Raw genomic sequence first — 1,153,433 nt, 5'->3', positions numbered from 1 at the left:
AGACTAAGGCCAATTCTGAAGGATGATGAGAAGCTAGCTTACAAAACGGGGTGGGAGGGGAGTTGAGGAAGCAGGGTTTTAACCAGATTAGGCCCACATCTGGGTCTTCCTAACCCTAACCCCACCTGGGGGGGCGGGGGTTGGGGGAGACATCCCTGCCCCCACCTGAGTGTTCTGAAAGTAGTGCCTCCACAGAGGCCGAATCTTGTCCTGGCCTCCCACGTCCCAGACTGTGAAGCAGATGTTCTTGTATTCCACTGTTTCCACATTGAAGCCTGCAGATAATTGGGGGGGGAAACAAAACATGAGGAAAAGGTCCCAAAAAGAAGGAGCTCACTAAAACTAGGTGAATTCAGCAGGGACACAAAACCAGAGGGCAATGATCAAGGCCCCAGGGATCAGAAGCCCAGAGTCCAGCAGTCCACAAAGAGGGCGGGGTTAGGTCGCATCCAGCCCTCCTGGGCACCATCCAACGCGTACAGATACTGTGACCCACTTCTCAGGTAGCTGTATCTGGTGTCAGCTCCCAGGACTGGGGTGCAGAGCGGGGCGGTAGACCCTGCGGAGGCCAGCCGCGCTCCCGCTCCTCCAATCTTGCCTCCAGGACTCACCGATGGTGGGAATGGTGGTGACAATCTCCCCCAACTTCAGTTTGTACAGGATTGTGGTCTTGCCGGCTGCATCCAAGCCGACTGCAAAGGAGAGGGGCATGGCGATAGTTAGAGGAGCGAGGGAGCCCCCTAGAGACCAGGGAAGGGGAAAGGCCAGGACAGCTGATGATGGTGAAGGGGCGAGGGGCCGAGAGCGTTCAGGTGAGCGCTGTTGTCTACCTTCCGGGCCTTGAGCGCAGTCTGGGTTGGTGAGCGCCAACTCCTGAACCCAAAGCCGGAGGGGGAGGGACAGGGGAGGGCTAGGGGGTGTAAGGTCATAGGGGGAGAGTCCCGCTCCTTGTAAAAGTCGTCTCCAAGGGCGGAATCCTCCCTTCTCACCAGCCGGGCTGGGGCGGAGGGAGCTTCACCCCACCCAGGCCCGCAGCTCCCGGTCTCAGGGCCCAGGGTCGGCGCTGCAGACCGCGACCAGCCCGAGAGCAGCGGCCTGGGGGGCTAGGGAGTGGGTGACTCGGGGTCCGTGGTCGGGTGAGCCGGGCTGGGGGGACCGGGGGCGGAGGGAGGGCTGCGCCGGGGGCCAGCGCTCCCGTCCGGGCCGCGCGCTTGATCTGCCTCACCCATGAGGATCCGCATCTGCTTCTTCCCGAAGATCCGAGAAAAGAGCGCGGACACGGTGAGGCCCATGGCGGGGCCCGGGGGAGGGGGCACGGGCACGGACACGGGGGTGCAGGCTGGAACCGGCCGGTCGCGGGGGGATGGGGCTCGGCAGCAGCAGGAGGAGGAGGAGGTGCCGCCACCGCCTCCGCGCGTCCCGGCCCGCCCTACGTCACTGCGGCCCCGCCCCCGCCGGCCGGCCCCGCGCCCCGCCCACAGCCCCGCCCGCCCCGCCCATAGCCCCTCCCCCGACGACCGGCCCCGCCCATAGCCCCGCCCCGCGGCTCCGGCTCCAGGAGAAACTGAAGCTGACAGTGTCCGCTCCAGGCTGCGTCCCGCGCCAGCTTCAAGGAGGAAAGGGTCAGGTTTCCCCACCTGATTCCAGCGCGCCGGTCACATCTGCGGCTGCTGGACCGGTATCCGAACGGGGCCGAGGAAAGCCGTCACCTCTGCACGGTGGCCCCCTTCCCCGTCATCCCCGGCGGGCGGCCGCAGGGCTTTTGTTTGCAGCCTTCAGCTCACTCTGGGCTCCGGCTTAGCTCCTACGTAGTAACCAGCAGCATCGACTGTGTGTACCACCCTCTCAGGGATGCGGAAGCTCCGTGCTGAGACCTTAGTCCTCCCTTCTGCCCTCTCAGCTCCTGGAACGAGGGCGGGACTGACTTGCAATCCTAAGAAGGCTTTTACAAGGCCAAAGAATACATTTAAAAGAGTCCCAGCATGGTAACACACTCGTAGTGAACAATCAGATCAGTTCTACATCTTTAGCTCTGTCATTAACCTCTTTCTTCTCCCTGTTGTCACTGCCCTATTTCACTACTATCTCTTCTCATGATTGAATTAGCTTCTTCACAGGTCAACTGCCCCTTGATATTATTACCCAGCCATACAAGTCTTGATGATGCCACTCTTGCAATTAAAAATTAGTGTATTATCACCCAGGACAAAAATCTACATGCCTTAATTTGGGTCCATACGCCAGCCCCATCTTCTGCCACCTCCTTCACATACCCTAAACTACTGCCTTGAGAGGACTCTCAATGCTTTCCAGGTGAGCCAGGCTCCCTGAAGCCTTAGGAGTCCTTGCAATCTTTTTCCTCTGCCTGGAATACTTGTTTCCCTCATCTCTAGTTATATGGGCAATCACTACTCATCCTACAGATCCCAAAGTATTTTCCTTGACAGCCTTCTCTGCCTCCCCCAGAGAGCCCTCCCTCCTAATTTCCATGTCACGTTAAATATACTCGTACACACTGATATTATGGCTGGACTTATATTTGCAGGCCTGGTCCCTCACTAGATGCCAGCTCCTGGAAGGCAGGACCTTGTCTCTCCATGGTGATTACCTGGCATGGCATTTGATATGTTGAGAGTGGGACTGATCTGCATAGGATTCCTAAACTTACTGTGCGACCTTGGGCATGCTACTTACCCTCTCTGTGCTTCTTGTTCCCCCATCTGTAAAACAGTGCTAATGATACCCCCTTGAGCAGAATTATTTGTAAGACTACACAGCAAAACTCTAGTGAAGCTTCTGGAATAGAGTTGTTGGCACTTGGGAAAGACGTTTTGGCTATCGGGTGCCCTCTATAAACACTTATTTTTTAAAATATATATATTTTATTGATTTTTTACAGAGAGGAAGAGAGGAATAGAAAATCAGAAAGATCGATGAGAGAGTAACATCGATCAGCTGCCTCCTGCACACCCCCTATGGGGATGTGCCCGCAACCCAGGTACATGCCCTTGACCAGAATTGAACCGGGATCCTTCAGTCCGCAGGCAGATGCTCTATCCATTGAGCCAAACCAGTTTTGGCTACAAACACTTGTTGAATCAACTCAGCAGATTCAGAAGGGGTGCTCATAATTATTATGGTATATGCCTACTAGGTGCCAAAGGCTGGCCTAGGAAGGGTTGCTGTTTTCATGGTCTAAATGGGAGTCTTCATTGCTGCTCTTTAGGTGCAAAAGTACTGATCCCTGAAACAATGGGAGCTTCGCTCACCCCAATATTTGGTAAGGACAGTGCGACGTCGCCTTGTCCCCTGCTGATCGCAGCCTGAGGGCAAGCTCAGGCGAACGCCCTGAAACCAGCAGCACCGCGTGTCCTCCACTTGCGCGAGCTGAGCTCTCCGCGGCCGCGGTCCCCCTGCAGCCCCGCTAGGTTCTCAGCGGGCGGCCCGCCTCAGGGGCTGAAGTAGCCCCGCCCACTCCGTGCCCGCCGGGGGCGGAGTCTCTGGCGTCCTGCTGTCGTCACTTCCGGCGGACCCGGAAGCGCCCCTACGGGCCTCTGCGGTTAGGAAGTCGTGATGGGGCTGCTGTGCTCGGCTCAGACCCTCGCGGACCGTGGGCGCAGGCCCGTTCGGGGCTGCTGACGCCCCGGCGAGCGAGGAGCCGGAGCGGCTGCTGGGACAGTGGGGGGGGGGGGGGCCTGGAAGCGCGCTCCTCTGGTGCTGGCGCCGCCCCGCCTCTAGGATCCGCCCCGCCCCCGGCCTGGGCGTAGGGACCTGGGTGCGCTCTGCCAGGTTGCCCCGCCGCCCCGCCGCCCCGCTTCGGTGGTCTCGGAAACTGGGAGGAGCGGATATGCGGCCTCGGGGACCACAACATCTGCCAGCGTCATCGTGACTCTCTCTACCCAGGTTGTCCAAACGCTGACGTGGAACGACCAGTTCTGAATCCTCATGGAGAAGTTCGGGATGAATTTCGGGGCTGGCCCGAGCAAGAGGGACCTGCTGGAGACCATTGAGAGCCAGAAGAAGCAGCTCCTCCAGTACCAGGCACGGCTCAAGGATGTGGTCCGCGCCTATAAGAGCCTCCTGAAAGAGAAAGAGGCTCTGGAGGCCAGCATCAAGGTGCTATCCGTATCCCACGAGGCGGATGTGGGCCTCGCAGGTGCCCAGCCTCCAGGCCACACCTCTCCCGACTGCGTGGATGACCGGTGCTCCACTCACAGCGAGGACAGCACTGGGACCGCCACCAGCTTGGACACCACGGCCAGTCTCACTAGCACCAAGGGTGAGCTTGGGGCAGAAGATGACAGGCTGGCCCGTGGGCCACCACCTCTCAAGTCTGAAGAGGCTAGTGGGTCCGAGAGTGGTGTTAGCACTAGCAGCGGGGACGGACAGCCGGCGGGCGGGGAGGTGGACAAACGATTGCACCAGTTGAAGACTCAGTTGGCCACTCTGACGAGCTCTTTGGCCACAGTCACCCAGGAAAAGTCCCGCATGGAAGCTTCTTACCTGGCTGACAAGAAGAAGATGAAACAGGACTTGGAGGATGCCAGTAAAAAGGCAGAGGAGGAGCGGGAGCGCCTGGAGGGAGAATTGAAGGAGCTGCAGGAGCAGATAGCAGAAACCAAAGCCAGACTCATCACGCAGCAGCACGATCGGGCCCAGGAGCAGAGCGACCATGCCGTGATGCTGCGGGAGCTCCAGAAACTGCTGCAGGAAGAGAGGACCCAGCGCCAAGACTTGGAGCTCCGGTTGGAAGAGACCCGAGAAGCCCTGGCCGGGCGGGCACACGCCGCTGGTCAGATGGAAGGGTTTGAACTGCAGGCTAAGCAGCTGACCCGCGAGGTGGAGGACCTCAAAGCTGAGCTGCAGGCGCTTCGAGCTGAGAAGAGTCGGCCAGACCCCCGGCTGCAGAAGCTTCAGGAAGAGGCCGCCTGCCTCAAGAGCCATTTCCAGGCCCAATTGCAGCAGGAAATGAGGAAGGTAATTATCTTCATCTCCTTCAGTCATTTAGCCTGAAGTGGGAAATATTAAGGCCTTCTTCCTCCTTTGATAGTGGCTGTGCTGTCAGGATTTTTTTTTGTTTGTTTTTTTAAATGTATATATTATTGTTTTTTTATAGAGAGTTAGAAACATCCATGAGAGAGAATCATCGATCACCTGCCTCCTGCACATCCCCCTCTGGGGATGTGCCCGCAACCAAGGTACATGCCTTTGGAATCAAACCTGGGACCTTTCAGTCCGCAGGCTGACGCTCTATCCACTGAGCCAAACCGGTTTCGGCTGTACTGTCAGTTTTAGATGCTACTCAGAAAGTTTTATTTGGGAGTACTGGGAATTCCTGTTCTGTGTGGTGCTGACAGTATCCACAGAGTATGCTTCCAACAGGATGTGGAGCTTCTGAGTGTCAGCTGGGTTGGAGCCAGATAGCTCTGAGTTTCTGGGCATTGGCATCTTACCAGCTGTGCTCTGTGAAGCATATCGTAGCAGCTGAGCAGTGAAAGGCAGTATGTTTGCCTGTAGGTATATGCGTATTTGTAGGTAGCAGGATATGCCTACAGGGAGAATGGCCGAAGGGGGCAATGGGAATTTTCTTCGAAAAAAATAACCTCTTGTAATTGCTTTTAGTCAAGATTTGCCTCTAAAGGTATGCTCTTTTATAGTGCCTCTGTTCAGTGTGGAGAGAGATCCAACTCAGTTTTGAACCTCCCAAAAATATTGGAGAGGAAAAGAATGTCACCTGATTTCTTAATAGGATTTGGGAAAGTACATGATACACAAGGATAACATATTTAATATGAGTTGAAGGTGTAATGGGAGAAAGTGAAAGCACTAAGGATAAGAAAAAGGGCTGATATACAAAGGTTCTTAATATTGTTTGGTATAACTTGTGGCTGAGAGCAGAACCCTAGCAGGTTACAGGAACTTTTTTTTTTTTTTTAATATATATATATATATTTTTAAAAAATATATTTTATTGATTTTGTACAGAGAGGAAGGGAGAGAGACAGAGAGTTAGAGACATCGATGAGAGAGAGTCATCAATCAGCTGCCTCTTGCACACCCCCCACCGGGGATATGCCCGCAACCAAGGTACATGCCCTTGACCGGAATCGAATCCGGGACCCTTCAGTCCGCAAGCCGACGCTCTATCCATTGAGCCAAACCGGTCTCGGCTTAAATATATTTTTTATTGATTTTTTTACAGAGAGGAAGGGAGAGAGAGTTAGAAACATCCATGAGAGAGAAATATAGATCAGCTGCCTCTTGCACACCCCCTACTGGGAATGTGCCCGCAACCAAGGTACGTGCCCCTGACCGGAATCGAACCCGGGACCTTTCAGTCTGCAGGCTGACACTCTATCCACTGAGCCAAACTGGTTTTGGCAGGTTACAGGAACTTTTGTGAGCGCCTAAATCAACAGAAAAATCCCCAGTTCCCATTCCTGTCAGGTCAGTCCCCGGCCTTTTGCTCTCCTATCTTGCTTTCTCAAAGCTTGCCATAGAGCTTCGTGGCCATTCTGGATGGATTTCTAACTGTTCCCTTGTTTTACAGACAGCCCTTGCAGAGGATCAACTCCGCCAGCAATCTCAGCTGGAAGAGAAGAGGGTGGCAGCCCTGGAGAACCAAATATCCGAGGTGTCGGAGCTGCTGGGCACCTATGAGAAAGCCAAGCAGAAGGACCAGCTGGCCATCCAGAAGCTGAAGGAGCGCATTCTGCAGCTGGACCTGGAGAACAAGACGCTGGCTCTCGCAGTCTCTAGCCGGTCCCCTCTAGACAGCCATGCAGAAGAGTCCAGTCTGGATGTCAATGTCCTGAAGGACAAGATGGAGAAGCTGAAGAGGCTGCTGCAGGTGGCAGCCAGGAAAAGCCAGGTGACCTTGGATGTGGAGAAGCTCTGCCACCTGGAGATAATGCCCAGCTCCGAGGCTGCGGACGGGGAGAAGGCTACTGCGCTCTACTACCAGCAGGAGCTGAAACAGCTGAAGGAGGAGTTTGAGAGGTACAAGATGAGGGCCCAGGTCGTCCTCAAGAGCAAGAACACCAAAGACGGCAACCTGGCCAAGGAGCTGGAGGAATCCCAGGAGCAGCTCGCGGAGCTGAAGGAGAAGTACATCTCGCTGCGGCTGTCCTGCGAGGAGCTCGAGCGCCAGCACCAGCAGGAGGCCGAGGACTGGAAGCAGGAGCTGGCCCGGCTGCAGCATCAGCACCGGCAGGAGCTGGAGCGGAGCCAGCTGGACTTCAGGGACCGCACGCTGAAGCTGGAGGAGGAGCTGCACAAGCAGCGGGACCGGGCCCTGGCGGTGCTGGCCGAGAAGGACCTGGAGCTGGAGCAGCTGAGGTCGGTGGCGTTGTCTTCTGTGCTGCCGGGACGGAGAAGCCCTGTGGGTGGTGGGGATCCCGGGGACCCCGCTGATGTAGCTTCCCCTGATAACCTGACCCAAGCACTTCAGCTTGCTGCGGCCAACGAGCCCACGTTCTTCCTGTACGCCGAGCAGTTGGCCCGCAAGGAGGTGGAGATCACATTCCTGAGGAAGCAGAAACACAGGCTGGAGGCGGAGGTGCATCAGCTGCAGGAGCGGCTGCTGGAGGAGGGGGAGCGGCACCGAGAGGAGGTTGGGGTTCTCCAGAGCCACATTGAGAAGAACACCAGGGACCAGAGTCGGGAGGGAGCCAATCTGGAGTACCTCAAAAACATCATTTACCGCTTCCTGACCTTGCCGGACAGCCTGGGCCGCCAGCAGACGCTCACGGCCATCCTGACGATCTTGCATTTCAGTCCAGAGGAGAAACAAGTGATAATGCACCTCCCACCCAGTGGTAGCTGGTGGCCTTCTGGCAAGAGATGATGTCATGTCCACTAACTCCTGAAATTTCCGTGCCTCGTACGTGGGAAGAGACGGACTCCGGTTTCTACTGCCGCTTCTCTTACCTTATCGTTTTCTTCGGTGTTGAACTGGAAGGAGTCTTCAGAGTGGGGTGGGACATTCTGCCAAATGCCATTAATGCTGCTTTATCCACAGGCCCTAGAGATCCTGGAAGTGTTGGGACAACATTTGGTGGTGGTGGTGGATGGTGGTGTGTGTGAGGAGGAGAGGTTAATATTGAGGGGTGCAAAAGTTGGGGATGTGGTAGGAAAATATTTGAAAATAAGACTTTTTATTTTTTATTATTTTCAAATATTTTCAAATTATTTTTTGGCACAGAGCTAGGAGTAAATGTGTTTCCAAAGGGAGTTCAGGCAGTTTCTAAACACTCACAGGACCAGCTGTTTTCTCTAACATCACCTGAATCTGGCCCACCGCTGCCCCAATTATCTGGGGATATAAATCCAGGCTGGAGAGGGGCCGTGAAGTTTGAAATAGTGACAGGTTGTCCACTAGTCCAGAGGGCCACGGAATAGTGAGTTCATCCTGGAACTGGGAAGCTTGGTCTAGTTAGGACTGGGTACAACCTAATCAGTCTGCACAAAACACACTTTGACCACCCTAGAGAAAATCCTGAGCACCAGTTTGATCTTAGGGATTTCCTGAGTGACCTGCTTGTGGCCTGGATAGGATTATAATAGACCTTTCACACTTGTCCCTCCCTTAACCAGCCTGCCTATGGTTGACCTGCGATTTGTAAGTAAATGGCTGCTACCTTTTCTTCAATGTTGAACTTGCATTAAGAAAAAAATCTGCCCAGCCAGTCTGGCTCAGTGGTTGAGCTTGGAGCCAGGAGGTCTCAGTTCAATTCCTGGCGAGGGCACTTGATTGGATTTTGGGCTCAATCTCCAGTAGGGAGTATGTAGGAGGCAGCAGAACAATGATTCTTTCTTATCATTGATGTTCCTATCCCTCTTTCCCTCTCTTTTCTCTCAAATCAATTTAAAAAAAGAAAAAAAGAAAAATAATTATAGCTTCTTGCAGAGAGGGGTCCTATTGGGAAGCTCTGATCCTGCCTGGCTGTAAGAACTTAGCTCAGAGGTTTATAGGGAAGAGGAAGATTGCTGGGACCCTCACAGCAAAGTCGTGGAAGTTCAGCCAAGGCCAGACCAGGGTTCTTGCTGCTCTTTGGGTAGCATTCTGGGTAAGGTGTTCATGGTTACTGTCACCAGGGTATTTTGCCCACTCACTCAGGGAGGTAATAGAGTTTCAGTCCACAGTTCTCATCTTCCCACATGAGTTGCTATACCTTTCCTTTTCCTGTGTGGTTTCTTACATCTGGAGTTGCATAAGTAGATTCATTCTGCACTTAAGAAGAGATGGCTTATTTTTCAGGCAGTCTGGAAAGGAGGGACTCAGAAGAGTGGGGTTCAGTGTCAGTCCCTCTATTTGTTTTTTGCCCCCCAACTGCTTTTGCTGGTTATAGAGATCTTTGGACCCTAAAGACCAATGCTTTGCCACTCACTACTAATCTGTACCTTTGTTATTTCATCATAGAGCTGTTTTGCGAGGTTTTGATGTGTAGAATAATTTGATTAAAATGTTCTCACTGGGAGGCTGGGTGACCTAGACTATCTACAAACTACAAACAGTGCATGGACTTAATGGGACAGAAGTGATCTGTCCAAATGTTAATAAGAAACCAAGGAGTCATTAAACCTGAACAACTTGACTTATGTGCTTCCATGATGGTATGTATGTATCGGGACACAAATAGAGTGCGAATGAAAATGGTAAATGAAAAGGATGGAAATATTTAATTATATTGATCCATGAGCTTGAATCTAGGAATAGATACTTCTGCTTTAACTGCCTCCATCACAACGCTAATACTTTTTAACCTGGGATTATGTGTATGTGTTTGTATGTAGGCAGCTATTATTGGAAAAAGATGTTCTCATGGGTTTAGTGAGTAGGCTTGGAACTTTTCATAGTTACTGCTTTAAACTTTAGAAGTAACCTGTGAAAGCTTTATTATGCTTCAATCAGAGTTTATGGTTTCCTGGAAAAGTTTCTCAGAATATCAAGCTAAAGAAAATCATCATCATCTCAATTTTATTACCTAATCTCCTTGCATGTAGGATATAATGTATTATTATTGTTATTTCTAGGTAGTTTTCAACAGAATGGAAAGATCCATAATTGTTGTTTCTTTCCTGGGACTAAAAATCCCTGTGCTTTTGACTTTTGAGATGATACCAAACAGGCAAAGAAGCAAATCAATTTCTGATGAGTAATTTTAAGTATCCATATACATAAGGCTGTGAATGCTCCCAAATGAAATGAAAAGTCTCGGTCCCTTTCTGCCTTAAGGACACACACACACACACACACACACACACACACACACGTTCCTCCTCTCCCGACTCATCTCCCCCAAATGAGCTTTTCAGTTATTGGACTGGTCTGCCTGTGCTAGATACTCTTAGAAAAGAAAGGGTGAGGAAGAGAAAGAATTGAGATCAGACTCAGAGGAAAATAAACTGCCCTTCGGCTCTGGTCCTAGAATGTCAGTGCACGAATTGTGTCAATAAGGTAAGGAGGCTGACCCTTACTGTTTAACTATTACCACAGAAATCAGAAAAATCACGATGAAAAGAGATGGGGGAGAAAAAGGAAGGCAAATTGACAACTGTAAGGGGTTTCTGCTTTTTCCCTTTCCTCTCCCTTGTTGGGGACCCCTGATCTGGGGAATAAATGTTCATGTGTCATGCCCTTTATGAGGCAAGGTGATCTGAATTGCCCAAGGTGCAGAGTCAGGCCCATCTGTTACCCAGAATCCTAAGGCTCTTGATCTTGTCCTGAGAAGCTGCCACTACAGGGTTGTTTCACTAACACTTGTGGAATGTGACAGCACCATGTTAAGCTGTAATTTACACTCAAGTATCATTCACTCCTCACAGATGTCACTATCCCCCCGTTTTATAGATGAGGAAGCAGAGACTGATGTTAAATTTGCCCATGATCATGTGACTAATAATAGATATCCAAACCAAGCCTGATTAACCCGAAGCCTGTTTAATCTGGGTGCGCTCTTGTCTTCTTGCGGGTCAGGGCTGTCTCCATAGATGATTTGTAGGGACGGAGAGACTGATACTCAAGCTGAACTGGGCTCGTTCAAATGGAGAGTAAGTCTCCAGCTATAAATTGCAATCAAGCAAAGCTGCAACACTACAGAGTTGAACAGGCAACACTGATTCTTCATAAGAACCCTAGAGCCACTCTGTCCCCTAAGTTCCAGATGGCTGCTAATTTTATTGCTTTTTTTTTTTTTTTTTTTTTTTTTTTAAGAGGAGAGAGAGAGAAACATTGATTTGTGGCTCCTCCCTCCATGCATTCATTGGTTGATTCTTCTTTGTGCCCTGACCTGGGATTGAAACCACAACCTTGCTATATCGGGCTGATGCTCTAACCAACTGAGCTAACTGGCCAGAGCTACATGACTGCTAATTTTAAAACTTGTATCATTTTAACTAAAGGAGGGCTGGATAACAGCTATCGTTATCGTGTGTTTCAAGTATAACCTCTAATAAAGCTGGGGATACAATGAAGTTGGGAGCTGGAAATAGAACCCTAGTGAATGGGTCGCTTAACCCAATCTTCAATCACTTTTACCCTCTTCCCTGCTTCCCCCAAGCAGCCTGGTTATTGATGATTTTTGGAGCAAGAAAATGGATTCAGACTTTCTGGGTTGAAATCTTAGTCCAATCTCCTGCCAGCTGTATTGCCTTGATAAATTAATCTCTCTGAACTCCATTTTCTTATAATGAAAAATACTAATATCTATCATCTTCAGAATAAAGAAAAAACAGTATAAAGAACCAGCACAGCACCTGAAGTAAAGTAGGTGGTAAACCGTGTTTCTTTCCCCCCAAGAATGCTAAGTGGCAGAATTGGAAGTTAGGCTGAGCTCTTCTGGACTTAAGTCCTGTGTTCCTTAGCCACAAATGCTGCTGTAAACAAAAGGAAAAAGAACAAATGTCTTTATCAGGTGCCTACTATGCTTACCTTTCCTCACAAAATTTACTAATTCTCACAGCAGTGTTGTGAAGCACAGCTGTTTTGCAGGTGAGGAAACGGAGGCACGGAGAGATGAACTGCCCAAGGCCCGGAGCCAGTAATGGCAGGACCAGAATTCAAACACGTTTATCCCAACCACGGCCCATGCACTTTGCGCCGTCTGTGCTGTCTTCCAGCAGAGGGCAACGGAGAATACTGACATGTGGCTCAGAAGTGGAGGGGCTGTGCTCTGGCCTGGCTGGAGGAGAAAGGGTCCATGCCCAGGTAGTCCTATCTCCAGTGGCAGCCGACCGCCTTGTGATCTCCCAGGAGCCTCGTTCTTCCCTAGGAGCGGAGCTCTTTCACTCTGAAAGTTATGAAATGAACTCTGTTACAAGTCAGCTTTATGTGAGTGTGACTAGTGCCCGTTTTCTCTGGGACCCAGATCTCCTGGATAACCTAAAAACCAACGATTCTGACAAGCCTGCAATCCCGGGAGCACAGAAAAGCAAAGGCCACTTGGAGGCCAATGGCCCCTGTAAGGCCAATGACCCTGTGCCTTGACTTGAGCAAGGAGACGATCTCTGACTTAGTGTAAACTTGGCCATCCCTCTGGCTACCACTGAGGGACTAAATATTTTCTTCCATATCTGAAAGAATGAATTTGAAGACGGATACAATTTTATGTGAATATGAGTTATTTTTTAATCTATTGACTTTTTTTTTTTTTTTTTAAATATATAAAGAGAAACCTTGACTTGTTGTTCCACTTATTTATGCACTCATTGGTTGATTCTTCTATATGCCCTGACTGGGGATGGAACCTGAAACCTTGGTGTATTGGGACAATGCTTTAACCAACTGAGGTACCTGACCAGGGCCTGAATTTTTACATATATTGGGGTAGATTGCACATAAACTTTTTATAAGCTGAGGCTGTGCTGTCCACACAGTCAGAATATTTGGGGGTTAATACTTAGAGTGGGGTTCATTGCCTTTCTCTTCCTTCGACAGCTATCAGGCCTCCTGCTTGTGTCACAACTGAGGTATGTGCCCTTGACCTGTGACCCTCTTTGGTCTTTGGATTGACACTCTAACCATTGAGAAAAACCAGCTAGAGCTATTAATATTCTATTGCTGCCATAACATATTACTATTGATATAAGCATAGTGACTTTAAGACAACATAAATTTGCCTTACAGTTCTGGAGGTCAAAAGTCTGAATGGTATCTCACTGGGCTAAAGTCCAGGTGCCATGGATGGAATTGGAGAACATCATGCTGGGTGAAATAAGCCAGTCAATGAAAGAGAAACACCACATGACCTCACTCATTTATGGATAATAAAGAACATTATAAACTGATGAACCAAAAGATATAGAGACAGTAAAGCAACAAGCAGACTGTCAAATTACAGTGGGGAGGGTAGGGAGATCTGGGGGAGATAAGAGATCAACCGAAGGACTTGTATACATGCATATAAGTACAACCAATGGACATAAAACTCTGGGGAGGGAGGTATGTATGGGAGTGGGGGCAATGTTAAAATATGTACACAGATAATTTAATAAAACAAAATAACCACCATCATTTAATTAAAAAAATAATAATGTCCAGGTGCCAGCAGGGCTGTATTTCATTCTGGAGGCTCAAGGAGAAAATTTTGTTTTCTTGTCTTTACCAGCTTCTAGCAGCTGCTTGCTCCATGTCTCCTGGTCCCCTTCCTCCATCTTCAGAGCCATCAGTGTTTCATCTCTCTCATGGTCACACCTTTTCTAACTTTTCCTTCTTAAGAACCCTTGTGATTACATTAGACCCACCCAGATAATCCAAGATAATCTTTCTGTTTAATGCTAGCTGTTAACTCCCTTCTGCCATACAACATAACAAGTTCTTCTCTAGAACATGAGAATATGTACTGGGGTATTATACTGCCTACCACCTTTGTATTTTGAAAATATTCTATCTGGAAAGAACTTGGATAAATGTGAAAAATGGAAAATCAAAATTCTTCCTTACTCCTTGAAACAAAGGTTTATGGTAATATTGGATAATTCCTAGCAATATTTTTTCATGGGAAAGCAGCAACACCTAGTGTCTCTCCATATAAATTTCAACAGAAAACATAAAATGCCCTGTAATTAAAAAGGTAAACTAGAATATGTAGCTCAGTGACTGATGATGTAGAAATGACATTCTCACTACTCAGAGAGAGCAAAGGATGTTGATTCTCCGTATGTTCTTTAGACTTAGTATGAGCCCCCACATCCATGTATATATCCAGAAGTATTTTAAGTAATTCTGTTTGGGGCATGGCACCACACTTGGTTCTGTGATAGATGCAGAATGATAAGGACATCCTCAAATTGCTTCCAGTCTTATTGGGCAGACGAGAAACACCTGGCAATTAAAGCATATGTACCCAGCATGGCGAACATGTCTCAGTGGTTGAGCATCAACCTATGAACCCGGAGGTCATGGTTCAATTCCTGGACAAGGCACATGCCCAATTTGGGGCTTGATCCCCAGTGTGGGCATGCAGGAGGCAGCAAATCCATGATTTTCTCTCATCATCGATGTTTTTATCTCTCTATCCCTCTCTCTTCCTCTCTGAAATCAATAAAAACAATTTTTAAAAATCTTAAAGCATTTCCAAAATACTGAAGACTGATGACGCTTAGTTGTAGGTACATCAAAATTCAAAAGAACACTGGTTGAAACAGCAGGGAAGTTTATTTCTTGCTCATGTGAAAAAAAAAAAAAATTGGTGCAGCCACTCAAAGAGTTAAACGTAGAGTTACCATATGACCCAGCAATTCTCCTCCTATGAGAACTGAAACATAATTCCATACAGAACGTGTACACTAATGTTTATAATAGCATCTATGTAATAAAAGCCTAAGTGACCGTTGCCGTGCAATAGCCAGAACAACCGGTTGCTATGATGTGCACGTACCACCAGGCAGATGCTCAACGCGGGAGCTGCCTCATGGCGGTCAGTGCGCTCCCACAGAGTGAGTGCCACTCAGCCAGAAGCCAGGCTCAGGGCTAGGAAGCGCAACAGAGGTAGTGGGAGCCTCTCCTGCCTCTGTGACAGTGTTAAGGAGCAGCAAGCTGCGTGATAAGGAGCAGCGAGCAGGCAGATGGTAAGGAGTGAGGGCTCCCGGACTGCGAGAGGGAGTAGGCCTGGCTGAAGAACCCTTCCACCCTCAGTGTATGAATTTCGTGCGCCGGGCCTTTAATTTTTTATAATAGCCAAATTGTGGAAACAAGCCAAATGTCCACCAAACTGATAAATGGCTAAGCAAAATGTGGTATGTCTGTGCAGTGGAATATTATTGAACCCTAAAAGTACTGAGGCATTCTGCAACATGGAAATACCCAGAAAACACTGTGCTAAGTGAAAAACAACAAGCAGACACAAAAGGCAACATATTATATGATTCCATTTATGAAATATGAAATATTTAGAATAGGTTAATCCATACAGAAAGCAGATGAGTAGTTGCTAGGGGCTGGGGAGGTAAGAATGGGGTTGACTGCTAATGAGTATAGGGTTTATTTTTGGGGTGATGGTTGAAAAGCTTTGTGAATATACCCAAAACCTTAAAAAACATTGCAATTACACTTTAAATGAGCAAATAATTATGTATATGGATAATACCTCAATAATGTTACTGAAAAATACTAGGAGAACTAGAGGCAAAAATGGATGACGAATAATCAGAGGACATGAAGCAGAGATTGGAAAAGTGTCTTCTATTAGTGTTTGAACTCCCCATCCCCCACCAGTTCCATCTCCAGGCCTCAGGGCGATCACCCCTTTCTTTCTCACTTATTAGGTCTGCTTCCTCTCCCCTTTCCCTACTGCAGTAAGCAGATTGCTCACTATGGGAGGCTGTTCTGGCCCCAGACAAGGAGAGAGCTGGGGGTTATGATCCCTACGGAGATAAAATGGAGAATGTACTGATGGAAATAGAGAATGGAATAGAATTCACACCCCCTGACTCCTGAGGGTGTCCCCACTTGAGAGGAATCTATGGTTCTGGGAAACAAATGTCCTTGGGTGACCCTGGCACAGAGGCGTGAACCTGCTACACCCCCAAGGCCCATCATGCTGTTTACCCATTTGTTTGGAGGATGAAGAATCTTGGGGCAGAATGTCAAAGGTACCTGTGCCCCTCCTCTCCATGGGATGTGAGCTAGCAGTGTTTGTCCCTGCTCAGGTGGCGGGCCTTGCTCTGGGCCCTTGGGCTAGTCACCTTCCCTCCTGCTCCTCATTAACACACATTCTGATGTCTCCCTCACACCACGGGCTTTATTCTTTGCTGCTGTTGTTAATCCTCACCCAAGGATATTTTTCCATTGGTTTTTAGAGAGAAGAGAAGGGAGAGGAGAGATGGAGAGAAACATCGATGTAAGAGAAGCACATTGATTGGTTGCCTCCCTCAGGCTCCCCGACCAGGGCCAGAAATTGAGCCTGCAACCGAGGTACGTGCCCTCGACCAGAATCAAACCCAGGACTCTTCAATCCACAGGCCAGTGCTCTATCCATTGAGCCAAACTGGCTAGGGCAAGGGGCTTTATCCTTGATCTGTTTCCTGTTCTTCTGGTGCTGTATAGACCAAGGTACTTTTTTCCTTACAGACAAGACACTGCTCCTCACACCAGTGTAACAGTTATTTCACTTGTAATAGAACTTTATCAACCATGCAGATTGGATCAGGCGCCATGCCTTCCCCTCTGACTGTCCTTCCCACGCACATGGATTCCTAGGTGGGGCGGAGAAGCGTGGAGGCTGTCAGAGATGGCAGAGTCATTGTAGAAGATAGTGTCCCAACTGTCACAGCCAGAGGAAGTGGAAAGAGACGTGATAAGTAAATGTCATATGGCATCCTGGATGGGACCCTGGAGCTGAACAAGGACATTAGGTAAAACGAAGGAAACATGAATAAAATGCAGTTAATAATAATGTCTCAATACTGGTTTATTAATTGTGACAAATGTGCCATACTAATGTAAGATGCTCATCACAGGGAAAACTGGGATTGGAGTATAAGAGAACTCTATTGTTTCTGAAAATTTTCTATAATTGTAAAATTGTTCTAAAATTGAAGCCTTATTAATCTCCCCAGCCCCCAAATATAGTGTCCTCACCCCCATCAGAGCGGACCGTTTTATTTATTTATTTATTTTAAAATATATTTTATTGATTTTTACAGAGAGGAAGGGAGAGGGATAGAGATTTTAGAAACATCGATCAGCTGCCTCCTACACTCCCCCAACCCCCTTTACTGGGGATGTGCCCGCAACCAAGGTACATGCCCTTGACCAGAATCAAACCCAGGACCTTTTAGTTCGATACTCTATCCACTGAGCCAAACCGTTTTCGGCAGGATCAGAGTTTCGGGGAGTTGATAGGAAGACGAGGGCCCTGGAGCAGAAGCGCACATTCTGGTCCCAGGGTGAGTGAAGCCTCCGAGGACAGTGAGTGACAATGAGCGAGCCTGTGCCACCCTGGGCCATGTCCCAAAGGCCAACAGGGAAGGATCAACCCATGAAGGGAGCTGAGGTAATTTTGCTTCTGGGGCAGAGCCAGAGGACAGGAGCGGACAGCGTAGCCAGTCTTTGTGCCACACTTGAGATTTTGTCTGAGAACAAGCAGGGGCCGATGGCGCATACACCGTGCAACTGGTTGGATCAGGCCCTGGGGTCCCTGGCCTCTGACTGTGCACAACGGACCAGCACACTCCTACTGACAGACTGCTAAAGGCAGACAGACAGCCTGGCCAGACCAGCTGCCTCTGTAACTACTGCCTTCAAGCCAGGCTGCCCCCTTTGAAGTAGTCTTTTCCTGTCTCTACCTTCCACCCTGCAGCTGAGTTCTGCCCTCCCATTGGGTAATGACACCCTCCTGCTTCCTCGCCTACCTCTCGCTTTGCTCTGCAGGCTGATGAGCCCACAACCTCCCATCTGACCCACATCCGGAGTCCTGTGCCTTGAGGCCCTCAGGCTTCCACTCCTCCCACTGCTCCCTCCCTGCTCACATTAACCGCCTTGGGCCAGAGTCCAGGCCAGCAAACACCTTTATAAAATAAGATAGATCAAAGTCAACAGCGGTCCAGGGGCTTTTTTTTTTTTTTTAATTTAAAATGTTTATGGATTCAGAAGTGGGCTGGGGAGTTGAGAAGTAGGATGAGAAACCACACAATAATATTTATTTTCAAATGTGATATGAGGTTTTCTAATTTCAGCATCATGTGCTAATGATATTCAAGTCTTGACACTAGAGGCTCAGTAATGTCCCAGTGAGGATGCTTGGGTGGATAAAACTGGCTATTTCCCCTGGATAGTGATGCCCAGTTTGTTCTTGAGATGCCCAGGAATGATTAGACGTGTTCCCCTAAGCAGCTCTAGGCTCAGCTCTGGCACTCCTGTCTTAATTAGGTGGGTTTTTAGTTATCCATTTTTTTTTTTCTTAACAGAGTGTTTTGTTATTTTATGCAACTAGAAGGAGGTAGCTCACAACAGTCATCACATGGCAGAAGAGATAGGACAGAAAAGATCATTAACTCTGCTTTGCTGCACAGGTCCCAGCAGTAATTAAGAATGTACAGGAACAGCACAGCTTCAAGCATTTAGTTGACAGTCTCTAATAACACCAGCAGTGTGGTGCACCTCATAAGAATAAAAGTGATTAGGGACCGGTTTGGCTCAATGGATAGAGCGTCGGCTTGGGGACTGAAGGGTCCCGGGTTCGATTCCGGTCAAGGGCATGTACCTGGGTTGCGAGCATATCCCCAGTAGGGGGTGTGCAAGAGGCAGCTGATCGATGACTCTCTCTCATCGATGTTTCTGGCTCTCTATCTCTCTCCCTTCCTCTCTGTACAAAATCAATAAAAAAATATTAAAAAAAGAATAAAAGTGATTAGTTTGCTCTATAACATAATCATTATAAAAAGGTAATTCTCATAACAACATTTGCTATTACTGTCTTGTAAATTTTTTAAAATATCTTTTTATTGATCTCAGAGAAGAAGGGAGAGGGAGAGAGAGATAGAAACATCAATGATGGGAGAGAATCATTGATTGGCTGCCTCTTGCATGACCCCTATTAGGGGATAGAGCTCACAACCTGATCATGGGCCTTTGCGTAGAATTGAATCCGGGACCGTTCAGTCCGCAGACTGACGCTCTGTCCACTGAGCCAAACCGGCTGGGGCTGTCTTGTAAATTTTGATACATCAAATTGCAATGCAGCACAGAAGCCAAAATAAGTGTGTCCTCCACATAGTTCTTCCTCTGGTGTGGGTGGAGTGGGACAGAACCCAATTTTCAGTAAGTTCTTCTTTTTTCATTACCTGGATGCATTCTAGGAATAAATGCTGCAGAAGCAATTTTTTTTTTTTTTTTTTTTTTTTTTTTTTTTAGAAAAGGAGTAGTTCTAGAAAGATGATTAAGATTCCCATGAGGTATTAAGGGGGATTTAAACATTTCCATTTATCAAAAAATTCAACTTAAACATTTTTCGGTCTACTTGAATGTGAGGACAGATGCTACATACAAAGGTAGTGCAGGGGCGGGGGGAGGGAAAGAAATGGTAGTGCGACACTGCTTCTGCCTCAGAAGCTTCTTTCTTACCCTGGATCATTAGTCACTGATGTCCCTTCCCCCTGGGACACTTGGTGTGGTCATGTCCCTTATGTTGACCTACAGGAACTCTTGTGTGATTCCTTTGAAATATAGTGGCAACCATACTTTGGTAAAAACTGCTGTTTGAATTTTAAACCTGCTAAAGCAATTTTCCTGTGCCTGGGACCATAACCTTTGGAGATTAACCACTGAGTTCTGCTTCTGCAAGATAGGGCCACATTCCAATGTCCAGCAGGATGTGACTGGGAACGACCCTGCGGGCTGACCCCAGTTTTTAGAATATAGTCTTTAGGATTTAGAATTTAGAACAAAGGAAAATTCCTGTGGTTTGAACTGTTGCAGAGTTCCCCAGGTGCAGGGGGATGGTGCAGGGGGAGAGGTTGGAGAGACTTGCTTTGTTCATTGCGCGATGGGCTTAGGGAGGATGAATTCAAATTCTAAGCAAGTTACAGGCAGAACTTCCTTTTTAAATTTTTTTTATTAAAGAGCCAGCCCTAGGTGCACTTAGTGGTTATCTCGATGCTGGCCTTGAAAACAATACAGTTCTATCCAATTGAAAAAGTGCACCTGGCATGGCATTGAGATTGTGGGCATATCTGGTCTCTGGCCTACAAGGTCAGACAGCAAAATTTTGTCTAGGAAGAACAGCAGAAAATTCCAAACAGCAGTTTGTTGCAAAATAAGGATTTTCCTTTTCAGAACCTTTAAAAAGAACTACCTGCCCCTGAAGCAGTGCAGTTGTGTGGAGTCCGCCTGCATGTGGTGCTCTTGCGGCTGTCCTGGCCAGATATTTCAATAAATCTTTGCCTGCCTTTTTTTTTCTTTTTTTAAAATAAATCATTAGCCTCCAGTGGTCTTATTTTGAACCCAGGGTTTGACCCCACAACACCTTGACTTCCCCATCTTCCTCCCAACAAGTGACCAGTGAGTTTTCTTTTTTTGTTTTTTATAAACAAAGCCATTTTATAATTAAAAAAAATTATTTTTATTGATTTCAGAGAGGAAGGGAGAGGAAGAGAGAGAAACATCAATGATAAATAAAAGAGAGTATCATATACGTGTCAGCCTGCTTATATGTAATGTACTTGTAGATTTTAATTTAAATCCTACATAATAAAAGCCTGGCTCACGACCAGCAAGTGCAGTGGCATGGCGATGGCAGGAGCCTCTCTCCTCTCCTCAGCAGCCTAAGGATCCCTTGGGGGATGTTCACCTGCCGGCTTAGGCCCACTCCCCATATGGGGTTCCAGACTGTGACAGGGCACAGGCCAGGCTGAGGGAACCTCCCCCTACCAGTGTACAAATGTTGTACACTGGGCCTCTAGTGTTACATGAGGTTATGAAAAAGTAGTTGAAAAAGAGAATTTTACTCTGAAACTAAGCTGAGTGCTTTGGAACGACTTATTATAGGTACTCACTGAAATAATGCGATAAGTTAGGTTTGGTAGGGTAACTGTTAAAGCTCAGAAAAAAATCTATAAAAATGTAGAGGAATCATAAACTCTAGTTGCTTTAAAAGGGCTTTTTAATTATTGTTTTATTTCAAACAAATCAAGTCTATAAATTGTAAATGATGTAGGATGGCTGTGACTTAGTCAATAGAGAGAAAACAGAAATCCAATCAGGGCATTTAGGCTTTTAAAAAACAAACAAAAACTTTTATTTATTTATTTAATTAATAAATAAATAATGAATCCTAATGAAGCTGATCTTCCTCTTTTATTTTGCTTGTAAGATTCTTGACTCATCATCCATCAAATGTTTACCATCAAAGGGAAGTAACTGCATTTAAAAAAATATATTTTTATTTATTTCATTTTATTTATTTAATTTGTAAATTAAAATACAAGTGGAGCTATTTTGTTACGAAGAAAGCACATACATAAGACACTTAATTTGGAACGGCTATATTATTATTAGTATCTGTATTCTTTGGAAAAATGCTCTCATCACTCTTTGATGTAACTTCTGTGATGGCCCTTGGCAGTCATCTTGTTTAGCCTTCTTGTTTGATAGATGAAGAAAATAAGGTCTGGAGAAGGAAAGTGACTAGCCCAAGGTCATTCTGTTGGTTAGAGTCAGAGCCAGAACCAGACAAAGAATCTGGACTTTTACAATATACCATGTTGATTTTTCCCGCCCCCTCTAAAAAAAAAAAAAATAAGCAAACAAAACAAAACAAAACAAACAACAACAACAACAAAAAAACCTAACAAACAAAAAAACCTCAAAAGATTTGCCTTAAGCAATGTCCTCAGTGCCTGGTGATATCTTCAGGGGCCTTTGAATCCTAATGAAGCTGATCTTCCTCTTTTATTTTGCTTGTAAGATTCTTGACTCATCATCCATCAAATGTTTACCATCAAAGGGAAGTAACTGCATTTAAAAAATATATTTTTATTTATTTCAGAGAGGAAGGGAGAGGGAGAGATAAAAACATCAATGATGAGAGAGAATCACTGATTGGCTGCCTCCTGCATGCCCCACCCTGGGTACTGAGCCCGCAACCTGGGCATATAGCCTGATGCTCAACCACGGAGCCACGCCGGCCAGGCCATATTTGGGGCTCCAGTGGGACCTACATAATAAGTCACAGGAAACATTCCCAACTCCGCGAAGAGTCTATTGAAATTCTATTAGAAATCAATGACGGTGGGTGTGTTTTCGCACAGTGTCACAGTTTGTTCCATAATGAATCAATAGATGTAGCTGTCGTTCCCTTTTCCTCGACAGTTGTAGATTTGCACAATTACAGAAAGTTTGTACAGATATCAAAGCAAAAAGAAAAACAACACTTTAACTTGATTCTGTTAAAAGTTAGGACCATCAGGAAAAAAACTCCAAATAATTTGTTTAGAAGACCTGGGGGAAAATGGAGTTCTCCTTCTCTGAAAACAGTCCCATTTTAGGTTTCCTCTCCTGTATACCCACTTCTCTCCTTGCCTTTCTGACTTCAGCGGTGGCCGGTGGGGTAGCATTACCAATCTGCAGTGTCTTCCCCGAATTTGTTTTCTCTAGATGTCCAGGAGGGTTTGGCCGTTGCGGGTGGTGATCAACTCTGTGCACTGTGAATAACTGACTAGCCCTGTGCCTTTCTGGCTGAGCCTGTGACCAAAAAGTCCAGGACCAGTGTTTTACGGGAATGGTGCGCTTTCTAAACATCACCCGAGATGTGACCAGAGCGGCACGGTGTTCTTTTGTTTTCGCAGTGGGCTGAAGGAACAGCAGCCCAGGACTCGGAGTTCATCCCCTCCCAGAGGCAAAGATTGAAACAACTCCCTGAACCCGTCCTGGGTGCCTCCCTCCCACCGATGACTTGGACGTTTGTTGCAGCTGTCTGGGTTTCCAGCGCCCTCCTGGCCCTCTTGGTCCCTCAAGAGGCCATTGCACATCCTGCCGCACATGTCCAGCAGCCCTACCTTTGTGCAGCTGTTTGCTGAGGAGTAGCATATTTTCAGCGCACAAAAGCGGCCGCTGAAAGGAACAGCTCTGGGCAGAGGGAGGGAGCTGGCCGCCGCAGTTCCCGCTGCACCAGTTCCAGCGGACACAGAAGCTGCTAACCCTGCCTAGGAAACACATGGAGCGTCCCTAAGAAACCCCACCTCCAACCTGGCTCACCCCAGCTCTCCCCCCCACCTCCAGACCCCCAGGTGAGACTAAAACCAACCAACCAACCCCCCGAGGCAGCCCAGCCAACCTGCCTGGGCAGCCTGTGTATCATCCAGAATTTGACCTGAATCTTAGCATGTTTTATGTTGTGTCAAGAAATGCTGTCACTACTGTTTGCTTTTGTTTTCCAGCAATTTTGTGTGTGTGTGTGTGTGTGGTAACTTAAAACATTTCCTCTGGAAATGGGTGGTGAAAAAGGTCGGATAGAAATGTTTACAAGTGCAAACTCCGTGGGCTTAATTCCGTGTGTTGAGAGTTCAGAGATGACTACCGCTAACCAGGTTACCCTCCCCAGGCCTCCGACGGCCTCCTAAAATCGGGGGCCCAGGGCCGAGGCTACGAATGGGATGCTGCCATTTGTGGGTTCTGTTTCAGCATTTCTGTTTAAATATATTTCCCTCTAAGCATTTTTAATTGGGGATTTCGCCCGGAGGTGCTCACGCAAATCAGAGGAGGCGCCAAACCGAGTTATTTTGCTTCGCAAACCGAGCTTTCTGTCAGGGCTTTCTTCCCCCTGCGGTTCCTGCCCTGAAGCGATCTGTAAAGCGAACCCACTCTGATACAGTTTGAAAAGTGCATTTTGTACTTGGCTCTTTCTTTGATCGAATTAATCTGGGCCTTTTTGTAGTCCTAAATGAGGCCCAGGGGCTGACAATGTCGCTGTTTAAAGGGGATTTTAGGGGATAATAGCCAATGCAAATAGTGCCATGAGAATGGCAACTTGCTTTTGCACTTTCAATCACATAATAACGGCAAAGAAAGCTTTTAAAATGAATTGAAATTTTGTGCCTTGCCATCTGGGATTATTTGGGGGAAACAGTTCTGAAAACTGCAGTTGGGCAAAAGAATGGTAGTTGGGACTGCTGTTAAGCTGACATGTTTCAGATGGCAACCTTATGCTAACTGGTGCGGAGTTGGTTAGCACTTTTTAAAAACATTTTTTTACATTTTTTTATTTTTATTTTCCTCCTCTTGGATTTTCTGCAAAAATTCTCTTTGATTGCTGGTATTTGGGTCTGAAAAACTTTGCCATTGTTGAAGAATTCAATTCAACCGCTTGCAGCTGCTGATCCCCTCATTGTTCCACTCGCGATGTGTACGCGTCTCAGATGAATGTAGCCAAGCCTTTTAGTGCCTTAATAGGTGTCTACATAAAGGTCATTTATTCGGCGGCACTTGTTTTAACAAAAGTTTATACACAAACAACAACCACAGCTAAAACATTCCCGTTAATCAATTTCCTCCTGATGCAGAACTCGAAAACTGCCTCCAGACATGGCGCCAGGCACGGAAAAATGTTTTCTGTGGATGATGTTGTAAAGAAGCAAGTATAATAGATTATTAAGCTATTTCATCAAGGGCAAAACAGAATGGCTTCAACACCGTTTCTCCGGGAGATCTCCGGTTCTGCTGTTTCTGTGTCTGCGTAGCTATGTCCTGTTGAGGACAGAGAGATGCTTAGGATGGAGTGAGTTTTAGCTCTTCTCTTGATGCTCACCCTGGTTTGGGAGCTGTTCTCCAGGAAGTTCTGGTGGCTGCCAGCTACGGCCTCTGCAGGAAAGGGGATGCCAGAATCAGGAGACAATTGCATAAAGGGGTACAATCAGGCACCTAGAATGCATGAAAAATAAATCATTGCAGCTGTAAGCTTCCTTGCTATAAAAAAAGAAAAGGCACAGCCATCCCTTTCCACCTGAAAACCCCATTTTTAGGAGGAAGTAAATGATGAAAATCAACAATGCAAATGCTGATGACGATGCTGACATGCTAACTAAACTTCTGGGGGTTCTGAGTGGGGGTGGGGAGCAGTGAGGGGTTGGAGAGGGGCGGGAGAAGCAAACAAGGGTTTCTATGGGATCTTGGGGCTTCCTTTTGGTGCTGTGAGGGGATTGCCCAGCCCAGTGGACATCATGTGGGAATAACAAAATGCTGGCCACATGGGGGAGTGGGGATGCCCACCCACTGTCTCCCTGAGCAGACCCCAAAGAGCGTGCCTCAGCCACCTGGTGATTCAGAGACAGGGCCACATTCTTTGATCCATCTCAGCATGATGGTACCTGCTTATGGTTCTGTCTCCACCCAGATTACGGAGGGAGCAAAAGTAAGCTACTGAGTGGCGTCTCTAGGTCAGTGGTCGGCAAACTGCGGCTCTTTGGCCCCCTGAGTGTGGCTCTTCCACAAAATACCACGTGTGGGCATGCATGTACAGTGCAATTGAAACTTCATGGCCCATGCGCAGAAGTCGGATTTTGGCTCTCAAAAGAAATTTCGATCGTTGTCCTATTGATATTTGGCTCTGTTGACTAATGAGTTTGCCCACCACTGATCTAGGTTGTTCTCCTGGGCTGTGTTAATCTCCAGGCTTACCTTTGAGAAGTTAAGGATTCAAGTCCTTAGCCACTGTGGGGGTCTTGTAAAGGTCAGGAAGCTCTGTGATTTGTCCTCTGGGTGTGGTTCCGCCCCTTCCTCCAACCATATCTGAGGGTGTCTTCCCTAGCTGCACTCTCCCAGGCGGAGGCCCCTCCCAGGGGAGCCAGCTGATTCTGTCTGCAAATTAAAGTCACATAAGATATTACTACATATATATTAGGATGGCTACAATGAAACATAATGACAGCATCAAATGTGGGTGAGGATATGGGTAAAATGAACTATTCCTATTGATACATTGCTGGTAGGAATGTAAAATGGTATAGCTACCCTGGGAAATAGTTTGAAAGTCTTTTTTAAAATTATATATATATTTTATTGATTTTTTACAGAGAGGAAAAGAGAGGGACAGAGAGTTAGAAACATCGATCAGCTGCCTCCTGCACACCCCCTACGGGGATGTGCCTGCAACCAATGAACATGCCCTTGACCAGAATTGAACCGGGGACCCTTCAGTCCCCAGGCCGATGCTCTATCCACTGAGCCAAACTGGTTTCAGCTGAAAGTCTTTTTTAAAAATTTTTTGTTTTTATAAAACTAAACATGTAACTACCACATGCCCAAGCAATTGTACTGTTGGGCACTTATTCCAGAGAAATGAAAACTTATATTCACACAAAAACCTGTACACAAATGTTCATAACAGCATATTTGCAATAGCTAAACACTGGAGACAACCTAGGTAGCATTTAACAAGTAAATGAACAGCCAATAATTATATTTCAGTAGATAAAAAATTTCAAGACATGGTTGGAGGAGAAAGAAAACAAAAGAAGTTCTTAGAGATGAAAATGTTGGAAACTACCATTGCAGTGCTTACTAGGTCTGGATATTTGATTGTGGGGTGCTGCATCAGAGAGAATTGGCCTATGTGGAGTGATGGGAGATATACATTCTCAGAAAAAAAAGGACACAACAAAGTCCTCATTGCCCAGAATCCAAGCAACTAAGAAGTCAGATAAGTAGAAAGAGCCCTAGCCAGCCCGGCTCAGGGATAGAGCATTGGCCCATGCACCAAAAGGTCTTGGGTTCGATTCCTGGTCAAGGGCATGTACCTGGGTTGCAAATTCGATCACTGGTATGTGCGAGGCAGGCAACCAGGCAACCAATTGATGCATCTCTTTCAATTGATGTTTTTCTCTCTCTCTTCCCTCTATCCCTGTCCCCCTTCCTCCCTCCTTTCCACTATCTCTGAAAAGCAATGGGAAAAATATCCTCTGGTGAGGATTAACAGCAACATCAACAAAAAGTAGAAAGACACCAAGTAGTAAGCAAGAATATTTATATATTTTTTATTTTTTTATTTTTTTTTTGTTTCATTTAAGCATTTCATATTAAGGACATTTAGTAAAATAAAAAAATACTACTTCTAGGATATAGTTGATCTAAGTTCAACTCATTATTCTTCTCTGTCTGTACCTCTACAGTATAGTGATAATAAATGCTCATAAAAATTATTCTGAAATATTACTGGATCTTGAAGTATTTTCTGAATTATAAAATGTGATCTATAAATGCTATTATGGCAGACTCTACTGTATCACAGTTTTCTGCAATATGGTAATACATGAGTGGTCTCCTTATGGCATCTCTTAAGGTTTGCTGATCCAGAGCATGCTCTTCCCATCCTCTGGATGTTCAGAAGTTGAAGGTACCTGGACACAAGAGAACTCATGAGCTTCTCCTTACTTGTTCATAGAAGGGCTCATCTGTTGGTCCGGATCATTAGCCAGGTTGAATTTTTGAGTCCAAGCATCCAGAAGTGCCAAGCCAAGGATCTCCTTTTGTGTTGGTCATGCTAAAATGGCACCTACCGGGACCCCCACCTCTGGTACCATAGAAATAATGACAAGTGACTCCAATATAGTACTTCCCAAGCACCAGTTTCTGTTCTGTTTTATACACGTTAACTCAATTCTCCTTACAACCCATGAGACACACACTCCACCTACTTCCATTTTACTGATGAAAAAAGTGAGGCGCAGAGAAGGGAAGCTGCCTAAGGTCATCTAACTCAGCAGAACAGAAGATCAAACCCAGCTCATCTAACTCTACAATGTATTCCCTTTCAAAACAGTATGCAGATACACAGGCTTCACAATACATCATCGATCTGAATATTTTAATTGCAAAATGCCCCACATTTTCTAGAATTTCTTTTGGTTTCCTTTTCGAATCAATTTATCAACTAAGTGTCTATGTCTCAAAACCTGTGGACCCGCATGCAATATTCCAGTTTTACAAAATGGTAAATCATGGCAGAGTGCACTAATGGGGAGGGGAGGAGGGTGTCTCACAGATGGCGAAACAAGACCAGAGGAATGTCCTCCTCCATGTCATTGTGGGTGTCACCTGCTCTGATGATGCCTGTGTAATGTACCGGTTACTGGTGCTATAGGGTAATTTGTTGAATGGTAGTATTTTCATTTATTTAAGGCTATGATTCAACATAATGTGCCACTTGTTTGTCTTCATGGGCTGTTATTTCCCACGGGGGCCTTTGCAGATGAAGGACAAGCTTGCTGTCGAAGCACTAATAAGTTTCAAAGAAATTATTTCTGAAGTTTATCTCTGCTCTCCCACATTGACTGCAGATGGGTTAAGCTATGAACACCAGAATGTTTTTTATTTTATGGTATGCTCACAGGCTTGGCGGGATTTGAATGGCTCTAGATTTAATCACAGGCTGCTGTTTCTTAATGTAGCATGCATTCATGTAAAAATGAAATGAGACCACATTATCTTGCAACTAGGTCGAAGGGGTTTTTCTTGCAGGAATTCGTTATTATTATCATTATTGACATTTTCCTTTAGTATTATTTCTTTTTCTCCATTTTCTGAGAAAAATCAGTAGCTGCACTGGATGTGTTATTGTATGATTTTTCCCACTTTCTTCACTCTCAACTTGGACTGCTGGGCTAGCTCAGTGGGAAGAATGAGTGGTAGGTAATTAGCTTTTAGATAAATTATTGCTAGAATCAAAGGGAAGACACCTTGAGAGCCGAAGTCAGTCTATCAAAACAGTTGGTGGAGACGTCCCTGTAATTTTGTCATTTTGCAAACGATACTAGTAATGTTTGCTTTGCAATCTAAGAAACAGCATCTCAAGCACACAGGCATCAAAATTAGTAGGAAAAATCCCCTTGGGCCCCAAGCCATCACCAAAGCATCTTATCTCTGACTCAAAACATAAGGGGTTAGAAAGAATAGCATGTGTCTGTGGCTTACCATAGACTCATCCATCCATTATGTGACCTGCTAGAGCAGTGGTTCTGAACCTTTCTAATGCCCTAACCTTCACTTTGCTACTGTTAATGAATTGTAATGTAAATAATCTGTGTTTTCCGATGGTCTTAGGCCACCCTATAGAGCCTAAGACCATCGGAAAACACAGATAATTTACATTACCATTTATAACAGTAGCAAAATTACAGTTATGAAGTAGCAACGAAAATAATTTTATGGTTGGGGTCACTACAACTTGAGGAACTGTATTAAAAGGTAGAGGCATTAGAAAGGTTGAGAACCACTGTGCTAGAGCAATCTTAAGTACGATAAGGAAGTTGTGGCCCAGAATCCAGCTAGATTATGCAGAAAACGTTTGTGTATTCAGGAACAACTTTACCATATCAAACCTATTGGACACTATTTTATTTGACAAATCAGACAACTGGCAGAAGATGGGGACAAGCCTTTGAGTACACGCTGTTGTGATGGGAATTGCCTGAGTAGAATGATAAGAGGACTTCAACTTATCCTTATTTTAAACTCTATGTCAAGTCACCTTAAGCTATAATTTTGTGTTTATTACTATTTTTCTTTTAAAATATATGTTATTGATTTCTCACAGAGAGGAAGGGAAAGAGACAGAGAGTCAGAAACATCGATGAGAGAGAAACATGGATCAGCTGCCTCCTGCACACACCCTACTGGGGATGTGCCCGCAACCAAGGTACGTGCCCTTGATTGGAATCGAACCTGGGACCTTTCAGTCCATAGGCTGATGCTCTATCCACTGAGCTAAACCAGTTTCAGCTATTTTTCTTATATAAACTACTTAATTGCAATTCTAATAGATATCCCAGAGGATTTTAGAACTCGAACAGGCCTTTGAGCTAATAATAGCTGAAATTACCGTAACCCTGTCAAGAACCAGAATAAATGCTACACACATAGTTTCATTCTTTACAATCTGTGAATTGGGTATAATTATCCTCACTTTACTGTGAGGATAAGCAAAGGCTGGTAAGGTTAAGTGACATGACCAAAGTGTCCCATCTGGTAGAGCTGGGAGTAAAATAGTAACGGCATCAACTCCAACATGCACTCTTCCCTCTCTAGGTTCTAAGTCATTTAAAAAAGAAAACTGAGGTCAGGAGAAGGTAATTTTCCTACAGTAACACCAACATGTGGCTGACATGGCTAATTACATAAATAAGCAAGGGGAAGGCCAAGAGGAAGGATGTACAGTTCTGGAGTGGGAACGCTGTCTGCTCTGGGCCAAAGACACCCCCAGTCTGCATCTCTGAAAACTCTCTGATCAGAGCTCTTTAAATCAATGAACACTTATAAAAACAGCTTATTGAGATACAATTTACATATTATAATGTTTACCCCTTTAAAGTATACAATTCAGTGGTTTTTAGTATATTCACAAAGCGATACAACAATGACCACTGTTTAATTTCCGAATATTTGAATAATTCCAAACTGAACTCCCACACCCATTAGCAGTCACTCTCCATTCCCTAGAACCTGGCAACCACGAATCTACTTCCTGTCTCTATGGATTTGCCTATTCTGCACATTTCATATGAATGGAATCACACAATTTGTGGCCTTTTATGTGTGGCTTCTTTCACTTAGCATAATGTTTTCAAGGTTCATCCATGCTGTAGTATGAATCAGTTGCTTTTTAGGGCTGAATAATATTCTATTGCATGCATTATACCACCTTTTGTTTATTCATTCATCGATCAATGGACATGTGTGTGTTGTTTCTATGTTTTGGTTATCATAAATTATGCTGCTATGAACATTTATTTGCATATAAGTATTTGTGTGGATGTATGTTTTCAATTTTTTTGGTTAGGTACCCCCCATAAAAGGAGTGGAATTTCTAGGTCATACATTAACTCTATACTTAACTTTGAGAAACTGCCAACCTGTTTTCCAAAATGGCTCTTCCATTTTTTTTTCCCACCAGCAATGTTGAGGGTTCCAGTTTTGCCGTATTTTGCCAACATTTGTTATTGTCTATCATTTGATTGTATCAATCCTAGTGGGTGTAAAGTGGTATCTCAAAAATGGTTTTGATTTGTATTTCCTTAAGACTAATAATGTTGAGCATCTTTTCATGTGCTTACTGATCCTTTGTGTATCATCTTTGACAAATAGCTATTCAATTTCTTTGCCTTTTTTTTAAAACTGGGTTGTTATATGAGTTTATTATATATTCTGGATACTAACCCTTATCAGATATATAATTTGCAAATATTTTTCTCCCATTCTGTGGGTTTTTTCACTTTCTTATGGTGTCCTTTAAAGCATAATGTCTTTAACATTGATGATGTCCAATTTATTTATTTTTTCTTTTGTCACTTGTGTTTTTTATGTCACATTTTCTAAGAGTTTTGTACGTCTATAATCTTAGGTCTATATTCCATTTTGAGTTTTTGCATAAAGTATGAGGTAATAAGCATTTAGTTGTTTATTTTAATCTTCACCAGAGAATATATTTTTTATTGATTTTAGAGAGGAAGAGAGAGAGAAAGATTGATGTGAGAGAGAAACATCAATTAATTGTTTTCTGTACACCTAGGTATTTGCCAAGACTGGGGATTGAACTTGCAACTGAGTCGCCTGGCAGATATCAATATGATTACTAAACTGATATATATCAGGACAGCATAGTCAATTACCTGAAATTATGTTAATCTATTCATTTATTATGAAGAGTTATTAGAATTTTGGTTGCAAATTTATGATTGGTTCTGTATTTCCTAACTTTAATTTTGCTAATCATAATAAATATTATGATTCTTTAATTCACATATGTTAAGCTATTATACTGGGGAGAGGAAGTAATTTTCTATTAAGGAACTCTTGCTCACTTCTAGGGGGGGAAAAAAGCAATTCACAAGCCACAGCAGTAAAATGTAATTTTAATTATTATTTTAAAGAAAGTAATAAGATTTTTTAAAAAAAAAGAGTCCATGATATAGTTCTTGCATTAGGACAGGCAACTAAAAGTAATATTTAATCATGTAAGTATTGAGTATTTAAGAACACTGCAATTCTATACCTTGGACCACTGCAGAGGAAGAGAAAAAAGATAAGTGGGATTGGGAGGGAAGGATGAGGAAAAAGAAGAGAGAGGGCTAGTCAGGAAAGTCACACCAGAGGCTAGTATGGCCTGATAGATCCCATGGGGTGTGAGGAATATGGACTGGGGAAATGTGGCAAAGCAGAGACACACGTAGACAGTGGCACTCAGGTGTATACATATAAAGCTTCCTGTGTTGGTAAACATACAGGGAAACAGAATAAAAGAGGAAAGAAGAAAATCAAACACAGGAATTATTTACAGCAATGAAGAGAAAACCAGGTTTCACAAAGTAATAAGCATGTTGGGAGACTGAGATTAAGTCATTTTAAAGGAGACAGGGGCTCTTTATGCAATCAAAAGCTTACCAAAAAATATCCCATCTTGCTATAGTCACCCTGAGTAAAATGACATTAGTTAAGAGCCAGATTCGCTTCAAAGACACATCTTTTATTCTGGAAGTCCGTCTCCTGCATCGCAGCTAGACCACAGTGAAGAAGATAGAATTTCTTCTAGTGAGTTCATGGGCATCCTTGTTGTATATTATAATGCTTATTTAATATATTTCATGCAGCCTTACACATCAAGAAGTTGTCAAGATCAAATATAAATGACTCCCCCACCTTTTGTTTTGTTTTGTTTTTGTTTTCAAAGCAACTCACAGCCATAATGCAAGCCAGTAGGCAAAAGATTCTAGGTCTTCAACACAGCACCATTTATGTACTATTACTACAGCAAACTCCAATTCAGATTGTAAACTTACTGGAATTCAGTTGTACTGAACCATCATGAGCTATAGATTCTGAAACTTGATCAAGGGGTTTGGAATAATTAAAACAAAATGTTGATAAATAGCCAACAATGTTACTCGATCAGCGTGCAATTAGTTTTTAATTGAAGCATATTACATTCTTTTGTATCAAGTCCTTGAATAATATTAATTTTTGAGAACATTAAAGTCTGTCTAGTGTACTGAAGCTGGTAATTATAATGCATAAAAATAGCTGAATAACCAGGGTAGTGCCAATTACTCTGTCACTCATGAGTAATCAATTATTTTTGTGCAGCACAATGTATATGATGCCTGCACATAAAATGGTAATGTACAGCACATAAATGAAAGATAATTTTTCCAAAGCATGGTGAGGCATGCCTGAAACCTTTAACAAATTTACATGAAAGCTAGGTTATGTCTCTTTGAGGAGTGCCAAAGTGATTTGAAAAGATTTTAGTCCTGGGCTGACCTGTGTGCTAGCATCCGAGAAATACTGGACACATAGATTCCATGTGCTTATGATGACCGATGAGCCTGACCCATGTGGCTCAGTGTTTGAAAGTCGACCCATGAACCAGGAGATCACGGTTCAAATCTTGGTCAGGGCACATGCCCAGACTGTGGCCTCGATCCCCAATAGGACGTGTGCAGGAGGTAGCCAAATCAATGATTCTCTCTCATCATTGATGTGTCTGTCTCTCCCTCCCAATTTCTCTCTCTAAAATCAATTAAAAACCATATTAAAAAAAAAAAAAGAAAAGGTCACCAATGACAACTGGCAGACCAAATGTCAGACATCAGCGTGCAGGCTGTGTGACGGGTGAGTGTATTGAATGGGTGGACCACAGTGACAACCATAGTTTCTGTGTTAGGAATAGGCATTGCACTTCCAGGATTTTCTGTAACTTCCTAGCAGCCGCCCTGTGAAATCAGGAGAGTCTTCTCTGAGGCCCATCACCCCTGACGCTTCTTCCTCAGTTATGTTCTGACCCCCTCACCGAATGCCTTGTCTTTTGGAAGCTCTCAGCAGCGACCTTTCAGGTGTCTCAAGTAGAGCTCCCTTCCTCAGCTATGGACTCTTTCAAGAAAGGAAGCTGATAAAAAGCAGAAACAACAAGAAGATCACTTTACAGCATTGTTAGAATTAAATGAGATGTTTATAGAGCATTTACTATGTGCCAGGCACGGGTTTAATAGATACGAAATTATTGTTAGTACTCATTGTAAGTAGTAATAATTGTATGTTGAACCTAATTACTTATTTCTTTTTTAAAATATATTTTTATTGATTTCAGAGAGGAAGGGAGAGGGAGAGATAGAAAAATCAATGATGAGAAAGAATCATTGATCGGCTGCCTCTTGTATGCCCCACATTAGGGATCGAGGCTCCAACCTGGGACTGTGCCCTGACCAGGAATCGAACCGTGAACCCCTGATTCATATGTCCATGCTCAACCATCTGAGCCACACCAGCTGGGCCTAATTACTTATTTCATACTTTATCAATCTGTTTCTTCTTTCTGAGAAACTACGTAGTCCAAAAAGAGGTAATAGGGAGTTTTGTCTTTGTAAATGCTGTGTTTCACTTTAGAGTTATGTATAATTCCTATTAAAATCCTAAATTTGAAGTAGATGAGAAAAAAAAGATTGGACCCAGAGGCATATCTGAAGATCCTAGGTAGAGTATTGTACCAAGCAAGTTATATTGGATTCAGCAGGTGGCATTTATTGAGCATTCACTGAGAAGCTCTATGCAAGAGCAAACCTCATTCTTCCTCAGGGGGTGTAATACGGCAGGGAGATGAGAAAGAATACATGCCTGACAGGATTTATGGCAAATGCAAGCAGAAGTCCTGGACAAGGTGCATAACAGAGTGAGATAACTAAATATTAGAATGATTAGTCCTTGATGAAGTCAGAGAAAAATTCACAGAACCTGAGCTATAAAGCAACTTGAAAGAGTAGAAACCTTGGTAGGAAGGAATAGGAGGGGTGGACTGTGAAGGTATAGTCAGCATGAGAACTGGAAGAAGGGCTCAAGTCAGCTCTTGGGGAGTGTGTGTGTGTGTGTGTGTGTGTGTGTGTATGTGCATGCTTGCGTGCACACGCACATTGGGTTAAGAGGTACAGAGATGGGCATTAGTAATAAAAACCAAGAGAGGGGAGTATGAACTGGGGAGTAATTGGGCAGAAAGGAACCTAGTCATTTTCATTGTATTCTAGGCACTGGGTGTGCCATGGGATGGGGATACACTGTGAACAAGCAGAGCCGGCCTCTGCCTTCATGGAGCTTACAATGTAAAGGAGGATTTGGACAAGACTAAAGATACAGAGGTCAGGTGTGAGTCACCTGCTATCATCTGGAGGAGAGATGATGCTGGCCTGAATTAGGTAATGTTAGAGAGCGCTTCTTTAGTTATTGTAACGGATAAGCCAGAATTCTGAGTGACTGGACACAATAAAAGTTTGTTCATGCTGTGTCACAGCCCAGTATGAATATTCCTGGTGGACAGCCTTGTAGGTGCTCATTCAGAAACCTGGGTTCCTTCTATCTCCTGGCCTATCATCCTCTAAGATCTAAGGGCCCCACTCCCTGCATCTGGTGGATAAGGAAAGAGCCTTGGGAATGTCCATCTGCTTCATAAATACTAAGTTGCACAAGTAATATCAATTTATATCCTAAAGATCAGAGCGAATCATATGCCCTCTTTCCTACCCCAGATGCTAGGGGCTCAGAAAACATAGCTTCTTGAAAAAAAAGAAAAAGAAAAATAATAGCAGTTACTATTATGTTATGATTATATGGCTTCCCAGCTGGTGTGGCTCAGTGGTTGAGTGTCTGACCCATGAACCAGGAGGTCAGGGTTCAATTCTGGGTCACGGCACATGCCTGGTTGGAGGCTCAGTCTCCAGCAGGGGGTGTTCAGGAGGCAGCCGATCAATGGTTCTCTCACTTTGATGTTTCTATCCCCCTCTCCCTTTCCCTTCATCTCTGAAATCAATACAAATATATTTAAAAAGATCATATGGCTAGATGTTGTTGAGATTATTTTGAGGTATACAACATCTTATAGTTGAAACTCAATTTCATGACATCATATGAATTTCTTGTTTTGGCACTTGCTCAACTTGGAAGGTATAATGTCTTCAACAGGATAAAGTAATTGCTTGAGTTATTGGCAATTTTCTTGTTGGCAAGCTCCCCAAGATGATGGCTTATTTGCATAACTTTGATGTTAAATCTTTCTTTCATATGTCTGTTTTATTTGCTAAGCAATTAATAGACTAATTTGCTAGGGAAATTTTTAGAAATATTTTAAAAGTATGCTATTAAAAAAAAAAGAAAACATAGTTTCTATCTGGACAGCTAATTTTCTATGACAATCCCACACTATAGAAGAGGAGCACAGCTCCTGGGTGGTCAGGTAGTGGTTTCTGCTACAGTTGGATTAATGAGATATCCTATATAATAAAAGCATAATATGCTAAGTATCCGAACATCTGGTTGTCCGTTCAACCAATCAAAGCATAATATGCTAATTATATGATAAGGCTGCTCAACTGCTTGCTATGACATGCACTGACCACCAGGGGGCAGGCAGTTGACCTGTCAGCCAGTCTCTATGATGTTCACCGACCATCAGCGGGTAGACACTCCAACCAGCAGGTTAGCTTGCTGCTGGGGTCCAGCTGATCAGGACTGAGCCAGATGGGCCGGACATGCCCTGGAGCCCTCTCTCATCCCTCCCTGGGTGGCCAACCTCCTGCGTCCCTCCCCAGTCCCAATCATGCACTGGTAGGGTCCCTCAGCCTGGCTGTGCCCTCTCCCAATCTGGGCCTCTTGGGGGATGTCTGGGAGCCGGTTTCTGCTTGATCCTGCTCAACACAGGTGCCCCCTAGTGGTCAGTACACTTCCCCAGGGTTAATGCTGCTCATCCAGAAGCTGGTGAATGCAGCAGTGGTGGTGGGAGTCCCCCCTGCTTCTGTGGCAGTGCTAAGGATGTCTGACTGACTGCTTAGGCCCACTCACCACAGTCAGTCAGATATCTCCTGAGGGCTCCTGGACTGCAAGAGGGCACAGACTGGTCTGAGGAACCCCCCCTCCTGCTGAGTGCACGAATTTCATGCAGTGGGCCTCTAGTGAGTGATATAAACAGTAACCCAGGAACTGAAATGGACAGACACGTTAATTAAGCTTCTACAATTGATTGAGTATGATATCTGAAGGCCAGACAGGAGTTGTGGTTGACTCCCAGGTTTTTGGTTTGGACAATAAAGTCAATGGTCTGTTTAGAGATAAGGAACAGAGGAGGGGGAGAAGGCTTTAGAGGAGCAAAGAAAAAATATAAATTTGGTGTTGGATATGCAGAGTTCCAGGTAACTGGGGATATCCAAGTGAAGATGACCAATTATGGGTTATGTGGATTATGTGAGTTTGAAATTTAGGAGAGTAATTGGTGTCATGGAAAAGGATGAACCTTCTGTTGTCTTTGTCCAGGGGAGAGGCACTAGGATCAGAGATCAGGACTCCTGCTACAGGAGTAGATAGGGAATGTTGTAGCGGGGAGGGTTGTGGGAGAGGTGAAGGAAGAGAGCGGAGACAGCCATAGCACCACATCCAGTTGAAAGCAAGAGGCTGGAAGGACAGGGCTGCATTTGATGAAAATGGGGGAGTTGGAATTTGGTGATGATTCAGAAGGGATGACAATAGCTCAGTTTTTAATGTTAAAGCTATACTATGGATAGTATACAATTATAGTATTAAAAAAGAGATTTTGGAGGTAGTTCCTCTTATTCTAAGTTATTGAAATCTCAGGAGATACAGGTGAGGACAGGTCAGGGAGTTCTTGTTTTATGGCATGTACTTAGATACAATGCCCTGATACCAAGTGTTAGAAGAAGTACCTTTGAGAGACTGGGGAGATCCTTACAGAGCAGAGAAAAAGAAAGAGGAGTGTATGATCCCGGAGAAGAAAACTCCGTGGTCAAGAAAGGAGAGCTAAAAAGGACAGTCAAGGAAGAGAGACTAGTTAGCAGGGTGAATGGCAGGAAGCATTTACATGGGGAGCATGAGATGTGTCAATAAATGTTTGTATTCTTCCTCATAATTCTTAAAAATTGATTTCAGAGAGGAAGGGAGAGGGAGAGAGACAGAAACATCACTGATGAGAGAGAATCATTGACTGGCTGTCTCTTACATGCCCCCTTCTGGGAACAGAGGCCACAACCCAGGCTTGTGCCCTTGACTGGAATGGAACCAGAGACCCTTCAAGTCCACAGGCTGACGCTGTATCCACTGAGCCAAACTGGCTAGAGGCCTTTCTCATAATTAATATTTCAAAATTGTATCAGTAGAAAGACAGTTTTTATTCATGTAGCTTGTGCTTGGATTCATGGGCCTGTTGTATACACAGATGTCTGATTTTTGTTTTAGAAAAGAAATAAAATGGCATATAGTCTTGTTTCACAGGAGAGTTGAAGGCTAACACGAGGAACCACCATGAACTTGATTTTGCAATCTATTAGGACTGAAGAAGGTAGCATACCCCAATGGTTCTGGGCCAGTTAAGAGATTTGGTTTAGAAGGAGCAGCGCTGGGCTAAGGAGAAAGGAGGGACTAGACAAAGACTCCATGCATTTGCAGCCAACAGATGTCAGTGTTGTGATGCGAAACATGGCAGAGGTTTGGATTCTCCTCTCATGCCACACTTAAAGCTCTGATTTAATGCAAGAGTATTGTCAACTACCTCTCCCCCTTAAAAAAAAAAATGGTAGCAAATGTCAATGATCTGTGTATGAAAGCTTTTTTTTTTTTTTTTTTTTTTTTTTTTTTTTTTTTTTGCAAAGAACTGCTTCTCACACCTGGCAGTTTCATCTGATTGTGAGAAGGGATAAGACCTGATATCATTTCAACGCATCTCTGCAGCAAACTGCAAAATCATGGCCTTTGAATGAGGCTGTAGCTGATAGTGAATGTCTTGACATGGCAGGTGTACTCAGTGGTGAGGAATATATTGGCTAAGTGTTAATCCAGGTCTCTTTGGCCGCACAGTCACTGGCTCCGGAGAGTGTCATAGTTATTCTGTCACCAGGCTCCCTTGCATTGTTTGAGAAATTATACAGCAGCTCTATAGTGTGTTCAGTCCTTCTCACTTCATGCTTATGTGTTACAGGATCCAGTTTTTTGTGGGAGTCTGAGTGATCCTGAGAGAGTAAGAGTGGGGTATACAGTTGATTCCTTCTGGTTCTTTGGAGAGCCTGATACTGTGCCCAAAAGCACATGTTGTTAGAGGCTGCACAGAGAACAAATCTCACTGAGCAGCTGCTGTTTAAACCATAAAGTGGTAGTTTGGATATTTAACTTTTAATTGCATGGGGTAAGTTTGCAGAATGAGTTCTTTTTGACCTAATCTATTTTTTCCTCCCCTGTGGATGCCACAGAGGAAGCTGTTCCTGAGTTGTATTCTTTTATAATATAACTAGAGGCCCGGTGCACAAAATTCTTGCGCAGATACAGTCCCTAGGCCCGGTCATATTCCCCATCTGCTGGCAGCCAGCCCCGCCCCCCACCACCACCTACCCCAGTTTCCTGTTCACCATCGGGCAATAGGAGGAGCCTGATGGCTGGGGGAGGGACCCACAGGTGGTCAGTGTGCCACATACTGACTGGTCGAGCAGTTGTTCTGGTCATTACACCATTAGGGTCAATTTGCATATTACTCTTTTATTATATAAGATTGGTGATTTAGTGAGTACACTGGTTTCCTTAGTTCTCTTAGCCGCTCTAGCAAATTAGTTGAACCCAAGGAGGAGATCATGGGAACCTCTGATTTATAGCCAATTGATCAGAAGTACAGTGGCAACCTGGACTTTCAACTGGAGTCCATTTTAAAAAATATATATTTTATTGACTTTTTACAGAGAGGAAGGGAGAGGGATACAGAGCTAGAAACATTGATGAGAGAGAAACATAGATCAGTTGCCTCTTGCACACCTCCTACTGGGGATGTATCCACAACCAATGTACATGCCCTTGACCGGAATCGAACCTGGGACCTTTCAATCCGCAGACTGACCCTCTATCCACTTAGCCAAACTGGTTTTGGCTCAACTGAAGTTTAAAGCTCAAGGAGGATAGCTTGGGAACCTCCAATCTGTAGCCCATTGATCAGAAGCAAAGGTAACAATTTGAGCTTGCAACTGGTGTCTGAAATGGGGGGATAGGGAGAAGCATCTTGTGAAACTGAACCCTCAACCAGTGGAATCGGATGCTATCTCTGGGTAGATAGTGTTAGGATTGATTTGAATTATAGACATTCAGCTGGTAGCCTGAGAATTGTTTGTTGCTGTGGGGAACACTCCAACATCCCCAACTCACACGAGCGCGTGCGCGCGCACACACAGACACACACACATGCACGCACTACACTTGTGTCCAGGAACCTGAAGAGAAGGATTTGTACATGGTAGTGACTTAACTATGATGATTATAAAATTGCTTCACATAGTAGGTGGGTTCAACCGGAGAGTGTAAGGAAACGAATTCTACTAGCACACAAAGTGGATGCTAGTGACATCTTAGTGCATTCTGAGACATTTTACTGAATAGTGGCACTCTCCTGTTAATGGGTGAAGCTAAGACAGAAACCAGAAATCTGGCAGCTAGATGCTGAGGATAGACCTTAAGCTTATTGAACATATGTGACATCAAAACTTCTTCTGGGATAGTACTAGAAAGTGCAGTGACTCACCAGAGGGGTTCAGAAAGCCAAAACCAGGAGACACAAGGTAGAAGTGGCAAAGCTATCACTAATGCTTTGTTCCCCATGGAACAGTAGCCAGCAACTGGGATGGGGTTGTTCTGGGAAGCATATGTGGCATAATCAAGGTCTGATCTCATGAAGCTAAGAGGGAGATGTGGGGAAAAATGAACAACCTTTTGCTCTTGTGTTTTCGAGTGTCATGTCGAGGTTTGGGTCACAGTTAATGACTGTTATGTCTGCCCGAGCACCAAGGCCATTGAATTCAACCCACCAACTTCCTGTTGATTTAAACCAGGGGTCTTCAAACTATGGCCCGCGGGCCACATGCGGCCCGCAGAGGAGTCTGATCCGGCCCGCCAGGTTTTTTGGGCAGTGAGCACAGCTGAGGTGTTACAGTAGGAATTAGTAGTTCATATAGTCCGGCCCTCCAGCTCTCTGAGGGACCGTGATCTGGCCCCCACTTTAAAAAGTTTGAGGACGCCTGAAATGACCAGGGTCATTATTTGAGTAGAAAAAGTTGGGGGGCAATTCCATCCCAAGAGAACAGCTTGAGTCAAGGGGCCCTGGAAGCACATGACCTGTGTGGGACAAGGCAGGTTGTTCAGCCGGGCAAGGTGTATGAGAGGGCAAAGTAAAAGACAAGGCTCAAAGGGTACTTTGGGCTCAGATCTCAGAGAGCTTTGCTATTTATATGAAGAAATCTCGGCTTGGCCAGAGGCGGTGGGAAGTCAGGCGTCTTTCCAGCAGGGAGATGATGTGAACAGATCTGTTTTCCAGAAATCTGGGCAGCAGAGTCTGGTTATAAGGAGAAGCTTGATGCAGAGGCTCCAGTTTAAAAGGAGATCATTTAAGCAGTAATGGAGGGCCTGAACTTGGGCAGTGGAAGTTGGCTATAGAACAAACTTTAGGGTAAAATAAGGGTTGGATTAAGGATTTTAGAGACAACCCCCCTTAGCCCTCATAGGTTGTTTAAAATGAAAACGGCACTAGATTACAAAATAAATTTAAGAAAATCCAATAAACTTCTAAATTTCCTGTACTGATTGCTTTGATAATTTTATAGGAACATCAAGTATCTACTTTCAAATTTTGTTTTCATACTCTGGAGCCCTTGATTCATTGCTGTCCTAAGAAATTGTTTAATGTCGTATAGGGTTAGTGTGACCATGGGTGAAATGGCTAGCATTCAAACACTGGTTTGAAATAGGAAACAAGGGAGAGAGGGGATGTCTGGTGAGTAAGGAGGAAAGAGAAACCAGAAACAAAGAACACAGGGTGGTTCCCGGTGTAAGGCACGGATAAGGTGCTGTAGGATGCAACAAAGAGAATGAAGGCACGGCCCAACCCTTGGTGAACATAAGATATATTCAGGCTGCTGACCTAGCCTATTGGAATATTTATTGACTCATAATATCACAATAAAACCATCCCTCTTTATTTCTACCTTCAGAGTAGAACTGTTACAACGCAACAAAAAACAGATAAACCAATTAAAAATGGGCAAAGGACTTAGACATTTCTCCAAAGATGATATTCAAATGACTGACAAGCATATAAAAAGATGTCTATATCACTAAGCATAAGATACATACAAATCAAGACCACATTTTATAGTAGCCATCCTAACGAGTATGAGGTGATATCACCCGTTAGGATGGCTACTATAGGTGATATCACCTCATACCCGTTAGGATGGCTACTATAAAAACACAAACGCACAGAAGACAATGAGTGTTGGTGTCAGTGTGAGAAATGAGAACCTTGATGCACTGTTGGTGTGATAGTAACATGGTACAATCACGGTGGAAAACAGTATGGCATTTTCTCAAAAAATTAAAGATAGAACTACAATGTAATTTAGCAATCTCACTTTTGGGGATATGTTCAAAAGACTTCAAAGTAGGATCTCAAATAGCTAATTGCATGCCCATATTCATAGCAGTAATATTCACAATAGCCAACAGGTGGAAGCAATCCAAATGTCCATCAATGAATGGCTGGTTAAAGAAAATGTGTCACACACACACACACACACACACACACACACACACACACACACGATGAGGCAAAAGAAGGTTTAAGAGTATTCAAAACACAGTTTATTCTCATTATTTATTAATTATTATATTATTTTCCACACAAACAACTATAAGTCTACTTTTGTTCTTCTGTGCGCGCGCGTGTGTGTGTGTGTGTGTGTGTGTGTGTGTGTGTGTGTAGTGGAAAATGATTCAGCCTTAATAAGAAAGAGCCCTAGCCAGTTTGGCTCAGTGGATAGACTGTTGGCATGTGGACTCAAGGGTCCCAGGTTCAGTTTTGGTCAAAGGCACATACCTGAATTGTGGGCTTGATCCTCAGTAGGGGGCATGCAGGAGGCATCCAATCAATGATTTTCTCTCATCATTAATGTTTCTATCTCTCTCTCCCTCTCCCTTCCTCTCAGAAATCAATAAAAAATATATGAAATAAATAAATAAACACAGGGATGAACCTTGCAGACATTATGCTAAGTGAAATAAGCCAGTCACAAAAAGGGCAAATACTGTTATTCCATTTTATGAGGAATCAGTCATATTTAGAAACAGAAAGAAGAGTGGATGCCAGGAACTGGTGGGGTGGAGGAGGGGGGAAAGCAAATAGGTATAGAGTTTTAGTTTTTGCAAGATGGAAAATTCTGGATATCTGTTGCTCAGCAATGTGAATGAGTCATGGTTGACACTACTGAACTGGACACTTAAAATGATGAAAATGGTAAATTTTATGCTATTTGTTTTTTAACCACAATTTTAAAAAAGTTACAACCTTTTCTACTATAACATACCATCAAAAAACAAAATCCAAATGAGTAAATTTGTCAACATCCCATCTAGCAACTAGAAGGTTGCTTCACGAGGTTGGGCAAAATGGAAGGTTTTTATGAGGAAGGTGGGGCAAAGGGGCTGTCTGCAAAGAAAAGAAATAACTGTTTCAGGCCAGGGCCTCTTGTCTGGGTCAGGAAAGAACCTCTTCTTTTGGGCGATGGAGAGACCCCACCAGACAGATTGCCTTATGGGTGCTTGAGCAACGCTTTTCAGACTGGTTGATGGAGACGGCATTTCTGGTGAAGGTCTAAACCGCCTTTAAGTCAAGTATAAACTCTAGGTTAGGTATCATGGACTTTAGCCCAAAGGATGCCATTTTGGGTCTGCGGTTTTCTCTTTAATAAGATCTAAACCAAATTACTTCAAATGAAATATGGAACAAATTCTGCAAATACTTGGTGATGCCCTGAATTCAGTACGATGGGAGAGATTAGTTTGAACCATGTGAGTGTGGGAGCACTCGAATCAGGAGAGGAAGGGAGAGAGCAAAGCGGGTTTTTCACACAGAGCATAATGATGTCCAGGAGTCATTTGGCTTGCAGCAAAAGGTCTCATTTTGATCGATGCTTCCCCATCATGGAATGCTCTGCACTCGATGGTTTTCCCACATAGGTTGTGGGTCATGTCCATGTGCAATCACAGCATATACCCTGATGGTGGTAAAATGACACAAATAATGGCATGTAACAGGATGCTAAGTGAAACTTAGTGAGTGCTTACTCTGTGTAAGACTGTGTCATCTTTATATGCACACATTAACTCATTTAATTGTCACTGTTGTGGTAGGGAGTTAGACAGACATGAGAAGAGCATGGATGATAGGCCAGCAACAGAAAGACACCAGTGCAAAAGCCCCTGGTGCCTAGCAACGGGCAAAACTGGGAAAACAAGGACCTCACCCCCAGGGTAATTTCTTGTCAAGTGACACCACAGCTGACCTCAGGACCAGCTACATTGACTAATGACCCCCTGCCTGGCACTGACCAGCAATGGAGATCACAACCCTGAAAGGACACACCTGGAAATTGATGACTATTCTATGGAGATACTCCCCTGAGACTTCCCCTAAAATCTCCACGCTTAAAAGCCCTTAGGATGGAGGGCATCTGGGGCCTTTTCCCCTTCTCTCCCCTCCTCCCCCCCAAGTCCTGTTCCCTTTACCTTCCTCTCTCCTAAGCTCCAAGGGACTTTCTTTTGCCTCTGTAACTTGTTTCATGAGCCAATTTCGTCTGTGGCTTTCTGAATAAAATTTCTCTTATACTTTGTGTCTTGGCTCTGACTTCCTTCTTAGCCAGAACTCAAGTACTGAGGTTGCTGAATCAAGTTCCAGTCTGACTCCACAAGCATCAAACCTGCTGTTGTTTTCGCTGCTGCCAACGCTATGACCCTTTTAGGTATTATTAGTTATCAATCCATTTCTCAGAAGAGGAACATGAATCATAGAGAATTTAAGGAAACATAAACATAAATTGCGAATCTTGGATTTGACCCGGTTAATCTCATTTTAGACCCTGAGACTTAACTACCACTCTACTGGAGGTAGTAGATGTGAAGGGTTTAGCAGAGTAGGGCATTAATTTCTGAATGGCAGGAATAAAAGCAAATATTTTATACAAAATGCCTATTAAAGAGGAAGATATTATTTTAGTATGCTGATATTAAATAAGTGCATTTTAAAATTAAAATTTTATTGAGATAATTGTAGATTCACATGCAGTTGCAAGAAATAATACAGCCCTGACCGGTTTGGCTCAGTGGATGGACCGCCAGCCTGCCAACTCAAGGGTCCCGAGTTCCATTCTGGTTAGGGGCATGTACCTTAGTTGTGGGCACATTCCCTGTGGGGGGGGGGGTGTGCAGGAGGCAGCTGATTGATGTTTCTCTCTCATCAATGTTTCTGGCTCTCTCTCCCTCTCCCTTCTTTTCTATGGAAAAGCAATAAAATATATTAAAAAAATAATACAGAGAAACCCCATGCACCATTGCTCACTTTCCCCAGAAGTTCTCAATTTGATGAAGTCCAATTTTCTAAGTTTTCCTTTTATGCATTCTGTCAACTCTAAGGACTTTTATGCTCTCCCTAGACCCAAAGTGTCGGTCTTATTTTTTTTGTCTGTAAAAGATTTATAGTTTTATGTTTTATATTTAAGTTCATAATCCATTTTGAGTTAATTTGTGTAGAAGGAATAAATGCATTCAGTAGAAAAAGATTAGGAGCTATGAGCTAATTTCAGGGTCTTTTGGCTCCTGAAGTTTGTATTCAATAAGACTGTCAGTTGGTGCCAAAATAAACATCTCCTTTGCAGGTAAACTGTAATGTTTCTGATTCCTGAGGGCAGAGCCCTGGTGTGTGTGTGTGTGTGTGTGTGTGTGTGTGTGTGTGTAAAAAGAAATACCAGATTTTATACTTCTTTTCCAAATAAAAATAATGAAAAAATGACATCTTGTTCAATTTATTTTGCTATGGGCTTGAGTAATTTTAACTGATGCCTTATTCGAAAAGAGCTCTGTGAACGGGTTTAATTTTTTCAGAATTGGTTGTTTCATTACCTATTTTTCTAGTTTTGGAAGTGGGAAGTTCAATGTTATATTGTTAGACTATGACTAGAGGGTACAACTGAGACAAGTAGTGGAGTGAATGTTGGAGAAGGATTAGGAATACATTTATGAAAGCTTAAAACCAGAATCCTGAAGGATGAGACAAAGCCATAAGGGTTATTAGTATTATTGCTGAATGGTAGTAAGAAAATGGTAAAAGGTTTTCATTATACCCTTGGCTATATACTAAAGAAGGAAATATAAACTCGCACCACCTTCTGAAATATTGAGCGTTCACTGTTATCAGTTCAGATAAATCTTTGTTCTAGCAATTTTATATTACAAATTTCATGATGGATTTTATATTCTGCCTATGGGAGGAACAAATTCAATAGAGTATAATGGATGTACTCTGAGTTTCAAAAGTAGGTATGGAAAGTGAAGTGGATTTTGTAATAAATATAGCAACTGGATTGGTAAAGATAATTATGGAGAAATTCTATCCTTGTCCCTTGAAGATATATTCCACTGAAATCAATGAAATTTTATGCATGGATCAAAGACAGAATGTTGATTAATTTTCACATGTCAAATTAAATCAGTTCACAAACTAGTTGCTACATGCTCTAGAAGAGTTATTTTAAAATCAGATCTTTATACCATTGCAAAAATTATTAGTTTTAAAGAAAATATTTTATACATGCTATTTTGTTGTAAAAAATGCAATAAAATAATATGAATATTATTATGGCATGCATATCTTGAAAATGATGACTGTGTAACTCCAAGGACCTGGGTGATATATCTGATCTCTACAATTGTAGCTTGATTGTAGATCATCAAATGAAGGGAATAAGCCTTCCAAAATCAAGACAGCACTATTATAATTAGTTTTTTTTTCTTTCAAAAGCAAATAGGGAAGTGAAAATAGACAGAAACCCTTGGTCTTCTTGTGCTAACAGTATAGTCTCCTACTTGGACTCAACTCACATGCTTCAAATGATCATATTTTCTGACCTTGCTTCATTCCCTTCTACTTGTAGACAATTTAGTATTAGGCATACCCTTATTTTATTGTTGTATAGCTCATGAAAAGATTGGTGTGAATGAAATGGGACTGAGTTCCTGACCAATGACTGAATGTGACACATATTAACTTCAGTCTGAAAGGGTCGATCTTGAGACACTTCCATGGTTTTACTTGGCCTTATGGTTGAGGGTTGGGTTTGCCTTCTCTGGTTCCTCTATGCAGAAGCCATAACTCCCCTTTGTGAATTTCCTCAGCACTCTGTCTGAGTCTATATTAGATAATTCCTGAATTTATCTTGATATCGTAATTACCTGTGCACCAGTTATACCTCACAATAGACTGTCAGCCTTTGGAGGGCTCAGGTAGTGTCACAACTACCTTTGTGGTTTCCCATGGCATCTGTTGGAGCCTGGAACAGAATGGGCACAGGATGGCAGTGGACATGCTGTGTTCATGTTTCCCACATGCTCTGAAGGCTGCATGAGCCATATCATGATACTTAGCTGAGTCATGTATGCTGTAACATTTAATGACAAGCATTTTTGGTCTGGATCATAGATTTCAGATCAGTGGGTCTGCTGTTCTTATGACCAAATTTTCTGCATTTCTGTCTTTGCAAAGAGGAGTGGCTACCTCCTCTCTTTGCTCCTTGATTTTCTCTCCTAGGACATGAAACATGCTTTTACATGCACTTCTTGCTAATGCACTTTATGGCTAATCATCAGGGACCTTAAATTTGGAAGAAAATGTAAAATTCACGCCCTGAATTTGTTTTTTGAGGGAGCCACTAGGGCATTTTCCTAAAAAAAAAAAAAATCACAGCCTTAATCCTCTTATTATTAATATTAGATGATTCTTAGAATTAACACATTATATAGTGAGCATGAAGAAACAACATGATACTCTTAGAGAGGAATTATCTTACATAAAAGAATGACTTTGGTTTTCATACAGAAGTATTGTATACATACAAAATTCAATTATTATTATTTTGTGTTTTTAATTATTATTAAAAGTGGGTCTATAAAGCCAAAAAGACAAATGTTTTCCAAGAAAGCAGGAAACAAATTTGGTTTTACTAGTCATACTTAGTAGAAAGCTATTAATTTTCTTCCAAGAATAAAATAGGATTGCAAGTGGGCATTTAAAGAATGTATTAAAATAGCAATGTGCACACAATTTAAATGAGCTAAGAGCTGCTAATTATTCTGGCATTTGTTCAGTTACTTTTGTACTATTTCTCCTCTAATGTAAATAAGAGAAATCCTCTTAATTGTCACAAATAGCTTTTAGTAGGGGTTGCTTTTTTTCTATTTTTTTATTTGCTGTTATTTTTGTATAGTGTGCATATTTAAGAACTAAGTGTGATTATTTAGAATTTTTTTTAAATGAATCCCTATTACTTATATTTTTCAGCTCTTAAAATCAAATTAAAGAGCTAATTAAGCTCTTTTTTACTGGAGCGAAAAATAATTATACAATGTGTATTTGGAGGAATAAATGGCTTCATGTGCATCCAAATGAGGTAAAAGTGGGCTGAGACACACTCATGTAACAGGGTACATGGAGCACAATGCATAATGAAGAAGGCAGGTCCTTGATCATTATTCTCCAGAAATGACATTGATTTGTGGGTGGGACTACACTATTTTTCACGGCTGAGGGCCTTCAGTGTATGACTAAACACTGAAGCCTTATTCTGAAGACATTTTATCACACATTTACAAAATTGAAATGACTTAATTGATTTATTAGAATATGCTTCTGCTTCCTCCAGTATGGAAGACTAAGTACTCAAGCTAGTTCCTGGATGAAGCATACTTATTGATGAGTAACAAGATGTGGGATTGAAATCCATCCATGAGTTTTGGCTGAAACACTAATATAATAGATACCAAAGAGAGAGTGAAAATTCCAAGTCGAAACCAGTTTGGCTCAGTGGATAGAGCATTAGCCTATGGACTGAAAGGTTCCAGGTTCGATTCCGGTCAAGGGCATGTAGATATCTTGTTTGCAGGCACATAACTGGTAGTGGGTGTGCAGGAGGCAGCTGGTTGATGTTTCTCTCATTGATGTTTCTAGCTCTCTATCCCTCTCCCTTCCTCTCTGTAAAAATCAATAAAAAAAAAATTTTTTTTTAAAAGAAAGGAAATTCCAAGAACCATTCCATGAGTTTGTAGATCAAGTATATGATCTCCAAAGGGTTATACATATGAGAGAGGAATGGATCAGTTAGGGGATATTTTTGGAGAAAACTGTGATAAATCCACTGCTTCCCTTTTCTCTCCCCCTACCCCCCCCCCCCCCGCCTCCCTGCCCCCCAAGGGCAGATACTTCCTCAGGCCAGTGAGGAGACATCCATGGCACCACCTGGAAAAGCTTTAATGTGTGTAGACCGGATGGAGTCAGATTCTGATGTAGGAAATCTAGAGGGCAAGAGAAGAGCTGACTAACTACTCTTGTGGCAGACATTAGGGGCAAATGGCATTGAGCTTTTCTACCACCTCCTCCTCCTTCTGTTTGCAAATGCTGTCTCTTTGTTTCAAAGAGACTTGGGAGAAAGAGCCAATGTGATTTCTCTTAGAGCCTGCCCTCTGCAAGGGATGGGAAGAACTCAAGACAGAGGCTGGTTATGTACCAACTGGTGCACAGAGACAGGAACGATGAAAGCCACTCAGGGACACATCCATCTGGGGCTAGAAGAGCACTGACAGTAAGCTCATTAACTTTCAGATGGTGAGGCCAGCAATTCAGGTACGAACCTTTGTCCCACTCCTCTTCCTCATCCTCAGGGCATCAAAACCTTAATTCTGGAGAAGGAAGAGGAAGGAGGGGAAAAGAAGCAAGAGGCAGTGAACTAGGGAAGCAGCCAGTTGGTCCCTTTTTCTCATTGTTGCTTTTAGTCTGAAGCAGAAGAAGGTGGGAGAAGAGGTTTACAAAGTGAAGCCCAGAGTTGTAATTGTTACACAGAATTGGACATTCTAGTTTCTGAATCAAGACTGTTTTCCATCCAGGTGTGGGGAAACATTATCCCCCCTAAATAAGGCCTATTGGAATAGTGGGAGGCAAAAAGTTGTGTTTTGATTACATTATGATATCGTATATTGTTATATCGCAAATCAGCGAGCTGGACAAGATGCCTTAATGAGCCAATTAGTTAGGAGTCTTATATTTATTGCATGCAGATTCAGAGCAGATTACCTCTGTCAAATTCTGAACACCCAAAGGAGGAAGCATTCTCTTTTTATATCTTTTTTAGGTATTCGTGTAAGTTTTTTTTACAGACAATTTGTAACCTTGAGTACATATCATATCTACACCGACACCTGTAATCTTGAGTATCATATCTATACAGGCACCTGGGATCAATATCAGAGTATCAGTTAGATGGCTAGCTTGCAAGGCCAGATAATTAACTTTATCTTTTCTATTCAAGCAAAAATCAATAACAGCAACAAAAAACAAAAAAACAAAACAAAAACAAAGTTATTTTACAGTCTAAAAATAACAGAGTTGACCTACAGAATAAGAGACTGTCTAAGAATAACAGAGTAGTTCAAACAGCAGTTTCAAACAGTAGTTTTTCAAAGGAGGATTACTATGCTTCAATATGTGCTTGAGTAACATTACGAGTTAAAATGCAGTGCTAGGTTTGAAGGAAGCGAGGGAAATATCCAACGGTATAAAAAATCGTTTGTTGAAATTTGAGGAGCAAGCAAATCAGATCAGGAGACCAGCTTTGTGCTCAATGATTGGAACCTGAGAATACTGTTAGCTCAGACTCTGGAAGGGGAATAAGGCAGCTCTAGGTATCGCACTCCCTGGCCCACAGCAGAAGCAAAGGAAAACCTGCTCTGGAGGAAGGCAGACCTTATTCTATAGGAAGGTCACCAAAATAATGGAAGAAAAAGCCTGCTTCACCAGGCTTTTAGAGTCCTGATGAATTCAGATTTTGAAAGTATAGGTGTAGAGTATCAAATGATTATATATAAAATGTTTAAAGAAATAACAGTATTATATCTCACAGAAATGAGAAAACAATAGGAACTACCCAAAATAAGCAGGAAGATTTGAAAAGGAAACAAATGCGCTACTTAGATATCAAATTAAGTAATTGAAAAGGGAATTATTGCCGAAACCGGTTTGGCTCAGTGGTAGAGCATCAGGACTGAAAGGTCCCGGGTTTGATTCCGGTCAGGGGCATGTGCCTTGGTTGCGGGCACATCCCCGGTGGGAGTTGTGCAAGAGGCGGCTGGTTGATGTTTCTCTCTCATCAACGTTTCTAGCTCTCTATCCCTCTCCCTTCCTCTCTGTAAAAAAATCAATAAAATATTTTTTTTTTTAAAAGGGAGTTATTGCTAGATAGACTGAAAGAAATGACTCAGAATGCAGTACAGAAAGACAAGAAAATGAAAATATGAGAGTTTATCACTAATAGGTTCCTAATAAAGGAACTCTAAATGTTTTAGTATCAGAACTTCCTTACATTTTTGGAAATTATGTAAATGAGGATCCAAAAGAGATTTTGCATATGTGAGTTATATCTATTGATATATACCATATTATAGGTTAAAACACAAATTTAAAATTTTTTAAATTTAATAAAAAATAAAACCATTTGATGTTACTATAAATAACACATATTTAAAAAAAACTTGCTTTTTTTTTTTCAAAACAAAAACATTATTGAGACACTGTTTTCATTTTTGAAAATCTCTTTATTATTTGGGTAAATAGAAGACAGCTAGATTCTCACATCTGCTTCTGCATTCATTCTGTTCCTATATGCTGTTTTGGTTGAAACATATGAAGAAAATCTGGCCTCACACACATATGTAACTGGAAAAGGGGAAGTATTTTACTAGCCTTTTTCAGATAATAATGGATATTATTCCTTATATTACACCCCAACTCAACCACTGGTAGTTTCCTAATGGTTAGTTGCAATGTGGAATTTGAAAGCCATATCAATAAACTTTTTTTCATATTCTATTACCTTAAAATTCATTTGCCTATCTTAAACCTTAATGGATTTTTTACCTGTGTATGACATTGTAACAGCATGGACTGGTGGTTTGGAAAATGTTGGTTCATTGAGTAATGCAGATCTGCCAAACATTGTTGCAAAAATCAGTCTCATTGATATCAACACAAATCTCATTAGAAAAACCTATGTGCTGAGAAGCTGTCAAACCCATGGTGGAAAATACACATTTCCTAAAATTAAAAATTTTGCCTGAAACTTGAATTTTATTATTGACAAGGAATTCTTTCAGGTTGTTTCCCTTGAAGTAACAGGCTCACTTAGTTCCATTTTGAGAACATGTCTGCCATTTATCCAAGTCTGAATAGCCATAGTTCCTCTGTCAGTCATTCTTTTAAGTAAAGATAGTGTTCCATGAAACGCTGGTGACGTCAGCTTGAACCTCAATCACACAAGCGTTTTTCCTGGAGACAAACCTTTCTGCTTTGGTGTTTAGCAGAAGTGCTTGTTGTGCTTCCCATTTGGTCACCGAGTATATGAAAAAGACATTGCTTAGGGGTCAAGGTTTAATACAATTAATATATTTTTTTTCTGCTTCACCACGCAGAAAAAAATTGATTTTCTAAAATCATTTTAGAAAATTGCCCGTGAGTGGATGACAGAGAAGAACACAGTAATTTCTAGCATAGTTTGGTGCTGCTGCCTTGATCTGTGCTGAGGCACCAGCACCTTTAGCTACTGTTGCTTCTGCACCATTAATGTGTGTGACAACACTAAAAACCCCCCCACAATAACACCTTAGTATTATTGTAACAGTAGTTTTGACCTTGCGGACTCCTCACAGGGTTTCGGGGATCCTATAGATCCATAAATCACACGTTGAGACTGCTCTTCTAAGGGAATGGGAAAAAATGTCTCCAGAAATTAGTTCTAAAATAGAAGAAGGTCCGGTTAGCAAAGAAACTACAATAGTAATCTGGCCGAAGCCGGTTTGGCTCAGTGGTAGAGCGTCGGTCTGCGGACTGAAAGATCCCAAGTTTGATTCCGGTCAAGGGCATGTACCTTGGTTGCGGGCACATCCCCAGTAGGGGGTGTGCAAGAGGCAGCTGGTCGATGTTTCTCTCTCATCGACGTTTCTAGCTCTCTATTTCTCTCCCTTTCTCTCTGTTAAAAATCAATAAAATATATTAAAAAAAGAAACTAGTAATCTGTCAGATCTTACCATGTATAATAATAATAATGTTTTATTTGTGGGGATTAAAACGTTAGAGTTAACTGAATAGGCAACAGTAGCATGTAAATCGGAAAGAGTGAAAATAGCATGAAAATGGGGAAGGGTGATCAGAAAAGAAGTTTATGGTAGTGAATAACTTTAGAATTTAAGTTAAATCTGAAGGAGACATTTTAAGGCTGAAGACTTTCATAAGTGCAATCATTAGGGATTGCACGTATGCATTATTTTCACTCCCTTTCCCAACCACAAGCATGACAATAAATGGATGTTTTTTAAAAGCCGTAAACCTGTAGGAAGAAATGTGGAGACAACAGCAGCCAAGGTTAGGAAGGTGGAAAGCAGGTGGATGTGGGGTGTCAGTCTCAGACAACTGGGAAAGCCCAGTTCCAAGCTTCAGGAGTCAGCAGTAACAAGAGAAAATGATTTCATTCCTAAGGATTTCAGATTTTAGAGTCACCAGATGAAGACTATAAGCTAATTCCATATGAAACTGCTTAAAGAAACACATGTGTACTCACATAAAAAATAAAAGCAACAAAAAACGACCAGAGATGCAGTGGTACTTGGAAGACAGAGATGGCACCCTGGGTGTCCAGCTGGAGAAAGCCCAGGAGCCACTTAACCTCTGCTGAGAAGCCTCAGAGGCCCAGAGCTGTTATCTTAGTTCTTCCTGGAACTGGAGCTAAGGTGAGGCCACAAAGCAGGAGAGATTGAAAGGTCTCCTACAAAGTGACCAGCTTCCCAGCTTGTCTTCCCGCTCTGAAGATTTCCTATGGATAGGATAATTCATTCATGTGGCTTCCGGACTGGGGAGCGCAGGGCACAGTTGGGAGTGTAGTTAAATGGCTTACACTGAAGTGTAGGTACTGAATGTGTGCAAAATTCAAAGAACTACATTGTTGTGTACCGTAGTCCCCCCTTATCTTTTGAACATATACAAGGGTATATGTTCAAAACCCCCAACGAATGCCCAAAACCTCAGATGGTACTGAACCCTGCATAGAGTCGGCTGTCCATATCTGCGGTTTCTTGCTCATCTGTGCTTAGTCTTGGTTCTCCATGTTGTTGGGGGAGGAGATGGCAGATGTAGAGATATAGACATAGAGACAGAGAGAATTTTTCAAACATGTTTCAATCATCAGAATCAACCTTCATCCCTTACATGTCATCAAAGTTTTATAAAAGCTGTTCACAACACACGATGCCCAATTTAAACTCTTGCCTTTCTTTCCTCTTACCTGCTTTCTAAGTAATTAATAGCCAGATGACCACAAATGGAGCACTGATGTGGAGGAGGTGGAGAACCAGGACTCAGGGTAGTAGTCTGGCCTCAGGTTATGAAACCAAGGAGAATTCAGTGTTATGATATTGATGCACATTATGTAAATGTTTAGAAAGTGAAGGAATTTTGTGATTCTATGGTTCTACCTGGGATTTGGTGTGAAATTTCTTTCTTAAACTTTGAGGTCCCAGTAAATCTCAAGGCACAGTGGGCTGAAAATGCGTACACACTTTCTAAGCGACCTTTTGTGGGTTCTACTCCGGGTGATGCGGTTTTCTCATCTGACCACACATTGACAGAGAGAAACTCTGAGATGGAGCAAGAGCATTGCATGGATGACAAATAGCAATGGTATTAAAGGAGCCTTCTGACTAAAGTTAGAGCTCTAAGGTTTGAATAAATGTCATTTCTAGACGAGGCTGCTTTTGCATGTTCTATGGCACCGGAAGTCTAGAAATGGGCTCTGGGACGAGGACAAAGTGGGGGAAGGAGAGTCAATTCTTTCACAAAGGGGCTGAAGTCCAGGTGTAGGATTCTAAGTTCAAAATTAATTTCCCTTACTCATTTGGAGACCTTGTTTACACTGCTGGTGTCCCACGGAGATCCCTATCGTGGGCTAAGTCACCCATCCCTCAGCTGCCACGAACATCAGCTACTCACAGCTCACTCCTGCCTACTTGTCTGAAGACTGCCCTTTCCTTCAGGAGGACAACTCCTTTAGGCAATTACTCATCCCTCTGCTTTCCCTGGGGCAGCCTCCAGCCAATTGCTGCCTCATGGGGGTGATGGTGGTGGTGGGGGGAACAAAAGGCTTTTCTCACTGCCCCTAGGTGGGACCACTTCTGTGGGGAATGTTCCTGCTCCAGGGCTCACCAGGGGATCAAGGTGAAGCCAGATTTGTGCTGATAGCACCATATCTTTGCTTAGCTATTTCCCAGCCCCATTCTGTTTCTCTCATTCTCTCTACTCCCTTGTCAATCATGTGTGCTCAAATCCCAGTCTCAGGCTCGCTACTAGGGGACCTGATCCAAGGCATGTTGTTTCAGTATTCTCTATTATTCCATGCCCTCCTGGTTGGTCCAGGACCCAAAGCCAAGTAGACCTTCAGAAAACGGCCACCCAGTGAACAAGAGAAGGGATCTCCCTTGGGCTGCCTGCAGGTCACCTTGTACTTTCCTTCCAAACCTAACTTCTAATCATGAAAGTGACATTTCTGAATTTGGGTTTCAGGCTGTATTCACAGGAAGCCCATCTGCCTTTATTTGTTAGTCTACTTGGATTTTTCCCCCTTTTTTACTGCTTTTATGATCCCAAACATATTATTTTACACCTGAATAATATACAGCCTTACATGGCTCATGCATCGTGTCATGTATCTTATTTCCTCAGCTGGAGCACAATGTTATGGACTTTGCGTTTCTCTGTGTCACGCAGGGCCTAGTAGCTTGCTAGATACGTAGTGTCCCATTCATAATTGCATGATGTTTACAGGACAACTTAGTTCAAGGGATTATATTTGAATACAAATTTTATCTTAGAAAATAACCTTTTTTTTTTCTTTCTTTCTTTATTGCTCCTGGATCATTTAATCCCTTTTTGGAAACTCTATTTCCATAGAAACAGGTTATCATAAAAGAAAGAGGATAGAAGAGGATAGCATGACCTTTACTTTGAACAACCAGAAAGAGAAGGATTGTGAGAAGAAAACCTGTAACTGCAAAATTATAAATGAAATGAATGAATGAAGCAGAGGGAAGCAGATAGTACAAAGAAGGATGAATCATTTCTAACAGCATTCATAATAGTATTGTACTTCAAGATGATTATAACAGCCAGAAGAATCCAGGGGCTCAAACATTAGCAATGTGATACATTTCCGAAGCTGAAAGCAGAAAGCATTAGGTCAGTCCCGGGGATCCTTGCGGACTGTGGAAGCAACACTCTATTTGATCAGTGAGGGCAGAGGCACAGACCTAAGCTCTGTAATGATTTGCAGTATCATCAGGGATCCAATAAGCCCGCATTTGAGAGTTGGCTGAGGTGACTTTCTCTTTAATTTGCAGAAAGTGTTCAATAGCCAAGTAGTGACAAGTTGAATCTGGTCCGCAAAGAGGAGAGAAAAATGTTAGGACACAAAACAAGCTTCTCTTGAGAACCTAAAGGGAATTCAGAACAAACTCCAGTGACTGGAATTCAGTGGAGAATTCTTTGGCTTACATGGCAAGATATTTTATTTTATTTTATTTTATTTTATTTTATTTTATTTTTAATTTCTTTATTGATTAAGGTGTTACACATGTGTCCTTATTCCCCTATTACCCCCCATTTCCCCCACTCATGCCCTCACCCCCCTGTTGTCTGTATCCATTGGTTAAACTTATATGCATGCATACAAGTCCTTTGGTTGATCTCTCCCCCTTATGCCCACCGTCTCCTATCTTCCCTCTGAGGTTTGATGGTCTGATCGATGTTTCTCTGTCTGTGGATCTGGTTTTGTTCATCAGTTTATGTTGTTCATTATATTCCATAAATGAGTGAGATCATGTGATATTACCTTTCTCTGACTGGCTTATTTCACTTAGCATAATGCTCTCCAGCTCTATCCATGCTGTTGCAAATGGTAAGAACTCCTTTTTTACCACAGCATAGTATTTCACTGTGTAGATGTACCACAGTTTTTTAATCCACTCATTGGCTGATGGGAACTTAGGCTGTTTCCAAATCTTAGCTATTGTAAATTGTGCTGCTATGAACACAGGGGTGCATATATCCTTTCTGGTTGGTGTTTCTGGTTTCTTCATGGCAAGATATTTCAGAATATACTGAGGGGATGTTGCCATCAATCAGACTCTCGTTATTGAGCATGCTCACCTGCTCTTTTCTCTCTCTCTCTTTCTCTTTTATGAAATTTACATTCTTTATTGTTGAAGGTATTACATAGCTCACCTGTTCTTGAGGTAAAGAATCTTTAGTTGGAAAAAAGGAGAGATGAGGCCACACCTCAAGTTCAATACTCTGCCAATCTTGGTCCTCTTCTGAACCAACACAGAGATGCAGAAGAGGAAGCAATGTGGTGTAAGGCCCTGGACGTGCTGCACAGCCAGCCCCTGGCTCTCTGTGACTTCAAGCAGATGATGGTCTCCAAGAATCACTGAGGCAGCAGCTCCACAGTTCTAAATAAAAACAAAAGCTGTTCCCTATTGTGCTAGTGGGACTTTCTTTCCTAACCACTATGTGGGACCACTTCTGTGGGGTGAAGTGTGTCAACTAAAGTTTTTTATATATTCTGGTTACTAGTCCTTTGATGGTTAGATATAGTGCAAATATTTTCTCCTACATTGTGGCTTGTCCTTTCACTTTATTGTGAGGTCTTTCGATGAACACATGTTTTTATTTAAGGTAGTATAACTCATCAACCTTCACTGTTACTGTTTATTTTTTATGTCTTGTTTCAGAAATACTTCTCTACTCAGAGAAAACTAGAGGAAAGTTGGCTTATAGTGAAGAATTTTGGGGAAAAGTCCCACTCTCTTTAAGGTTAAGTTTGGGAATAGGTAATTTTGCTTTCAGTTTCTTGGGTGGCAGATTTTCTTTTTCTTCTTCTTCACACTGAAGGTCTTTGTTTTATGAAGGGGAATCTCCTATTAAACCTCCAACCTTGGGTGAATCCTAGGTTTTGAGTTCTCTTCTCTGTGGCTTCATAGATATCAGGGTAACAAAAAAGCAATTCATTCAGTTTGGCAAATTCATCCTCCAGGCAAAACATGGCTTCACTTCTCTGATTACTACTCTGGGCTCTTATGTTCACTGAGTTCCCCTACTCAATAGCCAGATAACTGACGTATTAAAAATATTTTTGTTGTATTTTATCCAATATTTTGTTTTGTTAAAAATATTTATTATAAGTTACAGTTGACATAAAATAATATATTAGCTTCAAGTGTACAACTATTCTGTTTCCTTTAGGAGGGCCAAGCAGATACTTTGTTAATAGATATCCATATAGCAATTTGAAGTTATGTTGGAAAAACAACTTTCCTAATACTGAACAAGTAGATAGCATTTGGCAATCAACAATGAAGTATCTGTGGCAGTTATAAATCATTAAAAATTGTTTGGATGAATGATAGAATGCTATGTGATTTGAGATATATACTTCAGAAGGAGTTTAAAGAAGTGCGTTGAGTTTCTAAGGCAAAATTAGTTTCTCTTGCATGTACATAGTTATGCAAATACATTTTTCAATACTTAAATTTCTAAAACCAAAAATAGGAATAGAAGTGATGCTAAACTCCATTACAGCCTATTAGTAACTAATAGACAAGTATAGATAGTAGAATTAACTGGGGGGAAAAATAGAGCCCAATCTGGCTTATTAAGAGTTGAATTTCCATTAAATGTATGTTTAGTAAATATAGAATTTATAATATATTTGTGTAATTCTTATCAATTGTGATTTAGTGATAATGATAACAGTAAATCAATCCAAAAGAAAAAAAAATGAATGTATGGAACCAATAATTCACATTTAAAAAAGATGAAATGTATGACAATAGGTTTTTTTTTTATAGAAAACTAATAAGTATAGCAAGTATTAATATTATGAATACATAAGTAAAATAATAAATCAGTATTTGATCAGGATTTTAGTGAAAATGTACATTAGATTTCATCACTTACTACATTATTTATGTTAATATTGTGCAATAAAAAGAGCTAGGTTTTTTGGGGTGGTGGAGGTGGTGAAAACAATGTATTCTCCTGCCTTTCACTCTCAAAGAGCTTCTAGTATCCTGAATCAGGCTCTTCCACATAAGAAGAGCTATTTTTGCTTTACCTTTTACCCCACCGCTTGTAGAGAAGGTACCCTGAACCCCACCCAGATTCCACACCCGTGGACTCCGGCCAGGGTCTGTGCTTTGCCACCTCCAAGTCTTTGCACTTGTCCTTTCTGCTTCTCCCACCCATGCCTTGGTTTTAGGCATATAATGCATCTTTTCGATTTCCAGTTCTACTCAGGCTTATTTAGAAAGCAACCTCAGTTTGACTAGACATTATCTCTTTACTAGCCAGAGACTTTTTAAACCTTTCTTAAAGCTCTTCTGTTCTGCCATGTGTTATCACATTGCTTTTTCTTACCTTCTTTGTTAGAATGCAGGCTTCTTGGATGCAGAGATTCTTATTCATAAACATGTTCCCCCAAATGCCAAAAGCAATGTCAAACACATGTGGTATAGCTACAAGAAAATCACCAGGTGTAATAAAATAAAAACATACCTATTTAATTGAATGAAATAGACTGGCATAAACACAGAGCACTCTTCTTCCAGTGTGAATTTATGCATGTGAAATCATGCATGGAAACAATAAAATGCTATGGAACAAACGTGTAGTTTGTAGGTAAATAGGATTTTTAACCCTTGTTCTACTAGGCAGTAGAAAGGCAATCGTAATTCAGAAAGTCAGTAAAAAAAAAAAAAAAGTTTTATTTATTATTATTAAACTTGTGCATAAATCTTTGTAAGTAGATTTAAGTTAATTTTACAAAATTACTGCCATGAATGATAATTAGAGAAAATTTTTGAGTGTATACTTAAACATGGTCTAAATGCAAATTGCATAGCTTGAAGTCACCCAAGGGTAGCTTAAATTCAACATGACAGTTTTTCAAAATATTAATTTCTTGTGTAAGGACCCCAAAATAGACACAATCTTTTTTTTTTTCCTTTTCCAAGCAGCATATCTTTATTTCTGCTCCCTGTTAGGTCTTTTGTGCTTTAAAATGTCTTTGCTCTCCTGTGAGAGAATCACCAGCACCCTCGTGGCTGGGAGATGGGATCGCTGCTGCCACGTCACAGGGATTCTGCCTGTTTATGCTCTTCAACAGAAACACGGCCCTTTTAACTTCTTCAAAGCATTCTACGTCTTCCACGCTTGCAACTCTGTGGAGCAGGAAGCACGCGTTTTTCTACTCACCGTTTGCAGGCGAGAACAGTGAGCCACAGAGAGAGTAGGTGATGGGCTGAGGCAGCAGCTCCTCCCTGCCAGCCCACGCTGTGTTCCCTTCCTGTGTGACATTCTGTGGGCACGGCAGTTCCCCTGCATAAACACAGCCAGGCTGCACCTGTGCGATCACTCACCCCATCCTGTGGACCGAGACCTGCGGGAAAAGGAATCTGTCCTGAGGAAGCTTGTTTATGAGTTCACATGTTTTATCTGCTCTGTTTTCACACCCTTTAGATGAGCCAGTTTTCCTAATGACCTCCTATCATCCCACTAAGAGTTATATTATTAATCAAATAAAATAACTAACAAAAGGCAAGTTAACCAAAACTCAGAAGACTGGTTAACTTGCCTTTTGTTAGTAGCAAAGGAAACACATCTCCAGTTGAGAAGCAGGGGCATATTTTGAATCGTTTGCTTCATCTGGAACTGAATCCGTGAATCAGTCCAATGGGCGTTAGGAAGCTCTTGGAGAATCTGGGGAAGAAATGAAGGACAAACCTGTTCACATCTTCTTACTCTTTCAGTAACTTGTTGTATAAACTTCTCAGATGGTGAGAATTTTTTCATAATACATTTTTTTTTCCAGAGCCTTATTTAATCCAAGATTTCCACTTCTAAAATTGTGGTCAGTTTTGTGACACACTTTCAATTTTGTCACTTAAATGCATTTCATTCTTTAGTTTTGCCTTAAAGAATGAATATAAACTATAATGCTCTGTACAAATAAGATCTTTAAAAAAATATTTTATTGATTTTTTTTACAGAGAGGAAGGGAGAGGGATAGAGAGTTAGAGGAATCGATGAGATGAGAGAGAAACCCGCCTGCACACCCCTCACTGGGGATGTGCCCGCAACCAAGGTACAAGCCCTTGACGGGAATCAAACATGGGACCTTTCAGTTCGCAGGCCGACGCTCTATGCATTGAGCCAAACCGGTTTCGGTTGTATGAATAAGATCTTTGATGCCAACATCTGTTTCTCACTAGTGGTTTTTTCAGTCCTTAGATAATTCTTTTTTTCCCCTCCAGACCAGGTAAATTTCCCCCCCCCCCTTTTCTCCATTATGATGACCTAACTCAGGACTGCAGACCAGAATCTTTGCTTTGCATGTGGAGTAGAGACCCCATCTTTTAATGCATCCACTAGCTATACTCTAGTAGTTCCTTGAAAATAATTCCCGTTTTGCAGGATGAAAGTTACAGGTGAGGTCACCAGCCTGCCAACAGGGAGCAGGGACAACTCTTATCCTCAATAAAGGGGACCTGGAAGTTGGTGATTGGGTCAGCAAATGAGATCTGGGGGTGACTAGGATTTTTTTAATTTTATTTTATTGCTTTTCACTTGTGGAATGGAGATTGTGTAGATGCAGCTTAGTGTGGTGCAAAGTGCTGAACACGGGGATGGACAGCCTGAAGTTCCAGGTCCTCTTCTGCTGCTCTCCAGCTCTAAGACCCCGAGGAAATTACCTAATCTCTCTGAACTTCACATTCATAACTCATGGCATGAGAACAATAATAGCTCCTAGGGTAATTCTGTGGATCAAGTATCTGTTGCTAAATAGCACACTATCTCAAACTGGGTGGCTTAAAACACCATGACTTATTTGCTTACAGTTTGAGCTGGGTTCAGCTGGCTAGTTATTCTGTTGGTCTTTCCTAAGGTCAGTGCTAGTCCCAATTTCCTTACATGGCAGTGACACTAATTCCAAGAAGGCAAGTCCCAAAATGCAAGTATTTACCAGGTTTCTGCTGTCACATTTGCTGAATGTGTTTTGTTGTTGTTTTTTCCCCCAAGCAAGTCACATGACCATGGCCAGGGTCGATGAGGGAGAGTACTATGCACAGTGTAGAGGCTTAAGGTGGGACTATTAGTGTAACAATCTACACATTCTGGCAGTCAAATTGACAGTGCATGGGAAATGGTTTTTTAAAAAGTGTTATTTCAGTCTAAGTTTTGTGTGGTGTACATGTATATATTATATGAGTGGTAGTGGTGAAGATGGGGAAAAGATATAAAAACCTCAATAAAAATTTATTCGTACCACTAGCCGGTTTGGCTCAGGGATAGAGTGTTGGTTTGTGTACTGAAGGGTCCTGGGTTCGATTCCAGTCAAGGCCATGTACCCTGGTTGCGGGCACATCCCCAGTAGGGAGTGTGCAGGAGGCAGCTGGTTGATGTTTCTCTCTCATAAATGTTTCTGGCTCTCTATCCTTTTCCCTTTCTCTGTGTAAAAATTCAATAAAATATATTAAAAAATTGATTCACAGATCTGAAAACAATTATTTAGAGTTATCCCTCATTTTCCATGATTAAATTAAAACTATTTCCTTTAGGTGGTCTCAGAGGTGTTAGCATGCTGGAATGTGGGTAATTTGATCAGCATGTGAAGCTTGGAGAAATGGAGTCAGCTACAGAGAATTGGCAATCCAAGGCTCAGTGTTTCAGGGTTATATCAAATGTATGAATAAATTAGTAATTAACCATAACCCGTAGGTGCATTCTAAGTGCGTTTAACTTGAAAGTCAGTAGGGTAGTGGCCAATGTCATGAGAGCTTGCCACACACCCTGACTGTGGATGGAGATTGTGAAGATGAGGATTCATCCGAGACAGACTGGTTGAAACTAGGAAGACATCATCCCTCCAGCCAGAGTGGATAAGGGGAAGGACAGGGACCCAAGAAGGCAGAAACCAAGGCAGATGGCTACTGCTCTGGACTAGACAAAAATACACAGGGAAAGAGGGCAAAAAGCATATAAAATTGGGATGCTGTGACTCAGGGCAGAGTCAGACAGGTGCAGAAAGTTTGCACATATGAGTAATTTTAAAACTGATCTGAAGGAAACTTGGGATGCAGAGAAAAGATGTGGAAGCCCAGCACATCTGTGTCCTGAGCTACTGGATCCCAGGTATAAAGACAGGCTGACCATGGGGCTGAAACTTTTAATTCCCTAAGTCAGGACCAGCTCAGGAATTGATGAGAAAGTGGCAGGCATCAGCGGGCCCAGAGGAAAAGCTGCAGAAGGCTGACACAAATACCCTATAGGCTGGTGGGTCTCACATGTCAGTGAACCCCAGAATTTTCTCGTTAAAAGTGCATATCCTGGACTCATCCCAGAGATTGTGACTCAGTACATCTGGCATGTGCCCAGGAATTGGCATTCAGGAAAGAGCTTTGTGCTGTCTAATATGGTAAATGTGTGGCTTTTAAAATTAAAGTTATTCAAAATAAAATAAAATTTTACTCATCTACTAACTACACTTCAAGTGCCGAATAGCCACATATAGCTAATGGCTACTGTGCTTAACAGTACAGAATTAGAACATTACCATCATTGCACAAAGTTCTACTGGACAGTGCTGGTTATGCCATCTACTCCATGCTCAATTTTCTTTGGACCACCTCTGGTTCTGCTAGGCCTTCCTCATTTTGTGCCCCATCTCGTGTTCCTAAGTACACTTCCTACTTCCCAGAAGAGCAATCCTGGCATGCTTGATGGTTCAGGACCATGGACAACAGCACATATGGTTATCCCTCTCCTCAACTAATTTTAGTCACTCTGTACTTAAGTCTAATCAAGGGAGAAGCCAAGAATGAGAGGCTAAAGTAAGGAATTCAAGCCATACTGAAAATTTCAGTCCTTAGACCCATCACTCAATGATAGTGACTGTGGCTTCTGATCAAATCGGCTCCTCTTCAGAAGTAAGGGGAAAGGAGTCATGAGCTGCTATTTAGACTGTACTACGAACAAGCACCATGCATATTGATGCAGTACAGTGAAATAGGAGACCAGCACAGGAAAAGTCAATCAGAATTACATTCTGAGCCCAAACCGGTTTGGTTCAGTGGACAGACCGTCGGCCTGCAGACTGAAAGGTCCCAGGTTCGATTCCTGTAAAGGGCGTGTACCTTGGTTGTGGGCACATTCCCAGTAGGGCGTGTGCAAGAGACAGCTAATTGATGTTTCTCTCTCATCGATGTTTCTAACACTTTATCCCTCTCTCTTCCTCTCTGTAAAAAATCAATAATATATATATATATTTAAAAAAGAATTACATTCTGAGCAGTTAATTACTTACGGTGAAATGATGGGAATGTAACTTAACCTTTCTGAATCTTAGTTTTCCAATCTGTAAAATGGCTATAATAATATTAATGTTATTAAGTGATAAAATATCTGTAATGTGCTTAGGCCTAGCACATAGGTATTCAATACATATTAGTTTTGTTTTCCCTCTTGGTAAGTTAAACTGTATACTTTCTAATGTGACAGGTTTCAACTTATGGTACAGAATCTCTGCATTCTGGGAGCAGTGTCTAAGTCTGGGATACAGATGAATTTCTGTTCAGATATTTTACTCATTAAATGAAAGTGGGTTGTCCATATTGTTATTGTTGACCTTTTCATTCTGGACACAAGTTTATTATCAGGTGCAGGTATTATGAATATTTTTTTCCAAGCCTGTGGCTTACTTTTTCACTTACCTAACAGTGATTTAAAAAAATATTTTCAAATTATTTTTATTGATTTCAGAGAGGAAAGGAGAGGGAGAGATAGAAACATCAATGATGACAGAGAATCATCGATTGCCTGCCTCCTGCACACCCCCCACTGGGGATTGAGTCTGCAACTCGGGCAAATGGCCTGACTAGAATCAAACCTGGGACTCTTCAGACTGCAGGCTGATGCTCTATCCACTGTCAAACCAGCCAGGAATACCTGACGGTAATTTTTGAAGAGCAAAAGTTTTTAATTTTGATAAAGTCCAATTTATCATTATTTTGTTTTAGAATTTGTGTTTTTATGCCTTATTAAAAATTATTTGCCTAACCCAGGCTCACTAAGATTTTCTCTTGTGTTTTCCTCTAGAAGTTTTATAGTTTTAGTGTTTACATTTAGATCTAGAATCCATTTGGAGCTATTACTTGTATATTATATGAAATAAGGGATCAGATTCATTTTATTTTAGCACTAGAGACCCAGTGCATGGATTCGTGCACCAGTGGGGTTCTTGGACCTGGCCTGTGGGGATCAAGCTGAAACAAGCTCTCTGACATCTCTGGGGGGGTCCTGGATTGTGAGAGGGTGGTTCTCAGGTGATGCACCCCAGAATCAGGCTTCCTCCCCTCTGGTTCTGGGTGCACCACTTGAGAACTGCAGGTGCCAAGTCACCACAGCTTGGCAGCTCCTGCATTGAGCACCTGCTCCCTGGTGGTCAGTGCACATCATAGCTACTGGCTGATCAGCCAGTTGTTTGGGCTTTTATATATATACTAAAGGCCCAGTGCATGAAATCATGCACAGGTAGGGTCCCTAGGCCTAGCCTGCGATCAGGGCCATTTTCTGCCTGCTTGCCAGTCCCCAATCCTGCCCCACCTTCACCCAGTTCTTTGTGGTTCCCCATTTGCCATTTGGTGATCAGAGCCTGTGGGCCAGGGGAAGGGACCAAGAGGTCAGCTGTTTTGCTTGCTCATTAGTCCCCAGTCCCACCCCATTGCCACCTACCCTGGTTTCCCATTTGCCATCCGGCAATAGGAGCATTCGGGCCAGGGTAGGGGGGAGGGACTGAGAGGTGGTCAATGCACCTCATAGTGTCTGGTCAAGCAGTCATTATGGTCATTACACTGTTATGGGCTTTTATTATATAAGATGGTGTGCAGTTTTTACAGCATCATTTTTTAAAAGACTATCATTTCCCTATTTGATTGTCTTGGCAACTTTGATTAAAATCAATTAGCCATGTATGTGTGAGTCTGCTTCTGAATTCTTCATTCTCTTTCATTGTCTGTCTTTATTGTCTACATTGTCATATCTGTCTTTAGTCAATACCACACTAGCTTTACAGTGAATTACATGAATATTCAGAAAAAATCTTGCCAGCATCTAGCATTTTTATTGAAATTGCATTAAATCTATAAATCAATTTGGGAGCAATGACAGTCATCTTAAAGACTGTCATCACCAACTTGCTGCTGTAATTCTACTATCTTGTTTTAAAATGGAAGAGAATGACTGGGGAGTCTGTCTAAATTTCATATCTGTACTTGGTATATCTTGACAAAGTGCTAATGAGCCTCTAGTTTTCCTTAATAAGACAGGTGGAGTGTCTTCAGAAGTTTATAAGGGCAGCTGCCAAAATTTGTATGTATGCAAATGTTATTCAATCATGAATTCTAAAATATTTATTAAGGGCATACTATGTGCCAGGTGCTGGGCTATAGTATTTAACAAAGCAGATAAACATCCCTGCTCTACTATAAAAGAGCCAAACTCCTAACTTAGTGGAGAATCACCAGTCTGTAGGATTGATGAGAAGCAGAACCTTAAAATTTATTCTACCTCTTTTTTTAAAAAATATATTTTATTGATATTTTACAGAGAGGAAGAAGGGAGAGAGATAGAGAGCTAGAAACGTCGATGAGAGAGAAACATCTACCAGCTGCCTCTTGCACACCCCCTACTGGGGATGTGCCCGCAACCAATGTACATGCCCTTGACCGGAATCAAACCTGGGAGCTTTCAGTCCGCAGTCTACCACTGAGCCAAACCGGTTTCGGCTTATTCTACCTCTTAATCTAGTATTATATTTTCTAAAAATTTATCTTTAAAAAAATCAGAGATGTTGTAAAAAAAATTATGCAAAAATGTTCATTGCAGCACTGATGATAGCAAATTCCAGAAAGAAAGAAAAAAACAACCCTACATATTTACTGACAGGGGAATGATACATACATTTATAATAATAAAAAATGGAAATTGTAGAGGACCACAGTATGATTTAAAGTGCCAAGTCATCCCTGCTGGTGTGGCTCAGTGGTTGAGCTTTGACTTATGAACCAGGAGGTCACTATTTAATTCTCTCTCATCATTGATGTTTCTATATTTCTCTCCTCCTTTTCCCTTCCACCCTAAAATTAAAAAAAAAGATTTTTTAAAAAGCCAAATCATTTTCTATTAGATTAAGCCAGGTTATGTCTACCAGCAGTATTTGATAGTATTCATCTATCTTCATCTTGCTGTAGTGAGTAATTTGAAAAACAAACAAAAGTCTTGCCTGGCTGCCATGGCTCAGTGGTTGAGCGTCTACCTGTGAATCAGGAGTTCATGGTTTGATTCCTGGTCGGGGCAAATGCCTGGGTCGTGGGCTCAGTCCCCAGTGTGGGGCATGTAGGAGGCCAGTGATCGGTGATTCTCTCATCATTGATGTTTCTGTCTCTCTGTTCCTCTCCCTTCCTCTCTGAAATCCATTTTAAAAAAGAAAAAAAAGAAAAAGAGTCTTAAATGTGTGTGTGTGGGCTATGTAATTATTCAAAACGGTCTCTATTGTTGGCAACAGTGGTACCTCATTTTCATTTATAATTTGTTGATTAGTAGTTACAGAATATTTGCTCATCTCTTTTTGTATTTTTTTTTTGTGAACTGTTTTTTGTTTTTTGTTTTAAATTGGATAAATTTTCTGAGTTTGATTTGTTGAGAAGGCACCTGGTTAGGGAATTTTAAATTATTTTATTGAGAAATCTATGTATTGTGCTACAATGTAGCTTATGGCAGCTATTTTAAAATTTAAACTATTCTTTAGGTTTATTGGGAAAGTCGGTAACTTAACAGTACTTAAAATTGGAAAAATCTTACACCCAACTAATTTGAGCAATTAAGTATTCATCATTCTTTTCCCATATTTCTTTGCTGTTTAAAAAGCTTATTTGGGCCCTACCTGGTTTGGTTCAGTGGGTAGAGCATTGGCCTGTGGACTGAAGGGTCCTGGGCTCAATTTCAGTTAAGGACACATACCCAGATCCCCAGTAGGGAGCATGCAGGAGGCAGCCAATCAGTGATTCTCTCTCATTATTGATGTCTCTATCTCTTTCTCTCTCTCCCTTCCTCTTTGAAATCAATTAAAAATATGTACATATATTTAAAATAAAAAGCTGATTAGGTAGTACATAACTTATTGTGCTGTTAATATTGCTTATTGTTTTAGATATTTAAAAATATGTATTTCTTGCATATTTGAGCACTATATATTTTACTGCTCCATTCTTCCTGTTTTTGGAAGCATCTGCTTCTATAACTTTTGACATTAAAATTTCCATTTCGCCAAAACCAGTTTGGCTCAGTGGATAGAGCATCAGCCTGCGGACTGAAAGGTCCCAGGGACTGAAAGGTCCCAGGTTTGATTCCCGTCAAGGGCATTACTTTGGTTTTGGGCACATCCCCAGTAGGGGGTGTGCAGGAGGCAGCTGATCAATGTTTTTCCCTAATCGATGTTTCTAACTCTCTATCCCTCTCTCTTTCTCTCTGTGAAAGATCAATAAAATATATTTAAAAAATACTTTAAAATTTTCGTTTGGGAAATAAAAAAATAAAACTAATGTTAGGGCCAAAACAAAAATGTACACTAAGAAATGGAAAGCATTCACCATCTGCCACTAAATTGCTTTCCTAAAATATAATAACAAGATGTAGAAACATGCTACATCACTGTGTTCAAGCACATGCAAAGCGCTGGGAGACAGCAGGACACGCATAGAAGACAGGAAAGATGGCTGGCAGGGAGGTGGGTGTTAGTGTTAAAGAAAGGAGAGGGAAAGCTGAGTAGACAAGGTGGGACCAGATCACAGGGACTGCAGGCACCGTGCTGAGGAGTTCGAAATTCTTTCTGAGGATAATTGGTGGTAAAGAAGGATACAGTATAGAAAAACGACATGGTGAGAATAATACAAAAACCTGTGTTGATAGTCTTGAGTCTATTCATAGCCAGGCTGTAAAGGAAGGCTCCTCATCTTCGTGTTTAAGGTACTCCTCTCCCTCCAGGCCACTTAGGTTTGCTCCAATGAGTTTGACCAAAGCAAACAAAATCATACCATCAACACGCAAGCAGAAGGAGACTTAACACTTTTAGCAAAAATATTAGAGGCCAGCAGAGATGGGTTAGAGTTTGTGGTGGCTTCAGTGAACTGTCCATATCTGGGCCTTCACCATTCCAGCTGTGTCACAGCTGCATGACCCTCAGTGGATTGGCACCCACTCTTAGTGTTTATCCAAGGAAGGACTCAGAAGAGCCCTCTGATGCAGTGATGACAGGTGTGATTGTGAGTTTCTTTGGATCAATAAAATTAGGATCTGTAGCGCTAGAGGACTGTCACTTAAAAGAACAAAAGACTTCATCCATGTGTAAAATTGCCCCTTGAAAAGCAAGCATGGAGGGACCACCAAAGTCCAGTGTAGTTCAGGCAGCAGGGAAAAGTCCAGGATGAGCTATTCCTTGCTGCACAATTAGCAGCTTCTCTGTGAACAGGAGGGAGAGAGTCAAGATGAAAGACTGGAGGGATATAGGTGATCTTGCTGTTTGTGCTTGGCTGAGGTATTTTTTAGTATTTCACTGGACTGAGAACCAGGGCCATTTCCCTGGTTTCAAAAGGACACACTTAAACAAGATGGAATATATGCTCGAAAGATAAGCATTTGAGTGTATGTGAATGCTATTCAATCATTCATTCGATGAATATTCATTATATACAGTATGTCCCAGGTACTGCTTTAGGATTGCAGTATTTAATAAAACAGATAAAAACCTCTGTTTTATTAAAAGCCTATATTTCAGGTCCTATGTGCATTAAAAGCTTTGTACAGGAGACACAATTACATAGGATTAGTTAAAAGAAGGAAGAGAGAGAGAGGGGAAAAAAAGAATCCAGTGGTACAATTTACCAGCTTCTATTCCTGATTGCCAACTCTCTTAGCTCTATACTTTCTGTCTGTATAGTGTCACAATTCTTGCATCTTCCTATGTAGAGGATACATGATTTGACTAAGCTGTGAACACTTGGGGGGTAGGTTTTGCTTAAAATATTTTAATCACGTGAATCCTGTGATCAGTACGGCTTCCAGCATGTCTTTGCACACCGTGCTAGCAGTTCCCGGATTTTGCTGCACATCAGTCGCTCCTGACTGATGCTTGGCTCCCACTTGCAGCCATGTGGCTCCATAGGAATGAGATGCAGTATGAATTCTGCAGACAATCTTCATGTGCAGCAAATTGGGCACCTCTGCACTATGTCAGTATCTCAGGACTCTGCTTCAGCCACTCCCCACCCATGCAAGTCACCTATACCAGGAGTAAGAGATATTCTAATGACATCATTTAAGCAATTTTTACTACAATTTTTACAAATTCTTAACTTTATCTAATGCTGTTATTCTTAGCTCCAGGCTAAGTGCTTTTTTAATTTTTTATTTATTATTTTTTTAAAGACCTTAACCAACTGGTGTGGCCCTGCCTCCTCCTCCTCCTCCTCCTCCTCCTCCTCCTTCTTCTTCTTCTTCTTCTTCTTCTTCTTCTTCTTCTTCTTCTTCTTCTTCTTTTTAAAAAATATATTTTATTGATTTTACACAGAGAGGAATTGAGAGGAACAGAGAGTTAGAAACATCGATGGGAGAGAAACATCGACCAGCTGCCTCCTGCACACCCCCTACTGGGGATGTGCCCGCAACCAAGGTACATGCCCTTGATCGGAATCGAACCCGGGACCCTTCAGTCCGCTCTACCCACTGGGCCAAACCGGTCTCAGCTAGTGCTTTCTTTTTCTTTTTGGCATTAATATCTTTTACATATTTTTGTAACTTTATCTCTACACTCTGTCATCTCTTGGCAGGTTCTGCATATTTAATTTTTTGCTCTTTTAAAAAAAAATTTTTTTTTATGAATGAATCCCCAAAGGCTCCTATTTACATGCTTTGCTAGACCTACTGTTCACAGGTTTCTTGTGTCCCAAGTTGGAATGTTACATGGGACTAGACAGTCTCGGCTGAGTAGGGAGGAAAGGCAATCTTGCTTGGATGCCTCACTCAAATCAACACTGACCGGTTTTCACTTACTTCATTGGAAATTGATCTCTAATTTGTTTCCCATTATTATTCCAAGATCTCTTCCCATTTCTCTGCTGCTGTTCCTCCTTGTCATTTGTTTCTTTCCAGGCTTCTCTATTATTAAATAGCTATGCAGAAAAGAATTTCCCCAGAGGTATTAGATTAAACATTTGCAAGATTTAAAAATGTCCTCGTTTATTAATGAAGTGTGTGGGCAGTGTGATGGAATTGGGTTGGCCTGTTTTTGTAACCCTCCCTATACTTTGCCAAGATACTATTTGAAATATGACTTAATATGCCTCGAATCCCTTTTGGAAACTGTTAATAAATGAAATAACATCAGAACCAAAACAACAATAGCCCACATCACAATGGCCTTAAATGAATAGGTTTACAACTTATTTTTTCCACACACAATTCGACATAATGCCTGCCTTTATTTTACTCACTTTTTTCCTGATTATAAGAATAAAATGTGATAATTAAGAGAAAATTTGAAATTACAGAATATTTTTTTAAATTGATAGGGAAATCACCTATAATTATTCTGACACAACCACTGCCATATTTTATTCTATTTCTTCTTAGTCCTTTTCCCTTTTTATTGAGTTTGGTCTTCAAGCTTTTATGAAACAGATTTTAAAACTATATATATATAAAAAAGAAAGGCTAGCACAAGGAATACCTATATACCTACTCATCATAGAAGAAATGCTTATTGATAATGGTGATTTCATGATATTCTGACTTTTTGTAGTAGCCTTAAAGTGATTAGGCTTATGTCTAACGGGAGGCTCACTTAGGTCTGTTCCTCCCATGAGAAGTTTCCATCATTTTGTGTTTGAAATATGAGATTGAGGAAGGTTGTGAATGAACCACGTTCCACATGGTTCAGTGTTCGGGCTCTGGAAGAGGGGCCACATGCAAATAAAAGTGATGAGACAAGAAATAATAATTTGGAAATATTAGGGGACCAGGCGAATGCCCGGCTCAAGAGGAGGGACTCTGCTTGGGCACTGGCTTTGCCATCCTTTTATTCAATTGGGGATACACCTATAGCCCTTAGGCAGGCAGCTTCCAGTAACAGGCAGACTATCTGATCAGTAAGGATTGACATGACTGTCTGGGAGGGAAGTTGCTTCAGCTACCCTTGTCTGGGCTAAACAATGGGTATACAGCCCTGACCTTTGCCAGAGCTCAAGAGTCACCAGCCTGCCGAAACCGGTTTGGTTCAGTGGATAGAGAGTCAGCCTGTGGACTGAAAGGTCCCAGGTTCGATTCCGGTCAAGGGCATGTACCTTGGTTGCGGGCATGTCCCCAGTAGGGGTGTGCAAGAGGCCGCTGATGGATGATTCTCTCTCATCAATGTTTCTAACTTTCTTTTTTTTAAAAAAAATATATATTTTATTGATTTTTTAACAGAGAGGAAGAGAGAGGAATAGAGAGCTAGAAACATCGATGAGAGAGAAACATCGACCAGCTGCCTCCTGCACAACCCCCACCGGGAACGTGCCCGCAACCAAAGTACATGCCCTTGACCGGAATCGAACCTGGGACCCTTCAGTCCGCAGACCGACGCTCTACCACTGAGCCAAACCGGTTTCGGCCGATGTTTCTAACTTTCTATCCTTCTTCCTTCTTCTCTGTAAAAAATCAATAAAATATATTAAAAAAAAAAAAAAAAAGAAAGAAAAAAAAGAGTCACCAGCCTTCTGGGCTCCTTGTCCACACCTCTCCGCTAGTGAAGAAATGGGCGGCTTCCCGCAGAGGGTGCTGGCAATGTGCTTCCTAAATTACCCCCAGGCCCTGGATTAGACACTGTAGCGTGGTGCTGTGATTGCTTCTTTTAGCACAAAATCCACCGTATGTTCTATCCTATGCTGCCGAGAGGTCTTAGGTATGGTCCAGTTGGTGAGTAATGTGGCTGGATGAGCCTCTCCAGAGTGTAGCAGTGTCTTCTCTTGCGAAGATTCCCTTGACACATGAGTCTGCACATGAGAAGTAAACATTTATCTTGGGACAGCCATGTGAGGGAACATAAAACCTTTATCACCTACAGTGATTATTATTTATTTGGTATTGCTAGGTGTCAATAATGCCTCCCAAACAGCTGCTTTATAATGGCTTATTTTCATAAATCGACAGCTTATCAATGACAAACTTGTTCTCTGAACATTCTCCGGTTTTATTTCATTTAAATTAAAGTTGATATTTAATTGATTAAATAGATATTTAATCTATTCTTTCTTATTGAATAGATTATAAGTATTAATGTTCACAGTGAAAAAAAATTTTTTTTTTTTTAGTTTGAAACACTTTATATTCAGAAATGTTTAGACCTGGAAGTATGATTTGTTTTTTATACAAACACTAGCAGATGTACAGAATTATTCTTCTCTATGAGCAAATCATATCTCTTGCTTAGACCACAGAAAAAATTGGGAATTGTATATTTTTCTTTTTTATTGTTTTAAAATGGGAGAAAATTTCCTTAATAGACTATCAACATAGAGGACAGGAATCATGTTTTATTAATAAAACTGAATCTCTAGAATCCATATAGTATATAATTGGTATTCAACAAATTTTTCTTGAGTCTAAGAATGAGTTTTTCTCTGTTGCTATTGGTAGGGACTAATCAAAGGACAAATAAAGTAGTTCTACTAGTCTGAATAACATAACGCCCTTTGTTCTAGTAATAACTCCTTTAACCAAAAATAAAGCACTACTTTCATCTCTATTTTTTGGGCCAACAAGGTGGATATTGTTGTTTTTCTGTTCAAGGTATTTTTCACAAAAATCATAAACACTAACCATGAAAAAACATATCAAAGTTAATGAATTAAAGTGCCTTTAGTCCTTTATAAATGTTAGTCCATTCACCATTATAATATCCTTATAAAATAAGTATTACTATCTTCTGCATAGAGGTGGGTAAATTGAGGAGCCATGTCTGTAGTGAATGTGTTGAGTCATTTAGTGCCATAAGAGTTTCCTCTTTTTAATTAATTAGTTAATTAATTAATTAAGTTAGTTAATCCTCACCTAAGGATATTTTTTCTATTGATTTTTAGAGACAGTGGAGAGGAGGGAGACACAGAAAGAAAAACATCATTGTGAGAAAGATACATTGATTGGTTGCCTTCCCACACACGCCCCCATCACTCCCACTGTCAGCTGGGATCTGGCCTGCAACTGAGGTGCCCTTGAAAAGAATCAAATCCATGGCCTTCCGCCTGTGGGCCAACACTCCATCCACTGAGCCAATGGGCAAGAGTTTTCTCATTTTTTAAAAAATATTTTAAAATTGATTTTTAGAAAGAGAGGAAGGGAGAGGGATAGTGAGACAGGAACACTGAAGAGAGGAACAGCATGTTCCCTGACTGGGAATTGAACTGGGTCGACACTCAACTGCTGAGCCACACTGGCTGGGCAGTTATTTATTTATTTATTTATTTATTTATTTATTTATTTATTTATTTATTTATATTTTTTAATTATTATGTTAGGTACACAGAATCCATCTGTCCTTTTGATGGAATACTATTTTCCATTATTATTAATTGTAGTTAGTACAACATAATTTCTTAATTCTTGAAAATATAATAAGACATTTAAAAAAGAGAATAAAGCATCCTCTATTGGACAAAGGTTTTTAATTAGCAGAGCAAAAAACAGTGAAATGAATTGCAATCCTTCCTGTATTTGTACTTAACTACTGTCCACTTCCCCCCCCCCCCCCCCCCCCCCCCCCCGTTACTTCAAATTCCCACCCTAGTGGCCTAGAACTATTACTTGTGTTCCCTTGTCTTGTTATCCTAGGATTGACCTCCCTACACATATGTTCCCGTTGACTTGTCTAACTCCTAGAAGTTGTTCTGGAATTGTCTTTCACCCGTTTCACAAACTCCATCTGTTCCTCATCCTTCCAATACTCCATTTACCCTGTGAACCTAAGTGTCTCTCCATAACTACGTGAACCCCTGTATAGCCACCCATCTATTTGATCCCTGTGGCAGAATCCCGCTCTGTCCCCACAATGGCTTGAGGGGAGCGTGTGCCAGTCATTTCTGGTGGGAAGCTGTACAGGCTGAACAGATGGTTGAAGTACTAGGGGAATGTTTAGCTTTTATGTCCTTCTAGGATTTTTATTTTTTACCACCAACCTCTAATCCCATCCTAGAAACTCCTTCAGTGGAGAAACTCCCCCCAGGCCTGGTTAAAAACCTCTCGAACCAAACGGCTGAAAAAGATGGTAAGCTGAAAAAAGGCATGCCGTATTTAAGTAAAGGTGTGTATGTAACAGAGACAATGTGACAAGGACAAGCCCTAGGCTCAGTTCTGAAGATAGATTTTAATTCATTTGAATTATACTCTTTCTGTGCCCTTCTTTAGTTATTTCATACTACCTGGGGCGGTTGAGTCAGGACAGAAAACAATAAAAGTAATTATTATAAAATTTCATGGTCTCACTATCACACTATTTTATAACCCTGTGATGTAGCTGATACTCCCATCTTATAGCTGATTAAAGTGGAGTTCAATGAAGTTAAGTGATTCATAGAAGCAGTAAGTGGCAGAAATTAAACTTAATCCAGGCATTTTGACTCTTAACTCTGTGCCTCCTTTACTAAACCATCATGCAAAGATAATATCACAGTATAAGGGAGATGACAGAAATGAACATAAGAAAAAAGACCTTATTTGAGATTTTAAAAAGTTAATCTAACGACATTACACACACTCATTATTTGGGCAGGAAATTGTAGAGAAATAGAATGCCAATCTTTCTTCTAGCTCAGTAGTTTGGTACAAGTCAATCCTCCAAAAGGCGATGCTTCATTGAATTCAGAAACGACAACTACAACAATAATAAGAATGGAGGCCCATAAAATTCACAGGAAGTACCTAAAGGATATCTAAACGAAAAACACTTAAAAATGAAAACAATAGATCTATCTTGAGGAAAACACATCTAAGGATGAAAGTGGGGAAAATAAAAAAAAATTCAATCTCAGTTGCTGCAATATAAACCGAGGAGCTAAAATATGAATCCCTTTTCATTACAACGTAACTGCCATTCAACCAAAGAGAGTAACAGCCCATGGAACCGAGGACCATTAAGTATGACAAGGGGTTTTATATAGTGACTCCATGTACTGTAAAAAGAATTTCTCTGTAGGTTCCAAAGCATGTTTTTTGTTTAGAATAGGAAACATTTGAACATTTAAAAAAAACTCTCTTACAATTAGACTAAAGCTATTTGCAAGTCTTTCCTAGAATAATTTCTGTCTAATTCTCATGAAATATAATCAATCCATCTATGACATGTAAGAAGAAAAGCAATGGGAAAAAAATGTCTCTGTTCAATCTTGTTTATTGAAAATGCATTCTATGACAAGTTATAAAAAAATATTTCTTTAGTTATCAGTAATGGATCATTCTGAATGATAGATTTCTCTTGAGTTTAATGGAACCTTATATGCTTATCTAACCTGACCTTACTATTTAAAAAATTAGTGCAGATAAGTAAAGAAAAGAATAAAAATTTGTCTATAATTCTTCTGCCCCAAGATAACCACTGTTAATGTTTTGGTATATTTCCTATTTGGAACTTAAAATGCTAAATAGACTATGTCATACATCAGAAGGATATTTTCATAGGAATGACATTTTAAAAAAGAGAATAGAAAATTAATACTTTCAAAAAAATTAAAGTGCTAATTATCTGTAATTATACTATTATTCAATCAGGAAATTGTTCTTTCTCTATGCTCACAGACTCTAAGTATTAATAGGTACCCAAGAGGCTAAATACAGGGATCACCCCAATAGATGGTGTTGAATCTTTCACAGAATATCTATACTAATAAAAGGGTATTATGCTAATTAGACGGGGTCGACTGGACATCTTCCTGTCATCCGGTCCTCCTTTCAGACAAAGCCATGGTGACAGGGGCCCAGGCAGAGGCAGTTAGGGGCAATTAAGCCAGCAGGGGAGCAGTTAGGGGTGATCAGGCCAGCAGGGAAGGGCGGTTAGGGGCAAGCAGGCTGGCAGGCAGAGGTGGGTTAGGGGTGGCCAGGCAGGCAGGCAGGCAGGCAGAGTGGTTAGGGTTGATCAGGCAGGCAGGCAGGTGAGCAGTTAGGAGCCAGTGGTTCTTAACTGCTCCCCTGCTGGCCTAATTGCCCCTAACCGCCTCTGCCTTGGCCCCTGCCACCATGCCTTTGTCCGAAAAGGAGGACCAGAGGACAGGAAGATGTCTGGTCAACTCCATCTAATTAGCATATTACCCTTTTATTAGTATAGATGTTCTGTGAAAGATGCAACACCACCTGTTGAGGTGATTGGGAGAGGGATGTCTGTCTGCTGGTTTAGATCTGATCCTTGGATTGGGCCTAAAACGATGGTTTGACATCCCTCGAGGGTTCCTGGATTGGAGAGGGTGCAGACTGGGCTGAGGTGAGGGACCTCCCCCAACCCTGTGCATGAATTTCGTATACCAGGCCTCTAGTGATTTAATAATTGGCTTGAATCATTCTTACTTCCCCTTTTAAGTACTTTACTTATTAAAGGTTTTGGAGTTCAATGTTTAAAGACTTTTTTTTTTAATTAAAAAATATTTGTTATAAAGCAGTGGTTCTAAAACATATGTATACATCAAAATCACCTGGAGGGCTTATTAAAACATACATTGCCAAGTTTCCTATTCAATATGATGCCTGGGGTAAGTCTTCAGATTTTGCATAGGTAACAAGACTTCACCCCAGATGACATTAGTGCTGTTGGCTTGGGTACTATCTCACTTTGAGAATCACTGATATAGGGTATACTTACATGAACACAGCTGAGAAGAGGCAATTCCCCCTAACATTACAAAAATAGTTTCATGCTTACAACTTACCATCTTCTATTTGAGATATTTCACACTATAGCGATGAGCTCTAGATTTTATTTGGGATTTTTTAAGAGCAATTTTGTAGTCTGATTTTAATGAGAAAGTCAGGAACAGGCTTGAGTATAAACCAGTGGTTGGCAAACTGCGGCTCGTGAGCCACATGTGGCTCTTTGGCCCCTTGAATGTGGCTCTTCCACAAAATACCATGGCCTGGGTGAGTCTATTTTGAAGAAGTAGCATTAGAAGAAGTTTAAGTTTTAAAAATTTGCTTCTTGCCAGTTTGGCTCAGTGAATAGAGCGTGGGCCTGCGGACTGAAGGGTCCCAGGTTGGATTCTGGTCAAGGGCATTTACCTTGGTTGCGAGCACATCCCCAGTAGGGGGTGTGCAGGAGGCAGCTGATCGATGATGACTCTCTCTCATCGATGTTTCTAACTCTATCTCTCTCCCTTCCTCTCTGTAAAAAAAAAAATAAATAAATAAATAAATAAATAAATAAAAATCAATAAAATATGAAAAAAATAAAAAAAATTGCCTCTCAAAAGAAATTTTAATCGTTGTACTATTGATATTTGGCTCTGTTGACTAATGAGTTTGGATCTTTATACCAGAGTTTGCCAGAGTTTGCCAACCACCGGTATAAACTATAGGACTTCAACCTAACAGCTAAGGGAAGGCCTAAGAGAAGAAAATTAATTCCCTCAAAAGAAAGCCTCCTAAACAGTAGAGTTTCCTATTTATGTGAAGACTAGAAGTCTGGTGCATGAAATTCATACATGGGGGTAGGAGTCTCCCCTCAGCCCAGCCTGTACTCTCTCCAATCTGTGACACCTTGGGGGACATCCCTCTCATAATCCTGGACCTCTGGCTCCTAATTGCTCACCTGCCTGCCTGCCTGGTTGCCCCTAATTTCCCCCCCTGCCGGCCAAGTCACTCCAATTGCCCCCTCCTTGCTGGCCTGGTTGCTCCTAACTGCCCCCCCTCCCTGCTGGCCTGGTCGCCCCCGAATGCCCCCCCTGCCAACCTGGTCAGACCTCATGGCCCTCCCTCTGGCCTGGTCACCCCACACAGCCTGCTGTTCAGTTATTTGGTTGTCTCTCTCTAACCACCTGCTGGCCTAGTCATAGGCTATTTTGAGAGGGTGTGATGGTCAATTTGCATATCTCCTCTTTATTATATAGGATGGTCTAGAAGAGCATTTAGAATGTGTGCCAGCTTATGAATTGGTATGTATGGTGAAAACTTCAGTTTCTCATGTTCCATACCCCTGGTATTTGAGTTTTCCTTTTCAAACCCTAAACCTTATCAACATAGCCTCTTCCCCTTCTCTACCCATGACCAATCTCCAGCTACTCTCACAGATATTCCTGGCCCAGAAGCCTTGCACATTGCCTAAAGTACTCAAATCCTCTGACATTTTATAAAGTATTTGCAGAGCATGAGACACAAATAAGAGTTCTAGTGGGTCTCAGAACTTTCCCAGCCAACCATGCACACAAACTCTGCATGGCTTTGTATTTAAAAATGTTTTTGTTATAATTGAGGCAGGATAGCGGTTTGGGAGTCAGGTGACCTCTATTTCATCTCTAGTTCTGCTGTGACTCAGTTATTAACTTTAGGCAAATGTCTTCCTGTGTAATGTTCAAGAGTTTAGGACCTTGAAATACATAAATTTATTAAAAATGATTTTTGTAAGAAAAAAAAGCATTCAGGACTTTGGTGTCAACAGATCTGGGTTTAAGTTCTATTTTATGGTAATTACTGGTTCTGGAGATCTATAAAACTGAGGATAATAACAAATACACAGAGCAGGGTTGATATAAATATCAGAATATACAGTATATGCCCCACACAGTAGGCATTCAATACTGCTAGTTATTATTACTATATGTAAAATGACAGGGTTGGACTGGATAGTTGGTGCTTGGGCACTTTCCAGCTCTACATTGTTTTGATTTTACGGTGTAGAATATGGTTAAAAATCATGATAGCTGCCGAAACCGGTTTGGCTCAGTGGTAGAGCGTCGGTCTGTGGACTGAAAGGTCCCAGGTTCGATTCCGGTCAAGGGCATGTACCTTGGTTGCGGGCACATCCCCAGTAGGGGGTGTGCAAGAGGCAGCTGGTTGATGTTTCTCTCTCATCGACGTTTCTAACTCTCTCTCCCTCTCCCTTCCTATCTGTAAAAAATCAATAAAATATATGTAAAAAAAATCATGATAGCTGTATTAGGCTGCTAGGGCTGTCATAACAAAGTATTGCATACTGGGTGACTTAACAGAAATTTATTTTCTCAGTTCCGGAGGCCACAAATCCAAGATCAAGGTGTTGGAAGGATGGGCTTTTCCTGAGGCCTCTTTCTTTGTCTTGTAGATGGCTGTCTTCTCCCTGTGTCTTCACTTGGTTCTTCTCTGTGTGTGTTTGTACTCAATTTTTTTCCCTTCATTTAAGAAAACCAGCCATATTAAATTAGTGTTCACCCTAATGACCTAATTTTAACTTAATTGCTTCTAGAAAGACACTATCTCCAAATACAGTCACATTCTCAGGTACTCGGGGGTGAGGACTTTAACACAGGAATTTTGAGGGGACATGATTCAGCCCATAACAATGGCTAAGCATGCTATTTGGGCCTTTTTACTTCTACTGGTCTGATAAAGAATTATGATAAATTTATTCTTAATTGTGGGTTTTCAGTTTCTGTTTCGGTGAGTCATTTTGTGGTGAACCTTTGGCTAGCCAGAAACAAAAATCAAAAGAAACCAAAAGCACCACCACCATCCCCACCATAAAACCCAGGAAAGAAGCAGTGGTATCAATAATGTAAAACAAAATAATCTTAGAGCACCATTTGACATTAGAATGTATGTTTTAAATGCTAACAGATTTCCCTAATCATGTCTTATTCTCTAAAAATTTCTGGTATCATTCCATAAGATCTGGCTTTTTCAAGAGTTAATATTAGTTGTGACTTTGTTTTTGGTATTGATGTATGTCTCAGAACCGATGTCCTCACTTTCTGCAAGTGAATATTGATCATCCACAAATTAAATACATGATGACAAGAAACAGTTTTCACATCCCATGTTTTCTGCTGTGTGGCCTTTCCTTAATCAACAAGGTGATGCCTTCATGGGCAGTTTCTTGGCACAGCTCTGAGGTCCACTGGGCCTCTTCTTTCTGCCTCATGCTCTTTATTCATAAAACACTAATGATTGCCTGGTCAGGAAGTGTACTTGCTAAGATGTATTTAAACATATTGAAAAACTGTATTTTTGCCATTGGAGTTGGAAAGAATACACCAGCTTGCTTTGGCTAGGGAATTGTTTCATCAAGGAAGTACTCCTAGGTGTGAAAGAGGTGACATTTAAATAAGGGCTAAACTTAGTGCTTGGGAAGTACTTGGTGCTCAATGAATGTCAATTATGGTTCATTCTACCAAAAAGTCTCAATTCATTATGGGTATAAATATAAAATGATTTTACCATCCTCAAGTTAAGCTCTGCTTCTGGGTAATGAGCTCCTTTGAGATACTTCAGTGCATTCCCATGACTTTAAAGACACGTAGTTATTAGAATAGTTTCTTGACCATGTTTTAAGACTCAGTACTATTCACTTCCAAATATTAAAGTCATACTTAGCCTAATTTGCTACTCACATCCCTAACCTTTGGTACAGGTAGTAATGGTGGTGGTGGTGGTAAGTTTGGAGGCAGGGTGATGATAGTGGTGATGGTGGCTAAGATGTTGGTTAGAGGAATGATGGTGGTGGTTGTTACTGGTGGTGATTATGGTAGTGGTGGTGGTTGGGAGCTGCTTAGTGGCTCTGATGGGAGCACTGTGTCCTGGCTGCCTGGAGTAGGGGGAGGCCACACAGTGTACACTATCTGAGGCAACTTCTCTCATACCTACCTTCTCACTGCTTCCGCCATGGTGCTGGGTGGGAACCAAGTAGGAAAGGCAGAGGCCACGGTCTCCTTATAGAGTGGCTCATAGAGATACAATTACTACTCTGTTGATTGGGATAGTGCTTACATTTGCATTTTGTAGCAGTAACAAATGCTGATTCTCTCTGAGTGTAATTGCTGATTCTTGGAAGGATGCTAATAGGGTCATCTCCTTTGCAGAGTCCCTAGCATGGGAGATCTGACTTGGATTTCACTGGTTCCATGTCCAAAGCCCCTGCCACAGGTAGTACACTTCACCTGGGGTCTCATCAGCTGCTGGGTGATTCTTCAGTGCAGTCAAAGCGAGATAGCTCAGCCTCAGGCTCCTTCAGCAGTGTCACCTTGACCCATAGACATTCAAGAATCTTTCTTTCTCCAAACAGTAGGAATGCAGGTTGCCTCTCCTAGACAAACCTTCCCTCAGATCTGCCATGATTCTCTGAAGCAGTATCAGGCATGTGGCTAACCTAGTCCTTGATCTACTCTTAGACAAGATCTAATCTCTATCCCCTTGGCGAGCTGAGGGAGAGAGTTTAGGAACCCTCTATCTTTCTGATTGCCCTCTTTCTGTTTTCAGGAGGTAAAGAAGGATAATCATCTCTTTTCAATAAACTTGTAGCCTCCCAAATTGTGACCTCTTCTTTTTCAGTTTTTCCCTACTTAGTTCTTCCATAATGGCAGCTCTCCACAAGCTCTGTAGTATGGTGGCTTGCTGTCAATACTAGTAGCTGTGGCTTTGGGTCAGAATGTGGGGATTTTCTGGTCATTTTCTTTCAGCTCTGGGAGTTAGCTGCCAATTCTGTCATGCAGAATCTGAAGACATACTATCGCTCTCCCTTTGTTCCTCTAAGCAGAAATAGAAAATAAACCGGTTAGATTAGATGGTCTTGAGCATCTCGTATATATGAGGTATGGAAAAGGGGACTACATCTCAAAAAATAGTTTTGCTAAGAAAAGTGAAATACTAAATTTTATTTACTGCAAATGCATTAGGTAATGTTCCAAACACAAACAGAGCAGGTGGCTACTTACAGAACAGTTCTTCATTTACTGTGTACTCTAGGCTAATGTTTAAAGAGTCTCCTATCTTCATAGCATATTATATGGAGAGTATTATCAATTCTATACATTCTGTGGATGAAGAGATGGAAGTTTAGAAAAGTTAAGTGGTTGTGCAAATTAGGAAACCTTACAAAGTAACTGTCGAAACTTGAACATGAATATTCTAATTTCAACATTTGAATTATGTTTCACAGTTAACAAAATCCTCTTACTAAATGTGTTAAAGTAGTTTTATCTATAGTAACAAATGAAACCAAGTCTGGACCCAACAAAACCAAAGTTTGTTTCTCTCTAAAATAACAGCCCTGGACAGTTCAGGCCAGTGGGCGACTCTTCATGTCTTCACGCAGGCCCCTTTCATTGGTGATTCTGTTATTCCCTTGTAGGGTTTTCTTTTAAAAGTCATGTTTATTTAGACATAGTGAAATGCTTCCTTTTTAGGTGAACAGCCCAATGAGTTTTGAAAATATATACAGTGAGTAACCACCATCATATTTGAGACATAGAACATTTCCTTTGGTCCAAAGAAGTACCCTTGTTTCCCTTAGTAGTCAGTCTCCTTCCCCCTGCCCCCCGCCCCAGGATTTCTGTCCTTATGATTTGTCTCTTCCAGAATGTCCTATTGATGGGGTCACATAGCAAATATCCTTAAAAAAAAAAAATGTAGCCGAAACCGGTTTGGCTCAGTGGTAGAGCGTCGGTCTGTGGACTGAAAGGTCCCAGGTTCTATTCCGGTCAAGGGCATGTACATTGGTTGCGGGTACATCCCCGGTAGGGGGTGTGCAAGAGGCAGCTGGTTGATGTTTCTCTTTCATCAATGTTTCTAGCTCTCTATCTCTCTCCCTTCCTCTCTGTAAGAAAAATCAATAAAATATGTTAAAAAAAAGAAAGAAATATTGATGAGAGAGAAACATCAATCAGCTGCCTCCTGCACATCCCCCACTGGGGATGTGCTGGCAACCAAGGTATATGCCCTTGACTGGAATCGAACCTGGGACCCTCGAGTCTGTAGAACGATGCTCTATCCACTGAGCCAAGCCAGCTAGGACTAATAGCCTTTTTTATCTATATTTTTTCCCCCTCCTTAACATAATCCTACCAGGGGCCCTAAACTTTTTGTGTCTGATTGAGCCTATAAACTTTTTTTTGAATAATGTTTACAAATACCTAAAATTGAAATATGTATATAAAAGATTTGAAAGATTTAATTTGTGATATAATAATATGTGTGCTTTTTATTAATACATTAAATAATAAGATCTAGCAGTGGTTATAATAACTACTATAATATCAAAGTAGTGATGAGCATACATTGCATTTTGAGATGTCTGTAATACTATAATAAAACATGACAATATTGGGATTTTTATTGATAAAAGAGTCAATTATTGCTCATAGTACTGTGCTTTGTTGTCTACATTAATAATGAATGGAAAAGCAATGTTTCACATAGAAGTTACTAGAAAGAAAAAGTTAAAGGTTTTCCTCATCTAATTCACAGACTCCCTAAATTATATCCACAGATCCTTGGGGCTTCATATACACCAGGCTAAGAATTCCCATTGCTAGGGCCGCATCATCGTTTACAACCAGCCTGCATAATGGGCAGGAAATAGAGAGGCAGCTTCGGGAGATTCTTCTGGGCCTGCCTGGGAGGGGCACATGTCCCTTCTGCTCACATTCTGCAGCAGAGGACTGAGTCATATGGCTCCACCTACCTGTAAGAAAGACAAAGAAACAGCTCGGCTCTGCACCCAAAGACCGAATGGGTGGATGTTAGCAGCCAGCTTGTAGTTTGTGCCACAACTGACCTTATTTAGTATAACCCCTGCAGAATACCACCTCACATGATGCCACCACAAATGATAGAGCATGGTTTCATCACTGTATAAAGTTTAATATCATCTAGCAAGTTAGAAACTCAGGACACAAATCTGGATCTTTTCCCAAATCCCTTCACTGCATGATATCTTGGTGTCCTTATGATGCCATGTGCTTGAAGGACCAATACAAAGATTCACTTGCGTGAGAATATTGCTGCCTTTTCTATGGCTCATCATTGCATTGGGGTTTGATGCTCTTGTGGCTACTGTCTTGAAGCAACCATTTTATCTTTGAAGTTGAAGTTGTGTTTTGTAACTAAAGTCTGGCGAGACATTGGAGCATGCGCTGAAGGTTTGTAGTCTTGGCTCACCTGCGGTGCTGTAAAACTCAATGTAAGGCGCTAATTTCGGGAAGGGAGTGTCTGGTAAAGTCAAAAGTTTGTTTTATAAAAAAAGCAGGTTTTCTGAATATGTATGTTAAAAAATTGGCAAGTTAGTTTACCTGCTCTTACTTATGTAGATACATTTGTGTAATTAAAATTAAGTGTGTATGAAAAGTTTAACTTCACAGGAAAGTTTCCTATATATATTATTGTAATCTTAAATTTATTCTAAATAGGTCTAATAAATGCGTGCATTCACCAGTCACCTCACATAAACAAATACACACAGCTGGGGCATGGCTTAGTAGACTTGGAAGCATCAGCCAGCAAGTGTTAAAACAGCTGCAGAACGCAGCTGGTGTGGCTCAGTGGTTGAGCATAGATCTATGAATCAGGAGGTCATGGTTCGATTCCCCGTCAAGACACAGGCCCAGGTTGCAGGCTGTTCCCCAATGTCCACAGGACCCCAGGGGATCCTGGCCAGGAAAGGCATTTGCACACAGTGAAGTGTCTGAGGAAAGCTGTGCAAAGGGAGGGAGCAGGGGAAGAAAGAGAAGAGCTGGAAAGCCAATTCTCCTTTGCTTACCATTTTGCTTGGGATGGGTTTGGCTTTGAAGATTCTCAAACTCGAGGAAAGTGGCAGCAAGAAGCTGAGGGGCAGTGCATGTCACCATGTTTTAGATGAACAAATCTAAAAGTAGCCATTTATGGGCATTTTGATGCTTTGCTGATAATTTTGCATGCTTTTCTATGATTGGTAGTTTTATCACTATTGGTATTGTCTCTCTTGAAAAACCCTCAGAGTGACTCAAGGATGCTTAGAATTGTCCAAGAGTTCTGATATTTTACTTCCTTAAAGTCAAGAAGAAATATACCAAGCAGGAGGGCTTAGAAATTGAAACTAGAAGTCATGGTTGCCACAGCACTATTCAAAACCACTCTTTTACTTCCTTTCCCACAGCTGTAATTTCATAGACAAAGCATATTGCTTTAAGCAAAAAAGGTAAATGTTATAGGTTGAATTGTGTTCCCCCCACAAATATATATGTTGAAATTCAAATCCCTAGTGCCTCAGGATGTGAACTTCCTTGGAAATAGGTTGCTGTGGAGTAGCTGGTTAAAATGAGGTCCTCCTGGAATAGGCAGGATTCCTAATTCAACACGCTCTATATAAAGAGGAAATTTGGACACAGAGACATGTACACAGGAAGGACACATAAGAGGATTGTTATGCTTCCATGAGCCAAAGAATTACCAGAAGCTAGGAAAGAGGCATGAAATAGATCCTTCCTTAGTGCCTTCAGAAGGTGCATGGGCCCGCTGACACCTTCATCTTGTATTTCTAGCTTCAAAAACTGAGACAATAAATTTCTGTTTTTTAAGCCACTCAGCTTGTGGTATTTGTGTGGTGAAAACGAATATCGTAAGCAACAGGGTTGCTGCATCTGTATGATAAGGTCACACTTCATGAAGTTTCTCTATTTTATTATAAATATATTTTTATTGATTTCAGAGAAGAAGAGAGAAGAAGAGAGATAGAAACATCAATGATGAGAGAGAATCATTGATTGGCTGCCTCTTGCACATCCCACACTCGGGATGGAGCCTGCAACCAGGGCATATGTCCTGACTGGGAATCAAACTGTGACCCGTGGTTCATAGGTCGATGCTCAGTCACTGAGTCACACTGGCTGGGCCTCTGTTTTATTAATAAGTGATTGGTCAGGCCCTGGCCAGGTAGCTCAGTTGTTTAGAGCGTCTTACTAATGAGCCAAGGGTGCAGATTTGATCTCCAGTTAGGGCACATACAATAATCAACCAGTGACTGCATAAGTAAGTGGAACAACAAATCTTTTTCTTTCTCTCTCCCTTCATCCTTTCCTCCCTTCTCTCTCACTCAAAAAAAATAAAAATAAAATTAAAAAAAGTTAAAAAAATAAATAAAAGTGACTAGTTAAAAAAGAGGAAAGATTCAGAAAGTTAGAAAGGTACACTGAATAAACTAGCAATTTGAATCAAAGAGTTGGCCAGCAAATGAGCCCCCTCCAAAACCTCATTTTATTGTAGTTATAATTCTTAATGAGTCACAGAACCTTCTGTTTGAAAAGAACAAAGAAATCCAGTTCATCCAGTCTTCTCTCTCTTATTCCCAGTAGATATTTTTCTTGATTAATATTTCCCATAAAAAGAGTCTATGATCCTTCTCAGAAATATCTTCTTGGCCATGTTGATGTAGGTATTCCAACCTGTACAATTTATGCCCACATCCTCCCCAAAATAATTCGAAGCTTTCCTTCCATCCAGTCTGAAATGTCATAGCCATATTGGTGGCTGGATCAATAATACAATATTCATTAAACAATTCATGTGGACTCTTGCTGCTACCCTGTTTCCCCAAAAATAAGACAGTGTCTTATATTAATTTTTGCTCCCAAAGATCCGCTAGGTCTTATTTTCAGGGGATGTCTTATTTTTCCATGAAGAAGAATACGGTACACATTTATTGTTAAATGAAAATAAAGGAAATTTATTACCTGCATACGGTACAGTAGTACAGTAGTTGTCAACACAAACCAGACAAACTGAGAATTCTACAGTATCAAGAATTTATTCATTTATTCAATGACAATCATGTCATCATCTTCTGGAACATCATCATAACAATCCAATTCCTGAATTTCCTGGTGAATTTCTTGTGACTCCATTTCTTTCAGAATCAGTGGACCAAATCTCTCATGTTTAGCTTAGGGGGGGCCTTATTTTCAGGAGGATGCCTTATATTTCACTCAGAAGGAAACCTGTAAGTAAGTCTTATTTTCGGGGAAACATGGTATAATATCATGTGTTAATTATGGGTGATGTCTTGATATTGGATTTAATTCAACTTCCTCAAATAATATGTTAAAATTAAAATAAAACAGGAGGATTCAGATTGAGAAAGCAATAATGCATATCACCTCCATATTTTCCTGTTCATGTATACTCACATTCCAACACCTTATTAGCTAGAAGCTGGAGAGATCCAGAACACAGCTGAGCAACAATATGGCTTAAAGAGAGTCAATACATAAAATTAAAAATAAAGGAATTAGATTATTAAGATCATTAAGACACTCCTCAATTATGTTTCATTTCTTTGTAAATCATACTATTATGCTCTTAATCTCTTAAGATCCCAAATGATTTTTAATGATAGATTAATTTAATGATACTCGGAACCATAAGGGTGCATGGGGAAATATTGACCACATTTGCACTAGATTTCAGAGAAAACCAGAAAGGCTGTCGTGTTCCTCTTGAGTCCATACATGAGCCTCTCACAGTCTGTATGGTTGTTGGAGTTTGTAGAACCCAAACACAATTAAGTGACCCTCCCTCACCCTTCTTAAAATATTTATAATTATCGCTGAAACCAGTTTGGCTCAGTGGTAGAGCGTCAGTCTGTGGACTGAAAGGTCCCGGGTTCGATTCCGGCCAGGGGCATGTACATTGGTTGCGGGCACATCCCCGGTAGGGGGTGTGCAAGAGGCAGCTGGTCGATGTTTCTCTCTCATTGACATTTCTAGTTCTCTGTCTCTCTCCCTTCCTCTCTGTAAAATATCAATAAAATATATTTTAAAATATTTATAATGATCAATAATTAAAATAACACGTTTTTATTTGTCCTTTAAATTATGAGTTTTATCATCTACATTTGAAGCTGAGCCTTGAGGTTTACTGCTCTGGGGTTGAGAAGGAAGTTACCTAACTTCTTTAATCTTGAAACCAGGCTTGGGTTAGAAATGATTGTCTAATTCCTTTGGTATATCAAGAACCAGCCCTACTCACTTAGATCATAGCACATGCCATAGTGTAGAAAAGATAGCCCTTCCTCCTATAATCACCAGGCCATGACTTGCTGTCCTGCAGGGAATAGGAAATGACATAGAGTCATGGTTCTCATTGGTCTCAGAGCCAATGTTCTATTTTCATAACTAATGTTTTGTAATGCTTCTTTTATTATCCTGAAATGAAAGTCATAGATAATATAATTTATCTTCACATAAAATTCCAGAAAATCAATATAATAGCCTAAGCCTAATATAAAGAAGAAATAATGGTAAAGTAATTTATTATAAAATAAGTTTTTCAATGTGTAAATGCTTTGACATGTCTAGACTAGAAGATATAATGAGGGGGTCGGGTGCTTGAGTCTGGTTATAAAGAAAAGGTTTGAATTTAAGAGAAATAAAAAAACTGAGCTGTACAAGAAATACAGGAAAACGAAAGAGAAGTACAAGGGGAAATGAAAATACACACTAGAATTAGGATATATAATATCAGATCAGACTTATTTGTATATGATAAGAGAAAAAGAAAAACAACCATAATTGAAATGTGGATAATAGCCAGGACAAATTACAGACCGTGTAATGAAGAAAATGAGGAAGTATGACATTTGTACAAATAAATTGGATCTTATTTGTTAATACAGTGTAGAATAATTCCCTTCATTATAACATCAGACAGGCAGTGATAAGGTATCTCTCTCTCTCTCTCTCTCTCTCTCTCTCTCTCTCTCTCTCTCTCTCTCACACACACACACACACACACACACACACACACACACACACCATATCTCCTGTCTTAAAATCCCTATGTATCCAATCTTTGGTGTTTAAAAACACCTTGAATATTGGTATCTTTAGATAGACAAAGAAGATGCAGGTAGATTGGAAAATAAAACTGTATCAGAAGAGGCTACCAAGAGGGTTGTTTCATAGGCTTCTGGGAACAGAATCAAAATAAGGTTGAACAACAACAGATCATTACAAATTATATAGTTTTAATATTATATTTTTTAAAAATTTTACCCTTATTGTTGAAAATATTACACATCCCTTCCCCCACTCCCCATCATTGACCCTTTTTCCCCATTCCAGGATTTTATCACACTGTTGTCAGTGTCCATGGGTTATGCATATACGTACTTTGATTAAACTCCCTAAGGATTGTCAGTCTATTGTAGGCTTCCATGTCTCTGGATTTACTTTGCTTATCAGTTTCTTTTGTTCATTAAATTCCACATATAAGTGAGATCATGTGACATTTGTCTTGCTCTGACTGGCTTACTTTCCTTAGCATAATAATCTTTTAAAACAATTCTTTATTGTTTAAAGTATTACATATGTCTCCTTCTCCCCCCCTCCCATATGTCCTCTAACCTGCCACTCCTACCCCCTAGCACATACCCTCACCCCCCCATTTGCATGCATACAAGTCCTTTGGTTGATTTCTTACCACTCTCCCTCCCCCTGTCCCCCCTCCACCCTTCTTCCCTCTGAGTTTTGACAATCTGTTCAATGTGTCTCTGTCTCTATTTTTGTCATCAGTATATGTTGTTTGTTATATTCCACAAATGAGTGAGATCACGTGATATTTATTTTTCTCCAACTGGCTTATTTTGCTAGCATAATGGTCTCTATGTCCATCCATTCTATTGTGAATGGTAAGAGTTCTTTTTTTTTTTTTTTTTTTTTTTTTTTTTTTACAGCAGCATAGTATTCCATTGTGTAAATGTACTACAGTTTTTAATCCACTCATCTGCTGGTGGGCATTTGCACTGTTTCTAGATCTTAGCCATTGTAAGTAATGCATCTATGAACATAGGGGTGCATATTTTCTTTCTGATTGGTGTTTTAGGCTGCTTAGGATATATTCCTAGAAGTGGGATGACTGGGACAAATGAAAGTTCCATTTTTCATTTTTTTGAGAAAACTCTACATTGTTTTCTATGGTGGTTGTACCAGTCTGCATTCCCACCAGCTTAGCCATATTAGAGGCTGTATCAATAATATAATGTTCATTGCATTATTGTTTAAAATATTTATAGTTATCAATAATTTAAAATAACACACAAATGTCCCAAAACTCCCTTACACTCTTCTCCTGCTTTTTAATTTTTTTTTCCCAATTGCTGTAAGGAATGAGTGTTTTTTTTTGTTTCTTGTTTTTCCCTACTTTGTCCTCTAATTTGCTGAGTTGGTCCTCTGTTTCTTCTAGTCAATTTATTCCTTCCAGGATAATGTTTATTTCACCTGTCATTCTTCATTTCCAATCAATTCTTATTCCTGGTTTCTACCTCTTTTTTTCATGTTGGTATAGTTTTCATTTAGTTGTTTGTAGTTCTCATAAGGTTGTTTGAGCATCGTTATAACCATTACTTTGAATTCTTTATCTGATAAATTGCTTGCCTCCGTTTCATTTAATTCCTTTTCTGGCAATTCCTCCTTTTAGTTCACTTGGGGGCTGTTTCTTTGTCTCCCCATTATGGCTGTCCCTTTGTATTTGTTCCTATGTATTAGATCAAACTGCTATGCATCCCAGTCTTTGTGGGGTGGCTTTATGTACTAAATGTTTTGTGAGACCCAGTGATGCAATCTCTTAGATCTCCTGAGCTGGGTGCTCTAGGAATGTCCCTTGTGTGAGTTATTTGTGCTCTCCTGTTGTAATTGGATCTTGAATGTTGTCCCATGCATGGGTGGAATCTTCTCAGGCTGGCTGACTATGAGGCTCACCTTTGACCACACCATGTGAGCTCCTGAGCAGGTGCTGACAGAACAAAACAAAACCCAACAAAACCAAAAACAACAACAACAACAGGAAAAGAAACAAATAAAAAACATAATAAGATCCCTACAACATCAACAAAGCAACCATAAAATAAGAGTTAGTAAAGAGAAAAGAGAACAAGAATGATAGAAGAAAAGAAAGAAAAATATAAGGAGAAAAAACAGGGGAAGAGAAAGGAATATGAAAAGGCAGAGATGAAATAAAGAAAATAAAAATATAGAAAAGGGGAAGGAAAACAGTATAAAAAAAAGAGTTAGAAAAAAAAATTTGAAAAGGAAAATAGAGGAGAAAGCAGATAAACCAAAACTAAGAAAAGAAAAAACATAAGAAAGCAGGCAAAAGGAGAAAAAGAAAGAAAAAAAATAGAGTAAGCAAAGGGGAGATAAAAAATAGAAATATAAAAGAAAAGTAGAGATTAAAATAATAACAAATCAATAAAGGAGATGACAAATATAAAGGGGGGGTAGGCGAAAGAAAAAGAGAGCCTGACTGGCATGGCTCAGTGGTTGAGCATTGACCTACAAAGCTTGAGGCCATTGTTTGATTCCCAGTTAGAGCATGTGCCCAGATTGCGGGCTTGATCCCCAGTGTGAGGCGTGCAGGAGGCAGCCGATCAAAGATTCTCTCTCATCATTGACGTTTCTATCTCTCCCTCTCCTTCCTCTCTGAAATCCATAAAAATATATTAAAAAGAAAAAGAGAAAAAATAGTGAAACGGCATTTGTCTCAGCAGTTTAGTGCCTTCTGGCAGCTCCCTTTGGGTCCTGCTCTTTGATGACTGGGACTGGCGGTTCTGTCTGCCAATTCTGAGCTTCCTGGGAGGTATTAGGTGCTAACCACTGTCACAAACTGCCCTCCTTTGGCTCTCAGCAACTTGTTTGAAGCTTCAAGTGATCCAGTTTGTGTCTGTCTCCACAGGACGTGTCTGCTCACGGGAGGGGCTGCAAAGTGCACTCGAAGGCTTGTTGACTAGGAGCCAGGGAGAGGTCAGCCACTTCTCCAGGCTCCCCAGCCTCCTCCCCCTCCTGAGCCTTACCTGTGCCTGCCAGCCAGCTGTCAATCTTAATCACTCAAAAGTCTGTTTCTGAAAGGGCTTTAAGCAGAATCAGGAGTATAGACCTCTGGGTCTCTCAGGAGGGAGAGGTGCTGCTCAGATTTCAGGGAAAGTGGTAGGTGTGTTTCCCTGTCCCAGAGCTACTTCTCTGAGAGTGTCTCAGAAGACTTTCCTGCCGTCAGCTGGATGGAGCTCCTATGGGCAGTTGAGTGGGATTAGTTGGATACCAGGAGTTTCTATCAGTTCTCCCATGAGGGAGAAGCACCAGTCAGGTTCCTGGTATAGTGGGAAGTACTTACTGCCCACCCCCAAGCCAGTCACTTATGCTCTACTTCCTGGGACTGTCCAAACCTGTAAACTTGGCCTCTGCGGTAGTCTCCTCTGCAGAGTTTGATAGGCAGGGTATGGCATGCAGGGCTCCTGAGGGCAGGCTAGGAGGGGGTTTCCTTTTCCTGAGCTGTGGCTTCTGAGAGGGGCCAGCACCTCTCAGGAAAAATGGCCGTTTTGATTTGGGGGATCTGACTGCATGCTGGTCTCCTGGATGCTTCTTTTCCATGTCCCCTCACCCCAATCTCTCCTTAGGCACCTCGAATCTGCACCACCATCCCTACCGCAAAGCTTGGGTTAAGTAGCTGCAAATGAAAACAAAACAAAAAACCTGAGGCTTTACCTTCAAAGGACCCAGCCTCCCTGGCGGCCAGAAGCCCTGCTGTTTTTTACAGCTGCCTGCTCCATGGGCTGCTGGACTTTGTTGCTCCAGGCTGTGCAGCCCAGCCTGGGTTCTGAGCCTGGATCTTGTCTGGGAAATAATCCTCCTGCAGCTAAGAGATCCCTGCTCACCTTCAGCCTGCTGGCCTTGGAAGCTGGGGTAGCCCCTCTCTCAACCTCATCCTTCACAGCAGTCTCTAGGTGTTTCTGTCCTTCCTTGGTATGTCTCCTCCTCAGCAGGACCTCAGCTGGTAACCCAGGTAAATGTTCTCCAGTTTAGTTTTATTTCCAGTCTGACCTTGGGAAGAGATGCACGGAAGATTTGCCTATTCAGCTGCCATGTTCACTCTCTCTCTCTCTCTCTCTCTCTCTCTCTCTCTCTCTCTCTCTCTCTCTTTAAAAATATATCTATTGATTTCAGAGAGGAAGGGAGACTTTAAGGGAGAGGTTGACAGCAATACAATCGTAGTAGGGGACTTTAAACACCCCTCTGACTTCACTGGATAGATCTTCTAGAGAATCTAGACAAACAATCATCAAGGAAATAGTGACTCTAAATGACACACCGGATCAGATGGATTTAATTGACATTTATAGAACATTTCACTCTAAAGTTGCAGAATGTACATTCTTCTCCAGTGCACATGGGTCATTCTCAAAGATAGACCACATGTTAGGACACAAAGCAAGTCTACAAGTTCAAGAAGATTGAAATCATATCTTCCCAGATAACAATGGAATGTAATTAGAAATCAATTACAGTAAAAACACTAAAAAACATTCAAACACATGGAGGCTAAATAGCCTGTTATTAAAATATGTTTATTACCAATGAGTTCAAGAAACAAATAAAAAACTTTCTGGAAACAAATGAAAATGAACACTCAAAACCCTCAACTCACTGGGACTCAGAGGACACAGTCCTAAGAGGGAAGTTCCTAGTGCTACAGGCCTACCTCAAAAAACAAAACAAAACAAAACACAAACATACACACACAAAACCCCACAAGCCCCCCCACAAAAAACCCTACAAACAATAAAAACAAATAATAAACTATTTAACTCTACAACTTAAAGAATTAGAAAGAGAACAAAAAAAGCGCATGGTAAGTATTATAGAAGGAAGAAAAGAATAAAGATTAGAGCAGAAATAAATGAAACAGAGGCTAAAACAACAAAACAAAACAAAAAAACAACAAGAAATCAATGAAGCCCAGCTGGCGTGGCTCAATGGTTGAGTGGCAACTTGTGAACCAGGAAGTCATGGTTCGATCCCTGATCAGGGCACAGGCCTGAACTGCAGTCTCAATTCCCAGTGGGGGACATGCAGGAGGCAACCAATCAATGATTTTTCTCTCATCATTGGTCTTTCTATCATTCTCCCTTTCCCTTCCTCTCTGAAATCAATAACATTACTAATATATATATATATATATATATATATATATATATATATATATATATATAAATAAATGAAGCCAAGAGCAGATTCTTTGAAGAGATAAATAAGATTGATGAACTATTAGAAACAAAGAGAGAGGACCTAAATAATAAAATCAGAAATGAAAGGGATGAAGTAACAACTGACATCACAGAAATCCAAAGGATTGTAAGAAAATAGTATGAACAGCTATATGCCAAAAAGCTGGACAATGAGGATGAAATGGACAGATTCCTAGAAAAATACAATCTACTGAAACTGAATAAAAAACCTGAATAGGCCAATAACAACTGATGAAATAGAAGGAGTAATAAAAAAAATTCTAAGCAAACAAAAGCCCTCTTTCAGATGGCTTCACAAGGAGGTTTTATCAAACATTCAAGGAAGCACTAACACCTATCCTCCTCAAACTATTCCAAAAAATACAAGAGGAAGAAACACTTCCAAACTCTTTTTATGAGGCCAACATTATCCTAATTTCAAAACCAGATAAAGACACTACAAATAAAGAAAATTACAGGCCAGTATCCCTGATGAACATAGGTGCTAAAATCCTCAACAAAGTGTTAGCAAATTGGATCCAGTAATATATTAAAAAGATCATACACCATGACCAAGTGGGATTTATTCCAGGGATGTAAGGTTGGTACAATATTTGCAAGTCAATAAACATAACATATCACATAAACAAATTGAAAGACAAAAATCACATGATTATATCAATCAACACAGAAAATGTTGACAAAAATCCAACCTTCATTTTTATAAATTTTTTATAAACTTTTAAAAATTGATTTCAGAGAAGAAGGGAGAGAGATAGAAAAATCAATGATGAGAGAGAATTATTGATTGGCTGCCTCCTGCATGCCCCCTATGGGGGATCAAGCAGCAACCCAGGCATGTGCCCTTGACTAGAATCAAACCTGGGACCCTTCAGTCCACAGACTGACACTTTATCCAATGAGCCAAACCAGCTAGGGCCCCACCCAATTTTTGATGAAAACTCTCAGCAAAGTGTGAATAGAGGGACCATACCTCAAGGTAATAAATGCCATATATGACAAACCTAAAACCAACATCATATTCAAGGGGAAAAACTGAAACCATTTCCCCTAAGAATAGGAACAAGACAGGGATGTCTGCTTTCTTTACTGTTATTCAACATAATACTGGAAATGCTAGCCACAGGGACCAGACAATAAGAACACATAAAAGAAATCCAAATTGAAAAGGAGGAAGTAAAACTGTCATTATTTGCAAATGATATAATATTGTACATAGAAAACACTAAAGAATCCACCAAAAAAAGACTAGATTTAATAAATTAATTTGGCAATATAGCAGGATACAAAATTAACATCCAGAAATTGATGGCATTTTTTTTTACGCCAATAATGATCTCTCAGAAAGAGAAATTAAAGAATCCCATTTACTATTGCAACAACAAATTTAAGGTGATTAGGAATAAATTTAATCCAGGAGGTGAAAGACTTGTACTCAGGAGAACTACAGGATATTGAAAAAAGAGATAGAGGGAGATATAAATAAATGGAAGAATACCAAGCCATCTTCATGAAGTAACATCATTAAAATGTCCATACTATCCAAGGCAGGGGTCTTCAAACTACGGCCTGCAGGCCACATGCGGCCCGCAGAGGAGTCTGATCCGGCCCGCCAGGTTTTTTGGGCAGTGAGCGCAGCCGAGGTGTTACAGTAGGAATTAGTAGTTCATATAGTCCGGCCCTCCAGCTCTCTGAGGGACCGTGATCTGGCCCTCACTTTAAAAAGTTTGAGCATGCCTGATCCAAGGCAATTTACAGAGTCAATACAATCCCTATTAAAATACCAACAGCATATTTTCACAGGTCTAGAACAGGTATTCCAAAAATTTTATTTGGAACCCAGAAAAACCCTGATTAGCCGCAGCAATCTTGAAAAAAGAGAACAAAGTTGGAGGGGTCACAATGCCTAATATCAAGTAATATTACTAAATCACCATAATTAAAATAGCCTGGTACTGGCACAAAAACAGGTATACAGATCAATGGAACAAAATAGAGACCCCAGAAATTGACCCAAGCCATTGCACTCAATTAATATTTGACAAAGGAGCTCTAACTGCCTTGGCTCAGGGGGAATGCTGACTGGAGCAGCCATTATGGAAAACAGTATGGAATTCCTCAAAAAATAAAAAAAAAATGGATCTGCCATTTGACCCAGTGATCCCACTTCCAGGAATATATCCTAAGAAACCTGAAATAGCAACCAGAAAAAATGTATGCCCCATTGTGTTTATAGCAGAACAATTTATAATCGATAAGATCTGAAAACAGCCCACGTGCCCATCAGTAGAGGAATGGATAAAAAAGCAGTGGTAGCCTTAGCTGGCTTGGCTCAGAGGGTGGAGCATTGGCCTTCAGACAAATGGGTCCTGGGTTTGAACCCTTGTACATGCCCAGGTTGGAAGCTCCGCCCCAGCCTGGGCCCTGGTGGGGAGAGGGCGTGCAAGCAGCAACCAATCGATGTGTTTCTCTTACATTCTTATTTCTCTCTGTCTTTCCCTCTCTCTTCCACTCTCTAAAAATCAATGGAAAATTATTATCAGGTGAGGATTAAAAAAACAACAACTATGTGATACATTTACACCATGGAATACTATGCAGCAATAAAAAAGAAGGATCTCTAATCCTTTGAGACAGCATGGAGAGACTTGGAAAGTATTATGCTAAGTGAAATAAGTCAGTCAGAGAAATACAAATATCACGTGATCACATTCATATGTGGAATCTAATGAACAAAATAGACCCAGAGACATAGAAGCATGGAACAGACTGATGAATTTCAGAGGGAAGGTGGGATGAGGGGGAAGAGTTCAACCAGAACTCTTCCCCCTCATCCCATATATGCATAACCCATGGGACAGACAAAGGGTGGTGGAGGCCTGCCGCAGGGATGGTGGCGGGCTAGAAGGGGTCAATGGGGTAACAAGGGGACATACATAATACTTTCAAAAATAAAGATTAAAAAACAGATGCCCACATGAAAACTTGTATATGAATGTTCTAGCAGCCCTATTATGGAAATAACCCAAATATCCATCAACTGGTGAATAGATAAATGAAATGTAGTATATCTGTGCAATAGAATATTATCTGGCCATGAAAAGAAATGAGGTACTGATGCATGGTACAGCATGGATGAACTTTGAAAATATTATGCTGAATGAAAGAAGTCAGACAAAGGACCACAGGTTGTACTCATTCAGTTATACAAAATGTTCAGAATAAGCAAATTCATAGAGACAGAAAGTAGTCTGTGGTTGCTTAGGGATAGGTAGCTGATGTAAAATGGGGAGTGATTGCTAATGGGTATAGGATTTCTTTATGGGGTGATGAAATTCATTCTAAGATTGATTGTGTGATGGTTGCACAACTCAGAATATACTAAAAACCAATGAATACTACTTTAAATATGTGAATTTTGTAGTATTTAAATTTTATCTCAATGAAGATGTTATTTAAAAACATCAGGCAGAGTGTTGCATAGGGTGAGACATCTGGTATCCTCAATCCAGCTCAACTAAATGCTAGTTTTACCTCCCAATCATTGTGAAAATCAGTAATTCCTCCTCAGAGTTTCAAAATATCTCCTAGGACAGTGGTCAGCAACTCATTAGTCAACAGAGCCAAATATCAACAGTACAACGATTGAAATTTCTTTTGAGAGCCAAATTTTTTAAACTTAAACTTCTTCTAAAGCTACTTCTTCAAAATAGACTCGCCCAGGGCGTGGTATTTTGTGGAAGAGCCACACTCAAGGGCCAAAGAGCCTCATGTGGCTCAGGAGCCGCAGTTTGCCGACCACGGCCCTAGGGAGAATCACTGAAGTATGTAAGAAATAAAATGAAGTCCACCCATTTTGGTGAACTAGAAGGGTGAAGACAGAATTGAGGGTGGGAAGATTTTTGGACAAATTCTCATCTCTTTATCCTGAGGTCCTGAAACAGGAGAGGAGATGAGATATGCTGGCCTTCTCCCTGCCTCAGCAATTGTATATTTGGTCAGTTGAGAAGAATACCAAGAGTAGATGAATTATTCCTCTACTCCCTGTTTTGGAACCTGGTAGTAAACTACTATTATGAAGGCAGTAGTCATTTCCCTACAAAAAATTCTTACTAGGCCTGCAAGAATATAGGAATTCATCTCCTCATAACATGGATGGGTAGAACACATCTACTTCATTTTTCTATCAACACCCCTTATGAATTTGAGGCCTTCGTTGGCTAGGTGTAATTTCCCGCTGTGTACAAACTCTCCAATTAGGATATGATTTCAGATCCCTTCCTTTTTCTGTCATTCTCCCAGTGCATGTGCCTCTGTGTATATCTCTTTTATGGTATAGTGTATTTCATGGTGTAGTGTAGTGTTCAGACAGAACCCAGTGTGTGAGCTGTGGTTTATGTGCAACCACTGTGTTCCTGCCTAACACTGGACTTGTGGATAGCCAGGAGTGTCAGCGGCAATTCCCATGACTCTGCAACCACCTCTCTGACTCTCATACAGAGGCGGAGCTTTTAGGTTGAAGAAAATGATTCTTTCCTAGGTCACAGAAAACAACAACAAAGAGAACATGTATTTCTTTCACATCCATGGTTAGGAAACATATGAAGGATAACAAAAAGCTATTTTAATAGTTTTGCTTTGCTACTAAGTTAGCTAATGAATGTAAAGTGTCTAGTCTGGTGTCTGGTTTAGAGTAGCAATTCAACAAATATTAGTTACTATTCCTTTCCTCTTGCCACCTTTTGAAATTGTTCTTGGAATTCTCCCTCTCTCCCCCTCTTTTAAACACAAGGATGATGATGTAGGGATGAACAAACAGACTATAAGATATTTCAATAGACTCTTTTTAATTCCAAGAAGATGTGAGTTTTGTTTTTCTTGAAGTAAAATCCTAAGGGACAGTTAGATGCAATACAAATATCTCAGGTATTTTCCAAATAAAATATAGCACCTGAGTTGAACAATCGTTTTATTAATCTAGATGATCTGTGCATTATTTTTGCATCTTCATTCATCTAGCTGGATTGTGTGTTTAAAACAATCTTCCAAATCTGTAAATACAAGAATTTAAAAGTGAGAAGTTTCAATGAGATCCTCTCTCACCTTATTGTACTATAGTTCTCAGTTTCACAAGAGATTAAGAAAAGAGAACTAACATAGATGGGGGAATTTTTGAATATCCTATAGCAACTGTTTCTTTTAAAAAGTTTTCTGAGAAATGTAAAGTAACCTTGTTCCCATAAACGAACCTGCTGTTCCTGAGAGTGTGGGCACACCATCTCTCCTATCAGTAAGAAACACACCGAACTTGGACTCGCTTTTTAAGGAAGCCATTTGTTAGAAAAAAAGAGTGACACAGAAGGAAGTGTCACACTATGGCATTGAAAGCAGGGCTCGCGTCAAGGTGTCACTTGACGATTTAGTACTGTCTAGCAGCCCAGGTCTTGCCAAGAATCTCCACGCCCTGGAACCCACGGGGCTTTCTCTTAACTGAAAACTACTGATGTGCTTTTCCAAAAAATTTTACCACATCTAACTCCTTCCTTACTAAATGACAATGACATCACTGAAATTGCTTTATAAACAGTTTGCTTAATATCTGATGAAGCACCCAGCAAGGTTCCTGACTTTATATAAAATACATCTTACTTTCATATGCTTAATTCCAGAAATTTCTCAGATTCAAGATATACTAGTACAATTTCTATTTGAAAAAAGTGGAACGTTTGAATGGAAAAAAATTGTACCTCTATATTCATTGCGGCATTATTTATATAAAATATCTGGTCTTAAGGAGTCAAATTCTTGCATTGGATAGGAACTTGGCAGGGGGAGGTGAGGTGGGAATAAAAGAAGATGGGGGTGGAAGGAGGCAAATGTAACCTAAGAAAGGAAGTTGATCCATCATGAAGGCAATAGAGATAAATAGAAATAAATGCCCCTGGCTCCTTGTAGAGTAGGACTGGTCCCACTAACAGGCTCGATATCACATAAGAAAAAGAGCAATCAGGATATGGATTTAAATAACTAACTTCCCACCCTCTACATTGCAGCATTATTTACAATAGCCAACACATGGAAGCAACGTAACTGTCCCTTAATGGATGATTGGATAATGTAATATATACTGTGTCCCCAAAAATGTATATACACACTTTGAATAATTATACAGGCAATGTTTATTAGAATACATTTCATTTTCAAAATTGAGCTGTCCGCTGGTAAAGCATATGTACATTTTTTTAGGGGGGGGGGACACCCTGTATATAAAATAAAATATTATTCATCCATAAAAGAAGGATATCTTGCCATATAAGACAACATGGATGAACCTGGAGGGTATTACACTAAGTGAAATAAGTCAGGCAAAGACAAATACCATAGAATATATTTGTGTCACTTACATGTGAAATCTAAAAAAACAAAACCCCCAAGTCAAAGAAAACAGAGCTCATAGACACAGCCAGCAGATTGGTGGTTGCCACAGGCAGGGGGTGAGATTGGGTGAAATGGGTAAATGAGGTAAAAATATACAAACTTCTGGCTATAAAATAAATCAATCCTGGGGTGTAATATGCAGCATGGTGACTATAGTTTTTAATACTCTATTGTATATTTGGAATTTGCTAAGTTTGTAATATATACAAATCTTGAAACATTGTGTTTTGCATCTGAGAGTAATATAATGTTACATGTCAATTATACCTCAATAAAAAAGTTAATAACAAATATTACGTGTCTCTTGCTGTCATATCCTAAGAAATACATCACATTACTTATGTTGCATTCCATTAAAAACATATAAACTCTAACCAGTTTGGTTCAGTGGATAGACCATCAGCCTGTGGACTGAAGGGTCCCAGGTTTGATTCCGGTCAAGGGCATGTACCTTGGTGGTGGGCATATCCCCAGTAGGGGGTGTGCAGGAGGCAGCCATCAATGTTTCTCTCTCATTGATGTTTCTAACTCTCTCTCTCCCTTCCTCTCTGAAAAAAAAAAAAAATCAATAAAATATATATTTTAAAAAAAACACCATGTAATCACGAAGAACATTAGGCAAATCCAAATGAACTCATTCTACAAAACAACTGGCTTGTATTAATCAAAATATTATTGTCATAAAAGACGACAGAAAGCTGAAGAATGGTTCCAGGTTAAACAAAAGTAAATAGACATGACAACTAAATGCAATATGTGGTACTGCATTGGGTCTTATATTGACTAAAAAAAAAAAAAAAAAAAAATCCATAACAGGCATTATCAGTATAACTGACAAAATTATAATATAGACTGAAATTTAAACAAAAATATCCTATCAATATTAAATTTCTTTTTTTGTTATTAATCTTCACCTGAGGATATTTTCCCACTGCTTTTAGAGAGATTGGAAAGGAGGGAGGGAGACAGAGAGAAATATCGGTGTGAGAAAAACACATCAATTGGTTGCTTCCTGCATGCACCCTGACCAGGGTCTGGGATAGAGCCTGCAACTGCAATACATGCTCTTAACCAGAATCAAAACCAGGATACTTAAGTCCATGGGTCAGTACTCTATCCACTGAGCAAAACCGGCTAGGGCAAATTTCTTGGATTTGATAACTGTACTGTTCTTATGTAAGAATAATGTCATTGCTTTCAGAAAATACACATTGAAGTAATTAGGGATAAAGGGGGATGATATATGCAACCCATCTTCAGATGGTTAAAAAAAATCAAATGTATTTGGACTTGGAGAGAGAAATATATGTGTGAGAGAAAGAGAAGGGAGAGAGAGGGAACATATATGCAAATCTGACAAAATGTAAAATTAAAAAAAAAATGGTGAATCTGGGTAGAGTATGGAAATTATTTGTATTCTTGCCATTTGTTATTAAATTTTAAATTATTTCAGAATTGTAAGTTAAAGAAAACCAAACAAATTAAAAAAAAACCAGCTTCATAAAAACAAAAACAAAATCATGATGAGTGGTTTTACATGATGGATGATTAGTAGTTTTAAATGTCCAGTTATAGTATATGTTATATAGCATTATTAATTCTATACAATAGTCATTCCTTTCATTGTCCTTGTATAGTTGTTCTCTACATAGAAAATGAATGTTTTATTAGGCCAAGGGCCCAACTAAACCAAACCACTAGAATTTATTTTTCCTACATGTTTTCTTATTATGTTCATTGAAAGAATGAATGTTGTCAGTATTTCTTCTAGCCCAATTAAAATGAAAATGTATTCATTTAATCCCATCCAGTAACTTTCAATGGTTGCCTATTATGTGCCCAGTTGTATGCTATATGATGATAAAACAAAGAGGAATGAATTATGGTCTGTTTCTTGATAAATTCAAACTAATGGGAGAGTCGGGCATTTAATCAGGATGAGGTACAACAGGAGCAGGGAGATGGAGCAATTATTTGTCTGTGGAAACTAGTTTCACAGAAGCGACAGCTGAAATGGGTCTTGAAGAATGAGTAAGAGTTTTCCAGGTGGAGGGGAAGGATATTTCCAGGCAGGAGGAGTGGCATGTGCAAAGCCTCGTACAGTTCAATAGTCATTTCTAATTTTATGCTAGATTTAGCTCAGAGGCATTAGAGCCTAAGTTAACTATTATATTTAAAAATATTTTTATTGTAAAGTATTACACAGATTTATAAAAGTGCACCACTATCAGCTTATTGAATTATTACCAAGCAAATGGATATGCAATGATAGTTGATGTCCAGATCTATAAAATGGCTAGTAACCCCAAAGTTGGCACTCCTCTCCAGTACACTTCCCAACCATCTCCTTCCTTCAAAGGTAACCACTATTCTATTATTTTAATAGTTGCTTCAACCAAGGGACACACCCACATAACTAACACCCTATCATCTCTAACTAAAGTTCCCTTGTAGGCCACACTCCCCACCCAATTTAACTGTTTGCTTTGAGGATTTCTGCAAAAGATGGGAAATCAGTGTGTTTGGTGCATCAAGTTGTGAAGGTGTGGGAGGGCCGGGTACCATAAGTGTTTATTATAATTATTCCCTGTACTGCGCTCTAGGTTATTTTGGGTGCTTTATTCATTAATTGATTTCTCCCAACACTGCAAGTAGCATGCAGCTGAAGCAACTGAGACCCAAGAGTTTCTCACTTGCTTAAAGACTCAGAACTCAGGAGTGATGAAGATAGGACTAACACCCAAGTTCTTTGGACTCCCAACAAAACACATACTCTTTTTTTACTAATGCTTCTTAAGATTTAACTTTCTTCATGTAGAAAATTGGTCAACAAGGATTTTAAATTGAAGAGTAGTAGTATTTGATTTGTTTTGATTATTATTCTGTTGGTAGTGTGGAATAATGGAGTGAAGGGGAGACTGGTCTTAGGGAGACGGTAGAAGTAGTGATTGCAAGGAGGTTTTGGAGTAGAAGATGGATGGTATATATGGAGAGAGGAAATTGTATTTCCTATACCTTTCTGAGGTCTAACCAAGTATTTATGGTGATAGGTTAGGCTGGGCTGAGAAGAGAAACCGTGTACATAAGTAACTGACATTACTTTGCATCTTTGCATACACTCCTCTCTGACCCCAAGGCTTCTCCCTTACTAGCCTGAATAGACAGCAACAGTGTTGGTTAGATTTTGGAAGAGGAAGAACAGGTTTGGTGAGAAGGTAAGTCCAGTTGGGTCCAGCTAATTATGAGATGCTGAGGAAATTCAGATGGTCTATCTCATGGGTAGTTAGAAATAGAGCTTAGAGACATCAGGGACAGGTCTGAGCTGGAGATAAAATTTTAGAAATAATCAGAATATATATATATAAATAAATAACTTGAGGCAAAAAGATCTGCAATCAGATAGACCTGCATTTAAATTTTATCCCAGACACTAATGATCTGTTTCCTCATTTGTAAAATGGGATATCTAATACAGAATCTTTGTAAAGATTCAGTGAAAAACTAGAAAGCACTTAGCCCATTGTCTGAGTTCAACAACAAAATTATAATACAGGTTTACTTACAATTCCACTATAATAAAAAGTATTTTTCATTTATTATTTTCCCATCACCATTTATTCAAATCTCCTCTTCTACTTCCTCCTCCCCAAAGTCATCACAAGTTTTTTTTGTTGTTGTTTGTTTGTTTTTTCTATTTTGCTCAATCCCTTCAAACCCTCTCCCCTCCCAAAGATGTTTACCTGAAAAGCATTTATTATGGAATTCACTTAAATGCTATCTGAATGGAAAATTTGTAAGGTTTACCCACATGTCAGCATGGTGCATGCACTGTCATCTGGCTAGCAAGACCTAAGTGTGTGTGCCTTTAGCACCAGGAATGGAAGACACAGTCCATGTCAGGGTTTACTAGTGGGCAGCTTATCTCCAGGTAGCAACCCAGGGGCAACTACTCCCTTCCCTCTTAAAAATAAACATTTTAGGGAAAAACATTGTCTTCTTTTTCTTATGTTATTTGCACACTATTGGGTGTTAAGCTTTAAATAGTTGATAATAGATCAACAGTTTAATATTTGTCCTAAATAAAAATTTCTATGGCCCCTTTTAAACTCTCTTGTGGTCCATAATTTTATTTGTACATAATTATGAATTTAATGATTTGTGTTGTAAAATGCCATGTTATAATAAAAAATAGCAAAATCTGGACCAACGTATATATGTTCTTTAGGAACAATAATCACTTCAACTTGATTTTTTTTGTTGTTGTTGTTGCTGTTTTAGTGGAATCTGTTTAGAACAAGTAGGAAAAAGCTTACAGAAAGCAAAAAAATGATAAAAAGAAATCTAGTGATCAAAGTTAAGGAATCACAAAAGGCTATCCACACAAGGCTACCAAATTGAGCTTAAAGTTTGACTAGCATTTCTTGTTTTGATGTTTTTAAAGGCATAAGCAAGCATTAAAAAAACCAGTAGCTTTAATTAACTACTATTGTTCTTGGAAGTAATTACATATTGTGACAAGTTGTATGCAACAAGTCTTCCCATTCATATATGTCCATATCCCTTTGAAATATGACTTTTGTTGTTCTTCCTATCAAGAAGGGGAATCTCCCTCCCCAATTCTTGAATCTGTGCTGGCCGTTTGGTTTACTTTGGCTAACAAAATGTGGTGGAAGTGATGCCACTCAAGTAACTGCCAATCCAGATCACTGATCTATAGAATTGAGAGCACATAAAATGGCTTTAAGGTGCTAATTCTAGGGTAACTTGTTATGCTGCAGTGGTGTGTTTGTTTTAGAATTCTCTTGTCTTGATGAGAGAATAATTTTAAACTGTAGAAGTCTTAGGTTAACCAATCATTGGGATGTACTTCTAAACTATTAAGGATCAAAAAAAGCTCCTCAAAGCTGCAATGTGTCACAATGGTTGCTGCAGTGCATCATGAAAAAAAGAGGACAGATGATTTTTCTGGGACGGTTTGTGCTCAGTGTTTTCAGAGGTAGGGCAATATTCTACATGATGGTCAAAGTCTCTTTAAACTCTAAAGCCCTGCGAAATTCCAATAGAATTGTGATTTGAGCAACTCCATTTTCACATCATGAACTTGTACATAGCATTTTTAATGGTTTTGTAAAAATTGATGGAACATCAATGTGAGAGAAACATTAGGTTGTGCCCTGATGAAAATTGCACCTTTTAGTGCACTGGACGATGCTCCAACCAATTGAGCCACCTGGTGAGGGCTGTACATAGCATTTTAGTATCTTCCAACCGGCAGGATCTACTGGCTCATCTTTCTACACAGTGTGATAAAAAACAGCTATGGCATAGGGTAGACAATGGAGTACACAAAATATAGCATAATGCCTAAGGTCATGAGTTCCAGAGCCATAATACTGGGGTTCAATGTGTGCTCAGCTGTATATCAGCTGTAACTTACCTTGATGAATTACTTTGTCTCAGTTTCCCCACTTATAGAATGAAGGGCAAAAATACCTTATTGAATTGTTGATAGCATCAATGGGTTAATATTTAAGCTTAAGCCATATTAACATATGTCAAATAGAAGTATTGCTATGTTAAAAGAATAATTTAGATTCTAGACATGGATCTGTTTCAGTGTGACCTTTGGCAAATCACTTAATCTCTCTGGATTTTGGTTTTCTCACCTATGAAGTAAGGTTTACTAGATAATTTCCATCGTTTCTTTTCCTCTTTAAAATTCTATGATTGAACATTTATGTACAATTATGTGCAGGACAATGTACAAATATTATCTTTGTTAATCCTAAATCATTCAAGTCCATGAACTAGAAACTAATACAGTATCCTCATTTTCCGGATGAGGAAGCCATAGTCTAGAAAGAATAAGATCCCATCACCAATGAGAGGAGTTTGTATTTAACCCTACATCTATTTGATTCTAGAACCTGAGCATCTAACTGCTATGCGAAACCGCCATGGAAGTAGGCTTTATCTTTGGTTGACTTAGTGCTATTTGTATCTGGCCAACAGTTCTAAATTTTTTTTCTCTAAATACTGTCCAAAATAAATAATTCCCTAAAAAATAAAATTCTATGACTTAGCATTTAACATCTGTTTTACCCACAAGCACATTCCCATCTTATCTAAATTTTCAAAAGTGGTTGAAAACTTATTTTATTAGCAAGCAATTTGGCGAACTCTCTCATCAGAACTACTTAGAAGGTAAAAATAACACTGCATTTACTCAGGAAACATTTTTATTTATATATAGAAAATATTAATAAGTCACATATCTGAAGCAATGCCTTTTCAGGTTTATAGAAAGTTAAAATGTACATTAAAACTTTAATTTGTGATAAAAATGCTTATTAAATAAAAGTAGGAAAAGTCCTCCAAAAATGAAGTAGTTCACTTCAAATTTTACCAAGATATACAATGTCAAATAGAAATCACTTATAATTCCAGTTATCACATGAAACTTTTTCATTATTATTTAAAAAAAATATATTTTATTGATTTTTTATAGAGAGGACGAGAGAGGGATAGAGTTAGAAAAATCGATGAGAAACATTGATCAGTTGACTCCTGCACACCCCCCCCGCTGGGGATGTGCCCGCAACCAAGGTACATGCCCTTGACTGGAATCGAATCTGGGACCTTTCAGTCCAGAGGCCGACACTCTATCCACTGAGCCAAACCGGTTTCGGCTTTCACTATTTTTTGCTTAAGCATATTGTATACAATTAAATATTGTATAAAATGTGATTTTTATTGGCTGTATAACAAACATCTCCATATGGACATTTCAAAATTTATTTTACATTAATTTACAAATTGACATTTCGTTACATTATAGTTTGATGCGTGATGTTTCTTAAAAATGGAACAGAAAAAAAAAAATCGCCTTGGCCAATGTGGCTGAGTTGGTTGAGTGCCAACCCATGCACTAAAAGGGTCACAGGCTGGGTAGTTCTATTCCTGGTCAGGGCATGCGCAGGCTCAATCCCCCAACAGGGGGCATGCATGAGGCAAGCAGTCAATGATTTCTCTCTCATGGATTGCTCTTTCTCTCAAATCAATAAAAACATTTAAAAAAAAACACGAAAAAAAGCAAACATATTATCTATGTCACTGGTTAGCGTGTTTAGAAGGTACAGTATATGGACTTCCTTTTAAAAAGTTAAATTTTCCTATCCTTTTCCTGTCACCCCACAAACTGCTACAATCCCCCCCAAGACGAATGCAAATGCTCCATTCCATATTTTCAAGACAAATGTGTCCACGGCTGGGCCTGCTACAAGCTCTCCTTTGGATTGTGACAGTGGGCTTCGGTCACTCGTGGACTCTTCCAGAATGCACGCCGGGCCTGTGGGCTCAACTTCGCCTTTTCAGGACCCCGAAAACGGCCAGCTCAGACGTCTACGTGTAAGGTTCGCAATGGACTTCGAGGGCGGGGCATACACCAAGTGAATAGACTTTTTCCGCCTTCAAGATTTCCTGACACGCGTTTCTTGAAGATTTCCAATCCGGGAGTTGGCAGAAGGCGGAGGAAGTGGCTCTCGGGTTCCCAGGCAGGTTTGCTCAATTTGACAGCTCGGGTCTTCCCCGGGATTTTCCAGGCGGGAGGCGGGATGCGGTCGCCGAAGAGGGAAGGGGTGCGCACCGCCCACGTGACCCAACCCCACTTTCGGGTTCCCCCGCGCGGCGCCGGCGTCCACTCCGACCGGCCTGCTCTCCTCCCGAGGGCCTGAGAGGAACCCCCACGTCGGGAGAGGCAGGCACACGACCAAAATGCCTGGCGGGAGGGCAGGTCTACGTTTTCCATTTTCCAAAGGTACCGACCGACCCCCTTTTCGGGGTCAGCACCTCGCACGCCCGGCGCACGCAGGTGCCAGCCCTTCCCGCCGTTTCGGTTCCACTCGAAGGAGGACGGCGACAGCAACAGTTTGGCGGCTGCGCGGGCGGCCCCGTCTCCCGGGCGCCCAGGCCTCTCCTCCTCTCCGCTCCGCGCGCAGCCCGGGCTCCGGCTCGGACGGCCCCGCGGGGAGGAAGCGCGAGGCGAATGGCCGGTCGCGAGGCCCCGGCGGCGACCCGGCCGCCCTCGTCCCCCGCGGGTCCCTCCCGGGCCCGGCCGCCTCGCCCCGCCGCCCGGCCGCCGGGGGGCCTCGGGCGGGCGCATGCGCGCGGCGCTCCCGGGCGGGCGTGCCGGCCACACTCCCCCCCACCCACTCGGCGAGCTTGTCACTTCCTGCCCTCGCCCCATCTCCGTCCGGGGTCAGTCCGCCGCTCCCCGCCGCCGCCGCCGCCGCCGCCGGAGACTCTCTGCTTCTCCTTCTGGTCCGCTCCGCGGCGGTAGCGCAGGGCTTTCCGGGGAGGGGAGGGGGTTGGCCGGAGAAAGAGCGAGACCGACTCCGTAAAGTTTCCAGAAACAACTGCTGCTCGGAAAGGCCCGCGGCCGCGGAGACGCGCCGTCCTCCCCGCCCCTCTCCAGAGCCTGCCGGACCGTTGCAGGTGGAGCGGCGTCGGGGAGCCGGCGTCGGCGGCAGCCGTTGCGCCGGGGAGGCGCTGCTCCGGTCTTGGCCGCTCCGGTTCCGGCTCCTCCGGCTCCTTCGGTGGCGGCGGCCGCGGCGGCTGCTGCTGCGGGCGGTTCCTCCTGTCAACTGTCTGCGCCCGCGCGCCGCCCGCCAGCCGCGCAGCGCGGAGGGACGCCGGGAGCCGCCGCCTCGGGCCGCGGGGGACGCGGTGAGCTGCGGCGCTTCCGCGTCGGCGCCCGCGGGGACTCTGTGGAAGCGCGTCGGGCCCCGGCCCGCGGGGTCCCCTCGCGTGGTCCGCGGAGGCCGCGCCAGGTGGGGCCGGAGCCGCCTCCCACGCCGGGCTGTCCCCGCCGCCGCCGCCGCCCGGCCTGGCTTCCTTCCGCCTGCCCGCCGGCCCGCCCGCCCTCGGAGTTGAGTGTAAGTTGGGCGCACCGGGTTCGTGGGGACGGGAGACCCCCGGAGGCACGTGCGAGGTGGGAGGCCGTGGCGCCGGCCGCGGCGGAGCAGCCTCTGGGCCGCCCCGGCCGCCGCGCCCCCCCCCCGGCCGCCCGCGGGCCCCGGCGCCGGCCGTGCCGCCGCGCCCTGCGCCTGGTCCCCGCGCGCGCGCCCGCCCGCCCTCCGGGGCCCGGAGGCCGCCGCTGCCGCCCGCGCAGCCGGCCGGGCCTGCGTCCTGCGCTGCGTCCTGCGCTGCGCGCCCCGGGCTGCGTTTCCGGGTAGGCAGGGCGCGGGACCCGGGGAGGACGGGGGACCCGGACCCGGGAAGCCTTGGTGCGTTTTGGCCCTTTCGGTTCCAGGAGAAGGGACCGGCCCGCGGAGGGACCGGCCGCTGAGGGCGGGCGAAGGGAACGCGGCTGGAAAGGGCCCCCCAGGAAGTTCAGGGTGAGTGACTGGTTCGTGCTTCTCTCCGCAGCCAAGCCGCAATGAAGAGCTGCTCACAGTGAAAGGAAAGTAGGTCGCGCCCACTGAAAATGCCTTTAAGGGACAAATACTGCCAGACTGACCACCATCACCACGGATGCTGTGAACCAGGTATACACCCCTTTCTTCTCCGGCTACTCTGTCCTCCGTCAGAGCCGCTCTACCTGCTGCTGCTGCCGCCTTCCAGCTCGCTTCTCCTCCGGCCCCTTCTCCTCCTAAGCGAGCAGGCTGTAATTTCCCCGAGCATAAAACTAAGTGGGAAGCTAAATGCTTGTACAAACAAGAGGTCTCCCTTTGCCTGGTCCCTTGAAAAAAGTTCTGCGAGTGTCACCTTAAATCTTTTCCACAAGATCAATCACCCTTTCTTTTTCTTCCAGTTAGTATACCCCATGGCAGCCTCCAGTTAGTGTACCCCCTGCTCTGCAGATGTTCAGAATGGAAGAGAAAGGGGGGAAAAAATTAGTAACAAACTAGTATTTGTCTTCATGGAAGTTGTTTTATTTAAACTTGAAAAAATTAAGTTTCGTAGGCATTTTGATCAGAGACTAGCGCTTTTTGAGTCTAAAAATGAGTTTAGTTAGAGCTAGAAAAAGTTTGTTGAACTTAACTTATTGGGAGAGTCAGGTTTTGCCAAATGCCACCTTTTAAACATTTTCTCGGACAGAGCATGCTGTATTGCAAAATAAAAAAAAAATCTGTTAATTTGCGTAGGATGCGTAAGTATTTCTAGGATATTTTATTCAGTGGAACTTTCACAAGTTGAATTTATGAAATGAACATTTTGGTTCTTGTAGTCTCGTGAAGGATACATAGAAAACCTTAATTTGGTAAATGTGAGGTTTGTGTAAATATGTTGGTGGTTTTTCAACTTAGAAATTGGATGTGCTTTGTCATAAACAGGTACAACTTAAAAGGAATCACTGAGTACATACTGCCTCCACACCAAATAAATGCTAATTTATTCTAGTTAAAGGCAGGTATTATTATTTTTTACCTAAAAGTTATTAGGACGCTATGCTTTGGCTTGCTTTTTGCTGGAGAATTTTAACTGCCCTAATGTACTCAGTTTTATCACAGTAGAATTCAGAGCACTCTTTTGCTGAATGGGAAAAATTGGCAATGGTAAAGGGGAAGAACTTACGCTCTTAGAAAACTTTGGTATACAGGAGAATAAACTTTGTACAATGACCCTATCCCCACTGATTTGCTGAAAATCAGTAATAACTCACCTCTGCTAATAAAACAGTGAATCCCATCCACGATGGGATCCAGTTTCCATTCGCCTGTCCCCTTACCCATGTTAACTTTCAGCACTCTTTCACTCTGCATATTTTGTGTATTATTTGAAGTGAAGATTGTTTTAGCAAGTGTTGAATGGAATTTACTGGTTTTGAAGTAGAAGGCTGTGATGCCTTGTATCCCACTGACCTTTTATTTATTTATTTTTGAGAGTACTTCAAGTCATTTAGGTTGAATTAATAAATGAAATAATCTTATTCAAGAAGAACTTAATTGATTCATTTTTTTGACAGGTTGTTATTGAGCACCAGCTAGGTGGCTAGACACTTTCCAGGCAATGGGAATAGACTAGTAAGTGGTGAACAAAACTGATAAGGTCATTCCCCTATAGGACTTTTGAGTGGGAAGAGGTAGACAAATTAAAGATGACCATATCTTATTTAGTGTATTCTGGTGATTAAAATTTTCTAGAGACTTTAATGTCATCTTAAAGATGCTTTCCAGAGTTGAATTTTTTTTTTTTGTTAACCCTCACCCAAAGATATTTTTTTCTATCTTTTTTAGAAGAGATGAAGGGAGAGGGGAGACACACACACTCACACACACACAAGAGAAAGAGAGAGAGAGAAACATCGATGTGAGAGAGACACACATTGATTAGCATGAGGCCTGACCTGGCCTGGGATCCAACCTGCAATTCAGGTATGCCCTTGGGTGGGCACACTAACCATTGTACCATGTCAGCCAGGGCTGTAGAGTTGAACTTTTAAATCTGTATTAGAACTTTTATGACTCTTTCCCCCCCCCCCCCCCCCCCCTTAACAAGAAATCAGACAAGTTGAGTTAATTAAAACATTTCAACTTTCTTTTACCCTAAGCTTTCCATGCAGTTTTTGTTTCAGACTCGCAGGTCAAAAGTAGTTGGTGTTTCTTTGATTTCTTAGTTATAGTAATTAAATACTTTTTGAGCATTTAGTTCAATGGAAAGCTAGAAGTTTGTTAATTTATAGGGTAGTTAATTGACATTATTTCAGAGGAAGGTAGGTGCTGAGTGGGAGGATGTTTCCAGCACTGAGAGGAATATATTATGATAAAAGTTGCATGATGTTTGAAACATTCTTTAATTGGCTCTCCTGAGAAGTCTGTCCTGGTTTGGATTATGAATAGTGGGTAAGTTCCTTGGATGAGAGCAGTGTGTTTCTGAGGAGGCTTGAATAGGATGGGTCAATTTGTAGTGAAAGGTGGCATTGTAAACCTGTCAGTATATGTATTTTCTTAGTTATTAAAAAAATACATATATATATTTATATTGATTTCAGAGAGGGAGGAAGGAGAGAGAGATGGGAATGTTTATGATGAGAGAGAATCGTTGATCAGCTACCTCCTGCTTGTCCCCCCAGTGGGGGTTGATCCTGCAATTTGGGCACTGACCGGGTGTTGAACTGTGACCTGGTTCATAGGTTGATGCTCAACCACTGAGTCACACCTTCTGGGCAGTTATTATTTTTTTATTAAAACTTTTTAAAAATCCTCACTCGAGGATATGTTTATTGATTTTAGAGTTGAAAAGAGAAGGATAAGGAAAGAAAGAGAAACATAGATTGGTTGTTTCCCGTATGCACAGGACCAGGGATGGAACCCACACCTGGTTATGTGCCCTGACTGGGAATCGAACTGCCACGTTTTGGTACAGGACTGTGCTCCAACCAACTGAGCCACACTGGCCAGTACCTTAGTTATATTTTAAGATTTTTTTTTTTTTTTTTGCTATAGAAATTTCTAAACATTCAAAAGTACGGAGATGGTATAAGGAACCTGATGTAACCATTGCACAACTCCCGTCAGTTAACAATATATGGACAATCTCTTTTCATGTCTATTCTCCCCTCCCCATGATTTCCTCCTACACCCTCCAACTGCTCCATCACCCTCTATTATTTGAAAGCAACTCCCAGACATGATTAGTAGAAGGATCTTTTAAGGGGCTTGTTTTAAGGTAAGAGACAATCAATACTCTACAAAAGTAGGTATCTTTATTCCGAAAGTGTGTTCTTGGAAGGATGTAAAGAAAGATGCTAACTTCTGAGGGTTTGTATTTTTGGTTGGAGGGAGATGTTGTTTGTTTTGTTTTTCCTAAATGGTTATAGAACCTGATTTTGGGAGGGGATAATAGGATATGTAAAAAATTTAATGAAAATATTAATAAGTTTTTTTGTATTAATGAAGAAAGACTAGTTTCTTAAATGGGAACTACACAGATGTGTATACAAGTGGATGTGTCCTTACATAACTAAGCTATTCCTGGGGTTATTTTGAATGGTATCTTAAGAGGTATATGAGTTCTAGTGATAGCAGTGTTTGAAAGTGATGGGTAACAAAATTTAGTTTAGCTTTGAAGTCAGATGTTGTCACATGGAAATGGAAGTTGATATATTATAGAAAGTTTTCTGGAGCATGTGCCTAGATGAGAGGGGGCTCTAAGGAGAAGTTTCCATTTTTTTCCCCTTCATCTTTCCCCTATTCATTGCTGTTTTTTCATTCTCCCTTTCTAGATTCTTGTCACAGAGCCAGACCTTGAAGCTTGGTTCTTTAAAATTATCCAAATTTTACCTTCTCTTTTGTAGTTACTACTATTTTTAAAAAGTTACCAAGTACAAATACTGGAAAGAGATCTATCTAATCCAAATAAATGTTATCACCAGTCTATTTACAAACTTCTGATATTGGTTCTCTAAGGGTTGAATTCTACGTCTCTTAGATTTTGGAAAATATTTCAGTTTTTGGTGTCAGGAAAGCAATCGATTTTGTACATGGTGATGGTGGTGGTTGGTGGTGGTGGTGATGGTGGTGGTGGTGGTGGTGGTGGTGGTGGTGATGATGATGGTGATGGGGATAGAAAATTTATTGAGCACTAAGTATATCCCAGGCTCTTTTTTAGTCAGTTTACCTCTCTTAGCTAATTTGATTCTCATACAGTCCTATTATTTAGGTACTTTGGCTATCCCCATTTTAGAGATGAGAAAAGAGTGGTCAGAGATTTTCATTTTCCCTGGTTGTATCTAGTAAATGGCAGAAAGAGAATTTCAACACAGTCCAGGTCTGGTGTCTCAATCAGCACAGTTAGTGCCAGTGTCAGATGTTCTCAAGAGTTGTATTTGTGGCCCTAGCCAGTTTGGCTCAGTTGGTAGAGTGGCAGCCTGTGGACTGAAGGATTCCAGGAAAGGGCACATGCCCAGGTTGCAGGCTCCATCCTCAGTGCGGGTATGTGTGTGTGTGCAGGAGGCAGCCAATCTGATTTCTCTCATCATTGTTTCTATCTCTCCCTCTCTGAAATTAATGAGAAAAAAAAAGTTGTATTTTTTTTTATGTTCTGAATTAATTTAAAATACCCCCATAATGTCTCTTAAAATTAGGAACATTTTGCTTAATGAAATGGCTTGGTTTTGAGACAGTTCCTGCCATTTGTGTACACTGAGCACAAGCCTAAAAGAATCTAAGGCTGCAGAGTCTATATACATAGGACTGCAGGCTTTAGCCCCTTATCAGAGAGCTAAATGCTGTCTAAACCCAGGCCTGAAGTAGTAGCAGCACACAGGACTGAAGTAACCATCCTTATCTCCCACACTGAGCAGATGATCCTGGGTGAACATGGTAATTAATAGTTGAATAAAACATTATAACATTAAAAAAAGAGGTAATTAAAGTGGCTGGTTTTCTCCAACATAACTATCTCTCTTTATTGGATATATGATAGAAAATTCAGTTTTCCTTTTCATTACCTTGTTTCATATTACCATTATCTAATTTATTGCATATTTATACAGCTAATCTGAGAGTTGTGGAAAGCAGGGATCATCTAAATCTCTGTATATGAAAAAAAAAATTTTTTTAAATGGGAATATTTTTATCTAATATAAAAAATGTATACTTTCTCAAATGCACACATATAAAAGTACTAGTGAAGTGTGAGGCAGAAAGTGAAAATTGCCACCTATGCCCTGGCTGGTTTGGCTCAGTGGATAGACTGTCGGCCTGTAGATTGAAGGGTCCCAGGTTCAATTCTGGTCACATGCTGGAGTTGCTGGCTTGACCAGTAATTCTCTGTCATTGATTTTTCTATCTTTCTCCCTCTCCCTCTCCCTTCCTCTCTGAAACTAATTAAAAAAACAATTGCCACCTTAACAGAACCTTTAAGTTTTGTTGGTAACTCATCAGATCTTTTGTGATTACATATACAAGTATATGTTAAATTTATTTCTTTGGGTATGTGTTGAAATGAATATTAAGCCGAAACCGGTTTGACTAAGTGGTAGAGCTTCGGTCTGCGGACTGAAAGGTCCCAGATTCGATTCTGGTCAAGGGCATGTACATTGGTTGCGGGCACATCCCTGGTAGGGGCTGTACAAGAGGCAGCTGGTCGATGTTTCTCTCTCATCGACGTTTCCCTTCCTCTCTGTAAAAAAATCAATAAAATATATTTTTAAAAAAATGAATATTAATATAAATGAGATATTCTATAACCCGTTTTTTATTGCTTAATAATCTATTGATATCCTTTGTTGTCAGTATATGTAGATCTAGCTCATGCTTTCTAACAGTAATCAGATTCTGATGTATGGGTGTATATTTACTTAGTCTGGTTCTTTTTGAGACTCTTAAGTTGTTGAAATTTTTCTCAATTATTTACAGTGCTACAGAGTGCTGCAATGAACAGCACTCTGTTCATTGCAATGAACATTCTTTTTTTAAATTTATTTTTAAAAATAATCGTTAAAAGTATTACATATACCCCATTTCCCCCCCAATGACTCCTCTGAACCCCCAACCCCCATGTCCATGAGTTATGCATATATGCGTACAAGGTTTTTGGTTGATTACCTTCTACTCACTCACTTCCCCCGCCTTTCCTCTGAGATTCTGCACTCTGTTCCATGCTTCGGGTCTTTGGATCCACTCCATCAGTTTATTTTATTACTTATATTCCACATATGAGTGTGATCATGTGATACTTATCTTTTTCTGACTTATTTCACTTAGCATGATACTCTCCAGGTCCCTCATACTATCTCAAAGGGTAAGAGATTCTTCTTTTTTACTGCTGCATAGTATTCCATGGTATAAATGTACCACAGTTGTTTTTTTTAATCACTCATCGTGCAGTGAACATTCTTATACATCTGTCATTGTGACCAGTTCTTTCGTTAGGCAGTGTTTATTGAATTTTGCTCTCACAGTTGCCCATAGAGCTGTGCTAGATTGTCCAGGGGGTTTTGGAATGGTTTATGAGGTGTGGTTAGGCCATCATTGCCCTAAAACTTTGGTTAAATATAGTGGTTCCTCTTAAGGACAATAAAAAGGCAAACATGCTAAATATGTATTAAATAATACCAAGATAGGACAATCTTTGCATTTAAGCTTATTATCTAGCTTTAGGTAATCTTATTTTAGCTTTAAATTAAGAATGGTTTTAGTTATTTTCCCCCATTTTCTCTTACAAAGATGATGATGAAATATATACAAGTGTGATTGTCTTTTACATGATTGTAGCAAACCATTGTTTTACTTCAATAGTAAATGATTTAAATAACCCTTTTTTGTGGGGATTGGGGTGGGTGTTTGTCTTTCATGTAGTTTATATCCTGGAACCTGGAGATGCTCCTTTGTTACAGCAACCACTACAGACATCCAAATCTGGTATTCAACAAATAATTGAGTGCTTTCGATCAGGTATGAATGATTTAGGATGTATTTTTTCAGTCTTCACACAGTAGTTAAAAACTACCTAGAAATCTTTAGAAATATTTTTTTAAGTTAAAATGTATACACTTTTATAATATATTTTAATGTATTTTTTAAGTGGATGAATTAATATGTGACCTAGAGATTCTTTTTCAGTACTATATATTACATATTTATTTAAAAAATAAACTTATGGTTTATTTAAAATAAAGTATGGTTTAAAGGAATATATTATGTTGTATAACTGCTGATAAAAGATTCATTGTTATTTTTTGACATGTTCCTTATAAACTCTCAAAGGGCAGTAGTAATTGGGTTTTTATAAATTTTAGAAGAGTGGGTTATTTACTTACAGTGTCTGAGATGTCACTTGTCCTAGATTAATTACTTTATCATCTCTGTGACTCACCTTCTGTGTAACCCTGGAGTGTATAGAGTTTGAATATCTGTAATAGAGCACAAAATGGCTAAATTAAGTCAGTTACATTTGTTTAGTTTTTTTTCCTCCCATTAGATTATAATTAGATACATAAGTGTATTGTGTAGTTGTAGTTCAGTGCTTTAAGGAGATGATGCTTACTACATATAAATGATTGAAATCTATTTATCAGTAAGATCTCAACTTGTTTTGATTCTTAATGATTCACTTGTTCACCTCAAGTGGATTTGGCTTTCTGACATTGTAGACTGTTGAGTCAAATATGAACAAGCAAACTGATGGAGACTTGAAGGATTATCTTTTGTTATTTATTTATCATAATGAAATTATTAAGGTAAATATTAACTTACATTATTATTTATCTTAATGAAAATATACTGAGATTCAAAAAGATAATTTTTGTGCAACCACATGTTTTGTATCGATGAGAAATTTTTTGATGTACTTGTTTTTAAAACATTGTTAGGAAAAATGCATATATTTAGTTTATTTTAGGATTCTAAGAAATAAATTGTTTCTTAATCTAAAAAGTTTTTTTTCTTTAATGGATATCTTTAAGATCCATTATACTTTTCATCTATAGTCCTCCTGGTATTGCTTTTATGTATATTTAATTCAGTAAATATTGTGTATATACCATATGTCTGTGCTCAGGTTGGTTGGTGGTATAACCTAGGGTGTTTTTTGTTGTTGTTTTTTACTTTTGATAATTACCCTTGGCTAATAATAATTGATAGGCTAAATTCTCCTATGGTAAATACAATTAAAATTGTATATAGTTATTGCCGAGACCGGTTTGGCTCAGTGGATAGAGTGTCAGCCTGCGGACTGAAAGGTCCTGGGTTCGATTCCGGTCAAGGGCATGTACCTCGGTTGCGGGCACATCTCGGTGAGGTTGGTGCAAGAGGCAGCTGATCGATGATTTTCTCTCATCAATGTTTCTAACTCTCTCTTCCTCTCTGTAAAAAATCAATAAAATATATTTTTATAAAAAAATTGTAGTTATTAGGGACTAGATTTAAATATATTTCTGGCATAACAGAATGGTTAGTTTCTGTTTATAGTAAGAGTTTCTGTTAGCTACTTTTAGTATAACGATAATTTTTTTTGTTCTTTTATCATGGAAATGAAGGTAGTAGCATTTCACACTATTTAAAAATTCATAATATGGAATTAATAAGGTTGTTTTCTACTACTTCAGTTTTATAGTGTTATTTGATTAAGAAGTTAGAATTGGTTCATTCATAAATGCTTTGTCCTGTAAAATATACCTTTTTAGCAAGATCCTGTACTCAAAAAGTATATATTTTTTAACTTTGAAAGATGAATATATAAAATGAAATTATTTGTTTTCTTGTTGAACTGTGGTCATATCTGTTTTCTGTATTTGCCATTTCTTTACTGTCTAAGTCAGTGGTTCCCAATGTGGGGCAGATGCCCCACTGGGGGCAATTTGATTTTTAAGGGGGGCAGTTTGAGAATGAGTTATTAACAGTGAATTTTTTGCATTTCTTATGGTTCTAGGGGCCTCATACACAGTATGTAAATATATATTGTGACATATTTATACATTTTAGTTCTCTATTATGTTTTGAAACTTTATTTGCTATTTTTTCATATCACTTCATGTTTTTACTTTTTTTTTTTTAATTAACAATTTCTTAGTGATTTCTTCCTCAGTACTTAAACTGTCCTTTCGTTTTATTTTTCTCTTTCATGGGTGCCGTGTTCCTTATTACTCAAAAAGGAGTTCACTTTTAATAAGAATTATATGTCATAGAGGGGGGACATCAGGATTTTAGAGAAGCTTAGGTGGGGCATGGCCAAGAAAAGGTTGGAAACCACTGGTTTAAGCTAAAGAAAAGTGACTGAAAGTTGTAGTATGTTCCTTTTAAATTGTCCCCAGCATCCCGGCTGGTGTGGCTCAGTGACTGAGCATTAATCAACCTATGAAACAGATCACAATTCGATTGCCAACAGGGCACATGCCCCTATTGGGGATTCAATCCCTAGAGTGGGCATGCAGGAGGCAGCCGATCAATGATTTTTCTCTCATCATTGATGTTCTATTTCTCTCTCTCCCTCTCTCTTCCTCTCTGAAATCAATAAAAATATATAAGAAAATAAAATATCCCCAACAGATTTGCCTTCTCAGTTATTTTTTTATTTAGGTAAATTGTGAAAATACTATAATTTTAGTTCTTTACCCAGTAATTTAATTTAGAGGTGATTTAGAAATATGCTGACTGGTATAAGGAAACTATGAATTTAAAAAGGAATTTCTCAGCCCTAACTGGTTTGGATCAGTGGATAGAGTGTCAGCCTGCAGACTGAAGGGTCCCATGTTTGATTCTAGTCAAGGACACATGCCTGGGTTGGGGGCTCGATAACCATTTGGGGATGTGCAGGAGGCAGCCAATCAATGGTTCTCTGTCATCATTGATCTTTCTCCCTTCCTCTCTGAAATAAATAAAAACATACCGTATTTTCCGGCGAATAAGACGACCCCCTAATTTTACAGTTAAACCATAGGTTTAGGCCTATATTCGCTGTATAAGACTACCCCCCACTTCCGAGGCAACACCAAGTCTTTTTTTAATAGACTGCCTCTCTGACTCTGGCCAATCTGAGCAGGCTTTTTACTAGAACACAGTGTAGCTTCTGGTACAGAACATGTATAATTTGCATGCATAAAAAGCCTGCTTGGATTGGCTGAGTTAGAGAGGCGGTCTATTAAAAAAAGAACTGGTATTGCCTCGGAAGTGGGGGGTAGTCTTATACAGTGACTATAGGCCTAAATCTATGTTTTAACTGTAAAATTAGGGGGTCGTCTTATATGCTGGAAAATATGGTATTAAAAACAAATAGAAGGAATTTTTTACTTTATTAATGTATCTTATAGCTAAGCAATTTTAATTTCTTCAAGATAATCTCTTACATATCTGGATAATTAAAGTTTATTGAGGTAGCTCTTCTTTAGCACTGACGTGTTCAAGCTACTGTCTGACTAAAACCTTGGGAGGTGAAATGGAAGTTTGAAGAGATTGAGATCCCTTCCTACCTGAGATTTCCAAGTTCTTCCCAGTTCCTCTACTTATAAGCCTACATTGAGTAACTCATCTCTTTCTAATAAGCTGGGTCACACACATTGCGTTTAAAGAACTATCATGGTGGTGGTATATATCTTGACAGATATTTGAAGATAAAACTGTGAAGTCCTTGCTTTTGTTCTTGTCAACCCTACAGAGGCTAAGTCAGGTTGGCAGTAGTCATATTAGGATATCTATTGTACCTTTATCTTCAAGCTCAGATAATTATTTCCAGCTATGGTATCATCTCTATTTAAGTGACTCACCTTCTCCTGCCTACACTGGGCTGTCCGTGACCTGGTATTTATTCCTACCCAAGCTGGAAGTTCATAAAAGGCTGAGGAAGGAGTTGACTCATTTTTTAGGTCCACCCAACCCCATGTGTGCTGTACTACTGACTGCTTGACCAATTGTGACCCATTCTTTTTGCCTCACATTTCAGCTTTTGCTTTGGTCTTTTTTCCCCCTGACTTTAAATTACAAATCCTTCTTTACCTCTGACAGCTCTTTATTTCAGTGTGCTTGACTTGTAAATTAATTTGAATAGATTTTTTTTTTTAAATTGTGCTTGTGGTTTAAAAAAAATAAAGAAGTACAAAATGATACATAAAAATAAGTTTCTCTTTTCTCAGGCAACCACTGCTACATGGTTTGTGTCTTCCAGAGACCTTCTATGCATATATCCCTCATTTTCTTCATGATACAAATGGTAGCCAAGTGTGCATATTATATATCTTTGCTTTATTAATAATACAATCCCACTGTTGTTTGACATCTGTCCATAGATATCTCCCTTTCTCTCTCCCCTCCCCCCCTTTTTTATTTTTAAGAAAACTCTCTGTTTTGCTTCTTCTGACAGATTTTCTACTCTGACATCCCTGATGGTTGGGTGATTGGAGACATGTCATTTTCTCTGAATCCCTGACTTGTGGTACCACCTTTACTGTGCCCTGTCCTTTGCTAGAGCCTTGCCTTGGCTTTTATCCTCTAAAATCACTTCTGTAACTGCTGTATTCAGATTTCCTTCTTTCTGTTCACATTTTTTTTTTAGCTACCTTCCTTCCTGAGCTTTCTCCTTAAACTGAAATAAGTATTTAAATAACAAAAATATTTATACTTTCATGAGACATTTATTAAAATGGACTTTCTTAGTCTTTTAGTCTTATGGTAGAGGCAAAGGAGCTATGGATTGTCCTGAGGTTAGAAATAGAAAAATAGGGAGAAAGATAAGGATAATAACTTTGTCCAGTATTTAAAATTGGTTTAATATGAAGTTGACATCTTTCTGAATTCTTGAAATGTGTAATATTGTAAAGAGAGATAATATGTATTATTGGAAAAAGAATCTGCCCTATAGAATACAATACTGCTATGTACAAGGAACAGCATCTTTTAAGGAGGAATAAATTGTAGCGAAAATGAGAATTAGCTTTGTATATTTGCTATTGTCATTTTCCTTCTTTGAAGGTCTTTTTTTTTTTTTTTTTGCTACTTAAAGTAACATTAATGTCAGTTTAGTATAAGCTGTGACTGGGTGATATGCCTCAGTTCTGTCTCTGTAAGCAAAGGACTTGTGATTTATCAGAGATTTATAAGGGAATGCCTTTTTTGTTTGTTGTTGTTTCATAGCAACTGTAAGAACTTTACAATCTAGATATTTTAAAGATCAAATAGTTTTTGAATGAATAAAAAATAGATTTATTTGTTTAATTTGTTGTTTTTTGAATTCATATTCAAAGTATGTTATTTGGGGCTACATTCCTAGGAGAGCAACCATTATAGTAGTCTGGAAGTTTCTCAAGGGCATAGATCATACACTTCACTTTCATGTCTCTAGTGAATAATAACATTGTACTTAGTATTTAATAGGTGTTCAATAAATACCTGTTAAATTAAAACAAGTAGGCACTAAAATAATTTTATTGTATTTATAAACCTATTGTAGTATGTGGCAGTGTTTCACAATTACCCTCGTGATTTTTAAAAATTTTATATGTATTGTTAAAATATATATTTTTTTATTTCAGAGAGGAAAGGAGGAGGAGAGATAGAAACATTAGTGATGAGAGAATCATTGATTGGCTGCTTCCTGCAGGCCCCCCAATTGGGGATTGAGCCCACAAGTTGGGCATGTATTCTGACCAGGAATCGAACTGTGACCTCCCGGTTCATAGGTCGACGCTCAACCACTGAGCCCTGCCAGTTGGGTACCTTTGTGATTTTTTTTTTAACCAACCCTTGTAAGTGGTGGTTTTAAGATAATTTCAATTTTCCTAAGTTTTTCTACTTTTTACCTTTAAGTACTTATGTTAACGCATGATTAGTTATAAATTTCTTTCATGCTTGTCTTAGAACTCAGGTTTGACAGGAGTTACAAATTTGCTGGCAATGCTGGGATGATATTCTGAAGACTGAGCTCATGTGTGAGTCAACAATAAAGCCAGCTGTATACCATTTTATTTTGCCAGTTTATACAATGTATTTGGTACTAAGGAATAGCACTAGATAAACCCTTGATGAGATTTAATTAATTTTTATTACACACCTATTATGTGAGAATCCGAAATATTCACTAATTGGTTAATTTCTAGGCATCAAAAACCATACCCTTTGGAGGGCTGGTGTTTGGAAAAATACTGATTGGTGATCTGTGTAAGTAGTATATAGTGAATTCTAAGATAATTAAGTTAAGAAAGAGGGAGGAAAAAGAATAATTAGGAGGAAGGCACCATGGCTTTTTTTCCCCAGGATCAAGAGCTGTTGGAAGAACTTTATGGTGCTGTCTAGGTTGACCGTGTCTGTTGTCTCAGGTTTTAGCTATTTATGAAGACATAGTGGTTGGATATGCCTGATTGTTAGCAGATAATTAGAAAATGGTAGCTGATTAGAATAAAGTTATTATACCCCCATTGGAAAAAACAACAACAACAACCTTAAATGGCTACTGAAACTAACTTTGAGAAAAAAGTGTGTTGTTTTTTTTTCGTGTGTCTGTATTTATGGAATAAAAAATTAAAAGTATTTTTCTCATTGGTAAATGTATAAGCAGAATTAGAAAATCTTTTAGGTCTCTTTTTAAAAAAATTGATTTTTTACAGAGAGGAAGAGAGAGGGATAGAGAGTTAGAAACATCGATGAGAGAGAATCATCGATCAGGTGCCTCTTGCACACCCCTTACTGGGGATGTGCCTGCAACCAAGGTACATACCCTTGACTGGAATCAAACCTAGGACCTTTCAGTCTGCAGGCTGATGCTCTATCCACTGAGCCAAACCAGTTTTAGCAGGTCCTTTTTTTGATTTCCCAGTCCACTCTATATAGACTAGAAAAATCTTATTTATAGAGAGGGTTTTCTTTCTTTTTTTTTTTTTTTAAACTATATTTTATTGATTTTTTACAGAGAGGAAGAGAGAGGGATAGAGAGGTAGAAACATCGATCAGCTGCCTCCTGCACACCCCCTACTGGGGATGTGCCAGCAACCAAGGTATATGCCCTTGATCGGAATTGAACCCGGGACCTTTCAGTCCGCAGGCCGATGCTCTATCCACTGAGCCAAACCGGCCTCGGCGAGAGGGTTTTCTTAAACGTATAAAGAAAGCTCTTCAATATGTCATTTAAAAAATGTTAATAAACCATGGTCCTGAGGACTGGGAATATAATGGTGAGCAATAAAGATCTCTTCTCTGTTCTTTTCAGAGCTTCCAGGTAAATGGGGATACAGATAAGTAATTAATTACATAGTAGTGGGCTAATAGTATAGATGTATAGGATACTATGAGGGTATAGATGAAAAACTCTTAACAAAAATAGTAAGAGGTTTCCTGGAGAATGTGACTTATAACATGAGATCTGAAGGATTACAAGTGAGCCAGACCAGGGAAATGGAAGAATTCATAAGAGGGGGAAAGAGATGAAGGCCTGAAAAGCAAGATAGATAGAATTTGGTATATCTGTGGACCTGAAAGACATTTAGTATGCCTGGATCAACACAACTGTTTTGTGTGTGTGTGTGCAGAGGTGGGATTGGTGGGGGAAGTGTAGCATTTGTGATCAATAATTAAGGTTGATTAATTAGATACTTTTCTGTTTTTGTATGCTTATTGGGCACTCTATACTTAATATCTCCACTAATAATAATTTTATTATTATCTAAATAAATGGTTAAATGATAAAATATCTCCACTAAATATCTCCACTAATAAAAGAGAAATATGCAAATTGATCATAACTTCATGATGCCCACCAGGCAATCAGGAGTTAGTATGCAAATTAACCTAACAAAGATGGAGCGTAATTTGCATACACAGGGGCCTAGTGGCCGGGGGTGGGGCAGAATGCTTGTGTCATCACCATGGTGATGATGAAGGGGTTCCCCATCACCCCAGCTGCACAGGGCCTCTGGGCAGCATGGGAAGGTGGGGCTGGAGTGGAAAGGCGGTGCTAGCAGTCAGGGAAAGGAAGGTCCATTCTTGCACAAATCTTTGTGCATCAGGCTTCTAGTTACTCTATAACTAGAAATATTGGAGAAGTTTTTTTTTTGTTTTTTTTGTTTTGTTTTATGGTCAGTTGAGAACCTGGTAGACAGTGATATGTCTGATTTAGGAATGCAGTCTTATATTTTTACAACTGTCTTTTTAAAAATGTATAACCTCATGCTGTACTTTTTATGAAACTCTTGAGTTGAATTCTTATGTTAACGTAGTTCAGGTTATTTCTGTGTCCCCCTTTAGTCCTTTTTGACTACCTTAAAAGGCAGAGTTGAATCTTTAGTGTAGGTCTTGAAGGTCTTTTAATTAGAATTAAACTGCAAAAAGTTTTTATGTTTTCTTCCTGAGAACTTTATGTAGATCAGTAGAGAAGTTTATATACAGTACTTCTTTTATTATAGTCTACCTCTTATAGTTTGTCAGTCACTTAGGAGTTTAACTGTGAGCTAGAAATAGAGTAGCAGTTTATTGCTAATATATTTTGTAATGTGAAATGGGCTAGGCAAATATATGTGTGTGTGTGTGTATGTTTATATTTGAATTTACTTTTTTATAAAGAAGAATACTGCTGAAACCGGTTTGGCTCAGTGGATAGAGTGTCGGCCTGCAGATTGAAAGGTCCCAGGTTCAATTCTGGTCAAGGGCATGTACCTTGATTTCGGGCACATCCCCAGTAGGGGTTTTGCAAGAGACAGCTGATCGATGATTCTCTCTCTTCGATGTTTCTAACTCTCTATCCCTCTCTCTTCCTCTCTGTAAAAAAATCAATAAAATATATTTTTAAAAAAAGAATAATACCCAAGTTGTCTTCTGAATCTTTTTAATTTTATGATTTCTGATTTTGTGGTAATATGAGCTAGTAAACATTGATTTGGATTTGGGAAGTGGCGGAAATTATTTCATCTATAATAATAAAAGAGTAATATGCTAATTAGACCAGATGTACTTCGGATGACCTTCTGGATGGAGCCAGGGCTGTGAGGGAAGCCTAAGTCCTGGGTGCCTGCTGGCGGCTGGAAGGAAGCCCATGTTCCGGGTGCCAGAGGAAAGCTGGTGCTGGCATTTGGGGGAAGGAAGGCCTACTCTTACACAGATTTCATGCATCAGGCCTCTAGTTTTATATACTGGCAGTCCTTGGGTTATGTCCATTCCTACGGCACAATTTTGCCGTAAGTTGGAAACCACCTACATAAGCACCTATATCACTCACATGGAGCACATACATAGCAGTAATGAAGTCAAACAGTAAAATAAATTGAAAAAGAAAGATAATTCCTGACTTGTGGTAAAAAAAAAAATAAAAAACATAAAGCACATGTGTACATACGTCGAAATGATGAAACTTTTTTAAAATAAATACTGTAAATGGGAGATGGTAACATAACCATGAAACGACCTAAGTTGAGTCCGATGTGACCTGAGAACTGCCTGTATATATTTTGCAATAGAAACCCAAATATATAGTTTGGGGAGCGGTTTAGGTTTATATCCACTTTAATAATTTCTCTAAGATAGGTTTTGCTTGTTCATTTTACAATATGGATAAGTCAAAGTGTAAAGATTATACAACTCTTCAAGATCACATGACTATCAAAATTAGAGCCTCTGGAGACTTAGTGAAGTCCTGGTGACCTGCCATCCGGTCCTTTTTCAGGAGAATTTTGAAGTTTGGTCTGTTTTCAAAATGATGATAAAATACGAAATGATGATGAATATGAAAATTAAATATAAACAAATTGCAAAGGTTGAATCAAATATTTTTATGGACCCACCAATATTAATTAGTAAGATTGTGATTATTCTTTAGTAGTTCCAGAGCTTAAACAGAGAGTCAAATAGTTGTTGAATAAAGATCATTTTACATATAAGTGGTCTTAAATGTGTTTCTTAGGACACTTTTGTTTTTAATTTAAATCAATATTATCACTTCCTTTTATTTGAGAAAACTAAAGGCTCATTAAATAGTAAAGCATTGCAGGTCAATTTTTTCAATTTACCTTTGGCAGTTACCTGTAGGAAGTAGTGATAGAGCACCTTCCATTTGTGTTTTATTTGTGGTGGATGTTTTTATTTTAAAGATTAGAAGCTTGTTGCCATTTATTTTTTCTCTGCCCTTTGATATTTTGTCACAATGCTTAGAATTCCTAGATCACTGCCTCTTCTTTAATGCATATTTATTGAGCACTATTAGAGCTGAATACTTTGTAGTTATAAGTAAGACATACTTGGTCTTGGCTGCTTTGGAGTTTATAATCTTAGTGGGGAAGGCAGGCTTTAAACTAGTATGTCAATATTGAATTAATTGCAATTGGGGTAACTTTTGGAGGGAAAGGGTTTTGAGTAAATTTATAGTGGTATCAAGAGGCTTAAGCAGAATTCAAGATTTTGATAGAAAAGATCTACTCTCACATTTAATGGCCATAATCCTTAGTTGGCCCAGAATTTGAACTGATTTAAAAAAGAAAAGTCACAGTGACACAGTTTTCAAAAAAATATTGATTTCAGAGTGTAAGGGAGAGGGAGCGAGAGATAGAAACAATGATGAGAGAGAATCATTGATAGATTGCCTCCCACAAGTCCCACATTGGGCATCGAGCCTGCAACCTGGGCATGTGCTCTGACCGGGAATCAAATCTGCGACCTTCTGGTTCATAGGTCGATGCTCAACCACTCTGCCATGCTGGCTGGACAGTTTTGACTTTCTTTAAGAATCGGGAAAATGTGTTACAAAGCTCCATGTTTACTTCCTAATGCAGAAGCAAGCTTGAAGAACCAGGCAAAAACTTTGGCAGGGAGTGGGAGGAGATGGGGACATTTAATTTTTCTGTCCCACTCTAGATCTATAGAATTTCTGGACGTGGGTCACATAGGTACTTCTTTATTCTCAGGTCATTTTGATGATCAAACAAATAGATCTTGGGACCAATGTTGGGATATCCCAAGAATTGACTGACTTCAGAATTAGAAAAATAGCATTAAATTTAGAAGTACTATATCCAAATGATAGAAGGATTTTTGCTTAAATTGTGAATAACACATTGTGGTAATAATTGGAAATGTCTATATAATGTTTTTAACAAGTAAAACTGCACTTTTGGATTCTCAACAATTGTTGTTCAGTTTAAAAGTACACATTGAAGTTACCTTTTGTGTAACGTTTTCTTTTTTCCTCCCCTTAGGAACTAAACAGCTGAAACACATTTTATTAAAAGATGTGGACACTATTTTTGAATGTAAATTATGCCGAAGTCTTTTCAGAGGATTACCAAATTTAATTACCCACAAAAAATTCTACTGCCCACCAAGTCTCCAGATGGATGATAGTAAGTTTCAGTCATTTATTCAGTTATGCATTTTACAATTAAGTATCCTTATATTTCAACAGTATGTTTGTGTTAAATTATGGATATCCATTTATGGAGAATTTAATGATAGAGAATAAAATTAAATACTTGGCTCAAAGTTATATTCAGCTTCTTTTATGGGCTTTTATACCTGCATTTTTCTTTTGGATTTTCCTATGGATATATGAGGTTAGATTTATGAGTATATTTATTTGTATTAAAATATTGAATATTGTTTTTTGAATGTCCATATGAATCATATAGTTTATAGTCAGGGTTTATGTAAGTTACAGTACTAATTCTTGAAGGGAATATTGGTATTTTTCATCTTTACCTCTTTAACATCATGTTACCAGATATGACTAATCATTTACTAAGATTTCTCTTAAGTGAATGAGAAGGTTGAATGAGTAAATGAGTTGATTTCATGGGAATGATAGAGAGTGTTAATCTTTCTACTGTTTTCTGGGTCTTGATTTGAAGATCAATTTTGTTATTGTTGAAATTTATTTAGATCAGTAATTTTATCAGAAATTGGATTGTATTATGGGCTAATCTGAGATTTGAAATAACTTAATGTGAAGAAGGCAGACAGTAGGCCACTAAAGTGTTTGTGGAACCACAATTGTTGCATCAATTTTTTTATCTTTTGCATACTATGTTGAGGTCTTAAAGGAAATTTTAGTTTAATACTAGTTTTTATCTTTATAAAATACTGAAAAGAGATAATGCTGTTATAAAAATGAACATGAACCAGAAATATAAATTTTAAGATAGCCATTTATAATACATTAAAAAGTATTAGAAGGCTATACAGCAGGTTAATTATTCCGGATTAAAATGCTGTTATTTTTTCTTAACAGACCTTCCTGATGTAAATGATAAACAAAACCAAGCCATAAATGATCTCCTAGAAGCCATATATCCAAGTGTGGACAAGCGAGAATATATTATTAAGCTAGAACCCATAGAAACTAATCAAAATGCCGTGTTTCAGTATATTTCAAGGACTGATAATCCAACTGAAGTCACAGAGTCAAGCAGTACTACTCCTGAACAAACTGAAGTTCAAATACCAGAAAGTGACACTGACCAGTCTAAAACAGTACCAGTTACAGTTACAGAGGAGGAAACTGTAGAGCTCCCTCCTGTTGAGATGGCTGCAGATGAAGTTGCACCCACATCTAATGAACAACCTCAGGAATCACAGGCTGACTTGGAAACTTCTGACAATTCTGATTTTGGTCACCAGTTGATATGTTGTCTTTGTAGAAAAGAATTTAATTCCAGGCGAGGTGTTCGTCGTCACATTCGAAAAGTACATAAGAAAAAGATGGAAGAATTAAAAAAGTACATTGAAACACGAAAGAATCCAAACCAAATCTTTAAAGGACGCAGTAAGAATCTTCTAGTTCCATTAAGTAGGAGTTGTCCAGTATGTTGTAAATCATTTGCTACAAAAGCGAATGTTAGGAGGCATTTTGATGAAGTTCATAGAGGACTAAGGAGGGATTCAATTACTCCCGATATAGCAACAAAGCCTGGGCAACCTTTGTTCCTGGATTCTGTTTCTCCTAAAAAATCTTTTAAGACTCGAAAACAAAAGTCGTCTTCAAAGGCTGAATACAATTTAACCGCATGCAAATGCCTCCTTTGCAAGAGGAAATATAGTTCACAAATAATGCTTAAAAGACATATGCAAATGGCCCACAAGATAACTCTTTCTGGGACAAACTCTAAAAGAGAGAAAGGCCCTAATAATACTGCCAACAGTTCAGAAATAAAAGTTAAAGTTGAACCAGCAGATTCTGTAGAATCTTCACCCCCTTCCATTACCCATTCTCCACAGAATGAATTAAAGGGAACAAATCATTCAAATGAAAAAAAGAACACACCGGCGGCACAGAAAAATACAGTTAAACAAGACTCTGAAAGCCCTAAATCAACCAGTCCTTCGGCTGCAGGTGGCCAGCAAAAAACCAGAAAACCAAAACTTTCAGCTGGCTTTGACTTTAAGCAACTTTACTGTAAACTTTGTAAACGTCAGTTTACTTCCAAACAGAACTTGACTAAACACATTGAGTTGCACACAGATGGGAATAACATTTATGTTAAATTCTACAAGTGCCCTCTTTGCACTTATGAAACTCGCCGGAAGCGTGATGTGATACGACATATAACTGTGGTTCATAAAAAGTCATCCCGCTATCTTGGGAAAATAACAGCCAGTTTGGAGATCAGAGCTATAAAAAAGCCCATTGATTTTGTCCTAAATAAAGTGGCAAAAAGAGGCCCTTCAAGGGATGAAGCAAAACTTAGCGATTCAAAACATGATGGCACTTCTAACTCTCCTAGTAAAAAGTATGAAGTAGCTGACGTTGGTATTGAAGTAAAAGTCACAAAAAACTTCTCTCTTCACAGATGCAATAAATGTGGAAAGGCATTTGCCAAAAAGACTTATCTTGAACATCATAAGAAAACTCATAAGGCAAATGCTTCCAATTCACCTGAAGGAAACAAAACCAAAGGCCGAAGTACAAGATCTAAGGCTCTTGTCTGGTGAGGAACAGTTAACAGAGTTTTGCTTTTTTCTCCCCATCGAACTAAAAAAATCATTTGACCATAATTTATAGCTGGTTCCATTTTAACACATTTGCTTCCATATATCTTATGGCAATGGGAACTGCAAGAGTAATGCACATATTGCATTTCCTCTTCAGTGACCTTTATTCCAGTGGCTTGGGAACAAAACCTAACTTCAGAACTTACCTTCCACAGGACAATGCAATATAGTTATAGGTAGATGGCACAGGGTCAGTGCTTTCCTCTCTATGCTGTAAAATATACATTTATATTGGCTTATGTTTACAGTAGAATTCTTCTGTTTAACTTTGCACAGGTTTAATTTGATTCAGTGACTTAGTCTACTAATAAATGCATTGTAGGAAAGTTAAATATATTAGAAGAATGAATTTGTGAAGGCGATAATTTTAGGGAAAAAGTCCTTTGAAGCACTGTAATTATTGTAAAAATTAATCTGTGACGGCTAAATAAAGTACTGCACTAAAAAAACAAATCCCAAAATTGAATTTAGAATGATTAGCATTATTATTTACATTTAACATAGTGCTTTTAGGCAAAGGGGGAAACTTGATAAAAGTTTGGAATTTCTTTTTCCTTCTCCTTAGGAGTATTTTTAAGTTTGATCTATGAGAAGAATGATTACTCCTCTTATTTTTTCCTTTTTTGTTTAAATAACCTTTTTGGTGATCATTTAAAAAATATAGTTAATATTATTAAGTAGGGATTAAAAATTTTTTTTGTGTGTGTGGTTGTGCATTGCAAGAAAAGTGAAATCCCTGTTGGGAAGAAAGAAAAAATAAGACTTTTTTTTTTTTTTTTAGGAGGTTTTGGAACAAATACAGATTTTTTTAAATGCAATATAAAATAAGGAGTAGATTCCCTATCCTTTTTTTTCAAGTCTCTATATATTTTTAATTTAAAGTTTACCTCCAGTACCTATGTCCCCTGAGTTAAGGCAAGTAATATATTTAATTAGTATTAAGTTAGTTTTGGATTCAGGTCCTCAAGAGTGCTGAGTAGGTTAAATGTTGTGGTTTGATTATAACATTTTTTATTTTTGTGGAAAACTTGTGATGAAACCATTCTTTAGAAGTTATTTACTATTGTATAATTTTAAAAACAAGCTTTGATTGGTGAACTCAAAAGTGTTCATTTATTCCATTTCTCCTCAGATAACTTCAAGTGATGTACGAAAAGGTTTGGAGTTCATATTTGTGGAAAGACTTTAAATTGGTGTTAGAACCACTAAACGTCTTCAAATGGTACTATGAGAAAAAAAAAAAAAAGAAAAACATTTTCATAAATATTTGACTGTAACTGCTGTTTTCTCACTAAAAGGATAATTATAACCACTTGTTTCAAAGGCTCTGCCTTTCCCAGCACTTTTAAGTAGCTGTGACATTTATATATTGTCATCGCAGTCCATCAGCTAACCAGTGTCTACAAAAATGTTACAAATTTTGTTTTTCAAACAATTTGCTGATTAAAGCAATCAACAACCTGAAGAAAATATCACCACTGGTGATTTTTAATTGACAAAGACTTGATACCTTAGTGATTTTAGTTTTGTTCCACTTCATTTGGCAAAATTTTCATCTGGATTGTACAGATACCTGGTTTCCTAGTGAGTGTATGTTATAACCGAAAGACAAATTAGTATCAACACATTATACATATTTAGCTTACTAATTATTGGTAATTACTTTTACATTCGTTTATTTCTAACTTGTTCTCCAGCACTTAAATGTTTGGAAGTTTCATTCTAAAATATATACTTACAGAAAAGTTCCAGTTCATTTTCACCCATGATCATTACATTTTTCATTTGTAAACATCTGAGGTTTTTATGAAAATTTAACATTCCCCTATTTTTCTTTAAATTTTATACAAAGCACTTTAATGATAGATGCAACTTAATTTTTCAGTTTCTATTTTTTTAAAAGACCACACATTTACTAATGTTAATATGAAGGTAGTAAATAGCTTACCGATATTTTATGGATGCTGACAATCCATGCACAACCACTTCTTACGATACTAGTTTATTTCTTTAAATATTGCTAAAAAAGGCAGTTGGGTGTAAACCCTGATTTTTTTCCTCCCAAGTAAAATCTGAAATGACCACTTTAGCTATTTGATTCCTACTGTAAAATTTGGAAAATAATGAATTCTTGTTCATTTTTATAATCAAGATTTTAGGAAAAATAGAAGTACACCTATCTTTATGAAATTTTGGACAGGTTTTATGTATCAATCTTTTGTACTTTTTAGGGAATATTTTATTTTTTAGTAATTTTTGTCAAATTATAATTTTAAAAGGTACAGCAGAGAATATACCATGTTTTTATATAGGTTCATACCTGTACTTAGGAGGGACCCTGCCCATCTATATACTTTTGTATAAAATTTTAAAATGTTGAAGATCCACAAGGTCATAATAAAATACTTCTATAGCTAGAGAAACATTTACCCTCCCTAGTGCTTTGCACTAAAATATACTGTGAAAGGAAACTAGAAAGACTGTAACTGTTGCTGGAAATGTTCTATATTGAATGTACATGCTCTTGTTGGAAAAATGTACTATATGTGATGGAAATAAACCAGACTTGGAGTTATTTCAGCTAAATGTGCTTCAACAAAGGTGCATTGGTTGAAACTTAAATGTTTTATTATCAAATTTAAATTTATTCAGTGACTATGAGCAGCTACACTTGAATTATATCTTGATAGTTTTATTTTTAAAAATTAGAGTTATAATTTCTCTTTAATTTAAAAACAGATTTACTTTTCCACATATGGAAAACTTGTACTTATAGGTCTAACTTTAATGATTAATAGTGTAATATATTTAGGGATCTAAATGTGTAGGTGGTATTTCATTTATAAACCATCTTCATTAGTTGCACATTATTAAACATGTATGTTTGACTTTTGCAAAGTGTTATCTTTTATGCATTCCTACACACAAGACATATTCCAAAGATACTTTCCAGACTTAAGTACCTAAAACCAGTGAAAAGATAAGAGAATTCTTAAAAAGCTTGGGTTAGCTATTTACCACAGCCTTTCTTCTGTTTGTTATCCTTTTCTTCTTGTTTTACTTCTTAAATACTATATGGAAGAAAGAGGGAAGCCCGATTGCTGGAATTTTCTTCACTCACCTGTTTCCACATGTTTTCTCTGTCATAACTCTAGGGCTACACAACAATTTAGAAGGAGAGACAGAGGGTTCAAGGACTGTCAAAAATATGTGAGTGACTGAGAAAAAAATGAAACTTTGTCAGGACTGGTTTACGTTAGAAGGGCCTAGATTAGGAATATTTATCACAATAACCAAACTAACATCACGGCAGACATAGAAGTTAGAGGCTAAACTGGGTCCAGCTTAGAAATGTAGAATAAACAAGTAAGAAGTGATTTGAAAGTCTTTGTTCTTCCTATTCCTTTCTGGTCTTCTTTCTTATTTTTTGATTTTATTTTGAATCTTGTTCTCTGTCAACTCAGAGGCTTAGGGTTGAGCCTCTTGAGAAGAAGCCTAGGAAATGGGTGCTGGAAGCCATTTTGCATGTAGGCTATATAAACAAATATAGCACATTTTCTTCTTGGTGTAGGGTGGTAAAAGAACCATCAGAAACTGCTTATAATATATTAAGACCTATCTCTGGCTATAGATAATAACCACCTTTGCTGCTATTGGCTCAATTAAGAGTTTTTCTTTAGAATATAACTCATCTTTCTTTCTGAAGATGCGGTCCTCTGCTAAGTGTGATGAAAAGTAGAAATAAAAGAGATGGCTTGCACTTCAATTTCCTAAGTTTGGGTAGTACAAGTGAGGGCTGGATGAGGTATGGCTGACACTGGGCAGATATTCATTAGCAGATGTACCTTGAATGCACAATGACTTGGTTCTTGTCCCTTATTTTTTCTTCTGTACTCCTTATTCCAAGAGAAAACCCTTGAAGAATATATACATATTCTTGAAAAAAATATGTAAATTACCCATATTTAATTTTTAGTTTTGTATATAGGAGTCAAGTTTTCTATTGACACATTGCTTGCATTGTTTAAAAGTACCTTAACAAATTTTAGGAATATGTTGTTTTATGGTCAATAGTCTATCCTGTTTGTTTTAAAGAGTCTGTGGATGCAGTAGCAGCGGGAGGGGAGTGGGGAGTGGGGGTGTTGTTCCTTTGCTGTGGCTTGAGGCTGCAAGTATAGAAAGAGGAATTTCCCAGTAGGTTTTATGACAACTAGTTATGGAGATAGAGAGGCATAAGTGGATTCATTTATTGTTGTGAAGTTGTAAAAGATTTCTTCAAATAACATGACCACTGAAGATGAGATAGAAATAATTCTAAAACTTTGGAAATGAGGTTTCCAGGTTTATTGCAGTGGCCTGTGGAAGTATTCCAGATCTTGAGGAGTTTTTAGAAGTCACTTATCTAACGGACTCCATAGATGACCAGAATTATGATTTAGCCATGGTTCTGTTAGTTGATCTGAAACCATGCTCTAGTCTAGGATATGTGTAGCATGCTGTTGGCAGTGCTGTTAGACAAGATCCTTCAGTACTCTGTTATTCTTTTCCTCTTCTCTGACTTGAAGAGCTAATCGAAACCTCAGGATTGAGGAGTAGGGATCAGCAATCTAAGAACTATTATTGGTTGTCTGGCTTGTAAGTCATCAGGCACATGATAGAATGCAGAATAAAACATGTTTCATTTAAAGTCACAATTATTATTCTTTTTTACTTCGCAAATTTATTTCTCCTCTCTTTAAATTTTTTTTTCTGTAGACTTTTCCTTTGACTCATGTTTTCAGCTTCCAACTCTTATCTTTCCTGTTTTCTCTTCTGGGTAACAAGAGATGTTAGAACCAAGATAGCTAATATATTTTTTAAGAAGGCAAGAGGGTGTGAAGTCAGCTCATTTCCTCCTGAATCTTAATATTCTATATTCTATTTGTCAGGTTTATTATTTAATTTTAGAGTTTTTCCTCTGCATGTATTCACTAGTGTACCACAAACAGAGGGGAACACAGGTGCATCTGGTTGGGAAAATGCCCAAGGTTGGAGGTTGTGCTGTGTGCCTGCTCAGCAGAATTAATTTGCTTGATGGTGTATTTTTGAAATCAGGGTCTATGTCTTGATAATTTTGTTTAGTGCCTAGCATATTTGATGTATACCAGGCTCTTTAAATAAATGTTTGATATTAAAGTAAGCAGTAGCCTTTTCCATCTCAAAACCATGTTGTCATATACTTTGACACTTTGGGTCTTAAGTTCATAAATTTTTACTATCTTAGATTTCACTTATTTTAGGAAATATCATCAGTACTAAAATGAGAGTTTATGATAATAAAGAGAATTCTTAGCTAATAATAATGAATGTTCATGGAGTGCTTATTGTATGCCAAGCACTCTCCTAATCCTTTACATGCATAGTGCCCCTAATTCACCAACAACTCTCTCAAGTAAGAACTGTTACTTCATTTTCCTCATTTTGTAGCACAGAAAATTGAAACTTAAAGAAGGTCAGTGATTTATTCAAGCTCACATCAGTAGTGTCACAGAATTGAGACTTGATCAGTATACCTAACATTTGGACATTTGCAAAGCACATTCACTACATTACCTTATTGGTAGTTTAGTGTAATGCTTTGGAGCCAGATTAGTTGGTGAAATTTCTGGATCCACAAATGTTTTACTGAATGACATTGTGCAAGTTACTTAACCATTTTGTGCTCTAATTATCTCACTTATAAAATAGGGATCCCAGTACTTCTTAACCTCATAAGTTGTGAGGATAAAATGAAAAAGACATTTAAAATACTTAGAACAATGCATGGCATGTTACAATAAGTGTTAGGATTACTGTAAGTGATCAAAATGTGGGAATTTTTTTATTACCTCTTAAGTTTAGAAAGTTTTAGAGAAAACTTTATTGCTACACATCACGTTTTAACTGCTGCTTTTATTTAATTGAGACAATGAAGGTAACGAATTTTCTATCAGTTCTTTTCTAATAAGATATTAGTAGTTTATTATTCTTACTCATAGGTGTTATCTTGCAAAAGGTGTTAGGTAATTGTAAGCACATTCATGTAAGTTACACTTTATTTTTATGGTTACTCCCCAGAGTAACCATCTTAAAATTCTCATTACGATATGTTTTGTCACACAAATATTTTATTCTTGGTCATGTGTAAAATATTGATATGGAATACATATTAACATAGCTGAAATAACTTCTGTAAAACAAAAGTAGATATGTGGTATTATTTGAGAGAAAGCATTCAATTATGGAAAGAGTGGATTCTTCAGAAGAGCATGATTTAGGCTAAGCCAGGAGTTTCTTTGGTGAGTGTGTTATAAAAAGATAAGAAATAGCACTTTTCAACAGTCTTGCCAATGGTAGTCATTAGTGGCAGTACTCCAAATTTCAACTGAGGCAGGCCCAAGTACTATTAAATTATCTGCTGAGAGAGTTCACCCACACACCTGACGGTTATTGATTCAGCTTTTTTTTTTTTTTTTTTTAATCCTCTCCTGAGGATACTTTTTTTAGGGAGAGGAATGGAGAGAGATCAGTTGGTTGCCTTCCATACAAACCCTCACTGGGGAGCGAACCCGTAATCTAGATATATGCCCTGACTAGGAATCGAAGCCACGACCCTTTGGTGCACAGAAAGACACTCCAACCAACTGAACCATGTGGCCAGGGCTGATCTTGCCTTTTTTTAAACAATAAGATGATGATTTTAGAAATTTCAATGTTTAGGGACTGGTATAATTTACAACACCAGAGAACCTTGTTTCTAGGTTTGGAACTTAAGATCAAGTGTGTGGCTTCTTAATAATTCTGATATTCAGCTACTTTTGTCAGGTGTCTGGAGCATATTTCTGGCACATGGAATATTGTAATGTTTAAACAACAGAATGGTGTGGTTGAAAAAATAGCCAGACCGAAATAAAAAAGCCCCCATTTGGAATACTTGGAGCAATAACAACTTGCAATGTATTTGTTCTACATAATCTGATAACACTTCCACTACAAAAGTATGTAGTGATGATATTCAGAGGAGAAATTAATAACATCGGAATGAACCAAAATGAACCTTAAGTACATATAACGCATTACAACTCAGGTTTTCAATCCATTTTATCTGTGGATTATCCTGAAAGTAAATTAGTGCTGAAAAGTAGAATGTGACTGTAGTCAAACTTCCTAAGCTGTACAAAGTGGTTTTTTTTTTAACCTGAGGCTATTGTGGGTGCTTTGGTAGATCTGAACCCCAAAGTACCTGCTAGTTGTGACTGGTAGCTTTTATTTTGGATGGGAACAGAAAACAAATACTTTTCTAAGAAAAAAAATAGGGAAGCACTAGGAATATTGTGTGCTCAAGTGACTGAATGATATGGGAAAAAATTAGCTTAGGGAAAGGATTTTTATATAGTTTCTTTGAATTTTTGAGAGAATTTAAGCTTCTGTAGGAGAGTGGTTATGTCATTTTCATGCCTTTTGGTCATTAGATGTTTATTGAGTTCCAACCAGTTAACTAGATCTAAGTAGCACAATATCTTTAAACCACAGATGCTACAAGATGGAAGTACTAGTAAAACTCACAGTGGCTTGGATCACCAGCCACCAAACAACTTGCCAAGTCTTCTAATTGCAGGTGTGTGACTGCATGTGCATACATGTATACAAATACTGGGCTATGTTGGTGGTGGTGGTGTGTGTGTGTGTGTGTGTGTGTGTGTGGTTTTTTTTGGTTGCAAACACAGAGTTACTTGGTCTGTAGCTTGTAAGGAGGGGTTTATTGGAAGGTTTTATGTTGGGAAATAAGGGAGATAGACGTGGCCAGGCCTTATAGGAGGAATCTAGGAGTGTTTGTTCAAACTGGCTTCACCATGTAGATTTCATAAGTGGGGTGTGTGTGGGGGGGGGAGATGCAGTTCTAGTGATTGGGTATCCCCCTTTTAGCAGCAGAAGTATTGCTTCTCTGCTGCTGTTAGCCCTTTTTAGACTCTGCTTTTACTTAAAAACAAAACAAAAAAAACAAACGAATTACCACATTCTATGCCTTCTCAATATGGTTATTACTGCCTCATTACTTCTGCTGCATATCTTCTCTGTGTCTTTCAGCTACTTTCCCTCTCCAGAGAGCTTGAGATCAGACTCCTGTAAGAGAAAGTGTGATTGGTTCAGTTAGGTTGGGCTCATCTCCTATGCTAGGCTTCTTTGTAGACTGCTAGCCGTAGGCTGTTCATTGATTGGCTGTTCTTGAGACAGGTGCTCTCTGTTGGTTTTATCATTGATGACCACGATGGTAGAGTCAGTGGAATAAAACATAGCCCTGGGCCCAATAAAAGGAGTCCTTTTAATATATAAGTATAATTGATTTCAGAGAGGAAGAGAGAGGGAGAGGTAGATAGAAACATCAGTGAAGAGAGAGAATTGTTGATTGGCTCCCTCCTGCATGTCCTCTACTGCGGACTGAACCCACAACCCTGGCATGTGCCTGACAGGGAATCTAACTATGTTTTCCTGGTTCATAGGTTGACGCTCAACCAGTAGCCACACTGGCCAGGCACAGGAATCTTTCAATGGGAAACTTTTACAGGACTCTGGATAGTCATGTAATAATTTTTCTAGTACATGTCTTTCTTCCATTTTAAAGGTGATAGAATTAAAGGTAATCTATGGGCTTGACTTTGATATCAATGCATCACCAACAATCCTTTCCATGCCCGGAAAAAGTGAGAAAAACTTTGCTGATCAGTACCTGCAGTTCCTTTCCTGAACTGCCTGATGCTGTTTCCATCTTTGGCTTTGCAGATTCGTGGACAGCCTGAAGTTTTCTCTGAGAAAAAGCCATTACATTTCCTGTAACAGCTTATTAGGCCATTCTGTCAGTTGCTGCTATTTTCCAGACACCCACAATTATGCTGCAGTTTGAGTTGGTCATTTAGTGAATCCTTAAAATATTGCTTCTGCTTTTCTACATGTACTTTCCACATTTAGCTACTTTATATCCTCTCATTGCTTCCTTCAACAACAGACACTATTGAGTGTCCTTCATGTACTCGGCTCTATTTCATTCTTTTGGGGATACAGAATCATACTGTGGTTAAAGCGTGGTGTTTTAAGATTCTGTAGACCCAAGTTCAAGTTCTGACTCCTTCACTTACTGTCTGTGTAGTTAAAGTATATATTGTATATAATATACTTAGCACAATGCCTGGCTTAAGTAAGAGCTCAATAAATATGTATTATGGCTGTAGTGATCACTAAAATTGTCAGTTTGCTGCTGAAATACTTTCTAGCACTTAGTTTCTGGTTATCTCGCTTTGCCATTTAATGTTTGTTGCTCTTTTGTTGGCATTAATCCAACTGTTTAATGAAGTCAGATGTAACATCTGTGATTAAGCCAAGATATACACAGTTATTAAGTTAAAACATTTTATGGGTCTTCAATATGTTGCCATTTTTTTTTTTTTTGCAGCACCTTTGACTAATTACTGAAGGATTTGTTGAACTTTTGATATGATTTTGCTTTTTTTTGATTAATGTCTTATAGAACAATATATAGTTTAGGTAGTGAAACTTGGCACCCTTTTTTTAAAAAAAATTTATAAACATTAGGCTATGGGTACATGAACATATTCTGAGTTTACAAGCAAGAATTATGTCTTCTCATTGTCTCATCAGTGCCTCGCAGTATACCTGGCATAAAACAGGTGCTAAGAGCATGTTGAAGGAAAGAAAGAAGACAGGAACATTAACATCAATTATCTCATTATTAAGGCTTATCATTAGTCTACAATATGCCTTTGCTTTTAAGCTTCTTTTCCCAGTACCTCATTATCAAATATAGAGGGTATCCCCCCAAAAAATATACATACTTTAACAGCTGATAGCTCAAAAAATTTTAATATCTTTTTATTGATTTCAGAGAGAGGAAGGGAAAAGTAGAGGGAGATAGAAACATTAATGATAAGAATCATTGTTAGGCTGCCTCCTGCACACCCCCTACTGGGGATCGAGCCCAAAACTCAGGCATGTGCCCTGACCAGAATCTAACTGTGATCTCACGCTTCATGGGTTGACAACCACGGAGCTATGCCTCCCGGACTGATACCTCAATTTTGAAAATAAAATGTATTTTAATAAACACTGCCTTTATAATTGTTCAAAGTGTGTGTACATTCTATATATCACTTCTCTACCTGCAAGCTCCTCTTTTTTTCTGTTACTGATGGCTTCTATTACCTGCCTTCATGGCTACTAAATATTGGTGACAGATTCAAACTCATGGGAGTGCCGTATTGACTGTATACCCTGATAACTAGTCCATAATCAATTATATGGGTATATACTTAGTGATTTTTAAATAATTATTTAAAAGATATTTTTAGGAGATCTGTGTCTTAATCATGTTGATTCCCCCGGGCCTAGGATAGTTCCCAGTTCATAGTAGGCACTCAGTAAATATTTGTTGAATGAATGAACAATGTAGGCCATGTTTATACCATCCACTTGTGAGCCATCTGCAATTATTTTCTATCTTTACATTTGTATTGAAAGTTCATGTGAAGGGCATTGCTGACCACATAAATGCTCAGTCTGATGGCTTACTTTTCATCATGTTGGACCTTTCTACGACCATTAATGTTTGCAAATTTACCTTTCCCAAGTTTTCATGCTCACTTATAACTAGGTCATCTTGGGCCAGACTCGGCATGGTATTACATCCAAAAAACACACACCAAACAAACAAAACAAAAAAACAGACAAGCTCAAAAATCTTTGGAAAAGAATGAACCTTTTTATTATTTACAGAAACCTTCTAAGGTGGTTGAAAGGTACAATTACATAAAACTTAAGCAAACTTCATATAAGTTCTCTTTATTCATCTCTCCTCCCAAATTCTTACATAGTTTGGCAGCTCCCTCCAATCTCTCTTCTGTAACTTTTTTCCCTCAACCTGTAAATTGTCTACAAAAAAAACCCTTGTTCACTTTTCTCATCTTCTGGTCTCTTATTTTCTTCAAAGAGTAACTCACTCCGCAGTTTAAATCACTTTAGTTTCTTGGTTTCTTCCAGGTTTGTTTTGTTTCTCCATCCCCCATTATCCTGTTCAGTATTCCATAAGTCTGAGAATATTCCCTTGATTCATTTGGTTTTCCCTTACCAACTTCCTTTGTTTGATTTTAATCAATCTTAAAGCCTTACATGAGACACTGTCGTCTTTTTCTTGACCTGGGTTCAGCTGGTTTCCTCCTGGTGTGTTTCTGGAGTGCCTCACCTATAGCAATATTGAAATGATCTATTTGTGTCCCTCCTCTAGGCTATAAGCATCTTAAGCTCCTGTCATTTACTTACATACCTAGTATCTAGCATCATATCTGGAATGTAGTGGATGTTGATAAATATTTATTGAACTCATGCTCCTGTGAACTCTGATTCTTCCTCTCTTGCCACTGGCTTTTATTTTGTTAATAAGTTTTTAAATATGGATCAAAATTTTCTTAGTCCCTTTCTTATTTTATACTCTCTCAGTGATTCATCCACTCCCAGAACATCACTTACCACTTCTGTGAAGACACCCCAGACTTATTCTTCTAACTCACCTATTCTTCTGATTCTAAGACCTTATTAAAAAAAAAAAAAAAGACCACTTGTTTTTAAAGTTGCATGTCAGACAACTCCACATGGATATTTCTCCAGTATCTTAAATGCAACAGAAACTCAATAGAACAACTTATCTTCCCTTTATGGTTGTTTCCTGTCTTACTTATTCACATTTCTACCCTCTTACTTATCTAGGCTAATTAGAATCCTAGGAAATACTTGGACTTTTTTCTCTCTTTCTCTCTCATACTCTTTTACCTGATCAGTGACCCATGCCTGTCCCTTTTACCTTTGAATGTTTTTTACATTTGGCTCCTCCCTTTTAGTAGTTTAGTTTGGACTCTTATCTCTTTCCTACACCATTGCAATAATCTCTTTACTGACCCTCTTTCTAATCTGTCTTCCAAGCTGCTGTCAGAACTATCTTCCTAAAACACAGATCTATTCGTTACTCTAATAGTCTTTTTTTTTTTTTTTTTTTTTTTTTTTTTTTTAACGTGCCTTTGACTGGAATTGAACCCAGGACCCTTCAATTCCCAGGCTGACACTCTATCCACTGAACCAAACCAGCCAGGGTATTTGCTACGCTATGTGCATCACTTTTGTTCATCACTTGACTAACTTACTCATTCTCAGGTCTCCTAAAGAAAGACAATTTAAACTATGTCTCCCTTGTAGTTCTGTTTTTATGTTCCTTTATTGTCATCCAACATAGTTTGTAATTATCCTTATATCTTAAGACATTGTTTTGTTCAATGCCTCTTCCCACTGGAGAGAGATATGTAAGAGACTGGGAGGAGTGAAAGGAAAAAAAAAGACTAGGGAGAGTTATGTAGACCCTGTGTGTACCACAAATGCTTGGGGCATAGTAATGTTTAAAAAAAAAAATGCTGAATGAATGGATAGCTTATCAGTATAGGCTAGCAGGAGATAACAAAGGCAGAGAAGTTGCAGGGTCCTGGAATCTTCTATATTCTCAGAGTCCTTGGTTTATGTTCCAGCTATTCTGAAATTAGTATTCTAATTTAGTATTAGTATTCTAATTTAATATTCTGAAATCAGCTTCTCCCTTCTGCGTTTTGCATTTATTTCCATGAGGATGGGTGTCAAAAACTATATTACCCCACACTATAATTATCCCACATGCTAATGTTGATGTCACCAGCTGATTTGGGAGCCTTGGTGGTGGCAGCTAGCTTTGTTTACCTGTTATATTGATGCATAGGTGGTGCCATAGACATGCTGCCAAACAGGTATTAGCTAGGCTGTGCTAACCCAGATTCCTTTTTAGTCTCTTGAGTGATGCAAGCCTTTGTACTACACAGTATGCTAATTGAAGTGTTTATTACTTGTAGGACAAGTTGTGTTTGAAATGAGGAATTTATTTGCCTTTTAAGGATTGAAGATTTCATTTTAACAAACTTTTATTGCTAGAAGATGAAATAAGTTGTTAAAAATATTATCTAGGGACAGATTTACAATAATAAGCAAATTAATCCCCCCTTCCCTCTGCCTTGAGCCTGCTCAAGTGTCAAAACTCTAAGAATCTCATGAGTATTTTTCAGATTTCACTGTTTTAGGCTGACTTGCTTCATCCATTCATTAGACATGTTGAGCTTCTAGTTTGTACAGGGCAGAATTAGGAGCTAGGGTTACAGAGGTAAGACATGCAGTTCCTCCTCTCAAGTTTGGTGGAAAAGATAACATTATAAGGATACACAGCAGTGGAATGTTAATTATGAAAAGCTTTCCCTGACACTGAGGGAAGACTTCTCAAGATTTCTAAATTTCTAGGGGGAAATATTGAATTAAAGGTTGGGTGTGTTGATGGTGAGGTGTTTGTGGGACATCTACTTGGAGATGCTTAGGAGGAGTAGGATATACAGACTAGAGGTCAGGAGAGAGATTTCACCGGGGCTGGAGATTTAGGAGTCATTATTGTACATGTGGTGGTGGCAGCTTATTATGTAATTTAGTTCAGTGTCTTCCTATTTTAGTTTTTTATTTGGAAAATGATGTTTGGCTAGCACTGGGTTTCTCTGTCTCTTTCCCCATCCTACCTCCCACCCTCTGCACCCACCACCATGTATAAAATCTATAATATAACATATATTTGATAATAGTCTAAGAAGTACTGGATAGTTAAGTTATAATAATGTGGGCCAATCTATGTGTTGTATTTAGAGGGCTTTTAAAAAGACTAAGACCTATTTTAAAATATTATTTAAAAAGGAAATACCTAATTTTCAAAGATAAAACAATCTATTAGTATTCTTGGGTTGACAAGATTTGTTGAATCCCGTAACTTTGATCTGTTCAGGAATTTTTTTGTTACTTAATTTCTATGACACTGACCAAGGCAGAAACTATTTCTGAAAAGTAGGAGAAAGCCATCTGGGTAAATTAATAGAATCTGACATACTATATATGATAAATTTAAGTAATTTAGTATCCATTGCCAGATTCTACAGGAAAAACAATATGCTATTGAATATTGAACACTTGACTTAAAATATATTAATTTTACTTTGTTAAGCTGCACTTTTTGGACCATTGCATATTTAAAACTAGGTTCTGCATTGTCATACATGTTACTGTGATCCTCCCAATTTCTTTTTTTTCCCTTCTTTTTATTGAATTTATGGGGTGACACTGGTTAACAAAATTATACAGTTGCAGATGCATAATTCTACAACACACCATCTGTACTGTATTGCGTGTTACCCACCTCAGGTCAAGTATCCTTCCATCACTGCTTATCCCCCTATAACCCCACTGACAGCTGCCAACCTGCTTTCTGTCTATTAATCTATCTCTGTTTTGCTTATTTGTTCATTAGATTCCACATACGAGTGAAATAATATGGTACTTGTCTTTCTCTGACCAGGTTATTTCACTTAGCATAATGCTCTCCAAGTTTATCTATGCTGTTGCAAAGGGTAAAATTTCCTTCTTGTTTTATGGCTATTATAAATAATGCTGCAGTGAAGATAGGGGTGCATATATATTTTTGAATTAGTGGTTCGTGTTTCTTTGGCTAAATTCTCAGAAATGAAATTGCTTTCTGTCACCTCCTTTTTGAAGGGAGAACCTAACAATAAAACTAGGTTTTGCCATCTAGATAACCACCAGAGTTCAATGGAGATTTTTGTCAGCTATGAAACTGAAATGAGCAGCCTATTTACCCTGCCCGGGGCCAGGGATACTTACGAGGGTATGCAAAATGACTTTTAAGAAGTCAGCCCTGTTCAGGATACACACCATTAATTTAATATTGAAAGCATAGGTCTGTATCCCATTTGAGCTATCCAACTTTAACTTAAAATAATGCCTTTAAAAGGAAGCTAATCCAAGGAGACTGTCAAATTTCTATAGAGTAAATTATATGGGTAAGTTATGACCCTTGAAAACTGAAGTCAATAATAGAAGTGCTCACAGCCCTGACTGGTTTGGCTCAGGGGATAGAGCATCAGCCTGCAGACTCAAAGGTCCCGGGTTCAATTTTGGTCAAAGGCATGTACCTTGGTTGAGGGCACATCCCCAGTAGAGAGTGTGCGAGGGGCAGCTGATCGATGTTTTTCTCTCATTGATGTTTCTAACTTTCTATTATTCTCTCTTCCTCTCTGTAAAACATTGATAAAATATATTTTTTTAAAAAGAAATGCTGACAGATTTGAACTACAAGAAGATAGCAATAATAAAACAACATTTTATTATAATCTTATAATCTATAGTAAAATAAGGAAAAACCTTTAAAGTTTTCTGTTTTGCTTTGAAAATGGTTTTCTTTTCTTGATTTTTTTTGAACTTTAGATTAATAGTAGGCATTAGCATAAACCTCATATCCATGTCAAAATAGCACAAGGGGCATTGCTATAGCACAGAGTCATTTTAAGTCATAAAACTTTTAACTGATACCTGTTTCAAATCTTTCTTTTAAAATAATTTGTTTTTAAACATTTATTTGATTTTTTTTTTTCTGGCAAGCCTCTTTGTACCCATTTTTACCTCAGTAAATCACTAAGGAATTATTGAATAAAGGTTATATGTATATTTAGGCTTTTCAAGGATTGTAACATAAACAGTGGACTACTTTTAGAATATATTCTTTTCACATTGAGGACTTCATTTGTTTAATAACTTCCTTTATGTTTGTTAATATTCTTTCTCATCCAATGTCAACATTTTACAGGTCAATTTTGTTTAGGAATTTTTTCCAAGATTTATCAGTGTTATAATTAAACACATACACAAACAATTTTTATAAGATAATGAATACCTTATATTACATACAAGATCGCTAGATCACTGAGAGAGAGAGGATAGTTTTCTTTGTTCTGATTTGACTTGTTTTTTTTTGTTCAATGCAATCCATAGGACTCTATTTCATTAACCAGACCCAATTCCCAGACTTAACCAATGGAAAAGTAAAACTGGCACCTCTTGAATTAAAAGTTACATCTAGATGCATATTGATCTTGTATTTTAGCCTGTTTAATCACTTTTGATATATTACTAGCACATCAGCACTCCTTTTTAGTAATATTCTATGAAGAACATTTGGCAACTCAGTATTTAAAAAATACTTCCAACATTTTTGCCAAGTTACTATTTAAAACCAAAGTATAGCTAAATTGATCATCCTGCTATCAGAATTGACTCCCTTGCTGACTTTGTCCATGCTATCATTATCATTTTGCTTATCACAGAGATTTTAAAGTTCTGGGTTTTTTTCTATGAATCTGTACTTGTTTGCTCCAAACCATGCTGACCTCTTCCTCTGATAAACTTATAACACCATTTATTTTCCACTTTCATTTTTTGTTATTGCATTATTGTGTAATCACAGTGTCTCCATTTTTATTTTAAAGAATATATTGATTTTTTTACAGAGAGGAAGGGAGAGGGACAGAGAGTTAGAAACATCGATCAGCTTCCTCCCGCACACCCCTCCACTGGGGATGTGCCCACAACCAAGGTACATGCCCTTGACCGGAATCGAACCCAAGACCTTTCAGTCCACAGGCCGACGCTCTATCCACTGAGCCGTTTTGTCAGTGTCTTCGTTTTTAGACTCAAAACCTTTTGAGACCCAAAACTGACAGTTTTACTCTAGCATAGAGTTACGAATGAGGGGTCCCAGGCCTGTCTGTCCCTATTCTCTGTTATTGAAGAGTCATTCTTTTTTCAGTGTCCTCTTCATGTCCTACTTTTATTGGTCTATCTTGCTCAACTTTTGATTACTGTGATTCTGTTAATATCTTGTGTTGATGAAGATTATGGATGATTTTTGGAGATTCTTGGGCTAATTTTATGGGAATACAGGGGAGACCTCTTTTTCTTTTTTTAGCTTTTTTTTCTACTCAGGATCCTTTTTTAAACTCTACCACAGAAATTCTTACCTCTTTATAATTGCTTTTAATAATATTTATTCATTTGTCAAACTATGTTTTGACAGTCTGTATATCTTAGAAGCAATAGTTTAGATATATAAAAAAGGAGGATTAACCAGACTTTTACTTTGGCACAGAAAAAAAACAGAAGAAGAAAAACTCAATTTCATAAACATGAATTCTCTTCCCATACTCTCTTGCTTACTATGTTGCTTTTATAGCCTGATGGGAACAGAGCAGACAGAAATGTAAATAATTATATCATATTATGTATGACACTGCAAAGTAAGGCTTATTTTATTTAGCCACCTGGCATTTTGAATATACCTTCTTCTGAGCCATAATTCTGTTGAATTGTAGATAGGCCTCTAGAGATTTAGTATAATCTCATTTTAAAACAGGAAATTGACGTAAGTGGTTGCACAAGGTCACACATAGTTAATGAAGAAGTCAGGAATAGAGGCCACCTATCTCTTAAAGATTATTTTAGTAGGTGATAACATGTACATGTAAAAAAAATAAACAGTACAAAAAGGTGTACTGTGAAAGGTAAGTCTTCATCCTACCCCATCTCTCTGTTCTCTCTTTCTCTTCCCCTGGGTGGAGAACTTACCAGTTTCTTGGGCTTTCAAGAGCTATTTTATGTATATGTACTCATATAAATGTCATTCCTTGTCATGCAAATACTGGCATATTGTACACACTTTTCTGTACCTCCTTTCCTATCTTGTTTTAACAATATGTCTGAAAATTGTAGAAATCAGGTATTTTTATTCCTTGGTCCATGAACTTTTTCCATTTTTTACTATATTGCCTATCATTCAGAAGTCCAGTTTTTGCCAGTGGAAATAAACAAAGTGTTAAATTGTTCTTTGTTTCCAGCATATCAAATTGAGTACCACATGTGCAATATAATGTTTTTCAGAAAGAGATCATGGTCACTGATTCTGTGATAAAGGTTGAAGTTAAAGAAATCATAAAATGAACTATCTATAATAATTACTGCTGGTTACCAAAAATAGCTGATTGGGATATTTTCTATTCCATTTGATAAAGAAATGGCAGGTGAAGTTTTTAGGGGAGTAATTTGCCTTTAGACTTGTGTAAGTACCTGAGTGGTATGTGCAAAACAGTTTAATATCCCAGTGCCAGTGAAAAGCAATGATTTTATAAATATCAAACCACAAATGTTTATTTTCTAAATTTTAAAATCTTCACCTTCATATAAAAAAGTCACAGAAATAAATTTTTATTTGTTAATTGAAACAGTTTTTAACTATCTTTTAAAGTTCTTGGTAAGATTAATAATCTGTATAAAATATATCCTTAATTTTGATCATTTTGGCCAACTTACCTATCAGTGCAGTTGCTTTATTTTTCAAAGTTATTGATACCTATTAGAACTCCTTGACTTTAGCACTCTTGCATCAAACTGTATAACAAATGACAAATTATTTTTTTAAGTGTCCCATGCCAAATGTCCATGAAAGGATTCATAGAGATTAAGAGTTTATATTTGGGCTAAATAATTTAATTATTCAGTAATCAGCATTCTCCCTAGAGATGGTAGTACTCAATATATGATTTACTGAGTATTTCTCTTTGAAAAATAGTACAATTTATAACTCCATTACTGATTGGAAAAAGGTAATCAGATTAAGTATTTATTAATAATATTGTCACAATAGCTAAAATTTAGTAGTAGAACAAGTAAGATTGTATCCTTGAGATTTGTAGCATTAGTGCAGCTTTTGTGTGTGTGATCCTCAGCTCTTGACATGAGGTCCTATTGGCTCTTACTGTATTCTGACTATAGAATTCTTGGTGTAAGATTGTGACTTAAAAATCTTGTCAAGAATTGTGTTAAGTCATGCTAGGACCTGGCTGTACTACAGGCCTCTCTCCTATGGAGATATTATCAGAAAACAAACAATGACAAGCAAAACACTCCAAACAGGATAAAACAAAACAAAGCACCCTAAGTAACTGCATATTGTGTATATTTGTGGACATGGGAAATGTCTTGATATTCATTCTTTAGTAATATGTCCAAATTTTTGAACTTTTTGTTTAGGTGACTAATCCTTTTGATAAGTGAAACAAATACTTATTTGTGCCATTAAAAAAGATATTCAACTTCTCTGAACACTATGTTTTGTTCCTCCCTTCCCCATCATTTCCATTTCTAATTAAATGGTTCTTTTGTGCCTGTGCGTATGTGCGTGTGAGTGGGTATGCGTATTTGAAATCACATAGCTATGTAGTTTGACGATGGTGAGCAGGAAGACAGAGGGCAGGCTAGCTTCCCTGCCAGGCTCACAGGTAGCTTTGGCATGGCCACTGCTTTCTAAGGCTGGCCCTGATTACTGGTTCCCCTGGCAAGGTGATTGACTCTTAACTAGCCTCAATAGACACTGGTATATAAAGACCACAATGCTAGTTTTTAAAATTTGCAATGAGAAGTATCAGGCACACCCACTTCTCATATTTATGGTTCAATGTATCTTCTTCGTGGGCAAAGCTACATGGAAAACTAAGCTACAATCATAAGGTTGCTTGATAAGCATTGAGTCAGCTCTCTGATCAATATCAACAAGCTCTGGTAGGGGGATACATTCATCTTTCCCATAGGAATATACAGGGTGGGGCAAAAGTAGGTTTACAGTTGTTAGTATAGAATATAATATAGTAAATAATATAAGGATAAGCTCAGTTTTGTGTACCCACAACTCTAAACCTACTTTTGTCCCATCTGTACTTGCCACTCAGAGCAGATATTTTTCAATTTTTAGAGCATCCTTTCTACTAGATCAGGGTGCAGACACATGGCCAGTTTTGACTTTTTTGGTTTCATTTCTTACAGAGTTACTATAGACTATCTCCTTTAGTACATTTTCCCATTAGAGTTTATTAAAGTTGTTCTAATGTAGTAAAACAGCCTAATGCCTGGCATGTTAGTAAATAAATGATAACTAATACTAATAAGTGTAACTGGTGTTGAATTCAAGTCATCTTGATACTTGTAATGTCAAAGACAATCTTTTATGCCATTTCTATAGATGATTGACCTATCTCATCTTTTACATTTTTATCCTTTAATACTTTTTAGCTCCTTAATGTCATTTATTCTTAATATTGAATCCATAAGCTAATTAGGGCCATCAGTTTTGACTCTTCATGATTTTGCTCCTGTTTTGTTTTTGACATTTTGATTTTTTTCAAAATACTCTATGCTCTATAGTCCTACCCTGTTATATGAATTTAGTGGAAGAGATGACCTTCAAGTTACTGCTCCGCCGTAGGGGGGAAAATATATCTTTATATCTTTTTTGAGTAAGTGGTGTCAGTTGTAAGCCTTTCCATCTAATCATGCTTACCTCCATGTCAGCCTCTGCTTGCATCCTTTCTTGTGGAGCATAAAGTTTAGAAAGTGTTAGCAGCATCTGAAGCCTCAGAACAGGGGACGGCCATGGAACTGGGAGGCAATGGTTGAAAAACAGGGGTGGACGTTTGGTGATGGCGAATGCAGCAGTCAACAATGGCATTACAGATCTGACAAGTACACATTGACAAATCAAACCTTTTTGTGTGAAACCGAGAACAGAAAGGAATCATTGAGATGAGCCAGTGGATCACTCCAGCAACAGTAAGCCTTGTTAGCCTTCCCCTCGCCATGCTGTGGGATTTACTTATTCTTCTAAGAGTGGCAAAGTAGATTTCTGACAACAGTGGGAAAATTGCCAGAGCTGCTTCTGGTCTTTGTAAAAATGCAGATTTTAGCCGAGACCGGTTTGGCTCAATGGATAGAGCGTCGGCGTGGGGACTGAAGGGTCCCGGGTTCGATTCCGGTCAAAGGCATGTACCTTGGTTGCGGGCATATCCCCATTAGGGGGTGTGCAAGAGGCAGCTGATCAATGACTCTCTTTCATCGTTGTTTCTAACTCTCTTCCTCTCTGTACAAAATCAATAAAATATATATTTTTTAAAAAATGTAGATTTTAGTGCAGTTTTGAAGCTGGTATTCTCGGAACCACACTCTGAGAACTGTCCTAGCAAACATTGTGGAAGTTCAGAAAATGGGTAAATCATTTCACACTGCAGTATTCAGGGAAAGCTGATCAGAATAGCTTTGGTCTGGGTCTGAGTGATGGCCATCATTTGATAGATGAGAGGAGGGAAAAGACATTTTTTCTTAGATGGGTGAAATGCCAAGAACAAAGGATCAGGTGGGAAATAATAGCGTATGTTGGGAGATTGGAGAGTCAAATAATTTGGTGCAAAGGTTCTTAAATACAGTCCTTGAAAGAGAATTGAAGCAGAGCATCTATCTATCAAGTCATTTCGCTTCAGACTTGGAAAAACATTTTTGTTCAGCACATGACTGGATGAAACTGGTATTTGATGCTTCTCAGTGCACCAAGCTTCATATTTTCATGTGCTCTCTGGTGTCATCAAAGAATTCCATTTTAGGAATTCCATATTTTTTTTGGAAATGGGAAAGAGTGTCAACATCTTTAAAATTCTCTTGTCTGTCTCTCTTAAATATTCAAATGGAAGAAAAAAAAATGCTGGCACTTTGGGGGCAGATGTACCCCTGGTGATAAGCACACATCATGGCATTCCTGCTTTGCTGAGGAAAGGACAGCCACTCGTCTTGGTGTCTTTATTTCCCATATCAGCAGCTGTCACCGCCTTTCCAGGAGAAATAGGAACAGAGTATGATGCTTTTCTCTCCCAGACAGAAAGCTGCTGCCTTTCCAGAAGTCTTAATTGAACTTGAAGGCAGAGGAAATAGTGTGACTTTAACTTGAGAGTCTCGGAGGGATGTAGTGTTTGGGTGTAGAGGCTACCGTAACCTGACAAAGCGTGCTAAGGAATTCTGCGTTCGTTCTACGTACCTTTGAGTCAAGGATTTCAACACTTGTTGCCACGGGAAAATGTTGCACTTTGTTATCAGAAATGATGTATGTGTTGCTGTCTTCAAAGACCACGTCACAATTACAACTCAGTGGGCCAAAATTCACTGGAATTTACTACTGAGTAGTTAGAATTATTTTTTAATTTTTTTTTCCAGGAAGTCACCTTTCTCTCCCCCCCCCCCCCCCCAATGAAAAATAATAATATGAGGTAGGCAGAATCCTTTGTAAATTATGTTTTTATTTATTTCTTACGTTCAGGAAGTCAGTTTCCAGTGCAGTAAAATAAAGTACATTGTGTGTGCATTTCTGTGCTCGGGATGAATTTGAGCAAAGGAATGACAGGAAATTAGCTCAGCTGAAGAATATGGTGGAAAGGAAAGCTTTGGCAGGCCTCGCGTGGGATGGTTTAGGGATTCAGGGATTCCTGTGTCTGAGTTATTCTGATAATCTGAAGGTAATTTTCTAGATTGAGCTCATGTTTGTGTGTGTTTAAATGCCTGAGACAATAGGCACTCAAAATATCAAAAACATCGCTCTATTGCCGAAACCGGATAGAGCGGCAGCCTGCGGACTGAAAGGTCCCAGGTTCGATTCTGGTCAAGGGCATGTACCTTGGTTATGGGCACATCCCCAGTAGGGGGTGTGCAAGAGGCAGCTGACTGATGATTCTCTCTCATCGATGTTTCTGGCTCTCTATCCCTCTCTTCCTCTCTGTAAAAAATCAATAGAGCATGCTCTATGGGTAGAAAGTTGGGCGATAGTCCTTCAAATAAATACTCTTCTGTTTCAAACCTGTTATCATTTGGTGATAAGGTTTGAGGGGAGAAAATGTTTAAAAAAAAACCAGGAATTCTTTTTGTTCAGGAGTAGTTGGCTTCTTAGGGTTTATCTTCATAAATTTTATAATTTCTCTCTCTCCTCTCTCCTCCCTCCCCCCCCCCCTCTCTCTCTTTCTCTACTAAAGGTATGCCTGTACACATGTTAATTTTTATCCAGTACCTTCAGAGGGAAGGAAACTTGCAGGATGGTGTGGTTTAAGTCATTCCAATCAACATCTGAGTTCAGATTTGTTCATTATTAAGTTAAATCATCCTGACAACTCTGAGGTCACTTTGGCGTGAAATATCACTGGAACTTATGATGGATCTTCTGTCAATTCAATAACATCCCTGGAACCCTGTCCCTGGGCCATATTAGTGTACTTTTATTTTCATCCTGTGTATTTTCCTGGAATAAGGGTTAAACAGATTCCCTGCCCCAAATTTTTAATCTGTTATGATTGGAAGACCAAGATGTTAAGTTCAGTCTCTAGTTCATTGTAATATTTTAGTTTCGCTCCTACAAGTTCAAATAAAAGAGAAAAAGTATTGAATACATTGGCAAAACATTGGTATTATCTAAAATATTTGTTCTAAAATATATATACTTTTTTTTCTGTTTTTGCAAACTTTGTGTTCCCAGGTCTGTGAAGATAACTATCAAATTAAGTGTGTTAGAAGCCCAGAAAGCATTCCCTCTCCTTTTCCCAAAGTACAAATGTTTAATAGAGTAAAATGGGGTAAAACTTCAAAAAAAGACAGTTTTGATAAACGTAATGGTTAAGGGATAAACTGCTCTGTAATATTGTGATTACTTAGAACCTTTGAGGAGATAAATTAGTTCAGTAGGCCATTCATTAATCCTTAAAATCTTTAGATATCCACCACTTTGCTACACAACATGAAATAATTATTTTAATAAACTTGAATTGGGAGAAAAAAATGAGTATATAAGAATAGAGTAAAAAACCTTTTATTGAATTATACTTTTAAAAATCTGTTATTTTCATCATATTTTTCATTTTGTAGTTAGAGTTGAGGTACAGTATAAGCCTGTAGTTTTATTACAAAAACAAAATATGCTTCTTGTTTACAATTTGGGAAATAAAGGTTACCTGCGGCCTCATCCCCAGAGATAAGCAGTTAACATCTTGGAATTTTTCCACTATTTTTTACAGGTGCCGTGTGTTGTGTATGTATACATGGACACACGAGCATAGATACACCACAAATGGGGATGGAGCTGATTTTTTATTCCTTGCAGTTCACTTTCCCATATGATTGGGTGTTATTTTTCATCAGTATAGACACTGCCCTGAATACCCTGTAGGAAAACTGTGAATGTATTCATCACTGTGATTTAAGGGGAAATTCTGAAATTAGGATTTCTGGGTCAAAGGGCACTAACAAGTTGAAGGGCGCTGGTGCCAGTTCCCAGAGGCTGCGCCGGGCTGTCCGCGGTCCCCCCGGTGGCACAGGTGCCCTGTGCCCACGCCGCCGCCAGGCACCTGCTGGGCGCACGCGGCGCGCGCGCGCGCGCGCGGAGCCGGGGCCGTGGCCCCGGGGGCGGGAGGCGCCGGCGATGCCCGTTTCTAACCGGCGTGTCTTTGTCTCTCTCCCTGGGGACCCTGCCGCCCGCCCGGCCGAAGCCTCGGGAAGCCGTCGCCCCGCAGCGCCGCCCCGCGCCCCGCCGCCCCGGGGAGCCGCTGCCCGCCGGCCGCCGTCACCACGCGCCAGGCCGCCGCCAGCTGCCGCGCCAAGCTCCGCGGGGGCGCCGCCCGGGAGCGCCAGCTCGCTGCCCGCGGCCGCCGCCAGCCCGCGCCGCCGTGAGCGCGCTCCGACCCCACACCTGCGGCGCCGCCTCCGGACCCTCCCCCTCCTCCTCCCCGGCGAGCCCGGGAGGCAGCCCCGAGGACCGGCTCACCCGGAGCGGGGCCGCGGCCCCCGGCTCCGTGCCTTAGGGCGGCTGGGGAGGACGGCCTCGCCGCCGGTGCTGCTCGCGGAGCATGACCTGCTCACCCTGCCTGCCCGCCCTGGCTTTGAGATCCCTGCCCCTGGACGATGCCAACCCCTCCCCTCCTCCACGTAATTTATCAGCCGCCCAGCTAGGCCTCTCATCGGTTCTGCAAAGACCAGGTGTCCGCCTCCAGCCTCCCTGGGCCAGAAGATGGGTTGCACACCGTGCACATCCCGATGCACCGTCTGCAGCTGTGGGATGCATTGCTGGGGTTGGCCTTGAATTCCCGCACCCAGCCCCTTCCTGGTAACTTCATCTCCAGTGGCTGCTTCCTTCTTCCAGTCAGCCCTGGTGCCTCCTGCACCCTCTACCGCCCTCCGGAATCCCCGCGCGTCTGGATGGCTGAGGTGCTGCCCAGCCGGTTCCCAGTCCTTCAGCAGGGCCCCTCAGTGAGAGGCCTGACTCCTCCAAAGCCCTCAGCAGCCCAGCCCGAACTCTTTAGAATTGCTGTGGGAGGCTCAGCTCTGCTACCCAACCCTGTCTCCTTTCCTAGGTGTCCGACTTGCATTGTGGTATGAAGGCCCCCACCCCCTGCTTCTGATTCCTGCCCTTCATCCTTCACTGATGTTACCTCAATAAAACTCCTGCAAGTGGAACCCTGCCTTGGTGTCTGTTTCTGGGAGGCCCTGAGCTGACACATTATCAGACATTCCACCCTGATCACCATTGTCCTACCCTTCCGGATCCTTTGTCCACAGCTAATTCATTGACTTCATTTTTCCCACTACTTAGAAGCCCCTTCTTGGCTTCCCTCCTTTCCTTTCTAGCCTAGATCCCACGGTCCATCACCATAATCCTCCTCCTTGAACTGCAATAGTCTCAGCAGTCTTGAACCTGAGTTTCTTCCAATGTCCCTTTCTGTAAAATCCCAACTCTGTGTGAACCATCCTATTTGCCTTCCACACACCTGACTGGGACAATCGAACATTTTCTTAAAAACAAACAAACAAACAAAAAAAACACACAGTGCCGCCAGCCAGTATTACTTTCCATTGATTATCTCAAACCTCAGATGGGTGCCAGTGTCAGTTTCCTCTAAAACTACTATTTACACCTCTTAATCTAAAAAATTTCTGACAACCTCTCTCCTCCCAGTTTACTCCAATTTCCCCTAGAAAACAGAAGATATTACACACTTCCGCATCTTTTCACCACAAGACCCCCGCCTCCAACCCACCTACCTCGGTAACCATCTTCTTCCTGTGACTAGGGAGAAGGCTTCAAAGGCCATCTCCTCCTCTTGAGCTCTGGATCCTATCCCCTCTTGTGTTTTTGAGAACTTATCCCATTTCTCTCTCTTCTGCACCATCAATCTCAGTCTAATGAATCCTTATCAGAGTGCAGAGATGCTCCAGTGACTTCCATCTTAACCAAACCTTCCCTTGTGCACATCTTTTCCATCATGAGCCATTTTCTCAGCTGTCCTTCAGAAACAAATTTCTTGATGGAATTATCCTTATGCTAGAGGCCTGGTGCATGAAATTCATGCACGGGGGTGGAGGGGGGGTTTCATGGGTGAGGGGGGTGGTCAGCCTAAGCCTGCAGTTGGACATCCTTAGCACTGCCATGGAGGTGGGAGAGGCTCCTGCCACTGCCACTGTGCTCACCAGCCTTGAGCACCGCTCCCCCTGTGGGAGTGCACTGACCACCAAGGGGCAGCTCCTGCGTTGAGAGTCTGTCCCCTGGTGAGGTTTCTGATGTCCATTTGGGCTCTTCTTTTCTTTCCATGTTCTTTTCCAGAGTGATCATATCAATTTCCAGGGATTTCAGTGCTGAGTTTTAAATGTATGTTTCCCACTTTGACCTTTTCCATAAGTTCTAGACTCAAATGTCTAATTGCTTGCTCAATATCTTCTTTGGATAATACAGATCTTTCAAACTTAACATGTCCAAAATCTAATTCCTCATTCTCACCCCAAACTTATTTTCCTCATTTCTCCCTATTATAATAAACTAGAGGCCCAGTGCACAAAATTTGTGCATGGGTAGGGTCCCTAAGCCTGGCCAGTGATTAGAGCCAATTGGGGCCTTCCGCCTGCTGGCTGGGGCCTTCCTTTATTCTGCGCCACCCCATGGTGGTCAGCACACGTCATAGCAAGTGATCAAACTCCCGGTCTCCTGGTCAAACTCCCGAGGGGTCACTTTGCATATTAGCCTTTTATATATATATCCAACCAATTGCTGAAGCTAGAAACCCAAGCATCATCTTTGATTCTTTTCATGACCTCTCTCACATCAACTAGACCAGCATAAGCTATCAATTTTATCCTCAAAATATATCTTTAATCTGTCTGCTTCTTTCTATTTTCAATACCACCACTTAATCCTGAAGAATATTCTTTTCTTACCTGGCAGTCAGTCCTTCCTGGGCTCTCTGCTCCCACTCTTGACCCAAGACACACTTCTCGGTAGAATGGAAACAATGACCTTACTCATAAATTGAATTGAGTAAAATGTCCTCATTAGATAAAATCTAAACTCCTTCAGTGATCATAGAACTTGCACAATCTGGACTTTACCTACATCTCAAACCCCATGTACGCTCCTCTGTTTGTTGCTCATGATGCAGCGACACTGGTTCCTTCAACATGTCGAGCCCTTTTCTGCAGGTCAGGGACTTAGTAAACGCTGTATCTCTGCTTAAGCTGCTCTCCTTGGCTATCCTCTTCCTCCATCACAACCTTGTCTTTTAGGTAGGTTAAGCACAACATCCTTGTTTTGTTTGTTTGTTAATCCTCACACAAGGATATTTTTCCATTGATTTTTAGCGAGAGTGAAAGGAAGAGAGAAAGAGACACATCAATTGGTTAGATACTTCCTGCAAGCACCCTGACTAGGGCTGAGGATTGAGTTTGAAACCGAGGTAGGCACCCTTGACCAGAACAGAACCCAGGACACTTCAATCCATGGGCTGACACTACTCATTGAGCCAAACTAGCTAGGGTTAAATATAACATCTTAAGAAAGGCCTGCTCTCTCCTACCCTTTCCTCAGTTCTTTACTCAAATTCCTTATCTCAATTTAGAACTTTATTTTATTTACTGTGTGTGTGTGTGTGTGTGTGTGTGTGGTTAACAGTTTGCCATGCTGGAATGAATGAGGAAAGAGACTGTGTCTGTTGTCTAGATCTTCAGCAATGTTTTCCCAGACCCTAAAACAAAACTGGGCAGATATTAGGTGCATAATAAGTAACCGATGAAGGAATGAATAAACACATTTGCTAATTTTTCTTTTGGGAGTTCCCTATTTATTGATTTGTAAGCGCTCTTTATATATTAAAACCATTAGCCATTTGTTCTATATGCTGCAGACATTTTGCCCCTATTATATATGTACCAATTTAATTCATATAGAAATATTACATTTTAAATTTATATAAATTTATCTTTTCTTTCATGATTTCTGCTTTTGGTAATATGTATTAAAAAAGTCTTCTCCATCTCAATGTTATATAAATATTTGTCTATTTTCTTAAAAAATTTTAAATTTAAATCTTAATGAAATTTATTTTTCATGTAGATGTGACTAAGGCTCTAAATATTTATTTAGTTGTTGCATCATCATTTATTGAAAACTCTCTCACCATTTTGAAAATCCCATGTTTATCAAATATTAAATTCTTGCATATGCTTGCAGTGTTTCTGGATTTTATTTGTTTGTTTTTTTTGATATTCTTCTCTAGTCCTGAACCATGCTGTCATTTTATGTTGTGATTTTTATAATTTGTTTTATTGTGTGATTACTTTTATAATGGGTAAATATTATTCTTCTTTTTCAAAATAATTTTAGCGATATATGTACATTTATATTTCAAGATTAATTAGTTATGTTTTCATCAAGTTTCAAAAGAAATTCTATTGGCATATTGTTTATATTTGCTTTAATGTTGTAGATTAATTGGGGTAGAATTGTAATCCTTGTAATATTAATTTTTCCACTCAGGTAATTGTCACATGTCAAGGCTGTTGAAGGCTTTTTATATATTTTCCAGTAATTTTGTAAATCCTGCATATTCCTTATTAATAATATTAATAGGTATTTCATATCTTTGTTGGGATTATTTTCCCATTATGTTTAATAACTGGTCACTCCTTACAGGGTCAACATATTGATTTTTGTATTTGGCAACTTTTGTGAACTCTTTCATTAATCTTGCTAGTTGATTCTCTTTTAGGTAGATAGTCGTTTGAAGTGTAATTACTGCTAATTTTCTCTCTTTCTTTACAATATTTATACCTCATATATTAAATAAATGATGGTATTAATTTTCCTCTTTTCCTGACTTTCAAGGAATGCCATTAATATTTCATCAGTTTCTAAAGTTAGCTGTTGGACTGAAATAGAGGTCTTTACCAGGTGAAGGGAGTGATTTCCTGGTTCAGGTATACTAAACATTTATTGAAAGTTGTTGTTGAATTATATTAAACATATTATTGGAAACTGGAAATTATCCCATGGTTTTACTCCCTGGACCTATTACTACAATAAATTATTTTAATAGATTTTTCAATATTGGATTATTTCTCCATGAGATGGATCCTGTTTCATCATGGTGAGTTATTTTTTCTCTCTTTCAGTATAATAATATTGAATTCATGTTTTTACATTTTATTTAGGGTAATTAGATTTACATTCATGAATAAGATTTGTCTATAGTTTACATTTTTATATTCTTTTATCAGATTACAAAAAAGAAATGTCCTATTCTCTAGATTAGTATAGAATATAGAAATTGCCTATTATTTGAAGGTTTGGAGGAACTCACACATAGTATTGTTTAGGGCCCAACCTATTTTTAAGGGCAGAAGATAAATTTCTGAAAACATTTCAATTTTCTTCTGTGATTTGGGCCTAGACAAATTGACACAAGCCACTATGCTCAATTAATATTTGAAAAAGGAGGCAAGAGCATACAACGAAGTAAAGATAATCTCTTCAATAAATGTTGTGGGGAAAATTGGACAGATACTTGCAAAAAAAAAAAAAAATGAAACTACAACACCAATTTAGACAATACACAAAAATAAACTCAAATGGGTAAAGAACTTAAACGTAAGATGGAAAACCATAAAAATCTTAGAAGAAGCCATAGGCACCAGAACAGCAGACATTTGTTGTAGCAATATCTTTACTGACACAACTCCAAGGGCAATAAACAAATGGGAGAAAATAAACAAATGGGACTACATCAAAATAAAAAGCTTCTGCACAACTAAAGAAACCATCAACAAAACAACAAGAAAGCCCACTGCATGAGAGAACATATTTGCCAATGTTATCTCTGACAATGGTTTAATCTCTAACACTTACAGGGAACTCATACAACTTAACAAAAGGAAGATAAACAGCTCAATTAAAAAAATGGGCAAATGACCTAAATAGACACTTTTCAAAAGAGGACATTCAGAAAGCCAAGAGACATATGAAAACATGCTCAAAGTCACTAATCATCCGAGAGATACAAATCAAAACAATGACGTACCATCTCATACCTGTCAGAATGGCTACTATCAACACATCAACAAAAAAAAACAGTGCTGGAGAGGTTGGGGAGAAAAAGGAACCCTCTTGCTAGGAATGCAGACTGGTGCAGCCACTGTTGAAAACAGTATAAAGTTTCCTCAAAAAATTAAAAATGGACCTGCCATTTGACCCAGTATTACCACTTCTAGGAATATATCTCAAGAAAACAGAAACACCAATCAGAAAGGATATAAGCACCCCTATGTTCATAGCAGCACAACTCACCATAGCTAAGATTTGGAAACAGCCTAAGTGCCCATCAGCAGATGAGTGGATTAAAAATTGTGGTACATCTACACAATGGAATATTATGCTGCTGTAAAAGACAAGGCATTCTTACCATTTGCAATAGCATGGATGAAACGGGAGAGCATTATGCTAAGTGAAATAAGCCAGTCAGTGAATGATAAATATCACATGATCTCCCTCATTTGTGGAATATAAAGAACATTATAAACTGATGAACAAAAATAGATACAGAGGTAAAGAAGCATCAAACAGACTGTCTAACTACAGCAGGAAGGCAGGGGAGGATTGGAGGAGCAAAAGATCAACCGAAGGACTTGTATGCATGCATATGAGCGTAACCAATGGATGCAAGATACTGGGGGTGGGGAGGGGAGGGCAAGTGCTGGTGAGTAGGGGGACAGAGGGAGGCCAATGGCGGGGGGAAAAGGAGACACATGTACTACTATTTGTAATACTCTAAACAATAAAATAAAATTTAAAAGAATAAAAAGTAATGTTAAAGAAAATTACACATTTTCACAGAATTTGAAAGTTTATTAGTAGATTCCTATATGTAATTAAAATATTTTGTCTATATTTGTAGTTATACATTTTTTTTCATTTCTAATCTTTTCAGGTGCATTTTAAAAAAATTAATCTTGTCAGTCTTTTAAAGGAACCAACACTTAGCTATTTTAGAAATTACATTTTTTTCTATTTTTAACATCATTAATGTAACTTTTACTCTTTATTAATTTCTTCTTTATTATTTTAAGTTTATTTTTGTTTTTTTCTGAATGTTTCTTTGTAATTAATGCCTTGGTTCATTTATTTTCATTTTTTATTTAGTAACAGGACACATAAGGCTATAAATTTACCTCTCAACACAACTTAGACTTCATGTCGAAAGTTTTGGTATGTAGTCTCTTTTTTTATGTTTTTTTAAAATATGTATTTTATTAATTTTTTTACAGAGAGGAAGGGAGAGGGATAGAGAGTTAGAAACATTGATTCAGCTGCCTCCTGCACACCCCCTACACTGGGGATGTGTTCGCAACCAAGGTACATGCCCTTGACCAGAATGGAACCTGGGAACCTTCAGTCCGCAGGCCAATGCTCTATCCACTGGGCCCAACTGGTTTCGGCTAAAAATTTAACATCCTACGGCTGTTTACAGTTAACATCAGAGGGAACAAACAGCCAGAGGAGCAGAGCCAGTCCTTACCCTGAAGAGCACTGATCTAGCTCACGGCTCCCTCATTCCCCGCCACTTGGCCGCCTCTGAGGCCTGTCCGCCCCTTGCACTGCCTGGGTCCCCCTTCTCTCTTACCCCTGTTGCCCACATCATGTGCTCCATGGAAAGCACCTTTGCTCTGACATGGATTGGAGCACTGATTGCCCAGTGGGGCTGTGTCTTCCGGCTCACCTCCCAGCTGCTAGCCAGCAGGTACCCCTCAGGTGTGTGTGTGGCAAAGTAATGAGCCTGATTCCTAGAACCTAGGTGACTTTACATGACTAAAAGGACAGTGACCTAAAAGGGATCTTAAAAGGGGGAGGTGACCTTGGGTTCTCCAGGCCCAATGTGGTCAGAGGTCCTTCTAAGTAGCAGAGGCCGGAGAGCCAGAGACGATGTGGTGATAGAAGCAGAGTTGGAGCGCTGCACGGAAGAACGTGGCAGCCCTAGACGCCGGGAAAGAAAAGGAAGCTGATTCTCCTCTAGCGCCTCCAGGAGGAGCACGGCCCTGCTGCGGCCTGGAATTAAGACGCTGGAGCCTCCTCACTTCCAGAACAGTAAGGTAATAGTTTGCGTTGTTTTAAGCCACTAAGTTTGTGTTTTTGTTGCAGCAGCAACGGAAAACTGAGGCACGTAAGAGTCAGGCCCCAGCTTCCTGTAGCCCCACATTTGTAGGTGGTCTTATAATAAATACGTGGGTGGTCTTTTTAAAGTCCCTCTCCTTGGACTTATCATAAATCAGATTTCACTTTTAGTTATTATTAATCCATCCTCACCCAAGGATACATTTTTATTGGTTTTAGAGAGAGAGGAGAGGGAGAAAGAGAGAGAAACGCCAAATGATTGTTTTCTGTACGCATCCCGACCAGGGATTCAACCCAAAACCTAGGAATGTGCCCTGACCAGGAATCGAACCCTCAACCTTTCAGTGTATGGGACGAAGCTCCAACCAACTGAGCCACCTGGCTAGGGCTTTGTTTTATGTTTAAACAACATGGTGCTTAGATGCTTGACATAACTCCCTTTGAAGCAGTTTCATTGCTAGTTTGGGGCCAGGGCAAGAAATTAAAGCCTTGATTTTAACTGGCAGAGCTTAATGACCAGTTTATCAATTTTGAGCTGAGTGAAAATTTCCCCCCAAATTACAAACCATAAATTTGCAATTTTACTTTTATGTCATTCTTTAACAGCATTCATTGTTTGTAAGTAAAAGGGATATGCAATCAGCAATTTATTTGATTGCTTTGATAATTTCCTCTGACACTTTCTCTCATCCAAATACTCTAAAGTGCTTTGTAGAAATTAGATTTCACGCAAAAATATAATTAATCCTCCTTTGTAGGTTTTTGTTTTAGCATTAGCAGAAATCTGAAAATGATATATGCAAACTCAAGTTTCCTAGGATAAAACAACACTTAAAAGCAGTTGGCTATTGCAGGGACTTGTTTGGCTCAGTGTATAGAGCGTCGGCCTGCGGACTGGGGTGTCCCGGGTTCGATTCGGTCGGGGGCATGTGCCTTGGTTGCGGGTGCATCCCCAGTGGGGGATGTGCAGGAGGCAGCTGATTGATGATTCTCTCATCGATGTTTCTATCTCTCTGTCCCTCTCTCTTCCTCTCTGTGAAAAATCAATAAAATAAAATTTTAAAAAAGCAGTTGGCTATTGTTTCACTTACCTGACTTTCACTCTTCTGTGATATATGATTATTTATCGTTGTGCACAATAAATCAAACACAATGGCCTAATGCTAATTTTCTGGAAACACTTCAGCTCTATTTAAGCCAATAGAAATTCTGTATTTAGTAAATGTGAGCTGAGGTTCAGAAAGAAAGAACAGTAAGGATAAGAGAAAGTTCACAGCCTTCAGAAATGTTTCTATTCATACTTCAGAATGTAGACATTTGCTGACTATTTAAGATGTAAGACAGCACATTAAGTTCAACAGAATGTCAGAAATTATTTCTCTTGATTAATTGCCCAGGAAATATCTCTAAGTAATTGGGTGATCATCCTCTGCAATATACTATTTCCAGTAGTTACCCGCATCAACACTGTATCATATACATAAAAATCAAAGGAATGGAATGAAGAACTAGAGATATGTAACTAGAGAAAATCCATCTTAAAAGGATTGATTTTCCTGCTGAAGCAGATGCTTTAAAAATAATTAAACTTCTAAAAATGTCATGCTCTCTTTAAATTTTTTTCTTTTTGTCTTCTGGGTTCTCATGTAAAATGAAAAGATGATGATAAAAGAACTAAGAGGAGAAATGGTTTGCTTTTGAGCAGTCACTATTTTGCCCCTGTCCCCCCATAAAAAAACACCTCAGTTTACTTTGTTTGAGTAAGTTAATAGAAATGAATTAAGAGAATTGAAGTATAGTTAAAAAGAAAGTATAGTTTAGTAGGATAAGCAAAAGATTGAGACATGAATCTTGACATCTTATAGTTTGGGCCACAAACACGAATTTTGGCTTTTGACGCAGACTTCTTGGTTATAAATAAAGTGGAATCTGTGGAACTCATTTAACTCTGCGTTCTTGGAAAACATGTTAATAAAAGTGAAACACTCTTACAACATAATGAGGCATAGAAACTTCAACTACATTACATATTATTTTTAAAGATGGAAAGAAGGCTCATGTTGACAATTGGGAAAAGCAAAATGAAACCTTGAATTAGGGTACTGTTCATACTTTTGGTTTCAAGACTGATCTTTTATTTGTTTTAGACAATATTTTTTCCTTTAATTACTTATAGTAATTGATAATAAATTTAAATATCTGTAGCAGATTCAAATTTCTCACCTTTGTATTGCAGAAATGCAAACCATCAGTAGTTTTCCAGGCTGCCACCAAAAATCACATTTCAAGGAGTCCCTTAAGTTAACAAATGCATTCGCAACAGAACAATGAAGTCTAATCAGGACTCACTATCATTTCAAGCAGTGTACATTGGTATTAGTCTTTTAGTGTCAATCTATAGCGTATCCCCCCCAAAATGTATACACACTTTTTTCTGATAGGTCAATTGATATTTCTTTCCTTTCAGATTTAACCTATGGGGATTAATAATTATTCAAAGTGTACATACCTTTTTGGGACACCCTGTATACTACATTTATTTCCATTTTAGCTGTATAATAGCAAAGAGGGAATTTTAAAGATGATTTTCACTTATGGATAAAAATTCCTGAAGTGATGGTTGACTGCACTCTTCTCAGAGATTGTGTAGACTTGGAGAAGATAAAGCCCCGCTCGCTACTTCCTCAAATTAGGGCTGTTCCTGACCAGGCCCATCCATTTCTAGGGGAGGCTTTTGTTTACAGCCTGACCTGGGTGGCCATGGTGCTGTAGTGTCACTGGTGTTGCAGCACAAACATGATCATTACTGTTCAAACCATCCTGTCATCAGTCAAGTGATGTACATTGTTGGCACTACATGTTGAGCTTAACCTCAAACAAAAGACATTGACCTTTGTGGCATTGTAAAGCCTGCATAATATCAAGCCATGGGAGTGGAAAGGTCTTTAAAGTTGTCAAGAGATACCAGTTGATGCCCTAGCTGGTTTGGCTCAATGAATAGAGCATTGGCCTGTTGACTGAAGGATTCTAGATTCGAGCCAGCCACGGGCACATGCCTGGGTTGCAGGCTCAATCCCCAGTAGGGGGTGTGCAGGAAGCAGCCAATCAATGATTCTCTCATCATTGATGTTTCTTTCTCTCTCTCTTTCTCCTTTCCTCTCTAAAATCAATAAAATATATTTAAAAAAATAAAAAAAAGAGATACCAGTTGAAGTTTAGAGGAAGGAGGAGAAGAAAGAATGGTCCCCATGCTTAGGGCACTTGTAATCCATGAAGGCGTACACGTCACCCAAATGCAGGATGACAGTTTGTGGTTCCAGTAGAGGCTGACTTTCCAGTTTGCTTCTGCTCACAGACCCGCAGGCACAGCGCTGGCTTCTGAGCCATGCTGCAGGAGGAGGCACAGAGGAGCGTGGCCTGTGAAGGCCAAGTGAAGTGCAGGTGGCTGGAGAGGAACGCAGTGTGGAAAGGCCGGGTCCTCAGCTGCCGCCTTCACGTGCTGCACAGATGTGGGTCTTGCCAGGCCACCGTTGAAAACAATATTTTTGAGATGGAGGCAGCTCAGGATGTGGGGTGCCCCATCCCTCACAGGTACCAAGTGATTATCTGGTTATGATTCAGAAAACAGCAAATTCCACACGTGGAAGTACTTGGTCAGCATATTATGGGCGATGCTTTTATTTTAGTACTTAAAGGAAATGTAACTGTGGGCCTGTTGGAAGAGGTGTATTAGAAAGTGTATTCTGCTACATAAGAGAACTATAATAAGAAATCTGGATTTTAAAAGAAAAGGTGGAAATGTCCTAAAATCTCTCTAAACTAACCAGCACAATCTCAGTTCTCCACAGTGATTGTTTTTTTTAAGCCAAGAAATTTACTGATTAAAAAATAGTCTTCAAAAACATTACTTCATGATTCAGCATTGAAAGTTACAATCTATAAAGAAAGGCACAGAAACAGAACAATAGAGCGAACGTTTGATAGTAGTGAAGCAGACAGTCACTGTTGGGGGAATAATTGTAATTCTATACTTTCTTGTACAGCAAAGCCAAGTGTGTTGTAAGGTGCCTAACACAGTAAGTCCCCTCATGCAAATGAAGCTATGGTATGTTTCTTCCTGAGCTATGAGCAAAAGCACTCCCCATCGCAGGCCAAGCCAAAATCCTAGCTCATCTCATCCCCCAGCAGAGGTGATAGAATTTTAAAGCGATCGGAGAAGCTGGTTTGGTCTGTCATGTGTGATGCAGGTATGGCATCAAATGAGCGTTTATAAGAAACTTCCTGCGCCTTTGAGTAGAAACTCCTTCACTTCCAGTAACATGATTTTGTTGAGGGAGAAAGTTAACTTACTAGTGGAGGCAAAGTGGCAATACTAATAAAACTCAGCCGTTCTTCGATGTGTCTTGAAATTATGCTGTCAATGCAATGGAAAGGTCAAGATCAGGTGAGCAAAGATTGTTGACACCTTTAAGAACAAAAATAATTCTTTTAATAAGTATAACATAAAAATTGCAAACGATAAGAAAGCAGTGCTTCTTATTTCTTAGTAGTACATGAAAGAGTGGCGCCTTAGAGTTTGTGAAATTGGTTCACTTTTCTGGAACTTTGAGGCCAGCACAGCATCAGGCCCCTTGGATGGAAGGGAGCTGCCCGCTAAATAGTAACTGGCTGATTGGACGAATGAATGGCACGGGGACTCCTGGAACCGGGCGCACTTCTCGTGGGCACCCGGGTGGGTTATCTGTGGCTCTGTGGGTTCCTGTGGGGCTTGGCGTTTGCTCTAGTTATTCCACATCCTATCCTATTTCAATGGATGTGTGTCAATGTGTGCTTGATGGTGTTACACACGGGAGCATCTGTTTTCTTACTGTAGGCATTAGATTATGTGATCTATTCCACAAGCACAGGGGCTGTTACGTTGGCTTTGCAGAGTGCAAAAGACACCAGTCTGAAAGGAAGGAGGCCTGATTTATCCTCCTGCTCTTTCTTCTGCTGACTCTGGCCGTCCAACCCTGGATGAATCAATTGCCTCTAGATCTCAGCCCCATAATCTCTAAAATGATTGGAGATCATGTAAGGACTGCTTCAATCCTAAAATTCTGATTCCAGTTGTTTAGGTCTGGGTTCAAACCCTACTTTACCCTGTATTCATCATGAGAACGTTGGCAAATTCTATTTTTTGAAGCCTTAGTTTTATTATCTGCAAAATGAGAATAATGATAATAATAGTACTTATTTACTTCTTAGAGATTTCCCTAAGGATTGAATCAATAGAGCAAGTAAAGCCGAAACCGCTTTGGCTCAGTGGATAGAGCATCGGGCTGCGGACTGAAAGGTCCCGGGTTCGATTCTGGTCAAGGACATGTGCCTTGGCTTGGTGGGAGGTGTGCAGGAGGCAGCTGATCAATGTTTCTCTCTCATCGATATTTCTAACTCTCTATCTCTCTCCCTTCCTCTCTGTAAAAAAATCAATAAATATGTTCAAAAAAATAAATAATTAGAACAAGTAAAGACTGCACAGCTCCCAGCACCTAGTAAGCACTCTCATGCTGGCTGCTACCACTGTCACTACTATTGTTGCTCTTGTACTCACCTCCTTCTCCCACTGGGAGAAACCAGAAAGCTACCATGAATACATTTAGCTGTAAAGCTCCTCCAAAGTCTTCCTGTTTCTTGTTCTCTTTTGTAGAGAATGTTATTATAAACCTAATTAGTTTCTCTCTGATTTAGATTTGCTAGCTGTATTTGCAGTAAATTTAGGGGGGAGCTGCTCTTTTATATTTTTCATCATACTAAATTTTCAGGAAAAATATCATATTAAAAATAAGGATTCATTTTAATTTCACATTCTCTTCATGAGCTTCTAAAGGCAAAGATCTTCATATTCTTCTGTGAATCATAAGGACTACACTGAAAAATCAATTCTTCCTAAGAAAGGAGAAAATGATCTATTATTAAGAAGTAACAAGGAGTCTGAGGATGGCATGAGTAGATCAATGGAACTATTGGAGATATTTTCTTACTTTAGTTTTTTACTAAAAACTGAACAATCACTTCAGGCTATTGATGATGAATGTTCATCTCCATCGAATCAATCTACAGAAATATAGGCTCTCAGCTCTCAGGATTTCTAACTTTTAGTTTTAACTCCTAAAAATACTTTTAGTTTTTACTCTTAAAAATCAATACATATTGATTTCAGAGAGGAAGGGAGACGGAGAGATCGAAATATCCATGATGAGAGAGAATAATTGATCAGCTGCTTTCTGCACGCCCTCTACTGGGAATTGAGCCTGCAACCCGGTCATGTGCCCTTGACTGGAATCAAACCCAGGATCCTTCAGTCCACAGGCCAATGCTCTATTCATGAGTCGTACCAGTTAAGGAAAGTTTTCACTCTTAAAAAACAACAACTACTACTGAGACTATTAATCTAGTTAGAGAAATGCAATTAAAAATAAATCAGAACCTGTCCAGAGATGTGTTAATATCAGCATTAGCTGCAACCCTTCTCTCTCAGTGGTACCTGAGATTGTTTCAGAATCTAGCAGCCTAACATGAACTGCTTTTCAGCTACCTGATAGTCCATACTTATTAGAAATATTTAACTAGGACTTTTAGAAGCCAGCGAGTATAATTTATCCCAAAAGATGAATTATATTTATAGCATAAATAATAACAAAATTTCCAGAATGCTAGGGACCTAGAATCATGAGTGGAAATAAGATACTAGTAGTATTTGATCAGATTATTATGATCTCTGAATAATAATAATGCATAATCAGTGTATATCCTATATAATAAAAGGCTAATATGAAAATTGTCCCCTCAACCAGGAGTTCAACCAGCAGGCAGGCCGGCCAACCACACATGTCCCCTCTCCCTGGCCAGGCTGGCTGGACCCACCCATGCACGAATTCATGCACTGGGCCTCAAATACTTACACACATACACAAACACACACACACACACACACACACACACACACACACACACTGAGTAGCCAGATTATTATGCGTTCAGAGATCATAATAAATAATCTGGCCACTCAGTGTATATAGACCTTGTCTTGAAGCAATTCAAGGGATTTGTGGGAAACATGGGCACAGGGGACAGAAGTCTGCCAATGGGCACTTGTTATGACTTTGGTGCCCGAACCTCCCAGTGGAGGATTCCACTAGTGCCAAAAGAGGCAGCTGTGCGTTTTGTATCGGGACAGGCAGAAAGTCAATTCTTTCTCTGAAGCTCATTTCCAAGTCTCAGGTCTCACAAGGCAAAGGAATGCCACTTTAGAACAAGCCAGCCACTGGGTCCTTAGCTAGGCCTTGTCAGGCTGGTGCAGAAGCTCCTTGGTTGGGAAGTAGGCTGTGTTTCAACTTGGGAGATATGGGACCTCCAAGTCCCCCCAGGACACTAGCTGTAGTTGGAAGAAAAGAAAGCGTGGGGGTTGGGGGGTGGAGAGAGAGGTGGTATGCAAGAGCCCCGCAGCTGCAGCGAGGCTGCTGGATTTTGAGTGAGACAATCTCATGCCCCAGTGAGAGAGAGGGGTTGCAGCCAAAGCTGATATGAACACAGCTCTGGACACTCTCTGAGTTTATAGCTGGAAGCTCTGGTGATGCAGCTGTGAGAACAGGCAGCAGAGAGCATGAGGCAGGGTGAATCTGTGCCAACCACCTCTTTGCTTTCTAAAAAGTTCTAATGCCTCGGCCAGGAATTTGAATATGACGATGGCTGCATTTTGAAAGGGGTCCCAACAAGAGCCTCATGGGAAACCCTGTAGAACTTCTCTGGTGCCAGTCGAGGAGGCATTCTTTTGTCCGCCAATGACCTCACTGACACTCTGCGGCTAAAACAAGGCCACTTTAGTTACGTAACTACTATTGCTAGGGCATCAGATTGGGGATATTAATTTGACACAGGTGTAATTTATGTAGTTTACAAAAGGAACAGATATGAGATTTTTTAATTTGTAAAAGATTCAGTATAGAGAATCTTTCAGAAACAAACTACCAAAGTGCAATTTAAAATTTGAGTCAGTTTACACTTAACTTTTTAGTAATAAATGTATATCACATACTTGCTTTGCAAGAAGGCTTTAGGCCTTGGTTATAACAACAACATCAAAAGCCCCCAAACTTACCAATAAATCAAAATGTGCCACCAGTTATAAAATGAGAGGGTTTGTATTCGCTCCACAAAGACCGGTGACAGCACAATTCCCCTATTATTCCTACAAGTCCAGTCAATCATTTTTTATTTGCTCCCTGCCCTCTGCCTCTTGTGCTAGGGAGTAAGGATAAAAGACAATTCCTATAACTTTATAGGGTATTAAAGCTTATTAAAGACCAGCTTGAATATGAGGCTAATGTGGTTTAGAGATGAGCTCTGAACTCATCAGCTGTCTGGCCTTCTTTAACCTGTCTATGCCTCTGTTGTCCTATCTACAAATTGGGATTAATAATGGCAGTTTTCTCATAGAGTTGCAAGAATTAAGTAATTTATATAGAGTCTACAGACTAGTTCCTGATATATGAAATGCTCAATAAGTGTTAGCAAATACTATTACTATTAAAACAACCCTACAGGGCATTGTGATGTCAGTGCCAGATTATGTGAAGGGAGAAAGGTAATACAAAAGGCTCTGAATAGACTCTGAATTTTGTTAAAGCCACAGCTGGGGTAGAGCAGGGAGTTAAACTACTCACTTGCAGGAAGAATCTACATTTTGAAGTTGTTAAGATTAAATATCTATACTATGTTTTGGTATAAAAGCCTAAGTGACTGAATAATCGGTCACTATGGCATGCACTGACCACCAGGGGGCAGACACTCAACACAGGAGCTTCTCTTTAGTGGTCAGTGTGCACCCATTGCTAGAGCACCATTCAGCTGACTGACAGGTGCCAGAGGCAGGGATCACGGCTGGCCACTGCAGCCCGGAGACCACAGCAGTGTGGCAGTGAGCCCACTGAGTAGTGGTGGCAGGCACAGTGGGGCTGGGATGAGCAGGAGTGGCAAGCAGGAGTGGCAGGTGGCATTGGACTGCCGGTTTTGGCCTGATTCCCAAAAGTTATGCCTAGGGACCCCATTGGTGCACAAATCCATGCACCAGGCCTCTAGTAAGCCCATAAAACGAAACATTTCACATTTTGTTCCTTAAAGAACACAAACTATTGACTCCATACTTTATCCAAATCACTCTCACCTTGGGAGAGGATATTCAGTGGAGAACTTGGTCCTTCCATTGTTAAGATCTCCAGAGTTAACCCACCAGGACTGTTGTGAGGAAGTAGTCTTCCCTCGAACACTGGCCACTCCCTCACCATCACTCTGGACATACATGGCTGGTAACTGGTTCTCTGTCACCTGCTGCAGATCAGGAACACAACTTGGTTACTAATTTTAAAAAATATATATATATATTTTATTGATTTTACACAGAGAGGAATTGAGAGGGACAGAGAGAGAAACATCAGCTGCCTATTGCACCTCTCCCCCCCCCCCCCGCCCCCCCGGGGATGTGCCCCTAACCAAGGTACATGCCCTTGACTGGAATCGAACCTGGGACCTTTTAGTCCGCAGGCCAACGCTTTATCCACTGAGCCAAATTGGTCCCGGCTTGGTTACTAATTTTATTTCCACTTTTATTTCCACTTCCTAAACAACCACGTGTGACTAGTTTTTTTTCTAAAAAATATACTACTCATTACTCTATGAAAACAGACCGAGTAAAAGAAATAGGAAAGTCCACAGTTAAAAAGCAAAAGTCTGAAGTTTTTCAAGGTTAAATGTCCGATTATGGAATTTGATCTCCAAGCCTGCAGCTGACAGAGAGGAGAGAAACAGGGAGGAGACACCGAGAAATACATAATGAGCATTTTGTTTGTGGTAAGCATGATATTCACATGCTTTACAGAATTCAAGTGTAAAAAGAAATGTAGTGGTTTTTAGAAAAAAATAAATAAACAAGGCAAAGGTAATCTTGCCAATTCATGGTAAGGCAATCAATGAATAGAGACCTCTTCCTCCTCTCCTCCCCTTCTCCCAGGCTGTGATCCCCGAGGGGCAGTGGTCCTGGCATCTAAGGGTGGCATCTGGGTTGTCTTGCTCCTATGTGGGCACACACATTTTCATTGTCTTTTGCACACAGTGTATGAGCTGCTGTGCAGGTGCCGCCCACATGAAGCGGACTTTGCCTCAGTCAGGATCTGGTGCCTGCTGAGGTCTCCCTATGGATATGCCAGTTCGAAGCTAATTGGATGCTGCTCTAATGTCTGAAGCTGGTGAGTGGTTTTGGATCTGACATCTATTCAGGGTCAAATAATTTGCTTTTATCAGGGATGAGAGTAGAGAACACAGTCTCATTTTTTTTTTAATGAAACTATGTAGTAAAGGCAGGGGTACGGCCTGGGTGGGGTTGAATTGGGGCTCTGCAATCAGACAGACCCAAGGTTAGTTCTAGCTTCACGTTCGTGAGCTGTGTGACCTGAGGAAAGTTCCCGAACTTTCACGCTGCTTCAGTAAAATGGCAATGTTTGTAGTACCAAATTGGATACTACTTTTTTTTTTAAAAATATATTTTATTAAATTTTTACAGAGAGGTAGAGAGAGAGAGAGAGAGAGCTAGAAACGTTGATGAGAGAGAAACATCGACCAGCTGCCTCTTGCACACCCCATACCGGGGATGTGCCCGCAACCAACGTACATGTCCTTGACCAGAATCGAACCTGGGACCTTTCAGTCCGCAGACCGCCGCTCTACCGCCGAGCCAAACCGGTTTCGGCAGGGATATACTCTTAAATAGAGTGGGCCATCATACTCCCCTCTCCCCACACACCCTGTACGCATGAGCTATTACCATTATCTGAGACCAAACAACAGGGCGGTCATTTAATTACACATTTAATATCAGTCCGAGGCTCCTACAATGGACGTGATGCCGATGAAAATGATCGATGGCTTTGTGGTTTCTCAGAAACACGGACCGGGCTCCATTCACATACATAAATGAATCTGAGATTTTAAAAGCCGCCTGCCTGGGGCCTTCTCGGTTCCTGCCTCTCGTGTATCAAAATTAATTCAGTTGTAACCACTGAGCTGAATCTGTGGGTTCATTAGTGTCTGAAAAGCTGACATTTAAAGCACAGGCATGGAGAGGATCAGAAGGTGGGAGGGCCGGATGGCGGTGGGGTTCAGCTGTTGGGGAAAAGGTGCCACCTTTTCTCACATCAAATTTGATCACTTGAAGTTCGGATGAATGCGGGCTGATTGAAAATGCCCGGCGGTGTCGTTTAGCCGTGGCTTAGAAAGGCTTGGAAGACTTGACTGGAAGCCGTGACGCCAGAGCCTGTGGAGCCAAACAGATGCTTTCGGGGACTCGGTGTGAGTACTATCTCCTGCCGCCGCCGGGGCCATAACTCATCCGATATTGCTCTGGTGGCTGGGAGAGGCCATCCATCTCTGAGTATGCACGGAGGATGTACTTAATGCCAGAGGATCTGGTTCAGTGACCAAAAACATATTTAGAGCTTAAGAGGAAAATCCCAGTGGGGAAGCTTTGATTTAAATACATTTCCAGAGGCTCCTCCTCGGATCGGCTAAGCACCAGCTCCTCAGGTGTGGATGCCATTCGTGCTCAGGACAAAGTTCTCGCGGGAACACACTGATGACTGATTTTAATTTTTTGGTAAGGCCATTAACATCATTGCTCTGGTAGCAGCAGTAGCAGCTGATTCCTGTTGGTATGAGTTGTTTTTGTGCAGGTGGTGATGGCACACTTGTTTTAGTGTATTTTTGCATTTTTCCATGAGTTGCCTCAACTAATTAGTTTAGCGGGATATTGCCTTGGCTAAAGCTTAACTGCTCCCATGATTACTGGGAATATTTAAAGCATGGGACAGCCTAGGCATCTTGCTGTTGTTCTCCCCACAAAACGCTCAGACTAGTAGTCAGTTGAGAGAGGAATGCTAACTTAAAACAATTTTTTTTCAATCCTCACCCAAGGATATGTTTGTTTTTCTTTACTGATTTTAAAATATATATAAATTTAATTGGTTTCAGAGAGGAAGGGAGAGAGAGATAGAAACATCAATGATAAAAGAGAACCATTGATTGGCTTCCTCCTGCATGCCCCCGCACTGGGCATTTGATTCCTGACTGGGAATCAAACCTGCAATCTTTTGGTGTATGAGATGCTCTAGCCCACTGAGCCACCCAGCTAACTTTTTAACTCACATTTCCCCTTACTATATATATATATATATATATATATATATATATATATATATATATACCTGATAACAGGGCTCAGGGTTACTACCTTAGAGGAAAGACAAGGGCAGAAGACTAATACTTGACTTTGAACTTCCAACACAGAAGATGTTTCATTGGAGCGCAGTGAAGCACACCAGCACAGGCCAGAGCAGAGCATATCAGACCAGCACAGGCCAGAGCAGACTGGCACAGAGCAGAGCAGACCAGAGCAGAGCAGGCCACTGAGAAGCAGAGCAGAGCTGTTTACTCAGAGAAGGGCCGGGCTTCAGGGCTGCTTCATAGCCATGAAGGATGACTCTCGAGCTGTTTTGCACTGAATAGTTTGCTTCTTCACCGCACCCCAAATTGGGGATTCATGCTGGTTTTGAATTGGCACCAATGGCCAGTGGTTGACAGTAGTATGGTTCTAGGACCAGGATATCCCATCCCAGCCCCCAAGAAGCACTAGCAACACTAACACTATCACACATCAAGGGCTTTCTACTGCCAAGCATCATTTTAAGCGCATTCCATATTTTAATTCACGTATCCTGTCAACAACCTTACGAGATCCCATTTTGCAGATGAGAAACCTGAAGCACGGAAGGGCAGGTGATGGGCCCAAAGTCACACAGATAGTAGGTAGCAGCACCAGTGTTTGAACACAGAGAGTTTGGCTCTAGAGTCCTCCTTGGTTGGCAGCGCCCAAACCCCAGATGAAGATGATAGACAACTCAGCTTGCTTTGGAGGGTTCCAAGAGCAGGGCCTTGCTTCCTGGGTGAAGCCCGAATGTGCAGCAAACCTCTTGGGCACATCGGAGCAACAAAGCAGGGATGGCAGCTGGCCAGTCAAAGCAAGAAGAGATCTGACCGTTTCAAATCTCCTGCAGCCCAGACAAGAGCCCATAAGATTTTTCATTGTCCCTGAGAGTGTTGTGGACATGACGAAGAGAGGCTGTGATGAGGATTCACAGTTAGCAGGAGCAGCATGGAGAAGCCAGAGGCCATGGAGGACCCATACACAAAAGCAGGTGAAGCACTGTGGACATAGAGACCAATGTCCAAGGACCAGCTGGTGGAGGCACCCTCGTCAGATGCCTCACTCCCTAATGCTATGACTCCCCCTGCCACCACAGCCCCCCTCCCTCCCCAGAACTTTACTGCCATCTCAAGGCAATACAAAGGGAAGACTGAGCCCTGAATGTATCTGATTTTATCCATGAAATGACTGAAGAATCACTAGTTTGAATTAAATTAGGAAGATTAACTTTTCTGCTACACAGAAGATTGAGAGCTTGAGATAGAAGTTAAGTTCTCTTACAGGACACGTAAAGGTTATACTTTTGTCCCCCTGACTATTGATTTGTCCCCCTGAATATTGGTTTGTAAAAACTGTATTTAGTATATAATTCTGTTGCAATTATATAAATTCAACACAAGGAGCTGTCTTATGAATGTTCTGTCATTATTTTCAAATAGCAAGTGCTCAGTCTTGGGCCTGGTTTGATGAGATGGGCTCTCAGTCCCTCACTTCACATTTCTAGTGTGGACACAACCCCTTGAAAAGCAATTTCCATTCAATTGCATTTACTTTTCCTTGGTTTGGAAGCAGTTAAGGGAAATGAAGGACATTTCAGTGCCAGTGTTGTGTCGGTTACTGATGCCAAGTTGTTTCTGGATTAGGAATGCTGTGTTTCATGATGTGGCAGTAACAATACTTTACACCCCGTCTATGGATGAGGCTAATGTGCCAGTTTATAGATTTCGTGTTCCCTAGGGAGCTTTGTAAGTCCGTGAGTTGTTCCCAAATGCTCTATTTTGCATGTGGATCCCTGAGAGAGCTGGAAAATCAAATGAATGAACACACACACATGCAAAGAGGTACCTGGTTAATTATGCGTCACAGAAACAGGACATGCTCCATTTCTTTTTTTGTTTCTTTCATAAGTGTGTGTGTTTTGGTTTTTCTTTTTTTTGTGTGTGTGTGTTTTTTTTTGGTTGAATTTTTGTCAGAGAAACAACAAGGGCTTCTATTTTCTGAATAGAGATGAACAAAATACTTCAATAGAAACTTATTGTCTTTGAACTTGGCTGGTGTAGCTCAGTGGTTGAGTGTTGTCCTATGAGCCAGGAGGTCATGGTTTAATTCCTGGTCAGGGCACATGCCTGGGTTATGGGCTCAGTTCCAAAGGGAGCATGTAGGAGGCAGCCAATCAATCGTTCTCTCTCATCATTGATGTTTCTCTCTCACTCTCTCCCTCTCCTTTGCTTTCGGAAATCAATCATATATATATATATATATATATATATATATATATATATATATATATATATGTATTGGCTTTGAAAAGAAGAGTAAATGGCCAAAGGGGTTTTGGGATGGGCTCCTAAGCACAGAGTAACCAGATTCTTATTGTTGCTGCAATAATTTAATAATTATTGAGAATCATCAATACAAACTATGTTATGTATTTAACACAATTAATGATGTCTTTGTTTTCTTGCTGGTAAGTAAGCATGTTTGAAGTCTTCTCTGTCCAAATGCTCTTCACTGAACTTATATGCACGGTCCTTTGCTAAACCCACTTGCTGCCTGGGAGCAAGGCTAGGCTCCGAGTTGCTCTGTGAGTCTATGCTTCCATTGCTTTCTTGTTGCTAAAATGGAGATATTTACAGCACACACATGATGCAGAGGTGTTAGGGCAATTTGTGAGTTATTACCTGAAAAGGATCTTGAAAGATAGTGGGAGAAAAAAGAATCATAAAATGTAGACCATCATTGGTTTCACACTGCCAAACTAGGAGAGCTTTCACCACCACACAGGAATAGCACTGAGGGTAGGAAGTAGAGAGTCACAGGCCTCTGATCATGCCTCAGCTTTCACTGAGTCTGCATCCTAAAGCATGGAGGTGCAGGGCCCAGGGGGTACAGGCCCTCAGCCTGTGACACAACCTCCATGATCTAGTTTTCTAGTCTGTCTGTGTAGAAAATGCAACTCACAGAATCGCCATATGGAGTGTGTAACCAGGACAATTGTGAAGCCCTCTGCAAATAAAAAGTATTACCTGTAAGTGAAGAATAGTGTTCAAGCACATGCATTCTGTGTGCAGAGATATGGGCATTTGTCTGTTCAGTCGTTTATTTGCAGGAAATGAGTATGTTGGCTGAACTGAAGCTGTCGGCAGCTTTTTGGAGGACAGCTGTGAGCTACTTGAAAGCATATGCTCCTCCACATTCTGTCTGCCTGACGCTGCTGCCAGACTGAAGATTTATACTGGGCTTCAAAGACTTTCCATGGTATCGCATGTGTGGAAGCCTTTTCATGAAGGACACAATTATTAACAGTTTACTTCACCAAGCCACCTCTATGATATGCCTGCCCTGGAAAATTCTACTAAAAGAACAGTGGAAAATTCTACTAAAAGAACAGTGAGTGACTAGAGGTTCCTTGGGCATGTCAGGACTCCTTTAGTCTACAACAGGGTCCTCTGTCATACCAGCTCAGCAACAGGCCCCAAACAGAAGCACAGATCTAAGCATTGTTAGTTTGGTAGACCATGGCTCCTTTTACCCTTTATTGTGTTATAGTCTTACTCTAGCCAGTTTGGCTCAGTGGATAGAGCATTGGCCTGCAGCCCAAAGGGTCCTGGGTTTGATTCCGGTCAAGGGCACATACTTTGGTTGTAGGGTCCTCCCTGACCCAGGTGGGGGCAACCAATCAATGTGTTTCTCTCACATCAATGTTTCTGTCTTTCCCTCTCTCTCCTTCTCTCCCTAAACAAAACAAACACCCCTCCCCTCCCGCCCAATAGTCTCTCCATTGTTTTTCTGAAGAACTGGGATCACACATTGATGGCATTCTGGTCAATGCTTAAATGTTTTGGTTGCCTAGTAAACCCGTAGGAGCACCCACCATTGATAAAGAGCGGGCACAAGCAGGCATTTCTTTCCTTTTGCACTTTCCAAATTCTCCTCAAGTAAAGCCTTCTGTCATTGATGAAGATATTCTTATTCCCTAACTGAATTAGGTGTTAACTCAGGGAATGAACTCATCAGCAGACTTCCAGAAGAGTTACTGTTGTTTTGGTCAGTGGTAGGTGGAGATTCCCTGGGGGCAGATTCTGCGGAGTCAAAGCACTTCCTGGAGGGCCCAGGCTGTTCCTGCCAGTGTTGTCCTTGTTGGAGAGCAACAGCCCTGAGAAAAGTTACCCATCGTCGTCATGGCAACATGAAGCCAGCAGGGAATAAAAGGAATGAAGTGGTGAATGAGGAAACAGAGGGGCAGGTGAATGTGGTGCCAAAATTGGCATCAAGGTTCCGTCAAATGAGAGGATGGGGAGAAGGCCCAGGGGGCTGGGGGCTGAGATTGGGAGGAGATATGGACACAGAGTGAAGCATCCATCTTATATAAAAACTGCTGTTTGAAATGTTAACCCTGCTATTCTGGCTTCTGTAAACGTTTGCTTAAAATAATTAGGAAAATAAGACAACTCCCATTCCAGAAAGGCCGTGGACTATGCCCCGGACAGAGCTGTCAGTGCTGACTGTTGTGCCCAAGTGTCATCAACCCCAAAGACTACCAGGGAGCTGAATCTACCAGGTATGCAATTGCAGAAAGCCTGTATTTATTTTGGACTAGTCCAAGCCCAGTCTCACCTACACCAGCGAGGGCATGGGCGAGAAAGAGGAAGAACTTAACATATCAATGGGTTTTATAGGGAGGGTGGTGCCACTACCTTGGCTGACCTGATTGGTTGGGTTAGGCCTAGGGTCCAGTTATCTGGAGCTGGACCAGCCCCACCCTGCCCTCTCACCCCACCTGTCCTCTCGCCCTGCCTGCCCTCTTACCCTGCCCTGCCCTCTCAACACCAGGCCAGGCCTTGAGATATGGTCTCATGGCCCCTTCCCAGCACGTAGGCCTTCTTTCCCAGAAGTCCCGGAGGTCTCATTCCAAATTTGGGAGACAAAAGAGCTAGAAAAGATAAAAATAGAAAAAGTTTCCTCTGTACTGAGGGGCCCAGAATTTGAAAGACACATTTTTTTTCCCCTCTGGGCCTGCGCATAATAAAATGTAACTCCCTCTCTCTAAGTGTGGCTTGGTTTTTCTCTGGTCTTCTGTAACAAGAGTAGGAGTGGTTCCATTAAGGAAATAGACACCAGATACGTTAGGAATATGGCCCGTGGTGGTACAGGGAGATGGAAACAGGGATAGGGATTAAAGTCAAAAGTAAAATAAAGGACAGACCTTTTCTGGAGTCAAGGAAAACAAGGTGCCATGAACTATGGAGTAGGATGAATGCAGTCTCTTGCTCTGAGGTTCAAAAAGAAGAGCAATAAAACAACCCTGAGAATGTGAGATCCTGGCCGCTGAGTCCTTTGTGTATGTAGCTATGAGTGTTCCCCACGAATGGGGATTTAGCACTCTAAATTCCCCCGATACACGCAAAGAGGAAGCAGGCTGTCTGGATGGGGTCTTATATGCCACTTCTAAGATAAGATGGCCTCAAAATAGTTATTTTCTTTTGTTCCATTAAATATTCTACACTTGATACCCAACAAAACAGCAAGACTTGTCCTACTAAATGCAACTCTGTAACTGAACCAAATGGGTAAGATTTAGACAAAAAAGTGTAAAATTTAAACTAAATGATTAATTAGAGTAATATCCCTATTACTTTTGAGCTTTGAAATGTTGTCCCCCACTTTTATATCTTCACCCAAGGATATGGTTTTCCAAAAATTGATTTTTAGAGAGAGAGGAAGAAAGAGAGAGAAACATTGATGTGAGAGAGATACATCAACCAGTTACTTCCTGTACTCGGCCCGATTGGGGATTGAACATGCAACGTAGGTATGTGGCTTGACGGGGAATTAAATCCACAACTTTTTGGTGTATGGGATGACACTTTGACCAACTGAGCCCACCTGGCCAGAGAGTACACAGTAACCATTTTGAAGCTGCCTCAGACATGGGAATGAAGGTGCAAACATTAATAAGTATATAAAACCAGAAAGTGCAGCTCTGTTAAGAGGGTTTCAAATGGCAGACAAAGGCCCATCAAATAACACATTAATAGGAGTGAGCACAGAGATAACGCTTGAATTGGAGCAGAAGCATGGGATTCCATCCTGTCATCTCATTGGATTGTCTGAATCCTTTTTCTTAATTCCAAGATTCTTGAAGGACAATTGTATCCATCCTTCCACGCCCCTCCTCTTTTTGTTCTTTCACCATTTTCTATTGCACTGAGAATAGTTTTCCTTAGAACAGTTTGGGTCACGGACAGAGGTGAATGGGAATCACCTAATTTGACTCCCCCCCCCCCCCCCATTTCTTTCTATTTAAAACAATTTTTGAGAAGAAAAAATGAAACAGTGAAAATCATCGAAGTGGCCCCTGTACAATTTTATTTTCTTTAACTTAAGTGTTGGCCTTTCCATGTTCAGTTTTTATTCCAGGAGCAATATATATTTTAATAAATCTTTATTGCTCATTGCTCAGATTATTACAATTGTTTCTCCAGAGCAATAGATATTTTAATACCAAGCGATATTTCCTCTCACTCTCTGTTTACAACCGTGAAAAAAGGCACCTTTTTGCAAGTACAATAGTTTGATATGCAAGATGTTTATGAAAGGATATTGTATCTAACACAGCCACAAATTTAGGATATATATTCATGTTAAACACAGCAATGTTTATGTTTTACTGTCATCAGAAATCAAACATTTAATTATAGAAACAGTGATTAATAATTTCAGTCCTGGGGAGATGGGATTAGATATTGCAAGCTTGAGAAGACCACCAGAGCAGCTAATGAAGCTCAGGGTGAGTCTGGACCTAATACTTGTCTTTCTAAAGGCAAGCTACCTGACAGGTTCAGATTGGCGGCCACAGAGCTCGCCTTGGGTGCCAGAGTGTGATGTGATAGGTTATTTGTGCCTAATTTCTATCATCTTTGTCTTATTAAACAGATAGAAACCTTAATAAACTTGTTCCCCTGTTCTGAATTTCTGATGAAGAGCCAAAGACATAGTTGAATTGGCATTTATTTATTTATTTATTTAATTTATTTATTTTAAGTCACACGTGAGAAGGGTTTGTGGAGCCATAGTGAGTCTCCAGTGGGAGCGGAAGGCTTCCTCCCTCCAGTTCCATGAGAGGAAGGGAGCTGTGACGTGGGTCAGGGCTGAGACACAGGTATTGATTAGTGAGAGGAGAATGCCCTCCATGTAACCAAGATGTCCCAGGCTCGTTTGTCATTAGAGTTCATCTATCTATGATAGCTGAAGCCTCTCCCCGCCTGGACAAGGGGCCTCTCAGTCAGTTGTGGTATTTCTGGGCGCTGCCCTTACCAGGGCTTTAGACATGCGTTCCGGCTAGCCTGGTAGTCACCCCGCCTTCCATTTGGATCGTCTCTATTCCTTCCCACGTTTCTACTGCTTCTGGGGCTCAGGTGTTCTGATTTCCTAAAGGGGCTGGGATGATGGTCCCCATTGCTTGCACACTTTGTGTCCTGGGCCATGGAAGTGGCTCTGGTCTGAGCTGCACCAAACCTCTGCTGAACTCTCCCACCAGTTTCTGGCTTTCTCCCCCTCTGAGCATGGAGGGGAGGAGTGAGAGGCAGAGACAGAATAAACACTTGACCCTTTGCTTCTCTCTCTCTCTCTCTCTCTCTCTCTCTCTCTCTCTCTCTCTCTCTCTCTCTCTCTCCATCCTTATTTTCATTATCAGTAGAAAATGGATGAGTCAATTGTGTTAGAATGGAATGCTACACAGCAGTTAAAAATGAATCAATGGAAGTTATGTACAATAATATAGATAAAACTTAGAAACATCATCTTGAGTGAAGAAAGCAATGTACAAAAGGATGTGTATAGTAGAATACCATTTTATATATATTTAAAGTTTTTAAGCCTGCAAAGCAATACTATATATTGTTAATGGGTACATTTGGATATAATAAGGAGGATATACTCATGCATTGGAAATGAGAAGCACAAATTCCAAAATAATGGTTCCTGAGGGGCAGAAAAGAAAGTAGAATTGGGAAAGGGGACACAGGCCTTTGACTTTATTTCTTAAGCCGTGGTGGTGGGTACTATTAAAATGGAAGTCTAGAAGGTAGGGGCTTAAAGAGGGAGATAAAGTCTGTGTTAGGAGTTCGAGGAAGTGGGGACTAGTTAATATATCCCACACCCACATCCATTAAAATGATTATGTAAAAATATGATGTATTGGCATGAAGAGAACATATCAAGTAAAAATTAAGAGTACAAAATAGCCCAGCATGGCTCAGTGGTTGAGTGTCGACCTATGAACCAGGAAGTCATGAACCCAGTGCCCGGGTTGTGGGTTCGATCCCCAGTATGGGGCAGCCAATTAATGATTCTCTCTCATCATTGATGTTTCTAGCTTTCTCTCCTCCCTTCCTCTCTGAAATCAATAAATTTTTTTTAAAAAGTGTACAAAACAGTATGTATTTCATTACCTCCTCTTTATAAGCTACTATTATATGTGTGTATGAAGGGAAATGACTGGAAGAATACAGCAAAATGGAAAAGGTCTACTTCTGAATAGGAGGATAATAGATGCCTTTTATTTACTTCTTTATAGTTACCTGTATCTTCTATTGTTTCTAAAACAAATATGAATTTTGTATATAGTAAAGCCTTAAGGATTTTTTAACGTAATCCTACAGAAAGCCCTCTGTTATCCATGCTATGATCTAATATCCCACTGTGGAGTTTCCTGAAGCGTGGAATGTTAGATGATTGTAAGTGGTTTAATGCAGATTAAGCATTTCTTATTTTCATATGTTTATTTTAACATATAGCACAAAAATAAATTATTTTCAACAATGGTGCTGAGACAAGTGGATATCCACATACAGACAAATTCTCTTCTTTTAAAAAAATATTGTTTTATTGATTTCCGAGAAGGGAAAGAGACAGAGAGAAAGAGAGAGAGAGAGAGAGATCAATGATGAGAGGGAATCATTGATCAGCTGCCTCCTGCATGGCCCCATGGGGACTGAGCTCAAGACCCGGACATGTGTCCTGACTGGGAATTGAGCTGTGACCTCCCAGCTCAACCATTGAGCCACACTGTCTGGACCTTTCTCTTCTCTTTTCAATTTTTCTTTCCTTTCATCACTCCCATTCCGTCTTCCCTGGATAGAAAACCTAAATGCTATGCATAATGCATGCAAATGGACAGAAATAAGTATTGGGCTGGGTGGACAGTTTAAGAGGAGAGTGGAGGTGTTGTCTGCACCCAGTATTGGAGGCTCCACTCGGCCAGGTGAGAGTATTGTAAAAATTAACTGGCATGTAGATGGAATATTGTTGGATTCTGTCATTCTTCTCTCTCTGCTTCTTCTGATTTTATCTCCTGTGCCCTCTGTGTTACCATGGGCTTGTGGGGGGCCACCAGGGAAAAGTCTCTGGCTGACAGATTGCTCTATCTCTCCTCTAGACCCGAGGAAAGAAGGTCCGTCTGTGTTCAATCCACCCTGGCCCAGGTGTTGAGTGAGGGGAGAATGTCTGAAGATCTCACCCAGTCCAGGGCAACCCAACAGGCAGATCCAGAAAGTAGGCTTTTGAGAAGAACAGACGTTTGTCTTTGGGTCTTTCCAGCACCTTCCCCAGAGGCTGGTGCCTGCCATCATGTCCAAAATACCTTAGGTACAAGTCATACTTCAGAGAGGCTGTTGTGACTCTTAAATAAACTTCTCTGGCATCCAAGAAATGCTCATTTGCAGAAAGTCAATAGGCTAATTCTTCTTAGCCATTTATAGAGAGACTCTCAAGGGCAGATAGCTACTTGCCATCATTTTGTTTGGTTATTGCATTTACTTAAATGGTAAGAAAACAAAATTTCTTTGAAAATACCTTAGAATTTTAATCGTCCTTCCCTCAGTGAGAGAAAAACTGTATAGCTGGAATGAACAGCTATATCACCACCTGCAGAGCTGTATCGTTGGCAAAGCACTTTCCAATTTACCATCTTATTTAACCTTTACAACAGCGCTGTTTGATGATGAAACACAGGGATGCTAGGGCTTTGCCCAGGGTCACACAGCCAGCAGGGAGCAGAACAGGATCACCAGTTTTTAATATTTCATGCTTCTTTGGTGCAACTTAAACCTGGAGTGAACTTGAACAAGGTGAATGCAAAGTCCCTTAGCTCTTCCCAGGGTCCTTAAGCCACCCTCCAATACAAGCTATGGCAGATTTAACCCCTTCATAGACCTTTTTCTTTTCTCCAGGAATCCCCCTACTTCCCAACATCTTTCCCACCCATTTTTTCTAATTTTTTTTTCTGTGAAAATTTTGAGAGATTTCTATAATTTTGTTCTTGAGTTAGTTGGCTATGAATCACTCATTTAATTTAAAAATTGGCAGTATGTCTTAGCAAACACAGTAACTATACACTCAGGTATTCTTATAAGTGAGAAAAAAATTTTCCTACAAGTTGTTTTCAGATAAAATAAAGATTTAAAACATTAGATTCAATAATTAATAGACCCTATGAAAGGCTGGGTATGGTAGATATCTTATTAAGGATTTGTTTTTATTTTGCAGTTTTCTGTTCATATCTTTGCAGAAATCACATATTTTTATAGGTCTTTATATGCACATTTTCAGTTTTCTCACCCATAAATTACATATATTACTATTACCTGTCTCATAGGGTTGTTATGTAGATTAAATCAATGCCAATTAATAAACTTAAAGCTCTCAGAACAGTACCTCGCACATGATACTCAATAATGATGAGCTATTATTATTCCTATTAGACAAAAGAGTTTTCATTATACTTTTCATAACAGAACAAATTTGTAATTTGACAATTTATGACCCATGACCACTAGTTTATGCTCAATACCCAAATGATTTTAGAATATAGCTCTTAAGAAATGACACAGTTTCAGAGAAGAGGCAGTGTAAGGTCATTACAGTAAAATACAGTGAGACAGATGTTGTGAGGAGAGGTGAACATCAGCTCTTTGCAGCAGAGTAGAACAGAGTAAGATGACCAAGAGCACGAATGTCCTTTGTAAAAGCCTGGCTTTGAATTTACTTTCTGTGTGATCTTGGGTAAGTTATTTGAGCCCTCGAAGCATCCATTCCTTCATTTTAAAAGCGGAGGTATTAATAGTGTGTACAACAAGGGTCAGGGGAGGGTTAGAGGAGATGGTACCAGAGTGCTTAGCCTAGAGCCTAGCACAGAGTGATGGTCACAATGTTGGCTCTTAGAGCTATGATTATTAGCTCAGGGCAGGAGCCCACACAGAGACTTACTTTGTTTGTTTGTGTATTGTAAATTCTCACCCGAAGATATTTTTTCCATGGATTTTTAGAAAGAGTGGAAGAGACAAGGAGAGACATACAAAGAGAAACATCATGTGAAAGAGATACATTGATTGGTTGCCTTCTGCACACGCCCTTACCAGGGCTGGGGATCCAGCCTGCAATTGAGGTACATGCCCTTGACTGGAATAGTAGGCCAATGCTATATCCTCTGAGCGAAACCAGCTAGGGAAGAGACTAGTCACTTCTTTAGCCCAAACAGCTCCAATATTCATTCACCCTCTTTGTATTTCCTCTATGCCTATATTGTACAATCCTTTAAAATTCTCCTTCACTACAGTTGATGATAAAACATTTGCATATTTCTCTCCCTTTTTTCTAAGATTCTGATACCCCTCCCATGAGTGAACCTCCATTTGGAAAATCAGTGTATTTTGCATATTTCTTCCACCTAAGAAAAAGTTGTTAGACATTGGTTTGCTTTCTATAGTTTCTATTTTGAAAAATATATGCACATATATTTATATATGAACTAGAGGCCTAGTGCAGGAGATTTGTGTACTGGCAGGGAAGAGGGGTCCCGTAGCCTGGCCTGTGCTCTCTCCCGGTCCAGGAGCCATCAGTTGGATATCCTTAGTGCTGCTGCTGAGATAGGAGAGGCTGCGGCCACTGCCGCAGCACTCCCCAGCTGTGAGTCTGGCTTCTGGCTGAGTGGTACTCCCCCTGTGAGAGCACACTGACCACCAGGGTGCAGTTTCTGCATTGAGCATCCGCCCCCTGGTGGTCAGTGCGTATTATAGCGACCATTTGTCCTGCCATTCGGTCAATTTGTATATTACCCTTTTATTATGTAGGATGATATATATGTAGTTTCTGTAATATAAAAATATAATATTAACTAGATTTTTAAAAACTCTACAGTTACATTTTCTGTTATCTCTACCTACCCTGTTTCCCCGAAAATAAGACAGTGTCTTATATTAATTTTTTCTCCCAAAGTTGCGCTAGGTCTTATTTTCAGGGGATGTCTTATCTTTCCATGCACTAGGTCTTATTTTCGGAGGATGTCTTATTTTCGAGGAAACACGGTAGTTTGTCTGAAAGAAGCCTACCTGTAGTCAGAGAAAAAAGGCGAAGGATACTCTTCATTTCAGTTGGTCATAGGTTGGGGAAAATACCCTAAGTTTTCCAAGGCAATTTACTAATTGTGTGTGCAAAAATGTTTCATATTTCAATGCATAGCTAATATTGTCATAAGTCACTTTTTAAAATACTTTTGTCAAAAGTAATCTATTTTCCTTTTAAGAAAAATGTACCTGCCCTTGATCATTAAACTTCTATTAAGTACTTTTTCTTTTCTCCTTGTGTAATAGTTTCTATTTCAACCCCAACTTCGTTTATTGAAATGTGAAATTTGTGAGTCAAATACAGCAAGCACTATAAAATACACAATTATCTCTAATCCATTACTCTACAGTTTTATTCATTTGCATAATAGGCTTCAAGGTGGGAAAGTATTGACTTTAAAAGTCAGTTAATTTAGAAATAATTCCTATTTCCAAGACAAAGCACTGGTCCTAACCTATTCTGTGGTTCATTACTTTTAAGCATGGCCGAGCCTGAAAGAAATTTTGTAAAAGTTGAAAATCTGAAAATAAAAAGAACAGGGAGAGCCCCGGCCGGGTGGCTCAGTCGTCCTGTACATCAAAATGTTTTGGGTTCAGTTCCTGGTTGGGGCACACATCTGCATTGCATGTTCAATCTCTGGTTGGGGCATATACGGGAGGCAACCAATCGATGTTTCTCTCTCACAGCAATGTTTCTCTTTCACTCTTTCTCTCTCCCCTCCTCTCTCTCTCTCTCTCTCTCTCTCTCTCTCTCTCTCTCTCAAATAAATAATAATAATAAAAATTCAATAAACATACCCTCGGGTGAGAATTGGGGGGAAAATAGGTAGAGATCTGTAGTGGGTAGAGATTGATATAGCACCCCCCAAAGGAGGATAAGGCAAGTAAAAGAAAGGGTTCTGGAAAGGAAGGAAGGGGCCAGTCATGGCCTCATGCAGTTGAGTGGGTAGCAAATAAAGGAATGTTGCCATCAGAGACCCAAACAGCTTAATTAGATCTGAATCACATAGGACAATGAGATTTTTTATCCATGTGAGTAGTTTCAGGAAATGATCAAAGGTTAAAAGTGGCTCATTGGTTCTAAGAAGTCTTCAAATTAAAATTTGAAAATTCATTTTCACACTGATATTAAATATAAAAATACCCACAGCTCAACACAGGTGTGTTTCTGAGATGCTCCCCAATATATCCTAAAAACTAGAAAGGTACGTGTCATGGGCTTAGCTACAGATTTTATATTTATTTGCTTTGCACAGCAAACAGTTTTCAGAAAAGTGAGTTGCAAAATAAATACTTATAAACAAAAAGATGATAAAGACTGTCATTTTAGCTTTATGCCTTTTTGGGTAGGCACTGTTTGGCTTTGTGAAGAGAAAGTTCACTCATTTATCTATGTTTAGTTGTCTATCTTGTGCCAGCCTCTGTCCTGGGCATTATGTTGACTATAGAAGACCTTTCTTTCTTTAAAAAATATACTGTGTTTCCCCGAAAATAAGACATCCTCCAAAAATAAGACCTACTTACAGGTTTCCTTCTGAGTGAAATATAAGGCATCCCCCTGAAAATAAGGCCCCCCCAGGCTAAACATGAGAGATTTGGTCCACTGATTCTGAAAGAAATGGAGTCACAAGAAATTCACCAGGAAATTCAGGAATTGGATTGTTATGATGATGTTCCAGAAGATGATGACATGATTGTCATTGAATAAATGAGTAAATTCTTGATACTGTAGAATTCACAGTTTGTCTGGTTTGTGTTGACAACTACCATACTACCATACCGTATACAGGTAATAAATTTCCTTTATTTTCATTTAACAATAAATGTGTACCATATTCTTCTTCATGGAAAAATAAGACATCCCCTGAAAATAAGACCTAGCGCATCTTTGGGAGCAAAAATTAATATAAGACACTGTCTTATTTTCGGGGAAACAGGGTATATGTTTTTATTGATTTTTAGAGAGAGAGAGAGAGGAAGGGAGAGGGATACAGCATGAAACACTGATGAAAAACATCATTAATCACGCCTCCACTGGGGATCATGCCCTGACCAGAAATTGAACTGGTGACCTCTTGGCTCCTGGGTTGATGCTCAACCACTGAGCCACGCCCCAGCCAGGCAGAAGATCCTTCTAGGCAGGCAAGGTGTGAGCTGGATTAGACGGTGCCAGAGAGAGGAAGGAGGTCCAGAAACCCCAGGAGGGAAAGGACAAACTATTTTTCAGTAAGTAGCAGTCATGTGTGTCTCTCGAGCACATCCTTCCGACTTTGGTCCATTTTAACACTGACCCACACCCTGGGGATGGCAGGACTGACACTCCACCAGGTGGCCAGAGAGCCATGGGCTTGTAACGCCATTTCTAGATTCTATTTCTTAGACCCCCACGGTCTGCCACTCTGCATAGCCTCCACAGATGCCACCTGGGAAGGGGCATATTAAGTTCCCTTTCACCCCAATAAATTTAATACATTTTTTAAAATATAAAAAGTGGTGTTTTTTTTCATTTCTTTATTTATTTTTTTATGTAGCGATCAGAAAATAACTCATGGAATGTAGCAATAAGACAATTTGTTAAAAGTTTTAAGAGGTTATGCTGTAGTAAAAGTTTGCGGTACCTGATAGATGGGTCAAACACCACAGGGTCTTCAAAGTAAATACATACCACTTCAGCTGAGAAGACAGTAACCTACATATAAATAATCAGGATAGAACTATTTCTATGCTGGAGAAATCTGTTGCCATTTGGCTAGTTAGTGACTTCAGCAATTAATACCAACCTAAATAAAATACCGTCTTGGTGTCAGCCTCTTTTCTCACTTTCATTGTGTGCTCACCAACAGCCTTCGCAGCAGCAGCCGCTGTAGCGTCCAAGAACATACTAGCCACCCAACGACCTAGACCAGGTGGTCCTTCCAATGCAATGAAGTAAACTGGGATTCCCTTCCCGTTCATTAATAAAGCATCCCATGCATTCAGCTTGATTTAGTCAACCCAAGGCACATTCCGCATCATGAAGTGACAAGTTTCATAAGTTTAAAGAAGCGAGGATGTCACCCTGGGATACACGGATATAATTCCAAACGTGCAGCCCACGAAGTTCTACTTACAGCAGCCAGCCGGCCACAGCCTTCCCTGCAGCGCGAGTGCAGGTGGGAGGGAGGCTTTCACCAAAACGCACCTGCAAACAGGAAAACACCGTGAACAGTCTCATTGTTGAGGCTTGCTTTAATGATGTATTTGTTGAGGCCCAGCTCCCAACTACATGGTGACAACAAAAATATTACAAGGAAAAAAAAAAAAAAGCCGAAGCCTGCAGACTGATGAGTCCCAGGTTCGATTCCAGTCAAGGGCATGTACCTTGGTTGCAGGCACATCCCCATTAAGGTGTGTCCAGGAAGCATCTGATAGATGATTCTCTCTCATTGATGTTTCCAACTCTCTATCCCTCTCTCTTCCTCTCTGTAAAAAAAAATCAGTGATATATATATATATATATATATATATATATATATATATATATATATATATATATATTTTTTTTTTTTTTTTCCCTCTCTACAGTGAAAAGTATTGATTCCATGCCTTTGCCCTCCTAGACCTCATAAGTTGCAGCACTTGGGAGAGCAGAGTAGGGATAGGGACGCTTCAGACATTAACATTTAAACTTAACGACAGTCGTGAGAATAACTGCTACATCTCATTTATAGAGAGCTCTTCAAGAGAGGCGGAAGAGCCCTTGCGTTTCGAGGTGTGAATATTTGTGGAAGGTGCGTTGCACCCAGAAGCTGCGCCTTTCAATCATCGTCTGTCAGGAGGTTCCAGTCACTAACCAGCCAAATGGCAAAGGCTCCTTGGAGAGCCGCTAAGCCAATTTTGAATGTCTTAATATGACAGAATCCTCCATTTTCTAGAGAAAGAGATTAAAACTGAAATATTGAATATTGTAGGGATTTGACAAGTGTCTAAAGTCATTTTTTCCCCCCCACTTATAAACCTTAGGGACAGATTTCTGGCTGTGCTCTCTGGATCACCTGCTTGGACACCACAGAGAGCTTGTTGAGAATGCAGATTTTTGGGTCAACAGATCTCCTAGGCCAGTGCTTCTGAAGCTGGGCTTGTGAATCTCAATTTTTAATATACTCAGGAAATTCCAAGTCTACTCAGGTTTGAGAAGCATTATCATCAGACACATTAGGTAAATAAGAACCTAAAAAATTAAAATATATATATATATTTTATTGATTTTTTACAGAGAAGAAGGGAGAGAGATAGAGAGCTAGAAACGTCAATGAGAGAGAAACATCGACCATCTGCCTCCTGCACACCCCCTACCGGGGATGTGCCCGTAACCAATGTACATGTCCTTGACCGGAATTGAACCCGGGACCTTTCAGTCCACAGACCGATGCTCTACCACTGAGCCAAACTGGTTTCGGCAGGAACCTAAAAATTAAAACCAAACTGAGCACCATATCATTCGCTATAGATCCTTTCGACCTACATCTACTGACTCTCCCTCCTTCTTCTCTAAGTTACATGGAAATTCAAGAATGCTGTAATTCAGCTTTTGGGGATCATAATTTACCTCTGATCCTCAAATTCACCCCTCAAGGCCTCATAACTGCATAGAAAATCATGTTCAAGCTTAGAATCACAAAAAACCATAAGCCTCTCTATTTGTACAGGGTTCCCTTCATCATATCATAATAAACCAGAACTGAGTCTGTTTTTATCAACTATAATCCCACGTCAGAGGATAGAATACTGGCACTGAAGAAAGTGCAGTGGCTTTGGTGACCGGCAGACCTGTCACTAATCCTGTCACTGGCTCTTTGGAACTTCTTCTATTTGAACAAGATACTAATCTCTCTGAGCTCCAGTTTCCTCATCTAGAAAATGTGAATCATGGTGCTTGGAATTGTTCAGAGGAATAAAGATCATTTCAGTGATGGATTTGTTCAATTGGCTCATTCATACGTTCAACAAATATTTCCTAAGCACCAACTGTGCACCTAGCACTCCTTCTAGGCCCTTGATGGGTCCTCAAGGAGCCTGTAATTCTAGAAAAAAGAGCTAAATAGTAAACAAATAAAATTAATAACTAAATTAGAGCATATGGTAGAAATGCTAAATATAATGTGCGGGGAGTAAAGTCAGGGTAAATAGGATCAGAATCACAGGAGTAGGGAAGCAGGTTAAGGGAGGCTTCTTTGAGAAAGTGTGGTCTGAGCTGACTTGATGGAGGGAAGGGGATGAGCCAGAGGAAGAATGTTCCAGAAGGAAATGGCTGGAGCAAAGGCTTTCAGATAGGGAAGAAGAGGAGGATGCCTTGAAAGCCACTGTGAAGACGTTGGGGTGAATGGCAGAGTAGCTGCAGGGTTTTGAACAAAGGAAGGACATCAGATCATATTCCTAACCCACTGGTCGGCAAACTAGTCAATAGAGCCAAATATCAAGTCTAAAGATTGAAATTTCTTTTGAGAGCCACATTTTTAAAACTTAAACTTCTTCTAACAAATTTTTAAAACTTGCCACTTCTTCAAAATAGACTCACCCAGGCCGTGGTATTTTGTGGAAGAGCCACACTCAAGGGGTCAAAGAGCTGCATGTGGCTCAAGAACCGCAGTTTGCCGACCATGGTCCTAACCGAACATTAGAGATGGTGCGGGTCAATTATACATCTAAGAGAATGTAATAGATGAGTCCTTTTCAATGGGAATAGATTCTGCTTAGGTTTATAGTGATTACTCTTTACAACAGAACTTTAAAACAGGATTAGATTTGCCAAAGGATTAGGTGCAAACCTATGTTCTTGGATGTAGAGTGGGGTCTGAAGAAAAAGCAGTGGTCATGAGCCATTATACTTGCACAAGACAAGAAAATTCACCTCTAGACACACAGCTCAGGCCACTTGACGTTCTAGTGAAAGATTTTATAAATTATGCACTTTCTCAATTCTGCATAGTTAAATGAGAGGAGATACGATGTTAGATCTGTATGTGAAGGAAACAGGCAGACCTGTAGGAGGAACCACACAATCTTCCATCCATTCGAAAGCAGCTAGCAAGGGCAAAAGGGTATCCTTTCACGATTTACTTTTCCATAAAAGCCCGTCATGGAGCATCACGTATTTCAAATAAATGTTACTACTAGGACTTTGTGGTGCATTTTAGGGATCCTAGCAACAAGAGTATTAACTTTCCATATTTTACCTCATTTCTGATCTCTTTATCCAGAGTTCCTTTTTCTTTACAGCCCATTGTACTTGCTAATATTGCACTAATAAAGTGTAATGGTGCAATAAAATAAAATTTGTCCCTTGGGAAAGATAAATGCCAGGCTATTGAATGGGGACCTTGAGTTAACCACCTTGGGTTTGCTGTTCCGTTGCAACTGCATGCTGATCTTTATAGGTGCTTTAACTCTTAAAACTTCCTATCCCACAATGGCAAAATTGCACGATTTTAACATGCTTATCTAATAAGAGATGAGTTCCGTATAATATTTCCCTGTGTTAATTTCCTTTTTTTTTATTTGTCTGGAAAATTGAATTGAGCCAGGCCAAATGTTCTAATTGACTCCCCTTTCTATGTTCCTTCTAATTGTAATGCAATCTTCATTGGCACTCACTATTATTAAATTATTTGTATCATATTCACATCAGATGGACATCTTTGAGATGACAGATGTGGAAGTTTAAATGTATTCCTTGCCGATAGAGTCAATAGGGCATGGACCCTGGGCCAATGTGCCTGCGCTTGAAACCCAGCCCTGTGCTCACTGGCTGTGCGCTCGGGGCAAGATATCTAACCTCTGTGTGACTCAGTTTCTCTGCTGGCGAGGGGTGACCAGCAATAAGGGTGCTAAGTGGATAGCCAGGAAAACGCTGTGCTCAACAGTAGGTAATGCTTAATGCCTGCTTTTGGGAAAAGTAAGTACACTGCAATATTCACTTTGTTTATCTTTTTCCTTTATTTCAATATGCTTGTGGTTAAGACTTTTGGCCAAGTGAATTTAAATGCCAGGTAAACATTAGAGCATGATTTAGTAGAAAACAATTTATTACCTTAAAATGAAAAATACATGGCATAGGATAATCTACAAACACAGGGAACAAAATCCATAATACTATAGACACATACACATATCTAATAATGTAAACCTAAGCACTCCTTATAAGAGTTCTGGAATGGTGTGCAAAGCATTGGGCTAGATCAGTAGGCCCATCTCCTACTTCCATCTCTTCCTCTCACCTACCAGGGGACTTTGGGCAAATCTCTGTTCTGCTCTGGGCAGCACTTTCCTCACCATGTTTGAAGGGTTTGGACAAGATCATCTCAACTAAATATCAGTCATTATTTTTCAGGGCCCAAAATTTGAGTTCTTTAGAAAAAAATGCTCCTGTGTTTCAGTTGACTTTCTATTCCTTTGTTCTGAAGCGGTCTTCTGGCTTTGCTTCCTACCTTATTGCCCTCTTTGGTTTCCTTTTCCCATTTTGTTTTCTTCCTCTGTTGTGTCCTCTCAAAGCCCAGGTGAGAGCGGTGGTCCGCAGTGAGACAGGAAAGAATCAAACTTTCTCTCCCAACACTTATAAACTTCAACAAGAGACAATCTTAGACCTTCCACACATCATCTGAGGTTCAGAAATGAATGTGTGAGTTGGCATTTGTCTGAAAACAATTTTTCAGAAGGAGCCATGCTGGCAAAATGGCTAGTCTTATCAGGTGGTTGGGCATAGTGCTCTCCTGAAGATGTGCTAGTGTTGTCTATTTCATAGGGAGCTTATAATGTCCCCGATTCACTCGGACTTGAGCACAGTGAACTATGTCATGTCTTTATGGTAGGTCACTGGGTGCGCCGGAAGCGTTTACTGACTTGAGGGGATGTTTTGGCTTTGCAGGGTGTGGAGAAGGGTGCGGCCCCCCCTCACCTGTGGCAGCTGGAGCCCAGCCAGTGACAGGGAGGTATCCTGGGTTGATTTCCTAGTCAAGGCACTACTGTGCCACATCTTCCTTCAATGGTGACAGTGGGTCATGCCTCGAATGTAGCATCCATGCAGTTAAAGTAGTGTCAGAATTGAGATGAAAGGTTTAACTTTAGGCTTTTGAGAACTAGGCTTTTAAAATTATTTTCAAAGCTTGAGATCAAATAGTTGTTTATTAACTTTATTTTTTCACTGCTGCCAATAAAATTCGTTACTGTCGTTCATCAGACTATCACAATACATGTGCAATACAGGTCACTGAACCAGTTTAAGGTAAGTTTCTCTGTCTACTGACTTTATATTCTAAGAAATCTTCAATCCACAGGTCACATGCAAAGATTTTAAATTTAGTTCAGATTTGACAAGTCATGATAATTTCTAATTGGAAACTTGGACTTTTAAAAAATGACCCTTTCATCAAGGAAGAATTTACTAACAAGAGCACTATTTTATAGCTAAGTACATTATAGAAACTCAACCCTATCATTATAGTGGGAATATAAATTTTTTTCTATCAAGGGTCAGAGAAGGGAAAAATATCTATTGAGGATCACATAAATTAGAAATTTTGAAGTTAAAACCTAGGGATTTGAAACAAATAACAATTATTCAGTTTTTTTTAAACTTTGAAAAGGATAAAGGAAATTCTATTCTAGAAGTATAACATATAACAAATATACTTCTATTTTGTAATAAGGTCAATTAGAGAATGAGGACTGAAAGAAAGGGAGAAAGACAGGAAGAAAGGAAAGTAAAGAAAGGATAGAATTAGGAGGTAAAACTAAGAGATAAAGGTACAGAAGAAAAGGAGAGGAAAAGGGCTGACCCAGGATATAGAGATGTGGACTTTCCATGGGCCAGTCTGAACACCCCTTCCAGTTCTGAGTAACCATTTTATTTCTTGGGGAAAGATTATTCCTTCTCCATCTCTTGTTTATGTTCTTATTTAAAATTTCTTCCTTTATTTTTATTGACAAAAGAGAGAGATCTGCTGTTCCACTTATTTATGCATTCATTGATTGATTCTTGTATGTGCCCTGATCAGGAATAAAACTTGCAACCTTGGCAAGTTGAGCTACCTGACCAGGGTCCACATGTTCTCACTTTTTATCTGGGCCTGTCCCTGCCCACCAGCTGCTGTTGGCATAGTTCCCTCTCCTGCCCTTCCTAGGCCCATTGTCATGGTCTCTCTGCTCCTATAGCTGCCAAGAAGCCCCCCAGTCTGCAGCCCCAAGCTTTCCAGTCAGGGCACACACCCACCTCTGCCACAATCTCCTTTCCTCCTCAAAAACTGCACCCATGCCGAAACCGATTTGGCTCAGTGGATAGAGCGTCGGCCTGTGGACTGAAAGGTCCCAGGTTCGATTCCGGTCAAGGGCATGTACCTTGGTTGCAGGGGTGTGTAGGAAGCAGCTGATCGATGATTCTCTCTCATCGATGTTTCTAACTCTATCCCTCTCTCTTCCTCTCTGTAAAAAAAAAAAAATCAATAATAACTTGCCCCTGGAAATCCTCCTAGATTCTTCTTCTCTATCTCAGAAAAGTAAGCTTGGGGGCTCATCTCTCATTTCTAATTTAAGGCAATAAAAACCCAGATGCCTACAGTTTTCTCCAGAACCTTCATTTCCCCACCTCTCTCTCCTTCCTTCCCTCTGTGCTTCCATTTCTGCTTCTCCCCACTCCTCTCAGCTGGAAATGGAGGGGAAAATTAAGAAGTGCAGTAACTCTTTCAAACTAAGATAATCTCTTACACTCTTCTCTCTGATGAAGTCACTATTAAGTATTTGAATGTGAAAGAAGTGACAAAGAAAGAGGAAAAATAAAAGTAAAGGCAAAACAAGACTGCTTGTTATTAGGGAAGGGCAGGAGAAATCCTGAGTGCTGTGTGACCATCCAGAAGTAAAAGGAGGAATTCAAAGCCTGTTGAAAAGCAGTGGAACCCGTGCCCATTGCTGTTTCTTTGTCTCAGAAAGAAAATGTATTACAAGTAGTAATATATTCACATTTGTCAGTTGAAGTTTGCTTTATAAGCGGTAGGTGCTGCTTCTTGCTTAACAACTGCTCCCAGTGCCTGATGGACCTATAGACATGCATGGAGAAAGCCCTGCAGGCCCCCATGTAATAGGATCTTCAGAGCAACAACTGCAGACCACCTGTGGGAGGCAGGCTTCTCAGATGGCCCCCAAGATCCCTGCTTCCTGGAATTCATGCTCTTGTGTAATTGCCTCCTTTCCCTGAGTGGAGACTGAACCTATGACTCATTTCTAATGCATACAATATGGCACATATGATGGATGCCACCTCCAAGATTTGCCTCCCCTCCACCCCCCAACCTCCTGCATCCTTTTCCCCTGGCCAGCTCTCCAGATGGAGGTGGGCTGACTGCACCCCATCCATGAATGAATTCGATCACTGGGCCTCTAGTAAGAATACAAATAACCAATAGCTCAGTTGTGTAGGTCATGTTAGGGTGCTTTAAAAGTTTGGGAAGGGTTTTGAGGAAAAGATCGAACTGAGCTGGTCTAGGAAGGATGGGTAGAGAAGAAATAATGAGTGTGTTGCAGTGATAGGAAGTATAATTTCTTCTTTCTGGGCAACTAGTTCAAAAGAATATATATATATTTTGAAACTTGAAAGAAGTCATATATAAGACAAAGTGAAAAGCAAGTATTCTCTCGTCAGTATAGTCTCCTGGGATGAAGATGTTCCTGGTCCCAGCAAGTGGCTATCGGGGGAGGCAAACCCCACAGGGAAGTGGAGAACTGCATTATCTCCTCCTCCTCTTGGGCCAGGCTATGCCGGATGTAGGGATGTTGGGCTTAGGGAGGCATGGACATGGCCCTATGCCTCTGGGTGCCTAAATGCTGCTAAGCATTGGTATGTGCATACGGGAGGCTGGAACTGCTGGGAAATTAGCGCCGGGAAGCAGTTCTTACCAACTGAAAGCAGTGGGTGTTTCGATATCTCAGCTCCCTCACCCCTAGGTTGGGGCAACTCTGCAGTGTGTGCTATACCCTGGCTTCCCGAGTGAGTTCTCCACTGGGTTAAGCTCCGGGTGCCCACAGTGGCAGCTGACTTGATAATACACTCTTTATTGGCTCACTTCCCCATCCGACTACTGGGGCTTTCTTCACCTTTTATTTTTTTTAATTTTTAAATTTAATTTTATTTAATTAATATATTTTATTGATTTTTCACAGACAGGAAGAGGGATAGAAAGTTAGAAACATGGATGAGAGAGAAACATCGACCAGCTGCCTCTTGCACATGCCCTACTGGGGAGTGCCCACAACCAAGGTACATGCCCTTGACCGGAATCAAACCTGGGACCTTTCAGTCCGCAGGCCTACGCTCTATCCACTGAGCCAAACCGGTTTCGGCTTTCTTCACCATTTATTTATTTATTTATTTATTTATTTATTTATTTATTTATTTATTTATTATTTTAAAATGTAATTCTCTTCTATTTTTAAAAAAATATATTTTATTGATTTTGTACAGAGAGGAAGGGAGAGAGTTAGAGAGTTAGAAACATCGATGAGAGAGAGTCATCGATCAGCTGACTCTTGCACATCTCCCACTGGGGATATGCCCGCAACCAAGGTACATGCCCTTCACCGGAATCAATCCCGGGACCCTTCAGTCCCCAAGCCGACGCTCTATCCACTGAGCCAAACCGGTTTCCGCTTTCTTCACCTTTTAGATAAATTACCTGCTCTTGAATTCTTGTCTCAGGCTCTACATCTGGGAGAACGCAAGCAAAACCAGTGGGAATACATGTACTCTGTGCCATGTGTTTCCTTTCAGGAAACCCTTCCCATGGCTCCTGCACATGGAAGTGTGAGCTGACTGGGGGTGAGTGGCACAGTGCTGTCATGAACCCATTGGTCCTGTCAGTCTCATATGCCCACTCTTGCGTTCAGTAGCAGCTAGTGCCTTAATACACTGAGCAAAACCCACATGGCACACTTACCACCACTTGCAGATGGCCTAGCAAGGAAAATATTGTCTTATTTTGCAAAAGAGACAAATCCCATTCCCACGTCCCCCTGTCAGCTTTGCTCCATGGGGGAGCGTCGTGCTGTCAGTATTCTTCCTGTGTGAGCAGCCTTCAAAAGTTCTGAGTCCTAATGATTATCCCAAAGCAGGAATTGTGGCATGAATTTCCATGTGTGAAATACATATAACAGCTTGAGTTAAATGGACCCTAAACATATGGCATTGTTTTCTGTGTTTTCTAACACATGGGCAGCTTCTCATTTCAAGTCAACGGAATATGAGAGGACTACAGGCAAGTCTCCTTGGAGGATTAACCACCAGGAACTATATTTGGTTTGTAGAAATATTTGGGGGTGGGATGGATGATGACGTTAGACGCCTTTCAAAGCCACATTGCATATTGCAGTGTGGCAGCCCAAGGAGAGACCTGGCGGAGGATTCTGGGTTCATCCGTGTCTGGACTGGCTTGGCTTCAGACCCTCGCCTCTGACACAGGCTGCAGCAGAGCCATAAGATTGGAGCTGGAGGAGTAGGTGATGGCCAGCCTACTGCCTTTTTCATGTATGACTGACAGGGACCAAGGAGACACAGAAACATCTCTCTTCCTATGCCCTGATGCTGCTGTCATTCTGGATGGTTTGTAACCTGTGTAGAAGCTTCTGTTCCTTGCTCAGGGATAAAGTCCTTGGAAATAGTCCAGAATATATCAAATGGATCCAGTCCCTAGTGACCAGAATATATCAAATGGATCCAGTCCCTAGTGACCAGATTCCATGTAGGAGTGGGGAGAGGTCTCATTCTGTGTTTCAAGAGTTAAAGAACCAATTGTCAGAATTATACTTTCCCTAGGGGAGATCAATTGCGTCTTGGGGCTGCACCGGAAGAGGCAGTGAAGCGCCTGCAGGACGCCAGTTCTCTGCAGGGAATGATCAATAGGAAAGGAAAACCCAGGCTTGAGAGGCATCACTCCCCTGAGCTGCTCACTTGGCTTTGTCAGGCCTCCCCAGCCACAACCGGCTCTGCTGTCCTCATTCCTGACATGGCCCACTAGAGTGCCAGAGTGCTCACCCTGGGCAAGAACACCTGGCGGGCCCATAGCTGGCCTGTAGGAGACCTGAAGACCGGGTGTGGTCAGCCGCTCTGTGGGCTCAGGACATTTTCAGGCTTGCACTGCCTGTCCTCTCCTTCATTCCCTCCAGTGTATTAATTCACACATAGTGAAGCCTTTAGAGGGACTTACTCATATTACCTTACTCATATTTCCGTGTTACCTAAATTTCCTCTGATAGGCGTCACCGATCTGCAGTTTGGGGTGGCATGGAGTGAGCTGTCTCCCATAGAAACCAGGCTGTTGAACTTGCCTTCACACTTCTGGGGGAACAGGGAGGGAGCTCTTTTAGTTGGTAAGAAAGTCCTCAAGCTTCATGTGCAGGTGTGGGACCACTAAGCCCTGTCTTTGTATCAGTGAGGGGTCCTTCTGCCTTTGCACCTTCTCTGCTCCAGGCAGCATGGCCGCTGGTCATCCCCATCAAGGCTGTGCTGTTCATTCACAGTGAATGGAGATTCCCTAAACAGGGACTTGAAGACGGGGGACCCAGCCCATTTTTATCTGTCCAAACCCTCCTTCCTACCTCTATGTGGTTGTGGCCATAAAACAAAGATTCTACAATCACAGAGCCCCTAATGTGGAAGAGAGGGAATGAAAAAGGAAGAGATTTCCCCGTGTCAAAGGGTGAGGGTGGCTTTATGAAACTAGGAAAGTGAGGGCTATCTCCTCAATGGAAACTTCACACATTAAGCTACAATCCCAGGGAGGAAGGGTATATGGGGTTGGGAAGTCAGACAGCTCTGATTTCTGGCTCTGATTTCTGACATATTCCAGCTGTGTCTCAAAGTCTCTTTCCTTCTTCATCTGTAGAGTGGATTCAATCATTTCGATCACCTCACAGAGTTGGTGTGAGAATCCAACCAAACTGTTGGTCATCAATGGATACTTTGGATTGGTTAGATACTTTTTTTTGGTGTGGACAAAAAAAAAAAAAAAAAAAAAGGCCACATACTAGTATTAACTTGACTAGCTCAGGGAAGGCCTGTATCACAGTTCTGCAAACTCAAAACATAAAGTAACCACAAAGGATGGTCTGAAATTAAAACTAACTAAAAGCAGTTCATAGTAGTAGTCATGTCCTAGACCAGTATCTTCCCTCATAAAGGTCAGTCTTTACCTTACCTGAGCCTATTGTCTTTTTGCATCTAATGTCAGGGCAACTTGTAACTTCCCCTTTTCCAGACCTCTCAGGGCATAACCAAATACATCTGGGCTCCAGGACAGACACCATAAATTCTTTTTCATTGTTATTGTCATCATGTTAATTGTTGGCTGTTAACTAACCTGCACCCACCTCAGTAAAAGAAGTATGTGTCTATCATTTTAATTTTTATCCAATCCCAGTGGTTTCCCCTCTTTGCTTTCTCCCGCCTCCCTAATCTATCACCAATGGATTTCCTGTAACCCACTTATGTCTCCTTCTTTGATTGTAATATATAAAACAGGGTGAAGAACTGCCATTCTCTGGAGCATTATCCCAATCCGTTGAGATTCTGCTTCCTGGCAACTGTTTGGCTCAAATAAACTCATAAAAATTCTCTTTTTAAAAAAAGCTCAAACAGGAGAAGCAATGTAGAGGATAGTGCAAGATACTGCTGTGACGCTTTACGAGAAGTTCACGATGCTCAGGCAGTTGAAGTTCGTTGCAGAGATGAGGAAAAGGGAAAGAGGACTTGCCTTGTGAGGGGTCTGGGGGTCTGTCCTCCCTCCTCCATCCTGTCTGTCCCTGTCTACCTGTGCGTTTCCACCCCATCAGGGAGGAGGGGAGAGGCATGGGGACTGCGGGGCTCTCCCCGCGCCGCTGCAGTAGCGCGCGGCCGCCGCTAGATGGAACTTTCTCACCAACACAAGGCCGGCCCGGCTGCCGGCGCTGGAGGCGGGGCGCTCCCAGGCTCTCGCCGGGGCAGGTGCAGGGTGCCCGGGCTGTAACTCGCGGGGAGGGCTGCGGAAGGATTCCACAGTCCAAAGCCCGGAGGGTTTCCATTAGCCGGAGGCGAAGGGAATCCCGAGGTTTCCCTCTGACTCGGGGCGGCGGCGCGGAGTCCGCAGGAGTTCCTGCGCGCGCCTGCGGCTCCTGGACCAGCTCGGTGCCAGCCGCTCACCGCGCCCCGCTGCGCCCCGCTGCGCCCCTGGCGTGCCCTCCGGAGCGAGGCCGCCTCGGGTCCACCCCGAGCACCGAGAGCTCTGCGAAAGGCCCCCCTACCCCCTAGTCACGAGGTCGAGGGTGGGGAGACCCGGACGAATGGCCGAGCCGTGGGCTCGAACGGGGGGCAAACTTTGCAGGGACCCGCGCGACCGGCGGCGGGGGCGGGGTCGACTTGGGACATCCCCGGAAAGAAAACGGGTGGCGGGACACTTGCTCCCCACTCCGTCTTCTTCTCGGGAACCCCTTCGGGGCTGTGATCGCGGCCTCAACAGCGGCCCCGGGAGGGTGGCCGGCCACGTGCGGGCCCGGGCTCGGCAGGCAGTCGGAGCGGCTCCGCTCCTTCCCAACCTAGTCCCTCCTCCCAGCCCCCTGCCCGCCGCCCCTTCCCCCTCCGCCGCCACTGGGTCCTCCCTTTTAAGGAGGCGGTGGGGTGATGATGTTCAAATCAGAACCGTTGACATTTCTGGTCCCCACGTCGCCAAAGGGCTGAGTGATGTAGCGCGGAGGGGACTCCGCCGGGCGAGCGTCCTCTTCCTCCTCCTCCTCCTCCTCCTCCTCCTCCTCCTCCTCCTCCTCCTCCTCCTCCTCCTCCTCCTCCTCCTCCTCCCTGCCGCGCCGGGGGCAGCGCGGTGACCCCGAAATCCGGGGCCTCCCGCCGCCCCTCGGGGTGCCTCCTCCTGCTCCTCCGGAGGGGACTGGTTGGCGCGAAGCGATTGGCGACTCGGGGGCGCGATCCTGGGTGACGGCCGCGGGCGCAGGACCGGAGCGCGGCGCGCAGCCCCATCGCGGCGGCGGGGGGCGGACCCGGGACGCACATGGACGCGGCGCGGCGCCGGGCGGCCCCGCTCAGCCCCGCACAGCCCGGCCGCCCCGGCCCCGCACCAGCCACAAGTGCGTCTCGGGCTCGCCTCGCGCGGCGGCAGCGGCGCGGACATGGACCTGGAGCTGCGGGCCCCGCCTGCTGCCTCGCCGCGCCCTCCGCGGGGAGCCGGGTAAGACTCGCCGGGCGAGGGAGAGAGAGGAAAGCAAGTGTCCAGCCACAGGGTTTGGAAACGCTCCCGCCCCAGCTGCCCCAGACGCTGTGCTGGAGGAAAAGGGAGCCTCCCCCGAATCCACACCCCTCTTTCCGTGCTCCCTCTCCAGCCGCCCGGTGGCCGTCCCCTCCCGGAGCTCTTTGGAGGGGAGCGGAGCCCGGGCACCGGAGTCCGGGCAGAGCTGGCGGGCAGAGGTGAAGGAAGGGGGGAGGGGGATGGCGGGGGAGGAGGCAGCAGGGGGCGCGGGTGGCCGGGCAGTGGCACTTGATTGGGTGTCTGTCGGTTTTACGTGGCAGAGAACGAGGCAGCAGCCACCCCTCTTGTGTTCTTCCCGCGATTACATTCCAGGGAAGAGCTTCCCCAAAGCGGGGAGGCTTAGCTGGGAACTCCCAAGGCTTGGCAATGGGATCCCCCCAAAAGTTTAGCCGGCGGATGGGAGGCTGACGGGGAGGGGAGGGGAGAGGAGGGGCGGGCGCCGGGCTGCGGGGCCGGAGCGCGGGGCGCGCGGCTCAGGCGCCTTCCCCGGCGGCGGGCGCGCCCCGCGACCTCCCGGACCGGCCCCGGCGGCGGAGTCGGACTTGCCCGCGGGGACGACGAGGTACCTCCGTTCTGCGGATCTAACGGGTGGCATTTCCAAAGTCAGAGGCTTCCGGGGGGCGTTGGGGAGAACCCCGGTCTTCCTGGAGTGCGGGGCTGGGCGATGGGTGTATCTCCAGGCTCCCGGGAAGGTGGGGGTCGCGGGAGGAGCCGGCGGCGGCTTGGGGAGGGGGTTGTGGGGACCCCGCATCCCCGCACGGCGTGTGCCCGCCGGGAGTTTGCGTTCTCCGGGGGAGCGCGGCGGGGCTGGGATTCCGCGCGCCCCCCTTTAGGGGCTTTGGGGAAGACACTGGAGTTCCCTGTCCTGTGGGGGAGGGGAGGGGAAGGGAGGGTGGTTTGGGGATCTGGAGTTTAAGAAACAAAGGCAGGTGCTCCGGATCTCTCCTCCGGAGCACCTGCGGCGGCAGGCTCGGGGCGTGGGCGCCGGGGCGGCAGGTGCGGGCGGGGGTGGTCCTGGCGCCGGGCGGGGGCGGCGCGGGGAAGACAGAGCCTCCGGGTGCTTCTCCCGAGAGAGACCCTGGGTCCGGCGGGAGCCGGGTTCAAAGGCCGAAGGGACCGAGAAGAAGGAGGAGCGGCGGGGAGGAGGGGAGTGGGGGCCGGAGAGGGGTTTCGGGCTGAGAGGGAGGGAGAGGTGGAGAGCCTCCGGAGCCTGCCCGGAGCCAGTCCGTCCCCCGAGGTTCGTACAATTGGCGAAAATGTGACACCAGGGGGCGAGGGCTGGTCCCCCCTCCCCCCCCTCTCTTCCCTCTGTCTTTCCTCTCTCTTCCCCTTCTCTCCCTATCTTCCTATCTCTCCCTCCCTCCCTCCCTCCCTCTTTCTCTCACATACCCCCCACCCCAAAACCCTTTATCTGACAGGTCCCTTTAACCCAAATGAAATACAGGGGGACCCGCGAGTCACCCAGCTGCGCCAGGCGGCGCCCCCACTCCTGATGGAATTGTTTTCCCAGGGGCCCCAACTGCAGAGCGGGGGTCAGAGGGTGTCTGCGCGCCCAGGAGGCGGGGTGAAGACAGACAGACAGACCCACCAGCCAACTGCAGAAACCCAACCCTCCTGGTCCTCCTAAGCCCGTCCCGCCAGGAGTGGCGGGTGGGAAAGGCCTGTTTGCTATTTGGGGGGTGATCCTTGCCCACCGACCTGGCGGCGGCTTGGGAGGCTCACCGTACCCAGGACTATGTTACCTTCTCCACCACTTACCCGGGGCGGATACAAATCCTGCCAGCGGACAGAGTTGGGAAACAGGGCTGGTTGGTGGTGGAAACACTGACAAGGAGAATCATAAACCGGAGCAATGCATTCCGAGGATAGTTTGTATTTCTGCTTGAAAGAAAAGAGGAAAAGAGCCACCAGCAGGTAGATCTTGGATAAACAGCTTATTGCACTTGACTGTGATTTCCATTTTCCGTTATGAAATTGTTTGTCAATAATTGCAAATGGCTACAGAAACCACTTTAGTTTTTCCCTCGGTCACTTGATTGTGAGTAATGTCTTGGAAGATCGCTGTGGGAGTCAGAGTCAGCTGTGTGACATGCATTGCCTGCTTTTTTTGAAAAGACGTAGTCTGATCATGTTGAAGAGAAAAGCCATACCCATCAGGGAAAACGAGTTAAGATTTTTTTTAAGTGTCATTTGCTCATTTCAGATTCAACTACCTGAGATTAAAAGCAGAGGATTCTTGCTTTTAAAATCGGGGATTCGTGGAGGAACAGCTGAGGCGAGGCTCTCTAGGAGAGGATTCGCCCAGAATAAAGAAAAAGATGCTGAGAACACAGTTCCATTGTTTTATGTGGGCTTGATTTGTTCTGTTTGTTAGCTAGTACAGCCCTCCCCTGCTTCCGTTGTAAATCATGGCTACTTGAATGATTCGAAAAACTTCTAAATTCAAAAGGAATAGATAAAAGCATCAGTGAGTGCAGGAGGAAGTGAGAGGTCTGGAGCTAGGTGCTCTTTTCAGACTTGGCTGTGCAGATTGGAGCTGTTACAGGGCTGGTGTAATTGGTATTTATGCAGCAAACAACCAGCTGACGTGCATGTTGGCAATATCACACGCAAATCTTTGTGGGAAAGTGCTCCATTGTCTTTAGGGCACGAGGCACAGAACACTGTACACACACACACTCCTGGTAGCAATGATGTTTTTCCTTCTGAGTTTCCTTCCCAACATCTTCCTCCTGTAGTTAGCATGCCGAACTCGAAGGGGAGCTTGCTTTAGTCTGAGTGGAGTTGCTCTGTCCCAGTATCTTAAGAAGAAGATGCTGCCTGGATTTGTCTCTTAACCGGCTAGTATGTCTCCAGACCTTTTGAACAGGCTGCTTCAGAAGGTTCAGGAAACTGTTGCTGTTTTTTTTTTTTAAAGAACCTGGAGAGTGGGGGTAGGGGGTGGAGTGTGTATCACCAGACACACACACACACACACACACACACACGTAGTTTGCTTAGAGGGACAGTCACTCCGTGTTGTTCCAGGAGAGGATGTGAACAGAGAGCCAGTTGAATCTTATTGTTTTTATTCCAAGAGGGGGTTTTCTATCTGCTAAGAATTTATTTATTTATTTATTTATTTATTTAATATATTTTTATTGTTTTTTTTTTACAGAGAGGAAAGGAGAGAGATAGAGAGCTAGAAACGTCGATGAGAGAGAAACATCGACCAGCTGCCTCTTGCACACCCCCTACCGGGGGATGTGCCTGCAATCAAGGTACATGCCCTTGACCGGAATCAAACCCTGGACCTTTCAGTCCGCAGGCTGTTGCTCTACCACTGAGCCAAACCGGTTTCGGCTCAAAAAAAATTTTTTTTTTTTTTGATTTCTTGGACACCTGACGTGTTAAGGTCTCATTAGCCCTGAGTACGATGGGAAAGTGACTGTTTTAGATATTCCAAGCACAAGGTACCAGCAAAATATGTGAATTCTAGGACTGATGGTTAAAAAAGTAGTATCCAAATTACATTATTAATGTATATACATACTTTTACATACGTTTTATCATTTTATTTTGCAACTCTGGGAGGTGGCCAGATACCATTCCTCAGTTCAGAGAAAAAGAAATTGGTCCCAGGCTAAGTCAGTGACTTGCCCAGTGCCGTGTAGTGAGTACTGGGGTGGGTGAGTTTGGAATCAGGGACTTCGAGGACCCCAAAATGCCACACTCACAGTCCACATTGTCCAATCAGGGTGGGCCCCATATCCATCAACGGTGTCTGCACCCAACGGGCAAGGAATAAAGACCCACTGGTTAAGGGAAATAATGGGGCAGCACTTCTGTGTTTGAATTTTGGCTCAGGGTTTTAGACACGTTTCATATAATATTTCTGTTTTTAGGTTCTTTGTATCCCCAAATGGAGGCCTGATGCCAACCTCATCTGTGTACTTTGTGAAGGAAATGAGATAACGTGTGTGAGGTGCTAGGCACACTGTGGGCATTCAGTAGATGTTGCTTTTACCCCCTTTCCCTTTTCTTATATGATACACACTAGAAAAGTGGCTTCTCATTACTTTAAATATGGTCTTTTTAGGCAATAGCTGTAATATTGGAAAAGAACACCCCTGTGAAAATTGAATTCTACTAAATCAGATTGTATTTTAAGTGCACAGGGGGTTTAGCTATTTATAGGGAATCTATGGTGGATTCCGTTGTAATGCACATAATCACTTTCTCCTTTATCTGTTTAGTAAGTTGAGCGTATCACGTATCAGATTTTCTTCATGTGATGCTTGCTTGTACAAAAGAGCCTTCCGAACCCTCTCTCACTGATGGAAAAGTCACTCAGGTTGCAAACAAAATCGTTTATTGTGTTCATTTGGCAAAGCCTTGCTCTGGTGTTTGAGCATAACGTCATATTATTTTATTATTAAATAATAGATTTTAGCATGGGAAGCTGGAAGACACCTTAGAGATCACATCACATGGTCCATCCCTCTCATTTCCCAATGAGGAACTAGGAGCACACAGAGGTAAAGTGTCATGGCCAGTGTCACCAGCGAGTGACTGTCAGACAAGGAGCCACTTGCAGACTCTGTTGCCAGAGGAGGGCTCTGCCTGGCTTGTCCTCACATTGCCCCCTTCAAGATCCTAGGGCCATGCACGCACATTTTCGTGTAGGACTGTGGTCGGCAAACTCATTGGTCAACAGGGCCAAATATCAATAGTACAACAATTGACATTTCTTTTGAGAGCCAAACTTTTTAAACTTCAACTTCTTCTAATGCCACTTCTTCAAAATAGACTCGCCCAGGCTGAGGTATTTTGTGGAAGAGCCACACTCAAGGGGCCAAAGAGCCACATGTGGCTCGAGAGCCACAGTTTGCTGACCACAGGTGTAGGAGATGATAGATGAATATGGTGCATTTTCTAAAACAACCGAAGGAGCTGCAGGTGTGGGCAGTGTCAAGGGCGACTGCTGGATTTGCAGTTTTGTGAGTTGATGGCAATACACAGCTTAACCTTTTTGTGAAAGAGCTGAGTGGAATCCAGGATCCTGAGGCTGCTTGGCCCCTATGAGAAAATAAAGCACCGTTCTTGGCTAATGGTATTCCTCAGTGAGGATTTTACCCTATCATATCTTAAAAGCCAAGTGCAACCACAGACCCTGATAGATCCTACATGGTTTGGTGGCTTTCTCCTCACTGGCATAAGGCTGGCCAGGAAACTTGATTTGAACCAAGTTTAGACAAGCTGTATTTGATATTCTCAACTTTTTGAGAGATCCATAAATCACCCTGCCCTCAGGAGAGGGTGGGTGGGTGGGAGGTAATCAACCAAGGACCTTGTATGCATCTATGCCTGGCCCATGGACACAGACAATAGGGTGCTGAAGGCCTGGGTGGGGAACAGGGGGAGGGGCGGGTTTGGGCAGGGGACAATGGGGAAAAAAGGGGACATATGTGATACTTTCAACAGTAAAGAATTATTAAAAAAAAATCACCCTGCCCTGGAAATGCCTTCTCCCTGCTCAGATTGTCTAGTATACTCTTAATTGGTACATTAATTTTCTTAAGGAGCTAACCATTGAATATAGACACATTTCTGGAAGATTTCGGTGGATGGGCAGGGCCTTTGTTCTCCATGTGAACTGTCACAACCAGCCTCTGCAGCCCTGGGACTTTCTCAGTCCTTGGGGCCCGGGGATTTGGACTGTGGTGCCACTTACCAGCTCAAGGCCTTGGGCTATATTCAACCTTCCTGAGTCGTCTTATTTATACAAAAGCTAATCTGTGAATGGGAATTCAATAAGGTACTCTGTTAGGCACTTGGTACCTTGGAACAGAGAAGGTATGTGGAAAATAAACAGCAGAATTCAGGGCCCTGGCCCTTGAGAAGTTGTTCTTACTACTGGCCTTTCAGGAAAGTTGTTAAGCAGCCACAGAATTGAGTTCCAGTTGTGTGTGTGTGTGTGTGTGTGTGTGTGTGTGTGTGTGTCTGGGGGGGGTGGTTTGAGGTGGGGGACAGTGGGGAGCTGCTCCCCAGCAGATCAGGCCTGTAAGGCTGATGCTGGAAGTGCTAATGCCATCTGATGCACCTGTACTTAGGCTGGGGTGGGAGGGAGTGACCAGGAAGGGCTCCAGGGCTGAGTTAAGCCTCCTCCAAGGTTGGGGAGCACCTCTTGTGGGCTCAGAAATAGTGCACGGCATCCAGTCTCCTCACGGGTCGGTTTCTGGAGTGTAGACTTCACACCTCCTTGAACAAGTCCATCAGCCAAGGTGAGGTTTGTAGCAAACCCTAGAGGAAGGTCAGTTTGAGAGAAAAAACTGGCTTATTTTAAGTCAAGCACAGAACAGGAAGCAGAGCTATTTGCCTCTGTAGCACGAAATGGCCATTATTTCTTTAAAACTCACCAACTCCAAGGAGTTCAGATCGAAGCTCATAAGAATCGCCTAAGGGCAAGGTTAGGCAGCATAAGATTATACAATGAAACCGAATTTATGTTTTGTCTTTTTTTTTTTACGAACTTTCAAATATATTTTTTTTCTTAGAATTTGAAAGGGAAACTAAACGTTCTAGCTGTCAAGAGTCTGTGATTTTTATAACAACGTATCAGGTTTTGAAATAAGCTCAATATTTCAATATTTTATACGTAGCTCTGATTTTAATTTTAAAGTGGCAGAGATCAAGGAACACCTCACCAACTGGGCAAACATGGGAAGAGTTGCTCTGCTTCAGTGGCAAAGGAGTTGGAGACCAGATTAGCACCAGTAGCTCCACTCGCCCTGTGCCAGGTCCTGTGCTTGCTGGCAGGTTCCCTCGACCCTTTACAGATAAGAAAGCCGAGCTTTATTTAGAGAGATTATGTGCCATTCGTTCCGAGCTGCAGAGGAGGGAGCTTAGGCAAAACTTCAAGTGAGCTGTCCAATAAATAATAAGCAAAGCGAACCTCTTGTTTTCCATGTAAGGGCATTCATCTAATATAACTAATTCCTCTCTCACTGCTATTTATCCTCCAACCTCTCCTTAACTTAGACCTCTACACAGACCTGGGAGATGTTAGAGAGACTGAAAATTATTGTAAACACGAATACTTTGAAAAGAAACTCAAATTTTTTTTCTTCCAGGACTGTATAGCAATGGCACTAGGTTAATGCCAGGTGAGTATGTAAGGTTAATTTGTGATTAACAGGTGGACTGTTTTTATGTTCGTCTGTAATTGGAAATTATTTATTCTCTGAAGTGGCTTAAGCACTTGGGAGGCAGCTCCATGAAATGAAGAAGGACTGGTCTTTGGAGGACAATGGGTCCACTTCCTCTTCCCCATAAAGATCCCTTGTTCATGCAGTCTTTTATCCTGTGCTCTGTCAGAAAGGATATGCAGAGGGTCAGCCCAGCCGTGCAGACTTGGTCTCAAGTTCTGAATTAGTGATCCAAGTTAATGAGGTTTTACTATCTCATAACGGATCTTCCTTGTGAAACTGTAAAACACAATTCTGCTTCCCTGTGGTCGGTGCAATTTACAGTCCACCACTCACTAGTACAGGATTTCAGCCAGAAAGTCAAGTTGACTTTCTAAGTGTTTCCTTTTGTGGAACGCCTGAGGTCAGGCTGCTGTTGAATCACAGATTTTCTGAAGGAGAAGCAGCTGCCAGGAGAATTGCATGTGAGAAAAATCGGAAAAGGACTAAGTAGATTGGGGTAGAACAGAGGAAATCTAGGGTTTAGCATATGCCAGTAGGCAGGGGATCCAGCTTGTCGGAAGCTGAATAGGACAATCTCGGCAGAGTGGGCCATTGGCTGCCTATCTGACTATCCTCCGGGTGTCCACTTGGAAATTCAGGGAAGGGATGGGCCCCCTGTTCCAATAGGAAAGTGGAGAAGGGGCAGATTTCTCTGAAGGCACTTGGACATATGTTCCATTGTTCTATAGGGAGGCACCATCCTTCCCTTTGGGACAGAGAGGATGGAATGAAAACTTTATGAACTGGAAATTGTACATCTGAATGGAAAACACAAGCAGATGTTGGTTGTCCAGGATAGAGGAAAACTGTCAGAATTTCAGGTTTCTAATCTCTCTATGTAAGTAGGTTAGAAATGAGTGGTAGCTTAACCATCCTGCCAAAATAAGTCAGTGCTGTTTATCCTCTCAACTGTGTGTGTTTCAAATATCTGATTCCTGCATGGTAGGTCAATTCTAGCTTTCAGTTAAACCTCCTCAAAACTCCTTTGAAAGAACCTCATAGAATTCTTAAGAGCCAGGGTCTTGGGATAAAGTTTTATTTTTAGTTGATTTGCTTGTAGACATTTTCATCCAGGCTTCTTTCTAGTCTTGATGAAATAACTGTTTTCCCCAGGGAGTCAGATGAAATTAAGAAGCTCTTCAATTGATCTCCGGCTCTGATTTGCTCCTAGTGATTCTAGGATCAAGGCATGTTTACTCTAGGACTGTAAACATGCCCACTGCTTCCACCCTGACACATTCTATAGGAAACTCTGACCATGGTAACCCTCACCCTTAACCTCCCTAGGTGCTTAATTTTTAAGTCTTTGTTTTTGTTACCACAGAACAATAAGATAATTTATGTGAAATAACTGACAATCTCTGTGAAATATTTTCACAAGCTATGAAACTTATACACTGTGGGCTCTTGGAGTGGATTTCTTCCTTTTGTGTGTGTGTGTGTGTGTGTGTGTGTGTGTGTGTGTGATTGAATAATCACTTTTTTTTTTCTACTGAGAAATCTCAGGCACCAAAAAAGGTCATTCACAGACAACTGGCTTGTTGAATACATCACAGAAAATAACCTTTCATGATGATTGTGTGGTCAAAATTTAAATGCTAAATCATCAAACAGATTTGAAAAGAAAGAATGCCATCAATCACAGCATTTTTACCTTCACGAAAATTAGATCTATTGAAATAAACTGGTAAATAAAAATACTTTCTGGCTTGGGAGAATCAACCTAGTTTCTGGTACTTTTCCCCCCCTGCTCCAAAAGTGTCATCAATCTCTCTGTGTAGATGCAGTGCAGCCAGGTGTTCAGAATCAGAGGGGGACAAAAAGAATTAGCTTCTTGCTGAAGAGGGGAAGTTAAGCCAAAAAAAAAAAAAAAAAAAAAAAAAAAAAAAAAGGTTGGTGTAACAGGGCTTAAAACCATGAAAAATGTAGACCAATTGAACTAAACCCCTCTTTTCCCTTCTGCCCCAGGAATAATTCGGCTGCAGGGCTGACTTCAAGGACATGGATTGTTGACCTCATCCCAATATCAGAACCTCAGCAGTTATTCTGATTTTTGCACCATTCCAGGCAAGTGGACTCTATATGGAAATAAAAACTGAACCTTAGAGGTTGGATGGAAATTCACTGTGACATTCCAATCAAGAGAACGTGCTGAAGCCCACAGAGCCTTTCTCAGGGGGCCTGATGGTAGCCTCCAGAAGGTGCGGCCTCAGGTGGTCCCCCTTCTTCTGTGGCAAGAATAAACTTTGGGCCTTGGATTGCAACACCACCTGCGGAGAAAATGGTATGCGAGGGAAAGCGATCGGCCTCTTGCCCTTGTTTCTTCCTCCTGACAGCCAAGTTCTACTGGATCCTCACCATGATGCAAAGAACTCACAGCCAGGAGTATGCCCATTCCATCCGCATGGATGGGGACATCATTCTGGGGGGTCTCTTCCCGGTACACGCAAAGGGAGAGAGAGGGGTGCCATGCGGGGAGCTGAAGAAGGAGAAGGGGATCCACAGACTGGAGGCCATGCTTTATGCAATCGACCAGATTAATAAGGACCCCGACCTCCTCACGAATATCACCCTGGGCGTCCGGATCCTTGACACGTGCTCCAGGGACACCTATGCTCTGGAGCAGTCGCTGACGTTCGTGCAGGCGCTGATAGAGAAAGATGCGTCGGACGTGAAGTGTGCTAACGGAGACCCACCCATTTTCACCAAGCCTGACAAGATCTCTGGAGTCATAGGTGCTGCAGCCAGCTCCGTGTCCATCATGGTTGCTAACATTTTAAGACTTTTCAAGGTAGGTAAAGGCATTGTCTTCCTGACCATTCTGAAAGAATAGTAAATTGTTCTGACACCAACTGCAGGTTTAAAGAAGAAAGTGAAGATGGTGAAGAGGCTCATTGACCCCCTTCAGGGTCACCAGGTTTCCCTAATAGAGGATTCTGGGTCTGGGTGTCTCCATGTGTTAATTTAGCCCCATTATTTAGAACGAACCACGGCTGCTCTTTTTCTGAACCAACAGAAAATGTTAATTTCTGTGACATGTTGAGTCCTCCACATCCTGGAATGTCTTCTTTACTGAGGCCCATTTTAATCAAAGCAAGTATTTCTAGAGAGCATAATGAACTCTTTGCACATTTATCATAGGAAACATTGCGATGGTATTTGAGACATTAGGTAATTTACTTGGTGAAAGTTCTTTAAAGTGGGATGCTCTGTTATGACAAAAGTTCCTGTGTGCAGAAACAGTATTTATTACTAATGGGTAGATGGGAGTGACACTCTGGGCTAAGATGGCCATAAAATTGTCAGGTTTATTATAGCTACAGAAGAGCAGAACCTCATTAATTCAGACTGCCCTGATGCAGCCCTGGAGTAATTATATATATTTCTTACTGAGTTGAAAGTTCAAATTTAGCAAGATCATTCAATACTTTTTGATTTAGATTTCTGTTCAGATGATCTATTACCTATAAATTACACTTACATATTGAATAAAATTGGCAAAATAAAGCGACGTATGTAACAACACCTTGAGAGTGTGAAGTGCCATGAAAAAAGTTATCATAACTCACCAGTCTTTCATTAACTTTCTCATTGTATTTGTTAATATCCATTATGTAGTCTTTTGTAATGACAATTTTTAAAATTGAAAATACTTTTCATTCTGATTTCCTAGTCTGGAATATGCCTTTTCCAACTTATTCTGAACTAATGAGGTTTTGCTTGGTATTGAGAAACCGTTCCTATGCACATTACATTTAAACTTTTTAAGAGAATATGGAAAATTAGGTGACAGATCTAGTGACAAAAGTGAGCCAAGTGATGGAAAACCTGCTTCACAGTAAAGATAAAAGGCTTTCTATTGTAGTTTGGAAGGTATCTTGGAGCACCTTCTAGTGTGGTGTAATCCTCTCTGTAACACCCTTCACCCCCAAAGTGGCTGTCCAGCTTCTGAGTGAATTCCCCTAGTTTGGAGAAGAGAATGCTAAGAGGCAACTTAATGACCGGATGGCATTTTCTCAAATGAGGAGGCTGCTGAGCAGAAGCAGCTCTCCATGTCTGAGGAGCACTGAGCAGCACAAACAGGCTGTAGGGAATTCCGGACGCGTTAGAGCAGGACATTAGGAGGAGCCCCACGCCGCGAGGAGGACACCGATTAAAACAGGCAGCCACGGGCGCCCTCATTCTTCATCTCTGGAAACTTTTGAGGCAAATGAGCAAGTTGTTAGTAATTTATCCTGGGCTTAGCTGACCCCTTGTCCAGAGGCAAGATGCAGAACCAGGATTCTGCAGGGTTTCCTCGCATCCTGGGATCTAGGTCTTTTCCCAGCAGTCCCCACTCCGAGCCACATGGCATTTTCTGCTCGGGGTGATGGCCTACTCCAGCCACCTTCCCACTTCTCTGACTTGATCTCATGCCCTGCTTTCTCCAAAGCATCTCTTTCTGTTCCTAACGCAGCCATGATGGCCCAATGACACTCACTTTCAGAGAAGAGGAGAACCTTCATGAAGATTGTCTCTCTTCCTCTGTTACCTTCCCCTAATGGGCTAATTCTGGTTCCCATCTATCCCACCAGAAAGACTTGGAATCCTTCTTCTTCCTATAGTCTGGTGCCCCATTAGGCAAGGATTTGAGCAGGGGGTGGAAGTGGTAAGTGCTTATTTGAGATTCTCAAAGCTTGTTTACATCAGTTGTGGCACAGAACCAGCTTCTCTGTAGAATGGGGCTATTAACATCGTGTTAGGTTGTTGGGTGGGTTTAATGAGAAAATGCAGGTGAAGGGTTCTACTAGGATCTGGCCAACTCCTTTGCCTCCTTGAACTGCCTGGAAGCCTCCTGGAAGCCTCCTCGGGCCCTCTGAAAGGCGGGTTTTGCTTTTATGCAGTCTGGACCTGGCTTCTTTCCATTCTCGTCTTCCCTCATGGACTGTCTTGTTCTCCCCTTACTCTTTCCGGTAACCCAGTAGGGGAATTACCATGGACTCTTTGGGCAGAGCCCAAAGCTCCAGCCAGTTTCTGAGACATGGTCAGTGCATAAAGGGGCAAGAGCACAAGGAGTGAAAGACGTTTCGTCTGGAGCGGACATTGGTCATGGTGAATGTCATGAAGAAGATCAGTACCCTGGCACTGAGTGACCATTTAGTTTATAGAAGTGAATGTATTTATTAAATTACTGGGCTTGAAAAAATTGTGTTTTTTAAAAGTAAGGGAGAGGATATAGGTGCTCAGCCCATCTTCCAGCTCAGCATGAAACCACATGAATGTGATAATTACAACTTGTTGTGCTACTTTGATTCACTTTGATGATTTCTATGAGACCTCCAGGCAGCACTTCAATAATATTAAGTATGAATTGATGATGGTCACTTTTAGAATTAGAAAATGTTCCCATTAATGTATAACTATATCCTGTTTAAACACACATATGCTGGTGCTGACATGAAATATTAGAATAGCTCTTCAAGTTATAATTATAAAATTAACATATTGAGATTGGCCTATAGTTCCACTTTAAAAATGAATAATTTTATTAAGTCAAGTGCCCTTAATACAATTATTAATTTTATTAATTAGGTCAACATTTAGGACAGTTTTATGGAGCTTGGGCTCCTCCAAGACAGCATAAGACCCACAGAATCTATAGTGATGCATGGATATTAGTATATTGCCACTTATACCTGGATTGATGAAGTTAAAGAGGGTGGAGCCTCTTGGTTTGAAAATATACAAATATTTAACTCTGACTATAAGGGATGTGAGCAAGGTCTTTTAATGCATTTATTCATTGTCCTGCTCAATAATAAATATTACTTGGAGGTTTTTAGAATGTAGCTTGGGTCTGTTTGAAACTGTATAGAAAACATTTGGGCTAACATTGTAAGTAATCTCCAGATTTCTCAGTTCCCTCTTTTCAGACAGCCCTGGTACAGGCATGGAGTAATTTAGCGTGGGCTCCCTTGTGAAGGAGCCAATCTGGGCTTCTCCATCTTCCTGTCCTTCAGCCTTGGCCCTCCTGTGGCAGCCTGTCCTTGTATCCCTCCATGTTCTCTTAATTGAAGTCTGGTTTCCGGGAAAGGTTATCAGTCATCTGCATAAAGTATGTCTGTGTGGAAGTCAGAGGAGGATTCTGTCTTCTGCAGGATCACTAAATATTGAATGAAATAATTTGTGTTGGGAAAGCGGATTCAGGCACCAGTGGGGGGAGGCTCATTTGGCTCCCAGAGACAGCCCCTGGAGGACAGTTGGGCAGGGGGACAGAGCCAGACACCCCTGGGTGCAGAAGCTGCCCTGTGGTCTGCGCCCACTGGACTCTCCTCATGCTCCAGGGGTAGTGTGTGCGGCTCGGCAAATGGCAGGACCCAGTGAGGGAGTGCATGCCTCCAGCCCCCTCCCGGGGAACCATTTTAATGACTGAAGCGTCTCACATTTCCCAGGTGAGTTGGGAGCGAAAACAAGTTTGGGAGTTACAGAACAAGACTTGAATGAACCGAACCTTTTAGAAATACGACTGTGTCTCAACACACACACACACACACACACACACACACACACACACACACCGCCTTTATATATAGGTTAGCATGGGGGCAGAGTGGTCACCTGGGCAATTGTTTAATCTCTATAGCAAGTTAATGGTTTTAGATAATAGTACTATCCATTATGATAATGTGACATGTAACTGCAGGACCGCAAAGCCAGTACTGCTCCATCCTGCACAGAGGGGAAAATGCCAGCATGGTGGCTCCTGGATTGCAGAGAGAGGAAGGAAAAAAGGAAGCAGCACTGAGAGCTGGTGCCTTTTGAAAAGAATTTAGAAAATAATGAGAATGCCTTTGGAAATGTTGACTGGGAAGCCCATAAGTTAAATTTGTTTCATTAAGTTGTTTGGAGGAATTTGCGTATGTTTTATAAGGAGCTCAGATTTCGTTTCCCCATTTTCTAGGACATTTCCACCTTTCCTTCAAATTAGAGCAAATCTGTTCCTTAAAACACCTATCTTACTGGAGCAAAGATCGAACAGTCCATGTTACAAACAGCACGTTGGTGCTTGGAAGTGAAGCATATTAATGTCCACATGGATGCATTGGGGTCCTAAAAGGACAGTGTTAGGTTTAATTTCTCTCACTCATGTTTTCCTCGTCAACTTCACCCAGAGAGTAAATTTCCTACTCTTGAAGGATAAGAGTTACATAGTCTGTAGTGTATACTTCCCAAAGCCATCTAGTGAGACTTTCCAATAGAAGTCCACCTGTGGGTGGGTTAGAACATTTCTTCCCACGTGGCAGTGTCCTGGTTATAAATGGCTAACACTGACCTTTGTGTAAGTAAATGGAGCCCTGAGGCACTCCCGTTACCCTGGTGGAAGCCTTTGCCTACCTGGCTATGCTTACAAAGATGTATTTTCTTCCCAGAGACTCTGCTAATTGTAGCAACCACTTCCACAAAGCCAAACGTGCTGCGAGTTATTTATTGCACACAATGGGCTTTGTTAACTGTAAACTCTGAAAAGGTAAACCTTCCATAGCCGAGCTCATCCAGTGAGATGGACAGATAAATGAGCCCAGTCAATAAACTCAGCAGGAGGTAGCATTGGATGTTAAATCTTACTTGATGGCAAATAGATAAATGGAAAAATTGAAAGATAGACTTCTTTAGTCAATTGTTTGCTGCGGCAGCAAGCTCTAAATTAACTTTGTAAAGCAGACTTGGTGAAGTCACTCCCCTCCTTAGAACTCTGATAATGGCTACCATTACCTCCAGAATGAAGGTCCGTCTGTACTGTGGGAAGTCTTTTTCCACCTGTCTGGACAGATGCACTCTCTTTGTTAAGTAACAAAACTCAACAAGGGCAGGCTGGTCTCCAGGATCTCCGTGAGGGCACGTATGTCTTGTTTGCTGTTTTATTTCCAGTACTTAGTGGACCTGTCTGGGAACCTTCCAAAATGTCTGTTAAGTGAATGAATGAATTTATGAACAAATGAACCATATTTCTCCTATCCCAAATATGGGAAATAATAGGCTTTAGGCAGTTAGGGAAGAATTTTGTGTATTTTTACTTTTATACTCTGAGAAAAAGGAATAGGAGGGAGAAGGGGGAAAAGAAGACATAATGTATTTTGGGAGTTCCCATTTTCATGGGAACTTTAAAAAAATTTCACATTTTCTATAAACAGATTTTTAACATTATAAATTAAATAAGTAAAAGACATAAGCACGTTTCCACTTTTAAAATGGTAAGCAATGAATAAGTAAATAGTATTCAATGGGAAGAAACCATATATCTACTAATAAAATAACACACACATACAAATAATTTTATTAATAGATATGTGTCTTCTGATTTTCTTTTTCATGTAACAATATGTCTGGGAGAGATTTCCATCTTGGTTAATATAGATCTACCTCGGCAATTCTCAACTCGAGGCACATTAGCCTCATGTGGATAGTTTTTTTTAAAAAAGTGCAAATGTCCAAACCCTATCTAAGACCAACAACATTGGGGTGGAGCCCTGGCATTGGTATATTTTAAATAATCACTATTATTTAAAATATACCAAATGTTATTCTGACATTTGCCCAGGATTGAGAAGTATAAAGCTTAATTTTTAACAGCTGCTTGGTTTTTAATTATAAACAAATCCCTTACTGATAGCTTACTTCCCTTTCATTTCTTAAGATCATTTATCACTTGGAAAAAAGTGGAAACAATGCGAGAGGCTCCTTCAAGCACTCTGAGCTCTGGAGTGAGTTTTGCTACGGTAAAGCCCTTCCTTGGACCAGCAAAGGGGCTGAATTAATGATTTACCAAAAACACCTTGCCGTCAGGATGACTCACGACACAGGCTCACATCACAGGCTGTGGCTCCTCATGGCAGGTAGTAACTCAGACCTAGGGTAGTGATCATATACAGAGACTGCTAAAGGAGCATCTCAACTCTCATTGGGTGGAGAAGGAACACATTTTTAACTTGGTGAATTGAAATGGAATCTTTCTCACTTTTCCCTTGAAAGGTCTGAAATCCTACAGTGAATACTGGAGACATCTCAAGAGCTTACTTAGTGATTAATGCCTATCTTGTGGGTGTTTTAAGTAACGAGGTTGTTTAAATAACCAGGGGTCTTTCCTAGAGAATGGCTTGTGACTGGATGCTATATATATTTTGTCTAAGGAGTTGTCTGAAAACCTTTCTAGAGGAAATCTGGGTGTAGGTAAATAAAGAAGGAAACAAATTTGCATAAGGAAAGTCATGTGCTCTTCTACTTATTCACCCTAAAGACTGCAGGGGTTTAAAAAAAAGATTTTATAGACTTAGTAATTTTTTTTTTTAGAGAAAGTTTTAAGTCTACAAAAAATTGAAGATTGCAATGGTTTGATTTGGTGTCAGACAGGCTTCCTCCCAGAGTCTTCTGAAGATAGTCTTTTGCAACCAAAGTTCGTACCTTCCTAGGAAGTCTTAGCTCCCTAGGAAGCTAAGACTTGAGAACTCTTAGCAGTTCTTAAACTTGAGCATGAATCAGAATCACCCCGAGGACTCGTGAAAACAGATTGCTGAGCCCATCTTCAGAGTTTGAGTCAGTAGGTCTGGTTGGGGTCTGAGACTGCATTTCCAACAGTTCCCAGGTGATGCTATTTTGCAGACCACACTTTGAGGACCACTGCTCCATACAAATCGCTTGCTGGCTGACTTTGCAAGTCAAGGGACACAAGGCAAAAAAAACGAGACTGAACAGTGTTCCGTCTGGCACAGTCTTTCTTCTTTTGACTCATGCCTGGTTGGATTTCTGTTTGTATTGGTCATAAAATCACAGCAGCTGCTGTATGGATCTATTTTTAATTGTGTGCCCTTTTGGAAGTTGTGTTTCTTACTAAATAATGCATGGCTCAGGGATAATGGTCAGTGTAATGGTTACTTGAACACAATTTCTAAGGCACAGTCGCTCAGATGACCATGTTTACTACCTGTGACAGTAGAGCTGACTGATTTAAGAAACCCTGACTGTAAGGTCCACATTAGCTGGGAAGTGAGAACAGACAGAGACAAAAGGGGCCATGATTTGTCTCAGCTACAGGCAATTTGTCTTCAGAAACCATGACAGCTACCTCCTGATTTCCATTATGCAACGAGATTGCAAATGGCATTCCACAGCAGTCTTAATCAATGGAGGGTCACAAGAGGCGCTTCTTTCCCCACAGTGGGGAAAGCGGCCTGTTTACCCACTTAATTGAAGACACACATTCTCTGGCAAAAGAGAGACATCTCTTTTAGCTGTAATTAGGGACTTTTCCTCTCTTTAAGTACTCTTAATAACATAAAAATAGACGTGTAATCTTCATGTATTTTAAATGCATAGTGAGCACAAGGTTGGTGGGGTGGGGTCCAGGGATTACATTGTTCAGAGCCACCTTTATCTGTTTCCAGAATGAGGCCAATCTCTGCTGCTTTCCTCCATTAGGCCCAGCAAGCTAATAGGCATGCGTTCTCAAGGTTGGCCATCAGTCTTCCAAACTCTCCTAGTCTCCCTCTGAGCTTGGGGAGGCTGAATTCCTTGGAATAATGTAGCCTCAGATCTTTGGAGAAGTCCTGGATCTGTCTCTGTGTCCCTCATAGTGACATACTGGGCTCCCTAGGGATGTGAAGATGGTGACATATTCTTGCTCCAGCATCTCACCTTGCTTCCTTTCAGGTGGATGGAGAGTGACCTCTAGTTTTGATTAGTGCCTGTACTATTTCTTACCACTTAAGTGTTCACATTGTAACAATTCTGTACATTAGGGTTCTCAAAATTATTTATCATCCCAGTTCTGAGAGTATTTGCATTTATATTGTTTATAGAACAAATGGCATGTCATCCTTATGCAGGTGTGTTGTATAGATATTTGTGGCCTATAGATATTTATCATCAGGTGCTATCTATCCAAATTATAGATTATTATAATATACTTATCTAGTGGTGCTGGTGCTCTTTTGAATAAAACAGTTGAACATGAATTATGTGAAGTAGGTCAGGCTCTGTAGTCAGACTGCCTTCAGATTCTGATGTAATGCTTATTAGCTCTATTACCTTAATCACACTAGTTTATCTGTCTATAACTTAGCTTGGGTATGTGTGGATGATAATAGCACCTCCTTCATAAAATTCTAAATAAAGATAAACAAGACAAATTGCATGAAGTCCTAAGCAAGGTCCCTGGCACACAGCACCGTGTTTGTAATTAAGATGAGAATGAGGAGGAGGAGCTTGATGGTTACCATCAGTAGGATATTCATCTGGAGTTACACCTCTCCAATTTCTCACCATTCATAGCAAATTGCTTTATTTTATGAACAATGGCAGATTACCATTAAAGGTGTAGTCATTGGCCAAAAAACAGCACAACTGATAGGCCCAAATAGGCTCTGGCATGAAGCAAGGGTATCTTGTGTGTCCAAAGGCCAGACATGAGACTGGGACCTCATAAACCCCAGGCTCCAGCCAACTGAGCTAAGAAAGTTCTTTTGAGATCCATGCTGTTCGGTGGTAAGAGTCTTCCAAAAGAACAGATGACCCAAAGGTAAGCTGTGCTAAATTTCAGTGCTATTCCAACACCCACACAAAAGTGCCACTAGAATTCCATTTTGAAACAACAAAACATTCTGGCTCCTGTGGATTCTTTCCCAGGACCCCGGTTTGATGGTAGAAGAGGTAGAGTTGTGGCTGAGGATAAGCAGCCTCCTCACCCCAAGTGGGGATGGCAGCCTTTGTGTTTGTCTTTTGGGTTGGAATTCCCTTTCCTCGCTGTGTTTGGTACAACGACCTAACACAGGCTCCCTCTGGACAAATACCTTTGTGTTGAGGGAATAATTTTCTTCTCTTCCATGGATGGGCTACATAACACTTACATCTGTCACCTTCTGGTATAGTTGTAAGAATGTAAGCTCTAAAAGAATTCAGAGGTATTTTCTTTTCTCCAGAAGTCACATTCATTTAAGGACAACTAGAAAAATATTAGAGCTAAATATAGGGTGTCTACCCAAAAAGCATACACACTTTGAATAATTACAAAGGCAGTGTTTATTAAAATACATTTCATTTTCAAAATTGAACAATTAGTTATTAAAATGTATATACAGTTTTGGGGGACACCAAAATATTCAATTTTGACTCACAGGGACCGATCTTGCTCTACCTGTTTGTAATTATGTCCTAGTGAATTTTCACTGTAATCAACTATGGATAATGTACTCAGTGTGAAAGGACTTCACAGGGAAAGAGAAATGATATTTTTACTACTTGAATTCTGTGTCTGGTTAGGAAGTACAGAACCCTATCAGAGTGTTGTGAGATAATGCTAAACAATTCCTGGTACAGTCTTAAACTCAGTGTTAAATCTCTTTCTCTCTCTCTGTTTTTCCCCCCCCACCAAGAGAAGCAGAATAAGATGAAAAAATGCCAGCATACTATCCACTTATTCCCCTATGTTACTTAAACAGGTAATAACCAATCCCCCAGTAGGTATTTATTCAACATCCATGAGCTTATGCATTGTGTTGACACTCTAGGGGGTAACTATGAAGGAAGTAGAAGATTCTAAGCCTTCACATCTAAGCTCAGAATCTGGCAGTTGGGGAGAAACCACAACACCTATAAAATAACAATGAACAACATAAAGCTATGTAAGCTATAGTGTGGTGCCAGCGTTTAGAAGAACAGCTTCACCTAAGGAAGCTGCAGTGATCAGTGAAGGCTTTGTGTGGTATTGTGGGATTGGGCTTGGCCTAGAGCGATGGGTAGCAAGATATGCCAGTAAACAGAGAGGCCAGGAGAGAAGGGCTCTTCGAGGCGGGGGAAATCCTGGACCTGAGGGATGTGAAAAAGGAAGTAAGTGGAAACCTCAGTTCTCCTTCATAGCATCTCTCCTAGGACAAAACTTGAAAGGATCACTTGAAGTGTCTCCTTGGAGTATTCAAAAGGAGGAAGATTGGAAGGCTATGTCCCCAGTTGTCAGTGAATACAAAACTTGAGGCCTCAGTTGAAACCTAAGCAAGTGGGTACAGAGCATCTGGAGGGAGAAAGCTACCCCCTCTCATTCAGGGGCAGGGAGAGATAAAGGAGGTGAGTTGCTGTGGGATTCAGGGAAGGAGCTAGAGGACCCAGGAGAAGACACCCAAGGCCCCCATTCTTTGCCCTTTGGAAATCCAAGTAGCTTAAGACAAAAAAGAAACATTTCTCACTTGCCACATGTATATCTTGCATATTTTGTTTATTTTATTCTCATTAAACATGGATACACAATTTAATTGCTGAGAGAGAAATTAAATGCATTATTGTGAATCGATTTTATTTGCTTTATTTCAATAAGAAAAGCCATGGTCCTTGAAGAAAGAAAAACTTTTTTCTTTCCATCTTCTTGACCTGGAGTAAAGTGGGAGCAATCACAAAGTGGTCAGAGATCTTGGAGGCTTTATAATTTTCTAAATATGAAGTATTTTTGAGTGATTTGGTTATAGGTTCTGTATTGTAAATAGTGTAAGTGATTATTTTTCTTCTTAATGCTTTGGCACTTGAACTTGGGATTTCTACTCTCATAACCCCCAATTTACATGGGAGTTTGTTGTGATGTATTTTCTGGTCTTTGAGACCATTGGGATGAAATTTTAAATCCTTGGAGTTTTTTTTCATGGTGCCTGAGGAAAGAAGATACTGGAAATTCCATTTTTTTTTAAAGTTTGGATTACTTTATTCTATTTGTTTTCATGCAGCTAACATACCTAGTTAAGTTTTGTGTATTTATAGGTGACACCTTGCTGAAAATAAAAGATTAAGTAGAGAATATTTCCCCATGACTTTCTTATTCAACAAAAATAAAATAACCCGGCATCTCCCCTTAACTGAATGTCCCACCTGTCCCTGCCATGCTGATTGTGCCAACACTGTCCGGGGGCCCAGGGGTAGCATGGGGGTCAAGGCTCTGCATGTGAAACAGGAAGAGTTTAAGCACATGCTGGGAGAATCAGGATTTCAAGCATCACACTTATATTTACCCTTAAGTATTTTTCTGAAATATGAAGAACTAAAATTAAAACCTGTATTTTGGACCATAATTACAGTTAAATTTTAGCCATAGCATCTGATAAAAGAATTAGATACTTAATTAAGTGATTTAAAATGTTGTAGTGGTCCAAGCTTGATGAATAAATATTTTTTTAACATCTTATTTTAAACATTTTATGATGTTTAAACTAATAGCATTAATATTTCATTCTAGTAAAGTGGTACACATTTAGGATTTGAAGTATAATAAATGTAAAACATATAAATATGCTGACCACATCTATATGATAAGAATTACCCTTAAATAATCTATCTCCAGTTAGAAAATGTTCTTTTTTTGTGAGAAAAAAAAAATGCTGTTTTCCATTGTACTTTGTTTTATATTAATTAAATTCAGTAGTAGAGTTGCATAGTTTTTACTATTTTTATTTATTTTTAAATTAAATTTTATTTTTTAATAGTTATTTATTGTTGAAAGTATTACACATATTCCTCTTTTTACCCCATTGACTCTCTCCAGATGGTCTTAACCCCTCCTCCTTCCCCCCACCTCACTGCCCCATTGCCTGTGGCTGGGGGCCTTGCACATATGCATCCAAGGTTCTTGGTTGATTACTTCCCTTCCACCTTCCCTATGAGATTCCATACTCTGTTTCATGCTCCCTTGTCTCTGGATCCACTTTGTATATGTGTGAGGTCATGTGATACTTGTCCACTGTTTTTACATATCATGCACACAAATGTCTTAGGAAGTTTGGCACAAAGTAGTTACTTTTTTGAAAAGTTGTTTTTTCACCGAGACTAGTTTGGCTCAGTGGATAGAGTGTTGGCCTGTAGACTGAAAGGTCCCAGGTTTGATTCTGGTCAAGGGAATGTACCTTGGTTGCGGGCACATCCGGTGTGCAAGAGGCAGCTGATCCATGATTCTCTCTCATCAATTTTCTAACTCTCTATCCCTCTCCTTTCCTCTCTGTAAAAAATCAATAAAATATTTTTAAAAAGTTGTTTTTTTTCTAATTCCCCCAATACTGGGCATTATGGAAACTCAGAGATGGAAAGAATTTTTGAGATCTTCTATTACAGCCTTTAATCTAAAGCAAAATCTATTAAAACCCTTGAGCAAAGTGATTCAGTGCTGCCTTTGTTTCTCTTAATTGTGTTAAATGTATGTCTTCACACAAACCCAGCCTAGAGAACAATGCTCTTGAAGGCAGGAAACATCTTACTCATCTCCATGTCCCTGAGAGTCCCATACTTAGTACCGAATGAATGCATCCAGGACAGATTCATTTAAACATTGTCAGAGATGGGGTGCCAGGAATCTCACAAAAGAGCCCTCTTCATTTCCTAATGGCATTCATTTTTTCTTCTTCATTCTGACCTGAAATATTCAACCCCCTTGAAGAGTTTTAGGAATGTCTTTAATTCCAGAAAGGGTGAGGAAGCTCCCTCAGCCAGTTGGACCAGAGGAAACAATGCTGGTACTCAAGAGGGAACCAGGTGCTATGGTCAGTCACTTTCATCCTTTGGTCCTGCTCTTGTCTTCTGATGCATCTCTCTTTCATGAGACTGTCCTTCACACGTTTGAAAGATCCCAGTTGTTCCTGAGTCTTGAGGTCTCCAGGATAAAAGTTTTATTGGATTACCTTCTCCTAATAGTAACAGCACAAGAGCTAACACTTAAGAGCTTCCTATAGGCCAGGAGTTGTGCTAAGCACTTAGCATGTCTGCTCTTATTTGACCCTCACAATTTCACCAGATGGCTTTCAGATGAGGACATGAGGCTTAACTAAAGTTTCTTAGGTAACTTAGTAAGTGGCCAAGCCATGTTCAGATCTTGGTCTGACAGATGCTAGAGCTTATGCTTACAGCGCCTGCTTCGTACAGCCTTTCATACAGTATGATTTCAAATCCTCTGTCTTATAGCTTCCTTCCCCTGAACGCACTCCTGCTGTTAACTCTGTTCTAAGTAAATCCATTTTCCCTTGCCATTCTAAAAGATTGCCTTTGAGCAGGCAAGTTAACACCGAGGACTTCAGCTCTGTAAGCTGCACACTCTCAGTATCGAAGTGGCTGTAATGGCAAATGCCTAGTCCATCTGCCATTTTAGCCTCAATACAAAGGTCAAGGTCTGTCTGCCCGTGACCCCATGTACCTTCCCTGCCTGTGGAGTGGCCACATGTCTCCCTGGGAAATGTTGGGAAAATGTATATCCCTTTAGAAGAGTTGATGGGAGTTTCCTATCATTCCAGATGCTTTTTTGAAGAGTATATTGGGTAGAAGGCTTTGTATTGTTACAGATGTCCCAAGCAGTTTTTGTATCAGGAAGTTTCCCATGGAAGGACTAATGTATCCAAAATTATTATCTGAAGTTAACGGCAGGAAGTGGTGGAATTACTTGGACTTTAGGAAAACACTGAGAACATCAAAAGAAAGATAAGTGGTTTGTACCTACTCCTTTCCCACACCAAAACATCTATTACAGCCTTTCCTCAACACATGGGATCAAGTGGCATTATAATAAAATAAACATATTTATATTAAGGTTTTTTCCTTCTTTTTCAAAGCTGAAGAATGGTTGATATACAATATTATATTAGTTTCAGGTGTATAACATAGTGATTCAACATTTACCTACCTTTTGGCATGATCACCATGATAAGACTAGTAACCAGCTGTTCCCATACAAAATTACGCTATTTTTAACTGTACTAGAGGCCCAATGCATGAAGATTTGTGCAAGAATAGGCCTGCCTTCCCCTGGCTGCTGGCACTGCCTTCACTCTGGCCACAGCTGCCTTCCGCCTCTTGCCTTGTTGTGTCAATTTGCATATTTCCTCCTATTGGCTGTGGACACCACCATCTTTGATGGTCAATTTGCATATTCTATCTCTTTTAGCTAGGATTCCCCATGCTGTACATTACATCCCGGAGACTATTTATCTTATAACTGGAAGTTTATACCTCTTAATCCTCTTCACCTATTTGCCTTCCCCACCCCCCACTCCCATCTTCCTTCCCTCTGGCAGCCGTCAGTTTGTTCTCTATGTCTATGAGTCTGATTCTGTGTGTTTTATTCCATTTTTTAAAATTTTAGATCCCACATATAAGTGAAATTATATTTGTCTTTCTCTGACTTACTTCAATAAGCATAAAACCTTCTACAGCTGTCCAAGTTGTCGCAAATGACCAGATTTCATTCTTTTTTTATGACTGAGTAGCATTCATTTTATATATATCACATCTTTTTTATCCATTCATCTATTCATAACACCTAGGTTGCTTCCATATTTTGGCTACTGTAAATCATGCTGCAATGAATATAGGGGTGAATATATATTTTCAAATTAGTGTTTTTTATTTCTTTATGGATACATAAGAAGTAGAATTGTTGGATTGTATGGTAGTCCTATTTTTAATTTTTTGAGGAATCTTTGTGGTCATGTGTTTTCCATAGTGGCCACACCAATTTGCAATCACACCAGCAGTGCATAAGGGTTCCCTTTTCTCCATGTTCTTGTCAATACTTGTTGTTTGTTGTCTTTTTGATAATGGGTAATCCAAGAGGTGTGAAGTAATACCTCATTGTGGTTTTGACTTGTATTTCCCTGATGACTAGTGATGTTGAGCATCTTTTCATGTGCCTATTGGCTATCTCTTTTTCTTCTTTGGAAAAAATGTTTATTCAGCTCCTCTGCTCATTTTTAAATTGGATTGTTCATTTTTTTTATGCTGAGTTGTCTGAGGTTTTTATGTATTTGGATATTAACCCGTATTAAATATATCATTTGCTAATATTTTCTTCCATTACCGGTAAGTAGGTTGCTTTTTCATTTTGTTGATGGTTCCCTTTACTGTGCAAAATCTTTTTAGTTTGATGTAGTTCCATTTATTTAGTTTTGCTTTTGTTGCCCAGGGAATTTCCCTGAGGAGACAGATTCCCTGCCTCCTACCCTGACCCCCACCCCACAATTATTGCTAAGACTGATGTCAAAGAGTTTACTGCCTATGTTTTCTTTTAGAAAGTTTATGGTTTTAGGTCTTACATTAAAGACTTTAATCCACTTTGAGTTTATTTTTGTGTATGGTGAAAAAAAAATGGCCCAGTTTCTTTTTTTGTGCATGTAGCTGTCGCAATGCCATTTATTGAAAACAGTGTCTTTTCTCTATTATATATTCTTGCCTCCTTTGCTGCAGATTGACCATATAAGTGTGGGTTTATTTCTGGGCTCTCTGTTCTGTTCCATTGATCTAGATGTCTGTTTCTGTACCAGTACTATGCTGTTCTGATTACTATAGCTTTGCAGTATTATTTGAAATCAGGAAGCATGATACATCCATCCTTGTTTTTCTTTCTCATTATTTCTTTGGCTATTTAGAGTCTTTTGTGGCTCTATACAAATTTTGGGATTATTTTTTTTCTAGTTGTGTGAAAAATGCCTTCATATTTTGATATGGATTTCATTGAATCTGCAGATTGCTTTGGGTAGTATGGACATTTTAACAATATTAATTTTTGCATCTATGAGTATGGAATATGTTTCCATTTATTTGTGTGACCTTTAATATCTTTAATCAGTGCTTTAGTTTTTGGAGTACAGGTCTTACGCTTCCTTGGTTAAATTTATACCTAGGTATTTTATTCTATTTTTGCCACAATTATAAATGGGGTTGTTTTCTTAATTTCTTTTTCTAATATTTTGTTATTAATGTATAGACATGCAACATACATTATTCTACAACTTTAATGAATTTGCGTCCTACAACTTTAATGAATTCATTTATTAGTTCTAATAGTTTTTTGGTATAGTCTTTAAAGTTTTCTCAATATATTATCTTCCATTCCAATTTGGATGACTTTTTTTTTCTTGCCTGATAGCTGATGGCTTTCATTAATACTATGTAAAATGAAAATCTTGTTCCTGATCATAGAGGAAAAACTCTTAGCTTTTTACCATTGAGTATTATGTTAGCTGTGGGTTTGTTATATATGGCCTTTATTATGTTGAGGTGTATGCCCTGTATACTCACTTTGTTGAGTATTTTCCTTTTATAATAAATGGCTATTGAATTTTGTCAAATGCTATTTCTACTTTTATTGAGATGATCATGTGATTTTTGTCTCTGTGTTTAATGTGGTGTATCATGTTGATGGATTTGCAGATTCTGAACATCCTTTCACTCCTGGAATAAATCCCACTGATTTAATGTATATTTTAACTCAATTTGCTAATACATTTAAAAAAATTTCTTTATTGATTAAAGTATTACATATGTGTCCTGATTCCCCCATTACCCTCTACCCCTCATTCATGCAAACCTTCCCCCCCTTCCCCCGCCCCCGTTGTCTGTGTCCATTGATTAGGCTTATATGTACAATATGTAAGTCCTTTGGTTGATCTCTCCCCCTTACCCGTACCGTTCCCTACCTTCCCTGAGGTTTGCTGGTCTGATTGATATTTCTGTCTCTGGATCTGTTTTTGTTCATCAGTTTATCTTGTTCGTTATATTCCACAAATGAATGAGATCATGTGATATTTATATTTATCTGCCTGGCTTATTTCACTTGGCATAATGCTCTCCAGCTCTATCCATGCTGTTGCAAATGGTAAGAATTCCTCCTTTTTTTACCACAGTATAGTATTTCATTGTGTAGATCAGGGGTGTCGAACTCAATCAGAGAAGGGGCCAAAATCTAAAATCCAGCCTAAATCGCGGGCCGAATGGTTTACTGAACAGTCATAAACTGACAATGTTAACCAGAAATGTGAATTTAAAATGAGTGGAACAATCTTTTCCTTAACAGTGCTGTTAACCAACTCACATGCTATCAAGCAAAACAGTAATATTGGTATCAAGCAAAACAGTAATATTGGAATGTACCTAAAATGCTCATTGTTTTGTTTTCTGGCTAGATGTCTGACACCGTTTTCCCCGGATCAATGAGTCAATGTTCGGTTTTATTTCTTGGGCTGTAGCAACCCGCAAAACAGCATGGAGGTTGTCATCGGTAATGCGTGATCTGTGCTTGTTTTTGTTCAGATTCATTATTGAAAACATCTGTTCACAAAGATAGGTGCTCCCGAACATGGTTAGAATACGGGCAGCATGAAGTCGGAGCTCTGGCATTGAGTCAGGGGGCAGTAGAGGGTAGAAGTCCTCAATTTCAACATCCTGAAACCTTGATTTCAGGCCACTGTCAGACTGAAGCTCGATTATCTCCATCTGAAGGTGATGGGGCACATTGTTGACATCAACTGTAAAAGGATTGGCAAAGATGTCAAAGCCTGAGTGCTGTGTTCTAAAGTCAGAGAAGCGCCGCTCAAATTCACTTAGTAAACGGCTAACTTTGGTAGCCAGCCGACTGCAAGGAAAAGTACCAGAAATAGTGGTTGAGATACTCAAACAAACGGGAAAGTGGGCAAGATTGTCCTGTTCCAGTTGGGACTTCCATAGTTGAAGTTTACACTGGAATGCTGTGATCATGTCAGACATCTTTGTGATGACTTGTTTGCGTCCCTGCAGCTTCAGATTCAGTTGGGCGAGATGCTCGCATATGTCACACATCATAGCAAAATCACATAGCCAGGCGGGATCCGACAGTTCAGGCAAGGGCTTTCCTTTACTTTCCATGAAAAGAGCAATTTGTTCTCTGAGCTCAAAAAATCTTTTGAGGACTGCGCTCTTGCTCAGCCATCTTACTTCTGTGTGGTATGGCACGTCTCCATGCTCTGCACCCACCTCCTATAAAAACTGCTGGAACTGGCGATGATTCAGGCCACGTGCCCGTATAAAGTTAATAGTTTTAATGACTGTGGTCATTATGTCATTCATGTCCAGAACTTTTCCACACATAGCCTCTTGGTGGATAATGCAATGATAAGTAATCAAGGGTGTGTGGCAGTGACTTTTTTGCATTCTTTCCTTCATTAGTCCAACCAAGCCTTTCTTTTCTCCGCACATTGAAGGTGCGCCATCGGTAGTTAGCCCCACCAACTTTTCCCAGGGTAATTTAAAATTATTTATAGATTTCTCCACAGCCTCAAATATATCTCTACCAGTCGTCGTCCCATGCATGGCAGCTACATCCAAAAGTTCCTCAGTGACAGAGAGGTCGGTCTTCATAGCACGTATAAAGATGGACAGCTGCGCTGTATCAGTGCTGTCTGTGCTTTCATTGATAGCAAGTGAAAAAGCGAGATAACTGCATGCCTGTTCGGCCAGCTGTGATGATAGATTTCCTGAGAGTTCTTGAACTCTATCTGTAATGGTGTTTCTTGACAAACTGACATTTTGAAAACTCTGTATCTGGTCTGGGCATACTTGCTCACACACTTTTAGCATGCATTGCTTCAAAAAGGCACCCTCTGAAAAACACCTTGAAGTACGGGCAATTTCTTCAGCCACTATAAAGCTTGCTTTCACTGCAGCATCATTTTTCGCTGTAGCCTTTGTAAACATCTGCTGCTGTGATTGTAGTTTGCCTTTTAGTTCTTTAACAATTTTATGCTTTTCTTCCAAATTATATTTGCCATACTTAACATTATGTTTGGTGTCAAAACGACGACGTATATTGTACTCTTTCATCACCGACACTGTCTCATAACACAATATACACACTGGTTTGCCCTCTCTAAGCACAAACATGTATTCATTTTCCCATTTGTCATTAAATTGTCTGCCTTCACCGTCAACTTTTCTTTTCCTGGACATTTTGGGATCAATATTGGCAGTAAAAGATGTAGTTTATTGGAAATCTGCGTTAGAAGGAAAAAGTTGAAAACTGCACAGGGATAGCTTGATTTGGCAGATGGAGTGGAGAAAAAAAAAGTCAGTCAATAAATGCCTGGCTGGGTACAGATAGCAGATTCTGTTGCGATTTTTATGCCTGCACTTTATGCCAGGAACTGGCAGCTTCTGCTGTGTATTTTTATGCCCGCACACTCACTCTCTCCTCTGCTCTGCCACCCGCACAACCACATCGGATGCCGGACTATAGGTCACGCTTCCTGAATCTCGCGTGACTTGTTATCTATGCGCATGCGTAATAGATAGCAAATACAGTGGCTGGGGAGGCGGCCGGCGAGATCACAAGCCTTCTATGTCACCGCGCGTCATTGTGATGGAACGCAGCGGAGTGCAGTGATGACAGCGTGGTGCGGGCCACATTGCAAGGCCTGTCGGGCCGGATTTGGCCCGCGGGCCTTGTGTTTGACATGTGTGGTGTAGATGTACCACAGTTTTTTAATCCACTCATCTGCTGATGGGCACTTAGGCTGTTTCCAAATCTTAGCTATGGTGAACTGTGCTGGTAGGAACATAGGGTGATTGGTGTTTCTAGTTTCTTGGGATATATTCCTAGAAGTGGGATCACTGGGTCAAATGGGAGTTCTGTTTTGAGGAAACTCCATACTGTTCTTCACAATGGCTGCACCAGTCTGCATTCCCAACAAAAGTGCAGGAGGGTTCCTTTTTTTCCACATCCTCACCAATTTTGCTAATATTTTTGGAGGATTTTTGCATCTTTGTTCATCAAGAGTATTTTCTTTTTTTTCTTTTTAGTGTTTTTGTCTGGTTTGATAGGTTAATACTAGCTTCATAAAATGAGCTTGCAAACTTTCCTTTCTCTTACCTTTTTTAGAAAAGTTTGAGGATAGGTATTAATTCTTGTTTTAATGTTTGGTGGAATTTACCCACGAATCAATTTTTTTTTTGTATTTTCAAAGAATCAGCTTATCTGAGGATTTGTTTATCAATTTTAGAGAGAGATGGAGTAAGGAAAAGAGAAAGAGAGACAGAGAGGGAGAGAGAGGGAAAGAAACATCAATATGAGAGAAAATCGATCTGCTGTCTCCCTCACATGTCCTGTCCTGGGATTGAACCTACAACCTAGGTAAGTACCCTGTCTTGGAATCAAATTAAACCCACAACTCTTTTTGGTGAACTGACAATGCATCAACCAATCAAGCTACCCAGACTGGGTTCAAAGAATCAACTCTTAATTTCACTGATTTTTTAAAAAAGTCTTTATTTTATTTATTTCACTCTGATCTTAATTATTTTCTTTTTTATACTGATTTTTAGCTTTGTTTGCTATTCTTTTTCTAATTCCTTTAAGTGTAAGGTTAGATTGTTTATTTGAAGTTTTTTGTTTGTTTGTTTTGTTTCTTGAGGTAGGCCTGTATTGCTTTAAAGGTCCTTATTATATTTGCTATAAATTTTGGAACATTGTGTTTTCATTTTCATTTGTGATGAGGTTTTTCCTTTTTTAGTTTTCTGATGATCCATTGATTGCTTAGTAGCATGTTGGTTAGCCTCCATGTATTGTGTTTTTTCTAGTTTTCTTCTGTAATTAATTTCTACTTTCATCCCATTGTGGTTAGAAAAGAAACTTGACATAATTCCAATCATTTTAAGTATATTGAAGCTTGTTTTGTGGACTAACAAATGATGTGTCCTGAAAATGTCCCATGTGCACTTGAAGAATGTGTATTCTGCTGTGTAGTATGTTCTGCATATAGTCATGGATAGTCATGTACCACATAATGATGTGTTGGTCCATGACATACCACATATGATGGTTGTCCCTTAATATTAAAGTGGAGCTGAAAAATTCCTATTGCCAGTGATGTGGTAGCTGTTGTAATGTGAAAGCACATTGCCCTACCCTTGTGTTTGTGATGATGCTGGTGTAAACAACTTGCTTTGCTGCCAGTCATATAAAAGTATAGCTAATACAATTATGTACAATACATAATACTTGATAATGATAATAAATAATGATGTTTCCAGTTTATGTATTTATTACATGCTATCTTTTTTTCTCATTATTTCTACACTTACAAAATAAGTTTGCTGTAAAACAGTATGCCGTATTATGCTGGCAGCAGCCTCATATATCTCGTGTTTACTGCACCTCTTGATGGTATCCTTTTCTCTGGTGCTTGATTTAATCTTGTTTTGGTCATCATGGCCACATAGCATAAAAAATCCAGAGCTAATGCTGCCAGTAAGAGGCCACATTGAGTGATTGACCTGGAAATGAAATTAAAATGATTAAGGACTACAAATGTGGAAAATTAGTGATGTTATTGCTTACCAGTTAGGCATTCCACCATCTTGAAGAACAAGAACCAAGAGATGGAAGCTGTTAAAGGACCTGCTTCATTGCAGGCAAAGAGACTAACCAAATCTGAGAAGGGCTATATCCGACTCGGGGAAACTTCTGGTGACCTGGATTGAAGGCCACACACAGAACTGTATCCCTCTCAGCACCATGACAATCATGGCCAAAACGAAGTTTGGTGTGTTTTATTTTGGCCTATTCTTCCTCTGTTAACCTTTCTTGTTATTTCAGTCAAAGGCTCCCTTAACTTAAGCTGGAATGTATTTTGTTATATCTTTACTTTACAAACACTTCTGATCTTTTTAGAGTCCCTCTAGGTTTTCCTATTAGATAAAAGCAGCTTTTATACCTTTGTTTCCATGGTAATGGATTCCAGGACTACTTTAGACAACCACTAGCTTTGTGTGCTAGTGAAAGTTGGAGTGTTAAGAACTAATAGAACAATAAACAACCTACCTGTACGGGGAGAGCAAGCCTGAGAGAAATACTTTAGGACCATGGCCACAAAGTGATGTGAACGTATATATAATTTATTGCAATCAGCAGAATTTAGAAAGTGAGTCCCGTAGGCAAATGGTTTGGGGACATGAGCATAAAATTTGGCGTTCACTAATCAGCTCAAGGCAGAGAGAATTCATTTGAAGCATTAATTTCAAAATTAGTAGTATAGAAGAAAGCCACGGATCCCTATTTCTGAATTTCCAGCAATCCTTCCTGAATTTTTTCAAATGCCAAGAAATAAAAGGTGGAGGAGAAAGTAGGTGGATGAGAGAGCCTTCCTTGGGCTATTTGCCTTTTTGATGAAAGGAAGGTTGTTTTGCAAAGCTCAAGAAAATCTACTTGGTATTGTCTACAAATACACCTTTTTGGAATCTGGGGTACAGAACAGAACTCAATAGAGAAACCTATTAGAATTGGCTAAAGACAGGGCAGACATAAAGAGCAGAGATTTTTCTGGGAGAAATAGAACTACTTTTATAAAAAGCCTTGGGTGTCTGAGTAAGTGGAAGGAGAGGGAGTAATCAGATTTTTGGAGTCAACCCTGACTCTGCCCGACAACCCTGTTCTTTGTTATCTAATAAGGGAGCAGAGAGGAGAGAAAAGGCAGAAGGAGGGGGATAGGACAGGACAGTGAGAGGAAGATTGCAGGTGTGTGCTTGGTAGATTTTGCTTATTTGGAAGCAGAAAATAAATCAAATTCTCTGTTTTCCAAATGTGGATGTTAATGTTTAAAATTACCATTGCTGTTATTGAGGATATTAAGATGCTTTTATGTTGAACTGATTAACATTGCATTTAGCATAATGAATGCCGTGTAGTGTATAAATACCCTACCTAGATAGTTTTTTGCTCTTTTTTAAGGCATAAAAATTATGAACAACAGTAGTGGAAAGTTTTTAGGAGCATTCTTCTAAGAGACAGGGTTGAGGGCCAGAAACACAGAGCCATGAGGTCCTATGAAATGGTTTAATGTGTGATTAGGGCTTCCCTGTATGCTTGCAAGTATTCAGGGCTCTTGTCTTCAATAAAATTAAAGGGAGGTGAAACTACTCTGGAAATCAGCATTTGTTTCCTTCTTAATCTTTCTGAGACTGAAGATTCCTGCCAAAATAGGTTTTTATATCTGCTAGGAAGATCTTACCAAGGCTGGCTGATTTTGAACTCAGCTCATTTCTTGAAGCATTTGGGATCATGCTTGCTCCTTCCCCTTGACTGAGCTGCATCAGACCTTCATCAAAGGCATCTGAGTTCTATTTTCCTGGAAGTAGAGAATGCATAGAAAAGGAGGCTTTGGGTTCCTGTAATTGGAATATAAATGTACCATTCCCCCACTCTGGAGGCAGTTTCCACTGTGCTGAAGGTTAGCTGGACTCCAAGCCTTGGCAAGGAGCAGGCAGGTCAGGCCAGTGCAAACATTCACCAACTCTGTAATTCCTGTGGCAAAGCTCTGTGGAACTGCCAAGAGGAATCCTCCGCTGCCACTCCATCCTCACCCTCTGACACCCCCCTTCAACACACACACACACACACACACACATACACACACACACACACACACAGCATATCTGAGCAACAGGTAGACTGTGGTCTCTATGAAAAGGGTCTAGTTAGCTCTAGAGTGACCCTGTCATAGAGGTGGAGCTGCCTCCACCCACCCCCATTCTCTTCCCTTCAGTCTTTCCTGTTTTCTGTGGGTTGCTCGAACATTTCATAGAATACCATTTTCACTTATCTATTGTGTTTTAGAGTGTATCTCTTTATACAACTTTTTTAGTGTTTCCTCTAGGCATTATATTTATATATATATACTAGAGGCTCAGTGCATGAAATTTGTGCACTGGGGCGGAGAGGTGCCTCAGCCTAAAAGTTTGTGCACTTGTGGGAGGGTGGGAGGGAAGGTGCCTTAGCCTGGCTTGTGCCCTCTCACAGTTTGGGACCGCTTGGGGGATGTCCAACTGCTGGCAGGTGGACATCCCCTGAGGTGGTCCTTAGCACTGCTGAGGAGGTGGGAGAGGCTCCCAACACCGCCACTGCACTTGCCAGCTGTGAGCGGCACTCCCCTGTAGAAGCACACTGACCACCAGAGAGCAGCACCTGCATTGAGCGTCTGCCCCCTAGTGGTCAGTGTGCATCATAGTGATTGGTCATTCTGCGGTTCAATCGATTTGCATATTAGCTTTTTATTATATAGAATGAGGTATCACAGTCTACTGGCATTAACATTTTTACCAGTTCCGTTGAAGTGTAGAAACTCCCTATTACCTTCTCCTTTTATGGTTGTTTTAAATATTTTCTCTACATACCTTGAGAACCAGAGTAGACAGTGTTATGGTTTTTGTTTTAATCACCAACCTTTTAGAAAACTAAAGAGAGGAAGTAAAGTCTGTTGTGTTTACTCATATTTTTGTTTTTTTTCTAATGGTCCAAGATTCAGTCTTTTACCTTTTCCTTTCTGTTAAAAAAAATTCCTTTAGCCATTCTTTTAGGGTAGGCCTGTTAGCAGCAATAGATTTTCTTAGTTTCTTTTCATCTGAGTATGTCATTTTTGAAGAATATTTTCTCTGGATATAGAATCCTGGGTTGACAGTTCTGTTCTTTCAGCACTTGAAAAATATTGTACCACTTCCTTCTGGCCTCCTTAATTTGTTATAAGAAATCTATCACTGAATTTGTCATTCTCTATAGTTAATGCATCATTTGTCTGGCTACTCTCAAAATTTTGTCTTCATATTTTGTTTTCACAAGTGTGGCTATGATGTTTCTTGATGCGGATTTATTGGGTTTATCCTGTTTGGCATTTGCTGAGATTCTTAAAACTGTCTTTTGCCAAGTTTGGGAAGTTTTCAGCCATTATTTCTTTAAATATATTTTTCAGCACCATCTTCTTTTTCCTTTTCTTCTGGGGATCAAATGATTTAAGCTTTTATAATTTTTTGTTTAATCCCACAATTCTCTGCTGTTAAACCCATCCATTGAGTTGTCATTGTTTTTTAAATTTCAGTAATTGTATACTTCCAAAACTTCCACCTTTTAAAAAACATCTCTTTCTTTGCTAAGAAGTCCTGCTTCTTTGCTAAATCTTTCTAGTTTTTCATTTGTTTTAAAAATGTTTGAAATTGCTCATTGAAGCTGGCACTACTCTGGCTATGAGAAGGAGTGCCTTGATGTCGCTACCCTGTGACCGCCACTGACTCTTGTGGATTGACATTGCTGAGTGTTGATGGTGAACTATGGACTCTCCACTAGGTTTGTCCAATACCAGACTCCCCATCCAGTCTTCTCAGAACCATCCTGGTAGGGGTGTTAGGAAACCTCATTACAGTCTAGGTCTCCCACCAGGCCTTTGCTGTTGAGATGAGGTTGGGACTGCAGTTTTTCCCCCTGCAGTATTTGACTGGAATAGAATGGTTATTACCTAAAATTTTTATATCTAAAAGGGACTAGGCTGTTTCTTTCTTGGTTCTTTGGATAGAGGGTGGAGTTGTTATTTTTTGCCTATGCCTATTGTCTATTTCTTAATATCTAGTCTGGAATACATGAGGAGAAAAGAAAATCTAGGAACTCACCTCCATGTTATTCTGAGGTCTTTAACCTTCCTCCTTCTCTCTACCCTTCAGAGTTTTCTTGTGTTTGTTTTATATGTGATGTCCATGGTGTTTTAGCTATCTTGTGGGGGGGAATTAGAGCCAATATATCTACTGCATTTTTCTGTGAAAGCCCCTTTGATCCTTATCATTATCTACACTAGATACTGTTTATGTTGCTTTACTCTCTAAAGGTCAGAGAACAGGATGTATCTTCAAGAACATCCAATGATTCTGAAGGAGGCTTAGCTTGGACCAGGAATCACTGCAGGGTAGAGCCAGCCTTAAGAACTGGAGCAATGGCAAGGAGAGTGTGAGGAAGTGGTCCAATCACATGTTTTGTAGTTTGATGGACTGGTTCAAATTCTGTTTCTACCATGAAATTGTTACAGAAGGTTGATGTTATCTAACTTCCCAGTGCTCGTCAGTCCCATCTGTTGTGAGGATTAGATGTGGTATATTTCTGGTAACTGGCACATAATCAAATTCTATAAAAGAATAGCTATCCTATCTAATAAAAGAGTAATATGCAAATGACTGTACCACTGCCACACTCACAAACCACGCCCACTAGCCGATCAGGAATGAATATGCAAATAAACCCAACCAAGATGGCTGCAGCCACAGAGAGATCAGGAGGGAGGGTTGGGTTTCCCTGGCAATGGAGGAAGCCAAGCTTTCCACCTGTCCTTTCCAGCCTAGGCCTCCACTCAAGGCTACAAAGTTTCAATGATAAAAGATAAATAAATCCAAACAGAAATGGCGGCAGCCACATTGCTGGAAATTTTAGGTAATAACCATTCTATTCCAGTCAACTGCTCTTTCCAGCAATGGCGGCAGCCACATTGCTGGAAAGAGGAAGTCAAGCTTCTGAAGCCCTGGCCTGCCGTGGCTTCTACTCCAGGCTACAAAGTTTCAATGGTAGAAGATAAATAAATCCCAGATACCAGGGCCTCCACTTGGGTGTCTGGAAGCATGGCTGGCCTATAAACCACCACAGGCCCCTCACCCAGGCTGCCTTACATTCCAAGGGAACCCCCACCCTGATCTGGGACATCCTTCAGGGTAAATCAGCTGGCTACCACCCATGCACCAGACCTCTATCCTATCTATTAAAAGAGTAATATGCAGATTGACCATCATTCCAACACACAAGATGGCTGCCCCCATGTGGTCAAAGATCCTGCCCCCATGTGGACACAAGAGGGCCACCACAAGATGGCTAGCAGGGGAGGGCAGATGGGAGGGACCAGGCCTGTAAGGGAGGGCAGTTGGGGGCAATCAAGGCTCTGCAGGGGAAGGCAGTTAGGGTGACCAGGCCTGCAGGGGATGGCAGGGGCAAATAGGCTGGCAGGGGGGCAGTTAGGTATCAATCAGGCTGGCATGGGAGTGGTTAGGGGGTGATCAGGCTGGCAGGCAGAAGCAGTTAGGAGCAATCAGGAAGGCAGGCAGGCGAGTAGTCCTGGATTATGAAAGGGATGTCTGGCTGCCCGTTTAGCCCCAAACCCAGTGGTGGGATTGGACATAAATGGGTAGTCGGACATCCCTTGAGGGCTGAGGGACCCCCCCCCCTCCCATGCACGAATTTTGTGCACCAGGCCTCTAGGTATTTTGATAAAGCAGATTACAAATTTTCTAGCTATGTTGTCAATAATATAACCTTTGCCAGGAAAGAAACAAAGTAAGGGGGTTGTTTTATATAAGAAAATTATAGTTAAATAATAAGCCCCAGAAATGATGTCTTTCGATCCCCAATACTACATCTAGATAAGAATATAATTTAGAACATGGAGCAAGCACAGAGATTCCTCTAAGGAAGTGAGGTCCAGTGAAGCAATGGGTAGCTTGTTGTTAATATCAATGCTGTGATGAGGCCCTATTCTTTGTTTAAAATATTTCACACTGCAAGAAGCAAATTAAGGGACCTGAGGGAGGATTCTCTGCTCCCTAAAGAGACCTGTGAGAGTGAGTCATTGACGGTATTTTAGGCAATGCTCTGCTGCTCATAACTCAGGTTGATTGCTCACTGACTTCAAAATATGTCTGTCAGCTCCTGACTACAAGTCAGGTGAAAGCTGCGAAGGAAGGAAGGAGGGACTCTGCTTTTCCCAGGAGGAAGGGTGGGCTTCTAAACTAGAAGGGACCAGGGGCTATTCCTGGTTGTCTGAGTCACTGGATCTGGATGGATCTGGATGAAGATAGTTCACAGAGGCCTTTGACCACTGTGGGGACTGAGCCAACATGACAGTTTGGAACAGTCATGGAGAAGCACAGCATTAGGTCTGCTTCCTTAGACAGGGGATTCCTGCATAAGCGATTTATTAAAAAGAGTCCTCAGGAGAGAAAGCATGTGGTTTCAGGTAAAGTCTATTGTCAACCTGATTCCTGTTCTGTCTTGAGGCAAAGAAGTGAAGGCTTTGTTTCCTTGCATCAATCAGTTCTTAGCTAGGGATCATCCAGCCCTAAATCAGGGATAATTCCCAGGCACATTTGGGCAATATGGCTCTGTCATCCAAGGGCAATTCTCCAGACAAGGTTAGAGGTGGGAGGTGAGCAGTGACACTGTCAGTAGCTGGAAGAAGGTTCCTGGGGAACATGGGCAGGGCTCCAGAGCCCCTATCGCTCCAGGCTTTATCATTAACGCCAAATGAAAACCGTTGGCTTGGCTTCTCTCTAGTTTGCTATGTGACCTTGAGCAAGTTATTCAACCTCTCTGCCTTCTCTGTAAAAAAAAAAAAAAAGAATTAGCACTCATGGACTCTTAAGGCCTGGTTGACTCAGGTGAGTTAATTGAGAATAGTGGATTTAGTAAGACCTGGCCTCCTGAAGACTATGAGACCTTCAAGAAGAGCAAAGGATGCAACTGCAAGGTTATTGCCCATGGCCTGAAGCCCAGGGAGGCATCCTTACTTTCGGAGCTGAGGACTAGAATTATAGCTGCAAACGACTAGGACCAGGGACAGAAGGGCTGTGTGGCTTGGTAACCAAGGGGACAGCAAGAAAGTCCTTATCAGAGACTTACTCTACAAAGCAGATTCTGGGAGGAAAAAGGTCCTTGTTCCTTGTCTGAGTGATTGCAATGGGATTCTGGTAAGTTTGGGTAAACATGTTCAGCATCTGGACTTCAGCTCATTGAATTCTACAAACTTTTTCTTGCTTTTAATTTCATCCACCTAATAAGAGCCCTTTTTGTAAATTGGTTGCATTACTAGTAATTTTTTTTGCAACATTCTTTGGCTCATAATTGTAGCTTGTACCCAGTCAGGAGAAAAGGCAGATGTCTCTGCATTTCATATGTGCTCAGGTGCAGGAACTGGACAGCTGTTGGCAGTGGTGGAGCAGGTGAGATTAGGAGAATGAAGTGAAGCAAACTGTGTCTTTCTGTAGAGTAGAAGTTTCTAATGAGAAGATTTCATTGTTGTATGACCGTGTCATACAAACTGTGTCTTTCTCTAGAGTAGAAGTTTCTAATGAGATTTCATTGTTGTATGACATAGTGGTTGATGTCTCACTTAGTCACTCTTGCTGAAATAGTGGCGTATTCCCTTGATCTCCGAAACTTGCTTGGATGTTGACTTGTTTGATTACAGGCCAATACCCATCAATATAAACTTCTGGGGAGGCTCCTTCTTTCATGCAGGCCTTTGATTACAACCTTTGACTCCTCAAACTTTAGCTCACGCCAGAACCCTCCTAGGCTGGACACAATGCCACAGTGGAGCTGAATCTGAAGCCAAATGGACTGGTTTGATAGTAGGTTATGGAAGGAACCCTGAGCAGGCCTTTTCTCTGGTCACTGTTACTCTATGTTGGCTTTTGGTGAAAGCCAAGCATCTACTTAGAGTTGGATGTTTTGAAGAAGTTTTCAATCTTGATTAATGTATGATTAAAATGACTGGATTCTTATGGGACCAGTATCTTTTTTATTTTTAAGGGTTCTTCAGTCCCTTTCAGAGGAGGAAGGTCTCTGCTTTTTTTTATCAAAAGGAAATCCCGCCAAGAAGTGTGTTTGCCTATTTGTGTGGGTCTTGCCACATTTGGGTGCTGCTTCGTGGACTGACTTTTTCAGAGGAGCTGTGAGTTTGCCGCATCGCTGGCAGATTGGTGCTGTGCTGGGACTTGGTGCGTTTCACATGCCCTGTTTCCCTGGGTGGAGCTTTTGGGATGGACGTGGAAGCTTGCAGGCACGTCACTGGACCTACATGAGGATAGAGTGGTGATGCTGCTTTTTTCTGCTGACTCTGGGTGCTTGAAATACCTCCAGTCATAAATAGGGGCTTATTTAAAATTCTATGCATGACTGTAAAATATTTTCATTAGAAGGGAAAATGAATAATTTAAAGTACCTTTGTGGGAGATTTAGTAAAAAACCATGACTGATGGGATAACTTTTCCCACCGAAGAAAAACGTCTTTGCTGTGTTCCGTGTTTCAGTCTTCCCGTGGCTGACATCCTAAGGATGGAGCTGCCTCTCCTGACTGAGATGTCACCCGGACAGATCTCGCCATTGGCTGCTAATGATGATTGATGGCAGTCAAAAAAGTTCTCCTGTGTCAGGAGGGCCCTTGGAAGGCAGGTGATAAAGAGCACTTCTCACCACCTGAAAGCATTTGCTATCACTCACGCTTTGATGCGGCAACACGTTGCAGCTCTTGGCATAATGAGAGCCAGGCTTCATGAGTTACGCCTGCAACCTACCCTTACTTGCCAAACTCGAAAGACAAACTGTTTTGAGGATTAAAGGGTGGAATCCCTTTGTGCTTTGGTGAAGCAGAACTGAAGGGTCCATAATGACAGACAGAACCATTAGGAGGCATGAAAGAGAAGCAAGCAGCAAGGCTGAAAGTGTTCTGCGCTAGCAAGGAATTGGCTCCCTTTGAACATGTAAGTTCAGATGAGGCGCGGCCCTTTATCTCCAAGATCACACTACTGACCCACTGCAGGTGGAGCGTGTGCTCCTAGGGGTTGTTTTCCAGCAGACAGGATAGATTTTTTTCAGATCTGTCTTCCCAGGCTTGCCAGCGATCTCCCCTGGGACAGTGACAGGCCCCGAGAAGCCTTCAGGCTGGAGAGCAGAGGCTGGGTTGCAATGGCTAATGCCTACTGAGGGCTTGTCATACGCCAGGCTCCCTTCTCAACAGTTTGCATCAATCACCTCCGTTAGTTTTCACAGCCAACCACTGGATGAGGTAGGAACGGGGACCGGTTCCACCTTATTATAGAAAGAACTTGCCCAAGGGTACACAGCTATTAAATGGTGCAGCTGGGATTTGAACTCATGGAGGGCGATGCCAGGGTGGCAGCTCTTAAGCATCTTATCCAGCCATGGTTTAGTGAGCAGTTGAGAACATGGACCCTGGAGTCAGAAAAGCAGGTCTCAGGTCCTGACCTCCCCACCAATGATGTGAAGTTGGTGAGTGATGTGTCACTGTTGGGGCAGGAAAGGAGGTGAGTCAGAGAAGCCTGCTGCAGATCCTGGCATAATATGCCCTCAATCAGTGCTAGTCACTGTTAGTGTTTTTGTCACAGAACGGAGTGAACCTAAGAGGGGTGGTGTTCTACCTGAGGGTGCATGAGAAGGAATTACCAGGGTGTTCTTTATTAACAGTGCCAAGTTCTGGGCCCTGCTCAGATGCTAATTCATTTGGGTCTGGTCTGGGGGCATGGAGGCTGGTTGAATTTTTAACAAGGACTTTAGGTGATAGGAAAGGGTAGTCTGCAGATCCCATGTTGAGAAGCTCTGTGATGTGGGAATCACGGGTCTGAGCCAGCCTCCTGGCCCTGTTCTCCTCCTGGCAAGGCTGGCCGGCCACAGGTGGTGTGCAAAAGACTAGAATTTACCAAATTCCAGAGCTGCAGATCATAATGTATTTATGCATTGAGCCATCATCAAGCAGTGGAGTGGAACCCATTCTGCAGACTCTCAATCATTAAACAACAACAACAACAAAACCCAGCAGAACAATTAACCAGCAAAAGGAATTTATGTTTTCCTTTTGTATGGGAAGTTTTAGGATGTGCTGGAGCAGACACAGGACTAACTGACTTTTAGGGTGGGAAGGGATCACAGGGATCCCTCAGTCACATGCTGGTTCTACAGATGCTGGAAGTGAGGCCTGGAGGGGTGACAGAACTGGCTTAAAAACCACGCAATTAATGGGCAGCGAAGTTCACAATAGGGCTTTGATGTTGGGTACCCTGGCCACCTCTGGACAAGGGGCCAAACCTGAACCCTCTGGGAAGCTGGACATTGTCTGGAGTTAGTGTGACAACATAAAGGAAGCAGGAGTCTCTCGTCACCTGCTCTGCACGCACTTTCTCTGTCCTGAGACTTTACTCCATCACATCTGGCCACTCACTGCCACACATTCTTTAGGGTCTTTTGGAAACTGCCTTTTCTGGGACAGTTTCTCTGCCTGTTTTCCATAATTGCTCCCATTATTTCCTCTTTAGCCACTACTGAGCCTGATGGCATTTATGGCATTTAATTAAAAATTTCCGCTACTTATTTCCTGGGATTCAATCAAGTGACGCAAGTTAACACCATTCTCATCTTTCACTCTTGTAGGGCATTATTGGCCATTCATTCATTTATTCTCGCATATGAATGAAGCACCCACTATATATGCCAGGTTCATTAAGAGGACACAGAGAAATGCAAAGTATGGCTTTTACTTTTTATTTTTAATATATATATATTTTGACTCCAGAGAGGAAGGAAGAGGGAGAGACAGAAACATCAATGATGAGAGAGAACCATTCACCGGCCACCCCTGCATGCGCTCCACTGGGGATTGAGCCCATAATCCGGGCATGTGCCCCTGACCAGAATCAAACCCAGGACTCCCCCAGTCCTCAGGCTGACTCTCAACCCACTGAGCCAAACCGGCCAGGGCCAAAGTATGGCTTTAATAAATGAGAAAATACACAAAAACTAGGTAATGTAAAATATTGATATGCACTATGAATAAATCTGAAAAAAAAGTTGATATGATAAATATGCTGGTGGGACTTCTTTTGATTGGTGGTCAGGGAAGGATCTTCTCAAAGGGTTTCTTGTTTGAGCTGAGACCCATATGATGAGACATTGGATCCATATAAAGATACTAGCGGCTCGGTGCATGAAATTTGTGCGTGGGGGGGCAGTTGCCCAGTCTGCACCCTCTCCAATCTGAGACCTCTTGGGTGATGTCCAACTGCCAGTTTAGGCCTGATCCCACAGGCAGTCAGACATTCCTCTTGCAATCTGGGACTGCTGGCTCCTAACCACTCACCTGCCTGCCTGTCTGATTACCCCTAACCACTCTGCCTGCTGGCCTGATCTCCCCCAACCACTCCCCTGCTGGCCTTCTCACCCCCAACTACCCTGCCCACTGGCCTGCTTGCCCCCACTGCTCCCCATGTGCCAGCCTAGTTGCCCCCAACTACCCTCCTTGCCAGTCTGCTCACACCCAACTGCCCTCCCCTCCCCTGCCAGCCTTCTTGTCTCCAACTGCCCCCCTGTAGGCCTGATCACCCCAAACTACCCCCCCCCCCAACTAGCCTGCTCACCCCAAACTGCACCCCCCTGCTGGCCTGATCACCCCAACTGTCCCCACTGCCAGCCTGCTTACCCCCAACTGTCCCTCCTTCCCCCCACTGGCCTGCTCTCTCCCAACTGGCACCCCACTGGCTTACTCACCCCCAACTGCCCTTCCTTCTGGCCTGATCGCCCCTAACCACCTCTGCCTTGGCCCTGCCACCCTAGCTTTGTCCGGAAGGTCTCTCAGAAGGTCTCCCAGTCTAATTAGCATATTACCCTTTTATTATATAGACAGAGGCCTGGTGCATGGGTGGGGGCCAGCTGGTCTGCCCTTAAAGGGGTACTGTAACAGGGTGGGGGGTCCCCTTGGGTGGCAGGGCTGGTCTGGTCTAGGGCCTGGGGTGGTTTGCAAGCTGGCCATGCCTGCATCGGAGTGGGTGTCTCCACTGGGGGTGGTGCCTGCCTGGATGAGGGACTGGGGCCATATGCAGGCTGCCACGCCTCCATCGGGGTGAGGGTCCCTGCTGACGGGCATGGTCTGCTGGGGTGAGGGACTACGGGTCGTTTGGGGGCGTGGTTTGCAGGCTGGCCAATACCCTGACTTTGTCTGGAAGGATGTCCAGAGGTCTCCCAGACTAATTAGCATATTACTCTTTTATTAGTATAAATGAGAGAAGAGCATTTTAGATGAAAGGAAGAGTGGGTGCAAGTGGGCTAAAATGAGCAGGTGAAGATTGGGAGACAGGCAGGATCATATCTGTGGGGCTTTGGAGGCCACCCAGACTTTGGCTTATGGTTTAGGGATGATGGGAGCTGTTAGAGGTACTGAAGCAGGAACGTAGCATGCCAAAACTCCCCTTTTTAATCACTTTTATCTACCGAACTTCTCCTTGTCCTCATATTTTTACCACAATACACCAGGCAATCTTCCTTATTGATCGGTTTGTACTTAGGAAAAGAAAATATTCTTTAGGCATTCTTTTTTTTTTCCACTTTAAAAAATATTTTATTCATTTTTTTTTACAGAGAGGAAGAGAGAGGGATAGAGAGTTAGAAACATCAATGAGAGAGAATCATCGATCAGCTGCCTCTTGCGCATCCCCTACTGGGGATGTGCTCGCAACTAAGGTACATGCCCTCGACCAGAATCGAAACTTGGGACCCTTCAGTCCACAGGCCGACGCTCTATCCATTGAGCCAAACTGGTTTCAGCTCTTTAGGCATTCTTGCTAAACTCTTTGAGGGACAAGTTTATGCTTTAATTACTCTTTTCTGCCTAGAACTTTGTACTGTGCCTGGTAAAGAGTAGTCTCTTGGTGAATACTTGTTTTATGAATAAATGGCTTCTAAATTATATTGTCCTTTGGATATATATGAATAAAGAAGTCACAAGGTTCTCTCTGTAAGGTGATCTTTTTAGCAAGTCCACTAAAATGGTAGGTGGGAATTAATTGGTCAGTATTCCAGCTTATCTCAGCTGACTTCAAATGTTTTTCAGTTCATGAATTTCAGGTAGAGCCACGCTGGGAGAGGGCAGAGTGGAGACTCTCCAGCCTCTGAAGTTAAGCTATGTTGTCTCACTAGCCTTGCAGCATCAGATAGGGAAGGCCTGGCGGACTTCTGTCTCTGCGACATGAAAGACTGAGTAATTTGAGAAACTCCTCTAATCACACACACACTGAGGAATGCTGGATATCATACAAAACTGTGTAGCGTAGCTCGTTAAAATGGAAGGTATATCTACAGGGCCGAAGAGCTGACATCAGGATGTGAGTGGGCACCTAAGCTATGGGCTTCCTTGGGAGGGTGTCTGAAGGTAACAACCCTGGAGCCTTGGTATTTACCTGCCACACAACTGGATTGCAGAGTGGGTTGTGAAATGGGAGAAAAGGTCTTAGGAACTACCAGGAGGGGAGTCAAGACTGATTAAGAGACCGCAAAAACCAGGAGTCTTGAAGCTCTATACCCTCAGTGAAAAAATGGACTAGAAAAATCTATCTGGCAAACAAAGTTGCTTTGAAAAGTTGTTATGGGGAAATAAAAAAAAATTATCTTGAGAATTCTGACCACATGAATATTTGGGGTTTAAACTTACATTACCTACCTATGCTGTCCAGGACACATCAAAGAATTATGTTAAGATGAGTCTAGAGTGAGAGAGACTCAGAATGCTGGGCAAAATCAATGAGAATCCTATTTGAAGGAATGTACCCACAGCTGAGGCTCTATAGGATTCCTACGGACTGAGGTCAGCCACATAAATTCACAATAAAACAATTACCAGTTATACCCAGCACATAGCCATAAATCAAAACAAAATCTAAAGTTAGACCTCCCTCAGACTTCAATATAAGAATTATCAGAGTATAATACAAATTATGTATCCTTAAAATGTTTACTGAAATAAAAGATAACATTTAAAACAAGAGCAAGGAATAAGATGCTATTAAAAATGACTAGGTAGAATTTGAAAAAGAACAAAATTGAATTTCTGGAAATAAAAAATATTATATTTGAAATTAGAAACTCAAAGAGAAAGAAATGTCTAGCCATCAAATATATATTTTTGAAAACCTGATAAAGGTTTTGAATTTAGGATATGTTAAAAAAGTCTTACATATAGAAAAGGGAAAAATCATTAATATATAACTCAATGAATTTTCACAAATTAAATGTGCTATGTATTCAGTTCAAAAAACAGAACATTATCTGATCTCAGAAACCCCCTTCGTGTGCTCTTTCAGGTAATCTCCGAACTCTCCTGAATTCTAATCCTATAGTTATCTTGCCTTTAAAAACAAAACAAAACAAAACACAAAAAACTTATATATTATATAAATTAGTTTATATAGTCTAACAAATTAGTTTATATAGTATATAAACTATATACTATTTTATACATGACCTTTATCTCAACATATGAAAATAATAAAGATGTAAAATTCATTCATATATTTCTATATAGTTGTAATCTGTTTTTTATTATTTAATATAGTTTGCTATTGTGTAAACACCCCACAGTTTATTTATTCATTCCACTGTTGCTGGGCATTTGGGTAGTTTTTGGCTGTTATCTGTTTGTTTATACATAGCAGGGGAATTACTAGGTCATAGAATATGCATGTGTCCAATATTAGTAGAAACGATAACATTTTCCAAACCTTTTCTAAACCAGGTGAAATCTTGAGTGGAAATTCAACAAATAAGACCATACTCAAAATGTCAGAATAAACACACAAAATCTAATGGAATGGGTGGGTTAACAACAGGTTAGACCCAACAAAGAAAAAAAAAAAAATCAGTGATTTGGAAGATAAAATGAGAAATTACCCAGAATGCAGCACAGAAAGGCAAAAGCGTTGAAAAAAGAGAGATTAAGAGGCAAAGGATAAAATTAGAAGACTCCACTAAGTAAAGGAGGCTCAGTGTAATTGAATGAGAGAAAGATAGCCTAAAAACATCTAACATTATTCAGTAGATAAATATAATGTAAGCCACACACATAGACATTTAAAATTTCCTGTCTATGTTTTGTTTAACCCTATATATACCCCCAAGCATTCTTATTTATACAGATGATCAATATAAAATTATTGAGATATTTTACATTACTTTTTCCTACCAAGTCTTCAAAATTTGGTGTGTATTTTTACCCTTAAGATCTCAATTTAGGCTAGCCACATCTCAAATGCTCACATATGGCTAGTGCCTCTCATACTAGACAGTGAGGGTTTAACTAAGGAGGGTGTATAGGGAAGAAAAATTGACTGAAGGTCACTAGACCTCTGGAGAAGTGAGCTAGTGGAAGCAGAGGGCGGTGTTGTGAGGGAGGAATGTGGGTTAGTGTAACACCAGTGGTGGCATCCGCTTTCAGTTTACACACATTCCTATTCCTCAGTATGCTTTATACCCTTCAACACCCACTGAATTGCAATAGTACAGCTGTTGAGTAGTTCGGAGCAATAGTAAACAATAGCTCTCAGTACAAGAAGAAAAATATATCATATCTGTTAAATTTAGAGAGGGGATTTGGAAACTCAGAATTTAATTACACTCATGCAAGTTTGACCAGAAGCTTAACGTGAGCATGTCTGACATTTACATCCAAGTTCACTGTGTGCATTAATAGAAGCAGGCAGGTTGGAAGTGGTTTTCATTTCTTTGGCTGTAATGATAGGAAAATTTGAAAAGTAGGTTGTTACCTTGGCTTTTATGTCTCAGTTAAAAGATAGCACCACATCCTCTTGTGCTCATACAACACCAACGCTATATTAGCAGGCTCTGAATAAAAAACCGCATGCACTTGACCCTAATAACCTCAGCTATCCTGGGAAAGTCTGTGTTTGGGTAAGATACATGACTGTAGTCAGTTGGGTCACTATTGCAACAGCTTCAAAAGCAGTGAAGCAAGGTGCTTGGAAACTCTGTCTAGCCTTTGCTATTTGAAGAGTAGTCATAAAATTGAAAAACATATTTTTGTCCTTTAAAACACCTCTGAAGTGATGTATTTGTTTGTGTAAGGATAACACCTTTTATGCTAGCTCTGCTGGTCTGAAAATAGGGGGTGACTCTTATGCAAGGAAGACTATTATGTAAGGTTGTGAACTTTATGATAAAAAAATTCTTGTTTTTCCCGTAGTCAAAGTATGAGACTATGGGAAAAGTAAGTGCCGTCATTATGTTTGATTATGAAGCTAGCAGTGGAATTATTAGTGTAATACAGTCATACCAATTATTAGAATATAGTGTTCTAGAATGTGTTAAATTTGAGATATTCTTTATATTGGCTTTCACAAGTTTATGAAACAGTCTCAGTCTAATGTAGAACCTACACTAAGCTGATCATCAGACACATGTGGAAACATATCCCATCGGACATTGCGCCTCTTATGTGCGGCCATTATCTTTCCATAGGGCAATGCCAGTTTCCTCCTGGAAAGCCATGAGGCGGAGGTGACTGGTGGTTATCTGGTAGAAAGTATGCTAGGAGTTGGAGTGTCTACTTGTGTGACGAGGGGAAAGTCACTAATCCCTTTATTTTTGGGTGCTTTTACAATGAAAAAGATTCCTCAGGTACTTTCGTTCAATTAGAATTGAACGAAATCTTAGGGGTCCTTTATTCCACTTCATACCCAAATAACTAGATCTCGCTAAAGCACCTGTGACATATGACCATCCAGCTTTTGCTTGTGTGCTCAGCCACAAGGTAGTACACAGTTTGCTCCATTGCTTGGTATTTCACAGGGGTAGAGCATTCTCTTTTGGACTGAGCCCAAAACTCCTGGGAAGTAAAATATCATAATATGAAAGTATTTTTTTTTAAGCAAAAGCAAAAGGATAGTATGTAAATCTGCATCACTGTTTTACTCATGAAACTATATGTGTGGATCTGGTCTAATTTGTAATGCCCAAATTCTTGTTTTTCCTTCCTCAAACTGAAAGAATCAACTTCTTTGTGGTTTGGCTTCATAATCCAGGCACTGAGCTACTGTGGGTTTGCCTTGAAAGTAGGGAAAAGAATTTTGCCTCTCTAGGTTAACCAGGAACCCTCACATTTCTATTAAAAGCTGGTTCCATTCTAATCCTCAGAGTCTAACATTCAAACTCTGAACAGGGTTAGGAATGATCCTACTTTTTTTATTTTTTAAAACATATTTTATTGATTTTTTACAGAGAGGAAGGTAGCGGGATAGAGAGTTAGAAACATCAGTGAGAGAGAAACGACGATGAGCTGCCTCCTGTACACCCCTTACTGGAGATGTGCCTGCAACCAAGGTACGTGCCCTTGGCCGGAATCAAACCCGGGACCTTTCAGTGTGCAGGCTGGTGCTCTATCGACTGAGCCAGACCTGTGGCTGATCCTACTTTTAATGGAGTGCTTGCTTGCCTGGACTTGAGAGCCTTGTAGCTTTCTATTGGGTGGAGATGGGTGAATTACATGTGTGGGAATGCCTCTGGACAATGGGATCCTACAACCATAGTGTGTCTCTGACTTGTTGCCCTGTTTATATAGAACAGTCACTCATTATTCAGCTCGTATTGGTTGAGAGTTCAGGGTTAGTGCTTTGAACTGTTTTGTTAAGGAAACTCTTAATTTCCTCTTCACTCTGATGTGTCATGGCAGAGGACCCTCAATGGAGATACAGCTAATTCAGGCTAATTGTAGAGGACCCGGACCTGGACTTCAATGGGATTTCCCCCTGGGTGGATTAGAACTCCTAGAGGACTGTGTTCACCATCTTCCCTAATGCTCCGCGCTGGTCACAGTCCCCGCAAGAGTCATTGTGCAGGATGCTGGAACCTCCTTGGTTCACCGTTACTGCTACCACCATTGAAGCTGAATCCAGCTCTCAAAGTTTGGAATTTAGACCTGGGCAGGGAGGAGTGTGGCAAATAGGGCAAAAGCGTCAGGCAGAGGCTGCAGAATTCTCAGGGTGTCTGGGGGTGGGTTCGCTTCTGTTATCTCAGCGTTTCTCACCGAACTCACCACAGCTGAGATCTTGGCTAGGTTTCGTCCTGGACAGTGTGTTGTTGACTTTGGCGGGGTTTTAATTAGCTTCCTTTCTGATTTAGCATTTGGCCCTGTTTCTAGGGTAATTTCGCCCCAACAGCTGCTATGTGTCCCTGCTCCTCTCTAGTGAAGTCTCCAGGTGGATTCACTCACTCCACATGCAGTACTGGAATGCAAACTGAAGGTGCAGTGCTTTGTTCTAGGTGCCAGATCTTGTGGGGGGAGAGCCAGGGGAGAAACCTGAGCTATATTTAAAAGAACACACGAAGTCCCTGAGCTCATGGTCGGCTGGCTCTTGGTTTCTCTCAGCAGCATAGCAGAACCTCTATTTTAAGTATTTGTATCCCTGATGTTGAAACAAACTCACGCTATTAGACACTCCAGGGTAAAACTTCTGCGGGAAATAGAATTGGGAACTAGGTATCCCCAAGGAAAAGTCAGGCGTTCAAGGCAAAAACTCAAGTAACAGAAAAAAGAAATGGAAATTCAGGCAAGCTGGAAAACTCAATGTCACTCTCCAATGAAATGACCGAGAATAAGTGATTGCTACAATCACAGGCAGAGAGGGGGGCGGGGAGGCCAGTAATAATAGGTCATGTCAGGTGCACAAATCAAGTGGCAGAGGCCTGGAGAATGGCAGGTCTGGGAGGTGTAAGGTCAACAAGCAAGGCGATCCTTCTAAAAACCTTATTATTATTTACTTACGCGTCTGCCTGCTGAAGGGAGTCTGAGTCCTGTGAGGGACATAGGCTCAGCAGAGACTGGCTCTGGAGCTCAGTATTGGGTACAAATCCTGGCTTCTGACTCATTATCCAAGTTATACACATGTTGCTACCTCACTTTCATCATCTAAATAACAGCTGTTGCAGTAGCGCCTGCCTCACAGGGTCATGGTAAGGATCACTAATGGCAGAACAAATGCTCAGCCCGGTGGCTGGTACTTCTTATCTGTTAGATGTTTTTATTATTATCTATGTTTCTATAGCATGGGGTAGTAGTTGGCTCTAGTTGACATTCAAGAAATGTTTGTTGAATAAATAAGTGAGCATTTATGATCAGTGCTTTAATAAAAGTTTCATTTTTATTTAATTCTTCCCTCCCTTACTGGTTAATGTAGTTGATGTCCTATTAAGACATATAAGACTTTGGAGTTATGAAAATAGTGATGAATCAAATGCATAGATAGTGAATACAAATATTTTCTCTTAACGAAGAATATAATAAACATTTTATAAAAACTATATTCCCACCTGACTGGTGTGGCTCCATGGTTGAGTGTGTACCTATGATCCAGGAGGTTTGACTCCTGGTCAGGGCACATGCTTGGGTTAGGGCTTGATCCACAGTGTAGGGTATGCAGAAGGCAGCCAATCAATGATTCTCTTTCATCATTGATGTTTCTATCTGCCCCTCTCCCTTCTTCTCTGAAATCAATAAATTATATATTAAAATTTGTATTCCCTTCCATATGCTTCATTTTGCAAATACAATAGAGTGGTGTGCAATTAGTCATATTTCTCTCCAGCTCTGCTCCTCTTCCTATGCATCACTCTCACCTCTAAGCCAGAAAGTGGGGAGTCATCATTGCCTCCTCTCTTTCCCTCCCTCTCCACACTCATTTATGCTCCTGGTCACACAAGTCATATCCAATTCACTTCCTGATTAGCTTCTGAATCTGCTCTTTGTGTCTATCTCTGCTGTTATTGCCTTAATCCAGCTACTGTCATTTCTTGTCTCAATTAACATCATGGTGCCCTGACTGAAATTCAGGCAAAGGCTTCACGGATGTCCAAGGCAACCAATGTTTGAACTTCCTGCTGGCAATCTCCCCAGTGTCATGCAATAGGAGTTCTGAAAGGTTTAAGCAGCTTGGGTTTCTATGGGTTTGCAGAATGTTAGAGTTACTTGCTTTCTATCCTATTGAATTACGTCTAAGAATACTGCTGCTGAAGCTAGTGGGACATGCATTTGAGGTGCACATGCCTTGAAATTTTTTTCTGAAGTTTGTTATTATGGAGACATATTCATTTCAAGTAAATAAAATTTATCAGGGTTACAGGAGACCTACCTGTGGAAAAATTCACAAAGATGGAATATCTTTTTTATGTCTATTAAAGAAACATAACTTATTTAATCCAAACTTATTACCATGCCCTCCCTTAGGCAGGAAAAGTCATATGGAACAATAGATCCAGTCTTTCAGAACTCAGAGGTTAAAAGTTTCTATATTGATTAGGAAAACCCATGTTAAGTGGATTCATAATGTCAAGTCAGCTGTTCTAAGAGATGATTTGAGCACATTTGGCATGATTATTGACAGACTTACTAGAATGGGAATCTAGCTTTGTAAGGAATCTTGAAGCACATTGGTGTAGCCAGGTGCCTGCACCTCACCCAGGAGATCCAATTATTCTAAGTTTGCAGGTGGAGGTGAAGGAAGACGCTAGCATCCAGTGCCTGGGTAGTGAAGTATATCTGTCAGGAAATTGAATTGAGTGGTTTAAAGACTGGTTCTGGTGCTGGTGCCTTTGATGCCATGGCTCTCAGTTTTCCTGTCCATCATATCTGGCAGGGATTCCTAACGGGATCCAATATGGATTGTGGCTTTCTGAACATCACAGCAGTCACTCTTGTGGGAATATAGTTGTGTGTGATGATTGTTGTAAATACTTCCGTCTGACAGAAAAGGAGGGACCTGTTTTGTGCATAGGTGCCTGGAGAGAGATAGGGATAGAGGTGTGAATTAAGGGGAATATATAGAGTCTAGCTAGAGAGAGAGAAAGCTCAGAAGAGAAATAAGTAGTGTTTGTGAAAGACCATATGAAAGTTGGGCAGGAAAGAGCTGTTGGTGACCAAATATAACATGAGCAAGAGGGTGAGCATCTGTCTTTCTCTCCTTACCTGCCATAGACCCCAGGGAAGATTGACACCCTGAATCCTTCTGGTGCCCCGAGCTGAGCACACTGGAGAGCTGGAGAGCAGCGGAGAGGGTGACTCCCGAGAGGCAGTGAGGTCATGGCGGCTCTGGAGACATGGCCACCAGTCAGGTCTCTCACCTGGCTCAGGAGGACAAGAGTAGATAAAGGCCAGAGTGGAGGAACATAAGTGCTTAGTTTGTGCTCATTGAATGTGAAGCCATATCTGATAGTACTCCCAAAATAATTGAGGGGACCTCAAAGAAAGCTCAAATCCTAGTAATTTGGGCATTAATGGAAGTGTGACTACATTTGTATTCATGGGCTGATGAAACTTGCAATATTTGGAATATAAACCTTGCCTTAATTGTAAAATGCCATGCTAATATTCTATGTAATAGTTTTTATATGTGAGACAAAAAATTACTTAGCACTTGTTTACGTACAAATGAATGACAGAATTGTTAGCCTAAGAAGGAACTTTAGGAATACTCTACGTCAACCCCCACACTTTACAAATTAGAGTCAGAGCAAAAGTCAGGAAGTGACTAGGCTCTGTGATGTTGGGCCTGTTAGTGGCAGACTTCAGACTGTGTTTGGAGCTCCTGAGTCATAGACTTAACCACTCCAGACAGAAAGAAAAATGAAGAGGTGAGATAGAAAAAAACCAATTTGAGACTTGGTTTTACAGCAAGTTAAAATTGCAAATAATTACATAATAACTATAGTTATGCACCAAATACATTAATAGTTCTAGATAGTTCTCTAAATAATCCTATATAATAAAAGCCTAATATGCTAAGTGTCTGACCATTTATTCAACCATTTGATCAGTTGCTATGATGCACAGTGCCCACCAGGGGGCAGACACTCCAATTGGTAGGTTAGCTTGCTGCTGGGGTCTGGCTGATTAGGACTGGGCGAGACTGGCTGGACATGCCCTGGAGCCCTCCTGCAGTCCGTCCCTGGCCCTGATGGAGCACAAGTGGGGTCCCTCAACCTGGCCTGGGCCCTCTTACAATCCGTGACCCCTTGGGGGATGTCCGAGAGCTGACTTTGGCCCAATCCCTGCAGGCCAGGCAAAGGGACCCCACCGGTGCACGGAAATTGTGTCTTTGATTACTCCATTTCAAAGTAATGGCATTTCCTCTGATAATGAGGAATTGAATGGTGGTTTTGTTGTGGGACTCAAACAGAGGCCTCAGAAGTGCCAGCTTACTTTCATCTCAGAGCACTACTCTGGCTGGTGCCTGTACTGTAAGCACTCTTCTTCCAAATCATCCTGAAACTGTCTTCTCATCTTTGATGTCTTAGTTCAAGTCACCTCTCCTGAAAGACTCTCACTCATCCCTCTCCCCTTCCCAGGCAGGTCTATCCCAGTGGCTCTTAACTGAGGGTGGCTTTTACCCCCAGGGAACGTTTACCAATGTCTGGAGACATTTTGGACTGTCATGACTGGGGTGCCAGGGTGCTAGTGGATAGAGGCCAGGGATGAGGCTAAATATCCTGTAATGCACAAAACAGCTCCCCGCAACAAAGAATTACCTGGTCAAGCCTTAGCTATGTTTTTGCCAAGGCTGTACCACATCTTATTTATTTGTCTACATATTTTTTGGTCTCCTGCCATCCCATCCCCTTGAATGAAAGCTCTACAACACATGTGTCAAACACAAGGCCCTCGGGCCAAATCCGTCCCGCCAGGCCTTGCAATGTGACCCGCACCGCGCTGTCATAACTGCACTCCTCTGCGTTTCCATCACAATGACAGTTTATGACTGTTCAGTAAACCATTTGGCCCGTGATTTAGGCTGGATTTTAGATTTTGGCCCCTTCTCTGATTGAGTTCGACACCCCTACTCTACAAGGCCAGGAACTGGGCTTTGTTTATTATTATATAAGTAACTGCCAGAAACCAATCATTGTCTCACTAATAAAAAGAGGCTGGTCAACCTTGAAGCTCTGAAAGGTCAGAGTCAACCACACCCTACCTAATTGAGACAATAGTAACTGAGGCAACTTCCCCATCTTGTAATCATGTAAATCCTTATTGGTATGATAATCCGCTTATTACCTGCCTAAGGGCTAGGGTGTTTCCCAAAGCTGCTTAAGGGTACTGGGTGTTTCCCAAAGCTGCTTAAGGGTAATGGGTGCATCCCATAGCAGCCTCAATAAAAGGGATAGCAAGGCCAGAGCCTAGAGAGTCTTCCCACTAGAGGTTGACTCCCGCCTGTCCCCCATTTGCCCCAAATTAACTCTTTTCTAGTCTCTCTCTTCATTTTAGTGTGTGGCCTCCAGAAACCAGATCATGAGTGGGCCCTAATCACGCGGTCTTGTTAAGGGTTCCCACAAGTAACTAGAAAATTATGCAGCACATAGTAGGTGCTCCATAAATATGAATGGTATTGACTCTATCTTCACTACTGAAAAAATAACTTACAGGCGAGCTATACTGTGGTGCAGCATTTTTCACTGATGAAATCCAATGTTTTTCTTTTGTTTGGTCTCATCCAGTGAGGATCAGCACAACTTTTGTCTTTCAAAAAACCAACAAGTGAAGAGAGGCGAAGGTTGTTGAGAGCGAGTGGGTACTGCCTGTGTGTCAGCTGTCAGTGTGATCCTGTAGCTCCTGTAACAGTGGCTGTCTAGCCACTGAGTGCAAAGAGGAATGGGAATGAGGCCATTTGCACGTAAGCTACATTTGGCAAAGAATAACAACTTATTGATTCAGGCTGTCCAGGAAGGCTATGTTTCTTCTTCATGTCTTTTCATTCCTAGTGTGGGCTGAATTGAGAACACAAATTCTACTCAAATGTATTAACAGCCTTCTAGTGCAAGCCATTGGTCATGAAGAAATAAAAATAATTATTTGAAGCACCCAAGAAGGCTTAGTTTACCCGATAACATTATTTTTAAAATGGAAGAGCAGCCTGCATTAATGCCAAGGCAGCGATGCATCAGTACAGTTTTCTCAATAGAATTGAAACATGTATTAGTGAGACATCTAACTGGTAAATGTGATCAGAAGCGTCAAGGAAATAAAGACTGAGAAGTGTCTTAGCAGCTTTAAACACCCACAGATGGCAAATCAAGTAAAAGATCTGTTTATCACCTTCCAGACACTCCAAAACGCACACTCGAGGGCGAGGAGGTTTCCAATGGCGGCGGCTGCACTTGGGGAACCTCAGGGGAGCCCCTGGCCCTTCTGTGCCAGGCCCTTGCTGCAGACCTGGGAGGCCGCTTTCCTGACCACACAGCTCTGCATGATAAACCAGCGAAGCTATTGCGCTTTGCTGGGAGTGTCTGAGGCAGAGACGGGAGTGAGATATGTGTAACAACGCATGGGAGACTGTTATGCCATGGACTGCGTTTCATAAAGTCTTGCATAAAGAGCTTGACAAAGAATATTACAAAATAGTAAAAGCTTCTTTCTAGTGTTTATGCTCTTTCTGTTTACAATTCAGCGGCTGTTATGTACATGAACTGCATGGCTTAGCTACCACATTCTCTTAGGCCAGGAAAATGTAAATGAATGAATGAAATCCACAATCAGTTAGAACTCTAATATGTTTTTGATCATGACACAGATTTAGCATACTATCTTTTAAAAACAATTCCATTAATCTCCCTCTGTTTGAATTACATACATTTAAATAATTTTAAAAAATATATATATTTTATTGATTTTTTTACAGAGAGGAAGAGAGAGGGACAGAGAGTTAAAAACATCAATGAGAAAGAATCATCGACCAGCTGCCTCTTGCACACCCACTACTGGGGATGTGCCTGCAGCCAAAGTACATGCCCTTGACCGGAATCAAACCTAGGACCTTTCAGTCCACAGACTGACGCTCAACCCACTGAGCCAAATCAGTTTTGGCTAAATAATTTTATAAAGCATTAAAAATTATACAATCGGGACATCCCTTTTCTAATTACGATTAGTTTCTTCCTTCGTCTTCTTTCTTGCCCTCTTCTGTCTGCCCTACTCTCCTTTCCTTCTTTCCTTAAACCAGCTCATGCACAATTTCAACCTTTAACATTCCAAGCTTAACCACCTGCTTTCTTAAATATTCATTATATAATGCAAAAATGTAGAACTATACTTGGTAACATTTACCTAGCGATAGAATAAATATAATTTCATTGGTAACATGAATATTAGATGTATAGTATGGATTTGAAACCATGTCTTCTGAAACATGATTTATGGTGAAAACTGATACACGTAGCATTTGGCTTCTAAGACAAGTCTTAGATCTGTCTTCTAACTGGATGTGAGCAAATCGTCAAAATAGTATAGGCTTGAAAGCTCTGGCTTTATTGAGCTAAAAAGAAAAATGCATTCTGAAGATGAGGATTCTTGACCCTATGTGTGTTAATCACAGCTAGGTCAGAGGGATCTCAAAAGCAGCGGATGGCCGATTAATTTTTAAGAAGGCAAGGATGAAACAGGGCATACTTGAAGAGGCTCAGAGATTACATCAATGAATGAGCGAACATCTTACTTGTGTGCAGGCTGGCTTTGGAGTAATGTGAATCTGAGTCCAAATGCTGGATCATCTGATTTACTAGGCCTTGAATGTCTAACTATTATACTTAAACTTCTCAGAGTCTATAGTGGTAAAATGGGGGGATTAGTAGCAAGTACCTTTTAAGATTATTGTAAGGAATAAGAATATATATGGTAAGTGCTTTCTTTTTCTGGTACCCAGGAGGCATTAAAAGATGGTTGCTATTAGCAACATTTATTTGTAAACAAGTAAACTGTGCATTAAGAACTTGGAGAGTTCTGTTTCTGTAGTCATGTTTATAATATTTATGAGATAGAAATGATGATTAAGTGTAATACACACACACACACACACACACACACACAAGCACATACAGACACACGTTTTCTCTGCCAGTTTGCTCCTGAAACATTAGATTCAGGATGTCATCTTTTGACAATGGATTTTGGATGTTGCTTTAGCTTGAAAAGAAAGACTTTTAAAATAAAATGAGATCTTAGACTTTACTGTAATCCCGGCTGCAAGTAGAAATTAAATCCGACATCTTCATGTAATAGCTTACAAAATATTATTTTTGGAAACCCACTAAATAAATTGGGATGAATTCTGAATTGGGGCAAAGCTTTGAGTTCCCAGTCAGCCAGCTCTACCCAAGTGCTAAACAGGTAAACTTACATAGATGAGAAAAGATGAGGGGTTGGGGAGAGGGAGTCTAATGAAACTTGATAGGGAGACTTTCATAATGAAATTATTCTTTAAAAAAAATTAAAATCACGTTGGGTGTTCTGACGACGGCCACCTAACTGATCTGAAGGTTCTATTTTACATCCCAAACAAGTTTGGGCTATGGGACAGGCTGCAGAAAGCAGGGAAATTAGGCAAGTTTAGCTTATGAGTGTGTTAGCATTTGTAGGGAGGGATTTTATTTTTTTCTTGGTGTACCTCACTAAATCAACCAAATGCAGGGCCTCCCTCAGGCCTCTGCGGAACATTTGTTGAGTCAATGTGTGGTGGAGATAGGGAATTGTGTTGATACCTTCTGTGACAATTAAACCAGAATATCTCAATTACTGCTCAGTTTTAATTCAACGTAGATGACCAAAGAAATGCACAGGCTTTGGTGAGGTTTAAATATGTGTGGTCTTCCCATGTTTCTCTGAGCTTAGGGTCACAGGCTTTGGTTAGTTGGTAGCAAAGCTGTTTCTTTTTCACTAAGAAAAATAGACACATGATAGATATCACTTCCATAAGTAACTTAAAGTACTCCTGGGTCATTGACTTACATCTACAAAAAAGCAAAGCTGACATTAAATATTCTTAAAATCTATAGTATAATAAACTGAATAGTATTACTAGGTGTACCGGTTAATGCGGATTTTGAATTTAAAAAGAAAACCCAATAATTTCAAGAGAAACATCAAAAATGCTTTATTCAAAATAATGTCCATTGCTAGCTACATATTGCCCCTATGTTTCAGGTAATTTGTGGATACTGTCCCAATACTTCCCAGGCAAGATCTTCTAACATGTCTTTATCTGGTTTTGAAATTTGTGATGGTGCGTCATCATGAAGCAAAATTACTTTGCTGTGTCTTCTGTAAGATTCTGGTCATTTCACCATCAAAGCGTGGTTCAAATTGATTGTTGTTAGTAGCATCAGTATTAATGGTTTCACCTGGCTTTAGAAGCTCATAATACACCACACCTCCCTGATCCCACCAAAGAAGAGAATTGTTTTCTTTCTAAAGTGATTTGGCCTTGCAATTGATGTTGATGGTTGACCTGGATCAACCCATGATTTTGTGCATTTGGGATTCTCAAAATAAATCCACTTTTCATCGCCAGTCACAATTCGATGCAAAAAAAGACTTTCTTTCGTGCTGTTGAAGCAACATTTTACTGATGATGTTTCGGTTTTCCATTTGTCTTTTGTCCAGTTGATATGGCACCCATTTTCCTTCCTTTAAAATGTTTCCCATTGCTTGTAAATGATAGGAAATGGTTTGCTGAGCAACATCTAATCTTTCTGCAAGTTGTTTTTGAGTTTGACATGCATCTTCATCCAATAATGCTTGTAATAGGCTTCAAACTTTTTTTGGGTGTTCTTTGTCTTTCACATAAAAATCATCACGTTTAAAGCATTTAAACCAGCGTGAGATGGAGTATGTTTACCATAACTTTCAGCATCACTTTTCTTCAAAATAATGAATTAAAACTTCCCACAAGTGCTCTTTTCTTAGCATGAAATTTGACATCTTTAAGTGTAAAAATATCTTTGATGTTAACACCTTCAGCAAATTTGACATATGAAGTTTTGAAGCTTGCTGTCAATAATACAACAACATAGCATTCATATCAAATCACATATACATCAACATAGGTGTAACTCCATCTATTGAAAAAAATCTGCTTTAGTAACTGGTACACCTAGTATGTCTGAAGCCTGACCACCTCCCTCCCTCTGCCATTTAGATCTTTCAGCTTGAAATAGGCACCCATCCCATCGTCATTGTGTTCCTCTGGCTAATTTAGATCTTGCACAATGCTTGGAGTTGGGAAAACAAGGAAAAATTTGTACTTTTCTAAATGGAGGCACAATTTGCATCGTTTTTCACAATAGGCAGTGTGGTTTCAGACAAGATTGCTGAAGGATGGAAGGACAGTGGGAAGCAATCCCGTTCCCATTCGCCTCTCTTCTCTCATAATGTGGCAAACTTTTAAAACCCAAGGCCTGGAACTGCTGTGGCTGCATCCTGAAGGGAAGATCACCATCCAAACCAGCAGAATCTGACTTTTATCACGTGACATGTGCTAGGAGAAAGAAGGCCTTGCTTCTCATGTTCCACAGAGCTTTACACCAGTAAAGGAAGGACTGACTATCAGCAGGGCTTTTACTGTTACTCTGTCATGTTTGTAAACTTGCAATAGGCCTGACATTCTTCATCTATGACATGTTTTCATTTTACTTGAAAGCAATTTTAATTTCTACTTCATTGAACATGTTATCCATTAACTATCTTTAATCAAGATTGAGTAGAAAATCCAGCAGAGAATATGAAGTGAAAAATAGCATACTTCTTTAGTACCAGACAATATAAACAAAAGGTCAATTCCTAGAATAGGATAGTGGGCCTTGAAAAATTCTATATAGTATTTTAATGAGAAAAAACAGTAATGATAGCTAGCATTTATTATAGGCTTACTCGGCACCATCTGCTTAACATGAATTAGATCATTTAACCTTCCCAGAATATATACAAAGATACATACCACAATTGCAACTTTCATTTTTTTTTTTTTTTAGGATATTGCTGTTCAAGTTGGCTCAGAGAAGATACAGGTTTCAAATTCAGCACTGATTGCACATACTTGTACTCACTGTGACATAAAGCCTATTGATTTTGTCCAGTTTGCATGCATCATGTTGTGATCTGTGCCTGAAATAGTATAAACATTACATAACCAAATGAACTATTTGTTAGTCAAGCATCAAGGAAAACCTCATAATGCCCAGATAAGCAAAAACATCTCTTCTGGCGATTCTACCTCTAGAAATAAAAACATATATAGTATGCATTGGATTTCAAATGTTTTCTGCTAAAATAATGATCCTGAGCCAACATGTATTATTGTCCAGAGGAAATAAATTCACTGGGTAAAAATGTTTAATTTTCCCACTTTCTGTGCCCCCAATCTTGACTGGAAATAAGGCCATATTGGTTAATGAGGGAGAGAGAGAAACATCAATTTGTTGTTACACTTATTTATGCATCCATTGGTTGATTCTTGTATGTTTCCCGACTGGGTATTGAACCCACAATTTGATGTATTGGGACAATAATCAACTGAGGTACCCTGCCAGGGGTGCATGTTTTTTTCCAATTCTCATCCCAAGGACATGCTTAGAGAGTGTAAGGAAGAGAGATAGAGTGAGAGAAACATGGATGTGAGAGAGAAACATCAACCATTAATTGGTTCACTGACTGGGTATTGAAGCGGCAGCCTTTTGGTGCATGGGACAAGTGATCAACCAACTGAGCCACTCTGTCCAGTCCCCCAAATCTTTTAATATTAGATGCATCTAAAATAAGACCAATGACAAATAATATTTTCCCCTTTAGTTATGCCAACTCTATCCCATTTTGCCTTTCCACAAATAAACAGGCAATATCAAGAAGTTCCTGGCATGTTTTCTTACTTTCCTTCTTGTTTGCTCCTTTCTCTGAACGAAGCTTTCCCTTTGCTACTCTTCCTCTTTTCTTTCTCTAACAAACATTTTTCCTTTCTCATTGAGGAAATAAAGGCAACTTTTTGTTTGGTGACAGCAAAAAACAACAACAAATACACCTAACAAAGCAGAACAAATACATACATAAATTAATGATTCAAGTTGTGAAGCATGTTAGGAAATAAATGCTATAAATAAGTACTATTGTTCCTTTGTCTCTTACAACTCCTTCTCTCTGGTTTCTCTGTCTCTCTTAGTCTCTCTCTGTCTCTGTCTCTCTTTCTCTTTCTGATGTCCATAGATATGGTTGATTAATGATTCCTTTGAGATAAAAACCAATGTTTTGGGCTCATCCAATTTCTATGACAATTTTCTATCTGCACAGGTTTTTGAGGTTTTGAGAGAATACCTTCTTAAAAAGTGATTTATAAGTAAGTATATAAAATTAAGTAATTTTGCATTTGATTATTTAAAATTGAATTAGAAGCCCTTTTAGAAATGGGCTAAATATTCTGGGAATTTGTTCTAAGGAGATAATCCTGTTGAAGCAAAACCAACCAATGAATCAGATAAATATCTTCAAATCCATATGCTTCAAAGTGCTACTGAGAAATAAGTAAACTATCTGGAAACAATCTAAATGACCAGTAATAGTCATGAATCATAATTACAATAATTATTATAAAGCAAATACTTAGAATGCTGACCATATAACAAACACTGTTCTAATCACTTTACATGATCTCATTTACTCTTCACCCAAACCTTATAAAGTGGGTGCTATTGTTACCATCCCTATGTTGCAGAGGAGGAATGTCAAACAGCTACAAAATGATAGAATTAAGAGTCAAAACCAGGCAGTCTTGCTTAAAGCTGTGCTCTTAAGCATTTACTTTATTGCCTTCAAATTATGATGAATCAGACCTGTTAGGCTACACTTAAAGATGACAATTATGAAGAAAGTGTGATAATGTGGACCATATACAACGTATGTACTATGTTAACCGCCAAACATATTTGGCTGTTAAATATATAAGGTGTTGATACACAAATATTGTATGTACAGGGATTGAAAAGTGTTGTGCAGTTATATAATAAAGTGGTAGTATCAGGAGGTGGGACTTTGCCCTTCTCCCACAAATTAAATGCCATATTATTCCTTCATCAATAAGTTAAAGCAGATTAAATTCTATTAAAGCACTCATTCTTTATATTTTTATTTATTTTGCTGCTGGTACTGTAGGTGATGTCACTGCATTTAAGAATTTATAATGTAAAGAGAGACTTAACAAATGAGGGTGTTTTTAAATTAAAAGGTATTTTTTGTTACTTATTTGCCATCCACTCATTTATTTATTCAACATTTATTGAATGTTGTTTTTTTTTGTACCAGGTCCTATTTAGGTGCAGGGGAAGACAGAGATGTATAAAAAAACCCCAAATAGCTTGTTTGCCAGTTATTTTGTTAATTAGATTCCACATATAAGTGAGATCCTATGGTATTTGTGTGTCTTTGACTAGCTTATTACCCTTAGCATAATAATCTCCAGATCCATCCATGTTGGCTTATCATTATGTAAGATTTGCCTGAGTCTGAGTAAAGGGTAAGAGATCCTGCTTTAACCCAAAGGTTTGGATACACAGAACAGACTGACAGATGTTAGAGGGGATTAGCCAAAGAACATATGTGCATAGCCTACGATCACAGAAGAACTGTGGTGAAGGCCAGGTGGGTGGTGGGGGCTGGGTGGAGGTGGGCAAGGTGTGTGTGTGGGGGTTTGCAGGACATCTATAATAGTGTGAACAATAAAATCTAGGAAAGTTTATACAATTAAAACACATCCAAATATCTGCCATCAAGTTAAAAAAAGTTATTTTTTTTGAGAAGTGTACAGGCAAGCACACATACACACACAAAACAAAAAACAAAACAACACACCACACACAACCCCCTCCCCACAAAAACAAACAAACAAACAAACAAAAAACCCTAAAAAAAGTAGCATGAACATTAAGGAAAGAGGTTCAGAGTTTGGCAGGAGCACGGGAACGTGACCTCACCTTTTCTGGTTGGGCTTACAGAAGAGTTAGTGTGGACAGAGGATCAGAAGTGGTCACAGGAAGCTGGAGGGGAGGGGTCTTTCCAGGAGGCAGGAGAGGGAGGAGAAAGGGCACATGTACATGGGAGAGAAAACTTGCTACCTTGGAGACTGAGGATTCAATTAAGTCCAAAATGAATAGTTAGGATTGCTGAATCCAAAATGTTTGTCTTCACTGGGCAGAATTCTATAACCTTACAGAATCATAAAGTTAACTAGTTATGTCCAAGCTGAGCATAGGAATGCTGACTAATAATTATGTAAGATTATTTGCCCTAGTCTGGGTAGTTACCTATAATCACACCTGCAATCTGGAATTTCTGAAGATGATACAAATTACTTGTTTGCATTACTGGTCCCATGCTCCACAAAGAAGACTACATATAAAGTAATATTTTACACACACGTAAACACACACACACACACACACACATTTGGATATTTTTTTCCTTTGTAAAGTTTATTTATTTAAAAAAAATATATATATTTTTTATTGGTTTCAGAGAAGAAGGAAGAGAGAGAGAGATAGAATCCTGGGCTGGGGAGCTCAGTGTAAGGCTGGGATTCCTTGCTCGTGAGAGGGGCGTTCCTCCTGATGTTTAAATGTCACATTGTGTGGGGTCAGCCTACCCACCCTACCAATTTTGAGGAAATGGCTTCTTCTTTATACCCTTATAGGACTTGCATTCAGCTAGGTAGCTCTCAGTGATGGTTGTTCCATGTCCATTCAAAAGTATTAAGTTAATTGGAGGAAGAAGAAGTGTGATAAGGAGTAATTTATGCTAATTTCCCTGGATGTCATGCCAAAGTCCATCTCATTATTTGGTGTTCACATTTTCTATATTCCATATAACCAATCTATTAGGAAAGCTAGTTAAGTGAGGAAGTTAGGATCACTAATGGATTAACTCCCAAGGACTTGGTTGAAATGGGACCATTTTTAAATCTTATTTATATTCTTAATTTTTATTTTATTTTTCCAGTCTTTTCTTGCTTTTTTTTATTGATTAAGGTATTACATATGTGTCCTTATCGCCCCATTGCCAATTCCCCCATCTCCCTGTTGTCTGTGTCCATTGGATAGGCTTATCTGCATGCATACAAGTCCTTTGGTTGATCTTTCCCTCTTATCCCTCCCCTCCCTTATCTTCTCTCTGAGGTTTGACAGTCTGATCGATGCTTCTCTATCTCTGGATCTATTTTTGCTCATCAGTTGATGTTCATTATATTCGATAAATAAGTGAGATCATGTGATATCTATCTTTCTCTGACTGGCTCCTTTCGCTTAGCATAGTGCTCTCCAGTTCTATTCATGCTGTATTTGATGCTTGAGTAGGGATACCCCAAAGTCAACAGAGGTGTCTTGCCTTTTTATTGTGGTGCAGAAGGAGCAAATTAATCGCTATGGCAATGAAAGTTAGATGTTATATGGAGGCATTCTTCAAAATCTGCTACTGTTTATTTCATAAACTCTTAGTAGTGAAATGAACATTGAGAAGATAAATTTATCTAACTCCCTTATAATAATACTGATAATGATGATGATGACAGTTAAAGTTCACTGCATCCATATTAGCTTACTTAATTTTCACCACAATCCTAGGAACATTACTCTCATTTTATAGATGAAAAAACCAACGCTTAAGAGAGATTGATTATCTTGACCAAGGTCATATGGCAAATCAATGTCAGTGATGATGTTTGAATGGAAGTTTATTTAACTTCCACTCTAAAGCCCACATTCTCTCTTAGTGTCATTATTGCCATATTACACACTGAGGAGACTGAGGCAGAGAAAAGCTGATTTGTTACTAAATGCAGGACTAGTTACTTACAGAGCTGGGGTTAAAAGCTACGATTTTGGACTGAGAGTCCTTGGAAGAACTGGAAGCTTGTGGGCCTGTTGGTGGTCAAAGCTGGTTTGCTCCTCCCTGGATGCCTTCACACCAGTGGGGGCTGCTCATCTTTGAGATGGGGGCTCACATGGCTTCCTCATGCTTGATGTTCTGACAGGGGTGGGATGTTAATATTAATGGGATTTTAACTAAGTTGCATTCTTTCTCTGTTTGCTTTCTGATAACTTGCATCAGTGATGGACAAGTTTCCTGAAAACAGATATTGCAGAGCAAACTTTTCAGATGGGTTAGGCTCTGGGTCTTAGCGCTTATAGAAGCAGGCCTCCCCCCCCCCCCCCCCCCCCCCCCGACTACGGTACCCCCAACCTTCTCTGCAGGGATATGATATTTGAGAAGGTGATTATGAGGGTAGGTTCTGTCACCACTGTTTTTTCACCCAGGGTCTGAAAAGCTACTCCCTTACGTTTGAAGTCTCAGGAAGACTTGGAGCCTCTTGAAATGCCCTGGGAGTGTGGCTTCAAATATGGGAACTTATTTAATCTCACATTCACTTTGAAGTTTTGTCCTGTGGAGTCAACCCACTCAGGGATCCACTCCTTTAAGGGAAAGTAGGTTTTGATTGAATTGGGTCTTTCAACAGATGAGATGAAAATTTCAAACCACTATAGCCTGGAACACCTGCCAACATCCACCGTATAAACTCTTCCTCTTCCACCAATTAACTAAGACTTTTGAATGGACAAGGATGCAAGTGATGGCTTTTACATTCACCTTTATAGTTGAAGGTTGTATGTCTGGATGACACTGTGTTATTTTTGTAAGAAGAAAAATATTAAAAACAAAACCTAAAAAGTATTAAAACCATAAAAAACAAATGTGTTATGCATTTACCTTGAAGAGGGCTCAGTGTGTAACTTATGAGGGAGACCGTAAATATTTACATAAGTCATGGGGTAGATATATGGACGGAAGAGAAAATTAAAAGCTGGCTTTTCTCTAAAGGGAGAGTACTGGCTTTGGATCAGAGTATGGAGGGAAGGTTAGAGGTGTGAGATGAATTGGACATTAAAATGTGGGTAAAGGACTTGATCACAGAAAGGCTTGAATGTGAGAGGCTTGAATCTAGGAAGCCCAAGATATATTCAAGGAATATGTGGGTCAATGCAGACAGAGGAGGTCAGAGTGGTGAGGGTTCCCAGGGGGTGGAGGAGTGAGGGCAGGAAGTAAGTACACGTCTGTGTCCCAACCTGATGCCTCTTCTCCACCACAGGCTTTGGGAAACTTCCCATATGATTAGACATTGTTTTAAGAACATGAAGAGTGTGAGGACGACAGCCCTGTCCCTGTGCTTATGCAGACCATGACCTCCATGTTCAACAGTTTCAGGGGTTCTTCTTATGGCACATAGACTGCAATTGCTCCCTGGCTTGGTATCAGCTGTTTTTTATGCCTCTCAGACTGCCTTTCCTCTGTAAGCCCTGCTGGGCTCTCTGAGACCAGTGATCACGTGCAGACCCAGGGGGTGAAGGCAGGGATGTCACATTGGCGTGTAGGATATGGAGCTTTGCTTGGAGCAGTCTGCAATCTGAGATCATGGTTTGCAGTGTCTCCCAGAAACAGATTTTCAAGTTCTGCTCCCTAAAGAGGCCATTCTCCTAAACCCGCACCTTGGGAATTTGAAAAAACAAACAAACAAACAAACAAACAAACAGAAAAAACAAACCTACAAATGGCCTAAAATTCAAATGAAGCTTTAGTACCTATAACACACTTTGGTTAGCTACTCACAATAATGATGCATAATTTGGTAACATAAAACATATGCTCCTTTTTTATGCTGTCCTATTTACTTCTTTCATGTTTTTATCTGAAAACGTACTTCACATATATTCCGTGCCCCAGGTAGCACTTCCCAATCAGAATCTTCTGCGGTGTGGTAATTCATTGATAGCAGCAGCTGTTAAACGCTATTTTACAGGAGAGGAGAAACGTGTCTCATCACTTTGTTACCACAAATGGAAACATACGTGCAAAACTGTGACTTTTAATAAATGTGACATAAGTTAACAGAGCATGGAAGAAAGAAGAATGGAAGATAGTGTCCCTAAATCAATGTAATATGGTAACAGTCCCAAACAAGCAACAACAGATTGAGCTTCTTCAGCAAAGCACATTAGAAAAGCAAAGGTTGTTGAGAATTGTTACCGTATATTCTTCATGAAATTGCAGAAGAGATAACCGACAGAATGAGGTCCAAAATCAGCTATGAGAAATTTGTCCTCTTGGTAGCTAATGCTGAGAATATTATTTATATTAATAGGCAAAATAGGCTGGCAATCCACAAGCAATTATCTAAATTTAATGAATGTGGTTCTACCCATGAATCTGGATAATGATGGCATATCTCTTATGGGACTACATTAATTTATGGCTTACCATAATTGTATTGAATTAAGGGAATGCCCACTTGAAGATGAAGGCATCAGAGTGCAAGCTACCAGCAGATAGATCGACAGGTGCAAAGGCCCTTGTCTTCCACAGCAAAAGAAACTTTCCAATTAACTGTAAACGAATGTGGTGTGAACGCTGACTCCTTTTATATTCATTATATTCTGTAGAACTGCTTCATTGCTAGAAGGTTAAGGGATGTGAGATTAAAGTAGTCTCTTTTTCAGATGATAAAAACAATGTAGGTAGTTAAACTGTCAAATGCAGTGAACCCAGAAATAGAGATTCTGATTTCTGCAGAGATGCAATTTCATTTTAACCTTCTTTAATCTGAAGCTTCTTCTGATATTGCAGAGTGACTTAGTCTTGGTCCTGATGTGAATGACTTGATATTTCTAAAATATAAATTTAACCTAGTTGAATCAGATGAGAAATACAAATCTAAGAATCAGATACCATTTTTTTGCATTTGTTTCATCTGTTAGATGAAAGTATTTATTAAATTTAAAATACTGAAATAAATGTCTCATTTATTCCTAATCTTTGTTATATCGGATGAGATATTTCATTTCCCCTCTCTAAAAATTAGAAAAATTTGACATTCTCATAGACTTACAAAAATGTTTAAAGCTTTTATCAGTTCATAAAAATGTTTGACCAGGCTACTGGAATAAATGCCCATAAGAGGGAAAAAAAAATCAATTAATTCTCAGAATAAATGTTATCTACCCCAAGCTAATATTTAACCAATTATAATTTAATAAGACTGGAGTTAAAAAAAAATAATGTCTAAACTCTATATTTATTAGAAAAATTAAGCACTGTCTTTTAGATTAGTTTCCTAGTTTAGTACTTGTAAATATGCCTGGGTTCCATTTTTGTAATTAAAAGTATCATAGTTTTTATTTTTAGGTGAATATACTTATGGTCGTCTGCATCATTGGCCAGAATTCTCCATCTCTCCCTATATCACTCTCTTTGCCATTTAACCTTACAGCCCATTTCCACTGAGGCAGGACATAATTCCCTGTTCTTGGTTTCAGCCACGAACTTGCTTTGTCCAATAGAATGAGGCAGAGTTGAGGCCTGAACTCTGAGCTTAGGTCTCAAGTTCTTGTTATTCTGATGGCAAGCTCCTCCCCCATTGCCATGAAGCCATGCCTGGCATAGCCTGCAGGAAGGTCAGAGACTAGGATCAGAGCTGAATAATCCCAGTTGTCCTGACCAAGGTCAGCTGGTTTCACCAACAGTCAGTGGCTACATACATGTGAGCTGCCTTGGCCAAGACCAGCAGAGCCATCTAGCCACCCCTGCTGACCCAGACAGAAGCAATAAAAGCTTATTGCTAAATGCTACTGAGGTTTTTGAAGCTGTTCGGTGTGTATTGCTATTATGTCAGTAGATAGTTGACATATTATGAATGCTGATCTACCTTCAGAGGTCAAAATACGTTGACTTGTATTTTTCCAGTGGAGACCCATTGTTCTAAGCTGGTTGCTGTCTTTCTAAAAGTTTTCCTAGTAGTAAAATTCAAGGGGTGGAAGCCACGTTTAGCACTTGAGGTGATAGAAAGGTGTCAAACCTGTAAAGTTCAGTGGCTCATGGACCAGACAGAGATGTAGCTTATGACTTTGATTGTTTTTCATTTGAAATTACCAACTTTGTTATTTTTAAAAGTTTAAATATATTTTTATTGATTTCAGAGAGGAAGGAAGAGGGAGAGAGAGACAGAAACATCGGTGATAAGAGAGAATCATTGATCGGCTGCCTCCTGCATGCACCCCACTGGCGATTGAACCTGCAACTTGGGCATGTGGTCTTGACCGGAATTGAATCTGGGATCTTTCAGTTTGCAGGCTGACAATCTATCCACTGAGCCAAACCAGCTAGGGCTTCAGTTACCAATTTTACCTCCCTTCCTTCTTGCTTCTGTTTTTCCCTTTGTCTTTGTTGCTCAGTAAATATTAATGAAACATTTATTTACTGTCTCCTGCATGTTACTTATTGTGGGAGTCACACAGACTAGACTGAAGGGGGGGGGGGTATTTATAAAATGTACTTTGTTGGAACCAATTAAGAAGAAATAGTTCAGGTAAAATCATCAATTTGGGGGCATTTGCTTAATATGTAGGCATGCAATTCTTATGGGGAAAAAATAAACTAGACCTACTACACAAGGCAAAGGAGAGAATTCTGCAGATCCTCTGTCAAATGGAATACAGGGATGCCCCTCCTCCTCTGGCCAGTTCTAAATAAAGCCACTTCTCTGCACTGGAGATGAATCACTGCGTTCATGATAAGGCACTTGAGAATTCCTGTTGTTTACAGAAAGCAGCACCAGCCGCAGGGCTTAAGAATCCTCCACAGTTAAAACCCAATGCATTTACAATGATGAGTGATGAACAGTAGTCTTCCTGACAAACCTAGGGCGCTAGCATTGGCTGGTAGGGGAGGAAATTCCACCACTGGAAAGAGAACGTTGAGGGGAGAAATTTGACCACAATCCAAATTCCCATGAAGGTGCTTTTGAGGCGTCTAACTTTTAGGACAGTTTTGGATTTACAATAGAATCTAAATGCCTGGGCAATGGGAAGCATGAGAAAACAAAAGTTACTTTCATGACTTTGGAGGCTCGGTGTTTATATTATCATTTAAGACAAGATAAAAGTCAAGCGAGGAGTGTGCATACTGATTGGAGAAATGTCACCTTAGTCCTTGTGGATTGATGGGGAGGCTCTGCCGGGTCAAGGTGAGCCAGCTTCCTCGGACTGGCCTGGATGGCTTCGATTTGACTCCCTGGATAGAATGAATTTTTTGATTTATTAACAAACTTTGCTTGCTATTTGATATGCACTATACCAGGCTTGGCTGGAGGTGCCCTTGACAGATTGGTTGGGGAGATTATACATGGCAATGAGAACAAGCTATAAAAAAATGATGTCAGATGTAGCATTTCTACAAACCAACAATCTCATTATGTACAAAATAATAAAGTACAGATAGGCGATAGTTCATTGAAGATGGCTCTTCAGAGGTGAGAGCTGGGCTTTTGCACAGTGCTTGAGGTAGAAATGACTTGACTAAAAGTATGTGATGTCAGTTCCAGATGGGCCAAGACAGTGACATGGGGTGGGGTGGGAAGCATCTTAGAACTCATATAGTCCCTCATCTGGGAAATCTTAACTGAGCTAAGATCTTTCTGTTTGGTGTTTTATTCATATCTTTTAATAAGAACTACTCACTGTTACTACGTAAGCCTAACTACCTAGGTTTGATTCTTGGTTCTGCCACTTACTACTTATATGACTTGGGCCATATTATTAACCTTTGTGTCTCAGTTTTTTCATCTACAAAATGCTGTCAATCAGTAGTGCCTCATCATAAGGTTGATATGAGGATACAGTGAGCACGGTTTAAAGATCCCAGGTATAAGTGCTCAGAAGTGCTAACTGCTATTGCATGTCAAGGGCCGGGATGCTTTATGTATTCCTAGCACCTGGCACTCTGCTCTTCTCATTACAGGCCCTCAGTCAATGTTGCTAGATGACTGTGTGAATAATGGCTCATACCAGGGAGGCAAACATGCAGAGTATTATTACATGAGATCAGAAGAGTGCAGTGGAGGAATAAATAAAATCAGAGCTAAAAGAGCCTATTGATTTTGCTTAATTTTATTTTATTACTAGAGGCCTAGTGCATGAAAATTTATGCACAGGGGGTGGGGGGTGATGTGTATGTGTTCCTCAGCCCAGCCTGCACCCTCTCTAATTTGGGACCTCTCGAGGGATGTCCCTCTCACAATCCAGGACTGCTGGTTCCCAATTGCTTGCCTGCCTGTTTGCCTGCCTGCCTGATTGCCCCTAACAGCTTCTTCCTGGTAGCCTGAACACCCCCTAATCACTCGTCTACCAGCCTGATCAATGCCTAACTGCCCCCCTGCCAGCTGATTGCCTCTAACTGCCCTCCCCTGCTAGCCTGGTCACCCCTAACTGCCCTCCCCTGCCAACTTGGTCACCCCTAACTGTCCTCTCCTGCAGGCCTGCTTGCCCCCAACTGCCCTCCCCTGCAGGTCTGGTCCCTCCCAACTGCCTTCCCCTGCTGGCCTGGTCACCCCTAACTGCCCTCCCCTGCCGGTCTGGTAACCCCTCACTGCTCTCCCCTATAGGCCTGGTTCCCCACAACTGCCCTCTCCTGCCAGCCATTTTGGGTCCACATGGGGGAAGCCATTTTTGACCACATGGGGGCAGCCATCTTGTGTGTTGGAATGACAGTCAATTTACATATTACTTTTTTATTAGATAGGATCATTTTGCAAAAGAGACAACAGGTTGGAGTACTCATGTTGATCTGAGCCACTTGAAATTGGCAGACAGGAGAATGAGATGAGCATGTTATGTCGGAGAAAAATTGGACTTGAGTGTGAACATGAAAGGAGCCAGGAAACTGAAGGCCTGTGTTAGGGAGACTGACTGAAAGGGGCTGTGAAGAATTAGTTAACATGCCCAGGAATCACAAAGAGGAAGGTCCCGAAGTTCAGGATTCAGTATAGAGCACTAAATGCAGATTTATGACAAGGGAGTTGGTGCCAGTTCCAGTCCATTAGCTCATGGCTTTGGAGGTCACCCGGATGCCCTCCTGTTTGCTATTTCTATAGAAAACCCTTAGTGTCATGTTCTGACTTCACAGGTTCGTGACTCACTTTGATTTTACAGATAGTCTTGCAGTTCTTCTTTGCTGAAAAAGAACCATTCCTGCTTGCTTTGAGATGAGCATCCCCTTAAAAAACAAAAGACCTTTCTCAAAATAGTTGGTCTTGGCAATAAAAAACAACAATAACACAAAAGTGTCTACATACCATTTCAAGGTACATTATGTTGGGGTTTTTGTAACCTAGATGTTTTGATATTAAATGGTATCCTTTTAAACAACTTGTACTTGTCTTTGTCAGGAAATACAGCTTGGCAGGTACTTCTGAGTTCATTAGTAAGTGCTGATGTCTATTCTCAATTAGGACACCAGCAAATGTTTATTGAGCAGTGTGCTAGACCTGGGATTAAAAAAGATGACGCAGACTCCCTTCTTGATCTCACCAGCTGACTGACAGTACAGATGTATTGAAAGAGGCCTCACTGAAGTGTGCAATACCTCTCGGTTGTGCAGAAATGTGGAAGCCAACTGTAGGGGCTTGAGTTGACATAATTTCAACTGTCGGACCTCAAGGGTTCCTGTAACTTTTCAGATCCCTCACTTCATAAAGGTCTCCTCAAATGTGGCCCACCACAATTCCACAATCATTAAACACTATGTATAAAGAGCAAGGAGGCCCTAGCCAGTTTGGCTCAGTGGATAGAGCATCAGTCCTAGGACTGAAGGGTTACAAGACTAAAGGGTCCCAGGTTTGATTGTGGTTGAGGGCATGTACTGTGGTTGCAGGCTTGATCCCTGGCCCTGGTTAGAGCACTTGCAAGAGTCAACCAATCGGTGTGTCTCTCTCACATAGATGTTTTTCTCTTTGTTTCTCCCCCTCCCTTCCACTCTAAAAATCAATGGCAAAATATCCTTCAGTGAGGATTAGCAAATAAAAAACAACAGCGACAAAAAAGCAAGGAGAGCATAGAGACTCATATCCAACTCTTAGGATTGAGAGCTCCACAGAGGAGGGAAATCCTAGTTATACTTTTCTTGTGTAAGTGATAGCTATTTCATCAAACTGAAAAGTCCACGCCAGCAAAATAATATATTTAGAGTACCGTTGTATGTACATATTTTATGCCTGTACCAATCAACCTAGGCAGGTAATACAATAGATAGGGAGAAATAAACAATGGGACTGAAGATGTGGACAGGGTAAGAGAAGCCAATAAGAAATGACTCAAAGCCATAGAATTGTACCAGCTTGGGGGAGAGGGCTGTTGGAGATGGTGGTCTGCCAGGGGTTATGGCCTTTGGTAGAGAAATGTAGCCATTTTCACCCAAGGCACAGCAGAGTGGGAGCTAAGGAAAGAATTAACTATTTTTGTCTCACCCTCCTCCTGCCTTCTGTGAAGCCATAGTGGAGGCACCTGTAGTGAACACCACAAAGGCCAGCCACCTGGGCGGGGTGGAGAAGATGGAGAGTGTATGAAAATATCTAGCATGACACCTGTTGCATTTTTTGGTTTGAACTTTCCTTTGTGGCCTTGTCTAATGAAAACATAGGGCCATTTCCCCCTCAGGATAATACTAATTCAACATATTTCTGACTTATAACTTATGTAATTAAATTTTCTTGCCCAGATATGTCTCCCACTTATCTCTTTAGCCATGGTTTGCATAATTTTGATGTCTCTGTCCCCCACATTATCCCCTTCACTTGTCTGGCCCAGAGCTCTTTTAGTTTTATGCTGTTACAGCATATCTATCATGATACTATATTCTCCCAATACAAATACATACACAAGGGACTTACTTTAGCTCTTTTCCCCTAAGGCTCCAATCAGTACATATTATTAATTAAACTTCAAAATACTCCAGTGAGGTAGATAGTAATGCATACATAATGAGAAAGACGATAAGAGACAAACATTTATTAAGATGATTAAATGGATAAAAAATTTTCATGTGTGCAGGAGTGAAAGATTAAAATACCCACAGTTACAATCTCTGTGAATCAATAAATGATACACCACATAATCAAAATAAAGGGTAAGAACACATGATCATGTCAACAGGGGCAGAAGAAGCTTTTGATAAAATCCAGCACTCATTTAGGATTAAAAACTCTCAGCAAATTGGAAATAGAGGGAACATACCTCAACGTACTTAAAGCCATAGATGGCAAACCCACAGCCAACATCATACTCAACAGGCAAAAACTCCAAGCGTTTTCCTTAAGATCAGGACAAGACAAGGGAATCTGTTTTCACCACTCCTATTCAACATAGAAGTGGAAGTCCTAGACACAGCAGTCAGACAAGAAGAAATAAAAGGCATTCAAATTGGGAAGGAAGAAATGGAGGTGGTTGGGTGGTCTGAAACGGGCCATTGGGTGTGCTGGTTTTGGGGCTTGAGGGGAGGGATTCTGGTGCAGGCCAAAGCCCGTGCCCTGGGGCTACCTGGCAGGAGCTACAAAGTGATCTGCAGATGGCGCTGCTTGTGCTGGGCTTGGATGGACCTGGTGGAGGCTAAGCTGTTATCCAAATTGGCCGCCACCAGTGCCTTACTTGGGCCACGTAGTGAGATGTTTGGGGCATGCCGAGGACGGAGTGCTTGTTTGGGGTTTCTGAACTTTTCATAGATTTTAGTAAAGTCCAAAGCAGGAGCCAGGACAGGCTGTTTGTATAGAAAAGCCACCGGAAGTGACTTCAGAGGGCCTGCATGTTGGAGGGGGTGGTTGGTTTCGGGAATCACCAGGGCAGGGGGACTGTGTTAGCCAGGTTGATGGAGACTCAGGCTTGGCTCCTGCCTGTGCCTGCAGGCTTGTTGTGGGCGGCCTCAACAAAGGACCCGTGGCCTCTGCCAGAACTTCTGTGTGGGAGCAAGCTGCCCCTCCAGCCCTTGCCCTGGAGCCAGACAATTCAGGTCCTGCTCCACATGTCCCTGGCACGTACCTTGCTTTTCCAGCTGCCTCCCCAGCACTGGAGTTCGCATGAGTCTGTCAGAGTGCTTGTTTTTTTATTTTTATTTTTTATTTTTTGTTTGTTTGTTTGTTTTTAAAGAGGAACACCAAGTCTCCAGTAGCCCTCAGCCACAATCCCCGCTGGTTTTCACAGCTAGATTTTATGGGGACTTCTTTTCCTGGCCCTGAAACCCTGGGCTGGGGGCCTGGCTTCCTCACTCCTTAGGGAGGACCTCTGCAGGGGACATTTCATATCTCTCCCCCTGTTTTGTTGTTGTTATTGTTAATCCTCACTTGAAGATATTTTTCAAGAGAGAAAGAAAGGGAGTGAGGGAGTGAGAGAAATGAGAGAGAAGAGAGAGAAGAGAGAAGAGAAGAGAAGAGAGGAGAGAGAGAGAGAGAGAGAGATTACTGTGAGAGAGACACATTGACTGGTTGCCTCCTGCATGCGCCCTGGCCTGGGGCAGGGAATGAAGTTGCAGCTCAGGTATGTGCCCTAGACCAGCAATTGAACCTGTGACCCTTTGGTGCGCAGGCTGACCCTCTAACCACTGAGCCACACCCACCAGGGCTCTCCAGATTTTTAATGGCCACATGTGGGTGTGGGGCCAGCCCTTTCCTTGTCTCTCTGTCTTCCTTCTACCTGTATCCAAGTAGCTTCTTTATATCTTTAGTTATAGGGGTTCTGGTTAGTTAGACTTCAAGTGGTTCTCTATGATAGCTGTTCTATAGTTTGGTTACAATTTTGTTCTATAGTTTGGTCATGGGAGGAGGTGAGCATTGGTGTGACCTACTTCGCCATCTTGACCAGATGTCGATAATCTCTCTTGTGTGTATTGATTTTACATTTTAATAGTCAACTCTTACTGTATAATCTTTGCTCCATGTTAATAATGTTAAGTCACTGGTGTCTGGGAGGGGAAACTGTGGATGCTGGAGTCAAGGCAATCTTTCTAGTGTCCTTAAATTATGTCAAGTAGACAGTTGCCATTTCCTTCTCATGAGACTCGCTATCAAGAGTGAAAAACAGGCTCAGACATTACACTCAGTACAAAGCTCTGGCGGTGTCCATAGCTCACTGTCCTAAGGGAAAGAAGGCATTTGTCCTACAACCACTCAAATCTGGGTTTCTGCCGTACACACCAGCTCAAAGCTGTCAGCACTGGCAACATACTTGGTGCTAGCAAACATCAGAGAAAACTTTTAAACAGCCTTTTCTACATTGTCAGGAAATAATATTTTTTTTATGTTGGTTCAATCTTGACCTCAAATTCAACTTTCAGTGGGAAGTGTGGGTAAAAATTGGTACCCATCTTGATTCTTTCCATTTTGCTTCTGACAGTGCTACTACTGGAGGATACTTAAAAGAAGAGTAGTTGAGAAGTTAAAAGCCTTGCAGTGAGACAAAGAAATATTAAGAAATTTTACTGAAAAAAGATCTAAGCAGAATAAATGTAACAATAGACTTTAAAAAAATCCTGTTCAGGAACCAGGAGGCTCAATTAGCGTACAAAGAGTCATCCTTTATTCGCTTCCCTGTGGGTGAGTGTCAGGGGCAAGGAGGGGCATACCTCCTTCTCACCTCCTTCAAGTCTTTGATCAAAAGGCATGTTACCAGTGGACCCCACCCCCATTTAAAACTACAACCTCCTGGCATTCCTGACCTCTGTAACATGCTGCCTTTATTATTTTCTCCATAGCGCTTCTCACCTTCTAACATACTAGTATATAATTTACTTGCTCATTATGTTCATTATTTGTCTGTGTTTTTTCATTCTGATGTAAGTTCTCAGGGGCATGTCTCATGCCAGCCCATAGCCCTAGTGCCAAAACCATTGTTGGCACAATGCTGGATGCTTACTAGCTCTTTACTGAATGCACAGAGGAGTAATACATGAATGCATGAATGCACATCATCATTTTCTCTCTTTTCTATCCCTCCCTAGGAGTTATTTTTTCCTAACTATCTTAGAATCCAACACCCTAGGCCAGTTCACAATTTTGATGCAAAGTTGTGTGAGAACTTAGACTCAGATGAAAATTAGAAAGTCATAAAGAATCGTAGAAAGCCCCAGAAAGCCAGAGCTGTGTACAGTATGTTTGCATTCAGAGCATACCATTTTTTTTTAACCCTTCTCTCCACTGTGTGACAAAATTATCTCCAAAATTACTTCATATGAAATTAAATGTGTGATAATCATTGCCATAAAAGAAATGCAGATGATAGAAATATTTTTATTGGACTTCATACATATAATTATGCCCATAAAAAGTGATCAATGAAATATAAGTGTTATTTACACAAAGGAGAAAATAATACAGTTACACCTTAAAATATTAATATAAATTTTTGGGAAAAAGCACAGACTTATTCATTGGTCTATGACAATAATGAATACTAATAGAGTTTAATATCAATCAAGTGACAAATAAGGATAATTAAAAATAATGTTTCAATTTTAAAGCTATTATCGCAATTCAGTAAAATAATTTGTCAGTAAATTAAAATTTGTACTTTCCAATTAAAAATACAACATCTCACATTAGTCCTCTTTCATGGTTTCATATTTTGACACAAATAAAAATTCAGTGATCACATGGGATGATGATTCAAATGAACACTTTTTAAAAATATAATTAATATCCTTTTACTGTTGATTTCAAGTCTGTTGTTTAAATGTAAGAGTAGAGGATCACCAGGCTTGGAGACAAACTATACCCAAAATGAGCTGGTATGATTTCTGAGTCTTCATGAACTTAGGATATGAACATGTGTATTGAGACTGCGTACATGTGGCATTAGCTCCATAACTGGGTTCTCTGAATTAACTTCCTTGTAGCCTATAATATATATTAAACAATTAGTAGTAAAATCTGCTTATTTAAAGTTTTATGTACATATATTCAAATCCAACTATAACCACTGCAATTGTTAGGACATATATAACTATATATATTACTAGAGGCCCGGTGCACAAAATTCGTGCAAGGGTCTCGGCCCTCGGAGCCCCAGCTGCCTCGTGGCCCCACGGCGCCTGCCCACTGGTTGTTCCAGAAGGTCATTCTGCTGTCAGGTCTAATTAGCATATTAGCTCTTTATTATATAGGATTTTATTATTATTATTTTTTCTACAGAGTAGTATTTTGTCACTTACATTATTTTGAATTGTTGGCTTGTGTGATGAGAAACTGGTATTTAGTCAATTTAATTATTGTTCTAAAATTTCCTACAGACACCACTGCCAAACTGGCCCCTTTGCCCCCCTTCAGGATGCTGCTGAAACACCAGAACTTTTTTTGAAAATTTCAGATTTTTAAAGGATGTTTCCGAGTAATGAGTTTCTTCTTTTAGTAAAGCGAACTGGCAGTGTTGCTCCACTCATGCCTGCAGATTATAGTTTTAATCCAAACACAAAAGGAGGAAAAAAATCCTTTCTTTTGTTCAGGGTCAAGCGTTATTGGAAAGATGAAAGTGGGACACACCAGAGGCCACTTCAAGGTGAAGCAACATACATTTTTAAGAAGAATTATAAAAATCTTTAACCATTACATTAGGACAGTACAGGATATTTCCATGAGGGAAATCTGCATCTAAGGATGTGAGAGAGCAAAAAACCGGGCCTCTCAGTATCTTCTTCTCTGTGATAGTTTCACTGGTGAGATCATGACACTGCATTTTGGTTATCACTGGAAAGCAAGCAGTGTTTCCTGCCATGATCAGTGTTTTCCATATGTAGAACCGTCAGTGTTGCCCGTGCTGGGGCGCTGCCCGCACAGAAGGCGTCTCCTGCCCCGGAACCGGGATATTGTGGGCATAGAGGACCCCATCCCATCCCCACACTCACCGGGCACACGCATCAGGATGGGAACCGGGCGGCTTTGTGTGGCTCATTTCTCACAACGCCAGAGAGCTCCAGTGGAGGGGAGGCTCTCCATGCATGTGGTCTCCGTGAATTCCTCAGAAGTTAATCTGGAGAGTTTAATTTTTTAGCTTCTTATGCCTTCTGTTCTGGAATGACTTGGGGCCCCATGTAGGAAGGAGGGGCAGAATCACAGCAAAGGAGCAGGAGGTAACGAAGAATTTTCAGACAGCCCTGTTATGTGCCTGCGATTATTGCTTCAGTGGGAAAAGCCTGGGGACCGAGGCTTCCACTGTCCACTGTTGCTTTGTGTAGCTAGAAATAGTTTAAAAAGTCACTCCATTAATCCACTTCCAAGGAACTCATCAGGGGACAATTTTCATTTCACTTTTTCCCCCTTGGTGGGCATCAGCATCATCTTTATCTGCCTGAATCTCCTGACACTTTCTAATACAAATCCTCATTTTATTAATTCTCAGATCCTGAAACTGTCAGGAAAAGGATGATGGATCTCTCCAATGATGCTACCTCATCCCACCCACATCTAATGTCTCTGAATCCTCTTCTTCCACCAGTGTAATCTTTCACCCCTCTCTCCCTCCCATATCCTCCCCATACCTCACTCTCCCTCCCCCCCACACTCCTCTCTCTCTTTCTAACACCCCCTACCCATGACTCTGCCTCCCTCCAACATCCCCATCCATTCTGCTCTCTCCTTCCAATACTCCCCACTCACACGCGGGGTTGGCAGCCTCTTTTGGAATCTCCTCTCCCTTTGGCTAAAGATAGGAGTGAAGAGAATAAAGAAGAGAGAGTAAAAAGTAGAAGAGGAACAAATTTGGTGACAGTGATTTTGATATAAAAGGAAAACAAGTGAATAATAGCATGAAAGCATTGGGAACCCCAGAATTTTTCTGTTTGTGTGTTTATGTCTCTGCTATAATTCAGATTAGAGCAATTTCTTAGGCATCAATTAAAGGTGAAGAAATGAAAAGGCCAAGTCTGTGAAATAGCAGTAAGAGAAGAATGTGCCAACAGGGTGAAAAAGTTGTGATGACAAAGCCCTGTGTTTGAAAAATTAGGTCAGTATAAAAAAGGCAACACAGAAAGTTTAACAGCAATGAAATATAGCTTGGAAAATGGATACTAGATCTATCCTGTGAATTTTTCCAGTGAAAAACCTACTAATCTAGGTTGGGATTCTGGATTACCATTACTACTTGGTTGGAAAGCATATAATTCTAAAATATTTGCAGTTTTTTTTTATATTTTCCTAAGAGTTTTTCTTAGGCAGTGATGCTGGTTTAATAACTAATTTCCTAATGTGCCTTTTCATCAAAATGTCACCTTCTTAGAGAGGCCATTTCAGATCACCTCATCTGTATATCTATATATATATATATATATATATATATATATATATATATATATATATAGAAAAGCCTAAGCGACTATTCTACTGGTCCACTGTTCCACTGGTAGCTTTGATGAGTACTGACCACCAGGGGGCATACCCTCAATGCACAGGCATAGAAACATGGAACAGGCTGATGAACCTCAGAGGGAAGTGGGGAGGGGGGAGGGCAGGAAGAGATTAACCAAAGATCTTATATGTATAATAGAGGCCCGGTGCATTGATGGGGTCCCTTAGGCCTAGCCTGTGGGGATCGGGCCAAAACTGGTAGTCTGACATCCCCTGAGAGGCCCCAGATTGCAGAAGGGCACAGGCCAGGCCGAGGGACCCCATCGGTGCACAAATCTGTGCACAGGGCCTCTAATAATAACATCTTCATCATTTTTACTGTGTTTTAGTGTCTTCATAGCACTTAGCATTAATGGCAACCCTAAAATTTACCTGTTTAGGTGTTTATTAAATCTGTCTTCGCTATATAAAGGAAGTTTCATGAGGGCAGGGGCTTAAGTTTGTTATTTGTATCCTCAGGACACACACACACAAAAAAAAAAAAACTCAGAAAAAAACATTAGGCAGATAGTGGAAGCTCAACAGACATTTATTTATTGAATGAATGATAATGATAGTAGCTAACATTAATTGAATGCTTAGCATCAGCCAATTCCAAAACGACTCCCTTAGTATTCATATAAATCCTAATATGTGTAAACTGTTAGAGCTCCATTTTTACAGATGACAAAACTGACGCACTGAGAGGTTATGTACTTGCCCAAAGTCACTCAGTGACTGATGAAGCAGAAGTAGTTATCCCTAAGAAGGAGAGTTCATTTTGGCCAATATAGTCAAGACAGTCTTTAAAAATGATAAAACAAGTTGAGTTTTGAGAAGAATGAGCTATAGAGTGAAAAGGAGAGGGTCAGGAACCCTATGTCAGGGTGAGGAAAGCATGTCTAGCATGGCTATAAAAAAAACTTTCCCATAAAGATTTGCAAAAAGGTGCATTGTGAGATAAGATTGGAGAGTGCACGGAGCCAGCCTGAGGTTGTAAGTAAATAAATTACTCAACTAGGAATTACATTTCTTAGTAGCTCTTTTCTGATTGAATAGTTCTCCTAATTAAGGTGAATTAGTGAGGCTTTACTGAGTATTCCCAGTTTAGAAAAGACTACACACACATTATTGGGAGCCTTTACTTTTGGGGGATAATTCCAGGCCAAATTGTATAAAAAGCCACGTTCGGCTTGCTAATGTTCTCTGCTCCTTCCTCCTCTATTCCTGTATCAGTCCAGGCCCCCATGGAAAACTGATACCACACCCATCAGGGGTGATTAAAAGGAGTTTATTTTCCATTAAAATCTTTTCAAATGGAAAAATTCAAATGTCTACAAAAATAGAAAACATTTAAATTAGTCCCACATATCCATCTGCCAGTCTCTTAGCTTCAAATAGTGATCAACTTGTGGCCAAAGATGCTTCATTGAAATATCTTAAGCTCTAATTTTTTTTTAGAATGAATCTCTCAAAGAGAAAAATACTTAAAAAATAGTCATAATATTATTACTACTTTCAAAGAAATGAATCATTCCGAAGAAAGTTGTGATGGAGGGTCTGTGTGCAAAAGGTTATGGGTTGAGGGACTTCAACAAGGGACGGCAAAGTATCCAAAGGTTAACTACAGCCAAAACCGGTTTGGCTCAGAGCATTGGCCTGCGGATTGAGAGGTCCCAGGTTCGATTCCTGTCAAGGGCATGTACCTTGGTTGTGGGCACATCCGCAGTAGGGGGTGTGCATGAGGCAGTTGATTGATGTTTCTAACTCTCTATCCCTCTCTTCCTCTCTGTAAAAAAGTCAATAAAATATTAAAAACAAACAACAACAAAAAAAGACAAACAAAGGTTAACTACAGTGGGAAACCACCACCACTGTTCCCTGGGCTTGAAGCGATTACTGAAACTCATGGAGCTGCAGGCGAGTTCTGTCTGGAGCTGTGGCTGTGGGCAGAGAAACAGCCACCGCCAACCCGACTTGACTCTGTGCCCATCTTTTCATCCCGGCAAGTCCTTGCCATCGACTAAACTCAATGGGAAGCCAGAGGGCAAGGGCAAGGCTGGGATGGTTCATAGGCTTCAGCCTTCCAGGCCCACAGCAGGAGGGAGGAGGTCAGAGAATGGACTCGGAGCTGCAGTTTACTCCCCCTTAGCATTGCCTGTCTCCCTCTGTGCCACACACCTTCTTCCAAAGATGCTTTGGAGGCTTGCTGGACCCAGACTCTGGGTCTATCACCTTGGACCCTACCCACTGCCCATATAACTAAGGAAAATAATCTTTGCTGTCACCATCTATACGCCCAGTGAGGTTTGATATTTTGGTAAAGAAAGTCCTTTCCCTTTCCCCTTCCAAAAGCATTCCTCTTTTCAGCCAATCTTCATGCTGTGAAGCAGGAACCATATTTCAACCCAGCAGCTCCAGACAGTGATAGATCAAGGCCCAAGGAAGCCACTCTAACTGCTTTTTGAACTTGCTTTGCTTTGCTGTATTCCAATTAGGTTTAAAATATTTAGATGAGAAAAATAGTTCTGGTCCATTTAAGACAAGCGTCCAATAAGAGACAGTTTGGAATTTGCTGTTGGAAACTGGCAGGGGCTATAAAACACTGAGTCTGGTTAAATAAATCCTTTTACTATTAACTCCCTAATAAGAAGGAGGGAGGAATCTGAAGAATGGTAAGAGAGAGAACAGGAATTACTTCCTGTTAATATTTGGTTACCACGGCAACCATTCCCTGACTGGAAGAAAGCCACCTGGGAGTCTGGATTAGATGCGAGAAAGGGACCTTGAGAGTCCTCTCTTTCTGCATCCCTCTCTTCTGGACTGGGAGACAAGGACCCAGGAGGGAGCTAACAGGCCAGAGCAGCTGGGGACCAGCCCTGAATGGAGGTGTGGATGAGGGAGGGGCGGCAGCTGAGGAAGGATGGCCCCCTTCTCCCTGCTGCCTGCCTCCCTGGAGGAGCTGACATGAGGCTGCCCAAAAGGCTGGGAGACACAAGAGGCTCTCCGCGCAGCAAAACCCACCCAGAGCTCCTGCTCCTCACAGCCTGACAGCCCTCAGGGACCCTGAGAATCTTAATTCGGAGAGAAACCCAGAGACCCGGAACCACAGAATTTTTACGATGCAAATGAATCTCACCAATGATACAAATGACAAAAGTCCAACAGTTGCTATAGCTAAAGCAGTAAACCAGGGAGGGCTAAGGGATCTGTCGAGAATCACGCAACTAATGCTGGTGTGTGAGGGTTGAGTGATACTGCTCTTCGTCTACTCTAAGACACGCCTCTGAGCATCCCTGTGCTCAGAACTGGCCCGCAGTGGCTATGATAAGAAGGTACTGAGCTATGGTTTATGGGAGAATTCCCCCCCCATCATGGCACATAAAATAATGGCACCTCATTTAATCAGCGATCCATTGAAAGATGATGTCCGGTGACCAACAGTGACAGAAAGAACATCATTCTGCTACACTCCCTTTAAATCTGCTCATCATCTGGTCCTTTTTCTTTTTCCATCACGGTTCTTGTTTGTTCACATTTCACAGAGATTAGTTTTTAAATTTGAATTATTAACATACTTTTTTTTATTGTTGAAAAAGTACACTCTAGTAAAGAACTGTATGTTTTCTTTCAGATAGTAGCTGTTCATGTTTGGAGCAAGTCTATCTGCTCTGCATAAGCAGCACACACACACACACACACACACACACACACACACACATACACGTTTCACAGAAATCTAATTATCACTCAGCCCCCTTGCATTGCTGCCCTGACTACAGGTGACTGAACCCGGATGTCAGGGCCTGGTGATGACTGGGATAATGGAAGAGTCACTTGGAGGAGTGTGGGCTGGGAGGGAAAAGCTAGGACCAGCTGGCAGACCTCATCACCCCCAACTGCTCTAGGATGTGTTGTGGAGCGAACGAGAGTGAACGACCACTGGAGTCCAGACCAAATTAAAATTTAGGGAGCCTTTATTAGTCAGCCAGTTGGCTGGTGACTATTCTGACTTTCTCCATGCAGGGAATCCAGAGAGCAGCAGTGACCCTCTGTGTAGGACCACTTTTAAGCACATTATCTACATCCTGTTTTTGCAGAACAAGTAACTGAAGACAGAACAGTTTTTCTTAAGCTATGTCAGGTTCATGCCATTGACGACCACATTATTTACAGGGTCATCCTGTTCTTCAGAAAGCTGACAGTGATCTATGAAAGGTCTACGTGCTGAGAAGGGGCCATGAGACCATATCTCAAGGCCTGGCTTGGTATCAGCACTGACAACTCTTATCTGGGGCATAGTCCACGGCCTCTCTGGAAGCATGCTCAAAAATTCCCACTCTCTAACAGGATGGGCCTTGCTCTCCATGCCTCACAGACAGGTTTCCTCTTTTGTTTTTCTTGTTTTTTTTTTTTTTTTTTTGTCTCCTTCTCCCCTCCCCTGCCTGAATCTTGATATTTCCCTCCTCTCAAAGATCAAAGTACCAAATGGGATGGGTTTATTTGATAAAGAAGGGAACATTACATGGTTTGTTATATTCCGACCTCAGGTTCTTGGTTCTTAAAAATCGGTGGTGAGCTAAATACCACAGTCACATTTCTTGCTTTCATTGTTATTTTTTTTAAAAAACCTGTTTCTGTTTTATACAAAAATCTCAAGTTCACTATAAAGACTAACAAATCAGAAAAGTATAGAGAAGAAAGTAAAAACAACTACCTCAATCCCACAATTCATGTAGGAGACCTGCTTATTTCTACTAAGAAAAGACAGCTCAGGCTTTTTTTTGTGTGTTGTTGTTGAATCTACTTTATTAATCCCTGAGGATGTGGCAGGGGCAGGCAGGCTCAGCTGAGCGGGCACAGTGGTTAGATTGTCCAGACTCCAGTCTTGCTTCTGAGCGAGGTGGTGCTACACGTTGGGAGGTGAGCTCCAGGACCAGAGGGGTGTCTCCAGGTGCTTCAGGCCCTTTCACGTGTCTCTGAGGTTCCAGAGGCTTCCTTTCCCCAGAGAACTAACTGCAGGTTCTCTCCCAGCAGCCCTTCTAGAGCTCCCAGGAGGGGAGGAAAGGGGCAGCCCACTAAGCTTGCCATTCTCCGGATTTGTTATTGATGTGAGGCCTCATGGTTTTGCAGCTCCCCAGTGTAACTTGTGGAAGTGTGTTTGTGGGGTGTGTGCGTGTATTTGTGAAACTCCTTGCACAGGGATACTTTTCTTTGTTTGCCATGTGCTGATCAATTTCTGTTTTACTTTTTTTTATTTATTTATTTATTTATTTTTTTTAATGAGTTTTTGTGTCATTAAGTTTGGGTAGAGAGAAAAGACAGGAGCCAGTTTATTCTGTCATTCAAACCTGGACATCCCATTGGCAGTCTTCCATGCCAGGTTAGTGGGAGTTGGGAAAACTCACTAACCAGCCTTTTCCTGCCAGAAGGAGCTGCAAGTACCGAGATGTACTATGTTGGTTGGGGAAGGGTATATATGCTAGCTCTTTGCTATAGTGTTAGATTAGTGTTTTCTTGAAAGAGATCTATGTTAGTAGGCTTTAAAATACCATTTCATAGTTTTCATATGCTTAGCCAATGCTTTCATAAAATCTCTCTTTTAAATATGCTGTTCTCATATTCCATTAGAGTATTTGTTCTTTAGTATAGCTTTGTTTTCCAACTGTGGAAGTAAAATCAATTTTTCATAATCATCCTTTATTTGCCAAAATAATAAAGCAGTGTGCTTTAGCCTTTCAAGAATGTTTTAATGCACTGATGTGCAATATCAGTCCTTCCGGGGAATCTAGCATTTGGGTTATGCTATCTGAGTTTTAGAATGCTCTACTTTAAGAAAAAGCAAGCCTTCTTTACCTTTGATTTATTTGCCATTTAATACCATTAACTCTCATTAAAAAAACAAAATGAAACAAAAAACAGTGGAAAGATCAATGGCTCCACACACAGGTACAGTGTGTCTGGGAGGGAGGGCGATGAGGGGACCCGTGGCAAAATGATTGTAATTTGATTTACTAAATGAGGACTAGGGTAGGAGATACATACAGATGAATAATTACCGAAAGAATTTTTTCACGGTCGCTTCTCAAGCCTATTCTCCTCCCATCTCAGTGACTTACATGGTCCTCTCTTCTCATGTATTCATCCTGACGTGTTTGACAACTGTGTTAAAATCATGCCATAAGCTTTTGTAGAATGGCTCCAGCAATGTCATACACTTGCCATTACTGGTGGGTTTGTCTTAAAGCTATGCCTGGGATTCTTTTCTCCCCATATTCTATGGAATAGCTAATTAGGTCATCTTTAAAAAATAGATTCTGGTGGCTCAACTCAGCATCCACTCAGATGGTGTTTCCTTTCCATTAATTTTCTGTGTTCACAAGTACTTTATTGTGCTTCTTATTATCAAACAGTGGCTCCAAGACTCAATGAAGATAAGTACTTTTAGACAAGGGAACCTGCATGTAGATCAGGTCTGTTATTATTAGTTCACAAAAAGTTGCCTTGAAGAATGCCCAGGAGAGCCGAAGCACAGACTCCCCCTCCCTTCTCCGTGGTCTGCTCCAGCTAAGCAGCTCTGTGCACTGGCCCACAGTCCAGTGTTTACTGCTGCCAAACCCGAGTGCAAGAAAGCATGTGTCAGCATGATTTCCATATGACCTTTCTGTTGTGAAGTATGCTTTATGGCATGTTTGGGGACCAGGAGGACTTGTTTGGAGAGTTCGGTATGCTGTCACTCTAGTTTGGTTAAGGCCCTCCAGGGAGGTTGCCTCATAGATACAGAAAGCAACCGCAGGGAGGATTACCAACCAGGTGTTTATTACCACTGCCTCCCGCTAGGGGGCAGTGAAAAGACTAGGAGAGGATACTCCGCCTACATTGGGTATGGATGCAATGTGCTGTCTGTACCCAAATGCCTGGACAACCTCTGGATTCCTGATTCTGCCCTGGGTTCCACGGGTAAGAAAATGAGCAGCCAGGGTGTTATATATCTGAGCTGGAAAAGACAATTGGTAACTAGCCTTTCAGTTCTGAGTACTGTCCCATGTCCTGTCCAGTCAATCAGACTATTTATTATCTCTGACCTGGTCTAAATGCTACACTCTGATTGAGATGGGGTAAGGACATCTCTGAAAACAGAAGTCTTAGGGCTATTCGACCTGACAAAGTCTGCATTTATCTGTACAAGCTCTTCAGTTCTTTCTTACCTTTTTTTCCTATTTATTTTAATAAATGCCAAATACATCTTACTTTCAGCCTCCATTCATCTGTAATGGTGGTGTTTGTTTTAATCAGATTTCAGGTAAAAAGAAATAAGGTAAATCCCCTCCCCCTCAGGCATGGTGAGAAGCATTTATTCAGGAAAAAAAATAAAGGAGCTGAATGAAACATTCTTGAACTAAAAATATTAGATCAGGTAAAATGTTGAAATATGCATCTGAATAATAAAATAGTTTGTATTTAAAGGGGTAATACCACCTAAGACTACTGAAGCTGGTACCTAACTGATAAAATCTCAGGCTGTGAAGCATGTTAGCAGAAAAGTTAAGTAGTATAGTATGCCACAAGGATCAGTCCTATAATCTCCTGCTCCAAAGATGTATTTTATTTATTTATCTTTAAAATTGTTATTTAATTTATTGGGGTGACTGACATTGGTTAAATATTTTTCAGGTGTACAATTCTATAATACCTCATGTATATTGTCTTGTGTGTTCACCATCCAAAGTCAGGTCTCCTTCCATCACCATTTATCCCTCCTTCACCCTCTTCTACCTTCCCCAACCCCCCTCCTCTAGTAAACACCATATTGTTGTCTGTGTCTAATAGTGTTTTATTTTTTTTATGTTTGCTTAATCCCTTCACCATTTTCTCCCAGGCCCCCCAAACCCCCTTCCCTCCAATAACTGTCAGCCTGTGCTCTGTATCTATGAGTCTGTTTCTTTTTGTTTGCTTATTTTATTCATTAGATTCCACGTATAGCTGACATCCTGTGGTTCTTGTCTTCCACTGATTGGCTTGTTTCACTTAGCATAATGCTCTCCAGGTCCATCCACGCTGTCCCAAAGGGTAAGATTTCCTTCTTTTCTATGCTTTAGTTCATAGTGCATCATCATTATTGATTAGTGCAAAGACCTCTTCTTGTTTTATTTTCCTTCTCTTTCATCTTCTCTGATCACTGCTCTGATCACTGCTCCAGTTTCTCCCTCTCTGTTAGCATTCACTCTGGTGTCTTTGATGTATGTCTTAAATGCATTGTGTCTTAAATATGTGTGCATCCCTGCAAAATCTGCAGTGTTGTTTTGCATGTGAATCTGTTTTTAATTTTTATCAATGACATTGTACTCTAACTCTTGCTCTATTTTCTACTTTCATTATTCAGCTCTATCCATGTACTTGTGTATATCATTAATGTTTGTTTAGGCTGCAGTTACAACCAATTCCTTAAGCTCCAGCATGAGCGATAGCACAGGTTTTCTTATTCATGCTACGTGCTTGTTATAGGTTGGCTGTGGCTCACAGCTGTCAATTTGTTAGAAAACTACCGTAGTTTTTAGACCTTCCACTAAATCCTATATAATAAAAGGGTAATATGCAAATTGATTGAATGGTGGAATGACTGTCACTGTGACGTGCACTGACCATCAGAGGGCAGACGCTCAATGCAGGAGTTTCCCCCTGGTGGTCAGTGCACTCCCACAGAGGGAGCACCGCTCAGCAGAAGCTGGGCTGATGGCTGGTGAGCGCAGCAGTGATGGCAGGAGCCTCTCCCACCTCTGCGACAATGCTAAGGATGTTTGACTGTGGGGAGTGGGACTAAGCCATCAGGTGGACATCCCCCAAGGGCTCCTGGACTGCATAAGGGCACAGGCCAGGCTGAGGGACCATCCCCATTCCCTGAGTGCACGCATGTCGAGCACTGGGTCTCTAGTCTTGTTATAATCATTAAAAAAGGAGAACATATTACTAACCCATGTTAGTTCCTAGTTTGTGTCATACTGGTGGGTTTAAGGAGGGAGGTCGATGGGGTACTTTAGAATAAGAGAGTTCATGGCAAAAGCTTGAACTTGTGCTTCCCATTTGCTCCACCTCACTAGGAAACTACCTGGGTGGACTTCTCTTTGCTTCTGCTCCGAGCCCTCTCTCTTCCTACATCTTTTCTACCTTGGCTGTTTACTCCTAGGCTGTACAGGGGCCAGGCTGTGGAGGGACCACTCAGGAGCAGGCTAACCAGCCTGCCTTTAGTTTTAGCTCCTTCCAACACCAGCCAGGCTGTAGCTCTGCCCTGAAGTTTCCCCAGGACTGAGGCAGGGTGGATTGGTGCAGCTAACGGGCAAGTAAAGCTTACAGTGTGACAAGAACCCAACTCGTAGGCACCCTCCCAGCCAATCTGTCCGCACACTGCCCTGCCCCCTCCATACTGGCAGCCATTTGCCTCCTCACGTGGTTACCACCCATCTTTTTCTCCCCAGAGGTTCTCCGTAGTTTTTATATTAGGCGTTTAGGTTCATACCCTTTACTTTTCCATTGTGGCTTCTCTAGGGCTGGGCTAGGGGAAGAATTCAGCAACTCTTGCATGCTGAAAGGACCAGTCATTCCACAAAATTCCCGAAATGTGCCACTACAAGATTTTGTCTGTGAAAGGTGGAAAATCTTAGTAAACGGTTGCCTTTTCTCAGAAGTTTCTCTTACAACAAAGCAACCCTGTAGACATTGGTCACCCTGCTAGAATGAGCACGTCCTGTGACAATGGGCATGGGTGGGCACTGACGTGTGTTATTCATCAAGAGTGCCTCAGTGCCAGGTCACCTCCAGCTCCTCTCCTGGGCTGAGCCACAAGCCCGCCTTCTGTTGCTACCCATGTTATCAAGCCAAGAGATCCCTCGGTTTCCTCGGATTGCACAGATCCTAATTAATTTAAAACATGCGTAAGACAGACAGGACTGATTTCATTGTCTTTCTTTTTTTGTTAATCCGAACTCCACTGATTTTCAGAGAGTGAAAGAGAGGAAATGAGAAGGAGTGAGGGCGAGAAAGAGCGAGGAGAAAATTAGTGTGAGAGAGACACATTGATTGGTTGCTTCCCACACTCACCCAAACCAGGATTGGGGATCTAACCTGCAACCCAGGTACATGCCCTTGTCAGGGAATGGAACCTGAGACCTGTTAACCACTGAGCAAACCGGCCAGAGTTTATTGCTTTTCTCTATTTCCTTAAATATTTCTGACATGTGATTTCAGCCATTTGTACGCAGTTTGATAAACATTACATTTATTAAGTTTTGAGGATAAAATTTGTGCATGAAACTTTTGTGAACCAAACTTGACATTTGCTTCTAGACAACATCTTCCTGTTTTTTCCCTTTACTTCCTACATGAGGCGATATGGCTGAGCAGACCAAATACCTGCTTCAGTGTGCTTGGTCACTCAGTGCTTCCCTCCCCAAGTTCAGATGGTTTAGAAAGACCAGCTCTCGGTTTGGGTACACTCTTTGTTGACCTGTTTCATGTACTTGTTCAATGAAGTAACTATATTGGAAGGCATTTATTTATTTTAATCCTCACCCAAGGATATGTTTTTATCAATTTTTTAGTGAAAGAAAAAAAATATATATATACATATATATATGAATTGTTGATTGGTTGCTTCTCATATACACACTGACGAGGATCAAACCTGAAACCTAGGTGTGTGCTCTGATGGGCAATTAAACCCACAATCTATTGCAGCATGGGATGATGCTTCAACTAAATGAACCATCCAGCCAGGGTGAAGGTATTTTTATTTTAAATAATTGATGGTCATTAAGATATATAGGATGAATCAAAGAAAGAAATGCATCTTGCTCTAAGAAAGTATATTTTCCCAAACAACAGAATCGTGATTTGAGAGTGGGAAAGCACCAGAATTGCAGGGCTGGGTTAGAACAGATCAAACTGGATGTATCCTGCTCAGCGGAACAGCTATGATAAGGATGCTCATGGCACTTGGTGGGTAAGCGAGGGGTGGGTGCATCCTGCTGACAAGGCAAAGAGCTCTCATTTCTACTCAGTGACATGTTGGAACCAACATCCTAAGTGACAGCTAAATCCTGCTTGGAACCTACTTATATTTTCAAGTCTGTACCAATTCTCACAATAAAGAGTTCCATGTTTGCCACATGCTGTGTAAAATAACACCTTTTATTTATTCTAAAGCTACCTTCTTCTGGCTTCCAGGGCTGCCTCTAATTCTTATATCCCCGAATTTGGAGAATGAGCAGATTCTTAATTCTGTGATCTATGTTATAGTAATATTTGAGGCATCTTTAAATCAATACCAAACTTCCTGCTCTAGATTGAGTTTAAAAAACAAAGCAAACACCCCCCCCCCCCAATAGAACAAAGTAAATAAAACAGTATTCATGTAAAATATTTTTCTCTTTCAGGAATTTATTCAAAACCCAATAGTATGAGGCTTTCAAATAAGTTTAAGAAGAAAAATGATTTAGTGCATGGGTTGGAAAAAGGAAATGTCAAAATGAATAGATACCTAAGAACTTGCCATTTGTCTGCAAGGTAGATGAATGGGAAAACTCAATTCAGCAAACACGCACTGAGTGTCTTACTATGTGCCAGTCACTTTTCAAGTCACTGGGAGGAAAGGTTAAATCCAACGTGGTTTCTTCCAGGCCTAAAGGTATGCTCAAGGAATGAGGTGGAAGAGGGGGTGAGGGTAGGGGAGGCCTCTTCTGCTATGGAAAAGGCAGCCTTTGTAGAGTCTGTAGTGAACCGGATGGGAAGAAAAAGACCCAGTGAGAGGGGACATCCTGTACAAAGCTTGGAACTTAACAAAGCATGAGGCATTTTAAACCAGGAAATACTTTGGTGTCGCTGGAATGTAATGTGCTTGGTGAGAACAAGAGCTAGATGCGCTCTATTATTTTTCTGAGTTCCAGGGACTATTGCTCTTTGTAATACTAGAAAGCTGGGCTGCTAGAAGGATGGCTTTCCTTCAAAGCTGTTCTCCAAATTTCAGCGTCAGTTTCCTAGAGAACCAGGCTCATGTGGAGCTGCTGCTGATTCCCTCGATCCTTTTTCTGGAACTCGGCCGCCCTCAAGGTGGTTCTCAGCAGAGGTGGCTGGGCAGCCACGTGCTGTTCACACTCCTGTTCCCCGGGCCCCTGGACTTGAACCTCTTCTCACCTGGCCTCCTCTGTGCCACCAACTGACCTCAAATGCAAAGTCCAGGACTTGGGCTTTTCTTCATGAGTATATTGGACTTCAATAACAAAGCAATTGTATTTTGTAAACTTAAAGAATTCTACTATTTAAAGTTTGCTTGTGCCCTAGCTGGTTTGGCTCAGTGGATGGAGCATCAGCCTGCGAGCTGAAGAGTCACTGGTTCAATTCCCATCCAGGGCACATGCCCAGGTGGCAGGCTCGATCCCCACTAGGGGGCGTGCAGGAGGCAGCCGATCAATGATTCTCTCTCATCATTGATGTTCCTATCTCTCTCTCCCTCTCTGAAGTCAATAAAAATGTATTTTTATTTTATTTATTTGCCTGTGCTCAGGCAATCAGTTATTTGTTATATCTAACTGAATTCACATAACATTTCTGAGTAACTGCTTTGTGCCAGGAGCTGTGCTATGTGCCTGTGACACTGCACCAGGGAAGGCGGTCAGGAGTCTGGTCTCGCAGGAGAAAGGGACAGAAGTGGGCTGAGCCATCTGAGGCTCCTCCTAGTTCAGACTCACCAACTTCAAACTGCCTGACAGGACTCTGCGTCCCAATTAACTTGCTTTATAACATCCACAGCGACTCTTTCCAATCACCACACACCTCACCCTCAACAACAGACTTTCTGCTGCTTCACAGAGAATACAGAAGATATCTGCCCAGAACCATTTCAAAGTCAACCAAAACCCAAACCAACCCACAGGCCAAATCCACCTTCATGCTTTCCCTCCTGTTGTAGTGGCCAAGGTGTTCCTACTCCGAAAGTTCCAGCTGTGACCTAGATTTGGCCTTCTCCCACATCTCATAGTCCCTCTGCTATCAACTTAAAAAAATGAATTTCTCTTTCTCTTACTGTGGGTTTCCAGACTGGACTCGCACCAGCTTTGCATGACACTTGGGTTAAGTGTGACTTCTTGCCTGAAGAAGTGCTTCTGATGGCCATGAAATATGCCTTTCCCATGGACTATAAATAAAATGAGCCTCATAGTTCATTAATAATTTTCCCTTCCAGTATCCCAAGAGATCCAAGTGCCGAAGATACAGTATTTCACAGCAGGTGGTGCAAACTTGTATGTGATATGCCCTCTAAGAAAGTGGGCTATGGTCTTGTGATTAATGTGACCTGATGTTCACATGGAGAAGATGGGAGGTGTTAAATGCCTTAAGAAACACAAGATCGTTAAGAAGATTTTTGTGACTCATGTTAATAAGATTGACTAATTTGTTATTCTACAAAGAGAATACCTACATTTTTTTTAAGTCTTCACCCAAGGACATGTTTATTGAGAGAGAGAGAGAGAGAGAGAGAGAGATGGAGAGATAGACTCACACACATACACGCACACACACACAGAAACATTGATTGGCTGCTTCCTGTTTGCACCCCTATTGGGATTGAACCTGCAACCTAGGTATGTGCCCTGACCAGGAATTGAACCTGCAACCTTTTGGTGTATGCGATGACCCTGCATCCAACTGAGTCACATGGCCAGGACTAGAATGTGTACAGTTTAATTTTTGACTGACAAATGGTTCCAAACTGTTAAGTATCACCCAGCATTTGAACTCTAGTTCCATAAAACATGTCTGAAAAAACAATTTAACTCACGGTTTACCTCTTTGGAAAATTTCTTCAGGGATCTTTTAATTGTTTTCTCCTAGTGTCATCAGCTGGGCTTCCAACTTAAAGAAATAATTTCTGCCTCATAATACCTATGTTCACTTATAAAAGAGCTCAACAACAAACCTGCAAAGAAAAAGCCACCGGAGGACCCGGTAGGGCCCGCCTTCCCCGGGATCAATGATTGATTACTGTGAGTTTGAATGTGCAGTTAAACTGCAGTCAGATTGGATCCCAATGGAATTTACAATTCAATTAGTCTGTCAAAGCAGAATCCAGTTGTTAATCAGATTGGTAGAATATTTCCCTTGTTATAGGTACTCACTCTTGATCATTTCTGTATTTTAGGATAAGCTATATCCAGTGTTGTTTTCTCTCTTTGCTACCTTTACCCTCTCTGCTTTGTCTAGTCACTTTTGCCTTTTGTGGTCACCACTACCACCACCACCATCTCCTTTGTAATAATTTGAATTTCTACACTGTGCCAAATGCTTTACCTCCATTGTCTCTTATTTATATTAGAACTTATTTAGGAAATGGAGAAATATACATAGAGAATTGCATGAGTTCATCAACCTTGCAATTGATGAACTCATGCAAATTTACTCAGTAAGTGGTAAAACTTGCAAGGCAACTTGGGTTTGAGTGACTTAAAATAACTACTTTGTTCTCTCCTATTTCCTCCATGGGTCACACCATTCTAACCTGTTCCTGTTGTTTCTATACTATATTTGTTCACTTTTCTCCTAAGGTGATGGGAAGTGGAGGAGACATAGCAGTTTCCCTATTTTCAAGATTAAAAATACACATGAAAATTCAACAATTAGCAAGTGAGAAATAGTGAGAGTAACTTAAAAGTGACTTAGGAATATCCAATATTAGAACTTTTTTTTCAAACTGTAGAATAAAAAGGCTTCAATGCAAATGAAGAACCGATTAACCTTCAGGATATAAGATACAGTCTACATTTAATTCTGCCAGGAGAAAGAAAACAGTGGCATCTAGCTCCCTCAAGACCTCTCCGGGTTTATCTGTAAACTAAATGGAAGCATTTTTCCTCCATGTGCTTCTAGGCTTCTCATCACACTGAAGAGTTAGTTCCCTGAGAGTCTTTATAAATACACAAACTTAACTTTTGCAATTCTCTATGCATATTTCTTAAAAGTCCATTAGAGAGCTATAAACTCAAGATCGAAGGAATATGGAAGGCAGCTATGCTAACCACTATATCACCAACGCCCCGAAGATCGAAGGAATATGGGATGACAATGATGATGAAGTACAGAAGTTGCAAGCTGATTGAACACCTTTCTGAAGATTACCTGATGTGTTTATTGTTGAAAATGTTGTTGATGGCCCCTTGGTTTCATGTGGATTTTCACAACCTCCTGTAATTGTGTTTTAGGTGATGTGTTTTTTTTCTTTTGTAACTCAATTAGATCTTGGGAGAATATGTTAGTTCTTACCAGGATGCTAATCATGGGGGATTTTCTGAAGGTGAGTGGTCTATATACACAAGAGTGGCCAGAACCCTTGGGTGTTTGAGTTCACTGTAGAAGTGTGGAAGACATAATTTTCTTTAGGCAATGAAAGAAGAGTCTAGGATAGCACATGCTCCAAGGACTTAAATAGACCCCCATCCATGCAGAGAGACCTTCAGAGTGTAATGTCTAGTGCTGCCATAATGACATATGACCTCCCACACAGGGACCAGGTGGCCACACACTTAGCCGTGTCAGCATTTGTTGTTCCCCAGGGAAGGACAATTGCTTTGTTTTTGCTAAAACCTGATGTTTATTGTAATATAGAACAAATGTCAGCTGGGAAAGAGAAGAACCCACTCTGGAAAGGAAGCATTTCATAATTTCCTTATGCTCACTGAGATGTTAGCCTTGTTTTTGAGGTAAGGTCTACCTATTTTAGACATGAGTGTGTAGTAATATCTGGAGGGCTTTATCTTCATTTCTGGACTCTATGAAGGCAACCAAAGGGTTAACTGGGACGGATTGAGTTCACACTATGTAATGAAAACCATAAGCACTTAACTCATCTGAACAGAAGGAGGCAGTAGAGCATGGAGGGTCAAGCAGGTCTGGGAGCCAGGCTGGTTTTAAGTTCTTTGTATGTTTTGGATTGCGTTTCACAACTTCTCTGGCTTTCGGATACCCTACCTGTGATATGGGATACTAATACTTGTTGTCTATTATAGTCATGTTCGAATGAGGTAACAAAGTATGGAGTGCTTAGTTTCTGGCACACCCGCGCTAGGTACAAAAGAGCCAGTGGGCTGAGATTTTAATTTGTAGTTCTTCCCCATCAAGACCTGGACAGTCCACACTTTTGTCTTCTTCTCTGGCCTTGTTCTGGTGACTCCCAGCCCCTCTGGGCACTCCTGTGTGTCTGTGTGCTCCCTGATTTCAGGGACCTGCCTACCCTGTGGTCCCTGCTATTGCAAAACCTCCAATGCTAAGAACCAATTTTTTTTTAAAATATATTTTATTGATTTTTTTACAGAGAGGAAGAGAGAGGGATAGAGAGTTAGAAACATCGATGAGAGAGAGTCATCGACCAGCTGCCTCCTGCACACCCCCTACTGGGGATATGCCCGCAACCAAGGTACATGCCCTTGACCAGAATCGAACCCGGGACCCTTCAGTCCCCAAGCCGACGCTCTATCCACTGAGCCAAACCGGTCTCGGCAAGAACCAATTTTTTATCAACTGTTTTTCAGGAGGTGAGTTGTCCTTTATCATATGAGCCCTCTGTTCTAGGTCTGTTTTCTTCCCTATTTTACAATAGGGAAGAGGCAATAAGAAGAGGATATTAAACATCTTCCAAATTGATCGGTCTGATTGGACAAAAATAGAGACATCTCTGTTGACTGCTCTATTGCAGTCATTTAAGAGATATTCTTGGTAGATTTTTTTTCATATCTGGTATGGCAAAGTCAGTACTTATTGTGCATACAGATCAAGGGAAGAATCCTGTTGAAATTCAGATTCCGATTCCGTGGGGCCCGAAAGTTGGCAGGGTGCTGGTTCACAGACCACAGTTTGAGTAGCAAGTGGTGGGCCACATTCATGTGTGAACAGTTGAGTTCCAAGATGAGCAAGAGTAGACACATTATGTTTCAGAGCTGTCTGTGCTTCTCTATATTAATTTTCATTTGCTTAGCCACCGTTTAAAGCACCAATAATATGCAAAGCTCTGACATTCTTTGCATAAATAACATAAAAATATATGCTGAAGTCTTGACATAAGTGAATAAGGGTTTAGGAATTACAGATAAAAGAAGAAAACAGCACAACTAGATTGTGTGAGTTAATGCAGAAGAGGTGTTTTGAGCCTAGCTTGAAAGATCAGGCAAATGTAGATGAGAGGATATTGCAGATATGCTAAGTCAGTGCACTTGTAAGAGACAGAGGGTGAACTTGACCCCTAGAGACAGCCAATAAATGGTGGTGGGAGGGACTTGTCTAGAGCTGAGACCAAGAGAGAACTGCTGCTGATTTGTAGTTAATAGAATTAGCCAGTCAAGCTTGCATACAGCATTACAAGACAGTGTGACAACGTGTTTTAGGAAAAAGATCTCTTTAAAGTATACCCTGTGGTGGAGGGCCTGAGGACCCTCATGCACAGCAGTAGGAAGGCAGCACCCTTACTTTCTGCACTTAAAAAAAAATCTTTGTTGATCTCAGGGAGAGAGAGATAGAAACATCAATGATGAGATCGAATTATTGATCAGCTGCCTCCTGCACTCCCTTCATTGGGTATCGAGCCCCCAACCAAAGCATGTGCCCTGACTGGGAAACAAACCATGACCTCTTGGTTCATAGGCCAATGCTCAACCACTGAGCCACACCAGCCAGGCTACTCTCTGCACATTTGCCATACACTTCAACTCCAGCTTTGCCTGGCAGGAGAGGGGAAGGCATTTAGACCTCTTGGGAAATGCTGATGAACTCAGAGTTTCTGTGCACTGCCTAACCTTGTCTCTGGTCCATTCATTCAGTTTTTAAAAAAATTTAAATTCTTTATTGTTTAAAGTATTACATAAGTCTTATTTTTCCCCCCATTGACCTCACCCCCCAGCACATGCCCTAACCACCCCCTTGCCATCTGTGTTCATTAGTTATGCTCATATGCATGCATACAAATCTTTTGGTTGATCTCTTATTCCCTCTCCCACACCTTTCCTCATAGGTTGGACAGTTTGATGCTCTGTGACTCTGGTTCTATTTTTGTTCATCAGTTTATGATGTTCATTATATTCCACAAATGATTCACTCATTCTTATAGTTAGTATTGTTGAGTGCATAGTATATTTGAACTTCATGTTAGACTCCTAACTGCATGTTCACAGTTAAATAACAATAACAATAGCATATGACAAAGGAGCATCTAACATAGAGGCACATACTTTCCCTACCTGCCAAAGACGTTCTTACATTGCAGATAAACAGTGGTGTTAGTTGGTTAGTTTGTGTTCTACTTTTATTTCTTCAAGCAACCCTCCCCACCCCCTTTTTAAACTGGAGACTCTTTTAGGCCATGGAAATTTCTCCCAAGGGATGTAGGGATTGCAGAGGTGAGTGAGTGGGATAGAGAGTTATGGTACAATAAGTGATTCCAAAATTATATATCAATAATTGGATGTTGAGTAACTGGAGAACAGAAGGATGTTTTTGAATGAGAGAGGATTACCAGCCCTCCTTATGTCCTATTGGAACTGATACTTCTCTCTGGTGAACTATCAGGATAACATAATTGGAATATTCAGTTCTAATCCTCTTGTTGAAAAGGCAGGGATTTCAGAAGATGATCTTCATGTCCCTTCAGAATTCTCAGCTGGGAAGAAGAAACACGTTCACTTCCAAAGCTGGACTTCATTCTCCTCCCTCTCCCCTCTCTTGTCTCGGACTGTGGGTGTCTCTGTCCCCTTGTTCTTCTGCCTCCTGCGCCTGGAGGCCCCACTCTTTTACCAGAGGTTCGCTTTGGCACTGCGGGACAGCTCTAAGTCTTGTCAAGCTGTTCCTCAGGGACCTGCGTCCACTTCCAAGGATTGCTTCACAAGAGGCCCTCAGTGACAGCACCCCCACACAGCTTGCTGTCCCTTAGACCCATCTATTACTCACAATGCAAAAGCAGTTAATGTAAGCAGATTAAAAGGCAGGACAGTAACTTCTTAACTGCAGGTATGACATTAAATAAAGTGTTTGGCTGAAACCGATTTGGCTCATGGAAAAGAGCATCAGCCTGAGGACTGAAAGGTCTCAGTTTCCATTCTGGTCAAGGGCATGTACCTTGGTTGTGGGCACATCCCCAGTAGGGGGTGTGCAAGAAGCATCTGATTGATGATTCTCTCTCATTGATGTTTGTAACTCTGTCCCTCTCTCTCTTCCTCTGTAAAAAATCAATAAAATATATTTAAAAACATAATAATCCCATTAAATAAAGTGTTTGTCTCCTAGACCCACTCTCTTGATGGGGCTTCATGGCCCATCCTGGGACCCTCCCAGGCCCAGAGCATCAGCTGCCACCAAAAGCCTCCTCTTTTTCAACAGCTCGCTATCAGAGGCCAAAAATATTTTTCAAGGTATATTTATCTTACAGACACTGCTCTTTTACACTAGGGTTGCCAGGTAAAATACTGAACACCAAATTAAATTTAAATTTCAGATAAATAATGAACAATCATTTAGTAGAAGTATGGCCCATGCAACCAATAGGGGACAAAAAACAAAAGAACTATCATCTATCTACCTATCATCTATCTATCTATCTATCTATCTATGTATTATCTACCTGTGCTAAATCTGGCAACCCTGAGAGCAAGGCTTTTTTTTTTTATTTTTATTATCTTGACAATTCAATATTTGCTAATGTCTTAGCTAGCTTTTTTTTTTTTTTTTTTTTTAATATTACTATATTCTGCTGCAAAGTGTTGAATGGCTCATATTTATTGTCAAAAATAAAATGAATTAAATCTACTTATTTTGCTTTGAGAAATTAATGCCACTTGGCCCAATTAGCTACAGAGAATAAGACTGATAACACTGAGAAACTTTACTGGGAAACTTATTTAGGGCTATGACATTATGATTCCCTAAGTGTCATAAAGGAGAGATGTTTCTGATCATGGGTAGTTTGAGGTCACTGGTTTTTCAAGGAGAACTATATAAATCAGATTTAACAATAATTTCCATTAGGTTATTTACAGTTGAGAAAATTAATTATAATGTCATCTGTTTAATTAATGTTTATTTTCCTTAATTAAAATGTTAATTGAGGACATTTATATGTGGAGCATATCTAATGTGTTGTTGAGTTTTTGGCAAAGGGAATGGCAGTGTTTTCTACTTTCTACATTCAGACGCTTAGTTGTTCATGTAAATATTTTGGAAAAGACTAATATATTTAAGCCATGTAGGAGCATAGCTTGACAGATCGGTTTTCTGCTAGGGCTGTAGATAGCAGCAGATCTTCAGGAAATCATCACTGTAATCAGCAGAAAGGCAATGTGCCAGAAGCATGCTTTTTGGTCTTGTATTTGAATGTGAGAAAAAGGGACAAAAGTTAATCAGTGGTAAATGTCCATTTAGGATGACATTTTTAAACAGAGAAATTGATTATGAGGAGATGTACTCGCCTCACTAACAGAACAGGCTAAAGGATGATGAAAACCTTTACATTTTTTATATCGATGTACACTTGCCCTTTTCATAAAAAACATAAAGGCCTATGCTGTAGAATTGGTTTGAATTTTCTTTCAATACTAATGCTTATGATTTCTCTTTTCCATGCAAATCTATAGTCCTGACCTCTGCTCAGAAAATAAATATACCAGTTGTATTTTGCAATGCAAAGATGTCATATTTAAAAGCAAGAAGGCATCAGAGCAAAATAGTTTCCTTTTCAAATAATTTATGAAGTGTAATGCTTTCCAACAACAGCATCATCTAGGCAATAGCATCCACTGTGCACCAATCAGCAACCCAAGAATTGGGGAATGAGGGAGAGTGATAGGATAGACACAATTCTCTGTCTTAACAGAGATTTGACTGTAAAGATGTTTTTATTCCCCCAGAATTTACTCTTTTGATAAACTCCAAGACTTTCTGTCTTGGTGGAGTGAGGTAAGCTGATACTTTTTAGGAAGTACCGTATTTTTTGGACCATAAGACGCACTTTTTTCCTCCAAGAAGTGGGGGGAAAAAGTCCCTGCGTCTTACGGTCCAAATATAGCCTACACATATACTTTAAAAAAAAAAGTTTTTTTACTTGCCCGGCTCTGTGTGGTCTCTGTGTGCTTGCCCGGCTCTAAAATGGTTCTAAATGCTGCTGTTTACTTTACAGGATTGATTACATGTGTTTATGACTGTGATGTTGGGTTTTAATGCACATAAAATATTTTAGGACACTATTTGTTTCAGAATCTTTTTTTCTTCATTTCCCTTCTCTAAAAACTGGTGTGTCTTATGGTCCGGTGCGTCTTATGGCCCGAAAAATACGGTAATAATCATAAGGATAACAAACCTTGTTTATTTAGTGACCACATTGTTCTAAGTGCATTACTTACAATATCTCATTTAATCCTCAAAACAGACCTCTAAGTGCTATCATTTTCATTTTACTGAGGCACTGCTTCCTCAAGGTCATACAGTTGATAAGCAGGGGGGATGGGAGTTGAAAGTAGACATTTTGGACCCAGAGTCTGTCCTCTTAGCCTCCTTACCAATATTAAAGGGCTTAGTGCAAGAAATCCTATAAAATAAGAGAGGAATATGCTAATTATTCTTTATGCCTGTGAGGCGTAAGGACCAACCATATAATGACTAGATCACTGATCTGCAGGAGGGTGGGCAGTGAACTACAAGCAGGCAGTGGAGAGCCACAGGAGGGGGCAGGGCAGCAAGCTATGAGAGGGGTGTGTGTGTGTGTGGGGGGGAGCTACAGGAGGGCAGTGCAGCAAGCAGAGAGCTACAGGAGGGTGGCAGTGACCTACTGGCATGCGGATTCATGCACAGGGTTACTAGTATAAAATATTTGGAGTGACCAGAAATTTAAACTTATTGCAGCAAAGATAGGAGAAAGTACTTGTGTTGGCACTTCAGTTCCAAACCTACTGGTTTATTTATAATCTTCCTGAATGACCATTAAAATATTAAATAGTGATTTAGAGCCAACTATGGGAAGCATAGGCTTGTAATGTAAGTTTTCTAAGAGTAAATCATTTTCATACATAATGAATATTCTGCCCTTAATGGGGATAGGACCAGTAACTTTGTGGAGCTACCTGGCATTTGCTAGAATTTCAGCTCTGCCACTTGAGAGTCAAATGATCATGGACAAATTATTTGATCTCTATAACAAAATGCAACTAATAATTCCTCCTTCACAGGGTCGCTGTGAAGTCAGAAGACAAAGGACATAGCATAGTGTTGGGCTCATACTAGACATCCAGTGAATGTGAGCTTCTGCTACAAATTAAATATGCAAATCATTACGTTAAGTATTGAATTGAACATATTAGGATATCTCTGAAACGATTTAGAAAGAATATATGTAGAATTGTTGTTTAACTGGCCTAAGAGAATAGGCTATTACAATTTCAATGATTTGCCTATTACTAAGCAGTGAATATTTATTAAAAATTAAAATGAAACTTCTCCATCTGTTATACTACTGGGGAATAACCACCAACAGCTTGTTTACTTTGCTGTTTTCCTTCCCTTTCAACAACTTTATCTATTAGAACTGTAGGAAAGAGATACAATTAAAGGGAAAGATGCAAAATAGAGCAATGAGAAGATGGTTTCAAGAAGCCATGCTTGACTTTGAAGGCAGGCTTGGAAGGGGAGAGGGGAATGACTTAGACTGATCTTTCCACTTCACCCCTGATCAGGGCTTCCCAGTATGGCAGGGCAATTATTGGCTGTGCCTGCCCTTGTTGGGGTCCTAGAGAGAATGCTTGGGCATCTCTGAACTATAAACGGTGGCTTTCAAACTTTTAAAAGTTATCGATGGCACACTGAAATACATCTTACATTTCTATTTAGTCTGCTAGCCTGTAAGCATCATGAGTGTAGGGTTTGTATGTGCTGTTGTCACTGATGTATCTTAAGTGTCTAGAAAAGTCCCTTGTCCGTGGAAGGTGTTGACTCTCTGTACCTCTAGCAATCACTAGATCTTCTATCTAGGAAAAAAGTTTTGTGGAATACTCTTACACTTACTATAATATTTGCTTGCAGTGCATTCTGAAACTTTCTATTCCATTCAATAAAAAGGAAGAAAAAATGTAGCCAAGACCGACTAAATTAATTTCAGAACATTCACTGGCAAGATAGCTTTAATAGATCATTATTTCTCATCTTTTGGATTATGATCTGCAACTTGAAAAGCACTGCTTATTATTGGGGAAAAGCTGAGTTTGTGTGTAAATTGTCTATGTCATTGAGAATTATCTTTCCTGCTGTCACAATGCCCCATTTTGAGTGTTATTTCCCCATTCTGTGGCTTGAGTACTCACCCTAACCATGCTGTGGACTGGTAGAATAGTCAGCTAGTATTGAGGGTTCTGGGAAGTTCTGAAAGTACTTGCCAGAGTCTACTGGGTCTTGGCTTTGATGAAGCTGTTAGGTCACCAAAGGAGGGATGCTCGAGGATAGAGTGATGAGGGCTTACGTATTTATTCCATCATCCAGGTGACTGAGTCTTGATGGCTCCAGCATCCAGTGAGGAGAGTCAGTGGCTTTTAAAGGACTTTTGGCAGGATTTTTTTCTGGGCGGAGACTTCTTTACGCATACCCAGGAGGGAGAGATTGGAATGAGGTCACCTCAATTGAAAAGTGCTCTTCAGCAAAGGGAAGGTCCATAGTGAAATGACCTGAAAAGCCGGGGGGAGAACTGCTCCATCAAACCTAACAGAAGCCCCATACAATTATTAATTGTTCGGTAGTGCTGTCGCCTAGAGAGGGTCTATATGCCTGTCTAGAACCATTTGGATGCAGCTCTCCACAATGATAGAGGATTGGAAAGAGTGACCTATAAAGGTTCCCTCTAAAATGAGCATCTGTAGAGTCCATGTGGCTGCTGAAGAGAAAATCGATTACTTGGTGGATTTTGATGCTTTTAAAATCTTTATTTTTGTTTCTGATTTCTTCCTGAGTTATCTGCACTTAAATTTTATATTCATTCACTGGAGTTATGAAGAAGGAAGGAGATGAGGTAGAGAGATTGATTTATTAACTGTTTTGATGGGAATGGGAAATGCAAAAGCCTTTCATTTCCTGAGAAAAATATGTGGGAGTAAAAAGGATAATGTATTCAAATATTACATTCAATGGGAAGGAGCACTGGGGAATCTGTTTCTGTTAGGTTTCTAATGTTCACCCCCTTTGGATAATGCAGCTAGGAAAACTATATTCCAGTTTAAAGTTTCAGTCATATTTAGGTAGGCTATCTTGAAGAGCTACTTGGATATTAATTTTAGAGGCCCCTCTAGGTCTGGGTGCCATGGACTACCTAGGATACCCAAATGTCATGAGCAAAAACCTGGATTTGGAAACCTCCAGTTGTGTGGGTGGAATGGACGCTGGGCAGGGGTCGGGGTTACAGAATGAGACTGACAGGCTGAGGATGGCATCCAGAGAGGTTGCTGAAATAGCAGGTGGTAGCAGCTAATGCAGTCTTTGGCATCTTGTAGGTATAATAATGTCTAATGAGCATGTGTTGGCTGGTCATTGAATTTCAGCCATGGCCCGACTCAGGAGGAGGTGACAGTTGGAATTGCATGCAAGAAGCAGACAAAATAATATGGGGCTATTCCATCAGCCCGCAGTCACAAATTCTGTTAGGACTGGTCAGAAAATTTCAGAATCCTGATCCTAGGGAATCATGGCTTCTGAAACTGGTTATTAAGTATAGCAACAAGATAGAACTTACCAAAAAAGAACTACAGAAGTGTAGAAAGTTGTCAGAGACATACAAAAAGAAAAAAAATAAAGATAGAACTTACGTTGTCAACAGCAAGTGGCGAATGCAGAATTTTATTTCCTGTTCCAGGCACAAGCCTGGGTCACAAGAATGTGGTTTAATGACAAACAGCAGGAGTAACTGAATACTGATAATGAGAACACTTGTGTTGTCAGATCAAGATTGTTCCTTGAGAGATGAGGTTGGAGGTGAGTCAAAAGTTGGGTAGAGTTCAAGGATTTCAGGTGTTTGGAAAAGGAAGATGGGAAGATGGGAACAAGGCAGGGCCTGGTATGTCACTCACGGGCGTTTAATACAGTAACAACATTAGTATCAGATGCCCAAATACTCGATGCCCAAGTAAGTCAGAATCACAGAGACTCACAGTATTGTGAAATATGAAATATCTTTTAAATAGCATTGTAGGGAAGATAATTACATTTGCCTTTTAAAGACCATTGATATGGGAAGAATTGAGCAAGAGAGCCTTGATTCTTAACTAGCAGTGCTCTGCTCTCCAGGGACACTGGCAGTGTTTGGAGACATTTTTTTGGTTTCTATAACCTAGGAGGGGGTTTTGCTATTGTTATCTAGTGATGCTACTGAACATCCTACTGCACACAGGATTGCCCTTCACAACAAAGAATTATCCAGTCTGAAATGTCAATAGTGCCGAGACTGAGAAAACCTGAAATAAAGTAAGATCACTACTACATAGACTTGATTGAATATTGAATTTTTATGAACAATACAGTATATTTTTGAGTGTTCCTAAATTAGTTTTAACTTTGTTTATGACTACCAGACAGTAAGTATGAGTAGAAGTACGTCACCCTCAAGGTGCAGAGCAGCCCACAGCTGGCAGGATGGGGCCAGGGAGGTAGCATTTGAACATTTATCTATGTGCCTATCAGGGAACCCATGTTTCCAGTATGAATGGCGAGCTGTCGCCGTTGTAGCATGGTGTCTATGGGATTTTGTGTACTGTTTATTTGTAACTGCTGATGATTAAGAGTCTAAAGTTAAAACTGCCCCCCCCCCCCCCCCCCCCATCTCCGTCCCACACACTTTTGCCCAGTGTCCCAACCTTGGTCTATTCTGACATGGATTTTCCACAAGCTACAGAGAGTTAGTGCTGACAAGGGGAAAAATAATAGTGATGAAGCACTTGCAATGGAGAGTGACAATGGGGTTGATAATTCTCTCCAGAGAGTCTGGTAACTTTAAAACAAGCAGCTGATTCTAAAGCGGAAACCTACATTTGTTGTTCCTGAGTTAGTGAATATTTTGAAGAACATACCCAGAATTTTTTCTCAATCAATGAGTCTATTTAGTCTTGATTATCAGGAGTTTGCTCACTACTGTTTCCTTTCTGATATTGTTGCTTTCATTACTGGCTCCATTATTCATGATGGTACCATATGGGAGTGAGTTACAGTCATCTGATGATCTCAGGTTACATTTTGCAATCCTTCTCCCGAAGAAGGAAGAAAATGAGCCCCTACATGAGCCAATAAACATGGCATCTCAGCTTCAGAGTCCTGGTTCATGGGAGTGGTTTCTGGATGACTCACAATTGAGAGACTGTGAGAACATTCCTCTCCCACCTCCACCAAATCTGGGTTGATGGGCTGGACACCAGCACAGAAACTTCATTAGCGTTTGTGGGCTCAGGCCAGGCATACCTAAGCTGGAGTCCTAGCCATTTCACTAAGATCTCTAAGACCTTGGCCATGTTGCTTTACATCACGGTGACTCAATTTCCCTATCTGTGAAATGGGGGAAATTGTTGTGAGGATTGAATAATATATGTGGTGACTCATTTGATAGAGTTCCTGTGTCAGAAAGGACAGAATAAACGTTGATAACTTGTGATCGCTGTTATTGTTAGTTGTGTTGGCCCATCCATACACTCGCTCTGACTTTTCTTATTGCTAAAAGTAGCGTGTGAGAGCTGAGGCTTGGCTTTTAGGATTGTGGGGCTGTTGGGCACTCTTTAGTGCCTTTTCCACTGAAGACAGATAGACTTGATTGACTATTGAATTTTTATTTTTCCCTTGGGATTTTCTTTAAATTGCCTTGGTGTGGGTGGATAAGTTACACATAAAAATTGTAAATTTATAGAAATATATTCCAAAATCCAAGAGACAAATGCTTTATTCAGTTATTATGAAATGGAAATGTGACTCCATTCGGAGCTGTGCTTAAACACCGAGTCATTCCAGTCTTGGCCCTGAGATCAGTGACTGGGAGGGAGTCTTTGGCATGTTTATAACAAGGCAGGGCCGCGGAGAAAAGTGCCTGGTGCGCTCACAGGAATAGCTGGAGCAGAGCCTCTCAGCCTTGAGTGCGCAGTGGAATCACCCGGAGGGCCTGTGAACTCAGGTTCCTGGGCTCCGGCGGGGGATATGGAGGATCTGCAGGTTGCTAACTGATTGGGCTCGAACAAATACAGGGCACAGGGAATATTCAAGTCTCTGGGTATATGGGACTAGTTAGATAAAATATTTGAAAAATATTTCAAAAGGAGAGTGGGTGTGGGTGGGGGTGGGGATTGGACTGCATGGTTTGTTTGTCTGGAAAAGGTGAATTGAGGAAGGGGCCTGGCAGCTCTGCACGGAAGGGATCGTAAAGGTTTAAGTTGGGCTGTGGAACTTCCGTGGCGCTACCTGTAACTGGCACGTGTTATGGAGAGGAGACTGTTGCTGCCTATATTTCTGATTGGGACTGGAGCACCAATGTGGAGGAGAAAAAGGGATGGTGGGGAGGGAGAGAGAGAAAGAAAGAAAGAGAGAAAGAGAAAGAGAGAGAGAGATAGAGAGAGAATAGACTGCTGTGATCTTGGTAAGTTGTTAAAAATTAGGATCTCATCTTTAGAAAGGAAATGATCTTGAGTGAATAATATAAATTTCAATCTGTAAATTTCCTCTGTGTTTTCAATCTGGCAAAAATTGTTATTATTATTGTTATTATTTTACTTTTTAACAAATAATTATGAACAGGAATATTGCCACTAGATAGGAATAACTTACTTAAAAATTTTACCCAGAAAATTTATTGCATTAAAAATATGTCTTTATGGATTTCAGAGAGGAAAGGAGAGGGAGAGAGAGAAATATCATTGATGAGAGAATCACTGCACACCCCGCACTGGGGATTGAGCCTGCAACTGAGCATGTGCTCTGACCGAGGATGTGGAGAAAAGGGAATGGACCACAGTGAACTGTTGGTGGGCATGTAGACTTGTACAGACACTATGGAAATAATATGGATGGAATTTCCTCAAAAAATTAAAAATAGAACTGCCCTTGTCCCTTGGTTGCGGGCACATCCCCAGTAGGGGGTGTGCAAGAGGCAGCTGATCGATGATTCTCTCTCATCGATGTTTCTAACTCTCTATCCCTCTCTCTTCCTCTCTGTAAAAAATCAATAAAATATATTAAAAAAAATAGAACTGCCTTTTGACCAGCAATCCTACTTCTGGGAATATATTCTAAGGATCCCGAAACATCAATCAGAAAGAATATATGTACCCCTATGTTCACAGCAGCATTATTTACAGTAGACAAAATCTGGAAACAGCCCAAATGCCCATCAATAGGTAAGTGGATAAAAAAGCTGTGATACATTTATACAATGGAATACTATGTGCCTGTAAAAAAAAAAAAAAAAAAAAAAAAAAAAAAGGAATCTTGTGACACCATGGATGGACCTGAAGAGTACCGTATTTTTCAGACCATAAGATGCACTTTTTTCCCCCCAGAAGTGGGGGGAAAAAGTCCCTGCATCTTATGGTCCAATTATAGCCTACACATATACTTTAAAAAAAAAAGTTTTTTTTACTTGCCCGGCTCTGTGTGGTCTCTGTGTGCTTGCCCGGCTCTAAAATGGTTCTAAATGCTGCTGTTTACTTTATAGGGTTGATTACATGTGTTTATGACTGTGATGTTGGGTTTTAATGCACATAAAATATTTTAGGACACTATTTGTTTCAGGATCTTTTTTTTTTTATTTCCCTTCTCTAAAAACTGGTGCGTCTTATGGTCCGGAGCATCTTATGGTCCGAAAAATACAGTATTATGCTAAGTGAAATAAGCCAGTCAGAGAAAGACAAATACGATATGTTCTCACTTATATGTGGAATGTAATGTACAGAATAAACTGATGAACAAAAGAGAAACAGAGGCATGGATACATGGAACAGACTAACAGCTGTCAGAGGGGAGAGGCAAAGGAAGGACTGATTGAAAACAGGTGAAGAGATTAAGCCAAAGAACATGTATGAATCACCCATATACACAGACATCAGTGTGGTAATGGCCAGAGGGAAGGGGATATGAGAGCTGAGTGGCAGCAGGTAGAGAAGGGGAAAATGGAGCATCTAAGACCCACAATTCTGTTATTATTCTTTTTAATAGATCTTTATTGATTTCATAGAGGGAGAAGGAGAGAGAGATAGAAACATAAGTGATGAGAGAGGAACCTTGATCGGCCGCCTCCTGCATACCTCACACTGGGGATCAAGCCTGCAACCTGGTCATGTGCCCTGACCAGAAATTGAACCATGACCTCCTGGTTTGTTGGTTGATGCTAAACCACTGAATCACATAGGCCAGACACTGTTAGTATTTTTTAATAGCAAAGCACATTTAATTGTTGTAAAGGTACCCAGATGAACCCAAAGATACTAAAGCAATGCAGAAATTAAAAATGTCAAACTTTAAGTAGAAAAACAACAGCTGATTGTTTTCACCTACCTAAGTTTAACAAAATCAGAGGGAGAAAATCAATATGTTAAGAATGAACACTCTTCATTTTCTGTTTGACTTACTTGATAAAATCTGTTAACATGTAGTAGAAGCAAAATATAAGTGGCAGTTGATTGGTTTTTGCTATATGCCAGGCGTGTGACACATCCTGAGGTTACAGAATTGAACATGACACAGCTCTTGCCTGTAATGGCTCCTAATGTAGGGAGGAGAGAACATGAGCCGTTAATGCTTATGTATTGTGGGAAATGGGGCTGTGGAGATGTCCACACATTATTATGCATGGATAACTACAATTAATGGAGTGCCCGATCTGTGGGATTATTCTGGGGAATGACCTATATGGTGTGTGTGCGTGCAAACTCCAACTTCCACAGTAGTCTGACTTTTACCCCATTTTCACAGGAAAGAATCACGGCTTAGGATGATTTAAGTTGTCTACAATCACGTAGTTTTCATCTGAACTGAGATTTGAATTTGGAGTTCTGAATGATTTAGAAACCTTTGCCTTATAATGCTACGATGAATTATGGTCTCACTTATATGTGGAATGTAATAAAATTCTTGTATACCTTCTGTCAAGTTAATATGAGATTATTATTTGTTCAGCTAGATCTGGAATCCTCTTTAGATGGCAAATACTTTAGAAATTGCTTACATATAATGGGAATTTTCCCAGGAGTGAAATATTAAAAAGGAGAGTTGGAATTCACAGCACTCTCAACTCAAGCTTTACTGCCTCGTACCCATTTCTCTGAAGGAGGAAATGTGACTGGCCATTACACTCTCAAATGCAGACGTATCCTCCGTGTTAAGTGAACAACAAATTTGTTCTCTGTAGAAATGTCCATTGTCTGTGCAGATATATGTTTAAACAGCGAGTCAAGCCTCAGAAGTATACTTCTGAGGTTGACACTTTTTCCCACAGTCCTGGGTAAGTTTTGTAGCTGATCTCAGTTACTAGGACTTGAAAGATGTGAATCAAAAATACATCCCTTTAGTGGGAAGAGGGAAGTCTCTGATCTCCCACAACCTACTAAATTTATGTTTTAAATATCTTCACACTTTACGTTATAAAGGTTTTGCTGGGCTGTGCTTTATAGCACACGGCTGAATGCTACTATTATGGATGTTAGCTTTCTTCCCGGAGGTAGAATGAGTACAACATAATCCATTCTGCCATAACAGGAGCTATTAGAAGTGATGCTTCTGGCTATTAGGGGTAAATCATATCTGTGGAATGAATTAAGAGCTGGGCTGTTTGCTGCATATTGAATTTGCCCATTTCACAACTGCATTCATTAAATCCAAATTTAATGAAAGCTGTTCATATTAAATTTGATAACCCTAATCCAGCAACATATACAACTTACAAAGCTCCTTGGGAAGTTCTATGACATTTGTGTTATTTTTGTCCTTTAATAATTAAGTCATTTTAAAATCAGTACCTGTACTTAACCCTATATTGGCGGAAGCATTTCATAACTTACGATTCTGATGGGATTCATTCAGAATTCAGTGCTCTGGTCTAATTTTATCTTTATGCTTTAGCATTGAAGAATCAACTAGTAAGACTAGTGAATATCTTACTTTCAGTGGAATTCACTGAACTTTTGAGGGGTTCCTGTGATGTGCAAAGCACTGTGCAAAATGTAGTTAGTTTGAGTAGGAAAAAGAATGAATACTCACTCTTTAGAAATGACTGCCTCCTGAGATAATAAGAGACAAGAGTGCTTACAGGGTTTCTCCTATTATTTGCTAGAGAGGAGCAATCTCCTTCGAGCTAGCCAGGTGAGGAAATTACGTATTTGATCATATTTAAATTCTCCTTGGGAATAAGCACAACAATTCTAGATGAATGTAAATGGACTCTCTTTATCCAACTACTTTAAAAGTATTATACCTGGTTCATTAAAAAGATTACCATTCATTATTTTCCAGTTCTGATGTTGGAAGTGAATTCTTCTCCTCTAGAATTCCCCTGGCTCAGTCTCTCCATGAACTTCAGAACAAAGTTGCTTCTGGAGAGAAGGGTGGGAAAGCTCAGTCGGAATTAGTAAAAAGCCTTTGCTACAAACATTTTAGAATTCAGTTTCATTATTTTCAAACATCCGTCATACTTCAAACAATGCCAAAAAAGTGCTTGGAATTTCAGTTAGATATTCCTGTGGATCTGCTTTAATGAATAGCTACACATTGATTTATAATTATTTTAAATAATATTCACATGCATTTATACAGAAATTGACAAGCTTAGATTCCTCAAAATAGTTTGATGAGTCAAATATAAAAATCCCTGCTCTGGCTAGGTGGCTCAGTTGGTTGGATAATCATACTGTACACCAAAAGGCTGTGGGTTTGATCTCTCGCTCTCTCTCTCTCTCTCTCTCTCTCTCTCTCTCTCTTTTTCTCCCCCCCTCTCTTTAAAAATCAATAAAATCATATTATCAGGTGAATATTAAAAAATAAAAATTCCCTGCCTATTAAATTTTTATCACATTAAATTTATCCATTAGTCATACATTTAATATTAAAAATTACTTCTGAAGTTTGCAGAAATGTTAGCCTATTATGAGGTCTTTGTGAATTAAATAGAATTAAAATTTTGAAATCTTGTGTTTAACAGACCAGAGGAAAGCTCACTAAAATTTGGATAGTCTCTTGACTTGGCTGAAATATTTTATTTGTATAAAGAGATACATATTTTATCTATAATACATTTTATAGCTAAGAGCATAACGGTGGTTTTTTCATATGGAAGAAAATGCTTATCAGTTAACAGACAAGGAAATGTCATGAACATTGCTGTGACAATTACAATGTTTCAAAATACAAGCTGAATAATATTGTGTTTTATTTAGTTTTTCTTCTTTAAAATTATTTTAACTTATAATTTTAAATTTTGGCTATCTTTACCTCTGGTAGCAAATGCTATACTTCCTTTTTGAAATAATACCCACCGATTCTCATACTTCTTCACTGAATTCATAGAAGGTTTTAAGGCTAAGTTGGGCCCACTGGAATTTATGTAATTAGTAGTTTATCAAGTGAGGTGGTATTTCATGGAGGTGACATCTGTAGTAAAATGTGACTATGTTTAAATTGATCTTTGAAGAATTGGACAACTTTATCTATTGTAACATTATCAATATTATCTCAGACATTTTGTTTCTTAGTAATTTCTGTCAGAAAAATTTTTTTTTTCCTCAAGGAAAGAAACTTTGTGAGTACAAATGCACTAAGGCTGGGGTCAGCAAACTGCGGCTCACGAGCCACATGCAGCTCTTTGGCCCCTTGAGTGTGGCTCTTCCACAAATTACCACGGCCTGAGCAAGTCTATTTTGAAGAAGTGGCATTAAAAGAAGTTTAAATTTAAAAAATTTGGCTCCAAAAAGAAATTTCATTCTACTGTTAATATTTGGCTCTGTTGACTAATGAGTTTGCCGACCATGGCACTGAGGGATGAGTTCTTGATTGCCTGCCAGTTAAATCATTAGTGGAGTATCTGTATGCTAATAAAGTGATATTTTAATAATAGCAGCTAATATCCAGTCAGTGCCTGACTCTGTATGAAATGTTTTACATATATTATTTAATTTGTTGTTTATAGTTAAACCTCTTTTGGATGGGGAAGCTAAGAAAGGGGTAACCCTGTGAAGACAGAGATAATATCCAAGCCATATAAATAACAGGAGGCCATAAACCCAGACTTCTTGATGCCCAAATCCATGTGCTTAATGGTCACATCTACTTCTTTCCTTCCTTAGCCAGCTAGAACTTTAGGATGTCCTATGTCCTAATAAGCAACCCAACATAAACTGAAAAATGGCTCCAGTCTTTGCAGCATTAGAAGGTAATGCATGCTTTTTGTCTGTGTGGTTATTTATTAGCACACACATCAAAAAGAAAACAGAAAAAAAGAAAGAGTAAAAACAAAATAAAGTTCATTTGATGATTTCCAAGTTGGCGGAGATTAATGGAATTAAGATTTTGAAATGTCTTGGCTACTTCTACTCCAAGGGTGTTCCTAGGGAACGTGTGTCTGGGCACAGACCACGCTGTGTGTTCTGACTTCTGCAGTGAACATCCAGGATCCAGCTGTCCCTCTACCCACTGCGGCCACAGAAGGACCTTATCCTTCTTCAGGGACTTGGCACCAGCTCTTCCCTTCACTCAGAACCCCTTCTTCTGGTACTTGCAAAGCCAGGCTCCTTCTTGTTCTTCACATTCCAGTTTAAGTGCCAACTCCTCAGAAATGCCCTTTCTAACACCTGCCCCAACTCAGGTGGGACTCTCCTCAATATGAATCTCCCTCCCCCCTCGCCCTGCACCCTCTTTATTTCCTGTGCCAGGCTTTCACCCGCTGTTCTTGGTTTGTTTTCTGTGTCTGCCACTGGGTGCCAAGCTTCTCGAACCAAGTCTGTCCTTATATCATTGTGTCTCTAGCACTGAGCAGAATGGCATGTAATAGGTGTTCACTGCATATTTTAGGACTGACTGAGTGAATAGGAAATATTTGAAGAAAAAAAAATAGTTGAAAGGAACAAAAATGCACTGAAAGTAAGTTTTTAATTTAGAGCCTGAACGAAGTGCATTGGGATGGGTGGCACCAGAGGGTGGTTGGGGTTAGGGAGATTTTTTCCTTAGTATTATTTCCTTAGTATTATATTTCCTTAGTATTCCTTAGTTAGGGAAATTTCCTTAGTATGTTCTCTGAATGCATAATAATCTGACCACTCAGTATATATCCTATATAATAAAAGGCTAATATGCAAATTGTCCCCTCGACCAGGAGTTCTACCAGCAGGCAGGCTGGCCAACTGCCCATGTCCCTTCCCCCTGACCAGGCTGGCTGGACCCCACCCATGCACGAATTCATGCACCTGATCGTCCAGATTATTATGCATTCAGAGATCATAATAATCTGGCCACTCAGTGTATAAAGTATACACTTGCCTTTTCCCCTTGAAACAAGGGAGTCACAACTTGTTCTCTGAGAAACAGCCGTGTCCCTGGTCAATTCTCTTATCAAGGCAAGACACGGCCTCAGATTTGCTGTATTCCAAGGCTATGTGTGTTCAGCACTAGATTATAGTTTGCTCCCATGTTGCTTTTCCAAGACTAAAGACTTCAAAGTAAATAACATGTTTTAAAATACCTCTCTTTATTTAAAAAATGTTAGTAGAATTGAAAATTAAGTTCACACTGTTGAGATCATTCTTTTGCATTTAAGAGTTCAGAGCTGCATAGGTTTAGGGATAAAACATAATTATACATAAATAACAGGAAACAAGGGACACAGGAGGAAATTTTAAATTATAACAGTAACATGAAAAGAAATAGTAGACATTTTACAAATCTCCATTCACCAAAAAAACACTGTGAATGTGACGAATCAATTCCATTTTTAATCCTGGATGAAAAGACACAAAAATGAGAATTATGATAAATTGATTGCCTAAAAATATGCAAATCATATAATTATTTTAATAATATGATATAAGAAGAAAATTAGGAATCTGGGTGGTGAGATGCCTTAAACTAGATTCCTTAAGCCAGGGTCCCCCTGGGCAGGCAGGTATTGAGGAAATGACATGAAGCCCTCATTCACTGAAGGGCCCTGGCCTGGAAAGTGGTCCTTCGATGTGGATCTACTTTACAATGGGAACCAACCTTTCAAGGTAAACAGTAAAACAGAGCAAAATAAAACACATGATTAGGGCCTTATTTTAGAAATCAAAACAGAAATTATGATGCGGCTTTCCTCTGAAACCTAGATGTTGTCTGCAATTGTTACTTGATCTAACTCTCCCAAAGGCCAAAGGCCAATGGATTAGTGAGTAGTTTCATGTTATGAAACTTGGCTTTATTACGCAATCCCTTTATTGCTCAGAAAATTAAGAATTCTTAACATTCAGCTCCCAGACCCAAACCTTCTATCCTGCTACCTAACCCTGTTGAAGTGATTGGGAGAGCCGGCATTGCCCTGGTTGGCTACCAGAGCATTTCAGATTTAGAGAACAGTTTGAGCCATGCATCAGTTTGCTAGGGCTGCCATACAAAGTACCTTAAACTGGGTGGTTTAAATAACAATAATTAATTGTCTCACAGTTCCGGAGGCCAGAAGCCCGAGATCAAAGTGTTGGCAGGGCTGGTTCCTTCTGAGGGAGAATCTGTCCCGTCCTCTCTTCTTGGCTTGTGGTCATCTGTCTCTATATGCACATCTCTTCATATCAGCTTCCTTCTATGCATGTCTGTCTCTTTGTCTAAATTTCTTCTTTTTATAAGGACACCTGTCATCTTGGATTAGGGTCCACCCTAAGGACCTCACTTTAATTTGATTATCTTAATAAAGACCCTGTCTCCAAATACAATCACATTCTGAGCTCCTGCGCGTTAGGCCCTGGGAGTCAGGACACCATTATATCTTCTTTGGGAGTACATATTTCAAGCTACCATAATATACTACTCATTTTTTTCCTTTATTATATAAAGGCTGTGTCTATAGAACTAAAAATCCACTTGAAAGGAGTTAAGTACTAAGGAACTGCTAATGTAATGATTCCTGAATAAAATTAATGTTATTGTTTTATACCACTTAGTTTTGGGGTGGTTTATTATGCAGCAGTAGATAACTGATACCATGATCATACTAAAGCTTGCTCCAGAGATTGCTCAGAGTTTAGAGGAAAGGGGTCCATGTTTCTGTGCTTATATATTATTAAGAAGGGGAATTTAAAAAGCAGCACTATTAAAGTATAATTGATAGACTAGGAACTGCACATATGTGTGATTTGATGAGTTTGGACACATATGAACATGCATAATACCATATTCATGATTAAGGTAATGGATATATCCATTACACTTTCACAGGCTGAGTGGTAGCTCAGATGTTAGTCCTATAGTCTTCCTCTCAAGTTCTACTCCTCTATTTGAATAAGCCTTGCTTTAAATATGGTAAAGGAGCTTTGGAGAAGGGAAGGCACTTAATAAAGGTGTAGCATGTTATCTTCTGTTTCTGGTCCCTTGCTTGGAATTAAGCTGACAGAATGCAAAGCTTTGTGTAATACTTTTTAAGACTCTGGGCCCCAGCTTATCTTCCTAGTACCCCAAACGACACAGTGGCATCCTGAGTTGGCGTGGAACCTTGGGGCAGTGGTTTGGCAATATTGGGAGAACTGAGACATGGGTTTTCTTGAGGTGGGTACCACTCCCAGGGGAAGGAGTGGCGGGCATTCTTTTAATGGTTTTGTGGGTGCTGATGAATGTTCACAAGTGGGAGCCAGTGCAGAAGGGAGGACAGGGCAGTTGCCTTGGACTTTATCCAAAGACCGAATGGATTGTGGGCACACCTAAGATATTCCTCTGGGGACATCTCAGAGGGTGGTCCAGAACCAGCATCAGCATCACCTGGGAACTTGTTGAAATATAAATTCTCAGGACTTTCTCTAAAGCCAGGAGTGCATGCTCTAGTATAGACAGATCTGGGAGTGTGGGGGAGTCAATGGTTTGGGGGTATTGACCTAACCAGTGGTTTGAGAAATGGCCAAATAATTGTCTCAGACTCTTATAATTTAGAAGGACAATTCCAAGGCACATTTTACATAGTTCCTGCAGAGTCCCAGATTCTCACAGTGATAATCAGGTAATACATCCTTTAGCTTCTCTGTCTCACCTTACCAAGTCCCGCATTCCTGGAATCATCTCTTGAAAAAACTATCTGCACCCAAATGCTTGTGTCCAGCATGTGGGATAATGATAATCCAATAATAAAAATAAAAATAAAAATAAAAATAAAAATAAAAATATACAATCACATGCATTAGTCTATGAGAATATTTTGCTAAGCATTCCAAAAAATACTTTAAGGTTCCATGCCATACTGAGGAACTCTATGGGAGGGATGTCAATTTTCTGTGACCTTGGTGGATGTCCAGAGTGTTGCTTACGAAGAGAAAAACTCTTTACCAAGATTCCAGAACAGGGATTCATAATATCACTCATGCCTGTCTAGGGTAGTCTTTCAGATCGATTCGTTGGTTTGGCTTCCTGTGGCCTGGGAATAAAATCCCTACTGTGTGCAATTTTCACTTATTGAAAAGGCTGGTCTCTGGGCAAGGTGTTCCTTGGTGTGCCTGGATAAAGATGGAAAATTAAATCTTTAGCACAAGTGTTCAGGAATTTAATTTTCGCTTATTTTGAATATTTAATTTACTTGGGCGTTGAGGATGCGATTGCTGGTTGATTGGCAAGCTGGGCCAAGGCAGGCAGAGGCTCCTCACCCTCTCCACTGTCCTTGAAGGGTACATTCTACCCACCATTCCCACAATAGGAGCTGCTTCAGGATGTAGTTTTGAGAGGGGAAGGTATTGTTGATGCCATCCGGGTGGTGGCCTGTATATAAACTTTTAAGATTCTGTTGTGGGTACAGGGATCTACTCGTCTTGCAGACACCCCAGTCAGACAAACCTCACAGATGAGTTCCTTTTCTTACGAACCCTCCATCTACCCACCTGGAGTGGGCTGCCTCTTCCTTCAGACTTCGCTCTCCATGTACTGGGACCAATTTCAGATTTCACCCAGGGAACTCCCAGGACTGTAAACCAACAATGAGCATATGTATTTTTTTTAGTGCTAAAATGTTCTAAAGAACAGGGAGTTTGGGTTTATGCCTAGCAATTTAGTTTCTTAAAAATATCGACGACTTCTGTCTTGATCTGGGGAAAAGCGCCTCAAAGGAAATGAGTATCTTTTTCATAAAGTAAGGCTATTAGCTAATTGCTGCAGCAGGGAATGGTCAATAAAAGTGCTGTCTTATTTATTATGCTTATTATTATCTTTATTATTATGCTTCAACTGAAAGCATAATAATTTTTTGTTTATGCCTATGAGTCTACAGATTTATTAAAGATGTCAGGACTTGAAAATGTTGCCTTTACATCTTCTAATTCAAGTTCCTGTTATGAAATACATTATGTATGAAATGCTGACATACTTCTGGACATTTACACATATCATTTATTTGTAGGAAGAAATAATTCCAATTAATTAGATGAGATATGGTGAACAAGGAGTCATTTTGAAGTCATATGATTGATGTTGATAATGCAGTGATGATAAGACCTTAATTCATGTGGTTTTTTTCTTTCTCTTAATTTTTCCTCCTTTCACTCAGACATGAGCTCTTGCTCTGTCCTTTCTGGGTCTTCTGCTGTGGCAGCTGCCATCCCCAAACTGATCGGGAAGAACAAATTTTGAGCGTAAATATAAAGGAAGCAGTGCATATGCAGGAAATCTATTTTCCTGCTTGTTCTAGAGAAGTTATGTGGTCTTTGGAATCCAACAGATTCTAGCTTCAAATGTTATCCCTTTATTATCAGCTGTACATAGTTAAAGGACAGTTATTTTAGTTTTCTATGTCTCAATTTTTTTATCTATAAAGTAGAGATAATACCTGCCTTACAACATTGTTTTAAAAATTAGAGATAGGCCCTAACAGGTTTGGCTAGGTGGGTCACAGGTTCAATTCCGGTCAAGGGCATGTACCTTGGTTGTGGGCACATCCCCGGTAGGAGGTGTGCAGGAGGCAGCTGACTGATGTTTCTAACTCTCTATCCCTCTTCCTTCCTCTCTGTATTGATTAAAAAAAAAAATCAATAATATATATATATTTTAAAAAAATTAGAGATAGTACATTGTACCCAGAAAACTTGGGACAAATGGTAAATACTATTCCTGTTAATTTAATACATTGAAGAAAACTTTCAGATAAAGACAGGTCTCTTTGGTAAGAGTGAATGAATAACCTTGTGCTTGGCAGGCAAGCATTGGGGCTGTACAGAAACAGCGGGATGAATAAAAAGGCTCAGCTTAAAGGGTTTGGCAATAGGACTTTTCTCCAAGGAGGCCTATTGTCTTTACAGTCTGACACCCAAAACTGGGTGACTTTTAGGATGGTGGGAGGATCTGCTTAGTGTCCTCACAGAACGGAGAGTGTGAATTGTGTAAAGTTGCCTGGGCGAGTCTAATAACCAGCAGTTTTAGGAACCACTTCTTAGAAGTCAGGTTCAACTCTGCCAGACCAACTTGGGGCATCACTGGGTGAGTAGTTACACATTATTCTTAAAACCTTTTATCTTTAAAATAAAAAAAAGCATCATGCCTTTCCGCTCTGAACAAAATTAACACAATTCTTTAACATCATCTAAAACCTATACATATACAAATTGCCCAAATTGTCTAAAAAATGTCTTTTACAGTTGGTTTATTTGAATCTGTATCCAAACAGGTCCACATATTGCTTTTGTTTGATATGCCCTATAATATATCTTCTTTTTCATATCACTGATTTGTCATTCACACTGTAAAGCATTTCACAATTTGGATTTGACCGAATACTTTCTCCTGTGTCATTTGTTGCTCTGTCTTTGCATTTAATATATACTGGAAATTTGATATAAAGGCTTGATTCAATTCAGATTAAACTTATTTTTTGGATTATTGTATTAGATGTGTTCTAATTCATTGTGGTTATTATTCTATGTGATGAAAATTGTCTGATTTCCGGTCAGTGGAAAACCTATTATATTGTCTCTTGTGTCCTTTGACACAAACCTATTAGTTATTGATAATGTCCTTGCTTTCTAGCACAAGATGTGCCAGGCTCATCTTGATGTGTATCTAGAATCAGTGATTCCTAGAAGGAGCCTTGCTTTATGTCATTGGGGAATGGTGTTTAAAGACCTCAATCTCAGTGTCAGGGGAGCTCATTGCTACTGTGTTGTTATTGTGTTTTGCCTTTTCAGGAGACAGAGTTAGGAAATACAGAGTTAAAAATCAATCATGACTGCAGACTAATGTTTCTAATTCAAATTTAAGGTTACAGAATTTTTACTGAATTTGCTTGATTTAATACTTTAAAGAGATTTTTATCTTTTTTGTCTTAGGCTGGACATTTGAAGGCTAGCACTGTAATGTGCATAGTTGTGCTGGCCCTTGGTCTATCTAGTCTTACATGCATTCTTCATGCAGCCTCTGGTTTGGCCTGTATTAGGGGAGATTGACCCCAGCAGTCTGCATTTTCCTGGCTCCTCTGTCAGTTAACTTCCAATTGATCTTTTTTTTTTTTTTTTGAGTGGGGTTGGGGTGGTGGAGAGGTAGGGGGGTGCGCAGGGAGGAAGGGTCCAGGAAAGAGACCGACATATAGGAAGAAGAGAGATTTCAAATGATCTCTCCCCTTGAGAAAACTCTGGCAGTAGCTGTCTTCTCTGAAGCCTCAGCTGCCATTGTAGGTCTTGCCATACTTTCAGATTGCATTGGGCGCCTCTGGCCCCTGGCTCTGTCTAGTGCCCATGTTCTCTCTGGCTTAGGCATGGTAGTAGCTTCCTCTTGGTGCTCATCTCTGGGTTGTCTCACTGTCCTCTGGGTTCTGATCTCTCCTATTACCTGTGTAACTCATTTCCTGTATTATAGTCTTTCTATTTTAAATGTCCAAGTAGTTTATATTACATGGTTAGACTCTGATAAAATAGCGTTGCTTAATATTTAAAATTTTATTTTATCAACAGAATGCTGTGAATTTTGACTGTGTGGAGCTTGCAAACTGAATCCTGACAGCTGTTATCATCATTATCACAAGTCATTTATTAATCCTTTCATACATTTATGCTTTTCCTTTTTAATCACACTTCCCCTTTATGCTTTTCCTTTTTAATCACAATTCCCACTCCAGGCCATCCTGACAGCTCTGTAGATTATGCAATAACTTCACAACTCTCTCACCACCTTTGGCCCCTCTGTTCTCCAGTCTGTTTTAATAAATGCTGTCAGATTTATTTTTATAAAACATAGCTCTGATAATGTCACACCATCACTGAGAAAGAAAATCTGTGGTTCCCATCACCTACTGAATTAAGCATAAATTCTTTGTGCTGCCCTTCAATATTCTACACAGAATATCCCCAACTTAACTCTGTCTTGAGTCTCTCATCATACAAACCACACTTCAGCCTATTGAGCCATTGGCATGGAAGATCCTTGGATGTAAGAGCTATTCCCGACTTTGGGATGGGCTATTTGAAATGTCTTTTGGTGAGAGCAAGTCAAATTAGGCTTAAAGCAGTAACTTAAGTTGGGGTCACCATCATGGAAATTATTTCTTCTGTACTTATTAGATGGAATTCTATAAAGACCTTTTCCTTATTCACTAGTTAATCACTCTGAAGTAATGGAAAGGCAAATTAAATATTACACTTTCTCCCCTGTTTATTGTCAGTTTTCAGGGCAATGATTTGGTGCCCAAGCCTCTTCTAATTGTGACCAATGAATGTTTGAATATTATTATAAATTCATGCACCATTGCATATTTTACATATTTACATTCATTTTAGTCATTGCTATTCTTGATGCACAATGTCCCTTTGCAGGTGATGAGTCCATTGTTTTAGATTTTACGACATGGAGGTTAAATGAGTAAACCCTTAAAGATAAAATGATATTCACCTTTTATAGGCTTGTTTATTCTGCTCTGAGTTCTGGGTTCCTCTGGACTCATTTTAATTAATTAATTAATTCATTATTGAATTTATTGGGGTGCCTTTGGTTAATAACATTATACAAGTTTTCTGGTTACCATTCTGTAATACATAATCTGTATATTGTATGGTGTGTTCACTACCCCACGTCAAATTTCCTTTAGTCACCATTTACTCCCCTTTACCCTTTTCTACCTCCCCCATCCTCCTTTCTCTCTGATAATCCCTAAGCTGTTGATTGTCTATGAGGATTTTGTTGTTTCTTTTTATGGTCAGTGATTAAAGAAGGTACTTATTCTCAGAAAATCATTGTTGCCACTTTATCATCACTGTGGACTCACTGGGTTATACTTTTTTCTGTTGTAGGCTATATTCATTCATTTATTCTTGTTGGTTGAACCTTTAAATACAAGGTCCTGGGGATATGGTGGTGAATAAGATGGATAGGGCTCCTGTTCTTGTGAAGCTTAAATTCTATGGGAGATATAAACATTAAATAATAAATTACACAAATAATGATATAATTCTAATAGAAGAAGTTACTGTGGAAGAGCAATTTGGCGTGCCATGAGCACCTATATCAGGGTTCTCTGACCTGCTGGGGAAGGGGATGGGAAGGCTTCCCTGAGGAAGTGATGTTGGAGCAGGAGTCTGAAGGATAAGTAAGGGTTTAGGTGAAGGGGGTATATGAGCGTACTTGAGTGAGAAGGCCTTAAAGCAAGAAGAGACATGGTGATTTTGAGGACTGAAAGAAAGGCCACTGTGGCTGGAGTGTGGTGACCTATAAGATCACTAAAACAGGAACTAGTCAATTTGGGCTGATATAACAAAAACTCTAAAAACAGGGTGGTTTGCCAACAGCAACCGTCTGTTTGGTATAGTGCTGGAGGCTGGGAATTCCAAGTTCATGGCACTGGCAGATTTAGTGTCTGTGAGGACCTGCTTTTTAGATGGCAACCTCATGTGGTGGAAGTGATAAAACACAAAACGTATGACTGAGCCATTGAACATAAATCACCATAATGGCTCTGTCTTTATGACCTAATTCCCTTCCAATGGCCCCAGCTCCTAATATCATCACCTTGGAGTTTGGGTTTGAACAAATGAAACCTGGGGAGACATGAACATTCAGACCACAGCTAAGTCCAACTTATCAATGTTTTTAATGGAGTGTGCCTTTTGTGTTTTATCTGAACATCTTTGCTTAAACAAATTTTGTGAAGATTTTCTCTTGTTTTCTTCTAGTAGTTTTATCGTTCATATTTAGGCCTATTATCCACTTTTTGTTAAGCTTTATGGACAATATGAAAGTCAAGATTTGTTTTTCCCCATATGGATATTAAGTTGTTCTACCACTATTTGTTGAGTAGATTGTTTTTTCTTTAGGGTCTTTGTACCTTTGTAGAAACAAAAACTATGATTTCTGGATTCTGTAATTAATCCCATTTATCTGTATGTTTATCTTTATGCCAAGACTTCACTTTATTGATTGCAGTTTTATAGTAAGTCTTGAAATCAGATAAGTTTTCCAAATATGTTCTTATTTTTAAAAATTATTTCAACTATTGTTGATTTTTTGCATTTTCATATAAATCTTAGAAGCATCTTGTCAACTTCCCCTAGGTTCTTTTTTTTTTTTAAAATATATTTTTATTGATTTTGTACAGAGAGGAAGGGAGAGAGATAGAGAGATAGAAACATCGATGAGAGAGAGTCATCAATCAGCTGCCTCTTGCACACCCCCTACCGGGGATATGCCCGCAACCAAGGTACATGCCCTTGACCAGAATCGAACCCGGGACCTCTCAGTCCCCAAGCCGACGCTCTATGCATTGAGCCAAACCGGTTTCGGCTCCCCTAGGTTCTTAATTGAGATTGCATTGAATCTTAAGATCAATTTGGGAATAATGGATATTGCAAAAATATTAATTTTACTGATAATGAACATGTGTTTCTTCTTTTACTTATATTTTCTCAGCAATATTTGTAGTTTTCAGTATATATGTTTTGTATGTATTTTGTTAATTTATTGCTAAGTAATGTTTTCAATGCTGTCAAATGATATTTAAACATTTATTTTTTAATGTTGATAAATTTACCCTTTTATTTTATTAGCTTTGTTCTAGATTCTTTAGGATTTCTTTGTGGCTGATTATGTTGTCTGAAAGTAAACATAGGTTTTACTTCTTCCCTTCTAACCTGTTCTCTTTCTCTTTCATTTTCTCTCTTTCATTTCTGTCTCTCCCTCCTTTGCTTTCCCCGTTGTACTGGCTACATTCTAATGTAATGTTGAATAGGAGTGGTGAAACAGACATCTTTGCCTTGTATATATACTTGTAGAGGAAAAGCACTGAGCCTCTCAGCACGAGGTATGATGTTAGATGTATATTTTCCAATAGACACCCTTTATTATTTGAGGAGCTTTCTATTTCACCATAATTTGCTGACAGTTTAATTATTTATTTAATAACTTTTTTTTATGTCATCAATAGGTGCTAATTTTAAGAATGCTTTTTCTACATGAATTAAGATGATCATATGGTTTTCTATTCACCTGTTAATATGGTGAATTGATTGTATTCCTAGGATAAACCTTGTTATTCATTCTTTGTTACTTTTTAAATATACTTTTGGACTTGATTTACTAATATTTTGGTAAGGAATTTCTTACTAATATTTATAAAGGCTATTAGCAGTTTTGGTTTTCTTGATGTCTTTGATTTGGTATCAAGATAATGTTGTCCTCATAAAATAAGTACCTTTTCCCTCCATTTTATTTGCAAGTGTTAGTGTAGAATTGTTTTCTTTCTTAAATGCTTAAAAGAACTTACCAATGAAGCATATAGATCTAAGTAGAAGTGAGATTGACATATTTGCCTGTACACACTCTTAGGGGGAAAGCTTTCTGTATGGCAAAGTTTTACATTATAATTTAAATTTCTTCAATATATGTTTTGCTATTCAAATTAAAAAAATAATTTGTCCCCTCAATATTTATTTATTATTCATTTATAACTGTGAGGTCTGTAATGATGTCCTTAATTCATTCCTGATATTGGGTAATTGATGTTTTATTTTTTTCTTCTTGATGAGTATTGCTAGAGTTTATAAACTTTATTGAGCTTTAAAAAAGAGTAGTTTTTTAAAATATATATATTTTATTGATTTTTTACAGAGGGGAAGGGAGAGAGACAGAGAGCTAGAAACATCGATGAGAGAGAGTCATCTATCAGCTGCCTCCTGTACACCCCCCACCAGGGATGTGCCCGCAACCAAGGTACATGCCCTTGAATGGAATCAAACCAGGACCCTTCAGTCCGCAGGCCGACATTTTACCACTGAGCCAAACCAGCCTCAGCAATAAGGAGTAATTTTTTATTTCATTGATTGTCTTTATTGTTTGATTTCTATGTTTCTACTCAAAGATTTGATTTCTGCTCATATCCTTGTTATTTCTTTTCTTCCTTTTATTTTTCTATAGCAATATAAGGCCAAAACTTAATTAATTTGAGGCAGTCGTTTTATTTTTTTCTAATGTAAGCATTTAAAGCTATGAATTCCTCTTTGCACTGCTGTATCTGCATCCCCAGGATTATTATCTGTGGTGTTATTAGTTTTATTTAATTCAATTTTCAAAGACTTAGTCTTTGACCCATTGATAATTTAAGGTGTGCATTTAAATATTGAATAATTTGAGGAATTAACCATATATCTGCCCATTATTAATCTCTAATTTAATATCATTGTGGTCAGACAATAGACTTGATATAGCATTAATTCTTAAAAAATTTTTAAAACGTATTTTATGATCCAACATGTAGTCTATCTTTATCAATACTTTATATTCACTTCAAAAGAATGTATTCTGCTGTTTTTGAGCAGAGCATTTTATAAATGTGATTTAAGTCAACTTGGTTGATAGTCTTGTTCAAAGCTTCTATGTTTGAACTGATTTTCTATGTCTGGTTCCATCAATTTCTGGAATAGGAGTGGTAAAATCTCCAATTATAAGTATAGATTTATATGCTTCTCCTTTGAGATTTGTCCGGTTTTGCCTCATTTATCTTTATATGCTATACTTGGTTTCCTACAAATGTAGAATTATGTTTTCTTACTATGTTTCTATCAGTATGAAATGTCTGTCTTTATTTCAGAAAATCTCCTTTGTTTAGCTATCACTATTTTAGCTTCCTTATGATTAGTGTTTCTATAGTACATATTTTTTTATCTTTTTACTTTTCAACTCTCTGTAGTTTTCTATTCAGGTGAATTTTTTTCTTCACTTTTACTGAGGTATAATGGACAAACAAAATTGTAATAAATTTAAAGCGTACAACGAACTGAGAACTTAGCAACAGAGTCCAGGGGCAGCCTCTGCGGGATCTGGGCCCTTTCTCTGCATGGCTTCCTCTTCTCTGCTCCTTCAACAAAGTCCTGTCACTTTAGCTTCTTTAAACTCTGTCTTCTCAATTCCATGGGCTCACCTTGTTCTGCTTGAAATGACCCTTCCTACTCCACAGTCCAGAAGGTTCTTTCATATAGAAAGCCAGGACAATCATAAGGCTCAGCTCAGCTATCACATTGTTTAAAAATAGTTATTCTATATATTTTGTTGAGGTTTCTAGTTGTTTATAGAGTGTTGGGGGAAGTACATCTAGCACCATCATGGCCAGAAGCATGAGTCTGTGTATTCAGATTTGATCATATTGAATTTAAGGTAAGTTTGAAAAGTCTAAATGGAGGTCCATTGTCCTATTGGTGTTAGATTTGTATTTTAAAGAAGAATTATAGGTTGATGAGATAAATTTGGGAATTTTAGTAATATGGATGGTAATCAAAGTTCTAGGCATGATTGGATGCTATCACCTTGTGAGAATGAAAGTACATGAAGAAATTTGGGCTTGAGGCTACACCTTTAAATTCCAGGCAGAGATCGATGAACCAGAAGAGATGACAAAGAAGGAACATCTAGAGACAGGAAAAACAAAACAAAACAAAACAAAACAAAACAAAACCCAGAGAGCCAGGGAAAGAATTGTCAAGATTTTAATGATGTTGTTTAAGTGAAATGAGGACTAACATTTGGCCTGTGGATTAATGATGTGAAAAGTCTTAGTGGCCTTGCCTGGAACAGTTTCAGAAGAGCGTTGGGACAAAAGCAATATTTAATGCTGAGGAGAAAGTGGGAGGTAAGACACTGGAGAGAGGGTAGGTTTATGATTTTTAAAAGTTTAGTTGTAAAGTGGAGGCTTGAGAGCAGAAGCTGGATGAGAGCTTTAGAAATGGTCTCCTTTTTTCTTTCTTTTAAAAGTGTTTTCTTTTTAAATAAGAGAGGCTGTATACATAGAAAAGTTGGCAGAAAGGACCCGTCTGAGAGTATGAACTTAATGATTTGAGAGAGAGGTGATAACCTTTAGGGTCAAGAGCAGATAGGGTGCTGTGTGTTATAAGTTGAGGCTTGATCTTAGAAAAAACGATATATTTTCTTGTAATGGGAGAGGAGAGAGAATGGGTGTCCAGGAAGTCCGGTTTGTCGGTTTGGTGGTGGGAAATTGAGAGCTCTCTTTAACGGATGGTGTCTATTTCTTTTTTTTAAAAAATATATATATTATTGATTTTTTTTACAGAGAGAAAGAGAGAGGGATAGAGAGTTAGAAACATCGATGAGAGAGAATCATCGACCAGCTGCCTCCTGCACACCCCCTACTGGGGATGTGACCGCAACCAAGGTACATGCCCTTGACCGGAATCAAACCTGGGACCCTTCAGTCCGCAGACCGACACTCTATCCACTGAGCCAAACCGGTTTTGGCGATGGTGTCTATTTCTTATGGCGAATAAAAAGATGCTTCTTATAAAATGTTTGAAAAATACTGCAGGAGGTAATTGAGAAGATGTGACAGTTAACCCCAGAACTGGACTGGGCGATGGCGGCTCCTCAGCCCCACCCCTGTGCTTGGAATGTGCCTTCTCCCCACGTTTCCACAGAGGGAGCCACTTTCAAGGACACAGCCTTGAGGAAGCAGTGTGTTGTTGAGACCATCTGGACAGTATATGTGACACTGTATAACTTTTAAGACTTGGTGGGTGTGTGTGGAAAATTACTGGTTTCATGACTGCTCAACACAAGCCTTGTTATAAGTTCTCTTGTGTATTAAAAACTGCCACCCTCCAATCTGGAGTGGTCCGCCTCTTTCTTTGGCCCCTTCATGCCCTTTGTGGATGGGGGACAGTTTCAGATTATACCCAGAAAACTCCTCAGGAGGTTGAATACTAACACTATGTTGACATAGATCTGAAGAATTTTTATTTTTATTTTTATTTTTTAAAATATATTTTATTGATTTTTCACAGAGAGGAAGGGAGAGAGATAGAGAGCTAGAAACATCGATGAGAGAGATACATGGACCAGCAGCCTCCTGCACCTCTCCCCCCCACCAGGGGATGTGCCCACAATCAATGTACATGCCCTTGACCGGAATTGAACCTGGGACCCTTGAGTCCACAGACCGATGCTCTATCCACTGAGCCAAACCGGTTTTGGCAGGTCTGAAGAATTTTTAAAGAAAATTTAGTAAAGTTTCATCAGAAACTATGGACAGAATAAAGCAGTTATGTTTCTGTAGATAATACAGAACTGATTGATTATAACACCTGGCTGATGTTTAGTCATGAAAGGACTGGGGGATCCAGGAGATTAGTATGGGTGGAATGAGACCACCATGAACAATGTCTACACCAGTTCAGAAAGATGGCTGGAGAGGATTAGCAAGAATGGAAAACTGAGAGAAATCAGTAGCGTCTTGCCTATTCTGTGCCTGCTATAAAGACTTCTACGTCCGCCCTCTTTCCTGGTTTCTTTTCCTGTTTCTGATGTTGAATCCTCGAGCTCCAATCCTATCTCCACTCATTGTCTTCTCAATCTTTAGCCTTACTTCTTTCCTTGGTTTCTCACCAAGTATTTCTTCTGAGAATAGTTGCCACCTTGAATCCCTCTGTTGTCCCATTCTCTACTTGTTTGTTAAAGAAAAAGGTCTACATTTTCAGTATTATTCATCCCAGTTTAAGGTAGATTATATATTATATTCTTTTTTTTTTAAATACATTTTATTGACTTTTTACAGAGAGAAAGGGAGAGGGATAGAGAGTTAAAAACACCAATGAGCTGCCTTCTGCACACCTCCTACTGGAGATGTGCCTGCATGCAAGGTACATGCCCTTGACTGGAACTGAACCTGGGACCTTTCAGTCCACACAGGCTGATGCTCTATCCACTGAGACAAACCGGTTAGGGCAGTAGGTTATATTCTTAAATGCTATCTTGAGCTGCTTTAAATGGTCTCAAATTTTATTTCTTAGAATTAAAAAAAGTAAAGGGCATCTAAAAGAGGGATTTCTCATCAAGTGAAAGTTTAAAATAGTATTTTTTTGTTAAAGACAGAAGTGTCTGGAAGGTTTTTTGCTTTGTTTTGTTTTCCGATGCTTCTTTGTTTTTAAAGAGGGCCCAATGATATTTGCATACAGTCTCTGGAAAACCATTATGCAAACATTTACATATTTAGACTATTTAGAAAATTAGAGAGGATTGGAAAGACAATAAATGTCTTCATATATCTAAGTTATGGTCTATGAAAGAGGAGTTAGCTCTTCATAAAAAAGTAAAGTGTATTTTCATTTAAGCACCAAAAAATGTGGGAAGCATTTGAGAAGCAGTGTTACCAGGTAGTCTGCAGATATTATAAGTCAGAAATTCTGAGTTGTTTTACTGTCACTAGGAGGCAGTTAATCAATAACACATGTGGTCATGTATTGTGTACAAAGTACTTTCTTGGCTTCTACTAAAAAAGAACAGTGTATCCCAGAGTCAGCTCTCAAGCCCACCCTCTGACAGGGAGTGGGTATAAGAGATGAATTTGATCTTCAAAATTCGAGTGCAAGAAACTTTTTTCTTCTGTATTAGATAACTCTGGCCTTGAGCCCCATTGACTAGAGTGTCAAGAAAGTCCATCCTTGTTTCCCATGCTGCAGAGATGTGCGCTGTAGAGATGCTCACCGCAGCCCCCAGGGGCTATTAAAGGAGCCAACTCCCTCCATTCCTTCCTTGGCAAGCATAGGAAGAGGCTTCCTTGATGAGGTTTCTAGATTCCGAGGCACTGGAAAGGAGCAAAATGAATATCTTCACTATTCCCAGTCCCTGATGGGGCACCATTTTCTCTCCATTTACAAATCCTCCTCCTCCAACCCTGTGTGATCTTCCTTCTGTAGATAATTCAGCTGTAGAGTGTCTATAGGCTTCGGCTTCGGAATATGAGGACTGTTCATTCTCTGGGGCACACAAGCTTGCTCTTGTGGAGGGTGCACACACACACACACACACACACACACACACACACAGGCACATGCACATGCACATACACACACAAGAGAAAGAAGAAAAATATTTTTCACGGGTTGCCTACAGCAACAAGAATCAGATAAAAATGAATATCTCACTAACTTATCTTGCATATGAATACTGTAGGGAATATATTAATGACATTGTATATTGCATCTTATCTTGATACTCAGTCATGCGGCCTTTGTCACATTTTTATTTTCCAGAGAGTCATATATTATCTCCAAATAAGTAAGAAACATATTAAAAAACCTCTTACTGACTCAACACAGTAGGTGAGAGATTCACTAGTCATTCGCCATGACACTAAAAATAAACTTCATGCCAGCATCGGATGCAAGAATTGAAACACAATACACTTAAAGTATGATTATAGTTTTTGACTCGGGGAATATTTTTGAAAAAAAAAACTTCCAGCTATCAGGAGATGTTGCTCCCCTCAGGGGAAGTGCACATCATGTTCAATGCACCAACTTCCTCAGAAAGTGAACTTGAAACTTTTACATTTCCTCATGAGGACATCTAGACCGACCAAAATAAGCCTTTGCATGTGATTTGGAAAATTTTCAAAAGAAAATACAGGGCTCCTGAGTATGCATTCAATGCTTTAAAGACAAGCGCAGTGCTCCTCCAACTTTATTGTGCCCATGAATCACCTGGAGAACTTGTTAAAATGCAGATTCTCTCATTCAGTGCGTCTGGGCTGAGGCCCCGCGTTCTAAGAGGCTCCCAGGTGGTGCTGATGCTGTGGGTTTGCTGGCAGCACTGAGCTGCAAGGCTGTAGAGAAAACTTTGTTACCACAGCAACTGTAGTCAATGCTGGTAAGTTGATCTTCTGCAAAATGAATTCTCCTGCATACCAAAACACACGGGCGATTTTTTTCCTCTCAAGGAAACCTGAACCCAAATTTAATTAAAAAAAATATCTTCATTCATTGTGGCTCACCTGGCCAAGGAAAGATCAAGAAAGATGAGGAGCAGACAAAGCAGGCCAAAGTCATACAGCAGTGTATCATGTGGGAGGAAAGCAAAGCACATTTTTTAATGTTTTAGTGCTGACTTGCTTGGGGGGAAAATTGAACCGCAGTTGTGATTGCACTGCACGGGAATCAGCAGAAGAGAAACATTAAATGCTAGGTGTTAGTTTGAAGTCAGCAGTGATGGGACTGAGTGGGCGGGAAAGTTAACATGTTAAGTGGCTTATTTAGCAAATGATGCTAAAGAATGTGCCCCAGCATCATTTTGTGTGTTTTTCCCCCCTAATATAACAAATGGTAACTGAGTATATTTTTGTACCCAAGTAAAAAAATCCCACTGAAACCTCTTTATAGAAAAAATTGACTGTTCTAAGCAAGTCATGGCAAACTTTTTCCTACCTTAAAAAATACTTAGAGATAGATTTTATTTTGAAATCCCAAGCTGCTTAGAACTTTCTTCAGAAGGCATCAAAGAAGTATCTTTATTCAGGATGCAGTAGAATCCTGGCAGTAGTAGTTAAAAATAATAAGACCAGCTAATGACATTCTCCTTGTCCCTCTGGGACGCTGGGTCAGCTGAGCAGGGTTTTTAGAGGTGGACAGATCCATTTATTTCTCTCTCCTCTTCCTGAGAGATGCCGAAAATGTATATTATCTCATAAAAAAGGGGCCACGTTATTCTTCTCCCGAGTTAATTCTAACCTGCTTCTCACGTCTTTTGAAACCGTATGCGAAGAAGCATTCACAGCCTGAGTAAAAATGGAAGTTTCCTTTTACTTTTCAATCACTTTTTACTTTCCCAAGGAAACAACTAGCTTATAAATAATATAAAGTACACATTTATTTTTTGCTGGGTTCTCGCCTTTTAAAGTTGTTTCTCTTCTATGGGCTTAGTGTCTGCTGGATTCATTCATTTTCTCACCCCCTCCTGCCCTTTCATTGGTTCATTTTTCCTGACCCTTACAAACCTCAGGACCCATGAGAACACAATGCATTTCCTGCTGATAGTTACACAGTTGTTTTTCTTAAATAGTTCTAATATGAGAACCCAAATTATGCATATTCTACTTCAAAATGCTTTGGGTAAGAAGCACAGGGAATGGTGGTCTTTACTTTAATATTATTCAGAGCTGCGGCAAGTTTTTAAGAGAAAGCACCTGTCCGTCAATCACCCCTCCTCCTCCCTTCTACACACTGGGCCATTGACACACCTGAAGGAAGACTGAAGTGAGAGGCAATGTGTGGCCGGTGTGGGGTGTTCATTCCCTTTCCTCTGTTTTTCATGTGTTAGCTTCATGTTACTTCCCCAGGGAAGCCTTCCCAGTCCCCCCAGATCAGATGAGTTACCGGCTTCTAGGAGCCCATATTTCTCTTTCCCAGCAGTCATTGCCACTGCTGTCACATGTTTATTTGGGTGATTGCTTACCGAATGCCTGTCCTTTCCATCTGACTATACGGATGGTGGGGGTGGGAGGACCATGTGTTGTTTGCTGCCCTATCCTCAGGGCCTGCCATGGTGTCTGGCACATAGTGGGAGCTAATGTGTTGAATGAATTCATCGAAAAGTAACCATTAAAAATACATTACATTTAATTTAACCTCTAATCAGAAAAAGTACGTGTATTGAATTAACCTTTTTAATTTGGCTGTAACATTGCATAGGTACTGGTTATCATTTTTTAGAAATCACAGAGTTCTGAAATGCAAGGAAAGTACCAAAATAGTGTCCCCCCCCCCTTTTTTTTTTTTTTTAAAAAAAAAGGAAAATTAAAGATCAGGAGAAACTAAGGAAACTATACAATTAGTTAAAATATTAAAGTCTCTTCCTTACAAAGTGAAGGTTTTAAACCCAACTTTCTATTAGAACTTTTGAATAAATATATGCAGGGTAGTTAGGCTTAAAAATTATCCCACTAGCCGAGACCGGTTTGGCTCAATGGACAGAGCGTTGGCTTGGGGACTGAAAGGTCCTGGGTTCGATTCCGGTCAAGGGCATGTACCTTGGTTGCGGGCATATCCCCAGTAGGGGGTGTGCAGGAGGCAGCTGATCAATGACTCTCTCTCATCGATGTTTCTAACTCTCTATCTCCCTCCCTTCCTCTCTGTACAAAATCAATAAAATATATTAAAAAAAAATTACCCCACTACTAGCAACCTGATCAATTAAAACAACTCTTTCCCTTAGGAGCTGCTGTGCTTTCTCATTGTAAAATGTCATTAGGAGATGTAAAAAAAAAAAAAAAAGTTTATTAATTTTATTGGGTGTAATTATGTTTGTTGACATGTAAATTCTTTCATGTTCACAGATTACTATTACTTGTCTTTCATTTTAAATAAACAGGTGAGAAGTCAAATATCATTACCAATTTGATTAAAATCATTACACTCTTTTTTTTTAAAAAAGGATATTATTTTATTTTCCATAGAAATTCTAATTAGTTGACCTAGTTTTAGGGTTGGAATGTCCCATAACCAAACCAAAATGTCCTAGTGTAGATATCCTGCCAAAAGTATTGAGATCAAGTTATAAAAACAGCAACATCACGCAGGAAACTGGAGATCTGTGCAGCCATTCATCGATGCATTTAAAGTGTCTAATGGTCAATCATAAATGGGATGCTGGACAGATGTCTGCCTGCCCCTCCATCTACCTTCTCTTGTTTGCCTTGTGTGTGGCCCTGGGGGACAGCTATCCAGACAACAGGTTCTAGTAGGATTCACAGTTTGTCTGGTTTGTGTTGACAACTACCGTACTACCGTACTGTATACAGGTAATAAATTTCCTTTATTTTCATTCAACAATAAACGTGTACCGTATTCTTCTTCATGGAAAAATAAGACATCCCCTGAAAATAAGACCTAGCGCATTTTTGGCAGCAAAAATTAATATAAGACACTGTCTTATTTTTGGGGAAACAGGGTAGTTTCAATACAAGAGAACAGTCAAGACTGCAAAGACAAAGTTAGTGGCTATAATCATCCTTCCCTCTGGAAATAGTTCTGTAGCAACAACAAATCCATCCCAGGACCAGGTGGCAGAAGCTATGGTAGTGATGGCTGCTGTTGCTAAGGCCAATAACACTGAAGGAGTGCTCAGGCAAGTGCTACCCCCTGGGGAAAGAGCACAGCTTCAAGCTTATCCGCTGGAGAGCACCAATGATGCTATTGAATAGCATGCCCATCCCACTCTGCCACCCTGCACCAGTAAGTTTTACAACCAGTGGACAGGGTTGTTTGCAAAGATAAATGAAGAACAAACACCTTTTTTTGGCAGGGATTGATGTGAGTCACTCATCTAAATTGTCTTCTGTCTGCAAACCTGTCTTCAGATGTGTGCAAGTTTCTTACAGGAAATCTTAAATTTACCCTGATTCTAAGAGGCTTCTTCTGAGATGTGCTTTAGGTGGCTCATTGCTCATGAGGGGTATCTTGACTTCCTAAAGATCTTTCGCAAACCATAAACTGTGGGAAATGGATGCAAGATTGGTGCCATTTAGAGCAAACACCAAAAGTTTCAAGTGTCCCACAGTGTTTTAATACAAAACAGCAGGAAGCCTTAAAAAAGGCAGTTGGATGAATGGGAGGGGTGGAGGATTGGAATTGGGGGTTGAGGACAAGTATGTGATACCTTAATCAATAAAGAAATAAAAAAGAAAAGAATGCAAATAAGCTCCTTTGATCCTAAGGAGGATCAAAGGATTTTTGGTGATACTTCCTGGTATTAGGGGTATCAAATAAGTGTGCTGTGTGGGCTGAGTTGCTTGTTGCCTCTCTATCAGAGAGAATGGTATCCCACCTGGCTCCCAGCTTTTAATTTTTTTTTTTTTAAAGGCAGTTGGAGTGGAACCAGAACCTTCTTGGACACTGATTGAGTAATTATGGTGTCTTAAGTCCTTCTGCCTCTTCACATCTCAATTACACTTCATCTCATCCTCCCGGTCAAGAACAGTCACACTCTGGCAGCAAAAGAGAAACACGGCCTGTGTGAGGGAGAGAGAAGAACTTGTGGCCCTGTCTAGAATGTCCATCGCACAGATAAAGATGAAAGAATCTGTAACTTTGGTCCTTATTTAGAAATGTAATTTTTATTCTTCTCTAGAGACAGATTGAAGGCCATGAGCTGTCAAAGTGTTTGGCAAGGTCGTTATGAAGTTTTCCTGGCCATGTTTAGCATTTCAAAGAGCTCCATGGCAGCTGTGTGCTTCAGTACGATGTGTCTGCATGGATGTGACTGAAATGGCCCTTACTTGATTTGGAGTGGAATTCTGTCACCTCAGCTAGGCAACAACATATCTCATGCTGATCAGAAGCTTTAGCAAATGAGTAGCTTTTTTTTTTTTTTAATGCAGAAATGAGAAATGAGTGACTTTTTGTTTAAATAGTTTTGTAGAAAAATCTTTCAAAATTGCAATGCATAGAGGAAAATAATAAAAGGTATCCTTGATTGATGGACCAATTTTTTTCAATGAATATTTATTGAATCCCTACTATGTGCTAGAAGCCCATGTTACATTTGTAAACAACACAAAGAAGATCCCTGTAGGATCTACATTTTAGTAGGGGAAACATAAGACACAAGTTAACATAGATTATCAATGTAATGAAGGAAATAAGTAGGGTAATGATTTACTATTGTGGGTAGGGAGACCATGTTAGGTGGGGTAATCAGGGAAGACCTGTTTGAAGAGTAGACATTTGAGGTGAGGATGAAGGATGAGAAGCTTGGAAGGATTTGGGAAAAACATGCAATAGGCATGAGGTGTGAGGAAGAAAGGGGGCGTGGCCAAATCAGGGAACTGGAAGGAAGCCTGGGGGCTGGAGCAGGTGAGAGGGGAAAGGTGGCCAGGTGCCAAATCAAAGGGTCCTGGGCAAGAAGTGGGCTTTATTTAAGAGCAAATTCCTCCACTTTAAGAGCAATGGAGAAATGAGTGAAGTGCTTTGAGCAAGATTTTGATATGAACTGATTTTTCTTTTTTAAGATCAGTTCAGTTACTGGTGTAGAAACGGATCTGAGAGGGGCAAGACTTAAAATAGGAAGACTGATTAGGTGGTTGTAGAAATTCAGAGATTACAATGCCTTTAACTGCAGGGTGGCGTTTTGCTCTGCCATCCGTAGGGCATGGCCTGAGGTGGCAAATGGAACTCTAGACATTATGTCCTAGTTCTTGCCAGTGGGTCTTGAAAAAGGCATGTCTTTTCCCTTTAAGGATACTTTTCAGAAATTACATTCACCACCATGTTAATGACCATAGCTGGAAGGAAGAGTTGGAAAATTTAGTCTTCTCCTGAGTGGCCAAGCCCTAAGCAAAAATCTAGGTTCTGTCTAGAAGTAGAGAGCTCTAGAGAACAACAACTTCTATTTAAAATATATTTTCTTAGAAAACATATACATTTATATTTGTAGAAACCTATATTTGTACACACACACATTTATAAAAATACTCAAGTGGCTATAAATGAGTTTCTTTGTTTGAAATAGAACTTCCGCTTTCTTGAGCTCCAAGAAATAGACTTTTGGACTTTCTCAGAGTTTATAAGTCCAAGATTTACAGAATAGCTAAATGTGGATCAAGGAATTTGTTTTACTAGCAGTTGAGCAAACATCAAATAACTCCCCAGACATGCGACTGTCCGTTCAAGACTGTATTGGAAAGGATTCAGTGTAGACTTGAGGTAAAAATTGTGCTTCCTGCTCCCATACCACGACTCAACCTAGGGGCCCACTCTGCCTGCATGGAAAACTTGGAGTCCACTCATTCAACCTGTGACCGGGGCTTCAGGCCTCTCACACACCTGGTTGTCAGTGGAATATGGAGAGGAGGGTGGGATACCTCCCTAACATGGAGGCCCTGTCTGGTCTTACCTTGTAGAGAAAAGAAGCCTGGGGTGGGTGGTCAGCACCCTTGCCCAAGAAATATACAGTTCTGACCTCCCCTAAGTAAAAGGTGGAGATCTAGGTAGAAAATATGCATTTTGGAACTCCCCAAGAAGGTTGAGGAATCCCCTCTTCTGTGGGGTGAAGTGAAAATGTAGTAAGAGAAGGAGAGGAGTTTTTCATAACTAAGGCAATCAGAAAAGTGGAAACTAAAGGAAAATTTTAAGGAGGGTATGGTGATGAGTATCTTGAGTTGGGCAATTAATTGCCTCAAAAATGCTTTATTTGGGTTATGGAAATATGCCTTTGTTTTAAGCACACATCATATTATGAAGCCTTAGCACAAGGAAGATAAGTAATGAAAAAAAAAAAAAAAAAGCAACCCTGGCCAGTGTGGCTCAGTTGGTTGGGTGTCACCTCGTGCACTCAAAGGTTGTCCAATTCTCAGACAGGGCACATGCCTGGGTTGTGGACTCCACCCCTGGATGGGAGTGTACAGGAGGCAGCCAATCAATATTTCTCTCTCACACTGATTTTTCTATCTCTTCCTTCCTCTCTCTCTAAAAAATCAATAAAAATAGAATTTAAAGAGAAAAAAAGAGTGAAATGACAGGTGTTTTCATATAATGCAAGTTGATGTTTTAATGCACTGAAAGAGAAAAGAAAGGAAAAAAAGTCATGCAAGGACATTGGCAGAGCAGGCTGGATGGTCAGTGGATAGAGGAGGGCTAAGGTTAGGGCAAGTTTGAGGGCAGGGGAGGATGACAACTGATGTCCCGTCTACAGAAACCTGTAGGAGTGGGTATATTATTAGGCCCCTGACACACTCAAGGGGTAATTTAAGGAAGACAACACAAGAACTATTTATAAGGTCTGGGCACAGCGAAGGAACCAACACAGGGTGAGGAAACTCTCAGGCACTAGCAGCAATGGCAGGACCTGAACAGACAGGGTAGAGAGTGGTCCCTGGAACCTGGCAAGTGCTTTAGCTGTGGATGAAGGATCAGGTAGTGGGGAAGGAGATGGGGAAATCAGTGCTCTGACTCCTGTCTCCTCCTCTCCTTTCTCTCATTTCCTCCCACTGGCTGGACTCACTGAAACCCAGAGGCCAGGGACCCAGGTGCAACAGCCATAGAGCACCTCCTAGGACAGTGGATGCAGCACGGCAAAGAAGGATCGAGAGGGACACAGAATACAGTATTTTGGTGGAATGCAGGGTAGGAAGTTGTGGGAAAGAGGCTGTACTAAACTTTTGGCCACACTTTAACTAATAAATTGCCTTCAAACAGTCATTGAGCTTTTCCTCTGCCAGGTGCTAGGGATACCAAGGAAACTGATAGAGAGTTTGTTCCTGAGCGGCTCATAAGTCATTGTGGTTCCCAATGTCAGATGATGGAGGCTATGGGAGCCAGGGTGCCTGAGAGAGTTGGTGAAAGCTCCCCAGGGAGGTAGACATTGCTTTGTGCAGAAGATCTCCAGGCAAGGGAGAAAAGGCAGTCAACAGAGGGGCTAGCAGGGGCAGGGCGCTGTCAGGGTCTGGCAGGGAAGACATGGGGTTGGAATGAGGATGGAACAGAGTCTGATATCCGGATTCCATGAGCCAGGCTGAAGTTTGGATATTATCCTTTGAGTGGGCAAGAGGGAGTTAACAGAGTTTGATGTAGGATGTTACTTCTTCCAAAGGATGGGAGCACTGACACAGAATGTTTCCCCTAACACCTCCTTTTCTTTTTCCTCTCATTTTCCTCTCTACTTCTATTCCCCACCCACCACCTTATTTAGAGTTATTGTTTCTGATAGAGGGAAGCTCCAGGGTGAAGGGATTAATTAGGATGGATTTAATATAGGGAAGAGAAAAAGAAATATTCTAGGTTTATAAAAGATGTCCACTTGGGTTGCCAGTAGAGCTTTAATTCGAGGGTTGGTGGGAATATTGGGGATGCTGGCACAGAGACTAAAGTGCATAAGGAGCCAATGCTCTGTGGTCAACCACAATAAAATAAGAATGAGGAATGATTTCATGACAACTTGAAAAGTTGTCTTTAAAAAAAATCTATATACCCTGATGTCTATTATTGTAGATGGCAACACAGCAAATGTTGAACAAGTGGAAACACAGACACATACTCTCACACCACTTTTCCACAAGATGATAGGCAAAGAGGAAACTCTTTAAGAGTTTGGGGAGAAAGTCCTTTATCCAGTTATTCAAACAACCATCTTCTGTCTGCACTTTTATTTTATACCCCCTTTACACCTGTTTAATTAATCCTAAACATGGTGCTGACTGCTAATTAAACAGCCCTTGAAAGTGACTGACTGAAGGTAGTAATTTGAGATAATTAGTTTTGGGTTCAAACACTCAATTTTCACACATTGTGCTCCTTTTTAGAAAGGGGTGGCTCATTATTATAGGCAGGGTGGGGGTTGTATAAGGCATTTTACTGATGGACTCTGAGTAGCTCCTCAGCTACTGGACTCTGAATAATCCTCTGTAAAAGGTAATTCAAGGAAGGTCAACAAAAGGATGATTCTTAAGGTGTGGACACAGGGAAAGAAATCAACACAGGATGAGGAAGCACTCAGGCACTAGCAGCAATGGCAGGAGATGAAGGGACAGAGTAGAGAGTGGTCCCTGGAGCCTGGCAAGAGCTTTAGCTGTGGATGAGGGTTCAGGTGGAGAAACACCAGGTTGGTGGGGAAGGAGATGGGGGAAATCAGTGCTCTGACTCCTGTGGGACTCACTGAAAGCCTGAGACCAGGGACCCAGGTGCTACAGTCCTAGAGCACCTCTTAGGACATGCAGCAAGCAGGACAGAGAAGGCATGGCAAGGGACACACACACCATTCATCTTCACAGAATTCCTCCCCAAGTGAAGGTCAAGCTGCTGGATACATTTCATTGGAACACAGAAATGCACATCTCTGGGAAAGTTTTACCTAGTGAGGGGTAGATCTCACTGAGTCATCTATTGTCTAGTTCCAAGGTCCTCTAGAAGCAAGCATAAAAAGGTGAAAAAGACCTAAGATTTGGTGTGTGGTTAGACATGTGGAGGTGTGTCCTTGCTGAGTAGTCATGTATTACAAAGACACAAAGACTAATCAAGGGAACAGCTTGTCGAGGGGTGGCCAGTCTAGTTTTTTGTAGACCCACAGTGTTAACAAGCAAGTTCACTTGGTCCCACTAGTATATTAGGACTGGGAAGAATTGGGGGTTAAATAGGCTAACTCATTGCTATAGTCAATGGAGAGAGATGCAGGTTGTACAGAAGCTGGATGGACTCTGCAGCACCATGGAGAGCTCCAAGCACATTCTTTTACTTCTTCCTTTGTAACTCAGGCCTTTTTTTTTTTTTTTTTTTTTTTTAAATCTTGAGAAGTTCAGTGTCACTTCCCAGCCACTATATGGAACAAGACTCTCTAGATCAGATGTTGAGAGCTTTACACAGATGTGAAGAGGAGAATCAAAACCTTATATGGATTGGGAATCATTGGCCAGGGGGTGGTAGGTGAGGGTTGGATCCCAGAGTGTGTAGGCCTGTATAGGACGATGGAACTGCAGGCTCTCTGACATCAAGGCACTGATATTGGCTGCAGGAGAGCAAATTGTTATTTTTTAAAAAATTAATTGTTTTTTGTATGAGCCCAATTTGCACCTTCAATTAAGCACCCTGAATTGTAGTCATTTTGGCCTCTGAACTTTCACACCTCAGCATGGTGGCAGAGGAGTGATGAGATACACAGTTGCACAGCTCACCCTCCCAAATTGCCCTAACTACCATCTCCACTGTGTTCCCACCTTTCTTCACCTTCAGTCTCAAAGACACTCTTAAAATCCAGGTCTCCCAATATTATTGCCCGCTATTTAGTTGCTTTCATTCATCTCACAAGAATCTCAAAAGAGCGCCAAAATTGGTTTGGCTCAGTGGTAGAGCGTCGGTCTGCGGACTGAAAGGTCCCAGGTTTGATTCCGGTCAAGGGAATGTACATTGGTTGCGGGCACATCCCCAGTAGGGGGTGTGCAAAAGGCAGCTGGTCGATGTTTCTCTCTCATTGACATTTCTAGCTCTCTATCTCTCTCCCTTCCTCTCTGTAAAAAAATCAATAAAATATATTTTTTAAAAAAAGGAAAATTATTAAAAAAAATCTCAAAAGAGACAAATCAAAAGTTAAAATTACTCTTTTTTGTCTGAAAAATCTTTTTTTTAAAAATCTATCTTGGTAAACAGAAAATATCAGGGATCTAGTTACCAAAGTCATACAACTGAGACTCCTCACCTGCATCTTCCCTTGTCTTTCAGATACGTATAGTTTCCATACTTTTCCTTTCCCCTCCATCACCCAGCTTCTCTCTAGCTTTGCACTTTTATTTCCTGACAACCCTCCCCTAGTGCTCTACATCCCTGTCACCTGAAAAGCTGCAGTCTCTGGGATCTGCCATGCCGTTGCCCACTCTGTGCATTTGGAATGCAGCCCCCATGGCTGTGATGCGCTGGCCTGCCCTGTTGAACAGATTCCCGGCATCTTCTGTATCCCATCTGGACTTCATGTGCTTCCTTGTACTTCTTTAGCAAAGTGTTTTCCTCTGTTAGATTGTAAGTCCTCACTTGGATATATGAATGAATGTTGCATTTTAAAGTTTTTTAGGGGGAGATTTGTGGCAAGTCTGTTTTCCCAAAGAAATTATTGTATGGGTTCTTATTTTGTAATGTTCTTTTGGGAAGTTGGAAAAATGTTTTTATTAAAAGATACATAGTTGGCTATTCCCAAAACATTTTAATATTAATAATCAATGAATAGACTTGCATAGCTACATATTTAAAATAATTTGCAAAAAATATAATCTTTAAGTTGAAATGACATCAAGTGTACAAACATATCTCACATTAAAGTCTCTGTTTGTCATTGTGTAGCCTTTCTGTTCTAAAGCTAAAAATTGTCAGAGGTTGACCTTTTCTGACACATGTATATACCTTCACTGCTGTCTCATTTCTGCACAGATCTTATCACATACAGAACAAAAAAGCACAACAAAAACAAGCATAAATATTTTGCCTTGCTTTCAGAAACAATGAAATCTGAAGCAAAACTACATTCTTTCTTGCTGCTTAGAAATCCTATATAATAAAGAGGTAATATGCAAATTGACCATCACTCTAACACACAAGATGGTCACCCCCATGTGGTCAAAGGTGGCTGCCACAAGATGGCCAGCAGGGGAGGGCAGTTGTGGGCGACAAGGCCAGCAGGGGAAGGCAGTTGAGAGTGACTAGACCGGCAGGGAGAACATTTATGGGTGATCAGGCTGGCAAGGGAGGTCAGTTAGGGGTGATCAGGCCTGCAAGGGAGAGAAGTTAGGGGTGACCGGGCCAGCAGGGGAGGGAAGTTGGGGTTGATGAGGCTGACAGGGGAGAACATTTATGAGTGGCCAGGCTGACAGGGGAGGGCAGTTAGCGGTGACTAGGCCTGCAAGGGAAAGAAGTTAGGGGTGACCGGGGCAATTGGGGGTGACCAGGTCAGCAGGGAAAGGCAATTGGAAGGGACAAGGCCTTCAGGGAAAGGCAATTGGGGGCGACCAGGCTGGAAGGGGAGGGAAGTTAGGGGCAATCAGGCCAGCAGGGGAGCAGTTAGGCATCGATCAAGCTGGCAGAGGAGTGGTTAGGGGGTGATCAGGCTGGCAGGCAGAAGTGGTTAGGTGCAATCAGGTAGGCAAGCAGGTGAGCTGTTGGGAGCCAGCAGTACTGGATTATGAGAGGGATGTCCTAGGTTGGAGAGGGTGCAGGCTGGGCTGAGGGACATACTTCCCTCCCCCATGCATGAATTTTGTGCACCGGGCCTCTAGTGTACTCTGAAAGAAAGTGAATCTACAGACCAATGTAAAAGACTTTCTAATCACATTGTTGCTCATAAAACCTTATTTCAGCTTCAGGATACTGTATCTAGGTTTCTGATATAGCTTTGTCTGTTCAGTCTCTCGTGACAATCCATCATTCCACATGATTCCTCATGGGCTGAAATGACCTGTCATTTGTTTTGCAGATACCTCAAATCAGCTATGCATCCACAGCCCCTGAGCTAAGTGACAACACCAGGTATGACTTCTTCTCTAGGGTGGTCCCGCCTGACTCCTACCAAGCACAAGCCATGGTGGACATTGTGACGGCCCTGGGGTGGAATTATGTGTCGACGCTGGCTTCTGAGGGCAACTATGGAGAGAGTGGTGTGGAGGCATTCACTCAGATTTCAAGGGAGATTGGTAAGCATTTATTTATCGGGTGATCATATTTGGAGGTGACAGGCTGTGGGAGTCCTATCACCTCCAAGCACTTTCTGATCTGTATAGAGTAATTACAGCTCCTCCAGATGCGTGACCTGGGCTGTCCAAATGAGGGGGAAGCTGGGTTTATTATAAATGTTTGTGTTGTTCATCGTCCATCAAGGTGACACTTTGGTGCTAATTCAGGAAATAGAGCTTCTGACTCAGGCAGACATTTTTAAAAGTTGTCTGTTTTGACAAGGGAGTTGGCTAGCGCATAAGAGCCACTGTAAATTTGAATAAATGACATACTTTTTGATTGTTCTAGATGGAAGTTTACATAAGCAAGTCATTAAATTAAAAAAAAAGCAGTGGAATTTACATCAAACTCCAGAGGGATTAAGACTGGTAATCATTTTAAAACAATACTGAAGGAGCCCCCAGGGCTATGCTTCAGTGATATTCTGATTGTCAGATTTGACTTCTTGCATTTTTCGTCTTACCTTAAACACTGAAGCTTACAGAGGCATAAAGGGCAAACTGTAAAAATGTGGGTTAGAATAAGGTGCTGATGGATTCCATGCTGGGCTTTTTCAAGGTGCTTATCCAAATCTCTACAGGCGTCTCACCAGGTGCATGTTCACTTATGAGGTTGTAAATCCATTCCCCTATGTAGAGAGAAGCAGAACAAAACAAAACACACTTAGAGGACAAACTTTATTGCTGATTGGTCAACAACACATCTTTGTCGATGAAAGGAGATTATATTATTGTTACTTAACAAATACTCTTAAGAACTACTGAATAAAATTTACATACCTTTTTCTGTAAGCATAATATTTTGTGGAAAAAGTAAAGTGCCTATTGGCTATTTTGAACTTGAAAGAAGAAGCTATGTTGATCATTTCTTGTCTTTCTTGGAGACTTCAACTCAGAAAAGATCATGAGAGTGATTTGGACTTATCCATAATTAGCAAGGACAAAGGGTTATTGGAATAAATTATTGGAATAAGGTCTTCTCTTGAAAGATTTGCAGATGCCTGGGATCTGTTTTGCATACAATAGGACATGAAAATTTATTTTACACATTATTTGGTATGTTTATAATTTGTTCCAGTGCGGTGTTGCTGCATAATAGCTAGAAAAGGTGAAAAAGCCTGGTGTTGATGGACAGATCGGATTCATTGTTTTAATCAACCAACTATTCACACCTATTGTTAAGTGTCCACGATGCCATAATATTTGCTGTTTGGAATTTAAAAATTATATCACTATTGCTATAAAAATGATTCAAAACACTTTAAATGCTGGCAAGTTATATTACCTTCTTGGATAAGAAGGCCAGGTTTGTCTTTAGAGGAAATCCTCACTAAAATGAAAATAATGGCTTCTGGAATTAGGATTAATGCATTATTTATGCAGTGGATATCAATTCTCATCAGAATGATAATTCAACACGAGAAAGGAAAATGAGAGAGTATGTACTGAAATTCCAAGTCTTCTGTGGCAATCCTATGTACTCTTCAACTACAGGACACATTTTGTGTGCATGAAACAGATGATTAAGAAAAATGAAATATGGGACCTAATCTCCCAATTGTTGGAAAATCTGATAGAATGCATTGTTCTAAAAGTTAAGTGAGATTGTAGTTTTTATTCTTTTGACTAAAAAAAAAAGCAGTACTAGTTTCAGTTTTTATGGAGCATTGCTAACTTTGGTTACACTGTCACATAAAAGGATTCAGATGATGCTACTCATTATTCCCATTTCTATCTTAGCCATTATTATAGGAGAAAACAATGTTAGTGCCTTGTGTACGCTCCTGATGAGTGCAATGTGTTTTTTTCTATGTTGATCCTTTCAGTATTCTGAGACTTGATTGGCTGTCCATTCTATTTCCGTTCTCACTTATCTAAGGATGGAGGAAGGCTGGATTGTCAATTAATATGCAGAATGCTGAAAAGGCCAAATTAGTATCACACTAGAGTATGCCATGGAATATATTAAATATAAAAATCATTCCTCATTTTAATGACAAAGATTTTATCTAGAACAGAAATAGCTGAAAATGAAACCTTTTACATGACAATGATATTAATGGGGATGGCAAATGATAGCAACTTAACCCATTCTGAAGTGAACTGATGGCTCTAATGAAAATTCATTAGTTCTGTAACATTTGCTTCTCTTACTATAATACCCATGACATCTTTGTCACCATGTTAATAGTGTGTTTTCAAAAATTTTAGCATCTTAACTTAGGAGTCAAGTAATAAATTTATTTTCTGGAGCGTCTGCCTATTAATAAAATTATGTATTTCCCAACTCTTATAAATGTTCCTATACTCTGTTCTGAATTTCTTCCTTCAGCAACATTCATTACTAAGAAATTTTGAGGTAAATTGAGGCTTCCTTTGTTTTAGCTCTGATTAATTTAGACAAAATCATGGAAATGAAAATCTGTTTAGTGATAAATTGCTTGTATGGTTTGATTAGAACATTTTTCATTTTGGCACAACCTGAGACTTGGGCACGTGTATTTCATGAATCTTGAATGAAGTTATGAGTAAGTGATGGTCATGAACAGAGACACCAGTGATGGTTCTTCTCAAGTCAAGATCCTTCTGAGGGAGACAGGGACAGGAGCTATTTGACCAAATAAAGACAAATAGCTTCTTGGTACCCTAGCTGTTATAATCTCCCCACAATGCATCCTTTACTGTAGGATTTTCACTGGAGAAGGCAACAAAATATGTTTGAGATCAGCAAATAGCACAATTTGACTGAAGCATAGTTTGTGTAGTGAGGTATGGTAGACAAAATAAGAAGGCTTAACATGGACACCAGTGGATAGTTCACCCCATAGGATGGTAATTTTATCTTTTATGTGCCAGACTATGGAGGAGAATGCTGAGGAGCAAGGGATCTATCAGAATGTGTATGATTTAAGATTGTGCAAATGAGAAGTGGAAGATAAGGGGACAGTTGAGAGACCACTGCAATATCAGTCTCAGTCTGATAAGTAGGAGAAATGGAGAGATGTTGGACAAAGCACACAAACTTTCAGTTATGTAGCAGATGTACAGAATTGTAACTATAATTAATTATTAAGAGAGTTGATTTAAGTGTTCTCAGCACACATACACAAAATAGTAATTATGTGAGGTAATGGTATGTTAACTATTTTGATTGTGGTAATCACTTCACAGTGTTTATGCATATCAAAATGTCATGTTGTACATCTTATATTTATGCAATATTTGGTTGTCAATTATACCTCCACAAAGCTGGAAAAAATAAAATTGATATACATGGGGAAAAAAGGCATGGGAATAATGGCAAGACCTAGCAATGGAAAGCTAAGATGGTGGCCAAGTGTTCTCTTCTTCTTTTAAAAAATCCTCATCTGAGGATATTTTTTCCTTTGATTTTTTTTTTTTGAGAAAGTGTAAGGGAGGGAGGGTGGAAGAAAGGGTGATAGAATGAGAAAATTATCAATGTAAGAGAGACATATGTATTGGTTGCCTTCCACATGAGCCCTGACAGAGGCTGGGGATCAAACCCTTGACTGAGGTACATGCCCTTGACCGAGAATTGAACCCTAGACCTTCTAACTACTGAATCACACCGGCTAATGCAAGTGTTCTTTTCTCTCTATGAGTTTATGGCCATGGGAGAGTCCTCAGTCCCCTTGAGAAATATTTTCATGATGGAAGATAGTAGAAGTTCTTGTAGAAAAATTCAAGGATATCAAGTATACTTTCATAAGAGGATAGGAACTTCTATGAGCGGAATAGCTGATTGTGTGTGTGGTACAGAGAATCAAGTAGTGTCCTTGAGAGGGGGTGTATTAGTTCCCTAGTGCTGCCATAACCCAACAAAAATGTATTGTCTCAGTGCTGGAGGCTGGAAATTTGAAATCACAGTGTCAGCAGGGCCATGCTGCTTCTGAAAATTGTAGGGGAGAATTCTTCCTTGACTCCTATAGCTTCTGGTGTTTGCTATTTATTGGCTTGTAGACACAACACTGAAACCTCTGCCTTTGTCATCACATTACTCTCTCCTTTCTTCTTATGTATTCTCTTCTTCTAAGGATGCCAGTCATGTTGGATTAATTAGTTAAGATGAGGTCATGCTAATTACATCTGTGGCAAACCTCTTTCCATATAAGGTTATATGCTGAGGTACTGGGGTTAAGATATCAGCATATCTTGTTGGGAAACACAAGTTAATACCCATTAACAGGGGGTAATAATGAAGAAGGGTGTACTTAGGGAGATAATTTCCAGTGACAGCGGTGGGAGTTAGACCAGAAGGACACCAGGTTAGCAATAAAGATGAGACCGAATTTTGTTAGTGGAGAAGCCTGTAATATAACCAGTTCTGAAGTTCCTTTGGAGTGTTATAGAATTCTACTCTCCCAATCCTGACTACTTGGGTAGATTGGGTTATCTAATAGATAATTCAGGGTTCCAGCCTGGGGAAAGAGATGGGATCCTAGTGTCTGACTTTCCCAGGATTCTAGGTAGTCAAGAGCTTCCCAGGAGGACTGCAAATGGGCACTTTCTGTAGAGAGGTGCACTGGCTTTTCCAACTCTCTGTCTTGTGTAATTCCAAGATGCTGTGCTTGTTGATGACATTTGGAAAATTATGGCCATCCAGAGTTCTTTCTGGCTTAATATATCTTTATGTGCCACTTTGGGTTTTTTTTTTTTTGGCTTGAGGGAAGGATATAGCTTAGTTGCCAAGGGTTGTTAAGACTTAGCTATCACCCATCTTACACACCCTCAGTTGATAGGACCATAGTCCAATATTTATGTCTTATTTTAATTATTTGGAGTGATGTTTTCATTAGTATTGCCATAAAGAGGTTGATAATGTAGGCTCATGTTTTTCCATCATAAGCTCTGGGGCTTGTGACTTGTGACTCAAACAATGACTTCCTTGAGTCTTTAGACAGGTTATTTCACTTCTTTATCTTCCCTTTATTGTATTAATATTATTTTTTAAAAGAAGACAGGATAATAAATGTTAATACTACCACTGTCATTATAAGGGGCAAGGAAGCTAAAGCTTGATCTTTGAAGATAAAAGGGAGTTGTGAAAGCAGTATATATATATATATATATATATATATATATATATATATATATATATAAATATATATATATATATTAACTTTAAAAAATATATTTTATTGATTTTTCACAGAGAGGAGGAGAGAGGGATAGAGAGCTAGAAACGTCGATGAGAGAGCAACATCGACCAGCTGCCTCTTGCACACCCTCCACCGGGGACGTGCCCGCAACCAAGGTACATGCCCTTGACCAGAATCGAACCCGGGACCTTTCAGTTCGCAGGCCAACGCTCTACAACTGAGCCAAACCGGTTTCGGCACATTATATATATATTTTTTCAGTGTAGATTTGCACAGTGTGGCAACACCTCCTTTAATCAGTCATCATATTTGTGAAAGATTTCTTGAAGATGACAGGCCTGTAAGTCCTCATCACACATTATGGGGGGAGGGGGGGTAGAGTAGACCTGATTCTGTCAAATCTTCAACAATATGTGACTCTTTCTCCCTAATTTGCAAAGGCTGGAAGCTTCTGACTATTTTCTGGCACGTGTTCAGAATCTAAAATCTCAGATTTGGAAGGGACCACAGAGGTCATGGAATTGGCATAGTCTGTTTGAAATGTTAATGCTATATACCAATTTACTTAATTCATTTTTTTGTATATAAAATTACACTTGCCAAAATGTTTAATAGTGAATTATTTTTGGTGAGGGTCAAACAATAACGCGGGGAAAATTCATTCCTGTTATGCCATTGGAAGTGCCCACTGATCCTATTTTTAAACTATCTCAGTACTGTATTAAAAGAAAACATTTTCCCCCCTCTTGGATTATAAACAAGAACTGAGTTCCTATGAACTGAAATGGATTCATTTCAGGATTAAAAATAAAGTATTTTTCAATGACACAGAGAAAGGAATACATAAAGAACAGCCCTTTCCTTCAGATGTGCGATGCTTTGGAAAAATGACTTCCAGCAGGCAAAAATCAATTTGACAGAAGTATTAATGTTGTAAAATATTATGAAAGGAAACATTTTAATTCGATTGAAAATTTTACTTTGTATTTCTACAGCTGAATTCCATTGATAACACCACATTTCAAGTTGCAAATTATATTTAATTAATATTAACACCAGGTAATTGGCAAGAAGAACTTCAAAGGAGGGCCAAGGAACTTGCAAATTGGAACTGCAGGTGCCACGGTCATGCAGAAGCTTCATAGGGACCCAAAGAAAGTGTATATGATTTTAACAATTGCCGCAGAACCTGATCAAACAGAGCGTCATTTCAAAGCTGTTCTTCACCCTCACCTTTCTTAATATTTAGGACGTCGGAACTCCTAAGTAGCAGCAGCTGCTGTTCATGTAAAACAGCAAACAGCATTCAAGAAATGCTTTCAAACCTATGATGCTAATGCTGTCATTAAGTGTTTAGTAAACAATGACAGTTTGATGTGGTGGAACCTCGCTTAGAGTTGAGAACTTCTTTAAATCCCTCTTCTTCAAGCAGGAGACCTTGAGGATTAATTTCCTTGTCTGTTAAATGGGAGGCCTCTGCTCAGTGATCACCAACTGATAGAAAACTTGTAAATGCTCTTCATAAACTGGAACGTGCTACGTGATATCAGGTATTGCTAGTGTGAATATGGATTTTTTTCCGCCCTCAGTGTGTGGCAAAGCTGTATGTTATTATGCGGGTCATAGAAGTACTGCCTGCTGCCTGGGATAAACAGCCAGAGGGCTCTGCTTGATTTGTTAACTACCTTCACTTTTAGTCAGAGAGGAGAATTGTGAGTGGCTCAACCACTTCTCTGTTCTCCTTACTAAGTTCTCCACAACCACCTAGTGGTAGGTCTCCGAGCCTGATTTATTCTTGTCATCCCTGGTCGCCAGAATTACTTATCGTGTCACCTGTCAGCTGTCCTTGCTTGGATCTGATCATCCAGTGCCACTTGAAAGGGTTGAGAGCAGGACAAGTGAGGGCTACCTTGCCTTGTCCTTAGCGATGTGCTCCTGTAAGTCCCCGGGCTGTGGCACCACTTGTCGCTGTGATTGTAATGCCAATTTCTCTGGAGATGTCTTCCCCCAGAATTGTTTTTCTCAGTGGAAGGACCCCCAGTATGCAGCAGAGTGCCCTCATGAACGTCTGTTGAATGACCATTGTCCCCAGACTCCTGGTTGTGCTGGTATCGTAAGCCTGGAGGTCAGGCTTGCTCTGGCTCTGGGAACTGAAGGTCAGAGAGGTTTTCAACAATGACTTGTGCATTTTCTTTGCTAATGTGTAACCTATATATCCATACTGTTAAAACACTTAGAATTCATTTAAAAAATTACTGGCAAATACATCCTATGCTATTTTTTTTCTTAGCATGACTAATATGCTACATGGGATAGTGTTGGCATCTAATTGAGTGCATGGATTAATTAAATACTAGTCAATGTTGGCTCACCAAATCTGCTTGCTCCTCTTCCTTTTTGAACCTTCTAAATATTAACCAATTCAGCCAGCATTTACTGTGCATGACCATGCCTCAGGTTGCACTGGGCTAGGTTTTCAGGATACTAGGCATGGGGTCCCTAGTGTGTGCTGGGGTCCAGCCCTGTCTTTCTTGTCTTTACATTTCTCATGTATTTTTAGTGTTTTATCCCTAGAATAAGGGAGTTCAGTCGCAGGTGATGGTTTGAGTTTATCTCTCAGGGACTCTCATGCAAATACTTAGTAAGGTTAAGTTCTGTCATATAAACAGTGTGGTCCCTGTTCTGAGCTATTTTCTTTCCTATTACCTAACTCTCATTGCTAAACATGTAAGTTTCTGAGGACTGCCATAACAAAGTACAACAAACTGGGTGCTTAACCAATATAAATCGGTTGCGTCATGATTCTGGAGCTAGAAGTCCAATTTTAAGATGTCAGCAGGATTGGTACCTTCTGAGGGCATGAAGGGGAATCTGGCGCACACCTTTGCCCTAGCTCCCAGTGGTTTGCTGACAGTCTTTGGTGTTCCCTGTCATGCAGATGCCCTGTCCTGATCTCCACCTTTATCCTCACATGGCATTGTTGCTGTGGTGTGTGTGTGTGTGTGTGTGTGTGTGTGTGTGTGTGTCTGTATCCAAATTTCTCCTTTTCATTAGGGCCCCTTCTAACCCGACATCTCATTTAAGATGAGTATGACCTCATCTTAATTAATCTCATCTGTAATAACCACTAATTGATTGCATCTACAATGAAGATAAGGTACCATTCTGCCCAGCCTGTGTGGCTAGTAGTTGAGTGTTGATCTATGAATGGTCATGATTTAATTCTCAATCAGGACACTGCCCAGTTGCAGGCTCGATCCCCAGTGTGGGGTGTGCAGGAGGCAAATGATCAATGATTCTCATCATTAATATTTCTATCTCTCCCTCTCTCTTCCTCTCTAAAATAAACAATAAAAATATATTTTAAAAAATAAAAGAAAATAAGGTACCATTCTGAATTACTGGAAGTTAGGACCTCAGCATATGAAATTTTGAGGACAGAATTCAGCCTATAACACCAACCATAATTGTTGATTGAGCCCGGATTTATGGAGTTCTATCTAAACAAAACCCACATTTGTCTTGGTCCTGAAGATAGATTTGAGGTCTTGATTGCCCAGTTTGTCTGTGGGACCAGTTTCTGTAACCAGGTTAGCCAGCCCTGTGCCCCTTTGCCCTCGCCAGCTGCTTCGTGCACACCTCACCACTGGACACCTGAGTCATGACAAGTGTGTGCTGCTCCTGCTGTGCCAGCCCCAAGAAAGTGCCCTCTTTTATTTCCCTTTCCAAAGTCATTTCCTCGTTAAGCCATTCTGTTTGGAAACTCCAGAACTAGATGCGAGCTTTTCGGTGCAATCTGTACTTTACTGTGTTGACAGAGAACATAATGTACAAACACCTTTTGCAGAAATGAAGCAACATCAGATTCCATTTATGTCATTTCTGTGGCTCCTCAAAGAGTCGGCCTGAGAATTCGTGTGTTTTCCCAGTTTCTTCATAACTTAATCAACTAAGATCATAATTACAGTTTTCTTGAAAATTTTAGGCTAAAAAAGAGTATAATCAAAAGGCTATCAGATACTCTAGCTAGTTTGGTTCAGTGGATATAGTGTAGGTCTGTGAACTGAAAGGTTCCAGGTTCGATTCTGGTCAAGGGTACATGCCCAGGTTGTGGGCTCGATCCCTAGTGGGGGACTTGCAGGAGGCAGCCGATCCATGTTTCTCTCTCATTGTGGATGTTTCTATCTCTCTCCCTCTTCCTTTCTCTCTGAAATCAATAAAAATATATTAAAACACACACACACGCACGCACGCACGCACGCACGCACGCACGCACGCACGCACCACAAATGTATTAAAAAAAAAAGAAGAAGAAGGCTCTCAGATGAATAGTTTATTGAATAGTTTATTGAAAGAGGTACAATTATTCCCAGGGTTATGTCCCGCAACAAAACTAGCTGCACAGTCTTTGTTCTCCAACATCTGCATGTTTGACAGATACTGGGCTTCTTTCGATGTTACCTGACTAGAGCCATTTTGTGATTCATTGGGGGCCCACAGGGAAGGCAGGGGAAAGGAGAGAAAGTGCAACTCAAGTCAGCACATTTTGTTTCTTGGTAACAGCTCTGGGAGGAGGTTTGCTCAGGAAAGAAATTTTAAGTAATGATTTAAACATATCTTCTGGCAGTTGTAGCAGTGAAAAAAAATAATGCCTCTTGCAGCAGCTCAGATACACTTCCCAGGCAGTGGTACTCAGGGCCATGGGACCCTGGGGCCACATTTGCATTTGTATCATGGCTGGCATGCACATAACGGGCTATTAAGGGAAAGAGGGATGTACTGAGGACATTGCTAGCCTTGTGTGTTTGATGTCATGGAGGGCAAGCACTGTGTTCACCTTCAGAAGGATGCTTGATGTTATTACTAGAAGGAATCCTATGTTAAATGGAACTATTTGTGGAAGTTGATGTGACATTTCTTTCAACAAAAATTTGAGCACCTACCATGTGTTGGGGCTCCATTCAAGGAGCTAAATGAGTTGGACCTGATTAGGATTTCCAGTTACTCTTCTTTCTTTATATTTCTTGTGTCTGTTTAGTCTGCTATCTCAAGGCTATGAGAATTCAACCTAAACCCACATTGTGAGATGCCTTGGACAGGAGTCCACAAATCTGGTAAGAGAGGGCCTAGATCTGTGCCATCCCAAGTTGACCCCAATGGTGATGTGAAGATGCCAGAGTTCTATGAGGTACCCATAGGATGCCAGAGAAGGGTCACATACTTGCAGGAAAAAGTACAGGGTGTCCCCCAAAATTTATAAACACTTTAATAGCTGAAAGCTCAATTTTGAAAATGAAGTGTATTTTAATAAATACTGTTTTATAATTACACGAAGTGTGCATATACATTTTTTGGGTCACCCTGGACTGAGGAAGCTCACCAGGTGCAGGTGTTTGGGAACACCCGTTACAGGTGAGGTGAGGAGCTCCATTTATCGATACAGAGCATGGATCCGAGATTATGGTAGTGGTGATAACCAGAATTTACTGCCATGTGGCAAGAGACTCACTCATCTTTCATCCTAGAATTCCTGTCCATCCCCCATGTTGCTCTGGTTAACATTTCCTTTTTTTCTGAGATTATTTCCAGGAAGCCTTCTCTCAACCCCACCCCCTTCTCCCAGAGAAACCTGTTAGTTTTCTCTTCTGTGTTCTTTCACATAAGAACAAACCCAGACTATTCAGAAGAAAGACTACTGCAAATAGAGGGAATACTGCCAACTTGGAAATCATAAGCATTGCACAACCAGAGAGAAAAATGCTTTTTTTTTATATGTTTGGGAGGAGTAAGCAAAGCTTAAAAGAAACTTTAAAAGGGAAGTTTGGGTAGCCAAAAGGGGAAAGGACCAGTGGGGTCTGACATAAAGGTGTCCTGCTGTGGTCAGCAGATTCCCAAAGGGACACAGTCCATTTTTCAATGTTTCTCAGATTTGGGGGCACACAGTGTTCAGAGACATCTGGGAAGGAGAGAAGCCTGGCTAAAGTTTTGTCAAGACAAAGTGGGAGGTGAGATGAGGACGACTCTGAATGCGTGATCAGTTTCTGAGGCACCATGCAGCTATTGCACTATGTTGTCTTTTAATTACTTCTCTCTCTTCCTGCAGAAGTGGGACACATGCTTTGCTTATCTTTGTGACATTTGTGATTTATAGGAAATAAACATCTGGGAATATATTTCTCATACGTCTTTGGTCTTGGTCCACAGCTCCTGGTTCACAGCTCTTAAAACCTTGGAATTTCCCAAGGAATGAACGCAATAACTATGCCTTTTGTTATGTTAGTAAGGTGACATTTGGAAAGCACCTAAGGATATGGGTTGGTTGACAGCCAACCATGATTAGAGGGTTCCAACTTTTAGCCCCATCCCCAACTTCCTGGGAGGGAAGAAGGGCTGGAAATCGAACCAATTGCTAATGGTCAATGACTTAATCAAGTCCATGTAATGAAGCCTCCATTAAAAAAAAAAAAAAGGCCTCAGGAAGCTTCTGGGTTGGTGAACACATGGAGGTTTGGGGAGAATGACATACGTGGAGAGGGTACATGTGGAAGTATTCTCTCTATTGTAAGGCACATACCTTTCCCTCTACATCGCTTCCATCTGGCTGTTCCTGAGTTATATCCTTGTATAATAAACCAGTTACCTAGTAAGCAAATTATTTTTCTGAGTTCTGCAAGCTGAACCCAAATTGATTGTGGGAACCTCTGATCTTATAGTTAGTTGGTCAGAAGTACAGATAGCAACCTGGCCTTGCTACTGGTATCTGCGTCCAAGGAGAGGACCATTGGAACCCTCAACCTATAACCAGCCAATCAGCAGCACAGGAGATAATTTGGGCTTGCGATTGGTATCAGAAGTGTTGGGTAGGCATGCAGAATTGTAGGACTGTGTCCTCACCCTGTGGAATCTGATGTTAGCTCTGGGTAGTTAGTGTCAGAATAAGTTGAAATTTAGGATACCGCTCATGCTCCAAGAATCACCTGTTGTGGAGACCACCCCCCACATACACACATTGGAAAGGTACCAGAACCAATTGAACCTTTGTATAGTATTATAGTTGTAAGGTCTAGAAAGTGCTCTAAAAATGCTTGTTGAATGAGTGAATATATAGCCATATGGCAGGTGAATATATCCTGGTGGTAGGACATCAGGTAGTTTGGAGGAGGAGGTAGGTAGATGGACAGGCTAGCAATTCACATGAAACTGTTATGTGGAAGGTGATGGACCCTGCCCAGGATAAAGATTCAGCATCACAGACTGCCCACTGGTGCTTGGGAGACATGAGGCCTGGGGGCAAGGCTGGGTCTGCAGCAGGAAGTTATATGGGAAAGAGGGGGAAGCAGGAAGTCAGAGTTCAGGGCCAGGTTTAAGTTGGAAACAGAAGCAGTAGTGTAAGTAGATGACACCAAGTTTGATGCCCTGATTGCTGAACTTGATTCTGAGAACCATAACCAGACAGTGGATCTGCATTTCTGGTGGGACAGAGGTGAGTTAAGGCCCAGAGCTCTGGTAGGTCTGACAAATAGGGTGGAAGCAAAATCAGAAAGTAGTGAATATACTGAATGTATTATTCCTCTTTCAGCTGGTTTTGAGTGTTTTTGCTGTACAAGTATGTGATGTCATTCATGACTGCAAGATGTCTTAAAGGTGTAGGACTTCTGATGTGTAGACTTATGACTTCAGGCTATGGGCAGCTTGTTTATCCATGACACATTTGACGAATGATTAGAGCCCATACAATGTTCCAAAAACTGTGTTAGATGCTGGGAACTCAAAGATCTGGTCTCTGGCTTCATGGGGCTTAGATTCTAGTGAGGAGATTGATTTGAAAAGAAAACAAACCAGCAAACAAATAATTATAAAGTTAAGTTAACAAATATGAGTTATTAGATATTAAGACAGAAACAAATACATGATTATGGTTTATGTGGGAGATAGCTGGGAAGCCAGTGTGGCTGGATGCCAGCCAGGGAGAGGGTGGCAGCATAAGAGATGAGAAGCAGGGATTGAGGAAAATGACTAGTTTCCTGGGCCATGGTAGGAAACATGGATTTTATTCTCAAGCAATGGAAAGCCATGAAGGGATTTGATTTGGAGAGTGACATAGTACGATTGAGACTTTAAGGAAATCATGTTCAGAAACTGGATTATACTGGAAAGAGAGTTTATAAACTTATTTCAGGGAAGGTGTGGGTGTAGTTTGGACCAAAGTGGTGTGTGATGTCAAGTTCACACAAGGCACAGAGGTGTATGATCTGGTGTAGGCACAAGCAAAATCAAAGTCCCAGGCCAGAGGGAATGAAGTGACTTTATGCTATGGAATCTAAGCCATTGAAACAAAACTCCTTTAAGATAGCAGGGTATGTCCCGGAACCCTGAGATTGGGATGGCTGTGTCCAAAATGACTATGTGACTCCCCTAAAAGGAGATTCAGAGATGGGAAATGAAATGACTTATTTCCTGGCAAAATTCACTCCATCTGGTGCTTCAGTGAAAAAGAGCTAAAAAGGTAAGTATCCCCCAGTTTGTTGTTACTTTTTAAAAAAACCAAAAAAACAAAAACCATTTAGATATCTTTACTGCTTGAGTTCTAGGAGTTCCTGAAATGTAGAGTGTTTGTTTATAGGTCTGAACATTTTCCTCTTAAGTCATATTTCTTGTTGCTTTTTCACTCTCCTGTCACTGATTCATTTCGAAGACTCAGTAATCATTATGCAGTTTTATGAACATTCGTGTGCTCTCACAGTACAATGGTACTTCCCAAACACTCTGGGTGCACATCCGAAATGGGTGCTTTGCCACTTTGGTCTCTAAAAATTAGGTTTAGTGCTTTTTTTCATTTAAAGCATGTAAAATTACAATATGGCCCGACTACTTTTGATTTATAAATCCCAATATGTACCCTATTTTGTTAATGTGAATGTTGGCTAACTTCAGTAAAGCTTCAATGGAAGATGGAGGCTGTCTTCTTTCTCTTTCATTCTCCTCAAGTCCAAGATTCTCCTCAGATCATTCATTGAAAGGAGAGGACCCTAATATTTATTAGTGCCCTTACTTTACAAGTACCTTCTGAGTTTTCACTATTCCATGAGACATATGCTATCCCTTTGTACAGATGGGAAAACCAAGACTCAAAGTATGTAACAGCCCCACATAACCTGATGAGTAAGTGACAGCATGGCATACAAACCCAGGGTTCTCTGATCAAAAGTTCATGTTTTTTACTACAACTTTCTATTTCTCTTTGCGGTTGCAGACTTTGGTTTCTGCTGTCATGATTCCCATTCTTGCCTTGCCAACCTGCAGGGAGGACCAAGAGACAACACTCTTTTAACAGCCTATTTTCTTAGCTTTCCATTCTTTCCCTCTCACTCATTGTGACTGGTGCCTCATATTATGACCTGAGCATTTTCTATTGTGCCTGTGTGGATCGTCCTCCGTCTCCTGAGAAGGCTGCATCCCTAGTGTCTGTATGAAGCTCTTTTCATTCTTTAATACCCAGAATTAAAGATACTTCCCTAGAGAAGCTGTTCCGGGTTCCCTTGAGTAGTGTTAGTTAAGCTCTTTCCTTGAATTGCAGCCCTTTGTACACATCTTTGGTTAAGAAAGCATTTGTTTCACTGGCTCAGCCCAGACTTGAATTTAAGCCAATGAGGGAATTGGGGGTTCAGAAACTTAAGAAGTGGAGCAGTGAGTCTCACTTCAGGTGGGTTTAATCCCACATTTTAGAATGAAGTCAACAGGATTACATTGTGTTGCAGCTGTAGGCTTGGCTTTCTTGTGTGTTGGCTTTATCCTCAGGTGTCTTCCACATGGTGGGAAGGTGGCCACCAGCAGCCGTGCGTTTGCTTACTGCCAGGTTAGCAACTGTAATAGTTTCCTGAGGCTGCTTTAGCAAATTACCATGCACTGCATGGCTTACAATTCTTCCACCATGGTGGAGTCAGAAGCCCAAAATCAATGTGTTGGGAGAGTTGGCTCCTTCTGGAGAAGGTAGGGATAATGCCTTCCATTCCCTCCTTGCTTTTGGTGTCTGCCAGCAGTTCTGGGCATTCCTTGGTTTGTGGCTGCATAACTCTAATCTCTGTCTCCGTTGTCACATCTTCTTTCTCTCTTGGTGTTTGTGTCTTCTCATTTTTTGTCTTTTATAAAGACACTAGTCGTTGGATTTAGGGCCATGCTAATCTAGAATGATCTTATCTTGAGATCCCCCTGCCCCTTTAATTATATCTGCAAATATCCTTATTCCAAATAAGGTGACATTCTGAGTTTTCAGATAGACATATCTCCTGGGGGATACCATCCAAACCTCTATAGCAATGTTAGTGGAAAGGGGGTGCTCTACTCCCTTAGTTCCAGGAGAGATTCAGGTGTGGCCCCACCATGTTGGATTAAAGTCCACCACTCAAGCAATCACTGTGGTCTAGGGAGGGCACTGTCCACTTTGACTGGGCCTGGGCCACACTGGAGCTGGGAGAGGAAGGTGGGATGAGCCCCACTTGAAACATATGGTCGAAGCCACAGAGAGGGGTCAATTCCTAAAGCTAAATTGGCATGCTCTTCCAGAACAAGAAGAAAAGGCTGCCAAGCAGGATGAAACACACAGATGTCCGCTGCACACAGTGTGGTATCAATCTGTTGAATCTCTGTTTCCCCTCTAGACTATATGACCTTGAGAGGAGTAGCAGCAACTTGTCCTTATTCATTATTAGCTGGGGCATGATAGAACTCTACCAACAAACATTAAATTAAGTTGCAGTACTTAAAATTTCCTCCCAAATAAGATTTAAATGTAACTATGAATTGTAATATTTGTCAAAAATATTTGGTTGAGTTTTTCCTCTTGATTTTGAAAATGATCTGCATATTTCCTGCCTCTGTTAGCCTTAGTGTATTGTAAATTAAAGCAATGAACCCAGGAGTTTCCTGCTTATTGATGGGAGCCATGTCTAGACTCCAGCAGTTGTCCTTGGCAAGATGTAGACTGCCCATCCCCAACACACAACAACCAAAGAGCTGCCTAAGAGGGCTTCTCAGCCATGGGACAGTTCTGACCTTGAGCTAATTGGATAGCAATCAAAGGAGCCCAGGATAGAAGGAAAGCATTAGAACATTTTGCTTGGCTGATATAAACATGGCTGAATCTTCTATTTTTAAAGAAGATATTTTAATTCTCTTTATGGATTTTAAACCAAGGACTTAAATTTCTTCATTAAAAAAAAAAAAAAAAGGGGAATTCTCCCTAGCTGATTTGGCTCAGTGGATTGAGCAATGGCCTGTAGACTGAAAGGTCCTGAGTTCAATTCTGGTCAAGGACACATGACTGGGTTGTAGGCTCGATCCCCAGTAGGTAGCATGCTGGAGGCAGCCGATCAATGATTCTCTTTCATCATTGATGTTTCTCTCTCTCTCCCTCTCCCTCTTTCTCTGAAATCAATAAAAATATATATACTATTAGAAAATGGAGAATTCTCTGGGACCATCAGAAATTGTGGAAGCTTTATGTGTTCTCTGAATACTAAAGAGTGAAAGGCATCCTGGGAAAGCCTAGTGATTGAGCTGATTTAAAACACATAAATATAACTGGCATGTTGAATGTACTCTATTGTATTACATTCTTATTTTAAAATTGCAAGTCCTTTATTTTAAGCAACTTCTTTATTTTTCTTCTTTCTGCTGATTCTTCAGTGTGATGATCCATTCCCCCCACTCCCGCTCTGAAGGATTCCTTGGCCTCATACTCGTAGTCCTCCAGTCATTTCTAATTATTTGGAAGTCTCATATCAGTTATTAACATGCCCGGTCCAATGGAATACATCTTTGAAATTCAGATAAACAAAGGTTCTTCCCTCCCACTGCTTGGGCAGCTTGAGGCTAGAGGCCTGCAGTGGAGAAAGTGCTGGGCTGTGGCTGGCTCTTCTCACTGGCCCTCTGGCCCTGCCCTACCTTCATGCTCTTGCTTTAGCACCCTGAGGCAGTTACTGAAGCACTGGCCGAGGTATTCCTGGGGTGGCATGGCTACAGTAATGTCCTTAATTGACGGTGTTTTCTCCTCTTTCCCTATTTATTTTTTCCTTGGAGAAACTTTGGTTTTTCTCCCTGCCTTTTGGCATTGGGCCCTCCATGTGGGCTGACATATGCTTCAGGTCTTGATCTCAACAGCACGAACTTGTGAGTTCAGCTTTTCTCTCCTTTGCTTGTAAACAAAAAGTTGGAGGTAGGACTTGATTAATGAAGGTGGAACAGGAGCAGATTTTAAAAAAATGTTGTATTTGTGCCACTACAGGAGATGTTCCTCGGTCAAACTGGATAAGATAGATTGCACACTGGCTGTAGGCACGGCACTGTGATAGGCACTGAGGAGGGACATAAAGATGGATGTGGAGCGGTTGTGAGACTCCAGGAGCTTGGAGCCAAGATGAGAGAAAATATGCCGGAGAAAGGAATAGGTCATGAGCGAGTGCAGAGGATGAGGTGACTGGTTCTAACCAGGGACTTGCAGGAGGTTTTTTTTTTTTAAAGATATTTTTTATTGATTTTTTAACAGAGAGGAAATGAGAGGGACAGAGAGTTAGAAACATCGATCAGCTGCCTCCTGCACCCCCATCCCCCCCACTGGGGATGTGCCTGCAACCAAGGTACATGCCCTTGACCGGAATCGAAGCTGGGACCCTTCAGTCCTCAGGCCAACACTCTATCCACTGAGCCAAACCGGTTACGGCTGCAGGAGGGTTTTCTGGAGGGGAAGCACTGGGTTAGGCACTGAAGGAAGAGGAGATGCACACAAGTGGAGATCAGAGAAACAGATATTAGCATTTCAAACAATGTGTGCTTTCTAGAGTCAAGGACTTCCATTGCTAAATGCACAAATTCTCTGGAACTTTCAATCAGAAAAATTAGTTTGCTTCTTCTGGCATACAGGTCTTTGTCTTTCTCCACCTCAACTTTATGGTCCAGAAGGACCAGCTCCATCCACAGGATTTATGTTTCTGAGTTTCTGACCTTCTTGGAATGCATTTTTATACCATGACTTTACCATGTTTATGGTGGTAAAGATTTACTACTCTCTTTTCATCCCAAAACTTTCAGTGGCTTGAATGCCACTGTCCTTGGAACTGTGCTGTTTCCTTCATTAGTCATCATAGCAGTGTTTCCTAAACAGGGATAAGAATGGGTGGATCCGTTAGCAAAAAGACAGATTCACTTCTTAATATCCTCAGGGTTGGCTTTAGTGTTGAGGGACCTGGAATCACTGTGTCCCTCAACAGTCACCTTCTGTAGACAGGGCACAATTATGTTAAGGCTTTATTTTAATAATTTATAGGATCTAAGGTTTATTACCACCTCATGTTCCCCAGATTATTGATGGTTTGTGTTCATCAAGAACTGTAAAGCCAATCTCTTTACATTAATTGGAGGTGACTATGGATGATTTTGGGGGATGTCAAGAGATGAAACTGGAAAATAAACGAGGACAGGATTGTAAAGGACCTTTCCATCTAACTAAGGAGATATGGCTGTTGAAGGATTTAAAACAGGGCAGCAGTATGACCAGATTTGTGTTTTAGTGAGGTCCCTCTGACAGTAGGTTGAAAGATGGACAGGGAGATTCAATCTATCTGTAGGCAGCAAGATGAGTTAGTAGGCTATTGCAATAGTCCAGGCAACAAGCGACAAGGCCTTAAATAAAGCTGTGGTAGTGAGGATGGAGAAGAGGTGACAAATGGGGACACTGTTAGGAAATGGAATCAATAGGTCTTTGCAAGCAATTGGCTGAAGAGAGGGAAAGCGATGAAAGAGTCAGGGGTAATTCTCAAACTTCTGGATTGGACACCAAAGTGGATAATTCTCTTATTACCCAAAATGAGAAAAATAAAAGGAAATGTTTTGGATTGAACTAATAACTTAAAAATTATTATTGAGAACTTCACTCTAAGTGTGCAGGTACATTAAGTCAATTTTGTGCGCTATCTTGGCTAGATCATGGTGCCTAGATATAGTCAAACATTATTCTGAATGCCTCTATGAGGGTTTGTGGAATGAAATTAACATTTAAATCAGTGAACTTGGAGTAAAGCAGGTTGCTCTCCCTCATCCAAACAGCTGAAGGCCTAAATTGAACAAAGGATTGGCTTCCTCCAAACAAGAGGGAATTCTGTAGCAGGAAGTCGGTAGACCTGAACTGCACCATTAGCTCTTCCACAGGTCTCCAGCCTACTGGTCCACAATGCAGATTTTGTTCTTGCCAACATGAGAGCTTGCATTCTTAAAGGTGGCAGAGTTGGCACCTAGCAGAGCTTTGGTCCTATCCTGATGTTATAATACCACAGACTTTGTGGCTTAACAACACAGATTTATCATCTTACAGTTATGGAGGTCAGAAGCTCAAAATGTGACTTGCTGGTCTATAGTGAAGGTGTTGGCAGGGCTGTGTTCCTGATGGAGGCTCCAGGGAGGAATGCATTTTCTTGCCTCTTCCCTTCTCTAGAGACTGCCTGTGGCTCATGGCCAAAGCCATCAACGCCAGTTGTTTTTCATTGTGCCTTCCCGCCCTTTCTGATCTTCTGCCTCCCCTTTTCCCATTTAAGGCCCTTTGTGATGATGTTGGATCACTAGGATAATCTTCTCACCTCAAATTCAGCAGAATAGTAGTCTTTTTTTTTTCTTTTAAATATTTTATTGATTATTTTACAGAGAGAAAGGGAGAGAGATAGTTAAAAACATCAATGAAAGTCATCGATCATATGCTTCTTGCACACCCGCAACCAAGGTACATGCCCTTGACCAGAATCAAATCCTGGACCCTTCAGTCCTCAGGCTGATGCTCTATCCACTGAGCCAAACCGGTTTCAGCAGAATAGTAGTCTTAATTCCATCTGCAACCTTGGTTCCCCTTTGCCACTTAACCTAACATGAGAAACCTGAAGTGTCGCTGATGTGACTCCTGTTCTTCACTTGAGTGGGACATTGGTTTATATTGCCTGAGCCGGACCAGCTCATTGAATGTCAGACCCAGGCTTGAGATGATGACTATGGACCCAAGCATGAAGCAAAGGGTCCCATTTCAGCCTGCGGTTTCCATTGGCCACCAGATCCCTGAAGACTCCTTAAAGGGCGTTCTAATCTTGGTGCAGTCACAGGAGGAAGCAGGAGCAACAGAAGAAAAGAATGTGACTCCTTCTGCAGCCACCTGCGCTGCTGCTGCCTGGTCTCAACATTGTGGCATCTCTCTGTGATTTCCACTTTCCTGGCCTTGAAGCTGCACCTCTTTTAGCATTTATTCATTGTTAATAATGATGACTCACAGCTGACCTTCTCCAGATTCCCTGTTTGCTGTGCTTTCAAGATGGGTCTGAACATGGAACTGAAGTAGAGGGTTTCCTTTCCTGCCGTGTATTATCTAAAACATTGAAAACCTATTTGTGCTCAGAGCACAGAGGATAGTTAGGACTGTAAAACTACTCTCTATGATATTTTAACGATGGATTCATGTCATTATCCATTTGTCTAGAACCATGGAATATACAACACTAAAAGTGAGCCCTAATTTAAAGTATGGGCTTTGGGTGATATGTTATTGTAGCTCATCAGTTGTAACAAATGAACATTACTAATGATCATTAATATCAAATTTCTGCTTTTAATGCAGCTGTCAGATGCTCAAACTGTCTGTTAGTCAATCTGGCTTTCTCCGAACCACCTTTTCCAAGCTTTTGTCTCTTAAATACAGTATTTTTAATTAGACTAAATGTATCAAACAGACTTTTAACACTTTAAAAGCTTGGTATTTGCCGCCCTACAATTCAGTTAAATAAATACTTTAGCACTTTCTCGGTGTAAGGTATGCCAGTTGCTGTTGGATTGTATAACAATCAATAAGTTCTCTGCTTTTCTTTTCAATTTGACCTCTGGTGAGAGTTTGGAAGGTAGGGGCCAGATTATTTTTCTCTCTGTTTTTCAGGATTATTTTAAAAAATTAAATTTATTGAGGTGACTTTGGTTAATAAGACCATATAGGCTTCAAGGGTACCCAGCTATGATTCATGATCTGTGTGTTGCATTGTATGCCCACCACTCAAAGTCAAATCATCTCCTACCACCATATGTTAGGCCTTCTTTACCTTTTACTACCCTTCAGCCCCCTTCCCTCTGATAACTGCTATTGCTGTTGTCTGTGGCTATGAGTTTCAGTTTTGTATTCCCCATATGAGTGAAATCATATGATTCTTCTGATTGACTTTCATTTAGCATACTATTCTTAAGGTCTATCCATGTTGCAAGTATTTTATCTTTTTTATGACTGAGTAGTATTCCATAATATAAATGTGTCACATCTTCTTTATGAGCAGTAACCCAACCAGTTAGTCAGTACTGGCCACTCACATGCCTTGCCTCCCTCCGCTAATAGTGGGAAGAATCCTTTGGGCAGCTGCCTTAGCAATAGGACAGGACTCTGTTCATAAACTAGAATCAACAATTCTTGGCAGGCTTCAAAGGTCACTGCTACTGTCCTTCACCTTACTGTATCCAAAAACGAAGAAGTTACATTTATCTCAGAGATAATGAGAAAAGTTACCCTATTCATTCCTGACTTCTCTGTTTTTATCATAACATCTTTCATATTGCTTTCCAACAAAAATGATATATGAATGCATTTATCAAGTGGATATATTATTGTATTTTACCAATTTTATTTTAGTAAATTAATTTTATTTTATTAAACTGCTAGTACAACCACATTTTCCCCAGTGTAGCTATGCTATTGTGGGGAATATCTAAATCTAATGGACTTAAGGATTTAACTCCAAGTAAGGCTCAGTCTTACTGTGGAAAACAGTGTTTATTGCCCAGGATTTACCATCTTAGGGATCCACACCCTACAGATTGAGTGTAAAGCCTCACTTGGTGAAAACGTCTGATGCTGGCTGCCACCCCTGTGCCCCCACCTCTACACTCAGGTCTTTACTAGGAACTTGACTGAGGGCAGCATTTCTTATCCCAGAAATCTTTGGGAAAATAAAATTAACTTTCATGCAGAATGGGTAGGGATCACTGCATTAGGTGTGGCTATCTGAGTGTAAGAAATATACCCATAATGCTGAGAGCGAAATGAATTTCAAAAATACGCAAGGTGAGACTAGTCTTCTGTTGGAACAACTCACCCTGGAAAGTATTTATAAATTGAACACCCAAAGAAGATCTAAAATTTCAGAATTTCCAGTCAAGAGATCAGGGTATAGTCCTAGACAGCTTGATTGTACGGTGACCTAGACTGCTGGGCATAGACAATGGATTCAAAACTGGCAGAGTTGAAGGTGCTAGCATTCAAGAGAATAAGGTGCCAACAGAAGATGGAGTTAATGTAATGTTTAAAATGAGAGAAGAGAGCATGTAGGAGGCAGTTAGTGTATATTCAATAATATTAGGATAGGGGGCCAGTAATCTGGATGAATCTCAGGATCCAATGGGCAAGGTGACTCGTATAATGGGAAAGGATGCTTTAATGTTATTTTAAGAAGCACAACTCAAAAACATCTTACTTCCAATGATAGTGAATTCTGTGAGCTTTGGTTAGTGTGAATGAGCTGGTAGGTGTTTAATTACAAAGTTGTTGGATGTACAAAGCTGAGGATCGTCACCCAGAAAGGGCAAACAGGGACTTCCCAGAAGTTCTGTCCCCAGAGGAGGAGCAATACTCTGCCTCGTTCCCTCCAGTGCACACATCCGTGACCCTCTGCTGTCCTTGTCCTTTGCCTGCATCACACAATTTCATGCTCAGAGGTGATGCGTGAATGAGAATTGGAAATGTAAAAAAGTGGGTTCTATGGAATTAAATTTTCATAAATGGCATAAAAATTGAGTTTTACACCGAAGTCTCAAAGCCTCTCCATCCCACCAATGCTGCCTGCATTCTGGATTATAATGAACCAGGACAGTATTTTATTGTTCCCTTCTATTATTTAAAAAATACAATATTGTTTGGAATATCAGATTATTCAGCGTACTATTGTATTGCCATCTGGGCTTATCAGGAGCAACTACTTCCATTTCCATGTCTTATTAAACCAGACACATTACAGCAATTTATATGTGAAACATTCTGGCATTGCTAAAACTGCTCTGATATTGAAAACACAAGTTGAATTAAAGCATACGCCTTGGGTTTGTTCAGGTTTTATGCATGTTCCAGTCCTACCTGCAGAGGAGTTTTCTTTTCAAGGACAAAAATGTGTAACAGAAACTTCACATTATTTAAGAGCTGGTGACTCATACTCAGGAGGGTTTTCTGCCTCGTTAGAGGAGTGCAGTCTTATCCTAGGCATAAAAATGTGTGCGGGAGACTTTGGCTCTGCTCACCAATCTAGGCTGGGTCTTGCCTTGGGTCCCTGGTGGGGCGGCTTGCCCCTTCCTTGTGACAGCTGAGAGGCTGGGTGGCTCATTAAAACTTGAACTCAAATGACTTCATGCTGTTTCCACAAAAACCAATTTTTGCTGGGTCAGCTTTAATTTCATAGACTTTGGGAAAACCAGGCTATTCAGCCCAGGCAATCTGACAAAATAAGGTTTCTTGGCCCATACTTCTGCCTCCCCTGAATGAGTCTGAAAACTTCCAAGCTAACAGCAGCCTTTGAACCCATTTGAAAGTGTTCATCTTCTCAAAACTCGTTGCCCATAAATGTCCTGAACAGATACGGATGGGATGTAGATGTCTCTCTCTCTATATCTATCTATCTATCTATCTATCTATCTATCTATCTATCTATCTATCTCTATCTTTCTCTCTCTCTCCACTTGCTCATCTGCCCCCTTTGGAGTCATGGTCCATTATTGCTTTCTTCTGGTTCATGTGGTCAAGCTGACCCAGAGGCATTCGGGATTTCACCATGAAGGCCTTCGTGTGGCTGACCCTCTTCAGCTGTTAAGTGATTCCTCCCCTAATAGGTCCCTCCAGTCCCTAGAAGTTTGAATCTTTGCAAAGGTCTGCTCAGTGGCCTGGAATGCAGTGATTTCTTTTCCTGCTTTCTGCGCAGAAAAAGCTGCCTTCCTCCAGCTGTGGCAGTGATGAATGACTGACTTCTCTTTCCTCTTCCCTCTTCACCTTCCCTCCTCTCCTCTAGGAGCTGGCTTTATAGAATACTACTTTTTGAAGCATGAAGAAAAAAGAATAAAAAGGGAGCCTGGCTTATTTGCCAGTTATTGGTGGGGTAGTTTCACCTTTCCTGGTCCCCTGCCAAAATAAAAGAAGGGAACTAGAACAGCATCTGACCTTATCTCACCCTTCCTCAAGATTGGCCTAAAAATACTGTTTAAGACTGATCACGTGAGATGGAAAAACACCGACAGCTTTCTGCTCTAAATTGTACTTTTTATCTCTTTATGAACATGCTTTGTGTTTCTTTATGTTTGGAGGTAGCACATCTTTCATTCACTCAGTCTTGATGAATTAATAATTACTTGTTGGGTGCCTATGATATGTGCTGAGCCAGATGCCACAAAAGAAATATAAGGTTTCAACATTTGGTTGCTGATAGTACAGGCAAGAAACAACACATATAAAATCCTTATGAGACAGTGCAAGGAGATAAATAATTCAACTCGAGAAGAAATAATACAGATATAAATGCTAAAAAGATTCGGAAAAAAAGGAGATCAATATTATCTCGAGAGAGTGGGGGGGAAATCCACACAGTGAGACTTTGGGAAGCCTCAAATGCCAAGCTCAGGGGATTGCACTTTACTCTACAGATAATGGGAGGCTGTTTGGAAATATGTGAGCACTCTCAAAGCATCTTGTTGGATGAAATGAGCACAAAGGAAATCTTCATGGCTGTGAAGAAAGTGGCTGAGCAGACTGTGAATTAAAATCCTGTCCAAACAGACAGAGCTTTTTGAGACTTTCCAGTGCAAGTGTGATGAAAATGAAGGAAGATAAATGTCTGCCTCACTAATACCAGAATTAGTTGGGTAGATATAGATTGTACAGGGTGATGTTTGACTGAATCAGGCATTGAGCAGGTGAGCATGTGCCAGGGGGCACAAATACTTTAGACAGAGGGGGAACAACTGGACAAAAGACTGGAAAAGAGCATAATCCTCACTATGTCTCAGTGGGTAGAGTGATCAAGTGGCATACGGAGAAGCCCTTAAGTCCAGGAAATATTCATCAGTAGCATCAGTGGCTTTCTACTCATTTTGGGACAGAAAGTGGGAATCCTGATACAGAAAGACAAGTATTTCTATTTTTATTACATTTATTTTCACCTGGGGGTCTGAAATTCTATTAGAGAGATCTTGAACAGAGAAGAGGCCAATGTGATTTATTTCTGTTAAAGGTAGAGAAGTCTAGAAAAAGTCAACCATGAATTTCAACTGTCACTATATTTTTTAATCTAGGAGTTTGATTTACATGCAGAGACAACATTTGCTTCTGAGTTACAATGTTCCCCATTATCTCGGAACTGACCTGTACAAATAAGAACAGGAGAGATGTCTGAGTGGCCAGTCAGGGTTATTTCCACCTTGCTTTTGATCTGTCCCAACTAATGAAGGCCCCATCAGGGGCTAATAATAGGTTTGTTGTGGGTGATGCAGGGAACACAGCTCTAAATGGTCTTAAATTAATATCTGTTCACCTTCATGCTTGATTTTGAGTGAGCCTAATGACATCAAGAGACAGAGAAGGCAGGATGAGATGGTCTTAAATTATTATTCTAAGTCTGTAAGAAACAAGTCCGGTTTTAATATCATTAAGGGATATTTAGAATGCTCTAGACAGGCGTCTTCAAACTACGGCCCGCGGGCCACATGCGGCCCATAGAGGAGTCTGATCCGGCCCGCCAGGTTTTTTGGGCAGTGAGCGCAGCCGAGGTGTTACAGTAGGAATTAGTAGTTCATATAGTCCGGCCCTCCAGCTCTCTGAGGGACCGTGATCTGGCCCCCACTTTAAAAAGTTTGAGGACCCCTGCCTAGGACATCAAATTAGCCATCACAAACCTTTGCAAGTTCAACTGAAAACAAGAACAGCCGAAACTGGTTTGGCTCAGTGGATAGAGCGTCAGCCTGAAGACTGAAGGGTCCTGGGTTTGATTCCGGTCAAGGGCACGTACCTTGGTTGAGGGTACATCCCCAGTAGTGGGTGTGTAAGAGGCAGCTGATCGATGTTTCTAACTCTCTATCCCTCTCTCTTCCTCTCTGTAAAAAATCAATAAAATATATTAAAAAAAGAAAAGAAAACAAGAACACTTTCTCAGGTCTTTGAGATTCCATTTTTAAAGTAAATAAAACCCAGAGTTTTTTAGTTTCTTTCCCCAGCCTTAAGGAAGAGAACATAAAAATCATTTGCTTAATTGGCTTACATCACATCCAAGAACTTATTTTGGAGAAGGAACTTCTTTGGCAGTGATGTTATTTTCTGTAGGACATAATCCAGATGCCTGAAACTCTTTAAAAAACTCAGTCTACATCTCCTGATATATGGACAATTTGGTGGTTAAAACCAAGGTACCTAATGTGGTACATCAATTAATGCTAATAAAACCTTAAAATGAAATTACCTGGTTCAATAACTTTCTATGTTAACTAAAAGGAGAAAATTTTCCTTTATTCTCATAGACAGTTTCATGGCTAATGGGTATAGACTTTGAAGTTTGATATAGGTTCAAGCCCCACCTCCGCTGTCACCAGCCTGAGACCTGGGACTATTTTCTTCATCTGTATCTTAGTCTCCACAGCATAGATTTATTGTGAGTGTTGAACCAGTAATGCATATTATAAGAATATAGATATATAATAAGCATATATGGTAAATATAAGAATATGATATTAATGTTTTTGGGGTAGTCCCTGGCATGTGATAATAACTCTTAATTCTTAGTAGTAGTAAACATCAAAGTTCAGGAATAATCCCTATGCTAGCGCCCTTCTTCTAGCAAGCTCCTGTGATGCATCCTGGTTTATAGTGACTTCGAAAGTCTTTGCATGGACAAGGTATAGGAAGAATAATTCACTGTACTGACTTTTATAGTTTATCACAGAAAGAACTCCTGAGTTTTATTATTGCTCAAAAACGATGGTGAATTCTGTCATCTTTGACTTGATCCGTATGTTGGTGATATGAGTAAACATCAACTTTAGAGGTTTTTAAGTGTATTATTTACCATTTTGCCTAAAAATCACAAGTTTACTTAAAGGACAATCAAATCCATTGAGGCGCTCAGAATGGAGCTTGTATATAAGAACACTTGTGTAGAAACAAGCTTACTTGTAGATATAACACACACATACATGAGTTGATGAATTGATTGTCCAAGTGCATTATAGATCTTTTCAAATGTAAATATTAGGTTGTCTCTAAAAGATATCCATTTGTGCTGATAAAGAGTATTGAAAGAAGACATTAAGATTTTGAAGTCTAAGATCAGTGTAAAAGACAAAGAAAATGAACTGAATTAGTGCCTATTATGCTTCAACTAAGATTGCTAATAAACAGCAATAATGAATATTTTTTGTTCCAAATTTGAGAATGAATGATTTGTTCACTTGCAGACAGGCAAGAGGAAAAGGAGGATAATGACATTTGCTGATATCTCCGAGTGTCACATGTAGCATTCTACATTTGTTATCTTGTTCTCACAAAAGCCCTGCAAATTGTGAGCTGTACTGCCCATATTTCAGACGAGGAGAGCTTGTGTAGGAAAGTTTAAAAACAAATCGAGAGCCTACATTTAACAATGGAATAAATTGCTCCTCGTCATGACACTATAATGCCACTCAATTGTGCAGGAGTGCTGTTATTTCCTTCCATGAACTAAATCAGTATATTGAGTATCACTGATATTTACTTCTGAGAGAGGAACATTCTAGGGGAAGAAGTGAATATTGACTGTTCTACTTTTCCCATTGAGTTTTCTCATCTACTTATTTGACTATACAACCACTGCCTGAGCAGTTAGTCATATTCTTAGGTTCCTGTCTTGACAACTTCCCACGCCCCTCTCCCCCCAAAAGAGCATTTCCTAAACACAGGGGAAGGTTGCTTAATGCCTGTGGAGAGAGTGGAAAAGAGCTTTGATTGCCTTCTAATGAAAAGTGCTTCAGTGTAACAGAAACTCTTAAGTTCTAAATTTGTGGTTTTTGTTTTTAAATATATTTTTATTGATTTTAGATAAGAAAGAGGGAGAGAGCAATAGAAACATAAACGATGAGAGAGAATCACTCATTGGCTGCCTCCTGCATGCCCCAAAATGGGGATCGAGCCTTCAATCCAGGCATGTGCCCTGACAGGGAACCGAACCCATGACCTCCTGATTCATAGGTCGATGCTCATCCACTGAGTCATACTGGCTGGGATAAGTTTGTGCTTTTAATAAAACACAAAAGCAGGCAAAGCCTATGACTGTGGTGCAGTTCTTACATTAGTGTTGCATGGGGAGCTCCAGTCTAGCCACATACGTATAAAATGGTGCATCCTGATTTAAATGAAAGCAAGAGAACAGCTGACCACCAGGCTAACAGAAGAGGCAAAGAATCTGAGCGTGGAGGTGGGGCTTCTGGAGAGCTTCTTCCCATGTTGCTCCAAGCTCCTTGTGTGGCCATCTGTGCCCAACTGCAGACCCAGCCTGCCTCCTGCTCTGGGGCTCATCTCGTGCTCAGTTGGGTGTCAGTAAAAAGCTTTCGCTTATTGCTCCCGTGACATTGCATCAAGGCTTCTAGTCTAGCTCTGACCTTGTGTTCTGGCTCCTGCGATGCAGCTTTTGCCCTGTCCCTAGCAGCAAGTCCTCCTCCATATGTGCCCCAGTTCCCATTGGAGGCTTTTCCTTCAACCTGAATCAAGGGAATAAAATCAGGTTTGTCTGGGACTGTCCTGGTTTTTGCACCAAAAGTCCCATGTTCTGGAAAATCTCATAACCCTTGGTTTCCCAGAATAATCCCTCAACCTACAAGCCCCATGTGGATGCTATCCCTGGAATCTCCTTGGCACTAGGTCTGGTGCTCTTATTGGCTTTTTCTAAGTTTGAGTCCTCAGACTAACTTGCTAAAATATTCTTTAGGTATTGATAAGTGTGTTAATAAATTGAATTTGGGATTTTGGCAGCAAGTTCCTCTAAAGAGTGTGATTTCGATTAGCAAACCACTCATATCTTGATGAAAAGTAAAGCAGAGTGAATATAGACAATGATATTGTAGTAAGTATATAGGGGGTCATATGGGTACTAGACTTATCAGGGTGACCATTTTGTAAGTTATATAAATGTTTAATTACTGTGTTGTACACCTGAAACTAATACAATATTGCATGTCAACTTTAATGGAAAAATTGGAAAAAAATCACCTATGTCTTTTGAGCGTAAATTGTTGGTGATTAAAATTTTAATTTAAACCCTGGCCTGATGGCTCAGTTGGAGTGTTGTCCCGGGCACCAAAAGGTTGTGGGTCAGGACACATAATCTAGGTTGTGGGTTCAATCGGGAGCAACCTATCAATATCCCCCCTTCCCTTCCTCTCTCTCTAAAAAAAAAATGAAAATATATTCTTGGGTAAGGGTAATTTTTATTTATTTATCAAAGAGCTTTGTTAATACAAGGTATTTTGAAAATTTGTCCTTGACTAATATGACAAGGTGAAAGAGTGGGAAAAACTCAAGGTTGACCATATTTAGAGTCAATGCTTTATTTAGTGGGGAAGCATTCAGCTCTGTTGTTTGCTTTCACTTGTCTAACAGGATCAGTCACATATAGTTACTAAATATGTGCAATTATAGTCATATGTCCTCTTATTGTTCCCCCTAAATTATAAACCACCTTTGCTAGAGATCTGACTAAAAGAATGTTTTATGTAGTCCTCAGAGTGTTATGCAAATAACACAAAAGTTAAAACCCCCCCAAAAAGGCCAAAAAATGATTGAGGTGAAAATATTCTTGTAACAAAATGATTTATGTTACTAGTAAAGGAAGGGCTTGACAGACTACTTTAAGTTAAATTGAGTTTATTTTTGCTATAAAAGAAATGCCAATTTACCTAATGACACTTTTAATTGCTTACGTCTATTGCAGAATAATATCCTGTTAAACAATGGGGAGACATGTAAGTATAATGAGCAACTCTCAAGAGAAGGTTGTAGAGCTAAAGCATGGCTTTTCATCATAGGGGAGAGAGAGAAAGAGAGAGAGAGAGAGAGAGAGAGAGAGAGAGAGAGAGAGAGAGAGAGAGGGAGGGAGGGAGGGAGGAATACTTAATGAATAATATCTCAGACAGTTTCTTACTTCAAGATAAATATTGAATAGGTTAGAAAAATTCCCACAAAATTAGCTCACAGAAAGACAACTCTCCTTTAAAAATTTTAAATAAAGAGTAATTATTCATCTGGAATACAAAAAACACCCCGAATAGTGGCAGCAATCTTGAGAAAGAACAAAGGTGAAGGGATCACAATACCAGTATCAATGTATACTACAAAGCCACTGTACTCAAAACTGCCTGTACTGGCACAAGAACAGACACACAGACCAGTGGAACAGAGCAGAGAACCCAGAAATTGACCCAAAACATTATGCTCAATTAACATTTGACAAAGGAGGCAAGAGCATAAAACGAAGTCAAGACAGTCTCTTCAATAAATGGTGTTGGTAAAATTGGACAGAAAAAAAAAAAAAAAAAAAAATGAAACTAGACCACCAACTTACACCATACACAAAAATAAACTCAAAATGGATAAAGGACTTAAACGTAAGATGGGAAACCATAAAAATCTTAGGAGAAGCCATAGTCAGCAAAATAGCAGACATTTGTTGTAGCAATATCTTTACAGACACAGTTCCTAGGGCAATTGTAACTAAGGGAAAAAAACAAACAAACAAATGGGACTACATAAAAATAAAAAGCTTTTGCACAACAAAATAAACCATCAACGAAACAACAAGAAAGCCCACTGCATGGGAGAACATATTTGCCATTGTCATTTCCAATAAGGGTTTACTATAATCTTCAAAATTTATAGGGAACTCATACAACTTAACAAAAGGAAGATAAACAATCCAATAAAAAAATGGGCAAAGGACCTAAATAGACATTTTTTGGAAGAGGACATACAAAAAAAACATGCTCAAAGTCACTAATCATCTGAGAGATGCAAATCAAAACAACAATGAGGTATCATCTCATATCTGTCAGAATGGCTATCATCAACAAAGCAACATATGACAAGTGCTGGAGAGGATGCAGAGGAAAAGGAACCCTTGTGTACTGCTGGTGGGAATGCAGACTGGTGCAGCCACAATGGAGAACAGTAGGACAATTCCTCAAAAAATTAAAAATGGAACTTCCATTTGACCCAGTAATCCCACTTCTAGAAATATATTCCAAGAAAACAGAAACACCAATCAGAAAGGATATAAGCACCTCTATGTTCATAGCAGCACAATTTACAATAGCTAAGAATTGGAAACAGCCTAAGTGCCCATCAGCAAATGAGTGCATTGGAAAATTGTGGTACATCTATACAATGGAATACTACACTGCTGTAAAAAGGAAGGAATTCTTACCACTTGTAACAGCATGGATGGAACTGGAGAGGATCATGTTAAATGAAATAAGCCAGTCAGAGAAAGATAAATATCACATGATCTCACTCATTTGTGTAATATAACGAACATCATAAACTGATGAACAAAAATAGATATAGAGACAAAGAAGCATGGAATAGATTGTCAAACTTCAGTGGGAAGGCAGGGAAAGGTTATGGGGGGCAGGTAAGAGATCAACCAAAGGACTTGTATGCATGAATATAAGCATAACCAATGGACACAGACACTGGGGGTTAGGGGGGGTGTGAGGGCATGTGCCAGGGGTGGGTGATGCCAATGGGGGGAGGTTAATGGGGTCAAAAAGGTGACATATGTATTCCTATTTATAATACTTTAAATAATTAAAAGTAATTCTTGATTGAATAGACTTCTGTTTTACTGTTTACATGTACTGTCACATGGCAGGAATAATTTTAAACAGAATAAATATAGCACCTGTTACTCTCAGATGTATGACTTCCTTGGCTATCGAGATAATGGGTATTTATTGCAGAAATGTTTGTGTGTGTGAGCTGGTTCATGAAGAAATAAGTATTTTTACCCTAGTAATAGTTGCTTATAATGCTTCCCCAGCAGGAGCTCACATGAGAGCCCTGATCACCAGTGGGAGGTGGCTAAGAAAGAGGGGAGCTCTGCCATAACATGGGTGCGAGCTGTGTGCAAGGGACAGAGCCTGCTTTACAAAGGCTGTTGGCATCAATACTTTCCCACCACAAGAGAATCGTGGGGCAGAAGGCAGAGCACAGGTCTTGGGGGGAGAATCTCAGCTCCACCCCTCAGTAGGTCGGCAGCAGTAGACAAATCACTAGCTTCTCCCTGTGCTTTGTCTTCCCCTCTAAGTAGGTCTGGCTAATCATATTCTCTCACAGGGTCGTTTTGAACATCAGATGAGATAATGTCTGAAAAAGTACTTTGTAAACTCTTAAATGCTACACAAAGGTTAACTATTTCCCCGTAATGTGGTTTATAATTGCATGTGTTTAGGTATTCCATGAGTCACAGTGTTACCTCTGAAAGCTAAGGCCCAATATAAGTAATTCTGTGACACAGATATTAGTCTTTTTCCTGGGTAGAAGCATTACAAAAGGTTAGCACCATATTAAGTATTAGGTCTATTGCTCTATTAAATTATTAATGGTTCTATGATCAGTAAATGATCAGTTTGATTGAAATCATTGTCAAATGTTCTCAGGGCCCTAGCGAGGAATCTGATGAATGACATAAGGTTTCTCCAATATGGTGACTTTTCAATTATTAAATGTTAAAAAAAAATCCAATTAATGGAATCTCTGTGAATAAAATATCATCAAGTTACAGACTTGGAGTATTAAAAGAATTGTCCCTCTTTTGAAGTAATTTTTCTTCAAACAAATCAGAGCGTTTCAGTAAAAGTTCCAGAGTGTGAATAATTTGAGCCATCTTCCAAGGAATAGTTTTGAATAAGAAAGAGAAAAACCCAATTTCTTTTTCACAAGGAAAGACTTAACTTTCTGTTGTTTTTAAACGAATGAATGAATGGGTTTGGTTTGTTTCAGCCAGAAATTTTAATTGTTGAAAAGGTTTGTTTGAACCTCTTCTTGGGAAATAGGTACCACCCACATCTCCTCCCCACCCCCTATGCCCATCCCTGATTTCTCCTGTGGGCTCTTGGAACCATGGAAATGACAATCAACCTAAGAATTCTACTTGGGTACTGTGTCATCTCAGATATTTATGAAACTAATTTCCTCCTCACTATTTCCACACCAGCCCCCGACATCCAGTTTCTGTTACTAGCCCCACAGCCGTCCTATTCTGCGTGCTGAAACTTCTTGAAGTTTTATCTGTCTTTCAGTATGTTCACACGTGCTGACTCTCGTCCTGCTGAAGGTGTCCCTGATTGACCCACACTCCTCCATGGCCCCTGCCACTGGCTAGCCCCAGTTTTCATGCTTATAGTATCAGGACAGCTCTGCTTCCAGTGGCTGCTTTTTCCACCTCCTTCTGGATCTTTCCATACATCACTGGAACTTTCGTTACACCTCAACTTCTTGTGTCAGTAGCAATGGCTCTGTGTTGGTGCTGCATCAAGCCACTCCCCCTCTTGGTGTAGTTTTTTTTTCTTTTTTTTTTTTTTGTCATGTGTGTTTCACCAGATTCACTGGGGTGGGGCTCCTGCATACCTGAGCTTAGCAAGTCAGCCACTGCTTGTTCCCCTGGCAGCTCTGACTAGCTAAGGCTATCTACTGGTAAGCTTCTTGGGTTTGGCCTTCCCCTGCAGAGACCTTGGGAAAGGCCAGGAGCATGGGGGCAAGTAGGTGTTTCACAACTGGAGGTTCACCAATCCCCAACTTCAATTTGTGCTTCTTCCATTTTTCATAGTCTGGGACCCTCCCTCCCTCTTGTGAAAAAGCAAGTATATCCTCTAGGAAAGTGCAGGATGTACTTCCATTCTGGTGGGGAAAGTGTTCTCTCCAGCACTGGCATCGGCGGCCCCCGATCTCAGGGAGTGAGCAGGTGGGAGCCAAGACAGCACTGATAAAGTCCATGTCATCTGCCAGGGCAGCAGAGAAATGGCAGCAGACATCCACATGGGGATGTCTGGGGACACTGCAGAACTTGGATGTCCACAGTTTTAGCAGGAGGAGGAAGGGTGTGGGAACAGGAAGAGGGCGTCGGGGCTGAGTAGTCCACAAGAGGGGCTCCAAAGCCAGAGATTATTAATCAAATTGATAATGTAATATGTGTGTACTCAGAAATTGCAGGAAAATGATAATAAGTTGGGTTAATTTTAAAGTGACAGTGGCCAGGTCATAGAGGCACTTAAAAATAATATTAATGAATCTATTGTTTAAATATGATGAGCTATCAGTTTAACTCAAACAGCCAAATTTTGTAGTTTGTATATAATAAGCATATTCCTCTTCAAGATCATTAAAGATGTGGCTGAATTAAGTAACATATGTAAAGCACCTAGCACAATTTCTAGTAGCCGGGAGGTCTTTAGTAAAAGGAGAACTTCTATCCTTCCCTTTCCCCTAATTCAACAATTTAAAGAAAATCATTCACATAGGTAAATAATATTTAAAATCTCCCTGTGAGCTGTTTTGATCTAGCTCATGGGAATCTGAAAAGTTTTTAAGAAGTGGAAGAAAAGGTCTGGGGATAGGAAGAAAGAGGATAGCTGCTTGTTAGATCTGTCTCAGATGTAGATAAAGAATATACATCTCTGCATAGGTGTGCACTGGAGGCAGACAAGTCCACATGAACCTCCCAACCCCCACTCCCAGGCCCAGCCCACCACTCCATGACCATGACGGATTTGCACAAATGAGTGCCGATTTGGGAAAGTTAGCATGTGGAACTCTAAACGTGTAAAACAGGCAAGTTAGAGGTGATATTCTACTACAAAATTCTTTGCTCTAAGATATAAATCAAGTAAGAAAATTTGCCACATGTCTCTGTTGCATGAAATTAATTTTATTTAGATGAACAGTATGTGAATAACCATTTGAATAAATCTGCAAACTCAGAAATTTTTGATGTTTCTATTTTTGTTTTTCTTCTGGATTTGGAATTTTTTTTTTTTTTTTTAAAGATGTACTTAACATTCATAAGGAACCAAGTCTTAAGAAGTTCACTAATGCTTATAGTTGTATGCCTTTAGGTTCCCATCTTCTTTGGATCTTTTCCCCTTATTCCCTATTAGCAGCCCTGCTCATGAATCCATGCACCAGTAGCTCTCTGCCGCCCTCCTGTAGCTCTCTGTCCACTACCCCAACCTCCTGTAGCTCCCCCTAGGGGCCCCCCCCCCCCCCCCCCATAGCTTGCTGCCCTGTTCCCTCCTGTAGCTTTTGCTGCCCCACCCTCCTGCAGTTCCCTGATCTGGTACTTTCATGGTTGGTTGTTACACTTCAAGGCTTAATGATAATTAGCAGATTCCTCTCTTATTATATTCTCTATATTTTGTTTTCTAAAATTAATCAGGTATTCAAGTGAATTTCTTATTATAGCTTGTTTCTTTTACTATCCAATTCATGATCACATTTTGTATGTTTTATTTGTAAGAGAGAATTGGTATTTGGAAATTTTCTTCTCACCAATTATTACTAAAAGCATATCTTTGGGAATCTAAATGCTAATTTCCTCCTTTTTACCATATTACAATGCACATAGTTGAATAATTGCTTATTTCCAAAAAGACATATGTCTGTCTAGCTAGGAAATGATATTTTAGAAACTTGTTTAAAAACTTGCCTTTCCATATCATGTACGTAATTCTCAGAAGATGGAGGCAAATCTTTTGGGGATGAAATCCCCTAGAGTTTTATTCTCTTGTCATGTCTAGTTTTTAAACATCTCTTGATGATTATGGCAACAGTAGAAAATGCTTGCCAGTGGCTTTGATGTGTGAACAAATAAATGACAGCATATCATCACTTGCCATTGACTGGACTGTGGTGTTTCTTCCACAGTATATAGAAAACAAACACCCTTCAATGCCCATTTTAAAAAGATGAATCATTAGCAGGGAGTGTTCTAATCCATCTTTATATACAGCCCAGAGAAGAAGTTACCAAGATTGTTGTGGCTAGTCAAGAAAACACAAATGACTTTGACTTCCAATTTTTATTTGGTTATGGAGAGAGCATAACATATTTAGCCTCATGGATAGAGAACTCTCCTGAAAGACAACTCGAGTGCATTGATGTGTTGTATTTAAGGGCCATCTAGAAGCTATCTGTAATTAAGACCAATGTCTATGGCAATATTAGTGTGTGAGTGAGTACCCTTCAAGGCAGCATTTACGTGAACAAATAATTTTGTGAAAACATCTACAAAAAGATGAATTAGTCTAATACTTTGGAGTCTCCCAGATGCCCAGTTTTAAAAATTAGGATCTGGGATGTTTTCCCCCTCTTCTGCCTATTCATTTTTCAAGATTCAGAACCTTGCAGGATCCTTGCGGCAATTCCAGATGCTCCTTTCCTTTCCCGAGTCCCCAGAATACTCTGTCTTAACATCAATAGAACCTTCCACAGATTGTCTTTAAGTATGTTGCCTACCTGTCTCCCTTCCTGCTCTCAGTGAGATCCTCAAAGTGACACCATATCTACTGCTGGACCTGAGCCCTTGAACTTAGAACAGTGCCTGGTAAATAGTGACTGACTTAATATAAGGAAAGCCATGTACTGACAGTAAGTACAAACAGTATGTATGTTTAGTTGTCTGGGACCGCCATTTTTTTTGAAGAATGTACAAATAAGTTCATATTACACCCAGATATCATTTGGATAATATCTTGGATGAGATTTGTCTCCTCGAAATGCCCATGTTTATAATGGCTGCTAAGAGGGAGCCTCTGCTTGACATCAAAGTGGTAATGGCAAAAGGTCTCTGTCATAGCTTTAATCTCTCCCTCTGACCCTGCATACATGTTTCTAGTCAAAACTATTGACTGCATCTGCCTCCTGCCCTCTCTTTGCTTGCTATGTCAGAGTTGGGGGACAAAGAAGGAGAATTGGAGGGAGGTAAATGGTGAGGGCAAGAAATGAGGAGCAAAAAAAATCAGGTTTCTTTTTTATGAGCCCAAACACTATCCTATAATATGACCTGAAAAATAAAAAGGAAACCAATGTGTGTGAATTTATCTCTAAAATGGGACTCAGGGATTATTAGTTGTAGGGAAAAGCAAATAAGAACCTATGAAAACCATCCCCATAAACTCTCCCTTGTACTTTTCAAACACCCCTAATTTGAGAATCAGGAAATGATTTATGAAGTCCTGGTCTATACCTACAGACCAGGAATGTTGACAAGAGCAAAGAAAACCTTTTAATCTCCCTCGCCCTGCTTGGGGCCAGGCTGAGGGAGAGCTGATGAGTTTAATTTGATGCTGTTATGCCATGATATTGTGTCAATATGCGATGATGTGTGTGATAGCACAGCGTCATCACATGGTGATGCAACATCATGACGTAAGATGTCACAACGCCAGTTAAGGATGGGACTTCAAGAGAGCTTTTAAATTGAACAAAAGATCGGCAATTATCTGATTAAAGGCTTCAAATGCAAGCTAGTGAAGTAACTGAACTGTGAATTATAGATTAAAAATGTTCCTTTGCACGAACTATGGCTCTTTTTAAATTTGTGTATGGGTCCTAATAAAAATTATAACCCCTGTCCTTGAAAGGCCCATTTAGAAACAAAGTATACTTTTATTTAATAGACTATTTCTATCACAGGTTGTCCATATATTAGTTTTCTTTTGTCGTGAAATATGAGTCTGTGGTAAATTTAAATATAATTTCAGAATGAGTTTAAGAAAATATAATCTTCTCTTAATTTACACATTTAAAAAAAATTATTTAGTATCTAATAATGCTGCAGATAAAATGATTTATAATTGAAATTACATTGTAACTAATATCTTTTGTAGGCAAACATTTCATAATAATAATCTCACCCTGTGATTCTAATAATACAAAAATATTAAAAAGTAGAAATAAATTGTGAAATATGGTTTACTCTTTCCTCTGTGGGTTGTGTGTGTGTGTGTGTGTGTGTGTGTGGTCTTAGGCAAGCTGTTATCATTTTGTGCCACAGTGATACCATTTAAAAAGGAGGATAATGCACTTTCCTGATTTTTATAGGGATAGTGTGTGCATAGATTATATGCTATTTGTGAATCTTCTTTGTGCTCTTTGGAATAAACATTGTCTTCTAACTCTAGGGGACTATTAACTAACTTCTTCAAAGCTACATAGACTCTATGAACTTAAAGTTAAATGGAGAATTTAAGTTAAAACTGAGATGGATTTCATGTTTGCTACTCCATCTTAACTTTATTTATTTTTCTTTTTTATGGTTTCATTTCTGGATTGATTTGTTCTGAAATGAACTAGATTCCGAAGTCAAGAAGATAGTGATATATGCAAGGTTTTGTTTGTGATACTTAACATTTCAGAAATTCTTCTGTTTTGCACATGTAAATTTAAAGGTGCATGTTTTCACTGGTGAAAGGAGCTTTACAACTCACCTCAAGAAGAATATAGTTTGAACAAAGGTTCAAGCTTCAAGCTTCCCTCATTCACATGTGGTTTTGGTAGTTCACAATCCAGAGAATACTGTGGAAGCCCAAAGTGCTACAAGGGTTTCTTGCTACTTATATTTTTCCTGAAAAGAAGAGATTGTTTGTTGTCTTAAAATTCATACGTGTGCCCTGGCCAGTGTGGCTCAGTTGGTTGGGCGCATCCTGTGCACCAAGAGGTCACCGGTTTGATTTCTGGTCAGGGCACATGCCCGGGTTGAGTTTCAGGTTGGATCCCCAGTAGGGAACATGCAGGAGGCAGTCAATTGATGTTTCACTCTTGCTCTCCCTCTTTAAAATCAATAAAAAAAAGTTTTAAAAAATTCACACTCCTTCTGTAACTCCAGTAAAAACATACCAAAATTTCATGCCTTCTGAAAGTGATACATGACTTTTTGATGGAGTTTGAAGTGGTGGCTGATTACTTTTGAATACTCAAGTCCCCCTGGTTGGCTGCTCACATCTGCAGCAGTGAAAGACAATTAGTAAATTTGTTAATTAGCTTTGGTTTACACATTAAACAAGCAACGTAATTCTATGTCTTGATTATAGGATATTGTTGCCCATTAATAAATGGAGATATTTTTAGATTTTGCCAGTGTGTATGCACTTCATTTATTTGCATTTCATACCTCAGTCTCCAGGACCACCTACATAACCTCTAGAGTTCAGTGTTCAAACATTAAGGCATTTGTGACATTGAATTATGAACATTATACCGAGTGTGCAACCATTGTAGTGCAGGGCCATTCCAAATGTAGGGCCTTGGGCAACTGCACAGGTGACATGTCCTCCTGCCCTTAACAGTTGTGCATTGACAGCATTGGGTCCTACTGTGCTGAATCAGACTTTTGGTAATTTACGGTCAATTTGTATGATCTCTAGCGTTGGTTGGTTCCTTTAAGACGTTTCTTTCGAACTACTTAAAATATTTTTTATTTCTCTGTGAATTATAGTTGCTTTGTTTTAGTTAATAATGATCTATCATTATTTCTTGCTTATCTGTAATCAAGAACGATGTAAAGCAATGTAGCATCCAAAAAGTCCCTCAAATAACTTAAATTAATGGGGTCTAATTTAAATTTGCAAAATGCTCAGTTCACATAAAAGCTGAATTCCTTAACAATAAAAATACTTTATTATTTCAAGTTTGTACAGTATTTGGAATAAGTGCTGCTAACAAGTACTTATAATTAAGTCCTGCTTGATGCAGGGTAAAGAATTGGAAAGATTTCTTTGCATAAAAACCATAAGCTAATTAAAAAAAACAACTTGATTGTTGACACTGTAGGAGATGTCCCCCACTTTTGCCTCCTGTGCCTTTTTCCACCCAGCCCCTGGCCCTCCTTCTTTGGCCCTCACTACACTGTTGTCTGTGTCCATGAGTTATGCATATATGTTCTTTACCTCATCCCTTCACTTTTCCTCCTGTCCCCCAACTCCCTCACCTTTGACATCTGTCATTATGTTCCACATATCCATGCCTTTGGTTCTATTTTGTCAGTTTATTTTGTTCATTAGATTCCACATATTAGTGAGATCTTACGGTATTTGTCTTTTTCTTACTGGCCTATTTTGCTTAGCATAATAATCTTTAGGACCATCCATGCTATCACAAAAGGGAAGAGTTCCTTCTTTTTACATCTTCCTAGAATTCCATTGTGTAAATCCTCCACAGTTTTTTTTTTTTTAATCCACTCATTTACTGATAGGCACTTGGACTATTTCCAGATCCTGGCTATTGTACCAGTAATTATTGCTGCTATGAACATGGTGGTGTACATATTCATTCTGATTGGTGTTTCTGGATTCTTAGGATGTATACCTAGAAGTGGAACTGCTGGATCAAAAGGCAGTTTAAAATTTTTTTTGGAGAAAATTCCATCCTGTTTGCACAGTGGCTATACCAGTCTACATTCCTATCAACAGTTCACTAGGGTTCCCTTTTCTCCACATCCCTGCCAGTACTTGTTTGCTTGTTTATTGATACTAGTAGCCATTCTGACATGTGTGAGGTGGTACTTCCTTGTCATTTTAATTTGCATCTTTCTGATGATTAGTAACTTTGAGCATCTTTTCATATGTCTGTTGGCCATCTGTATATCCTCTTTGGAGATGTGTCTACTTAGGTCCTCTGCCTACTTTTTAATTGAATTGTTTGTCTTCCTGGTATTGAGTTGTATAAGTTCTTTATGTACAATATTTTGGAGATTAGCACCTTGTCAGGTGAATCACTGATGAATATGTTCTCCCAGATAGTGGGTTCCCTTTTCATTTTGTTTATGGTTTCCTTTGCTGTACAGAAGCTTTTCAGTTTGATGAAGTCCCATTTGTTCATTTTTTTCCTGTGATTCCCTTGTCCTTGGAGTCATATCAGCAAAAATATTGCTCTAAGAAATGTCTGAGATTTTATTGCTTATGTTTTCTCCTAGGATTTTTATAGTTTTGCCACTTACATTTAAGTCTTTTATTCATTTTGTAGTTTATCCTTGTGTGTGGCATATGTTGGTGGTTTAGTTTCATTCTTTTGTATGTACCTGTCCAATTTTCCCAACACTGAAGAGACTTTTTATGCTCCATTGTATGCTCTTGTCTCTGTTGTCACATATTAATTGACCATAAAAGTGTGGTTCGATTTCTGGGATTTTTGTTCTGTTCCATTGATCTACTGTATGTACCTGTTCTTGTGCCAGTACCAGACTGTTTTATAGTAGCTTAGTGGTAATATAGTTTGATATCTGGTATTGTGATCTCTCCAACTTGGTTTTTCTTTTTCAAGATTACTGAGGCTATTTGGGGTCTTTATGGTTCCATCTAAATTTTTGGAATATTGTTCTAGATCTGTGAAATATGCCATTGATATTTTAATAAGGATTGCATTGAATCTATTGTGTTGAATAGTATGGACATTTTAATGATGTTAATTCTTCCAATCCATGAACATGGCATTTGCTTCTACCTGTTTGCACCATCCTGTATTTCTTTCCTCAGTGTCTCATAGTATTCTGAATATAGGTCTTTTACCTCCTTGGTTTATACCCAAGTACCTTATTTTGTTGTTATTGTTGCAATAGTAAACGGTATTGTTTTCTTAGTTTTTCTTTCTGAGACTTCATTATTGGTGTATAAAAATATCACCTATTTCAGACACTAATTTTATGTCTTGCTGCTTTGCCAAATCCATTTATTAAATCTAGTAGTTTTTAGGGGAGTCTTTTGAGTTTTCTATATACAATATCATGTTATCTGTGAATAATGACAGTTTGACATCTTCCTTTACAATTTGGATCCCTTTTATTTCTTCTTCTTTGATAACTGTGGCTGAGGCTTCCAGCTCTGGCTAGCCCCTCTTGTGACCCTGCCTTTCCTACCAGATTGGCAATGGCTTTTGCCATTACTGTTTAAAAGTCCCCTCTTAAGCTAGACTTCAGTTGGTAATTCAGGGTCACAATGTTCCCAATTTAGTTTTACTTTGTTTGGTTCAAGGAGGAGCTGCAAGAAAGATTCACCTACACTACCACTAGCTTGAAAACCTACAAGCTAATTACTTTTAATGGTGTGTTTTCTTGACTTTAGATATAAGGCCAAGCTTTCTGCCCAGAATATTGTTTATACTAACAATTTACTTCACAAACATTTTTGCCTTAGAGATGGCAAACTTTGGTTCTATTCCCCTTTGAATTATTAAAATTTCAATTAGTAGAATCTGAACTTATGAGGCTTTGCTGGTTATTTTATCTTGAAAAGAATCATATTATTATTTTAAATGTATGTGTATGTATATGCATATTTAAGGAGTGGGTGAGTAGCAGATTTAACTTTAAACTGTATTTTGCATGAATAAGTCTTTAATATTACATTTCTTTTAGGTATTTTGTAGGTTGTGAATTCATTTTTCTTCAGGTTTCAAGAGACCTCAAAGTTCATTGAGAAAAAACTTCCACAGATGTATTAAACCCCGGAAGAGTATCCCTTCAACAGATATATTCAGTCTGTTATCTCCCTTTCTAATTCAGGAACTCACAACTCATAATCTTATGTCATAAATTTCTTGTTATGCTATGTTGAAAACTATTTTCTTTGAACCTGTTTATTCTGATTTGATCTCTGTGGATCACTCACAGTAAGACTATTTTAACTCCATACAACCAATTTGAAAATATTTAAAGATAGTAATATTTTTCTTTAATTTTCTTTCCTTCATACTAAACATACATTTTTCTTAAAATTTTATTATTTTTTAATGTCTTTCCATATGACATGGGACCCTTCTGGTGTGAGAAATTGTCTACATCATTAAGTTTCAACACCACTTTGTGTTTGGCTTTAAGGTTCAACACTAAGAACAAAATGCAGTATGCAAGTAAATTACCAGTGCTATGTAAGGCCTATTGCCTTACTTCTATGAGATATCACTTTTCGTTTCTGGAAAAGTTTTTTTTAATTTTGTTATTGCTAAAGGTAGTACCCGCTTTCAGGTAATCATACTGTATTGTTGATCATATTAAATTTGATGCCAACCAAAGTTCTTATGTCTCTTTAAAAGTGGATGACAAATCATTTATTTTAAACACTTAATACTTAGGAAATTTGTTTTTGAATTGTAAACTTTGTTAAATTTCAATGTGTTTGACTTGACTTATCTCTTCACTCTGTTAAGTCTATTTTGGTTTCTATAGTTCATTATCCCATTCGATTTTATAAAAAATATGTTTTATTGATTTTTTTTGAGAGAGAGAGGGAAAGAGAGAACAATAGAAATATTGATGAGAGAGAATATCATTTGGCTGCTTTCTGCATACCCCTCACTGGGGATTAAGGCTCACATCGGGGCATGTGCCTGACTGGAAATTGAGTAGAGATCTCTTAATGCATATATTGACACTCAACCACTGAGCCATGCCAGCTGGGTCCACTCAATTTTTTTGTGTGTCGTATTCACAGTTTAGGACATTACCATTTGTTATCTAAGCCATTGATAATATTTGGATAAGAGAAGGTCAAGAACAGAACCCCATGGCACAATTCTTTATCCCTGTTGAGATTCTTTACTTAATCAGTAGTCTTCTGAGTACAGCTGTTCAAATAATTACTAGTTGTCCTAGTATCAGTTGACATTTCTCCATCTTTTCCATTTGGGTATGAAAGGCCCTGTTTTGTTGTAATCCATATTATTGACTGTACTTTCTGACTAGACTAATGGTCCCCTTAAAGGAAGTTATAAAGTTGATTTATATAACGTAATAGTTATGAAGTTTAGTGAAGATAAAATAAGTACCACAGATAATTAAAAATAAATCATCCACAAGGTTGTAAAAGTCAACTGTATTTATCCAAGGGAGAATAAAGTCTGGTTGGATCCTACTGACTAATTCTTTTTCTAAGTGACATAATTTTAACTTTGTTTTCTAGTCACCAGAGACACATATTATCATGGCAATGGATAATAGGAAATGTCACAGGAGTACTTAAGAAGAATAAGGTTGTAGGAAATGTTGAATGGAGGCTATATACTGCTGGAGTGATACACAAGGGTGAATCTCTTGTAAACTTCATGTGTCTATCTTTGGGGTATTAATGTTGTCCCTGAGATATGCCAAGACACTCTTAGAAACCTGACTGGTATTTAAGAATATTGTGACCGTACCAGGTAGGAAGTGTCTGCCTCTCAGAGCTGGTTGTAAAGATTAAATGAGAAGTTGTAATAAGTACCCAGCATAGTCCCTGACAAAATATGAATTTAATAATCCTATTAATTAATTCAGCAAGCATTAAATGTATGTTAATATATACCAAATACGGGCATTTATTTTGTATGATAACTGAGAAGCAATGCTTATTTTTCCTTCTGTTTTTATATGTGTGTACACAATATAACTTAAATAAGTAAATATTACTAGCTGGAGTCCACATGACTCATTAATGAATTTACTATTTTTTCAATAAAAATGTATAAAACTTAGACTGAGAGTACATATACAAGACCAGAACAATTTGTTTATTTGGCCATTCCATAGAACCAAAAGGATTTCTAAGATTGGATGGATCTTCTAAATAAAGTACAATTTCTATATATCATATGTTAGAAAACCGACACCAAGATAAGATTTTTTAGTATGTCTTAGAGCTAAAACCAGATTTTCTTGTTTTTGACTCATATTCCTAGCCAGTCAACATTATATTTTCTACCATAACCGAACAAATTCCCCCAAAGGGGCTGGCACCCTAAACTTGTGATCTGGTGTCACAAACCACAGGGTAGAAAATGCCATTCTAACTTGTCCTGTTGATCTGAATATGCAAATTAGCAAAACTTAAGAAGATGTGATAACTCTTGGTGGTGGGTATACTTTTTGTGTGCAGTTGAAATCTTTGGTATGAAATAATAAACTTGTCAAAACTGATCACCCTTTGTAGGCATAGTCCATAGATATGATGATGTTCATGTTCTTGAATGACTGATTACATTCAAAGGATCAACAAACAAATCTATTGGAAAGGAAATTGCCATACTGCTGTTTCATGGACCTCATAGATATGTTTTTCTTGACCACATGCTATATATTTCAGAGTTTTTGTAACCTTGTAATTTATTTCTGGTGTGTGTGTGTGTGTGTGTGTGTGTGTGTGTGTGTGTGCGCGCGCGCGCGCGCGCCTGTGTGTTCTCCTAACCACCAAGTGTTGGCATTTATGCTACTATTCATCTAATTTTATCGAATCCAAAATCAATAATGTTTAAAGCACTGGATGACTTGCTCACTGGATTTGGGATAAGACAGCTTAGTGATGTTTTCTAAATAAACACAGAAAATGCTAGGCATATTTACCCCACTCATTCTCTAAGAACAAGCTAGATGGATACCAATATTAAAGATTAGAATCATTAAAAGAGTAGAAATGTAAAATAGCACCCGCCCCTCCAAAAAAAAGTTCTTAGAAATAAAGTAGTGTGCTGGAAATCAGTAAATCACTACACATAACAATGCAGGCAGGCTACAACATAATTAATCAGCCAAAGAGCTGGAACACAGAGATTGATGAGCTGTTCTAAGTACTCTTTACACTGTCGAGCTTCTTTTTGCCAGCCTTTATCTAAGAGTTCCAAAGCTTCCAAATCAAAAGCATGACCCTGGAACTATAAAATCTATATTTCTATATTTCTATTATTGTCTATATTACGAAGCCTATCTCTCTTAAACATGGCTCTGAACTTTACTTTAGAATGATAGAAATTTCTATGGTGAAAATTAGAAACATCTAGTGTACTTTAAGAACTCTTGTTCACAGTAGCACCTGAAAGTAGATACTCTTAGTATAGAATCACAGTGGCATCATGCAAAAATTCAATGTTATAAAATTAGAAATAAAAAAGTGGTTATTGAATCTAACCAAATAGAGAATCTATAGTTTATTTCAGCAAGAGAGAGATTTAATTTTCCTACATTTACATGCTTCGATTTTCTCTCTATGCTTGTGCAGGATCAAACCTGTAAATTTTACATCAAGTGATTTATCAGTAGCAGTTGAAAATTTGAGATAAATAGAAGAACTATACTGTTTGATAGGGGAGCCATTGCAAATGGCTTTGAGCATTTGTAGAATTAGTATGATATTTCAGATGCCCTATAAGTATAAAACACACAGTGGATGTCATAACTTAATAAGAAAAGAAACTGAAAATGTCTCAATAATTATATATTGAACACTTGGCAAAAAAGTACAGTTTAACATGTTTAAATAAAATATATTTTTAAAGTTAATATTGCTTCATTTTTCCTGTTTCAATGTGTCCATTGGAAAATTTAACCTGTATATGTGGTGCACTTTTGTGTGTGACACTGCATTTCTGCGGGACAGGGCTGATCCACAGATCTGGGGAAGATGGTGATTTTAGGAGACTTTCTTCCAGGTTCACTGGTTTGCAGTGGCGCCCAGGATGCATGTCTTCTTTGTCATGAGTAGGCCAAACACAAAAGGAAGACACTTCCCGTATGAAGGAGATACAAATTACTTTAAGATCTTCATTTTAAATAAAATGTTCATTTATTATTTTCATCATCTTCCTCAGCTAATTCCTCAAGGTGTGATATCTCTATATCTCCATATCTCTATATCTCTATATCTATCTCTATCTCTATATCTATCTATCTCTATATCTATATATCTATATCTATTTATAGATATAGATATATAGATATATCTATATCTATCTATAGATATAGATATATATGTAGATACATATATAGATAGATATAGATATATAGATATAGAGATAGATAGATAGATATAGATATCTATCTATCTAGATCCATCTATCTATCTATCTATCTATACACTAGACTTGTTTGTACTAGTAAGTCAGTGGGAAATTCAAATCATGAAAAGTGTATTTTATCCATGAAAAACATTAACATTGTATTTCTCTTTCTTTGTAGTAATATTTCTAAATGCTTTGAAAACTACACAAGTCTTTTCTTTATCTTCAATTAAAAAATAAAATTTAAAGGAAAACAAAATTAATCTCTCTTTGGGCAGTCTTGCTGCTCTCACAGGCTATGTAATGGGAGTGGCTTAGAGAATGCTGCACACTCACAGCCACGAGTGTATCATATGCGGAGCATTTTCCAAAAAATTCAAAGGAGGCATATTTCTATCACTTCAGAATAAAATTGATTTTGTTTTTATTTAAAACTTTGTCTTTGAAATTTGGAGAAAGAATAGAATATCTCTAATTTTCTTTTTAAAGATGAGAAATATACTACTGTTACCTATACTGGCATCTTTAAGATTATGGCTAAACAAATGTGTTTACTTTGAAGGGGTCCTTAAAAGCATAATATTAAGATGGACACCCAATGGTGAAATCGGGGGAGTTGGGGGGAGAAGGTTGTAGCAGGTGCATGGATTTGAATAAAAGTCGATAAGGGAGGAGTCAGCTGTTGACCTCCTCAGCTAGGCTTTAGAAACGGAGCCACAGATGCTCTCCAAATGCTTTCTGTTTCCTTTGCTGAGGCATTAGTTGCAGAGCCTCTGTCTAGTTTGGAGGAGGGTGGGGTCACAATACATAACTAGTCAAGGGAGAAGTCAGGAAAGTGAGGGAAGGAGAGAGCTGCTAGAGGCCTGAGCAGCAAGGCGTGGAGGGGTTTTGGAGAAGAGACTCTCCGCGGGGGTCTTACTGGGTATGTTTGGGGTACAGGGGGCACTAAACTTGTTTGGGACTAGGAAAGAGCCCATCCTCAACTGCTGCTTCTCAGAATTTTTAATTTTCAAATAAATCACTTAAATGAAACATTAGCCAAAACAAATTAAAAGTAAAATCAAACTCAACCTGACACAATAAACCCAAAATTCCTTGGAGCTTTTGAAAACATCTGTCTCCTACTTTTTCCAGTTCAACTGTATTAATTGTATTCATATGATTTCACTTATATGTGGGATCTAATGAACAAAACAAACTAACAAAGTAGAAACAGACTAATAGAAACAGAGAACAGACTCACAACTGTTGGAGGGGAAGAAGAGGGTTGGAGGGGGCTGGATGAAAAAGATGAAGGGAGAAGAGATTAAGTAAAAACAACAACAACAACAACAACAACAACAACAAAAAACCAAAACAAAACAAAACAAAACTCATAGATACAGACAACAGTATGGTGATTACCAGTTGGTAAGGGGGTTGAGAGGTAGAAGAGGGTAAAGGAGTGTATAGATGGTGATTGATTGAAGGAGACTTGACTAGGATGGTGAACATACAATACAATATACTGTTATGTATTATAGAAATCTATGTAATTTTGTTTATCAACTAGAGTAGAGACCTGATGCACAAAATGTGTGCAAGGGGCTTGGCCCTAGAAGCCCTGGCCTTGTCCGGGAAGGAGTCCAGTCTACATACCATATCATGGTTTTATTATTATACAGTAGATGTCACTTTAATAAATTCAATAGTAATTAAAAAACAGAAAAAAACAAAAAACTCACACCAAACCAAAAATGCAATGGGTCTTTCCTAACCTGACAATTATCTACCGGTAACAATAAATTATGGAAACATAAAACTTGAAGGTGAATATATATTTTCAAGAGAGTAAGACAGGAATATTTCTTTTTCCTAATCCACTTATTGTGATATTCTGAATCTTAGAGACAATAATAAAACAAGAAAGAAAAATATTTGTAGGTAAAAGGAGGAAGAAGGAAAAAAATTAAAGTTAGTTTTTACTTACAAATTATGTCATTATTAAAAACAAAAATCTAAAATAATCTACAAACTATTTGAACTAACAAAAGAGGTTGCAAGGCTGCTAGGTAGAAAATTAATTTATGCAAATTAATAACCTTATAATGATAAAAGCTAACATTTGATTACTATGTACCAGGTACTTTGTGTATGTTAATTTATTCATGGCTCAGAGCTACCTTATGAGGTAGCACTGTAATTTTTCCTTTTGAAATGTGGGAAACCTGAGTCACAGCGATTAAAGAATTTGCTATGGTGACAGTAAGTGATGGAACTGAGGTCAATTGACCCCAGAACTGGTGATTTGTTTCTCTCCCTCTAATACACCAGAATAGCCAATTACAGTGTAATAGCAAAGATGCTTTTTATGATATCAATGAAAACTATATGGTCCTTAGGACTAATCTTTTTTAAAAAAATCAGTAAAACCATTGAGGAGAAAATGTAACATTATTGAGATACAGGGAAGAGGATCTGAATTATTAGTAAGATAACATCATTTTTCTTTAAATTTATATATTAAATATTTCAATACTGTAATCTTGTGTTCATATGCTAATACAACATTGTAAGAATAGCCAGATAGTTTTTTGTGTTTTTTTTTGTTAATCCTCAGCCAAGGCTATTTCCCCCATTGATTTTTTTTTTTTTTTTAAGAGTGAGTGGCAGGGATGGGGAGAGAAACATCGATTGGTTGTCTCCTGCACATGTCCTGACCAGAGCTGTGGAGACAGCTTGCATCTGAGGAATGTGCCCTGGACTATAATCGAACTCAGGACCCTAGGGTCCATGGGCTGTTGCTCTAGCAACTGAGCCAAACCAGCAAGGGTAACAGTTCTGAAATAAACAAGTAAAAAAAAAAAAGCAAAAAATGAAGATTTGCCCATATGTTTATTAATTTATAAAACAATTTTTAGTACATGGCACAGTTGGGAATTTGGAATTAGCACAGGGACAGACAAATATAATAAAGAGCACAGAATAAATGATTGACAAAGTGCTCACACAATATGAGACTTGTTGGTATCTGCCACCAATACAGAAGGAATGGACTCTCATTGGATTTTTATTGTTATTGAAAAATAAATTTAAGGTGGATTAGAGACCAAATGTGAAAAAAGTTTATAACTGTATGTAGGAAATGTAGTTACAAAATAGGTAGGTAGGTAGACAGATAAATGATAGAGATATAGGTTGATAGCTTCATGACATCAGGTAAGGAAAAACTAATGGATCAGACTACATGAAATTAGAAATCTTCTGAATGACTAAAGACCACAAAACAAAGCTAGGCCACATCCTGATAGAAGATATGTGACAAATGAAAGATTCCTATAAGTTATTTTTTAAAAAGGAAAATAATAGACACATAGACAAATGGGCAAAGAATATGAATAGATCCCACAGAGAAAGGAAAACTCAAGGGGCTAGGACAATGTCTGATAAACACAATTACAGAAGTGAGCAATCAGGAAAATGTCAATCACTAGAAAACTGACATGCCCTTTTATTTTTATTTGATTGGAAAAAAGAAAAGAGAGAGAGAGAGAGAGACAATGCCAGGTGTTAATGCCCCCGTAGAAAAGCAGTGAGAGTGAAAGGTGGTCAGCCTCTTTGGTGAGTAATTTGATGACCTTCAGTAAAGTTTAAGTTACACATATCCCATGACCTAGTTATTCTGCTGTAGTAAATGCCTCAGAGACTTTTGCATGGGTATTCCAGGATTTCGTGCAATATTGACTGCAATATCAAAATTAGAAATAATCCAAATAAGCCTTAGTACAGAAATGTATAAATAAATTCTGAAAGTTGCATAAAATAGAATGTTCTAGAAGCCAGATAATTAACTGAATTTATATTGTTCATTCAACAAATATTTGTTAAACATCTATGTGGTGGGCACTGTTTATGAGCTCAGAATGAATTATTGATTAAAGCAAAAAAAATTCCCTCTCTTATTTTTATAGTCTAATGATAAGAAGACAACATATTATAAACAAAAGAAATAATAAATTTAAGAGCATGGTCAAAGTTGATAAGTGCCATGAAATAGATTAATTAGGTCATACATTTGAGTTGGAAGAAGAAAATTTCAGGAAATAAAATAAAAATCTAAAATAATGCTCTATGATATATACAGACACATACAAATGTAGTAAAATATAAAAATATAATGGAATATGCACCAGATTTATAGCATAGTGGTTGACTGAGGAGAGAGAGAGGGAAATGGGATTTATATTTATATTTCCTTCTTTGTAAGATTTTTACAATAAAAAAGAAGCTAATATGACAAAATGTCATTTGTTAATTTTGGATGGTGGGTGCTTACATGTTGCTGTACAAATTTCTTTTGTAGTTTTTGTAAAGTTAAAATAAATGATTGAATAAGAAAATGCTCGACCGGCAGAAGCCATTGGTAAACATTGGTCATTGCTGCTATCATTGCAATATTGTTCCGGTTTCATTCTGGGCCCATAGCAGCCCTAAAGAGCCCTTGTCCTGCCTGACCTCAGTCCTGTTGGGTTGGCTCTGCTGCCTCCTGGACATGGAGTGATGTGGAGTTTTGAGCCAAACATTGTTACTTAAATTAAACTCCATGGTGATCGCTTGATTTGTAGCTAAACTCTAGTTCTAAAGAGTACCTACTGAGAGACACTGTGTGCATAATTTAGGTAATTTGCTGGTAAAGATTTATTTTAATTACTTTTAGTAGCTAAATTGTAGTAGGACTTTTAAGTGGTCCCCCATTTAAAGTCTCTTTCTGAGCTTGATTGCTCCAGGGCCAGGCGTGTTAGCCACCTAGATTGATCTTCCTTCCATTGGGCGGGCAGGTGGGGGACAGAGAGTGGGCTGCCCACTGGACACTGAGGGATGGGCAATCTCTAGCTTTTGAGCTTGCTTCTACTTCAGTGCTTGCTTGTGTGTGTGTGTGTGTGTGTGTGTGTGTGTGTGTGTGTGTATGAGAGGGAGAGAGAAGGGGAGGGGGAGGGAGAGAGAGGAAGACAGAGAGATTACGCTGGAGGGCATGGCACCTTAGAGGGTGATTTCAGAAGAGAGCTAATGATTCTGGGACAGGCATCTCCTGTGCAGCTGCTACTGGAAGTGTGTGTGGGGTCTGAGTTCTCCTCCCATAGGTACCATCACAGAGCCCTGCTGCCCCTCCAGCCTGAGCAAGGGTCAGGTCCTAAGAAGAGCTTAGAAATGTAAAATTTACATGATGCGTGGGTGTGAGGACAAAGAAAGAGAATCACGCTTGTTTTGGGTATTTTCCAACTCCCCTTTCAGGATCCTGTGTTCCTCATCTGTTGCAACATCATAACCACTGGTCTTCTAAAAATCAGGTGCTTCACCCTCCCACTGGCCACCCAGCATCTCTTCCAGGTGACTTGAGCCACCCTTGTAATGAGTTTCTTTTTTTTCTTTTTCTTTTTTATTATTGATTATGGTGTCACATAATTGTCCTCATCCCCATTCCCGTCCCAAACCCTTCCCTACATATGCTCCCACACCCCTGTTGTCCATGACCACTGGCTAGGCCCATATGCATGCACACACGACCTTTGGTAATGAATTTCATCTTTAACCTTGTTTTTTGTTTTCTGCCCACAGACTTACTGTCCCTTATCTCTCCCCACTTCATTTCATTCAAAACAACTGTTCCTCTGTGTCCTTGCACCTCTATCACTCTGCTCTTCTAGATAGAATCTGCCTCCTTGCTTTCATGTGTTCCACTAGGCCAAGCTCAGATGTCAGCCTGTTGTGATTCCATTACTTACCCTGCAGCCACTTCTTCCCTGTCTTTGCTCAGGAAGCTCTTTATACATCACCTCTATTACTGCATCTCACACATCGTGTTATCATTGCCTGTTGATACATCTAACTTCCTCTTCAATGGTAGAAAATACGTTTATTCATTTGTATTTTCCCAGTGCACAGGGTAGTTCCTGATCACTCGCACTAAATGAATGGACAAAGACTTGCATTTTATCAGTATCGGGAAGACACTGAAATGAGGCTGGTTTGCGGGAGCCTGCCTATCAGATATTTCAGCCTCCTCTCCCTAAATATTCCGCCACATTGGCATTAGGTGGGGAAGTAAAATGAAATGCCTCAGCCTCTTCCCCCCTACAAATGCAACCCTGCTGATCCCAGGCCACAGCCTCATTTAGTTTCCCCACTTTTGGGATTGATTCTGGATTCTGGGGACTTCCGGAGAGCCTCACTGTCATTTTCTGCTCTGGGTAATTTGCCCCCTACTTAACTCTCCACAGACCTCCTATTTACATTCATTTACAGGAATTACTTCCATTTATTATTAATGGCCATGAAACTATCATTCAATATGTGAGCCATGTATTCCTCTAACATGAATTGAACATCCGATCCAAGCCACCTTGCTAGGTCTTGGAGATGCAGCAATGAATCTGCATGTCCGATGAACTGCATTTCGGTTTTGATGCGCACCTGTCAAATTCTGTATTACTCCATGCCTATTTTCATCCTATTCCTCATATAGCATGTTAGACAGCTCAGAGCTTAAAAAACATACCAGATATTTTGATTCTCCTTGCAAAGGAAAGAAGGCGGGCTTAAAAGGTGTACGCTGAGTCTATGGGATCTTGGGGCCAAACTTCCCAAACTCCAGGGCCAGCCAAGCTTGGAGGGGGACATGGACCCACACACTCAGCCTCCCTGTCTCTGAATCTGGTTGCAATGCCCTGAGCTTGCTAAGCCCGGGGACACTGGAGCCAGTGGAGTGTGAGCTCCTTGCCCACTAGCTGTGCTGGTGAATTTCCAAACGCTTCGGCTCTAACTAACTTTCAAATATTTTACTTGCTTTTGTCACCTACAATATTATACGTTTTGCTATGGTTATCGGGACCATATGAGTTTACTAACAATTGTCACTAGCTTGTGTTGCTATCTGATCAAGTATAGTCATTATTTTAGTTGGTTCAAACCAAGAAGTTGAAGAAATACCTTTCCTCAACCTGCTACTCCATTTAAGGAAGGGTTATAAAGTTTGCTTTTGTTTTCCACTGTTGATTTTATTATTCCATTTTTTACAATAAATTATTTTTATTATTTAAGCTTTATAGGCAACTTTATGGCTTCTGGATTTTTCATTTGCTTTTCTTTTAAACTAACAGGCCATATATGAATATGTATTTCTGTAGGCAAATAAATAAAAAATAATGTTTTAAAGTTCTTACTTCAAAGAGGGCATTCAAAGCTTGCCTTATTTCATTATAATGTAATGGGTACATTAATATGAAATAAAGAGCTCTTTAAACTTTTGAATGTCTTTTATATCATAGAAAACAATTTTCTGTTTGGACTGCAATGCCCTTTGACTCAATTCTTATCGTAAATTTTCTTTAAAGCCACGTTCAAAACCCACTTTCTTCACCTAGCTTTCTGACTTTGACCCATTGGTGCGACCCCCCATTTTCTGTAAATCAAATGTTCTGTAGTCTTCTTACATATGATCTGGGGTTTTTCTCTAGTGGTTTCAGAAAGGTATGCAAAGTCTGGTCTCCATAACAAATGATCTGTGTCCAGGCATCATTTGCTGTGTTGCTTAGATAATAAGGGAAAAACAACAGGAGTATTCGGTATCGTCCCTGTTAATGTCTCCCTTAATGCGGAAAATGGCGAGCAGCAAATCTGGAGATCCAAGTGACAGGGAACGACTTTAGCCTGCAATGCAAATGCAATTTATAATAAAAACAATGATATGTAAATATACTACTACTGCTATGCTAGTTATTTTACGTTTGGCAATTAATCATAAACTATAAATATATTTTATGTAAAACTGTAACTGCCATTTTTTTTATACAGTCAAACCCTGTTTTCAGTTCTTCTCTTTTTAGATTCCTAGGTATATATTTAAACATTAGAGTTGACAGTTTTTTTTATGATAACTATATGTAGTGTAATATTAAACACACATGCACACACACACACACACACACACACACACACACACCACACACACACACCGAGCTGGGATTCAGCATCTATCTAGACATGGTTTCTTGGGAACTTTGTGCTCTACAGGGCTAGGAACCTTGTGCTTTGATCCTGCTTGTGCCAGCTCTTGTCCGCCTCTCTGCTTCTTTTTACTTCTGTCCACCTATGAAGTTGTGAGCCAGCAAAACCTTGGTGCCTGAGGCTAGGGCTTGTGGACTCTGCAGAAAGTCATAGTTTGAGAAAAAGTCAAATTGGATGGGTTGTTGGGGTGTCAGTAATGGCACAAAGTAGGCAAGGACAAAGCCAGAGGCCTGACAGGCTATCGTTTCAGTCTTTTGGCAGATAAAGAAGTGTGGGTGAGGGGTGGGGGGACTAAATTGGATGCTTCAGAGAAAATTCAGTGAGTCCCCATTCTCCTGGGCTTCAGCAAGTCCTGGGGGCGATTCCAAAGCCTTGTGCATTCACTGGAACAAAGGTTTATTTTTTGCCATCCATGGACCAGCGTTCAATTTCAGAGATTAAAGAGCTCCCGGTTTTTACTCCAAGATTTTGGGTTGGGGGGTGTATTTTTCTGGAGAGATCTATTCCTTTAGTAAAGGGGCATATGACTCAAAAATGGATAAAAACTATTATCAGTATCATGTAAATGACTTTCTGAAATCTATTTTGGAGTTGATGGTGTTGGGGGAGGACTGGGGGAGGATATGGATGCATTCGTATTTGGGTGGGGGAAGGTTGAGAAAAGCAGAGGGAAAGGCGGCAGTATTCCATCTTTTCTCTGACAGTTTATTTCTTTTGTTTATCTACTTTAAATTAAAAGCTGGGGCAAACTAAAAGGAAAAGTAAATGTGGGCCATTAAATAGAACCAGACACAAGATTAGGGTGACTATAAAACATGTTCACTTGCTTAGCGTGGGCCACAAATTCAGCTCTAACCTCAGAAGGAAACCTGGTTAGTTAGAAATGCCAGAGGGTCCATGAGAAAAGATAGAACAATTGATCTGGAAAAGTTTTCTCTGTGATACCAGGGCCAACAGGATGTTCTCCCCAGAATCTTAGTGAAAGGGACTTTGCTATGTAACAGGGTCCTCATAACTTCTTAACCGTGGGCCCATTGTTGAATCCTACACCGTGAGCTACCTGGAAAGTTGCCATTTGGTTCAGTTAGTAATAGAGACAACACTCCAGAAGGGATCAGTACTGTGGGGTCCCGCTGCCCTGTTCTCAAGTACAGTGAGCAGAAGATTGACCAGCAAATGGAGAGTATGTTTGCTTTGAGCAGTCCTGCCAGATAAAAGATTCTTCCCCCCTACTTCATGAGACATAGTTTGCATTAAGATGGTAAAATCTATGCCAAGATTCACATGCCTCAAAAAGAATGCTGAGAGAGGGTAACACCTTCTTAGGAACACTGAAGAGCTTTTGTTTTGACGATGTGCCTGAACAGAGAGCTTCCTCTCTGATCCAGGAGAGATTTGCTATTTGTGTCAATTTCCTTAACTTATCTAGACTTCCATGTTCCAACATGTTAGATGTAGGTATTAGAGCTTCCCTTTTAACAACGGAGTGAAAGTATAGAACTCTCAACAACTGTTTGTTATCATTTATTATTTCATTGATCACAAAAAAGCAGCTGGACAAATGTACTATTCCAAATCACAAACTGTAATAATCTTTATGGTAGGTGATACAAGAAAACACTGATGAGTACAGAGCAAGCCAGCAGTTTGTCATTAAATGTTCAGATATCTGGAGTAAACAGGAGAGGCAGCAGCAGGGGGAAATGTCTGTTAGCTTGTCAGGGAATGCTTTGTGGAAGGTGTGGCATGTGAAAATGTAAGAGGAAAGGTGAGGTGGAGAAGCCACTTGATAGATGGGCTGGCATGGCTGTGTACAGATGGGAAACGGTGACACCTTTGGGGAAACACTTAATTAACCTTTTTAAAAATCAGGCCCTTCTGACAGGACAAAACGAACACTTAGGGATTGAGAAATGTGACATTCCCATCACACCAAAAAGGCAGCTTGCTGATATCCATGCCGTTGACCAATTCTCCATACTCTATAGTCCCAACACGGAGTAGGTGGTGAAGGTCGAAGATGGACAGGAAGCTGCCTTGCCCTGGGAGGAGCTCACTGGTCAAGGAGGGAGGTGGACTTATAAATTGGTAGTCCCTTGCAGAGTGTTCATGTGGGAAAGGATTGCTGTGTGTAACGCTTCCACATGGCCAAAGGGCATATGGGAGAGCAGACAGGGTCCAGCACAGGGACCAATCAAGCAAGCCAGCCAATCACTTGGTTAATGTGGGCAAACAACATGGGGCTGAGTAAATGTTTCGCCAAGTTGACCACTTGATTGAATACATCAACCTAATCAAGTATTTGCCGGCATCATATAGACACAGCCTTAACAATACAAATATTACTATAATCTCTTGCCCTCGGAATGATTTGATGGGACATTTCTGGGAATTTGAGCTCTAGTATGTCTAGCCATTTTTTTTTTTTATACTGTCCCATGGTGAAAAGAGAATTTTTTTTTTAGTGAATATCATTCACTGTCTGAAATACAGCTCTTCAAATATTTCCAACATTAACATTACTTCTTTGATTTAAAAAGGTAAAATTGAGAACTCTATTTGTAGACTAAGGTTCTTTGGCAGGAACTGATTAAAATAAACCAAGTTGCTTGAGTTATGACTATAACCATTTTCCTAGGTTCTGCTTTTAAAGCCCGTGATGTTTTTCCATGCCTACCCGAACCAAACACCTTTTAAATGAGTTGAGTGAAAGTTCAGAGTTTTGTGGGCTTTCCTATAAAGAGTAGTGCCCTTTTTAAGATGGAAAGTAGGATCTTTAGTTCTTAAAAAATCACACAAAAAGACAATTTTATCTCCATGATCCACTCTTCAGCGGTGTTCAAGGTTATTGGAGGGATAGAGTGAAGATAGTTTGGATTTTATCCCCTGGAGCTAATACCCTGGATTTGTGGAAGGTCAGGGATGTTCCTCCATGATGGAGAGTGTGTAAACCATTTTGTAATTTGACTCTGCAGGGTCCTGGTCTGAACTTGAGTAACAACAAGCACAGCAGTGCTTGGTAGGGAGAGGGGAAGTGGGAGCCAGGAGGAAAGGGTTAGGATAGCAGAGCAGCTGCTGGTGATGGAACAGTGGGAGAATGACTTTATTCCATAAGATTATTTGGGAAGTGATGTGCCTATAGTGGGCTTGATTATAAGTGCTCTAATATGGGCTTCTTTGTCTCTCTGTCTTTGCAATCACATGATCTATTCAGGGGCCATAAACTCAAATGCTTCTAGAGATGGGGCTATAAAAATAAATCACAACAGGCCAGGTGTGATACAACAGGGACTACTATTGCCTGTGGCAAACGGGAGAAATGTACACTCATTTGCGTAGAACCGCCAAGGTTTTTCTGCAGGCTGATTTCGGCCACGGGATGTGACTAGTTTGCAACTCCTGAATTAAAGTACATAAGAAGAAATATATTTATATGTAACTGGTGATGAGATGTACAAATTAATTATGCAGTGGTGTGCCTGTGCAGTTTGTCTCTGGGCTCATCTTCAATTTGATTATCGAAATGAGCAAATAGGAGCAAGGGACGTTTAATCTTGGAGATTTAGAATTTTCATTCTCTGAAAGCTATTCCATTAGACCATGGAAATGAGTCTTCCAAGATATAAGTTTTGTGGTATGTCTTATGGACAGCATACTTGGTGATGCACAGTGAGTGCTTAGGGGGAAATAATTGAATAGATTAGATGCAATGTGTTTACACTTGATTTTTGCTTTCATTATTGATAAAGTCTATTCTTTTTCATGTGTGCATTCAGAATTTATATGTAGGATTGTTCTGTGGGTCATCAGTACTATGTCATACTGTGTGCGTGTGTATTTATGTACATATACTATACAGTATAATATTATATATCATATATATTTTTAAATATAGAAAATCTGGTTTAATTTTTAGGAAAGTTTCTTATAGTTAGATGATTGTTGGATAAATGTGCATAATTATTTTCACAGTCAATAAAATGCCATGATTATGGGTTTTGGAGACAGAAAGCCCAAGTTCTCAGGTTTAATTTCTGGTTCTAGCATTTATAATTTGTACAACCTTGAGCAAACTACTTAACCTCTTCCATCTTAAGTTCCCTCATCTATAAAGTGGAATTTTTATTAGACTGAAATGAAATGGTGCAAGTAAAATAAACAGCTAAGTCCATTGTTCATAGTAGGTGTTCAATAAATGTTTAGATATTGCTATTTTTATAATTCTAATTAATATGGTTAGAAATATGGATATACAATATGATATAATGGCCACAAAATATATTTAGTGTATGACTCAAGGATGATATAAGGCCTAAAATATAGAACTGGGGGGAGGGGGAAGGTCTAAGATTTTAGTTCAGAGAGGATGAGGATGAAGAAAGAGAATATTGCTTTTCAATCTGATAAAAGCATATCTCACTCATTTCTATAGGTTAAAGAAATTATAGTTGGCATAGAAGAATATTTTTACAATGTTGGGGTAGGAAAGACATAAAAAATAGCCCAAGCAAACAACAGACTAGGAGATGAAAATCATAACACATACATCAAACAGAGGCTTACCATATGTAAATAACCTCTACATTCAATTAAAAAACATTGGACATCTCTGGCTGGATGGCTTTGTTGGTTAGAGCATTGTCCTGACAGCCCAAGGTTGGGGGTTCAACCCGTGGGCAGGGCACATATAAGAATTAACCAATGAATCATAAATAAGTTTAACAGCAAGTTGATCTCTCTCTCTCTCTCTCTCTCTCTCTCTCTCTCTCTCTCTCTCTCTCTCTCTCTGTCTCTCTCTCTCTCTCTCTCTCATCAATAAATAAAACTTAAAAATAAAAACATCTGACAGATAAAAGCACAAGAACATGTAGATAATTCACATGTGAAAAAATGCTTAACCTCACTATGGTTAAGAAAATATAATTAAAGTAAGAACATATTGGCAAAAATTAAGAAAAGAATGCAATGTCTAGAGACTCACTGACTAAGATATTTATAATGGCCTTTGAGAAAAGTTTTAGGTACAAGTTCTCCAGGTTATACAGCAAAAGATCTTACCTGATTTAGCCTCCAGTGGGAATAAGAAAAACAACAACAACAACAACAAAAAAGCAAAATCAAAGTTTAAAAATAGAAAACTCTTAACCTTCTTGCCTTATAGAAAAAAGTAACAAGGACTTTCTCTCTCTCTCATCCCCAAATCTGGATACCCTCCAGACTGGGAAAAGTGGAGCTCTGAGAAGGGTAGGAATGGTTTGAAGGCTAAACAGTCTTTTTATTTTTTTCCTTAAATTTCCTATGTTCATGCATAGTTAAAGATTTGGGCTCTTTATCTCCAGAGAATTAAGATTGGTATTGATTTTTTTAAGTACCCCAAACAGAGGCAGTAAATGGGCCTTTAGGAAGCAGAGAGCTTTAATTTACTTTAAGGAGCATTGCTAGAAAGATAGTGCGGAACAGTCTTCCCTGGCGATAGACTGCAGAACCAAGGTGCCGCAGAGTGCATCCTGGGTGGGCATGGGCAGCGGTGGAGCACTGCCCTTTCTGAAATGCTACAGAGGCTGATCAACCACTGATTATGAGTTGAATGTGACAGGGCTGCTGGCACGATTAGGAGCAATGCCAAAGCCGAAAGCGTAGGATCTTTTGGAGTATGTCTGTGAGGATTTTGTTCCTGGGATGAGCACAGTGGTGTTGGGAGGGCTCACAAAGTGGATAAACTGTAGCTCTGAAAAATGCTAGTCCACATAATGTCTTTTTAAAGATTCAAATTTAGAATAAGTAGTAATGAAAGAATAACCTCACTGCTTGGAGATGATGGTATTATAGGGTAGATTATGGAAAAAAGGAAAGAAAATGTAAATAATAATTTTGGCCTATTTATGGTTTCCAGCAGAGCAAAAATCTTAAAGTTGGGAAAGGGCAGATAAACAATATAAATAATGTAAAAAGAAATAGTTAATTCCTGATATTGGCTGAATTGTATACCTCCAAGATCCAAAGGCTGAAGCCCTAAGCATGATGATATTTGGAAACGGGGCCTTTCAGAGATAATTAGGTTTAGATGAGGTCACGAGGTTGGGGCCCTTTGATGGGATTAGTGCCCTTCTAAGAAGAGATGGCAGAGCGGTTGCTTTGGCTCTTTCTCTCTGTGCCATGTGAGGACATGGCAAGAAGGTGGCAGTCTGCAAGCTAGGAAGAGAGCTCTCACCAAAATGTAATCATGCCAGCAACCTGATCTGGGACTTTATGAATGTCCACTATTTAAACTCCCCAATCGGATGTTTTCCTTGGCTTCTAGAGGTTACTAATGCAATTTCTAAGACAGTTGAGGAGCTAGAAGATCTAGCCACTGTCTGTGCTCTAGGCTCAGATATAAAACTTCCCAACTACTAAAGGGATGTGAAGATTTGGCCCTGGAAATGGTGGGGTTCTGTAGGTATTTATGGAGTTTAAGAGGAGCTTGAAGATGGACAGAAATCCAGATCTTCAAAAAAGTATAATAAAGGCTTTGGAGGAACAGCACAGTGTTGATGTTAATCTGGATAATTTGTGGCAGTTAGAAAATAAATTAATGTTTTTCTAATGAGAACAATAAGTTGCCTACATGTACCATTCTGACTTAAATATCTTTGAGGATGGGGTGATTTAATCAATAAATCATGGAAGTGTTGTAGATGTGTTTTTATTTCACCAGAGCATTTCTTAAAAGCTCCGGAGTTTGTAACACACACACACACACACACACACACACACACACACACACACACAATGTGGGATGCCTGAGGGCAACCTCAGGTAGATTAGGTGGATTTGCAGTTGGGTGAGCAGCCATATTAAAAAAGTGCCAGTCAAAACAGAGGCCTCTACAAGGCCCCAGGGCTCTAACTTGGCTCAATTTTCTATGGATCATTGAACAAAAATTGTGGCTTCCATAAAGACATGGAAAACACGCTTGTCAAATTTTCAGATAATGACACATTTAGTATATCACTATGATATCAAGATTTTAAAAACCTCTGGAGAGTGGAACAAAAAGATAAAAGCAAAGGGAAGATACCTAATGGGGCTAAATATAAAAATTCAACATTTATATTTGAAAAAGGCACTTAAGCCAGTGTGGGAAGTGAAGGTCTGACTTGGCAGTAGTCCACAGAAAGAAAACCTGAGGTTTGTTCACCACACATTTAATGTGAGGTAACGATGTGGTTCCCTGACTAAAAATTAACTCCACGCAGCCAATAACCAAAGCCTAATGCAAGGCCACACTGCATTAACAGAAAAGGAGTGCCCAGCTCAGGAAGTGATAGTCACGGCTCCTCACCAGTAGACCACATCTTCAACATAATATTTCTGCTTCAGAGAAGGCAGCCAGGATGGTCAGTGGGTCTGGAAACCATGTGACATAAGAAGAAAAGGAGTCAGGGTCATCATCTCTGTCTGAGAATCTTTAACAGGGATACCATGTAGGAAAAAAATATGTGATTTTATCGATGTATTGGACAGAAATACAATAAAATGGATGCACATTTTAGCTAATTAAAAATAAGATTCTTTTTATTTTGAATCACTAGTGCCATTCAGCGTGGTATGAGCTTCATTATGATGCAGTTAACCCCATGTTTTAGAAAAGTTCACAACAAGATTCATTTCAGAAGTCTGCTGTTAAACACTTTTCTAGGTTCCGAGGGTAGACTGAGATGGTGGAGAGTAAGAAGAGAATGAGCTGAGATTGATAGAGAATGAGTCAAAACATGGCAATGCTATTCCCCCCTCCCCCCTTAGTCCTGATATTGGGGCTTGGGCTAGAAGCTAAGGACCTGAAGAATGCTGTCCACTTCTAATTTCAAGGTGTTTATGGACACTGGAGCCACCCTCCTACAGTGCTTACTGAGAGGCCATGACACCCACTCTCACCCGTCAAAATAAGAAGAGTGAGGGGGGTGGGAGTCAGTCTTCAGGAAGTGTATATTCAGAGCCTGGCTATTCCTTTCCTTCCCCATGAGGAAGAGGAGGGAAGTCCTTTCTCCTTCTTGGAGCCAAGTAAGCAGGGCTCTGAGTGAACCAATATTGGGGTGTCGCCAGAATGGTGGACTAGCATTTCATTTCCTGATGGAATCTATAGGCCTTCGTTTTTAAAATATATTTTATTGATTTTTTACAGAGCAGAAGGGAGAGGGATAGAGAGTTAGAAACATTAATGAAAGAGAAACATTGACCAGCTGCCTCCTGCACATTTCCTATTGGGGATATGCCCGCAACCAAGGTACATGCCCTTCACTGGAATTGAACCTGGGACCTTTCAGTCCGCAGGCCATCACTCTATATACTGAGCCAAACCGGTTAGGGCATGTAGGCCTTCTTGATACTGCCATGGAGTAGAGTGGGAGAAGAGCTCATGGGAGTGTTATTGGAGCTTAGCAGTAAGGCTCCATCCCTGACTCCTCTCTAAGGAGTGGGTGCTTGGTGTACACCACTGAAGTTTAGGGGAAATGTGCCTCACTGTAGACCTGGAGGTCCACTGGCAGAACCTAGACAGGGGTGTGTCAGGGAGATAGGCTAATCCTTAAACCATCCTGGTTACTGACAGCCCTCAAAAGGAAGGGGTGTGAGAAGACTCCAATTGGTTATGTGGTTCTGCTTGCAGACATTTGGGCTTAGCCAAGTATAGGAGCTGGACCAGTTGGTATTCTTGATTTGGGGAAAGATAAAGGTATCATGGCTGCTCCCCTGCAAAGTTCGGGGAGAGGGTGCTTCCCTCTGGAAACCCCACTCCTCATCTCAGCAGATCCCTTAGTCAGAACCATATTGAATCAGAGTAAGACACAGAAAGCCTTTTACCACCAAATGGTGTCCAGGCACATCAGAAAGTTCTCTTTGATGATAGTGGGAAAGGCTGTAACTGTAGGGGTGGGCAAGGTGTGGATGGGAACTCTCTGTATTTTCTGCTCAATTATGCTATGAACCTAATACTGCTCTAAAGAAAAAAACAATGTCTATTAGAAATGATAGCTTATCTGACAAGGAGGCTCCCTGTCTCTCTGAGTCATCTAGAATTGATATGATTTTAATTGTTAAAATAAAGCAGCTGTAGCTATTTCTACCGAGAGCAAGGCTAGCTCCTTTACTTTTTAGAATTATAAAGATATAGCTAAATGAGATAATAGAGTCTGCTTCCAGCCATCTATCTTGTGGACAGCCTGTGGATAGGATATGGAATTCCAGTGAGTTGTATATGACTTGCAAAAGAAAAAAAGAAGTGAATGTAGAACATACAGAAAAGTCCAAGAAATGTTTACACATATGCCGACCAGAGCTCATATTAAACACCTAATACATGGCTCATATGAATGAATAAACAAACAAACGAGTGAAGTAAAAACGAGGTAGCTCTTGATTCCTAAACTAGTAGCACATAGTGGAACTAAAACATCACCCTTTGGTGGGGAGGAGAGTAGAGGGGAAAACACTAGTACTGTTGTACCCCAGAAGTCAAACAGTATGAGAGAGAGAGAGAGAGAGAGAGAGAGAGAGAGAGAGAGAGAGAGAGAGAGAGAGAGAGAGAGAGAGAGAGAGAGGGAGGGAGAAAAGGGGGGGGGAAGACCCGTCCTCTTCTTTATCTTCTTTTTTTTTTTAAATAAATATATTTTATTGATTTTTTTACAGAGAGGCAAGGGGGGGATAGAGAGTTAGAAACATCGATGAGAGAGAAACATGGACCAGCTGCCTCCTGCACACCCCCCACAGGGAAGTGCCTGCACCCAAGGTACATGCCCTTGACTGGAATCAAACCTGGGACCTCTCAGTCCACAGGCTGACACTCTTTCCATTGAGACAAAATGGTCAGGGCTTCTTTATCTTTTTTTTGTGCAGGTTTCTCCTGGGTGTGGTGGGTGAGGAGCTTCCTTGAGAGTCCAGCATCTGAGGGGAGAAGAGTAGGAAGTTCAAGAGTATAATTCACTTCATTCTCTACCATAAATCCCAATGTCTGGCCTGTGATTGGAAGAGGAAGATAATGTCTTTGTATTAACATTAGGATGGGTATATGAAAACTAAGAGGGTCAGGTTTTAAATATCAAAGTGAGACTGCTCTCAGCCACAGAGGCTGAAAAGCTCTAGGCAGTTTGGCAAAGATGCCAAAAGGAACTTCTTTCCTCTTGAGAAAGGAAGCTGGTGTGGGACTTTTAGGGGTGGTGTTCCCTATTTATGTTCGATTAGTGGAGATTTCTCTAAAATGGGTTCCATAAAAACAAATTCTATGCAGAAGGGAGTGCAATAGAACGGGTAATAGTGTGTGGATGAGGGCAGTGAGATTGTGGGAGGGAAAAGCTTTCTAGGTAAGGGAATGGGTGTGACCACACAAAGGAAGTCGTCTTTGAGCTAAAATCTTTGTGGAAGGAAGACCAGAGTGGTGAGCTCTGTAGGCAAAGACAATGGCAGGTGCTTGTCCCTAAGGAGGGAATAGAGTTGGCCAAGGCAAGGAACATAAAAAAAGGCTGGTGGTCTCATGCGCAGTGAAATAAGCCCGTCAGAGAAAGATCAATACCACATGGTTTCACTTACATGTGGGATCTAATAACAAAATTAATGAACCAATAACACTGAAACAGACTCAGAGATGCAGTGATTGGACTGGTGGTTGCCAGAAGCCAGAGGGTTGCGGGGCTGAGTAAAAGGTGAAGGGGTTCAGAAGTACAGATTGGTGTTTACAGAGCAGTCACAGGGATATGAAGCACAGCATAGGAATATAGTCAATACTATTGCAGTAACCATGAGTGGTGCCAGGTGGATACTGGAAATATCAGGGGATCACTGTGTGAAGTATATGATTCTAACCACTGTCCTGTACACCTGAAAACAATACAAAATGAAATTGAAAGTAAACTGTAATTGAAGAAAAAGAGGATTGATATCAGTGACTTTTCAAAATGCTGAACTCTTTTTTTTTTTTTTTAAATATATTTTATTGATTTTATACAGAGAGGAAGGGAGAGAGATAGAGAGTCAGAAACATCGATGAGAGAGAGTCATCGATCAGCTGCCTCTTGCACACCCCCCACTGGGGATATGCCCGCAACCAAGGTACATGCCCTTGACCGTAATCGAACCCGGGACCCTTCAGTCCCCAAGCCGATGCTCTATCCATTGAGCCAAACCGGTCCCGGCTCAAAATGCTGAACTCTTAGTAAAGTTTTAAATAAAACACAGTACGGTCTTTAAAATAAAAAACAAAAAAACAAAACAAAAAATAAGGCCAAAGTGTCTTATAGGAGGGAAGATATGGCAGATATGGCATGAAACCAGGTCTGGGATTGGTTCCTGGGAGGCCTCCTAGACCACGGAAGGAAGCTAAATTTTATTCTCGGTGTGAAAACAAGTCTTGGAGGGTTCAGTCAGGAGAGGGCCGGGGTCTGATGATGTATAATATATACTACCCGTGTTTCCCCGAAAATAAGACCTAGCGCATGGAAAGATAAGACATCCCCTGAAAATAAGACCTAGTGCAACTTTGGGAGAAAAAATTAATATAAGACACTGTCTTATTTTCGGGGAAACAGGTAGATGACTAAATGACGTGTGGGGAATGGAGAGAATGAGGGCAAGAGCGAAAACAGAAACCAATTCAATAGCCACTAGCTCTATTTGCTCAATTAAAGTAGAACAAAGAATTAAAATATCAATTATTGTTGTCATCATTAATGCTAAACAAAGAAACGCCCCAGGAAACACTATGCAGGTCATATTCTCTCTCCCTCAGTTTAATAGCAACAATAATTATTGTACAATAATTAAAATATCAACAGCTGCCTGGTGTTGTTTACAATGTCCAGGTCCCGTGCTCAGCATGCTAATGAACGTTACCTTGTTTAATCCTCACGAGAATATGCGCCAGAGAGGCTGGAGAAGAGGTGACAGCCATTAATAACTAAATTGACAAGCAATCAATTTAGTCAAGCAAATGATTAGCCATGCAGTGATTTAAAACCAAGTCCATATTTGACTGAGTTCCATCTTTTCTCAAAACAACTTTATTTTCAGGCTGAGCCTTGGAGACAAGACTTTCATATCAACAGGAACACTTGAGAAATGTTCTCTCCATGCAGAAGTATTTTGAAGTCACAGGCATTGTCAGGAACACAACTCTGAAAAATGACCAAATACTTTTCTAAAATGCCCATCAGATATCATGGTGTTTGATATTCTAAGAATTTATAATGTATAGAAAAATCACATTGGAATACGAGATTTAAAGAGGGTCTCATTTTAACGAGCAAAGCAGGTTCCATGAGGCTGTGCAAATATTAAACAAGGGATGACCATGGGTTTAACATTAGAAATGTTTGCTGGCCAAGGAAATTTTATTTGGCTTGTCTCCTTGAATTCAATTTTTACAGTTTTTATTTGATGAAATGATCAAAGCCTTTTTCTCCTGAGCTAACATCCCTTTGAAATGTAAAATTAATAGCTCAGCCAGCATGGCTCAGGGATTGAGTATCCATCTATGAACCAGGAGGTTAGGGTTCGATTCCTGGTCAGGGCACATGCCCATGTTGTTGGCTTGATCCCCAGTGTGGGGCATGCATAGGGCAGCCCATCAATGATTCTCATTCTCTTTTCTTCCTTCTCTTCTCTTCTCTTCTCTTCTCTTCTCTCTCTTCTCTTCTCTTCTCTTCTCTTCTCTTCTCTTCTCTTCTCTTCTCTTCTCTTCTCACTTCTCTTCTCTTCTCTCTTCTCTCCTCTCCTCTCCTCTCCTCTCCTCTCCTCTCCTCTCCTCTCCTCTCCTCTCCTCTCCTCTCCTCTCCTCTCCTCTCCTCTCCTCTCCTCTCCCCTCCCCTCCCCTCCTCCTCTCTTCTCCTCCCTCCCCTGCCCTCCCTCCCTCCCCTCCCCTCCCCTCCCCTCTTTCTTTCTGAAATCAATTAAAAAAATAAAGTAGTTTAAAAAGAAATGTACAATAGTTTAAACTTAAAGGAGAAATAATCATGGTTTAGGTTTCAGAATATCAGCAGTTGTGAATATTTGGAGAGAAATTCCTTTTTCCAGTTTTCAGGTTGGAAATTAATCTCCCTTTTCTGTGTCGGGGTGGACAGTATTCTCAGTGTTTGTCCATTAGCTCAGATATTGTGTGGTGCCACTGACAGCAGCATGAGGGTTGTTGGCACCCATTGAGAATGAAGATTTAAAAATGTTTTGCTATAACAAGAAGCTATAAACAATAAATAAAGCTCATAAACATTTTAATTTCATTCTAATTAAAAAAAATCCAAGATAAAAACAGAAAACCTGTTAGCAAGAAAAAGTGCTACTGAAAGGTAAAGTGCTACTGAAAACATAAAGGAGAAAGTATTCCTTCTGAGCATTAGAGAAAACATGTGCATGTAAGTGGAAGTGTGTTGTTGCTCACACATGTTAGCACATGCAGTAAAGGACATAGAGGGGTTTCTAGAAAGTCAGTTAATATTTTCATATTTAATGCATTATATTACTAACCATGAATTGAGGGCTTACCATATGGCAGGTTCTTCACAAGTCACTTAAAAATGTGTTATCATGATTAGATATTACCATTCTCATTTTATAGTCTGGAAATTGAGGTTTAGAGCAATTGAGTGAGAAAGTTAGGTTTTTGAACTGAGATCATTATACTATACTGCCTGTTTGGTGTTGTAAAAGCTGTAAAATTTAGGTGGCTGGTGAAATAAAATCTACAGAATGGTATAATATTCTTGCATTAAAATCAGTGGGATTTTATTGACTAGTAAAAGAAATTCTCAGTCACTGATGTCTTTCTTTTCTGGTTCACATGTTTCTTCCTAGAAGAAATGATCATAGAAATTGATCTATTCTTAGTTGCCTTTGCCAGGGCTAAATCCTTTGCTCCCTCTCTCCTCCATCTGCCAAATGCCCAAATGCCTCATTTCTCTTCCCCTGCTGACGGCGAGGGGAGAAACCTGCAATGCTTTGGTTTCGATAGTCATTGCAGTCATTTAAATTATTTTCATTTTTTGGTTTTATAGTAGACACTGACATTTATAGTAGAAACTTTATTATATATATTAACTACTTATTTTAACTTTTCAAATATCTTAAAAAATCTTATATTTACAGTGGAATTACACTTAAAGAACTACACTTTAAAATTCACATATGCACCTGCCACCACAATAAAATTTATGTAAAAAAAAAAAAAAAGCAGCAGCAGCAGCATCAATGCAGGAGAGGTAATAAGTGCTATGACTCCATCAGGATCCAAACACTATATAGCTTTAACCATAAATTACTAATATGTTTGGGCTCTAAGCCAGCTAATTCCTAGACAGGGAAGGTAGAACTGATAAGTGCAATTTAATGCTGTTGCCAATTATTAATTGCATAAAACATGGGACTTAAGTTTGGACAAGATAATGTTTTATCAGAATTCTACTGGAATTACACAGCCAAAATAGAAGGAAACACATTTCTAAAAAATCCTTCGAAAGCCAGAGAGATAAAAATTGCCCATAGCTTTTCATTGTGTTTTGTAGTATTCTTTCTAAATCTAAATCTAATCTTATAATCTGTTTGCCACCTTAAAATTAGTTTCATTTAGTTCAACAAGCTTAATAACTAGAAGTTATTAACTGTGTTGCTGAATTAATCTGTTGTATAAATAGACTAGAGGCCCAATGCACAATATTTCCCTCCAGCACCCGGGACCTGGTTTCCCTCCGCCAGCACCCAGGACCGGATGCTGGCCTGGGCCTCTCTCTGCAGGGTGATCATGAGGCGATGGCCCGGCCCCCGACCAATTACATCGCACCCACTTTGGCTGGCCTGGTGCCAGTGGGTGTCATAACATGGTCCTGGATGGTCCTCTGGATGGTTATTCCACTGTTTAGCCATTTGGTCGATTTGCATATTACCTTTTACTATATAAGATTAGACAGCTCTGGTGGTGTTTATTAAGGTGTTTATGTTGGGAAGGTGGGTTTATTAAGCAAAAAAGAAAAAAGGGAGAGAACTCACCATCATGGACAACAGTGAGGTGATAGTGAGGGGGTGGAGAGTCGTGGAGTGGAAGAGGGCATAGAGGGGATAAGTGGTGATAGAAAATAAAATAAAATAAAAAGTAATAAAAGAGCTCTAAATGAGTGGGAAAAGAATTGGGGCTGAAACTGGTTTAACTCAGTGGATAGAGCGTCGGTCTACATACTGAAAGGTCCCAGGTTTGATTCCGGTCAAGGGCATGTACATTGGTTGTGGGCACATCCCCAGTAGGGGATGTACAGGAGGCAGCTGGTCGATGATTCTCTCTCATCGACGTTTCTATTGTAGCTCTCTATCCCTCTTCCTTCCTCTCTGTGAAAAATCAATAATACACACACACACACACACACACACACACACACACACACACAGAATTGGGATTTTATTTTTTTTATTTTTGTTTGTTTTTGTGAATAGCCGAGGCCTCTGTGTTAACATATGACAGGCCGTAGATTTTCTGGTGACATTATAGATGGATGTGACCTTTGTCTAGATAAAATTTACTTAGAGATATTTACTTCAGGTATAATTTCACAGGGTTAGAAAACCAACCACTTTGCTTCATTGATGGAACTGTCCAAACAACCGGATTGATTCACTTTTTCCTTTGATACCACCCTCAGCTGCTTAGCTAGTGACTAAATTGATCAGTATTATGTAATTGACTTTTTGGAAGTTAGTATCACTTAGTTGCTACCTTTATTAGCAGAAAAGTAAGTTTACGAAGGAGAGAAAAGAATTGAACAGTTTAGGCTTACATTTCTTAGAAGTTTGTATCTGTTGACAAAATCTCTCTCTGCAGGAATTCTTTGGCTTGAGATCCTTAAAGAGAGCAGATGTGGGGTCCCCACGCCAAGACTTTAGCCTCTCTTGGTCTCTCTTCTTGGAATAATAACTGCTGGATTTGCAATACTTGTGAATGTAAGTGCGCGTAAGTGGCTTTCTCTTGTGGCAGCCTTTTGGAAAATGTGAAGATATTATTCCTTGTAAGCATTTTGGACTGAAGTTGAAAGACTAGAAAGTGTTGGCAATCGTACATCACACAATTGCTTATCTCTTTCTCAATAATGTGCTGTTCAGCACAATGCACATTCCCTCAGGAAGCTCTGTGGAACTGCCCTTTCTTCCACTTAGAAAGAGGGCTTTAAATCCTTCCTGTAGCTACCCTGAATGGTAATTGGTCTTGGAGATTCTTGCTTCCTGATTTATGATGATGACTAGGGCAACAGAGGAATAATACAAATTTGGCCACCACTCTAAAATAAAATAAAATGAAACACCCTGGATAATTACAAGGCAATTATGATGGTTCTCCTCTCCCTCCCCACTTCCCCACCCCCTTCCTGCCTAGGAGAGAACCCAGGAGGCAGCCCATTTGTATTAACAAACAAATGAATTGACATTTTTGAGCCTGGCCGGGGAAATGCTACCATTCATTGCTCCTGCAAGAAAAATATTAATTCTCCGTATCTACAGATACAACTGCTGCTTTATCACTAGGGTCCCACTTACAAGTGTTCAGCTGTCCCTGTCCCTTCATCGCCTCTAGAATACCCTAAACAGAGCGAAGTAGTCAGAGAGATGTCTGGTGGAGGTGATGCTTAGTGGTCCCCCTCCCCTCTCCCCGCTCCTAGATATTGGCTATATTTCTGTGCTGGTTCAAGGTGACAGAGACAGAAGCTATGAATGTAAGAGTCACAGGATCCTTAACCTCCTTTGCTGAGGGCTGTGGCAGGTTCACTCCCCACCACAAGTCTCCCGGACAAGGGCAATAACTCTTCAGCATTCTTTCCTGTGATCTGCGATTTGTATTTTGTGATTACAGAATCCTAACTTAGCCTTTTGAAAACAGAAGCAATCCTTATAACATTCCTTTTATGGTCTGCATGATGCTCCAATAATGGGCGCAATCGATTTTTACCAGCCTCCCTATGTTTTATAATCTTAGCTTCAGAGTTTAAGTCAAAACCCTTTCTCTGGGCAGCATTTAATTAGGCTGGGACCTGTTCTGTAGGAACAGGTTTTACTATTGTAGCTCTTGCTCTGGTTCCTTTAGTGGAAATTCCCCTAGTGCAGATCAGTGGAGGAATGGCCAACAGAGAAAGGAGATAGTAATGCTTGCAAAGCACTCAGAGTGCGTAGGTCTGTGTGTTCACTGTGCTGTTTAGAAGGATCTCCTTTCATCCTCACAAATGTAGGCGCTCAGAAAGCCCGAGCTCAGGCAGACAAGGCACCTTGCTGCTGGTGGCAGTGAGCATGTGACAGCCGCAGGAGTCAAGTCCTAAGCCTTTTGACCTTCAGAGCTACATCAGACTGGACACATTGGTGCCACAGTGAACAACGTAGGAGGGTATTCCAGGGTAATGGTTCTTGGTCAAGCCGCCCAGAGCTGACTTCACACACCCTTCAACATGGGAGTGTCGTGACGAATCGGTGTGCATAATTAGGAAAAGAAAAATGTTAGAAACTTATTTATGCTTTAATAACTACACAGGCCCTGGTCTCCTGCCAAACTGACATACCTTTTCGGAATCTGAGACTCGTCAGATGCTCTCTCATAGGCTGCTCAGGATAAATAGTGCCATTTAAATGTCCCCCACCTGCCACAGCTCAAGGTGGAGTTTTCCGGATACTTCCATCACTTCCTCCGAGGCTCTTGATTAATGTACAATGGCGGGAATGTTTTAGTATTTTAAAGAGAATGTTATGATGTGACAACTAGATGTCTTTAACTATACCTGTTCTCAGGGGTTTGAAGCTAAGCAGCTTCCAGGGTTAACTTCCCCAAGCATGATCCTAAATAAGGGAGCTCTTCTTTAAATGTCTAGCTTGAGTACCTTACGTATTTGTGGCAATAACAACGTCTGTGCTGTAAAAAGGGACTGTGGATGGCTTTCTGTTCCTGTTTATGCCAATGCTATCTTTACTTTGATCACCTTTAACAATGGCAGCTCCTCCTACTCCGCTACCACCCTGGATCCCTGAGGGATCATACTTGATGGAAAGTAACAAATGCTGGTCTAAGGTGGCTTCTCCAAGCAGGAGTTAGCTTTTGTCACATTACCAAAAAGTCGAGAGTCTGGAATCGGGGCTGTGGCTCCAGGATGTCGTCAGAACTCCAAGTGCCCTCTATTTTTCAGTCTGTCATCCTCACTGTGTGCCTTTTTTCTTATGGACGCCTCACATTCCTGGTGGTGCTTCGCACCCAGCCTCCAGCCTCCCTCAGAGGTGGGAAAACCCCAGTGTCACGCAGGAAGGGGCCATGTCTCTACCTGGAAAGCAAACTTTCCAGACATCCCGGCAGCATTCCGCTCAGGTCTTAGTGGTCGGTACTGTCATACAGTTAACCCTAACTGCCAGGCAGGCTGGCAAAATTATGTTTTATCAGAGATCATTGCTACCCTAAAAAAACACAAGTTTCTGTTTTCATAAGGCAGAATTGATGGGATAGATATTGCGGAAATAGTATCCAGTGTGCAGCACAACCCCAGCCCTGAACTGCTTACTTATACGTGGCTTTGAGATTAGAATGAAAAGTGCAAAAGAGAAGAAGAAAAGGGCCCCTCCTTATTGCTGTGCATTGCTTTATTTTTCTGTTCCGGAGTGCTGTGATATCTTTGCTCCCTCTGCCTGTGCTGATCACTTTCATCTCCTCTCAACTCCTCTCTCTCTCTCTCTCTCTCTCTCTCACCCCACCCCCACCCCCCCGTCTTCCTTCCTTCCTTTTTAATTACTCACTAGAGGCCCTATGCACAAAATTCGTGCAAGAGTAGGCCTTTGCAGTCCTGGCTGCCTGAGCCCTCACAGCCCCAGCTTTGTACAGAAGGTCGTCCAGAAGGATACCCGGATGGTCGTTCTGCTGTTTGGCCATTTGGTAGATTTGCATATTATGCTTTTATTATGATACATTTACCAGGTAATGTCACTTTCTCAGGGTAACCTTTTCTAACACTTCAGACAAAATTAGGCAGTTCCCTGTTGTATATATGCCCCCAGTACCTGAACCTTCCCCCCCCCCCCCTCTTTTTGGATTATTTATCACAGTTGTGGTTAATGAGCAGGGAGTGGAGTGGGAGTTGGGGGGGGGGCAGTTTTGCTATTTGTCTGCTGTCTGTTTTCTTCTCCACTAGACTTGTAATAGTTTACACACTTCGGGAGGATGGAGGCCATGCTTATGCACCCGGCTGTGCTCCTCCCTCCAGTGTCTAGCACAGGGCCTAGAACGGAGCAGATCCTCAACACATGGCTGTTGAATGAATTAGTAATGAATGAATATATTTTGAGGCTCTTCTCTCACCTACATTCTTTCTTTTATTTTTTTATGCATGCCTTTTCATCCTTAGCATTCTTTAAGCACTCACATTCACATCCATTCATTCATTTGTTCACATTTCCTTCTTTCTCTCTGTCTCTCTGTCTCTCTGTCTCTCTCTCTCTCTCTCTCTCTCTCTCTCTCTCTCTCTCTCTTTCTCTCTCTCTCTCTCTTTCTCTCGTTTTTCCTTTCCCTCAGATGGACACTGTCTTTACCCACAACTCTACATTTCCACCCCAGTTCTCTTACTCAGGGTTCAGTTCCTACAGCCAATTGCTCATTAGATTTTACCTGGAACGGCTTTCCATTACTCCACATTCAATGATTTTCAAGTGACACTCAGCAGCTCCCATCTTAATTTCTCAGTATTTGACAGGAATGACACCTTCTACTCATTACTTTAGCTTAAAATCTTAGCGTCATTTATGACATCATTTATGTATATCATGAAGTTGTTTTCTTTACCTTTGCAAATAGCTCTTCATTTTCTTTTTTTAATTTTTATATTTTATTGATTTTTCACAGAGAAGAAGAGAGAGGGATAGAGAGTTAGAAACATCGATGAGAGAGAATCATCGATCAGCTGCCTCTTGCACACCCCCTACTGAGGATGCGCCCGCAACCAAGGTACATGCCCCTGACCGGAATTGAACCCTGGACCTTTCAGTCCCCAGGCCGACGCTCTAGCCACTGAGCCAAACCGGTCCCAGCTCTTCATTTTCATCGCTGCCACACCAGTATACAATGTGTAGGTTTGTGAGTGTTGGCACATATGACATGGCAAGGTCAAAGGTGACAGCAGTAAGTTAGCCAAATGCTCCCCATCAAGCATGGGCAGGGCGGAGGATTTGCCAGTTCACATCGCAATGCACTCATTTACACACCATTCATCATGCTCACGACTTGTGGCACAATCAGTTTGATAATCTGGGATGCTACTGTGAGAGTATTAGCTACTTAAAACAGTATTGCCTTTTGGGAAAGTAGGTATGCTTCACTTTTGCAGTATTAATGAAAAGGTCACAAAATGATATTTAAAAAACTGCACCAGTATAGTTGTAGTAATAAAGGTTTTTTTTTGTAAAGACAGATTAAATGTTCCCACTCAATCAATTTCATACAGCAGAAATTAGTGGAAGCTTAGTGAAATTAATAAGTTCGAAATGTAAAAAGTTAGCACAATTGCTTCACAGACTATCTCATTAATCAAGATGTGCATTTTTACTTTAAAGAAAAATACTGAATCATATGGATAGATTGGGTGAATAAATGAATATGGCAGTGTCCCAGGATGCCACAGGATTAGGTGAAAAAGTAAAAATAAATTTTTAATCAACTTTCTACTTTTCATTTGTGGTCTAAAATGCATTATTTGTTGGGGGGAAAAAAACTTAGCATTTGAAAACACTATGAACAAACAAAACTACCTTTCAACATGAAACTTTTAGAATCATTTTGTGCCAGGATAATTTCTGTATGGTTTTAGATTGACTGCCCATAGAGTATTTCAGAAAGTCAGTATAAACCTTCCCCATTAACTAGTTATTTTCTATAGAGAATGTAAGTTTCTTTGGGATCTTTTTTTTCCTGCATGGATTGAGACAGAGCAATGGTTTATGATATAGTCATTTTTTAGCTCATTGAATTTGTCAAAATGAAATCTATCTCTGTCATCAAGTTGTTCTTTAAGATATTTATTTGATAGATGTTTAGATCTATAGGGCACAGAGGCAAAGTAGCACAGTTAGTATCAGTAACAGGCTTATATCATTCTCAGTTTCCCTCTCTTTATTCCTTCTCTCTTGCTTTGTCATTCAAAAACCCATTTGATTATGGGGATTACAGATGGAGAAATGTGTCACGCATGGCATGTGTTTGCTTTTCAATTTATTTCAGCTGGTTCTGGTTTGTGTTTAGGTTTCTGCCACGGTCTGGTCTCACTCCCATTGGAGGTATAGCACTCCAAAAGGAGATCGGGGACTGAGATTCTATTTCCCTTTATTGGAGGATGTATTTCATCTATTACTTTTAGAGATATTTCTCCTCTGGACATTTTCATGTTCTTTTTTTCCAGCAGACTAGAGTAAACAGTATTTGGGCTTTCATCCATCATAATAATAGAAAGCTACTGTCATAAGGAGATGCGTGAGATTTGAGAACTGGGACAGTGCTAAGTCAAAAATGGAAGTTTGTTTGTATGACAAAAACAGTGAGTAAAATGCTTAAAAGAGATACAAAAAAATGTGTCTTATCTTTTTGGGAGGGGGTTCATCTTCATGGACTTCTCAAAACAAATGGTTATAATTCAGGAAGTCAGTTTGACTAAAATCATTCAAGTTGGTTTGTCATAATTCAGCAGTAAAACTGTTTGAAAAAATTCTTCCTTTATAGCTTGGTTGGGTTGGTGTATTTTTATATATCTAACTAACTTTCTATACCCTGATATGTAACTACTAGTGGCTTGGTGCATGGATTTATGCACATTGAAAGGAAATTAATTATAAGAAATATTTTAATATTGCTATTTGCCCTTTCTCTATAATAAAAGTGTCAGAGATGAAAGAAAATTAGTAAAATGTATATAAAATCTATACTACTAAAAGGGTAATATGCTAATTAGACCAGACGTCCTTTGGACGTCCATCCAGACATACATCTGTACAAAGCCACAGCTTCTGCGAGGCCCAGGGCTCAGGCAGCAGTGGGCTCAAGCAGCAGTGAGCATAGTGGCTGTGGGGACCAGGGCTCAGGCAGCCATGACCCCTAGCAGCTGCGAGGACTGGGGCTCCTGTCTCACAGCTCCGGTGGCCGGCAGTGGCTGCAGCAGCGGGGTTATGGGGGTGGCGCCTTCCCCTGATCAGTCTGGTTGCTTCCTGCAGAGGAAGGCCAGAGGCAGCAGCAGGGACAGGGTGATGGGGCAGCCTCTTTCTCTGATCATCCTGGTTGGCTCCCACACATCCCCTGAGTGCTCCTGGACTATGAGAAGGGCAGACCAGACTAAGGGACTCCCCCACCTTACCCCCCAGTGCACAAATCTTCATGCACTGGGCCTCTAATAATATATAAATTAATTAATAAATAAATAATAACAATATGATATAACAACAAAGACATGATATAAAAACAGTGACTGATAAATTGATTAAACTTATTCTGATATCTCCCTGTATACCACATTAAGAGTAAAACCACTTTTGGAGTACTTGACTAATTTCCCTTGTGATAAAGTATTTACAACTTTAATATCACATGCTCTTTGAACTCGAGAGATAGCAATATAAGCAATATATAACTGACCATGGTTCAGATAGGACTATTCCTACTCGGTCTAGAGTTTGTCTTGTGATTTATTAATAGACAGCAACAATGCTAGCATCATGGGAAACTGTGTTGGAATTAATTTAAATGAGAAGCCATTCAGACATGTACAAATATCGTGCATGCATGAGTCAATGTTTATTTTTAAATTGCCAGTGTGCATCATATGTACTGGCTGGTTGGTCGATCAGTTGGACATACATATGGTTAGTCACTTAGCCTTTTATATACATAGATAGAGAAATAGGAAAATTGGCTCTATCAGAAATATATAAAAACTAATACTGAAGCTAGCAAGGTATTCTGTTTATAAAGAGTGAAAAATCCAAAAGAAAGAGTGGATAGCAGCCAGGATTGTGTTTTCAATCTAATATGGTTTTGACCAGAATTATAAGCATCAAAGTTCAAATCATGTCTGTTGTTGAATGACTTGTATCTTATGGTTTGAGGTCAACAGATGAGTAAAGGAAATGGTTTTGAAATTATAGGGGCCATTTTGGAGGTTGCCCACCTAGTACCACTTCTTTTTTTTCTTCTTGATACCTGGACCTCTAATTTCCCAAACATCTGGGCTTTAGCCAGTCAGTATATCCTAAGCCTCTGGCCACAGGAATTGGTCTCAGGATGATTATATAATCTAATAGAAGGAGACATGTGTTTGAGAGTCTTTTTTTTAAAAGTATATTTTTATTGATTTCAGAGAAGAAGGGAGAAGGGGATAGAAATGATGGGAGAGAATTATCGATCCACTGCCTCTGGCACTGCCAACACTGGGGATCAAGCCTGCAACCCGTGCATGTGCCCTGTAGGGGACTGAACCATGACCTGTGGTTCATGGGTTGATGTTCACCCACTGAGCAACACTGGCTAGGCTGGTCAGCTGACTTTTGATCACAAGAAGGCCAATTATAGGGTTAAATTGACACCTTAAATGGTAGGAGGTAAGCTCCTAACTGATTTAAAAGGTAGGTAGGGAAACTAATTGCCTATAATTTCTTTACTGTTTATTTAAGACATTTTTAATTCAAATTTTTAATGTGATGCCTTTACGATAAATAATGACAACATCTATCAGCTATATAAGTTTTACTTTTTGCTAGGTATTGTGCTAGATAGTTCATTTAATCTGCAAAACCACATTATGAGTTAAAAACTATTATCTTCATTTATAAACGGGGAAATCAAGGCACGAAAAGTTTAAGTTGCTCACACAAAGTACACAGCTAGTAAGTGGCAGGGTCAGAATTTAGTCCCAAAGGCAGTGTTTCTAATGTGCAAAGGCACCCATAGTCAGTTCTTGAATTTGGGGAAGTCTATTCTGAAGACCACTCAGGTCTTTATCCTGACCATTCTAAAAACAGCCCTTGAGGACAGTTTTGCAGATGCAGCTTTGAGACGGGAGAGGAGTTTAAGCCTTGGTCATGGTTGTATCACAAATGAACTGATAAAGCAGTGGTGGTGCGAAAGAAAATGATTGGGCTCTGTGATCACAATTCACTCCACTACCTTCGAGGTCAGTGGGCTCTTTCAGCTGCTCTGTCTTTCCAGCATCCCTAGGCATCCTGCCTTCCCATCTTTGACCTTGTCATTCTCAGTTACCATGTGCTGGGGACCCAGATGTTGCCTTGTTTGGTTAGCCTCACCCCATTCAGTGAGGAATGATCCTTTACATTTCCCTAGAGGCCTCTTATTCACCACGCGTCTTCTCATCTGTGATCTCATTTGGGCCCTCCAACCACTCTGAGATGGGCTGTTCTACTCATTTCCCTTCTGTCTTAGGTGCTTAGAAGTCACTTTGCTTTACATTAATTTCCACCTGCAAGTATGTTGCCTGAGAAGTGATTTTTGGTCCTATCTTATAAATGCTCCTGAACTTTGCAGCTAGACTATTAACTCCATAAACAGACAAATGAATTATGATTTTTATGTGCTTGATTTTTCCTTCCTCCTATTGGTACACAATGGTTTCTCAGAGAGAGGAAAAATAAGGTAACTCGTTAAATTAATATCGGACACTGACTTTCCAGACTTGATTGTTCAATATTCAGGACTTTTGTTAGCTGCTATTAAACTGTTGGTAGTTTGAAATCCATGCTGGGGTTATTTATTCTAGGAAGACTGGCAAAGGGGACACATCAAGGCTCCCCTCAATCCACTCCCACCCTCAGAGAGCCAGTTTTGCAGGCCACTCCTGTTTGCAGCCTCTCCTTTGGTCCACCAGCAAGTGCCCTGATTTCTGCTTTGTGGATTAGCTGATGGCCATGGCCCACGGGTCTACACCAGGGGAAAAGGTGCAAGTGAGGTCACTGTGTCAGTCTGCATGTCTTTGCTGTCCTGACATTCCGAGCAGAGGATGCCAGTTTATATTCACAGTAGAAAACCAAGCTAAAGGAAACTGTCAGGGAACACCTGGTTGGAAAGTCCAGAACAGATGTTCCAGAAGGCTGCCTCCTTCCTTGCTCCATCTTGTGACTCCCTCCCTCCATCCTTGATTGAACCAGCAAACTGACCAAGCCATGCTTATACAGATCTCTGAGACCTTCACAGGATGCTTAGGGTAGCAGAGAAGAGAGTTCCTGATTAAAAGTGGTGTAAGCCCTTAGGATTTTTATTGTTTATTTCATAAAAAGTAAGAGGCCCCAAGTTAGTTCACTGTCTTATCAACGGCCTCGATGATTCTCTTTCATCTTCCTGCTCTGCCAGCCTCAGTGTGTAAGTAGCATTCCTCTCTCTGGCAGCAAGAAGGCTGTGTTACATCTAATGGGACCCTGCTACAACCCCCAAACCTCCAAGAATATCCTAGATTGCTGAGAGCCCCTTTTTTCTCTTTCCTAAAGAAAAGACTATTTTTTTAAAAAAAATTTTAAGTACAGGATTAAGGAATAAGAGAGAAATTATGCATCTTGTGGAATATTAAACATAGCTTTATGGTAAAAATAATTTTGAGATATTTATTTCCAATTACCCGGTAACTCCAGCAATTCTGTATGATGGGAAGTTAATTAAGAGAGCCATCAACCCAAGACCCTCACAGAAGCTGCTGTAGTAAGAACGAAAGGCAAAACATTGCAGGAAGAAGAAGAAAAAGCTTTCATTATAACATCTGAGGCAGTAAAATGCTCTTTAAATGGAATTGAAGACCCAAATGACTGCAATTATGGAATATTGCAAGTTTTTTTTCACATTAAGAAAAAAAGCCAATATTTTTATTTTTATGGGAAGCAAAATTAGATGAAGCGTTCACAGGAGACAGGACATAGAAAATTATAGGAACTTAGGAGTTCTTTGCTCTGGGAACTTGTTCGTATTGGTTTCCCGTTGCCCACACAGTGCTTGGCACACCGTGTCTGTGTTGAATGGGAAGGAAAAGATGGGAAAGGATGCAGAGGTGGTGCTGGGTGGCCATGGCAGCAGGACCTCGGCATCAGTTACTGGAAGGGAGGTAGGTAGGCTTCCTAAGGGGCTGGGTTTGCTAGTAATAGGACCTGTAGTTCCCTCCTTTGCTGCAAGGGGAACCAATTTGACTCAGAATCTGGTGACATGACTGTGAAGGGGAGAAAAGGGCAGGACTGGATCCCTGCACCCACACTTCCTTTTCTAAGATTCTTCTTCTTCTTTTTTTAAAAAAATATATTTTATTGATTTTTTACAGAGAGGAAGGGAGAGGGATAGAAAGCTAGAAACATCAATGAGAGAGAAACATCAATCAGCTGCCTCCTGCACACCTCCTACTGGGGATGTGCCCACAACCAATGTACATGCCCTTGACCGGAATCGAACCTGGGACCTTTCAGTCCGCAGACCGATGTTCTATCCACTGATCCAAACATGTTTTGGCAATATTCCTCTTTAAAAAATAATATATTTTATTGATTTTTTTTACAGAGAGGAAGAGAGAGAGATAGACAGTTGGAAATATCAATCAGCTGCCTCCTGCACACTCCCTACTGGGTACGTGCCAACAACCAATATACACTGCAACCACACTTTCTTTTTTTAAAATATATTTTATTGATTGATTTTTTTTTATTTTATTTTTTACTGCGAGGAAGGGAGAGGGACAGAGAGCCAGAAACATCGATCAGCTGCCTCTTGTACACCCCCCACCCCCGCACTGGGGATGCACCCACAACCAAGGAACATGCCCCGGACCAGAATCGAACCTGGGACCCTCCAGTCTGCAGGCTGATGCTCTATCCACCGAGACAAACCAGCCAGGGCTGCACCACACTTTCATGGGGCCAGTGTTCTGGCTCAATCTCTTTGACACCACATATTACTTCTCCTTACAAATTAAGTTAAAAACAATGAAATTAGGTAACGAAACAATGAAAGTTGATTCACTGGTTTCTGACATTTGCATTTACCACCTGGATTAGCTATTTTATTTGCCTTTTGGAACAGGTATGTCATCAATATAAATGTAAAGCTGGGTTAGAGAGCAGCTGTACTATGTATTTAGGCCAATTGCATCATCAGCTTAAAAAGCACTGGGAAGGCATTCCATGGCAAGGTGATACAGAAACTATGGCCACACAGAATTTAGGGTATGAAGAAAGACTTGCAATATTTCTTTAAGGTTTTTTTTTTCTGATGTATGAATACATATGGCACAAAACTTTTTTTGGAAATCTGTCTTCAGTATATATCAGAAATGAAAATCTCCTTTAGGCATTGAACATCAAAATCCATTTTCATATTTAAAAACTACCACCCCTCTTTAGAACAAAATAGATTTTTGTCTTTTTCTGAAGGAGAAATGCTCATACGCTCCAGGCACAGAGTAGAGAGGAAGACAAGGAAATATAAATGCAAGTAGTTTAATAAATATGTTATTACACATCACAGCTCCATTCATCCTAAGTGAGACGTACATATTTGGTAAAAATTGGAAGCACCATAAAGGATAGCAGCTTTGTTCCAAAAATTTTTTATTTACATAATTAAATCTCGAGTCCTGCCTTGCATATGACTTTTCATCTTAAATGTTTATGTTCAAGTTAGTACTGTGACTTTTCTATTTTTTACTTTATGAATAATGTATTTACTGAGTCTTTCTTTTCTGGGGCAACATCACCGCTTTCACAAAGAATATGTGAGAGGCCAACTCTGCAGAATTTTATAAACCTTGTTGCAGGTTTGAGATTGTGCTGTTTTGTATTCCATGAATTTGTTATTGAGTTTCATAAAATCTGACATTCAAAGAAAATGTCTCTTAAATATTACCTCTGACTGAATAATATATTGACTTTTATTTTTTTTAAAAAAGGGCAATATATGAGAAAATGAAATAGTATCTAGGACAATAAGAAAAACTCAAGGACAGTAATAACTAATAATGAACCAGATGGTAATCTCTGAGCTCAGAATCCTTGCTAAATAATTATATTCCTCCCATTTTTTGTGTCCTCCCCTTGCTGCCTCCTTCTCTTACTCCTCCTCCTCTTTTCCCTCTTTTCTTCCTTTAATGAAACCCTATATAACAAGTGGCTTTAAATTTTATAACAACTAAAATAATAGCTTTTGAATAACGAGTGGAAAAATAAATCTTTTTGTCTCTCCCTCAGTCTGCCTCACCATGTCGGATGTATGAATGCTTGATAAGCATTTGTTGAATGAAGTTTTGAGTTAGACTTTTCTTCTATGGAGTTAAGTTTTATAGCTTTCAACCTTGTACTGTTCTGAACAAAAAGCTGTGAAAATATGCATAACCCATGTATACAAAAAATAGTATGGTGAAAACCTGGGGTGGGGAGGAGGTGCAGGCTAGAAGGGATCCTGAAATGACAGGGGAGAACATGATGCAGAACTTACAAGTTTCTCATCTCTGCACAGCCATGTTATATAATGCTTTCCAATTATGGGGGAGGAAAAGGGACATCTGTAATGCAGGGGTGGGCAGGTGGGGGTGACCAGGCTAGCAGAGAAGGGAAGTTGGGGGCAAACAGACTGGCAGGGGAACAGTTAGGGATCAATCAGGTTGGCAGGGGAGTGGTTAGGGGGTGATCAGGCTGGCAGGCAGAAGTGGTTAGGTGCAATCAGGAAGGCAGGCAGATGAGCAGTTGGGAGCCAGCAGTCCTGGATTGTGACAGGGATGTCCAACTGCCCATTTAGGGGAGTTCCAGATTGGAAAGGGTACAGGCTGGGCTGAGGGGAACCCTCCCCACCCTGCATCCCCCTCACCCACTGCACGAATTTCGTGCACCGGGCCTCTAGTACTTTCAATAATAAGAATTAAAAAAGTAAAATCATAAATGCATTTTTATTAAAAAAAAAAAAGCTATGAAAATGTTGTTGAATAAAAGTTTTGATGAACCCCACTTTGATAAATGAAGAGGAGTCATTTAGAATTAACACAATTGTATATAAGTAAATTCTGGGAAAGGGATTGGAATTAATTTGTTCACCCAAGTAGATGGTTTGCCTCTTATAGTTTTATACATATTTTTTTAATATATGGTTTTATATATATATTATTTACTTTCTTTTTTTTTTTTTTTAATATATTTTATTGATTTTGTACAGAGAGGAAGGGAGAGAGATAGAGAGTTAGAAACATCGATGAGAGAGAGTCATCGATCAGTTGCCTCTTGCACACCCCCTACTGGGGATATGCCCGCAACCAAGGTACATGCCCTTGACCGGAATCGAACCCGGGTCCCTTCAGTCCCCAAGCCGACGCTCTATCCATTGAGCTAAACCGGTCCCCGCTATATATTATTTACTTTCTAACATCTAGCTATTTTTACTACTTTCATGATTTTTAGACATACCTGCTTATCCCCTGTGTGGTTATTACTCAGTATTTTCTTTAAATTGATTCACTTTGCAATTTAAATTTATTTAAACAGAAAACTTTCTGTTAGTACTGTGAATAGAAAAACAAACAAACAGTATCCTCTGTTGAAAACAGAAGGCAACCATAAAAATAAATATAATGTAATGAAAATGATGTTACTAAATTTTGGCCAGTTTCTGTTGCCTCAAGAAAGACTGAGCTTGAGATAAATTTTCTTAAAAGGAGATTTCATCAAATGTTGAAAGTGTTAAACATACAGACACTGAACTAAGCTTTTATATCTGGCCATGATTTCAGATTGAAAAGGAATCTAAAAAAGAATAATTTCTCTCTACACTGAGTCAAATGTAAAATTCAACAAGGAAAACATTCTAGATTTCTCACAATTTCAAATTGGTGGAGTTTTAATTTTGATATTTTAGTGCTCTACAATTTTTGTGATAAAGTAAAAACATTCTTTTTATTTTTAATTTCATTAAAATCATTTGAGTAAACACACACAAAATTAAGAACATAATTAGAGTGAAGCTTTCATTTTTCTTTCATGAATAAATGAATTTTTATTCCCTGAATAAGTCATTGCTTATACTATGAACATAGGTTTTCTATGGAAGTATTGCATGTTAAGTCATGTTATGCTTTCAGTACCATTAATGATTCATAAAGGTTTTCTATGCAAGTATTGCATGTTAAGTCATGGTATGCTTTCAGTACCATTAATGATTCATAAAGGTTTTCTATGCAAGTATTGCATGTTAAGTCATGGTATGCTTTCAGTACCATTAATGATTCATAAAGAAGTCATGCCAAAACCAGTTTGGCTCAGTGGATAGAGCATTGGTCTGCAGACTGAAGGGTCCCAGGTTCGATTCTGGTCAAGGGCATGTACATTGGTTGTGGGCACATCCCAAGTGGGGGTGTGCAAGAGGCAGCTGATCGTTGTTTCTCTCTCATCGATGTTTCTGGCTATCTGTCCCTCTCCCTTCCTCTGTAAAAAAATCAATAAAATATATTAAATATAAAAATAAAGAATGTCATGCTAGGTATTGCCCAGGAAGTTATGACATGTGTGAGTAAAACTTTAGGAATGCTTTAGTGTTCTATGGAACTAAATCACAGAGATGAAGTATAAATGATTAAGCTTCCAAATTAATGTCATCATAGATCATGAGTTAGAGAAGTGTTAGTGTTAATTTCAAAATATTTTTAGTGATCACTTTGGACTGCTTACCTCAATGTTGTTATAGATCATTTAAAGTCATACCTGAAACACAATCCGATTTACCCTTTTGATTGAAAGGATTGATTTCTTAACAGGTAAAGTAATAGCCTGTCAATTCAGTCCAATCCCTGGTGGTCAGCCACTTTAATCAGTCAAATGACTGTGCAGAGATGGGAAACCTGTAAGTTCTGCATCATGTTCTCTCTTGTCACTTCAGGAAAAGCACTGCAACTCTCAAACTCAGCCTGACAAATTTCAATGAGAAAAAAGATGAAAGATACGATTTAGAAATTTCAGAGATAGTGGTGACATCTTATGTAATGCTTTCCAATTAGAGTTTCATATATGATTTATTCCAGTGATGCAGGTAGAAGTATATTTGAAAGACGGAAAAGTCAAAGCAGTGACTTTTTAGATATACTTCTTACTTATGCTACATACAAGGCAACCTGCAATGATCTGTACAATACTATCTTGACTGATGATTGATGCTTTGTAACAACTGGCCCTAGAATTTTTGAATATTGTTTTTATACTGCTAATTGATGCAAAAATAACAAATTCAAATTAAACAAAACAGAAATGGTATTATAAGACAAAATAAGGCTAAAGTAAAGATTTTACTTTTAATAGTTCATCTGAACAAACACCAAGGGATTAAATTTCAACATAAAATGCAAAGTGTTTTAAGTCATTTAGAAGACAGCACATACTTTTTACAAACACATTGCAGACAACTTAGAACTCAGGTCTTGAGGCATGAGGGAGAATTTTAACAGTACTGTCTTTAGAAGCAGAAATTTCTTTAAAATGTAGACATTTGGAATTTTGGCTTCTTTACCTTCTTCCTCATATCCTTATGGTAGGATGTTTTTAAGGTTTTTTTTAGAAGGAAACTTATTATTTGATTCAGTTAGATGCAAAGTGGACTAAAATGAGAGTTATAGTTACAATTCTTCCTACCTATCATATTAATATTAAAAAGTTATATTCAACCCTACATGTATATTTGAACCTACAAGAGGAATTCCAGAAAGAAGCAACTTACACTTTGTATTATATAATCAAATATATCTTTAAAACCTCTGCCTAAGATAAAATCAGAGAGGACTGGCAGAGACTGTACCTCTTAGTTTGACTTTCTTTGCTTCATTGTCTTTACTTTCAGATCAAATCCAATGAAACAATTAATCCTGACAAGCAGTGTGGGTGATCTTCAAACACTAGATGTCTATTCTAAATTTAAAAGAATTTGGTGAAGTGACTCCTTTAGGTATAAAAACATGTTTGATGGTGAAGTAGAATCCTGGCCGGGCTCTGAACTTCGTTAAATCTGCTGAAACTATTGGGAATTCGGGATTTTAACATTGCCTTGTTAGAGTGGATTTTATATTGGGGCATCTTTAACATGTAATCCTATAATCTTATTGGAGTTGCTTAAGTAATAGCTATGTGTAAGGATTTATTTTCAGAAGACAATTGATAACATAGTTTAACTCAGGGTCTCATTTGGAGTCGTTATAAAAGCCATGGAAAAAGTTTTTCTTTATGACGATCATGAGAAAATTATCTTGGCCTCAAACTTTCTAAGAATACCCAAAAGTTATTCTCCTTGATTAAGATGTTAATTCTTATCATATTACTCTAAGGTTGTCTGAAAGAATTCACAAATGATAAAACATTGCTGGAAGCCAAAAGATAATAGTAAAATTAATTTAAAAAGTTATTAATATAAAGTAAAGCAAAGTGATGGGGAGAACCAAGGATTCTTTCCTAAAGGATAAAATGTTTTCCCATGAGGGGATTAACATTTTTTAAGAAATAGAGCATAAATGGTACTAGAAACTCTTACATTTTTATTTTTTTTACCACCGTATTGAGGTATAGCCTCTCCTACAGTCATGAGGGGTCAAAGTATTCTCTATTTTTTTAAACGATGTGATTGGTAATGAAACAAAATGGCAACCCATTTTCATAAGTGAAAGCAACTGCTACACCCACCACACAAACCCACAATTTATATTAACTTCATGTACAAAAGTCTGAGGTCATTTTCTGCGAAATGATGATCCTGAAAAAGAAGGGATGAAGAGTTTGCAGCTCCCCATCTTTGCTAGAGAGAAGAGTTGGAATTGTTTATCTGTGAAATGAATGCTGTACAAGGGTGGGATCAACCTACACCAAGAATCCCAGTGTCCACTCTGGTTGATAGACAGGGCTGGCTGAATAAAATGAAGGTCTGGTTCTTAGGAAGAAGGAAAGAACTGACACTGATGAGGCATCCCCAAACTGGAGCTCTTTAAGAGGCAAAAAACAAGGACTATTATATTAGTTAGGATACCCAAGAAAAACAGAATAAGGTACCCATATCTGTCCTCTTCTATCACCTACCTACCTACTTATCTATTATCTCTCTCTCTCTCTCTTTCTCTCTCTCTCTCTTTCTCTCTCTCTCTCTCTCATCTATATCTATCTATCTATCTATCATCTATTATCTATCTATCATATATCTATATATAATCTATCATCTATATTATTTATCTAAAAGGTTTTATTATAGAGAATTGGTTCACACAATGTATTATAAAGAGTTGGCTCACACAATTATTACAGAAGCTGATTAATCCCAAGATTTATAGTCTGAAAGCCGGTGAAGCACGAGAGTTGATGGTATAAGTCAGTCTGGGTCTGAAGGCAAAAGACCAGTGTCCCAGTTCAAGATTAGCAGAGAGAGCTCAGTGTTTTGTTCTATTTAGGCCTTCAGTATGTTCCCAGCAAATCCACGATACCTCAGTTTTTGTCTTCTTGAAGGAAATATTTCTTTTTAAAGCAAGGAATAGAAAACCTGTGTGAAGAAATAATGACAGAAAAGTTGAAGAAAATATTTCAATCAAGAGACAAAGTACAGCATAGCAAGCAAGGATTTATTAACCATAGCAAAAACACACTCAGGACAGTGAAACAAAGAAGGGCTTAGCTTATAAAAAGCAATAGGAGAGAGCCTAGGCTGGCCTGGCTTGACTAAGTCAGAAAAAAGGGGGCCTTGGAAATGGGTTCAGATGGTTAGCCCAGAATGAGCTGCCACTGCCCATTGCTCCCCTGGTGGCAAGTCTTGTGGGGTCCATGAGAGGGAAGAAGGGGACAGGGAATGACTCTGTGGGAGAGTGCACATTGGGTCCTTTGCCTTGAGAATATTTCTTCTTGCAGATGGAAATCTTAGGGGAAGTCTCAGGGGAGAATCTCAGTAGCATATTCATCAGCTTTCCAGTTGAACTCTTTCAAGGTTGTTTCAGCTGATTGGTCAGCACTAGGGCAGAGGTCATTCATCAATACCTGGTCCTTAGGCAGCCATGGAATCACTTGTCTGGTTTTGCTGCTTTTCAGGCCCAGGAGCTGAAATACAACTGAGGCCTAGATGTTATCCTTGGGGAGGAAAATGTCAGGGGTGTCTAAGCCACATAACCAGCCAATGAAAAGTCAGAGGTCTAAACTGCGTGACCAAGGATATGCTAGGGGAGGAAAGGCTACCCTGGGGGTGAGATTCTTGTCTTCCCAGTATTGCCCCTTGTGTTCTACCCTAGTGCTTTCTGTACTGGTCCATTGTCATTGCTCTGCTCATGTCTGTCTAACTGCCTTTAACAAGGACATTGGATAAGGCCCACCCACATCAAGGAGGGCAATCTTCTATATTCAGTCTATCAATTCAAATGTTAATCTAATTCAGGAACACCTTCACAGTCATTCCCAGAATAATGTTTAACTAAGTATCTGGGCACCCTGTGACCTAGTCAAGTTGACACATAAAATTAACCACCACTGTTAAGCTTTAACATTTATTTAATACTGGCATAAAAATTGTTAGCGTCCATACCTTTTTGGAGCTCTCGGTCAAAGTAGGGAAAGGGGAAAGAGCTGGGCGGGGGGGGGGGGGGGGGGGAGGAGGGGTGTTGCTGAAATGATAGGACATAGAAGCAGATGCATTTTGGTCACTGTGGCATCTTCCATGATTACAATATGCTTGCTCTCCTGGAGGGGGTGCTCTCGAGGTAACAGAGGCCATGCTGCCAGGCAGCATGCCAATGCTGAATGATGGTGGGCTAGGGTGAAGGGACATTAGAAAAATAGGAAAGTGGTTCAAAAATTCCAGGGTGAGCATTGCAATTTCACCAAGTTTATGCTGTCCCCAACATAGAAGACAGGGCAATTGTCATTTAACACTGCCCAGGCCAACAGTGAGCTGAATCCGCCAGGTTTTCCATCAGGTGACAGACAGTCATTCATTTATTTAGGAAATAAATTATAAGCACTTTCTTTGGCGCTGGTATTAGTTTCAGAAGGAGGATGCAGCAGTAAATACAGAGAGTTACCACCTGAAGGGCTGCATTCTAATGGAGAGGACAGCCAATAAGCAGATAAAGAGGCAAATAAGTGCATGCGTTTCAGACATTGCCAAGTGTTGTGAAGAAAAGAAAGCAGAATAAAGAAACAGTGACAAAAGGATGGGCGAGGAATGTTTTACATAGACTGATCAGACAAAGCCTCTTTGTAGCGGTGATATTGAAGAAGATATTCAAATACTGTAAGAGGTCCATAGATGTGAAGATATTAGGCAGGAGGATTCCAGGAAAGTGCTTGTGTAAATGACCCACGAGAGATGGAATTCTGTGTGTTTTCGGAGGCAAAAAGGCAAAGGTGGTTGGAATGCAATCAGCAGGAGATGAAGTCCAAGTGGTAGATAAAGGCCAGAACATGTGGAACCCTGTGGACCATGTAAGCAGTTAAAGTACATCAATAATAAATGGATACATGTGATAGTTTTCATCAGGGAAATGATACAATTTAGTCCTCATTTTTTTCATCATCCTGTATGTAGTTATTGAACACCTTTTACACATATCGCAGTATGGAGCATGCAGATTTAGTGTAAGACATTGCCTCCATCTCAGTGAGCTTGTACTTTTAGCATTTTTTTTAATTCTTATTTTCTTAATGAATTTATTGGGGCAACATTGGTTAATACAATTATATAGGTTTCAGGTGTATAATTCTATGATGCATCATCTATATATTGTATGGTATGTTTACTACCCCCAGTCAAGTCTCCCATCACCATTTATCACCCTTTTACCCTATTCTTTCTCCCTTCACCCTACCTTACCTCTGGTAATTACCATACTGCTGTCTGTGGCACTATTTTGTTTTTCAGTTTATTTTGTTTATTAGATTCCACATACAAATGAGCCTCATACCTATCAGGATGGCTGTCACCAGTAAATCAACCAAGCATTGTTGGTAAGGTTGTGAAGAAAAGGGAACACTCAGACATTGTTGGTAGGAATAGAGATTGGTGCAGTCACTGTGGAAAACAGTATGGAGTTTTCTCAAAAACTTAAAAATGGAACTGCCTTTTGGCCCAGCAACCCCACTCCTGGAAATATATCCTAGGAATCCTGAAACACCAATCAGAACAAATATATGCACCCGATGTTCATTGCAGCAGTTTTAGCCGAGATTTGGAAGCAGCCCAAGGCCTAATGTAGATGAGTGGATAAAGAAGCTGTGGTACATTCCCACAATGAAATACTACTCTGCCACAGAAAAGAAGAAAATCTTACCTGTTGAGTCATCATGGATGGACCTAGAGAGTGTTATGCTAAGTGAAATAAGTCAGTCAGAGAAAGACCAATGCCATAATCCATGTTTTAAAAGTTCAATTTGAGCCCTGAACAGTTTGGCTCAGTGGACAGAGCGTCAGCCTGCGGACTGAAGGGTCCCAGGTTTGATTCTGGTCAAGGGCATGCACCCAGTAGGGGGTGTGCAGGAGGCAGCTGATCAATGTTTCTCTCTCATTGGTATTTCTGACTCTCTACCCCTCTCCCTTCCTCTCTGTAAAAAAATCAATAAAATATATATTTTTTAAAAGTTCAGTTTGAGGCCTGCCCAGTGTGGCTATGTTGGATGAAATTCCGTGCATGGAAAGGTTGCCAGTTTTATTCCTGGTCAGGGTACATGCCAGGGTTTCTGGCTTGATGCACAGTAGGGGACACAAAGAAGGCAACCGATTGATGTTCTGTTGTCACATAGATGTTTCTCTCTCTCTCTTCCAGCCCCTCCTCTCTCTCTAAAATTAAATTGCGAATTGTTTTAAAAAGTTCAGTTTGATCATTTAATGGAAAAGAGATTACAGGGAAGCCAGAATAGAAGCAGGGTCTACCTACTAGGCTGGTGCAGCAGTCTAGATGAGAGCTAACATATTTTGGACTAAAGTGATAGATAGCTTTGGAAATAATGATAAATGTTGGATTTGTGATATTATGAATTTTCTCAGATTTGAGGAAAAGGGATACTTAAATTATTTTATTGTTAAAATTATAAATAATCAAAAGTTGCACTTAGGTGAATGGTCTGGAAATGGGGTGACTGGGAAGGTTCAAGTTTGTTAAAGATTGAAATAAAGAAGTGTGTGTGTGTAAGAGGTCTATTCTGTTAGACATTCCAAGGGAAATTTTAAATAGACAGTAGTAAGATATCAAGAGTAGTAAGCTCAGGGCTCTGGAGGGAGCTTGGAAATAGAATACAAAGATTAGCACGTGCAATATAGAGACTATCTAATATGCATGCAGTTTGGGAATAATTAGTGTATCGGTAATTGTATAATACCATGGAACTAGATGAGATTATGTAGGAAGAAGTAAACATAAAGGAGATAAGACACCCAAGGAGAATGCTAACATTGAGAGGAAGAAGAGCCAGCAATGGAATCTGAGCAAACATACCAAAGAGTTAAGAGGAAACCAGTAAAGCGTTCTTCACTGGGAGTCAAGGGAAGTGAGAATTGACGAACAAAGCTGTTATCCATGAAGTGAACGTTTTTCAGAGGCTGAGTAATTTGGAGACAGCTGTGGCAAGTTGGAGGTTGTTAATGATCTTGAATTGAGTTGCTCCATGGGACTGACTAGTGGAGACAGAGCCTGATTGGAGTCGATTAAGGAGTGAATGTGAGCAAATGGAAACACTTTCCCAAAGGAGTAACAGAGAAATGGGCAGAAGCTGAATAGGAAATAGAATCAAGGAAGTTTGCTTTGCTTGTTTGCTTTTCAAGATGAGCCACTTTTTATAGCATGTCTACATGCTACTGGGAATGATCCAGTTGAGAGGGAAAAACTGAAGAGGGAACAGAAAAGGAGGGAAACATTCCAGTAGCAAAATTCTAAATAGTTGGGAAGAAACAGAGACCAGTGTACTGTGGTGGTTTGATTTACATGGGCAAGGAGAAGTCACCCATCTCATCAGAGGAACATAGTCAATAGGTCAGATGCAACTAGATTAGATTTGTTGCTTAGAAGATTTGTTGAGGACTTTTTTCCTAACGGCTTTTTGTTTTTCAATGACAAAAGAAGTCATCCCAGAGTGAGAGGTAGAGGGAAGAAAGAGTTCTGAGGGTTTGAGGTGAGAGGAAAATATGTATTTTTGGAAGAGTGAGAAAATGAATCTATTATGGGAACCTAGAAGGATACTGGACAATGGTGTCTTCTTGAGGTTGGTGGTCATTAATTTATATTAAGAAAATGAAAACTTTCCTAATTTCTTCCTTAAAATTTACACAGGATTAAATAACTCAAGTGAATGTTTTTCTCCAGCTACTTCAGCAGCTGCAAGTGGAGAGTAAATATAAAGTTGGATTTTAACAAAGTTTAGGGTTTGGAGGTGAGCACAGTGGGGAAAAAAGAGAACATGGAATATCTGAGTTATTAAAAATAATAATGCCTGGCATAGTGGTGGAGAGGTTTACAGTGAGCTGTTTGCTAAAAACCTAAAAGAAATGCAAGTGAGTGATTAGAAAGATAGCAGATAATTGTAAGATATTCATTGCAAATAGAATTGTGCTTGGCAAAGTCACTTAGAACTGCAATGTAGTGGATATTATGTCTGGTCAAGATAGTTCACAGGCAACCTTAGGGTATTTGAAACAGTAGCATCATCAGAATCATTAATTAACTTACAATTTTATTCTTTATTTGTAGTACTTCCACCATGTAAGGCCACACATTGTCTGGGACCGAGAAAGCACAGCCTAAGTCTTCAGGGAATTGACATTCTACTAGAGATCTGGTAGAAAAAGATAATTAGACGTAGAAAATGATCCAGCATTGTTTTGTTGAGTAGAGTCTGCTTAAGTGGCAAAGCAACAGGCATACTAAGTTGTTTCTTTGCTCTTACAGAGCAGAATGTAAATATTTATGGAATATACCTCTTTTCATCAGTAACACAGTTGGGTCTCTACAAACATGGAGCTCTCTTTTAAATACTCCAAGTTAGAGACAAATATCAGGCAAAATCACTGGCAGTAAAAATCTAATATATTATACATAAGCTAGATATTCCCAAGAATTCACATGTACAATTTGTGATAAACACAAAATGAATTATTTCTCTCTTTTTTCTCCTTCTTCTTCTCTTCCTCTTCATTTTCCTTCCTTCCTAAGTAACTAGGAAAATGGTAAATAGTATCTTAGCAAATAATTATTCCCCTTCCTTCCTTTTTCACCCCTCCTTTCCTTTTTTATATTAATAATACATATTCATGGTAAATATACAATATAAATATCAAATTCTATGTTCTAAAAATAATGATAACTTTACTAGAGGCTACCCAGGGACACAGCCTTGAGCTAATAATGTGATGAGACTATCTGGACTGGGTACACAATTAAACCAGTTAAGGACCCCTGTGTGTGTAACTAAACCCAGTTAAGTCCTCTATATAAACTTTTAAGATTCTGGTGAGCAGGTGCAGAAAACTACTCATCTTGCAGCTGCCTTAGACCTGAGTAAGTTTCTGTGCTTATTAAACCTGCCACCTACCCATTGGAGTGGTCTGCCATTTCTTCTACCACTCCCAGCCATCTGTCCATGGGGTATAGTTTCAGATAACACCTGGGAAGCTCCTGGGAGTTTTTCAACTGACAAAAGCTACATGTCCTGTGGTTAATGTTCAACTTCACTCATTAAATTGTTGGTGACGCCCTTAACAACAAGAGGCTAAGAAGGCATCTCACTGGCTGGTTTATGGTTGATCCTTTCTCTGTTATTAACCCAGTTTCCTTCCATTTATTCATCTTTGGCATCTTATGCTGGTTTTTGTTGAGCTAGTCATCTTTTAACACCAAAAAACCACAGATATACTTGTTTAGACTTTGACATATTCTCCATCAACTCAATTTCGGTAGTTTAGTAATTGATCTATTTGACACTGTACAGTTATACACAATGTGGATCACTCCCAAGGGTTGCAGTCCTCTTTTAATGCACAAGTTGCAAAATTTCTTGGCACAAATTGTTTTCCCTTTCTTCCACTGTTATGGAAGAGGTTTTATAGATTTTCTCATGTGGGTGGGAAGGGATTAATTTCCCATCTGGATGCCACCTGTAAGGAGCTCACACCTTTTCTCAGAAGAAATTTAATCTATGACAGCAAGCTATTTCACTTATTCCCTCTCTCCCTTTTATTAAAGCAATCTGTGCCACCATTCTCTAGGAGTTAAATGTAAAGATTTTTTTTTTTTATGGGTGGTTGTTTGAGGATGTTGCTGTTTATAAAATCAATGCCACTGGTATTTAAAATTTGTTTGACAGAAGCAAGGTCAACAACGAGTTATATATTGCCCCATGCAGAAATAATCGTGCTATATTTTCTTGAGGGACAGTTTGAGGAAAGAATATAGTGACAAAATTGACTTTGATTATGTATTTGATTTTTATCTAGCCTGTCTATCAACTCACTCCAACGTCATTGGAAGACTAAAAAGTATGTGCTACTTGGAAGTGTGTCTGTAAGTCTCTCTGACCATGCCATGAAACAGTGAACCCATCAGAACAGGATTTCCCATACTGTGTGTGAAGTTTCTATGCACAGGAATCACCAGGGAGCTACTAAAATGTAGGTTCTTGGACCCTAATTCCAGGCCCATTATGGACCTCTGAGGATTTGGATTAAGAATATGAAGTATTTGGGAACTATACTATTAGTATCAATATGAGTATTAGAAGTTGCCTGAATTTTGAGAAATTTAGAAAAGCTGCAGAATGAACTCTTATCTGCTCAAAGAAAAGTATGCAATTCACTACTTTAGCTATGCTTTCAGTGTTTTAGAATTATTTCTGGTGGAAAACTAGGGTTTTTGAAAACATTCTAAGAAGGGACTATCTTTAGAGATGGGAGATTGAGAATGATAGGGCTGTCCTGGTTAGAAAGGCAATGGAAATGAAAAAAAAATGCTCAAACAACTTATCACTCTGATGAAATAGTTGATTAAAATATATAACTTCTGGAGAGCTAGCCAGGGCAAAGGGTTCCTGAGTCCTGTCTCAAGTATCCATTGCCAAGGGCAGCTACCTTCCTCTCAGAAGTACCTACTCTTGGTCTTTCTTCTGGCTCTCGAGCTGTTTACCCTGGATATGTACCTTAATGGTTCAAAAGAATGTGGACACTACCCAGGAGGGCATGAGGGAGAGATGGCCCCTGGGTTGCCAGTGACTCTGAATTCTGTTTGTCCTCAAGCTATTTTCTTGGTTCTATGAGTAAGTCTACCATGGGTATTCTTGTAGGCATATGTTTTAATTACTCATGAGATTGTTGGGTTATGGCACTTATGTGTTTAACAATCTAAGAATCTTCCAAGCTGTTTTAAAAAATAGTGGCACCATTTTACTTTTGACCAGCATTATAGAAGATTTCTACTTCCTCTGTTTTATTTATTTTATTTTTAGCCATCCTAATGGATTTGTAATAGTATCTTAATGTGGTTTAAATTTGCATTTTCATGTTGACTAATGTAGTTAAGATTTTTTTGATGTACTTAGTGGCCATTTGTATATTTTCTTTTATAGAGCATCTGTTCAAATCATTTGACAAAATTTTAAATGGGATTTTGTTGTATTAAGTTGTAGGTTATTATGTTCTGGGTGCAAGTTCTTGACACATACCAATTCATATATATATATGAATTAATATATAAATACACACACATTTTCATATATAGACATATATATGCATTCATGTGTAAATATATACATGTATATGTAAAATATGCATATATATATAAACCTTTTTATTCCAGGTTCTCCAAGTTAGTGGCTAATCTTTTCATTTTCTTAATAGAAATTATGTAGATTACATTTTAACTTTGTTGAAGTTCAATTGATCAATTTTGGGCCTTTGCACGGTATTTTTTTAGGAGACTTATTGATATAGTTTTTACATTTAAGTCTATGTTTCATTTTGAGTTAATTTTATGTATGATGTGAAGAAAGGTCAAATTTTATTTATTCATGTACGTATGCAGATGTTCTACAGCATTCATTGAAAAGACTCCTCTCCCTGTAGAATGACCTTGGCACTTTGTCAAAAATTAATTGATCAAATATGAACCTGATTTGGCTATTATTCTTTCCCATTGATATATATATATATATATATATATATATATATATATATATATATATACATACACTTATGCCAATACTAAAATATCTTAATTATTGTAGCATTTTTGTGAATCTTCAGCTCAGGTATGTAAGTCTTCCAACTTAGTTCTTTTCAAAAATAATTTTGGCTTTTTTAGGTCCTTTATATTTTCATGTAATTTTACAATCAACATCTAGATTTTTATGAAAAATCTTTTTAGGATTATTTGTAAGTAAAATTTTTCATTGTGGTAAAATATATACACTATAAAGTTTGCCATTTTAATCATATGTAAGTATATAGCTCAGTGGCATTAATTACATTCACAGTATTGTACAACCATTACCACTATTTCCAAAATTTTCATCAATCTAACAGAAATTCTGTACCCATTAAGTAGTAATCTTCTATACTTCCTAGCCCCTGATAATCTAATTTTTCTGTCTCTATGAATTTCATATAAGTGAATAATATAATATTTATCCTTTCATGCCTGGATTATTTCACTTTGCATACTTTATTCAAGATTAATTTACCCTATTGCATTCATCAGAATTTCATTCTTTTTTATGACTCAATTAGAGGCCCAGTGCCCAACATATGTGCATTGTGGGGGTAGGAGGGTGTCCCTCAGCCCAGCCTGAACCCTCTCTCAATCCAGGACCCCTCGGGGGGAGGGGGTCTAAGTTGGGAGTCGGACATCCCCCAGAGGTGTCCTTAGCACTGCTGCAGAGGCAGGAGAGGCTCCTGCTATTGCCGCTTCACTTGCCAGCTATAAGCCTGGCTTCTGGCTGAGTGGTGCTTCCCCTTGTGGGAGCACACTGATCACTAGGGGGCAGCTCCTGCATCTGCTGCCTGGTAGTCAGTGCATATTATAGTGACTGGTTGTTCAGTCACTTGGTCAATTTGCATATTAAGATTTTATTATATAGGACAGTATTCCATGATATACATATACCACATTTTGTTTATCCATTCAATCTCTTGATGCACATTTGGGTGGTTTCTATCTTTTGGCAATTGTTAATAATGCTGCAGTAAATATTGGCATACAAATATCTGTTTGAGTTCCTGTTTTCAATTTTTTTGGTATGTGTCTAGGAGTGGAATTGCTGGGATATATGGGCCTGTTGGGATGTGTTTGTGATTGTGCAGACTTTACAGAACATTTGGAATGAATTGATATCTTAATATTGTGTTCTGATCCATGAACATGGTAAATCTTTATCTCAGCTTGGATTTCCATAACAAAATGCCACAGATTGGGTGACTTAAAATAATTTTCTCATAGTTCTAGATGCTGGGAAGTTCAAGATCAAGGTGCCAGCAAAGTAGATTTCATGTGAGGCTTCTTATCTCTTGATTCTATATTGGCTATTTTTGAATTAATCATTTTTATATTTCATATATACTAGAGGCCCGGTGCATGAAATTGGTGCACAGTGGTGTGTGTCTCTCAGCTCAGCCTGCACACGCTTCAATCTGGGACCCCTCAAGGGATGTCTGATTGCCCACTTAGGCCAAATCCTACTGGGCAGTAGGACATCCTTCTCACAATCCAGGACTGCTGGCTCCCAACTGCTCTCTTGCCTGCATTCCTGATTGCCCCTAACTACTTCTGCCTGCCAACCTGATCACCCCTTAACCACTTAGGGTCATCTAAGACCATTAGGAAACACAGGTATTTACATTATGATTCATAAGAGTAGCAAAATTACAGTTATGAAGTAGCAACAAAAATAATTTTATGGTTGGGGATCACCACACATGAGGAAGTGTATTAAAGGGTTACAGCATTATAAAGGTTGAGAACCACTATTCTAAATGTATTACCTGTGCACACATTTTGTTAAATTTATTTCTTAGTAGTTTGTTTTTTGGATGCTATTGTAAATGTATTTTTTATTTAATTTCCAATTGTAGATAAAAATACAATGGATTTCTGCCTATGGATCTTGTGTCTCTTAACCTTGCTTAATTAACTTATTAGTTCTAATGCCTTTTTAAAAATAAATTCTTAAGATTTTCTACATACTCATCAAGGTGTCAGTGAAGAAAGATGGTTTTGCTTCCTCCTTTTTCTATCTATTATATGTCCTCCATTTCCTTTCCCCTGTTATTTTATAGTACTAGCTGGGACTTCCTGTATGATGTTCAAAGGAAGTGATATGAGTAGACAAACTTGCCTTGTCTCAGTCTTATGGAGAGAACATGCAATCTTTCACTCTAATGTATGATATTAGCTATGGGACATCCTATTTATATTTTTATATCTGTAACTGATATCAGTTTATTGGCTACATAGGCCTTTTCCTTACCCAGACTTGGTAGTCAGTGATTATCACAGCTTCAGGCCCTTTCCATCTGTTTTTTTTTTTTTTTTTTTTTTTTAATTTATTTTTTATTTATTGTTTGAGGTTTTACATATGTCTCCTTTTTCCATGATTGACCCCCCCCTCTCCCTAGCCATTCCAACCCTGGGCAAGCTCCCACTGCCCCAGTGTCTGTGTCCATTGGTTATGCTAATATGCATGTGTACAAGTCCTTTGGTTGCTCTCAATCTGCCCCCCTTCCCCCCCACCTCCCCTGCCATTTGTCTCTGGATCTACACTGAGTGGCCAGATTATTAGTATCTCTGAACACATAATAATCTGGCCACTCAGTGTAGACTGACCACATAGTTGGGATTTTAAAATAAGATTTTTCCATGAATAATAACTGCATTGTGGAGCAGGGGACTTACTAACCAGAGGCTGAGGGCCACTATCTCCTGGTCCCTTGGCATATCAAGATTTGCAAGCTTTCCCTTTTTACATAAGTACACTGAGTGGCCAGATTATTATGTGTTCAGAGATTATAATAATCTGGCCACTGAGTATATTTTTGTTCATCAAATTATGCCGATCATTGTATCCCACATATGAGTGAGATTATGTGATACTTATCTTTCTCTGACGGGCTTATTTCGCTAAGCATAATGCTCTCTAGTTCTATCCATGCTGTTGCAAATGGTAAAAATTCCTTCTTTTTTTACAGCGGTGTAGTATTCCACTGTGTAAATGTACCACAGTTTTTTAATTCATGCATCTGCTGATGGGCACTTAGATTGTTTCCAAATCTTAGCTATTGTAAAGTATGTTGCTATGAACAAGGGGTGCATATATCCTTTCTGATAGGTGTTTCTGGTTTGTTGGTATATAGTCCTGGAAGTGGGATTACTGGGTCAAATGGGAGTTCCATGTTTAACTTTTTGAGGAAACTCCATACTGTCTTCCACAGTGGCTGCACCAGTCTGTATTCCCACTAGCAGTGCAAGAGAGTTCCTTTTTCTCCACATTCTTGCCAGTACTTGTCATTTGTTGATTTGTTGATGATAGCCATTCTGACAGGTGTGACATGGTATGTCATTGTTTTGATTGCATCTCTTGAATGATTAGTGACTTTGAACATGTTTTCTTTCATATATCTCACCCCCTTGTGTATTTCCTCTTTCAAAAAGTGTATATTTAAATCATCTGCCCATTTTCTCATTGGATTGTTTATCTTCCTTTTGTTGAGTTCTATAAGTTCTCTGTAAATTTTGAAGACTAACCTTTATCTGAAATAGCATTGGCAAATATGTTCTCCCATGTAGTGGCTTTTTTGTTGTTTTGTTGATAGTTTCTTAGGAGGCAAGAGCATACAATGGAGTCAAGACAGTCTCTTCAGTAAATGATGCTGGGAAATTTGACCAGATACATTAAAAAAAAAAAAAAAAAAAAGGAGAAGAAAAAAGAAACTAGATCACCAACTTACACCATACACAAAAATAAACTAAAAATGGCTAAAAAACTTAAATGTAAGATGAGAAACCATAAAAATCCTACAAGACTCCATAGGCAGAAAAATAGCAGACATATGTCCTAGCAATATCTTTACCGACACAGCTCCTAGAGCAATGGAGACTAAGGGGAAAATAAACAAATGGGACTTCATCAAAATAAAAAGCTTCTGCACAGCAAAAGAATCCATCTGTTTTCATTAGACAAACTCTGTCTTTAATTTATTATGTATATCAAGCTGTTGCATAATATTTTATTCTCCAGGTTCCATGGCTAAAAATAATTTAAAAATTACTGATATAACAATATGCTATTGACTTTTATTGGAGCTCAAAGTAGCCATTGAATCTCATTGATTAAAATGTTTTGTATTCAATTGTCCTTGATGAAAGGTTCATAAGATAAACTACAGGAGTTTAGTTCCAGGATCACATGTAGAATCCTATATAATAAAGAGGTAATATGCAAATTGACTGTCATGCCTCGCACAAAATGGCTGCCCCTATGTGGTCACAAGATGGCCAACACAAGATGACCGCCAGGGGAGGGCAGTTGTGGGTGATCAGTCAGGCAGGGGAAGGCAATTAGGGGTGACCAGGCCAGCAGGGGAGGGCAGTTGTGGGCAATAAGGCCAGGAGGGGAGGGCAATTAGGGGAAACCTGGCTGGCAGGGAGGGAGGGCAGTTGGGGAAGACCAGGCCTGCAGGGGAAGAAGGGCAGTTGGGGGGGTGTGGACCTGCAGGGGAGGGCAGTTGGGGGCAATTGGGGCAGTTGGGTGCAACTGGGCCTGCAGGAGAGGGAGGACAGTTGGGGGGAACCAGGCCTGCAGGGAAGGGCAGTTAGGGGCAACCAGGCCAGCAGGGGAGGTCAGTTGGGGGCAACCAGGCCAGCAGGTGAGGGCAGTTGGGGGCGACCAGGCTGGTAGTGTAGTGCAGTTGGGAGTGACCAGGCTGTTAGTGGAGGGCAGTTGGGGGTGACTGGGTTGGCAGGGGAGGGCAGTTGGGGGGCGATCAGGCCAGCAGGTAAGGGCAATTGGGGACAACCAGGCTGGCAGTGAAGGGCAGTTAGGAGTGACCAGGCTATTAGTGGAGGGCAGTAGGGGGTGATCATGCTGGTAAGGTGAAGGCAGTTGGGGGCAATCAGGCTGGCAGAAGAGCAGTTAAGGGGTAATCAGGCTGGAAGGCAGAAGTGGTTAGGGCCAGTCAGGCAGGCAGTCAGGCAGGCAGGCAGGAGAGGGATTGGGAGCCAGCAGTCCCAGATTGTGAGAGGGATGTTGGACATCCCTGAGGGGTCCTAGATTGAAGAACACTCCCCCCCCTGCCCCCCCCCCCCAATGCACGAATTTCATGTACCGGGCCTCTATTCTATATAATAAAAGGCTAATATGCAACTTGACCCTACGGCACATGTGTCAAACACAAGGCCCGCGGGCCAAATCCGTCCCGCCAGGCCTTGCAATGTGGCCCGCACCGCGCTGTCATCACTGCACTCCGCTGCGTTTCCATCACAATGACAGTTTATGACTGTTCAGTAAACCATTTGGCCCGCGATTTAGGCTGGATTTTAGATTTTGGCCCCTTCTCTGATTGAGTTCGACACCCCTACCCTACGGGGAGAATGACTGGTCGCTATGATACGCAGTGACCACCAGGGGGCAGACACTCAATGCAGGAGCTGCCCTCTGGTGGTCAGTGTGCTCTCACAGGGAGAGAGCTCCACTCAGCCACAATCTGGGCTGACAGCTTCACCTGCAACTGTCAGCTTCAAGTGCCTCTCCCACTTCCTCAGCAGCACTAAGGATGTCATACTAAGCCACAGAAGGACATCCCCTGAGGGATCCCTCGCTTCCAGGGGGATGTCTGACTGCTAGCTTAGGCCCAGTCCCTCAGGGAACTTGTAGGTGGACATTTCCCAAGGGCTCCCGGACTACGAGAGGGCGCAAGCTGGGCCTCTAGTTAGTTTATGAAAGTATTATAGATCTGCTCTGTAAAGTAATGAGAATTGCTTCATCAACTGTATTTCCATTTTTACCTTAGTTTCCTTAAAGCTCAAAGCTAAATGATCATTTTTATATTTGCAGCCTCTCTTTCCAGTGTTTTGATATGTTTTGATTTATTTTAACAATCTTAATCTATTTATGTCTTTTGTTGTAGGTCAACTCAAATCCTATTAGAAAGAATTTAGAAGTTTAAAAAATCACCTCTCTTTGAATTAATAAAAAGCCATTTCATAAAAGGACCTGCCTTTTAAATATTTAATAGGAATAAATACCTACCTTTAAGAGGCTTAATGGAAAGCTATAAATGGAAGAGAGTCTCTAGACTTGGGAACAGTCTTTATTGGCCTTGCAACATAAGCTTGTGATTATGATCTTGTTGAAGTGAAGCTGAAATGCTTAAGACCAAAATAAAACAAAACAGAACTCAGAGACCTGCAGCTTTCATCAATGATCCAAAAGAAATGGTTGAATGTCCTGAAAATAACCTAAGGAATGAAACAACTGCCTGAGGTGGTGAGAGGAAGTGTGGGTTACTGCACGCCATTTCTAGCCAGGGGAAATAGTATATTCTTCCATTTCAATAATGAGAACAATATAAAAATTAAATTATAGTAATTAGTTAATATTTGTATCACTTAATCTAATCACACATGAGTATATTGGTGAAATTTAATGCTAATTGTAGATGTCTTGATATGTTGAGTGAGAATTATCTTATAAAGAATTACATTATTTAACTTTTACCCTAAATATTTAACTTTTACCTTAAACATTTAACTTTTCATTTCTAATTTCTTTGGGGAAAAGAATCAGCATTCACATTAAAAACATATCCCTAAGTGTTTATATTTTAGTATTAGTGTGTACCTTTAACGTTTGACCATAATTCTGTGTGCCAAATTCAATATCAATTACTTTACATGCATTTTCTCATATTTTTCAAAATAATTCATAGCAATCCTGTGGTAGTAATTGCACTTATGCCCATTTTACAGATGAGAAAGTGAAGTTTAGAGATGCTTATGCAGTTACTGAAAGGCAGAATCAGGATGACTGTGTTCTCAACTGGTGTCTCCGTTAAAGTTATTTGTCTGTTACAGTAACTTCTACAAACAAAATTCTTTTTTTCTCACATCAAGCTATCTGAAGGCAAGGGAGTGCTTGCATTGGTTTAGCTGCTCAATACTATTTTATCTACGGTTTCACTGTGCCCAACAAGTTGGCTTTTTATTTTCATGTTTCTATTCTTCATGGTATTCTGAAGGTGCACAGTGCAGGTCCAGGCATTATATATTCAGGGCTGAAAGCAGTGGGGAGTGGCATTGCCAGCCAGACTATGTCACCTGGCACCCCTGGCTGCGAGTGAAGTAGGGACAAGAAGCATTAGTGTTCCCAACCACAGACAAAGCTGGCTGGGCCAGGGAATGGCTGTTTGGTTGGCCAAACAACAGTGTCTGACACAATAAATATTACATAATGCCACTGCTGTCAGCTGAGCACGAGTGGAATTTGATCACGTATAGATTTCAAAGGTGGTGATTGAGATATGAAGAATAAAGGAAGATATTTCATTTCTCTTAGAAGCTCCAATTCAGTTTCCAGCAGAGGGCTTTAGGATGCTTTTCCCTGCCTCTGCGTCCCTTTCTGCATATGCAATTATCTTTCCCACACATGCCGTTGGAATGGAGTCAGTAGTGGCCGGAATCCTGGCAGGTTGTGAGGATGGCAGGGAACCTGGAGCCTGCTCTAACTTGCCATGTAGTTGGAGATAAAGTAAACATGTATTTTCATTGAAAGGGGATAAGACAACATGATTGGCAGTGCCGATTTCATATTACAGTATCATCAAAATTATAAAAAGGGGATAAGTTTGAATAATCATGGATTATTAGAATTTGAGCTGGTAACCAGGAAGCAGAGTTATAGTTTATTATTTTGTTAACCACTAACTTAACAATCAGAATAGTCTAAAAGATGACAAAAACAGTAAAACACACACACACACACACACACACACACAAACACAAACAACAACAAAAAAACAAAACAAAAACCCAATTAGTGATGAAGAGTTAAGAAAATTAAGGAAGTCTCAACTGAAGTAAACAGTTGCTAGTAAAATTATAGCTTATCTTGGTTAAATGAGTTAGTTAGTTTCAAATTATTTGGCCTTAAGAACCTCAATATGATCTCTGAATTCAGGAAGGATTAATATAAGGGTAATGACCAGATCACCATCTTCATGCCTAGTACCTATGAAATCTTTTTAAAAATTGGATATATTTACATGTGTTTGAGAGAGGTTACCTGGTATTATTCCTTCATTCTAATAACCATATAGTTAAGCACATGCTGTGCAGGAAATACATCCGGTTTTGGACCTATGGAAGTCATAGTCCTCATCTTCAGGGGCCGGTGGCTAGGCGGGAGTTGGTCTTCCAATGTCCACTCAACTCTCTCATTTGTGGAGCTATGGCAGGCTCTGTCTAAAGGCCAAAGCCAATCCAACTATTTCAGTGAACTGACTGATCACCTCAGGCAAACATGCAAAATGAACAGTTCATCAGAACACTCACTCCACACATCTAAGCTGACACATACCTCTGTATAGTCCTGCCATCCAAGATAAAATTAGTTAGGTCAACTGAAATCTAGCCTTTCTTTGTTATATAGGCAAAGAAGTCACTACATAATGCTGTTTTTTAACAACAAAAAATCTCAGCATTACTAACTCAATTAGAAAACCTGGTTTTATTGACAGAAAAAATGATTTTATGTAAGTACACCCAATAAAGTACCTAGCACACAATAGGTACCTAATTGAAAATTTGACGAGTGAATATTGTTGAGTGAAAGCAAATTAATCACCATTTCTATGTGGAACTTTATTTTCCAAGAGGTGGTAGGTGTTTCCTAAAAGTTTTCCCTACTTACAAAGAAGTAGACATTTTAGAAAAGTTATAGTTTATGTTGGTTAATAAGTCTAGTTCATTTCAAATTATGGTGCCTTAAGAGATTCCAGAGCAGTTTTCCTGGAAATGCTTGAAGTGGTACACGGAAGAGTTCTCCTGGTGTATCAAAATCCTTTCTTAAACTGACACGTTTTGATGTCCTTTTCACAAGATGACATGATGTCATTTCTTGTGGAGAGCGATGCTAGTTGGCAACTGCTTGCTGCAAGGTTTTGGTGGAGGTGTGTTATAAAAGCTCGGTGTATATTCCTTGATTTTTAGCTTGAAATGCTCAGTGCAGCTGTGCTAACACTTCTTCAAGCAAAGAGGTTTGGACTCCCACCTTTTTGAAAGCCAAAATGGGAGTGGACCATCCATCACCCTGTTTTTCTGCAGTGCCCTGAGTCGGAGAAGATACTTATCATGGGAGTCATAACTTGATCAGAAATCAATTTAACTCTTTGGCTGCTGAATGATTTATAATGACACTTTGTTGGAGATGCAACCATGAAAAAATACATTTCCTGACCTTAAAGAACTTTGTATTTAATATGCAGGAATCATGGAAGATGCTGCCATAGGACAAGGTGCACAGCTGGATAGTGCACTGCAGGAGGACACCTGAGCTGGTGGGATTGGGGGAGGGGGGGCATTCAGGGAGATTTTGACTGTTTCTGTGGGAGGAGCTGCAAAATGATTTCAGATATCAAAGGAAAACTTTTGTTTGTGCGTTTATTCTTTCATTATAAGCTATACCATGCCTATATTAAAAGGAGATTGCAAATCCTATATAATAAAAGGCTAATATGCAAATTGACTAAACAGTGGAACTACCAGTCACTATTATGCGTACTGACCACTAGTGGGCAGATGCTTAATGCAGGAGCTGGCCCCTGGTGGTCAATGCGCTCCCACAAAGGAAGCGCTGTTCAGCTAGAAGTCCTGAGCTGGGCTCACAGCTGGCGAGCACAGTGGCATGGTGGGATGTCCAAATGCTGGCTTAGGCCTGCTCCTCCTGGGAAGCAGGCCTAAGCTATCAGTCATCCCCCAAGGGCTCCTGAGAGGGCGCAGGCTGGGCTGAGGACCCCCCAACCCCACCCCGAGTGCATGATTCTCACGCACTGGGCCTCTAGTGTAGAAATGATTTTACATTTGCCATTTACTAGTTCTAGGAACTTGGGCAAGACACAACCTCTCCTTTGCTGTAGTTTCCCCATTTGTAAAATGTGGATTATGATGCCATATCACTCACAAGGTTGTTATGATGATTAACTAGATTAACATTTATAAAAGGCTCAGAACAGTGCCTGGCAGGTACAGAAGCATTTCAGCACAATTAAGTATTTACCAGTGACTTGTGATATAATATGTGTCTTCTATATTTTCTAAGTCAATGAAGATAATTCTAATGAACTGAAGCTTCTGTAAAATGGTACTGAAATGGGTTAGGATCTAGTCGCGTGTAGGGAAATTGTTTATGTATATTAGGGCATATTATGTCTACATGTTTGTATGTTAATAATTTTGAACATATTTCAAAAGATCTGAGTAAAAGTCTACATAGCTTCTCAGAGTCTATTCTGTTTATGGTAATAGAAATAGTAATTATTATGAAAAAATACAAAAAATTGGGTTTTAATAACTAAGCCTCAGTTACCTTGTATAATTGTGTTTAGGACATATTAAAACTGCAAGAACTAATTGAACTGCAATAAGATATGACACAAAGGTAAGAAAGTCTTTTCATTTGATTGCTTGAACAGGTTATGATAATAAATGAGACTTGCATTTTCCTTAATCTATTTAGCCCTCATGAAAAAGGAAATAGGTATTTTTGAAAAGTTAACTAAAACATTCTAATAAAGAATCTTTCATTAGTTCTCCTTTAATTACTAAGATGCTTAAATTACAAATTTTCTCTTTGGACATTTAAAATACAAAGAAGTATTTAGTTTAAGATCACACATATGATACTCTCATTTTTTCTCATCCTAGTCAGTGGTGACATTACTAATCATTACTGGGTCTTCTGGTCAAGCACTGAGCTGAGTTTAGTTTGTGGATGTTGATCTAAAGTTGCTCATAGAAAGTCATTCCAACTCAAGCGGTTGAGCTTAGGCCTCTGTGGAAAAAGACACAGTGTAGGCTTCATGTGGGTGGCAAGAAAATTGGAAAGGTACATAAAATTGCCTCAAACATGCTGAAATCATTTTTTTTTTTTATTTCTTAAGACTCCAATTTGTGTCAGTGAACTTGGTAAATTATCTCTAAAAGCTCCACGCCCCCTCTCTCCCTCCTCCCCTCTTCTGTCTCTGTGTGTGTGTTGTGGAAGAAGAGTTTGGTGGAAACTGAGGGAGAGGAAGATAATTAGGAAAGTTTTAAATAGATAAAATGAGGGTTCATAATATGTCACTGGAGTCAAGAGGTACATCAGCCTGAAAAGTCTAAAATCATTTTCATAGACCAAATAGACTATGATTCTTACTTCTAAATGAAACAGTCACTTTAATAACAGCATTATTTAGCATTAGTCTTATCATTCTAAAGCAATAAGTTCATAAAAAAGAAACTTGGTTTTATAGCTAGTAGGGAGCTGTGGCGGATTCTTGGGTAAGGTAAAGACAGGCTACTTTCATTTTCTTTATTTGCTCTTCCTCTGTTGAACCCTGAGCCAATCACTTTTCCCTGGCCACCTGGGAAGGGAGAGTGAAAGGAATACTCAGGGCAGAGGAGACATGGAGGAAAGAACTGTGAGAGGAGAGATAGCTCATTCACATGACAAAGAGAAAGGCCACCATCAGGCAAAAGACCGTCCTGGTCTCCAGAGGGCAAAGCCTGGAATAGCACAGGAGAAGGGCCGTTCTTCGGGAAGAGTTCCTGGCATAACCAATGAGGAGGCTCCCAAACACATCGCAACCCCAGCCCCAGAGCCAGCCACTTGGACTATGGCAGTCCCAGTCCCAGTGAACTTGGCTGTTGTGTCAATGTCCCTTGAAATGATGCTGGTCTGAAAATTGCTGGTAGGGTAAGTGAGATCAAGGGTCATGGGGCTGCCAAGCTGGGAAGTGCTCATTGGTCAGTGTCTCTTGTCAGTCATCTCAGTCCCACTGAACCTCAAGGTTTCCTAAAGATTTGTTTTAACTCCCTGAGGTGAAACAGTTGTTTTAATTAAAATTTTTTTTTAAATTAAATTAAATGTTTTTGAATTAGTAATTTATTTATTATTGTTTAAAGCATTACAAATAGTGGTACATATGTCTCCTTTTTCTTCATTCTTTTTTTTTTTTTTATAAGAAAAAAAAAATCTTTGCAAACACCTAAATTGCATCACATAAAAATGTTCAATATTGGAGTCTTGAGGTTGGGAGGGACTTTTAAAGATTATCTTGTCCTACTACCTATCTAATACTTAAATTAGTTTTGCAAAAGCCTTGGCAAGAGCTCCAACATCTGAAGAGAGTGGTCAGTAGCTTCCAAGCTGAGCCCTTCCGTCCAGGGAGAACTGTGCACTGGGATACTCTTACAGAATCTGTTTCTGCTGGGTTGAGCCCTCTATTAATTTGTCTTTCTTGTAACTATTGGAGTCAAACAACATCTCCTATTAAAGCTCTTAGGATATTTGAATGATTATCAGTTTCCCTGATTCCTTCAAAAATGTCTTAGCTGTCAATGATTTGAGTGTTTGTACATCTCAGGTCACTCCTGACTGCACTCTGTCCTTCCTTATCCTGCAGTATGTCCTGTGGTTCGGGCTGCAGAGACAAGTGACACTTTTGTTTCTTTTCATATGGATTCTCTTCTCCCCCTCCCTTATCCCTTTCTTTCTTCTTTTCCCCCTCCCCCCTCTGATTCTACACTACCATCATTCATTCATTCATTCATTCATTCAATAACCATTCCCTTTTTTGTTGGTTTATATTAACATTTCTATAGACTAAAATCTCTAAGCTGTAGTTAAATGGATCACTACTAACCATTGCTACTATTCATTCTGTACAAAACAACTGTCCTCTTGGATGTAATTATCTCATTTTAAATTTATTTCTATTACCTTTCATCTTATTTGTTTTATCCCTTGTTTCTAATGAGTCAGCTTCTTTTTCAACCCTGATTTGGTCAACCAATATGGTCACTCTCCCTCCTACAAATTTTATAATGCTCTCCCTATATTTTCATTCAGGACATTGAATAAAATTATGAAGCAAATGAGACCCAGGAAAGAATCCATCTATGATACTCTAAACCTAGTATCAGGTTGATGTTACTCCATTAATTAATGCTGAAATTGGTTGTTACTATTTTCCTTACTATTCATGCTCTCAGCTCTGCTTACCTCATTTTCTTCCACAGAGATAGGTTGAAAGATATTCTAAAAGTCTGAAGGTGATGTGTGTTAGGCCTCTAGATTTTCTATAATCCTAGGAACTCTACCAAAGAAGGAGGTGCAATTAGACTGTTATTCTTTCCTCCTGAAATTGCTGTCATCCTCTCTTTAGTTTATTTCTTCTAAAGCAAGCACCACCCTTTGATTCCCTAACAGTCACATAAGACTGAATGAAGAATATTTGGGGAAAAGCTGAACACTCACTCAGATAATTATTGCTAATAATAATGGCATTTTATAGGAATATAAAACATAATATCAAAATGCTTTGACATATCAAGTGAACCCACTACTTTCTAGTCAGCAGAGGACTTGAAATAATTGGTGTTTTTGTTAAAACAAATCAGATTCATCAAAGTAGTGCTAATGATTATTTCTTAAGGTTTTTCTTTTGTCTTCTAAGGATTGAAAATATTTAAAGCCATCTGATATACCAATGTCATGAAACTGTAGGGAGTTTATACACATTTTGATCAAAATAGATACATATTATCTCTTCCCTAGCTCATGTGGCTAAGTTAGTTGGAGTGCACTGAAAGGTCGTGAGTTGAGTTTGATTCCTGGTCAGGGTACATACCCAGGTTTCAGGTTCTATTCCCTGAAGGGTGTGTATGGGAGCAACTGATTGATGTTTCCCTCTTACATTGATGTTTCTCTCTTCCTCCCTTTCCATCTCCTATCATCTCCCTGAAATATCATTAAAACATATCCTCAGGTAAAGATTTTAAGAAAAAAGAATCTCTCAATAAAGATAAACCCTTATGGAAAGTGTATGCAAATGAGTCAGTTGGACATTACTATGGTGGATGAAATTGAAGAATTACAAGATTAGTATTTGTTTTATGTGGAAAATAGGGATTGCAATCATGGTGCAACTAAATCTTTTAAGACAGGTTAGTTAAAAATACCATTCTCTTTAGTAAAATAAGAATCAGTTTTCTTGAAAGATATTGCTACTTCCTCATCACTTAAATTGACAAATATTCTCCATGATCAGTGTGGCTGTCTGAAATGTCCATATTCAACTGACTGAATTTTATATTAAATTATATTCTACTTGTGTATTTAAATTATGTAGATATTTTTGTGGAGTTTTATGATACCCTGTATTTCCTATTCTATAATTAGAAACATGAAAATTTAAGAACATCACAGTTTTTAAAAATTATTCTGGTAAATATTGAATATAAAACTATTGAAAGGAATTTAATATGAGCCAGGATCAAAAGAGATTTCCAAGGTACAAAAATATTTTTGGAAATACAGGTTTTATTGATTGATTGATTGATTGATTGATTGTGTGTGTGTGTGTGTGTGTGTGTGTGTGAGTTTCCAGTACAGTAAGAAAATGAGGGAATTATTCATGCTCATGTACTTTTCAATTTTAATTATGGTTACAATGGTTCATCACTATTTGGACCTTGTGGAATTACCTTATAATCACTGACTTATACATTTTATCTTTGCCATTTTGATTGAAACCTAATTAGAAAATCGATAGCTGATAGTGATCCTGCTCATTAAAAAAGGGACTTGGAAGTCTAAAGGTAGAAACAAATGAAAATGAAATTTTTGTAGTTGAAAATTTGCAAATACAGCTATGATTTTACTTCAACACCTCCTTAGATATTTACATTCTTTGAATTTTCAGGTGCTAAAGTGAATATTATTTTATTTTCTTGATAGAATCAATTCATGTGCATGATGACTACCAGAGGCCATTTATTGAAGTTATTGAAAATTCTGAATTTCCAAATAAAAATGCCCTAAAATATTGCCATGTTCTGTATTGCAGTAGAAAACATGCATTTGCTATGTGCAAAAGAATTAGTTGAGGGAGGTCCTATGCTACTCTTGCCTTCACACAATTCCCAGAGTGAAGGGAAATTATAATTGCTATACATTTATAAAATGATCAGATTATACAAAATCAGCTTATGTTTTGCCATACTTTACAAACTATAATTTAAATATCAAGATGGAAGATTAAAACCTACTACAGCCAAGGCCTGGTAAGGAGTGTGACTTCTACCATTCTCTCTTCTTCCTCAAAAGTAGATGTTTTGCTTCTCTTAAAGGTATCCCAGGTACTCCCCAGATCTTAGAATTATTAAATAGAAAAATTAATCAATGTTAAATAGAAAAAACTATCTTGGTCTGATACCTTCCTGCTGACTGGACTACACTCCCCTGTGATCTGATTGGCTTTAACCACTAACTGATTTGTTCTCATCATGTGGGTATCTGTATTCAGTAGGAAAGACCTTTTCCAAGGTTAGATGGTGAATGGGATCAAATAAAGTGGAAACACTTTTGTTTCATTAACAGCCTATGGAATTATATGATGATTATGATATTGAACTCTGTTAATAGTTCTTAGGATTGGGCTTCCAACCTGGGGTTCTCTCAGCCTCAATACATCCACATATGGAGTCCCCCTTGCAGCTAGTGTTTTTCAACCACAGTTGCACTTCACAATAATCTGAGAAGAAAGACCAAGTTTGCATCTGTACCTACTGTATTTTACCACTTCCAGGATGTAGATTTCTTTACATTTCCTCATTTCTGAAACCTGATTTTCTTTCCATTATTTTAAGCATGGTACAGTTGCATAATTTTCTTTCTTACTGGTACATAAAACAATGGTGCATCTTATAGTCAATGACATTTTAGAATCAATGAATTATGGATTGTATTGGAATCTCTGAGGGGGAGGGTGGCTCTTTGTATAAATTTTGCAAAAGCTCTCCAGGTGAGTCTGATGCACATTGCTGGTTACAGGTACTTTAAACTAGCTGTTGGCTTATATCTCTAATTAAGAACAGTGATAAACCGATCACTGCATGCATTGACTTTTCTCTTTTTAGGAGCTGGGCTAAGCAACTTTCCATATTTTTACCTCATTTAATACTTACAACAAAACTAATGGGTTAATTATTATTACATCCACTATGTGGTTTAATAAATTGAGGCTTAGAAAGATGAAGTAACTTGCACAAGGATGCATAGATTTTCAGACGGAGAGCCAGGATTTGAAGCCAGGTGGGTTTGACTCCAAAGCTCTAACCACTACATTATAAGGCAGTGGGTCTTCAAGTGTAATCCGCAGACCAGCAGCATCAACAACCCCTAGGGACATATTAGAAAAGCAAGTTTTAGGGCCCACCCCAGACCTAAGGAAGAACTGAGAGCAGGGCTCAGCAATGTGTTTTAACAAGCACTCTAGATTATTCTGATGCATCCTACCAGTTCCAAGATGCAGATTTCTGCAACTGTACCATGCTTTAAGTAATGGAAAGTAATTCAGGTTTCAGAAATGAGGAAATGTAAAGAAATCTGCATTCTGGAACGGGTAAGATTCTGATTATTTTGTTTTTTCCTTTACCACTAAAGTTTGACAGCTACTGTTATATAGCATAGAAATCTCCTCCACTAGGTATAGGAGGCATTACTATCAATATAATAATAAAGACAGGGCCTCATGAAGTTTATTGGGTAGCTGGATGCCTCATACTGTAATCCTAAAATAATGCCATATTTGCAAGGTTGACTGAGTTTTTAGTTGCTTAATGACAAATAAAATTGCATTTGCTCAAGTGTGCTTTAATTATAGTTCCCATTGGGCAGAACTATGGTAACAAAACACACCAGGCTCTAATGCTTTTTGCATAGTGAGCATAGCCAAAGCATTTAATACGAATGAATTACAATTCCCATGTAAAATGGTAAGGCTCTAGATGAAGCCTTTCTTTGGTCTGACATCCTCTTGTCCTCAACCTTAATCTAATCCTATTATTTCCTTTCTTCAAAAATACAGAATACAGTATCTTTATCCCTGGAGCAAAGGACGAACAGACACAATCCTGTCTTGTATTATTTTGGGTTGATAAATTGGTTAAATCTATCATTTGTAATGCAGCTAGAAATAAACAGTTTCTGAACAAAAGCTGATTAAAGAATTTAGCTGGGAAAAAAAAAAAAAAAACCCTACAAAGAACTTGCTTGCTCAGTGGAAAAAAAAAATTGATTGACATTAAGGAATTAAGCATCCCAAAAGGATAAATAAATTTGACTCTAAGAAGAAAAGGCAGTTTAAAAAGCAATCTACCAAAGCAACAAAGTACAGAGGTGCCTGGTGAATATGATTATGTCTACCCAACATCAGTACAACTACTTGCAAAGCATGATATTCAAATAGTAATTTTTTAGCTCTACATGATGCAAAATAAGCAATTTTGATTTTTCTTTTACCACTAAATTGACTGGTTCTTGAATGCATTATTTGATCCACACTACACTATTTTCCATCACATTTTCCAGATGACTGAACTAAGTAGATGTCTCATTGTTGTTGTTTTTGAATAGACATGTATGGGGGTGAAGATAGTGATAATTGGAAAACAGGAACACATACATAGCCTTTGGGACATGGGAATGGGGATTTTAGAAGCATGAGCAGTCCTCAGTCTAGAAGACCTGGTATTGGGCTGAGGTAATCTGCAGGCCCTGTCTTCACGTTTACAGGTTTGTACTACACACTTATCAGCATAGATTGGGCCAAGGGTGGTGTAGGGCCTAGTTTCAAATCCTGAGATGCTCTCTTTTTTATGTTTCTAACTTTTCTCTGATTTGTGACTTGAATCTCAAAATGGGCCCCAATGTATATCCAAGAGATGTCTTCTTTTGGGGGGCGTGCAGGAGGCAGCTGATTGATGTTTCTCTCTCATCGATGTTTCTAGCTCTCTATCTCTCTCCCTTCCTCTCTGTAAAAATCAATAAAAAATATATTTAAAAAGAGATGTCTTCTTTTAGAACATCTGTTCTATATGCCTTGATCCTGTGGCTTCCTGTGGCCCTGCCTAGCTTGGACTTCAACACTGGGAGCCCAGACCACTTGTTCCAGCCTTGAACCTTGCCTACAACATACTCTTTAGAATGAGCTTCTTTACAGATGTATGGGTCAGGGGGAGCTGGTTCAGTAGACTTGCCTGCATGTCATGTTGGGTATCTCTGTAGACATAATCGTTGGTTTTGGTTTCAAAGCGTGGCTTTTGCATAGCCTTGCAGTAGCAGTCAGCCTATCCAAACAATTTGTCATTCTTATAATGAGGATACAGCGTGGCAAATGGGTTTGGAAGTTATTGCAACTAAACTTGATAGAGTTGGAAGAATAGATTATGACTGACATTATGCTTCATTGACTATGATTTAATGGCTTCACTTCTTTTTTTTTTCAGTTCTAGAGTATTTGCATACTTCTGAGTTGTCTAATAGGTAAATCTTACACAATGAATATCATGAAGATAACGTCAAAAGACATCGTTTTTCCAAGACCCATATATAGTCTATAAGACATTTTTATAAATTAAAGCCATAAAACACATTTACATCTGCATATGTACCCCATGCATTTATAGGCACACTCTTAACTATGCATGAATATTTATATATTCACACGAATGAATTGAGATTTATTATGAGTGCTGAATATGGAATTGTAAAGTCATGGAAGCTAAAGGCAGTTTCCTGCAGACCTACATTTGCTTGATTATTATTTATTAGTTTAAACTTAACCAATTGTATGTTAATAGTACTGGTCTTTTTGAAGAGATGACTATTATTTCAAAGCTTATTAGGACTGTCTATAAATTTTGGACCTACTTAAGACTTGAAGATTAAATTAAAGCAATAATATATGAAATAGTATAAGTGTGTAAACATGAAGGCTGCTTTCTGTTTTAGTTGATTGAACATTCTAAAAAATGCTTTTAGACAGTTTTAGAGATGCACTTATTTTTGGGAGCAAAAGGAGGAGCGGCTTTTCTAGCAAGACAAAAGGGAAGTATCAAGGCCCATGTAATGCTCCTGATATTGATGTATTTTCTTCCAGGGAGGGTAGATTTAAGAAGTTGGCAGATAACATTAGTTTGTGGATTTCTTATTCTGGCACATGTTACTATTACCCATTGAATTTACATAATTACGTGGATTACTCTTTCCTATATACAAAACCTACCTCCCTCATCATCCAATGTAAAGTAAATTTATGGTCCAAGCATTCTGTGTCTCAGGATGAATGACTCCAACAGCACATAAAGTGTGAGGGAGTCTCATGAGCAGGGCTTTCCTATCTAAGTTCCTATGTTTTATGCCCTGGGGAGACCAGGATGGTACATTTGGGCACTAAGAATGACATTAAGACATTACAGTGCACCCCGGCTTGTGTGGCTCAGTTGGTTGAACATCACTGCATGAACTTAGGGGTTGCCTGTTCCATTCCAAATCAGGGTACATACCCAGGTGTGGGCTTTATCCCCAGTAGGTGGCATGCAAGAGGCAGCCAATTGATGTTTTGCTCTCTCCTCTTGCCCTCTCCCTAAAATCAATAAAAATATTTAAAGCAACAAAACAACACAAAACACCAATAAACATTACAATGCAAACCCAGCAGCTCTAGTCTGTGAACAATGGGTGCTTTTCCTCTCTCTCCCACCCTTCTCCCTGTCTTTTGTCTTTCAGAGCAAGTCAGAGCCACACTGGTTCCCCAAAGGCAATTCTATTTATCATTGACTTACTTATCCTGACTCTCTAGGGAGAGAGGCTTGGACAGCACATTATTTCTATTGGCTTCAATTATCTTTGTTTTACTTAGGAAGACACCTTTAGTAAATCACAAGTTTTCTGGCTGGGTCATCTGACCAGTACAACAGTATCTAAAATTATTTTACTTGTAGAACAAAACACATTTATCCCTTAAACCTTCAGTGTAGAAATCATGATATATATGTATATTTCTCTCTTTCAATGGGAGGCGATCATATTTTTTGGTTGGAAAATTGCTAGTGCACAAGCAGACAACTTTTCTTGTTTCCCTTTCCTTTTAAGGTGAACTAATCACAATTTTAAGAAATCTCTGTACACCCTTACTTAGTGCATAAATCTTTAATTTTATTCTTGTGGGAATGTATTTTGGCTCTTGCTTTGTTTCTGGGGAGTACCATTTTCTCCGTTTTATTCTAACTTAAGTAATTATTTTTGAGTACTTACTATGTGCCTCTTTTTGCCATGGAGACTTGAGATAGGAAGATGAAAAGACATGAAGCTCCCAATATTGCAAGAAAAAGTTCACTGTCTTGTGCTTATTTGTGCATAGGAATAAGTATAAGAAGCTTGTCAACAGTGTACCAGGCGACATAGGGGGAAGAGTCCTGGGGAATAGTCAGGGAGTGCTTCATGAAGGAGGAACATCCTGAGCTCATTTATTAGCAAATAAGAGACTTAAGGATATGTTAGTCAGAAGAAAAAAAAAGAAACTTTAGGGAGGGCTTAGGAGGCATGTTCTTATTTTATAACTAATAAGATATATGGCAGAAAACTTTCTCAATAATTTATCAAACTAAAAAGCGTATTTGACAGTGGGAGGACAGATTTAAGAGAATTTTTGCTCAGCTCACAAAAAGATATAAACTGGGAATACATCTGAATTACTATGCTTTTCTTTAAAAATATGATTGAATAACTCTGGTAATGTTTTAATAATACAGTGCAGTCAACTTACTGAGATAAAGAAAGCTTCACAAGAGGAAAGGGAAAATGGCAACTGAATAGGCAGACCTGTCGTGCACCTCCTCCCAGGGCCAGACTGGAAATAATACAACTAAATTGGAGAACATTCACCTGGGGTAGAATGATCACCTGGGGGCCAGCTGAGGAGGAGACATATATTAAGGGAGGACAGAAAACACCTGGAGACCAGTGGAAAGGGAGAGGACCTGAGAGGAACTGACTCAGCTCCCAGGGGCAGCAGGCAGGCAGACGAAGAGAGGAGCGAGCTCTGGGCTATAGAAGGGTCTGCTCCCTCAGAAGACAGAGGCCTGAAACCCAGGCTGGGCTCTACAGTCTTGAGCACCAGAGCCGAGACTGGCAGTTCATGGAGCATTCAGCTGTGAAAGGTGATAGGGTCCCTGGCTGCAGTGGAGCCTGGAGACCCATAGACAGGATCTGATTGTAGAGAAAGTTGCAGATGTGTGTGTGTGCACGCGCACGTTTTCCTCTAAATCAGAGCACAGGTTTAGTTTGGAGGTACTTACTGAGGCTTTGATGCAGAGAGGAAGGCATGTATAATACCTGAGGTGCCTAAAGAGAAGCTGGGGTTGGAAGCATTGCAGGGAGACATTATGCCCCCACACCTAAATAGCCATTTATCTGAACTCAAGACTACTTTCTCTAGTAAGGCTGTCATTCAAAATTGAAGGTGAAATAAAGAGCTTTGCAGACAAAAGAAAAAAAAAGAGCTAAAAGAATTTATTACCACCAAACCAGTACTGCAAGAAATGCTGAAGGGACTAGTATAAGAAGAAGAAATAGAGAGAAAGAGAACACAGGCATAAAGAGTAAGAATAGCAACAAATAAGTATCTGTCAATAATAACATCTATAATAATAAAAACATAATATGCTAATTAGATTGACAGCCAAACGACCTTCTGGACGTCATTTTGGATGTCTTTCTGGACAAAGCTGTGGCAGCGGGGGCCGAGGCAGAGTTGGTTAGGGATGATCAGGAAGGCAGGCAGAGTGGGTAGGAGCAATCAGGCAGGCAGGCAGGCAGAGTGGTTAAGGGCAATCAGTCAGGCAGGTGAGTGGTTAGGAGCCAGTAGTCCTGGATTGCGAGAGGGTACAGGCTGGGCTGAGGGACCCCTCCCCTGCATGAATTTCATGCAATGAGCCTTTAGTTAAATATAAATAGCTTAAATGCTCCAATCCAAAGACATAGAGGAGCTGAATGGATAAGAAAACATGATATATATATATATATATATATATATATATATATATATATATATATATATATACTGTTTATAAGAAACTCACTTCAGAACAAAAGACACAGAGAATGAAAGTAAAGGGAGGGAAAAGTTTTCCAGGCAAATGGAAATGGAAAAAAAAAAAAAAAGAGCTGGGTAGCAATACTCATATATGAAAAACTAGACTTCAATGTGTAGGCCATAATAAGAGACAATGAAGACCACTTCATAACACTAAAAGGAATAGATACAACAAGAGGACACAACTCTGGTAAATATATATGCACCCAATACAGGAAAATATAAATATATATTAAAAAAAAACTTCTTGAAGATTTTAAAGGAGCGATGGACAGTGATTAAATCATAGTAGGGGACTTTAACACCCCACTGTCATGGTGAGATAGATCTTCCAAACAAAAAACCCAACTAGGAAACTGATGCTAAATGACACACTAGATCAAATGGAATTAATTCACAGTTATAAAACATCTTACCTCAGAGCTACAGAATATACATTCTTCCCAAGTACACATGGGATATTTTCAAAGATATACCACTTGTTAGGACACAAATGAAATTTTCACAAATTCCAGAAGATTGAAATCATATCTTCTCAGATCACAATGGCCTGAAAACTAGAAATAAACTACAGTAAAAGCACTCAGAAACATTCAAATATATGGAGGCTAACTAGCATATTATTACACAATGAATGGGTAAGGAAGGAGGTCAAGAAAGAATTAAAAATTTCCTGGAAACAAATATAAATGATTACAAAACAACCCAAAATCTATGATACACAATGAAAGCAGGCCTGAGAAGGAAGTTCATAGCAGTATGAACCTACCTCAAAAAACAAGAAAAACTTCTAATAAACCATCTAATTCTACAACTTAAAAGAATTAGAGAACATCAATAATAGCCCAGAGTAACTAGACGGAAGGAATAATAAAAATCAGAGTGGGAATAAATGACATAGAGAAAAAAATAAAAATAAAAAGATCTATCAACAAGAGATTGTTCTTTGAAAAGACAAACAAGATTGATAAAACTCTAGCCAAACTCATCAAGATACAAAGAGAGAGGATCTAAATAAACAAAATCAGAAATGAAAGAGATGAAGTAACAACTGACCCCACAGAAATACAAAGGACAGTAAAAAAAATACTATGAACAACTATATCCCAAGAAGCTGGACAATCTGGATGAAATGAACATTTCCTAGAAAAAAAATGCAATCTTACAAAACTCACTCAGAAAGAATCAGAAAACCTGAATAGGCCAATAACAACTGATGAAACTGAAACATAACAACAACAACAACAATAACAAAACAAAACTCGCAACAAACAAAAGCCCTGGTCTGGATGGCTTCACAGGGAGCCTTACCAAACATTCAAAAATGAACTAACACTTATACTCCACAAACCATTCCAAAAAAACCCAAGAGGAAGGAACATTCTCAGCTCTTTCTATGAGGTCAGCATTAACCTATTTCCAAAACCAGATAAAGGCATCACAAAGAAAGATAATTACAGGACACTGATGAACATAGATGCTAAAGTACTCAACAAAATATTAGCAAATTGAATCCAGCAATACATTAAAAAGATCATACATCATGACCAAGTGGGATTTATTCCAGGGATACAAGGCTGGTACAATATTAAAAAAAATCAATAGATATACTACATCACATAAACAAATTGGAAGGCAACAATCACATGATCATATTAATTGGCACAGAAAAACCATTCAACAAAATCAACTTTTTTGATAAAAACTCTTAGTGAAGTGGGAATAGAGGGATCATACTTTAATATAATAAAGGCCATATATGATAAACCTATAGCCAACATCATATTCAATGGGCAAAAACTAAAACTGTTTCCCTTAAGAATAGGAATGAGTCAGAGATGTCACTTTAACCACTCTTATTCAACACAAGAGGCCTGGTGCATGAAAATTCATGCACTGGAGGGGTGTCCCTCAGCCTGGCCTGTCTCCTCTCAAAGATCAGGAGCCCTTAGTGGTGGGTGGTGACCCAGTGATCAGAGGAAGGTGAGGCCCCATCACACCTCAGCTGCTGCTACTGCTGGCAGCACAAGCCTCAGCTGGCCCTGGTTACCTGAGCCTCTGGTGGCTGGGAAGCCACCATTCAAGGCTTGCCTGCACCTCGGGCCCCGGCATGGTGGAGGAGACTGTGCGTCGCCATCTTGTGGCTGTGGGAGCCGCCATCTTTAGGGCATAACAGTCAATTAACATATTCCCTCTTTATTGGCTGTGGGTGCCACCATTTTTTAGGGTGGGGCAGTCCATTAGCATATTCCCTCTTTATTTTTTAAAATATATTTTATTGATTTTTTTTTACAGAGAGGAAGAGAGAGGGATAGAGAGTTAGAAATATCAATGAGAGAGAATAATCGATCAGCTGCCTCTTGCACACTCCCTACTAGGGATGTGCCCGCAACCAAGGTACATGCCCTTGACTGGAATCGAACCTAGGACCTTTCAGTCTGCAGGCCGATGCTCTATCCATTGAGCCAAACCTGTTTCGGCATCATATTCCCTCTTTATTAGAAAGAATAGTACTGGAAATCCTAGACATAACAATCAGACAACAAGAAGAAATAAAAGGCATCCAAATTGGAAAGGAGGAAGTAATTCTCATTATTCTCAGGTGACTTTTTATTGTACATAGAAATCCTTAAAGATTCCACCAATTCCCCTCCCCAACTATATTTAATAAATGAATTTGGTAATGTAGTAGGATACAAAATTAACTCCCAGAAATGATGGCATTTTTATATGCCAATAATGAACTCTCAGAAAGAGAAATGAAACAAAGAATCCCATTTATAATTGTAACAAAAAATTAAGATAATTAGAAATAAATTTAATGAAGGAGATAAGACATCTATACTAGGAAAACTACAGGATTTTGAAAAGAGTAATAGAAGAAGATATCGATAAGTAGAAGAATATATCGTGTTCATGAATTGCTAGAATCAACACCATTAAAATGTCCACACTACCCAAAGCAATCTATAGATTCAATGCAATCCCTTTTAAAATGGCATATTTCACAGATCTAGGACATAGGTTTATATGAAACCAAAAAAAGACCCCCAAATAGACACAAAAATCTTGAGAAAGAAGAACAAAGTTGGAAGAATCACAATACCAGATATCAAGTTATACTACAAAGCCACCATAATCAAAACATCCTGGCACTGACATAAGAACAGACATATAGATCAATGGACTATAACAGAGAATCCAGAAATTGACCCAAGCCATTATGCTCAATTAATATTTGACAAAAGAGATAAGAACATACAATGGAGTCAAGACAGTCTCTTCAATAAATAAATGATGTTGGAAAAACTGGACAGATACATGCAAAAAAAAAAAAAGAAAAAAAAAGAAAAAGTAACTAGAGCACTAACTTATCCCATACACAAGAATAAACTCAAAATGGATAAAAGACTTAAACGTAAGTTGCGAAACCATAAAAATCCTAGAAGAAACAATAGTCAACAATATCTCAGACATCTTTCATAGTAATATTTTTACATATACTTTTTCTAGGGCAAAGGAAACTAAGGAGAAAATAAACAAATTAAACCATATCAAAATAACAGGCTTCTGCCCAGCAAAGTAACCATCAACAAAGTGAAAATAGAGCCCACTGCATGGGAGGACATATTTGGCAATGATATATCCAATAAGGGGTTAATTTCCAAAATATATAATAAACTCATACAACTTAACTAAAGGAAGACAATCCAATTAAAAAATGGGCAAACGACTTAAATAAATACTTCCCCAAAGTTGACATACAGAAGGCCAAGAAACATATGAAAAAATGCTCAAAGTCACTAATCATTTGACAGATGCAAATCAAAATGCCAATGAGATATCACCTCATACCTATCAGAATGGCCATCATCAAGTCAACAAGATTCAAGTGTTGGCAAGAATGTAGAGGAAAAGGAGCCCTAGTACACTGCTGGTGGGAATGCAGACTGGTGCAGCTACTGTGGAAAAATTAAAAATGGAACTCCCAGTTGAACCAGTGATCTCACTTCTAGGAATATATCCTAAGAAACCAGAAACACTAATCAGAAAGAATACATGCACCCCTATGTTCATAGCAGTGCAATTTACAATGGCTAAGATTTGGAAAAAGCCCAAGTTCCCATCAATTATTGAATGAATAAAAAAACTGTAATACACTGACAGAATGGAATACAACGTGGCAATAAAAAAGAAGGGGCTCTTATCATTTGCAGTAGCATAGATGGACCTGGAGAGTATTATATGCTAAGTGAAATAAGCTAGTCAGAGAAAGACAAGTATCACATCATCTCACTCATGTGAAACATAATGAAGAAAATAAACTAATAAACAAAATACATCCAGAGACATAGACTGGCAAATTTCAGAGGGAAGGTGGGGGTGGGGGAGTAGAGAGAGATATTCACCAGGGAACTTGTATGCATATATGCATAGCCATGGACACAGACAATAGTGTGGTGAAGGCTTAGGAGGGGTGGATGCGGGGAGGAGGGGTTCAATGGAAATTAAAAACAACAACAACAACAACAAAACCAAAGAGGACATTTGTAATACTTTCAACAATAAAGATAAAGAAAAAAGAAAAGAGAAAAAAGAAAAAGGAAAAAACCTATGGGAAATGCCAAAGCAGAAAAAAAAAGGAAGCTTCAGTTGAGCCCTGGCCAGGCAGCTGGTTGGTTGAAGTGTAGTTTCGTGCACCCAAATGTTGCAGATTCAATCAGGGCAAGTGCAGGCGGCGAAGGATTGATGTTTCTCATATTGCTGTCTCCCTCCCCCCCCCCCCCCCCTCTCTCTCTCTCTCTCTCTCTCTCTATCTCTCTCTGTTTTTGATGAGTGATTGCTAACTTTGGGTGCTCATTGGGACCACCTTAGAGTTTTCAAAAATATTGATGGTGGGGTCTTACTCCTAGAGATTCTGAGTTAATTATTCTGGGGGTGGCATGAGCACAGGCTTTTTAAATGTCACCCCCCCATCACTCCATGTGCAGTGAGAGAACAGGTGCTCTCCACAGAGTAGCCACAAGGCACATGTGTCATTGAACTCTTAGAGTGTGGCTGGTCTGAACTGAGTGTAAGTGTAAATATATACACCAGGTTTGGAAGATTTAATACAAAAATCTAAAATATGTCCATCTTTATGTAATTATGCATTAAAATGATAATATTTCAAATGTTGGGTTAAATACAAATTGATTTGCATTAATACTTTAATGACTTATAAAAATAAAAGAAATTTAATTTCCCCCGCTTGTTTTTACCTTATTAATGGGGCTACTAGAGAATTTAAAATTACATTGTGACTTGCATCTCACTGTGTAGAATGAAAAGGACAGAATATTTAATTAACAAAATAAATTCTTGATAAATGCTTTCCAGCAAATTAAATGATAGTGTCCATGCTTTGTGTAGTACTGAGTACAAATGTTCCTCTTTGTAGCTACCTATGTTTATTTGAAATAATTTAGATTTAATTAATATTTATTGATTACATGAGTTGTGGAAATTACATGCTCAGGAAAGAAATAAATGGTGTAAACAAAAATAGAACAGGAACTCTTTGATATCAGATATGTAAATCTGAAATAGAACTATTGGACATAAAATAGTAATTTGAAACTGCCCAAAATAATGGGGAATTGAGAATATAGATATAGAGTGCTATTTTTGTCATTAAAATTTCATTATAAGGTAAGTAAAAATATTCTTCCTAAAATGGAGTCTGTATGGTCTTTAAAAAACCAACAAAAACCCATGTTATTTATTTTGTTTGTATACAGAAGAGATGAATAAATTATTTATATAAACATATATATGTTTACAAAGGTTGAAAAGTGATCTAAAAAGAGACATTGAGATTAAAGATGGCTAAGGTTTTCATGAATAGAGAGATGACAATAGAATTGAACATAGACATCTTGATTGAATACTGAGCACAAAACTCAGCTTTAGAGAAGAGAACACAGGAAAACTTTGACCTGCAGGGCAAGCTGCTGGGCAGAGCAAATATTAATAGGTGGGGGTAGGAGTAAAACATTTAATGTAGACATAGCTGATTGGGTTATCATGGTGAGCAAAATTTGCATAGGCATTCAAATAAAACTATATTAAGTTTTTGAGCAAGCTCTTGCTGAAGAAGATTGATTAAAATAGAAAATTGCTAACTGTGAGTTATTAGGAGACACAGTATTCATAAATTAATTAAAGCATATTCTATTCTATTGCTAGCTTTCATTTAAACATAAACAATTGTATGTTCTATGTACAGTAGAAATCAAAAGCTTAGACTATATTAACATATTCTATAGTGTTTGTCTTTTGTTGAAATAGAAATGCTTTTTTTTTTTTTTTTTTTTTTTTTTTTTAAAGTAACCTAAGCAAGCTTATCAGGTTTCTGATAAGCTTGAAGGAAAATAAATTTCTATTCAGCAAATTCCTGGTGCTATAATCTTGTTTTCGCTTTGCTTCTCAACATTTTGACCTCATGCAGTATGGGGGCATTTTGCAAAGCTGGGCTTTGGCACTCGAACAGATTTGCTTGACTTTGGCTGAGTCACTTAACTTACCCATGCCTTAACTTGCTAGTTCCTAATACCTACCTTGAAGGGATGTTTAGGGGAGAAATGTAAACTGGATTTCCTAGAACATGATACGTTTCTATATAATTACTAGTGGCCCCATGCATAAAATTTGTGCACATTAAAAGGGAATTAATTACAGGAAATATTTGATATTGATATTGCTATTTGCCCTTTTTCTATTATAATATAATTTCTCTCAGAGATGAAAGAACATTAATAAAGTGTAGATGGAAATCTCCTTTCTGTCAGAATCTGAGGTGCTCCACAGAATCCAGAGTCAAGTCCCTACCCATCCACCCACGTATCGAAATCATGTGAGATCTGATTGGTCCTGGTTGGTCCCACTCCCATCAAACCTCACAGGGTAGGGGAACAGCCTCATGTCCTCCAGCCTGGCTCCAGGTGGAGGGTGCAGCCTCAGGTCCCCTGTCAAGCCCCACTGGGGTGGGAGGCACAGCTTCAGGTCTCCTGGCCCTGGAACTGGGGTGGGAGGCACGGCCTCAGGTCTCCGACTCTAGTGTGATGGTATGATGATCATTTGCATATTAGCTCTTTATTATATAGGATTATTATTATCATAAGGGTTAAAAGCATTCTGAGCCAAAACAATTTTTGCATAATCAAAAATTATAACAAAATTAGTATTTTATATGTGAAGAACATTACTTCTACTAGCCCCAGAATTTAGAAGGAGGAAAGAAGGAGAATAGAGGAGAAAGGCTGGTGAAGGGAAAAGGGGGCATCAGCAAGAAAGCTTCCTCATTGATAGTTGGAGCCACTGGAGAGTTAAAACTCCTCTGTCTATAGTGGATTTAGAGATATTTAAGACCAGATCAGATGAGTGTGGAGGTGGCCAACCCGGATGAATCTCCTCTGATGGGGGAGCAGGGCTCAGCTGTGCTTGACAGCAGATGTCCAAGCAAGAAGGGCATGTCGACAGCAGCACTTCTCCTACCCTTCCTGCAAGCCCACGGCAAGTGCCTTCCTTCAGGGTCCTGGGACTCTGCTGTTGTGCTGCCTGATAGGTAGTTGATGAACAGACGTTACAAAGTGTCCCTCCCCGGGTTCTGCAGTTGAAGCCATGTCAGCAAACACCTGCTCTGTGGTGTTCAGAGCAGCGCCAGAGTCAGCACCAGCCTGCTTAACCAGGCGCATAGTAGGAATACCATAAGTATAATAGGACCCCAGTGATCACATGCTTTCTACAGTGGCAGCCCCCATAAGTATCTGGAGCATGAACAATTAAAGCTTATTCCAGATAAATGAGAATCTTGTTATATCCCCTTACACATGGTCATGGTATAAGAGAGGAAGGGAGAATGGAAATCAATGATAAATTAAGCAAAGGGTATTAACTTCCAAAAGACAAGCGCTTTAAATGCCTCTCAAAATTCTGCATTTGCTTGTTTTACAAAATGCTTTGATCAATGAAATGCAGTAGGTGAGGAGTCTCACGCTTAGCAATTCTTTCTCCAAAGCCTATTTAGAATGAACCAGAAAATCTTTTCACTTTTTTAAGCTTAACTTTTCTACATAGAGAAAGGATTTCTGTTATCTTTATTTAAAGTAAGACTTAGATAACTAAGATCAATTGAGTTTTGAGAGCTATATTCTTTGTCCTTTAGCTATGATAATATGGACAGAACACTCTTTATGAAAATGAGGAAAGAGAATTGTTTGATGTGTGAATATCTGCAAGAGAAGAACTGGCCCTGATTTTAGGCATCACATTTGTTGATGTGTCAGTCATCCATAATAATGAGAGAGAGGTATCTCCCTGAGGTGGGAAGGTTCTTTGCTGAATTTTAAGTATTGCTAAACCATTTATGATAGCAGGGGTATTTAGAATATCACTCAACTCATATAGGAAGCGTGAATAGCAGGAAAAGAGCAAAATTAAGTGACACTGTTTTCAAAATAGCAATAGTTTGGATTTTTGAAATTCATCTGCTTGAAGTGACCTAGTCCAATGCTATTCACATATTTTAATTTAATTCCTTTTTCATGTGTATCTGAGAAATATTGTGCACAAATAATTTTTCTGGGACTAGAACAAAGTCAAATCTAGGTCTCAGTCTAAGGGTCAAATATTTCTCTGTATTGCCTAAAAACATTAAAAAAATTGCCTCTGCTTCTCCGCTGATAACCTTCTGCTTTGAATATATAACTTCAAAAACTATAAAATATTTTGTTTTCAATTCTAAACCAACATTCTAAGAATAGTTTTGCATTTGGGCCACAGTAATGTTTTTTTCTTAATTAGTTTCTTAATTTTTTATTTTTGTTCTAATAAAACATTACCTACTTTTATAAATTAAAGGTATGTTTTCAATTCTCTGCATTTCTTCAAATATCAAGACATCTCAACTGTGTTCTAGGGGAGTATTTTTCATTTATGTATTTTTTGCTTGAGTTTTTGAATAAGTGGAATAACAGAGCATAGCACTAATGGATTTAGTCTTTAATTTTAAAGACTTCTGCTAATTCTGGCATCATCTGACTCTGTGATGATAACAAAGCTAGCAGTTTGTTTTCTTCACTTCAAGTTGCCAGGATCATTTCAGAGTAGAAAAATTAGAAGATTGATTGGTGTCCTCATTATTTATTGATTTCCTTGGGTTTCTGGCTGGGTGATGTATGTGTATCATAAGATACCATGGATTATGTGTGTGAGAAGAAAAAAATTAAAAGTTCAATAATATAATTAATAAAGATTGCCATTTTAAAAATGCTTAAAATTTGCCACATACTGTGGTAAGTACTTTATACACATTATCTCTTTTAATAATCAGATATTATAGTCAGATATTATAGATGATGAAGCTGAATTTAGAGAGAATAATTAATATATCCAATGTCATATAATTCATAAGTGATGAAGTTGATTTCTACCTAAGTTTGTCTGATTTCCGAACTCAGCCCAGATGGCTTCTGATCAAATTATGATTTATGATCATATTAAGCTCAAGATATTTGAGCCAGGCATTTTGTTAGGCATCATGGAAGATGTGGAGACCACAAGAAGTTTAGAGTTTCTTAGAACAGTGATTTTCAACTGGTGTTGCACAGCACATTGGTGTTTTGTAAGAAGTTTAAAACATGTAATACCTGGCTGTTTAGTCAGGGACACTGACCTCTTTTCCCTTACATTGTTAAAAATAAAAATGCCAACAGCTAACACAACAATAGCCATCGGGTGTGAATGCTCTGTCTCGAATCATAAATATATAGGTCATATAATAGAGTTGCATCCTATTGGTCATGTTGTATAATATGATTGGTTAATTCTTGGTACCAGAAATCCTTATACATTATTAGCATAGGCAGCTGGTTTTTGTAAAAAGTCACTTTGGAGCAAAAAAGGTAGATAATTATATTATTTTTTTTAAAAGTCGATAAAAATTATTCCTATTTTTGTTAGGTTGGCAAAAGATATATTTTTTTGGTGTGCCACAGAATTTTAGCAATTAGTTTATGTATCCCATGAGATGAAAGGGGCTGAAAATTGCTGCCTTGGAGGGAAAAGATATGTACACAAGTAAGTAATAATTTTAAGCAAATTTTACAGGTAAATGTTAGGTTTTTCCTTTCTGGGTCTTTCAACCTTAGAAAGTTTACCATTTCCCTTCAAAATGTGGGTCCCTTGCCCACTGGTTCAAAGCAGAATATAAAGAAGACATAACTTTCTAAAAATTTCCCCCCAGTCCAGGATACTGTTGTCATCTCTCAAAGGAGGAATCGAAAATAGCCTTTAACTAAATGACTTTCTTTTTCCCTCAAGTTCACTCTTGCCAAATTTTGCCCTCAGCACTTTCCCTGTCTTCTAGGCCTCTGACCTGGCTTTGGTTTGGGGACTTGCCATCTCTGATCTGGTCAGCTGTAGTTTTCTGTCTGGTAGCATCTGGCAGCACTCTCTGTAGTCCTTCCTGCTGCTTCTTATTGTGGTGTTTTAACCCTCAATTAAAGATCAGTCAAGCCAGTCCTTAAAGCTCTGTAGACAGAAAAGACGCTCGGAATGAGAGCTAACAGCCTCCTCTCTCCTTCAAAGTCTCTTTCCCAAGTTACTCTTACAAGTTCACTGGCTTCATCTCCTTCTGTCTTCCAATTTCTCCTTCCATCTGCCCCACATTAATTCTCACTGTGTTTCCAAACTTGTTAAGGAGTCAGTAAAGTAAATATCTAGTCTAAGTGTATTCTCCATGCTGGTCACTTCCTCACAGTTTTTTTATGGCATCAGACAGCTTCCCTGAATGTCCTTTTTCAAGAAGTAAACCGGGCTGTGTACTGCTTATTTGGTATTTCAGTATGTGGGGGATTGGGAGGGAAGATAGAAAAAACCCTCTTTTCCATATAGATTTTTTTTTAAAGAAAGAGATTCCATGATTATCTGATTCTTTCAGGGAAGTGGATTTATTACAGGTTTTCTACTTTTTTGTTCAGTTAATATGTCTTAGTGCTCACTACTTTAGTTCATCTTTCTGAGAGCCCCCTTACCTTCTAGGCTAGGGGTGTCGAACTCAATCAGAGAAGGGGCCAAAATCTAAAATCCAGCCTAAATCGCGGGCCGAATGGTTTACTGAACAGTCATAAACTGTCATTGTGATGGAAACGCAGCGGAGTGCAGTGATGACAGCGCGGTGCGGGCCACATTGCAAGGCCTGGCGGGATGGATTTAGCCCGCGGGCCTTGTGTTTGACACATGTGTTCTAGGCACAAGCTCCCTATCCATGCAGTGTCTTAGCCCTGTCAGGCACCAAAGTCATCCCTGGAACCTTTAAAAACTATTCCCATGATGGTCGCATTCCTGTGCCTCGGAGTCTGTGACTTGCTACCCAGGTGGAGAAAGATACATGTGCTCATTAACCGGGCTTGCATTGCCCAGCTGATATTTCTTCTCCAGATCCATCCTCATGACTCATTTGTACAGCAATAGTAGGCTCCACCTTGGGTGAAGCATTCCATTATGAGAGCGAAGAAAAGATAAACTTTGCAAGTTTAATTAGGCCCAAGAATAAACTTGGCTCCCAGTATTTTCCGTGGTGAATTCTGACAAGGCTCATCTCTCCTCATCACAAGTTATCGACCCCTTCCTATCATGCCCTTGTTCTTTTCCCCAGTTCTCGTCCCTGCCAGGTTAATAACAACGTGTGAGGAAGTAATAAAGAAATCAAGTGGTGGCCTCTGCAGTTATATTTTCATCTCCGGAGGGAATGCTGAAGAAGAGCATAATGGGAATTAGCAACTGTCAGATACTGTTCTTAGTGGTTTTATATACAGAATAGTTTTTAATCTAGCAACAGACTCTGGGGTAGGCATTATTATTTGTCTTTTATGTATGAAACCGAGGCTCAGAGAAATGAAGTAATAGAAGTAATAGAGTAAGGTCCATCTTACTTCATAATCCATTGTCTTTTCTCTCATGATATTTCCTGTTTGGGAACTTTCAAAGTACTAAAGGCGAGTATCTACGCATCTTTCTCCCCCTGGAGAAAACTAAACTAAAATAAAACACCCTAATTTTATAGTTAGAAACTTAGATTTTATGAAATATTTTAACCTGCACATTTTTGTTGACATGGCATTAAAATGTTATTTATTTTTAGGTAGTTGATCATATACCGAAATGAACTGAATTTGGTCCTCTCTTCTGAGCATGTCACACATACAAGTGCAAAGGCTGCCGTTTAATTTACTCAGCTCTCAGCTTGACCACCTCAAGTCCTGGAATGTGATGTGTATAAAAGAGTTCCTAAAATCATGAGGGAAATCTCCCACAGCAAATGTCAGTGAGTACTCATGAACTTGACCACCTTATCAGACTGATCTCTTAAGGATAGTAGGGGGAAATGAAACCTTATAGAGATTCATTTATTCTTTAGAGGCTATGCAATAATCAGCAATGTAATGCAGAAAAAATATTTTAAAATGTTGGAACTGGAATTTAACTGATTGAGGAGGAAAAGAGACTGACTAGGATTTGTTAACAGGGAGATAGACTTGAATTGCCACAAACAATTAACCTCTGGAGGCCAGGTAAAGAAAAATAACTCATTTGGGTCTGGGGCACCCCCTCAAATATCTATGAATATTAGTTACAAAGAAATGGAATCATTGTGTTGATCCTGGCTCTGAGAAAGAGGGACTAGTCTCTGGAAACTGTTGGTGAAACTGGAGACTTGGAACTTCTTTTATTTACTTACTGGAAACCTGGTGTACGAAATTTGTGCATGGAGGGGGCGTCCCTCAGTCTAGCCTGTGCCCTTTTACAATCTGGGACCCCTCAGGGGATGTCTGACTGCCAGTTTAGGCCCTATCCTGCAGTAGGACTGGCAGCTGGACATCCCTCTTGCAATCTGGGACCGCTGGCTCCTAACTGCTCACCTGCCTGTCTGATCAACCCTAACTGCTTGCCTGGTCACCCCTAACCACCTCTGCCTCAGCCCCTGCTGCTATAGCTTCATCTGAAAGGACGTCCAGAATGACAACAAGAAGGTCATTTGACTGTCCAGTCTAATTAGTATATTAAGCTTTTATTATTATAGATTTTTTTTACTCCTCCAGTCAGGAAAAGAATGAGCAAATAGTAGTTAAAACAATTTTCCTTGAGAACCTTTTTTTTTTTTTTTTGCATTCAGCCAAGAGGAAAATGTTATTTTACAGCTTTTGTACTGGTGTTGATGGGTTCCTAGGAGACTTCTTGAGGAAATGAAGGTGGAAGAGGAAGATAGGACACTTCTAAGAGAAGGGCTTAGTATTGGCTGTTATCCAGGCACAGGTAATCATGGAAAATGATTGTAAACCAGCCTCCAGACAGAAATATTTTACTGGAGGTCACTGTCAATTCTTGTATTTTAAAGAGCTAGTAATAAGTGTGTTTTTGATTTACATATATGCCTTTCCTTCATTTTTTTGTTTGGGTTTATCTCAGTTGTTTCACTTCAATTCTTTCCCCTTTTATTCTGAAGTAAAATGAAAAATAAAACATTGCAAGACAATTTTGCAAGCATCCCTCATTCTGAGGCCTGATGGTAATTATTATTAAGGGATTACAAGAAAATCTTAGAATGTAATTTGGGGATTCATAATTTATCCATAGACTCTTCTCTCTCTGTCTTGCCTAGCAAAGACATTTTCTATCTTCCCAGTAAAATCTAAACTTTGCTTATTGACTTGTTTGTTCTTCTAATACATGTTTTGCTCAATGTATACAGTAATAATAAAAGCAAGCATTTATTGAATACATTGTATATGTCAGATACTGTGCTATGTACTATATATTTGATTTACTCCTCACAAGCCTATAAGAAAGTTATTACTATTATTACTCCATTTTATAGATGAGTAAATAGAGACACATTAAAAAAACTATTTGAGCACCACAGTGGGAAAGTGGTGGACCTATAAAAAAAAATTCAGGCCTGGATGTTAAATTATGACTGATCCATTTCTCAGAAGGGGGAGGGAGGTTACCAGATAAAATACAGGACACCCAGTTAAATTTAAATTCCAGATAAATAATGAATAATTTTTAGAGGAAAAATGTCCCGAGTGTTGCACAGGGCATGGGTGTCCAGTATTTTATTTGCTAGATCTGGCAACACCAGGAACACCTGACCCTTTGCAGAATCATTTTGGAGCTGCAAAGTTCATTCGAGGTCATCTAGCTCGTGTTTTACTGTACAGAAGAGAAAAGGCTCAGGAGTGAACACTTTCCTGTTGTCTTGACTGGCAACAAAGTGGGGTTTAAGGCCTTTGCCGAGCTGCCTCTCTTAATTCCTCAGCAGGTTTTCATCTGACTACCAAGTGAGATTTCCCATTGGGTGTTTATCTCCTGTTTATTTTCTAAATCGTTGTTTGGAAAGCATATCTTTGCAAACACTCTTTCAATAACACGAGGAAAAGTGGAGGAGGAAAGGAGGAAGCAACAAGTAAAAGTTACTGGCTGGTCCTGTGTGCTGGCAATACCCAACATTCTTTGCAAATAGCATCTCCTTTGATGGGAGCGAGAGGCATGAACATAGTGACATATATTAAATATCTACTTGTCTTAGTCAAGTTTCTTTTAAGGCCTTGGCCAGGGGGTCCAATTTGAATGACGACTGGTGTTATCAGAGAATGAATAGATAGAAATGCATTTTATAAAGTAGTCATCCTTTTAGCCAATAGAAAATTAAAATGTTGGATAATCTACTGGAGTTCAATATTGGGCCATTTTCTTCAAAGAAGAGAGAGGTATTAATTAGTCTGTCGCTCGCAGGCTTCATTATGGATGCTCCATTCCCTTTGCTGTTGTAACAAAAGTCCCTGGGTACCAAGGCCCTGACTGATTCACTTGCAGGAGACAGACATTGTTACATATGGGAGGACAGGACCGAGGAGTAGAAAAATAAAAAACAAAACAAAACCAAAATGGGCTCTCTTCATGATATGATAAGGCAAATAAATGTGAGCCCTGAGCAGACAAAAGTAAAATTGACTGCCTGAGTTGTCCACCTTAGCTATAAGTTCCTTTAGGGTAAAGATTCAATGCTCCAGGGGCCTTTCCCAGCTGGCATTGCAAACAGCTAAGAGATGACGAAAAGCTTCTTGAGGACCCTATTTGTTTGTTTGTTTGTCTTGTTTTGTTTTTGGGAAAAGGAAAGATACAGTTCTCTGCTGAAACTGGAAAATTAAGATTGATTACAGCTGAGGAATAAGAGCTTGAAATGTGCTGAATACAAGGAACAGAATTATTGATACAGAGTCTTAAGACATAACTGTCGAAAAGTAAATAATTTTAACCAAATGAGTTTTATTCTAGTATTTTTTTTTTTACATTGGAGTGGTAAATGTTTTTAGTTTTTGCTAAATTTTGTCTTTTCTCTCAAAAGTATTTTGATTCTGTTGGAGTAAAGATATCTTCCTAAAGCATTTTGTAAGAGTAGTATTTGTTTTTATTAATGCGTTCCATGGCAAGATCTAACAGTGGGCCCACTAGTTCCCATATTGTTCTGAGGTGATAATCAGCCAATATTTTATCTGTAATGTTTTATGAAAATGGCTATGATTGCCCTAGATGGTTTGACTCAACGGATAGAGCATCAGCCTGTGAATTGAAGGGTCCCAGGTTCGATCCCAGCCAAGGGCACATGCCTGGGTTGCAGGCTCAATCCCCAGTATGGGGTGTACAGGAAGCAGCGAATCAATGATTCTCTCTCTTCACTGATGTTTCTATCTCTCCCTCTCTCTTTCTCTCTCAAATCAATTAAATACATTTAAAAAATGGCTATGCTTTTTGTTGGTGATACAAAGATACTACTAATAGGGTGCTGTATGACCTACCTTGTAATATGTGATGAGAATTTCGGTTAAAGGTTAGTGAAAAATATTGTTTTTTTCCACTTTCCGGGTTCATGGATGCCCTGGTTTGTAATAACCCCTGACAAAGTTGATGGTTTAAAATGAACATTGGTTTCCTTAGCGCTTGGAAGTGATAGCAGCGTGCCATGCAGTTTTATAGAGACAACAATCTGAAATGGAAATAACTACTTATTGCGTGCCCCATATGCCCCTGCATTGGGCATGGCCAGGAAAAGTGAAGAGCACTACAGACTTGATGTCCAGCCTCTGGAATGTGTTACCAAAGGGCAACATATACTAATAGTTGTCTGATTGCCTAGGGGATGAGTGTGCTGCCCTGATATGGTAGTGTATCCTGATAGGCCTTTACCTGCCTGACTTTGAACTGCTTTTAGACTTATAGAAAGATTGCAAAATTAGTATAGAGAGTTTTCATGTATTCTACAATATAACCTACTCTAGTTAAAATCTTACTTTACAATAGTGCAATGATCAGAACCAAAAAATTAACATTGGTATGATACCAATAGCTAAAGATCTTTTCCAGATTTTACCAGTTTTTTTATTTTTTAATTTTTTAATAATGTGTTATTGTTTTCCTGGAATTCTATTAGGATCCTATATTGCATTTTGTTGTTATATTTCCTTAGTCTCCTGAAATCTATAACAGTTCCTCACCTTCCTTCAACCTTTATGATTTGACAATTTTGAAGAGTATAGATCCATTATTTTGCCAAATGTGCCTCAATTTGGGCATGTCTGGTGTTTTCCCATGATTGGATTGAGGTTATGTATAATGTGTCCTTCTCAGTGCATCATATCATGGAGTTCATGATGCCAATATTTGATTACTGGTAGTGTTGGCCTTGATCACAAGGTTAAGATGTTTTCTCCTGGGTTTCTTCACTTGTCCGTTACTATATTTTCATTAACAGATATCTTGAGGAAAATGCTTTGAGACTATGCAAATCCTGATTCTCTTCAAACCTTCATCCACGGATCGAGCACACATCAGTGGATCTTGATTCAGTAGCAATTGTTACTATGGTGTTTGTTTAATGGTGATGTTCTATTTCCCTCTTTTCAACGGTTGTTAATTATAATTCTGTAGCAAGGAAGAGCCCCCCCCCCCTCTCTCTTTCTCATCTATCTATATATTCAATTACTTATATCAGTTACTTATATTCATTTGATTGTGTGAGTCATGATCCAATGTTGACATTAGGTAATTTCTTGCTCAATTGGTTCCGGGTTTGGTTACTAGGAACTTCTTCAGATTGGCGCTGTGTTCTCTTGATAAGCCCTCATCTGTTAATTATCACTTGCTTATTTTTCACTTCACATTATATTCCAGGAATATACTATATGTATTTTCTCTGTTTGATCACTGGAATCAACCCTTTCTCTGAGTTTTCTTTTATTGGAAAGTGGTGTTTAGAAATTGAGATGTTGGTGCTAAGTGTGCATATTTGTACAGAGGTGTCCTTGCACTAAGCCCTCTCAGAGCTAGGGAATTATATGCATGTTTGCCAACCTGCACATTCATGTATACCCACCTACACATTATGTACATCTGTGTTTCTATATTTATCATTGCGTATATTTAAAGCCACAAATTTATACTGTCACTTTGGGGTTATTTTCTTCCTCCTTCCTTTATCTGTAACTTCTTTCTCTAATTGTGAGAAAATTGGTTTTTGTTTTCTACAACATATTTACTTATTTGTTTAATTCCAGTTTATACATAGTATAGTCAAAATTGCATACCCATGTAGTTTCTGACTTCATTCAGAACCCATATTCCTTTAAGAAGCACATTTATTGACTAAATTATAGTATTTATATAGTTGCTTTTGTGTTTAGCTTTACAACCTCCAGTCAAGATATCATTTTCATAGTTATTTAGGTTAGTTTTATTATACCCCACCCCATCAGTGTGGCTTTGTGACTCATTTGTGATAGAATTACCCTGTTTCCCCAAAAATAAGACAGTGTCTTATATTAATTTTTCTCCCAAAGTTGTGCTAGGTCTTATTTTCAGGGGATGTCTTATCTTTTCATGCGCTAGGTCTTATTTTCGGAGGATGTCTTATTTTCGGGGAAACACGGTAGATTCATTGGTTAATTGGTATTGTATATTGTTATCCCTCCCTGTTCCTCATCCAAGTTAGTTTTAATTGTTTATTGCTTGGGAGTATATGAAAAATGTGAACCATAACTGTGGTTCTAAGAACCAGAACTTGAAGACACATACCTAGAGAAGTGTCACTTTTTCCTTTTTTCTAACCTTTTCACACCCACCCTCTATACATAGCCTGGTTAATACTATTAGTTACTGGTTAATACTTCTCATATTTCCTTTGCACAATTGGGCAGTTATTTTCTATAATCATTTCTTCTTCATGTAAAAAAAATGGAGCAAACTGAGCAAAATTGATAAATGTATATGCTGCATGTATATCAATCCAGATGGAACAAAGTAGAAGTAAATCATAATAATTTGCTAGCTTAACCCTGTTGGAGATTCTTGTCTGTGACTCTTCACACCTTAGCATGATGATTAAGAGCAGTCTCTGTCATTATTGGTTTGTACCATTAATGTTTTGGACTTTTGCGACTTATCAGTGGCAAGAATTTGGGCAAGTTGTTTAAAATCCTGAGGCTGCAATTTCTCTAATTTATTCTCTTCAGCAGAAATTTTTGATGGTTTGATTTATCTACACAAGTAAAAACACTTGTATTTTTTAGTAATTAATAGCTGCTTTTATATCAAAGGAACTCTGGGAGAGAGAGAGAGCATGAGAGAGAGAGCACAATGAGAGGGGAGTGGAGAAGAGGGAAAGAGGAGAAATACTTAAAAAATTGATATTATCACTAATTTTTCTAATTGGAGAAAATCACTCCTAATATCTTAGGAAAGGTCCTTCCAGGTAATTTCCTTGGTTATATACAAAGTGTAAATCTTTTGACAAGCTATAGAAATATTTTTAACAAAATGGCATTGTATTCCACATACCTGCATCATTCATTTAAATTTTTATTTTAGGTATTTTTCTAAAGTATTATTTTTCCTACCCAAAGAAATTAGATCATTTGGTCATTTATATAATTTGGTCTAAGGTCTGATCAATCAAATGAGAAACTAAAGTGATGAACAGATGGACAAACTAACCAAAATAAATAAACAAACAAATAAATAAACCCTCAGTAAATCTGGGTGTTTGAATGACCTGGGTTCTTAACTCAGCCAGCCATATATTTTTTGTTAATGTATAATTTGCCAATAACTTACATAGAGAAAATATCGTTAATGTCAAGAAATGAATTCCTTGCTTTTAAAATTTTTGCTTGTGATGTTCATTTTACACAGTGAGGATATTAATCTCAACTTCAGACCCACAATTTTTATCTAAACTGCTGGACAGAGCCTCAGGCTGCCTCTGGGGCTGCAGTTCTGAAGCAGGCACTTCCTCCACTATGATCTGTGAAAATCCCAAGTAAAGTTTCAGAGTTTTGAAGAAGAATTATTTAGATGTATCGTCTTTTAAGTGGCTCATTTCTCATCTTTCTGAACAAAAGTCAAAGCTTTTCCCCTTAGCATTATCTATTCTGGTCTATTTCTTCTTGCAGGTCTTCCGTCATTCTCAACCTGCATCCTTGGTTAAAGCTTATCCAGCTGTTTACAGTATCCCAAAGGTGTGTGTGTGTGTGTGTGTGTGTGTGTGTGTGTGTGTGTGTGTGTGTAATGCATTTGCACTGCTATATTCTCTGCTGTTTTCTCCCATGGATTAAATGCCCTAAAAACTCCTCATTTTTCAAAATTCAGCTCAATTATTCCCTCTTCCCCTGCCCCTCCCCCCACATACCACAACCCACAGATCCCACTCCATGAAGCTTTCAATGTCTCTTTAGGCAGAGTGATGTATTACTTCCTCTGGGTTCTCTAAGGACCCATAGATACCTCTGAGTTGGCATAGGTGTTAGGATTTGGCGATTGTTCCCTCCTTCACTTCCACTGGACAAAGGGCTCCTTAAGGGCAATGTGTTTCTCTTGGTGCTCTTCACACTCTTGCCAGCACAGTCTGTCTTGTAAGTGTTCCATAAATCTTGCTTGGATGGATTAATGGATGGGCCAGAAGTTATAAAACAAAATTTACAATTACAAAAATTACAATTTATCCTGCCCATCATGAGCTGTTGGCATTTGGTAAATTACAGGAACTTTCAGAGCCTTAGTTTAATCATCTGTGAGATGGAGATGTTGACCATTATTTCTAATGTGTCTTCCTTGGTGGACATTTATGTTTAGCCAGTTTAACATGAGGAATCGAGAAGCTTATGATGGCAACTACTTTTAGCTTGCTTTAGGCAGAAATCTCCATTTTAGTCCAAATCTGTCAAATGAGGGATTTGGACTGAGAAAAAGGGCACCAAAGTCTTTAGAGATTAAAGTAGAATGAAAAGGTTGCTTTCATTACAGGAAGGACTTGGGGCATGTTTCACTGTCATAGGATCAACATTTTTCAAATTGGAAGGAACCTAAGAGATAAGTCACTCAACCTCCTTATTTCATTAAAAAAATAAAATAAAAAAGACCTGGAGAATTTAAGTAAGTTGTTCAAAGTCACAGCACTAGTTTTCAGCAGAATGCACCCCTTTGGATTCTTAGACTTATACCTTTCTGCCACACCATGTACTTGATCGCTAACTAAATCAAGATGCAGAATAATATTGACTACTGGCATGTGCTTCTGTGTCACAGTTGATTTAGTTTGGAGTGACTTCATGAAATGTTAGACACTTGATTTTTTTTCCTATATTTATATTGGCTTGGGCTCTATTGCCAAACACAGCTCATTTTTATGAATAATTTGTTGTTTATTCTCTTTTTATTCTCATTGGTTAGAGAAGGATCATGAAGGTACATGGAAGCACAGGACACACCATGTAGAAGATATGCATCTTCTAAAGGAGAAACTAAACAGTGTATGAATAAAATAGAGCAAGTTCTGATGTCAGATCCTAATGATGACCTTAATAACAATGCATGTAGTACCTAGGTATGCAGGTCATCTTTTCTTAAATGCGTGGCATTTTTTCCATTCTTAAAAAAAATGCATGTTTGTTGAATGCATGCATTAGCTCTTAAGGCATAACAAAGCCACTCCAAAACTCAGCGGCTGAAAACAATGTATTTGTTGTTGTTCACTAGTTTGTGGGTCAGCTGGATATTTCTTCTGATCTCCATTAGGCTTCTGCAATTACTGTGGGGCAGGTAGTCAGATTGCTGATTTTCCTTGTGTGTTTGGCAGTTAACTCTGTAGGCAGGTGTAGAATCACTTTGGCTGGAATAACTAGACTCTTGTCCACCTGGTTTATCCTTCACCAGCAGACAAGTCAAGGCTTTTTCCAAGAATGTAAACCCAACTATGCAAGATTAAGAAGATGCCAGCTTCCTGTGACCTGAGCTTGTACTTGACTCATACTCATTTTCTTTGTACTCTATAGGCCAAAGCCAGTCACAAGGATGGCCAAATTTAGATGAAAGGGGACTGCAAAGTTACAGGGAAAAGGCTGTGGACAGAGAAAAGTCATTAATCGGGGTTCAATTTAATCAATACAATACACCATGTTCATAAAGCTATGAAAACACAGAATTTGGTAGTGTAATAGGGGGAAAAATTCCATCTCAACTCTATTCTCCCCTCAGGTTAACACTGTTAAAACTTCCCTGTATTCTTCCAAGGCCATATGTATATATTGGCAGGGCTGACCAGCAGACCCTGAGCAATGGATAAACACATTGCTGTGACATACATTTATGTGAAAGGGAAGGCTACAGCACTACTTGGCTATCGCCGCCACATAGCCCTGTTCACCTGCCTCCTTTGGCTTTTAATGCCATAACAGCTTGAACTAAAATTAACCTCTAGATACAATCAGCAGGAAACTATCCTTGAGAAAGCACATGCTTCTACAAGGTCAGATCTTTAAAGACTATACATAGAGATTCTAGCAAAACACCCCAGGGGGATTGGACTTGTTTGGAAAAGTCAAGGTAGGGGCTGCCACCTTCGGCAAGGTCCCCTCAGAGGCCCCGATCTTTCAGAGAATCCTCCTTACAGACATTCCAACCAAGTGCCATGCTTCCTCACAATATATAATGTATATATGTACATATTATATAAATACTAAATGTATACATTATACATGTACATATATTCTACCCCAAATAGTTCATAGCATAAACATTTTTTAAAATATATTTTTATTGATTTTACACAGAGAGGAATTGAGAGGGATAGAGAATTAGAAACATCTATGAGAGAGAAACATCGACCAGCTGCCTCCTGCACACCCCCCACTGGGGATGTGCCTGCAGCCAAGGTACATGCCCCTGACCAGAATCGAACCTGGACCCTCCAGTCTGCAGTCCAATGCTCTATCCATTGAACCAAACCGGATTCGGCATAGCATAAACATTTTTAAAGTAACTACCATCATTGTATGCATAACTATGTCTTAGGGATATATATCCTTCTTTGATAATACATTAGTTTTGGATAGACTTTATAATACACATTTATTTAAAAACTAATAATATACTCCAAAAATATAGAAAACACAGGAAAATCATAATCTACCCCTTTCCTGATTGAGTAATATACTATTTATAATGTAATTGCATCAATTTTTTTTTCCTGAGGGAAAATAAATAAAAAACTACCAATAGAAAATACCAACATTTATTTATTAATTACTAGTGGCCCGGTGCATGAAATCCCTGCACATTGGAAGGGGATTAATTAGAGGAAATATTTTAATATTGCTATTTGCCCTTTCTCTATTATAGAAGTGTTAGTTAGAGATGGAAGAAAATTAGTAAAATGTATATGAAAATCTTTCTCCTGTGCCTCAGGTCCCCCATCAAGTCTTGCAGGGTCCCCCAGCCCTGTGACAACCATTTGCATCTTAGCTCTTCATTATGTAGGATACTTTGTTTACCGACACTTAGGTTTTCTTTCTTTTTTACTGTTACAAACATTTCTACAGGGAACATCCTGCTTATGTCTCCCTGCACACGTGTTCCAGTTCCTCTAAGGTAAATACCTAAATGTGCAGTGGCTGGGACATGTGCATATTCCCTGAGACAGTGCCAATTTGCTATCCAAAAGTTTGGTACCAAGTTCCCCTTTCACCAGCAGTGTTTGAAAGTTTCCTCATCTCTTAACCCACTTTTTATTGCTTGCCAATCTGATAGATAAGAACTAACATCATGTCATGAGTCATTTTACCTTTTCCCAATTATTATTTAAATGTAGGAACTTCTCCTACACTTGTTGGAATTTGAGTTCTTATTTTTGATAGAATGTCGATAAGTATGTTTTGTTCATTTACCATGAGATTGTTTGGCTTTTGCTTATTGATTTTTATAAGTTCTATATGTATTGTTGATACTAATTCTATATTTTATGTGTATTCACTTATCCTCGTTCCATCTGTGGTTTGTCTGTTAACTTAGTTTATGTTATCCTTTGGGTATCAAGGGAATACAAACTTTGACTAATTTTTTCCCAGTTTCCTGGAACAATTTGAATTTAAGATGGTGATGGCAAGTATCACTTTTGAATTTTTCTCTTTTTCTTTTAAAGAATAGTTTCTTGAGTTTTAGAGAGAGAGGAGCAGAGAGGGAGAGAGAGAAATATTGATGTGAAAGCTCAGCATCCTTAGGCTGTCCTAGGCACGTCCCCCACTAGGGACCAAGCCCACCATCCGGGCATGAGTCATTGACTGGGAATCTAACCAGCAACCTCCTGGTACATGGGGCGTTCCTCAACCAACTTAGTCACACTGACCAGGGGCTGGTTTCCTTTTTACTACTTTTTAAAACATCTTTAATAATTTGTCTATTCAGGATAGAGACTAAGCTTTGTTTCAGCCTCCTCCCTGAATGAGGCGGAAATTTTCCTGTTCTCTTCCCAAAGCCAGCAGCCTTGTGGGCCAGATGCTGAGCTCTAGTTCCCTGCTGGTCCAAGGTCCAGGGCCAGGACTTGTGTCCACCCTATGAAGCGCATAGTCTCTTAGTACACAATTGATATGCACTTAAGTCACACCTCCTCCAGCTCACATCCCTGACTTTGGCTTCCCCGTTTGTTTATGACTCCTGAGAAATTGACACCTTTCCTTTAAGTTCAGATTACATTAGGATATTCAGTTTGGTCCAACTCTACGTGTGTCTATGGTCAGAAGAAGGTTCCTGTCAGCTTCGTGTGTCATATTGCTGGGTGTTCCCTGGAGAGGCTCCACAGCTGCAGTGATGACTCTGAGGGGACGACTGGGGTCTCTTGGATCTAATACTAACCTCAGAACTTCAGCTTTGTTTGCATGCTATTTGGACGTAGCCCAGAAAGAGCTCAGCTGAGTTATCTGGAAGGTAGAGGAAGTGTTCATGTATATTTTCAGCTTGGGCATTTTATATTTAAACTTCCATCAAACTGACTGATGAAACGAGCCCTTTAGAAAGAAACAAAATATTAGAACCAAACCTTCCACAGACAGACAAGGGAAACTCTTTTGGCAAATATTTGACAAATGTCTAAATCAATCCGTACATGAATGTAAGTTTCTCTATTTCCTCTCTATTGAGCTCACGGCTGACTCACCTCATTTGTAGCACATCTGTGAATGTGTCTCCCTGAGCCTAATTTCAGCTGCCTAGCCATCTTTTGCATAAGAGACCTCAACTAGAGAGGGAAAAATGGATAATATTTCACCTTGGATTCCCCCGAGCTGTTCCACCCTGCTAAAGTCAAAAGGAGTCTAGGACCATAATTTAATGTATTTGAGGTGGAGAAGACTGCCCATAAGGACCCAAATATTCACTAACTTTTGTGTAAAAGATTTGTAAACTGTGTGTCAATAAATGTGTAATTCTGACCTAGCCTTTTAGCAGGGATCTGAGATTTATATACCTATTACTTTCTTGCCTCCCATCACCTTCAGCCTTCTGTCAGAATCACTACACTTGTCTAACATTGTCAGCAGTGCCTTCTCTCTGCCAATGCCCACAAGGCCAGGTGCCTGCCCTGTGTCCCTCAGTCCCTGAGTGCCTGCTCTGGGGAATGGAGAGAGAGAGAGAGAGAGGAGCACCTGACTCAGAGCCCTTAGCACGTATTGAAATTTACTTCTGACAGCTCCTTCTGACTAATTGTGAGTGGGTGTGGCCTCTGGATTCCTGAAAATTATAAGATCTTGCTACTACTAGTATTTGTCAGGTTTTTTTTTTTTCCAAATCTTTCCTGACCATCTGGACTCCTGAGGTCCAGGGTTTCTACACAACTTGAGAAATGCTTGAATCTCAGTACTTAAGTCAGGTTCAAGGATCCATCAGCTTTGACATCTTGTGAGCTTATTGCAAAGGTAGAATCTGTGGACCCATACAGGATCCACTGAGTCAGAAACAAATTTAGTAAGATCCCGAAGTGATTCAGATGCTCTGCTATACATGACTGCATTTCGATTCAGTAGTGGGCTTCATGATCAAGGAGGGTCCTTTATGTACCAGTAATGACAGAGATAGCCCCCTTCACCTGCCCAGTGACAGTGTTTGGTGATCCATGCTTAGGAGTCTGTGTTCTTGGTGGAAGCGTGCCTCCTACTTGGGTGTGTTAGCAAAAGAAACAGGGGTGAGAACCAATGAATACTCTCCTCACTGTGCCTGCTTTGACCTTGACCACAACCTGGGTTGTGTTTTGAACCAGTGTTCATATACTCCTCATGGTCCACACCACCCCTCCACTCCCACAATCTGGGAGAACAACAGCACAGATATGGCTTAGTGTCATGGAGCAGAGCAAATGTCCACTCATGGTCTAAGGATCTTGGCCTTATCAGCACTGACCTACAAACTGAACTTTTTATTGCCATGCTCCTCATCAGGAAATGAATGTTTAAGCACCTACTGCTTCCAATCATAGCAGACTATTAACAATACAGTCTCAGCCCTCCAGCAATTGTTGTAATCTGAAATGGGGAAATGACGTAAGGAAGAAAGGACAAAATATGTAAAGCATGAAAAAAAAAATAGCATGTAGGTCTATAAGGTGCTTATCTGGACCACATGGTGACTATTTCATTATCAGGAAATTTTGGATTTTTAATAATAGACCTATTCTCATTAGAGAAATCATAAACCATCATATTATTATTGTTAGTTGAGAATGTGGGTGTTTGGAGATTTGTTGATTCATGTAATCAAGATATCTAGAAATAGCTTCCCAGCATAAATATGTTTTAAGGTTTAGAGAAATCACCTTCTCAATTTCACTGCCCAGAAAACAATTCACAAGTTTTATAGGCTTTACTAATTCTGTCAAATATTTACTTGAATCCAGACAAGGAAAGTATTGGAGAAAGATATGTCAAAGTATATCTGAATTATAAATCAAATTTCAATTTTTAAAGAAGATGGACATTTTCATTTATTCTGCATATTTAGGAAAATATATTTGTGCCCTATCTGATGTAACAGTGGAGGGACATGCCAACAGATGGTTGTTTTTTTTTTAAATAATGTGTCTAGGTAGATCAATTTTTGTTTTTAACATTGATTATTTATAAATCTAAGAAACTTTGGAGTTTATAGCTTCTGCTACCACTGTTGCATTGAAAAATTATCTTGTTTACTATTTTTCTGCACAAAAAAATTAACTTAAAAATGATATGAACTTGTCCTCTTCATAATTCAGATTCAAATAAATACAAATCAGGCCACTCCTAGAAGGGCTTTAATTTGTTTGCTTTGGCTGTAGCAAGATTCTGTTTCAGAATGTGAAGCATTAGACTCGCTCCCACTCGGGTTGAAGAGCTGCACCAGACATTGTGTATCCTTTAGCCCAGTGTCTCCTGAGCAGGTGGTGGAGGCAGGGTGGGCCCCTGGGAGGCACCAGGGGTTAAGAGGACATGGAAACCGTTCTCAAACAGCTCGTGTGCGGAGAGGCAACAAACACAATGTGAGCCATTTTCTCTAAGGTTGAAAATATCTATCATGGAGATGGAAGGAGAAGGCTGTGGCTGTTCAGAGAAGGAACAGGAGTGAGGGGGCAGAGGCTCTGTGGAGCAGGGGGACCAAGGAACTTGGTTTGGATGTGGGTAGAAGAATGTGAACATGGGTCATATACTCACATAAAAACCTGCTGTGGAGACCATGGGATGGACTCAAATGCATAAAGTCTATGCTTCATTATCATCGCCTCTGTTTCAAAGTAGGTGCAAACTGCCTGAAGACTGGCCAAGCCAGCAGATAATGATACAAAAAGCTCTCTTTCAATCACATAATCTGTAATGATTACACAGTGGGCATTGGCCCTAGCCCAGACTCTTAGCTGGGACAGACAGCCAAGCAACAAAGAATCCCACAGGTCAAAGTCAAAAACAGCCTAAAGAAAAAGAAAAACAAAAAACAGTGAATCCAAAGGACAATCACAGCCAAGACTTTACAGGGTGCTACATCATGGCCAGGAGTCCTCTATTGGATTGTGCATCATGGGGCTACCCAGTGGAACACTTCAGTTGAGATCTTTGGATAAGTTTCTTTTAAAAATTGATTGAATTTATTGGGATAACATTGATTAATTATATAGGTTTTAGGTGTTCAGTTCTATAACACAGCATCTCTCTATTGTATTGTGTGTTCACCATCCAAAGTCCAGTCTCTTTCTGTCACCATTTATTGATCCTTTACCCTCTTCTACCTTCCCCACCCCTTTTCCTCTGGTCATCACCATACTATTGTCTGTGTCTATGATATTTTTTGTATGTTATTTTTGCTTTATTCCTTTTCCCATTTCATTCAGCTCCAGCCTCCCTTCTCCTCAGACACCTGTCAGTCTGTTCTCTGTATCTTTGGATGTAAATTATTCTGGATTTACAGAGGCTCAAGGGATCTTGTCCGCATGGTGACAACACAGATGATGGTTTCTGGTCTTAGTTCTGCCACAACTAAGCAATGGGACCTGGCCCTGCACACATTCCCGGGGCCCAAGTGAAAAAGGGCAGCAGTACTGACCATTTCATAAAGTGCCCAGAAGTGTCCACTGGATGCAGCCAAGAAGGTTCTAGAAATTATGGGGTTAGGGAATGGAAGCAAACAAACGGTGGAGCCACTTAGCAAGAAGCTCCATCCACAGCTGAGAAAAATCAGCTTAGAAAACTGGGTCAGACTTGGGTGGTGACTTTAATTTGAAGAGGAAACACTATACACAAGAGGAAACACTATACACATGTTAGCCTGAGAAAAATTGATCTTTTTAAAAATAAAGATGAAACAATGGCTTAAAAGAAGGCATGCTAAACATCTTCTGTCCTGACAGAAACGGGATGAGGAAACTGGAATTGCAGGTGGGAAAGGGAAGGTTCTATTTTAATCCAGAAAAGAAAAGGCTCATTTTCCCTTCAGTTTCAAGCATGTGTTTTAGTTTCAAGTTCATCTCCACATTATGGGTGAAAGAGAAACTGTGTTGCTCCATCTCAGAAGTTGGGTTACCTAATGACACTAACTGTCCCAGTCAGCTCCCTGAAAGCTAAGAGGGCTTTTTTCTTTGCAAATTTATTTTTAGTTTTGGGAAATCATTAGGTCTTGGAGGATGCTATATTACTTAGCTAAGTCTGCAGTGGTCAGTTTAGTTGTATAGACTGTGATGCTAATAGGAAATAACATTGTAGCCATGGTTGGTTTGGCTCAGTGGATAGAGCTTCAGCCTGAGGACTGAAGGGTCCTGGATTCAATTCTAATCAAGAACACATGCTCTGGTTTCAGGCTTCTTCCCCAGTAGGGGATATGTGGGAGGCAGCTGAACAATGATTCTCTCTCATCATTGATGTTTCTCTCACTCTCTCTCTCTCCCTTCCTCTCTGAAATCAATAAAAATATATTTTTTAAAAATGACATTGTAGATACCATCTCACATGAGGCATTTAGCTTCACAGGGGAAAAACTGTGTTTCACAAAGCACCTCATCCTTGGAGAGTAGGCTTGCAAAAATAATGTGGCATCAATGAAGATTTTGAGAGAACTGCTTGAGTGGTCACTGTGACCCGTTAGTGTGATGAGGAAAATAGCATGAAGTATGTGCCCTGCAACTAGTGGGTCTCAAGCTCATGGGAGGGTGTCATTGTTTTATGATATGGACAATGTTTTGCCATTTTATCTAACAATAATTATACCAATAAGAACATGTCCCTTGCTCATTATCTGAATGCTTCCTGCATTTTAGGCATTGTGATAAGCATGTTGTATGTATTATCTCAATAAATGTTCACAACAGTCCATGAGGTGGATGTTATTGTCTTCATTTTACAAATGAGGAAACCGAGTCTCAAAGATGACTGGGAACTTATCTGACGTCACACCTTTAGGAAGACAGTTTCAAGACCCGCTGTTCCTTAGTTAAGTGGGCACTGCATGGGGAAATGGACCCAGTATGGGTCCACAGATTCCACCCTGCCTCCACCATCTGCTCCGGAGACACTGGGTTGGCTTTTCAAATCTAGATGTTTAAGAAAATCAGTGAATCTGACTTTTGATCGGTATACTTATTTTATTACCTGAATCAAGTACTTAATGGTAAGGTACAAGCATACTTGTTAATAAATAAATTCCTGATTGGACTGCTGCCTCTCCTTAAAACCCAAGGCATTAAACATGTTGTGGCTTGCCAACCTCAGAAAGTGGTTAATCTCCAAGAAGACTGAAGGTTAAGATGCCCGGCTTCTAAAAGTGACCTTTTCACAATAAGGTGGTGATGGTTTTAGACCGCACTCATTGACGTCTTACTATGAACTGGGTATTGCCTGCAATGTGTTGTGCTTTTTGTCTCATTAAATACACGGAAAGCTGGGCCTGGCAGTGGAGGCTTAGAGAGTCTAGGTAAGAGTTCAAGGTTAGACAGCTAGAAATTGGGGAGTTCGGCTGCATAATCAGTCCATGTCTGTCTTTAGGATCAAAGCTCTTAGCCCCCAAGGCTCCCTGCCTCTCAACTATGATTTTCTTTGCTGATATTCAGTACTAATTATGGAGTATGATGTTTAGTGATGAAACCATCACAGGTTTTGTCAGCTAGGCTTTTTTTTTTTTTTCCCCGGGCAATTTAATTTTCTCAAAATTTCCAGTCTATGTGCTTCCAGCTGTTGCATTTGAATAAACTTTGACTATTTCTCATTTTTACTTATTGCCTTAAATGTACAGCCACTCCTCACTCTCTCCTTCAGTTGAAGGGCTTCTGCCTTGAGGTCATCTGAAGCAATGGGTTTGGACGGGAAAGCTATCCTTATACCATCAGAGTCTTTGCAGCTGGGCTGGCTACAGGAGAAGCGGCTGGCTTTACTAACACAACAGGGGTCACTAGTTTTGCAACCAGCAGTCACTGTGTCCTCACCACCTGCCACCTGGTCGCTAAGCTACTGCTAGTTTGGGTATGGTAAGACCCCATCATAAAGGTAGCAACTGTTAATTTTTTTTAAAATTTAATATATTTCTATTGATTTCAGAGAAGAAGAAAGAGGGAAAGAGAGATAGAATGATGAGAGAAAAATCATTGGTTGGCTACCGGCTGCCTTCTGCCCTCTACTGGGGATCAAGTCCACAACCCTGACTGGGAATCAAACCATGACCTCCTGGTTCATAGGTTGAAGCTCAAGCAATAAGCCACACTGGCTGAGTGCAACTGTTTATTAAGATCCAGGCTAAGCTGCTATAATAAAGATACACAAATGACAGGGTTCATTTCTTTTTCATCTGATGGTCTTGAGGTAGGCAGGTGAACGAGGATGGGTCAACACTTCTCTGAAACATCAACTGGAGACCAGCTTTCTTCTTTTTGAAACTCTGCCTGATCTCGAGGTGCTGCCTCATCTATAGCAATGAGACCAGCACACACCATCATGTTCACAGTCCAGACTGCAGGAGCTGGGTGAGGGGGGCAAAGTGGGCAGTAAGCAATATCCTTATGAAAATTTGAGCTGGAAGTTGCAAGCTTCCTTTCCAGTTACAGCTCATTGGCTAAAATATTGCCTGGCTAGGGGGGCTCAGTAGTTGAGTATCGGACTATGAAGCAAAAAGTCATAATTTGATTCCTGGTCAGGGCATATGCCCAGGTTGCAGGCTCAGTCCCCAGTAGGAGGCATGTGGGAGGCAGCTGATCAATGATTCTCATCATTGATGTTTCTCTCTCTCTTTCTCTCTCTCTCTCTCTCTCTCTCTCTCTCTCTCTCTCTCTCTCTCCCTTTCTCTCTGAAATCAATAAATATATATTTAAAAATATATATTAGTCCTATAGCCACACCTACATGCACAGGAGCTGGGGTGGCAGGGAGGGGTGGGTAATAGTCTCTAATGGGACAGTCATTAACTAGCTTTGTTCTGGATTTAAAAAAAACAAAAACAAAAAAACATATGCAGGGTGGGGCAAAAGTAGGGTTACAGCTCTGAGTACATGAAGCCCAGAGTTAATAAAGCTGTTGTAATAATTAGAGCCTGTGTCTTTTTCCAGGCAAACAACTATAAACCAGACTGCTTTTCCCCATCCTATACAGACCATGTAGAAAGCCAAATATACTTTGAAACATTTTTAGTTTTAGTGTGGTATAATTGACATGTGTAATTGTAAGATGTTTAGAGTATACATCATGGCAATTTATTTGATGTAGTTAATAATTATAATAATGAACACCTTACATATTTTCTCTCTCTCTCTCTCTCTCTCTATTTATTTATTTATTTTAGTGAGAACATTTAATTACTCTCTTAGCAAATTTCAATTAGACAATACAGTGCTATTATCTATATACAATGAAATATACTTTGAGTCCCTATTTTGGTGCCACTGGGCTGAATTAAATCTCTCCTCCTTTATGTGAGGTGATTGAAATTTCTTTTTTTGTATTAAACAGCTGCCTCCAGGGTGTGTAAAAATGGGAGCAGAGTTGGAAACCTGGGGCTAAAGAGGATGGGAATGAGATCTCTTAAACAGAATCCAGGGGATTTTTGCAGCTAGAAGGATGAAGGAAGGGTGGATACCTCAGAGTCAGGGAGTCTCCACCAGAGCCCCGCTGATGGATTATAAAATTCGGCTGAAATGTGACTGATTTCTGAAACTTTCTCCTTCCCAAGGAGACTTATCCATCATGGAAAATGATAGGAAAGAATAATATCCCCCGGGATCTTGTTGTTCATTCTGCTCTCTCCCTGTGTTCTTACAAATACAATGTGAGTTGAATGTTAAGAAAAAATACCAGAGGACAAATGATCAGCTGTTTGAAGTTCAAATATCCATCATTTGTTGAATTCCTTTTAGCCAACCACAGTGTAAATTCCATCGTGGAAACAGATTACTGTGTCTGGAAAGATGTGGTCATAACTAACTCAAAGCAGCATGATTTTGGCAGTTTTTATCTTTTCTTCATGCTAGCATTATTGCCAGGCCAGGTGGAGAATTTTAGGCTTGGTAGTATTCATCCTATCTAATAAAAGGGTAATATGCAAATTAACCATCAGTTTGTCACAACAGTGGTAGAGCCCATAGCCTCAAGATGGCGGCGCCCAGTCCTCTCAGTCCTGCTGGAGTCTCCCAGTCCTAGGCAGAAGGTGGTCAGCCACTGAGAGTGAGCAGCATGAGCAATCTGGCAGAATGCTTGCTTTGTCACTGTGGCAACGAGGCAAGCATTCCACAACTGACTGAGGATGGACCTCTGGGCCACTGAGTGAATCTGGGTGGTGGATGCAGAATGGCCATGCCATGCAGAGAGATACTGGTGTATGGATTCATGCGCAGGGCTACTAGTGTGTGTATAAAAGCAAGTACGTTATATTCCCTTGCCTGAGTCGAAACCTCTGTTGCCTCAGAAAATATTGAACCAACCTGTAGATGCTTTCCAAGCTTATACAATGTGAGGAAAAGGATAACCTAGGCATAGTACCTAGAAAAGTTAGTGCATCTGGTCAGCTATAAGCAATTTCTTCTCTGTCCTGATTGAACTCTGCTTTCATCCCCAACTCACACAATTGTCAAAATTCATTTGAATCTGTGCATGTGTGCTTCCCTCTCCATTTGCTGAGTCAACAAGCAGTTGCAGTTCAGATGCTCTGGCCCTTGTCCACCCCAATTCTGACATTGTTCTCCTCTCCACTCCCAGAGGCCTCTCCTTGGTGCTGATGATACTAGTGCACTTTGCTAGTGTTTTGTTGAATTTAGTTGCTGATTTCCTGCTTGGATGTTGGAGATTCTTGGTTCTGCTATGTCTGGATTTCCCAGACTCTCTTGCTCCTGAGCAGGCTGGGGCTTAGCCAAATTGTGAACTTTGCCTCTATGATCTGTTCTCTTTTTTACTCCTGTTTCTGAATCTTTTCCAGTGAAGCCTCCATCTTCAGCACAAACTTCTGAGTAGCTTAAAATGATCAACCACAAGCATGATGCTTCTTCGTGGTTTCCTGTTTTGTTTCAAAAATGAATGCAAATCTCCCTGGATGGCTTTGCTCAGTGGTTGAAGCATTGGCCCATGGACCAAAGGGTCATAGGTTCAAGGGCATGTACCTCCTTTGTAGCTCCCCCAGCCCTAGTAGGGGTGCGTTTGGGAGGCAACCAGTCATTGTGTCTATCTCTTTCTCTCTCTCCCTCCTCCCTCCCTCCACTCTTTCTAGAAATCAATGGAAAAAATATCCTCAAGCAAGGATTAAAAAAAAAAGAATACAAATCTGCAGTATGATTTATCCATTTGTTTTAATAAAATTTTGATTTAAAGTATTGCCAGTTAAAACATTCATCTCTTCATTTCAAATCTTCAAGTAAAACTTAATTTGTAGAAAAATCAGCCATGTTTATCCTGTGGCTTTGCATGCTCTTTGGCACATGGCTCCACCTTCCTGGAATAAAAAGCATTGTAGTTTAAAAATTTTTTTTTTTTTCTTAGTCAAAGAAGTTGAGCTTTAATACTGCAATTTTAGTTAATGGAGTTTTTAATTCCTTATTTTATTTTTTTTCCCAGCTTTACTGAGGTATAATTGAGAAATAAAGATTAAGTATAAAATAAAAAATAAGAATTTTATATACTTAAAGTGTACAACTCAATGTTTTGATATACATATATACTGTGAAATAATTACCAAGATCAAGATAATTAACATATCCATCATCTTACTTAGTTACCATTTTCTGTTGTTGTTTTTTTGTGTATGTGTGTGAAGAGAAAACTCAAATTCTACCTTCAGCAAATGTCAAGCATCTGTATGAAATTATTAACCACTAGAGGCCTCGTGCACAAATTCATGCACAGGTGGAGTCTGGCCAGAATGCCTTGATGAGGCAATGGGGCCTGGCTGGCAGGGCAAAGGGGCCACAGGCAGTTAGAGGGCTGGCTCTACCCCTGATGCAGGGGGCAATCAGAGGCAGGGCCAGCTGGGAGGAGGGGCCATAGGCAGTTGGCTGACTGGCCCACCCCCAATCAAACTCCAGGTTGAACTCCTGGTCAAACTCTCAGTCTAGGGGACAATTTGCATATTATCCTTTTATTATATAGGATAGTCACATTGCTGTACATTAGATCTCCAGAAATTATTTCTATTAAATAAATGGAACTTTGTACCCTTTGAATAACACTTCCCTCTTTCACCTCACTTCCTGCCTCTAGCAACTACCATTCTACTCTCTGTTTCTATGAGTTTGACTATTTTAGATTCCACACATATAGTAAGTGAGGTCAGGTAGTATGGATTTACCAGTATCTTTCTGTGACTGGCTTATTTCACTTAGTGTGAAGACCTCCAGGTCCATCCATGTTGTTGCAAATGGCAGGATTTCCTTATATACATTGTGTGTATATGCATTTGTGTGTGTGTGTGTGTGTGTGTGTGTGTGTGTACCTTTATCCATTCATTCACTCACAAATATTTATGTGTTTGCATATTTTGGCTATTGGGAAGGGCAAGGCTCTCTCAAAAGCATACAAAGCATACCATGGAAATGTTGACTCATAGGTCCAGTCCAGTCAACTGTTCTAGTCTCTTCCCATGTCTTGTTTGACCCATGTGAGTATAGTTGCCCCCTCTTGACCCTAACTGTGGGAACAAAGGCCTGGAATTTCTACCTGACTGTCAAGAGTAACCTCATACTATTTAGTTCTCTGTTGACTTTAATATGTCCAGCCACCTGAGGATACATTTTATTTATTTACATTTCATTTTTTTTTTTTTTTTTTTTTTTTGCATTGCTACTTTCTGTGGCCTAGGATGACTGGTATGCTCACTTAAACTCTGTGGTTTAACCTCCGTGTACACCATTATTAAAATCAATTTTGAAAAATCACAAGCATGCTGTAGGGACTGATCACTAAGTATTTTTTATGAATGATTTAAACATGGCTAAATAATTGCATTTTATGGCTGTAAGTATCTTAGTTGATATGTTAGAGGCATTGAACCTCTCTTTGACTTTCCTAAATATATACAAGAATTATGGATTTTTATATGCATTTATAATGTTAAAAGAATTTTGATAGCATAACCTCTGGAAGATTTTGCCTCTACCTACATTTCTTTAAACTTGGCTGCTTGAATATTGGGAAGGTACCTGGTTAATTTTAAGTATGACTATTAGGAGCAGTTGTGCAGGGCATACAAAAGGAATAATGTCTTGCCTTTAGAAAGTTCAGAACAAGGGGTCAAATATATTATAGGGTTAATGAGTTACTGAGTATGGAGGGTTTATTCCTTTCTCCACAGAAAGTGGTCTCCAGGCTCCTCCTATGTCACAAGCACTGGTGTGTCCCAGAGAAATGATAGCGGGTGAATTAGACAAGGTCCCTGCTCTCATGGATTAGTGACTCCATGTTTATTGAAGAGTTATTACATGCCAGACACTGTTCTGCCATCTTTACATGTTCTAACTCTTAATCTTTGCAGTAACTCTTTTGGGGCCTGGAATAAATAGATTTATTTACTGCGAATAAGTGTTGGAACCAAGATGGGAACCCTAGCCACTGTTTCCATACTGCTGAGTCTTGGCTTCCCCATGTGTCCTCTTTCATTGTCATGTTAACATTAAAACATTCAAACCTGTGAAGAGTTTTTGTGAGTTTATTTGAGCTAAATTGTCGGCAAATGCCAGGAAGCAGAAACTCAACTAATTGATACAATGCTCTGGAGAATGGTGAGATACATTTATATTTATGCATTGCAATCAAAGGAAGGTGCTTAGGTGGGTTACATGAAATCCATTGGTGATAGACTAAAGAGGCAAGAGAAAGCAAAGCGGGGAAACTCCTGGAAAAAGTAAAATGATGGGTGCAGGAACAATTAACATGATAACAGTCAAGGAATTTGTGGTCTTTGTCCAGGCGCTCGCTCTGGCACATTAGGTTGTGCCCAAGGGGTCTAGAAAAAGGGAAGTTACAGGTTACTCAGACATTTCAAGGGTATGTTATCAGAGATGCAAAAAGACAGATAGGCTCAATTAAGGTAAAGGTTGATCTTGTCAGTGAGGATACCAGCCTAGGATGTAATTACCCAGCATAACTGCTTTTAGTTCAAGTTTAATTTCAGACCATCACTTTAGGTCAATGGTCAGCAAACTCATTAGTCAACAGAGCCAAACATCAACAGTATGATTGAAATTTCTTTTGAGAGCCAAATTTTTTAAACTTAAACTTCTTCTAACGCCCCTTCTTCAAAATAGACTCGCCCAGGCCATGGTATTTTTGTGGAAGAGCCACACTCAAGGGGCCAAAGAGCCTCATGTGGCTCCTGAGCCTCAGTTTGCCAACCATGGCCTTAGGTCTCTGAGTTTTCAAGACTGCCATGCAGGCCTCCCCTGAGCTTGTCAGGTTAGCATGTGGCCCCTTTCATCCACAGACAACCAATATGTACAGGTATTTCAACCTGTAAACTGTGACAAGTGCTAAGAAGAAAGAGTACAGGATGCTAATTGGGAGTAAGAGATGAGGGTTTAGAGAAGAACATATGAAAATGGTTAAACATCACCAGTTAAATGTGAACAGAAAGAGAGGTTGGGCCTCTTAAAAGAACTTGATGTGTTCAGCTAAGATTTTATCTGGCTAAAATAATTTTCCAGGTGACCTGTATCCAATCATTAATTTCTATGCTTTAACTTCTTTCAGGATGCATGATTTGCCTGCATTGTGAACAATTTAATTGCGCCCTCTACTTTTCTCATCTAAAAGCTTTTGAAGCTTGCCTCTTTTCCCGAGTTTTTTTGAGAAGAGGTAGGGAGGTATGTTCTCGTTAATTGCATCCTGCTGGGGGCTAACTTATATTGCAACTGAACTTGGTAAACAGGTGTGATTCTGAGGGCCTCATCCTTGCAAGCTTGAGAGGAAAATGGGCTTTTTTAAGAGATTGCAGGACATAGTTCCTTAGGGAAAGCATCTTGGGCTTTTCACAGTCAAATCATCTTCCTGGGTCTAGCCTTTTTATGGATAGGCAAAGGGGCTCCCAGAACCCTGAAAGACCTTTTAATTTCTTTTTGATATTGCACAACTCCAAAATTTAAACTCTTTCCATTCTTTATTTCGTAGCAAATCTAGTCATAGTCAAACATTTGAGAGATTCATCTTTACCTTTCCTGCTTATCTTCCCAATTTAATCACATAAATTCATTCCTTATAGTCCTTTTGCATTTTTTTTTCATTATGTGACCTGGTAATATTCACTTTCTCCTGGAGAAAATGCATTCTCTCTCTCTCTCTCTCTCTCTCTCTCTCTCTCTCTCTCTCTCTCTCTCTCCCTCCCTCCCTCCCTCCCTCCCTCTCTCTCTCTATATATAATTTGTCAGACCTATACCTCTTCAAGAAAGTACTTTTTATTCACTCAATTCATTAAATTTTATGCAACGTCTCTAGGCATCTCAGCATGTTTTTTTACATGATGTCCTTTGAATTTAATAATATACTTTTATACACATGCCTATTTATGCTCCCTAGTGAGATAATGTAAGGCTGAGAACTATGCCTTTCCTTTATAATTCTTCCAGTCTCCTGTGTTGACCAACTCTAAATTCAAAAAAGAGATTTCCTAAAGAACAAATGCTGTATTAATTCTTTATTAGTTGTTTGTGATTTGCTCTGTGTGTACCAGTTGAGGTACCAACCTCATCTTTAGTTTTGAAGTTAAAAATACCCCCTTTATTTGATATCAACTAAATGTTGACACTGAAGAGTGTTAGCCTTGACCGATTTTGAATTCCCATTGTCCTTAAAACAAAATCCAAATGCTGCAATAAGCATGACCTAGTCTTAAGCCCCACAACAAAGTAAAGCCAAACCAAACATAATGCCAACCTACCAATGGACAAACAAGACAGGAGAGCTTCCTAGGTGCTGAGAGGGAATAAAGTGCCCATTTGTCAGGGTTTCTAGAACAATTTCTACATTGAGAGTATTGATCCTAGATAACCACGACATTTGTTTCAAAGATGCTATTTTGAAACTTCGAGGAGAAATTAATGAAGAGGATTAAAAGGAATGTTAGCAAAGCGAGTATAAAAATGAGGCCTTTGTAATTTGTTGTGAGGTCAATAGTTACTTTCTGTTGAGTTAGATGCTAAGTGCTGTGCAGTGCGTTCAGAGAAACCATGATAAATTATTAAGTATTTGTGATTTATTACACACGTCAGGGAATAATATATTGCAATGTGAGCTGATGCCACTAAGCCGCACTGGCTGAAACATTTGTCTGGATATTGTACAGGAGTGTCTGAAAAGCAATGGGCTCATTAGTAACTCAGATTGTTGCAGGAGACTGTTTTCCTTCTGATGAGTTTTTCAATTTCAAACTAGAAAATGAAGAATTGCAGAGATGTAGTTACATTATTCAAGTGTCCTGGTGAGATTTCTGCCCTCTGAAATTATTGGGGTAATCACCAGTGTTTTCCAAGTGTAAAAAATGAAGGACAGAACTTGGTTCCTTTTCCTGCAAACAAATGCTTTATGAATTCCTGATAAATATATATTTGGGTTTTTGACTTTTCTGTTAGCTATGGCTGACACAAAATGCTATTAGTCTATTATTTGTTAACCCAGTTGGAAGTTACATTTTCTGTTCTGCTCAGTATATTTTTATAAAGAATAATTCATATTAAGGATTCAAATGCATGCCTCAGGTAAGGATTAATTCATAAAGCCCTCAAGTATGAGTGTTTTTTATAGCATCTTCGCAACCTGTGTGTTTTCTTCCACTGACTCAAAGCACATCATTGAATTTGCTATTTGGAGGAGGATAAAAAGCACTCTTGCATTTTTCTTCCTAGCAATTATAGGAATCCTTGTCATATGCTGTGGCTTGTTAGCTCTGTAACACCTGGAAAATATTTTATATCACTCCTGAAAATTATTTTTTCTCATTCTCTATATTAACTAATGTGTTTCTGATTAGGTGTTCTAGATTTCACCTCCATTCCAATGTGTTCAACGTCAGCTTTATTTACAGACAAGTTATTTCACTGCTCTCGAGAGCTTTCCCTAAAACTTTAACATCTTCTATGCACCTGCATTAATCAGCAAGCTGACTCCAGAGAGGAGGAGGGAAAGGTGAGGAGTGTCTGAGCGACAGATAGAAGGGGACAATGGAAGCTTGGAAAAGCAGAGAAAGTTCAGAAACAGGCCAGGGTACAACCAAGAGCAGAATACACCACAACTGCATGTCGAAAGGTAGGGGAACTCAAGAATTCTGACTGTATCTGGCTGCAGTGGCTCATTGGTTGTGTTGAGCCAGGAGGTCATGGTTCCAATTCCGGTCAAGGCACATGCCTGGGTTGTGGACTGGATCCCTAGTAGGGTTGTGCAGCAGGCAGCCAATCAATGACTCTTTCTCATCCTTGATGTTTCTATTTCTCACTTCCTCTCCCAAATCAGTTAAAATACTTGATTTTTATTTTTTAAAATATATCTTTATTGATTTCAGAGAGGAAGGGAGAGGGAACGTGAGATAGAAACATCAATGATGAAAGAGAATCATTGATCGGCTGCCTCCTGCACGTCCCCCACTGGGGATCAAGCCCACAACCCAGGTATGTGCCCTTGACTAGAATCGAACCTCGGACCTTTAGTCCGTAGGCTAATGCTCTACTCACTGAGCCAAACCAGCTAGGGCTCAGTTAAAATACTTAAAAAATAAATTTAGAAGAGAATTCTGACTATGAAGATCACCTATAATGCTATGCTCATATGAAAACATTTAAAATTAGTGTTCATCAGCTTATAATCTCAATATTGGCTGGTTAACTCTTGTAAGTTGAAAGGAAAATGATCACACAAAAATAACAGAATTATGAGGAGGCTGATAAGAGGAAGGAATTGGGTTATCAGGAGGAAGGGAAAACGTGGCTACAGAGCCTCTATTATCATCTGTTTAATACTGTCTAACCCTCGTCTGAGACCACGTCTGACATTGAAAAGCAAAGACATCCCACAGAAGAGAAACCAGTCAAGACCAGAGCAGTATGTCCTTCCAAAAGAGGTTTCTCTGTGCATTGGAGGGACTGCTGATCCTGGGGTTAATTGCTCACCTATACTGTGCAAACACCAGGCACTGCTCTCAGTGTTTTGCGTGTGTTAAACTATTATATATTAACCCTATGAGGTCAGTATTACTACTGTGCCCGCTAAAGTGAGGAAGACACTGAGGCACAAAAAGGTTAAGTGATTTGACTAAGGTCACACAGCTGGTAAATCAGAACTGGGTTTGGACACAGGCAGTCTGGCTCCAGTTGGTATTCCCAGTCACTACCGCCCCTGCCTACCAGCATGGCTCAGGAAAGTCTGCTCTCCACAGGAGCCCCATACTAACCAGGCGAGGACACAGGGCCCGGAGGTCTTTTTCTTATTGCCTCTGTGGATAGAGATTCTACATTCATCTTTAGCTTCTAGTCTTCTTAAGTAAGAAACATGGAAGTATGTTATAAATTGCAAAGACTGATAAAAAGTGTCATTTCATTACTTCCCAAACAGGCAAACTTGCCATTTTCCCCCGTAAATGTAAACATTTTCTTACTATTTAAAGCTTAGAGGGGTATAGAATTCTGCTCTGCCCAAGAGGGCTCTAGTACATATGGCTATTTAAATGTGTATAAAAATCAAATACAATGAAAAGTGCAGTTCTTCAGTCATACTAACCATATCTCCTGTGCTCAGTAGCCACATGTTGCTGGTGGATACTGGATATACAGTGCAGCAATAAAACAGGTCATGATTGCAGAAAATTCTATTGCGCAGCACTAGACAGAGTACAGAAGGTAGTATTTCCTGGCCAGTTTGGCTCAGGGTTTAGAGTAGGGGTGTCGAACTCAATCAGAGAAGGGACCAAAATCTAAAATCCAGCCTAAATCGCTGGCCGAATGGTTTACTTAACAGTCATAAACTGTCATTGTGATGGAAACGCAGCAGAGGGCAGTGATGACAGCACGGTGCGGGCCACATTGCAAGGCCTGGCGGGACGGATTTGGCCCGCGGGCCTTGTGTTTGACACATGTGGTTTAGAGCATTGACCCTTGAACTGAAGCATCCCAGGTTCAATTCCATTCAAGGACATGTACCTTGGTTGCAGGCTCATTCATGGGCCCTGGTCGGGGTTTATGCCAGAGGGAACCAATCAATGTGTCTCTCTCACATTGATATTTCTCTCTCTCTCTCTTTCTCTCTCTCTCTCTCTCTCTCTCTCTCTCTCTCTCTCTGTCTTTGTCTCTCCCCCTCCCTTCCACTCTCTCTAAAAAAAATCATTGGAAAAAATATTCTCAGGTGAGGATTAACAAAAATGAATGAATGAATAAAATAAAAACACACATGCCTTTAAAACAAAAAGTAGTGTTCCCTTTCAAATGAGGCATCATCCTAATTAAATCACTTTGGTGTTGGGCGATCTTATTTTGAAATCATCATCTTCATGCTCATAGAATAAGTAAGATATGTCTCTCCCTCACACCTCTCTTGTTTACTTTCTGTGTTTTAAACAAATACACTTGGTCATCTTTCTTTCCCTCCTGCCCCCCTCATATCTGGCTTCATTTCATTCTTCCAAAGCGGGTATGTGTGAAAGCAGCTACCAGAGCCCATTCAATGTGTCAGTCAACACTTTACCCATGCCACCTTTGCAGACTGCTTCCTTCAGGCAGCCTTTTCTGACTTACGGAAGGACCCTCTGAGACAGTCAGACTGGGCCTGAGCCTCTGCATCATCCTCAAATCCAATAATTCAATTGTCCTTAAAGGCTCTCACACTTTATTGTGTGTGTGTGTGTGTGTGTGTATGTGTGTGTGTGTGTATGTTTTCCCCCTGGTATGTATTTGTCTATTATTAGAGTCGACCTCACATTTAGTAAACATTTAATAAACATTTCAAAGATAGTATTTCGAATTCTACTCAATAAATCATTCCAGATGACCAATTCTGTGTATTTTTCAGGCCACCAAGTACTTTCACAGTGTCTTGCACATTTCAACAGAATATTTGCCCAGTCATATGTAACAGAAATGTGATAGTTGTTCTCTAGTTTTTAAAGGTCACAACAAGCAAGATGGACTATCACGGTTGGGTACTATCACTGAAAGTCAGTGAGCAGAAACTGGACCGTTCATTCATTTATTTATACTCCAACAGACGTTTATTCACCACCACTGAGAGCTCACACTTCGAAGGGCACTGAGGGTTGAGTTAAAGGCACATCTTTAAGAAGCCAATAAGCTAGTTATGAAGATGAACAGCTAAGTAGGCACTACAATGCTCCAATTAGAGGTTTTTAGTCTCTGTTGATGGAATTGTGAATGAGCAATAGACACTGGAGGATGTGGAGTTAGGAAAGTCTTCTGAAGGAGTGGACCCTCCCCTTGAGATGAGTCTTCAGGACAAGAGGTGTTTAGGTGAAGGCTTGTAAGAGCATGACCTCTGTGGGTGTTGAATGGGTGTTGTGTCAATGGTGAGGAATGAAACTGAAGACTAAGTTAGATTATGAAGAGCCTTGCATGCTATGCCGTGGAGTCCCAATTTTGTCCTGGAAACAAAAAAGGTACTTCTGAAATTTAAGCAGAGGAGTAGAAATCACCATCAAATTAATATTTTAGACCACACATGGTGACAGTCATTGAAAGGGAAGCAAAAATGCTACAGGAAAGGTTACTATAATCCAGGTAAAGGCTTAGGAGGGCTTGAAATGAGGCCATGCAGGGGAGACAGAAAAGAGTGGGCAGATTTAAGAGGGATTTTGGGTTTGAAACAATGGGACTTAGTAATACATTGAATAAGGGCAATCAAGCACAGTGAGAAGTCTAGGATAATTACCAAGTTTCCATCAAAGATATTGTGCAAAGATTTCTCCATGGGTGAAAGACCAGGTTAAATGATATCCATAGTCCTTTACAAAACTATGGGTTAGAATATAAAATTTTATTAACTGTCAGAATTCCTGACAGCTTCCTTTAATCATCATAATATATAATAAAGCTAACACCAAATATTGACAGAGTATGGTAGGATATCATTTTTTAGATATTAGCTTAGAAAAACATTAAACATCCTATCTAATAAAAGAGTAATATGCAAATTGACTGCGCCTACACTACATGCACAAGCCATGGCCACAAGCCAATCAGGAGTGAATATGAAATAAACCCAACCAAGATGGCTGCAGCCACAGAGTGCAGGAGGGAGGCAAAGGAGAAAGCCAAGCTTTCTGCAAACCCAGGCCTCCACTCAATGCTACAAAGTTTTAATTATAGAAGGTAAATAAATTCCAAGAGAAATGGCTGCTGCCACAGAGCAAGCAGGAGGCTTGGCTCCGCTCCAGGCTATAAAATTTCAATAAATCCCAGATACCAGGGCCTGCACTTAAGTCATCAAGGGGGAAGGGGGGGCGTGGCCAGCCTGCAAACCACCACACCCCCCTCTCCCAGGCTGCCCATGCCCCAAGGAAACCCCTACCCCAATTTGGGACACCCTTCAGGGCAAACCAGCTGGCCTCCACCCATGCACCAGGCCTCTATCCTATCTAATAAAAGAGTAATATGCAGATTGACCATCACTCCAACACACAAGATGGATGCCCCCATGTGGTCAAAGATCCTGACCCCATGTGGACACAAGCTTGCCACCACAAGATGGCTAGCAGGGAGAGCAGATGGGAGGGACCAGGTCTAGAAGGGAGGGCAGTTGGGCACGATTAAGTCTGCAGGGGAGGGCAGTTAGGAGTGGCCAGGCTGGCAGAGGAGGGAAGTTGGGGGTGACTGGGTTTGCAGGGAAGGGCAGCTGTGGAGATCCAGGACTATAGGGAGGACATTTAGGGGCGACCAGGCCTGCAGGGGACAGCATTTAGCGGCAAACAGTCTGGCAGAGAAGTGGTTAGGGGGTGATCAGGCTGGCAGGCAGGAGCAGCTAGGGGCAATCAGAAAGGCAGGCAGGCAGGTGAGCAGTTGGGAGCCAGCAGTCCTGGATTGTGAGAGAGATGTCCGACTGCCTGTTTAAGCCCGATCCTACCTAGATAGGGTCTAAATGAGCAGTCAGACATCCCTCAAGGGATCCCAGATTGGAGAGGGTGCAGACTGGGCTGAGGGACCCCACCTATGTGCGAGAATTTCACGCACCGGGCCTCTAGTACTGGTATAATATTCAATGCTGGCAAGGCTGCTATACAATCATATATTGCTCGTAATAGTATGAGTTGGTATAAATCTTTTAGCAAACAATTTTATGGTAGGTACCATAAGGAATGAAGCATATCTATATATATAGAACCAAGTGACCAGAGTGACCAGAACAATCTGTCTCTATGACATGCACTGTGGTGGCCAACCATCCTGATTGGGCCATGATCAGCCCCCACCCTCCCAACCCCCCACAGTCCCTCCTTCCAGCTAGCCTGGCCCCTAAATGCCCCCCCTCTTGCCCCTGATAAGCCCCCCCTCCCCGATTGGAGGTAGGGCTGGTTGGCCAAATGCACACGGCCCCTCCCCTCAGCTGGTCCAGCCTGATGGCTGCCATTCCGGTGGGCCTGCCGGACCCCATGATGCACCAATTCCTGCACTGTGTTTTTAGTATAAATATATTCACCTTGCCAAAAGGTTATACCAAGGATATTCTTTAAAAGAAGTAAAGAGCTTATATCAAGGAAGTTTGCATTATAGTGGATTTGAGACCTGTGAGGTATTAGACCTAAATGTTCAAGAACAAGGAGAAGAGTAAGTAGATCGGTTATATCAATTCTATGAAAGAAGTGTAGCTAAGAACATAATGACTAACAGGGCTGCATAGGGAACTAATTTGTGTTATGACTTAATCCACACCTTTTTGCTGAAAACCCAGTGCTCTTTCGGTTGCTTCTCTTGGAAATCACATGAAGAACATTAATGACAAAATGCTCAGTGCAAAACCAAAAACATATACAGAGTATATACACATGAGTAATAACTGGTAATTATTGGTTAATGTGGATAAAGAATGAAATAAATCATAAATTTTTAAATGCTAGGATGGCAAAACTATGGGCAATATTCTTTCCCATCTTTTTCTTTAAGCGTTCTCTTTATGTTTTGTGCTATGATGCCACAATGATATTTTATAAAAGTAAAAAATAACAAAACAGTGTTCTTTTGGTTTTAGAATTGTATTGTTCAGCTTTTGCACAAGACTGCTTGCTATTATCTTCCTAATTTAGGAGAGTTAGATATTTAATAATAGAACACACATGCAGCAGTGCTAGCACTGCATTCTGCTTTCTAAAAATCTACTCAGCACAGATTTCACAGAAGCCCACCCACACTTTTTCGGCTATTTGAACTATTTAATTTCTCACACTTTCATGCCCATGTGGTGCTCCAGCATCCCTTGCAAAAATAAACTGAATACTAACCATTCTACAGAAAAACAGAAGACATGTGAGCTATGAGTTCTAAATATGATGAGCCCCGTATTATTTTGGATGTTTTTCATGGTGAATAACCAATGGCAATCCAGAAGATGTTCCTGTATTTGAGACCTTGCAGCTGTCTGACAGCGATACCACTTGAAGTTACTAAGAAATGGCTCCTTTTCACCCAGATGCCATAGCCCTTTTCTTCTCTCTTCTTTGCTCACGTTTCTTTTTTTCTCACATAAATTGTGACCTTGCCTACTTAAGCCCCACAGACCTTTGCTGGAGACTTATTTTCCTGGAGTAACATGAAGTCCTATTTAAAATATATATATATTTTATTGATTTTTTACAGAGAAGAAGGAAGAGGGATAGAGAGTTAGAAACATGGATGAGAGAGAATCATCAATCAGCTGCCTCTTGCACACCCCCTACTGGGGATGTGTCTGCAACCAAGGTACATGCCCTTGACCGGAATCGAACCTAGGACCTTTCAGTATGCAGGCCGATGCTGTACCCACTGGGCCAAACTGGATTTAGCACATTTTTTTTTTTTTTTTTTTTACTATAGATTTGGTCCTTATAAAAGGCTTTGACTTTTTTCTCCCTCTTTTTCCTCATTCAGCTTCTCACATCAATTGGAAGTTCCGAGAGGCCCCCATGTCCATTAATTTCCTTTGTACAATGTCATGTCCAATTAGGGCTCAGTAAGAACCATGTTCTTGCTGACACCATCAAAGTCTGCAGAGATCAGTAACTACTTTTTTTTCTAAAAGAATTAAAAAATATGAATCACGCAGATGGCGTTTTATAGCTGTGGGGGGAGAAAAAGAGGCAGGAAAAAGGATATCACCCTTGTGAGTGCTGTAGATATGAGTTGGTGGAGGGTGAGAAACCTGTTACTAGAAACCTATGTAACAACCTTCTTTCAAATAAATCATTCTCTCTGGCACGCCCAGGAGAGGGATTGTACGGTGTCATCCCTGTTTCACAGTGACTTCCTGCCAGAAAAGGCTTTATCACTATTGGAGTTACACTTTTGCGTTCCATGATTGTTCCCAATTTTATGCCCACGTGGTGGTGTTTATAAAACTCATGAGATTTCAATGAATATTTATTATTTGGTATTAAAATGATGGAATGACTATGAATCTTCTACCTCTTATTTCTTTCACCACTGGAATGCCAGTTTCCCTGATAATCGGAGGTCCGGTCTCTCATCCCCCGTGCCTGGTGCTGTACTTGGTGTGAGGCTTTTCTCCCCAATACCGAAGCTCGATTCCCCTTTCTCCTGTGTCAGTGCTGAGTGCGAGGGGCCTCTGCACTCACCACCTGTTCTAGAGGTAGGCACCCATTTGGAGTTGGGAAAGAAATCACTGCAAATCTTTCCTGGAAAACCATGAGATACAAATTAATTTTCAGTGTTTCAGAGTACAACATATATTTTAGTATACCTGTAGATATATTAGAATCACAGATTATTGAAATCTGTGATTTATTTTCCAAACAGGACCCATCATTTACATTCTGGAAGAATTAGCTGAACTATTACCAATGAGCTCATTCATGAAACCTTCTTATATCTGCTGAAAGCATCTCAGATGGGGCTTCAGGGCCTATCTAGATGGGTTTGGTTGATATCACTTGTGTATTTCCCACTCTCACCCTCTTCTCATGTGAAATACTATAGCACACCTACCAAAGTTTCTTTAAATTCCTATACCTGACAGCTACAATAAGATACTAGAGTCACCTCCATCAATGCACACATCTCCAAATATCACTTTTGAGTCCTGGGCTGTCTTCTGTCCACAAAGCTTCATTCTTGTGTGGTCCTTGAAATGCTCAAATAAGATTATCTGGGTGATAATTATGTACTTATTCTCATAAGAACTCATTTTTAAAAATCTAACAATAAACATTGCATTAAATTGCAAATAGTATCCAGATAAAGTTATATAAGTTGTGATTTTGTTTAAATAATATATCTTTTAGAATATTAAAACAAAATGCTTATATATCCTAGGAGAATCTTTGCAGGTTGGGAAGAAACAAATTATGGACAGGTTAGCTTCGACTGAGATGAAAGCTGATGCTTTAAACCCCACAACATAGATTGTTATGTCATTCTTATTAATTATTATTTTTGTCAAAAGTACATTGTCTAGGTTTGACTCTAAAAGGACTAAACAGACACATGTAATGTCACTTAAAAAACAAATAAAGCAAACAAACAAAAACCTTAATTAGAGAAGATAATACAGGGCCTAAAGATGTAGAAATTTTTTAAAGAGAAACCCAGTTGCAGAGGTGCTTCTCTGAACAGACAGGATTAAAATCATCTTGTCTGACTGTGCCCTGGGATTGAACCTGCTACCCTTTGGTCCTTGGGTTGATGCTCTAACCTAGGGGTGTCGAACTCAATCAGAGAAGGGGCCAAAATCTAAAATCCAGCCTAAATCGCGGGCCAAATGGTTTACTGAACAGTCATAAACTGTCATTGTGATGGAAACGCAGCGGAGTGCAGTGATGACAGCGAGGTGCGGGCCACATTGCAAGGCCTGGCGGGACGGATTTGGCCCGAGGGCCTTGTGTTTGACACATGTGCTCTAACCACTGAGAAAACTGGCCAGGGCTCCTTCCACTTTTGAATCTTGATTCCCTAGAACTTTGTTTTCAACTCCTTTAGTTGGTTTTCTTGTTTTTTAGTTGTTTGTTGTTGTTGTTGTTATGTGTGTATTTTTACTTGTTTATGCTGCTCTCCTGAATTTATAGCTTTCCTCTTTATGATTTTCCTACAATGGAAAGTGATGACTTTTCTTTAGGATGAATTTTCTTTTTTCAGAGTTTAGTTTGACTGAAAAGAAAGAAATAGCAATTGAATTATCAGCTGTTAAAGTGCGTATCTGTATTTTTGTGATACCCTATATTTATTATTAATTCATCCTCAAACTCTGACAGAAAATACATATTCTTTCAGCACATTCAGACATGTCAAACTACCCATCAGTTCTCTTTTCCCCCCCTTGAAGATATTTCTGGAGTTTTCTATTCTGCTCTAATCTGGACTGGAGAGCTTATAGACCAGTTGCACAGCTATTAACTCTGACTTCCTTTCACCATCACTTTGAGAAGTCTCTTTAACTTTCCTATGTGGGGTTACCTGCTACCTGGGTTTTGAGCCTTCTTTCTTGTTTTCTTTTTTGTTTAAAATAATCAGGCATCTTCAAACTACGGTCCGCGGGCCACATGCGGCCCGCAGAGGAGTCTGATCCGGCCCGCCAGGTTTTTTGGGCAGTGAGCGCAGCCGAGGTGTTACAGTAGGAATTAGTAGTTCATATAGTCCGGCCCTCCAGCTGTCTGAGGGACCGTGATCTGGCCCCCACTTTAAAAAGTTTGAGGACCCCTGGTTTAGATGGTGTACATCCTGCGAAGCTTTCTAAAAAAGGATGCATGATTGCATGCCTCTGTTTCATTTAGTTTCATTTCTGGTGATTCTTCCAAATCAAAACAACAATGAGGCTGAAACCAGTTTGACTCAGTGGATAGAGCATCGGCCTGTGGACTGAAAGGTCCCAGGTCAAGGGCATGTACATTGGTTGTGGTCACATCCCCAGTTAAGGGTTGTGCAGGAGGCAGCTGATCGATGTCTCTCTCTCATCGATGCTTCTAACTCTCTATCCCTCTACCTTCCTCTCTGTGAAAAATTAATAAAAATATATTTAAAAAAAACACGCACAAAAAAACACCAGCAATGAGGTACCATGTCACATCTGTCAGAATGGCTATCATGAACAAATCAACAAATGATAAGTACTGGGAGGATGTGGAGAAAAAGGCACCCTTATGCACTGTTGGTTAGAATGCAGACTGGTATAGCCACTGTGGAACACAGTATGGAGTTTCCTCAAAAATTTAAAAGTGGTACTGCCATTTGATCCAGTAAGCCCCCTTCTAAGAATATATCCCAAGAAACCAGAAAAACCAATCAGAAAGGATATATGCACTCCTATGTTCATGGCAGCACAATTTACAATAGCTAAGATTTGGAAACAGCCTAAGTGCCCATGCCACTTTTTTAATGGATTAAAAAATTGTGACACATCTACACAATGGAATACTATGCTGCTGTAAAAAAGAAGGAAGTCTTACCATTTGCAACAGCATGGATGGACTTGGAGAGAATTATGCTAAGTGAAACAAGCCAATTGCAGAAAGATAAGTACCACATTATCTCACTCATTTGTAGAATATAGTGAACAATATAAATGGATGAACAAAACAGATCCAGAGATAGAGAAACATCAAACTGACTGTCAAACCTGAGGGAAGGCAGGGGTGGGGATTTAAGGGGGAGGGTAAAAGATCAACCAAAGAACTTGTATGCATTCATATAAGCATTGCCAATGGACATAGTCATTAGGGGGATGAGCATGTGCTGGGGGAGTAGGAGTGGCCAGAGAGAGGCCAATGGGGGAAAAGTAATATTGTTATAGCTATGTACCGGCCAGGGTTACTTGAAATATTAGGGGACCACTCCATAAAGTATACGATTGTCTAACTACTATGTTGTGCATCTGAAACTACTAGTAATACAAAATAATATTGAATATGAACTATAATGGGGGGAAAAAGATGGAAAATTGTATGTTATATGTTTTCATCACCATAATAATTTAAAAAATAGAGTTTGAAAAAATAAAATAAATGAAAAGGGTGCATGAATAACAAGTGTATGAGAGGTGGTGGAAAAAAGGGAACCCTCATTCACTGCTGGTGAGAATGTAGACTGGTATAACTACTCTGAAAAGCAGTCTGGAGATTCTTCAAAAAAAGTAAGACTAGAGATAGCATATAACTCAGCAATCCCTCTCCTGGGTATATACCTGAAAAACTTGAAATCATGTCTTTGCAAAGATATATGCTCCCCTACGTTCATTGCGGCATTATTCACAGTGGACAAGACATGGGAACAGGCAAAGTGCCCTGTGACAGAGGACTGCGTAAGGAAGATGTGGCTCATAAACACAATGGAACACTACTCAGCCACAGGGAAGGGTGAAATAGCGCCATTTGCAACAACATGGCTGGACCTTGAGAACATTATGCTAAGTGAAATAAGTCAGAAAAAACTAAGAACCATACAATTTCACTCATAGGTGGGATATAAAACTGAAACTCATGAACACAAATAGCAATGTGGTGGCTGCCAGGAGGAAGAGGGTGAGGGGCAGGATCCTAATATAAGGTGACTGGAGAAGATTTGACTTTGAGTGGTAATCACATGGTACAATATACAGATCTTATAGCATAGAGACCCACACTTGAAACTTACATGTTTTTGTTGGCCAATGTCACCCTCATCAATTTAATAAATAAAATTAAACAAATTAATAAGGTGCATGGGCTGTAAATATATTTTAGGTTTCTGCATATTCCAGATGTACTTTATTCTACTCACACACTGGTTTAAAATTTGGCTGGTTATTTGTTTGTCTCTAATAAAAGTCATTTTTCCCCTTATCATTTGGAAGGCATGCTGTATTTTCTTCTGAGTGGCAGTAGTATCCTTGAGAATCTTGAAGTCATTCTGAACTCTAATCTTTTTTTGTAATCTGCTTTCACTCTCAAGTGTTTTAAAATTTTGTGCTGATGTTTCTTCATGTGGTCTTTCCCCTCCTTCTTCCTCCTCTTTTCTTTTTGCTAGGCATTTGATAGGTATTTTTAATTTAAAAACTCATGCTCTTCAGTTCTCAGAAATGTTTTTATTTCTTTGGTAATGGCCTTGCTTGATTTTCTTTGAGGGACTTCAAAGTTTGAATGTTACACCTCCTGAGTGAGTCTCTAATTTCATGATGACTTTTCATTTGTTTACTTTCTGAAATATTTTCTCATATATCTTCTCTATGGAGATAATTTCTACTTTCTTATCCTTTTTTAAAATATATATATTTTTATTTATTTCCAATAGGAAGGGAGAGGGGGAGAGAAACATAGAAACATCAATGATGAGAGAGAATCATTGATTGGCTGCCTATTGCATGCCCCACAGTGGGGATCAAGCCTGCAACCCGGGTATATGCCCTGACCAGAAATCAAACTGTGACCTTCTGGTTCATAGGTTGAAGCTCAACCACTGAGCCATGCCAGTTGGGCTCTTCTTATCCTTTTTTAATGTCCGGGATCTCTTTCTTGCTCTCTGAAAATTTGTGCCTTTATAGCCTTCCGTTCTTGTTGCATGGCCACAGTGTCATCTTTCTGAAGATATGATAATTTTAAAGTCTCTCTCCTCTGAGTTTATTTCTTCTTCTAGGTGTGACATGAAGACTGTAGTACTGACATGTTCTTTGGAAGCTTGGGGACTGTGGCACTGTTCTGGTGGCTTTACTTGAAAGTGAGCAGATAGAGACGGTCATTTCGTTGAGAGACATCCATAGACGAGTGTCAGTAGGTTATTACCCTTTGGCCAATTTCTGCAAAAAGACTCTTCCAAATGCTTGCTTGGGAGATGCCAGTCATGCTGCTAGGTAATAAGCAGTGAAGTGGGGTTAGGGGCTCCTATTCAGCATGAAGGCTTTCACTTTATAGGAACTAACTAGTCCTCAGCTGTGTGTGTTGTTCTTAAATTCCTTCTCTACAGAACGTGACCTCTGACCTGTGCAGAGGGACCGCAGATAGAAGAAGGAAGAGACTTACAAAGATTTCCACCCACTTCTACTCTGAAGCCCACTTTCTGGAGTCTCTGGGGCCTCCATTCCCAGGTCCTTTGTGGCGGGGTAACTGCTTTGCTTCTGCAGCCTCAGCCCCATCCCCATGATCCGTGGGCTTTGGTTTCAGTTTTTTCTCCTCTGGTAAGTCAGCTACCACTAGGCCATCATCTGCTTTTCAGCTTTCAAAACGCTGATGACTTTTCTTTCTGTTTCCCCTGTTTTCTATTCAACAATGTAGTTGGGCGTTTGGGAGAAGCCGGAGGTACACGAATGTGTTTTATTCTCCATGCTTAACCAGACTCTAGTCCACGCAGCAGTTCTGCTTCTGCTTCTGCTGTTTTATTCATGAAACAGGACAGAAGTCATGGGAAGGATGCTGAGGTGGCTTGTCACCATTTCCTGGTTTTTGAAAAGGGTGGAGAAAAGGACAGAAGGAAAGGAAAGTGGAGTAGGGAAAGATATCTGAGAGGGGAATTTAACGATGAGAGAAGAGAGGCTATTATTGAATAGAGTAATGAAATGTATTAAAGGACAAAGCATCATGGAGATGTGTACATCTTCATGCCTATGCCTAACCCTTGCTCCCATTGTATTTTTATTGGGCTAACCAGGAACTACAGTGCTCCAAAGAACTGGTGTCCAGACCCCAAGCACCGGACTGAGGGTCTAATTCTCTTGTAAAAATTAGTTTTTAAGTTTCCCTTCAAGCTCTGTCTAATGAAGCCAGGTTTCATAATTTTGAATTGAACACATTTTCTTGTGTGTCTTCTAAGCTCTTAAAATGATTTATTGCATTTTACATGATGTTCTATTTCCATATTAGAACTTACATAACTCACGGTGCTCACGGGAGGTAGTGTCTGTGGTACATTCATAGCAACACAAAATGTTGAAATTCCAAGGAATCTTAAGATCCTCCTGTCTAGAACACTTCTTTTTACAAATGAGGAGACAGAGCCATGGAGGCCGTGTCCGCCCAAGGTCAGGCAGAGGAAATGTGGGTGTTGATCCAATGCGGGGATGAGAAATATGTCATACCACAAGCAAACTTGTTGAAAGGTTAGAACCAGTGATCTGGCATATTATTCCTATTTCAGGCTTTTTTTACACAAACTATACTGCTTTTCATGTTGTAGCTGTTCACATGTTGTGTATGTTAAGATCTAATGCACTTGTAGAGAGTTTGTGTTTTATTCAGAACTCACTTCATGAACAGAAATTATAGAAACCACATCACAGAAATTTCTGAGGTAACAAATTGTTATCCTTTTGTCATTTGTAGTTCTGATCTGTTTTCATTTCTTGTGTTTGGATGGTGTTGGGATTACTGAAAGCTTAATGTTCTTTCTAGAATGTCTTTCGATAAATGATATGATGTAACAAAGAACGTTATAACATACTGCCAAATTTCCTGTGTCACTGAAGATGCAGAAGTTTCTTGGTTTTAGCAAGAGTGTTCGATAGTGAATACCGAAATGATATGATTTTTGCCCTGGCTCAAACATTTTCACAGTTCTCAAGAATAGGAAGAAAAAATTCAAAAAAATGTTTTCACAAGTTCTGACATATTTTAGCATGAAATAAACAATGCCATTTGTACAGCTGTTTGATTAGCTATGATTAAAATTTATTGAACCCAACTGAAATCCTTTATTCTTAGAATTGATGCTTTGCTATTTCTCCTTCAATAGGCCATTTTAATGGTTACTTATATTTTTTTCTCTGTCTTCCCTCTACCCCAGGGTGAGTTGTTTGTTTCCTATTGTGGGAAAGTGAAATTAAATCCCCTTTGTCACATAAATTGCTGGGTGTTTACTACATAATATTTAAAGTATTATAGGCAATCACATTTTCATGGGAAATATCAAACATATCTGCTGACTTAGTGCCAATTAGAATAGATTTTGCTGGTTTCTGGTTTCTGGTTTCTGGCTAGCTAAAGCAATCCTAGCTCACTTCGGAAGTGTTTTCTGACTTGTTGGTCCTGGTGTACATCAATGTGGCATTCAGTTACTTTTCACACTTCTCTGGCCATTATTCCCACAGTGATGGGCAGGCGCCGGTGAGTCTAATTCACAGTTAGGCGACTCCATTCTCTTGCTCCCTTGTACCTAGGCTTTCCTGCATTACGGCATTTCTCACATCAAATTGTAATATTTGCTTATATATTGTGTGTTTTATTTTTGAGTGCCTCAAGAGCAGGGACCAGGTCTTCTTATTCATCTTGCAACTCCAGAATCCTGCAGAGCACTGTGCATGCAGTAAAAGCACAGTTAATGCTCCCTGAGTAATGGCAGGCATGCCTGGGCCCATGGGAAATAGAAGCCTGCAGGACGCTCTTTGAAGAGGATGTTAATAAAGAACATTTTGTCCAACCTCAAACAAAACAAAAAAAATTAATTGTTTAGTTTTGATAGTATAAAACATTTTGATTATACTAGTTTACCTGTTGATGCTGTGTTGAATTATGTATATTCAGGGGATTTCATTACCTTGGAGACAGTTACTGAGAGACAGTAAGAAAGTAAAAGGAATATACTTGGCTTATTAGGGTTAGACTCAGGAGGTCTGTACTTAATTTGCTCAGTATCACTAATCATCAGGGAAATGCAAATTAAAACTATAGTGAGCATCACTTCACACCTGAAAGGATGGCAATTATAAAAGGCAAACAAACAACCTTCCCCCCCCCCAAAAAAAAAAAAAATCCCAACTAAACAGCAAAATATAGTAAGTGTTGGTAAGGATGTGGAGAAATTGGAAATTTCAGACACTGTTAGTAGAAATGTAAAACTGTACAGCCTTTAGGGAAAACAGTATGTAGGTTCCTCCAAAAGTTAAAAACAGAACTAGCATATAATAATTCAGCAATCTCGCTTCTGGGTAGTTATCAAACAGAATTGAAATCAGGATCTTGAAGAGATGTCTATATTCCCATGTTTGTTGCAGCATTATTCACAAAAGGCAAGATACGAAGACAACTCAAATACTTGTTTTTAAATGTGTGGATTAAAATGTGGACTACATATCCAATGGAATGATAGTTAGCCTTAAAAAGAAGGAAATCCCACTGTTCATTTCAACACAGATTAACCTGGAGAACATCATGTTAAGCGAAATAAGCCAGTCTCACAAGGACAGTATTGTCTGATTCTACTTATAAGAAATCTCTAAAATAGTCAAACTCATAGAAACAAGATAGAATTGCGGTTGCCAGGGGCTTGGGGGAGGGGGTTGAAAGATGAAGAAGAGCTAGATATTTGCTGTACAACATATAGTTAACAGTGCCTATAGTTAATTGTACAGAATGATGCAATTAAACATTTGTTAAGAAGTTAGATCTTATTCATGTTAGGTGTTCACACACACACACACACACACACACACACACACTGATGGGACACACGGAAACTTGTTGAGATGATAGATATATTTATTATTTTGATTTTGGTGATAGGGTCATAGGTGTATGTGCAGACACATCATCAAATTATATATATTAAATATGTGCAGCTTTTATGTATCAATTTTACTTTAATAAAGGTGTTAAATTTTTAAAATAAAAGAGTCCTTTAACTAAAATTTAAGAAAGCTTGCTACAAAAAATTCTCTTCTCTTTTTAGTTCTATTTTGAATCCAAGAAGTTATATATGTAACTATATTTTTAACCTTTTTGTATCTCAAACACATATATCAAACCCTGCAGTGGAAAATGATGTTGTATTACCTAGAAAAACACCACAAGTACTTGCATTTGCTTAAAAATTGAGATTTTAAAAGCTTTTGGTGGTTATTTTTGTTCTCTAAAGTCTATTTCTTAGTTTAGTTACTACTGTACATTGGCTGTGGTGCAATTTTTGCTTGAAATAGTTATTTAGCTAAAGTAAGAGTAATCTTTTCAGCTATACTTTCTTCTCCCTTAAATTGAGAATGCTAGCCTATTTTGCGTATCTGTTGTATTGATATATGCTGCTTTGAGTAAAGATTACCGATTAAAAGCCAATATTTGGACCACTGATAAGTAGAATAAGATATTGCTCGCATGCTGGATAGAAGAATGTGCATGGTTTGCAAGCTCTGATAGCTGCTATTGATACGCTATTGAGTTTCTCATTTCCAGAAGGTATTGGAAATGGATTTGCTGTGTTCAGACATAGCATAGATGCTGAGATGCTCTGGCTTTTTCTGAATGATGGTATTTGTAATACATGGATATGTATATTACCTCTTTATTAGATTAATCCACTATATCATGAAACAGGAGGATCTTGCTCATTCACTTATCACACACCTAGTGAATGCTCACAGGTATCAGGCTTCACTAGACCCTTGAGATAGATATGAGCTCTACAAAGATAGAGGCCTTCTCTGTATGGCTCCCTGTTGTATGCTCTGCCTAAAAACTATCTGACATGTAGTAGGAGCTCAATAAATATTTGTTGAAGAATTGAGAAAGGAATAGATGCTGCCAATGCTCTTGCTCCCCATCACTAAATTACCGTATTTTTCGGACCATAAGACGCTCTGGACCATAAGACGCACCAGTTTTTAGAGAAGGGAAATGAAGAAAAAAAGATTCTGAAACAAATAGTGTCCTAAAATATTTTATGTGCATTAAAACCCAACATCACAGTCATAAACACATGTAATCAACCCTGTAAAGTAAACAGCAGCATTTAGAACCATTTTGGAGCCGGGCAAGCACACAGAGACCACACAGAGCCGGGCAAGTAAAAAAACTTTTTTTTTAAAGTATATGTGTAGGCTATATTTGGACCATAAGACGCAGGGACTTTCCCCCCCCACTTCTGGGGGGAAAAAGTGCGTCTTATGGTCCGAAAAATATGGTAATGGATGTGATTCTGTAATGAATTCCTAATCTGGAACTGAATTACTAATTTCTGAATTCATTATAGTAGGCATAGGCTTACTTTAAAGCCCAGTACTACCTTTTTTGTTTTTTTAGTTCACAGTGAGTAAGAAATTAAACAGTGCTCACTTTGATTTCAGTAGCCTTGGGCGTAATAGTTTTTCCAGGCAATGGGCTGGAAAATATGAAATTTCTCTTTTCTCAGAGTCATATTGGACATTGGAGCATGTATAGGGAATCAGTTTTAGTTTTTGAAATCTTCCTGTCATTTTGTTGGCCCCAGTGTCTGAAAACCTACTCTGAAATGGCAAAACAAACCAATGAACTGACAACACAAAATTAAAAAAATCCCCAACACTCCAAGAAGAGTTCTGTTATTGGTGGGGTGCCCTGTGAGTCCCCACCTGTTGCTGGTGGAAGTGCGATTCCAGGCGCAGGGCAGAAATGAGAATTTCCCGAGGTCCCCAGGGGAAGATGAGCGATCATGGAAAGCTTTGTTGTTGATGTAACATGAAGGGAGTTCTCCTCTCTGTTTCCGTCTCCCTCCCCTCACCATGTAGAAAGTTCCGTTTTGTCTTTGGCAGGGTTAAGATCAAAGCCACTGCCCAGAGTCTTTGCTTCATATTAAAATCCAATCTGGTCCAGTATCTGGCTAGCTTAGCTTGTGTTCCCAGCTGCAGTCCATTGTGTGTGAGGCCCCCATTGCCATGGGCCATGTGGCTTCTATGGCCACCTGGTTATGGAGGGAGGATGGACAAGTGCCCATTATGAAACAAGAACGTGTAAGGGCAAGCAAGAAAGCAAGAGAATTCCTTTGTCTCAGGGTCTGAACTAGGAACTTAAACAATTAAGCCTTTAGGATTTCGGGCACTTGCTTGCAGTAGCTCTGCCTTCTTGCCATGATCTTTGTTCTGTAGACTAGACAGACAGGCAAGTACCTTCCCTACTCAGCTGGACTTCACTGCACATGTGCCTGTCTTTCCCTTTGTTGGACCGTTTCCCCTAGTGATTTGCAGGGAACGGACCAGTGGTTTCCCGGGGAGTGTCAAGTTGTTGCTTCCTGTTGAAGCGGCCCAGATGACCGTGCTTATAATGTGTGGCCTCCCCTTTGCTCTCTTCCTATTTTAATATTAGTTAGCTAATTATGGCAATAAATAACTGTTCTAAGAAACTAATCCAAATAAATGCAAATACACACCACACATTAGTAAAACTTATTGAAAACTAGTCAAGTATTCCTTCTCCAACAGTTCCTAACTCCACGTTTACTGTTGGACCCTATAGAGAATTCATGTCTTGCCCAGCTCCAAAAATACATCTGGTTTGGATGGTCTGCTGTCTAGCCTCCCCTCTCTATTTTTCTCTTCTCTTTGTTTACTCATGCCCATGACTCCTCAGAGATTTCCCATTTTCAGGCTTGGGAAGAGGCAACACATTAGAAGTTTAGCTCTAGCTTCTAACTTTCAACAGTTAACATCCCCACTGGACTGGAATCTCTAGTAAGATTTATTATTCTATGAATTTGGGGAATGAAATTTGAGGTATCTACAAAAAGTGATACAGATGGCTATTGCTTGGTGAAATTGAATTACCATATGAGGTTTATAATTTTTTATTTTAGTAATTTACAACTAACGTGTTTTCTAGGGGGCAAAAGTGATCTGTTAAACACTTATTTAATTCTTATTAATCTATTTGGAAGATATCAGCATTTTTTTTCAATCTTCAGGTGAAGGATAGAAGCACAGAGAAGTCCCACAACTTACTCAGTCACATAGCCAATAAGTGAAGGGCCAGGATGTTGTGCCCCAGAGATGACATTTGTAACCATCATATCACTCTTCTTCTGAGCAGACACTTGGACCTGTGACAGCTATGGCTGAGTTAGAAAGCCTGGTATGCCTGGGCATGAGCCTTGGGAACCTATCCCAGCCCAGTCTGCCTCCTGACCATCATGATCTCTCTGAGCATCCCCATGGAGACGGGCAGGGGAGGGGTTCTCTGTGCCAGTCTTTTCATAGTGGATTGTCCATATTGCTCTTCATGGGACACAGAAGGAAGTAGTAGTATTTGGCTCATGCTTCTGTAGCAGGAGCTTCATTCCCTCATTTCATTGCTTTTAGGGTCCCTTTAAGAGTCCACATGGCTTTTGATAGGAGGAAAAAGACATGCAGTGTGTGTGTGGGGGGGGGGGGGAGAAAGAGAGAGAGAGAGAGAGAGAGAGAGAGAGAGAGAGAGAGAGAGAGAGAGAGAATGAGCACAGCTTTAAGTGTAATTGTCCATGTTAGAGATAACACTTTTTCTTTACTGTGATGTGTGAGAGAGACCTCTTTCACAAAGTGCACTTTAAACTGATAAGCACATACTTTCATCATGTTATGCACTTTTTCTGCTAAGTCCCAGTTGTATACCACATAAAAGTGAAAATACTGTTACAAGAGGCGTGATTACACTTATTTGAACCTTAAAACAAATTTCACTCAACTATCCGTAATAGGCCAATGACTTTAGGCCAAATTGTTATTTTACTTATGCTTCCAGAAAGATGGAAAGAAATTATGCCAAGGGTAATCAGGGTGGAGAATTGTGATTTGTAGTAAGAAATATATACTTGTTCTTTATCTCTGTGTCTGGCACAGAGCTCTTAAGACCTTTGGGATTTCTGAAGTGATGAGTGTGATTGAGCTGTATTTTGTTAAATTAATAAGGCGACTTGGGAAAAACCCTTAGCTAACCTAAGAATGGGGCTGATTGCCAGGAAAACCAGAGGTAACAAGCTGGGGAGGAGGGTAGTCTTTCAGAGCCAGACCCCTAAAATGTGTACTCCGATGCTATACCTTTATCGATAGCATCAGATTGAGGTGAATTGTAGGACAGTTGGTGTCCAGAGAATTACTTGGTGAGGAGAAAAGCTCCCTACCCTCAGATTGGAATTGGGATCTAGACACTAAGAGTTTATGTGTTAACATTGTCTTGAAGAAAAAGACAAAAATTTGTTCTTTCATTGCTATTATCTAACATTGTATTCATAAAAAAATAAATATTAGTTGACTGGCTATATCACGTTTTTATTAGTCCAAAATCAGTCCATTATAAGACTTTTTTTTATTAGTAAAATTTTTTGACCCATCATTTTTTTTTACCAAAAGTTTAGTTATTCTCTTTAACAATGGATAAACAGCAAATTATGTTGAATTGTTGATGCCTGAAAATAAAAGTCTGTCATGCAGATCTATCAATTTATACAACCAGAGACTTGATCTGATTGACTTAGACCTTAACTTGACCAAAATTCTGAAAAAACTTGAGAGACAGGTAGTAATCATGCTGTTTAAAAGAAAATCGCATTTAATATTCTATGCATAGCTTTGTAAGTAATTTCATTCTAAGACTTGAATTCTTGATTTTCATCACAGTTGGAACTTGGTGCCTTGACATTGTTTCTTGTTTTATCTTTCTCCTTGGACAAATATTAATAGATATTTTGTTCTTAAAAATAAGTAACAACTAAAACATGATTTTTTATCCTTTCAGATTGCCTTATCAAAACTTCTCTAAATACCAGGGAGTTTATGGTCCTGTTTTTCTTCTCTGAGATGACTATCATTACAGTTTGATACTATTTGTATACATTGCCTTTCTCTGTATAATTAAGTCCTCTTTGAAGAGGTGTTTTGCAATTAAACAATACAATTTTATCAGTGATTTAACTTACATTGTTATTTCAGAGATTCATCTTAATTTCTCTATAAATTTGATGCCCATTCAATAAAGGCATTGTTGCCCTTGCCTCAGGGACTGCTCCAAAGCCCCTGGAATGGTTACCTGGCTACAGAGAGCTGCCTTGAACAAAGTCTCTGCCCCCCCTAGCCAGACTGCCAACATCCAATGACTGATTGAAGTGCGGGTATAATGGCCCTGCCCTGCCTTCCTGGTCTGACTCAGGAACAACTCTGGAGGCCATCCTAGCCTCAGAGCCCCTGGTGGCCTTGGGTGTTTGTCTTTGGCCAAAATCAGCTGGCCATCTCCTCACCCAGTCCTACTTTATTCCTCAGAACCCCATAGGGTGGATGCCAAGGATAGTTATACATTTCAAACTCCTTCTAAGGGTCTGTTTCTGGGGAGCTCAATCTGCTACCTTATTGTCTCAGATTTTAGGTTCTAGCCCATTAATAATCTGTAGGGCAAATGTTTAAGTGAATCAGAATTTGTGGCTATTTCCACAACAAATTTGCTTCTTAATAGTTGGCACCATTAATAGTTTAATAGTGTTTGCCATTCTTTTATTCTTTTAAAGAGTAAATTTGAATTTTCAACCTAGATTTTTGCAATATTGTGACTTTCCTTTGAAAGAGGACTTGGATCCTTTGGGTAGGAATTAGAAATTTGGAGAAATGGATGTAACTAACTTTTAATATTCTCTCACATTGAGATAGTCTCTATCACATTGTGTTAACCAATAAGAGGTGAAATGTGAAATCTAGTCATTTGTAGACATGAATATATAATATAATCATTATAGGCAATTGGCAAGCATCACTTCTCAGAACTTAAGGTAGTTGATAATATTATACAAAAATGGTGAAGGATTTAAGAATATGATTTGTTGACAATCCCATGTATTAGATCTAATTATCAACTATCTCTCACCTCAGGTTTTGTGTTGAATCTTATCTGGTCATGGTTATTATTATCATTAATAATTTTAATAATTATGTATTATTTTTGTATAGAACTTTATATCATTTTGCCCTTTGTAATTGCATACTCTTGATGTCATGGGTGAGCTATTATGAACCTGTCACAGAGGTAAAGAAATTGAGGGATGAGAGACTAGTTCAAAGTCACACAGGACCCACTCTCAGGTCTTTTGGCTCCAAGTCTGTTCTCTTTCTCATTACAACACCTTTCTGCACTAGCAAACCAACACACGGAAACAACCAGAGACATTGGGCCACTCACAAGAGACTCAGCTTTCTAAGGGTAAAAAAATTAAGAATGGAATTATTTACACATTTTCTTTTGTATAAAAAAAAGAGCAAATTATCGTGCCACTCTGTAGATGAATAAACTAAAGCCAAAGTGACATTCTAATTCATAGCAGCCTGTTAAAAACTATTTTGGGAGATAGCGCCCATTTCAATGGCAACTTCCTCTGAATTACCTGGTCCAATTTTTTTATGCCACTTATTTTTACATATGTATTTACACAAATCTTTTTCTTCCCTACTTGCTAAAAGAAATTTGAAGGTAGGATTGTCTTATATCTATGTCTCTATCAGAAGCATCTATTACAGATCTTGCATTTATTAATTAACAAATATTTGTTGAAGTCTCTATGTAACAAACAGTGGTAGGTGTCAGGGGTTTGGTAGAAAATGTGAAAGACAGGGTTCAGTAGTCATGGAGCTTATAGTTTAGGGTGAAAACAAATAACAAAAATAAAAAATTATACAATTATTGTGGTTGCTCCAGTGAAAAGATCAAGCGGAAGAAGAGACCTCAGAAAAGTCTTCCTGAGGACATATATTTACAGGGGCAATTAGAAAAGCTTTTTTATTTATTTGTTTATATTTTTGTTTTTTAATAGAAAAATGTCTTTTTATTTTTTTGACATATTTTTTTTTTAACAAACTTAAGGTATAATTAATTTAATTTAATTTATTTTTTATTGAGAGTAGACTGGTTATATATATATACTAAAGAAATTTAAGTCAGTTATATAATTTGCATGAGTTCTAAGTATCTTAATTAAGTTCCTAATTGTCAACAGAGGTACTATATTTATATAGCTATCAATTAGAATTACAAGAGATGGCCTGCTGGTTCTTCTAAATGAGTCTTTAAACTTGCTTTATCTTATTCATCAATTATTTGTACCCACTAAACCATTAAGCAACAGGTATAGTCAATTATTGATGGGCAAGAGGATGGAAAAGTCTAGACCTGAAGTCAAACTGCTCTAGTTTGAATCTAAGTCCTAGCCTCTTGCTAGTTGTTGATGTTCCCATTTCTCAGTTTCCACATCAGAAATAGGTAAGATGATGATACCAAGCATAGAGGTTGCTATTAGGGGTAGTGAGGTGTCATAGAGTGAATGAGATTGGAAGAAGTGATCACAGGTCTTATAAATGTACCTACACTTACAGTGTTCACTTGAACAAATGATCTTTTAATTATCATTAAAGAATCAAAAGGAAAAATATTTATATAGGCCAGGAATTCAGAAAATTCTAGATAGCAGTCAGTTATAAATTCCTCCATTCAACATTTTATTCCTATGTGCTAAGCTTTAAAATTTATTTCTTGCAAAACTGAGCACACCTGCAGAATAGGAAAGCTAATGTCCCTAGAATTGTACATGATCAGTACTCTTTCAGAATAAGATATGGAAAAATAGTTGCAATAGACACGTTCTTTGATGGAAGGCATCTCCTCTTCCTCCTACCCACTCCAGGAGTCTAAATCAAGTCAGAAAGTCTCTTGAAAAATTAAAACAATAGATAAAGAGCACTAGAGGAAAACACATTTTTTTTTTTTTATTAAGCCTGAATGTTCAATTAAATTTCACTGGTTTTTTTTGTTTGTTTGTTTGTGTTTTTTTTTAAAAACAAACTCTAACAGTATATAATGACATCTTATGAAGTCATAGGACATTGTTTGTTACTGCATTTTTACTAATATTATATATTTATGCTGTGATCTTTCATCATTAGAAAATTTTACATCTTTATCTGGCCTTTCTTATGTGTACCTCTTGTCATCCTAATATATAAAAAGCCTGGGGCCGCCACAATCAAGACAACCAGGATGGACAACCGAACAGCAGGCTGTGTGGGGTGACCAGGCTGGTAGTTGGGGGCAAACAGGCCTGCAGAGGGGGTCAGTAAGGAGTGACTAGGCTGCCAGAGGGGGACAATAAGGGTCAACCAGGCTGGCAGGGGGGCAGTTATGGGTGACCAGGCTGGCAGAGGGGGGCAGTAAAGGGTGACCAAGCTGGCAGGGGGTCAGTAAGGCATGGCCAGGCTGGTGTGGGGGCAGTTTGGAGTAACCAGGCCAGCACGGGGGGCAGTAAGGGGCAAACAGCCAGCGGGATAGGGCAGTTAGGGTGACCAGGCTGTCAGGAGGGGCAGTTGGATGCAACCATGACAGCAGTGGGGGCAGTTAGGGGTGACCAGGCCAGCAGGGGGAGCAGTTAGGGGCAATCAGCAGGCAGGCAGGTGAGCAGTTAGGAGCCAGTGGTCTCAGATTGTGAGAGGGATGTCTCATTGCCAGTAAGGGCTGAGGGGAGCCCCCCCCCCCCCCCCCCCAATTCATGAATCTCGTGCACTGGGCCTCTAGTTTAATTATAAGAATGCTGAGGACAGGCAATCTATGAATGTCTGTAGCTCCTGAAACTAGGTAGACAATGATCACTTATGAGTGGATTAATTGTCTTCCTTTTTGACAGATATGAAAACAAAAAGTGTGAATGAGTTTCAGGGCTAAGAAAAGAATCCTAATCTTCTAACTCCAATCACTTGAGAAGCAACACAGCCCATGATTTAATAAAATACCCATCAAGCTCCAAACAGCAAAGTGCCATGTGGAGTAGGTTCTCCATAAGTATTTGTTCAGCTGAAGTGAATTAATTATGCAGTCCCCCTTTCCTAAAAATTACAAATTGGCCATGATGACAAATCCTAGGTGAGGCAGAGGAATAAAAAAAAAATGTGAATGGATTGAGACTATAAATCTAACTTCACTAACAAAAATGTTTAATAGATCCTGAATGAATACATGAATAAATCATTGCATTCAGGCTAAAGTTTATGTCTAGATTGCCTGTTCGCTTCATATGAAATAGTCTTAATAAAAACTTTCCAGCCTTCATTTTTGCTGGCTATGAAGTCAGTAGTAATCTCAGAATGATGCTTAGGATATGGCATCTTTAATGGGATGCTTAAGTAATCACAACAATTTAATTAAAAGGGCAGTAATATTTTGAAGCAGCTATTGTTCCCTAGAGAGTGTTTCAGTTTGGGTTTACATTTTTATAGTTACCTAATGCTTCCACTCACCGCAGTTTTTTTGTCTATTGTTTATTTAATTTTTAAAGATATTAGGCATAGTTTTCAACTTACTGCTAAGTTATGTGATCATTCCTTTCCAGACTCATTCACTGTCCCCCTCTCTAAAGCTAGTGGGTTTTCCTGGCTCCATCATTCGCCTTTTCTTATTGTTGACTTAAATGTTTCCTCTGAGTAATCTCTTCACTCCCAACACTTCAACTACCTACTGTGTCAGCATCTGACAAAATTGTAATGACATCTCCCTTCTCTCTCCTTAGCTCCAGACCCACATATTCAGTTTGATGTTTCATGGGTACTTCAAAGACAACCTGTCCTGAATCTAAATCGTGCTTTTCTCTTCCACCTACCTGCTCACTCCTACTTGAGTTTTTCCTACTTGCTTAATGATGGCACTGCATATACTGGTCCCAAAGGCCAAAACCTTGGAGTTATGCTTAGTGGTTTCTAATTGCTTCCTACTTAGATCACATCAGCACAACCTAAATGTATAGGATTTTCATTTGCCAATCCTACTTCAATAGGCTGTAAAACCTAGTATCAAGCATCACAGATTCTAACTCACATTCTGACAGCTCCATCTGCTGCTCCTTAGCTTGGATTTCACTGTGTTTTCCCTTTGCCTGTCCCCATAAACTCCCAGCTGGGCTCATTGCCTCCAATTCTTTCCACTCCAGGTTGCCTGCTACATCAGCAATCCTCATCCATTTTTCTTCCATAAAATGCATAGACAAGACATGTTCTTATGGGCTACTAAAACATTTAGGGAGTAACTTGAGAAGCATTTTAATCATTCATAATCTTCCATTGGCCTGCACAACTGTGCGTAATCTGACCTCTTATCTCACACTCACCTCTCATCTTTGTTTTACATTTCTCTTCCCATCATTTGTGAACTCCCTGGCTCTTCCCTGCCCTTTTCCATGTTCTCCTCTCCCATTTTATCTCCTTTCTGACCTCAACTAAGTGATACCACTTTTGAGAGGCTTTTCCTGAATACTCCTCTATATTAAATTCACTCGCTCTTCCCCAAAGAACTTGCCATAATTTATAATTATGCGCTTTTTTTGGTTTTGTTTTCATTAAGCCTGGCTCATGAACATTTCTAAACTTTGTGAAGTCAGAGACCATATCTATTATATTCACCATGACATCCCATGGCCCCCACATAGAATCTAGCAGACAGTGGGTACTCAATACATATTTCTGAAAGAATAAATCTATCATCTCAACTATTAATGGCATATCAGTAGTCTAGCTAACTAGACTATTATTGCCCATAATCCATAGACAGGCTCAGTCTATGGATTATGGGCAATTCCCACCCTTGTAGAACATGTTGTAAGGTTAATAAAGATATTGCAGGGATAATTTTGACTGCTTTAACGTAAAGAAAAATAAATCTCCAGCTGAAACCGGTTTGGCTCAGTGGATAGAGCATCAGCCTGCGGACTTAAATGTCCCAGGTTCGATTCCAGTCAAGAGCATGTACCTTGGTTGGGGCACATCCCCAGTAGGGGTGTGCAGGAGGCAGCTGATTAATGTTTCTCTCTCATCGATGTGTCTAACTCTATCCTTCTCTCTTCCTCTCTGTAAAAAATCAATAAAATACATTAAAAAAATAAATCTCTAGTAATCTAGAATGTTAATTATTCATTATTAATATGAATGTTAAATCTGATCACAATACATTGGACATCTATTGTCTGGCTATTAGACATGCCCTCTTTGTTTGGTTACCAGAGATTTTTCCCCGAAAACATGGAGCCCATCCTGTAGTTCTCCTGCTTATGAGTTTTCAGTAGATTCCTTAGAACTAACAAAAATGTTCAATAGGTCCAGAATGAATGAATGTTTTCAAGATAAAGCCCTAATTACTTGGCTTGAATAACAAAGCAATACTCAAGCTAGGCCTGGCCATTCTTTCCAACTTCAACCTCAGTTTATCATAGGCCATGATCAAGCAAGATTCTTTCATACTTGGCCTCTTTGAGAAATGTCCCACTTTTGTCCCTACATGGTTGTTGTATTTGTCCTTTAACATCCATCTCTGCCAAAGCTGGTTTGGCTCAGTGGATAGAGCATTGGCCTGCGGACTGAAAGGTCCCGGGTTTGATTTCTGTCAAGGGCATGTACCTTGGTTGGGGGCATGTCCCCAGTAGGGGGTGTGCAAGAGGCAGCTGATAAATGGTTCTCTCTCATTGATGTTTCTAACTCTCTATCCTTCTCTCTTCCTCTCTGTGAAAAATCAGTGAAATTTAAAAAAAATTTATATATATATATATATATATATATATATATATATATATATATATATATAATTTTTTTTTTTAAATCCATCTCTCTCAGCCCTGGCCAGTGTGGCTTAGTTAGCTGAATGTACTCTCATGTACCAAGAGGTTGCTAGTAGGATTCCTTGTCAGATCGCATGGCCAGGTTTCAGGCATTATCCCCAGTAGGGGGCATGCTGGAGGCCAAATGATGGTTTTCTCTCACTGATGTTTCTTTCTCTCCCTCTCCCTTTCTCTCTTTCTAAAACCAATAAAAACATATTTTTTTTAAAGAAACTCTTACCTTTTAAAAAAATTCACATCTCTTACACATTTTTGTTACATATTCTTCTCTGCTTTCATTTATGGTATAATCTCTTAATTTTGAAATTTATCCTATAATCCATAATAATTTATTGGAATGTCTATCTCCAAAACTGGATGATAACTCCTGAATTGGACTCTGTATTCCCAGTGTTCAGCCTAATGCATAGCATATAATGGCATCCAGTTACTTATGGGTATCTGAATGTATCTCTTATTGCCTGGAGTAAAAATGCCTTTTCCTACACACGCAATGGTATGAAAGATGATTTAATACTCAACTGACTCAAAAAGCCTGCTCAAAACATAATAGAACTGAAACATATTGCTGATATTGCTTTCCACACCCCTAATATTAGCATATTATTTCTCTGCTTTATTGCCACCAAGAAACTCTTCTTCTTTTATCCTAGCCCAGTGGCAGAGATCTACCTTAAACTTTTCTTTTTGGTCTCTCTTTGCCTTACAAGGAAAGGCCAGGGAAGAGTTCTTTACTGTAATAGTGGGGTGGGATTTCTACCATTTTGATTTTCATGATGGAGACATATGTCAACTGAGGGTTTGAATCTTTGGGACTTGTCTGTGTCTCAAATAGTTATGAGGACCACTTGGTTCATGACATGTCATTATGCTAATGCATAAGAATTTTGCTGCCATGCTATGAGCTATAAGATGAAAACAACTTTAAAGGAACTCTATTAATAAATAGAAGTATCAAAAGGACCTTCCCATTAGTGTTTTCATACATAAGAAAGTCTTACTCATGCTTTTCTCTACTCATACTTGTTTTTTGACTTGTATTAAATGAATCAAAAGGATCCTTCTTCCTTGACTCCTTACCTCCCATCACACTTTATATATATATTTGATTTTCTTATAGACAGTCACAAAAATAATGCTTAAACTTGGGAAAAAACATGATGTATGATTAAGTAATTGATGTAATGTATTTGATACATACATTATAATGCAAACAAACATGACTGCTTTTAACAGTCAAGAAAGGCAGATGTTTTAAGACGCCGGGACCGGTTTGGCTCAGTGGATAGAGCGTCGGCCTGGGGACTGAAAGGTCCCGGGTTCGATTCCGGTCAAGGGCATGTACCTTGGTTGCGGGCGCATCCCCAGTAGGGGGTGTGCAAGAGGCAGCTGATCAATGATTCTCTCTCATCGATGTTTCTAACTCTCTATCCTTGTCTCTTCCTCTCCATGAAAAATCAATAAAATATATTTAAAAAAAAAGAAAGAAAGGCAGATGTTTTAAGAAACAATATTCTGTACCAAACCACATGTTTTTATAAAGTAGCACTGTTAGTGGGAATGCAGATTGATGCAGCCACTGTGGAAAGCAATATGGAGTTACTTCAAAAAATTAAAAAAGCAACTATCTTATAACCCAGTGATTTCACTTCTGTGAATTCATCCAAGGAAACCTGAAACATTAATTAAAAAGAATACATGCACACCTATGTTCATTGCTGCATTATTTACAATAGCCAAGATTTGGAAGCAGTCAAGTGTCCACCAGTAGATGGATGGATAAAAATGCTGTGGTACATTTACACAATGGAACATTACTGGGCCATAAAAAAGAAGGATATCTTACCCTTTGTGACAACATGGATGGACCTGGACAGTATTCCACTAAGTGAAATTAGCCAGTCAGAGAAAAACAAGTACTAGATGATTTCATTCATATGTGGAATCTAATGAACAAAATGAACTAACAAGAAAAAGAGTGACAAACTCTAGATACAGAGCAGGCTGATAGCTGTTGGAGGGTGGGAGTTGGGTAGGGGTATGGAGGGATTGAACATAAAAGAAAAAAAAAAGAGAAAATAAACTCATGGACATGGACACAGTTTAGAGATTGCTGAGGGGGGGGGGGGCTGGAGGGAGGAAGAGAAGAGTATGGGAGAGATAAATGGTGATGGATAGAGATTGACGTGGTAAACACATGATACAGTATATAGATGATGTATTGTGGAATTGTGCGCCTGAAACCTGTATAATTTTGTTAACCAGTGTCACTCCAATAAATTCAATAAAAAAAGGCAAGATATAAAATCTTGGTGACCATATGGAGAAAAGGGAACCATTATGCACTGTTGAATACTCAAGATATAAAAATCTAAATTGGTATAGTAACTATTGAAAACAGTATGAATGTTCCTCAAAAATTAAGACTAGAACTACCATCTGATACATCAATCCCCTTATGGTTATTTATCCAAAGGAAATAAAAAGAGAATCTGGAGAAGATGTCCACATGCCCATATTCTTTGTAACATATTTTTCAGAATACTCAAGATATAAAAATATCCTAAGTATTCATAAATAAATAAAGAAGATGTGACTATATATATTGTATATATATATATATATATATATATATATATATATATATATATATATATATATTTCAGTCATGAGAAAGAAAGACATACTCCCATTTGTGACCACATCAATGGAACTTGAGAAAAGTATGCTAAGTGAAGTATAATGATGGTAACGAGGAGAAGAGGGCCAGATTGAATAAGCTATGAGGAGCTAATGTACGATACATTACAGTGATTATAGTTAATAATAATATTTTATATACTTTAAAGTTGCTAAGATAGTATATCTTAAAATTTTTCATCACAAGAAAGAAGCAATATTCTATACCAAGTTATGTGTTTTCATAAAGTAGCTAACCTCATTAAGTTGGTTAAATAAATGCCCTTGCTGAGTCATGTCTTCTTTTGAAAAAAAAATAGGTGGTGTTTGCATTGCTCAATCGCAGAAAATCCCACGTGAACCAAGACCTGGAGAATTTGAAAAGATTATCAAACGTCTGCTAGAAACACCTAATGCCCGGGCAGTGATTATGTTTGCCAATGAAGATGATATCAGGTACTGATTAATTTTCTTCCTTATGTAGGATCAGATTTGTGGTCCATCTCCTTTTTTTTTTCTAACATATTTTATGTTCAATATAAAGTCTTGTGAGATTTCACAGGAATTGAAACATTCTTATGTAATTTGCCTTATGGTGCATGGTGACACAACAGCCTTCGAGTTTCTAAGTCTGAAATGTCTATTGAGTAAAACCCGGGGACTGAAAGAAGTGAGACAAGTCAGGTTGATAGAATGAAGGGAATATGATTAAGGATAAGGCTAATTAAGGTGCTGAAATTAAAGTCACCAATATATTTTCCTTAGAAGATGATAAGCCTCCGGCAGTGAGAATGATTGTCTAATGGTGCCCTAGCAAGTGTACATAACTTGATATAGCCATTTTGTAACATTCATAAGTGTAGTGTTTCTTGACAAATGTGGTATGTTTATTTCTTTTTATTTTGATAGGAGGATATTGGAAGCAGCAAAAAAATTAAACCAAAGTGGGCATTTTCTCTGGATTGGCTCCGATAGTTGGGGATCTAAAATAGCACCCGTTTACCAGCAGGAGGAGATTGCAGAAGGGGCTGTGACAATTTTGCCCAAAAGAGCATCGATTGATGGTAAGGATGCATGGTAGAAATTTTTTCATTCCAATTAAATCAAAACTCAAAGGTGAAACCAGAGTATCAGCGTATAATGAAACACACCCATTATGGATGACCCTGGAGAGAGTGTTTAGTTCTGATGGTGAAATTGCCAAGACAGTCATTATTTAACCCAGCACATACAATTTTTATTAGAAGAGTACCTACTGTATTTTTTTTAAGAAAGGCAATTATAGGCCGAAACCGGTTTGGCTCAGTGGTAGAACATCCGTCTGTGGACTGAAGGGTCCCAGGTTCGATTCTGGTCAAGGGCATGTACATTGCTTGTGGGCACATCCCCGGTAGGGGGTGTGCAAGAGGCAGCTGGTCGATGTTTCTCTCTCATTGACATTTCTAGCTCTCTATATCTTTCCCTTCCTCTCTGTAAAATATCAATAAAATAAATTTTTTTTAAAAAAGAAAGGCAATTATAGCTGGCCTTACATATATCCATGATGTTAGCCGTTTTCATGATGTCACCCTCTAAGTTTGTACATTTCCATGGGCATATATGATGGTTATAGCGCAGTTGGAGAAGAGGGTTTGCTAATTAGAAAATGAAGAGATGGTGCTGGGCTGACCCCATGGATAAAATAAACCCTCCAGCAAAGATGTGGAGCATCCCTGAAAGGCAGCTTGACTCCCAAACACCTTTGCAAATGGTGCTGACAGGGATTGAAATTTCTCCCTTTCCCACTCTCCTTCCGAGTGAGGCATTATTTCCAGCTGGTCTCTCTTCAGTATGGCCATTACCTGAGCAGGCTGACACTTTAGCCCATTAGCCATGACTCAGAAGATTCTATTAGTATTGATTAGTTAATTGAATTAGTTGAAAATGAAACATATAGGACAGATAAATTATGAGGTGGGTAGAAGCATAGAAGACTTGAACATTAAACCCTGAAAGGAGAGAGAGAGAGAGAGAAAGAGAGAGAGAGAGAGAGAGAGAGAGAGAGAGAGAGAGAGAGAGAGAGAGAGAGAGGCGAGCATCTGAGTTGGTTCTGACTATTTAGCATGAGGTCACTGGTCACTGTCACTGGGAGAGCTAGAGGAGGGGGAGGTTGAGATGACAACAGGCTTCCCTGTCACACTCATCTCTAGTGCCAGGTTCCTGAATGGTGAATGGTGGGGGCAGAGATATTGCCCACGAATTCTGCTTGGCTTTTGCCATAAAGAAAGCTTTTGGTTCTCCCCCATTTTTTTTTTTTCATGGAACAATCACAGTATAACATAATATCCACTTAAAAGCTCTGATAGTATTTGGTTTTGCTTTTGAAAGAATATTAAAATCATACCTTTCTTCTTTAAAATAGGATTTGATCGCTACTTTAGAAGCCGAACTCTTGCCAATAATCGAAGAAATGTGTGGTTTGCAGAATTTTGGGAGGAGAATTTTGGATGCAAGTTAGGATCACATGGAAAAAGGAACAGTCACATAAAGAAGTGCACAGGTAGTCATTTGCATATTTTGCTTGGAGCGTTCGTTCTATCATCACCTGAGAAATGAAGTGTTTCTATGTGGGTAACTATGAGGGTATTTTCTATTTTCTTATGTCTCTTGTCATGATTTCCCGGAAGGGCTGAGCACACACTGCTCATTCTACAAACAGGTGTAACCATTGGTTTTTACAGTTAAACAACAAGTGTTTATTGGGCATGCGCGGGTGCTGGGTATTTCAGTCCTCTTTAAAAAAGCATTTATTCAGTTTCTACTTTGGGCAAAGCACTTTATTAGGATTGAGGGGGGTATGGACAAATAAGCAAGACATGATGTTGCTCTCTAGTAAAAATGATGGATCATAATAATTTGCTATAAGACATTAATTTAAAAAAATAGTACTTTAATCCATGTCCCCTATGCGATTGCCTTTCATTTCTGAATAGCACTAGCAGCTATGATTTTTCATTTTATATATCTTATGCTTAAATAAGTAGTGATATTAAATATTCATATTTTAAATGTAAGAATTAAACATTTCAATTACCCATTTTATGTGTGGAATATTAAAAATTACTTAAAACTAAGTAGTACATTTGGCAAGATCACAAATATAAGGTCAGTATAAACTTAAAAAAATATTTTTTATTCCCTGGCTGATTTGGCTCAGTGAATAAGGTGTCAGCCTGAGGACTGAAGGGTCCCAGGTTAGATTCTAGTCAAGGGCACATGCCTGGGTTGCAGGCTCGATCCCCAGTGTGGGGGCATGCAGGAAGCAGCCCATCAATGATTCTCTCTCATCATCAATATTTCTCTCTCTCTCCCTCTCCCTTCCTCTCTGAAATCAATAGAAATACATTTACAAAAATCCTTTTTACATATATTATATAAGACACTAACACATGAAAAAATGAAATTTAAAGGCTACTGTTTATAGCATGATAATAAAACCATAAAACATTATGGGTAATGTTAACAAAGATGCATAAATCCTCTCTACTGAATATTACAAAACTTGAATAGGTATTTTATAAGCAGACATGCCTCCCTCTTGTCCATATTTTGATATATCCTCCTTTCTTTCAATTCACTTCCTTTGGAATCAGCTGTTCAAATAAAAGATATACTACAATAAGTACTAAAGTGGACATATGAGCAGAGCGGAATAGGTGCTATGCTGTGGAGGGAGCTGGGTGAGGAGAGCTTGCATCCAAATGTGAGGAGACAGACACAAAATAAATAAATGTATAAAGGAACAGAGACTTCCAGATTCTGAGACATGCTTTAGGAAATAGCAGAGAGAATGTGAAAGGGTGACCGAGAGGCATGGCAGGGAGGGGAGCAATTCGATTGTGTGGTCATGGGAAGCTGCACCAAGTAGATGGCATTTGCAATGAGACCTGAAAAGCCAGAAGGTGCCAGCTGTGTGAAGATAGGAGGGCAGCCCATTGCAGGGTCCAGGGCAAGTCTCTTTTGTTCATGGTGCAGGGGAGGCTGGAGTGAGTGAGAGCGAGCATAGTTAGTGAGAGGGAGCATGAGGGCAGATGAAACTAAAGAGACTGGCTGGGGCCAGATCATACAAGCTCTGGAAGTTATTTGCAGAAGCTCCAGAGCTGAGGAGTTTGGGCTCTTTCCTCCCTCTAGGGTAGAATTACTTGAGGCTTTTTACCCAGGGCATTGCTCAGATGCCTATTTTAAGAAGATTTCTGTAGAAGTGTGAGGAGAATTGGAGATCAGGGATGAGAAAGGAAAAGGGTCAATTAGGGACCACCCAGTTCTGGCGATGGGCTAAACAAAGACGTGCGTTAGGGGCAGACCACAGAGGACAGAAGTCTAGTAGGTAGTATTTATACTACATGGTGAGTGATTAACACCGAGGGTGGTAGTTAGTGATGGAATATTAAATCTCTACCAGCTAGGTCTAGGAAAATAGTTACTACTTACCTAACAGAGAGGACAGAATGAATGGTGACTTGGAGGGACTGACTTGAATTTGGTTTTGATGTAGCCCCATGGAACTGCCCAGCAGGTGGCAGCATAAGGTGTGGGACCCCACAGAGCTTTTGGCACTAAAAATACAAATTAGGGAATGGCGGATGGAGACCTGGAAGTTAAAGACTAGGGCAGAGGTGCAATTGCCCTTGGAGCTTGAGCAGAGATGAGGGATGACAATGAAAAACTCTAGAAAAGGAAACTGATCAGGTGAGTTTTGGAAGGAAATGAAGGTTGAGGGGTCACTGCCTTCTTAGTCTCCAGGAAATAAGATGGGGATGCACACAGTGCTGCAGAGAGGGGTGGCTGAGGCATAGGAAGTGTAATAGTGAGATACACGTTGTGAAATTGAACAGGGCTTGAACTTGATTGAGAAAGTAGAGGAAAGAATGCTTGTTCAAGAAATTTGGCAGAAAAAGAAACAGGGTGCAGAAGTCTTCTTTAGGATAGAGCAGGTGTAATCCCAATTTCAGGTAGACTGAGCATTCAGTAGGAATAGGTAGGGAGAGAAATGAAATGTGGAGTAGCATATTGGCAGAAATGCTAGGGAGAGGCATGAAGAGGAGGTATTATTTTAAATTATGTGACTAAGTTGAAAAAAATAGACAAACATGCAGATAAGCAGAGGGGGAAATTATTTAATTAAATGCTAAATTTGGGCATAGATATTAAGGAATTTTAGAAAATGTATAACTGCAAGTTCAAGTTTTCAATTTAAAACTTCATGGAGGAGGTGCACTTGATAATAAGAAAGGTTTGAGAAAGAACATCTAAGATTTTGGACATGGTGGGTGAGCAGGGCAGAGACGGAGAGTGGGATGGGGAGAGGGATGAGGAAGCGTGAGGAGGTCTGTCTCACAGGGTAGGAGGGAGCATGGTAAGGAATAATGGGCAATAAAGAGGGGCCAGTTTATAGGAGGATTTGAGAGTTGATGCGTGGAGTCCTTTCTGTGTTTTTCATTCAGATACATTTTACACTGTGCTTCATTCTGAAATCTGAATGTGTTTGATCATCAGTACATTCATATCCTATTGTTTAGACTACTTAATGGAAATCTACCTTTACTGAAATGATGAATACACTTTTCTTTTTATATATATAGCATAACAAAATTGGTAGGAAAATAGCTTTTAACTAATTGCATAACTTGTAACAGACTGTTTTCAGAATACATATTTTCCCTAAATTTACATTTCTCCCCACATGTTGATGTAAATGGATGTCCTGATAGCTGGAGATGGTGTGAATTGGGTACTTATTTCAGGCATAAACATTGACCTGGGTTGTAGTAGATTCCTGAGTTGGTGCCATGTCTGCTTCAGATTTCTTTGATTTACTTGGGTGTTGTTAAAATTGCAGCAATCTGTCCAATCAGAACTATTCTTGTGCAATGGAAATAGTGTTTTACTCCAAGTGCTAGGGCAAATGCACCCTTAGGGATCAGGTTCAATAAATTCCATTATTTCAGTATCATCCAAATTCCATTGTGGGTGATACTGAAATAATTTGTCCCTGGAGAGAAGATAAGTAAATAATGCAACATCCTAACTTACATAAAAAACAAACAAACAAACAAACAGCTGAAACTGGTTTGGCTCAATGGATAGAGCATCGGCCTGCAGATTGAAGGGTCCCATGTTTGATTCCAGTCAAGGGCATGTACCTTGGTTGCGGGCATGTCCCCAGTGGGGGGTGTGCAAGGGGCAGCTGATCGATAATTGTCTCTCATCAATATTTCTACCTATCTCTTTCTCTTCCTCTCTGTAAAAAAATCAATAAAACATATTTTTAAAAAAACATTAAAAAACAAACAAACAGTACCACATGAACATTTCCAAATCGTGAGAGAAAATAATTAAAAAACTTGCATCAACACCAAGTTTTCATCTCTGTTTGGGGGAAGGGTGAAGATGATCTCCCACCTTAATGGTCAAATATACTTCAGATGGCAGGATATTCATAAATTAAGAAATGCACAGGGTGTGAAACTTGTTTATATTTCCAATTCCATCTAATTCAGAAATGAATGTAGACAGATGTGCAAGTTGCAAAAGTTGGCCTTATCAGCTTCGCATTTTAACCATCTATTACAATGAGTCAAAAAATTAGGGAACTCTGTGAAAATGGGATGCCTACAGGGTCCTTTTAGCTGCATTTGGAACATCAGTTGTGAGTTAAAATTTTACCTTAAGCGATGGTAATCTGTGGATGTAATTATTTTCTTCCATTGGGGGCAATACTAGCATGTGTTTATGTGGGTAAGAGAGTGCTTCCCAGCAGTGCAGGGCCTCTTCATATAAACCTGCAGGAGACAGAGTATCCTCTTCCTGAAATTAATGCAGCGAGTTTTCTGAGATGATCTTTCCCCTAGAATCTCAGGAAAACTGTCAAAAAGACGTGATATTACTGTTAACTTTGATATCTGTACAAGTTCCAGAGTGAATTAATTCCTACCATCCATCTAGCTACTTATGTGCTTATTACTGCTTCTGAGAGCTGCTGAGTTCTGAAAGCCAGGGCTGCTTAATCCTACTTAAAATTCCCTTTGTCTTCTCAAGAAGAAGAAAGAATTCTTTTATACTTGTTATCGTTGGGTGTTGGCAGTTATGGTAGAGACATTTATCTGACCTCTCCATTTTTCCCTTCCTTGTTCCACCATCACACTTACTGCCTTCCCACTCCTCACACAGAGGCGCACACCCTCCCTGGGGAATTGTGGGTCTCCGTCATCTCTCCCAGTCTTGGCACATTTTTCACACACCTATTGATATTTCTCCAGTCGGGCCTCTGCCTGAACTCTTCTTCCACTATTCCCCTCGCCTCATTTTTTTTTTCTTTTTCTCACCTTTTCTCTGGCTGGTTCCTTACCTCACATTGTTTCTTTCAGCAAGACTCTCGCTGGCAGTGAAGAGTTTTTCTGTGTGCTTTCTTGAGGTGTCACTTAGCCGTTGTAACGGCTGTTACACTGACTTTCTGTCTGTCAGAGAGGCCTACAGTGAATACTGCAGGGACCTGAGTGTGTTCAGCTGAGCTGCTCCTCAAAGGTGGACTCCTCCTTGGTTACACTGTTGGCCTTGACTTTCACTTTTCCCACATGAATTGTGACTGGCTCTTTCTTTATTAAAACAACACCCTTGACCAGCCCAATAAATCTAGTCGGTTTCATATACCATTTGAATGTCTTCCTTTTGCTACTTCCATCTGCCCCTCCATTATTTATTCACTTAGGATAGCTTGCTTGTGCTACAGATATAGAGACAAAGAGCAGACCACTCTTGTCTTCAAGTTGCTCACAGAGACACTGTCTTATTGAATTTGAAATGCTTTCTTTGTCTGTTGAGTTTCAATCCTCAGCCAGGAGGCTGGGACACTACTGCTTAGCCTGCATGTGCCTGATACTGAGATGCTAAATGATGGTGAGCAGATGCTACATGAAATGGCCTATTGATTCTTATTAATGATGATAGAAATAATGGTAATGGAAAAAGCAATGTACAAATATGTTTCTTCTCACAAACAAGCAGCTCTGTCATTGAACCAAATAGGAGGCACAATAATTAGACCTCTGAAAAGGCCTGTCAGTTACTACCTAGTGCCAGAGTAACTAGGTATCTTTTCAGGTGTAACTACCTCTCAATAGTCCTCTATATGCCTAGGGAGACTATGAAAGGTGGTAGCTTTCACCTGTTCACCCAGAACTCATAGAGACCATATGAGTGAATGGGTTAGTTAGAAGAGGGATGGCAGGTACACAGGTAGTGTTGGTGAGTCAGAATGAAAAGAAGCTAAGATAACTTTCCCCATATTAAAACGTGTTCTGCCATTCCCATTTGCCTCTTGCCTAGAGTAAACTCTGTTGGGGACAGTATCTTTACATTAGCATCATGAAGTGGCAGTTAATCCACATGCTGCGGTTCTTAGCAAGTGAAATAGCAGAAATCCCAGAGTGACTTATTTATGCCACTTCTGATATTCCATATTGAATTCCAATAGATGCATCTGAGATGACAAAATAGGCATTGATTTCAGACATAACTACATTTCAGAATTTTACAGCTGGGATATAAAATGAAAATCATCCTCTCATTTTCTACATGAAGAAACTGGTACCCAGAGAAATTCAGTGAATTCTTTAAAAATCACAGTGTCAGCAGAAACCGGTTTGGCTCAGTGGTAGAGTGTCGGTCTGTGGACTGAAAGGTCCCAGGTTCAATTCTGGTCAGGGGCATGTAAGTTAATTGCGGGCACATCCCCGGTAGGGGGTGTGCAAGAGGCAGCTGGTCGATGTTTCTCTCTCATCGATGTTTCTAGCTCTCTATCTCTCTCCCCTCCTCTCTGTAAAAAATCAATAAAATATATATATTTTTTAAAAATCACAGTGTCAGAGCTGCAATTAGAATCCTGGTCTGTTCTATTTGAATTTGTGTTTTTAGTTTATATCCTCCATTTCTTTTATTATTTACTTATTTCAGAGTCTTTTCCTTACAGTTGAAAAGTATATTTCTCTTTATATTTTATGTATGACAGCAATGCATCATGGAATTTTAAAATCGCCAGCTGTAATGTGAAATAAAAATAAATTGGTTGTTACCTAATGCTACAAAAAATAGGAAACATTTTAATATTCCTCACCTTGATTTTTAATGATATATATAGTATTTGTAAGTGGACCTGGAACAGAATAAATCATTTCATCCAGTTCCCTGGCCCCTTGCCATTTATAAAATTATACCAAGGACTATATTTTTTAAAAACCCACAAGAGAAACTATCAAATGCAAGCTTCTAGAACTCTACAGCTAGTGGCACTGAGTTATAGCCATTTTTTTTTGCTAAATTACAACTAGTTTGCTCATTTTTCCACTCCTTTATAGAAAACAATTTCGCCTATTTGAAAGAAATGTGGGAAGCATTATAATGTATAATAACATTCTAGAACTTGTGTGCAGACAAATCACCTGAGCACATGGTTAAAATACAAATTCTGATATTGTTCCTATAAGGTGAAGCACTCTGAGCTTCCCACCAGTTGCAGGTAGTATGGATAGAGTGGGCTCTAGACCACACTTTGAGTAATAGGGGGGTATTAGAATTAGTTTATGGAGATAGCAACAGCATCTGACATTTAATTAACAGAATAGATACTCAACTGTGCTGAGATTACCAAAGGTGCCTTACAGCAGATATCTAACTAAGACTAAATTGTCAAATGCAAAGCTTACAATCTAGAGCTTGTGCTGTATGTATAACCTTCAGTGAATATTCAAATTGGTAAAGTGTGAAGATAAAGTAGTGTGTGTGTGTGTGTGTGTGTGTGTTTGTGTGTGTGTGTGTGTGTGTGTGTGTGTTTGTGTCTCCTCATTAGAAAAATCTGAAGTGGAGAGCTCAGTTAATAGTATACAGATGCACCTGTGTCTCCAAAATTTGCAAAGTAGATGACAAAGTTTGCCATATCAAGATTCAAACATATTCTGAAAATTTTAAAAGGATCCTGCACTGTTAGTAATAAGTAGAGTGATGGAATTGCAAAGGTCCATAGAGACCATTTTTCTCAATTTTTTTCATTTTGCAGAAAAGAAAATTGAGGTCCATCTGGCCTAAGTGAGTTGTCTAAAACCATAAAGCTAGATGAAGGTGATGAAGGGACTGAAATCTGATTTGACATTTGATTCTTTCTTTAATCTTTTCCTGTTCTGAAGGCTTTTCCCAACACGGGACTGAATTTCACTAACTCATTCTGCTATTTTGTCCTGTCTGGGTGGCCTTACTGTTTTCCCAATGGCTATCTAAGGTTAAGTATTCCCTCTTTGTGATTCTCCCTGGCCACTAACGGCTCAGATAAATGCTCTTGGTCTGAGAAGCACTAATACTGATTGAATTATAGAAGTACCTTTGGTTAGACAAAGCTTAAAGAGTACATAAAGTCTTGCATTTTTTCAGGGAATAACTTAAGACAGAAGAAAAACCATTCTACAGAGTGAAAATAAATTGGGAAGTTTAGGTATCCTTTTCTGTAAATCACACAGTGGACTCTGGTGTTAGTTTGATTGGGTGGAACTCACATACGTCTGGATGAACATGATATCTGGAATATTACACTGAATATTACACAGCAATGGAAAGGGAATATTGGCAATCATGTGAAAGCAAACCATTTTGGATGATCATTTATTTGGAAATCCGCAATAAGACTTGGAACAGTGAAGATGAAGCAATGGGTAGAAAAGTATAGAAACATTAGAAAAATTGTCTTTCCCTCAGTGCTTATTAAACTTCATTGGAGGGAGTCAATTCATTAAAAACAAACAAAGAAAGAATATGCAGATGGCTCAATATTAGGAAAATGTGATATTCCTAAACCTAAAAAAAGAGTACAAAACAGGCACATATAAAGGGCTATTCATTTGCATTATTAAAGGATTTAGACAAAATAAAGAGGTAATTAGTATGATTATTATTTTAGATAGAGGGAAACACAAAGGCCAGTAGACTAGAAAAGGAATAATATATAATAGTTTGAGGAACTGAACAAGTTTAATATGGCTAGGTTAGAGAGCAGGTGGGAGAATAGTACGAGAGAATAGGGACCTAGTCAAAGGACAGATCGTGTGAGTTTTTATATGCCTCCTGAGGCAGTTGAAATTTGTTACGATCAGCGACATAATGGTTTCCATTTCAGTAAGATTATTCAAGCTGTACCATAACACTGAGAAAGAGAGACCAGCCAGATATTATAGCAATTTCTCCAGAGGTAACAGTGGCCTGGGTGACAATGGAAAAAAGCGGATGGACATAAAAGATATATAATTGGTTGGTTATGTGACTATGAAGCTGAGGAAAGAGATCTTGCCGTGGAGATAAAGGTGGGACACACTAGCTTGTAAATAAGGTTAGGAGAGAGAGACCCAAAATGCATGTGAAGAGCAAATTGCACAGGGTCTGAGTCAGCGCTTTGCACTGGTTCTCAACCTTTCTAATCCCATGACCCTTTAATACAGTTCCTCATGTTGTGGTGACCCCCAACCATAAAATTATTTTTGTTGCTACTTCATAACTGTAATTTTGCTACTATTATGAATCATAATGTAAATATCTGTGTTTTCTGATGGTTTTAGGTTCTACAGCAGCGGTTCTCAACCTGTGGGCCTAAAGTCATCGGAAAACACAGATATTTACATTACGATTCATTAACAGTAGCAAAGTTACAGTTATGAAGTAGCAACAAAAATAATTTTATGGTTGGGGGTCACCACAACATGAGGAACTGTATTAAAGGGTCAGGCATTAGAAAGGTTGAGAACCACTGGCTTAACGGATTCAGACTTGTAGGAATGTGGTGAAGACGACTCTAGAATTTCTTTTTTTTTCTTTTTTCTTTTCCTGAAAATTTTCCTCAATACCCATGGGTATCCATTAGAGATACCCGCTAAGGACATATCTCTATTCCACAGCCCTAATTCCTGCCCCAGTGTCTCTGCAGCCGAACTGATTGGGTTGTAGGCTGGGTGCTTGACCCACGCTGGATCATCAGAGTCCTCCCATGACATATTTAAAAGTGAAGCTGAAGGAGAAAGCTTGGTTTCTCTTGGGAGTTTGGGGTGAGGCTGTGAGATGGGAGGCTGAGACAATTGTGGAGTTCTTCGCCCTGAGGAGAAAGTTGGCCTGGAAGAAGGATAGTGACATGTTGACTGAACAGAGCTGACACATGGGAGGCTTCTGAGTATGATCACTTTTTTAACTCTGCCCTTCCTGCAAGATGTGAGATAGGCCATGATACTCCGAATTAAGTTTTCCCATCCTTAGCTAGCAACCTAGTGTCCAGACTATCCTACGGTAATAGTCCTGGGGAAGATTAGAGGAAGTAATATGCAAGAAGCTCATTGCCTGCTACGTAGAGATTGGTATGGCTACTGCTGCTTACTTTTCCAACAGAAGTTCCTTTCTTAAGGTCCACACCATCCAGTGGAACTGTCTACGACAAGGACTGTTTTCTATATCTATGTAGCCACTGGACACATGTAGCTATTGGTCACTTGAAATGTGGCTAGGTAACCGAGAAATTGCATTTTAAAATTTCTTTAATTTTTAATTAGTGTACATTTAAATATAAATAGCCACATGTGGCTCATGCCTATCGTGTTGGACAACATACTAGCCACTAGCCACATGTAGCTCTAGGCTGACAGACCTACAGAACAACAATTTTGTTTACTGTATACCCCATGTAACCCAGTTAATTCTGATTTGTCCGATCCAATTATGGTGGCCCTATCCTGCTTTGCTGGTTTTCATAGAAAAAGTGTCCTTTAATGAGGTTCTGGTCAATGAGATACATGGGACAGTCCTACAGGGCCCTACAGCGTGTGGAGGCTCCTTCTGCTTATTGTCCTCTCCTTCCGGTTATTGTAATTTCTGCAATGAGTGGTGGGACTTGCAACAGGGAAATCATGCTGGTGGTAGCACCATACAAAAGCAGAGGAAACCTCCGTCATTGCTGACATCCTTCAACCTCTGGATTAACCAGCCCGGAATGCCCTTCCATTCTTGAGAGATGAGTTAATAATAAATCCTCTCATTTAAAGCCATGTTGCATAGGCTTTTCTATTATTTGCAGCTGAAATAATCATCACTAATACAGTGTCTTAACAATAAGTGGAAATGATTTACTTAACATGACATGGACATGTCTCATTTTAAGAAGACATGGAAAAATTAAAATTCTAAGATAAATTGGGAGGTTAATATTTGCAATGCAGACACATTGTTTATATTAAATTGATTAACCACAGGTTTCTAAAATCCACAGTCAGTGGATATAAAATTAAACAGCCATACATCTTTTTAGAAATATTTCACTGAGACATATTTCCATGTAAGTTGCAGAATTATAAAACACACATATTACAGAGTGAGCCTTAATTTATCAAAATAACTCATCTCTGGGTTTCTTTAAACAAAATACCCTCTAGTCTACAAAAATATTATTTTACAGATGAAGGTAGTATGCAACTTACCATCCAGACAGACAATAATTTAGCTAGGCATTTTTCTTTGGAGAGTAAGTAAAAACCTGTTCAAAATGCATGCGCTTTTATCAATTAAATTATAAGACCTCAGAAGAACTACATGTTTCTATTATGTTTTCTATGTCTAGTAAAATTTTCAGCTTCATTGCTTAGATACTCAAACATTGAATTTTAGCTGTGTGATCTTGGGCAAGTGGGTAACCCTAAGAATTCTTGCTAAATTCTAATTTTTCATGTCTCTAGATTTATTTTTTTCAATGGTTTTTAGAGAAATTGGAAGGGAAGGAAAGAGAGAGAAACATTGATATGAGAGAGATACATAGATTGGTTGCCTCCTGCGTGTGCTCCAACTGTGCCGGGGATCTAACTTGCAGCCCTGAGTATGTGCCCTTGATTGGGAGTCAAACCCATGACCAAAGCTTCCCCTGGTATTGCTGTGGGAGGTGGGAGCATGCTCTACCTCTGCCTCCTACCCACATCCTTTTCAGAAAGAAGATAGGCAATATTAGCTAAGCAGCTAACTCAGAGTTAGTATTCAGTCTTTTTGCCAAGAGAGATCCAAGATTCCAAATATGCCAATTCAGCAGATCACAGTGGAGCTTTCAAAAACTGAAGAAGGGCTCGGGAACCCATAAGAATGTGTGATGTTCAAATAGAGTTCAAATCCTATTAGCCAACAGGAAACCAGAGAACCTTAGAGAAGAAGGGAACTTAGAGGTCATCGTGTCCAACATTTTGCTGAGCTTCCCCTCGCAGACAGATGTAAAATGAGGACAGGGAGTACACAGAAACATTTTGGTTTTACTGATTCAGTAGAACTCGTGAAGGCTTTTATTGGTGCAAAATGAGGCTTTCTCATTGACTCTAAATAGGCTTATTAGCAGCATACAGAGGATTTCCACTGTGATTGTCTCTTTGTCCCTAGTCAGAGTGAAGGCAGAGGCCTGAAGCAGGCTGATAGCTGTGGAAGTGAAAAATACCAGCAGACTGGAGCGCAGAGACCAGGCTGGCTGCCAGCTTTGGGTTCAGCACCCGAGGAGTGTCGTTTGTCTGGGCTGCTTTTATGAAACAGAAGCCCTCCTTTATGCTTTTGTACCTGTGAAAGGGAGCAGTGGTGTAACTGATCCAAACTAGCAGAAAAGCAAATTCTGGTAATTCATATTTGTTTGAGGTGCCCACCTACCCTCTCTTTTTGTAGGACTGTTAGTTTACATTTCAATACGTGGCCAACATTTTGGGCATGCTGGCTTGAAGTTTCCCAGAGGGGTTTCATTCAATGGTATGAAGGTTTAATTCAGTCGAGTCCAGAAAGCTGTTGAGCTTTTCTCCCCCTGCCTAATGATAGAAAATGTCCCTGTTAACTGATTCCTTGGTCCTTTACTCTGCTGCTCTAGTGAATTCATTCATTGCCACTCAGTGTGTCACTCTAAGAATATGCTGGAGGTGGGGCAATGGGCCCCACTGGGGTCTCTGTAGAACCAACCAACCATGTGCTGCAGCCATGACTCATGAATAAGGGCCAAGGCTGTGCTGCTTTGGTTTGAAGATGATGTTGGATATTGTGGGATTTGTGCCAAAGTGTTGATTCATCTCTCGTGACATGGTAAGCTCACTGTCAGCAAGGCCAGTTGAAAAGTAGAGTCATGTTTGGAGATAGAGGTATACAGTTAGTGGCTGCTCATAGAACAGAACTTTGGGGTGTCCAGAAGGACATTCTACTCTTGGAAATACTTCCTTCACCTGTTTGCTAAGTGAGACTCCAGGAGTAGGAAACAAATTTTTTAATTGGTCTTACCTAACTAGGGCAGATCTTCTTGCAATATTCACCTTTGTATGGTCCAGTGGTCGGCAAACAGAGCCAAATATTAATAGTACAACGATTGAAATTTCTTTTGAGAGCTGAAAACTGACTTCTGCGAGTAGCCACAAAGTTTCAACCACACTGTGCGAGTGTGCCCGCACGTGGTATTTTGTGGAAGAGCCATACTCAAGGGGCCAAAGAGCTGCATGTGGCTCGTGAGCCGCAGTTTGCCAACCACTGGTATAGTTAATCAATTGTACATTTATGGGTGGGATTGTTTCATTGATGTTTATCCCCTATTAAATTAAAAGCTCCATGAGGACCAGGCTTGTGTCTTCATTGCTCACCTTTGTGTCCACTGTGCCTGACATTTAGAAGACACTGGTAAATATTTGTTGAGTAAATAACTGAATCTAAAATTCTTCTGTGGTATGTGGTACATTCCTTAAGTTTACACTGTAATGAATGACAGTTCTCCCCAATGGAATACGATCTCCTTTCTTCTCCTGTTTCATTTCTAGTTGCTAAATTGACTTTGAAGTTGAGAGATTGAGCTGTGACTCAGTATGTGGCCAAACTCTTCAACAAATGATGTGCTCCAGTTTCTTTTTTTTCTTTTTCTTTTTTTAACTAGAGGATAAGGATGAAAAAACACAAAAATAAAGTGAAAGGTTTATTAAGCTACTAAACCCAGTTGTTGAAATAGTATTTGGGTTGTTTGCATTTTGCTTAGTCATGAAATTCCTATATAAGTATTTCTATCTTTGATGAAGATTTATACACTCAATCAGGCTGTTCAGTTCTTTTCTTTGATTTTCTTTATTTAATCCACTTGTGAATGGCATTCTGTTTTTGGTTGTGCAAAATGTTTCCATGTCTTCCTTTTAAGGAAATGTTCCTATATAGTTCAGTTATTTTAAATACAATTTTGGAGTATATTTTGTTTTTAATTTATAGCATCAATAAATTTTTTATATGATATTGTTAACTAGTACTCATAAGGATAATAATTTTTTAAATATATTTTATTGATTCTTTACAGAGAGGAAGGGAGAGGGATAGAGAGCTAGAAACGCTGATGAGAGAGAAACATCGACCAGCTGCCTCTTGCACACCTCCTACTAGGGATGTGCCCACAACCAATGTACATGCCCTTGACCGGAATCAAAACTGGGACCTTTCAGTCTGCAGACCGACGCTCTACCACGGGAGCCAAACCGGTTTCGGCAGGATAATAATTTTAACTAAATTCTAGGAAGGGAAAAGAAAAAAAAATCACAATTTATTGTATTGCTGTATAATTTCTTATGACAGATATATTTAAATACTTTTATTCACCTTTAATCTTTCCTTGCTAAACTATATATGTGATTTCTAGTCTGATATTTATATTTTTGTTGGATATAAAACTTTTTAACTGTTAGACTGACACAGTTAATAAATTAGTAGAGAAAGAAAATTTTAAAACAGAAGTACTTCAAAAGAGGAAACTCTGGAATGCTTAAGTTATGCTTTAGAAGCCAAGACAGGCCTGGCTACCACAGGCTGCACAGCTGAGCATTAAAGCGATTGGTCTTTCCATGCTCTGAATTGAAGAGATGGCATTTTTTTTAAATAGAAAAATGGGTGTTATTTTTACTTACTTTTTTTTTTTTTTTTTTTTTTTGTAAAGTGATTTTCAATCTTCTGTTTGAGGTTCAGGGTGATCCTGTGTCTGCACTTGTGTACAATAAGTGGTTTCACTCTCTGATTTATCCACTTGCAGCTTGGGTGGGCTGTGCACTGAGGATCCCTTCATTTAATGCATTGCTGTAACAATGCTAATAAAATGTCTCTTTCTTAAAAACAAACAAACAAACAAACAAACAAACAAAAAAACCCCAAACTTTTTATACAACAGTTTTTTAGAAAATATAGTTAAAAAATGTCATCTTTACATCTCTATTTATTATCTATATACCTATCTGTCTGTCATACATATCCCACAAATGTGTGTGGAATACATCAATAATATAATTTGTGATATGAACTCTTCTTGATTAAAATATTTATTTTGTTTCTGTGATTTGAATTCTTTAAATTGGCATGAATCTGGCTGATAGAGAGTATTATCTGGTGTTAGAGACTTTTTAATACAAAGATGACTGCTTCAGTTCTACCTAAGGTGCAGCCTCATTGGAACACAGGTCTACATTTTATAGAATCATATTTTCATCCTGTTTGGTACATGAAACAATAGTTTATATATATATATATATATATATATATATATATATATATATATAGTTGGAAGAAATATTGGAGGTGATTTATCCTATCCCTCTTATTTTTTACAGATTAGGAAGCTGGAATTGATTGCAATAACTAACTGTCTCAGGGTAAGAGAAAGGAACCAGGGTAAAAAATTCCATATATCTAGTTATCTCACAGTGAATTGCTGTTAATGTGATTTTCTGGCTTGAATGATTATTATAGACCATTCTATTTGTCTTTCTGGCATCAAAATAAAAAAAGGCCCAATTCATTTTACTTTCTCCTTTTACCCATTACATAGTTGAAGTGAGGCTCAATATTCTGTTGTAAATTCAGCTCGTTTAGCCTAGAACAATGAAGCCTAAGAAGATGAAGGGGCTTTGAATGATCTGCCTAATACTAACACCTAAATTAGCTTGATAATTATTTGTCTGTGAAGCTCCTTGAGTGTTGCTGTGGTGCGTGGGTTGAGGCCAATCAGAAATGACCCTTGAGTTCTGATTTTATCCAGTAAGTGTCTCCTTGACCAAGGAGAACATTTGGGCATGAATTGTAGTTTTTATTGTCCTGTGACTGACTCCCATTAGAAATAGCTACCTGAGGCCAGCTCTCAGTTCTATTTTGATCTAATTGTCTTATACACATAGCCTTTAGTGTTCTTTTTGACCTTTGAGGACTGCCCTGGGCATGGGGAAATTACAAATACCACTGAGGTTGGGTAGTGTCTCAGTAATGAGGGTACTATTTTATATACCTAAGGATAGATGCCCTTTCTCTGTGGGATGCCTGATTTGGAAATTTTTATGACCCCAAATGCATCCATAACATCCAGACACCAGGAGAGTTTCCTATTACAGAAATTCCTCTGAAATTGAACTCAGCAGGATCAAATTGTTCCCAGTGCAGACACTTGACCTCCTAAGAATGAAGCTTCTATCTATCTACAGTATCTATCTATCATTCATTCATCTCTCTCTCTCTCTCTCTCTCTCTCTCTCTCTCTCTCTCTCTCTCTCTCTCTCTCTCTCTCCATCCATCCATCCATCATCTATCCATCCACTTATCTATTCATTTATTTATTCTTACTCTCACAGAAGAGATGAGTGTAGAATTTCATTCCTTTCCAGTGAACATGACATCCAATTTTAATAAATGTTCTCTCAGCTTTTAAGTTCTTTCTAGAGTCAAATTGCCTACAGATTTTTATAGGCTATCTTTAGTATTCTTGTTTCTTATGATTCTAAAATATCCAAATGTTAATACTTTATAATGAGAGGAAGTTCAAAAAGAGTAGAATGCCCTCTTCTAACATCCCAGTGATACAGAAATGGCAGCTAGAATACTTTTGCACATTTTCTTTCACCTTTTGTTAATCAAGGAGTTTGAATTAGAGAAATAAAGCAAAATGAGCAAAACCTAGATCTATAAATTTGGGGGTTAATTCAAATACATAAAGCATTAAAAACTGTCAGATACAAAGCTAGATGCAAACTGACAGGGAGGAAAAAAAATCTGTTTGTGTACTTAAAGCCCCAAACCAAAAGCAAAATTAAAATTTGTGCTGACCCTTCTCCCTTGGGGCTGCAGATGTCACTGCTGTCCAGGGCACCGTCTGTTACTGAGTGGAAAGAAGAGAAATGGCATCCAAATCACTAGTGTAAAATAAAATAGTCTGCCTGCCAAGTTCTAAAGCTGTCCTGCCATACTTTTGAAGGCCAAGGGGATGAGGGCAGAGGTGAGCTACAAAGGTGACCACTAGCACTCATTGATTCTTATCTTTGATGGGTCGATTTTTTATTATAAGATCCTTTACTAGAGGATATTTTCATCTAGCCAGTAATAATATTAACATTTATTGTGCTAGATGTTTAGAACGGTTCTATAAACTGAGCACTGTGTTATTCTTGTATTAAAGGTAAAGACACTGAACCTCTAACTAAGTAAAATTGCTCAAAGTGACACCTTGCTGTGATTTCAGTGAGGCCTTACAGTTCTCTCGGTCCAGGTGCAGGTGACCTCAGAAATGGCCTTCACAAGACTACAGCTTGCCTGAGGCCCGCACAAGGTGTTCTCCACTCGCCACACCCCATCCCTTCCCCACCTTTCTGTGTCTTCCCTGTGCCTTGGGAAGCTGACCTTTGTAGACTGCACATCCAGACTCCCTCCCCCTCTGTCTTCATCCTGGGCGTGGCCAGTGGGAGGCAGTGAAGATTTTGGAGTGTGAGGGGGAAACGCAGGTCTGGGCATTTCTTTTCCATGTCCTGTTGATCCTGTGCCCTGACTGCTGTCCTTTCAGGCTGGCACTGCCTCCAGGCTGCCCTCTGCCATGCCTCCAGCTTTACTTAGGCTTCTGTGGAAATGCTTACCCTTCTCTTTGGCTCTCCATCCCTCCCAGAGGTAGTCTTCCTTTCTTTTTAAAAAAATACATTTTATTGATTTTTTACAGAGAGAAAGGGAGAGGGATAGAGAGCTAGAAACATCGATGAGAGAGAAACATTGACCAGCTGCCTCTTGCACACCCCCTACTGGGGATGTGCCCGCAACCAATGTACATGTCCTTGACCTGAATCAAATCTGGGACCTTTCAGTCCCAATGCTCTATCCACTGAGCCAAACCAGTTTTGGCAATCTTGCCTTCTTATATTTGCTATTCTCTAGATTCTTCACCATCTTGATTGTTCCTTAATGCTGTCTACAATTTGGTAGATAACTTCTTCATTAAACTTTCTTCATTTGAACCATCTGGGATGAAGTCTTGTTTCCTTCTGGGACCCTGACTGATCCAGAGTCTGATATAACACCCCTGTGAAAATATAGCAAAGGTATTTCTCAAAGCATGCTGTAAAGCTCTAAATCAGGATCTAGCATGCTAAAAATCACAGATAAGAAAATAAATTTATTTCATACAGGGCATGACAGAAAGTTAAAAAAAAATAAACTAGTGAAGAATCTCAGGGAGATGGTGAGAAGGGTAAAGACTTTAAGAGTCTGTTGTACACCAGGCTTCAGAGAACTGTGATAGGTTTTGAGTTTGTGATAACAGCTGTTTGGGGAGAGATTATCCTAGTAGCCAATTGTAAGAAGCGTGGAAGTGGGAAGAAAGAATGGAAGTGAGAAGTGGCAAAGAGAAGAGTTACAAAGCTTTTCAAAAAAGTCAGTCATAAGGTTATTGGAGACAAGTTCACAAGACAGCTGCAGGCATGGAAAACAAGGAATGAAACATATCAAATAAAAACATCGCTACTACTTTATTTTGCAGTCTTACTCCTGTGATGAATTTGTTTTAAACTGGTGTAAGCTCTTCACAAGTGGAGGGCCCACATGCCTCTATGTAACATTAGATGAAACTGCAGAAGTCAAATGTGGAATTAAGGCAGTATTTGATTGTAGTTAAAAATCATTCCTATTTCTATCTCTTGGACTTTAGGTGGAAGCACTTAAAGTCCTAAGAGGGTAATTTCAGTTCAAGCTATTTACTTATCAGAAGTTCAGATCCTTGATTTTCTTTTCCATGTTATCAGACTCCTCAACTTGAAATCCAAGGGCATTATAAATGTTAAGCAAATTGCTTGTGCATTAAGACTGTTGAGCTTGGGAAGAGCAATCCTATAAAAGTCCTATCTGTGTTGAAACACTTTCCTAATTGTGTATTTTCTCCTGAATATTTATCTGAAAATGCTCTCTTTTGGTGGGGAGGTAAACGAGCTGATGTGTATTGATCTTCATCTAACTCATTTGTTTGTTTTTTTTTATTTTCCATATAAACATTTTAGTGAATAGGTATGGGGCACATTGGTGTCTCACCCAGAGGCCTGTTATTTATTAGCTAGCCATTCAAACATTTGGTCATTCCTATTGAGAATGTTGTGGGCTTTGAACTGAGAAAAGCATGGGTTTGAAACAGAACTTTGCTACTTTCTGGCAGAGCTGTCTTGGGCAAATTATTTTTTAGACTTCTCTTCAGATTTAGAAAAATAATTTTTATAAAGACTGCATCATGACTGAGAAATGTACTCAAATAGATGAGTTTAATACTGCCATTCTCACCCCTAACTAACCTTACACATATGCAAAAAACACATAACACTACAAGATGGATATGAAATAAACATAATATTCTTAAGTGCCATTGCTGATAAATGACAACATGCAAAACTGTTTAAATACATGAGAAAATTAATATAGTAAAGAAGAAAATACAATATACTTGATTTTTCTGTTATTTATTTATTTATTTATTTATTTATTTATTTATTTTTAATCCTCACCCAAGGATATTTTTTCATTGATTTTTATGGAGAGTGGGAGAGAGAGGGAAAGACAGAGAGAAACATCAATGTCAGAAAAATACATTGATTGGTTGCCTACTGCATGCAACCCAGACAGGGCCTGGGTCAGGAACAAGTCTGCAATTGACTTACTTACCCTTGACCGGAATTGAACCCAGAACCCTTTGATCAGCAGGCCAATGCTCTATCCACTGAGCAAAATGGCTAGGGCAATTTTTCTGTTATTTAATGGATATAAAATTACTTTCTTGAATCTCACATTTTGTCAACACACATGATAATGGATGTTGTGATATATTGCTTTGTCTTGAGAAGAAAAATATAATTATAGCCATAAAACACTGGGAAATTCTGGAAAATAAGAATAATAGAATTAATTTTTTTTCAAATATTTCCCAAATGCATTTTAAATGACTTTCCTGAAGGAAAAAGAGAGAAAAAAAATATGCAGATGTAATTACAGATAAGACCCATGCATATTTTTAGCAGACTTAAAATAATCAAGCATATTCATAGCTAAATTGCTAATTAACATTCCCAGAATTTTGTTTAATCTAAGCAAGTTATTTTAATGGGGTTAGGGCAAAAACAATATGATAAATATCTAAATGTGTGGCTACTTAACCAGCACTGAAAAATAACTAAATTGCCTCTACCCCTCCCACAGACAAACAATTAAACCTCATTATCATGGAGGTGTTTTTTTTAAAGAATAAAATGACCAAGTAGAAAAAAGTATATTGAGATAAAACACTTTGAGTCTTTATTGACTTTCGATGAGTTTTGAACCCTGGGTGATGGAACTTGGAGGCAGAAGGAATGAACTTAAAGTTCTATCTCGGTCACTGGGAACTTCAGGAGGCCTCAGAACTATCTCAGCCTCTGTGAAATGGCGGTAAGGTTTCCTGCAGAGCTGCCTAGAGCTGTTGGGGAAATCATATGGAAATAAACTATTGCTGTCAAGTTTTATGAACTGTAAGATACCTAATACATACAAGGCATTGCTCATCTACTCACTCATTCAACAATGGAGTTATGCCCAGCATTACAGGGCACATGGGTTGTCATGAGATGGAGGAAGAAGTGTGTCCCTGTGATTAAGAGTATCGACTTTGAAATTATACCAACCTGGGCTGATTCAGGGCTCACCACTGTAACTGTAGAGCAATGGTCGGCAAATTCATTAGTCAATAGAGTCAAATGTCAACAAACAATGGTTGAAATTCCTTTTGAGAGCCAAATTTTTTAAACTTAAACTTCTTCTAACGCTTCTTCAAAATAGACTCACCCTGGCCGTGGTATTTTGTGGAAGAGCCACATTCAAGGGGCCTGCTGACGAAGGCCCTAAGAGAATCATTTCCCTTCTTGAGAACTTCATTTGGCCAATCACTTCATCTTAAATCCCAATTTCTTTAAAGTTAATATGGTAAGACACCATACTCTTCTCAGGGGGAGAATCTGAGAAACATTAAGCACTTAGCTTAAGATATTGAAGATATTCATTGGAGGTTGGTAAATATTAGCTCTTCGGACACTTCCATCTCTAGCTAGGAAGAGCAGACATTCCTACTGGCAATGACAGAACAAAGCAACATGGGTAAGACTGGTTCAAAGAACTTGGGGAGTTTTTATTAGAGCTGCCACCCTTTTAGCTACAGAAATCAATAAACAGTTTTAGAGAGAGGTAAATATTTGGGCTTATTTTTGAATAAAGGGTCAAATTTCTATAGGAAGAGATGGTTGGTGAACAACATTTCAGGTAGAGGGAATTAAAGGGGCTAAGGTTTTTATGGGTGAGAAAGTCAAGCAGTCCAGCTGCCTAAATTAGCACTGCCAAGCAGAACTTTTGTCATGATGGAAATGCTCTGTAAATGTGTTGTACAAGTGCTATTGAGCACTTGATGTGGATTGTGTGACAAGGGAAATGAATTTTTAATTTCATTGAATGTTAGTTCATTTAAAAGCCACTTGTGACTGGTGCTGTTGTAGACTAGGAAGAAGAGTTTTGTGTGATAAGACCTGAATAGTTTTCCAAATTTAGAATTTAACTGCTAGATCAACAAGTTTAGCTCCCAAAATGGAACGAAACATGTTCAGTAGCAGAAGCAAAAAATTAAATTAGAAAAGGAGACCCAAAAATAGCAGAGAGAGAAGTAGGAAAACAAATAATCCAACAAGGAACAAGTGTTGAAGAAAAGTGCTTTTCTTAGTTAGTACAGAGGCTGCTAGGCATCCAACGGAGTTTGTCAGATTTGGCAATTCTGAAATTATCAGTAATCTTTAAAATAAAAGTTTCCAGTGAGTGGTAGAGTCTAAAAGATTATTGGAAGAATTAAAGAGTGAGGTATGTTAAGTAGGTGATGACATGGAACACAATCTTCTCTTTGAACAAGTTTGTGTTCTTAGAGTTAAAGAATAAAACATTACACAGTGTTAATTTCAGAAAGTACCATATAATCGCCCAGTATGTGGAATTCTTTTAGGCAAACCAGGTAGTTTCAATGCCAGGTGTGAAATTACAGTGGTTTAGATAACATTTTGAAGCAATTCTACAAATAACTACTCTGAGTCATGACATTTTTAGGCCACATTGAAAATACTGGCTGAAGAAATAAAAACAATGTTGAAGTAATAACCAAGCCCATTGCTAAGTTTATATCCTGAGCTAAGGATAGATTATCTTTATACCTTTATTTATATATGATGAAAAACTGTAATTTTGTTTTGTTTTTACTTGCATAGCACAGATAGGTAACTTGCCAAGGGGGAAATAAAAGTCCCCATGGCTACCTCAAAGAGAAGTAAGTCAAGGACAGAGCTATTTTATACAAAAACATGGGTTTTCTTATCTCTGATGATTAAATGACTACAGTAATTCTCCCATTTTCTTGTTCATCCTCATGAAATCACTTGAAATATTTGATAAACATAGAAAATCTTTTGCCCCAATCCAAACTTATCAATAAAGTCATTTGAACATTTTACATGTTCCACTCAGATAGATACTGGGATACAAAGATGAGTTAGATAGTCTCTGGTCCCAAGAGATGGTTCTGGCTGGGGAGATAGAAAATGCCACTGTAGACCAAATGGTTTGGTAAATGCTGCAAAGAGAGTAACTCAGCTTGGGGAAGGTCATTGAAAGATTTACTTGGGGTAAAAAGAGTGTGAGCAGGGTTTCAAAGGAGAAGTCAACCATATGATTAAAAGGAAAGAGAAGCTTTAATATCTGTTGAGGGGAATTGTCATATTAAAAGGAAGGAGAATTGAGTCTAGGCCTGGCACTGAATTCAAAATGGCTGGAAAACAGGTTTTGCATTGATATTGAGCATTATGGCTAACTGGGGTTTCTAGTTATTCTCAAGGTGATGAGAACTCATTTAAGGGTAATGTGGAATTGATGAGATTGGCCATAGGGAGACTCATTGAAATTGAAAAACAACAAGAAGACAACAACAACAGCAACTTAGTACAACAATTCAGGTAAGATGGAATGTCTAACCTTAGGAAACCTACATAAAGAAAGTATGGAAAGGACATTTTTGAGAAATGGTTGGTGATTTATTATGCATGACATAACCATACAAGAGTTTACCTGATTTTTTTTAAAAAAATATTAAGGTTGTCTTATGAGATGAATTGGATTGCTGACAAGTTGCCAACATAATGTATTTTGGCCATAATGATAATGGGAAATATGTAATTGTTTTTTTCATAGCTATAGTAACTGCTTAAATTGGACTGCTATTGGACAATATTTTTTATTGTATCTCGTTGGCTCAGGGATACATCAATCTGGGATCATATGGAGGATTATATAGAGTTTCACAGATGCCTCTGTAGTTATTTCAACTCTTTGATTTTATGTAAGTGAGGAAATGTGCATTGCTTATTACTTATTTAAATTCTTCGGAGTATTTTGGCCTTTTAATATTTAATCCTGTCATTTTCCCTATCATTACTTAAAATTGTAATATAAGTTTAAAACTTTTTTATATTTCTTTTTGAACTATTCCAAATTTAAATTAATATGCAGATTTCCAAAATGTAAGTGAACTAAGCAAATTATTTTTGAGATTTTTTGACATTCACCAACATATTTTAATATAGCTTGTGTTATCATGAAATTAGGTTTCAAAAATGCTGATCTGTAGTAATAATATCTGAGATGACTTATGAAAAGAGACACTGGGTTTCTTTAATAGAATCCAAACATATGACATATAATTATTGACAAATAGAATAAAAAGCACAATATAATTATTGACTACCTTATGCTTTGCAGACACATTTTACAAGTTGGGACTACTTAAGGATTCATAGCATTTGTGAAACATGTGTGGTTGTTAACACATTTTAATATATTGTTTCTATTGTTGGAAGCCCTACATCATGAAGTATTTAATGATTAAAATGGTCAAAGTATTTCTATATTTACGCAGTTTGCATTCATAAGAGGGAAGTGGTTGTCATAGAAGGAGCATTGGTCTACAAAAGCTGACTAAAGCCAGGGAACTTGGAATAAAGCAGATGTAGTTTCAAAATCTGACTCTTCCAGTGCATAAATTAGTCCTTGAGCTTTACCTGATTGAGCTGTTTCATTTGCCATGTGGGATAATAATACTTACGTTACAGGTAAGCATTAAAGGAGATAATGCAAGTCACTGCGTCTGGCTCATAGTATATCTAGTACAAAGGTAACAGCAATTACAAAAAAAAAAATTAGGATTCAAGACTCTAGTTTCAGCTCAGCTACAAATTCATGATGATCTTGTACGAGTAATATTTTCTCTCAGGGTCTGAGTCTCCTTCCTTATCAGGAAAATGAAGCAGGTGGATTAAATGAGTTCTAAATTTAGTGATTTAGAATTTGATGACTAATATGATCACATCTAAATGTTTTCAGAAAATGTATCATTTAGACTTTTATCCTGAGTCATGTAGTCTTATATGAGTTTTGAGAATATATTTAATCTAAACAGACTTAGAAACTTCAGTAATGGTGACATGTTAATTTTGAAAGCATGCTAAGGTATCCAGATAAAGAATTCCATTAGGCAAAGAGAGATGAAACTCAAGGAAGAGGTACCAGCTATAAAAAAAGGGAATTTCATAACGCAAATGATATTTAAGGGATGAAAGTGATTGATACTTCCTTAGACACAAACAAAAAATGTATTCTGGAAAATTTCACTTTGTATTTATTTACTCATTTATTCTCTAATACTAATAGGGGCAAACCAGTAAGAAATCAAGGCTCAAGTAAGATTGTTTTTGTTAATTTCAACACTTTTACAACACATTGATTTAGAAGAAATATAAAAATTTGAAAATAATTTGAATTTACACATATTTTTGTCCCAACATTTAGCAAATGCTTTCGACATGTAGAGAATATGAGACCAATTGTTTTTTTCAGAGTGTGAATACATTTTACATTAGCAACACAGCTTGCTGTGTTGAGATCCTGAGACTACTGCTCAGGGCAAAACACAGCCCTGAAAAAGGAGTCAGGAATGGCCAAGTTCATGCTTTTGCCTTAGTTACATCTAGTTCATTTGAATTACTGCTATTGCTTTGCAACACCCCTATATGTGCACTCAGTACTAGAGAGGCTGAAATGTATAGCATAGCCATTGGGCATTTGACTCTGAAGCTAGATTTTGTAGCTTCAAATCCTATTTATATAAATTTGGGGACATTATTTAATCTTATAAGAGTTTATCAGAGTGAAATAATATATATTAAATAGGATAATATTTTTTTAAATATATTTTATTGATTTTGTACAGAGAGGAAGTGAGAGAGACAGAGAGTTAGAAACATCGATGAGAGAGAGTCATCGATCAGCTGCATCTTGCACAGCCCCCACTGGGGATATGCCCGCAACCAAGGTACATGCCCCTGACCGGAATCGAACCCGGGACCCTTCAATCCCCAAGCCGACGCTCTATCCTTTGAGCCAAACCGGTTTCGGCTAAATAGGATAATATTTAATAATAGTTTATAAGCATCAGCTGTTTGCCTTCCTCAGTTATTAAAATATTTTGCATTTATCAAGTCCAAATAAAAGAGAAATGTTCTCTATCTTAAAGGAAACTAATATGATCAGTAGATTTGCTCATGTACAGAATTAAAAAAATACAGTGAATGTGGTTGTTTTAAAATTGAAGTGCCAATTTCATCAAACACTGAATTGAGTGCAGACAATATGGGCTGAAACGTTCTCAAAAGTTATTAAAGGTGATACAGCAGTGATATATATCAGAGGAGGAAAAATACATCTATACAACTATATGTGGATGTGTGCGTCTCTTTTAATTGTAGCAAAGAGTTCTAAATATCTAGCATAATATTAGGCACTTGGTAATTACTTGGTAGATTATGTTTTATTAATATGAAATGAATTTTAATATTTTTTGTAATCTGATCGCTTTGTAATTGGTTTTTAAGAAAGGAAATTTGCAAAAGTTATCTTAGTTTTTCTCCCTCAGAAAACTCTAACATATGCCTGACGGATAAACATTTTCATTTTAAAAATTAAAGAGGGCCTCCTCCTCCCTGTCACCCTCAGCCACCCTTCTCCTTTCCACCGTGGTGCTGTGTGTGGTATAGGGAGAAGCTGGTTCTAGGTGCCCTCCTGTAGCATTTATTTTCTGTCCCTCACTCTGAGGTGGGGTATGGTGTGGGTCCAGAGGAACCTTGCTGCCCAAACCCTGGGCCATCAGGCAGGAAGGTTTCTGATCCACTACTTCCAAGCAAGACTCCTCTTTTGTCCATCTCCCGAGGCAGAAACTTGGGGCTTTGCCTACTTCTCTTAGGGTCAGAAGCCAGAAGGGGCTCACTTTCCACTTCTTCAGGGCTGGGAGCCTCGCCTCCCCTCCCCATGGGGGTGCAGACCCTGACCCCCGCATACTTAGGAGCTAAAGGCTTTTCCTCATCCCTGCCACTCCAGAGGCAGGACCTAGATAGCCACCCACCTTTATCCTCTCCATCGAGTGATCTTTCAGGCAGGAGCCAAGAATACAGAGGTCAGAGACCCTCTCCCTCCTCCCCCACTAATCCCTGTTGCCCCCAGTCCACGGTAACCCAAAGGCCCTCATTTCCAAGACTTGCTACCCGTCCACTCCCTGGCCTTTTCCCATCACCTGGCTGCAGCCATGGAGTTACAGAAGGAAATGGGGCATTGGCAGCTGTTGCTTTGGGAGGTGGAGGAGGAGCAGGAGCTAAAGCCTCAGGATGGGGAGGCGGCTACTTTCAACCAGTTTGGATGCCAAGGATGAGTTAGAGGTTGGAGAGATACATGAGCACTGTGATACTGACAACTTCTGGTGTCTCAGAGAGTGAGACAATGATGCCCTTAATGCCTAGTGTGGAAAGGTCCTCTCCCACCCCCAATCTCAGCAGGCGGAGATCTGCCTGGGCCTCTTTACCCATCTTCTCACTAAGCCTGTTCAAGCCCAGAAGTGTCACTAGGACTTGGCTCTATTGAGTTGTGACAGCATGAATATTGTCCTGAATAAAATCAACCAGATGCTTCCAGAAGCACTTGAAGTTGCAGGGCACCTGCCATACTCAGTTGGTGTGTTTGGTATGGGAACTAGTGAAGTGTGGGGTTCTGGGAGCCAATAGTGTTTGCATGGCGTTCCTGAAGCAGATTGCTGGTGGGGATGTTATGGCAGAAGATATCTGGTTAGCAAATGTTCTGTACACCCTGACTGAGCAGAGATGGTGGGTACTAAAGAGCAGCACCCTCATTGCCGTGGCCCCTGGACCACTTCAGGACCCCCAGCTCCATGCCCTGCAGAAGGAGGAGGATTTCTGCATCTCACTGCTTTGGAAGGAGTCATGGAATATTTGATGATTGGCTGGAACCTCCTAAGACTACTTCAGAGACTTGCCAGGATGCCAGAATTTGAGCTTCTTTGGAAATATATTTTTCCTAACCCTCAAGCCTTGAGTCTCAGTTCACAGGTATCCTGCAGCTTCTTCAGTCAAGAGCATCCAGAAAATTCCTCACATGTTTTCTAAACCCAGACATGGAGACTAAGCTCTTCTTCATGACCTCCTTCATGTGGTTTGGTATACAAAATAACACTAGGATTAGTTCCAGCACCCGTACCTCTTACTCCCAGTCAGTCAGTCTCTGCACTCTGACCTCATTCACTACATCTGTGGGGTTGTGGACCCTTCTAATGAGTTCAGATATCTTGCCCCATGGGCCATCACTGGTTGGCTGCTGACAACATGCATGTAAATGTTGTTGCCTCTAATGCCAAGTGGCTTTTTTTTATGACTTTATCCTACACACGGATAACATTATGACCATAGAGCCAGCCTTCCTTGTCATGCCTCACTCCATGAAGCCCCATCAGCCATCGCTGCCACACTCCTGGATTTCATGTGCCACATCATTTCTAACTTCTGTCCACCACTGGAGAGCCCCCGAGCATGTCTTTTCCTCTATCAACCACATTGTGGAGAAATGGGTCTTGGTGCAGTTGGCTCCCCAGTTTGACAACTCTAAATTGGATAAGGAGCTGCGCCAATGCTGAGGGAGAAGCTTCCTGAGTTCTGCATTTTAGTCAGCACACCTGTGGAAATCAAAATTGAGGAGCCAGTTTCCATGGAGATGGATAACCATGTCTCAGACTAGGATGAGATCTGCATTAATAATGCATAAACATCCTTCAGTGATGAAGATGACAACCTCAACAGTGAAAGAAAGAGAGAAAGTTTTATTTCCACTATATCAAGGAGATAGTTGTAGAGGAGACAGTTGATATCACCCCTTTCCTTGACCAGTTGGATGAGTCCCTAAGGGAAAAGAAAAGTCCCCAAGGATAAAGAAGGCAGTGATACAGAGGCCCAGTGAGGTCCTGCAGGAATTGTGGACCCGGTCCTGGAGGAAGACGTTGACGCAGAGCAGCTGTTTGCCCTTGGGTACTTGTCTATAAAAGCTCCTCAAGGCCCACTTCCAAGGGGAGGTGTTGCCCGAAGAGGTCATGGAGGAGTCCCTGGAAGAATCTGTGGGGAAACCTCTCTCTGAAATATTTAGGAACATCTGTATGCCAGCTTTTCTCTGTCTCTGGACCTTCTCTCTGAGCTATATTAGAAGCAGTCCAAGATTGGTTTCCACTTGCTCTCCTACCGGGGGGGGGGGGGGGGGGGGGGGGAGAGTCAGAAAACCTATAGGGAAAAGGAACCTGTACAGGTCACTTTCCCGGGCCACTCAGTGGGGCAATCTGCACACCTTTTTAAAAATCTGTATTAAATGTATTTTTATTGATTTCAGAGAGGAAGGGAGATGAAACATCAATGAGAGAGAATTATTGATCTGATGCCTTCTGCACACCCCACACTGGGAATTAAGCCCACAACTTAAAGCCCTTGACAGGAGTTGAACCTGGGACCCTTCAGTCCATAGGCAGACACTCAATCGACTGAGCCAAACTGGCTAGGGCACACCTTTTTAATGACGGCATGAAGGCCTGTCAGGAGGACACAATGTGGCTAATGTGCCAGCTCGCATCCTCCATCTCCATAGAGTTTCCAGATGAGACCTTGAGGGGTGGGCAGCTGTTGAACATGAATAACTCCAGGAGCTGGTCTGCCATGTGATGATGGGGAACCTGGTCACGGTTCTATAATAATAGACTCAGCTCTCAACATACTTTCAGCACCTAGACTGGGAGACCTTTGAGCAGCACTGTGCCTGGCAGCTCTTCCTGGCCCACAACATACCCCTAGAGACCATCTTGCAGCACCTCAAATACGAGGAGCACCCACAGGCCCTGTCCTGCCCACTGATTCAGCTCCAGAGAGAGAAGCCCAGCGAGGAGACTGCAACGATGGTGCTGAGCCAGCCCTGCCACCCGGATAACTACCTCCCCACCAGCATCTGTGTCAGTGGTGCGTGAAGCAGGAGAGCTGCTGGCCCATCTCATCAAGTCCCTGCTCATCAAGGACAACAGCCTCCCATTCAAGAGGTGGAGCCTGAGACGCACCCCCCTCCCCCCCCAGCAGGCTGGGCTGGGACTGGGGAGCAGACCCTGCAGCATTGGAAACCTGCTTCTCAGCCTGACCAGCGCCAAGGGGGACTTTCTTGGCCAGACCCCAGTTCTCCAGGCTCTGTGTCATGTCCGGGCGAGCTGTGACGAGCCCACAAATGAAGATCAGGGACCTCTTCTCCAGGGCCAAGGAATGCAAGGCCTCTTTCTCCAAGCCACCCAAGAGCCAGTGAGAAGCAGCTCGCTCCAGCCCCCCTGAGTTGAAAGCTGCCACACAGGCCCAGTGCTGCCCAAGTCTGGCTCCAGCAGTGCTCGGAGGAAGAAGACACAAAAACGAAGCCTGCCAAGTGGAAATGGAAAGGGCCCTCTGCAGCGGGGTCTGATAGCAGCTGAGGCCCATGCTGTGCTCCTCATCTTGCCCCTAGTTGGATTACCCTCCCTTCCTTGGCGAATCAAAGGTTATTTTAATAGGAGCTGGGGAGGTAGTAGGGGAAACACTGTCTCTCCCTATCCCAATGCCCACCTGGTGAGGAGCCTCATAAACTGCCATGCAGCCCCCAGTCCCTCCTCCTCACTTCCTGGGTCCTCCAGCCCCATCACACTGCTGCTCCCACCAGTCCCTGGGTTCCCACTGAAGCCAAGGGCTGTGTAAAACCTGGACTATGGTGGAAGTCCTCAGTCCCCTCCCTTTCCCAGCCTCACAAACATCTATTAAACCAAGAGGAGAAATGGCAAAGGGGCTGCTGGCCAGAGAGATGAGGACCAGAGGAAAGACCCCAGTGTGCGGGTGTCCCTTTTGACTTCCCCCTTCAGGTACTGATTTACCCTGAACAAGTGTTTTATAGTTGCTCTCCATACACTGGCATGATGTGGGCATTTCATCTGTAATGATGTGGGCCTGCCTGCTTCTTTCCATGAGGTGAATGCCACAAGAAAAGAACCTGAGAGGGAGGCCACAGCCTCCCCTGGTGTGCCCTGGAGGCTGTGTTGGCCTGAGGTTGGCACCTTAAACTGGCCCAGAGCCCCAGGGAATCTTAGCGCCATGTCCCACAGAACTGTCAAATGGTCCTATTTCCTTGGCTGTCTTCTCTGTGTTTTATTTTATTTCATTTTTTTTTTGGCAAAACAAATGTGTTTTAAATATTGTTTTCAAGTGACAATAAAACAAGCCAGAACATAAAAAATATAAAACATTAAAGAGGGCTCAAAGGAATGTAGCTGTTTTCTTTGATGATGACAGACTCCCTGAGGTGGACCAGGGGAGTGGGGATCTGTGATACACCTGTGTGATCTACACAGGCATTGCTGGGAACATCTGGTTTTGAGGTTTTGGTGACAGCAAACCAACTACAGGGAATCTGGATATTTTCTTACAGTCTGGCTTTAAATGTTTTAGCCACTGAAAGGAATTATGCACAGTTTCAAGAATGTTAACTTGGTGTTAAGAGAATGCGAAGGTTTCTTTTTTTCTTTTCATACAACTGTAATTACCTTGTTCTAAACAGATTAAACTACCAGTATTACCTTAATTTTAAAAGTGAGAACTCTAGTTAGGGTGCTGCTGACCTACACAGCATAGTAGTGGTTAAGAGTTAAAGCTCCTAATATTCCTTTTGGTGCTGGCAAGTGGCCTCCATGGAAGACGAGCTCTTCCGCCATGCTGCTGGCGTGAGTGGGACAGCCCATGCTAGTATGGAAAAGGCTCTTTTGTTTATTGCATCGCACTCGGCTCCCTGGTGGTCCTTGGGGATCATGAATTCGTCTGGGATCCCCAACCAGGACCATGAGGGACCCCCATCCGAAGAGCCTGACTGGCCGCAGTAGGTGTGTGTTTGTCTGTGTTTTTGTGTGAGCGCTCTGGAGGGACTGCCCCTCCATTAGGGCTCTTACCTGGGTGTTTGCTGGCTGCTGTGTCAGCCAAGGTTTGAGCCTGGATTCGAATCTGTAATAAATTCTTGCTGGCTTAATAAAAAAACCAAAAAAAACAAAACAAAACAAAAAAAACCCCAAAAAGAAAGACAAAGCAGGACTGGATTGAAGGAGCAATGGGACGAGGATGGCTGGCTTCCTCCAGGACCATGTTGTCTCCTCCTTCCCTACCCCCCACCCCCCCACCCCGGCATTTCTGAAGGGAGAGGAAGACAGTTAAAGAGCAGGGGAGTAGGAAAGAAGAGTCAGGACAGAGCAGCCCTTAGAAGAGTTTGCTGATCTTTAAAACTAAAGAACATCCGAGCCCCTCCCCTCCCCCCATCCTACGCAGGCACAGAGACCAGGAGCAGAAGCAGGATCCGAAGCTGGTTTTCCTGCCAAGCCACAGGCCAGCTGCCAAGGTCAGTCTCACACACATACATTAGAGTACTTTATGAGTGCCCTTTGGTGTGAGGGGGCCACGTAGCAAAGGCTTCATGCAAAGGATAACATATAGTTTCATTTGGATCCATGAATGTAAAACATGTTGTCAATCATAAGGATTAGAAATATTTTAGCCTATCATGATCAACCACACGATTTTCTCTTCTATTTAACATTTCCCCTTCAACATGTCTAGTGTTCACTCTGTGGACAAGTGTCAGTGTGATGCTTGCAGATTAATTTAATTCCATCTTTCCAAGTCATTTTCAGAGGACAGTCTTTCCTATAAATTTTAACACAAAAGGCACAAACCAGTTTACTTACTGCACTGTGGTCATACGCTGGCAACCTCTTTAACATACAGACGTTATAATATTAGGATGCATCTTTTGTTACACAGAAAAGTAAAACAAAATGCACAGAACATTCAGGACAGTGACTCATCCTGTGTTACTATAAAACACTGGCGCCTGGCCAGTGTGGTTCAGTTGGGTGACATCTTATACACCAAAAGGTTGCTAGTTTGATTCAGTTGAGGCATACACCAGGACTGTGGGCTCTATCCCTCGTAGGGGAGCCGATTGATGTTCTGATCAATATTTCTCTCTCACATCAATGGTTTTCTCTCTCCCTCCCTGCTTCTCTCTCTAAAAATCAATAAAAAGTCTTTAAAAACGCCCCCAAACAACAAAAACCTCTGCAGCCCTTTTTACTCCTTTCTCCCTCGTGGCCTGAGCCAGGGCACACACATTGTGTGTTGCTCAAAGAGGTGGTTTGGTCACCCCATTTCCAAAAGACAAATTGCATGTGAATTTTATCAAAGGATATTTCTAAAATGTGCCATTTTACCATCCCTCCTTGAAACATAATACAGGCACTTCATAATCTCTACAGGCATTCTTAGAAAACTGCTTAGCATTGTAAACTAGCTATGGAGTTGCGAAGAAGAAAATGTACAAAAGGGAAGATGGGCTTGACATGAAGATGCCTCCGGACATGAGCAGTGTGCATAGCGAGCCATTCTGCTCTTCTTCCCGGCCTTTGGCTCCACTCACCTACTGAACAGACGCTGGCAAGCTGGGCTGAAAATTCAATTTCCCAGTCATTTTCAGGAGATGTTTATTTCCTATGACTTCTTTTTTCAAAAAGGTATTTTCAAGAGGTGGGATTTTTCCATCATATGTCAGAATTTCTTTACATCTAGAAGGCCCAGATGTGGCAAAATCAGACAATTTTTTTTTCCAGCTTCATGGAAGGATGACTGACAATCAGAACTGTAAGATATTTAAGTGTACATCATGATGATTTGACATACCTATGGATTGTGAAAGGATACCCCATCAAGTTAAGTAACATATCCCTCATACTATCTATCTATCTATCTATCTATCTATCTATCTATCTATCTATCCATCATCTATCTATCTATCTATCTGGTGGGGACAAGAACATTTAAGTCATTCTCTTAGCAAGTTTCAATAATTTAATACAGTGTTTTCCTTTAAAAATATGGGTGAAACTTGGGAGCGCTGTTTCATAGTATACACACAGGTCTATATAAATGGCCATGAAATCTTTCCCAAGGTTGGGGGTACTCCAACAAATATGGGATGCTGTTCTCCCTCGTCTCTCTTCTAATGTCAAGGTCAGGAGGGATAGAACGGGCTGGCATCTTGTTCACTAGGCACTTAGGGGTCAGTCCAGGTCCAGGATCTGCATGGCTCCGTGTCCTGAGGCAGCAGTGGCTGAGCTCCAGTCTCACTGAGCTGCCCCTTCCAGTGTCTGTTTCTGAGGCACCTCACAGCCCACCTGCCTTGGGGCCACTGCCATTCTTCTGGGCCTGCCATCCCCTTGGTCCAATGACATCATGTCCTTGTGGCCTGTGGGTGCTCAGCAGCTGCCCACAGAACTGGAGTAGGAGACAGAGGGGCCCTGGACTCCTGAGGGCGAGGACACAGGCTGAATGGGGGCTCTAGCTGCCCCCTGGCCACTCTGGTGCCCTCAGCTCACCCAAGGCCTACTCCATTAATTACCCTGCTTCCTGCTGGAAAGCCTTTACTTTCAGCTTTCATTTTTTTCTCTGATTAACATTTTAAGACGAATGAGTATCCTAAGGTCCTGATTATATAATTCTTCTGTTGCAAACTGTTACTAAGATTGAGACAATATAAATACTTTCATATATATTTAGATTGATTTTTTTCTCTTAAATTTTATTTTAGATCATGTATTTGGTTACCAAACTAAATTCTTTTTAATACAGGTGGACGATAATATTTTGTGCCCCCCCCTGCCTTGTCCTGATTCTTCTTTCACCTAGGTTTCCATTTCCTCCCATCTCTTCTCTGGATTTCCCCTCTTCCTCTCACGCCTCTCATTCCTGTTAGCATTCTTACCAGATTTTGTTCTCACTGACCCTTTTGATAGGGTCTTCCCCCCCACCCCACACACACACTTCTCCCTTTAATCTTTCTCTCTCTCTTTTTTCCTCCTGATATTGTAATGTATTGAGAAGTTCAGAGAAGAAGTACATACTAGGATTTCCCATATTATAGAGCATTTTTGTTTTTTTTCCCTTTGCCAGTGATTAACTTTTGAAAATATTGATATCAATTTCCAGTAATTCATAAAAATTCCCAGTCAATACATCTAAATTTCAAAACAACCTCCAGTGATTTTTGGTAAGAAAGTGCTCAGTTTATTACTTCTCTTCGTTTCTTGCACATCACCATAGTGAGATTCGGAACAAGGCTGCATCAGGACCCTGTATGAAGTCAGCCCGTGTAAATGAGGTGTTATTCCTGTAGAACCCATCATCCAGTGATTGAAGTTAATTAACGCTCACTGAGCTGTTCATTTCTGGGGCTTCGGTTCTGCCTCCTTATTGTGAATCAAAGGTGCAACACGAGGCTTCTTTTAGTTTTGTTATCCACAGAGAAACTGGAAGTATGTGAAGGAATCACTATCTCTGAACTAAGCTTTTATAATTCCATGTTTTTTAGAGAGATCAAAACATCCTTGATCTCTGGCATCTCATTTCACCCAATATTGCTGTGATAATAATTTTGAATAGTGATTTTAAACCATGTCATTTTATTATAAGATCTTTAATGCTGGGTGGTAGCCACCTTAAAAAAAAACCTTTCTGGGTGGTAGCCACCTTTAAAAAACACCATTGTGCTCAACCATATAAAAAAGTAATTAAAAAATGATCAAGGACTTAATTGGAAACTCAAAAGCTTTAAAACTCTAAAGCAAAGGCCAGAGCACCGGGTAGTTCTCCCCCTAGAGGTAGACTCCCGCCTGGTCCCCCATTTTTCCAAATTAAAAAAAATAATAATAAAAATAAAATAAAATAAAATAAAACTCTAAAGCAGGAGTTCCAGAAGGAGAGAATAGAAAGGAGAGGTAATAGCCAAATAGATAACAATAGAAAATAATACAGATACATGGAACAAAATGGGGTCTCAGACTGAAGAAAGAGCCAGGCTCATGTATACACTTCATGGTGAAACAGAAATGCAAACACAAAAGGAAATTTTTAAAGATGCAAAAGAGGAAAGACATCCAAGATGGTACAGCAATAAGATATGTAGCAGAGTTCTAATTAGTCAAATAGATGCAAGAAGACAGAAGAAAAATATATTTAAGTATTGAGGAATAAAAGTAAGAACCGTTATAAATCTATATGCAAACTATCATTTAAGAATAAAAGGAAATGAAGATATTTTATGTCACATTAAGAATTAGATTTTGCCTCTTACCGTTTCTTTCTGAAGGAGTTACTAATTTTAAAAGAAGGAAATTGATTCTAGAAAAACATCAATTTTTGTAAGAAGCAATGATTTTCAAAAAGTGTCTTAGCATTGGTTTTAAAGTAGGTGGAAATAAAGTTCTAGACAACAATGATATGCTTGAGGGGCTGGAATTAAGCCTTCCTAAACTCCTTGCAGTGTTCAGAACAAAAATAAAAGTATTAATTATCTTAACATATTTTTGTTTACTTGTTCATCTTAAAAATTTAAGGTTAACAATAAAAGAATAAAAGTATACTCTAGTTTAGAAATCGCTAGGAACAAGGAAATATATGTTGTACTGAAAGGCTGATTAATTTGATGGAAGGGAGAAAAGAAGAAAAAAATGGAAATGACCAAAACAATTAAAAATATATAATTCAAAATAAATTGGAAGAAATAGTTATAAAATGTCATTTGTCTCAGTAAAACTCATTCATTAAAACAGAAAATCCCAGACTGAGTAAAATGTAAAATTCAGATAAAAAGCAGTCTACTACACATATACAGATGCTAAAACATCTCTTAGAAATTAATAAATTAATTGAACCAAAATATTTAGATCTAAAAGCTTGAGTAATTCAGTTAACAAGATTGATTTGACAGATGTGTGTACAGCTGCACACCGAACAAATAGGAGCATCTATTCTCAAAGTGCACTGAATTCAAGGCAGTGTGCTGTGGGGGCTCTAAGCACAGACTCCAGAGTTTCACTAAGTTTGAATTTTAGCACCACCAGGTACTCATTGTGCTAATTGGTTATTTTATTTTGCTATGACTTAGGTACCTTGTTCATGAGTTCTAATAACTTAAATATGTAAACTGTGTAAAATAGTTCCTAACACATGGCAAAAATTTGACCAATGTAAGCTGGTATTATATTTACACATGGTTAAAAAAAAAAAGTGGAACAAAATTCCAAGAAATTTGGATCATATGGAAAGTCAAATGAATGGGATGGTATCAAAAATTCCCCAGTCCAAAAGATCAAAGATCATTATTACATTAAGAACTTATGAAAGGAGCCGGGACCGGTTTGGCTCAATGGATAGAGCATTGGCTTGGGGACTGAAGGGTCCCGGGTTTGATTCCGGTCAAGGGCATGTACCTTGGTTGCGGGTATATCCCCAGTAGGGAGTGTGCAAGAGGCAGCTGATCGATGACTCTCTCTCATCGATGTTTCTAACTCTCTATCTCTCTCCTTTCCTCTCTGTATAAAATCAATAATATATATATATATATATATATATATATATATATATATATATATTTTTTTTTTTTTTTTTTTTTAAAGAAGAACTTATGAAAGGAACTCACAAAGGAGGCCCATAAGACAGGACAGGATGTTTAGGGGTACAGGAATGTGACTTGTCCAGATAAGGAGAAAACATTTTATATGCTTGTCCAGGACAATGATCTGTTCCAAACCCCATATTGGCACCATCATATTGTGGGACATGGTGGAGGGTCGACCAGACAGTCTCTGAGGAGATATTTGGGTGATAATCTCTCTTCTGGCCAGGATCTAGCAGTCAGGTGCCTCGATGACCATGTCATGGAACTCTCTTTTCTACAGAAAGTAATTTAGCAATAGCCAGAGTTGAAATTCTGCATTATATGTTAATAATTCCAATTCTAGGCATACACTTTAGGAAAACTCTCATATACTCTATGAGCCCTGGATATTCATTTCTGCAGTGATATTAGTAGTGAAAAGTTGGAAGCAATATAAATGACTATTTACAAGAAAAAAGGATAAATAAATTCCTGTATTTGTATATGCAAATTGTCCCCTCAGGAGTTCTACCAGGAGACCAGCAGTTTGATTGCTTGCTAAGATGTGTGCTGACCATCAGGGGGTGGTGCAGAATAAAGGAAGACCCTGGCTGGCAGCTGGGGAAGGGAGGCCCAAGTCAGCAGCCAGAAGACCCTGATTGGCTCTGATTGCCAGCTAGGCCTAGGGACCTTACCCATGCACGAATTTCATGCACCAGGCCTCTAGTCCTATATAATAAAAGGGAAATATGCAAATTGACCCTAATGGCAGGATGACCAGAATAACTGCTGGACCAGTCACTGTGAAGTGCACTGAGCACCTCTGGATCCCTTTCCCTGGCTGGCAGGCTCCGATCACATGATGGTGAATGGGGAGTCAGGGGTGGGTGGCAGGGGATGCAGATGGCACCCCGCTTGTCACCCCACACACAGAGGGTAACTCCTGGCAGGGGTGTAGCTAGCAAGCAGGTGGGAACTGCCAATCTCTCAGTCTCTTCCCCCAGCCAGCAGGCTCTGATCACCCATTGGTGAACAGCGAACCAGAGGTGAGTGACGGCGGGGGTGGGGCCTGCTGAGGACAGCTGGGGAAGATGGCCCTGATCACAGGCCAGACCTAGGGACCATACCCACACGTGAATTTCATGTGCCAGGCCTCTAGTATTATATAAGACTAATGCAAATGAGCTGGATCTTCATGTATCAGCATTGCCCAAATATTGAAAGCATTGTGGTGATAGACCAAAGAAAAGTACGGCATGATACAGATTGTCCCTGATTTACAATGGTTTGATTTATGATTTTTTGAATTTGTTTGAAAGTCATATGCATTCAGTAGAAACCATACTGTGGATTTTGAAATTTGATCTTTTTCTGGCTAAGATATATGACATAATATTCTCTTGAGATGTGATCTGTAGCTCTGTGTCAGCCATCCAATCACCAGGGTAAGCAACAGACATTACTATGTACTGTATTGCCAGAGTTTTTTGGGAATTGTGTTCTGAGTAACCTTTATTGTAGGCTTGGCTAAGCTACGATGTTCAGTGATTAGATGTATTAAATGCATTTTTGAGAGATGACATTTTCAATTTTTGATGGGTTTATCAGGATGTATCCTGAGGTGAGGAACACATGTGCTTACGTTCTTTATGGATATATATAATATATACATATATATATATATATATATATATATATATATATATATATATATACACACACACACATCTGAGGAAAAATGTAAATATAGATGGAGAAGGATATGTAGCAACTTCAATATTGTGGTTATGCTGAGAAGGAAGGAAAGGAATTATAAATTCTTGGTGGTGGGTATGTGAGTATTTCATATAACCTCTATATATTTTTGCATGTTAGAAATATTTCAGATTAACAAAGTTTCAGCTTGTATGGAATCCTTATGAGCTGCTGAGATCAAATAGCAAAATCACTGGCTTTTATGAATGAGAAAGGCATGTCTGAGCATGGCTGACAGACACAGAGGAAAATTCACCAATAAAAAATTTACAATAATTGTTGCAGTTACAAACCGTAGAGCCATCTTAGCATATTCAACACATCAAACAGATTATTTATTATTTAGAAGTCTTTTCAGTTCTATACTAATATTCACAGGTCATGAGTATTTTATTTTTACTAGTGGTAAGAAGATAAGTAAGAAGATATCAATATATAAAAAATATATATATTAAAAAGCAAAACTGCACAGAAATATTTCCCAGTGTTTCCAACTTAAGCTATACGTTTTCTGCAGTACATGTGTTATGTAGAATAGAGTAGAACATTTGAATTCAGTATGTTTGTAATTTCCATTAATGAATTTGTTATAGTTTAAAAGAATTGGAGTTGATATCTACAAATGGGATAAAAATCAGCTCTTTTAAGTAAGGTTATTTTTATTATTTTATTATTATAGTTGTTTTAACTTGTAGTCTTCCATAATAATAAAAGCATAATATGCTAATTAGACCAGACGTCCTTCTGGATGACCTTCTGGATGAAGCTGGGTTGCAAGGGAAGCCCGGGTCCTGGGTGCCTAAGGGAAGTGCATGAATTTTGTGCACCAAGCCTCTAGTTTCTCCTTAATTTATAATACTTTAATTTTATAAACACATCTGTATTTCAAGTATGTTAGTTGAGCTAATCATCTTTTTTTTTAAATTGTTACTAAAAAAGGTTCTTATGAAGGCATAGACTCTTATTTGTACATATAAGTAATTATAGTAGTATTTTACAGTTGTACTGTTATTGTGGAAATGTGGATGGTCTTTTTCCAGTGCTAGTGGAAGTGGGGGTATCTCCATTGAGAGCTGGGGGTCTGTTCCTTATGGTATCTTGAGAAAAAGAATTTTCTGAGACTTGCACGGGAGAATGAGTAACCTTTATTTGCATGGAATTACATCCTTGGGTTTCCAAAGTCCCATTTCTCTTAATCCAGTCCTAAAAGATGTGCAGTTAAGGGTTCAGCAGAGTTAAAAGCAAAGCCAGTGTCCAGAGTTTCCATTCCATGGTGGAGCTGGGTCCGGATTAGCATTAAACTAGTTGCAGTTTGTGAGTCCATTGTGTGGGGGCTCCACATGGCTGTGGGCAAATGCAGGACCATGAGAGCTTCACAAGCCAGTAGTCTAGAGAGCAAGAGTCAAGCTGGCACGAGAGCAAACTCCTTTGTTTAGGAGCTTAAGGATCTCAAATCTTCCTGCATTTGCAGTGGCCATGGCTACTAAGGCCAATGACCTGTTCCCAGGTGTGACTGACATACAAGTACCTTTCCTATGTCACTCATACTTTACCAGGCATCTATTCTTTTCCTGGCCAGGCCCTTCCTATTTGGGGAGTGTTGAACTGCAGCTTACTGCCAAACCTGCACAAATGGCATATAATAATATTCATCCCTTTGCTCCTTTCCTGTTATTAATAACTAGGTCAAATTACAATAGTATCAGTACTACTGAGTCTATTAATTGCTCTAATAGCCTAATTATGTTTAAGGAACTGCAGTTAAGGAATAGCAAGGAAGCCTGTGTGGCTTGAATCAAGTGATCGAAGGTGAGCATAACAGAAGGTGAATTTAGAAAGTTAAGGGGAATGTCCAGACTATTAATTAAATGAAAGAATGAACAAGCCATTTTAAAAGTATGAATAAATGATATAACATAGAGAACATGAATTTAAAATCTAGATATGAATCTAGGTCCTATCATGGATTTCTTACATGGCAGTTACTTGACCTCATTTTGCTTCAGTTTTTTTTTTCAGTCTGCAAAATGAGCTTATTGATCTCATAGGATTGCTTTTGAGAATTAAAGGTAGTAATCCATAGATTGTGTATTGCATAGTTCTGGACACATATCCATGTCCAGTAAATGTTAGTATTCCTTTCCTTCACTATTTCCTGCAATTTACATATTCTTTCTCTTTAATTTGAAAGGGCAATGAGGAAGTTCAAGTTGCTTAAGAATTATAAGCAGAACTAACAATGACCCAAGATTTACAATGGGTGAACATGTAAATGCATTATTCACTTAGTAAAAAGAGGGTTGAGTTATTTAAGATACATAGTCTTTAGCAATACATAATGGACAGATTTCAGGCAGCTCATGTATCACTCAAAGTGTATATAAATTTCTTGTGTAAGTGAAATTTTCCCCATATGTTTCCATACAAACTTATATCAGATTCTCAAAGTACCCATGGCCTCCTAAAATACTATATGCACACGAACTGAATATCCTTTATAAAATAAAGACCTTGTGCCGAAACGGGTTTGGCTCAGTGGTAGAGCATTAGTCTGCGGACCGAAAGGTCCCAGGTTCGATTCTGGTCTAGGACATGTACATTGGTTGTGGGCACATCCCTGGTAGGGGGTGTGCAAGAGGCAGCTGGTCGATGTTTCTCTCTCATTGACGTTTCTAGCTCTCTATCCCTCTCTCCTTACATGGCAGTTACTTGACCTCATTTTGCTTCAGTTTAAAAAATCAATAAAATATATTTTAAAAAATAAATAAATAAAGACCTTGCTACTGAGCGTTATCTGTGGTACCTTTCACACTGGGATAAATTAAGTGTTAATTGTACATATGTTAAAAAAAACAAAACAAAAAAGAAAAACCTGTTTCTCTCTCCCTACCCAATATTAAAGTGCAAATAGCTTGGGGAAAGTGTGACTTATCTTGATAAATCAATCTTTAGTATGAGGTAATTCACTGGGCGTGTGAGTCGGCTTGATAAAGGGCTTATAAGGTGGAGCTAGACTCCTTTTAATAAATTCGGTTGGTATTAGTCCAGCTTTTATTCATTCATTTAGTAAATTTTAATTTTAAACCCACTATGTGGCAGAATCTGTGTGAGGCGTTGGAGGTGCTATGGTGGTGAACCAGAGAGAGAAGTAAGCAAATAGACCAACAAGAAGATTTTAAATGGGGATGGCAGGTTAGTTGGAGGTGGAAGTATGTTGGAGAGATGTGTGTGTGTGTGTGTGTGTGTGTGTGTGTGTGTGTGTGTGTGTGATGAAAACCAACTGAGCTGCCCTGGGAGTTTTTGAGGTGGTGGTTGGGGAAGGCCTCTTTCTAAGGAGGGACATTAGGCTACCTGCCATGCAAACGGGGAAGCATACTTGAAGCACAGGACCTGGCAGAGGCCTTGAGTAAGTGGGAAAGTGTATGGCATGTTCAGAGAACAGAAAGGAGCCAGTGTGGCTTAAGCATCCTCAGGAGAAGGAGATAGGCAAGAGGTCAAGTTGAGGGGTAGATGAGCCACAATTAGGAATTTGGGTTTTGCTATAAGAGTAATAGAAATGAATTAAAGATTTATGAGTAGAGGAGAGATCTGATTTAAATGTTGAAACTATGACTCCTAAAGCTCTGTGGGTACTGGGGTGTAGTAACCAGCAGTAGAGGCAGTGGGATCCCCATATCCAATCCACCAAGATATGAAGTTCTATCACTACCAAATATATAACAGATCCAACCTCTTCTTTAGCCATGTGGACTAAGGAAAAAGTTAATTACCAAGGTTTTGCTTTAATAACTTAGTGAGTAAGAGTATCACTTTCTTTAATGGAAATAACCTGGAAAGCTGGGATTTGAGTGTGTGCAGGGTAGAAAATTCTGTTTGAACATGTTAAGTTGCAGTTACCTACTAAACATTCAATGTAGTGATAGAGTTGTATATAGGAGTCTAACACACAGAGGAAATGCATGGCCTAAAGATAAAAGTTGAGAATCAACAGTATACAATGATATTTAAACCATGACACTAATAAGGCAGAGAAGAAAGGAGGACCTGGGCACTATCTCTCACCTGATGAGATTTGCTCTAAAGGAGATCATATAAATGATGTAGAAGTGGGTGTAGAGCGAAGCCTGGGAGTTTAGTGTTTAGATACATTGTGTTAGAACATTTCTGTATGTGAATGAAAATGGTAGGATTTTAGGGCATAAATGATGGTGCCGAGAGAAGATGGCTTATTGCAATGATCAGAATTGAAGGTTACTCATTGGGTCACTCATTGCATTTTGTTCCCCCCTGCTGACTATTTAAAAACCCAACATCTTCACTCCTTGTACCTGAGTAACTAAATGAAAAATGGTTGCATATAAATGCAGTTGCCACATCTGCCTGTAGAATCACAGGCAATAGCACCATTTGGTTCAGAGGTTATAAAACTTAGCCAGACTTCTCTAGGCAGCAGTCGCACAAAGATATCATCCCATGTACTAGTAGTTATGGTAACTCACAGGATGTTTTTACTATTTATATCTTCCTTTGCCCCTTCTTCTAGGAAAGGTATTATTTCCCTTTGGTGAGTAATTATGAAAAATTTCATGATCCTTTGAGTAAATATCTCCCTGTTCTCAAGGAAGTTTAGTTTGCTTTTCCTACAGAGTAAAAGGCATATTGCATTTATGAAGAACTTGATTATCATAAAGATTTGTGCACCAGGAATGTGGTCAGACAGAACTTTTCCAAAGGAGGGGAAGCAAAACATGCTTATTCCCTAAATACCAAAGATGAGAGCTAATTAACACAACTAAGAAGTCTATCTCTGACAGGGCAGAATAGAAGAATGTATGGATCTTATAGCAGACTAGGTGTCCAGTACATGAATTTGTGCACTTTGAAAGGAACTGTGGGCCGCGAGGCTGTGGTGGGCACAGGGTGGGTCTTAGCCATCCTCTGTGTCCCTACCCAGCACCTCCTCCCATGGCTCCTGGTGCCCTGTCTACCAGAAATCTCACTCCTACTGCCACTCCTCCCACTTGCTGATGGCACTGGCCCTGCTCACACCCGCTGACTGAGCAGAGCAATTGGGGCCAGCATCCACAGTGGGTGCAAGTGGGGCCAGTGCCATTAGTGGGTGTGAGCAGTGGCTGCCGCACTAATTACCCCTCAGGAGCAGGGGGAAGGGGAGAAGCCCTGAAGGGAGATCAGGGCCAGGAGCCAATGCGTGTACCCACTGACAGTGCTGAGCGATTGGGGCCAGCACTAGGTGTGGGCAGTGGGTGTGAGCACTGGGCAGGACTGTGGAACATGGGACAAAGAATTTTCAGTAACCACCAGAGGCTCAACCTGATGACAGAAACTGGTGCCTTGGTCTGGCACCCCCACTTACCTGCTCCATCATCGAGACGCCCCCTGTGTTCTGTGTTCTGCCAATGCCCACCATTTTCTGCATGCACCCCCTGGTGGTCAGCACACATCATAGTGACCGGTTGTTCTGCCATTCGGTCTATTTGCATATTAGGTTTTTATATGTAGATAGTATGTTGCCTTTGAAGGATATTCCCCATAACAAGAATTATACAGCAATGTGGAACATGGCAACTTCTCCCTGATCTAAGGGCATTGGAATTTCATTATTGGCTGGTTTAGGTGGTAACTGAGCATTTTTACATATATTTGCTTCCATTTCCAAATTTTTGCTTAGAGAAGTCACCCAAAATAAGTTAACTGAAATATTTCCTGATTCATCTACATCAGTGTTTCCCAAACTTCTCTCATGATGAGAATCACCTGGTAGAGTTGTTAAAATACAGATTCCTGAATCCCAACTAAGAAGTGCTAAACTAGAATTTTTGGGAACATATAGGTAAAATTGTATACTTAACTTAGTGTTCTGTCTACATCATCGAGCTGGGCATTATGAATTTATTCACTGGTCTTACTGACCTCTAACGTTCATTGTATAAAGAAAGATATCACTATATAACAGAAGTGACCACTGAAGATATCCCAGATGAGATTAGATTAACAAACCAAATGGAAGGCATATAGGAATAGTTCTATTCACTTGAGCTCCAAGTCCATGTTTCAACTCATCTATACAGATCCTTCAGAATGGATTGCTAAAAAAAAAAAATTGTGGCAATGCTATTTTTGCTATTTATTTTTTTAATTTACAGGCATTCCTTGTAGATATAACAGCAGCAGCAAATTTATGGAGTGCAAATAAAAAGGATGAACCTGCTGGAAATATTTTAAGATATATTTCCTAAAGTAATTATTCAAACTAGTGAAATCCCTGAATGTAACATTCTGTATATTAGCCTTATCTTTAATTAATTATTTGAGTTCTTAAAAAAAAAAAAAAAAAAAAAAAACTGAGAGGGAATTTACTTTTGAAAAATAGGTTTTAGTAGTACTTGGGAACATATTTAAAAAGCTGGAGAAAATCCATGCTTCTGAAACATAATGACCGTTTTTCTCCTTTATTAAATTTTTTTTAATTGTAATTTAAATCTCCATGATTATTTTTAAAATATTTTTTTATGTTTCAATTACAATTGACATTAGTTTTTTTTAAATATTATATTAGTTTTAGGTGTAAGCATAGTGATAAGACATTTATATAACATACAAATTGATCACCCTGATAAATCTATTACCTATCTAACACTATATAGAATTATTAAAATATTATTTACTATATTCCCTTTAATCCCCACTTTATATTCTAACTACTTGTCACTATTAATTTATACTTTTTAATCTCTTCACCCTTTTCACCTATGCCCTTAACCCTTTTCTGTCTGGAAAAATGTTCTCTGTATCTATAAGTCTGTTTCTGTTCAGCTTGTTTATTTATTTTGTTTTTTAAATTCTACATATGAGTGAAAGCATATGGCATTTGTCTTACTCTGACTTATTTCACTCAGCACAATACCCTCTATATTGTTACAAATGGCAAGATTTCATTCTTTTTCATGGCAAGTCATATCCTATTGTATATATACATACCACCTCTTCTACATCTATTTATTTACAGATGAAAACTTAAGTTGCTTCCCTATATTGGCTCTTGTAAATAGTGCTGCAGTGAATAACTATGAGGATCCATATGTCTTTTTGAATTAGTGTTTTGGGTTTCTTCAAATAAATACCCAGAAGTGGAATTGCTAGGCCTTTTTTTGTCTATTGTTATAAAGTATATTTTGTTTTGTAATAAATATTGCTACACTAGGATTTATTTTCATTCTCATGAAATGTCTTTTACCATACCTTTACTTTCAGTCTATGTGTGTTTTTCAATTATCATTGAGTATCTTATAGATAGCATTTTCTTATCTATTCAGCCACCTATACTTTTTGATTGGAGCATTTATTCTATTTAAATTTGAAGTAATTATTGCTATATATGTACTTATTGCCGTTTTATTGTTCTTATATTTTTACCTTTATTTATTTATTTATTTATTTATTTATTTATTTATTTATTTTCTTCCCTTTACTGTTTCTTGTAATGCTAGTTGTGTAGTAATGAACTTCTTTAGCTTTTTCTTGTTTGGAAATCTCATTATCTGTTCTTCAGTTCTAAATGCTAGCTTTGCTGGGTAGAGTAATCTTGGTTTTGGTCCTTACTTTTCATTACTTTGAGCATTTCATGTAGATCCTTTATAGCCTTTATAGCAAAGTTTCTATTGAGAAATCAGTTGACAGTTTCCTGGAAGCACCCTTGGAGATAACTCTTTATTGTCTGTTTATTAGATTCTATCTTTGTCCATAACCTTTGGTTTTTTAACTATGATGTCATGGTATGGGCTTTTTGGAGTTTATCTTGTTTGGGATTCTCTGTGCTTCCTGGACTCATCTTTCTATTCCCTTCATTAAGTGAAATTTTCAATCATTATTTCTTTAAATTGGTCTTTTGTTTTCTCTCTTTCCCCCGCTATGGCACCTCTGTTATGAAGATGCTGTTTTGCTTAATATTGTCCCAGAGGTCCCTTAATTTATCTTTATTTTTTTGGATTCTTTTTTTTTTTTTAAGTTTTATTGACTTTAGAGAGAGATGAAGGGAGAAGGATAGAAAGAAACATGGATGAGAAAGAAACAATGATTGGCTCCACCCTACACACCCCTTACCAGGGACTGATCCCACAGCCTGGGCATATTCCTTGATTGGGCATTGAATAAGTGACCTCCTGATTCATGGATTGAGGCTCAACTACTGAGCCACACTGGCCAGGCTGTATTCTTTTCACTTGTGGCTATTCTGATTGGGTATGTTCTGTTACCTTTCTTACAAATTGCTGATTTAACCCTCTACTTCTTCTGATCTACTGTTGATTCCTATTAATGTATTCTTCATTTCAGTTATTATATTTTTCATTTCTGACTAGTTTCTTATGATGTTTTCTACCTCCCATTTTTATGTTAACTATCTCTTTGTTGAAGTTCTCACCTATTTTATTGAGTATCTTTATAAACAAGTGTTTTGAACTTTGCATCTAGTAGATTGCTTGTCTATATTTTATTATTTATTTATTTTTTTTAGTTTTGTTCCATTCTTTCATTTGGGACATGTTTCTTTGTGTTCTCATTTTGGCAGCCTCCCTGTATTTATTACTATGTATTAGGTAGAGCTATTATGTCTCCTGGTCTTTGTAGAGTGGCCTTATATAGTAGGTGTTTTGTATGGCCCAATGATGCAGTCTTCTTAGTCACCTGATCCAGGTACTCCAGGTATGTCCCTTATGTGGGTTGTATATTCCCTCCTGTTGTAGTTGAACCCTGGTTCAGCGTTTTTCAACCGCTGTTCCGCGGCACACTAGTGTGCCGCGAGATGTTGCCTGGTGTGCCGTAGGTGCAGACAAGACAAGAATTTTATAATTTTTCACTATTTTGTTTACTTAATATTTCATAATAAAGTAATTATAAAATACTTTCTTTGTGTTTATTTGATTCCTATTCAAGAGAATTACTTTATATATAGGCACAGAGTTAAATTTTTTAACATTTTCTAATGGTGGTGTGCCTCGTGATTTTTTTCATGAAACAAGTGTGCCTTTGCCCAAAAAAGGTTGAAAAACACTGCCCTGGTTTCCATTGACACTTAAATGGGAGGGATTGGCTCTCAGATGGATTTGTTGTCAGGACTGATCATGACTACAGTGGAGGAGCTGTTATGCAAAGGCTGACTCTACAGAGTAGGATTCACTCTAGCTAGATTCCAGTGCCTGCCACGTTTGCCCTATAGTGTGTTGTTTGTAGAGGTGGTTAGGTGGTTCTCTGTTGTGGTCTGAAGCTGCCTGCTAGACGTGCTAGTTTTGGGGCCTCTTGGGAGGTGCAGACCAAGTTCAGTCACTGCCAGTGTCTTGCCTAGGGCCATCTGGTATGAGCTATAAAGTGATCTGCAGATGGTTGCCCCTTTGCTGGGCTTGGAGGTGCCTGGGATAAGCTAACCTACAAACTGAGGATGGCTGTTGGTAGTGCCAGTCTTGAGGCTGCTTAACAAAATATATGGGGCACTCTGATGCCAGATACTGCCTGTTTGTGATTTGTAACCTTTGAGAGATTTTAGGAAACTCTACCACATGAGCCAACACAGGCCGTTTGTATGAAAAATTCACTGGAAGCAGCTTGTGTGGGCCCATGGTTGATGAAGACTCTTGTCTGTCCCTGCTGGGAGATGGCTCAGCAAAGGAACCATGGCCTCTGCCAGCACGCTGCCTGGGAGAAGCTGCTCCTCCAGCCCTTGCCCTGAAGCCAGGCAATTCAGTTCCTCCCCATAGGTCCCTGGAGCCTTTTGAGCTTCTGCACCAGCACTGAAGCTCAGAACAAGTGTGTCTGTCAGTGAGTAAGTCCACACATCAGTTCTTTAAGAAGAATGCCTGGGACTCCAGAAGCCCCTGCTTAGCCACAATCTCTGCTGGTTTGTCCAGCCAGAAGTTATGGGAACTTCTCTTCCTGGCACCGGAATTCTGGGCTGGAGAGGCTCCTGTGGGACTCAGACCCCTGGCTCCTCATGAGGGACCTCTGCAGCTGAGATAGCCTTTCTCAATTTGTACATTATTCTTTGTTTTAGATTTGTTGGATTAACTCAAATGTTATTAAAATTAATTTTATCATTTCACTGTTATCAATATGACTCCTAGACAATGTAAAGTGACACATGTCTCTCTCATTGTGATTCTATTGGGTAGTTGGTGCATGGTTTGGTGAGAGGTTTCAGTGAGAGAGTATGTATTTTAGACTAGTGTGTATCAGTAGACTTGAAAGTATGGGGTTGGAGGATACCCCAAAGGAAGATAATTTAGAGAGAAAAGAAGGGAAGCTGAGGGAGAACCTTAGGGAACTCACTCAATTAGGGTGGTGAGAAGTGAGCAGATGAGGGGAATAGGAGTTCATAGCTTCATCTCCTACATTTATTATTATGATTGTTTTAAGTAAACATTTGCTGAAATAATACACAGACTCTCCATTCTCCTCTGTAATCAAACTTTATTTTCTCATGCTTTCATTCCTCTAGACTCTATTTCCTTCTCCTTGGATTTAAACCTCAAACTCCAATCTTCCTCTCCCAACCTCACACTGAGCTGTCAGCTAATGAATGATCTTTCTTCTGCTTTCACTGAGCACTAATCAGAAGAGAAGCAATCTCTTCCCCAGATCCACATACCACATAGACTCAGAGCCACTCCTCTCCCTTCCCTGAGGAGGAACCCTCCACGCCCCTGCTTATCCAGCTCCTCTGCTTGTGCAGTATGTCCCAGTCCCCTTCACACCAGGACTTGACTCCTGAAGTTATTTCTTTCCTGGGTCATAAGATTTCCCTTTCTACCTGATCATTGCAGTCAATATGTAAAATCACTATTTCTCCCATCTTAAACTTGTTTTTAATCCCACTTCCCTCTTCAATTATTAGTCCTTTTTTTCTTGTTCTCTTTTCATCAAAATATCTTGAAAAAGTTGACTATGCATGGTGCTTCTGATTTCACATGTTGAGGCCCTAACTCCCAACAAAACTTATTTGGAAATAGGCCCCTCAGGAAATAATTCAGATTAAATGAGATTATAAGAATGGGGTCCTAATCCAATAGGATTGGTGACCTTTTAAGAAGAGGAAGAGATGACAATCTTTCTTTCCCCGAAGCCACTTAAGAAAAGCTATGTAAGCTCACAGCAGGAAGGAGGCTATGAGCAAGCAGGGAAGACAGATCCCATAGAACCTGACCCTGCGGACACCTGATCTCAGGCTTCCAGCCTCCAGGACTGTAGGGAAATAAATTTCTGTTGTTGGAGCTACCAGTTTATAGTCTTTTGTTAAGGTTGTCTGAGCAGACTAAGAAAACAAGTGAATTAAACCTTTGCCTCTTCATCAGAATGGGGGTAATAATAATACCTAAATCACAGATTATTATGAAGACCTGAAAGAGGTCATGTACAGAAAGACTTTGTAATATAAAGAAAGGAGTTTGAGCAATGATATCATTGTCCGGGTTTTTATTTGATTGTAAAACTTCTGGTTTCGTATACCTGGTCTTAGAAATCAGTGTCTCCCACAATGCTTGTTAAAAGTAGAGGTTCCTGGACCCCATATTAGACCTTCAATGGTCAGATAAGCAGATTATAAACCCCTTACTGGTGTACAATAACCTGTATCCTCTAACACATCTTTGGATGGCCTCCACCCTCATGCTCATTTCTCCTTCGGGCCTCTGTCTGGAGAGGACACCCTGCTTTTGCTCATGGCCTGTTGCTGTGCACTTGTGGTTTCCTCTTGCCATGTGGAGCCGTGGTTCTCCTCTGAGAGTGCTCTTTTCTCAATATCAGAATCTCTCTGACGGGGCCCAGAAATCCAGAATTCCAGGTAATCTGTGCATTTAGGGGCACTACATCAAAAGATCAGTGTTTCAAAATGCTGTTCTGCCAGGAACTCAGTTGAAAGGAATGTATGGCAGTAGGTACCAGTTGTCAAGAAGATAAACAGAAGTCCTGTTCTGAAAGCTCTCAGAGTCTGCCTTTGCTGTGTGAATCTGTACGTGCATACTTTAAAATGTAGCCACAAAGGACGGTGCCAGAGTGCTGGTCCTAAAATTAATTAAAATAATAGAACAAGATTCCTGTGTACTTTTTACATTGCTACCTTATTTAAATATTGCTTTGTGATCAATAATATATGAGAACATAGTGTGTTCCAGCAAATGAAATGAAGGAAGTTACTGTTTGTGATTCTTTATCTGTGCCATCTTAAGTAAATAGCTAGTAGGTGAATTGACTTTTCGTAGGCAGGAGTAAGAGCTGAACAGAAGGAAAAGACCAGTGCTGTTCCCTCCCCTGCTTACACAATCACTGGCTTCTCTTTCAGCGCTACTGAGTCTCATCTTAATGATTAAATCTTTAAAAAGGATGCTGAATACCAGGCAACGGTAATTATAATACAATGCCCGATCCACCTCCTCGCAGCTTTGTGCAAGACAGTATTTACTCTGGGTTATGTGTTTGCCAGAACAATCACAGCCCAGCTTTAGCTGGTGGGTGTTCAGCTGTATCTGCGCCATGCATTTCTGCAAGATGTTATGAAGACCCAACCGAGACTCAAGAGCTTTGTCAATGGTTAAAAATGTCTCACTAGGAATGTATTAGCATATTCATTTGGATCTCAGTTTGACTTCTATTTTTATTCCAATTAATTTTAGCTCCCTTCTCTCTTCCTTCCTTTACTAATGTATCCACTGTCACAAGCCATATGTGATAGTGAGTTTTGTTGTTTTAGAGCCCCTTTTAGTGTATATATATATATATATATATATATATATATATATATATATATATAATGGATTCATTCCTTATTGAGCTTCTACTATGTACCAGGTATTGTGCTAGTTATTGAAATCCAGATTTGCCAAAATGGACATTGGACAAAATAGGAGGTCAGACATTCCAAACAATACAGGAAACACATTTGTTATGAATTTGATAGGGTTATGTTAAGTATTATGTGTTATGGGCAATTATCTTCTTTTATAATGTATCTGTAAGTTCTCATACCATTTTGTCATCCTTAAATAACTGTTTGCAAATTAAATGCTTTTATTTTTCTCTTCCAAGTCCTCCATACATCCTATATAATAAAAGCCTAATATGCTAAGTGTCTGATTGTCCAGTTCACCATTCAACCAATAAAAGCATACTATAATAATGATATGGTAAGCCTGCTCAACTGCCCACTATAACATGCACTGACCACCAGGGGGCAGATGCTCAATGCAGGAGCTGCCTCCTGGCGGTCAGTGCGCTCCCACAGGGGGAGTGCTGCTCAGCCAGAAGCCGGGCTCACAGTTGGCGAGTGCAGCAGTGGGGGCGTGAGTCTCTCCCACCTCTGCAGCAGTGCTAAGGATGTCTGGAAGTTGGCCATCCCCCTGAGGGCTCCTGGACTGCTAGAGGGCACAGGCCAGGCTGAGGACCACTCCTGAAACCCCCTGAGTGCATGGATTTCATGCACTGGGCCTCTAGTTTTTCATAATTGTATTAGTTTCTATTGCTGCTGTAACTATTAGCACAAACTTAGTGCCTTAAAACAACAAAATGGATCATCACATGGTACTGGCAGTCAGCAGTCTGAAATGGGTCTGATTGGGCTAAAACCAAAGTTTTAGCAGGACTGCATTTCTTTGTGGAGGTTTCAAGGGAGAATTTTTTTAAGCCTTTTTCAGCTTCTAGAGGCTGCTAGCATTCCTTGTCTCATCTTGCATCTTCAAAGCCTATAATGACCATTCAAATCTATGTCTTTCTTCTGATGCCCTCTGTTGTGGACTAAAGGTTTGTGTCATCCCCAAATTCTTATATTGAAGCCCTAACCTCCAATGTGACTATATTTGAATTATTAAGGTAAAAGGTGGTCATAAGGGTAGAGCCTTGATTTGGTAGGATTAGGGTCATTACCAGAAAAGACACAGACAGCTTTCTCTGTCTGTCTCTCTGTTTCTGTCATTCCTTTTCTCTCTGTCTCTTTTTACTCATATGCATGAGGAAAGGCCATGTGAGCACGCAACAACAAGAGGCAGCTGTCTAAAACCCACAGGAGAGCTCTCACTGATATAAACCCCATTGAAACCTTGATCTTGGACTTCCATCCTCCAGAACTGAGAGAAATATGTCTGTGGCTCAAGCCACTCAGTTTGTGGTATTCTGTTAGTGGCAGCCTGAGCAATGGATACTTTATCTTTTTAGGTCTGGCTCTTCTGCCTCTTCCTTTTGCATGTAAGGACACTTGTGATTATATCTGGTCTACCCAGGTAATCCAGGATAATCTCCTTTTTTTAAATTCAGCTGATTAACAGTTTTTATTCTACCTGCAACCTAATTTCCGGATGTAACACACTATATGCACAGGTTGTAGGGATGTGGGCATCTTTGGGGACCATTGTTTCATTCTCTCTCTTTGTTTTTAGACGTTAAGTGTTATTTACTGTTTTTTTTTTTTTTTTTTTTTTTTTTTTTTTGTTTTTTTTTTCCTGGCAGTTTGTGATTTAGAAATCACTGCTTCAATGGTCAGATAAGCAGATTATAAAGCCCTGTACTGGTGTTCAATAACCTATATCCTCTAACACATCTTTGGATGGCCTCCACCCTCATGCTCATTTCTCCTTCGGGCCCCTGTCTGGAAAGGACACCCTGCTTTTGCTCATGGCCTGCTGCTGTGCACTTGTGGTTTCCTCTTGCCATGTGGCACCTGTGGTTCTCCTCTGAGAGTGCTCTTTTCTCCATTCCAGGGCAACATAGACAGATGAATCACGTTAGAGTTTTTCATTTCTTCAAATGATTGTATCTTTCATTAAGGAAGAAATTAGAAAACTGTTTAATGGTCAAACAATTTATTGGTCATATCTAACCTTTTTTCCCTCCCTGCTGCTGTAGCTATGTGAGCTTCTTTTTATATCTTACTAGAGTCCTGGTGCATGAAATTTGTGCATGAAGGTGGTGGGAGGGGATTGTCCTTCAGCCCAGTCTGCACCCTCTCCAATCTGGGACCCCTCGAGGGATGTTCTACTGCCCATTTAGACCCGATCCCAGTGGTGGGATCGGGCCAAAACGGGCAATTGGACATCCCTCTCGCAGTCCAGGACTGTTGGCTCCCAACTGCTTGCCTGCCTCCCTTCCTGATTGCCCCTAACTGCTTCTGCCTGCCAGCCTGATCACCCCCTAACCACTCCCATGCCAACTTGATTGATGTCTAACTGCTCTCCTGCTAGCCCATGTGCCTCCAACTTCCATCCTCTGCTGGCTGGTCACCTCCCCTGCAGGCCTGGTCCTTCCCAACTACCCTCCCCTACTTGCCTGATCAACCACAACTGCCCTGCCTTGCAGGCCTGGTCCCTCCTAACTGCCCTCTCCTTTTGGCCATCTTGTATCCACATAAGGGCAGGATCTTTGACCACATGGGGGCAGCCAGCTTGTGTGTTGGAATGATGGTCAATCTACATATTACTCTTATTAGATAGGATAGAGGCCTGGTGCATGGGTGGGGGCCAGCTAGTGGGGGTTCCTTTGGGGCATGAGGCGACCTGAGAGAGGGGCCTGAGGTGGTTTTTAGGATGACCAGACCCCCTGTCGATCCAAGCCGAGGCCCTGGTATCTGGAATTTATTTGAAACTTTGTAGCCTGGAGCAGAGTCAAGCCTCCTGCTTGCTCTGTGGCTGCCGCCATTTCTGTTTGGATTTGTTTACCTTCTATAAATGAAACTTCGTAGCCTTGAGTGGAGGCCTAGGCTGTCTAGTTTAGGTGGAAAGCTTGGCTTCTTCTGTTGCCTGGGAAACCCAAGCCTCCCTCCTGCTCTCTGTGGCTGTAGTCATCTTGGTTGGGTTAATTTGCATACTCGCTCTGATTGGTTGGTGGGCATGGCTTGCGGGTATAGTGGAGTAATGGTTAATTTGCATATTGCTCTTTTATTAGGTAGGATTTTTTCTCCCAGCATTATTTTTAAAAGTTTCATTTAAATTTCTTTGATTTTTACCTAGTGTCTGTTTTCTGTCCCCAAATTCACATTTCTTCTTGTTATCATGTTCCCTTATCTTGCTTTAGAGGGTGATGGTTTCTCAGGTTTTCCTTGTTTTCAATGGCTTTGACTAGTTGACAAGTACTGCTATTATTCTGAGTGTTTCTTAATTTGGCTTTGTCAAATGTTATCTCATGATTAGTCCGGACTCTGCTGTGCTTTGCAGAGAGTGACATAGATGTTAAGGGCCATTCTCCCCACAGTGCATAAAGGATGCATGCTCTCAACATTTCAGGTCCCCATGAAGGTGCACCATGATGACATGGTTCAGATGGTGTCTGCCAGATTTCACCCTAATGAAGTTACTCTTTTTTCCACTTTCCTCTTTGGAAGGAATTACTATGCACAGCCCATACTGAAGGCATAAAAAGTTGTACTCCACCCCTTTGATAAGTATAAACTGAAATATCAATCTATTATGTATTTAATTATTAATTAAAGATTAAATATTGAATATTAGATTAAATATAAATGAACACAATTTACTTGGAATTCTGTGCAAAAGATTTCTATTTCCCTGCATTTATTTATTTATTCAATCATTAATTTTTATCTGTATTGACTCATGAACATTTATTTTATACTTTGGGTTGTAACCTAATACTACATTAGTGATTTTGTTGCTCAAATTTTTCCATTTTTGGCCATGGGAGTTTTTTAAGTTCACTCCTGTGTCTCTGATATACCACCATCAATTTGTTTTTGAGCACCTCCTCATTTTCTGGCATGACCAGACATTCCAGGCTTATCTGATATATTTCCTGCTCACCACTAGAATCTGTCATTTCTCTAAGAACCTTTAATTCTATTCTCTGGAGAATGAAATTAGAAACCAAGGTTTTAGTCCTAGGAATTCTCATTCCCACTAGGATATTGTTGTTTCTAAACCCTCTAGGTGGACAGAACTTGCAAATTTGTACCATAGGTGTACACTAAGTTATGTACACATGTATATCTATAATTATTCTCATGCTACCTAATAAAAAAATAATATGCAAATTAACCATCACACTCAAGCCACACACTCAAGCCACACCCACCAGCCAATCAGAGCGAGTATGCAACTTAACCCCAACCAAGATGGCTGCAGCCACAGAGAGCAGATGAGAGGCTTGAGTTTCCCCAGCAATAGAGGAAGCCAAGCTTTCCACCTGCCCTGGCTGGCCTAGGCCTCCACTCAAGGATAAAAATTTTCAATTATAGAAGATACATAAAATTAAACAGAAATGGCGGCAGCCAGAGTGAGCAGGGGGCTTGGCTCTGCCCCAGGCTACAAAATTTCAATTGTAGAAGATAAATAAATTCCAGATACCAGGGCCTCCAACTTGGGTCACTGGGGGGCATGGCTGGCCTACAAACCACCACAAGCTCTTTCCCAGGCCGGCCTACACCCCAAGGGAACCCACACCCTGATCTGAGACACCCTTCAGGGCAAACCAACTGGTCCCCACCCATACACCAGGCCTCTATCCTATCTAATAAAAGAGTATTATGCAGATTGACCATCACTCCAACACACAAGATGGATGCCCCCATGTGGTCAAAGATCCTGCCCACATGTGGACATAAGATGGCCACCACAAGATGGCCAACAGGGAAGGGCAGTTGGGAATAACCAGGCCTGCAAGGGAGGGCAGTTGGAGGCAATCAACCCTGTAGGGATGGGCAGTTAGGGTTGGCCAGGCTGACAGAGGAAGGAAGTTGGGGGCAAACAGGCTGGCAGGGGAGCAGTTAGACATCAATCAGGCTGGCATGGGAGTGGTTTGGGGGTGACCAGGCTAGCAGGCAGAACCGTTTAGGGGCAATCAGGAAGGCAGGCAAGTGAGCAGCTGGGAGCCAGCAGTCCTGGACTGTGAGAGGGATGTCTGACTGCCCATTTAAACCGGTGGGATCCGGTCTAACCGGACAGTCAGACATCCCTCGAGGGGTCCCAGTTTGGAGAGGGTGCAGGCTGCACTGAGGGACATTCCCCACTCTGTGCATGAATTTTGTGCACCAGGCCTCTAGTCATTAATATTACACTAAACATGAGTTCATATTTATGTCTCACACTCTAATCTATCAGCACATGAATCATTTTAGCCTTTTCTTCTTGCTTATCTGTAACCTTTCACTCCAACAGTGAATTCTCATCAACTGCAATCCATGTATTGCAGTTGCAGAATTCCTAACCTGTACCCCATGAAAAACAAGTTCATCAACTAGAATACAGTCATTTGGTACAATTCCTTTTGTCTTTATTCATTTCCAAAGTTCCCTTGGTCAGCACCATTTATCTACATCAGCTTCAAAAAGGTTGTATCATGCATGTTCCATATAATTGGATTTCCTTGTCATGGTTTGCAGGTTTGCTGAGTTCCTTTGGATCCCTAGTTGATTTTTTTTTTTTTTTTTAACAAATTCATACACTAAGGTTCACTCTCCATGCTATAAACTTTTATGGGTTTTGACGAGTGGACAGTGTTATGTTTCCACCACCTCAGCATCATACAGAATCGTTTCTTAGACCTGTTTATTTATTTATTTATTTATTTATTTATTTATTTATTTATTTATTTTTATCACTTCAACTCTTCCTTTCCCAGACCACTAGCAACCACTGACTAGCTTTCTCAGATGAAATGAAGACTGACTTATACAGTATGTAGCATTTTTAGACTTGTTTATTTCACTTAACAATGTTCATTTAAGATTCATTCATGTTGTTGTGTGTCTTGATAATTCATTCCTTTTTATCACTGAATACTGATCAATTGAATGATGTACTGTAGCTTATTTATTCATTACCTTTTGAAAGACATTTGGCTAATTCCAGTTTTTGATGATTATGAATAAAGCTGCCCTAAACAGTCACATATATAGCTTTTAGATCATCATGATAAATTCAACAATTGCTGGATCATATGGTAAGACTCTTTTTAGCATTATAATAAAGTACAAGACTGCCTTCCAACGTGGCTATGCCATTTCACATTTCCACCAGTAATGCATGAGAATTTCTGTTGCTCCACATATTTACTAGTCATTGATATTGTGTGTGTGTGTGTGTGTGTGTGTGTGTGTGTGTGTGTGTTTTGGGGGGGGTTAGATATTTTAACAGGTGTGCAACTGAATCTCATTGTTCTCCTAGCAGAATCTGAAATATGTGTTAAGCACCTATAAGTGGTCAAATGTAGAAAAATTAAGAAAAAATGGATAGTAATGGTAGTGTATATGCTTTTAATGCGGACATCTAGCTTTGGAATAATCAAATTTTCTACATTGTATTATTTATTAAACTTATTTTCCAGGTCTGGACTCAATGCGGAAGTTATATTTAGGAAGTGGAGCCTCCTTTAAATCATAGTAAGCTGGAGATTTGCTGTATTGTATATTTTATACACATTCTTCCTCTTTTCTTTTTATTTATCTCTACATCCAGCTCTACTTTACTAGGATTAGGTAGGGTAAGAAAGGCTAAAACTCTAAGTGTTCAGCTATTGTGCATTAAAGGTGGCTGCACATATTTTGCCATTCCTCTCATTGAGAAGTGGAGTCTAATTTTATTTCTCCGACTTTGGTCTGGCTTTAGTACTTGTCTGGTGAATAGATGCAGTGGAAGGGACATTCTGGGAGTTCTGATGCTAAGCCAGAAGACTCCACTTCCTGTCTAGGTCTTTTAGGACATTTTCTCTGAGAACCCTAGGCTGCTAAGTAAGATTCCTGACTCCTCTGGGACACCACATTGCAGAGGTCACGGGGAGGTGCAGCAGTCAACTGTCCCCATGAGCCTACTCTTCTGGCCATGCTCTCCAAGAAGTCTAGGTGAAGCTGGCTTGAGCTCTGTAGAGCAGTCCATCCATCAACCGAATATAATCTAGTGATTTCTGTCAATGCCTCATGACACAGAATAATTGCTCAGAGAGGCCCTTTTTGAATGCTCGACCCATAAAATGATAGTACATTATAAAATGGTGGTGGTTGTAAACCATAGACATTTAGAGTAGGTTGTCATGTGGTGAGAAGTGACCAGACAAGGACCCAATGGATTTCTGGGTCTGCAAGTGAATCACACAATACCGGTGACACCTTATTTTGTGAGGTTTTAAACCAGTCACCATGTCAATGCATTCATTGTTCTATCATAGAAAATAACGGACTTCATTTCAGGCCCTGCCAGAGCCTTTAATCTTCACACACACAGCTACTTACACACAATGAAATATATTTTCTTTATTAAAGTTTCAGATCTTCCTCTGATAGGAGCCAGGGTAACCTAACAAATATTCATCATAAAAACAGAAGCTCTAATCTCATCTGTGATGTAAAATTAGTGTATACTTTCTACTATTAAACTTAAAGTTGGATTAAAAAATATAATCTTCATTTAAAAAATGAGTTGTCCTATATTCTTTTTAAAAAGATATATATTTTATTGATTTTCCACAGAGAGGAAGGAAGAGGGATAGAGAGCTAGAAACGTCGATGAGAGAGAAACATCGACCAGCTGCCTCCTACACCCCCCCACCGGGGATGTGCCCGCAACCAAGGTACATGCCCTTGACCGGAATCGAACCCGGGACCCTTCAGTCCACAGGCCGACGCTCTATCCACTGAGCCAAACCAGTTTCGGCAATTCTTTTTCATTTATATTAAAAACATACACAAAGCTCATTTTTTTTTTCTCTCTCTGTGGAAATGTATTAGCTAGTCATATATAATTTAGAAAAGCTTTTATAATGAAAAATCATATAGCCCAAAATTCACTTTTAAATAAAAAATACCCCAAAGTATAGATATTGGTGCAATAGGAATATCTTCTTGAGCCACATGGTTACAATAGTGCAATATAGTGGGATCAAGAAAAGAAATACTTAAAAATAGCACTAGATTCTTCTTAAAAAAAGATGAAAATGCAGCCTCATTGAAGTGTTAAAAGTGAGAGTAAAAACTATAAAAGTTACTTACTAAAATGCTCTAGTGCAAAGAGAAGGAAAAATAGTAGGATCGGGTTAGTTTTTAATGAAAAGGCAATAGAACTAACCTTAATTAATTATGATAACTTGAATTGTGGATAACCTACATTTTGCCATTCTATTCTGGAAAACAAAAATATTTGCTTAGGAAATCAGATAGTCTAAATAAGACTGTAGCAGAAATGCTTAACCAACTTCAGGTTTAAGAGAACTTTTCAAGATCAGATGCTAATTTTCATAAAAATAATGTATTTTGAATACTTAGGCTTGAATTTCATCAATTGATGAATGCTTGATTGGTTAATACAGTTTTATTTCTTATATATGGTGCAAAGAATTAAAATTACATTTAAAATTTTTCTTATATACATATTTCTACTGTCAGACTTAGTGAAGTAATTGGTATTTCTAGAGAGCTCTATATTGGGCTGGTTGTCTGATGGAATAACATGAAAAAAGTATATACATTCAGCAAAGAATGTCTCTGGATCCTTATTCATAGGAGCTGGATTGCCTTGGTTTGTGAGAAAGGGAGACTGTGCACAATTCAATTAAGGACTGCTTGAGCATCCCGATGAGGTTGTCAGGCTCCCAGTTGTCAGAGATGGCTTTCAGTGAGCTGGAACAGTTTGAACAACAGAATCAGCCCTTCATCCTTAGCCAAACTCTGAAATGGACAAAGTATATTTTTGCTCAATTAGCTTTCCCAATGGTTCTCTCCTACGCCTCTACCCAGGGTATCTACTATCTCTATGATTGCCAGCTCACCCTTCTCTCCTCCAAAACTTATAATTCTCAGTTTCAAGTTTTGTTAGCTAATGAGAAAATCATGCCTAAATGTAAATGTACTCAATGCTTTTTCCTCTTCAGATGTAATTGCAGCATCAAGAAGAACAGACAATTCCAATATCTGGATTTTTGAGCTAGATGCGCCAAGTTTGAAATTCAGTGATTCTGTTTACCTCTGACAGTGCCTCTCAACATTTATCTGCATAGAAGTCACCTGAAAACCTTATTAAAATGCAGGTCCTAACAAAAATGCAGATCCTTAGCCATCTGAGCTTGGGCCTGAGGTACAGCATTTCCAACAAGTTCCCAGGTAATGCTGTAGCTGCTATTTTATAGACCAGACTTTAATTGGCAAAAACCTGGATCATGTTACCTGCCTTTGCTTTCTCCAACCTGTCAGTTGAAAATACTGCCACCCTCACACGATCATCACAGGTGTTATGACTTGCTTTATGCAAAGTGCCTGTTTGCTGGTCAATAATCATGCATTGTATGGTGGGAGTGGTGGTGGCATTATAAGAGTATTACTAATATATTGGAGAATTTCATGCTGAAGGACTTGGAAATAATTTTTAGGTGTAGAAATGACTTGGATACCAAATACTGTCCTCAGAGTAGCCCACCAACCACTAATACCTAGGGGATCCCCTGGGGGCCGGAGCAAAACCTAGATATTCCTCAGTTGTCCTCCAATAACTTAAAACCAGAGAGACTTCTGAAAGTCTATGCCTCCCTGGACTCTGTGGTTGAGTCACTACAAGATACTAGATGTGAGTTCACATTTTCTCTCACAGCCTGACTTGGCTGTTTGAAGTGTAGCTTTCAAGAAGAGGAGACATGGGACAAGGTTTCTGTTTTGTTTTATTTTGTTCGCTAGTCTCTGCAGGTCAGGAGGACTCTGAGTATATCAGGAAAGGGAGAATTCAAGTGCAGCATTGCAATGCCTCATAGCAATAATAGAATCATATGTGGGAAAGGAGGTTCAGCCTGATGGTTCATCTCACCTTCATTGTTGTCATGTGGCATGGACCAGGTTCTTTCCCTTTATTAGTAAGGGATGGTGTCTGGGGAAGATTATGGACCACTTCTTTAATGTCTTGGATTGCTTATGTCAGTAGGTAATTCCAGGAAACTCTGAAAAAACACTGGAGTTTCGGTACCTCGATGCTGAACAAGCAGAGCAGAGAAATAAAAGAAGAAAAGTGATATTACCAATATTTGGCTTATGTCACTGCAGTCTTATTGTTCATGTTTTTATTGGCTGATTTTTCAGGAAACACACTTTTTCTCTTGGGCCTTTCCCCCACTCTCTAAGATGCCATTTCTAAAAGGTCATTTATTTGTCATATCACTACTTCATATTAAAATGGAGAATGGCCCTGGCTGGTGTGGCTCAATTGGTTAGAGCATTGTCCCATGCACTGAAGTAATTCCGGGGTTTGATTCCTGGTCAGGACACATACCCAGGTTGTGGGTTCAATCTGCAGTCAGGGTGTGTGCGCACCAATTGATATTTCTCTCTCTCCATTTCCATTACTCTCTTCTAAAATAAATAAAAACATACCCGCATGTGAGGATTAAAAAATTAACAACTAGCTCAACTGTCATGGCTTAGGAGGCTATGATTTGATTCCCATTAATGGCACATGTCAGGGTTGTGGGTTCAATCTCCAGTGTGGAGCATGCAGGAGGCAGCCAATCAATGATTCTCCTTTCATCATTGATGTTTCTATCTTTATCTTCCACTCTCTTTTTCTCTGAAACCAATAAAATATATGCTTTAAAAAACAATAAATTAAATGCAGAATGCATCAAATTATAATGAGCTAAAAATACACCAGCAATTTACTCACTTCATAATTTTAATAATATTTATTTATTTATTTATTGATATCATAGGCATATTTGAGTAGAGGGAGAAAGAGCTAGAAACATCAATGATGAGAGAGAATCATTGATGGGCTGCCTCTTGCATACCCCCTATTGGGGATTGAGCCTGCAACCTGGGAATTGAATTGTGACATCCTGATTCATAGGTTGTTGCTCAATCACTGAGCCACATGGTTTGGGCAATAATGTTATTTTTAAGATTAGTATATTCAATGGCACAGGTAGTATTTACGATTGCTCATTTATCAATATTTTCACTTCTGTGGCAATGGTTATTTTTCATAATCCATTTGAAATAGCCTTCATGGTCCCTTTAACTTTAAGGCTTCCTTCTCAGATTTTTTTAAGAGAAGTACTACAAGTCTTTGATTTTCTGCAGTACTGCTTGAAAGATGAAGATGTCAAGATGGATGACAGCTAATGAACTGAATGCTCAATAGTTCATCAGCTTGGTTTTCCTGAAACCATTTCTTGTCCTTGCTTGGTAAATTGAAATCACTTAACTTTGTTGCAATACCTGACAGGAGTCAAATCCCCAAAATATCCAGACAGGAGTAAATTCTTTTAACATCACTAATGTTCCACTGCCTGAGGCCATTAGTCCAGTGGCTTAAGGTATAGAAAAGATGAGGCCATGGTTGTGTTCCATCTGGCACCTGTTGCCTGTTTACACTGGTAAAAAAAAAAAAAAAAAGTTCTCTTGTATCCATTGGCTGTGATTATATGCAGGTGTACAGATCCTTTGGTGGATCTTGCATATAAGCACAACCAATGGATGCAAGACACTGGGATGGGGGAATGAGGGCAAGAGGCGGGGGGATGGGAAGGGAAGGTGTATAATCACACACAATGATAAATGTTTCCAAGGAAAAGTAAAGGGCACTCTGAGAGAGAATGGGTGCCAGATTAAGAATGTGAGTTGGGTGCTCGCTTCGGCAGCACATATACTAAAAGAATGTGAGTTGGACAGAAATTAAATTTAAGGAGTGACTTGCTTGTTCTGGGCCATGTGATTGAGGAGGAGAGAGTGGGAGCCAAAGCTGGGGAGAGGGCTGCATAAATGAGCCATTGGAGAGAAAGACAGTGAGTAGCTCTGCAAGATTTTGTGGGCCATGTTACCGAATTTTAATTTCCTGTAAACTACATGGGAAATGGGAATGCCATAATCAAACGCAACCCAGGTATTCTGTTTCCGAGATTAGTGGCTGTTTCCATCTTTTTTTGTTTTTGTTTTTGTTTTTTTTTTCTTCTGGCTATGCCCAAATAACATTCTTGTTTATCTTTGTCTTCATTTGCCCAATGTTGATTTTTGTCTTTATTTATTTGCCTCAATTTTCTCTTTATAAAATCAATGTATGGCAGTTGGATCTATTGGCTGCCATAACTGATAGCTCCTGCATTTATTTTTAACGTTTGCAAGAACATAATTATGGAAGTCAGGTAATTAATACCAGGCTCTAGAGAGATTATGTGTCATTCTCTGTCAACTTCAGTAATGTGGAATTCAGCTTAGATTTTGACATAATTTATTTATTGTTTTAAATAAGTGGTTTCATATAATGCATTGGGTTAAAGTGGAATGAGCTGACCCAAGAAGGGCTAACTTTAAAGATATGGGATGCCTTCACTTTCATTTACCAATCTTCACAGCCTGTTTCTAGAGGCTGAACAAGTATTCTGGCCTTGAAAATGGCTGAACCCTTTTAGATGTGAGTCCGTGTGCTTAAAAGCAGAGAAGCTATTCACTTCAAAGTTGTTTCCTTTAAAACAACTTACACTTCTGTTGTTTAATTATTTTCTTAACATTTTAGAGAGGCATTTTGGACACCTAGATGGCATCAACATGTACTTTTCTTTTCCTGAGGGAATCATTTTGAGAATATACTTACAAATCACCTAGGACCAAATCCACAATAAAGCTAAAACTTAGAAAAAAGTCCCATTTCAGAGAAATTAAGTTGGTTTTTTTAAAAAAATGCCAGTATTCCATTGAATTTTGACAATAATTAATCACTTATTGCATTTTTTTATGATCGTGGAACTGTGCAGTGATAGCACCTCCTAGGCACGTACAACTTGGCTAATAGGTTTTACTATAATTCCTCTGTCCTGCCCTCTACCTGGAGGTTTTGCCCATCACTGAAAAAGGCAGTTAAGTTGGTATCAAGGTCTTTACTTTTACAGAGAAATGGCTTGTAGGAATTACATTCCATTTTTACTAAAACATAGCTTGAATAAATCCAAGATATACATAATTTAATAACAAGCAGCACCAGGAAGGCATTCTTTTTCCTTTTATTTGAAACATCAATAGTTTCATATTTGAAGGACAACTTGAACTTCTGTAGGGAAATATGCTGTACACAAAAAGTCTTTTTCATTTTCTCAGCATTATGCTTATGTGTCTTTGTGTTCTCTCTTTTATGCTTATGAACTATGATAGTTTAATAAGTCATCATTATATGTGTTGCAACATATGTAGAAGCTATTAAACCTGAGATTTCTAGTGTTTGAAAAGGTAAGCCACTGAAGTTAACTCCACTACAGCCTTGTTCATTCAGGGATTGTCTCTGACCATGCTACTTGGTCTTCAGGACAATTGAATGATGAATTTTACTTGTGACTTCTGAATGTTATATTCGTTTGTCTGCTTAAAACATTTATGACCATGGATTCCCCCTCATGTTTAGCAGAGAAGGCAAATTGAATCAGTGCATTTAAACATATCCTCAAAAGGTATTTGTTTTATTGTTTCTCTTTAAAGGACTTTTCCTTGGTGTCATGCTCTCCGGGAGATGCCTCCTTACTCAGGGTGAGCTCTGTTTGGCCATGCTGATCCTATTGGCCTACACACAGATTTGTTCCCCCAAGTGGGCAGTTGGTTCCCTTCAACTGCCCCTCTCAAATTCCATCTTAAAAACTCATCTTTGAGTTAGTTATGAGTTCACTATCCAGGTTTTTCTTCTTTTAAATTTCCTTTCTGCTCAACAATAGTTTCCCAGAGGTCATGGACATGGCAGTGGGGGTGTGGTTTGGACAGTGGGGGTGTGGTTTCTCAGATTAAGCACCTCTTTGCTGACATTTCTGTAGATGCCACTCTGTCGGCACTTCCTGGTTCTTGCTCTTCCCTATTCAGAGGGCAGTCTGGTCTCTGAATAGGTGTTTTCACTCCTCCAGGTATAGCACAGGGACTTGTGGGCAATCTCTCTGCCAAAGCCCATGGAGGGCAGATCTCTCACAGGGTGGCCAGGGGACTCTTACAGAATTCCCTGGGCTGCTTTGATAGTACTGCAAACCCTCAATCTTTTGGACCTTGATTTAATGGACTTTGGATTTCATGGACAAAATTTCTGGTCCATATGTCATATGTGAAAATTAACACATCCTGTTAGTTTTTAAATGCTTTAATCCAAGATTTGCTTGCAATTACATTGACAGGTTATTTTTTGTTGTTCACTGTTATTATTATTATTTTTTAATTGAGCAAATATGTCCTAGCTGGTTTGGCTCAGTGAACAGAATGTCAGCTATGGACTGAAGGGTCCCAGGTTCGATTCTGGTCAAGGGCACATGCCCAAGTTGCAGGCTTGATCCCCAGTGGGAGGCAGTTGATCAATGATTCTCTTTCATCATTGATATTTCTCTCTCTCCTCCCTTCCTCTCTGAAATCCACAAAGCTATATTTAAAAATGGTATTAAAAATTAGCAAATAGGCTCTATGTCAGAAAAAATACTGTAGTAATTTTGCCAACAAATATAAATATTATATATCAACAACTATAGTCTATATATTTAAACCCAAATGACACTGCTCATAAACATTAATGGGGAATGATTAACACATGATCACACTGAATCTCACTGGTTATTGGTCCTGTTGTTCCCTGGTGTGACTTTCTGTGGCAGTTTTATTAACACATGTGGGCTAAGCCACGCCCCAGCCAGGTGTACTTGTTTACTCTTGGTAATATGAATGCATGCATGCTATACCTACCAGTATAAAATAAAAATACTGTAATACATATTACAAAAAACTTTTTTGTGACATTCTTTTCACACATACGTAATTTTCATTACACAAACATGCCCACATAAGTAAAAACAGGTAAACTGACCAATTTGTCAATTTTTTAACATATGAATTCAGAAAACCTATTTTGTTCTATGAGGTACTTCAGGCTTTCGCGGACACCCCCTCGCCCTAATTAGTCCATTGTATTGATGCTTTACTGTATGTCCTGGCAACCTCCCAGATAGAGTCAACCAGAATCTCTAGTGTTGCATTCTGCTTGTATCCCTCCAAGTGTTTCTTAGGCACACTGAGGTTTAAGGACCAGTATTATGAACTGAATGTTTGTTCCTGCTCAAATTCCTATGTGGTATCCAGAATTTCCAATGTGATTGTATTAGGAGGTGGGATATTTGGGAAGTATTTACAGTTAAATTTATTTCTTTATTGACTATTTTTATTGATTTAGAGAAAGAGGAAATGAGAGGAAGAGAGAAACATCAATCAGTTGCCTCTGTATATACTCCAACCAGGGATTGAACCTGCAACCTAGTCATGTGCCCTGACCTGGAATTGAACCAGCAATGTTTCAGTGCAGGGAACAACACTCAATCAACTGAGCCAAATCAGCCAGGGTGGAAAGTAATTACATTTAGATGAGGTTGTGAGTATGGAACCCCCATAATTGGATTAGTGCCCTTATAAGAGGAATAGACACCAGAGCTTTCTCTCTCTGTCATGTGAGGTCACAGCAAGAAGGCAGCCATGACAAGCCTGGAAGAGGCCCCACCAGAGCCCAGACCACACTGGGACCCTGATCTCTGACTGCCTTGTCTCCAGAACTGTAAAACACGTTTGTTTAGCCGAAACTGGTTTGGCTCAGTGGATAGAGCATCGGCCTGCAGACTGAAAGGTCCCAGGTTCGATTCTGATCAAGGGCATATACCTTGGTTGCAGGCATATCCCCAGTAGGGGTGTGCAGGAGGCAGCTAATCGGTGTTTCTCTCTCATCGATGTTTCTAGCACTCTATCCCTCTCCCTTCCTCTCTGTAAAAAATCCATAAAAAAAACACACCACAAAACAAACGTCTGTTTATGCCACCCAATCTATGATATTTTGTTATAGTTACCCAACGTAAGACAACCAGTATCCTAGGTGAAACTCTCCATATCTGGCCAAAGAGGTAGCTTTACCTTTAGAAGGAGAATGAGGTGCAAAGAATGATTATTCAGAGATCACTTTTTGTACATTGTGGTCCTCTCACTATTTTTACTGTGATGACTATTGTCTATTATCAAGTGTCTTTGTATGCCTCCTTTGCCAATTCTCAAATTGCTCCTTCCAGCAGCTGCATTGGGTGCAGAAAAATTTCAAAGCACATCTCAGGTGTTGGATTTAAGCTCCTAAATGTCCTGAATCCTAATCTGCCCTTGGCTAGCCAAGAGACTGTGCAAACTCCTTATGTTTCTGCAGAGTTCACTGAATTCGCTTTATGGTTAAATTTGAGAATATCATGTGACCTTTCAGTATACATTAAAATTAACAACATCCCTTTAGTCTTCAACATAACGTCATGGCTATCAAGGCTTTTCTTTAGAGATTCTGAAAAATTCATGAACTGTCATTGAATTTTCTGAAATTAAAACAGCCAGTTAACAAATGGCAGTAAATATGATTTATGCTGTGATGCAGCAACTCAACATATGCTGCAGCTTTTAATTCTTGGTAATTACCATTAGCCAAGGAATCACTGCAAAATGCTTGAGAAGAAGCTCTGATAGTAGATAATTTTCTATAAAATGGAAGTCCCAAAAGTTCATGTTTTCTTCCAAAGTTTTGTTGGGAAGGACAGTCTGTGGTTTGGAAAATTGAAAATTCACCGCCACTTCCACATCCCTTCTTATAATAAAGGTTCCATATTGAATAGCTTCTCAGTTAAAATTATGGCTATGTCTGATTACAAAACACATAAATATAGGTTAAAAAGTGAAAAATGTAGACAATTTAATTATAATGAAAGAAAAAAATAAGTTGCTATTCCAACTCAGCTTTATAATATTTAATTGTATGCATTTTTTCTTTTGCTTTAACCAAATGCAGATGAGTTCAGATATTGAGTATACAAATAGGTTCAAGAACAGCTTACATAAAGTCAAGAAAGGTGTTTGGTTGCCTATTCCGAGCTTTCTGAGATTGACAGGCTCTAACAATCAACCTCTCCAATGTGTACATTGTCATGACAGAGCACAAGCCTGAGTGGACTAGGGATCCACTCTGCTCACTACGGCATATTTTATGGGCCCTGCAGGTGTGTGTACCGGTTTCCGGGCAAAGGGAGGCAATGGTCTGGCTTCTAGTCATGACTGCCCCAAGCGTGAGGCTCACTGGGCTTTTGGCACAGAGGAGGGACAGGACAATGCTTGAACATGAAACTGTGTGCTCATGCAGATCTGCACTTACTGAGGTGGCTTTCTCAACTGCAGAGGAACATAGGATACCCATCTTACTAAACTTCAAGAGATGAAAACTCTTGAAATGAAATAGAAATGTTCAGCCACACAAATGTATAACACACCAGGGGTGGATTCACCGATGGGCATTTTATTTGTGTGTAAAATTTCAAAGTTTTGATTTAAAAAAAAAATAAATGTGTGTTTCCATTATATAATAAGTTGTCATTTAAAGGTACCTATTTAGAGTTTGTTTTTGGCATGGTTCTCTTATTTTTACCAGGTCTTGTGTGCTTAATTACTAGTATTTCCCAGAGCCTCACCTTGTTTAGCATCTTTCAGTCTTCTGAGGCTATTTGTGGCAAGAGCTTGAGACTTGAATTGGAGAAACCTGGTCATCTGCCACTCATTAGCCGTTTGACCCTGCACAGTAGGTCAATGTCTCTAAATCTCAGGTTTCCAGTTTATTAGTCAGGCATAATAAAGATAACATAGAAAATAATAATGTGATATTTGACTCATTGAACGTTTTAAAGAAGGTCATGTTTGGGTAATTCCTCTATAAACTCTGGTACAGCAACAAACAAAGCAGGCCTTCCCAAGTTCTGTTTTTTTTAACTATTTTCCTGAGGAAGAAGAGTTCTTGAGAGGGTCCTATAGTATAGAAGGTTTTGTGAATCTTTGTTCCTAATGCTCATTCAGCTGACTTTGTTGTCTTTAATTTTACTACATATTGGAGAAAGGATCCCAAATATAATGGGGCTGCTAAGAATTCATAAAGGCTGAAATACTGAAATATTTAAAAATATTTCACTAACCAAAACATTTTCTATTTCTATTTTTGTTCAAAAATACTCCCACTATTTATCAAACTGTATTTTGTAAAGCATCCTATATATGTGGGACAAGTGCCCTTCTCCCAGGGGACAACAAGGAGGAGGCGAGTGAGAGAGACCTGCCATCACTAGCCATAATAATTTCCTGAGAAGTGGATCAATGAACTTTCAGTGTGTTTTATTTGTTGATTTGTTCTTTACCATTGATGTTACTTTTTTCTTTGCTTATGTGCACTTGTGGTGCATATACAAAAATAATTTTTTTTTATTCATGATACAATGCTCAGGCAGGGATTGAAATAAACTTTGAAACTTCCCCTTGCTGTTAGTTCACCCAGGCTGTCTGCCACTGGAGAACATGAAGTGAGTCACTGAAGGATGAGCACTGGCTACCCCTCCTAGCAAATAATAATCATAGCAGAGATAATATCTTTAATATAAATATATCTTTCACATAATATCTTCAGTGTATAAATTAAATAAATCTATTTTTTAAAATCCGATGTTTTGATTTGTAACACTGAATCTAAACAAAATCTATTCTTTTTATGCAAATATAGTTAAGATAGGTTCCCTTGTGTATTTTCTATGCCTAGTTGTACACACACACACACACACACACACACACAAATACATAGACACACAGACACACAGACACACATGACATACATACACTCTATACAGAGATCCTAGAAATGCACCAACCACTAATGATGAAAAATCTGGCATTCTTGATTAATCTTTACCCTACTATAAGTAGTCATGCCAGTGACGCAATAGTTTAGTCACTATTACACTTTTTTAGGTGAGAGTAGGGGATACAATGTGATATAGAAAACATCATTATGGAGTTCTTGTGGATTGTCTCCTTAATAGTTGCAGAATATGGCCAGTAATGCCCAGAGATATGTGTAAGGAGCTGTGGGAACATGCAAATATCTCCTAATTCCTTAGCCTGGAGAACTGTGGTTTGGAAACAAAGACAATTCTCTAGTAACTCCTTGAATGACAATACAGAGGGCTGCTGACTAGTGGATTGTTCCAGCCTATATATGTAGGCCTCCAGCTGTGTATGTCAGAGCTCTATCTTGTGTTTTTCCCCCATTGTATTTGGTTTCCTTTTTTTACATGAAGATTAAGAAGACATGCTTATAACTCTGCAGATGGAAGGGATGACAAACATAGGGGCTAGAATGTGGTTGTCTGTTCAACTCTTACGAATTCATAATTATATATATATGTATATATATATATTAGAGGCCTGGTGCTTGAATTTGTGCATGGGTGGGGTCCAGCCAGCCTGGGAAGAGGGAGGGGACATGGGCAGTTGGCCAGCCTGCCTGCTGGTTGAACTCCTGGTAGAGGGGACAATTTGCTTATTAGTCTTTTATTATACAGGATATACACTGAGTGGCCAGATTATTATACATTCACAGATCATAATAATCTAGTCACTCAGTGTATAGCTCCCATTATATTTCTACTGGACAGTGTTGCATCTAGCCAGTGGCCTGGAACCTGGGCTAAACTGCAGTCCTGTGGAAGAAGAAAAGGATGGATTGAGGTGACACATAGAAGTCTGTCCCACTATTGTGCCTCCAGCATCTCTCAAAATCTTGAGCTTGCTCAGTGTACTTTGTTTTAATGAATAATTGAATTACTGCATTTGGATCTCAGAATATATCAAAATTGACTGATAGGCCATATTCATTGAATTACATAGTATGTCTTAAATTTTATCTGTATAAGGCAGGACTGAAGAAACAGCTACAGCATTATATTTAATAAAAATGCAAGGATTTTCCTTTGGTGGCACGATCAATATATGCCAATTATATGATGTGGCCACCACAACATCAAAAGCAATCTTAGACTGCATTAATAAAATTTTTTTCAAAGAACAGACAACATCACTGACCTACTCTCTACTTTGTTGAGTTTATATCTATAGTGTTTTAGTAGGTTTTGAGGTCATCCAGAAATATAAAATAAATCATATTTTACAAGGCTAAACTTTAGGGCTGTGGTAGGGTTGGTTGGGAGATATGTTCAGTTTATGAATCCTATACACTGTCTAATGGAGATGTAGGGAATACAGGGGTATATATGGGGGTAAAAATTAGAGAGAAATGAAGGAATTGTCTGTGTATGATTGGAAAGTAACACCAGTGACATGGATGAACTCTTCCATGGGGAATACATAGCTAGAAATAAGCATCTTGGTATTTAGAGGTGGGGCATTAGAAAAGGGGCAAGGACAGGGGACTGAGAAGAGGATTAGAAAGGTGAGTGATAACCCAGGCAATTGTGGCATTGTTATAGGCCAGTGCATGGGTTGGGAAGGAGCACTCGCAGTGTGGTCCGAGAGTAAAGGACCGAAGTTTAACTTAAATTGAATAACTAGAGCGTTTTTGGTTTGACCTTATAGACCTATGGAGACTGAACACTGGTTTGAGAAACGAGAAAAGAGGCTCTGACATACTGATATTACCAGTCTCTTGACATGATGTCTTGAGAAGGACACAATATCATTTCTGTGGCATTCTTGCTAAACATGCAAGAATTTTTCAAATTGCAGCCCCTAAAAAAATACCAGTTGAACCCAAACGGAAGGACATTCTACAAAATAACTGATTAGTTCTCTTCAAAAATGCTAAAGTCATAATTAGAAAACATTACAGGAAACTAAGGAGAAATAACAGTTAGTTATAATGTGGGACCCAGAATTGGATCCTGGTACAGAAAACTAGGGAAACTTGTATAAGATCTGTAGTTTGATAGTGTTGCAGCAATGATAACTTCCCAGATTTGATGACTGTATGTACTATGGTTACCCAGTGTGTTAACATTAGAAAAATCTGGGTGAAGGGCATACAGGAACTCTTTGTACTACTTTTACAACTTTTCTGTAAGTCTATAACTAATTTAGGGGGGAAAAAAGTTTTACTCTGAAGAGGAGAGGGGTAGGAGATGGCTGGAAGGAATAGGAGGCAGAGAAGAGTTCGAAATTAGCAATAGTAGTGAAAATGTTTCATACTATAATATTTTCTAAGAGCTTACCATGTGGTAAGTGCTTTGTGAAAATGTTGTCTTGTGGCATTCCTAACTATACTGCAATGAACATGTTGCTGTTTTTGTTCTTGTTACTCTGCTTTTACAGATGAGATAAAGGAGACATGAATGAGGTAGAACATGATCCACATACGATAAGGGGCAGAGATGGGATTTGAAGCTGATTTTTTACTTCTCTGCATTATATATTCTCTTCAAAATCAGAGAGAATTGGGTATGTTTAAATGCTCAAGGCATAGAGGTTGGTAGATGGGGGCGGGGAGAGGGTAGAAGAGACAAAAAAAAGAAAAAGAAAATAAAGTGTGAAACCTGGAATATGGAAAGAATACAGACTTGGATCTGAGTGGGGGACACATCCACAAGAGTAGGGGAAGCCAGGGCCAGAAGTAGAGAGTTGGTACATGTACAGGTTCGACTGGCCTGAGACTGATGAAGTTCTTAGGTGGCCTTGAATTTCTTTCTTTTTTTCTTTTAATCTTTATTGTTGACAGAATTACGTAGGTCCTCTTTTTACCCCATTCACCTCTTCTAGCCCACTCCTGCCTCCCAGAGCCTCACATCACCCCTTTGTCTGTGTCCACAGGTTATGCATATATGCATACAAGTTCACTGGTTGATCTCTTTCCACCCACCTTATGAAGGAAGAGCTGAGACCACAAATATCTTAATGATAGAGAAAAATTTACCTACTTTAATTCATCACAGAGCCAAGACTAATTCTGATGACTGTGAAATTTATAGCTTTTTAAATTTTAAATGACTGACTGAGAGCATCTTCGTTTTTACAACATTTTTTGAAGCTGACTGAATAAGTTGAGAATAATGGAATTATTATGGTTGAATGATTTGGCATTTGATAATTTCCAGTGGCACTAATGGTCTAAATGTTAGTTTAATAGCAACAAGCAAGAAAAGATTATTTTTACATCTTTCACTTACATCTTCTGGTATTTCTTCCTAGAAACTATCTAACAGAAATGTTGATGTTATTCACTTAAAGAAGATACTCAAGCCCCAAGTCAATACCACAGAAAGTTAAACTTAGATTTAATGGGTTTTAGGACATGCTTACACCAAGGATCTCAACTTGTGTCGCCTCAGATTTGTGGAAGAAGAATATCTCATTCAGAAGACAATTTTATTGTTTGACACTTGAAAATTTCTGTTAATATTACATTTGACTAATACATTTTCAAACAAGAAGTAAAAAAAAAATAATCGCTTCTCGGCCTTTTGGCTAAGATCAAGTGAAGAAGTAAAAAAAAAAAAATGTCATGGTTTTCTTAGAACCTTCTTCTCTCGTTACCATCCTTTCATCTGGGTAAAAAAAAAAAATCTTAAGGACTTTTTGTTTCATTTGATCATTGCTGTTATTTCTCAAATGGAGTTGAAGACATGATTCATTATTTGAATTAGCTATGAGTCAAAGGTGGGTGTTTTTCACCCCATAAGGCCTGTGGAGATTTTGGGATGCTGTGGTGTTTACTATAGTTTGGGGAGAAGTATATCAAGAAGAATGGAAGGAAAAAGAGCATTTTATGAAATAACGATATAGAATGAATCTAAGATATTTTCTCTTTATCTTTCTAAAAGGACATTTTATTTACCTTGGTGAAATTAAATCTTTTTCATTGAAGTGAGTTATTAACTCATAAAAACAGAAACCCTCAAACGACCTCCCCTTCATCCACTCCTCTCAAATGTTTGCTTCTGAAAATCAATTGCTCAAAACGAATGATGGCAAAAGTGGTCAGGATATGTCCAGAGGATAACAAGTGATAGGGAAGGGCTTTGCTTAAATATGGAACCTATAGAGTATTTTCTCACTTTATGGGTAATTGTGCATCGATAATCTTTAGTAAATAAACTGAACCTTGTAAATGAATCAGACAGGCAAAAACTCTTCATCCCTCAGATAAATTATTTCTGAGGGAACTGGTGAATACTTTGAAAACATTTAAACAAATACTTATCGTTCTTATTAAGAGAATCCTTATATATATTCTCAATAGCATCATTTTGCTGTAATTCTTTTTACTGTATTAAAATGAACTAAGTTTGTAAATATTATACTCAGGGTGGCTTGAATATTAAAATACTAAGAAATTATGAAGAAAACTCACATAAGGTACTGAGGATAGTATTAATGGAGACAAAGTTTTAATCCTCTTGACAAAAAAAGAGAAGTTATTCAATTACTAACTATTCATTTTTATGAACATCATTTTAAAGAAAAGTGAGAATGAAAATGGAGCTATAACTGTGTGGAAACCATTGAAGTGTGTATAAATCAACATTAAATTTCTCACCATAATAGATTAAAAGTACAAGCAACTGGTGTTGGATAATATTAAGGAACTTAAGGGGTGATAATGGTATTGTGTTTACATAAGGTGGGGCAAAAGTAGGTTTACAGTTGTTCATATGGAAAAAAACACACCAGAATAATCCTGAAATATTAATACAAAAATAAACTATATTTCACATACTCACATCTGTAAACCTACTTTTGCCCAATCCAGTATTTTGTAAAAGTTCTTATTTTTAAAAGATACTTAATGGGATATTAAAAATGAAATGATGATGTTTGGGTTTTACATCAACTAAATGAAAATGGAAGGAAGAATAGGGGGATTATGGATAAAAAAAGATGTCTGTGTGTTGATAATTAGTGAAACTGGGTGAATGAGTACATGGAGGTTTATCATATTCTCTATATACTTCTGTATATGCTTGGTATTATATATATTTATCTTTATGTATATGTTACACATAAAAGAAAGTAAGAACAATTAATAGGTCCATAAAATACTTTGGAACCAGGAACTTTGATTACCCATCTCAGGCCATGAGAACCTGAGGATCCTATAAGAGATCCAGGCAACTTTTCTGCAAGGCAATGTACAAGCTGTCCTATTTTGCCTGTTTCATTGATACATGTGCAGAAAGAAATATTAGTGATGGCACAGAGACCACTTTGATGAGCAAACAAGAAATCTGAAGCAATGAGATTGTTCATTGCTATTTCTTCCAATGAGTTGAAACTGATGTTTATTGAATGTAGGGCAAAGATGATATTGTTAGTAAGTTCTGGTAGAGTTAATGCTAAGTTTCTTACCATCTTTTCTATTTATGACATGTGATTCCTACTGTTGAGAGCACTTCTCTGATTATTCATATAAACAGTGAGTCAGTTCTTTTTGATAGCATGCCTAATTTTAATCAAAGGTGACCTCATTTTGAAGCTTTTATTAGAGTAGAAATTTCAAGCCTTTGTGATTTTTAGAATTAGGGTCTCCATGTACAGAAAAGTCTTGGGATAGTATACTTAAAGTGTCTGAGGTATTAGTCTGAGGCCAATAGAATCAGGCATCCTGGTCACAAATGGAACAATAGCCAGTAGGGCACATGAAGAGCCATAAATAAAAGAAACTGTCATCACATGAGGTTAGAAACAAGGCCTTAAATTAGTTGAAGTACGTATTTGAATCCCTATTACTCCCTTCTGGGTAGCAAATAATTGGCTCGTCATACAGCAAAGATTATGGAATTCAAGTTTATAATTATCTAGGATTTGACCAATACATAGTAATAATTGGTTCTTTTTCTGGTATGGAGGGACAATAACAAAGTCACAAGTTGATTTGTTTATTGTAGGTTCTTTATCTATGTGGTTGCAAATATAACTGTCATTAGCTGTAATTCCTTGTAGTGTCATTTGATGAGATCAAAATTGCTCGGAGGTGTTTATCAGGGGATCTGGTATGGATAATCTATATGTTCTTCTATAATGTAGGCATTGGCTACTGTTTGCAAGACTCTAAGAATGGCATTGGAATGACTATGCTCTGATTAAAAAATTATAATAGAAAGAAAAAAAGAGAAAAGGGTCATATAAAAAAAATGCTCCACATTTTTAATCATCAGGGAAATGAAAATTAAAATCACATTGAGATATCACCTCACCTGTGTGAGAATGGCTATTATAAAGAAATCCATAAATAAAAAATGCTGGGAAAGATTTGGAGAAAAAGGAATCTTCCCACACAGCTGGTGGGAATGTATTGAATACATGAATACAGCCACTATTGAAAGCAGTATGAAGTTTCTTTAAAAAATTAAAAATAGAGCTACCACACAACACAGCAATTCCAACTGCAGGTATTTTTTTTTTCAAACAAAACTAAAATACTAATTTAAAAATATATATGCATCCCTATGCTTATTGTAGTATTATTTACAATAGCCAAGGTATGTAAGCAGTCTATGTGTTATTGATAGAGGAGTTGATAAAGAAGATGTCATAAAAATAGTATTGTGCTAAGTGAAATAAATCAGTCAGAAAAAGGCAAATTACTGTATAATTTCACTTATATGTGGAATCTAAAAATAACACACACAAACAAAATGAACAAGCAAAACAGGCCCATGCTATCCAGGGAAGATGGAGTGGGGGAATAGGTGAAACAGGTGAAGGGGAATAAAAGGTATAAACCTCCAGTTATAAAATAAATAAGTCATGGGGATGTAATGCATAGCAGAGGGAAATTTTCAATAATATCATAATAACTTTACATGGTGACAGATTTATTGTGATGATCATGCTTATTGTCAGACTTATTGTGATGATCTCACTGTAAAATATATAAGCATCTGTGTTATAAACCTGAACTTAATATAATATTGTATATCAACTTTACTTAAATACATAAAAAAGAAAAATGGCCATTATGAGTGGATGGCAAACAGCAGTCTATAGAAATAAGAAGAAAAATGGTTACAGATAAGATGATAAAATAAAATATGAATTAGACAGAAGTCTTGGTCGGATGTCTTAGGCAGAAGCTGTCCTTCTATCTGAGGTCATATACTTTTAAAAAATTGTGAATATTTAATTTTTTAAAATCACAGTTTATATTCGATATTATTTTTTTACTAGAGGCCTGATGCACAACATTTGTGCATAGAAGGGGGGGGAGGGTCCCCTTAGCATGTCCTATGCCCTCTCGGGGTCTATTCAGCAGGCCTAAGCTAGCAGGCAGACATCCCCTGAGGGGTCCTTAGTGCTGATGCAGAGGTGGGAAAGACTCCTGCCACTGCTGCTGAGCTTGTAAGCCTTAAGCCCAGCTTTCTGGCTGAGCAGTGTTCCCCCTGTGGGAGTGCACTAACCACTAGGGGGAAACTCCTGCATTGAGCATCTGCCCCCTGATGGTCAGTGGGCATCATAGTGACCAGTTGTTCCACCGTTTGGTCAATTTTCATGTTAGCCCTCTATTATATAGTATTAGTTTCATGTTTGCATCATAGCGGTTGGACAATATGCTTTACAAAGTGGTTTCCTCAATATTTCAAGAACTATATCACCATATATAGTTATTACAAATTATTGATAATATTCCATATGCTGTAGTTTACATCCCTATGACTATCTTATAACTAGCAATGTGTACTTCTTATTCCCTTCATCTTTTAACTCAGCCCCCAAATTCTTCTCCTCTGGCAACCATCAATCTGATTTCTGCATTGATGATTCTGTTTCAATTTTGTTTGTTTATTTTGTTCTTTAGATTCCATATATAAGTTTAATAATATAGTATTCATCTTTCTCTGATTTATTTCTCTTAGCATAATACTTTTTAGGTTCATTCGTGCTGTCCCAAATTGTAAGATTTCATTCTATTTTATGGCTGAGTAATATTCCATTGTATATATGTACATATATATACTACATTTTTATACACTCATCTAATGATGGGCACTTGAGCTGCTTAAATATCTTGTCTACTGTAAATAATGCAACAGTTGACATAGGGTTGAAGTATATAGTTTCAAATTTGTGTTTTGGGTTTCTTCAGCTATACACTGAGTGGCCAGATTATTATGATCTCTGAACGCATAATAATCTGGCCACTCAGTGTATATCCTATATAATAAAATGCTAATATGCAAATTGTCCCCTCTACCAGGAGTTCCACCAGCAGGAAGGCCAGCCAACCGCCCATGTCCCCTCCCGCTGGTCAGGCATGAATTCGTGCATGGGTCAGGTCTCACCAGGGGGAGGGCATATGGGTGGTTGGCCCAACTGCCTCCTGGTTGCACTCCTGGTAGAGGGGAAAATTTACATATTAGCCTTTTATTATATAGGATATACACTGAGTGGCCAGATTATTATGCATTCAGAGATCATAATAATCTGGCCACTCAGTGTATATCCAGAAGTGGAATCACTGGGTCATAAGGTAGCTGCATTTTTAATTTTTTTGGGAATGAGATCATGATCTTTTTCTGTAGATTTGAGTAAGCTGTCTTCATTGTTGTTTCTATAAGATATCTGAGAATCTTTGGTTTAATATCCTCTATTGAAGTAACTTTTCAATTGTGTTGCATTGAAGCAATTAAGAATTGCCTTTTAGTTGTAAAACATTAACAAAAGATTGACTCTTTAGAGTTTCCTGCTATATTTTGTTGTTGTTGTTGTTGTTGTTGTTAAGAGTATTTGAAAATGTCCCTTCTAATGAGGATCAAAGTACTATTTTCTTTTTTTTTTTAATATATTTTTATTGATTTCAGAGAGGAAGAAGGAGAGAGAGAGAGAAACATCAATGATAGACAATCATTGATTGGCTGCTTCCTGCAAGTCCCCTGATTGAAAATGGAGCCCAAAACCTGGGCGTGTGCCCTGACCAGGAATTGAATGGAGATCTACTGGTTCATAGGTCTGTATTCAACCACTAAGCCACAGCAGCTAGGCCAAAATACTGGTTTCTGAATTCTGTTTCAGAAATCTCCTGATTGAAATCTCCTATTTAGGAAGATATTATAGGAAGGCAGCCTTAAATTTTGGTGATAGATTGAGTCTATTTCATGAATCACTTGCAGAATTTCTTGTTGTCATATGTTTGTACAACAGGTCAAAGTATAGCATCAAAAATCTCTAAATGAATGGGTCTTCAAGTTATCAGTTCATAGGTGAAAGTCTGATGTATTGATATTTCATAATGGCCTCTTTGAATTCCTTAAGGGACTTATTGTTTGAGGTTTTAAGTAGATTATAACCTTGGAGAAGGCTGCCTGTTTGGTAGAATGATCTTAATAGCATTGTCTTTTGTTCCCATAGTATCTCTTTTCACATTAGCTCCAACAGTTATAATTGACATCTTTGTAGGAAGCATATAAAAGTCTCTTAATTTGTCCATTTTTTGATGAAGTCCCAGCAGAAGTGAGATACTCTCTTAGTTCTAAAGCATTCAGAAATCACAGATTATAAAAAGCATACTTGCTCACTCTCTATATTTGTTTATTTTCTGATGTTTTGCTAGATGAAAAACTCTAGTAAGCATAGTAACATCTGCCACCTGAACTTATAAGCCAATTAGAGGAGTATATTTTAAAGGAGAACTTAAATTAATGATAACAACCTTCTTGTTAACCTCCTTCAGGGCAAACCATGAACCAGGCCTCTATCCTATCTAGTAAAAGTAATATGTAGCTGAAACCGGTTTGGCTCAATGGATAGAGCATCAGCCTGCGGACTGAAAGGTCCCAGGTTCAATTCCGCTCAAGGGCATGTACCTGGGTTGTGGGCACATCCCCAGTAGGAGGTGTGCAAGAGGCAACTGATTGATGATTCTCTCTCATTGATGTTTTTAACTCTTATCCTTCTCCTTTACTCTCTGTAAAAAATCAATAAAATATATTTTAAAAAGTAATATGCAAATTGACCATCACTTCAACACACTAGATGGCTGCCCCCATGTGGTCAAAGATGACTGCCCCCATGTGGACACAAATGGCTGCCACAAGATGGCTAGCAGGGGATGGCAGTTGGGAGGGACCAGGTCTACAAGGGAGAGCAGTTGGGGGCAATCAGGCCAGCAGGGGAGGGCAGTTGAGAGGGAACAGGCCTGCAAAGGAGGGCATCTGGGGGCAATCAAGCCTGCAGGGGAGGGCAGTTAGGTGTGACCAGGCCTGCAGGGGAGGGCAGTTAAGGGTGACCAGGCCTGCAGGGGAGGGCAGTTGAGAGGAAACAGGCCTGCAAAGGAGGGCATCTGGGGGCAATCAAGCCTGCAGGGGAAAGCAGTTTGGTGTGACCAGGCCTGCAGGGGAGGGCAGTAAGGGGCAAACAGGCTGGCAGGGGAGTGGTTAGGGGGTTTTTCAGGCTGGCAGGCAGAAGCGGTTAGGGACATTCAGGAAGGTAGGCAAGCACTTGGGAGCCGGCAGTCCTGGATTGTGAGAGGGATGTCCGACTGCCTGTTTAGGCCTGATCTCGGTAGGGCCGGACATCCCTCAAGGGATTCCAGATTGGAGAGGGTTCAGGCTTGGCTGAAGGACAGCACCCCACCCTGTGTAGGAATCTCATGCACCGGGCCACTAGTGAGAAGTTAATTGGCTAAATAAACAAATGTTATCTCTCAGTAGTGAGGTCTGTGCTATGTGAGGAACCATGAGATCAAGTTGGACACTTAGAACTAATTCAGCAAAAGCATTGACATGTTTTGCTCTTTCCCTGAGATAAGAAGGTAAAGCTTTTGCTAGGAATCAAGGGTGCAGTTATAGTAAGCAATGGGTTTTGCATGGTTCTCATGAAGTTGAGTTAAAACCTCAACTTGTCCAGATAGCTCATGAACAAATCAGTAAAAGGGGTTTTTGTAATGAAAGCTGCCCAGGGAAGGAGACTTTTAAAGAGCCTTTTTTGGATCACAACAGGCTTGTCATGTTTGGCTTCTGTGAGGAGAGTATCTCTTTCTGAAGCCTTAGTCAATCCCCAGAGAGTTGTTGTAATCAAAGGAAAACTTGACACCTATTATCTGCATCACTAATTAAACCCAGAAACCCTCTAAACTAGGGGTGTCGAACTCAATCAGAGAAGGGGCCAAAATCTAAAATCCAGGCTAAATCGTGGGCAGAATGGTTTACTTAACAGTCATAAACTGTCATTGTGATGGAAACGCAGCGGAGTGCAGTGATGACAGCGCGGTGCGGGCCACATTGCAAGGCCTGGCGGGACAGATTTGGCCCGCGGGCCTTGTGTTTGACACATGTGCTCTAAATTGTCATTGTGGGAGGGGATTGATATAAGTCTGGGTAGTCTTTCTGGAAAGTGTGTTTTCCTCTTCAGACCTTACATACTGGCCTCTGTTTTGGCAAAATTAACTTACCTTCTGAAATGTTAACTTCTTTCTGCTGGGACTGACAGCAAGCGAAAGGAATCCTTTTCATGGGCTTCATCATCCTCTGCAAAAGGAGGTTTCCTACTACATCAGAGCTGGATCACAGAGAAATGTAGATCTTTTAGGTCTTAATTGAGAATGTGGGGGGAATTGGAGGGGACTTTGGTGAACCCATAAAGGCATAAGTGCCCAAGTATCTTGTCTTCCCCAGGAGAAGGCATAAAAGTACTGACTTGGTTTGTCTAGAGGGGCAATGGCAAGGGGAGAGCGTAGATTCACAGGGGTGCAGTGAGGGACTACGTCTGAATGGATGACGGCATGGTACTTGGGTTAGGTACTACCGGAAAGCAAAGGATAAAATGTTGATGGCCCTGGGGTCTTGAACAAATCAATATCGCCTCTTGTTTTGTTTCTTTATTGGAAAGACAAGTGTTACAAGGACTGGTGCAGGCTGCGGAACAGCCTGTGGATATAACACTTTTATCTGTGGACTTGAGGCCTTTCTTTGTTTCTGGTTCCAGGAATATTAGGGAAGTTTGAGTAACTGTTTGGTCAGATTTATCCACAGAACCTGAAATCCAACAGTGAGCCATGGGATTTAGGTGCCTGCTGAAAGATGAAAAATACAAAGCCCTGATCCTCCCCTGGAACCTCTGGGAGGAAGGCAGCTCTGCTGACACCTTGATTTTAACCCAGGAAGACATGTTTTCAATGCATGACCTCCAGAACTGTGCAATAATAAATGTCTGTTGTTTTAATACACTGTGGTTTGTGCAATATGCTACAGCAGCAATTGGAATTTGAAATAATCCATGTGTCAAGGCCTTTAGCTGAGGTATGCATCAAGTAGAAAGGAGGGGCAGAGATCTATCCAGTGCATTTGCACTTGGATATGAACAGCGAAGACTTCTGCAACCTCAAAAATAGTCCCTCTGGTTTACATTTCATATTAAATCTCATTAATATTACAATTTCTCTCCTTTTGAGCGGAGATAAATATTTTTCATTCAAGGGCCCGAGGGCTAGGTTCCAGTTAAAGACTGATAAATAGGGAAATGCTATGCATATTGGAAACACCTATCACCTGTGTAGTATATTTACTCTGATCCAGAGCCTGTGCAAAGATGGAGGGTTTAATGAAGAAAGAGTAGCTCTAATGCCCATCAAGAGATTGACCATCTGTGTTTACAGTTAATTCATCTTGAGTGTTTAAAGGGGAGACAGGATATTGGGTGCTTTTTCCTTCCTCAGAGCATCCTTACTTTTCTGAACTGGGGGATTTTTCTTCAACTTGGTGCTTCTTTTGTAAGACGAGGCAATCTTTTCCCCAGGGTCCTTTCCGTTACAGTATCTATGAATGTCCTGTCAGCAGGTGATCAGTCAGAAAGTGAGCTGCCTAGCTGTTTGATCTGTAGGACCATAAGTTTATTTTGGATCCTGCCTCATTTTTCCCCAAACCCTTTCAAAATGTCCTGGAGGATGTTGTAAGTCAGGTAGAGCAGTGTTTCCCATTCCAATTTCTGTCTATAAATTAGGTTTCCAAGTTCAGGTGTAATTCCTTGACAAAAGTAGATGGAAGATTTGCTGTTACATCAGCACCTTTTAAATTCCCAAATGTTGCTGAAAGTATCCTGAAAATGTCCCAAACTTGTATCTTTTCTGTTTGCATGATTGAATTACGGTCCAATCACTTTTATGGGGATGTTCAGGTGGTTTTTATGAGACCTTGCCCTACTTTTTCATTTTTTAATATATATCTTTATTGATTTCAGAGAGGAAGGGAAAGAGATAGAAAGATAGAAACATCAATGATGAGAGAGAACCATTAATTGGCTGCCTCTTGCATGTCCCCTATCAAGCCCATAACCCAGGCATGTGCCCTTGGCTAGAATTGAACCTGGGATTCTTCAGTCTGCAGGCTGATGTTTTATCCACTGAGCAAAAACAGATAGAGCTTTCATTTATTTTTGATTCATGTTTATTGTGGAAAGAGAGATCCTGTTAGTCCCCTTTTGAGTCAGTCTAATAAGCTTTTGCCACTGAGATTTAGCATCTGAAGTTCTGATCAATATGTGTTTAACTTTACATAGGTCAAGTATCCACGGGTCATATGTACTCAAAAGAATTATAAATTCTATGAATAATTGCTGGTTTTGTCTGGGTTTAGGGAAATTCTTAATTATTGCTTTTTAATTCAGCTTATAGACGAGGTTTAAATCCTAGAGTTCCCTTATACTACCTGGCTCTGGCAGGGATAGATCTTTAGAGGCAACTGGCATTTTAGCATCTTAGGAGGATCATTTGGAAGTCTTGGGAGTCTGAACAAGGGGAAGAGGAGGGGGGAATATGACAGAGGAGTGGAAGGAGGGAGAAGAATGGTAAGAGGAAAGAAGAAAACAGAATAGGGAGGCAACTGGAGGACAAGGAGGAGATATAATAGATTTACCAGGAAAACGAGTCCAGCTTTTTTTTTTTTTTTTTTTTTTTTGCTTAAATTTATCAAATTGTTCATTAGTCTTGGCCAAATAATCCTATAAAGAAGCAATGTTTGAATCAGAATATTATTTGGAGATGTCTACACACCACTTAAGAAATGCTGCCCATTGGGCCCACAATATCTTGTTCCATTTTTCCCTAAGGCACCTCTCAAATGAACATTTTAAATCCAAGTCAATGTTCCTTAGAGTGGACTCTGAAGGCTCAAATTATTCTTGGTGAAGTCATGACACTTAGAGAGATATGCCCAACAATTAGAATTGTACACAGAGTACATAGAACAAGCAACAGTTTTCTCTGAGGTTACGATTTAAACTTAAGACTTGACAATGGTTCATCAGAGTGTTGCTTGTGTAGTTCATGTCTCAGACCTCTTCTCACTGGCTGTCTATAAAAGCCAGGCTGACAGTCTGTAACCCCCGGCAGGCAGAAAAGCAAAGATAACACTCTCCCTGGATCAAAGACACGCTCCCAGAGCAGAACACTGAAATGGAAGTAAAACCTCATCCCATTTTCTTGGTGACCCACAGCAAAGTTTGTCTGAATGGAAGCTGGTCTGATTAAAACACACACACTCACTGGTCTGTGATGCTGGCTAGAACAACATGTTTACAGACCAAAGACTGTGTTCTAACCTGTGTTCCTCCTTCACAGCTTTATGTTGTTGAGTATTGTTATAAAAATAATACTTTTATTGATAGATAGATAGAACAACACAAAAAGAAGCACAAAAGAAAGCAAAAATGGACAAATAGAAATAGCGCTGAGGATGTCAAACAAATGGGAACAGATAACAAAACTTGGGTACCAAATACAATAAATAGGTGTGGAACTCAATGCAAAGGCAGAGGAGGTCAAAGCCACAAGCAGCAAGGAACAAAGGGATGTCCCTGGTACAGCAGCAACAGGCAGTCCAGGAGGTATCTCAGAGGAATGTCCAGAAATATGATGAAAACGGCAAAAACTACCCAAATGAAGACAAACAGGTATTTATTGAGAGCTTGGAAGCCAGCCACAATCACTTGAATTCGCCAGAGACTCTCAGACAGGTTGGAATGAGAAAGCTTTATACTAAAACTAGAGGCCTATTGTGCGAAGATTCGTGCAATAGGCCTTCCTTCCTCTGGCTGCCAGCACCCGGGACCCAGGCTGCAGCGGAGCCAATCCTTTAACCTTCAGGCTTGGCTCCAGCCACAGTGGAGCCTTCAGTCTTCTGGCTTTAGTCTCCGGTCTTCGCTCTGTGCCTGCACATGCAAAGGAACCCGCCATTTTGTGGTGCTCATTTGCATACTCACTCTTGATTGGCTGGTGGGCGTTGTAGAGGTATGGCCAATTTGCATCTTTCTTTTTTATTAGTGTGGATTGGTTTCAGGCATGCTTCAATTGGATGTTTTTGGCATGGAGGAGATGAAGAGATGTTAAAAAGAGGTGGAGTATCATCTATTATTGATTTGGGGAGAATATTACACTTTTTCTGATTGGTCCTGAGTAGGAAGCAGAACAGGGACAAAAAAAAAAAAAAAAAAAAAATTGGAAACTGCCAATTTCTGAGTTGGTCAAATTTTGAACTTTGTGTGCCAATTTCAGAATTGGCAGAGGTTGGGGTTTGGCTCAGGCTGATTTCTGGAGGAGTTGTGGTCCAGAGTTCCCTTGTTTATGTTCTGGCCATTGTCTGATTGTCTGCTCAGACTTTCAGATGGGAGAGCATCAAAACAGGTGTATGGGGAATATCAGGTTGAGAGAGGACCACAGTCTGGACAAGGAATTTGCTCTTACAATTGACTGACTGATTGATCAATTTATGGGAATGGAGGTTTTTTGTAGAATATTTTCTGGCACAGCAAGACAGAACTGGTTAAGATTCTAAAAGACCTATTAACAGGTAGGATATGTCTTGATGAAACTTGATTCAATAAATCCCATATTTTCTACTTTGTCGTAAACATGTAGACCAGGTAATTCACATACCACAACCCAGGTGGCTATAATGCAGCCCTTAAAAGGTCACTATGTCTAGTGTCTAGTTCTGGCTGCAATGTTTTGTTTTTTTTGTTTGTTTGGTTTTTTTTTTGTTTTTTTTTGGTTGTAAACATTGAATTCTCAATGAGAACACATGCAGTCCTCTTTGTTGAATGGATTTTGGCATGGAAATAAACTACAGCTAAATTTCTTTAAGCTGGGACTATTAGATAAAGGAGGAGGAAAGGGTCTGAGGTTAATGACATAATGTTTACTTCAACTGGCCCACTAAGCTGGCCAACTAACCTGGCCAGCTTTGGCAGGAAAAGAAACTGAGGAAAGAGACAATGAAATAGAATAGAGTTGGAGGGGACTTGTAGAAAATAAAATGTTTGTGTACAGTCATTTCAGTATGTGTTGATCATGTTTGGAGTATGTTTGGGAAGATAAATAAAAGAAGTAACCTGCTAAGTAAGAATTTCAGCAACGGTTAGAAATGGAAGGAAGACAAGCCCCACTACTGCTCCACAGTGACAGACAAAGCCACGGGCCGGTACACCAGGCCAATGGAAAACCACATGGTAAGAGCTGTTATTGCAGAGAGCAGACTGAAAAGAGTTAGAGAAGGGATGGAAGTGAGGTGTACAAGGGAGAGAGTGCCTGCTTGCTAACGTCATAGCCACCTCCTGCAGCCTTTGTGATTAAGATAGGCAGCTATGGTGGGTCAGCTGCTGTCATTTTTCTGAACATCAGAATGTTCAGGAAAAAAAGGTGTCCATTCAAGGGTAATGAGTAATTTCCCATATCATGAGTAATGAAAGTAGCATCAATAAGGGCTTATTATGTGGCAGGCATTGTGATATAATTTAGCAATTTAACCATGTGCTTTCTCATTGAATTCAATGAGTCAGGAAAATGTTAACACCATGTGACAGATGAGGATGCTGAGGCTTAACACAGTGAATAATCTAACCAATTTAATGATGACCAATCTAAACCCATGGCTCTTTGACACTAGGGGCATAGCTCTTGACCACAGTAGTCAGAATCCTCACTTAGGAAATATTAAGGATAACAGTTTACTTGGTTTTGGGGGGTCATAGAATGATGCTTAAGTCTCATAATTATTAGGGCTGGGAGAAAGATGTTTAAGTCTCATAATTATTAGGGCTGGGAGAAATGATGCTTAAGTCTCATAATTATTAGGGCCGGAGAAGGGATACCTTATCAGATAAGGTATCAGCTAACTAGGAGACTCTCAATATACCCATAGATTTTTTTAAAAAAGAACTTGATTTATAATGGAAAATGGAGCCTCGCTTCACATAACCTTTCTCTAGTACATACACACATTTATTGTCATAATATGTATTTATTCCTCTAAGTGATGACGTTTTTATAAATAGTTTCTGTGTTTAGAAATAATGAAAATACATATCCTAGGGAGATTATCAATGGCACTGCATATAGTCTATGCCTAGAGACTGTTATCTACTTCATTACTCAATTAACTAAGGATGCCATCTGCTGGTAGTTTCTCTGAGCTGCAGATACAAGGTTCCAGGGTCCTTAACAAGTTAGTAGGTGCTTCAGAGGTGGCATCTAAAGGGGAAAGAAAATCATGACATCCAAAACATACACAATGAAAAGCCAAAATAATTGGGGCCCCCTGTGGGCACAAAGAGAATCACCAACATATTCATCGAGGACTTTCATTTAGCAGCAGAGAACTGGCCATTTGGAAACCCATCTCTTTGACCTGCCTCCATAAACATCTGCCTGGATCTCTCTTTCAAGGTCAGCTAATCCTGCCAAGGACTCCATGAGAATTTATGCCTGTTTATCAAGTTCATGGTACACAGTCTGTGAATTTAATTCACATGATAGTTGGATTATGTGAGTGAGCACCGTTCTTCCTTGAACGGTTGCCATATATAATATTCTAAAATGACAAAGGCTTTTCTTTTCTAATTTAAAATTTTAATTTTATGATTTTTATCCTGGTTTGCCACATGGCTTCTAGTGATAGTGTCATATCTGCTCTAGTTTTCAGGAAAAGCAGGCCATGTGTAGGAGAGGCTGCAGTGGAAGGGGTTAGGATGGGAGTTCTGAAAAGGTGCCCTGGGAGGCTAAATGAGGAGGCTGGCCAGAGCAGTGACAGGGTGAGGCTCAGACAGGAGATTTTCTAACATAACAAGGAAAATCACAGTGCTTTGAAATCTCAAATAAATAGTATATGAACATATATTGCTTAGTATGTCATTAGGAAACTCTTTCTAGATGTCCATTATAACCCATGTTGACATTTAAGTGTCTATAGTTTCTCGAATAGTAGAGAAAGTAAGCAAGCAATGGAATCTGCCTCAGAGAGATGGAGATTCTGGCTCCTGCTCTTTCTCACTTCTAAAATTGTAAGTATTCATTGAACATTTTTAATCAACATGCATTATAATAATTAACACAGACATATTATAAAAATGGACATAATGCAGACAAGAAATAATTTAATTCACAACCCAAATAGCACCCAAATATGAATGCTGAATGTTTTGGTGTTCTATGAAAACCTATGCATACCATTATTTTCATTTTCCACAAAATAAGTTATAAGAAGAAAAATATCATTTATTAACCTGTTTTTTTATAAGATAGCAATATCTCATGAATAACCTTTAATAAGGTTGTTACTGTAAATTAATAACTATTGACTTACATAACAAATATTCACGGCCATAAAGTATTTCCATTATGTATATCTCCCCTGTTGCTGGTACTCTAATGAACAACAACTTTATTTCTAATAATAATATATTTGTCAAGTGGCATTGCATATACTCATTTTTAAAGTTTAAAAATAATATTGGCACTGTGGCCAGGGGCTCAGATGGCTGGAGCATTATCCTATACAGCAGAAGTTTGTGGGTTCGATTCCTGGTCAGGACACATACCCAGGTTGTGGGTTCCATCCCTGGTCGGGGTGCATATAGGAGAAAGTGTTTCTCTCACATATCAATATTTCTCTCTCCCTTTCTTCTCTCTCTCTCAAAAAAAAGAAATCTATGAAAACATATCTTCAGGTGAGGATTAAAAATAATAAATAATAATAATACTGGCAAGTTGTCTTTTAGAAAATGTGAATCAACTATGCTACACCTAGGAGTCCATGAAATAGTAATAGATGAGTAATGTAGTGTAATAGTGTGGCTTTGTTTTGTATTTGTTTGACACATGAGGTTGACCACTTTTTGTATGCATATCGGCTGATCGTGTTTTTTTTCTCTTTTTGAATATCTTTTTTATAGCCTTTGCCTTTAATTTTTAAAAACTTGTTTCAGAAATTTTTCATTTTTTCATATAAAAGGAAACATTTTCTTCTTCATCATATATTATAAACATTTAGCCCAGATATTTATTTGCCTTTTAATATTGCTAATATAATTTGGTTTCTTTGCATTTTGCAAGTTTTATATTTTTATTCAGTTAAATATATCAATCATTTCCTTTAAGGTCTGTGACTTTGGTATCATGCTTTGAAAAGTTTTTCCTTAAGTCAAGGTCATACTACTGCTCTGTTTTAACACACCTTTTTTTTTTTTTAACATAAAGATCATTAATTCACCTAGAATTCACTTTGGTGTACATTTGAGAAAAGTATTTAACACTGTTTTTCCCTAAATCATTGGCTGGGACTCCAGTTAAATGATCTCTGGGAGCTGGATAGTCTCTCAAGCTTCACATCCTCCAAGTACTGCCGACACTCCGGCAGCAGATTCGGGAGGAGGTGAACTGTGGCTCAGAGGCCAGTCAAAGAAACAAAGTGGCGTGCAGTGTGAGAGAAGCATTAACTCAGTATTTAATGGTTCACATTTCTCTGTCCTTAAATATAAGAGGAATTACTATTGATGAACTGGGACATGGCTACATTACACTTATAAATATTTAAAGGAGAAAAACAGGGGGAAATCTAAATGCAGTGATTTTGTAGCAGTGGAGTGAGAAAGAAGCCTGCCTGGTGTGCAGATGAGGGATTTCTAAGGGAACCTAGAATGCATTAGGAAAGACACTTTGATGAATGGTCAAGGCTGGTCTCCTTCCTGGGTCTGTACTAAACAATGCATTAGGATGTGATGAGATTTGTAGAGCTTATGGTTTTTGAGGTACCACAGAGTAATTTGGTAAGGTAGAATATTTTCAGCAACATTACTCATCACTATTGTCATTGCTATCATCTACAAAAAAAAAAAAATCAGAAACAATTTGAAAACTAAAGCTGGTATTTGAGGAGGATCATGTCATTGAACTTGAAATAAGAGAATGTCTTTACTTTCTGATTTTGTTACAAGAGAAGATTCTTCCAATTCTGGGTATGTTTTTTGAAGAGACGTTAGGGCTCATCATCTGTTCCTTTCTCTGGCTTCTATTTATCTGGGATGGAAAGAAGATGGCTGGATTCTTCAGCTTTGGGCTGGCTTACCTCAAGTTCAGGTCTGTCTCATTTGGGTTCTTAAGTTTCAGTGAACTAACACAAACCAACCGATAGGGAGTGGTAGGCTAGATGAGGAAGCACAACCACGTATTAGTAATAATTATTATATAACAGCAACCACCACCCCATCATAGAACACCCACCACATGCCAAAAAACATTTCTTTTACTCGAATAAGCGGCATTCTAGTTCCCAGTAGTTGAATCTCTGAGGAGGAAGAAGAGACAGAGGTGCTACCTATGGAAAGAACTTGCTAAGATAGAGGAAATCTCCTTGATATTTTATCCATCCTATGCTTTCGTGTGCCAAGCTGGGAATCAAAGAGGTAATTTTAAGTGGGTGTGACTGACCCTACTGCACAAGTATAATCCTGTCTGCATTATTGTTACTGTCTTTTAAGTGACCACTGCTTGTTCCTTTGCCCTTACATCCATCCTACTCATCTTCATCAGATTAATGTTCCCAAACTGCTGGTTGGTGTTTTCCATGCTGTTGCTTGTCTCATCTGGGATGCTTGTTGAAAATGTAGATTCCTGAGCTCACCGTCAGCTTTTGTATACCCGGTGATTAAGTTAAACACTGGAGCAGTATTCTTCCAACATCAGTGTGTGCAGGAATGGTGTCTGGGTCTTGCCAAAATGCACATTCTGAATGGAGAGTTCTGAGAGGGTCCTGACACTGCATTTCTATGAGCTCCCATGTGTGTTGCTGCTCTGGCACACAGATCACACCTTGGGTAGCAAAGGCCAGACCATATATTCTGGCATCTTAGTCCTCTTTACATTCCACCTCTTTTCAGCTCTCCAAATGACTTCTCTCCAAAAGATTCTCTACCTAGCATCTCTGGCACAGTCATACAGTCTTTGAAATGTTTCCAGTAGGGCTATATAAACTGAAATTTACAATAAGTTATCATTACTGCTGTTCTTTCTTATTCCCATTGGTCAAAAACAGATCCTTCTTGAGACCCTTCCTAGTCTCATCTCATGGGTAAGGACCTTTCCAACAGCCCCAGCCCTCAGAGTCTCCTTATCTTCACACACATGCTAATCGTCAGACCTTAGTTGTGAGTCTGAGCAACCAGACATACAGCTTCACCCTCAGATAGATGAGAGGTTCAGTTAAGTAGGACTAGTCTAAAGTTGGTGTGAACTGCTTTATCCTTTGTTCTCTACACCCGTGTACTATTAGGCAGGAGCTGGGATTGACAGCAAACCAGCACAGAGCTTTGTTTCAACAGCCAGAGCTCTCTACATCCCTGCTCCTGTGCACCCAGTCCTTGTAGTCACCTCCGACTTAACTGGTCATTCCAATGAACTCTGCGAGTGGGCACAGGGGACATATTGAAGTACTCATCCCTATGCGGTGGGCATAACCCTTCCCCCAAAGCAGAGGAAAATGTTCCTATTTTTACCCAGTTTCCCTTTGTCTTAGACTTCCAGACTAACTTGTCTGGATCTGCTTTTTCCCCATGAGAACTTGCCCTGATGTCTTTGTTCTATCTTGGTAAGATGCAAACACCTAAGCCTTTCTTCTTTAATCTCGAGTTATGTTCTTTAAGTCTGTCCTTGGCCATTCTCTTCACATCCATGAAGGCAATGAACACTACACATGGGAGGAAATGCTCTATAATATTAATCCCCAAATAATGCGTGCCAGGTTGAAGACGGTGGACTTGACGCTGTGTAAACTGGGAAAATAATTCTGAGATGTTCCTGAATGCAGAACTTAGAGGACCCTGACATCATTTGGCTCTTCTCAGAGAGGTGTTTTCTCCTGGCAGTTATTTTTTTGAGATGTAAATTTATACCCAAAGAAGACAATCCTTTCTAATGAGGTGAGTGGTTAGATATACTTTTGTGCATTAAATAGCTTTGCTGGATATTTGTTATCTTTTTATTCCTACTTTTAATGTAGAAAAAGAAGTGTATCATTACATGGTATCATGCTCAAGCCAGACATGTCAGTGTTTAAGATAGAAGAGAACGGGGAGAGACATTTTAGTTCCTTTGTTGTTTTATACTATCTTAATGTTAGTTATGGATTTTGGAATAATATTTCATGTTTTAGATGTTGTTTTTATCCAATGACCAGACCTTCAATTTTTAAGCAATTTTCCCCTAAATCTCTTAAGGTCAAAAATCACAAATAAATCCGTGCTTGATAGTCTGAAAGGTTTTAGCTTCAGAGCATTGTCAGAAAACTTCACATTGGAGCAGTCTTTCAGTTCTGTTCCTTGGGAGTTATTGATAAATTTGCACACCACTGGCTGCAGACCTAATGAATATATTCATGGAGCATGGTGCATAGTTTGCTATTTAGAGGAATCTAAGATGTGATTTAAAAATTAAATTGAATTGGGTATGTTATTTAGGATTGATATTTAAAATAAATAATTAAGGATATGTGCCATTGTACTCTTAATTCCAGATTAGATGTAAAAAAATGAAAATAATAAATGATAAATCACAAATGATGTGCTCAGGTCTTTCAGTTAAGCCATTTTCACAAATGCTAATCACAACACAGAGAGGTATTTATAAAAATTATGAGGTTTAGCATGGTAACTCTGATTAAATTCTAACCTTTATACTGACAGAAAAGCTAGGAGAATTATAAACTGTGAATATCTCGAGAATTTATGATCTGCAATTCTGATAATAATTCATAGGGTGGGGTTAGAAGCCATCAGATTTAATGACCATTTCTATAATCTAGAGTTCAGTTTGAACTTTTTTTCTTATCACTAAGCAAATCGTAACTTTAAAATATTCAATTTAACTGCCTTCCTTGAGGTAAGAGCACAGAACATGTGCTTTCCTGAAGATGTGTCTTGGCCAGAGGCAAGATGGTGAGCTCAGGGCTGGGATGACTGTAGAGATGAGCCAAAACTCAATGGGTCCTCCGACAATGGTGCTTGGAATGAAGAATTGAATGTTTATTTGCTGGGAATGAATATAATGTTCATGATAGGAGAGTCATTCTTTTTGAATAGCATTTCAAAGGGGGAACCTTAGCCATCTGATTTTATGCCATGCATCCTTGGAGATCCACAGGCTAGTGTCCCTGGAGAAAGGAGAGCTAAGCCCACTCTGAACCTCAAATGAGATGGCATCTTATTTGTGGTTTATTTTTAACTCAAAGAACTTTGTTGTGTAAACATTAAGTCAGCAGTTTCTTATTACTGTAACTTGTTGGTTTTGGGAAATAATTTACCAGGTGGTCAGTGCATGTCATAGCCACTGGTTAACTGGATGACTGTCTGCCTCCTGTGATCAGTGCATATCATAGCAAGCAGTTGAGTGGCCTTAGCATATCATTAGCATATTATGCTTTGATTGTTTGTACAGAGGACTGGACGCTTAGCATATTAGGCTTTTATTATGTAGGATAAGGGTGAAAAGCTTAAAGTGGGCATGTGCCTTTCCCACATTGATCCATTGTGCTCTTTTGTTTTTAATTTACAGAGGTATGTAACAAAGGTACATTCTCTCTAATCTGATTAGAATTCAGGTTTGTGTAAATTTCACAGAAATGGCATGAATTTCATGCTGCTTATAATCACTCCAAGGCAAAAAGAGAATTATCATCCAGCAAGGTGGCTGTTACTCAAGAATTCTCTCCTACTGGGCATCCTGGGGATCCAGAGAGAGGAGGTTATGCCTATAACTAAAAAGCTGTTAGCTGACCATGGAGGGCCCCATCTATTTAGTATTTTCTAAGTGTTTCCTAAGAGGATATTTTATTTTAAAAGCTAGATTGTTCCATAAGTAAAACCTAAGTCTTATGTTGATGCCTTTCCTTTATTAGATACCTCACTTAAAAATAGTAAATCCTATAAAATATTAGAGAAAATAAATAAGAGTATATGAAGCAAGGATCCTAGTTAATTCTGTCACAGGCAGTTTGTGAACCACACATTGAGAAACACTGTTTTAGGGCATATTAACAAGTCCTGATGTTTCTACTTAAAACAAAAATTAGCATTATGTCCTGGCCAGCATGGCTCAGGGGTTGAGTATCAACTTATGAACCAGACAGTCACAGTTTTGATTCCTGGTCAGGGCACATGCCCAGGTTTTGGATTGGATCCCCAGTGTGGGGTGTCCAGGAGACAGCTGATCAATGATTTGCTCTCATCATTGATGTCTCTATCTTATTCTCTCTCTCTTTTCCTCTCTGAAATCAATTAAAAATATATTTTACAAATTACCATTATGCTTTTATGTTATTTTTTTTATTCCAGAATAACACAATTTCAGAGGGTAGCGTCATACACTGGTTAAAAATGAGCACAATTTATTTTCATAGATTAGAATAAGTGATATAAATTTGATGTTTTTCAGAAAAAAAATAAAAATTAATGTGAGTCATATTCTGTTGTCTACTATCGTTTTTTATGTAACTTTTGCATAAGAGACATTTATCTTCTGAATTGGAAACGAGGTCTTTGTGATGACAGCACGTTGCCTTTAGGACTCTGTCTCGCTAAAGGACTCTGGTCTCTGGTAACTAAGGAAAGTGACCTTAGGAGACACTAAACGTGGGAAACTGACACTAACAATTTGGGGCTGGTTGTAAGCTCATGCTGAGCCAAATGTCTACGAGAGCACTCTCTCCAAGGTTAATAGGCTGATTGTTTTCAAGATGATAAACAAGGAAAAATAATGTAGATAATTAACAGTGCTGGTGCTGAGGGCTGGGTTTTTTTCCATTTCTTGTATGGCTTCAATAATAAAGAAAGCTAAATAAGGCATGCTGTCTTATGTCAGCCTCTTCGTTTTTGGTGATTTCTGAGTTCCTAATTGATATTCCTCCTCTCCACCATAAGACTTAAAGAAAAGGTAGGCAGGTAAAAATTATGCTTTATTTTAAAGGGCTATACTGCTGTTAATGATCCAATGTAATTTCTTAAGGGTGTGATTTTTTTCTCCCATAATCTGTGAATGAATTATTGACTAGACACAAAGCCCACTTTATATTAGTAAACATTTCCATGTGGGATCATTGACCCCAAGTCCTTTTCCATGGTTTTGTAGTCTTTGGTAGGTTGACCCCTTTTGTTTGAAATTTCCTCCAAATTGGAACTATCTTAGATAATATTTTCTAAGTTTCTCTACTTAGGACTGTTTCAGCAAAACAATTACTATTTGATTTTTTATTGCAAACATTTTACTAGCTAGTCAATTGGATCAAACTGTCTAAATGGTTTGTGGCACTGGTATGCTATAGACTAAAGACCACTTTATTCTAAGGAGACTTATAATGGTTCCTAAGTCTAGTTTTATGTGTTTGCACTTTGAGTCTATAAGCTCTCTCACAGATAGCAGTACCCTACAGCTCTTTTCATGGTGCATAATGACCTCACATTCATTTTACAAGTAGGTTTTCTCAAAAGTTGCATGGACTCTGCAGGGTAGGGGTGATTATCAACCCCGGTTTTCAGATCGGATGACTGTGGCTCAGAGTTTTCAGTGGCATGCTGGTGGTCTGCAAGTGCTGGAATTGCTTCTTGAACACAGATCTTTTGACCTTCAGCGACCTTTCCACTTAATCATGACCATCTCTTATAGAGCAGGCCAAACCAAGCAAAAGTATATAAAAGAGCACGGGAGGGCAGCTGTTACCAAGGAAACTCTTACCTGATTTTTCAAGAATTGATCAGGAAGGAAGTAGAGAAAGAAGACACTTTTTAGCACAGGTAGAAAAAAGAAAACAAGTAATCGACTGAAGATTGGAAAACAAGCCGATGGGAAAACTGACATGAAAAACCTCACACCCAGGACGATCTCCTGTGGCCCACCCCCACCCCCAACTTTCTTCTGCTTCTGGGAGGGAAGCTGGTCCAAGGGGATCGGTACAAACACAAAAGAGTATTCTGCAGTTGCAGTTACATGGCAGGGAAGACTATGATGTCCGTACTGCAGAGTGGACCTCGGTAGGAAAGCTGATGAGAGAATGAGGGAGGAGGAAAGAACTTGTATCTTCTCTAGCCCATGGGCAGTACCGAAGGGGCCAGAGAAAACGTGGGTCCAGGCTGCAGCTGGACATGAGGTTGACAGTTGACAAATACTGTTTACTTTTCCTCCATCACTGAAGCAGTATAGACAGAGTGAGAATACTATTTGTGGCTGGAATGGAAAAAATTATCCAACTCACATAGGGGCTTTTAAATAAAAAATCAGGGGAAAAAATGGATATATATTTTTAGCACTGTGGGTGTGTTTTATGTTTAAACTGCTTGAAAATGAAAGACTGTAATGTAAATGGAAAGTCAGGGAGACAACCAGGTTCAGATTAATTAATGATTAAAGCTCAGGGTAGCATCGAATAACTCTACCTAATTGCTTCCTGTTTAAACCAGTGGCTCTAACTTTGTGGGAATCAGAATCATGTTGTTAAAACAGACTGCGGGGCCCTGACTGATTTGGCTCAGTAGCTAGAGCGTGGGCCTGCGGACTGAAGGGTCCTGGGTTCGATGCCAGTCAAGGGCATATTCTTTGGGTGCAGGCACATCCCCAATAAGGAGTGTGCAGGAAGCAGCTAATCGATATTTCTCTCTCATCAGTGTTTCTAACTCTCTATCCCTCTTCCTTCCTCTCTGTAAAAATCAATAAAGTATATTTTAAAAAAAATAAGTAAAACAGTTTTTGGGGCCCTAGTTCAGAGTTTCTGATTCAATAGAAATTTACTTGTCTGACAAGTTCGCTACCAGTATTTCTCACAAGGTGCACCTATCCATTGCTGGTCCTGAGACCATGCATGGCAAACCGCTGGCTTAAGTATTGCTTTGGTTACTCCAGGTTTCCAGGGGTAATGGCTGTTGCTTAAAAGAGAACACAGCCATTCACTGCGAGGTCCTTTGAAACTCCCATTGAGAGAAGAGACGCTGGCCAGACAAGGGGAGGCCGACCAGGACTGGCACAACCTGATTGTCCCTCGGGCTTCCCCTAGTTCCTTGCTCTGAGGGGCACTCCGTGGCCATGAACCTGGCCCTCCTGCATATCATCACACTGCCAGATCCTGGAAATAACAGCAGCATTTTGCATGTACCGCAAGCCTTTTAAATCATCTCCGAGCTTCCTTTGCAGGGATATTAATACCAGGCGCTCCTGGTTTCTAAGGCACACAGCATCAGCAAGCGCACACCCACATTGAGGAAGAATAAAAGCAACACTCAGGTGCCTGTTCAGTATCTCTGTCTCCATCTCTCCATCTTTCAAAAAAGCCTGTTCTCCTGTAATTACATGTTCAGTTCAGCGTGGTGATTAATAGCCTGATTAAAATGGATGGTTAGCTGTTTCAGAGTTATATCAAGTTTATGTTGTTTTGTTTTTCACGACCCTTCAGTGCATGGGCCCACGCTCTAATCACTGAGCAGCACCAGCCAGGATTTAGAGTTGTAGTTTTTATAGACTTCAGTTCACCACCACAATGGCCTTTTTTACCCACAGGCTGTGTTCAAGAGGCTATTTTTCACCTAATGTTGACATATAATAATTATGAGAAAAAATACTTTGAAAGATTATTTAAGGGCCATGCTTTTGAACTCAGTCCTGTGAATGGACAATAGACATTACAAGCCGGTTTTTCCTGCACCTACTAGCAAACAAGCAGCAAAGAGAATTCCTCTTCCTCCCTTTTGTACTTACATCAAGTGCCTGCAGAAAATGTGTGAGTCACTACCTCGAGCTGGCTGCCTCCCTAGTTATATAGCAGGCCTTTTAAAACACAGTCTGGGAAAGTTATCTCATATGAAACCATAAAGCCAATATGAATATTAAATACTAAGTAAATATTAAATATTAATTAAAATAAATATTAAATATGAATATAGTGTAGACGGTAGGAAGATAATAACTCTAGAAGAAGGTGTGTGATATGAATGCAAGTCAGAATAGATACATATAAAGAAACCTGGTAGCTAGTGAAGATATTCAATTATCTAAACATGACCTCTCAAATCCTTTTCTCTTAAAGTGAGAATGCAGTCGGTAATACAGTATTTTTAAGAACTGTGTGCTGTGCCTGATAGCTCTCTCTGTCTCTGTCTGTCTCTCTCTTTTCTTTTTTGTTTTGTTGTCATTATTAATCCTTACCTGAGCATATTTTTCCATTGATTTTTAGGGAGAGTAGAAGAGAGAGGGAAAGACAGAGAGAAACATTGATGTGAGAGAAACACATCGATTGGTTGACTCCTGCACGAGTCCCAACCAGGGCTGGTGAGGAGTCTGTAACCAAGGTACTTGCCCTTGACCAGAATCAAACCCTGGTTCGCAGGCTGACGCTCTACTCACTGAGCCAAACTGTTTGGGCTGTTTGTCTCTCTCTGTAGTGTAATTTAGATGCACATATTGTTATTACTCAGACACATATTTTGGGTGGAGGTAACACTCTACTTTCATAAGCTGGTAACTTTAGAACGTACCTTTGTCCTAGCAGATGCTTGGGCTCCATTTAGAACACCGGCACTGTCATTTGTCAGATGGCACCCAAGTGGTTTCAAGAGTTTAATGAGAATGGCAAATTCCCTACTTTCTCCCCCACAGGAACAGCATCTGACGCACATTTTGTAGTCTTGCTAAATGGATGGTAACCACTGACATTCACGTGCAGTCATTCTTCTCAGAGCCCCCCATTCTCACCTGCCGAGTCACCAGTCTGCATCTTCACTTTCTGGGCATCACTGCTGCCTTTCTCATTCACCTTCACCCGTTTGGCTCTGGACCGTTCTTACCATATGTTCCTCCCACCATCAGTGCAGCCTGGCTCCAGAGGTGGTCTCCAACTTGGCAAATATCTTTTGACCCTCTGATTGCCTTGGCAGACCATCTGAAAGCATAGCTGATTCACCTCTAAACTTATAACCAGAATTTTAATGAAAAAACAAGCTATATTTTAAATAAAATAAAGATACCATGGCTGAATAGATTGGCTAATACAACCACATGAAAAAATACTAATGCAAAGACAAATATATAGCACCATAAAAAATGTTGGTCTGGCTTGGCTGGTGTGGCTCAGTGGTTGAACATCAGTCTATGAACCAGGATGTCATGGTTCAATTCCTAGTCAAGGCACATGCTCCGGTTGCAGGTTTGATCCCCAGTGTGGGTTGTGCAGGAGGTGATCTCTCATCATTGACACTTCTACTTCTCCCTTCCTCTCTGAAATCAATAAAAATATATTTTTAAAAACGTTGGTCTGAATAGGCATATCATCTATTTGTTATTAATGGATCCACATTTAGATAGATTTCACTCTACGAAGTATGGTATCTCTATATTTATTAAATGAAAATAAATGCCAATACACATTTTGATTATGCCAGTGATGTGCATTTTTTGGTTTGTTTTATAAAAAGTTTGAGTATCATTACAGCGTTTTTAAGGCTATGCTCTTACATGGACCAGTGTTAGAATTAACTAAATAAAACAGTGGATTTCATACTTCAAACTGCCAGTGGGAAAATGTGGCTAGTGATTCAACTCTTTGAATAAATTAAAAGAGTGTTCCTCTTCTCCCTTTCCCAGATAAGTTGATCTCTGAGTTTGTGTGACATAACCTATATGGCAAACCTTCTCTAAAAGGTCAAGGCATCGAAAACGTGAATAGCTGAGGTAACAGAAAGCAACTAACACTTTCTATGCCACTAAAATGAAAGAATTTTAGCAAGTCATGATATCAGGGATAGCCACATATTTTCAGAAAAGCATTGCATCTTTCTTTGGGCCTGCTATTTGTCACAAGCCAAAAGCTACATTCTCCTGATTTTTTGTTTTAGTTATTTATGGTTTGAACCTGTGCTATTTGTCATGCTCTATGGGGTTTTAACTTAAAAAGATAGCTTCTTTTGCAGAACATTAACCTGTACATCTGGTCTGGATGCTGGTTTTGATGCCTGGAGCAGGCGCCTAAGAACTGTCGAGTCCCCATTGCCTGTCAGGGCAGTGAAGATAAAAGCTTGAAGCTACCATAAATTTGGAACATGGGAGCTGACTAGGAGTTTCTTGCTATGTCTTTATGTGTCGCCTGCTTTGCAGGGCCATAATTATGAACTGATTATGGCTAGAGGAAAAAAAAAATGCTTCTCTTGTTCTCCCCACTGAATAGTAATTACTCTGTTGTAGTTCATTGCCAATATTTTTTTTGTTGTTATTGTTGTTGGTCTTTTGAACATTATTAGGCTATCCTGGATTTCAGTATGGCTTCTGGCAATCAGGAAATGAAAGATAATTCTAATATATACAACATGTTTATAGTGATTAACTTATTGTATGCTATAAATCATATTGTAGAAAAGCTAAGTATATAGTAGAAACAAAATATTGTTTTCCTCTTCATGGCAATTCATACCATATTTGATGCTATTCTTCTCCTCTTTGTTTTATTTCTCTTCTCCCTTGATTACATAGGTAGCTCAGAAAAAGCCTGTTTCAAAGTTACAAGATTTTAAATATACTCTGGACATTTGCAATCTATTTCCTTGTAAAGAATGGCTCGTATTTCATTAAGGCTGCTTCCCATCAGCTGAAAAGCAAAACAATTGATGGTTTGTGTGTGTTTTTGTCTCTGAGTTGATTTATTTTTTTGTTTTAAATGGACTCAATCGACCTGATTGCTGTCTCACAGGCATAATCTGTGAACTCATCTCTCAGAGTCAAGGCCTAATTAGGCTAAATGCTTCCTTGGTCTGCTACTAATTGTATGTTTAACTGTATTGTTATGATAAAGCTCATTGGAAGGGCACAATAGAACCCATTCTTCATGTCCTTTAATGAAATTGTTTATTATTGCCATAGGTGGGGAAAATTCATTTTTTTCCACATTCTAGGGCATAAAGGATATTTGAGTGACTACAATAAGGGAAATATTCAGGAAGATATAGGATAAGAAGAATGGAAAATACTAAAAAGCATATACAGGCATCACACAAGGATATTGTTGTTGCCTTAAAAACATCACAATAAAGCAAATATCACAATAAAGTGAGTCATGTGAATTTTGGGATCTCTCAGTGCATATCAAATTTATCTTTACACCATGCTGTAATCTAGTAAGTGTATAATACCATTATGTCTGAAAAATCAATGTGCATACATTAATAAAAAATACTTTATTGCTAAAAAATGCCAACAAGCATCTGAACCCTCAGCAAGTCCCAATCATTTTGCTGGTGGAGGGTCTTGCTTCAATGTTGATGGCTGATGACAGGGTGGTGGTTGCTAAAGTTGGGGAGACTAGCAATTTCTTAAAATAGGACAATGTCGAAGTTTGCCTCATGGATTGGCTTCCTTTTATAAACTGTTTTATCTGAAGTGTGCAATGTTTGATAGCATTTTATCTCAGTACAATTTATTTTCAAATTGAAGTTAATCCTCTCAAACCCTGCCACTGCTTTATCAACTAAGTTTATGTAATATTCTAAATCCTTTGTTGTCCTTTCAACAATTTTTCACAGTCTCTTTATCAGGAATAGATTCCATCTCAAGAAACCACTTTCTTTGCTCATCCATGACAATCAACTCCTCATCCATTGAAGTTTTATCATGCGAGTTGCAGCAATGCACTCACATCTTCAGGTTCCACTTCTAATGCTACTTCTCTTGCTCTTTCCACCACATCTGCAGTCACTTCCTCCACTCAAGTCTTGAGCTACTCGAAGTCATCCCTGAGAGTTAGAGTCAGTTTCTTGCAAATTCCTATTAATGTTGATACTTCTTCCCATGAATCATGAATGTTTCTGATGGCATCAAGAATGGTGGACAGCCTGGCTGGAAGATTAGTGGCTTAGTTGGTTGAGTGTCATCCTGTGCACTGAAAGGTTGCCAGTTCAATTCCAGGTCAGGGCACATACCTGGGTTGTGGATTCAGTTCCTAGTTGGGGCATGTACTGAACACAACGGATTGATGTTTATCTCTCATATCTGTTTCTCTCTCTCTCTCTGTCTCTCTCCTTGTTATCTATTATATAAGTATGTCCTCAGGTGAGAATTAAACAACATTTCTTTCCAAAAGATTTTTAATTTACTTTGCCCAGATCCATCAGTGGAATCACTATCTATGGCAGCTATAGCCTTATAGTATTTCTTTAAAAAATATATTTTTATTGATTTTAGGGAACAAGGGGGAGAGATAGAAACATTAGTGATGAGAAAGAATCATTGGTCTTCTGCCTTCTGCATGCCCCCCACTGTGAATTGACCCTGCAATTTGGGCATGTGCCATGACTAGGAATCCAACTGTGACCACCTGGTTCATAGGTTGATGCTCAACCACTGAGCATCAGCCAGCCCAAAACATATTTCTTAAATAATAAGATGTGAAAGTTGAAATTACTCCTTGATCCATGGGCTACCGAATGGATATTGTGATGGCAGGCATAAACAATATTAATCTTATTATATATCTCCATCAGAGCTCTTGCGTTGACCAAGTGAGTTGTCAATGAGCAGTGATATCTTATTTACTGGGAAATGAGCTTAAAATATTTGATAAACCATGTTGTAAACAAATGTGCTGTCATCCATTTGTTGTTTCATTTATAAAACACGGGCATAGTAGATTTAGCATAATTCTTAATGATCTTAGGCTTTTAAGATCATTGTCCTCAACTTAAAATCACCAGCTGCATTATCCCATAACAAAAGAGTCAGCCTGTCTTTTGAAGCTTTGAAACCAGGCAGTGACTTCTCTCTAGCTATGAAAGTCATAGATGGCAGCTCCTTCTATTATGAGGCTGCTTCATCTACATTGAAAATCTCTTTTTTAGTATAGCCACCTTCATTAATTATCTTGGGTAGATCTTCTGGATAACTTTCTGGAGCTTCCAAATCAGCACTTGCTGCTTTACCTTGCACTTTTATGTCACGGAGGCTGCTTCTCTCCTTAGCCTAAGGAGCAAATCTCTGCTAACTTCAAACTTTTCCTCTGCAACTTCCTCACTTCTCTCTGCCTTCATAGAATTGGAGAGACAGAGGGCCTTAGCCTGGACTAGGTCTTGATTTAAGGCAGTGGTCAGCAAACTGCACTCTCTTTGAGTGGGGTTCTTGCACAAAATACCATGTACAGGCACACAGGTACAGTGCGATTGAAACTTGGTGGCCCATGCGCAGAAGTTGGTTTTTGGCTCTCAAAAGAAATTTCAATCATTGTACTGTTGATATTTGGCTCTGTTGATTAATGAGTTTCCCAACAATTGGCTTAAGGGGGATGTTGTGACTGATTTGATCTTCTATCCAAATCACTAAAACTTTCTTCATATCAGCAATAACACTGCTTTGCTTGCTTATTGCCAGTATATCACAGGAGTAGAAGTTTTAATTTCATTCAAGAATTTTTTTCTTTGCATTAACAACTTGGTTACATATTTGGCACAAGGGGCCTAACATTTGGCCTACTTCAACTTTTGACATGCTCTCTTCACTAAACCTAATTATTTCCAGCTTTTCAGTTGCAGTGAAAGATGTGTGACCCTTCATTTCCCATGAACCCTTAGAGAACATTGTGGGGATTATTAATTGGCCTGATTTCAGTATTGCGACTCTGTGAATAAGGAGGCCCAAATAGAGGGAGAAATATGGGGGAGTAATCAATTGGAACAGTCAGTACCTATATACTTATCAATTAAATTTATTGTCTTATCTGGGCATATTTTGTGATGCCTCAAAACTATTATAATAACATCAAGGATCACTGATCAGAGTACATCATAACAAATATAATAAATAATGAAAACATTTGAAATGTTGAGAGAATTACCAAAATGCGACACAGAGACAAGAAGTAAATGAATACTTTGGGGGGAAAAATGGTGCCAGTTGACTTGATGGACATAGGGTTGCCACAAGCTTCCAATTTTTTAAAAACACAATGTATGCAAAATGCAGTAGAGCAAAGCACAATATAATGAGGTATGCCTATCAGTTTTGGAAACAAGGAAATGTAAAGGATACCTGAAAGATTACTCAGCTGTCATGGATCAGTGCTTGAGCACCAACCTATGAACTAGGAGGTCATGGTTTGATTCCAAGTCAAGGGCACATGCTCTAGTTGCCTTCTGGATCCTCAAGGTGGGACCTGCAGGTGGTAGCCAGTCAATTATTCTCTCTTATCATTGATGTTTCTGCCTCTCTCTCCCTCTTCCTTCCTCTCTGAAATCAATAAAAAATATATTAAAAAAAGGAAAGATAAGATAACTATACATATTTTAAATGACTTTTCCTGCTTTTATTGGATTAAACCAAAGATTCAGAGAAGAAAGTAAACAGGGCAAGAGTATTTTCTAATCTAAACTTTCAAATAGAAAGAATTAAGTGAAGATTCCCCCCTCATCTTTTGTCATTTCTATTTGATTTTTCAGCTGTCATTTTTCATTCGAGAAAATAAAATTGATAACAAAAAGGAAGTTTTAGGAATCTCTCTGAAAATTAGGAGAACTACTAAAAATTATATTTCTGTTGAATTTACTGTAGTTGAAGAAGTTGTGTAATTTGGGTACACTGACTTACAAATACGTAGAAGAAAATACCCAAAAATCAAATACCCCAAAATAGAACTAAAATGTCTACTAAATTGTTAAAGCACATAAGTATATGTTACAATAAGTAAAAGCTAAGATGTAAAGAAAAGTATATGTTACAATAAGTAAAAGCTAAGATGTAAAGAAAAGAGCATTTTCCTTGTTTATTTTATAAACAACAATTGATTTATTTGTAAGAAACCAGAATGCCCATTAATTTGATAAAGAGTTAAAATTAAAAAGGGGTACTTAGGCTGATAAAGGTGTTAAATCTGTAATTCAAAATGACTTGCATCCTGTCAAAGATGACACAAGAAATAGTAGTTTTCATTTGATTAACAGCACTTGGATTTAGGAGGTTCAGAATACCAAGAAAAGGTAAGTCAGTTACCATAAGTAACAGAACTAGTAAATATATATATATATAAACTAAAGGCCTGGTGCATGAAAATTCATGCACTGGAGGGGGGTCCCTCAGCCTGGCCTGCCCTCTCTCAAAGTCCAGCAGCCTCATGGGTGGAAGATGACCTGCAATCAGGGGAAGGTGATGTCCCCATCATATCTCTGCTGCTGCCATTGCCAGCAGCACAAGCCTCGGCTGGCCCTGGTTACCTGAGCCTTAGGTAGCTCTGGGTGGCTGGGAACCCACCATATGAGGCTTGTCTGCACCTCAAGCCTGCCTTGGGTGGCTGGGCAGCTGACATCTGAGGCTTGCCTGCACCTTGGGCATTGGCTGGGCAGTCAACATCCCAGGCTTGCCTGTGCCTCGGGCCGGCCCTGGGCAGCTGCAGTCTGAGGGTGGGTCCAGTGCACTGTGTGCTTGCTGCTCCCCTGTCTCCCAGGCGGGGCTGAAAGGACTGGGGGACTCTGGCAGGGCTGAGGGTACTGGACCTAGACACCACCATCTTGTGGCTATGGGCGCAGCCAGCTTTGTGGCAATGTGACAGTCAATTTGCACATTGCCTCTTTATTAAATAGTATATGTTTTTATTGATTTTTAGAGAGAGAGGAAAAGTGAGGGTAGAGGTAAAAACAATGATGAGAGAGAAACATCACAACTGGTTGCCTTTTGCACACACCCTACTGGGAATAGAGCCCACAACCTGGGCATGTGGCCTGATGAGGAATCGAACTGTAACCTCTTGGATTCTGGATCTACACTCAACTACTGAGCCACATCAGTAAGGCCTAAATTTGATAATTGTTCCTACTGTTCCGGACTAACTCATAAAGATTGGTACAATTGAAAATAAAAATGTGGTTAGTGGGTTTGTCACAAAGAGTTCATGGTGGTATATCATTTAGGATTATGTCCAGCTATAAGTAATACAAAGGGGAAATACTCATTTAAATGAAATAGAGTTCTATTTTTCTGTTCAATAAACCCAGAGGAGGCAGTTCAGGAACGGCCCAATGGCCTTGCTTTACTTCGGCTGCATGGCCTATGTTTCTAGTTTATTATTTTGCCATCTCTGGGGTCAATTCCAATTCCTCCTGGTTCCAGACAGTAGGCAGAACTCCAGTTATCACATTTGCCTTTTAGGTGGAGAAGAGAGAAAAAGATGAAAAATGATAGAGATAAAAGTCACATGCCCATGTTATTTTATTTTATTTTATTTTTAATTTTTATTTATTTATTTTTGTGTGTGTGTGTGTGTATGTGTGTTTTTTTTTAAAGAAAGTTTCCCCAAAGTTGCTACCCTATGCATTTGTTTACATATTATCAGCAGCTTTATCCTATTTAATAAAAAGGTAATATGAAAATTGACCCTCACATGAGATGACTGCCCCCATGTGGTTACAAGATGGCTGGCAGGGAAGGGTAGTTTAATTAGGCCAGCAGGGGAGGGCAGTTAGGGGCAACTAGGTCAGCAGGGCAAGGCAATTGGGGGGATAATGCCTGCAGGGGAGGTCAGTTTTGGGGGACCAGGCCTACAAGGGAGGGCAGTTGTGAGGGGACCAAGCTGGCAGGGAAAGGCAGATAGGGGCGAACAGGCCTGCAGGGGAGGGCTGTTAGGGATGACCAGGCTGGCAAGGGGAGCAGTTAAGGGTGACTGGGCCAGCAGGGCAAGGCAGTTGGGGACAATCCAGCTAGCAGGGGAGCAGTTAGGGGGTGATAAGGTTGGCAAGCAGGCAAGCAGTTGGGAGCCAGCAGTCCCAGATTGTGAGAGGGATATCCGATTGCCAGTTTAAGCCTGATCCCACTGGCAATGGGACCCCACCAAGAGGCTCAGTGGATAGAGCGATGGCCTGCTGACTAATCTAATTATATAGATTCCGGTCAAGGGCATGTACCTTGGTTGTAGATACATCCCCAGTGGGGGGTGTGCAGGAGGCAGCTGATCAATGTTTCTCTCTCATCGATGTTTCTAACTCTTCATGCTTCTCCCTTCCTCTCTGTAAAAAAATCAATAAAATATATTTTAAAAAGAAGAAGAAGAAGAAGAAGCAGCAGCAGCAGCAGCAGCCTGGCTCTGAAAGAGAGGGTGGTTTACCAGATGATCCCATACCTAAGTCTATCTCATTCCTACAAGCATTTTTTTAAAGACTATCAGAAAACTCTAATATTAAAATTGCTACTTTATACAGAAGCTGAACACACAAGATTGTCATCAAAAGTCAATGACCAGATGTTTACCAAGCACTTAAAGTAGTGTTGTTAGATGAGACGGGTCTATCCCAGGGCCTGGTAACAGTTTCTAATTTAGATCCATTGTGCTGTATCTGGGAACATTGCTTATTGAGTAGACCTGAGCTGTAATGGAAAAAGCAAGCCAGTTTGAATAGACAGATACCGTAGAGTATCTGCCTTGATGGATGCAGGGTTAATATGTCTTAGTATGTCTTTGATTATGGGCAATCTATTAAACCTGAGACTTAGTTTTCTTATTTAAAAAATGGGAATAATAAAACTTGCCTCATAGAGTTATTGCAAGAATTATGTAAGAACATAGCCAACTTGTTTAGTATGGTAATTGCCTCGTAACAGATCTCAATTAATGTTTAGTCTCTTCCCCTTAGCTTCTAAAAAGAAGGCTGTTTATGAACATTTGTACACTTGAGCCATTATGTCTAAATGTTTCCTTTATTATATCTCCCTGTTTTCTATCTACATTCTTGATGTTAGTAACATAATCTGGAGAGTAAAAATAAACCACCGAGAACAGAATCCAAAGAGCAGATTTGTTGGAAATAAATTTAAAGTGCATCGCAGGCTATGATTTCACATTGGTTCTAAATATATTAAATTTCTATTTATAATTCTTCTCACAAAATGTGTTTTGATATTTAAAGCATGTGATGAAAGTTTAAATACAAAAATATTTTCAATTTTCTTGCATTTCCTTCATTAAAAGTTTAAAGATGAGAATTTTTTAATGTGTTCCCATTTGCAAACAGGACCAATAATTCCAATGGGTGATGCTCCATTTCTCAGGGCAAAACTGGGGCTTGTTGCCAGGACAGACCCTTGGTTGTTAAATCAATCCTTCCAGGGCCGGAACTCCACTTTTGTCTTGGAAAGTTTTCCAAGTCCAGATAGGACTCGCACTAAATCATGAGCTGTAGTTTCATTTATATGTAATCTTGAAGGACCTAACAGCTTATATTAGTTAGATTAAAAGAAAAACTTGTCAAACAAATCTACTGATTTGCCATTGTAGAGTATGTTCCTAGTCAACAGCTACAATTTTTAATCTTAGGCGACGATGTGTATGAGTTCTGCTTAATGAATACGGATGTCTTATTGATTGTGGAGGAAGTGATGAAGTGCAGCTACAGGTACCTGATTGATGAGGGCTTTGAAATGAGCACGTCTCTCCTCTTGGATCTGCTGTTTCAACACTGTCTGGTACAGTTAGTCCTAGATGTTCTCTTTTTTCTTTTATGTAAATTATCTTACCAGTCCATGTGGAGAGAAACAAACCACTAACATGCCTTATCAACTCTATCTTTTATGTACATTTATTTAAACACTAGAGGCCTGGTGCACAACATTTGTACACTTGAGGGCGTCCCTCAGCCTGGCCTCACCCTCTTGCAGTCTGGGAGCCCTTGGGGGATGTCTGACCGATGGCTTAGGCCTGCTCCCGGGAGTTGGACATCCTTAGCGCTGTCGCATGGGCAGGAGAGGAGAGACTCCCGCCACTGCTGCTGACTCTCCAGCCCTGAGCCCGGCTCAGGCTCCTGCATTGAGCATCTTCCCCCTGATAGTCAGTGCATGTCATAGTGACTAGTTAATTTGCATATTAGGCTTTTGTTATATAGATGGATTTAGTTTATTTGACAAAAAACTTCCCAGCTGTGCTTTATTCTATCCTAAAATAGTTTCCTATGGTGGCATTTCATAGAACGTTAAAGTAAAAGGGATGGAGGCTTTATGCACAGCCAATTGAAACTATCATTGATATGCCCTTCTTTGGTTGAATACACATTGATATTGACCTAAGGTATATTTGGGTACTGGACCAGCCTGGTGGGTATTCAAAGGAAGCAGACACAACCCTTGCCTTTCATGAGGCTGCGGATTGTTGGGAGAGAAAATAATATATAGAAACAAGCTGTACCTCAAGACTGAGAAATGAATCTTCCTTGCTCATCAAACAGTCTGCAGCCTCTGTGTTTACTGATTCCTGGTGAGACTTGGAATGAGCGGATGGCTTGCATCCCTGAAGGTGTCTGATAGAAGCAGAGGCTGATTGAATTAATTGGAAGACAACAAGAGAGGTCATCTTGTCTGGTCCCTGTCCCTTTGAAGGATGACATAGCAACTCTGCCAGACAGATTGCGACCTGCTTTAATCAGCCCCTGGCATTAGACTACGCCTGGGCTGTGACCCCTAAAATTGGGAAGAAAAGTAAAAGACCCAGGCAGTCACCTGGAGAATTCACCACATTGTGCAGAGGCAACAGTTGTTTTCCTTTTCCTTCTGGATGGTCCGTAACACACACTGATACCCTACATTTTTCATTGGGAAGGATATGCATCTTATACTGAAGATATTTCTGATTTTCTCTTGTAAATGTAATTTTATGTTATAAAATCATTTGCTTTTGTATTGTTTGGCATTTTAACCCAAAAAGCAAGGTTCTTTGAATGTTGTTGGTTTCCACTGATAGTCCTTTTTAAGTTGGCAGGAGAGAGAACCTTACCATAACTCACACTTTCGTGTTATTCATTTCTTCCCAGACTTCATTTAATTAATTCTTTCAAGGCTTTTCATTCCTTGTGGGCAAACTCACTTAGTGATTCCCTCGAGCTTTACTTAACCTCAGTGGAACTTAATTACCAAGAGAAAGAAAAGGCAGCTGAAAGGAAGGAGGAGGATGTGAAGAGAGGAGTCCTGGGATTAGGGTTCTGGTCCTGACTCTGCCTCTTCCTGAGCTTTCGCCCCTGGAAAAATTACTCAGTGTTCCTTTACCTGAGTTTTTCCATTTGCAAAATAAGATGAATGAATTACGTCTAAGAGTTTCAAAGTTTTTGAGTACACTCTGGGTTAATAATTTATTGAATATGGCAACCCAAAACATACATTCTTGGCAACTGAAAAGAAATAATACTGTCTGTTATTGCATATATGCACATAATTTCTGTTTTCTTAATTTAAAAAAATAAAGAAATGTGTCCCACCACATTTGATTTTAAGAACCACTATTAAGTTACGTCATGAAGTTTAAAAAACAGTAGATAGGATGCCCTTTAAGGTTGTTTTGGCATAAGCATTCCTATTATATTAAAGACAAGTTCTAGAGTTTCATATGTGTTCTCATACTAATGTTACTTTGTTGTTGACACAATGTCAATGAGAAAGCAGGGGAGAAGGATGGTGGAACTAGAAAGAGTAGTGGAAAGGAGAAAAGTTTTATTTCCTCTGTGTGTTTTTATGCCGACTGTCATATTTGTTCTTCAGCTTTTTGTTCCGAAGAGAATACCTGAGAGAGTTCCATGCATAACTTGCCAACAGAATGGCTGAAGTCAGCTGCTGAGTGATAGCACAGTCTTGCAAACAATTCCTGTGCCATCTCTTTCTCCAGTTTCTGGATTGTAATTTACATCCTAGGAGTTTATAAGTAATAATAAACATACAAACCCAACGATGGCACCTAGACATGAACATGCAAATGCCACAAATCAGCAGGATACATGCACCCCCCCCACCCCCTCCCGCATGCCACGGGAGCAGTCAGTTTCCAGGAGGTGCAGGCCAGTGGCATCTCTCTGGCCTGTCCTCTCAGAGGCAAGCACATTCTGTAGATCACCCCTTAGGCAGATATGCAGTTACCTGGTGGGACAGTGTATTCTGGCCTCGACAGGGTCTGCCCAGATCTAGAAGCCAGAAACCCGTAAGTCACTCTTGACAGCACCCTTTGCTTCAGTTCCATCAAACCCTGTTAATTTTACCTCCTAACATGTCTCAAGTTCATTTACATTTCTCCACATGCATTGTCACCCTAGCCCACACCACCATCTGCCCTCATGCAAATTATAAAACGGCCTCCAATCCAGCCTACCCCATAAACATTTTCCTTCTTCCTATCTGATTCTCTGACCCAGGACTCTTTTCCAATGGGAAACCTATTTCACATGTCAATGGCTTCCCACTGCTCTTAGAAGAAGACAGATTGACTCCAGGTGGCCAGAAAGGTCCCCTAACTTGGGCCTTACCTGAGCTTGCAGGACTTCAACTTCCGTGGCCTTATTTCAGCCCCTCATATTCTTCTGCCTCTTCTGTCCCTGAGCCTTTGTCATTACTGTCACCCAGACTCTGTGCTCTCTCCTCCCTATTTCCTTGCCTCACCCTTAGATCTTAGTTTTACTCCATGACATCAGGCACTAGCCAAGTGTTAGTTTACCTAATGATAATTATCCCACACAAAAGCTTATTGACTGATGCTAATAAGCATCCCCTCTTATAATACTCTAGATGCCACTTGCAGGAAGATTTGTGCAATAGGGCTCTGCTGCCCCGCCTGCTTCTCTCCCTTCTGCCCGCACCACCTGCTTCTCCACCACCCCACTTGCTTGCTTCTCTGCAGCTTTGCTCCCTTCTGCAGCACTTGACTTCTTTCTATGCTGTCTTCAGTCTTTGCTCTGGTCTGGATATGCAAATTAACTGTTATATTTGTTGGGTTAATTTGCATACTTTCCCTGATTGGTTGGTGGGTGTGGCTTGTGGGTGTAGCAAAGGTATGGCCAATTTGCATGTTTCTCTTTTATTAGACAGAATTTTCAACATACTCTTCAGATTGACTTATGTACTTTCATTCATTTAATTTTTATAACAACCCTTTGTACAAATATTATTATTATTCTCATTTTACAGATAAGGAAAATGAGACATGGGGACTTACGGGACTTAGTCAAAGTCTTATAACTAGTAAGTGGTGGTGTTGAGATTTGAACCCAGACAGATTGGCTGCAGGGTAATTGTTCCTCATCATCGAATGTAAATTGCCTTTATCATGTTTATTGAATAAGTATATGCACATGCATGGTTTATATGTTTATTTAATTTATACAGTTGAAAAAGTGTTGCACATTATAGAAGGTTAAGCATTTTATAGTCCTTCATGACAAATAATGGTGTCCATTTACTCACTATATCATGTGCCAGATGCCCTATATATTACCCTCACTACAATCAAGCAACCTAGATATAAATTCCCATTTTATAAGTCAGAATTGAGATTCTGAGGCAGGGTCTCAAACCTGGATCTGTCTTATCTCAAAGCCATTATTTTCCTGTGTGTGTGTGTGTGTGTGTGTGTGTGTGTGCAGAAAACATAGGGCTCAATCTGCAACTAATTTTAAAAATTGACACATATCTTTAAAAAGTTCCAGTTTTCAGACGTAGTTTAAATAATTCTATAGTTTATTTGTAATAATAATCAAAAATTTAAAAAATAAGAGTAATGCTAGAATTTGTATGAACAGGTGGCATAATTTATTATGAAACTGCAATAATTACAAAAAATGTCATGTTGACATTTTTAGAAACAAGTAAACTAGAGCAGAATTTTCAAATATATATCCTATATAATTATGAAGTAATATGCAAATTAACTATCACACCATCACAAAGATGGATTCACCAACAGTGGAGGCAGGGTTCCCATAACACAAGATGGCTGTGTCCACAGTAGAAGCGGGGCTCCCATAAGGAGTGATCAGCAGAGACGTGAGGCTGTGTGAAGCCAGGTGGGGTGGGAGACCTGATGCTGTGCCCCCCACCCATCAGGGCTGGATGGGGGACTTCAAGGCATGTCAACATCCTGGAATCAGGCCAGATGGGGGGGACCTGAGGCTGCACCCTCTGCCCAGTGGGGCTTGACAGGAAAACTGAGGCTTCACCCTGCCACCAGATGACAGGCAGGGGGACCTGAGGCTGTGCCCTCCCACCCAATGCTAGGTCAGGAGACCTGAGGCTGATCCCCCCGCCTGGCGGGGCTTGAAGGGGCTAAGGCTTGTTGGGATTAGTTTTGCCCAATGGGGATGGGGCCTGCCAGATCTGGGTCTCACGAGATTTCAAGGCACAAGAGGGTGGGCAGGGACTTGGCTCTGAGTCCCATGACACCCCCCAGATTCTGACAGGAGGAAGGTTTTCATATACATTTTACTAATTTTCTTTCATCTCTGACCCTTCAATTACAGAGAAAGGGCAAATAGCAATATTAAAATATTTCCTCTAATTAATTCCCTTTTAATGTGCATGCATTTCGTGCACTGGGCCACTAGTAAGAATATATAAGAGTTTGATATGTTAAAAGTGACTTTATATAAATTAATTGAAAGAAAATTATTTATTCAATTAATAATCTGGAAGAATTGTTTATTGTTTGGAAAAAAATGTTAGATTCTTACCTTGCACCAAATATCACATTGAGTTTCAGAGAAGAATTAAGGACAAAAATCAGAATCCATTAATTGAACTACAGTTCCATCACAAGAAACCAGGCTTTCATAAAATATAGGGGAATTTTCATTATAGGAAAGTGAATATAGCAAATTCAAAAAAAAAAACCATACACAGAATCATCTTAATAATAATAATAAAAAAAAAGACAGAAAGAGTTATGCTATAAGGCAATAGAACAGGAGGCAAATGGTGGGTAACATGGTCGGCTAATAAATATTCTTTATATTTTTCTTTATTTTCCCCCCAATAAAACATTTCCAAGAAAATTATATCTGTAACTAGAAAACAATAAAAATATATTTTTAAAAGGGAAATCCTAAGCCATGTCATAGTTATTGTTACTAGAGCGAATCATGCCTCTGCTTTCTGTATTGCCAGTGGGATTGGGGTCCTTGGATTATGCCAAGAAAAGGAGTTTTCTGAGACTCTCAGGGGAATATGTGATATGGTAGGAAGTTTTATTACTGTAGTTTTATCCCTGGGTCTCCACAGTTCTATTTCCTTAGGCCAGTCTAGTCGATGTGTAGCTAAAATCAGAGCCAATGTCCAGAGTTCTCATTTCATGTTGCAGCCACATCCAGTCCAGCATCAAGCTAGCTGCAACCCATTCATCTATTGTGTGTGGAGGTTGGCAATGCCGTGGCTATATGGGAAAATGCCAGGAATCCTTGTATGAGCCATGAGTCAAGCATGCTGAAAGGAATCAAGAGAGTGAATTTCTTTGTTCAGGGGATTATCTATCCCAGATTTCCATGTCCTTGCAGTGGCCATGCCCATTCTGGCCAAACCTCTCTGTCACGTGATTGACAAGCAAACACCTTCCCTATGTCATCCCAACTTTTCAGGGGCATGTGTCTCATATTCCCCTTGTTGGATTCCTTCTCTGGGGAACATTCCTTTAATGTTTGGCCTTCTCTTTGCTCCTTTCCTGTTATTAATAATTAGTTAATTACAATACTATCATGATTGTAATAACTAGAAAATGTGATGGGATGGGGGCATTGGAAGTCTTATGAACTGAAGTGGCAATTATGAAGCACAATATTTTTTCTTTTTTATGGGGGAGCTTGAATTTTCTATTTATACACTACTGTGAATCAACATTGTCCCTAATATACATGATCTAAGATAATTATGGGGGGAAAAATGCAACCATTTGAATTTAATCAAGCCCTTTTTTGTTTGTTTGTTTTTGTTTGTTTAGGGACATAGCTATGAAATGATGTCCTTTCCATATACATATGGAAATATATATATATATATATATAATTTAATATATTTTATATATATTTAATATATTTTGATTTCAGAGAGAAAGGGAGAGGGAAAGAGGGATAGAAACATCAATGATGAGAGAGAATCACTAATTGGCTGCCTCCTGGGGATCGAGCCTACAACCTGGGCACTTGGGTAGAGCATTGGGACCTTCAGTTCACAGGCCCATGCTCTATCCACTGAGCCAAACCAGCTAGGGCATAACTTCCTTTTCTGAATGTTTTTTAAACTGGTTATTTTGCTTAAGAATACATTCTTATACTATGCCTCTCACCTTTGGATTTTCAGTGTTTTATAAACCTTAGGGCATTGCCTGCAAAATTTAACACCTGGAGGGGACACTTGGCACCTGCCTGAAGCATTTTCCATTTCCTGCCAGGCAAAAAGGAGAGGCATTACTGTGGGCTGAGGTAGCACTCTTCAGTGCTTGATTTACAAGTGTCTCCTGATGTGTTCTCAGGCAGCTAAGAGCCTTCAGTTCTTGGGACTACAGTTAAATTATAGAAGAAAATCTCCAGAAGGTGATTTTCAACAGAGGACCCTCATCTTCTCATTTTCTCTGCCCTTTGTAAATAGATAAGGCTGAGGCCGAAATTAGTCCATTAGTTCAATACATCTGTTTACACACATCCTTGACAAAACCTGTAGAATCCACAAAGCAGAACCTTAGATATGAATGGAGTTCTCTTTTTTACTTGATGATATTTGCCTAGAGAATTTTTATAGATTTATGAACACACACACATACACACACACACACACACACACACACACTCTACCTTCAAAACCTAAAATACTCTATTAATTTTTAATTTTTATAAATATAAAATTTAAGCCTTATTAGCTTTGGCTTATATCCATAAATATCTAATTATCAGTATGAGTCAGTGTTTCTATAAAATATTATTTTATTTCCATTTCCACTACTCTTTATAAACACACACACACACACACACACACACACACAGAATCTGCATTCACTACTTAATTTAGGAGACAAGTCAATCATGTCTAGTGGCTGAAAATTAAACAGGAGTTCAAAGAAGTAAAAATTAAACCTGAGATGGAAGAATTAATTAAATAGAATTTCACAGAGGAGGGAGAGAGTAGTCGTATTGGTAGAAGTTTTTTGTCAGACCTGACAATAATTTACTGCCACAAATGTATGATCTTTAGTAAATTCTACTTTTTGAATCTTAGTTGCTGTTGTTTTTTTAAATATATTTTTATTGATATCAGAGAGGAAGGGAGAGGTAGAGAGAGATAGAAAGATCAATGATGAGAGAATCACTGATAGACTGTCCCCTGTATGCCCCCTACTGGGATTGATACCACAACCTGGGCAAGTGCCCTTGACCGGAATCCAACCCATGACCCTTGTCCACAGGCCAATGCTCTATCCACGGAACCAAACAGATCAGGGCATGCCTTAGTTGCTTTATATGTAAAAAAAAAAAAATGGAGCAATAATAGTTTAGGAGTAAAGAGATTCTATTTGTGAAATGCCTTACCCAATGTAATTATTTGTGTCCTCCTTTCCTTTTATTTCTCATTCTCGCGTGTGAGTCACAGAAAATCCCTTTTCTTGTGACATTGCAAGAACCCCACTTTCCCCTGGCTTCCCATTGATAACAAAAAGATCCTAATTGATCATCTTGTTGAATCCTCTAATTCCTTCTGAGAGTTAAGCAGTTGCCAAAACATTATGAACTGACCAAAGACACAGAGTCAGTTGCTTGTAGCCTGAGAACCAGAACACAGAGTTTTTACTTCTCAGGCCATGGGTCTTACAGCAGGGTGGCTAACATTATTGGCATGTTATAAATAATTAACCAGCCATATTACTATGGCATGATTACTCTAAATATTTGTACTTTTTATTATTTAAATAAAATTCAACAAATTTATATAAAGTCTATTCTATAGGTGAGGAGGTAATAAATACTACAGAATATTATAATCAGTCATTTTAACAGGAGTTGATGCAGTTGGGAGCTGTCATAAACTAAACCTTATTGACCTGATTTTTCAAATTTTGTTAATGGTGTCAATATCCTACTACCTACTCTCAAGAGTCCTTACGCCCTATATTTGTTAATTATCTCTAACCCTTCCTCTCAGGTTTAATCGGGTGTCCAAATACTGTCAATTTGACTTCTGAAATGCATTTTCTCTCATTTTTCTTTTCCAGTGTTTCAGCCTGTTTCTTCCCTTTACTCTACCACCCAGTTTGCATCTCTACAGTCCACCTATGTTTCTTTCAACTTACTTTGCACTTTATTCCCAGAAATAATTTTAAATACCAGTCTTGGATTTCTGTTTCCAACTGAACAATATTCAGTATTCAAACCTGGCATTTACACTGCTCCTTGTTCTGATCTGGACTTGCCAATTTGAAAATAAATCGTTAAATATCACTGCTCCACCCCAGTGTGGAGGCTGAAGAGGCATCTGGAAAGAGGAATGAAGAACCTTACAGAGTTAGGAGACAAGTTATGATATGAAAGTAAAGATATTTACTTTCCCAATTTCTTTGGCATTACAGAGTTACATCTACGTGGAGTCCTGTGGTTTGGGGATCTCATGTGTTCAAGGACCTGAATGTGGAGCAGAGGGAAGAGGGGACCAGCAGCTCCAGCCAGAGCAATGGGGACCCCGTTAAGAAGGTCCCTTTGGAAAACACTCCCAATTGAAGGCCAGGGTTCATTCAGGATAGTGTCCAAGGCTTAGGAGCTGTGCAGCTTGCACCTGACCCCAGGGCCACCTCACCAGTCAGTCCTCTTTCTCCTGTGGCAGCTGCCTCATCAGTCAGTTTGCCTTTCTGCCTTACCACAGGGCCCGTGTTTTCATCCCTCTGCACTTTGGGAGGTGTGCTCATTTCACGTGGGTATCCTAGTGCTTAGGAGATATTCCTGTATAATTGCACATCTTTCCATCCTCCCCCTAGTGTGTCTTTGGAAACCAAATCAGTTTAAATTCAGTAAAAAATGATGTTATGTTTGCTAACTTGATGGCGATTACTTTTGAGTATGCAGTGCCGTTCTTGGCATGTTTCTCACTGATTTCAAATAACATACATGTTATATTAGGAACAATTCTGTTCCCATGTGCATGAAAGTATTTCTTCATAGCAGCTCACAAATTCTCTTCTTTCCTCTTATCATTCTCTGCACAGCAACTGCAAGGAAATGATTTAATTATTTAAAGCAGGAGCTGCATATACTTAAAAAGTCAGGGAGGAACTAAATAAAGGAATACTTTTAAGACACAAATTTACTAGGGGAGTGAGGGATTATTTCTACTACATGCTAAAACTATATTAAAAATTCAACCAATTGGATGTTTGCTCTCCCAGGAATAAAAAAACTGATATGAATTTAATTCCCTCCCGTCCACTGATTTGACCAGCTGTTTAGTAGACCACCGCTATATTAACATTAGAAGCTTTATTTCTAATTTATTTTTAATTTCAGGAGAGGAAAATGCCCCAAACTTATAAAATTAAACCATATCCTGAGAAATTATTAGAAAGCAAGTTCAGCAACTATATGGCAGTCAAATAATTTAAAATTTGTGTCAGGCTTATTAAGGAACTCATATTGCGATGTATACAGCACTTTGCGACATGAGCAAATTTGCCTTTTTAGGAAGAGGAAGCAAAAACCAAGAAGATACACAGGATGTGCGAAAGGCCTTTGCTAAGGTATATGTGCCCATCGCTTGGACCAGTAAGAATGTTCTGTGTGTCAGGAACATGAGATACTGTTAGGAGTTTTAGATTTTCATAATGAACACATACTCTTGCAATCAAATTTATGTGTCTGACTTCATCTACCTCCACACAAACACTTTGCTCCATGCAATTAATTTTAAGCCATACCCTAAAAACACATTGCAACTTTTACAATCAGTATTTTAAAAGGATGGCTGCCATACAGCCTTTGACAATATTTAGCACTTTATAGCAATACATTAACGCTAACTTTAGAAACTATAGCATAATGAAATTTCACAGCCAATTAAGTTGATGAGTCACTGTCAGCTTCCTAAGTTCCTCATTTAGATGAAAGAGGCAAATGGATGTAGAAAGTGAGGCGCAAACTAGTTGCTATAAAATTTTAAGTATCATCACAAGATCGAAATGTGAAGGAAGAGAAATATACATTGTCTAAAGGGCCTGAAAAAAAATCAAATAATTTCTTTTTAAATTTAGAAATAATATAGTGCCCAGTCTTTAATTTGTCACCAGGTGCTTACATTGACTTAGAGAAAAGACTTGTGTCCATCGACTCATGTGACAATAGTCACTGAACAGCCTTCTGACCTTCCCTTCCCCTTTTTTTCCTTAGAGTTTTTATAAGAAATATTTGTCCCAAAGTTGTACCAGCTTGTTATTTTTGTTCAAAGAAAATCAAGAGATTGTTCCTTGCTGAATTCTCCTCAAATGACATAAAAGAATTATGGTTGAGCATCTTAACTCTAAGTCATTTCTGCTCTAGAGAGGTTAGAAAGGACTTATAATATTTTTTCCCCTCAAACAGAATTTGGATCTGAGCAAAACCTTTTGTGCCCCACCACCTTTAAGGTTTGTTGGGGTCTTCCCTGGCCGGTTTGGCTCAGTGGATAGAATGGAGGCCCACAGACTGAAGGGTTTTGGGTTCCAATAAGGTCAAGGGAAATCATCTTGGTTGCAGGCTCCAATCCTGGTCCTAGTCTTGGGCGTGTGTGGGAGGGTTGGGGTGCATACGGGAGGCAGACAATTCATGTATCTCTCTCAAATTATGTTTGGATGTTTGTCTCTCCCCTTCTCTCTCTAAAAAGCAAAACAAAATAAAACAAAACAACAACAAAAAAATAACAATGGAAAAACCTCTTCCAGTGAGGATTAACAACAAAAACAACAACAAAAAGTTTGATGGGGATGAAAGTTCAAATTTGCTCTGACATATTCTAAAAGCAATGTCATGAGCAGAGGGCTAAATCTAATTTTTAAATATGTGAATTATGTCCAATGCTATTTTAAATAAAAAATGTATATTCAATTTTTACTGCTCTATATAATTCTTGGTTCTGAAACTCCTGCATGTCATATGAGTGATACATAGCATGAGCCCCAGAAGAGAGAAAACACCCCTCCCCCTCTCCTCTCTGCATGCCCAGCCCCACCCCCTACCTTTCTCTGGTACATCACCAGCTCCTGACTGAGGTTGGGGTTCAGTGCTTGCCAGACCCTGGTAGGAGTAGGAGTAGAAGGCAAAGGAGAGGTTCTCCTGCTCCCTACATTTTCAAGGTCGCTTCACTGATAACAGTCTCACTATGAGATATTTACTTTCCCAATTTCTTTGGCATTTCCACCAATGCCCTCCTTGCCTGGGGCCTGTCACCAGCAGCTTCCTGCCCCTCCCCCCCATTTGTTTACATGCCCGCCTTGCCACAATCACCCCACCTTTTCCACAGCAGCGGTCATCTGGTACTTCACCTGGTGGGTAGCCTTCTTCACAGTGATGGTGTACCACCACTCCAAGTAGTTATTTGAGTCCTATCTCAGCAAATGCCCTGGTCATTTGCCTTGTTGGTCTATTCAGGAGTGTCCAGGATTTGGTCCTGTATCCTGAGAAACTCTTACAGTCCTGGACTAACCAGAGTGATCGGTTACCAGATAAGATTTTTAAATAAATAATTGAATTGTTTTGGCTTCTGTGACCATTCTTCAATATGCATTTATGAATTGTCTATTTTGTAGTTAAAACTGCAAAACCAGAATGTCAATTGATGACATTCTGGACATAAGTAGTTCTGTCCTTGAACCCAGGAGACACAGAGATAGGGAGAAGACAGTGTCCCCATCATGCATGGATCTTAGCTTAGATCATGAAGCTCAGGCAGGTTGAAGATGTTCACTGTTTGCTCTGCCCCCCTCTCTTTGTGCTCCCCAAACTAAAACCCTCAGTAAAAAGTTTTAGGGAGATAATTATGTACATTCTCTACAATGAGAGCCTGGGTTTAAATTTACTGAGTTTGACATGGAGGAAGACTACATAAAGATAAGGTAGGTGATTGGAAATGTGGGCTAGACATTAGGTGACAAGAAAGTCCTAGAAAACTAATTTCCAGAAATCTAGGTGTAAAGATAAGTTAAATTGACTTGGACCATGTAACTAACATTTTACATAACTATTTATATTTCTAAACCATAAAAATAATAATAAGTAAAGGATTTGAGAATGAATGGATTCTGAGATTGAAGGGGGGGGAGAGGACTCAATCTTGAGGAATGGAAAGTTGAGATATAAAAAATATATATTCTCAAAGTCATGTGAGAAAAAGAGGAGCAGAATTCAGCATCATGACAGACTACAGAAAATAGAGCATCGACCAATAGCATTTATAGGATCTGTGTAGCAAGGGATTGAGACCGGAGGAAAATGTTCAATGATTGTATGAATAAAAATCAATGAAAGGACTACTACCTTTGTGTAGAAGAAAGCCACTGGTTCTATCAGAGTGCAAAAAACATGTTATCAGAGTATAAAATGACCATTTCAATTCAACTCTCTAAATGAGTTAGTGTGAAGAAAAGTATTTGTTGAATTTAAAGACTATTTATTAAAGATTACTAACTGGCATCCATGGGAAGGTTTAAAGTGCTTGCTTTCAGTCTCTCGAAGTGTTGCAGGATGAGCAAAGTTAGGGAGGGGGTGTGGAAGTAAGAGGAGATCCCCTTGTGACCCTTAGAGAACTCTCAGTGTTCTTTCTATAATCTTCTTCTCCTGTGCCCAATATTCCTGTCATCTATATTTTTCTGGGGATTGAGAGAATTTTGAACTTCGAGTCTAAGACCTGGGATGGTTCCCATATCTGCTCTATGTGTCCATCATAAATTTCACCTCCACATGTCTCAGTTTCTTGGTCTTCAAAATGAGAATATTGGATTGTAGCTCATAATGCATCATTTAATTTTAACATTGGATTTATTTTCCATTTTTAATTCTATCCTTATACATTAAATGATAATCCACAGTTGTCAATTCTTAGCCTACTTATGCCTAAATATAGGAGCAATTATTCTGAATGATATTCATTTTGAGAACTCTACATCTTTTTAATAGAGAATTAAACTAGACAATTTATGAGGATCTAATGTACAGCATAAAGTTATTACGGTATTGTACAATATACTAGAAGTTTACTAAGAGATTAGATCTTAACAGTTCTTGCCACAAGAAAAGGAAACTATTGAGGTAATAAATATGTTAATTAACTTTACTGAGGTAATTATTTCACATTACATACATATATCTAAGCTTTTGTATACCTTACACTTACACCATCTTATATGTCAATTATATCTCAATAATGTTTTTTTTTTTAAGAAAATGAGATCAAGAAGAAAATAAATTGAATGATTCTTCTAAAGATAAACAGGAAACATTTTATTTAATATTTATAAACAAGGCTCCCTAATCAACCTCATTCAAAACAAGAACAGACCTGGTTGGAGCGAGACCTGACTTTGGGCCACTAATTAAATGATGCCTCTGGAGCTGGGATCGATGTAAAGAACAAACCTGTACATTTTACTTAAAGATTAAGTCACCTCCAAAATAACCTAAAACTCCCAGAACACACAATAGGATATGACTCAATAAAGTGGAAATAAAAAATAATGATACTATAGATCTTTTATTTTCTTTATATGTTTTTGTTGCTAATGAACAGAAACTATTCTATTCTTTCCAAATAAAAAATTCAATACCCAGTTAAAAAACCTTACTCAGGATAATCAGAAATAAGATCAAATAGTTGTGTCTCATGGAGTGTGCCTCAAATGATGGAAGTTTTGACCTTATTGCCTTATTTCCCTGAAATCTAACAGTGCCCATTGATGGTTTTCCTTTTCCTTGTGCAGGGCTGGAACGAATTGCACGGGATTCCTCTTACGAGCAGGAAGGAAAGGTGCAGTTTGTCATCGATGCGGTGTACTCCATGGCTTACGCCCTGCACAACATGCACAGAGACCTCTGCCCGGGATACATTGGCCTTTGCCCACGCATGAGCACCATCGATGGGAAAGAGCTACTTGGTTATATTCGGGCCGTAAATTTTAACGGTAAGTTACAACTTTTGGGTGGTCTCTCTTTGAGAAGAACAGGGTGTGTTTTTCTCTTAATATTTAGAAACTACTCAAGCAGAATGGAAAGCAAAGATATAGAAGTTCCCCTTTTAATCAAGTCTGAAATCTTACACCTGCTTTTAAATCCCAAACAAGTTTTTTGTTTGCTTGTTTGTTTGTTTATTTGTTTTGGGGGATATTACCATGAATCTGCTCCTGGAAGAAGCAGAAGTTAAAAATAAGCCTCTATGAATAAAAATATTCTACCTAAACATTGTGATTTCAGAACTAACTTAGGTTCATTTGGAATGGTTGACAACAGATTAGATTTTTTTTTTTTTGAAAATGCTTTGTTTATGTTGGTATTAGAGAAGGCATTGCAGGCATTTTATTTTGAAACTGATTTTAAGCTTTTAAACAGCACGTTGACTTGAGGCCAGTGAGTGGTGTGGAGTTGCTGCATATTTACATTTTAAGAGTGCTGTGTTAAGCTTCTGTGTCTCCTTTTTCCTTGTATTTCTTTCAATGATTTGGCCAATTTGAAGCAATGAGCCGCAATGTGTAAGATAGAGCTACATACAAGGCAGTGTAGATGGGATTTGCCTCCTGCAGAAATGCTGCTTCTGTGAGCGTCCTAAGACACTGATACAGAATAGGCTGGATCCACAGTGTTTGGCTGGGAATAGCCCAACAACCTGTCTGAAGTGATGGAATTATGGAATGCTATTCTTTTCTGAAAGCTGTAACGGTGGCTGCCCATGACTTTGACAATTATTTTCAAATGAAATGATAGAATGCTCCGAGCTGTCTAATTCTTTGTGTTTGGCTGTAATCCACACAGCGGACATGCCTCTGAGCAGCGCACAGCACTGCACTGTCCATCATAATACACTCCAGTGACCTCAGCTGCCAGCCTCTCTCAAAGCAGCGCAAGGTCATCTGCAATTTAGAATTCGAGTGGAAACTTCTTTTGTTTTGTTCACGCGACAGGAGGCAAAATTTGGTTTATGTTCAATGCAGAGTATTCTCCTTTTCAGCAGAATTTTCCCTGAAGCATTACCTATCATTGTTTCAGTACTAAGGGGAATTTGAAAATAATTTTCTTGCACTTACCAAGTTGAGCAAAAGAAGGAGTGTTACAATATAAGGTTATTTATCCTAATGTGAGATTGGGGAATATTTCATTTATCCAAATTGTTAGGAGGTGGGGAGAAGAATGCACGTGATTCTATTTTCTCAAGAACTGAAGCTCACCTATAGAAAATAAGGAAATCTTTCAAAGAAACACTGGATTAAAGCATTTTAAAGACGAATTACTGATTTCTTTTTTATCTTAACTCTAGTTCAAAAACCAACCCTTCCTTGATGACTTCAATTATTATACCACACTCTAATATAATGATGCCATTAAATGCTATTAAACATGCCTTAATGTCTAACAATTGTTAAGACAATTTGCCTCTAGACTCCAATGATTTCTGAGTTCTTCTGTCCACTTTTTGTAGTTTTTGCCCTTCTACATGATCAAACCGATGTTGCTGTGAATTTTTTTAGAGCTGTTCTCTTCCATAATTTGCTTCTTTCAATCCATTATAGACAGAGAAGCACACATAAAATTTAATTAATTTAGACAAGAGTATTTATTGAACACATAGAATGAGTTAAGCTTTTTGATGGGTCCTAAAAATACATTACTGGTGCAACCAGTCAAAGCAGACATAAGGTTTAAGGTTTCTCAGGGAACTGAGATATAAGGTATAATTATATAATCTACAATGAATGCTGTGTGGAGATATGTGCTGGACTGGGAATTCGTAAGAAGGTAAACTTCCCTACTTTCAGGAGTTAGGGACAGGTGCAATCTGAAGGAGATGAGTGCCAGAGATAAGGGTAAAACAGAAGACAGCGCCAGATGCATCATGGGAAGTTATGTAAGTCATTCTCAAGATTTGTTTTTCATCTTGAGGGCATTAGAAACTAATTGAAGCATAATAGAACTGTGTCTGATACAAGAGTAAGTATACTTCAAATGAGGATCGTGTAGCATACATGAATCTTAGTGTATGAACTCTAAAGGTATCTCTTTGAGCTCCTTGGAGATTTATTTTGATAGGGCCTGGAAACTTGGCTGTATTCCAGTAGTTGATGATACAGAATAAGAGACCTGAGCATAAGCAAACTATTGTGAAATATATAATTCTCTTGACTTTCCGTAACTTTTAGGATGATCATCGATTTTTAAATTTACTTATTGACATATTGTCCATTTATCATTAATATCTTGCCTGCCTGTGACAAAAGGACACATAAAGCAGTTCAAATAGAAGTACACCATCAAAAGTACTGAAGGAAGAAACAAATATGGTAGCTAGCATGAAGAACCCCATTGAGTTCTGAGATTCTAAAGCAGCCAAAAGGTAAATGGATATTTAAAAGTAAAAGGATATTTAAAGGAATATCAAATATCATTATATGATAGGAGAAAGCTTAACTGTTTTTCAGGAGAGAATGAATTTTCTTGGGAATTATTCCTGAAAGAAATGAACGTATCATTTGGGACTTTGACAGCCCCATAAGCAATGCTACTTAACAAACTTTTACAGCAAAAGCAGAAACCTTCTCCTTAACTGTTTTGCACATGAACCCACAATCAAAGCCAAGACTGTGGTGCATGAAACACTGACATATGTTCCTTTAAAAGTGTTTTCAAAGAGAGGGAGATAATCTTACTTGATCTAGATTTACAACTCTTTTGAGCTCTGATGATATAAGGATTAACGTACTCTATTAAGAATAAATAAACAGCATTTTTCATATACTCTGCTTTTCACACTCTATCTTGAAAAGAATCCTACTCAGACATCTAGCTTTTCAGGCGGTTAAAATAAGAGCTGCTGGGTTGAAGGGTGGCCGAGGTCTTGGACACTCTGCTTCCCCTCATGTTACTTGCTCATCCTAGAAGTGCCTTGGAAGGCTGAAACTGGTTTGGCTCAGTGGATAGAGTGTGGGTCTGCAGACTGAAAGGTCCCAGGTTCGATTCCTGTCAAGGGCATGTACATTGGTTGTGGACACATCCCCAGTAGGGGGTGTGCAGGAGGCAGCTGGTCAATGCTTCTCTCTCATCGATGTTTCTAGCTCTCTATCCCTTTCCCTTCCTCTCTGTGGAAAATCAATAAAATATAATTTTTAAAAAAGAAGAAGAAGAAGTGCCTTGGAAGGTCCCAGTAGCTACCTGGGGCACACATCAAATCCACAGATTTAAGTATTCTTGCTCTCACAGGGCTTTCACAGATACTGAAAGTAGACTTCGGGAATTTGTGTTCTCTGTTGGGAACCTAGCAAATTAATTAGTTTGTTCATTGCATACCAGGTGAGCAGGTTGTGTTGGTGAAGATCAGTGTTCTCACTTAGTGAGAAAGCCCGCCCACTTCCCACAGACTGGAATGTGAGGGGGTCCTTGGCCTAAGCAGTGTTCTTAGGACCGGTTTTAAATCTCCTGAAGAGCGGAGACTGTGCTTGACAAAATCTTGAGCTGTTTCCTATACAGGACAACAGCATGTGTGGTATACTAGAAGTTTCTTAGCCTATTAACAGTTGTCCATGGATGAGATTGGTAACACAAATGTCAATTTGGTACGGGGTAGCCTTCTGGATTTCCTGCCAGGACCAGTGAGTGACAAAATGCAGTCTCAGGCCAAAACCGGTTTGGCTCAGTGGATAGAGCGTCGACGTGCGGACTGAAAGGTCCTGGGTTCGATTCCAGTCAAGGGCATGTACCTTGGTTGTGGGCACATCCCCAGTGGGGGTGTGCAGGAGGCAGCTGATCGATGATTCTCCCTCATCGATGTTTCTAACTCTCTATCTCTCTCTCTCTTCCTCTCTGTGAAAAATCAATAAAATATATTTTAAAAAAAATGCAATCTCAGTATTTAAAAAATGGGCCCATTGGAATTGTTTAGTAATGCCCAGTTTCAATATCGGATGTGTAATTTTTATGCAGAGAAAAATTGTTGCTAAGCTGTTTTTGTTGTTTTTTTCTAACATTCATGAGAGATATCTGAACAAATTGCTTTCTGAGGCCCTTTTCCGTTTGAGACAGTGAAGCCATGGTGTGAAAGGAGAATAAAGAGCATCTTCCACATAAACTACTTTTCAAACTCTATCTTCAAAAGAATCCTGCTCAGACATCTAACTCTCCAGGCAGTTAAAGTAAGAGCTGCTGGGTTGAAGGTGTGCCTTCACCTTCTCTGTAACAGCAGGTGAGGCAGCCAGAGCAGCTGGGCGCTGCACAGGCAGCTGCCATAAAATTAAAGAGAACTGTTTAAGGCTCAGTCTTGCTGAGATTGTAGCCTTGTGTGGACATGCCTACTTAAGCAATGGTTTAAAGATACTTGCTATCAAGGGTCATGCTTCTTTCAGTTTATTGTTTAATTGACAATGTAACGATCATATCAGAATTTAGAAAGATGAACGATCAGTGTTTCAGGCCAGAAATACTCTCTGACAGAACTAGTTAAAGCTAAAACAGTCAAGCGATTAAACTACAGTGCACTGTTTGTCATCATAGACGTAAACAATAATGGTGCACTGATTAAATTTGATCACTCAAGCTGATATTGTTTCATCGGTAGAAGAATGTACCTGAAGCATAAGTGCATTCTGAATCAGAGGGTATCAGCATTATTCATGTGTTTCTTAAAACTTTTCTCAACCTCCCCTCTTTACCCAGGGAGACAGAGAGAAGCAAAGGCCTGCCTTTTAGGATTAGTTTTATTGCTACCATTGGAACAAAATGCTATTTCTATAGATTTTTTTTAAACCCAAAGATTTATCAAAAGAAAAACATAAAATGAAGAAGAGGAGTTTAGATCTTTCCGGAACGTAAGCAGCAATGTTAGTTTCTTACTCTGGTCTGGTCTATAGGCAATAAAATATTTACACTGTACATCTTGTATGAAATCAAAGATTTTTCTGTTGCCATGAGACCTTTATTTATCATAAAAAAGTAGTGTTGGATAGGATTCCAGAGATCTCTCCCGACTCCTTCCCTCTGTAGTTGAGCTTACATTCCAGGCAGGGCAGGAGGCAGGGTGGCATACTAATCAGGAACGTTTGATTGCCGGTGACAGAAACCAACTTAAGCTTGCTTAAGCTAAGAGGAAGAATTTATGAGGGTGGGTCAAGAAACCCATGGCAGAATATAAAAGGGTCTAAAAAAGAACTGGTTATAAAAACTAAAAACCTGTCAGAAGTCCAAAGCTCTTTGTGTCTGACTGTTTTTGTTTGGTTTTCTTTATATTGTTTTTTCCTTACTTCTAGATCTACAGGGAAGGTAGCAACAGGCCAGCTACAGTTCTTAGATGGTGTTTGGTCAGGACACCTGCTAAGCTTAACACACACACACACACACACACACACACACACACACTCACACACACACACACACACTCACACACACACACACACACACACACACACACACACACACACACACTTAAGTCCCAATTCCAATTTCTTGGAAACTTGAATCTCATTAGCCAAACTTTGGTTGGATGTGAGACCTCATCCAAAGTATCAGTAGGGAGGAACAAGTAGTACAAACTTAGCCATCATGCGGCACTCCTTGTGGATGACAGGGACATTTTAAAAGTTTCTACAAGTAGCCGAAACTGATTTGGCTCAGTGGATAGAGCGTCGGCCTGCGGACTGAAAGGTCCCAGGTTCCATTCCGGTCAAGGGCATGTACCTTGGTTGCGGGCACATCCCCAGTAGGGGGTGTGCAGGAGACAGCTGGTCGATGTTTCTCTCTCATCGATGTTTCTAACTCTTTATCCCTTTCTCTTCCTCTCTGTAAAAAATCAATAAAATATATTTTTCAAAAAGTTTCTACAAGTGACTTATGGGAAGAGTTTTAAAAAAATTTAAATTGATTTTGAGAGAGAGAAGAAGGAAGATAGAGAAATAGAAATATCATCCATAAGCGAGAAACATCATTGGTCATCTGCCTCCTGTACGTCCCCTATTGGGCACCCAGGTATGTGGCTGACCCTGAATAGAACTGTGACCTCTTGGTTGATAGGTCAATGCTCAACTACTGAGACACACCGACCGGCCATGGGAAAGGAAGTAGAGAGGTAAAAACTTGGAGGGTATAATAGTGTGGTCTCTGAATCTCATTGCTTTGTTGCATGGGTGAGCTTTTCGCTAGGCCAGAGGAGACAGTTAAGAATCACACAGAATTTTTGAGAATCTAAGAGAGGGATCAACTTGGGGATTACTCAATGTAAGCCTTCATATTGTGATTGGATCCTCTAACCTTAGTAGTGAGGTAGTGAATGTTCTAATCATCCTAATGCTCAGTATTCCAAGGAAAATAGAAACTTGCCTGATCACAGAGACTGGTATAGAGATGGAATTTAACAGCATCTTATTTTCTTTAGAAACTTTATTTATTTCCGTGACTTACTATTATCCGATTTGGAACTTTTTTTTTTTTTTTTTTGCATAAAATATCTTTAAGTCTTCTAAAAGAAGTGTGACTTAATGTGTTCTTAGGAAATGTATCACAAACATTCTACTACATCAAATAAGACAATGATAAATATCCCATAAGATTCTGTAAAACCATTTGATTAAAATGTAACCCTCATGCTGCCCTGGCTGGTGTTGCTCAGTTGATTGAGCATCGTCTCATACACCAAAAGGTAGCTGGTTTGATTCCCAGTCAGGGCATATGCCTGGATTGGAGGCTTGATCCCCAGTAGGGGGCATGCAGGTAGAAGCCTATTGATGTTTTGATCAATGTTCTGCATTTAAATCAATGTTTCTTTCTCACATAGATGTTTCTCTCTCTCCCTCTCCCTTCCTTTCTCTTCAAAAACAAATACAATATATTGTATTTATACTATATAGTATTTATACTATATAGTATTTATACTATATTGTATTTATACTATATCCAATATTTATGCTAAATCTGAGCTATACCATCAGTTGAAGTTGGACAATCTGTATGTATAACCCTCATTTCTGTTACAAGTATATACACATACACAAACTAGAAATGTGATAAATGTTTAACTTGATAAAGCACATCTCTCTTAGCCTATAATCAATTATATATTTATAGGTATTCCCATTAAATATATGGATTAATCCTGTTACTACTATTATTAATACTCTATAAATTTAACCAGTGTGATAAAACATGAAAAAAGATAAATTACTACTAAAAATGAAGTAATATTATTATTTTCAAATAATTTTATCTCAAGATAATTCATTGAAAAATATATTAGAAGTAATTATTTTAGGAAGATGATAAAATATAAAATTAATATGAAAACATTAAGAGCTTTTGTACTTACTAGTAAGAAATCATTAATATAAGGATATATGGTTAAGAAAACTGTTTTCTTTGCAAAAATACTCAACAGATCTTGGAATAAACTGAACTAAAAATATGAAAGACCTATATGAAGACAACTTTATCAAGAGACATTCCTTGTTCATTTAGCCTGTATACATTTTAATGGGAATCTTATCAAGTCCCCCATAAACCAGCTCGGTGCTAGGCATCAGGATACACAGATCAATACACTGTGGTTCTGTGAGTTCTCAAAGATCATAGCTTCATGGAGGAGGGGCATAAACATGTCACCAATATGATGAGTGATGGCACAGAGGTGTGGGCCTATACAAATACAATATAAGGCTGAGATTAGAAAACTATAAAGGGGGAGGGGGTCTGAAAGAACACACTGGGAATAGTAGGTGACCTCTGATTTGTTACAATTAGAAAGTGACATTTCTTCAGGTGGACAAGATAAGAAAAATGAATTCATGGGAGGCAAAGCAGTGTAATGGCAGCTGGAAGACAGGGAAAGCATGCGTTATAGAAAGCTGAGCAGTCACAGGGTAAGAATTTAAGTGAGTTACCTGGGAGCAGCCAGGAGATGAGAATGGCAAAATGAGCTCGGGCCTGGTTAGAAATCTCTGCCAAACTGATGTTAGAATGTGTCACAGCAGGCAACAGGGAGTTGAGGCTTTCTGAGCAGGACAGTGAAGTGCTCAGATTTGTATTGTAGGAGAATAATTATGGCAGCAATGTGCAGGGAGTGAGATTAAAGACAGGGATGACAGGTTAGAGACAGCTCCAATAGTCCCCAGGAGAGAATGGTACCTGAAATGGGAAAATGAATGTACAAATGGAATGGAAACATGTAGAAGAGGGAGGATGGGCACACAGAATCGTTACAGTGCTGGCTCTGTTCTAGTCACTGTGCTCTGACTAAAATCCAAGAGGTTTTGAGAAATACCTTTACTTCCCCAAATGAACTTTGTAACCTTGTGACAACTCCATTATTGGAGCTCATTCAGTATGCTACCTCATAGTCTATTGATTAAATTGGCTTGACACTATGTGTTATCTGCTTGTATAAATAGAATATGAGATAATAAAATATTAAAATATGAAAAAACTGACATAACATGTCATTTCTACAAGTTATGATGCATAATTTCCTTGTGATAAAATATTACTTATTTAATAAATAGATATCAAGCAAAGTCAAATATGATGAAGGGATTATCTATTAAACTGAAACATATTATTTTTGATAGTTACTTCATTTGAAACAAAACTGAGAAAAACATTATTAATTTCGAAGTATATTATAGAATTTATTCTTAAAACTGTAGATCTGCAGGTAGTGAAGTAATTCCTGAAAATAGTTGTACCTCTTTAGAAAAATGAATGGCATATATAGTGCTATTGAATATGTACAGATAAGTAAACAGGCTGTTTTAAAATTAAGTGATTTTCTTTTTTTAGTTTCTGACTAAGGAGACTTTATGCTGGTTATAAAATATTGGTCCTACAATTAAATTATCATGAACTTTAGCAGCATAATTTTTCCTGCCCCTTTTCTCTACTGAATAGGGTGATAAACTGATATTTTTAAAGTCTAATTTTTTTTTAAAGTCATGAAGAACAGGACAGAACTCCCCTTTCTTCCATGATGGAGCCATCATCAAAGAAAAGCTTGAAGCAAATCAATGCAGTTAGTTGCTTAAGTTCTTCCTAGGGTCCTACTCAATACACCTATTATATCGGGCTTCTTTTATTTGTATAATTCCTGAATCTCTTCATCCTAGTGCCCAAAAGTTAGGGATAAATATTAGACAAATCCCAGAACCAGAGGGGGCTCTGTGGACTTGGTAACTGGGGGTTAAGGGCTGGCTTCTGGTCTAAACAGGGAGGCAGCATTGAGCCTTGGATGAAGGATGAGGAAAACAGATGAAGGAGCAGAGAGGATCTGAGAGGAGATTCTGAAGGAACTTGTATTTAATGGCTTGTTTTTATATAGTGATCGGAAGCACATGATTAAATTGTTTCACCACTCATGACTTTGTGAGCTTGGTCAAGTAACAAAACCTCATTAAATCCTTGTTTCTTCAGCTGTAAAATGAGGATGGTAATAGTATAAATACTTTAGGGTTCCCGTGAAATCTAAAGGTAAGGTGATAATCCATAGAAAGTGCTTAATAAAAAGATAGGCATACTGTATCATGCCTATCTGGAGAACATTTTATTAAAAGAGAATAATGAATTTGTACTTGGGTCATCTTAAAAGGTGATAAGATAATAGATAGGTTGGGATGGAGGACATGAGCATCTTTAGAAAGACATGTGTTAAAAAGCATTGTGTAGCCTGGCTGGTGTTGCTCAGTGGTTGAGCATCTACTTATGAACCAGAAGGTCACAGTTTAATTCCTAGTCAAGGGCACATGCTTCGGGTGTGGGCTCTACACCCGTAGGGGGCGTGCAGGAGGCAGCCATAAATGATTCTCTCATTATTGATGTTTCTATCTCTCTCTTCCACTCCCTTCCTCTCTGAAATCAATTAAAAAAAAAAAAGGTAAAAAACATTGTGTACAAGGTTCACTAGTGGGGAGGAAAACAAGGCAGAAGGGGCAGTGGGTGCTTCTGTCTTGGTATGAGCAGCAGGGTCTCCGGGCAGTGTCATCTTCTTAAAGGAACAGGAATGTGCATGTTCTCACAGCATTCTCAAAGGAGATGGGAAGGACATTACTGGTGGTAGTGGAGTCTTGAGGTGATCCAGTGAGGCTCATTCATTATTTCTTCTATTTCCATCAAAGTATGTACATTTAAAAAATGAAGAAAAGCATTTAATGGAATATCTCCTATATTATTATGGGTAATTATATTCTGGTATTATTTTGTTTCAGAAAGAATCTACCTGAAAATCATAATGAAGACTTGATTATTTTTTTCTTTAAGGTTTTAACTCTTATAATTACATGAAAGTTTAATCAAGAAGTTAGCATGAAAGTGGGGGATATGAATAAGAAAATTCTTTTAATTCAGGCACCTAATAATTACACTTTTGGAATTTGGTTTTTCTCAGTCTTTTGAATGTGTTCAAAAACCATGACTATAAAATAACTTTTCTTTTGAGCTGTATGAGCAAAGCTTCAACTATAGCTAAGTGAAAGGGATAATAATAAAATTTTAACTTTTTAAAAAAGTGAGAGAGTATGTTTTATGACATGTATTTGTGTTAGGCTATCCACATTCATTTAACATTTTATGTCTATTACTACTATGCTCTTAACTGTGCTATTTATATTTTATCTCTCTTCCACTTCTTATGCCTTTTCCTTACTTCATCTTCCTTATAGCTTAATTTTATTTTTCTCTTCTTATGTTCTCTTTTCTTGACAAATATTTATCTACTTGCTCTTGTGATCATTCGGTAATCAAGTTAGTAGTAAGTGCTTAAGAGTATCAGCTTTCATGTTGAGACAAAGGTAAAATAAAATCATGTAGGTTGGGAGACAATTAAGTCACTCAGATTTTATCACCTTCTATGTTTTTATTTTTAGATGAGAGTATTAAACATATCTACTTTGTATTGTTATTGTAAGGATTTAGTGAGATGATTCATGCTTAACGGCTTAGCATGGCACTTTTCACATCGTGAATATCAGTAAGTGGGAACTATTATTTTTTCCTTCTGCCCTCTGACAAGAATAAAGCCGCTGTATATGCTTATTGAATTTCAAACATATACACACAAACTCCTCCCAAATACATATCCATTTCCATACATTCCCTTGTATACCTTAGATTTAAAAGCACCTGATAAATCTCTTATCATCAGTAATGTCTTATTTGAAATATACAGAGGTATATTAGCTCATTGCTAACACCAAGGTTCTTCAAGGTTTAATTCATCTCCTAAGTTGATTAGACTCTGTAAGTTTAGTTTTTCTCTTTTTTCTTTTCCTTTACAGTCACTTTCTGAATCCTCCATTTCTTATTAGCATCTTGGGGTGAGATATGGAAATAAGACCACATAAAGCCTATACTCATCTATGTTGTTTCCACTAAAATGACCTGCGAGGTAAAGAGGTAGAGGCTGTTGCTGTAAATGGTGTTCAGAGGATGTGTGCTAGGATACGTCTCCTAAATTAAGAAACTCGTTGGCAAATTCACTTATAATCTGTGAAGAAGACATCTGTGTAAAGAATGTAGCTGGAGGTCAAAAATCACATCCAACTCAAGAAGAGAAAACCGTTGTACCAGAGCACAGCCTGTTCAGGAGTTGGTGCTCACAGAGCAGACAAAAGTGGGCTCCACATAATAGAATTAGTAACATATCATGAGCCCTGTTCCTTTTCCAAAGTGTAGTAGTTCACTTAGAAATGAAAATTCACATTTTGCAGGTGAAAGGGATATGAAAAAAGTCTCTTAAAAAGCTATTTATTAATTTTTAATTGACTCTGAATCTTGGTTAAGATGGTTCTAACTTTCCCTGTATCTTATGTTTTTCTTTGCTAGATATATAGGCTATACAGTTAGCTCATTGCTAACTCCAGGAAATACTAACCTGTATGTTTAACAATACATGCTAAAGGCCATCTTCTCCTTTAAACTCTCTTAACTTCCCTTTGTTCTTTATCCTTATAAAACTGAAGACTTACGTAAAAATTCATATGCCCTTGTCTTTATTCCTTCTTTGCTTCAATTACATTTAATGAAGAACCATGTTTACTGCCTTTTCTTGACCTTAAAAAAATGTAAGACACATACAGAAAAGTACAAAAATCTACAGCTCCATGAATTTTCATAAACAGAAACACCCAAACCAGTATCCAGAGCACCCAACCAAACCCCAAAACCTTCCTATGCTCCCTTCCAGTCATTGCATTTATCTCTAGGAAGTCACTCTACCAGCTTCTCAGAGCAAAAATAAGGGGTACCCACTTTTGTACTCATATAAATGAAATGACACAATCAATACTCTTTCATGTCTGGCTTCATTTCACTGCAGTTTTTGATGAAGTCAAGCACATTTCCACTATTATCTCCTTCTATTAACATTAGATTCAATTATTTAAATTACTTTGTAAGATATTCAGTATTTAATTTTTAATTTAAGAATTATTTTATGAAATAATAATATTTAATATCTTTTAATGAGGTTTAAAACATATGGAAATATTGAATTTTTAATACAATACCTGTAATTTCTTACAAAGAGGTAAAGAAAATATTACCTTCAAGAATATTCTTATCCTTGGTCATGTTCTCATCATGTTAAAAAAAAGAATGTACTTTATTTTTAGAGAACTTTCAGGTTCACAGCAAAATTAAGCTGAAAGTACAGAGACCTCCCATTTATTTACTGCCCTCACCGACACACAGCCTCTCCCATAACAACGGCCAGTCCCAGAATGGTACATTTGTTACAATCGATGAGCATTCATTGACACATAATCACTGGAAGTCCATGGTCTTCACTCTTGGTGTGCATTCCAAGGGTTTTGAGAAATGGATAACAATATGTACCCAACGACACAATATCATACAGAATAGCTTCACTGCCCTAAAAGTCCTCTATATTCTGCCTAGTCATTCTCCCTGGCTCCTAATGCATGACAACCAATGATATTTTCACTATCTCCATTGTTTTGCCTTCAGTAGAATGTCATGTAGTTGAACTTATGCAATATGGAGCTTTTACAGATTGACTTTATTCACTTAGTAATATGCACTTACTCCTTGTCTTTTCATTCCTTAATAGCCCATTTCTTTATTTTTATTTTTTTATTGATTAAAGTATTACACATCTGTCCATATACCCCCATTGCCTTTCCACACCACTACTGTACATGCCCTCACCCCCCTACTGTCTCTGTCCATTGGTTATGCTTATATGCTTGCATACAAGTCTTTTGGTTGATCGCTTCCCCTTACCTCCACCCTCCCCTATTTTCTTTTAAGCACTAAATGGTATTCCACTCTTTGGATATATTTATTCATCTACTGAAAGGACTCTTGGATGCTTCCAGCTTTTGGCAATTTTGAATAAAACTGCCTTTTTACCAGGAATGAATGGGGGTTTTCGTTGCTTTACATTTTTGCCAGCATTTGGTATTGTCAGTGTTTTGGATTCTGGTTATTCTAATATTATATTTAGAATATTATTATTTTTTATGAAACTTAGAAAGTGGTTATATAAAACAGATTTAGGTAACTCCTTCAGGACTTTTGATAATACTCAATTGTTTACATATCATTAGAGTAAATTCAAATGTTCTTTGTATCCAGAATATCATTGTTGTGGTTATTTTTGTGATTGTTGAGGCTGAAGGGGGTATAAATATATTTAAAGATTATGAAGGAAATAAAATTAATAAGGTTGAATTGAAAAACAAATATCCAGTGAAAATATTGCTACATAGGGTTTCTACGCTGACCAGAAGTTGGCCACTTGATGAATGCACACAAACACTAGGTATGACTGCTGTAGTATATTTTACCTTCCAGGAAAAAGCATCTTCATGATTGTCCCCATTGTGATCAGCACGTTGAAACAATGCGCCTTTAATTGCCTCTTTCTATCCATCTCTGTATTGAGCACTGGAGAGAGGAAAATTGTACTCTTCCAGCTTGTTCTCTAGGATAATTCCAAAATGCCCAAAACAACAGAGTAGGTATGGAAAAAAATCCTTTTTCTTTCTGGCATGTAATCCTTTTATTTTGCCAGGAAAGAGAACACAGTTGGCCTGCATGATTTAGCTATTAATAATAGCATATCAGAATAGTCACAAATCCTAGAGTCAGTCAGTGCTAGCATGCTTACAGTCATCTGACTGAAATGACGGGGCTCTTGATTGCGCATTGTACCCATTTCCAAAAAGAAGTGTGCTCTGATTTTTCCAGCCCCATGCTTACTTTCTGAAGTGACACTTAGGCCTCTGTAACAAAGCTGCAGACTGACATTTCAGGAAATTTCCCCCCAGGTAGTATTTAAATGAGAATTAGTTGGATCTATTTTTCTGAGTCTAAATATACCTCAACCAAAACCAAAAAGAAATCTGATGTGTTTTTTTATTTTTAATACACAGAAACTAATTTGGGATGAAGGAGGGGAAGAGCATTTTTCCACTGTTAAAGCCAGTGATTTACTAGTAGGTGTGGGTGAGAAAGTTTTTCTTCTCAAACATGGTCTCTGCATAGGAATAAACTATCAGAAAATGATCTAAAAATATTTTCATTGCAATGTTTATGTAATAGTTTTTATACCTTTACAGGTTGTGTACTTCATCAGTTTGAACCATGTGGGCTTTTAAACTGGGCTGGAGATGAGAAATTTAAATGATACGTCTTTGGACAATTATGTGCTAATATATGGATGAACAAATACAATTTCAAATTGGAATGTTTTTTCTTTTAGCATTACTTGAAGTCATCTTTTGGCTTTTAAGCATGATAGTAATGTGCTTCACTGGCACTGAAGCAGGAAATAACCAGTCCATAAAATTCTAGCAACCTCCACACACAAACTGTTTATGAAAATAAAATAACACATTTAGCCAAGTCAGTGATGATTTCAGCTGAGAAGCTTTAAATTCTGCAACAAATCTAGCTAGAATGAGAATTTCTAACACAAAGAGCTTTTTAGTTTACAAGGTAGTGTGTGCATATCTGTAAGTATACACCCCCCCCCCTTTACATAGAAAAAGAGAAAGTGAATTAAAATAATAAAACGATACTATGGAAAGAAAGGATGTGTTTCCCTCCCAATGTCAAGATGAATTTTCTAGCTTCAGAGAGACTGGATAAGAGTAGAATCTTTGAATTACATATATTTGAACAGGGACTTGAGTGAACCAAGTGACATTGGAGATTGTGTTAACTGACTGGCATTGGCAGAAAATGTTTCCAGAGCTAGTTTACTACTTATATTATTATTATTTTTCATGCTTAAGAATTGACAGCAGCAAGAATCAGAAATGTTCTGAGTATTGGGATTCATATCCACATCCTTTCCTGAATTTTTAGGACATCATAATTTAGACATGATGTGGTTGCAGACTAGTGTACGGTGCTATTTAAAAATTTTAGCAATGTACTGCAGATTTTAAATTCTTTATTCTGAACTGCCCATATACGAGTTTAAGTGACCTGGGGTCACATTTGATAGCACAAAGGGCCATGCTTAGGGGTTGGACCTAACTAACAAATTAACTCTGTACATTACCAGAGTTCTTTGAAATGGAATACCTGATTAGTTTACCTCTCTCTGACATTTGGTTTAAATTAGAAATTACATGTTAAATGCCATGTGATTATCCTGTGATAGTTCCCTAAGATTTTGATACATCCCTTTGTGGATAAGGGAATATGATTGCTTAATGACTATGATATAAAAGACTTTTCAGAGATTCCTGGTAATGACAGCGATGTCACAAGTACCAATAATCCTAGTGTGAGTTCAGATCACTTGTCAGGTAGAGTTAGAGGGGGCAAATAAAATGAGCTATATGGTGTTTAGGAAAAAAAGATTTTGATTGCTTAAAATTCTTGTGTATTGTTTTCTGTGTGCCCCAGACTCTGACAGGAGGAATATTTTCAGTTATATTTTACTAATTGTCTTTCATCTCTGACACTTCTATTATAGAGAAAGGGCAAATAGCAAGATTAAAATATTCCCTCTAATTAACCCCCTTTTAATGTGCATGAATTTCATGCACCAGGCCACTAGTGTGTGTGTGTGTGTGATACTATTGAAATCCAATCACACTAACTTAGATTTGATAGTCTAGGGCTAGGCCAAAGAAAGTCACTGTAGTTCCTTGCTGGGTTACTAGGCCTATATTTCTTATTAATTGCCATCAAATGGATTATTTGGCCTTGATTATGAAATATTTATCTGGTGAGTTTGATCTTCTTAGAGGGACTAGTCAAACAGGTGGCATAAATGTGTAAAACTGGCAGACCACTGAATAATCTGGGGGTAAGGGATTAGTGGGTAGAGATGCAAGCCTTTCAATATTTTAAAATTCAAATTTAAATATTTTATTTGTCCCACCAAAACATCCTGGAGATGCAGTTATAAGGAGTAAAAACAATGACAGCAAATTACAGATAAATTTGTGTCTGCAAAAGTAACATTAATACATATGACTCTCCTTGACATTTAATTGCATTGAATGTACTCTATGAGGGAAATAGAAAATTTGGTGAATTTAAAAATGTATGTACCTCTTATATGTTAAATAACCACAATAATACCTTTGATTGTAGTATTTTATTAAAAGGGTTTCTTTGCCCTATAAAAATTTTATATTTTATATAGGAGTTAAGATATATTCATCCAAATATAATAAGGTGAACACAGTATAATAGTATGAAAAGATTAACTCTGACACCCACTCACTCCCACTGCTTTACTCAGTGTTCTGTGTATCTTTTATTGCCTGTCCGGTAAAAGCATATACAAATGAGAAACTGCAAAATAGAAGCATAATTGAGATTGCATGTGCTTTGTAGGAGAAGTAACTGTTTATCAATATGTTTCATGTTTTATTGAGTCATTTTAAATGTAAGAAATTTAGATTTAGCCATCTGTTACTAATTACAAATTGTTTAACTTTTAGGACAGTAGTTATGATAGAAATCCCAATAATAATATCTAAGTCGGAAAATTTTCTCTGTTCCAGACAACAGTGAATGAATTTCCATGATTTCGATAAATCTACAGCTTTACATTGTGAAAAATTTATAATCTTAGGCAGCACTCAATACCTCTAAATTTATTAATACAATTTTAGTAATATGAATGTTATGCTATAACATGGACGTATTTTTATGGGTATGTTCATACTTTGAAAGTTATTTGTTATTATTTATGTACTCACAGGGAATGTGATATTTTAAAAAGATGTCTAAATTCTTCTAAATTTTCTACTTGATATTTTCTTTGGTGAATTTAAAAATGTATGTACCTCATATATGTTAAATAATCACAATAAAACCTCTGATTGTAGTATTTTATGAAAAAGGTCTCCTTGCTGCTTGAATAAGCAGTGCTCCCTTAGCTTTCTTTAGGGAAGTTAATTTATGCAAATCAATAAGAGAATTTTCAGAGGATGCATATTTACTATTTGTTTCTAAATTGCTAATGAATTACAACAATATTTTAAATAGAATATATCCCAAATATGTAGGATATATTTTTGCATTGCTATTTATTATGTAGATGACATTTAATTTAATATTTGGGAGGAGAGAAACACTAAATAAGAAGAACAATCTTGTAAAAATTTATTGTACAGAAAGAAATTCAATTCCCTGAGTTAGGGAGAATAGGTTTCAAATCAAAGTTTGAACCATGGAATAGAATCAAAAGGAATGAAATTTCACAGCTATGATTTGCCATCACAAAAGTATAAGGAAAGACAGTTATAGCTTATGCCTAGTGTTAATATTAGAGAATGAAACAGCACAAGGAGGTAATGACCATTAATTGAGCACATATAACTTAGTGCATTTGAAATTTAGGTTTGAAACTATTAGAGCTAATGCTCTCTGTGGCGCTTTCAAATAAAGATATTTAAGAGACCCTTGGACCCCCACACACAGACACAAACCGAGGTTTCAGTGCAGAAGAGCGATGGGAATACATATGTGGCACAATATAATGATGGAAACTGCAAATGCTCTGATGAGGGCACCTGTGTTATGTTTTTGGTTCTCTGTTGTACTTGGCCTGTAGCAGGGACTGAGCAATGGCTGTTGAATAAGTGACATACAGATTGTTGCATCTGCATAGCCAGATTCCAAACGCAACAGAATCCAAAAGAGCATTGGCAGAGAATGTTTTCTATAAAATTACGTAGTTTCTGAAGGTATATTTTCCAGTTTAGCAGTTCTCAAACACTTTGACGTTAGCACCCTTTTAAATTTAACATTCTAGAGGAGCCAAAAGAGGGTTTGTTGATGGTCCACATTAGAAATGAACAGCGATAAAAATCTAAAATATTTATGTATTAACTCATTTAAAAAGGGGACCCCAGGGCTCTGTGGACCTCTCTGAGAGCCACTCTTCTAAATATTCTCTCTCCATAAGTATTATTATATGAAGGAGAGGAGAAGCTATTATAAAAAATATATAGGCATACTGTACTGTTAGATGAGCAGCTCAAATATTATTTCTTTTAAAAATCTGATATAATTTCTTTAAGGAATACTGAAATAAAGAAAATGCTGTTTCTCCATGGCTTGATTTTCTCTCCATTTTCACTTCAGCTAAGTTTTTTATTTCATATTTTTCTATAAGATTGTGATTACAGTCTAATTAAGTATAGTTAAAAAAAAAAACTTGTCAAAAGGATCAGCATAGTGTACGATGTGAAAAGTAGATAATTTTACTAGCACATACACTGAAAATAAATGTCTGTTCCTGAGACATTATCCTGCGTGTCTTCAAATATTTAAAAATGCGAATGGTAGAGCTTTGATTGGACCTGCATTAACGTACATTAAACTATAATATTTTTATATTGAGAATGATTTTTCATACTGCCAATTAGTTGCATCCATTCACTGAAATCTTGCTGCAGGCTGTTTTACTCTAGTCTATTTTCCAGATAAAGACTCTCAACTTTATTATTCAGAGCATGCTCTCCTTTAGTGTCTGTCATCCACTGAGTTAAAAGTACCAGGGCAGGTGCCACCTGACTGAGATGAGGTTTGCTTGGGGTTCCATCTGTGGCCATGGCAGTCTGCGGTGCCCACCTATTATCTCAGCACATCTTAGCTTAATTCCCATGGTAGTTCAGCCCCCGCGGGAAAGAAAGACGATATGTAACTTACACTGCCTTCCAGCAGGAAAATTGAACTCTAGTGGAAAGCCATGTCCTTTGAGTTACCAATCACTAAGATATCTCAGAATGAACTTGTAATTAGAAATAATAATAGGGATATACATAGATAATGCTTCTACAGGAGCCCAGAGAAAGAATGATGCATTCTAACTGGGAACATAGGGAAAGGAGAAAAGGCATTGGTCGGGTCTTTGGTAAGTAAATTAGATTTGCTGGGTGAAGATGTGGTTTGTGGGTTGCGTTCCAGACAGAAGGAAGGGTGAGAGTATAGGCACAGAGGGGCAAAGTAGTTGGCATTTTTATTGATGGCAGTTGGCATAGGACACAGTGGAGGAGTGGCTGGGAAGGCTGCCTTTCACTTAGTGTCCTGGGTGGTTGTGGAAGGGGTTGTGATACTGAGAAGAGGTGAATCTTTGGAATGCTCTCCCTAGGTCTTCTTCCCTCCACCCCAGATTTATTGAGATAAAATTATATATGTTTAAGGTGTATAATGTCATAATTTGATATATGTAAATGTTGCAAAATGATGTCCAAAATGAGGTTAGTTAACATATCTGTCACTTCACATAGTTTTGTGTCTGTGTATGTTGAGGACATTTTTCTACTCTCTTAGCAACTTTCAAATATATACTAGAGTAACATTATCTATTCTGACCATCCCGGGAACTTATTCATCTTATAAATGGAAATTTAAACCCTTTGACTACCTTCTCCCATTCCCCCCATCCCCTGCTGGCAGCCACCAGTCTATCCTGTTTTTACAACTTTTTTTTTTATTCCACATAAATTAAGGTCATATAGTATTTGTCCTTCTCCCTCTGACTTATTTCACATACCATCAAGTTTTATTCATGTTGCCATGTATGGCATAATCTCCTTTCTCAAGGCTAAATAATACTTCACTATGTGTATATGCTACATTTTCTCTGATCTGACACTTAGGGTGTTTCTATGTCTTGGCTATCGTCAATAATGCTGCAATGAACATGGGAGTGCCGGTATCTCTTCAAGATAGCGATCTCATTTTCTTCAGTTATACTATCGGAAGTGGAATTGCTGGACCCTGTGATAATTCTAGTTTTAGTTTTTTGAGGAACCATAATACTGTTTTCCACCAGGTCTTTTAAAAATCCCAAATCAAGGGAGACCAAAGGACACAATTTCAGGCCTATTTCACAGCCCTGAAACACGTCTTCACACCACTCTCTCTCGTTGCTTTCTGTCTCTTTGATGGTATGCAGCTTTCTGAGCACATGCAGTGTGACTGTCTCTGCTGACATTCTTCATGGAGAAAAAGGCTGAAAACTGAGAAAGTGAGGTTAAAAAATCCTTTATTGGTCCAGTTTTATTACCAAAGCTTAATTTAATCATTGCGGCAATCCTAATGCTAATAGTAACAATCTCATTTATGCCAAAACCAGTTTGGCTCAGTGGATAGAGCGTCGGCCTGCGGACTGAAAGGTCCCAGGTTCGATTCCCGTCAAGGGCATGTACCGTGGTTGTGAGCACATCCCAGTAAGGGGTGTGCAAGAAGCAGCTGATCAATGATTCTCTCTCATCTATGTTTCTAGTTCTCTATCCCTCTCTCTTCCTCTCTGTAAAAACATATATATATATATATATATATATATATATATATATATATATATATAATCTCATCTATTCCTCCCCACACTCTCTGAGGTTGAAACTCTTGGAATCCGCATTTTACACATGAGGAATTTGTCTTAGAGAAGCAGGTGGCTGAGTTGGGATTTGAATCCATGCTTAACCATCACGTTGTACTGCCTCCCAAATCTTAATGGAAGGAGCTCCTCTCATTATATACCTTATTTATAAATAAGGAAACTAAGGCCCAGGGAGAGTAAATAAATTTTCTGTATTTGCCTATTTGCATAAATGACAAAGCTAGGATGTGAGCTTGTATCTACTGTGCCCCCAAGCCTTCCTTCTTTTCATGACATCTTGCTGGCAGCTCTGGCCGCTTGTGTTAGCTAGTCTTACTTCCTGAGGCCATTTCAATTTTCCCGCCTTGAAGGTTAGAATCTCCGGGAAAAATCCTAGCACACAATTTTGTAGCAATTGATGTTACAAAAGTACGTGTCCTTGCAGGCATGAGTGCCTCTCCACATTAAGCAAAGCTATTGCCTGGCAGTCCTTTCAACAGCAGACCAAATTCTTGTACTGTACACTGATTTCTCCCACTTGCAAATACTGAGGTTTTTTTGTTGTTGTTGTTTCTTGTTGCTGTTTGCAAGTGGTCTTGTTTAGTGATTTCCATGTTTTGGAAGCAGCTCCATTAGAATCAACTTGGGAACATTGAACATAGATGCACAGGTATATTCCTGTGATTCTGATTCAGAATTAGGGGGTGCTCAGTGATCTGATTCCTAAAAGCTTCTTGCTTGAGGCAGGCTAGGGCAGTGGTAAAAAGCTGGGTCTCTGGAGCCAGATCTCATTGCCTTTCTCCCGAGATCTACAACTTTGGCAAGTTAGGTGGCCTCTCTGTACCTCGCACAATCATCTCCATTTGAGTTCCTCATTCACTGTGGTTATTATGTACAATCTGCTATGAGAAACACTGGCCTAGAAAGCATGATAACCTAAAGAGATATCAAGAGATGGGTAAGAAACTTTTGTGAATCTGCAGCACTGTTACCTTAATTATCTGAAGAGAAAGATAACTACCATGACTAAACCCAGGGCAATTCTACTGTGGATCCAACAATGAACAGTGAACAATGTGCATTGTTTAAATAGTAAGACAGCATACATTTAGACATAGAACATTAAAACCGGGTGATTTATATGTATCATAAGCTAACGTTCATTCTTAAAATGATTTAAACACAAGTGCTTAACAAGCACATTAATATTAAAATCCAATTGCATGAGGGGCATTTGATCTAATTAAATGAAAAAAACAATAACTCTTAATTACCCTACAGGGTTGACTTATACACAATTACATGCAACTTTCCAGATAGTGAATCTTTTAAGCACTATTGTTACAGACTTCCAGGAGCTTGGAGCTTGTGCAAACCTGACAAGTGGTTCATTTGTATAGGTGAGGAAATTGAATGTCAGATGGGTTAAAGGACCTATCTAAAAACATTCTAGCTGGTTAGTTGCCAAATCAAAGCTAGGAGTTAGATGTTTAAATTTATTGGTCAAATCAAAACAATAGTAAAACTCGTTTTTATTAGAGTGGTTTCAAGAATTCATGCCGTAACCGGTTTGGCTCAATGGAGAGAGCGTTGGCTTGGGGACTGAAGGGTCCCAGGTTCGATTTCGGTCAAGGGCATGTACCTTGGTTGCAGGCATATTCCCAGTAGGGGGTGTGCAAGAGGCAGCTGATCAATGACTCTCTCATTGATGTTTCTAACTCTGTATCTCTCTCCCTTCCTCTCTTTACAAAATCAATAAAATATATATATAAAAAAAAAAAAAAAGACTTCAGAGCATTAACTATGCCAGACTGGTTGGGAGACGCTGTTGTGTAAGAAAGGACACAAGAGCCTGGAGTTTTCAGACCGCAGGTGAAAGGCCTTCTCACTGACTGGACATGTGGCTGGTGCACACTGCTTAGCTTTACTGAGCCTCGGTTTCCTCTTCTCTGTAAATACAGATGATAATAAACTTGACTCTGTTATTCATGAGTCTAGCACCCGTGTTTCTATATTTAAGAGCAGCTCCCAAGTTCTGTGATATTTAGCAACCATGTGCTTCTGAGCAGTGAATTCCTTAGCTAATGAGTAAGCCTAATTAACTATGCAGATTTTCTCCTGAAACTATAAAAAACCTCTATTTCTTTATTTAAAAAAGGAAACTAAGCTTGAAAAGAAAGTCAGATACAGGTGATGATGATGGGAAAGAAAACAAATGAAAGGAAATCCAGTAAAATGATGTCTCTTAGCAGATGGAAGGTTGGGATATATTAAAAATTAGAATGTCAATTTCTTATTAGTTCAGACTCAAGATATGACTACTGTGTCACAAATTCTAGATGCAGAGACTAGTGGAAGTAATTCCTAAATAAATTCAATAAATGTTGAATATGTTTCAATAAATGATGTCATCTTTGTAAAAACAACTGAAAGAAAATCAAGCTTTAGTACATATTGAAATATAGATAACATTGAGAAAATATACCCAGGAAACATTTAACCTATACAAATCGAAGTTACCATATAAGCACATCCGTGCTTTATACTTGCAGTCATTTTGTATATGGGGGATTAATCAATTGCCCTCACTAGTTTTATTTATCACCAACTTCTAACTTCTTCACTTTCAACTTAGTTGCACAGTAGAAGTTATTAAGATTGTATATGCTGTACTCCAGGAAGATGTTTATCATGGTGATAAATGTTTAGACTTAGCATTTTCTTGAAATTTTAAGTTATCACCTATTATGGCTGCTTGACACACTTACCTGAAATTACACGAGGCTTCAGGACAAGATACCTCTGCAAAGTGCACTTTAGTGATCTTTCCAGTCAAGAATTACTAAGTACTCATTTCAAAATAACGTAAAATTATTAGATTTCAAATAATTCTCACATGTGTATAACAGTATCTATCAGAAACATAAATAGTATGTTAACACACATATAGCATGTTAAAACTGTAAAACGTATAGCATGTCAAAACTATTTTTAAATTGTCTTTGGTGAGAAATCATTTTCTTTATTAGTTACCTAAATAAGACTAATACATATTCATCACAGCAAATCAAAGGGAACAGAAGATTAAGAAGGGCATAGGTAACAATGAAAAGTAGGCTGACCCAGGTGACCCTTTTACATGGGGCTGACTCAGTTAAAAGTCTTCATGTCTTGATAAGCCTTCAATGTGAGCAAAAAGACCAGTTGGTCACCCATCCAGCTCTCAATTCTTCAGTCCCTTTCTCCAGAAATGACCACTGTACTATTCCAGAAATTTTCATTGCAAATGTAAGAATAAGTTATGTTGCTATCCTCATTTATTTAAATAACTCTAAATTCCTTTTAAGGACAAGAAACATACTATTACAAGCTAATCCAGTTCTAAGAGATATTTAAAAAAACATAAAATTAAAATTTGCATAGTGAAGAATTTAAACAATATGGAAAAGTATATAATAAAAAGTGTTCTCCATTCTCCTGACCCTTCTTCCAAAAGGCATGTTATATCAACACGTTTTACACAAATGGAATAATATACATACTAGTATGCACTTTTGTTTTGTTTTTTAAATGTTTTTATTGATTTCAGAAAAAGGAAGAGAGGAATAAAAACATCAATGATGAGAGAGTATCATTGATCGGCGGCCTCCTGCACTGCCCCTAGTAGGAGTGATCCTGAACCCCGGGCATGTGCCCTGACCAGGAATGGAACCATGACCAGGAATGGAATGGTCCATGGGTTGATGCTCAAACACTGAGCCACCCTGCTGGGTTGCACCTTGGGGTTTTTTTTCTAATTTCTTGAAAATTTCCATTTTAGCATATATTTATTGACCTTGTTCTTGCAAACAACTGCACTTTTTTATCCATAGTCTAGATGTGCTGTTATTTAACTAATACTCTTAAGTGATGAACATCTATGTTGCTTATATCATTTTGCTACTGCAAAACAGCTGGAGAGAATAACTTTGTGCATCTGAGTGTACCTATAGGGGCATATCTGTAGGGTAGATTCCTACATGGAGTTGCAACATCAAAGAGCATGTGCATCTAACATCTGCCAGTTCTTGCCAAACTGCCTTCCCAAAGCATTGCACCAATCTCCTTTATCAACAATGAATGTAAATACCTGCTTTCTAATCTCAACAATAGTGGGCATTATCAACATGTTTACTATTTACTGTTTCGATTTGCAATTTCTTAAGAGTAAAGCTGAGAACCCCTTGTGTTTTTTGTTCTTCTGTGAACTATCTTTTCATACCTTGTGACACTTTGTTAAAAAAAAAGTATGCTAGCTTTTTATAAATCAAGGGAATTCATATCATGTGTTATGCCCAGATTTCAAGATCAAGTATAGCAAATACATTTTCCCAGTCTTCTTTTTAAAGAATTGCTGAGTGTAAGTGAGAATTAATAGTTTTCCTTCTAAACCTCTGAAACTAAGATAGTATAAATGATATGTTCAAAGTCATGGAAAGAGGGCTTATTTGAATCTAGATTTGTGACTCAGAAGCCACCTTTTCTGTCAGCTAAAAGCACAGAGTTCCTTGTTTACCAGTAAAATCTTGGAAAATATTTTTTGTTTGTTTGTATGCATGAAGTACCTGCATTTATTCAAGCATTTTTAAGCAGCCATTGATCTTTTTGGCAAAACGAATTCAATTTCACTTGATAGGCATTCTATCCTAGTGAATTAAAAATGGCCCATGTCAGTAGTCAGAGATGATATCAGCTTGTGGCTGGGTGCTCAGTGGAGCATCTCCTGTGATTGATATTGGCATCTCTATTGTTCTGGAGCTAGGTAAACAGCATGTTAATTGTTGATGGGTTGTTTTCATCCTCCTTAACGTTGCCTGGCATTTATTTATGTGAGCAGTCTACAGTTTGAAAAGTTGCTTTCAGAGCTCTTAGAGTGAACAGTGGCATATAAATGTTAAGTCACCGTACTTATTAAAAATGTATAGCTGATATGAAATTAGAAACAAACATCAATAAGAACTAAAAATAGGTATACAAAGGGGTGGTAGGAGAATTACCAGTCTGATAAAAGATTAGTGAGAGGAGATTTTCCCAGGAAAACTGATTTAAATCTCTTGGGAAGAATGAATCTAAAACAGCAGTGTTAAATATTAGGTGACTAAAGAGAACACCATGATTTGAAGAGAAATATAAGTGTGATGAAGTGAATATTACATATTTATTTAGTCTGGTAGCGTAAAATTATTTTTCATGCAAATGGCATATATATATATATATATATATATATATATATATATATATATATATTACCACAATTTTGAGTAACTTTGGAAGGAAACTGACTCACTCTAATTCCCAACTACTGCTCCTACTATTGTGTTTTTATTATAATTTTTAGCATCAGGTAGAAAGGGGCAAAAAAAGTTTATCTTCTATTCCATTAAAATAATATCCAAAATATTTCATTTCTATTTGGAAAGGATGTTGCAAAAGTATGTATTTTGGAATAATTAGATATGGTAATAATTAGTTCTTTAACATTAGTGGTTGAAGATATGTGTATACTCATTTCCTTCCTTTGATAAACTATTTGGAAAATTTGTGCTCTGTTAACACCATTCATTTCTCTCTTTAGCCTTCTGGAATCTGTTATTTCTTCTTTCCTTTCTCTTCCTACCAGTTTTCTTCAGATCTGATTTCCACATTGCTAAACATTTTTCTTGTTCATCCTAAATAACCTCTTTGAAATATCGGAAAACTTTAACTTTTTGGAATTTTTTTTTTTTAATCAGCCTTTTTGGGTCTCTTCTCCTCCTCTTCCTCTTTCTCCTCATCTGCTCTTCTAGCAATTAAGTATGTATAGTTTTCAGGTTTATTCCTTTTTAAATTAAATTTATTGGGGTAACATTGGTCAACATGAACATATATGTTTCGGGTATGGATTTCTGTGTTACAAGATCTATATATTGCACTACATGCTAAATACCTAAAGTCCAATCTCCTGTCTACATATATTGGGGCCCCCTTTTCCCCTTAACTCCTTACCTCTGACAACCACTGCTGTTTGTGTCCATGAGTTTCAGTTTTATATCCCACATATGAGTGAAGTCTTGTGTTTCTCAGCTTTTTCTGACACACTTATTTCACTTATAACAATATTCTCAAGTTTCCAGTTTCTAGGCTTGCACTCCTACTCTTTCTGCATAATATCCTCCTCACCCCGTGTAACCTTGACCATCCTATGGTTCAATTACCTTGCCTATATCATTATGTTCCATATCTCTGATCTAGACTTTTCACTTATCCAACTCTTTTAGGCATTAATCTTCTTGGCTCTTGAGTGCATCAAGTTCAAAATTAAATTTATTATCTCTCACTCCAAACCTATACCTTCCGTTGAATTTCTCATCTTAGTAAGTTAAACAGAATCACTTGGTCCTAAATCAGAAAGCTAGAATCAGTTAAGACTACTTTCCTTATATAGAGTATTTCACCAGCACTGAAATACATTCCAAATCTATTCTCTTGCCTACATCTCTCCTACCTTAATTGAAGCTATAACATTTCTTGCCTGGATTATTGCAGTAGTGTCCCATTTCCCCCTCTCCAGTTGGCACTCCTTTCGGTGGATCCTAAATAGAGCAGGCGGAGGGCTTGTTCTCAAAAATATTTATCTCATCATAGAAAGCCAGGAAATGGATCCCTGCTGCTTTCAGCATCATGTCCCAAATTCTTGGCATAAAACATCCCATTCTTCCTGAAAAGGCTCTTATTTTCTTTCTTTCTACCACATGTGCCCTTTACTCTGACTGTTCAGGGCTTATGATTCTGTGGATGAATCGTGATATGTCACCACATCTTTGTGATAACTCATCTCTTGTTCCCTTCCCCTGGAGAATTCTCCCTCCTGTCTTTGACATGTCACCTTTTTCTCCTTCACTTTTTTCTAAACTCCATTCTCCTCTAGAAAACCTTTCCTGACTTGAGCCCACCCATCCTCATTAGCAATAGCCTGATTTCAACGCTCCTCCTCCTTGCCCCTTAATCAGTAGGTAGCATTCACTGTACTGTAATTGAATTGCTAATTTACTTGTCTGCCTCTGCCTAGGTTATAATTTTCTTGAGGGCAGAAGTCATGACTTATTTGACTTTATATTCTCATGTCTTGGTTCAGTTTTTAGCTAAGTACCATTCAATAAACATTTGCTGAATGAATAGAGAAATTATCGGGCACTTTTGGAAGTGTGGCCCTTCATCAAGAAGGGAATGAAAACATTAAATGCTACTGAATATTTGCTTGAGTGTTAAATTTACTTGTAGTACCATGTAAGCAGTTATCTTTAGAGAGCAAATGAAAAAGACTATATTTTATTGAAATGGTACTAAGTTGGAACATTCTCAGGAACCTCTAACAAACTTGACAGCATTCCTCTGATGACAATATTTTCCAGGCAGACAAAATTTTGAATATTTAGAAACGTGAGCATACTGGGTTCCTTATAGAAAAGCTATTTAGAGTGGTGACAGACTGCACTATTTGCATTTCTATTAAGATATTTTGGCATCATGTCACCTCAGAGTATAAACAGTAGCAAAGGTTAGAAATATTTCAGCCACTTTTCCCTCCTAAACATAATGGAAGGGACACAAAACCACTCAGATTGCAATTACAGAATCCTAACACTGACACACACAGTTAATGTATGACCTCATCCAAATTACCGGATGGACTGAATCTGTCAAATATGGCAAATGGAAGTGCTTTTGCTTGGTTCAACAGGTTATGTTTACAGAGTCTCATACATTTTTGATCCTTGTTTAGGGAGTTTTGTGTACATATATTTTAAGCAATTGAAAATGATCTAGCATTTTGATAGGTGCGTAGTTCTAAAGGTGTAGCATATTTCCGATTAGTGAGAAGAGACTGTACCTGCGCACAAGTCTGAAATTTGGTTACATTTCTGATTTAACACACACATTTTGAGGAGAACTTTCTGGCCTCTGCTCCCCAAATAGATCACAGAATTGCTGTTGAAATTGCCCATACTAAGTAGAGTAGTGCTTGATGTGCGGAAATGCTCAATTTGTGCTGAGCCACAGGTCATTTGTGCACAGAGCTTACATCAGCCTTCTGGAAGATCTTAACATTAACAATCTGCACACTCCTGTTTAAGTTATGGTATCTAAATATTGGGCTCTTCTGGTTCTTCAATCAAATTGAGCATTAGCAAGGCTTCATTCTCGTCCAGGGAAAGAGAGATAGTCAGTGCCCAGGTGTCCTTGTGTCTGCCTCCAGCTTTTTGAGTGTTCCAAAGAACCCATTTCCCCGCAGGTGCACAAATGGAATTCATTGTCTCCATCTGTTTGTTTTATTCTGTGCCTCTCTTTGTTCTTGTGATTGGAGCTTTTGAATTATGGGTGCCATCTAAAAAGAGCATCTCTGTGTTTTCTTGATTAGAGTCCACTGTGAGGACACGGTCTTTACAATACTGAACAGCTTTTCCATTCTGAGAAATAAATAATTCATCAGAATCTTGGGTAATGACACAATATCCTTTGTATATGAAGATGACAACAATCTGCTTACTTCTTTAATTTTTTTCTTAGGAAAAATTCTTAGATGTGTAGATTGCTGCCTTTTATATTCTTGATAGGTATTATCAAATTGCCTTCATAGTTATACATACAGTAGTAGTGGGTAAGTTTATCTATCTTCTTACATGTTTTACAGAATCAGGTATTATTATTTTTCTTCTTTATCATTATCAAGTGTAAAATTTATTTTAATTTATATATTTGTATTCCTAATGAGCTTGAAAGTTTTTGTATCCTAATTAGCCAATTGTATTATATTTATTCTTTTGCAAATTGCTTGTTCCCATTACTTTGCTTGCTTTTCTTTTGGGATAATCCTGTTTCCTATTGATTTGTAAGAATGTTTTTAGACTAAGTACATTAACCCTTCATCTGGCATAAATTTTGCAACTTTATTTTGGCAATTCTTTCTTTCATATATGGCTTTACTTTGCCTACAGCAATTTAAAGAAATTATGAGATCACATCTATCAGGATTTTTCTTTATACCCTGTGTTATTGTGTTATGTCTAGAAACATGTGTTGACTGTCTCATGAAAAATCTCCTGGGAAAGGCCTGGGTTCTCTAAAAATAGTCTCAATAGTGTATTGAGACTTTCTTTTTGCACTCCAAACTCTCAACTACATTATTTGGAACCTGGGCACCTCAAGTTATAAGTCAACTGATGCAAAGTTACCATAGTACAATAGTTTGAATTTAGGTGAATGTTTCATATGAATTACAAGAATATAATTAGATTCTAGTGAAGCAATTTCAGGGGACCATGAGTCACTGTGCATGTGCCAGCTAATCTGTGAATGAATATTTGGTAACTTCTAGGAGGTATGGTGACTCTAAATTAACTCCAGAAGGCAGGGAAACAGTCCTCTGCCCTTCTCTCTGGGACAAACAGAAAGATGCCAGCACATGCACATGGTGTGCTCTGGTCCCCTCCGTTATTATTATGGGATGCTGTTTCTCCTCTGATCTAGTGAGATGGACCCAGCCTTCCTCTTCCATGTACAACTACCTAGTGTTGCCTGCTTCCATGCCATTCCTGTTTTCCCCACATCCCCTGACTATGTGAAGACTGAACTCCTCGAATCTTTCTCTTTGCTGGTGTTGGAGATCCTTCCACTTTCTTACCACTGCCTGTAAGGGTATGGTTGTCAATCAACTTCTTTTTTTACTCATATCTGATGAATATATGTTCTTTATCATCTTGTTCTCACTGAGGTCTTTCAGCTAGGAAATTAGTTTAAAACTAATCCAAAAAGATATACTGTGCTTTCAGAATTATTAAAAATCTATTTTCTTATAGATTTTCTATGCTTTATTCCTTTTATAATAAAATATTGAATTTATTTTCATTTTATATTGTAAGATATGAGGGAGACATCTAATTTTTAAATTTACGAATAGCCAGAATCCACCATTATTTATGGAGAAAGCTCTTATTTTTCTTCAGTTATTCAGGATCTCCATGATCTACCCAAATTTACTTTTCCAAATTTATTTTCTAATATCCATAAAATTATTCTTACATTTCCAGTCCAAGTGGTATATTTGCTGTTGCACAAATTGACCTTATACATCCTATATCTTGGATCTTGACTAAGGCATTTTCCAACTTCAAAAACGCTCTTATTCTGTATTCTCCAGCCAAGCCAATCTTCTTTCTCCCTCCCCCCAAAAAAAATCTGCTTCAGCTACATAGTGTTTATTATGACCCCAAATCTTTCTGCTTCTAAAAGTGCATCATTGCTATTATCATGTCTTTGACACATATATATGGATCTATTGCTCATTTCAAGTAGTTCCACAAGCCTTAAATCATGATCTGAACTGGATAGAAGATACTCATACATTACTTTTACACTGCTACATCCTCATTTGTAAATCTACTTTTGATTCAGCTATCACTTGGTCTATATATTTTGTTTTGTTTTTCCCATTGTGCTTTCTCAGTAGAAAGATGGTCTTACATATTTGAGAGTGTATTTCTGTTCCTTTAACTTAGCTGGATATAAACCCTGGGTCTTAGACTTTTGCTCCAGCACTATTTAGATTTCTTATATTGCCTTCTGACATGTAATGTAGTAGAAATGTCTTAGAATAGTTTTATTTTCTTAACCTTAACTCTTTATTAAAAATCTTTTGTTTTGCTGCAAAACTTTAGAGACATATACTTGCTTATCCTTTTAATTCCAAAAATAAATGTCATAGTGATTAGGTAAGGTGTGAGTTCTAAGTGGTTTAGTGGGATTTCAGGGCTTAAATTCTTTTTTTTCTTTGGTGTTATTAATCCTCATCAGAGGATCTTTTTTCCCATTGATTTTTAGAGAGAGTAAAAGTAGAAGGGAGAGAAGAAAGGAGGGAGGGAGAGAGAGAGAGAGAAAGATGAGAGAAACACAAGGATTGGTCTGCACACGCCCAATTAGCACAGGGGATAGAACCTGTAACCCAAGTGCATGCCCTCAACTGGGAATGAAAACCCCAAGACTCCTCATTGCATGGGCTGACGTGCTAATCACTGAGCCACACCAGCCAGGGCAGGACTTGGATTATTTTCTCTGAAATCTTGGATGAGGAGCTATCACAAAAGAGACATCAGTTTACTTTGGGCTGGTCCAGCACTCAATCTCTTTCAAGTGGGGGTCTCTAAACTGGAAAACACAGCTTCTCTGGAGCATCGTGAAGATTTGCTTACCAGACCTACGCAGCTGATTGCACAGCTGATGGCAGCTTCCCCAGAGGTCCAGGCTCTAGGCCTCTCCCACCACATGGAGTGGGAACTAAACATGTGGGCAGGCATCCCTTCTTTAAGGCACAGGAACCACCCCCCTTCTCCTAATAGTAAACTGCGGCCAAAGCTTATCTTGGGCTCCTGCCAAACAGATGAACGTTTGCTTTGTTATGGGGAGCTAAGAAGTGGATAAAGAAAATAGAAATGCCTTTCTACTCTCAGGCTCCCTTCCTCATCCCTTAAAAAAAACCAAGCCTGTTCTTTCACTGGTTATTATTGCCATTTCTAAGGAGAACTTTGGTTTCTTCCTTCCGAGTTCCTATGTAGTTTTGATTTTTGCTCTTTGTCCTCCCTCTTCTTCATATTTATTCCAGTCACTGTCACCTCTTTCTCTTTTCTTCACATCTGGGATAGCTTCTCAAGTCTGCTTCTATATTCCTAGCATGATTGTTCTCTATGTCATTTCAGGCCCTTGTAATTTTTAATTTTAATTATAAGCTGCCACATATATTTTCCTTTATGGTTTCTTATTCCTTGCATCTCCCTTTTCCTTCAGACTATTGTCTTTTTATCCACTTTTTTATTCATTTCTCAAACTATTCATCAATCATATGCCTTTTTCTAGGCATTGTTCTAGACACTGAGATAACAATGAATAAGATTAATACTTGATATCAGTATGCCTGTATCAACTCATTTAATCTATCCAGTTACACCATAATGTAGTTATCATAGGTTGTGCTCTCTCAGAGGTAAAGGCTGAGACTAGCATTATAGTGCCAAGAGTTTAAGTGGGAAGGGATCTTGGGAAGGACAGGTAAGGGAGTGGAGAACTGAGTGAGACAGGGAGGGGAAGGAGAAAGCCATTATAGGGTGTATGGGCTGTGGGACCTGGGCCTTAGTCCAGTTGCAGACCTCTGGTATAGAGCTGGCTTCAAATATTCCACCTAAGGAACAAGGAAGCTGAGAAATTTATAAGATTTTTGTTCATATAGTGTGGGACCTTTTCCTTGAACTTTCAACTCTTTGGTGTTTGTGGCCTTCCCCACACATAGGCTGAGGATGCTCACTGGGTCAGCTTCTGGCGGAAGACTGTAGGTGCTTCACTGTGAAGCCATTCTGAGGGCATGAGTGTGCTGAGTGCCAAGTGAGTGGGGCACCAATAAAGTCAGCCACAATGAGTACCAAATGAGAAAAATGAAGTGAAGGGAATGTTTATAATCTGCTTAAAGTGACGTGGTCACAAAATAGTAAATCTAAGATTTGAACTCGGGCTCTTAATCACAATGAAAGGCTGCCTTTGTGCTTAAGTGCTGGGAAGACTCTTCTTTAAAGCATAGTGAGACAATAAAGATGGAAGGAGGCTCTGTCCAGAAGGAAAAACCTGTGGGGAAAGGGCGCCTGGGAACAGAGACCTGAGTGAAATCAGGAGGTGAGCCTAATGATAGCCTCACACAGGAACCTTCCAGGTTGTGGAGTGTCTGACCTGTGTAAGGTGCTGCAAGGAGACCGGGGTGGCTGGAGCAGGTGAGTTCAGGGGAGAATGAATGACAGGCAGCCAGAGGCCATCTCACTCAGGGCCCAGATGCCCACGTAAGGCTTCCCGTATTTTGGGCTCTGACACCATTAATGCTGTTCCTTCATCTTCTGTTGAGTATCTGTTTTCTAAAGTGTTCATCTAGTTCCTCTATTGAGATGTTTTCAAAGCTCTTCTCTTCCGATGACTTTAGAATCAAGTTCTTCTCCCTCGTTTCAGAGTGCTTTCCAGAGACACCCTGTGTTTTTGTTTTCTTGTTTGTGCATTTGGATATAGGGGCAGCCTCTTCAGGGCCAGCGAGGGCGTGTTGCTTCTCTGTGATTCTTTCTCTACTCCCTTGCTTGGTCTCTCATAGACTGAAAGGAAAACAGGGAATGCACAAAGCTCCAAGCTCAGTTTCCTGGGGCTTTCCTGCAACATTGCTGCTGCACAATGAGATCTTTCCTTCTTCTCCCACTGTGAACCAGTCAGCTGGGCACCATATTTCTTCCGGAAGTGAAGGAAAATGAGTGGGTATGCACAGACAGGAGTTCTGTGGCAGGGCCATGGATCTACAAAGAGGAGCACTGGGGCTGAGGGTAGGATTAGGGGAGGGTGTGGTTCAGGTGCAGTGTAGTAGTGGGGGACATTGATTACTCTTGCTGCCTCAAAAAACAGGAGCTGTGCAAAGACAGCTTCTCAACAATTATTTTCTTCCTGACAGCTCTTAAAATGATGTTACATACACAACCACTTCCCCGTGTCCACATGGGTTTGTGCAATACCTAATGTCCTTGGGGTAACGCCACCTCTTTCCTTCTGAATTAGTAAATCACATCAGAATGTAAGCACTAATATAATTTATAATAATAAAGCATAATATGCTAATTAGACTGGATGTCTTTCTGGACGACCTTCCGGACTTAGCAAGGGCTGGGAGGGAAGCCTGGGTCCCAGGTGCTAGAGGGAAGCCAGTGGGGGCAGCAAGGGGAAGAAAGGCCACCTTGCATGAATTTCATGCATCATGCCTCCAGTGTTAGATTTAATTGTGTTCAACCCTTAGATTCTACATGATGACATGGTTTTGGGGCAACATTTCGGGTGAGTAGGTTCTCTCTTTCCTGAGCACTCCGCCAGATAGACTTTCCATCCACTTGAAGCCATATAGCATTCTCTCCAGAGGCTGAAGTTAGATTTATTTTTAGAGCTTTCTTTTAGTGCTATATTTGGTTTTCATTTTGTCTTAGTGTTTATAGTTATTTTAGTGGGAAATTGGAAAAGTTTGTATCTGAGACATCTACTTAGACAATTTATTTTATTGAGTTTCTTAAGCTCGTACCAATTCAATAAAGCTAGATTTTTCATTTAAATTGCTCTAGATGTAAAATGTATATACATTATTTCAAGACAGTAAATTTTTGAATCAGTTATTATTTATGTATTTATATATATATAATTTATGAATATCAATGGTTAGGTCAGAGTTTTTTGAAAAGTATGTTCTTAATATACCTCATACTGAAACCCAGAGAAATTTATGACTATTTCAGATGCTGCATATTGAACATTTTGTTGATATTTATTAATATATATTTTAAATATATATATTTAACTATTTAAATATTTTACTTGAATGTATTTAGATACTAGCTAAATTATTTTATTTTTTTGTGATTCAGTAATAATATATGTATGTGTATATTTATATAGTTTTATTATCAAATAAAATATTTAATATATATGTAAATATGTGTGCTTACTAATAGAATACATTATATTTGAAATATCGCCTTATAGATTTTATATCATACAGTGATTGGAACATAGCTAACTAAATGCTGTGATATACTTGGGGGAAATCTTATTATGTTAAAGAGGAAAAAAGATGTACAGAGAACATATAAATGTATATTTTTAAGTGCTTGACAATTTTTATGAGAGATGACACATTACGCCTGCAAACCAGAAACTAGTTACTTCTAAACTAGTTGGAGTAAATCTTGGGTGGCCAGTCTTGGTTTCATCAGAATTTTCTTCAGAGTGGGAAGTTTGTCTAGCATACGGTTAAATAATTTTTTAACATTTTTTTTTTAAATCTTTGTATAGCTTTGCAATGGCAAACTCAACTTTCATAAAAACCCAAGGACATTTCTGGGATGTGGGAGAGGTTACTTTCTAGCTTCTCCTTCGTGTTCTGAATTAGAGTGGGCCCAGCCCCAGTGGCAGGGAAGGGCAATCCATTTCTGAAAGGAGGTCACAGCAAAAGGACAAGAGGCCCAGGGCCCCTACCTGGTTATGGCCTGGAAGAGGAAGTAAGCAATAGAAAGAGCTGGTTGTGCTGGGGACTCTGATCCCTCTGCCTGGGCAAAGCCCCAGAGCTCAAACAGTAGTGGCCAGAGCAGGGAACTGCTCATCTCCACAAGCAGAGCGATGCAAGGTGCCCTTCTCAGGAGCCTGGACCCCAGTGTCTGGGAAAGGGTCTAGCGGGGGCGTCACAGCACTCTTGACTGTGAGTATTCTCGCTACTCCGCAGGCAAGCCTCGGAAGGGGCTGACTGCCCTCCCACAATCACCCAGAAAGTGCTGTGATTGCCAGTGAAATCAGAGCCTGCCCTATGCCCTACTTTTTTATTTTACATGACCCTCTAATGATGATGATGATAATAGCAGTTGATACAAATTACTGTGTCAGATGCTCTTTTAAAACTGTTCAGTATGCATTAATATTACATTACTTTATTTTATTTACATAAAATAAAATTTATTACTTTATTTTTATTACATAAAAATGCTGTGAAAATGTATGACAGGGTGGGACAAAGTTTATAGTTGTTAGTACGGTAAAAATACAATAATTAAGAAATAATAATACAAAAGTAAACTGCTATCTTTTGCACACTCACAATTGTATACCTACTTTTGCCCCTCCTTGTAGTATTTCAGAAATGGAGAAACTGAGGCACAGAAGGAGGTAGATTTAAATGCCCAGCATGGTAATCGGATGAGTCTGCCTCCTGACTCATTTCACCTCTCTGAACTTCTAGGTCATTCCCAGTCTCCATTCAGAAGCCAGCAGTCAGTGCATTAAACCGGGAATAAGGCAGATTGAATTCTTTTGTGTTCTCCCTACTCCTAGACATATTACTCACAACATAAGGGATGTAGGCCTCTGACAGGGGTGGTAAGTCTCAGAAAAGACAGGCCTTCTGCTGCTGTGCTGAGGTCCTGAGCACCACACACAGTGGCCTGACTGTTGCATGTACTTTGCATCCCAAACTGTAACCAGAAACCCCCTGGGTTGAAATATGCACCACCTTATGTATTTATGCATGAGTTTATTTACAATCTAAACTGCAGGTGGCACAGACACAAAGACTTTCTTTCATTATTGAGTATGATGACATTGCTCTTGGAGAGGCCAACTTTGTTGAAGATGCAAATCTTAAGTCCGCGAGTCACTGCAATCTGCCTGCTGTTGATAACGGAAAGACTGAGTGCTTTGATGCTCTCAGGAAATCTCCAGTTGTCTTGGGCAACATCTGCTCTTGTCGTTCCCTTTGCAATCCTTTTTCACAGCATGTATTTCACCTGGGAGAAGCCACACACTAGAGAGGTTGACATGAGGCACGGCCCATTTCAAACTCCATGTAAGGAGTGCATCAATTTAAATAATTTGTATATCTTTCTACTTTCTATCTTATTTCCTTCCTCTCCCCAATCTCTATTATAAACTCCAAATGATTTTTCATTTCTTTTTATAAAGTGCTGCTTAAAATCAGTCTTAAATATGATTACAGGAGACTTGTATTAAAACAATGAAAATCCCAATTTTTTTTTTCTAAAATAGAAAGTTATTATGCAGAAGTGTGTATTTCCCTTTTCCTCTTTTCAGGCACATATTTTAAAATGTGCTTTAAGCAAACATACCTTTAAGTGATACACCTTCACTTCCACAAAGGGTACAATCTAAGTATGTCATCCTGATAGATACCCCAAGATACACGTGTCAGGATAACCACCTGTAGTAATAAGCATGCCAGGATCTCAGTGAGTTAACATGACAAAGGTGCATTTCTTCATACATGTCATAGTCCAATGCATGCTAGTGAGGCTGAAGGAGGGCACTTTGCTCCATGCTGTTTTTAAGGACTCAGATTTCTTTCACTCAGTGACTCTGCCTCATGGCTCTCTTCCGAATCTTGCCCCTGGCCGATCAACAGGGAAGAGAGGAAGCATGGGAGATGTCTCAGAGGCAGGCCAGGAAGGGTTATGCAATACTTCTGTTCGCATCCATTGACAGGAACTCAGTCATGGCCACACCTAATTGCAAGGGATGCTGGGGAATGGAGCTGCTCACCCAGGAGAAAAAGAGACCCAGTTTGGTGAAGAATAAGCTAGTCTGATATGCCTGATTAAAGAGAACTCGCTCCAGTGACTGAGTTGCTTCCATCCTATAACTTCTGAAAATAGGTCTGTATTGAATGAAAGCTATCTCCAAGCAGAGGTAACATAGAAGATATTTACTTACATACCTTTCCTAAACACCTGTCTAAACATATATTCCCGCATGCAAATGTGAACTCCTGGACACCCAGGTAGTATCTAATCTATAGGCCCTTCCTTTAATAAAAATAACAAATGTTTTTTCTTCTCATCATTTCCTGTCACTCTGTGTTCTATCCCAATTTCTTCAGTGTTCTCACTTTTCACCTGCTGCTTAGGGTGACTGAACTTAGGTAAATGTAGGAGAAAATTAATTTGATTAGATGAATCACACTAAGATATAGTTAATTATAAAATTCTCATAAACTCTCAAAAGTAAAATCTCTCTGACATTGTCATTCTTCCTCCTCATTCAGATGTGTTTAAAGATCCTCCATAGACCAGTTTGTAACCACCCTCCCAGTGGCCCACTCCTATGAGCCCAAAGCTGCCCGAAGTGTGCCTGTAAACACAAGCACTGATCCCCTTGATTTTTTTTTTTTAACCTGTTGGTCTCTTGTCTAAAGTAAAACTTTTGATTTTACCTCTGAGCATTAATAACTACAAATTCCTGGGCCATTGTTCTGATTCTGCGTCATTCTGATTTCTAGTATCCATGAGGCTCTTTAATGCTTCACTTACTCTTCCTTAACTCAGCTGTGGGGTATCGTGGGGGTCCCATTTCCCATCCCTGGCCTATTTTGCTGCTTGCCAGTCCAGATCTGCAGAAACTTTTTAGCTAAAGCCAACAGTTAACAGTAAAAGTGGATAATCATTTGACAGAATTTTTTAAAATACATGAAATGATCTTACCCACACTCCTTCCCACCACATTCTTGACTGCCACCAGCAGTTTTAGATCCTCTTTCATCTGTCATTTATCTAAGCCCTAGAAGGGATTCGGGAAAGGAGAGTTCTTAACAGCCAGCCCTTCAATCTACCTCATACTAAGGAAAAAAGGTAAAAGGTATCTTAATAAGGGGGCAAGTACCCTCAAAGGAGGGCCTGCAAGATGGGTAGTCTGGCCTACCTTCACTCATTCGTTTAGGATCCCAGTGACAGTTTCCACACCAATGGAAAGTATCCTTCACACAATTAGGTTACTAGAACCTTTTGCTGGAAAATGGAGAAAATCCTACCCCAAAATGCTCTAGGAATCTTCAGATAGATACCAGAGCTTCTTTCTGAAACTAATTTCAGAAATTTCATCCTCATTCCAATTTCTTTAGAGCTCATTTCTCTGCACTAGTCCCAATCATTAACCTATTTTTTCATACCTGCCCATATATTTCTTTATGCTTTTCCTCCATCTGGCTGACTGATATTAAAAAACAGGATGACCTTAGAGCCACATATTGAACAGGCAAAGAATCATTGTTTGGGTCCCTGATGACAGTGTGAAAGCAAGCAGCCCTATTGTCCTAAACACTAGCCCTAAATTATTTCATGAGGAAAACTTGTTTTTTGTTCTTTAAGACCATAGAATTTGGGGGTCTATTATTTCTTCAGTCTAGCTTACCTTAACTAAGCAGAGGGATTGGACTGGGCTTCATAAGGGGTTTTGATACCAGTAAATATTAGTTATTGTTATTTCTTGTAGTACCAGCCAGTAAAAGCAACTTTAAAAAAATATATATATTTTATTGATTTTTTACAGAGAGGAAGAGAGAGGGATAGAGAGCTGGAAACATTGATGAGAGAGAAATATCAACCAGTTGCCTCCTGCACACCCCCTACTGGAGATGTGCCCGCAACCAATGTACATGCCCTTGACCAGAATTGAACCTGGGACCTTTCAGTCCATAGACCGATGCTCTATCCACTGAGCCAAACCGGTTTTGACAGTAAAAGCAACTTTGATTCAATCTTGTCTTCAGTGGGCTTCAGGTCTAGAATAGATTTTCTTCTTAGGAATTGAAATGAATAAATGGACAGATAGCTTATGGTTCATTTTCATATTATCTATTCTTTTGTGAGTGTGTCTATCTATATATTATAATTTGTTGCTTATGTAGTATGGCTATCTACTTATAGCTTTAAAAATAATTGGGGAATATATTTACAAACATTTCCACTCTTGAATTCTCTATACATCTTACCTCTCATGTCTAAATGCCTTAAGTAAACCTGGAATTTACAAAATGAGCAAATTTAAAATAAAGAAAATGTTATCTATACAATATATATAGTAGTTGCATGTATTTACAGTATATTAATATTATTTACTAATTATAATAATAGTATTCACAATATATATTACCTTCTGAATCAATGGGGTAGTTGAATAAATACTATGTTTGTTCTCTATGGCTTCTGTAACAAATCATCACATACTCAGTAGCTAGAATAATATAAATTTATTATCTAATAGTTCCTGAGATCTGAAGTTCAAAATGAGCCTCACTAAACTAATATCAAGATTTTGGTAGAGCTGCATTACTTTCAGGAGATTCTAAGAAAAATTCTGTCTTCCTGACTTTTACACAGTTCTTAGAAGCTGTGCACTTGCCTTGGCTCAAGGCTCTCTACCTCAGTCTCCAAAGACAGCAACAATGGAATGCCTTTCACATCTGATTACTTTGACCCCTTCTTCTGCCTCCCTTTCCCACCTGGATAAATACCCTGTGATTACAGGTCCACCTGGAGAATCCAGGATAATCTCTCTACTTTAAGGTCAGCTGATAAGCAACCTTAATTCCATCTGCTATCTTAATTGCCATTTTCCTTGTGATGTAATATTTCCACAGTATCCTGGGATTTGAACCTGGACATCTTCAGGAGTGGGCATTATCCTGCCTATCACAAACACTGTACCAAAAATAGGGTGATAGTCCTGTCCCTAAAGATTGTAAAATTCACTCAAGAGAACATTTATGAAGTGATAATACTGTGGTAGAGACAAATTACAAATTATTATTGTAATATATCAGAGGACTTCTCAAAACAGAATGAGGGCAAGAAGAGAGGAGCTATTGTCTTGGATGCATTCTCAGTTGAGCTTGATTAATTTAGTGAGAACAGGGTAGGATTAGCGAAATATAAGCACTGGATAAGAGTTTGAAAATTATCTTGAAGGCCATAAGGAACAACAAAAGGTGTTTTATGCATTAAGTAACATGAATAGTTTGACTTTGAGAAATATCCTTCTCATAGCCCCATAGAGGATTGATTGGAGGGAGAAATAAGCCCGGAAAAGGAAGAACTCACCATGACAGACATCCAGTGAGTGATGATGAGAACAGTAGCAGTAGAGACAAAGCCTGGGGCATGTTTAATAACTAAGAAGTTAGATTCTATAGCACTTGGTAATGCTCAGCAAGAGGAAGAAAAAACAAAATAGAGTCTAGGATAGTTTTTTTTTTTTCCCTGTGTGTGTGTGTGTGTGTGTGTGTGTGTGTGTGTGTGTTTGTGTGTGTGATGGAAGTTTTATAATTAAACTAAGAGAAAGAACAGGTCTGTAGAGAGAAAACCTGTTTAATTTATGCTATGGTGAGCTGAATTCCCAATGGAACATTCAGATAAAGGTCCAGCTGGAAATAACATAATTAGCATGGCACAAGGAAAGTGAAGTGAGGGAAATATAGTATAATGTGGATTCAATGGTCCAGTGTCTTCTGATAGTTCATGATATGCACTCAGGGGCATAATGTTGTCAGGTGTACATATGTCAAATAGCCACACCTTATAGTGCATCTAAGGAGCCCATTGGTACAACTCAGCCTTTCAAATGTAGGATGCTAGAGGTTTGGTCCTAACCCATTTCTCAAAAATGAAAAAAAAAAAAAATCAAAACAATAATAAGATCTACAAATTACAAAATGAAGTAAGGGTTAAGCCTAGAAAAAAAGAGAAGCTCCATGACCAGTATTTTTTTTTTTTTTAAGTTATAGAGTGGGGTGGAAGGAGAAAGAGGAACTATTTGGCAGTGCCATTTAACAGGTGTAGGGAAGCCCTATTCACAGACTTCAAGCTTATCTCTAAATGAATGTTCATTAAGTGGAAGTGAATCAGTAGGCGAGGAGAGCATGAGAGGATGAGTCCTAGTAGAGAGACACTGCAAAAGAAAACGAGAGGAAGAAATAATGTGAGGCCAACTGAATTTCCCATGAAAATCAGTTGATGATGCTTATCTTCTGATGAACCTAAGAAACTATTTTTTAAATATATTTTATTGATTTTTTACAGAGAGGAAGGGGGAGGGATAGAGAATCAGAAACATCAATGAGAGAGAAACATCGATCAGCTGCCTCTTGCACACCCCCACTGAATATGTGCCTGCAACCAAGGTACATGCCCTTGACCGGAATCGAACCTGGGACCTTTCAGTCCTCAGGCTGATACTCTATCCACTGAGCCAAACCGGTTAGGGCCTAAGAAACTGTTTTTTTCATGTGAATTCCAAAGAAGAACTCCAAAATAAGTGCTTTGGGTAATGACAACAGCAAAGACGTGTTTAAACTCTCAAGGGGGGTCACAAAAGGACATGTTTCTTCACATGCATACATTATACTACACTTGGCACAAGAAATCCATCTCATTTTTTATAACCTCATTATGCTCACAAAAAGCTTTAATGGTGGTTGCACATCAAATATTGTAAGACAAAGTGCATTGTTTGAGTCAGAACTGAAAAGAGTTTTCATTGTGTGGATTCAGGATCAGACCCAAAATTGTGCGCCTTTGAATTTGTTCACCATTCAATCCAAGATCTGAGGCTTTTGACATTGTGAAGAAGCAGTGACAGATCAAAGGATAAAAAAAAAAAATCACTGCGGATAAAAATTGGTCCGCATATTTTAAAGGCCAGTGTAGCCCATATACCATGGGGTCAAAGGTCAAGCTGTGAGTGCTGATGAGGGAGCAGAGAACATTTTATGTTTTGATGACAGTGAAACGACCAACACACTGATCTTTAATCCCCGTGTTTGCCAGAGGGAAGAAGGGAAGGGAGGCAGCAAAATAAACACTCACAAAGCAGTTACCCAAAAGCCACCTCTAAGCTGTGAGTCTCCCCACTCTATCAGCGATGCCAATGAAAAAGCCACGCCTATCCAGGAAAAATGTTCTTTTCCCTCATTTGTAAAAATAAGGCAAGCATAATTAGAATTCTTTGTTCAAGGCAGTATTACTATATCATATTAAATGCAGTTTTATATAAGGTGCCCATAATGTTTTCCTAAATTTTATAATGATTAAAAGTTTTATATTTTATAAGTATATTTCTTAAAATTAGGATTGTGAAATCTTAGAATTTTAAAGATGGGGGGAGCGTGTCTCAGAAGTCATTTAGTTATTCTTTCTATATTATCCCTTTCAAATAATTATATAATGATAGCTTTGCATAAAAATAAAATATATGTTCACATATAGTTTTGCCCTTGCCAGGAAGGTAATTTATCATAAGAAATGCAATTGCTCTAATATCCACCTACTATTTCAGAAATAGCTTTTGAGGATCAAATGGGGTATATAGATAGAAGAAAAGAAAGGAAGAGAAAGAAGGAAGAGAGGGGGAGGGGAGGGAGGACAATATAAGGAAGGGTATATTTGTGATTTATAGAAAGAACTACTCCTTTCCTAGGAGCATAATAAATTAGGGAGATGTAAAAGTTATGAGTGTTGCTTTAAAAATAACACTGGAATTTAGAGAGAAGAGGTAAAGGAAGAGAAAAATAGAACTTGCTATAGAAATCAGTAAACACCTTGTGTTTCTTCTACTTCTTTTTTTTTTTTTTTAAAGAATCAAGATTGCTTTTTATCCTAACAGCTGCTGCTTTGAAGAAGAAAAAAAAAAAAAAAAAAAAAAAAATCCACCCACTTCTCGTCTCTATTTGTATTGGGTCGGCAACTACGTAATTGCGGATTTTTTAAAGAAAAAAATTTTTTATGGAACTAAATAACTTTATTCTGTAATGTATTGCCCATTTTGATCAATGACCTTTTGCCATCTTTCAGGCAGCATCATAATCCCACGTTCAAAAAACTTCTGGTTTTTATTAGCAAAAAACTGAATCAGGTACGATTTGACATCATCATCATTATTGAAATTTTTACCATTCAAGGAGTTTTGTAAAGATTGAAACAAAAAGTAATCAGATGGTGCAAGGTCAGGACTATATGGTGGATGTGGTAAAACATCCCAACCAAGCTCCATTAATTTTTGCCGAGTGACCAAAGATGTGTGTGGCCTTGCATTGTCATGATGGAATACAACACCTTCTCGATTTGTCAATTCGGGCCGCTTTTCTTCAACTGCATTGTTTAATTTCATTAGTTGTTCAATGTAGACATCAGAATTGATCGTTTGGTTGGGTGGTAAGAGTTCAAAGTAGACAATTCCTTTGTAATCCCACCAAACTGATAACAAAACCTTCTTTTGATGAATATCAGCTTTTGATGTTGTTTGAGTTGGTTCACCTGGCCTGCTCCACGATCTTTTCCGCTTGATATTGTTGTAAACAACCCATTTTTCATCGCCAGTTATCAGTCGTTTTAAAAATGGATCATTTTCATTACGTTTCTTTAGCAAATCGCAGCTGCTAATGCGTTGCGTTAACTGTGATTCTTTCAGTTCGTGAGGAACCCATGTATCGAGTTTTTGAACATAGCCAAGTTGTTTTAAGTGATTTTCAATGCATGTATGTGATACATGAAGCTTCTCTGCAATCTCACGTGTTGTACTGTGACAGTCCGAATTGATTATTGTTTTGATTAGGGCGTCATCAACTTCAACTGGACGACCAGAGCGTTTTTCATCTTTGAGTGAAAAATCACCAGAACGAAATTTGGCAAACCAATTTTGACACTGCCGTTCTTTTAAGGCTTCGTCACCATAAACAGCACATAACTTTTTATGAGCTTGCGATGCGTTTTTCCCTTTGCGGAAATAAAAAAGCAAAATATGACGAAAATGTTCCTTTTGATTTTCCATTTTTCAACGAACGTCAAACGAAAACTACAAAACAGATCAAAAAACTTTTTTTACCGATTAACAGCTGAATAGCCAACTATCAAATAACAAAATGTGTTTTACATTTGTACTACGTCTGCAAACCTAAAAATTCAACTGAAGCCATATATGTGAGAAACCCGCAATTACCTAGTTGCCGATCCAATAACTTTCTAGCTCCCTGAGACCCGGTGAATTGTGTGGCATTTTTTCAGAGAAAATTTCCCAGCCAAGACCTGTAGTGGATCACAGCCTGGGTAAACTTCAGCTTTCACAAAGCTTTCTAATAACACGCCTCTCTAAGGCATCTCAGTGGTTCCAAGGCCCTGTATTGTCATCCTTCACACATGTTGACTGCCATAGGCTACAGTAATGTGCTTTCATGGGGATGGACTGAAACCTTGACAAAATCAAACCGGCTATCTTAGGACTCCTTTTAGTACAATGCCTGAACTATGCCTTCTGGGTCACTGGTATTTGATTGCAGCAGAATTGCTACGGGTTTAAAACTGTTGATACTGATGAATGCTTTATTGAGTAAGCATTTCAACTTTGACTACTTAATAAACTTTAGAAAATAAATATGTACTTACTTTATGTTAGAAGCAATCGCTTTCAAAATATGCCTCTGTATTGCAAGGACTCAATAAGTTAAACATGAGTAATGTATACTGTGACAGTTTATAGATTGTATGTCAAGAGTTACACGAAATGCTTAAGTATATTATCTCATTTATTGATTTATTATTGACAATTACTTCATAAAGTACATATTACCATTTTATAGGTAAAAAAAAAAATAACACACCCACATTCACAGATGTGAAATAACTTTCCTAAAGCTTCCTAACCTCTTACATGGCTAATCTAGATATTGAATTCACATCTGGTTGACTCCAAAAGCCAGGTATTGCCATTCTCTCCCCATGTATAATATCGGTCATACATTAATTTTGTTTTAAGGGGGAGAAAGGCAACTACAGGAAAGATGACCCCAGAGAGCCAAACACTTCCTTTAAAGAAGTGGAAAGTTAGATCATGTGCAGCAGATTATGAAAAAGACTTGAAGCTTCCTCCATGGGCAATGCCTTAGGGCATCTGTAAGGAGTTAATCACCACAGCCACGGCCAAATGAAAGTGTGTAACAGCAGAACTCTGAAGCCCTCAGGAAATTCTGGAAAAGGAGAAAATAGAAAGCATGAACAACAAAGCTGATCCCAGAGGCAAATAATTCTAGAAACTGGAAATGGAAAGGAAATTGAAAAATCTGAAGTTTGTAGCCAAGTGTAGACATGACCCTGACAGTCCTGGCCTCAAACCATCAGAGGAACCCTCACCAGTCAGAGGCAAATTCTTTCCCCTGACTCACGCTCGGCTGGGGGATTTCTGAATGAAAAACTAAAATCTCTGTGAATCAAATATTTATTTTTCTCCTGTTCCAGAACCTGATCTTGAACTAGTCAGGTATAAACACAGTTGGTCTCTGAAGAATGATTATTTTTAAAACTCCTTGATATGGAACAAGCTTAGTCTTTCCTTTGGAAAAATGAGGAAACAGAAATAACCCACTGAATAGGCATCACTGTTCAGTTAAGGGATCACCTAACTATGTTGTGAAAAAGAGTGACTTCCAAAAGTTGGAGGGTGGAGGTGAGAGCTGACATGCTATGGGGGTTTAGGAGAGGATCGCTGGAATATTGGACATGATGCACCATGAAGTCACACTTCAGCAGCACCCACCAATGGCACTCTTGGAGAATGACATAAGTAGGTGCCATGGGGGAGCAAATGGTGTAGAAAAACAGTAGCTATTACCATGCTATCAGATCTCCTTAAATTTCTCATGCATTTTTGTAGAAAAATAACTTAGCTGTCAGATATATTTTTATAAGTTCTTCATAACTCCAGATAGTTATGGAAAATGTTGCTGCCAACATGATTTTAAGTTAGACCAGTTACATAAAAAAGTCAGGGGTATAAGACTGACTACACATAATGAAGGAAGCAAAAAAGTGTTTTGAAAAAGAAAGTAGGCTATTGTGTAGAAAAAAAACAATATTTTTTTTTCAATTTTCATGCTTTAATTTGTTTTTTCCCAACCCAATTCCATTGTATCAAACAGGTAAACGCCTACTATGTGTCTAGCTACCCTAGAGAATTCAGATATATTCATGAAAAGCTATATAAAGCCTGTTTCAAGTGATATAGGATTTATAAATGTAAAAAAATTTAGAGAACAGAGTTGAAGTATAACCAACTTCATATGGTCATATGTGGTCAGATTAGAAACCTGTAAGTATGATCAAAAAAGAGAAAATCAGTGTTGGCTGAAATTATCTGTAAAGGAATGGAATAGAAAAACCAGTGGATAGGCTAGAAAGAGTATTAGAAAAGAGACAAACTGGAGTATCCCGGCCTGAGAGAGCAAGGTGTTATTTGTGGGAACATGGACAGGAGCCCTGTCTAATTAAATGTGAATATTGGTTTGGGGGAGAGAAGGGTGGAGACAAACAAATACTTAAAAAGTGAGGAGTTCTTTTCCTTGAAGTCACTTCTGGGTTCGCTCTTCATTTGGGCTCTCTTATACTTCTGGGCAAACTTTCCTTTATTATATTTCATAGTAGAAGTTCATGGTCAAAAGCACAGGCTTCTGATGTTGAAAACCTGGTTATCCCACTTACTGAATGACTTGGACAAAATTATTCAACTTTTCAGAGTTTTCTCGTGTGTGAAAAGGAGAGTATGAGAGAACCTACCTGATAGGATTATTGGGAAAATGCAATGACTTACATGTAAAATGTCGAGCACAATATCTGACCCAGAAACACTGTAGGTGGATGATGTTCTTATTGGATTATCTTCTGTGAGTTCTGAGCTCCCTAAGGTTCAGGGCTCTGTTGTTAATGTAATGCCTAGCATAGACCTAGGGCAAAGGAGAAACTGAATAAGTGTTTGATGATGGATTAAAAAAAAACACCCTTAAATGAAGTATTCTCTGATTCTGCACTCCCCCACCACCACCCTGATGGCTGACAATTTTCTTTGAAGGCACACCCCATGTGCCATTAGAGGACTCATCTTGTTGCCAGTTTGTGCATATTTCTGACTGCTCTATGAAATTCTGAAAGTGAGTATAGGGACTTTAACTCTTAATTAAAATCAAATGGCTAATACAGAGTAATGGCCATCGCCTCTTTGTAGGGGTGAAATCTGCCTTTGCTGCTCTGGTGAGCCATTGCGGCTCTTGATTAAGGGAAGGTTATGAGGATAGCAGTGTTTGGGAAGATTGATGTAGTACTCGGGTAGAGATTTTTGTTATGAAGAGAGATTGGCAGTAGGACTCCCAGGTAGGCATGGATTAACAAGGACAGAGGTCTTAGTAAGCATTTTACCCACTATTGCAGTAGATATGGCCAGCATTGGGGTTGAGCATCTTGAATAATGGGGACCACTGTAAATAAGACTATCAAGAGAATGATACTTGCTCAACCAGAGTTGGAGTACTTTATACTCTCTGTGGCAGTAACTACTCAGGTCCACTTTTTTTCCCTTAAGTATGAATTTTGAGTAAGAACAAAAGACCCTTTCTTCTGAGAGAATACTGGCCTACTTACTGTGATGATCAATTTGATGTGTTAACATAATTGGACCAAGAGGTGCCCAAGTAATTGGTCAAACATTATTCTGTATGTTTCTGTGAGGGTGTTTTTAGATGACATTAACATTTAAATCAGAAGCCTGAGTAATGCCGATTGTCCTCCCCAATGTGTGTGGGCCTCACCCAGTCAGTCAAAAGCCTAAATAGAACTAATCTTCCCCTGAGTAAGATTATTTCTCCTGCTTGACTGCTTTGAACTGGCACATCAATGTTTTTCTGCCTTCAGATTTGACCTTAAATGCTGGCTTCCTGTATCTAGAGCCTGTCAGCCTTCGGCTCTCCAGCTTGCTGGCTCACCCTGCAGATCTTGGGACTGGTCAGCCTCCAAAATTGCATGATCTAATTTTTTATCATAACTCTGTGTTTACAAATATATACATCTTATTTGTTCTGTCTCTCTGGATAGCCCCGACTAAAACAGTTACTTTATAAATTTCCCCAGTATAATAGGTAATTTCTCTCAGGTTCACTGGATATTGAAATAAAAAAGAAAAAACAGGTGTTACTTGCATGCATCTTCTTACTAAATATACTGTCAGTGGCATTAAATTTAGTATCAACACTTGCAATTATGTGTTCTCTCCTGTCTTAAAATAATGACACTTTTATTTCCTTATGATGTATGCAGTATTTATGTGTTCTTCTTTACCTGCATTGAGTTTTAACAAACCAGACAGTCTGTAAAATAATAGTTTGAAGTTAATATAATGAAAACTTCTAAATAAAATAGTCCCTTGGTAACTTGATTTACTACCTTTCCTGACTATAATAGATAAGTCAGTATATTTATTTCTTTATATTTTTATTTTTTAATGAAATAAGAAATCTTATTTTAGTGAATAATGTTATCTTAAAAGTTGAATGTTTAAATATTTTAAGGCTCTCCAATATTTTCAGAGAGTAAAATCTTAAAAGTTTGCATGTTTAGTGGCTATAAAATCAAATACCACATTCATGACAAAATGTTAGTTTAATTTTTAAATATATATATATATATATATATATATATGTATATGCAATATATAGATACACACATATTTGTTTAGGTACATGCACAATTATCTATCTATGTATGTATGATACATATGAATATAGAAATAGGTGTGTTAACACATGTATCCATGTATATTCTCTCCATAAAGATTTCAGCCACACAAATATATTTAAGTAGAGATAATGTTCAAAAAATGACTTATGTAATCAGTTTCCAATTTATGACAATCATAAAAACAACCATTACCACAATGACTTTGATGTGATGATTCTGATGACTAAACTTATATATGGGATAGGCTTGTCACGTTAACACATCAAGGATATTGGCATTGTGGAGCATGGTGTCTAGTGATGCTCTCAATCTGTTTATAAGGAAGAGCAAGTCTTCTTCTCTAGGTATAGCAAGACGAGAAGGTGAAGTTATGGTGTCAGGCTATGGTCCTAGTTTCAAAGTAAACACATAATCAGAGGCTTGTAGATGACCATAAAATCTTATTTAGTTACTTGCTGGTGGTAGCTAGTCAAGAGAATGCCAGACCTGACTGGGCCTGAAGAAGTGTCCATGAATTCCAAGCAAAGCACAGGGGGTGTGGTTATAGGGTTAATAGAGAGGAATTACCAATGGTCTTTGAGATAATAACCAACATAACAAAAAATGTGCTTTGGTGCAGTGTGCTCAGAGGGTATGTTCCTGACTTTTGTGCTAAAACAATTTGACCTGGTTTAGATGAGGTCTCTAGATGGACAATCACTCTCTTATAGACTTTTATTTACAACCTCTTCTGGAATACTCCCTTGTAGGTCCAGTTAGCATCTGTCTCCCACTGTATCTCATCCTTCCCACTTTTACCTGTTCACTCTGTCCCAGCAACAATCATCTTTTTGTTCCTTAAACAAGGCATGCTCTTTTTCCACTCACTATCCTTTAGCAGCTGCTGATTTCTCTGCCTAAAGTTGTGTATTGTTTTCCTGACTTGATCCCTGGCTTCTTTCCAATCTTTAGGTCTTAATCACTAAGTATTCTTTGACAGACAACAAAACCACTCCATGTATAGCAGAAATTATTTTAACTTAATTAAAATTAGTGCTTACACTTTTTTTTTTTTTTTTTTTTGGGGAAGGGCTTAGGAATAGCCCTAACTTGGGCCTCCAAGAGTGATTCTAAATACATCACCCAAAATCTGGTGCTCCAGATGTGCCTGACCAAGAAGCTGGGGAATCGGAAAGCCACTGTCCCAACTGCTGGCTTTAGGGTTGCACCACTGTAATCATGAGCAGGAATTGGGGAATGGAGCTGTCCAAATCAAACCTGGGTGCACGGTCAGCCTAGTTATTATATCACCAGTCTCTGACCGACTCATCCTTTTAGGTTGCCTCTGAGGAGTCCAGATATCTCTGTGCTGCATGCTCTGTTTAATTCTGCCACCTTTCAATGACTGGGCAGTGGTTTTGGTTACATGGACTATGATAACAATTTTCTAACATTGGTGGTATTTCTACGACTAAATAATTTCTCACCAAACCTGACTCTTTGGACTCCATTCTGAATCTTGTAATAATAAAAATCAAAATCAGGATTATAGTCTAAGGTTTTCCAATACAATTTTAAAAGGCTACTCAGCAATCACTGAGAGATTTTATCATAAACAAATATATTTTTTTCACTACATTCATGGAAATACTGATTCTTTGGTGGAGCCCAAGAATCCATTCCTTATAAAAACTACTAGTGCATGGTTAGATTTGAGAACCAGGAGGCTAGACGTTTCTGAGGGACACTCCATATTTGGTAAAGGGTTAATAAGTACCTTTTACATATATAATTGCTAGCATCAATGAAGATAAAAGCTACAAATGAGTCAGCGGTGTGAGTTGACAGGTCACTGTGTCCTACATGTCTGCATGTGGCTACAATACAAGGAGGTCCAGCCTACCATTCAGGGCCTGCAGCTGGGATCTACTGAGTCATTTAATTGCCTCCTATTTCTCTTATTATATTTTAAAATGTTTGTAATGGAGGCCTAGCACATTTCCTAATGCACTAATGTATGCTAATTACTAGTTATACATACATGTTTATTAAAAAGGAAGATGGAGGAAGGGGAGAAGAGAGTGAGGGAGGAAGGAAGGAAAGGATCAAATAATGAGATAATGTGGGAACTATAGCATAGAAACACATTTTACTGTTCTTAGGTCAGGATGCATTTTTGACTTAGGAACGTTAACATTCAAGTCTCTGGAAAAATGCAATCTTACTGTCCTCCACTGTTTTATGATTGGTCAAAAAGTAAATTTTGCCAAACTGTTTTCTAGGCATCTGAAAGCTTAGGTAGCTGCTTTTTTGATTGAATATAACTTAAAAATAAGTGTAGTAGACATTTAAATTTCATCAAATGATATAGCTTGATTGATATGAGCACAGCCTTGGTAGGGGGAACTAAATCAGGAGAGGCCCCTTTACCACCCTTTATCAAATTATGTAATTTATTTCTCTCAGCTTTTTAAGATCTCTAAAGTAGATTATAACTATTTTATGAGCAGGTTGTTAAGAGAAGCGAGGGAACTAATGAATGAGTAAAAGCTAAGAATTATTTAAAACTGAGATATAAAAAATATGACCTGGATTTCTCTTAGAAATAGGTTTTCTTAAAAAGTAATCATTAATTGCTAGAATGTAGGGATATGCTGTGCTCAATTTTGTTATAGCCTTTCCTCAACCTTATTTTCAATTAAATTGAATTATTAAGGTCTTGATTCATTTAGGTCCAACATGATTTCTTTGAGGCACTGGCACATGAAACAGCTTTTTATGTGCAGAGTAGTCTAGAAATGGTGAAATTCCAGCTTTTCTGTCTATTTTGCTCATACCTCCCACATAACGCAACCCCACAGAATACAATCACGGTCTAAAGTTAATTAGATGATTAAAATAATGCTATTAGGGGTCCCAAGATGGTGGCAAATTAGGTGGAAGCTACATTGACATTCTCCCAGGACCAAATTGGAATTACAACTAAAATACAGAAAGTTCATCCTGAATAACCAACTGAAGACAAGCTGGAGAGAACCCTGATAGCCAAGGACTTAAAGAGGAGGCCCCATTGAGACCTATAGGAAGTGCGAGGCATGAGAGTGCTGGCCGGGCTCCACAGGCAGCCGCTGAGGTTCCTGAAGATTATCTCAGTTGTAGGGGGTTCCGTCTGAAAAGTTTGGGAACAACAGTATGGTGATTGTGGGATGAAAGGGGAGTGTGCAGAGGTAGAAGAGGAGATAAATGGTGGTGGAAAAAATGAAATAAATTTAAAAAATGAAATAACACTATTAACTTTTTGAACAATGTGCGCCTTGGTTGTAGGCCCAACACCAGTTCAGCTAATTTCCTCAACTCCCCTGTGCAGTGATTCTAAACCTGGACAGATGGGAAAAATAAGTTTTTCATTACCCAGGTCTTACATGTCTGGGAAACTCTTTCCATCACTCTCCTTTGAGTCAGTGTTTATCATTGCCCTGAAAACTATGCATTGAATCTAGAAAGGCTAACTCTGGCAAGCAAGCCCTGGGGGTGTGAGCTTAGGGCATTTCTGGGTGCACACTGGCTCTTTATCTGGAGCCTATAAATAACTGACAGACACCAAAGGGAGAACCCGATCAGACACTGAAAATGGCACCTTGGAGCCTGCAAAAGCCCTTCCAATTGCTTCAGCAGTTAAAAACCGCAAAGATGCAAAAACAAAAGTCAAATTCAAAATGCAATAGAAAAATAGAAGAGGAAATAGAAGATGAGGAGGGTGATAAAAAGAAATGTATGGACTGCCTTTTTATTTAGCAGTCTTACCAAAATCATAAAGGTGTGTTTTGTTTATCAGAGCTCACAGTCCTTGGGCATCTAATGAAAACATCATGAATTTTGAAAGTGCTTTATATTTTACATTTTTGAAAGCAAGAGGATTTACATTTGGCATCAATAAAGCAGATACAAAATAGCACTACAGAGCTCTTCTAAGCCTGTTTTTATTGAATTCAATCCTCATAAAAGCAGTACAGTTACAATTGAGGGAAAGGGTGGAAAATGGCTTTGCCATGCATTTTGATGGCATTGTTGAATCTTTAAATCTACCCTCATTCCAGTCATTCTATCATTAGTCTTTTCCTTTCAAGTCCTTTGATGGCAATCGTGTGTTACAGATGATTCCATTAATTCACTGGAAGTTAAGTGATTAGCTCTGCTTGGCAGTCAGGTGCAAGGTTAAGATTAGATAAAAGTCCCTCAGGTTCTAGTGATTACTAAACCTTGAGGACCGCAACCTGTCTTGTTATAAAACCATACATCAGAAATTATCTACCAGCTTCTCCAAAAGAAAGTTAATTTACTTTTGTTGAAAAAGTGCCAGATTGTAAAGATCAGAATGCTTAGAAATTTATATTTTCCTTCTCAAAAACTAAAATTAGAATGTAGGAAAAATTAAATATACTTTCTACAATAAAGAGAATTTAAAAGAAAATAAATTTAGATCTATGTCAATTTGTGCAAAGCACATGTTAGTAATAATTCAGTAAGTATTTATTTGAACTGCAAATGTTTCAGACACTACAATAGTTTCTACTGGGGGCTACAAAGATATACAGCTCATAGAATCTGCCCACAATGATAGATTAATTTATTCCTTCATTGACTTGTAGCAATCAATAACTATTTGTTAATCAGGAGAGGTATAAAGTAGGGAGCATCAAATGGAGGAAATATTAAAAGGCAGAAAAGTCTGGGACATTCCAGGGACAGGAAATAAATAGGACACTCTCCCTCCCAAATTCTTCCCAGAGTTGGGAAGGCTGAGAGTCTGGCTAGTGTAGCAAATACTGCTCTGGATATGCCTGGTGTTGTTTTGTGATATGAATGCAACTAAAAAATAATCTTCATATAAGTTGAATATTGATAAAACACATTATAACATAAAGGATAATCATCCTTTACAGAAAATTTTCTATAAATTCATATTTGTTCATTTAATTTTCCTTAATTGGGAGAAAATAAAATAATTTTGTTTTCTTTCAATCCTAATAAACTGCTTTCAATCCTAAATAAAGCTATGACAAAGAGTAAGGAGCTACATGCACTTTTAAAATTCCCTGGTCATTTACTTTAGGAGAAAAACAGTTTTAAACTTAACTGTGAGCGTTTCAGCAGAGAATTGCCTAATTAAAGATGACCAGGGAAGTGCCAGCCTCAGGGACTCCTGTAATGTGGTGGCCTGGGTACTTAGCATGCTTCAGAAGGAGTTCTGGGCAGTTCTGCAATCTAATCCATTAGAATAAACCTCTGGAACTTCGCTCCAACAATAGGAGTAACTCCCTCCCCCAAATAATACACATTCACTGCATTTCCTTGTGTTGTTTTTTAGCCTTTTTTTTTTTTAGATATTTTATTCCTAAAATACAAGATCTGTTCTCTGGGGAAATTGTCCTGGTGTAGACAGTGGTGAACTTGGGGATCTGGCTCTTGTAGCCTTGAGTATAATTTCCACCTGGAAGTTGAGGAGGAGCTTTTCTGAAGCCCTGTCAGCAGCATTTAAGCACCACTTCTATTATTTTCATCAAACAGTGTAATGCTTTCTTATTCTTGCCTTGTTAAATCTTCCCATTAGCCACTGCTTATTGGTAGTCATAAGTGAGGGGGATAATAGGAAAACTAGAGGCCTGGTACAAGACATTGGTGCCCTGGGAGGTTGTGGAGGGTGGATCCCCTCAGCATGGCCTGCACCCTTTAGCAGTCCAGGCGCCCTTGGGGGATGTCTGACTGACAGCTCAGACCCACTTTCTGCAACCACCACTGTGCTCGCCAGTCATGAGCTGACTTGTGGCTGAGCAGTGCTTCCCCTGTGGTAACGCACTGACCACTAGGGGGCAGCTCCTGCATTGAGCATCTGTCCCCTGATGTGCGTCATAGTGACCCATTGTTCAGCTGTTCGGTCAATTTGCGTATTACTCTTTTATTATATAGGATAAGTACTGCATACTAATTACACTTGGATAAGGAGAAATGCAGATAGATGTTAGTAAATGTTATAAAGGGCATCTTAAAATATAAATATGAATTACTTGCAGAGGGGACATGTGCTGATATATTATTCAGTCAATAATACTTTATTTTCAACTCCTAAGAGGAAACTGTCTTAGTTCTGAACCCTTACTCACTGATTTATGTACATTAGCCCCTATCTCTGCCTCCTTCTCTCCAGCCCCTTCTCTCCTTGTGCTTCTTTGACTTCCTACTCCCAACACCCTTCCTCCAAAGGTAGAACTTTGTAACCTCAGAAAATAGCCATAGTCAGCTCACTTTTCTCAAAAAGAAAAGGAATAGCAAATAAATAAAAGCACCTTTGTGAGTCAATCAACTAGATGGGAGGAATCCTTTCATAATGCATGTGTATGTCAAATCATCATAATGTATACTTTAACTATCTTACAATTTTATTTCTCAATTATACCTCAATAGAGCTAAAAAGAAACCCCCACAAAAATAACCTCCTTTAAACATGCTGCCTAGCTGGCACTATCTCTGGCTCAAAGGGCTCTTTAAGGCATGGGGCTTCCAGTTGTCACCACTGTATCATGTACCAGAATAGGTGTTACCATCTCCCCTTCAGCTCCAATGTGATTTGGTATGGTGGCATAGCCTTTATTTAACATTTTGATATTTTGTTCATGGATTTTTGCCTTAATTATTTTTTTTAAAAAAATTTCCCATTACCGTAGTATTTACCCTGGTTAATGAGGGTTTTTTTTGCCCCATAAACCTTGCATCCAATTGAGTGCTTTGCTCCTCTCATGTACCTCACCACAAGCGATAAGTGGACCTGCATGTCCACCTGTGCATTCAGTCTGTAACTCAAGCTCATTGCATCTGTTGCAGGTGGTGGGGAAAGGCACTGGTGTTAGCCCAGTGGGGTCAGACCGGACCTGGATTCACAACAACCTCAGCACTTGAGTTCTGGCTACGAAAGAATTGGGAGCCAAGGCTCAAACAATAGGGAGCATTTATTTATAAAATCACAGAGGTAGAAGAAGTAATTCATAGAAGAAATGGGCTGAGGAAACAAGTTATAGAGGCTAAGGAAGGGCCCTTGGAGCTTGAGACTGAGGAAGGTAATTACAATGCAGGGGGGAGGAGGAAGAAAGAAAGAGGTGGGAAGTCAGAGGAAAGGGATAGAGAAAGGAAAAGGTACAGGAGAGCTCCCAGAAAGGGTTTTATGGGAGGTCCCAGGGAAAGATCTCAATAGAATATTCAGCAGCTTTCCAACTCTGTCCTTTCAAGGTCTAGGTCTCCACCGACTGATTGGTGGGCAACAGAGCAGGGGGCCATTTTCAACGCAGCTGGTCCTGATGTCAGCCATGGTGACATTGCTTATCTGATTTTGCTGCTTTTCTGGGCATGGGGCTGAAATACAATGGAGGCTTAAATGTGATCTCAGGGGGCCCAAACCGCAGAACCAGCAATATGCTAAGGGAGGAAAGGCATCTTACGGATGTGATCCCATCCTACATTTTTCCTTTGCTAGGCATCTCAGAGGCTTTCTACCCTGGAGGCCCTCTGTGCCTGCCCCATCGTCTTCACTCTGCTCGTGTCTGCCTAACTACTTACTGCACGTCTACCTTTAATCCAATCTCCTCTCACACTGGTACTCCCCGTTTTTGTGAATGTTGTCCCTTTTTACCTGGCTGCCAACACCAGAAACCTGGAACATGGAAGACGTGTTTTCTCCATGTCTCCGTATCATCAACAATCAAATTTTACCTCCTTAGCCCTTTAATTCCCTTCTTCAGAGTGAATTAAAGGGCTTTACCTCCCTTATAATGTTCGTCCTGAATTGCAGAAATAGTCCTTTGTCCTTTTTAATGCCACTGTGTCCCCTATTCTTCTGCATTCACACAGCTGCAGCCAGAGACATTTTTCTAAAATGCAGATCTGATCATACCACTGGACTACTTACAATCCTTCACTATGCCCCACTGGCTTAGAATAGAATCCAAAATCTTTAGCGAGACATAAGAACCTTAATCATTTAGCTCTGTAAAGCCCTTCTTTTTCATCTCTTATCACTGACCAATTAAGACCTTTGCTGGAATACTTTCAGCGCCCTCAGTGGTTACTTTCTCACAGTTTTGAGCTTTCTAATATGCTACTTCATCTTCCTGAGATTCTCTCGCTCTAACACTCAGTTTATAGGTTACATTCTCCAGGAATTTTTCCAGAAGTTTGCAGTGTGAGCTGGGCATCCATTCCATCTGCTCCTCGTCATTCAGTGCTTCTCTCTCAGTACCCTGTTGCCTAGTCAGTCTGCTCACCATGCTATGAGCTACTCCAGAACAGGGACTGTATCTTTTAATCCTCTGTCTCTAGTGTATAATATACTTCTTAGCACAAAGTAGGTATTTCCCAAATTGTAGAAGATATCATTCTGGTTATCATTTTCCCCTGCATTCTATTTATAATAAAAAGATAAAATTTCTTTTAAAATGTTTTCATACATTACTAATCTAGTACTTTGATAGATCATGATGTGCCAGTCTGCCTAGAAATTGTTATTTTTTGAATGTAGACATCTTGATCCTTCCCCTTCCATCCCATTTCCACCCACTCCCGAAAAAGTCCTCCCTTCTGTACACCCCCAACTCCCATCCAGGCAGTTCTGGTAGGAACAGAGATAGAACCTTAAAAACCATGATGATTTTCATAGGAGATCCATTAACCATGAGCAGGGATGCAGGCAAAGGCTAGAGTTCAACATCAGATTCTCCATTCTTAAGCTTAAACTTACACTTATGTGACACTCTTAAGGCAAGAGATCATTGTTGGCCAGATCAAATGCCTCTGGCTAAACTTTGGAGCTGGACAAGAATTGCATGGGCATATAGCCCAGTCAAGGAACCTAGAGGGAAACTGTACCTCATAGGTCTGACTCTGTCAGACTAATATAATTTAGTAGTCAATGCCTGAAAGCATCATTAACTCTAACTAGATTTGCCTAAGCAGAACCCAGATGAGATACAGACCTGAAATAAGACAGTGTATTTCAACACGCAAGAGCTTTCTTAATCACTTTAAGTCAGGCCAAGAATTGTCCATAGGTATGACAGCCATGAGGCAATTTAATGGAATAGTTTGCAAATCAATTGAAAAAAAAATAATTAAAAAATGGAGATGAGGAACAGCTGAAGTGAAAAATGAAACTGCTATAAATATAGATAATAGCTTCCATTAAAAGTGTCTTCCAACACTGGAAAGTTTAATCACAGTTACACTCCGATCATTTAGTTACACTCTGTTTCACAGTTATCCAACTTGGGAAAAATCTATGCACCATGAAACATGATAGGTTCAATGATTTTTTTATAGTATCTGGTCAGCAGTGGAAAATTTTGTTAGCTAATTTCATTAACAAGCTTCATTTTCATTTAATTTTAACAATAGCAGTTAAAAAGCAAGCACTTTTTAAAAATCTGTAGGACATATAAAAAATAAAATCAACCTGATTTATTCAGAAGTAGATCCTGAAATATGCTAGAATTGAATTTCTGGGGGTAGGAAATGGTATCACTAATTAGCAGGGAAAATGTATTTTCTTATTTGAAAAAGACTCAAATTCAACTCTTACCTCAAACCATAAACCAATATAATTCCAATGGGATCAGATCAGGATATTAATTGCAATGGAAACCAAGCATCAATTATTTTAAAAAATATAGATAGTACATATGTAATCTGTATTAGGTGAGGGTTTCTGAACTTAAAGAGACTGGAAACAATTACATAGGAAAATAGAAATAAATTTAACTACCTAAAAAGCTTAAACATTGTGAACAAAATTAAAAATAAATAGCTGGGAGAAATATTTGCTTCAAATATAAGAGAAAAATTAACACATTGAATATGTACTAAGATCATACCTATTTTAACAAACTACCGTAAGATCATTACCTTAAGATCCTAAAATATATAATAACTCAGCAACCTATGGAAACACTTCACAAAAGAAACTAGACTAGAATGTTTATGAAAACTATTAAGTTTTAGATGTTAATCCATGAAAAATTGTAGTTTGAAACATAATTTTTTACTTCTTGAATTAGAAAATATATTCAAAAAAATGTTCTCGATTAATGAGAGTGCTCTTTTACATGGCTGGCAAAAGATTAAGTAAGTTATAAAATAAAGCAAACTTTCTGGAAAATAACTTGTCTGTTATTCTCTTCGTACCCTTTGATTCAGAAATACTGTTTCCAGCAATTTTACTGTAACAGTAATCTGAAATGAAAAAAAAAAATCTGTGCATATAGGCTTCTATTAAAGCTTTTTTAAAAAATATAGAACTTTCAATAGAATAGAATTAATACAGCCACTTTTATCATTATTAAATAAAAAGAACATCCTTATAAGTATAAATGCAAAGCGTATTCATGCTGTGATGTATAGTACCCATGCTGTGATATATAAATACCCAAAGACTGAAAGAAGAATGCTGATCCTTTACAATGAGTATGCATGGGTGGCAGCTTCATTGTTAATTATTATTGTTTTCTTTCTTTTTAAAAAAAAATATATTTTATTAATATTTTTACAGAGAGGAAGGGAGAGAGACAGAGAGCATGAAACTTCAAAGAAAGAGAAACATTGACCAGCTGCCTCCTGCACACCCCCAACCGGGGATGTGCCGCAACCAAGGTACATGCCCTTGACTAGAATCCAATCCAGGACCTTCTGGTCCATAGACCAAGGCTCTACAAACCTGTTTCGGCTATTATTGTTTTCTTGTACTTTTCTCTACCTTCTTGATTTACCCTGAGGGGCTTTCATTACTTTCAAAATCAGGAAAATGCACATTGCTAGTGAGACGATTTGGTTGAAAATGGATCCTGAAGGTGTGTTGTCAACATAACTCTTCCTATATCTCCCAACCTCCAGTAAATTAGCATACTCTTTTACCAGTGTTGGCATTTTGGTTCCCTGCTCCTTGCTTGTTATTGTAGAAAACAACTAGTACTGTGATCTTTAGGGGGATGGCATTAAGGTTAGTGGACTTTGAGGCAATTATTAAGTTGTTTACTTTTCTAGCCGGCTCTTCCCTGTTGAGAGTTAGAGTGGTCAAGCAGGGCTAGGGAAGCACCATTCCTTTAGCTAAAATAATTTAATGAGGATGATAAACAGAGAATTGGATGTGAAAAGAATTTGCCCACAAAGCAGGACCTACTAATTTTCTGATCGTACTTGTACCTGTCGTACAACATGGATATTTGAAAGGTGATTACTTTACCTTTATAAGGCTTGACATTTAATAGAAATCAACTACTGAGGAAAAACCAAGTTAAGATAACAATAACTAAATTCGAAGTTAGTGCTCTGGCCAGTTTGGCTCAGTGGATAGAGCTTCAGCGTGCGGACCAAAGGGTCCCAGGTTCAGTTTTGGTCAAGGGCACATACCTGGGTTGCAGGCTCTTCTCAGGGCCCAGCTCTGGTCAGGGCTTGTGCAGGAGGCAACAGATTGATGTGTTTCTTTCACATCAATGTTTCTCTCTTTCTCTCTGTCTTGCACTCTCCCTAAAAAGACAATGAAAAAATACCCATGGGTGAGGATTAATAATACATACGTACATCTTAATAAGGAACTCTTCTGTGGTAGGGAAGACAAATTTCAAGTGTGTTTTTTTTTTGTTTCTTTTTGTTTGAGTGTTTTCCCCGTTAGAGCAGCATAAACAGGTAACTTCTATACTCTGCAGTTAGAAGAAACAATGTTGGTTGTGGTCTCTGAGATTCTGAAATATTCCCAGCTTATTGCTCAGTGATAGAGTATTTTTCCATTATGTGCTGCTGGAAGTGCTCCATCTTCCCAGGATGGAATATTGGACACACCTTCCAGGTAGAGAGTAATGCTCTGTCCCAAAGGTTGACTCCTCCTTGTTTAACACCTGTAACACATGTCACCTCATGTTGACAGCAAGGACATGGAGAGTGGCCTTAGCAATCACTATCCTTGGCAGGTGACAAACTGGAGGCCTTTGGGACCAACAGGAAGGCACTTCCTTGCCATTTTTTTTTATAGCTCATTCTACAATCAGTATACATGTTATTATTTCAGAGTTTAATCCAGTTGTAGCTGAACTTTAAAGATGAGAATGTAAAAATGAAAGTTCTGGTGTCCAGGGTGTTTTAGTGATTTTAGTGATGCACGAGAGGGCTGGCTGCTCTTCTGAGAGTGTTGGTTAGGCCTCCTGCTCCTGGAGCCGGGTCTTCTCACAGGAAAAGCCTGGCTCTGTCTTGGGTTTGGGCAGCATTGTCTTTTCTATCCCAGTCCCCTCTCCTTCCAGCCTGCTTCTCTGTCCCTCAGAATTCCAGAGCTCTGATCTCTCCATCTCCCCTCACAACTGCCAGCGAGACAAAGCTTTCCACACTTCTTCACACTCAGACCTAAATAGCAGCTGGCTTTAAAAAAAGATTTTCATTACTCTTGGATCCATTTTCAAAAAGGCCCAACAGATCTGAGTAGTGTACAGGGTTATGTTCTGATTAAATAGAATTTCATAAGTTGTCAAATCTGTAGGAAGTATTGCTGGGCTTCGTGCTTCTTCTTTCTACCCAACTGATGCTCTTGTTGAAAAAGCAGCTGATCTGCTCCACTCTTAGTCTCCTGCTTGCATGCTCACCTTCTCTTTCCTGGTCCCCAGTTTCAGCCTTTCAGACACACAGGTGGAATCTCAGTGGGCCCATGTGGAGTCTCAGTACTCCACATTGTTTTAGCTCATACCTGAAGTCCTTCTGGCCTGGTAGCAGGAGCAATGAATTCAGAAGCAGCTTCAATATCAGAAGTTGAGGCCTAGAATTTGATTTTGCTTTGACTGTATTTTTGTTTTGTTTTGTTTTTTTTACATAATTAGAGTTTATCTTTCATATTGTCCTCAGGCCATTGTCCTTATAATAACCAGCTCTATAGAGAATCTCCCACCTCACAGCTTCCCATCCATGCCATCTTAAACAGAGGGAAGCACCCAACCTAAATGGTATTTAATCCATCCAACAACTGTTATAGATACATAGATTCTCTCAGGGTTGTCCTACAGCAACTGATTTACCCATGATCATCTAAAGACTTCGACGTACATATTTGATATATACATAAGAAGTATGTATATACACAAACATAAAGAAAGTAGGTATTGGATTATTCAAGTGAAAAAGCAATCTATTATTGTTAGTGGGATAAGTTGCAGAGGTAGATCTAGTTCTGTCCAGCTCCTCATTTTTGTAAATAGCCTTTCCATCCACCCTTCCCCCAGTCACCCCTCTTTCCACACAAACACATACTAGAGAGTGATTTTGTTGAGGCCAGAACCATGGCATTATCACTTAATTGGCAAATTGAGGTTATTTGGTGTTAATTACTTTAGTCATAACTAAATTTTCTTCCATTAGCCTTATAAAACAGGCCTGTGCTGAGCATCTTAAACACATTATCTTGCTCACTCTTCACAACAACTCATTATTATAGTTGGCATGATTCCTATGTTAAAGATGAGTATACCAAAGCTAAGGATGGTTGTTGCCTGTCTCAGCTCACAGTTGTGCAACTGAGCTTGATATAGATTCCACAGAGTCACATGGTCAAGGAACAGGCTTTATTGAGAAATCTTACAAGCTTATGTCAGGACGAGAGGAACATATTCCTGGAGCCTCTCAACATCCCATAGAGATGGAACAGGGCCAGTCCCCTGCTGAATACGTAGTGGGTTTATTTCCAGTGGAGGACATTGCTCTTAACTGCTCTCTCTTCTTAAGGGGTAAGGGGATGAGCAAACTGTCAAGGCAGTGTAAATATATTTTTTGGGGGAGGGGAGATTATAGGAAGCCTGAATTTAGTTGTCAAGCTGTTTACTGTAGTTGCAAGGAAGCCAGCTGCTCAGAATCTGGGGACCCATGAACCCAGTGGAAGGTGTAGTCTGGGGATGGAGAAAACATTGCAGTCCCATCCCTCAAGAAAAGCGAGAGCTCCAAACTTTATTATTTTATTGTTCAGGAAACTGAGAGAGCATTTAGGGCCACTTTTTGAAAATTCTGCTTCACATACTGTAGTCACATAGGTTTTGTGTGTGTGTGTGTGTGTGTGTGTGTGTGTGTGTGTGTGTGTGTGTTATAGGATGAGGAGGAAGGAGAATAGAATTTAAACCTAGACCTCTGTGTCTCACTCCAAAACTTATTGTCTATAATACTTGTCAAATTTATCTTTTATTCTTTTTATCCACAACTTGTAAACTTACTTTTCTTGCCATCCAGCTGAGCTCTATTTCGCCTCAAGACAACCACACTTCTGTACTTAAAACTTTTCTTAAAAAGTGAGGACTAGCCAAAACCGGTTTGGGTCAGTGGATAGAGTGTCGGCCTGAAGACTGAAAGGTCCTAGGTTTGATTCCGGTCAAGGGCATGTACCTTGGTTGCGGGCACATCCCCAGTGGGGGCTGTGCAAAAGGCAGCTGATCGATGATTCTCTCTCATGGATGTTTCTAACTCTCTATCCCTCTCTCTTCTTCTTCTCTGTAAAAAATCAATAAAATATATTTAAAAAAAAAAGAAAAAAAAAGTGAGGACTATTTAAGTGAAAATATACTTCAAAATAATAGATTTTTTTTTACACTATTACCTTATTAAAATTGTACCTGAGTCCTATTGATCACTGAATAGATGGTAATTATACCTTTCTCAGAAACACCTTTGGCCAAGCATACTGTTCTCTCAGCTGCATATAGGACAAGAAGCAGGAGTTGTAGTATTTGCTTGCATTGAAACTCCTGTTCCACTATCACAGGACCAATTCTTTAGAAGCCCATGCAATCTTTATGCACCATTCTCCTTCAATGATCTCAGCTCACAGTTGTGCAACTGGGTTTGATAGATTCTATAGAGTCACATGGTCAAGGAACAGGCTTTATTAGGAAGTCTTACAAGCTTATGATCATTTTTTCCCAATTTAGAATACTTATTTTTCTCAATAACTTTAATGCTAAACACATGACTTCTCCTTATGGGTTTTGAAATTCAAGCATCATAATTCCTCATTTTTTTTTAAATTCCAAAATCCCATGCTCCAACACTTTTTAACCACATATTTGCAAGAGTATATTTGGGGTTTCTGGATTATCTGGTGTATTTTTTTCAGTTTCTTCAGTAAAACAGAATCAGTACCGTGTGTTCATTTGTAGAGAGAGGTTTATTTGAAGGAATTGGCTTGCGTGAATGTAGGAGGGGCTGGCAAATCCAAAATCTGCAGGTTAGGTCCCCCAGCAGGAGACCTGGCGGGCTGGGGAGAGTTACCAAGGTCTGGAGTCCAAAGCCACCCAGGAGGCAAAATTTCTTCCTTCTCTGAGGATCTCTGTCTTTAAGGACTTCAGCTGATTGGAGGAGGTGCAACCATATGGGAAGCATAATCTGCTTTACTCAAAATCTAATTTAGATGTTAATCACAACTAAAAAATGCCTCATGGCAATATCCAGACTGGTGTTCGAACAAATCACCGGATGCCATAGGTCACCCAAGTTGACACATGGAATTAAACTTCACATCTGGTATGGCTGAGATTGTTAACGATACCCTCTTGACCTGAATTCCTACCTGCGTCAAGGACCTCCCTGCATATTTCTTATCTCATTCTTCCTTTTTTTTTTTTTTACGGCTCCTCTAAATTTGGCAGTCAGATTTTAATCCTTTGCTTTTCTATTACCCATTCTCCCTTTATAATTTTATTTTCTCCCAAAATATCATCTGTGAATCTTTGTTTGTGTTCTCTTTAGCTTTGCTCTCAGTTCTCTCTATTCAGAGAAGTTCCCTTAATTTCCTGGAAGCTATGAATGTAGGCTTTCAAAATTTACCTTCTTCTGAACTTTTCTGAATTCCCATTTCTCTCAGATTCAATTAACACATCTTCTGTATTCAACAATATTCTGAATATACTAGTATGTCTAGAGGAACTTCCAATAAATAAATGTTTTCCATTGGATTTGGGGCATTCAGAAAATGAAAAGGCAAGCCAAGGGAAAATGAAAGTTAAAACCATAATAAGATATCAATATTTATTTATAAGAATGTCTCTATTTAAATAATGGGGAATATAAAATACTTCAAAGATCTGAAGCTATAAGGATTCTTATATATTGCTGGTAGGAGTATAATTGGCACCAACCACTCTGTAAACCAGACGGGCATATCAATTCCATTCTTAGTGAAATGCACTATGGAAATACATAACCATTTGTAGCAGGACATATAAAAAATATCTAGAGGCCTGGTACACGGATTTCTGCACCAGTGGGGTCCCTTGGCCAGGCCTGCATCCTCTCAAAATCCTGGACCTCTCAAGGTATATTGGAGAGCCAGTTTTGGCCCTATCCCCAAAGGCCAGGCTGAGGGACCCCACCAGTGCACAAATCCCTGCACTGGTCCTCTAGTATGCATATAAGATCTTTGGTTAATCTCTTTCCCTCATCCCCTCCCCCATTTTCTCTAAGATTCATCAGTCTGTTCCATGTTTCCATGCCTGTGTATTGAGTGGCTTCCCCCTGGTGGTTGTGTGTATCATAGCTAATGGTCGAACAATCGCTTAGACTTATGTGTGTGTGTGTGTGTGTGTGTGTGCTTATAGTAGTAATTTTCATAATAACCAAACTAGAAATGACACATATGCTGATCACTACTAGAATAGATACACAAATTATAATATATCTGTATAATGAAATACTATTCATCAATGGAAACAATTAGAGATAACCATAAGAGTTAAGGTAATTCTCACAAACAAAACAAAAGTAGCCAAACAGATGCACTGATTCTATTATATTCAAATAGGAAGGGGAAAAGCATGATTTTATTTACATAAAGATAAAAATAACCAACAGGCAAGTTTAACTGAAAGTTTTAGGGATGTTCACTTAGGTGGAGATGATAAAGGGTAAGCCAATACCAATATTATCTTAAAAGTCAGAGTTGCTCTTTTTAGCCAAGAGGAGATGCTTGTGATGGGGAAAAGCTACAGGCAGATCAGGACGTGCTAATGGCGCTTTAACACTGACCCAGGTGGTAGTTACACAGGTGTTAGTTTCATGGTGATTTATTAAGGTGTATGATTAAGTTTTATTCAGTTTTCTGTGGGTCTCATATATTTATTATTTTAAAAAATTATAAAATACTGAAAACCAGTGGAGGTGAACTACTATAATTGCAAGGTCTTAGACACTCTGATAGGGACTAGTCAGACCATTGATTTTGGCTGGTTTGTCACATATCCCTGGGCACTGTTGGCATACTGTTTTCCACTGAGATCACAGTTTATAAAGGCAATCATGGGTGGCATGAAAGCGCCAAGCTTTTAGACTTCAACAGCCTGTGACTAACACAATAAGGCTAACAACATACACAGAACACAAGGTTAGTGGGTTCTCAATTCTCAAAATAGTAAAACACCCAGGCTTTGCCCTGACTTTCTTTACCCAAATAATCCTGAGAAGCTGCAGTATGGGTCCCACTTTATGATGAACCCATCCTTTTGCCGTGGACCTCTTTCCATGTGCTGGAAAGCAACAGAAACTCTTGGGCTACACTCTTCACACACTGTCCCTAGACAGGCCACTTACTGATTTATGCTGCCCCTGATGGAATCTCAGTGCTGCTAAATTCTGACAGGTTTATAGCAATGGGAGACAACCAAGCCACCTATTCCTAGTGATTTCAGTGTGTTGCTTAAGTGCAGAGTTGTGTGACTCTCCCTAATACTTCACCCATATAAGTGTGAAAGAGGATATTTTCTTCCAAAGAGTCGTGTTGGAAAGAAACCAGTCACAGCAAAAGCCACTGGGAGCCAACTCTGATAATAAACAAAGTGGACCATTTCCTCAAGTCCACGATGCCAGTAGGGATTCCAGGCTTTCCCTCCAAGAACCAGGTCCTACTTCCAGAAGATCTGCCTAGATCATCCACCCCATTATGGAGAGAGTTGCCTGAAAAATTCTCATTCGTTTTTGTCTCTGAACTTCTATTACTCTTTTTTCCCACCATTTATTCTCCACATTCCATGCTTTCTCCTTTCTCCTTCCTGTTCACCTTCCTTTCATTCACAAATACTTACCTGTCAGGCATTGTGGTAGGCCAGTGTTTCCCAAACTTCTCTCATGATGAGAATCACCTGGAGGAGTTGTTAAACTACAGATTCCTGAATCCCAACTAAGAAGTGCTAAACTAGAATTTTTGGGAACATATATAGGTAAAATTGTATACTTAACTAGTGCTCTAAGCTTATGTTTACCTATATGTTCCCAAAAATTCTAGTTTAGCACTTCTTAGTTGGGATTCAGGAATCTGTATTTTAATAACTCCACCAGGGGATTCTCATCATGAGAGAAGTTTGGGAAACACTGTGTAGGCAATGTAGAACACCTCAGTGAAAAGTCCAGCACATTTTTTTCTTTCACTGGGATCACCATTTCCTGCCATTTGGCCTTATTTTGGGTTACCTAAGAACCCCAGAAATGGTTTAATAACTATTTTATAGAAAAGGCCAAATTGATTTTTCTCCTAGGAGGACTTTACTGTTAACTCAGCGTTCATGGACATAAAGAGGAACGGGAGGGAAGGACCTGCATGTCCATCATCCAAAGACTATAAGACCTTCCAACAAAAGTGATTAGTTTCCAGGCTCTTACCTTGGCAAAAATATCTTGTCTGTGTACCATATATCACACGTAACTGATTTAAATGCCTGGTTTAATATTAAGAAAGGAGCATCAACTTTTATTTAATACAAGGAATGTTGACACTCAATGAGCTCCATATATTAATGGGTAATTAGATATATGAAGGGAAGAATTGAAGATGTGGGTAAAGGGGAAAGAGAGCCAGGGGAGAAGAAAAGAAGAGAAAGGCTTTCTCGGTTCTGAGATATTTTCACAGTTGACATAAATAGCTAAAGACTGTGATTACGGCATCTCTGCCCTTACTTGTTTAACAAGGGTCTCAGCTCTCTAGCTGCTCTCATAGTGAAATATCAGAGGCTTCACTGGGAAGGAGTTAACCATTGCACCAAACAAGAGATGGAAATGAGAAAAGATAGCAGCACAGACAAGACCAACACTAACCTACTGCTGGTTGAATTTAATTAGGGCCTGGCGTTTTCAATCCCACAATAGCCCCATTGTATTAGAGTGGAGAGAGCAGGAGAAAATTGTGGAACCAGCAAATATAGAAATCAAGACTATCGCTGGGGCAGGATTCCCTGCTCTTCTTTCACAACTTCTCTCAGCCCTGTGGTCTGCTTTTGCCATAAACCAGAGGGCAGGGATCACACAATTTTTTCTGTAAAGAGCCAGATAATAAATATTTCAGTCTTTCATGCTGCATTTCCATTCTAACTACTCAGTTTTCTCATTCTAGTTCCAAAGCACCCAGAGGCAATATATGAACCAATGGGAACAAAACTTCATTTGCTAAAACACTGTGGGAGAAGGGAGTGAAGAGCAATACTTGCTGACCCTGGTTCTAGTGAATAAGAGTACAGGCTTTCAAATAGACAGCATTGAGTTCAAATTAAACCGTCATTTATGAGATTTGTAACCTTTGCCAAGTAACTTAATGTCTCTAAGCAATTGTTTTCTCAGCAGCAAATTGGGGATAATAATGCCTGCTTTACAGTATCATGAGAATTAAATTGGGTATTTATAAAAATTACCCAACAAGGTGCCTGATTTGTTCCTGCCTTCAATAAAATGAAGCTGTAGTTATTAGTCACTCATTCATTTGGAGGTAACTCTTCGACAGACATGTAGTTAGTAGTGTCTATTATGAATCAGGTACATGGTAGATTTGGAAATATAACTGTACATGATGTCTAGCTCTGACTTAAGGAATCAGATAGGATAGGAGGGAAAATGAACAGATGTACAAGTATTTATAGGGTAAGAAGATCAGTTCTGAGAAAGATGCCATAACTCCAAGTTGCTTTGGGAACTAGTAAGGGTGTATTGAGTTTAGTTTTAAAATTCCCTGGCTTTGAATAATGCTTCTTATGCTTATAGTAGTTGTGAATTGATTTCTACATATTGGGTTGGAATAGCTCATAAAATCTAAGTAAAATGCATTCCCAAAGTGAGGGAAGATTATCTATGAGAACTGACTAAAAATAGTGAATACAGGAGAAAGGAAAATTATAATCTCCAGAGTTTTTAAAAATAAGTGTGTCTCTGTGGCATACCTGCCTGGATACACAATCATTTTCAATGATAAAAAAATAAGGATTTGGGAAAAGGATAATCATTCAAGATAATGTGCCCCTGAACTTGCCACCTGAGAGGGATCTTTCTATATTTGCTTCTAATACACACACACACACACACACACACACACACACACACACACTTTGGAATTGAAAGTAAATGCAAATCAGTGTGAGGCCTGGAACTCTGTATACTTAGGAATGAGGCAAGATCCCTGCTCTGTCACAGCTGATGGGTTTAGTTTGGAGAAAACTCCTCAAGTGTCCAAATCTTTGAGTTACATTCTACCTCTCTTTTCTCTGATAGGGAAGAGGTGCCAAGCTAAAATATATGTGTGGTCCTTTCTCTTTAGTTGGCAATGTTATGTTGACATGTTATTGTGGGGGCAGCACCTGTGGCTTTGGGATCATCAGGAGAGCAGGTGTGGTAGATTCGACTCTCACAATAGGCAGGGTCACTGGAAGTGGATAGAGAGGATGGACAGCTCTGTAAGGGCAAAGGCAAGGCAGCTGCCACTGAGCAGTAGAAAACAACTTTCGTGAAATAATGAGACAGCTGTCACCTGTCGGGGAATCCTAAAAGAACAAGGAGGGGGCTTGTAAGGAGCTGACTGTTTTACACGAGAATCTGCTGCAGAGAAGACATAATAAATACAGGGACTCAGGAGTCACAGAACTTTCTGTCTAACCTGCTCATTGTTCCTTCAGATAATTCTGAAGTATGTATTTCTAAGTTCCAGAGTCACATCTCATTAAATCCTAAAAATATGTTTCTTCTTATCTTAGGCAGCTAGACAGGGAAAAGGGGAAAGATGGTAGTATAACGGAGGTGCATGCACGTGTGTGTGTGTGTGTGTGTGTGTGTGTGTGTGTGTGTCTGTGTCTGTGTCTCTGTCTATTTTCGTAGGAAATGATAAGAGGAAATTGATCTTATAAAGAGAGACAAGTATTCCAGGAGTCAGATGATTGGCCTCTTGTGAAAAGCAGTGAGGGATTTCTCATTACTACACAGGTACCTGAATTTCACCAGAAAATTGGAGGAAACAAATATTTCTGGGCCTGAGACACAAAATTGTTTGTCCTGGCAGCCTCTTAAAGCAAAGCTACTACTAATAATGTTAGCAGCACACCAGGGCAGACAGGGAATGATAAAATGGGATGATTGTGATAAATAGGTAATTTACAGGAATTATAACTCTAACTCCCTTCTTCTTTTCTTTGCATCCTTCAATGTATTGTACTTTTTGGCATGGAGAGGCAATACCTCACTCAGAAAGAAATAATTGGAAAAATACACACACACGTATTTAATGTATGTGTATATACTGCATTCCCTTAATTCTCTTATCATCTATTGCAAAATAAATTTGATTTAATAATTATTTTTTTCTGGATAAAAAAGACTTTAAGGTTTCATAACTCAAAAATGGGTTCCAATTATTTGGAAACTATAATATGTGGCAATAAGTGCTTCTTGATCAAAGAAGTCTAGGCCATGTATTGTCCACACTCTCAGTGAAGGATGAGCAGGCTGGCCAGGCAGGACTAAGGGTGAGCAAATAAACTAAGTACACAATCCTCTAATGACAAGTTCATTGTCAGTGCACAATAGATGACAACCGGTAGGGAACTTGCCAATTAATAGCAAAGGCTATGTCCCTTGTGTCTGAAGAAACGCTGGTTCCAGTTCCAGTTGTGCATCTCACTAGCTATGCAAGCTGGGGTGAGCCCCCTACTCTTTAAGTTTCATCTCTGAAGGCCTTCGAGAGAAATAACCCCTGAATGCACAGATGGGGTTTCAGCCCTTTTTGTACTCTTTCAGTATTTCTACCTCTCATGTACACCAACTATTACCATTATAATGAAATTATTTGTGTAATTATTTATTGCACAGTCAAGCAATGTGGTCTCATTCATCACTTAATTTATAGCTTGTACTTCAGGGCATGGCATATGGGTGACACCCCAATTATATTTTATTGAGTAAATAAAATGGTTTCCTTCTCCAGGGACCAGTGTTTCCATCAGTAAGACAAGAACATTAAACTGAAAAAGCTTTATAGACCCTCCTGCCCTAAGTTCTGTGATTTTTATTTTAATGTATCCTCATTTTTAGTTTTATATCAGAGGAATTTCTAGGTGTTAATTAAATTGTTTGTCCATGCATCCAAAAATTATAGTAGATACAACATCAGTTTGGGAAAGATTTCCTGTAGTATGCACATTTTTAAAAAATGGGCTAGCAGAGTATTCTCCATTGGACTATAAGCCCTTGAAGGGGAGGAATTCTGCTTTACTCATCTTTTTAATTCTAGTTCCTAACATAGACCCTGGTACACAATCTTTATTGAATTAAATATGTATGGTTTTTTATTATTGATTTCAGAGAGAGGTAGGGAGAGGGAGATAGAAACATAAATGATGAGAGAGAATCATTGATTAGCTGCCTCCTGCATGCCCCCTACTGGGGATCAAGCCCTCAACTTGGGCATGTGCCATGACTGGTAACTGAACCATGACCTCCTGGTTCATGGGCTGATGCTCTACCACTGCGCCACACCCGGCTGGACTTTATTGAATTAATAAGAGAGGTGGAGTGAATAAAATGGAAGGGAAATAGGAAGAAACAAAGTAACAGAGAGCTTTGTAGGCACATGTCTTAGAAATTTGAAGGAACAAAGGTAAAGGTACTCAGATGAGATGGTTGAATAAGAGTGATTCACAGAGTTTCGGATAAAGACATTTCTGAATTTAAAAACAGTTTTCAAATTGTTAGTTACAATAGCATTTGTTTTATCATGTAACTTTAAAACAGTGAAGGGCACCTAGTGCTTAATTGGAAGGCTCCCCTCCCCCACTATGAGCCAATTTTGTAAAACACTCTCTCTTCCTGAAGTTGAGATATTTTATCAGAGCCACAGTCTGGGTAGCAGTCAAAAAGAAGGCAGCAGCAAGCACACTGAAGATGCTTCAAGTTTTCCTGGTAGTTGAGTACCTTTTAAAAGGTTATTTACAAAATAAAAGGTTGTTTTTGTGTTTGTTTGAGTTGTTTTCTTGTAGAATATTTCAAAGGAGTGCTCTTGGTTTATCAGGAAGAGAAGAGCCACTTCTTAAAAGTCCAAAACTGCTCTAAGAAACTCAGATGAAGATATTTTACTTTTACAATATTGTTATATTCCTTCTCCCCCCCCCCCCCCCCCGCCAGAGAATCTTTCATAACCAATACATCTTTCTTCCAACTTCACACAAACACAACTTTCTATGGCTCTTTATGGATGAAGAGCTTGAGCTTCTCAGCAGTTGCATCAGGACCCAAGGTTCTTCAGTCACAGTCCTTCACAATATTTCTTGATTATTTTCTTGGAATTCAGGACACTGGTCTATATATACGTTAACATATTTTTTTAGATCTATGCATATCCTAACCTCAGAAGCTGTTTTCAAAGAGCCATGATGAAATCACAATGTTAAATGTCAAATCTTAGTGCTCATGTTTGGATTCCATCAATGTTGCTGATTTACACCAATGACACCCTCTGGTATCTTTATTAAAGAAAAGATATTGTACATCAGGGAATCAAAGGACCAGCTTAATGTTAGTCATTCCTCAACTTCTATAGCTTTTCCTTTCAGTGTTTCCCTTGTCCCAGGTTCATGCCATGATTTCCTGGGATTAAAAAGAAGAGGCTGTTTGACCTCAGTGGTTAGCCTGGAAGTTCCCTTCCATCCCCCTGTCCCTCCACCGTGAAGCTGGACCCACATCCATCCAGGCATTTATGGCACACAGTAGTAAACTTTTGATCTCTGCCTAGAAATGGGACCAAAACTGATTCATTTATTTGTGTATTTCAATTATTTTTCCTGATCCAGGTTTTGTGCTCAGATATGTACAAACCTAATGGCAATTGCTAGATGACTGTCACTGATGCAATTTGGCTAAACAGCAGCCTTTCTTGCTGCCGTAGTAACTTGCTCAGAACAAATAATGTTTCCTAATGCTTGTCAGTCACATGATCTTCTTGCACTTCTCTATATTACACTTATAGATTAAATTACAACTATTTGTAGTTTTTATTTTGTGAGTTATTATGGGGTATGGACTACATTTATTTTCCCATTATCTAACACAGTGCATAGCATTCTGTCAGTTTTCTAGAAATCTAAGATTGACCCCCTCAGCAGCCTGACTTAATATAGCTAATGTGAAGCTAGAAGCATTAAAGATGTTTGGAATGTAGGTATAAACTTATTTAAGGCTTTTATAGATACAGATTTGTGGGCATAAGCACCCAATGAAGGAAGACAATGTACCCACTTATTTTAGGGAGAATTAATGCCAAATAGGTCACAGAAAACATTACCACCTGCACTTAAGGATTATGATTAGGGAAAAGTGTAGTACCTCTTATAGTCGACAGTAGTTATGACACAGACAGCTATAAATCCACTCTGTTGCTATTTGGGGATTATCAAATCTCTGAGAAGCAGTACAGCAGAGCAGGGATATGGATTTTGAGTAGGAGAAGGAAATAAATGGGAAGAGGCTGTCGGGTTGAAAGATGGAATTAGAATCAGAGATTGAATTGTAGTGTTTGAGTTAGGTAGAAATGATGTTCAACTGAACAAGTTAATAGAATTGAGGACAAAGGTCTGTATTGATACATTTAAGTTTTCTATTCACTGTGCACTATCAGTGAAGAAGGCTAATAGAATGCCAACTAAGATTAAGGGAAATATTAATAATACACAATGCTTTCCCAGAGCATCTCGTAAAACCAAAGACACTCTGAGTTGGAAAGTATCTTAGAGGTCATATAGTCTACTTTTCCCACTCACGCACCTTCAAACTTTTATGTTCAAGACACAATTCTTAATGTAGGGATTTGGAGAAGCATATGTGGAGGGATTAAAGCACTCGACTTAATAACTAATCAGCAGTTATTAAAATTTAATATCTACTATGACAGATTTGACAATCAAGAGTTTGCCCTTTAAGAGGAAAAAGAGCGCCCTCCCTGGCTGGGTTGCTCAGTTGGTTGAAGGGTTATCCCTATGTAAAAAGGTTGCGGGTTTGATTCCTGGTCAGGGAACATATCTAAGCTGCAGGTTTGATGACAATTCAGGGAATGTACAAGAAGCAACCAATCCATGTTTCTATCTCACATTGGTTTTGTTTTAGGTGAGGTTTTTTTAAAAAGGAAAAATAAATAGCAGGGCATACTGTGTATTTTGCAGCTCATTCAAGCCTCACACACCTGTCTATAAAGACAATAGGAGGGTGTCAGGGCTGTATGTTATCTACTTGCTGAGCCCATTTTTTGAAAGTTTCCCCTTCCCTAGTACAGCCAACTTTTCCTGTGACATCATAGAATTTGTCCCAACTCCTAGTGCATGTTATGTCTATATTAGCGGGACTCAGATTGCAAGACACCCTTGTATGTCTTATAAATCTATTATTTCCCATTTGAGGCCCTTTCCTTAAGGTGTCCAAGTATGTTGAGGGCACACTTAATTTACAGGGGCCATGAATTCTGCTTACAGCAGGTGAAAAGGAGACAGAAGTCTGACAACCTACTGCCTTTGATTTTCATGGCCACATGTTGCTTTTGGGTCCTGACCTCTACCATCTTGGATGATGCCCTCATTGGTCTGGATGCTGTGACCCCAGAGTTGCACATAATGCTATTTACATGTTAGATATTATTATTATCATTACTATTTTAATGCTATTACATAATTATGTATTGTATACTTTTATATTATACAAGAGGCCCGGTGCATGAAGATTCGTGCAAGAATGGGCCTTCCTTCCCCTGACTACCAGCACTGCCTTTGCTCAAGTCTGAGTAGCCTTAGCTCTGGCTTGGAGCGACCTTTCTGCCTTCATACATTGCCCAGCCCTGGCAGCTCAGTGCCTGCATATGCAAGTTAACTGACCTTAATTTGCATACTCGATTGGCTGGTGGGTGTTGCAAAGGTATGGTCAATTTGCATCTTTCTCTTATTAGTGTAGATATTACTATAACTATTATTATGTAATTATCATTATTGTTATTATTATTATTAATTCACATTCCTTTCCCCCAAAATAGTTGAGATCAGGTGTATTTTAAATTTTATTATTGGATTTTTATGGAGATAAATGGATATACTAAGTAATATCCTCGTGAGGATTGGACAGAATCCCATAATTAAGTACAGTCATATTTCTGCAAGTAAATATATGAATATGCATACTAAGTTGGGGTAGACTAAAAACAGAATTCCTCTCCTATTTCAGTTGGCAACAGTTGAGCTAATTTGTTTTCCAACTTTTGGAATTTAGAATTATAGATAAAGGATTAAAATATGTACTATTATTTTTATTACTACCATACTTTTATTTTTAAAGACTGTTACAATTTACTATCTTGACTATTCTCTGCATGGTTCAAAATTTGCTCCTTATATTACTTAAGCTTTAGGTTTTCAAAGTGGAACATATTATTTTGGGTGTGACATGCTGGACTCAGAGTATAATTGATTTACCTCCCTGTTGTCCTTCTTGCTATTGATATTAATGCTTTAGTGGCCAAGCACAACAATATGATTTTCAGTCAACAAAACCTTTATTTTGTTTCATATGTGCTCCTATATAATATAATGTCCTGTTATTGTTTTTGTGCAATTGGTTCTTGGAAAATAAATTCCTCCCTATGAAATTGTTTCTCACCATGAAATTTAATTTTTAAGTCTTCACTTGTTTTCCCAGTCTGATGAGATAATTTTGGATCCTGACTCTGTCAGCTCAGTATCTGCTATTGCCATGTGTCAGATGTAACTTTGATCAGCATGTACTAATCCAATTTGGTGAGAAAAATATTGAAAAGGACAGTGCCAAGGGCAGAGTTAATGTTGTTCATTAGTGAACATTAGTCAACACTATTTGGAATAGTCATTCAACCAATTAAAACCTATCCAACTGTGAGAAAATTCATATTTCTTTCTATCTTTGTCTCTGAGAACATCAAGAGGATCTTTGTCTGAGGTCTTATTAAAATCCACAATCTGTCTACCAAAAACCCTGCACTATAGTAGCCTGAATAAAAGATGAATTAACTGGACTTCACCTAATTTAGTCTTTATAAAATCATGTTCTCTCTCTCTCTCTCTCTCTCTCTCTCTCTCTCTCTCAACATAAAACGCTGTATGATAATCTGCCCCTCAGATTATCAAGTGTATATTATTTAGTCTACATATTCCTTTCCACTTTTGAAAATTAGAACATCTGCTCATCTCAACTTTCACAGTGCCACTTCTGTTCTCATAGATGCTCAAAGGTTATTGGAAGCAACTAAATGTGAAATGACTATATAATTTATGATACAAATAAAGATTATTTTAAAAGAGAAATTAGGTCTATTAAAAGTAGGCCAGAAAAGCAGTCATAAACTGGGACTTTCTCAGGCAAACCTGGGCATATGATCACCCCTAAGTAAACATGGATGAGTCTTTGATTTATTCATAATTATTAGAAATTGCCTTTTACAATTCCCTTTCCTGGTTAGCTGATGCCAGTGTTGGTCCTAACAATCTTTAATGGACATTGTCTTCCACTACATAAGAGAATGAGAAGTAGAGAAGCATCCCAATCACCACCCCCACAACATTCATTAATAATTCCCAGGGGAACAAAACACATGATCTTTTTGGTACTTCTTGAACTGAATGGCAATTTAATTAATTTATTTTTTAAAACCTTCACTCAAGGGTATGTTGTTGTTTTTTTGTTTTGTTTTGTTTTGTTTGGTTGTTTTGTTTTTTCCCCCATTGATTTTTGAGAGAAAGGAAGGGAGAGGAAAAGGAAGAAACATTGATGTGAGAGAGAAATGCTTCTGACTGAGGCTTAAACTTGGAAGCTGGGTATATGGCCTGAAGGGGAATTGAACCTGTGATCTTTTGGTGCAAGGGTATATTCTCCAATCAACTGAGGCACACTGGCCAGGGTGAACTGAATAGCACTTTACAAAGGATGAGGAGGCCCAACAAGTGTGTCTCAGTGGTTGAGCATGGACCTATGAACCAGGAGGTCAATGGTTCAATTCTGGGTCAGGGCACAATTCTGGTTGTGAGCTTGATCCCTAGTAGAGGGCATGTAGGAGGCAGCTGACCATTGATTCTTTCTCATCATTGTTATTTCTATCTCTCTCTCCCTCTCCCCTTCCTTTCTAAAATCAATAAAAATGTATTTTAAAAGAAAGGAGGAAGAGGAAGATAAGATAATATATTTTCTGCCATATATACTTTTTTCAAGCCTTAACTATTATGTGCTATAGTTTTCCTTATTCTATATTTTTAAAATATTTTTTTTCTCCTTATCCTTCTATCATGAAATTTGAGGTTATCACAAATTTCTGTTTCTCTCTTTAGATGTAATTCCTACCCTTTACCTTGCTTTCTGAATTATTTGCAGAAGAAAAACTAAGATATCTTTCTGAATAGCCTAATAAACCTCTTGAGTTTTCCTCCATTATAGAAACTCAGCTTTGTTTTTGTCCTTCCCTCTATCAGAACTTTTTAAAGGCTCCCTTCCTCACTCTGTACATCTTAACATTCCTCTCACTAGCTCACTGAGCCTTAAAAGGTCATACTGCTTTCTATGGTTCTTGTCATCTTCACACTCCCAGTTTACTTGATGGTTGGACTTAATTTGAAAAATAGCATTTTCCTCATTGCTTATTCTACTTTCAGCATAATTTACACATTTCTACTAAGAGATCCTTTTTCAGTTCAATTTTCCTTTAAGCCTCCCAATACCTGAAGGAAGTAAAAGAACACAAATAATCTATTACAAAATGTAAAATTAGAGTAATTTGGAAAGTCTTAAGGTGTATATTGTGAAATAAACTCAAGTGGAGTAGAATGTAGACATGGTATTTTAATACTCAATGTCAAGGTCTTTCCAGTCATCTATCAAAACACATGCTTTGCACATAATGAAATTTAAATTCTACTCTCTTGGAAGGAGTAGCATGACAGTAACACTTCCCACACCTCTGTCTTCCCACTATCATTAGCTTCCTACTCAGCAGAATGAATGAGGTCAGGAAGAACCACACAGCCCAGGGCAGAGATACCAGGAGAAAGAGTTGGTACTTGGACTATCCATTCCTAGGATCTGTTTGGTTTTTTATTCTTTGTCAAAATTCATGGATGCTTGGGCTGGCTGATCATCATCCTATGATGAATCAGGGACCTGTGGGCTCCTGAGCTAGGTTTAGGGAATATTCCATGTATTCTTCAATCTGGTCTTTACAAAGAAGCTTTAAAGACCTGATTTATTTATTTATTTATTTTGGACAGTTGGTGTTGACCTTTGAATACTTATACTCTACTAACCAGAACCTAGGAAGTGATAGCTAAGGTAGGATTTTAGGCAGAAAAGGTCACTTTGGGCCTTCCCTACCAATTTTTAGAGGGAACTTGTGAGGTATTCTTTTGAAAAATGACACTTTCTTATAGTTTTGTTCAATTTCTCCCCAAACTTGGAAGTTTTGGCAGCCTGATTGATTAATCAATGGCATTTTCTAAAAAAGGAATAATTTTGGAGGGATAATTGCAAAATTGTAATTGTAACAAAAACGTTATTCAGCCACATGGGTTTTAATATTGTAGTACTGCTGCATTACTTGCCAGGCAGCTCAATGGACTTCAATAAAAAGTCTAGAAACATATCCAAACATCTGTAGTCATTTAGTGTATAATAGTGCTGGTATTTCAAATTAGTGGGACACAATATGTATTATTCAAAATATAGTGTAGAGCAAACTTTGAAAATGTTTAATTTAGGTTCATTTTTTATTATAAACTACAAAGTAATTTTCATTTGTAGCAGGGAGTTAAATATTCTTTAGTGTTTATTGACTATTCTATTCCAGGCATGATGCATGTGCATGGATTATCCCATTTATTACCATTAGCTGTCATAAGGGGTAGATACTGATATTCATCATGTTTTATGATGAGGAAATTAAAACACAGGTCAGATTCATGCTCAGAAAAGTGGAGACATAATAGAGCCCAGGGTAAAGGTGAGGGTTAGGAATGGCTTCCAACTTTCAAGCTTCAAACTCACTATGCCTTTAAAGAACTAACCAAAAGACTATTGGTACGTATGTGCATGTTGTTGCAGTAAAAAGGGAATCATTCAAAAATTGATAACCAAGAACACAAAACCATGAAGAAAATATTTAACTACATAACATTTTAAAGCCTATATGTATGAAAATACCATAAATGAAATAAGAAATCATTGGTATTCTAAATATGTACAACAGATGTGGACTAATATACTTCAAATATATAGATAACTCTTTAAAAAAGCTTAATATGTCAGTAGAAAAATGACAGTAGACTTGTAGGCAATACACAAAAGAAATGCAAATAACTCAAAACATGAAAAATGATCAATATTGCCAGTAGCCAAATAAATGCAAGTAAGACCAATTAAATTAATCCACTTTGTTTGAAATAGTGGTAATTTAAAGACCTCACTTTTTAACTTTAGGGAAATTATTAAAAGTAATAGAATTCCAGGTAGCCTGTGAAATGATGTTTTTAAAAAATATTTTATTGACTTTGTTTTACAGAGAGGAAGGGAGAGGGATAGAGAGTTAGAAACATCAATCAGCTGCCTCCTGCACACCTCCTATTGGGGATGTGCCCGCAACCAAGGTGCATGCCCTTGACCAGAATCGAACCTGGGACCTTTCAGTCCATAGGCCGACATTCTATCCACTGAGCCAAACCAGTTAGGCCCTGTGAAATAATTTTTTAAGATTATAATGAAATGAGAATGTACACAATATATTGGCAAGTGAAAAGAAAGTCTTAGAGTCTCAATTTTATTTATTAAGGTCTCAATTTTATTTTATTAAGGCATAGGTGCAGATATGAAAAGAGTCTGGTATTTAATGGACCAAACTGTCAACAGTGGTCACCTCTGAATGGAAGGTTAAAAATTAAATATTTCTTTAATTTTTTTAAATCTTACCCCTATTTCCAGAATATTCAACTATGTACATCTGTCACGTTGATATTCATGGAAAACACACACACACACACACACACACACACACACACACAGGATTTGTGATTTATCCCAAGGCTGATCAGCTGTAAGGACTGTTTTGACCATTGTGGAGTATCAGATGTTCAGGTGCCCACCCATGGATCAGGACTTACTTCAGCTGGCTTCAGTTACCTGCTGAGTCTAACCCTTGAAAGCGGTGCTTATGGAGGTGGTTGTGGCACTTCAGCATGCTCTGAGACTTCCATCAGATATGCTGGCTCTGGGGCCTCCTGAGGGTATGTATCAATTATAGGTGATTGGGGCCACATGGCATGAGCTACAGAGTGATCTGTGGATAGCTGCTACTTGTGCTGGGGTTGGAGGTGCCCCAAGGAGGCCAACCTACAAACCAGAGCCAGTTTCCCTTAATTCAGGGCCTATGGTCACTTAGTAAAAGGTACAAGATATAAAGAGGCCAGATGCTGCTTGTTTGAGAGATTATGAGAGAGTTGGCAGCATGAGCCAAGGCAGGATTTTGTGTGTGTGTGTGTGTGTGTGTGTGTGTGTGTGTGTGTGTGTAGAAAAGCCACTGGGAATGGTTTGAGTGGGTTTACAAGCTAGATGGGACAGTGTCTCAGGGAATTACCAGGCTGAGCAAACAGTGTTGGCTAGATTTATGGAAACTCCAATATGGAACCTACCTGCCAACTCTGTGTGTGTGTGTGTGTGTGTGTGGAGAGGACATCTCAGAAAAGGAACATTGGCCTTTGCCAGCACTTCTGTATATGGGAGAAAGCTACCCCTCCAGCTCTTGCTCTAACGTCAAACAATTCAGCTCCTCCCTATATGTCCCTGGTGCCTTTCAAGCTGTTGCCCTGTGCTGGAACTCAAAGCAAGTGAGTCTCAGTAAGTGTGGGCCTTTTAAGAAAAACTCCTGGGATTCCCGTAGCCCTCCTTCTTATTCAGCCACAATTTCTGCTGGATTTTATAGCCAGAAGTTACGGAGACCTTTCTTCCTGGCACTAGAACCCTGGGCTGAGGGGCTTGGTGTGAAGCTAGGACCTCTTGCTCCTCAAGAGTGACCTCTGTAGCTAAAATATCCTTCCGGATTTTTATCTGCCACACATGGGTGTGGGACCAGCCTGTTCTACATCTTCACCCCTCCTACCAGGCTTCATATGGCTTCCTCTTTATATCCTCAGTTATAGGACTTCTGTTCAGCTAGATTTCAGATGGATCTGAATGGCAGTTTTTCTGTAGTTTAGTTGTAATTTTAATGTGATTGTGGGAGGTCCCCAGTACTGCAGTTACCTACACCACCTCTTGGCTAAAAGCTCCTCAGTTCCATGATTTTGATAACTGGTAGACTATTTGAGATACCTTTGATTATTTATGTTACATTGCCAACCATAAAGAAATGCTTGAACACAATATTTATTTCCTACAATTGATTTTAATGCTATATTTTTCCTACGTGTCATTCTTTGGAAATATATCTCCCTCGGGATTCAGTTAACTCACATGTAGTTGGTTTGATAATTCCTATGATTGAGGGATAAACACTCTTTTGTAGATTTGGGTCAGCAACTTAGTTTCTATTATCTGTATACTTTGAATATTATTTGATAAATTAAAACAACACCATTGATTCAGATGCCAAATACATGTTTGCAATAAGATATTCCAGAAAAATGTTATGTGTTCATATATTAATCAGGGATAAGCCTGTTTCACAATGACTAACCAGTTACTGAGACTAAAAATGATGAGTTGTTTTATTTTTTACATTGTCTTTTATAGGATAATGGGGACTCAATCAGGATCTGTTCTCATAGAATAGGTGGGTAGTGAGTTTAGTGGTGCAGGACTCAATCAGATGTTCTAATATTGATAGATTGGGGTTTGAATATAATGTTGAGTGAATGATTGAGTGAATGAATATAAAGAACAAAGGATATTCCAATTGCCTTTTGGATAGTGTAAAATTTAGGAAAAGCACATTTCGGCAGAATCAATATTCTGCCTGAAAAATAAAATCTACGTTGCACCCTTCATTTCACTTTTCTTACTTTTCTGCACACATTTCCTCTGTTCTATTTCTTCAGGACAATTCCTGCATGTGCCAACCCATTCTTCCAATTATTGACGATTAGCCTCAGTTCCCTGTGCTCTTCCTGAATTTTTTCAACTAACTAGTAATTTTTCTTTTAACAATTACTATTGCTTTAATCTTCAACCCTGCTTTAAATTCTTCATTAACTTTAATTAAGTTTTGCTGAGGCTTAAATACCTATAAAATTTAAAACTTAATCATTTCATTTGCCTGCTCAGCTTTCCTGGTCTTGCCTAGTTTTAAGACTTAAACCTAAAATAGTGCCCGGGAGATGGTGTGGTCACAGAGGGGGAAAGAAATGATGGCATTGTTAGTGGAAGTTTAATGAAAAGGTTCACTGGGAAAATCTCACACTTCAGTTCTTCGTGTTAACTGCTGATAAGCAGCTAATAATTTCAAATGCCTTCATTTTAGGTTTAATTTATTAAAAACACATATTTTTTTAAGTCCACATAAATACTGGGTATAAGTTCGCCCAGTCCAGAAGAAAATGAGCCTTGCATTGTCCTTTGCAAATTTTGTTACTTACCTCAGCAAGTCTCTGATTTTAATTCTATAGATCATTAATTATTTTTTAAGCCTGCCATAATTTTTTGGATTAAGAATTTGAAACTTGAGCTGAAACCGGTTTGGCTCAATGGATAGAGCGTCGGCTTGGGAACTGAAAGGTCCCTGGTTCGATTCCGGTCAAGGGCATGTACCTTGGTTGCGGGCATATCCCCAGTAGGGGGTGTGCAAGAGGCAGCTGATCGATGACTCTCTCTCATTGATGTTTCTCTCTATCTCTCTCCCTTCCTCTCTGTACAAAATCAATAAAATATATTAAAAAAAAAAGAATTTGAAACTTGAGTTTGGTTTTAAGGATGGAGTATTTTATTCTTTCTTCAATTTATGTAAATATAATCCAGGAAAGATTAAGTTTACAGAACTTGATAGCAGCAAAGCCAGACCAGAACTCAGGGATTTGGTTGTTTTGGAGGATCTGTCCACATATCGGTCACCAGGCACATTCACTACAACCATAATGTAGTCTTACACTTGATTTGAAAATCACTCTTGTCATCTTATATCAACTCAAGTCCTGATATAGAGGCAGTATTAGAATACACATGAACCTGCTTAGGGCTCTGGTTATTTTTATAAATTATTTTAAGGCGAGTTCATTTTAATTCTAATGATTGGCATTTTCTCTTTGACACTAGGGAAAGTTGTAAGCCTCTTACAATCCTACTCTATGAACTCTAGGGCTGTCCCAAAGTGACCTTTAAATTTAGCAGTTTTTGTAGTCTTTGTTATTAGATATACAGAGAATTATAAACATATATGTTTTGTATCATCTAAGATAGCTCTAGGTCCAATTATTTTTCCCTAACCTCCACCATAGACATTTCCAACCCAAGCTCTGTTACCACTTCTGAGGCAGATAAATAGGAATATAGATTGTTCTTTGATTATAAAGCAAACAACCCTATTGAACCAAACTATATTAAAATAAATGCCCCGGACAAATTTTTATTTGGCTTTGTGGTTTTCATATGTAACATAATTCAATTTTTTGTAGGTCATAGAGGCAGCTAAAAAGTAAACTACTTTGTACCACTATTTTATGGTAAGATTTCATGCTATTAGATATTGTAATTCTTATCTATATAAGCATGTAATTATCTCTTTATTTCTGTTGGAGTTACATTATTTTTTTATATAATTTGAGGGAAAAAGAGTTGTATCTTCTTACTTGACAAGGCCATTATTTGGCTATTTTAGTCTAATAGTGATTTGAATGACTTGAACCCTACTTGAATTACCTGTTGTGGTGGGCTTCACCCTCCATCATCCATATATAGACTCCTCATGAGTAATTATAAGAGGTTTCTGTAGAGAGATGTGTAATAAAACTGCATATCAGTTGTTTCTCTTGACCACTTTTGAACCCTTCAGATCTTTCCACATTTTAGAGAATTCTCCGTAAAAAGCACACCTTTCTATGCCCCAGGAAGTTCTTACTGTCCTTCAGGAAATGAAGTGCCTGAGGTAAAATCAATGTTCCTGTGACTAATCACTGAGAGCTAAGAATGTGTCACCCAGGAAAACTGTTTTTCAACCGAAGTGCTTCCTCACAGAGGGGAGAGGGAGGTGCATAGAATTGATCTTGAACCTGTAGCATGAAGAATGCAAGCCTTCTCTTACATGGCTCTCCCTCCTTTGTCTCTGTCAGTGCATCTAGAGGTTCACATTTAGGATCCATTTTTATACAGAGATGAACATAGTATGATTTACTTAAATAACAAATTCACAAAGATGACCTGGCTTCTAAAAGCCCAAGATTATCACCCCGAAACTGTCTTCCCAAGACCATTTTGTAAGCAACTTGCAAATGGAGTCCCCAAACTGTATTGTCAACATAGGCATAACATAGGAATGACCATTCTAGTATTTGTGATGGGAGCAGTTTTTCTCTGTGTTTTCCTTTGAAAGGGTTACTTCATCCTAAGAATCAGGTTTCGAATATCACAGTCTTTGTTCAGAAGTTGTTAAAGATATTGTTTAAACCATAGTATTTTTTTTCTATTGGAGACATTATTTATATTTTTGAGATACTAGAGTTTCAAAATATTCAACTTGCTGGTATCTACCCAACAAATTAATCTCAGGCCCAGAAGCATAATTGCACAGTCATCTGAGAAAATAGCCAAATTGGGCTGTGGGTTTGGGGTATTAAATTATTGAATCTATCCTTCTAGACAGTTCCATCATTTCTAATCTTTGATTGAAAACTGTGACAGAAACCCATAAAGGAAACCCACCAACTGCAGAGCAATTGAGATCATGACTATTGGAAATGAGTCATTCAAACACTGGGCAGATAATTTTGAGCAGAAACTGTGTGTCAGGCACTGCACTAAGCATGAAGTAGTAGAGGCAAACAAAAGAGACCAGTTACTATTCTTATGAAGAAAATCAGACAAACTAAGAAGGGAGAGAATAGACAAGTACGTCAAGAAATAATTTCCAGGTATGATGGTGCTGTGAAGGATTAGCAGATCAGGAGATGAGCGAGGATAGAAAGAACACGTCACTGACAATGCCAGGAAAAGAAGGTCTTTCTGGAGTTTGGCTGATTTCAGAGCCTTCCCCACAGAGGAAAAAGCATGTGTAAAGGTCCTGACACAGAAAAGCCCATCTGTTTTGAAGAGACGAAGTGAAGTCAGGAAGGTGGGATCTTGGTGAAATAAATGACAGAAGGGGTGTATGATGCAGCCTAAGAAGTAGCCAGAACCCACATTGTTAAGGGCATTGGAAGTGATAGAAAAGATTTTGAATTTTTTTCCCCATGTGCAAGCAATGAGACACCTTTGTCTACATTCATTGAGAAATTTTCAGTAAAGGAATGACATTATTTTTGTTTTGAGAAATTTACTCTGCTATAAGAGAGCAAAGTGGAAAATGGGTGAGGGGTTTTAGAATAAGAGGTTTTGGCTCATTTGTGAGGTAATGATGGTTTGATGAATGGTGGTAACAAATGGAGACAGAAATGGTCAGAGAAATTCAGAGTTAGTTTCCAGGCAAAACTGACCACTTGGAAAGTGTGGAAGGTCAACAAAGTCAATGCTCAATGCTAGCTTCCAGGTTCTTGATGTAAGCAACTGTGGATAGTGTTGCCATGTGCTAAGGTGTACTGCTTAGGGATGGGGAAATGGGAGACCACTAGTTCAGTTCTGCACATGTTAAATTTGAGGTGGCTCTGAAATGTTTGAGTGGGGTTGTCAAGGGCATAGTTGAATATATGATTCTAAGATTTGAAGGGAAAATATGCTAAGCTAAAAACTTGGCTAGTTTATCAGGAATTTTAGTTGCAAGAATACAAACCAAAATAGCTAATTTGCCCCCAAAATAGATTTATTAAACATATATGGAAGTTCACAGACTTTATAAAATGAACCATTAAGAACAGGCCTCAAAATGACCCCGAGGAATTCAGTAATGCTTCCTCTCATGAGCAAAGTCCTGGTGGCTTACAGCACAGATAACACCAGCCCTGCAAGTAAGCAACTGGGCACTCTTTTCCTCTGGAGAGTGTTGTTATAAGAAGTGTAAGGAAAGAGAATCACTAAGGAAGACTTAAAACCACTGATACTACCAGTTATACAAACTTAAAAATACAGAATTCTTGCAGTGTGCCCAGTACACACACACACACACACACACACACACACACAAAGAGGGGAATGATTGCTATCCTCATTTATCAATGAGAAAATATAAAACACATTCAGTATGGGATGGAACTGAGATTCCAATTTATTAAACATTCCAGAACTCAATTTCTTAAGTAAGCATGGTACAGCAGACCGACCATGGAAATCCACTGGTAAGCGTCTCAACTGGTGACCGTTGAAAGGGAGTTTCAATACTGATGCAAAGAGGAAACTACAGAGGGCTGAAGAGTACAGGGAAATAGAATAGTGAGTAGAGAGAGACTTACATAACTTTTAAGAACTTTGCCTGAGAAGAGAAGTGGAAATATAAGGTAGTAGCTGAAGAAAGATCAGGGTATTAAAGGAAAATTCCTCCCTCCCTTCTTTTCTCCCTTCCTTCCTTCCTCCCTCCCTTCTTTCCTTCCTTCCTTCCTTCCTTCCTTCCTTCCTTCCTTCCTTCCTTCCTTCCTTCCTTCCACCCTCCCTTCCACCCTCCCTTCCACCCTCCCTTATTTTCTTATCTTCCTCCTCCCTCCCTCATCATCTCTTCTTTCCCCCAATCATAAAACAAACTAGTGCACATTTAAATGCTGATAGGTTGGCCTTGAAAATGATTTCTATTTCTTTTCAATGAAATATTTATCAGTTGAGGCAAGAGGAAGGTATGGATAGTTGGAGATTTAGTACAGTGGAACATATATATATATATATATATTTTTAGCACAAATAAGAGAGCCAGTTAAAAGAGAAATATTGTGAGATTTCCATGCATGGTTGCATGTAGCAATATAAGCCACAATATCTAATTTACCCGAAAAGAGAATTTTTTTTAATGTCAATGGTCATGAAATTAAGCAGAAAATTTGCCTTATCCCTCCTACCCCCATAATATATTTTAAAACTATGATGCTGGGTAGAATATGGAGATTGGATTGGGGACTGAACAGGCCTCATGGAAGAGAGACATCAGGGTCCTCACAGAGAATAATTCTTCCCTTTGGGAAAATGGTTATCTGTTATGACATTGTCTGGTGTGATCCTTTTGGACCTTAGTCATGACTATCTTTGTGGCAGAACACATGGTTAAAACAATGAGATAGATGTGCCCAGTTAAATGACAAAAATATATATATGCACAGGTAGTTATAGTACAATAAATGAAATTTGTCTCACTGGAAAGGGCCAGGGAAGCTTTCTTCCTAAAGTTCTTCCTTCATTTGTTTTATCACCTGTCTACTGACAATCACCCATTAGCAAGTCATCCAGGCTTGTTCTCTCATCACCATGAGGAATTTGTTTACTTTGAATATGCTGAGATACATTTTAAAGGTACATTAAGTACCTGGTACTCAATGTAATTTGAACATGTTTAAACAAATAGCAGCATCAGATAATATCTTGAGAAGAGGAAAGAAAAATAAGTAAACATTTCCATTATCTTATTTTTCTTTTCCTGAGGATAATTAAGCAAGACATTTGGCCTTGATTTAAGTGTTTAGCTTCGGAAAAGAGCACCTTTAAAATACCTGTGAAACTGAAAATAATTGTGAAATCTGTTCACATTTTCATTTACTAATGATCATCATCAGTGCATAATGCTGGTCTTTACCAACCAGAAGTTTATCTTGATAAATGAATGTTAAACTAAAATAATTCACTGTGTTACCAATTTTTATTTCCCCACTCTTACAATGCATTTGCAAGTTTATGGTGCCATATAATGCATGTATTATATACAGTGTTGTAGAAAAAGGAAGTTTCAGTAATGGTTTCCATGAGACTTTGATTGAATAGACTAATTTGAAAAAGGAGAAAAAACATCTGCAACATGAGTTGGTGCTTGGGGACACACATTTCTATCCAGGGGAAACATGGCCATATGGCCATGGCGCCAGGCAGTTTTAATCTTTGAAAATTAGATCCTAAAGTAGAAAATCCAAAGGATGAAGTGTGTTCTCACACTTTGTCTACATTCATTTTGAAAATGTAACCAGATTATGGTGAAGAAAATAAATTTCTTAGTGAAGAATGAGGCTGTTGTTGATATAATTAAAATGATTTATGATTAAAATGTTTAAATTCACAACATAAAACACATCAATATTGAATTTTATTCTAAAATTAAGTTCAGACCTCTTTATTCATAATTAACCCTTAAAGACAAACTGTGCAATTATAACATCTTTCCAAGATATCATCTAATGTAAGATTCATTGATTCAATAAGCATATTTCTGGAAGAGAAGAAACGCTACATTGAATGTACAATATACTGTTTAACCAATCTCATTTTTCTATATAGTCATTAAAATGATATTATTTGACTTGATTCTTCTATATCACAACCAGCATTTGAGTCTAAGCCTTTAGGGTACTCACGGGCTACATATTCTGCATGACCTTTGACTTTGGCAGCACAGTACCTGGTTGCTTTCTAAAGCCCATACTTATCATCTGGACCTCTTACTTATCTTAGGATTGACAGAATCATTTTGAAGTATATCTAAGAACACCAGGTTTTATTTGCATTACCTCTTTGGTTGAATTCATAGTGTCAACTTTTCCATAATAGAGGTATGTATTGCTGGATATTAAACAGACTTTATTGCATATCAGCTGGGAGCTTTTGACAGTTACTGAGATTTAGTCCCTAATAAAATGCGATGATGTCAGGAACTTCTCATAGTTTTTTTTATTTTTTTATTCTACAATATATTCCAAGATATTTGACATTTTCTGTCTACTGTCTTTATCCCTTCTTGTGTATATTAAGTGACTTTTTAATTTTAATAATCATACACATACATATATATAGACATATACATAGTTTTAATTGTATGTGTATGTCTTTTTACTTAGAAATTAGAAAGTACTTGATTTTGAACTTAAAATATATTATGAGATTGCATTTATTCCCCTATAGTGAATCGTTGTTTCAAACAATATTCATAATAATGATAGGTAACATTTATGGATCCCTTCTTATGGACTAGACATACTGATAATTGAAGCAGTCTAACGAGCATTAACTTTTTAATCCTCACACTGAACTTTTTACCTCCAATTTTACTGATGAGCCACAGGAGATGAAGTAAGTTCCTTGAAGTCACACAGCAGATAACTGGTAAAACCAGAACAAGCTTCTGATTCCAGCTCCTGTATTTTGACTGGCTATAATTCTGCCTCTAAAAAATTTACTCCCTTTCACTCTGTTGCTATCTTGTTCAGTATAACAGTCCTTTCTTGAAAGCTATGTCATGACATCATTTTTTGTTGATATTTTAAATCACAATTAGGGATAAAAATTTTAAGTTCAGCCCAGTTGGTGTGGCTCAGGGTTGTTGGGCGTTGACCTATGAACCAGGTTGGGGCACATGCCTGGGTTACAGGCTCAATCCCCAATGGGGGGTGGGGGGTATGTGGGAGGCAGCCAATCGATGATTCTTTCTCATCATTGATGTTTCTCTCTCTCCCATCTTCTCTAAAATCAATTTAAAAAATTTAAGTTCAATCACTGTGTAGTTCTACCCATGAAAATACCTTCACCATAATGATACATGGATGAGCATCACATATCTTCAACACAAACCTAAGCCACATATGTTTCTCCTAAGGTCCATTGTAGAAAATACAGTGATGAAAGAAATGCTACTATATAGGAAAAATGTTCCTTAGACTCCACAAAACAGTAATAGCTACCATTAACTAAGAGCTACCATTTGTTCAGTGCTTTCTATGTATGGCCGATAGTGCTAGTGTCTACCCAGAACCAACTGTCAGCCATTTGTATGCAATTCAGTTCACCTTTGAGGCAGCAATGTACTCACCCAACCTTTAGCTAAAGATGCTCCTGTGACAGTTTTGGCCAATAAGTACAGTCAGAAGTAAGATCTGGGAAATTGTTTTTCTCCATATAAAAAGAACCATTTTGTCACAAGAGACATACATTTTAGTTTCTTGGACGTGGCTTGGATTCTCTTGCCTTTGTGCCTCAGCTCATGCTGTATGCTCGGTTCATTTCATCTCCCCAAATCCCACCTACCTTTCAGGCTCAGCTGCAAAGCTCAGCTTATGTTAGAAATTTGTCAGGGAAAGAAATGACTATGGGTGATTTGTTGTTGTTATTGTTTTTACCAAATCAGTTAATATTGTTCAACTTTTTCCCCCCTCACCAGCAAAATAAAGTTTAAAACTTCCAAGGATGTGAGGATTAAATGGAATAATGCACGAGAACTGCCTCACAGGGTATCTGGCACAAAATAGCAGCCTAGCAAGGAAGCGCTCCTATGTGCTCAGTAGAGATGATCTTGCTTTCTCTCTCAATGCTACTCTGTAGCAGGCTTATTCCATGTCTCTTACTATATTTTCTTCATTTTGATTATTAGTCTCTGCATGTTCTTTATCTAATAAAGATGTATCTTGAAGCGACAGGCCTTTGCTCATTGTATTTCTGTTTATACTAGAGGCCTGGTTCATAACATTCATGCCCTCTGGGGGAGGGGAAGAGGCTCAGCCTGGCCTGTACCCTCTTGTAGTCTTGGATCCCTTGGGAGATGTCTGACTGCCAACTTAGGCCAACTAAGTTAGCAACTGGATATCCTTATCACTGCTGTGGAGGCAGGAGAGGCTCCTGCTACTGCCGCTATGCTCTCCAGCCATGAGCCTGACTCAGGGCTTCTAGATGAGCAATGCCCGCCTCCACCCCCACCTCCACCCCGTGGGAGTGCACTGACCACCAAGAGGCGGCTCCTGCATTGAGCATCTGCTCCCTAGTTTTTAGTGTGTGTCATAGCGACCTGCCATTCCACTGTTCGATCAGTTTGCATATTACTCTTCTATTATATAAGATTGGACTAAACATATATGTTGTGAGACTTTCAGTTTCTAGTTCCACCAAGGAGCTTGGAAGTCAGCACTCTGCCCTCCCAACACGTAGAAAGCTGAACACATGAAAACTAGACAATGCTTCTATAATCCATACAGTGAGTTAGGCAAATGGCAAACTGTGGCCCCCAAGATTGGAGAGACACACAGGCAAATACTGAGCATCATGGCTTACAAAGCAGAGCCTGGGGAGTAGAAGCCATCGCAAGAAATGGCATCAGAGGAGGGAACCTGAAGTGATGACTTGCTGGAGGCTCAGTGTGGAAAACAGAAAGTTAAAATTCCAGGGGGAGCCAGACATAGAGGGTTCCCCACCATTTTGTGAAATCTACCTCTAAGAGTCAAACTAATTTCCATAGTAAATAACAAAGAACACTCCCTTGTGCAATTAGTGTAGGGAGGAGGAAAAGGAACCATGTTGAAATACACTAGAGCAGTCTGTTCTTAACAAGGCTACCCATGGGGAAGCTGCCTAACCCACTGGCACTGCCAGAGCCTAACTAACTTGGGGAACACAGACCAGCTATTCAAGCTACCCTGTCCCACGTAAGGGAGGGGGAAATGTGAGAAAAAATTGTGAAGTTCACAATTCATAGTCACAGGTGCACTAAAATCTGAGATCTTAATAGAGGACCATAAAACTCTTCCCCGACTCACATATCACCACATATTACTAAAAGCCTATTTATGGCAAGCTGCACCACTCCAATCAACCCAGAATGGTGTCCAGCTATCAAGGTATAGTAAAATGCAAAAAGCAATTTGAAGAGACAAAGCAAGTATCAAAACCAGACATGGCAGGAATGGTGAAATGATCAGACAGGGAATTTAAAATGACTCTGATTAATAAGCCAAAGGCTCTACTGGGTAATGTGGACAGCATGCAAGAACAGATGGAAAATATGTAAGAAATCTTAAAAAATAATCAAAAAGGAAAAACTAGAAATTAGAAAACACTGTAACAGAAATGAGTAATGCCTTTGATGGACTCATGAGTAGACTGGAGACCTGAGGAAAGAATGTTGGAGTAGAGGATGTATCAGTACTGCATAAACATCCCAAACTGAAAAGCAAAGAGAACGAATACTGACAAAAGAGAATATTCAAAAACTCTGGGGCAACCACAAAAGGTGTAACATGAATACCAGATGGAAAAATAAAAGAAACAAAAGAGACATTTGCAACAATAATGATGAAGACATTTCCTAAATTAATATCAGACTCTAAACCAAAGGTCCAGAAAGCTCATAGAAAAACAAGCAGAGCAAATGCAAAATCCCCCACATAAAACAAAACAAAACAAAACAACAAAAACACCCATATCAAAGGTCATATCATTTTCAAACTACAGAAAATTAAAGATTCATAAAAAATGCTTTAAAAAAAAGGACAGAGGAAAGAAATCTTACCTGTAAAGGAATATAGATAAAAATTATACCAAATTGCTCAGAAATAGTTCAAGCAAAAAGAGAGGGGGGTGAAATACTTAAAATATTGAGAGGACAATAAACTGCTCCCCCCCCCCCCCCGCCAACCTATAATTCTATCCTCTAGAAATGATCCATTAGCCTTCAAAGGTGAGTGGGAAATAATGACTTTCTCAAATAAACAAACATTAAGGAAAGGTGTTGCCAGTAGAGCAGCCTTGCAAGCAATGTTTAAAAAGTTCTTCAGAGGCAAGAAAAATAATATAGGTGAGAAACTACCTTCATAAAGAAAAGGAGAGCATTGAGGAAGGAGTAAGTGATGGCCAAATAATAACTTGTATTTTTCTTATTCCTAATTGATCTGTGACAAAATTTGTTCAAAGTAATAATAGTGGCAAATGTATTCATTTATGTGAGTGTGTTTATGATATATCCTATATAATAAAGAGATCATATGAAAATTGACCATCACACCCTCACACAAGATGGCCACCCCCATTTGGCCACAAGATGGCCAGCAGGGGAGGGCAGTTGGGGGGGGGGGGGACCAGGCCAGCAGGGAAGGGCAGTTGGGGTGACCAGGCCAGCAGGGGAGGGCAGTTGGGGGCAACTGGGCCTGCAGGGGAGGGAGGGCATTATGGAGGAACAGGCCTGCAGGGAGGGGAGTTGGGAGGGGGTGGCAGGCCAACAGGGAGGGCATTGGGGATGATCAGGCCTGCAGGGGAGGGAAGTTGGGGGGGCAGGCCTTCAGGTTAGGGCAGTTGGGGGTAATCAGGTCAGCATGAAAGGGCAGTTAGGAGTGACCAGGCCTGTAGGGAAGAGCAGTTAGGGGTGACCAAACTGGCAGGGAAGGACAATTGGGGGCAACCGGGCCAGCAGGGGTGGGCAGTTGGGAACAATAGAGTCTGCAGGGAAGAGCAGTTGGGGGTGACCAGGCTGGCAGGGGAAGGCAGTTAGGGGCAATTGGACAGGCAGAAGAGCAATTAGGTGTCAATCAGCTTGGCAAGGGAGTGGTTAGGGGGTGATGAGGCTGGCAGGCAAAAGTGGTTAGGGGCAGTCAGGCAGGCAAGTGGTTGGGAGCCAGCAGTCCCGGATTGTGAGAGGAATGTCAGACTGCTTTTTTAGGCCCAATTCCTATAGGATCTCTATGGGATTGGGCCTAAACCATCAGTTGGGCATCCCTTGAGGGATGCCAGATTGGTTGGAGAGGGTACAGGCTGAACTGAGGGATGAATTTCATGGACTGAGTCTCTAGTATATACATAAGTGTACATAATCAAATATTGATATATATATAAATTAAAGCACATATTATGAAATTTATATAGTGCTTAAGCCAAACTGAATTTATTTCACATATTTGCAGACCTATTTTTTGTTTGGGATTCTGAATGGCAGCCCATCCATTTTATTGAACAGTCACAGATCATTGCACTAGAGACAAAGAGAGCAAGCAGATAGATCTAGGCTAGAGAAACTGATAAAATAAGATTTTGGTTTTTTTCATTGCTAAGAAAGCACTGTAAAAATATGATCCAAAATTAAATATAAATTGATGTTGACTATGCAGTCTTTTTGAAGTGACAAAAGTAATAAGGAATAAAGCATTTGATAAGACATTTCATGGTGCATTTAGACCAATTTTCTTTCTAAATTGCTAAAAGTAATAATAATGGGATATACTGACTCATACCAGAGAATAAAACACCCTCTCAGTTAGAAGTAATGAAACTATGTGATGACACATTCCCCAGCAGTATATTCTCCTAGTTATTATGAGGCTGATATGGGAAAAAGGGAATGAAGATATAACTCAGGGCCTCTCTGTTCTCCACCTGTGTACTTCTGAAATAAGAATGGTGGGAGCAGGAGCGAGAAGGAGAAAGGTGTGTAGGAAGGTTATTTCATAACAGCTCCCCAGTTTCAAAAGATGGCAAGGATGAAAGAAGGGGGAGAAAGTCAGTTCAGAGAGTTTACTAGTGATTTCCTCTAGGATAAAAAACTACAAACAATACTTGTGTGCACATCTTAATACAAATTTTTATATGTCCAGACTGAGACAGACATGCCATATAAAAACACCACTTCATACATAAATCAATATGCATAGATTTTAGAATAGTTCATTTCCTCTCAGACAGCAGTCCCTTTTATTGACATGATTCTAGGAAACAGGCTACCTTGGTTTTATCCTAGTTTGAAATCATATTTTCTTTTTAGTTATCCTGGTTAATTCTCACAAAACACATTTTTCCTCATGGCAGATGGAATCCAATGCCAATTATAAATATCTTTATCTCTCATCCTTATAATTTAGTAAAATAGAATCTCAGCCATTAGTGATGCAAAAGGTTATCTTAGGTTCTAACTTTATTGATATACTAGAGGCACGGTGCACAAAATTCATGCATGGGGTAAGGGGTCCCCTTAGCCAAGCCTGGATCCTCTATCATCCAGAAACATTCAGGGGATGTCAGAAACCAACAGTCAGACATCCCTCTCACAATCTGGGTCCACTGGCTCCTAACTGCTCACCTGCCTGCCTGATCATCCCTTACTGTCCCACTGTACCTCTGTCTGCCAGCCTGATAACCCCTAACAGCCCCATGCTGGCTGGTCACCCCCAACTGCTCCCTATGCTGGCCTAGTCACCCCAGCCACCCTCCACCCAGCCTGGTCACCCCTTAGTGCCCCCTCTGCCAGCCTGGTTGACCCTAACTGCCCCCTGCCAGCTTGGTCACCCCCAACTTCCCCTCCTGCTGGCCTGTCTGCCCCCAACTGCCCCTCCCCCTGATGACCTGCTTGCCCCAAACTGCCACCCCCTCCAGCCCAGTCATCCTGAACTGCACCCTCCTGCCAGCCTGGTTGACCCCAACTACCCTTCCCTGTTGTCTTGGTTGCCTCTCACTGCCCACCTTTGCCAGCCTGGTCACCTCTCACTGCCTCCTCTGCCAGCATGGTCACCCCTCACTGCTCCCCCACCCTGCGGCCTTGTTGCCCCTCACAGCCTGCTGGTCAGGCATTTGGTTATCCCTCGCTAACCCCCCTGCCGGCCTGGTCACCCCACGCAGCCTGCTGTATGGTTGTTACTGTGAGGGCATCGGGACTAATTTGCATATTGCTCTTTTATTAGTATATATTTTTAAATTATTTAAAAGTTTTTATATGTCTAGGATGAACTCCTCTGATGAGTGCTCAGGTTCCAAGTCAGGCAGTTGGAAGGTTCCGTATGCCACATCCTCCCAGATGCTCTCTTGGGCTCCTGTCCTCTGGTTACATGTGAATAGCTTTCTAACATCGGAAAGCACAGCCCCACTGAGCCACATGCATGTGTTTATCTCAAAGGGAGGACTCTGCCTTAAATACAGATGAGCTTGTCAGCATGGTCTGGATGACAGTTTTATAACCTATAATGTTCTTCAGCAACATGTGGTTAATGATCCTTCACCTCATCCAACCAGAGAGTGCTGGTGGGCTCCTGCCAGCAGGTTGCATTCACCGCACAGCTTCTGAGCCTGCTCAGCACAAAGCTATCGCTGTAGGAGCTGGCTACTGGAAATCTAGATATTGCCACATACTTCCTTTACAAGGATTGGATTAATATTGTCTCCTATCTGTGCCCTTGTCATGCTACTGTAACTTAGACTAGTTTTACCTTTGGAATACCATTCTCCTTAGGCTGGGAGGGGAAGGAATGCCCCCTGCCAGTGCCTCCTCTTGCTTGGCTATCACTCCAAAATGAGCAGGTTCTTCTGGAGACTGATTTCCAGAAGGTTTATGGACCCCTTACTAATGGAATGAGACTCTTCGGAAAACTATCTCAGAAGCCACAACGCAGCAAAGAGATAAGCGTACAGAATGCCTGTGTCTTATTGTCTCTAAGTTCCTTCTAGTTGCACCTTTACTCTTTTCAGATTGCTTTTCTCCGGGCCTTTGAACCCTACGCTGCTGGAAATGACTTCAATAAATAGCGATTAGGCATTTGTTTCGTGTAAGACACTCGGCCATGTGATGAGGGGATAGAGCCTTACTTCACACAATTGATAGCGTGTGGGGCAGGAGATGCACTGTGTGCTCAGTAGATGTACTTCAACACAAAATAAAACCAGTGCAAAGAAGAAACCTGCAAATGAAGGGTTCATGCTACTTATTTCCAAATGGCAGCAAGAAAGAAAGCACCGAGGAAGTGGCCTTTGGACAAGAACTTGAAAGAGGATTAAGAGTTTGGTAGCAGAAAAAAAGACAGACACACATTTCTGGCTGTTTGAGGAATGCAGGCTATTTTAGGAGAGCGGGTGCTGTGCCTGGGAGTCTGTGTGTAGCTGCAGTGCACAGGGTGGCGGAGCAGATTGTGCAGTGCGAGTCCGTGGCGAGTTAGAAAAGGCAGAGAGGCCAGACCAGAGTACAAAGGAGGATGGCGGGTGCTTACAAGGCCAGCTAAACAAAACTGACCTTTATCCTATAGGCAGTAGGGAGGCACCAGAGCTTTTTGAATAAAATGATTCGACCTATGTTTCAGAACCACCGCTCTGGTCGATGGAGGACCAAAGAGACCAATTAGAAAGCTTATGTGCTAGGTCAGGTTTCAAGGGCTACAGTCATGGGATTGGGAAGAAGGAAAGATATATGTCAGAATTTCAGAAGCCGAAGATCGTACTTGGTAAAGGAGCTCAGAGGAGCCCTAGCGGGTTGAGCGTTGTCCCGTGCACCAAAAAGTCACCAGTTCTGTTCCCGGGGGCACATGTCCAGGTTGCGTTCTCCATCCCCAGTCAAGGGTGTGCAAGAGGCATCCAATGGATGTTTTGCTCTCACATCTCCCTCTCCCTCCCTTTCTCTCTTTAAAAAACCACTCACGTGAATATCCAGAGAAAGAATGAGAGCTGCAGAGTGTCTAGCTTGGGCTGTTGCTGACTTATTCTGAAGCAGACTAGTATCTGCAAACTCAGCAGTGAAGCGAGCTAGACTGATTATGCAGCAGGTAAATGTCATCTTAGGCACATAGTATTGATCAATACTTAACAATTCTTGGTTCCTGCCGGCGCCCTTTGTGACTCTCCATTTTGTTCTGTAGAGCCTTCTTGCTGTCCATCTGTACTTGTCCACCCAGGCTTCCCTTCCAATTCTCTGAATTATCTTTTTCTAAGGAAACCTACTTGTCTATATGCTCCATGCCATCAGAATCCTACACGAAGCTAATTAACAGATAAAATTGTCTGTGCACATATAGCATTGTTAGTGGGTTAACCTCCCAGAGCAATCCTGTTCATTTTACACATAATCTTCTGCTAAATCCAAATAGCTATGCTAATAGCAGTAATGCTCTGCCTTAGGCTGGAGCAGTGGGAAGATACCTGGAGGCAAGTGGGTCATACAAGACTCACCTCTTCTGCTTGTGGATAAAGTTGGCTCTTACTGGGGGGAGGGGAGAAAAGCATTGAAATCAAACAATGAAATTTAGTCCATCCAGAATTACAAAACAAAAACTGTGTCTTAGAGCCTGATAAATGTGTATTTTTAATATATGAATGCATCACTTCTTTAAAATATAATTTTAAGCACACATATGTTATGGAAAAGTGTGGTGTGAAATGCTTTAATTTTATTTCCCCCCCCCAAAAAAAAATACACTCCCAGCATGAAAAAGTGTTCAGGAGAAGTTTGGGTTAATCAGCCATCAATGACCTCTGGCAGGAGAGTCTCCATTTCCTCCACACGTGGTCCCAGGTGCATCCACAGCCTCAGCCTTCCGGGGGTGATTATTTATGCCTGTAATATGGGAGTCACTGCGCTCCTGCTGAAATGCAGCCCCTCGGGGACAGATGGTGATGCCCACTTCGAAGAGCACAGCCTGCTGTAAGCAGATCAAGTATGGAAGTGACAGCTAGAATATCCTTACCCAAATTAGGTGTGGCCTAAAGAACAGATGAAGGCTTCTTTCCTAGCCACGTGCTTCAGGGAGCTATTAATGTCCTGCCTCCTAATTTTCTGTAGGAGAAAAAAACAGGCATTTTTGAGCAAAGTGACTTTCTAATACTTTACTATACTTGTTTTATGGTTGCTGGTACCTGGAAGTGTCCAGAGTATTTATTTACTTATTTACTTACGTACTTATTTGCTTGCTTGCTTAATTTATTTATTTGTTTCTCATTGTGGTAAAATACATTTAACAAAATATACAATGTTAATCATTTTAAGGGAGCAATGGCATTAAGTACATTTGTATAGTGTGCAGCCATCACCACCACCCATCTATAAAGGAAGAGTCCTTATTTTTGTTCCATCGTTATATTGATGATCACATGTACTTAAAAAACGGTGTTTTTCTTTTTCATTCCTTTTTATTCTTTATTATCACAGTTCTCCCCCAAACATAGGCTTGCAATCCAAATGTGTGCTTCTTGCCCTAACTGGTTTGGCTCAGTGGATAGAGCGTCGGCCTGCAGACTGAAGGGTCCCAGGTTCTATTCTGGTCAAGGACATGTATCTTGATTGCAGGCACATCCCCAGTAGGGGGTGTGCAGGAGGCTGCTGATTGATGTTTCTCTCTCATCAAGGTTTCTAACTTTCTATCCCTCTCCCTTCCTCTCTGTAAAAAATCAGTAAAATATATTTAAAATAAAAAACAAAACAAAACAAAATGTGTGCTTCTCTCTGCAAGATAAATTGTGCATTGAACTATTATCAATAAAACTAACCTCCCAATTTGAAAGACACAGTAATGCTGGGCTTCTATGTGAGCATGTTGCCAACGTTTTAACTCTGAGTCACTTAAATTATGGCAATTCCCAGTCAACAGTATTGAACTGACATCCGCACGCATCACAGCAGCTTCAGAAAGGGATGCTTTAAGAGAAATTTTATTTATTCCACATATTTTTTTAAATTATTATTCCTTAGGCCAATAAATGATCATCTCTAGATTATCTGTGTTGTGCCACACGAATGCACTAGGAGAGAAGGCTGCTTCAGGCCAGTCAGTCAACTATGATGTGTGTGTGTTTTTTGGAAGAGACTTTGGAGGAAGGATCTAGCACGTAGGTAGGAAAACTGAGCACAGTTTGGTCAGTCTTCATGTTCATCCCACAAAGCACAATACAATACCATCATCAAGCATTTGGTGTCATGACCCCTTTGAGTTTTGGGGGTAAAATACTTGTTTTCTCCAGAATGCATTTCCATATCCATGCTGATTAGCAACCATTATCGGTGTTGTAAAAATGTCCTACACCTCATTTACAGAGCCTCAGGGATCCATGAAATGTAGATTAGAGGTCTATGATGTGCAAACTGGAGGTGAAACTTTCCCTGCTGGCTGTATAGGCCCACATTGTTAGACTTTCAGGCTTTTGTTCCTCAAAGCATGGTCTTCAGATCAGCAAAATTGTCATCATCTGGGAGCGTATTACAAATGCAGATAGATTCCACCCCAGACACACTGGGTTTCAATCTGTCTTTTAAAAATATCCCAAGTGATATGTGTGTACATGAAGCAATGCACACAAATAGGTCATAGGACAGAGAACACAGTGTGTGTGTGTGTGTGTGTGTGTGTGTGTTTGCATCCCAGAATAATTCTTAAAATGTTTTTTGCATTATATATATATTACTATTTATTCATAGACACTGCTATGTAAATATAAAATTCCTAAAATGTTGTTATTTGCATTGTAATTTGAAATATTTGTATATTTTGCCACATAAAGTCCACATGAAGGCATTTAAAAAAAATAGACTGTAATACAAATAAATCAACATAAGATTTTTTGGCAATATTGTTATATGACCAAATAATTGGCCAGGAATAACTATCCATTACTTGGTATTGATTAAGTAAATTAAGGAATATGTATAAACTAAATAAATGTATAGTCAGTAAAGTAATATTAGTGATATTTTTTATTGGTAGACAGTTTTCCATATTAGTATTATTTGAAAAAGAGTATTTAAAATTGCATAGATAGTATGATTTCATTTTTTTCTAAATAGATAGTGGTAGGTAAAATGAGAAAGAATATAGTTCAAACTATAACCATGGTTGTCACTAAATGGTGACAGGATAGTTGATGAATATTCTCCTTTCTCATTCATTCCCATCACTTTCTTTTGCTTATCTCTACTTTCAAATATTCTCAATAATACATATGGATATCTCTATAATGAATATTTTAAGAGAAAAAATAAGCATTATTTTTCTAGTACTAATATTCAACTGCTTTCATCTGATATTTGATGATATTCTGCTTTCTCCTATTTTTTTTTTGATAAATATGGACAATTACCTGAGTTTGATTTTAAAAGGCCAGTGAGTAGATGTGATGAATCTTATTGGATATAGGTTCTTGAATGTGCTTTCCTTCTATTGATACACAACAGACTGGATAGTGGACCAAGAAAATGTGATCATTATTTTTCCCCTTCCCCCATGAGATTATCTGATTATTGGTTGTTGCAAAGTAACAATGCAAACTATTCTTTAGATTGTTTCCATAATGTTGTCATTGAAATGGTGAGGAACCATGGAAATTAGCATGACCAAAATTAAATGTAATTGAAAATGAATGGAAAGATATGTAGTTATAAAAGTTACATATTGTTGAAAGATAAGCCAGAAAGCACCCATTTTTTAAAGCTACTTTCACTTATTGTGTTTTTGTTATTTTTTTCTAACTTCCCATTTTATATTTGAATTGGAGTATGGGAATAAATTGATAAATTATGAGGTAGCTAACATATATAGACAGAATATTTACAAGCTCTCAAGTGACAGAAAAAACAGGATAGCCTCCGATTTTGTTGGTCTGGATCACAGGCCAGACCAACATGGCTCACTAGTTGAGCATCAATGAACCAAGAGGTCATGGTTCAATTTCCCATCAGGGCATATGCCAGGTTGTAGGCTCCATCCCCAGTGTAGAGCATGGAGGAGGCAGCCAATCAATAATTCTCTCTCCTTATTGATGTTTCTATCTGTCTCTCTCTCTCCCATCCTCGCTGAAATAAAAATAAAATAATTAAAAAGGGGATTGCAGGATCTTGCTATCTAGGATATATGATACACACTATTCTTCTAGGCTAGTCTCAGGATTTAAAAATACAAAATATATGTTTTACATGAGTTACTGAGGGAATTTTAGTTAAAGCCAATAAAGTTAAATGCTTCTGACAACTACTGAGAGCTCCATTTCAAAAGACACTTAAATCAGAACGCATAAAGAATTTAACAGTTTAGAAGGAAGAAAAACATACCTTCATAAAAACTCCCAAGAATATTTTTGTAACCAATCTTATCAAGTATTTGTTTATAATATATAGAACTTCACTATGTGAGTTAAAAAAAAAAATTGGAGAGTCATCACCATCAACATTGGATACCAACTTTTCTGAAAGAGGAATGTTTCTGGTTTCTGTAGTGAGTTTTTAAAAACCACCTTATAAAAGCTGTACATATTGGATGTATACAACTTGATGAGTTGGATAAGTACATCCTAGTGATACCATCACCACAATTAAGACCTCCTTCCTTTTTTTTCTTTTCTTAAAATGGGTTTTTTATTTTGTGATAAGAGCAATTGTAAGCACTACCCTGTTAGCAGGATTGTAAGTATACAGTGCACTATTGTGAACTGATTTATTCTCCGTAACTGAAACCTGGTACTCTTTGACCAACACCTTTCCGTTCCCCCTCCTTTCAACCGCTAACCACCACCATTCATTTCTCTGGTTTTATGAGTTTATGATATGTATATGCTTTTATGTATTTAGGAAATGTAATATTTTTGCAATAAAGCAGAAAATTAAACATGTCATCATATTATTACAGTAAGTGAGCAACTCCTGGTTGAGCTGAATGACAGTCCTCTAACAGGTGCACTGTGATCCCAATGTCAGTGCAATGCAGAGGGCCAGGTTTCCTCTCTGTATTTGAAGTACAGATGGACAGATGCTTCACACTTATTGTACATTTGGAGATGCTACATTATCTTCTCTGCTCATTCTAGTTAACATGCTGGAGTTTTTAGGGAGAGGTGTGTTTTTTTTTGTTGTTGTTTGTTTGTTTTTTGTTTGTTTTTCTGGTAATTTTCCTTCAATCTTTTTATTTATTTATTTAGTTAGTTGTTTGCTGTTTGAAACATTACAAATAGTAGTATATATGTCTCCTTTTTTCCCCCTTGACCTCCCCTCAGCCTCCCCTACCCTCACTCCCTGCATATACCTTCACCTGCTTCCTCGCACCCCATGTCTTGTATCCATTGGTTATGTTTATATGCATGCATACAAGTCCTTCGGTTAATCTTACATCAACTGAAAAACTTGTAGGGAGTGGTGTTTTTAACATTGGGATTTATAACAGGAAATATAAAAAGAGACTGCACAAAGTTTACCTGGTATAAATATTCTTTCCATTTTTGAAACAATATCTTCTATAATATACTAAAATTTTAGTTTTATTCATAGCAATAAATAATTGCATTAAGTATCTATTAAAGATGGGCCTCACAACAGAGCAATAAAGCTCAAAGTAAAAGGTCAGATGGGTTGAATGCTTCTGATTATTACAGTTCCTTAAATTTGATGGGATTCAACAGATCAATTTCTCAATTAGCTAAATATAGCATGAAATACAGAATTTTGATATTAATCATCAATATGAATATAAATTGCTATAAGGCATTAACTCTTTTCAAATGAGAATTCATGTTGATGAAAATGAAATGTCAACTTGGTAAATTTTTTTTACATCCTTGAGTAAATCAATTGGGGAAAAGGTTTTTCAGTTAATTAGTTATTTGACTAAGCAAAATTGTTAATTTTTTTTACATTCATAGATATGGCACTGAGAGATGGAAACTATACAATTATTGACAACATACAATGTTTTTCAAATGTCATCTGTTTTAATACTCCAGTCACCTTATCATAATGGTGATATTCACATCATTTAGAAAGGGGAATGAGGACAGTAGTAATAGTTTCTCAGAGATCTCATAGCTATGGCAGGTTTAAGTCTAAAAATTTTGCCTGGATGGCATGCTCAGTGGTTGAGCATGAACCAGGAGATTATGGTTTGATTCCCAGTCGGTGCACATTCTTGGGTTGCAGGCTTGATCCCCAGTGTGGGACATACAGGAGGCAGCCGATCAATGATTCTCTCTCATCATTGATGTTCCTATCTCTCTCTCTCTCCCTATCCTTTCCTCTTTGAAATCAATAAAAATATTTTAAAAGAATAATAAAAATAAAAACTTTGCTAATTCTACCACTAGACCCTTCTCCTTGAATAGCTGTCTGATCACTATCCTCATGTCCATCATTTAAGATCCCATCATTGGAAATCAACATTAACACCACTGCTTTAAAGACAACGTCACCAAGATCTCATGGGTCATCTTAAGTAAAGGATAGATTAATGTGTGTGCATGTCCAAAATTTCCAACAAATAAACTGGCTTGATCATGTTGGTGATGATGTGAGTGGAGATGATGATAATATACTCTCTGCCTGTAAGAATAGGAAGGGCAAGGAAGACAGAGGCCTGCCTCACAGAGGTCTAGGTTCTGGGATAAAGCATTCTGCTATACTGATTTTTGGTTGTAGTCAGCAGTAAACATGAGGCAGATTCCTGTAGGGGTTTAAGTCAACACAGATTAAAGAGTCTGGAACTGCGTTTTGAAATGCAAAGGGAACAAGGAAAATGAGAAACCAAGATTCATAGCCTGTGGGATTAGGAAACCCATTCAGGTGATGAACGAGAAGGAGAAAATAGGCAAAACCTGGAGAAATTCCCAAGGTGGGGTCAAATATCCCTTATGACTTATTTTTTGTGCTGCTGTCGATTTGGATATGGACGTGCTAGGAGTAGCTAAAAAGAGAGGTAGCTGAGGATGGCATGGCCATAGGACTGACCTTTTATTTGCACAGACACGTTAAAAATCACTTTAAAACACTTCTACTTTTAATTTCTTAATTAGTTTTATAATCCAATGTATTTTCGTAAACCAGAACTTTAAAATGGCAACAGGTTATTTCTCTCATGGTCATGAATAATACACCACTTCTCTTTTTAAATGAGGGCAATACATTTATTTAAAATTAATTTCTATTTGGCATTTTAGTATAAGGCTATAATAAGTAATATACTGGGGGGGTGACTATGTAAAAACATATTAAAACATATTTTTCCATCATAAGATAAAAGAGATTCCTCTCTATACCTGAGATAAACATAATAGAAAAATATGAGGAATTGATTGTTCTTTTGTAGTTGACATAAGGTAAACTGAACTAATTGTAAAATGGAGACAAACTCTTAGTTAATATCAACACTTAATATTGTATCACATAATTTTTAAGGGAAGAGGCTATTTTAACGTACATTATATTTTGATATAAAACATAACAATTCCTAATGCTTTAAAACACATACATTTTTAGCTATTTAAATCTTTAAGATTTAAGATAATACAAGAATGTCAGTATTGGGAATACTACCTCAACCATTTGTTTTAGTACAGAAGTTGTTTTCTTTTAATAAACAATATTTGTGTCATCTAAGTGTTCCAAGTAGCTTATATTTACCGACCCAGACCCAGAGCGTATAGTATCATTATCTTCAGGAATGTCAGTGACATATTATAAATTATTGAACCACTGGAGTCCCAGTGCATGAAAATGTATGCCCCACCTGCCCTTTCATAGTCTATGAGCCCTCAGGGGTGGGAGGCCACCCAGAGATCAGGGGACAGTAACACTCCCATCACACCTCTGCTGCTGCCATTGCAGGCAGCCAAGCCTCAGCCCACCCCTATTTACCTGAACCTCAGGCTGGCCCTGGGCGGCTGGGCAGCCACCATCCGAAGCTTGCCTGCACCTTGGGCTGGCCCTGGGCAGCTGGGGGTCTGAGGGGACTGGGGATGAGCCCAGCCATGTCATGTGCCTGCCATCCCAACGGGGCTGAGGGTACTGAGCACTGCCATCTTGTGGCTGTGGGTGCTGCCATCTTTGTGAGGGCATGACAATCAATTAGCATATTCCTTCTTTATTAGCTAGGATGTGTCTCTTTTTTCCCCTCAGGTGCTAACATCTTTTAGGTAAGAACACAGGCATACTAGTGAGGATATGCTTAAAGATCAACAAACCTATCTTACCTAAACTAAACTCATTGGTGAATTAGAGTCTTTTAACTTTTAGTTAGAAACCTGTCCTCGTTTTCACAGGGAACCTGCAGTCTTGCAAACAGCAGAGTAATTAAACTAGATTGTCCCGTATTCTTTCTCCACAGTGTAGGGGAGGGCATTGTCAGTAGGCTCAGAGCTGCTTCTATCTGCTAATGTACCTGTGCATTCTGGGTGTCCCAAAAAGTGCATACATACTTTGAATGATTATAAAGTCGGTGTTGATTAATATACAGTTCATTTTTAAACTTTAAAAGAATCTACAGAAATAAATCAATTCTTTTCAATGTCTGTTTTCAAACCGATGACCATTCTGGTCCAGGCACTGCTGATAATGTGAAGCAGTGGAATCGCAAACATCAAGAATCATTTTGCTCAGTATTTCTGTGCCCCCAATTCATCATCTGCTGCCAGTTTTGTACCTTAAACTTTATCTTTTATGTATCCCTATGAGAAAAAGTCTAGAGGCACTTTAGGATATATTTTCTTTATTCAAACCTAGTCTAGCTTCACCATTCTTTCAAATCAGTGAAATGTGAAAATTAAGTGAGTTACCAGCTATTAAAGTGTGTGTACATTTTTGGGACACTCCATATTAGTCATTGATATGAAGTTTAATATTTACCAAAACAACTTTTATTTATTTATTTCCTCCCAGTCTTATCTTTCATATATTATTTTTTTAATATTTAATAAAATTAGATATTTATTGCAGGATAAGAAGGAATTAATAAAGAAGAAAATGTAGATCAACTTCCTTTTTTTGACATTTGATTCTGTTATTTCCATATGCAATGTAATGTTTAGGCATGTTGCTTGGGATGCTATTTCTAAATAAAATTGTTGGTCCTTTCTCAGAATATCCTTTTGGTTTTAAATACTGGTCAGGAAAAACAAACAATGTAAAAATAGGTGAATAATTTTCTATTACAGAAAAATTGCAAGAGGTGAACTTCATTTTACTAATTGAAGATAACTACTTTTTGGTGCTTATCTTTCAAAACATTATAATATTCTCTTATTCCTATCATCTATCTATCATCTACCATCTGTTCACGATCTATCTGTCCATCTACCCATATTACACATATATAGTATACTATATATATAGTATAAAATGAGATGATGATTAATTTTTCACTAAGACATAATTCACACTCCATAAAACTCACCATTTTAAACTATCACTGCAAAAAAAGAAACTCCATGTCTCTTAATAGTGGGTGGGTATCATTGTTTTCAAATTAAAAGTATATTCTGAAATATCTCCATATTAAACATATGTATTTATATTACAGTTTGAATGGTAAGATTTCATTCCATTGTATCATATGAATATGTCATGATTTATCCATGCACTGATTGATATGTTTGTACTGATTCTATTTTCCTTGTAGTAAAGAAAAACGAACTAGATATTCATGTACATATATCTATTTATATTGTTAACTTCCCCCCCTTATCTTAATACAGTAGCAATAGTACAATTCACTTTTTTATAAATATGTCTTTGTACAGTTGCCCATTTTTATAGCATAAATTTCTACTATTGGATCTAAAAATAGGGGTGTTTTAAGTCTTGCAAATTTGTCACCAGAACGGTTGAACATTTTTATCAGCTCTGTATGGAAGTGTTAATTTTACCCCACCTTAACCTATTGTATTTATTCTTAGATCAAATGTGAATATTCAGAATTTATGGTTGTTTTTTATTATTAGCTAAATTGAATATTGCATATTTCCTTACTGTAACTGTTTATACTTTATTTTCAATTTTTTTGTTTATTTTTGCTAGAATATAATATTTTCCTTATCATTTCCAAGAGCTCCTTGCATATTCAGGATATAAATTCCATGTTACATAGCTATAGTTTGATTTTTAATTTTAAAAATTGTCTTTAAAATTCAAAAACTTTAATTTTATGTTGTTAAAATCATCAATCATTTTTTCTTTTTTTTCTTTTTAAAATCTTTATTATTGAAACTATTACATATGTCTGTCTTTCCTACCCATTAACCTCTTCTAGCCAACCTCCAATATTGCCCCAGGCCTTCACCACTCTATTATCTGTGCCCATGGGTTATGCATATATGCATTCAAGGTCTTTGATCTCTTTTCTCGCACTCACTCACCCACCCGCACCTGCCTTTCCTCTGAGATTCCACAGTCTGTTCCATGTTTTCATGTCTCTGGCTCTATTTTGCTCATCAGTTTATTTTGTTACTTAAATTCTACATATGAGTGAGATCATGTGATACCTTTCTTTCTCTGACTGGCTGATTTAACTTAGCATAATGCTATCCAAGTCCCTCTGTGCTGTCTCAAAGCATAAGAGATCCTTCTTTTTTACTTCTGCTTGGCATTCCATGGTGTAAAAGAACCACATCTTTTTTATCTATTCATCTGATGAGCACTTGGGCTCTTTCCAGATCTTAGCTATTGTAAGTTGCCCTGCTATGAACACAGGGATGTATACATTCTTTCTGATTGTTTTTCAGATCTCTTAGGATATATTCCTAGACGTGGGACCAGTGGGTCAACTGGCAGTTCCTTATTTATTTATTTATTTATTTATTTATTTAAGGTAACTATTTTCTACAATGGTTGCACCAGTCTGCATTCACAGCCAGATGTTATGTGGGCACCTTTCTCAGTGCTGATGCTCTGGGCTGGGGAACCCAGTTTGGGGTTTTACTTTATGATAACTATTCATATTTTTAACAGAAAATATATATTTTTTATTTTTTATTTTTTAAAATGTATTTTTATTGTTGACAGTATTAGACATGTCCCCATTTCCTCCCCTCAACCCCCTCCACCCAGCTGCCTCTCCACCCTAGGCCTTCACTGCACTTTTCTGTGTCCATGGGCTATGCAGATATGCAGATAGGTCCTTTGATTAATCTCTCCCCACCTCCCTTCTTCTCTTTCCTCTGAGATCTGTCAGTCTGTTGCATGATTTTAGAGAGAAATAAAGGGAGAGGGAGAGAGAAAAATACAGAGGCATCAATGTGACAGAAAGACATCTATCAGATGCCTCCTGCAACCTGACTGGGAATGGAACTAGTAACCTTTTGGGGCATATGATGATGGCCAATCATCTGGGCCACACCAGCCAGGGCTGTTTCTTTTAATTATACTCCAAATTGTTTTGCACCCAGCATAGAATGGAAACACCTCAAATCACCATGGTAACATAGACAATTCACATTTATCACAGTGAACTAATATACATTGACAGTTTGTGTAATTATAGAAAATCAGGTCCATTATAAATAAATGATTTGGTATCCTTTTCTAAATTTAGTACATAAATTATTGTCAAAAAATGAGTAGACTCTCTTAATTTGATATTTTATCCATTTCTGTACCTACTTTAGCATCTTTTTCTGTCTATATTTGAATGCTCACAATAATTTTGAAAATATTAATTCTGAAATACATTACCTCTAGATATTTCAAAGAATGAATTATTACAAAGGCATGCATTCACAAGAAAAAGAACAATTTGACATTCAGCAAGAACCAAAATGATGACTCAACTGGTAAGAAGTGAAATTCAGCCTTATTTCACTCCTCCAAAAATATTTTCATCATGAAAAAGTGAATTATTAAGCTTTTAGGATTAAAAATATAATTGCAATTCTAATCCCAGAGAGTTATATTTTATAAATTAGAATTCTCACAGAAGGCTGACTAATATAGAACCTAAAAATATACAGAAAAGCTGCTTTAGAGAACTGAGTGAAGGCAATTCTGTATGTGACCTATTTTGTTTGGGTTCATAGACCTACAGGGAGGATTCATACTCTCCAAGGGCATAGTACCAAGGCTAAGTATAGCATTCAGTTAATTCACAGAATTATACAATAGTTAAAGTGCTGTCTTCGGTGTGCACATCCTTTTTATAGCTTTTAATGTGGCTCTCTCCCTTTTCTTTTCTTTCATTCTTTTATTCATTACCTCTACCTTTCATTCTGCTCCCTTGCTCCGTTTGTTCCTCTCTTTTGCCTTTCTATCTGCATCCCTCTTGGCTATCTGGCTTATGACACATGCTTATAATTGATGTATGTAAGACCCACTTCCATTTATCTATCTATCATCTCTATCTATCTATCTATCTATCTATCATCTATCTATCTATCTAAGTATTTTCATAGGTACTTATTCCCACCTCCCTTCTTCTTAGATAAATAGAGTGAATAAGTACCTATGAAAATACTCTCCCCCCCCATCAAAGCTAGGATTTTGACAAAAATCTATATCCAAATATATAAAGCTATACCTTCCTTTACTGTACTTTGCTTTATTGTGTTTTTTTTTAAACAAATGGAAGGTTTGTGGCAATCTTGCACTGAGCAGTCTCTAAGAGCCATTTCTCGAATAGGCTCAGATGATGGTTAGCAGTTTTTAACAATAAAGTATTTTTAATTTGGGTATATGCATTGTTTAGATATAATGTTTTTCAATACTTTTACAGGAACTTTTATAGGTTATTTTTATAGGAACTGGGAAACAAGAAATATATGAGTCTCTTTCTTGTGATATTCACATTCTTATGGTGTTCTGGAACCCAACCAGGAATATCTCTGATGTATGACTGTAATCCTAACTCCAACCTGTTCCCCCATTCCTCCTGAACAATCAATATTCCTACTTTCTAAACTACATTTTTTGCATATGTGTTCTGAAAGCACACACAAATTAATTTTAATCACTTATACTAGTACCTTTGTGAAATGTATTTTTGGTACTTACTTTTTCCACTTAATATTATATTGCTAAGATTCATCCATATTTATGCTGTCTCTGTGTTCATTCACTCTGACGGCAGTATTCCATATCCACAATAGACTTATTCATTCTCTTGAGAGTGTCTGGGATCATTTCAGGTGAATTCTATAACTTTTCAAGGAAGACATTATCACAATTTTATACCAACCCTTGCAGAAAATGGGGGTAAAATGGAAGGTTTTTCAATTTATTCTCTGAGGCTAGTATCATTCTGAAAACTACATGAAAACAATTTTATAAGAAAGAAAAATTATAGTTCTCACTCATTCATGAGTATGAATTTAAAGATTCTAAACAAAATTTTACTGATCAAGTCCAACCATGCAAAAATAAAACAAAACAAACTAAAAAACTCAAGTCAGGTTATAATCATCCCAAGCTTGCATACATAATACTTAAAAATATATAAATAGCCTTAGACGGTTTGGCTTAGTAGATAGAGCTTCAGCCTGTGGACTGAAGGGTCCTGTTTCGATTCCAGTCAAGGGCACATGCCCAGGTTCCAGGCTTGATCCCCAGTGTGGGGCCTGCAGGAGGCAGCCGTTCAATGATTCTCTCTCACCATTGATGTTTCTGTCTCTCTTTCCCTCTCTCTTCCTCTCTGAAATCAATAAAAATATTTTTAAAAACAAAATGTATAAATATAGCTCACTACAGGTTAAATAAAAAATGATCTCAAAAGGTGCATAAAAACATTGCTAATATTAAACATGTACTAATGATAAAAATATTAGTACATTTAAAAAATCAAAGGGACTGTCTAAAACTGGAAAAGGCACCAATGTGGGAAAGAGCTTTTCTTTTTAAGAAAGTTTTTATTGATTTTTAGAGAGAGAGAGAGAAAAAGATTTATTGGCTGCCTTATACAGGATCAAGCCTATAGCAACCTGGAATTGAACCAGTCACCCCAGCTAGAGTGGAAATATTCTTTTAAAGTTAGGAGAAGTATAAGGATGCCCACTGTCATTACTTCATTTAAAATTTTATTGAGTGTCTTAAAGCAATAATAAAGGGAGAAAAAAAGAATGGAGGCATGATAATTGTTAGGGGGGAAATGAAATTGTAATTATTTGCAGATAATATGATTCTTTACATAGAACTTTAAAACTTTAGAGGCAAATGCTTAGCTATAATGAGAGCTTTGCAAAGGTTTTTAAACCTAAAAAATATTGACATTTTGAACTGGATACTTCTTTTAATGTAATGGCTGTTCTGTGCATTGTAAAATGTTTAATAGCTCCCATAGCCTCTTCAACCAGTCACTGGAGGTACATCACTCCCAGATGCAACAACCAAAAATGTCTCCAGACATGGCTAAATACATTCAGGCTGACAGTTGAGAACCCCTGGACAGGATATAAGACTAATGTAAGGGGAAAGGCAGCTCCATTCTATATAGTAGCAATAGAGTAGCAGATAATCTGAGACACCATTTACAATAGCATCTGAGATTATTTATTACCTAGGAATAAATCTATAAAAATAGCTAGGTGCTGTGAAAATTATAAGACTTTATTAATACTTAAAAAAGAGTATTTAAACAATTAAGAGACAGCTTATGCTCATGGGTAGAAAGATATAGTAAAGATGTCAAATCTTTCCGGATAATCTATAGATTCCATATATTTTCCTATAATAATTTAATCAGGATTATCCATGGAATGTAACAGAATGGTTATAAAATTGAATAAAGCAAAGAGAAATCAGAACACTTCTGAGAAAAAGGAATAGGGAGTGGAGACTTGCCATATGAGAATATCTTATTGTCAATAGCATTTGTATAGTATGACACTGGGTCAAAGAGAAGCAAATGAATTAATGGGAAAGGAGGTAAAGGCCAGAAAAAGAGTGAAATCTCTATGTAATTTACATGTAAAGGGGAGGCACCTATCCAGTCAATTGGAAAAGGGGGGAGGGTAGGTATTCCTGAAAAAGTGATTTTCAATATAGGAAAAAAATGAAATTGTATTCCAATCTCACATCAACTAAAGGTGAATTAAAAATGAAATTATAAAAAGCAAAATTTAAAAACTTTTAATAAGCATTCATTTTAAAAATGGATGATTTTAAATCCAGATTACAAGAGCATTTTTTTTTGTTGCAGTAACACATTGTGCTAAACAGTCAGAGACTTCCTCCTTGTACAGTATAGCAAATTTGAAAAGGCAGGAATATATGAACACACACACACACACACACACACACACACCTCTTTCATTCATATACGATTATTAATAAAGCACAACTAGAGATATAATGATTAATTAATAAATTGTAATGGAAGTCATGTATATAAATAAATATATAAGGTATTAAATAACTCCCAAAAGAACTATAAAGGACTTAAGAAGGAGTTTTCCAGTTAGGGAATAAAAATATAGTAAGTTCAGAGTATTCAACACTTTGGTTTGCTTCCAAATTTCTTTTAAGATGTAGTACTTAATCTTGTCTAATTATTACTTATTCTTTTCCATCCTTCCCTTTTACCAAATATTTGATATATTTTTTTAAAATATATTTTATTGACTTTTCATAGGGAGGAAGAGAGAGAGATAGAGAGTTAGAAACATCGATGAGAGAGAAACTATCATCAGCTGCCTCATGTACATCTCCTACTAGGGATGTGCCCTGAACCAAGGTACATGCCCTTGACGGGAATCGAACCCCAGAACCTTTCAGTCCGCAGGCCGACGCTCTATCCACTGAGCCAAACAGGTTTCAGCAAATCTTTGATATTTTAAGAGTCTTTCTGGTCACTCTCTTTATAAGAGATTTTATTTAAATTTTCTAGCTTACCTGCTATTTTAAGATGTGTATTACTAAGTAATGGACCTTTTCTTATTTAAAAGTTCAATTGGCTTATCCGAATAGAGCAGCTTCCTCTTCTGTGTGGTTTCACTTTATGCAGTGTTAGTTACCTGTGTCAAACAGTTCTGAAAATGTTAAATGGAAAATTCCAGAAACACACAATTCATAAGTTTTAAATTATGCACCACCATTCTGAGTACCACAATGAAATCTCATGTTGTCCTGCTCTGCCCACCCAGAATGTGAATCATTCCTTTGTCTATTGTATTCATGCAGTGTATGCCACCTGCCAATTAGTCACTCAGCAGCCATCTCGCCTGTTGTGGTATGGCAGGGCTTATGTTCAAGTAACCTGTATTTTAGTAATAATGGCTCTAACGCACAAGAGTAGTTTCACTGCCCGGGCCAGTGTGGCTCAGTTTATTGGACGTCATCCTGTGCACCAAAGGGTTGCTGGTTCGATTCCAGGTCAAGGCACATGCCTGGTTTTGGGGCTTGATCCCAAGTAGGGAAAGTGCAGGAGGCAGTGGATCTCACGTGGATAATTTTCTGTCACCCTCTCTTCCTTCTTCTCTCTCTAAAAATCAGTTTAAAAAAAAAAGAGTAGTGATGTTAGTAATTCAGATATGCCAGAGGAGCCTTAAAATGCTTTCTTCAAGTGAAAAGATGAATGTTCTCAAAATAATAAGATAAAAATTCTATGCTGTGGTTGCTAAGATCTATGGTAAGAATGGACCTTTGATCTGTGAAATTGCGAAGAAGGAAAAATAACTTTTTTGGTAGTTTTGCTGTTGCAACTCAAACTACAAAAGTTCTGGCCACAGTGTGAGATAAGTGCTTAGTTAATTTGGTTACAGTTATGCTGTACACATGAAACTAATACAAAGTTATATTGAGTGTAACTGTAATTGAAAAATATAATTAAGGAAAAGAAAATTAGCCCAAACCGGTTTGGCTCAGTGGATAGAGCATCGGCCTTAGGACTGAAAGGTCCCGGGTTCGATTCCGGTCAAGGGCATGTACCTTGGTTGCGTGCACATCCCCAGCAGGGGGTGTGCAAGAGGCAGCTGATTGATGATTCTCTCTCATTGATGTTTCTAACTTTTTATCCCTCTCTCTTCCTCTCTATACAAAATCAATAAAATATATTTAAAAAAGAAAAGAAAAAGAAAATTAGAAGAAAGAGAAAAAACATTTTTTTAAAAGGATGAAAAAGGCGTTAAATTTGTGGTTGGAAGACCTGAACAGAAAATGTATTCTGATTGACAGCCACATGTTTTATCAAAAAGTACTGAGCCTGTGCAAGAGTCCCCCGCAATGAGTAACACTAAGCCATTTAGTTGAAGTAATGGGTGATTACACAGATCCAGGAATAATTTTGGACTGAAAAATATAAAAATTACTGAAAATGCTATATCTGCTGTTGAGGAAGTGGCTGCCACATTGATTCAGAAGAAAGGATACCTTTCAAAGCAAGTCTTCCATTGGGGGTAAAACCTGGATCATCTGGAAGAATAGAACCTACATTCATAAAAGTGGGAGGAAGGTACCGGGGCATAACACACTGAAGGACAGATTAACTCTGGGACTATGTGGCAAAATTGCAGAGCATATGATAGAGCCAGAATGGAACAAATAACACATGGGCTCTCCAACACAAAAACTATCTTACCATTTGTTGGCACCACAGTCAGAAAGTGTGGGTGACAGCCAGCTTGTTTATGAAATGGTTCCACCAATGCTTCATCCCAGAAGTGTAAAAATACTGGGAATAGAGAGGGTTGGATTCAAAGCCCTATTAATAATAGACAATGCATCTGGCAGTTCTGAATCTGTTTGCTGTAAAGATGAAAATGTCCAGGTGGTATTTTTTATCTCCAAATACCATCTCAATGCTTCAGCACCTTAACTGGGGCTTCATTTGTTTTGCCAAAGCCATATACATCCACCTGGTGTTTGATCACGTTGATCAGTAATTGATGTGGACCATAATCTGGACACAGTGCAATGCTGGAAATCATTCACCATTGCTGACACAGTAACATTCATCACAGCTGCAGTGGATGAATTAAAACCAGAAACTGTAAATGCCTGTTGGAAAAACTTATGGAGGAAAGACATGAGTGATTTTATTTATTTATTTTTAAATAAATCTTTATTGTTCAGATTATTACAATTGTTCCTCTCTCCCCTGCAAAGCTCCTCTACCTGGTTCCCACCCCACTCCTTGCCCTTTATCACCCCCTCACTGTCTACATCCATAGGTGTACTATTTTTGTCCAGTCTCTTCATGCACCCCCAAATCCTCTTCCCCCCTGATAATTATCAGGCTACTCTCTTTCTATTCCCCTGATTCTATTATATTCACCAGTTTATTCTATTCATCAGACATTTTATTTATTTGATTTTTAGATTCACTTGTTGATAGATAAATATTTGTTGTCATTTTGTTGTTCATAATTTTTATCTTTACCTTTTTCTCCTTCCTCTTCTTAAAGAATACCCTTCAGTATTTCATATAATACTTGTTTGGCAGTGATGATAACATTTAGCTTTTTCTTATCTGTGAAGCTCTTTATTTGGCCTTGAATTCTAAATAATAGCTTTGCTGAGTAGAGTAGTCTAGGTTGTAGGTTCTTGCTACTCATTACTTTGAATATTTCTTGCCACTTCCTTCTGACCTGCATAGTTTCTGTTGAGAAATCAGCTGACAGTCAAAAGGATTCTCCCTTGTAGATAACTTTTTCTCTTGCTGCTTTCAAGATTCTCTCTTTTTCTTTTGCCCTTGGCATTTTAATTATGATGTGTCTTCATGAGATCTTCTTTGGATTTTTTGTTTGTTTGTTTGTTTGTTTGTTTGTTTGGATTCTCTGCACTTCCTGGACTTGTAAGTCTCTTTCTTTCACCAGGTTGGGGAAGTTTTCTGTCATTATTTCTTTTAATAGTTTTTCAATATCTTGCTCTCTCTCTTCTTTTGGCACCCCCATAATTCAGTTGTTGGTACACTTGAAGTTGTCCCAGAGGCTCCTTACACTATCTTCATATTTTTGGATTCTTTTTCCTTTTTGCTTTTCTGGTTGGGTGTTTTTTGCTTCTTCATATTTCAAATGTTTTACTTGATTCTTGGGATCCTCTAGTCTACTGTTGGATCTCTGTATATTATTCTTCATTTCAGTAAGAGTATGCTTAATTTCTAATTGGTCCTTTTTTATATCCTTGAAGGTCTCACTAAATTTCTCAGAATTTTCTAGATTTTTGAGTAACCTTCTAACCATGGTTTTGAACTCTATATCCAGTAGTTTGCTTTCCTCCATTTCTTTTATTTGTGACATGTTTCTTTGTCTCTGCATTTTGGAAGCTACCCTATGTTGATAGAGTGACTTTGTGTACTAGGTGTCTTATAGGGCCCAGTGGCTTTGTCTCCCTAGTTACCTGAGGTCTGCACTCTTGGTGCATCCCTTTGTGGGTTGTGTACACAGCATTGTAGTTAAGGCTTGATTGCTGTTAGTATCACTGAGAGGAATTGATCTCCAGGCCAATTGGCTGTGATGACTAGTTGTGTCTACTATGGGAGAACTTCTGTGCTGAATACACCCTTATAGGGCAGGACTTGCTTCAGTGGGGCTTTGGTGCTCACTGAGTCAGACTCCTGAGTGTGTCTCTTATGGATGTGAAGAGTTGTAATCTGGATTGTCTTACTCTGACCTCTGGGTACATTGGCTCTTGAATCTGCAAGGAGGTACAAAGGCAGCCACTGCCTGAGACTACCCAGCAGGAGATTCAGAGAGATCTTCAGATTCTTCTTCTTTGTTTGGGGTTTTGAGGTGCCCAGATGAGGCCCAGCTATGAAGCAATGCAAGCTGCTGTTGAGCCTTGGGCCTTCTTTTGGAAGATCTGGGGCTTTTGGATATAGCTGCAGTTTGTTAGGTTTTAGATTGCAAAAAGCCAGGCCATTCATATGCAAAAGCCTTTGCACACAGCTTAGGTGGGGCTGTAACTTGGGTGGGGTGAGGTTGCAGGGGATCACCAGGGCAGAGTAAACAGTAAATGACTGCTGGTCTGTTCTGCCTGGAAGAGTTCCCAGGTCTCTGTGTCCCACGGCAATGTGCACGGCACTGTGCAGGAACAATGATTGCTGCAAGCACCTCTGGGAGAAAGCTGCCCTCGTGTTCCAGCCTGATGCCAGACAGTCCAGTTTCTCCCTGAATGAATCTCCAGAGTCTCACCCAGAACTGGAGTTCAGAGCAGTCGGGAGTTCGTATCTCCCTCCTGATTGAAAAAGACAACTGCATACCCAGTTGCCAGCCCGATTCTGCACGCGCCTCTGAACCTCTGCACTTCTGCACCTCTGCACCTCCTCCCAGTCTCAGCTTTTCTGTTTCCTTTTCTCTTTCTCTTTCCTTCTATTTGTATAACTTCCTCTCAGCCAGACTTCCCATGGTTCTGAATGATATCTGTTTTGTCTTTTAGTTGTAGTTTTGATGTGATTGTGCCAGGTAGAAAGTTCAGGTGTTTACCTATCCTGCCATTTTGGTTATCAACATGAATGATTTTAAAGGCTTCCCAGAGATCAATGGGGAATTTAGGAAGATCATCCATGCAGCAAGGAAAGTAGGTAGAGAAGAATTTGATGATATACTTAATAAAGAAATTGAAGAGCATATTGAAATGTGGAATTGGAAGAACTTGAGTCATCTATCAGCATAAAGGAAGAGGAAGATGAAGAAGTGACTGAAGCATAAGCAGCAATTTGGATATTACTGAAATTTGCTCATGTTTCAAATTGATATTCAAATTGATGACATTTAAGAAGAATTTTATGGACTATGGTCCTTGGATGGAACATAGCATTAACCATATGGTTGTATGATCACCAAAGGATTTTAACTCTACAGCAATATTTTGATGAGTTAAAAAGAGACAGCAACTTCCAATTACAGAAGAGAATGATATGTTTTGGAGATAGAATCTGTTATTGCCTGAGGCGTGGGCTTTTGTTTTGTTTGGATTTAATTTTAGGATCTTATCTCCTGATCTGACATCCACTGACCCAGGGTCAGATATCTCTTTAGGGGAGAAACTAGTGAAGGGAGTTCAGTCCAATTGAAGGAGAAGGGAGGCTGAATCAGAATGGCAATGACCTCTGGAATGAAATATTCCAGTCCTGCACTGATTAATATGGATGAAGGCTGAGCACTTGAAATATGGTTAGTCTGAACTGCAATGATCTGTAAGCATAAAGTACAACCACATTTTGAAGACCTGATATGTAAAAATAAATATAAAATATCTCATTAATATTTTCATACTGTTATGTACTGTTATGTTTTGACATCATACTATTTTGCATATAGTATTGGGTGATATAAAATGTATTACTGAAAATAATTCATCTTTTCTTTCTTTATGTTTTTTGACTTCTTTAAAGAAAAACTTTGATTTTCAGAAAAATTGCTCAGTTAGTACAGGCAGTTCCCATATTTTACCTACCCATACACATTTTCCTAATTATTAACATTTCATATTAGTGTAGTACATTTGTTGCATTCATTAACCAATATTGATGTATTGTTGTTAATTAAAGTTTATAGCTTCCTTCTTCTTAGTTCTTCACAGTTAGAAGTGGGGTTTGACTTAGGTTTTCACTTGATTGGGTGGATGGACAGTCCTCAGCAGCTCACTAAGGGGAAAAAGACTGAGAAATGTGTTTGAAAATCTAAAAAGAATAGTGTTATATATCATGTATAAAGTTTAAGATATCAAACAACCAAGCAGAGATACAAGTAATTGGATAATCTGTACACTCATCAGTTGAGTTATGAGGTTAAATTTCAAATGCAAACGGTGTGAAGAGTTAATGACAATCAAATGGAAAGAGTGAGGACAGCTCACTCAAGAAATTTTGCTTTGCCCTGGCTGGTGTGGCTATCGCCCTGTATACCAAAAGGTTACAGTGCAATTCCTGGTCAGGTAATTTCAGTCCCTGGTTGGGACACGTGTGGAAGGCAACCAAATGATGTTCTCTCTCACATCAATCTTTATCTCTCTCAAAAAAAAAATAAATAAATAAAATAAAATAAAATAAAATAAAAATAGGAAACATATCCTTGGGTGAATATTAATTTTTTTAAGTTTTGTTTTACTTTTGAGAGTGTAGAAATGATGCAGTCTGGGTGGTAAAAAGATTTGATTACTTGATTTTCTTTTTAAGATGAGAGCTATGAGAACTCATTTGTAAACTGAAGAGAATATTGCAGACAGTCTAAGTTTGTTGATGTGAAACAAAGAAAAATCAACTGTGAAACTGCACGCATGTGGAAGGAGGTCAGCACTAGGGAAGGGATCAGGAACATGTGGCCAATAGGATCAGGTCCATGTGTGCCAACAGGAGGATGAGATAATATGACTGTGTAGATGCAGGGAGGTTGTAGGTTTTCCATGATGAGAGAGTTTTTTTTCTCCTTGCTTTTCTCCCTCAGTGTGAAAAAGTATGGGTCGAGCTGAAGTGATGGGGAAGAAAAGTATTGGATATGTGAGGCCTGGAACAGTGAGCCACTCAAAGGGGGGCGGGGGTGGGGTGGGGAAGAGGGTGGACTAATTGGGAAAGTTTGGCAGAATTCAGGAGCAATGTTGACTAAACAAGTGATGTGATGTCTGAGTTCATGAATTTAAGGTAAGATCAGACAGCAAGGTCAGGGTTCAGTGAAGCCAGAGGGGCACCTAATGTGCAGAATTTAAGGAGGGGTTCCCTCTGAGTCTTGCCTGAGGCAGCTCATGTGCCCAAGTCTAGTCCAGGCCTTGCCAGACAGTAAATTTAATTTTTATGATTTTCTCAAATAATAATTGAGCTACTTGAGTGCAGGCTAAAAATATGCACAACTGAGTTTAGTCATGATTGTGATTCAACCTTGAAATAAAACTGGACACATAGAAATGTACAAGAGAACAGATGATATTTGCAGGGAAGGTCATAGAACCTATACAAGAATAGGAGGGAAAAGAAACTATATGGGGTGAAGTCTAATGACAGATTGGGCTGATAAATTAATGAGTACATTTAGGGGTTCATAGGATTGTTTCAGGGGTAAGGAGTGAAAGTTGTTTCCAAAGAGTAATATAGTTACTCAGCAAGACCATTTCCAGAGTGTGGTTTTAATAGTGGGTGGTGAGAGGCGTGAAAGGAATGATAACTGAAAGTGAGGAAGTCAGCTAATGCAGAAGCCAGGCTGTTGGGTCATCCAAGTAGACAGCAAGGCGGAGAGAAGCGATAACAGGTATATGGATGGAGATGAATAGAGCATCAAATGCTGAGGTCTTCCACGAACAAAGGCTGAGTAACTGGTATATGAGTAATCTTATTCCTAAATAATTAAACTATGATATGATTCTGATTCACATATATACCTCTGTTTATTGATCCTAAGAAATACTTGACAAAATTAACTGGATAAATAGAGGAAGAGCATGAATAATTGAGATTCTGTTGAAAACTGGTATTTCCTATGGCATTTTGCTCAATGACTTATATCTCATAGTGATTTTTCTCTTAATGGCACTAAAAAATTACTATGTAAGTTTCATGTTTAACTTCCTTATTTGTTTCCTGCTTACCCAATAGGGCAGGTAGTTATGAAAAGGAAAGCAGATGTTTTGTAGTAAGAGGAGAAAAAGGAAAGTACTGAACATGAAAATATACTTAATGGCTCATACTATCAATATATTTGTAATATTTACACACAAAGGTGAATGAATTATTCTCCTTTTTTGTGTTGTGAAAACAAGAAAATGTAGATCAAAGAGCACAAGCATGGGAAAGGAAAGGATAATGATGATACCAGTTCCCATTCTCCGCACAGCTCTCATATGCTATCACCCACTAAGGAATAGCCCAGGCATGTTGGAGTTATTATGCTCTCTTGACAGTTGAGAAAACAGGTTTAGTGAGGGTAATGTTCCCAGATCACACAGGTACTAGTAATTGGCAGAACCAGAAATCATACTCCAGTCTCTGAATCCCAAGGCCATACCTACTGTTCCCTGGAATAATATTGAACAGATCCAGCATTTTCACATACAGTCTTCTTTGGATGTATCATTTTTCCTACGAAAACACATTGAAGTTCTTGATGTTTCGAGTAATAAAAATATCATTTTTCCACACATTTTTTTTTTATTGAACAGAAAATATTCAAGATGTATAGACTCAGAACAGTTCCTGGCTGGTAAAAGCTGCCTTACAATTCCAGGTTGTTTGTTTCCATTTCTCCTCCAGTGTACTTCGAGTAAAAAGTGTTTAAAGGAATTGATTGCCTTCAAAGTTTCTGAATTAATTAAACTCTAGGATGGAAAGAAACAAAATAAGAAAAGTTGATGGAGCATAATTTATTATATATAAATTAACAGGGTGGCCTTTTAACTTTTTACTTGTAGAAATAAGTAAAAAGCATGGCCCCTCATGGCTACTCAAGGGTGTTCTTTGTTAAACAGATCATGGAACCACAGAGCAGTCATTGGAGAAGAGCCAGTATGCCAATAGAGTTCATTTTTCATGTGAAAGGTTGAAGTACTCAACTGCAAGCCTAGCTCAGGATCTGAAATCAGATTAGTAAAACGAGTCACAAAAGTGGTTTCTAGCATCACATTGCTAACAGTGTGAAAGGTACTGATTTAGCTCCTTCATTGGTGAATATAAAAGGTGAGAGGAGATATAAATGAAGTTCATAATGTTATGAGGAGGGTATATATGGATTTTCTGTATGTTATTAGTTGGTGTGTCTTTCATGCATTATTGTAATTTATTGATTGCTCACTCAATATCAAGCACTGTCCTTGGTGCAGACCTACAAAGATAAGACATATACTCTGCCTTTATTAAGGAGACAATAGTTTTGTGGGAGAGTCCAAGTGTACACACAATAGGTTCTCAATAAATATCTGCTGAATACATGTTTTGGTTAGGTATGGGGGTGAATAACAAAAGTGTTCGGAGTGTATGTAGCAAGTACTATGATACAGCAGGATAGGCCATGCAGAGATACTTGGACTTCTGCTAAAAGTTTCTGTAAGCATGACCTTAAAGTCACATTTGGGAGGAATTATATAGAGAAAGTTAGTAGGAAGAGTGAAGGGAACTTACAGAAAATAATATGTGCAGAGATAGGAAACTGAGACAGAACATGGTGACTTTATATCATAGAACTGTAGTTTCAGTATACATGGCATTGTGTTGAAAGATGAGAACAAAGATTAGTAAGGGGACTTCAGGAAAGCCATGTATGCTCACAAAGAAATTCTTGTGTTGTTGTATAGACACTGAATCTCAAACATAGCATTGTTATAACACAGTAGAGACAATCATGGCTAATATTTATAAAATGCTTACTATATACTAGATGTTTTACATATATTAATTTTTTAAACCTCATCTATCCTCCTGAGATGGGAATTACTATAGCTCATTTTAAGGAGTAGACAAGTGAAATTATGTAACTGATTTGAGATAATAGAGCTGGGATTTAAACCCAATGATCTGGCTCCAAAACCCACACTCCTACCACTTTAGTATATTGCCTCTTAATGCAGTGTCACATTTTGTGTAACTTGCTATTAATAATTATATTTGAATATCTAAGTTGAACATTTATTATTTTTGTGATACTACATCTCTCATTCACTTACTTTCCAATATACTTTCTCACGTTGGAGAAAAGAAGTATAGGAACAGGGGGGCACCAGGAATTATATATAATTCTGAGACATTTGTGAGAATGTGTTATACAAGTAGCAGTCTTCCATCCTGGGTAGCCTGGTGCCTTGGTGGAGGACAGAGCCTCAGGTCCTCCAGCCCATCACCCTGGCAGGGGATACGGCCTGAGGTCTCTCAGTCTGGCACTGGGGGAAGGTGCAGCCTGAGGTCCCCAGCCAAGCTCCTCTGGGCAGGAACATGGCCTGAGGTTTCCCATAAAGCCCTGCATGGCAGGGGGTGTGGCCTCATGTCCCTCGACCTAAGAAAGATCATATCCTGCCCTAGCCAGTTTGGGTCAGTGGATAGAGCCTTGGCCTGCAAACTGCAGGGTCCAGGTTCAGCTCTGATCAAGGGCATGTACCAGGGTTGCAGGCTTCTCCCTGGCCGGGGCCCAGGCCAGGGCTCATGCAGGAGGAAACCAATCGAAGTGTCCTTTTATAATACATTGAGGTTTCTCTCTGTCTTTTCCTCTCTCTTCCACACTCTCTAAAATTCAGTGGGAAAATATTCTCAGTTGAGGATTAAAAAAAAATAAAAGAAAAAAGAAATGTCATATCCTATGAAAGAGACATCTTGAAAATGCCTAAAGCAAGTTGTCATATTTTTGTGGTGAAGAGACTGGAGTCCATGTTGATGAGAACACCTTGGCTGTGGTGGCCATCAGTGGCAGCAGCAGTGGGGTGATGAGGGTGGCACCTTCCCCTGGTCTCCTCCTGCAGCCTGTGGTCACACTCCTCACGGGATGTCCTAAACTGTCATTAGGACATCCTGTAAGGGCTTGGGGATTATGAGAGGGAGTAGGAACCCCCACCAGTGCATGGATTTTGTGCCCTGGGCCTTTAGTATATAGATAAACTTGCTTAATTAGACCTGCTTTCTGATTTAGCCAAACTTCTTCCAGCCCAGTGAAGCACCACAACTACTCTTTCAGGTACTTGTCAGCAACACAGCAGTAAATATCAACATGAAGGAGATTATATTGTAGATCATGCAGGGAGAACAAAGGATGAAATATTTAACTATGGCAGTGTTTTACTATATTCTGCTCAGTGAGAAAACCTGAAGTCATTTTCAAGTTCCACAATTTCTTACTTATTTTCAATTGGGTCAAGTTTCTAAACTTTCTAAATCTCTGATATCTAGGCTTCTACCAAGACTCCTATCTACTTACTCCAGGACTTCTGGGAGGATCAAATGAGATGAGGCACAGAAAATGCTTCACAGACATTTGGTTAAAATATAAAATGTTTGCACCTGGCTATAAAGCAACTCATGTTCCTGGGCTAAAGAAACTGCAAGGAGGCTAGTCACTAGTGAGAGGAAGCCAGGTATTGCTATGTGACATCATTACCCGGTGCCCACAGAGACCATTTCTGGGCTGGGCTGTGGGGCACATTTTGCACCATGGGGTCTCAGCAGCATTGGCTGCAATTTGGTGGGCTGTGTGTCCCACTTGGGGGAAGCCTAGTGTTGCTTTGTTGGTGCCAGATCCACAGTGCAGTTTCTATATAAATGGCCAGTGAGCGTCATGGCAGATTCTGCAATGAGAGTCTGCCCTCTGTGGTCAGTACACTTCATAGCTACTAGTTGGATGGTCAGAGATACAGTTAGCATATTAGCCTTTTATATACATAAATAGTCCTTCAGTGAAAAATGTGACAATATTGGGAATTTTACTTAGAGAAAATAAAATGTTCCTTTATTCATGGAGAATATGACATCAATATTTTTTGGAGTAACACATAAGTGTCAGGAATTCATGATGATGTGAATGCAAACTTCATAACATGTATTTTTTCCACTCAGGAATACCTTCCATTTGAATTTCCATAATCTTTTGTCTATATATCACTTAAAGAACTTTTAATATTCTGTCTATTACTCTGCTTTGGTGTATACTGAAATACATATGGAATGAATAAGGATCACATCTAAATACCTGAAGTGTTGTTCATTGCCCTTGAACAATTGTTTATTTAAAGTGGCTTTATTACCCAAAGTTTTACATCTAAGGAGACTGAGGATTGAAAGGTTAACCTGCTTGAGGTCACTAGGAGTTAAAAAAGGTTTTAATCAGGTATGAAAATGGTTTTCCCCATGAGTATGTCAGGAGTAGCTAAGCAGTACTGATTGCTTGGAAAGATCCTATTTTACTTCATAATTCCTCATTTCTTTCTTAATTTATATAGTAAGTAATTTCCCACATGAACTATTAATCATAATTTAAAAACATACAACTCCTTTAGGATTTCAAAATATGTTCATATTCCTTGTTAAGTCCCCGTGTGACAGGTGAAGAAAGAGACATGCCCACATTGTAGAAATAAACAGGGAAGCAGAGTTACAATGGACATGACCCTCTTGACTCTCAGGCCAGTACTCTCTCTTCCATGCTGTACCACTTTTTGTGGCCAATTCCAGTTAGCTCTGGCCTCATCAGAGACCTCATCACACTGTTTAAATTTTAGGGAGATCCCAGAGAACAGAGGATGTTAGACATCTCTTCATTTAATTCTAGGAACGTACCCTGATTGCTGCTGTGTTATTCTAATTGTGTTTATTTGAAAGTTCCTTTCTGTAGTCATCCATTTTGTTTGACAAGTTAAAAGTAGAATTTTGTTATTATTGGTTTTAATTAAAAGCTCCACAGGTAGGATAAGGAACTCATGCTAAGATGGAAATATATGGAGTTGGCTTATAGAACAATTGGTAGTATACATTTTTGGAGAATATAATATGGAAAAGAGATTGCGATAAGGGGACACTTCCTAGTACAGTATTAAAATTAAATTCAGTATGCTGTGAGAAGAAAGTCAGGGAAGGGGCCTGCAGAGAGAAGACAGACACAAAGAAACGGGGCTGGTGTCAGGTGAAGTTGTCCAGATACCAAAGGGTAGTCCAAGAACATGAGGTGGGGAGGGTCTCTGAATGCTGTTAGAGTAAAGGAAGGTTTGTAGAGATACCGAAGCTCCATGGATCAGGAAAACACTGGGGGTAGTGATCCCTTTCTACTCTGAAAACCTGTGATTATAAAAAAGGTAATAGGAGGGAACATAAAAGTGAGCAGAAGCTTTTAAGAGAAAAGATGAAAGCTCACGAGAGAAATGGGAGTTTAGAAAAGAAGGTGTTTCATGCATCCTGCTGCCCTGCCACTCTCACACCTGTCGCAGTGAATGAGGAGAACTTCTATGATCTGAGCAGGGCTGAGACTTCCCAGGGATCACTTCCTCACCCACTGAAAGCTTCCCAACAGCAGCCCACGTGGGTATGCTCTTGGGCAAAGGTAGTGGAAGCAAAGGCTTGGCAGAGAAACTGCATAGGGCACCTGCTTCTGAAGGGAGCTCAGATCAGAGTAAAGCAAAACCCCAGGGAATCCGGCTGGGTCGTTTTCCTGCCACATTTTGAGTTGCAGTTGGTAGTTCCAATTGTACAAGAGCTGCTGTACTCCAAGACATCTACACTCTTCTTCATTAGCTGTCATTCTCTGCAGCCACTATTGAATATGCAGCCCATCCACTTTTATTCATGTAACTGTTATGCCTAACTTGATACTCATCATTTACTTTCTCTCATGCACGGTAAAGCATGTCTACTCCCTGTACCTACTGCTGGGCCTCGTTTCATGTAGGAGATATTATGCTATTAAGACTGACTTTATATGGATTACAACTCTTCATATCTCTTACCATGCACAATATATTTTTATATACCTCTCTTTCTCAGAGAGAAACAAGCCCAGTGGGCTATCTTACGAAGAGTTTATTAACTTTGTTTTCTGAACATTTATAGGTAGTGCTGGCACACCCGTCACTTTTAATGAGAATGGAGATGCTCCTGGGCGCTACGACATCTTCCAGTACCAAATCACCAACAAGAGTACGGAGTACAAGGTCATCGGGCACTGGACCAATCAGCTCCACCTAAAAGCAAGTATCAATATAAATGTACACCAGTGGATATTGTTCTCAAAGAAGAATGCATTATTTTAAAGTATATAACCTTTATTAGAATACATTTTCTCCCAAGTGCATTTTTAGGAAATGTATGATTTGATTCTATCTTCAACTGTAAAATGTGATGGAAAGTCTTCAATGTCTATAGAGATAGCTGGTAATTGTAGGGATTTAATGAAATATTTCATTTTCTTTTCATTGACGATATATACACTTAAAGGCAACTTTGCTCTTTTCCGAAAGATTCACTGAGTCAAATCTTTGTACCCTGTGTGTGTGTGTAGGAGGGAGGGCTAGGGGGTGGATGATAGAGTATGACATGAATGCTAAAGTTGGGGCTTAAAAATAAGTATTTTTCATCTTTACCACATCTACAGAGGGAACCGTTAGAATACATCTGATTGATGGAAGTGCATCCTGATCTGGATCTACATTTCATCTTGCTTAAATTTTTTTTTTAATTAATTGTTTTACAGAGAGGAAGGGATAGATAGAGAGTTAGAAACAGCTATGAGAGAGAAACATCAATCAGCTGCCTCCTGCACACCCCCTCTTGGGGATGTGCCCACAACCATAGTACATGCTTGGCTAGAATTGAACCTGGGACCCTTCAGTCTGTAGGCCGATGTTCTATCCACTGAGTCAAACCGGTTAGGGCTACATTTCACCTTTTGATGGCAGCACCAGAGAAAGTTAACATACCCAATGTAATGACTATTATTTATTAGCCTTTAGAACTGTCTGCTGTCCCTGTCTTACCTCAGATGCTGTCAAAACACAATGTCATGTGAGGACAACTTGGATAGAGCAGGTAGAAGCAGGGTCTCAGGGCCTGTGGATGATGCCAAACACGGCTGGGCATTTGCCTGCCCGGGTGCCACAGGGCCACAGAGCTCTGTCTTCTCCCGCTGGGGTGTGGTGGGGACCAGGTGTGGGTGGCATGCGGGGTGGTGAAGGGCAGAGGAACTTTTTCAGATGTTCCTGGTTGGAACATCTCCAAGGAGCTCTCCTAGGGAAGGAGGCTTCGGGGACTTTGGGGAGAGCTGTCTTTGATTGACACCCACCAATCATAAGGGGCTCTGAGCAGAAAGTCAATCCTGAACTTGATGAATAAGGAAACTCAGGAAGTTACAGGGTACAGGGCTGGCGGTGGTGGCCTGGGTAGGATGGTTGGAACACTTTACCGCTGGGTAGGAAATTATTTCTCATTTGAATGCCCTTGGTGCCATAGCAGTGCTCACTGGTTTCCCTGGATATAAAATAGGGACTGCCCTGTATCTCAGAAAAGGACGGGCATCCTTTCACTCAGTATCTCTTCTACACCTATAACATAGTACTATTTGCAGAAATTGATGGCCAAGGAATTGTTACAGCAGCAGTGTTTCCTCCGTAGGCAATAAAATGCTTTTAAAGTGCTTCAAATGAATGGGAATCATACTCTGCTACTTTCTATTGAATTAATTTGTATTCCATGCTTTTCTCTAATGTAAGTATCTTCTCTTCTTGATTCTCAAAGCTACCATAACACTGTGAGAGTTGAGTTCATTTCCTAAATCAATAATGAAGTTCATTTCCTAGGTACAGCTTATCCTAGCTAAAAGGTAAAAGCTCATACCACATATGAGGGTGAGAGGATAATGTACACATGGGCTTTCATGTGTGTGAGCCCACTCAGCAGACATCTATTTAGCCTTTTAATACACGTTCACTTTCACATGTCCAAAGATAGCCCTTCAGTGTATGTTTATACAGCATCAGTCACCAATGTTCTCGGAAAAGAAGCAGATGATGAGAAATAACAAAACTAGGGTAATTTAGGATCGATTGTCTCTGAAATGGCTTCCTGATAATTAGCACAATTGTATTGAATAGCACAACCGCACTTCTGTTTCAACTACTGCTGTGCTATGCAGGACCATGTATCTACACTGTCCTTCAAGGAATAGCCTCCTGAAGTCTTACCCCTTGTTCTGCAACCCAGATTGACATTTATCCAAACACATCATCAGCAGCTCTGCAGGTCATTGGTGCCAATCTGAAAACCAATAGCTTTTTAAAATGTATCTTTATTGTTGACCGTATTACAGATGTCCCCCTTTTGTTCCCATTGACCTCCTCCACTCAGCATGCACTGCCCCCCCCCCCCCCAAAGGCCTGCACCATACTACAATATTATTGTCTGTGTCCATGGGCTATGCATATAGGTTCTCCAGTTAATCTCTCCTCACCCCACCTCCCCACCCCCTTGTCTTCAATCTGAGGAGCAATAACTTTTTGGCAAAGCCCTTTTGAAAATGGACCTATGTTAAGTAGAATAGATTTGACAAAGAAAATTTGATAAGGGCTAAAATGAAGCTCCTTTTTTTATTTTTTATTAATGCCAACCCACCTATTAGAGTCTTATGATTAGATGTTTGCATAACAAAATTAAGTGGTTGACAATATGTGTATTAATATATAATACCAAGATACCTAAAATAATTACACACAGAAGTATATATATATATACACACCTCTCTATTTGTGAGTGATATGTTTATTATAAAACTTTATATCATGTTATTGTTCATAAAAGACAACAAAACCAGTTGTAAGAATTATCTCTCAAGCATGATCATGATCATTTATAACTTGATATAAGTCTTATTGTACTGAAACAGGGAGAATGAAAATGTGAGAAGAAAAGAGAGTGAATTAAACTATGGGGAGAGGTTATGTCAATTCTGTTGAATTCCATAATTTATCCAGAAAAACTAAATTTTATTGGGAGTTGGATCAGTCACCAGCTTGAAGGTGGAGTGGGGGGTGGTTGGAAAATGACCAATTTATTAAAATTCTGCTTAGAACTTGGTCAAGGCACCAAACAAATTATTTGCCTCCCTTTGGTCATATGTAAAATGGCAACATTATTAACACCTACTTACTTGGTGGTAATGAGTATTAAATGGAACAGTAAAATGAAGCATTTAGTCCAGGGCCTGGCACACATGAAATGCATCAATATTACCTGTTATTAACCTGGTGCCTCATGATTCTGTGTGGGCACTGGGAGGTCTGCTAATGCATGTGGTGAAGAGTGAAGGTCTCTATTAGAAGAGGCTCTTGCTTTTAGAAAGTTCAGAGAGAATCTCTACACTTCAAATGTTGACTATGTGTTCCCACAGCTCACTGTTTCTGCCTGACTTTACTATTGCCCTTAATGATTTAGCAAATCTATCTGCACTTAAAAAGTACACTTTATGGAAGAGAAATACATAGTTTGTTTTTTTATAGTAATGTGCAGCCACTTATTGTCACTTAGGTGGCTAGCTGGGAATGGATTTGTTAAGTTCTTTCTGTGCATATATTCTGTGCTAAGTGTTAGGACTAGAGTGAATATGTGGTCCCTGTGGTCAGGGAGCTCACAGCCTAGGACAGACAGACACTCTAACCAATAATTCTAGTGCAATGAGGCAGGTGCACTGATGAAGGTGTTTGCATGTTTTTTGTTGTGAGTTTAATAATCCTCCCCTGAGTATATGTTCATTGATTTTAGAGAGGAAGGGAGAAGGATAAGAATAGGGAGAGGGAGGGAGAGGGAGAGGGAAAGGAAGAGGAAGAGGAAGGGAGAGAGATATTGATTGGTTCCTTCCAGGATGTGCCCCAACCAGACATTGAACCCACAACTAGGAATGTGCCCTGACTGGGAATTGAACCTGCGATATTTCTGATGTGTGGGGTGATGCTCCAACCAACTGAACCACCTGCCAGAGTGTGTGCATGGTTTTGCAAGGCAGTGTGGAGAGAGATTGCTAATCTGGTGAAAGTTGATGAGGGACAGGGAAGAGTATTACTCACTGTATACTCCATCTCTCCTTATGCTATTAAACCAGATTTATAATATATTTCACACTCTCAGTGATAAACAATTATCAGCCAATTATTAGACTGATGTCTGCTTATTTTCCAAGAGCCAGTTTTTCTGCCTGAATTCAACCATAGGATGATTTTGTACATGGAGAGTATATAATTAAGCATATATGAGCACAGCAAATTTGCCCTGAATATATATTAGTGGAGTGAAATAATTTTTATAAAGTAATTCCTTTCTTTTTCCTGAAAAGTTATAAGGTGTTTTAGTTTATCAAAAACATTTTTATTCCAAATATTGCTTTTTTATTTATTTTTTTAAGGAACTAACATATGTTCTCCACTTAGCAATTACTATCAGTTAATGTAAATTATTTGTTTAATTTAGGGCTTCTAATCTCAGTGCACACATGAAAGTGAAGTTGAACAATTGTGCCTCTCTATTTGTTAGCTGATTTTCTCAAGAGACAGGTGATCCTTATTAGTGATTACAAACATATTGCAATCTAGAGGTTCAGAGTAAGCATCGAAGCCTGACCTGAGAAGGAACAGCCATATGCTGCTTTGAGTCCACAGGAAGAGGGTGGATCAAGGTTACTGGGCTGGCCTAAAATTACACAGGGCTCACATTTTTACTCTTCCAAACAGAGCCACTTTTTTTGATGTTGGTGTAGGAATGAGATGGGTTTTTGCTTGTCTGGTTTTCTTCTCTTTTTAGTCAAGTAAATAATTTGAAGATAAATAAACATAGTAAAGAATAGTGAGTTCACAGGTACCTCAACATGATTAGTGTTATTCACTGAGTGGCCAGATTATTATGATCTCTGAAAGCATAATAATCTTGCCATTCGGTATATATATATTAGAGGCCCGGTGCATGAATTCATGCATGGATGGGGTCTGGCTAGCCTGGCCAGGGGGAAGGGACATGAGCGGTTGGCTGGCCTGTCTGCTGGTCAAATTCCTGGTCAAGGGGACAATTTGCATATTAGCCTTTTTATTATATAGGATATACACTGAGTGGCCAGATTATTATGCATTCAGAAATCATAATAGTCTAGCCATTCAGTGTAGTGTCAATTGGAAAGGGTGTTTGGAAGAAGAAAGGCTTCATTAAACTTGACTTAATTTTTGAGTGGGCCACTTCATAGGTACTGATTTCTGAGCCTTGGCTTTCTCATCTATTAAATGGGGACAATCAATGAGGATTAGATACATTGTGGTCAAGAACAAGACTCTCAAATCAGAAGGTGGTGTTTGAATTCCAACATCCCATTTATGAGTCTTATAGCCTGGGACACATTGTATTTACCTCAGTCTCAGGTTCTTCACCTACCTTGAAACAATCATAACTACTTCATAGAGTTCTTGGAATAATTAAAGGAAATTGCACAAACAAACAGCAATTTACATACAAACAGCCTAGAACATTGCCTGACACATATTTAGTGTTAAATAAATATGATAACAATAGTTTTGTTTTGTTTTGCCAGTATAACTAGGCTGCTAAGGAGCACCTATAACAGGTATTTCAATATGAAACACCATATTTGCAAAATCTTTCCTGTATTTATCTTGATGTTCTAAGTAGGTAGTAACTGTAAAAGGTGTGCATATACCATGAAAGTTTGTCTGTGCATATACTTGTATCCTCAAATGTTTATTTTGGTATGACAAACCAATGGGTTCCATGATTCCAATTTATTGGTGACAATAAGCAAAATTTATGATGGAATTTAACCATCTTTCCTATGTACCTGTAGTATGGTACTTATGACATGATATTATAATTGAATATATTTGTTTGCCTATTGATGTCCCTTCAAATACATGCCTATACTGGGGTTTTCTCAACTTGCTTGGAATACAGCAAAGCAAAATTTCTGAGTCTCCTTGTTTGCCTCTAATGTTTACTGTTTTGGATAAACATCAAAGTTTTTAACCAAAATAAGTAGATTTGTTCATTTTGGAGAAGAACAGTCTTTCTATAGTGAAGAATATTGAAATCATCTTTAAATATGAATAAATTGAAAGGAGTTGAAACAGTGCTTGAGGAGGACTTGACATTTTATTTGTGTTGATTCTTAGGAATCATGCATTTTTCATTTTGCCTCTATTTCCTCATTTGCAAAGTTGCCTGCATTTGAAAATGTTCTTTTATATTAACACTAGAGGCCTGGTGCATGAAGTTCATGCACTCTGAAGGTCCCTTACCCTGGCCTGCACCATCTTGCAGTCCAGGAGCCCTCAGGGGATGTCCAAGTGCTGGTTTAGGCCCACTTCCTCCTAAGCCAGCAGTTGGACATCCTTAGTGCTGCTGCAGAGGTGGGACAGGCTCCCACCACCACAGCTGCACCTGCCAGCCCTGAGTCTGGCTTTTGGCTAAGCAATGTTCCCTTGTGAGAGCTCACTGACCACCAGGAGCAGCTCCTGCATTGAGTGTCTGCTCCCTGGTGGTCAGTGCACATCATAGTGACTGGTCATTCTGCTGTTCAGTCAATTTGCATATTAACCTTTTATTCTGTAGGGTTGGTGCATGTTGAGACAAGCATTATGTATAGAGCTCCCTCTCCTACAAACATGAAGGTAAAATTAGTTCCCTGAGATCTGTCATTACCTTCCAATAGAACTTGAAATGCTATTATAAATGCTTTTATACACTATTCTGAAAATATTTTGTTCTGCTCCCTTTCCTTGTTGCAAGATGATTCATTATTAAAACTATATACTTGTCTATTATATAAAAAAATATTGTTTTCAGGAATGTCATTTTTGCTATCAATGTTTATGAGAAAACAAGCATTTGGTAAATTCATGTTTTTGACACATTGAGCAAATGTCAAAATGATTAAATTTTAACTATATTCTTGCCAAGTCAGAGTAGGTGTTCAATAAGTATTTGTTGAGAAGTTATTAATAATATGTGATTTTCTAAATACTGACTGAATATGGTGCAATGATCCAAGAGTATTGATTAGAAAGTAGACTACTTGTACACACATTATTTATTCAGTGACTGCTCCCTGGCAGGCAGGATGTTAAACCTTTGACGAATACAAGATTCAATAAGATATAAAGGATTTGCAGTCTATTAAAGTCAATGCTATACTTGAATTTAACTGTAATGAAAACACAATTAGACAGGTACAGACTAAAGAAAAAACTATAAATTCAGAAGATACAATAGTTATCTCCAACTTGGGGAACTGGGTCAAGTTTCTTGACAGATGAACTTTAAGCTGAATTTTAAATTACTTCGGTGGCCAGAGAAGGTTGGAAGAGTATACAGGCCACTCATCCATTCATTCATCTATGTATCCATTTGTTCTGGAAAAAAGTGACTCCATTATGCCATTACTGTGTTAGGTGCTGAAATGGTTTAGAGGTATTTTAGATTCAGTCCCTAGTGTCATTCCTGGATTAGCAGCAATATTCGGGAGCAGGATCCAAGGATATGCCTCCGTCATTAACTCTGAATGCATCCAACTGTGTTACTTTATTCTTGTCAATTTTAAATGCACATTTTTATTAGCAGAATTGGATTGGTGCTTCCAAGGAAACATATTTTACCTTGGTTTGGAGCCTGGAGAAACTGGGGAACTATTTTGATTTAACTGGTTTTCAAGAACCCCAAGGAGATAGGTTGGGAAGATTCTAATATTTGGGTGGCCTTATAGGAGAAGTCTGACATTCAGAAGTTTCATACCATTCATATTCTTGCCTATGCTGTTTGTAGTGCTTCCTATACTCTGTAGGATTTTATAGTTATGAAGCAACTTCTGATGAAGTCTGCCTTTGATAAATAATATCCATTGGATGGGTAGGCCTACCCTGCTTACACAAGGATTTCATAATGCCTGTTGGAAATGCATTAATAAAGATGAGGACTGTTACCTATGCTGTTATATGGAGAAAGAAAAGCACACAGTTTACTTAAGGAATGAGGGTGATCCTGAGCAGCCTGAACAGAGGACAGTCTGAGCAGAGGACATCATGGGAATGAAGAAAGATTGCTTGAAACTCAATTTTATAGGCTCTCAAATGCTATGAGATCATGTGTTGATATTCTTTACGGTAGTAATTGAGAGATGCTCAGCTGTAAACTCCAAGGAAAATCTTTGTCAAAAATGTGGATTGGCTGGAGAAGAGATTGTTTCATTACTTAGTAGACGCTGTGATTAAGAATGAATTTCTTGGCATAGGCTATTTTGCTCAGTGGATAGAGCACCGGCCTGTGGACCAAAGTGTAGGGCATGTACCTTGATTGCAGACTCCTCCCTGGCCCGGGCTCTGGTTGGGGCTCACCCAAAAGGCAACCAGTCGATATGTTTCTCTTACATCAGTGTTTCTCTCTGTCTTTCCCTCTCTCTTCTACTTTCCTTAAAAATCATTCAATGGAAAAATATCCTTAGGTGAGGATTAACAACAACAAAACAAAGAAGAATGATTTTCTTTCTTATTTTATCTAATTGACAGATTCTCTCCACCTTATATATTCATCTACTTGGTTTGTGCCTATTTCCCTAAGATATTTTAAAGGACTATACTAATGTATGTATTTATTGTGGTAGGATAATACAACAAACAAACAAGTGAGGGAATGAAGTAGAAAGAAGAAAGTTATATAGATACATCTATATATCTACATATAGATTCATCTAGGCCATTCATTAGAATAAGAAAGCAATCATGCTACTATTTTAAGAACAACAAAATTATGTCATATAAAATATGATTTAATCTGATTAGGGTCTGAGAAACTGGGCTCAATTATATGGATCTATGTCAGGCACTTGTTGTAATTTAGTAGAGCATTTATATCAGGGAAAATATAAGTAGGGCAGTAAAATAATCTGTGGTTATTAATGAAAAATAGGAAAAGTCACAAGTGCTTCATAGTTATTTCAATAAGTAATAATTAAAATGATATAGATGGAACTTAAAGAAGAGCATAACACAAAGTAAAAAAAAAAAAAAAAGAAGCCTCTTTATACCAATGTCAAAGAATGACAAAGGAAGATGGGGACTTTAGAATTTTGTGGGGAAAATAAATTTATAAGTGATAATAAATGTTATAGCAATCATTATTTAACCATGGGTGGAGTAAAGTAACTGCTAGTTTAACATGATGAGCAGTATAAGTAAGACTAAAATAAGGTTATAAACATGAGATTATAATCTTGAATAGAATACCTGGTAAAAAATCATTTCTTTATGGTAAGTTTACTAAAATGTATGTAAAGCCTATATCTTAGGGTATTTTTAAAAAGCTCAGTAGACACATCAGCATTATGTAAAATCCACAATGGACAAGAGAATTACAAGGAAGATTAAAAATATTACATGCAAATAAAATATGTAGCCCCAAATTATAGGTATAGGTCAGTAGCTGATAAGAGCATGAAACTAAAATGAATAAAGTTAACATGTCTTGTTGACAATATAAAAAATGTAACACACCATCTTCCCTCAAAGTTTCCACTATTTAAGAAAGGAAAATAGAGCTAGAAGTTGGAATTTTCCAAAGTCTTATACCATTTCACTGAGATTATGAATCCTTATCTACAAGTGAAGTTGCAGAAAGTGCAGTTGTGTATGCACTCAGCAGTTGAGACATAAAATAATATTCTTTTTTTAAACCTATAAATAAATGACCAAGGGATATAACAAGAACATAAGGACACAGAAAAATGCTAACTTTTTCTAGTATTTCATTCTTTTGTTATAAATCAGTTTTAATTAAACTTACTCTTTTGAGATAATGGTAGATTTACTTGCAGCTGTAAGAAACAATAAAGAAAGAACTCATGTTCTCTTTACCCAGTTCCCCTCTAGTGGTAAGTTATTTAAAAACCAAACAGACTCTTTTCCAAGGAAAACATACAAATTGTCATCAGATAAGTGAAAATTTGCTCTACATCACTTATAAGGGGAATCCCAATCAAAATCACAATGAAATACCACATCAAACTGGTTTGAGTAGCTATTATCAATAAGATAAGAAATAAGAAGTTCTGGAGAGGGTGTGGAGCTGGTGCCAGCAGAAGGTATGAGTGGGGCTGGTGCCAGCAGAAGGTATGAGTGGCAGCTGCTGCCCCTATTGCTCCTCAGGAGCAGGAGGAGGTGGAGAAGTCCTCAGGGGTGATCAGGGATGGCAGCTGCTGCCACTTGCATCCACTGATGGAGCCGAGTGATCAGGACTGGCCCCGGGAACTGGCAGTGGGTGAGAGGAGGAGCCAGCAGTGGGTATGAGCAGGGCCAGTGCTGGCAGCAGGTGCGAGCATCAGGTGGTACGGCAGCATGTGGGAGCAAAGAATTTTCAGTAACCACCAGAGACTCGCCCACATGACAGCAACTGGTGCTCTGACTCACCTGCTTCTCATCTCAACCAACACCTTCCATGTTCCGCACAAGGCCCCTGGTGGTGAGCACATATCATAGCGACCAGTTGTTTTGCCATTAGGTATATTTGCATATTAGCCTTTTATTGTATAGGACTAGAGGCCCAGTGCACGAGATTTGTGGACTTAAAGGGGGGGGGGGGTGTTCTTCAGCCCAGCCTTCACCCTCTTGCCATGGAGAGTGGGCCTAATCCATCAGTTGGAAATCCTTAGCACTGCTGCTGATGTGGGAGAGGCTCCTGCCAGCTCTGCTGTGCTCACCAGCCACCCATGAGCCCAGCTTCTGGGCTTCTGCCTGAGCACTCTGCTTGTGGGAGCTCACTGACAACCAGTGGGTAGCTCCTGCATTGAGCATCTTCCCTCTGGTGGTCAGTGCACATCATAGTGACCAGTTGTTCTGCTGTTTAATCAATTTGCATATTACCTTTTATTATATAGGACTAGAGGCCCGATGCACAAAAATTCATGCAAGAGTAGGCCTCCCTTTCCCCAGCTGTTGGTACCAGCTTTCCTCCAGCATCCAGGACCCGCACTTCCCTCCTCCAGCCACTGGTAGACAACTGGGACTCAGCCTGGCTTCCCTCAGGCCACCCACAGGGACCCAGAACCCAGGTTGGCTTCCCTCAGGATGCCTGCCCACAGGTATCTAGGACACTGCCTAGCTTTCTGCAGGCACCTGGGAGCCAGGCTGGCTTTCCTCGGGCCACCTGCAGGCACCCAGGACCCAGGCTGGCTTCCCTCAGGCTGCCCACCCGGGGCCTGATCTGGCTTCTCACAGGCACCACGGGCCCAGCTGGCTTCCCTCGGGCCACCCACATGCACCCAGGACTCTGGCTGGCTTCCTTCAGGCCATCTGCACTGCAGGCACCAGGGACCCCGGCTGCCTTCCCTGTGGCCCTGATTTTGTCAGGAAGGACATCCAGAATGGCATCCAGAAGATGTATAGTCTAATTAGCATAGTGCTCTTTTATTATTATATAGATAGTTGTGGCTTCAGTTTCCATGTTTGTAAAATTGGAAATTCAATATAGGTATCCAGTAGAATTTCTTCCAGATCTCTTATTATCCTATTGGATACTTCAGATAGTTAGGATGTGTTTTTCTATTTGTTTACTTATTTTTTTTAATTTAAATTTAAAAGATAATCTAATAAGCTTCAAGCCTCAACTATTCCTCTCTACAAAGGTGATGCTACAGGTAAAACTCACTACTGCTTAAAAATCCAGGTCTTTCTTACATGATTGATAATACATCTGACTTATTTTTAATATTTTTATTGATTTTTTTTACAGAGAGGAAGGGAGAAAGACAGAGAGTTAGAAATATGGATGAGAAAGAAACGTTAATCAGTTGCCTCCTGCATATCCCCTACTGGGTATGTGCTCACAATCAACATACATGCTTTTGACCAGAATCGAACCTGGGATCCTTCAGTCCACAGGCTGACACTCTATCCACTGAGACAAACCAGATAGGGCTGCATCTGATTTTTAATTTGGAGTATTTATATTAAAGAAACATCTCTGCTTATGTGTATAGCCTATGGAAAAAAATAACACTAAAATACAAGAGGTTAATGATATCAGGTTATTTTACTTACTTTTGTTTTAATAAAATGTAAAAGAATTGCTAAAAATTTACTATAATAGTAATTTGCTTTTGTTGTCACAGCAGCATCCTTTCAAATCAAGAGGGAATATGCTAATTGACCCTCACACCATCACAAAAATGGCAGCACCCACAGCCAATAAGGAGGGAATATGCTAATTGAATGCCCCACACTCAAAGATGGCAGTGCCCAAAGCCACAAGATGGCAGCATCCAAACCCCTCAGCACTGCCGGGGCGGCAGGCATGCAACAAGGCTGGCTGGCTGCCCCATGCACCTGCCTCTGGAGTCCTCCAGTCCCCTCAGCCCCCCAGCTGCCCAGGGTCAGCCCGAGATGCAGGCAAACCTCAGATGTTGGCTGCCCAGCCCCCCAGGGCCACCCAAGGCTCAGGTAACTGGGTCTGGCCCAGGCTTGTGCTGCCAGCAGTGGCAGCAGCAGAGGTGTTATGGGGTGTTTCCTTCCCCTGATTGCCAGATTGCCTCCCACCCCTGAGGGCTCCCGGACTGTGAGAGTTTTCATGCACTGGGCCTCTAGTGATTTTGTTATGTGTTTTTCAAAACAGGACTCTGTAGGGAAGCTAAGTTTATTCTGTTACATAGACTGACTTTAAACAGAGCTAAGTCGAATTGACTAACATGATTTGAGAAATGCTAGTTTATTTGAAAAGCACTTTTTGATGCAGATAAAGGAGAGCTAAATTCTGTGTTTATGAAGAATCAAGAGATATCATGGTAGAGAACAGGCCAAATCTGAGCAATAAATGTGAGCTAGTCTGATTTGTGCTCTCATTAAAAGAGAAATACAATTATTGCAAATTTCCCATCACGCCATCTAAAATATGGTGGGACTCAGTTTGTGACATTGAGGCAATCACTCCAAATGTCTTCATTGCCCTTTTACCTTGCATGCAATAAACAGTGTGAAGTTTGGGTAGATGTATTAGAAATCTGGTAGTGATTATGTCCATTTCCCGGGTCTCCCAAGAGTTCTTCCTACTCTTCTTTTTTTTTTTTTTTTTTAATATATTTTATTGATTTTTTACAGAGAGGAAGGGAGAGGGATAGAGAGTTAGAAACATCAATGAGAGAGAAACATCGACCAGCTGCCTCCTGCACACCCCCACTGGGGATGTGCCTGCAACCAAGGTACATGCCTTTAGACGGGAATCGAACCCGGGACCCTTCAATCCGCAGGCCGATGCTCTATCCACTGAGCCAAACCGATTTCGGCCTTCCTACTCTTTATCAAATGTTCAACTTTTTCTCCTGAAATGTAGTTTCACATCTGCAGCTGTCTGGATAAGCATTTCCTGGGCAGCACATGAAAGAAAGACATTTTTCATATACTTAAAGAGATTGTTAAATAATTGGCATTGGAAAGTTAATACCATGCTACTACTCTTAGGACACTGCTTCCCACAGGACAATTTGGTTCATTTTTTCTGAGTCTGTGATGGCTCTAAACATCAGGAGGTAGTCTCTTGTACAAAAAAAAAAATATTGTTTTTGAAATTGTTGGAAACCTGAGACTAAAATAACTTCTGAAATGATAACTGGTTCTTGTCCAAGTCAGCTTTTCCTCAAATGCCTTCCTCAGAACACTGGTTCTGCAGGATTTTTTAAAAAACCCAGACAAGCCCCCCAAAAGCTGCTCAAGTACGTAAGGGTAGGAGGGCTAGGCCAACTTTTTATTTTTTTATTTTTTTTATTTTTTTTTAAATCAATCTTTATTGTTCAAATTATTACAAAGGTTCCTCATTTCTTCCCCCCTCCACCAGGTTCCCACCCCACCCTCCGCCCCCTCCCCATCTCCCATTATCCTCATCCATAGGTGCAGTTTATGTTCAGTCTCTTCCTCCCTCCCTTTCCCCGATAGTAAATCCCTTTTCAGATAGTAAATCAGTTACTTAGCATTTTCTCATATCAATAATACCTCCACATGCCCAATGATACATTTCACACAAAAGACATTTCCAAATAGGTCAACCAGCCTCATCCAGGCCCCACCCAAGGCACTCACAGATCAACACCCCAGCCCTATACTAACTCAACACATCCAGATCTAACCCTTCATCACTTGATTCAGCAGACCCTCAGGTTCCCACAAAAGTTTCCAGCCATGTCTGAGAGGCAGCCGTGGGGCAGGGGCAGGCGAGGAGCGAGCTGTTCCGGACCTGGCTGCTCCGGGCCTGGCCTCTGTTGCTCTGGTTCGTTCCACAACCAGCTGCTCCGGGTCTGGTCACTGCCGCTCCCGACTTAGTTGCTCTGGAATTGGCTGCTGCTGCTCCGGGCCTGGCCGCACCCGACCCGGGTGCTCTGGGCCCGGCTGCTTCGGGCCCGGCCACTCCGGGCCTGTAGGCCAACTTTTTAAAAAATATATATCTTTTTATTGATTTCAGAGAGGAAGGGAGAGGAAGAGAGAGATAGAAACATCAATGATGAGAGAGAATCATTGATCAGTTGCCTCCTGCACTGCCCCACCAGGCATCAAGCCCGCAATTGGGCATGTGCCCTTGACTGGAATTGAAGCTGGGACCTTCAGTCCACAGGTCAACACTCTATCCACTGAGCCAAACCAGGTTGGTCTGGCACTAGGCCAACTTTTTGGTTTATTTCGTTTCTTACAAGACTTTGCAGAGCCTTAAAATATGTTAGTGTATATCATGGCTAACCGAGAAGTGAGCTTTAGATGTCTTGTTTAATATATTTATAGAACCATGAATTCCTTTTGATTGAATCATGTTGCTGTGGAACTAGTATTTCTTGAAACTTCCTTTAATAATTGTTTCTTAAGTTGAAAATTTTTCCTCCTAAATTAAATTTTATATTAATTCATTGAATCTTGATCATAATACTGTGAGTTAGATGGCTATAGAATGGTGATTTTATAGAAGAAAAACTGAAATTAACAGTAAGTTTCTTATTTAAGTTCAATTAGCTGGTGGAAATGGATGAATTTCACCTGCATATGTATTCGACACCTGTGTGCATATTTTCAGGAATGCTGATGGAACAGAATCAAGAGGATGTTGGTAAATAGTTATAAATGAAAAAGCAGGAAGAGTTAGAGCTTAAGTAGATGAGAAAACAGGAGACTTTCTGACATATTTTGAGATAAATTATGAATTTAGTCAGAATTGAACATGCATGCATTTCAACAGAACTAAACTAATACTAAATTGTTTTGTCTGATTTTTGTTTCTCTGTGTGTGTATGTGTGTGTGAGGTGGAATATTTTCCCCTTACTTAGTATAAGAATTGTTTATACCTACCTCACATAACAGGATGCCCATGGAAAATTATCATGCTATAATTGGCACACAGAGTAGGTGCTCAGTACATATAGTTGAAGCTAAAAAATTCCCCGTGTAGGTTTGTCACGTGACCATTTCTCCCCAACTTTGTAAGGATAAAGCCAGATGGGAAGAGAAAAACAAGTTTTTCAAAAGTGTTTTCCTTAAGTGTAATAGTTGTCCTGTAGCTGATACATAAAAGACTGCTAAAATTAAAGAACTAAATTAAAGAACAAACTCAAAAATGCTAATTTGCATTGAATGTGCCATTTTGCAGCCTTTTAGTAGGTTATATTTATTGGCACAGAAGAGAGAGGAGCCCTCACCATTCAAGAGTATGTGCACCTCGGAGCGTGGTTGCCATCTGCTGCTGCTCCCGGGGGCTGCCCAAACTGCCCAGACTCCCCCAAGGTCGAGGGGAAGGAAGCCGAGCAGCTGGTGTGGAGCTGTGGCTGCCTCTGCCCTCCTAGCCACCTGGCAAAGGCCCAGCTCGGCTTAGGAAGCAGCAGACACTAAGCCATGCTGGGTTCCTCTCCACACCAGTTGCTCAGTTCTCAATCAAACCACTAATCATTTTCCTGCCATTCCTTATCCTCTTTCCTCTCTTTCCGCTCTTCGGGATGCTAAGTGGGGGATGGAGAGGGAAACTGGGGGGCTGTTTCCAGAGGGATACAGGATTCTAGCCAAATGGCATCCTGCTTCCCATGTCACTATTTTTCATTTCTTTAATGAAAAATTCTTACAAGCCTCTGTCAGGAGTTTAGGTAAATATGATTTCCTTTAGCTTCAAATCATCCCCCTAGAATGGTATTGCTGTTTCCATAACAGGAACGATATGAATATAAAACTTACTAAGAGTTTTTCACTCTCGCCTTCTTTTTGAGGAGAAAGATCTCTGCTGCCCATAATCAGGTCTGTGCATGAGGGGTATTCGGGAATCGTTGACATAGCTTGGCTGGTTTACATAAGAAGTTCAGAGAAAGAAATGAATATATCTAGTAGTTATAAGGGAAGAGAATAAAGAAAGGAATGGACTGGTTTGGTAAGAGATTTTGAGAGTGAAGGAAGAAGAAAGAAAAAGCCTTTCAGGCAGATCCAAAATGTGAGAGAAAGAGGAAGGTAAACAGAGAAAGAGAATGTTGGAGATGGGGGAACTTCCTTCCTTCCAGATCAGGGAGAACACATGCTGAAGAGAGATTTGAAGGGACTGTGAGACACTGCACTTGATTAGACGGGTGACATAGAGCTTCATCTTTTGGAATTGCGGAGAAACTGTAACGAATATGTAAGTTGCTTCCACATTACTTTTTGGGTATTTAGACAACGATGTTATAGTGCCTTAAGCCAGCTGAGTTTTCTGTTTTGGAATGTAAAGTGGCAGACCTAGCGGAGTTTTTTATTTGTTTGACATAAAGCATTTCCTAGATCTTAGATTAGAGTAAAATTTCATTGTTTTACAGTGCTGAAAATTCACAGAAATTTCCAGAAGACTAGTTATCTGTGTTTATCTTGGGAACACTACACCAAAGCTAAAGTAAACCACTACTCTAAGGTTAAAATAATGCTCCAGGGTGATCATCTACTGTTTGGCATTGCATTACTGTATGGATTACTTTTTTAAACATTTAGTATTAAATGAATTAGGACAGCCCAGGGAGTTGCCTTAGATAACTGCAGATTGGAAATTAGCTTTTTAATCTTATATCCTGAGATATAGACTATCTTAAGAATTCAGAGGCTATTCAGTATGGAGGAAAAAGATGTGGCACCCAAGCAGGCATTGCTTTATGGCTTAAAGCCCTATTCCACTGACAGAAACTCTTCTCTAAGGAGTTACACTTGGAAACCAACAGTGATGCTGGGAATTTAAGGAACTGATGGCCAAGGGCAGGAAGAAAATAGGCCTGGAGTGATGAAGAGGGCTTCCTCCTAAAATAGAACAGCTGTGATAAGCCTGGAGGCCCTAGGACAGTGACTGCATGCAGGGTTTGGCTTTAGGGTGTTTCCCTGGATTCAGAGTCTGAGCAACCCGTGCTTCCTAAGAAGACTGCCTCAGGGACCTAGAAAGAGAAGCTCCATGTTGATGTGTAGACGGAGGCTAGGAGTGCAAGTTTATCTATAATTAGTTCTTAATACTAAGGAAAGAAGCATCTACGATGCACTTATATAGGTAATTTCTACCCTGGTTCTGTGAGGTTAGAAACTTCACTGAGTTTTGGAATAGGAAATGAAAATATTCAAAAGGCAAGATGAGATAAAAAGAGAAAAATAACAGCATGGTCTGATTTTAGAGATATTTCTGCAGAGTTTTAAAAGAAGGAAGGCAGTTGCAAGTATTAGATACATTAAAAATGGGGAAATATGACTCTTCATAATTTTTTTTGTGGTTTTGTTTTCTATTTTTTGTTGGTTTGTTTGTTTGTTTGTTTGTGTGTGTGTTTGCCAGTCCACATCCAAGGACATTCTTCTATCTTTTCAGAGAGAACGGAAGAGAGAGGGAAAGACAGAGAGAAACACATAGACTGGTTGCCCTCTGCATGAGCTCCGACTACGTCCTGGGCCAGAGAGGAGCCTACAACAAAGGCACTTGCCCAGGACCAGAATGGAATCCTGTCAATGCTCTATCCACTAAGCCAAACTGGCCAGGGCAGACTTCTCATAAATTTTGATCTGTCTTGTGAATCGAGTCATCTCTTGGTATTTGTGAGTGATGTCAATAAATAGTCTAACAAATTTTCAAAATTTAGTGGGAATTTCATTTTTAAATATTACATAACACCGGACCCAATTGGCTTTGCAAACATTAAGAATATTTGCTAGAACAATGAGGAAACCAAGGCTCAGAAAATAAAAATAGTGTACTCATGGCTATTCAGCCATAGCACTTGGCCCAAACTCAAGCTACTGATATTACACAGTGTCTGCCTCCACTGGCCTCTAACATGTTTCTTTTTATTAATCACTCTGGGAGAAGAGTGCATGGAGGCCTGGGACGTGGTGCTACTAATTGGGTGATAAAAGAAATATATTTAGGTACAAGACCTAAAATTCCACTTGGAAATTATGTTTCCACAGTAAGAGAGGCATAAACACAAGAAAAGAAAGTAAAACTTATAACAGTGCCTTAGGTCATAGAATGTTCCTGTAAAAGGATTGGTGCCTCATAAATATAGGAGTATCATAGGCTTACAAAGTCAAAACATATGTTGTTTGTAAATCAATATAAGGTTATTGAGCTCCACATTGACATCTGATTATTCAATTATGATAGTTTGGTTAATATTTTCTTTTTAATCTCAGAATTGAAGGCAACACTCATGGGTCGAATGGTGGATTTTATTTATAGTGTATAATGTAGTTCAAAGCTAACTGGGGGAAAAGAACCACCAGAGAATTTAAGTTGAGAGCAAGTAAGCCAGCTCTGAGACAGAGCTTGGAATTCAATAGGGTTGACAGAAGACTGAGAGTCATGTTATGCTATCCTTGCCTATTAGAGTCCATATTCACCAGGGACCCTCTGCACTGGAAGTGCCAATTCCATCCTTAACAGCCAAGTCAGTCAATAGCCTCAGACAATGTAATCTCAGGGACAGTTTACAAAGTAGTCCAAAAAAAAGGAAGCTTGTTTTTTTGTTTTTGTTTTGTTTTTTTTTTGTTTTTGTTTGTTTTTAACTGTATTTTATGAGATTCTAATTAAAGACAAATTAAAAATGAAAATGAAAGAAATTGGCCTCTAGTTGCCTTGGGGAGTTTCACAAGATAAAGCACTTCAAACTTAACTTGGTAGAAAAATTGCAAAGTGAAAACAGAGTTGGAAAAAACATCTGGAGGGAGATACAGGCAGTTAAGATTTCAAACCAAGGCCAGCCATTCAGATATAGCTTTACTACTGACTATAGACTAGGTGGGGAAATCCCTAGTTCCTAAGAAAAGGCAGTTTGACACCCAACTTCAGAATATGTTCATGATGAACGTGAGGATCTTCAAATTCATTACATCCTAGATTTACACGACTTAGTGTCTTCCCTCAGTCATGATGAACTCTCTGTGGATTCTGGTAAAGAGCTATTATGTTCCCGCTAACGTCAGTGAATTTGCTTATCTCCAGCGATGGTGAGGAGTTTAATGTCCTGCCAGTAACAATAGTAATGTTTTTGCTGTAATGGTTCATTTGTTAAACCAACAGCTGCTGTTCACTGCTAGCACATTTATCAGCATCAGGGAACCCAGAAATAATAAGTTAGTCCCCATAGTAATTGGTGATGGTAGTGGTATCATTTAAAATAGTGTTTTAAGTTTTACTTTTTAATTTGTTGTGAAATTTTTACTTTAGAAAACTGCTTGAAATGTAAAGAAAGAAGATCTGATCCCACTTCTCCAGACCCTTGGATGCAGTGTAGCGAGGCAATTTATTTTGGTTGTTTGTATGATTGTTTTTGGTGTAAACTTCAGGTTTTACTCTTTATATCTAGAATTCTTAATTTATCAAGTATTTACTGGTATTATAATATGAAAGAGAAAGAATTAGTTCACCTTTGCTAACCTTTACTCTCCACTCCTCCCAGTATTTATTTTTTATGGTATTCTTTTAAGATTCTATTTTTTTCTTCTGGTAAATTTTGTGACCATGGTAAAAATATACTTAGAAAATATACTTAGGCGTCGATTTCTGCTTTAGACCTTTAGGGATATATATATTCCTAAAGGGATATATATATCCCTAAAGGGATATATATATATATAATGGATAAAGGGATATATATATATATATTGGGTCGGCAAGTAAGTAATTGCGGGTTTCACACATATATGGCTTCAGTTGAATTTTTAGGTTTGCAGACGTAGTAAAAATGTAAAACACATTTTGTTATTTGATAGTTGGCTATTCAGCTGTTAATCAGTAAAAAAAGTTTTTTGATCTGTTTTGTAGTTTTCGTTTGGCGTTCGTTGAAAAATGGAAAATCAAAAGGAACATTTTCGTCATATTTTGATTTTTTATTTCCACAAAGGGAAAAACGCATCGCAAGCTCATAAAAAGTTATGTGCTGTTTATGGTGACGAAGCCTTAAAAGAACGGCAGTGTCAAAATTGGTTTGCCAAATTTCGTTCTGGTGATTTTTCACTCAAAGATGAAAAACGCTCTGGTTGTCCAATTGAAGTTGATGACGCCCTAATCAAAGCAATAATCAATTCGGACTGTCACAGTACAACATGTGAGATTGCAGAGAAGCTTCATGTATCACATACATGCATTGAAAATCACTTAAAACAACTTGGCTATGTTCAAAAACTCGATACATGGGTTCCTCACGAACTGAAAGAATCACAGTTAACGCAACGCATTAGCAGCTGCGATTTGCTAAAGAAACGTAATGAAAATGATCCATTTTTAAAACGACTGATAACTGGCGATGAAAAATGGGTTGTTTACAACAATATCAAGCGGAAAAGATCGTGGAGCAGGCCAGGTGAACCAACTCAAACAACATCAAAAGCTGATATTCATCAAAAGAAGGTTTTGTTATCAGTTTGGTGGGATTACAAAGGAATTGTCTACTTTGAACTCTTACCACCCAACCGAACGATCAATTCTGATGTCTACATTGAACAACTAATGAAATTAAACAATGCAGTTGAAGAAAAGCGGCCCAAATTGACAAATCGAAAAGGTGTTGTATTCCATCATGACAATGCAAGGCCACACACATCTTTGGTCACTCGGCAAAAATTAATGGAGCTTGGTTGGGATGTTTTGCCACATCCACCATATAGTCCTGACCTTGCACCATCTGATTACTTTTTGTTTCGATCTTTACAAAACTCCTTGAATGGTAAAAATTTCAATAATGATGATGATGTCAAATCGTACCTGATTCAGTTTTTTGCTAATAAAAACCAGAAGTTTTTTGAACGTGGGATTATGATGCTGCCTGAAAGATAGCAAAAGGTCATTGATCAAAATGGGCAATACATTACAGAATAAAGTTATTTAGTTCCATGAAAAAATTGTCTTTGATTTTCTTTAAAAAATCCGCAATTACTTACTTGCCGACCCAATATATATATATATATATATATATATATATATATATATATATATATATATATATATATATTGATTATCTGTTTTATAAAAAAAATATATTTAAACATATAAATTTTGGTGTGCTCTTTTTTCCTATGTATAGAACCCATTTTTTGAGTCAGACTTTCACTTTTACATGATTATGGTTTTAACAATCTTCTCTTTTATTGTTCCATAGTTGACTTTAAAAATAGAAAACAAACAAACTTCTAGTCCTTGACAGTGGTGGGTTGCTTTTACATTATTATTATTATTCTGTAAACATTATTTAAGTTCTGGGTTAAGACTTCCTTATTCTGAATATATGTTTTTAAGGCAAGATTTCATTGGGATATTTATGAATGATATGTGAGTTATCTGGACACATACTTTCCAGAAAGGGTTCTGGATTTCAGTTTTGCTCTTTCACCTTTCCGGTTTTCCCAGGATGGGGTAAGGAGAGGATGTATTGTCATGATGACTCTTATGGATGGGGATGTTGGTGTGAATGTCAGAGAGAATGATCTTGAAGTTTTAGTAGTTTTACAATTTAGCTTCAGTAGCATTTAGATAAAGAAAAGTGTTTTTTCAAGAGCTCTTCAATCTTCCAATTAATAGGAGTAGTGCTAAACTAAATTATTTATTGTTACCACTTTTAAAAATATATTTAGAGATTTCTGGTCCTTGACAGTGGGTGGATTGCTTTCTAGGAGTACAGGAAATATTTTGACTTTCTAATTTCTAGTGTATTTTATATTCATACCACGAAGTTGACTATTGCAGCTGGAGTGGCATAATGCTTTGTAACCTTAAGTTATAATTTAAGAAATACCCTTCCTGACAGATGTCTATGATCCATATTTCACTCAGGGATACAAGGGTTTCTTGTCCAACTCTGTTCTATTCTGTCTCCCAGTGGGGGAATGCAGGTGAACCCAAATCAATTATAAAATGACTGAAGGTCAGAAAATATGAATATGTGTTGTAGAAAGTGGGCATGTGCATGTGGCAGAGTCCGGATTGAGAAAAAATAAGATGAAAAAGAGGTGGCTTGAGGGGAAACATACCAATAGAAACCAAAAGAAAACATCAAGTTAACTTTAGGAATCAAGCAGATTGAAAAAAAGGTGATGGAGCCTGGAGCCTGGGAAAGGTTATGAGGAAAATTAGGATGTTCTGGTTATGAAATCCAAGTAAATAAGCAATAAATTCACATTTTATGTGACCGTAGAGAAGACGTTTTATCTTATGGGAGTAAGTTGTTCTTGGAACTCTGATGCAATGTTAAGGATTGGAATAAAAAAAGTATCATTTATAAGATTTTTACTGTTTAGATATGAAACATGTGGCAGATAATGCAGACCTGGGATTGATTTGTGTGCCTGTAATTTGCCTCTCTGCCTTCAGCATAGAGTCTGAACATTTTGCAGCCGATAATAGGATATCTTTTCCTTTCTGGAGGGATGGGACTGCATTTTGGATAGTGGGTGCTATCAGAGGGGCAGGAGAAGACACACTTTCCCTTACCTTCCTGGGAGCAACTGCCTGGCCTGGCTTCATCATCACAGCCAACGGGACAGAAGCCAGCCCAGGAGAGCCTCCTCCTCCAGAGTTCTCACCTGGCTCCATTCAAATGCTAGTGGCCACACAACACTGCCTAGGACATACTGGTCCCTCAGTATTTGACTGACAGTTCTGATATGCATACAAAAGTGTTTCTTCTTTGGGTAGAATAAAATTGAAAATAAAATTCTCAGCACTTTGGCCTCTTTTTGAGAAAGTTTAGTATACTTTGGGATAACAAAACAAAAAAAAAAAAAAAAAAAAATGGTTACATGGAGCCTGTCACCATTGTTAAATACTCAAGTTGAAATCTTTGCAAACAATAGTTACTTGGCACATTTGCCAGCTTGATTATAGGGTGCAAATTAGAGAAACATTGGCTACATTATGTAAAACACAAAACAAAACTGGATTATGAAACTATTCCTCATTTAGATGGCCCACTGCTTTGAGAAAAGAGACAATTTTCCTTATTGGATACTTGTGAATCTTTTGTGTGTTCATTTGGAGAAGTTAAACTTTGGGGCATACTTTTGAAAACAATAACATAAAGAAGTATTGTACAGTGGGATTTTGAAGAATCTTGACTATGGGGCTCAACCCATATTACTATTTAGCAGCTAATTTGCAGAGGTATTGTTCTTCTCTGGGTTATTTTCAGAGATGATGTATCTTGTTTTGCTCTTACTACTTTCTATTGTTATTTTAAAAAATACTTTTAGTGACTTTTTTTTAGAGAGAAAGGAAGGGAGAGGGAGAGAGAGAGAAAAACATTGATGTAAGAGAAAAATATGGATTGGCTGCCTTCTGCATGCCCTCTACCAGGGATCAAGCCCACAACCCGGGCATGTGTCCTGACCAGGAATCAAAACAGCAACCTTTCAGTGCACAGAATTACACTCCACCATCTGAAAGTCACACCAGCCAGGGCTGCTCCTACTTCTTGATTTCCATTTTAATATTATCAATCTTGGTAGTGATTTGCCTTGCCGTTTTATCCTAGCTAGATCCAAACCTCTTTGTCATGGTTTCCCATTGATTAAAGGGCTACAAACAATTGCCATAATACCGAAGCCATGAGATAGGCTCTGGCATCACCCTTTTTAAAATTTAACTGTAATGTTATAAAAAATTCTATGGAAGAACAGTACCATTTATATTTTTAACTTGATCAGCATTTTAAATCTTTATTGTAGATATTGTTAACTGAAATGAGGGAAAGCATTGTAAGCTTTTATAATATTTTTAAACAGGCAGCACATTAATGATCAGGAACCCTTCTTTTCCCCCTTCTGTGACTTCCCCAGGCCTTCACCATACTTTTGCCTGTGACCATGGGTTATGCATACAAATTCTTTGGTTGATCTCTTCCTGCCTCCTTTTCCCTCTGACATCTGTTAGTCTGTTGCATGTTTCTATGTCTCTGGATCTATTTTATTCATCAGTTTATTTTATTCATTAGATTCTACATATAAGTGAGATCATGTGATACTTATCTTTCTCTGATGGGCTTATTTCACTTAGCATAATACTCTCCAGGTCCCTTCATGCTGTCTCAAAGGGTAAGACACCCTTCTTTACACAATGGAATACTATGCAATTGTAAATAAGAAGGATCACACACTCACTTTAAAGAACAATGAAAGGAAATCCATGGTCTGATGAGGAAGACTCTATAGACTAGATTTTTTTTTTATCAGAAGATATTATCATTTTGGCAATAACGTGATATTATATAGCAACCTGAATTCTTTTTGTTTTGTAACTTTTTTCTAAGGAGGTGTAAGATGGAAGGTGCCAATAGTAGTTATTATGGTAGAGCAGGTGAAATAATAAAATCCCTTCAAGTATGTGGACAGCTGGTGGGGTCAGATCAGGTAGTGAGTCTATCACAGGGAGGACAAATTGGCTAACATTAGGAAGAGAATATGGGGAAGCTCATATTATGTCATTGGCCACTATAATAATCAGATAAAACAAGACTGTCAGTCACTGGTAAAGTTTATTAACATTCCTAATTAGCAAATTTGGTCAATATATATTTGATGCATCTCCATTGACTAATAGTGCTATCCTCATCCTGTTCTTAATTGCCGTCAATCCCAGAATTGTTCAATCCTATCTTCAAAACTAAAATACGAATACTTTAAAATGGTACTTATAGAATTATTGCAATACTTCTTGATACTGTTTTTGATCTCCTTGAAGAAACCTGTTATATAAAGCAATCTATTTTTTATATAAGACTTTACTCATCATGCTGTGTTTCTTATCTAAAAATGACTTATTTTCACAAGGAAATCTTATCTGTGGTTTTGTTTTAGCATTGTACTCTTCTCTATTTTGATAGACATATAATCTCTATGCAGAATTTCCACTTACTTATTGGCTCATTTATAAGTCACAATGGAAGGCTGACTAAAAAGCACCTGCCAGCTGTTTGAAATCTCAAGATATAAACAAATTTCTAAAATTTATGAAGCAAGAATACAATAATGTTTTATATAATGTCCCTCTATTTCTCTCTACCATTCAATTAACTTAATCAATGTTATTTTGTGATTGTTTAACTCAGATTAAATATTACCAATTCATTATAAGTAGAGGCCTTCCTACCAACTTGACTTCTCGTTAAAAATTAATGACTTACATAACTACTAATGTAGAGCAAAAATTATATGATTATATATGCATAGCCCATGGATACAGACAGTAGCATGGTGAAGGTGTGGGAAGGGACAGTGCAGGGTGGAGGGAGTCAATGGGGAAAAAAAACAAACAGAAGGGACATCTGCAATATTTTGCACAATAGAGAGAAATAAAAAAATCATATGAATTTGAAAACTTCGCTGGCCAACCTTTTTATGCCCTTGGACAGGATGTAAATGTGGTTGCTGATACATAAGTACAGATTAGTCTTCTCCTCTGACAGTGCGGCTCTCTCTGTGTGGACTAAATTTAAAGTGGCAATGCATTTGTGGCTCCAGCTTTCTCAGATCCTAAAAGGATCATGTCTGTTGACATAATAAGGAGTGCCTGCTATTCAAGACTGATTGAAGAGAATTTCAAAGAGAAAATATAATATATCCCATTGCAAATGGAGGCACGTGTCACTTTCAGAAGCATTAAAGTCACTACTTTTACACTGAGCCTACATAACAGAAAAAGAAAAGCTTGACATTTTCAGTTCCAAATTAAAATACTGCTTTACATTCGTACCACGTGGGGCCCTGAAAGTTCCAATGTTTCCTCAAATATTCCTGTACAGTTGGAAGAATTCACCAACGCAATGGAGCTTTTCTTTATTTTTTCTCTTTCTGATTCTATACACATTTCTTCCCTCATTTGTCTCATTATAAGACATTTAAAAATCATTTTCGAAGGAACTCAAATGATGTTGAGGCACAACAAGAGGATTTGATCCATTCAAGAATTATCCAGTCTGGCGATAGTTGAGAAGAGGCTTCAGTCTTGTTAAAGTTGAAACTCTTCAACTGGTGTTGAAATTTCTAGTAGCTGAATTTCCTTCAAGATCCACCTTGACTCCTTTTGCCTTTCCATGTGTCTGCAGTCCATTTTCTTGTGCGCATTGCTCATACCACTTACATGCCATGGCTTGCTCTGGCAAGCGCATATAACAGTGCCTGCATGGGCCCTCTTCGCGGAGGTGGCAGCAGGACATCTGAGCCTGGATTTGTCATATGTGTCAGATTTTCTATATATTTTCTATCCTTGTGGCACCAGGTCCTGAGCATTGCCCAGTCTCAAGCTAATGCAGCTGCCTTGGTGCTGTCTTAAGATTTCAGGTATTTTTTTTTTAATTAATGTCCTAATGAGGAAGACTGCTGAGACGTACTGTCTGTCCGGAAACAGTGCTCCAGTCAATGTCCCAGAAGATCCAGAAGCAGCCACCTGGAGATCTATTATATCATTTCCTTTTTCCATGCTCCTCTATTATATATTTTTCTTTATATTTCTTCTTCTTTAACCCCTCTCTTAAAAAATACGTATGGTTCAAAGCATATTTGTTCATGTATGTGCATGGATTCTAAGTAAACTAGAGACAGCAATGAGGAAGCCTTGCCATTTACAGCTGATTAGAGCAACACACTAAGGACAATGAAATGGAACCAACACTTTCTTCAGAGGCAAAATGAATTTTGAGAACAAAGAAACCCCCACACATTATGTTTAGAGTCTTTTCTTTGTATCTCTTTTTTAATAGTCTCAACCATGACTGATGTTTCCAGGACTGGAGGTTCCCTTTGAAAATGAGGAAAGGTTTCTAACTAAAAGTTATGAAAGCAGGTACTTTTTAAAAAAGAGGACTGCTTCTCCATTGTAGCTCTAGCTCATTGTCATCCTGAGCCCCATTCTGCAGCTTTACAAAAGAGGTGCCAATCTGAAAACCACAGAAATACCTTGTTTTTAACCACTGTCCTCACTTTGAGAACTGAAATTATTCAAACATGCCTCTGCTCTCATGAGGAATTTTATTTCATGGATACAAAGTGCGTTATCTTGCACTGAAGAAATTTTAGCCAAGGAGAATATTTCTCCAATTCTATGTGTCTAACCTCCCAATAATCTATTATTTGTGGAACTAATGGAAAGAAAGCTGTGTGTGTGTGTATATATATATATATATATATATATATATATATATATATATCTTTCTGATAATATTATATATATATATATATATATATATATATATATATATATATATATATATATATATATATATTATTGAGTTCAGAGAGGATGGGAGAGGCAGAGAGAGAGAAACATCAATGATGAGAGAGAGTCATCAGCCTCCTACTGGGGATCAAACATGAGAGAGAGTCATCAGCCTCCTACTGGGGATCAAACCTGCAATCTGGGCATGTGCTGTGACTGGGAATCAAACTAGCTTCCTGGTTCATAGGTCGACACTCAACTATTGTGTCACATTGGCTGGAAAAAGCTATTGGGTCGGCAAGTAAGTAATTGCGGATTTTTTAAAGAAAATCAAAGACAATTTTTTCATGGAACTAAATAACTTTATTCTGTAATGTATTGCCCATTTTGATCAATGACCTTTTGCCATCTTTCAGGCAGCATCATAATCCCATGTTCAAAAAACTTCTGGTTTTTATTAGCAAAAAACTGAATCAGGTACGATTTGACATCATCATCATTATTGAAATTTTTACCATTCAAGGAGTTTTGTAAAGATCGAAACAAAAAGTAATCAGATGGTGCAAGGTCAGGACTATATGGTGGATGTGGCAAAACATCCCAACCAAGCTCCATTAATTTTTGCCGAGTGACCAAAGATGTGTGTGGCCTTGCATTGTCATGATGGAATACAACACCTTTTCGATTTGTCAATTTGGGCCGCTTTTCTTCAACTGCATTGTTTAATTTCATTAGTTGTTCAATGTAGACATCAGAATTGATCGTTCGGTTGGGTGGTAAGAGTTCAAAGTAGACAATTCCTTTGTAATCCCACCAAACTGATAACAAAACCTTCTTTTGATGAATATCAGCTTTTGATGTTGTTTGAGTTGGTTCACCTGGCCTGCTCCACGATCTTTTCCGCTTGATATTGTTGTAAACAACCCATTTTTCATCGCCAGTTATCAGTCGTTTTAAAAATGGATCATTTTCATTACGTTTCTTTAGCAAATCGCAGCTGCTAATGCGTTGCGTTAACTGTGATTCTTTCAGTTCGTGAGGAACCCATGTATCGAGTTTTTGAACATAGCCAAGTTGTTTTAAGCGATTTTCAATGCATGTATGTGATACATGAAGCTTCTCTGCAATCTCACGTGTTGTACTGTGACAGTCCGAATTGATTATTGCTTTGATTAGGGCGTCATCAACTTCAACTGGACGACCAGAGCGTTTTTCATCTTTGAGTGAAAAATCACCAGAATGAAATTTGGCAAACCAATTTTGACACTGCCGTTCTTTTAAGGCTTCGTCACCATAAACAGCACATAACTTTTTATGAGCTTGGGATACGTTTTTCCCTTTGTGGAAATAAAAAATCAAAATATGACGAAAATGTTCCTTTTGATTTTCCATTTTTCAACGAACGCCAAACGAAAACTACAAAACAGATCAAAAAACTTTTTTTACTGATTAACAGCTGAATAGCCAACTATCAAATAACAAAATGTGTTTTACATTTTTACTACGTCTGCAAACCTAAAAATTCAACTGAAGCCATATATGTGTGAAACCCGCAATTACTTACTTGCCGACCCAATATTTGTTTCTTTGTGTTTTTGTTTGTTTTTAGAATTTTGGAGATGAGAGTATGTTTAATTTTCATGTTTAGTTTGGTTCTTTATAGTCAGAGCCATTGTACGTCCCTTTAGTAATGTGAGATATGACTTTTCCTTAGCATGTCCTTTTACAGCAAATCAAATTGTTTTTTATGGCATTAGCAAATTTTAAGCAGATAAACTCATATCTAGTGTTCAAAGTGGAATTCATTCTGAGAGCATTTACAGTTTACCCTTATCTTACCCTAGGAGGAATAAAGTATCTGGGCATTTGCAGCTATACAAATAAAGAAACACCAAACATAAAAAACAAAATAAAGTTACAAAAGCTGAACAGCAGTAACAAAATGCTAGTAAGGTCTTCATTTAATGATCTGAAGTGTCAAATGTCAGAAACTCTCAGGATAAATTATTTGCCTTCAACATAATATAAAAATTAATTATAATTATAATGATTAGAAAAAAGTATTATAAACAACAAATTGATAATTTGGACAATTAATAATAATATGAAATCAGCAAGTGTAGTCAATGTCGGTGTTTGAGACAATTATTCATTTCTCATAATTAATGGATATAATCCTATAGTGTGTTCTACGTGTGACAAGGTTGGAATTCTGGCTCATAGCTATTTGCAGGACTGCAGAAACTGGTAGTAGTTAACTAAGGTAAACCTAGCCAGACCCTGCTGGGTTTGCCTCGCTCTTAACCGGGCCCTAAGATAGTCTCCTGATTTTAGCAATTCATCTAAAGCTCCTTTCACTCTCTGCATATTTAGCTTCTTCACTTCCAGCTATTGCTAGCTGTTTGCAACTTGACAGTGTCAAGGGATTAGGTTATAAATTGTACCTTACGTGGTTCTATTCACATGGGCCAGATTAAGCTTTCCATGGATCTTTTACAAAGATAAATTGCATCTGTTTTGTTCTATTGGTGTTTCTGTTCTGAGTAATTTAATATTCTTTGTATTTGTTTAGTTTTTAGGTGTTATCTTGAGTAGTGGGGTCATAATTTATTCTAACTGCCCTCACCCCTTCATTTTGAGTTATAGACAAAGTATTCTTCATTTCTATGTTGCTTCTCTAAAAATGATCATCTATGCCCACAAAAAATTTTTTCTTGCATCTATTCTATTATTCCTTAACCAAAATATAAAGAATTCTTTGAGGATGCCAAATATTAACCATGTGATATTCTTAAAGTTTTCAAACAAAGCTATATAATATAGTACCTTAGACAATAAGACATATAATAAAAAAAAAGGAAAAGGGAAAAAACAGAAAAGAAACAAATAAAATACTGCTTCTGAAGACGTATAGTAATTTAATTAATTATGCCTTCTATTCTGATTTCTGCTTAAGAGAAGAAAACTATTCCGTGCTTATATATTTTAACATGTTTTGTATTTTTCTTGTTCTTTTCTCCCATGCCATTATTTTAGGTTTTTTTTTTATGGTTTCTCCAAAATTTAATTTTACATGTTTTGATTTTAATCTACAAAATGTTTGATATACTTATGTCTATACCCATACCTTCAGTGGTTATAAGAACACAACTCAAAATTTTCTCAAATTAAAACAAAAAGTTAAACATTCTTAGAGAGCTCTTTTTGTTTCAACTTATTTTAAATCTTATTTATTTGAGGGAATATTTTATATATGATATATTTCTAGAAGTATAAGACTGATAAACTATTATACATGTGCATGTGGAAGATAAGCCTTGGAATTGGGGTTCGGGAGTGGGGGAGTAACCAACTGACCTGCTATTGGCAATTAGAATTGAACTCAGCTTTTATCATGACTTTGTGTGTACTCTTATATTTTGATTGATAAATTGTCATTGATTTACTTTCCAGCTATATCCATAGTGAAATGTGTGCAATTTCACTAACATTATCACCTAACCTCTGGAGATAGTAAGACAAACTTGTGTGCTGGAATGTAATGGAGTCTTATTGTATATTCTAATCAATACAATTGGGTTAATCTCTAAGAGTTTAATATATGAGCTGTGTGCAGATTACCAGGCTGGACTGGATGCATTAGAGTTAATGTCATACTTTGGGAGATAAAGACACATGCTAATCCATGTGAAAGCAAAATATTCCATTGAGATTCATTCATATGATAAATTCACTTTTCAGAATCTCTTCTGGTCAAAGAAAATATTGTGTCAGGGAACACAAAGTAACAAGCTGACATTTTGTAATATTCTATATCCAGTTTTGAAAGGACAAAAAAATGATACTTTTAAAGCTGTGTCACTAACAGGTGTACAGATATCTCTTAATAACAGAAGTCATTTCACCTCTAAAATAACTATAATGAACAAATTATTTGACAAAAAAATAAAACCTCAAAATCTCTATTCTCTGTATAAAATTTATTCCAGAATATGAATAGCTTTGGTATATTATTGTTATGATGTCATTATTGTATGTTTGGCTTAAGTAGAAATATCATTGAGCTTATTTAATTGATATCAACAAAAAGAAAGCAAAACAATATGTCAAACATACAATAATGACATTATAACAATAATATACCAAAGCTATTCATATTCTGGAATAAATTTTATACAGAGAATAGAGATTTTGAGGTTTTATTTTTTTGTCAAATAATTTGTTCATTATAGTTATTTTAGAGGTGAAAATAGGAAATAAATTATCTCCTTCAAGCAGGAAGTAGAGTAGATGTCAAACATATTTTAGGAAGAGGAACAATAGCAGCTGCCATGACAAACAGAGTAAGTAGGTGCCTGGTCAGAGGTGGGGGTGCAGGTTGTTGGTGGTAGTCGGTGATGTTGCTCACTGTGCATATTAGACTTACCCTGTTCTAAGGCTTTTGTACGGGTTTATCCATTCAATCCTCAAAAGATCATTTGAAGTAAGATATCGGTGACCTATTTTCAAAGATAGAGAAATTGAAGTTCAAAGAAACACATTTAGTAACTTAAAAAACAGAGGTTTAAATCCTGATCTGGTTCTAAACCCTAACGTTTTAAAGATAGAAATTTAAAAAATACTCAAATAAAAAGAGGCATTTAAGCTAAGTAGGATGATTTGAAACTAGAAAGTTATAATGACATAAAAACAGATACATTTTCATATTTAAATGTAAACTAAACCAACAGCAACTTTTGAATATATGCAAATCATCTAAAATCCTTTGGAAAAAAACTGACATATAATAAGTACTCAGAAATGTGGTCATTCTGTGTTTTCTTTTACATTTAATGGTGAGGTTAACTGGATAGTCAAGCATGGAAAATTTGTATGATGAAGAGAAAGTCTATAGGCTTCAATGTTTGAAGTACTGGTACACAAAGCATTTTGCTTTATTAAATTACTAGGGGCCCAGTGCATGAATTTGTGTACCTTGCAAGAAACTATGGGCCTAAAAGGCGGGACTTGGCCCATCTTTTGCATCCCTACCCTGCCCCTCCTGCCTGGTCCCTGGTCCTGTCTGCCTGCAGCCCCACTGCTGCTGCTGTCACTCCCACGTGCTGACTGCTCTGGCCTCACTTGTACCCACTGACCGCACAGAGCAGAGCCATTGGGGCTGGCGTTGTCAGTGAATGTGAGTGGTGGCTGCTGTCCCGATCACCCCTCAGGAGCAGGGGGAGGTGGAAAAGCTCTGAGGGGTGATTGGGACTGGCAGCCACCACTTACACCTGCTGATGGCGCCGAGTGATTGGGGCTGGCACCAGGCTCTAGCAGTGGTTGTGAGTGGGGCTAAGGCAGCAGCAGGTGCAAGCACCCATCCAGACCATAGTGTGCAAGAGTAAAGAATTTTCAGTAACCACCAGAGGATCACCCTGATGACAGAGACTGGTGCCCTATCTCAGTCTGGTGCCCCTACTCACCTGCTCCACCATCCTGCCAGACCAAACGCTAGCCATGTTCCTGGTGCCCCCTAGTGGTCAGCACACATCCTAGCAACTGGCTAATTGGTTGGTTGTTCTGCCATTTGGTCTATTTGCATATTAGAGTTTTTTATACATAGATACCTTTAATTCTTAATGCCAATAAAATTGGGAGATAAATACAATTTTAATATTGTACATTTACAATTTTATTGGTGCCCATTTTTTGTGGAATGGAAGGTTAAGTAATATAGAATGGGACCCAAATATAAGGCATATTTAAGGCACATACAGTATTTTTCTAGGATCTGACATAAAGGATATTAAAAGCCACTGAAAAAGTTAACTGTAATTTATAAGTATAATGAAATTATCATAAATATTTATATAACATACATAAAATACATTATACAACATTCTATGAATAAACAAATACATAGAAATATAAACAGAATTTTATTTTGTGTTTTTAAAATATATATTTTATTGATTTTTTTACAGAGAAGAACAGAGAAGGATAGAATTAGAAACATCGATGAGAGAGAAACATCAATCAGCTGCCTTCTGCACACCCCCTACTGCGGATGTGCTCACAACCAAGTTTCAAACCCTTGACCTGAATTGAACCTGGGGCCCTTTAGTCTGCAGGCCGATGCTCCACTGAGCCAAACCAATTAGGGCTAAACAGAATTTTATATGGCGAAAGAAGGGATGGACCACTTATGATTCAAGTGAATGGAGAAAGCATTTGAAACTAGTCTTAAAAGAATAATATTATTTTTAAAAGACTTTTTAGAGCAGTTTTAGGATCACAGCATACTAGTATTGAAAGGCTGACATAGAGATTTCCCTTTTACCCCTGCCCCCCACATACATAGCCTCTGCCATTATTAAAACCCTTACTGGGTGGAAAACTTGTTACAACTGACAAACCTACATTGACATGTCATAATCACTCAAAATCCATAGGTTACATTAGACTTCACTCATGGTGTGTATTCGGTGAGTTTGAATAAATGTATAACACATATTGACCACTGTAATATTATACAGAGTATTTTCACTGCCCTAAAAATCCTCTATGCTCCTGCCCAACCCTTGGCGACCACTGATATTTGTGCCATACTTGTCTCCATAGTTTTGCCTTTTGTAGAATGACATATAGTTGGAATTATGTAGCCTTTTCAGATTGCTTTCTTTCACTTAGTGATATTCATTTAAGTTCCCTCCATGTCTTTTTACAACTTCAATAGCTCATTCCTTTTTCATGCCAAATAATAATTCATTGTCTGGATGCTTATCTGAGGGATATCTTGGTAGCATCTGCATTATGGCAGTTATGGAAAATTAGTTATAAACATTCTTATGCAGGTTCCTATGTGGACATAGGCTTTCCACTCCTTTGGATAAATTCCAAGTAGTGCAATTGGTGGATCATATGGTGAGAATATAATTAGCTTTGTAAGAAATCTGTAAACTGTCTTCCAAAGTGGCTATACCATTATGTAGTCCCACCTGTATTGAATGAGAGTTCCTCTTGCTCTACGTCCCCACCAGCATTTGCTGTCCTTAAAATTTCAGGTTTTGGCCATTCTAATACGTGTGTAGAGGTATCTCATTTGTGCTTTTTAAAATATATATATATATTTTATTGATTTTTTACAGAGAGGGATAGAGAGAAACATCAATGAGAGAGAGAATCATTGATCAGATGCCTCTTGTACACCTCCTACTGGGGATGTGCCCACAACCAAGGTACATGTCCTTGACCAGAATCGAACCTTTCAGTCCACAGGCCAACACTCTATCCACAAACCAGTTTCAGCTCATTTGCGTTTTTTTAAAAATATATTTTATTGATTTTGTACAGAGAGGAAGGGAGAGAGATAGAGAGTTAGAAACATCGATGAGAGAGAGTCATCGATCAGCTGCCTCTTGCACACCCCCTACTGGGGATATCCCTGCAACCAAGGTATATGCCCTGGACTGGAATTGAACCTGGGAACTTTCAGTCCCCAAGCTGATGCTCTATCCATTGAGCAAAACCGGTCTTGGCTCATTTGCGTTTTAATTTGCATTATCATGATGACTTGTGATATGGAACATATTTTCATATATTTATTTGCCCTGTTTATTATCTTCTTTGATGAAATGTCCATTCAGTTTTCTAGGCCATTTCTTAATTTGGTTATTTGTTTACTCACCGAGTTTTAAAGAGTTCTTTGTATATTTGGGGTATAGTACAATATTTTATCATTTGCAAATATTTTCATTTGCAAATATTTTCTCACAGTCTATGGATTGTTTTTTATTCTATTGACATTGTTTTTCACAGATCATAATTTTTTTTAAAAAATTTTTCATGAAATAAAGCTCATCTATTTAAGGAGTTTTATAGTTTTGTATTTTTTATCTAAGCCTATGACCCCTTCAAGTTAATGTTTTGTGAAGTGTATACCGTCTATGTCTAGATTCATTTTTTGCGTTGTTTGTTTGTTTTGGCATGTGGATGTCCAATTGTTTAAACCCTATTTTTTTTTAAATACTGTATTTGCTCCATTGTGTTGCCTCTGCTCCTTTGTCAACAATCAGTTAATTATATTTGTGTGAGTCTATTCCTGAGCTCTTATTCTGTTCTATTAATCTTTGTCTGTTCCACACCATCTTGATTACTACTGTAGCATTATAGTAATTCTTGAATTCAGATAGTGTCAGTCCTCCAACTTTGTTCTTCTTTAATATTGTGTGGTTAATAACTTATTGAGGATTTTTGGATATATGTTCATGACAGATATTGGTCTGTAGTTTTTCTGTAATGTGTTGTTTGGTTTTGGTATTAGAGTAATTGTGATTTCATAGAATGAGTTAAGAATTATTCTCTCTGCTTCTGTACTCCAAAATAGATTATTCCTGAAATGTTTTATAGAATTCATTATAAAGCCACCTAGGACTGGTGATTTCTATTTTGGAAAGTTATCAATTATTGATTCAAGTTCTATAATACATGTAATCCTATTCAGATTGTCTCTTTCTTCGAGTGTGACTATTGTCACATTGAGAATCAATCCTTTTTATCTGGATTATCAAATGGATGAGCCTAAAGTTGTTCATAGTATCCCTTTATTATCCTTTTAATATACAGGGAATCTGTAGTGATGTCACTCTTTCATTACTGATAGTCATTTATGTCCCAACTCTTTGTTTCCTTAATTAGTCTGGCTAAACCCTTATAAGTTTTATTTATCTTTTTAAGGAATCAACTTTTGATTTTATTGATTTTATCTGTTGATTTTCTGTTTTCAACTTTATTAATTTCTATTTTAATTCTTATCATTGCTTTTCTTTTTCTTTTAATTTAGTCTGATCCATTCAATTTGAATTTAATTTTTGGTTGTTTGAATTAAATTTATTGGGGTAACATTGATTAGTTATGTTATATAATGCTCATGTACACTCTATAATGCAACATCTTTATACTTCATTGTGTACTTATCACACAAATTTTAGTCTCCTTCCCTCACCATATACATTGAGTGGCCAGATTACTATATTCTCTGGACACATAATTATCTGACCACTCAGTGTATGTCCTATATAAAAAAAGGCTAATATGCAAATTGTCCCCTCAACCAGAAGTTGGGCAAGCAGACAGGCTGGATAACCGACATGTCCCCTCCTCCTGGCTAGGCTGGTCAGACCCCACCCATGCAAAAATTCATGCAGCAGGCCTCTAATATATATCCTGAGTGGCCAGATTATTATGAGTTCAGAGATCATAATAATCTGGCCACTCAGTGTATATGACCCCATTTATTCTCTTCATCCTTCCCAAATCAACCTTTCCCTCTAGTAATCACCATTCTGTTGTCTGTATCTGAGTATGTTTATTTATTTGCTGCTTTTTGTATTGTATACCACATGATTCTTTTTTTCTAATTACCAAAGATGGGATATAGATAATTAATTTTAGATGTTTCTTCTTTTTAAATATGCTATAAATTTTCCTATCAGCACTGTTTTTGTTGCATGCCACAAATTTTGATAACATGTGTTTTCATTCATTTATTTCAAAATATTAATTTTTCTTGAGATTTCTTTCTTTACCCATATATTATTTAGAAATCTGTTTTTTATATTCATGCATTTTAGAATTTTTCAGTTGCTTCTGTTATTGATTTCTAATTAAAGTCCATAGTGATGTGAGGGCAGACATATATTTTCTATTCTTTTGAAATTGTTAAAGTGTATTTGTGGCCCAGAATGTTGTCTATTGGTATATGTTACATGTGAACCTGAGAAAATTGTGTATCCTCCCAATGTTGTATAAAGTAGTCTATAGATTTCCATTACAACCAGTTGATTTATGGTGTCATTGAGTTCAACTGTGTCCTTACTGATTTTTCTGTCTACTGGATCTATCCATTTCTAATAGTGAGTTGTTGAAATCTCCAACTATTATAGTGGATTCATCTATTTCTCCTTGCAGTTCTATCAGTTTCTGCCTCACATAGTTTTACACTTTGTTGTTAGTTTCATACACCATTAACAATCATTATGTCTTCTTGGAGAAATATCCCCTTTAATCCTGAAAATTTTTCTTGCTTTGAAGTATGCTCTATTTGAAATTAATATAGCTACTCCTGCTTTCTTTTTCTTCTTAAATTAGTGTTAGTATGGTATATTTTTCTTTGTCCTTTTACTTTTCATTTAGAGTGTCTTTATATTTAAATTAGGTTTCTTGTAGATGAATATAGTTGGCTCTTATTTTTTAATCCACTCTGACAATGGCTATCTTTTAATTGATGTACATATAACATTGATATTTAAAGTGATAATTGTTATAGTTGGATTAATATATTGTATATTGTACCCGTTAATGCTTTCTGTTTGTTGTCCTGTACTTAATTCCTATTTTTTTGTCTTCCACTCTTTTTCTGCCTTTTGTTGTTTCAATTGAGCATTTTGTGATTCCATTTTCTCTCCTTTCTTAGCATATCATTACCATTCTATTTTTATTTTTTCAGTGATTTCCCTAAGAGTTTGTAATGCACATTTACATCTAATCCAAGTCCATTTTCAAATAACAGAAAGCCTCTTCAAAGGTAGTATATCTTATTTTTAAAATTAAAGTACATTTCTTTATTAATTCTTTGATGGAATGTAATGACTTTGTATTTAGAGAACAGTGAAGAGGCTAAATAAATTGAGTATGATAAAGAGTCATCTTAAAAACTTATAATCAGGTGGAAAGCAAAAACCAAAGCTCTTGCTCCAATGGAGTCAGGGGCTTCTGCCTCACCCCAAAGATCTACAGACAGAGAGAGAAGAGCTGAGGAAAAGCGCAGTGATTAATGTCTCCAGAACACTGGGTGGCTGCCTTGTCTAATCATTTATGAAACTTTAACTCCCACTCTTTCTCCTCAAAATCTTCAACAAAGGGAGTGATTTTAAGACAGGATACTTTGCAGTTTTGCTACTTTGTTTTGTTACATTAAGCACACAGGTATTTTTAAAAGCTTTCTGTCAGCCATTAAAGATTCCTGGATTATGATCACATGTGCTGTACACTTAATGCACTGGAATTGTTAAGACTTTTAAGTCTCTAACAGAATCAGATTATCAGTTGTAAGTGCCAAAGACCTTTGAGTAGGCTACTACCCCTCAAAATTATAAAATGCACCTATGCTAACTCAGATTAAAACCAGTCCCTCAGGAATGCCTTCCAACTCCAGGGCAATGCTGCTGCCCCTTCAGCATTCCTGGGAAACAGCATATGGCAACCAACTACTGCCAAACACTGGTCCATAATGCCAAGCCTATAAACCTAAGAAGCATGCTGAGCATTTAATAACAATAATACAATGAACATTTTATCTAAACAGGTTAAACAACTTACTTAGAAAAAAGCATAAATTATTTAAAAACAAAAAAACAAAAACACTAAACACCTCGTCATTAGCTTTTAAAATAAATGCTTCTAGAAAAAAACAGTAAAACTCTGGTTACTACTAGAGATATGCTACAACATGTTAAATCTGTAAATAATTCAGTGTACCCCAGCTTTCTTCCATTTCCATTTGCATGAAATACCTTTTTTCATCTCTTTACTTTTGGTCTCTGTGTGTTTTTTGATCTAAAGTGGATCTCTTGTAGGCAGCATGTGTATGGGTCTTATTTTTATTCACTCAGACACTTCATGTCTTTTGATTGGAACATTTAACCTATTTACATTTAAAGTGAGTATTGATATTTATTTGTTGCAATTCTATTATTTCTATTTTTCAATATTCTCTTATTGATTCCATAGAGGGAAGAAGAGGAAAAGAGAAATAGAAACATAAATGATGAGAGAGAATCATTGATCAGCTGTCTACTACATACCCCACACTGGGGATCAAGCCTGCAACCTGGGCATATGCCCAGACCAGGAATAAAACCATGACCTTCTGGTTCATAGGTTGATGCTCAACCACAGAGCCACACTAGCCAGACAATTATTATTCTTATTTTTTATCTTTTTTTCTTTCTTCTTAGAGAAGACTTTTTGCCATTCCTTATAATACTGGTTTGGTAGTGTTGAACTATATTTTCTTGTCTGAAAAACTATCTCTCCTTTGATTTTTAAAGATAGCCTTGCTAGGTAGAATAATCTTATTTGAAAGTTCTTGTTTTTTATTACTTTGAATATTTCTTTCCAATCCCTGTGGCCTACTAAGTTTCTGTTGAGAAATCAGCTGGCAGTGTTATGGGAGCTCCATTCTAGTTAAGGATTTTTCTTTTGCTGCTTTTAAGATCTCCTATTTGTCTTTAATCTTTGGCATTTTAGTTATAATGTGTTTTGGATTGGGCCTCTTTGGGTTCATCTTGTTTTGGACTCTGTGCTTTCTGGATTTGTATGTCTATTTCCTTTACCATAATAGGGAAATTTTCAGTTATTATTTCTTCAAATAGAGTTTCAAATATTTGCTCTCTCTCTTCTCCTTCTGGTACTCCTATAATGTGCTTGACGTTCCAGAGGCCCCTTACACTATTCTCATATGCATATGATACACTTTGTATAGTTGTCCAAACATCCTTGGGTATTTTATTATGTTTTTGTCAGAGCTTGTTGTCTTTGTTTTCCGTATGCATAATGGTATCCTTAAACTCAGATATTTTCCTCAGTCATGTCAGCCTTCAGGTCCATATTCTTCATTTCTGTTGTACATTTTTTCAACTCTAGTATTTTTTAGTCCCCTCTTAAGATTTCCATCTCTCTGCTTACATTGTCCATTTTTTTCTTGCATGCTGTCTTATTTCATTATTAGAACACCGTTAGCATATTAATCATGGTTGTTTTAAATTCCCAGTCTGATCATTTCAACATCCCTGCCATGTCTGGTTCTGATGCTTGCTCTGTTTCTTCAAGTTGTGTGTTTGTGTTTATTATTTGTTTGTTTATTTTGGTATGCCTGGTTGCTTTTTCCTGATAGCTTGATAAGACATGTTGGGTTAGAGGGACTATTGGAAATAGGCCTTTAGTATTGTGGTGATAAAATGTTGGAGGAGGAGAAATGTTGTATAGTTCTGGGTTAGGTCTCAGTCCTTTAATGAGCTGATGCCTCTGCCTGGACTATAAATTTTACAAGTGTTTCTGTTTTTTCTTTCCCCGTAGTTGGACAAAACGGCAAGAGAGAGCTGGGGTTGGCTATTTCCCTTCCCTAGGTTAGTTAAGGTCTGATAATACCCCAGCAGGTTCAGCTAGTTAACTAATTTCTCTTTGGGCAGATTTTCAAAAAGAGCAGAGTGATCAGGCATATTTTAAAATGGTTCCTTTTCCTCTTCCCCTGCTGGAAGCATGAAAATATTTTTCTCAAATTTACTGTGAGAACCACGTTGAGCTCCTGCAAATAAATCTCACAAAATTATGGGATTTTCTATGACTGAGTCCCATGGAAGTTTACCTCTTAGAGTTGTTTACACTGAGCCTCTAGCAATTAGAGTTCAGGTTTTCTTAGCCCAGCACTGATTCACTAGGTCATTCCTGCTGAAGTCTCTCTGCCCCTGTAAGTGACTCATGCTATTCACCTTTTTGTCTCTCCAATTTTGGGGGCAGTAGTATTCCCTGTGTCTTCGCCTCTGATTGGGATCTTTGAAACAGTGTTGATTTCTGAGTCTGTTCAGCTCTTAAATTAAGATGGAGTGGCAATGTCTAAGCTCCTTGCATAAGAAACTGAATAGCAGTATTTTTATAGCCCAAAATGGAAACATGGCATTTTAGGCAGAGGCAACACAAGAGTAAACAGAGAAAGAAAGTCAAAATATATACTTTAGAAATATGAATACAAAAATTGAGTATAGCATATAATTCCTGAATGAGAGAATTTTATATACAATTCAAGAGGCAGATAGAGACCAAGGGTTTGAGGGCTTAAAGTCAGGTTACCAATTTTTATTTTTCGGCTTTATCAGTGAGAAGTCATTGTAATACTTTATCAGGGGAGGAAACAAATAAGCTATATTTATAATATTTTATCTGGTCCTGATGTATATGTACAAGATGAATTAGAAGAGAAGGAATAGCCAGTTGCAAATCCTTGATGGTGGTCATAGAATGGCATTATGATAAATCACTTTAGTAGAGCTGGACAAAGCAATGGATGGATCAAAGTAAAAATATAGTGACTGAGATTAGATGTGAAATCCAATTGAAAAAAATTAGAAATATCAAGAAGAAAACACCTTAGGCTAGATAATGAATATATATATATATATATATATATATATATATATATATTCATTATTTTCAAATATATATATCGAATATATATATATATCGAATATATCTATCAATATATATATATATTAGATATGATGAGCTTTATTGCTCATAATTTGGTTTCGTCTGATTAGCAGGTCATCAGAAATGTTGTACTAGTTGTCAAGTAATGAGAGAAGGACTGAAGTAGAGCCATGATGATTGAAGCCAGGGAATGAGAAATATGTGTGACAGAAAAAGTTATGTCGAAAAACATATGGATAGAACCGTTGGCAGAGTTAAAAGAACCAAACAGAAGAGAAGGAACCAGTATTCATGACAGTTGGAGAGAAACGATAGTCATAGTGTTTTAAGATGTCAAGAAACGAGTGTTTCAAAAAAAACGAGATGAATTGAGAGGAGGCCATTGGATTTGAATGCTCGTGCTTTTCTTGCAGAATGTTTAAGATGAGGACATTGCAAAAGCTATTTCACATGGGAATGATGATGCAGAGGGGCCTAAAACATTGTTTCTAAAGGTTTGACTTCAAGATTTCTAACAATCTTGAAGTTTAATATTTCTAACATATTTTTGCTGCCTTTTTAAATGGTAACATTATAGATCTAAGAAGCAACAAACAAAATACAAATTTGGTTTTCTAATAATTAGCTCTGGAACATAACCTTCACAAAAAAGTATTTCATTTTCTTATATGAGTCCATTTATGGTATAAAATCAATACGTTAGCCACTAAGTGGATCATTTTACAATATTTTCTCAATATTTCTGAGAGTAGCTTCTAATTTAACTTTTTAATTTCCTACTGGGATCCTATAAGGAAATACAACTTTCTAAATCATTAAAAACCCAGTAGGCAATTAGTAGGGTTGAGATATACTGTTTTCCTCTGTGGTAACAGAGTAGATAGAATGGTCTTGAGCGCCCTTATGACACATGAAACAGCATCTACTTTTTCAAGAAAGGATGTTTGAAATGACACGGGCATGAATTCTCTCCTCCACCTTGAGGATATTTGACATCCTCTGCAAATACTGAGCTTAGGAATTGATCCCTTAATCTGTGGGGTCTGATGGTACTTCCAGGTAGATGTCAGAATTGACCCGACTCAGGAAACCAGGCTGGTGTCCCAGAATTGCTTGGGAGTGTGGAAGACACTGACTTCCACCTCACACATGTTGGAGCTGGGTTCAGACCCTTTAGGTCATACAGTGGCAAATCACCTAAAAATAGCATTTTAACTTTAATAGCAGTGTTTTGTGGTTTAATCCAAAACAGAAAAGTGGAACTTTAAGTTCCTTAAGCAGATATTAAGCACCAATGTGGACTGCCTCATTTGTACCACTTTCACTATTTATACCACCATATAAGACTGTTCTTGTTCAATGAATGGGAAACATTACCGCCCAGCTGTCTCATTCAGCCTGGTGTTTTTCACAGTGTGAAAATGCAAGAGTGGAAAAAAATGTATCTCAAACTTAAATGGATGCAAAACATTAATAGAATTATCAACATAAACACACAAGGAGTGTCAGAGATGAAAGTAGCTAGTTTTGCCATCTCTTTTCAAACTTGACAGTGTGGTTTGAATATCTGAAAATACAGTATAAAGACTTGGATCCTCATGCATGTGTGTTCGTACCTTAAGCCAGTGTTTGAGGGATCCTGGCATGTATACCTGTGATGAGAGTTCACACATCTTTCCACGGGGCTGTTTTTTGGAGCTTTCAACCTGTTCGGGTCCATCCATCTTTCTCGGAATGTCAGATTGGTCCACATGGAGTAGGTAAATGGAAACTAATGACACTCATCAAGTCGATTAGGTGAGTGATTTATTAGGCCAGGTCATGTAACACTTTCATCAAGTCAATATCAGGGAAAGAAACCAGGGCTCTTTTACGATGGTAAACTGTATTTGTACTGTCAACATCCTGTGATGTATTACAAATCCTCCAGCCAGGATTAGGATATTATAAATGGGGGAGAACGGAAGGCTCATTTATTCATTGTTTTATGCCCGCAGGTGGAAGACATGCAGTGGGCTGGCAGGGAGCACACACACCCCGCCTCTGTGTGCAGCCTGCCCTGCCAGCCCGGGGAGAGGAAGAAGACGGTGAAGGGGGTCCCCTGCTGCTGGCACTGCGAGCGCTGCGAGGGCTACAACTACCAGGTGGACGAGCTCTCCTGCGAGCTCTGCCCCTTGGACCAGAGGCCCAACGCCAACCACACGGCCTGCCAGCTCATCCCCATCATCAAGCTCGAGTGGCACTCGCCCTGGGCGGTGGTGCCCGTGTTCGTGGCCATCCTGGGGATCGTGGCCACCACGTTCGTGATCGTGACCTTCGTCCGCTACAACGACACCCCGATCGTGAGGGCTTCGGGGCGCGAGCTGAGCTACGTGCTCCTCACGGGGATCTTCCTCTGCTACTCCATCACCTTTCTCATGATCGCGGCGCCCGACACCGTTATCTGCTCCCTGCGGCGGCTCTTCCTGGGGCTGGGCATGTGCTTCAGCTACGCGGCCCTGCTGACCAAGACCAACCGCATCCACCGGATATTCGAGCAGGGCAAGAAGTCCGTCACGGCGCCCAAGTTCATCAGCCCGGCGTCCCAGCTGGTGATCACCTTCAGCCTCATCTCCCTGCAGCTCCTGGGCGTGTGCGTGTGGTTCGTGGTGGACCCCCCGCACATCATCATCGACTACGGCGAGCAGCGGACGCTGGACCCCGAGAACGCCAGGGGCGTGCTCAAGTGCGACATCTCCGACCTCTCGCTCATCTGCTCCCTGGGCTACAGCATTCTCCTGATGGTCACCTGCACTGTGTACGCCATCAAGACCAGAGGCGTCCCGGAGACGTTCAACGAGGCCAAGCCGATCGGATTTACCATGTACACAACCTGCATCATCTGGCTAGCCTTCATCCCCATCTTTTTTGGGACAGCCCAGTCCGCAGAAAAGGTAAGTGCAAGACATGTATGTGTTGATTTTTCCCCCCTGGATTTAACGTTCTCTTCAAGGCCCTCTCCTGCCTTTCCTTTGGTTCATTTATAGTCTCCTTAAAATGATTCGGTCTGTGGTATTCTTATTTAGAAACACACACACACACACACACACACACACACACACTCACGCACAATTCCCTCAAGGCCTAGAGTGGGGTGGGAACCTAGGTCAGTGTGGCCTGCAACCATGTTTGGATAAAAATGTACGTCAGCACACCTGTTGCTGAATAAAGCAAAGTTTTGTGGCTTCCAAAACTGTCACCTTTCTTGACTTGCATGGCAAATGGAGACACATGACTATTTCATGTGGGATTGAGCATATAGCAGGGAAGAAAGTAGGATGGTTTGGGGCTCTAAACCTAACAAGTGGAAAGAATTATACTTTGGCGTATGCAGATGGGACTGTATTAGGATTAAAGTTGTAAATTTAACTTAGGAAAGAATGTATAAATTGGAAAATAAGTTTTTCAAAGTCTAGTGGGTCTGTTTTGATATGGTTAATAACTATATTAACAAGTCAGTGTAAAACAATGCTTTTGCAGATTCTGGAAATGTGCATTATGTGAATTAATAATAATAATAATAATAATAAGAAGAAGAAGAAGAAGAAGAAGAAGAAGAAGAAGAATTTAAGTGCTATTTATACTTGAACCTATGAATGCCATTTTAACATATACTGTTTTATCTCAAGAGGGCCCTAAGTAGTTTAACTGGTTGAACAAATCTTCTGAGTTCTGACATCTAACCTTCCTTTCTTTTTTTTATCTCTTTCTTTACATTTTATAAATTACAGCCCACTCTAATTTTTCATTTCGTGACTTCCAAGGTTGTGGGAGGTGCAAATACAATGCCAATAAGACGTTATTTTTTAATTTAGATCAATCCTTCAGTGCCTAGATTTTTAGATGAAATAAAACCATGGTCCTATATCAAGCTATCGGATATCATCTTTGTAGTTAAAACATGCATTTTGCTAATAAGTTTTCTTAAGATAATTGAAAAAATTTAACCATAGTCTCCCAGAATAGTGACTTTGCAGATTTGCAGCTGCCCCTGAGGAGCAGTAATAGAAATAAAAGAGTTTCAGGTGAAATGGGCACGTGAACATGCTAGGGGTGGAGGCTGCCCAGTGCTGCTGAGGATGCAGGAGCGGCACATCCAATGTGAACCTGAGTGCAATGTGTACTAGTACATTTATGGTGCAGATAAATCCATGCCTGTAGAGATATGACTGAATGTGGCTAGACAAAATTCCCTTTTATTTATGAGCTTTTTGGAATCAAAATAAGTCAATAAAGCACATGGTAAGACAAAGGATAAAATAATATAATTGATAATTATTTTGCATTATGCCAATGAATATGGCAAAGACTAAAGAAATCAATAAGAAACACCAATTTTAGGAATTTTCGGAACAGGATAATTCTCAAATTATTTAGTTGGTCTTACAGTCGTTGAATTTCTAACAACTCTACATCAAGAGCTATTATATAATAAGTAGCAAAGAATTTGCTACTGAAGTATATTATATAATGCACTTCTGTGTCATCCAAACACTTCACATTGAAATTGGCTAGCTGCTATTCTCTGTTAAAGTCTCTATTATTCAAAATAATACACAAAATGTTTGAGAATGGTTATTTTTCACATTACTAAAATTATTGACACATATTAAAAGCGAATAAAACGTTTTTGTCTCTAAAAAGAAAAGGCTTGAAATAAATTTCATTTGCTTTGGAGGACCAAAGAGCTGGTCAGTCTTCCATTCTCATTTATAATGCTTAGCCAATGAACCCCACCATTATCAACTTGAATTGTTTGTAACAAAATAGGCGGCCCACACACCCATTAATTCAGCAGGTGCTTATTGAGCATTGTGTCCAGCATTGTTCTAATTATTGATCTCATGTCAGTCTGCTTTCCTGTAAGGCTCTGTCTGACTCCAGCCGAAGCTGAATGATGTCTGCCAGCAGCAGGAAGGTGTCAGGTTCAAGGGCAAGAGAAGATGGTGAGGGGTCAGATATGAGATGAAAAAGCAAAGATGAGAGCTATGCATCCTATAGTTCTAGTATGTAATCAATTACACTTCCTTAGAGTAATGTCTACAGAAGAAAACTTATCTAGCCACATAGGTCTCTCTGAAATTACAAGAGAAGCAGGAATAAAAAGCTAAATTAGTTGAATAATTTTGACAGATGTTTCAGAAAAATCTCTGAGTAAAATCAAGTTAAAAGGGGATCTTAGTAGCATTCACAAAGGCGGACAGCTCTCTCTGTCTTCATTCAATGATGAAACTCCTTTTAATTTCTGCACATTCCTTTTCCCTCCCAGAATTAGAAATCAAGATGAATTACTATGTTTATTCCAATAGAGCTTATGCCATAATTTATTAACTTCTTGCCTACTATTGCATTTTACTAGGCAATAATAATAAATGCACTTTTTCTTTTCTTATAGAAAATTGGTGTGAAGGAAGGGTGGGCATTCTGAGGCATGAACATGGACTAACACAAACTCTCATAATTTCATTAAAAAGACAAAATATGCAAATATAATTAATGTAATAGTCAGGAAAAGAATCTCAGGGATGGTTAGGGGCTATTAGGATAGAAAAAAATCTCTAAAATACATATTTCACCATCTCTAATTGGTCTCATAAAACTAAGCTTTCAGACACGGGTTATGACACTGCCAAGCTCCAATGAGCACATTGTGTTAAACCCAGTGTCAAATAGAAACAAAATAAAACACCATCAAAGTGAAAAAGAAAAGAAAACTGAACAATGTCAAAACACCTGAATGTCCCCAACCAGCCTTTCTCCCTTCACTCTCTGATGGGTTGTGCAGCAGCTAGCTAGCAGCCCAAGTCGGAATCCTGGGAGTCACCTGCAACTCCTTCCCCTTATTCACTCCCACTGCTTTATCTCCTCCTCTCATCTTTACATCTAATCTTTTATAAAAATTTGTAGAGGGTAAGCAGTATCTGTCTGATATATATCTGAATGAATATGTCTTTTATTCATTAGAACCTTTTATGTCAGTACATTCTGAATATTCAGATGCCTATTCAATGAGTGAGTGGAGTGTTTTACACAATAACCATATAATAATATAAATGCTTATTTATGATTTTAATTAGACTGTGGCCTTATGGGGATGTTTTATATATATATATATATCTTATTGTGATTTGCATTACAATAGTTTTTTTCTGAAAAATAAGTTTTCTTATTTAAATGATGGGCCATATAAACTTATTTTTAAAATTTTGTCAATCACTTATTCTGAATAGGACTGCTAAATATTTAGGGAGAAATATAAAAAGGAATTATTATAGTTGCCCTTAATTCTATCTAAAGATACACAAAGCAAAGGAGGATTAATGTGATTATCCAGATATGTTCACCACGTCGTCCCTCCCTTGTTCTTTTACTGCATGTGACTACCGGAGACCAGAAGAGGGTGGGGAAACAGGTGGATGAGTGGGATTAGGAGGAGCATGAGCTCTGGAGTGGGGAGGCTTGGGGTCAAATCCTGGCTCTGTGTAGAACAATCACCCCACCTGCATTCAGCCCTATTCTCAAAATAGAGCAAATCTGAGTTCATATATATATTGTAGTATAGTATATAACAAACTAACAGACGAAAGTCTCCTCCTCTTGTCTCATTATGGTGTATTCACATAATAGATCTCATAGTACAATAGTTTACATGATATGAGTTATGAGACCGTTTAGCACATAATAAGCAGTTAATAAATGTTGGCTATTATTCCTATTAGACTACATTTCATGAGGACAGAGACCTTATTTAGTTAGCTCCCCATTTTATCTTGGGCACCTTGCAGAAAGTCGGGCCAAAATAGTTTCTCCAAGACACAAGTGTTTAATGATTAAATATAGCCACATTCATTCACATAATTGCCTCAGTTTCTCCAGTCATTTAGACCATGTTTGTGCGGCACCCCAACTGAAAGTGCTTTTGCAAACAGAGGGGCTCTCTTGAGGCTGTAAAGTATATAGGTTATAGCAGTCAGAGAGGAAGACAGAATCTGTAAGAGGAGGAGGAGGAGGACAGAGAGTTCTTTTCGAGGCAATGTGTAAAGTATTTTCTCTCTTTAGCAGAAAATACTGGAAGAAGCAACATGTCATCAGAAAGCAGCTGCTAAAATATTTAAGTTAAAATCTAGTAACTCTAGCAAGAGTTGTAAAGAATAAATAAAACTTCTACTTTAAGAAATAGCCCAGATAAGAAAAGAACAGCCTGAGAAACCTGGGATAAGAATGTAAACATGACCTAGACAACAATGGAAGTGATTTTCAGACTAGATCAGATTAGTGGTAGTTTCCAGCCCCACCTGCCTCCTAACAGTTAATTCCTTAGGATGCTGGGAGGTAGAAATGATTATCAGTATCCATCTTGCATGTTTGCAGTTGTAAACTGCATAGTGTTTCCTTTCCTTGGCAGCTTGCAGTCATATGAAGCTGGTCTTCTTGAAGGGTCCATGATGCCCCACTGTAGTTACAGAACTATCTTAGACATCACGGTAGATTTTGTCTGGGCAAGATCTATAATACTGGACTATTGCAATCGATTCTTAAAGGGAAAAAACAAATTTAAAATAAGAAAAAGAAAAAACAACTGGAAAAGAAAAACATCTCATTTGTGCACTCAGTTAAAATGCTATGCTTATGGCTCTAACCGGTTTAGTTCAATAGATAGAGTGTCGGCCTGCGGACTGAAGGGTCCCAGGTTTGTACCTTGGTCAAAGGCATGTACCTTGGTTATGGGCATATCCCCAGTAGGGGGTGTGCAGGAAGCAGCTGATTAATGTTTCTCACTCTCTATCCCTCTCCCTTCCTCTCTGTAAAAAATCAATAATATATATATTTATATATATTTATTTATTTATTTATAAATGATATGCTTGTGAAGATATGGAAGCAAAGGATATCTGGGACCTAGTGCACACAAGCCTGTTAAGCAACTCTCCCAGGAATGTTGCCTTAGCTACATTTGTTACTTTGTTCCAGGCTACGTATTTCCACTATAGAAAAAGACCACTTACACATTTAGGACAATTCTTTTGGCGGAAGCCAATCTTATTTGACAGCACAAAGAAACATTTGCTCAATGAGCTTTGCTTAGAGTCTCATAATTTGGGGGCTCGGAGGAACTGCGGGGCCTAGGATTACTTGAATCAAACATCTGTTTGTTGGTGCAAAGATGGTACTTTCACACTCATCTTTTTAAAACTGAAATTGAATTTGCAAGGTTTTGATCTTTTATGCCCAAATTAGAATAATTTAATCAACTAGTCAATTAGTCAACCTGGAAACTTCGTCCTGGAACTAATATATCTCATCAAAATGGCTTAACTTTCTTAATATGATTGAAATGTTAAAGTACTGGATTTGATTAAGATTAAACCATGAATATTTTCAGAGTCAATAAGGACCATTACTTTATTTCAAAATGTTTAGGAGACTGTCATACAAAGAGATTCTCTCTATAGGCAGAGCTATGACACCACAGACTGTAGGTTGTACAGAATGTAGTAACTAATTTTGTTATGTAACTTCAAATTGAATTTTCCATGATTAAATAAGATGCTTATATCTCATGCAGCGCATAGAGTGCCAACAAGAGCAGATTGCAAAGAAATAGTTTATTTTGGCTATCACCGAAACACATTTTTATGTTGGAAAAATTAAAAAATATATATATCTACATGCAGTTTTACATGGGTTAGTGCTACTCACCCCAAAGTGTAGAAAATATCTCATGAAAATATAGTATCAATTTAAAATAAATGTAAGGCATATTTATTTGCCTCATTAAAAGAACTACATAAAAAATTCAGTGTGGCTTTTAGGTTAAGATAGGGGCTGGCACAAACATATATATTCCTTCCCTCTAGGGCAGTGGCTCTCAACCTTTCTAATGCTGCAACCCTTTAATACAGTTCCTCATGCTGTGGTGACCCCCAACCATAAAATTATTTTTGTTACTACCTCATAACTGTAATTTTGCTACTGTTATGAATCATAATGTAAATATCTGTGTTTTCCAATGGTCTTAGGTGACCCTGCTAGATGTTCTCAACCTGTGTGTCGCGACCCTAGAGTCTAGGGTAACAATGAAATTGGAAAAAAAAGAAAAGAAAAGAAAGAAAGAAAAAGAGGAAAGAAAAGAAAAAGAGAAAAAAACAGAAAGGAAATGAAGGTGGAGAGATATAGAGAGAAAAGAAAGAGAGCAAGCTATAATAGTTTTAGAGCCAATATTAGGTAAACAATTTGAGAAAACCCTGAAAATAAGTCGAATCAGTCTGAGATTTGGAAAAATTAAAAATGAGAAAACACAGCCCCAAAGAGGTCATTGGTTCTTACCATGGGAGTCCCAAATAATTCCTAACCCTAAAGTCAACATACAGACCTGAAGTAGGCATAGGCGTGACCGTGGAGAAAATTATTTAAAGAGCTACGTTTCAAATAACTGGGCCAGGTGAGCACCTCACTTTCCCTGTCTGTTCTAACCTTAGATGTAAAAAGAGTACAGCTTAAAATTATAGAATTCTACCTTAAAGAATGGGAATCATCTGATGGTAGAATTACTTCATACTCCACTGAGAGAGAAACAGCAGAATTTGAAGTAATTTTATTTCAGACAGATGCGGACAAGTGGGAAATAGAGAAGACAGACTTTATCCAAAGAGAAATATGACCAATTTCTCAACTCTGAGAATAAGTTCCCTCAAAGGTGGGCCCCCAGTCACTTGCCTGCCTGCATCCCTGCATCTTTAAGAGCAGCCAGTCAGTTAAGACAACCACTGACTTAATACAGGTCATGCTGGCCAAGAAAAATGGATTCCACCTGATCCTTCAATTATAATTATACATGAATGGCCAAAGATGTCAGTCATGAGAATAAAAGAAAACCAATAACATCATTACACACACACACACACACACACACACACACACACACACACACACAGGGGTAACAAAACAAAACAAAACAAAAGCAATTCAGAAAATATAAGATGATTTTTCAAAAACACAAGAGAAACATGTTATTACCATTCCAAGAGAATCAAGAAAATATTGAACATTCATGCATGAACTGATTGCTATGGAAAAATCAGTCAAAGAATAAGAAAAAATAATACTGAAAATTAAACTTATGAATGTGAAAATAAGAAGCTGGGTCGATGGACTGAAACATAGGATGGCTAGGGTTAAAGAGCAGAGGAGAGATCTGAAGGGTAAAATAAGAGATAGAACCACAAAGAAAAAGATTAGTGTTTAAAAGAAAATATGAGAAACTTTAGAACATGTTGAGCACACATGCAGGACCTAATAAACATCTGAGAAGAAGAAACGGGAAAAGAAGAGGAAGAAATGCTAAAATAATAACATCAGTTGAATTCATATTTGGGTCATTAGAAAGAAGTTTCATAACTGAAGATAATTCTTAAAGTCTAAAAAGACACCCATCTCAGGAATATTTCACTAATTGAGATAAACTTCCAAGACTTTTAGGGGAAAGAGGAATGAAAAGCTGACTTCATCTGCTACCCTGGATTCTAGAAGGCAAGGAGCAAAGACTTTCTGAGGGAAAAGTATTTTAAACTTACAATTGTGTAGCCAGCCAAACTATCCATCACTGTGAAACTGAAAATGTATATGATTCAGGAAATCTGGTGCCTACATATTTTACATATGAATTCTAGATGTAGTCCAACAAAATAAAAAAGTGTATCTGATTAAATTAATAACTGATAACATATGATTTAGAATAAAAAGTTTAAAAACAAACTGTAAAAAGAATCTATTAAACCCTAGTGTCTAATTGCCCTTTAAAATGCAGTTTTGATAATTATATTTATTTCTTCTCTGTGAGCCCAGTCATGCTACTTGAATGAATCCAAAGAAATAGTATTTAGTAGCCATAATCCAGGGATTGCTTTTGTCTTGATCTCACATTGTTAGAAAGGATTTAGAAACAAAACATGGAAATGTTAATTTACTGAAATAAATGTAAATATTATAATTTGATATAACTTGAAGAAATTAGGAAACATCTAAGTAGGGTCAATGGAGAGAGAGTTGTGCAAACACACTAAAGCATTCACCTTTCACTGTCCACAGATACAATCTAAAATTGCTAACTCAATAGATATGTATGCTATTTAAAAAATAATGAAACAAAACATAAAACCTGTTCAGGCATGTTAATTCTATAGAACAGCATCAGGATATGGAGAATGGGTGACAGAGGGTTTTAATTTTATTTAATAAATGCTTAGACTTTATTTTCCTTAATTAATAAATATATAGAATAAAAATAGAATACAGAAAGTTTTAAGGGAAAGTTCCAAGAAAAACTTTTCTTATACAAAATGAATCTACAGTTTTTATATTGGAGATTTTTATACACACACACACACACACACACACACACACACACACATACTGAGTGGCCAGATTATGATGATCTCTGAATACATAGTAATCTGGCCACTCAGTATATATTAATATATAGGCTCAGTACATGAATTCATGCTTGGGTGGGGTCTGGCCAGCCTAGCTAGGGGGAGGGGACATGGGCGGTTGGCCAGCCTGCCAGCTGGTCGAACTCCTGTTCAAGGGGACAATTAGCATATTAACTTTTATTATATAGGATATACACTGAGTGACCAGATTATTATGCATCCAGAGATCATAATAATCTGGCCACTCAGAGTGTGTGTGTGTGTGTGTGTGTGTGTGTGTGTGTGTGTGTCACAGTTTATGAATTTCTTCCTTTTTATGGTTAATATCATTTCTAAATAAATATTTTTAAGGGCCACAATTTAAGTATTAGCTTACAACTGATGATAGCATTTCATCAAAACTATTTATCAAATGTTTGCCAAATGCAAGGACCTTTGCTTGATGGTTAGGAAAATGCAATTATGAGCAGGGAGTTTGCTGTCCAGATGTTTAGGGTCAAGTCGGATAGGGTAAACCAAGCACCCAGATGACTGTTATAAGGCAGAGTAATGCAGTGGAGGCAAAGTGCCTATTGTGAGATCTTGTGATCAGTAATGGCAAAAAGAGGAAGGTAGCATATCCTTTGAGGGATCAAGAAAGTCTCCACGAAGGAGATGGGAATTAAATAGACCTTGAGCCCTGGCTGGAGTGGTCAGTTGGTTGGGCATCATTCCATGCAGCAAAAGGTCACTGGTTGGATTCCTGGTCAGGGCAGTAGGCAAACTAATTGATGTTTTGCTCTAATATAGATGTTTCTATTTCTCTCTCCCTCTCCCTCCTCTCTCTCTAAAAATCAATCTATACTAATAAAAGGGTAATATGCTAATTAGTCCAGACATTTTCCGGATGTCCTTCTGGACAAAGCCAAGGCAGAGGCAGTTAGGGGTGATTAGGCAGGGAGGCAGGTGAGTGATTTAGTTAGACCCACAGGGATGGGGCCTAAACTGGCAGTGAGATATCCCCTAAAAGGTCCTGGAATGGAGAGGGTGCAGGCTAGACTGAGGAACACCCCTCATGCACAAATTCCATGCACTGGAAATTAAATAAATAAATAAATAAATAAATAAATAAATAAATAAATTTCAAGGCATTGAGAGAAACAACTGCAAACAGGCTTCTTCAGGGCACTATGTATAAAACCTATGTCCAAGTAATTGTTTTAATCACAAGGAGAGCTGGGTGACAATAGTCCAATTTAGTCACAAGGAGAGCTGGGTGACAATATGTCCAATTTCTCCCATTCTTAATGGCACTCCTTTTACCCTGGAAAAGTATTTCCCAGTGTGGGCAATAAATTATAGGGTTATCTACAAAATAAGTCTCATTTTATAATTGGCAGGCATTTTGTGGAATTATGCCAAGTCTGAAATTCACTACTAGGGACATGAGCATATTTGAATCTCTCTGAGACTGGCTCTATTCTCAATACACTGACATTTTGTGAAATTTCTTTGTCAATGATAAGTCATGAATTGTAGTGTGTGAGGATAAGAAAAGACAATAATAAGATTATTGAAGAAATCCAGGCAAGAAATATTGGGGGCTTGACATGTGGCTGTGAAAGTGGAAAGAAGAAACTCAATTCCAGCTGAATTGGGAGCAAGAGAAAACGGAGTGGGAGGTGAGGTGCTTGCACTGTCTGCTCTGTGGCTGTGTGTATGCTTCCGAACCTTCTGTGTGGCTGCCACAAGGATTCCATCACATCGAACTTCACAAAAAAGACTGTAGCTTTTCCTTTGGTGTGGGTGAAAGGAGAAAAAGCAAAAAAATAGTTACTAATTACTGCATCTAACCAAGTATGGAGAAGAATTTGGAGCCCAAAACAGTAAAGTTGGATGAAAATCAGATCGTGTAAATAAAAGCAAAGTTAAGGATACAGGGACAAGAACACCTGGTGGATTGTAATTTTCAGAAAACAAATCTGCCAAATAATATTCAAATAAAGTTTGATCACTGAAATTAAAAGGCAAATTCTCTAGAAATTAAGTCAAATTATTTTCAAGTAAGTGATTAAGAAACTAATTTAAATATATAATTATCATTGACATTATGTAAATTCGGATGTTAGGTTGATTTTATATTCTATGAATTTGGGCAAATTGTAAAGTAATCTTGGTTTGCTCTGCTTGTCATGGTCATGAACAGATGCATTTAATATCTTTTTCTTTACTATGTATCTCATTTTTTTAATGTTGGGCTCCTTGAATATAATATATTAACCCAGTGGTCAACAAACTCATTGGTCAACAGAGCCCAATATCAACAGTACAAAGACTGAAATTTCTTTTGAGAGCCAAATTTTTTAAATTTAAATTATATAGGTAGGTACATTGTTATTAACTTAATTAGGATACTCCTAAGCTAGCCTTTGATAAAAACTCAAGGGGCCAAAGAGCAGCATGTGGCTTGCGAGCCGCAGTTTGCCAACCACTGTATTAACCAGTCAGTTTTCAATTGTGCTATTATTGTTGCTCTTTAAAATTATTTATAAAAAGTCATGCATTGGGTCCATGAGGTAATCTGTAGAGTTCTGATCTTGGCAGTGCTCTAAATCTTGTTCACAGGAAGAATGCTGAACCAATCAAAACTCACAGTACTAATTGTAGGGTTTTTGTGTGTGTGTGGTTGTTTTTGTTTGTTTGTTTAAGAATGACATATTACTCATTTTGAAAAAAATACTTTTATCTCAAAAATGACAATAAGCCACATGTTGTCATCAGAATTTTATATTCACTATTTGTTCAGTCACCTGTATCTCTGGGGGGGGAAAAATCAAGAAATGTAATATTATATGTTTTGCTGTTAGTTGGTACAAATTTTGTAGCAAACAGCTTTTTATATAACCTTTGTGAGTATTTGCAAACATATACATTACAACACACATATAGCTGCTGTTGATTGCATGTTCTAAGTTAAGATTAAATGTTATGTTTCTCCTGCCAGCTGTTTTCTCTAAAATGCTCATCCACAGAAAGTGAGTTGCAGCAAGACTAGTATTGGTAGACTGTGAGCCTGTTATAAAACCGTGCTGTGTTTACACCCGTAGGCAGCCTGTTACTGTAGCTCTGCCCTTTCTTCCACAAAACACTGTTCCTGTGCTAAAATGTCCAATCAGACTACAACTTCTTAAACAGTTGGCTGTTATACCTGCTTATTGTTAAGAACTGACCATGACATACACAAAATAAATAGTTACATTTTTAATAAAACATTCGTATAATGTGGCACAAAAACAGCAATGAGTAGGGGCAGTTAGTACCATAGGATTATAAGACAGCCCTTAACTTACTTATTTCACTTAGTATGTACAGTGTATTTGTTACATAGAGAGAACATGCATATGTTTATGATTGTTATTGATAACCCCATCTTCTTTTTCCCTCCCTGACATGCTGGGAAACCATATTGCTTTGAATCACCTTTTGTTTCTGTCTCCTTGATCTCATCTTCCTCCTGCTCAACTTCTCACCACCCCTGATGTTGGCCTTTCTCCCAGGCACTACTCCCTTGAAGTCTTCATCACTCACACAGCTTCTGCTATGAAAGGACACTCATGCTTTCTTAATCTCTGCTTTTTCACATGTACAAAAATGTGACTTAAACAGTTCAGATACTAAATATGAAAGAAATCCAATACCCAAATTGTAAAATTAAGATATATGAAACCAAAATGTTTTATAGTTGAAATAGAAACTATTTAATGCCTCTTATGCCCCCAAATCAAACTAAGATCTTTGTGTATAAACAATATTTTTTATCTCAAAGAGATGAATTTTATAGATACAGGGAAGTTAACTCAAGAATGTTTACATTCCTACTGATGCTATGAGGCATACATGGGGCTGAACCTATTCATTTGACTGCAGGTCTCATGCTTTTAGCTGCTCTTTCATATTTCTCCATTATGCTTAATCTTTTTTGAAAGTCTTCTCTTCTACCAATGTCATCTCTATTTTTCAGAAAACCAAACTTGAGAGTTAATACAGACTATCTTTTTCATGTCTCTCATATTAATACTCTGTCAACAAATTTTTTTTCTTCATCTGAAACTTTCCCTAGATCACACTTCCAAAGTTAAATCTCTTCCCACTTCCAAGGTCAAATTCCTAGTCAAACTTGGGACTGCTGTGGTGACCTCCTAGACTGATCTCTGACAGTGACTTCTAGATTTCTGCCATACAGATATTCTACACACTTTTCTGCTTTATCACTTTTTGAATGTATACTCAACCAACCACTTTCACTCTATAATGTTGACAGCATTCACTGAGCTAGAGGTGGCCTGCCTTTATAGAGATTGGATTTAGTAGAAGAGACTGATTTTAAACTGATAGTTCTAGAATATTACTAAGAAATTTATTGTAGTGTTATAAAAGATAGTATGAAGGGTTCTGAAACTAAAATAATTTTCATTGACCATTAGATCAAACCTACATTTTTCAAATCTTGTCTTTCCACAGCCCTTCATTTTCAATGAACTCAGTTTTATTTGTATGTTTGTTTGTTTTAAAGCAAATCAACCAACCCATGAATTCTTCTCTAACTTACAAGACATTAAGGAATCTGAATGATATGTACACTATCTGGACACACATTATTTCATTTATTTATTTATTTGTTTATTTAAAATATATTTTATTGATTTTTTTACAGAGAGGAAGGGAGAGAGATAGAGAGCCAGAAACGTCGATGAAAGAGAAACATTGACCAGCCGCCTCCTGCACACCCCCACCGGGGATGTGCCACAACCAAGGTACATGCCCTTGACCTGAATCGAACCCAGGACCTTTCAGTCCGCAGACCGATGCTCTACCACTGAGCCAAACCGGTTTCGGCTGGACACGCATTATTCCAGATTTGTGTCCTATGCTGTTTGTGGGGCATTTATGAGTCTATGCACCTATGATTGTATATATAGTAGAAATTATTCAGAGAGACATAATAATCACAATTCTCATGTGTTTTTCCTGAATTTCACTTCTTGCTAGTCCCATGATATCTGCCAAAGTACATTGCAAATAGTTTTCACCAAAAAGGTTTTTGTTGAGTTAGAGGTACAGGAACATGATAAACATTTTCAAGCCACGTCTGAGTCACTCTGTGCCAGAAAGTAACTTAAAGACAACAGTAAAGAATATGTTTGAACTAAATGATTCTTGTCTCATTACCTCTGTGGCATTTAGAAAGCAAATTATCTCCTCTGAATCCCTGTCTCCTTATCTGTAAATAAGTCTCTATGGTTGTCTCTTCCAGCCTCTCTTGGAATATTTGAGCCCAGACCCCCAGGATGTTTGATTTCCTGTCTACTTCTAAGATGCCCTTATTATAGAAAAAAATTGCCAGTTACTTTGGAAATGGTCAACCACTCAGAGGCATGACCTAATTTTTAAGTAAATGCACATGAAGATTATTATGCCTGTGTAGTGAAGGATGCAAATGAATGCACAACACATTTTAGAAGATAAATGTGCTTGAGGCAGTCATTAGTCTTATAAACCTTAATCAAGTGCATTCACATCCACATACGTTCCGGAGTCTGAATTACTTTTCCAAAAACCCCTATGGGGCATGTACTCACACCATATGTTTCTTTCAATGTTGCTGAGATATCTTAGACAGGGAAATGAAAAAGACACTCAATGCTTCACATTACTTTCTAAATGTTTTGCTCTCTATTTGAAAAAACAAAGGTGAGCTATGAAGTATAGCTGATAGTAGACATCTCCTAGTTCATCAGATTATGCTAATTTAGCATAACCTAGCTTTACTTTGGCACATTCTACTCATCATTACTTCTTTTGTTTTTAATATATATTTTACAGAGAGGAAGGAAGAGGGAGAGAAAGTTAGAAAATCAATGAGAGAGACACATCAATTAGCTGCCTCCTGCACACCCCCTACTGGCGATGTGCCCGCAACCAAGGTACATGCCCTTGACCGGAATCGAATCTGGGACCCTTCAGTCCATAGGCCAACACTCTATCCACTGAGCCAAACCAGCTAGAGCATTACTTGTTGTTTAACATTCAAATCATGTATCCCTGGTAGAAAGGCACAAGCACTGGCTGGAAGGCTTTAACGTGACTCCAGAGAAGTTGAAGTGGAATGTAATCTCTTATTAGCGATTGATTTTGATTTCACCTCACATTAGTGAGTACCTTATCCCCTTCTACCACATCTCCCTTGTACTTCCAGTTAATGCAGTACCATAAATCGTTCTGCAACAGGCCTTAGGAAGACAGAGGGGAATTATGTCTACCAAGCAGCCTTTTCATGACAAATTACAGAGAGCTGATAGCAAGCACCAGTTAAATTCTCTGGCATACCTTTGCATTTTCCTCTCATTTGACTTTTCTTTTCCTTATTTCCCTCATCCTGTGGACCCTGGGAGAAAGCCTGTGTTTTTAAGTCTGTTTGTAATGGGGGAAAAAGGAAAGCTGTTATTTTCTTGAAAAGAAATTTCTGATAGTTTAACAATTCAAGTATGGAAACTATGTAGGTGACATGAATTTTTTTCTTTTCCTGTTGGTTGTAAATCTTATAGGGCAAAATGAGAAACACATATTTATTTTGAAAAATAAAGCACCTATTTCTAATGCAAAATAATTTAGAGCAATTCTAACAGACACAGTTTGCAATAGATATAAATTGTGCATTAGTTTATATAACACTCTGAGCAATTAAACTGCATTCTGGCTGGTTGCATGGAGGCAGCATGGTTACCAAGCAGTGGGTAACGTCAGTGTTTACAAATGGGCATTGAGCGTGGCTGCCAAGATATAAATCCTGGTTTGGTCATGAACTGTGTGCTGAGTGTTGCATATGTTACTACTCTAAGCATCGGCTCTCATCTGTAAAATGGGTATAACAGTATTTAGCAGACAAGATTAGTTAAAATCTATATATATAAGAGCCGAGCAACCAGAATGGCCAGAATGGCCAGTCACTATGATGTGCACTGCAGCTGGCCAACTGACCTGATAGGGGCAGCCCCTCTCCCAGGCTTGCCCTGCCCCCAATTGGGCCCTATGGAGTGGGCTGGCTGGACCCCATCCATGAACAAATTTGTGTACCAGGCCTCTAGTATTGAATAAAACCAATCCTTGTTATCCCATAATTCCGTCAGGCAGAGTGGTTAGGGGTGATCAGGCAGGCAGGTGAATGGTTAGGAGCCAGTGGTCCCAGATTGCAAGAGAGATGTCCAACTGCCAGTTTAGGCCCAAGAGGTCCCCCGATTGGAGAGGGTGCAGGCTTGGCTGAGGGAAACTCCCCATGCACAAATTTTGTGCACCAGGCCACTAGTTTAAAGTATTACTTTCTCATAACATCCTGAAATTTCAGTGCCCTTCGATAGTATAGCAAATTTGGAATTGTTAATGTGTATAGAAGGGAAATTATTATTTACAGTACTAAAGTATTCTATTTCTGTATGAAGTGCTGATAAGCAAAACACCTTCCATTTTACATTTTAACTCAGTATATATTGTCATTGTTTTCACACAAAAAAAAGTTAGGATTGCTTGTTTTAGTAAATAAAAATTCAAATGTTCAGCTAAATTTAAATTTCAGATAAGCAATGAATAATTGTTTTGTATAAATATGCCCTGTATAATATTTATGACATCCCCAAATATTATTTATTGTTTGTCTGAAATTAAAATTTAAATAGGCTTTTTAAAAATATTTTGTCAGGCAACTCTATAATAGGTTGATGAGAATGAATAGACTTATAAGACAAATGTAAATAACAAACAAAAAGTTAAAGCCTTCAAATTATTTGATACAATAATATAATAAAACTTTATATTTAAGGTAAAAAATATTAATTAACAATGGAAATATAAATTTAAATAGCAAAAAATGGTATATCAAGATAGATACATAAAAGTCCATAGATAATTATTGAAGTAAGCAGAATAAAGCCCTCTCAAGGATGCAAACATTCCAATTGTGGAAACCTGTGAATATGATATGTTACATGGCCAAGGGGAATTCAGATAGCAAATGGAATTAAGGTTGCTAATCAACTGGCCTTAAAATGGGTACTCTATTCTGGGTTATCGGTCCAATGTAACGATAGGGACTGTCATAATGGAAGCGGGCATTAGCATCACAGTAATGTAACCTGAGAAAGATCAAACTGGCCACTGCCAGGTGAAAGGGGCCCTGAGCCAAGGAGTGCAGGCGGCCTCTAAAAGCTGGAAAAGGCAAGAAAAGCGATGCCCCCCAGGGCCTCCAGAAGGAAAGCAACCCTGTCCATACCTTCATTTTCAGTCAATGAGACAGACTCTCTGCCAACTTTGGACCTCCAGAACTGCAACATAATCTGTGTTGTTTTATGGCACTGAGTTTGCAGTGATGTGTTATAAGAGCAATAGGAAACTGATACATTGGGTAAATCTGCGTTCATTATTGCTTTGGGGGACTCCTTGTGTAATTTTGTTATTTTCTGACATGGCATACCATTCTTTAAGACCAATAATAATAATAATAATAATAATAATAATAATAGAAATATTTTAATATTAAAAGCCTTTTAGAATATATAAATGCACAATTTGAAAGTGTATATTAAGATGATGCACTATACATTGAATTACATTTAATTACATATACATAGTGAATGAAGCTGCTTTATGTATCATATCTCTTTATATTTAAATATTTGTCCAATACATATAAGATTGGCTATAATCTTTCCTGAGTAGTGTTATTCAACACATTTATATAAAAAAAAGAAAAGAAATTGCCTTCTGTAGTCTCTACATTCATTAGTGTTACAATCTCCTTTCTAAAGTATATTTTAATTATCCTATAAAACACCTGCATTGTAGAAAAAATGGGAAATAGTAAGAGAAAAATAAGCACTTATAACCTATGCATCTAAAGCACATGCTGTAGTTTGGAAGAATCTTTTGTTATTGTTTTTTTTTCAAAAGTGGGTTTCAATCACTTTTAGGAAAAGATTATGAAATATGTCATTTAGTGGATGACAGTAATATACCAGGTGTACTTCAACATTTTCTTGATTTCAGGCATCCTTTGAAATTTTACTGTTATAAATACAATCTTTATCCAATGTCATTTTGCAGAATTTTTATTGTTATTTCAGGAAAACTTCCCTATAATTCTTTGTAATTATAAAATCAAAAGTAGGACATTTTTTGTAGATCATAGTATTCACTCTCAGATTGATATTAATGCAAATTAGCATCAACACTATAGAAAGCTCCAAGTTTAGTAAATATAAGCCTTTGGATATATGTACTAATTTGCAGGTGAAAAATAAATAATACAAGTAGACTGACTTTGGATACTGGAAAGATCTTTACAAATCTGATTTCAGTTATTAAGCTATCTAATTTTGAAGAAAAAATTTAAGCCACTTTCAATTATGATATATGGTAATATAAAACACAGTCATTACAAAAGAAAATCCAATATACACGTGATATAAAAGTTATATGTGATATATATATATATATATACCACAGACACCTATGATGAATAATTATGGACACATTTTAGAGACTTTCATACAATGGTCATAAAGAGGTGAATAAAATATTAAAAGGGTTTTGATATTTGTTGCTAATATAGTATAAATTAAATTTGCTTGCTGATTTCTAAACTCCATTTTAAAACAGACCCATTCTCAAATTTTGTATTTCATATAAAAATAATTCTGTCCTAAGACCAGGTGATTTAAATCCTAGAATTATATCCAAAGAAACCCTGGAGGACCTGCCTATGTAAAGAGGTTCAGCTTTGGAGGATGTGGAGCTAATGAATCTAAGAAATAGGTTCAATCTCCATGTATACTCGTTTAAGTTTTAAACTAGTTATATCTAAAAACTAGTTTCAAACTTTGGTGAAAATATTTCACATGTACGAAATATAGCAAAAGGGACTATGAAGGAATATGTACAAATCACAGTGTCAGAATAAAGAGCTATTTTAAAGTTTACTGAACCAATTTTTTGTCAAGAATTGATACTAACCAGTATATGTCCACAAGATGCCTGAACACCTCTGGTGACTAAAAGCTCGCTACCTTCCAACCTGACATATAACAGTTGTCAGTGATGACTTTAAGTCTTTCCTTAGGTTGAGCTAAAATGTATCTCTATTGAAGTTATGCTGATGGGACTATTTAAAAAAATCAAGGCTAATTCTTCAACTTTCACAAGGCAATCAATCAATCCTTTCCATATTTGAGAACAGCCACCAAGGCTTTTTGAACCTTGTCTCTAGTTTAAGCACCATTTCTTCCTCCTTTAAGTATTGTTTCTTCCATTTCAAATGTTTCATAATAAAACAGAGTATGCCAAGAGAGGTTGGAATAGCACAGGTCAGTTGTATCAGGAAACTAGATTGGATGGATTTCTTAATAAATACTAAAGTCACTTCACTTTCATTTGGAACCTGTGTCAAGGTTGAATCATACTGAGCTTATTTTCAACTAAAACCCACGTTTCTTTTCAATGTGTTGTTGCTGACCCCTGGATAGTGCTCGGTGTCCTCTGTTTAGTCCCTCGCAGCTTTAAAGTGCTGCTGTGCATTTTAAGAAAAACTTAAGGAAGCCCCTGCTTTCTGCCCAATGAGCTGGGTTGTGCAGCAGTAGCTAACTGTGCTGCTGTGGCAGCTCTGGGATGCTGACAGGAGCATCTTATCTCCTGCCTCCTTCTGGCCAGGGTAACCTCAGCACTGCCACCGCTGACTAAATCTGAATTTACAGGTAATGAGCAGTGGGGTGTGTGTGTGTGTGTGTGTGTGTGTGTGTGTGTGTGTGTGTGTGTTAAAGCTTTCTGTCTTGGTATTATTGTCAAAATGACAAGAAGAGGATAACTGTCCCATTTTCCAAGTTTATTTGCACTTACAAATTTCAAATTCTTACATGTATTATCATGACAATTTTATTATATGTATTACCTATACGCTATGTATAGATGTGTCTGAAGTCATTTAAGAATGTTTTGCCAGGACCGGTTTGGCCCAATGGATAGAGCATCGGCTTGGGGACTGAAAGGTCCCGGGTTCGATTCCTGTTAAGGGCATGTACCTTGGTTGCGGGCATATCCCCAGTAGGGGGTGTGCAAGAGGCAGCTGATCGATGACTCTCTCTCATTGATGTTTCTAACTGTCTATCTCTCTCCCTTCCTCTCTGTACAAAATCAATAAAATATATTTAAAAAAAAAAAAAGAATGTTTTGTCCTTCAATGTCTAGGGACCATGGTGAGGCAAATCCAAACAAAATAGATTTCAGAAAAGAGAAGGATCCAGGAGTCTAGGCAGAGATAGAACTGATTAAGAAGCAGTTATCGAGTCCCCACTGTTTGTATTTTGCCAACATAGAGAAGTTCTCCAAAGGAAATTGCAATTTGCTAAAGATTGTAGTTATGCTAATAATCTCTGATTGGAAAAGAGGAACATTTACATATTTGTAGCCCATTGTTTATTGAATATTTACTAAATGTCAGGCATTGATCTAACCAGGAGTGGGGAAAGTCAGGCCCATGGGCTTGATTAAGGCCCACAAAACCATTTGGTCTGCACCTACCAATGAATTAGGGGTGAGTTAATTAAATGTTTAACCTAATATAGCAGGCTAATTTTTAAGTTGATAATTTTGTATGACCTGCAATTGAAGTTATATAAATATCCAACGATAAATATCCAAATGGCCCTTGGCAGTAAAAAGTTTTCCCACCCCTGATCTAATAGGATATTAAATTAATCTTCAACATAATGTTATAAGATATCTGTTAGTATTATTCCACTAGAGGCCAGGTGCACAACATTCATGGGGGAGGGGGGGAAGGGTTGGTCCTTCAGCCCATCTTATACCCTTTAGAAATCTGGGAGCCCTCGGGGGATGTCTGACTGATGGCTTAGACCTGCTCTCCTTAGTGCTGCTGGGGAGGTGGGAGAGGCTCTTACTATCACTGCTGCTCTCACCAGCTGTGGGTGGCAGTCCCTCTATGGGAGTGCACTGACAACCAGGGGCAGCTCCCTGGTGGTCAGTGCACATCATAGCAACCAGTTGTTCTACTATTAGGGTCGATTTGCATATTGCCCTTTTATTATGTATGATGATTTTATAGATGAGGTGGTTGGAGATATTCACATATAAAAAGGTAGATGACTTGCCTGAAGTCACAAAAGTAGGCAAGTTGTAAAGCTGAGATCTGAAGCCATGCTGTCTCGCTTCAGAATCAGTTTCTTAATCATGATGCAGTGTCACAGGAAAATTAAGTGGGCAAACTAGAAGAGGGAAAAGCACTTATTTGACTGTTAGTAATTTGAAAGACTTTGTTGAGAACCTCTTAAGGTTGAATTAGCGCCCTTTGTCCTTCTGTTTCTGTGATATCTTTTGTATGCCATGCTTTTGTAATTTATTGCATATGTTGCATATCACTTTGCACTTGTCTTCACCACTACCTTGCTATTTCCTTGAAGGGAGGAACTGGATTTCATTTTATGCCTCCTTGTTGCTAAGCAGAGGCCACACAGAAATGCATTCAGGAACATTTGCTTTATTAGAGGAATTCGTGAGGCTTTAAATTATGACTATGTTTTTCAGAGGTGGAAATGGGCTTACTGGGAAAGAAGAGCCCGTTCTAGGAGTTTCTAATCAAATAGGCATCTGAAATCCACATTGACAAGGCAAGAGTTTTGTAAGAGACATGTCTGAAGGAAGCATCATGAAGTGAGTGGAGATACATAGAAAGAAGACACTTAGGCTGAAGCTCTGTTTACTCAGTTTTTTTCCTGGTTTGGCTCATTTTACCTATAGATATCATTTGCAAAGCTGAGTATTTGCCCCGTTCTTGGTTCATTTATTTTGGGGAACAGTGGTTTTATCCAAGATATTGAGGAGTTCTCAAGCGAACCCTAGTCTAGGGGTCTCTATCCACTGAGCCTTTTATTGAGTAGGAACCACTGGTAGATTGGAGGTATGTGGACAATATATATCAATATATAAATTCTATTAGGAATCTCATAGAAAGAACTAAAGTCTGAATGTCGGAACAAGAAGATACTGCAGGTATTGAATTGGGGCCACTCTAGTCAATATTTATATTAATTAGTGGTAAGATTAATTAATAAGCCTACACAATTAAGACACTAGAGGTAAATGAGGTGATGAGAAAAGGAAAGCTGAAGGTTGTGGCTTTTTGTACATCTATAAATCAGTTTATACAACTGTTTGATTTTAGTGCTAGTAAAGGTTTGCTTGCATCCATCAGTCTGAAACCTAATTGGTGACACAAGAGTTGGTTTTAATGTTCATTATTCCACTTCAGAATCTTGAAACTGAAAAATTACTATACCTGTACAATTGAACACCTTCACTCTTTTCTTTCTTCCTAGGAAAGACCTCTATAATTTAGATCCCTACCCATTATCATTATTTGCTAGCTGCTGAATTTGATATTTTACACTATGGTTAGTAACAAACAGTTACTTAGAAATCGGTCAACAGGAAGCTCTTTTCTAGCACATTTTTGTAAAATTTCAGGCACAAAATCAAGTCTCTTTTATAAACACTGGCAAACATTTTACTGAAAAAAATGGACTAGGGAATATCAATTGATTACTTAGATTAGTTTATTTTTATTACATATGTATGATTAGAAGAATAATTTACATTAATAAAAGAGAAACATATAATTTAACCATCACTTTGCTACTCCAAGCCACGCCCACCAGCCATTCAGGAGTGGGCATGCAAATTAATCCAACCAAGATGGCAGTTGGCCACAGAGCTGGAGCAAGCAGGAAGCTTGGGTTGCCCTGGAAATGGAGGAAGCAAAGTGTTCTGCAAACCCTGGCTTCCACTCAAGGCTACAAAGTTTCAATTATAGAAGATAAATAAATCCTAGATACTTGCTTTCAGCTGGCCCTGGCTTCTGCTTAAGGAGGCACTGAAAAAAAAAAAAAAAGAAAGAAAAGAAAGGAGGGCCTGGGACCTTGAGTTTTCGGCAGGTCTGGCAGTTGTGGGTGATCAGGCTAGTGGGGAGCAGGGCCATTGAGGGTAAGTAGATCATCAGGAGGGCCAGTTGGGGGTGATCTGGCCATCAGTAGGGTCAGTTAGATGTTATCTGGACAGTGCAGAGGGGCAGTTTGGAATGAGCACACCAGCAAGGGTGGGCAGTTGGGGGTGATCAGGCTGGCAGGAGGCATTTGTGGGAGAGCAGGCCAGTGGCAGGGGATAATTGGGGGCAAACAGGCCAGCAGGCAGAATGGTTAGGGGCAATCAGGCAGGCAAGCAGGCAGTTGGGAGCCAGCAGTCCCAGATTGTGAGAGGGATGTCTGACTGCCAGTTTAGGCCTGATCTCTATAAACTGGCGGTAGGACATCCTTCAAGGGGTCCCAGATTGGAGAGGATGCAGGCCGGGCTGAGGAACCTTCTTCTTCTCCTCCCCTCCCCCACCCCCTCACCCCCCCATTCATGAATTTTGTGCACTGGGACACTAGTTGGAAAATAATTGGCAAAATGATTGATGGAAAATATAATGTTTTATGTCTATTGAGACATAAAAATTAAAGCAACCATTTGCCACAAAGTCATCAGTACACTAAATCTGTACATGTAGATCATCACTGTAGATATGGTGAATAGAAAAAAAAATTAATTGGGAAATCAGTATAATAGAAAACTTATAGTGAATGTTAAAAATCCTTCACTTTCAATTTAATACATCTGCATTCTTCTGTTTTGTGACAGCTTTTATTGAATATCATGCTCTCTGACAGCAACTTCCAGCCTGCTTGCACCTGCTTTCTGGCTTGGTATTTGGATCTCCTGATGAATTTACTAAGTCTCTAGAGCTTGTCCAACCAAATATGGTCCAGAGCCAGCCAAGCCCCATGATGACAGGCTCTCCTCTTTTTATTTTATCTGTACTTTACTCACTGTTGTCTCCAATATATATTATCTCTGTCACTGCTGACCTGTCAGCCTTCCCTTCTTCCTTTTGCTTGATGTTCCTTCTTTCTTTCTTTCTTTCTTTCTTTCTTTCTTTCTTTCTTTCTTTCTTTCTTTCTTTCTTCCTTCCTTCCTTCCTTCCTTCCTTCCTTCCTTCCTTCCTTCCTTCCTTCCTTCCTTCCTTCCTTCCTTCCTTCTTTCTTCTTTCTTTCTTTCTTTCTTTCTTTCTTTCTTTCTTTCTTTCTTTCTCTTTCTTTCTTTTTTTTTTTTACTGACTACCACTTGCCCAATGCTTCTTAGGCTCCACGTGGTTAACTAATCTGAGTACTCTAAGTGTTACTTTAAGGATCTCAGTTCTTAGCTGTGATCATATGGGTGGTCTGATGTGTGATGGACAATTTTTTCCCCTTACAAATTATTTCTTTGACTAAAAATTCTGGGTATTCGAGGGCTCTGGAAGGTTCGTTTTGGGGTTAGAGAACATTTCAGAAGACTTCCGTAATGAAGCCATGTTCTCTCAACTTTTTTATGAGTCTCAAAACATTATTTTTCAGCTTCATACTCATTTCTTTTTTTAAAAAAATATATATTTTATTGAATTTTTACAGAGAGGAGGAGAGAGGGATAGAGAGCTAGAAACGTCGATGAGAAACATCGACCAGCTGCCTCTTGCACACCCCCTACCTGGGATGTGCCTGCAAACAATGTACATGCCATTGACCGGAATTGAACCTGGGACCTTTCAGTTCGCAGACCGATGCTCTACCACTGAGCCAAACCGGTTTTGGCCTCATTTCTTTTTCAATGTAAAATTGAAATGCTAGCATTTACTTTTCTAACTATCCTGCAGTTAAAAATAAATAATTCATGCAGGACTTATGGAGATCCTTTTATAAAGTATGTGAAGGGAATACAAAGTCTTTACCATTATTCAGTAACTTTATTATTACTAGTTGGATATAAGCAGAATAGAAAGCATTTATAGAAAAAATATCAGAATAAATGACAGTAGTAAAATGATTTCTTTTTAAAAGATCAAAAATTTAAATATGATTTTATAAACAAAAACTAAAAAGAACATAAAAGACAGCTTAATAAAAGACAGTCTACAAAATAAGCCAACATTCACACAATGTTACTTTGATAGAGCATAATTAAAATTAAGCCTATCCCCTTTTGGGTTAATTTAGATTATAATGCATTAAAAGTTTATAAGGAAGACCTCCTAAGATAACTAGCAAAAATTGAGCCTCTGATATATCACCATCGCTAATTCTTATTCTCACTTACTACCATGAGCCAAACACTGTGCTGAATATTTTCATGCATAACTTACTAATTCCCCACAATCTCCCTAGGAAGTAGTTATCAATAAGCCGTTTTATAGTGAGGAATCCGAGTGTAACTGGCCCAGGGCCACAAAACCTTAGGCGATAAAGAATAAAGACAAACCTAGCTTGTCTGTTTCTAGGATCCATGTTTTTAATCACCCAACCTCTATGAATATTCCTTCTCTGTGACATTTCCTGGCTCTTTTTTCTTTCCCTTAGTCTTAAATTTGGTTATCTTATTCTTAGTTCTCTACTTTTATAGCTCAATATTTTTTTATTGGATGAACTCCTTTATCCCCCTTCCTAATGTTGTTTCCCAAACTTATTATTTTGCTCTTTGCCCTTTCCCAAAGCACCATACCTGCATCTCCAATTGCTACTGAATATATCAACTAACATGTCTGAAAAAAATAAAAAATAAAAATAATTGTGTCTTTTTTTAAATATGTTTTATTGATTTTTTACAGAGAGGTAGGGAGAAGGATAGAGAGCTAGAAAGATGAATGAGAGAGAAACATAGACCAGCTGCCTCCTGCACACCCCCCACCGGGGATGTGCCCAACCTATGCACATGCCCTTGACTAGAATCAAACCTGGGATGTTTCAATCCACAGACTGACACTCTATCCAGTGAGCCAAACTGGTTTCGGCTCATTGCTTCTCTAACCGCCCCCCCCCCCCGCCTCCAGTTTCAGATCTTGTCTCCTCCAGCTCATTCATTCCACACATGAATTCTATCACCACAATCTCTGAATTCCAGAAAGGTCCTAAATCTGGCCTCGTTTCTTCATGATTGCTATCTCCAGAAAGTTCAAGTCTTCCTTATCTGGTACCTAAACTAATAAAAAACTCAGTCTTCTAACCATTAACTTCCTCTGCCCGCTAAAGTATCTCCTCCATTCTGCATCCAGTGTTACTTTTCTAAAACTACAATAAGAGAGAGAAAAAAGGAAAAGCCTTAGTATTAAAGTTCTTCATGGATTTGGTTAGATACAGACTTTCTAGTACCATCTCTCCTCAGCCAATATCTCCTTACATTCAACTGTATTAGATTTCCACTATTGTTGAGCATGCTTTCTCTGATAAGCATATTCTCTGTTCTTTTTGCCTGGAAAAACACCAAACCTATTGCCCCATAAATCCCTACTTTATTTCCCTCTTCTTATCTCTAACAAATTAATATGAACTACTGATTATGTGTATACATTTGCTTCTTGAGTATAGCTGTACTCAGTACAAGGACCGTGTTAGAGTCATTGTGATATCCTTAAAAATTAACCTGATTCTTGGTCCAAAGAAGGAGTTTTAAAAGTCATTCTTTTTCAAAAATATATTTTTATTGATTTTATAAAGGAAGGGAGAGAAAGATAGAAGCATCAATGATGAGAGTATCATTGATTGGCTACCTTCTGCATGCCCCTCACTGGGGACCCAGTCTGCAACCTGGGCATGTGCCCTTGACTGGCATCAAACCAGGGACCCTTCAGTCCACAGGCTGATGCTCTATCCACTGAACCAAACCAGCTAGGGCTAAAAGGCATTCTTGAGTAAAAGAATGGATGCTATTTCATGAATTCCCTTGATAACACATTTTAGTGTTCCTAAACACTGTGGCTATAATGTATCAGCAGAGTTGTTTAATTTGTAGTGGAGAGGCAAGAATGGTCAGATCAGCTATAATTCTTCTCTGAAATGGTCAAATGACCTGCTTTGTATTAACATCACTAAATGTTTTATGGTATATCTTGGGCATTAACATGAGTTTGTTCTCCATTGTTCTCTCCTTGTAAAGAGTCATCTGATGTTGAGAGTTTTTATTAAATGTGAAGGCTCTGGTACTGAGAATGAGCTTTATCTTGATTTGGAGACACACACACACACACACACACACACAATTATATGTAAATTAATTGAACTGAAAATCTAAGATTAATGCTCTCTATATATGGTTTGGCCTGTACCTTTTACATCAGTTAAGAAGTGAACAGTAAATGAAAGTTGAAGGCCCATTGAGTTCCTAGATATAAAGGAGCCAGCTATTAAAAACGCCAACCTTAGCCCTGTACCCAGTTCCATTTTAAACAACAACAAAAGCAACAGCAATAACGCTGATAAATATTGGATAGATCAAAGATAATTTTTGGCATTGCTTATCTAATTATGTTATAGGGATAATACTATGTTCAGTGTAGGTATACACAAATGATATTACATATTATAACAGATAATTTTTTCAAAAGTATTGATTGGTTATCACCCTGGCAAGTTTGGCTCACTGAATAGGGAATCATCATGCAGCTCAAAGGGTCCTATGTTGAATTTCAGTCAATGGCACATACCTTGGTTGCTGGTTCAATCCCCAGCCCTGGTTGGAGCATGTGCAGGAGACAACCAATCCATGTGTCTCTCTCACATCAATGTTTCTCTCTCTTTCTCTCCCCTTCCTTTCCACTCTCTCTAAAAATCAAGGGAACAATATCCTTGGGTGAGGATGAACAAAAAACTGATTAATTAATTAATTAATTAAAAGCGCACTGGTTCCAAAGATGTTGGCCAATAAAAAGTTGGAGAAGTGCTGATGTAATACAATAATAAGTTTAAAAATGAGCTACTGCTTTTCCCTTGGGCTGGAGAAACAAAGGAAAAAGCTAGAATTATTGGAGCCTAGATGTTGGGAGGAATGGCCCTGTGGAGTTATGATTGACATTCTGGCCTGGGAGTGCAGAAAGGGCTTTCCATGTGGCAGAGCTGGTATCTCAGGACTCAGAGGAAGGATCCTTCAGAGAGCTGGGACTCAGACTTCTGAGGAGGGATCCTTGCCCAGCTCCTGCTGGGAACTCAGGAGCCAGGAGAAGAGTTTCCTGGGCCAGAGCTCATTTCTCCGAGGAGTGCTGCTCGGCTGTGCTAGTTCTAAGGGGAGCATGAGGATCCTCCAGAGGTGATAACCAAAAATGAGGCCATGGCCAACTGTTGCCTTTTGGGTCATGGTCATGCTGAGCACTCTCTGGAAGAAGAAAGTCCCCTCTCTCACTTGTCTTCCAGGCTCCCTCTCTACCTCCTACTGGCGCAATAGAGCAAAAACCAGAAGAAACCATTTTCAAGGACCCAATTCTACAAACCAGAGTATATAGGAGAGCAGATTTGGAGCTGGGAGATACCAACTTCATAACCTGAAAAGATAATAAGTTTTAGTAGTTCTGAATTCATTTTTCCTAAACTCTCCTGAAAGAGAAGAGGTGTACATTTTTTCCTAGAGACTTTTTGAAACAAGATATATGTCTAGTAACAACATCAATATGCACTTGTATTTGTCATGATATCCTCTTTTGTGCCAATAATAAATATAGAAGAGATTCACTATAAGTCAATAACTTTGATTTCTTCTAATTAGCTAGTTACTTTAATTACTTAATACAAGCAAACACATAATTTATTATCCACAATCGAATTCCTTGTAAAAAAAAAAAAAAAAAAAAAAAAAAGGCCTGGTTTGCCACCTTGGCTATAATATAGAGCTCTTCTTTTATAGGACTATCGAAGTGAAGCCTGTATGAATTGCTCTATGCTCTTGCCAGGTGGCTCAGTTGGTGAAAGCATCATCCCATTCACCAAAAGGTTGCAGGTTTGATTCCCAGTCAGGGCATAAACCTAGGTTATGGGTTCCATCCCGGGTTAGGGCTCACATGGGAGGCAATGGGTCGATGCCTCTTTTTCACAATGATGTTTCTCTCTCTCCCTTCCTCTCTCTCTAAGTCAATAAAAACATATCATTGGGTGACAATTTGAAGCATATTTAATATTAATTGACAACTTGTGCATCAGATGAATCAACAGCGCCATATTCCCCACTGTTTGAGTGGCACTGTGTTTCCTGTGTGGGCCAGTGTTTTCTGCAGAGCAGTTGTCAGTGCCCATGGTGGTGTGCCAGGAAGGCGCTTCTGAAGACAAGATGTACCTTTCCTGAAAACTGAATCTCCTGAGGCTTCACCAAAACTTAGACATCACCCTCCTAATGCTAACACCCTGTTTTGTTTTTTTTGTTTTTTTAATACATATTTTTATTGACTTCAGAGAGGAAGGGAGAGAGAGTTAGAAACATCAATGAGAGAGAATCATTGATCGGCTGCCTCCTGCACACCCCCTATTGGGGACTGAGCTTGCAAACTAGGTGTGTGCCCTGGAGAGGAATCAAACCTGGGACCCTTCAGAATGCAGGCAAAAGCTCTGTCCACTGAGCCAAACCACCCAGGGTAGTAACACCCTGCTTTTGTGGTTTTAACCGGGAGATTAGGGTTCTCTTTGGCCCTGGTCACCATCTTTTCCTTTTACTGAATCCAACACAGTTCACCATGCTTCTGTATAAAATCTGTTCCTCCCTATACACACTTCTTCTGTGTCCAGTAAATTCTGAAAATATTTATGACTCCAAAACTTACTTCTTATCATGAAATTCTCTAACACTTGGGGACCTAAACTGACTTCTTTACATTCCCAGAATCTGTGTCCTGTCTTCTGTAGGACACATTTCAGGGTCAAGGGATTTCTTCCTTGTAGCCTCGATTTCCTGGTCCTCATCTATAAATCTATTGCTTTGCACTCTAGTCATTCCCTCGAACTGGAGTTCCATTCATGAAACAGGAGGTTCCCACTTAAGCTCTCCGGACAAATGTCCCCTTGAGTTTCTCCTTTGCCGCTGAACTGATTGCCCATTTCGCCCTCTCTTTTATGATAGGAAACTCTCATCATCAGATATTACAGTTGCCTATAATTTAAATCTCACACGTATACTTCAGTACATGTAGCTTTAATCCCTATTCTGGTGGAAACTCAGAAGTGTCACATACACACATTATAGAGATTCTGTGATGTCTTTAGAAGTGATACAAAACATTCCACCCAGAAGAATTTTGAAGATGTTAAACAAATTCCTGAGTTGTTGCAGTGATTGAAATGGGGCAAGAACATTAGACCAAGGAAACTGCTCAGGTAGAGCAATTCCAACTGGACCTATCTAATGAGAATGGCTGCTTAATCTCTCCTCCCAAATCAGTAAATTCAGATGAATGCAGCTTGAAGGGGACATGTTATGTAGTAGTGTGCTAGTGAAAAGAGCCTGAGTTGACAGACAGTTTTCCCTTAAGTAGCTCATTCATACTTGCTGCACCCAAATGTTCTCATCTCTAAAGATTTTTACTGAAAGACTTGAATGTAAGCCCAAAAACTATAATTGGTGTTTATCTTGGCAATGATTTTTTTCTAATTTGACCTCAAAAGTAATGGCAACAAAAGTAAAAATAAACAAGTGGGATTACATCAAACCCAAAGTTCTGCACAGCCAAAGAAACCATCAACAAAAGTAAAAGGCAACCTGCAGATTGGGAGGAAATATTCACACATCACAGTGCTTAGTATCCCAAGAACATAAAGAACTCTTACAATACAATAATAATGAAAAATAAACAATCCAATTTAAAATGGGCAGAGGAAATGAAAATATATATTGAAAGAAAACATACAAATGGCCAACAGGTTAATCCAAACATGTTCAGAGTCACTGATCCTCAGGAAATGCAAATCAAAATTGCCTTAGGTCACACTACTGACACCTGTTAGAATGACTGTTATGTCTGTAGACAAGAGAGTGCAAGTGTTGGTGAGGGGAAGAGGAAAAGGGAAACCTAGTGTACCATTGGTGGTCATGAAAATCAGTGCAACCACTATGACAAACACTAGGGAGGTTCTTCAAAAAATCAAAAATAGCAATACCAGATGACCTAGCAATTCCTGTTCTGAGTGTTTATCCACAGGAAATGAAAACACTAACTCAGAAAGATATATGTGCTCCCATATCCACTGAAACATTATTTATAATAATCAAATTATAGGAACCACCAAAGTAGTGTCCATTGACACATGAGTAGATAAAGATGTGAAGATTGATGTGTGTGTGTGTATGTATTGAAATACTATTTAATCATTTGTGACAATATGCACTGACCTAAATGTCATTATGCTAAGTAAGGAAGTTAGTCAGAGAAAGACAAATACATTATGATCTCACTTATGTGTGGAATCTAAAAAAAAAAAAAAAAAGGCAAAACCTCCCACAGATTTATAAGTAATAAAGCAGATTGTTGGTTGCTTAATGTAGGAGTATTGAGTGGGCAAAATGAGTTTAAAAAAAGAGTTTTATAAAGTTCTTATGAAAATAAATGAAACAGCAAGGGTTACGTTCAAAGCACTGGTAGATAGTACACAGTCATGTAATGATTAGTAACATTTCTCCCTTGGGCCTCTATCTTCTTTCCGTCTCCTGTGATATGTTTTGTTTATTTCTTTGGTGGGAGATGTTGACATTAGGCTCTTTATTTTATCCTCATGCTGAAATTGAACCATAGTCACTATTGCCTTTACTTACTAATTCACTCTGTGTAGCTGGTTTTTATTATTATCTTATTAAATGCATTTTCAACTTTGGGGGTGAAAATTGCTTTTCAGTGCAGGAGAAAAAAATTGGACTCTTTCTATATAAATTACAAATATGAATTTAATGCATAAGGAGATATACAGTATATCTGTGGTGTTAAAGCTTTGTTATGGGGAGCCCTAACCAGTTTGGCTCAGTGGATAGAGTGTCCGCCAGCAGACTGAAGGGTCCCAAGTTCAATTCCAGTCAAGGGCATGTACCTTGGTTGTGAGCATATACCTAGTGGGGAGTGTGCAGGAGGCAGTTGATCAATGTTTCTCTCTCATTAATGTTTCTAACTCTCTGTCTCCCTTCCTCTCTGTAAAAAAAAAAAATCAATAAAACATATTTTAAAAAAACGAACTTTGTTATGGAGAGGTTAGGAAAACATGTCCGAAAAAGTTCCTTGGGGCTGGCCTTATGATAAAGCAAGTGAGAAATACTGTCTACTTATTTGCAGTACCCTAGTTTCTCCTGCTATTATCCTACTCAGTCTGCAAGACAAAGCTCAGAGGCAAAATGACTTATCCAAGGCCATAAATTTTGAGGGAAATCACATAAATGAAACAGATCTCTGGGTGATTTCTTTCAGACATAGTAGATTTAAAAAAATTGCAAGAAAATTGGCCCCACTAAACCTTCCTCATTCAGGAGAGTCTGTTAGCATCTGAGTGGAAGTTATAGGATTGCCTTGGTTTCACGACAGTGGGACTGTTGAAACTTTTGGATAAAAAATTCAGAGATGCTGAAACCGGTTTGTCTCAGTGGATAGAGCATCGGTCTGTGGACTGAAGGGTCCCAGGTTTGATTCCAATCAAGGGCATGTACCTTGGTTGTGGCCATATCCCCAGTGGGGGGGGGGGGTGCAGGAGGCAGCTGGTCGATGTCTCTCTCTCATCGATGTGTCTAGCTCTCTATCCCTTCATCTCTGTAAAATAAAATATACATTAAAAAAACTCAGAGAACTCCTCTCATAAAAATACAAATACCTCTCCCCTACTCCCCCCTCCCCTAATATTTCTTGTTACTGAAGAATCAGGAGTCCTGGGGTTATCTGTGTCAGGAATGTGTGAAATGTCATTTATCCTTCCTAGACCCTCTCTCTCTCATTCTCTCTCTCTCTTTCCTTTTTCATTTCCCTCCCCCTCTCCCTTCTTTCCTTCCTTTTACCTTTTTTTAAATTGAGATAATAAATATAGATATGAAGAGGCAAAACTCTGGCCACTGAGTTACTCTAACTTGCTACCCTCACCACCATCCAACTCCTGCAATATTTAAGGAGCTTAGAACATTTGAGTTCCATGCCTGGTTACAACAAGTCCCTTCCAATTTGCAGCACCACTTACAAATGTTTTTATTTGTAATTGGCTGTATCCATTCAAAACAATAGACAGTTGCTCAGTGTATAAAGGTTGCACTTTCCTGTTTAGTTAATTGATTTTTAATTGTTGCTATTCTAAAATGTCCATTAGTAAATGCTTGTAGGAAATTATTTATACTGTGAACTTAATTGAGCATATTTTTCATCAGCAGTCATCTATTTCAGTCTGGTATATAGTGTTTCCTAGTGTTCAGTTTTCTTTGAAGGGATTGCATGTTGCACATTTTTAAACATTGCATTTGGGGACTTTTAGTAACCTAGGCCAGCAGAATAGCAACATGTTTTCAAAAAAAGTGCAGTTCGAAACTCTGCATTTTCAATCAGTGTCAGCAACATTCAAATGTACAATTCTATTTTGAAGAATTTTGTGTTTGTTTTTCCTTTTTCTTTTGATGCATGAACAGTGCACTCAGAGCTTTTTGAAATAACAGAGACACAAGGAGAGTATGCATTTACCTGTCTTCCCAAGTGTTTTCTTCAGGAGGACTTATTCAAACATTTGCAAACAAGTAATACGCTTCTTCCCTATACAACAAGTTTATATTTTACTGATTTTGTTTTGTTTAAAGAGATAAACTATAAATTATGAACACAAAGACTTGAGTATCTAAGATGTGGTAGATGGATGGGGCTATTAAAAGTGCCCTAAAAATCATTGGGATCAAGTGTAGGATATTGACAATTAAGTTACATGTGATGGCAAATACTCTAAGATTCTTAGAAATGATGTTTAGTTTACATAATACTAAGTAGTGTGCCCATCTATTTGAGTTAATGGTTAGATTGCTTTTTTATTATTTTTATTTTTAAAAAATATATTTTATTGATTTTTTCTCACAGAGAGGAAGGGAGAGAAATAGAGAGCTAGAAATGTCAATGAGAGAGAAACATTGACCAGCTGCCTCTTGCACACCCCCTACCAGGGATGTGCCTGCAACCAATGTACATGCCCTTGTCCGAAATTGAATCTGGGACCATTCAGTCTGCAGACTGATGCTCTACCATTGAGCCAAACCAGTTTTGGCATAGATTGCTTTTTTATACAAAAGAAAAAAAAAAATGATAACTTGCAATATTTTCCATCAGAAGACTAGTTTAGTGTATGATAATCACAACCATGCTCCCCTTTCTGGATTCTAAAGTAATTGAAAGATTAATACAATTATCCTATATAATAAAACCCTAATATGCAAATCAGCCAAAAGGCAGAATGATGGGTCTGTGTGAGGCGGGGCCGGAGAGTGGGTGGTGTCAGGCCAGCCAAGGTGAGTGCCAGCAGGCAGGGGGAGGGGATGGTAACCTGGGGTGGGGAGGAGGAGGCAGTGACTGGGGTCATGGAGGGTGATCAGAGGGCAGGACTGGCCGCTCTGCAGGAAGCAACCACTGGTGGTGGCAGGGTGATGGGGGTGGGGCTGGCCACTCACTGACCAGTGCTGTCCTCAGATTAGCCCACCGATCACCTCCTACAGAGGGAGGCCAGACTGTAGCTAGGCCTGGAAAGGGCCTAAGCTGTCAGTTGGGCATTCCCCAAAGACTCCTGAACTGCGAGAGGGTGCAGGCCAGGCTAAGGGACCTCTCCCCCCACTACTTCCCCAAATACACAAATTTTTGTGCACCAGGCCTCTAGTAAATACATAAAAAAAATGATCATCTTTACTGGCAAATATTGTTTGGAAAATGTAGCTTGGATATGAGAGCCAGATGCTGGCCATCAAGTGGTTCTTGAGTCTCTTAATGAGAGGGAGCATGCTGGCCAGCTGAGACTTCCTGTGCCTGCCATGCCTCCTTAGGATATCATTCCTCAAGACAGCAATTGCAGAGAGAAGAATGAGCCTCCCACAGCCCGCTGACTCTAAAAAGACAGCCTGGAAATAGCTGAGTTGTGCCTTGTTTGTGCCTTTGCCTAATCTTCCAGTTCAGATAAATCACTCCTCCTTTCATTGGGAATCAACCAGAGGGAGGTGTCTGGGCTAGAGATAGAATAGGGAGACCTCCTTGGAGAGTTGATAGTTGAAAACTCTAAGGTGGTCATTCTTATTCCACTTTAGAAAAGGAGGAAGCCTGGTGGAGAGGAAATTAGGGACTCTGTCAAAGTCACAGATCTAGTAACTGATGGAGCAAAGCCTTGGTGTTCCACTCAGTGAAGCTGCCTTAGCCAGAGCAGCACAGCTATACCCCGAAGCTCACACACATATCTGTTCATTTTTGTTTCACACAGCTGCCATGGGATTTTCTTCAACAGCTCAGACCCACCTTCTGTTAAAAAATCTGTTCTTTAAGCAAAGATGATCATTGCTCTTAGAATATTGTTATTAATCTTATTATTCCTTTGGTGTATGCTACTCTCTTCCTTGTCTGAGAGAGCTCACACTTCAGTCTCTGCCAGGGTCACGTTAGTCTATGGTCACTGTCCTCTGCTCGGTTCTTCCCTCTCTCTCCATGTGGCCGACATTCTGTGCTCTGCACCTGAGCATCAGATTCCTGTCTCTCCTGCTGTTAGTCCCGCAGTTACATTTTGTAGCATAGCCCCTGGTTTCTTACAATCAGATGCTTCTTCCTTAAAACACACACACACACACACACACACACACACACACACACACACACACCACAAGTCCTCAACAACCCTGTCCAGCAAAATCAATAAATGAACAGACTTCCCAATGCTCCCTCCCTCTCTCCATAAAGATTGCCTATTCTTATGTGTTTCGCATTTATCTTAGTAAGAATATTTTTATGCAGTTTGAGAAGCATTTCAGGCAGTATTCAAATGGGTTTATCTCCAAAGAAAAATTTGTGATTTCTACTAGGTGTTACTATTTTAATGAACAGGCATTGAGAATTCTAGTTTGCACACCAGGTTGGCCAAGGAAAAGAGAACCACCTGACAGAATTACCCAATTTTGAGATATATGTGTAAGGAATACCTAAATCTATCTACACCTTGATCTATAAAATTAATGATTGTCATGTAGTAAAACTGCCTGAGCTCAATAGATGAGTTAAATCTATTTTTTAATGAAAATAATTCTATATAGTTGAATTTTACCACAAAGTTGCTAATACCCAACCATATTAATAAAAAAACAGGTAAGAGATGAAGTAGCAAGAGCAAGGCTTCAGGAGATAGGAAATCTGGGATGGAAGAGGCTGTAAGATTTACCGTGTAACACTTGCTTTTTTTCTTATAAATTTACCCACTTTATTATTTGAAATATTTAGAATACTTTCAATCTTGACTTGTATATATGCTGTTAAGTATTTTTAAAAAAAAAATATTGAGCTATCATAACTATCAATAGAGTAAATGTTTCTTGGGGATGTCTCCTCCCTCAAGAATGTCTTCCTTCCTGTATTATAATTGTGAACTGGGCTTTCATATTCTGTAAATTTAAAACCTGTTATAATCTTACATCAGTATGGAAATAAAAAATAAGATAAATATTTGATGCAAAACTTATTACCGAATTGTTTGAATAGTTTAATTCTTTTTAAATTTAAATTCTTATTGTTTAAAGTATTACATAAGTCTCCTTTTTCCCCCATTGACCTCTCCCCAGCTGCCCCAACCCCCCCCAGCATATGCCTTCACCCCCTACTGTCTATGCCCATTGGTTATGTTCATATGCATGCATACAAGTACTTTGGTTGATCTCATACCCCCTTACTCCCCGCCTTCCCTCATAGTTGGACAGTGTGTTATATTTTAAGGCTTGTGAAGATTCAGCATAATTAATACAATACAATGAAAGAAAAGATAACTTGTTTGATTATTCATCTCTGAAGTCAACTTCCCTATTAAGACATAATTCAAAAAGACAGATGAGAAAGTAGATCTTGTGGAAACACATAAACTCCGTATGAATGATTAAAATATTCTAAAATGTATGAAGGCTGGTCTGGAAACAAGCAACATTCTTTCTACATCTACTGATGTATTACTTCCTTATATTTCTTAAGTTATTCCCAGCCATTATCTTACTTTAGTCTTTGTAAAAAGTTGTTACATTCTATACATGTACATTTTCATACTTACAAAATGCAAGCACTCTAAATCTGTGAGTAAGCTTTTTCTTAAACTAAAGCTCCTTGAAGAAGCATATAAAATATTTATGAAAACTTAAATGACAAACAGTATTTACTTCATTATATTTGCCTGTAAAATGGAGATAATAGCAGCACACTGTTTTAAGGCTTATTTCTTTTTAAACATTTATAGTTGTCTGAATTAAATTCCATTAAAATAAAATGAGAAGATGGGCTACATTGAGAAAATCATGTACAGTTTATGAAGAGGGCAATTAAGTTTCTGTGAAAGGGTATATAATTTCATGAAACCCATAACATGGTACTAGTGCTTATAGAGCAATGCTTACTTTTGAAATCTCAAGCCAATCTGGTTCGAAACTTGCAACCTCAGACTTCACCATATATAGGTTAAGTATAGATTAAACACGCTTCCCTTATCATTTGCACTATTATCCCTTAAGGGTACTATGTTTCAATTCATGTTTGTCATTATTGGCAACATTGCCGTAATACAGAAGAAATAGTATAACTTTGGAGTTGAATGATGTAAGGACACATCCTGGTTCTGTCCTGTGTTAGCTGCGTGGCCTTGGGCATGCTCGTCAGCCTCCGTAAATCACCATTTCCAAACCTGTCAGCAGTACTCCAAGACTATGGATCCTCTAATGCAGAGATGGTGGTTGTCTGAGAGTGGGTCTCCCTGAGAGCAGAAGGCTGAGACACAGACTTGAGTGTAATCAGTTTATTTGGGAGGAAGTACTAGGAAGGGCAGGTGAGGGAGCATATCATAATGAGTCAGGAAGGGAAGCCAAAGTAGAGAAGGGTCTGTGTAGAGTCTTTGAAGACCCCACTCCTACTAATACATCTGAAAATGTAGAACTGCCTCCCCTATGTATTCATCTGCATAACATGGGAGACAGCCTCTGACTGCTGGTACAGTTCATATTCTGTAAGGATTTCTTTTCCCCCTTCTTTGTCTTATGAAATGTCATTTGCTTATACTTTTTTTTCCTCTCTCAAAAAGCTGTGATTCTCTCTTTTTTTAAAAATATATTTTTTTATTGATTTTTTTACAGAGAGGAAGGGAGAGGAATAGAGAGTTAGAAACATTGATGAGAGAAACATAGACCAGCTGCCACCTGCATACCCCCTACCGGGGATGTGCCCGCAACCAATGCACATGCCATTGACCAGAAATGAACCTGGGTCTGCAGACTGAGGCTCTAGCCAAACCAGTTTCAGCAAGAAGCTGTGATTCTTGACTACAAAAGCTCTCTAAGACTTGACTTTCCACAGTTATGTTTTCAGAATTTTATGTACAAGAAGGGAAGATTTCACTCAGCGGAATATTGTTAGGGAATAGTAGTCAGAATGGGGGGAAGAGTTCTTACCAGGCCTGTCTGAAGTGAATGGGTGGTTACATAAGAGAACTTGGATAGAATGAGGAAGAGGAATTGAATTGGACGCAGCATGCTGGTACGGGTAACTTTCAGTAAAAGGCTTGCACAGGATGAGGGGACAATGTTAAAGGGAGAAAGAGAAGTATATTTTTAATGAAATCTTTCTGTGTGGCGCTCTGTATAAATCTCTATCACCTCTTCAGAGCCTATTCTTTAAGACATTCAAAGTTAGACTGCTAATCCTGGACCATAAAATCTCTTAGTTTTGTCTGGGTCACATGTAAGATATATACACACACATATTGCTTAACCGGTATTCAAGGCAGCCTCTAAGTGGAGTTTTGTATACCCCAGCTGTTTTCAGATTGAATGTTCAAAAACGTCTCATTTATGTGTCTTAAGCCCTCCTAAGTGTTATGGTGTGCATCTTGTCATCTTATACCAATACTGCTTTACAATTAGTGTGCAAGCCTCAGCATAATAGTTACATGAAATACTGCATTTGAATACTGCTTGGTTGATTAAAGAAACCATTTCTCATAAAATTCTCATTTAAATATCACAGTCAAGGGGAGCATTTTGCTGTTATAGACACTGGCACTCAAATAAGTTTCATGGTGTCTGTAGGTCCATATGTTTTTCTAGGTTCAACACTTAAATATGGATTTTCTATCTTCTACTCCATTCCATTCCACACAGCTACATTAATATTTGTATGCTACACCTTGTACATCACTTTATAAAATGATATTCATATGAATTAAGTACATCTTTGATGTTTATTGATTACCAAAGTGGATAATATTAGGAAAATAATATATACTACTACATAAAGTATTTTCTACATAAAGATATTTACATACATGGAGGCACATATGTATTTGTGATTAACTCTAAAATTATTGATTTGTACATTTCAAGATATTAATATCCTGATTATTATATGCTGAACTCTAGGTTAAGTACTATAATGAAGTCAGAAGAGTTATAAGACAGTCCTCACCTACGGAGATTTTTATAATCTAGTTTGGGAGATATTTCTAATTTCCAAAGAAAAATCATCAATAGCTGATGTATTAGTCAAGGTTATCCAGAGAAACAGAGCCAATAGGGTAACTATATCTATACTGATATCTACATGTAAAGAAATTTATGGAGGGGTTTATTATAGGACTGGCTAACCTGATCACAGGTGCAGAGACATCCCATAATCTACCATCTACACGCTGGAGAACCAGGAAAGTCAAAGCTCTCATTTAGTTCCAGTCCCATGGCCTCAAAACCAGGGGAGCAATGGTGTAAGTCAGAATCCTCAGTCCCAACAGACAGAAGCATTGATGTTCAATTGGCAGGAAAAGATGGATGTCCTAGCTCAAGTAAAGAGAACAAATTTGTCCTTCCTTCTCTTTTTGTTCTATTCATAACTTTAATGGATTGGATAATGCCCACTGCTATTGGTGAGGAGGATCTTCTTTATTTGATCTACTGATTCAGATACTAATCTCTTCCAGAGACATACTCACAGATGCACCTAGAAAGTCTTGTCACCAACGACATGGGCAGCATACAATTAACATCACAGCATACAATCATTTGCTGATAATATAAAAATGTTTTCTGAAATGAGGAATGGAAATGAATTGGGCTAGATCTTGAAAGATATAAAGGTTTATACCTGATGAAGACTGGGAAAGGATATAAAATTTAAAAGTGAGAGGAAAGATTTTTTTTTTCAAAAGTTATAAAATTAGCATAATTCAATAGTAGATTGGAATCTGATTATATATGAGTGTTAATCATTACTTTAGTGTAGCCTTTTTCCAAGGTGACCTGAGAGTCCCCCCAAAACATTTTGGTGTCTTTGAAATTTTGTTTTAGTTTCAAGTATACATTTGTTTTAGTTTCAAATATTATAAATATTGAAAGATACAGCCCCATAAAAAAATCACTTAGCTACCCTCAAGAATTCATAAAATTTTAAAAATATATATTTTATTAATTTTTTTACAGAGAGGAAGGGAGAGGGATAGAGATTTAAAAACATTGATGAGAGAGAAACAACGACCAGCTGCCTCCTGCACACCCCTTCCAGGGATGTGCCAGCAGCCAATGTACATGCCCTTGACCGGAATCGAACCGGGACCTTTCAGTCTGCGCAGGCTGACGCTCTATCCACTGAGCCAAACCGGTTTCAGCAAGAATTTATAAAATTTTTAAGAGGTCTTTAAAAAGTTGAGAATTGCTACTTTGGCAGAAAGGCAGCCATAGAAGACTTTTTTGTATTTCCTAGTTTCTCTCGGGTACACCCAATCTTTATGCTATTAAAGGGTACTGAGGTTTTAATTCCTTACGAAATCCCCGTAAAGACCAAGCTCTTTAACACTCTTCAACATTTCACATGAAGACCCCTATGAAAACCCCTTAGCTTTTTTCTCCAGACACCATAACCATGTCACATGGCATAATAACGAGGGTGGCCAAGCGTACAGGCTACCATGTTATTTCACACTCTCATGCCTTTGTGTCTGCTCTTTACCTGGATGGGAAACTCTTCAGACCTCTTTTTTCTTCTTCTTTCTTTCTCCTGTATGACTTAACTATCAATATCTATATTGGGCATATCTCCCTCAGGAAACCAGCTGAACTCCCAGTGTGGGTCATGCAGCTACTTCTTTGTTCTCCTAGATCTCCATTTTAGCATGTATTATAGTATATTATGGTGACATTACTTCTGTATCTGTTTTCTCTCCTGATTCATAAGCTTCTTGAGAACAGAGACCTTGTGACTAATTCATGGTTGTAACTTTAAAATGCTTGCTTTATTTAAAGTGCCTTGCTTAATAAATGAGAATAAGTTCTTGCCAAATATCCTATCTAATAAAGAGGGAATATACAAATTAACCATCACAGAGGTGGTGGTGGTGGTGCCTATAGCCACAAGATGGCAGAACCCAGTCCCCTCATCCCCGCCAGAGTCCCCCAGTCCTTTTAGCCCAGCCTGGGGGACAGCAAGCTCACAGTGCTTTTGGACCTGACCTTAGCCCCTCCCCCCAACCCCCACCCCGCAGCCACTCCAGGGTGGACCTGAGGCACAGGCAATACTCTGATGTCAGCTGCTCAGCTGCCCAGGGCAGACCCAAGGTGCAAGCAAGCCTCGATGGTGGCTTCCCAGCTTCCCAGGACCACCCAAGACTCAGGTAATCAAGGCTGGCCTAGGCTTGCACTGCCAGCAGTGGCAACAGCAGAGGTGTGATGAGGGCGTCACCTTCCCCTGATCACTGGGTCACCTCCCACCCTGAGGGCTCCTGGACTGAGAGAGGGGGCAGGCCAGGGTGAGCACTCCCCCCTCTAGTGCATGGATTTTAATGCATTGGGCCTCTAGTTACATAATAAAAGACTAATTTGTAATGTTGATCTGATAACTGCCTTCAAAATAATTGCAAATCAGAAAACTTGACAGTATGACTTGAGAACAATTCTGATAAACAAATAAAACAAAGTACATACATTAGACTTACTTTTATATTGTTCACATGTAGATCAAGTGACAATAATAAGTTCTGTAAAAAACGTTTAACAACATTATCAAGTGACAATAATAAGTTCTGTAAAAAACAATTATGTAAACATAATTTTACTCAGCTTTTCAAAAAGAGGGCAACTATTTACTATTTTTAATAGTGCACTTATTTATGAAGGCCAATTCTGACATTTGAAGGTTATTGTTGCAAATTTGATTTCATGGAAATCTGTTCAAGAGTTTTAAGGAAGTAAAATCAGATTGGTTTGGAATAGGGTTATCATAATGATATTTAAAATCACTGTGCTAACATTAAAGTCATTAATAGTTTAATTTAATTTCTTGTTTGCACTGAATATGGTCTTTAAGTAATAATTACATTTAAAAGGGGGAATTTTTGCCTGGCTCAGCTGGTTGGAGTGTTACCCCAAACACCAAGAAGATTGCCAGTTCTATCCTGGTCAGGGCACATATCTAAGTTGTCTGTTTCATTCCAGGTCAGATCATGCATAAGACACACCAATAGATGTTTCTTTCTCACAGCAAGCTTTTCTCTCTCTCTCTCTCTCTCTCTCTCTCTCTCTCTCTCTCTCTCTCTCTCTCTCTGTCTCTCTCTCTCTCTCTCAAATTAATAAACATATCCTCAGGTGAAGATTAATTAAAAAAAACTATTTAGCCGAGACCAGTTTGGCTCAGTGGATAGAGCGTCGGCTTGGGGACTGAAGGGTCCCGGGTTCGATTCCAGTCAAGGGCATGTACCTTGGTTTGGGCATATCCCCAGTAGGGGGTGTGCAAGAGGCAGCTGATCGATGACTCTCTCTCATCGATGTTTCTAACTATCTCTCTCCCTCCCTCTCTGTACAAAACCAATAAAAATATATTTTAAAAAAAAACTATTTTAAAACAAGGTCATTTCTAACAAAGGTGCTCATTGCCCTCCAATGACCAACTTCAAATTCATTTGGGAACAAGAAACACATTTGAGTCATGAATGAGAGATGAGCATTTACTATTCCTATGTCTACCCATTGATACTATTGAAATATATGCTAAAAGCAACACGGACTTGTTTGATTGTTTTTCCAAGTGTCCCTCCATTTCAGTTATTTCCTCGGTCATAATGGAGGTCTGTTAGCATATTGCATGGGTGGAGTTTGCACAGCTTTCTGGCCAAGGGCTGCCCTACAGTTGCTCCAACATTGGGGTAACCAGCTGTTACTTATTTAAAGAACACATCAGTTTGTATGACCAAGTAACTTAATTATGCACTGTTTTGGAGATGTTAAATGAATTATTTTCAAAACAAGTACACCTTATTTAATATTTTTCTACATCAAGTACTGGAATGGTGACATTTGCTTTATATACACTAAGTAATTAAATGCTTGATAAATTGAGACCTTCTGATGGGATAATTATTGTTGAGGCCAGACACAACTCTACCATAAAGTCCCTGAGATCAAAATTGTGGTGGCTGGCGCTCCCTGTAGAAAAGGGTTTTAGAAAAATGAAAATTTTGGAAACAGATAATGAGTGTGGTTATGTATGCTGTAGACCAACTTTTATGTTTCAAATTTTGGAAAGGTCACTAAATGGATGCTGTAATCCTTCAGTTGATCACAAAATATCTTTATTGATTCATGACCAGCATTGAAAGAGAGAGAATGAAAAAGAGTGTGTAGAGTACTTATGGTAAGTTTTATTTTATGACATCCTGGATCAAATATGTTTCTTAATGTGAGTCCATGTCCGATAATTTTGTAAATCAAAGTCATGGGATTCATTGCTACATAAGCCTTTTATTAAATTTATCAAAACCCTCTACTTGGTGATTAAACTTGTAAACACAATTGTAATCTCACAAATATTTGCTTTGGTCATATTTTTCACCTCATAACTTCAAAAAATATTTTTATTATGATGAACTATACATAATATACAATTTTCATTTTAACCATTTAAGCGTACAGTTTAGTGATATTAAGTACATTCAGATAGTTGTGCTAGCATCACTACCATCCATCTCTGGCACTCTTTTCATGGTGACAAACAGAAACTCTATACACATTAAACTCTAAATCTCCATTTGACCATTCCCCCTGGCAATTGAACTTTTACTTTCTATCTCTATGGTTTTGATTATTCTAGCTACTTCATATAAGTACAATTGCATTATTTACTAGAGGCCCATTGCACAAAGATTCGTGCAATAGACCTTCCTTCCCCTGGCTGCCAGCACTGTTTTTCCTCCAGCACCTGGGACCCAGGCCTTCACTCTGGCCTCAGTCTTCCATCTTTGCTCCAGCTGGCTGGAGCCTTCAGTCTTCACTCCAGCCTGAGCACCACTCCTGTAGCTCCCTCTGCCCCCCACCCTCCCTCTTATAGCAGGTGTCCAACCAGGCCCAACTGCTCTGCACCTGCATGGATGCTGCCCAGAGGCCCAAAGCTGCTTGGGCCACTGCCATCTTTGTTGGGTTAATTTGCATAATCACTCCTGATTGGCTGGTGGGCTTCACAAAGTGATGGTCAATTTGCATATTTCTCTTTTATCAGTGTAGATTTTTTTGCGACTGACTGGTTTCAGTTGGCATAATGTCCAAACTTTCATCTTTTTGTAGCATATAATTTTCTTTCCATTTAAGGCTGAATAATATTCCATTGTATGATACATCACATTTTCCTACCCACTTCTCTGTAGATGAACCCTTTGCTGGTTTCCACATTTTAGATAATGTGAATGATGTTGCTATGAACATGAGTCTACAAATATCTCTTTGAGACCTGCTTTCAGTTCTTTTGGGAATATATACCCAGAAGTGGAATTATGGATCATATTGTGAGTGTAAGAAATGTTCAAACCTGTAGAGAATTTTTATGAGTTTATTTCAGCCAAACTGAGGGCAATTGCTAGGAAGCAAAACCTTATAGACTGAGAAAACGGTCTGGAAAATGGCAGTTTTGCACTCCATGTTATATTTTACAATAAATAGAGGAGGCTTAAGTGGGTTACAGGAATCCACTGGTGATAGATTAGGGAGACAGGAAAAAGCCAAAGAAAACAGGGTGGGGAGGGATCTTCTGGGATTGAATAAAAAGTAAAATGATAAACATATTTCCTTTACATAGGTTGGGGCAGAAAACTCAGCAATTAACATGATAATAATAACAAAGAAGGGATCTGTGGTGAGGTGGTTGCATTTTTAAGGGTCTAGTAAAATAGAAATTCCATTGTTTTTGCAAAGGCAGGTTTACCAGGTATGTTATCCTAGATGCAAAGACAACAGATAGGCTCAGTTAAGGTGAAGACTGACCTTTGTTAGGGAAAAATACTGCCCTAGGACTTAACTATCTGCCATGAACTGCTTTTAGTGAAAAAGGCTTAATTTCACACCATCCCATGTAGGTACTTTAGGTCTCTGAGTTTGTAAGGACACCAACCAGGCTTCCCGGGGGCTGGTCAGGTTTAGTGTGTGGCCTCTTGTTGCCCACAATATGGTAATTCTATTCTTAACTTTTTGGGGAACTACTATACCATTTCTACAGCTGCTAAGTTACCAATGTTCATCCGTTCCTTTGTTAGTTAGTTAGTTAGTAAGTTAGTTAGTGGAAAGTAGTGAGCAGGAGAGTCAGACATTATAGAACATAGTCTGCTGGGAGCAGAGGCCTGTTTGCTTCATCAAGGAGCTACAGCTTGCCGAAGCCGGTTTGGCTCAGTGGTAGAGCGTTGGTCTGTGGACTGAAAGGTCCCAGGTTCGATTCTGGTCAAGGGCATGTACCGTGGTTGCGGGCACATCCCCAGTAGGGAGTGTGCAAGAGGCAGCTGGTCGATGTTTCTCTCTCATTGATGTTTCTAACTCTCTATCCCTCTCAATTCCTCTCTGTAAAATATCAATAAAATATATTTAAAAAAGAAAAAAAAAGCTACAGCTTCAAACCCAAGAGATCTCAGCATTGTTCCTCCAAGGGACTGACATCCCTCCTTCCCCACTCAGGTACTGATTGTGGAGGGGCGCTGGGTCAGGGTAGGGGAGCTAAGGAGACACAATAAAGTAACAAGGGCACAGAGGAGGTGCTTGAACCTGGAGGCCTGTCCATCTAACCTGCGAAAGGGATCATGGGGCCCATCAGAAGCCTGTGAAAGTTTGGGAAGCTAAATGGTTACTTTGAAAAAGCTTCCCCACCGGGGATGTGTCCGCAACCAATGTATTGGGTCGGCAGCTAAGTAATTGCGGATTTTTTAAAGAAAATCAAAGACAATTTTTTCATGGAACTAAATAACTTTATTCTGTAATGTATTGCCCATTTTGATCAATGACCTCTTGCCATCTTTCAGGCAGCATCATAATCCCATGTTCAAAAAACTTCTGGTTTTTATTAGCAAAAAACTGAATCAGGTACGATTTGACATCATCATCATTATTGAAATTTTTACCATTCAAGGAGTTTTGTAAAGATCGAAACAAAAAGTAATCAGATGGTGCAAGGTCAGGACTATATGGTGGATGTGGCAAAACATCCCAACCAAGCTCCATTAATTTTTGCCGAGTGACCAAAGATGTGTGTGGCCTTGCATTGTCATGATGGAATACAACACCTTTTCGATTTGTCAATTCGGGCCGCTTTTCTTCAACTTCATTGTTTAATTTCATTAGTTGTTCAATATAGACATCAGAATTGATCGTTCGGTTGGGTGGTAAGAGTTCAAAGTAGACAATTCCTTTGTAATCCCACCAAACTGATAACAAAACCTTCTTTTGATGAATATCAGCTTTTGATGTTGTTTGAGTTGGTTCACCTGGCCTGCTCCACGATCTTTTCCGCTTGATATTGTTGTAAACAACCCATTTTTCATGGCCAGTTATCAGTCGTTTTAAAAATGGACCATTTTCATTACGTTTCTTTAGCAAATTGCAGCTGCTAATGCGTTGCGTTAACTCTGATTCTTTCAGTTCGCGAGGAACCCATGTATCGAGTTTTTGAACATAGCCAAGTTGTTTTAAGTGATTTTCAATGCATGTATGTGATACATGAAGCTTCTCTGCAATCTCACGTGTTGTACTGTGACAGTCCGAATTGATTATTGCTTTGATTAGGGCTTCATCAACTTCAACTGGACGACCAGAGCGTTTTTCATCTTTGAGTGAAAAATCACCAGAACGAAATTTGGCAAACCAATTTTGACACTGCCGTTATTTTAAGGCTTCGTCACCATAAACAGCACATAACTTTTTATGAGCTTGCGATGCGTTTTTCCCTTTGCGGAAATAAAAAAGCAAAATATGACGAAAATGTTCCTTTTGATTTTCCATTTTTCAACGAACGCCAAACGAAAACTACAAAACAGATCAAAAAACTTTTTTTTACTGATTAACAGCTGAATAGCCAACTATAAAATAACAAAATGTGTTTTACATTTGTACTACGTCTGCAAACCTAAAAATTCAACTGAAGCCATATATGTGTGAAACCAGCAATTACTTAGTTGCCGACCCAATACATGCCCTTGACCGGAATCAAACCAGGGACCCCTCAGTCTGCAGATTGACGCTCCACCACTGAGCCAAACCGGTTTCGGCTGTTTGTTGATTTTTTGATGGTAGTCATTCTTGGAGGTGAGAGGTGATACCCTATTGTTGTTTTGATTTGTATCTCTTGATGATTAGTGACTGAGAAATTTATATATATATATATATATATATATATATATATATATATATATATATATATATATATATATATATAATTGATTTTGTACAGAGAGGAAGGGAGAGAGATAGAGAGTTAGAAACATCGATGAAAGAGAGTCATCGATCAGCTGCCTCTTGCACACCCCCTACTGGGGATATTCCCGCAACCAAGGTTTATGCCCTTGACCGAAATCGAACCCAGGTCCCTTCAGTCCCCAAGCCAACACTCTATCCATTGAGCCAAACCGGTCTCAGCGTGACTGAGAAATTTTTCATAAGTCCCTTGTCCACCTGTGTATCAACTTTGGAGAAGTGTATATTCAGGTTCTCTGCCCATTTTTTAATTGGATTGTTTGTCTTCATTTTGTTGGGTTGTATGAGTACTTTATATATTTTGGATATTAACCTTTTATTGGATGAATCTTTAGCAAATATGTTCTTCAATGCAGTGTTCTCTCTCTATAGATGTGAACTTGACAAAGAACAATTTTTATAGAACCTTATTGGAGTAGATTCAGAAGAGAATAGAAGAAAAGCAAGTGGATTAAACAAATAAAGGCAACAGTTTCACTGAATTTTACTGAAACGTGGTGCATAGGGGTATTATTTAATGTATGAAAATTATGGAATCAGAACTTTCTTTATAAGATGGATATGATAGCCTGTTTCCATTGCAATGCCATAGAAATGGGGAAATTGATAACGTAGGTGAGTGGGTAATTATCAGAAGTGCTGTCCTTTAACAGGAGAAAAGAGATGGAATGTAGTGCATAGGGGTGATTTGGCTTTATATAGTAATGGGAGAAATGGCAGAAATAAATATTACTGAAGCCAGTGGGTTACTAAAAGTGGCATAAAAGTGTGTGGAAGTTCTCTAATTATCTTTTCTGTTTTCGTAATGAAATAAGAACTAGTTATCAGATAAAAGTGAGGAGAAGAGTAAGTATTTCAATTTTAAAGATGTGAATTAGTCATGTTCTTGAGGAGTGGGGTAGTTAATGGAAGAGGACAATCTAATAGAATTGAGGGCTCACTGAGGTGCAATTGAGGCTTATCATTAACAATTTATAATGAGGCTAATTTACAACAAGCTCACTTTTAGTTTTCCTGTGGGAAAAGGGTATAGAAGTAGCAGTGAGTTATATTTAAACTGTTGGAAATCTATTTTCTGGATGCAGCAATTACAGACGAGAGGAATAGTGAAGAGGAAGGAATTTGCTTAACAACGTTTTCAATGATAGACAATGAAATCTAAGACATATAAGAAACAGATAGAGGAATAGGAGAGGGCTTAAATATGGGTGTGTTGGAGGAAATTGTCAGGTTGAAGAAATATTAGCATTTGTACAGAAGGAATAGGCTTGCAACAGTAGGGTAGTGGTCAGAGCTTAGAATTTTTTTAAATTTTATTATTATCATTTTTTATTTCAGAATGAAATGGAGAAGAGAAGAGAGATAGAAACATCAATGATAAGAGAGATCATTGATTGGCTGCCTCCTGTAAGCCCCACACTGGGGATGAAGTCCACAACCCAGATATGTGCCCTGACCCGGAATCAAACTGATTCTGGTTCATGGGTCGATGCACAACCACTGAGTCACACCAGCCGGGTCAGAGCTGGGATTCTTGAAGTGACTTTGGCATGTGTGCAGTTATCATTAAGACAAATAGAATAAAGAACAAGATTATTGCAAATGGAGATGACAAGAAATTGAGAAACCGTGGAACTGGGTCAATATAGATTTAGATGATAACAACATTACTGAAAGAAATAATTAGCCTGATATATCACCAATATTATACAAAAGGTACATTATCCTCTTTCTTGTTATTCAGCTTTTCAATTCTATTTGCAAAAGTTGTCACTCTTTGATTTTAGGCCAGTAATAAGGGAAGCCATTGAAACTTTATGGTCAACATCACATATCCAAAATGTCTTATAGCACTTTATGGTCTTTCCCCACTATGACTAGGATTTTCAGAGTTACTAACTGGATCATGGGTTCAGCCAGATGACCTGATCTAATGACCTCTCTGGCTTGGTTTGTTTCATTTCATCTTCTGGCCCCTGATCAATACTTCAGGAAAGCAAGATTTTTCTAAATCCCTGTATTTGACAGAAAATCTGGAGACAGAAATACTTCAGGGAGGATATTGATACTGCATAATATTAACACCCAACAGTCATGTGCTATTTCAGCACTTTCAAAACACTTTTTAAAAATACATTATTCACAATCAACCCTGTTATTTTATCAGGTCAGGAATAATTTTTCCTGTTTTACATATGAGAAAAAGAGACTCATAGGAATTAATTTATTGGCTTGGGATCACCATATTCAGGGATGACAAAGTTAAGCATTATCCTTGGTTTTCTGACTCTTTAAATAGAAGTGCTTTTCAATTGCACCACATTGAGTCTCTAGACTAGAATATATTAGTCAGCCTTTCCTAGTGTATGCTGCTGTAATAAGCAGCAGTGGTTTATTTCTTCCCTACAATACATGGCCGTGATTACAGTTCCTGTAGGTCAGCCTCCATCTGGAATATACCATTCTTTTGGCAGAGAGAAACAGCAAGGGCCAGTCACTGAATTCTGTAAAGCTTCTGCTTAGGCATCCTATATAATAAAGAGCTAATATGCTAATTAGACCAAACAGCTGAACAACCATCTGGATGACATTCTGGATGACCTTCCTAATAAAGCCAGGGCTGCGAGGGCCAGATGAGAATGCGAGGGCTGCAAGGTCTGAGCCCCTTGCATGAATTTTGTGCATCGGGTCTTTAGTCTTATATAATAAAGAAGTAATATGCAAATTGACCCTCATACCATCCCACAAGTTGGTTGCCCCATGTGGTCAAAGATGGCCACCATAACATGGCCTGGAGGGGAGGGCAGTTGGGAGGGAAAAGGCCTGCAGGGGAAGGTAGTTGTGGATGATCACACCAGCAGAGGAAGACATTTGGGAGGGACCAGGCCTGCTGGGCAGGGCAATTGGGGGTGGCCAGGTCAGCAGGGGAGGACTGCTGGTTACAATTGGGCTGTAGGGGAAACAGTTAGACATTGATCAGGCTGGTATGGGAGTGGTTAGGGAGTGATCAAACTGGCAGGCAGGCAAGCAGGTGGGAGCCAGCATTCCCAGATTGTGAGAGGGATGTCTGACTGCCAGGTTAGGCTTGATTCCACAGGGCTGCAGGCTGGGCTGAGGGACACCCCCTCCCCAAGTGCATAAATTTCATGCACTGGGCCTTTAGTGGTGTATATAATACCTGTTCACAGATCATTCTTTAAAACATATCACATGATAGGGCCCTGGCCCCAGGTAATTCAGTTAGTTGAAGCATCCTTCCAATACCCCAAGGTTGTGGGCTCCCATCAGGGCACATATAGGAATCAACCAATGAATGATAAATAAGTGGAACAATAAATGATGTTTTTCTCTCTCTAAAATCAATAAATAAAGTTTTTTTAAGTAAATAAATAAGAATATCAGAATTAAAGAAAAAATATGTCACATGATAAACCTTGACATGAATGGAATAGAGAAGAAAGATATTCCCTAACGAGTGATTCTGAAAATTACAGGACAATGGGCAAAGATGTGTAACTAATTGAGGACAATAATATACAACAGAAACTCGAAACAAAATTGACACAGGGGAAGACCTTGCAGTAGAAAGAAAGTATAAATAGCCAAAGAAAATAAATAAATGATAGAACTTGGCAAAACTTTACTCTCTGGAAAAAGCGCTGTCAATGATAATTCTGTAGCTTAAATGTTTAAGAGTATTCAGAGATTAGTAATATTTGTTTCCAGTGTCAAAGACATTGGTTAGATGCAGTGTCTGCTATGAACGAGCTGAGGGAAAGAGGTCAAAAGAGAAAGCAGTACATCAGGCACAAGTGCTAAGTTGCTGACTGTGGAATTTTAAACTATCCATTGGCAGCCCAAGTTTCTTTTGTAAGTGCTGTGTTATACAGCTTTCTTTCTTATAAAACCCCTCAGGTATTGAAGTCTACGTAGTGCCTGAAATGATTTTTCTTGAAAATTTAATAGAAAACTTAGCTTGGTCTTTCTTCCCCTAACTAAAGACCGAGGTCACTGAACCTAGGAATAAATCGAATGGCTCGAGGTTATATTTGATAGACTGGACACTTTGTTAGAATGTGGTAATGACTTGAACAAGGTCAGTTGTTAGAATCCATCTGAGAATATTATAGCTTCATTTTTGTGATAGCCATAGACATCCTTCACCCTTCCCAACCTTCACACTTAGCCTGAGGGACTACAAATCCTCCACCTATAGAAAAATAACTCGAAGAATCTGCTCTGAGTATTCAATGTTATTTCTCATGTAACAGGATGAAGCTATTTCTAGCTGACTGGCTCTTTCCTCCATATAGTGAGTCAGGAACCCCTGTTTCTTCCATTCTATAGTTTGGCCACCCTCTACCTCATTGTCATAAATACCCTGTCAGCAGAAAGGCAAAGAGTTTGTGGAGAAATTCTTGGTTTCTTGTAATCAATTCTGGAAAACACTCTAATGACATTTGTTCTTGTTTTCACTTGTATTGGTTGAAAACTAGTCAAGCGGCACACTAATTTTACTCAGAGTTATGTTCTACCCAGAAACAAGTCCTTAAAATGGAAAAAGAGGCACATGTGTTGATACCTATGCACACCCATTTTCTCAATTAAAAGTGTGTTTTCCACCTTGGCTGGCATGGCTCAGAGGTTGGAGTGTTAGCCAGTGAACCGAGGGGCCGAGGGGTCATAGTTTCCATTCCAGTCAAAGACACATACCCAACCCACTTGAGACATGTGCAGGAGGCAACAAATTGATGTGGTTTCTCTCTCTCTCTCTCTCTCTCTCTCTCTCTCTCTCTCTCTCTCTCTCTCTCTCTCTCTCTCCATCTCCCTCTCTCTCCCTCTCTCTCCCTCTCTTTCCCTCTCTCTCCTTCCCTCCTTCCTCCCCCTCCCTTCATTCTCTCTAAAATTAATGGGAAAATATCATCCAGTGAAGATTAACATTGACAAAAAGTATTGTATTTTGTTCTCCTAAATTTCTCTTTGTAAACTGTTACATTTTTTGGCACCTAAAGTTGTTTGTTAGCAGTAATAAAAGAAAAAAAGTTTAGGGCTATTTTTCCATAAGATTAAAATAGAGAGTACTCAGTGATAATGATATTTCTCAATGGGAGTTAAAGTTTTCACTTGGATGCAATTATTCTGCAACATCCATAGTTTGAACATACTTAGAACTCAATATATCAGATTTACCAATGGAATAATTTGTCTGCATAATTCTTTACTTCTACTCCTAGGAACACAGTTTTAATAATAGTATCCAGATGGTCCTCCAAATTTAGAATAATTTGTGTTCTAAAATCCTGTTTACAATTGATTTGTGGTCTTTGAGATATTATTTTACACATACAATAGTACATATGGCAATTGTCTTGATGGCATCCATAAAAATCTATTTAACCCATCATCTAACTAAGATACATGATTTTTGCAATTAAAATGTAATAAATGTTGTTGTTGTGATTTTGGTAATTCACATAAAAAAACCTAGAAATAAAAAGTCATTTTCTGAATATAAATATTTAACTAAACTGTTGATATATAATATATAAAGCAGCTATTATAACTATGCATACTTTATTTGATAGTAGCTGGGTTTACTTTTTTATTAGTAAAATAAAGTCATACTATTTCATATTTGCTTTTTCACACTTGGAAAAGTCCACATTCTATCACTGTGAAGTATGGCCAAAGATAGCCCCAATTTAAAATACTTGCAATAAGTCATAACCAGTTTTGTTGCAAAAAGTCCCTGCACACATTTACATGAATTCTGGTACCTTGTTAGGCTGCCTGGCGAGCCATTTCCAGACAGAAATATGCAGTATGAGAAATGAGAAAAAGCCATTCCCCTGGACATTAGCTACTTGTCACTCCTGAGCCATAATGCTTACATCACTGAAGCCTGCGAACATACCTAGGTGTAAAATTCAATGACTTAAGGAAAAATACAAGATAATATAAAGAATATCTTATTCAAAATTAAATATTAAACCAAAGTATTTTGCTGAATCTACTATGAGAAACTAAAAAGAGTATGTAAGATCCAGACTATGGTGAGTGGTTGAGATTGAGTCAAGGACAAGATTATTGGAAATGAGGAGGTTAAGGAAATGACGGGGAATAGAATAATCATGGACCTGAATACAGAAGTTTTCAAAAATAACCACATTGCTTGAGCTAGAGAGCAATACTGTGCACTGGGGTTAGGTAGCAAGGTGGGGAGAGCTATCATTATTACAAAGGCCTGAATCTTTTGATGAGGTGCTTAGTGCCAATTTGTGTGATCAGTGCACATGGCAGCAGATCACTGGTTTGACATTAGCAGCATGCCTTCACCATGGGTAGGCATGATGACTTGGGAAGGTCATCATATATGTGGATAAAGTGTTAATTCTCCTGAATGCTTCACCAAGAGCTAGCATCTAGGCAGACTCATGTGTCTATATCAGACATGATAGGGGACCTATATACAAAGTCCAAAACAATGGTAGGTAGGTCTGAGGTTTTTCCTCCATAGAAATCTGATTACCTTGACCTTCATATGTCATTTTTTTTTTTAGAATAAAATGTCTAATACCCAAGGGTATCCTTCTATAAGTTGTCACAGAAATGGTAATGTGATGAGTCCAGAATTGCCAGGTTCTATGCATGAATGTGACAAGAGTAGGTACAAATACAGCTGAGGGAAGAGTCATGAATCTGGAGTTATGGAACTCACCCTTTGAGACAGAGTTACATTATATCTCCCAACTCACCTTATTTTGGGGTTGACCTTAGTAAAGGGACCAGTGTGAACAGTAAGGCTCCCCAGAGACATTCTGTTGGTAGGGGTGAGTGGAGATCCTTCTGTGTAACTGAAATTAGTCTTTTCAGCATTTGGTATTTGTCTCCAGTTTGTCTACCTACTGTGTTGTCAATAGCCTTTTTCTGGTGGCTATGTGATGACAATTTGTCTTCTGATTAAAGGGAATCCCTGTACTCTTGATGGTCAGTAGTCCCATCAGATACTTCTCTATCTGCCAGTGTAAACTCAATGTTAGTATCTTCATTTAAAAGCATTATTTTATTCAGCTCTTTAGGTTTATATTTCAAGCTAGATGATTCCGGCAAGCTCAACAAGACATAGTTCTAAGAAAACCAGAGCATCTTCACGATCCACAGTAGGGTTTTTATGAGGAAGGTAGATGGTTGATAACAGCAGTTTTGAAGAGAACCCTTTGAGTTCTCAATTAGATGTTAATTCAGGTACTTTAACGAAGTCTCACATTTTTAAGAAATGTAGCCAAACTCTATTAGAAAATGGATGATTTTCTGATTTGGTGAGGATTCAAGTCCTACTATTCCTATACTTTCACCTCTTAGTGGATCTATGGGAGCCACATGGTGTGTGGTAAGGATATGGACTTCCAAGTCAGACAGTCCTCAGATAAAATCTCAGCTTTATCTTCATGAATGTGTGACTTTGAAGATGTTATTTAAATTCTCCAAAATAGACCCATTTCTAATACACAGGATTATGGTGAGGAAATATGTGCATAAAATATTTGGCATAGCACTGATACTTCATCCTCAATAACTGGTAAGAATTATGATTGTAATTATTGTACAAGACCTAAATTTACCTCTTTAATCAACATCAGAATACTTTGAGATGCTATTAGTATGTTTAAGCACAAACCAACAGCAATCACAGGACTTTTAAAATGCTTTGAGTGATATTAACTCTATGTAATATATATCCTAATTAATAAAAGAATAATATGCAAATTGACCATCACTCCAACACACAAGATAGTTACTGCCATGTGGTCAAAGATTGCTAACCCATGTGGACACAAGATGGTCACCACAAGATGGACAGCAGGGGAAGGAGGTTGGGGGGGACCAGGCCTGCAGCATGCCTTCACTGTGGGTAGGTGTGATGACTTGGGAAGGTCATCATATATATGGGTAAAGCAGGGAAGAGCAATTGGACTGGCAGGGAAGCAGTTAGGTGTTGATCAGGCTGGCAGGGGAATGGTTAGGCAGTGATCAGTGGCAGAAGCAGTTAGGAGCAATCAGTCAAGCAGGCAGGCGAGCTGTTGGGAGCCAGCATTCCTGGGTTGTTAGAGGATTGTCTGACTGCCTACTGGGATTGGGCATAAATGAGCAGTCTTATATCCCTTGAGGGGTCCCAGATTGGAGAGGGTGCAGGCTGGGCTGAGGGACAACCCCCCCCCCCAACACACACTCACACAAATTTTGTGCACTAGGCCTCTAATCATATATAATTACATAGTTCATAAAGTTTGCTCTTATAATAAATATTTTCTCTCCCTGGCTTCTTCCTTAAAAACTAAACTTTTGTTATTTGTTTTCTTCATGTATATATTCCATTTATTATGTTTTGTACCCATTCAAATAGATACTATTTAAATCATTACAATTAAAAATATCTCCATTACTCTCATTCTCAGTTCCGTCCGTGCTTTGCAAAATAATAAAGAGCCAAAAGGCAGCATTGAAGCAGGAGCTTATAGAACAAAACCTTAAGAAAATTATCTATAAAAGCGAAAACATTAGCAAGTAGAGGCCTCATATTCATTTGCATATATCACAGTAGAAAATGCAACACCATTGTTTGATAAATTATTTTTCTTATGTTTCTATAAATAATACTTATGTAGTATAATTGAAAATTAAAGACTATATTTTATTTAATAATGATCTACTTTAAAACATCTACTTCATAAAATATCTATCAGGCTTTAATAAAAAATAACCTATTTATTAATGCAAATATTGAATATAATGCATATTTAATTATATGCACTTTTTATACTAGTAAGTCCAATATGTTTTCTTCTTTCTTTAGAAGATCTTGAATTTCCTTACACTTTTCCTTTCCTATCCATGACAAAGCTGATATTCTACTTGTTGGTTGTTGCATCATTATTCTCTGCATCTGGTTCCCACCATTCCCAGTAAGTCCAAGGTTAAGAATTCAAACCTCACTTGTGAACCTGACCTGTTCTGCATCACTCTGTGATTTGACCCTTTATTTTGCTAACATGTGTCTCGGCCAAAAGGTAACATGATGAGAGGCTACAAATGGATCAGAACAAACCCACCTTCATCTCCAGTAAAGAAAGGGCAATGCAATATCTGACTTTTAAAAAATATATATTTTATTGATTTTTTACAGAGAGGAAGGGAGAGGGATAGAGAGCTAGAAACATCGATGAGAGATCGACCAGTTGCCTCCTGCACACCCCCTACCAGGGATGTGCCCGCAACCAATGTACACACCTTTGATAGGAGTCAAACCTGGGACCTTTCAGTCCACAGACCAACACTCTATCCACTGAGCCAAACCAGTTTCAGCATAATATCTCTGACTTGTGGATGGGTTAGCTACACTCTGATGTCTACCTGACAGGAGAAGCACAACACTCCTAATGCTGATTTTTTCCCCAGAATGAAATTAGACTGTGATTATTTGATTGTTCTGACTCTAGAATTTCCCATAAGTATAAAACATATTTACTTAATAAATACTTTGTGTGTGTGTGTGTGTGTGTGTGTGTATGTGTGTATGTACTATACTAAAAAGGCAAAAATACTTAGACTTATTTTGAGAGAGTGATATTGTTAAATCTTTATTGTGTGAAGAATATGAATAGAGAAATATGATTAACATTAATGAGTGACAGTATGTATTATTTATTTATTTATTGCTATGTGTCAGGCACTGTGCCAATGTATTACAAGCACTATCCTTTGAGTAAATCTATGGAAGCTTATAAATAGTGTGAGTGCATTACCCTCAGTTATACAGCTCTTACATAGGGAAGTGATCCAGGTCTGATCCCAGAGCACTTATATCATCAAAGTAGAGACCACTGACTTAATTTATATTGTCTTTTGCTAAGCTGAGAACAAAATGGCTCATTATTGACATATTTACAGTTTAAAAGAGCATCATATTTATCTATCGAAGAGTTTCTGTTCCCTCCTAGATGTTGATTTGAGGTTTAATGGGGCCCTCAAATTTTCTGTTTTCTAGACTTAGAATCTGATTTATTGTCTTCCTCTTGAAACTACAGGGGTTATTTTCTTTAAGTACTAAATTCAAGAGTAAGTACCTATACCACCTCAAAGAATATAGGAAATTTATATCATCCAGGCAGTATTATAAGTGTTAAGTTAATAGCAGTGAAACAGGTAAACAATCCCTATACTCATGGGATTTTTATTCATTAAGGGAAATAGATAATACATAAATTAAATTAGCAAAATATATAGACTTTCATGGAAGAAAATGTTAGATGAAAGGAGTAAAATATAGCTGGGAATGCAACTTAAGGGATGGAGGTTACAATATTTAATGCTGTGTCTAGAAAGGGTCTCACTGAAGAAGAACAGTTCAGGAAAGACCTGGGGAAAGTGGAGGAGTTAGCCTTTAATATAAAGCTCCAAAGTAAAAGCATGCTTGGTATGATCCAGGAGGCCAGTGTGAGGGGAAAGAATGAATGAGGGCAAGAGTAAACCAGATCAGTTTAGAGTATCCTTTGAGCCATTGTAGGAACATCATTGTAGGGAGTCATGGTAAAGTTTGAGAATAGAGATGACCCTTATAAAGAACTAGAGGCCCGATGCACAAAGATTCTGGCAAGAATGGACCTTCCTTTCACTGGCTGCTGGCATTGTCTTTGCTCTGGCCCAGAATCATCTTTCCACCTTCCCATGCTTCCCAAGGGCCCCAAGCAGCTGGGATGGTGGGGAAAGCAGGTGCCACTTTGGCAGACACACGGAGAGGGGAATAGATAACAATAGCAGTGAAAGTCAGCTCTAAGCAGGAATGTGGCTTTCTAACTGGTCAAACTATGTGGTAAGCAGCCAAATAGAACCGGGTTTATTGTAGCAAAAACTGAGACACCCAGGGTAGAGCAGAAATAGTCAAGATTAAATAATGAGTGTGTTTCTTACTACATAGCACAAACCTGCCTTGGGTGTTAGGTCTAAGAATTGGTTACCTTAGTCACTAAAGCATTGGACACATAACAGCTTGAATATCAGAGTTATGGAGTTCTGTGTGCAGGTAGCTGGTTGAAGTAAAAGTCCCACCTTTAGTAATGTAATTTCCCTCCTCGCTCTTCTTGGTGTCTCTAATGATCCAGGCCATGCCCTGCTTTCAGTAGACCCTGGATGTGCACAGATGACCCTTCAGAGAATGAAGAGGGAGCTATAATAGGTCTCAGAAAAGATGTCATGTTAGTAACTCCTTTGTCCCAGCTCCTCCCTAGCTAAGACCAAGATTGCTTCAATCTACTCAGTGCCTCTGACTGCTTCACGTTCAAAATGTCCATGGAGCTTGGAGGCAGGGAAGGTGGCAGGCCATCAGTATATGTAATAGAAAAGATCCTCTCCGTCCTCTGGGTGTTAATATTTTGGAATGATGGGGCAGAAGGTGGGGCATAAAAAAATAAATTAAAAAAAAACACAACAGATTGGAAGAAAGAAGGTTACATTAACATTTCCGAAGCCATTGTCTGCATCTTTCACTGGATTTATGTTGGTTCCAGGGAGTTAATCTAGTTCTCTCCCACATTCTGGTGAGCCACAATTTGATACAGAGAGCCAGTGTGTTATTCCAGGACTATAGCACAGACAGGGAATATAGCCTTGACATCAGCAAATGGAATTGACTTTGGGGCATAATTTTATTCAGCCTACTTTGAAGTAAGATCACAAAAGCCTTTTTCTTGACATCATATAGTTAGATGATGGCTGTCAGCTATTCAGTAAACACAACTGTCTGCTTTGGATACAAGCTTATAAGCCCCTCTCTGGTCCTCCAGAGATGAGAGAATGCTTTGTGGGCATCCTTTCAGATACAGAGCTGTAGGGCAAAAATCCTTCGTTGTGTTACTACTACGTTGTGCTTTTGAGACATTTTATAAAGATTGTCACACACCTTAAACCCTTCTATGAGAAAAGTATTACTTCCTCCATTTCATAGGGAAGAAATTAAAGGTCAGAGAGGAAAATGAAATCACACAGCTGTCCAGTGGCCAGGGAGTTTTTATTAGAGTTTGGATTATCACCAGGTGGGTCGACTTGGGGCTCTTACCACCCACACAGCAACTCCGAAGTTTCTCTATAAATGTCTTTATCTCTAAAATAACCACCCCCCACCCCACCCTGCCAAAAAATAACAAACTATCAGTGGTGCCAATTCTTTCTTATATGGCTCAAATAACTAGAATTTTCTGTGGATCATACAAAAATCTATGAGTTTTGTTGTTGTTGTTGTTGTTGTTTTAATTAAGTGCTCATGTTTAATCTTTTAATATAATCTCTCCATTTCTTCAGACATATGGGAGATAGTCAGAATCCTATAAGCCATGATAGCTCACATTTACGGTAGTTCCCCTAGAATGAGAGGAGTTAGGATTTTTATTCTTTACTTGTTTTGTTGTTGTTGCTTTCATTGGGGTTATGACAGATAAGACTTTTTCATTTCATTAAGTATTTAAAAATGAAGTTCAACCTACTGTCTGTGCGAGGCCCTCTAACAAGTGGTAGGCCACTGTGAGATTTGGGATTTTAGGGTGTGATTTCTGAATAGGTGCTTTTCCTGAATTAAATTCACATTACATTTTTTCAGAAGCTGTTTTGAAAGAGCACGCAAGTAAGTTCAGCATTTTGATGGACTTTGATAGCATAATGTCTAATGGAGAGCTTGGAACACTGAGCACAGTGCTGTTTAATCCTCATGTCTCTGTTCATTATATCTTCCAATGAGCTGGTTTGCTGAAAAGAGAGACTGCAGTAATGCATTTAATGTGGAATCTGGAATTCCAGAATTTTCCTCATGCCTAATATTTTGCAATATTAAATTTACCATATGTTTCAAACATAATTTTAAATCTCCATTTCTCTGTTGAATCATGAAAGAAGATTATCCTTTATATTTATGGCAGCAGAGAAAATTTACAAGATTTTCAAGATACAAAGGTGTTTATGTATTACTTGAACTAGGACTGTACATTTTAGCAAGACCAACAGATTAAGACATAAAAATAATCCAGCTGTTCAGTGTGCTGTTCCTGCTATTTCATGGCTGTTTGATGTCTAGAGTTGTTGTTTGTTTTTTGTTTTGTTTTGTTTTGTTTTGTTTTTGTTTTTGTTTTGTTTTGTTTTTGTATGTTTTCTTTTAAGCTAAATTGACTTGCAGGGTCTTACTGGGACAAAGCTGATGGTTACCTATTTGATCATTTGATCGGCTTTGGAATATTCACCAGTGTGCTTGCTATTTGGCTATATCCTTTCCTTATCTTTATGTCCTTTGTCTGAAGCCCATTTGCTGCATAGCAATGCTAGTTGGAGAATAGGTAGGAATTCAGAGAGGATTAATCACCCCAGGAGAAGTTTATGAGTATGCATATAAGTTGCTTAAAAGTAGGTGGTGAAACTCAGAGAGATCTATATGGCTTAAAGGCACAGGTCTACAGTTTACAAAACTCTCTCTCTCTCTCTCTCTCTCTCTCTCTCTCTCTCTCTCTCTCTCTCTCTCTCTCTTTAAGTGGGGCACTTGGTTTATTTCTGATGCAATGACTCAGTACAGTGGGCTGAGGAGGTGGGGGATGAGGGTTAGTGGAAAGGCCTTCTCCTGCATGGACTAATGTCCAGCACCTGATTCCAGGCATATGTCTCCTAAAACCACTCTTGTATGGCCATTGAGGGAATGTGTGGATCAGGGTCTCCTGGAGATCATACATGCCCTCTTCCTTGAGCTGGTCCTGACTGCTGCTGATGTAGCATAGCACTTGCACCCTCTGAAAGAATTCCTCACCAACCAGGCAGACACTGCCTGCTGGGGCAGGTAAGCCAGAACAAGGTAGACAGGGGAGCCAGATAAGGCCTCCAACTCGCCTGGCCTTTGCTGGCTGACTCGGATGGGTCCAGGGACTTTCTGGGCAAGGGTGCCAGATCTCTCTTGTCACTGGACTTGCTCTGGGAGCTGAGTGACAGACTGGTCCAGGTAGCCCCTTGGTCTTAGTGGTGATCACTAGAGTGGGTTTGGTGTTGGCAGTGCTGGGGGTGGGGCAACCCAGGGACTTCTGGGTACAGTTTAGGCTCTCTATCAGCAAGGCTTGTTTGAGGGGCAGCAGCTGGGGGTCCACCATGCAGCTGGGGGGCAAGGTGAGCAGTGGTGGGGCACTTGGAGTCAGGTAGCTCTCCATGTCCTCCTCTGAGTGTGCAGTGCCAGGGGCAGCAGGCAGGGGGTCTGAGTCAGGCAGTATGGGCAGGGACTTGCTGATGGACGTAAACAGCATCTCCTCAGCCCCCAGATTTCCTGCCTGCTCCTGGGACCAGGTGCTGCTGTCACTGGAGCTGCCAGGGAATGTGGCAACCATCACCATAGGCATAGCCTAGCAGTGCTCAAACTCAAAGAGGCAGAAGGCGCAAGTCCACATTATGGGGGAGGCTTCACTCATGGTGACAGGGGACCGTGGCACCACCTGTTCAAAGGAGACGGACAGCGTGTTGTCCTCTTCTGTGGAGTGCAGGAGCTCACTCAGCGGCAGGGAAGGGGTGGTCACCATGGGGGGAGACCTCAGTCCTTTCTAATTTATTGTGAGTTTCATTTATTGGCAGTTAGCATGAGGTCATGCCATGTAGTAATTTATGGCTTTGCTGACAGAATCTTTGGGATCATGTCTCTATTAAGCAGGTATACATGAGCCCAACATGCATGAGCTCAACTGAGGCTACGCATTGTGCTGCTGACTTGAGATGTCATCAGCCATGTGTTATAGCCAATACTGGTGTGTGTTTGACAGGGTGGAATATTATGGGAAGCAGATTCTCTACAATTGTGTAAATCAAATTGAGTATAAGTCATATCTTCCTGAAGATATTCACACAAAAAACAATGAGAAGTTTCTGAGTTATTATTGTGTCTGGAGTCTTGTGTAGTTTCTTCAACGTATGTAAGAAAAAATATAGATAATTGACTCTAACAAAGTTTATATTCTAGCTATACATTTCATATAATTTACTACAAAGTTCATATAAATGGTTATAATCACATCATTATACATTAAGGAAGTGCTCTATTGTTTTAATTTTTCATTGTATTAGGCACTAAGAGTAAAATTAAAAAAGAACATTATCTTTACAATAAGACTTATTATTGATGACTTCCTGGAGGAAGAGAACTTTGAAACAAACCATATTTTCTATCACCTGTTGAAGGGTATTCACATGCTCACAATGCGGTCTTGTGCAAAAAGACAGCCTTATTGGTAGATGAATTGAATAGCAAAATCAGTAACCTAATGGAAGATTTCACAAACAGGAACAGTCTCTATACTAGTGACTGAAGAACTCCTCATGGTTTGGATAGATCTTTACCTCAAGTCTTTATTATCTGTTCAGAGAAACTGTCTCCCCTAGGACCATGCAATCCTGAGGTTGGTTCAGGTATTTACCCTTGAAGTTGAATGTTTTTTGTTTATTTATTCATTTACTTATTTATTTTAAAATATTAATACTGTGTATTTATTTTACCCCCATTACCTTTTATCCCTCTGTGCCTTCTTCCACCTCCACCCAAAGTTGAATGTTTTTGGATCCTTTATTAAAAAGGACACAATTAGCTTGGGTTCTGGGCTTTCCAGATATAATTTGATGACTTTACATTTTCAGAGGTATTATTAGGGTGAACAGATATTAATAAGGATCATAGATATGTTGTCTATTTGTTTTGACAATTGGACTTCCTACACAATCCAAACTTACCTGCATTTGCAGATGGGATGAAGAAATGCTTGACTATAATTAAGGGCAATTTCCATAATTGCCTTCTCATTCAAGTTAAGCAGAGAAGCTGGAATAATTCCAGAAAATGATTATGTTATTTGCTTTATCTTAGATCAGGTTTACCAACATTAATTTTCTTTTTCCTCCCTTCAGATGTACATCCAAACAACAACACTTACTGTCTCCATGAGTTTAAGTGCTTCGGTGTCTTTGGGCATGCTCTATATGCCCAAGGTTTATATTATAATTTTTCATCCAGAGCAGAACGTTCAAAAACGCAAAAGGAGCTTCAAGGCTGTGGTGACAGCTGCCACCATGCAAAGCAAACTGATCCAAAAAGGAAATGACAGACCCAACGGCGAGGTGAAAAATGAACTCTGTGAGAGTCTTGAAACCAACAGTAAGTCATCCGTAGACTTTCCGATGGTCAAGAGCGGGAGCACTTCCTAATAGATGTACGTTGGACATTCTTCTACGAGTCTTGGGGTCTGCGCCACATGGCTCCAGGGGCATGATGGAACTTGCACACCATGAGACCATCATGGCTGTGAGATCCATTTGGTTCTAACCAAACGTCTTCAAGGTGCTTGGCTCTTCTGAAAAGCATACCATGCACACACGATCTCTTTACAGAGTATGACATTCAAGTCTCTCTTTGGAGGCATTACTGAGCGTGGAACTATCTTCCAAATATAAAAATTACCTTTTAATAATTAGGAACAAATCATTAATCTTTGTTAGTTCGTTATTGGTTGCTCTTTATAGACCTAATAGCTACCTAATATTTATGGGACATACTATCAAAGATCTTACACAAATAAATGTCATTTGGATATTTGGGGAAATGTGAAAACTGGTGAACTGACATATGAAGTTAAAGGATAGTTAACACTTATTTCCCGCAAGTGGTCCCCTTTGTTGGCTTCTTTTGACTTCCCACCTTGAATAAATTAATATAGTTGGAGCTCTCCCCTGAAAGACTTGTGATCCTGAAAATAGAATCCTTTCCACAACCACCACTGTGTTTTCCCTTCCTCGTCTACCTTTCACAGTCCATCCCTAAACAAGCACATGATAGTGATAGAGTGGTACCAAGGTAATCCAGGAGAGTTTAACTGATCTATGCAGTTCTTCCTGGTATCTATCGAAGAGTAGCAAATGTTTGAAGATTTATATTATAAAGAATACCAGAAACCTGAGTATAGTTAAAACTAACAAACAAAAGTAACCAACATCACAGTACTAGTTCTGTAGATGGATCAAAAAGAAATAAAAGCTAAGGCATTTGAATTAGAGGGGCTTCCTATCTTTTGGGGATACAACATGTATATTTAATAATTCAGGCTAAAATCCTGTGCAAAATTACTGTCTTCCTCTCAGATTCCTTCAGCAGGGCAGGCTGTCTCCCCAATTCTCTGTACTTTTGACATGAAATTCAGGGAAGATTAAGAGTTGTTTTTATCTGACTTAATTATTATTATAACTTCTAGTCTTCACTAGATTTATAATCATCAAGATTTCCAGATGAATATTGTCTACTCTAAATGCCCCATATGCAAAAATATCCTTAGAAGATAAGTATTGATTAATTAAACTTATTGGCTTAAATTGTTAGAATTGTTAGAATTATTAGCTAGGTCTAGTGAAGATTACTTCTACTATTGTAATACCAAATGTAGTCACTTGTAGAGGAATAAACTTTTTAGTAAATCTACAGACACTCCCCACATATTCTCCTTTCTGCAAATATGCAACCTTGAGAAACTGCAAGAACAGATATGACAAGGATGGGTTATCATAAAACATTATTATAATCATCTCTGATTATAGGTTAGCAATTTACTAATAATGGGCCTATTTGGTCTCTTAGCCAACGATGTCCTATAGCTACTCTCAATGCATTCAGTGTAGAATGTTTGTTATTTGAGGGCAGAATTTTATCTGTGTTTTCTGCCTTGAAAGCAGCAGGGCAGGAAGTTAAAACCTATTGTAGAATGCCAGGAAACTGCTGTTAGCCAATGATACATTTTGAACACTGACACTTCTTAGTATGATCTATCAGAATCTATAGTTGCGCTTGTTTTTTTTGTCTTAATCCAGAAAATTTTATGTGATACGGTTGCAAATAGAACATCCAAAGATACAGTGAAATAAATACCAGTGATCCCAGACTCATCTCTGAACTGTAATGAGAAAAAAAAAAGTCATCAGTGTTTCCTAACCTTTTAAAAAGGAAATAGGTTCCTTGAAGAGGAAGGTTTTGAGTGTTGCTAAAGACTAATCCCATAATATAGAAATAATCCCATACATTTTCTTTCCCTTCTATTTTTTTCTGTGGATGATGAAATTATCAACAGAAATTATATAATATGTGTACATTTTCCTGTTTTCTCTGAAATAATAAATATTGCAATTGTGGGACGTGTATAGAAGGTAAGCTGGTAATATTCTTGAGGAGTTGATACTCACTTTTAGAATATAAATCAAGTTGAAAGGGTGAATCAAGAGCAAGTCAATTACTACCTAGATGAGGGTTAAATTATACCTTGGAGATTTGAGTGTATCCATCTTTTATAGGAGTAGTTTGGGTTTGAATAAATTGCACCCAAAGTTTGCACATTCAAGAGAAACCGCATGAAATCTTCACACATCCTTGCACAATCCCACTCTAGGTGACCACTGTTAACCTTCACTCACTTACATGGCTAGTACTATGAACTTCTGTGTCACCGTTATCTTTGCTACATATACCAGTAGTTTTAATGAGGTCAAAAGTCTTCTAAAATCACAAACCCTCTAAACGTTTCAAAAACTCAAATATGTGAATGCTATAGATGTCTTCTAGAAATATGTCTTATGTCTTTAAAAGTGTAACTAAGTACTAGAAAGGCCTTTGCCATTTAACTAATACCATCCCTCTTCAGATTTAAACATCTCCTCTTGAAATGGGTGGAGTGTATTCTCAATAAATCCAGGGCTGATGAATGCACTGATACAGCATCTGTGTGGCTGCATTATCATACTTTCTGCTACCAGACTTGATAAATCACTACAGTGAAGTGACAGTGGCATTCATGAAAGTGCTTTGTAAACTGTAAATCACCATCTAAAGGTAAATATATCATTGTTGCCATGAATATATAGATTGGCCTGTGGCTAATAGAAACAAGAAGACATAAAATTAAAAAACTGTTGTTTTAGCATTCCTCTCTCTTTTTATAAACATGTTGAGGATTTTGGTGATTATCACTATAATTCTATTCTTGAGATTTTTTTTTTCTGACAAATTAGCTAAGATTTATGATATGCATGCATCTTTTGACCTTCCTGGCCATGGAGCAGCTCTACTAGTCCATTATTTGTAAAAACTTCATCTTAATGATGACTTGTCAATGCCAGGAATTCCGGTCATATATTTAAGGTTTTAAAGCTTCAAAATGCAGGAAAATGTAAGTAATGTGAAACTGGAAAAAAAGACCAACAGGTCTATGTTACTTACTAAATTCGCAGAATCCATCATTCCAAACAAAACAGCTCCTGTTCTTTCATAAAAGTTTGGGATGGGAGTTAGAAACAAAGTTAATATATATGAATTTTATCAACTGTATCCAAATAACAAAGACTGTCACATGATACTCCTTAAACTATGTTCATGCATAATTCATGAAAATAGCATCTGTTGAAGGTATATCTGCTTTGTCTAGCTTATAAGCACCATGTGGTATGCACAGGAAATTCATTGTTGCTGTATTCTAAAACTATTTTTCACATTAGCATATTCATTACCTCTGTAAAAATTCTCTCTATTAACTCATCTCTGCATCTTTGATGGATTTCACTCTGTAATACTTCTGGGATAAAGATCCTTGCCATTCGCAGATTTGTGCCTTATCACTGATTTTATGTTGACTAAGTCATTGGTTATCAGAGCCCTGCACTCCCTTTTGTAAACATTAGAAAAATTAAGATTGCTTTCCCTTTGTACATGATAGTCTCAATTCTCAATAGAATTCTATCATCTTTTCCTCTGGAGATTACTTCTAGGAGTTCAAAAAATGAAGTATGGATCTTTAACTAGCTATGGGCTTTAAGTTGGAATGATTCTTAAAGATAGTCTACAGTAATCTAAATCATTTTAGCTTGAATTAATATCTAAATATCATCTTCCTCAAGACATTTGTTCTTATATTTCAATCATATTTTTTCTAGCTACCTATGGATTTGATAAATATTTTGTATATTTTTAGTTACTGTTGAATATATTGATTAAGGCATGCAATTGAACAACCTTGTTAAGGGTCATTTTCTAACTCTTATGACAATTTTTCTTTATCTTGCCTGCAAAGTTTTATGAAAGGCCTTCAAAAACATGGTTGAAGATTTTATTTTATTTTAAAGAAATTTAGAGACATCTGAAAGCATTATATAAGTTAGAAATAAAAATAAAACAATAAAGCAAACAAGCATAAAAATCATTATGTTTCACTTGGAAAGGTAAGTAGAAGAATAGAATTCTATATTGACTCATTTAGACACCAGCTGGCCCTTCACAAACCTATTTCTGCTTCCATCCTCACAAATCTACTTCCATGCTCACAAAAACAAAACCAAAAAAACAATGTTTTACATTTTTGACCTGTGATGTAACTGAGGACCAGTGAAATTTTTTTTTTTACTCATTGTACAAGAAACATAACTTAAATCCAGGTCTAAAATATTCCTTTAAACTGTGCCACAAAAATAACCTAGGAGTGAGAGCAATATAAATGATATAAGCAGATGTGTCACCTATTTTTGGCATGAATCTCATAATATTCAAGGATATTAAACATAGCAAAAATATTAGCACTTCTTTGGGCTATCTATGCTAATTTAGTGATGGTGAACTTGGCATGATCTCAGTATCTGGTAAGAGTTTATCTGGTCAATCAGTGGTTATGTCCACTAAAATGGAATGAGCTTGATTGCCAATTGTTTAAGAGGAAGAGCTTTACAACTTCCTTATTCAATATTCAAAAACTAAATTATACATTTTTTTACTTTAAATATTTTTTTAATTTTATATTCAGTTGGCATACAATATTATATTAATTTCAGGTGTACTGCCCAGTGATTATACATTACATAACTTACTAAGTGATTACCCTAGTAAATCTAATACCCATCTGACACCATACATAGTTATTATAATACTAGAGATCCGATGCATGGAATTCATGCAAGAGTAGGCCTTCCTTCCCCTGGCTGCTGGCACTGGCATCCCTCTGGCACCTGGGACCCAGGCTTCCCTCGCAGCCCCGGCTTTGTTCAGAAGGTCATCTGAAAGGACACCCAGTCTAATTAGCATATTATGCTTTTATTATTATAGATTATTGACTATACTCTCTATGCTGGGCTTTATATCCCTGTGACTATTCTGTAACTAACAATTTGCATTTCTTAAACCCTTCACTTTTTTTCTCCCATCTACTCAACCCCTTTCTACTTGGCAACTATCAAAATGTTCTCTGTATGTATGAGTCTGTTTCTTTTCTGCTTGTTTGTTTATTAAGTTCTTTAGATTCCATATATAAGTTAAATCACAAGGCACTGTCTTCTTCTGTCTAACTTATTTTACTTTTGTCTAACTTATTTTACCCTCAAGATCCACCCATGTTATTGCATTCTTTTTTTAGGGCTGTGTGATATGTGTGTATATATATATATGTATATATATATATATATTGATATATATATATATATATATATATATATATATATAAAATCACCTCTTCTTTATCTATTCATCTACTGATGGACACTTAGATCTCTTCTCTATCTTTGCTATTGTAAATAATGCCACAATGAGCATATACCGTGATTCCCTGAAAATAAGACATCCCCTGAAAATAAGACCTAACGCAACTTTGGGAGAAAAAATTTAATATAAGACACTGTCTTATTTTCAAGGAAACAGGGTAGATGTATATGTCTTTCAATTTTGAATACATACCCACAAGTGGAATTGTTGGTTCTTTCTTTGTCTCTTGTTACATAGCATTTGTTTTAAAGTCTATTTTGTCAGCTTTTTTTAATTTCATTTTCAATAAGTATCTTTTCTACCCCTATGCTTTCAATATGTTTATATCTTCTGATCTGAAGTGAGTCTCTTGTAGACAGCATACGTAAGGAAGAGTCTTGTTCTGTTATCCATTTAGCCTCCATATAACACTAAATTATTCTTTAAAAATCTGTTTCATCCTGAATTGGATCTATGTAATGAAACACATATATAATAGTTTGCATGCTTCCCATAAATTTCTTCTTCAGATTATTCATTCCAGAATTTTATAGAAAAACATCTTTCAAAAACCTAAATGAATTCTTTGGATTTAGATTCTCTGGAAATGTAAGCATGAGTATAAATTTGACTTAGAATTATTTTTTTATTTATATCTTTGTAAAAGTCTTACAATAATGAGTTTTACTTCATAGTAAGTTGGTACTAATATAATTAAATATTCATATCCTCCTTTGATTCTATTTATTTTTTAAACTTCTCCAGTTGTATCTGTTGGATAAAAGCAGATCATAAATTTGTATTGGCAATACACATATTTACTTTAATGTTTATAAATATTCCATGTACTTGATATTTTATAATGTTCCTTTTTAGAGTCTAAGTACTATTTTTAAATGGAAGATATATTCATTTTCAAAGTACAATTAATTATAATTAGTAACCCTTTTTGGTCATCAAAGTAGACTCAAAGAATTTAACTGAGGCTTTAATAATTTTTTTTTTATATTGCAGGATAATTTATTTGTCCTTTCATTTTTCATATTTCATATTTCATCTTTATTAATCAACACACACATAAAATTATATTTTAGCCTGGCCAGTTTGGCTCAGTAGATAGAGCGTCAGCATGTGGACTGAAGGGTCCGTGGTTTGATTCTTGTCAAGGGTATATGCCTAGGTTGTGGGCTTGATCCCCAGTGGGAGGCGTGCAGGAGGCAGCCAATCAATGGTCCTCTCTCATCACTGATGTTTCTATTTCTCTCTCCCTCTCTCTTCCTCTCTAAAAACAATAAAAATATATATTTTTAAAAAATTGTATTTTACCCAAGTTTATCAAAGATCAGAACTGTTACACTTTTTTTTTGAACTGTTACATTTTTAATATTCTGCTAACACCTATACCATAAGTGAGGCTAGTGGTTTTACAGATTAAAATTGCTGCAGCATTTTTATTCCTACAATCATTGAATTCCTACTACATAGTTTAAAAATAATAAGTAACTTAGTACAAAGTGAATATTACAACAATAGTCATTATGGAATTTGAATTTTAAAATCATTTTATCAAAATAATTTATTATTACATACTATTAATTTGTCTTAATTTATCTTAACAGCTTCCTCTACCAAGACAACATATATCAGCTACAGTGATCATTCAATCTGAAAAAGGGAAATGACACACTATGAAGAAATCTGGTATGTGATCTCAAACAATGAACATGACACCACCAAGACTTACTCTTGGAGATCTCTTTGGACTACAGTCAATCAAATCCATAGTCAATCTTGTGAGGAACAAAAAGTAGCCATGAGCCAAAAATATCAACAAGAGAGAGAGAAGAAACCCATTTTATACAATACAACCAATGAAGTCTCAAGCTAAAGTATTGCTTACTCACGAGCAATTAAAAATAAATCACAAAAGGAAAACTAATGTTAGCTTGTGAAAAAAAAAATGCCGTTGAAATAAACCATGTCTGATGTTACTCTTGTAAGTATTTTTCTGTGATTGTGAGAACTCCTGTTCCTGTGCCACATTGTTCACTTGTATAAGACAATGAATCTGTTTCTTGTAATGGCTGATGGATTGAAGCCCTGGGTTGTGCTAAAAATAAATGCAATGGTTGACGCATGCAATTTTTTATACAAATAATTTATTTCTAATAATAAAGGAATGTTTTGCAAATGTTGAGAGTTGTTTCGTTCCAGTTTTAAAGCCAGGGGAAACTCCAGTTGGCGTTGGCACTTCTGCTGTCGCCTAACTAAGCCAAAGGAAATAGAATTTTGGGGGGAAGAATGTGTTTTTGTACACTCGTGTATATATGAAGAAGACTCCTTTATTCCTATATGAAAGAGAATTATTTAGGGAAGACTTTGTGAATATTTCAAGATTTATGTGGTAGTTTTTTTTTTCATAATTGCTTCTTTTATGAAGAATCAAGCAATAGCTTGAGGTGAATTGCTTCAGGTTTCAAAGCTAACAAATGATGAAATGTGTTATGAAAATCACCACTTTAAAGTTCTATCAGAGTGTCACTGAAATTTTCTGTTTTCTAAGTCAGAACTTTTGCCTAATGAAGTATTTCAAGGTATGTATTATTAACCTTTTCTCACCCAGGCCCAGTACCCACTGTAATTGGTCAAGTAATGGGCCTTATCCAGTACATTCCTCAAAGCACAGAATTAGCATATTTAATCTCCTGGCATCACTAAAGAAACCACAGTTCAGATAATATGTCAGTGCTTTCTTATTTTCCAAATGAAAACATTCATTGGTTCATAGAACAGTGTCATTAGAGAGAGAGAGAGAGTACTGGGAGCTTGTGTCATGCTAATAAGCCATGCTAGGATGGATAAAGGAGCCTGATAAAGGCTTTCAAATCTGTTCCCATTTTCACAATCCCAGAAATCCATCAAGTCAATGGGTCTCTACAATCATTTTGTTAGTAAATGTTCTCTCCACTGAGTTAGGTTGGATGGCTCATTGCTCTCCTTATAGATATAAAGAGCTGTAAGTGCTCCATAGCTTCAACCCAAATATCGACAGTCACTTTATTTAATAGAGAGTGAAAGTAGCATAGTGTAGGCTCCCTCAAAATAGAGTAACACTACCTGATGCCTACACAGACAGAAAGCTGCAGACAGAAGGCTTTTTGGCCTTTTGTTGAGTTTCTTCTAACAGTATTTGTTGTTTGCAGATGATATTTAAATCAAGGAGTAAGGGCATTATTTTTAAAATTTTTGATAATCCAAATTCCTGGTAAATAAATCCTATAATCAAGATCCTAAACTCACCTCTAGGTGTGCCTTGTTAGATAAGAGCTAGCTTAAAATAAAACATAATTGCACATTTACTTTTTTGTGCCATGTAGCTCAGAACCAATAATCAGACCATGAAGTAATTGCAATTGTTTTTTGCATTGAAGATTATTAGTGGTTTTTAAGATTTTTATCTTAATTTTTACTTGTAAGTATCCATGTTTGGTTGAGAAAATACTTGAATTTCACAAGTCTTGCATATTTTTCAGAGAACAAAATTCAAGTATATTTTCATGTTTTCATTTACTAATTGACTCTAATCAGGGTAAGGGGATGCAACAGGGAGATTATGAGAATAAAACTGGCTCCCAGGCCAAAGGTGGTGTTTTTTGTTTTTTGTTTTCTTTTACAGTTTTAGGAAAAAAATAAAATATTAAGCATAACACATGAGATTTCAAAATGTTCTTCCTATTACAAACTTACCAATGAGTTGTTTTTTCCTAAGTACTTTTATAAATAGTTGATTCTTGTTTTGTGTTCTTCAAAATCTTATTTTACTTATAATCGAGTTGAATAATAGTTGTGGTGGATTTACATATGCCAATCATCCTTTATAACATTATATCAGTGGGAAACTTTCTCTTTGATGAAACTATAATCCTACCCAGGTAGTGGGAGGATAGATTCTCTTAGCCTCTTAAAGCAGGAGCTGGAGAATTCTGACCTCCACTGTGGCTTCTTTCTCAGGAGTTTTGCTGTGGGCTCCAGGGGTGGTCCTATAAGCTGTGACAATGTGGGGAGGTATCCTGTAAAGAGAAGAGTTTAGCATGTGCTAGTAGTGATTCCTAAATCCCATACTTTAAAATGAACTGCCTGTGTACTATAGATAAGCAAATAAAATTGAATGGAATATATAGTATTATATTTTTTAGAATTGACCTTGTGTTTTATTATGGCCAAGAAATGTCACATCTAATCTCAGCATGCCAGAAGAAATGCTAAAAATGTAGCCCAAGGTAATATTCAACAAATGTCACTACGTAGTAGAAGATGAGCGATATATTAGTGTGACCTTGGGCCAAATCTGATTGAAATTTTTATAAGTTTTTAGTGTATACTAGTTAATATTTGAAGGTGTCTAAATCAATTATGGTTGATCTGTCACCAAACAATTGTTAAGAAAAAAACAAAACACTCATATTTTAAACTTGATGGATGATGGCCCATTGGAACAGGAACAGGAACTGAATTGGTACCTTAATTTTTAGTGTTTATCAAAAATTTTACCAAAACAATGTGGCATGTCAGATGAACAGGATTTTAGATTTTTTTTTATTTGAATTAAATACCATATTACAGGAACTCTCACTAGGAAGGGAAGTTTGTGTTATTTATATTTTATTTCCTCTTAACTCTATTTTTTCTATTATTTACCAATGATGGCATAGAAAAATATTAAAAATTTTCTAAATTATATTAGCCAACACTGATATTTATTCAGTAGAAAGTGAAAAAAAATGGTATTTCTAAACTCTATTATGCAATTTTGCCATTTTTTTCTCATTTCATTTATCTATTTCTTTTAATGCTAGTATGGCCATCTATCTTTTAGAATAAAATAGCTAAAAATACATGAGCTTACAAGAATGGATATTTAAGGAATAATAACAAATTGTAGAATACTCTAATCATATATAATAATCTTCAGATATAATTCATTTTGCTTTTATTATGGTTTCTCTTTGATGAGGATATGAGTAATAAAGAAAAAATTGACCCTAACTAGAAGAAATGGTTTCCTGAAGAAGGAATTACATCCATGAATATTAATAACCTTGCCAACTGTCTGTCACTCTTGGAAAGTACCATATTATAAACATAGTAGCAAAGCTTGTGTAATTGTTCTATTTCAGTTTTATTTATTTTAAAAGTTTTTTGTAGCATAACCTTTAATGATGTTAGTGCTTTGGTGTGCCTTATTTCATAATTTAATTTAACTCTTTGCTAGGACAGTCAGAATGTTTTTTTTCTATGTTGAACTCAGTGTATTATTAATGTAGTTTCATATGTTTTGACTTCTATAACTGTTTTCAGAGTGATAAGTTTAGAAAAAAAAGAAATTTTAACTATTAAATACATTTTTCTAATTGCTCACTGCTTAATTAAGTAGCTTTAGGAAAACTAAATAGGACAAATAACTTGTTATGACATCAAGATAGCCATCATTGATTGGGACCTATGAACATATAAGAATTGACCATATCATAATTTGGATGTATGAGTGATATGTTTATAGAAAACAGGAAATACAAATGATCAATGTAATATTTCAATTTTTAAATAGGAAAAAGAAAGATCATTTATCAATGAAATTAGTCCCATTAGGGAAGTTCACTAGAATAAAAGATGCTGTTTGAATGTTAGCAAAAAGTATTACATTGTTAAACTATATTTTTAAAGTTAAAAATATAGCTCCTACATACAGTAGGTAAAATGAAGAAGTCAAGTATTTTGTTAGTTTGGTGTCTTATAGTATAATCTATATATATAGAAGCCAAAGCAACTGCTACGACCGAATGACCGGAACAACCAGTTGACCAGTTGCTGTGATGTTCACTGACCACCAGAGGACAGATGCTTAACACAGGAGCTACCCCTTAGTGGTCAGTGTGCTCCCACAGCCAACCTCCCACAGTCCCTCCCCATGGCCTGCAGACCCCAATCTGCCCCTCCCTGATAGGGACTGTGTGAGACAGCTCTGATAGGCCCTGATTGCTCGCCAGGCCTAGGGACCCCATTTGTGCATGAATTCATGCACTGGGCCTTTAGTAAATCATAAACATTGAGGATATTCCATTGGACAGACATTATTTGAATCTAGTGGATACAAATCAACAAATTACTCATTGTGCCTATGGAACTATAAAGTGGCCATGTTGATAGAAATTCCAATGCAGAACCATACTGAAAGAATAACCATTAATATATTTTTTCTATTTCCAAGGTTTGAATAATTTTTCTGAAGAATGATAGTTCATTGTTTTGCTTCCCATAATTTCAAGCATTACATCATCTATACTTGAATAATAAAGATCACAAATACACCTAAAATCATGTTAAAATAATCCAGTTAGTAATGGAAGGGCTATGGGATAGGTCTGTATTTTAATTACTCTTTCCTGTCTTTACTCTTTACTATTTTTCCAGTTCAGAGGCTAAACTGAATATGATATGGAGGGTAAGTATGAATAAAAGGGTAGCTAAGAGTTCCCTATCTAGCAGATCCACAAATAATCTGAGAAAATGTAACTGTCATCTCTTGTGAGTATTTTCTCTCCCTTTTTGTAGTATAATAAATAAAAAAAAAGAAGAAAACTTTTTTAAGAGTATCCCTGAAGATGGCAAACCATGGATAATTTACCCTATCTCCATGAATATCTTCTATTATTTGTCACTGGCTATTAAACCTGTCCCATCCCAACAAAGAGTTCTCAGATCCTGCCACTGGCATCTTCCAGGCAGAAGAAGCAAGAATGAACTCTTCTTAATCAAAAGACAGGAGTGGAGATGTGGAGGTATGATGAATGGAGCTCTGCTTGTCTACAAATATCCTACCCTGTTTCCCCGAAAATAAGACAATGTCTTATATTAATTTTTGCTCCCAAAGATGCGCTAGGTCTTATTTTCAGGGGATGTCTTGTTTTTCCATGAAGAATACGGTACACATTTATTGTTAAATGAAAATAAAGGAAATTTATTACCTGTATACGGTACGGTAGTACGGTAGTTGTCAACACAAACCAGACAAACTGTGAATCCTACAGTATCAAGAATTTACTCATTTATTCAATGACAATCATGTCATCATCTTCTGGAACATCATCATAACAATCCAATTCCTGAGTTTTCTTGTGACTCCATTTCTTTCAGAATCAGTGGACCAAATCTCTCATGTTTGGCCTAGGGAGGGGCCTTATTTTTGGGGGGATGCCTTATATTTCACTCAGAAGGAAACCTGTAAGTAGGTCTTATTTTTGGAGGATGTCTTATTTTCAGGGAAACACGGTAGAATTTATAAACCCATCTGCCCCTCACTTCCCTCTGGCACTCTAGTCTGCAGAGCAGGTTAATGGTGAGTGTGGGGCCATGGGACTTTTTTCCCCTATGGAGCCCATCTTCTGAATGGAGTGTGGAAACACTGCAGCTTAAAGGTCCCTTTTGAGGACGTTTACAAATTTGCAAAGAGACAGAAGTACCGTGTTTCCCGGAAAATAAGACATCCTCCGAAAATAAGACCTAGCATGTGGAAAAATAAGACATCCCCTGAAAATAAGACCTAGCGCATCTTTGGGAGAAAAAAATAATATAAGACACTGTCTTATTTTCAGGGAAACAGGGTAGTAGCCTGTATGAGGCAAAATTATAAAATAGATGAAGTATGGTTTATTGATTTTTCTTTTCTTTTTTCTCATAATGTTCTCAATTTCTTTATATCTCTGATGGTATTGTCCAAGTGACCAATATCCTCAGCATACATTCTAGGTACTCTTTTCCCATTTTCCATTTTGGACTCACTAATACTTTCCTCCCTGCCACCAATGCCTGGACTCCAAATTGCTTTTGTATGCCAAAGTTGTCCCTACCCCCAACACACACTGTTATCTAAGATGCATATCAAAAGCTCCTAGGGAAGCTACTGCAGATGGGTTTTAAACAATAAAGCACATAATTAAGATACTTTAACCACTAATTCCATTTAGAATCTATGAGAACCTGCTATGTAGCAGATGTTATAGACTCTGCGATATAATAGTGGACTAAACAACAAAACAAATGCCTGGTTCTCATAGCATTTATATTTCTGTAGGAGATAAAGAGTAAAGAAGGTAAATATATAAATACAGGGTATGATAATAGCTGTTGAGAAGAGAAAAAATAAATTAGAGAAAGTGATTAGGCAATGATTGAGAAGTAGCATTTGTAGAGTACAGGGTTCAAATTTTAGGAAAATTGACTAGGGAATGTGACATTTGATTAAAGGCCTACAGAAAATGAGGAATTGTTCTATGCAGAATCCTGGAGAAGAGAATTCTACGCAAAGGGGATAGGAGGAGTGAGTCCTATGGCAGGAGCAAGTCTGGACCAGGGTAAGGTGGAGGGTAGGGTAAAGTGTAAGATGTTACGAGGCATTATAGGTCATTGAAAGGAGTAAATTTTACCCTGAGTGGTGGAAGACCTTTACAGGATTTTGAGCAAAGGAGTGCAGTGACTCCTGATTTTAATTGAGCCTTTCTGAGTGCTATAATGAGATGAGATTAGCCTAACGGAGGCAATCGCAGCAGTATATACACCAGTTATAGGACTCTTGGATGGTCCAGGGTAGAGATAATCAGGAATTGAGGTGAATAGAGTAGTGGAAGTGGTGAAAAGTAGTTAAACACTATGTATATTTTGAAAGGTTATCCTACTAATTTGCTGATAGATTACAGGAACACTGAGAGAGAAGGATGGTTCCAAGGTTTTTGTCCCGAGTAACTAAAAGGAAAGGGTGGTGTTGCTATTTACTGAGATGGGGAAGAACTAGAAGAATGAGTGGAGGAGAATCTAACTCATCATAATGTATAAATGTCCAAAATCTCTTCCCATTCAGGTTCATTAGGTTACATTTTTAAAGATACATGAATCATTAATTGGAATAACTCTATAAATCTTGGGATGAATTTGGGGATAAGAAATACTATGAGAATAAGCATTTGTTCCCTCTGAGATATGTTCAGCAGTTCTCTGATCATCTCCTAATGTCACCAAACCCTTCTCTCTTCTCTCAACTCCTTCCAGACTAAATCCGGAGCTGATATTTTTCTTCTTGGTTATCTCTACAGCAATTATCTACCTCCTGAACTGTATCTCAGTTATTCTGTGGTTATTTTAAATTTGTCTGATTATTGCCCTAGCCAATTTGACTCAGTGGATAGAGTGTCAGCCTGCCAACTGAAGAATCCAAGTTTGATTCCTCATGCCCTGGTTGAGGATCCAATCCCCAATAGGGGGCATGCAGGAGGCAGCCAATCAATGATTCTCTTTCATCATTGATGTTTCTATCTCTCTCTTCTACTGCCTTCCTCTCTGAAATCAATAAAAATATATTTTAAAAAATTTTGTCTGATCAGTGTTTTAGTTGTTGACATTGTGTTGCTTTCACCAAAGAATGGCTGAGTCTTTGGATTAACTTTAATCCCTAACTTCCTTGGCTTCTGAGTTGTTTAAAAGTGAATGGTGCTCCTTGGAATCTATCCAGGAGCATTATCCTTTACCCCCTTCCAATGTTTTGCCCAATCAGACTCTCTTTTGGTCCAAGAAAGTCAGTTATATTCTCAAAAAACATAACTATCTGCCTGAAATATAGAGTAAATAAATAAAGAGCATAGTGCCTGAAATCATAAACAATAAGGGGCTCCAGAAGTATACCACTTCAGTCATGTTGTGCTCTGGAATAAAATTTCCCTAAATTTCAAGGGATTGACTTTTTCTCCCAGTGATTACTTTTTTTTACTTCAATCATTCCTTTATTTATTTTTTCTTTCAATAAGTGCAATGTGAAAAGTCATATATTGATTTTTGTGTGAAGATGCAAAGAGCTTACTATCAAGGAGGAATGATCAGACAACTAATTATAATAATTCTAAAATATATTATAATGTTTAAGATTATGAAGCTCTTAATTTGTCAGCTTGCTAAGTATTATACTAAAATAATTCTTGCAACAGCCTTATACAATAGGCATTATTATTATCCCTGCTTATATATGATGAAATAAACACAAAGCTTGATTAGCTAATATGCTGGAGCTGTATAGTAGATAAGTGCAAAGCTTGTACAGAGCTATGGTGTCAGACAGGGGATCAGGACAGAATATTATAGCAGTGGGCTGGGAAACCAGGCACAAATCTATGAAAGAAGACCCTGCAATCCTTTGATCTGGCATTTTATAACAGTACCTCATGCATTTTTTGTCCTAGGAGAGCTATCCAATTTTTTGAGCTTTGGAAAACATTTAGATGGAGAAGTAATCTTTAGATAAATTCAAGTTAGTGTTAACTTTTTACCAGATTGAAGTTTTTTAAAAAAAAATATAGATTTTTATTCATTTCAGGGAGAGGCAGAGCTATTGAAACATCAACGATGAGAGAGAATCATTGATTGACTGCCTCCTGCACACCCAACACTGGGGGTTGAGGACAAAACCCAGGCATGTACCCTGACCAGGAATTGAACTATGACCTCCTGGTTTATAGGTTGATGTTCAATCACTAAACCATGCTGGCCAGACTGAAGTTTTTATTTTTTAAAATATATATTTTATTTATTTATTACAAAGAGGAAGGGAGAGGTAAAGAGCTAGAAACATCAATGAGAGAGAAACATCTATCAGCTGCCTCCTGCACATGCCCCACCTGGGATGTGCCCACAACAAAGATATATGATCTTAACCGGAATAGAACCTGGGACCCCTCAGTCCACAATCCAACGCTCTATCCACTGAGCCAAACCAGTCAGGCCTGAAGTTTTTATTTTTATTCTGAGTTGCCTCTAATGTGCAGTTTTTTTGTTATTCATGTACATCACAAGAACAGATACACAAAGTAGGATTTTTTTTTCTCATAGTTTGTTCATGATTCATCTCATTTAAAAAACTTTAAATACTATGAAATAAATGAAAGAAAAAAATGACAAGATCACTTGAGGTACTTATTTACAATTTAGTGAGAAGTTCCCATGTCAACTTAGTTTTATAATTTACTCTTTTTAAGGTAACTTTATTCTGAATTTCTGAGAGTTTTTTTTAATTATTATTATTATTGCTTCAATTTCATCAGTAGTTACTAGCATTTTCAGGTTTTTCTTATTCTTCCTGATTGTGTTTTGGAAGATTGTATTTTTCCAGGAATATGCCCATTTCATCCAGGTTGTCCAGTTTGTTAGAATATAGTCATTCTTAGTTTTTTGGTTTTTTTGTTTTTTTGTTTTGTTTTGTTTTTATGATCCTTTGTATTTCTGTGAGACAGTTATTACTTCACCTCTTTTGTTTCTGTTTTTGTTTATTTGGGTCTTCTCTCTTTGTTTCTTGAAGAGTCTGATTAAAGGTTCATCAATCTTGTTTCAGAGAACCAGCTCTTGATTTTATTGATATTTTATGGTGTTTTTGTTATTGTTGTTGTTTTGTGGGTGTTTTTTTTTTTTTTTTTTTTTTTTTTTTTTTTTTTTTGTCTCTATGTCATTCATTTCTACTCTTTTATTTTTTTTTTCCTTCTACTTACTCTGAACTTTTCTTGATCTTCTTTTTCTATTCTTTAGATAACTTACTACAACTTTTTCTAATTTTTTTGAGATAGGCCTGTAGTGCTATACAAACTTGCCTTTCAGAACTGCTTTCACTGTGCCCCATAAATTTGGGGTTGTTGTGTCTTCATTTTTATTTGCCTAAAGGAAGTTTTTATTGCTTACTTAATTTTATTGGTAACCCATTCATTGTTTAATAATATGCTATTTAGCCTTCATGTATTAGGATATTTTTGAGTGTTTTTATTATAGTTGATTACTAATTTCATGCCATTGTGATATTGAGAAGATGCTTGATGTGATTTCAATTTTCTTGAACTTGTAGAGACTTAGTTTTTGTCCTAGCATGTGGTCTATCTTTGAAAATGTCTATAGGCATTTGAGAAGAATGCATATTCTGTAGCTTTGGGGTGAAATGTTCTGAAAATGTCAATTAATTCTATCTGATCTAGTGTGTTGTTTCCTTGTTGTCATCTGGAAGATTTATCCACTGATGTCAATGAGGTATTAAAGTTTCCCTACTATGACTGGATTCCTGTCAGTCTTTCCCTTGATATCCTCCAGAAGTTTTTTATTTTTATTTTTAATATATATAAAAAGATACCAGATAACCCAAATATATATATATGTTATATTGTATTGGGTATATATATATATATATATATATATATATATATATATATACACACACAGGAATCTTGTACTGATTCCTTTAGTATTTTGAAGTGGTTTCATTATCTCTTGTTATGACCTTCACTTTGAAGTCTATTTTGTCAGATATGAGCATTGTTACCCAAGTTTTTTTTTGTGTGTGTGTTGTTGTTGTTGTTTTTTTTCATTTCCAGTTGTCTGGGAATTTTCAATCTGTGTGAGCCTTTTGTTCTCTTGTAGACAGTATATATGTGATTCATGTTTTCTTATCCATTCAGTTACCATATGTCTTCTGATTGGAGCAGTAAAGCCATTTACATCTAAGGTTATTATTGATAGGTCCTTATTTATTGCCATTCATATTCTTTATTCCTATGTTTTTCCTTTCTATTTCTTCTTCTTACAACAGTCCCTTTAGCATTTCTTATAATGCTGGTTTGGTGGTATGAAACTCTTTTAGCCTCTTTTTGTCTGCAAAGCTCTTTATTTCACCTTCAATTTTGAATGACTGCCTTGCTAAATAGAGTAGTCTTGGGTTCAGTCTCTTGGTTTTCATTACCTTTTGGCCTGAAGTGTGTCTATTTAGAATTCAGCTGACAATCTAATGGGATGCTTTTTAAGAAGCAAAAACTAGACCTAGTTTGAGTTTTGTAAACGGAAAATTTCAAATTTAAATATCATTGCACCTATTCATGCATTGTAGTTGGGGTCTCCTATCAACAGGATCTGAAATCTGAAATAGATTTCTAATGCATGGGCACCATAGTCCATAATGACTTTATGGACTACATCAGTAAACCTGAACACAGAAGAATTTATGTGATAGATCTGAACTGTTATGAAAAAGCTATAACAGCCTATTGTGGGAAAACCTCACTTTTCACCTTTCAGAAAGTACCTAAATACCAATTTATACAGGGACTTTTAACTAATGGTTACAGCTGTTCCCAATTGAGAAAGTATTTTTTACTAGTAACCAATGAGAAGTATTTAAGTTCTAAGTATATTAACTACATACTATTCAAACATTACCATAGTTATGGGTCTCATTCTGCCTTCAGAACACAAAAGTGGCATATTTAATGTGAATAACAAAAGGAAAATGTCTTCTTAGTATATTTTTTCTTGCTGTCAACTTTAGAAATTCACAAGTGTCTTAAAATATAGTTTAACTTAATTTTCACCATTAATACATATGTTGATTTCCTTTTTTCAATCATTATATATCCTAAGGTTAACATTAAAATCTAGCATGGCAGGACTCAAGCCACAATAAGCTAAATAAATATTTAAAATAATTTTGAATATCCAGGAAGGACAACTGTGGCCACACTATGGAATGAAATATTTAATGGTGATATCTTATTTGGAGGTTGTGTAGAGGTTGCTACCATACCTACAAGCTAATTATTTTTATCTTTTAATGACTAAATAAAATCCATTTATAATTGTGTAGACTAAATATTTTTTTTTATTTCCCCCCCTCTGTACCATTGAGTGAAAACTACCTCAGGCACAGTCCCAAGTTAAGGATATAGTCAAAGGTTTTCCTTTAGCGTCAGCTACCAAATCCTGGCCCCATAGCCTGGGGAGGCAGAAGAGACTACAGATTTTTTTAAGTGGAAAGTGTAACAGTAAATATTCAGAGCATGTTCCAAGATTGCATAATTTTAAGGCTTAATTTACATACTCTAAGTATGATATGATCCCTTCACCTACTAAGCTAACTGGCATCATATTTTAAACCATGAAAAGAATATACACCAGCTATCAATAAACAGTGATGATTTTCTAAATTAAGGTATAGAAAGCCTATATAAATGATGTGGGTATGATAGTTTACAAGACAGGCAAAAAGCAAACAGAAAGCTTAGTTCTCATGGTAATACCACACCCATATTACCATTTCACCACCTGCAGCATCATTGAAGAAGCATTTAAGAATTAGGTCTTTAAAATTAAGCAATAAATCTGTAAGCCTAAAATTAGGTTAAAATAAAGGTGTTTAAAAATCCCTAAATCTGACTCACCTCTCTTATTTGATTAGTACCCGCTAGTCCCAGGAGTTCACATTAAGGCTATATATAGTGGGACATAGACATTTTAGAAACTAATTAAATGAAAACACTCTAAGGATCTTTTAATCCAATGCTTCTCCAATATGGGGCTGAACACCACTTGCATGAGGGTCCATGTAGATGATGAAGCTCTTCTTGAGACCTGTTGAATTAGAATTTTGGGGTGTGGGGCTTTAGAACCTGCAGTTTTAACTTAGTACCTGTGAGGATCTGGTGGTTAATAAGTTTGGGAACCACTGAATTAGAGAGAAGAGTTGGAGAAACTCTAATGTAAATGGTCCATTATATACAATGCATTTCAAGTACAGTTTTTGTTGTTAAATTCTATTTTCAGCCCTATTTTTAGAAATTCTTTGTTTGGCAATATGATGACTTATAAGTATATGAAGGTTTTAACTATGAAATTATAGTGAAGAGATTTAAATGACCATGACCATTTGTCATTCCTATATGTACATGATTGATTTACTTCTATTTAATAAATCCTAGGGCCAATAACATCTACCTTTCAGTTTGGCAAACTACCTATCTACCTATCCTCCAACACAATGCGTCAGTAGAATTGCATTTAAACATGCACATGAATAATAGAGGTCATCATCCCACCAAGATTTTTTTCTTTTATGTCAAACAAGGAGTGAAAATTAAACAGATATAGATTATCTTGTCCTGGGTTCCCAGGAAGTAAACATGGCTTGCAAAATCTGCTAAATTCTAACTATTGGCTATCACGGTAATATACAGTGAGTCCACTTTATGGATATTATAAATTATACTTTAAGCATTCTAAAAATGTTGACCTGTATGAAAACCTAAATATACTGTCATCTCTATTCTTGGTCCACATTACTTCCTTTTATTAGCAACTTTTTTTAATGGTTTTTGGAATGCATTCTTGCACAAATGAGGAAACAACAAAATTATATACTTACTAGTAGCCCTGTGCAAGAATCATTAGCTCACTGCTGCCCTCCAGCTCTCCACCCACTTCCCCACCCTCCTGTAGCTCCCCCCGAGTCCCCCCCTCATCCCATAGCTTGCTGCCCTGCCCTCTCCTGTAGCTCTCTGCCCCATCCTCCTGATGATCTGTGATCTGGTCATTACACAGTCACTTCACAGCATAATGAGCATTTGCATATTACATCTTTATTGTATAAGATGATGTGTTGTTTGTTTGTTTTTTCAGAAAGCACCTTTCTCTATGACACAACAGAAGCTCTCTCTATTAAGAAGTCAGACCTCAATAAACCCTTTTAAAGAGTGACCTCTTAACAAAACTGGTTTGGCTCAATGGATAGAGTGTAGGCCTGTGCACTGAAAGGTCCCAGGTTCGATTCCGGTCAAGGGCATGTACCTTGGTTGCCGGCACATCCCCAGTGTGGGGTGTGCAAGAGGGAGCTGATCGATGATTTTCTCTCATTGATGTTTCTAATTCTCTATCCCTCTCTCTTCCTCTCTGTAAAAAATCAATAAAATATATATATATATATTTTTTAAAAAAAAAGAGGGACCTCTTTTCTAGTTGGTATTTTGGTAATGGTGTATGGGTTGGCATACCACTGTCTTTCTATTCTCAACAATGCTAACAGTTGGCTTTTCATTTAGGTGACAATATGCAGTAACTCATTCTCCAAGGCAATGGAATCCCATTCAGCATTAAGATAATTATGGTATTCAGAGATTGTGAGAACGAGTTTGTCGCATCTTATACTTATCAGACCCATTATGTAAGGTTTATATCTGGGGTCATTGTTAAAGAGAGATAGTGACAAATTGAAGTATAATCAAATGAAGATGGCCCTAACTGTTCTGGCTCAGTTGGTTGAGCATCATCCCAAAGTCCAAGAGGTTGCTGGTTCAATTCTTGATCAGGGCATATATGCTCAGGTTATGGGACAGATCCCCAGTAGAGGGCTTGCAAGAGATAGCCAATCAATGTTTCTCTCTCTCATTGATGCTTCTCTCTCTCTTTCTCACACCTTGCTCTCTAAAATAAAAAACAAACAAACAAATATATTTTTAAAAATGAACATGAATTTAAATCATTATACTCTAGGACATTTTGAAAAAGAAAAGAATAACTACATATTTTAAGGTAAAAAAGAAGGTTTAAGTAAAAAACAGGATAACTGATGCTAGATATACATGCTGAATTTAGAAGAAAGATTGAATTTGCTCAAATTATCAAGGCAGATGTAAACTGCCTTGCAACATAACGTTTCAGATGGAAGCTATGTGACCATCTCTAAGAAATTATGTGCAGAGATTTATTGCTTTAAATCAGTAGGTGTGACTAGCTGACCCCTTAGATTATTCCAGCAATTACGGGCTGACTACCTACAATATGCCAGTCACCCTGCCAAGGGCTGCAAAGAACGCAGAGGAATAAAGACACCATCTGTGTTCTCAAATGAAATAGATGTTAGAGAAAAAGCTAAAAAAGATATTGTGGGGTTTCGAAGTTGGGCAGTATTTCACATCCAAGAATCTTTGATCTGTGAGTGCCTTTGAGATTCAACATACAGTTATTAATGTGACATTGAATAAGATAAAACCAGGATTCAAAATTTGTCAAATCTGAATAACCTGAAATCCAATTTTCTTTCAAGAAGTCCCCTATGTCTCTAACAGGTATACCCTGGCCACAGAGACTGGTACAGGTGACTAGGGGAGATTGTAGGAAGTTTCTAAAGAACAATTAAATATTTAATCTGCTCAGGATGACTAATCCAATCTCAGCCTGAAACAGGCCTTTTTCAGGTATGCATGTATATAGTTCACTGATAAATAAAAATACTAAACTGAAAATGCCCATGTGAATGCATTAGAACAATATAAAAGTCTCATTGATCTGTTTGTTTGTTTTTTTAACGACAAACGATATAGTTTACCTTAAGTCATTTTCTGACTCTCAGCTTAGTATAAATTTCAAGTTTCTGGAGAGTACCTGTAAATGATTTGCCTTTTTGTTTTGTTCTCTCATGAAATGTTTTTGAACACTGTCGTATGGCTTTCAGTAGATGGATAGCACTAACCCATGGAAACTCAGGAAAGAGGGAGATAAAAAGGAAAACCTTCCTCAACCCCACTGTCCTTCTGTCCTAAATCTCCTATGAGTGCCTCCTACTGGTTGAACTTGGGAATTGCTTGATGGCTTCCATGTGAGTGAGCCCACCAGGCCCAGCACAGGGTACATAAACACAGAAAGTGCATCAAGAGAGGCAAGTGGAATGGATCAAGAACACATGTCTATTACATAGAAGGCTCTCTTCTGTGTATTTGTGGTAAACCGATAAAGGGAACAATTTCTGCTCTTGAAGAACTCAAACAAGCAAATAGGTACCTTCAGAGTGGTGGGGAAGGCGTTATGTTAGAAGCAAGCATGGGTGCTCTGGGCACAAATTGGAGGGGCCTGACTACACTTGCTTCTTTCTCTTATGGACTGTCAGAGTTTACATACAACCATGCATGTCATCTGGACAGGGCAGAATAAAGAGGAAATAGGTGGAGTTGCATAGTTTCTAGGTCCCATTTATGTCTTCACAAAGCTCTAAATTCGAGGAGGTTTTTCTGAATATAGCCCATTACTTATATCATAGGAAAATATAAGTTAAATTTTTAAAAAGTTGATATTTTAATAGCTCATACCTAAACCAACTTTAAAACACACACACACACACACACACACACACACACACACACACACACTCTCTCTCTCTCTCTCTCTCTCTCTCTCTCTCTCTCTCTCTCTCTCTCTCTTACACACACACACACACACACACACACACACACACACACACACCAAAAGGTGAGAGGAAAAAGAAAAATGTTTTGTCATCCCATGAGTCAAGTATAAGTTGACAAATTTGCCAGAAAGCAAGTTTCACTATCTTTTAGGTTAAGAGACGACAAGACAGATATTTCATGCAGCAGAATTTTGGTTTTGTTTTTATCTCTATAACTTAGGTCCCTGACCCCAGAAGTGCAGGGGCTCTGGATTCTGTGAGGCTACACTTAGCCTTTGGGCCTTGACTGCTTTATCTGTACAATGGAAGTAAGATGATTTCCCATCTCCTTCAGAAGACCTCAGCTGTGATAACTAATAAGAAACTAATAATAAAATGTTTGAGCTCCCTGGAGGTCAGCCACTAGCTGGGATAAAGTGGGTTATTATAGCAGCACTTCTTGAGCTATTGGTACTTACAGTAACCCAAAACAAAATATATCATATCTTGTTGAAACTGCCCTTGGATAGGAAGAGTGCAATTATCCAAGGTTGAAATTGATTGCAGAGTGTCTGTGAACATCTGGACTTTTATAAAGTGTGTCTTTGGAGCCCTAAGATATGTGTACTGTTTTTTCAAAGGGGACTGGTCTCATGGAAAGGTAATCATAATACATTTTCGCTGTTTCTATAATTTTTAAACATTGTGGTAGGATCAGGAAGATAAAATTTCATTCCCTCTGCAATCTCAGCCACCAGAAATGTGGTCATTTTAAGGGGATGAAGATGAATTTTTCTCTTTTGGGGGAGGATTGTGAGTGTTACCTAATTGAAAAAGAGACAGTATATGTGGAAATAGCACAAGTTATTTGAGGCAAGTACGTTTCAAACCCAGCTTCACCAGCACATGTGATATCGAATAAATCTTCTGAGGTCCCTTAGTTATGAAATGCGACACAGTGAATCAGACCCTCGAGGAGGGAGGGCCAGGCTGCTAAAGTGTGAGAAAGCCCTGCAAAGGACTCTGATGAGCAGCCTGCTCACAAAAGACCCCCAGGATTGCTGAGTTCCCAATGTTAATTCTACCTTTAGTTAGGAAGTTGTCTTGGGCAGCTTCACATCCATTATAACCCCTTAAGGCCTCCAATTCAACCTCAGCTCCATCATGCTTAAGAAGGAAGTTTGGTTGGGTAGATCATTAGCACACACCATCTCAGTTCTGCCTCTCCCCAAAACACAGAAAAATGGTGATGTCACTGGGGGACAGTTCTATTTTCTTACCTTTTACAGACACATTAAAACAGAAGCCATTGTTTCTGCTTTATCCAACATCCCTAACTCTGTAATACAGCTCAGCAAATGGAAAGTCATAGGATCACCAAGGCAGAGTTAATAAAAGGTGGCAACACAGAAAGAAGAGAGAATGGAAAGCAGAAGCCATAGTTGGGTTCTGTTCTCGGGTACCATTGAAAAATTCTTTTAAAGACTGCATTTTGGTCAGGGGACCCAGAAATGCTGGTTATTGCCCTCAGCCACAGCGGCTCTACTAAGAGTTCCATGGGAATACAAACACACATACCACACACATACAAATAAGACAGTGTTGGCAAAGGAGCCCCATCAACCTATCTTTACTAGCTGGAGACTGATAAATGCCAAAGCAAGACCTAAAATGTGATTCTCAGGCTAAGCATTCTCAGAATGCTAAGCATAGGGCTTAGCATTCTCCATTGTAACAAGCCCTCCGCTTGATTCTGGTGTGCTGCTCAAGTTTAAGAACCACTGGCTTAAAGGAACAACATAGACTATAGAGACTTGGTTTTCTTGCCCAAAGCTTATCCTCGGTCTTGGGTTTTTAATTCAGGGGGATGAGGCAGCTCAATGTTAGAGAAAAAAGAGGGAGAAATAGAAAGAGAAAGCACTTACTTCACTGTCCTTGGGGGAGGGGGGTGTTGGTTTGGGCTGCCTGCCCAAAAAACCAAGGGGCCTTTCTAAAATAGGACAACAGCTTTGGAATTTACCAAACAAAGTGCTTTGGATGGAGACTGAGACATCTCTAAAAGGCAGACTCACCATTGTGCATCAGCATTTTTTCAAAAAAAACGTTGCTGACCCTCTTTCATCTCTAATGTTTTCGTTTATAATGATACATGAATGAACCACCATAATCTTTAAGCGTTTAGAGCTTTTACATGCCTTAATCCTGTCCTAGCAAAGAAGTGAGAGGGAGTTAAACACAGTGTCCTGGGGGTGGGAGGTGAGAGCTAGCCAGCAAGTCTTCTCCCTCTGGACATGGGGCATGGATTGCCTCCTTACCAAGTTGGTTCTCTGGATATTAAGAAGTGCATACGCTGTTATTATTATCTTTTTTTGCTCCAAAATTCACTGGTTAGTGCTTTTATCTGTAGTCTCAACCTTGAGTAACACTTGATGTCATTGGATAGGGAGGGTCACATTAGGAACTGGTTTTTAAACTTGGAGAGTCTTGAGAAGCAAGAGAGAAGTTCTCACGCTCCCCCTAGAGGTGGGATTTCTCATGACCTCATGGCATCAACTTTTACAGGTTTCTCCATAGTCATTCCCATACAGGCTACAGGCGAGGAAGGTGAGGTTCAATGAGGCCTATACTCTTCTCAAAGTGATATAGCTTGTGACATGGCCGAACTAATGCTATCCCCAGGCCATACCCACTGGTAGATATTCAATTTTCAATGAACTAGAAGCACTAGCCACATTGAGAGTTGCCACATGTTACTAATGGCTGCCATACTAGACGATGTGGATGGAGAACATCATCACATCGTAGCTGGAGGTGGCATGGGAGTGTTAGAGGTGGGGAGGTGGCAATAATCTAATGTTAACATGAATGTGTCCCATACTAGTGAAGTGGCACCATAACATAGAGACGTCAGCTAGCTGTAGTCAGGCACAGAACAAATACTTCTTAGTCTAAGGTCAATGGGAGGGCAAAAGGCGTCCTGCTCCCCAGGCCTTTAGGTACTTCAGAGCAGGGCTTTATACTCTCAGGATCCTCTGTGATCGACTGCCACTCTGTGCTAAAGGGTCAGCCTTATCCTCACCCATGAGAGGCACCAACCCTATTCCGTATGTTACTCTCCATTTCCCTCCTTTACTTTGTAATCCAAGACCCAGATCACAGGCATACTCAACCAAGCACACTTACCTGGGTAACAGTCTTAAAGTTCTATTTATATCCAGCTTAGTGTACTTATTATGCTCTCTCTTTTCCCACTCATTGTTGCAATCCACTTTGTAGAGCAGGGCCCATTGCCTAGGAGGTGGGGAAGGCCAGCACATCTTCCAAGTTTCTTCCCCACTCTCCCCTCCCTGAGCTTGCAGGAGAGTTGACTGAAAAAGGAAGAGGTTGATTTTGTAGGTAGAATAGTACAAAATCACTTAGAAAATACCAGTAGCTTCCATGGCAGCTTTTTTGTTGTCATTGTTTTTGGCTTAGGGCTCTCCCAGTTCAGTCCAATTTACCTGACCCACTCCCGGAATAGGATGATTCTGAAGCATTAGGCAGTGCTGTATTTCTGAATTTGCTTAACAGCAACTCTGTTTCTGAAAAGATCAAAGGGCAGATTTCCCTGTAACTATGAACTGCTCTGGGGGGAAATAAATCTATAATCATATAAGAGGGATGGTTATAAAATTATAAAGTTGAATTTCCAAGTCACAAACCCAACCAACCTCATTAACTTTAGCTAGCTGTATCTTATAAACATACAACATATTGTCCATGTCAGATTTATGTTTCTTGTTATTCATATAAAGTACAATATAACTTAACAGCAAGGTACAGAAGATTACTAGATAAAACTGCCTTGATCATTTACAAAACAAAAACTGACTACCTTTCATTTATTTATTTATTTATTTTAAATATATTTTATTGATTTTTTTACAGAGAGAAAGGGAGAGAGATAGAGAGCCAGAAACGTCGATGAGAGAGAAACATTGACCAGCCACTTCCCGCACATCCCCCACCGGGGATGTGCCCGCAGCCAACGTACATGCCCTTGAGTGGAATCGAACCTGGGACTTTTCAGTCTGCAGACCGACGCTCTACCACTGAGCCAAACCAGTTTTGGCCTGACTACCTTTTAAATGTAATAGATATAATACAGCAACAATGACATACAAGTTAATCTAATTCTGTACATAAGTACTGAGTGAAAGCAGGCACATACATAGTAAGACTTCTCCAAATTCTACTAAATAGAAGACAATAAGAAAATATGTGAGAAAATCTGGATTATAGGCTATTTTAAGAACACAGACTTCTTACACTCAAAGAAATAATAACAATTATAATGACAACAAAACTAATTGTTTACAAGATATTTTCAGGTACTGGCTAGCCTTTTCTAATCAGCAGATTTTACTGCAAAATGAATAAAATGGTGTTTCACTGGTTATGAGGCAGAGGGCTAAATCAGACGACCTTTCAGCATCTTTTCAGATCATGATTTCATGGTCTATAAGCAGCAGCACCTTTAGTGTGATAAGATACTTCAAATAGTTCTTTCAAGTAGGCTGAACATATTTCTGATATTCTTTATATTTTGCTTTTTGAGAGGTAGCATAACACTGAACAACATAAAGACCAGATGAAATGATAACACAGATCACATTAATGGAGCCTGAATCATTACTGTTCTTCCCTGATGAATATCTTCGGTATACATACTTGAGAGAGAAACATGTGGTTGAGTCCCAGTTCTACCTCAAGTGACTGTTTCACAACCTTCCTGACCCTCATAAAGAGTTTCAGACATATTATCTCTGAGAGGCCTCTTTCTCTAATCCCTATGGCTATATGCACAGGTTTAGCTTCCTTAAAATCTCTGCCCAACGTTTGACATTAATGCCAAGGACTTTAGGGATTAGAGTCCAGTTCTTATTGAATTGAGTTGTTATTTCTTCAACTCTAAAAGAGAACAGCCCTAGCTGGTTTGGCTTTGTGGATAGAGTGTCAGCCTGTAGACTGAAGGGTCCAGGTTCAATTCTGGTCAAGGGCACATGCCTGGGCTGCCAGCTCAATCCCCAGTAGGTGGCATGCAGGAGGCAGCCAATCAATGATTCTCTCTCATTATTGATGTTTCTACTAGTATCTCTCTCTTCCTCTCCCTGCCTCTCTGAAATCAATAAAAATATATTTTGAAAAATAAGAGAACAAAATTTGTTGTCTTGTGTTCTATTATGGAGGTGACTGAAAATAATAATTATTTTTATGTCTAATCTGAAAAGTGCTTTCATACTGTCTTTTTAATCTGATACTTCAGAAAGTAACACATAAACATTCTGCAATACTCTCCATTGGTTTGCTGTTGACCCAGATATATTTTTGTGGCAAAAGCAAAGTGAGAAGCCAAGAACCTTTCAGCAGACTAGCCAAGTTGAATGTTCCAAACATGCATTCTCTGTGAAAATCTTGGTGATGAATGACCTGGTGGAAGTGGCCAGGCCAGCGTCATTTCAAGTTCCTTTGCTTTGGTGGGAGGTAGATTCAGTTCGTGTGCTGCCCTGTTTCATGAGGTAGTTATAAATAGAAATCAGAGATCAGGAAGGTGGCATCCTGGCTACTTTCCAGATTCCACTGACTTCTCTGGAGCTTAGACCTTAAGACCATTTTTATTTTGCTCCTTGTTATAAAGTAGGCACGGAGTAAGAAACAATTCTGAGAATGAGGCTGTAGATATTAGGATTGGAAAAGTTATATACTCCACAGATAGACAGAAAGGCACATGGCTGTTTTCATTTTGAGGAAAATGAAACAGTAGGCAGAGAAAGCACATTCATGTTAGGGAAAAATTGAAAGTGTTCCCACTGTCTATTAAACACTCTGCTTCCATGTGCTACTCAAGTGCCAGGTTTCACAGCTGGATCCAACTCACAAAGGCTGGCTTCTCCATCTCAGCTGTTCCTCGGACCACCACCAGTCAGCTCAGTCAAAAGCTGCAGTTAATGAACATATTTAGGTCCACAATACAACCTTCAAAATGCAAAGCGTTATTTTCAGTGATTTTCTTCTGACCCTTTCGCAGACATCCATCATTCCAGGACACCTCAGTACATTTTAAGGAAATGGTTGAAAAACTTTGGTAATTTTGACTTAACCATGTCAACTGAGCAAGAATAACTCCTGTAATTTGGAAGGTTTGGAAATGTTCTCACGTGAATATGGGTGGTCTCTCCATGAATACTTGGTTCCCCAATGCCCTTCTTCTTTAGCACGCTTGTGGGCTTTGGGTAGCTCTGGCCCACACCTTGCCCTGGTGTATGCTTCCCTAGGTCCATAAAGAAAATGTGCCATGCAAACACGGGGAAGAAAAATAACAACATGACTGCGGGGATGAACAAATACCCTATTGATATTCAGCTACAGCTTCTGAAAACGCTCACAGGATGTTTGGAAATTGCATTTCTAAATGTTATGGGCTTCGGGTCTTTCAACCATGTAATGAATATATATTTTTTCCTCCATTTATTTATTATTGGTAGAAATTGAGTGATGGACTTTTTCCACTGATGCCCCATCCCTGTTTACTTTTCCATTGCTCCCGTCAGCATTGTTATCTGACAATGCACAACAAGAGGCGCTCGGCTGATATACAGAGGCAATACTCCTCTCAAAGGCTTCTCATCTGTCACCATCATCTCCACTAAGATGCAGAACAGGGAGTGACAAGAATGATTGGTTTTATCTACATTTTTGGTATATTTTTCTTTGAATGGCAGCCCAGGCGAACACAATTTTCAAGATAAAATGCAAAACTGTGATGATTTCAAATGGCAGGGCCTAATGGAGGATTATAAATTATTGCCTAAAGTGACAAATAGTTTGGACTGGTAGCTTGAAATTGTGTTCCGGGGATTGTTTGGAATAACTGCTTTTCAGAATCTCTTTCTTCATTTAAGCAATGAACTGTTTCTGGAAAATCACAGAAGACCAAAAAAATAAAAATAAATAAATAAATAAATAAATCAAGAAACAGAACAGAACAAAAAACACTGCACAAAATAGCAAGGTTAAATAGACTGTTAAGTAAAATAGACTATATATTTCACTTCACATTAGCAGCACTTGCCAATAGTGCTTACCAAAGAAATGTGTCTTTGTTTTGTAAAAGGAAAGAGGTTTTTAAAGCCCATTTTCGCATAGCTTGTTTAAATGGTACAAAGTCAAACACCACTGTATAAATATAATAAACTTGAATTATATTATCAACACTCCGAAACTGATTTGGTTCAGTGGCTAGAGCGTCGGCCTGCAGACTGAAAGGTCCCAGGTTTGATTCTGGTTAAGGGCATGTACATTGGTTGCAGGCCAATCCCCAGTGCAGGGGGTGGGGGGTGGGGTACAGGAGGCAGCTGATTTATGTTTCTCTTTCATCGATATTTCTGACTCTCTGTCCTTCTCCCTTCCTCTCTGTAAAAAATCAATAAAATATATTTTTAAAAATTATATTATCATCTGCTCCTAACTTCAGGCTCATTACAATATTAAGAACTTGATGTTCACAAAGAAAAGCTCTCTGACAAATGCTGACAAAGCTGAGACCCAATGTAAAGTGCCTAAACTCAACACAGATGACACTTATCTGTTGGGCTGGGTTTGAACTGAGCAGCAGGAATAGGAAACCGATTGGCCAAAGATGGTCGTAGTCACTCAAATATTTGGGTCAAACACTTTTTTGGGTGTCACTCATAACAGAACAATAGCAATATCTCAGACCTAAGGAGAACACTGCTGTGCAGAATTGTCTCAATGTTCAAACAGAGTGACGGGTTACTGACCGTTTTCCTCTTTAAGTGGGTTTCTAGATGAAGGAAGGAGCCTAAAATACTGGAGGCAGCTCTGTTTCCAGAGCCAACAAAATCTTACCTAATGAGCCAACATATTCCCTGTTGCTCTACAACAGGAAAAAAAATATGTAGAGTTAGTGATGTGATTGCTTTTTAAGACTAAGTTATCTGATTTCAGTGAAAATATTTTGGCAATCTATCATAAATAAATATTGAATTACATATCCCACTGACCCCCTAACCTTCTTGCCCCTGCCAAAATAAAACATTCTGGTACTATTGATAATGCTAACACTATCAGTATTTATTCTGTTAAAACAGAGGGCTGCCCAATGTTTTGGACACTCCTGAGCTATAGATACAGCCAATCTATATGGTCCAGGCCAAGAGTGGGGAGGGGAGTTTGGGACAAAAGTATCTAAATTAGTAAATTGGATTATAGTGAATTCAGTAGATTCTGCCTTACTTTGCTAGTGAAAAGCAAAACGTAGTATTGCTTTTGGGAATAGTAATATGATTGTTCAGGCTATCAGTGGAGAAATGGCTTTGCAAATTAATTATGAATGCATCATTATAGCAGGTAGTTTTTGTGTTGAGTACCATAACAGTAAGATAAAAAATTAAATAGTTGACTAGTTTACAAAGCAATTTTAAAACTAATGGACAGTCACATGTATGTGTGCTTTGTGGGCCCCAGATAAGATTTTCAGAAGCTTTCTTTTCTGATTACTGCCTAAATTACTGCCTGGATCTTTATTCCATATTATATTTGGAGAGTGGGCAATGTGGAAGCAAAGGAAAGAGAAAATTTTAGTGAGAAAAATAGATGTCGCAAGAGGACAAGCAGAAGTAAGGAGTGTCTCTGAATGTTTTTCTTCCACCTGGAGAAATTGAAACATTACAATAAGATCCTAGAAGTAATTGGTACATATTTCAGCCCATTTCAAAGATGTGTGCAGCTCAAGAACAATGGATAAAAAGGCATTACCTAGCAAATATTTTGATCATTTCACTGTTTCTTTACTTTCATGAAAAGGAACAATGATTTAAAATGTGCTGAATCTTGTATTAATCATTAAAACTCTATGGTAAACTCGTTTTTTTAATCCTTATAAAATAAATAATCATTTATATAAATAATTATGTATATATTTTTAATCCTTATAAAATAATTATTTATAATCCTTAAAAAGAAAACTAAGATGTTACTAAAAAAAATCAAAGACCTATAAGACTGCCAAACTTTGCCCACACAATTAAATAGTTCTAGAAGACTCATTTATGTCAAAAATAAAACAACATATGGTTTTATCTAAAAATGGGTCTCTTGATCAGAATTGAGTTGGAAGTAGAGTGAAAGAATAACATAAAAGAAATCAAGGATGGTTTACCAGGCTCAAGTCTAGAATAGTGCCATCAGCATATAATTAAGGAGAGACAGAGGCAAAGGGTTGGTCTTAGACATGAAGGTTTGCACAGTAAGAAAGGCACAAAGAACAGGGAACCTTTAGTGCCCAGAGACCTCAGCTATGTCATTTCTCTGCCAGCCCTTAATGGGAAGGAAAAACTGCCAAACAGCTGATGTTTTTTCATTTTAAAGATAGTTGCTCTGATAGAGATGTCTACTTATCCCTGAATATTCATTATTCTCTTGTTATATAGTAATAGGCACCTCAGTTTTCATCTGGACACATGCTCACCTGTAATAAAGACCTTATGTCCAATTTCCCATGTAGCTGGTTTGAACATTAATCTTCTTTTCTCTTTTTTCACTTTTCTGCTGGTAAAATACAGACGTGAAAAAGATGCCCAGTTAATTTCTGACAGAGAGAAAAAACAATATAGTAAAAGAAAGATAGTCTCCTTAACAAATGGTGCTGGGACAGTTGGCATCAATTCAAAAAAAAATCTTAATATAAAACCCACATGTTATACAAAATTCACTTAAAGTGGACCATAGATATAAATATAAAATGATAAAAAAAATTTCTTTTTAAATATAGGAGGAAATATTCATGACCTGTGGCTAGGCAACAAATTCTTAGACATGACACCCAAAGCATAATTCATTTTAAAAAAGCCTCAATTACCAGATTCCATCAAAATAAAATATTTTGTTCCACAAGAACTATGTTAAGAAAATGAAAAGACAAGCTACTGATTTAGAGAAAACATTTGCATATCACTTGTCAAACACAAGAGTCATATACAGAATATATAAAGATCTCTCTAAACTCAACAGTAAGAAATCAATCAGATTAGGAAATAAGCAAATTTCAATAGACATATCATCAAAGAATAGATATGGATGGCAAAGAAAGAAAAATAAATTCAACAACATAATTCATTAAGAAATGAAAATTAAAATCACCATGAGATACTTCTATATTCCTATTAGAATGGTTAAAATAACAAAAATAAATATATTGATAATGTCAAATGCTGGTGAGGATGAGGAGTAACTGGGTCCCTCAAGCATTACTTGTAGAAATGTAAGTAAAATAGCCACTTGAGAAATTAGTCTGGAAGTTTTTTTAAAGTTAAAAATGTACTTAACATGAGACCCAACCAGCACCTGCACTTCTGGGCATTTATCCTGGAAAATGAAAACTTATTTGTTTGTACAAAAATCTGTCTGTGAATATTCTTAACAGCTTTATTTGTAATAGCCAAAAATTGGAGAAGACCCAAATATTCTTCAGTGTGAACTGTTCAACAAATTGTGGTGCATCCAAACAATGGAATACTGCTTGGAAATAAAAAGGAGTCAACTATTGATACATGAGACAAATTGATTCAATCTTAAGGGTATTATTCTACCAGGGAGAGAAAAAATCCAATCTCACAGTATACATTCTGTATGATTTCATTTATATAGTATTCTTTTTTATTGATAGTTTACAGAGAGGAAAGGAGAGGGATAGAGTTAGAAACATCAATGAGAGAGAAACATTGATCAGCTGCCTCCTGCACACCCCCTACTGGGGATGTGCCCACAACCAAGGTACATGCCCCTGACCAGATTCGAACCTGGGACCCTTCAGTCTGCAGGCCGACGCTCTATCCACTGAGCCAAACCGGTTTCGACTATATAGTATTCTTGAATGGGAAAATTATAGAGATGGAGAACAGATTATTGTTGCCAACCAGGAGGGAGGGAAAAGGAGGTCAGATGTGAATATATAGGGCAACACTCCCTAGTGATAGGACAATTCTGTATCTGCAGTATAATGATGGCTATACAAAGCTATATATATATATATATATATATATATATATATATATATATGTAATAAAGTGTCATAGAATTAATCACAAAGACATACAAATAAAAACCCCTCATAAAATAGTAAAACCGTATGCAAGAACTTAATCAATAAAGAAATCTAAAAAAAAATAGCAAAACTTGAGTAAGTTCTGTAGTCTAGTTAATTATACTGTTCTGATTATCTTCCTGGATTTGACAATGCTCTATACAGCATTTATGTAAGATGTCACCACTGGAGAGAGCTGGGTACACAAGACCTCTCTCCACTGGTTTTGAAAATTCTTGTGGGTCTGAGTCTAAAATTATTTCAAATTTTAAAGTTTTAAATACAATATTGATGGTTGTATAGTTACTAAAACAAATTATAAAAAAATAAAAAATAAATGCAGCCCTGACAAAGGGTCAAGGATTTGATTCCTGTCAAGGGCAAGTAACTCAGTTATAGGTTTGATCCAGGCTGATTGGGGCATGTGGGAAGGAAACTGATCAACATACTTCTCTAACCCTGAAGTTTCTCTCTTTCTCTCCTTCCTACTTTCCTTCCATTTTGTTTAAAAATCAACGGAAAAAAAATATCCCCTGAACAGGTGTGGCTCAGTGGTAGAGTGTTGACATATGAACTGGGAGGTTAAGGTTCAATTCACAGTCAGGGCCCATTCCTGGGCTGAAGCGTGCAGGAGGCAGCCAATTGATGATTCTTTCATCACTGATGTTTCCCTCTCTCTCTCCCTCTCCCACTCTGAAACCAATTAAAATATAATTTTTTTAAAAAAGAAAAAATACCCTCAGGTGAGGATTTTAAAAAAATTAAATGCACAATTAAACAAATTTCTTTATTACATATATACTTGTAATATTAATACATATACTATATTTTCTTATCTGTTTCTTTAACATGAGAGTGTAATGTGAGATAAGAAAATTAAATTTGCAGAGCTCATGTATTCTTACCCAGATTATGGAAATTTGTGCCATCCCTCCTACCCTCTCCCCCCCAGCTGAGCAAACTTTCTGGCTCTGGACTACTGGTAAGATTAAAAGCTTTGATAGCTAAGTGACATACATTAGATATTACACTCAGATCCCTGAGCATCCTTTTCTATACATTTAATTTTCCACGCTTAATATTTTATCACTTTATAATTGGTACTTCATCCTTAACTGACCTCCTACAAAAATCTGTCACATCAATATGCCAGCATTTAAGGTAAAATTCTTGGTGTCTGCCTTTCAACGCAAAGTGGCTGATCCACAGTGGGTGCTGCTGGTCCCTGAAAAGCTGCTCCCTGCAGCCTCTTCTCACTGACACTCTGGGATCAAACGCTTGGTACGCGTCCCTGGTTGTGATTCTGATCATTTTACACTGAGAGGATTCCATCCTTTTTACTGTGGCACATTTTATCCTCTATTCAGAATTAGATATGCCTCCCAAATTCAGGTTTTCATATTATTATCTTAACTATCTTTGAATTATGTTTCACATAGTCCAGAGTACAGGATATTATACCTACCCAGGAGTTCTAGTTTAATTCTGGATGTTTTGTTGACCTAATGGATAATTTTCATTAAAAAAACCTGAAGATCATGGAAGATGTAAGCCATTTCAATTAATGGGCTAATACGATGTCTTCACAGCACAGGATGGTTTGATTATCCCAATTAGGCACTGGGTTCCTCACATGCCATAACGGAATACAGTGACCTAGTAGTCACATCTGTCTACTTTTTAAACCTATTTTACATTTGATGGAATACCAGAGAATCAATAATGTATAAAAAGAAAAAAGATAAATTATTTCATTTGTTCCATTAACGGGTTATATTATCATACATTTAATAATAAGATATCAGTAATCTAATTGATACCATTGGTAAACGATGTCTTCCACCTAACAAATATGGTCTTGTATTTTTCATGTTTATTTTCTGGGTGCAGAAAATGAATTCTATAGTATGGTCATTTTCATTCATTAAACTTTTGTTCAGTGAAAAAATAAATATAAGGATGAAGAAAATGTATGGCAATGGTAAAGCTTTCTCCTCCCTCATCACTGAGCTAGATATAATCCCAGCATGTCTTGTATAAAATAATAAAACTATTAACAATAATACAGGATATGAACAAGGTTGGAAAATTATTTTCCAGTAAAATTTTAATATGGGAAGATGAAAGGCCTAGCCATAAATAAAAAGAATTGTAAATCCATCATAACTCTACAGCAAGAAATGATTGGACTATATGTAAGTATGAACTAGTTTGAGAGAACCAATTACAACAGATAACTTGATACTTGAGAAGTATATATATGTTTAGTAAACATTTTTGGTTCTTCATTGTTAAAATAAATTGCTTTCTGTACCATTTTCCTTGTTAATAATGACTTTATTTTTTCTGATTTGATTCATAAAATGTTTTAATAATCATGGTAGAGAAAGCAAGTGCTCTATAAATACCTTTTTTAATATCTTTGTACCTGATCTATTCAGGGTTCTCACAGATATTTCATTCGGGAGATTTTTAGGGCTTGGCCATCATATTCTGTGATAACTATATAAAATTTTCCAATCAAAAATAATTTCCAAATTTTGGATTGGGTCCCTATTAGATTCTGCTTTTGCCCACTGAATAACCCATACTTCATTTTCATCTATATTGGAAATGTTAATACTGTGTGGGATGGGTGCTCTTCCAGGAATCATGACAACATATTTAGCTCTGTTCAAAAAGTATCTAAGGTTTAAAATAACTATGGTTCTCTATCTTACACAAAAGTTATGACTTATTATTCTTTTACTTTTTAGGGTAGAAAGAAGATTAAATGAACAATTCATTGTCTTATGTGTATAGGGATTTTTCTGTTCTTTTAAAATAATTAAGATACACTGTATAATCCCCACATGATGCTTTGAATGTGAGATTCAATTAGATAATAAATGAACTCACTAACAGTTTCATTTATTCCATCAGTATTCAACTAAAGTCAATTTGTACATCCCATATATCTCAAATTTCCGACATATGGGACTAAGCAAAGACACTTTTAAAATATCTATAAACTCAGGTACATTACTGAACTCTACATAAAAATTCATTTAGAACTTCTCTTGATTTTATTCACAAAACTATTAATGTTACGAATAACTGATACTAAATAGCTAATAAATAATTTCTAATGTTACAAGAGTATGTTACCTGGGATGATTCTAAGTCTAGATTGAAGTCTAAATGGACAGTGTGGGGGGGAAAGAGAATCTTCAAAGATGTTATTTTTTTCCATATTCTCCAGAATATTAGATTTTGGATTCAATTTTGAGATCAGATTGCAGGGAGGAAGCAGATGGTCTTTGTAGGGGTTTTGATTTTCTCACTAAAAACTCAGCTAGAGCGGCCTGAAAGAAGGGGTCACTCCTATGTGGCTGGTGCCCTGGCCTCTTGAATTGATAGTAGATTGAGGTTTGAGAGCTCATTATCTTGTAGGAGAAGTGGGAGGTACTAGGAATATCCATTTTAAAATTCTCAATCCTTTGTATTTCTTTATACTTGTGTTATCCCAAAAGTTTGGTACATTTTTGCTAAATTTAGTAGCCTGATGTCTTTTAGGATGGCAAAGTATGAGAGAGAGACAGTATGACAGGAGAATAGAGGATTGTTAGGGTGAAGGGAGGGATAGGTGATTATCAGGCTGCATAAAATACAAATGCATTTGTTGGGAGTTTTCAAACACAGGTAGGGGCAAGGGTTGGCTTTCTCTGATTAAATATAATAAAGGCAATTCAGGTATAGAAAACACATGCTTTCTAAAAGCTGGACAAATGGGAGATGGGGGGAGATATATTATTAAAGAAATAAGTTGTTTAAATTGAACTGTTCTTGTTTAAAAAAAAAGGTCATTGCATAGTGAATAAATAGCTAGCATATAGTTCATTGACATTTAATACATATGTCCTTTTTATTGAGCTTATTTATTTTTTCTATCACCATTTATTTCCTCTATGCCCTCTTTCATTTCCACCCAACCCCCTCCACCACCCCCAAATAAATATCACGTTGAATTTGGGTATATTCATTTAGATGAAAAATACATTTTAATCACAAATGATATTATTTCTGAGACTTAATTACATGCAATGCAATAAGGAAGCATTCTATGATTAATTGCTTAAGAGATTCAGTTTGAAGAGAATGAGACTAAAGTATACCCCTCAGGGCTTAAGGCTTTAGGACACCAAGGCTGTGCTGATAAAAACACAGCTAAGTGATTAATCAATACATTAATTAGATTAATGCAGGCAGTCAACCTGGATAATATGGGAAAAGCCTGTTAATTTTCTTCAACAGCATTTTTTTGTCTGTAATTGTTTTTTAATCATTCAAATAACTGAATTAGTTTTTATTTTGCTGATCTAGATGGCTGTTCTTACTTATTTAATTTTTTCTCTGTATTAAATATTTAATTTCTAGAGATTTTTCTACCAAGCCCAGTGTTTGTTGGTGATCATAAAAAATAAAAAAATAAAAAAGGTGATTTCCTCCATTATCTGTGTCTCATTTAAATGATCTTTTTTTCTTTCTCAACTTATTAATCTAAATTCTATGATAACCAACCATAGGTTGAAACCTTGAATCCTGCTTTATCTCCTCCATAAAATTTTTATTTAGTTTGCCTTCAGTCTTTTCAATTAAGCATATCTCTATCAATGTTAGCTGTGACTAGGACAAATGGTGAATAACAGGGCTATTTTAAGTAAGCATGAGGCAGATAACAGCAACCCTGGGAAAGCTGTCATTTCCTCTTCTTTGCAAGTCCACCAGAAGGACAAATGATGCTATGAGAATGAGAGTTATCCCCACAGTAGAGGCAGTCCAGACTTGATCCCCTACTTCGGGTCAATGGTCATTATGAGAGTCTTTTGTTGCTGTAATGAAAATAAATCATGTGCTTAAGTAACACTAAAAGAAAATAAGACATTTATGTAGGGACCCTTTAGATTTTGGTGAAATATATCACTTACTGTGATTATGTAGATTATGTAGATTTCTGACAATTCAATCATACAGAAGTTTAAGAAAAAAAGAGTTGCTGTTCCAGCTGAGTAAATGTCTTAGACTGGGGGAAAATAACCCCGACACCTAACAGTATTTGATTCTCATCTTTCTCTTATTGCATGGGAATGGAAAGAGCACTATTTAAAAAAAAAAAAAAAAAAAAAAAAAAAAAAAAAAAGGTGAGACTAGATAGTGTTGCTCAGTGGTTGAGTGTTGACCTATGAACCAGGTGGTTGCGTTTTGATGCCTACAGCAATCAATGATTTCTCTCATCACTGATGTTTCTATCTTTCTCTCCCCCTCCCTTCCTCCTTCCTCTCTTTGAACACAATAAAAATGTGGGATTTTTTTTAAAAGGAAGAGGTGGGAACCCAATTTTGCCCCTATGTTCATAAAGCTCTTATGAGATAAATTTCCCCCAAATAAAAAAAAAAGTGGTTTATAGTGGAAAACCATTTTTGATGAAAAGACATAGATATGTTTAGACATAGATATATGTACATATATAAGTGTTCTAATATATATAATTTCACTCAAATTTTATTTTATTTTCTCTGCAGTCTATATGATTTTATACTTATCTCTATGTATGTACTATATCTAGGCTTTGCAGAAACAGTTTGAATATCAAACTAAAGCCACAGAAAAAATACTAAGTGAATCCTTCATCAGATTTTAGATTGCAAGGGATATTCGAAGAACTTTGCTCAGTCTCTTTATTTTACCAGTCCAGAAGCTCACAGATCTAAAATACTTGTTTCTGGCTGTTGGATCAGAGCTGTGGAAGAGTGAAAACAACATAACATATTATGGGTCTGAGGTCGGCAATCTGTGGCTTGTGAGCCACATGCAGCTCTTTGGCTCCGTGAGTGTGGCTCTTCCACAAAATCCATGGCCTGGGCGAGTCTATGTTGAAGAAGTGGCATTAGAAGAAGTTAAAGTTTTAAAAATTTGGCTCTCAAAAGAAATTTCAATCGTTGTACTGTTGCTATTGGCTCTGTTCACTAATGAGTTTGCCGACCACTGTTATAGGTTAAACTTCCATCTGAACCCGTGCTGAATGAGGAAAACCTCCTCTCAAGGTCCCAAATGGGGAGTGGGGTCACACCTCGTTTTCCTTCAGTGACTTCCTCATTCAGTTGTCCAAGCCAGACCAGTGGTGTGTGATCAGCCTATCCCCGGCCATGTGCCTCTTTAACCACTCTCTGTACTGTACCTTTACTTAGTAGAGCTGGATAAATAGGCTACTTTATTATTTTTCTACTCTGCCTTTCACCTCTGCCTTAGTCTTTTCTTCCCTTTGATCGGCAGGCTTGGTGACCTCCTGGTCCCAGCCCACCACTTCCTTACTGGAGAACTCTATAAGCTGAGCCCTACAGATTTAACCCTTTATGTACTAAGTATAATAAAATAAACTTTACACTCTTCTCTTAAGGAAGTATCCTTGTTTCCATGGTCATTGCTTCACTACATCATCCTACTTTGAATGCCAAAAGTGAAATATAACTTCACTTCTTACTCTAAATGTTCCCCAGAACATTGATGTAGCCCAGAAAGATAGATGCTTTAGATGGAAGATCAAGGATGCAGTAAAAGTAAGCACATTGACGATTTTCAAAATAGAACTCTGACCTCATTTATTTGATAAGTAAACAAATAATCCCGGGCGGGGGAAATCCCTAGGGAGATATTTTTACCTAATGCGTTATTGCTGGTAGTTATTAAATTGGGACAAAACCAAAGCAGAATCACAAAATACTGTCAATCAGAAGTTCCAGTATTCTTACGGAGGATACATTTGAACAGCGATTGCTTTGCTACTGAAGTTATATTTATGATATACCAGAAAAATTGAGATTCTGATAGATTTGAAATGTGGATTGGGTATCTGAGGAGAATGAGAGTTGTCTTTCTACCTCAGAAGCTGCAGAATCTTGTACAGAGAGTCAAGACATTGCTAAAAGGGATCAGTCATCCAGAGGAGATGAATGATTTCCCCCAGTCTGTCACTCTGTGAGTCTATTATTTTTATTACACAGGATAGAGACAAATTGCCAGAAAAAATTCACTTAGAATGAAAAATCAAAGGCTAGGAACTACTTAAGGAAGTCCTAGCCTTGGCCTCCTCCCTTCCCAGCCTATTAGCAACTATAAGTGATCAAAGGCATGTAAAGGCTTCTGCTATGCTGTATTTATTTTCCTAGACTGCATACTTTTCACTATAGAAGAAAACTTTATTTGCTTGATCTATTGGTTACCCAGTAACCAATATCTAAAAATAAATGAACCTTTGGGAGAAAAGAAAAGAGCTTATTATATCCTTGGATTAGGCAACTTGTGGAGGTTTATCTTTTAGTGCTTATGTTCCTTGGACTCCCCAGGATGCCATCCTCCTATCTAATAGAAGAGTAATATGCAAATTGTCCATTACAAGATGGCCACCCCCATGTGGTAAAAGATGGCTGCCCACATGTGGACACAAGATGGCCACCACAAGATGGTTGTCAGGGGATGACAGTTAGGGGTGACCAGGCTGGCAGAAAGGACAGTTGAGTGGGGACCCAGGCTGCAGTGAAGGACAGTGGAGGGAACAAGGCCTGCAGTAGGGAAACCCAGGCCTTCAGGAAAGTGCTGTTAGTGGTGACCAGACTTGCAGGGAAGGGCAGTGAGGGGCAATTGGGCTGGCCAGGGAGCAGTTAGGTGTTAATCAGGCTGGCATTGGAGTGGTTAGGGGGTGATCAGGCTGGTAGGCAGAAGCAGTGAGGGGCAATCAGGCAGAGGAAGGTGAGCTGTTGGGAGCTAGCAGTCCTGGATTGTAAGAGGGATGTCCAACCACCCTTTTAGGCTCAATCCCACAGGGATCAGGCATAAAAGGTTGGACGTCCCAAATTGGAAAGGGTGCAGGCTGGTCTAAGGGACACCCCCTCACCCCTGCACTAATTTGGTGCACTGAGCCTCTAGTCATGTATAATTTAGCTTTGAATAACTCTAGTGATTTTAACACTAGAGCTTGTAGGGTCCCCCCCCCCCCGTATATTTTATTTGTAAGTATTTCTAATATTTATGAAAAAATGCTTCTAACATTTTTTTTCCATTTAATATCCATTTTCCACTTGTTCCAAACTTTGAATGTGATCAAGGCTATTGGAAGTGTAAGTACTTCCATTTAAACCTCTTACCATTTTGTCCTGGTTATGGGTTTCAGTGTGGGACTATAAAACGAAAACACTAATGTTTAACAGTGTATGTGGCCCTTTGTTTTTATGTACTTTTAATAGACTGGGAATATTGGCTATAATCCTAATGCCACGTGGATAAGAAACTATGTCCATATGTAAGTTTTATTTATGACATGATATTGAAGATTAATAGTAAAAAATCATTATTTTTGACAGTAGATCTTCCCATAATAGAACTGAAAAGAAATAAGACATTCCTGATTTTTTAAATTATATGATTACACACCATCGATCAATGTTGTTTTCTGACCCTATAATATGTGTGTTTGCCAGGATTTTAGCTGTAATGTGTTTAGCTTAGAATCAAGGACATTTTGAAGCAGGATTCATTTGATGTACCTAAATTTTACAAAAACAACAATTACTTCTTTTTTTACTTCTCCATGCAAAAGGTAATATATTAACATGATCTGGAAATTTTTCAGAAAAATAAGACCTGCACTTACATCAAAGCATCTTCATGGGTATCTTATGATAAAGAGTTCAAATTACAAGGCCAGTTCCTCTTGGATCTTTCAAAGAACAGGTTTTTATTTTATTTTATTTATTTATTTTTCTCAGCTGGCTGGATTCAATGACCATCCTTTTAATTATAAAAAATTTTAAGAAGCATTAAAAACTTTGAACCTATGTACTAATTAGTTCAATGCATATTCATTGAGCACCTACTATGTGCTGGTCTCTAGCCTAAAGAGACATCAGGACAATGAAAACAGGTAATCAATCTGGAAACAAGAGCTCAGTTCTGGGCACCTGCATGGGACCCAATCACTCAGGATAGAAAAGTCAAGGATATTAAACATGCCTGTTTCCTGTGTTATATCTGGATCTATGGGTCTTTCTTTTTTATTTTATTTTTTTACTTCTGAAATGTAAATAAGACACAGAGACAAAAGAATAAACAAAACAAATGTAAAGCTCCATGATTATTGTAAGACCAACATTCTAGTACCTCACATTCATACCAAGAAACATAACTATGCCCAGACCCCAAAACCTAGCTTTCTCTTTTATTTCACTTACTATTTTATTTCACTTACTCTTTATGTTAGATATGACAAGGGTCTCAAGGTCTAAGCATTTCTTACTAAATGCATTCTTGCTAAAGGTTACAATTTAGCACAGTATTTTGCAGATGTATATGTAAACAGGGTGAGCTTGACAGGAAGTCAACTGATACGGATAGCCAACGGCACAGAAGAAATCAATGTGTAATTAGCCAAATAGTGTATGTAAGCTATGGCTAAGCCTCCTTTCAGGTTGACAGAGCTTGGATGTGAATCCCATGGCTCCTTTACTTGCTGCAAGAAAGTAAAACTCCCTTGCAACAACCACATGTCCTTCTATAAAGCACCCAAAGCAGCAAGCACCTTGAATTTGGTAACATTTTTGCTTAGATTTCTAAAGCATTTTTTTGTGTGTCCCCCACCCCCTATAATCCCATAATTTTGCTAGTTATGTCTTGATGTTAACATTCTGAGTCAGTATTCACTGGTATGAATAGAATACGAACTTTTAATATTTTTGTGTCAATTTCAGGGAAATATTCTTCAATTATAATTTTGTCTTTTGCTCTTGCTTTAGTATTTTTTGCCCTTGATTTAGTTTTTCTCTTCAGGTACCTCTATTACCCATATATTAATTCTTTGTGTGCATATATCTTCAATATTTTTTTTTATTTTTTTAAATTTTCACCTATTTATTTTAACTATTAATATTTTGTGACTTGTTATGGTTTTATTTCTCTGAAGTCATTACCTATTGTGTTCATTTGCATTTGCATTCTTTCTAATTTATTTTTCCTTCCTGAGTTGCTTCCTTTATTTGTAATTCTTTTTTGAGTTTTGTTATCTTATTTATGAGTTTTGTAATTTTGATTAATAAAATTCCTTTATGTCTTGTATCATTTATTAGTCTTCTGGTTTATTTTAAAAAATAATAGTTTTTTTTAACCTTTCTTATTTTTTTTTCTTATAATAATTTTGCAAGGGATTTGACTTCAATAATTTTTGTTACTTATTTTGTGTGTGTTTGTAAAATTAGTCCCCTACAGTTTTAGCAAGAAGCATCCTATCTAATAAAAGAGTAATATGCAAATTTACCATACATCCACTTCATGCACAAGCCAAACCCATCAGCCAATCAGGAGCAAATATACAAATTAACCCAACCAAGATGGCTGAAGCCACAATGAGAGCAGGAGGCTTGGTTTTCTCCAGCAATGGAGGAAGCCAAGCTTTCCTCCTGCCATGGCCTGCCCTGGCCTGCGCTCAAGGCTACAAACTTTCAATTATAGAAGATAAATAAATTCCAACAAAAATGGCTGGGGCCATGAGGAGGCTTGGCTCCACTCAAGACTACAAAGTTTCAATTATAGAAGATAAATAAATCCCAGAAATCAGGGCCTCAGCTTGGGTCACTAGGGGGCTTAGCCAGCCTGCAAACCACCACAGGCCCCTCACTCAGACTGCCCCACATCCCAAGGGAACCTCCACCCTGATCTAGGACACCCTTCAGGGCAAACCAGCTGTCCCTCACACATGCACCAGGTCTCTTTCCTATCTAATCCTATCTAAGAAAAGAATAATATGCAAATTGACCATCACTCCAACACACAAGATGGCTGCCCCCATATGGTCAAAGGTGACTGCCCCATGTGGACATAAGATGTCCACCACAAGATGGTCCCTAGGGTAGGGCAGTTGGGAGGGACCAGGCCTGCAAGGGAGGGAAGTTGGGGATGACTGAGCCTTCAAGGAAGGGCAAGTGTGGGGGACCCAGGCCTGCAAGGAAGAGCAGTTGGATAGGACCAGGCCTGCAGGGAGGGCAGTTAGGGGCAAACAAGTTGGCAGGGGAGCAGTTAGGCATCAATCAACCTGGCAAGAGAGTGGTTAGGGAGTGATCAGACTGGCAGGCAGAAGCAGTTTGGGGCAATCAGAAAGGCAGGCAGGCGAGCAGTTGGGACCCAGCAGTCCTGGATTGTGAGGGGGATGCCTGACTGCTTATTTAGGTCTGATCTTACCTGAATTGAGTATAAATGGGCTGTCAGACATCCCTTGAGGACTCCCAGATTGGAGAGGGTACAGGCTGGGCTGAGGGACACAACCCCCTGTGCACAAATTTCATGCACTGGGCCTCTAGTGCTATATAATAAAAGCCTAATATGCTAAGTACCCGGCCATCCAATTGGTCATCCAACCAATCAAAGTGTAATATATGCTAAGGCCACTCAACTACTTGCTATGATGCACAGTGACCACCAGGGGGCAGAGAGTCAACTGGTCAACCAGTTGCTATGATGTACATTGACCACAAAGGGGCAAATATTCCAACTGGCAGGTTAGCTTGCTGCTGGAGTCTGGCTGATTAGGACTGAGCAAGATGGGCCAGACACAGCTTGGTGCCCTCCCACAGTCCTTCCCTGGCTGACCAACCTCCTGAGTCCCTCCCTGGTCCTGATTGTGCACCAGTGGTGTCCCTCAAATGGGCCTGCTCCCTCTTACAATCTGGGACCCCTTGGGGGATGTCAGAGAGCAGGTTTCAGTTTGACAGTGGAACAATCAGTCACTATGATGTACACTAACTACCAGGGGGCAGACACTCAATGCAGGAACTGCCACCTGGTGGTCAATGTGCTCCCACAGGGGGAGCATTGCTCAGCCAGAAGCCAGGCTCATGGCTGGTGAGCGCAGTGGCGGTGGCAGGAGCCTCTCCCTCCTCTGAAGCAGTTCCCCCTCTGACTGGGAGAACGGACCTAGGCTGCCAGTCAGACATCTCCCTCTCCCGCACTGCCTCAGAGTGCATGAATTTTGTACATTGTGCCTCTAGTAATAATATATATATTTTACAAAACATGCCCAAGCAGGGGAGATTAAAGGTAGTTCACTATAACAAAAGGGAGGGATGAGAGACAGAGAGAAAGAGAGAGAGGGGGAGAAAGAGAGAAAGAGATCAATTGGTTGCTTCCTGCATGTGCACGGACTGGGTCTAGGGATTAAACCTGTAACCTAGGTTATATGCCTTTGACAGAGAATCAAACCCAAGACCCTTTGGTGCGTGGGCAGGGCTGATGCTTGAACCCCTAAGCAAAATTTCTTTCCATTGTTCATCCCTGTCCAGAAAGGGAGCTTGGCTGGTCAATTTTGAGAGTTCATAGGCTCTAGACTGTTCTAGCTTTCACACTTTGCAGTAAGCCCCTTCCATAAGCTATTGAACTTATCTAAACCCCTGCCTGTTTAGCCTGTTCTGCTGAGCTTCCCAGGACTGGTGCTTTGGTATTATAGATGGAGTTATCCTGGGCTTACATCCCTGACCTACTTCTGCTTCTTTCCTCCTTCCCATTCAGACACTAATACAAATGGATGTCTTGACCCTGTTAGTGATGTTTTCTCTTCACTTGTATTTTGGAGTTTATGTGGGATATAATGTCACCTACATGATTTTAAATGTTGGACATTGGTTTTAGAGAGTCTCAAAAAACAATGAAACATGATTTCCATGATCTTTCCAGAATCACTCACTTACCTCATGTTTTTATTTCCCAAACGTCTTCATTCTCTTCCTAATGATAAGCCCAAAGTCATTTAAAACTCCAATTTTTATCCTCATAAATTAATTCTTCAATCCAGCATTACAAGCTGTCCTTTGAGGACATATTCTATTGTGTTTTAAAATATACATTCATTACTTAAAAAAAATGAACTTATCAATTACAGATAATATTAACTCCAGATACCCAAAAGCTTGCATACTAGATGCCCATCTACATTACTTTGGATGGTTATTGATACCCTGCATGTCCCCTGGCATTTGTAAGTGTTATAAAATAGGATAAAAATTGGTCTGGATACCAGCATCTCAGGAAATTATTGATATTATATTTCCCCAAAAGATAAAGTTGAAACTGGGATGTAACTTTACCTCGCTTCAAAGTATTCATTCTGATTAAAGAATGCACATGGAAGAAAAAAGCTCCTTTCCCAGTGCAGTATTTCACAATGTTCTCTTTGTTCAAGTTTCATTCCAAAATATCATGAACACTAAACTGTTGTAGGACCCAGCAATTCTAGTGCTGGGACTATATCCAAAGAAACCCAAAACACTAATTTGGAAGAATACATGCACCCCTATGATCATTGCAGCATTATTTACAATAGCCTAGATTTAGAAGCAGCCTAAGGGCCCATCAGTAGATGAGTGGATATAAACACAGTGGTACATTTACACAATGGAATACTACACAGCCATAAAAAGAAAAAATATTACCATTTGCAACAGCATAGATTAAACTAAAGAGTATCATGCTAAGTGAAATAAGCCATTCAGAGAAAGATAAGTACCATATGACTTCACTTATATGTGGAATCTATTGAAAAAAAATAAGCTAACAATGCCCTAACCGATTTGGCTTGGTGGATAGAGCGTCAGCCTACAGACTGAAAGGGCCCATGTTCAATTCCGGTCAAGGGCATGTTCCTTGGCTGTGGGCACATACCCGGTAGGGGGTGTGCAGGAGGTAGCTGATCTATGTTTCTCTCTCATTGATGTTTCTAACTATCTCTCTCATTTCCTCTTTGTAAAAAATCAATAAAATATATTTAAAAAAATAAACTAACAAAGTGAAGACAGACTCATGCACATGGAGAACATATTGACAACTGTCAGAGGAGAGAGAGCTGGAGGCTGGGTAAGTAGGGTGAAGACATTAAGCAAAGACTCATGGACTAAGACAAAAGTATGGCGATTGCCAGAGGGAAGTGAGAGTGGGGAGAGGTAGAAGAGGGTAAATGATGATGGAAGGAAACTTGACTTGGGATGGTAAACACAAAATACAATATGCATACAATATAATGTATTGTAAAATTGTATATCTAAAACCTATATACTTTTATTAACTGATGTCACCCCAATAAATTCAACAAAAACAAATTAATTAAAAAAACGGAACTTGCAAACATGACAGGGCAATGGAAGAACATTATCTGCGTTAAGGACATACATTAGTTTTTGTTAGTGAGCTTTGCTCCTTTTTCACTTTCAAAAGGCTGAGTTTGCCCTACAGGACATGAAGCTGTGGCCTGCTCCTCCTTGGGGCCAGGCATTTATTATAATGACACGCCATGCTGAGGCATGTCATTGGAAACCATGGAGGAAAGTGGAAGTAAGGGGTTATCGTAGTTGCTTGGCCCTGGTGAATACCGTGATCTAAACCAAATGGACTTAATGAAAACCAAGAAAATTTTAAAAGACTCATCAGCATATTATCCTTAATGCCAGAATTAAATTACTGAAGTCACGTTTATTCATTAAAAAATAAGGGCTACATTTCAACATGCACCAGGAGAAAGTGAGTCATGCTGAATTTAAAGTAATCATTGCAAACCTTACGTTTATAGACATTGTCTCAATTACAAACTTATTCACGAACCCGTCTTTGACCTCAACCTATCAGCCTGCCTTGAATTATAGCACAATTAATTTTCTCCATCCCAAAATGACTAATTTGTGCTATCGCATGATCATTTAAAAATGTGATTTGAAGTTAATGACCACACTAAATTTTGTTTGTTTGATGAACATATACAAAAATAGTGCAGTGATAATTTTTTTTCTTGAAAAAAGATTCGAATGACTTTCAGCTGACCATTTCGCCTTAGATATACTAGTACCTACATTTCCAGGGTTCCAGCATTGAAGTAGTTGATGATAGTGAGAACTAAAGACCCAAAGAATAAATGCTGACTCATACAATTTTATTATAAGGAGTAAAACTAAGGCAAAGTCTATCACATCCGGTGGCTTTGAACTCCATTTGAAACAGGCATTGATAAACTTTTTGTTTGAGTCAGTATATGCAGATCCAAATGTGGGATCATAGCACTTCCTCTTTAATCTTCTTGAATATCGTTATGTAAACAATTTGACTTTTTAGGGTAACTTTCAAGGTGTTCAGTCATGTGGTTTCGTCCTTACTTTGAAGGTAAATACTTTTCTTGGAGGTTGGACAGCTGGGGAGTGGAGAAACGAAACAAGGGTGCCAAGCACTGAAATTGCTTTTTCCCTAAAATAGAATTTGATCTTGCCGATGTTGAGTTGAGCATAAGGTAAGAAAGCCCAGCTGTCTGTAATTTTTTCTATTGAAAACACAAAATGATTCAGTACGTGTTTCCTAAAAACTGATGTGAATTTAGATGATAAAAGTCCTGGGATTCAGCAAAAATTTAAGATTTCCAGATCTAAAAATCAAAATCTTAGTTCTCTTGTACAAAGTCATCCCCCTCCACACCCCAGAAAACATAAACAAGTAACATATAGACATAGACAACAATGCTGATAGCCAGAGGAAAAGGGGGTGGGGCTAGGTGAAAGTGGACCAAGTTGGAGGAAATGGAAATAAAAGAAACTTTGCTTTGGGATGAGGAGCTTACAGTGCAGTGGGCAGATTATGTTTTATTGAGTTGTACATGTGAAATCTGTTTGTTTTTGTTAACTAGTGCCACTCCAATAAATTCAATTAAAATAATAGTAATAAAATAATTTTTTTTTAAATATATGGTGACATTCTACAAGGGAAAACAAGCTATTGTAAAAGTGTTTGCATAAAATGATAATGATAGTAATAACAATGAAAATAATAATAACAACAGTAATGGAAATGAATCTAAATTTATGGTTTGAGTGATGTTCCAACAACTTCATAGTCCATTCCGGAAGTTGTCATCTCCTGCATCACAGCAGTCTATGTTCTTTGCATCATATTCTTTCCTCACAGTTTCATTCTTTCAGGTTTGTTCCTGGTGTTGTCTCCACTTTTAAAAAAATATATATTTTATTGATTTTTTACAGAGAGGGAAGGAAGGGGAGAGAGAGTTAGAAACATCAATGAAAGAGAAACATCAATCAGCTACCTTCTGCACACCCCCTACTGGGGATGAGCTCACAACCAAGGTACATGCCCTTTACCAGAATCAAACCTGGGACCCTTGAGTCCACAGGCCCACACTCTATCCAATGAGTCAAACTGGTTAGGGCTGTTGTCTCCAATTTTAATTTCCTTTCTTCTGACTTCATAGTTGCATTTTACTTCAATTTTAAGATTCCTTTAAAGTTTAAATGCTGCTTCTATTAAAAAGCTTTCTTTCTGTAGCACCCTTCCTTTGCCTGTATTTATCTTATTTTCCTGGTGCAAAGGTTAACTGATGTTCTATGTGTCTGGGAGTTACCACATCATCGTTTCCCTACCATCACAGCTGCTGTTTTAACATCGCCTTCATTATATTTGATTCATTATATTTGCAATGGTGGGATTAAATGTAAATGGTCCAGCAGCCAGAGCAGCACCTACCATTGCAACAGGATCCTCTGGACAGAGATATTTCCTGAAGTTAAGAGTGTGAACATGCATTTCGAGGGATGAGGATGATTATCAAAGATAGTTGTTTTTAAAACTGTTTCAAAGTATATAATTCGGTGATTTTTAGTATATTCACAATACTATAAAATCCTCACCACTATCTTAATTTCAGACACTTTCCAACATCCCCAAAGAAAGTCTAAATCTCCCAATTTGTCCCTCACCTCTAGCAATCACTAATCTATTTTCTGTCTCTATGGATTTATCTATTCTGAACTTTTTATATAGATGGAATCATATTTGGCTTTTGTGTCTCACTTCTATTTACTTACCATGATGTTATTAAGGTTCGTCCATGTGGTTGCATGTATCGGTACATCCTTTATTCCTTTTTATAGCTAAACAATATTTCATTGTGCAGCTATGCCACATTATAAACAATCCATTTATCTATCAGTTGATGGACATTCAGATTGATTACACTCTTTAGTTATTATGGATAATGTTTCAATGAACATTTATGTACCGGTATAAGATTTTGTGTGACGTTTGCTTTCCATTTTCTTGAGTATGAACATAGGACTGATATTGCTGGGACATATGGTAATTCTGTCTTTAATTTATTGAACCTGCCAAATTGTTTTCCTCTGGTGATCTTCATTTTACATTCCTACCATCAAGGTATGATTGTTCGCTTTCTCTCATATTCACCAACATTAGTAAAAAAAATATGATCTTAAACTAAAATTAGTGTTTTGTTTTGTTTTTTTACCAGAAAACATTGTTATGGGACAGAAAATATTTCTGGAGATTTGAAAAAGCAACTAGTAGATCAAATTATTTAGTAGGCTAGTTTGCTATTTAGTTGGGTGGAAGTACATAGTTCTAACAACTTTTACCTTAGGAAATTTGATAAGTAATAAAATATTCAAGTGATTTTTTTTTCTGTGAACCTCTCAAAAATGTCTTCTTTGAATAAAATTTCAAAAGTAAATTATTCTTTGAATTATAAGCAAAAGCTTTAAGAAAAATGTATATAAATGCAACCATAGTAGGCCAGTGGCCTTGGCTGTATTTTTAAAAATTTATCTTTATTGTTGAAAATGTTAGATGTCTCCCTTTTTTCCCAATGAGTGGAAGATAAGTTTGGGAAATAACACATGAAATGCATTTATTCTATTACTTTTAGGCAAGCTATCTTAGCAAGGAAAATAAAGACAGCAGTACACAAAATGCTTTACTATCTCAGAATTAGTAATTTTAAAAATCAAAATATTTATACAGAGTAAGATCTTTAAAATACCTTATAATGAGGAGAGATGTGACCTTGAAGGTCTATTATTTAGAAATGTGCTGGCAGCTTTTTATTAAAATGCCTAAGAGTTGAACTCAGAGAAGAGCCTCAAAAAGTTTTCCATGTAGAAATTTGGTTGTATGGTTTCAGGCAAATGTTAAAGGTAAAACCTGACTTTTCAAAGAAGAGCAGAAATTTAACAGTGAATGGGGGAAATACTGAGTTTTTAAAATAAATATGTGTTATGGAATACAAATTATTCATATGGCTTCTTGGTGGCATTTCCATTAAGTGTTATTGTTTTCCCCCTGAAAATAAATGTGTGCCAAAAAAAAAAAAAAAAAAAAAAAAAAATTCCACTTATAAGCGTATTTTCAACCTTATAAGTGGAATTTTAACATATTTATAAATCTTCTAAATAAATGTTTTTATGTTTGTTCAGTTTACTTATTAAACATTTTAGAAGACAGCATCTACTAATTAAACTTAAACAAGTACTTGGTATTAGAGAAAATAAAATTTAACTAGATCAACTTCAGTACAAACTTTTATGGAAGTTGGGGGTATGATTAATATATTAGTATCATGATGTGGTAAGCAAAATTGACAACATTACTTCAGTTTAAATATAACCTTCTCCTGATGATGTAGTTTTCTCCTGTAACAGCCATTAAAATCAGTTATTTATATAAATTAAGACTCAAACCTTTTATTTGTGGATACAAAGTATTTTATTTGATTTTCAGAAATAAATTAAAGCACTTTCTACCATAGTATCTAAGAGAGACATGTTTTTTAAAAAAATAATTAATCAATAAAATAAATTTTGAAATATTTTATATTTTTATGTTTAACTTTAACATATTAAATCATTAATACAATAGCATATTATTTATAAATAAATATACTTCAGGTATATTTCTACAATTATGCAAAACTGTATAAGCATTGATTTGACTTTTGTTTTAGGTGTTAATACTGTATATTATCAAATAAAATAAAATACTAAGCTTTTCTTATAAAATAAGAAATATAAATAAAATTATATTTCAAATAAAATACTAAGCTTTTCTTACCTTTAAACTACATAAATGGTCTTATGAGGAATTGTTTTTATATTATTTTTGTTTTAAAATATCAATTTCTGGGAAAACATTGGAATATTATTTAAAAACAATTTTTTTGGACACATTCCTAACCTTTATTTGGGTTAAGATATTGAAAGTTTTCTCATATCTTCCCAAATTAGTTCATCCCTTTTCACATTTTAAGCTACACTGAGTTTGTTTCTTTGAAAATGGAGTTTAGGGCAAACTATGCAGGAAATAAAGAAGCCCAGAATGAGTTGCAGGCATATGCAATAGAGATTTTTATGTACCACCAATACCACAGGTAAGTGGACAAAAACTGAGACATATTTTGCTAGGAGAATTGAGTTTGAATGATAATTTCTTTTTAAAATGTAACTTTATTTGAATTTAAAAAGTCAGGGGTAAAATAGTTCACAAATACAATTTTGAGTCAGAGCACATGCATCAACCTTAACAAAAGCTTCTGGAAACATTTCCCAAGTCTATAATGAGATAATGATTGCAGTGATAGCAGCTATGGTAAAACTGTCGTACAAGTGTTGGTTGTGCTGGTTGTAATAAATAATAGTAGTAGCTGTTTGAGCACTATTTAAAACACCTTAAATATAATTAAGTATTCATTAAAAGAATCATTAAAAAGTGGACTTTGAACTAAAATTATCACCAGTAGACACTGGCCTTGGGCACAATGAGGGAATTTTTCTTTTTTAAACATCTTTCTTGTATGTTTAGCTAAAGAACTAGGGTTTTTCCTCTTATTTATCTATTAGAGGCCTACTACACAAAATTTGTGTATGGGGATGTGTGTCCCTAAGCCCAGCCTGCACCCTCTCTAATCTGGGACCCCTCGAAGGGTGACTCACTGCTCATTTAAATGGGCAGTCGGACATCCCTCTCACAATCCAGGACTGCTGCCTCCCAACTGCTCACCTGACTGCCTTCCTGATTGCCCCTAACCACTTCTGTCCGCAGCTTAATCACCCCCTAAGTACTCCCACACCAGCCTGATTGATGCCCAACTGCTCCCCTGCCAGCCTGATTGCCCCTAACTGCCCTTCCCTGGTCACCTCTAAATACCCTCCCTGAAAGCCTTGTCACCCCTAACTGCCCTCCCCTGAAGGCCTGGTCTCTCCCAACTGCCCTTCCTGCAGGCTTGATCACCCCCAGTTGCTCTCTCTTGCAGGCCTGGTCCCTCCCAACTGCTCTCCCTTGCTGAGCATCTTGTGGCAGCCATTTTGTGTCCACATGGAGGCAACCATCTTGTGTGTTGGAGTGATGGTCAATTTGCATATTAATCTTTCATTAGATAGGATAGTTTTTTAGAGATATTGTCAGTTCCATTTTGTATAATTAAAGATGAATTTGGTCCCATTGAGAATAAAAAATAAAAAATAGATACAAGGTTATATACTACATTATTTTAACTTTATTTTCTATAATTAAAGGTGAAGTTGAAGCCCTTGTTTCAATGAGACCAGAACTTGTTTCTCTCTACTCTGCCACATTACTGCAATTGACACTATCCCCATCTCAGCTGGCAAGCACTGGAGTCACTGGTTCATTATCTGATCTCTCAGTGGGTTCTGTTGCTTGTATATGCAAATATATTAAGACTAGAGATCCAAGGCATGAAATTTGTAAAAAGGACTCGGCCCTCACAGCCCTAGCTGCCTCATGGCCTCTTGACGCTGCCCACTTGCAGTTCTGGAAGATTGTTCTGGAAGGTCGTTCTTAAGGTCATTCCATCGTCCAGTCTAATTAGCATATTAGTTCTTTATTACACAGGATGAACTCATTAAGTCCACCTCTGCCAATTCTTCGGTTCATATAATCATTCTTTTTTTCTTTCTTTCTTTCTTTATTTTTTTAAATACTTTCACTTTGTTCAAGTGATTTTCTTTCTTTTTATTTTACTTTATATATTTTTTTGATTTTTTACAGAGAGGAAGAGAGAGGGATAGAGAGCTAGAAACGTCGATGAGAAACATCGACCAGCTGCCTCTTGCACACCCTCCACCGGGGGATGCGCCCACAACCAAGGTACATGCCCTTGACCAGAATCGAACCCGGGACCTTTCAGTCCGCAGGCCGACGCTCTACCACTAAGCCAAACCGGTTTAGGCCATATAATTATTATTTCTTATCTAATATGCTAATTATTAGTTATGTTGGCTAAGTATTTTGAAGTGTCTGCTTCTTGGGACACCTCAGTGATGTGTTTCCTGTTTCATTTGAAGTTAGACATAGCTCTGCGACTTCCTTCCAACAAAATGTGAGTAGAAATAATGTGTGTTACTTCAAAGGGAAAGCTTTAAAAGCTAATATATAGTTTTCCCTCTTTCCTTTTATGCATCCACAATTAAAAATGCTCATAAAAGAAACTTTCCTTGGCCTCATCCAGAGAGGATGGCATGGAGCAGAGGACCCTGGTTGGTCCTCAGTGACCATATCACTCATCCTGGGCAATGGAATATGAGCAGAAATTGCATTATTTCTTACCAGGCTGAAACTAATGGGCCTCCTCTTTCCCTTTATACTATTCCTTCACAAAATGACAATGAAGCCATCTATTGAGGAATTGTTACTAGCATAATGTAGCAATCTGTATCTTCCAAGTCATAGTACACCCAAGGGTGAGGCCTAATCTACAATGGACTGTGTATGAGTAAGAGATAAATCACATAATAATAAAATGGTCAACCAATTAGATTGATTTAAAAATTCTAAATTTAAATATATCTAACAAAATCAAAATGTATAAAGCAAACAGTGATACAACTGCATAGAGAAGTTGCCAAATTCATTATCATTGTCATGCCAACAATCACCTTTAGGACAACAGCACATATTACTGAGGAAATTGAATATATGAACAGCACAATCAGTATGCTTGATTTAATGGACCAATACAGAACCCTGCATGCAACAATTAAAAAACTCATGTTCTTCTCAAGCATTCAAAAAACAAGCATGAAAATTGAGCATGTGGGTGATCACAAATCAAGCCTCCAGAAATGTCAGATTACATAGATACTTGCAGAGTGAAAAAAATGAAGCTGGCTTAACCTAGAACTTTAATAATAAGCAAAGATGATGAGTAAAAAGAAACAATACATGCATTAAGTTATTTTTAAACTCCTTAGAAACTATGAAGAAAACAAATCTCAGAACTTACAGAAAACAAAATTAAATATCATACCTAAGCCTGGTACATTACAGGAATACAAAGGTGGTTACTTAAAGGCTAAGTAAAATAAGTCAGTTAGAGAAAGGCAAGTACGTATGATTTCTCTTATATGTGGAATGAACAAAGTAATTACAGACAAAATAGAAACAGACTCATAGATACAGAGGACAGACTGACAGCTATCACAAGGGAGGAAAGTTGGATGAAAAAGGTGAAGGCATTAAGAAAAAAAATAACAACAAATAGACAGTCAGTAGTATGGTGACTGTCAGAGGGAAAGGGTGGTAGGGTGAGAAGAGGGTAAAGGAGGATAAATGATGGTAGAAAGAGACTTGACTTGAGGTGGTGAATACACAATACAGTATACTGATGATGTATTATAGAACTGTATACCTGAAACCTATATCATTTTATTAACCAATGTCATCCCAATAAATTCAATAAATATTTTTAAAAATCTATAAATAACACTCATCATATTAACAGATAACATAAAAATAATCTGTTACCTCAACAGGTATAGAAAAAGTATTTGAAAAATTTCAGCACCCATTCATGATAAAAAATGGTTAATAATTTAGGAAGAAAAAGAATCTACTTAATCTGTTAAAATAAAAGGAAAAACAAGATGGCCAAAACTATCATCATGTGTGTTGGAATCCTTTTCATAGAAAACAAAATAATAGCTACAGCACATTATTAGAATTAGCATTTCAGGCAAGTTGGTTGGATATAAAATAAAAATATAAAAATAAATTATACTGATATTTACTAGTGGCATTGACCAATCTTATACTCTCAGCCAAATTATGGACTTGCTATTCAGTGTTCTGTTGATGAAGTCTATTCATTTTATAATCCTCTATCAGATTATCTATTGTTTTCCCAATTTTGACATCATGGCATATATAGAAAACTAGAGGTCCGGTATACGAAATTCATTCATGGGTAGGGTTCCTAGGCCTGGCCGGCAATCAGGACCAATGGGGGTCTTTCAGCTGCTGGCCAGGGCCTCCCTTCCCTGGCTATTAGCTAATGGCCAGTGCCTTCCTTTCTTCTGTGCCACCCCCTGGAGGTTAGCACACGTCATAGAGAGCAAGTGAACTCCCAGTCTCCCGGTCAAACTCCCAAAGGGACACTTTGCATATTAGCTTTTTATATATATAGATAATAATATTTGTTCAGCAACTTATGGTAAATGGACAAGGCTCCTCTTGGTTCTGCAGGGGAACAGTCCAGAATCATTTGTGGCATAGGCCCTTTCATATTGAAAGAACAACTTTGAAACTCATAAGTGCTTCTATAGGCATTTGATCTAACACATCAAAATATGTTGTTATCTCTGATAAAGTTATTTTTAATAGATCAGGTTAAAATGCTTATTCAGCTTATGTATACTTGTTATCTGACACACTCTCCTGGCAACACAGCCTACCTAGACCAGACTAAAAAAGCATACAGCTAATCCCTATTATAATACCAAATTGATTCATAAAACCATTTGTTTGCTCCTCTGAATATCTTTTGTTTGGCCATTTATTATGAAAGACAGTGTTCGTTTTAGGTATAAAGTCATCTCAATATGAATCAAGCTTGGAATGCTCTTTTAATCTCAAGGCTTGTAAGATATAATTTCTAACTTTAGTATTTGTTGATGTTAGGCTGTCTCAGGATGGAGTGGAAAATAATATTAAAGTTTGCCAATTATTTTGGAACATTTGCGCTAAAACTTGTCTTAAAAAATATGACTAAACAATTTCCCTTTCAGACTAGTTTTTGTCCACGAGTTTATAAATGTGAACACTTCTTTACCTAATAGATATATGATTTAATATCATTTCATCCACACCTTGAGGAAGAGTAGATGGATAAAATATTAATGTGGAAAAAATATACAAACTCAGGATTTAAACTCATGAAATTTGCAAATCCCTTTCCTCCAGCCTCTCTCCTGCATTTCTTACTATTCAAAGGATTTCAACCTGGGTCAATGTTTTTATCATCTGTTAGGAGCTCAGTGACTGGTTTGCTTGCTTCATTTACCTGCTTATTTTTGGTTCCCATTTGTCATTATTTTTAACAGCTGTCAGCATTAAACATCAACCAACGTACACAGAGAAAGAAAATTCTTTTGGAGCTTCTTTTGCAATTTCTAGACAACCCCAATCATTTCAGTGTTGCTTTATTAGCATCATTTGATTTTTTAACCATTGGGGACAGTGCTCAGTGATTTTTTTTTATTGTTTTAAAGGAAACAGGAACCCAAACAGGCATGTTCAATTAGACATGGTTCTTCAGTCACACAAACTAGAGCCCTCACTTAAATAGCAGCACTGCCAGATTGCTAATAGGACTTCACTGTCCCATAGCAATACAGAATAATTGCATTTTTTAATCCAATTACTTTTGATCCAATTTTTGGGAGGACAGCACACAAAGAGAGCATGTATCTGTACTCCCTTGATGTTGTCTGCATACTGCTCTGTTATAGCATTTAATTTTGCCTTTATCTTTTAGTTTACTACTATTTGATTTTATTTCGGAAAACGACATTTCAAATCACATTTCTTTATGAATATCCAAACACTGTATCATTGTTTAAACATTTAGCTCTGTTTGGTATTTCAATTTTAGGACCACCTTTAGAATTTTAATAATTAAAAAAAAATCTTTCCTATCCGAACCAAATCTTTTTATCTCCTTTGTCATAGAGCACAGTGATATGTGTTCACATGGGCATATTTCTAAAGCCAGGTGTAGTGTAAAATTGCATAGATATACATATTTTTGCCCTCAATATAAGCAGTGGCAAACATGTCCATTTAAAATCAAGACAGAATATCCACACTAAATGTGGAGCAGTAGAGATAAAATCATATAATCTCTTAATCCCTATACTGAATAAAAATAATATCAATTAGAAGCACAATCACAAGAAATGACTGGCAGTAACTTGATCATGTTTCCCTAAAACTTAATTCAAAAGTGTTATTCAGCAAAAACCAGCAATTGGGTCAAAATGTTTGACATGAAATCTTTTTGCCCACCTCTTCTCTCCCCCCACATCCATCTTCAGTGCTGATGTTGCTTTTAGGAAAGCACAGTCCATCCCTGGATGACTGTCTCAGATTTTCTTTACATCACTGCTCCTATGTGGCTCATAATGGCTGGGAAGGGGGCACGGCTGCCCTGTGGCTGGCTTCCACACGCAAGAGGCTCTGTCTGACCAGGTGCATCATCTTCAGAATCAAAATGGGGTTCTTTTAGCAAGGACGTCAGGTATGTAACTCTGCTGGGGAGATGGGGAAAATTAGAACAATAAACTCTAAGATTCTGTTACAGGATTGTAGGGCTTATGGTTCCATATAGAATTGGGGAAATAATCTTATATTTTCCCAAATTATAAATTATATATAGATTATAAATTATATATAATCTTTGTGAAAGCTGAGAAATAAATTCCACCCCTCACAATAAATAAGTAAATAAGTAAACAAACAAATAATAATAAAAAGATATCCACATCCTCAATCCTGGAAAAAAAACAACAAAAAACACAAAGGATCTTTGCCAAAGTGACTAAGACTTTTAAGATAAGGGGATTCTATTGTATCAGGTAGACTGAAGGGTCCCCAGTTCAATCCCAGTCAAGGAAGTCAAGGACACATGCCCGGATTGCTGGCAGCCAATCAATAATTCTCTCATCATGGATGTTTCACTCTCTCCCTCTACCTTCCTCTCTGAAATCAATAAAAAATGTATTTAAAAAACAACAACAAGAAAAACTATCATCCCACTGGAAGTCAAGACTTCAAGCATAAAACTGCTAAAATGGACAATAATCATTGGAATATTCTAAATGGGTTTGTGTGCTGATCCAACCACAAGAGGTTCTCAGCAGGAGTGGTAGAAGATATTGAATAAGTGCAGACTGGAACCGATAGGGGGAATTGAGTGTGAGATAGAAATTATGCTCAGAAACATTTAAAATATTTAAGAAGTAAATGAGAAACCTTATTAAATCTACTATGAGTAGAATCTAATGAGGAAAATTTAAGAGGTGAGAGTGGAAGAACTTAGTTTAAAGAGATGATTGATGGTTTTGGCAGACTTAAATCTGTTGAGTAGCTACAAAACAATGATTCTCTTTTCTTCCAGCTTTATTGAGATGCACTTGACATACATTGTGCACTGCATAATGGTATTTTACTCAAGGATGGACTGCATGCATGGAGATTATAATAGAGTTGAAAAATTCCTATTGCCCAGTGACACCATAGCCATGATAAACTTGTAGCATAAGTCTTTACATACGTGTTTGTGGTGATTTTGGTATAAGCAAACCTTTATACACTGCTAGTCATATAAAAGTATATCACATATTTTACAGTAGTAAACTATTCCATCTGGGTTTGTATAAGCACATTTTATGATGTTTATACAACAAAGAAATCATTTATAAACACATTTTTCAGGAAGTATCCCCTGTCATGAAGCAGCATGTGACTGTATAACATTGTGTAAGTTTAAGGTGTACAATGCACACTTATACATTGCCTTATTATCTCTGTCACATCACACAGTTACCATTTCTTTTGTGATGAGAACATTTAAGATATACTCTCTTAGCAATTTTCAAGTATACATTATAGTACTGTCAACTATAAACTCAGAATTATTCATCTCTAATTTGTATCCTTGGCTAATATCTCCTTAGTTTTCCCATTCCAGCCCTGGAAACACTCATCCTACTTTCTATTTCTATCAGTTTGGCTTTTTCATATTCTACATATAATTGCTTCTTATATAAGAGGCACAGTCCTTTAATATACTGTATCTGAACTTCTTGGGGGAGGGGAGAATAAAATATACACATTGATAAATAATATTTAATAAAAAGTTCATGTGAGAAAAAGTTGAGTAAAGTTAATACTGAGAATATATCAGACATGTTTAAAATTAAAGCCTTAAATAAGATGCTTCTTTGCTAGAGAGAATATTTATATGACATAATTATATTGAGCAATTCAATTTGGATGATATTGGTTACTTTTGAGCCAGCTCTTTGCTGTTTTTCAATGAATATGAAATGCATTGTACTTCTTTACAAGGAGGATCTTTATAATGTCCCTGATATTGCTGTGCATTTATTGTTATTAATGGACCAAACAGGAATAGAGTTCATTTGAACTCCCATTTTCTATTGAGTGAGACAGCCAATCTATATAAAGCTAGATTATGATTGAATGGTCATAGCTGAGAGAACTGATTAGGAAGTACTTCAACATGGAAAATGAAGAACTTGTTACTTTAATATTCTGCCCTTTTAACCAGCATTAAGTTGTCAGGGTGATGGTAAAAGTTAAGGATGGATTCGGTGAGAATTTTGACCTGAGTTTCTTAAGCAACTAAAAAAGGTCATTCTGTCATAGAATTGATCCAACATTTTGGGTAGTGATCATTTTCAATATTAGAGATTTAAAATGGAAACATCTACTTTTTTTTTTTGGAAGAATGACTTGTCTTTCAATGATCTTTGATGCTGAATCTTCTGATCGAGGGATTCACGGGTTTTTCTTTGTAGCGTGCTTTAGATCATTCACTTCTTGAGAAAAATCATTTATTTTGATGCCTCATATGTCATAACAAAAACTGAAACACACACTATTTCTTTTACATTTAAAAAATAGATTTTTATTGATTTCAGAGAGGAAGGGAGAGGAAGGGAGAGATATAAACATCAATAATGAGAGAGAATCATTGATTGGCCACCTCCTGCACACCCCCTATGGAAATCAAGCTGGCAACCTTGGCATGTGTCCTGACTGGGAGTTGAACCCTGATCTTCCAGTTCACAAAGTGATACTCAAACACTGAGCCACACCATCCAGTATATTTCTTTGATATTTTAACTCCAAGTTTATTTGGCATTTTGCCTAGAAGTGACACGAACATATTCAAGATTAAAAGTCCTAATTCTGTCTTTAACTTTCTTCTCTTTCCCTTTTCTGGCTCATAGAAAAAATTGTAAGAATATTTCATGGAACAAGACTAAAATTTAAACTATGAGCTCTTGTGATTAAACATTCTTGCTGATTCAACTGAAATCTATTGTATCACAATTAACCTTCAAAATAATTTAGTAAGTTGAGAGGTTAAGATATGTTCTCAGTGTCATGTACACTTTCTGAATCTGATTCTACACTAGTTTGTATAACTCACTGGGAATAGTTCTAAGAATGTTATTTTTTTTTCCCCTCATAAGATCATTATGAGGAAAAAGTAAAGGAGTTCAAGAGGGTTAAAATAAAACCTAAAGGATTTTCCCTACAAGATGGATATTAGTGTTTACCTAAGGAAAATCATGAAGATACATCCTAAAATAAGCAATCTCACTGTCCTATTGTTTGGGTTGAGCTAAAGGTCAACTGCATAAGCTTTGTGGATTCAAAAATATATATATTTTTATGGGAGGCTTATCATTGCATTTATGATCCTTGACCTACATAACCAACACAATAGAAGAGCTTTACTGCAAATTTTAAAAATAGCACTTTATATAACCGGTGGCTTATCCTATAATAAAATTGTTTGGTTTGTGAATTTGGGTAGAGCAAGACAGTGTGCTCTGATCTGAAGCATGTTTGAAGCTTTATGTTTGTGATATATTTCCACATGTGAAATTCATTGATAAATAAGCTCATGTGATAGTTCTTGCTCTATATTCCCCAATATTCACTTGTTTGTGATCCTTATCTGGCTTTATTTTTCTCCTTATACTAATTGCCTCCAGTTATTGACTGTCTCCCACACTATAATAATAAAAGCATAATATGCTAATTATATGAGAAATTCTTCTGGAGGACCTTCCAGAGGAAGCCAGGGCTGTGAGGGAAGCCCAGGTCCCAGGAGCCCGAGGGAAGCTGGTGCTGGCAGCTGGGGGAAGGAAGGCCTACTCTTACACGAATTTCATGCATCAGGCCTCCGGTGGGAATATAAGTACTATGAGTGAAGGGACATAAGCTCACTGTTGTATCCTCAGTGCCTGGCACAGAGTAGATGCTCAGATATTTGTTTAATCTGAAAGGCCATTTATAACTTCAAATATTACAGGTTATGGGTGTACACATGTGCACTGCACTTTTTCTCCCTCCCTCCCATTTTTTTCATCCTTTTCCTTTACTTTTCATTATGATCATCCATCTTAAGAAGCCTATCTTATTTCTTACCATGCACCCTCTTAGCTCTCTACCAAATCCTAATTTTCTTTGAGGGGTTCATTGGCAAGAAATACTTCTTCAAATATAGGCTATGTTAGTCTCAGAGCCTCACAAAAGTATACTTAGGAATTCAAAAATTATTGACAAGAGCCCTTTAGCAAAAAGATTACAAAATGGTATGGGCCACATTTAAATGAAGATAAGTAATTCAAGACAATTTATGGTCTCTCATTTCTTCTGTTAGACAAAAAATCAGTTATTCTCAAACTAGAGCTTATTGATGATTTTGTAATATATAATAATTACAACCTTATGTACATATGTATTTCAGCACTGTTAGCATAATGAATACTTGGCTCTAAAGAGATCATATTAATTTAGAAAAGTGTATCAACAGTACAAAATAAGGATCAAATCATCAATAGTTATATCAGCCATTTATGAATAAAAAGTTAAATCATATTTATAAATATTATTATAAACACTGGCAATTGAATGCAATTCAAATTTTAATTGTAATAGTTTTAATTACAGAAAGAACAATAGTTTACAGAAAGCACTTTTTGTTTTACTATATCTCCTACAGTCTTTCTGATGTTTTCCATAGATAATACAGAAATCAATAGACTAATTTTTTACTAAACGAAACACATTTAAAAAATATTTTTCATTCTTTCTTGGTCTCAAAGACTTGCACATGGAAGGCCATGTCTACCAGGCTGTAATTCTTCCCTCCCACCCCCCACTATGAATAAATCTTTTTTGTTAATAGAAATTAAAAAAAAAATCATTTTGTGGTCATACCTCTTGTGATATTGCAGAATTAGTGTCCTAGGAGGTAATCTTGTATTTGTCAATTTTCTTAATAATATCTGCAGTCAGTACACCAAGTTCTCACCAGGGTAATGTCTTCTTAGGGCTACCACTGCCATTGTTATTTCAGGATGAGTTTCTCTAATGCTTTCTAATTAAATCTCTATTTGAAGACTCTCGAGGGAGTCAGGTCGTAAAACTGCTCATTTGTAGTGAAATGGAGCATATGGAATATGAAGTGTTGGTCTTGGTGTCCCTGGAATCACTCAGTATTTGCTTTGAGTGTGAATTCCAGATCCAGCTAAACTCCACTTTAATATGGCTTATGAGCTAACAGATTAAACAGAAAATTAAAATTGCATAGGGAATTGGTACCTTGCATTATGTTCCCTGGCAGTACCCAGTTAGTTTCTATGGCATTCTTCTCACATTTCTCTACATGGTAGGCTTCTAGTAACCCTTTGAGACCCAGGGCAATTTCTGTTTCCTCTGGGGAACTTGCTCCAAATTGTTTTTCACTCTGGGTTACCACAGCCCTTCCTCATAGCTCTACCGATTGTCTTTTAGACACTTGTCATAACTTACCTATCTATTTCCACCAGCTACAACCCTGAGAATCACCCTTGACTCATTATATATATATTATGATATCTATATATATATAATATATATACCATTATATATAATGATATATATAACACATATATAATGATTTATATAACATATATATATATATATATATATATATATATATTATTGATTTTCCACAGAGAGGAAGGGAGAGGGATAGAGAGCTAGAAACATCGATGAGAGAGATACATTGACCAGCTGCCTCCTGCAGACCCCCACTGGGGATGTGCCCACAACCAAGATACATGCCCTTGACCAGAATCGAACCTGGGACCTTTCAGTCTGCAGACTGACGCTCTATCCACTAAGCCAAACCAGTTTTGGCTACCCTTGACTCCTTTTACTCTTTCTTTCTCACCTGATTAGTCACTAAGCATTTTATCTTCAATATATGTGGTAGGCAGAACAATGTAGCCCTAAAGAGGCACACATCCTAACCTTACTATTTGGTCATGGACATACTTTAAGTCTCTGTGCTTCAAGCCCGTCATGTGTAAACTGGGATTACAGAAATAGTACTTACTTTTAAAAATTGCTGAAAGGATTAAACATATGTCATATAGAAGAGTGCCTGACAGGAAGTAAGAACTCAAAATGTGATTGGGATGAGCTATAGTTCTTTACCCAATTTTTTTCATTTGAGTTTTGCAAAACTCTGTTATTCCTAATTGCAGATAAGGAAATGGAGGTTTAGAGATAATAAATAACTGTGTGAAGGAGGTTCAGGGATTGGAAACCCAGTAATCTGGTTCTAGGACATGTTGGTTTACATGATTTATTTGAGTGATATTTGTTAACCTTATTTGATGAATGTAGAAATGATATTTTAAGTTTGAGAATAATTTTATCATATCAAACTACTAAATCTTTATATATGCAACAAACTATTTTTCTTAAAGAACTGGTGGGATTTGGAGGAAAGGAAAGAACTCTTGTAAACTTCCCAGGTTAATAATGACTCTGACCCATTTACACTTAAGGTGAATTAGATTCAGATCAAAAGCATTTTCTCTGATATGGACTCAAAGTGAAATATTGTAAGAGTAACTCTTATACTTATCTTCAAGTTTTTTTTTTTAGATTTAAAGCATAAAAATATTATGCACATTAAGAAGTTAGTATCTTATATATGGGAAGTCAATTTTGCAAAAGTCAGGTAATATATATCTTTATTTTTTATTTTTTTAAAAACTATTTATTATTGAAAGTATTAATTATGTCCCTCTTTTATAACCCATTGGCCTCTTCTAGCCTACCTTCACCTCCCACCCCAGGCCCTTACCACCCTATTGTCTGTGTCCATGGTTATACATATATGCACACAAAATCTTTGATTGATTTCTTCCCTCCCACTCACTCACCCACCTGAAACTCCCTTCCCTTTAAGATTTCGCAGTCTATTTCATGCTTTTATGTCTCTGGATCTATTGTGTTCATCAGTTTATTTTGTTTATTTGATTTCACATATGAGTGGCTTATTTAGCTGAGTATAATAATCTCCAGGTTTTTCTATACTGTCTCAAAGGGTAAAAGATCCTTCTTTTTTTACTACTGCATAGTATTCCATGGTGTAAACTTACCACAGCTTTTTTATCCACTCATCTACTGATTGGGCTATTTTCAGATCTTAGCTATTATAAATTGGACTGCTATGAACATAGGGGTACATACATTCTTTCTGATTGGTGTTTTGGGTCTTTTAGAATATATTCCTAGAATCACTAAGTCAAATGGCAGTTCCATTTTTAGTTTTTAAGGAAACTTCATACTGTGTTTCATAATGTCTCTTCCAGTCTGCATTCCCAACAGCAGTGCATTAGGGTTCCCTTTTGTCCAAATCCTCACCAGCACTTGTCATTTGTTGGTTTGTTGATGGTAGCCATTCTGACAGGTGTGAGGTGATAACTCATTGCCATTTTAATTTGCATCTCTCTGATGATCAGTGACTTTGAGCATTTTTTCATATGTCCCTTGTCCATCTGTATGTCACTTTGGAGAAGGATCTATTTATGTCCTTTTCTCTTTTTTTAAATTGTATTGTTTGTTCCTTTTGTTGAGTTGTATGAATACTTTATATATTTTGGAAATTAACTCCTTATCAGATGTATTGTTGGCAAATAGGTTCTCCCACACAGTGGGTTCCCTTTAGGTTTTGTTGATGGTTTCTTTTGCTGTGCAGAAGCTTTTTTATTTTTATTTTATTTTTTTATGAAGTCCCATTTGTTTATTTGGTACTTGGTTTCCTTTGCCCTAGGACAGTGGTCGGCAAAGTAATTAGTCAACAGAGGGGCAAACCGTGGTTCGGGAGAGCCACAGTTTGCCAACCACTTCCCTAGGAGATGTATCAGTAAACATATTGCTATGAGAGATGTCTGAGATTTTGCTACTGCCGGAACCTGCCGGCAACAAACAGTACCTGAATGAAGGGGTGAGGATAAGAAAAAGACAGACAAGAACAGATGGGGTCGGGAGGGCTCAGACCCGAGGTCTGCCACTACGAATTTTATTTTCCCAACCTTTAAATACAATTCTGAAGGAGGAAATATTTATTTCAGGTAATCATACAGGTGGCCATTTCTGCTAACATGATGAGTTCCTGTACAGATAAGTTCCTTCAGTACCTGACCTTTTACAACCATCTGACCTCTTAACTCGCAGCTCCTTCTGCGTCAGCAGGCTCCTATCAATTGTTTTACCCTAAAGCAAAGACATCTGCAGTTAGCAGCATTCCTAGGGGTAGTCATAATTTTCCACTTAGGTTAATGGAAAAGGGGGGCACATGAAGAGCTGTGTCCTACACCCATGCCTGCATTCAGGCATATAGGATCCCTGCATTCAGGGCAGCTCCCCACATGCTACCTATGGTTTCATCTAAGATTTTTATGGTTTCACATCTACGTTTAAGTCTTTTTATGCATTTTGAGTTTATTCTTATGTACAGTGTAAGTTGATGGACTAGTTTCATTTTTTGTATGTATCTGTCCAATTTTCCCAATACCATTTATTAAAGAGACTGTCTTGACTCCATGCTTAATTGTTGCCTCCTTTGTCAAATGTTTAGTGTAATGGCTTGAGTTGATCCCTGGGGTCTCTGTTCTGTTCCATTGATCTATATGCCTGTTCTTGTGTTAGTACTAGGCTGTTTTGATTACAGTGGCTTTGTAGTGTAATTTGATAGCTGGCATTGTGATCTCTCCAACTTTGTTCTTTCTGAAGTTTGCTGTAGCAATTCAGGGTCTTTTTGGTTTCGTATAATTTTTTTGGAGTATTTGTTCTAAATATGTGAACTATTGGTATTTTAAGGAGTAGTTGAACAGATTTTTAATTTAGAATCTGAAATCAAAGTAAAATTAATCCAAAAAAAGAAAGGAGTTGACCTAAGTACCTGAGTTTACTATTTTTCAGAATTTGAATATGTTCTTAATGATCACATATTACTCAATGTTTATGAATTTTCATTTGGATACATTTACAGGAAATGTTCTAAACTTATATTTCCTGAATTAAGGCTAATGTGAGGCTCAGCATGTCAAGGACTATAAACTATTTATGTTCATATAACCAGTCCCAGGCTGGCTCACTCATTTATTTTATTCAACACTTGGTGCTGCTACCACACGGGAACTACCCTTATGCCTTGAGACCAAGACACAAAAAAGTATCTTTATAGATTGTACATTTTACTTAAGAGAAATGAACATTGAACCAATAAATAATGAAATTGGTACATAATGTCACTTAGAGAAAACTGAAATAAATGATTATTGACTCAATACTTCCAGCTTGTTTTTGTTAGCCACATTTTACTTTATCTGTGATTTGAGGTTTAACATGACCACAATTCTGGAAAATAATTTGGGGAGGTATTTTTATTTTCCAAACAGGCTCCAGGCCCTATGGTGTGCATGTCCCAGATGCCCCAGATGGCGAGCAGTTCATACCTCCACTGAGCAGGACCCTGGATGCTGGACAGAAGCCCAACAAGTGGGTGGCCACAGCAGGCAGGGGAGGGGAAGTGAGGCTGGGCTGGGGCAGTCCCTCTGGGAGCCACAGGCACTGCCACATCCCTGTGGGATGTGACACTTTGGGGCTTTTCCAAGAGGCAGCTGGTCTGCAGGCAGGAGGGAGGGAGGGTGACTGGGTGGATGTTCCTTTCCAGGTGCTGTGGGGGGCGGGGGGGCGGGCAAGAAAGGAGGTCACACAGGCTCTGGCCTTCTAGACTCTTGGCTCAGGGCACCCCTTCTGCTCCTGCTGTCAGCATGGGGCGGCGGACTCCGGGTGAGGAAGGCGACTGAGAGTGAGAATCCTGCGCAAGGGAAGCGCCTGCAGGAAGGTTAGTACCTTCTTCTAACCATGGCCTCTCTCTGCGTGCTGCTCAGGGCACCAGTGACTATCCGAAACCACGCTGAATCAAGCTATCCTGGGCTACTTTAATTAGAAGTACCATCCCAGGGAAGGAAAGGAAAGGGGAGGAGAGGGGGGGTGAGTAGAAAGGAGGGGTGGGACCAATCTAACATTTTTAAAAAATATATATTATTGATTTTTTATAGAGAGGATGGGAGAGGGATAGAGAGCTAGAAACATCTATGAGAAACATAAACCAACTGCCTCTTGCACACCCCTTACCTGGGATTGCCAGCAACCAATGTACATGCCCTTGACCTGAATTGAACCTGGGACCTTTCAGTCCACAGGCTGTCGGTCTATCCACTGAACCAAACTGGTCTCAGTTAGTCTACCATATTTCCCCTCAGAACTTTATCCAAGAAAATGACCTCATGTCTCCTCAAAAAATAATTTTTTCAATCTCATCTGGGAGTCTTCTTTTGCCCAGACTACTGGGTCTGCCACCTAGAGTAAACAAACATTGGTCCTAAGCCTTTGGCTACTGGATGCTGGCTACTTCTTAGTGGAAGAAAAAAGATAGTTTCAGTTTATACTCCTTGTGTACTAAACAAGGACAGGACAACTAGAACCCTAGCCTGGGGTCCTGTGCCCTGAGTAAGCAATGCATGGCCGGGACTGCTCCCATCAGCAGTATTTGTGCGCATGGGCATTAAAGGGATGAGACTTGGATTCCTCCCAGACAGCAGAGGTTGGTAGCTACAAAGGCAGCTTTTTCAGTGTCCTGAGCCTAAGCAGTCTGTGATGGGCCTGAACTATACATTTCAGGAAGGATTCGCATTCTAATGTGTATGCCTGCTTGCATCTCACTCCTGAGTACTGAATACCACCAGGCAAACAGTTCTGACTTTGTGCATTAGCTTGGCCTCCAATAAGTTTTCTATCCAGATGTAAATCATTTAAGCCCCGCCCCTCTGCCCCAATCCTCACTGAAAATTGCAGAAACTATTGTCTCTTTTCCAAATGTTAGCGAAGATTACATGATATTATGATTATGTAGCCACAGTGCATAGCACATGTGTATTAAATAAATGCGATTATTATGATGTAGCTAAGCACTGGGCCTCTGTTCCCAGGGAGTAGATGAAATATGTACCTATTCATTATGGTAATGAACAGGAATAAACATCTTTTTTAGAAAAAGGTTGAGCTGACTTTGAAATATCTTATATTGGACAAGCTCATTTGGCCAAAAGATGGTGTTAGGATGAAATTCAATAAAATACAGGCTAAGTCCATGGAAAGAGCTCTCAAGGAACCCAATGAAAATTCAATTGAATTCTTTAACTAACCTTATAAATAAGTGTTGAAGTCGCCTTTCTCCATTTAAAGTGCTTTCAGGCAAGACAAACAGCTCAAGTGTCTTTATTTTCCTCCAGTTGGCCTTAAATGAACACCTAAGTTATTTCTGACACCTCTAATCCAACGCCGAGTCCTCCATGCATTCTAACGCTGCTATTTATTTCCCACAGAGTCTAATAGTCCCTGTCCTCCTAAAAGATGAACACAGGAGTCCCTTTCAGTTTTCTTCCTCAGGATTGCTTCAGGTGGGGGAATTTACTTCAAAACCAATCATGACACCAAGCAGTAGACCCACGCGCCTCCATTCATTAAAAGGAGGTGGGACTGGCAGGACAATCTGACTCACTGCTTTCCAGCTACACAGTCAAGCAACAATTGTGGAAAACACAGCCGGTTATGAACTGCAAAATCTTGGGCTGCAACCCCGAAGGCTGCATGTCACGGTGTGATGCCAGAAACATGGAGCGGTGACTTCAATGGGATTCAGACTCAAAAGTCTCTGAAAGCCACAAGCCAGGAATGCCTAACCTCCTCCCACTGCCATGGTTCAAGAGGAGCAAGTTAGTTGGTCAGGGATGACACCCAGAAAGAGAGTCCCCTCCCTCTAGCAGGTGTGGCACCAAATCCTTTTGGAAGAAACATGATTTTTTTGTTTTGTTTCTGTTTTAAAAATTGGACCAATATATATTTTAATTTTAAAATAACTCAAAAGTTACCTTGAACACACCAATTATATGCTGTCTATGGCAGCACCATATTTAACGTTTTAATTGTTATTTCTTATTTTTATAATTTAAATCAAAGTGCCACATCGCATGGATATTGCTTACCATGTTAAATGTATTCAATCTTTAAATACATATTTGAGTTCTCCTGTGAGTCAGACAGTCTTTCTAGGCACTGATAAATTCAATAACAAACAAAACAACAACATAAAAACTGCTGTCAGGAAGGAGCTTATATTCTAGTTGGGGCTCTGACACTATAATAATAAGACCTAGAGGGGAAAAAATGTATTGAAGGAAGAAGACTAGAACTATAGAGCCTTGTTGGGGAAGGGTAGGGGGGATACAGTACCAGTTACTATCCAATAATTGAATTGAATTTTTATTTAAAAAATCAAGCCCACAAGTATATTTGGGTTTTGAGCTCAATTTGCTTGTGGGTTTTCCTTTCAATAAACCAATTATGTATATTTTGTTGTAATTTGATTTCGTATCGCCTCTCTAAAAATGTGTCTGCAATATGTGCTGATGGCTTAGTGACTGTCTTTTAATGAAATTAACTTGTGCTTGCTCCTGGATCATACCTGTCTTCTCATCTTTTTCATTAAGATACGTAAATCAAAGGAGAAAACACTTCTTAAGGCTAATGGGTTTCTTTAATTTACAATATAACTGTGGACACATTAGGCTAAGCTATGATGGGTAAGGCCATGGAAAACTTCCTGGCGAGGCTGCACAGACACACTGGGTGACAGTGCAGTCTAATGAGAACCATCATAGAGAGCAGCATCCGGTTCCATTCAAGTAGAAAGGTAGGGGTCACTTAACAGACATAACCAGGGAAATCATCCTTCAAAGGAAAGGGGGGATCTAAACTCCCTAGACCAAAGACTGCTAGTCCTCTGGCTCGAACCAGAGGGGCACATTCTAATACATGCCACCTGTGAAGTGTCCATATAAGAAAGGTCCAGACCTGCAGAGAATTTCTATGAATTTATTTCAGCCAAACTGAAGACATGCTGCGATATAAGATCTGAAATGCTCCAGAAAACAGCAGACTTGCAGTATCTTTTATGCATTTAAAGTTAAGAAGGGAAGAGAAGGAACATTACATGGAGGTGGGAAAAAGCAAAGGGGATTGAATGATAGGATAGTTAACAAGATCCTGTGCTCTTTTGAGAGTGGTGATTATCTCAAAAGTGTATTAGCTTAGGTGCAGAGAAACAATGGGCAGTTAGCAAAAGGCACATATAAATCTTTTACTGAAAAGTTATATGCTTTGGGTGTGACTATCCAGCAGAACCTGTAGACCTGCCCAGATAGGAATTGATGATCAGATCACCCTGTGAGGTTACTTGGCATAGGATACCCCCTTCTTTGGGTCCATAGTAGGCTTGAAGCAGTTAGTTTGATGGAGGTGATACCATGGTAATTAATCTAGTTATTAATTAACAGGAAAGAAGCAAAGGGAAGGTCAAATATTATAGTCATTTGTGCAGCTTTTACAGAAAGCTGCAGTTTAACACTCACCAAGTGGCTACCAGTCTGTTCTCATAGATAGCTGGGGGAAGGGACTGAACAGGGTGGATATAGACACATACAGTTATGCCTAGGTGACATAGGGAGGGTACTTCCTGCCAGTCACACCCAGGAGCAAATCAATGGCCAGAGTAGGTATGGCCACTGCAAGAGTGGGAAGGTTTGAGATACCTAATTTTCTAAACTGCTGGAAGCTAATATCAGCACGTCAGCAGGGCTGAATCATCTAGAGATGGCTGAGGACATTTCCCAAAACCTGAAAAGGATATATAAATGATTGCTTGCTGCCAGACAGCTGAGGGCATTTCAATCTACATTGTCATTGCCTCCTACTGGCCAAACACCTGAACAGCCAAAGGCAATTCCCTCAATCTGACAATGGATTCTATATACTAAACCTTGGCCTTCGATTTGTATATCTATCTACCTTGCCTTAGGGCAATTTGTGTTAATAAAAAGCAAGGGGTCCAGAGACCCCTTCCTATAGCTAAGCTCCTCTGGACCCCCAAAATGCCTTCCAAAATTATGTTTTATCTCTGGACTCATTATTAATTTACACACAGAGCCTTCTCCAGATTCCTGAACCCTTATAGATGCTGGATTAAGACCTCCAGCATTACTAAACAAAGGAGTTCTCTCCCTTGATTCATGCTATTTGTTGCACTCTTGGCTTTGGACTCTCTCGTTGCAGGGGGTGTGCTCTCTTGGCTGCCCTGTATTTGCCCAAATGGCTCACAGCCAAGTGGACCCCCACACAATGACTAATGGACTTTTATTAGCCTGATGCTGTACCAGACCCAGCTCCACCTTGGAAAGAAAACTTTGGATGCTGGTTTTGCTTCTAGCTCTCCTGAATCCTCCACTTCACACCTTTGGATACTAGATTAAAGGAAATGGGATTTATGAAACCCAGATATGTTATTCCACACAAGAAAGGTCACTCATCCTCCTGGGCCAATCTTATGAAATTCTATTTCTCAAGATCTTGTAAGGACCTAACCCCCAACACCCAAATGAGGAAAGGGATACCACACTTTCTCCTATAACAGAGTCATCAGGGAAATTTCAGTAGTTCTTTTGGAATTTGAAACAAGTGTTCATGATAGTGTGATTGAGCAGGAGCGATATCTTTAAAACGTTACACCTTCCAGGCCCTGACTCTAGTAGCCGAAGCTGTTGGTGCCCTGCCCATACCCACTGTCCTAGGCAGGCACTGAAAGGTTGCCAGCTGCCAGCACCTGCTCTTCTTTGTTGGAGGCTTTCTTTTGTTCCTGAATGCTTCTCCAGTGATACAGCAGGTCAAAAGGGTGGGCAATTACTGCTTCCTGAATTAATTGCTTAACCAATGTTCTCAGTAACTGCTGCTTAAATACGCCAGTTCTCCCACCCATTTAGTTTTTCAACCTGCGGAGCACATTTCTACACAGGCTCCAAGAATTCCTGCAAGCTGGTTTCAACTCCATTTCCCCCTATCGAGTCCTAGGATGGGATGCTAGCATTGATGATGGTAGGTGGGTGTGCTGTACTCTCCTAATTATTGAGATGCTCACCTACGCTGAACTGTGTTGGGATATAGGTAGAAGGAAATGCATTGCTTATATAATAATCTGTAGTTTTGATAAATATTAGGACAATGGTAAGATTTGTGGAGTCAGATGGCTATTGCTAAGTGTCATTTAAAGGCAAGGAAAAGCAGATGACAGGCTCAGGATTGTCAATCACCAATTCAAGGCATAGTGTGAAAGTCACCAGGTCTTTGGACACCATTTAAAGAGGTTCTTATCTTTATAAGAAGAGGGAAGAATGGATGGAAACCTGGATTTTAGATAAGACTGTGAGATTAGTGGAATTTCAAATAAGTCTGATTCTAGGGATCTTGCTAGTTCATTTGCTGAACTCAGGGTCCTGAGACCTGAAAGGGGAACATTTAATGGATGTGGTTCAGAACAGGTTGCAGTCTCAAGTTTAAGTGCCAACAAGCATCCTATATAATAAAGAGGTAATATGCAAATGGACCTTCACTCTGTCATTCTGTCACAAGATGGCTGGGTGCACAGTGGAGGCGGGGTTCCTGTAATGAGCAATCAGCAGGGACCTGAGGCTGCATGGCACCAGGCCGGGACAGGGGATCTCAGGTGGTGCCCTTTCACCTGGGCACCGGGCCTGGGGACCTCAGGCCACACCCCCACCACAGCGCTGAACTAGGGGATCTGAGGGTGTGCTGGGGGTCCTAATGCTGCAGCCCCCACCCGGTGGAGCTTGACAGTGAACCTGAGATTGTGCTCCCTACCTGGCAAGGATTGACGGGGTACCTGGACAACAAAAATCTCACTCTAGGGCAGAGTGGGAAACCATTTTTCTGCCAAGGGCCATTTGGATATTTAGAGCATCATTTATGGGCTATATAAAATTATCAACTTAAAAATTAGCCTGTTATATTTGGTCAAACATTTAATTAACTCACCCCTAATGCCTTGACAGAGCTAGACCAGACTAAGTGATTTCCATGGGCCAGTCGTTCCCCACCCCTGCTCTCAGGAGACACATTGACAATGATGTGTAGTTGCTACTTCCACTTATTTATTATTCTCTCCTCGACCCTCTCCAATCAGGCTTTTCTCTTCACTACACTCAGTGCACTGATGAAGGCCACTACAGTGTGTGCTAATGAAGGCTATTGGTAATCTGGTCAGTTGCCCTCTCTTATTTTCTGCCTCTCTTATTTGAACTTTCATTGGCCTTCAATATGCCTGATGGCTTCCTTTCTTCTCTTGGCTTCTGAAATCCCATATTCTTCTGTATCTTTCTCTTACCTCACTGGTTTTTCTGTAGGCCTCACCTCCTGGGCTTCAACTATAAATGTAGAATATACCCAGGATTTGGTCTTCACCACTTTCCATTTCTGTTTGCGAGCATACCTCAGAGATATTGTGCGTCCAGTTCCAGAACCTTGTAATAAAGCAAGTATCACAGTTAAGCAAGTTATAATCTTTTTGCTGATGGAGGGTCTTGCCTTCATTTCATACAAAGTGCAACATCTGCCAAGTGCAATAAAATAAGACGCAATAAAATGAGGTGTACCTATACTCTTTAATCCTAGATACAATAGTAACATTGTGTAGTATCTTGGGTCTAGGATATAAATTATGTGCTAACAATTTATAAACTGTATTTATAACATACAGCCATGAAATTACTAACTTGATAATGCTAGCTGGGTGACTAATAGGCATCTCAATATACAAAACAGAATTTTGATTTGTTTGTGCTCCATCTGCCACCCAGCATATCTTTCCCCCCAAGTCTCATCCAGACAATATCCTCCTAGTTCCTCAAGCCAAACTCCAGGAGTAGTTTTGAATGCACTCTCCCACATTATGTCATCTGATAGATCACATGTTAAGTCCTTGGGTTTTTATATCTGAAATATATCCTAAATTCTGCTGCTACTCACCATCCCAAGTGCTATTTTCCTTGTCCCAAACCCCCCACACTATCTTGCATGATGACTTCTGTAGCCTTATCCATGTTTCATGGCTTCCATGAGGCACTTCCCATCACTCACAATAGAACACACACAGTCTATGAATCATCACATCATATGGACCTTTTCTGACCACTCAGGCAGGAGTGGCTGCCCAGTTTTATTTATCAGTATAGGCACTGAATTTTATTTTATTTATTTATTTATTTATTTATTTATTTATTTTATTTTATTGATTTTACACAGAGAGGAATTGAGAGGGACAGAGAGTTAGAAACGTTGATGAGAGAGAAACATCGACCAGCTGCCTCCTGCACATCCCCCACCGGGGATGTGCCCGCAACCAAGGTACATGCTCTTGCCCGGAATCAAACCCGGGACCTTTCAAGCCGATGCTCTATCCACTGAGCCAAACCGGTCCCGGCTGAATTTTATTTTTTAATATTAGCATTTTTTCTTTTGCTTATTTATTATCTCCACCCAGAGTAACCTATAAAATAAAGAGTGATATGTGTCCCCAGTGTCTAGAACAATGTCTGAAGCATAGTAAACACCCAATAAATACATATTGAGCAAATGAAAGAATGGTAGGGATGAAACATAGTTTGTAGAGGATTAATGGTTATGTCACAAATATCAGTTAATATTTCAAGACTTTGTACTTGAAGAAAAAATAATAAAGTAGAAATTTAAAGAGGAGATAAGCTAAGATAGGCTTTGTTTTCGAGACTGGGAAAGAACTGAATGCATGTAAAGTTTATAGGAGAGAAACCAATGAAGCAGGAAATTAAATATAATAAAAAGATAAAGTATGAGACATGATCCTAAAATAATCAAAAATTCTTGGATCAGAGCTGCCGATTCTTATTGAAGGATTAGCCTTAGAAATAGGAAAATGGAAGACCTATTTTCCTTCCTCTCTTCCTTGTACTTTCTCCTCTCCCTTTTTATATTCATCTATCCCTTTTTATTTTTTTTTTCATTCCTCCTTCTACAATTTCTATTTTAGTACTTCTATAGTAACAGGTGCTGTGAAACAGATAGGGGATTTAAGTAGAATAAAACAAAAAAAGCATGCCTGGCCGATGTTGCTCAGTGGTTGAGCATCTACCTGTGAACCAGGAGGTCACAGTTTGAATCTGTCAGAGCAGTTGCCCAGGTTGCAGGCTTGACCCAGTAGGAGTCATGCAGGAGGCAGCCGATTAATGATTATTTCTCATCATTTATGTGTCTGTCTCTTCCTCTCCCTTCCTCCCTCTGAAATCAATAAAAATACATTAAAAAAGTGAGATCTGACAATAGATGAAGGGAGGGAAACCATCAAGGTGCCAAGGAAATTAGCAGCAGCTAATGCTTTATTATAGCTACTTTATTAGTCACAGATCACAAACGAACTCTGGTCACCTTAAATGGAAACTGAGTGTGTTGAAATTATGGGAACACCTCACAGAAACTACAGGAAGGCCAGAGACAGGCTATGGCAAGAGCCAAACAAGGCAGAGCCAAGATAGTGGGACGTCACCAATGGCTGCTTGAACATCTATAGCTGGCATCTCCCCTAGTTATCCTTTTGTTGCTGAACTCTAGTCCTTTGAACCTTTATCACCACACCACTGGGGACTTCCCACTCCACTGCAGGGGCCATAAGAAGGCTTCATTGCCAAAACCGGTTTGGCTCAGCAGTAGAGCATTGGTCTGCGGACTGAAAGGTCCCAGGTTTGATTCCAGTAAAGGGCATGTACGTTGGTTGCAGGCACATCCCCAGTAGGGGGTGTGCAAGAGGCAGCTGGTCGATGTTTCTCTCTTATCGACATTTCCAACTCTCTATCTCTCTCCCTTCCTCTCTGTAAAAAATCAATAATATATATATATATATATATATATATATATATATATATATATATAAAAGAATGCTTCATTGATCCTTTTTTTTCTTTTTGTTTTTCTTCCTTCAAACCCCAGAATCAGACAGAGCCATCTGATTGGTCATGCTCAGATCACATAGCACCTGAGGGGACAGGAATGTCTAACTTCTTTCCAGTTTCTGTAAGGGGCAGTGGATCTGCTTCTTGTCTTTCTTTGGATTCCCACACATGTGAGTAGGAAACCTGGTCATTCCCAAAGTCAAATATTCTCTAGAGGCAACTCCAGAGGATGGCGTGGAGGTGAAAGTGATGCTGGCTCCCTGGGCTCTCGGATTTACACCTCTGCCTGGAATCACCCTGCGACTTTTCATCAGTCACCCATATGCTCCAGACCATTTCTCACTTTCCTGGAAAACATGTCTGTTGCTTCCATGCATTTGCTAGCCCTTTCCAGCACTTAGAATCTCTAGGTTGCATCTCATACCTGAAGAAATATATCAGTAAACCAAATCATACCTCAGTTTGAGCATTTACACTTATGACCTTTCTCAGAATGTCCTTAGTGGGTAACCTAAGTCAGAATATCTTTACCATGTATTATAGAGGTAGAAGAATACAAATGAGAAATGGTAAAGGTCAGACATATTCACTGGACAAATGAACTGAGACTCAGAGAGACAAGGTGCCAACAGTGCGGTTATGTTTGCCCTCCTAAAATAAAATAGAGAAAAAATGGCAAGGGAGCCAGAGTTCCCTCATAACAAACAGCTCAAAAGGAACAGGGCAAAGAACAAAATATAGAAAGCAGGGTATGTCAAGTCAGCACACACATCAGCTGGAAGCAACAGGCTAAGTACAATAAAGGGTTTCTGCTCCACAGAGATGTCTCCATGACTGGTAAGTTCAGTAAGGCTGGCACAGACTACACATGACACAGGACTCATCTTGGTGACATTATCATCCAAGGTCATAGAGTAAAGCATCAGGGACAGGCACTTAAAGGTCAGATGCCCAGGATGTTTTTAGTGTTTGGAAAGCAGAAGAAGAAATCCACTAGAATTATTTTTAGGCCTTTGGTGGTTTAATAAATGCACTGGAGAATGAAATGAAGTTAAACCTGAAAGGCAGAAGGATGTTATTAAAAATTGTATTCATTCAGAGTCTTCTGAGAATCTAATTACTCATTCTGGCCAATAGACAAGTTAAATAAATTCAAATTGCAACCCTGAATTTATTTGAACTCTTATTGCTATTTTCCAGAATAATAGGTGCTGATATCTAGGGGAGGGGATCTTTTTCTCCTTACACTAATTATTTGGGGTGAGGTGCTCAGCTTAGGAATTGATGAGTAGTAGGAGAGAAAATCAGTTAATGATGCCCCAAGAGATAATCTCTTACAGAAGCACCTACAACCTCATATTCTTACAAAATTCTTTTGATTTTAAAACTTGACAAGCCTGCTTTCCTTTATGCATAAATAATAAAAAATCTTATTAAAATCAAAGAGATAGGCATTTTAGGTAGTGTGCATTTTATTGGCCTTTATTTACCCATATTACCTTTCTTTCATGATTAAGGAATAGCTAATATATTGCATATTTTTACTTCTTAGTATGACACCGAATCATAATAGCAAAAAAGGAAGATATTTTTTATAATAGTATTTTCTGATTAGAGTAAGGCAGCTAAGGCTTGGGAAATATCCTGGGACTCAAGAAAATAGAGTAACAAGAAAAAGATAAGTGCTTTCTTGGCACTTTGGCCATTCTTCTGGGGATCGAAAGATGAGCATGCCCACGTGTGTCTTCAGTCATGACAGTTGAGTGGAAGAGAACTATTCATTTCCAAAAATCATAAGAAGTATTAAGATATTTTCCTAAAGGAAGGTACCTGAAGACTGGCAGGGAGGGTACCCACCACAGATACCAACAATATGATATTCCTAGAGGGATAACTCCTGTAGGGTAATTTGACTTTATCATAGCAATGCAATGGCATGGCTCATTTCAGGCATAAGCAGCTCTCAGGGTTCTGGTTCCTGCCTCTCTTTCCAGTCATATATCTTGTCACCCCTCCCCTCACACTCTGCACTCCAGTCTCTCTCTACACCCTCACTCACATCTTCTTGCCTTTGGATATGCCAGTCTCTTAACCTGGAATCCCTTCCCACTGCCAGTGATCTGTGCCCCTTAGGAGGCTATGAGACAACCAGGGCCAGGACCAGGGTATCATTAGCACATCTTGCAGCATCAAACACACCACAGGTTAATAGTATTTGAATAGATTGTGGGTAAGATCAGGACCTCGGGGGCACACTGTTGGGTTTTGACTCCTGTATCTCTCACTTAGTCTCCAGATGATAGTTAGCAAGTTATGCAACCTCACTGGGACTCCATTTTCAAATGTATGACAGGATTTCCACATGGGTTAAATTAGTAACACCCGCAAGCCTCTTAGCACAGCATCTGACACATGCTATTTACCACTATAAGGTATTCATAACTAAGAAGTTCCTGGATGGATGGATGTTTGTGGTAGAGGCAGTCATTATTTTAAAATAGTGTGCTTGCTTCTTGAATTCCCCAGGACATTTGCAGCTAGCAGGGGCATATGATGAGTTCTAACCAATAGGCTAGAGCTAAAGAGCTGGCATTTGTCTCTCATGCTCTCTGTTGTCCTGCCACAGAGGTTGCAGGCATATGCAAGGGCATTGAAACTCAAGCAGCCTGAATAAACTGGTTTGCTAATAATGGAACTTTGGGATTATTGTTCCTACAACATCAACCCTCCTATCCTGAATAATTCAGATGACCCTGAAGTCATACCAGAGAGGACTGTCTAGTTTATACACTTTAAAAAATATATATTTTATTGATTTTTCACAGAAAGGAAGAGAGAGGGATAGAGAGATAGAAACATCGATCAGGGAGAATCATCGACCAGCTGCCTCTTGCACATCCCCTACTGGGGATGTGCCCGCAACCAAGGTACATGCCCTTGCCCGGAATCAAACCCGAGACCTTTCAGTCGGCAGGCTGACGCTCCATCCACTGAGCCAAACAGGTCCCAGCAAGTTTATTCACTTTTATAACCTTTGATGAAAAGAAATGAGTAGGAGGAAACACCAAACACAGCCTCACCTACAAAGGCTGGAGAATGAAATGGGTGGTGGTGAAGGGAGACTGTAGCAGGGATGGCAGGAAAAAGGGAAAAGCATTTTTGGCATTTCCTAAGTTGTTTTTATTTTTAATCCTTAAATAATGATCAAAGTTGTGTCACATTCTTTTACTTGAAATGTGCTTTTTTTCCTATCAGTAAGACTAAAAAAAATCAAGAATTTAGAAAAAATAAAAATTAATTCCTGCCGAAACCTGTTTGGCTCAGTGGATAGAGCATTGGCCTGCAGATTGAAGGGTCCTGGGTTTGATTCTGGTCAAAGGCATGTACCTGGGTTTCGGAGGTGTGGGGGAGGCAGCTGATCAATGATTCTCTCATCGATGTTTCTAACTCAATGTCCATCTCCTTTTCTCTCTGTAAAAAATCAATAAAATATATTTAAAAATTAATTCCTTTAACAACTAGGTTAAATTAGCAAAAACATATAAATCATATTATTGTGTTTCATTTTTTTCTCCCCTAAAAACAAGTAAATTTTTATGAGTATAGTTAAGAGTGGATTGCAAACTTCAAAAATCTGATAAAAACGATAGAATTTATCCCTAGGGAAAAATGAAGATGCCCACAAAAACATACACAGTTTTAAGGAATTCTGGACCCAGAGTTATATAATCTTATAAGCTTCTCTATAAAATTCTGATCTGAATTATCTAGAAATATTTTGGAAGAAATCTTCTAGCACTTTTAATTTATTAGTTGGGTACAGTTAATACTAGTATGAACACTGAGGGGAGTATATGTGCACCATGAACACTTAGCACATTAATAAATAGTATATAAATGTGCGGAGGACAAATAGTCAATATTCATCAACCTGAACAATGATTACATGCTTTGAGCCAGCAATTCTATGGATAGGAATTATCTCAGTAGATATACTTGCAAAATCATGCCATTACATATGTTCATGATGTTCATTATAATGTTATTTGTAACAGCAAAAATACTTGGGAATCATGACCATTGACAGGGAACTGGTTAAACAAATTATAATACATTGGTATAATATTATGCTCTGAGTGATTAAATAAAAGGAAGTGAATATGCGCTGACATGGAAAAACAATATGTTTATTTAAATTAAAAACCATAATTGTGCATGTTTAATGGTATTGTTAGATAATTTTTTAAAGGATGTGTGTGTATTCTTGGAGAATATGAGTACACAATTACAAGTAGTTGTCTTTGGTGAAGCAAATGCCCATACAAGACACATAAAAGCATTCAACATTTGCATTTATTTATCATTTATTGAGCTCATAATTCCTCTGTGATCAACACATTTTTGAAAGCTTTGGGAATACAAAAGAATGTAGGAGACAGTCATTAACATTCATCGATAAGAAAACAGATATTTAGAATAATTAGAGAAAACATAAAAGGCAATGTATGAACCAACACATATTGAAATGGTAAAAACTGCACAGCGCATGTTGAACAATGTGCTATCAGCTTTGAGAGAAACCATGTTACCAACCAAAGAATTGAAGTTAGAACAAGAACTGAAAATACTTACAGTGTATTTATCAGGTGTGAAATGAGGAAACAATTCAATTAATATACTGAGTGGTATTTCTCTAATTGCTTCTAGTTGTATAACAAAAGTCCATGTGACTTCGACTTCTCAGAAACCACAAGGCTGTATTTGGCAATGCTGGCAGCTTTATGAAGGGAGCTGTTAGTGATGCTGAGAAAGTATGCTCTTTTTCAATTGGGCCTGACAACATTTGATACATAGGCCGTGCTGACAATTGCACCAGCTGGATCATTTTGAATTCTTACAGTAGACAAATCCATCAAAAAAGTCAACTAGTCTGAGTGTACCTACACTGTCGCAGGCGTGACTGACATTTTTTCAGTGATACAAGAATTACATTTCTCTGGGAGAGAATACTAATATTCATAATGGACTTACAAAGAAATGCTGGTCAAAACATTCCAAAACACAGTAATATTCCTATGGAAAACAATGTGCAGTGAGTTAAATTATTGGAAACTCTATGATGAATGACTGTTTCAGTTAAGATAATTTTGGTTCTAAAGAAAACACTCCCTTTTATAGGCTGGGTATCTAATTGTGATCAATGTTTTTGCATATTATTGCATGTTGTTCTAAAATGATTCCAAAATTTCCTTAGTAATTAAAAATGTTCTGTGTAACATTATAGTTACAGAACTGAGAAAATACAATGACAGTAAGTTTTAGGCCAGATTAACGTCCAGTCTTCCCAGCCTTTGAGAAAAAAATGGGATGCTAGACTCTTGATGAGTTGCAAACACAAAGTTCACATTTGCAAGTGAAGAGTCAGCAAGACCTCTACTCTTGGCTATTACACCTGCCTCCGTAGAACCCCTTTCCATGGGTTTATTTGATAGACGGATTTTAGTAAATATAAATTTGCTTGGGAGATGAGGGCAGGATAAAAGGCACTTCGTCTAACATGTGAATGATTTGTTGGACTGCTAACCCATGAATGAGTTGACAGCTCTCTCCATATTTCATCAGTTGCCCAGAAAATCTGAGAGAGAATTTGTGTCAGTTAAGCCACTTGCTTTAGGATTGCCCTAATTACTCTATGAATCAAGACAATGTTAGCTTTGTCAGCCTAAATTCTAAAATCTCTTACTTAATGATATTCATTTCTTCCATTTGTCTTTGTGTCTTTGTGAAGTGAAGAAATGTGATGCAAGTTATTAATTTTAGATGATGTGGGATACCTCAGAGTTTCTGATAATTTATTGCTTATTTAGGAAAATGACCTCTGTACTTATTAGGAACAGCAGTGGCTAAACGTGATGAAATTTTAGAAAACAGAATAGCAAGTTACCTAAAACATGGCAGGTCCCATATGATATTCCTCTCCTCGGATAAAGGGAAGGCACATAGATAAGCAACTCTGTGAACTTCAGATTGCCCATGGTGAGAGTACATCTGTGCATGGGGCTACATGGGAAGACAGCTCTTTGTTCCTGCACCTGGGGATGACTGTTAATCAGAGTCACCTAGAAGTTGGTTATAATAATTTAAAAGTAAGAATACAAATTACTGGGTTAGGTAGAATTCAGCAGGTGCTGTAAGAGAAAAATAGTTTTATTAACCGCAAGTTCTTAGTGCTTATCCAGTGGAGGATAAAATTGACATGATTCAGGGAATAATTAAGCCATTCCTGGAGTTCTTTTTTTCAGTTGCTCAATACAGGGGAGGGAAGAAAATCAACCTAATCATAGGCAAATGCTTTAAGAAATAGAATGATATGCTAACTCACCTCTCTCACTTAACTTCCAGCTCTCACCTGGCATCTGCCAAACATGCCTTTTGTTTTTTGTTTTCTATTTTTAAAAAAATATATATTTTATTGACTTTTTACAGAGAGGAAGGGAGAGAGATAGAAACATCTATGAGAGAGAAACATCAATCAGCTGCCTCCTGCACACCCCCTACTGGGGATGTGCCCACAACCAAGGTACATGACCTTGACCAGAATCGAACCTGGAACCCTTCAGTCCAAAGGCCAACATTCTATCCACTGAGCCAAACCGGTTCCTGCCAAACATGCCTTTTGTATGAGAGGTTCTGCTGTCAGCAAAAATTGTGTTTTTCCAAAGCAACTCCAAGTATAATAGACTAGCTATACCTTAAAAAATTATGAAATTTCTCAAATTCATTATGCAAGTGAAACATGGGGTTTGGGGAACAGATCTTCCCCTTGTAGCTTCTTGCCTTGCAAAGTTTGAAGAATAAAATTCATGGAATAAAAGGACTTGTTAGTAAAAGGATGGAAATTTATTGGAAGTAAATACAAACTCCAAAGTAGGGAGGCGTCCCAAGGTGGTAAGCAACCAGGGCCCTTTTTTCTAAGGTTTATAAAAGCTACAGTTTGACTCTTCATGCTTCCTTCTAATTGGACCCCTTCCCCATTTTATGACCTTGTGATTTTTTGATTGGTACTCTTTTGCAGAATATCAGTTTCAAAGTTCAAAACCCATGTGGTTCCTCCCTCTCTCTCTCCCCATTATCTTACAACATGTCTCCACCCTCTGTGAAAATATGCTTCCTTCTGGATATTCTGTGACCTTTCTTTATCCTCTGTGAATGTATGTCTTCTTCCCCCATTATCCTGTGGCTTTTCTCTATTCTTCATGTATCCATCTTATTTGTTCAGGTTGGAGTTGCTTTTGATCTCCCTTACTGCTCTCTCTCAGTTGTCCTGGCCATGGATGTTTTACTAACCCTTATGGTGAAGTATGGCAGTCCCTCCTTTGGAAAACTGCTGTTTGAACTACTCTGTTATTCTTAAGCAGTCTCTTATTCTGTAAGTCAGCTATGTTATTTTTAGACAGTCTCTTATTCTGTAAAATATAACTTTGCTTTTTTTAGCTTGAATAATAGAAAATATAAACTTAGTTGTCTGACCTTGCAAGCTAGCCATCAAAACATAAGGGGCTGATACACTGATACTAATGCCAGGTGTCTGTATAGATACGGTATGTACTCAAGGTTTCAGGTGTCTGTATAAATATGATATGTACTCAAGGTTATAAGTTGTCTGTATAGATATGACAGGTGTTTGTTAGATATGATATATACTCAAGGTTACAGATTGTCTATAAAAAAAGTTTACACAAGGACCTGAAAAGATATAAAAAGAGAATGCTTCCTCCTTTGGGTGTTCAGAATTTGACAGAGGTAATCTGCTCTGAACCTGCGCACAATAAATATTATTTCTAACCAATTGGCTCATTTAGGCATCCTGTCCAGCTCACTGATTTGCAATACAACAATGGTTCTCCAAGCTGCTCAGGTCAGGGCTGCTTTCCATCCTCCCTGGACTGTCCCCTTTCCTGTCTGCCTAATTAAGCTAGCTAGCAGGCTAGCTAACCCTTATCACGTGGGTACACTAAGCTTTTGAGTGGGACAAGAATGTCAAGGAGATTCTGAAGCTTGTTTCAAATTTAACTGAGGTTGGAAATCACATACCACCATATACTGGTAAGCCTTTTGTATAGCCTCATGAGGAACTAAAACCTCATCTTAAGCCAAGGTAAGTCAGACAAGAGGCCTCAGAATTCAGAAAAAAATATTGAGGGGCAGATATGCTATTGATTTAATGAGATAATGCAAAATCAGATAACAATATAAATAACAATAAAATGTATAATTATCATTATTTGGAATTTTATATGCATTATCTCAATGACCTTGGTAACACTTCCAGGAATTATATATATAATTAATATTATCATCACTGTTATTTCATTCACTTTATAACTTAGAAAAAGAAGACTTTACATTAATTAAGATAATTTCCTGAAGTCACTTTGCATTTAAATGGCAGTGCCCAGATTCTCAACAACTGTGCTGCCCTGAGCTATCCTTCTGTTCAAAAAGAAACTTTTCAAAGAGACAAGAAACATAAAAAAACTGACAAACTGACGGAAAATCCCTGAAAAGGGTGTGCTGCAGGGAGGGTCAGAGGCATAGAACTTCCCTGGTTGGAGCAATTGCTACAATGAAACCTGTAGGAAGCACAAACTGGGAGACTGTGCTAGTTACAAAGCATTAGGAAACCTTTGCTACTTCAAAGTGTTGTCTCCATACTAACATCACCAACGCTTATTATAAATGTGGAATCTCAGGGACCACCTCAATTCCGCTGACTGTGCGTTATAACACATCTTATGAGTTTGCCAAAGATCCCTAGCTACTTCACATACTAAAGTTTGAGAAGTACTACTAACACATCATCCATAAAGATAGAATGCAAAAGTTTTACTTTCAATTTGACGAAATGACTGGGGCAGGAATGGCATGGATGGGGATTTATTAATCACAGACAGGTAATTACTTTAGCTTTAAGATAGGACATTAAATATGGGGCCAAGGCAAACTCTCAATGACAGAAATCTGTGAGACTGCTTACACACCGCGTGTGGAATTAGCTGCCAACCTATGCAACTCAAGTCTGTCTATCAAAAAGCTTCTTAGAGGCAGCTGATACCACAGTGCTGTCTTAAGATAACTTAGAGGTAAGAGTAAGATGCATCCTAGAATGTAATTGATAAAAAAAAATAATCGATTAACTTGGGAATGGTAGGTTGGAGTGTGAAATGGATAATGCTATTAATATGATAACAAATGCAAACTGAAAGTCTGTAGTTCCCCACGGAGTCTAGAAAAATTAAGTTAGAAAGTAAAAATCTGTCATTCTCTCATCAGCACCATCCAGAGGACAGGATGTCACCACCAGTCACCAGAAATACACACTCCATCAGACAGCTTCATCTGTTAGCACAGGCCATATCTCACCAAGCCACCCCTGCTGGAGGACCGGCTACGTAAGGACACTCAACCACCTATGTTCTGATCTCAAACTCATCAAGCAAATGCTTCTTATTTTAATTCACCTTCTCGGGTCAGTTTCTCAAGTGGTAGGAAGATATATTTACCAGATGGTTCATCAATACAGTCCTTGTTATAAATTATTGAATTGGCTTTCTGTTGCATATCCCTTTAGGAAAATGTGGGTGGCGTCTAACTCTATCATGTTGACCCAATGATTTGGAAGTTGTAAGACACTAGACGTTGGATGAGGGGTAGTTGTGGTCAAATGCAACATCCTAAAAAAGACTCACCTGAAATAGTCTATCAACATTGTTTGTTTAACCAACTCAGCTGTATTTTGGTCAGTAATAGGGTAGGACTTTGATTGCTAACTATTGCACTTACATTGTTATCTTTAGAGGAGAAAAGATTGTGGGCATGCCCCTGGTAAAGTGTGTCTCCCCAGGGACCACCTGCCCGTGGCAACATGGGAAGGAAGCTGGGTGCCCCAAATATTGGGAAGAAGCCGACCTCCTGCTGTTTCCAGGGTGAAGAAAGGAAGTCCTGTGCTCTGGGACTAAAAAGGAAGCCGCCTGATCTTTCAGATGGGGACATCCCCACAACTGACTATCCCTCAGTAGAAGTCTGGAAGGTGATAACTGTGTTTTCTCCCTCCTAACTGGTACCAATGAACAAGAAGGTGGAGTAGATGTCTTCTTTGCTTCTGTCTTGGTTTGCCTGTGATTCCAGAGCTGGTGAGCAGGAATTCTCACAGAGCTGGTGAGCAGGAATTCTCACAGAATCAAAGAATGGAGCAGTGGACCATGGCAGTTCAAACAAAGCAGGAGTTTGCAAGCAAACACGGGCTCCCCTTTCTGGGGACCCTGTGGGTTGCCGTGGAAGCATTCTGCTCTTTCCTCTTCTGTCTGCTAGAGGTCTGCTTTTTGTCTATCTGTGTTGCTCTCTGATTGGTTTCTTGCCTTTTGCAACATTTTATTTTGACTTGTAATAAAAGCATCCTTGTCTCAAAGCATCCTGTTTTTCTGACACACTGTTTTTCTGCAAAACATTTTGTGGTGTTAGCTCCAAGTGTCACAGCCACACTTCCTCCTCCTTCCATGCCTTACCCTGTCTGCCTAATTCTGCTTCTACCGGTAACTCCTCTCACCGGGGCTGTAGGAGATTCCTGGGACCTGAGTGCAAGTGACAAGAGCAGGAAAGTTTCAGGCAAACTGAGATGAGCTGAGCACTTCACCGTCATGCTTGGGCCATTCCTTACCTATTCTTTATATAGACCCTCAGCTTTCTGGAGTTATTATAGAATCATACCCATTGCTCCTTCTTATAGCAGTCGGCTATATCAGAGCTTATCAAAGCATCTGGGGAAGGACTAGTTTATTTTTTTCTCCCTGAAATATATTTGGCAATAAGTACAATAAAAATAAATTACAGGTGATAAAAAATAAAGAGCATAAAACCTAAGTTCAATTTTATATTATTATAGAGGCCCAGTGCATGAAAATTCATGCACTGGAGCAGGGGTCCCTCAGTTCAGCCTGCTCCCTCTCACAGTCCTGGAACCCTCAGGGGTGGGAGGTGACCCAGAGATCAGGGAAGGCAATGCCCCATCACACTTTTGCTGCTGCCACTGCCTGTGGTGCAAGCCTTGGCCAGCCTGATTACCTGAGCCTTGAGCGGCCCTGAGTGGCTGGTCAGCTGCCACCTGAGGCTTGCCTGCTCCTCTGGCTGGCCCTGGGTGGCTGGGGGCTGAGAGGACTGGGATACACCATCCTGTGGCTGTGGTGCAGCCATCTTTGAGGGCGGGGCAGCCAATTAGCATATTTGGATATGGGATCTGCCATATCAGAGGATGGGGAAGCCAATTAGCATATTTCCTCCTTATTGGCTGTGGGCCCTGCCATCTTGTGATGGCATGAGGATCAATTAGCATATTCCTTTTTTTATTAGATAGGATTAGATTTAATTAATATTAAAAAAAAAAAAAAACCAGTTGGTCCAAAGGTTGTGGGTTATTGTTAAGCTGATTAACAAACAAAAAAAAACCTGTTTAGCCTAAACCGGTTTGGCACAGTGGATAGAGCATCGGCCTGCAGACTGAAGGATCCTGGGTTTGATTCAGGTCAAGGGCATGTACCTTGGTTGTGGGCATATCCCCAGTGGGGGCATGCAGGAGGCAGCTGATCAATGATTCTCTCTCATTGATGTTTCTAACTCTCTATCCCTCTCTCTTCCTCTCTGTAAAAAATCAATAAAATATATTTAAAAAACAAAACAAACAAACAAACAAACAAAAAACCTGTTTAGTGGCTACAAAAATATGTAAAGGGCTGCTCTCAATTTCTACAGCTCCTAAAACTTTCTAAAATTTATGTGCATAAGTAAATGTGTAAGAATAAGAAGAAAAAGCCAAAGAATATCTTTTAATGGTAGAAAACTTCCCTTGTTAAGTATATACTAAACCGTACTAATTAAAAGCACGTAATAATAGCTTAGGGGTTGACATATCAATGGAATAGAAGAGAGGACAAAAATAGAACCATTTATATAGGATATTTAGTACTTGTTAAATATAGGTTTTCAAAACCCAGATGGAAAAACAAATTAGTGTAACTAGGTATGTTTTGAGGAAAAAGAATTGGATTTTTTACCTTTCTTAACAAAATAAATTCTAAATGATTATTTCTCAATAAATTTTACAAACATATACAATATATTCTAAAAAATGTTTACAATATATATGGCAAATTTTCCTTAACCTATAAATAAGTAGTAATGATTTATTTTAAAACATGAACTATTACATAAAATGGGCAAAGGATCTGGAAATCCAGTTTATTTTTCTCTCTTCCTCTCTTCCTTTCTCTCTCTCATGCATGCACATGCGTACATGCAAGCGTGCGCTCGCGCGCGTGCGCACATACATACACACACACACACACACACACACACACATACACATCATATAAATGACTAATAATATATATAAAAAAATCACTTCACTTAATTAAAATATGCCAAGTAAAATAAAATTTAGCTGCTTTTTCACTGTCTAGACTGACAAATATTACAAATATTTATTAAATTTCAGGGTAATTGCAACATGGGAAAATCACTACTATCATCTCCATTTGCCAAAAGTGCACAGATGCTTCATATCAGTTCTTGTATGTAAACTTTGCAGATATTCAAAATATAAAATATATATGTCACTTGGAATTTAATCTGTGATAAAATTTATTCAAACAATTGGTCATTAAATGTACAAGGATTTTCAATTTGATAAGGAGTGACAAACACAAGTACTCATTAAATATGCAAGGATTTTCATTGCAATAGGAATGATGTTGAGTTGGATGCATAAATTAGGCTGCATATTTACCATACAATACTATGGAGTCATTAATGAAGAGTGAGTTATAGCTATGGGTTTTGCCGTAGGAAGATTATGCATAATTATATTTTTAAGTGAAACTTAAATTATATGTAGTTTAATTACATTAAAAATAGCATATGCATATGCTTTCTTTATTTGTGTATGCATGCAAAGAAGTGATGGGAAAAATACACACAAACTGCTAACAATAGCTACAGCTGAGTAGAACAATTTAGGCAGCAGTGGGTAGAGGAAAGACATTTTCTTCCTTTTTGAAGACTTTAATATTTTCTGAAAACCTTTGTAATGACCATATATTACTTTTTAATAAAGACTACTTACTATTTAGTAGTGAATTAAATACTGTAATAATCTACAGTTCTAAATGGATTTTCTGGCAAAATCAAATTTAGAGTAAAATTAGGCACATTTTCTCCCCCATAAAAAATTGCTTCAGCAGGCAGTTGTGGAGGCAAAGTTAAATTGGACTGATTAAGACAAATATTAATAACCCAACCATGTGATTGTATATTCAATTCTGCTATTGGACTGACCCACAGATTCAAAGGCTCAGGTAATTTTGTCAGAAATTTACTTATTCCAGAGATAGAGAAAAGTTATTAATTTGATGCTGAATATTTATAACAAAACTAGAGGCCAGGTGCATGAAATCAGCCCTGGTCCAGCCAGGGGGAGGCCCCACCCCCTGGTCAAACTCCCTGTCTTCAGAATAGCTTGTATGTCAGTTTCCACCCTTGTTTCACATAGTTGGCATCTAGGGCACTCTCAACCATTTGATTTTACCCTTCTCTGAAACACTATTTTGTTTCTTATCTGTATCTCTTCGTGCATACTATTCTCTTTGTTCACAGCTCTTCTTTAGACATTTACTTTATGAAAAAAATGAGCACACAGCTTACCCTACCACAGAGCTAGTGAGTCTATTGTTATTTTTTGTTCATTATTTAGTTTTCATGTGCCTAGGGCCTAGTAGACTTCTAAGGTATATTTACTGAATGTGAAAAATGAATGAATCATTTTTGAATGATTGAATGAATCATGATGCACATCACAAAAGGTGCACTGGTTCATTCAAGCTCTTGTACAAGATTTAATTTGGGAAAGACACCCATTATCCTACTAAAATAATTCTTCTCTTTTTTCTTTTACGCTGGTATCCAGTTATTTAAATGAGAGATTTAAAGTGAGAAAGCAGACAGCTGAGACTTGTGGAAGTTGTGACTTAATATTTCAACCTTGATTTAGACTGATAAATAAAAACTATAGGTATTTCCAGCCCAGGTTGGAATAAAATAGTCACTTTTTTTCCTCTCAGAAAATGGTGCTTATTGTGCTCACTTGCATATAAACATTTGAATTTACATATCTTACTCAAAAATTACTGCTGTGGGTTGTAGATAACTATTCAAACTACAAAGTAATAATCTGGCTCTATGGGATGTAGAAGAATTTAGCAATTGCAGTGTTTTTCCTTAGATCTGTATCTAATTTGACCAGTTAATTTTCTTCTCAGAGACTCATTTTCCTTAGTGTAAGTCATAGTGTAAACTAGTGATATTGACATCTAATTCTCAAAGTCAGTGATGATGATATTGATGATAATGATGTCACTTATTTAGCACTTACCTTCCAACTTCTATGATAATCACTTGGTATGAACTATCTAACACCCCCAAACACCTGAATTAATTATTGTCTTCCTTATGTGGGTATAAAAAGATAATGGTCTAAGTTTTCATAGCAAAAAAGTGATAAGATTAGTGTACAGTTTAGTCAGATCCCAAAGTTATGCACTAACTGTTACATGATGGCAAAACTTCCTATGACAAAACCTTCCATGCACAACATACTAGTTTCTAGGTAATTGTGCAAATTTGAAAGAAAGTATTGATTTTTAAATACAATTCCCTTCTGAGAAGCTAATAAATACGATTCATTAATAGACTGCATTATGGTTCTTTTCTCTTTAAAGAGGGAAATTACACTGATTTCTTTCCTAATTTACCAAGAAGAATTAACATTTTATTATTTATTCAGTTCAATAAGTAATACTATAAAATAAATCAAAGTATTTTGTGTAGGAAGCAAGTAATTCACATTGTTTTAGCATGTTCTGCAGGGTGAAAGGATGTGTTTCATAACTTAAAAAGTCTTTTGGGTTTTAAAACTCATTTATGTTCTAAAATGCAGTTGTATTATTAACAAATTTTTTCTTTAAGCACCTATAAGCTGGTTATTTTTCTACCCATGATCAAGGAAATAGTTATATAATATTCAAGAATAGGACTAGCTGAAGCCGGTTTGGCTCAGTGGTAGAGTGTCTGTCTGCGGACTGAAATGTCCCAGGTTTGATTCCGGTCAGGGGCATGTACATTGGTGGCGGGCATATCCCCGGTAGGGGGTGTGCAAGAGGCAGCTGGTCTATGTTTCTCAATGACGTTTCTAGCTCTCTATCACTCTCCCTTCTTCTCTGTAAAAACACAAAAAAATATATTTAAAAAAAGAAGAACTAATACCTCCTCAGGGTGACAGTGAGGCACACACATTTTACCATTTGCAACTTCTTTTAGTTAGGTGCTGTTTGTGAATCATCATAATCCTATAGCTTGTCATAGGTTTTTTTTTATTTATTTATTTATTTATTTATTTATTTATTTATTTATTTAGAAACTGTGGATTCTAATTCAGTTCTCTACTCACAGATAGTCCTGTACAAGGAACTTTGGACAGAACGTGATGCCTCAGGATACAGAACATTGCTGACATTGCATTTTCTTGAGTCTGTGAGATGATGTGGGTAAGGAGGTCAAGAGATTGAATGAGAGAGAAAGGAACACAAGATGGAAAATGTATGTTAATTTCTCAAGTATGTCAGAAATGCTCATTCCAAAACCATGGGCACTCTCTTTCACTGCATTCTATCCTTTAGAATTTGAAATTGTGACGTTAATATCTCTACAATGACTTTATTTTATTTTGTCTATCTTGTAAGGCCAAGTACTTTATAAGATACTGAAATTTGAAATTTACTGCCTTAGAGGTTCAGTTAGCATTGATTTTTGTCAAGTATCATTTTTTTTTTTGCTCCCAATTGTAATTAACAGGCAGGTTTGTCAGTTTGTTTTTAAAGATATTAAATTATCAAGCACCTGCCTTTCAATTTTTTGACTCTACTTATACTTCATCTCTATTTATATATTTTATAATATATTTAGATGCAAATGTTTTTCTTTTTAAAAAAATCTATTTTATTGATTTTTTTACAGAAAGGAAGAGAGGGATAGAGAATTAGACACATTGATGAGAAAGAAACATCAATCAGCTGCTTCCTGCACTTCCAATTGGAGATGTGCCTAAAACCAAGGTATAAAGTACTTGACCAGAATCAAACATGGGACCTTTCAGTCCATAGGCCAACACTCTATTCATTGAGTAGAACTTGTTAGGGCTAGAAGCATATGTTTTTCCCTATCCAAACCTATAATTAGCCACCTTCACATCAGTTGAATGGAGGGCTAATTTTATCAGGAAATATATTTGCTCTTCATTTGGCTATAAAGTGTTTACCCAACCAGAAAGCTGTTGCAATTTTCAAATGCAATTCAAACTGGTAGTCTCAGGATTTTGTACTCTTTTTGTGTCTGAGGGGCTGTATTTAAGTAAAGTGCAAGCTATACTTGGGCTTCGTTTATGTAGTAGGCCTTCAAATAATTATTCAAAGAACGTTCCAAGTGTGTTTAGCTAATAATTATACCAACAGTGTGCAGGTACTTGAAAAGCAATTTTAGGGTGACAGAAAATCTATTTTAATATTCAAATATTAAGGCCTACATATTCGTATAAAACAAACTAAGATAATTACCTTAACAGTAAATGAGGAAAACTTTAGAATGATAGTAAATCTGAATAAATGCAGATACATGCTCTTATACAGTATAGTTTGATTTTATATAGATGTCTATTTTCATGAAATTCATTGGTAAAATTTTCAGTGAGTTTTTTTTTGTGTGTGAAATTTCATCAACTTGTGAAATATACATAGAAGAAAAAAGACACATGAACAGCTACGTAAAAATTTAGCATGAGAGTTTACTAGATGTTTATGGGAAACGAGGTCATTAAATATCACTGGCTTCTTACCAAACACTATAACATAAGTAGTGACTAGATTAAATATACTTTAAGATAAACTATAGGTAAATGTAAGGTAAGCTACTAAAGTAATAGAAGGAAATGTAAAAGAATGTGTTTGGGACTCTCATCTTTTCCTTCTCATCCTTTCTCCTCCTCATTTTGCTTCTCATCCTCTTCTCTGTTCTCCTCCTTTGGCAATTGATTTAAGCCATCTAAAAAGAACCGAAACACTTGCAGTGTCAATCTTGACTGTCTTTTTGATGCATCAAATAAATGTATTAAAGTGATCCTCGAGTCAGAAGCAATACATTTATTATGAATGCTGTGTATTTGTTTAGTATTACAAGCTAAAATTAGATTTTTCTTTCTAATTATTGCCGATAGTTTACATTATACAACTAGGTTGGTTGTCTAAAAATAAAGGAAAACTGACCCATCCTATTCACTCAACTCTGGGTATAAATTAAATGATTTATTCAGGAACAAGATGAACCCAGTATGAATATGGAAGTGATCCTGTGTTTTCTGACCAAAGCACAGAGCCTCCGGTTGGCTTTCAGTCATAGAAAGCTCCTGGAGCTCCCTAAGAGCCCATGCAGCTTGCAGTCAAAGGGCACAAGCAGAATAAAATTAAACTCTCCCTCAAAGGAATAAACTTATGACCTTGACCTCATTAGTGGTGTGGTGTGCTTTGAGTTAACAAGCTGTAGCCTAAGTAATTCGGAATTGTATTCACATAATACACATACCCGGAGCATATTTTGAACATCAGGAAAGAAGATATCCTGGCCTCTCATTGCTTACCGTTATGCCTAGAAAGGGGCTCATTGGGGATTCTTTGTGCAGGAAAGTCATAGGTCCTTGATCCCAACACTAACCTACCTTCAGTGTCTTCCTCACTTTTCAGAAACTTAACGTTGGTCTACACACGTATACCTCTTGCACACTGAGAGAGCTCAAGCTATTGACTGTTGAAAATTAAAAGTCTGATTGAAATGCTATGCTCCTTGTGTAACTTAAAGCTGAGTGATGGCAGCTCTCCATGGGATGACAGTCCAGCCCAAGCCACTGCTGAAGCTGTGGTCCATGGATAGCTGCTCAGCAGCACTTGAGAGGGCTCAGAGCATCCACTACTCCATTGGCAACTGCTGAAGTGCTGGGAGATCTGCATCTCAACCCTGTTTGACATCACTTTTACATTTAGCAAAAGCATGAAAGAGAGACTAAGATTTTAAGAAGCAACTTATTAGGAAATTTGGGAGCCCCATGTAAGTCTAACCTACCTGGGCCTCAAGTTCTAAAATTAAAGGGATAGGCTGACCTTGAAGGAGCTTTTAAACTATGAGACTTATAATTTCAAATTCAGGGGAAAATCCCACCACTGTCTTTATAAAAGCAAGTTTTGTTCAAGGATGTAAAAGTTTAGACTGAGGGGAAAACTTCAAGGAAGCACCACTGCACTAGTTGCTAAGGAAACCAGCCGCATAGTGAGTGATCCAGGTTATTATCAGTAATGTCTTCCCAGGTAGTCAGCCATGGTGGCAGAAATGTCACTCTTAGAGCAGAATGCTTTTTTTAAAAAATATATTTTATTGATTTTTCACAGAGAGGAAGAGAGAGGGATAGAGAGTTAGAAACATCGATGAGAGAGAATCATCGACCAGCTACCTCTTGCACTCCCCCTACTGGGGATGTGCCTGCAACCAAGGTACATGCCCTTGACCGGAATCGAACCCGGGACCTTTCAGTCCGCAGACCGACACTCTACCACTGAGCCAAACCGGTGCTGGCTGAGCAGAATGCTTTTTAACTGAATTGTGTATATAGTGGTTTCTGATTAAAATGCCAGTCTTCATAGCTGGATTAATCTAATGTTAGCTATTGACAATTTATTACAATAATTTTCAAGTGTTAGGACAAACCAGCTACATTTTAAAGAGAGCAAATATAGGAGGAAAGACCCAGAATATGGTAGGTTTCCCTGGGGAGAGAAGGTCAGGTGTGGCTTCACAAGCAGGCTCTCCGCTAGTTTAAGGGCAGCTTATAAAGATCTTGGGAAATTCAGGGAGAAGAGGTTCCATGATGAGACAAGAGACAGGCTACACCTGGAAGGAGGATGCTGAGGAGAGCATATCTGACGGTGGTTCCCAGAATCAATATGCAACTTAAGTGGGTGGACAGGTAGAAAGAATAACAAAGTTCATTGTCTAAGAACACAGAATATGTTTTCTCTAATTCAAGGTCTTACAAAGCATGCTCTACATATACTCTGATCTTCATATTATGTTATTAAGATAAACATAAAGTACATTTCTTAGTATAAGAATAAAGCTACATTTTAGTATTTAGTTCATAAAGAAATCATCAGAGCTCAATGTCAGCATGCCTGAAGGACCTGCACTTCCAATTTTTGAATCAGAGAACGCAAAGGGGAATTTTAAGTAGTCATGCTCACCAGACATTAAGGCAAAGGCATTTGTTTTATCTGGTTTTTCTCTTTCCCAAAAGCCCTTACCACCCCTAGCATACTATAAAGATCCCTTTATATTTTACTACCAGCCCTCCTAAATGCCCCAAGTAAAAGAGAAGTTCCATAAGGACAGATATTTTTATATTTTTGTTCATGTATTTCCAGAACCTTACAAAGTGCCATTTATATATCCGATAGTCTAACATGTTGAGTAAATGGATGTAATGAACCATATACAGAAATATATGGTGTCTCTATATTCTTATAATGCACATTCACTTATTTACACTTAGCTGTCAGGTGCTTATTGTTAAATTTGTCATATGGCATACTTTTTAAAATTTAGGAGAGATAGAAAAGATGCTTTCTAAGCTACTATGCAAAAAACAGTATAGAGGTTCTTCAAAAATTAGAAATAGAAATACCGTACTACCCAGCAATATCAATTCTGTACATTTATCCAATAGAAAAGAAACTAGGATCTCAAAAAACATGTAAGCACTCTTAAGTTTATTGAACCATTTATAAGAGCCAAGATGTGGTAACACCTAAAAGCTGTATCGAATGAATAAAGAAAATGTGAAGTATACATTTAATGGAATAGGATTCAGCCTGAGAAGGAAAGAAATGTTACACTATGTAGTAAGAAGGACGGACCTGGAGAACATTAGGCTAAGTTACAGAAGCCTGTCACAGAGAACACACCCTGCATGATCCCATTTGTATGAAGTATCTACAACAATCAAATAAAAGCAGAAAATAAACAGTGGTTGCTGGGTGACAGGGAAGGGGAAAACAGGAAGTTTCTAATTAATGGGTATAAAGCAAAATGAAGAAGTTCCAGAGATCTGCTGTAAAAAAAGTGTGTCTGTGGTTACCAATATTGTGCTGTACACTTCAAATCTGTTAAGAGGTTAAATCTCGTGGTAAGTGTTCTCACTGTCATAAAATAAAATTTTTTTAAAAAGAAGAATGCTGGGTACACCAAGAGACTAGCTTAAGGGGTGTCAAGGGCAATGTTGCTTCGGACTAGGAGCAGAAGTGGAGGCTGTAAGGGATGTGGGTGGAGACAAGTGCTTGGATGGCAGAAGACCGCTTATTATGAGAAAAACAGTTCTCTCAGACGCCCATGAGAGGAGAACACTTCCCTGGGAGCTAAGCATAAGGACTCTGTGCTTACCAAAGGTGCAGGGGAGAAGGGAGAGACAGCAGTGCTAAAAGAAGGGAAACTGATGAACTTAGTACTTACAATTAGTGGAAACTTTTTGGAGAAGGGAGATAATTAGAGAGGCATTTTCGTAAGTTTTCTTGTCAAGTGCAGATGGTTAGCACTGAGAAATCTGCATTGAAAATGTACATTACTCTTCACAAATACTCTTAAGATTCTGCAGGGTCAATAACTCATTTCACTGAAGCAAAACTATGAAGTTGCAGGTCACGGGGGAGTTGAAAAGTGCCTTTATGTTGTTTAGAATCACAGAATCACAAACTATACCTGTATTCAGAGCTTTCCTTTCTCCTTTCTGATCAATATTTTCTCAATCAGATTCTGTATGAAGTGGGTAAACCAGACACGAATCCTACGATAAATGAGGAGAGAGTTAGCCAATGACTTCAGAAAAGTGTCAGGCAAAATTATATATATATATATATATATATATATATATATATATATATATATATATATATATATATAAAATGTATATTAAAATTATATGTATATAATAAATATATATATATTTTAATATATTTTTATTGATTTTACACAGAGGAATTGAGAGAGATAGAGAGTTAGAAACGTCAGTGAGAAACATCGACCAGCTGCCTCTTGCACACCCCCTACAGGGGATGTGCCCGCAACCAAGATACATGCCCTTGACCGAATCAAACCTGGGACCTTCAGTCCACAGGCTGAGGCTCTATCCACTGAGCCAAACTGGTTTTGGCCAAAAAGATATTTTATATCATGGTGGAAGTTATAAAAACCTGTAGATATAAATGACATGATCTCTTTTATTTAAACTTTAATTTTATTATTCATATGCCTGGGATCCCTGTTTTTTCTTGAGAATGTTACTGGCCATCCTTAAATAAGTCTGTGTTTCCATAACCTTTTTAGAGACCCATCCATTTGAGGAGAGGCTCAATTACAAACCAGCAACTGAGTTTGGAGGATCAGCCACTGAGACTTCCAAGTTTGGAGCTTGGAGTTGAAATCACAGCCAGTTTTCTCTGTTCACGATGTCACAATTTACATGGACTTCACTGCAGATCACATGGCACATCTTGGAAGCATATGTTCTGTCTTCTGAAAAATGACTGCTTGTTTCTCTGATGTGGCTACGAGGATAACCTGAAACAGGATCATGAGCACCCGACATGTCCTATTCTATAAACACACTATGCAAATCTGGTCATCATCCATCTAGTTGTTTAAAATTTATTTAACAATAAAAAAAGATAGAATTTTAATTTTCTTTCTACATTTGGGAAACACTTTATTGTACCTAAAACCCCAGGCAATGTGCAAAGAATTTTTCTGAATACCATTCCAGGTGGTAATGGTCAGAAAAAGAGTTTCGAATGACATACTGATGTGATCTATACAAATACATGCATGTGTGCACCTTATTATGTGCTTTTAGTGCATACCTGTGGGTGTGTGCCCATTCACGATTATTTCACCCACTATATTCAACTAACTTGAAGAAAGTGTTCACTCCTGACAGAGGGATGTGAGAACAGCAAGAACTATCTATCCATGTAGGACATCCCGATTACTACAAGGCACAGAGGATCTGATAAGCTGGTGGTGATTTTCACTAAGGCAAGTCTGACTACACCAACTTGACTCTATGTTTACCAAGCCTCCAGAAGATGGAGCAGTTTTATAAACCATTTTCAACTGCAAATTCCCTGAGGAGGGTTCTAGCATTCAATCCTCTTCCCCAGCCCATCATTGTCTATTGTCCAGCCACCCTTTGGAAAGGCTTTCTTCAACCCAGCAGAGAGTGAGCTGCAGATCCTTTATCCTTCCTTTCACCTCTTCCCTGTTTTTCTTCTTTCACTGGTAATGTTTTCTTCTAGGATGAAAAGGGCAAGAATGGAAGAAATAATGACAGCAAAGAAGCCACAAAACCTTTGCCTTAGATCTATGTTGTGTAAGAATTGACCCATGTAAAACTGCATGGAAATTAAATAAAAATATATTTATGACTTTGAAATTCATATCTAAGAAATCATGTCACTTAAATAGTCTCAGCTATTATAATTTTTAGCCTGATCTCAAACATAACTTGAAAAGCAATCTGAGATGGTATAAAAGACCTGAGCTTGAATCCTCATTGTTGTCCCTTCTCTTTGATACTTTGGCAGATTACTGAGCCTTTAAAGTTATCAATTTCTTTATCTGTGTTAAGGAGCTCATGAATCTTGTATATAAAAGAGGAAGGAATAGAGGTTAAATACTGAATGGCTTTTCAATAATGATTGGTTCTTTCCTATTGAACAGATATGAACAAGGTTTTTAATTTTCAAATTCTTTAAGCTAAGTAATAAAAGATAATAACAATTATTGAAAACTTACTCTGTTCCAGGAACTGGGCTAAGTGCCTTAATACATTATTCATTTAATTCTTATAATAACTTTATAAATTAGGAACCAGTATTATCTCAGTTCTATATTCAAGGAAAATGAGGCATGTAGAGCTGTAGGAATTTGCCCAAGGTTGAAAACTAGACAACTAGCAGGCTAGTTTTCCCATCTGTGTTATGTGTATTATCCACTAAGCTACAAATACCTTCACTAAAGCATCACCCACATTTTTCTTTTAAGTTAGCATTATATGAAATTTCAGGGAAAGATTTTCTTTTAAAGTAATGAAGCAATTAACTAAAATATTCCTATGTTGTATATTGTCTGAATGGACTATATATATATATATATTTTTAGTGTTTTCATTTCATTTCATTTATTTTTTTTTTAAAGTGAAATCTTACCATTTGCAACAACAAGAATGGACCTAGAGGTATTATATTAAGTGAAATAATTCAGACAGAGAAAGACAAATACATGCCATATTATTTCATTTTTATATGAAATCCAAAGAATAATATCAATATATAACAGAAACAGACTCAAAGCTACAGAGAACAAACTAATGGCTGCCAGATGGGAGGAGAGGTGAGAGGCTGAGTGAAGGGAATAAGAAGTACAAACTGGTAGTTACAAAAATAGCCATTGAATATAAAGTACAGCATAGGGAATATGGACAATAAGGTAATAGCTATATACAGTGCCAGATGGGTACTAGATTAATTGGGAGGATCATTTTGTGAGATATATAAATGTCTAACCACTATACTGTACACCTGAAATTTGTATAAAATGATATTGAATGTCAACTGTAATTGAGTAATAGCAGAAGGTTAATTCCAGAGATAGATAAAAAAAAATCAATCTTGAATTCAGATAATAATTCTGAAACTGAGCTCATCTCCAGACTACCAAATGCCAATGAATTGTATTACTCTGATCTACTCTTCTCCAATTCCCTGCATCGCTTGTTTGGACATGCTTAATTATTAAAGCCAATCTCAATATTTCCAAATTATTTTGAATGAATAAGTGAAGACTTTATTTAGAAAGGTGATAAACAAATATCTATCTCATTAAAATTTAAAGATAACTATATTTTTTTGGATAGGACATACTTCTCAATAAAATATTTAAGGTATAAAAAATAAAAGACTATGAAAGTTCTAATATAGCAGGTCTTTGGCAATGGAGGACAGATAATTATTTACCTAATGCAGCACCCATCCACCTTCCTGTGTCTGGAGAAATGTGTGTGTGTGTGTGTGTGTGTGTATTGGAAATGTAGTGAGGTGGTTATGAAGCTCTTTATCTGGTGATTCTCACAAGACATCTCCATTTGCCTGAAAACAAACAATCTCTCTTTGATCTACGGCTCATGATTCTGATGACTGATGGTATTTGCTTCCAGTAAGCTGCTAGAGGTGAGAGATATGAGTCTTTTTGAATCTCATATCATTTTACACTCTAGCTTTCCTGTGCATTTGGTACTATCAGTGAACTTTTTAAAAATATATATTTTATTGATTTTTTACAGAGAGGAAGAGAGAGGGATAGAGAGTTAGAAACATTGATGAGAGAGAAACATCAGTCAGCTGCCTCCTGCAAACCCCCCACTAGGGATGTGCCTGCAACCAATGTACATGCCCTTGACTGGGACCTTACAGTCTGCAGGTCGATGCTCTATCCACTGAGCCAACTGGTTTCGGCCATCAGTGAACTTGTGCCCTTCCATCATCACCTCCACTTTCACATTCAAAGCTCTTAGTGAAGAGTTCCAAAATGCCACAAAGATAGGATGCATGGAGAGTGATACATTAGTTTCTGGCTGGCAAACTACAAGAAAAAGGCTATTGGCACAGAAACGCTGCTTTTTTTTCTCCTGAAGAAACTGATTTAATCTCTTAGAATACCCTTCTTCGTGTTTGTGCATGGGGACATGCTCGCGAATGCGTGTGTATCAATGGTAAATCTTAATAAAAGATTGGTGTTGGTTAGTTATATTATCTACAAAATGAGTCTTTGTTCTTTATTTAGATGTATTTTTATTGATTTCAAAAAGGAAGGGAGATGCAGAGAGAAATAGAAACATCAATGATGAGAATCATTGATCAGCTGCCTCCTGCATGCCCCAAACTGGGGTCAAGCCTGTAACCTGGGCATGTGCCCTGGCAGGGAATGGAACCTGGTTCATAGGTTGACACTCTTCTACTGAGCAATGCCAGCTGGGCTAAAAAAGGAGTCTTAATATATATTCTAACTACAAAGGAATATTATTTTTAAAGACAAAGTCTGAGTTTGTTTCACTGTAACACCTCTATAAATTTTTTCTATAATAATTGTACTTTCTAACCTTATTATTATATAAAGTAAATTCTCAACAACAATAATTCATGTTTATATACAATGCCTGCATTGGGAGGAGGTTGGGCTAAATTATCTCCAAATTTTCTTTCCAGAATTCACAGCATCTTTGTGCCCTGAACAACCAAAGGAAGAATAGTCAGAGATTGGTTTGTGTGAATATGTGTATTGAGAACTGATGGTGTAATTTGAGCATAGAGAAGTGTGTCAATTAAACAACTTTTATCTATAGAAATGGTAAGTTTAGACAGGTTTTGGCTACTTGAGGGTGGCCTCAGTTGGAATCAAGGGAGTTCTTTTGTCCTTGCTAACAGACAGGAATCCTCAGTCAAGCCCTTTGTGTAAGGTGACCAGACTTCCCGCTTTTGGCGGGACAGTCCCAATTTTTAACAATCTGTCCCGCATTGGATCAGGACTGTTTTAAAACACCGCGGGATGCGGGACAAATTTTTAAAAATCAGGACTGTCCTGCCAAAAGTGGGACGTCTGGTCACCTTACCTTTGTGTGTGGTCCTATGTTGTTCTTATGTATGAGATCATGCTATTTAACAAATACTGCAATCCCTTTCTTCCACAATTTTCACCTCTCTCTTTTTCTATTTTGATTTTAATTCATGTCGTTTTGATAGTCATCTGCTTTATGATGTCAGACATGGGAAAATTCCAGTGATATCCCCATGGTGCCAAGAGATATTATTGAGAGCTTAAAGAACAAATGCTGATAAAGAGAAGAGCAACAAGTACTCTGAGTCACAAAGCCTCTGCCTTTCTTATACTAACACACAGAAACACAATCATCTGAATCTATATATGCTTATTAATTAAAGATGGGCCTATTAGAATCATCATTAATCTGAACATAATTAGCAATTGGAGATTTTTACTTGTGGATTTATTTGTGTGTTTTTTGTTTGTTTGTTTGTTTCTAATTACTAATTTTAAAGTTAACAGCTTTATGTGTTTACAATTATTTATCTGCAGTTGTTAATAAATTTATTAAGTCCTGAATACAATAGTAACAATGTTAGAATGTGTATTTTTGGCTAAGGTAATGAATGAAGGTGATTGGTCTCATATAACTCAAATAAAATAATACTAAGAAAGTACATTTTTGGCTATCACTTAAGATTCATTTTTTAATTTTTAATTTTGAGCCACAAAACTTATAGATAGCTACAAGATTGCAAAGAATTCCCATAGATTCTTCACTCGGATTTCCCAAATATTACTATTTTAGAGTATTTGTCCTCTCTCTCTCTCTCTCTCTCCCTCTCGCTCTCGCTCTTGCTCTCGTGTCTACCTATTACATACATTCGTTTTTTCCTAATTTTTAGAGTAAATTACAAACATATGACCTCTTAACCCCTAATTATTTCAATATGTCTTCCTATCAGCTAGTATATTCTCTCATATAACCACAATATAACTATCAACTTTAGGAAATTAACATTGATACAGGACTCCTATATAATGTATATAACCTGTCCAGATTTTACCAATTATCTTAATAACACCCTGTCAATATAAAATGATAGTTAAGCATAAATTATAATAGCTTTTTTTATTCCTCAGAAAAAATAACATTTAGCTATCAGTTCTTAACACACAAAACCTCTGAAAATGTGCATAATATATTATATTTGTGTGCAAGTGTTCTTCACTCCAAGAAAGAGTGAATATATTTACCAGATTTCCAACAAGGCCAAGGACCTCCACAATGTTGATGGGCCTGGGAAGTAAACAGTGGCAGTAGAGGCCCGGAAGCAGAAGTACACAGCATGTACCTGCTCAACTTGATGGGGATCTAGTAAAGGAGTGCATAAGGTTCTCAAGATTTGCACCTTGTTCTGTTCCACTCAGCAGGGCCTGAGAACAAACAGTATTTGGGAATATAAATCCAGTGTGTTTTCAGGGGCTTTTGAGATGAGAAAATTAAATTAGATGTTGAAGATATTTAGCGGGAGAAGTGCCAATGAAAACAAAAGGGAGGAAGCAGGAGAAGGTGGACAGAGCTTATAAGCAGTGATTAAGAAGTGGAGAAGAGGGGAAGAAGGAAGGGCAGTTTATGAAGAGTGTAAGACTGCAACAGAGTTCTAAGAAACTTCAGCCAGGCTGGTGGGGAGCCCCAACCCAAGTCCTCAACAAGATGAGTCTCACCATGGGCAAAGATGGAAATAGCCAGTGTGACGCATGGCTCCAGACAAGTGCAGTGGTGGGTCTATGGGACAGCAAAGGGACCCAAAGTCCACTCTTCTGCTCATAGCAGATAAGTGGTGCATTTTACACAGGTGAGTTTATTTGGTTCCTCTGTGCCATGATCTAAGATCTCTCCAGCATGCTAGTAGTCAACATGATCAGGGTATAATTAAGTAAATACAGAATATGAGTTCTCACTCAGCATATCTGACAAATTGCAAGTGCTCTGTAAATTTTAGTTGAATAAATATCAGTATTGGCATCCATGTTTTAAATGGGTTTCTAAATTGTTACTGAAAATATCTAAATCTCAACTCTAACACCCCTATTTATGTTAAAACACTTTTAGTAACATGAGATTATAATTACAGCAATTGGATATAAAATGTTAAAGAAACATTATATAGTTGACCTCAACAGCTTTATACATATATATTTACATGTGTATACATGTGTGTGTGTGTTTGTGTGTGTGTATCTTCAAAAGTATTGTTTTTGTTAGTTTCCTTATAGTAAACAAAACTTTATTTTTGTCACAACTTACATTAAAGTGGAAATACACACATAAGCCTATGATCTGCATGCAAATGCATACTTCTTTCAGAATTATGAATGTTTTCCAGCTGGTTTGTGATAGGAAGCCAATTATGTACAACACATCATAGAGAAGAAGCAATTACATTCATTTTCTTGGGCACTGAGAAATTTGATAAGGTTGACACTTGGCACATTGAGCTGTGATAGCAGTTAATTTTTTAAAAGGCATAAAATATAGGCCAGTTGAATTGAAACCATTTGTTTCTAAATTGTTGGAAATTGTGTTACCTTAGATGCCTTCAGATGACAAGAGGGAATGAAAAAATTAATTTAGAAATCTATTCTAAATGCAAAATGAGTGCTTGGCTCATTCAATTAAAATAAAGTACTTCATTCTAAGAATAGACCAACTCCTGGTACCTAACAAACAGCTTCGGATGGGTCTGGCCTCTGCAGAAACTGGGAAGCAGATAGAGTCTTCTCCAGCTTAATGCTGTTTCTCTGAACACTTTTCCACTGAAAATGCCGCTCCTTTTCCTTTATTCTGCAAGGCACCTGAAACCCACACTTGTTTTCATTCTATTTATTAAAATTATTTCATAGGAGATCAATCTATCAAAACTCTGAGACAGATGAGTCACAATTCTAAATGCATGGAGTGTGTTTCCATACATTTATTTATTGGGCATTTGTAATAGGACAGATGCTGGTACAACTTATTCCCACAGCACTTGTTCATTGAAAGGGCATATACCCCGCCCAGTGGTGGTACAGAAAGGGCATCCCTTGTACTATAACTTGAAGCAAATTTTCTGTATGGGTGTGTTGAATCAAAGGAGGGATTATGCAATTCAGTCCTACGGAGTGGCATAATCAGTAATATGGCTGTGGGGACAGAGTGAGGCATTTGGGAAATTATGAGTGATACGTGAAGCCCAGAGCAAGGGACGTGGTGACAATATGTCCTGAATTTTCTGGGATCATCCTAGTTCACACCTGTTGTCCTGGCATAATTAGTAACTATTACTCTGTTTTGGCCACAGATGTCTGGGTTTGGATATTATATGATTCCTTTGAGCATGGAAAAAATGTGAGAGAGATAGATGGATGAGGATGTTAAAGAGACAGGCAGGGACTGTGCTGTGGGCACATCATATGCCAACGCAGGCATTTGAACTGTATTTGATGGCAGTAGGAAACTTCTATTCCATCTAAACTAAGAGAGAAAAACAATCAGAGGTCTAATGGTAAAGTGTCAGGCATTAATAAAATGGAGGAGGCATTATTGCAGGATCATTTCCTGATAACATCAATTCGTGGCCCATAAATAACCTCTCATTTCAAACATTGGCTTTCCTATAGCCATATATATCTTCTTAGGTTCACAGTAAGGCCTGGCAGCGTGGCTTTGGGTTCATTATTTAAACATCAAAGGAAACAACAATTTTTTCTTGGGATACCCACTAAATTAAAGTTCTTGTATATTGCTTTCAGATATATTATGGAGAGAATGGTGTCTCAGTGAGTTGTGAAAGAGCAGTAGCAACTGATTTAAAAAGGATGGGGTGAGTTATACAATATTCTAAAGGAAAACGCAGAGATATAAAATAAAGAGAAGAATTAGAACTCATTCTCAAGGTGTGTTTTCCTTCCTCCCAGATGAAGCAGCTCTGCGTGTGATCTGCTGTCCCCTGAGATCGGGTGTCCTCTGTGGCTTTGGCAGAGACCTACCCTTTCCTAGATTTAATCAAGGCCCCGCCACTGTGAAAAGGGTCTCCTTCTCCGTGGCTGCAGAGAGCACCCAGGCGTCTTCAAACTACGGCCCGCGGGCCACATGCGGCCCGCAGAGGAGTCTGATCCGGCCCGCCAGGTTTTTTGGGCAGTGAGCGCAGCCGAGGTGTTACAGTAGGAATTAGTAGTTCATATAGTCCGGCCCTCCAGCTCTCTGAGGGACCGTGATCTGGCCCCCACTTTAAAAAGTTTGAGGACGCCTGGACTGTAAGCTATGGGAAATAATGGGATAAACACCAAGTGGCACTGACCATTGTGTAATAATTCCAGTGATGTCTCACCTGCTGCACATAGGAGTCTAGTAAACACAGCCTGCATGTGATCCAGGCCAGGAATTTTGCTGCATTAGCAACAAATGACACCTGTGTGTACAGACAAGCAAACACAAGAATGGAAAGTCACACCCATACTTCCACATGGAGAAATTTAGAGATCGTAATTAGGTGAAATAGAAGGACCGATCTGTATTTTATTAATTTGAACATTATTATAGAACTCCATTTTTTTCTCTCAAATACAATGACTTTTCTTCCTTAAGAATCACAATAATTGGTTTTTTAAAACATAAGTTTCTTACAATGAGATAAAGACACATTATTTTGAGATTGTTTCTGATGATTCATTGAATAGAAGAAACAGGGTGGGTAGGTAGCAGGATAATGGTGGTACAATGTAAGTTGGAGCTCTGAACTTATTCACAAAACATTTCTTCTTTTTATTAAACTTCTCAATTTTATTTTTGTTTTTATTTTTAAAATTTTATTTAAAATTTTTTAAAAATTGTATTTAAGTATTTATTTTTATCTATTGTTGACAGTATTAGAGATGCCCTCCATTTATCCCCTTTTGATTCCCTCCATCCGGCCCCAGCCCCTCTCCAAGCCTATGCCACACTATTGTATGTGTCCATAGGTTATGCAAATATGCATATATGTTCTTAGGTTAATCTCTTCCCTTCTTCATTCCTCCCTCCTCTCAGAAGTCTGTCATACTCTTCCATGTTTTCATGCCTCTGGGCCTATCTTCACTATATTCCACAAATAAGTGAAATCATGTGATATTTGTCTTTCTCTGTCTGGCTTATTTTGCTTAGCATAATACTCTCCAGGTCCATCTACACTGTCAGTAAGGGTAAGAGATCTTTTTTTTTTTTTTTTTTTTCAGAGCCTCATTGTATTGCATTGTGTAAATGTACCACAGCTTTTTATCCACTCATCTACTAAGGGTCACTTGGGTTGTTTCCAGATCTTAGCTATTGTAAATAACACTGCTATGAACATTAAATTTATTAGGATGACATTGGTTAATCAGATTATGTAGTTGTCAAGTGTACATTTCTATGATGCATAATCAATAGATTGTATGGTGTGCTTACCACCCAAAATCAAATTATCTTCTGTCACCATACATTTTGTCCCCTTTTCCCTATATTCCTCCTCCATCCCCACTTCCCTCTGGGAACCACGATACTGTTTTCTTTGTCCATGACTTACAGTTTTATATTCCACATGTGACTGACTTATTTCACTTAGCATAATATCCTCAAGGTCCATTCATTTTGTTGAAAAGGGCAGTATTTTATCATATCTTACAGCTGAGTAGTATTTTATTGTATTTATGTACATCTTCCTTATTCAATCATCTATTGAGAAAGGACACTTTTGCTGTTTCCATGTCTTGGCCACCATGAATAATGCTGCAATGAACATACGAGTGCATATATCTTTGCTAATAAATGTTTTAAAATTTTTCAGATAGATGCCCAGAAGAGGGATTCCTGGGTTATACAGTAACTCTATTTTGAATTCTTGAAGAACCTCCATACTGTTTTCTACAGTGGTTGTACCAGTTTATATTCCCACCAGCAGTGAATGAGGGATCCTTTTTCTCCACATCCTCTCCAGCACTTATTACTTGCCTTGTTCATAATAGTCACCCTAATTAATGGGTGTGAAGTACTATTTCACTGGAGTTTTGACTCACATTTCCCTAATAGCTAGTGATGTTGCACATCTTTTCATACAGCTGTTGGCCATTTGTATATTTTCTTGGGAGAATTGTCTGTTCAGGTTCTCCTTTGGCCATTTTTTAATTGAATTATTTGTTTGTTTGATGTTGAATTGTATAAGTTCTTTACAGATTTTGGATGTTAACCCCATGTCAGAACTGCTGTTTGCAAATATCTTCTCCGATTGAGTTGGTTGGCACTTTCTTTTGCTACACAGAAGCTTTTTAGTTAAATGTAGGCCTGTTCATTTATTTTTGCCTTTATTTTTCTTAGAGGTATGTTGAACTGCTATCAGATTAGTTAGATCCTTTTTCTCCACATCCTCTCCAGCACATTATTACTTGCCTTGTTCATAATAGTCATTCTAATGTTTGTGAAGTACTGTTTCATTGAAGTTTTGATTCATTTCACTTAGCATAATATCCTCAAGGTCCATTCATTATTTTGAAAGGGCAGTATTTTATTTTTTCTTACAGCTGAGTAGTATTTTATTGTAAATGTACCACAGCTTTTTTATCTACTCATCTACTAATGGCCACTTGGGTTGTTTCCAAATCTTAGCTAATGTAAATAACACTGCTGTGAACATTAAATTTATTGGGATGACATTGGTTGATCAAATTATGTAGTTTTCAAGTGTATAATTCTATGATGCATGATCAGTATATTGTATGATATGTCTACCACCCTAAGTCAAATCATCTTCTGTCACCATACATTTTGTCCTCTTTTCCCTATATTCCTCCTCTATTCCAACTTCTCTCTGGTCACCATCATACTGTTTTCTTTGTCTATGCCTTACAGACATATTCCCCATATGACTGAATTATTTCATTTAGCATAAATACTGCTTCTGCCTGCCAGCCTGATCATCCCCTAACCACTCCCATACCAGCCTGATTGATGTCTAACTGCTCTCCTGCCAGCCTGTTTGCCCCCAACTTCCCTCCTCTGCCAACCTGGTCACCCCTAACTGCCCTCCCCTACAAGGTTGATCACCTCCAACTGCCCTCCCTTGCAGGCCTGGTCCCTCTCAACTGCCATCCCTTGCAGGCCCAGTGCCTTCCAACTGCTCTCCCTTGCTTGCCTGGTCCCTCCTAACGGCCCTCCCCTGCTGGCCATCTTGTGCCCACATGGGGACAGAATCTTTGACCACATGATCACAGCCATGTGGATGATGGTCAATTTGCATATTATTCTTTTACTAGATAAGATATTAGTACTTCTATGTTCCTGTACAACCCTAATATTAATGAAAGTTAAGTAAATTGGACACTTTCATACACTGCAAAATAATACAACATTTTTATAATAATAAAAAAACAAGATTTGAATGATTCCTTTACCCTAATAGATTTATCTCTAAGAATCTATTATAAAGTTACAATATGATGCAGGTTGTTAAGGTTTGTAGTATAGAAAATTACTCAGAAGGTGACGTTAAAAAGAAAAATATGAACTGTAATATATGATGTATAAGCCAAGCATTTAAGTTAAATATAAAAGAGAGAAAATATATTAATACCTTAAATTTGTTTTCTGTTGGTTAAAGAAATATGAATGTTTTAAATTTTGTCTTCAACATTTTCCAAAATTGTCAGTGTTATATAATTAATAGATATATTTTTTATGTCATGAAAAAATATTGGTTAAAACAAAAAGTGCCACCCTGGCAATGATAACAAAATGTGTTAAAGTTAATGTAAAAGCAATAATTGATAGGGCTGTTGTAGGTAATAGCTAGAATTATTAATAAGTGTTCCTGAAAGCCTTAGGCTAATGAAAAATGTATCTAAATTTAGAAGGAAAAGAAATTAATTTTAATCTCAACGTTGCAACTGAGCCCTTCTCTGGTTGTTGCTCATATTCCTCTTATTAGACCACATGCTTTCTCTGTGTCATAGGTGATTCATAATTTAGCATGGAATTTTGAACTGCAATTAGTGCTTTACATTACTTGGTGATTTCCTACTAAATAGAATTATTTACATTTCTGACTCATCTTGTAACTTTGCATTCCTTTCATTTATGTTAATTAAGTTTTGAGATAAGTTTGGAGAGTCATTAATAATGTTTGATAATTAATAGCTACTTAGTTTTGTATTTCAGGATGATTTTAATTCTATTTTTCATATTCAATATTTTCTGAATTTCATCCAGAATCTATAGAGTTATATTGACTTTCAAGGTATTAAAAAGCATAATTTCCTTTTTTGTTGTACTATTAAAAATTAGACTTAAGGACAGTAATACTTAAAAGTATTGTTAATAAAAATGATTCATAGATTCTGTTGCCAGAAGTGGAAAGTTACAAACAAGGAAATAAAAGAAAATCTCTATTTATTTTAAAGAGATAAGAAGAGACAACTGAATGATTGTAAGGGGTGAAATATTACTCTAGGTATAAAAAAGATTATCAGAAACAATCATAGATGAATAGAAGAGCAGTACTGTTTCCTTTAAATTACTCCAAGTGTAAGGTCCTGTTGATAAGACTACTAAAACTTGATGGATATGCACTTAATAATATTTCATCTGCCTTGTTCTGATTCCATATTCACAGAGCAATTAGGGTTCAACTTAATTTGGTATTTTGTAACCAATTCTCCTTCAGAAAGAATCACATGTTTATCAAATTTCCACAGTTTGCTGGCAATTTTAATAAGTTTTATGATCAAATAATGAATTACCACCTGAATTACAAATCATTCTCTTATGAACTTGCTTAATAAGTTAACTTCTCATGGCCAAGTTAAGCATGTCTACACTGATACAGTTACAGTGCAATGGTTAAAAGGGCAGTTACAGTGTAATGGTTAAAAGGGTAGGCTCTTGAGGCTGACTCTCTGTGTTCACAATGTACTTACTACCTAGAGGATCCTGGGCAAATTAGGAGACCATTTCTTTATCTAGAAAAGAAGAAGAAGAATATAACCTTCAGGGAATTGTTGTGAGAGTAACATAACCGAAGAAATAAGTTAGTACCTATAAAATTCTTGGAAAAGTGTCACATGGTATATATTCAATAAACATTAACTGGTGCTACTGCTGCTAATACTACTCCTATCAAATAAATTTTCTCATCTATTTCCTCTAACCAGAAATAAAATAGCTTTGGTAATTCTCAGCTTAGATAGACTGGTAGTCTTACCATTAAATAAGAAAGTGGAATTCAGGGTAGAATACGATCTATACATTAATAAAAATAATGTATGAGAAATTTTGCTGTTCAGAGTTAATAAATACCATGTTTGATCAAGTTTAAGCCATTACATAGAAAGACACATTTATATCTAATTCTAGGACTCAATTATTTAGTGATGTACATTTTTTATTCTATAACCTGAGCTTTTACTAATACATGTAGCCTCATCCACATGTATTATATTTCTTATAATTAGAATAGCAATTAAAGTTAAGCAAGCTACTATAAGCTCATTGTACTACAACCTGAGTTTACCTCCAAGAGATTGGCACTTTCTGAGTATTTTATCACAATAAAAATGCAGCCAACTTGCTTAAATTCATGGCAATTATGAATATTCTATATTTTAAGCTTTAATTAAATGTGTTTATCTTAATAAATGCCACAAAATGCATTCCAGTGCTTTGTAAAATTAACTTATTTCTACCCTTAAATGGGAAGTTTAATTCAAAATGATTCCGTTTCAATATTTTGGTGTCCTAATTACTCACAAATTTCTGCTCTAAAAACATTGAAAAAAAAGTCACACAATTAAGTCCTTTGCGATGTGAGCTAGCAGCATCCCTGAGAAGGTTCATCCCAGTCACAATCCCAGGAGACTACTTCCATTCCACACTGCTGCCCAGTCAGACAGTTATCTCTTTCTCTCACACTTCCTGACAATTGCATTGAAATATCACTTCACAGTATAGGCTGTGAAGAAGAAAGATAATTGCATGGTGCCATAATGAACTAAAATTGGTATTTGCAATATTTATCTTAAAGGAAAAGAAGTGCAAGTTGTCTCATGCACAATGAAATGGTTAATATGCAAAATTCAAGATTTAGGCATTTAAAAAACCTACACAAGGATCAGATTTTAAAAAAGAAAAAACAACAGAAAATGAAATTCTTACTATTTAATATTTAACTCATACATTCATTCATTCTAAAAATATCTGTAGTCATTCCAGCAGAGAGATCATCAGTGGCAAGGACTAAAGAAGGCAGAGAGGTGAGCCCTGCCCTGTCACAGGATAACCTCTGGGGCCAGATCAAGGGGTAAAGGTATCAGGGAACTATGAAACACTCTAAAGTAAGGGGACAACAAGACCAAATAAGTTGTTGCCATCGTATATGTAGGAGGATAACAAAATAATTTTATCTATGGGTTTAATGCAAATTTTTACTTTATTATATTTATTTCCAAAGACAAGTTAATTAGAAAGTTAGCTTCTTAGGTGAAAGAGTCAGTGACACACTGACCTATTTTGAGAATGAGAATTGGAATGCATGTATCAATGTCAGAATGTGTTCCTCTTTTCATTTGTTCATATTAATATTTGCCGAGCTCTTATTAGGTGGCTGGGACTGTAGCAGGTGAAATAGACAGAGTGAGGAAAAGACTTGGAGGGATCTGGCCTTCTGAATCTTCTGGGCTTTTGTGAATGGTTTCAAATATTTCTTTTGTTCCCTTTTTTCTTTTCCTTCTGGTGTTACATCTTTTGTAGTTATCCCAGTGTTATTTTGTTCCCCCCCCCTTGTTTGTTTATTTCTTTGTTTTTCAGTTTGTGAGTTATCTATTCAGATATCCTCAAATTCAAGACATTCTTTTCTCAGCTGTGTATAGTCTACTAAGCTAATTAAAGCTATTATTTATTTGTGTTACAATATATTTTGTCTCTAGCCTACCTTTCTTAGAATTCCCATCTCTGTGCTTAGATTACCTATCTGTTCTTCCATGCTGTCTTACTTTATCCATTAGAGCCTTTAGCATAATAATCATAACTTTTTTTGAAATCCTATCCTGATAATTCCAATATTCTAGTTATATATATATGTCTGGTTCTGATAATTACTACATCTCTTCACACTTTATTTTTTGCTTTTTAATTTTTCTTGTAATTTTTTCTTGATAGATGGGTGTGATGCACTGAGTAAAAAAGCAGTAAATAGCTTTTAATGATGTTGGGGAGGAACATATTCTACAGTCCTATGATTAGGCAGCCTGTGTTCAGGACTGTGAGCTTCACAGGTACTTACTGCCCTTTGGTTGTAGATGGGACAGGAAGGCTAGAGCTGGGTGGATGTGGGTATTTACCTTCTCCTACTTTGTTTAGGCTCTGATGATACTCCAGTAGCTGAGGCTCAGCTTAAGTAGTTCTGGAGTCAGATCTTGTTAAAGAGAACAGGATGTTCTGGAAATTGAAGATGTTATTTTCCCCCTCTCCTTTCTAGAAGTATAAGGGGATTTTTTCTATGTTCCATGTGAAGACCTAGGAGTGATCCTGGAGATAAAATTAACAGTGTAGGGCCACGGGTCCCCTGGAATTTTAAATACCAGCCATGTCTACACTGAACTGCAGCCACTCATTAATTACAATGCAGGCTTCTCCATCCTGGCATGGTTTCTGCTCATAGGTTTCTGCTCCAGTTAAGCTGTGATTCTCTGTATTCACCTGTGGGTTGCTCCAATTTGGGGAGTAAATTGGAAATCAAGTTTGCACTGTGATTTCACTTTTCTTACACATCTAAGAAAAATTGCTGATTTTTTTCAGTTTGTTCCATTTTTTACTTCTTAAGATAGAGTGTTGACTTTCAAGATTCTTACATGCTGAACTAGAAACCTACTCTTTTTTTTCCCATTCAAAAGAATTTTGGGGGCTATTCTATTTTCATGCAAGACATGTATTCATGTTGTGATGTCTTTATCCATAAGAAACATAATATTTACTTCTTTTCAGGCAGGAGTCTCTGTTAGACATGTCTTTTGAGTCTACTATCAGATGAATAAGTCATGTTCACATTCAGTAATTATCTTAGACTATACTACACCAATATCCCAATTTTTCACTTGTTTTTGATCCATCATGGGCTGGTACTACAGAGGCAGCAAAGTGTGGTAATTTAGATAAAATAATCCTTGGTTCTTTACCCAGATTGATAATTCCAAATATGTGTGACTTTAACAAGATTATTCACTCTGCTGTTCATCCTCCTCCACTATAACATGAGCTTAGAAACTGTAACTATCTAATAAGATTGTTTTGACAATCAAGTAATGAATGCAAACTTTTTAGAGCAAAACATTATATAGTAAGCAAAAAAATATTAACACTAAAATTTGTCACAGCTCTGCTAAGGGAACCAGAAGAACGTCATAGAAAGACAAATGAGCAGAGACATTTATCTTTGGATGGACTCATGAAATTGGGCTGATAACTCCATGTCTGGATGGAGGAGTAGAGTCTATTGGATCAGGTTTTGAGTCCAACTGGCAGTGTCTATGACGTTATAGTATCTTGAGAATTATGCACATTTAATAAGGGTTCCCAAAGCTTGTCTATCTTATATAATAAAAGGCTAACATGCAAATTGTCCCCTCAACGGGAGTTTGACCAGGGGGTGGAGACAGATCACCAACCACCCTCAACCTCTCCCCCTGGCTGGTCTTGCTTGATCAGCCCCAATCGGAGCAGGCCAGCCAAAGCCCACCTGTGCATGAATTTGTGCACTGGGCCTCTAGGATGTATGTGTGTGTGTGTGTGTGTGTGTGTGTGTGTGACCCAATGACCTAATGACTTGTCAACCAGTTACTATGATGTGCACTGACCACCAGTGCAGGAACTGCCCCCTGGTGGTCACTGCATTCCCACAGATGGAGTGCCACTTACCTGACTGATGGGTGCCAGACCCAGGGTTCATCATGGCTGGTGAGCACTGCTGTGGGGGCTCGAACCGCCCCACTGGGACTGACGGGGCAGGAGCCTGTGGCAGGAGCAGTTGGGCCGGGATGAGCAGGACTGGCAGGTAGGAGCTACAGGCAGCTTTAGGCGGCCAGCTTTGGCCCTATGCCTACAGGCCAACCCCAGGAACCACTCTAATTTTCTAAATAAATATTCATCAGCAGATCACCTGGGAGCTTTAATGTCCTGAAGTTTTGCTTGTATAGCCATCAGCCTTTTGTTATCCTTGTTGTTCTATGAATGACATTTTGTCTGTTGATTTAGGGCTTCACCCAGAAAGAAAACTCCCACTGATTCTGTAAAGTGCATACCCAGGCTGAGCAGAGTGCATTTTAGGAATTATTGTTTTAGGTTTATAAACAACTGTAGCTTACTTTAGAATGTGTCTACAGATGAACAAAGGTCTTCCGAGTTATCCGGTTCTCTTCCAGTGATTTAGAGCATCCTGTTCTCTCCACTCTGCAGATAATAAGAGTCTGCCTTCAGGAAAAGAAGATGGGAACATTCTTCTTTTACCTTCTGACTGGATGCTGCAATTTAAATAGTAAAAAAGTCATAATTTACAGCAACTTACAAGAATGCTCAACGTCCTTATTGAATCCTATGAAGTACTTTCTCCACCAAAAAAGCCATGGCTTTATCACTCACTTTCCTGTGATGCTGGGAGAAAACTGGTCCTCACCCACCTCAGTACAACACATAGTTTGAATGGGACATAGTGATTTTAGTTGCTCTAATTTTACTCTGCACTGAGAAGGTGTGGCCACCAATGAGTGCTGAGCAGTCAGCGTGTGTGTAAATGCTTTTTATGAAATTATTTTGGTTGGGGCGGTCCTGACAGAAGTTGCTAGTGTTTCAGTGTCTTCTGAGCCACACTTTGAGGAAGGAAATGGGACAGACATGGTAGCATCTCTTTGTCTTTCCTTTGACCCAAAGGCCACATTTTGAACTTTCTGCAGAGCATGAGGACAAAAAGTTATTTGTGTTTTTGTTTGTTTGTTTGTTTTTTAATATATTTTATTGATTTTTTTTTACAGAGAGGAAGGGAGAGGAATAGAGAGTTAGAGACATCGATGAGAAACATCGATCAGCTGCCTCCTGCACTCCCCATACTGGGGATGTGTCGGCAACCAAGGTACATGCCCTTGACCGGAATCGAACCTGGGACCTTTCAGTCTGCAGGCTGATGCTCTAGCCATTGAGCCAAACTGGTTTTGGCCAAAAAGTTATTTGGTTGAAAAAAGTAAGTTGTATTAAAAACAAATTTTCCACTCATTTGCCTCACTCTTCTTCATCCAGATACTGATACTGTGTATGTATGCCATTGAGAAAAGATATGTTCCATCCAGTAATAAAACATCTGTGTAAATTACCCGTGTAATAGAAATAGATGAGTCAGGAGGCTCCTCTCTGCAGCAGAGTCTGGGCAGCCAGCCTGTTGTGTGAAATAGCAAACTGGTATCTCCTCTGTGACCTGGCAATTTCATCCGCTCAAACATGGGGTACATACTAAATCATACGTGAGGTAAACATGCAGATGTTAAATCAACTTGTTCAACTGTTATTGGCTTTGTTATCCATAGACTGAATATATGAATTTATAAACATTCCTAAAGGAGATTCTGTAATACCTTTGCAATGGCAAAATATGTCCCAGTTTTGAAGCATAAGACATTTACTTTGAAGACCTTATTGGCATCCTTCTGTATTCTGTTTTCTGTTGTTTTTGTCTGAGAGATCTTCTACGCGCTCAGCTTTCATGGCTACAGTGCCCAGAGATGCGTGTTCCACTAAACGCTGGACATCAATCTCTTTCAAAACTCACCCTTGCTAAGAGCAAATCTCAAAGGTCTTGACGAGAGTTTAATTAACAATTTAAAAAGAAGTAGAAAGTTAAAAAAATGACAGAAGATGATAACTTCTTTTTTTTTTTTTTTTTAAATATATTTTTTATTGATTTTATATATAGAGAGGAAGGAAGAGAGATAGAGAGTTAGAAACATCGATGAGAGAGAACCATCGATCAGCTGCCTCCTGCACACCCCCTACTGGAGATATGCCCGCAACCAAGGTACATGCCCTTGACCGGAATCGAACCTGGGACCCTTCAGTCCCCAAGCCGACGCTCTATCCACTGAGCCAAACCGGTCCCGGCAGATGATAACTTCTCAGGTAGCATTTACATCTCACACGAAGTGTTTTTATTCTTCAATGGGTTATAGGGACAAGGTGGGGCAAAAGCAGGTTTACAGTTGTTCCTATGGAAAATAATACAATAATTAAATAATGGTTTGCATACTCGCAACTGTAAGCCCACCTTTGCCCCACCCTGTATGTGAACAGCACCTGGATTGCGACGCTGCTGGTGGAGTCATTGGAGGAGGGGTGTGCATGTGCTTCTCTGCACATTTCAAACCACACAAGATGGAAAGCTATTGATTTTGTTCATGTGTGTTCAGGCCTTATCCCTTGGTGACCATATAGAGCTGATGAAGCCTACTCAAAAAGCATCCTGTTATCAAATCTTAATTAATCTTGCAAAAGAAATGTATGCAACTGAGAACTGAATTTAATTACTTCTATAAAAGAGACCTTGATATCTTCTTAATAAAGTTGAACCACTGTTGAGTATGGCCAGCCTTTAAAACAGATATGCTGCAAATATTTATAAGCAATTATCAATAGTTTTAGCAGGGCTTGGATTTTAACAAAATTTTTTTAAAGTAGAATTTTTGTATTGAATAAGTCGTTAGTGTGGTTTAATAGAAGTGAACTGAGTGATGTTAAAAAGCTAAAGTCTGCTGTGTCCTACTGTAATTTTCACTGTAAGGTATAACTTCCCTCATGGTAAACTGAGTATAAGTCGCTCACAGTTATTCTGTGATGGAAGACTATGAAATTGACCCAATTATGAAAATGTAATGGTTTAAAAGTATATTGGGAATTCTATTTCAGTACCAAATTTCAGGAAACTGGATAGGTAACAATATTTTATAGAATTATTTTGTTTTATAGAAAATGAATTAAACATTTGTTCTCACTCCTTAATAACATAGAAAATTTATGTAGAATAGATATGATTTACTTAGAATTGATTCCCATAATTACTAGAAAGCCACCCATCCAGCATCAAGGAGGAACAAGGTGGTGTCAGGCTTTATACTCCACACCCTGCAAATCTGCTGCAGAAAATAAACAACAGACCACAGACTGGGAGACAACAGTTACATAATGACTATATCTCATTTGAGTCCAGAATATGTAAAGAATGTATAAAGAACGTTAATGACTGAATAAGGCAAACAACTAATGTAAAATTTCAACACGTACTTCAGAGAAGGTATACAAATAAGCATAAGCACTTGAAGATTCTTCTTTTGTCCTGAGGGAAATGTGCATTAACACTAGAAGAGATACCTCTGCACAGAAGTAAGTCTCAGAAAAAGCTGATACAACCAGTTTTTAAATTAGCTTGGAATATCCTTTAAAGTTACACATCCCATAATCCTGAAATTCCACTCATAATTCTTTACCCAAGAGTTCTGAAAACATATGCCCACTTGAAAATTGTGTGCAGGCCTTAGCCAGGTAACTCAGTTGGTTAGAACCTTGTCCCATAAGCCAAGGTTGTGGGTTTAATTCCTGGTCAGGGCACATACAAAAAACAACCAATGAATGCATAAATAAGTGGAAGGACAAATCAATCTTTCTCTTTCTCCCCCTTCCTCTCTCTCTCTAAAATCAATATATATTATAAAAGTGTGTCTAAATGTTCAAAACAGTTTTATTCATAGAGTCAGAAACTGAAAACAACCCTGTTAATCATCTTGTGAATAATTAAACAAAATTGTGGTATATAATGTAATACCACTGAGTATAAAAAGCCATTGTTTATTAATACATGAATAACATGGATTGTTCTTTAAAATATGCTGCATGAAAGAAGCCATATGCAAAAGAGTACATATTTTATTTCTTTTACATGAAACTTCAGATAAAACAAATTTCATCTAGTGTTGTACAGCAGAGCAATGGTCTCTAGGGACGGGTTTTGGATGGGACTTCTCTGCCAAGGGGCTCATTGGAACTTTCCGGATGACAGGACTCTTTTATAACCTGACTGTGTTATGGTTCCATAGCCAAACATTTGTCAAAACTTATCAAAATATTCACTTAAAATATGAACATATGTCAACCATAAAGTTTAATTTCTAAATAAGATCAATCTATAATATAATGTAATAATCACAATATATATATATATATATTGGGTCGGCAACTAGGTAATTGCGGGTTTCACACATATATGGCTTCAGTTGAATTTTTAGGTTTGCAGACGTAGTACAAATGTAAAACACATTTTGTTATTTGATAGTTGGCTATTCAGCTGTTAATCAGTAAAAAAAGTTTTTTGATCTGTTTTGTAGTTTTCGTTTGGCGTTCGTTGAAAAATGGAAAATCAAAAGGAACATTTTCGTCATATTTTGCTTTTTTATTTCCGCAAAGGGAAAAACGCATCGCAAGCTCATAAAAAGTTATGTGCTGTTTATGGTGACGAAGCCTTAAAAGAACGGCAGTGTCAAAATTGGTTTGCCAAATTTCGTTCTGGTGATTTTTCACTCAAAGATGAAAAACGCTCTGGTCGTCCAGTTGAAGTTGATGACGCCCTAATCAAAGCAATAATCAATTCGGACTGTCACAGTACAACACGTGAGATTGCAGAGAAGCTTCATGTATCACATACATGCATTGAAAATCACTTAAAACAACTTGGCTATGTTCAAAAACTCGATACATGGGTTCCTCACGAACTGAAAGAATCACAGTTAACGCAACGCATTAGCAGCTGCGATTTGCTAAGGAAACGTAATGAAAATGATCCATTTTTAAAACGACTGATAACTGGCGATGAAAAATGGGTTGTTTACAACAATATCAAGCGGAAAAGATCGTGGAGCAGGCCAGGTGAACCAACTCAAACAACATCAAAAGCTGATATTCATCAAAAGAAGGTTTTGTTATCAGTTTGGTGGGATTACAAAGGAATTGTCTACTTTGAACTCTTACCACCCAACCGAACGATCAATTCTGATGTCTACATTGAACAACTAACGAAATTAAACAATGCAGTTGAAGAAAAGCGGCCCGAATTGACAAATCGAAAAGGTGTTGTATTCCATCATGACAATGCAAGGCCACACACATCTTTGGTCACTCGGCAAAAATTAATGGAGCTTGGTTGGGATGTTTTGCCACATCCACCATATAGTCCTGACCTTGCACCATCTGATTACTTTTTGTTTCGATCTTTACAAAACTCGTTGAATGGTAAAAATTTCAATAATGATGATGATGTCAAATCGTACCTGATTCAGTTTTTTGCTAATAAAAACCAGAAGTTTTTTGAACGTGGGATTATGATGCTGCCTGAAAGATGGCAAAAGGTCAATGATCAAAATGGGCAATACATTACAGAATAAAGTTATTTAGTTCCATGAAAAAATTGTCTTTGATTTTCTTTAAAAAATCCGCAATTACCTAGTTGCCGACCCCATATTAAAGCCTTAACGTCAAAATGAACATTATTATTTATATAATGAGCCATTCTAATTGCTTATTTTTCAACATTAGAGGAACACCTCTGTATAAATTACTTTTACATAATGAGATTGATTTAAACATGAGAGACCTGACATTTTCTTATTTGCAAAAGTGTAAATTGCTCAATTTTAAGAAGGCCACTAGGGTAGAATTATAAAATCCCATCTTTCCATACATCACATTATAGTCATGGCATTTAAAAGACATTAATATCATCAGTGCAAATCATCGTCAATAGTATATGATTCATTACTAATAGAAATAATGTTATTTCTATTAGGAATGAATCATATAACTTTTATATTACTCATATAATGTTTGTATCACAAAGAACCCATGTGTCTGTTATACAAAACTAGAAACTGGATTTCCACCTGTTTGATGATTGCCTAATGCAGCACTTCTGCCATCATGGGCTTGTTCTACAGCATCACAGCCCACGCTGATACCCACCAGCCAAGTGCAGCTATTAAGTACACTTGAAAGGAAGTTAGTATGGCTGAAAAACTGAAATTTTTAATCAATTTAAATAGCTACATGTGACTACTAGTTTCACATTGGACAAGAAGATCTAATTCCTGGGATGGATGGGATTGGCCATTCTTTGCACGTGTATCAATCAACTTTCACTCCTACTTAATCAAGTGAAATATTCACCTGATTCAATGATGCCAAGGATAAGTATGGAGACTTCAGAGTCTTCTTCCATGTGACAGATGGGGACAGCTGAGCCCAAATCAGTCTCACTGGGCATAGCCTGAGTCAGCTGCTTTCTCTATACTCCATACGAGTTGTTAGGTGCTTGGGAGGGACTGGTCCTGGTTAGGGTGAAGATTTAAGTTTGAGAAATGTAGAAGCCCATTACCCAGAGTGGAAGCTATTTGCTCCTGTTCATATTACTAGAGTATCATCGTGGGCATCCTGGGCACTGGCTACTAGTGACCACTGCCTTTGTGGTGATGCTGGAGCTTTCCTACTATATATTGATTTTAGTTTTAAATGACTCTTCTTAAGTTCCAAATCACTGAAAATAACTAAACATTTTGTCTTTGGATAGTTTAAAAAGAGGCACAGTCATTTTCTTGCATAAAATGTACCTGTCTGTTAGAATGGTTCCTATTGTGGAATGTTTTATTCTGTTTATTTCATATACTATCCATCATGCTTTGAAAACACTCATTTCTTCTGTCATCTCTTCTTCATTTCCATCATAATCTTATTCTCACTGTTTTTTCACATATTGGATGGCAATAATGGTAATATGTCCTCAGAGCAGCCATGGGAGAAGAATGCAAGGACAGAGACAAGTCTGCTTGTCTCCAAACTGGGGTTACATTGCACAAAAGAAAAAGATGTCTCTCAGGGCACAAAAAAAAAATCTTAGGCTCACTACAGTAGGTGTTAGTTTCAACAAGTCAATGAGTCTAATGACCTGCAACAATCATGCTCCAAAATCAGCAGTATCTTTACTGCATTCTTTCCTACAGTTTTAAAGGGGGAAAACCAATCAAACTACCCACTAATAGATCATTAAAATAAAGTGTGATGAAAGATATCTAGGTAAAATTTGGAATATAATTCAGAGAATTTAGTTGCAAAACTACTTTCAGATTTATTAACTTATTTTTGCTAATAAGATTTTTCACAACAAAAAGCAATTAGGGAAGGATAAAATACTTACTGAATTCTTTCATATTCTAGCAATTTAATGCTATTAATTGATAACACCTTAATTTATTACAAAAGAAAACCCCGTTATCTTAAAGTTAACATTCTATACAATTTTATTGTTTTATTTTATAATAAGCATGCTATGTAATATAATTATGTTTTTATTAATCATGCAATAGTGAGTGCTATAATTATAACTCAACCTCTAATTTTTTTTTTTATAATATTAGGGCCTTACATTCATGTGAAATTGAAAAATTGAAAGAAAATAAACTTCAAATAATTTTAAGAGAATTGAAAAAATATATATTATGTGATAGATATATAGAGAGAGAGCATCAGCCTGCAGACCAAAGGGTCTTGGGTTCAATTCTAGTCAAGGGCAAGTACTTTGGTTGTAGGCTCTCCTAGGCTTGGGCTCTGGTCAGAGCTCCTGCAGCAGGCAACCAATCGATGTGCTTCTCTCACATTGATATTTCTGTCTTTCCATCTCTTCTGTTACAGAGAACTGGAATTCTCCAACAATGCCAGTGGTCCAGAGGAAAATGTCTCAAATTCCGGGCCCGAACATAGAGGAATTTTTCCTATTTATATGCTTTTACCTTCTTTGTCTCCCAAATATAGGGTGTTGCCAGCCCCCTTTGCAAGTTCTTAAAGAGCCTCCATATTTTGAAAAAATATATATTATGTAATATATATGATGTAACTAAAATTAGGTAACACAATGGAATGATTAAGTTGATCAGAATATTAAGAATAAAAATGTTACATTGACCTAACTGGTTTGGCTCAGTGGAAAGAGTGTCAGCCAGCAGACTGAAAGGTCCCAGGTTTGATTCTGGTGAAGGGCATGTACCTTGGTTGTGGGCACATCCCCAGTAGGAGGTGTGCAAGAGGCAACTGATTGATGTTTCTCTCTCATTGATGTTTCTAACTCTCTATTGCTCTCTCTCTCCCACTCTGTAAAAAAAAAAAAAAAAAAAAAAAATCAATAAAATTTTTTAAAAAAATTATTACATTAATCTATCGATACACTAATAAAAGAGGAAATATAAAAATTGACCATACCTCCATGATGCCCACCAGTATGAAGTATGGAAACCTACACATCAAAGATGGTGGGTTAATTTGCATGCACAGGCATAGAGTGAAGACTGAAGGCTCCAGCCCAAGCAAAGACTGAAAACTGAAGACTAAAGACTGAAGAGGCTTGGCTTCTGTACTGCTGCTGGAATGAAGGCCTGGATTCCAGGTGCCAGAGGAAAACTGGTGTCAGCAGCCAGGGGAAGGAAGGCCTATTGCGTGAATCTTTGTGCAAAGGGCCTCTAATATTATATTAAATCTATATAGAAAGTGGAATGGAAATATGAGTTACAGAAAAAAGAAATGGTATAACATTTGTAACCATTAAAATGAAATTTGATCTTGTATATTTTAAAATGTTAAAGGATGGGTGTTAATTCTCTATAGTGGGTGGGGAGCATGTGACACATGTATGTACAAGTTCAAAGAAATTGAAGTTTTACAACTATTTAAAACTGTGATAAAAATTTAGGATTCTCCTAAATTTTTGTATGAAATCAAAAGCTCAACAACAACAAAAATTTTTGTATGAAATCAAAAGCTCAACAACAACAAAAATTTGGATTCAAAATTAAATATATTTGAGGACACATAGGTTTGAAAATCCTTTAAAGAAGGCATATAAACAAATTTTGTGAAGATCATTGGCCTAGATAAAAATGACTAGCAAGATATCAGGCTCTATTTATGGAATTTGAAAGTTGTGTTTATATGTAGAGAAGATTTGGTGTTCCTATTGGCACTTTAGCTGGAGGATGACAGAGAAAGTGTATAATCTGGGGAACCTGTTTGTAAAGTCATTAAAATTTTATACTGATTGTAAATACTTAGCTGGAGCAATGATTGTGGATAAAAAGGTACACATAGAGACACAAAAGTTTCCATAATTACAAGGCAATCCATCTCTCTGATACCTGATTCAAGACACTTACCCACAAAAGAAATCCATTATTGTATACCAGTGCTAAGTACAGTGCTTGATGCAATGTGGACATCCAATAAACATTCTTTGATTGAATGAGTAATCCTGGACAAATTTAAGGTACAGAAAAAAATGGAACCCATCTTTTTATCCTTTCTCCACCATAAGACATACACATAAGCATTTGTAGATGAACTCCCAAACATACTGTTGGACATAAGCTTATTTTGCAATTTAAGAAGACCCCACCAAAATTTTGGTTTTTAATTTTTGAAAATAATGACATGTAACTTTTCTTATTCGACCTTTAAACCTTCTTCCTATCATTATTGTATCTACCTTGTAAGAGAAACTGTTTTTGAAATGTATTTTTGCCTTGAGGTTTTCTAATCATAGGGAAATTCTACTTCTTTGAATAATATAGTAGTTTAAAAATGTGTCTGCCTCAGAGATCACATTGATTTTTCAAATTTAGTTTCAAAACTATTTAAAGACTGAGAATTACTGTCCTAGCCTGTATGGCTCAGTGGATAGAGCATCAGCCTGCAGACCAAAGGGTCTTGGGTTCAATTCCAGTCAAGGGCAAGTACTTTGGTTGTAGGCTCTCCTAGGCTTGGGCTCTGGTCAGGGCTCCTGCAGCAGGCAACCAATCGATGTGCTTCTCTCACATTGATATTTCTGTCTTTCCATCTCTTCTGTTACAGAGAACTGGAATACTCCAACAATGCCAGAGAGTTTGGAGTCACACTTTATTACTTGCAGGTCCAGAGGAAAATGTCTCTCAAATTCTGGGCCCCAACATAGAGGAATTTTTCCTATTTATATGTTTTTACCTTCTTTGTCTCTCCCAAATATGGGGTGTTGCCAGCTCCCTTTTGCAAGTTCTTAAAGATCCCCTATGTGCTGGGGCCTTGAGATCTCAACCAAAGGCCTGGCCTGGTGCCAGCACTGATAACTTTGTCCGGGGAAGGTTTAATGGCCTCTCTGAAGTGGGAGTAGTCTTTTTTTTTTTTTTTTTTTTTTTTTCCATTTTCATTATTTAAGCAAGCAAGCATTTACAGAAGTCAAATAGCAGGGTTAAAATTTCAAACAGCAATTTTTATATAAGATGGATGATTCTCTTCCACTCTTTCTAAAAATCAATGGAAAAATATCCTTGGGTGAGGATTTAAAAAAAAATACTGAGAATTACTAAATTATATTTTTTGTTTACATCTGGAATGAATACTTAATTTTACTTGCTTATGACAATTTTGTTATACTATTTCATAAGTCTTAGTAACTAAAATTTTAATAGACGCTGTTTTAAAATATTATAAGAATAAACAGTAATGATAACTTTAAAAAATACTGTAAGAATTAATTGATTTGCATTATACTAAGCACTGGTATTAAATGGAGCCCTCACTATGCACCAATTTATTTTTCTGTATTCTAAGCATCCTCCCATGGTTAACACCATCTGCCCTTCCTAACTACCAAGATGCTATGGGCCGCTCCTTCCTCACTCTTTACTTACAATCCAGAACGAACATCGGTAAGTGTGTACATTTTATAAACAGAAACAGGGATTTTTATGCGGGATGTGCAGAAAGGGAAATTTCTCTTTCTTTTGCTTTTATGCACAACCTGCCCATCGTGGGTATTCTGGAGATTGGGAACTCGGTGGGTAAGCTCTTTCACAATTCAGCAGTAAGATGATAATGAAGCCTGTCATAATAACCCTGAGCTATTTAGAGTTGTTGATTCAACAAAGAAAAATTGCATTTTGTTTGATACAGGCTTAATGTTGAAAGTATTTACTTGAATTTTAATGTTTGAAGATTTAATTAGCTGTAAAATATGTACAGCTATGAGTAATCAGAATACCTGATTAAACAGAACACTGATTAGCCACCCTCTGATCACATCTGATGAAGAAAATAAGGCAAAAACGGGTACGTTAAAAGATTCACAGATGAATTCTTTTCAGGGAGCTGAATCCTAAGATCTGCATCTTGTAATAATAAAATGAGAGTACTCAGCATGATCAGTGACATTCACATACAATGGTTTGTGTTTATAACTGCATCTATCTATTTACACTCTATTTATATAACAAATGCATGTTCTTCTGCAGTCATTTCCATATTTCTCAGGCAATCATCTGAGAGTTGTGTTCTGCCTTTGAATACCATTCATTACTTTCCTCCTTTCCTTGCTGTTGCTCTTCTGCCTGCCTCAAAGTAGAGGAAGTTGGGGAATTTGGGAAAAGGAACCATTGCCCTAGTTTTGCTAACAATTACCTCTATTACCTTCAGCAAGTGATCTATCTTATACTTCTGAACAATATCCTCATGTAATAGTGTCTTGGACAAGACACTGTGTGATTTATTTTTTCAAAAGCAGTTGTGCTCTAAAAAACACACACAAACAAACAAAAAAACAAAACAAAACAAAACTTACCTAAAAATCCTCCTACCCTAAACCCCTAAACCCCTGTATGTGATGGGTAACCAGAGAACTGCTCCAGGTTCTAGAGCGAGTCTGCAGTCCTGCCATCTCTGCAGCACAAAAGGCATAGGTGTGAAGCCATAAAAACAGTTTTAAAACAACTGAACTAGATGTTTTTCTATGATTTCCTCCATTCTAAAATGTTATAATTGAAGATAACAGGCAGATCAGTTATTAAAGACTTAAAAAGTTGAAGTTAATAAAGAAAATTGAATTTTATATTACCTGTAGACTTCTTTTAGTCGCACCCTGACACTATTTCTAAGAACACGTAATGGAAAATTACCTGGTCTCTACTATCACTGATTCTGGATTCTGCTGTGTTATGCTAAATGCTCTTTATTTGTGGGTTAAAATAATACCAAGTCTATGTATTATTGAATTACATATTCTATTTTCCCATCTGGGAAGCAAGGAGATTGCATTAAAAGACCTTGAAGGCTTTTTCAAAGACTGATATTCAGTGCCTCTCTAAATCCATGATAAAGTCGACCAAATTTAAAAATAGATTAATTGACTAAGGAAGTTTTAATTAAAATGGACTTTAATTAATTCTATATTTAAGTAAAATTAAAAAATTTCAACAAAACACAATAAATTTTAGTGAGGACTTTATTATCCTGAAAACAAAATATCTACCCAATTTTTTACATTTGTTTATTATTTTTTAAATATATATATATATATATATATATATATATATATATATATATTATAGAGAGAGAGGAAGGGAGAGATAGAAACATTGCTTAGAGAGAAACATCAATTCACTGCCTCCTGTACACACCCCACTGGGGATTGAGCCCACAACCCAGGCATGTGCACTCACCAGGAATGGGATCGTGACTACCTGGTTCATGGGTCAATGCTCAACCCCCGAAACACACTGGCTGGGCACATCTGTTTCTTCTTTTGGCACTACTCTTTGTTTACTAAGTCTAGTTCACAACACTAGACCACCTAAACACCAACTATTTCAATAGTCTCCACACTTTGCTCTCTTTGCACTAATACAACCTATTCTTTCTTGCTAGACAATTCTTTTTAAAGTGGTCCCATTCTAAAAATCTCAGAGAGCCCTTTTGTATCACCACTGTGACTGACTGCAAAAATTACTACAACTCTTTCCTTCTCTGTGTTCTTGACATGTCACTTTGTCATAATTCTCATCAAGAGGTGAGGGTCAACATCCTCACCCCTCAATTCTGGGTTGGTCTTGCGATTGCGTGTGTTTATAGTATGTAGCAGGTGTGATGCTGTACAGTTTACAGATGCCATGTTTGTTACTGCTCTCTCTTGGAGCTGTGCCACCTTCATATGATCAAACCTGCACTAACCCAATTAACCTCATCTTCCTAATGGACAGGCCACCAATAATGGGAATGGGTCATCATAGATGAGGGAGGCCCAGCCTACCTATTAGCACATCACAGATATATGAGTGAGTCAAGCCATAGTCAATATTGTCCACCAGGTATTTTTATATTCCTAGACACAGTCCTTATATTGTCTCAAAGTCATACCAACTTATATAACCAGGTTTTAGACTTAGTCCTTATATTAAAATTTTTTTTGGAAAGTCTAAGAATTTTAAATGTCATCTACTTCAATCTTTCAATGTAGGAATTTCTTCTTGGTTGAGTAAGACTATTCATTCACAAAATCTACTGACAAAAAGTCGTTATCCACAAAGAGTTATTCTATCTTTGCACAGTTATAATAAAAAAAACACATATGTTAATATTACTTTCTAATTATAACACAAAGGCTTCTGACTAGGACCTTCTATGTGAAATTATGCAAAAATAATGTAGTTAAGCAATCTAGGCTTCTATTTTAAGAATAAACATAATATATTACCAGTTACTTGTTTTTTTAGTTTAAGAGCATATGTAAAGCTTTTTTGTTTTTTCAGGAAGCAACTATAGATAAAATCAATGACACTTTATAATGTTTAAAATATTTGATTACCTCCTCCCGTTCCCTGCTTTGGATAGATAATATATAATCCCCGGAAAATTAGCAGAGAAGTATCAAAATACTTGATAAAAATATCAAATCATTATAATCATCAGCAAAGTACTGTGTTGGTGCTTGTTACACTTTCCAATAAATTTTTTAAAATATATTTTATTGATTTTGTACAGAGAGGAAGGGAGAGAGATAGAGAGTTAGAAACATCCATGAGAGAGAGTCATCGATCAGCTGCCTCTTGCACACCCCCTACTGGGGATATGCCCGCAACCAAGGTACATGCCCTTGACCGGAATCGAACCCGAGTCCTTCAGTCCCCAAGCCAATGCTCTATCCATTGAGCCAAACTGGTTTCGGCTCCAATAAATTTTCTTCATATATTTTTATTTTTTTATATTTGGGGGTGACATTGGTTAATAAGATTATATGGGTTTCAAGCACACATTTCTATGATACATGATCTGTACACTGCAATGTGTGCTCACCACTCAAAGTCAAATCATCATCCACTACCATACACTTGGCTCTCTCCCCTCTCCATTCCCTCCTCCTCCAACTCCAGTCTCCCCTCCCCCATCTCCTGGAAACCACCACACTGCTGTCTGCATCTATGAGTTTTAGTTTTATATCCCACATATGAGTGAAATCATACGTAGAATTCTTAGTTTTGTTTTTTTATTTATTTCTCATAGCATAATATTCTCAAGGTGCATCCATGATGTCACAAATGGCAGATGAATGGTACATATTTTCAATGAAGTACCAGTCAGCCATAAGAAAGGATGAAATACAGCCTTCATGTATTTTTAAGCAAGAAGAAAAGGCATCTAGAGAAATGCCAGATGCTGTATATTGTTGTTTTAATGTGCCTGAAACCTCTGTTTTAAATGCAACTAAATCTGCCTGTCTATGAAGAATTCCTGTCTGACTCTTCACAAACTTATAGTGGTTATACATATTAGGGCAACATCTCCCCCTTCTCCATATCAAATTAGCTGCAGTCTCTGAGGCCAGATACCAGGCCTGCTTCCTTCCTGGGTTTCCCTCAACCACAGTAGGTAGCACATTGAAGTCCAAGGCCACACACTTTGGTAGAGAGAATGATAACTAATGCAGAATGAGGGTCAACATGCAAGGTGAAAAATCACTAATAGGAGATTGATCTTTGAAAATTCCCTAAATCTTCCAGTGTTAAAAAATATTTTTATTTCTTCATTTGAACATAATATTTATGGTTATACATCAATCATCATTTAGAATTTAGGGGAAAAATACTTTAAAGATGTGAATCATAGCTTCAGCATACAGTACTGAGATAATTGAAGGATCAGGATTATATTTTGTTTCTCAGCAACTTTCAGGAATAATTAGGGGAATGATGACTGTTCACATTCATTAAATTATAATTTTCAGCTTCTTCCTGAGGCTTGGGGGACCATTTCTCTCTCTCTCTCTCTCTCTCTCTCTCTCTCTCTCTCTCTCTCTCTCTCTCTCTCTCTCTCTCTCTCTCTCTCTCCTCTCCCTCTACACACACACACACACACACACACACACACACATTGGAATTCAATTCTTCTAGGCTATGGGAACTAAACTAAAGATAATTCCCTGTCCTTATGTTAAATTATGCTGGAACCAAGCAAAATTAATTTAGCTGCTTGCTCAGGAAATACCTGCTTCTAGAAGATAAGAGTGTGAACCAACTAAACAAATTACTTATCCAGGCTAATAGTTTCCTGATCATGACTTGCTTCAAGACCCTTGCCTCTATGTGTCCACCAACCCAAAGTTAGGGTGTCTTAACTGCTACCAAAGTCTGAGTGATTTCTAATCTTTCAAGACCACCTTTAAAAACACTCAGTTTAGTCCCTTAAATTCTACAAATACCTTGCCTTAACTTTCCATTTTGAGAACATTAAGACTCTCAATGTTGTGTTCTCCCTTACTATAGTACATCTAATAAACTTAACTTCAATCAAGTTTTTCTGATGTTCTTTTCAGAATTCAAAAATTAAGAAACAAATTCTAAATGATGTGTCTTTACCACATTAGTATATCTAAAATTCCATCCTCTCTTATTTTCCCACTATTCATACTTACGCATGTGGAATACCTTCTCCTTCCTTAACTTTCTATGGCCAGCTTCCATACAAATTGGCTTCTTTGTTTCTGTTTTTTAAATTATTATTAATATCATTTTAGGTCAAAAACTCTCCTGAGCTTTAAAACATCTGATGAGGTCCAGACTCTTATCTATTCTCTCCACTCCTTCACAGTCCTCACCCTGCTCCAGGATGCTGCTCTCCGCATTACAATGCACCTTTCTGAGAAATGGATTTATGGATTTAAGTTTTTTTGTCAGACCTGGACAGTGCAATTGTATGGACAGTTCTCTTAACCTCAAACCCACTGGTCTTTGATACTTTCCTTTGCCAGTATCTTAACTATTAAAGACCCAACTTTGAGCACTATTATTGTTAGCATAACATATTAATAAAAGAAGGGAGCAAAAGAAATCAGACATTATTAAGCATAACCAATTAAAGAGCATAAGCCTTCTTGCTTCCCCAAGAAATAAAAGCTTCAGACAATCCCTAGGGAGACACTTATTTGTTCCCAGATCCTTCAGGGAAGGGATAGAACAATCAAGGGGGTGGTAAATGCATGGGCAGTGGGAGGCAAGATGGCAAGAAAGCCTGTCAGTGGGGAAAGAAAATAGATTGGTTGATGGGTGGACCCATCAGAAGCCCATGGAATCTTGAGAAGTTGATTGGTCATTTTGAAAAAGCTCCTGGTCTTTCCCAAGCCTGAGATAATATAATCCCAGCTAACAAAGAGCTCACTATCTCTCTCTCTCAACCCCCCCCCCCCCCCACACACACAAGTACACCCAGTACACAAACTTGCCCCATTCATTAGCATGTTCTCTCTATAGCAATCATGTGAGGTGAGCAATCACCTGCTGCTTCAATAGCTGTGTGGACTCTGCATTTGGCCTCAGCCAAGGGAAAACAGGCTGAGCTAGCGAGATGGTCAGAAAGGCTGGACTGGACTGGCCTAGGCATGGAGCAAAATGTCTAGACATTAGCCCTAGTTTTGGGTTTGATGAAGGCAAGATTGGACTTCTTTCATGGCAGGACGGACAGAGATGAGACATTGGAAAACCAGGGGAACTCCTTTGATTTTGCATCTGGTGCAACAAATAAATCTTATCTGGCCACCATCTCCCATACATGGGTCTCCTGGAATATTTTCCTTGTGAAACTGCAAGACCCCATTTCCACCAGCATCATTATTATATGATTCTAGAGGCCCAGTGCCCGAAATGCATGCACCTGGCCTGAACCCTCTCCAATCTGGGACCCCTTGGAGGATATCTGATCCCTCACAGGTATCAGACCTAAACTGGCAGTCAGACATCCCTCTTGCAATCTAGGACCACTGGCTCCTAACCACTCACCTGCCTGCCTGCCTAATGCCCCTGACTGCCTTCCCCTGCCAGCCTGGTCGCCCCCAACTGCCCTCCTGTCGGCCTGGTCACCCCCAATGGCCCTCCCCTGCTGGCCTGGTTGCCCCCAATAGCCCTCCCCTGCAGGCCTGATATCCCCTAACCCCCTGCCAGCCTGATAATTGCCCCTAACTGTCTCTGCCTCGGCCCCCACCACCATGGCTTTGTCTGGAAGGAAGTCGTATGGCCGGTTGACCCAGTCTAATTAGAACATTACCCTTTTATTAGTATAGATTATAGAGTTTGATTATATGTACAGTTATAAATATAGATTAAAAGCATTTTTTAATTCATAGCCTTACAGTTCTTTTACAAAACTACTTACTAGTTTTGTAAAAGAACTGTAGAATCTCTCTAAGCCTCCCCTTTCTTTATTAAAAAGTAAAAAAAAAATCCACAATGTAAAGCAGATTAAATGACATTCCATATGTGATGTATTTTACAAATATAAAGTATCAAAGATATACTATTTAGTTAGTAGTCTATAAGTGGGCTAAAATGCTTTGTTTACTTCAAAAGCACAAATAAGATTAATAACCTTGTGAATTTAGATAAACTACCTTGCCAACTTAAGCTACTTTCTCTGTTGCAAACAGAATATGGGTATGCTCATATACAACAATCTAAAGTAATAATGTGAGTATTCAATAACCATTTACTCAAAATTTTCCATCATCTAGTACACTCATTCCTTATTCTCCCAACTCCTGTGACTGACATTTGGCCACTGCAATGCTCATTAGCATCAGACTGAGTGTGAAGGACGCTGTGAGCTGAGATAGAGCTCCATTGTGCACATGACATCTTGTTAGCAGACCTTAAAATATTTGTTAGGGAATAGGCTTTACTTTGCATTTATTCTCTCCTTGTTCAGAGAAGGGCTAAGCAAGGCATAGTCTATAAATACTTAACTTTATGGTCTGTGTCCTCGGACTTCAAAGAATTTCAATGGATAGCTATACCAAAATGTGTTAGGACCAGCATCATTAATTTCTGCTTCTTGAGGCTATCATTTTGACTGTTAAATATTTGTCATTTATGTGTACACTAGAGGCCCGGTGCATGAAATTTGTACATGGGTGCAGTCCCTAAGCTTGGTTGGTGATCAAAGCGTGAGCTTCTGGCTTGGAAGGGCAGGTCCCAGCTGACTTCTGGGGCCTGGGCAGCACCTGGGCCCCTGAGCTGCTGTGTGCACCCCCCCCCCCCCAACCAACCCTCCATCTGAGTCATGGTGCCCAACTCACCGCACTTCTTTCTCCATCACCCTAGCCTCCAGGTAGCCAGAGAGAGGTCACAGTGCATCGTGGACATCCACCATGTTCTTACATCCACCATGTTCTTAGTTGCCCCCAGGGGTCAGTGCATGTCATTGCAAGCAGTAGAGCTTCAGGTCCAACAAATGCCTGAGGGGACAATTTGCATATTAGGCTTTTATTATACAGAATAAGATAACATATATTTACTAGTATATGTTACACAAACATAAGTGCATATATACTTCATGTGTATATATTTCAAAGAGATGTCTATTTGAAGATGTTGTTCTAATGGTATGTTTGCTTGAATCTTCTTAAGAGGAGAATAAGTACTTAGCAGTCACTGTGGTTAGAGAAGGAAAGCAGTGAGAGAGAGAGAGAGAGAGAAAGAGAGAGAGAGGGAGAGAGAGAGAGAGAGAGAGAGAGAGAGAGAGAGAGAGAGAGAGAGAGAGAGAGAGAGAGAGAGAGAGAGAGAAAGAGAGAGAGAGGGAGAGAGAGAGAGAGAGAGAGAGAGAGAGAGAGAGAGAGAGAGAGAGAGAGAGAGGAGAGAGAGATATATGTAAGCTTATCTTTTCAGGTTGACCTGATCCTACTTTCAAATTAAAATGAATAAAAGATAAAAAACGGAAAAGCCCTAGGTACCATAAGGGCTTCTTTGAAAAGTGCCTAAATTCTCTATCAGTGACTGAAGAGCTTTTCAGTAAAGAAGAGTTTTAATTCGGCCATTAATATCGGATGAAGCACATCGGGAGGTTTGCATGGCTGGGGGCATTGTTCAGAGGCAGCACTGCCCCCTGTTCCCAGGCCGCTCCCTGAGAGCAATCTGAGGCCAGTAACAAGCTCTCTACTGTGCCGGCCTCTGGTTGCAAGACTGGGAAACATAAGAGGAGATCTGAAAGAAACCCTTAATTAGAATTCCTCGCAGTAGTCCAGCCTGGAGGACACAGAGGGCAGATTCAGCTGTGGCCATGGCTGTACATAAGAAAACGTCATGCTATGGCTAAGGCTAATCCCAGAAAAATCTATTGATTTACTACTAGTGTATACTTCACATTCTTTTATTCTCTTTGGTGACTTGAAAGAAAGAAATAAGCTTACTGAAAAACAGACTTCCATATCATTGAGTTTATTTACAGTGTATGGTTACAAGAATCAGTTAATACTATTGTAAATATTGCCATTTCACTATCAGTGCTTTAAAACTAGTAAGTTTAACAGTAACTCAACAGTATCGGAAGGTGTGCACATTTGTCTGCCACATGGAGGGTCTCTGGGGTGGTCCTGGGAGGTCAGCCTGGACTCAAGGCCCTGGTAGCTTGAACAGAAGTGATTCTACGTCTCCAGGATCAATCTGGAGCAAACTGTCCTCTCTCGAGTTTCCCTCACCTGCCCTTCTTTTTTCTAAGAAACTGCCAAGACCTTTGCACTGTGTAATACTCTATGGCAAAAATTTAAACCAGGCTGTCAAAGACAAAACAAGTCATTGAATTAAAACACGCCATTAAGAAAACAGACAAAACAAAGAATGAAAAAAAAATCACATTACATTTAGCTGACAAAGGATGTGTCTATATAAAGTATTTAGTCTATATAATGAATTCTCATAGGTCAACATTAAAAAGAAAAGCCATCCTCACCACCGCTGACCCCATAAGAAGGCATAAGATTTGTATAGATGTTTAAAAAAATAAGATATACAAAAACCAATAGGCACATGAAAGGTAGTAATCATTATTAATTAGGGAAAGCAAATGAAAATACATAAGTATGACTTAAATCAAAGACTGCCAATAAAAAATATTGGCAAAAAATGGAGCAGTTAGAACACCCACACACTGCCACTTATCCAAAAGGTACACCAATTTGGAAAACTGTCATTTTCTTGTAAGTGAAACACATTTCTACTATATAACACTTATATATCCACTTCTGTGTATTTACCCAGGAAAAATGATGATATATCGATATGTTTTGAGAGACTTGTAACAAAATGGTCACACTAGCTTTATTTGTGGTAGCCAAAAATTGGGCACAACACAAGTGTCCATCAATTAGAAAACAAATAAATAATTGTGTTATAGTTATACAATTAAATGTTACTTACCAATGAAAAAGACTGTATTCTCATGTACATTGCAACATGGAGGAATGTCAATAGCACTATGTTGAATGAAAAACAATGGTGCATGAATACAGCCGAAACCAGTTTGGCTCAGTGGTAGAGCATCAGTCTGCGGACTGAAAGGTCCCAGGTTCGATTCCAGTCAAGGGCATGTACATTAGTTGCGGGCACATCCCCGGTAGGGGGTGTGCAAGAGGCATCTGATCAATGTTTCTCTCTCATCGGCATTTCTAGCTCTCTATCTCTCTCCCTTCCTCCTCTCAGTGAAATATCAATAATATATATATATATATATATATATATATATATATATATATATATATATAATTATAGATACCACCCATCCTACTTTGTACCCAATGCATGAATCTCCTATTATACTAAAGCTAATTGATCTTTAAATTTGCTCCATTGAATGTTGTTCTTGAACTATAGCATACTTGTTTACCTTATTTATATTTTTATATCCATTTTGTCATTTTCAAATTAAAGTACTCAATACATTTACAATGAAATCCATTTATCTTACATGTGGTAATTTTATAGAATTATATGATAACCATCACAATCAAAGTATCAATCAGACCCCTCATCCAAGTTCCTTCCAGGCCTTCTGCAGTTGATTTCTTTCCTCCATGCTTGGCCCAGACCACCCATCTGCACATGCACATATATACTGTGTGGTCTAGGAGAGAAACACGCGATTCATTAAAGAAAATACACCTACAACATAACTAAGAGGTTAACTCTTGGAGAATAATTTTTAGGGTGTGCTGCCCCTGTTACATTAATAAACAACAAAAAACCATACACATAAAAGTTGTAATAAAAAGTATATTTTATTTTAGCCAGACATTGACTTTTTTTCTCTCTAAAGATTGAAGGTATTGGCACAATATAAAGATCCCAAAATGTGTTGATGTTTGAAAGGGGCTCCAACACTGAAGGTGAGTGATATTATGAGAAGCATAAAATTAGGTTTTCCTCTTTGTATTGCCTGGCTCTTGTTGTAGTGTATTCCCATTCCCATTCTCTCAGATGTAAATAATTAGGGAAGCTCTTATATATAATAGATTTGAAGTAATTGCCATTCTGTGGATAAATATGATAGGTGTAACATAGGATAAAACAGGGATAAATGGCCAGGCTTATTTAAAAAAGGTGATAGTAGAGAGGAAAGAGCATGATCTTTGCAATTTGAGCCAGTGACACAGGATAAGAAATTTATCTCTCTACTTTTATAGCTTCTCCATGTCATTATATCATGGCATTTAAAATAATTCTCTCTTAATGTTATGAAAATTAAATGACTATGGTATTACCAAGCTTATATTTAATAAATGATAGCTACTTTATGATTCTAATAATAAGCAATGTAGCATTTATACAAGACAATAAAATATATTAAATGAAATTAGAGATGGTAGAAAGCAGATACTTTTGAAGAGGACAAAATGGGATTTGTATCTAAATTAGGAGATAGAGGCCTTGCTAAAAGCCCAGACTTAGTGTATAATAAACTTAAAGATTTCATTAATAAAACTTAAGATTAGCCATAACAATGTTATTATGTAGTTATAAGGAAAAGTTGCAAACATCATTGTTATTAGTTGGGAATTTAGCTATTCATTGTTTTATTAATATGCTTTTTTACAAGAATTACTTAAAAAATAATACAGTATAATATACATACATGTGATTTCGGTTCAACAAAATAGCACAATCTCTGTGCATGAAATATATGATAAAACCATTAATTTCAAGTCCAATCCCAATATGTTATTTCTATGCTTCATGACACCAGACAAGGTTAAGCATGAAGTATGAAGGGAATTCCTATCCATAAAACTTACTAGGAAGTGAAGATCAGAAACCAGGGTGGAAAATTGCCTCTAGGAACAGATCTAAATAATTGACCTGAAATCAGAAGCAAAGCAAAAGAGGAGCAGAATTAGGCCATTCTATACACAGGGAGCTATAATGCAACATGGGCAATCAGGGTTTAGTAGGCAATCTGTGACAGTTGAAAGTTTGAGAGTTTTATGGGTGATGGTTGTCTTACATGGGCTTTCTCACCAGGACTTTTTGGGGTGTATAAATTCAACAGGGAGTGTTCTTGCTGCATTGATAGAATCACAAAGTGTTCACACTTAACTATGAATACAAGATCCACTCCTGTAAGAATGGCCCACAGTTTTGCATAGAGAAAATTAAGTGTGTCTATTACTGAGTTTTAGCACTTCCAACACTCAGTTTTCTTTTGGCCCCAACCAAATCTTTAATAATAAAAGTGTAATAAGATAATTAGACTGGACAGATGAATGACCATACAGACATCCTTTTAGGGGAAGCTGAAGCAGGGGAGGCTGAGGCAGAGGCAGTTAGGGGAGATCAGGCAGGGAGACAAGTGGTTAGGAGTGATCATGCAGGCAGATAGGCTGGCAGAGGGATTAAGGGTGATCAGGCAGGCAGGCGAGCAGTTAGGAGGAATCAGGCAGTTAGGTGAGCAGTTAGAGGCAATTAAGCAGGCAGGCAGAGGCAATTATAGGCAATCAGGCAAGCAGGCCAGTTGTGATCAGGCAGGCAGGCAGGTGCAGTAAAGAGTTAGTGGTTAGAGGTCCCAGATTGCAAGCTATTGCAGTACAGGCTGAGGGAACAACGCCCCTCCCACCCTTCCAACTGTGAACAAATTTTGTGCACTAGACCTCTAGTAGGTTATAAAATGGAATCATAATGGCAAAAGGATTTTTTTTTTTCATTTCTTTTCCTGAAGTTTCACGGTATACAAGAAGGCAGTGTATTTTTATACATTGCTTTTATATCCTTTAACTTAGCTGTATTGTCTATTGTTTCTAATAGTTTTATGGTGGACTCTTTAGGGTTTTCTATGTACAGAATCATGTCATCTGCAAAAAGTGACACTTCACTTCTTCCTTCCCAATTTGAATACCTTTATCTTGCTTAATTGCTCTGGCTAGGCCTTCCAGAACTATGTGGAATAAGAGTGGCGAGAATGGGCATCCTTGTCTTATTCCTAATTTTAAAGGAAAAGCTTTCATTGTTGTGACATTGAGTATAATATTGGCTGAGTGTTTATCAGATATGGCCTTTACTATGCTGAGGCACTTTCCTTCTAGAATTACTATACATTTTTACAGCTTGTTACTAGGAAGAAATACATCCACCATATGGATCAAAGCTGAGTGAGTCAGGCTAGGCTTCAAGGGCAGAAACTATTTTACATTGATGAAGTGCATGGCATTTTTTTTTTTTTTTAGCCATTACAAAGAACATCATTAAGATAAGTTTTCATTCATCTGGTGACAAAATAAGACAGGGAAATATATTTGGGAACTCTAATTTACATGAAGTATGTGATCAACTCCTTTTGGTAGAATACATAATTTAAAAATGATTGCAATCACAGCTGCTACCATGATGAAGGGGTTCCCTAAGAATTCCTTTTCAGGTATACCGCATACTATAAGATTTTATGGAATAGAATTTTACTTGCTTTTCCATCTTAAAAATTTAGATTATCCATCCACATCCCATTATATCCCTGAAAATGAAGATTTATATCTCAGAGCAATGCACATGCTTTGTGGCAACAGACTAAAGAGTGACAGCAGGCTAGGACACACTTTCCATTTCCATTTGGAAATGGAAATGGTAAGAGGAAAGGATGGCAAAGCAATTCTCAATTATATGCAAATGACAGTCTTGGTAAGCTTGCAGACAAGACAAAACTACAAATTCTGCCATTATGTATAAAAATAACAGATCATGATAGAAATGGTTCCATTTTGTTTCTTAAGTCTAGATAAATTATGAAAAATACTTCAACCTTGATTTCATCTCCTCCCCCCAAAATAATCTTGCATAAGCAAAGAGAAAGGAGATGGTCAGGAGTAATATATCTTGCCCTAACTGGTTTGTCTTGGTGGATGGATCATAGGCCTGTGGACTGAAGAGTCCTAGGTTTGATTCTGGTTCTGGGCACATCCCCAGTAGGAGGTGTGTAGGAGGCAGCTGATTGATGTTTTTTCTCTCATAGATGTTTCTAACTCTCTATCCCTCTCCCTCTCTGTAAAAAAATCAATAAAATATATTTTTTTAAAAACTTACATCTTAAAAAAAAGAGTAATATTTCTTGGGCATTTGGGTTGGGAGTCTCCAGGTGGGGCACCTTACTCCCAGTAGATGGAGGTGCAGGAGACATGGCAGAGGATGTACCTCAGCCCCGGTGCTGGTGCAGCCACCTAGATCCTTCTGTCCTTCCTTCCTTCTGTCCTTCCTCCCTCCCTCCCTCCCTCCCTCCCTCCCTCCTTTCCTTCCTCCCTTCCTTCCTTCCTTCCTTCCTTCCTTCCTTCCTTCCTTCCTTCCTTCCTTCCTTCCTTCCTTTCTTCCTTCCTTCCCACCATGGCTGACCAATTGACTAAAGAACAGATTGATGAATTCAAGAAAGCTTTTTCCCTATTAAAAATTAAAAAAAAGAAGTGATGGCACCATCACAGCAAAATAATTTGTCACTATCATGAGGTCACTAAGTCAGAACCCAACAGAAACCCAATTGTAGAATATGATCCATGAAGTGGATGCTGACGGTAGTAGCACCATTGACTTCCAAGAATTTTTTACTATGATGGCTAGAAAAATGAAAGATACAGATATTGCAGGAGAAATCAGTGGGTCCAATTTTCCAGATGCCAGTGGGAAGGGGGTGGCTCTTGTGATATCTTCAGAAAATGAATTTTCTAACATTCACACAGAAGAGTGAGTGGTTTTTGTTGGCGTGGAATTACATTTCTCAGTTTGTAAAATTCCACTGTATTTAAACCAGTCCTGAAAAGGATGCAGCTGGGGTTCAGCAGAGCCAAACACAGGGCCAGTGTCCAGAGCTGCCATTTCATGGTGGAGTTGAGTCAGTGGAGCATCAGGCTAGATTCATTCCATCATTCCATTGTGTAGGTCCCATGTGGCCCTGAGCAAGGGAGTGTGCTCCATGCAACAGGAGTCCCAGGAGCGCAGGCAAGCAGGAAGGGCAAAAGGGAGAGAAGGTTCCTTTGTTCAGGAGTTTAAATACCAAATTTTCCCTGGGTTTTCAGTCACTATGCTATTCTGGCCACTGACTCATTCCCAGGTATGACTGACAGGTAAACATCTTCCTTTGTGATCCACACCTTACTGGGCATGTGTCTCATTAAGACCCTTCCCCTCAGTGACTCTTGGGGGACAGACTTAGAGAATCTTAATTGCAGTTTCCTGACAAAACTGTATAAATGACATGCCTACATATATATATTTTTAAGTATCTTTTTATTGATTTAAGGGAGGAAGGAAGAGGGAGAGATACAAACATCAATGGTGAGAGAGAATCATTGATTGGTTGCCTCCTACACATCCCCCACTGGGGATTGAGCCCACAACCCGGGCACGTGCCCTTCATCGGAATTCAACCTAGGACCCTTCAGTTCACAGGCCAATGCTCTATCTACTGAGCCAAACCAGCCAGGGCATGGCATGCTTATATTACCTAGTCTCCTCTTTATTCTGTTAATAATAACCAGGTTATTATAATGGCATCACAGACAGTGAAGAAGAAATCCACGAGGCATTCCTAGTTTTTGACAAGGATGGCAATGGTTGCATCAGTGTGACACAACTATGTCATGTTATGACAAGCTTAGGAGAAAGACTAACAGATGAAGAAGTAGATGGAATAATATTCTGAGTTTTATTTTATACAGTTTCTATGTATTTTTGTAGCCACACACAATAGAAATAAATAACCTGGAAGCACTCTTCCATTATAAAAGCAAATGTGTATAAAATTCATTCATTTTCTTAGCAGTGTTTATAAGCCTCAACATAAAATAGAAATAGTGAACATAGCTAAAATTTAGTTCTAAAGTATCATAGTAATAATAGTTGATAATCATTGAGTACTTACAGTGTTTGAGGTATTACTCTTTAACATAGCATTTTACTTTTAACTTATTACTTAACATTTGCATTTGCCCCAGGAACTAGATACTATTTTTTAAATTTATTTTTGTTATGATTAAAAACCAAATATCGCTGAAACCGGTTTGGCTCAATGGATAGAGCACTGGCTTGGGGACTGAAAGGTCCCGGGTTCGATTCCGGTCAGGGGCATGTATCTTGGTTGCGGGCATATCCCCAGTAGAGGGTGTGCAGGAGGCAGCTGATCGATGACTCTCTCTCATCGATGTTTCTAACTCTCTCTCTCTCTCCCTTCCTCTCTGTACAAAATCAATAAAATATATTAAAAAAAGATATCAAAATTTGCCATCTTAACTATTTCTATGCATGCAGTTAAATAGTGTCAAGTGCATTCACATTGTGTAACCAATCTTCAAAAATTTTTCAACTTGCCAAACTGAAATTCTATGCCTATCTACCTATACTAATAAAAAGGTAATATGCTAATTAGACTGGACATCTTCCAAATGACCATCCAGATGTCATTCCAGACAAAGCCATGGTGGCAGGGGAGAGTAGTTAGGGGGAATCAGGATGGCAGGGGAGAGCAGTTAGGGGGATCAGGCAGGCAGCAGTGAGCAGTTAGAAGCCAGCAGTCCCAAATTGAGAGGGATGTCTGACTGCCGGTTTAGTCAGACATCCCCAAGGAGTCCTGGATTGAAGAGGGTGCAAACCAGGCTGAGAGACATCTCCACTCCCATGCATGAATTTTGGGCACTGGTCCTAAAATTCCAAGTGTCCAATTAATCAGCTGACAGTTTGGTCAACTGCTTGACCAGTCACTATGATGCATATTGACCATCAGGGTGCATACTCTCCAACCTGTAGGCTAGCTTGCTGCTGGGGTCCTGCTGATCAGGACTGAACAAGATGGGCTGGACATGCCCTAGAGCCCTCCCAAGCTGGCAGGCCCCAATCTTCCTGAATCAGGACTGGGTAAGACAGCCCCGATCGGCCCGATTGCTGGCCAGACAGAAGGATCTCACCCGTACATGAATTCGCACATCAGGCCTCTAGTTAAATAATAATCTTTCATTTCTTGTTTCCCTCAGCCCCTGTAAACCACCATTCTACTTTCTTTTCTATGAATTTGGCTTCTCTATATAGCTCATATAAGTGAAATCATATTGTCTTTTTGTGACTGGCTTATTTCACTTATCATAATGTCTTCAAGATTCACCCAGGTTGTAACACGTGTCAGAATTTCTTTCCTTTTAAGGCTGAATAATATTCCATTGCATTTTGCGTATCCATTCATCAGATGATGAACACCAAGTTTGCTTCTACCTCTTGGCTATTGTGAATATGGATAGTCAAACACCTCTTTGAGATGCTACTTTCATTTCTTTTGGATATACATCGAGTGGCCAAATTATTATGATTTCTGAATGCATAATAATCTAGTCATTCAGTGTATCTGTATCTTAAATGAGTACCAAAAGTATTCTAGACTTTTTCTGGAGATCAACCACCTATTTGCCCTGAGTTTTCTATCAGCCAGTGCAAAGGGGAAAACTGATCAGGTGCACAATTTATAGTATCTTTGGTATCAAATAAATGAGGTACTCAAGAGAAGTATGAGTGGCCAGATTATTATGCAGTCAGAGATCATAATAATCTGGCACTCAGTGTATATCCATGAATGGGATTGCTGGATCATATGGTAATTTAATTTAATTTTTATTTATTGATTGATTGATTGATTGATTGATTTGCAGCATACTGTTCTTCATAGGTGTTATACCATTTTACATTTCAACCAACAGAATATAGGGCTATCCTTGTGAGTATGAAGCAATATCTCATTTATTGCTACTATTTTTACACTTGTTTTTCAGGTGTTAAAACTAAGCTACAGAGAGGTTGTGTAACTTGTGAAAAGCCATACAGTTTAGAGTAGATCTTCAAATCCACACTCTGCCTCTTGCTCTTGAATTTCTCACCACTACTTTGTAGCCAGCAATTCCTGTGTAAGAACAAATAGGGATAGAGTAGCTAGTTGATGTATATTGTACTAGAAATACGAAAATAGAGAGCATCATAGAGACTGAGTTCCCCATAATTGATATTAAAACTCTGATGAGCAGTAATAATCATTTTGTCAGGTTGTATAAATCATAGTAGTGAATAAAAAGTGGAAAAAGCAATGAAGGAAGAAGTAGATTAAAAACTATAGCAGAAGAGAAACATTTTCCTTTTTCAGACTTGGGTAGATTTTATCTGGCTTATAAAGTGGAATTGGCGATGTGGTAAATGCAGTAAATCATACTACCATCACACCGAGTATTATTCATGACTTGTTGCACCAAAGAAATTGCTTAGATTAACTATTTAATTAATGTTATAGTTAGTGACATGGATTTTATCGTTATGTATTAACCTCGTAAGTTGTATTTTTTAAATCCCAGGTTAAAAAAAATCAGAACACTTTAGAGAATTATTTGACCAGGTGAATGACTCTCATCTGAAAAAATTATTAAGATTCTAATGCCTTTTAATAAGTGGCATGTATCTTGACAATAAAAATGACTACCAAGTAATGAGCACCAATGATATGCCAAGCTTTTTGCTAAATCTTTACCATGCAATATTCTCAATCTATAATACATAAGTACTACTTAAGTGTATTAATAATACAGCAGAAAAATTTGAGATTATATTAGTGTCCAAAGTCTAATCTTGCTTTTGAAAGATACAGAATTCAAATCAGTTCTATTTGGGAATAAAATTGTGTTCCAAAGAAATAGGGTGCCCGTGTCTTTATTTGTTCATATGATCACTTATTTATATCAAACTTTAGTAAATGTCTTCTTCATGCCCAACAAAAAATATAAGACTTGGTCTCTGATTTCAATGATGATGAAGTCAGCTTACCATGCTTTGATAGGATGCATGCAAATAAAAGATGGTTATAACCTCTGCTTCTGAGTAGGATAAAAGATGTCATGGATACAATACCTATAACCCCTGGAATACTTAGAACAAGCCTGATGAATTGTAAAGGTCATATTTTTAAAGACAGCAAAGAGTTATGGAAACAATAACTACAATAGGAGTTGAAATTCCAGGGAGGTGGATCTTTTTAAGTTGAGCTGACAACCACCAGCCCAGCCTTTTGCTTTATTTAGTCATGAACTTGAGGCTGGACACAGATAGAGGGATATCTGTGAGAAAAATTTCATCAAGGCTTATGGTGGCTACACAGAACTGGCATGATGGGTGCAAAACTTTGAGAGCCTCAAACACAAAGCCACTTTTCCCACGGGATATGTTTTTATGTTTGGGGTTACTTAAGAGAGACAGGGACATGAAAGCCTGTAGCTCTCAAAAGGCAGACAAATGTCTTAAAGATAAGTTGTTCTTAGGAGACCAAGTTCTTCTGGAACAAGGGGAGTGTCTCAAATACACACAGGTATTGGCCCCATTTGAGTCTGGGGTGTAAGGGAAGTTAAATAGCTGGGCTTTAAATCTCTGGAGAATAGGTAAGCAGTTAAAATCCAAGCTTTTTAATAAATTCCTTATAACCTGAGCCAATAAATAAACAATTATTTTAAAAATAAATATATATGCCACATTTAACATTTGTATTAAATATTGAATACATAATAAAATATACTTAATAAATTATATATAAGTATATACACACACACACACACACATAAATATTTCTATACCACATTTTGCATTTCCAGTTTGCCTCTTTGGCACTCTTTCCTGATCAAGGCTCATGCCTGAATGACTAGTTGGAAATAGGCTATATGGTGTAAAAAAGGAATCAGAGAATGAAGACCAGCAGTAAGAATTACTGGCAATACCACCTAAAACTGTGCAGACTAACTAAAGACTCACTATGTATATAATCTTAAATAGGACTTACTTAATTACTTCTGACTTTGTATATCAGCTTTCATATTAACATTTGAACTAGGCAGTTTCATCCTAATGGATTCCCCAGGACTATTAAGGTATTTCTTAGGCCCAGTTTATGTAGCTTGGTCGAAGAAAAATTCATGCAGGCCACAAATATGAGTGGCATATTTAATTTTAAATACTTTACTAGCCACATTAAAAAGTAAAAAGACATTAACTTTATATTTTGTTTAACTTTGCATATCCAAAATATTAACATTAAACATGTAATCAATATAGAATTCTGTAGTCATTTACAGGAATAGTTGGTAGATATACTGAAGCTACTGAATAATTATCTCCTTCTATGATAGAGATCATCTCCATCCAGTACTCAGTGAACTTTAGATACATCTCTTTGAAAAATGGCTCATCAGAACCTTCTTGCTTATCCATTTTCAGTAACTATGTATATTATGACTCCAATAACATTATTAGACCATATTTACCCATTAATAAAGAAAGGCTGTCCTGCCAAAACCGGTTTGGCTCAGTGGATAGAGCGTTGGCCTGTGAATTAAAAAGTCCCAGGTTCGATTTCTGTCAAGAGCATGTACCTTGGTTGCGGGCACATCCCCAGTAGGGGGTGTGCAAGAGGCAGCTGATTGATGCTTCTGTCTCATCGATTTTCTAACTCTCTATCCCTCTTCCTTCCCCTCTGTAAAAAAAAAAAAAAAATCAATAAAATATGTTTAAAAAAAGGACAGGCTGTCCTTTCAAAACATCTTCCACATACTTATTATATAAGCAAATGTTCTTTCTTATTCTTCCCTCCATGATACTCAAATTTCTCTTTTATAAATATACAAAGACAGTGGTTAAATAATGTTATCTCCTATATGCACAAATCCTCTTGTTTAAATTCAATGAAATACTAATACAAATCTTCAAGGAAGAGCAGAATAAGGGAGGTTTTACCTGTGATTTATTTTTCCTAAAATAAATAAAGGCAAATTGCATTGATCTTTATTGGCTATGTACTACATTAGAACATTTTCTCTTTGTAACTTTGCTACTAAAAGCATTGTAATATTTTGCCAGATGCTCTTTCCAATTGTCTTAAATAAATGTTGATCCTCTTCCCTCCTTAAGGAGATATTATTTAAAAAACAATGCAAGTATTTCTCATTTTTTTTAAAATTTTCTACCATAATATTTTCTTTTACTACCCCAATGATGCTCTGAGGTAGCCGTCTCTACAAGGAAAATATATTGGAGATTCATAATGAAAGATATGAGTAGAAGAGATATTAATGAATCTTCAACATCAAAGATATAGAAGCTTTCTTATTGTGTCCCTTCTATCTTGCATCTCAAATGAGATATGTATAACATATTGATCACTTATTTAAAACAAAATGGATTTTTTGCCCTTTGCAAGAAATGTTTATATGTATTTATTTCTCTCTTTTTAAAAATTTCCATATATTCCATTTCTTTCTCAGTACACTTTCTTAAATGAGGGAATGAGTAATAATGGCGTACATCTTCCCCCTTTTCATATGTTTTTCTCCAAAAATACCCTCTGGGTATAACTGTGAAGTCAATACCTTAGCGCTAGCAAAGCTGAATGGCTCTGCTGTGAATGGCTTTTCTGGCAGCATGCTGTCTCTGGTGGTCCTTGCTGTCTTTGGGAGGAGCTGTTAAAAGGTGCTCTCAGGCTGCAAGTGTGAAAAGGTAGAGGAGATTGTGTGTGAGCTGATGTTATGACAGGAGCTGCTTTAAGGATCTGCTTGCCTAGGATAAGGATAGCTCCTGTAAGCCATCAAAGAGATGCTCAAATGTCAGGATGTTCAGACTTGTGGCCTTGGATTCCTTGCAAATACATCTGCTCCTGTTACGAATATGATTGGCAAAACTTGCAGATGCCAGCCTGGGTATAGCTCCAAGTTTGAAGATGGCAACTAAGTTTATATTTGTCTTTTTTTTTTTTTAATATATTTTATTGATCTTTTTTCCCCCCTCCCTCCCATACATACCTTCCCTCCCCAGAGTTTTATGTCCATTGGTTGTACTTATATGCATGTATACAAGTCCTTTGGTTGATCTATTATCTCCCCCAAATCTCCCTCCCCTCCCCGTTGTAATTTGACAGTCTGCTTGTTGCTTTACTGTCTCTATATCTATCTTTTGGTTCATCAGTTTATAATATTCTTTATTATCCATAAATGAGTGAGGTCATGTGGTGTTTCTCTTTCATTGATTGGCTTATTTCACACAGCATGATGTTCTCCAATTCCATCCAGGTTGCTGCAAACTATGAGAATTCCTTCTTTTTTATGGCAGCATAGTATTCCATTGTGTAGAGGTACCATAGTTTTTTGATCCAATCATCTGCTGACGGGCACCTAGGCTGTTTCCTAATTCTGGCTATTGTAGTTTGTGCTGCTATGAACATAGGGGTGCATATATCCTTTCTGATTGGTGTTTCTAGTTTCTTGGGATATATCCCTAGGAGTGGGATTACTGGGTCAAATCATCAGAAATATACTACATCATAATCTGTCTTAATTCCCCTTAAACACACATGTGACAACTTGAGTTCTATAAGGAAACTTTTTGTTTTCTCATTAGTCACAAAAGCATATATCCTGAGTAACATAAAAAACCTTTCAGGTTGTCCTAATTTGTAAAATATTCTTTATGACTCTGAAGTCAGTTTTAATAAAACATTTAAAAAAAAAAACTTTAGTATGAAAACCTGATACTTTTGGACCTAATATCTGAGAAATAAGATATAAAAGTCCTTTTAACTACAAAGTCAAGATCGACCAATTGAAGGAATTATGGAAGTTTATTTTGTGTGTGTGTGTGTGTGTGCTCTTTAGCAAAAAGGGCAAAAATTAATTTGCCAGGTACTTTATTGTTTCTTTGCCTGATACTTGCATACATGCTTATTTCTGAAAAGCATTCTGTTTGCTGCTCCCTAGAGTGAATGGCATGAGACCACTTGTACTCCCTTTGGTATGCTGATATCATTTTAGCAACTGCATTTTTTAGTCATCTAATGAAGTCCCTGGGTAAATTTACTGGAAGAGATAAAGTTTTACTGAATCTTTCTAAAGTAACTTTAATTTCCCCAGCTACCACTAGCTTGCGGGTACAAATACGGTTACATTTAACTTTGACAATTATCTATTTGGCTCCTCCTCCTCCAACTCAACTCTAGGTCCTGAGCCACTGGAAAAAATGTTCCCATTCCCACTCACAAATGTGACTCAGTGTTCTCACCTGTTCTTTTCAACAAGGTCACTTTGTATGGAGACATTTGATCTTCAGTAGAAGAGAGCTGCTGTTTTACAGTGGGCATTCCTTCCCCCCATCCTTCCAATGATGCTTTCAGTTCTAGAGAGTTCTCTGTTCTACATAGAAGGGGGAAAATTATACTGTAACTCTGTCTCCCAGCTACAAAGAGAAAACTTCGTCCTGCCAGGTGCCCTTCTGACCATACAAAGAATCCCTCATGCAAGTAGACATGTGTGAGGATAATTTCCAAATGCGTAGACATGACTGACTTAAAATTTAGTCTCCAGTTCAACTCTGCTCTATTAGTTTCCAAGTTCTTTGCAAAAATTTCCGAAAAAGAGCCTTAGAGAGCATGAAAATTCTTAAGTTGGGAGTTAAGACCTCAAAAACACTCTGGGTTAGTACTGACATGTTCTCATTGCACAGCACTAATTAGGATGATGGATTACAGCGTGGCACTCTGCACCTCTTGGTCTTACACATGCCCCAAGCTGACCAAGCCTGCACCTTCCTCTGGTCCTTGTCATCTTACCTTATGATCTACTTGTTCTCTCCCACATGAGGCTGTTTGAGCTTAAGGCCCGCATTGCATCCATTTTCATAATTCTGAAAAGAATATAACTTGTGGCTTAATTGAGCTCTTCTTTAATTTAGACATAATTTTAATACTAAAAACTATAACAAAAAAAAATCAAGAAGTTTGTTGGGCAGGGCATATGAGTGCTAATTTCCTCCCTTCTTTCATATTAAGAGTCATTCAATAATATCCACATTTTTTAAAGTAAATAAATAATTTTTGCTTATGGTTAAGATTAATTCAGAGAATGTGATTTAAAAAAATATTCACAAATAATTTATCACATATTTACTAAGGGCCTCCTGTCTTCCAGGGTCTGTGTTGTATGACTGAGGACTTTATAAATTGATTTTTGAAAGAGGCATTATGGGTAAAATGAGTGTAGTTTAACACAGGAGATGACCATGTGTTTTTTTTTCTGCTCAGTTTTAGTCTTATATTCCAATCATCATAAGAGAAAAGTGGAAAAATCTCCTTGAAACCTGATTTTTGGTTCTATTGAGAATGACCTTGTGAGGACATCACATTATTCATATCGGGAAGAAAGTGCTTCTTTTCTGTTTCAAAGGAGCTTAGAAAGCACTGAAGTTTGTCGATGCTTTAAAGGTCTGCCTTTGTCTGGTTCACCCAAGAGCTGCACAGCTGTTTCAACTGAACCCAGATATAGAGTTTTCTGTAAAAATTCCATTTGCTAAATTAAAGCAGACTGATATTTCTCCACAGTTATATAACAATTAGAGGCCCAGTGCATGAAATTCATGGACTAAGGGGGGGCGGTCCCCTCAGCCTGGCCTGCCCCCTCTCACAGTTTGGGAGCTCTCAGGGGATGTCCTACTGATAGCTTAGGCCTGCTCCTCAAAGGGAGCAGACCTAAGTAGCAGTCTAGCCTCCCTCTGCAGGAGGCGACCAGGCCGATCAGAGGAAGGCGTCACCCCGGTCACTCTGCTGCTGCCGCCACTGCCAGCTGCCATGGCTACTGGCTCTCAGCCCTGGCTTCTTAGTGCTGGCCCCATCCAGTACCCACTTGTAGGTGGGGGTGATCTGGGGCCAGGCCAGCTGGGAGAGGGGCTATAAGAGGTTGAGGCACAGCAGATAGCACCCTGTCCAGCCTCTGCAGAGGTAATGTGCCAGAATTGGGCCCAGGCCTCTACCTCTGTGGCTGCCTCTGTGGAAGGGGCAGCACTGGGACCAGGACCGTGCAGCCCCCTCTCCTGCCACCCCTGCAGAAGGGGCTGTGGTGCTGGACTGGCCCCTGCCAAGTCCTCTCCCATGCTGCCCCCTTTCCCATACCGCTGGCCCTCTGCCCTCACAGCCACTGTGGCTTTTTCCGGAAGACATCCATTCTATCCAGTCTAATTAGCATATTGCCCTTTTTACTACTGTAGTATAGATTAGAGATACAGAGATTTCTGTCAGTATCAGGAGAACTAGCTCTGATGAACTAAAAACGCACAAGACTCCTGCAGGACCTTGGCATGATATCAACCTACAAAATCATTTGTCCTACATCTTGCTCTCCTATATCCTCCCATCTTGGATATCATCCCAGTCTTTGGATTTAAGCTATCAAACTGTTCCTATTTTTAAGTGAGCTATAGTAAGTCCAATGGAAAATATGTTCTACTGATGCTTTACATTTTATTTTTAAGTATCTTGGGATAAAGAAAATCTTTCTTTGGAAAATTTTATATATATTCTTTCAGAAAAACATACTATGGTATGCTAAATTATCCAAAGAATTAGATTAGTTAATGGGTGAAAGATAAGCAGATCAACATTTGTTTTGCTTGTTATTCAATTTTTAGCAGTTATCATGACTTTTCCCAACAGGTCTTTTAAAGATATGGCTATTTATACTATTGTTTTACTCTTTTATTTAAAATTATATATTTATTATAAAGTCTGAGTCCACTTTATTTACTTTTTTTCACAAGATACATTTTGACTTTTGCAAGTCTATACTCTTGGAAAAGCTACACACAAATGAATAGATGAAACAGCATCATACAAGTCTTTGAATTTAAGAAATTATTAACAAAACAAATACTGGTTGACATGACTTAAAATTCTAATTTCTTTTTTCAGTAGAATTTTGGAACTGTATTTCCTTTTTAAAATAGAAGATAAAACAATGAGAGAGGAATTGGACATAAGTTATTTTTTTCTTCCTAGGCCATGACCTTTATGTAGGACCTTTCATATCATGCCTCTCCGAGAGTATTTACCCCACAGGGCCAAGTGCTGGAGGTTTACTCAGGAGTAAGTGTAACCTGCTGGGAAGATCACTTTCTGTGAGCACTGGGGCTGCATGCCTGAGGCTGTGCTGCTTCTCCTGGCCAGCAAGAATTACTTCAAGCCAGAAATGATAGTTCCTTCTCCAGCCTTATGTCATTTTTATACCCCATCATATCTGTGTAGGACAATCTTGACGTTTACAGTTGTTTGTTCTGTCACTCAGCACATGTGGAAAGTTAGGGCAGAGAGGAAAGGTAAAGAATAAAAGAAGACTATAATGAAGAAGTTAAAAATCCAGAAAAATGTCTTTCTTTTGCCTTTATTTTAAAGCTTTTTATTTTTCAACTGGAGGCCCGGTGCATGAAAATTAGTGCACTCGGGTGGTCCCTCAGCCTGTCTTGCAGTCCAGGACCCCTCAGGGGATGTTCACCTGCAGTCTTGGGTCCATTCCTAAGCCGCCAATTGGACATCCTTAGCGCCGCCAAAGAGGCGGGAGAGGCTTTCATCATCGCTCTGTGCTCGCAGCCTTCAGTCCTGGCTTGTAGCGGCTATGCAGAGCTTCCCTGTGGGAGTGCACTGACCACCAGGTGGCAGCTCCTGCATTGAGTGTCTGCCTCCTGGTGGTCAGTGGGCATCATAGTGACCAGTTGTTCCACCATTTGGGTCAATTTGCATATCACCCTTTTATTTTATAGGATTGCACTCAAATAAAACCTTGGTAGTGGCATTGTATGCACTAACCTCTTATTTTATTCAATACTTTATTCAATATTCAAATTAGATATACCAATTAGGAAAACACACAACTACATTGTTCATTTTTAATTGGTGCATATTTGTTAATAGATAAGTCTATACTTTTCAGGTAATATTTTTGTGATACTAATGAGGAAATAATCAATTGTTTCACTTAAACCTAGAATGGAGTACATAATTATAACAAGTGTAAATTTGAAATATCTGGTGATATGTCATTGATGTCTCCAACCTTATTCCATTTCAGTTTAGTTTATGTAATTTTGAAATACAGCTTCTGCAGCTTAATTTCCAATTTTTATCTATGTGACTGATGCCCACTAGTGATTGGGTTAAAGCAGAATTTCAACATGCTCAGGGATGACAAGTCATATGTTAGGGGAAAACTGTAGAGCCGTCATGGAAGAACTGGGGAACTTATAATAAGCATCCCTAGCTTGAAAGTACTGAGATTACTGGTTGTATTAATAAGAAGTTGATCAATTATTCTTTAACATTTTAGGATGGTTAGCATATAATTGTTCCCTATTTGAGGTCGTGGCAATAACTATGGATTGGGTTCTTTTTATGATAACCTTTCCCTTTGACCCAGAATTATATGATATAGTCAGTCATTCTTGACATTTAAGTCTCCAATCTTCTAATTTATGGCCAACAAGTGTTAAGTCCAAAAGGGCCACAAGTTTAATAAGCCTTAAATAATTAATATTGGATATTTAATATATTTGGATATTTATTTTGAGTATGGAGAACATAAAAGTAATTTATCAGTTGTTATTACTATCTATAATCATAAAAGATAAAATATGTAGATATCCTGTAATTAAGAATAATATTATTCTTAATCATATAATGTTTTAATTATAGTGTTTTGATATAAAATTGATATTTTAGATATATTTTCTTTGTTTTGGTTATAAAATTAAAAAGCAATAACAGTAAATTTATTATAGGCAGTATGTTTATCCTATTCGTGGAAAAAATATTATACTCTCTAATTATTTTGGTTTATTTTATTATTGAGACACAAGAAATAAAAGTTGTACTATCCATTAAAGAGTACATATTATTTTCCTTTTGGAACACTGATTTTAGAGCACTTTATATAAAACCACTGGCTCTTTTAATGGCCTACAAAAATGTTAGTTTATCAATGATAATTATCCTTGACATAACACAGCATATTATTACAATCAAAACGTATGACTCCTAAAGGCACTTTTAAAATGAGGATGGGGTGCATTAACTATTTTAAAAAGTTGTCTTAAGCATGAAAGATATTAACAACACAAAATAAAATTAAGGGATAGATAATCAGAAAAAAAGAACATCATTAATGTTGCTCAAATAGCAATTGTGATCATTACACAGAGGCTGTGTAGATATTATATCATACTCTTCTTTATAATTCTACAACCAATATGGATCTTGCTAAATAAAATATACCTATGAAAATTCTCTATAAAGTCCTACACATAATTGTTTTTATATGACATCAAATATTCTTTTACAGAACTAAAAATATGCTGTTTTTATGAGCTGTATATCTGACCTGGAAAATCAGGGTGGAATTCAAAGTTATTACATTTCAATGACCTGAAAGGATGCCATGGAAATATAGTCTCTAGTTACTGCCTGATTGCTACTTTTGATAGGGCAGTCATGAAAATAAATGCTGCATTGTGTCACCAGTGCTTAAATGAATCTAAAAGGTTCTGTAAAAGCCACTTGGAAGAAAAAGAGAAAAGTTTGAGTAGAATGAATAATTTTATTAGTTTTCTTCTGATTTTTATTTGTTTTCACAAGAATGGATGTTTGTGGTGCAATTTCTGAGCATACTTCAATTAAGGCACAGTTTGTGTTTGTTTAGAATAGACATTAATGGAATGACATTAATGTCAAAAAAGAATGTGGATTCAATAATTCAGACAACTATATAGAGTCATTAAGAGGTCAATGGGAGAAAAGGGAGACATAATACTTTAGTAAACCTTAAAAAACTTTAAATTTTAAAAAGAAAAAAGATAATTAATTGCATGGTATACTATATATCTACATGTTGCATATTATGATTTTTGCAAAATATTATCTATATGGTTTTAATATGGATTTTTCTCTGATCATACTGTTAGGAATATCTTATCATACTACTTTATGTTATGCCTTTCCCCCCACTTTAAATAAGTGTGATGTATAAGGTCTCAGCAGGTATAATATTCAAAGTACTTTGTTCAAAATCTTTGGAAAATATATCTTGACAGCAGTCAATGTGGTGCCTCAGGCCTAGGTCAAGATTAAAGGATTCTATTAAAAATAATCATGTACATAGATACAATATATACCACATGCTGGTCATATGTAAGTTGTTAATTATAACAGTAATAATAATAAAACAAATACCAACTTTAGAAATAAAACATTACTTTTTGTTGAAGAAATTATTTTATCTTCCCTAGAATCTCTCGTCATTTGTAATTGTTTTCTTATCATTTACTTGCTATAATTGTCAGTTGTCACATATGGATATATCCCTAAACCATATTTTACTTAGTTTTGCCTGGCTTTAAACCTGATTTTAACAGAGCACTATGCAATGTGTGTTCAATTAAGCAATTTATTTTTGTTTGTCAACAATACATTTCTAAAATTTGTATATGTTGGTGATCGTAGCTTTTGTTCAATCTTTGTTAGTACCACATAATTATATTCCATTGTGTGACTATGCTATAATTCATAAATTATTCTTTTATGGGCATTTGAAAGGTGTTCAGTTTTTTGGTATTACAAACAATACTGCTGTGATTACATGTAATTTTCATTATCTTCATACCTGTGTTTGGGCATCGGTGTGGACATGTTTTTTAAGTCCTGTACATGTTCAATTTAAAAGGTAATGTCGGTCCTGGTTGTGTCCCTCAGTTGGTTAGAGTGTCGTTATGATCTGCAAGATTGCAAGTTCCATCCCTGGTCAGGACACTTACAAGGAAGCGACCAATGAATGCATAAGATAAAGAAATCAATGTTTCTCTCTCTTTCTCTCAAATCAATACATAAAAAAATGTAAAAGGATAATGCCAAATTGTTTCCAGGGTGTGTGTATAATTTATATCTCCCACCTACAATGCTTACCAGTTTTTATTGCTTTATATCTTAGCGAATATTTGATATTAGATTCATGGGTAGTAGATCCATTTAAAAAGCAATGCAACCATACAGTGTTAACTTATAGGGTTTCACAATACCCCCTGAGACTCACTTTTAAGAAACTACCACTTGGAAAAGCTATGAAATATTACTAACTATGCAAATACATTTGTGTGTGTGACATAGATTTTCTTAATAAATATATCACAACAAATTAAATACAGATGTAAATATGAGACTCCAGCTGTCTCCTGTTGAGAGAACCATTAAAGAGATTTGCAAAAATGTAAAACAATGTTATTCTCAAGGAACTAATTTTGTTTTGAAATATACAGTTTTGCCATAAAATATATATTAATGGCAAAGCACAATAGACTTATTTTTAAAAGATAACAAAATGTGTTTTTTGTCTATTTATATAATATCTCTATATAATATACACTTTAAACTAATACCCTGTTAATTCTAGAACATTTTTAAGTTTACAGAAAAATTTGTTTGTAATAAATTGATATATGTTTTTTAAAAATTGAATATCAGTATCTATAACTTAGAAAATCGGTAGCTATGTTGAACCTTTATAATTTTGTGGTGTCTGTCAGCTTTATTAAAGTATTACTTACACAATTTATCAACGTTAGCCATATAATTCAATGATTTTGCAGAACATGTACTGTCGTGTGACCGTGACCACAAGGATGGCAGAACATTCCCATTACCCTCAGCAGTTTCCTAGTCACACTGCAGTGCTGCCTCCTCCCATCCACCTGATCCAACACTGACCTGCTCTGCATCGCTATCCTGTTGCCTTTTGTACAATTTCCTATAAATGGAGTCAAACACTAGCTTGCATCTGGCTCCTTTTATAGAATGCTTTTAAAATTCAACCATGCTATTGCATCTATTAATAGTCTATTCTTTTTATTGCTGGGTAATGTTCTATTTTTTTTCCCCCAGACATACCCTAATCTGATTACACATATATCGCATGATGGGCATTTGGTTCTTCCCAGTTTGGGGCTATTAAGACTATTATTTCTTTAAGCATTTTATATTCTTGGTATGAAAATATATTTTCCTTTTGCATTAAAAACCTAACAGTGGAATTTCTGGAGTACGTGGTGGATTGCTGGGCTATGGGCCCTTGAGTTAGCTCTGACTCTTGATGACGCTATGAGTGAGTGATGTTCACAATGTCTTGACCTCAATAGCTGCTGTAGACGGATGCCTATGGCTTCTTTATATAGCACGTCTATCTCATATTTGTCCTCCTCTTTTTCTGTTGTCTTCTATTTTTCTCAAGATTTGTGTCTCTTGCTTTTTAAAATGTTTTATTATTATTATTATTGATTAAGGTATTACATATGTGTCCTTATGGCCCCATTGCCCCCCACTCATGCCCTCCCCCTCCCCCCCCCATTGTCTGTGTCCATTGGTTAGGCTTATATACATGCATACAGTCTTTTGGTTGATCTCCCCGCTTACCTTCACTCTCCCCTACCTTCCCTCTGAGGTTTGTCAGTCTGATCGCTGCTTCTCTGTCTCTGAATCTGTTTTTGTTCATCAGTTTATGTTCATTATATTCCATAAATGAGTGAGATCATGTGATATTTATCTTTCTCTAACTGGCTTATTTTGTTTAGCATAATGGTCTCCAGTTCCATCCATGCTGTTCCAAATGGTAAGAATCCTTTTGCATTTGTGTCTACTTTCTCACCATTTGCCTGATGGATAGCTTTCATTTTGTCATTTGTGCCTCCCACAATGTCTCAGGATTAATTTCTCCTAGGACCCCCTTGTTTGTCTTTCTGGCAATTCAGGGTATCCGAAGAGCTCCCCTTGAACACCACATTCCAAATGAGTCCATCCCCTCCCCTCCCCACCCATCAGATCCCTTCATGGCCAGACTTTCGCATCCACAGGCAGTGATTGGGAATAGGAGGGTTCACTGATTTCAGCCTTGGTCTCTAATGACACACCTTTGCTCCTGAGGATCTTTCCGGGTTCTTCCATCTCTGCCTTTCCCAGTCTCAGCCTTCTCTTGGTTTCTTGGCTACACTGTCTGTTTGAATTGATAACTGAACAAAGGTAAGCAAAATCTTCAACAGTTTCAATGTCTGAGTTGTCCATATTAAAGTTGTATGCTACCTCTGTCATCATGATTTTTGTCTTCTTCATGTTAAAATGCAATCTACTTTGTCTCTTTATTCTATCATCAGAAGTTATTTCAAATCATTGCCACTTTCTGCCAGTAAGATGGACTTGTTTGAGTATTTTAAGTTATTGATATTTCTTCCACCAATTTTACCCCTTCTTCCTCTGAATCCAGCCCATTGCAAGAAACTTCCAAAATGTTTTTGAAAATGTCTACACCATTTACTTCATAGCCAGGAATGTATAAGAGTTTGGATTGCACCACATCCTTCTCCAAAACTTGATTTTTGTCAATCTTTTCATTTCAGGCATTATAATATATGGATTGTGGCATATTTTTATTTTAAATTTGCATACCCTTGATAACTAAAGATGTTGAATATCTTTTTATGTGTTTATTTCCATTTCTATATATTCTCTGGTAAAATAGCTCTTTAAATCGATATTTTAAAAGTAAAATTATTGAACTCTTATCATAGATGTAAGGGTTATTTATGTATTTTACATGCATATTTCTTTGCTGATATATAGTTTGCATTATGTCCTTCCATTCTGTGGCTTGCTGTTTCTCTTTCTTACCAGTGCCTTGGAAGAACACAGTTTCTAAATTTTGATGAATTCCAATTTAATTTTTGTATCCTAGGTAAGAAATCTTTGCTCACCCAGAGCCACTTAACATTTACTCCAATATTCTCTTCTAGAAGTTGTATCATTTTCTTAGTTACTTTTAGGTCCTTGATCTATTTGGAGTTAATTTTTCAATATTATGTGGTAAGAGTCAGTACTCATATTTTTGCATATAGATAACCAGTTGTTTCATCATTGTCTTTTAAAAAACAATGGTTTCCCTAATCAATCGCTTTAGTACATTTGTTGAAAATTTATTGATCATTTATATTTGAGGTCTATTTATGGATTCTTTCTTAATTGACCTATATATTTTTCATCAAACACATTGCATTGATTGATATAACTTTATAGTAAGTCTTAAAATCATACAGTATAAATTTTCTAGTTTATATATAGTAAGTCTTATAATCATATGGTATAAATTTTGATGCTGTTTTTCATAATTATTTGATTTATTTATATATAAAATCTTAATCCATTTGTGAATTTCTACAAACATTATTTAATTGGGATTTGTTAATCTGTAGTTAATTTTGGCAAGGTCTATCCCATCTGAGTTTTTTTTTTAATATTTTTATATATCTCCAGTTATTCATGCTTTTTAAAATTCTTCTCAGAAATATATGGTGTATATCTTATTAAACATATATGGCACATATTTTATTAAAGTTATACTCCTAAAGATTTTTTTCTTTTAATTCTAATTACATAGTACTTTTTATTTTTTAACTTTTTAATTTATGAATTTTTGTTGCAGAATATAGAAATACGATAGATTTTATACACTGAAATTGTCTCTTATGAAACTGCTAAATACATTCTTAGATGCAGGGCCATACTGGTTTGGAACAATAATGAAAAGCCTTGTAAACCTATCTCACTGGGGGTTTACGCTAACTTTCAAAAATACTGAAAATCTGGATGCTGCCTGAGCTCTATTAACTCACTTGATATTTCAGCTATGAAATGTTTGACTTGCTCGATATTGAATTCAATGCCAGGATCACATGCTATTTATAAACCAGTGGAGGCCCAAATGGTGTGCTGTGAAATGCACTCTCCTGCTTCCCAGGAACTGCAACTTGCTACAAGGAAACACAAAAAGTTTCATTGTATCAAGTTCAGAATCATGAACTCCAGGGCTGCTTTGCTTTCCTTTAAGCATGGCAGGATGAAATCAATGGCCTCACAAACGCAGACATTGATGGAAAGAGGGAGATGTAAAGGTCACAGCGTAGCGCAATTAACAATTTAAATTAATGCCCAGCTCATTTACTTAATAACCAATCACTTAGTGAAGTATACAGATTTCCACGAGGCAGCCAAGAAGACAGACAATTCTTTCTGAAGAAGATGGTGAATATTCTAAAACATTATGCGTCAAATTCTGTGGACACAGAAAGCATAACTTTTCTGCAATAAAATCCTGCAAGTTTTAGTCTAAGTCTAAAATATACTGTCACTTCTCAACTTGGTTTCTAGAACTTACATTCTAACTTTATCCTCATCCTAAGTAACAGTAGCTATGAAATCATGTACATGAAATTTGACTCAGGTTTTTTCTTCTAATTTGCATTCAAAAAACACATTTTACTTATTAAAAACAAGTTTGCTAAGCAAACTCAAATAATAACCCAAGGTATTTTTCCAAATTATGTTAAAGCCTAATTGCCAGTATAAGATATTTAGGATATAATTATGTGCTCTACTATTTCAAGAAGCATGTCCTTTTTTACATGCTTAAAGTTAAGAGTCAAAATAGAAAATTTAAGTTAACACAGGTTTTTCATTTTGTTGTTGTTGCTAATCCTCACTTAAGGATATTTCCCCAGAGCAAGTGGAAGGGATGGAGAGAGAGAAAGAGACATCAATATGAGAGAAACACATTTACAGGTTGCCTCCAACACTCAACTCAACTGGGGTTGGGGATCAAACCCTTGACCCTTTGGTGTATGGGCCAACCCTCTAACCACTGAGCTCACCAGCCAGGGCAGGTTTTTCATGTTTTTATGTTCATAGGTGGAAATCATATATGTGTAAACATTTACAGCATATTTTATAACCTAAAAGATGCCTAGGTGAGTATGAGACAATTTCCTGAGCTATAGGATGGTTTTGCAATGTAATATTTATTGGTAATGCATTTTATTAAAATAAAACTCATCTTTGACACATTCTTGAAGAACTAGAGAATACCAGTTAGTGAAATTTCATTAATTAAAGAAGCTTTATATATTATGCATATTAAAATCACAAGTATAGATATTTCTAACTTTGATCACCACCTAGTTTTAATTACTTTAATTTACATTGCTGTATTCTTTTATAAACCTCATGTTTTAATGAGAACTTGAAACTTTGTGAAAGTTTCGGTAACTATTTTTTTTTTCCAAATTGCCATGCAAAAGCTAGAACTATCAAAGGGAGAAAAGATCATGAAAACATTCCAACATCCCTGGGAAGACCTGATTTTAATACCTTAAGAAATGTTGAGTGTAACACATAGCCTTCCAATTTTACTTAGCACCACACTTCTAGTGCCACAGCTACATCTGACCCTATAAAAATGCTGTTCATGGTTCTGTTTCCTAGAATTTATTGCTACGGAGACAGAAAACCACAATCCTATGAAACTAGTAATGTAGCAATATGCAACCTCAAGCCCGATAATGTGGCTGTATTTTGAAATCATTAAAATGCAGATGAGGATTAAGCTAAAGACTGATTTTGTGATTGCTTTGAAGATATTGAGTAGTTCCTAAAATATATGTGTGGGTAGTGTATATAAATAACTTGCATATTAGTGCATTTTAAAACTGCTCTGATGGGAAGGGTGTTGTCTTTGGCCGATGATTTCCCAGTTATTTTTTTAAAAGGTTCTGTAATTCATCAAGTAATCAGATAGATAAATTTCTGGTTTTCACTATTATGGTTATAAATACATAGCTTTCTACATCCCCCCTCCCCCCCAGTAATTTTCAGGTGTTACTTATATATGATATATAAAATGTTTTGAAATGAGAAGTAATTTCCTTATACCTTTTTACATTTTTGCATACCAGTATATCTGCCTGAGATTATTGCAGGGCATTTCAAATCAGCACCTGTTATTATTCTAGGCAAACTTCTTTAAAGGCATATACTCATATGCACATATATTAACACCTGTTTTACATATAATAATCTCTTTGATACATAAAACTTTTGTTATATGTAACTGATTCTATCAAAATATGAATTAAAAGTTATCCAAATCTATAGAACATATTATCTACAGGACAAAGTACAAACATTATCTATACTTGAGCTATAGAAATAGACATGTTGAATCATAATCCAATATGAAGTTTCAGAAAGGAAGCTATTTCCTTTAGGGTAGGTATGTCACACACTCTTCATATGTGGGAACTAGCAGGTCTCTGTTTGAAAAGGTTAAGATGTTATCCACTTTCTCTGGCTTCCTGCTTTTACTGAGTTCACTGCCCATTAGTGGCACTAAATGGACAAAAAAGGGTCCTTCACAGACCACTTAGCTCACCTCCATTGCTCTCTGCCCATTGACCCATACCAGCTGTACTTCTACAAAATATTATGGAGAGGCGTATTACTTGATTTTCCTTACACTAGTTAGAATTGATGATATAATTCTGGGGACATCTTGACATTATATTTCTTCTTTTTTTTCCACTCTAAATTGTCTCAACCACACCCATGACTTTAAGGACTATGTATCTTAAGCAAAGACTTTAAAATACACACGTTCCCTTCTGACTATATGAAACTATAGACTCTTGCTCTGCAGAGCACCTTAAATTCAGTTACTTTGCAAACCCACGACCTTCTCTTTTCAACCTACTCTTCGCTGTGCGCAGTTCCCTCCTGGGTCTGTAGTCTCCTGTAGTGGGCAGCTCGCTCTCTTTGGTGCTATCGCAGAGGTCTTCCAGCTGGCCGCCCTGGCTTCAGTCTTGCTTTGTCCAGTTCCTTTATCCCCACTGCACCTGGGGTGTGATCTCTCTAAAACACTCGTCTTAATCTACTGCTCATTATTTTAAGAAAATGACTAATGCATTCTCCAGCATCTCTGGAGAAAGGCTAGGTTCCATTGGAAGGGCAATCCTGCACACTCCTTTTCCTCGCTTCTGCTTCTGGCTGGGGTCAGCCACCAGCAATTACTGGTTGGGATGGGGCAAAGATTGGAGGAAAGTTAGAAGAAGGGGAGAAGCCCAGAGAGAAATACCTACTCCGTTTGTCTTTAAAAATGCCTGTCACTCCTTTTTGGTTCCAGCGTTCAGTGAGACAGCCCTGGCTCAGCTGTGAAGGGTCTCTTTTCTCTTCTTAGTGCCTCCAGCCCTAGGGGTGGTAACAATTTTTTTGCCATGACTAATCTCTGGGCTACCTCCCACTCATTTCCTATCTTCTCTGCTTCTCCTTTTGAACTAATTTGTTATCCCTTCATCCAACTGGAATGAATTCTCTTTCACTGGCTGAAACCAGCTTGATAAAACCTTTGTGGTGGCATCTTTTAAACTAATCTGAAGTAAAATATAGAATATAGGAGCCACCTGTGCCTCCTCTCTATAATTATTAGTGATTTTGAACAAATCTCTTCTAACTTGCTGAGTCTCTTTGAACTCATCTTGGTGTCTGGAAATTAAAATATCTGCTTCGCAGTTAGTATGAGGGTTAAATAAAAATAGATAATGTGCTATATGCCTTCAGCACAGTGCCTGGAACTTGGCAGTGCAGCCCCATAGGAGAGCAAAAATGGAAACACTGATGCAGTGATATTCAGCTCTGTGGCCCCAACATCTAGCCCAGGACACACAGCAAATGTCCCATATATATTTGGTGAAGGAATCATCAACCTGGCTTTTGAAAGCATGTCTCCATCCCTCCATCCTCAATGTCGTTTTTCTGTTTCCATGGCTATAGTAAGTCCTGTGTTTCCAGCATCCCATTTTTGAGCATCCATCAGTCCAATTAATCTTTCTTTTTTTCTTCTTTTTTTTTTTAATATATTTTATTGATTTTTTTACATAGAGGAAGGGAGAGAGAGAGAGAGAGCTAGAAACGTCAATGAGAGAGAAACATCGACCAGCTGCCTCTTGCACACCCCCTACCGGGGATGTGCCCGCAGCCACTGTACATGCCCTTGACCGGAATCGAACCTGGGACTCTTCAGTCCACAGACCGATGCTCTACCACTGAGCCAAACCGGTTTCGGCGTCCAATTAATCTTTCAAACTAACAGATACCATCTTTACCATCTAACCCACATGTGTCAAACACAAGGCCCGCAGGCCAAATCCGTCCCGCCAGGCCTTGCAATGTGGCCTGCACCGCGCTGTCATCACTGCACTCCGCTGCGTTTCCATCACAATGACAGTTTATGACTGTTCAGTAAACCATTCGGCCCGTGATTTAGGCTGGATTTTAGATTTTAGCCCCTTCTCTGATTGAGTTCGACACCCCTAATCTAACCTAATAACAGAGTAATGTGCAAATTAACCATCACTCCATATACAAACCACACCCACCAGCTACACCCACCATCCAATCAGATTGACTATGCAAATTAATCCAACAAAGATGATGGGTAATTTGCATACTTGGAGGGAGGGAGGAGTGAAGACTGAAGACAGAATAGAAGGAAGAGGGAGGGTACATGGAAAGCAAGGTGGCTGCTGCTGCTGGGAAAGCACTGGCAGCGCTTGCTGGGCAGGGCGAGGCCCCATGTGTGGTGGGGCGGGGGGGACAGGCGGGAGGGGTGGTGGTGGTGGGAGGGAAGCCTGTTGGAAGTCTTGCAGGAATATTCCTGCAACAGATGCCTAGTCTTTTAATATTTCTCTCTAGTTTTCAAGAGGAAGGGTAAACTTCTTAGCATGCTTTATGTTGTGCATTTGCCTTCTGGATTCTTATTTTGATACTAGGCTTACTTTTTTTTTTATTTTTTATTTTTATTTTTTTTACCACTCTCTCTTGCTTTATGTCTTTCTCACAATTTCCTGAGAGAACTGTATGTCCCCTGCCCTGCTTTATTCATACTGGTTAACTTTTCTCTCCATGGCACCCTTCTTCATTCCCCAGTAATCTAATTTTGTTTTCATTCAACACTTGGTCCAGTAGCTGACTTTCTGTAGATCATTCCTGGAATCTCCCCACTTTCATTCCCAATACTGTAATTTCCTGATTATGCTGTGAGTCTCCCTCAGTTCATGGTAAGTCCCCATTTTCTAAGAGATTAGAAAATTTCTTGGCATACAGCAATCATGTGATAAATATTTCCTTGATAATGAATCAAGAAAGAAAGAAAGGGCTAAAACTGGGCCCTAACATAGTGCCCAAAGATGCCTCTTTTCTAAGAAAATCAAGCTTTTAATCCACTTATTTGAAAGAGGTATTCAATCAAATCTTCACCCTTATTTAAAGAATCATATGAAATCCTTTGCTAAAATTCAGAGGAACTGCTTTTACCACAGTTCTTTTGCCCATTAATCTAGAAAATGGGGGTGTGGGAGGGGGTGTTAATATGCCTCTTCTAAAGTTACATGTTCTTAATGAAGATGATTTTGGTCTTCATGAATTCTACTGCTTTCAAAGTGCTCACAACCTATCATTTTACTAATTCATTTTAATACATTAGTTTCAGTTATACATGCCAAAAAGGTTCTACTGGACAACACTGTGTCTGCTTAATAATACTGTTTTGTGCACTTAAAATTTTGTTAAGAGGGTAAAGCATGTTAAGTGTTTACCACAATAATAAATATAATATAAAATCTTACAAAAATTAGCACTAAATCTCACAGGCTTGTCTTTTTGTTTGTTTTAGAAACCATCTTTTCATTTTTCCTATAAATTAAATTTTCTCGGCTTTGCTCTTGTGAAAGCTTGTTATTTCTGACATCTCTTCATTTGTTTCATTTGTGTATTGCCACCATGGCCCCAGAGTAGATTCTTTTGGCGGTGGAACTTAAACTCATTTAGCGCTAGGAAGTGGTCTTGCAAAATTGCCTCACTTTTTAGATTTCAATTACTTTTTATTAATGTTGATTTAAGCTTAAGTCCAAGGTTCAAGTGCTTCACAGAGAAGACTGATTTTAATTCTTGTGTTGTGGAAATTATGCCTCCTGACTTCTTTCTCTTAAAGCAACACACACACACACACTGACTCACTTACTGTTAATAATGAAGAAGCGGAAGACAATGTTCTCAGATATCTTGCCCATAAATGGAAATTCTAGAAATTATCAGAGGAGCAGAGTGGCACTTTTCCCTTTGATTTTCCTTCAGTTTCAGGCAATGATGAAAAGAGCTAACAAACTGCTGAGCTAAGAAGTACTCACTGGTGAAGAATTTCAGTGCAAGTTCTTGATAATCTAAAATATGTAAGATATATGTTATGCCTGTTTGGAAGAATTGTATCTTTTTAATATGTTTTTAATTGATTTTTAGAGAGACAGCAAGGGAGAGGAACAGAGAGATAGAAACATCATATTCATTGGCTCTCTCCTGCACCTTGGGCGTGTGCCCTGGCCAGGAATGGAACCGGTAATCTCTTAGTTCATAGGTTGACGCTCAACCACTGAGCCACACCGGCCAGGTGGAAGAACTGAATTTTGCTCTAGATATTGCATGTGTGAATTGTATAGCTGTGAAAAATCTCATGTCCTTCCTAGCGTGATTACATATATATCTAAAAAACAAAACAACAAAAAAACAAGATGTGAAAGAATTACAGGAAAATAAATGCAAACACTGCTATTGTCTATGTACATCTGGAAACAGCAACATTGTGGGCACTTCATAAATAATGTTTACTATGAATAGGTATTGAATTCCTATCAATGACTGGCAACATAATCCTTATCATTTGATTTACTGAGCTATATAAAAAGCCAAATTACATTTAAATCTCTTTTTTTTAATTATAATTAATGTTTTGTTATTTGTATGTTGAAGCACCACAGAGTTGCTGTAAATTTTCTTTTCCAGGGACAAAATAACCAGTTTTATTTAATTTTTACTAAAGATAAATATTAACACAAAGCTAATTAAAGTAAAATTGGATGAAATGGGTTTTTAATGAGTTCAATCTTAGATATTATAAAAGTGAATGACTGTTTTTTTTCATACACAAAATACATATGTGCTTAAATTTCTGTAATGATAAGCATAAATTGTGTTTTATTGTCATGTGCACCTCATGGTTGTGTCATATTTAAGTTAGCGACTTTATTCTATGTAATTAATGCAGTGTTATAAATTGTAACTATCTAAAACCAATGAATTGATACTTTAAATCGGTTTTAAATTTTATGTTGTCCAGCCCGGCCTGTGTTGTGCAGTGATTGAGCATTGACCCAGGGATCAAGAGGTCAAGGTTTGGTTCTGGGTCAGGGCACAAGCTTGGGTTGTGGACTCAGTCCCCATTGTGCTTCATGTAGGAGGCAGCCTATCATTGATGTTTCTCTCTCATTGATGTATCTATCACTCTCTCTTCCTCTCTCTAAATTTCAATAAAAAATATATTTAAAAAACAAACAAAACAAAAACCCCCAAATTGTACATTGTCAAAAATGTGGGGATCGTTAGAAAATTACTCATCTTGCTGAAACCAGTTTGGCTCAGTGCATAGAGCGTCGATCTGCGGACTGAAAAGTCCCAGGTTCCATTCCGGTTAAGGGCATGTTCCTTGGTTGCGGGCACATCCCCAGTAGGAGGTGTGCTAGAGGCAGCTGAGCAGCTGATCAATGATTCTCTCTCATCGATGTTTCTAACTCTCTATTCCTCTCTCTTTCTCTCTGTAAAAACTCAATAAAATATATTAAAAAAAGAAAAGAAAAAAGAAAATTACTCATCTTTTATATGGGTCATAGAATCATACATTTTAAATTATAGACATACTAAATATTTATATAATTATTACTCATTCATAAAATTCACTTTATCTAAACACCCTCATACTATGAATGTACAAAGATTAGATTTTTTAAAAATTTAAATTCTTTATTGTTTAAAGTGTTACATGAGTCTCCTTTTTCCTCCATTGACCTCTTCTTGGCTGCTCCAACCCCCTAGCACATGCCCTCATCCCCCTACTGTCTGTGTCCATTGGTTGTGCTCATATGCATGCATACAAGTTCTTTGGTTGATCTCTTATTCCCCACCCCCCGTCTTCCCTCATAGGTTGACAATCTGTTCTATGCTTCTACGTCAGTGGTTCTATTTTTGTTCATCAGTTTATGTTGTTCATTATATTCCACAAATAAGTGAGATCATGTGATATTTTGCTTTCTCTGACTGGCTTATTTCACCTAGCATAATGCTCTCCAGTTTCATTCATGCTATTGCAAATGACAAGAATTCCTTCTTTTCTTTACAGCATCATTGTATTCCATTGTGTAGATATATAACAGTTTTTTAACCCACTCATCTGCTGATGGGCACTTAGGCTGTTTCCAAATCTTAGCTATTGTAAATTGTGCTGCTACGAATATAAGGGTGCATATTTAGTGATAGGTGTTTTTGTTTTCTTGGGATATATTCCTAGAAGTTGGATTACTGGGTCAAATGGCAGTACTATTTTTAGTTTTTTGAGGAAACTCCACATTGTTTTCCACAGTGGCTGCACTAGTTTGCATTCCCACCAGCAGTGCAAGAGGGTTCATTTTTCTCCACATCTTCACCAGCACTGTCATTTGTTGATGTGTTGATAGTAGCCATTCTGACAGGTATGATATGGTACTTCATTGTAATTTTGATTTGCATCTCTAGATTAATTAGTGACTTTGAGCATGTATTCATATATCTTTTGGCCTTTTGTATGTCCTCTTTCAAAAGTGTCTAGATCCTTTGCCCATTTAAAAAATATATATTTTATTTATTCTTTACAGAGAGGAAGAAGAGGAATAGAGAGTTAGAAACATCAACGAGAGAGCATCATCGATCAACTGCCTCCTGCACACCCCCTACCGGGAATGTGCCCTCAACCAACGTACCTGCCCTTGACCAAAATCAAACCTGGGACCTTCCAGTCTGCAGGCTGACACTGTATACACTGAGCCAAACCGGTTTCAGCTCTTTGTCCATTTTTTTTATTGGATTGTTTATCTTCCTTTTGTTAAGATATATGTGTTCCCTATAAGTTTTGGAGCTTAAACCCTTATCTGATATAATATTGGCAAATATGTTCTCCCAATCAGTGGGCTTTCTTGTTGTTTTGTTGATGGTTTCTTTTGCTGTGCAAAACTTTTTAATTTTGATGCAGTCCCATTTGTTTATTTTCTCCTTCATTTCCATTGCCTTAAGAGCTGTATCTGTAAAGGTACTGCTAAGACATATGTCTGGTGTTTTGCTGCCTATGGATTCTTCTAATATTAGATTTTAATGTGTAATATCCAAATAAATTACAAGTTCATAGTTATCAGTTAATTATTTTAAAAAAGTTTATTACTATAGAAAATCTGGATTACTTTTTAAATACTTTTTAAATATATACTTTATTAATTTTTCACAGAGAGGAAGGTAGAGGGATAGAGAGCTAGAAACATCGATGAGAGGGGAACATCGACCAGTTGCCTCCTGCACACCCCAGACCGGGGATGTGCCCACAGCCAATGCCCTTGACCAGAATCAAACCTGGGACCTTTCAGTCCGCAGTCTGATGCTCTATCCACTGAGCCAAACCGGTTTCAGTGCTTTTTAAATACTTTTAAAATAAAAAAATATTTTATTTAAAAAGTAAAATCACCAGTGATATACACCTTTAAAAATAACTTATTTATAAGTTTAAAATATTACAAATGTACACAGATATTACTTAAATTTTTAAAACTTCTTTTTAAAATGTGACTTGATATTTCTTCTATAGATGGTCAAATTTATTTTACTAATAATGTATGGGGAATCTTACATAATACTAGCTCCAAAAAAGTCAAAAGTTGTAACTAAAGCCTTGACCAAGTGGCTCAGTTGGTTGGAGCATCATCCCTGTGTACCAGAACTTTGTCAGTTCTTTCCCCAATTGAGATATGTATCTAACCAATGTTTCTCTCTCACATCAATATTTCTCTCTCCCTACCTTTATCTCTAAAATCAATTTCTCACATCAATATTTCTCTCTCTCCCTACCTCTGTCTCTAAAATCTATTTTAAAAATCACAAATATATCCTAGGGTGAGGATTTAAAAAAAATTATAACTTAAAAATTTTTTCAAAGTCAAATTTTTTTAATGATATAGGGATAAGTACAATTGAATAGTATTTTATTGATTAATTTCTAGAGTTGTTAATAGGCTTTTATTGCTTTGTTGCTGTACAAATGAGATATGAGACAGTGTTTCCCAACTTATTTTGTAGGAAATCTTGCTCTTTTTTCTCTAGGAGCATCTTATGTGACTAGAGTTCCTTGAAACACAATTCAGAAAACGGAGACTCAAGCTTCTGGCCAGCTCTTTAGAGAGGTTAGATCCTAAAAGTGAATTATTTAATGTTTAATTGATTTAAGCATTAGTGTGTTGTTCAGGCATTCTGAAATATAGTCTATCTTTCCTGGATAGATTGATATTTTGCCTTATGATTGTAGATTTTCCTTTTGTATATAATTCTAGTCACCATATTTTAACTACTCCAAATTAAAAAAAAAATGCATGTTGATTATATAAATAGGTAGAAATGTTTAGGATTATGATAATAATACTGATAATAGGATGATAAGCTGGAGCTGGTTATCACTCATGTAGTTCACAAATACTACAGTAGGAATCATATATAATATTACTTAATCTTCTAAATCACTATCCACTTAGTTTAGGTATACTTTCACAACTTAATATATCAAAAAACAAAAACAAAAAACCCACACCAAAATGCTTGAGTAAGTGACTCAACGTTACATGAACAGTAACAAGATTTCATATATTGTATATATGGCTGATTCTATAATTTGTAGTATTGTTAGTTGCTATTTATTTATTATTCAATAAATTAATAAGTAAAATATATATTCATATATTCTTTTATATGTCTACGTATATGGTCTTCAGCTATTTAGAATGAATGAATTGCAAATTGGATTATTAAAGAATCCATGAACCTCTTTAATAAAAATGGAGACTAAGTTGTAGAACATTTAAATGACTGAATTGCTCAAATTGAGGAATTTGTCATGTTTCATATGTTTTATGAAAGCCAAACGCCAAGATGAGAGTCTGTTACAGGTTCTGTAAACTATGGCCAAGGGTGGTTTTATGAGAAGTAGAGGAAGGGAAAGGTGCTTTCTGTGGTCTGCTGAGGAAAAATTAAACATAAAACTCTGAGAAATTGGTCAGTAGAAAGTCAAGTATGTTAGGAAGATAATATATCTCAGGTGATTGAACCTCCACAAATATCGCTTACCCGACAGAAGTGCGGGAAGCACACCATCATTGGATGTCAAGAGACAACTGCAGGTAGGATGCTGGAAATAGCAGATGGGGAATATAATTTCATCTGAGCAACAATTTTCAAACTGTGGGCCATGGATTTTTAGTAGATCGTATGCATTGCATATGTGCGATGTATGTAGTTATTTATTAAATTAAAAAAATATTAATGGAGCTGAACAACTTTAGTAAGATAAATATCTCTAATAAAATGTCATTTCACTTTTGTATTACTTGCTTTCACAATTTTCTGAGACCCTGTGATCTTCTTAACTATCAACTAAAAAAGTGCAAAATGGAGTTTCCTTTCATCTGAATGAGGTTGAAGCTAAGGGTCAGAGTATTTTGTAAGTTGTACTTATGAACTGAGATTTACTGACGTCGTTTAAATGTGAATTGAAACAAAAGTGGTTAATTATTTGTAGTACTAGAGGCCCAGTGCACTGGCAGGGACCCTCAGCTTGGCCAGTGGTCAGGGCCATCAGGGCCATCTCACCTAGTCCTTATCTGGGCCAATAGGGGCAGACCAGCCAGAGTGAGGAACCATGGGAGGTTGGCTGGCCTCGATCAGGGCCAGCTGGCCACGGGGGAGTGACTGTGGAAGGTTGGCCAGCCTGGGACATGGAGGTTGGCTGTGGGAGTGCACTGACCACTAGGGGGCAGCTCCTGCACTGACTGAGCATCTTCCCCCTGGTGGTCAGTGTGCATCCCTGACCAATCATTTAGTTGATCAATAGTAACGGTCTCTTAGGCTTTTATATATATAGATAATTGATTTGTTTATTCTAAGATTAATTTTAAAATGTAATTTATGCCCAATTTTTGTCTTAATAATAACCTATGGAGGTAAGACTAAATTATAATTATAAATAGGCAGTGCTTATTTGCAATTCAGCTATTCACTTTCATTGGTTATTCCTTTACATTATTTTCTACTAGAACTCTTCCAGTTTTGTGTTAGGTTATTATATTATGTTTTTATGTTAAATAATTCATCTAATATAAACACATAATTAAATATTTCACCCCCTTATGGTTCTTTATGTAATGTAAGAAAAAATAAAAAAAGTTTTCATTTCAGAAATTTTATCAGTTCATAAAAACATTTAATCATCTTAAAATTAATAAGCTAACCTAAACTATTTATATTAAAAAACTTAAATGTATGTGTATTTGAGAATACGTATGTTCCTTCTTCCTAAAATGCCATCATTTTGGAGATAATTTTTTTTTTATCATGTGCTATTTTTCTAACTTTTTTATGATCCCCAGAACATGCAGTAATATTTCTCCAGAATGCTATTGATATTTATGACAAAACTGAGAAAAAGATAATAAAAATAAATCATTGCTAGTCATATCCCAGTTGTCCTATTTACTTGTGAAAATGTATAAGTCAAGGACAAGTGGCTAATGTGCTTTTCTTTTTTAAAATTTTAATAAGTATAAACCATTGTATTTTATAATAGTTTATACTTTAAAATGTCACCAGAAGCTATAAATGTCAATATTATACGATGTTAATGTTACAGGCTTCCCATAAGATCAGTTTATTAGTTAACTATTATTGATTAATAGATACCTCCACTTATTCATTTATTATTTAATCATTATTTGTCATTTTCACAATTTTAGTACTGATACATTTCAGGAAAATGTCCTTTAATTTTAAATGTTTGTACAATTATTAAATGTAATTTCTATATATTATTTAATTTACTAGGGGTCCAGTGCACAAAATTTGTGCACTGGGGAGGGGTTCCTCAGCCCAGCCTGCCCCCTCTCACATACTGGGAGCCCTTAGGGGATGTCCATTGGGAGCGGACCTAAGCCACAGTCCAGCCTCCCTTTGCTTGAGGTGACAGGACTGATCAGGGGAAGGCACCAACCCCATCACCCCACTGCTGCAGCCATTGCCAGTCACTGCAGCCACCAAGGTATTTCCATCAACATGAACTCCAGTCCCTTCACCATAAAAAAAAAATGACAGCTTTCTTTAAGCATTTTCAAGCATTTTCAAGATGTGTCTTTCATAGGATATGACATTTCTTTCTTTCTTTTTTTTAAAGAAATATTTTATTTATTTTTTACAGAGTGGAAGGGAGAGGATAGAAAGTTAGAAACATAGATGAGAGAGAAACATTAATCATCTGCCTCCTGCACACTCCCTAGTGGGTATGTGCCCGCATCCAAGGTACATGCCTTTGACCAGAATCGAACCTGGGACCCTTGAATCTTCAGGCCAACACTCTAACCAATGAGCCAAACTAGTTAGGGTGAATATGACATTTCTTTATTTTTCTTTTTATCCTCACTGGATGATATGTTTCCATTGATATTTTCCCCTTCCCTTCAATCACAAGCTCGGTTCCTTCCCAAGCCTAAAGCGTCTGCCCCAGGTTTAGGCTTGGGAAGGGGTTACCCTCAACACCCCCCTCCCCAAGCTTAAAGCCTCCAACTCAGGCTTTAGGCTTGAGGAGGGGTTCCCCCACCCATTGCCCCTCCAATCGCAGGTAGGTCCCTTCCCAAGCTTAAAGCTTCTGCCTGATAGCTGGCTGGGGGAAGACCTGGGTGCTGAGGAGGTTCCCTGGACCCAGGTATGTATGCAAATTAACCACCATCTTTGTTGGGTTAATTTGCATACTCACTCAGATTGGCTGTGGGCACAGTGAAGGTATGGTCAATTTATATGTTTCTCTATTATTAGGTAAGAAATTGCTATTATTTATACTAAAATCACTATATAGCAACATTAAAATGTATATTTCTAGAAAGATCCCTATTTATCTTAAATAGACAGTTAAGGAGTATTAATTAGCACAATATATTTGAAACAAGAAAAGGCTTTATGTTCAGTCAAAAAATATCCTCTAAAGAAGAGTGAAACTAAAACACAGCTGCAAAACACTTGGTTGACATGGAAAAGCATAAAGAAAAAAATTACATGCTAGGATCTAGAGTCAAATAACAAAAAATTAAATGTCAAATGCACTATTTACTTGTTCTTTAATTTTGACAAGTTTTACAATCTTTCTAAGCCTGCCCTGGTTCGTACGGCTCTATTGGCTAGTGTCCTCTGGTGCACTGAAAGGTTGCTGGTTCTATTCCCAGTCTGGGCACATTCCAGGGTTCAGGGCTCCATCCCTGGTAAGAAGCATACAGGAAGCAGCTGATTAATGTTACACTCTCACATGGATATGTCACTCTCTCTCTCCCTCTTCATTCCTCTCTTAAAAGCCAATTAAAATCTTTAGGAAAAAAACCAAAACAAAACATTTTTAAGGCCTAAAATTCCTCATCTATAAAATAAGAATTTTCTTTATAACGTGGTAATATTAAATGAGTTATTATAAGTTAAATGGTTAGAAGAGTGCCTAGTTAATATTAAAACTATTTTAGCTACTAAAATGCAAGCTTATTAGTATCGCATAATCTTGACCCTTCCTTCTTTCTCCCCCTCCTTCATTCCCTTTTTCTTCCCTCCCTCTTTTCACTATCTCTTTCTATTTGTATCTTTTATCTATAATAAAGTTTTGTAGTTTGCTTTTTAGACTGCTTATAACTTTTACATTTTTTCCCCTGACCAGTGTGGCTTAGTTGGTTGCTATCCCATGAGCCCAAAAATTGCTGGTTTGATTCCAGGGTCAAGGCACATACCCAGGTTGCAGTTTCGATATGGGGTCAGGGTACATATGGGAGGCAGCCAATCGATGTTTCTCTCTCACACAGACGTTTGTGTGGTTTTTTTTTCACTCTCCCTCTCCCTTCCTCTCTCCTTAATATCAATAAAGACATACTTTAAAAATTTTTACATTAAATTTTTTTCTTGTCAATAAATAATTTTATATAATAATGGTAAATGAATACTATCTGTATTATTAATTATTAATGTATTCAGCCCATCCTCATCCTTTCTTCATTATTGGACATTAACTTTCTCCTCTTAATTTAATTTAATTTTTTAAAATATATTTTATTGATTTTTTACAGACAGGAAGGGAGAGAGATAGAGAGCTAGAAACATCGATGAGAGAGATACATCGACTAGCTGTCTCCTGCACACACCCCACTGGGGATGTGCCTGCAGCCAAGCTACATGCCCTTGACCAGAATTGAATACGGGATCCTTCAGTTCACAGGCTGATGCTCTATCCACTGAACCACACCGGTTTTGGCTCTCCTCTTAATTTTAGTTAATTTAAACAGTACTGCAGTAATTGTGCCTGTATGTGCATCATAAATAATTTCTGCAGCATAACTTTGACATGGAAATACCATTTCAAAAAGTATGCATGTATTTGAGTCTTTTAATGTAACATATCCAGTTTTTTCCTTATTGATTTTCATGCCTGCTGATATGAGTGTTCCATTTATAGTCAAATATTGTGGTACTAGTGACAGATTGGATATATAATCAGATAATGAACAGGCCACATATAAAAATTGACCTCTGACCCATAATCCCCAAGAACTATCCCAGGAAGACACACTACTCTTTGTAAATCAGACATGTAGAAAGTCAGACATCTATGTCTGAAAAAAGGCCTAGGAAGCCAAACAATAATCTTGTAACAATTGACCCCAAATTTTTAGGACCTAATATATAATAGTTGAGGGCTTCCCTAATTTTTGCACGTGCTTTCAACACAGAATCAACTAGAAAAAGCCAAATATGCACCTCTAACTAAAGTAGGAAACTCCACTTCCAGTTAGTCTGCCTGCAACTTCCTCATGCCAATAGTCTCCAACAGGGAATGCCTGAAGCCCTCCATTATTTTCCACTATAAAGCTTTCCAGTTTCCCTGCCTGCCTTTGAGTCTCAGCCAAATTCAAGTGATAGTTGCTGACTTCATTTATTAGTTTAGGTATTCACTAGAGGCCCAGTGCAAGGAATTCGTGCACAGGGGTTGGGGGTGCCCCTCAGCCCAGCCTGCATCTTCTTTAATCTGGGACCCCTCAGGGTATGTCTGACTGTTGGTTTAGGCCCAAACAGGCAGTCAGACATCCCTCTCACAATCCGGGATGGCTGACTCCTGACCACTCGCCTGCCTGATTGCCCTTAACCACTCTGCCTGCCAGCCTGATAGCCCCTTAACTGCTCCCTGCCAGTCTGATAAGATGCCTAACTGCTCCCCTCCCAGCATGATCGTCCCCAACTGCTCTCCCCTGAAAGGCTGAGGGGACTAGGAGACTCTGACTGGTGAGGCAAGGCTAAGGGGCCTGGGTGCTGCCATTTTGTGGCTGTTGGCACTGCCATATTCTAAGGGCATGGTGATAAATTAGTATATTCCCTCTTTATTGGCTGTGGGGTATGATGGTCAATTAGCGTATTCCCTCTTTATTAGATAGGATACTTTATTGGATTTCAAATTACACCTTAGCAGCCGGATTGAAGGCACATTTACTGAAATATACTGCCCTGTGTGTATATATAATATAAAGAAGACAAAACAAAAACCCACAATCCTACTCCAGGTATAGATAAAAGAGCCTCCTTGATTGAAATTCTACTAGGTTGTTCTGCCCAGACCAAAAGCCATTCCCCTTTTATTAACCAGTTTTACAAGTGTTTCTATGATTATGAAAGTAATATAATTTCTTTGTAAGATACTCATAGTTTACTGGAAAGCACAAAATAAATAACTTTGTTATTCTATCATTCAGTGATAACAACTAATAATATTTGGTATAGATAGCCTTTTAGATTTTTTCTATGCACAAATATACATATATGCATGTTAGAAAAAAATAGAATCACACCGTAATAATGCTATTTCCACTTCATCGTCTTTCTAAATCAAAACTATCATCTTCATGTGTGGTTCCAATGAATTCTATTTTATGGACATGACCCAATATCATTAACTTGTACTAATCAAGTGATGGTAGCTGACTTTCTTGTTATAGGAAGGTCTGAATATTGTAAACAGCCTTTGCTGTTCTAATTGGGTGATCTCTGTTTAACTCTACACTGGGTACAATTACTTAAATAAAACAATATTTCTTTGATTAAGCTGACACTTTTTTCTTTCAATGGATATTTTCTCATGCCATTATACTCTTTTCTATTATAATCTTTTCTTATTGACTTATATTTCAATTATGTTAAATTGTTATTCTATTATAATTTTAACCTCTGATTTGCAACTATTTTTTTCACTGATACCATGGAGAGCTATTATATTTTGCTTATCCATTTTAATATGTATTATATTTTTAGTAATATTCTTAGGATTTGGGGCAGAAAATTTTATTACTTGCAAATAGTTATGTTTATCATTTCCTTTAGGACACATTAAGTTCTTATTTTTGTTTGTTAAACTCATTGTCTAGGTCTTCTGAAAAAAAAGTTTTTAAAAATTGTGCTAACAGCATACTTATATTGTCCTTAATTCAACAGAAATACCTTCAGAAAATCATCAATAACTTTGGTGACATTTATCTACAGCTGCTTTGAGATAAATGCTAATAAAGTGCCCTTCTATTTCTAATTTAGGAAAAGCTAGTATCAGAGTTTTAGGATTAAAAACTATTTTAGTATGTCTAGACATAACTAAATTATCTTTTGATCTATTGAATTTAATAATGGCCCTGGGCAGATTTGCTCAGTGGTTATAGCAGCTCAGTCAAGGACATGTACCTCTGTTGTACGTTAGATCTCTTCCATAGTTGGGGCACATGCAGGAGGCAACCAGTTGATGTGTCTCTCTCATATCAATGTTTCTTTGTCTTTCCCTCTCTTGCTCTCTCTCTTTCTCCTGCCCTTTCATTCTCTCTAAAAATCATTGGAAAAAATATCCTTGGGTGAAGATTAAAAGGGTGGGTGGGGAGGTAATCAACCAAAGACCTTGATTACTTATATGAATAACCCATAGACACAGACAATAGAATGGTAAAGGCCTGGCATGGGGGGCAAGGCGGGGTGTAGGGGACCAATGGGGGGAAAGGGGGACATATGTAATACTGTTAACAATAACGATAAATTTTTAAAAGAACCAAAGAAAGTTTAAATTAAAAAATCTATTTTATATATTTATTTATTTATTCATTAAATCTTGATCGTAGACAGTATTACATATGTCCCCTTCTTTCCCCCATTGATCCCCTACACCCTGCTTCCTCCTACCCACCCTCCCATCCCAGGCCTTCACGCACTACTACCTGAGTCCATGGGTTATGCCTATAGGCATATAAGTTCTTTGGTTCTTAAAATAAACCCCATTTGGTTATTATTTAATTAAATGATGTTAAATAAAAGTGTAAAACCTTGAAAATTTTACTATTTGTAAAATTCTCATAGTTTATTTTCCTGTGAAATTTAAAAACAACAGCACATAATATAAGCGTCAAAGCTATAGCATTAAATATCCCCTACTTTTAATCATTCTCTACCAAATCTACTGTCTTTTATTTCAACAGTACTTACAGAATTTCAAGGAAGTGTATCCAAACAGACCCAATTCCACGGAAGTTGTGAGATTTGTACTGGCTGCTCATTTCAATGATGGATATTCACAGAGAGAAGGGGAAGGCAGTGGCACAAAATTCTGAAGAGTCAATTAGGGTTAGGAAACAAGAAGGAATAAAAGCAAAGACAGAACTGTGTTATATGTTCCATGAGCAATGATTAGAGCTTTAGGAGAGGTCTGTCCAAGGCAGGAGAAAAAGAAGGAGAGATACAACTGGAGGAATAGATTGGTGTCATCCTGAGTAGAGTGTTAAAGACTGAGCAGTCTGACTTTTATTCAGTAAGTGGTTTCTGAGCAAGGCATCGATATGCAAAGTAACCTCTGAGGAATGTAACTCCTGTGACTGTCTAAGGACTGAATTATAGGAATGCTGAGTAAAGGAAGGGTGACAGGAAAGAAAGTCACAGTATTTCTCTAAGAGTAGTGTTTGCACCTTGGTGTATATGAAAAATCAGATTAAAAAAAATGCTCTACTTCCCCAATAATATAGTTGTTTGTAATGATAATTTGTGCATTTTGGCCAGTAGTCTCCTAATTTTACCCTTGAGTTGTTCAAAATTCTTGGGCAGATGTCAATTGGCCTGTCAATTTATCAACATGAACAGATGTGCCTAACAGAAACCTTTAATTTTTTACTGGAATGTATGATGCCACAATGACAATTTAACTTGTTTGCCAGAGAGGAATATTTGTTAGAAGTGTACTTCATTTAAAGACATATTTCAAGTGATAATACAGCCAGAATTTTCATATTATGGTCCAATTTTACAATAGTTGCTTTTGACAACACTGTTTCATGCAAATATGTAAATAGAGGAGAGTCAATTATGATTTTAGCTAACATTCTGTGAATGCTTCTAATACATGTTTTTTGTCAGCATCCTGCGAAGCCATTCCTCTGAGAACAGGCCTAAGGAAAATTGTCTTGTCAGAGGCATTTCTTTGTGATTTTTCTTCCATCAGAAATAGTTTGTTATTTTGAAGATACAACTTATTAAAGTTTTCTATAGAGAGCTTGTGAGGAACCTGTAGGCAACATAGGTCAGATTCACTCCCTTACCCGTACGAATAAGCAATCGAAACAGAAGAGATCACTTAGGACATACTCAAGGAAAGGATGTGTGAGCAAAGCATTTTATATCAAGTCCATTAATGTTTCCATGATGGGAGCCACAACCCAAGAGTTTTGAACACGTAAGACCTCATGGAGTGATGCTTGCACTAGGTCTTCTTCAGAAAAGAAGATAAACTTGATGATAAACTTCAGCCAAATAAAAGTGTCTAAAGGAAACCTCAGATAATGGCCCAAACATATTCCACTGCCAACCTAACACAGAACACCTGGGTGACCGAATACAATGCAGGTGCTATCCATCCAGCAAGTATAGAAATAGCAGGAATGGTAATGGTGGGTTATTCAGAAGAATAGTCTCCCTGATTGCCTCATAGGTGATAGCTCTCAAATTTAGTTGTAGAGACATAAGCACATTAACAATACAAAGACAAATACAAAGAAAAATAATACTATTGACTAAATGGGATGTGAAGGAGGGAGAAGAGAGGGCAAAGACAGATTAATTCAACTATCTTCTATACTAATAAAAGGATAGTATGCTAATTATTCCAGATGACTGTCTGGATGTCTCTCCTGACAAAGCCGGACAGGGAGTAACCGCCAATGTCCCAGGGCGAATAGGCCAAGCCACCTAGTAGGTCCCAGGGCTAAGAAGCTGCTCCGCTATGGACCTGTTCAGGGACACGCCTGAGCCTGTGCGCTCACCACTGGCTGCTGGTAAGTGAGGGGCCGCTTTACCGGCTAGGAGAAGGGGGCAGGTGAGCAGGCTGGTGGCCTGAGGTGGTCGGGGGAGGAGAGAGTGGTCAGGCCCCAGTGTGTGCACTGCAGCCCCACCACGTTTGCTGCTAGGGAGAAAGGGCTCTGCTCTAGGCGCGGGCCAGGGGTAGCATCTACCCCGTGGTCTTTGTGTGCGGCTCCCACACTGCAGCCCAGCTTCAGGCCGCTCAGCTTCAGCCTGGCGCAGAGTCCCTGGCCTTCGCATGTGATGCAGCATCTGGGCATCTAGGCTGCAGCCCTCAGGCCTGGGTCTGAATCGCTTTTCCCTTGAGCAATGTTTTTTCTGCAAGTGCTTGTGCAAGTTCAGGGTTTTGTTTGGGTTTGTTTCTACCCCAGAGACTGAAGGAGTCACCAACATTATCTTTTGTGTTTTTGAATCATCCTCTGTGTTTCTCTGATTTTTCTGTTGCTGGTAGTTTCTCGGGTCATAGGTACTCTTCCTCTCCCCAGAGTCAGGAGCATCAGCCCATGTCTGCCCTGATCCCGGGGAGTTCCTGCAGGCTGGGGTTTGATCCCCACGCATTAGCTTTAGAAGCCAGTTCCTTTGTTGTTGCTGTGTGTCCTGGCTTCATTGGACAAATGCCCTGGTCCCTGGCACCGGCTTAGCAAAATCTTTTAGAAGGAGAATTCTGTCTGCATTTCCACAAATCCCCTCAGTCCCTACTCACCCCGCTGTAAAGGCACAGAACAAGTGAGGCCCTTAAATAAAAATCAGAGATCTCCAGGAATGGTGAGCCTCTCTCATCACAGTCATTTGGACTGGATGGCATTTGAGTATTTATCTAGGCACAGTGACAGAGAAACACAAGCTCAAGTCGTGATCTCTGCCCTTAAATAATTCACAATCTTATTAGAGTGAGTGGATGATAAAATAGCAGTAATGACATCAGAATGTAAGGCAAATAATACAGAGAGGAATAGAGGCAATTGCTAGGGTGATTTTCTAACAATTAGTACAAAGTATATGTGCTATGAATTAAATAAAAAAAATGTGTGTGTGGAAGTAGCTGCTTCATGAGTATGACATCCCTTCCTATTTTAAAAGAAGCTGAGTTCCATGTGAACTGTGTACTGTGCTATGATATCTGAGGCACAGGACAAGGGAGGCCCTAAGTGTTCAATGCTTTGATATTGGAGTCATTCTTTATTGTTCACTGTAATTTGTTTCTATACACTTCAGTTTTGTAATAGTTAAATTACTACAATAATACATCTTGCTATAAAATATTACTAGAAGATCATATATTATTACTTTTTATAAATGAACGCAATCACTGGTGTGCTAAAGTGATAGGTATTATAGAAATATTCAGATAGAAAGACCTACAGGCTTGATTACAAGTGAGGTTTACTATCACAACCCAAATTTATTGCTTAAAAACAAAGCAGGGAGCAAACTAGAAACCGAACCAAATATGAACCTTTGAAGGGCAAATGTAAATTAGATTAGCTTCGCTATTACAAGGGCAACAAGAAAAAATTCAGAGGCAAAAATGAGAAGCAGATTACATCCACTCTAAGTTGCTGCTAAAGAAAAAGACTTGTATACTATGAAAATATTTAATACAGATTGTAAAGAGATTTGTTCAGAGAGGATTTCCTAGAGTAGGTGGTATTTCAGTTAAATTTTTCAAATGTAAAGAGGTTAGCTAGATAAGAAAAAGGTGTAGGGGTCCCAGAATGGAGAGGATGGCAGGCCAGGCTGAGGGGACCCCTTCTTCCCCCATGCATGAATTTTGTGCACTGGGCGTCTAGTCTATAATAATAAAAGCATAATATGCTAATTAGACCAGACAGCTTAATGACCTTTCGAATAGCCTTCCAGATGACTTTCCTGATGAAACGGGGGCTTCCAGGACTAAGGCAAGCCACAAGGGCTAAGAGGGCCAAATTTCATGCATCGGGCATCTAGTTATTTATATAAATAATAAGAAATAGAAACTGTCTAATAGAAAAAGGCTCAAGTGGTACATTAAAGAACCACTGAAACAAAATTACAAAATTTCTTGCATATATTAAGATTTGTTTAAAATCAAAACTTAAACAAAACACATAACATTAAATAATGTTAGTGATAAGAAAATTGCCAGTAATGTTAATAAATGTGCTAGGTGTACCGGTTAATAATTTTCATTTTATAATCAAATAAAACACGATAATTTCAAGAGAAACATCATAAATGCTTTATTCAAAGTAATGTCCATCGCTAGCTACACATTTCTCCATCTTTCAGGTAATTTGTGAATACCTTCCCTATTTAACTTTTCTTGTTTTGAGGCAAACCATTCAGAGACCCAATTTTCCACTTCTTTGTATGCTTTGAGGTGTTGCTCAGAAAGTGCGTGTGCCATCAATCAGAACAAGTGGTAATCTGAAGGAGCAAGGTCTGGTGAATACAGTGGGTATTCACCAGACAAGATCTTTTAAAGCGTCTTTAACTGGTTTTGAAGTGTGATGTTGAGTCATCATGAAGCGAAATTACTTTGCTGTGTCTTCTGGCACATTCTGGTCATTTCACAATCAAAGTGTGGTTCAAATTGATTATTTGTTGTTGATAACAATCAGTACTAATGGTTTTACCTGGTTTTAGAAGCTCATAATACACCACACCTTCTTGATCCCACCAGACGCAGAGGATTGTCTGTTTTCTTTCTGAAGTGATTTGGCCTTGCAGTCAATGTTGATGGTTGACCTGGATCAACTCATGATTTTACACATTTGAGATTCTCAAAATAAATTCACTTTTCATCACCAGTCACAATTCATTATTTGTGATATTTTGTTCATCATTTTATTTTGTTCATTAAATTCCACATATAAGGAGATCATGTGATATTTGTCTTCCTCTAAATGGCTTATTTCCCTTATCATAATAGTCTCCAGATCCATCCATGATGTCTCAAATGGTAAGAGCGCCTTCTTTTTGACAGCTGTATAGTAATCCATTGTGTAAATGTACTGCAGCTTTTTTATTCATTCATCGAAGGATGGGCACTTGGGCTATTTCTAGATTTTAGTTATTATAAATAGGTAATAATTTTAATGGAATTATTTTGTTAATTTCCACTGTCACACAGTGTATATCTGCATAACTTATCTACCAGTTTTTACATTAAGTTTAAAAAAATAATTTTATTTTGAAAATTTAAAATGTTTTATTTGTGCTAATTGCAATTTTTATTTACTATTGAGGGTGGATATTTTTCTTAGTGTTTATTTCAGTCAATTCTCATTGTTTTTGGTAGTTGATTCTATAAAGTTGTTATGAACCCTGAAGTAGTGGACACTGCTCTGAGGGGGAAGCACAGAATTCAGTTTCTGCAAGCCTGTGCTCACACATTTTTATCAACTGGTCAGTATATAATCTTTTATTCATTACATAATCTTTTATTTTTAAATATGTTCTTATTGATTTTTAGAGACAAAGGAAGGGAATGGGGTAGAGAGATAGAAACATTAATTATGAGAGAGGATCATTGATCAGCTGCCTCCTGCACACCCACTACTGGGGACCCAGCCCGAAACCCAGGCATGTGCCCTGACCGGGAATTGACCTCTTGGTCCCCAGGTTGATGCTCAACCCATGTGTCACACTCGCCAGGCTACTTAATCTTTTTATTATATGATTTTATTTTAAAAAACCTTTAAATATATATATATATATATATATATATATATATATATATATATATATACTGTTGATTCATTGACATTGAAGTCAAATGGCAAACAGCACTATAACTATTTCCTGAATGAAGCTCACTTGTCGCATGTATTTTCTCTGTGTAAAGCACATAAATCCTGCACTTAGGAACACTAGACAATATTCAGCACTTAAGGCCATGTTATGTTGCAGGGCAATTTTAAATAGTAAAATCACCAACAAAAAGTCCCCAAATGTGAAAAATATGGCACTAAACCGGCCACACTTGTCTGCAGTATGAGAGCTGCTCACCAGAAGGCAGAGCTTCACTTGGTTTGGCCTCGGCTGTAAATGGGCACCTCGTGACTTAAAATGTTCACTGCTCTATCCATGTCCAAAATGACTGCAAGGGAGCCACAGGGGTGGATTTTACAGCTACAAATACATGTTAGGAAATAGGTGAGTTCACATATGTAGAACTGATAATTAATTAAGATGAACTCTTTCTCACAGTGTTTTTCCTTTTCAAATGAATTATTTATGGGTCTGACAATGTTAAATTAGAAATATTGATATTGTTCATCTATATAAGATCCTTGCCTATTAAGAAAGCTAAGGCTTTGTTATATGTTTTTAAATTTATCCCCTGTACCCTGGTGTTTTCTTAGCCTTTGGTATTCCTCACAGTGTTTCTTAATGCCTAGTCTTTATAAATTTCATGGACTGTTGTTTTATTTTTTTCATGAATTTTAAAATTACTGTTGTGCTTTAAAAGAACCTATCCATCCCAAGAGAAAAACACATGGGTCTTTACATCTATCTTTGAATTTGTATGGTTTCTTTTGTTGTTGTTCTATTTCATAATTGATATGGATTTTGTTATTGTAAGGCATGACATGGAAATCTATAATTTTGCCTCTTGTTAAATGATTTAACCTGTTGTCTCATTGCCACTTATCGAATAACACTTTTGCCATATGGATTTATAAGCTGCAATATCTCCTATGCATTAATTTTCCTTTTTTGCTATAGGAAATTACCACAAACTTAGTGAAATATTAACACACATTTATTATCTTACAGTTCTGTATGTCCAGCATAGGCCTCATTGGGCTAACAGCAAGGTATCTGCTAGGTGACAGTCCTTCCTGGATTCTCTAGGCCAGTTGTCAGCAAATCACGGCTCTCGAGCCACATGCGGCTCTTTGGCCCCGTGAGTGTGGCTCTTCCACAAAACACCACGGCCTGGGCGAGTCTATTTTGAAGAAGTGGTGTTAGAAGAAGTTTAAGTTTAAAAAAAATTGGCTTTCAAAAGAAATTTCAATCGTTGTCCTGTTGATATTTGGCTCTATTGACTAATGAGTTTGCCGACCACTGCTCTAGGCAGTAATCTGTTTCCCAGCCCTTCCAGCTTCTAGAGTATGCTCCTAGGACACTCTCCTGCATCTTGAAAGCCAGCAACAATGAGTCAAGTTTTCTCCATGTTGCACTAATTTGACCCATGCATTATTGTATCTCTTTTCTCAGCTTGGAAAAGTTCTCTGCTTCTAATGACTCTTGATTTTATCTTGTAGAATTCAGTTATAAAAGGAATGAGCCTCCTCTTAACTTACTTCAGCAGAAACAAGTCACAAGAATTCTACATAATTAAAGTAGCCAATTTATTTTTGAGGGTTTTTTGTTGTTGTTGTTGATTTTTAATTTTTTAAAAAAAGAGCACCAGCTGTAGAAAAACTTACACTTGCCTCAACCCCAAGTAACACTTTATTTCCTGGGATAAAAGCAAAGAGAATGAATTATCAGAAGTCTTCCTCCAATACCATTAACAAGCTTTTTGAAGAAAGTTATAAGAATCACTTAAGGCACACAGAAAAACATCAGGCTTGTCTTTCTTCCAAAACATTCCTGTCCCAGTTCCAAAGCACTGATAGCACATCCCAGTAGAGAGAGAGGTTTACAGACACTGGAACCAGACCCTGTACCCAGAGTCTCCTGCTCTAATATAACTTTCACAGAAAAAAAAAAAAAATCATAGTAACTCTCTCTTGCATAAAGACGACATATGTCCATGAAATATATCCAAAATATCTTCATCTGAACTAAGTACAAAAATCCACTCACTAGCCATAACAATAGTTTCCCCTATACACAAATATAATCATACTAGAGGCCCGATGCACGGAATTCATGTATTGGGGAGTGGGGTTCCCCTCAGCCCAGCCTGCACCCTCTCACAGTCAGGGATCCCTTGGGGGATATTCAACTGATGACTTAGGCCTGCTCCCCATACTAAGCTCACGGAGGACATCCTTAGCACTACCGAGGAGATGGGGGAGGCTTCTGGTGCACTGACCACCACGAGGCAGTTTCTGCATTAAGCATCTGCCCCCTGGTGGTCAGTGTGTGTCCTACAACTGATTATTCTGCCGTTCAGTCAATTTGCATATTAGGGTTTTATTATATAGGATGTAAAGCAAATTTGGAACACATAATGAGGGTGGTTGTAAAGTCTCTTGTGATATGGCCTATTTAAAATGATTTTTGTTTGGGTTAAATTATTTAAATGAAAAATTGCTATAGTGAAATAAAAAAAACAATGGTATTTACTAAATTATTAGAATTGGTAAATCCAGTCCACTGGGATTAAATAGTCATTTATAGATTTCCTAAGATAAAAAATGAATTAACTACCTGTTTTTAGATTTTGACAGAAATATTAAAAATACTATGATAATATGTGTCCTAAGTGGGTTGGTATTTGTGTTTAATGATACATTAAAAAAAATTTTCTGCTGTGACTCTGATGAAGAAACTTGCTCAAGAGTCACATATAATATAAGACATTAGGTCTAGATGAATTTTTAATTTTAATGATCAACTTAGCTGGGATTTATATAAAAAATAATACTTCAGGACCTTAAAACTTCAGGACCTTAAAAGAATGTCTTTCTACTGGAAATTGATTGTAATTATATTTTGAGTGCTGTAAAAGGTGACAAGCTCAAATAGAAAAGAAATAAAAGGTTGAATGAAAATTCACAAAGGGAGGATTTTTCAGCTGAGAAATTTTAACTTTATAGCAGTTATTTTTGTCTCTTTTGTTTTTGTTTGGTAGGCAATATACTTCTTGATAAATAAGTAGACAGAAGATGTTATCACAGAGTTAGTAGTATTTTGCCCAGCCAGCATGGCAACAGTGATTGAGCATCAACCTAGGAACTAGTTCGATTCCCAGTCAGGGCACATGCCAGGTTTGCAGGCTTGATCTCCAGTCAGGGCATGCATGATGCAGCTGATCAAGATCAATGATTCTCTCTCATCACTGATATTTTTATCTCTCTCTCTCTCCCTTTCTCTCCGAAATCAATAAAATTATTAAAAAAAAAAAAAGAGAGAGTTAGCAGAATTTTACACAAATAAAGTATATTTCAAAATGTTCATATTAAACTTAGGGGACGCTTAGGAGAAAATAAAAACAATAAACTTAACCACATATATACTGGATTTTGTGTGTGTGGCGTTTTTATCCATTTTGAGAGAAGTTACTAAACATCAGAAGGAGAATGACTGTCTCACTTTTCAGGTTACAAGTCCAGCAATGTCCTTGTGATAGTGCTTGCTCTAATATATTTATTACAGGCCAGTGCATGAATTCGTGCATGGGTAGGGTCCGGCCAGCCTGGCCAGGGTGAGGGGACATGGGCGGTTGGCCGGCCTGCCTGCTGGTGGAACTCCTGGGCAAGGGGACAATTTGTATATTAGCCCTTTATTATATAGGATATACACTGAGTGGCCAGATTATTATGTGGTCAGAGATCATGATAATCTGGACACTCAGTGTTTATCTATGTTTATTCACCACTGGTCATTTGCTATGGATTTAGCCAATTGGACTAGACTTATTGTCCTTGGTGTTCTTTCCTGTTAATTTTTTAAATTGCTTTTCTTGTTGACACTATTACAGATGTCCCCATTCCCTCTCCTATTCCTTTCCAACTAATTTATTTTCTTCTCACATGATGATATACACTTGTTTAGAAGTCATGGTATGTATTATGTATACTTAATTCTTACACTGCATATATAAAAAACAAATCTGTATGGTTTATGCTTTTTCTTTGAATATGACTAAACTGATCCTAAACAAAATTTCTTTTACTTTTATTAAAAAGACTAGATGCCCCGTGCACAAAATTCTTGCACAAGTAAGGTCCCTATGCCTGGCTGGAGATCAGGGCTGATCTGGGCCTTCCAGCTGCTGTCTGGGGCCTTCCTTTGTTCCCCAGAGCCCTCTGGTGGTCAGTGCCTGTCATAATGAGTGATAGAACTCCGGGTCTCCTATTCAAACTTCAGAGGAGACAATTTGCATATTAGGCTTTTATATATAGATGTCTTAAACTTTTTGGACTTATATTTATAAGTTATTTATTCATTTAATTCACCAGAATAAAAAAGTAACACATCCTTAAAAGTTTCTCCTCACAGTTACCCAGGAAATACATCACATACAGTATTAGGCACAATCCATTATATAAAACCTTAACAGAGGTTTATGTTGCTAATTAGAGTTGGACTGGCTCCATCACAATTATTTTAAGTATGTAAACTTGCTCAAGGGAAATGTTATCTTTAGAACAAGGGCTTAAAATGTGAAATATTTTAATCTTTTTTGAGTTTTCATTAGGTTCTTGCTCAGAACATATAGGCTTTTTATGCATGGTGGAATAACTAAAAAGCTAAGGTTTCCCTGCAGGCATGTGACAAGTTCTACCAGCAGCTTGGTCTCTTGTGCTCCTCTTCAAGTAGACAAAGGGCACTCGGTGTGCTATCCTGTGACATCCTAGGGAGCCATGGTAGCAGTCACTCATGGAAAGTTAAGTGATCTTTCTAAAATAACTATTGGAACTATAGTCCTATTAGCTCCATGCCGGTTTACTTGAAACAATTGATGTCTGTTTAGTTTTGAGATCCACAATCCATGCATAATCATTAACACAAAAATCCACTTAATTGCCTACCTTTCTTTCTCAGGATCTCTGTCTCCTGCCAGAAATCTGTAAGGATTTTGGTATATAAGAATTAACATAATTAAAATTAAAAAATATATATATTTTTTTTAGAAGTGAAAGAGTGTGGGGCGGTGAGAGAGATAGCTTACTCATAAAATCCCAGAAATATCAATTTTAGAATTAAATCCATATTCCATTAAATTTATTTTGAGGGAATGAATCATTTGCTCACATGACATTTCTAAAAAGGAAAAGAAAATGTAAGTTCTGTTCCCTTTGGTTATAGACAGGAGTGGGCATTGTGTGGTAATAGCTGGCAGTGTATAGAGTTTAAAGGCAATTTCATAATTAATATGCAAATGTTTAAAGAGCTTAAATAAACACTTAATGTTTCAATACCAAAATCTTCTCAAATACCTTGCAGTTTATTCTTTGACTTCTTTTCCAAGCACCTTAAAGTGTGCTTTAATATACATTATTAAACTAAGTGATTATTCAGCTATGATTATCTCTTAACTCATTTGTATATTTATATATTATATTTATGTAGTTAATTTCCAAGATATCTTCAGATAATCTTTCTTTTTTTTCCTCTTTAAATTGTGTGATGTATATTTGTCTGGCCGTTTTTAATCTCAGTTTTGTGTTTGTTGGTTTTTTTCATTTGTTGTAATGTTTAACAACTGTTCTACCCTGTTTCCCCAAAAATAAGTCAGTGTCTTATATTAATTTTTGTTCCCAAAGATGCGCTAGGTCTTATTTTCAAGGGATGTCTTATTTTTCCATGAAGAAGAATATGATACCCATTTATTGTTAAATGAAAATAAAGTAAATTTATTACCTGTATACAGTACAGTAGTACGGTAGTTGTCAACACAAACCAGACAAACCGTGAATCCTATAGTATTAAGAATTTACTCATTTATTCAATGACAATCATGTCATCATCTTCTGGAACATCATCATAACAATCCCATTCCTGAATTTCCTGGTGAATTTCTTGTGACTTCATTTCTTTCAGAATCAGTGGACCAAATCTCTCATGTTTAGCAATAGCACTGTCTTTAAATGAGTACTTCTTGTCAAGGTAGCCTGCTTGCAGTGCATTTGCAATGCAACTGTCAGTGATTTTCTCCCATGAATTCTTTACCCAAGTCACAACTTCTTGCAGTTTAGGTTTCACAAAGTTTCCACACTGATTTCTCTCCATTCTATTGTCAATGTAGTCATTAATTTACATGCTCAAATTGTCTTTGAATGGCTTGTTTATTGCAATATCAAGAGTCTGGAGATAGGCCGTCATTCCTGTGGGAATCATTATCTGATCTATTTTTCTTTCATGAAGAAATGTCTTCATGTCTTTAGCGCGGTGAGTGCTGGCTGCATCCCAGACTAGCAGACCTCTTTGGCTCCCTTGCATAATAAGAGGTAGCATTAAATTGACTCACTTCCTTATAACTGCTTGTGTAGCCCAGGCTTTTTCAGTTTCAAGAATAAAAACATCAAAAACACGTTCAATCTTTTCCTTCTTGCCCTTAGAAATGATTAAAGGTGGGATTTTAGTGCCATCCAGATGAATTGCCAAAATACAGGAAACACGTACACTTTCTTAAGCAGTGGAGGGAATGTACACTAAGGAGGCACCCCGCTGTTCAATTGTTTGAGATGATTGGCTCATAAACACTGCAGTTTCATCCATAGCAATCATATAGGAAAGATTGTATTTAGACAAGTCAGCATCATCAATAAAGGACTTGAATGAGTATCTTCCAACCTAAACAATGTTGTACCAGTAGATCTTCTTAAAGACAGTTCACTTCGCTGAAGGAAATTATCCAGCCAGTGTTGTAATGCTTTGAAGTCTTTGAGGGCTATGTCAAACTGTGGTGCCATTGCAAGGGCAAATTCTTGAATCTGAGCCCTATTCACAACCAAAGCCTCTGCTCTCCTGTCAACAACCCATTCACAGATCAGGTCTTCAGCTTGGAAAATAATGGTTGCCGACCTGATTTACACTTATGCTTTTTAGCATTTCTATTGTCTACTTGTTTAATGAGGTTACCATATTCTGCTCGCCATTTTCGAACCAATCGGATACTCAGCATCTTCTCTTTGCAGAAAGCAGTAAGATTTTGGCCCCAAGAGTCTTCCACGATTCCTTTCTTGTACTCCATGGAGTAGCTTTTTCTTTTTGCGCTCATTTCTAGGGGTAAAAAAAAGGAATTGGGGTATCAAGGTTGGGTGAGGGGGATCACTTAAAATGACACAGGGGGGATCAGAAGGGGGAATCAAAATGGCACAGGAGAATCAGAGGGGGGATTTCCATTTTAGTAACCCCTTTTGATCCTCCTGTGTCATTTTAAGTGATCCCCCTCCCCTGACCCCTGTGCCACTGAACACCTTTACCATACATCCCCCCTACCCCTTTATCAGACATTTACCCCCTGGGGCCTGCCTGGAGACTGTCACTGGGATTGCTGGGGTCTGGATCTGGGTTGGAGCAGGGGCTGCCAATGACTGAGAACCTTCAGTCATCATGAGGGCGGCCTCCAGCATCAGGTAGTATCATCAGAGACAGACCAGCACTCACCACCTTCGCAGTGTCCCATCTGCTCTAATCCTCCTGTTCTTCTACATGCGTCAGAGAAAGTCTCCTCCTCTCTCCAGCCCCATGCTCACTGCTCACTCCGACCTCCGCTCCGCCTCCACACAGCAGTGACATCAGGACTCCACGTAACATCACTGGTTGCTAGACGCCAGTCGGGGCGGCCCTAGCGACCAGTTTACGGTAAATTAATTTTCATTCTGAGACAAAGCCTAGGGGGGGCCTTATTTTTGGGGGGGATGCCTTATATTTCACTCAGAAGGAAACCTGTAAGTAGGTCTTATTTTTGGAGGATGTTTTATTTTCGGGGCAACATGGTAGCATCATCATAATATTATTGTCATTAATATTAGTAGTGATAGTGATATAAAATTAGTATTGTTAGAATAGTTGTGATTTACAAAATGTTAACAATTGCCTTGTGAAAAATATAAAATTCAATATTTGTCAACATTTATTTTAAAAAGGTTTACTTAATTTCTTTTAACCTAAAATCTTATATGAATGGAATATTTAGCTTAAGGAAGCTTTAATAACAGCATTTTAAGAAAATAATAATAAAAAAATACACCTAATTTCGTTTTCATCTAGCCTTTTTTTCTGTGATCATGCTATGCTTTACATATTTATAGTTATGTGATATACTTTTTTAGTTTCTTTTTAATTTGTCATAATATAAAACTAGTCTAAAATCTGGAAAAGAATTTTTATAAGGAAACAACAGCATGATTGTTAAGCATTTTAAGAATTTTTAAACTAATAAAAAAATTAAAAAATTTTAGGCTAATATATGATTCAGACTATTTCTTGCCTAGCAATTAAAAAACAAAACAAAACCCAAAAACATGCTTTTATTGATTTGAGAGAGAGAAAGGGAGAGAGAGAAACATCAATGAGAGAGAAACATTGATGAAAGAGAAACATTGATCAGTTGCCTCCTGCACATCTCCTTCTGAGATTAAGCCCAAAATTCAGGGATGTGCCTGGACCAGGAATCAAACCTATGACCTCTTGGTGTATGGGACAAAGTCCAACCAACTGAGTCATGCCTGTTAGGGATTGTCTATCAATTTTTAAAAACAATTTATAAGGATAATTCCTAAATGTGGATAAAATGCAGAGAAAGAAGCTTTCTCACACACTCATAAAAAGGGACATAAATGGTTAAAGAATTTTGGGAAACACCTTGCAAATATGTTACAAGACTGTAAACACATTCATATTGTTTGGTTCAATAATTCTACTGCAGGGAAAGAATCTCAAGGAAACAATAAAAATGAATAGAGGCAAACCATGCATTTCAAAATCTTTTTTAAGAGTAAAAATTAGAAAATAGTGTAGCCGAAACCGGTTTGGCTCAGTGGTAGAGCATCGGTCTGCGGACTCAAAGGTCCCGGGTTCGATTCCGGTCAGGGGCGTGTACATTGGCTGCGGGCACATGCCTGGTAGGGGGTGTGCAAGAGGCAGCTGGTCAATGTTTCTCTCTCATCGACGTTTCTAGCTCTCTATCTCTCTCCCTTACTCTCTGTAAAAATCAATAAAATATATTTAAAAAAAAGAAAGAAAATAGTGCAAATGCTGAATAACATAAATATGTTAAACAACTTGAGGTCTGTTGCCTTAATTCAATTATATGCATTGACTTAAAATGTTTAACAAGAATATTTTAAAATGTATTTTTCTATGCCCCTCTTGCATCCATCTTTTTCTATTATTTTTTTTTCTTTGTCACTGGTTTGGCTCATGTTAACAACATATCAAAAGTAGTGAGACACTCTCTTCTCTACTACACTTGTTTCTGAATTTGTCTGCTCTGTCAGGGAGGGGTGTGGTTAGTGCCAGAGGCCAAAGCATAACAGTATTAGCATAACAGACATTCAGCAAGGCTGAAACAGGCACACGTTTGCTCCTCTGTGAATGTGATGGCTGGAGGCCAAATCCTGACATGGTAATCTTTACATTGTTTACCAAACTTTACCTTTGATGTTCCTGTATGCATTGCTTAAGGGCAAATGTGTATTCAAAGTGACTAAAAAGCAGACTGACCTGGTCTGGACTCTTGGTTCCTCTTCACGAAAGAGGTTTCCCACTGGCCCCCATGCCTTCAAAATTCATATTTCTTGTATAGTGTATTCATTGTGTCATCTACACTCCGGTAAGTCATCCTGAACTGGCTGTGCAGGTCAGGGCACGTCAGAACTCCAGGAGCTGAACAGATCAATGCCTCTGCAGTGTAAAGCTGCTATCTAATGAGAGATGCTGGGGATGCAAGCAACTACTCTGTGAAAGAGAACTGGTGTGATATAGGAGTGTGATTGTCATGCAGCTGACTGTAAATACCGAAAAAATTAATAAAACCTCAATAGCATTTATTAAAATTTTTTCAAGAATAAAATTATCTCTTTTATTTTTTTTTTTTAAATGTAGGGCCAGGGGAACAAACATGATAAAAATTAATATCCTTTCCCTGTGGATCCATCAGCCTCCTGAGGGACAGTAGCTCCCTGGGCCTCAGGGGCCTAACTAGGTAGACACTGTGGTTACATGTGGGCTTCTTGTAGACAGAGAGATGGCCATTATTGTGTTGCAGGCAGCCTGGGCCTGAGAGATAGAAAGGACAAACACCATGATATCGGTTGGAATCCAGACATTGCCAAAATAAAAGATGGTGAGCCACGCAATGCTCTCCGTGACCATGCTGTGAGAGGGCAGGGTGGGATGGGGCTAACTCCTGACTCCATTTTGTACTGTGGGGCAGGGAGGAGCCATCCTCCATTTTGTAACTGGACCCTAGCCCTCACCCAACCATTCAGGGTCAGCAGTGACATCACCACCCCTATAAAACCCCTTGATCTGTTGAAGCTAGTTCTCTTCCACCACGCAATGTCGGTGTAAATGGGACAAAGCCCATGCTAGGATGGAAGAGTCTCTTTTGTTCTTTGCATCGGACTCAGCTCCCTGGTGGTCCTTGGGGATCATGAAATCTGGGCGTAACAGCTGGAAGGCCCACAAGGCAACTGTAACATCTTCTTCCTTGTAGTGCCTGATGACCTGGTGCTTATTAAGTAGAATTAATTTTCTCCAAGTTCAAGTCATTGGCATATTAAACCAGTTTTTAAACTTAAAGACCTATCCTTATTCTGTGAATAGTATTATTTTATCACTGGTAGCAACAAGCAATCACAGGATATTTTATTTTCAGCAAACTTCTTAAATAAGCAACCTGTGTTTAATTTTTATATTAAGGCATTTATATAGATTTTAGCAATTTAGGAAGAAATATAAAATATACAATTTAAAATAAAACATTTGTGAAAATAAGTGATAGTGGAGGTGATGTTACAGTCCCTGGAGAGACTGGGGAATATGACAATGGGGATGTTATATAATAAAATCACCTTGGACGTGTAGCATGGCATCTCATGCACAAGTGTGTAGCAGGGGCATGGCTGGAAATTGTTTCCCGTCATCTGGAACAGGAGCAATCAACAGGAGAGCACAGGTATGACATAACTAAAAAACATTCTTACTAACAAGACATTTTGTGTCAAAAATATTTTTTTTCCAAAATTGATGTAGATAAACTCTAATAGTTTAAACATATTACATAGACTACCAGTGCAAAATAGTTTATAAAAATGGAACTTACCCAAATAAAAGTCAATGGTAATGTATGTGTATATTTCAATGTATTATACATATGTAAAGTGTCTCAGTTTTATATTATCCATCAAAAGCTATTAAGTTCAGAAAACAAATACATGGTTGTTTAAAAAAATAGCTTATTTTTATAAATTATACCACAAACTCCAGCTCTATAGCTGTGTAAGGGCTGTGATCTAGTTTTGCTATAGCAGTATTTGTGACTTTGGCAGTTGATTTATTTCATTATGATTCCATTTCCTACAGGTAAACTGATATAGCTGTACTGGATTATGTCTACATTTTTCTCTGGTTCTGAATGACTACTGTTCAATAATTCTACCTAAACAAAATAGTTCTTCCAATAGAGTGTGCACATTTTATTCTGAAATATACTCATAAATAAATGATAATTGATTGAACAAATATTGAGTTTCTACTCAGTGGGAGCACTAGGGAGGCAGCGGTCAACAAGAAATATGGATTCTATTTCTTTATTAATGCACTCCTTCAGGTATATGAAGTAGTAAATTTGTTTTTTCTGCCATCTCTATTTTTAACCCTAGAAAACAACATCTGCTTCCTATCCCTAGCATGCGTGTATGTATATACATGTAAAATTCTAGGCTTTTTATTCATGTTACCTTTGTTTTCTCATTTATAAAAAAAAAAAAAGCTTAGTATGACCTATACATTCCACTTTTATGTGAAAACAATTAAATGTCATTTAAATCTGAATTATAATGTCTCTTCCAATATAATGCTAATCCTGCACCACCTTCCCCTCCTGTGTCTGGTTCTTTGGCTTCCATTGCCTGCTACCAATGGATGGTGTGGTCATTGGAAAATAATTCCTAGAGAAAAGGTCCCTTCAGATGAACATCACAGAAAAAGGGGAACAGCATGAGAACCATTTTAGGTTCATAAATTGGAGCCCGCAAACCCCACTCAGAATATCTATAATAATAAAAGCATAATATGCTAACTAGATTGGACATCGTTCTAGGTGTCCTTCCAGATGACCTTCTGGATGAAGCCAGGGCTGCTAAGGAAGCCTGGGTCCTGGGTGCCAGAGGGAAGCCGGTAGCCAGGGGAAGCAAGGCCTGCTCTTGCACGAATTTCATGCATTGGGCCTCTAGGATAAATCATACCATGATTTAAAGCATTTTTATTAATTGCCAATATTGATAGAGTTGGAAGATTTTAATAAATAAAATGTATGTCCAGTTTCTTTCATAAATTTAAAGGCTGAGTACCCTGGGACCCAGTGCGTTAGTGTGACCCAATAGCTAGAGCCGAGTGTAGCTAGAGGCGGTAGAGCAAATCCCCATCATTAAATTCCTGCCACTCACTAATGGATTAGACTGGGTTCACTTTGCTTAAAAGAATTCTCTCACTGGCATTTGAGATTTGAATGCTAGCCTGCAGGCATGAGAAACTGCAAGTCTCTTAATATGTATTTTAGTCAAGTTTCTTACTTATAAACATCGGAATCCAGTCTAACAAAGTTACCAAAAGCAATTTGCTAAAGGTAACAGATAGTTTGCATAAAATGTAGGGGGAGCAGAAAATCTGGTTTGGAAGTTATGCCACCAAGAACAACAGCCAAATCTCAGCCACGTGGCATGCTGATCCTGGGAGCTGCTGTACACGGGCTGCACAGCAGGCACTGTGTCAGGAGGCCACAATGGTGTCGCTGGGCTTCGGTGCTCTGTGAGAAGCTTTTCATTTTTCTACAACACACCGCCACCCTCCCCAGCAACCTGGAATCTGTTCAATGCCATGGTCTTCCTCCTCCTCCTCCTCCTCCTCCTCCTCCTCCTCCTCCTCCTCCTCCTCCTCCTCCTCCTCCTCCTCTTCTTCTTCTTCTTCTTCTTCTTCTTCTTCTTCTTCTTCTTCTTCTTCTTCTTCTTCTTCTTTTGAGTGAATCTTCTAAGCTTTCTAAGTCACAAACTCATAGGGTATTTTTAAGCAAATTCTGGCTTCTATCTTGGTGGGGTCAGACTCACAAAATAGTGGAAGTGTGTTCAAAAGATACTTGCCATTGACGTGAGTGGGTGTTTAAGTGGCTTACCTAAAGGCACTTAAAAATTTGAAGCCATTTATATGCCCAACCATTATTTCATCCATGTGTTTAGCTCTATATTTATAGAAAGCTCTAATCCTAAGGAAAGGATCTGATATGGTAGAACTTCCAGAAATGTTAGGGAGATCTTCATTTTTAATTTTTTTAATCCCCATTTTAAAACCAGTATTTATCAAGACATGCATTCAATGTTTTCTGCACACAAACTTGAATATTACCAGGAGATATCTGATGTTGATAAATTCCCCATGTGATACTATTAGGTCAAGGAAAACAAACAAACAAATAGACAGACAATCTTTAGAGTTATTAAGTAATGCAGTTACTTTCCTCTCTATACCATAAATATCTTATCTAGGCTTTATATTTCACAAGACCCTGAAACCTGTCCCCTTAAGTACAACATAACATTGAGGTCTTAGCTTTCTACTAGAGAGTGAATTATTCTGATATGTAATCACAAAATGTATTTGTGTGCATGTGTGTATTTTGAATGCATGAAAAATCTTAATAACAGGCTTTCTGACCATCAGAATAGTTACAGAAAGCCTAGATGAGATAGTTTCCCCATCTTCAATCATATTACCTTTTATTCACATTGTAATGAGATACATAAAATGTCCTCCTTCTTTTGCCAAGATAAGTAGAGGTATCAATTATCTGAAGTGTAATTTAATTTCTTTTGTGTGTCAGGCCAATGGAGAAGGAGGGATGCAGATGGGAAAAGAACAGCCATAATCAAGAAATCATAAGCAATTACATTCAGAGGTCTGGCCTAAGCAGCATGTTCAGACTTCTGTTTGTCCTCATCTAATTATATGACTTACAAAGTAGTGATTACATGAATAAATAAAGGATCTTTGCAAAGCCAGAAGAAATGTGGCTTATTATTTGATCACTGCTCAGGGAAGGCCAAGGACACAGAGGAGGAGGGAGAGCATGGACTATAGGCGATGGATCTGAAAATAAAAGTGAGGCAGAAAGCACCTCCAGGAGGGCAAATTGAATGTCAGAGACCAGCCCCTTCCTTTGCCTTAGTTTGTTACAAAATGTGTATAAGGAAAAATAAATGATTGAAAATGAATAGTCTTCTTCTTGTGAGTACGGGTTCAACCACCTTTGTTAGAAGCACTCTTCTCACTCAATACAATGCTTTGTTAGGCTCTTTTTAAGCCTCTCTGGTTTCTCTACCTCATTCTTACTTCCCAAGCGATAGCTGCTATTTTCTCACTTGCTGTGCACATTGCATTGTTGTTGTAACTGCAGCTGGATTGGCTTAGTAACTGTTACTTTTAAATTTCTAAATCAGTACTTTCATTGCCAACCTCCCTCCTAGGGTCAGGCCACACATTTCAAGCTGCCTGCTGAATATTGACTACTGCTACTTAGATTTCAGCTGTACAGTAACTCCTGTGGCTTCTACATTTCAATATTATTCTTATTGCTCTTGAAAACTCACTTAATTCCTTGATTACTCCTTTGTACTTAGCACTAGCCCCTATATCCTGTTTTGCAAGACCTGTTTTGTTTATTAGTTTTTAATATTTATGCCAGATTTGCCTCTCTGCTATTTAAAATATATATATATTTTATTGATTTTTTACAGAGAGGAAGGGAGAGGGATAGAGAGCTAGAAACATCTATGAGAGAGAAACATAGATCAGCTGCCTCCTGCACACTCCCCACTGGGGATGATCCTGCAACCAAGGTACATGCCCTTGACGGGACTTGAACCTGGGACCCTTCAGTCCGCAGGCTGACTCTCTATTCACTGAGCCAAACCGGCTAGGGCTGCCTCTATGTTTTGCATTAGTCTCTGACTTGTATTCCTGTTGTTATCACTCTAGGGTAGTCTCTTATTTCTTAACACCTGGATTATTCTTACATGGTTTTATAACAAATGTTATCTAGAGCAGTGGTTGGCAAACTGCGGCTCGCGAGCCACTTGCGGCTCTTTGGCCCCTTGTGTTTTGAGGAAAGGCCAGTTTAGGAGTACCCTAATTAAGTTAATAACAATGTACCTACCTATATAGTTTAAGTTTAAAAAAAATTGACTCTCAAAAGAAATTTCAATTGTTGTACTGTTGATATTTGGCTCTGTTGACTAATGAGTCTGCAGACTACTGATCTAGAGTCATTCATAGCTCTTGAAAAATCTGATGCTAATTGGTCTCACCTCATAATGTAAACAGCCATTTAGAGACAGACATGAGCAGAGCAAGGACAGTGGGCCAGGTACAAAAGTTCATCAGGGTGGCAGACCTCTGGCGCCCAGCAAGAGACAACACTGGGAAAACAAGAACCTTGCCCCGGGGTAACCTTTCCTCCCCCCACATCCTTAGTCCTGCAATTTAGATCCCCTGACCTTTTCCTCACCCTAAAGCAGAGTGACTAAGTGATCATATCAAATCTTCTTCCTAGTAACTTCTGATGAATAGATTAATGAAGCTTAAAGACATCTTCAGACATCCTAGTATAAATAACCTAGTGTATTTCCTTTATATTTTTTTAATAGCAGTTGCATTACAAGATAGAATTATTATAATTCATTTGAAATGATGTTGCAAAGTCAAATCCTGTCACATTAGTTGGCAATCTCACAGGGATGTCCACAACTATCCTGGACAGGCAAACATGCTTACCTCTATCACTGCACTCCATTTTTTTTTAAAATACATTTTATTGATTTAAAAAAATAATACATTTATTGATTTTTTACAGAGAGGAAGGGAAAGAGAGATAGAGAGTTAGAAACATCGACCAGCTGCCTCTTGCACACCCCCTACCGGGGATGTGCCCACAACCAATGTACATGCCCTTGACTGGAATTGAACCTGGGACCTTTCTGTCCGCAGATCGACACTCTACCACTGAGCCAAACCAGCTGCGGCCATTTTATTGATTTTTTTTACAGAGAGGAAAGGAGAGGGATAGAGAGTTAGAAACATAGATGAGAGAAAATCATTGATCAGCTGCCTCTTGCACACCTCCTACTGGGGATGTGCCCGCAACCCAGGTACATGGGTTATTGTACCTGACTGAAATTGAACCCGGGACTTTTCAGTCTGCAGGCTGACGCTCTATCTACTGAGCCAAACCGGTTTCCGCTGTACTCCATTTTTAACTATTTTCTTTCTTGGCACTTGGTGATGTTAGAATCTCCTGAGTGTTCCCAATTGAAGGTGTAAATGAGACAATCTCAATCCTATCCTGGCATTTCCAGTGTTATAAAATTGTACCCATATTATCCATTTACCTTACCCCAGACTTGTTTGTGTTGATAGTCTAGCCAGTGAGCCTCATTGGGAATGTTTCATTGTTCAGGAAATGCTCTAAGATTGTAAAAGTTTCCATTATCTAGTATTCTTTAAGGGCATACCTTGTAGGGATTGAGTGAGGGTGAGGAAATACACAACACTAGGACAATTAAAGCTCTTATGCAGTGAAATTGTCAGGTGCATCAATGTTTTCAAAAGCAAGCTAGCAAATGCTGAGAGGAGGGACAAGTATTATCTGTTCACAGGACAGCACTACAATTTATAGCAGCTAAACCTTGACTGCATTGTCAAAACTCTCAGAGCTTCAGAGTTTTGTTTTGTTTTGTTTTGTTTTGCTTTGTTTTATTTTGTTTTGTTTCAGCTGTGAGAAATGAGGATAACACCAACCTCTTAATATTGTTCTGAGGAATACAATAGATAATATTAGTCAAATACTTAAAGCTTAATAGAAGTTCAATCATTATGGATACATTTCATTAATGCATGCAATCTGTCAACATAAAAAAAAAAAAGTAAACCTGTGAAGAATTTTTTGTGCGTTTATTTGAGCCAAAACTGTGACAAATACTGGGAAGTAGAATCTTGATGGATTGAGGACTGAGATAATGCTCTGGAGAATGGGAGTTTTGGGCCTTATTTTATTATATTTTACAATCAAAAGAGGAGATGTAAGTGAGTTACATGAAAACCATTGGTGATGGATTAGGGAATTAGGAGAAAGCAAATCAGGGAGGTGTTGAAGGAGGAAGAAGGGGGGATCGCTGTGATTGGATAAAAAGCAAAATAATAAGCACGTACTCCTTTTACTTGGGTGAAGAATAGTTAACACTCAAGAATTACCTCAATAACAATGGTGGGATTTGTGGACTGTGAAGAGCAGTGTCTGCTTTGAGGGGTCTGGATAAAGGAAAATTACTTTGACATTCCAAAGACATGATATTGTAGATGCAAAATACAATAGACAGCCTCGGTTAGGATAAAGATTGACTTTGTCAGGGAAGATGCCAGCCTAGGGCATGGCTCCCCATTATGAACTACTTTTGGTTAAAAAGTTGTCTGTGTGGTGACATTAGGTCTTAGTTTGCAAGGCTGCTGTGCAGGCCTTCTCTGAGCTGGTCAGGTTAGTGGGTGGCCCTTTGCATCCACAAATCACATGGATTGATGTTTCCAGCATTCACTTTTAAAATACTATACTTTACCAGATATGTATTCATTTTTTATACAAAAATATTTCTAGTAACTAAATCATCCACTATAAGGATCAATAATACTGTTACATATCTGAAGTTTCTCCACTAGAAGGACCTTGTTCATTGTTGCATTTCCAGGGCATTGCAACACACCTAGACCCTTGCTATATGATCTAAAGAATCCAAAAGCAAACATGAAACTACATGCCTGATTTAAAAACAAACAAAAAACATTATTTATCATGAAAAATTCTTTTTGTATAATTATGAGAAAATCATTGAATGTCTTTAATGCAATAATTTAGAAATAGCTTATGACTGTGCAATTCTGAAAAGCACAATTCACAAATGAGGAGTTTGCTTTGAAGAGGCGTCATGTAGTCCCTTAATCTAAAAGAGAAAACTACCTATAACAAGGCCTTTATGAGTAGACTGAATCACTAAGGCAGATTTGTGCTCAGCATGGAGAGAGCTTTAGGCTATTTTAGTCTAGGCTTATTATATTCAGAACTCAGTAATACCATCTGTAGCACCATCTTTGAAGAGGAAGAATAAGATTTCTTCACATCATCCATCACCAGTTTCATCATCATTTCTATCTCATCCCACAACAAATTATTTCTCTGTCCAAACACTCTGTGAATGTTACAACAATAATTTCATGTCACCTGGAGGGATTCTCAATCTTGTTCATTCTGAAAGCCATTTCTCTGAATAATTTAGTGTTTTTCTACTTAAATCAATTCCTTTATTAGGAAGTCTGTTTATCAAATTTTATACTTTTTAAAAATATCCCTCTAGTTCTGATGTTACTTTTGTTATCAAGTAATATTTCAATATAATAAGTTATATACAAATAAGAAATTCTATTATGCTTGTAGATCTTAGTTCTTATTTTCATGCTATATAAATTACCAAACACATATTATTCTGCCTCTTTTTTATGGTTTACATAGCTTGACATTTTACATTTCAAAATATACCCATGTACAGGCAAATGTAACAGCAACATTCCTGAACTTTGGGGACATTGTGAAGAAAAACATGCTATCACTTTTGCTGGAATTGAAGTTTAGCCTCAATATAATCACATACAATTTAGGTAAATATGCTGACAACACTATGGCAGCTCTACCATGAAAACATTGACATGAACGTCCATGGAGCATATACTTCCCAAATGTCTGGTATGGACATTTTTTAGATGTCCTGGATTCCATGTTAAACTAGGAAAGAAGCATGATCAAAGTCCAACCAGGACAAGAAGTCAGACTTGGAATCACAAATGAAGGGATTCACTATGAATATCGGGGTTTTAAAATTAGTGGGTACTGAGATAGCTAAAGCTTTTCTGCACCTCCCTGATCTCACCATACCATTTTAAGATCTCAAATAAATAAGATAAGTGTAATAAAGTGTTAACAGTGCTGTGAATGTCAGATAATTCAATAAGCCTGTCAAGGAGAAGGAAATAAGTAATGCTGTGGAGTGGACAATGTGGGGGTAAACATAATAAGAAAGAATTCTATCACAGTTACAAATTACACTGGGTGTGGTTGTTTTGTGTGTGTTGTCAATCCTTACATAAGAAAATGCAGTTCTTGATTCTATGAACTTTCCCTGGTATTCCATTCTTACTGATTAAATGCAGATAATTCCTTTACAGGGAAGCACTTAGCATATTAGGCTTTTATTTTTTAGGGTAATATGTAAAATAATGTACAGCATACACATTATATGTAATATATACATGGAAAGTACATATGTATAATATTAGGGTTTTTTAAATCACACACATAATCAAAATTACATGAACTGATTGAGTATATGATGTTCCACTTTATTTAGATAAAAGGAGATAAGAAAGACAAGTATATTATAGGAAATGAGGTTTAAATAACTCCCTTTGATACAGGTGAATGAAGCAAGAGATCATTTACTAGAAAGAAGTTAGGACATCAGAGGAGGAGAAGCAGCTCAGATCTCATGGATTACTGATGAAAGGCCTTTATTATCTTTCTGTCCAGGTACAGGATTGCTTCCAGCATTGGGGGCCCGGCCAAAATTCCGAGAGAGATTAACTACTCCAAGGGATTCAGCAGCATGGAGCTAAGTAGATCAATACAGAGCCTGCCAATTCACAAATAACTTCTCTTTTGCAGAATCCCGGAAAGCTTTAAACTACTTTCAGTATTTTAGAAAGTAACACCGCAATAAAACTTCAGTATAATAGTACTTTTTAGCTAAAAGTAATGAACTTAAATATTGGAATCAATACTATTACAATCCTAAATTCTTACAAATTCTATTATATAACTCTAGAAATACACCTAATTTCAGTCTAGAAGGACAATGAATACAGTGGCTAAAAAATAAAGCACCAATGTAGGTAAGAGTTAGCATGTTCTCCTACTGTTTTGTGTCTCAGGAGCCAGAATAAACCCAGAGTCGCTGTTTAAATGAAAGATGCACAGTCAATAGGAGCCTCATGCTTGAGCAGCTTTCCAAGTGGAGGGAAACGAAGGGGTCTGACTTTCCTTTTCTGGAAAACAGATCCATTTCATTCCATGAACTTTTCAGTGATGCAGAAAAATGATAAAAAGGCTTTACTTGCTTATCCTTGCAAATCCAGTGCCAGGCTAATAAGGTAGAAGTTGGAGAGGGAAGGAAGAAAAAGAATTTAACACTAGTATCTTTGGCTTGTTTTGGATTTTAATGTCACTCTAGAGGCAAAGTAAATATTCCTGGAGCTTAGCAATATAGTCCTACTTGTGGTACATAAGTAAGTAGCTGGATTTTTGCATTAGGACTGAGGAGTGCTTTGTTGTTGTTTTGTTTTGTTGCTTTATAAAAAAGATGCCCATAGGTGGCCATGTAATAGCCAAGATGATAAAAACACAATAAAAGGAAAGTCCTGGGAAAGGGATTGTAAATCATTAATCAAGATTGGTGTGAATCCATGACTGCAAAAAGTAGTTTGGTTCTTACAGTTCCCGCTGCTGCAGAAAATACCCATCCATCTCCTGGTTTCTCCTCTTCCTCCTCATGCCTGGCCAACACAATAAAGTGTGTGTATCGGTGATTACAGACAGACTTTTTAATCAGTCGTATTAGACACTCAATAACTATTTACACAGTGAATAAAGGAATGAGTAAAGGAATGCATGGTGTGACTGATAAATAATCTGTGCATGGCATGATAAGGATGCTGAACAATCCAACAGCCATCCTCCTGTAAAAATACTTCACTGTGATGTTCCTCTCTGGTGATTAAGTCTGTGTCTGGGGTTCGTGTCCAGGACTAATTAAGTGTTTTCTCCTTCTAAATGCTAATTTTTCAAAAAGTGATTCTTCCTTGGCTTGTGAAACAGCTCACTTAAATCTTCTAAATTGGTTTGCTGAGGAGATGGCCCTGACCTCCTTCCCCTTTCGATACAGGCTCATGTCCTGTGTTTCTTAAACTAAGGCTATGCTCACAACAGAGTAATGAACTGAATAATTACCCTGATGGAATTTAACCTTACTCTCAGTTTTAATTGGAGCATTGCTTCAATAAGAAGAACTTAGCCTTTACCTTTTAAACCAAAGTCTACCATGCTTACCCTTCATTGAATTTTCCTCATGCAATAAATGCTAAAAATAAAACATTCAAAAAAAAAAAACCATACTGGAAACAAAAGTTCCACTAATGACAACTTGCAGAGATATTCATAATTAAACTAGAGGCTTCATGCATGAATTCATGCATGGGTGGGGTCCCTGGCCTGGCCGGCAATTGCGACCAATCGGGGCCATCTTGCCCAGTCCTGATCAGGGCCAGCTGGATGGGGGAAGGGACCATGGGAGGTTGGCTGGCTGCAGGAGGTTAATTGTGGGTCAGTGCAAATCATAGCGACTGCTTGAACAGTTGACTAGTCGACCAGTTGTAACAGTTGCTTAGGCTTTTATATATATAGAAGTTTAGAAAACTTTCCAGAGTTTCATCATTCTATATATATTATATATAAATTATATATAGATATATCTATATATAAATTATATATATATATATGCGTGTGTGTCTATTTATCTCTCTCTATATACACACACAAACTCACATCATATGTAAAGATATATACACATTTAAATATAAATATATACATGTATATGTATAGACATACATACACAAACATAGACACATAATAAAGGTCTCTCTAAGTACTATTAAGTTCCATATGAGATGGCCAATTATTAGCAAAAATATTTAGCCAAAACCAATGTCAAAGCCAAATACCATCACTGTAAAGTGATCTTCTATAAGGATAAATCTGACATTTTTACTTAAAAAAACATTATTTTACTTTATTATTAAAATATTTAGTTATACACATTTAAACATTTTAAATTATAATTCTGAAACAATAAATTCTCTGCACTATTCTATGCAAGTTATCTTGTGTTTACTGAAAGGGTTAAAGAGAATAGAATGGGGCAGAGAAAAACCTATTGTGCTTAGAAGATATCTTGCAGAAAGCTTGCAGCCTTGAGCACTGCAAAGCCCAGATAACCACTAGCTATCTGACACTGGGAGGAACCAAGGACGGACCAGACAATTACATCAGCAGAGCATCTTGCAGCCAGCAAAAGTTAATAAAGATCTCTCTCTCCCTGCTTGCTTTACTGATGCCTGCACCCAGGTGACGGAAATCAAATCTCCTTTGATACATTATGGCCTCATGTCATAGGTGAGCGACCCTGGCCCACTCCGAACCTTTCATTTACATCTTGCATTTATAAAACGAAATGAAGGATCAGTTTACCAGATGTTAGTACAAGTGAAAGATTTAATAAGGGTGAGATTAATTTAATTTTTTTTCTGATGTTTGTTTTCTTCAAAATGTTGCTGTTATGATTATTTATTATAATGTTATTCATGCTTTTGGAGATTTTATTCCTTATAATTAATATCTTAAATAGAATTAGCTAGCTATTAAATTTTTGTGTTTGTTTAATAATATAACATTCATACAAACATGTAACATTTTAACAAAATATAATGATATCTACCTATTTTCCACTGTAATACTATTATTTAAATAATTTAAATAGATTTATTGACTCAAAGGAGATATTTTGTTCTTTTTAAAGTTATCCAGTAAAAGTGCTTTTGAAATTTATATTAACAGTCAATCTACTTTTATATTTAACTATTTTACCTTATTTCATTTATTGGTTTGAGAGAGTGATTAATTTGTTTTTCCACTTATTCACGCATTAATTGGTTGCTTCTTGTATGTGCCTTGAGCAGGAATTGAACCTGCAACCTTGGCATATCTGACCAAAGCTCTAATTAACTGAGCCACCCTGCCAGAGCTCTATCAAACTACTTTAGTATTAATGGCCAGCTTATATATAATAACAGCTTTTATTACAATTATTAAATTATTGCAACATTTTGCTTTTTCAGTATTAATGTAAAATTAACTTAATTTTCTAATATATTTTAAAATATATTTTAAAAGGAGGATTTTGCCGAAGCCCGTTTGGCTCAGGGGTAGAGCATTGGTCTGCGGACTGAGGGGTCCTGGGTTCGATTCTGGCCGGGGGCATGTGCCTTGGCTGCAGGCACATCCCCGGTGGGGAGTGTGCAGGAGGCAGCTGATCGATGTTTCTCTCTCATCGACGTTTCTGGCTCTCTATCTCTCTCCCTTCCTCTCTGTGGGAAAATCAATAAAATATATATTTTTTAAAAGGAAGATTTTTTCACCTTAAGATAGCCCAGAATACTAACTTTTATTCAAAAATAAATTTACTTTTATTTTTGATATACCATCCCTAAATACCAATATATCTCTATTCATATAGGTGTGCATGTAGATAACATGCACGTGCATTTTGATATATTTACACATACATCTCTATTTATATATTTTCTGTAAAAACATAAAGATAATGCTGCTCTTTATTTAGCATCCAATAGCTACTTTTCATATTAGTATAGATTGTTTATCTATATGGACAGAAAATACTATTATTTATTTATTTATTTATTTATTTATTTATTTATTTATTTATTATATTGATTTCAGAGAGGAAGGAGAGGGAGAGAGATAGAAACATCAATCATGAGAACCATTGATCAACTGTCTTCTGCACATCCCCTCCTGGGGATTGTGTGGATTGTGCCCCCAACCCAAGTATATGCCCTTGACCAGAATCAAACTCAGAACCCTTCAGTCTGCAGGCCGACACTCTGATCCAAACAGGTTTCAGCCAGGCAATTAGTTTTTTTCCTTCATTGCTGTATACCTAGCATTTACCATGATAGCTAGTGTATATTAAGTATGTAACATACAAATTCATAAATTCTTACTTGTGAAAGTTTCTAAGTCCCCAGAAATTTTAAAATAAAATGTATATTTCTATCTTCCAACATTTCAATTATTAGAATGAATTTGGATAAATAATTGTATATATGTTATACTAAGTAGTTAGGTAATTTTTTGTTATTTATGCATAGTATAAATATTGTCTTTAATGAATAAATGCCATGTTCACAGATGGAATGAACTGGTGATAGAACAGATATGTACCATTAGTACATCTGTTGTGAGATGCTGTCAATGTCATGTATATTTATTAGAAAAAATAGAAATGGATCATGATGTGACACATATCCTTGATATTTTTGTCCCACATATTTTATGTGGCTGCTAAAATCACCCCAAGATAAGTGATAACATAATAGCATTTAAGTAATTTATATATACTTTTAAAAGAAAATGTTATCATGTATTTGCTCCCTCAGAAGAAAATTAGAGAAACAATCATAATCACATTGTTTATATGGTCGTTCTTCCTCTAATTACTGTCATAAAATTGCTTGAACTTGAGCTAGACATTGGTATTTTCCTTTGATCCCCACAGTTGGAGATACAATGAGATTCTTCACAGTTGTTTTGGCTTTATGTTGATTATTCCTGTACCTGTTTCTCCTATTCTAGAAAACATTTGATTAGACAATTTGCCCTGGCTGCTAACCTCTACAGCCAACATTATAGCTACTATCAGTTCGGGATATATTTTTCCACATTTAACTTCTCAGATATTGGGGTGCATATTACAATTTTTGATGACTGATAACTTAATTGACAGTGTTTTTTCTCTTATAGTGGCTCCCCAATGATTCCAAAGGGCAGCAGCCATGTCTGAGACCTACTGTTTACCATACCTTTACCTATTCCTGTGAAGGTGAAGTCCTTTACTCAAAGTTAATTAAACCATCAGATGATCTTTATTTAATCTCAACTTCTTCATGTAATAGAAAAATAACTAGCTTCCAAAATATTTAAACATTCTTATGATCAAAATTGTACCTAAATTCATAAAAGACATTTCCATCTTTCCTTGCTAATTTAAAGACATTTGTATAACTCTTTGAAACATTGCATACATATTAAACATAATCTTTGTTTTGTTGCCTAAAATAATATATGCTTGAAATTATAACAAAAGTTTTCTAAATTGTGGATTATAAGGCAATTTTACTTATAATTCTCTCACATTAAAAAAATAAAAAGATTGAAGACTCCTCTCTGGTATCTTGCATTTCTTTCCAGCAGTCATCATAATTGGTTCTTCCTGTCCAAATCATGGTTTTGATCAGCCCTGATCTGCCCTCCTTAGTTAAGCAGTTTTCATGAGTTTGGAAGGGCAATTGAGCCGATCATCCTATGAGCCTTGGGAAGACTTCAAATAATTGGCTGTCTGTTTTTAAACTTTTGTTTCTGGGTGATAAAATGGGGGCACAGGCCTCTTCTCAGAGTTGATCTGACAGAGCAGGAGCCCTAGGAAACCGAGAATGACAGCAGCTGGGCTAACTGCCTGAGCAGTGTGGTTGCGCGCACAGCACTAACAAGATGCAGGCAACAGGGGGGAAAGCCACCTAAGAATGCGGGGCTTTGCAAATGCTGCTCCATTGTGCTCAGGTCTGGTCATTTTAAAGTGGAGGCGCCCACGGTGGGTCCCGGGAAGAGCGCACTGAGTTTAGAATGTTGGAAAACTCGAGGTGCACTTGAGGGATGGGGTGGTGGCTAAGCTGGCCATTCTCAGTAATTCCTTGCTTGAGTGATAGGGCTCAGACGTGAATCACAAGGTGATGTTGATAGCTTAAAGTTGTAAAAATATATATTTAGCAGAATATATTAAATAGATATATTATGGAAATACATAAATTATGTATATGACACCGTGGTAAAATGATGATTCTACAACTATAAAGCAGAAAGGCAGGTATTGTTGCAGTGGAGCAATCCCATTGGAGACACACCCGTGTCACACGGCACTTACACTAACCACATTTGGGTCTGTAATGCAGTTATTCATTTTAAATTTTGATTTGTAATTTCTGACTGTCTTTGTGCTTCCCACCTTCCTCGTCATTTATACTTAATTATGCAAAGTATTCTAAAAATAATCAAGAAATCAACCTATGTTTAATTTGAAATTCTATCTTGGCCCTTCTCCCTGCATGCAATCACAGTTATTGTTGGACTCTCCCTTCACTGACAGACTTATCGTTGTTTTTATTTTTCAGGAAGCAACTATTCAGCAACCTGTTTTTCTTTGCTGTTCTAACAGGAGGCTTAAAGAGGATCTGGTTTCTCATAAATTAGGTTTTAATTTGGTCATTACGATAGCACTAGAGTGAGATAAAATGTGTATTCTTCAATGAATGTTCCTTATAGACATTACTACCCTTCTACGTATGAATGAACAAAAGGGTGAGTGAATAAATAAATGAATGAATGAGTGCTGATGGTGAGATTTCCTACTGAAGCTTCTCATGTTCCTTAGAATTTTCCTTTAAATTTGTCAGGAGAATGAGGAGAGACAGTTTTTATATTCATCATCCACTCTCTTTCCACAATATTGAAAATTGGACATTTTGGCAACTAACAGAGTTCAGCATGACATTTTCCTCACTCATGAGATGGTAACATAAAGTAATAAATAATGGTGACAGCATTCAACATTTACATACCCCATGAGCTTTGCCAGTTTCTCCCTCTTTCTTTGATGTGAGGAACATTTTCTCAACTTTATGTAAATTTCCCTGTAAACACAGCCTCAAACTGGCTTCATCCAACTGCAAAGAAATCACCACCCTGGAATCCTCCTGTTTTGAAATTCTGGCCCCATTGTAACCAGACAACCACGGGGTCCGGGCTGCCTGACACTACATGAGCCAATTAAGCGGAGACAGAGCTGACTCATAAATGAACGTGTATTCCAATACTGCTGGCAGTTTGGGAGAGCAGTTGGTCACCCACAAAAATCTGCTCTCCTCCACCCGCCACCCCCACCAATTGGCTGATTATATACACACTTAGAGTCCCAAATTTGTGCACAGGTGGGGTCCTGCCAGCCAGTCCCAGGTCCGGCTAGCCAGGGAGATGGGATGTGGAAGGTTGGCTGGCTGTCCCTGTTCCCAATCAGGGTGGGAGGGAGGCGATCTGGGGCAGCCGGCCTTGAGGAGAGGCCATGGGAGGTTGGCCGGGCAGCCCTGCTCCTGTTTAAATTCTGAGTTCAGGGGGGCAATTTGCATATTAGCCTTTTATTTTATAGGATGAGGGAGAAGATAGCTGCCTACAGCTGCAAGCTGCAAGTGTAACATGGAAAGAGGAGGGTAGAGTCTGTCCCATAGTAAGATGGCTAATCTTCAGTGATGTTACAAACTGAGACATTCCTGAGGCCTGGAGGAGGGTCAGCGTTCTTACTGCAAACTCCCGTAAAGGGCTGGGGGTCAAGGTCCAAACAGCAACTGAGTCAAGGCATGCCCTGGCCTTGACCCACTTTTAAAATGTATTTTCTTCTTGTAGCACATCTTCCTGTTTCCCAGGCTCTGCAAAACAACAGCAGCAGCAACAACAACCTCCTATTGATAATGGGTAAGATGAGCAATTATTAAGCAACTGTGGCTCTGTTCTTATCACGTGCCCTCGCCCCCTAACACTGTCACCGATATATTAGTGTTACCTGTTACTAAGGGTGTAATTTGTTTTAGCGATAGATAATCCCATTGCATTGTCCTGTGACCCTCTGAGACATCCACTATCTTTATCTCCCTACTTCACAGATTAGGAAATCACAATTAGAAACACTGGGACCCTTGATCAAAAACACAGAGCTAGCAAAGTAGTCAGAATCTGAACTCACTTGCTCTGGAACAGCACATTACAGTAACACTGGCAATAGGTCACTCGTAAGCAGTTCTAATGTTTTTTGTTTTGTTTTTTCAATTGTACCTTTCTGAGGTAGGTAAAAATGAAATATTCATTTGCCATCAGCTATTGGTGATTATAATCTACAGTATTATGAATACAGAGACCCAGTGCACAACATTCGTGCACTGGTGAGGGGGATCCCTCAGCCCATCCTGCACCCTCTCACAGTCTGGGACCCTCAGGGGATATCTGCCTGTGGGCTTAAGCCTGCTCCCCACAGGCCAGGCACAGAGACCCTGCCCTGCAGGCAGACATCCCCTGAGGGATCCTTAGCACTGCCTTGAAGGTGAGAGAGACTCCCGCCACCTTGGCTGCCCTCACCAGCTGTGAGCCTGGCTTCTGGCTGAGTGGCACTCCTCCCCCTTTGGGAACACACTGACCACCAGGGGGCAGCTCCTGTGTTGAGTGTCTGCTCTCTGGTGGTCAATGCGCATCATAGTTACCAGTAGTTCTGCTGTTTGGTCTATTTGTGTATTAGGGTTTTATTATATAGGATGTTATGGAGAGCAGTTCTTTTCTGAAATGTGTTCAGAAAACCTTTATTTGATTCTGTATCCCTAGAACCTAGTACAGTGCCTGGCATATAGTAGATATTTTTATTGCCAAACTGTTGAGTTTGTATTAGGATTGAGATAGGGAAAGCAATATGTTCATTTTTGCAGTCACTGACCAATTCATAAAGGACTTATTGAGACCTAGCCAGTGGGTGGATGGTAAGCAATAGGTTTGGTGTATTTAGGGGCAGAAAAATCACAATTTAATGTAGCAAGGAGAGAGAAAGATATCTTATTTTTCTAGCTACATAACTAATTAAATAGAATCTAAACCTAGGGGAGAGGAGAGGATATATTTTCAGGGAGGGTATTCCTAAACTGATTTTAACCCCAATTTGTCATATTTCTCAGGAGTTACCTGACCACTTGCAGTTTGTTAGTTTCCACCATCTGGAGCTGGAAGGGCAAGTGTGCCCCCTGAGAACAATTTACTTTGAAAGTTGAAAGGCCATTTTGAGTTTACAGATAATTAGTGGTTCTTTTCTTGGAAATTTCCTAAGCTGCATTTAAAGAGACAGTGAGTGTACTGTAGTACTAGAAGATTCCATTGGTTGATCAATTACTCGTTAGCTACCTCAACCCCAGTATAGTGAGTTCTGGACATTATTAAGCTAAAAAGTTTCAGATACAGGTTGTGAACACTCTCTTTGTCTTAAAAAGCAGGGTGTATACTAAGATGTGCACATGCATAAACTCTGTTCTCACCTATAAGCAACTTTTAAGAATATAGGTTCATTTAGTGCCTCTAGTCACTACTTAGTCAGTGACACTCATTTTTCTAAGAAAAGATCACAGAAACAAATCTTCCCTGAATTAAAACAGTGGGGAGAAAAAAGCATAGAATCAAATTGTCACACGTACAAAGATTTATAAAGATACGTTAACATCCTCACTTTGTTTAAAGTTGAATGTCATCATTAGTTACCTTACCTTTTTTTTGTTTGTTTGTTTGTTTTAATGCTAAGTGTCTTAGTTTAAGTTCCATTTCTATTTAGATTGAAGAACCTTGGTACTGCTTGGTGATTCCTGGCATTCAGCATCTGAAGCTTTTTTATTTACTTCACAACTGACCTCTCATTTTTACATTTAGGGCCAGAATCTGAGGAACAAGCTCTCCTCTGCATGATTTAAAGAACTAAGTTATGTGCTCCCTCTACTTTCTTGGTTCGCTTCTTGGCTCAATAATTCTATCCCTGATTGATTTTTTGCTCTTTTAGAAATCAGACATATACCATTCATTAAGAAATGAGAGAGAGAGAGAGAGAGAGAGAGAGAGAGAGAGAGAGAGAGAGAGAAATAATTTTAAAATAAGCATTTCTAAGTTCATTCTTTCTTAACATGTGGAAAATGTTCCCAGAGCATTTTCTTTGGTTCTCATCTGTGCTTGTGTTTGTGTGTGTGTGTGTGTGTGTGTGTGTGTGTGTGTGTGTGTTTCACTTTACTTTATTACTAGAGGCCCAGTGCACAGTATTGTGCACTGGGGGGGGGGGGGGCGGAGGGGGTTGTCCCTCAGCTCAGCCTGCACCCTCTCTAATCTGGGACATCTCTCTCACAATCCAGGACTCCTGGCTCCCAACTACTCACCTGCCTGCCTGATTGCACCTAACCACTCTGCCTTCCAGCCTACCTGACAGTTCCCTAACTGCTCCCCTACTGGCCCGATCAATGCCTAACTGTTCCCCTGCTGGCCTGATCATCCCCAACTGCCTTCCCCTGTGAGGCTGAAGGGACTGGGGGACTGAGGTGGGATGAGTCAGAGCTAAGGGGACTGGGAGAATGAGACTGGATGAGGCATGCAGCCCTGTTGCACCCTGGCAAGGATAAGGGGACTGGTGGACTCCGGCTGGATGAAGCAGCGCTGAGGGGACTGGGTACTGCCATCTTATGATGGTGTGATGGTCAATTAGCATATTCCATCTTATTGTTTTTTAATCATCATCTGAGAATATTTTCCATTGATTTTTAGAGAGAGTGGAAGAGAGAGGGCAAGACAAAGAGAAACACTGATGTGAGAGAAACACATTGATTGGTTGCCTTCTGCAGGAGCCCCAACCAGGGTCCAGGCCAGGGAGGAGCCTGTAACTGAAGTATGTACTTTGATCAAAATAGAAACTGGACCCTCTGTCTGCAGAACAGCACTCTATCTACTGAGCCAAACCGGCTAGGACTATTTTTTTTAAAAATTTTAATTGAGAGTTGCAAAAGCTTACCATTAGGATCAGGCAAAATCCTGTATGCATTTCTCATACAATCAGCTTCACTTTCATGTTAAGGCCATAGGAGTTTAAAGCTTTACCTACCACATTGGCTCTCACAATGGCTCTCACTCTTGCATGTACATTGGAATTATATAGGGGATTTAAACAACTTTTTAAAAAAATATACATACGAAACCAGTTTGGCTCATTGGATAGAATGTCAGCCTCAGGACTGAAAGGTCCCATGTTTGATTTCGGTCAAGGGCATGTACGTGGGTTGCAGGCACATCCCCAGTAGGGAGCGTGCAGGAGGCAGCTGATTGATGTTTCTCTCACATTGATGTTTCTAACTATCTCTCTCCCTTCCTCTCTGTAAAAAAATTTATATATATATATATATATATATATATATATATATATATATATATATATATTGCAAAACCTGATCTTGAGCAATTACCATTGAACCAACAAGCTGGGGAAATCATCCAACAAGCATGTATACAAACATACTAGCAAATAAAAAAGGAATATTGAAAAATGACAAGCCATGAGGCAGCTCCCCACTAAAGCAGCGTCCCTAGTTCTTCCGCCGTCGAAATAAACTTATTTTAAAATAGTTTTAAATTCACAGACAAATTGCAAAGAGAGTACAGATATACTGCATATATTCCACATTCAGTTTCCCCCATTGTTATCCTTTTACATTAGTAAGGTACATTTGTTACTAATGAACCATTATTGACATATTATAATTAGAGTCCATACTTTATTCAGATATCCTTTGGTTTTTACCTAAAATTATTTTTACCTTCTATAATCCCACCCAGGACTTCACATCATATAGCTCTCCTCTTGGCTATTATAGTTTCTAAGATTTTTTTTTTTTTTTTTGTGTGTGTGTGTGTGTGTGTGTGTGTGTGTGTGTGTGTGAGTAAGGTAGGGGATGACTTTAGCAATTTCAGATATTACTGGCTAGGTATATTGTTGAATGTTCTTGAATTAGGATTTATCTGAGTTTGTTTTATTAGACTGAGGTTATGTTTTCTTGAGAGAATAACCATAGAAGTAAAGGGCAGTTTGCATCACATCTTATCAAGGGTACACACTATCTACATGGCCCATCACTGCTGACCTTACACTTGATTACCTGACTGAAGGAGTGTTTGTTATCTTTCTTCACAGTTATCTTTCTTCATTTTCCCTCTTTCTTCACTGTAGAGTTAAATCCTTTTCCTGTTTTCCCTACCTCACACCCTTGGAGGGAAGCCTCTGTATGTAGCCCATGCTTATGGAGTGGGGAGATATGCTGCTTCTTTTTGAAGGCAAGAGTGTTTTCATAAATTATTTAGAATTCTTGGTAGAAGATTGCCTCTACTCCCCATTTATTTATTCAGTGGTTTCATTATTTCAATAGGAACTCATGGATATTTCTTTTATATGTTGGGTCACAATTCAATATTACTTTATTCACTTTGCTGCTCCAATTGTTCCAGCTGTGGTCATTGGGAGCTCTTTCTGTTGAGTCCTGTGTCCATTTTACATATATTCCTCATTATGGGATTTTTTAAAAAAGGGATTCCCTCTTTTCTGGCACTAGAATTTCCAGATTCATATTAGTTCCTGCCCCATTCCTAGGGTCCGCGTTTTTACCTAAAAGGAGCCTTGATTCTTTCTATTGCAGGATGATATTAACAGTTAAAATCTGTATGTCCCTTGATACTGGGTATGTTTATTTCTAGACCCTACCAGCTGACAGAGCAGTAAATATATGTGTGTATATTAACCTCCTTAATGTGTATATTATGGTTCATCACACATTTTTGTAATTTTATTTTCTTTTATTTCATTTTCACTTTTGGTCAACAGCTCTAAATATTAAATGGTAATTTATTCCATTAGAACAGAGAAGCCTCAATATGTATGAATTAACTTTTGCCCCTTATACAATCTCAGCCTGATGACTTTTATTCCAGTTATAAAAAAGGATTTGGGGTCTAGATAATAATAATACTGTACAAAAATTAGGCATGGACACTTTAAAAAGTTTACAAAATTTCATGAATTGATAAATAAAATTGAATAATTTCAAAGAAAATAAAATATACAGTAATATTACTGCCCTAAACTAAGCCATCTTTTAACTGTGTAATTCTTCATGACTTGGTGAATAATTTTATCCATATATGTTAATTAGATAAACATTTATTATGGAAGAGTTAATGGATATTCTTTTAAAAAATAAGATTAATATTTGAAGGTGATTATTACTAACCATAAGTTAGCTGAAAGCTAAAAGCATTCATAAGTCTCCTGAAAAAAAAATGTTTTCATTTCAAGCATAGCTATGGCTTTTATTAAGTCTTCACTTTACTTCTCCTCTTTATATTCTGTTAAAGTTATTTCAATTCAGCAACAATTTATTGAGGGTTACTTTTCAGGTCTGTTTGAAATGAGCCATCTTGCTTCTCATTATTGCACCACAGGGTACCCAGCCCAGGTATGTGATTTCCTGGCAGTGCTGGGGGAGACAGCAACTTTTAAGGAATTCTTCTGTCTCTTTGTTACAGCATCTTGACATCCAGTGGAGCTGCTCCATCCAGCTCCCCTTACTCCTTGTATTTTATGCTGTAAATTCTGTACTATTGCTGGTTCCCAGGAATTGCCTAATCTAAAGGAACTGAATCTTAAAAAAGGCCCCATTAAAAGAAAAGAGGTGTAAATGGATAATGAAATGCATAGACATTAAAAGTATGGCTTCAGGGACTCTGAGGAATACATGCATTTGTACACCAATATCCCAGTTAAGATTTGGGGTCCTACTTACCCCCCAGAAAATTGCCTGTGTTCCTTGGAAAACACACAGTTCCTTCTACTTCAGGGAACTGTTTAACTGATTTTTATCATCACAGATTAGTTCTGGTTGTTACTGAAATTCATATAAATAGAAGCATGCATTGTGTAACATTTGTGTAGTTTCTTTTATTCAGCACGATGTCTATGAGATTCATCCCTTTGGCTGCATGTTTTAGTAGTTTGTTTCTTTATAGCAATGCTTTTCAACTTTGTCATCTCATGACACACATAAACTAATTATTAAAATTCCGGGACACACCAAAAAATACATATTTTTGTCAACTGACAAAAAATAGGTATAATTTTGATCCATTCACATAGCAAGGCTATGTGCTGGCAGTGTCATATTTTTATTTGATAATCTTAAGGGAAAAGAGGTCAGTGTTCCTGACTAGTCAGGTATTGCATGTTTTAAAAATTCTTGTGGCACACCGGTTGAAAATTGCTGCTTTATATATATCTCTGAATAGCATTTATTTTCAAGAATACATTAAAGGCTGCTATGGACATTCTTGGACATGATTATTTTGGACATACATTTTCAGTTTCCTTGGGCAAACACTGAGGAGTGGAATGGCTGCATCATAGGATCAATGTGTGTTTAACTTGATAAAAATTTGTCCAAGAGTTTTCTAGAATGATTGAAGCATTTTCCACTCCTGTCACTATTATATCAGAACTTGTTCTACAGTGTTATGGACAATTAAATGTTACTTTTTAAAATTTAGATGTTCTAAAAATATAAAAATCCTATACAATAAAACCCTAATAAATCGACCCAACTGTGGAAAGACGAGAAGAACAACTAGTCGCTATGAAGTGCACTAACCATCAGGGGAAGAGATTTAACACAGGAGCTACCTCTTTTCTGGGCTAGTGAGCAGTGGTGCCAGGCAGCCAGCCAAGGCAGGTACCAGCAGGGGACCCTCTTGTTGCCCTGCCCTCCAGTCACCTCACAGAAGGAGGCAACTGGGGATGGTGGCAGGGGGTGGGGCTGGCAAGCGGGCAGTGCCAGGCAACCAGCCAAGGTAGGTGCCAGGGGTCCCTCAATCACACTGCCAGTCACCCCACAGATCAACCCTGATCGCCAGCCAGGCCTGGGGACCCTACCCTATATAGTGGTAATAGTCTCTTAGATTTAAAAATCAAAACTGGGCAAGACTACTCTAACACTGAAAAAACAAAACAAAAACAGAATGATGCAGCAATGACATGCATGGACTCTGCATTTCTATTTGCATATTTTGTAGTCAGCCCTGATTCTGACACTTATAACTGAGTGACAAAGCCAATTACTTAACTTCTCTCTGCTTCAGCTTTTCCACCCATAAGATGGAGAAATGGTACTACTGCCTCAGAAAGATTATGTTATGTACTACTATTTTATAATCAGGACAAAAATGTAGCTGCCCATACAATGGCAAGATACCTTTCACCTGTCTGAAAAGTATGGTCACTGGTGCATGTAGCGTCCTGGATTGTCAGAGGGATCCCCCAAGGGGTCCCGAATGTGAGAAGGCACTGGCCTGACTGCCCCCATGCACAGATTTTGTGCACTAGGCCTCTAATAACATTTAGACATTCTAGTGCCAGTCTAGAGGTATGTTACTGTGATTTTGATTTACCTTTACTTGGTGACTAATGTTGAACATTTTTTCATTTTCATATTGACCATTCATGTGACATATCTGTTTCTGGATTAAATGTATTTCCATTGATCTATTTATCTATTTCTCTTTGGCAAGTATCACACTCTCTTACTTAATGTATGTGTATACTACATCTTGAAACTAGGTAGCAGCAGTTTTCCAACATTGTTCTTTTTTCATGATTTTTTTTTTTTTTTTTGGCTATTCTAGGTCTTTTTTTTAATCTCTACTTTAATTTTAACATCAGCTTGTCCATATCTACCAAAAATCCTGTTGTATTTTATTTTAGATTACATTAAATCTATAGATCAATTTTAAAAAATTAAATCTTAATAATATTGAGTGTTCTAAAACATTAGAATGTTTTTTTCTTTCCATCTATTGTATTCTTCAATAATTTCACTCAACAATGTTTTTAAGTGCTCAGTGTAGGAGTCTTACACATCCTGTGGTAAATTTATCCCTAAGGATTTTGTGGGTTTTTTGCTATTGTAAGTGGTATTTTATGTAATATTTGTATATGTTTTACATAGAATAAAGTACACATATTTTAGGTGTATTTCAATTAGTTTTGACAGGTTTACATAACTATCAATACATATACCTTACATAACTACAACTGCAAAAAATATATAAAATATTTTCATCACCCCAAATCTGCCCTTGTGTTATCTTTTAACCAATATGACATCTCCTAGATCTAAGCACCTGCTAATCTAATTTTTGACACTTTATATTAAAATATTCTTCTCTAGTTTCATATAAATAAAGCATACATATGTCCTTTTATGTCTGGCTTACATGGCTCAGCATAATTATTTTGAGATTATTCCATATTGTTATGTGTATGAACAGTTTGTTTTCATTGCCAAGTGATATCACATTATATACATCTCATTGTATGATTATCCAATCAAATGCTGTTTGTCAGGGCTGTTTCTACTTTGGGGCTATAATGGATATACATGCTATGAATGTTCATGTAGAAGGTTGAGGGTTCATAGGTTTTCATTTCTCTTAGCTAAATATCTAGGAGTAGAATAAATTGAGATATTGGAAGTGTATAAGGAATTATCAAACTCCAAAATAGTTGTATCATTTTACATTCTTAGCAGGAGTGTATGAAATTTCTATTTGCTCCTCATTTTCATCAACACTTGGTAATGTCAATCTTTTAAACTTCATCTTTCTAATGAATTTGACTTTATTTTTCATATGTTGCAATTCCTTTATGACTATTTAAATTGATATGCTTATACCCTACTAGAGGCTTAGTGCATGAAATTCCTGCATGGGTAGGGTCCCTAGGGGCTGCCAGCCGGCCGGGGCCTTCCTTCATTCTGTGCTGCTCCCTGGTGGTCAACACACATAATAGAAAGCGATCTAACTCCCAGTCTCCCACTAGAACTCCTGAGGGAACACTTTGCATAGTAGGCTTTAATATGAATAGATTCCATATGTTCTTTTGTTGAGTGTCTTTTCAAATACTTTGTTCATTTTTAGATTGTTTGCTGCTTATTATTGATATGTCATAGTTCTTCACATATATTGTGCATAAATCTTTTGTGATTTATGATTTATAAATAATTCTTATGAACATCACATATCAAAATTATGGTACAGTGAGCATATATGTTATAAATGTTAGCAAGATATATTAATTTGCAAATATTGTTTGGTTCCAGCAATCACCCGGTCCAAGTGATGCGATCTTAGCCAGAGTCTTTTTAATAGTGACAATCAAATACCAGAAGGCAAACAATGAGACTGATGAAGCTTGTTGGTGTTTGCCTCCTTGACATCCATCTAAAAAGCTTCCTTCTAAAAAGATAATTATGCAACGTGATAGGAGTACTAATTATCACTACAATGGGAATCATAGTAAATAAAGAAATGTAACAAATTAACAGGTTGCATACTTTAAATTTACACAGTGTTATATGTCAAATATATTTCAATAAAAACAAATTTAAAATAAAATTTTATTTTTTTAATTTTTTATTAATTTCTTTATTGGTTAAGGTATCACATATTTGTCCTCTACCCCCCATTCCAATCCCCACCCCTCCCCATTCATGCCCTCACCCACTTATTGTCTTTGACCACTGGTTAGGCTCATGTGTGTGCACGTAAGTCCTTTGGTTGTACTGCAGCCAGGGAAAGCCAATACAGTCGCATTAAAATTCTGAGAATTTTGCCACCTTCATAGTATGTTTTTGGGAAATGGAGGTGATTTAAGGAATTGAGGTGAGCTTCCAATCCCTGCTTCATTCTCAAATTCTACATTTTTTTCTTATTTCACTGAATTTTGAGATCTGTTGCTTAGATTATATTCCTTAAATTGATTGTTTTAGATTATTTCTTTTACAAATGAGTTAATTTATTGGCCTAATGTTTCATAATATTCTAAGAGTAAGAGTGTGCAATGCTATTTCAACCTGGAATCCTGGATGCATTTCAACCAACATCTTGATATAATGTTGTAATTTTCTTATTAGGTTAACCCTGGAGTTTTTGAAACCTCTTTTGTAGATATTTCACATACTGATCAAGTGATCATTTATAGACATTCCAACTTGAGAAATAATTTGGTGCTTTCAAAGAGCAAGTACAATTCCAGAAATAAAAAAGGAGGGGCCATGAAATGCATAGATTTTAGTACTGGCAGATTCTTTAGTAAATGTAACCTGTTTCACTCTTAGTCTTAGAAAATAAGTTTTCTGTTTCCTCTTTCTGTAGTCATGGTCAGCATCAACTGCTGGCCAGATTCTAAACCCTGGAATTTAAAGTTTGCAAGAGTAATTTTAAAGAGTCATATATACTATGTATTGATACAGTAATAATTGAGAAACAGTTTGTCTTTAAGATATAATCTCATATAACCATTATGGCTCGTCTCATTCTCGGTTCTTATAAGTGTATTTCTAGTATCACATGATCTCACTCATCTAGGGGAAATAATGAACAACATAAAATGATGAACAAAAACAGATCTGGAGACAGGGAAGCATCGATCAGACTGTCAAACCTCAGAGGGAAGTTAGGGGAGAGTGGGGGTAGAGGATAGATCAACTAAAGGACTTATGTGCATGCATATAAGCCTAACCAGTGTTCACGGACAACAGTGGGGTGGGGGCATATGTGGGGAGGGGTTTGGGATAGGAGGACAAATATGTGATACCTTAATCAATAAAGAAATTTAACAAAAAATGTCATCTCATAGGGCCATACAATCATTTAACTCTATCAAGGGTGGAAAATGTAGTGAGCAAAGTAACCCCAGCAAGGTCAAGCTTCATATCTAGTTTCTCTTGCAAAAAATTATAAGGACACATGTTTTCCAATGTATCTGTCCATGGGACCAATGGTTCAGTAAGTGGACACTGAATGAATGTCTAATAGTATCTTCTTTTTCTCCTTGGTAAAGATTCATAAGCCCATTGCCACAGTTCCCTATGTGAGGTAGATAGATGTTTTCTAATGGTTGTTTCACATGGGTCAGGCTAAGAAGTTTAAAGGCCTACAGATACATGGTAAATAATTTTGTTATATGAGATGAACAAGATCCAAAAATGTCTCTTACTTTAATAAAATTTATATATGGTGCTCTAGTGGCCCAGAGGAGATATAGCATGCTACCAAATGATAATTTATTACACTGTCTGACTCTTAGGGCAAGCTGATGAATTATCACTATAAAGTGTATTTTCTTACCGTATCTAGAAAATCCTTTTGATTAATCATAGACACTTTAGTTAACGGTGTGATACATCATTATCCACATACTTTTTTCTCTAAAATATACATATATATTTAATTATTTTATTAAAGAGATTTTTTTTTACTTCTTTTAGGAAATGTAATTGTTGAGATAGTTCTCATAAAACTAGAAAATTAGTACTATAAACATATCCAGAGGATGTCTAGACCAAACACAAATTTTCACTGATATTTATTTGAAAATCATTCTGTTCACTGCAATATGATAATAATAGCACCAAATATTGGTATACCAGTATGTGTGTAAGCTAATGCTTTTAAAATAAAGCTAGTTTCAGAATAAATGTACACTTTTTCTTTGTGAGTACATAAAATTAAGAAAAGGGATCTCTTTATGGATTTGATCAGGGCTTACATAGAAGAAAGATTCTTTTTAATTAAATTGTGTCTAAATTGTTAAAAATAGGTCTAACCTTAAGTTTATAAGTTTATTTCTAGTATACTTATGTTGAAAATAAGTCAGATTTTAAAATACTTTTTAAACTATTTTATTGTCTAACCACTATTTGTACAACTGAAACTAAAACAGAGTAATATTGAATGCAAATTGTAATTTTAAAATAAAAAAATTAAAATTTGTTTTTTTATTGAAACTCTTCTCTAAGTAATTAGTTTCTTTACAAAGGGAAGAAAAACTCTGTTAAGTTATTGCCTTTTATAGTTGACTTTTTAAAAAGTGTTTCCTACATATATTGTATTCTAGTAGAGTGTGGAATAGTATTCTCAGTCTCCATTATCAATTATCTGAAAAATTGCTTTTAGAAAAGGTTCCTTCTTTTTAATCTCTGATTTTAGTTAAAACATGTTTGTTAATGAAAGTGGATTTATGAGAGTTTAATGTAGATACAATGATGCAGGATTCCAAACATTGGAAATAGATGGAAAGGGCTTGGTAGGGAACAAATGCGGGTTCTACATGGAGCCAGTGTTGATGTAAGCCATGACAACTTATATTTGTAACAGTAGAACCCCAACAATCTTAAGCTTTCTTTAGGCAATGCTAAGAGAGAAAGATGATCAGATATGTAATTCACAGTGTCCAAGTTTAAAGCAAACTAATGAAAAACCACAAATATTCATGATACTAAGGTCATAAAAAAGTTTCTCCCAAGAATCTTTATAATGTTGTAATGGACAGTTCAACTTTAGTGGCTTTTTCACATAAAATCTAGCAGGAAGATTCACTTCAATCCTTAATGTAGTCCCATGCACTCATATAAAATGTAAAAGCAATTCAATGTATGTAGCATGTGGACGCGCGTGTGCATGTGTGTGTGTGTGTGTGTGTGTGTGTGTGTGTGTGTATGTGTGTATGTGTATGTTTATGTAGTGCATGCACTTGAATGTGTGTATTCACCCTGAAACTGGTTTGGCTCAGTGGTAGAGCTTCGGTCTGCGGACTGAAGGGTCCTGGAATCAATTCCGGTCAAGGGCATGTACATTGGTTGTGGGCACATCCCTGGTTGTGGGAGGCAGCTGGTCGATGTTTCTCTCTCATCGACGTTTCTAGCTCTCTATCACTCTCTCCTCCTTTCTGTAAAAGATCAATAAAATATATATTTTTTAAAAAAGTATGTGTTTATTCGCTAAGGTGTAATGAGAAGGGTGTATGACAATTTGATGGTAAACAATGCTGAGATATAACACAAAGCAGAATGATGTGTTGTTTCTTTCAGAAAATTACCCCAAAATATAGCTTCATTCAACTATATTCTCTGTGAAGTTTAAATTCTGACAGCAAACCTTAAATTCCACTCCTTCGGTTTCTAACTAATATTGAGAATTAAGCCTGCCGCCTTACCTTCCTGTCACTGTTGCATGATCTGTTCAGCCTTGGAATTCTTCTTTAGTCTATATGGCAGAAGCACGCCTCCAAGCCCAGGGAGCAATGCACTCTTTCCAAAGCACTGCTAATTCATGTGTTATGTTGAATTGGGGTGTCTCTGAATGATCCATTAGGTTGGAGTTGTGAAATGTGAATTTTCTATAAAGATAAATTCATAAAATAATTTCATGAATCAAACTAATGAATAGTGAATAAAGTCTTGATTATTCAGACAGACAGAACTTGTTCAAATAATTCTCATTTTACTATGATATTCCTAATTTATGAAACTTGAGGTTCTTGCAAGGGAGGAGTCTGCTTTTGTTTGAGTTCATAATTGTGTTGAATTAAGCATTAAGGTATTAATAAATCACAGATGTTTCTTTGTTCCTGTAACTAAGCTGCAAATTTAATCTCTGATAGGTACAAGCATCTAGAAGGAGGTTAAATTTGTTGACTTCCAATATTCCCAATTTCCACTGAGAACCAATTACCCTATGACTTTTCCTTGCAGTTACCATACTACTTCCTACCTAATATTGTAATGAATAGCTTTATTAATAGCAAGGGGATGCCTTTGACCTGCCCCCCAATGTGAATTGCTTTAGTTATGAAAATCATCATGCCCTTGCTCACATATACAGTGCTATGTTCAGTGTCTGTGCTTGGCTCATGCTTGTATTTCTTCTCTGACAGCTCAGCTCTTATTCCTCCTTCTTCTTCCTCTCTCCCTCCTCTTTCTCCTCCTCCTCTTATGTATAATCCTCTCTGCTGTCCTTTTCTCATCTCCTCCTTCTTCTCTTCTCCTTGAAATGCATGAACACATCCCTTGTATCCTGTTGGCAGGACTTTCTATGTAATAAAGTTTCATTATTCATTTATTGTCCTATGCCTCTTGCTTTCCAGTGAGCTTCTGGGTTGGGAATATTTATTCTTTCTGTTCAATTCCTTAACACAATCTTGCCCAAGACAGGGGTGAGATGTGGAGACCAAACTTCACCTAGTAACATAGCTCTGTTAAAACACACACACACAAACAAAAACAAAAACAAACATACACACACACACACACAAACACAAACAAACAAACAAACAAAAAAACCAACACAACAATTAAAATTAGCCGAACCAGTTTGGCTCGGTGGATAGAGCATTGGCCTGCAGACTGAAGGGTCCCAGGTTCGATTCCAGTCAAAGGCACATCCTCAGTGGGGGGGGGGGGGGGGTGTAGGAGGCAGCTGATTGATTTATCTCTCTCATCGATGTTTCTGACTCTCCCTCTCCATTCCTCTCTGTAAAAAAAATAATATATATATATATATATATATATATATATATATATATATAGCTTTTATTTTTAAATTTTTTAAAAATTTCTTTATAGATTAAGGTATCACATATTTGTCCTCAACTCCCCATTCCAATCCCCCACCCCTCCCCACTCATGCCCCCATCCCTCTATTGTCCTTGACCACTATGTATGCTCACAAGTCCTTTGGTTGATCTCTCCCTTTTATTTCCACCCTCCCTCTGAAGTCCAACAGTCTGACCCATGGCTCCTTATCTCTGGGTCTGTTCTTGTTCATTAGTCTATGTTGTTCACCATTTCCCTAGATGAGTGCGATCATGTCCTACTGGAGATATACTTATAAGAATTGAAAATGAGACAAGCAATAATGGTTATGCTGAAAGACATAGAATCAGTCTGTAGTGAGTTTCTTTCTGGGCCAACAGTTCTTTTGAGACCCAATTTCAATGTCAAACAGTTCCTTATGTCTATATGTCAGCAATGACATTTCAGTTCTGAATGGTGAACAAATGGTGGTAATGCAGGTCTGACTCTCTCTGGTTTGGTCCTGGGCAACCTGCAGTGATACACAGCTGCTGACTGCTATTATGGCAAGGTGTCATCAGCGTCTTCCATCTTTGGACTGCTTCTCTTCTGTCTTCATGGTTGGAGTAGTCCTGTCAATTCCTCTCTGTTGCAGAATCCACATGGTCTTGGCATTGCTTTCTGAAAATATACAAACATATTCTAGACCAAAGTTAATAAAGGAATATTTTCTATAAATTTGACTTGGAATCCTTTTTCATTTTTTGCCCAAATGATTTTCCTCTGGCTTGTTTTGACACCATGTGTGTTTTTCTTGGGTGTCTTGCTATTAGCATTACAATTAATTTTCTAAAGTACAAATTTTCTAGATGTAATGTACTTACAAGATATTTTTCCTTACAAGATATTCTTCTACTTTCCCCCTTTTTTGATTTAAATATTAAAATTAAATAAGGCCTCTTTACTAAATAAGGTTCAGAAAACAACAGTCAAGGTATCAACTTATTTGCCATGTTTTTAGTGGACCCTGAGCCAAATCTTTTCTACAGCTTGCTGATTAGACCACAAAATTATTGTGGGAGGGGGACAGGAAAACAGAAACCAGTTTATGTGCTGATTTCTGTTCTTTCTATACTTCCAGCTGTTTCTGCCCCTGCCATTGATTCCAGGGATGTGCAGACCATTTTGCACATTAAGATCCCTTTGATGGGTTTGAAACACGTCATTCATGGAATTACTGGGGGAAAAAGAAATTCTTCTTTGTCTCAATTACTTTCTTTTACTTTTTGTTAAATCCCTGATGTTTTCCTCTTCAGTCACTATAGTCTTTGACAGCCACTCAAAATATCAAATCCTGCCTTCCATCCTATTTTACTTTTATTCTCTGGTGTTTTTTTTTGTTTTGTTTTGTGTTGGTTTTTTTTGTGTTTTTTTGTTTTTTGTTTTTGTAAATGAAGGGATTGGCTTTAGATAGGTGAGGTCTGCTTGCTTTAAAAATGAGAATATTTTTGGGCATGCAATATTCTCACTTTTCATGGAAATAACAACAGTTTAAACATGGGAGACTACAGGGGGAAATAAGATGACAATAATGTTGTGTTATATGTAAAACAATTCATTTTGAAAGCTGGAATTCATTCACCCAAGCCATAGTCTCACCAAAATAATGCAAACTTTGCTTAATTACTAGTGTCATAATCTATATTTCTGAGCTATTTCTGCCCTCTAGCTATGTAAAAGTAATGAAGGCTCAGGGTCCACTTTAGAAAAAAAAAAAAAAGACAATAGCTGAAAGAAATGGGCAGAACTTATAGAATCTTCCCCATAGCTTACCAGTTTTCTTTTTTCCTAGTTGCATAAGGTAAGTGCCACAGGCCTGGAGCACATTCATGGGCCACACAGGTGAAGGTAACTGGGGACCGAGGACAAGGCAGGTGCCAGGAGAGGCCGGGAGCCAAGACCTGGCTCTTGTGGTTACAAGAGCTCTTCCTAAACCCACGCCCTGCTCTGCAGGCAGTCAGACCGGCATGAGCAATTAAAAGCTTGTATTCTATTATTGTTTTAAAAATGTGCTTGTTCTTCACTATTTCCTCTTTATCATATATTATTTTCAAATAAAAGACATTTTAATTAGCTTAATTTCCAGTTTTTATATAAGCAAAATGCTTCAGTAAATAGTTTTGGTTTGATTTATTTGTTATTTATTCTGAGAAACTGCATGTCCCCTTGCTCCAAATTTCAGAATACAATAACTTATTCAATGACTTTCTAGTGTGCTCAAATGATACACTCCAATGACTCATGAGATTGTCATTATTTCTCTGGCATTTAAATGGGCCAAAAATTATTCCAAGTCAATCCTCCTTCCCTTGTTATGCTTCATCTTTTTTGAAGCTAGGCTAGCTGTAGAACTTACTCCAATTAAGTAATTTATGGCTGTTTTTAATTAGTTAGAATTTTCCAAGAGAGCAGTAAAAACATGTGTTTCATCCCCATGAAAACTAATTTATTTGGTTCTGTTCCCTCGTTTTTGACTGTTCACAAGCTAGCCATTTAAAGGACTTTTTTTCACAATAAACAGTTGAAGCTACTGAGTTGGTGATATAGTAAAACTCTACCTACTGTACTGGAAAGGGAAGTGGATCATGTTCTACTACAACATCGATACTTTCAGCAACAAAACACCACACAGAACTCAAGAGAAGTGAGTTGGATGTGTTCATATTGTTTTGTTATCAGCTTAATTTTATTCTGATATCAAGAAATTTTAGTACATGGGATACAGCATCAAGGTAGAACGCAGAAAAGACATGAGTAACAAATGCTTTATCATATTTAGTCTTTAAAATGTTTTATGACAACAAAAATATTATTTGTCAGCAAAGTGTAATTTTTCTGAAATTTAAGAATGAATTTTGATTGCAAGTTTAAAATATTATATTACTTATTATATTGACATTTATATGTAGTAATAATTTCCCATTTAATAACCATTTGGTGAATTTGAATAAAGAGAATACATTATGCTGGGTTTTAATTAATGCAGTGACTCTGTTTCTGCTACTTCTATCATCCTTCTGATTGTTAGTCTTAATATATTTTATATTTATTATAAATACTCCATGATATATTAATCTTTTTATTATAATTATTGGATTATTGTAATTATACTCCTTTCTTCATATAGTTTTTATATCTAATCACACATGTAAGTGCTTAAAGATCTATCCCTTAACATTTAAACTCAGTTTCAATTGATTAAAAATTTGATTTAATATTTAACCTCTGTCTATGCCTTTTACTTTTATCTCACCTTATAGTTAATCCCTGCTTAATTACTCCTCTGTTATTTTAATTTAAAAATCTTTCCTGGGATACCAAAGACATCTTCCTCTTACCTATGACATGCTTAGTACTCAAATGAATGCCTTTTTGCTTATGTCTTCAATGCTTTTTAATTATGGCCTCAATTTACTATTTGCAATTACAACCCAAGCCTCTGCTCTTGTCCAGATGGCACTCAGTGAGCTACCAGACATATAAGATTCATCTTAGGAAATACGAAGATGCATAATAGGATGAGCAGAGGACAGCAGGGAATGGAGTACTGTGGAAGGGGTCCATTTTTAGCTGTTGCAGGACCAGAATGATAGGACATAATCCTCCAGCCAAAGTATCAATAGATCTATGCCTTACATTGAACCTACTCTACCTAAGGTCCTGAGACTTCCTCTGACACCACTTTCTGTTGACTCACTACTTGTTATTCTGGTCTTCCCTTTTCCCCTGAAAGGGAATTGTTACTGAATAAGGGAGAGCCTTTGGCCTTTTCACTCTTAAAATTGCCCTTAGTTCTTACATGGCTGCCATTTTTCAGGTATTGCTCAGCTCCCTAATGTCAGTTCTCTCCTTTCGATGACCACCTCATCTATTAGTTCCCCTCCACCCGACTCATTCCATCATGCAGCAGGTAAAATCTTCTGTGAAATTCTGAAGGTAACATGGGATACAGATGACAAAATGGCAAATGTATAGCTTCCATATATATATTTTTTATTAAGCTCCTAGGGGGCATGGACCATCTTGTATCCCTAATACCCATCCAAATACAATATACAACAGATAGCCCTAACAGGTTTGGCTCAGTGGATAGAGCATTGGCCTGTGGACTGAAAGGTCCCAGGTTCGATTCTGGTCAAGGGCATGTAACTTGGTTGTGGGCACATCTCCAGCAGGTGGTGTGCAGGAGGCAGCTGGTCGATGTTTCTTTCTCATTGATGTTTCTAACTCTCTATCCCTCTCCCTTCCTCCCTGTAAAAAATCAATAAAATATATTAAAAAATAAAAATAAATATATACAATGTATAGTATATGATAAATAAAATTGTTGAAGTGAGTTAATTTTCAATATAGATCCTTCCACCTTTACCCTTTTGAATAGATTAAGGATAAAAACAGGTAAGGCCAAACAGTGAAGCTTCACAATAATTTTTGTATTTTTGTGACTTAACTATCTTCCTTCTTCCCCAGAAACAGCATGTTTCTTGGAATAATGACCCTTTCAAAGATAATATTTGAAGGGCTGGGTCTAAGTCATGTTTTATAATAAGAAACATTTTTTTATTTTTTTCATACTATTCTTAAATTTTATTTTCTTTCAAAATAACAACATACAAATGGAAAGTAACATAGAAATAGAAAAGTATTTTTAAAAACACACAAAACATATATAATTTAAAGCAATGCAGGCTCATCTCTTCCCATCCTCAGACCCAATCCCAGATAAAACCATTTTTAAGGGTTTCTACTTTTAGCTCATTTGCTGAGCACTTCCCTAATTAACATGAAATTAGTGAGAGGTTACTCAATCACTGTCTAGAGCATGTGGTAAGGCACATTTTCCTATCAGTGCAGTATAAAAATTAATTGTTACAGATGTAACACTTGTATTGAACTTTTCACTAGCTGAGATTATACATTTTTTGAGAGCAAAATAGTCATGCATAAATGTCATAAAGCACAAGAGAAAAACAACAAAATATTACACTTCCAGTTTTGAAGGCTTGAAATAAAGACAACGTTGGAAATCAAAAAGAATGTTAATAACAAGAGGAGTTCAAAAACGATGATGTTCACTTACCTACACAAAGGCTCTCCAGAAGCCTCTTTCCCCAGGGTTCCTTGTGCTTTAACTTTACATGTCTTATTTAATATCTACAGTGAAATTACTAGGAGGTGGCAAATGATGAGCTGCGAACAATGCAGATGAGAAAACAAACTTAGAGCCATTCAATGACAAAAGACTACCAGTCTTCAACCCAGTGTTATGGTTTTGAGTCCATCTCTCATTACATTAGCATTGGCTCTTTGCTCTAGGAAGTTAAAATCATATTGCATACTTCACCTTTTATACTATAATTATTTTACTGGCTAATCAAGAACTATGAAATTTTGGTTGGCATTCCAATGATTTGGTTCATTCTAGTAGAAAATTACCATTTTATATATTTGTTTTCTCTCCTTGCTGATAGGGAATATGCAGTCATTTTTCTAAACCTCAAATTAATTCCCCATTAGAAAAGAAAAAGAGTCAGAAAAATTATTCTAGATTGGTTCTCATGTCCAAGGGATTGTGAAAGAGGAAAAAAAAAAGTGTATATACAGTTTCCTTCTCTAATTGAACAGAACTCATAAGCCTATTGTGCCTATAAATAAATATGAGTATATTCTTTTTAAAAATATTTTTTAAATATATTTTATTGATTTTTCCACAGACAGGAAGAAAGATGGATAGAGAGCTAGAAACATCGATGAGACAGAAACATAGACCAGCTGCCGAGTATATTCTTAATAAGGTCTTTTTGTTCTATTCATCCAATAAGTACACTTTCTAGCTAAAAAAATTTTCATACTTTAGAGATTATTTTACACATTGGCTTTTATACAGTTCTAGAACACTAAATGAAAATAGCAAAAATAATTAAGAGCTGAAAATCTTACAAATTTAATCATGGAATAATGATAGGTGAAAGTTTATGAAGTATTGTAAATACTAAACCTGAAGATAGCTGCCAAGATAGATTCTGTACACTGTACATAAATATTACATTTCTTTCAAAACAGTAACACTGTTTTAATTTAAACTGAGCTCTTTCCCAATTTTTAAAAAAATAATCTATCAGGTACAATAATGAGAATATGCTAAAATATTTATTTAAAATCAAATAATACCTATGGTAAATTTACATAGCTCAGTTTAATTTCAAATAAATGTAGTAGCTTACAAATTTTAGATGTTTACCACAACCCAGAACCTTCAGAAAAACACAATTCAAGGCTATCACCTTACTTCCTATACAGGGTCCACTACAACAGAATAATCTCTTTTACTTTCTCCTCTTATCTATTCTTGAAATATACTTTGAATCCTCATACTGGGAAGTAGTCGCTGGCTGTACAGCACCCACAGCACTCTCAGCTCAGCATTTGCATTCCATTGCTCTTGAGTCTCACTTGGGACATATGTGGAGTAGTTAGGGATGTGTCATAAATTCAGCGTGGTGTGCTCTGCCATCCCTGAAACTGAAGCACACACCTGTTTTTTGCCTTTTAAATTTTCAAGTTGTCATCTATTTGTGCATGTATGTTTCTTAAAACACAAACTTCTTGAGATCAGTATTTTGTAACCCCTCAGAACTTACCAAATTCCTCTCAAAGAGGTGAAGTGGTAATGAGTTTGTTTCAGAAAAGCCAGAGTCCAGTGCTTTCATGAGAGTTTGCCATACCCCGAAATAACATTTTCTCTACCTGATTTGTTTCATTTAAAAAAAAATACTAGATTGGAAATTAAATTCTTTTAGTTGTTTAAAATATCATCTATGTGAAAGCCAGACATAACCTTATTTTTTTTTCAAAAATACTGGAGAATTGGTTTTACCTTAGGTTATTTATGCAATTGTTTTTGACAAAGCACTTTTTTTCTTCTTTTATATGGTGACAATTTTCCTTCACAATCTACATTTTTATATAAAAAAGCATGTTATTTTAAGTCTCAAAGAATGCTGACCTTACCAACATCCACCTTCAAAAGTACTTATTATCTGTTATCTCCTCCTTGCTATAGCAACCTTTTCCTTTACCAGAACCCCAGCCACACTGAAAAGTGCTGAACTAAATTACACTTTTCACATAAATGAAACAATGCATCTGTAATCTTTCAAACAGTGCCTAGTACATAGTAAAAACCAATAAATGAGAACAATTATAAAATTCTACCCATAATTTGACTGCTTAATTTATTTTCTGAAACATTAAACTCTAGAACAGTGTTCAGATTAATCAAATATTATTTCTTTAAATATGTTAGAATAAGATTTATAATAATAGTTCTCCATTTAATTTTTTTCAGTTCTTCACCCCTAGCATATTTAATTTAGATAATTCCTTAAGGCAAGACTTATTTTTGCATTTGGGAATGAAAGAAACAATGAGATCCATTTCTAAAACATATTTCACTCTCGTAATCATATCTAATTCTTTTTATGTAGCATTCAACATTGAACATATTTTCATTTTATCTCTGTGCATTCAGTAAATGAATGAGAGCCATTGTCTAAGCAGTACAAAGAAAGCTAATGCCATATTAATCAGTGATGCATTTATTTTCTCCTTGGAAGTGAAAGATCAATTAATTCCAACAATAATATCATATTACAAATTGTGTTTCAATTGAGCAATCCTGAAAGGATTCATTCCATCTAGTGTTGTGTTCTTCCTTCTTGAAATTTCATAAGAGTATAATGAGCAGCATATAACAGAGACATAGCTCATGTTGTTTTTAAAAAGGTATTTGGAATGATTTCTTTCTTCCAGAAAGAATCTCTTGCCTAAAGCTTGATTTTCTACTATTCCTATTTTTATGAGCAATGTCTAAATTAAAAAAAAAAAAATTATGTTTTGATTGACAACTTTTTTTCACTGTGAGACTGAGGTGTCAACCAGCTAAGAATGTAAAAGAGCTTTTAGATACTTGAGAGGAAAGTCCTCATTTAAAGTGTTAGGTTCTCTACTCACAGGTAAGAAAAAAATTCTAAAAAAGGTATACCAACATAGGTAATTTTGTTTAGCATTAATTTATCAAATTGCTATCCTAGTTGCAAATGTGGCTGGGGTCTTAAAGTTGTTTAGCTTTGTTTTATTTTAAGTTCACCAGTGATACTGATTTTTAAAAAAGCAGTTTCTAAGGAATCAGGAAAAGTAAATTCAGTATCTAGTGAGCAACCATTTAGCTGAGGCCTTTGTTTCCTTCTTTTAAAGGAATTTGGACTTTAGAATGTACAAGAAGGCCAATATATCCAATATATCCTACTATATAGAAACTTGAATCTACATGCATGTAGATGAGAAACAAGACTAAAAATTGAAGATAAAATAAAAATTATTTTCTTATTTATTTGCTCTAAAATTAACTATCTAATTTTTTGATTATATGATAACAAGAAAATTCTAGAAAAATGAAATTCATATTTATAATTGGGCTAACAACAAAAAAGAACCACCTTTCTGCCGAAACCGGTTTGGCTCAGTGAATAGAGCATCAGCCTGTAGACTGAAAGGTCTCAGGTTCGATTCCGGTCAAGGGCATGTACCTTGGTTACGGGCACATCCCCAGTAGGGAGTGTGCAAGAGGCAGCTGATCAATGTTTCTAACTCTATCCCTCTCTCTTCCTCTCTGTAAAAAATCAATAAAATATATTTTAAAAAAAACAAAACCACCTTCCCCTATTCATCCAAGAGTGTATACTATACTAATGACTTGTTTGTTAAAAAATTTATAGCTAAAGTGACACATCGGAATGACTTAATAGTCATAACAAGTGCTAGTGAATTCTATGGATTGATAAGCCACTTATATTTATATAGAATTTTCCACATTGTAAAATATAAATTAGTATATATTTGTTAAGAGAAGAGCATGCAGGGCAATCAACTAACTCAAGATATTAGGCAAATACCTACAGGAAAAAGCCGGAATGTGGCCACTGAACTGGGAGATGATAAGAATTCAGCTGCAATAATAACAATTAGGCCAACTGTGAAATTATGAAGAAAAAGGAAGGCATAGAAGCCAAAAATAAGGCAGAATTTGCACACTCTACCAGCTTCCCTGCAGAGACTCTGCTAGGTTCTCACAGAAACCATTGTGGTGAGAGATCTGACTTATTGTCAGAAACCATTCATGCCAGTAGACATTGGATTAACTGTTTCAAGTACTGGAAGGAATTTTTTACCCATACAGTGAAAAAATGAAATTAAAAATAAAGTTGAAAGATAGACTTCCTTAAATAAAATTTGAGATAATCAATAGTCAGTATGTTTGTGCCATAAAACTTTTAAGACAGAGCATATATATATATAAATTTTCTGTTTCAAGGGCCAGAGCTGGAGGCAGGGCTGGACCAGAGACATGAGGTGGGCGGCGCCTCGAGATTTCGAATCGCGTCACTGGGCTCCTCGTATATACTATATAGAAACTTGAATCTACATGCATGTAGATGAGAAACAAGACTAAAAATTGAAGATAAAATAAAAATTATTTTCTTATTTATTTGCTCTAAAATTAACTATCTAAAACAAATTAAGCAGCTATGTGTTATGGGTTATTGCATAGATAAACTAAGATGTATAGGAACAATAGCACATAGGATGGGAGATGGAATTGAAATATTTAGTTGTGAGAAACACACTACATGTGAATTGAATCAGTATAATAGTAATTGAAGGTACACTCTAATTAAAAATGCCTATCTGTAATCTTAGAATGAACATTTAAAAAATATAAAATGTAGCAACAATGAATAAAAATGGTGATAAAGCGCATTCTTAAAAATAGTAAATTAACTGGAGAAGGTAGAAAAAAATGAATAATAAAAACAAAAAGAAATAGACTACATAGAAAGTAGCTAGCAAGATGCTAGATTTTGATTCAATTGCTATCATAATCACTTTAAATATGAAGTCTCCATATGTCAAACAGCAGGGATTGTTGATATATGTTACCCACACACACAATCTTAGCATGTGCTCCCTACAAGAAACATTCAATTCAAATGCATAGATAGATTAAAAGTAAAGAGGTCAAGAAAAATGCTTCAAAAGAAAGGTGAAATAGGTATTTTAATTTCAGACAAAGCAGCCTTCTAGAACATGGACTGTTAGAGAAAATGAAGAACACATTACATAATATTAAAGAGATCAGTCATATGACAAGACTTAATCCTATATATCAAAAGGCTAATATGCAAATTGTCTCCATGGGCCAGAGTTCAACCAACCAGGAGTTAAACATGCGCTGACCACCAGTATGCTTCTTCATAAGCAAGTGAATATTACCTTCATGAGCAACTTCAAGTTAAAGCATTGCATGTTGGGAATATATTTATTTAATAAGTCAAGCTGGTTGACTACTTTTACTGTTCCTCAACTGAGTTATGTTGGCAGAGCCTTGAAAGTTGAGTGACCATGTATCATCTGAACTATCAGTTACCACACTTGTGCAGAAGTCAATGAAGAAATTCTCTATTAATTCTGAGAGGAGACTGCTCAGTTTTACTCTAATCTTTTAGAGAAGTTAGCAAAAGATAATTATTTTATTAAACTTATTTTTAACCCAATATATTTATGTTGGTAAATTATCTTGAGCCTAATAATCATTGTCCTACCAGGTAAGCTTGCTGTCTATTGTACCAGGTTATTTTAATAAAATTTGTTGAAATATACTGTAACTACATACTATAAAATGCTTATACATCAAATATATAATTTTATGAGCTTTGACAAGTTTATTATTTTTGAATCTATGAACACAATTATATTTTAAAGGAAAACAACTGAGTTTCCAATTCATGCACTGCTCCATCCTGCCAAAAGGAGTCCAAGATTGGAGATGGTGCAGGCTGGGCTGAGGGACACTCACCTCCCCACCCCATGCATGAATTTCGTGCACCAAACCTCTAGTTAAGTTAACAACAATGTATCTATATAGTTTAAGTTTAAAAAATTTGGTTCTCAAAAGAAATTTCAGTCATTGTACTGTTGATAATTGACTTCATTGACTAATGAGTTTGCTGACTACTGGACTAGACAATAAAGGAATAGACACATGCCTAGTAAGTCTGAATGATGTAGGAAAGCTTGATTAGCTGTCAGTCACAGCTGGGATCAGGTTATTGGCCAGAATAGACAGGGCTATTGCAGTGGCAGTAAATATCAATATGAAGCATATAAGCTCCTGGACAAAGGAGTTCCCTGCTTCTCTGGCTTTTGCTGCTCCCACCTGACTCTGGCTTGCAGGGCTCTCATGCTAACACTCAGCCACATGGCCCACAGCCACATGGATCCCACACACTATGGACCGATGGACTACAAATAGTTTGATGCTGTGCCAGATTTCCCTCCACCATGGGATGGAAACTGTACATTGGCTCTGCTTTTAGCTCTACTGGGTCCCAGTTGCACCTTTCCCAGGACCAGTTTAAGGGAAATGGGTCATTGGAAACTGAGGGACATAATTCCATGCAAATAAATCTTTCTACCATATTTTATCCTCCCACAGAGGGATTCTGGAAATTCTTACTTCAGTGGTACCCAAAGAACCCCACTCCCGCTAGCAACAGATAAATCCCACCCATGCAATTATTAGGTAACAATCATATCTCATTTTCTTTTATTTCCCTAATTTTAAAATTTTATATAGCATGCAGTTGATGCTTATAAAATGAGAAAATAAGTAGGCAATAAACACAATGCATTATAATGACAATTTTACTTGACTTCACATAATATAATCTTGAACAGTGACAAAATTTTATTCACATATTCTGATCTTTCTGTCTCTATTTAACCTAAAGATCCAGATTTTATTTGTTCATGTAACAGGTCATAGACTACTTAGGAAAAATCATTTAATTTTATGCTTTTCTTTTATAGCTCATTGATTGGTATTTTTTATATAGTTGATAAATATTGTTGTCAACTAAGTTATAATTTTAAAAATGCATATCTCTCAGAACCACCTTGTTATTAAATCAATTTACACTAAAGCAATTTTTCCTATCTTGTGAATTTATGTCTTCCTAGAATATTATCAACTCATATACTTTGAAAAAAATCATCTTCTTCATTTTCAGGGCAAGAATTAAGTACATAGACACCTTTCTTATTCAGATTACTATTCATGAAATCAGACATTTCATCTTATCCTAGAATTAATGTATCATTCTATCAATCATATCTAATAAAAGAGTAATAAGCAAATTGACTATTACACGAAGACACAAGATGGCCTCTTCCATGTGATCAAAGATGGCTTCCCCCATGTGGACACAAGATGGCCACCACAAGATGGCCTGCAGGTGAGGGCAGTTGTGGGATGTTAGGGTTGACCAGGCCAGCAGAGGAGGACAATTGGGGGTGACCAGGTCAGCAAAAGAAGTAAGTTAGGGAAGACCTAGGCCTGCAAGGGAGGGCAGTTGGGGAGACCAGGTCTGCAGGGGAGGGCAGTTGGGGGGACCAGGTCTGCAGGGAGGTCAGTTGGGGGGGCAAGTTTGCAATGGAGGGAAGTTGGGAAAAACCAGGCCTGCAGGGAAAGATAGTTGGGGGAGGACCAAGCCTGCTGTGGAGGGCAGTTGAGGGGGTTGGGGGGAAAAGCAGGCCTGCAGGGGAAGATGGAGGGGAACCAGGCCTGCATGGGAGGGCAGTTGGGGTGACCAGGCAAGCAAAGGAAAGCAGTTGGGGGGGGGGGGGCAGGCCTGCAGGGAGGGGCAGTTGGGGGGACCAGGGCTCCAGGTGAGGGCAGTTGGGAGCCAGCAGTCCTGGATTATATTGTAAGAGGGATGTCCAACCACCCTCTCATGGTTGAACATCCCTCTCATGGAGACCATGCAGGCTGTGCTGAGGGACCCCCCCCCCCCATGCATGAATTTTGTGCACCGGGCCTCTAGTATTTAGTAAATCCAGAAGTATACATTTCAAAACCTTCACAATCTTGAATCATGGTTGTCTTCATTTATATCTTTGCAATATTACTGCTGCTATGGAAAGAAAAAATTGAGAATTGGCCATAAGTCTAATAAGAGTATATTAAAATAAATGGAGTCTCATATCTACCCTTCTGAAAGAAGATGAAATGTAACATTTATACTGAAATTGTCTGACCAATTATCATTATCATCTTCAAGAGAACAACATGGTTCTATTGATTTTATAATCATTGTAACAAAAATGGAATAGTACATGTATAAATCATTATATGACCATTATAAAAGATGACTTTATCATTCAGTTCTCACAGAATATTTTTGAACAATGAGGGACAGGAAAATAATGAGAAAATAGAATAAAAGAGCATTCCTGGAGTGTTTATCACAGCATGAGAAGTCCATATATTGTGATTTCAGTTTATGTAAATATTCCAGTCCAGCTTTCAACTGATATTAAGAAATGATTGCATCTAGCAAGTCTATAATTAACACTGCCTTACTACACATAATTTATTTGTTATCATTATTTCCAAATTACAGATTTCTACTTGATTTTGCATAATACATACTGCTTAGATATAAATAGAAATTTATGAGATGGAAGTTTATTAGGAGTGAGGATCTGAATCAATATCTAGTCTTGATTGATATAGTAATTGCTAAACATAATTAAAAATTCCCTTTTATTGTCTGACAAGGATTTGAGAGCTGTTTTTCTTTTTCTTTTTTTTTTGGGGGGTGGGGTATTTTGATAATTCCTTAATGTTCTTATAATTTGGTTTTAAAAGCCTAGGCAATAACAGACTATATAGCTAGTTTGAGATTTATTTTTGTTTTATTTTGTTTTTGTGACTATAAAAACTGCTGATTAGAATAAAAGGCTAAACTTAATTCTCAGTCTAGACTTTATTATACCAATGATGGAATGCAGACTTTAGTATTTTCCTCTCATTGTTCATCTTTATTGACATACTTTATACTAAAGGCCCAGTGCAGGAATTTGTATTTTTTATATAGTAGATAGTTGAAAGTAACTGTGGGCCAGGAGGCTGTGGTGGGCACAGGGGCGGTCTTGGCCCATGCTCTGCTCACCTGCCTGGCCACTCCCAACATGGCCCCCAGTCCCCTGTCTGCTGCCAGCCTTGCTCCCACTGCTGTTCCTACACACTGATGGTGCCAATCCTGCTCACACCCATTGACAGCCCAGCGTGATTGGCACCAGTGCCAGCAGCAGGTGCGCGCAGGGCAGACATTGTCAGTGGATGCAAGAACCATCTGCTGCCCTGATTGCCTCTCAGGAGCAGGGGGAGGTGAAGAAGCCCTCAGAGGCAACTGGGGCCGGCAGCTGCCACTCGCATCTGCTGATGGCACCAAATGATTCAAACTGGTGCTGGGTGCTGGCAGCAGATGCCAGTAGTGGCTCTGGTGCCAGCAGTGAGTGAGAGCAGGGCTGGTGCTGGCAGCAGGTGTGAGCTCCGGGTGAGATCATGGTGGGCAGGACCACGGTGTATGAAAGCAAAGAATTTTCAGTATCCACCAGAGGCTCACCCCGATGACAACAACCAGTGCCCTCCTCCCCTCCTTGGTCTGACGCCCCTGCTCACTTACCCCACTATCCCGCCATGGTTGGCATCCACCATGTTCTGTACTCACCCACTGGTGGTCAGCACACATCATCATGACTGATGTTCAGTTTTTGGTTGTTCTGCCGTTCAATCTATTTGCATATTAGGATTTTAAACATATGAATTACTCCATTACTACCTCAAATCAGATTTTATTGAGATCTTAATCCTAGTTTACATGGATATAATTACACAATTGCTTGACTTATTTTTTTTCTCTGATACTAGTTTGCAAGATCTATGACCAACTCTCCTTTTGGCTCAGACTCATGTTTAATTGTCCAGGGCCTAGTATATGACCTACAAGTTAAGAGGTACTCAAAAATATTAATATTTAATGCCCATGCTCTGCTTCACCACTGCTTTTCCTTCTGTGCCAGATACAGACAAGACCTGCTGCCAGCCAACCTGATCCACTAATTACTAATTACTAATTACTTTAGGGCTCACACCTATGAACTCTTAGCCAACCCAGGAGAGTTTATCCACACTACCTGGACAGGCCACAGGGGCAGCGTGCTGTCATCTTCATACAGTGCCTAATCAGACTCCAGTTACCCACCATGATTCCATAGGCAGGCACATTCCATTTGCCACACAATGCTGCTTACACAGCCCTTTGTCCTACATTTTGCTCAGATCTTTTAAAATAAACTATCATAGGTGACTCCTGAAAAAGTCAACCCTAGCTGACTTGTGTAGCAATTCTGTGAGTACAGTCATGCCCTCTGGCCTTGCCTCCTGAGACTGCCTGGGAACTGTCCTTTGCTGGATAGGAGGAGCCAACACTTTGAAGCCATCACTGTCCACATGTCCCCGTGGATTAGGGAGATCCCCTGAGTTGACCCTGACAGATCACAGAGAAGGGGAGGGACCTTGTGGATTCTGCTCAGACTGGAACCTTTGTATAATGCAGCCATATTCTCTTTTCCTCTACTTTATAAAGCTACATTAATAACTTTGGAGCTCACACCTATGAACTCTTAGTCAATCCAGGAGAGTTTATAAACTCTCCTTATTTTTATATTTTTATCTAATTTTATAAAAATTATATAGCCTTTGTATAATGCAGCCATATTCTCTTTTCCTCTACTTTATAAAGCTACATTATATTTCAGCTTTTTCTCAACAAAAACCTTCACCTCCACCACACCAAGCCACTTCCCATTGGCAAAAGTCTGCAACCAGCTTCATGACATTTGAATTAAGTTTGTTTCCTTTTGGATTTATTATTTTCTCTTTCTTTTCTTAAGAAAAAATCCGAGAATAATATAAGAACCATCAAACTTAGGATAATGATTAACTCTGGAGAGAAGGACTAGGAGGTGATGAGGGAGTGAGGGTAGAGGGGACTTGAATGTACTGGTTATTTTGTTGTTTTTTTAAAGTTAGACAGTGGGTATATGGATGTTCTTTGTAACGTTATGACTTTTTATACATTATGACTTTTTATGTCATATATTTCATAATAAACATTTTAAAGAATTACATTTAAAAATACTTAATACATAATTCAGATTAAATTAAATACTAAAACAAAATTATTGATATTAAAAACTTTAGGGTTAGATTATCAAGCATGTCAAACCTGCAGCCTGTAGGCCACATGTGGCCCACAACAAATCTTTTGCAGCCCAGCCGATATAAAAGTATGTAAGAAACATTTTAATAAAAATTCTTAATTGTTACGATATCATGTTATACATAATTATTAATAATGAACTACAGGGTTCACTAGTGACTGATTACTATAATCTCATTGCATTCATTTCCCTTATTTGCCTTATTCACAGGAGCTCCATTTCTCTCCACTAATACTAGCAGCAAATATTTTAGCAGTTAATTGCATGTCTTGTGTGACTTGTTTGGTGTGCGCAACAGGAACTATTTTGCTTTTGGAGAACATGAAAAACATGTTTAAGTGATTCTTAAAATGGTATTTTATAATAGGTTTACTTGCATTATGCTTATTAATTTGTGCAGTTATTTAGTGTCTGGTAGGTTAACATTCAGGAAATATTAATTTTCATTAAAATGTTCTATTATTTTATGTTAAGGATTAGTCAGTAATTTCAGCCCTTTCTATTCAACATGTCTTTATAGAAATGAATCTACATTTCTATGAAAATTGAAACTTTTGATCTTTGTGACCTACGTGAGTTTAAACCTTGTTTATTTGGTTAATGTCAGCCTTTGAGTTTGACAAGCTTGGGTTAGATAATAGTCACAGCAATTAACTTATTATACCTATTTCATTTATATTACAAAAAATGTAGAATCACAACCCAATTCATTCTACTAGGGCTCAAATATTTCTCACTACCTCATACTTTCCCTCACCTCTCTGTATAGGTCACAATTTATGTTTAAATTAACTGACCATTTTCTTATGCTTTTAAATTATAACTCCCAATAATTTAATTCTGTAAGACTCAAGATGTCCTTAGACAATAGACTTGGACTATAATCCCATGTCAACAAGTATTAAGTTGTATTTGGCAGATTTTTGTATGGACTAATGAGACTATTTTCTCCAAAGTCGAGCATTAATTTAGACTAATGTTGAAGTTGTAAGAAATTAATTTTATAAAAAATATAAATTTGCTTAAGTAGTAAGATAAGCACTCATTTAATATATTCTCACACCCAAACCCAGTAGCGTTCATGAATATAAAATTCAAACATAGACAAAGCTAATATTCTATATATAAATAAGGGAAAATAAATAAAAAAGTAGAGATATTATTTATCTCTCAAGGGTCAACAATGTCCTGTCAGGTCTCCTGTAAACTTCAACTATGAGGGATTTTCTACCTCCCAAGCTTGCTGTTGGGTCATGGGGTGTTTGTGTCTTTGTTGTTAATATTTATAATTAGCACATGAATTGTGTTTCTTTTGTATTCATGAACTTTCTCATAATAAAAACCCATTTTAAAATGGGTTTCTTTCCGGTCTTGGCAAAACCTTTATAATTATTACACAACTTCTCAGTAGTAAGAGTATTTGATTTAAAAAATTACCTCGGTTCTTCTGATCTATTGTATTTAATATGATAATGTTAATTGAAAATAAAATTAGTAATAAAAATGCTACCCTGGGAGGAAATGATCAGTTTAATCAATAGAAAAGTAAACAAGACTGGCGTCAAGTGATAAATTAATTCATAGAGGATGATAATTTATAGAAATAAGAGAACATGAAAGATAACTTATGGTTCCCTGAAGGAGCAGCAAAGAAATTTTGTATAGAAATATGTATATACAACTGAGAAAGCTAAAATAATTATATGGCAATATTTCTTTTGGTACTAGAAAATAATGCAAATTGAAATTCAGAATGTTGTATAATTCTTTAAGTGATTCTTAAAACGGCATGTTATATTAGAACTAGAAGGGATTGCAGGCAGTTGGCAAATCAGCTCCATCCCAGATCTGTGTGTTTGGGGCTGATTCGGAGCCGTGCCGGCCGTGGTTGGAGGGCTGATGATCACATCATCACTTATACCCCTTTTCCCTCTGGTAATCATCATAGTATTGTCTGTGTCTATTACTTTGTTTGTTTTATGCTTAATTCATCCACCTTTTTCATTCAGGCCAGAATCCCCTCTCCTCTGACAGTTGTCTGTTATCTGTATCTATTATTCTGTTTTTATTTTATTTGCTAATGTATTTTGTTCATTATATTCCACATATAATTGAAATCATATGGTACTAACTTTTCTCTGGCTAGCTTTTTTCACTGAGCATAAAAGTCTCAACTTCCATCCATGCTGTCATAATAGGTAAGATTTCCTTCTTTTTTTACAGCCAAGTAGTATCTCATGTAAATGTTTCATAGCTATTTTATTCATCAGTAGATGAATGGATATAAAAAAAAGCCCAACATTACTTGACTTATTTGTTGCAATGTGCCAGCAATTTCTTCTGCTGTTGATGTTGTGGAGAGGAATTCCCCATCAGTATAGAACACTATCATAAATTATCTGGGGAATTTTAGTTGTAGTTTTGTTTTGTTTTGTTTTTGCCTTCTGATTATCCATGGTATATTATTTTCTTAAATCTTAATGTTCAAAAGGTTATTTATATTAATTAATTAATAATCCTATACAATAAAAGCCTAATATGCTAAGTGTCCAATGTCCGACTGTTCATTTGACCATTTGACCAGTCACTATGACATGCACTGACCACCAGGGGGCAGATGCTCCCATTGATAGGTTAGCTTGCTGTGGGATTTGGCTGATTGGGACTGGGCAAGATAGGCCAGATAAACCCTGGAGCCTCCCTTCAGTTCCTCCCTGGCCCAATTGTTTTCCTATGAGGTCCCTCAGCCTGGCTTGTGCCTTCTCACAATTCAGGACCCCTTGGGGGATGTCAGAGAGCTGGTTTCGGCCTGATCCCCACATCCAGACCGAGGAACCCCACCAGTGCATGAATCCATTCACCAGACCTCTAGTTATATGTAATTAAGAATACATTTAATTTATAAAATATAAGTATAAACCATTTATAAATGGTATAGATATTTCATATGATTAATCAAAAGAAGCCCTCATATACACACATTGAGATCAGCAAACCAACTCACTGTTTGTTTGTTTGTTTTTAAACAAAATTACTTTGTTCTAAATACATTATAAGCAATAACATTACAAAAGCTGGTTTAAGGAGGCAACACAAACATCAGCCCGGCCCCAAAGTCTATGCCATGTCAGTGAACTTCTATTCAGTTAAGAACACTCTCTTCCCTTAGAATTCTGAAGGCAGGAAGCCCCTAATGATAGAGCAGAAGTTTAAGTAGTGGTTTTACACTTTAAAATGTCACTAGCAATTATATTTTTATGCTAAATTAGCTCAGTGAGGAACAATAATTTTTCATTTCTTCAATTTGAACTCCTTGATTAGGCTATTCCATTTGAAAACCTGCCCTGTTTCAGAACCTCCCTGAAATCCTTACAGAGCTAAGGTCACCCTGGTTCTGGGCACACTCCAAACACTCTTTCATCTCACAGTGACCAGGTGAACTGCTGCTATAAGAAGGCTGGGTCCCCGTGGCTGCTGGGAAAAGATGCTGGGCCTTGAGGGAAGGTTCAGCATTTACTTTCAGTGCAGCTCCCAGTGATGGCTCAGAATTCTAACTTTAATTCATTCCTTAAGAATCTATCTCCCATTTCACTGCCACTAGTTTGAAAAACTCTATTCTCTCTAAATTTTATTTAAGACCATCCATTTACTACTTCCATAAAATATACCTTGAAAAATTGCATCCATTCTTATTTATATTTTTATTTTAACCACATTTTAAAGTTTACACTAAAGCTAGCTAATTGTTTATTAATGGAATATGATGTTAATTAAATTTCCAGATTGTATATGAGTTAACATAAATTTCACTCTGCACTGAATAAATTTGGCAAAGTTTTTTTTTTATGTTTTACTAAAGAGTCTGTGTGTTGTTGTTGTTGTTGTGTTGTTTTTTTAAAATATATTTTATTGATTTTTTAAAGAGAGGAAGAGAGAGGGATACATCGATGAGAGAGAATCATTGATCAGCTGCCTCCTGCACACCCCCCACTGGGGATGTGCCTGCAACCAAGGTACATGCCCTTGACCAAAATCGAACCCAGGACTTTTCAGTCCACAGACCGACACTCTATCCACTGAGCCAAACCGGTTTTGGCTGTTGTTGTTTTTTGGGATTATTTAGAGATTGACCATAAAAGCAGAAAAGCATTTTTTTTTTCCTGTATGACATGGGATAGAAGTGAATTCTGCTGAAATTGTTTTAGTTAAAAGCCACTTTTTATCTGGAACTATTAAAAAATTGCTACAGGATAAATTTTGGCTATTCTTAACTTATTTTAGGGTAAATAATATGAGAAACTTAAAAACGTATGTTTTAAGATGTTACCAAATAAGTTAATTTATTTGTTAACTTAATAAATATTGGTTAAATACCAATCTGTGCATAATATTTTTCCAGGCTGAGAAAAGTATGTATGTACAGTAAGTATGATGGGAAACATTCCTATCCTTATAATGCTTGGATTGTCTCCCAGTGTAACAATGGCTTTTATACCATATTGAAAATTATAGTCTATTTTGAAATTAATTGGTATAAGCCTTCATCATACCCAAGAGATCACTGTTTCTTCTGATAGAATGGAAAACACTCAGCTTTCATCCACTTATTTGAAATAGCACCTTTCACATAGGACTCCTATACACAGTCAGGTTTGTATCTAGACGTGCTGCTCCTTTATTGATTACCTACTCTAATTCTTTTCATCCTATGGCCAAGTGATTGTCATGAAAAAGCTAGGGCAGCCCCTATCCAGGAGCAGCTGTTATCATGACCATTATTACTACCTGGCACCCATGTTGGAGGATAATTCAACAGGTGCCTTTAATCTGTTAAGATCAACTATATTCCAGGGGGACAAGTGAAAGTTGTTAATTTTGCTGAGAATGTGTTCTCGAGGAAAGACAATATTGGGTAATAATGGCTAACAAGTCACATAAAACTCTTCGCCTCTACCAAAATTGATCTCTTCTAATCCTCTCTCCTTTGTATTTTCAGTCAAATTTCCCAGCCTCCAGCCTTTTGGCTTCAGCCTTTAGCCTTCTCAAACACATTATGTTTAGTCCCTCATTTGCATGTAAATTTACTTACTAGTAGTTCAGCCCTGGTTCTTTCTAAGCCAACAATTAATATCCTCTAGGAAGGCAAAAGTTCTTTTTACTGAGAATGCATTTGTGCTTAGGAAGCTGATGTTCCAATTATTAAAATCTACCTGACTTAGAAAAGACAGAGTAAGGGGTGATAGTAAGTAGTGCTAAAGGGTCATGAATTATAAATAATAAAAACAACTTTTGGTTTATGTTAAATTCAATTTAAAAAACAAAACACTTTCCTGCCCCATCAAAAACATTGAGACTGCAGCCAAGAAATTATAGGAGGTACTTACAATGTGCTGGATACATTATGTGCCAGATATATTATTTATTTTCTAGTTGAAAATACTGAGTTCAGAGAGATCACACAAATTGTTCCAGTTACTATATTATTAGTAACTGGCAGAACTGACCTTTGAATTCATATCTGATCAAAAAATTTTAAACATTGTTCTTTATATGTAGTATGTTCTGATATCTGAAAAAGGTTGGGCCCACTTATTAGCCACTAGTGTAACATTTTTTTCTATGTCCTTCATTGCTGTTCTTGCAGAAAATATTTAGCATTTAATGAAAGTAAATAATTAAGATTGGAAACATATCTATGTCTAAAGTAATTAGACTTTGATACATTATATTCATAAGTATGCACGTGTGGAAATTAGTGTTATATATCAAATTGGCTATACTATATTACCCAGTGATTTAATCAAATGCAATCTAGGCATTCTTGTGAAAGTTGTTTTCTGATATGGTTAACATATAATTGTATTTAAGAAGATGAGTTGATTTTCAATACAAAACATTAGCCTCCATATGTGGATGGTCATTATCCAATCAGTTGAAGGTCTCAAGAACAAAAACCAAGGTTTCCGAAAGGAGAAATCCTACCTGAGTTCCAAACCTTATGAATTTTAGACTTGCCAGCTACCACTTAAAATAAATCTACACCTGTATCCATATCTATAATCATATCCATAATTATATAGAAAATAGTAGTAGATATGTATGATTATTTATACTCAGACATAATAGGAAACTAATGTGTATGCATATATATGTATTATATAGTATAGAATATGTACATTATTTATATATATTACATATGTATTATATATGCACAGGGTATAAATCTTTGCATACATGTATTATATATGCTACGAATATACTAGTATATACACAAATTAATATTCTTTGATTTTTATTTCTCTGGAAAACTCTGTATGACATAGTACTTAACCTGATATCGTAGTGCAAAGACATTTGCCCTACAACAAAATTTTAGAGATGTCAACTGCTTCCTAGTCTATGTTTTCTACTCTGAAAGAAATGGGTGTGCCTCAGCACTTCATTGTCTTGATGTATAACCTGCATCGTGGCCAGGAAGTCATTGTCAGCACAGAGAGACAAAATAATTTCCTATAGGCAAAGGTGTCACAAAAAGAGAAGAATTACATTACATCTCCATATTTGTTTTAATCTGTATGTACAACATGTCACATGAAAAAACTGGGCTAAATTCTGAGGAAGGAGAAATGGAAGTTGGTTGAAGAAATATCAATACTTAAGACGTGTGGATGATGCCATATTATTGGCA

The 1,153,433-nt window shown here is 38.7% G+C and overlaps 4 protein-coding genes, 1 long non-coding RNA gene and 1 pseudogene across 10 annotated transcripts in view; 4 read left to right on the top strand and 2 right to left on the bottom strand.

Annotated features, from left to right (window-relative positions):
- Window positions 1–1,419, bottom strand: part of ARF5 (ADP ribosylation factor 5) — a 3,002-nt gene extending 1,583 nt beyond the window's left edge. The window contains exons 1-3 of the mRNA XM_036426044.2: window positions 1,226–1,419; window positions 612–692; window positions 166–275 (exon numbers count right to left, since the gene is read on the bottom strand). Coding sequence (XP_036281937.1) covers window positions 166–275; window positions 612–692; window positions 1,226–1,292 — 258 coding nt within the window. The 5' untranslated portion in view covers window positions 1,293–1,419. The remainder of the gene's footprint in view (window positions 1–165; window positions 276–611; window positions 693–1,225) is intronic.
- Window positions 1,420–3,518: 2,099 nt separating this feature from the next.
- Window positions 3,519–8,778, top strand: GCC1 (GRIP and coiled-coil domain containing 1). Its single transcript, XM_036426016.2, has 2 exons — window positions 3,519–4,977; window positions 6,551–8,778. Exons 1-2 carry the CDS (start codon window positions 3,946–3,948, stop codon window positions 7,844–7,846), a joined length of 2,328 nt encoding a protein of 775 aa, XP_036281909.1. The 5' UTR covers window positions 3,519–3,945; the 3' UTR covers window positions 7,847–8,778.
- Window positions 8,779–102,874: 94,096 nt separating this feature from the next.
- On the bottom strand, window positions 102,875–108,236 carry LOC123651759. The gene is made up of 3 exons (XR_006740665.1): window positions 107,990–108,236; window positions 106,412–106,416; window positions 102,875–102,897 (listed from the first exon to the last, which is right to left on the bottom strand). It is a non-coding gene; the product is annotated as an uncharacterized LOC123651759 (long non-coding RNA).
- Window positions 108,237–110,545: 2,309 nt separating this feature from the next.
- ZNF800 (zinc finger protein 800) lies at window positions 110,546–157,492 on the top strand. Of its 6 annotated transcripts, XM_036426001.2 has the most exons (6): window positions 110,546–110,694; window positions 111,190–111,308; window positions 118,068–118,163; window positions 129,371–129,514; window positions 130,399–132,094; window positions 156,533–157,492. In XM_036426001.2, the coding sequence occupies exons 2-6, from the start codon at window positions 111,248–111,250 to the stop codon at window positions 156,711–156,713; spliced, it is 2,178 nt and encodes a 725-aa protein (XP_036281894.2). In that variant the 5' UTR covers window positions 110,546–110,694; window positions 111,190–111,247; the 3' UTR covers window positions 156,714–157,492. The 6 variants fall into 6 exon arrangements, with proteins under 6 accessions (XP_036281894.2, XP_045432474.1, XP_045432486.1 ...); XM_045576518.1 differs by lacking the exon at window positions 118,068–118,163; XM_045576530.1 differs by lacking the exon at window positions 129,371–129,514.
- Window positions 157,493–206,909: 49,417 nt separating this feature from the next.
- GRM8 (glutamate metabotropic receptor 8) lies at window positions 206,910–909,456 on the top strand. The gene is made up of 11 exons (XM_045576508.1): window positions 206,910–207,389; window positions 214,673–215,495; window positions 349,364–349,580; window positions 539,689–539,824; window positions 540,278–540,432; window positions 541,770–541,907; window positions 665,210–665,410; window positions 793,460–793,596; window positions 837,323–838,258; window positions 901,640–901,886; window positions 908,885–909,456. The coding sequence occupies exons 2-11, from the start codon at window positions 214,986–214,988 to the stop codon at window positions 908,932–908,934; spliced, it is 2,727 nt and encodes a 908-aa protein (XP_045432464.1). The 5' UTR covers window positions 206,910–207,389; window positions 214,673–214,985; the 3' UTR covers window positions 908,935–909,456.
- On the top strand, window positions 560,071–571,658 carry LOC118714507 (annotated as a pseudogene).
- Window positions 909,457–1,153,433: the final 243,977 nt, after the last annotated feature.

Source organism: Pipistrellus kuhlii, unplaced genomic scaffold (assembly GCF_014108245.1).
Source record: "Pipistrellus kuhlii isolate mPipKuh1 unplaced genomic scaffold, mPipKuh1.p scaffold_m20_p_10, whole genome shotgun sequence".
In the NCBI taxonomy this organism is placed as follows: Eukaryota; Metazoa; Chordata; class Mammalia; order Chiroptera; family Vespertilionidae; genus Pipistrellus; species Pipistrellus kuhlii.
Note: the sequence above shows the minus strand (reverse complement) of the source record. Positions and strands in the feature narration are given on the sequence as shown.

Bases quoted from the DNA above. Each gene is read 5' to 3' on its own strand.
- GCC1 (XM_036426016.2), top strand. From the start codon at position 3,946: ATGGAGAAGTTCGGGATGAATTTCGGGGCTGGCCCGAGCAAGAGGGAC. The intron at 4,978-6,550 runs GTAATTATCTTC...CTTGTTTTACAG, and splicing joins TGCAGCAGGAAATGAGGAAG to ACAGCCCTTGCAGAGGATCA.
- GRM8 (XM_045576508.1), top strand. From the start codon at position 214,986: ATGGTATGCGAGGGAAAGCGATCGGCCTCTTGCCCTTGTTTCTTCCTC. The intron at 215,496-349,363 runs GTAGGTAAAGGC...TTTGTTTTGCAG, and splicing joins ACATTTTAAGACTTTTCAAG to ATACCTCAAATCAGCTATGC. The intron at 540,433-541,769 runs GTAAGGATGCAT...TCTTTAAAATAG, and splicing joins CAAAAGAGCATCGATTGATG to GATTTGATCGCTACTTTAGA.
- ZNF800 (XM_045576514.1), top strand. From the start codon at position 115,991: ATGCTGTCTAAACCCAGGCCTGAAGTAGTAGCAGCACACAGGACTGAA. The intron at 129,515-130,398 runs GTAAGTTTCAGT...TTTTCTTAACAG, and splicing joins AAGTCTCCAGATGGATGATA to ACCTTCCTGATGTAAATGAT. The intron at 132,095-156,532 runs GTGAGGAACAGT...GCCCGGCCGAAG, and splicing joins AGATCTAAGGCTCTTGTCTG to CCTCGGGAAGCCGTCGCCCC.